Here is a 954,707-nt window from a genome sequence, read left to right as displayed (position 1 = left end):
ATCCTGGATGTATGGCAAGCAGGAAGAACATGGTTCCTGCTCTCATAAAACTTACAGTCTAGCAGGAGAGAAAAACATTTTTAAAAATCACATAAATAAATAAATAAATATCTAATTGAATTTCAATGACAATGCTGTTGATGAGTGTTCTGATTGTCATACCAGTTTTTTGGGGTTTTTTTATTTTGTTTTTTGTTATTGTCGTTGTTCTCCATAAGGGGACTAAAACACCCAGGAAATAATTTTTCAAGTGCAAAAGAGGGAAATAATGTCTTCTCTGAAAGTCCCCTTCTGTGATGTGGGCCCATTATCTCATTCTCTAGGTGGAAGTGGAAAGTAGTTGTATCTTATTGACTCTACCTTCCACCTTTCACATCCAATTAGGTGCCACAGCTTATTGATATTATCATCCAAATATATCTTATGTCTCTATATTCATGCCCTCTTCTCCATTTCTATATCTAAAAACATAGTACTAGTTCTTCAGTACTCTACCCAAAGTGTTTTACTAGACTCCAAAATCACAAACAGAATAGGAGATATTAAAGTAGGAAAGGACCCTAGAGATCGTTCTTCAGATGGGAAAACAGAGGCTCAGAGAGACAAGTGTCTCACCCAAGATCCCACAATTCAGCCTAGCCACAGCCATGTCATTAATTTTTCTTTAGAGCAGCAAATATGGAAGCCATGGAACACTATTCACTGCATGCTTACAGTCATTCCCAGACTCTTCTTCCTTGTTAGAAACTCCCCTTTCCCATAATAGGAACCAAAAATGACAAATACTTGCTTGCTAAGGATGGCCAGGTGACCCAGCTATGGCCATCAAGATGTAAAGGGAACTCTCTGTCTGGTTTTTGAGAGTTGCTTCTGACATAAAGAGAAATCAAGAAGAGCTACCAACCCCTGACCCCCTTTCTTCCTGTTCTTGGAGCTGAACAACAGCAGCCTAAGGACAAAAAGCCAACAGCTGAGAATTAGAAGGACACAAAGCACTTGGGACCCTCATCTATAAGCACTGAGCTTGCCTTGAACCTGCCTACTTGCAGGCCTCTTATTATGAGAGATTTTTTGAAGTCTTTCCTACTTATAACTCCATGTCATGTGTTCTGTTACTTGCAGCTGAGTGCACCCTGGATGGTCACTGCTTTATTTCTTTATATTTCAACTAACCCTCTAAGCTCTACAGGAGCAAGGAAATGACCTATTTTTTTCATTGTATATTCCCAGTTCCTAGAACAGATCCTGGCATAATATCAACACTTGAAAAATATTTGTTGAACGAATGAATGTCTAAAAAAAAATCTTCACAGGCTATTTCTACAGAATAAAGTCCAAAGGATTAATCAAGGCCCTTCCTGATCTGGCCTCGATCTGTCTTTCCAGCCTTGTCTTTTACTTTCATACATGCTACCTCTCAGGAAAACTGGACTACTTCTGGTCCTCCCAAACACACCCTGAGCATTCTGATGCAGGGCTGTGGCTCACAGTGGCCAGTCTGTGGAATAGGCTCCTCCCCCTCCTACACTTCAATACTTTTCTCTCATCCTTCAAGCTCCAGATCTTCTCCCATAGCGCTTCCTCTGATACTTTCCAGGTACAGATATCTTTTCTATGTTCCTTTTTCTTCTGTGCCATTTATCACTTTTAAACATTCATGATAATTATTTGGTGTACTCATCTCAATTAGATTATGAGCTCCTTGGGGACAGAAAATCCACCTTCCCAAGAAACAAACATAAAGCTTTGTCCCGGCAGACACCTAGTACATTTTTCTTTGTGAGTAGGAGAATGAACAACATTAAAGTGAGCCCATTGAAAAAATAATTTGGACCCAGGAGTTGGTGCTGACTTTCGCGGAAGCAAAGGTCTGGATGAATTGCAGGAGGGGAGAGGAAGGCAAGGGACTTGTTGGAAGTGTCAGGAGCAAGCACTGATGCTTTGTCTCCTGCCGATGACAGCAAAGTTCTTAATGGAAGATGATCCCAATCAATAGGGCCAGACAGCTGATTTATATAATGGAATCAAGCTGAAGCAGTGGTCTTCCTCTGCAGAGTGATGTGAAAGGGAAAAGGCTACTAGACGAGAATAACCAAGGGACTCCACAAGTACAGCTGCTGGTGTTCAGAAATGTGTTCCCCATCAGCAAACCACAGGAGAGCTCCAGAGAGCAGCCTACTTCAGCCTGGATGCTGAGGAGGGACGGTGGGGCGAGTGTTGCTGCTGGATTTTGGCTGCAGCTGCCGCTGCTGCTGTCGTTGGGCACGCACCGCAGTGAGGGGTCTGACCGCATAGACTGTTCTGCGGAGCCTGGGTCTGGCCAGGAATGAGAAGTTAAAGGGCGAGGGCTGGGAGGAGCAAACCCAAACAAGAAATCTAGGGAGCAAAAGGAGAGAAAGGGTGATCTCGAGCCAAGACATCAGGCCAAGTGGAACTGGAGGCAATGTCATCATTGGTAAAGGAGGACTTGGAGAAGAAACTGTTTAAGCCACTCTCCCAGAATCTGTACGAGTTTATTGAAATAGAGTTCTCCGTCCAGGACAGGTATTACCTCTGTGTGTCAGGTAATCTATTCTTTCTGTGATCACTTCAAAATGTAAATAACCCCAAGGTGCCTGGGTGGTAGAGGGACATTTCTGTGTTTGTTTTCCTGTAAATTAACAGCACGTGTATCTTCTGATGATAGAGCTTAACTAACTATGCCAAGTTTAGGAATTTGGATGCCACAGAATTTTGTTTTCAGTGCTAAAATGGAAGACAGAAAAATAATATCGTATCAAGAATATTTTGATTAATTGTTCAGAATGAAAGTGGGTTTGTGTTTTCCTGATTTGATTATTTTGTCTCCAATCTTTTATTTAATTCACTTGCATGGTATGCAATCTTAATGTGTAAGAGCTCATCTTAAAAAATTCAACAGAGAGCTTTCTGTATATTTTTAAATACACTGGAGAATTGAGTTATACAGCTCTATTTCCAACCAGTCTGGACAACTAGGATTCTCCTTTTTCATGCTAGGAAAAGAAAAAGACCTTAGTTTTACTTCCTGGTAGTTTATTTTGAAAGGATTTTTAAAAATCCTTTCTCTTCTAGGAAGTATGCTCACAGAAACAATACTCTAATCGTAGAAATTAGTTCATGAAGATGGAACTGTAAGGATAAGGGGCTGCTCTCTAACTATTTAAAATATGGATTTTTCCCCTGTGTTTTTAAAATTCACAAAAATTGTCCAAATGTGGGAATAGGCTTTTGCACTTAATTATGATTTGCTTAACCTGTAATGATTATGCTGAATTTAGACAGAAATGCTTGTGCCATTATCAAACTTAATGTACAGCATTCCCTTTTCCCAATCCCTGTCTTTTAATACTTTTCAGGGGCTTAGGAGGAAAGAGCTCAGAAACTCTAAGTGTTCATTATGGACTTTCTTTTTTTAAGGCACACACCTCAGTATTTTCAGAAAACAACTTATAATTCTTTTCCTGATAATTGCCTCAGAAGGACTCTCTAAAGTTGTCAAGACAGAGTACTCTGAGGGAAGTAGAACAGATGTAAATGAAGTGCTAAGAATTTTTTTTTAATTCTATCATTCCTAATAAGAACAATATTTACTCAATAATAAGAATACTAGTATTTATCTAACACTTTACTTAGCATAGTTTGCTGTATAAATACAAAGTTTGGGGACTTGGCATATCAGCAAGGTAAAAAACTTAATTGGCTAGGAAAAAGAAAGAAATCAAATTATGGAAGAAAAGTCAAGTGAAATAATTTTAGAAACTGTATCGTACCCATGAAATCACTATATCTTAAAGCATTTTGACTTACTATATTAGAGAAGATGCTTATTCCAACATCAATATTTAGTAATTGTATTCCTACTATGATCTTCTTTATAAAGTTAATTACCCATCATGTATCATTAGCATACACGTAATTTTAAGGCAAACTTATAAAAATAAAATAATCATAACAACGTATCTAACTTACCAGATATATCTTAATTCCTCCCTGCAACCATATAATAAACTGAATTTATTCAATCTGGCATGAAAAAAAAAATCCCCTAGAATTAAATTTTGAAAATGGATAATGTCTTTTCTTTCTGTTGTCATTGAGTTCTAGGAAAAATACCGTGGGCTGGGGTTAACTGCTGGTTTTTGTGTTTTTTGTTTTTTTCTCCATAAGTGACATGAATCCTTTTAACAAGGATCAGAAGGTCAAGGGATTAGCATTGTTAACATGGGTGAAGGCACCCTCTTTAGGGTTCAGTTTTCTCATCTGGCAAATGACCAAGTAGAGGAGGTGATCACTTTTATTAGCAAAATTCAATGACTCTCCTGTGTAAGAAGAAAAAAAAAAAAAAAAACCCACCACAAGGTCCTCTCAGATGTGAAGAGAAACAATATTGTGATATTTCACATAAAAGTTAAGATTATTAGTCATATTTGTTCACTAGTTTTTCATAACTCTCCTCTATATCACATCCATCAATCTGAGAGCATTTTCCCTAAGTATAATATCTATTTATGACCATTTCAAATACATACAGGCAGAATGGTAATCTAAAGTGAAGACCAATGATGATTGATAGACTTTAATCTTTGACCCTGCTTTACTCAGAAAATTTCTATCGATATGAATCAAACAGGTCATATCACAATTATTGAGGCAGGTAAGTCCAGATCTTGGCCACCTTCACAGAGTAGAAACACTCATAGTTATAATTTTCTCTTTACATCCTATAATCTAGCAGTTCTTTGATTCTTTGCAAGAATCAAAGGCTAGAGTAGCTGAATTCCATCATGCATTTTTCAAACTAAAGAAGATATGTTTCAAAAAGTTACATTTTCTTTTTCTTTTCTTTTTTTTAATTTTTTTTTAATGTTTATTTTTGAGACAGAGAGAGACAGAGCATGAACGGGGGAGGGTCAGAGAGAGAGGGAGACACAGAATCTGAAGCAGGCTCCAGGCTCTGAGCTGGCAGCACAGAGCCTGACGTGGGGCTCGAACTAACGGACCGCGAGATCATGACCTGAGCCGAAGTCGGACGCTTAACTGACTGAGCCACCCAGGCTTCCCAAAAAGTTACATTTTCTATATATCTGATCAGAATCTGTCTTTTGGAGGGGTCTTACAACCAGATGATTGTAATTTACTGTTATCTTGATCTTTTACCCAATTGGTGTAAAAAATCAGATGTCATGAACCAAATCTCCCTCTGTGTATTTTGTCAGGATTCACATTGAGGATTTACTGGCACCTCAGAGTTTGTAAGGTCATTTCTCCTTGGGATTAGCTTCCCCTAGCCTAGAACATCATTATCCACATCAGTTAAAAGCAGCACTTCTTATGGAGGAGGGAGGAACCTATAATATGCAGGCACTAGAAAGGGATAAGTCACTTGTGCAATGGTGAGTGCAAATGAATTAAAGAACTTTTGAAGGACTTGAAAGAGTATATAGAGCTTTTGCCATAATTGAATGGGAAGGGCGTGGTAGAATGGATCCTGGAATGCTTGGAGTCAGTCAGATCTGGTATAAAACCTGATTCTACTTTGCCCACCTGCCAGCTGTGAAATTCGGGGCAAGATAACTAACCTCCCTGGTCTCAGTGTTGACATCTCTGAAATGGAAATAATAACACCTACATATGCACATAGTGCTCTCTTATTAAATCCTAACTAGGAAAAAACAAACGTGATAAATTATGCTCCAAAGAAACAAAATAAAAGGTAGGGTTAAATTTTTTTTTTTTTTTTAATTTTTTTTTTTTTTTCAACGTTTTATTTATTTTTGGGACAGAGAGAGACAGAGCATGAACGGGGGAGGAGCAGAGAGAGAGGGAGACACAGAATCGGAAACAGGCTCCAGGCTCTGAGCCATCAGCCCAGAGCCCGACGCGGGGCTCGAACTCACGGATCGCGAGATCGTGACCTGGCTGAAGTCGGACGCTTAACCGACTGCGCCACCCAGGCGCCCCTAAATTTTTTAAATATACAGAAAAATATATTTACCGTGAAAATGTATGCTGAGATATAGTTATATAAATAGTCTATACTATAAATAAATACTTTAATAAAAATAAAATACATACTAAACATGTATAAGTATTGTATTTAATATATAATGAAGAATATATATTATATATTTTATAAATAAAAATTATATACATATTCAGATACAAATTATTTCAAGTATTCCTATATACTTAGAAAAACATTTTCATTCATAAATACTAATTTGAAAATAAATGTCATTTTCTAGATATGAAAACAGTGTGTATAAGTTCTCTATACATACTACATTTTAATGTTAGAACAGAACTTCTCTGTGAACCAGAGAATCTAACAATTTTGTCAAGCCATTGACAACAAGAATGGTGACAATTAGACTGTTAAATAAGAATAAATTAACAAGAAACAACCAAAATATTAGAGACTGCGTGGCTTATAAACAACATTTATTTCTCACAGTTCTAGGAACCAGGAAGTCTAAGATCATGGCACCAGTAGATTCAGTGTCTGGTGAGGAACTACTTCCTCAGAGACCACCATCTTCCCCGTAGCCTTACATGGTGGACAGGGCAAGGGATCTTTCTGAAGTCTTTTTGTAAGGGTTCTAGTGCCAAATCACCTCCCAACGTTTCTGTCTCCTAATACCGTCATCCTGGGGGTTAGGCTTTCAAAAATGAATTTGGGGGAACACAAACTTTCAATCTATAGTACTCAGTAGAGCCCCAAAAATGATTTTATTAAAATATTTCTAGGAAAAACATTATTTGAAAGTTGCTTTTTTAACGAAATCAATAATAGCATTCTCAACAACCCCAAGACATCATCAATATATTGAGACATTTTCACTGAGACTTCTATCTTTTATCTTTTGGTAGTTTTTTCATATTACTTAATTTCAATGATGGAAACAATTATGTGATACTAGGATTGTAAAATAACAGTCATTTGTTTATTTACAGTGTTTCTGTGCAGCTTAATCGTGAGCTACTGTTTTTCTTCTATCCTGTAAAATTATATTGGTTCAATTAGCCAACGTTCTTTCCATTTAGCCTTATAAATGATAGTGACTATTTTACCATAGTAATAGAGGCAGTTATTCATGGAAGTGTTTATTTTGAAATTAACAGTGAAAATAAATGATTGGCATGAAGTTAAGATCGTAATTCTGAAAATGCTAAACTAAAATATTAATATTGAAACAAGTTATTCTGAAGTTCTCTGGGTCTCTAGATATTACTCACTAAATCATAATTACATAATGGCACCTCTGATGTTACTAAAACCAACTCTGTAACATTTTGACTATATAAACACATTTCTGTTTTAAGACAATGTGATAAGTTTCCACTTTGCCACTGCATTAATGTGGATATGGCCATTTAATTTTAGCCAGCAGCAGAGCACAAGTATGGAAATTAAGGATTGGGTCCACTCCAGCCTAAGTAGACTTCTTTGACTCTTGGCTGAACACAGTTCCTGGAGCCTCCTTGACTCCAGAGGAGGCTACTTTTGCCAAATTAAGTAGTCTGTACTGTCTCTCTGCTGCATCATTGTATCAAAAGGTTAACTTTTAAAGATGCTTATTTTCTTAGTTTGTTAGTGGGATAGTAACCGTTAATGTAAGAAAACTTAATAACCAACAGATTCTACCTTCTCAACATCTCTTTTCATTCTTTACAGAACTGCCAAGAAAACTTTCTAGAATTTAAAGCTCAGCCTATTTACCTAAAATCCTTCAGTGACGTCCCTCCCCCCAAGTTTCCCCTCCACACACAGAGCTCTCAGATTAACATTTGAACGCCTTAGCTTAGCATTCTAGACCCTTCTGGAACTCCCTCCTGCCTAACCTGCTTCCTACCACCTATCCACCCTCACACTTCATGCCAACATACCGGATATCTACCATGACTGAAAAGGGTCAAGTATTTCATGCTTTTGTACACATACTGTTCTAAAACTTCCTCTACCCCTTTCTTCATTCTCTTAACTCCCACTGCCCTGTACAACTCAGATTACCCCCTTCAAAAAGCTCTCCCTGACCCCACCAGTCGGATGAAGATGTCCCTTCTTGATTTTCCTGTATTACCTGGTCCATGTCTCATTCACGGCACTGTGATACTGTGTTTTCTTTCTAAGCCCCTACTCTCTGTAATCTCAGGGACAGCAGGAATGGTGCCTTATGGGAATTCATTTTTTCCATGCCTAGCACAGGGCTTTGCACAAAAGGGGCACTCAAATATTTATCAAAATAATGAGATGAATCAGTGACTCTATAGGCAATTGGCTAGTTATCAAAACATGTAGATGAGGCCCCGGAATTTGCTTCAAGTTACATTTTCATATAGTATCCAGTTATTTCTCCGCATAAGCATCCTCTCCCACACTCTAAATAGCAAGTGAGACAGCTAGCCAGAACAAGAACATTGTCCTTTGGTTCTGAGGTGCAGCCTTTGTCTGAACAGACACAATGTCTTCCTGGTGGAAGGAACTGCCTCCATCATCTTGTCCTTAATAAGTATGACAGAATCAACTCTGCCTCCACTGCAACGCACCATGCTAATGGCTTCTTTTCTAAGCCTTTCCTCTTCCCAAAGCTAACATCTAGATCAGTGGAAAGGGACCTTTCTAGAGCTGGAGAAATGTACATGGGCAGGAACCCACAAATTTTTGCACACCATTTGTTTTTTTGATGCCAGGTTCAGGTCTTCTGTTCTGGATCCTTTCCGGGACATGCCCCTCAATCACTCCCTTTGTCCCCCAAAATACACGATCCCTACTCTTCCAAACTCTTGGAATATATTATCTAAATCATAGCCTTTAGTCTCTTTCTGTTTCTTGTTTTAATCCTACCTAACCCTGGAACTGGCACACAGTAAGTTCTCAGTATTAGTGCATGATGGAGATTCCTGCAAGTTGTCTCTGCCTTCACCATTCCAGAGAAACTGCCTTCAGGAAAGAAGTCAATGGCATTCCCCACACCAGATTCTGTGTCAGGTCTGAACTCTGCTTTACCCAACAAAATGACTTCACGGGATGATCTCCAATTTTTTAAATTCTCTGTCCTTATGATTTTCATAGCATTGCATTGTTGGGCTTGTCTCTTCCCACATCATCTTCTCAGACCTCTCTGCTGGCACGTTTTTCTTCTCTGCTCTGTCTCCCTTCTTTGCTCTTTTCCCTATGAACTTGGTCTTGGAAACCTGTCCACACAGAAAAATTCCAAGTCTGTATCTCCATTCCTAAACTACAAACTTCCAGAGCACCTGGGTGGCTCAGTCAGTTAACAGCTCAGGTCATGATCTTAGGGTTCATGAGTTTGAGCCCCACGTCAGGCTCTGCACTGACAGTGCTGAGCCTGCTTGAGATTCCCTCTCTCTGCCCCTCTCTCTGCCCTTCCCCTGCTCATGTGCATGCTTTCTCTCACTCTCAAAAATAAATAAAGTTTAATAAAAAAAAATAATAAAGATGTTGCCTAAACTATAAACTTCCATCTCCTTCTTTTCTGAGATAGTTAATGGACACCTCATCTGTATGTCAAAAACTAAACTTAGTATTCTGCCCAACCAGCTCACCCTCCATACTTCCCTGTTTTGGTTTCCATCAGGTGTTGTCAGTGCCTCGTTTGAAATCTTACTCGGGTGTGCCATGTCTATTTCCATTACCCACATCCTGTGCCTGGATTACAACAACACTCTCTTACACGAAATGAAACACTTTTAACAATTACAATTACTGCAAACCATCTATGTCCATCCATCTATGTCCTTTATATACTTTATCTTAAATTATTACACCCTGTGAGTTTGTAGAACTCTGATGTCTACTTTCCAACATGAGCAATGGAGGTTTAATCTCTCCAGTCTCCAGACATGAAGTCATTCACTCAGACCACACTGTAAAGAGTGGCATCATGATTTGCATCAAAAATATCTAAAGCCAGAGCCCACTAAGTCTTGATGCCTTTTCCAGGGACCTCTAGTCCCTCCTTCTTTTCTTCTTCAATGTATCTTGTGCATTGCTGCTTCCAGAAAATACTCCTTTAATGGGGGCACCACTGTACTAGCCTCCTGTTCAAGGAGAAAAGAGACTTATGAATGTGTATAACTGTATGAGCTTTCACTGAAAACCTGACAGAGTGCCCTCTTCTTAGATTTGTCAACCTGCTCAGACTCCCCTCTCTAGAGGACTGAACTCACTCAGCAGCTCTAAGCTCAACTGGTTCCCTTAATTTCAGTATCATTTGCACCTTCAGAGGATGACTACCCCCTTCCCCAGCCCCAGTTCTGGAGCCCTCGCTGCCCAGGCCAGCATCACAACACTTCCACCAGGCAGAGGATTCAGATACCGCAAGTCCTCAGTGGTTTCTGTCCCTTTTCAAATCCATAGATTTTCAAAACATTTTCACAATCTTCTCAGACTAGTTAATCCTATTGCTCACCATATCCTAATACCAACCAATCTATACACTCCACTTTCTCTAATCCTACCTGGTGATGTTTAGTTTCTATTGTCCATTCATTTCCTCATGCTGTCCTTCACCTATAAACACCTTCAAGTATCATCTCTGCCTTCCCAGATAGGACCAATTTTAAATCCTGTATCAAATTCTATTTCTCCCATAACTATAGTTATTGTTTGTGTATAAACCATAACTATAATTATATAGTACATATAGTATATAGTTATATAACTATATAGTTATATAGTTATAGTTTCTCCCTTAACTATTCCAATCCTCCCCCTTCTCAGAACTCCTGTTGAACATATATAGTCTGCTGTACATTGCTTATCTATCATTATGATTATATCACAATGTATTGCTTTCTATCTTCTTAACTAGGAGGGCATGCCAAAGTGGCACTTTCCAGAACCAAAAGAGAGTTCCTTAAATACAAACTCCAATCTCACTCTTAGAGGACAGAACCAGCTTGCAACTTTCTAAGATGTCTAAGTGACATCCGTCTTGAAAGAAGTTTATAGATATTCATTTCCCACAGCTACTTCTTTGTAATATACCTGTATACTTGGGGTGCCCTTGTGGCTCAGTTGGCTAGGCGTCTGACTCTTGATTTTGGCTCAGGTCATAATCTCACGGTTCATGAGTTCCAGCCTGGCATTGGGCTCTGCATTGACAGCGTGGAGCCTGCTTGGGATTCTCCCCCCACCCCCTCTGCCCCTTCCCTGCTCGCTTTCTCTATGTCTCAAAATAAATAAATAAGCCTTTAAAAAGTTTAAAAAATATGGGGCGCCTGGGTGGCGCAGTCGGTTAGGCGACCGACTTCAGCCAGGTCACGATCTCGCGGTCCGTGAGTTCAAGCCCCGTGTCGGGCTCTGGGCTGATGGCTCAGAGCCTGGAGCCTGTTTCCGATTCTGTGTCTCCCTCTCTCTCTGCCCCTCCCCCGTTCATGCTCTGTCTCTCTCTGTCCCAAAAATAAATAAAAAACGTTGAAAAAAAATTTTTTAAAAAAATATACCTGTATACCATTATAATATATATTTTATGTGCCTCATGTGTGTTAGCAGTCTAGAGGGCAGGAACCATATCTCATACTTGTATCCCTCTGGCATCTGTAATAACTCTATCAGGTAAATAGCAGGTACTCAGTAAATACTCCTTTCTTAACTCATTGATAATTTTCAATTCAGGAGTTCTAACATCAAATGTTGATTCTTCTAATGTATTGTTATGAGACCAAAGACAATGTTTTTAAGGCCAAGAAAGGATTTCCCTCATTTTTTTCCACAATTAAATAAGCAATGACTTTCCCATACCTTTCAAGGTATAATACTCAAACTTTCTGTCTTAATGGCACATTTTGAATGCTAACATTTGGAGACATGCTAGAGAAGACTAAAAATCTCAAACAATACGGGCACCTGGGTGGCTCAGTCAGTTAAGCATCTGACTTCGGCTCAGGTCATGATCTTGCGGTTTGTGAGTTTGATCCCTGCAAGTTTGAGCCCTGCGTTGGGCTCTGTGCTGACAGCTCAGAGCCTGGAGCCTGCTTCAGATTCTGTGTCTCCTTCTTTCTTTGCCCCTCCCATGCTCATGCTGTGTCTCTATCTGTCAATAATACACAAACGTTAAAAAAAAATTTTTTTAATCTCAAACAATTCCAAACAGATCAACGGTAGCTGTGATGCCCACACTTCTCCATTACAAGTCTCACATCAATTTTTTTTTTCATTTTTTTTCACTGTAACTTTAAAAGAGAAGATACAAAGTAGTACTCGTATGGTCACTCTTCAACACTGCGTTGCTGTGTGAGCAGAACTGTTTGCTTTCCCGACCTCCCCACTCTCTCATATTGTTATAAATTAAAATTCCAATTTGTTCTGGTAAATACCTTGGCATTGACTGTATGCTAAAGCAAAGGCTCTTATTTCCTGCCAGGAGTCGAACCCCATTGTCCACCACAAAGCTCAGAGCTGAAAGCACATAGCTCAGTGCTCCATCTGACAGATATTACCACTGGCAGTCACAGCAGTCGATAGCCACAATTGTAGCAAAAATTAAATTAACATATGGAGCAAATTGGGCATACTCATGAAGGCTCAGATACATCAGGGTTCGTAATTGGGGTGCCGATATAACATAGGCTCAAACTCATTATATGAAAAGGAGATACATAAATACCAAAAAAGTATTAAAAGTATAACTTGATGAATAATTTATTGTCTTTGAAGAGTTTATGTAAACTGAGTGTTTTTTTCTGTCCTACAGTGACCAAAAATGAAGAAGTAAAAATAATTATGGTGAAACACTACAGAATAGGCTTAGATGAAAAATATGAAGTAACAAAAAAGTGGTCTTTGAACGATCTGCAGATGATTGATGGAAAAGAAGCAGATACTGTAAGTGTTATGTTTTGTAAGGGAGATGTGGGATCAATATGCCAGAAATCTTTATGTTCAATATCCTCTTTCATATTCTTGGCATGTACTAAGTGTTAAGATGACATATTGTTTTAAGTGGCTGGGTTATTTGGCTGGGATAATCTACTGGGTTTTTTTGTTCTGTTTTTCTGAGTTTAAGCTTGAATTTTTGTCTATTAAATTTAAAAACATCTTTCCCAAGGGCTTGTTAACAGGTTAAACACAATCTGCCAGTCAATCCTGAAACTTTAAATATTTGATGGTTTCACCCCACTCTCTCCCCACCCCAAGTTCCTCCATTAAATTTTGGGAATTCCTTTCTCATCTTCTTGAAACTGCTGTCGGTTAGCCACTTCATCCTCCAGAAAAACCAATAACTCTTAGAAATCCTACAACCTTGGAGACAAAAGTGGGAAAATGGTGTATGTGCCCGTCTCTCCACGTGACCACTTAATAAGTGGTTTCCTATCAGTCTCTCCTTAAACTCTTCCACTGATGGGGAATGTGTTACCATTGAGGAAGTCCATTCAATTTCTGATTGCCATACTTGTTTTTAAATCTCCTACTATGTTTAACCAACATCCACTTCACTCTAACATCCATCCATCAGTCCTAGTTTAACCATTTGGAGCCACGTAGAGAAAATCGGATCCTCTTTTTACATAGCAGCCTTTCCAATATTTGAAGATAATTATAATGTTCCCTCAGGTTTTCTCTTTTCTAGGTTAAGTGTACCCATTTTATTCTTTAAATAACTTTCATATGAAAATCAAATAAGATAATATGACAGGACAATACAAATGCTAAGAGGTCATAGCATTGTTATTTTTACTCCCCCATGCCATTGCTTCAACACCCTTCACTACACTATTTTCTCTCCTCTGGAATGCTTCTGCTTTTCCAGAATTAAATACAATACTTTAGAACTAGTGTGACTAGTTTGTATTTCCTTTGATCTGAATTCTTTACTTCTATTAAACACTAATCTAAAACCTCAGTTCTTTTGTGCATGAATTACTATTTAACCTGATCTGCCATACCCTCTACTTGCATAGAATAAAATTTAAATAAGGGTCCTTGATGATCTGGCCCCTTTATTTCTGGTCATTCCCCTTAAACTGTATACATCCACAGTGTTTAACCACTGACTCTTGAGGTTTATAATGCCCAGTCACCTCCATCTTTCACCCCATTCCCAGATTCCCCATTGGGTAAAGTCCTACTCATGCTTCCCTTCCCCCATTGCATTGTGGATGTAAATGTATTATAGACATAATTCTACAAACTGCAATTGTTGACTTACTGTATGTCCCCTCTGGATGGAAACCTCCTGAAAAACTGACACCATTACTTTTGTTTTTGGTTTTTTATCTTTTATCGTAGCCTTCTGCCTGATAGATAGTAAGCACTCAATAAGAATTTGTGTTTTTGGTGGATCAATTAGAATTTAAGCTTTTTTATTCTTAATCCTAGTAAATATTATATCCTTAGTTTGGCCTATTTTTCCCATCTATCAAATCTTTTAATACTTTTATTTTTTAATATTCACTGTAGTATGATGCAGTTTTTTTTTAAATGGGATTTTTGTTATAAAGCAATTACAATTAAATTTCAGTAGGTAAACAAATGTTCTAACGGAAGTTGAATTTATGGTGGTTAGAATGGTTTGTTTACTCTTGTGTCCCTCTGTTCTTTTTTTTTTTTTTTAATTTTATTTTTTATTTTAATGCAGATTTAATGAGCACAACATTTAGGACTTCATTCAAGTCAATAATAAATACAATGAAGCAAGCAGAGCTAAGTGCCATCTGGGTAACCTCTGGGTAATTGAAAGGTTACTATTACCACACTTGTAGTACTGCTTAGTAAACTCACCAGATGCCAGGAACCACATGAAGGTCTTTTCATATATAATTTCACATAATCATCACAAAACCCCAATGAATTGGATTCTATTATTACATCCAATTTTTAGACGAGGAAAATGAAACTTAAAGAGATTAATTGACTTGCCCAAGGTCACAAAGCTATTCAGTCTTTTGTGGGTGGAGCCAGACTTTACCCAGAAATCAATTAACATGTCTTCTTTGTACTGCTTGTTTAATGTCTCTATGTATTCATATATTCACTCATTCATTCACTCATTCATTCATTCATTCATTCATGGAGAATTTGTAGTATCCCAGGCTTTGCTAGGCTTTGAAGATAGTGGTGAAATAGACAGACATAAGCACTTAATTCTGCCTTCCTTACTTATTTACTTGATTATCTAGTCTGAATTCCTGAATTTTGCCCTCATGATCTTTACTGAAATCAATATATGCTATCTGTTATTACCCTGACGTCACCTAGGAATCAATCGTATTTTAAAAATTTGGTGTGTTTGGCATAACTTCTTGGCGAAAGCATGCTGGATTTCATTGCTTTTTTCCCTAAGTACTTACCTAGCATTTTTCTGATAATACATTCTACCTAAAAGTTCAATACTTAGGAAATAGTTAAGCATATTATTGCATATCAATAGCTGGAATGTCACACAGCCATTAAAAATCATGTTTCCACAAGAATGCCTCCGAACACAATTATTCACCACTGAATAAGTTTTTTAAAAGTCGGCCAAATACAAAACTTCTTTGTATTATTATCTCATTTCACATATTTAGAATATTGCTTTTTTTCTTACATTTGTTTATTTTTGAGAGACAGAGAGAGACAGAGCACAAGTGGGGCAGGGCAGAGAGAAAAGGAAACACACGATCCAAAGCAGGCTCCAGGCTCTGAGCTGTGAACACAGAGCCCAACGCAGGGCTCGAATTCAAAAACCGTGAAATCATGACCTTAATCAAAGTCAGACGTTTAACCGACTGAGCCACCCAGCACTCCTAAAATATTGCATATTATTGAAAACTGAAATCTGAACTTTAAATTTGAATACAAAAAATACATACAGGTATATGTATGTGTGTGTGTATAGGTATATATGAAAGACACCAGTGCTTTAATAATAATTATCTCTGTGTGATAGGATTGCATATTTTTAAAATTATTGTTTCTTCTTTATACTTTATGTACTTGCCAAAATTTCTATACTGCATTGAATTTTATCAGAAATCAATGTCAAGTTCACTAATCTAGTTTCAGGAATTAACCATCCCCACCTCATTTTTTTTGCCCATTTTTCTTTCCTTTCTCTCAAATTCTCAAATATTGCTGATGTCATAATGACTTTCTACAAGCTTGGTTAGTGCCTGGGGTTTCATTCAGCAAGGCTGTCAACTTAGATTCCATAGAAGCAGCTCACTGTGCTCTATTTTCTCCTCATGGCCTTAATTCCATCCCAATCTTGTTGATTCTTCCCTTTCCCATTGAAGATCATCATCTTTGATAGTGAACTAGATACAAAAGAGAAGCTGAGTGTTTCTAATTTTCTCACCCTTTATGACCTCAAACTACTGAACTGCCAGAAAAAAAAAAAAACTATAATATCCACAGTGCAATTCTTTTAAAGATGAAATGAAAATATCCCAGGTGTTCTGGGAATTTTTACTTTCTCTCTCTTGGAATTGAATCCTCAGGAGTCAGCAGTTATTATATTTTTCTCAATAGCAATGGTACAGCTTTAAATAGAACAATTTTGAGCCAGAGAGTTGTCAACTTTAAAATGGAATGGAATTGAAATTGAAGTCAATTTATAAAGCAGAAATCAAAAGGACTGGGGATTTGGAGAGTGATGTGGTATAACAGGAGAGAGGATGGTGTAATAAAACATGGGGCTGGGTTGATTGAGATCTTGGTTCTTATCCTGGCTCTGCCAACAACTACACATGTGACCTGGGCTTCACTTCTCTGGAAACTATCATCCCAGCTATAAACAAGAGATCACTGAGTGGTCTATGAGACCCCCCTTTTGACTCTAGGATTCTATTGAAAGAAAGAACAAGAGAAGGGAGGGAGAGAGAAAGAGAGGGAAGGAGGGACTTATATTCTATGTACATGCCTGCTTAGGCTTCATTTATTAAGCTAAAGGAGAAAAGTAATCTCCTCTGAGTATCTTAAAAGCATAACCGGATATTTTCTACAAGATAAGGAGCAAACAATTCAGTAAGAAAACTATAAAGAGTGTGATTAGTATCTGATAATGGAATGGGTGTGATTTTCTTTTATTGAGATTTCCTGCAGAAGTGTCTTTCAAGCTGCAATTATGACAGCCAGGAAAAGTTTTGTACGGTGTGGTTAAGGAGAACAATGCATTTAAAATTACAGCACTTCTGTACATTCTTTTTTTTTTTTTTTTAATTTTTTTTTCAACGTTTTTATTTATTTATGGGACAGACAGAGACAGAGCATGAACGGGGGAGGGGCAGAGAGAGAGGGAGACACAGAATCGGAAACAGGCTCCAGGCTCCGAGCCATCAGCCCAGAGCCGACGCGGGGCTCGAACTCGCGGACCGCGAGATCGTGACCTGGCTGAAGTCAGACGCTTAACCGACTGCGCCACCCAGGCGCCCCTGTACATTCTTTTTTAAAAGCATTGGTTTTTGTTTTTTGTTTTTTGTTTTAATTAATGGTATAGGGATGCCTGGGTGGCTCAGTTGGGTAAGCATCCAACTTTGGCTCAGGTCATGATCTCATAGTTCACGGGTTCAAGCCCCGTGTTGGGCTCTGTGCTGACAGCTAGAGCCTGGAGCTTCTTTGGATTTTGTGTCTCCCTCTCTCTCTGCCCATCCTACACTCACACTCTGTCTCTCTTTCTCTCTCTCTCTCAAAAATAAACGTTAAAAAAAATTGTTTTAAAAAATTAATGGTATAAAGCAAGGTGGTATTAACACCAGTATCACAATTTGGGGTGGGGGGAGCAGGTTTGGGAAAGGGAAAGTCCTTATTATGTAATTTATATAATTAATCTTATGTAAAATTCATAGCAACCCTTTCTTAAATGAGCAAAAAAGTGAAGGTCAGGTCAGATCAGATAAGTACTTTGTCTATGGTTACATCACAGATTCAAAATGGTTATCTAACTTCAAAACTCATATTCTTTCTCCTGTCTCCTGCAAGAATTTTCCTACTTAAAAAAGAAATTGCCAAAATATAAGCTGTTTGTATGTAATATTTAGATACTAGATGGTAACTAATTATTAATAGTCTGCTTTGGTCTCTTTCTGCCTTCTTGTCATTCAAGGCATTGTTTACCTCCACTTCTCTTTTTGTTGGACTACTTCAAATCAGTTCAACACACATTTGTTGAGAACTTAGTAGTTGCCATGGCTAAGTACCAGGAACACAAAGATAAATAATTCAAAATGTCTGCCCTCAAAAAGAAGGGTTAGGCAGATAATGAATATGAAAGCACTTAGTAAACTGAAAAGCACATTATAAATGCAAGGTATTGTTGTTACTAATATTAGTAACAGTGGCAATTATTATTATTTTAACCTATAGGACTTAGATGAGGTTTGATGTCCACTTTTTCTCAAAACACCTCCACTAGAAGTAGAGCAACAGTCTAGAGGCAGTTCATCAACAGAGGCAGTCTTGAGTAATTTCAGTTTCAGTCAAATGATTTAATGATCCTTGCTATTAACTTCTAAGGTAATTCCTTGCTATTAACTTCAAAGTCAGCAAGTTGGTGATTTGTAGCATGCCAAAGGCTACTCTTGCCATCTTGTATTTCCCCCCTTCTACCATTGTAATGGCACAAGGGACCAACCTCCTAGTAAAGAAAAGGAGAATTTTTTTCTCCCCCCCCCCCACCTTAAATAAGTGGATTTATTCCCTTTTTCCATCCCTATCCATCCTCTCATCTTCCCTGGGAAGACTTGATAACTGTGCATTCTTGGACATGTTTTGTTTGGAAAATTGAAAAATCACAGATGCTTCCAGAGTAATCTTTCATATTGTTGTTTTTAGAAGAAATATGTTTAAAGCAGGTAGCTTTGGAAATCTCATTTGTAGATTTTAGAAATATGTTTGATACTGATACTTTATGATCAATAAGCATGTACAAGAGAACATGAGAGAATCCCCCAGGAAATCTAACTACTTTCCTGGCTACAAACAAAATCACATCTCTCTTTTTCCTCTAGGACAATCCATTTTTTGATCTGCACTTCAAGAAAGTGTACAGTTTGGAAGCATATAGTTGTGCTTCTAAATATGCCTTTGCTCGAACTGTGAATAAGCTGAATCATGCATATCTTAAGAAGGACTTGCAGATTGTGAACTTTGATTCTACTTACATTAATGATGATTCCATTTGGTCCTCAAACAATAAGGATTGCTTGGTTCTTATGAGAATATGCTTTTATGCTTTCAATCTAGTATGCTTATCCCTGTGTCCCCTGCCACTCTGAAGATATATACTATGTTCCTTAATCTGTATTCTATGAAAATGGTTCCCTAGATAAATACTGATAGTCATGATTTTGCTTTTCCCTTCATCAGTGACTATTATTTATATGAAAATAAAGTGATGCTTTGTGAATTGCAGTGGGATGTGCTTTAATGCAATCATTCAACATTTGGGACTTTTGCCTGTGTGTTGCTTGGTAACTTTGGAAGGAGTTGAATGATTTTGTCTATACCTCTATTTTACTAAAAGCATCAAAGTATCTTGAAAGGCCTAAATAAATGGAAAGACATTCATGTTCATGGATAGGAAAAATTAATATTGTAAAGATGTCTATACTACACAAAGCAACTACAGATTCAGTGCAATCTCTATTATAATTCCAACAGCTTTTTTTTTTTAGCAGAAATGGGCAAGTCAGTCCTCAAAATCATAGAATTGCAAGAGGGTCTGAATAGTCAAACAATCTTGAAACAGAGGTACAAAGCTGAAGGACTCACACCTCCTAATTTCAAAACTTATTACAAAGCTACAGTAATAAAAAATTATGGAACTGGCATAAGGATAACCATATAGACCAATGGGATAGAATTGAGAATTCAAAAATAATCCAAACGTCTATGGTCAACTGATTTTTGATAAGGGTGTCAAATTCATTCAAAGAGGAAAGAATAATCTCTTCAACAAATGGTGCTAGATAACTGGATATCCCCAAGCAAGGAATGAAGCCCCTATCTTACAGCATACACAAAAGTCACCCTAAAATGGGTTAAAGACTTCAATGTAACACCTGCCACCATAAAATTCCTAGAAGAAAATATAGGAGTAAATTTTCAGGACCTTGGATTTGGCAAGGTCTTACACTATCAAAAGTATGAGTAACAGAAGAAAAAAATTGATTGGATTCATCAAAATTGTTTTTTACCAAAGGACATTATCAAGAAAATGAAAAACCAAAAAATGGGAGAAAATATTTGCAAATCATATACCTGATAACAGTTTAATAACCAGAATATATAAATAACTCCTGCAACTCAGTATCAAAAAGACAAACAACCCAACTTAAAAATGGCTCAAATAGACATTTCTCCAAAGAAGATATACAGTAAGCATAAGAAAAGATACTCAACATCATTAGCTACAGGGAAATACAAATTAAAACCACAATGAGATACCACTTCGCACCTACTAGGATGACTTTCAAAACAAAAAACAGAAAACAAGTATTGTTAAAGATGTGGAGGATCGGTGCCCTCAATGTAAAATGGTACATGTTTACATTGTTTGTGGGGATGTAAAATGGTACAGCCCCTGTAGAAAACAGTTTTATACTTCCTCAAAAAGGTAAACACAAAATTACCAAATGACCCAGCAATTTCACTCCTAGGTATATACCCAAAGGAATTGAAAGCAGGGGCTTGAATAGATGTTTATACACCAGTGTTTACTGCAGCATTATTTGCAACAGCCAAAAGATGGAAACAACCATAGCATCTATCAGCAGATGAATAGAGACACTAAATGTGGTCTACCCATACAGTGGAATGTTATTCTGCCGTAAAAAGCATTGATGTTCTGGTACATCGGAACATGTTGAGAATGTGCTAAGTAAAATATCAGACACACACAAAAAAATAAATATTGTATGATTCTACTTATATGAAATGCCTAGAATAGAGAATTTAGAAATAGAAAGTAGGTAGGAGGTTACCAGGGGTTGGGCAGAGCCCAAAATGGGGAGTTGTTGCTGAATGGTTACAGAATTTCTGTTTGGGATAAAGAAAAAGGTTTGGAAATAGATGGTGGTGATGGTTGTACAACATTGTGCATGTAATTATGCTGAATTGTACAATTACAAAATGGTCAAGAAGGTAAATTTAATGTTATATATATTTTACCATAATTTAAAAAATAATAATGTAATATGCTACAAGTCATTGAATTGTACACTTAAATGGATGAATTGTATATAAATTATATCTCAATAAAGCTGTTAAAAAAAAGGACTACCTTTAGTCTATTAGAAGAAAACATGATTGAATTTTTTATGAACTGAGAGTGGGGAAAAACTGCTAGCTGTCACTCACATCCAGAAATAACAAAGAAAAAGTGATTAATTTAACTACATACATATAAGAAGACTTTGCATGAAAAAAACTATAAATAATCAAATAACAAATGACAAATTTGGAAAAATGCAAATTATAACAATATACTAATATTTTTCATAAATAGAGTTCTCCTAACTTGAGGGATTAAAAAGACCAACAATGCAACTTGCTAAAATATTAGGAAATGAGGGGCACCTGCGTGGCTCAGTTAAGTGTCGGACTCTTGATTTTGGCTCAGGTCATGATCTCACAGTTTGTGAGTTCAAGCCCCACGTTGGGCTCCATGCTGACAGGGCAGAGCCTGGTTGGATTCTCTCTCTCCCTCTCTTTCTCTCTCTCTCAAAATAAATAAATAAACTTTAAAAAATTAGGAAATGATACAAACAGACATTTCATAAAAAAGAATTGCAAATGATATTTAACCATATGAAAAGATGCTTAACCTTGCCCATGAAAAGAGAAATTTAAATTAAATCTACAATGTGATTTTGTTTTTCACCTATTAGATTGGCAAAAACCCAAAACTTTAACAGTATTTCGCTGGAAATGGGAAAACAGTTCCTCTCATTCATTGCTGTTGGAAATGCAAAAGGGTACAAATCCTATAGGAAAGGAATTTGACAATATTTTACGAAGTTACATATACATTTACTCTTTGACCCAACAAATTAATTTTTTCTCCAGGACTCTATCCCAAAGATATTTTAGCAAAGATATAGAATGACACATGCATAAGGCATGTGACCTTGTTTATAAGAACAAAACTTTCAAATAACTCAAATATCCATTACTAGAAGATGAATTGCATAAACAATGGCACTAACACACAATACAGTATCATGCAACAGTACAAAGTAGAAAATAGTGAACGTTTCAGGTGCACGCTGAGTGGGCTGTTGGCATGGGAAGCTGTAGGTGGGCTAATTAGAAGTAGGGTATCCTAGGTGATTGACTAAAGACACATATTTGGCTTTCTCCAGTTGGTCCTAAGTTAGAAGTGGAGGCCAAAATAAGGGAAGTTGTCAATTATTAATCAAGTCCAGGCCATTTGGGGCCCATTGCTACAGGGTTATTATTTGACTTTCTAGACTGACTGCTACAAACAGTAGTTTGACTTCCTAGATGGGTTATTGCACTTACTAGGTTGGCTTCCTAAGATGGTTGCTGCAAGTCAGAGTTCTATTTCCACATGTAGCCTGGCCATTGCCCATTGCCCATTTACATATTCAGAAATATCTTTTGTTTTTAACGTTTATTTGTTTTTGAGAGAGAGAGACAGAGACAGAGACAGAGCGTGAGTGGGAGAGGGGCAGAGAGAAATGAAAATAAAATCCGAAGCAGGCTCCAGGCTCTGAGCTGTCAGCACAGGGCCCTACGCAGGACTTAAATCCATGAGCCATGGGATCATGACCTGAGCCAAAGTCGGAAGCCTAACCAACTGAGCCACATGGGCACCCCATATTCAGAAATATCTTAATTATGGTGGTAGTCACATGACTATATATGCTTGTCAAAATCCACTGAACCTAAACCATATTCTGAAGTTTAAATTGTTAGTCGTAATGTCGGTAATGTTATTTTGACACAGTTATGAGAGTATTGAGTATTATAAGATAAAGCATATGTTATGTTAATGTCATTAAAAACTGAGATTTCAAGCTTAAGAGAGAGAATACACAAGAATAAAAATCAAAGAAATTAAAACCCTGAAGGAGTAAATTTAGCTGCAAATATTAATATAAACTTATTAATAGAAACTCATCTTTTAAAAAATAAGCACGCATTTTCTAGATTTGTCCACTCAGACCTTGAAACAAAGACATCACGAGCAATGAGCATCTTAGCATTCAGGAGTCATCTATAAATACTATTCCTTTTTTTTTTTATGTTTATTTACTTTTTGAGTGAGAGAGAGAGAGAGAGAGAGAGAGAGAGCATGTGCACAAGCAGGGGGAGGGGCAGAGAGTGAGGGAGGCAACCAAGCAGGCTCCACACTATCAGCACAGAGATGGGGCTCGAACTCAAGAACCATGAGAACATGATCCGAGCCAAAAGCAAGAGTCAGACCCTTAACCCACTAAGCCACCCAGGTGCCCTATAAATACTATTTCTTACTGAAAAGAATGAAGACTGCTTAGAGAAATTACTGATTCTAGGCCTGGGGCAAAAAATGTACAAGGTGAACATGGGACATCCTGATACACCAGGAAGAAAGGAAGCTATCAGAGTTGATTGGGGTCAGTCAAAGGACACAGGAGCCAATTTGAAGTAGCTCCCACTGGCCTAGGGTGAAGAAATCTGAGCATAACAAAGAAAATGATTATAACAGAATGAAACAGCAAATATATATGAATTTCATAATACTAAACAAACCTCATTTATTGTCATTGGAACATCTGAAATTGATAAAGGAAAGATTCAAGCATATATCTAGACTTTTCTGTAGGAACTGTATTTCAGGTAATACATGATAGAAGATTTAAAGAAGAATTCCAAATAATAAATGCAGTAGGACTGCTGGAACTAGAAAATTGCCATTTTACAATCTCTAATGAAATAATGGATTTAGGCAACAATTCTCAATGACTGTTAAAACCATCAGGGGAAGCTTATGGGGAACTTTGTAATGAAGGAACCAAGGTGACACCACCTAAACCCAATAAGCAATCTTAGTATCACTACAAATGAGTCAGCCAGCCTCAAGTACTCATGATGTGATGAAGTACGAAGTGCCCAGCGCCACCAGTGGAGGAGTCCTACTTAAAAAATGAACCCGAATCCAATCAATCTTCTAGGTCTAGCCACTGGATTAAGGAAATATGGAGAAGGAAGGCACAAGCTAAATGACACCCAAATACAGAATGTGAAATTCTGTAGCACCGGTGACGTGGTTTCTCTAACAAATCAATTTTTTTTTAAGTGTGGAGAGTGGGGAGGAGCACTGTTTATGATTATCTTATTTCTTAAAAGAAACTTAAGAAATATAATATCCAAATACACGTGGACCTGGTTTGGACCTGATTTGAATATACCAAGTATAAAAAGACAGTTTTTAAACAGGGAAATATGAATTTTTAGAGTATGACATTAATAATTAATGTTAATTTTGTTAAGTCTGATAAGGATGTGGTGGGTATGTTTTAAAAAGTCCTTATATGATGAGCATAGGGGAAGAGAAGGAAAAATAAGATAAAAACAGAGAGGGAGGCAAACATTAAGAAACTCTTAAATACAGAGAACAAACTGAGGGCTGCTGGAGGGAAGGTGGGTGGAGGGATGGATTAAATGGGGCATTAAGGAGGGCATTTGTTGGGATAAACACTGGATGTTAGTGTAAGTGATGAATCACTGAGTTCTACTCCTGAAACCATTATTATACTATATGTTAACTAACTTGGATTTAAATTTTAAACAGTGACAGGGGAAAAAAAGTCCTTATAAATTAGATAAGATAATTATATGCTAGGAGATTTACTGGTGAAATGTCATGGAGTGGGGATTTATTTTCAAATACCCCAGGTTTAGCTCAGGTCAGGATCCCAGGTTGTGGGATAGAGCCCCATGTCAGACTCCACATTGAATGTGGAGCCTACTTAAGAGTCTCATTCTCTCTCTCTCCTTCTTCCCCTCTTCCCCACTTGCACTCTCTCTCTCTCTCTCTCTATCTCTAAAATAGAAAAAATATAGGATTGGCATAGTCTTACTGAAATTGGATTATGAATCCATGGGAGTTTATTATACCAGTCTCTCTACTTTTGTGTACATTTAAAATTTTTCATAATAAAACATTTAAAAATACTTGCATCTATCATTCTGAAACAAAGGTTGAAGATCACTTTGAAATACCATTGTCCTATAAAAGGAGGCAGAGTTCCTTGAGTAGGGCTGGGCAGGGAAAATACCAGATGAATCCAGAACATCTTGCGTGGTGCCAGAGGATCAAGAAGCACTAAAAAAAAATAATAAATAAAACAACAACAACAAAAAAACAACAACAGAACATGGATGAGGGAAAAAGACTCAGGAGACTTGAAATAGATCCCAATGGCCAGGGCTGGAACAATTTGAACAAAACTAATAATGGAAGTATTGGAACACAACCCAAAGAATAAAGTAAATATTAAAAAAAAAAGGGTAAAGTAAGTATCTATGAGCACATACTGATAGAAATGAATGAATGAGGGGAGAACGGAAAACTTTTCCTTATAGTATAATTCCAAATAATAAAAGCAGAAGGAATGAGGGAAACTAATAAATATATAACTAATAAATATAGAAAAATAAGAGAAGTAGAAAATCACCATTAACATGCAATAATAATTGCTGTGGGCAAGACCAACAGATGAATGCTAAAATTAGTGAGTGAAAGTTTAAAGAGAAATAGGATGTTTTCACAGCCTCAGAGTGTTTCCCTTAAAATATTCATTGACTAAAAAGGGGAAAAAATAAGAATTTTACAGTGGCAGATACCATAGACACCCCCTTAGCCAGGGAATCAAGGTTAACATCACCCATAGTAATAATGGGACATATCAGTGTTGTGTGCCCGACATGTTGCAGAGAAAGGCACATCACCTCTGTACTATTCTTCCCCCAAATCCATAACATTATTATAACCACAAGAAAACATCAGACAAATCCAAATTCTCTGAGAGACATTCTACAAGGTAACGCTCTTCAAAAGTATCAAGGTCATGAAAGATAAGGAAAGATTGAGTGTACTAGTTTGCTAGGGCTGCCATAACCAAGTACCACAAACTGGCAGAGCTTATGCAACAGAAATTTATTGTCTCACAGGTCTGGAGGCCAGAAGTCTCAGGTCAAAATGTCATCAGGATAGGCTCCTTCTGAGAGCTGAGAAGGAGGGATTTGTTCCAGGTCTCTTTCCTTGGCTTGTAGATGGCCACCTTCTCCTGGGGCCTCCACATCATCTTCCTTCTGTACACATCTGGGGCTACATGGCCTCTTTTCATGAGGACAACAGTCATATTGGATTAAGGCCCGGGGTGCCTGGGTGGCTCAGTCGGTTAAGTGGCCGACTTCGGCTCAGGTCATGATCTCGCGGTCCGTGAGTTCGAGCCCCGCGTCGGGGTCTGTGCTGACAGCTCAGAGCCTGGAGCCTGTTTCAGATTCTGTGTCTCCCTCTCTCTGACCCTCCCCTGTTCATGCTCTGTCTCTCCCTGTCTCAAAAATAAATAAATGTTAAAAAAAAAATTTTAAAAATAAATAAAAATAAAAAATAAACATATTGGATTAAGGCCCATTCTAAGGACCTCATTTTAACTTGATTACCTCTAAAAAGGACCTATTTCTAAATAAGGTCATATTCTGAGGTGCCTGGAGCTTAGAGCTTCAACAAATGAATTTGTTGTGTAAGGGGAGACACAAATTCAACCCCTAACACTGATGAACAGATGGCTTAAGGGGATGTGACAACTCAGTGCATTGTGGGATCCTAGAATGGATCCTGGAACAGAAAAGAGATATTGGTGGAAAAACTGGCAAAATCTGAATAAGATCTCTAATTTAGTTAGTGATATTATACTAAGGTTAATTTTTTTTGAAAGAGAACTTTTTATTACTTTTATGTACAGACAATTCAACAGCACCCACTTAGCCCAGTTTGGTGGCCAGTACTTTAGCCTTTGCCTTTTCCAACTTAGCAATTCGAGCCACTGACTTTGGACACAGGATATTGCCTCCCCGGCAATGGTGGATCTCATCATATCTGTCATTGTAATTGGTCCTAATGGCTTCCACCAGCTTAGCCAGAGCTCTTTTGTCTTTGGAGTTTACCTGTATGAAGGCAACAGTGGTGCAGGTCTTCCTGTGGAGCAGGTGCCCCAGCCTGGCCTTCCCCTTGATGATGCAGTAGGGAACACCCATCTGATGACACAGGCAGGCAGAAAGACAACCAGCTCAATGGGATCCAATCATGTACAATCACTACTAGCTAAGCCTACTTGTTTCCCACCAAGCTGGTGATGGTTTTAACCCCAGCTCGAAGGACAGGCAGCCTCTGAGTGGGGACATCCCCTTTGCTGGCAGCTTTCTTCTCAGCCTGGGCCAACAATTTCTGCTTCTTCTCTTGCTTTGTCTCTGGTATGTACCTGTGGGCCAGCTTAAGCAGTTGAGTAGCTGTTTGGCGTTCCAAGGCCTGGGTAAACTGGTTAATCGCAGGAGGCACTTTTAGACATTTATAAAGAATAGCCCACTGCCACTGCAGCTGGATGTAATGGGGCCATTTGACAAAACGGGTGAGGTCCCTTTTGGGCTGGATGCCCTGTCTGATGCCAAAATTATTGGGCTTTTTCTCCTTTTCTCAAACAGGGGATTGACCATCTTCTTGGCCTACTGTTTCTTCACAACAGCAGGGGCCAGGGCTACCTTCTTTCCCTTGACATTCTTTCCTTTTGGCATCTTGGATGGCTGGAAGAGAGAGCTAAGGTCAATTTCTTTTTTTTTTTTTAACTTTTTTAACGTTCATTTATTTTTGAGAGAGACAGAGTGTGAGCAGGGATGGGGCAGAGAGAGAGGGAGACACAGAATCTGAAGCAAGCTCCAGGCTCTGAACTGTCAGCACAGAGCCCGATGCGTGGCTCAAACCCACCAAACATGAGATCATGATCTGAGCAGAAGATGGACACTCAACTGACTGAGCCACCACCCAGGTGCCCCTAAAGTTCATTTCTTAGTTCTGAGAACTGTAATATGGTTATATGAGATGTTAGCATTGGGGGAAGCTGGATAAAAAATGTGGAGCTCCCTGTACTATCTTTGCAATTTCTCAGGAAGGCTAAATGTTTTCTAAAATAAATTTTTTAAAGCCCTATATAAGTTGGTTTCTATGAAGTAGCTAAAAGATGAACAAGGCCATCATATACAGACAGCATCAAAATGTGGAAAAATGGGTTAGTGGTGTCTCACTCTCTGAAACCAAGTTACTTATTTGCCTAGTTGCATTGAAAATGGAAATACTGTCTAGCTGAGTACAACCTTGAGTACACCTTTTAGTCAAAACAGGCAGTTCAAATGATGATATGCTGGAAAAATCTCATATATCCCATGCCAAGTCTTATGTTGTCATTTCCAACTAATAAAAACCAATCCATATAGCTCACATGTTTGCTTCTCAGGTAAAGAGTTCAGATTGTGGTTAACAAAAGTGACCACTTCCTATATTGGAGTGATGTCTTTATGGAAGAGAATAAAGATAGTATCTTATTCACCTTTGGATTATACACAGGAGGCACTCAAGATCTATGTATTTGTTTTCTTGATATGTAATTCTTATAAAGGAATCTGACTTTTTAGGTACTTACTAAAAAGCTGATCACATTAGCATTATTTTGTTTCCTCTCTCTCCCCTTTGCTTTTTCTGTGTTCTTTTTTCCACTCTTTTTTTTTAGTTTAATTCCTCATCAAGCTAAATGTCTTATTTCTCTACCCTCTGTTTTGTTTTAGACAGTGAGAGAGAGAGAGGGAGAGAGAGAATGGGGGAGGGGGAAAAAGAAGAGAGAATCTCCAGCAGTCTCCACACTCAGGGTGGAGCTAGACATGGGGTTTGATCTCATCATCCTAGGACATGACCTGAGCCAAATTCAAGAGTCAAACACTTAACTGATTGAGCTACCCAGGCACCCCTCTCTATACTATGTTCTTAAATATGTTTTCTTGTACTCCTCTTTACCTTAGCCACCGTAAACAGTTTGAAACTCCCACAGCATAGTTGCCAAGACCAGCAGAGTCACCCATATGAGCATTCAGGTTGCACACCACACAAGAGCACCACATCTAAAGGGGAATTTTGGATCACTCAGCTGAGTTCTGGAGCAGTGGGGGAGGCTCCTCCTCCATAAACCCTCATGTGCACTCATGGAAATCAGTTACCTAGCACACACTCTACCCTTGACTACATTCTAAGCATCAGGAGGTAACAGCTATTTTCACACTAATGCCATATAACAAACAACTATAAATTGGAATGGCCTAAAAACAATAAGTATCCAGCTCTTTCTCATGCATTTTTAGGTTTACTGAAATATGGCTGATCTAGGCTGGGCTTGGCTAAACGGGACTGGGGTGGCATCCAACTTTAGGTTGAGTTCAGGTTTGCTCAACATCTCTCTTCCTCCTTTGACCACTGACTACCCAAAACTTTTTCTTCTTGTGGTCAAAGACAGAAAAGCTTTGAAAGAAAATTTTTTTAAAGACATGTCCAATTGCACAAGCACATTTCAAAGTTCTGCTCATATAATGTCCACTAGCAAACCAAGTCAAAGCAAGTAATTAGGCCAAGTCCAAAGTCAAATTGCAGGCCAGTCTACTCCACTCACCATGAGATCATATCAAGAATATAAATGTATATAATAGGAATATAGGTGAGTAATAGATACCAATACCACAATCTAACAAACTTCTGTTGGAAGCCTGAGTGCTTCTGGCTTTGTTTCCTCACCTAGATGGATATAGGGAGGCTGGATGGAAGCACAGAATGCATTATGTCTGCCTGGGCTCTGGAAATCTCTCTCAGGAGGAGTTATTCAGGTTGTGCAATAATATACTACCTAAAATTAAAAAATTTTATTTAAAAAAATTAAAAGGTGTGCTTTATTAAGTTCATACCAAGGCATTGCATGGGCAAGAGAGTGATAGCCTCACAAGGTGGATACGCCCAGTGGTCATCAGTTTTCATTCCAAGGTCCTTTAAGACATGATGAAAAGCTGTTCCTCTTTGGGTTCCTCATGGCACATAATACAGGGCCTGCCCCCACAGCTGTTTTACAAATAAAAAAGTTAGATTTCATTTTGAAACCAGATTTATTTTTTATAACAAGGAGACCTAAATTTTAAAGGTATTTCTTTTTTTGACTTTTTTTTTATTTTTGTCATACTTCCCATTTGCAAGTGATACACATTTTTTTATCCTTAAGCAAGTAGCAAATAAGTCTATGATCTTGCAAGTCCACTAACTTGTTACTCTTGAAGGCTAGCTGTGGGAAGAACTTGGAAACTTTCAGTTCTTGAATAAGTGGAGCCAAGTCCTGATAAAAGAGAACTGATGGACACTTTGGCTACTTGTTTCCACAAACTCTGAGAATATTTCATTCATGATATGAAAGCAGCCATTTTTCCCTTCTTGGGAAAGTTTGAGCCAGGAGATTATTAATTACTATAATTATTTCTCAGATATTATATGTATGAATGCTTAAAGGGACACATTTTTTCAGTCTTATGTAGAATTTTTAATCATCCAATTCTCTATTTTTAAAAATCCTATTAGAAGAAAACATCAGTAAGAATAATGAAGATTTCTAGGGGCTGGGGGAAGAGGGTGAGGGGGAGTTATTGTTTAATGGGTACAGAGTTTCAGTTTTGCAAGATGAAAAGTTAGGGAGATGAACCTTGGTGCTGGTTGCACAACAATATGAATGTTCATACCACTGAACTGTACGCTTAAAATAGTTAAGATGGTAAATTTTATGTTAGGTACATTTTATCATAATTTTTAAAAATTGGGGAAAAAAGAAAAACATTATTGGAAATGTTAATACCACTTCATACCACTGAACTGTACGCTTAAAATAGTTAAGATGGTAAATTTTATGTTAGGTACATTTTATCATAATTTTTAAAAATTGGGGAAAAAAGAAAAACATTATTGGAAATGTTAAGAAAATGAATAATCCACTATGCTTCCAAAATTTTTCCTACCTTAAACAACTCTTAAACGAATAACCAGACAATATAAAAATCATAAACTGTACTGGGGCTCCTCAGTGGCTCAGTTGGTTAAGACTCTGACTTCAGCTCAGGTCATGATCTCATGGTTCATGAGTTAGAGCCTCAAAACCGGCTCTCTGCTGTCAATGCAGAGCCCACTCTGGATCCTTTGTCTCCCGCTTTCTCTCTGCCCCTCCCCCACTAGTGCTCACACACTAGCGCTCTCTCTCAAAAACAAACACTAAAAATATATACTGTATATTTAAAAATCACAAACTGCCCTGATAATTAACACTGATAAGAATATTAAGTCAAACAAAACACTTGTAATTCTCCACCAGTACTGATATTGACAAGCTCCATTTGTTTTACTGTCAAGAAAATATAAAATACATTTTGTAGGCATCCATAGATTTCAGAAAGAAGTCCCTTATTTCAACCATGCTGATGGAAACTTATTTCAGGTGGGCTAACTTTTTATTGATGGCTGGTCCTAATATCAAGTTTTTGTACATTGTTCTTGTATAACCATTCCAGGCTGGACAATTCCCTGCAGGCCACATTTACTGAATCTCTCATGACAGTTGTACTTTCCTATTTCATGGTTTGACTATCCCTTTTTTGCTCACTACCAATTTTAAATATTCTGCCTGGAAGACTGAAGTTAATGTGAAAAAATAGGTAATAAGCTTACTATAGAAATACTGGATTTTATATACATTTCTAAGAGGAAAAAAAGTCTTGGGGACTCATTTCATACCTCTTCTAGGAAGTCCTTGATCTCAAGGGACTTGATTAATGGTAAAAATTAATTATCTATACTCCCTGCCCCTGAATAATGATAGTAACAACAGTCTTACCTTTGTATAGTTTAAGTGCTACTTACTAGAAAGTTACTTATTGACTATTTTTAATAAAGCCTTATTACTTAGTATATATGAAAATATATCTTTCCTTTGAATTTAATCCATAAAAACGATAAACAATTTAATAATGTCTTGGGATAAAGGAGGGATATTAAGTTTGAAGCAGATGGAGTATTCAACATTAAAACTGATTTTTAGCAAAAATGAGTATGGTCAAGCCCATGTACTCATTTATATTTCCCTTAATTTGCTTATGCTTCTAGGGTGCAGGTCTAGGCTTGCCAGTGGCATTGTTTCTGAGTTCCCCAAGTGCAGAGAGGAGAAAAATCCTATGTCCATTACCTGATCCGAGTATATTAACAAAGTCATGCTGAGAATTATTTACCTCTACTTCAAGTCAAAATATGTATATTTTGGTCCATGGTGGCCAATTCCCAGAAGAGATTCAGAATTAGATGAGAGATGATCTCTGCATTTCTGAGAGAATTTCTCTGAATGTGTACAGGAAACTTAGCACCACGCCCTTTATTGTAATATCACCCCACAATATGTGCATTGAATAAAGCAACTGTATTTTAAAAAGCTTGAGAAGGGATACAGGAGTGCTGATGCGTAGGTGCAATTGTACCCCAATGTTTATAGCAGCACTTTCAACAATAGCCAAATTATGGAAAGAGCCTAAATGTCCATCAACTGACGAATGGATAAAGAAGATGTGGTTTATATATACAATGGAATACTACCTGGCAATGAGAAAGAATGAAATCTGGCCACTTGTAGCAATGTGGATGGAACTGGAGAGTGTTATGCTAAGTGAAATAAGTCAGGCAGAGAAAGATACCATATGTTTTCACTCATATGTGGATTCTGAGAAACTCAACAGAAGACCAGCAGGGAGGGGAAGGGGGAAAAAAAAGTTACAGAGAGGGAAGGAGTCAAACCATAAGAGACTCTTAAATACTGAGAACAAACTGAGGGTTGATGGGGGGTGGAGGAGAGGGGAAAGTGGGTGATGGGCATTGAGGAGGGCACCTGTTGGGATGAGCACTGGGTGTTGTATGGAAACCAATTTGACAATAAATTATATTTAATATTAAAAAATTAATGTTAAAACCTTTATAAAAAGAAAAAAAAAGCTTGAGACACAATGTGATTCTGCAAGCCAATCTTTGCCTTCCTTGTATCTGTATGCCTTACTGTATTATTTTCCTATGTTGTTCAAATGTGTATCTGTTATCTAGCTAATATTTATTTTTGATGTTTATTTAATTAATGGTGATACAGGTAGTTCTCATTCTCATTTAGTGTCTCCCTGACTTCCTCCTAAAGAGCTGCAAAAAAATGAAAAGTATTATCAGAGGATACTTACATCTGCTTCTAATAAAAACTAAAACAAACACCAATTACTATGTGCATAATACTAGACACTATTCTGTCATCCTGATACTTCTAAAGCCATTTATAAAGAAAGAATCTGGAAAGTGGAGCACAGTGATTCTCATTGTTCAAAAAAAAAGAAAAAAATTACTTGGATTTCTTTGTGTTCATACTAATGGCCTGACAGCTCTGAGAAATTGTTCTTGCTTCCTTAGACAGAAATGTGCATAATTGAATCATAATAAAACAATGCTAAGAAAAAGAAAAGAGAAAAATCCAAGTAACTAACATACTAAAAGTCCCCAAATTTAGAAATAAGGAAAAAATGAAATTATATAAACTCATGGGATTTCTTCAAACATGTAAAGACCTCTTGGCCTCATACTTAATCAAAATCAATCAGACTTAAATTAAGGGACAGGTGGACTGCCATACAAGTGGGTCATGCGAAAGTTCACTTGTGTGAGATCTATGGTTTCTCACTAAACAAAGTCCACAAAGCCAGTTGTGCTATCCACTCATTGGTGTTTCATCAGGCAGAGCCCTGGAGACAGCAGCACACTTCTGTTCTTCCTCCCTCAGGGATTTTAAGCATGGAGAAAGGGATTCCCCTCCTGCCTCCAAAATGTGGAAAATAAGTGCAGCTTACCCTGAGTGCTCTGAGATCATTAAGAATCCACAAGTTTCACACCTCTGCTTTATCGGAGCATAGTATCAAGGGAGGAAACAATTAACTTCAGTAATCCTGCCAATATTGTTATCATCAATATTCACTACTCCTGGCCATTTGGAAGAAACTTTTCCCTTGGAGCTTTTTAATGATAGAAAAATTATTTCATGCTATCCAAACATGAGATTGCTGATTGCCTCATATGTGATATATGTCAGTATACGTGGCCTTCTGTCTATGAAAAGGAAGCAAGATCTCGGAGCCTGAGTGACTACTATACATTTTTTAAGAACATCAATCTACCCAATTTAATCTTCTAAATCAATGAATAACAGCTATCAGTTATTGAGTGCTTACTATGTGCCAAGTACTATGCCAAGTGATTTATAAGAAATATCTCAGCAAATTTCATGACAGTCCCAAAAGATGGGGATTATTATTTTGAATTTACAAATGAGGAAACTGAGGCTCAGAAGATTGAGTAATGTACCCTGTGGTCATTAAACCAGTAAAGACCAGACTTGAACCTACTTGTGCATGACCCAGTGATGATGTATTTCCATCAGTTTATGTTGTGTCTCAGGTCCGCTTGATGCAGAGGATTATAGTAACATAAAGGGATATTCATTAAAATACTACTACTACATGCTTACTATGTGTCTTAGGCTAAATAATGAATCTGTGCCTCCAGTTTCTAGTCTTAAAATGAGGATAATAAAGATTCTTACCTCACGGGACTGTTGTAAAGACTAAATTAATCAATACACGTAAAGCACTTAGAATAGTACATAGAACATAAAAAGTGCATTGGTATGAGTTCTAGGAACTAGAAATACATCAGTGAACAAAAAAAATTAAAGTCCTCAACCCTCATAAAGCTTCATTCTAGAGAAAGAGAAAGAGCAAGTAAACAAATAACATATATGTCAGGATGTAATGTTATAGTATTCCAGGATGTAGTAAGAACCATGAAGAAAAACAAAGCAAAAATGGAAGATAAAGAATGCTAAGTTGGGATGCTATTTTAAATAGGGCTATTGTGGAAGCCCTCATTGAGGTAACATCTAAGCAAAGACTTGAAAAGGATGCAGTAATGAGCCATGCAGATATTTAATGGAAGATCATTCCAAGCAGAGGGAAAGGCAAGTGCAAAGGTCCATTTGTTCCCAAGGAGGTCTACGGAACTGAACTCAAGTGACCAACTGGAGTAGTCCCAGTGGACAGAGAAAGGAGCAGATAGTGTAGGGTCTTGTAGGTCATTGTAAGAACTTTGGTTTTTACTCTGGAGTGACTGGATGATCCTGAGCAAAGGGTAACACAATTTGACTCTTGACTCATGTTTTAAAAAGGATCACTCTGGAGGCTGTGTTAAGAATAGACTGTAGGGAGATAAGGGTAGAAAAACAGAGAGCATAGGAGGCTGTAAGGGACAGTTTGGACAGCAGTAATTCAGGAGAGACATGATACTGTCAATAATCAAGGAAAAAGTAGCCATGGAGATGGTGAGAAGTGGTCAGATTCTGGATGTACTTTGAAGGTAGAACCAATACAATTTCTTGAAAGATTGGATGTGGAATGTGAGAGAAAGAGAGGAGTCAAGGACTGGCCTGAACAGCTGCAAAGACAGAGATACCTTTAACCCGAATAGAGAAAACTGAGAGAGAAGCTGTGTTTATTTTTTTTTTTAATGTTTTATTTATTTTTGAGAGAGAGAGAGAGAATGAGCAGGGCAGGGGCAGAGAGAGAGGGAGACACAGAATCCGAAGCAGACTCCAGGGTCTGAACTGTCAGCACAGAACCCGACGCAGGGCTCCAACCCATGAACCTTGAGATCACGACGTGAGCTGAAGTCAGACACTTAACTGACTGAGCTACCCTACCCAGGCACCCAAGGGAAGTTGTGTTTAGAAAGCTTTTGTGCATCATTTTAAATCCTTCCAGCCTCACCCTCTATTCTAAGTATTGGGCAGTAACCAGTTCTATTCAGATATCAACCACCTTCTCTCGAGAGCAATATAACAACATCTTGTCTCTCTCACTCTTTGCTTATAGCATGGGAAACCTGAAGAAACCAGCCCTCCACACCCACATGCAGCTAGAAGCACGTAGTGCAATCATGACCAATGGTAGACAGGAAGTGATGGATAAATGTTTTCCTCTTTCTTCTTCATTCCTATGAGGAATTCTGAAAGACATCCCATAAGTGCCTTCTGGCTGCTCAGAAGGTACCATGGGATCAATCAAAGTTGTCCATGGTATAGGTCACCTCAATAATACTATTTTTTCCTCTTTCTCTATTTTATTTCCCTTGTGCCCTCATTCTATTCCTTGAACTCATATTCTCAATAAACCACAAGCATGGATGCCTCTGTCTTAGTCTCTGCTTTCAGAGGAACCCTGGGCACTACAACGGGCTCTAGAAAGGAAACTGTCAGTATGGGATTTTGGAGGCTGATCCTACATCACTGATCACAAGACAATAAGGGCCCCTGCTGGTAGTTAAGTGGTTGGTGGTAAATTTAAAGTGGTGATAACCCCTGGCATATAGTAACATCACAATTACCAAGACTCTCAACTGTAGTAGATTGGAATAAGGTGCAGACAGAAGATGAAGCATTGGATTATGTGGTAGATATGGTATTTCAGCATCATGAAAGCAATAATAATTATAAGATGGGCTGATGTCTGCTAACAGCTTTGGAGATCTTAACAAAAGAAAATGACAGGGAGTATTCAGTCAATCATGGCACACTGTGAAAGCCACAAGGCCCCTAGGGCAGTGTAGCCACAAAGCAGATGTGCTAAACATCAGCCCCCACATATAATCATAAGGGTGGCAGAGCTACAAAGAAGTCTTAATGCACAGCCTTAAAACATCACTCATGTCAAAGCCAAAGCCCTAATAAGAAAATAATGGAATCCTGAGATCTAGAATGAGGACATTTGTGTGGACATGCTTTATACTCTTACACCTTCAGATTTTTTGTTATCCTCTGTGCCAAAAGTCTCCTTTCTCTTGATAAAGGAGAGAAGCCTTTCGTTGTCCAGAAATGCTGCAAAGAATATATCTGAGGTAAGTGCCTCCTAATATAACCTTATTTCCCTCAGTATCTACACCACTACCCTCATTACCTCAAGCCTGTAACCACAGTCAGATCTCAGCACATCCTTTGTACGGGGTTGCAGTCTCTACTCTAGGAAGAACTAGACCAGGTTTTCTCAATCTCAGCATTTATGACATTTGGGTTGGACAATTCTTTGTTGTGGAGGGCTGTTCTGTGTGTTGTACACTGTTTACAGCATCCCTGGCATCTACCCACTAGATGCTAGTAGAATCCTCCCAGTAATGACAACCAAAAATGTCTCCAGACATTACCGAATGTCCCCTAGGGGTCAAAATCACCCCAGTGTAGAACTACTGAACTAGACTACATTATAGGGAGTTGCAGAACTGCTAACACATATCAATATGAACTGGAGGGATATCTGTGAGAGTGAATATTTAGAGTGCTAAGCCAGAGGGATCAGGTTATAAGGCTGTATATGGGAGAATGTATGACATTGGGCTATTCACCTATGATTCTGGATTTAATGTTTTGGCAAGGACATCCGGAGTCAGTTCTAATACACAACCTTGATGTCTCCCTTAAAGCTTGGATATGATGATGGCCTGTGCTAAATGAGATGTTATAACAATTTTGAATGCGTATGGAGAAAGGAATCAGAGGACGAAGAAACAGAAAGATCAGATATGACTTTACCACATGAGACTAAAGAACCATCACTAAAATACCTTTCTTAGAAGGATATCAGAATAAACTTGTTGGAAAACTAAAGTACCCATCACTGGGATATGCTCCCACAAGGACTGTGATACAAGTTACCTAACTCTCAGGTCATTTGTTCTAGAAGATCTAATGGTGCTATAGAGATCTATGATAGATGAAGACACTGGGTGAAATTTCTGTAAAGCCCCTAATAAGAGAGTTGCAGTACAGGTCCCTCATGTTCTGCAAGGCCATGCCTTCTGAGGCAGAGAACTAGTCACTGGGAAAACTAGAGCTATTTATCATGAGCTGAACAGTATCGGATACACCAAATCACAAGCACATGGGCACAGCAACTATCTATGAAGTATGGAAATGGTATAGGATTGAGCCTGGGCAGATCCAAGAGAAGAGGAACCTACATGACTAGGTAACTCAGACTACTGGCACTTACTTCTATAGCACTGACATCTGTTCATCAACTCATGCCCATGGCCTTTTGGGAGTTCCCTATGACTACCTAACATGGAATTAAAAAATTAAACTTGGTTCGCAGATGGGTTGGCATATTATGTTGGTAAGTAGGCAAAATTGGACTGCTGTTGCACTACAGCTCCACTCAGGGATGGATCTAAAGAACAAAAGAACAAAAGAATCTTCCCAGCTGCCAGAACTTAGGAGAGTGTTCTTCCTTGTTTGCTTTATATAGATAGAGAAATGACCTGAAATACAAATCTTTACAGATGTCTAGGTTTTTCTGTCTTGCTTGCAGTGACTCTGCCAACATTCCACAATCACCAGAATTATTAAAACATTCCTGATCAACATTATCTCAACTAAAGAATCCATTTCATGGCCAAAAACCTCAAACAACAAAAAATAAACAAACAAAAGAAAACAAAACAAAAACAAAAACCCAAAAAACAAAAAACCGCCAAGTGACAATATACACATGACCATGGAATCCACTGATATTGCAATATCCCTCATCACTCAGAAGAAGCCAGGCTCATAAAAATGGTGGAATAGCTTGCTACAAATCCAGTAATGTTCTTTTTGGGATTGAGGTGTTGTCCTACAAGATGTGGTAAATGCTCAAAACCAACCGATAAGGAGTATCCCTAATAGCTAAAGACATGGCTCCAGAAACCCAGGAACTGGAGCAGGATTGGTCCATTTTATCAGTGACTCACCTACGGATTTATGTTTCTTGAATCTCAAATTTAGGTTTTGCTAGATAATAATAATTAGTTCTCTAGGGGTTGGGAGAGGGATATTTCCACCAGAATACATAACATGGAATAGAGTGAACTTGAAACTCTCACTATTACTGGGTCACTTCGGGCTCCATTCTTGCCTTCAGTAGACAGTTTGAGACTCATTTCATGAAAATTCTCAGAAGGTCCTAAGAGATCAAGAAAACATTCAAGTATGGTGATGACCAATTAAATAACACACCATTATATTGCCTCTCCCTCTTCCTTGTTTTACTTACCCCTCCTCTTCTCTTAGTCTTGCTCCCTGGGGTCAAAGCCCCCAATAAACTACTATACACAAGCCTTTGTTTCAGCCTCTACTTTGGGGAACTCCAAGAGGGGAGAGAGGAGAATTTAATTTTTGGACCCAGAAATTTGAAATGCTTGACAGATATGCAAGTAGAAATGTTGGGAAAGCAGTATACATAAATCTGGAGTTTAGGGAAGAAGTCCAGACTTCTGAAATGCAGTTCACTCCCCAACTTTCAAGAGAGCCATAAACATACAGGTAAAAAAAAAAAGCACATTTTGCAGGACAAAATAGTACATGTGATTCTCACATAAATAGTGGCCACAGTAAGAGTTCCAGTACTGAACACAAAGGGCCAAATGGATCTTTTTAAAGATAGGACCAGGGGTGTCCAGGTGGCTCAGTTGGTTAAACATCTGACTCTTGACCATCTGATTTTGGCTCAGGTCATGATCTCATGGTTTGAGATCAAGCCCCGCATCCAGCTCTGTGCTGATGGCATGGAGCCTGCTTAGGATTCTGTCTCTCCCTCTCTCTCTGCCCCTCTCCTGCTCATGTTCTAACTCTCTCTCTCTCTCTCTCTCTAAATTAATTAATTAAACATTAAAATTTTTTAAATAAAAAATAAAGATAGGACTAGACAGATCCTGCTCTTAGAAGGAACATCATTCAATGAAATTGAAAAGCATTCTAAGTAGCATTAACTTGAGCATATTAATCTCAGTAGCAAATAGGTCATTACTAATCCTGATTTTTTCCACCAAATTATATATTCAGATACACACTGAAAGATACTTTGCACCTTATTTGTTCCTTTCTCAATGAATCCATAGTCAACAGAGTGAATCACTCCCTTTTTTGCAGTTCCACGGTAGTCTCATTTTTCTATCTCTGTTGTGGGATTTACCTCACCAAACTGTACTTTATCCATGTATTTAATTCTGCTTTCCCAATGAAAGTGTGCCCTCTTCTGAATGGGATCCCTGTTTTTGGATCTCCAGCACCTGACACAGTGCCTGGCATAGAGGTGGCACTGTTTGTCAAATAGATGAATGTAGGCATGAATGGATTCCTGTGGAACACTTGCAAAGGACTGTGTCGAGCAGGAGCAAAGAAATCACACCTTTAAATTCTCAGCACACTTATCTGACCTGTACATTTCTTTGGTCACTTATATTGTGTCTTATTTTATATGTATTTGTTGTACCTACCAAACTGTGAACTTCTTCAGGGTAGGATTCATGTCTGAATCATTTCTGCACCTGTATCAAGGTGCCTGGCATAAAATAAGTGCCAGGAACATAGAACATGAATTACTTGCTTTGCAACCAGCAACCTTGGCATCATTTGTGCTTCTCAAATTTATATGTGCACAAGTGTCATCTTGTTAAGATGCAGATCCGAATTTAAAAGATTTGAAGTGAGCCAGAGAGGCTGCAGTATCTAAAAAGCCCTCAGCTGATGCCCAAGCAGCTGGTCTGAGGACCACACTTTGTTGTTGTTGTTGTTGTTTTAATATATGAAATTTATTGTCAAATTGGTTTCCATACAACACCCAGTGCTCATCCCAAAAGGTGCCCTCCTCAATACCCATCACCCACCCTCCCTTCCCTCCCACCCCCCATCAACCCTCAGTTTGTTCTCAGTTTTTAACAGTCTCTTATGTTTTGGCTCTCTCCCACTTTAACCTCTTTGACTATTAATCTCACTACATCAATGGTTCTGGACCGTAGTTGCATATTAGGACCTTTTTGGAAGATATTTAAAGTAGAAAGAGAGAAAGAAAGAAAGAAGGAAAGAACGAGAAAGAAAGAAAAGGAAAAGAAAAAAGAAAAACTGAAGTACTGAAGTCTGGGTCTCACCCCTCAAAAATTATTTTTTTAAAATTTTTTTAATGTTTATTTATTTTTGAGGGAGAGAGAGACAGGCAGAGCGTGAAGAGAGGGCGGGGGGACAGAGAGAGGGAGAAACAGAACTTGAAGCAGGCTCCAGGCTCCGAACTGTCAGCACAGAGCCCAACGCGGGGCTCGAACTCAGGAACCAGCCGTGAGATCATGACCTGAGCCAAAGTCAGACGCTTAACCGACTAAGCCACCCAGGTGGCCCCCCTCAAAAATTCTGATTTAGTTTATTTATAGTCTCCATGCTATAAGTAGCTAGGATCTAGAGTTAACAGAGCTTTACATAAACAAAAAGGAAAACAATCAGAACTCTTCTTAAATTAAGTTGCGGAGAATACCTGAATAACTCTTGTAAGGAAAGTAATGTCACACAATACCAAATTCCGAAGTGTCGTCAATCTCTGAGCGACAGAGACCCCGCCCCTGCCAGTCCTTGATACGCCCCTCCAGCGAGACTTTGCCCCGCCTCACCACGCCCATCACCGCCTGGCCTTCCTCCTCTACGGTGTCGACTTCCGGCGTGGTTTGTCACGTGCCCGGAAGTGGGAAGTGGTGGCGGAACGGCAGCTCCCTGGTCACGGCTAAATTGACGGGCTCATCCTAGTAGCGGTGCCCGTCGGGGCCCTGTCCTGTCTCCGTCTTGGAGGACCCGCCTCGGCACAGCCGGGCTCGGTCCAGCCTTGTGGTAAGCCCTGGGCCGCGGCTGCCCAGTAGTTCCATCGGCGCGGAGAGACTAGCAGACAGGCGGGCGCCAAGGTCTGAGGCAGCGTTTCAGCCCATCTGTTGGCTCCGCGTCCGGGGTCGGGTACCTCTCACTCCTCTGTCTGGCCTCCCTTTCGCCCCGTGTCTGGGTAAGGCGCAAAGCCCGCTAGGAGCATCCACCAACTCCCTGCTGCCCTGCGGGCTAACCGCAATCCTCACACATCCCTTCCTGGTTTCATCCATAAGAACCAGATTTCATTTGTGCAAAACGGCCGTGATCGTTTGTGTTTTGACGTGGACCAGGAGAGGAGGGCGTAACAGTGCCTTCTTTGTCCAAATACACATTTCTTCTAAATCTTTAAGGCGCATTCTCCTGTCTCTATGCACAGTTTTCTGGATGACAGTGCCTCCGTTTGCTATGTTGTCTCGATAGCGTACGGGGCGTAACCCACGCGGGCACTCACAATGACAAACTCTTTGTCACGCTGTGTAATGGTCCAACTGAGTTTAAGGAAACAAAAACCAACACAGTAAGCAGTGGCTGACTGCTTCTGGAACGTGGTCAGACGTGGATTCTTTTTTTTTTTTTTTAATTTTTTTTTTTTTTTTACATTTATTTATTTTTGAGAGACAGAGACAGCGTGAGCAGGGGAGGGGCAGAGAGAGAGAGTGAGACACAGAATCAGAAGCAGCAGGCTCCAGGCTCGGAGCTGTCAGCACAGAGCCCGATGCGGAGCTTGAACCCTCTAACCGTGAGATCATGACCTGAGCTGGAGTCAGAAGCTCAACTGACTGAGCCACCCAGGTGCCCTGAGACGTGGATTCTTAAACCCGGAAAATAGCTTTAGAGGATTTCTAGTGATTTATTCCCTGACTTACACGAAAATACTCTAAAGACTCGACCCTTAGGATGTAAATGCCACGAAGGCACGGCTGTTCTTGTCTTGGTGAACTTGTCTGTCATACTCGTTTCTAACCTGGAACAGTGCATTGCCCTTAGTAGGCATCAGTATTTGCTGAATAAATAAGGGTGCCATAGTGCTTTTCATTATGCCTAGCTCCTTTATGAGGTATAACCAGTCCTCTCTTGCTTTACACTTACCTTACACTCAGTTGTTGATTTTGTCCAAACAGGGATGGTGTGGTAAACGTTGGCCACTATCAGCCACTCATTTGACCAGTTTTTATTATTCAGTTCAGGTTATCTCAAGAGGTACTTGCTGACTACGTAAGAAAGAACACAGAACCTTGCTGGAGCACCTCTTCCTCTCTCTTTCAAGAGAGTTCTTGAGATCTCTAAGCTTATGATCTCATGGACCAATTGGACTGCAAGTGCCTGATTGTTTAGTAAATAGGGAAGTTCCTTAGCAATTGAAAGAAGAGATCAATTTGGATTAAGATGTTTATTGAATCAATTTCATATAAACCATGAAGTGTAATTAGGGTTTGGTTAGATGATATTCCCTGCATGGAAAAGCACCTAAGAAAAGATTTAAAGACTGCACTGAGCAGAGGGCTTGGAGTGGAAGATTTGTATATGGGAACCTTAGGAAAATGTTGAGCGGTGGCATGTTGTGATGAAAGCTATGTTTTAATATTATTTGTTTATCAAGGGTTTGGAGATTGCAGAAGCTTGCAAAGAGATAACCAGATACTGAATTGTTAAATGGACTTGGTTGATGTGAACCTAGATTAGTGTGTTAACAGTGGGAACAGAAAGGAAGGGTAAATTATATATAGATGAGAAATCAGCAGAACGTGGCAGCAGATTTCATGCTGACAATGGAGGAGGATAATCAAATATGACAGATTTTGAACCTGGACATTTGCTTACAAATGTGAGTTGGAAAGGGAAATCTTAGGAAAACTATAGTTGTCATGTTATTTGGTGCTATCATTTTGCTTAATTTTGAAATGCCTGCTAGGTCTTTGCCAAGTTCTAGGAATACACAGATGAATAAGGTATGATCTTTTCCTACAAAGAGCTACCTTTAATGTGGGAGAGAATTCAACTAACTAGAAATTATGGTTTGTAAGTGCTATGTTAGCTGAGTAGAGGGGAAGTGTTTGAGAAATATAAAAGGAATTATTCTTCTTGTATGTGTGATTATTTCACAGAAGAGGTGACATTTTAGCAGGATCTTGGAAGAATGGGTTGGAATATTTAGGGGGAAAAGAATACCAGGAAAAGGAAATTGCATGAACAAAGCCCAGAGATAGAAATGTAAAGTGGCCGTTATGCAGTGTATCTTGGACATCAGGTGGAGTAGAGCTTTTAATGCAGTGTCTAGGCCCTAGAACATATTAAGTGATTAGTAACATGGACACAAATTTTTTGCAATAGGTGGAATAGAGGTTAGGATGGGTGAAGATGTAATGAGATGGAGAAGAAAACAATTGGGGAAAATTGGCTTCTATAGCCTCTGCAGGGTAGATGGTGACATCATTTGCAGAGAGGGTGGAGGCTGACAGTAGAGTTGGGAATTGAAGAAGGTGAATAAAGATTTGCAGCACACTGATGGGGAGTAGGAAGGGGTCCTCAAAGGAAGTGTTAAAGGATTGCGGAGCAACACTGAAAGTCTAGCTTTGACTGGATTTAGATACTTGTAATGAATGCAGTGAACATGGACATATGGCCTTCTTGTGTGGTATATGGTATCCCATGAGAAGTGGAGAAAAATACAGTTCATGGAAATTGATAAAACATGGTGAACAAGTCCACAGAGTAAGATAATTGAAGGAGACACTGTGGGTGAATGCTACCTGCAGGCTAAGTGGAAAAGAAATTAAGCTCGGAGAGGCCAGGTAGATGATAACAGGAAGGAGAGGTAGGTCAGAAGACTAGAGGCTAAGATGAGGTGAAAAAGGAATGAAAGTTGGAAAATGTGATTTTTTGTGAGAAAAGCAATTTTCTGAGTTGGAGCAGAGATCGAAGTTTCACAGATTGAGTAAAGTATAGGTGATAACCTAGTTTCCAAAAATGGCATCATATTGTAAAAATTCATTCTGTGTCATTTATTTCAAACTCATAATTTCTTCGTTTTCCCATATAAAGGGTGTTAGAAGTTAATTTCCTAAGCACGCTTACCTGTATGAAGTATTACACATTTACATTGGAAATAGTAATATATACACAAATATATATATTTCAAAATAAAGTTGAAAAGACATTTTTAAAAATATCTAACTTAAGTTGATATTTGAAAAAAGACATTGAGTTAAGTGAGAAAAAGGTAAGTGGAAACCTATTTCTTTATGATAGCTTTATTGAGATATAATTCATATGCCATAAAATTTACCCACCTAAGCATATAATTCAGTAGTTTTTAGTATATTCACAAGGTTATATAACCATCAGTACTAATTCAAGAACATTTTCATCACCCAAAAGAAACTCCTTTCTCGTTAACAGTCACTCCCCATTTCTCCTTGCTCCTACCCCTAGCAACCATAAATCATTCTGTCTTTATGGGTTTGTCTACTCTGAACATTTCATGCAAACAGAATCATAAAATATATGGTCTTTTAACTGGCTTCTTGCACTTAGCATAATATTTTCAAGTTTCATCAGTGTTGTAGCATGTATCAGTATTTCATTTCTTTTTAATGACCAAATAACATTCCAATGTGTAGATATTCATTTTGTTGTATCAGTTCATTAGTTGGTGGATATTTGAGTTGTTTCTATGTTTTGTCTATTGTGAATAATACTGCTATAAACAACATTTTGTGTGGATGTATATTTTCAGTTCTCTTGAGTATATACCTAGGAGTGGAATTACTGGATCATATCGTAATTTTATATTTAACTTTTTGAGGCACTGCCAAACTGTTTTCCAAAGTGGCTGCACCATTTTACAATCACCAACAATGTATGAAAGAGTTCCTTTTTCTCCACATCTTTACCAACACTTGTATTTTTAATTTTAGCCATTCTGGTGGGTATAAAGTGGTAGGTAGATACATATTTGATTTTGGTTTGCATTTACCTAGTGGTTAATGATGCTGAGCATCTTTTCTTGTGCTTATTGGCCATTTGTGTATTTTCTTGGGAGAAATGTCTATTCAGATCCTTTGCTCAGTTTTTAATTGGGTTATTTGTTTTTTTTATTGTTGAGTTATAAGAGCTCTTTATATAGAAAATTAATATTCAAAAATTGAGCATGGGTTTTTTTCTTAAAAAAATTTTTTTTGTATCATAGTATTTGCTAAGCACGTCTAAAGATTTTAAAGTTTGATAACACTGGTTCTCTAATTTCCTTTCCAAACATAAAGCTTTTTATTTTTATGGTATAGATATGTTGATGTATTAAATAATTCTTCCTATGCTTATTAGCTATAAATAAGATCATTTTTTAAATTACAAATGGGACAATGAAGGACAGAATGATTTTGAGAATAAGCTCAATATCTATACTCTCAATTTTTTTAGCTGATTAAAAATGACAGCAATCAAGCATGCGTTACAAAGAGATATTTTTACACCAAATGATGAACGCCTGCTGAGTATTGTCAATGTCTGCAAAGCAGGAAAAAAGAAAAAGAACTGTTTTCTGTGTGCCACAGGTGGGTATTTAGTAAGAAAAAGCTCTTGTTTGGCATTCTTTTATTGTTTTAGTCCCTAGGGGACTTTTCCTCCTTGTTTTTAAAATTCTCATTGTCTCTATAATTGGAAAAACTGTTGGGCCAACAAATTCATTTTTTTAAATTGTGTTTAATTAAGGGGTGCCTGGGTGGTTCAGTGAGTTAAACATCTGACTCTTGATTTCGGCCCATGTCATGACCTCACACTTTGTGAGATTGAGTTGAGTTGGGCTCTGCAATGACAGCACCAAGCCTGTTGGGATTCTCTCTCTCCCTCTCTCTCTGTTCCTCCCTCCCTCGCTGCCCCTCACTGCCTCCCCTCTCAAAATAAATAAATAACTTAAAAAAAATTGTCTTTAATTAAATATTGAGTAGATACCAAAAAATCTATGCCATATATATAAGGTGTGAAGACTAGCCATACAGTGAACACGTGTGCTCACTACCCAGTATAAGAAGAATATTACCATTACCTTTGAAGTGTCCTGTGTGCCCTTTCCATTAAAAAAAAAAAAAGTTGTTTTTTTTTTTGTTTTTTTTTTTTTTGAGAGAGAGAGAGAGAGAGAGAGAGCACATGAGCTGGAGAGGGGCAGAGAGAGAGAGGGAGAGAATCCTAAGCAGGCTCCAAGCTGTCAGTGCAGAACCCAATGTGGGGCTCAAACCCATGAAACCATGAGATTATGACCTGAGCTGAAACTAAGAATCCAATGCTTAATCGACTGAGCCACCCAGGCATCCCCTGTGTGCCTTTTCCTAATCCCATTCCCTTTGCTCACTTATTAAGAGGTAACTGGTATCCTGAATTTTGGTTTAGTCTTTCCTTGCTTTTCTTTATCATTTTACTATCTGTCTGTATTTGTTTGTAATCTCAGATAACATATTGTTTAGTTTTGCGTTTCTTTGAAATTTGCATGAATTGAATCCTAGTGCACATATTCTTTTGTGACTTTTTCCACTCAACATTATGTTCATGTTCATGACTTTTATTTCCGTTCTTTCATATAACCATAATTCTTTGATTTTCACTCCTATGAGTGTTCTACTCTATGAGAGTACCATTTATTTACACATCCTACTAGTGATGAACATTAGGTTTGTTTTCAGGTTTTACTGTTTAGACAGCCCTTCTGTGAGCATCTTTGTCCTTGTCTCTTAGTGTATACAGGCAAGAAGTTTCTAGGGTAGATACCTAAATGTGTGATTGTTGGATTATAGGTATGTGAATGCTCAACACTACTGTACTACCAGATTTTTTTCAAAAGTAGTTACACTGGCTTTCAATCCCACAAGCAGTGTGTATTTTGTGTTCTTTCCCCACATCCTAGCCAAAACTTGGCTTTGACTTAAGCGTGTGAAATATCTCATTGTGGTTTGAAATTTCATTTCCCTGTTAATAATGAATTGGTGAATTAAATCTTTTCATGAGTTTATTGGCCACTTACTTTCCTTGTTTTAGAAATCTGTCTTAAAGCCTTTTGCTCATTTCTCTCTTGTGTTGGTTGTCCTTTTACTAATTTGTACAAGTTCTGTATATTTACTGATTTTATGTTGGTTATATGCATTCCAGTTTGTGCTTTGTGTATTAGCTTTTTATGATGCCTTTTAATGAAATTTCTAAGTTTAGTAAAATCAAATCAATCTGATCCTTTATGGCTTCCGCTTTTGTTTAAAAATTTTTTCAATGTTTTTGAGAGAGAGAGACAGACAGAGCACAGGCAGGGGGAAGGGGGAGAGAGAGGGAGACACAAAATCCGAAGCAGGCTCCAGGCTCTGAGGTGTCAGCAGAGAGTCCAACATGGGGCTTGAACCCAGAAACTGTGAGATCATGACCTGAGCTGAAGTTGGATGCTTAACCAACTGAGCCACCCAAGTGCCCCTCAAATATAAGTGTTTAAAATATAGACGTATGTATGTGTATGTATATATATATATATATATATATATATATATATATATATATACATACACATACATACACATACATACACATACATACATACACACTTCCCTGGAGTAATAAAAGTATTCTCCTACACTGTATTTTAAGATTTTTATAATTTTGGGGCACCTGGGTGGCTCAGTCGGTTAAGCGTCCGACTTCGGCTTAGGTCATGATTTCACAGTTGATGAGTTCGAGCCCCGCGTTGGGCTCTGTACTGACAGCTCAGAGCCTGGATCCTGCTTTGGATCTGTGTCTCCCTCTCTCTGCCCCTCCCTGCTCACACTCTGTCTCTCTCTCAAACATAAACATTAAAAAAAATTAAAATTTTTATAATTTTGCCCCTCATGTTTTAGTTTTTAATTTAACTGTGTCCGTGTTTGTAGTGATGAATGTGAGTGTGCCTATTTCTGGGTTCTCTTTTATATCTGGTTTTTATTTTGTCTTGTTTTGATTGTTTATTTTTCCACTTATTTTAGAATCAATTTGATAAGTTCCAGATTTTGTTGGGATTTTAATTAGAATTGTTTTGAATATGTTGTTCAGTTCGAAGACAACTTGCACTTTCATAATATTGAGTCATTTTGTCAATGGACAGGGTGCAGTTCTCCATTTATCTAGGTCTTCTTAATGCCTTTCAATAAGTTTTAGCGTTTTAAAAATTCTTTTTTTAATGTTTATTTATTTTTGAGAGGGAGAGAGAGTGAAAACAGGGGAGAGGCAGAGAGAGGGAGACACAGAATCTAAGGCAGGCTCCTGGTTCTGAGCTTGACAGCCTGACGCAGGGCTCGAACTCACGAACTGCAAGATCATGACCTGAGCTGAAGTGAGATGCTTAACTGATTGAGCCACCCAGGCGCCCTAGTTTTAGAGTTTTAAAAGGCTTTCAAGAAGTTGTATAGTTTTAAATGTTTTTCACCTATGTTGTATTTATTCCTAGATTTTTTGATACGATCATAAATAATTTATTAGCATTAATATATTTTTGAAGTTTATTTTGAGAGAGAGAGAGTGAGCATGCACATATGAGCAGGGAAGAGGCAGATAGAGGGTGAGAGAATCCCAAGCAGACTCCATGCTGTCAGCCCCAACTCCGGGCTGGATCTCCCAAACTACGAGGCCATGACCTCAGCCAAAATCCAAGAGTCAGATTCTTAACTGACTGAGACACCCAGGCACCCCAGCATTAATACATTTTTAAGACTTTAATTTTTTAGAGCAGTTTTAGGTTTACAACAAAATTGAGGAAGGAGGTACACACATTTCCCTATACCCCCTGCCCCCACATATGTTTGGCTTCCCCCTTTATCAATACCACTGGCAACATTGGCAATAATTTGTTACCAAGAATGAAGCTACATTGACACATTATAATCACTCAAAGACCATAGTTTCCCTTAGGGTTCACTCTTGATGTACATTGTATGGGTTTGGACAAATGTATAATGGCATGTATCCACCATTGTAATGTCACAGAGTATTTTCACTGCCCTAAAAATCCTGTGTGTTCTGCCTGTTCATCTCTTCCCCAGCCCCTACCCTTTCCAACCACTGTTCTTTTTACTGTTTGCATGGCTTTGCCTTTTCTAGAATGTCATATAGTTGGAATCAGATACTATTTAGCCTGCTCAGATTGGCTTCTTTTACTTAGTAGTATGCATTTACATTTCCTCCATGTCTTTTCATGGCTTGATAGCTCATTTCTTTTTAGCACTGAATAATATTCCATTCCTGAGTGTACCAGTTTATTTATCTACTCACCTACTGAAGGATATCTTGACTGTCAATTTGACAATTATGAATAAAGCTACTATAAACACCCATGTGTGGATTTTTGCATGGACATAAGTTTTCAACTCCTTGGGTAAATACCAGGGAGTATGATTGCTAGATCATATGGTAAGAATGTGTTTAGTTCTGTAAGAAACCACCAAACTCTCTACCAAAGGGGCTGTACTGTTTTGCAGTCCCACCAGCAATGTTTGAAAGTTGTTCCACATTTTTGTCAGCATTTGGTGTTGTCAGGTTCTAGAATTTGGCCATACTAATAGGTGTGTAGTGGTACCTCGTTGTTTTAATTTGCATTGCCTTGATGAAATATGGTGTTGAGTATCTTTTCATATGCTTATTAGTTATCTGTATATCTTCTTTGGGGAAGTGTCTGTTAAGGTCTTTGGCCATTTTTTAATCTGTTTTTTGTTTTGTTTTGTTTTCTTGTCAAGTTTTAAGAGTCCTTTGTATATTTTGGATAACATTCCTTTATTAGATGTGTCTTTGGCAAATTTTTTTTTTTTTTTTTTTTTGCAGTCTGTGGCTTGTCTTCTAATTATCTTGATGTTGTCTTTTGCAGAGCAGAAGCTTTTAATTTTATTGAACATTAATACATTTTAAAAATCATTTATTGTTAGCATCTAGAAAGAATTGGTTCTTTATGTGGATTTCTATATCTATCAATCTTGCTAAACTTTCTTATTAATTCTAATAATTTGTCCATACACTCTTTGTAAATAGTGATATTTTCTTCCTTCCTTTATAGTCTTTATATTTTTTATTTATTTTTGTTACTTTTGTCTGCTGGTTAGGACCATCAATACAGTGATCTCAAAGGGATTATCATATATGATAATTGCGGTTTTTTTGTAGCTGTCCTTGACGGTACTAGGGAAGTTCCCTTCTATTCCTGACTTCTTACTTTTTTTTCTTTTTGATTTTTTATCATGAATGGATGTTCAGTTTTATCAAATGCTTTTTCAAATCATTGAGATTATCATATACTTTTCTTCCTTAATTTGTTAGTGTGGTGAGTAATGGTACTTGGTTTTTCAAATAATAAATTGAGTTATTGGAGTAACCTAACTCAGTGACGTTGTACTATATGCCATCTATTATAGCATATATTATTTTTTTATGCACCACTAAAAAATGCTGCAATATTACTTCGATTGTTAAGATATATTCTGATTTCAGAGATGTTAAAATGTGGGAAAAAATGTACATCTCACACTTGGTAAAATATTATCTTTTGTATATGCCCCTGAATTAAGTTTGCCAATGCAGTATTTATTCATAATTATTTGTACATTTGTAGTTATAAGATTTTTCACCCATGTTCATTAGTGACATGGTCTTATAATTTTCTTTTGTATACTGTCTTTGGCCTTGCAACCAAAGTCATAAGGTAAGTCGGGAGTGTTCCCTTGTTTTTTGTACAGTGGAATAGTTATGTGCATTTGGAATGTTTCCTTGGAAAGCTTGGCAAAAGGTACCAGTAAAACTGTGTTAGACTAAGTTTTGGGGGAGAGATTTTTCACTTCACTTTCTTTAGTGGTTGTAGATTTTCTATTCTTAAGTCATTTTTGGTAATTTACATTTTTTAGAGATTTAACCACTTCATCTAAATTTTTTAATGTATTGGTATTCACTCCAATCCATCCAGTATTCTGCTGCTAGAGTAATTTTTAGAAACAAGTTAGAGCATATCATTTCCCCAATTAAAATCCTCTAAGAGCACCCCTACAACCTCAGATAAAGGTCCTTTGTGATCTGAACTTTCATCTGTGATCTGAACTTTCATCTTTTTTGGTAACTTTGTTTCCATCCACTTTATTACATGTATAATCCATACTGAACTACTTATTGTTCTCTGAATCGGTGTTATGCTCTTTCAAGCCCCTTTGGCTTTATGTATGGCAGTCATTCTTTTTTTTTTTTTTTTTAATTTTTTTTTCAACGTTTATTTATTTTTGGGACAGAGAGAGACAGAGCATGAATGGGCGAGGGGCAGAGAGAGAGGGAGACATAGAATCGGAAACAGGCTCCAGGCTCCGAGCCATCAGCCCAGAGCCCGACGCGGGGCTCAAACTCACGGACCGCGAGATCGTGACCTGGCTGAAGTCGGACGCTCAACCGACTGCGCCACCCAGGCGCCCCTGGCAGTCATTCTTTAGAGCTTTTTTTCTTTAAAAAGTTTATTCATTTATTTTGAAAGACAGAGAGTGAGCACATGTGTGCAGGAGGGGCAGAAAGAGAGAGAGAAAGAGAGAGAATCCCAAGCAGGCTCTGCACTATCAGCATGGAGCCCGATGTGGGACTCGAACTCATAAACTGTGAGATCATGACCTGAGCCGAAATCAAGTGTCAGATGCTTAACTGACTGAGCCACCCAGGCACCACTAGGACTCTTTTTATCTACCTCATACTCTTCCTTCAAAACTGGTCTGAAGCTTTACTTCTCAAGGAATCTGCCTCTCTGACCCTGTCATCTGAGATTTAGATGTTCCTTTGATACTTTGTGCATCCCTCAGTCATAGCATGTGTTAGGAAATACTACTCCTAACTGGTTTAACATAATATATAATACTGGTTTAGTATCATGTACAGGCACCTGACAACTGTATTTGCAATGAGTAAATGAATGGATGAAGAATAAGTGAGTGACTATTTCTAGTGAAAGTATGTTTTATTCAACAGTGACAACTGAACGCCCCGTGCAGGTGAAGATGGTCAAAGTTAAAAAATCCGACAAAGGAGATTTCTACAAAAGGCAGATTGCTTGGGCCCTTCGAGACCTTGCTGTGGTAGATGCCAAGGATGCTATTAAAGTACGTTTTGCTTAGTTCTTTGACCTGTGTTCAGAAAGTGTCTTTCATCTTATAACATAGTATTATGTCTTCTAAGATGACCTACACTTCTTTTGTGACCCTCTGCTCTACCAACTAAGCTGGAATTAGTTTAAAATGTATCATTAAATCTTTCATTTCCCACACCTCAGTCTCAAGCAACTAAAATAAAAACATATGTATGTTTCATTGTTTTTACTTTTTTTGAGCTACAATTATGTTTGTGCACAAGTTATGTAAACTGGAGCAAAATAACTAGGTGTTTCTATATTTAGATTAGATTATAGATTTGTATAGATTTATATAGATTATATATTTAGTATAAAGTCTATATATAAGTACACCTTTTAAAGTGTCGTGTGAATGGGTTTTTAAAATCCTTCATTGTTTTGGTAAAACTTAGTTCAAAATGGTGTGTAATACTATAACCAAAGTGAATCTTTCTTAGTCTTCACAAATTAATGTAAAATCATCATCTGAGGCAACCAGGCTGGCCTTTTGAGACCATGTTTTCATATTTGTGGCTCAAGTAAAGGAAGCGATAGTGAGTTAAACACCTTATTTTAAGGAACTTAAAGACTAAGATATAAGAATGTAAATATTACACTTCTCACTTAAGCCACACTCAAACTTTAAGAAAGTTGAATAATGTGACAGTCATGTGAAAGGACCACATTTATTTCCGACAAGTCAAGGCTTTTCACAGCAACACCCTTTTTTCAAAGAAACCAAGTGGAGCTCTTCTGGTTAAGTTAGGTTTTCCTTCCTCCTCAGCCTCTCTAACCTTGCCCCTCATCTTCCTCTGCAACCAACGGCACCTCCAGGGATCTGGGAAATGTTTTGTGATGGGTTGATAGCAAGGCTTACATTAATGTAATTTCAGATGCCCTTTGATTTAACCCTTCCAGTCTCACACATTTATTTTTAAAAGGTCCAGAGATGTAAAAGCTACCTCTGTAGAATAATCCAATAAAATAAAAGTCTGACTTTGTCCTTATCCTGGGACAGACTTCTGGGGAACTAAAAGCTGGACAAAATGACAGGCAGTTGAGTCAGGTGAAAAATACTTTTTAAATGAAGCAAAAACAACTTCCGGGGAGCTTCATGTATCTAAAATATGCAATTCAGAATTCAGATTTCTAACATATGTAGAGAATGCCTTTCTATAAGTATTTTAGGCACAGTGGGCCATTGCTTTATCCCTAAGGGGCACCCAAAACACTTCAATAAACTATTTAATAAATTCTGTTACCATGGGAAAAGATCAAGAGTAGAGACTTTTTTGGTAGGTTTCTGGTTAAGAGAAAATACTGTAAGGGCTTTTTAGAAATGCGTCTTTATTAAAGAGGCTTTTTCCTTCAATAGTTTTGCACTTTATAACCCCATTGACTTGCATAATTCACTAACATTGCTGATGCTTATTTGTATGCTTTCTCACAGCTGATGCCTCATTGCTCGCTTTCTTAATGGATTTTTTTTTTCATTTTATGTAGGCACCTTGGCGTGTGTACACTATATATGGATATAAAACATAAAATTTTTATACATAGCCTAACATTAGCCATTTAGTGTCACACATTGATTTGTGTGAGTGTTGCCACTGGAGCACTCAGCTTCTTTTATGGCATTATGGGAAATATTCCCAGGGAAGAGATCATTTCCCATCAAGTTTTGGATTAGTTGCCAATACTCTTAGGTTTTTTTATAAGTAATAATGCAATTACCTCTTCATTATAAATGCCAATTTTTTATCTTTTGATGCTCCAATTCTGCTTATTGATCTAATTAGTAGTTCCATGCTACCATAATGCTATTGTTGTACCAGCTCAAGTCCTGATACCTAAATTATCCCAAGTTTTCACAGTGAAACTCTGATATAACTTCACTTACCTTTTAGGCATTTATTTACATTTTGTCCTTCCGTAAATAACACTTTGAATTAATTGAATATTTTATTATCTTCTCATAGAACATTAAGAACATTTGAATCTATTTTTTAATTCCTTGGATGTGAAGAACAGCATACATCCATATGTTTTCATCTTTTATATGACAGGTGATTCTACATTCAAGGGAGAAATAGTAGGCTGGTATGAAGTTACTGCTGCAATGAGGCTTAAGAAATAGAGAGAGCATGGTGCACTTCTCTCACAAGAGTTGAGCTTCTTTGTCATTCGAAAGAACTTCCAGGCTAACCAGAACTTTTTATTTTTGAGGCACCTTTAATTATTCTCTATTTTCAAAATTGAGAATTGAATCAGTCCATGCTTTTCATCTCATTTGTTCTCAGAAACCACACTGGGATGTAGATTGTATTTTTTCTCACATGTTGTGTATATAGAAGATATATTCTTTACGAAGGATTTAGTGTCAAATTACAGTTATGAATAATAGTGCATTATCAAAGGATAGGTATGACTCTAAAACCCCATAGGCAATTTAAAAAGAAAAATTATGACCACATCAAAATTGGAGACCATTGTCACCTCATAGACTAGGAAGCTGGGACACAGAGCTTTACCATCTTAAACTTCCACTCATATACTTCAGGGGCATAGGAAGGAAATTACTAAAACACTCTGTTGTTTTTTTATCCAGCTTCTTTTGGGAGGTAAACAAAGTTTTTCCTATAATTGAATTCTCTGAATCATTTTCTGTAAGTCACTTGGCTGATTTTTAATGGTGATTTTTTTCTTTAAGAACAGCTTCAGCTTTTCATTTTATTGAATGTCAATTTTATAATAATGAAAAAGGGATATGATCAAAAAACAATATCTTTTGTATATTTTTATTTCAGGAAAATCCTGAATTTGATTTACATTTTGAAAAAATATATAAATGGGTTGCCAGCAGCACTGCTGAAAAGAATGCATTTATTTCATGCATTTGGAAATTGAATCAGCGATATCTCCGGAAGAAAATTGATTTTGTCAATGTTAGCTCACAGCTCTTGGAAGGTAAAGTGAAATAAAAATGTATATGTAAAATCAAGTATATCTACAAGTGTATATATAATTTGACATTACTCAAAATTATTAGAACACTGATTTACCTTATATTGCGAAGGAAATGAAAAGTAACTTTTCTTATTGCATAAGTGATACTTATTATAGAAATTGATACATTAAACTAACTAAATAAAAATCACTTATAAACTTAATTCTCAGAGATAACTGCTGTTAGCGTTTTGTTAGTCTTCTAATGTTTTTTCTATGCATGTTTAAACACTTTTAAAACAAGGAAATTCACATTCTGTTTTCTAACATACTTTTTTTTATAATGAACATTTTTCATGTTATTAAATACATTATTTTTAGTGGTACCATAGTATTCCATTTCATGGATATACCATAATTTATTTAATCATTTATTTTAAAATTTCCAAATTTTGCTTATTTTAAACAGCTTTGACATGAATATCCTTGTAGCTGTATTTTTGTGCAGAGTGTAGGTATAGTAATCAAGAACACAACTTGAGTCAGACTGATTGGGCTTAAATCCTGGTTTTGTTACTTACCAATTATGTGACTTTGGGTTATTCTATGTTTCAATTTTCTTTATCTCAGAAATAGAGATAGTAATAGTATCCTCCCTGTAGTGTTGTTGTGAGGACTGAGTGACTTAACATATGAACATGATGAGAACAATGTGAGGTATATAGTAAGTGCTCAATAAATAGTAGCTATTATTATTATATTATCAGGGTAAAATTCTTAGACATGAGTTAAATAGGATATTTTTGATCAGTGTTTCTTCAGGGATGTTACTATGGATTATTTTGTGTTATAAGACAAAAACTCTGCTGTTACATATTAAAAGTGTACAGTAAGATTTTATTATTTTAAAATTTCTTTCATAAAGACATAAACATTGTAAGAACATGGTTCTCCATGCTTTGGGGATACAATTTGTGTTGTATTCTTTATCTCAAAGAAAGCAGTTGAAATAACAGCCGGTATGCAGGTGAAAGTTGTTTCTCCTCTTTATTGATGAAAAAACAGATTTGTCCTGCATAATATATATTAGAAAGAATATTTAAATTTGTCCTAAGCTATATATTAGCATTTTAAAATAGGACCTTCATTCTGTTTGGTTGAAACATCTGAAGTAGCCAATATTCAACCATTTTGACCTATAAAAACGGCAGCTTCAGATGCTTCAAACTGTTCATTTACTTAGCCACTTGCCTCTGTCTTTTCCCTATTCTGTTTTACTTCTTCCTTTTCTGTTTGACTGTGGATATTTCCTCTGAAATATAGTACTGTATTCTTTCCCAACACTTAGTAATTAGTAAGCCCGTTACTGGTTTCAGGTTTGATGCTTGAAACTGGCAGAGGCAAGTCACATCTGTTAGGTCTTGTGCTACGCCCACCAGTAGGGCCCCTGTGTAGGAGCCCGCAGGGCTGGCATCTCACCAACATTAGACCCCAGTGTCTTGGCAGATGAGTATGTTGAGGGAATGACCATCAAGAAATAGATGGTAATTTTTCATTCCTTGAATAGTGGTTTAATTTGTTTTGAGTGGCATTTATTTATTTATTTATTTAGCCATTTCAGGTTGAACAATTTGATGAGGGAATGATTGCTATTCTGTTTTTAATTGTTGTGTATCTCCAGAAGTTATTCATTGCCTATGATGTGTTTTAAACCAATACATTTTATTGAAGCAATGGTATGGGAAAATATGTACACTACCTGGTTTCCCTTATTAAGAAATATTACCATAATCAGTGAGAAGAATATTGCTGTTTTTTAGAACGAAGTGTCTAGCTTTTTTAAAAAAAGAAAGGCATTTAATTTTTTAGGGCCTAAAACAGTGTAGACATTTTCATGTTTATAAAAGTTATCCCTAATTCAAATCAGTTTTAGGAATACTGTGAAGATCCTTAAGGATCTCATTTTGAAAATCATTTCCTGTAAACCAATTAACTGTTGCTTTGGTTTAGTGGAGTTCAGAAAATATCTTTTATTAATGTTTGCACACTTGTTTTAATGTTTTAAAGAATTTTTAAATCATAGCCGTTGATTCCCATTAAAATAATAAACGTGTCTAAGCTTTGCATGATATTAGAAAACAAATAAGAAATTATCACCATCTACTTTTAAGAGATAAATAATCATCCAAGTAAGATTTCATTGTGAATTCTAGCAGTGTCGACTTTAGTGGTTTTTTTTATTGGTGACAATTGAATGTTTATGCTAGTAAGTGGGGCTTCTCAGAAGAAGGTTTTTAAAGGAGGATTTTGTTAGCAATTGAAGTAGAGTCAAGTTTTTGTTGGCTTTTTCTTTTTCATTATTATAACCAGATTAAAAAAAAAATCTTTGACTTGAATCCTGAAAAGCCAGTTTGAACTGATATCTCATGTGGTTTTTTAAAAAATTGTTCTAATCTCGTCTTTTCTAACAGTGTTTTATGACTAATCTATTGTGAGGGAATGTCTGGGTAAAGTTTTTGGGCCTTCAGTGAAAATAACTAGACTAAATGCATGAGTCACAGCTGACCTAAAAATAATTCCCAGGAAATGATCTATTTCCCAGTTTTCTCCAAGGACTAGTCAGTGCTATGTCTTAAAAAAAAGAAAATAGAAAGATAAATTTATTTTTAGTCATTATCAGAAAAAGAATGAGGGAATTAACTCTGGAAATTTAGCTTCTATGGATCTTTTCACTTTGTAGTTGATTTGGACATTGTCTTTTAAACTTCAAGGTATCAGAAGTTCAAATGAAATATGGGTAGTATTTAAAAATTTTAAACCTGTATACTTTTCTACCCAGCTAATATTCTTTGCTTACTTTCCTCTGCTTTTTTCATACCTTTTTACTCTCCAGAACTGCCTAAAGTTACAGAAGGTGCGTAACACCTTTTCTTCTTATTCTATTCCATATATTTTTACTACTTGCCATTGTTATGTACTGTTTGCATATTTTATGAAATTGTGCATAGGGACAAGTTTATTACCACAAAATCCATATAGTAATAAAATTAATGATAGGATTCATTATTGACCTCCAAAGGACTATTTCATGGAAGAGAAAATACTTCTGAAGCCGTTATGATCACTTAAAGTATTTGTTTATTTTAAATATCCACTTGTGTAAGGAGCTATACAGAATGATTTGGGCAGTTCCTGCCCCCTAGTGGCTAATAAACTGTCAGATATGACAATTTAGCATTTCCACAGTGAACTAAAATGGACTTGTTCAGAGGACAAGGAGCTAAGTGATGCCTGTCTGAAGAACTTATATACTGTAATCTGTAATTGCCTGTACCAAAAGTTTTATTCCCGTCCTTTTTTTTTTCTGGGACATTATCTAAGACTGCCAAATTATTTTTCTTAGGAGCAAATCATTTATTACTTTGAATTGGTTGTTTTTTTCTAGAACAAATTAACATATGCCAAGTCATGCTGAATATAAATATTCATTTTCATACAAAATAATGAATATTTAAAGTGTCCAGAGGTTGTGATTTAAATTGTGTCCCGTTAAGTTTATGAAAATCAGTAGCTTTATTTAGAGTTTTATTTAAGGAGTAAAAAAAATTTTTTTTTCACTTTACCTCTCCTGACCTCAAGCTTTACATAAAATTCCATTAGCTGACTGTATTTTGTCAAAAAATTGAACTGGAACATTTATCCAGAAGACATCTCACATTTCATCTCTTGGTCTTTTGTTAAGACATGAAGACCATTTAAATTTTTGTAATTTCAAATAGCCATATTATTGTTGCTCTTGTTCCTACAGACTTGTTGAGAATGTTTTTATACCTGATCTTTAGAAATTTTATCAATGCATATGAAAATTTTTTAAACAAAGAAAAGGAAAATTCAGTTAATATTTTCAATACCCAAAATGTGAATGCATTTTTCATTTCAATTAAAATTTATTTGAAAAAAAAAAAAAACCATAATAAGGACAAAAAGAACAGAAGAAAAATGTTACCCAGGGGAAAAAAAGGAAAGGAAATTCTTTTTTATGTGTCCTTTATTCATAATCATTGTTTTATTAGTGAAACAACCACCTCACATAGGAAAAATAGATTGGGCACATGTTTTGTTTCTGGTTTTGTATTTATTTTTTTTAGTTTAATTATATTTGGGGAAATTGTACTAAAGCCTGTTCTAACACTTATAAGTGAGTGAATTAGACTGCATGCTTTGTATTTGTTATAATAATTGTTATAGTAAACATTATATTAACATATGCAGTCTTTCATAAAAATAAGAGGTTTTTTTTTAATATTCTAAATCATTTTTTCCTATTTTTCAGCCATTAAATGTGACCTGTGCTTATAACTGACTATAAGTACCATGTTACTGTCCTTCCTACTTTTTTACTACTTAATTTTTTATTTTTACCCTTTTAAAGAATCTGTTCCAAGTGGAGAAAATCAGAGTGTGACAGGAGGTGATGAAGAAGTAGTAGATGTTTACCAAGAGTTAAATGCAAGAGAAGAGCAGGATATTGAAATAATGATGGAAGGCTGTGAATGTGCAATCTCTAATGCTGAGGCCTTTGCAGAAAGGTTGTCCAGAGAGCTACAGGTGCTAGATGGGGTAAGACTTTTTTACAGTCTGTGAGTGAATGATGTGTAGTGGATTGAGAAGACTGGGGATCTTCAAATTTTACTGCCTTAGTACTTAAGCCTTTATAATGTGATTATTGCCATCTTTCTCTGTAAGCACATTACCAGATGCCATGTGTCTCACTGTTCTTGTTCAAAAGACAGAAGCATTCCTATTAGTCAGGCTAGTGAAGGCAGTTGGCTGAAGTTCAGGATTTGGGGGTGGCTCTTGACATGAAGTGATGGAAGTAAAAAGTAGCCAACCAGAAACAACTTGGGGGTTGCTTCCCCCCAGTCTCTGAAACACCACAGAACAGTCCAGTGCAAAAGAGTAGCATTTTTGTGGTTTGGAAAAAAAAAAAATAGGTACAAATTAGAAATAGAAAAATTAGGGGCACATGGGTGGCTCAGTCGGTTGAGCATCGGACTTCAGCTCAGGTCATGATCTCACAGTTCACGAGTTCAAGCCTCGCATCAGGCTCTGTGCTGACAGCTCAGAGCCTGGATGGAGCCTACTTCGGATTCTGTGTCTCTGCTGCCACTCATGTTCTCTCTCAAAAATAAATAAACATTAAAAAAAAAAAAAAGAAGAAATAGAAAAATTAGGTTAAGATAAATCATTTCATTTACCCAAAAGGAGCAGAATAAGTGTAGTGAAAACAAGAGAGCCAGGGAAAAAGGGGGTTTGGCTCCTCTGCTAAAATGTTTTAGGATAGCTCTTTTTATTTATTTATTTATTTTTTTTCAACGTTTATTTATTTTTGGGACAGAGAGAGACAGAGCATGAACGGGGGAGGGGCAGAGAGAGGGAGACACAGAATCGGAAACAGGCTCCAGGCTCTGAGCCATCAGCCCAGAGCCTGACGCGGGGCTCGAACTCACGGACCGCGAGATCATGACCTGGCTGAAGTCGGACGCTTAACCGACTGCGCCACCCAGGCGCCCCAGGATAGCTCTTTTTAATTTGCATGCATGGTTTCTGAGTCAATAAACTAAATGCGCATCTTTAGAAAGTAAGGAGCTAAAAGATATAGCTAAAAATAACACCACTAATGTGAGAAAAATCTAACAGAAGACCATGTGGTATTTTTTGTTTTGTGTACACAAAGTAAGCATTTAAGAAAAACCCTCAGAGAATGAGGAATATTTTAAAAGCTTAAAGAATTTGGGCATTTTATATATGAAAGGTACAAAATTTATGAGATTACATGAATAGTCCCAAGTTTACAAGTTTATAAAATTCACTCGAAGCAAAGCCTAGAAGAAACTTCAAGATGTTAAAGTGGAAATTGTCCTGGACAGGTTCAAGCCCCAGGTCTGCTACTTAAGAGATATATTCAATGGTTCTGTACTCTGCTGACTCTTACAGTTGGGCTGTACTTATAGTTGAATTATTATGAATAGCTTATAAAATAATATGTGTGAAATTACAACATATCAACTGTGGAATGAAATTCTTTTCATCCTTGTCCAAATTTTTTGCTCATACCATGTTACCTGCTTTCTTAATGTGGCTTGGTGGTTTATGTTTTTTCTTTTTTTTTCTTTTTGTAATGTTTGTTTATTTTTGAGAGACAGAACATGATGGGGAAGGGGCAGAGAGAGAGAGGCAGACACAGAATCTGAAGCAGGCTCCAGTCTCTGAGCTGTCAGCACAGAGCCCAACGCGGGGCTCAAACTCACAAGCCGTGAGATTATGACCTGAGCCGAAGTTGGACGCTTAAACTGACAGAGCCACCCAGGCGCCCCTGGGTTTTATTTTCTAATTAATATTGCATATATGTTCCAAGTTATCATATTGCTTTCCAATTTTATTTTGGATTTGACAGCTTCCATATTTCAAGAAATTTAGAATCAATTAGTCAGAATCACTTAGAAAACAATGATAAGGGGATGGTGGTTTGTTATTGTTTTGCCCAGGGAAAAAAATATACAGTAGTTGCAAATGAAAGAGAAAAGAGGGGCGCCTGGGTGGCTCAGTCAGTCAAGCAGCCCACTTCAGCTCAGGTCATGATCTCACAGCTCGAAGGCTCATGAGTTCAAGCCCCACGTTGGGCTCTGTGCTGATACCTCAGAGCCTGGAGCCTGCTTCCGATTCTGTGTCTCCCTCTCTCTCTCTGCCCCTCCCCTGCTTGCGCTCTGGCTCTCTGTCTCTCTCAAAAATAAATAAACATTTAAAAAAATTTAAAAAAAAAAAGAAAGAGAAAAGAAAGAAGACAATAGAAGGAGCTATCTTATGGCTATATAGTCTCTGGTCATGTGGTCTTATGGTTGTGGCTCTTCCACATTCTCTAAGTACTAATTGTACTATAGTTATAGATTAGTTCTGTGTATCCTCCAAAGTCTGGTATACCACTGCTACCCTCTTGACCAAGGTATTACACAGGTGATTATGCTTTTTTTTTTTTTTTAGCATTTTACAAAAATGTTAAGTATAGAAAATTTAGCTAGTGGAATTGGAAGAAGTGTCAGAACTGGAAATATATCAGCACTGATGATACATTGTGGGACAGAACCCTACTTGTGAAATCTGGGGAAATATAAAATACTGAGGCATGGTTCCTAACCTTGATAGAGAGGCAAGTGTATCTTCTTGAAATACTGTGTAAAACGTAGAACATAATCTTAAAGTGATAAACTAAAATAAATGCATAGATATATACCAATCTGTGTTACTCAGTTGTCAAAGGGATTTAGAAATATTTCATCTTAACGCTTCTTTTATACGTTCAAATAATAAGAGTTACTTTTGTTTTTCACTTTGTAGGCTAACATCCAATCAATCATGGCCTCTGAAAAGCAAGTGAACATCCTGATGAAGTTGCTGGATGAGGCTTTAAAGGAGGTAGATCAGATTGAATTGAAACTGAGCAGTTATGAGGAAATGCTCCAAAGCGTAAAAGAACAAATGGATCAGATCTCTGAAAGCAACCACCTAATTCATCTTAGTAACACTAATAATGTAAAACTCCTGTCTGAAATAGAGTTTCTTGTGGTAAGTATGTTTGTAGATTGCCACCACCAACAAAACAAAAAATCTAATGATAATATATAAAACCCATTTGTAAAAATTTTCTAATTTCCTTATGAAAATAGGATTTAAAATAATTCCAAAGACTTTATGATAGGATTGAATAGCATCTTACCTATAAATTTCCCAAAATTACATGTGCAGATGGTACATTTATATATATTCCAGAACCACATGGACTTGGCCAAAGGTCATATAAAGGCCCTTCAGGAAGGAGATCTTGCTTCCTCCAGAGGCATTGAGGCCTGCACCAATGCCGCAGATGCCCTTCTACAGTGCATGAATGTAGCTCTTCGACCAGGTAATGTTCATTAGAAATGACAAAATCTGACCAAGAATCTGAGACTAAGCCTGTAACTTGGTATAAAGTTTTGACAAGAAATACACGAGGCAAGTGGTTTAGGGTGACTTTAGTATTAGCTCCTCAAACAAGCTTCCCTTATTTCAAAATATGTTTCTGTTGGTACCAAAAACTTTTCATTTCAGTTCCTCTGACCATCAAGGACTCTAGTTAACACCATGATTTTTCTTTAGTACAGTCTGTAGAAGCTAGCACAAAGTAGATACTTTGATTAGACCAGAGAGCATGAGGTTTTGCTAAACCAGTGGCTCCAAAACTTCAGTTTGCCTCAGAATCCTGGAGAGGGCTTGTGAAAACACATATTACCAGGCCTCACCCCCAGATTCAGTAAGTCTCGGCGAAAGCCCTACATTCTACATTTCCAACAGTTCCCCGATGATGCTTGGAGAACCACGGTGTTATATTTTTTTCTCTTGCTTACTTTTCTTTATAAAGCATACAAATAAACCAATAAAACTTTGGGTTCTTCAAAACTGCAATTCAGATACTATTATAAATGTGTTCATTGATGGGGCACCTGGGGCTCAGTTGGTTGAGCGTCCCACTCTTTGGGCTCATGTCATGATTCCAGAGTCATGAGATCAGGCCCCACGTCGGGCTCTGCACCAAGCATGGAGCCTACCTAGGATTCACTCTCTTTCCCTCTGCCCCTCTCCCCAGCTCACACTTGAGCTGTCTCTCTTTCTCTCTCTCTAAAATAAAAAAAAATTTTTTAAGAAAATTTTTAAAAAATGTATTCATTGGAGATCCGAGAAATCTTTTTACGCATTAAATCAGTCAAGAAATATTCTGATTTCAGGCCATGACATGCTCCTGGCAGTCAAACAGCAACAGCAGCGTTTCAGTGATTTGCGAGAGCATTTTGCCCGGAGACTGGCCAGTCACCTCAACAATGTTTTTGTTCAACAGGTAATTTTATTTTATTATTAAAACTGGCATGTTTCTGTAGCTACTTAATATATTACCTTAAACTTAAATTTCCACAAAAATATAATGTGTTTAATTGGGATCACAGTATAATCCTTCACAGTTTTATTTGATTTAAGATTTTTAAATAAGACTTTTAAGTATTTGCTCATAGAAGTACATTGGGACTCAACTGCCTCCTTAGGTAGACAGTCTAGTTCCTTCAGCTAAAACTTTCTGATTCTAGAAATCAAATGACAATGCTTACTTGTTACATATACATTTAAATGTTCTTATTTATAAAAATAAGTCCAAACTTATATGTTTACTGCTTGGCCTATTTTATTTTTCAATATTTTGAGGTGAGAACCAGGACTTGATTTGGTAGTTTAAATGTTATTGGCTCTATGTATTTATATATATGAGGAAAATGACTATAGCTCAGTTGTAAATTCCATTTGATTTAATTTTTATATGAAAAAGGAGGTTATAATTAAGGTTGTGGCAATAATACTACTTTTAATAATATTAAGAATACCTTAAAGGGATTTGAACAGAGGGTATTTTAATCTGCCATAATAAAATAGGTTTCTTATGTTTTTCATCTCTTATTAGGGTTATTAGACAAAAAAAAAATTAGAGAAATTTTGTTTGTCAAGAAATGCTGTCTGAAACATTGTATTCTTACTTTGTTTTCACTTTGCAGTATTCTAAAACAATTGTATTTACTATATTTTATTTCCAATTAGTTTACTCAGGCCCTCCTTCAACTCTATAACAGGTCCTACTTTCTTTCGGTGCCTGTGAGTACATCAAATTTGGCTCAAGCTTCTCTGATTCTTTTTTTTTTTTTCCTCTAAAGTTTGCTAAACTTAACAGCAGCAGAATCTTTATAGATTATAACTTTACTGACTTAAGCTGCCTGTTAACCATATTTATAGCAGGTTTTTATGTCCCATAGTCAAAAGTTTATTTTGACCAAAAAGGCATTTAATCTCATTCTGCTTGTCTTTCTTCCTGTCATTCTTTCACTCATTCACTCCTTCATTTATTTAGAAATCATTTACCAGGTGATTGGGATGCATACCAGGCATCTACTTGGGATAGACGAGAGGCTAATCCTGTCCCAGAGTAGCTCACAGTCTAGGGAAGGGAGATACAGATATACTCAGGTAGGGTAAATGTCCTCATAGCAGTGACATATGCAAACATAAAGGAAGACCTCCTAGCTAAGCATGTGAGGGAAATATTGGGGAAAACTCTCTTAACGTTTCATTTGACCTGAAAAGTATCAAGAAAAAAGTAAATCCAGAAGTCACATAGTAAATACTAATCACATTTTTCTTACATTAGTATTTCAATAATACCTATTTCTGTACAATTCCATAGTTTTTAAAAATAACATTGTTGATAGTGATGTTATCCACATTTGTAGGTGGTATTGGAAATACCAGTAGGTAAACAGTAGTCCTTTCTACACCCTTAATTGTTGTAACATGCAGTTATTTATGATTTTGCCTCCTTGCCTTATAAACTAATGGCTTTGTTTAATATGAATGCTTCCAGTTCTGAAAATCTAATGTGTATTGTTATATGTGAGTGATGCATGTTGAAAAAAACAGAATGTTGCAACAACCTGGGATATGCTGAAGAAAGTGGAGGAGGAGGATGTCCCAAGTATAGAAAAGAGACTTTCTGTGTGTTGAATTCAGTGCATCAGGTCACCTAGCAAAAGAGTTGGGAAGTGGGTATCTCTATTCCTAGTTGTAGAACAAACTAACTGGGAAAATTTGATGACCATATTATAGTACGTTTCTTTGTCAATCACCAGGTTTTCACTATGTGCCTATTAAATACTTGCTGAAGTCCACATGTAAGAATAAGAAATGGCTCCTAAACTCGAGATGTTTATAAGGAGTCATTAAGACTAATGTACTTAAAGCTCTATAGCAATGCGTATATTAAATTGCTAATTGTATGACTACATATACATAGTTTGTGTATGTGTGTGTGTCTGTGTGTGTATATATATATGTATATATACATATGTATATATATGTATATATATGTGTGCATATATATATATATATACATATATATATATACGTGTGCTAAAGGTTTAATCAAAAGTAAGGTTACTGAGAATTTAGTCAGATATGACATCATGGATAAGACAACACTTGAACAGTCTGTGCAGTGAAGTTTTTGGCAAATGTGTATATATTCAACATGTGTAACTTCTGTACAGAAGAATACAATAATCTGTTGATCACATGACAGTAATATAAGATCATTGATTTCCAGTCTTTTTAAAATTCATGCATCAGTAAAATTAAAAAAAAATAAAATTTGGAGATTTATCAAGTCACCGATTTTTTATTTTACCAAGTAAATACTTTTAAAAAGAAATCCTGACACCCACTTTCACTATCTTTTTATCTTGGCACCAAAAAAAAGACTATGATTTCAGACTTCTAAAATGAATACATTTCCCTTTATGAGAAACTCTCTTCTATCCTTTTGTTTCTTAGTGTTGTAGGCCAGTGAAAAGCATCTGCGCATCTGGGAATCATTGATCCAGAGGATTCTATATGTGATGCAGCTTTCGTATTAGTACTATCCACATGGCTGTATTTTAATGAAACTTGAAATGTTATTCTCTTCTTACTATATATACATATATAGTCATATTTTTAACAACTAACTAGATTCTTTTGGCTCTTCTAGATCTTACACACTCAGCTTCCATTGAAATTATAGACTCTTACCCATAATTTTTACATTTACTAGGGATTTGTGTATTAAGATATTCAACTAGCGAATTAGGTGAGTTACACTAATTAGGATTCTGATATTGAAAAACATGCAATCAAATTAAGGCTAGTGAAATTGAGGAAATAGTTGCATCAAATGTATGTCCTTTAAAAAATTCTTTTGGTTGTTTTTTGAAATATTTGGCTTGAAAGGATAAGTGCTCTCTGCCCTTCTTTGTCCCCTTTGGGTCCACAGAGACCTCATAATTGTGTACATTGTCTTTTGCAATAGGGTGAGAAATGATTATGCACTGAACTAAAAGTACAATCAGGAAAGAGGCTCCTGGTGGCACAGTCGGTTAGGCTCAGATCTCTGCTCAGATCATGATCTCACGGTTCGTGAGTTTGAGCCCTGCATTGGGCTCTGCACTGATGGTGTGGAGCCTGCTTGGGGTTCTGTCTTTCTTTCTCTCTGCCCCTCTCCCGCTTGTGCTCTCTCTCCCTCTGTCTCTCTCTCTCTTTCTCACCTCTCTAAAAGTAAATAAATAAACTCAAAAAAATTTTTATAAGTACAACCAGAAAAACTGAAGTTGTGAGGGGTTTGCTATATGCTTAAGTTTGGGAATTTTTCTTCCAACATGTATTTCTAGAAACATCATAATGCTAAAATAAAGCCTGTAAAATATATCACCAATATTCAATTCATTTCACAAAAATTGTTCCCTTAAACATGTTTCTTCTCAATTTCCTAAACATGGGTTAATGATCTATAGTTAAAAGCTTAGAAAGAATTATGATTATTTAAGATCAGTTTTTGTGGTATTTGTTGGAACTTTGTTCAGATTTTTTTTTCGTTGAAAAAACAAAAATAAACATGCCATAACACAGAAAGAAAGAGTTCCCAAATCTTGAAAATTTATTCAACACTTAACTTGAGTGTATCATTTCTGTTTGAAAGTCAGTATAGTAAAGTGGTTAAGAGGAGGACGGTGGAGCCAAACTTTCTATATTCAAAACCCTGACTTTGCTACCTCCTAGCGGGCTGACCTTGGGAAAGTTAATTAACCTCTTTGTGCCACAAATTCCAGTAACATATACACTAATGAAAATTTATGATGCGCTAGGTTTTTAGAAAATGTTTGTCTTAGATTAATTTGGATAAAGCCTACCATATTATTTTAAAATTTTGTTTATAATAGAGTTTTGGTATTTTTAAATGAGGAGAAAAGTACTTTGCAAGGTTATTATGAACATCAGAATTTGTGTATATATATGTAGAGAGAGAGACAGGGAGAGAGAGAGAGATAGAAACTAGCGTGGTGACAGGCATTCAATAAATTGTTATTGTTACTAACTTATTATTACTTAAAATAAGCAATTTTTAACACTGTCTTCATTTTTTACTGTATAAAGAATATTTTTTGTTTGTTTGAAATTGTATTTTTATTTATATATTTTAAGAACTAAATCACTGGTTTATTTGTATGGGAATATCCAAAATGCTGCACCACTAAAAGCATAGGGCAAAGCAGAGCCTCTCTACCTCCCATTCTTTTTTTTTTTTTTTTTTTTTTAAGAATAAAGTGGTGCACACATGAGAGTTCTAGAAGTGACAGTTACCTGTATTACTGATTGAATTGAACAGTTTAAAATTTTAATTTACCTATTTTCTGTAGTTATTTTAGAACCATTTTCTCTAAAGTTAAATCTTCCATTAGCACTAATCACATTTAATCTATCTTAATAGTAATAGTTTGAAGGTAATGATGTTGTCTTCATAGTAGAAGGGAAATTTTCAGGTGATGGTGATCTTAAAATGCTGTTTGCAAAAGAAAGCTTTGAATAGTAATATGTGAAAGAGCTTTGTAAACTGTAAAATCCTCTACAAACATTAATAATTCTCCATTTTTAGGGGAGGGGAAGGTTTTTAAAAATATTTTTTAATGTTTAGTTTTGAGAGAGAGACTGAGGGTGAATGGGGATGGGCAGAGACAGAGGGAGACACAGAATCTGAAGCAGGCTCCAGGCTTTGAGCTGTCATCACTGAGCCTGACATGGGGCTCAAACCCATGAACCACAAGATCATGACCTGGGCCAAAGACGGATGCTTAACTGACTGAGCCACCCAGGCGCCCCAGGGAGGAGGAGGTTTTTAATTGAAGAACTTTTCCTGACTGTAGATTAGATAATATAATGTAACATGTAATAGCCTAAGTGAACAGTTTTAGGAGAACGTAAACAATGGTTTTGGGGCATCTTGGTGGCTCAGTCAGTTAAGTCTCTGACTCTTGGTTTCAGCTCAGGTCATGATCTTACGGTTTCGTGAATTCAAGCCCTATCTTGGGTGCTGCGCTGACAGCAGAGAGCCTGCTTGGGATGCTTGGGATTCTCTTTCTCTCCCTTTGTCTTTGTCCCTCCCAGACTCATACTGTCTCAAAATAAAATAAACTAAAAAAAAATTTTTTTAAACAAAAACAATAATTTTGAGTCTTGAATCACTGAGAAAAATTAATGAAAAAGATTGTTTTGGATGATAAGAGATGTCTAATATTGTTATTAATAAAGAATTTTAAAAATCTATGGCAACTGTGATGAGAGATGAAGTATAGTCCAGTGATAATAACTGTATATTTTATTTAATATTATTAATTTTGTTCATATTTATTGTTAAGTCTTTACTTCACAGAAAACATGTAGATGACCAGGCATTCCAAATATATAGAATAGTTCCATTTTTCAACACTGTAGCTCTTAGTCCACAATGATTCTTTTGGAAAATGTGATTGTTTTATATTCAGTCAGCCATTCAAAAAAGAATGTTCACACAGGTCCATGATCCCTTATCCAAAACTATTGGGGTCAGCTGTCTTTTTAGAATTTTTCAGATTTTAGGAAAGTAATATAGTATATATACTGTATATTACATAACCACTCCAGGAGGGTCTGGAGCTGGGCTCTGTGATTAGGGACACAATAGTCCAACACCAAAAAATATGAATAGTTATTCTAAACAGTATAAACAGCCTCATGTCAGTTCAGGTCAGCTTTTGCCATCAAAATAGATTTGACACCAAATTTACACTGAGTTTTCCAAGCTTTTTGTATTTTAGAATTACAGAAAGGGATCATGGACCTATATACACAGTATACCTTGTATATAATGTCTGTGATAGCTGTGAACTTGTATTGTCTCACCCTTTCTGGTTCTTATTTTGAATTGGTCATCTAGTTTTCTGATTAACTTTTCTGCTATCTCTGGTCCAATTTCCTAAGGTAGATATCAATAAGATTAATCTTAGAAATACATAGGGGCACCTGGGTGGCTCAGTTGGTTAAGCAGCCGACTTCCGCTCAGGTCATGATCTCACAGTTGGTGAGTTCCAGCCCCGCATCAGGCACTGTGCTCACAGCTCGGAGCCTGGAGCCTGCTTTGGATTCTGTGTCTCCCTCAGTCTCTGTCCTGCCCCCACTCACATTCTGCCTCTCTCTGTCTCAAAAATAAACATTAAAAAAATTTTTAAAGAAATATATTGATTGTTCTATATAGTTTTATATGTAATTTCTATATAATGGGTCCTTATATTTATTTCCATTTTAAGTTGGGGATATAATCTCACAAGAAGAAAATTCTCCAACAGACTGATTTGAAAGCTTTAATGAAGAAGGAACTCAGATAATGATATTTTATTGATGTGTCTTATACTCCTATCTTTCTTATTCTAAAGGTACTTCTCAATTACTAGAGAATTCTTTGTTTCCCTCATCCGGGAATTTTTTCTGGATACTGTGTATTTAAAAGAAGTTGTTTTAAAAAGTCCATAACCACTAAGTTCTTATTTTATGTATATAGTAAAGGAAATAAATTAGACAGAAGAAATCTCTTTTTTTTTTTTTTTTTAATTTTTTTTTTTTTTTCAACGTTTATTTATTTTTGGGACAGAGAGAGACAGAGCATGAACGGGGGAGGGGCAGAGAGAGAGGGAGACACAGAATCGGAAACAGGCTCCAGGCTCTGAGCCATCAGCCCAGAGCCCGACGCGGGGCTCGAACTCACGGAGCGCGAGATCGTGACCTGGCTGAAGTCGGACGCTTAACCGACTGCGCCACCCAGGCGCCCCAGAAGAAATCTCTTTTAAAAGAATTTAAATTCAGCCAGTTTATGTCAGCTAGTATAAAACACACATAATTGGGTTTAGGTAACTTTACTAGGAAATGAGTTAACCAATCCCAGAACTCAGTCACTGTGTCATTTTAACAGAATGATAACAAATAACTTCTGACAAGGCAAATTAGATCAAGTCAGAATGATGTCAAATAAATCTGTCTTTTTTTCCCCTTTCCTTATTCTTGGGAACTAATATTTTCAAGGGGAATCAACTCCTTTAATCTTTCAGCTTCCCATCTCTTAGACCCTGGCTTTGAATTCCATGACAAATATTGATCCAATAATAGAGAAAGAGAGCTAGATTGTTTCAAAGTAGGGCTGGAGAGATTTTTATTGTTTTGTTTTATATTTTAGATACCAGTAAATAATTGGCATTTGCAATTTTTGAGTCTGCTTAAAATGATTTTTTAGGTATGTTTTTAAAAGAAAATGGAAGTGAGACTCACATGACTAAGTTTCCAATTCTTGCTTTCCTTCCTTGCGACCTGAGCAAATCACGTAACTCTTTAAGTTTCAATTTCCTCTTCTAGAAAATAAGGCTGTTGGATCTGATGATCTTCCAGGTCTGTATTTTTCAAAACAAAGTCAGGATGCATCATCTAAGACTGTTTGATAGCTTACTAATTTATTTACATAAAAGGGTTGTCAAGGTCTTAAAATAAAATCATGGTGTATTTATTTAATTACTAGAAAGATTAAAATTATACTATTATTAAGGATTATCCAGGAAAGCCTAGGATATCATCATCTGTGGTGCTTCCTAGTTCTAAAATTCTGTATCCTCTATGTTTTAACTACTGTTTTTAATATTGTATATTTCTAATAGAAATACCATAGATACTGACAATTTGTTTTGAATGACTTCCCTATTTATTGTGTTTCTCAATACAGTTGTATTGTGAAGTTTATTTGCTTGGTAAATTGTAAAATGAGATGGTATGGGAGAGAAGAGCTTGATTAAAACATTTATTGTCAATTCTTTAGAAGATGACATGAGTAGTTTATCAGAGTGCCATTCTTGCATGTTTATGACTATTTATGGTGATAGTGTTCAGTAAGCTTACACAGGATGATAATAAAAGACAAGTAAGTACTTGGTTTTTATCTTGCTTTCTATCTTCCTTTGCTTTTCTTTGGCTACATTTGGTCATTTTTTAGAATTTTCAATTACAACATGTTTCTTTGTACTGCCAATATATTTATTTACTTATTTACTCACTCTAGGGTCACGATCAGAGTTCAACTCTTGCTCAGCACTCTGTTGAACTGGCTTTACCCAATCATCATCCATTTCATAGAGACTTGCTTCGATATGCCAAGTTGATGGAGTGGCTGAAGAGTACAGATTATGGAAAATATGAGGGACTAACAAAGGTATGAATTTGATAACAATTACTCACCGAGTATGGAGCATAATCTTCTAGAATCAAGAGGTCATGTATTCAGCTCCCCACATGACATTTGAAGTATTAGTCGTGAAACAGAAAGTAATTGAATTTCTGAGTGCTCATTTGACGAGGCAGAACATTTATTTCATTTCTTGGGTAAAGAAGAGCTAAATTTCTAACTCCAGTTTAATATAGTAGTATGTGGTACTGTGGCCTTAAATTTCAGTTTAGTTAAATACAGAAATTATTTCCTGAGTTTCTTTATATGCAATATAGAGAATATGAAGATGTCTAAGTGTGGCATTGCCCTCTAGGAGTTGATAATGTGTTTGATTAAGCAAGTGCAGGTTGCCTCTTTATGAAGCAAGCGTATCACTATTCCAGGCACACAGGGCCTAACAAGCAAGCCCTACTTCTGAAGAACCTTGTATCTGACTGGGGAGAGCAATTATACTTAAAACAATCAGCAAAAAATTAACTGCCAAACTGAAAATGAGTTTAGAGAAGAGAAATCCGTGTCCTAAAGCCATGGAGGAAAACTTCACGGCAGATATTGGATTTGAATTGAGTTTTTAAATAGTGAGTGGAATTAGATAAACCAAAAAAAAAGAGGAAAGGCATTCCAGGGATGAGGAGCATGCAGACAAAGGTGGGAAAATAGGACTTTTTTAGGGCAATGAGGATGCAAGCCCATCTGAAGTAGAATTTCATATTCTGGGGCAGAGAGAAATTATGTTGAAAAAGATAAGCCATGAGACATAAGACCTAACAGCATTCCTCATACATGGGGAGAGACTAGGTGAGGCAAATTAATTAAGAACCTAATGTAATAATTAGATGAAATCCAAATCAGGAAGATAGTGGTAGGAATAGAGAATATAAACCAAAAGAAAGACTCTAAGGTTGGAAGAAACAGGATGATGCCAAACTTTTCTAGGTTTGGAAACTAAAAGAACAATACTATTAACATCAGCAATTGGAGAAGATGAGTCACTTCATTCATATATGAATTGAGCACCTGCTTTTTTGTTAAGTAAGTGCTAGAGATACAGCACTGAAGGAACCAGGCAAATGTTTGCCTTCTCATAGCGCATGTTCTGGTGGAGAAAGACTGGCAAAAAAGCTAGTTGTATATTAGAAGGTACCGTTGAGTGTTCTGGAGAAAATAAAGCAGGGAATGCCGGGACTGGGGCAGGTGTAGTTTTAAATAAGGCATCGAGAAGGTGATATTTGAGCATAGATTTTAAAAATAAGCAAGGGTGAGTGGCACCTGGGTGGCTCAGTCAATTAGGCGTCTGACTCTTGATGTCAGCTCAGGTCTTGATGTCAGGTTCATGAGTTCAACCCCACATTGGGCTTGACGCTAGGCATGGAGCCTACTTAAAAAAAAAAAAATTGTTTTTTAATTAAAAAAAAAAAAAGCAAGGGTGAGGGGCGCCTGGCACCTGGCTGTCTCAGTCAGTACAGCATAAGACTATTGATCTCAGGGTTGTTCAAGCCCCATGTTGGGTGTAGAGATTATTTTAAAACTCTTAAAAAAAAAATAAGCAGGGGTGAACAGTGGGAGTTTCTTGAGGAAGGCTTTCCAGGCACAGTACAGGTATCCTATGGTAAGAGCATGCCTGATATACTGGAGGAGCAATGAGGAGACCAGTATAGTTGGAGTACAAAGGGCCAGAGACAGGACCTTAGAAGAAGAATGGAGAGAGGTAAAGCAGGGTGGGACAGACGGGACAGATCAGGAAGGGACTGTGTACATTGGTAAGGATTTGGCTTTTACCATGCAGGAGATGGGGGAGGGAGTTTGGGTGGGCTTTGAGCAGTAGAAATACATGATCTAATTTAACTTTAATAAATGGCCATTGTGGCAGGAAGCCATGGATACAGTACTTTTCTGGCATTTCTGCTGTGACCTTTAGTATTGAAATTAACCATGTGACTTAGGGAGCTAAAAAATTGCTACCTAATTCAAATATATAAATAGCCATATTTATATGTCAGATATAATAGCAGTTTACTTAAAATTCTAAAAATACCTTGAAAAACAAGTAAAATATTTTATCTGTATGTTTTTATGAATTTGGAGTTCAAAACAATAAATTTAAGTAAGGTAGAAGCTATTTTAATAGTTAGTAATAATTTAATTATGTGGACAACATGACCTTAAAAGATGTTCTTGAGTTGGAAAGAGTAATGTGTTGTTTCTTGAAGTAAAAACAAAAATACTGAGATTGTTCATATAAAGTCTCTTCCCCTCAACCCATGTGCTTACGACCAAACATTTCCTAACAGAAGTTAGCTAGCAAAATCATCTTATTTTTGCTAGTTTTGCTTGCAGAAATTTTTCCTAGTTTTATTCAAAAAGTGGTGCTCTCTTTTAGAGTGTTTTATAATGAAGATTATTCTTTCTTAGGAAATTAATATTTATACACGAACCCATTTTATCTTCCTACTGACTGAAATAATTATTACAACTTCCTCTAGTCTCAGGTTCATGCTTTGTGAGAAGGCAGTGGAGTAGGTAGAAATTTATGAGAACTATGATGATAAGAAAAAAGTAGTTGGTACAGTCCTACCAGTATATCAATATGAACACATTTGGCAATAGGACATTCTTGTAAATCAGTCTTTATGTATTTTCTCTTCAAAGTGCCTTTGCTCATTTAAAGTAAGATCTGACTCCCCTTCTAAACTGAGATCATAAGAAAGGGGACATAAACCTTGGAAAAAAAAATAATACTTTTAAACTATAGTTTTAAAAATGCTTTTCAAAGAGACTATGAATATTCTAAGGTATGTATGTACATCTTATCTGGCTAGCTATTTTAGGTAAGATTATTTTTGTTCCTCAGAATTAGTCTTTTAAGTGTTCTGCAACTCTACTGTTGTGTTATATTTTGTTTTGTTTTGTTTTCATTCAACAGAATTCTGATTTGGAGATATCTTAAAGAAAAGTATTTACAGTACTGGAATTCTTTGCCTTTTGAAGTTTTAGGAGGATTAATATTTTGAATAATTAAACATTATTATATCTCCTTAAGAGTTTTGTGCCAACAAGTGCTTTGTCCCCTAGTCAATATTCAAATAAGTAAAGTAATCAATAAGCTTTTTGCCTAATTGTGTTCTCAGTGAGTATTATTGCCCTATCTTTATATATAATGTAGTATTCATGAATGTAATTTAAATGAAGAAACAAGACAATAGCCAACCTGGCAATGATTTATGGAATCATTCTCTCCTCACAGTATATTTTTGATTGACAATATTAATGAGCTTTTTTGAATGAAATTGACTTATTTCCCGGGAATGTTATTTGATCCTGTGGTTTGAACTTTTGACAGACTGTATTTTACCTTATAATCTAATTTGGTTGCTGAAGGGTCATCACAACCAGTATTTTATTAAAAAGGAAGAAGGAAGAGAAGAATGAAAGAAGGAGGGAGAGAAAGAAGGAAACAGACAAACCAGTGCTTCTTTAATAAGAAATAGTAATTAAATCCAGATACTGTTTGCACTTGGTTGGGTGTCCGCAGCTCACACTTTTTGGCAGGAACAAAAAAAGCCTGTTTCACATTCTTTAAGGGATAAGAATCACAAGGCACTGCCCCAGCTCTACTTATGACTGAGTCTAAGGAAAGCCCTGATTTTTGGTATACATAATTAGAGCTTATGGAAACTATCTCAGCTGCTCGGATTCCTTCCTCCCCAGGACCCTGGCCCCTATCTGTGGCTCTGAGTTATTCATGTGGGGCGATTAATATTAGAGATGGTCTATCCATGCTTGGGTAGGAAATGAGCTCTGCTCTCCTAATAATCTCCTGAGGTTCACAGTCAGTCTTGAAGATTCTCAGACATCTTCTCTCAACCTCCGTTCTACATTTGTGGAATTTACCTTTTGGTGTAAAGAGAAGGTAAAATATAGAGACCTCTGTAAGACTACAGTCAGCACAACATAAAGTTGAAGAGACTGCCTGAGACAACAGTATTTAAACTCATGACAGTTAAATTTAAGGTGCTATATACAAGGTGCTAAGAGGCACCTCACGAGAGACTTCCTTCAGAATTTGGTAAATGAATGAACTGATGGTCACACTGTCTGTGGCCTTTCCCACCAATGAGTTCTGTTACATACTTGGAAAAAAGGTATCGAGTCATTAGAGTTGCATTGGGAAAGGGGATGATTTTCAATAGTCTGTTCTTGTCACTATTTTCTAGATACCAGAGGAGCTGTTTTGAAATTGTTTAAATTGCTTGGGTAGTAATGTGTACTTTAAGCAATTTGGATATTGGAATGCAGTCTGTTATGTTGAGTTATTTAAGTAGAAGCCACTGATGAAGATTTTACAAATTGTGTGAAGCTAATTTCCCATTTGTCAACTATTCACTGATTTGCAGTGATCAAGATTTTTATGAGAATTTTAAAATTGAAAAACTGAGACATTGAAAAAGTATGACAGCCTAATGAAATAGGAATTAATTTTAGGTATATTTTAATTTACATTTTTAATTTTTTTTTTATTTTTTAAAGCTTTATTTATTTATTTGAGAGAGAGAGCGAGCATGGGCAGAGGAGAGGGAGAGAGAGAATCTCAGGCAGGCTCCATGCTCAGCAACACAGAGCTGATGTGGGATCCTGTGATGCTGGGATCATGACCTGAAATCAAGAGTTGGACACTTAACCGACAGAGCCACCCTGGTGCCCCAGTTTACATTTGTTTTTAAATTTATGCAAAGATCATGGGAAAGACTTGCCCATTTGACTAAGTTTTAGTGCAGAGACTATGTGAGAAATATATATGGCCTACAAATTGAAAAAAGCAGGATCTATATACTATGTTTCATCCAAATACTATTTTATAAGGATAAGCTTATAATATTTTATAAGCAATGTAAACCTACTCTAAAACTGAATGTATTAATTTGAAACAATAAAGGAAGCTGAAGCTTAGATTCCCTGATAAATTTAAAAGAATAGCCAAGTATAGATTTTCTGCCATGGATTTATTTAAATTTAGTCCACTGTATATGCATTTAATTTAGGACTTGGAAAATATATGGTCTCCCACTGTTGAAGAACCCTTCCTGAAAGCCTAAAATATTCTTATATCCTAAAAAGCAGATATGATGAAGAAATGAGTTTGAATGCTAAATTATAGATGTTTCCATTTGAGCTAGAATAAATCAAATTTGTTTTTAAAAAATAAATTTTTTGTGAAAACTATAACGTGCTAATTAGAATTAAATTAGTTATATTTAATTTATACTTATAATTTTTATAATTTATAATTTATTATAATTATTATAATTAAAAATTATAAATATTTTAATTTATAATTAAATTAATTATGTATGTATATATACATATATATTTTTTAATAAGAAGTACCTGTTACTTTTATTTTAAGAATTACATGGATTATTTATCACGACTGTATGAGAGAGAAATTAAAGATTTCTTTGAAGTTGCAAAGATCAAGATGACTGGCACAACTAAAGAAAGCAAGAAGTTTGGTAAGCTAAAGTGTTTTATTTATGACAAATAATTATAAGACTTTTTGAGCATAGTGAAAGAAGATATAGTAGAATTGACGAAAAAGTAAGTCTAATGTGTTGGTTTGATTTATAGATATTTCACAGAACAAATATTTATATCTGTAAATATGATTTTTACTAAAATTCTGTAGTATATGACTCTGACAGCAATTGTGTATTCATGCCATAAATGAAAGCTTCTATTCATAGATAGCAGTTGACCAGAAAATGAAGTGTGATCTGGTAGGGAAAGTAGGAGGCTAAGAGACACACATTGAGAGTTCAGTTTCTTACTTCCTAAAAGACCTTTTGTAACAGTTGGGGCAAATCATTGATCTCTAAGTCATTGCTCTTTACAGGGAAATGAAAGTGATTCCTGGCTTCTTACTTCTCACTGGCTATTTTGAATCAAAAAGAAAGTTTGTTTTCTCCCCCATCAAGGGGCTATAAAACCACTCAAATTTCTCCTGTGGCTATACCTTATTTTCCCAAAGAGATATTTCTCAAGCATGTTGTTTTTTGTTGCTTCTAAATATGTTAAGTGGACAGAAACATGTTTGAAAGGATAACCAGTGAAAGTATCAAGTTGCGAGGAAGGTGATTTGCTGAGGCCACATTCTGCTCTTGCATGTACCCATCTCTGGAGTTCCTTTTGGATGGAGTTCTGTGCCTATTCAAGTCAAAACCTGGCCTTAAATGGCTACAATGTGTACTCAGTGTGTCTGCATAGTTCCCCTTTAGAATAATGAGTTTAGCATTTGCTTGTTGAAAGGAGCCTATGCCCTAAGCAACTTCTGGTAAACAGGAGACAGGATTGAAATTGATAGCACATCTTTCCATTCTTTTCTTTAGGACAGAGAAGACTGTCTTTAGTGGGTAATTATCTGGTAATTCATTGTTGTTGTTGTTTTTAACACTAATATATTGATTATACTAGTCCAGACTTTTGAAATGTTTTGAATCTGTGTACAAATATGTTATACTTAGGTAAAGATACTGATGAGAATCTTGGGACAATAGGCTTTTGGAAACAGAAATGCTAACTCATCCTAAAGGTTAATTGTTCTTAAACAGCAGTGTGTTTATATCCTTGTTAATGTTTCACTGTGGATATGTTATGCTTTTTTTTTTAGTAAGCAGCATATTAATTCAGTTACATGTTTAATGTTTTCATTTAGTATATTTGTCACCACTTGTTAGTGAACCATTTTATTTTGAGAGAATTCTTCTACAGTTATATGAAAACAGGAGGCAAAAGGGAAATCTTTCTAAAATTATCTCTTTAGGAGGTCATTAATCCCAGTATCATAATAGTTTATAAAGCCTAAGATTCACACTGAAATAAATGACATAATAAAAATATAATTTAAATCAAGTATAATAGTATCTTAATGGTTTCATTGCATTAACTTGAAAATTAATTTTTACTCCTAAGAAGTTCTTAAATTATCTTGTTTAAAATATTTTTAAATTAGAAGTTTGGAAGGCACTTTTATAATTTTAAAACATCATTACAATTATATCTCTTCTTATGTATCAAATTATAACAGGAGAGTAATTTGTGATGGTTGATGGTACCAGAAAATTAGTTTCAGTGATTTTGATATCATTAGCTACAAGAGAAAATAAACTAAATAATAAACAATTCAGAGGACAAGTTAAATACAGATGACTTAAGAAATTCTAAATAAGGTAGAATGAAATTTTTTAAAGTTCCTTTTCAATGATTCAAATTATGTTTAAATCAATTTTTTTTTTTTTTAACGTTTGTTTATTTTTGCGACAGCGAGAGACAGAGCATGAACAGGAGAGGGGCAGAGAGAGAGAGAGACACAGAATCTGAAACGGGCTCCAGGCTCTGAGCTGTCAGCACAGAGCCTGACGCAGGGCTCGAACTCACGGATCGTGAGACCGTGACCCGAGCCGAAGTTGGACACTTAACCGACTGAGCCACCCAGGCGCCCCAGTTTAAATCAATTTTTCATAGTAATTATAATTAAAATAGAAACCTGTAGTTTGGGAATGATAACTTTTACATGAATCAAAAGTAATTATGAATAAAATTTAAATATTTTTGTTTTTTACTTGTTCTGAAACTGCTGGGTCAGAATAGAAAGACTGAACGTACTTTACAAAAGGAAAGGTATAGTCAATATAGTCATAAAGATTCAGGGGAATACTCTTTGAACCACTCTTAACTTTAACATCACTTTAGTTCAAATAATTCAGAATAATGTTAAAATACCAGTAAATATCTTTTCTTTGTTATAGGTTTTTATGTAGGTCATTGCCTTTTTTGATTAATAGGTTTACTTTGATAAAACTCAGACGCATGGAATTTTCCCCCAAGAATGATATTTTGGTGGCGTTTTCTCCCCTTTGTATTCTACAAATGTACTTAATGCAATGGCAGGCAAAGGAAATTTAGTAATTATTTTTTAAATTACTAGTTTTTTTTTCTATAGCTAAGATAACACACATACATATTATTTTAGTCCATTGGACATATACATTTGTATAATTAGTGCCTCCCTTGTATTTAATCTTCCAAAATCTTAGAAGTGGTATGTCAAAATTATTTTTCATTCTGTTTCTCCACTAAGCTAAGAATCTTGTTGATTCCTAAAGGAGTCTCGAATACAAGGCTGAATTCAGTGCTGGCTAGAAAACAATAAATATTAATTACCCATTATGTAATAAGCACTGCTAGGTACTGAGAATGCAGCAATAAGCAAAGACCCTACCTTCGTGAAGTTTACAGTCTAGTGGGGATTCTTTAAAGATATTTAAAAGGTTACTTGAATATTGTTGCTTTTTTGCTGATAAATAATGTAGGCTTTTGTGAACCCCAAATTATAATTAAGTGGCCTTACTAGTAACTACATAATTTATTGGCTACCAAAAAAAAGTGTATGAAGTGTCAGGCTTTGCTCTGAAACTGGTGAACTTAGTATAGTCACACCCTAAGGCCACCAGAAGGTACTGTTCTGATTGACCAGCTAGCAGCTCCAGCAAAACCCCTGCTTGCCACTTTAGTGTCCAGCCTTGTTATTTCATACTCCCTTGAGCTTATGCAGCTAGGGCTGGAACGATATATATATCCCTGGTATGACAAGGTAGTTGTTTTTACTCAGGCTTTTGCCTTGAAGTTTGGCAGGGATAGTGACAGTTGACACATTATTCTCTGTTTTTGAAATATTTCTAGATTATAGTTATATTCTTTTAATTTTCTCTTTCATTCTATAATTTCTTTCTTTGCCTTTCACATTAACTTCAAATTTGAGTTTAGAATTTTTCACAAGATGATCTCTACAACTGATCTAATAAATATTATATAGAGAGAAGTTTTAGAATAAAAGAAATGCCAAATGACCCTAAAGGAACTCAAATTCCTATATTAAACCTGTCCCTTTGGCTTTACCTTTCCATCCTCCCATCTCCTGATAATTAGTATTTTGATAAATACTTTTCATCCTAGGTGTTCACAAAGCCAGCTACTAAGTAGTTCAGCTTTATATTTTCAAATAATTTTAAAGCCCCACTCAGGTAATTTTTTATCAGATGTAGTATGACATTATGTAGTACCATGGAGACTCAGGAGTTTTCAGGGAGCAAGATAGCTCTTAATGTCTAAGTCTGCAACTTCATTCTAATAAATTTCCATTGTATTAAACTTTTACCCAACCATATGATCTCACTCACACGTAGAATTTAAGAAACAAAACAAACAAGCAAGGGAAAAAGACAAACCAAGAAAGAGACTCGGGATTAAAGAGAACAAACTGATGGGTTACCAGAGGGGAGGTGATAGGGGGATGGGTGAAACAGGGGATGGGGATTAAAGAGTATACTTACTATGATGAAATAAAATGATTTTTACAAAATTAAAAAAAAAACCCACTTTTACTTGAACTGTGTTTTTTTTTCCTAAAACCAAAACTTACAAATGTAGTCTTTTAAATTTAAATATACTAGCTGCATAAACTTAAAAAAAAAAATCATTTAAAAGTGTTGGGAGTGGGGGCTGACAAATACAGATTTTTTTTTACCTGAATATTTGAATAAAAACAATACATTAGACTAGTAAAGTTTTTTTTCTCTCAGAATTTGTCAACCAGTAGCTGACCCAACTAAACATATGTTGCACCTCTTGTTACTTGATGCTCATGGTTCTTTGCATGTGTCTTTTAAACTAGAGCTTTAACTTCCTCTTGTGCATGGTTTGTGCAAATTGCAGTTTATTAACTTGTCTTTGTCTTTGATGCTTGCAACCTAATCCATCACAGCTACACTGCCTCGAAAAGAAAGTGCTGTCAAACAGGAAACAGAGAGTGAGTATGCTTAGTGTATTAGTAGGTATTCTCAATGCATGTTTGTTTAATGTCTAGAAATTAGTTTTTTGTCTTGACAAAAGTTACACCAAAAATATTAATTGCTCTGAGTTGCCAGGTATTGATTGGTGAAAGAAAAGCAACATGATGGTAGTGGTATGGCTACATTCAAGAAATATAGTTAAAAATATATGGTGGGCAGTCAGGAATTTGTGAAAGGCTTAACCATTCAACTTCTGTTTTCAGGCTGTGTTTAAAAACTATAAAAATTCTTACAGATATGGTCAGATTTTGCATAATGAAACTGAAGTTTATGTCTTTAATTGTCCTTATTGTATGTTTATCTGTCCCTTCTGACCATCAGTAAACAATACAGGTTAACTGAGAAATATTTTAGAAGATTAAAAAGAATTATTTGTTTATATTCAATTCTGAATAAAAATAGTACATTTTCTTATAAAAATGTAAGCCTTTAATGCCTCGATGTATGTAGAATGTTGTCCAGCCACATTGTTCTCATTTTTCCTCATGGTTGTGATGGATACCTATGTTTATAGCTAACCAACGATGTCCCATATTATATAGTTCATGGTGTATGTATTATATTTTAGTTGTATTTTAAATGTAACAAGTTTCCAGGGTTGTTGTTGTTTTCTCTCTTCATTTTGTTTATTTTTTATTATTTAAAAAAAAATTTTTTAATGTTTATTTTGGAGAGAGAGAGCGAGAGCGAGCATGAGTGGGAGAGGGTCAGAGAGAGAGTGAGACACAGAATCTGAAGCAGGCTCCAGGCTCCAAGCTGTCAGCACAGAGCCCGATGTGGGGCTCGAACTCACAAACTGTGAGATCATGACCTGAGCTGAAGTCAGATGCCCAACCGACTGAGCCACCTAGGCGCCCCCATTTTGTTTAGTTTTTAAAGAACTGTAGTTAATCAGTTCACTTACTATAAAAGCAGAGTTTCTGGGTTCAGGAATGTGTTATGTCGAATCATATGTAATTGACTTTTTATAGGGCAAGAGTGATCAAGTATCGGCAGTTTGTATGGTTCAATCCAATATTTTCATTTTTAATGTGGAGGCAAGTAATATTGGGATATGGCTGTTTTCTTCAGAAATAAAAAAGTCATGTTAGCCAGTACACTAAGGAGTCATGGACCTTCATCCATTTTCATGTCTTTTGAGTAAGAAGGAAATCTTCATCTAGTTTAGTCTGGAAATATCAGACAACTTTGGTGAGACTGGGCAGGGTATAGATCATGTGATCTCTAAGATCCCGTCTAGTCCTATTCTGTGGATCTGTGTAGTTTTGCTGTTCTTACAATATACTCAGGGATAGGACACAAACATTAATGAAGGAGCAGGACACTGTACAGCCTGTCCCATGTGGTAGACTTGTGTGATAACTAATATGAGCACTGGAAGATGAAGACAGTAGAGGAAAGAGCCCTGGTTTACGCTATGGGTCTTTTATTCATGAAGGTCACAACTTTCAAAGTTTTATTATTTCTTAGGTCTTCATGGAAGTTCTGGGAAATTAACTGGATCCACTTCTAGTCTAAATAAACTCAGCGTTCAGAGTTCAGGGAATCGCAGATCTCAGTCATCTTCTTTGTTGGATATGGGAAACATGTCTGCCTCTGATCTCGACGTTGCTGACAGGACCAAATTTGATAAGGTAAAATAAAATAACAAGTACTTCTTAAACATTAACATTGGTTTTCTAACAGCAGTTTCAAAAATTTGGGCTCTGTTGTCTCTTAATTAACTATATATTACTTTCCAATTGGAATCTGAAAAAAGTGCTAGTCAAATGGCAACTGAAATGTGTATTATCAATTCATTGACTTTTAACAGCTTTATTAAAATTTACTATAAATCATTAAGTGCTTGTATCTTAAGTTCTTTGAGCCAACTACAAAGTAGAGAGGAAATAATAGCTTTTATGAAGCTAAATTATTCTCAGCAGTGCATTAAGTTTAAAAAGTTTATCTCTGTGTTCCTCTTTCTAGATGTCAAGTGAATAATTGTTGTGAGTTTTATTCTAGGTATGTCTGACCCTGTTATGCCTTGATCCTTCTGCTTCGTCCTATCAATCTTGGAATAGTTTCTTTTGGAATTCTATTGAGATTATTATAGATAAAGCATCTGTGGTCCCTAAGTGCATTGAATGTGGATGATTTTTTAAGCATTTGGTGCAGTTAATTTTTGTTTTCTTCAGATCTTTGAACAGGTACTAAGTGAACTAGAGCCCTTGTGTCTGGCAGAACAGGACTTCATAAGTAAATTTTTCAAACTACAGCAACATCAAAGTATGCCTGGAACAATGGTATGGCTCACATTTATTTATTGGCTAATATTTATGATCTGTAGCATAATTGGCCTTATTAATTTATTGTCACAATTTCAATATCAGAACAGAAAAAAAAAATTTACGATGTAAGGATGTTTTCAATAATTTTTATCATATCACGAGATAACAAAAACAGTGATAGACTTTGAGCATCTAATTTAATACTCCAGACTGTCTTAGGCTTAAATATCCTCTAAATTAGTGAGGGTGGAAAATGTCTGAATATAAGACATTTTGTAAAAGACATTATTCAAAAGAAATTTTAGCATTTTAGTAGTCACCAAGAAAAAATATAATTAAAAAAAAAATATTTGAGTATATAAACCATGGTCTAGGAAAAAAAAAGAAGAAAGAAAGAAGCCTCAAATCTGAATCTTTCTTATGTCTTTGCTACTAACTAGCATTAAGACCTTAAACCAATTGTTTAATCCCCAGTTTTCCTCATCTGTACAAGAATATAATAATGCCTGTTTAGCATGCCTCTCAGGTGGCATAAATGTAAGAAAATAAAATGAAAGACTGCTGCAATATTTTGAAAAACTTAAAAGCACAATGCAAATAATTTTTTTTTTTAAAGTAGGCTCCATGCCTAGCATGAAGCCCAGCACAGGCTTGAACTCATGACCCTGAGATCTAGAGTTGGATCCTTAACCGACTAAGCCACCCAAGCGCCCCAAATAAAGTGATTTTTTTTTTTAAGTTTATTTTAAGAGAGACAGAAATGGCGCAAGTTGGGGAGGGGCAGAGAGAGGGAGAGAGAATCCCAAGCAAGCTCCACACCACCAGCATGGAGCTCAACACGGGGCTCAACCCCATGAACTGTGAGGTCGTGACCTGAGTTGAAATCAAGAGTCGGATGTTGGGGCGCCTGGTTGACTCAGTTGGTGAAGCGTCCAACTTCAGTTCAGGTCATAATCATACTGTTTGTGAGTTCGAGCCCCGTGTCGGGCTCTGTGCTGACAGCTCGGAGCCTGGAGCCTGCTTCACATTCTGTGTCTGCCTCTCTCTCTCTGCCTCCCCCCTGCTCGTGTTCTGTCTCTCTCAAAAATAAATCAACATTAAAAAAATTTTTAAAAAGATGTATGTGTCTCCTTCTCTGTGCTCCTCCCCCACTCATGCTTTGTCTCTTTCTGTCTCTCAAAAATAAATAAACATTTAAAAAAAATAAGTGTAAATAAAAAATAATAAAAGAGTCGGATGCTTAACAAACTGAGCCACCCAGACACCCCAATGAAATGATTTTTAAATTAAGGTCACCTTAAAAAACAGAACCAACATAAAAAGCAATCTAAAATGAATGTTGTTGTAGATGATGATGGTAGAAATTTGCTTATTTGTTAGCCTCTGTAAGAATTTTTAATAGCGTTTTTTAAATGCCAGAGTTTTATTTGAATGATTGATAAGATTTCTTTAATTTTTAAAATTGTCTTAAAAGTTTTTTCTGGTTTTTTTGAGGTGCTCCCCCACTCCATTCCCACACTCGCTCTGAGCCTCCTGTACCTCCTCTGTCCCTGCTTTCCCCTCCTGTGCACACACACAAGCACAACTTCTCAGCCTACAATAATTCTCAGATCAAATCTAAGAGCAAAACATCTCATAAACATTCTTAAGCAACATACTAAATTATACAGTTTTAAAAATCATTGGTTTTCGGGGCGCCTGGGTGGCGCAGTCGGTTAAGCGTCCGACTTCAGCCAGGTCACGATCTTGCGGTCCGTGAGTTCGAGCCCCGCATCAGGCTCTGGGCTGATGGCTCAGAGCCTGGAGCCTGTTTCCGATTCTGTGTCTCCCTCTCTCTCTGCCCCTCCCCCGTTCATGCTCTGTCTCTCTCTGTCCCAAAAATAAATAAACATTGAAAAAAAAAAATTAAAAATCATTGGTTTTCATAATGTATTCTCTCCTAGGAATTTTAAGACTGAGCAGGCTTTTGCTGTATAGTCAAATTGTTGGTCTTTTGTTATGTAAAGTACCTGAATAATTTTTGCAGACTGAAGCAGAGGACGTAGATGGAGGAACATTATCCCGGCAACATAATGCTAGCGCGCCACTGCCAGTTTCATCAGAGTATGTGTTTGTTACTATCTGTCATTTCTTTGGGAGGAAAAAAACCTTAAAATTGAGCCTCGGGGAATGCCGCTCCAATGGCCGGGAGGTGGGGGGGTGGGGGGGGACCAGATGACTCTGGTAATGTGACTGTACTCAGAGCACTGACACGTGTACCTAGTGTCTTCTTGACGTCTTACTGAGTTAAAATCAGTCCTGTTTGACTCTTCTTTGCTCTGGTAATCACAAAAAAGTGCAATCAATTTTGATGTTTGCTGGTAAGAAGTAGCATTTGAATTGCATATTTCTCAGAAATTACAAAGCACATTTCAGGATCCAGCTTTACAAATGACATCAAGTTATGTTTTGAGTAATAAAACTTAACTTCAAAAAAATATTTTTATGTTGGAAACGGATGTAGAATAATTAGTTCGTCATTTTTGGACATTTTTAATTGAAGTAATAAATTTTAGTCATTCTGTATGTATGCAGTGGATTAAAGTTAAAGATGAAAACACTTGAAACTTGTAATCTGTTTTGTATGTTTTCTGAACAGAAAAGATATGATCCGCCAAATGATGATTAAAATATTTCGCTGCATTGAGCCAGAACTGAACAACCTAATTGCATTAGGAGACAAAATTGATAGCTTTAACTCCCTTTACATGCTTGTCAAAATGAGTCATCATGTGTGGACTGCACAAAATGTGGATCCTGCTTCTTTCCTCAGTACTACATTGGGAAATGTTTTGGTGACTGTCAAAAGGAACTTTGACAAATGCATTGTAAGTTTTTTGTTTTTTTTTTTTTTTAAGTAACTTAGAGTTCTAATGATTGCAAAAATAGGTAAATGTATTTAAATCAAGAGATTTTCAGCTTGCCATTGGGGGATCTGCTCTTCACATCTCTCAAAGCCCTGAAGCAAGGTGTCGGCTGCAATTTATATGAACAGAGTTTGATGATACTATACTGGCTACTTTCCCTTCTACACTTTGAATCTTGGCAAGTTCTGGAGCCCGTGGCGTAGAGGTAGCAGCTGCTTCAGAGATCCACTAGGTCAACTGAAATCTCAGTTAACTGGGGCACCTGAGTGGCTCAGTTGGTTAAACGTGTGTCTTTGGCTCAGGGCATGATCTTGTGGTTCATGAGTTCGAGCCCCGTGTCGGGCTCTGTGCTGACAGCTCAGAGCCTGGAGCCTATGTCTCCCTCTCTCTCTGCCCCTCCCCAACTCATACTCTGTCTCTCTCCCTCTCTCAAAAATAAACATTAAACAAAAATAAAACACTAAAAGAAATCTCAGTTAACCAATTAGGGACCACAGATCACAAGAAACGGCTGAAACTATCACTTAGATTTATTGTTGTTGTTGTTTTTAAAACATATTCTAATAAGAAAATTAATAATTGGATTATTTTAGTTGTTTAAATTTTTATTTAATTAGTTTTATTAGTTTACTAGTTTAATAGCTGTAATTAATAATCATATTGCTCTATTTTAAGAATACATTGTTCTTATAATAACTTCCAGTAATCATTATTTTCTTCCTTCTAGAAAAAAAGAAAAATTATTACCTATATTTGTCTGCTAGGTTTTGGTAAGTTTGTAGGTATGAACTGGGCTGTGCCAGGTTCCAAAATAAAAGGTTCATTTTATTAATGTAGCTAATATGTAAAATTTGATGGCTATCATTTGAATATTTCTACTGTGTAACCTCTAAGATATATCCAGTTCTTGAATACCCATAAAATAATGGGAGATAAAAACATTAAGGGCAATTAAAATCCATATTATTCTTACACTTTTTAAAAATAATATTTATTGAGTTTTTAAAGTATGAAGGCAGTATGTATGTGTTCACTATAGAAACTTAAATGTCACCTCAATAGACTTTGTTAATCCTCTTTCCTTACCACATGATTTCACTTGGGATTTTAAATACTTTGAAATTTGACCACTTAAGGCTTATCCTCTTCCCTCTTCCACCTTCCCCAGAGGTGATGATAAACTTGGAGGTTCTGACCACAAGCTGAGAGGGAAAAGGAAGAGCTGCTGAAGACGAAGATAATGAGTCCTGTGTGACATAGCAGGAACACTAAGTCATGAGGACACTATGCATTTCCAGATTATGAAGGCTTTGTTGCTTTTATTAGTAAAATATAACTTTATCTACCATCTGTCAGTCCAACAGAACATAATTGCTAAAAGCCTAGGATGTAGTGTCAGGTAAATGTAGATGTGGGTTCAAATGAAGTGCTTAGCACACTGCCTTGCACAGCAATAAGGCCTTACTAACTGATGGCTCATAATGGCGGTGGTGGTGCTCACACTGCTGCCAGTGGTAGTAATTAATAATAGTTTATTAAAGAATGTTCATGTTATTCTCAAAACAGAGCAGTGGAGAAACAAAGCAAAATTAACTTAGACAAAGGTGCAAACTCAAATATTTTCTCATAAAATTGCATATATTTCTAAAGGATCTATCTTTTGTCACTATAGGGAAGGATAGTTCCTTCTGCCGCCTCTCATCTCTGTGTCTTATTTTAACTCCTGTCTTCTCAGTGTCTGGTGGATTGTGTGTACTCCATAAGTGTTCTATGTTTTGGTATTTGGGACAAGATTAGGACCTAAGGCAGACCTTGAATGGGTCTGTTTGTATTGAGCCAAAAGCACGAATGTCAGATGGCTGTAGAAAATGGGATAGCACCTGTGTTTGGCTCTTCATTTGGTGGCCAAGATCAAAGTATCTGGTGTTCTTCAAAGAACAGGACTAAGAAAGCTAGCCTAGCCTGAACCAGAGCTAAAATAGGAAGTAAGTGACATATCAAGTACTACCAAGCTCAGCTCTGCAGTCCTATACATTCTTACCTGTGCTTAATTTGCTTTCCGGGATTCCTCACTTTAGTAATGCGGATTTGCGCCCTTAAACCTTTGAGAGTGATGTGATTTGGTTAAGTTGCCAAGAACAAAGCACAGATAAGCCTCACATGCTATGTGCCTCACATCAAAGTTATAGTCTTAATCACCGAGTAACCTCTGTGTCGAGTAATAAGCTGCAAGTAATGTGTACAATGAGCTTGAGAGAAATTTTATTTTTATAAGATTTAGTTCATTGATGGCTCTTTTTTTTATTTTACTTTTTTATTTTTTTTAATTTACATTCAAATTAGTTACCATATAGTGAAACAATGATTTCAGGAGTAGTTTCCTTAATGTCCCTTACCCATTTAGCCCATCCCCCCTCCCACAACCCCTCCAATAACCCTCAGTTTGTTCTTCATATTTATGAGTTTCTTCTGTTTTGTCCCCCCTCCCTGTTTTTATATTATTTTTGTTTCCCTTCCTTATGTTCATCTGTTTTGTCTCTTAATGTCCTCATATGAGTGAAATCATATGATTTTTGTCTTTCTCTGACTAATTTCACTTAGCATAATACCTTCCAGTTCCATCCACATAGTTGCAAATGGCAAGATTTCATTCTTTTTGATTGCCGAGTAATACTCCATTGCATCTATATATGTGTGTGTATGTGTGTGTGTGTGTGTACCACATCTTCTGTATCCATTCATCCATCGATGGACATTTGGGCTCTTTCCATACTTTGGCTATTGTTGATAGTGCTGCTATAAACATGGCGGTGCATGTGTCCCTTCAAAACAGCACACCTGTATCCCGTGGATAAATGCCTAGTAGTGCAATTGCTGGGTCGTTAGGAGAGCTCTATTTTTAGTTTTTTGAGGAACCTCCATACTGTTTTCCAGAGTGGCTGCACCAGCTTGCATTGCCACCAACAATGCAAAAGAGATCCTCTTTCTCTGCGTCCTCGCCAACATGTGTTGTCGCCTGAGTTGTTAATGTTTGCCACTCTGACAGGTGTGAGGTGGTATCTCATTGTGGTTTTGATTTGTATTTCCCTGATGATGAGTGATGTGGAGCATTTTTTCATGTGTCAGTTGGCCATCTGGATGTCTTCCTTGGAGAAGTGTCTATTCCTGTCTTTTGCCCATTTCTTCACTGGATTATTTGTTTTTGGGTGTTGAGTTTGATAAGTTCTTTATAGATTTTGGATACTAACCCTTTATCTGATATGTCATTTGCAAATATCTTCTCCCATTCTGTCGGTTGCCTTTTAGTTTTGCTGATTGTTTCCTTCACTGTGCAGAAGCTTTTTATTTTGATGAGGTCCCAGTAGTTCATTTTTGCATTGATGGCTCTTTTCTTAAATGAATGCATTGTTTCTATTCTATGAGTTACAAAGTCAGAAAAGACAAATGTCATTTAGAATATTTCCTTTTTTTTTTTTTTAATGTTTATTTATTTTTGAGAGAGAGTGTGAGTAGGGAAGGGGCAGAGAGAGAGGGAGACACAGAATCCAAAGCAAGCTGCAGGTTCTGAGCTGTCATCACAGACCCACTGTGGGGCTCAAACTCATGGACCGTGAGACCATGGCCTGAGCCGAAGACAGACACTCAACCGACTGAACCACCCAAGGTGCCCCTAGAATATTTCCTTTTAATATTTAAGTATATTCATGCTATAATTACATCCTGTGCATTTTAATACCCCACTGGGCGCACCAGGGTTGCTCAGTTGGTTAAGCTCCAACTTCGGCTCAGGTCGTGATCTCACGGTTTATGATTTCGAGCCCCGCATCAGGCTCTGTGCTGACAGCTCAGAGCCTGGAACCTGCTTCTGATTCTGTGTCTCCCTCTCTCTCTGACCCTCCCTCACTCACGCGTGCTCTCTCTCTCTCTCTCTCTCTCTCTCCAGAAAATGAAAAAACATCTAAAAAAATTTAAGTGCCACACTAAACAAAAATCTTCATGCAGTTTAATAACAACCATAGGCCAGCATTCTAAATTAGTGCTCACTGTGTACCAGATGCTGATCTAAGCACCTGGCACACATTATCTCATCTAATCCTCACAACCTCCTCCCCCCTACATAAGGTAGATGCTCTGAGACGTTATGTTACTTTCTCCAGGTCAAAGTAATAGAGTTGGTATTCGTACCCAGACAGTCTGGTTCCAGTGCCTGCAGTCTTACACTACCCTCTCTACTGCATTCATTTTTACTCTTCACAGTTATCAATACTGATAAATAAATATTGGAATACAAGAATACCTCAGAAATATTTCAGCTTCAGCTGGGCCAGGCTACCACAATAGAGCTAGTATTACAGTAAAGCCAGTATTGCAACAAAGTGAATGCACATGAATTTTTTGGTTTCCCAGTACATATAAAACTTATTTTTACACTATAATTTAGTCTATTTAATGTTCAATGTCTAAAAAACAATATATATAAAAATATTTTATTGCTAAAAAATGCTGACCATCATCTGAACTTTTAGTGAGTTGTCATCTTTTCTCTGATGGAAGGTCTTGACTCCAGGTTTATGGCTGCTAAGTGATCAGGGTGATGATTACTGAAGGCCGGGGTGGCTGTGGCAGTTTCTTAAAATAAGACAACAATGAAGTTTGCCCCATAAATCAACTCTTCTTTTCACAAACAATTTCTCTATAGCATGGGATGCTGTTTGATAACATTCTATCCACAGAACTTCTTTCAAAATTGGAGTCAGTCCTCTCAACCCTGCCGCTGCTTTATCAACTAAGTTTATGTAAATTCTAAACTTAGTTCTAAATCTGTTGTTGTCATTTCAACAGTCTTCACAGCATCTTTAACAGAAGTATGTTCTATCCCAAGAAACCACTTTCTTAACTCATCCATAAGAAGCAACTCCTCATTTATTAAAGTTTTATCATGAGATTGTAGCAATTCGGTTACATCATTAGGCTCCACTTCTAGTTCTCTTGTTATTTCCACCATATCTGCAGTTACTTCCTCCACTGAAGTCTTGAACCCTTCACAGTCATCCATGAGGGTAGAAGCATCTTCTTTCAAACTCCTGTTCATGTTGATGCTTTTGACCTCTTCCCATGAAACACAAATGTTCTTATTGGCATCTAGAATGGTGAATCCTCTTCAGAAGGTTTTTAATTTATTTTGCCCAGATTCATCAGATACAAAATTTTTTTCTTTTTTTTTTATGAATTTTTTTAACGTTTATTTATTTTTGAGACAGAGAGAGACCGAGCATGAATGGGGGAGGGTCAGAGAGAGGGAGACACAGAATCCAAAACAGGCTCCAGGCTCCAAGCTGTCAGCACAGAGCCCAACGCGGGGCTTGAACTCACGGACCGCGAGATCATGACCTGAGCCGAAGTCGGCTGCTTAACCGACTGAGCCACCCAGGCGCCCCAAAATATTTTTCTTAAATAATAAAACTTGAAAGTTGAAATGATTCCTTGATCCATGGGCTGCAGAATGGATGTTGTGTCAGCAAACACGTAAACACCATTCATCTCATTGTGCATCTCCATCAGAGCTCTTGGGTAACCAGGTGCGTTGTCATTGAGCAGTCATATTTTGAAAGGAATCTGTTTTCTGAATAGTAGGTCTCAACAGTGAGCTTGAAATAGTCCATAAATCATGTTGTAAAAGATGAGCTATCATCCAGGCTTTCTTATTCTATTTATAGAGCAGAAGCAGAATAAATTTGCATAATTCTCGAGGGCCCTACGATTTGGGGAATGGTAAATGGGCATTGGCTTCAACTTAAAGTCACCAACATTAGCCCCTAACAAGTGAGCCTGCCCCAAGGCTTTGAAGCCAGGCATTGATGTCTCTGTACCTATGAAAGTCCTAAATGACATCTTCTCCCAAAATAAGACTGTTGTGTCTACACTGAAAATCTGTCGCTCAGTGTAGCCACTTTGATTAATGATATTAGCGAGACCTTCTGGGTAACTTGCAGCTTCTACATCAGCACTTGCTGCCTCACCTTGCACTTTATGTTATGGAGACGGCTTCTTTCCTTAAACCTCATGAACCATCCTCTGCTAGCTTCAGACTTTTCTTCTGCATCTTCCTCACCTCTCTCAACCTTCATAGAATTGAGAAGAGTTAGGTCCTTGCTCTGGATTAGGCTTTGGTTTAAGAGGATGTTGTGGCTGGCTTGATCTTCTATCCTGACCACTCAGATTTTTTCCGTATCAGCAATAAGGCTAATTTGCTTTCTTACCATTTGTGTGTTCACTGGAGTAACACTTTTCATTTCCTTCAAAAACTTTTTCTTTGCATTCACAACTTGACCATTTGACGCAAAAGGCCTACCTTTCAGCGTGTCCTCTTTTGATATGCCTTCCTCACTAGGCTTAATCATTTTTAGTTGTTGATTTAAAGTGAGAAACGTGTGGATTATTCCTTTCCCTTGAACACTTAGAGGCCATTATAGGGCTATTAAATGGCCTCATGTCAATATTGTGTCTCAGAAAATAAAATTGTGTCTAGGCCTGAGGAGAGGGAGGGAGATGGAGGAATGGCTGGTTGGTAGTCAGAATACACACATTTATTGATTAACTCTGCCAGCTTATACGGACATGGTTTGTGGCAAGCCAAACAAAAGATCATGCATCACAGAAGATCCTTACAAATATAATAATAATGATCAAAAAAGCTTGAAATATTGCCAGTTACCAAAATGTGACACAGAGACGTGAAGTTAGCAAATGCTGTTAGAAAAAAGTGAAGCGCAATAAAATGGGTATGCCATAGTAATAAAGATAATATCAAATGGGTGACAGTGCTCCACAGGACTTTCTAATACTAACATCTGTAGCCTGGAAGTAATTACTTTTCTAAGCCACATGTCATTTGATTTTCAAGTTATACCCCCAAAATGATTTATGAAATTTTAGGTAGAAGTAAAAATGATCTTATAGTATTTAGCAGTGTAATTCTTACTGTGAATATATCTAGATCCTCTGAGAAGTACACAGAACCGTAATTGAATTTGTGGATCTTTTTGACCCAAATGTCTAGGTTTTGTCTATATGAGATATCCCTTTTTTACTTTGTCAACATCGCACACAAGCACTTTGCTGAAATAATTTTAGAATAAGTAACTGATGGATACATGGAAAACTATATAGTATGTAAATCCGTAGTAGAAATGCCTGTTCTCCCTCTCTGTTCTCACACCCAGAAATTAAAGAACTGCTCTGTCCAAAATTTAGGCTAATGAGAATTGGAAATGACTATGGTTCTCAAACTTGGCCACATGGCCACCAACCAGAAATAACCTAGAGGAATCCTGTGTGTGCTCTGTTATCTAGTCTGCCCCAAGATAAACAATTGCCTTATACTTACCTTTCATGAATAACAGAATTGTTATTGCTTGTTTTTCTTTGAACAAATAAATACTTGAGGTTCACAAGGTTTGACTGTATCTTGTTTTAAATAATTTGGATTTTTTTTCCTTGATGTTATTTTCTTAAAATATATGTACTTTTTTAAAATTTGAAGTTTTTATTTAAGTTCTAGTTAGGATACATTTACAGTAAAATTGGTTTCAGGAGTAGAATTCAGTGATTCATCACTTACATATAACACCCAGTGCTCATCACAACAAGTGTCCTCCTTAATACCCATCACCCATTTAGCCCATCCCCCGACCCACATACCTCCATCAACCCTCCGTTTGTTCTCTATGGTTAAGAGTCTCTTATGGTTTTAATTTATGAAAATAGTTTTTCTTGGTTATCCCTATCATATTAATCTGTAATTAGTAAACATCCAAAATGTTCTAGGTACGAAATTATGTCCTGCCACTATGATGTATACATTTGCTTATGACTATATGTTGTTTCTAAGCTGCCTGGCTCTTTTTCTCCCTTGCTTTCTGCCTAACATTAGAGTAATCAAATAAGGCAAATGGAAGAAGTAAAGATCTCAAAAAAGAGTAAAGTAGGAATTCTTCCATTTGTTGCTGAATTTGAAGAATTTGCTGGACTCGCAGAATCAATCTTTAAAAATGCTGAGCGTCGTGGAGATCTAGATAAAGCATATACCAAACTTATCAGAGGAGTATTTGTTAATGGTAAGCTTTTGTTATGTTCTAAAGAATTTTTTGGTTGGTTGTTTTCACTATTATGGTAATTCAAGTTGGAGGATAGATACGTTCATTTTTCATATTCTATAGTCTTTTTTAACTTTCTGAAAGTAATTATTTCTTGAACCTGAAAAATAAAACCCATTCATATTCATCAGGAACCACTTCTATTTTAGGGTTCATAAGGGCTTATCACTATGCAAAATTGAAATTCCTTTTTTAATCCCCAAAAATGACCTTTTAAAAAAATTTAAAAATTAAAAATGAGATTTTACATTTGCATCTTAGCAAATGTCTGTGTAACCTTAAGCAAATCAATATACTTCTTTAGGCCTCAGTTTTCATTTCTGTCCCATAAGGTAGATTAATGCTAAAATACTATATAATTCACTGTCTTCCTGTAGTATCAGATCCCACAATTAAGTTACAGAAACAGTAGGATGTGCCATTTAGTTTCAGATAAATGATCTGATTGCATGTAGTCAGGAATTTTAAAAGCTGAAACAATTGACAGGAGGAGGAATCATCTTACCAATTACATATAATATTTTCGGTGGGATCAGGTCAAGGGAAAGATGGATAAATTACATGATTGGATGTTTGTATGGTTGAGATTTCTTTTGAAATTCACAGTAGCTTTTCTTTGTCTGATTGTAAAGTAATACATGTTCATTACACACCCCCAAAAATAAAAAAACAAATTTTAAAAATCAAGAAGAAAATAATTTGTAATCTCATCAGGCAGAGATAACATTTAATTTTTATCCTTCCAAACTGTTTAATATTTCTCCTTCATATATATGTGTATGTTGAGTGTGTGTGTGTGTGTGTGTGTGTGTGTGTGTGTTCTTTAATATAACCTGCTACTCCATAATTCTAGTGCCTTTCCTTGTCAATTTATGTTATTACTATAATCATTTTCATGACCGCATAGTATTCCATGTGTTATTATTTATCAAATCTCCTATTAATAAGCATTTAGTTTGTTTCTAATTTTTTGCATATATTTTTGTATTCTTGTCCAGTCATTTCCTTGAGGTAAATTACTGGAAATGGAATTACCAGGTCAAAAGGTTTGCATATATCTCAAGGCCTTTGCCAAATTGCCATACAGAAAGGTTAAACCAGTTTAGTGTTCTGAACGGTTGGTGAGAATTTTCATCACATCTCATTAATGCTGGATATTAGTAGATATTATCAGTCTTTTTATTCTTTGTTGACCTAATAGGCTATAAATTGATTTTGTTTATGGTTGGGGTTTTTTTTGTTTTTTTTTTGTTTTTTTTTTTTACCATGCAAGAGCTTTGAAATTTCATGTCAGATTTATTTATCTTTCCCTTTATGACTTCTAAGTTTTTGGACCATTCTTAAAAAGGTCATGCTATCACAAAAGTTTTTTTTTTTCTTAATTAGCTTTATTTTCCCTGGTACTTGTGATTGTATTTGTTTATTTATTTGCTTTCTACATTTTTAAGTACTTGAGCAATTTAGAATTTCTTTGGCTGAAAATTGCAAATAGGAATCCAGATTTAGTGTATTTGAAATATTTGTATATATGCAAATGTGTATATATACACATTTATATACACACACACACACACACACACACATATATGACTGTTTTAGAGTGATTTTTTAATTAGATTTAAGTGGATATGAAAACCCTTTAGTATATTTTATTAAGTCCAGAAATGTGCTTACTTCTTAAACTTACAAATGAAAAAAATCATGTAAATATTTTTATAGCTAAATATGGTCCTATTCATATCAAAATGTTATTATATTTTTTCTCTTTTTGATTTTAGTGGAGAAAGTAGCAAATGAAAGCCAGAAGACCCCCAGGGATGTAGTTATGATGGAAAACTTTCACCATATTTTTGCAACACTGTCTCGTTTGAAAATCTCATGTCTAGAAGCTGAAAAAAAAGAAGCCAAACAAAAATACACAGATCACCTTCAGTCTTATGTCATTTACTCTTTAGGACAACCTCTTGAAAAGCTAAATGTAAGTATATTTTCATTCAGTGAATTTTCCTGATTTTGAACCTGTAAATCATATATTTAGATATGAATAACACAAACATTCATACTAATTTGCTCATGTATTGATGCAAAAGGATAAGGAAGGAGGGACTCAGTTATCAAAGGTTCCAGTGTGCTAAGACACTATTAGGTGCTCTATACCTTATTTTAATTCTTGCGAAAAATGATCTGGGCTAAGGTAGCATCAACCCATTTTACAAATGAAGAAACTGAAAGTAAATAAACTTGCTTGAAGTCATAATAACTGGCAAATAGCAAAGCTGGGGGAGTGAACCCTAGATTAGGCTTTTCCATTGTACCAGGTTCTCTTTTTTCCTCATAAATGGCTCATGTCTAACCCTAGTTCAAATGAAGATTTTGAAAACTTTATCAAGATAAAAAGAAAACCAAAAATTGCTTTTTTCATTGCCTTTTTCTTTCACTTCGTTTTCTGAAGTGAGTCATTCTCCAGAGCATATTTGATTATTACAATTAAGAATGGATGGTTTTAGAGAACTTTACAATAGTGGAAGCTTCAGTGGACCCTTCTAGATAACTTTGTCCACAATGTGATTAGTGCTCTTTCATAAGTTTTTAACTTGAAATTAGAGCCAAAATATATATATGTTGTCAACAACAAATGCTTAAAAGACATTTAATCAAATCCACAACCAATTCCTTCTAAAACTTAAGAACAGACAGATATTATTTCTCTAGGGTAAAAGGTCTTTCTCAGACCTAAAGTCTACTTGGTACTTAACTGCAACATTAGAACCATTCCCTTTGAAATAAAATTTAAAGCAGAATCATTGCTAGATCCTTTAATATTTAACATTGTTACGGAAGCTCTAGCCAATGCAGTAAGACCAGAAACATAAATAAAAGATATGGAAAGGAAAGTTAAGGTTATAATTACCTATATATAATAGGTTGAAATTACTGATCTATGATAAAGTAGCAGGATTTGAAATAAGTGTATAAAAAAATAATTTATTTCTGGTATGTTATAACAAGCAATTAAAAGGTTATGGAGAAACAGGGGCACCTGGGTGGCTCAGTCAGTTCAGTGTGTGACTCTTGATTTTGGCTCAGGTCATGATATCACAGTTTATGAGATCAAGCCCTACATAGGGCTCTGCACTGCCAACACAGGGGCTACCTGAGATTTTCTCTCCCCCCCACCCCCAGTGCTTCCCTGCTTGCATGTGCACATGCACACACACAATCTCTCTCTCTCTCTCCTTGTCTCAAAATAAACAGATGAACTTAAAAAAAAAAAGTTTATGTAGAAACAAAATTTTTAAAAGCACCAGGAATAAATTTATCAAAAAAATTATTAGCAAAAGCATAATAATTTAATGAAAAACAAATAGTACTTGCCAAGAAAATTTTAGAGAAAAGTAACGAGGGGAGATTTGGCTTGTCAGCATTAAATCATATTGTACAGTACTCACATAAAGGCGTGTCAATCAATAAAACTGCATATTTAAAAAACAAATATATTTCAAAGACGACCTGAAATGAATATTTGTAACAATACAATAGTCAGTATATTTAATATAAAATGCCTTTTTAAAATCAATAAGGAAAGCACTGAGATCCCAATGTATAAATGGGCAAGGGTTCTGAATATACTATAAAATATGAAAACAGGTTAATTTCATTTATAGCCAAAGAGTCGTGAAATAAAACAACAAATAAACCTTTTCACTCATCAAAATGTAGTTTCTTTAAATTGTGGTAATTCTGATGATTATGTGGTAAATAGCAGTTTCATGTCCTATTGATAGAAATATAAATTGATTGAACTTGGAAGCAAATTATGTATTTGAAGAATCTTCAGAATACTTAAAATGATGCTCCTCAACTAAGGAATCATAGACCTTGAAATTTGTACTGGAAAGTAATCAGTATTGTGGGTAAATACTTTTGTATGAAAAATATTTATGACCACTGTGTGTACAATAAATTTCTTTTAATTGGAGTAGATTTTGCCAACTCTGAAAAAGTGAAAAATGTTAAATATCCAATACAGGAGCAATGAATAAATTGTAGTTCAGCCATTAGATAGAACATTATGCAGCTGTTAAAATTTATAGTTTGGAGAAAACAAAATATTAAATGGGAAATACAACATATAATATAACCTAATTTATATATTTACAAGAAAAGACTAGAAGGAAATCTAAAATGTTAACAGTGGTTATCTCTGAGTAGTGTGATACATTTTTAATATATTTTCTGAGTTTAATACAGTGAATAAATACTATTTTATAATGAGGGTTTTTTTTTTTAATTTAAGTGGTAATAAAAGCAGTGCTTAGCCATTATTTCTTTTCATTTCCTTGAAGCATTTCTTTGAAGGTGTTGAAGCTCGCGTGGCACAGGGTATAAGAGAGGAGGAAGTAAGCTATCAACTTGCATTTAACAAACAAGAACTTCGTAAAGTCATTAAAGAGTATCCTGGAAAGGAAGTGAAAAAAGGTCTAGATAACCTCTACAAAAAGGTTGATAAACATTTATGCGAAGAGGAGAACTTACTTCAGGTATGCTTAGTTCCTTTAACCATCCTAGATTGCACATCTTTACATATATTGCTTTTCTCCAGGAGTCATCTAGAAAGGCTACAGATTTTCTATTTTAGTGCAGGAGGAAAGTTCCATAAATTATAGGCCAGATTAATGAGTTGTGAGGAAGAAAGGAACAACATTGATAATATAAGTTTATATGGCTATTCCTGTTTATCTTATATTTCTGCTTTATTGTTTTGAGACATTAGTTGTTTTGCTTAGGGCTGTGGGTTTTTTTGAGGTTTTTGTTTGTTTGTTTTTTAGATTTGAGGAAGGTAACTAAATGGAATAGAGCATAGTACAGCGGAGTGATGCTGAGCATGGGGGCCAGAGTTAGAAATGCAGCTCCAGATTAAGTTGTATGACTTTAGGCAAGTCGCTTAACCTCTCTGAGCCTCAATTTTCTTATTTGAAAAGTGGAAATAATACCTCCCTCATATAGTGGACACTACTATTCTTGTCATTGCCATTTTACAGATGAGAAAATCAAAAGCTTAGGGAGGTGGAGTAGCATGACCAAGATCTCATAGCTAACGGATGGTAGAGCCAGATTTAAACCCCAAATTGAGCCATTTTTCTTAAACCATACTGAAAGACCCAGACGTGAGTGAGAATAATTCAGATTTCAACATCATCAAAGGCTTCATGAGGGTTATTGCATTTGTGTCAGCCTCTGAAATTCAGGGAGGTACAGATAAAGCAAAAGGAGTGACATTCCAGGTGGAAGAAATACCATGAGCTAAAAGATGTAAAGCCAAAAGTGTAATACTCTTTAGCAAATAGACTTACGGTGACAGGAATTTAGTATTTATGATGTTTAGGGTTTATGAGGAAAAATCCTGGAAGAATACTATCTGTTGGATAGTGATGATGGTCATAGCACCCACCCTCACCAGCTAGTCATGAGATGTAAATAGGATGATACATATATAAAGCCTTTGTACTGTGCTGATACACAGTAAGCATCAATAAATGTAACCTGTTATGGATGCCTGGGTGGCTCAGTCATTGAAAAATCCAACTCTTGATATCGGCTCAGGTTGTAATTTTGTGGTTATGAGATTGAGCCCTACCTTGGGCTCTGTGCTGAGCATGGATTCTGCTTGAGATTCTCTCACTCCATCTCTCTCTGTCCCTCCCCTGCTCACACTCACTCTCTCTTTCAGAAAAAAAATAAACATTGAGATAATAAATAAATAAATAAATGTAACCTGTTAGTATTAGCTAATATGTCAATGTAAAATCAGATTCTGCCTTGATAGGTGTCTACATAGTTATTCCCACTGCTAAATCATAAACCCTTGGATCGCAGATAATCCATCTTGGTGTCCTTCATAGCATCAAGCAATGTTTTGTATCCTCAATTTTAGCTAAAGAACTTTTTAAACTTTCATCTGAAATGAAATTTAAGCATTAACTGTTGCATTCCATTTAATTACTAGTCTTAGTTCCATATATAATTGTGTAAATACACATCTGTATTGGATATTGTAGTAGATATAATAATGGCTAAAATGTAATGAGTGCTTGCTATGTCAAACATGTTCTAAGCACTTTACATACATGCACTCATTTAATCCTCACAAGAAACTTATGAGGAAGGTATCATTGTTACTACCCCGGCTTACAGATGAGGAGCTTGAGGCACAGGGTAGTGATTCAACATAATCAGGGTCACATATGTTGTAAGTCTAAGGAGCCAGGGTGCATGTTCTTAACCATTACACTGCTAAATTCTTAGAATATGTCTTGACATTATTTCTCCTTAACTTGATTATATATTTCCATTCATAATTTAGTAACTTATTTTCATTTTTATAATAGGTGGTGTGGCACTCTATGCAAGATGAATTTATACGCCAGTATAAGCACTTTGAAGGTTTGATAGCTCGCTGTTATCCTGGATCTGGCGTTACGATGGAATTCACCATTCAGGACATTCTAGATTATTGTTCCAGCATTGCACAGTCCCACTAAAACAGAAGAGATAGATGAAAGAAGTGTCTACTATTTTGTGTGTGTGTGTGTGGAAAGAAAAGATTTAGGTGCTAGGTTGCCCCTGCTGCTTTAAGTCAACAGACTGGATAGGAGGAGTGGGTATATGCAACTTCCCTTACCTGTGTAACTAATAACATGAGACTTCCCTGTTACAGGTGGTCGCTTGGCCATATGTGCTAACAGGGGCATGTGAAAGGAAAAACAGCAAATTGAGTGTCCCAGAAAGTGAAAGATAAATGAAAAAAACGCTGGGTACACCAGACACTATTCAAAATGATCAAGTAACTGTCTTGAGAACCCAGACTTGAACTTTATGTATTATTAAATGTCAGGTAAATGGGTAATACCATACTACAAATATTCAAGAACAAAAGTACCAATTTATGTAGCAGTTTTATTTACCCAGTAGGTTGTGTACTAACTTAAAGCATTTCTCTCATCATAAAATGCCTTTAGCATTCTTCTGTAACTGAACAGAAAGTTTTCTTTTATTGCCTAGTTTCTTGTATTTGAGAATAGTTATCCTGTGTGTAATGCATTGAAAGTTCTTCAGTTTTCACCAATTCACTATTGCTTTCAAATCATGTAACTACTAAAATATTGTACAGAATTTTTCCCTCTGTCTAACTAATGTGTATATGGACAGGGATCTTGTGATGATCAGTTGTAGACTTAGATTTTGAGGATTATGTGACTCTGTGTAGCAATGAATCTGAAATAAAGACATTTTCAAAAAAAAATTTTTCAGAAAAGTTAAAATTTGGTAATATCATTCTTAGATCTGTTATTTGCTATTTTTTGTATAAAAGCAAATTCTTATAAAATCAGTAAACAAAAATTACATGTTCATTTACCATAAAACACTTAAGAGTATAATAAGAAAAATGAAACCATTTATAATAGCATCAAAAATATTTAGTATTTAGGACTAAATCTAACAAACCATTGTACTATTAACTGAAATGTATCTTCTCAGAATTCCTATGTGGAACCCCTAACCAGCATCCCCTCGCCCCCTCCCCCCCCCCCCCCCCCCCGCCACAATGTGACTGCATTAGAAATAAGGCTTTAAGGAGAGAGATTAAGGTTAAATGGGGTCATAAGTATAGCGCTCTGATCCAGTAGAAATCGTACCCTTGTAAGAAGCCACCAGGGCTCTTTGCCATGTGAGGACACAGCAGGAAGGCAGCCATCTGCAGGCCGGAAAGAGAGCTCACGAGAACCCAACCATGCCAGCACCCTGATCTTGGACTTCCAGCCTCCAAAACTGAGAAAATAAAGTTCTGTTAGTTAACCCACTCAGTCTTTGGTATTTTATTATAGCAGCACAAGATGTATAAGACCTTTATGAAGAAAATTATAAAACTATTGAAAGATATTAAAGAAGGCCTACGTAAGTGGAGGAATATTTCATGTGTCCGTGTAAGAACACATAACATAGTAGAAATGGCAGTTATCCTCAAATGTAAGGATTCAGTACAGATTTCCAGTATTCTAGCCCTGTGCCTAACAAGCTTGAAAGTCGCCTCTCCAGTCTAACAAATGAAAAGCTGAACAAACTGAAAAATCAACTCTTCTTAGATCTGTAAGAGAAGTGAGGTCAGAAGGAAAACCACTACTACAATTAGAGAGATCCAACAGTAGAACTTATTGGAGCAGAAACCCACAAGCTGAAACCCACAGGAACCAGTGCCCAGGTAGGGAAAACTGAACTGTACTTAACAATTTGCTTGAGACTGAGTGTGGGTTAAGTCTGAGAAATAAAAATTCCAGGCATCCAGTCCTTGGGAGTCCCTCAGATATTTGTGAGTTTTACATCCCATAGTTCTGCTAGGTTCTCACAGTGAATATCAGAGAAAAATCCCCCTGTGCTTCTGGCAGGGAGGACCTGGGAGAAGGAAATATCCAACTCCAGCTGGCTTAGCCTTGTACATGGAGGAAGGGAAATACCCATCTTCGGTCCACTCTAGTCATCCTTTCCCACATAAAGGGGGAAGGAGGACTGAAAAGCACAGGTAAAGTTCATAGTCTGATTGTACAGGCTCACTGAAAGACTGAGACCTATTCATAGGACTATAGAACAGTCCCCCCTCCCCACTGCCAACACCTCACCACCACATTACTAATGGCCTGTTTACAGCAGTTCCTTTTACCCAGTACATCACATCTGGCTATCAAGGAAAAAATTACAAGACACATTCAAGGCAAAAAAAACAACAACAACAACAACAACAGTTTGAAGACATAGAGCAAACATCAGAGCAAGACTCAGATATAACAGGGTTGTTGGAATTATCAGACCAGCAATTTGAAACAACTATAATTAAGATAATGAGTGCTCTAATGGGTAAGATAGAGAGCATCCCAGAATAGATGGGCAACATATGCAGCGATGGAAATTCCAAAAAAACCCAGGAAATCCTAATGATCAAAACACTGTAACAAATGAAGAATGCCCTTGATGAGCGTATTAGTTGACTGGACACAGCTAAGGAATCTCTGAGCTTGAGGATGTCTCCGTAGAAACTTCCAAAGCCAAACATAAAGAGAATAGAGACTAGAAGGGGGAAAAAAACAACAAAAACCTAGAATACCAAAGACTGGGACAATTACAAAAGGTATAATGCACATGTAATGGGAATACCAGAAGAAGAGAGAAAGGTGTCTCAGACTTCAAGTCTGGAGTTCTCTCTTGTCCAGGAAGAGAATGGACGCAGAATTAAATGCGAGAGAGGCTAATATCCAGGAGGAGACAAGAGTAAAGGTCATTGCTCCGTTTTTATTAGGATCAGAAGGCTTACAAATGTGATGGACATGCAGAAAGAGACTGTGAAACAGTGAACATTAAATCGTATGTGAGAGAAAGGGAGTTTTGAAGATATCCAGTGTTAGGAGTTTGGGTCAAAAGAAAACAAAATCCCTGCACTGAGCAGATGACTGTTTACAGCAGGCACGAGGGGCCTCACATATTTATCTTAACTTGCCTAGGGGATAAGACATATGGAACATGCTACCTGAGGGTCAACAAGGCACCTTTCTTTTGCTAATTAGCTCCACTCTGGGCAATTTCACCCTGCTCCCAGGCGTCTATAGCCCTGTTTACCTATTTACCTATTCTAGACATCCAACCTATGGAAGTAGCTTTCTACTTTTGTACTATGCTGGGGGCACTTTGGCCCTGTTTACCTAATCTTGGATGCTTTCATCCTAAGCCTTGTTAACCCATTGGTGCAAGCTCAGGGATTTCCTAAACTTATTCCCCACAGAAAGGAAGAGAAGAAATATTTGAAACAATAATGGTTGAGAAGTTCCCTGAGTTAGTGTCCAACACCAAACTTGTCCACTGATCCAGGAAGCTGTTCCAGAAAACAAGAGCAGGATGAATGCCCAAAAAGCTACACCTACACATATCATTATCAAGCCATAGAAAATCAAAGATTAAAAAAAAAAATCCTGAAAGAAGAAGAGGAAAACAAAGACCTCACTTCTTGGAGAACAAGGATAAGAATTACGTTTGACTTCTCAGAAACCAAGTAAGCAAGAAGAGAGTGGAGTGAAATATTTGAAGTATTGAGAGAAAAAACCCAGCAACCTAGAATTCTATATCCTGGGAAATTATCCTTCAAGGATAGTGAAAGAGAGAGAAAGACTTTCTCAAATGAGCAAAAATTGAGGGAATTTGTTGCTAGTACACTTGCCTTGCAACAAATATTAAAAGAACTTCTTTAGAAGGAAAATGATACAGGTCAAAAACTCAGATCTACATAAACAGAGAGCACCAGAGGAGGAATAAGTGAATGTAAAATAAAAACTTTTATTTTTCTTGTTCTTAATTGATCTAAGAGTTTGTTCCAAATAATAATAGCAACAACGTATTCAATTATTTGTGTGTGTGTGTGTGTGCGTGTGTGTAGATATATGTGTGTGCTTATGTATGTTTATGTATAAGTGAAATGAATGATAGCAATGATACAAAGAATGAGAGGAATTAGGATTATTTTGTTTTTATAAAGTACTCTTCCTATCCCTGAAGTGGTATAGGGTGATTTGAAAGATTTGGATTAGTTGTAAATATATATTGCGAACTCAAGGGCAACCACCTGGAAAAGTTTAAAAAGAAGTGTAATTAATATCCTAAGAAAGGAGAGAAAATGGAATCATCTAAAATGCTCAGTTAAAACCATAAAAGACAAAAAAAAAAAAAAGACAAAACTAGGAACAATGAACAAGTGCAACAATTAGAAAACAGTAACAAATATTGTAGCTACTTATTCAACTATATTAAAAATTATTTTAAATGTCAATGGTTTAAATGCACTAATTGAAAGAGAGATTGCCAGAGTGGATCAAAAAATAAGACCCAACAGGGGCGCCTGGGTGGCTCAGTCAGTTGAGCGTCCAACTTCTGCTCAGGTCATGATTTCATGGTCCGTGAGTTCGAGCCCCGCGTCAGGCTCTGTGCTGACAGCTTGAAGCCTGGAGCCTGCTTTGGATTCTGTGTTTCCCTCTCTCTCTGCCCCTCCCCGACTCATGCTCTGTCTCTTTCTCTCTCTCTCAAAAATAAATAAACATTAAAAAATTTAGGGGCACCTGGGTGGCTCAGTCGGTTGGGCGGCCGACTTCGGCTCAGGTCATGATCTCGCGGTCCGTGAGTTCGAGCCCCACGTCGGGCTCTGTGCTGCCAGCTCGGAGCCTGGAGCCTGTTTCAGATTCTGTGTCTCCCTCTCTCTCTGACCCTCCCCCATTCATGCTCTGTCTCTCCCTGTTTCAAAAATAAATAAACATTAAAAAAAAAAACAATTAAAAAAAAAGTAAGATCCAACTACAGGCCTACCTTGTTTTATTGCTTCTTGCTTTGTTGTGCATTGTTCCAACAGCGTTTGCTGACTCCATGTTTCTGTGCACATCTTGGTAATCCTTGCAGTATTTCAAACATTTTCTTTTTCTTTTTTTAAATTTATTTATTTATTTGTTTATTTTAATTTGAGAGACTGAGAGCACTAGCAGGTGAGGGACAGAGAAAGAGAGAGAGAGAGAGAGAGAGAATCCCAAACAGGCTCAGCACTGTTAGCACAGAGCCCAACGCAGGGCTCAATCCCACAAACCGTGAGATTATGACCTGAGCTGAAACCAAGAGCCAGTTGCTCAACCAACTGAGCAACCCAGGCACCCCTCAAACCTTTTCATTATTGTAATATTTCTTACAGTGATGTGTAATCAGTGATTACAACTTGCTGTTGGCTTAGATAATGGTTAGCATTTTTTAGTAATAAAGTATTCTTTAAGGTATATGCATTATTTTTTTAGACATAATGTTATTGCATACTTAATAAACTATGGAGGGGTGTAAACATAACTTTTATATGCACTGGTAAACCAAAAATTTCATTTGACACATTTTATTGTGATATTTGTTTTATTGCAGTGACCTCAAAAAAACCTGCAATTATCTCCAAGGTATGCCTATCTGTGTTGGCTGTAATAAACCCACTTTAAATATAAAGACACATATAGATTAAAAGTAAGTGGATGAAAAGGATGCCTGTCTGCCTCAGTTGGTGGATCATGTGACTCTTGGTCTTGGGGTTGTGAGTTCAAGCCCCACGTTGGGTGTATAGATTACTTTAAAACAAAATCTTAAAAAATAAAAGTAAGTGGATGAAGATATATCATGCTAACATTAATCAAAGCAGGAGTAAATATATTAATTTCGGACAGCGGACTGCAGAGTAAGGAAAGTTATCAGGCATAATGAAGGGAATTATATAATGACAAGTCAATTCTCCAACAAGACATAAAAATCCTTAACATGTATACAGCTAACAACGGACCATTAAAATTCATGAGGCAAAAACTGATGGAACTGCAAGGAGAAATAGATGAATCAACCATTATAGTTGGAGGCCTAAATCCACCTCTAAAAAAATAAAATATAAAAATAAACCCACCTCCTTAAAAAATGGACAGATTGGGGGGCGCCTGGGTGGCGCAGTCGGTTAAGCGTCCGACTTCAGCCAGGTCACGATCTCGCGGTCCGTGAGTTCGAGCCCCGCGTCAGGCTCTGGGCTGATGGCTCGGAGCCTGGAGCCTGTTTCCAATTCTGTGTCTCCCTCTCTCTCTGCCCCTCCCCCGTTCATGCTCTGTCTCTCTCTGTCCCAAAAATAAATAAAAAAACGTTGAAAAAAAAATTAAAAAAAAAAATGGACAGATTGGGACACATGGGTGGTTCAGTCAGTTGAGTGTCTGACTCTTGATTTCAGCTTAGGTCATAATCTCGTGGTTATAGGATCAGGTCCCACACCAGGCTCCACACAGCATAGAGCCTGCTTAAGATTCTCTTTCCTTCCCCCCCACTTACACTCTTTCTCTCTCTCAAATTAAAACAAAAAACAAACAAACAAGAAATGGACAGATCCAACACGCAGAAGAAAATCAGCAAGGACATAACTGAACTCAACAACATCATCAATCAGTTGGACATAATGAACATCTTTAGACTGCTTCAGCAGTAGCAGAATACACATTCTTCTCAAGGTCTTATGAAACATTCACCAAGATAGACCACCTTCTGGACCATAAAGTGTACCTTGATAAATTTTTAAAACTAGAAATTATATAGTGCCCACTCTCAGAACACAGTGAAATTAAACTAAAAATCAGTAACAGAAAGATAGGAAAATCTTAAAATACTTGGAGATGAAAAATTCAATGCAATTCCAGTCAACCTCACAATTCTTTCAGTTTCATTTTATTTCTATGGGAACTGACAAGCTGTTTATAAAATGAAAGAAAAATTTATATAAAATTTATGGCAAAAGAAAAGCTAATGGCCAAGATGCTCCTGAAGAGTGAAGTAGAGTTTCCATACCAATAATTATAATTAAAGCAGGATTGTTATTGCTGCAAAAATAAATCGACCAGTGGAACAAAACTTGAGAGTCCAGGAACAGACCCACATAAATATGGATCTTTACCACACATGTGCCATGGAAAATCAGCGGGGAAAGGATAAATTTGGAGTAAATGGTGCTGGGACAGGTTATCCATAAGAGAAAATGTAGGAATTAGCCCTTACCTCACACCATGTACAAAATGAATTTCACATGGATTTAATTCCTAAATGTGGTAGGCAAAAACATAGAATTTTTAGAAGACAGCATAAGAGAATATCTGTTTTACCTCAGGATGAAGGTTTTGTTAAATAAGCAAATGGCAAATCATAAAGGAAAAAAAGTAATAATTTTGACTTCATTAAATTTAGGAATTTACATTCAACTTTTGATGAAAGTGAAACAACAAACCACAAATAGAGACAATAACTACAACATGTTTAACAACAGCCAAAACTAAAAAAACAAAAAACAAAAAACCACAAATCCATTAAAAAAAAAAAAAGACAAAGCAATAGACAAAACGGACAAAAGATAAACTTGTACAAGGCATTGCACAGAAGGAAACGGAATGGCCAGTAAGCATATGAAGCATTTGCCTTTATTTGTCATGGAAATGTAAATTAAATTTAAAAGGATTGAGACCACCAGAACAACAAATGTTTCTGAAAGAATCATAAGTTGGGTACAATCACTTAAACAACTTGACACTATCTAGTAAAGTTAAAGATGAGTGTAACTTATGACTCTCAATTAAGCCACTCCTAAGCCCATGTTCCACAGCAGTAGATCTTACCCCTAACTACTATGGTGTGCTTATAAAATACAGATGCCTGGGCTCTCCCCTTCAGAAATTACATTTCAACTGGGCCAAAGTGGAGCCCAGGCACCTACATCTTTTAAAAACACCCAGTGATTCTGGTACTCAGTGAGTACTGAGAATCACTGCCATAAAGAGACTCATGTACTTAGGCATTAGCAGTCTTAGCAAAGACCCTATCAATACTGTTTGTAATAACAGAAAAAAACCTGCAAAAACCCAAATGTCCATCAACAGAATTAAGGTATACTCATTCAGTAGAATACCTGAATAGTAGTGAAAATGAGTGAATTTTAGATGCTCACAACAGTGTAGACAAGTGTCAGGAAAATAATGTCAGATGAGAAAAGTCAATCACATAAGAATGCATGCAATATGATTCTATTAATATAAAATTTCAAAGCCCTCCAAATAAAACAATATGTTGTTTAGAGTTACAAATATGGTAAAGCTGGGGAAAAGCAAGGCAACAATGGCAAAATTCTGGAGAGGTGATTAAGGAGAAAGAAGGGAAGTGTTGGTATCTGGCAGGTACACATAGGATTTTAAGGGCATAAATTATAATGTTCTCCAACTGGGCAGTGGATACATGGATTTTATTTTATCATGATTCCTTATCCCTTACATATACCTTATAAATCTTATTTTATATGAGTTCAACATTTAACTGAAAAACCTTAAGTCAGATTTGTATGTATGTATGTCTTTATTGGTACACATTAAAACCTGAACATTTATAGGTAACAATCTGTGGCCAAAGGAAATCCCATGACTTGATCAAGGTCCAAGCTAAGTATTAACAGAGTTGCTACTCCACACACTAAATTCCCTCTCAAAGTGCTGACTTTGCTTTTCTCTATGGATAACAGGAATGATCCAGATAGAATATACATCACATCTAAGGACCAACACTGTCTAATATCTCCACTAGCAGGAAAAAGCAATGGATGACTCCCATCAACCATAATTTTCTGGGCCTTAAAGATATATACCATTGTTTGCTAGAGGGGATAGGCAGAAATGAACAGTGAACTTCTAAACAAAATGCTGAAAATGATAACTTAAAGGATAACTGTAGGTTAAAAAGTACTGAGAAAGTAAAAATGGCTATACCAGCTTGAATATGTAACAGAAAGGTGTCAAAGAACTAGGATTACGAATCCTCATAGTTACCTGCTTTGGAATCTTCTGCATCTGAGATTTTCAAGCTTGAATGAACATATGAAACAAATGGGGATCTTACTGAAATACAGATTGTGATTCAACAGGTTTTGTCTGGTCCAAGATTCTGCACGTCTAGCAAGATCCCAAGTAACATCAATGCTGCTGGTCTCTAGGCCACAGTTTGAAATACCAGGCTTTATAATGTAGAGTTAGATCGTGTATACTTCTGAACAAATCAGGACTAATTGTGTTTTTCTTCCTTGGGAGACAGCTGATATTAATGCTGTGGTTTTAAAAGAGTTCTCAGGTTGCTAAATTTGGTGGCACTGTGCTATAATGCTCATGCATCTAAATTCCTAAGTGAGTATAATACTGAGTGCATTTAGGACTAATTCTTATTTTCAAGAGGATGGGGGAGCAGTCAAAAGGCAGTGGGGTAGATGGAAAGAGGGAGTATGAAAGTATGAAAAAGATGGGGAAAGCAGGTACTAAGAGGCAATGGAGAATATAGCAAGCAAGACAAAGCAACCATGAATCTATGAGCAAATTGCTCAAACGATCTTAAGAAAGCAGCTTCTCTGAGATCAGCATCTCAATTTAACTTGGTTATGCAAGATGGTGGGTTATTCTAGAAGTTAAATATTTGTCTAGTTAGCTAAAGGAAAGGATAGTGGAGAAGAAAGTAAGAAATTGAAGGGATATGCCCTAATCTGCATTTTATTCTTGTCTCCATTTAATTTTAAACAGCCTTTCCTGATCTTCTTTGACTTAAATTACATTGCCCTGTAATTCTTTTAGAACAGCTTATTCTTTTCTTCCTGGCACTTACTATAATTTGAAATATATTTGTCTTTTTACTTCTTGGTATTGTCTCCCCTACTTAGACCACAAGCTTTATGATTAGGATCAAGACCATTTTGTTCACAGGTATCCGTCTACCACATTTAAGTACTTAATAAATACTTTAAAAAGTAAACAGGTAAAGCTTGAATTGTTAATTGATGGAAGAAGGAAACAGTCACTCATAGTTCTTTACTATTTCCTTCGTTATGTAGAGGACAACCATATTCTCAAATGTAGGTGCCATTAGAGCAGAGGCTCTCCCTGCTTTGTTCACTGATTGAGCCCAACACCTAATATGCTGCCTTGTCTTAAGTGCTCGCTAACTAGATGTTGAATACTGATACTCATTCTAGGTACTGAGTGAAGGAACTATTATAAGGAAATTGACCCACTGGATAATGAAAAATTGTGCTCTGCTCAGTTTTTACTTTATACACACAGGGTCTTGCAAACATAGTAGTAGAAATTCAGCAAATGCTTGCTGAAATGAATTGAATTCACGGAGAACCTGCTGGAAAAACCAAACTAAACCAAGTAAACTTGAAGATCTAATTGGCTTTATTAAGTGATTCATGAATCAGGCAGCATCCTATCTAGAGAGTAGGGGGAAGCTCCAAAGGGCTACAGAAAGGGAAAGGTTTCTAAAGGCAGAACAAGGTCACAAACAGAAGAAAAAGGATCATTTCAGGTGACGTCACCTTCATTCAGGGAACAACAGAGTTTTAGTAGGTGGATTACCTCATCTCCCTTTGGGAACTGAAGAGGACCCCATGGGTCAGAGTAGTGCTGAGCAAAAAATTCCTGACTGACTGGTTAAAGGTTACATTGCTGGAGGGTTGAAACTGCAGTTAGGTTAGGTATTATTAGGTCTTGGTTTGCTGACTTGGCCTAAGTGACACCATTTGGGGTCTATGGTTGAATGGTATCTTCTGTAGACTCTAGACTTCGTAAATTCCTCAGATAGCCACTGTGGGTTGTGGGGTCTACCTACTCTTTCTTGCTAACAGAGCTCTACTTTTTATAGGTTAGGAACATGGCAAAACAAAGGCAAAAAGATCAAGATTGGGATAAACCATTTGATCTCAACCTGCTGCATATTAAAATCCCTGGGGAAATGTTTAAAACTGATATCTGCGTCTCACCTCAGACAAATAAATAAGAATTTCTGAAGGTGGGGCCCAGGTTTCTTACAAATTTCCTGGGTGATTATAATGGGCAGCCAGGGTTGACCTGGTCCAAGGCAGCCATGACAATCCTATTGTCCTTTGCCTATGTTTGGTTTAGAGGTTATGCATCCGTGTGACCCAGTTTCCGTCACTGAGATATAAGAGAAAATCTGCTAAGAAGCCCTAGAAAAGATTTTCCACCTTGATGAGAAGTTTATCAGATTTATATAAGGATCTTAATAAGGTTATATACAGGATCTTTTGCCCTTACCTCTTCTTCTCTCTTCGTGTATCATGATATGAGGAGATCGTTAGAGCTGCAGTTATGAAAAGACATGGCGGATGCACTGAGATGACAGAGCACAAAAAGCAAGAGTCTACTTAACTCCGAACCTGCCCAGCCTTCTTGTTATGTGAAATGACCCAATGTCTTTATTATTTAAGCCACAGCTATTTTATGACTTGCAGGTAATTCCCTTTTTCTTCCTACCGATAACATAACCCTTACTCATTCCTTCATTCATAAATGCATCTATTTATCAAAATAAAACGCATAACAGTTAAGAGCATGAGCTTTGCAATCAGACAGCCCTAGGTTTAAGTCCCAGCCCTAAGAAGCTGTTACTAGTTGGGTGTCTCTCTAAGCTTTGTTCCCTCTTCTATAAAAACAATGATGCCCACTTTATAATTTTATGGTGAGAATTAAATGAAATAATATGCAGAAAGTACTTAGCACAGTACCCAGCACTGTACTCAATCAATGATAGCCATTGCTATTACATGCCTGCTCTGTACCAGAAGTTTCCTCTTGTTCCATTACATTAAAAAAAAAAAAAGCATACCTATTCTGAATGATATTCAGTAATGCATTTGATTATTAAATACTACCTCAGAACTTCCCCAGGCACAGTAACCTTGTTATTCACAATTTATATTTTAGAATTTCCATTGCCTTTCCAAGTATGAAATCTATAACTGAATAGTGATTTGTTTTCTAGACACACTGTATGCAGAGAAAAATGTATTCAATCATCAGTAGTCTGGCTCCATTCATTTGCAATTAAAATTAGAAGGGGAGGGGCATCTGGGTGGCTCAGTTCAACTTCAGACTTCGGCTCAGGTCAGGATCTCACAGTTGGTGATTTCAGGCTACACATGGGGCTCTCTGCTGTCAGCAGGGCCCACTTCAGATCCTCTGTCTCCCTCTTTCTCAGCTCCTCCCCACCATTCGTGCTTTCTCTCTCTCTCTCTCTCTTTAAAAAATAAATAAATATTTAAAAAAATATTTTTTTAAATAAGAAGGGTAGATGTGGTAGCAGACACTTTATTGTAAATTAGAGGACCAGTGTTTCATTTCATGAAAGGTTTTGTAAACTTGATTTTACTACTCAAGTGAAGTATCAAGTTACTGTTTTTGCACAAATGACCTAGTACATTAGTTTTAAAGTCATGTGCCCCTTTTCCAAAGAAGACATCCAGATGGCTAACAGACACATGAAAAGATGCTCAACATCACTCATCGTCAGGGAAATACAAATCAAGACCACACTGAGATACCACCTCACACCTGTCAGAATGGCTAATACTAACAACTCAGGGAATAACAAATGTTGGCAAGGATGTGGAGAAAGGGGAACCCTTTTGCACTGTTGGTGGGAATGTAAACTCGCACAGCTACTCTGGAGAACAGTATGGAGTTTCCTCAAAAAATTAAAAATAGAGCTACCCTATGACCCAGCAAATGCTCTACTAGGTATTTATCCAGAGGATATAAAAATGCTTATTCAAAGGGGCACATGCTCCCAAATGTTTATAGTAGCACTATCACCAATGATCAAATTATGGAAGCAGCCCAAATGTCTAGCAACTGATGAATAGATAAAGAAGATGTGGTACATATATGTGTATGTGTATGTGTACATACACATACACAATGGAATATTACTCGGCAATCAGAAAGAAATCTTGCCATTTGCAACAATGTGGATGAAACTAGAGTGTATTACGCTAAGCAAAATAAGTCAGTCTGAGAAAGACAAATATCATATGACTACATTCATATGTGGAATTTAAGAAACAAAACATGAACATAGGGTAAGGGAAGGAAAAATAAGATAAAAACAGAGAGGGAGGGAAACCACAGAGATTCTTAAATACAGAGAAGAAACTGAGGGTTGCTGGAGGGGTGTTGGGTGGGGGGATGGACTAAATGGGTGATGGACATTAAGGAGGGCACTTGTTGGGAAGAGTACTGGATGCTATATGTAAGTGATGAATCACTAAATTCTACTCCTGAAACCATTATTACACTATGTGTTAACTAACTTGGATTTTAATATTTAAAAATTACTGTTATAAATAAATAAATAAATAAATAAATAAATAAATAAATAAAAAGTCATGTACCCATTTAGTACTTTAGGGCTAAGTAGAGAATGGAAGATATGCCTTTGTTTGAGAAGGAAGGATGAACTAAAAATCTTATTAGATTAATATGCAAATGCCCATGTGAACATTCTGAAGTGAGAGGTTTTAGGATGGTTTCTTGTGTCCAACATGAGGAGAAATGTAGGAAGTTTGTACTCAGAAATCAAAAAAAAATGTGATCATAGAATTATATGTGTGCATTAATGGAAAATATGTAAAAATAACATGTATAAAACAGTAAAAAGAATAGGTACGATTGTCTGAAATTTTACAGGATTGGGTTTAATCTCTTCAATGGTTATATATGTTACTATTAATCATTAAAATATTCTATTTAACTTTCATTGCACAATAAGTTAAATATAGGATGAAAAAATTCTTGCCCAAACTTTTACACTAATTTACTGGGTAACTTTGAGCAAGTGATTTAACATTTTGGGGTCTTGAGAAGCATAATCATGAATTTTTTTTGCATTTGATGGATGATTTTAATAATGATATGTGCAAAAAGGTTTGAGGGTTCTTTTGGAAGAAAGTTTACATTGTTTCATTAGAATTTAACATATCTTGCATCTGCTATAATTTTTTTAAAAGCCTTTTATCTTTGGATTGTGTTTCTGGTCCAACAGCTCTTATTAGGTTACTTCCAAGGCTTTGCCAAACAATAACGAAGCCAATATTGATTCTCTCCAACTCCTTTGAGCTCAGCAGTGACCAGTCAATATTATAGCACTTAGAGAAAGAGAACTTTCTAAAAGGATTTCTAAGTAATGGAATAATATAACATTTAATCCAAAACATTATATGCTCTCATAAGAAAGTTTGTAGACCCTAAAATTTAATTTGAAAAAACATCTTTAAGTAGTGTGTATTAAAATTTACTTATTAAAACTTTACTTGGAATTTTATAAACCAAGTTTACTTTGAATTAACTATAGCTATAAATGTACTACTTCTAACTTGTGCTCATATTAATTCATTTCCATGTTTGTTTATTCAGGAGGCATAGTCTGATGTAAGATTAATCAAACCATAAAATTTATCACAGTCAACAGTTCTGTAAATAGAAAAAAAGGGGGGACAATTAATGGGAGTATAATAGACTAAACACTTTGTTACTGATGAAGCCTAACATGATGTGCCCTTCCCCTAGGGCATCATCCTAAGAATTGTGATTTTACTGCTTACTCAAGATCCCTCTGCCTCATATTGCTCTTCATCAGGGGGTATATAATTTATCAAAACACTCTAGAAATTAATTGAATTATTGCTCATTCTGTATCACAGTAGAATCATTCTGGATCCTGGTCACCATCCATCACAGCCCCTGTGCTCTATAAGGATTAGGCAGATGACTATACTAGTCAAACCCACCAGATTCTCTGTCTCTACCAGGAATCTGAATCCTGAGCACAGTGATACTTAGGTGGAATGAAGGCCCTTGGAGTTAAGTCATTCCAATGGTCATACCAAAGAGACCATCCATAAGTGTCTCTCTAAAGACCCCCAGAGTTGTTCTGGTTTCTATTCCTCCCAAGGTCAGGTGGTTCTGTTTTCCTTTCTTTGATTCTGTGAATCACCCAATATTCTTTCCCATATTGGGGGCAGGGAGTGAAAGGGATCACTTAAGTTGGCTGAAGTTAATTACTGTAGCTTGCAATCAAAGATCCCCCACGGGGCGCCTGGGTGGCGCAGTCGGTTAAGCGTCCGACTTCAGCCAGGTCACGATCTCGCGGTCCGTGAGTTCGAGCCCCGCGTCAGGCTCTGGGCTGATGGCTCGGAGCCTGGAGCCTGTTTCCGATTCTGTGTCTCCCTCTCTCTCTGCCCCTCCCCCGTTCATACTCTGTCTCTCTCTGTCCCAAAAATAAATAAACGTTGAAAAAAAAACAAAACAAAAGAAAGATCCCCAACTGAAGCAGGCCACAACATGTGTACACACAAAATCGAACACCGCTATATAAGACAATAAATGATAGATGTCAAGTGACTGATACAGACAGTAAGTGTTATAATAGCTCAGAGGAGCTAGATATATCTGTAGTCTGATAAAGCCAAGGCAAAGAAGATTTTATAAAGGAAATGGGGCATACATCATTGAATTACTGCCACCTGCCCATTGGGCAGCATCCATGAAGATCAGTGACAATATAGCACTGAGCTAAGAGTTCAGACTCTGAAGCTAGAGAGAATTGGGCTCATATCCTGACTCTGTCTGGCTATATGATCTCGTTCAAGGCAGTTAGCCTCTTTGTGCCTCAGCATCCTTTATTTGTAAACTGGAAATTGCAGTACTCTTATGATAGGTTCATTGTAAGGGTTAAATCACATAACATTTGTAAAATTGTAGAATGTTATTTAGCACAATGCTAATAAGCACTTCCATTTTAAAAAGAAATGAATCAATTATGGATTTCTTGGCAATAGTTGAGAAATCAAACTCAGCTGTCTCCAGAGTGAATGGCTGAAATGCGGCAACATAATTGGTCTAAGAAGATGACAACACATAAAAGGGATCCATTCCTCATCCCCCTCACCCTACCTCCCTCCACACACGCACACATTTTCTCAGGCTAGAGGGAGTGTCATCAAGGGCTTTGGCTATGAAGCCAGTATCCACTATTAAAAGTCTTAAATAACTAAAATTAATAAATTAACTTAAAAAGTCTTTAATAACTTGCTAATGTTATTTCATTAGCCTTTAGTTGCCTGTGAGATAAGCATTCTTGTCACTATTACCCATAGGCACAATGAGTAAAACATCTTCGCTCAAACAATCCACACTATCACCAGAAGATTAAGAAATTGATTTTCATTAATTTGATATTTTCCCTAATTCATAAAGCCCATGTTCCTTTTATGTATGGCCAGATAGGACTAAGAAGGCAACTATTTTAATATTTCTTTTCATTAGGAAATCTTTCAGGATTTCCAGACAAAAATTACTTTAAGCTTTCCTAAAGAGAAAAACTACTAAATTCTAAGCTCCTTGAGGGAGATGTCTGCCAATGAATACAATACATTTATAGGCGACATGCTAGAAGTATGTCCAAGATGAAGTAACTGGTTCTGGCTGGGACACATTAGGGAGCCTTCATAAGTCTTTTTGCTTCTACTCTGTATCATTCTCACAGAAACGTAAATGACATTTTAAAATATGAACAAATCACACGGACTTCCTTTTTTGTACCCATTTCCCATTTACTATAGCTATGTAACAAATGACCTCAGACTGCTGTGGGCGGGAGCGGGGGGTGGTGGGGAACCAGTTTTTATGCTCATAAATTCTGTGTCAGGAATTCAGACAGGACACAGCAGAGATAACTTGTCTCTGCTCCATGATGTCTGGAAGCTTAGCTGCTGCATTCAGAGGTTGGGGCTGGTATCATCTGAGGACTCATCCTCTCTCCTGACTGGTGGTTGAAGCTGGCTGTTGGTTGAGAGCTTCAGTACGTCTCCACATGGACCCTCCAGGTGATCTTTCTGTCAAGACCAGTTTGCATTTCATCACAGCACAGTAGTTAGGTCCCAATGGAAAGTGTCTAGGGAGGAAGGGGGGGTGGGGGGGGGGACAGAGAGAGAGTAAAACTGCATTTTTTATGACCTACCTGCAAAAGTCACATGGTTTCGTTTCTGCCATACTCTTGGTCAGAGAATGATAAGCCCATGTCTGGACTCAGACTGAGTAACATAAATGGAAGAGTTTCAATCATTTTGTGTTTTTTGTTTGTTTGTTTTTGTTTTGTTTTTACAATTTTATTTTTTATTTTTTTTTTTAATTTTTTTTTTTCAACGTTTATTTATTTTTGGGACAGAGAGAGAGCATGAACGGGGGAGGGGCAGAGAGAGAGGGAGACACAGAATCGGAAACAGGCTCCAGGCTCTGAGCCATCAGCCCAGAGCCTGACGCGGGGCTCGAACTCACGGACCGCGAGATCGTGACCTGGCTGAAGTCGGACGCTTAACTGACTGCGCCACCCAGGCGCCCCTACAATTTTATTTTTGACGACAAAATAAGTATCCTCCTGTGATTCTTTTTTTTTTTTTGATGAATATAATTTATTGTCAAATTGGCTTACATACAACACCCAGTGCTCATCCCAAAAAGTGCCCCCCTCAGTGCCCATCACCCATTTTCCCCTCTCCCCCACAGGCCCAAATCCACCCTGTTTGTTCTCTGTATTTAAGAATCTCTTGTTGTTTGCCTCCCTCCCTCTATGTTCGTAACTATTTTTTTTCCCTTCCTTTCCCCCATGGCCTTCTGTTAAGTTCCTCAAGATCCACATACGAGTGAAAACATATGATATCTGTCCTTCTCTGACTGATTTATCTCACTCAGCATAATATCTTCCAGTTCCATCCACGTTGCTGCAAATGGCATGATTTCGTTCTTTCTCGTTGCCAAGTAGTATTCCATTATATACATAAACCACATCTTCTTTATCCATCAGTTGATGGACATTTAGGCTCTTTCCATAATTTGGCTATTGTTGAGAGCACTGCTATAAACATTGGGGTCCACATGCCCCTATGCATCAGCACTTCTGTATCAGTCATTTTGTAATAGTGTGTGGATGTGATTCATATTGGTGCAGCTATCTTTTGAAAATTCCATCTGTCATGTTTTTCAATGGCCCCTTGTTGCCCTTAGAAAAATTCAAACTCTCTGAGTAATCTGTGAAGTCCATGTAGTCTGGATCCCCACCTATCTCTCTGAACTTGTCTCCTACCTCTCTCTCTTTCATTTCCTGTACTCCAGTCATACTTTTTTTCTGTTCCATGAGCTGATTAAACTTTTCTTTTACCTCAAATACTCTGATCCCAGATCTTTATAAGCCTGCTTCCTTGACATTCAGCTCCATATGAGCATGGGATGAGCATGGGATTCAGATCCCAGCTCATATGCCACTCCTCAGAGATGCCTTTCCTGGCCAGCCCTCCTCCTTCCATTATTCTCTGTTGCCTTACCCCATCTCATTTTTTCAGTCACCCATTAGAACCTGAAGTTAAACTATTCACTTATTTGTTTACTGATTTATTTTCTATCTCCCACCTATATTGCCCACTTAGAGCAGGGTTCTTGCCTATCTTACTCACCTTTCTGTCTCCAAGCCTAGAACAAGGAGGCTTGGCATATCACAGATATTCAGCGCATATTTGTTGAGGGAACTGAGTGAATAAGAAGGAATGATATTCATGCCGAGCCTTAAAAGACAAGCAAGTGGGTTGGCTTTTAAAAATAATTTTACTGAACTACAACTCACATATCATACAGTTGGTCCATTTATTTATTTTCTATTTTTTAATGTTTATTTATTTTTGAGAGACAGAGAGAGCACAAGTGTGGTAGGGGAAGAGAGAGGCGGAGTCACAGAATCTGAAGCAGGCTCCAGGCTCTAAGCTGTCAGCACAGAGCCAGATGTGGGGCTCAAACTCACAAGTTGCAAGATCATGACCTGAGCCAAAGTCGGATGCTTAACCAACTGAGCCACCCAGGTGCTCAGAGTTGGTCTATTTAATGTTCACAATGTGAGGCACCTGGGTGGCTCAGTCTGACTTCGGCTCAGGTCATGATCTAACAGTTCATGAGTCTGAGCCCCACACTGGGCTCTCTGCTGTCAGTGCAGAGCCTGCTTTAGATCTTCTGTCCCTCTTGTTCCCTGCCCCTTCCCTGCTTGTGCTCTCTCTCTCTCTCTCTCTCTCTCTCTCAAAAAATTAACATTAAAAAAAAAAAGTTTGCAATGCAATGGCTTTAGTATATTCAGAGTTATACAATCATCACCACCATCTGATTTCAGAACATTTTTATCACCCCAAAATAAATGTCATGCCTATTAGCAGCCATTCTCCATTCTCTCCAATCCCTGGCAACCTCCGATCTACTTTTTCTATATATAGATTTACTTATTCTTGACATTTCAAATCAATAGCATCATACAATATGTGGTCTTTTATGATTGGCTTCTTTCACTTAACAATCTTTTCAAGCTTCATCCATGTTGTAGCATATATCAGAACTTCACTCCTCTTTATTGCCAAATAATATTCTATTTTATAGGCATGCAACATTTTCTTCATCCATTCATCAGTTGGTAAACATTTGAACTGTTTTCATTTTTTAGCTATTGTGGATAATGCTGCTCTGAACACTTGTGCACATGTTTTTGTGTGGTCATATGTTTTCATTTCTCTTGGGTATATTATCTAGGAATGGAATTGTCAGGTCATAATGGTAACTATTTAAAATTAAAATTTAATTTTAGGGGCGCCTGGCTGGCTCAGTTGAGTCCAACTTCGGCTCAGGTCATGATCTCACGGTTTGTGGGTTCAAGCCCTGCGTTGGGCTCTGTGCTGACAGCTCAGAGCCTGGAGCCTGCTTCAGATTCTTTGTTTCCCTCTCTCCACCCCTCCCCCACTCATGCTCTGTCTCTGTCTCTCTCAAAAATAAACATTAAATTTTTTTTTTTTATTAAATTTTTTTTTTCAACGTTTATTTATTTTTGGGACAGAGAGAGACAGAGCATGAACAGGGGAGGGGCAGAGAGAGAGAGGGAGACACAGAATCGGAAACAGGCTCCAGGCTCTGAGCCATCAGCCCAGAGCCCGACGCGGGGCTCGAACTCACGGACCGCGAGATCGTGACCTGGCTGAAGTCGGACGCTTAACCGACTGCGCCACCCAGGCGCCCCAAAAATTTTTTTTAATTTAAATTTAATTTTAAATTCCAGTATAGTCAGCATATGGTGTAATATTAGTTTCAGGTGTACAATATAGTGATTCAATACTTCCATACATCACCCAGTGCTCATCACAACAAGTGCCCTCCTAAACCCCCATAACCTATTTAACCCATCCCCCCACCCTCTCCCCTCTGGTAACCATCAGTTTGTTCTCTATAGTAAAGAATCTCTTTCTTAGTTTCTCTCTCTCTCTCTCTCTCTCTCTCTCCGTCTCTTTTTACCTTTGCTCATTTTGTTTATTGTTGTTATTTCTTAAATTCCACAAATGAGTGAAATCATATGGTATTTGTCTTTCTCTGACTGACTTATTTTGCTCAGCATTATACTCTCCAGCTCCACTTGTGTCATTGCAAATGGCAAGATTTTGTTATTTTTTTATGTTCAATAATGTTCCATTGTATTTATATACCACGTCTTCTTTATCCATTTATTTATCAGTGGACACTTGGACTACTTCAGTAATTTGACTATTGTAAGTAATATTGCTATAAATATAGTAGTGCATGTATCTCTTTGAATTAATGTTTTTGTATTTTTGGCTGATTGGATCATACTCTACGTTTAACTTTTTGAGGAACTGTCAAACTGTTTTCCAAAGTGACTGCACTGTTTTACATTCCCACCAACAATGTATGAAGGGTCCAATTTTTCCACATCCCTGTCAACACTTGTTACTGTCTATCTTTTGGATTATAGCCTGGTAAAATGTGAGGTTGTATCTCATTATGGTTTGTCCATGTGGATGTTTATCGATTCCTGATGGATGCTGAGCATCTTTTGAGGTACTTACTGGCTTTTGTATACCTTCTTTAGAGAAATACTTATCCAAATTTTTGCCTATTTTTATTTTTATTAAGTTTATTTATTTATTTTGAGAGAGAGAGAAAGAGCAAGTTGGGGAAAGGCAGAGAGAGAGAGAGAGAGAGAGAGAGAGAGAGAAGGAGAGAGAGAGAGAATCCCAAGCAGGCTCCATACCACAGTTCAGAGCCCCATGCAGGACTCGAAACCATGAACCATGAGTCAGATGCTTAACTAAATGAGCCACTCAGGTTCCCCTCTTTTGCCTATTTTTAATTTATCTCTTTATTATTGAGTCATAAGAGTTCTTTATACATCCTGGATATAAGTCCCTTAACAGATATATGATGTGCAAAAATTTTCTCCCATTCTGCAGATTGTCTTTTCACTTTGTTGGTGATATTGTTTATAGCACAAAGTATTTTCTTAAAAAATTTTTTTTATTATTTATTTTTGAGAGACAGTGTGAGCAGGGAAGGGGCAGAAAGAGAGGAAGGCACAGAATCTGAAACAGGCTCCAGGCTCCGAGCTGTCAGCACAGAGCCCGATGAGGGGCTCAAACTCACAACCCTCAAGGTCATGACCTGAGCTTAACTGACTGAACCACCCAAGTGCCCCTAGCACAAAATATTTTCTTTTGATAAAGTTCGATTGATCCATGTTTTCTTTTGTCACTTCTGTTTTCGGTGTTGTCTCTAAGAAACCATTGTCTAACAAGCAAATGTTTTTATATTTCAGGAAAATTTGGTGGGAGAGAGATATAACAATGATGAGAGGAAGCCATCTGATAAAGTCATGAGAGAACGAAAGACCCAGGCAGGGAGTTTTCAGAATTCAATGTGTCTCGAGGCAGAAGGAGAGGGTGTTGTCTACAGTGCCCAGAATATGCAGGGATTTTACACAGAGGAGGGGTGGAGATTCAGGAGTCATTACCATGGGGATAGTAGCTAAATTCACAGAAGCCCAGTATACTGAGTAAGAAGGGATGAGCTCTGAGGCTTGAACCCTAGGGGGCACAAACATTTAATGGGATCAGAGAAGAAAAAGCTCACAACAGAGGTTGACCAAAGAAGTGGGAGAAGACTAAAAGATGTTGTGTCACAAGGATCAAGAAAGGAGCATTTTCCAGAAAGAAAGGTGTGATCAACAGTCAAACTAATGAAATAGTTTCCAATGATGGTTAGTAAGTCAGGGACTGAAAAAGTCTACTAAATTTAGTATTTGGTTGGTCATTGCTGACCTTGGTCAAAGCATTTCAGTGCTTTAGTAGCAGAGAGGAAGCCAGACTGTGGTAGAATTGAGTACAAAATGAGATAAAGGATACGTTTACAATATAGAAGGACTACTCTTTCCAGAAGTTTGATTATGAAGAAAGGAAGAATAATGGCCCAGACAGGGATCCAGAATCAAAGCTAGGACTTTACTAAAATGATCTTGAGTGGTGCCTGGGTGGCTCAGTGAGATAAGCATCTAACTCTTGATCTCAGCTCAAGTCATCATTTCATCATTTGTGGGTTTGAGCCCCGTTGGGCTCTGTGCTGATGGTGCGGAGCCTGCTTGAGATTCTCTCTCCCTCTCTCTCTGCCCCTCCCCTTCTTGTGCACTCTCTCTCTGAAAATAAATAAATAAACTTAAAACTTCTTTTAAATAAAGGAATAAATAAATAAAATAATCTTGAGCTTGTGTACCCATCAGAGTTCTAGGTATTTCAAAAAGAAACGAATTTAATTCATTAAATTATGTGCTTAAAAAATGAATGGAAGGTCCAGGGAGTCATAAGTCAGAGGGCCACCACTGACTTTCATCTTCAAGATCATATCACTTCAGTGGCAATCCATGGCTTCCACCACTGCTACCACATAGCTGCCAGCATCATAGCTTTCCTACTCTGAGCTAGTATTAGGGAGGAGACAGGTACAGGTTCAGAAAACCAAGTCACCTGTGGATGCAGGAAGTAGACGCTTACTCCCTCTAGTAGAAACCTACACATATCTTGGTTAGAAAGAAAACTCTACTTTCTAGATGGCTAGTAGTTTGTAATTAACCTTGAGCACTATGTGTGAAACACTATGGTAAGAATGTGTTATTCAGTTTAATTCTCACAACAAGCCCACTTAGTGAGGTCAAACAGTTTTCCCAAGGCCACGCTGCTAAGAAATGATGGAGCCACAATTCAAACCCAGGTCCTATTATCAGATGTGCTTCTGTGACCGTGCAAAGAAAGAGATGTCTGCTATCTATCCACTTGGGACACAGCAGGGACGAGAGGCTCCTATCCTCAACCGGTCTTCCAAGATACTGGTTTGGAATCCTCCAAAATGACCTGGGTTGAACCCCATTACCAGTCCTGGAAAGGAGACATAGTGGGTCTTGTTTCTTATTCTTGCACCAATAATCTATTCACTAGATTGGTATGTCTCTTCCCCATCATAATCAGACTGCCAAAATTATTTCTTTTTTTAATTTAAAAAAGAATCATATTACTGCCTTTTAAAACATTGATGAATCCAATTGATCAATCACCAGCACATTCCATTTTACCTTAGCACATTAAGATAGCAGAGGCTGTATTGGCTATATGCTGTAACACATCAAAAATAAAATAAGCATGAAAGCTTTGGGAATTACTGGGATGGTATCAGATATTCACATAAAAGCCCAAAAGCCTTGATGAAATGCCTTGTCATCATCCAATCTTCATAATTCAGTATAATATAGCAAGCATTTAAAAGAACACTGTAAATAAATTAATCTTATAATTTAATCTGTGTTCTATTTTAATCAGATGTAATCCTATCAAGAAAAGCTCAAAAAGTGACTAAGCATCTTAACAAGTTTATATAATAGTAAAGTTTTTCTTAAAGATATTTTATGTAATCTATGTTATTTGATAACTTCCTATTCAATTATTTATTCATTCATCAAGCATTTATTGGTGACCTGCGATGCTACAGAGATGAGCTCAAAAACCTCATCGTGTAATGGGAGAGATAGACAAGTAAAAAGATTCAACCAAACTGCTTGTAGTCATTACCTTTAGGGAAATGAATAAAACAGGGGCCAGATCAGAGAAAATACTAGAATTTTCTTGGGGACTTGCACTTTGTAATCTCCTATATTGTTTGAATTTCTCCACTAGCATATACTAGTTGATAATTTTGAAATATGGTAAAATGTAGATGTTAATAAGGTTAATATTATAGAAATTATCAGCATGATTTTTCTCTTTTGCTTTTCCAGTTTACACAAGACACCAGCCAGTCTCAGGAGGAGATTAAGAGACTTGTTACAGAATGAGAACATTGATTGCATACTGGGTGCCAGGCACTGTTCCAAACAATTTACATGTAATGCAGAGGGAAAGATCAGGTTCTGACCTTCAAATAAGATTGTGCAGCCAAACAATAGCCTCAAAAAACAGGTTTTTGGGGCACCTGGGTTAAGCATCTGACTCTTGATTTCAGCTCAGGTCATGATCTCACAGTTCCTGAGATTGAAGATTGAACCCTGGCCGGGGCGGGGGGGGGGGCGCGTTGGGGGGTGGTTCTGAGCCAACAGCATGGAGCCTGCTTGGGATTCTCTCTCTCTGCCCCTCCCCTGTTTGTGCTCTTTCTCTCCCTCCCTCAAAATAAATAAACATTTAAAACAAAAAACAAAACAAACAAAAAAAAACCAGGTTGTTGAATTGGGAGGGGATTTCCTAAATTCTTTTATTAACCTTCATCCCCCAACCACTAGAAACCAGGCCTGGTGGACTAGACCATTCTTTCCTTGAGTGGAGAAGACATCCTGTTGGGGACCTCTAACTACTCTGTGGTACAAGGAAGGTGTGTTACTAAAGAAGCGGGGAGGGAAGCCATTCCTCTTCAGCCCTGGAACTGTGGGACGAAGAGAGCAAGGCAGGCCCAGCACAGTCAGACACTTGTGCTTAGTACGTAGTATAGCACTGGGGAAGACAGCAAGGGCGAAAGGAGTTCCTTTCCTCCCTTTGTCCATCTGAGACTCTGAGAAGAGACCTCATTGCAGGCGGCTTCGTGTCTACCCAAGAAGGGCAGCATGGCCAGGCAGAGAAAAGTCATGAAATTTAATCTCAGAGTAACCTATACTTTCCAGATGTGAATGGGAATATCTGAGAACCTGGCTGGGAATCTCACAGTGCCAGTGAGTTAGGTGAGGGATTGCAGGATGAGATGAGATAAAATGGGAGTCATAGCCAGTCAGAGGATGTAATAGTGGGAGGAGACCAGGGAAGGCAGAGTCAGAAAGAGCCATCAGAAAGAAAGGCAGAAATAGAGAGACAAAGAGATATCCATGCATCGCACCAGCCACAGGCTTCAGCGCAATGCCAGCAATGTCAAGAGCATCTAAGTAGACAAGAGTAGAAGAGGTTCCCAAAGACAGTGTTCCCCTTAGCCACAAGGTCAGGCAACTCCATGCCTCCCCACATGCATACACCCAGTTAACATCTTGGAACTGAAAGGGTGGAAAATCTGACAGACTAAGCTTTTATTTTCCAAGACAGACTAACATCACTTTTTAAAGGGAGTGTTTAAATTATTGGATCAAATTAAGTTTAAACCAGGAAAGGCTAAACGCTCGTTGTTTTTACCAGCAGGGAGGAATGGAGGAAAAAGGCTGGATTAGTTAACAAAGGGACTACGACTTCTCCATATTTCGGAAATGTGGTATGAGTTAAGTTCACAATCCTGCTAAACAAATTTGAAAATCAATTATAATACAGAAAATTAAATGCTATGGTAAGAAGCACAGGGTGCTATGGGAGCTCTACACAGGAGAAGTAATTGCTGTATTGGATCAGACCCATAGAGGATCCAGCCCAGGAATTGGTCTTTCCAGTGAAACCTCGAATGCTGAGCGCTAGAGTACGGAGCATGCTGATTTTGACTTTGCATTCCATCAACTGGAAAATTGAGGGTATTCCTTGAAATATCACCAGCTTCTCATAATATCCCATTACATATTTTGCATCCATTTATTTCTCCAACGCTTCTTGAACATTTTTATACATTTGCACCATCTCTCAGGGGCTTTTCATCTCTGTAGAGGATATTTCTGAAACTTCTGTTTGTCATCATCCAATTTTGATGAGTTAGGAAGAGTGAGATAAGACAAGTTCTGTGTATCAGAATCTTCCTCTTCAAATAGTTTTCCCCAACTTTGAGGGGAAAAAAAAAGAAGCCAAAGTATACTTATGTTCAAAGTACGTGTGGTTTGCTCAGAATGGCTCAAAATATACATTTTATTTCCTCACATGCAGTTCTTCCTCTTGCCCCTAGAAATAACTCCAGCATGACCCATGACTTTTTTGGTGTCTCTTAAGTAGAATAAGTCCATGGTCAGTAGTTAAAATATCTAGTTCCCTGTCATAAACAAAACTTTAAGCATGGCTCAATGGTCAATGTTTTCGCCCTTTCCTAGCTTGGGTTTGCTGCAGAGAGAGAAGATAAAGGGAAGTGGTCACTTACTTTCCCCTTTCCTGCCCCCATGTCAATTCCTCCTCTACCCAAACTGCTTAAGAAAGTAGGGGAGGGGAGGGGACAGGAAAGTTCTTACTTGACCAGTGTTGCTGTGAACCAATGTCTGCTCTCTAACCAGTATTTAAACCCCTTTCTTTTTTGTTGTGGGTGCTTTGGAAACCCTCCTCCCTTCTTCCCTAGGGCTCTCTAACCTGCAGCTCACTTGTGAAGAGTCAAGGCATTCCTATTCCCAGAGGTCTCTTACTCCTCCACCCTGGAACTGGCACTATCTCCAGCTTCCCTTCCTGCAGACCTTCCTGGACAGGACCCTTTCCTGTGAGGTTATAGTTGTAGACCACAGAAATCCCTCCAGATCATTTAAACAGAAGGGGCCTTCAACCAGGTGGTAGGAGGCTTACAAAAATTGTTTGGAAGGGCTAGAAGAACACGCTCTAGGCAAAACTTCTAGAAATGGCTCCCACTGCCAGGATCACACCTCCTTTGTGGTCAGGAAAGCTTTCACCAATGCTGCAGGATGCTCCTGAAACTACCTCTGCCACCACCCATCCAAGCCAAACAGGTGCCTCACATTCTGCTGCTCATTCTCCTTCATCCAGTTCCTCATGTGAGTCTCATATGAGTGCAGATGACAGTGGGAATTCCATTCAAGGGAATCCATGAAACACAGCGCTCAGCTCTCTCGCCTCCCATACAGGAAGGCACACCAGGAGCCTGGAGCAGATACCAAGGGACGCAATTCACAGGATCTGGTACAGGAGCCAATATCTTTGCTCACGTGAAGCTCATACCTGGTTGTGGGAAAGATACAACAAACTCCGAGAGGGTGTCCTCACCTCAGGATTCTCTCCTTTGCTCAAGGAACACTATTAAGTGGTTCCTTTAAATCCTCTCTCTCTTGATTTGAGATGAAGAGACAAGATCTCCCAAAATTCTTGGATCATTTTTTACATTCTATTCCATGCTAATAAACCCCTAATTTGGTCTAGGAATAAATCACAGCTGATTCAGGCCTTCTTTGCCAGGTGGGCATGGGACCCAGTTCTGGCCAACAAAGGGAACTCTATCTACTAGGGGATTCTGGGAGACATTTTTCTCTCATATGGGAAAGAGACCTTTGAGGCAAAATCCTTTTTCTTTTTCTTGTCATGCAATCCCTCACTTCTTGTATTGGGTGTTTTTGCATGGAGACTGGTTTCTTAGAGTTGTGACAGCCATCCCAGGAGACAGTGAGGCAAAAGGTCTTAAGATAAAAGCCATCCACTGAGAAGAGAAAGTGGAAGAAGAGAAGTGATCAAGTCTTGATGGCACCACTGAACTGCAAACCAAACTAGGACCTGCTACTCTCGGGGTTTTTTGTCAAGTGAGAACATGAAACATTTTGATGACTTAACCAATTATTAATCGGGCATTCTGATAATCGCAGCCCAATACATGTTGACTGACACTGAAGCTGAGTCCTGGGGACCTGTGATAAGTAAGAGAGAGAGAATGAGAGTCAGTTTGGGCCTAGGAAAAGGATGCAAATACAGCCCAAGTCAGCAAGTAAGTATCTTCATGTTTCTGCATAGTTAGGACTTTCTGAGCAGGTTTTACCAGAACCTGGGGTAAAGAACAAGCCTTAGAAGTTAAAATATGGCTATGACAGAATACAATGAGAGAACTGAGAGATTTACCTCCCAAGACATATGTATTTACCTTTCAGAGGTAGCGGGAGGGGGGGCGAAACCCAAACCAAGGGGACATCACAGGAGTTATAGACCAGGAGAGGCTGCTCTTGTCTTTCCCCTGGAGGCATTTACAGTTGACTCTTGAACAATATGGGTTTGAACTGCTCGTGTCCAGTTACATGCAGATTTTTTTTTAATGTTTATTTATTTTTGAGAGAGACAGAGACAGAGCACGAGTGGGGTAGGGGCAGAGAGAGAAGAAGACACAGAATCTGAAGCAGGCTCTAGGCTCTGAGCTGACAGCACAGAGCTCAGTGCAGGGCTCAATCTCACAAACTGCAAGATTATGACCTGAGCTGTAGTGGGACGCTTAACCTACTGAGCCACCCAGGCGCCCCTACATGCAGATATTTTTTTGATAAATACAATACAGTACAATACACTGTAAGTGTATTTTCTCATATGATTTTCTTTTTTCTTTCTTTTTTTAATGTTTATTTTTGAGAGAGAGAGAGAGACACACAGAGAGAGAGAGAGAGAGAGAGAGAGGGAGAGAGAGAGAGAGAGAGAGAGAGAGAGAGAGAGAGAGGATGAGTGGGGGAGGGGCAGAAAGAGAGGGAGACACAGAATCTGAAGCAGGCTCCAGGCTCTGAGCTGTCAGCACAGAGCCTGATGCGGGGCTCGAACCCACGGACCGTAAGATCATGACCTGAGCCAAAGTCGGACACTTAACAGACACTGAGCCACCCAGGCGCCCCCTTATGATTTTCTCAATAACATTTTCTTTTCTCGAACTTACTTTCTTGTAAGAATACAGTATATAATACATGTAACACACAAAATATGTGTTAATCCATTTAATATTATCAGTAAGTGTTCTAGTCAATAGTAGGCTATTAGTAAGTATTAAGGAAGTCAAAAGTTATATATGGATTTTCAACTGTGCAGGAGGTCCGTGCCCCAACGCCCATGTTGCTAAAGGGTCAAACATACTTATATTCCAGCAGGTAAGAACCCAGGACCTTTCCTTTCTCTTCCCAAGGAAAATGAGTGTACCATAAACAGCAAAGGTTTTTCTCCCTTTTTCAGGAGGGGAAGGGTGAGCGCTGTCCCTCTCAAATATAAACTCTCAGATTCTCAATTTAAAGGGGCTTACTCTCCTGCACTACAGAAGCCAGCACATATTGAGCAACATGTGGCTTTCATCACATCACTTTGGGGGTTGGGCAAGGGAACCCATAGTTATTGATGTAAGTAATAATAACTTTGGTCTCTGCTCCGGAAACTCACGTTTGCCTTCAGGGTAATATAAATAAATATAGATATTAAAAATATATCAGCCATAGTAAGAAGACTTTATTTAGTAGACTTAGTAGAAGTTCTTTACTGGTGAATATGTGACTCAGTTACTAAAAAGGCTAACGTGATACTGGATTGTGTTGTATACAGTGAATGTGCTGTGCAGGTATATGAAGAGAAAAAATATATCCCAGTCCTCAGTCCTAATCTGATGCAATCTTTTCTGGGTATACATTTTATTTTATTTTATTTTATTTTATTTTATTTTATTTTATTTTTTTCAACGTTTATTTATTTTTGGGACAGAGAGAGACAGAGCATGAACGGGGGAGGGGCAGAGAGAGAGGGAGACACAGAATCGGAAACAGGCTCCAGGCTCTGAGCCATCAGCCCAGAGCCCGACGCGGGGCTCGAACTCACGGAGCGCGAGATCGTGACCTGGCTGAAGTCGGACGCTTAACCAACTGCGCCACCCAGGCGCCCCTGGGTATACATTTTAGAGGAAAACAGAGAAACTAGAGTTTCTACCTCCAGAGGAGGTAGCCAGATAAGTTATGGACTTGGAGACCATGTCATTTGAGCAAAGGTTGAAGGATCTGGGGTATTCTGAAGGGTCATCATACATATGAGGGAGAAGATTCACTTTCTTCTGATTGCTCAGAAAAAAATGCTGACACTCAAGGAGAAGCAGATTTTAGCTTCATACAAAGAAGACTTTTTCTAAAAGAGCTTTCAGTGATGCACTGAGCTGCTTTGAAAGGTAGTGAGTTCTCTTATCATTAGAAGTAGGAGTAAGTAGGGTGGCCATGTGTTGGAGAGGTTGCACAGAAATCTGTGTTTCTGTAGAAGTTGGTCTAATTGAACTTTGGGGACCCTGGCAACTCTGTGTCTCCACAAAGTTTAATTGGTCATCATCTGAATATTCTCCTTTTTGGCCATTGTCCTATAGAGTTCCCTTCCTTGACAGAGTTGTTTTCATTTCCAGACTTGAAGCCAACACTCTATCACTTACTTCGTCACTTCTGGTAAGTTAATCTCCTCAGTATAATAGAGATACCTATACTTCCTATTTCATAGGGTTATTAGAGTAATTAAATGAACTAGTACCTGGAAAGCATGCCCAGCATTTAGAACAGAACCTAACAAGCACTTGATACATAATGATTAATATTAGTTTATTTGTATCTTTTCTTATTGTCTTTTCCTGCCTTTTACTTGGCTACCTACTCATCCTTCACACCTCCATTAGTTCTAATTTGTATGCCTCTTATTTTCAATGAGTTTGAGTCCTTGTTCACACAGTAAAGAGCCATGTGATGAATTAAATGTTCATATCTTTGCTCATTTTAAAATCATTTTCCTACTATATTCTATTACTTATTAGTTATTTTGCTGTCAAGTTATAGGAGCTTTGTATATACTAGGTCTATGATAATCATTGTAAATATTTTTCCAGCTTATACTTTGTGTTTTGACCATAGATATTTGACCTGCAAAAAGAAAGTTTTTAAAAATACACGTTAGTGTTTATCAATCTTTTCATTCATGTCATTCATACATAGCCCCTACGCCTCTATTCTTATTGACTCCAAATGGTGATTAAAAGGTGTAATCCCTTGTGCTAGTATTATGAAATGAAAAGTTCTGATATCTTTGTAGACACACAAAAGAAACTGCTATGTCATTAAGATGCTTTAGCATTCTGCTTTTAAAAGTGACCCTTTCTTGGAAATAATTTTCCAGTGTCTCTGCTGCTAAAGAACAGCTTCTCATAACATCTGATCACTTACACAGCTTGAGTGTCTTTTGTAGCCAAGTCACTGGAGGCTCCACTGCAAGGCTCCAGACAGACGGGAACTTATTGTAACCATTATCCTTATCTGCCAGTAAACATCAGGTTGCCAGCCAAACCACACACCTGTAGCAATAGGGAAACTGAGTCCCTGCTGCTTAAATAAAGGGACCTGAATTAGCTAGGAGTCATATTGACATTTTAGCTCCATTTCTTGGCAGTCACCAAAGAAAGGAAACTATGCTGCATTGGACTTGGTGTCAGAAGATCTGGTTCATTCAGCTCTGTTCAATTCAGTTTACCCTTCCTGACCTTTTATTAAGTGCCAGTCACTCTGCTTGGTTATAGGCAGAAAGAAGATCACATTAGTCTTCTGTGTAGTATAAAGAGCTCATAATCTAACAGGGGAAACAGGATCATCATTGACTACATCAGTTAATGATATTCAGATACACAGAATATATTTTGAAAATACACAGAAGAGGGGCAGGTATCTGGGAGGATCAGTCTGATAATGCATCTGACTTTGGCTCAGGTCATGATCTCATGGCTCCTGGGTTCAAGCCCTGCATCAGGCTCTGTGCTGACAGTGAGGAGCCTGCTTTAGGTTCTCTCTCTCTCTCTCTCTCTCTCTCTCTCTCTCTGACCCTGCCCCATTTGTGCACTCTCTCCCTCTCTCAAAAATAAAAATATTTTAAAAAGAAAAAGAAAATACAGAGAAGAAACCTGAAAAAAAAAAAACCTCAACTTATCTCTGTTAAGTTTCTCCTAAACATTATCTGCACATACCTACTTGTTTCCTGGTGAGTTATTTTTATTCACAACACTTTTGACACCAGATGAGAGGTTTTTTTCCCTCCTGACACCAAATACAGTGTCTTTTCCAAAACCACTTCTCTGAGGGGTCCATAATTCAATTAAGTTCTGACTCTAACTACCCAGAGTTACTGCAGACTCCACAGGTGAAGGGCTCAGTCCTACATGACTACTCCTACTTCAGATCGCAGTCACAAGTCCTGGGCCTCCCATACTTTCGATGGACCAACTATACATGACCTCTCTCAGATTAGATAATTTATTAGAATGGCTCACAGAAGTCAGGAAGGCACTAAGAGAGTGTAATAGGTTGAATGTTAGCCCTCCAAAAGATATGTATGTGTGTGCGAGGGACCCTGACCTTAGGCCCTGGGGTCCAGCAGTGAGCCTGACTCTGGTCTTCCATGTCCCATGGAGTGAAACTGGCCCATAACTGCAGTGTTTCACCCACCTTTTTGAATATCTTTTATTTCGATTTTTATATTTCTTTTTTTTTTTCAATATATGAAATTTATTGTCAAATTGGTTTCCATACAACACCCAGTGCTTATCCCAAAAGGTGCCCTCTAATTACTATGGTTTAGGGCAAAGGGAAGACCAGGAGTCATCTGGACTGATGGCTGTTGCACAGCCATTCTGCTATGATATTTATTTATGCCTCCCTGTTTTCAAAAGGGAGTTCAGCAAAAAAAAGTGTTTACTGTACATATTCAAGACTACAATAGCCATCTAGAGTACCTAAGTCACTGTCTCCTAGAAATACCATGAAACAACTCATTAAGGCACGTGGGAAAACAAACAAGACACACACAATGGAAACGATAATATATGAATGGCTGCAAAGTTATTCACAACCCACAGAGCAGTTACATGACATACTGAGATTAAGTACCTTTTCTGAGTGGAAGGCCTACTTGGGAGAGTAATGAACAGAAAGAAATTGAACTCGTCTCTGATCATCCAGAAAGTTTTAGGGGAAAAATGGAATTCTAGGATTTGACGACCTATACGTTTCCTCAAGTAAGCGAGCTCTCTACAATCGGTTTATTTCAATTTAATTCCATTCACAAACATTTATTGTGGTAGGTGCTAGAGAGTATGTCAGCTGAGTAAAATAATCTGACTCAAAAAATTCACAGTTGGGGGTAGCAGGGAGAGACATGCAAATAATTACGTTTTCATGGAGTGAGCTATAATTCATGGAATCAAAACTTAATGATGTTATACTCATCATGATGGTACAAGTATAATAAATGTGTCTACTCAGAGCTTTACAGGGACATGGATGTGGCGGCAATAGTCAATTTTATTGGGTGGTTATCAGGGAAAGTAGCAAAGAAAACGTGATTTTTAGGTTGGACTTTTCGTGGTCAGCAGGCGAAGTTCAGCTAGCGTGTGGAGGCTTATTCGCTGCAGGGACCAAGGGCAGTGTTTTAACTCTCAGCCCAGTAGACTGTCAGCGAACCCGGCCAACGTGAAGATCACCGCTGGCATCCGCTGAGGTTCCGGGTTTGCCCGCCGTCAGGGGGCGCCGTGGCCGCGCGCCGTCCGGCCGTTGCGTTTCCGGGCTCCGGTGCCCAGCGCCGCCATCGGCCGCCGCGCGCTGCGAATCGCCTGCGGGTCCCGTTACCGGGGTAACCGCGGCGCCGACTCCGCGCAGGCTGGGACCTTCTCTCCGCGCCATTTTCAAACTGTCCCAGAGCGGGAGCCGGAGTCTAGGGCTGAAGGAGTCAGCGAGAGAGGCGAGGCCTGAGAGGTGATGCGGCCGCAGGCGGAGGGAGCGGCGGCCGGAGGTGCGGGTGAGTGCCGCCACGGGGAAGGGAGGCCCGGGCGCGCCGGCGGCGTCCTCGCCGTGGCCTCCCCGCCGTGGCCTCCCCGGCGGTCCCCGCGGACCGGGGCCGGGCGCTGCCGGGAGGGAGGCCGCGCGGCCGCGGGAGGAAGTGAGGCCCGGCAGGGCGGGGCGCGTAGACTCCCTGCGGGCCCGCGTCCGACACCCCTTCACTTCGACACCCGGCAGTGAAGCCGCGGCCCGGAGGTGGTCCTGGAGCAACTCAAGCCGCCGGGTTTCCTCCCGCGCCCCTGGCCGCGGGCGTTTGTGCGGTGCGTGCACACCTGCCTGCTGCCAACTGATGGGTTGATTTAAAAGTTAAAGTGCCCTGTTGAGTAAGAACAGTACGTGCTCTTTGTTAAAAAACAAAGCATCCCAAGGTGTAGGACTAGAGCCGTTTGTTAACTTTTGTTTTGCATTTTCGAAAACATCCCCTGTCCTTTCCAGTCTCTACTATTTTAAGTTTGGCACTGAAGGACTTCGAGACAACCTAACTTAGCTTGGCCTTTTGTTTTGTTTTGAGCCCCTGTGCAGATGTGCACACAAGTCACTTTTGTAAAAACAAGATGTACTGGCTTTCAGACACCTGCTTTTCCCCAGAGTCAAGCTAGCGAGTGGTTCTAAACACATATGCCTGGAGGACCTCCAAACTTAACCTTTTTATATGGTTGTTCTAGAAAATTTGAGGAGAGCCACAGTGCTTGGGTGATGTAGGTGGGGGAAGATAGCAGCCCATAGGCGAGGAAAGCATAATACATGTTTTTTGTTCTTCTTGGGGGATATTAATCTTTTCTGTCTGCCCTGTGTTTCGATGATTTTTTGATTTATTTACATTCTGCCTCAGCCCGGATGTGAGGAAGTATTATTTCTGGGTAACCAAAGTTGGTAATAGACAAAGAGGAGAAATATTTGAGTGGTGAGGCCCTGCTAGTTCTTGGTTTGACAGGTGTTTTTCTTAATTTTTTTTAATGTTTATTTATTTTTGAGAGAGACAGACCTGAGTGGGGAAGGGGCAGAGAGAGAAGCAGACACAGAATCTGAAGCAGGCTCCAGGCTCTGAGCTGTCAGCACAGAACCCAACAAGGGGCCTGAACCCACCAACCGTGAGATCATGACCTGAGCCAAAGTCCGACCCTTAACAGACTGAGCCATCCAGGCGCCCCTTGACAGGTGTTTTTCTGATGTCTCCAGGAGTTTCTTCTGACCTGCATCAATCAGGTCCCTCTTGTGGAAGGAACCTAGAAAGTCCATGGAGACACAACTGAAAGAAAAGGTTAGCAAGAGCGTGGAGAGAAAAGATTTGTAGAAAGGAGTAATCAAGGAGAGGTACTACCTTAGAAGTGATTTGGTAAGTTGCTGCAGCTTGGTATAGATACTACACTTGCTCTTAGCCAAAAGGCCAAGAAGGATTGCACCTTGGTAGAGAAACAAGAGTGCTGGACCAGGACTCAAGAGACCTGAATGCCCACCTGATTTGTGGCTTTGTAGTTTGGGAAAACTCTCTAGAGGCATCCTTTCCTTGCCTTTGAATTGGGAGGATGTCTAGTAGGCCCTGTCTCCCTTATAGGGTAAGTTGTGAGGATGAAATTTTGCATGTGTTCATATACGTTAACATTTTATAAATTGTGAAAAACAATAGAGCTGTAAAACAAAAGTTTAATGTGTCTTAGAAATATGAGTACTAGCACTATGTTTACCTGGTGAAGGTTAGAAAAGAGCAAAGGTTCTACACAAGCAATCTTTGGATAACTCCATTTTAGGGCAGATTGATAGAGAATATATTCATAAGCATTGAAAAAGGCAAGGATAAAAATATGTGTAGAACTACTTTATGTGTGTCTTTTTTCATGGAAGTAAAATTTACATGGTGAAATGCACAGATCTCAAGTGTACTATTTGAAAACCTTTGATAAATGCAGTACACCTGTGTAACTGGTACCCCAGTTAACATAATATTTTCATCACCCCAGAAAGTTCCTTTTTAAACCTTCCAGCCAGTCTCCACCCACTCTGTTGACCCAGGCTGACCCAGCCCACAGCTGTTCTGATTTCTATCTACATAGTTTCATTTTGCCTGTTCTTGAATTTCATGTAAATAGAACCATACAGTATATGTGTCTGGCTTCCATTGCTCAAATGTCCAAATTAATTCATGTGGTTGACATGTATCAGTAAATTCCTTCTGTTCCATTCCTGAGTAGGATTGTGTCAATACCTCATAGTTTATTTATACTTCTGCTGTTGATGGACATATATAGGTTGTTTCCAGTCTGGGACTATTATGAGTAAAGTTGTTATGAATATTCTTGTAGAGTCTCTTTGTGGATGTTTATTTTCATTTCCTTGAGTAAATACCTGGCAATAGAATTACAGAGTTACAGGGTAGAAGTTTGTTTATAAGAAACTGCCAGACTTTTTTTCACAGTGATTTTACATTCCTGTCAGCAGTGTGAAGATTCCAATTGCTCCAAATCCTTGACAACATTTGGTCTTGTGCTTTTTATTTTAGCCATTCTAGTATGGGTGAAATTGTATACCTCATTGTGGTTTTAATTTGTATTTCCCTGATAACTAAAGGTGGTGGGCACCTTTTCCTATGATCGTTCCCATTCAGTTACCTTTTGCAAGGTGCCTATTCAAGTCTTTAGCCCATTTTCTTTTGGATGGGCTTTATTATTGAACTGTAAGTGTTCTTTATGTACCTCATATATAAATCCTTTATCAGATACTATGAATATTTTCTCCCATTCATTTGTTGTTTTGTTTTCTTAATGGAATATTTTGATGAGCAGACATTTTTAACTTGATGAAGTCTAAAAATTTATCAGGTTTTTCTTTTATATTTAGTGCTTTCAAAAAAGGCTTCTCGAAAGATTCTCTGCCTACCTCAGGTTTGGGAAAATATTCTTCTTTGTTTTCTTCTTTATTTTTTTAACTTTTACATATAGGCTTATAAAGAGAGATTTATTTTAGTGCAGCAATGTGACTATCATAAGCATTGCATTTAAATCAATCTAAATATTCCAGAAGGCTGCCTACCTGAAGAGAAACAAAAAGTAGTTGATTCATATTAAAATAATCTTTCCTTCTTACCATGACACAGTAATAATAACTATAATAACAGTAATGTTTTACTCCTTTCTTTTAGGGCTTTAATTTTGGGGAGTGAATAAAACTACTTTTGGAAGACAAGATGACTACAGCTGCAGAAAGAAAGTATATTAATATTAGAAAAAGATTGGATCAGTTGGGATACCGCCAGACTCTGACAGTGGAGTGTTTACCTTTGGTAGAAAAACTTTTCAGGTAAAGATGAAAATACAGTTCTAAACCTGTGTGATCCTTAATCCCATTTATCTAGTTTCTATTGAACTTCGTGTTACGGTGAAGAAATGGGTGGATTTTTTTGGTTTTTGTTTTTATAAAGTCCTTCAATCATCTGAAGCTCATTATTCTTAGATCCTGCTTCTATATCATCAGGTCCTCCACATTGCAAAACTCTCAGGGTCACCATTCACACTACACTGTTCAGAGTAGACATTTCTGAGAGTTTTCTCTGTGAATAGAATTACAATTTTTTTATGTGATTTTTCTGATACAGTTGGGAGTTCTATGTCTGCCTCTCTGGTCTTTTAATTACTGTGATTTGATAATCGTTCTCCATTATGTGGTTGGTCATTATTTTAGTGGTTACATGTTACTTTAAGTGAAAGATTCTGTGTGATTTTTGTTCTTTTCTACATGAGTTGTTACTGTGATTTGAGACAGGAACAGGGAAATTGCTTGGGAAGCTTTTGCAGTAGGGCTCAAGCTGTGATGATGGTAAGGAGAGACTGGAGGGGGATACTTTGTGGTCTTTATTATGGCTTCCAGAACTCTTCATGATGTAGTTCTAGGTCTGCGATTCAGGGTTGTAGGGTAAAGTGTGTTTAACTTTCAAAAACTGGCAGACTTTTTATATAGTGATTTTGTTCTACAGCTTCATCTCCCATGTATGTAACCATTTGAAGCTCCCCAGACATAAGTGTACTCTCACCCTTGATCTCCATGTGTTATTCTGTCTGCCTGGGAAATCCCTCTCTCCTCTCCCTCCTGCCCATGCTCATTTAGCTGTAATGGCCTGCAGGAGTCTGTCACATCTGCTGAATGTTACCTTCACTACTTAAATCATTGTTGGAAACTTTCCTTTAGAATGCAAACTCTTTAAGACTAGAGACTGACTTTATCTCTGCTCTACCTAGGACAGGCTGAACATATAGTTGGCACTGAAATAGTTGTTGAGTTTATCATATAGTATTAAAACCTGACAAACTGTCAATAGGATAGAAGCTCCATGATAATGTGTTCTATATTGTGTTCCCTGCTCAGTAAATACTGATGTATGAATATTCTGGTCTGTGTGCTTAGAGGTAAGGAGCACGTGCGCACTCACACACGATCGGGTGAGGGGCAGAGAGAGGGAAGAGAGAATCCCAAGCATTCTTGGAGCAGGTATCACAAACTGTGAGATCAGGACCTGAGTTGAAATCAAGAGTTGGATGCTTAACTGACTGAACCACCACCCTGTTTTTAGATTTCATCTTACTTAGCATTAACATTTAACATTTTTAGAAATATATTTTTAGTTATTAAAAGTTAAGAGAATGTTTCCTTGTATTTATATTTTATATAATTTCAGTGACCTAGTTCATACAACAGAAAGTCTTCGGAAATCAAAATTATCTGCTGTGAAAGCTGAAAAAGAAAGTGCCAATTTTGATTTTGTTTTGGAACCTTATAAACTTGAAAATGCAAGATTGATAAAGGAAAATAATGAATTATACCTGGAATTAATGAAACTGAGAGAACAATCAAGCCAACATATTAAAGGTAAAATTTTGTGATTTTTAAAATGTAATATTTTTTTCCTTTTTTGTTTTATATGTAGGGAAGGCATCTATGCAGAAATGTGATAGTCTTCCCCCCTGACAGTCTTGAAATAATGTAGAGTGTGTCAAAGAGTTCCCAACAAGGAAAATAAATTTGCATTTCATAGCTATATTCTTCTTTACTATATGTGGATTAAATCTTTAGAATTAAAATTTCTATAGAAAAAAGCACAGGATAGGGAATATAGTCACTGATACTGCAGTGGCATTGTATGGTGACAGATGGTAGCTACACTTGTGGTGAGCATAGCATAACTTATAGAGAAGCTGAATTCCTGTGTTGCATACCTGAAAATAACGCAACGTTTGTCACCTATACTCAAAAAAAATTTTTTTGTTATTTTTTTAAATGTTTATTTTTGAGGGAGCAGGGCAAGGGCAGAGAGAGAGGGAGACACAGAATCTGAAGCAGGATCCAGGCTCTGAGCTCTCAGCACAGAGCCCAACACGGGGCTTGAATCCATGAACTAGGAGATCATGACCTGAGTCAAAGTCAGACACTTAACTGACTGAGCCATTCAAGTACCTCCCCCCAGTTTTTTTAATTAATAAAAAAATAAAATTACTGTAGAAAATATTAAATGCTGAAACTAAAGAAATGTCCTTGAAACAACCTCTTACTGAAAGTAAGAGAACTAAAGTGAGGTGAGAATCTTCTATCATTCGGAATCTTTATTTTTTTTTTATTTTTATTTTTTTTTTAATTATTTTTTTCAACGTTTATTTATTTTTGGGACAGAGAGAGACAGAGCATGAACGGGGGAGGGGCAGAGAGAGAGGGAGACACAGAATCGGAAACAGGCTCCAGGCTCTGAGCCATCAGCCCAGAGCCCGACGCGGGGCTCGAACTCACGGACCGTGAGATCGTGACCTGGCTGAAGTCGGACGCTTAACCGACTGCGCCACCCAGGCGCCCCTCATTCGGAATCTTTAAATTTTTTTTTTTTCCACGTTTTTATTTATTTTTTTTGGGACAGAGAGAGACAGAGCATGAACGGGGGAGGGGCAGAGAGAGAGGGAGACACAGAATCGGAAACAGGCTCCAGGCTCTGAGCCATCAGCCCAGAGCCTGACGCGGGGCTCGAACTCACGGACCGCGAGATCGTGACCTGGCTGAAGTCGGACGCCTAACCGACTGCGCCACCCAGGCGCCCCACATTCGGAATCTTTAATGCCTTGTCTTTGAACTCAAAGATTATATAGAATGATTTTGGGGCGCCTGGGTGGCTCAGTGGGTTGCACGTCCGACTTTGGCTCAGGTCATGATCTCACGTTTGTGGGTTCGAACACTGCATCAGGCTCTGTGCTGACAGTTCAGAGCCTGGAGCATGCATCAGATTCTGTGTCTCCCTCTCTCTCTGCCCCTCCCCTGCTCATGCTCTGTGTATGTGTGTCTCTCTCAAAAAAGGAATAAACATTAATAAGTTTTTTTAAAAAAGGATGATTTCAAAGTCCTGGACAGAGGGTAATTGTATGGCTATCTTATTATAAATTCTTGTTATATTCAGTAGAAAGCCCTAATACCTGGCATGAATTCATAATCCCTCAGCTGCATACCCAGTTTACTAAGTTGGAGCAAAAGCCATAACTTAAGCCACATAGCAGAAAAAAAAATATAATTCCCTGTTGTTTAGTGACTTATTTGCAGTTTTGTTAACAGTGGTAGAAAAGGTAATAGCCTTTCAAACAAAGCTTGGCTAAGAATTGGATGGAGCCTTTCAAATTAATGCGACTTTTTGTATTTTGTGAAATGGAAGGACTTAACTGATTTCTTGATCTGTAAAATAGTTTTTGAATCTTTTTCATTTTAAGAGTTGAAAACTACATTGAAGAAGTGTGCACGTGAAACAGCTGATCTGAAGTTTCTAAATAACCAATATGTTCATAAACTCAAACTTTTGGAAAAAGAGAGTAAAGCTAAGAATGAAAGAATTCAACAACTTCAAGAAAAGAATTTGCATGCTGTAGTACAAACTCCAGGTAGGTCTGTTCCTTCTCAAAACAAATTGTACACACCTAATCTTTTAAAGATATTAAAGCTGTTGACCAAAATAGGACTTTGGATTTTCATGCTTAGACTTTAATACTTGAAAAGATGATCTTGGATCATCACATAAACTTTTAAATTTATTTCTGAAGATCCAGCTAGTATTTTATGCATGTGTTTAAGAACTTATATAATAGTATCTTCTTAGGTATAAGTGGTCTAACTTCAGTGCCCAGAGTTTTATTTCCTTCATCATTATTTTAAGTTCCTTTTTTAAATTATTGGTATCATTATTATTTTTTTTCCAAGCCAAATTGTCCGCAGCGTTATTAAAGATACTTTTCATAAACAATCATGGTATTTCAGGGAGGACAGGGGCAGTCAGTCGTTAACAGTGTACAACAACTTTCAAACTCCTTTGAAATAGACTTCCAAATTCAATGGACTACCAAAATCAGAAAGCCACTATAAAACCTAGTGAAGTCTTCATTTGATGCTCTGAACAGGAAAGGTTCAGGGTAAAGATTGACATTTCACATTTAGCATGTTGTTTAACGACTTTTCACAAGCCGGCCCTGACTTTCAGGAAATGAAATGAAAGTGGCAGAATTATCAATCTGAAGATCCACAAGCTATAAAAGGAACTCTTTGATCGCTGCCATGTCAATATTATCATTATTATTTTAGTTGTAAAGATAATCTGTACTCATCAAAAATTTGGAAATGATCTATTTACCTATTTCTTAGTTTATTTTTACTGTTTTTTAGCTTTATACTCAGTAGTTCTCGAGCAGGACAAAAGAAATGATGGGGCATATCCATAGTTGAGGGTGGTCAGGCATAAAGTTGGTGGAAGAATCTCTAGTACCAGTGACAAGATCATCAAGATGTCTGAATGACGGGATGAAGATTATTGAGAGTGAGTGAGGTGTAGGAAAATGCTGGATCATGAGATGAGGTGGAGAGTGAGGGATTAGGAGCACAGTGAGAACCAGGAGTGATTTGGTCAGAGTGAAGACTGTGATGAAGGGAGATCTATATGCTGGCACAGTTCCAAGTGTTGACAAAGACCACGCATAGTCATCTTATGGTGTGCCTGTAGCCAAGTGGAATCCATGAGGATTGAAATGGCAAGAGATGAGATGGAGAGGGGGACTTTGGGCTAAAGGCAGAAAAGATCGAGAAACATGGAAAAGGTCTCAGAAGTAACTAGATTAAAGTGGAGAAAGAGGATGGTCAGATTTCCTGAGAAAAGAGTGGGGCAGATTCCAGAGAGATTCAGGAGGTGGAATCTATAGAATTTAGTGACTGAATATGAGGGACTTGGGAAGTAGAAGAATTCCCAGATTTCTGTTTCTAGTGAATGAGTGGGTAGATGATGGTAACATTTTTAAGATTGAGAAGGTGGAAAGCAGAGCAGGAGTTCACTTTTGCATGTGTTGTATGTTATACTAGTGGAACATCTGCATTGAGATTTCTAGTATGCAGTGGGATTTGTGGTGTAGATCTGTTCTTAGAAGTGTGGTCCCAGGGGCGCCTGGGTAGCTCAGTTGGGTAAGCATCCAACTCTTGATTTTAGCTCAGGTCATGAACTCACAGTTTGTGAGGGGTCATGAGATCAAGCCCCACATGGGGCTCTGCCCTGAATGTAGAGCCTACTTGGGATTCTCTCTCTCCCTCTCTCTCTGCCCCTCCTCCATTCACATGCTTGCTCTCTTGCTCTTTCTCTCAAAATAAATAAATAAACTTAAAAAAAAAAAAAAAAAGAAGTGTGGTCCTAGATGAAGATTTGAATTTGGGAGTCATTGGAGTATCATGGGAATTGAAGCTATGGATGTAATTGGAATTAGCTAGTGAGATTGTATAGACTGGGAAGAGAGGAGAACCAAAGACAGACCCTAGGGAAGTTGGCATTTAACTTCCTTGGACAGTGGAAGGAGAGGGTCTTTGTAAGAAGCTGAGAAGGAGCAACCAAGGAGAAAAACCAGGAGGTAAGGGAAGGAGATAATGGTTTGCCTTGTATAGGTGTGTAACTAGAAACAAGTCATTTAAATACTTTTGACCCAGTTTCTTCATCCTCAAAATGAGGTAAGTGCATACAAAATTTGTTAGGATTCTAATGAAGACAAGGTTGTGGATTGTGTTTGTTCTTCCTGACGATAGATTTGTCTTTCAAGCGCATCTAATCTTGGCCAGATGCTGACAAAGGTAAACTATCCATTTAATTTGGACCAAGACAGTATGTATCTACCCATAAAAAGAAATTACTCCTGCTAGTTTCAAGGATAATTAAGTAGACATTTCCCACTAATTCAGGTTGTAGCATCATTTTATATTATAGATGACTTTTATTATATACTAATTTTGCTACATAAAGTTTCTCTTCTCTGCTCTTTTGGCATTGCTTAATAAACATTTCTGTTTTAGTTATTACTTCCCTAAGCTTCTCGTTTGATAGTTTTCTGCTGGTGATGATTTCTTGAGCTCATAATAGGAAATACCACAGGGCACACTCAACTTTTAATCTTACCAAAGTCTTGTCCCCATCTAGTGGAGGAATAGATTAAATCTGGGTATATGTACCAAGCATGCAGAAAATAAAACTTGTCTTATAGCCATGTCTTGTTGAGGTTTTCAGGAATGCACTGTATAGTTAAAGATCAGGGTGTGAGGGGGGGAGATAGTTTATCGCTAGGTTTTATGAGCTAGAGGCATACTTTATAACAAAAAGCCTAACGTTCTGGAATATTTAATTTTAAGACAGTGTTTTGTTTCTTTTAAATGTTTTTGAAGTACACATTTGTTTCTAGGTGGCAAGAAAAGAAGTATTGCTTTCAGGCGCCAGCGTATGCAGATAGACGAACCAGTCCCTCCCTCCGAAGTCAGTTCATATCCAGTTCCTCAGCCAGATGACCCTTACATTGCAGACCTCCTGCAAGTGGCTGATAACAGGTGCATTAAATAATTTTTTGCTAGTTTCAGTTAATCAACTTGATTATAAGTTTCTCGATGTAGGGCTTCAGTCTTCTTGACTGTTGTATCTCCAGGGCCTACCACAGAATTTTGTATAAGCACTCAAGAAGTACTTTCTGAATGTATCTTCAATATAGAATGTTTTTACTTGTTTTGAAACTTTGATCTCAAATAGATCATAAATCTGATGTTTCTGTTCATATCTGCTTTAAAATAATTTATTGCCATCTAGAACCTATTTTAGTAGCATTGCTTTAATGTTTAGTTTCATTGCCCAATTCATCTTTTACAGGACTCTATTCAGATTATGTCAAATGCCAACGAACCTGAATAGATTTGTAACTGGCTTTGACATTTTTGCTTCATGATTCTCTAACTCTATGTACTTGTTTTTCCTTATATTGGAATCAGATATAAATTCCATTTTAATTGAAACTTCATTAAACTCCGGGAAAAGCACAATGTAAGTGTTTTGGGGATGTAAAGATGAGTAAGATAGTATTGCTTTTGAGAAGCTTATATTCTAACAGTAAAAATGAGACAAGAGAAATACATAGAATGCCATTAAGAAAGTTATAAGGGGTTCATAGGAGCAAGAGAACACTAGTGACAGCCTCTATGGTCATAGCTGGAGACACATTCTAAAATACGTACTATACTAGTAGAAATGGTTAGTGCAGATAACTTTATTTTTTAGATTATGTAAAAAGTATGCAGGAGTTTTTTCACTTTATTAATCTCAATATAACAATACAAAGGAACATTACTGAGGTACTAATTAGGATCTCTTAGTTATTCTTATGCAGTGCTACATAACTATAATTATCTGACGTTAATTGTGTAGTGTTTTGTGTTTTGTTTTTCTGTTACAGTTGTAACCTAGGACTTCCCAGACAGCCTGTTAGTATATTTAAGGAGGCTTTTGGTCTGCATATATGTCATTTTCTGTCATTATCTTTTCTCCTTAAAACGTTTCTTTTCTATCAAACCATCGTGGGTGGCATTAGTCTCTTAAACATCTTGTTTGTTTTCATTTGCACGTATACATAGCTTGTATACAGAGTCATTCATGTGCATATATATGAGTGCAGTTGCATACATACTCTTCTAAACCTACATAAGCAGGAAATGTTGGTTCCAGTAACAGCAGGGACAGGGTATGTCCAGCCTCACTGACTCTACTCCATGGAAAATCTCTCTTAAAAGCAGAACTGGCTTCAGGCTTTATTTTTGCAGTATGAAAGTGGTTATGTCATATTTATGTTAATGTTTGGCAAAGTTTGATATAGTACAAATACATTTGAGCAGTTGTACAATTCAGATAATTTAGACAAATCTTGATTTTGTTAGAATTAACAAGTTCCAGAAAGCAGTAGGTTTTTGCTGTAGATACTTGGTAAATTGTAGTATTTCTCAATATTTTTCTTCTCCAGGATTGCAGGGTAGTTCATTAGAAAATACAGGGTCATTCAGAAAACACACTTTGATCCCTTATTTCACTTAATAATATTGTGAATTCTGGACTACACCCTCTAGTTTCTTGAACCTAAGAATTGACAGCAGTACCTCGAAGAGTTTTGTTGTTGTTCTTTGGTTTTTTTTTTTTTAATGTTTATTTTTGAGAGAGAGACAGTGTGACCCAGGGAGGGCAGAGAGAGGAGGAGACACAGAATCCAGAGCAGGCTACAGGCTCTGAGCTGTTAGCATAGAGCCCCGACGCAGGGCTCCAACCCATAGACCCAGACCACGAGATCATGACCTGAGCTGAAGTCAGACGCCCAACTTACTGAGCCACCAAGGCGCGCCCCTCAAAGAGTTTTAAGGATCAAAATGCAATAGTAGGCATAATGTATCTGGTTACAAATTATTTACCGCTCAGGATTTTTTTATGCATTCTTAGAATATAAAATTAAATCGGCAAGATAATGTTACTCTGATTATATTGTGCTTGGGAACCCTTTGGCACAGCACTTCATACTTTACTGAGAAATAGAAAGTAGAGAATTTATAGGACAACACATCTAGTTTCATTTCTTGTTATTTTGTATTTCTCAACAAAACTATATTGGCACTAGTTATAAATGTGTTTCAGAATTCAAGAACTTCAAGAGGAAGTCCACCAGTTACAAGAAAAGTTAGCAATGATGGAAAGTGAACTGCGAGATTATAACCAGCAGGTAGGATTTTTATATACTTGCATAGTAGGGATGCATGGTCGCCTTGTTGGGATGGGTATGCTGTGATTGTAAATAAAATTGGGTTATATTTGGGATTATTGATACTGAGTTTGTATACAGCTTTTATCTTTTCTACCAGTTTCTTAATAAGGATAGTAGCTGGAGTAGCTTAGATGGCTTTAGAGCAAACAGTCCAGTCCCTTCATTATGCATTGAGGTAAATAGCAGTTTTTTGTTTTTTTTTTTTTTTCTTCTGGTGAGTCATCTATCTCCCCAAATATCTTAATTATATTACTTGTTTCCATCTTGGGAGGTATTTTATTGAAGTGTATTATGCTTTAAAGTGGTATCTTAAATAACTTTTTTGCTCTTACTGTAGATTTTGTCATCTTGAACAGAAGTCTTTTTGAGAGTGGTACCATATTTTTTGTTGTGTATTCTCTATAAGAACTAGTAAAATAATTCTCTGAAGAAGTAGGGGAATTGATATAATATGCAGGGTTAGATCATAACCATAATAAGCTTTGTTCTTTTATACCTTCTGTTGGTATTTTGGCAAATTCTGATTTGTATAACTACAGCTTTCTTTCTTAATATGCTTACTGAAGCTTAAATTGGGTAACATGTTTTTCATTTTCTGCACATGACTATTTTTTTGGAGTGAAGTGATCTGCACAACACTTACGTGTTGGTGTAACTGTGAAGTTTATAAAGTACTTTGAAGATTATTCAGATAAAAATGGAGTAAAAGGATTGTGATAATGTCAACCAAAAAACTTACTGTATGGAGATTGAAAATATCAAATATGCACAAGTTGAATGTTGTTATTTTTTAATTTATAATCACACTTCATCACATTTTTTTCCAAGTACTTTATGAACATAAGCTGACCAGTCTTTACCATCTTTGTGAGGTGGCTGAGGTGTTTGGAGAAAATAGCCCAACCATTCTGATTGAAACCATCAATTTATTGTGGTTATCAATCTTAGTTGAATCCACTCAGCTGCCTGTCTTTTTTTTTTTTTCTTTTTCTTTTTGCTTGAGTTTGTTCTATTTTTCTCAGTCTATGTTCCAAATGTTGCTGTTCTCCTCAAGCTCTTTAACCAACCTATAATAAATACCCTTGTTGTCAAGATACCACCTTGTCTCAACTTCCTATCTCTACATTTAAATTTAACAATGTTAGGGCACCTGGGTGGCTCAGTTGATTTAGTGTCCAACTCTTGATTTCAGCTCAGGTCATGACGTCACAGTTTCTGGGTTTGAACCCCGCATTGGGCTCTGTGCTGATAGCGTGGAACCTGCTTAGAATTCTCTATTTCTGCCCCTCCCTGCTCACATTTTCTCTGCCCCCCCCCACCAAAAAATAAATAAATAAACACTTTTAAAAAATAAAATCATCAGCGTTCACACTCAGGCTCTCCAGACTTAATGAGTAGTGTGGTGTTCTTCCTATTCTACCTGTGTGTGTGGCTCTATTCCCTCCCTTCTTATTTGCTTTAATCGATTTTTCTTTTTCTTTTCTTTTTTTTTTTTTTTTTTAACAAACTCATATATGGCCACTTTATAACTAGTAATGCTTTAAATCTTCCTAACAGTCCTAGAGGGAGGTGCTATCATGGTCATTGCTAACATCCCTTAAAAAGATCTCTTTTAGAGGTGCCTGAGTGGCTCAGTTGGTTAAGTGTCCAACTCTTGATTTTGACTAAGGTCATGATCTCCTGGTTTGTGAGTTTGAGCTCCACATTGGGCTCTGCACTAGCAGTGCAGAGCCTGCTTGGGATTCTGTTTCTCCCTCTCTCTGTCTGCCCCTGCCCACTCATGCTCTTTCTGTCCCTCAAAATAAATAACTTAAACATTAATAATAATAAAAATTTTTGAAAAAAGATCTCCTTTATTTAATTCTTGCTAAAGCCCCTCTTGTTAATGCCCCTCTTGCTAATGCTCTCTCCTCCCTCATGTAAACTTCTCTAAAGAGTATCTTACTCTTCTGTCTCCACTTCTTCACCTCTGGCTCTCCTGTTGCCTTCTGGCTTCTGCTTCCCATTACATAAATGGGTTCAGTAATGACATCAGTGACGTTAATTGCTAGATCCAAAAGGATACTTTTAGTCTCCATTTCCTTGACCCCTTTATAGTATTTGGCATTATTGATAATTTCTTTTTGAAACCATCCCATGACTCATTTTCTTTCAGTTTCCCCTTTTTTAAAAATCTCTTATAATTTCTTCTTTGCTTTTTCTTTCTGCCCTTTCCCTGAAATATTACTGTTTTTCAGGATTCTGTCTTTGACTCCTTTCCCTGTATATTTTCTCAGAAGGTCTCATTTACTCTCTTAAAATATTCTCTGTATGTTGATGACTTCCCAGTCTTTCTGGCTCAAATCTCTGCAGAGGTCCAGACCCGTATGTTCAATTTTATACTGGGCATTTCCACTTGGATGAAAGCTGTTTGTACCATATGTCTGGTACTGAACTTGTTATCTTCTGCCTCAACTCTTGTTTTTTTTCCCCTATATTCTCTATGTTCGTTGGTGGCATCACCATCTGCCCAAGCCAACATTCTGTAGTCTTTCTAGATCTCCTTCTCTTCCCTTCACACACCACTCACCAAATTCTGTCACTTCTATGTACTTTGTAAACTTACTTCTTCTGCTCATCTCACTGTTCTATTTTACACCTTATTCATCTCTCATTCATTCCTCCAGTAGGTCTCCCTACCTCTGATTTTATTCTTACTCATCTTTTAGTGCAGAGCAATCTTTCTCCTTAGCAAAGTATTCAGTACTTAATCATAATTATTTCCTGACTGATTCTTCAGACCCAACCATAAGTTCCCTTGTATATTCAGTCTTACCGAGCCATTTCTGCTCCTTCAATCATACCATGTGGCTTTATGTTTCTGTGTCACTGCCTGGAACATTCCTCCTTTCTTCTTTCTCTTCATAGCATAATTTATAACCTTTTTGGGCATATGTATTTGATAAAGCCTTCACTAATTTCCATAGGCATATGGGTATATCATGGAGAGTAAATCGGTTTATTCCCTTAATCACTTTGGTGTCATACATCTATTTATTCTACCACTGAACAACATACTACAGCAATTATTGATTTACTTGCTAGTTTTCTTGGTAAATCTGTGTTCCTGAAAGTTAGAAATCATGTTTTATTCATCTTCATATACCTAGAATTGTGCTCAATATTGTTGAATTGAGTGCTTGGTTTTAGCTTTCAGTGTTTTTGAAAAAACACTGCAAATGTGTACATCCATTTTTCCAAATTCGTGCATGTAAGTGTGATTTCATGGTTGATAGTGATCTCTGTGATTTTGTGTGTGTTGTTTTCTAAATAATAATTAAATTCACCCCAACTTCCTATCCTTTTTAATATTGAGTTTCAGTAGTAATTCTTTCTGTTCTACATTTATTCATTTATTCTACATTTATTCCACTAGGCACTGAAGTCACTCAGACTCCATTCTAGTACTCAATCATTTCTTTTTATATCAATATTGCCTAATCTTGGAGGAGGGGGGGAAGAAACCAAAAAATTAAAATTAATTAGGAAAAATCTATTCAATAGAAATACTTACGAAAACTTTGTTGACATTCTTATTTTGACATTTTTCTCTGTTTATTTTTGCTTTGTGTATATGCATTTTATAATCCCATATTGGTGTGGATACGTGTATGAGTGTTAATCTCTTATATACATTGTGAAGCATAAGAGAAATGGAAGTATATCCGAGTAAGTGTCCAGTGTTAATTATTTCAGTTTAAAGCAAATTTTTTAAAATTATAGCATGATTTTATGTCTTCAGATTGAGCTAAGAGAACGAGAGATAGAACGACTATCAGTTGCATTGGACAGTGGCCGTTCCCCTGATGTCCTCTCTCTGGAGACTAGAAACAAAACCAATGAAAAGCTTATTGCTCATTTAAATGTTCAGGTAATGACATAATTATTTCACCGAGTATATACAATCGTTAAGTGTTTGTAACAGTTCATTGATTTGTAAAAGTAACAGAGTTGTTTACCAGTTATATAGTGGGAAAAATTTGATAGAGCCAAACTATCCAGAAATAGGATGCAACTATTGAAAAATCATGTTTTAAAAAGATAGTTAATGAGGCAGAAAGATATATACACCATAATGTTAAATATTTAAAAGGAGAATAGGGGTACCTGAGTGGCTCAGTTGGTTAAGCATCTGACTCTTGATTTCAGCTCAGGTCATGATCTCATGGTTCGTAAGTTTGAACCTGCTTGGGATTCTTTCTCTCTCCCTCTCTCTCTGCCCTTCCCCAACTAGCACACTCTCTCATTCTCTCAAAATAAATAAACATTAAAAAAAAATTAGAGGAGGAGAATAAACCGTAGACACAATGGGATCTTCAGTTTGCTTTTTAAAAATGTGCGTATGAACTTAGAGAAAACACTGGAAGAGAATACACTAAAATATACGAACAGCTTATCTTTGTGTGATGAGATATTCTTTTTTATTTTCTTTGTTTTCGAAGTTTTTGTATTTCTTTTATAATATCAAAAAGATTTGTAGAAAGAAATCCAAAAAATTAAACATGTAATTGATTCCCTTGCCATGTGTCTGACCTAGGAGTAAAAGAACAGGAGAGTTCCATAAAGCATGTTACATCACCTTTAGAAATTTAGACATGTCATTGCTGACTGGACCAGAACCAGAATAGTAAGTCATGAATATCAATAGTAGCCCTAGAGCAGTGCTGTCCAATACAAATATGATATGAGCCACATATATAATTTAAAATTTTCTGGGAGCGCCTGGGTGGCTCACTTGGTTTAAGCATCCAGCTTCAGCTCAGGTCATGATCTCATGGTCCGTGGGTTCGAATCCTATGTCAGGCTCTGTGCTGACAGCTCAGAGCCTGGAGCCTGCTTCGGATTCTGGGTCTCCCTCTCTCTCTGCCCCTCCTCTGCTTGCATTCTGTCTGTGTGTCTCTCAAAAATAAACATTAAAAAAATTTTTTTTAATTTTCTAGTAACCAGATTAAAATAAAATAAAAAAGAAACAGATGAAATTAATTTTAATAATGTATTTACCTCAGTATATCCAAAATATAATTGCAGTGTGTAATTGTTGTAAAATGTTGATGTTGACATATTTTCCTTTTTTTCTTTTTTGTACCAAGTCTTTGAAATCTTGCGTATGTTTTACATTTATAGCACACCTCAGTTTGGACTAGCTCTACAGTATGCACATATGGGTGCTGGTGGCTACTATATTGGACAGCACAGTCCAGAGTGATATTATCATTGTAGTGATATTCTTGTCATAATGGTAGAACTCTCTGTTGGGAAAAAGTTCACACAAATTTTTTACTTTTCCTTCCATGCTTAAAAGTTGAATGCCAATGGCTATATATTTTTGTTAAACCACACATTGTCAGTTTTGTGAATCAACAGTGTAAGATTGCAAATGTAAAATACCTCTGGTTTAATTTTCAGTATTTTAAAAAATAGAGTATTTTGAAGTATTTTGAAAGTTGAGTATTTAGGATAATTTTCCAATTCATATACCTGTTAATTACAAATTCAACTTAGGTTGACTTTCTTCAGCAAGCTAATAAAGACCTGGAGAAGCATATACAGGAGCTTATGGAAACCAAGGAAACCGTAACTACTGAAGTTGTTAATTTAAGTAACAAAAATGAAAAACTCTGCCAAGAATTAACCGAAATAGACCAGTTAGCACAGCAGTTGGAAAGACATAAAGAAGAAGTGCTTGAGACTGCTGATAAAGAACTTGGGGAAGCAAAGGTATGTCTAGGTTGTGGGAGCGTTTCTTAATTCTTCCAGAACATAGTGAGCTTAAGCCCTTTGATACCTGATTGGGTCTTTTGGTTTGGTTGTTTTGTAATTCAGGTTTTTCTGCTGTCTAAATTTGGGTGTGTTTCTGAAACATGCTTTTTCTCAGGCTAGCTCTCCAGACTTTGTCCTTTTTTCCTTCAAGATTTTCATCTCTGTTCTTTTATCTCTGTTGTGAGTGAGCTTTGGAAGTTTGTCCTCTATGTCATTTTGTGCTCATGAACCCTTTAAAAGTATTTTTTGAACAGTGTATATCCTTGCACATTTTAAGTTGGTAGCTAACATTTTTCATCTTTAAGTTTAAATAAATACGAAAGGGGGCAGCTGGCTGGTGCAGTGGAAGAGCATGCAACTCTTGATCTCAGGGTTGTGAGTTCAAGCCCCACATTGGGTGTAGAGATTACTTAAAAATAAAATCTTTAAAAATAGTAATTAATAAACAGATTAAATAGATACAAAGGATGTAATTTCCAACCTACCGATCTCTTAAAACTGTTACATTGTTCTTTTAAATATAGCTAGTAGAATCTAAATGACCCTTTCTTCTTGAAATCTCCAGTTTTATCCTCTTTTAACATATTTATGTTTGAATATCTTTTCGTGATCACCCTATCAAACATCTCTGTAATAAAAAAATACATGAATTGAAATATTTTATTTTATTTATTGACATTTTTTATTTTTAAAAGTGTCCTTTGACTACAAGGTTCAAAGTGTTAACATTTTCCTCCGAATGGTGCTATCATTATAATTATCAGTAATCAATGGATCAGAGTGACAAATACAAACAAATGTTGATAAATACATACTAAATCAAAAAGTAAAATTTTATTGGAAATACATGTCTTAATAAGATATGTCTTATTAATACATATCTTAATAAATATGTATCTTTTATAAATTTCAGATTATCTTTTTTTTTAATTTTTTTTCTTAACATTTATTTATTTTTGAGACAGAGAGAGACAGAGCATGAATGGGGGAGGGGCAGAGAGAGAGGGAGACACAGAGTCTGAAGCAGGCTCCAGGCTCTGAGCCATCAGCCCAGAGCCCGACGCGGGGCTTGAACTCACGGACCGTGAGATCGTGACCCGGGCTGAAGTCGGACGCTTAACCGACTGAGCCACCCAGGCGCCCCTCAGATTATCTTTTTGCCTGATGCTTCAAAAGTTTTTCATATTTTGAGACAGTGTGATATTAGATGCATCCTTTTGCTTTAAAAAGTGGGAGAGAGGGTGCCTGGGTGGTTCAGTCACTTAAGTGTCCAACTGTTTGGTTTTGGCTCGGGTCATGATCTCACAGTTTGTGAGTTCGAGCCCTGCATTGGGCTCTGTGCTGGCAATGTGGAGCCTGCTTAGGGTTCTCTCTCTCGCTCTCTCGCTCTCTCTGCCCTTCCCACTTGTGCATATGCATGTAAGTTCTCTATCTCTCAAAATAAATAAATAAAATTTTAAAAAATAGTGGGAGAAAAACAGTTGAGAGGAAAAGTGGGAGAGGAGAACTCATGAGATACCTAGATCACATGCAGGTTGTCAGGTAGATAATTCTTGAAAAGGATTGTATATCCAGATATGGATACACTAAAACTACATGTATACAGTAGTTTTACATAATACTTGGGAAGTCTTCATGTTACCTCAGGAATGGGTATATAATCTAGTTTGAGGACCAGTATGCTACATCACTGAGTCGATTTTATGCAGTGTCATATCCACTAATTAGTACATTAAAAGGAACATACTTCAACATAATGAAGGCCATATATGAAAAGCCCACAGTTCATGTCATACCCTGTGGTGAAGATTGGAAGCTTTTCCTCTAGGATCAGGAACAATGCAAGGATGCCTATTCTCACCAGTTCTGTTCAACGTAGTACTAGCCAAAGCAGTTAGGTAAGAGAAAGAAAAGGCATCCAAATTGGAAAGAAAGAAATAAAATTATGTTTCTGTGTGACATGATCTTATATGTAGAAAATCCTAAAGATTTCACAAAAACTTGAACTAATAAATTCAACAAAGTTGCAGGATACAAAACGCACAAAAATCAGGTGTGTTTTGATATGCCAATAATTAAAATCCAAAAGGAAATTAATAAAATAATCTCATTTGCCATATCATCAGAAAGAATAAAATACTTAGGAATAAACTTACCTGAGAAAGTAAAAAACATTGCTGAAAAGAATCAAAGAAGACAGAAATAAATGAAAAGACATCCTATGTTCATGGATTGGAGGACTTAGTACCCAAAGCAATCTACAGATTCAGTACAATCCCTATCCAAATCCCAATGGCATTTTTTTTTTATGGAAACGGAAAAAGATTATAAAATTATAAAATCTCAAGGGACCCAGAATTTCCAAAAGAGTCTTGAAAATGAAGAATATAGGGGCTCCTGTCTGGCCCAGTTGGAAGAGCCCGTGACTCTTGATCTCCAGATCATGAGTTTGAGCCCCACATTGAGTATAGAAATTACTAAAAGAAAATAAACTTAGAAAATGAAGAATATAGTGCAGTTTTAATTTTGTTTTTGTGATTCATGTTTCATTGCAATAGTCCTGTATCTCATTCCTTTCTTTGTACCTCCTTTTGCATCTTCTATGCTCATGCACACAACATACTGAATATAGCTTCTCAGGTCCCATTGGCATTGGTCAAGAATGATAGCTTGGCTCACAAAAGATTCCTTTTGGGTCAAAATATTTTAACATTGGCATTCAGTGCTCTCGCTCTCCTTGGTAGTTGCAGGTGGAAAGATAGGAAAATTAAGAAATGATGGTGCCATAAAAGAACCCAAAAATTATGGTTCAAGGAAGACCCTACAAGCATGTAGGCAAAATATTTTTTAAGTGGTCGTCTTGTTTTAGATGTTATAAATAGCTCCCTGTAAGCATTCAGGATACCAAGAAATTAAAGAGAAGCCTGAATGTTGTCTCCTCTTCACAGAAATTGAGGCTTAAAACGGCTAGAGCCTCGGGGCGCCTGGGTGGCTCAGTCAGTTAAACGTCCGACTTCGTCTCAGGTCATGATCTCAGTTTGGTTCACGGGTTCGAGTCCTGCATCAGGCTCTGTGCTGACAGCTCAGAGTCTGGAGCCTGCTTCGGATTCTCTGTCTCCCTCTCTCTCTGCCCCTCCCCTGCTCACCCTCTCTCTGTCTCTCAAAAATAAATAAACGTTAAAAAAATTGAAAAAAAAAGTAAAACAGCTAAAGCCTCTGGGCACATGGAGTGGTTCAGTCGGTTAAGCCTCTGACTCTTGATTTTGGCTCAAGTGATGATCTCATGATTAGTGAGATAAAAGCCCTGTGTCAGACGATGTGCTGTGCTGACAGCATGGAGTCAGCTTGGAATTCTCTCTCTCTCTCTCTCTCTCTCTCTCTCAAAATAAATAAACTTTAAAACAAAACAACAACAAACAGCTAAATCTCCCTGGTGAGAAGGATGACTACTTGAAAAATGACGGTCTTATTTGCAGTGTGACTTAGTGATAAGTATTCTTGACTTTCAGGTCTGTACTTAGTAAGTTTTTTATTCCTAGAAAGAGATTAAAAGAAAGCTTTCTGAAATGCGGGATCTTGAAGAAACAATGGCAAAACTTCAACTGGTAAGTAGTTATGTTGAATTGCCAGAACTTTTGGTAATAAAATTTGTGTGCTTTATATTGCATATATTTTTTAATTGAGATGTAATTTACACATTATATTCACTCTAGTAACAACATTTTCATCACTCCAAAAAGAAATGTCATACCCATTAGCAGTCACTCCCATTTTCCTCTGTTCAGCCTCTGGTAACTACGAATCTACCTCTATTTCTATAGATTTGCCTATTCTGGACAGTTTATATAAGTGGAATCATACAATATATGGCCATTTGTGTTTGGCTTCCTTCAGTTAGCACAGTGTTTTCAAGGTTCATGCTTGTAGCAAGTACTTCCTTTTTATGGCTGAGTCATATTCTTTTGAATGGATATATTTAATTTTGTTTATATTTTTGTAATTCTTTAATTTCATATATAGTAGATTAGAAGTTAAATTCAAATTTGGAAAACCTGTTAGGAATACTCTTTTAACTACTTCAGGACTTGTCAGTTTAGTAATATTAAGACTAGAAATTGATAATTACTTTAAACATTGTTGACTTTTATTAAAGTACTCAGTCTTGGGGTACCTGGCTGGCTCAGTCAGTGGAGCATGCGACTCTTGATTGTGGGGCTATGAGTTTGAGCCCTGGTTTGGGTGCAGAGATTACTTAAAAATAAAATTTTAAACAAAAACAGTCCTCTTTTAAAAAGCTTTGTTTAATATTATAAACCATTTTCCTAGATATTATTTGTTCTGATAGTCTTCAAATGAAAAAAGTAGTAATCATCCCAGCATAAACCCAGAAATAGCATAAAGTTCTGTAGTCCAGAACTGACAGAATGTCTTGCTTACAGGTGGAAGGTCCTGGGTGGTCACCCAAAAGATGATTGGGGATTTTTTTAAATAGCCATTAAATGGGATGAGTTTCTGCTAAGATTAGAAACTGAGACTAATCCAAGTTTTTTCATTCTGTATACTCTTTTATATGTATGTGTGTGTGTGTATATATATATATATATATATATATATATACACACATACATGTGTATATGTGTGTATATATGTGTGTATATATGTGTATATATGTGTGTATATGTGTGTATATATATATGTATATGTGTGTATATATACATATACACACATATAGATATGTATATACATATATACACACACACACACACACGTATATATACATACAGACACATATTTCTCATATATACAGTGTAGCAGCAATGTTCTGGTGGCTTAAATTAGAAAATGAAACTCCCCTCCCACCCCACCCCCCATGGAGCCATTGTGATATGCTGGCACATTGTAGGTGCTTGAATACTTGTTGATTTTTATGTGCTCACTGTGAATCGCAGTGGCTTCCTTTTTATTCAACTACAGGTATTTAAGTCAATACTGAATAATTGAATTAACTAAACCTGCTAGATGTTGTCTACTCTTGAATCTCAAAGATACTGTGAAATTCTCCCATGAAGTCAATAAACAGAAAGTGGATGTTTTGGTGATTTTTTACTAACAGTGTCATGCAGAGATTTTTGGTTTTGTTCACTACTGTTGTATATACACTATAAACAGTCAAATGTGATTCATAATGCTTGTCTGAGAATTCTGACCAAGTTTCAGTAGTATTGGCTGACAGTAAGATGCTGTAGTTATTTTCTGACCTTTTTTATTTTTTCCATTAGTGCTATATTATATATTTTTAAGGTAAATACTAATGAAATTAATAGCTAACATTTATTAAGCATTTTCCATGTGCTAGACACTGTGCAGAGTGCTTCATAGCCTTAGTTCCATCCTCACAAGTGAATCTTTGGTGTCCAAGTACTGATCTTATCCCCACTGTGCAGATGAGGCAAAGAGAATGACCAGCATAATTACTGAGACATATGATAGTCTTAGAGCACTGTGTCTTTGTTCTGCCTTCCTTTAAAAATAAAGTTTTAAAACTTTTTATTCATTTTAAAAAGTAGAACAGTATGCTGAGCAAATGAAAACAAAATTTAATAATTCTCAGAAAGGAGCACTATTGACATTTGGGTTTTATGATCCTTTTAGCTACAATTGACAATTAACTCTAGTTGAAACCGTATACTTGACTAACTGAAAATGTGTGTCTGTGTGTATGTCAGTTACTCTTAATTTAAGGTACTACTAAATATTTATTTTAAGTGCTATGATATTTTATAAGGTTGTTAGAAATCTTAATTATAGTATTAAATTTTGCAGGAATTAAACTTATGCCATAAAGAAAAGGAGAGACTGAGTGATGAACTCCTTATAAAATCAGACCTGGAAACTGTTGTTCATCAGCTTGAACAAGAAAAGCAAAGACTTAACAAAAAAATGGAAAGTTTTGCAGTTACAGGTAAAATATAAAATGTTAATAACCTAAAAAGTGATTGTGATTTCCTCCTGAGGCATTATTTTTTCTTAGTAGATTATCTTTCTTTCATTCATTCAATGAATATTTGTGGAGTGCTTGTTATATACCAGAAACTATACTAAGTGCTGTAAATACAGTGAAAAATCTCTGTCCCTCAACAACCTTACAGGATTCTTTTATATTTTTGACTAGTTGGCACAAGGAACCCTGCTTGAATATTTTCCAGTAGAAGTATGTCCTTCTTTGAGGCAGATTATAGAATTAATTAAGACTAAGAGGAAAACTTCTGAAATAGTGAAAAATTGAAGGGCAGAATCTTTATAAGGAAATATACTTGTATCACTTGAAAGAACACATTCATTCTCTTTCTCTCTCTCTCTCTCTCAGTAGGGTAACAGCACTAAATGAGTTGGTTTGGGAAACACCTAAGAATTCATCCACTCACCCATTCATTCAAAATGTTTATGAGCTTGTTGTGTGCCAGGCTGTTTCAGGTACTGGGTATATGATCATAGTGAACAAAATATACAAGGTTCCTGTTCTTGTGGAGCCTTTGTTAGTAGCACATAAATGAAAAAGCCAGTTTGAGATGATAAGGGGTAATAAAATAGGGGGAGATATGCTAGAAATTGACTGGCCCAAGGTCTCAGAGACAAGACACCAGCCAGATGAAAATTGGGGGCAGAGTTTCTCAGGCAGAAGGAATGGCAAGAGCAGAAGCCTGATGCCCTCAAACTCCATGTGTCTTGGAAAGTAAAAGAAAGCCAGTGTGCTATATTAAGAAGAGGCTATATCCTAGGCTCTTTAGCATCCAAGTGGATAATCTATTTGACCCCTTCTCTCCTTACTGGCTGTAAGCCTTGAGCACATTACTTAACCTCTCTATGCCTTAGTTTCCCTGTCTATGGTGTTAATGATGGTACCTACCCAAAAGATTGTTGTGAGGATTAAATGGGTTAATACATTAAAGTGCTCAGATCTATATACAGAAGTTTGCAGTTTACTTCCTTTCATAGCTAGCCATGACCTGTCATTTCAGTGTGATCTTTCGAATACATGAAACCCCCTATTTCTCTGTTGTGAATGCACCCTCCCTGCCAGAAATCCAGGCACAAATCAACCAAAATATTTACCCTTTACACATTTACACATGAACAGTTAACCATTGCATGTGTATGCACCAGACACATCAATAGCACTGTAAATTAGATGGTCCTGAATCTCAACTGCGCACTCAATGATGTATGGAAATCTTACTCTGTATTTCTTACCACTTGATTTCCTACTCTCTGCAGAGAACATTTCAAATGTTTTCCATTCTCAATAAGGCTGTGACTCTCATTCCACTTCCCATTTTGAGTAGGCAATCTTCAGGTTCCCTAAGAGAATGGAAGCCATCAGGGAAGCCTTCTGTCAGTTTTCTGTCCCCAGATCTTAAACTGTCTGTCATTATCTTCCCTCATGTTACTGTGGAAGTATGTCCCTCTTAGGAAAGGCCACTGCCTCCGTCTGTTCTCTGGATCTCTAATTTTAAAACTTTGCATATTATTAGTCTCCTTTCCATAATTTTAGTCTGTTCTGTTTTTGTCCATTGGCATTTAAACATGCTCACCCTGATATGTTTCCTGAGGCAATCGAAGCAAAAGAAAAAATAAACTATTGGGATTACATCAAAATAAAAAGCTTCTGCATAGCAGAGGAAACAGTCAACAAAACTAAAAGGCAACCTGTGGAATAGAAGATATTTGCAAATGACATATCTGATAGAGTTAGTATTCAGAATATATTAAGAATTGACAAAACTCAACACCCAAAAACCAAATAATCCAGTTAAAAAGTGGGTAGAAGACAGGAATAGACATTTTTCCAAAGAAGACATACAGATGGCAGACAGACACATGAAAAGATGCTCATCAGGAGTGCCTGGGTGGCTCAGTCGGTTAAGTGTCTGTCTGACTTTGGCTCAGGACATGATCTCATGGTTCATGGGTTTGAGCTCCACATCAGGCTCTGCACTGACATTGTGGAGCCTGCTTGGGATTCTCTCTCTCTCTTATCTCTGTCCCTCCCCCATGTGCATGCACTCTTCTCTCTGTCTCTTTCTCTCAAATAAACTTTTAAAAAAAGAAAAAAGATGCTCATCATCACTTACCATCAAGAAAATGCAAATCAAAACTACAATGAGATATCATCTCACACCTGTCAGAATAGCTGAAATCAACAACACAAGAAACAACGGGGCCTGGTGAGGATGTGGAGAAAGGGGAATCTTCTTGCACTGTTGGTGGGAATGCAAACTGGTACAGCCACTGGAAAATAGTATGGAGTTTCCTCAATGGTTAAAAATAGAACTACCTTATAATCCAGCAATCACACTACTAAGTATTTACCCAGAGAATACAAAAATACTCAAAGGGATACATGTACCCCGATGTTTATAGCAGCATTACTATAATAACCAAATTATGGACAGAACCCAAATGTCCATCGACTGGTGAATGGATGAAGACGAGGTGGTATATCTATACAATGGAATATTAGCCATAAAAAAGAATGAAATCTTGCTGTTTACAACAACATGGGTGGAGCTAGAGAGTATTAAGTGAAATAAGTCAGAAAAACAAATACCATATGATTTCATTCATATGTGGAATTTAAGAAATAAAACAAATGAGCAAAGGGAAAAAGAGAGGCAAACCAAGAAACACACTCTTGGGGCGCCTGAGTGGCTCAGTCAGAAGAGCATGCATCTCTTGATCTTGAGGTTGTGAGTTCAATTGCCATGTTGGGTGTAGAGATTACTTAAAAGTAAAATCTTTAAAGAAAGAAAAAAGAAACAAACTGATGGTTACCAGAGAGGAGGTGGGTTGGAGAATGGGTGAAATAGGTGATGACGATTAAGGAGTGCACGTGTCATGATGAGCACCAGGTGATATACAAAGATTAATGATTTTTAGTAGCTTGTATTCTAAAACTTATTCAAATAATTTATTTGGCTAATTGTACAATTTATATCCAACACTTTTAATATTTAACTACTTGAACTTACAGAAAGAGAACTTACTCTGGAAGTTGAAAGGATGAGGCTAGAACACGGAATAAAACGTCGAGACAAGTCACCCTCTCGTTTAGATACGTTTCTGAAAGGTATAGAAGAAGAACGAGATTTTTATAAGAAAGAGCTGGAAAGACTCCAACATATAATACAGCGAAGATCTTGTTCTACAAATTATTCTACACGTGAAAAAATTCCAATATTTAAAACACTAGAAAAGGTAATACCTCTTTTTAAAGATGATTAATAGGCAAGAGTGAATTTTTATGAGCCATTTTTTCTGGTGTTATTATTGTATTAAATATAACTTTATTCACACTTGCTTTTTAAAAGTTTTTCTTAATTTTGATTCTTATTTTCTTACATGACCTATATCCTGTAGGGACACTGCATTTATTAGGAAAACTACTTAAGAACAAAGTATAATGTACTGATTTTTGGAAATTAAGAAAGATTGAATAGTTCATTAGGGGTGTAGGGTAAGTGCATGGACATCTGGGCTTCCAGAAACTGGAACCAGTAATTCATGCTACTGGACATTTCCTTTCTTTCTATCCTTTACTCTTGTTATCAGCTGCATTTTCTTTCTCAAAGCAAAGTGGCTTTGTCCACATGGCAGACAACATGGCTTCATACTATTCCCAGCCTTGGACCAGTCAGGAAGGTGGGTCACATTGTACACACCAGACATCTTCCATGTTAACCATGTAGCAGGACAAGGTAGAGGGTGGGAATAAGTGTGGGGCAGATCATCCCATTTGTCTACTACAACCACATTTACAAGTTGCTAGTCTAAAACTAGGTAAAGTTAACCATGTTTCATGAGAGGTTAAAATTGCGTATCTCTCTTTTAGGTCTCAGTTATTTTCAGTGTTTCATGAGTATAATTTGAATCCTTCATTTTTTTTTTTTTTTTTTTTTTTTTTTTTTTTTAAGCTTTAGAGCTGTAGGAGTCCTGGAGGCTTATGATTCTAACATTATTTACACACTAGATAAAATTAGGGGAAGTTGGGATTAAAGTTAAAACTCAAAACATTTCATTTCAAATGTTTAAAAATATCAAGTCACTGTGACATATACATGAAGATAATAGGTTAAAAAAATTCAGACTTGGCTGAATTTACTTGTTTCATCATCTTTTTCTTGAAGATCCTGTGTCTGTTGTTGAATGGTTTTGGGTTGTTTTATGATTAGACTCTGTTTTTTTAACCTTATTGGCTAATGGCTGAATTTGATTTACTGGTGTCAGTAGAAACACTATTCTATGTTATCTGGTACAAGTAGAGGGAACTGGTGGGAAAACACTGTAAGTTAATTTATGTGTTTACTGAGTTGCTTTTTAAGCCCCATATATACTTAGGACTCAGAAAAAATAAATCACTGAATTGATCACCTTCATTATGTAGGAGAATCTTCCTGCAAAATGGTTGATTAGTTTAATCAAGCATTTATTAAATAAAACTGAGTAGGAAAATATCTGAAGGCTTTTAACATAATTATTTGATTTAATTAACTCCTTGATAGGGATTCACAATTGAAAAACAAGAGATAACTGGTTTAGGAGAGACTTTTATCCCCTTCAACTTATTTTCTTAAAATATTCTAGTGTTAACTGACTCAGATAAAGAATTCATTTTCTAGGGGCGCCTGGGTGGCGCAGTCGGTTAAGCGTCCGACTTCAGCCAGGTCACGATCTCGCACTCCGTGAGTTCGAGCCCCGCGTCAGGCTCTGGGCTGATGGCTCAGAGCCTGGAGCCTGTTTCCGATTCTGTGTCTCCCTCTCTCTCTGCCCCTCCCCCGTTCATGCTCTGTCTCTGTCTGTCCCAAAAATAATAAACGTTAAAAAAAAAAAAAATTAAAAAAAAAAGAATTCATTTTCTAAAGTAGAGTATTCAGAGCATTTTGGAATTCTAATAATAAGTTGCAAGAATGGTAGGGAATTGTGGGTGTGTATGTGAGTAAAATGGGAGGAGGATAAAACAGTTGTGATGCACAGTTCTGTGCATCTGCACCTCAACTTGTGTATTTTCAACATGTTTAGAAACTACATGGCAAACAACAAAGACCTCACTAAAGCTGGATTTGGTACAAGCTTTGAGTTTTCAACTCCTGCTTTATGGCTCACTGTTAGGCACAGTTTCTTGGGATTGCAGTAACTTGGGAAAAAATTGCTATTTTTAATATCAGTGATCTTTGTCAAAAATACGCCTGTTGATTCTCAGCTGTCTGCAGGGTGGGCACTGCCTCCTCTCACCTTGTACTCACTATGGTTCCAATTGTGAGTTTTGAGTATATTGGTAGTGGAAAGGGCTTTAGAGTTGGAGGCCTGATAGAAGTTACAACTCTACAGACTGTCTTTATGACCTTGGATAAGTTCCCTCACTTCATGGAACCCCTGTTTCCTCATTTACAAAGTGGGGAAGTACATCAAGTCTAGATACAAAGTTCGGTTCAGTTGAGCAGACACACACTGAGTGCCAGCTATGAATTAAACACTGGACATGAGATAAAGAAGACATAGTTCCTATGCTCGTAGCATTTAGTATTTTGCATGTGTGTGTATGAGCTTGTGTACGTGTGTGTTAGGAATGATGGAGTGGTATAAGGGCGTTATTAACATTTATGAACACAAATATAAATACCTGCATGTTTATGTCCATACAGGATATATTTAGAAAAGAGCTAGAGTTCCTGCTTAAGAAGGCCAGTCAAATGAGTGGATAAAGATGTATATACACGCACACACACACACACACACACACACACACACACACACAGGAATATTACTCGGCCATCAGAATGAAATCTTGCCATTTGCAACAACATGGATGGAGCTAGAGTGTATTATGCTAAGTGAAATAAGTCAGAGAAAGACAAATACCTTATGATTTCACTCATATGTGGAATTTAGGGAATAAAACAGATGAATATATGGGAAGGGGAAAAAAGGAGAGGGAAGCAAACCATAAAAGACTCTTAACAATAAAGAACAAAGTGAGGGTTGATGGAAGGAAGTGGATGGGAGATGGGCTAAATGGGTGACGGGTATTAAGGAGGGCACTTGTGATGTGCACGGGGTGTCACATGTAAGTGATGAATCACTGAATTCTACTCCTGAAACCTGTATTACACTATATGTTAACTAATTAGAATTTAAATAAAAAATTTGTGGGAGGGGGAGAAGGCCAGTCACTAATGTTAGAGAATTTATACATTTTACCTGGTACTATGGTAGGCACTGAAGTTATGGTGAGTAAAACCAGATACCTACTATGTCCTTCACAGAGCTTACATTTTAATGGTAAAGATGTACTTTAAACACATAATCATATTAATAACTTTATAAGCTCATTTATAGTGTTAGTGAAGAAAAGATACAAGAAGGTTTCATAATGGTCTGAGAATACATACAGGGAGATCTAAATTAGATTGGCGGGGCACGTGGATGGCCTAGTCAGTTGAGACTCTGACTGACTCTTCATTTCAGCTGAGGTCATGATCCCAGGGTTGTGGGATTAAGCCCCATGTTGGCCTCCATGCTGAGCGTAGAGCCTGCTTAAGATTCTCTCTCTTTCTCCCTCTGCACCTCTCCCCTGCTCATACTGTCTCTCTCTCTAAAATAAAAATAATAATATAAATAAATAAAAAATTTTAGATTAGAGAATCAGAAGATTCCTTAGAGAAAGTCACTGTTAAGCTGAGACCAAGACAGTAATAAAAAATCTTTTTTTTTTAATGTTCCAACTTTCTCTATAACCAGACCCCCAGCTCCTACCCCACCCCAGATCTTCACCTGAGCTTTGGGGGAGAAGCTGGATGAGCAGCAACACTTTTGCCAAGCCCAGAGCTCAGAGAGATATGCAGAGTGAGCCCCTCACTTCTGGGCTTTTGCCCTAGCCTGCTGAATTTTGTTGGCCGTGGCCCCATCTATGGCTCTAGTGCAGTGGGACAATACAAGGCTCAGCTCTGCTTCGTTCTAGTGCTCAATGACCACATCTGCAGGACTGTCAATCTTTATTCACAGAGTTCTCCTTTTTTAAAATCTATGTAAACTACCTCCTTTCTGTAAGATATTTTTATGTAGATATGGTTAGGTTACAGAGTTTCTCTTATACTTATCTAAGCCTTAATTAAGCCCTCAAACCCTAATCTGCTTTTGTCCTGTAAAATGTCTTGTCTTTTAAGTGTCCAGATGGTTAATCTCATTATGCCTTGATTTTGCTTGTTTAACCAAAAGGATAACTTATTTCCAAGTGGCAGGTTAGGGGTACTTACAGATACCAAGTCTACATTGGACATGGTTATGTGCACGGTAGATAGTGAGTGACATAGATCAGAATGCTTTCCAGTGTACCTGATTATCAGATTATCCCTACGTGGGGCTTCTGCAATTAGTACCTAAATGCTAAGATATCTTAGATTCCAGGTCGACATTTATCACCTTTATTTTCCACAGTAGTGAAGATAGTGGGTCTTTTGCATTGGACTAGAATAATAGGCATAATCCTGTTTTAGAAATGTTAGAAGTAGTTGCTTATTTGGTGAACATCCTTAATGTATACTCCTCGGTAGAAATATTTATATTTATCTCATTGCAAAAATAGACCTCACATAGGTTGGGGCTGGGACAGGTGGGGCGGTTGGTGTGGCTGGGAAATTGATCTTAGATTCAGTAAAAAAAACAAAACAAACAAACAAACAAAAAAGACACTGGGGAATGTGCTAGGCTGTAATAGTTACCATGCAGTGGGTAATAGGCACACACATACCCTCCTAGTCCCTCCCCTGGAATGGGTTGTAAACTAGTGGTTGCCAACAGTTAGTTAGCATGCATAATCACCTGGAGGGCTTGATGAGCCATAGTTACTGGGCCCTGTGCCCACAGTTTCTGATTCAGTCTGTCTGGGGTGGGCCCACAGAACTTGCATATCTAACAAGTTCCTAGTTACTACTATTATAAACAACTCCAGGAGAAGGACAGTTGAAGCATCTGATGGGATCTGATCAAGTGGTATCATTGGCAGTGGAGTCCCTTCCTAGGCATTTGAAGGCCAGGAGATTTGCCCCAATACTGCCTGCACTCTCATCTTCTGTTCTCATTTTAGATAAAAAATTGTGTTCTTTTATCTGTTAGCATTATCCAGTCACTGTCATTACCAGCATCCTGTGACAACCATATGGTGATAATTATAACAAGTGATAACTTCTGTTTTTAAATTATGTTTCAGGGTGATTACAACTCAGAAGTTCATCTGATCACAAGAGAAAGAGATGAACTTCAGCGGATGCTGGAAAGATTTGAAAGACATATGGAGGATATACAGTCCAATGTTAAATTGTTGACAGCAGAAAGAGATAAACTAAGTGTCTTATATAATGAAGTAAGAAATTGATTAAGCCAACAGATTCTATAGAATAGCTTAAGGGAACCAGTGTAAATCTTTTAAATTACTGTAATATATGGACCTTGTGATATTTCTTCATAATTAGAATTATCTATTATTATCATCCTGTTCCTAAAGCAGAGATTTCTATTATTCTTTCATATTTATTCTCCTTCTCTAGTCTATGTGTCAGGTCTGTTAGATAGTCTCTTCTAAAATTACCTAGACCAGGTCTTAGCCTGATTCTGAGCCAAGTTTATCCTTGGGATTCAGACATGTTAATAGTCTGTCAAACAGTGGATAACACCCATGATTTGGATATATTTGTTCCATATCAATTTCCCATGAAATTCCACTGCCACTTTGAGAGAGGGAGAAGGGCATGTAAGTTAAAAGGTCAAGTTGAAAAAGCTGTTTTTACTTCTGAAGCTTTTTTAGAATCTGCAGTTGCAAATTGATTGATTTCTGGGCTTTCCATGTGGCTTGGATTTCAGCTTGGGTCTGCTTACTTAATTACTAATTGTCCACCTGCTGTCTGGTTTCCAAAATTCTGTAGCTTGCATTTCCCGTTAATCTCTTTGTCTTTTTGTTTTTTTTTTATTGTTGTTACTATTTTAATACCTTTTACTCGTTTTGTTTAGATTTGGCAAGAGAGCAAAGTAGCATGTGTTTAGTTTGCCTTTGTTTGTTTTTTTTTTACATGGGAGCATATCCAAAGCATTTTTTATTTATATCTTTTAATTCTTTAAGGCTCAGGAACAGTTACGTGCCCTAAGACAAGAATCCACCCAAACCACAGCCTCCCATAATATTATTAGTCTTATGGAAAAAGAAAAAGAACTTGCATTATCTGACTTAAGAAGGATTATGGCAGAAAAAGAAGCTTTAAAAGAAAAGTTAAAAGTAAGTAAGAAGATCGACTTATTTTTGAAATTTATGGAGAAAAAGGAGGTCTTTATAGATATTTTCCTGTAAAGTGATTATTTATTTAGGGGGTTGGCAAACAATGACACATGAGCCAAATCCAGACCATTGTATTTTTGTATGACCATGTGCTAAGAATGGTTTTTACATTTTTAAGTCCTATAAAAAGAGTATTTCATGACACACAAAAACTATGAAATTCAAATTTCATCATTGGTCAACGTTAGTGGAATACCACGCTCATTCATTTACCATAGTATTCTGTGTGGTTTCTATTGTGCTGCAGTGGCAGAGATGAGTATTTGCAACAGAAACTGGCCCACAAAGCCTAAAATATTTATTATCTGGTTCTTTATAGAAAATTACTGACCTCTGATCTCAATAGGAAGTTCCTCAGGTAGAGGGACATTATCTTTTTGTTGTTGTTAAAACAGCTTTATTGAGATAGTCACATGCCATTCAGTTTACCCATTTAAAATGTAAAATTCAGTGGTTTTGTATATTCACAGGCTTGTTAAGCCTATCACCACAGTCCATTTTAGAGCATTTTCGAAAAGAAACTGTAAACCCCTTAGCAGCCATTCTCCATTTCCCCCCAGCCTCTTTGGGCCTAGGTAACCACTAAGCTACTTTCTGTCCCTGTGGATTTGCCTACTCTGAACATTTCATATAAATTGAATCATTCAGTATGTGGTTTTTATCTTCTGGTTCCTCTCACTTTGCATAATGTTTTCAAGATCATTCATGTAGCATATATATGTTTTAATACTTTATTCCTTTTTATTGTGGAATAATATTCCATTGTATGGATAGACAGACAACATTTTAATTTCCATTTGTGTGGTTTCTACTTTTTGGCTATTATGAATAATGATGCTGTGAACATCCATGTACAGCTTTTTGTTTATATGGGTTTTCATTTAATCTTGAGTATATACCTAGGTTCATATGATAACCATAACCATTTGAGCAACTGCCAGGCTGTTTTCCAAAGCAACTGTAACATTTATATTCCCACCAGCACTGTATAAGAGTTCTAATTTCTCCACATCCTCACCAACACATGTTATTATCTGTCTTCTTTATTATCATCATGCTGGTGGGTATGAAGTAGTATCCATTGTGGTCTTGATTTGCATTTCCTTGATAGCTAATAATTTCAGGCATCTTTTCATGTGCTTATTTAGCCATTTGTATATCATCTTTGAAGAAATGTCTATTCAGATGCTTTGTCCATTTTTACATTGGATTATTATCTCATTGTTATTGAACTATAAGAGTATTTTATATACTTTTAGTACAAGCCCCTTATCAGATACATGATTTGCGAATACTCTGCCCCATTCTGTGGGTTGCCTTTTCATTTTCTAATTTTTTTTTTAATTTTTTTAAATGTTTTATTTATTTTTGAGACAGGGAGAGACAGAGCATGAACAGGGGAGGGTCAGAGAGAGGGAGACACAGAATCTGAAACAGGCTCCAGGCTCTGAGCTGTCAGCACAGAGCCCAACGCGGGGCTCAAACGCACAGACCGTGAGATCACGACCTGAGCCGAAGTTGGCTGCTTAACCAACTGAGCCACCCAGGCGCCCCTCATTTTCTAAATGGTGTGCTCTAAATGGCTTTAAAGCCATTTAAAGCACAGAGTTTTTAATTTTGATGAAGTCCATTTTATGTATTTTCTCTTTTGTTGTTTGTGCTTTTGGTGTCCTGTTTAGGCACAGTATTTTATGTTTTCTTTTATAATCTCCAAAAAATATGTTAATGTACACAAAGCACTTAATAGAGTTTAGAACATTGTAAGAACTCAACATAGCTATTACTTTTACTATTATGGATTGTGTAGTTTACTTTCAATAGGTATTATTGAATTAATGCTTAGAAATTGTAGCTAAAGTTAGGAATAAGGACATTAAAGCATTATAAAGGTAGCCCTTATTGCATACATTTTCAGTTAAAATTTTACCCCAACACAATACTTTTAATTGGGATCTTTTGGAATACTGCCTTCCAGAATGTGCTTTCTTATAAAAATAAGTGTTAAAACTACCAAATGGAAAACTTCTGTGCAATATGGCAACTTTTAGCACAAGCTACTGATTTATTCTTTTCCATATTTGTTGAAAGGACCAAGGAATGTAAAAACAGGATTTAAAAATGCAGTAGTACTAAAAGCTCAGAAAAAAATGATATTCATATTACCAGAATCTTTCTAGATTGTAGGAGGCAAGATTTATGAGCTTACAGTAGGTCTTTTACTTAAAACTAATCATCTCAATCCATAAGTTTCCTCTTGTAATTTCCTCTTATTCTGCTACCCACCCAGATGTCAAACCAGGCATCATCACTGACTCCTCTCTCCCTTAAAGCTCTTCTTGTCCTTCAATCAATCACCAAGTTCTATTTGTGCTACCTCTTAAATAATATTTAACATTTATTAAGCCCTTTTCATGTGGGGAGCTCTGTTCTAAGTGCTTTTTCCATGCGCTTAGTAAATCTTCACAATTGCCTTTCAGATAGGTAATGTTTACAGATGTGGTCTCTGAGTTACAGTGAGTTTAAATAATTTGCCCAAGATCACCTAACTATGAAGTCACATGGAGTCTGGCTCCTGAGCTCACGTTAGTTTCTCTTCAATATGTCTACTTCTTTCCATTACTCCTCTGCCATCCTGTTCTGGCCATTATTCTTTCTCAACTATAGTTGTGTATTAGCAGCCTCTCAAATCTATATTTTACACTGAAGTTAGAGTCATCTTTCAGAGGTATAAATCCGATCACATCACTTCCTATTTAAATCTGTTAACTGTTTTCAAAGACTTCAGTGATTGGCTCTTGCCTACTTCAAGGTCTAGCCTTCTTTTCCCCAAACTTATCTCCCCATTTCCCACCCCTCACTTTCTTGACTCCAAGCTTAATGGACTTTTTCTTGCCCCCAGTTTTCTATATAGGCTATTGAAAAATTGTTCATCTCTTTGAGTACCCTCACCTGGCAAATTCCCATTCATCCTTTAGCCAGGTTAAACATCATTTCCTCACATAGGAAGCGAACTCTAGGCTCTAGATTCCCTTTCAATATGTTGCCATAAAGTTCCTTTTTCTAGCAGAATATTCATGGTTTTATATAGTGTCTTGTTTAAGGTTTGTCTTTTCTACTAGTCTTTAGTAACTATGATGTCAGAGGCTTTATCCATTTTACTCACTATGCATTCCTAATACCTTGCTTGGTGCTTGGTATATAGTGTGTACTCAATACTGGTTGAATGATTCAATAAACAAAAAATGAATACAGTGCAGTGACCCTTCCAACCAGATATGTAATCCAAACATCGGGTGTCTATTTGTTTTTAATGAATAACGTGGATAGAAGTATGAATCTACACTAGAAAAATTCTCAGAGAACACCAACTTGTATCACTTGTTCTACACTTAGTATCAGCAATAATTGGATAAGGTAACATAACTATAGAAATAGCACTTGTTTACACTGTTGACCATCCCATTGTTGAAATTCTGATCTCTTGCTTGGCCCTGTAGTATTCTGTTCCTTTGTCTTTGTGATTTCTTCTTTGCACTCTCTTCCTCTGATATCTCTCATTAGGGCACACTCCTGATCTTACTTAACCTTCTCGGTTTTTCCCTTTATAGTTGTGCTAATGGATTGGATTGATCTAGATAAATTGTTAAAAACAAATCCAGGGGCGCCTGGGTGGCGCAGTCGGTTAAGCGTCCGACTTCAGCCAGGTCACGATCTCGCGGTCCGTGAGTTCGAGCCCCGCGTCGGGCTCTGGGCTGATGGCTCAGAGCCTGGAGCCTGTTTCCGATTCTGTGTCTCCCTCTCTCTCTGCCCCTCCCCCGTTCATGCTCTGTCTCTCTCTGTCCCAAAAAATAAATAAACGTTGAAAAAAAAAAAAAATTTAAAAACAAATCCATACCATTCTGTGTCTTTTGTTACAATTACACATGGAGGTAGAATATAAAAAACGAGAAACTCCTGTCACTTTTTTTTTTCAACCAAAAGCATTATTGTAAAATGTCTAATGATTTTCTTTCTAAAACATTTCCATGTTATAAAAAGACAAACAGAATAATACTGTAGACTTGTTTACTCTGGTAATTTTGTTATCTGATATGAATGAACATCTTCTATAAAATTTTTTTTCAGAATCTCCAGGAAATGAGTATTTTTGAAAAATCAAAATTAGAGAAAACTATCGAACATTTGACACGTGTTAATCATCAGGTAATTTATCAAACTGGATTTGGGGTATATTGTGTTGTATGAATAACTATTTCAATTATAGTTTTAATATACTATACTATAGGTACCCCTTACTGTATGTTTTTAAAATTACAAAGTAGTGGGGTGCCTGGGTGGCTCAATCAGTTAAGCGTCCGACTTTGGCTTGGGTCATGATCTCACAGTTGGTGAGTTCGAGCCCCATTCGGGCTCTGTGCTATCAGTGCAGAGCCCACTTCGGATCCTGTGTCTCCCTCTCTCTCTCTCTCTCTCTCTCTCTCCCCCCAGTGTGCACTTGCATGCACTCTCTCTCAAATAAACATTAAAATAAAAGATAATATTACAAAATAGTGTTCTAGAGATGCTGTGTAACAGTTATTTGGAATGTGTACTCTGAAGGCTATTTGGGTTCATATCCATCTCTGTTACCTATTACCTATAGGTAAGCTACTCAAATTTTCCATCCCTCAGTATCTTTATTTGTAAAATGGGAGTGATGCTAGTACTTAATTCTTAAGTTCTTGTGAAGATTAAATGAGTTAATATATGTCAAGAACTTGTCGCTGGCATTTGTAAGCATTCAGTAAGTATTAGTTATTGTTGTTTTATTCTTTTTAAAAAATCATTGTACAGACATGGAGGAAAAAATGAAATTTGTTTTCATTCCTTATTGCTTTCTCTATATGTAGAATTTTTTTTTTTTAATTTTTTTTTTCAATGTTTATTTTTGGGACAGAGAGAGACAGAGCATGAACGGGGGAGGGGCAGAGAGAGAGGGAGACACAGAATCGGAAACAGGCTCCAGGCTCTGAGCCATCAGCCTAGAGCCTGACGCGGGGCTCGAACTCACGGACCGCAAGATCGTGACCTGGCTGAAGTCGGACGCTTAACCAACTGCGCCACCCAGGCGCCCCAATATATGTAGAATATTTTTAACAAATTGATACATGTGTTCTGACAGTCTTTTTTCTCTTGGTATTTCATTTTGGCTGATTTCCTTTACTGTGTCTTTACTGTTTTTATTTACCATGTCTACTAATTTGATTATCTGTTTTTATCAACTTTGTGTCAGTTGGGTTTTGTTTTTTTCATCTCATCATGGGTTATATTTTCCTGATTCTTTGCATTCCTGGTTACTTTAGATGTCAGATATTGTGAATTTCACCTTCTTGGTTGGTGGATTCCTATAAATATTTTTTAGGTTTGTTCTGGGATATAGTTTAGTCGATGAAAGTAGCTTGAGACTTTTCAGTTTTGCTTTTAGCAAAACTGGGACCAGAGTAGCATTTAGTCCTGGACTAATTTTGTTCCACCACTGGGACAAAACCATTTTGAGTACACTATGTATTGCCCCATGAATTATGAGGTTTTCAAATGACTCAGGGGAATAGGAATTACTCCATCCCTGTATGAGCCCTGAGTATTATTCCCTTTAACTTTTTGACGGTTTTATTCTCTGGCTTTCTCTTGAGTAGCTTCCTCTGTGTTGAGCTCTGCACTCTAGTGGTACCTTTAAAAGATCTCTGGAACTTTTAGTCTGTGTAGCTCTCCAGTATCTGCTCTGCAACCCTGACTGCTTTGGCTTTCCTTGACTCTCAGTCTTGTCTTCTGAACTTAGGGGAGACCACCAGCCTTCACCTGAGTTCCTATCCCTGTGCCACAGCCTGGATTTTCTTGAAGCAGTAAGCTCATAGGGCTCATCTCATTTGTTTCTTGTCCCTCATGTCACTGTCCATCATTGCCTGATGTTCAGTGTCTGGAAAACCATTGTTTCATGTATCTTGTCCCAATTTTTAATTATTTCAGGTGAAAGGGTACCTGGCATTTCAGCTTGCCCAGGAGCTGATAGTGAGAATTAATGAACTGAAAAATAGATCTAAAGTACTAGAAGTCATTGGAAAGAGATTGGGATATAGAAAATGTAAAATAAGTTAAAGTCTTAGAGAATAAAGTGAGAAAGTCTCATGTATTTTGTCAAAATTGTAGGATAATGTAATAGAATGAGAGATAGGTAGTATTTGAAAAGATAATAATTGATAATTTTCTAGGTATTTTAAAAACACAGGAATCCTCGGATTCCAAATGGACAGTGAATGCTAGGAGTATGACAAATCCCAAAGAAGATAAATAAAAAGAAAATCCATACCATTTTAATAGAGATGAGCAATATAAGATACTTATGTATGAATTTGGAGGACCTTTATAAAAAATATTATACAACCTTATTGAAAGACATTAAAGAAGACCTAAATAAGTGGAGAAATATATCAGGTTTATAAAAAAGGTGACAGACATCATGTTTATAAAAAAGAATGTAAATTCTCCTCAAATTGATCTATAGAATTGATGTAATTCCATCTGAAATCCCAAGAAGGTGGGGTGTGTGTGTGTGTGTGTGTGTGTGTGTGTGTGTGTGTGTGTGTGAAAATCAACGATAGATTTTATTATCTTTTTTGATGTTTTATTTATTTTTGAGAGAGAGGGAGACAGAGTACAAGAGGGGAGGGGCAGAGAAAGAGGGAGACAGACTCCATGAAGCAGGCTTCAGGCTCTGAGCTGTCAGCATAGAGCCTGACACGGGGCTTGAACCATGAACCACTAGATCATGACCTGAGCCGAAGTCAGATGCTTAACCAACTGAGCCACCCAGGTGCCCCTCGACAATAGATTTTAAATTTTACGTGGAAACAAAGAGCTAAGAATCACAAAGAAATTTTAAAGAAGACCATGGTGGAACGTAACCTACTAGGTATGAAGGCTTTAGAGTCAGTAATTAATCTAATCTAGTGGTAGATCACAAGGATTAAAAGAGAATGATAAAATCCAGTAGATAGTAAACCCAGAGATATATGAAAAACTTGATATATCAAGGACTCAGATCAATGGGAAAAGAAAGGATTATTTGGTAATTGTTTCTGGGATACTTGGCTATTCACATTATATGTGTATTAAAAAGGAATTAGAGGGCGTCTGGGTGGCTCAATCAGTTAAGTGTCGACTCTGGGTTTCAGCTCAGGTCGTAATCTCACGGTTTGTGGGATCAAGCCCCGCTTGGGGCGTGCTGACAATGCAGAGCCTGCTTGGGATTCTCTCTTCCTCTCTCTCTCCCCTCCCCCGTTCACATGCATGTGCTCTCTCTCAAAAATAAACTTTAAAAAAAGAAAAAAAGGAATTCATCCTACCTCAAATATACTATATGCAAAAATCAGTTCAAGTTGACTTGAAATTTAGAATGTTCAAGAAATAGCTACGAGTTTTCAAAGAAAATACAGGAGAAAATCTTTTTGACCTTGGGGAAATAATAATAACAGCAGTGACTTATATAGCATTTACTCTATGTTAGGTACTTTGTTAACATTATATGTAATTTTAATTTCGATAATAACCATAGGAAGTAAATGCTAATATTATCCTTATTTCATAAAGAAACTGAGGCCGGGGAGATTTGCCTAACATCACACAACCAGCAAGTGTCTGCTGCCAAAATGTATGCTCCTAAATACAAATGAAAGAAAACAGATAAACAGGGCCACATTGAAGAACTTCTTTGTTCACCAAATAGCCATAAATTGAAAAGACAAGCCACTGAGAGAATGTGCTGTACATTTCACCTAAAAAAAACAGAAGACGTAAATTGACACTTTATGGCAGAAGAAATTACAAATGGTTAATAAACATAAAAGGGGTTCTATCTCTGTAATAGCAGAAATACAAATTAAAACCATAGTAAAAACATTTCACATCTATCAGAAAATTATATCACATCAGAAATTAACAAGATATAACATTATTTAACAAGTATGTGTAGTGTCAGGAAGTGCAAACTGGTACCCCTTTGGAGGATATTTTGGCATTATCTAGCAAAGGCATATTCTGTGATCCAGCAAGTCCATTTCTAGACATGAACCTTGCTTGGAGGTTAGCAAACTATGGCCCCCAGAACAATTGTGGCCTCTAGTCTGTCTGTAATAAAGTTTTTGTTAGGACACAGCCATGTTCATTGTTACATATTGCCTGTGGCTGTTTTTGTATTACAACAGAGTAATGGCAGCAGACCATAGACCATAGACCTAGACCAGACCATAGACCATAATAGAGCCTAAAATAATTAACTCCCTGGTAGAAAATGAAAAACAATCTTGATGTCAGTTTTGAGGAAAATAGATAAATGGGAGTAGTATTTCACACAGTGAAGTATTACAAAGCAGTGAAAATGAATGAATAATAACTACAAACATCGGTGTGCACGAATCTTACACATACAATTTCAAAGAACATGCAGTATGATTTTATCTACTTACGTAGAGTTCAAAAATATATAAACCTTAGGGCTCCTGGGTGGCTCAGTTGGTTACTCATCCAACTTCTGCTCAGGTCATGATCTCACAGTTCATGGGTTCTAGCCCCACATCGGGCTCACTGCTATCAGTGTGAAGCCTACTTGGGATTCTCTGTCTCCCTCTCTCTCTGTCCCTCCCCCCCCCCCAAAAATAAATAAACATTAAAAAAAAATATATATATACATATATATATATATATAAGTGTGTGTGTGTATATATATATATATATATATATACACACACACACATTACACACACCTAAATTATGTATTGTTTAGGGATCCATACTGCTCACAAGTAGTTTCAAGGTTCAGGTAATATATTTTTATGCCAGATAATATAGGTACACAAATGTTCATTTTTTTTATTCTTTATACTATACATGTACTCTTGTTTTTACAAGGAGTTTTGAAATATTTTTAATGCAAAAAAACCCCCACAAAAAACAGTTTCCTTTCCTACCTCTTTATCCCCAAAACTACCACCCACAACATCTAACTCCTCCTGATGTTTATTTACCTCCCTGTTTCTAAATAATGTGTTTGTGATTGCTCAGTCGTAATTTATTGATTTAAGATTATTTAATGAATTTCTGTGATGTTAGATGATGACCTAGCACTCTTCCCTTTTTCTTCCCCCATTACTTCAAGCATAATTTTACTACATATAATATTTACTTTGGTAGTTAACTGTCTATGTTATTATGACTTATAATGGCTCATGGGTCAGCAAAATGGGATAGTACCACTCTTGCCTTTTCTCTTACAGATCTTTTTCCTGGAGTTAATAATTGCTTTTGTTTTGTTTCGTTTTGTTTTTTGTCACTTTTCTGTTTTCATTAAACCCATTGCTAATTTTTGTTAAGAACTCCAACCTCTGCCACATGCCTTTCAATATTTTTTGAATATTCAAACCCATCAGTTCTGTTTTTTCCCGCTGAAGACTTTCCTTCTTGAGCTTTCTCCCTTCTTGCTCAGTTGTAGACTATGTCTTCCTCTTAAGAATTTCCTTGTCTCCCTCTCCTCTATTGAATCTCATATTTTCTTCTTTCTTGGTTTTTCCCTTTGTTCTGGTATGGCACATTCTCCAGTTTCCTGGAAAAGAATACATGGGAGGAATTGTTTTTGGTACACTACTTGTCTGGAAATGTCTTTATTCAGATTTCATAAGTTGATTTATGATTCAGTTTGTGTATATGGAAATCTAGATTAAAAATTATTTTCACTAAAAATTTTGAATACTGTTTTCCATTGTTAAATTTCTTTTTTTTATTTTTTTTATTTTTTTATTTTTATTTTTTTTTAATTTTTTTTTTTCAACGTTTATTTATTTTTGGGACAGAGAGAGACAGAGCATGAACGGGGGAGGGGCAGAAAGAGGGAGAGACACAGAATCGGAAACAGGCTCCAGGCTCCGAGCCATCAGCCCAGAGCCTGACGCGGGGCTCGAACTCACGGACCGCGAGATCGTGACCTGGCTGAAGTCGGACGCTTAACCGACTGCGCCACCCAGGCGCCCCTGTTAAATTTCTTTGAGATATCTGATACTCTTATGTTTCCTAGTCTTTTGTACATGATGTTTTTATTTCTGAAAACTTTTAGAATTTCCTCCTTACCTCCTGTTTTTAATTTCTTGGGTAATTTACTATTCTTTTTTTTTTTTAATTTTTAATGTTTATTTATTATTGGGAGACAGAGACAGAGTGTGAGCATGGGAGAGAGGAAGGGATACACAAAATCTGAAGCAGGTTCCAGGCTCTGAGCTGTCAGCACAGAACCCAACGTGGGGCTCAAACTCTCAAACCGTGAGATCATGACCTGAGCTGAAGTCGGACACTTAACCAACTGAGCCACCCAGGCACCCCGATATACTATTCTTATTTTCTCTCTCTGGAACTTTTTCTATTTTTAAGTAAGTTCTGTTCACATTATGGGGCTTGAACCCTTGACCCCAAGATCAAGAGTCATATGCTCTAACTATTGAGCCAGGCTGGTGCCCATCTGGAAATTTTATTAGTTGGTTTTGGACCTCCTAAAGAGATCTGAGGTTCTTATCATTTCTCCCTTATTTTCTTGTTGATTTTTTATTCTTTCTGGGAGATTTCCTCAACTTTATCTTCTAAGTCTTCTATTGATATATTTTAAAATTTATATTTTTACTTCCCAAGAAAAATTTCTAGAAAGAGATGGGAGGAGCTCTCTGGTGTGTGATGGTCCCCGTATAGATTTTAGCCAATCTCCTTGTTCAGTTCTTTTCCTGACCTCATCCCACCACTTGGTGCCTTCGTGTGTTGAGTTTCTTCAGGGCAAATCAGCTAGTTGCTCATAGATATTACTTACTCCGGTCACTTTAGATCAGTGTTTCTTTAGATCACTTCCACTTCCTAGGAGATATTTGGCAATATCTGGAGAATTTGCGCTTAACACAGCTAGGGGAGAAGGTTCTTCTCATACCTGGAAATAATGCTAGAGGGCCTCGCCTACTCAGAAGCCTGGGATACTGCTAAACATCCTACAGTGCACAATGCACAGGTCAGCCCCCCTCAGCAAAGGATTACCTGGCTCTAAGTGTCAGTAGTTCCTAGTTTCAGAAACTTTGCTTTAGGGTGTATCCTTCTTCTGCTCTGAGTCACTATTCTGTCTACTCTTTGTCTTCCACAAGTTGTTGAAGTCACTCATCCACTCTTGTTTTCCTTCTTGTTCTCTATGCCCTTGTGAGTGTGTAACTTTCTATTCCTTTACTGTCATTTTAGCAGTTTCCAGACGGAGGGGATATCAAATATGTGTGGTCAGTCTACAGTTTTCACTGGAAAATTTCTATTTATCACAAATATTTCTTCATTTTGAGTTTTACATATAGATCATTATTCCATTTAGAATTTATTTTTATATGTAAAATAAAATAGAAATCTAGCAAATTTTTTTCTCCAATGAGTGGCTCTCCCAACTGTTTTTAAAGAGCCTTTTCTTTTCCCACTTCTCTAAAATGCTACCTTTTCTAAATTTACATCTGTGTACATGCATTTGCTCATTCTTGTGAAATCCACACTCTTTTAATAGTAGCTTTCTAATTCATTCTGATACCTTATAAGACAAGTCTACCTACGTTCTCCCCCCCAGTGCCCACAATTTTTCCTGCTTTCTTAACTTATTTTCCCTAAGTGAACTTTAGAATGAAATCTAAGCCACCTTCCCTGTTTTAAAAAGGTCCTGGTAGGATTATTATTGAAATTTCATTGAATTTAACAGTTATTTCAGGAACTTTTGATACATTTCCAATATTGTGTTTCCATTCAGAAACATGGTGACTCTTTACATTAAATCAGGCTGTGTTTTATGTCCTTCAGGAAAATTTTATAGTGTCTTCATCTAAGTCTTGCCCATTTTGTGTTTGGGTTACAGTATTTTCTGCTCTGATTTTTCTTCAGTCCAATGTACTTACTGATTTTTAGAAATTTCTCAGAATATTTGCTCTGCTTGCTAATGGTTTACCTTCCCTTTTTCATTGCTGTTATGGATATGTTCTTTTCTTCCTTTATTGCTTTTTTTTTTTTGGTATCTTTTTTTTTTTTTTTCATTTCACTGATAATGAAAAGGAATGAAAAGGAGAGATAAATGTGTATGCCCATTCTGACATCTAGAACCTAAAGTGTACACATGACTTTTAAAGTATTGTTAAATCTATTTCCTTAGTTTTCTTCCAGAAATATTAAAGAGTGCTTGAGGAAAACAAAATAGACATACACCTATTAATTTTTTAATTTAAATTATAGCATGAAGATGAAAAGTGTGAATTAAAGTCTAAAATGTTAATAATGAAAGAAACAGTAGAGTCATTAGAGAACAAAGCAAAACTCCAAGCTCAAAAACTTAGCCATGTGGCTGGTGACTCATCTCATCACAAAACAGAGATGAACTCACTTAGGTAAGTTTTTTGAAAGTTTTGTTTTTTCACTTCTAGGAATGAGTTAGTGGCTATGTAAGGTTCTTAGTGGTGGCATTTTGGATGGGACCTTTGAGCAGTGAAAGTTGGCCTTGCAGCAGAATCACCTGGGGAGATTTTGAGAAGTATGGATTTAAGGGCTGATCTCTGGAGGTTCTTACTCACTGAGCGAACCTGGGTAGGTTTTGAGTATCCCTATTTTTAAAGACTTTCACAGACTGATATCATTGCAGGCAATCAATTGCAGGCATAGCATAAGTTTTTAGACCTATGTCCTTCAAAAATTCCCCTTCCATATTTTGGATTGTTTGCACTCCCTAGTGTAAGATTGCTGAAAATTACAGAATTTTTTGCTCATCATTGTCCTTATCTTTCTTCTTTCAAAGAAATGTAAAATCAGAATACTCATATACAGAGTCTAAAAAGGTGATGTGTCTGAAAGGTAAGAAGGTCAATATGGAAACATAGGCAGTATCTACAGGTTAGAGGCAGGTTGTGAAGAACGTCATATGATAAGCAGGAGTGTCTGGATTTTACTTTGTAAACATGGAGAAGAAACACATGTTAACCAGAGAGGTAATGTGATTAGCATCCTTTTAGGAGGTGAACTCTAGTGGAAATTGGGAAGATGGATTTGGAGTCACAAGAGACTAATGGCAAACAGGGGAGACTGTATGTCTGGACTGGAAATAGTGGCAATGAACTTGAAAAGAGGCTAGATTTAGGAAACATTTCTTACATAAAATCAAAAGGATTGGATGAGAAATGGATTCTATGAGATGAGAGAAAGATGCAGTACTTCAGAAATGTGTTTGCCTTATGAGACTGGGTCATTGGCTAGACATTAGTGAATTTAAAATACAGAACATTGAAGGAAATAAAAAGTCAACAAAGTTAATTTTTTTTCTGGACTGGGTAGCTGCAGTAAGTCTTTTTAAAGACTTAAGATTAGAAGAAGGGGATCACTGAAGAAGCAGAGGAGATATTCCTCTCTAAATTACATTTGCAATAAGGATCAGTAAAAGATTTTCACATGCCAACATGACATTGCATATGTAAACTAAATCATGAAGTAATAACAACTTGAGATCAGAAAGAATTATAGTAATGATTAGAAAAAAGATCAATAAATTAAAACTGAAAATGGTAGTGAACAGTAGAATGGATATTTCCAAAAACTGAGTCAGTAAAATAGAAAACAAACTCAAGAAATTCATCTAGAATTCAGAGCCCAGAAGAATAAAAAAAAGTTGATGAGATAAAAGGCACAGACCTAATATACAAATACTGAGAATTGCAAAATATATAGTAAAATAAACAGCAGGATTGAAATCCAAGGAATAATTAGGAAAAGGAAAGCCAGAGTCTGTTCGTAAGGGGTCCGTGATTATCAAACAAACTAAATGAAATAAGATCAAGAGCTGGTTGTGTTAATTAATTAATCTGTGATTAATTAAGGAATACTGTCTTAAGGACTCAGAGAGGATCTCCATTTTTGCCCTTCTGCTGTTCTGACTACAGGTCTTAATCAGACTTTAGGACTATCTAAGGTGAAAGCTGCATTTTTTTTTCTCAAGTGCTATGTATATCCTATGGAGAGCTAGCTGAATGAACCAGCTTCTCTTCTTCTGGTTCATGTCTATATTCAGCTCCAAAATACAGATACTATGGTAGATTTCTGTCACCCAGAATTACTAGTCCACCTGTTTCCCTTTTGTGTTCAGCTGACTGGATCTGGCATTTAATCCATTTTGCTCTTTCCTTCAGACTGTAGTCACAGCTCCTCTTTCCTTTCCTCACAGGAGGCCCTTAGCAGTCTTACAAGGCAGAGCTTTCATTGGCCTTTCTTGGATCCCAAGCCTACAGCTACTTTCACATTTTTTTTGTTATAATATCCTTTTGTCTTGTGAGCTCATTGTGCTACTTCCCTCACAGTCACTGTGTTATAGGAAGGGATTGTGAAGACTTTTTTGTCTGCCTTGTATAACCTGGGGAAATTGCACGGTTACATAACTTTATTTTGCTCTGACAGAAAAAACCTGACTTATCTCTGAGGAAAGGGTGCCAGTCACATTCTCCATATCACTATACTCTGGTAGAGTCATGAGCTCAAGCCTTCAGATCCAATCTAAAGCTAAGCCCATACAAACCATGATGAGAAGCACTATACAGAAACAAAGCCACATTATCCAAACCTCATGCCACTTTTTTTTTTTTTTTTTTTTTTTTTTTTTTGGTGCAGAAGTGATTTTATTAAAGCACAGGGACAGGACCCATGGGCAGAAAGAGCTGCCACCTCATGCCACTTTCGATATCATTAATAGAGATCTTGCTGCCCTTTTAATCACATAAACTTATCTTACCCTTGACATGAAGACATTTTTGAAGCTGATACTCAGATAGATGAAGCATATGTTCCTTTCCATCCACCTGGTAGACCCATCTTCTCTTCCATTCACACACACACACACACACACACACACACGTGTGTGTGTGTGTGTGTGTGTGTGTGTGTGTGTGTGTGTGTATAATGTCCACTTTCCCTGTTTAATATGACCTCCAGTTGATACCCACCAACAAAGTCAAAATAGAAAGCAAAATTAAAAGTTCACTGGTCAGGAGCTCCTGGCTGACTCAGTTGGTAGAGCATGCGACTCTTGATCTCAGGGTTGTGAGTTCAAGCTCCATGTTGGGTGTGGAACCTACTTCAAAAGAATTAAAAAACATAAATAAAAGCCCACTAGTCAGGATTTATGGATAATCCTTTGAAGAAGTACCAGGTAATACTATAAAAGCATACTATAGGGGCGCCTGGGTGGCTCAGTCGGTTGAGCGTCCGACTTCGGCTCAGGTCACGATCTCACAGTCTGTGGGTTCGAGCCCCGCGTCAGGCTCTGTGCTGACAGCTCAGAGCCTGGAGCCTGTTTCCAATTCTGTGTCTCCCTCTCTCTCTGCCCCTCCCCCAGTCTCACTTTGTCTCACTCTGTCTCTCAAAAATAAATATAAAAAAAAATTTTTTTTTAATAAATCAGCGTTTAAAAAAATAAATAAATAAAAGCATACTATAAAACTATGCCTTTGCCTTCACTATTGAAAATAGATTTTATAAGGGAAAGAGTGTTGATACAAGGAACCGAGAAGAGCTTTGAAACTACCGGGAAGCCTCTAGAAAAGCGTAGACAATTATTTTGATTTTTATACTATATTATTTTTAGGAAGTAGAACGAACCATTTTGAAGAAGAATGGCAGACAGCAAGAAATAATATATAATATAATGCTGTTAATTATACTGGAAAAGCTTTAAAATAAAAAATGAAAAAATATTTCTACCAGAGATAAAGTAGACTTTTTTTTTGGTCCACTGATTCTTTAGGTTAGTAAATGAGCAGCTACAGCAGTCACTTGATGATTGTCAGCATCGGCTTTCCAAAAAAAGAGGTGAACTTGAATCAGCCCAATCACAAATTAACTTACTGGAGGAAAAAATAGGTAAGGTTTTTTAAATTTTGTTTTCACGAAACCTAATTTACTTTGTCTAACAAACATTTCTCTTTATTTCCAGGTAAACTACACCTTCAGATGACTTCACAGAGTGAAGAGGCTCATGTAATGAAAAAGACCATTGGTGCTATTGATAAAGAAAAAGACTTTCTTCAGGAGACTGTAGATGAGAAGACCGAAAAGATTGCAAACTTGCAAGAAAACCTGGCTAATAAAGTATTGTGACTGTTCCATACCTTTATCTAGCATCTGAACAGAAACGATTTCATTCTCTATTTCACAAATATGCAGTTCTTACCCCCCATATACAGGTTGCTAAGGTCCAGAGCCTTATCTTTTAATATGCTTAAATTTCATTTTATGCCAATAATTTGGATCTTTAAAAATTCTATTGATAGAATGTAATGTAATTTTATCAGATGTGATTACAGCAAATTCAAACAAGTTTTTTTTTTTTTTAATGTTTATTTTTGAGAGAGACAGAGACAGAGCTTGAGCGGGGGAGGGGCAGAGAGAGAGGGAGACACAGAATCCAAAGCAGGCTCCAGGCTATGAGCTGTCAGCACAGAGCCCGACGTGGAGCTCGAACTCACGAGCTGTGAGATCATGACCTGAGCCAAAGCTGGATGCCAACCGACTGTGCCACCCAGGAGCCCTGAAACAATTCAAGTTCTTAGAGTAGGTTAGAAATATGCCAATATGTGAAGTACAGTTGGGAAATAGAAATATGTTTACTTTGTAGCTTTCTTTTATAGCATAATTTATATAAATGTCATAAGTTATATAAATTCAAGGAAAGATTTCTAAATGAATGTTTTAGAATCATATATTTTCATAATTTCTACAGGAAAAAGTTATTGCTCAGATGAAGATAACAGTCTCAGAGTATGACTCTTCAATGAAGTAAGTGATAAATGCTTTTTAGAAATTTTCAGTGAGTGCAGCTTTATCTATTTAAGTAGTAATTAGACCATAGGAAAATTTCCTTCAGTTTTCCTGTTTTTGCCAGTGGCAGCATCTGAGTCTGCTAAAGAGGGTGAACATGCCATCCTCTTTAACTTTCTCCCCTCCTCCATCATCAACATCTCAACAGTTGTGTCTGATTCATTATTCTTTTCATGCCTATATGCTTTTTATTTCTACAGTAATTACCCTGTTTGGACCCTAATTATTAAAACTTAGATTAGTAGTCAGTATTGAATTTGTTCTACATCATAATCTATCTTGAACAGTTACAAAATTTTACATTTTATGTCTGGTCTCTACTTCAAGACAAAAATCACTAATTGTATTTATTATATATATCTTTACATATTACATAGTAGTGGGGACTTAAACATTAAATAGTATTTGCCAATTGAATCTATTATGTTTTGCTCATAACATTTGAAAGTCTTCTATTTTTACTTACGGAATTATAAATTTATTTTATGACTACTACTTCCATTTAATGATTGATAGAGATCTAAAATATCTGCTTTACCTAATTCATCAGTGTCTTAATGTAGTGTGGTTTCTTGTATTCTTATTGTACTTAATTTCAGAGTATACAGTTTTCTTTTAAGTGATTTACAATTTTCTAAAAAGCTTTCTTTATTATTTCCATATCCTTCATGTAATAGCCAGCTAAAGGAAACGTTGACTAGTTGGGACCGAGAAATAAGCAGCCTCCGGCGCCAGCTTGATACAGCTCACAAAGAACTTGATGAAGTAGGAAGATCTAAAGAAGTGTCTTTTAAGGAAAACAGAAGATTACAAGATGATTTGGCTACAATGGCAAGAGAAAACCAGGTATGAGTCCAGTGTATAAATGGATTGTTTATAATACAGTCATTCCTTGCTAAATTTTAAAGCTGTAAATATGTTTACTAAAATTTAATGCTGTAAATATCAATAACATAAAGAACTCTGTAAGGAGAATAGTATTTATGAGTATTAAAAATGCAGTTTAGAAAGCTGCTGTATATCACAGAGTGTCTAGTTGATGCAACTATGGTCTCCTTACCATTTTGGTCTTTGTTACTGGGAATCCTAAAGCTGGGAGCATAGAATTCTCTGTGGCAGAAATTATTGTCACCCCCAGGATTACTCCTAGGGCAAAGTGTTGAGTTTTAAAGACCCACAATAGATTTTAATTATTCATACTTCCTTCCAGCAACTTAGAGAATCTCTAAGTAAATTATTGAATATTTTAGAATAGCAGTTACTCAAAATTATTGACTTTGTTTTTGCTGGTTTATTAAAGGATTATACCAAGAAGATGAATGATATTCCTGTTTTAAAAAATTACTTTCAGTATTCAATATAAAGCATATTGTTGATATATGAATTTTAAAAAATGTCAACCCATGAGCGTAGCTAGCCCCATAGTATAAATGCCAGATACACGGTCCTAACTCTTGCAGGAGATCAGTGGTAATATTTGGTTAAAAAGTCGAAATCAGGGGCGCCTGGGTGGCGCAGTCGGTTAAGCGTCTGACTTCAGCCAGCTCACGATCTCGCGGTCCGTGAGTTCGAGCCCCGCGTCAGGCTCTGGGCTGATGGCTCAGAGCCTGGAGCCTGTTTCCGATTCTGTGTCTCCCTCTCTTTCTGCCCCTCCCCCACTCATGCTCTGTCTCTCTCTGTCCCCCAAAAAATAAACGTTGAAAAAAAAAATTAAAAAAAAAAAAAAAAGTCGAAATCAGTCAGGAAAAAAGTAAGAAAATAACTCTTAGGAACAGTTTTACTTTTTCCTACTCTTATTCCCCCAATTCAAAAGGAGCTATTTGAATAGAAATAGAACTCATTAGGTATCACATTCATTGTAGATTTGTCTTCAATTTTCTGATTTGTAGGAAATCTCATTGGAATTGGAAGCAGCAGTGCAAGAAAAAGAAGAAATGAAGAGTAGAGTTCATAATTACATAACTGAGGTGTCACGATGGGAGAGCTTAATGGCTGCTAAGGTGAAAAAACATTATTTAAGTTGGATTTAAGACATTTAAAAATTTTTTTCATGTGTGTTTATTCTGTCTTATGTATGTATGTATGTATGTATGTCTCCTCTCTTAGATAATAAGGTTTGAGTGGAGAGCTTATCTTCTATATTTTTATACTTGAGATCTTATCTACTATATTTTTATACTTCCCCGCAGATCTTACTTAGTATATGTTGTCTGCATAGATAGCATATGTTTCTGAATTAAAACAAATTTTCTAATGTCCGTATATGTTTATGATATGAGTGTTCCAGTGGGTGACAGTTACTAATTTAGGAACAATGTTTTTATGCTTAAAACTAGGAAAAAGAAAATCAAGATTTGTTAGATAGATTTCAGATGCTTCATAACCGTGCTGAAGACTGGGAGGTCAAAGCCCATCAAGCTGAGGGAGAAAGCAGCTCAGTTCGACTGGAACTTCTTTCTATTGACACAGAGAGGAGACACCTTCGAGAAAGGGTAGAGCTACTAGAAAAAGAAATTCAGGAGGTAATGTATTCATTTGTCTTGTGATGATATTATTAGTAAAGCTATAACATTCAAAGATACTTTATCGAAGTAAGGTTTAAGCATTGATAAAATCAAGTTCAGTGGTAATCTTTTGTCATTAATTCTAATAATTTGCTTAGAAGCCCCATTATTTCTTTTTAAACTGTAGTAAAATATATATGACATCACATTTGCCATTATTAAGAGTACAGTTCTTTGGCAATTAGTACAGTCACATTGTTTTTGTTGTTGTTGTTTAAAGTATATTTATTTATTTTGAGAGAGAGAGCACAAGTGGGGAAAGGAGCAGAGAGAGAGAGAGGGAGAGAGAGGATCCCAAGCAGACTCTGCACCACCAGTGCAGATCCCCATGTGGGGCTCAAACCTATGAACCAGAGATCATGACTGAGCCTAAGGCAGATGGGATGCTTAACTGACTGAGCCACCCAGGTGCCCAGTACATTCACATTGTTATGCAAAATCACCACCATTTCCAGAACTTTTTCATCTTCCCTGACTGAAGCTCTGTCCCCATTAAATACTAACTTCCCATCCCTCACCCCCTACTCCCTTACTCTCTCCCCATCCCAGCCCCTAGCAACTACCATCCTACTTTCTTTCTCTATGAATTTGACCACTCTTTGTACCTCATATAAATGGAATCATACAATATTTTGTCTTTTTGTGACTGGCTTATTTCACTTAGCCTTAAGGTTCAGTTAACCTCAAGGTTCATGTATGTTGTAGCATGTGTCCAAATTTCATTTCTTTTTAAGGCTGAATAAACATTCCATTATGTATATATATCACATTTTGTTTATCCATTCATCTGTCGATGGACATTTAATTTGTTTTCATCTTTGGCTACCAGGAATACTGCTATGAACATGGATGTACAATATCTCTTCAAATTCTTTCTGTTATTGAGGATATACTTAGAAGTGGAATTGCGAAAGCAAGATCATTTTTATGTTTGATTGCTTTCAGGACCTGCCATACCTTTTTCCATGAGGAAAATTGTAACAAACTACGACAAACATAAAAAATGTGAAAGTGGTTTTGGAATTTGGTAATGGACAAAGGCTGGGAGAGTTTTGAGGTGCTTGAGAGAAAAAACCTAGATTGCTTTGAAAAGCTTGTTGGTAGATGCTTATTACAGGGGATTCTAGTAAGGGCTCAGAAAAAAGGAGAGTGTAGAGAAAACTTATGTTATTTACAAAATGCATACGTTTTCAAGAACAGAATTTTTCCAGAAATCTTAGTGTTTCTTCTAATGAGGTCTCAGATGCAATTGAGGAACATGTTATTAGACACTGAAAGAATGGTGATCCTTGTTATAAAATGGCAGAGAACTTGACTGAATTATGGTCTACTCTTGGAAGGAAAGTATAACTTATACATAAGTGATGAACTTGGATATTCAGCTGAGGAAATTTCTAAGCAAAGTGTGGAAGGTGTAGCCTGGTTTCTTCTTGCTGCTTATAGTAAAATGGACAGAGATAAATTGATAAAGGAACTGCCAAGGACAAAAGGAACTAGGTCTTATCAAAATGCCAACAGCATTTTTTACAGCACTAGAACAAATAATCCTAAAATTTGTATGGAACCACAAAAGACTGCAGATACCCAAAGCAGTCTTGAAAAAGAAGAACAAAACTGGAGGTATCACAATCCCAGATTTCAAGATATATTACAAAGCTATAGTAATCAAAACAGTATAATACTGGCACAAAAAAATAGACACATAGATCAAAAGAACAGAATAGAGAGCCCAGAAATGAGTCCACAATTGTAGAGTCAATGACTCTCCAACAAAGGAAGCTAGAATATGCAGTGGGAAAAACGTGTCTTCAGCAAATGGAGCTAGGAAAACTGGACAGCTATATGCAAAAGAATGAAACTGAGCCACTTTCTTATACCATATACACAAACATAAACTCAAAATGGATTAAAGACCTAAATGTGGGACCTGATACCATAAAAATCCTGGAGTGAGCACAGGCAATAATTTCTCTGACATTGGCCATAGCAACATTTTTCAAGATATATCTCCTGAGGCAAGGGAAACAAAAGCAAAAATAAGCTATTAGGACTACTCCAAAATAAAAATCTTTTGCACAGCAAAGGAAATAACCAACAAAACTAAAAGGCAACCTACCAGGGGCATCTGGCTGGCTCAGTTGGTAGAGCATGTGACTCTTGATCTTGGTGTCGTGAGTTCAAGCCCCACCCACATTTACTTTAAAAAAATAAAATACAACCTGCTGAATGGAGAAGATACTTGCAAATGATGTATCTGATAAAGGGTTAGTATACAAAATGTATAAAGAACTTAATACCAAAAAAACAATCTAATTTAAAAATGGGCAGAAGACATGAACAGACGTTTCTCCAGAGAAGACATCCACATGGCCAACAGACACATGAAAAGATGCTCAATGTCACTAATCATCAGGGAAATGCAAATCAAAACCATAGTGAGATACCACCTCACAACTGTCAGAATGGCTAAAATCAAAAACACAAGAAACAACAGGCATTAGTGTGGATGTGGAGAAAAAGGAATCTATATATACTGTTGGTGGGAATGTAAAATTTTAGTGTAGTCACTGTGGAAAACTGTATGGAGGTTCCTCAAAAAGTTAAAAATAGAATTACCATCTGATCCAGTAGTCTCACTATTAGATGTTTACCCCAAGAATACAAAAACACTAATTCAAAAAGGTATATTTGCCCCTTTGATTCTTGCAGCATTATTTACAATAGTCAAACTAGGGAAGCAGCCCAATTTTCCATTGATAAATGAATGGATAAAGATGTGTTGTATGTATATATATATATATATATATATATATATATATATATATATATATATATATATATATATATACAGTGTGTATACACACACACACACACACACACACACTGAAATATTACTCAGCCATAAAAAAGAATGAAATCTTGGCATTTGCAACAATATGGATGGATCTAGAGGGTATAATGCTAAGTGAAATAAGTCAGAGAAAGACAAATACCATATGATTTTACTCAAAAGTGGAATTTAGGAAACAAAACAAATGAACAACAACAAAAAAAGAAACAAAAAAACAGATCTTTTTTTCTTTTTTTTTCCCCCAAAAAACAGACTCCTAACTATGGAGAACAAACTGATGGTCACCAGAAGGGAAGTGGGTAGGGAGAGGGGTGAAATAGGTGAAGAGGATTAAGAGTACCACTTACCATTATGAGCACTGAGTAATATAGAGAATTGTTGGGTCAATATTGTACATCTGAAACTAATATAACAGTGTATGTTAAGTATACTAGACTTAAAATTTAGGGGGTAAAATAGAATCAGGTCTTGATGATTTGGAAAATTCTTAGCCTATGCAGATAATGTGCTTTGGAGACAGAGCCAAGTGTGTGGCTTCACACACAACCTCTTGGTGAACAGATTTGGTATGTGGCTCATGAATGCAGTCAGTCATCTCTGTAGAAACACTGCCAACTTGTATTGATGGGGACAGAAATAGGATGAAATGAAAGAAGGCTGAATGTCTGGGATCCTACTAGCAGGAAACAGGCTAGCAGAGTTACTTGGCTATAAATATGTGTTCTCCTTTGAGAAAAGGGAGGAATGGCTCTGAAGGTAACTCAGAGATGAGCAGGGCTGCCATGGGCAGCTCAGGTTCTGATGAGGCTACTGTTGCCACCACAGGCACAGAGGGTACAGCCCCAGGGGGTGAGGCTACTGCCTCCTTGGTCCCAGAGTGCAGGGCCCCTGCCACTGAGGGCCAAGAGGGTGGGGCTGTTGCTGAGGGCTGAGAAGGTGGGGCCACACTAGCAGGCCCAAAACGTAGACTATCGTGGCATAGATAATTATTCTTAGGCCTTAAAATCAAATGGAATTTTCCTTGCTTAGTTGCAAACTTGCTTTGGATTAGTAACCCCTTCATTCCTTCTATTTTCTCCCTTTCAGAGTAGGCATGTCTATTCTATGCCTGTTTCCCCATTGTTTTTGTAAGCAGATAACCTGTTAGCTAGCTCACAGATCTGGGGAGGGAGAGTGGTTTGTCCCCAAATGGGCCATAGCCAGAGTCTTACCCGTATCTGATTTAGATGATGCTTAGATGAGATTTTGGACTTAGAATTGATGCTAGAATGTGTTGGGATGGAATGAATGTATTTTGCACATAAGAAGGACATGAATTTTGGGGAGCTAAAGGATAGATAGAATTATGGACCTCAAAAAGTTATGTTGAAATCCTAACCTCCAACACCTGTGAAGGTGATCTTATTTGGAAATAGGGTTCTTACAGTTATAATCAGGTTAAGATGAGGTCATACTGGACTAGGGCAGGCCATCGCTCAATGACTGGTGTCTTTTGTAAGAGAAATCTGGACACAGAAGATACAGGGGAGAATACCAGATGAAGACAGAGGCAGAGACTGGAGTGAAGTGTCTACAGGGCAAGAACATTAAGGATTGCTAGCAACCACCAGGAGTTGGGAGGGAGACCTGCAACAGATTCTCTCTCAGAACCTCTAGGTTCTGCAAACATCTAAATTTCAGACTTGTAACCTCCAGAATTGTGACAGGATAAATTTTGTTTGTTTTAAACCACCCAGTAATTTGTAGTAATTGGTTACAGCAGTCCTACGAAACTGGCACCCTGTCTCTAGAAGTTTTCCTATCAAGAGTATAACTAGAAGAATGCTTTTCAGCTTTCAAAATTCTCAAAAGAAACTATTCTTTAATTTTTTTGTCTGTCATTGTTCGTGTTCTTTTGTGGTATGTAAAACTGACTTTTACCTATTTATATTTAGTTTTAGGGAACTCTGATTTTTAATTCATTAATTTAGAAAATCCAAATATTTACTTTTCTGCACAGTTAGATTTTTAATGTCAATTTATTTTGTTAATACCTATTAAAATCATTTTATTTTTCAAGTGTGGAATTCTTATTAAACTCTAGACTAGAATTGATGTGAATTTGTATTTATCACTCACAATTTAAATTGTGTGGAACTTAAAATGTGGATTATTCTAGAAAGAGAGTTTTATCAGTGTTTCAAACTTTGTTCATTATTTCAGTTATTAAAATCTTATAAAGTTGTGGATTACTATTAGGTTAAATTAAATTTAAATAGAACTTCAGGTATTCAGTTTTAAAACAAACTCCATTTTGAAATTTATTAATAAAAATTTTGTTTTTACTTTTTATTTTTTTATTTAAATTCAAGTTGGTTAACATACAGTGTAGTCTTGGCTTCAGGAATAGAACCCAGTGATTCATCTCTTACATATGACACCCCGTGCTCATTGCAAAAAAAGTGCCCTCCTTAATGCCAATCACCCATTTATTCCATCCCCCCCCCCCACTTACCTCCCTCCCAGCTATTTATTTTTGAGGGAGGGAGGGAGAGAGAGAGAGAGAGAGAGAGAGCGAAAGCGAGCATGTACTTGAGTAGGGGAGGGGGCAGAGAGAGAGAGGGAGGCAGAGAATCCAAAGCAGTCTCCCTCTGCATGCTGTCAGTGCAGAGCCTGACTTGGGGTTCAAATTCACAAACTGCAAGATCATGACCTGAGCTAAAATCAAGAGTCGGACACCAAACTGACTGAACCACCCAGGCGCTCCTCCATTTTGCAATTTAGAATTTAAAGACAACTGAGGAGTGAGAAGTAAATATGTTGCTTTTTCTTGAAAAGGCATTATAACAATTTATAAAGGTAAATTTAATCTAACTTCCAAGATTCCTTTTTTACCCTAAAACAATGATTTTTATCTTTGCATCTTCCAAATATATACGTGAGGTACCTAGTTACCGTGGTTAGTAGTTATATACAATTCATTGGGTTAAGCATTAAATAGGCCATCTTTAAATAGCCGGCAGCTCCCTCAGAGTATCTTAAAATGTGCAAAACTTGGCTCTACTATTTTTTTTTAAAGTGATGTCATGGCTGCACAGATTCAAGCCTTTAAAATTACTGGGTTACTTTAACTTTTTACCGGTTTCTTTTTCTATTCTCAGCACATAAATGCACATCATGCTTATGAGTCTCAGATCTCATCAATGGCAAAAGCCATGTCTAGATTAGAAGAAGAGCTGAGACACCAAGAAGATGCAAAAGCAGCAGCGTTGAATGATTTGTCGTCTCTTAGAGAACTTTGCATTAAGCTGGATTCAGGCAAAGATCTTATGACCCAACAACTGAATTCCAAAAACCTGGAGTTTGAGAGGGTAAGGACTTAAAAGACTTCATTGTAGCACATTATTTTATTGAGCCTTACTCTCATTGTTTTATTTTATCAAGCACTTTTGATAAAGTTTGTTTCCCTTTAAGGAGTTACTTTTGACTACAGGATTTTGAAAACTAGATTCTTTGCCAAGATTTTTCTAGCAAGCATAGTGATGAAATTAGGTGCTTTCTGTTTTGGAATAGATGGATATTTAGGAAAATAGGAGTGTTGTTATTATACAATAGGAACATATCCCAGTATATTCTTTCTCTGTCTGAAGGTAAGATTTAAATGAAGGACTGAGCAGTTCATTATTTCCTAAATAGAGTAGTCTTTCTGATAAAATCTCAAGGCATTTAAATCTTACTTAATTTTCAAAGTCTAGTTACCTGGAACTTCCCATTCTCAAACTGAGCATTACTTTAAACATCCCAGTGCATGTTTTCAAATACAGATGTTTTCAGTTTTCATTCATTTAATAGTATCTTTATTTTCAGCTACTGAGAAGCTCCAGTGCTGGCTTGACTGTTCGGTCAGAGTACACATAATAGATCAGAAGGGCTTCCTTTCTGGTAGGATGGCCACATTTTAGGATTTTATGTTAATGACCCTCTCTTGGCAAGGAAGTATGAGTGAAACTCATAGGAATAGGTCTTATACCAAATAAGCAAAAATTATTTTGAAAATAAGATGACTTTCTTACACTTAAAGAAATGGTTCAAAATCTTTAACTGGTACCCAAAATAAAGCAACTGATAAGTGTATATAGCTCTACAAATAATTTTTTAGAGTGAGTCTCAAATTGTACTGAAGTAATCTTACTTTGTTTTCCCTATAGGTTGTGGTGGAATTAGAAAATGTAAAATCAGAAGCAGACCTGTTCAAAAAACAACTGGCAAGTGAGAGACATACAATTAAAAGCCTTGAATCATTGTTGGCTACAAATAGAGATAAAGAATTTCATTCTCATTTAACCTCCCACGAGAAGGATACAGAAATTCAGCTACTTAAAGAGAAGTTAACCCTTTCAGAAAGCAAATTGTAAGTGGCATAAATCAACCTGTTTAAAGAAAATCGCTTGTCAAAAATAATTTTTGGCGAGAGAAGGGGATGGGAGTGTGTACGGTGGTACAAAACCAAAATATTTTACTTACGTTGTGGCTGCTTTTAGGAATTTGGGGGTTTAGTTTAAGGAGATACATTGTGTTTGGAGATACAGATTTGTGTATCTTCACCACAGAGATGGTACCCATGGAAGTGAATGAGTGAACTTTAGAAAAATGCCTGTAGTTGAGTTGTGAACAAACAGGAGTCAGCAAAGGGGAGAGCATTTCAGGATGGGGAAAGCCATCTGTGTCTTTTACTGTGTGGACTAGAAAAAGACATCAAAATGGCATGTAGTTTGACTCACATAAGTTTAGTGATTAATTACCTTTTAGGAGATTGATGATAGTGTCTATTAGACGGGCAGATTTGGACATATTTGATGGAAGAGGGGAGAAAATCTGGAGTAGATAGTACAAGTAGAATAGTTAACTTTTAAAAGAAGTTAATAATATTTGTCTTTCTGAGGCAAGAGTCCAGAAAGAGCCAATGAAGATACTTTACATCTTGATGTTATAAATCATGTCTTATTCAAATTTGTACTTCCAGCATTGCTACAGTGCCTAGCACATACTGGAAGTTTAGTTTAACTGTTTGTTAAATAAATAAGATGAATGAATGAATGAACGAAAGAAAACTTAGTGATAGAAGCTCCTGAAGTTGAGAAAAGTAGTGTTAAAAAGACTTGTTCTTTTCTTGTCCTAATTATCACCTCCATTTGTATTTATTACTAGCAAAAACAAAACTCCATAGCACTAGACTCTACAAAACAACATATTTGTTATTTTTTTATTTATTTTTAAATTTTATTTTTAAGAACTAGTCTAGGCCGGGAAAACACCATGCTTCGGGCTAAAGTGACACAGTTACAAACCGATCATGATTCTATGAAAAGGCAGATTTCAACTGAAAGATATGAACGGTAAGAAAAAGATTTGAGCATTGGACAGTGTTTTTATTTATTCCCCGTCCCAAAAAAGATTTAATAGGACTTAAAAATAGCCAACTTTCTTTCAGTGTTCATACAAAAATAAACTTCTTCTGGGGCGCCTGGGTGGCTCAGTCGGTTAGGCAGCCGACTTCGGCTCAGGTCATGATCTTGTGGTCCGTGAGTTCTAGCCCTGCGTCGGGCTCTGTGCTGACAGCTCAGAGCCTGGAGCCTGCTTCATATTCTGTGAATAGCCTGCTTCATATCTCCCTCTCTCTGACCCTCCCCTGTTCATGCTCTGTCTCTCCCTGTCTCAAAAATAAATAAACGTTAAAAAAAAAAAAATTAAAAAAATAAATAAACTTCTTCTGATATTTCTTCCTAAAAAGTCAAAAGTGTTGTGGGAGATAATATCCTTACAGTAAATAAAGTAGCAAATATTGTCTACATGTTTTCTATAGCATTTCTCAGGGCAAAATCAGGGCATTATTTGAAAGAATATAATAGGGAATCAACAGGCGAGTAAGGATGCTACAAGACCCCAAACTGGAGTTGCTGGGTGGCTCAGTCGGTTAAGTATCGGACTCCGGCTGAGGTTGTGATCTCGCAGTTTGTGGGTTCGAGCCCCGCATCAGGCTCTGCACTGACAGCTCAGAGCCTGGAGCCTGCTTCAGATTGTGTGTCTCCCTCTCTCTCTGTCCCTCCCCTGCTCGTGCGCGCGCTCTCTCTCTCTCTCTCTCTCAAGTAAATAAACTTTGAAAAAAAATTTAAAAATGGGGCGCCTGGGTGGCTCAGTCTGTTAAGCGCCCGACTTCAGCCCGGGTGCATGATCTCACGGTCTGTGAGTTCAAGCCCCACGTCGGGCTCTGTGCTGACAGCTCAGAGCCTGGAGCCTGCTTCTGATTCTGTGTCTCCCTCTCTTTCTGCCCCTCCCCTACTCATGCTCTGTCTCTCTCTGTCTCAGAAATAAATAAACATTAAAAAAATAAAAATTAAAAAAAAAGCACAATGTGGTCCAATAGGAAACTCCAAATACAGATCATCACAAAAGTGATGATCATAAGAGAAATTGATAAGTATGTGCCAGATACCATATACATATCTGATTAATGCTACTAATAATCTATTATTATGCATATATTACAGGAAACTGAAGTCACACAAATAATAAATGGCAGAGCCAAAACTAAAATCAAAATATATCTTATACACCTGAAACTAACAAAGCATTTTATGTTAACTAAATGTGAATTAAAAAGATAAATAAAATTTTGAAATAAAGACAGATCTGTTTAATTTTAAACCCCATGCTCTTATATACAGTATATTCCCTCCCACTTAGTAGTTTTCTAATTTTCATACTCACTTTTATTTCAGTTCATTTGCTTTGTATATTGAAAACCTTAATCTCCAAGTGCCACAAACAGGGATGAAACTTGCTTTCACAGCTAAAATTGAAGTCTAATTTGCAAATCAATTGTCAAGCTACTTTTCTTTCATTACTCTTTCTTGCTGTATTAATACCATAGACATAAACATTCCTGAGATTTCGTACTCATATAGTGGTCAAATTGCTGCTTATCGGGTCAGTTTTTTTATTTCTCTTATTTTCTATTTGCATCAAAACTTTTGAAAGATATGCCATTTGTAGTATAGACAAAATTTGCTAGGAAATCAATATTTATGATTTCAAAGAGAAAGGAAGCCTGAGAAATGAAGAAAAGCATCAATACATAAAATCAGTGTTACTAATTTCTCGTAATTGAGAAGATTTCGTTTCTCAGTGTGCTAAACTGTACATACATGATTTCTATTTCTTTTAATTTTTTTTTTCAACGTTTATTTATTTTTGGGACAGAGAGAGACAGAGCATGAACGGGGGAGGGTCAGAGAGAGAGGGAGACACAGAATCGGAAACAGGCTCCAGGCTCTGAGCCATCAGCCCAGAGCCTGACGCGGGGCTCGAACTCACGGACCGCGAGATCGTGACCTGGCTGAAGTCGGACGCTTAACCGACTGCGCCACCCAGGCGCCCCATGATTTCTATTTCTTAATGATAACTTAAATTCTCTTCAGTCCAAAGGGGGTCCTACTGCCTAGGGCTATAAGACTCCCTTAATTCCTCTTTTTCCCTTGTTCCTGGTCCCCAAAGAAACGTAGGCCAACAGGACATCTCCTTTTCCTTATCATCCAACTAGGTTATGCATTCTTAAAGTGCCATTATCGCCACCCCAGGGAACAATATTGGTTCTTGGGGGTTGAGGGAGTGGCAAAAAAACTTTAGGTATTACAATGACTCATAACCTGCCAGAGGACCTCAGTACATAAATAACATATCTATATGTTAAAATTTCATTGGGAAGAGTGGATAATTTGGGGGGAGGGAATATCTTAAAAAGTTTCTTTAAGGGGGATCATAATGAAAAAATAGTTTGTGAAATACCCAACTAAGTAGAAATCTTGGATACTGTGGAATATAATGCAGAAAGTCTAGGCCAGAGACCCTGAATAGCCCACAAAAGAATTAGAAACACAGTCACCATGCTTTGTGGAGCTGACCCAGACACAGGGGAGGAGGGTGTAGTAGAGAAAAGGGTTATTTCACTTCTGACATTGGGAGTTTTTAGGAAGAAGGAACAAGCTAGATTTATGTTCAAGAAGAGGTGGGAAAGGAAGGGGCAGAGGTGGGAACCAACTTTGCAAATCTGTATTCAGAGGGGCTTTGAACAACCTCTTATAGTACATATTCCTTTAATTGAAATCTTTTACTCACTACTTAAAAATTATAAGGACATTGGATTTAAATTTAGTAGAAATACTCATTAGTTAATTGAGGAGAAATTACTTAATCAGTAAAAATCACAACATCGTATGTTTTGTATACCACTTAATTGTATAATCTCTTCCTTGATCTTTACTGACAGAGAAAGAGCAATCCAAGAGATGCGTCGACATGGTCTTCCCACACCACCCCTTAGTTCAACTCTGAGGTCTCCTTTACATTCTCCTGAACATATAAGCTGTTAATTATCATAAAGGTAAGTATGCAACACTAGGACAAGCAAAACTAATCTGTAATTATAAAAATTCAGAAAGTAGTTTTCAATGTGGAGGAAGGGGAGATTGCCTACAAAGGTGATCAGGGGAATTTTGTGAAGTAATGAAGGGTTCTGTGTCTTGGTGATGGCTGCACGGGTATATACAATTGTAAAAACTTATTGACCTGAACATTAACAGTCCACGCATTTTAATGTATGTAGATTATACCTCAATTAAAGAAGAAAAGGCATCCACAACAAAATATTAAATGACAGGATGAGGTATCACACAGTAACACTTGATGAAGTGCCAAATTCAACATACAAATAACAGGTGGTAAAAGTATAGACAGCAGTGTACAAATGGGAATGCACATGACACAGTAGACTCAATCTGACAGGAATGGCAGGTTGTCGGGGAATAATGAGGGAGAAAGGCATGGCAGGCAGGGTGGGACACAGAGGGTATATTGAATGTGAGGCTTAACTAGAGGTTGTAGTCTTATCTCTGTAAGTCAAGGGGAGCCGTTGAAGGTGCTTCTGTGTATAATATGGGTACAAGGGAGGGATTAAGATGGTGGATTAACTTCATAACTATATTTGGGCCATATTGGGGAAGATAGAAATGAGAGGCAGAGACCAGAAAGAGCTATGAGAGGAACAGTATATTCAGTTCAGGATCTGTGGAATAATGTTGAAAGCTAGGACAAATTTTAAAAACAAATGACATATATATAGAAAAGTGCCATATCCTAGCATACAGCTCAGTGAGTTTTCACAAACTGAATACACCTGTGAATAACCTACACCCAGATCAAGAAACAAAACACATCCCTCTTGGGCTCTCTCCTGCTTATAAGCCCTGCTCCAGAAGTAACTATTCTGCCTATTAAAAACATAGATTTCTTCTGCCTGTTTTTGGACACTTTTTAAACGAAATCTTACATTTGTGGCTTGTTTTCCTCCACAGTACATCTGTGAGATTCATTCATACTGGTGTGTGTTCTTGTAGGTTGTTCAGTCTTGTTGCTGCATAGTATTACATTGCATGAACTCCCCACAGTCCATTTACCCATTTTATTGTTGATGGGCATTTGGTAATTTCCAGTTTGGGCTATTGTAGAGTTACGATGAACATTCTATTCTAGTACCTGTGTGTTGGTGACCAGATGTGTGCATTTCTTTTGAGTATACACGTAGGAGTGAAGTTGTTGGGTCACTGAACATGCATATGTTCAAGCTTTAGTAGACAGAGCAAAGTGGTTGTAAAGAGGTAGGATACATTTAACAGAAGAAGGGTCAAAGGGATGTGCTGATTCATTGGAGATGGGAATGAATGGGAAATAAGTCCTGCAGGACCAGGGCTTGAAAGGTAGGTTGACCGCAAAATGCAGGCTTGCTGACAGAAATAGTAAAGTCATTCTTTTTTAAAAATATGCATTTCTTTGCCTTATTTTAAGTAGAAGCATATAGAAGATAATTAAGCATTTCCTCAATGACTCAGAATTCTCATTATGAACATTAATTATGTAGTGTGTTTTGACATACTGATCCGCCAGGTTTTATTGGTATTTGTAGGGCGTAGGTTTAAATGAGTCCTGATTGCTGTACTTTTCTTTTGTGTGTGTTTGTTTGACTAAAACGTGCATTTTCCTCTTTCACTTTGAGGACTACTTCTCAGTGCTGGCTACAATCACTGTGTCCTCACAACTTTTAAGCTGCTGCATTAATTTGAATGTGATTAGATGGAGGTTCAGCTTCTCGTTATAAAGCCTTGTAACAGTTGTGACACATACATTTTCTCATACTGGATTCACAGCTGCATTTTAGACCAGAGATTGGTAAACTAAGGTCTGTGGGCCAAATCCACTCCACTGCCTATTTTTGTAAATCTAGCATAGCCACACCTGTTTGTTTACACATTGTCTAAGACTGCTTTCCTACAGAGGTGGAATTGAGTAGTTGTGACAGAGACCCCGTGGCCCACAAATCTAAAATATTTACTACCTGGCTTTTCACACTATGTAGCCTCTGGAAAACTCTGCTGTGTACCTGTGAGAGAATAAGAGTGAAAAAAACAAATAATTCTGTGGTTTTATGAAAATAGGCTTTACCTTATAGATGCTCAAAAAAGGTCTTGGAGACTCCAGAGATACCCATATTATACTTTCAGAACCACTGATTTAGAACATGCTGGATTTAGCAATCTCTAAAGCTGTGATTATTTAGAAAACTTTGTTTTGTTTGTTTTAAACATTTTTTTAAAAATAATCTCTATTTAGAAAACTTTGTTTTGTTTGTTTTAAACATTTTTTTTAAAATAATATCTGTGTCCAACATGCAGCTCAAACTCACAACCCTGAGATCAACAGTCACATGCTCCACCAAGTGAGCCAGCCAGACCCCCCAAATTAGAACACTTTTTAATTGTGATAAAATATATGTAACATGAACTTTGCTATCTTAACTGTTTTTAAAGTGTGCAACTCAGTGGCATTAAATTCATAATGTTGTACAACCAAAACCACTATTTCCAAACTTTTTTCATCACTCCAGACAGAAACTCTATATCCTTTAGGCCATAATTCTTCAGTCCCCTGTCTACCTCCCCAGGCCCTGAAAGTCTCTAATCTACTTTTCTGTCTCTTGCCCATTCTAGCTTTTCATATAAGTGAAGTCATACTATATTTGTCCTTTTGTGTCAGGCTCGTTTTACTTAGCATAATGTTTTCAGGACTCATGTTGAAACAATTTGTTTCTTTTTTTATGCTTGAATAATACTCCTTTGTGTGTTTATGCCACATTTTGTTTGTCCACTCATCAGTTGATGGACACCTGGGTCGTTTTCACCTTCTAGCTATTGTGAATAATGCTGCTATGAACATTGGTGTTCAAGTACCTATTTTCAAATCTTCTGGGAGGAACTAAGAGTAGAGTTTCTGGGTCATATAGTAATTCTGTGTTTAACTAGCACATCTTCAGTGAGAAAACATAAAATATAAAAATATAAAGAAGGACACCAAAATTACTTTAAAAAAAAATTTTTTTAACCTTTATTCATCTTTGAGAGAGAGAGAGAGAGAGAGAGCGTGAGTGGGGGAGGAATAGAGAGAGAGGGAGACACAGAATCTGAAACAGGCTCCATCCAGGCTCTGAGCTGTCAGCACAGAGCCCAACGCAGGACCCGAACTCACTGACTGAGAGATCATGACCTGAGCCGAAGTCAGACGCTTAACCGACTGAGCCACCCAGGTGCCCCCCCCCATATCAGTTTTTTAAACGTTTTTTTTTTATTGTGGTAAAATATACATAACATCAAATTTATCATTCTAACTATTTTTAAGTCCACATTTCTCTGACAATTAGTACATTCACATTATTGTGAAAAAATAATGTCCTTCATCCATCTCCAGAACTTTTTTATCTTCCTCAACTGAAACTCTACCCATGAAATAAACATTAACTCCCAGTCTCCCCTCCCCACAGCTCCTGGCAACTGCCATTACAATTTCTGTCTCTGTGAATTTGACTACTCTGTTTAACTCATATAATTGGAACTATACAGTGTTTGTCCTTGTGACTTACAGTGCTTTCAGGGTTCATCCATATTGAAGCATGTGTCAGAATTTCTTTCTTTTTTGGTGCTAAACAATATTCCACTGTATGAGTATACCATTTATGAGTTGGTAGATACTTGGGTTCCTCCTATCTCTTGGCTGTTGTGAAAATGTATGTTCAAGTCAAAATCACTTTTAATCCTATAACCCAGAGAAAATATCAATTAGCATTTTGGTATATACTTCCTTCTTGTTTGATTTGTAATAAATATACACACACATTCATAGACATACATATATAATTGTAATAGAGATCATACTCAAAATAATTTTTTATCCTAACTTATATTTTGTTTTGTTCTGTTCTTTGGGGTTTTTCCCCTTAATAAATTGTTGAGAGCATCTAATCATTAAAAGTATTTTCAGGGGCGCCTGGGTGGCGCAGTCGGTTAAGTGTCCGACTTCAGCCAGGTCACGATCTCGCGGTCCGTGAGTTCGAGCCCCGCGTCGGGTTCTGGGCTGATGGCTCAGAGCCTGGAGCCTGTTTCCGATTCTGTGTCTCCCTCTCTCTCTGCCCCTCCCCCGTTCATGCTCTGTCTCTCTCTGTCCCAAAAATAAATAAAAAACGTTGAAAAAAAATTTTTTTTTAAAGTATTTTCAAAATGCCATTTTATTCTTTTTATTTTTCTTTTCTTTTTTTTTTTTTTTTTTCCTTTCTCCTTTCCTTTCTCCTTTTCTTTCCTTCTGCCAGGAGATAGTATTTACATTTGGAATTTTACAAGAGATGATTTATTTTTTGTTTTATTTTTTAAGTAATCACTATGCCCAATGTGGGGCTTGAAACCAGGACCCCGAGATCAAGAATCACATGCTCCCCTAAATGGATCCAGCCACGTGCTCCTCAAAAATGCCATTTTAAAATAGTTATCAGGTGCCTGGGTGGCTCAGTCAGTTGAGCGTCCAACTTTGGCTCAGGTCATGATCTCACAGTTCATGGGTTTGACCCCGCATGGGACTCTGGGCTGACAGCTCAGAGCCTGGAGCCTGCTTGAGATTCTGTGTCTCCTCTCTCTCTGCCTTTCCCCAGCTTGTGCTGTCTCTCTCGGTCTCAAAAATAAACATTAAAATTTTTTTTTATTTAAATAAATAAAATAGTTATCAGTTCATCACATGTTTCCATTGTGGAATTTTTCATATTTTAGTGTGTGTGTGTGTGTGTGTGTGTGTGTGTGTGTGTGTGTGTGTGTGTTTTAATTGGGGTGGTGATTAGATAGCACATAAGGTAAAAAATATTTGTCCATAATATGCTGTTTTAAGACTCAGACACAATTTACAGTACTTGTACATTAACTTAGACATCATATTATTCCTCATTTTGAGCAATTTTTCTCAGTTAACATCCTGTGTTACCCCTTTCTTTTCACTCTGTATCATTCATTTAGTCCTCATATACTTTGATGTGCTTGGGAGGTCTGAGGGGAATATATTTTGAAGTATAGAGCTGTTAACTATAACTTGATTATGGGCAAAGGCTTTATTAGAGATTATAATTTTGGTTAAAACTGAAAACAGTCTCTTAGTTTTTTGTGAATTTACCAAGTAATTTTTGTTTATCGTTTTTCTCTTAACTCCCCTTTCCTGTCCCCCCTTTTTCAGAATGGTGGCTTTCAATGAGTTACCTCTGTGGATTTTTTAAAGGACAGAACAGTAATGAAATATTTGAAGTACTTGTTCTTGAAAATCATGAACATTGACACAAATTCTACCTCTGTCAACTTTTATTTAAATCAGTGAATATTTATATAAAAATTTTGGTTTAAAAGAGCCATATCTATGTGTATATTTTTATATATTTGACAGAACAAAATATGTATTAATAGTGCTAACTAATGTTATATCTATACTTATATTATTCCTCACTTAAATTGCTCCACAAAGTGTGTGTTTATACTGTGAATTAATATAATGTATTGTTCACATTATGCTTTAATAATCTTTTTCATAATGAGCCATGATATGTGTATATAAATATTCTTACAATACTTATTTTCAAAGTGTTTTCAGTTTTCATGCCTGTGTTTATAACCCATATCTTTAATACATTCATATAGGATTATCAATTTTGATGCTGTGCTGTCACACTTTTTCTTCTAAATGTAAAATTAATTGTTCACCAATTTGCTATCTATCGTCAAGGGTAATATATTCAGGTCTATTTTCACAATAGCAGAGGTCTTGGTAAAATAATAATTACCGTATATCATTTGTTATTGTCAACTTGAAGAACTGTGATGGGAAAGATACATTTATATATTATATGCAATATTTTATTATTTTGGTTATCACATGGACTCTTCACTTAATACAAATTCTATCAAAATCAAACTAAAAGCCACATTCAGAATTTTGTAAAACCATAGAACAGAAATTTGGGACACTTTTTCAGTAAATAAAATTCCTCCCTGTATTAAGAAAAAAATTCAGACCATAAAAGTATATGGGGTAAATATAGTAAAAGATTTTGTTAAAATGCCAGTATACATTCAATAATACCGGTTTTTGCTTCTAAACTTGTATGTTGTAATTTATTAGTCTTACAGAATAGTATGTAAACACTGAACTGTGGCATGTAAATAGAAAACAACTTTTTACAATTAATTTTCAAGGTTGTAGTTTTAAGGAATTTAGATATATCTAAATATGTATATATATATACACACATTAATAAAAGAACAGAAGTACAAAATAGAATGTCAGATTCAAAAACTAATCGTGTTTGAACCATACACATTTGGAGAAAATCCTTTTCTTGGTAGGTTTCATTATGATTGAAAAAGAAGAACTTAAGAACGAACATAAGAAAGTGGAAGACCAGTTGGTTATGATACAGTTTGTTTCCTATTGTGGTTTTAATACAATGGAATTTGTGTATGTGTGTTTGTGTGTACCTGGTGGTGGCATTGCTCTTTTCTAAAACTAATATGTCTTATATGTCTGGGATATGATATACGCCATTTGCAATAATTCACTGTGTATTTGGGTGTGATGTGGTTTATTTTTCTACCATATTTGTAATTTTATGTATTCCATCTCCTTTGTGTGAATTCATATAGCAAAATACAAGAGAAATGGGACTAATTTGCAATGTCATATGGAAAATCTTTTAATAAATATATGTAAATAAAATAAAAAATATTCCCACCTTTTCCCCCAAAGCAATAGCAAGGCCTATTTTATTAGATATTTTATTTTTAATGTTTTTCATAATTTAAAAATGTGTAGCTTGCCATAATTATTTTCTTAACCATGTTACAATTTTCCTAAATTAGTTTTATCTTAAAATACTGAATGTTCTCACCATTTGTAGATGTTTTTAATTTGTTTAAAAAATTTTTAAATTATGCTTGACATAGATTTTCCATTAAACTTTCCAGTCAATTTGTTTTCTCTTACAAATAGTTTTTTCTTAAATTTTAGCAATAATCTTAACTCTAAAATTAACAATTCAAACTTTATCATGGTAGGATTTGGGTAAATCCTTGTACTTAATGTGTGAGATACTTTTTTTTTAATGGTTTTGATTTATTTCTAATTCAAGAAATGAAGTCAAAGTTTCTGTTTGAAATCCATGTACAAAATGATTGAACAGGCTTGTGTATGTGTTTACATTTTTCTTTCATATGCTCTGTGTTGAGAACCTTAACTACATTGACTATGCCACCTGCCACATCACCTTATTACAACTTACCACACATCTGATCTCCCCCTCTCCCCAATTCTTAGAAGATTTACTGTCTTTTATTCTATCATCAGTCTTTTTAATTTCACTATCTTGGAACAGTGTTTATTGACCAGGCCTGCATTGGTGTTACCTGGACAGTTTTAATGAAAAACTGATTTCTGAACCCTACACTTGTCCAAATAAATCAGAATCTCTGGGAATTAGGTGTGGGCATTTTAATTTTTAATTTTAGGTTCTCTAGATGATTCTAATGTGTAGCGGATTTAAAGTGCTAATTTAGAAACTGATCCACCAAACTGACCTACTAATGGGACTCAACCTATAGCTTGAAAACACTGCTGTAGATCTTATCATTACCTCCAAAAACCTCAGCTTCTAGCATGCTACTCACACCTCTTTCTAGGTCACTCAGTCATGCCTAACCAATCCTTTGACTCAACTAGGATCTCCAGACAATTGATTCTCTCCCCAATTCTTTGTCTATAAGTCCCTCACTTTCCTCTATCTTGCATAGGCTTCATTTTCTTTGCATATACATTAATTCTCTTGTCCCTGTAAACTGAAAACTCAAATCTTGTTTGTATCCAACTACTTCAACTATGCTGCATCTGTACCTAAGCAGCTGAACAGGGATAGAGAAAAATACCAGCCATGCTGGTTCCAATTTCACTTGAAATTTATGACCCTGAAAATCAAGGGCCCACAGCATTGTGTGAGGATCCTATACATTTTCCTGGTCAATTCACACTTAACCTCTCCCCAACAAGCATTTCACACCTCTTTATTCAGACCTTCAATCCCTCTCTTTCTTGCTCTCAGGTTGTTTCTTCTTTCACTGAGAAAATGGAAACACTAGGGAAACTTTCTCACCCTTCAAATCTATTAACAATACATCTGTATCCGTAGTACTTCCTTCCCTCTTATAACATGAACCATCTCTACCGTCTAGCTATTTTATCTAGTTATAATCAGTATTCATTCTTTCTACTAGTCAAAAGATTCTATAATTAACACCACATTCCTGAGTCATTTTTGCTCACTTGGCTTGTTCCCACTTGCATGCATAGCTCCCATGCATGAGAGAAAGAACGTGAGCAGGGGAGGGGCAGAAGGAGGAGAGAGAATCAAGCACACTCCACATCCAACACGGAGCCTGAAGTGGGGCTCAACACAGGGCTCAATCTCATGACCGTGAGATCATGACCTGCACCGAAATCCAGAGTCAGATGCTTAACTGACTGAGTCACCCAGGCATCCCTTTAATTTCCCATTTTTAAACCCTGCCAGACCTGACCATTCCATTTTTTTTACACCCTGTAGAACAAAAAATCCTTAACAAGTATTAATCTATACTCGCTTCATCACCACCTTTCCTTCTTGAACAATCCCAATGATGCTTTATTCGCATTACTCCAAACCATTTTTTGTCAAGGTACCAACTTCCATGTGTTCTTTATTTCCTTTTTCACACTTAATATTTCTTGTTAGTGCTTTTTGTTATATTTTGTTCTTATTTGATACTGCTGCTATCTTCCTTTGAGGAAGGATTCGATACAGACATAGCTTTAAACTAAGTGCATTTGAAGATGAGATTAAGGACTTCTTCCGGAAGGCATCAGAAAAAGAGATTGAATGTGTAAAAGAAAAGCATTATGGAGGGTATGTGTAGGAATGCCAAGATCCAGGTAATACTGAGCCTCACAAGAGAGAAATATTAGGAGTGCAAAAAATATTTTAAGGAATAATGGAGATGAATGTCAACAAATCAAAGGATACAGTCTGAGGTCTTTATTAAAAGGGCTCAGAAAGGGGAGCCTAGGTGGCTCTGTCAGTTAAGCGTCCAACTTAAGCGCCCAGGTCATAATCTCCTGGTTCGTGAGTTCAAGCCCCACGTCTGGCTCTGTACTGACAGCTCAGAGCCTGGAGCCTGCTTCAGATTCTGAGTCTCCCCTTCTCTCTCTGCTCTTCTCCTACTCATGCTTACTCTCTCGCTCACTTGCTCTCCCAAAAATAAATAAACATTAAAAAAATAAGTGGGCTCAGAAAAAGCCAAGTAGAAAGGAAGTGGAAAACCCACATCTAGACACAATATTAAAGACAAGGGAAGAGGGGCACCTGGCTGGCTCAGTTGGTAGAGCATGTGACTCTTGATCTCAGGTTTGTGAGTTTAAGCCTCACATTAGGTGTAGAGACTACTTAAAATCTTTTGCAGTGCCTGGGTGGCTCAGTCATTTAAGTGTCCAACTCTTGATTTCAGCTCAGGTCATGATCTCATGATTCATGGGCGCAAGCCCCAAGCTGGGCTCCATGCTGACAGCACAGAGCCTGTTTGGGATTCTCTCTCTCTCTCTCTCTCTCTCTCTCTCTCTCTCTCTCTCTCTCCCCCCTGCCCCTCCCATGCTTACACACACATTCTCTCTCAAAAATAAACTTAAAAAAATAATAAAATCTTTTGAGGCACCTGAGTAGCTCAATCAATTGTGTCTGTCTTGAATTGGTCTCAGGTCATGATCCCAGAGTCATGGGATCAAGCCCTGCATCGAGCTCCATGCTGAGCATGGAGCTTGCTTAAGATTCTCTCTCTCTGTCCCAGTCCCCCACTCTCTCTCTCTCTCTCTCTCTCTGTCTCTCAAGTTAAAAAAATTTTTTTAATAAAGACAAGGAAACAAATTTTAAAAGGCTCAGAGAGAAACAGGTCACCTGAAAAGGAACAAGGATCAAAAATTTACATCTCTTATGGACTGAATGTGCCCCCCCGCCCCGCCGACACCAAATTCCTATGTGAAAACCCTACTCCCCAATGTAATGATGTTAGGAGGTAGGGTCTTTGGGAGGTAATTAAGTCATGAGGGTGAAGCCCTAGTGAATGGGATTAGTGCCCTTGTTAAAACTAACCTCACAGAGCTCTCTAACCCTCTCTGACATGTGAGGACACAACAAGAAGTTGGTAGTGTACAACCCCAAAGAACCCAACTGTGTTGGCACCTTCATCTTGAACATCCAGCCTCCAGAACTGTGAGGAGTAAATTTCAATTTTTGTATAAGCTACCCAGCCTATGGCATATTGCAATAGCAATCCAAACAGACTAAGACAGCATCAAATTTCTCAATAGCTACACTAGAGCCAAGCATCACATATTATTTTTAGAATTCTGAAAGAAAATAATTTTGAAACTTTTAACTAGCTGTTGAAACACTTTTGGAGGAAGGAATCAATTAGAGAAGTAAGTATAGGAGATACTGCAAGAGATTTGTGAATTAATCAAATATTTTAGTACAGTCTATTATGTTAATAAAAAGAGAAGGAAGGGGGTGGGAGGAGGGAAGGAAGGATGAAAGGAAGTAAGGAAAGAAGGAAGGAAGAAAGGAGAAAAGGGAGGGAGGGAATCTATAAAAATTCAGACCAAAATTTCTAGGATCTGGGTAATACCAACATGCTAGATAGGAAGAAGAAAGACAATAAAAACATGAGAAAAGGTAAAAATAAATGTGTTTTTTAAAAAGATTTTCAATATTTATTTTTGAGAGAGAGGATGTGGCACAAGTGGGGGAGGGGCAAAAAGAGAGGGAGACACAGAATCAGAAGCAGGCTCCAGGCTCTGAGCTGTCAGCACAGAGCCCAATGCGGGGCTTGAACTCACGAGCTGTGAGATCATGACCTGAGCCAAAGTCAGAAGCTCAGCTGACTGAGCCACCCAGGCACCCCAAACATTTGTGTTATTGGGAGAAGATACAAATACTGAAATCAACAGGGAGAAACAACACAGCTATGAGTCAAAAGCAACTGTCATAATGATATAATACTAAAACACTTTTCTAGAACTTTATTCTTCCTGGGCACTATTCTGAGAATTTTACATGTGCTACCTCCTTTAATTCCCACAGTAATCATATTCTTTATTCTCATAGATGAGGACACAGGCAAGACTTGCTTGTGGACATATTACTAGTAATGGTGAATTCACTTTTAGACAATTTTTAAAGTGATTTAATATTTAAACCAGCAGAAGAAAACATGATCTCTATAGAAAGTATATTAGAAAATTTGAAAGATAGCAGGGGTAAATCTTTATGTAAGAGTAGCCAAAATAAATGTAAGTGGCTAAAATTCTTCAATTAAATGGCAGAGTCAGATTGGATCTTAAAAAACATTATGTCAGGGGCACCTGAATGGCTCAGGTGGTTAAGCATCCGACTTTGGCTCAGGTCATAATCTCACTGTGAGTTCAAGCCCTGCATTGGGCTCTGTGTTGACAGCTCAGAGCCTGGATCAGGCTTCGGATTTTGTGTCTCAGCCTCTCCCTGCCTTTCCCTCACTCACGATCTGTCTCTCTCTCTCTCAAAAATAAATAAACATTAAAAAATTTTAAAAAAGAACCAGAATGTCAGCCACAAGAGAGATAAATTTAAAATAAAAAATACGTAGAAAATTTGAAAATAAAAGGAAAAGATTCATCAGGCAAATGGGAACCAAGAGAAAACTAGAGTACTAATCTTATCTGACTAGATAGAATTCTAGGGAAAAGAAAAAAAGACAAAAGCAAGGTGCTATAGACTGGTGAACAAGAACAACAATAGAACATAAGTGTACAGCCATTTCAAACGTACAGCTGTGTATATATATATATATATATATATATATGTACATATATAAAAGTTCGCATCCAACAAGCAAAATACACATTTTCTTCAAGCACATCTCTCATATTTAAAAATAGAGCATATGTTAGCCCTTAAAGGATGCCTCAAATTCAAAAGGATTAAATCATATAAATCATTTCTCTGACCATGTTGCATAAAATTAGAAAATAATAGGGAGGAGTTAAGATGGCAGAGCAGCATGGAGACCCTGAGCTTGTCTTGTCCCTGAAATGCAGCTAGATCAGTACCAAACCATTTTGAACACTTAGGAAATTGATCTGGGGATTAACTCAATGATCTGAATAATTTGAGCCACAGATCTCGGCAGGTACTCAGTGAGAGAGGTGAACTAGGGGAGAGAGAAAAGCCATGGAGGGTAGACAGCCGTTTTTACAGAAAGAGGACAGAGAAAGAGGTGCATCAGGATCATGCAAGAAAAGCCTTCCTCTGGAAAGTAGCTGGAGAGAAAGAGAAAGAGTGAAAACACTCGCAGGGGACTGAACAAGAACTCTGTTTCCCAAAACCATTGACGGGGAAAAAGGAAAGGGTTTCAATACCATCAGGATTCTATAAACAGTGGAGTGCAGAGTCTGAAATTTCAGAGTTTAGTGCCTGGCAGTGCTCTGGTGGGGAGTAGGGCAAATCCTCAGGAACAAGCAGCAGGGTCTGAGGGATTTCTGTGCCACATGGAGAGAAGCAGTTTCCCTACTTGGAGTGCATCTGGTAGAGGCCATACAACCTCCCCACAGGCAAAGGTCCCAGCAGACCCAGGAGAGCAGCCATGTTTGCTGGTATTGGGACAAAGATGTCAGAATGTGGTGAAACCTAGCAACGGCTGTGTGTTGTGATTTGCCATAATCTCTGAACCTCTACTACTGCATGATTCCACAAACATTTTCTGGGGCAAGCTGGGACCCAGCGATTGCTCAGCGAGACCCTCCCCCAGAAAGTCGGTGTGGGTCCAGGCCACAGGGGTTTCTGAAGTGTAGGGTTTTGGAACAAAACGTCATCTGAGATAAAACTCTGGAGGGAGGTACCGTCTGGTAGGCTGATGGCTTGGACACAGACAGGGTGGAGGCAGGGAGTGGATGGAGGCCTGAGACAAAGGAGGGGTGCTTGATCAATGGTCAGGGAGAGACAAAGTTCCTATGCTAGAGACTAGGGAACTGGATGAAGCCATTTCGACCTCTCCTGTACATGCACACATGCACACTGATCCACCCCAGTAAGTTAAGCAGTTCCACCTAGTGGAGAAGGGAGCCTTACACCAAATCCTTCCCAACTGCGCCCTACAAGCACATTCCAAAGAAGACCAGAACAAGTCACTCCACCTGTTTAGTGTATGGACTATAGAGTGTTTCATAGTTTCAGTTAGGGGAAACCGGATATAACTTCATTCAGGTTACATTCCATTTGTTGGTTCAACTTATTTGTTGGTTTTCTTTGCTTATGTTTTTGCTTAAATGATTTTCTTTTTCTTTCTTTCTTTCTCTTTCTTAGATACAGAAAGAGAAATTGTTTTGACTTTATTTTTTAGTTTTAGAAAATTTTTATTTTATTTCAATTTCTTTATTTTATTTTATTCTATTTTATTATATAATTTTTTTTAAGTTTTAAATTTTTTCTTACCTTTTTTTCCCCTTTCCTTTCCCTTTTTTCTCTGTTCTATCAAGCTTCTTTCAACAAGCAGAATGAAGCACACCTAGGTCCTAGCTTCCTTTATTTGATATTTTGTTTTGTTTCTAATTTTTTTTTTTTAATTTTTTAACGTTTATTTATTTTTGAGACAGAGAGAGACAGAGCACGAATGGGGGAGGGTCAGAGAGAGGGAGACACAGAATCCGAAACAGGCTCCAGGCTCTAAGCTGTCAGCACAGAGCCCGACGCAGGGCTCGAATCCACGGACGGCGAAATCATGACCCAAGCCGAAGTCAGCCGCTTAACCGACTGAGCCACCCAGGCGCACCTGTTTTTAATTTTTTAATTTTAATTTTTAATTTTATTAACTTTTTTCTTCCTCCAGAGTGACAAAATGAAGGAATTCACCCCAAAAGAAAGAACAGGAAGAAATGTCAGCCAGGGACTTAATCAACACAGACATAAGTAAGATGTCTGAACTAGAATTTAGAATCATGATAATAAGAATGCTAGCTGGGGTTGAAAAAAGCATAGAATACACCAGAGAATCTCTTTCTGCAGAGATAAAAGAAATAAAATCTAGTCAGGCTGAAATTAAGAAATGCTATAACTGAGATGCAATCTCGAATGGATGCCATGATGGCAAGGATGGATGAAGCAGAGAAGCAAATCAGCAATATAGAAGGTAAAATTATGGAAAATAATGAAGCAGGAAAAAAGAGGGAAACAAAGGCAAAAGATCACAGTACAAGACTTAAAGAACTCAGTGATTTATTAAAAAGGAGTAACATTCGAATCATAGCAGTCCCAGAAGATAAAGAGAGAAAGGGGCAGAAGGTTTATGTGAGCAAATTATAGCAGAAAACTTTTCTAATCTGGTCAAGGATAGAGACATCAAAATCCAAGAAGCACACAGAACTCCCATTAGATTTAACAAAATCGACCATCACCAATGCGTATCATAGTCAAATTCTCAAAATACACAGAAAGGAAAGAATTATGAAAGCAGCAAGGGAATAAAAGTCCTTGGCCTATAAGGGAAGACAGATCAGGTTCCCAGCAGACCTATCCACAGAAACATGGCAAAGAGAAAGGAGTGAAAGGATATATTCAACGTGCTGAATCAGAAAAATATGTGGCCATGAATTCTTTATCCAGCAAGGCTGTCATTCAAAATAGAAGGAGAGATCAAGAGTTTCTCAGACAAACACAATCTAAAGGAAGTCATGACCACTAAACCCTGCAAGAAATTTTAAGGGGGACGTTTTGAGTAGTGAAAAGATAAAACAAAACAAAAAGACCAAATGCAACAAAGACTAGAAAGGACCAGAGAAAATCACCAGAAACACCAACTCTACAAGCAACACAATGGCACTAAATTTGTACCTTTCAGTACTTACTCTAAATGTAAATGGACTAAATGCTCCAATCAAAAGACATAGGGTATCACAATGGATAAGAAAACAAGACCCATCTATATGCTACTTACAAAAGACTAATATTAGACCTAAAGACACCTGCAGATTGAAAGTAAGGGGATGGAAAACCATATATCATGCTAATAGTCGTCAAAAGAAAGCTGCAGTAGACATACTTATATCAGACAAACTAGATTTTAAAATACTGTAACAGACGAAGAAGGGCGTTATATCATAATTAAGGGGTGTATCCACCAAGAAGATCTAACAATTGTAAATATTTATGCCTCCAACGTGAAAGCACCCAAATATATAAGCCAATTAATCACAAACATAGAGAAACTCATTGATAATAATATCATAATAGTAGGGGATTTCAATATCCCACTTACAACAATGGACAGATCATGCAAAAAGAAAATCAAGAAGGAAACAATGGCTTTGAATGATACACTGAACTGGATGGACTTAACAGATAAATTCAGAATATTTCATCCTAAAGAGAAGAATACACATTCTTCTTGAGTGCACATGAAATATTCTCCAGAATAGATCACATACTGGGTCACAAATCATACCTCCACAAGTACAAAAAGATCAAAATCATACCCTGTATATTTTCATACACAGTGCTATGAAACTCAAAATCAACCACAAGAAAAAATTTGGAAAGACCATGAGTACTTGGAGATTAAAGAACATCCTACTAAAAAACGAATGGGCTAGGGGCGCCTGGGTGGCGCAGTCGGTTAAGCGTCCGACTTCAGCCAGGTCACGATCTCGCAGTCCGTGAGTTCGAGCCCCGCGTCAGGCTCTGGGCTGATGGCTCAGAGCCTGGAGCCTGTTTCCGATTCTGTGTCTCCCTCTCTCTCTGCCCCTCCCCCATTCATGCTCTGTCTCTCTCTGTCCCAAAAATAAATAAACGTTGAAAAAAAAAAAAATTAAAAAAAAAATAAATAAATAAAAAACGAATGGGCTAACCAAGAAGTTAAAGAGAACAGTAAATAGTACATGGAAGCCAAAGAAAATGAAAACACGGCAATCCAAAATCTCTGGGATGCAGCAAAGGCAGTCATAAGAGGGAAGTATACAGCCTCCCAGGCCTTCCTAAAGAAGGAAGAAAGGTCTCAAATACACAACCTAACCTTACACCTAAAAGAGCTGGAAAAAAGCATAGAAAATAAAGCCCAAAACCAGCAGAAGAAGGGAAATTATAAAGATTAGAGCAGAAATCAATGATATTGAAAACAACAACAACAGTAGAACAGATCAATGAAGCCAGGAGCTTTGAAATAATTAACAAAATTGATAAACCCCTAGCCAGTTTGATCAAAAAGAAAAAGGAAAGGACCCAATAAATAAAACCACAAATGAAAGAGGAGAGATCACAATCACCACCACAGAAATACAAACAAATAAGAGAATATTATGAGCAATTATATGCCAACAAATTGGGCAATCTGGAAGAAATGGACAAATTCCTAGAAACATATAAACTACCAGAACTGAAATGGGAAGAAATAGATAATTTGAATAGACCCATAACCAGCAAAGAAATTGAATCAGTAATCAAGAATCTCCCAACAAACAAGAGTCTAGGGTGGATGGCTTTCCAGGGGAATTCTACCAAACATTTAAAGAAGAGCTAACACCTATTCTTTTGAAGCTGTTCCCAAAAAAATAGGAATGGAAGGAAAACTTCCAAACTCATTCTATGAGGCCAACATTACCTTAATTCCAAAACACAACAAAGACCCCACTAAATAAGAGAACTATAGACCAATCCAAAATCTATAAAGAACTTATCAAACTCAACACCCAAAAGACAAATAATCCAGTGAAGAAATGGGCAAAAGACATGAATAGACACTTTTTTCCAAAGAAGACATCCAGATGGGTAACAGGCACATGAAAAGATGCTCAACATCACTCATCATCAGGGAAATACAAATTAAAACCACAATGAGATACCACCTCACACCTGTCAGAATGGCTAACATTAACAACTCAGGCAACAACAGATGTTGGCAAGGATGCAGAGTAAGAGGAACTTTTTTGCACTGCTAGTGGGAATGCAAACTGGTGCAGCCACTCTGAAAAACAGTATGGAGTTTCCTCAAAAAAATTAAAAATAGAACTACCCTACTACCCAGAAATTGCACTACTAGGTATTCAAAGGATACAGGAATGCTGTTTTGAAGGGGCATGTGCACTCCAATGCTTATAGCAGCGCTATCAACAATAGCCAAAGTGTGGAAAGAGCCCAAATGTCCATTAACTGATGAATGGATAAAGAAGATGTGGTATATATATATCAGTGGAATATTATTTCGTGATCAAAAAGAATGAAATCTTGCCATTTGCAACAACATGGATGGAACTTGAAGGTATTACGCTAAGTGAAATAAGTCAGTCTGAGAAAGACAAGTATATGATTTCACTCATATGTGGAATTTAAGAAACAAAATAGATGAACATAGGGGAAGGGAAGAAAAAATAAGATAAAAACAGGGTGACAAACCATAAGAAACTCTTAAATACAGAGAACAACCTGGGGGTTGCTGCTGGGGTGTTGGGTATGGGGATAAGCTGGTTGAGCAATGGGCACTTGTTGGGATGAGCACTGGGTGTATAAGTCACTAAATTTTATTCCTGGAATCATTATTACACTATATGTTAACTAATTTGGATTTAAGTTTTTAAAAATTACATTAAAAAAGAAATAATAGAAAACAATAAAAGGATAGGAAAAACTTCATTGTATTTGGAAACTAAAAATTATCCTTCTAAATTATCCTTTAATAAAGATGAAAATCATAAGATGAAATAATTTAGACTGATAAACCACTAGAATCAAAACTGTGGGACACAACTGAAGTAGGAGTAGAGGGAAACTATAACTTTAAATATGTTAATCAAGAAATAAGAGATTGGTAAAAAGTAATAGCAACCCTTGCTCTCTGCGCCTTCTCAAAATAACAGCTAAATAAGGATGGATAGAAAACAATGAGTTAGAGAACAGTAATGTCAACTGCAAAAGTTGAGATTAACAAGCCAAGAGTTGGATCTATAAAAGGACTGATTAATAAACTTTATTTGAAATAAAACTTACCAAGAAAAATATACAAAAATCAAAACAAAAGGGAAAAATAATTACAAATACATCAGGTCCAAGAAAATAAAAGAATGAAGAATGGTTATATGCTAATATAATGTATGAAATTAGTGCATGAAAATAAAAAAAGCTGAAATTTGGTACAAGAAATAACATAGAGCTCAACTAGAACAATATGTGTTAAAGAAATTCAAAGATAGTCAAATATAAGTGTGTGGGATCATATTTTTCCTTAATTATTAGCTAATAAGCTAACATATCCCAGTTTACTAGATGCTGGTAGAAAATAGACTCCTGGGTCAGAGACTGAGGCCTTTATTACTCACAGCACAGCAAGCAGCATAAGCATCATGTCTGATCTGGTTCTCCTTAGCCCCCCAAACACCAAGGGGAAAGTGTGGCGGGGCCCAGATGAATACCAACATGCAGAGGTTCATGTCACAGCCTAGGAACACTAAGTTTAGGGAATCCATTTCCTTGATAACAAGCAGTAAGTAATCCTGCTCTTTGTCCCAGAAGGAGACATTGCCACACCCCTCCATGTTGCTCACTGCAAACACAATGCTCACTGCAAACACAATACTGAAAAATGTCTTGGGTAAAGATCAGTTAGGGCCTTGCATTCTTGGCATACCCACCACAAGAATATACAGGGATATTCAGAGTCCATGGCAGTCTCTCCCAAAAATAATCTACACCTTGACCCAATATCTTCTTGGCCAACCTTAAGTTCTTACATAAGCGTGCCACTCCATGGCCACACTGCTTAATCTGACCAAAAGAGGCTGGGACCAGAACTGTTCAATTTGTCTCATAAAGTATTAGTTAAGGCTAATATCAATAAGATTCTAGGCAGCAGGAAGATGCTGACCAGCAGTACTGACCTCAATCATGCTTCCCAGGATTATACACACAGCTGATTCTGAGTAAATATGGGCATCAGTGGGTGTTATTTTAGACATCTAGGATGTAGTCTAAAGTCAATCTGTTATTCATTATGAGTCCTGCAATGTAGACTGATCTGCTAATCTCTGGTAATATTGTTAATGGGGCAATAGATGAGCCAAAAAGCAACCCTCATCCACAATAGAGAGATAGGCTGTGGCCATCTCTCCCCCCTACAGACAACCCAAAGAGTCACTTAGTCACTCTAGTTTAGGGGTTCTTTTGAAACTTGATTTAGATCATCATTACACTGGTTTGTTTAAGAAACATGAGCTATGTCACTGAGTAGTTGCAGCCTTGATAGGCATACATAAGTGGCTCAGCAGTCAGGAGAAGCCTATGAATTTGTAGCAATCAGATTTTTAAAAGATTGTACTAAAAAAAAAAGATTGTGCCTATCTGTGCGTTTGTACATATACAAGGCAGAGTCCATGTTTGGGAGTGGCCACTGATGGCAATTAGGCATGACAAAATGGCTCAAGAGCAGCCATGCCCACATGAATGTTTATGTTCTCATAGCACATGGACAGGGATGACAGATATAGAAGCAGGTTAGATTGCCAGCCACTGCAGTTTCTTGATTCAGGCAGACCATATGATTTTTTTGCCAGGCTGCAATGTAGGTTCTTTGTAGGGGACAAAGAAAGCATTCATTGCTATTGGTTTGGGCCCCGCTCAAAGAATGCTGATTTGTGAATTAGCTGATGTAAAGGACCAAATAGAATGCCCAGTAGAGGCACACACTATCTCCTGTTCCCCAAAAGTCCCACAAGATGCTCAACCTCCTTTTTGTTGGGGCGTGGCTGGAGATACAGCCAGAAGAATTGAACATTGTGAATCTGCCCATACAGTCCCAAGAAACTTTAGTTGGCAAGCAGGCCTCTGAATTTTGTTGAGAGTTATCAGCCAGCCCTGCCAGTGCTAAGTGTGAGTGTCTGGGGCCTTGAAATGGAAACTTCTGACTTGCCAACAAACAGGATATCATCTTCAGGGTAAAAACTTTGAAATCAGAAGTAGAGGCACGCATGCTAACTCCTGGCTCACCATCTAGTGACAAATGGCAGTGAGTTTGTCCCACAAGCATGTCTACTTTCTGCTCTTCCTGGATGGAGCTAATCCCCTCTGACACAAGATGGGAATATAAACATATAACACCTCAATTCCTACTATTCATGCAAGTGACAACAGTGCATTGAATTAGTCCAAAAAGTCCTATTAGTAAAGTCATATTAGCTTCTGGTCCCCATTCAGAACCCTGTCCAAATACCATCAGTTAAATCTGAGCATTCTTGGACCAGGTAGGATGGTGACTTGGATGTCTATACCCAAAGGAGCTGTAGGAATTTGAGTCCCTTCCTTCCCTGAAGTTCCTCAGTATATTTGTACAGAGTGTGTATGGCCTTTAGTCTTCCATGGGAACAGGGAGATCTTGACCCAATCATTTGCTCCCTTAAAGTAGCAGGACATTCCTGAGGTCAGGAAAGAGAAGGAAGGAGAGAAGAATAGCTCTCCTCAGAAAGCAAAGCTTTGTGCTGATTTTTACTTTCAAGTGGCTGATGGTGGCCCAGGCTCAACAAAACCAAAATTCTGTACCCTTCCTGCTGACATCGTTTATTTCAGCTTTAGAGATCTCTTGATCTAGCAGCCATAGTCATACTGCCTTTTATCTGGGGCCCCCACAGGCTTGCATCTCCTATCCTACCTGAAGAGAACACCATTCAGACAATTTGTCTCAAACCCACCTCTCATTGCTCAGATTCTAAATATTCATGAGCAGGACTGAATAAAATACTGTAGGAGTGTTGCAGACTATTGGGTGAGAACATTCACCACCAGTTTCTGTGTAATCTTCCTATATCCCCTAACCTCATCCTTTCTCTTCCACATCTGTCAGCAGCCTATCCTTGTTGCCCAAACTATGAAGAACTGTGAGTGGTCTGAGATTTTTCACCTATTCCAACCTGGCAGGTTAGCCTGTCACAGGTTCTTAAGTGCCAGCAGAAGATACGAGACTTCTGGATCAGGGACAAAGCTCTTTATTACTGCACACACAGTGGGCAACATGTGTTTTACACCAATTCCTCATGTCTCCAAATCCCACGGGGATCACACAAGTAGGCGTAGATGGATGCTGCACATAGAGTGGGTTTATATCACAGCTGAGAAACCAGAAATTAAGAAACTTCCATCTTTTATAAGCAGCTTCAAGCAAATCTGCCCAACCTCTCCCCAGGGAAAGGGAGGAGGGGGAGACATTATCTTTTTATATTGGACAGCAAACAAATCTGTCCCCCTGGGCTAGAGTGACACTATCTATGTCCTCCAAAGCTAGACAAACATTCTTGAAAGATAGTCCAGAACAAAAACTGTCAGGGCCTCTGTTCTAAAATGGCAGAATAAGAGCTCAGTTGGGAGTGGAAAATAACTCCCAATACTTGTAATGTTAATTTCCTTTATTGTGGTAAAATATATATACAACTTACCACAGTAACAATTTTTTTAAGTTTATTTATTGATTTTGAGAGAGAGAATGTGAGTGAGGGAGGGGCAGAGAGAGAGGGAGAGAGACAGAGTCTCAAGCAGGTTCCACGCTGTAAGCACAGAGCCAGATGCAGGGTTCAATCTCATGAACTGCAAGATCATGACCTGAGCCGAAATTAAGAGTTGGACGGTTAACTGACTGAGCCACCTAGGCGCCCCCTACCATATTAACAATTTTTAAGTGTATAATTCGAACTGTGTTATTATTTTTAATGCACTGCTGCTGGTTTTGATTTTCTAGTATTTTATTCAGATCTTTTATCTGTGCCTGTCAGTGGGACTGACCCATAGTCATATTTTGTGTGAAAGCAGCACTGTCTAGTTTGATGTCATAGTTATGACATCCTAGAATAAGTTATGAAATGTCTCTTTTCCCATGCTCTGGAATCCTGTACATTACATGGGAATTGATGCCTCCTTAAAAGTTTGTTAGAGCTGACTCATGAAATCACCTGGGTAGTCATCTATTTTTGAGGAAAACATTTGACCACCTTTTCAATTTCTTCAACAAATATTGATCTATTCAGATATTCTCCCCTTTCTCAAGTCAGTTTTGATAATTCAGTTTTTCAGAAACATCTATTTTATATAGAGTTTTCAAAAATCTGTACCTTAGTAATGTCTCTTTTCTTGTACAGTGTTTCTTTTTTTGTGTGTCTCTTCACTGATTGACCAGGCACTGGCCAATTTTTCCCTAAGAATCAACTTTCTATTTTATTGATCAAATCTACTATTTGGTTTGTTTTCTATTTCATTGACTTCTCTTTTCATTCCTTCCTTCTTTCTGCTTTTTTATTTTTATTTGTTTTCATTTTTGAGTTATATGCTTAGTTTATTTTTAATCTTTCTTATTTTCTAACATATTAATTAAAAGCTACAAAATTTCCTCTGAGAACCTCTGGCTGTATCCCAACAGGTGTTTTGTCATTATTTGTCATTGCTTTCTAAATAAATTCCAATTTCAGTTCTGGATTATTTCTTAACTGAGGTCATTATATAACTTATCATCCAAATTGGGACACTTTTGACAATGAAATATAAAGATTATATCAGAACAATAAGTATAAGTCAGGACTGTTCTGGGTGAACTGGAAAATATGGTCACCCTATTTTTAACATAGGACTTGTTTATTTAAAAAAATTTTTTTAATGTTTATTTATTTTTGAGAGGGGGAGAGAGAGACAGAGTGTGACGGGGGAAGGAGCAGAGAGAGAGGGAGGAACAGAATCTGAAGCAGGCTCCAGGCTCTGAGCTGTCAGCACAGAGCCTGAGGCAGGGTTTGAACCATGAACCATGAGATCATGGCCAGAACCGAAGTCAGAAGCTCAACAGACTGAGCCACTCAGGTGCCCCAACACAGGTCTTATTTAAAAGGAAATATTAACTTTTTCACATAGGTATTACAAATTTCCATTATATTGAGTTTTTTTAAAAAATGGTTATTTATTTTTGAGAGAGAGAGAGTGAGGGAGGGCAGAGAGAGAGGGAGACAGAGAATCCCAAGCAGGCTCCACACCATCAGTGCAGAGCTCCATGTAGGACTCTATCTCATGAGCCGTGAGATCATGACCTGAGCCCAAAACAAGAGTTGGATGCTTAACCGACTGAGCCACCCAGATGCCCCCATTTTATTGAATTTTGATCAAAGAATCCTGTCTGCATGGATTTTGTTTTTTGAAATTTATTGAGGTTTCGTTTTTTTGGCCTAAAACTTGGTTAGTTTTTGTGATTGTTCCCAATAGTTTTGTACAGAATGTATTTTTTTTTTTTTAATTTAATGCTTATTTTATTTTTGAGAGAGAGAGCATGAGCAGGGAAGGGCAGAGAGAGAGGGAGTCACAGAATCCCAAGCAGGCTCCAGGCTCTGAGCTGTTAGCACGGAGCCTGACATGGGGCTCAAACTCAGGAACCCGTGATATCATGACCTGAGCTGAAGTTGGATGCTTAACGGACTGAACCACCCAGGTGCCCCAGAATACATTATTTTCTGTTTGTCTAGGACAAAATACCTGTTATCTTTTGGATCAAGCTTGTTAATTCTGTATGGTTACCTGTTATCTTTTGGATCAAGCTTGTTAATTCTGTATGGTTATCGTTGTGTGATTTGTGAATTTCTAAGAAAGGTTAAAAGTCTCCCGCTATAAGAGCAAATTTTTAACTTTTCATTTTTTTTCAGTTTTTGGATTAAATAATTCAAAAGCTCTATTGTTTGATATGTAAAGTTTCAGGACTGTTGTATTTTTTTTGTTGGCTTGTACCTTTTTGTAATTTTTTACTTTCTTGGCTTGTACCTTTTAGCATTTGATAACTTTTATCTTGACATCTCTTTTATCAGGTATTAATATTGCTACAGCTTTATTGAAATATAATTTATATTTATTCATACAATTCATCCATTTAAATTGTATGATTTAATGATTTTTATTATATTCACAGAATTCTGCAACCATTACCACAATAAATTTTAGAACATTTTCATCATCCCCAAAAGAAACCTCATACTAAGAGCTACTCACCATTTTCCCCCAACTTTCTTCCTCCAACCATGAAGCTACTACTGTCTGTATAGATACATTTGCCTGTCTGGACATTTGGTATAAATAGAATCATACAATATGTGGTCTTTATGTCTGGCTTCTTTTTCTTAGCATAAGATTTCCAAGGTTCACCCATACAGTGTGAACCTTGTATTTCATTTCTTTTTATTGCCAAGTAGTATTCCACTGTATGGATAATAACACATTTTTGTTCAATTCATTCATCAGTTGATGGATATTTGGATTGTTTCCACTTTTGGCCATTATAAGTAATGCTACTGTAAACATTCATGTACATGTTTTGCACTGACATGTTTTCATTTCTCTTGAGTATATACCTTGGAGTAGAATTCTGGGTCACATGATAACTTTCTATTCAACATTTTAAGGAACTGCCAATTGTTTCCTAAAGTGGCTGCACCATTTCACAACATTACTAGCAATGTATGAGTGTTCTAATTATTCTACATTCTCACCAACACATGTTCTTATCTAGCAGGTATTTCATTGTGATTTTGATTTGTGCATCCCTGATAGTTAATGGTGTTACTCATCTTTTTCTTTGCTTAGTGGCTATTTGTGTATCTATTTAGATCCTTTGCTCATTAAAAATTTTTTTTTAATGTTTATTCATTTTTGAGAGACAGAGAGAGACAAAGTGCAAGCGGGGCAGGGGCAGAGAGAGAGGGAGACACAGCATCTGAAGCAGACTTCAGGCTTTGAGCTGTCAGCACAGAGACTGACATGGGGCTTGAACCCACAAACCACGAGATCATGACATGAGCTGAGGTCGGATGCTTAATCGACTGCACCACCCAGGCACCCCAATCCTTTGCTCATTTTAAAACTGGGATGTCTAGGGGCGCCTGGGTGGCACAGTCGGTTAAGCATCCGACTTCAGCCAGGTCACGATCTCGCGGTCCGTGGGTTCGAGCCCCGCGTCAGGCTCTGGGCTGATGGCTCAGAGCCTGGAGCCTGTTTCCGATTCTGTGTCTCCCTCTCTCTCTGCCCCTCCCCCGTTCATGCTCTGTCTCTCTCTGTCCCAAAAATAAATAAAAAACGTTGAGAAAAAATTAAAAAAATAAAACTGGGAGGTCTGCGTTTTTAATTATTGAGTTGTGTAAATTCTTTATATGTTCTGTATACAAGTCCCTTTATCAGACATATGATTTTCAAATATTTTTTTTTCATTCTGTGGGTCATATTTTCACTCTCTCGCTGGTATCATTTCAAAAGTTTTTAATTTTGATGTAGTTTACTTTTATTTATTTTTTGTTATTGTTGCTTGTGTGTTTGGGTGTCATCTAAGAAACCATTGTCTAACTCAAGGATGTAAAGATTTACTCTTATGTTTTCATCTAAGAGTTTTATAGTTTTAGCCCTTTCCTTTAGATCTATGATCCATTTTGAATTAATTTTTGTTAAGTGGTGTGAGATAGTTGTTCAGCTTCATCCTTTTGCATCTGGATATCCAGTTGTCCCACATGCTTTTTTTTTTAAATTAGTATTTACCTACTATACCTTTCTGTTCCTTTACTTTTACATATCATCATAACTTTGTAATTTAGATGTTTGCTATGTGAGATTCAACAGTAATCCCCATTTCACAGATTTGATGAAGTGTTTGAAGTTTGAATGACAGACCCATGCATAGAGGCAGGAAATAGGCACAATAGATAGGATAGGTGTTCTGATTTCTCACCTCAACCCGGAAGCTATTTTCTGACTTCTGAACCATTTAAAATTTTTTTAAATGTTTATTTATAATTGAGAGACAGAGAGACACAGAGCGTGAGCAGGGGAGGGGTAGAGAGAGGGGAGACACAGAATCTGAAGTAGGCTCCAGGCTCTGAGCTGTCAACACAGAGCTCGACAAGGGGCTTGAATTCATCAACTGTGAGATCATGACCTGAGCAGAGTCGGTTGCCCAACCAACTGAGCCACCCAGGCACCCCTCTGAGCCATCTAAATAAGTCCATCTCACTCACATTGAATTCTAAATATTCACAACAGCTCATCCCCTGGTGTGGTCAGGAAGGAATTACTAACCTTATTCCTGTTTAATGGAAACTTTCAAAATGATGGTATACTTCAGTTTTTTCATTTTGGAGGTCAAGGCTATTGGGAAGATCCAACAGGGCTCTAAAAAAGTCACAAGGACAGTTAAGATCCTCCCACACCACAATATTTCTACTACTTTAGTTTTTTCCTATCTTTTTTCTTTATTTATTATCCAAATGACTTTTATTTGCATAACTGCTTTTTGTCCCACTCAGCTCATTAGTCTCTTCACTCAGTGAAAGACTTTGTTATGGTACTTCTTTACTGAGCACTAAGAAAATTTGATGTTAATGTACATGGAAAGGGTTGATAAGCAAACATGATGGAGTATAGAATCAAGAGGCTTTGGAAGTCAATCGTCTTAACTTAGGGGTTCTTAACCTTGGTGCTATTGACATTTTGGACTAGATAAATCTTGATTGTGGGGGCTGTCCTGTGCATTGTAGGAGGCTTAGCTGCATCCCTGGCCTCTCCCCACTAGGTTCTGGCAACCAAAAATGTCTCCAGACACTGCCAATGTCTCCTAGAGGGCAAAATTACTCACAGCCAAGAATTACTGATTTAACCATATAATCTCTTTTGCACATCCTTTCCATAACCTCTAATATAGCAGTTAAGTGGTTAAATGTTTAAAAATTTCCAAATGTTCTGCATCTTTTGTATTGTATTAGGGTCTCTGAAAATCTATGTCTTAACTGACAGGCAGCTATTTCAAAAGTGGAAGAGTGGGCTAATACTTGGTTTGACGTGTCACAATATTATTAGCCCCATATGTACGAACTATGATTTTCAAACAATGTGTTTGAAAAGTGAGGGAACCACCCTGGAATACAGTATGGAGGTTCCTCAAAAAGTTAAATATAGAACTACCTTATGACTCAGCTATTGCACTACTAGGTATTTACCCAAAGGATACAAAAATATTGATTCTGGGGCACCTGGGTGGCTCAGTTAGTTGGGCGTCCAACTTGAGCTCAGGTCATGATCTCACGGTCTGTGAGTTTGAGCCCCGCATCGGGCTCTGTGCCAATAGCTCAGAGCCTGGAGCCTGCTTAGATTCTGTGCCTCCCTCTCTCTCTGCCCCTTGCCCACTCCCACACTGTCTCTCTCTCAAAAATAAATAGACATTAAAAAATTAAAAAAAAAATACTGATTCTAAGGGGCACATGCACCCGATATTTATAGCAGTGCCATCAACAATTGCCAAATTATGGAAAGAGCCTAAATGTCCATCAACTGATGAATAAAGAAGATGTGGTAAATACATATAATATTACTCAGCCATCAAAAAGAGTGAAATCTTGCCATTTGCAATGACATAGATGGAGCTAGAGTGTATTATGCTAAGTGAAATAAATCAGAGGAAGACAAATACCAAATGATTTCACTCATGTAGATTTTAAGAAACAAAACAGTTGGACATAGGGGGAGGAAGAAAAAAAGAGGGGGAGGCAAAGTATAAAAGACTATTAACTACAGAGAACAAACTGAAGATTGCTGAATGGGAGGTGCATGGGGGATGGGCTAAATGGGTGATAGGAGGGCACTTGTCATGAGCATTGGGTGTTATAGGTAGGTGATGAATCACTTAAATTCTACTCCGGAAACCAACATTACACTATATGTTAACTAACTAGAATTTAAACAGAAACTTGAAACAAAGAATACTGAGGGAAAAAACAGCATGTGTCAAAAGTGGTGCCATGATAGCTTCTGATTTCTGAGGCCATGAGACACAAAGTCCAAGTGGAAAGTTCTATCATGAGCATAAATTCTCTAGAACTCTTTCAATATTTGAAGGCTGTATAATTTGGGTAACTTGCCCTGTAAAATTAAAAGACAGTAGATCTACACTTGGCTTATGTAAATATGAATTTTTATAGATTATGTTTTCAGGTAGTTGGCGAGACTAAATATGTCTAGAAAAAGACCTCAGTTATATGTCCAGCACAAATTTTTGGCTGAGAACTCCTAGTGCTCTTGGATCAAATTGGATTTTTTTTTATTCCAGTTTAGTTAACAGTGTTAGTTTCAGGTGTACACTATGGTGATCTTCAAATCAGAAGAAACTTGCTAAGTCCTTTGTAAAATTCTTCATTATGTTTATTTGGAATTAAGCAGGCATCATTTGGAATATGCAAACATTGAACAACTGAGTGAAACCTATATTCACAAAAATACACAACTATATTTCATGCTGGTAATTAAAAAGTTTAGAAAAAACCAGTCGATAAAGCAACATGCAGATTTATTCTTCAAAGCTATGCACATACATTACAATCAATAGTCCTGTTTTTGGCATTGGGACATCTCACTCAATATCAAGTACCTGATTAGGGTTACCTGTCATCTTTTGTCACAGAGGATTTTTTTTTGCTTTGTTTCCAATTTCCTGATTTATAATGATACTAAATTATTTTTAGCATCTTTGCATGTATAGTGAAGGAAAAGATCACTAGAAAATGCTTTCCTCGGGGCGCCTGGGTGGCGCAGTCGGTTAAGCGTCCGACTTCAGCCAGGTCACGATCACGCAGTCCGTGAGTTCGAGCCCCGCGTCAGGCGCTGGGCTGATGGCTCAGAGCCTGGAGCCTGTTTCCGATTCTGTGTCTCCCTCTCTCTCTGCCCCCTCCCCCATTCATGCTCTGTCTCTCTCTGTCCCAAAAATAAATAAACGTTGAAAAAAAAAAAAAAAAAAAGAAAATGCTTTCCGGGTTCCACTTAAAGTTAAAGCAAAAAGTATGGAGAAGGACGCCTGGGTGGCTCAGTTAGTTAAGCATCCAAATTTGGCTCAGGTCATGATCTCATTGTTCATGAGTTGGAGCCCCACATCTGGCTCTCGCTGTCAGCACAGAGCCTGCTTCAGATTCCACTTTGGCTCCTCTGTCCCCCTTCTCTCTACTCCTCCTCTGCTCGTTCTCTCTCTCTCTCTCTTTCAAAATAAATAAACTAAAAAAAAAAAAAAAGTATGGAGAAAAAGTCTGTGTTCCCAGTAACGACACAAGACGAAAAGTTAACATAGCTTCCTTAAAATATCAAATTCAAGATTTAATTTCATTATGGCTGGAGACAATAACTAAAATCAATGTCACTCTGTTCTGATGTACAGAGGCTCAGCAAAGCAATTTTGAACCTTTCTATTTCGTGTGGCATCTTTCAACTTGCTTGACTTTCAGGAGTCCCAGTGCTCTCTCTCACTGTTGGGCCTCTGCGGCGGGGGCGGGGACGGCGGTGGGGGTAGTGGTAAACTCCCTCTGGAATCCAGGTGGCTCGCTTTAGTCTCCGGCTCACCCAGTTAACCAGGGGCCAGCTTTGCCCGCGGCGGGGTGGTGACTGATGGTCCCGGGCTCTCACCCCACGCGAGCTTCCCTGTGAGCCCCCCACAGCAACCTCAGACCCCCACGCGTTCAGCGGTCCCTCGAGCCATCCCCTGCAGTGCTGGGAAGGCGTTCACCAATCCCAAACCCTTCCCTTGGTCGGCTCCCGCTGTCTGGGCACCTCCCGGGAGGGGAGCTGTCCCGCGCGCGCCTTTCCCTGCGGGCGCGAGAACTCGGGCGCCGGGTGCCCGGCGGCGGCCGGCAGTCCAGGGCGAAACCGGGCGGGGCGGCGGCGCGGGTCCGAGCGCCCGAGGCGCCGGCGGAGCACGTGACCACGCCGCGCGGGGCCGGGCGCGCAGTGCCGCGCGGTGGCGGCGGCGGGGAGAGCAATGGAGGCCGCGGCCGCCTGAGGGGCGGGTGCGCTGCTGGTGCTGCTGCGGAGGCTGCCCGTGCTGCGGGGCAGCCGCTGGCTGGGTCGCGTCCGCCGCCCGCGCGGAACCGCCGGTCGCCGTCCAATCGCTCTGCCAGCCACGGAGCCAGGCGGGGACTCAGGTGAGCGCCCTGTCGGCCCGCGGCCAGAGCCAGACAATGGGGGCAGCGGGCGGGCTTCTCCTCCTGCACTCGCGACCCCCCGGGCTGCACCCCCGCGACGCCCCGAGATTCCCGACCTTGCCCTTGCCCTGGGGGCGTGGGCTCGGTGTGGCCGGCCGGTGGAATTTGGGGCGGTGTCCCCGCGTGTACGATGCGGACCCTCCCCGAGGAACCGGCGCAGGGTGTGCGCCGCTTTGGATCTCACGCGAGGGAACCTGCGGACGGGCTGCGCCCCGGGAACTTGCCGAGAGCGTGGGACCTTCTAATTCCCTCTCTCCTTCCCGCGCCGCGGCATCCTATCCCGGGGTCCCGGGGTCCCGGGGTCCCGGGGTCCCAGGGTCGGGTCCCAGCTGCGAAGGGGGTACAGCGAGACCTCGCCGTCTGCGATCTCGGACGCTGACCGTGCTCAGCCCTCTCCCCACGCCGGAGCTGCATTGCTTTGTTTAACCTCTGCCAAGCCATTTCGCACAAACTCTTGTTGCCCCAATTCTGATGAGCCACCAGTTTGATGGCTGAGGCAAGACAAAGGTTCTCCCTGTTTACCAAGGGCTGGAGCCGGGAGACTGCACAGTGCCAGTGGTGTAAAATGTGTTTTCCTTATCTTCTCCCAGGCGTTCTTGAGATGGTTTTCCTGGTCCTGTAACCGTCATTTCTTGCAGAGCTCTGTAGTGGTGAGATTGGACCTCCTAACCCTACGGATACGGTAGGTGGGGTATGGGTTTTATTCATGGTTATCAGTAAACAGAAAGGCAAACGTTTACATTTTATGTTTGTTGTTCTCAGAAAAGAGGCATCGTAATATTGTCTGAATTCTGGATTTTCAGAGAGAATGTGTATATAAAGACACATTGGCTCAGGTGGAGGGGGGTGGGGGGGGGAACCTAGTAACTAGGACCATGTGTTGTGAAATTTTAATATGGTTTTACGAATAATGGCCCAGAAACTGATCTGGTGTAGGTGAGGGAGTGTGAGTATGTTGGGGGTGGTGGTGATGAAGAGGGAGTGGTTAGAATACAAAGAATAAGGCAATTTTAGTAAACGGGTCTTAGTAAATACTGTGTAGCAAATTTCAGTTCATTAAGTTGTCAGTAAATTGGTGTTCACCTGTAAAAATTACCTATCCTAGTTGTTAAATTGTGTATAAAATGGCTAACAATTATTTGGTATTGTATGTGACTTTGAAATCTGAATACAACAATTTTGAGTAATTTTAAAATGTCAACAAAGGAAACACACCTACACTATTGCTTCCTTTATTCTATGAGGAAACTGAATCCTGGTTCAATATATTCAACAGAAAATTGTAGAAGAAATTTCAAAGCCACAGTTTTTAAAGAAACATTTTGAAAAATGCATCTTCTGTAGGTGATATGTTTGCACTATAGATTACTTCAACTCTGAAATGTGAAGGAAAGAAAAATCATGCTACTAGATTGCCCCTTTCCCGTATTAAAATGTATTTTCTTCAAAAGCTTATTTTTATGGTCACTTCTGACATCGAGAAACTTTCACTCTAAAGACCGTACTTAGCACTGAATTTGGAGTCAGTAAATACTTAGGCAGTTGGTGCAGGAAACAAAAGCTACCACATAATTCTTTCTAAACTATCAAGCACTATAATAACTATAAGCCATTATTATTGCTAGATGAAGAAATTGTATTTTACAAAAATTAATTGAAATTAATGTGAAATTCTCCAGTGCAAGGGACGGTTTATAGTCTTTGTTTGTAGTCCACATTTCGAATTTGGCATAGAGTAGGTGTTCAATAAATAGTTATGGAAAGAGGGGTGCCTGTGTGGCTCAGTTGGTTAAACAGCCAGCTCTTGGTTTCAGCTCAGGTCATGATCTCACAGTTCATGGGTTCGAGCCGCAGGTTGGGCTCCACGCTGAAGATGCGGAACCTGCTTGGGATTCTCTCTCTCCCTCTCTCTGTGCCCATTCCCTGCTCGTGCTGTCTCTGTCTCTCAATAAATAAACTTAAATAGTTATGGAAAGAATGAATCGATGAAAACTAAAATACAAATGGATAAAATATGTATACAGATTGAATTAGTTCTTTTAGTTTAATGAACAGTTACTGAAGGCTTGCTATGTGTCAAAACTGTGCAGAATGTTTCCACATACAGTTTATAAAAGCCTGGTGACCTTCCTTTTTTGATCATATTTGATGCATGTTTCCATGAAGAATGAGGCCCCTTGGGTGGTATCAGTGATCATCTCAGATAACTGAGTAGCACAATAGAGTATTTCACTTGTTGTATGTACATATACTTTCTCACAGTGGCCTATGGGGAGGCAGGCCAGATATTATCATTCCGTTTTGTAGGTGAGGAAATCCAGACACAGCGAGATTAAATGACTTGCCAACTCCTTGCCACTGAAGCAGCAATGCCAGGGACAGAAGCTGGATCTCATGCCTAGTGTTTTCACCTCTGAGTCACACTGCCTTTTTCAGGATATACTGTACTCCAGAAAATCACTATCAAATTAGGCTTCATGAAAAAATCTACTTTTTGAATAACTTTTATATTAGGAAAACCTATGTTTTACAACCTAGTACTTACTGAAGGTTCTAGAGTCAGGTGACTAAATTTGAACCCTCGATTTACCAGTTAATAGCACTGCATCTTTGGCAAGTGACTTAATGTCTCTAAGTCTCAGTTTCCTCATCTGTAGAATGGTGGAAGTAATAGTACCTACCTTATTGGGTTTTTGGAAGGATCGCATGAAATCATGTATGTGTTTAGCACAAGGTCTAGAACACACGAAGCATTCAGCGTCAACTAATTATTTTTATTTTCATTATTATAAAGCAGTGGATTTTAATGTTTTTTGTACAGTAAGAGGTGAATTTTATATTGCCATCTAGTATACAAACACATTACAAGTATGTTTAAAGGACGTCATGAATCAATGCTTAGACTTCTGATGTGCAATGCATTCTTATATTTTTATTCTATCTTATTTAAAGCTGCTAGTTAAGAACCACTAAATGATTTCAGATTCCATTAATGGGCTAGGACCTGCAGTTTGAAAAGCACTAACGTAATGGATGATCAGGTTAAATGAAAGAAAAATCTGCTAATGAATCTTTGTATTTTTCCTTTTAATAATTTACACCAGTTGGAATTTGAATATTAAATTACACTGAAAATAGATTCTTAAACAATTCTTAGTAATTGCATTTATTTATTGAGTATTTATTATGATTTAGGTACTGTGGTAAGCAGTCTATTTATATATGTTATCTAATTTAGTGCTCAGAGCAGCCTGTAATTTGGCCTTGTGTTTCCATTAGATAATTGAGATTAAGACTCAGAGAGGTTTTATTAACTTGCCCAAGGTCATAAGGTTAGTAGAGATGAAGCAAGAATTCACACTGAGTTCTGTTTGACCCCAAAGTTCTCTGCTGCCTTGCCCCTCACACTCTGTTCTGATATGTCACAATGGTTTCTGTAGATACATCATTCCTTTTATGTAAATTTGAATGTCAGTATCGAGAATTTACCCCTTGTGGTACATCTTTTGTGGTTTCCTTTGAAAGGACCCACTTGAAGAAAATTTTCAACTTAGTCAAGTAAGAAAACATTGGATAGACTAGTAATTCATTTTGACTTTGTCTGCTCTTTGATGTAAATATTTGGGAATAGCTTCTCAGGTTTTTACGATAAAGTCAATTAATTGGTCAGTTTTATTGAGCACCCAAAGGTTTAATATGTCTTCAAAAGAGACATGAAATAGCTGTGTAACTATAAAAAGACTTCATTATGAATGAATGCCAGCTTTTGTTAAGGCACAGAATGAAGACTTAAGAGCTGCAAGAGTATTTTATAGTATATTGATTTGTCTCAAAATCACTGGGCAGTTAAAGTATTTATTTTGTAAAGTACTTGAAAGGAAGCACAACTAAATGCCCTATTAATTTTTTTTTATTTTAGTTCTTTGCAAGTGCTTCTTAATTTTTAGCAGTATTTTATTTTATTTCTGGAAATTTCCTCTTTTAAAAATATTGTCAGAAAGAAAGAATGCCATAAGGGAATATGTTTTATAAGTAGTACTGAGAATTTACGAATAGATGATTTTAAATGACAATAGAAAAGCAGATTTCACTATTTCTTTCACATTTACATCTTACAGATTCAGACTCTTGTAGGGTCTGGTTTGCCTACTGCTGTTGACATGTGGGAGTGTCTTTTATAAATAAGATGACTACCAGGTACTTAAAGGTATATAAAATTATGTTCCTTTTGCGTTTTAGTGTCTGTGTACACTTTAAACTTTTAGTGTCTGTGTACAGCTTTAAACTTTTAACTGTATGTTTAAATAGTTTATTTGTTGAATTGATGTTAGTCTATTCAGATCTGATAATTTTAAAATCAGAGTTTGTGTAGATCATGTTGATATATTAGACAAAGAACAGCAGTTTCATGGTTTATTTATGTGGTTTGAAAATCCATACATTTCTGTTCCTCAGTCTTCATTTTCTGTTAAGATGAGATAAAAGTGAATATATTATTTTATTTATTGTTCAGTATCAGATTTCATCCTTAGGTTAGCCCTCAAGAAATGGTTTTTCCCCTAATGAAATGTGTCCATATTTAGTAAGCTTATGTCTTATGTTTAATTTATTAAGTTATTCCTATTGTCTAACACTTGACCCTTCAGTGAATTGGTATAGTTTCTGTGAGCATCAAGAAACATTCCAGCTATTGAATGGTTGTTGTAATTCGATACTAAACTTGGTTACCATTATATTTTCCACTGTTCTATGTTTTTGTTTTTGTTTTTTTTTTTTTAAGTATAATTGACATACAATGTTATTAGTTTTAGGTGTACAACATTTTGATAGTACTATTATTCTTGATGTGAAAATCCTTGGAGATAAGAAGAGCAAAATCAACTTAGATGTTTATTTATACTAGTAGCTTTGAGGCAGATACATATGCATATATTAGATTTACATATATGTGTGATTTCCACAGATGTATGAGAAGTGCAGGATTATAGACTCTTAATCCATAAATTAAAAAAATTCTGAAGTAACTTTGTGGAAATAAAACAAATGGAGAAAAAACCTTTAAGAGATGTTGAATGTCTTCTGGAGACATGTTATCAGAAACATTTAAGAAGCCAAATAGCCCAACCATATGTCATAGCTTTTATATTCTAGTAAGTTTGCATGTGGAAAGGTGATTCCATTTGAAATGTGACAATGAATATTTTCAGTCAGATTTAAAAATCTTCACCGGCTCTTCCACATGTTTGTAGAATTTTTCAAAAGCCTACTATGAAGCTTAAGTGGAAATTTCGATAAACTTGCTTCTGAAACTGGTACTGTGTTAAATATTAAATGTTTAAGGAAAAGATACAGAAACAGCATCCCTGAAACACTTCAGGGAAATATTTAAATCAGAAGTAAGTACTGAGCTCGTTAGAGACAGGTTGTTAGAATTTAAGAGCAAGAAGCAGCTGCTAAGAGTTATTATTCTCAATAATAAGAAAGGAAGGACAATTTACTAAAAAGGTGTTGGGCTTTTACCAGGGAAGGTAAGAACAATCCACCCAGAAGTCCACTGGCCTCACCCCACTCACCTGGTGAGGGATTGGCTGGCACTAAGAGGGAAAGGGGAGCAGGCAAGGAGGGGATGCAATAGAGAAATTTGGTTATTATTTAAATCTGAGATAAGTTGGATTCAATAAAAAATCTGTGAAAATTCTTGTGTATAGTTGTTAACCCATGGTTTCCTCACATAGGAGACATAGAAAGGAAAGGACATGCTCACTGATTTTGGGAGAGGAAACATTGGTACAACTGAACCTCCTTGATAAAGCCATGTGTGGTCTTAGGTGGGGGCCGCAGCTGATGTTCTCAGGGAAGCTCGTGACTGATCCAGCAGAGCTAGTAAGACACTGCTGCTGAACTCCAGACTACTTTAAAGGAAGCATGCAGGATTTTCTTCATTTTGCAAAGTTCTTCATAAATTTAGAGTGACTTTTTCTCTACCAGAGTATTGTGACAGACGCCGCAGTGGACTTTGTTGGCACTATTTATGATGCAGCTGCCCAGGCACGTTTGTGAGGGGTTAACTATTTTCTAGAGATAATGAGGTCAGGGTCACAGGTTCAGTTCCTGGGAAGGCCAGTTAGCTTTGCTTTGTTCTCTGATCTCATATTGTAGTCTTAACCCAGACTGGCCATCTGGCGAAGGCAGATCATTGATCACAAAGGGACTAATAAGCAAGGCAGTGTGAGAGGAGCAGCGTGACTCTTTCTAGAACAGTGGATGTTGAGTAATTAGAGAAATAATTCCAAAAGCATGTGCAAATTGTGTTTCATAGCATTATCTTAATATGTGGAAGATAACATGGTTGTCAGTTATATTTCTTTTGTTGTTTCTGTTGAAGTCTCATTTTAACAGTTGTTTTTTCGTAGTTAGGATTTTCTAGAAGTCTCATTCATTAAGCAGTTGTACGCTGTCCTGAATGTGCTTAATCTCTCTGTAGGTTTGTAGGATGGTGGCTATGGTAACGTGAACAGGTTAAGTCTGCAAGTAGTAGATCACACCACCTACTCAGTTGTTTACAGATCCAACTTCACTGAATTTAAAAACTTACAGTTTTTCTAAGTCTACTTTGATGTATACATCTCTTCTCCCCTTTGTTAAAATTACGTCCAGTATTGAGAGGAATTCAAAGATCATCTAGATTTGTGCTGTCTCATATGGTGCCACTGGTCCCATGTGGCTGTTGAGCCTTTGAAATGTGGCTTGTCCAAATTGAGATGCGGGGTAGGTTTCAAATACTTGGTATGAAAAATGAATGTAAAATACATCATTAATACTTTCAAAATGTTGATTATATGTTGAAGGAAAGTTTTAGCTATGTTAGATTGAATAAAACATTATTAAAATTAATTCTACCTGTTTCTTTTTGCTTTTTTAAATGTGCCTACTAGAAAATTAAAAAGTATATATCCAATTCACATTTGTGGCTTGCATTCTACTGCTCAACACTGTTCTAGACCAGCCCCTCATTTTACAGATGAGAAGGCTAAGGTTCAGAGGTTAAGTAACTGAGCTGAGTTCTTTCCGTTGTCTGTAATCTCTTCTTGCTAATAGGTTAGGTGCTCTGGAAGATGGAGCTCTTTGAACTGTTAGAAGACCATTTAGTGCTTGCAATTATCATTAAGTTGCAAGATCTGTTCTTGAGTCATTATATATTAGGTGTTAATGCCAATTTGTGTGCGATTGTATGCACGCGCATACATACATAGGAGGGAGAGTTTGTTTTGCTTATAATGTTGATTTTTAGATTCAGTTTTAGCTTCCTCTATAGGCCAGAGGCCTTATAGCTTTATTTACTTCTGAGAAAAACACATTAAGATATTAGACATTAACCATTGTAACTCAGATAAATAAGACGGTGCTCATTAAAAAGGCCTTTTAAAATGTACTTATTACAAAAATTTCAGATAGTGTGGAATAAACCTTGATGGGCAAAGCAGCAAGATTTTCAGGCTGTATACTTTTGGGGAGGAAAAGAGCTAAAATGAAGAGAGAGTGCTTACTTAGCCTGTGTTTTGAAGAAATAGCTATGAGGTGTTAGTTTTTCTCTTCTAACCCTGAAAGCTCCTGATGTTCCAGTTGAGGAAGAAGTAGCCAGAGTTGGCTGGTACAAAGCCATGGCCCCAGAATGTGGGTTTCTTGTCAGTTTTATGAACATATTTGTCTTTTTTTTTTTTTTTCAAACTTAAAACAGCACTCATTTATTATCAGAGTTCTGTAAGTTAGATGTCTGAGCAGGCTCAATTGGGTTCGCTGCTAGCGCCTCACAAAGCCAAAAATGATGATATTAGCCACTTTGGGCTCTTAGATGGAGAGTCTAGGGAATAGTATACTTCCAAGCTCATTCACATTTCTGGTAGAATCTAGTTCTACTGGTTGTGGTACTGAGGTTCCTGTTTCTTTGTTGGCTGTCATTCAGGGCCTTTCTCAGCTTCTAGAGAGTCTTCATCATGTGCCTTCCCCACACCCACACATCTTCAAGTCACCAATGGTATGTTGAATCCTTATCATGCTTTGAATCTTCCTGACTTCCTCTTTTTTTTTAATTTAATTTAATTTCTTTTAAAATTTACATCCAAATTAGCATATAGTGCAATAATGATTTCAGGAGTAGATTCCTTAGTCCCCTTACCCATTTAGACCACCCCCGCTCCCACAACCCCTCCAATAACCCTCAGTTTGTTCTCCATATTTATGAGTCTCTTCTGTTTTGTCCCCCTCCCTGTTTTTATATTATTTTTGTTTCCCTTCCCTTACGTTCATCTGTTTTGTCTCTTAAAGTCCTCGTAGGAGTGAAGTCATGATTTTTGTTCTTTCTCTGACTAATTTCACTTAACATAATACCCTTCATTTCCATCCATGTAGTTGCAAATGGCAAGATTTCACTCTTTTTGATTGCCGAGTAATACTCCATTGTATATATATACCACTTCTTCTTTATCCATTCATCCATCGATGGACATTTGGGCTCTTTCCATACTTTGGCTATTGTCGATAGTGCTGCTATAAACATGGGGGTGCATGTGTCCCTTTGAAACAGCACACCTGTATCCTGTGGATAAATGCCTAGTGGTGCAATTGCTGGGTCATAGGGTAGTACTATTTTTAGTTTTTTGAGGAACCTCCGTACTGTTTTCCAGAGTGGCTGCACCAACTTGCATTGCTACCAACAATGCAAAAGAGATCCTCTTTCTCCGCATCCTCGCCAACATCTATTGTTGCCTGAGTTGTTAATGTTAGCCATTCTGACAGGTGTGAGGTGAGCCATCATTGTGGTTTTGATTTGTATTTCTCTGATGATGAGGATGTTGAGCATTTTTTCATGTGTCGGTTGGCTATTTGGATGTCTTCTTTGGAGAAGTGTCTATTCATGTCTTGCCCATTTCTTCACTGGATTATTTGTTTTTTGGGTGTTGAGTTTGATCAGTTCTTTGTAGATTTTTGATACTAACCCTTTATCTGATATATCATTTGCAAATATCTTCTCCCATTCTGTCAGCTGCCTTTTAGTTTTGCTGATTGTTTCCTTCGCTGTGCAGAAGCTTTTTATTTTGATGAGGTGCCAGTAGTTCATTTTTGCTTTTGTTTCCCTTGCCTCCGGACTCGTGTTGAGTAAGAAATTGCTGCGGGCAAGATCAAAGAGGTTTTTGCCTGCTTTCTCCTCGAGGATTTTGATGCTTTCCTGTCTTACATTGAGGTCTTTCATCCATTTTGAGTTTATTTTTGTGTATGGTGTAAGAAACTGGTCCAGGTTCATTCTTCGGCATGTCGCTGTCCAGTTTTCCCAGCACCACTTGCTGAAGAGACTGTCTTTATTCCATTGGATATTCTTTCCTGCTTTGTCAAAGATTAGTTGGCTATACATTTGTGGGTCCATTTCTGGGTTCTCTATTCTGTTCCATTGATCTGAGTGTCTGTTCGTGTGCCACTACCATACTGTCTTGACGATTACAGCTCTGTAGTATAGCTTAAGTCTGGGATTGTGATGCCTCTTGCTTTGGTTTTCTTTTTCAAGATTGCTTTGGCTATTTGGGGTCTTTTCTGGTTCCATACAAATTTTAGGATTATTTGTTCTAGCTCTGTGAAGAATGCTGGTGTTATGTTGATAAGGATTGTGTTGAATATGTAGATTGCTTTGGGTAGTATTGGCATTTTAACAATATTTGTTCTTCCTACCCAGGAGCATGGAATCTTTTTCCATTTTTTTTGTGTCTTCTTCAATTTCTTTCATAAGCTTTCTATAGTTTTCAGTGTATAGATTTTTCACCTCTTGGGTTAGATTTATTCCTAGGTATTTTATGTTTTTTTGTGCAACTGTAAATGGGTTTGATTCCTTGATTTCTCTTTCTGTTGATTCATTATTGGTGTATAGAAATGCAACCAATTTCTGTGTGTTGATTTTATATCCTGCAACTTTGCTGAATTCATGAATCAATTCTAGCAGTTTTTTGGTGGAATCTTTTGGGTTTTCCATATGGAGTATCATGTCATCTGCGAAGAGTGAAAGTTTGGCCTCCTCCTGGCCGATTTGGATGCCTTTTATTTCTTTGTGTTGTCTGATTGCAGAGGTTAAGACTTCCAATACTATGTTGAGTAACAGTGGCGAGAGTGGACATCCCTGTCTTGTTCCTGACTTTCGTGGGAAATCTCTCAGTTTTTCCCCATTGAGGATGATATTAGCGTTGGGTCATTCATATATGACTTTTATGATCTCGAGGTATGCTCCTTCTATCCCTACTTTCTTGAGGGTTTTTATCAAGAAAGTATTTTGTCAAATGCTTTCTCTGCATCTATTGAGAGAATCATTTGGTTCTTGTCCTTTCTTTTATTGATGTGATGAATCAAACATACTGGTCTTTAATTGGCAACGATAAAAAAGAAGAAAACCTCAGGACCAAATTTGTTGTCTTTATTATTTCTACTTAAGATTTTTGTTTCTTGATCAGCATGGGCAGCTCAAATTAATATCCTAAAGATGTTCACTTTATGCACCTTCAGGTCTAGTCTTTCTTTTTGGCCCACACAGTTCTAAGTCACTATCGGTTTGTTATTAGTGACCTAATGACAACTAGTGAACAATGACTGTCAGGGAACCCCTGACATTTCAATTAATCTAATCATCCATACTAGCTAGTAGGGGTGGTGTGGAGGTTGAAAGAAGATACAGGTTTACTTCCAGAGGGTTGGCTTATAAAAATATTTCCCAATTACCATCTTTCTATGCATTTTGTCTTTAAAAAAAAAACCGGTTGATCCTAGATATAAAGAAACAAAACAAGATCGCAATCTGTTAATGGTTACCTTTGAGTAGGCCAAAATAAGTAACAGTGCCTTCTGGTATGAAGTTTAGTGAAAAATTAGTTGACCTTAAAAAATAAAACTGCCATTTATTTTACCAACAAAGGATGTGTTTATTTGGCAATAGCAGAGAATTGTAGTCTGGGACATGGAAGCTATGGCCGTACCATGGGCAAGACTGGAGAACAAAGCAGAGGACTGCTCTTTCATAGAGGAAAGGGAGGTGTTGAGAGGGACAATTATGAAGTAAAAGTCCACTGGAGTAAACTGGGAGTTGGAAGTATAGTGGCTTCTCATTGGCTGAATTGTGACTACCCATCTGTGGCTGGGCTGTTGGGGAGGGGGAGGAGGAAACATTCCTTCCTCCAGCTTTGATAGTAAGGTAGTATCCACCTGCATGCAATGTGCCACTTCCCTTTGGGTCTGAAATTGACCTGAGTGCTGGGTGTGAAAAGTACCCACCCCCCTCCTGTCCCTCTACTTCATTCTAAATGAAGTATCCTATCATTAATTTTTACAAGCACCATGACCACCCACATCCCATCCAGCCTGAGTCATTGGAAACCCAGTTTATCTTTAGTCAGCAGACATGCCTTGAATACACACCCTGGGCTGGGCACCATGGGTAAAGCATGAAAAGAACAAAGGTTGGGGGAGTGCAGATTACTTGAATGCAAAAGTATTAATAACTTTGTTGCAGAGTTAACTTAAGAAAAGAAGGTAGCATTTTTTACATTATTGCTGAACAATGTAATATAATTTGTGTTCTACATTTCACTAGCTGATTTCATGTGCTGTCATTTTTTTAAAGTTTGTTTGTTTATTTATTTATTTATTTGATAGAGTACAGCGCACATGTGTGCATGAGCATGGGAGGGGCAGAAAGAAGAGGAGAGAATTCCAAGCAGGCTTTTGCACTGCCAGTGTGAGCCCAATACGGGGCTCGAACTCACAAACCATGAGATCATGACCTGAGCTAAAACCAAGAGTCAGACACCCAACTGACTGAGACACCCAGGCACTCCCATGTGCTGTCTTGTTTAATGTCACCTCCCTTTTTTAACCGTAGCTAACTTTTGTCCTTTGTTGTTGGGGCAGCCAGTTGGGATGCTGGGAGGGTGTTGTTACATTGGGAGTCATACTGAGCATAGAAGGGTAGCACACCTCCCCTGTATTCCTTCCTTTTCCCCTTGATCAGCTGTTTATATCAGGCACTATGGAGTTGCTAGTAAATATAAAAATGAAAAACTCGCTGGGTGCCTGGATGGCTTAGTCGGTTACACGTACTTAACCTTAGCCTGCTTGGGATCTCTCTCTCTCCTTCTCTCTCTGCCCCTCCCCTGCTCATACTCTCTCTCAAAATAAATAAGATTAAAAAAATATTTTAAAAAATGAAGAACTCACAGTCTAATAAAGAAGAAAGACAAGGCAGAATGTAAAGTATGCTCCAATAGGTCAAAATGCCATGGGAACTGAGAAGAAGAAGTGAATATTCTGGTGACAAAGGGTAAAGAAAGATAAGGAGGAAGCTTACAGAGGAAGTGATAATTGAGCTGGGTCTTGAAGGGTGGGGAGAATTTGGATAGATGGGGAGGAGATGGAAAGGTAAGCATGGAAGCCATGGTATACTGAGGTAGCAGGAACATATGGCGTGAAAAGGAGTGGCAGAAATAGCACTAGAAAAGTGGGTCAGGCAAAATTTGGAGAGATTTGAAAAAGGTAAGGAGTGCTGACTTTTTTTTTTTTTTTTTTTTTTTTTTTTGTAAGGCAATGGAGAGCCATCAAAAGCAGAGTGGCATGATTGCATTGACATTGGAAGGATGACTGGGATTTGAGAGGCCTGGTTCTAAGTGTGGCTTTCCCTCTAGTTAGCCTAATGACCTTGCACAAGTCATTTTACTCCCCTGGGCCTCAAATTATCTCATGTATAAAATAAAAGGGTGTTGGGCAAGAATTATTCAGTCAGTCAGTAAACAGATACAGTAGTTACTAAAGGCTTGGTCTGTGCCAAGTGCTGTTGTTGATGCAGTGGGATATAAGAGCAAACACACAGGGCCTCTTGCTATGGAGGTGATATTCTGGTGGGAGAGGGGTAGTAACTAGTAAACATGTAACTATATCATGTAATGTCAGGTTGTAGTAAGTGCTTTAACAAAAGTAAAGCTGAGTGAGCGGAGTGAAACAGTGGTCCTGTTTCTGCATAGAGTAGTCCAGAGAACTCTGAATGAAGTGGAAGAGCTGTCAGAATATTTGGAATCTCTTCCAGCTTTCAGATCATCGGTATAATTAAGTGAAAAGCTGTGGGAGTTCAATCTCTTCAACATTGATTAAAATCAGTTTTTAGATGCTGTTCTTACAGTTTTGATTAGTTCCACTGATATGGTTATTGATGGACAGAATCTTTTTAGCACTCCATCTTTTAAATAGCTTGACTAAGTATAGCATAATCTCATTTTTAGAAAACAATTTCTTTGGCCTGAAAAAAGGCCACTTGTGTTGGTAATTTGGATGCTGCCTCTCTCCCTCAGCACATTATCCATCTTAAACTTATGGCTAATGGAAAGGGAAGATGCTAACATTTAACCAACTGGATTTAAGGTGGTTGTTCAATATATCGAATAGCTCTTCTGAGTTATTTTAATATAAATTAAAATTAAGTGGGAGCTCTGGGACAGCCCTGTTTTAATTAGAGCTGGAATGCATCTTAGGAGACCATTTCTGCCAGTTATAATCATAACGGTGACATTATGATTTTTTTTAAAGAATCATTAGTAAGTTAGGTCTATCCTGATTTCTTAAAGTTTGGTTTATAGATGATCCTTGTCAAATCAAGTGAAAGGCTAAAGAATGCAAACATTTTTCTTTGTCCATAACCTTTTTCTTGGAGATGTGAAATAGTTGAGCAGTAATCAGCAGAAGAACATGGATGAAACTGGCTTGTTCTTTCTATGAGATATTAGGTTGGGAAATCTGAACTTAACTACCTATTGAGGACCATGAGAGTTTTAAACTGATTTCCCACAAAGTGTGTCTGCAGCGTTGGGAAGCTAGAGTGGTAGGCTGTACATTTAGAGATGGTGTAAGTTGTGATCCTTGACCTTTGCTGGCATGTAATCCAGGCTATGTTTCTTTGTTTCCTTGCCTAGTAGTTCACAGCCAGTGAAACTGGCTCTGCCTGAATTATTTAACTCATCTTATCCTTTAAGATAGTTACAAGGGGTTGTCCTAGAACTGAGGGACTTAAAATTTGGGGCTTGCACATGTATTTTTGTTCTTTCTTCATTTTCCCTTTTACTGAAGATAGAAGTACCTTCTGGGGTTTTGGTTTTGCCTGCTGGTTGTTTATAATCCCTGCTATTGATTACCTCATTCTGCCAGTCTCTGTTGTAATATGATTTATCCTTTTAAAACGAAAATTCTCATTAAAATTCCCTCATGCACCTGTCTTCCTCAAAATGTTTAGTTATTTGCTGTAAAACCTGAGAAAGAAGGAAAGACCTAAAAAAGAAAGGAAAGAAGGAAGGAAGGAAGGGGAGGAGGGAGAGAGAAAGGGGAATTCTGTTTGGACACTGTACTAACCAGGTCATGCTAGTATTTGATTATTATATTTGAATTTTCAGTATTCTTGGTTTTTCCCTCAAATGGTTAAAAATATATTTATTTTATTATTTTTTTATTTATGAATGTTTATTTTTGAGAGAGAGAGCACAAGAGGGGAAGGGGCATAGAGAGAGGGAAACAGGATCTGCAGTGGGCTCTGTGCTAACAGCAGAGAGCCTGATGTGGGGCTCTTACAAACTGTGAGATCATGACCTGAGCCGAAGTCAGATGCTTAACTGACTGAGCCACCGAGGTGCCCCTGTTTTATTTTATTTTTTAATGTTTATTTATTTTGAGAGAGAGAGAGTGAGCATGTGTGCACATGGGAGTAGGGAGGGACAGAGAGAGAAAGAGAGAGAGAGAGAATCTCAAGTAGCTTGGAGCCCAACTTGAGGCTTGATCTCACAACCATGAGATCATGACCCTGAGTTGAAATCAAATGCTTAATTCACTGAGCCACTGGTGCCCCGAAAAGTATTTTTATTATGGCAAAATATATATAACATAAGTTTACCGTTTTAACCATTTGGAGTGTATAGTTCATTAGTATTAAGTACACTGAGAATGTCACACAACCATCTCCACTGTTCATTTCCAGAACTTTTTCATCATCCCAAACAGAAACTCTTGACCTGTTAAACAGTAACTCCTCATTCCCCCCACCCCCTGGTAACCTCTACTTTACTTTCTCTCTCTATGAAATTTGCCTGTCATAGGTTCTGCATATAAATGGAATCACACAATATTTGTCCTTTTGTAGCTGATTTACTTCACTTAGTGTAGTATTTGAAAGATTCATCCATGTTGTAGCATATATTAGACCTTATTCCTTTTTTTTGGCAGAATAAAATTGTATGTATATAACATCTTAAAAAAATTTATTCATCTATTGATGGACATTTGGGTTGTCTGCCTTTTGGCAATTGTGAATAATACTGCCATGAACTTTGTTGAATAAGTATCTTTTTGAGTGGCTGCTTTCTATTCTTTTGCATATATACCTGCCAGTAAAATTGCTGGAATCATATGGTAATTTTATGTTTAACTTTTTGAGGTCCTGCCATATATAATTTTCTGCAGTGACCATACCATTTTTGGGGGGGGGGTTTCTTTTTTTTTAGTTTTTAATTTTGTTTTTTATTTTTTAAAATTTACATCCAAGTTAGTTAGCATATAGTGCAATAATGATTTCAGGAGTAGATTCCTTAGTGCCCCTTACCCATTTAGACCATCCCCCCTCCCACAACCCCTCCAATAATCCTCAGTTTGTTCTCCATATTTATGAGTCTCTTCTGTTTTGTCCCCCTCTCTGTTTTTATATTATTTTTGTTTCCCTTCCCTTACGTTCATCTGTTTTGTTTCTTAAAGTCCTCGTAGGAGTGAAGTCATGATTTTTGTTCTTTCTCTGACTGACTAATTTTGCTTAGCATAATATCCTCCATTTCCATCCACGTAGTTGCAAATGGCAAGATTTCATTCTTTTTGATTGCTGAGTAGTACTGCATTATATATATACACCACATCTTCTTTATCCATTCATCCATCGATGGACATTTGGGCTCTTTCCATACTTTGGCTATTGTTGATAGTGCTGCTATAAACATGGGGGTGCATGTGTCCCTTTGAAATAGCACACCTGTATCCCATGGATAAATACCTAGTAGTGCCATTGCTGGATCATAGGGTACTTCTACTTTTAGTTTTTTGAGAAACCTCCATACTGTTTTCCAGAGTGGCTGCACCAGCTTGCATTCCCACATACCATTTTTAAAAAATGTTTATTTATTTATTTATTTTGAGAGAGAGAGAAAGGAGAGGGCAGAGAGAGAGGATGGAGAGAATCCCAGGAAGTCTCTGTGTTGTCAGTGCAAGCCTGAAGGGGAGCTCAATCCCACAAACTGCTAGATCATGACCTGAGCTGAAGTCAAGACTCAGTTGCTAAACTGACTGAGCCACCCAGATGTCCCTGACCATACCATTTTAAAATTTCACCAGCAGTGCACAAGCGTTCTGATTTCTCCACATCCTCACTGGTTATTACTTGTTACAATAGGTAATACAAGTTTCTCCTCCTGCCTGAAAGTAGAGCATTCCTAGGAAACCCTTTGTAAGCTGAAATGGCAGAAAGTGAAGAAACAATTACAACTAATTTACATGAAAAATATTTTGAGCATTCCCAGACCCCAAAAATAACCTCTTAGGCTTTACTGATCATGGATTTATGACATCTCTTGCTAATGGATGCACAAAATAAGTCACAATAAAGCACGGGTGTTCACAGACACAGTTCAGAGCTATGGAGGCTTGATGCTGAGATGCTGAGTGTATTTCCTGGGGAAGGAGCTTGGCAGGGCCACTCTCACTGTTCAGAATGGGTGCTGCCTCTGTAATCACTCGCTGTAAAACAAATGCTGAATGCTGTTTTTACTTTTTGCCTTTTTTTTTTTTTTTGTAAAATTAAAAATCCTCTTCAGATTTCTTTAAGTTAGTGAAACTAACTATTAATGTGGGTCTTTTGTAAAAGTGAAGTGGCACATAAACTTTTGAAAAGCAGGGGAGTATCACTCAATGTATGTACCACATTGTGCTTATCCATTCATCTGTCGATCGATGCTTGGGTTGCTTCCATATCCTAGCTATTGTATATAATGCTATTGTGAACATGGGTGTACAAATATCTCTTCGAGATCCTGCTTTCAGTTCTTGTGGGTGTAGACCTAGAAGTGGAATTGCTGGATCATGTGGTAATTCCATTTTTAATTTTTTGAGGAGCCGCCATACTGTTTTCTGCAGTGGCTCTAACCATTTTACATCACTGCCAACAGTGCACAGTGGTTCCAATTTCTCCACATCCTTGCCAACACTTTTTTTTTTCCTGAGAGAGTGAGAGAGAGCGAGAGCGAGAAAGCATGAGTCTGGGAGGGGCAGAGAGAGGGAGAGAGAGAGAATTCCAAGCAGGCTCTGTGTAGACAGTGCAGAGCCCGACATGGGTCTCAAACCCACAAACCGTGAGATTACGACCTGAGCCGAAATCAAAAGTCAGATGCTTAACCGACTGAGCCACCCAGGTGCCCCTGTTTTTTTTTTTTTTGTTTTGTTTTTCGTTTGTTTGTTTTTTGATAATAACCATCCTGAGTGTGAGGTGATGTCTAATTGTCATTTTGATTGATTTTCATTTCTCTAATGATTAGTGATGTTGAGCATCTTTTTGTGTGCTCATTGGCCATTGCTATATCTTTTTTGGAGAAGAGTCCTTTGTCTGCTTTTTATATGGGTTGTTTGCCTTTTTGTTGTTAAATTTTAGAAGTTGTCTATGTATTCTATGTATTAATCCCTTATCCATTATATGATTTGCAAATTTTTTTTTCTATTCTGTGGGTTGCCTTTTTATTCTATGGATAGTATCTTTCAATGTATAGAATTTAAAAATTTTTGCAAAGTCCAATTTATCTATTTTGTCTTTTGTTATCTGTGCCTTTGGTGTTGAAGTTGTTGCCAAATCCAACGTGTTGAAGCTTTTGTCCCATGTTTTCTTTAAGAGTTTTATTGTTTTAGTTCTTACTTTTTGGTCCTTGATCCATTTTGAGTTAATTTTTGTATATGGTGTTAGGTAATGACTTAGTTTCCTTCTTTTGCATGTGAACGTTAAGTTTTCCTAGCACCATTTGTTGAGACTTTTTTTTCCACATTGACTGGTCTTAGCACCCTTGTCAGAATCATTTGACCATATATGTAGGAGTCTATTTCTGGGCTTTCTACTTTATTGTATTGGTTTGTAGGTCTCTCTTTACGCCAGTACTACACTGTTTTGATTACTATAGCTTTGTAGTAAGTTTAGAAATTAGGAAGTGTGTGTCCTCCAGTTTTGTTCTTCTTTTTCAAGATTGTTTTGATTATTATCAGCCCCAGAGATTCCATGTGAATTTTTGGATGAGTTTTTCTATTTCTGTCTAAAAACACCTTCAGGATTTTAAGGGGGATTACATTGAATCTGTAGATTACTTTGGGTAGTACTGACGTTTTAATAATACCAAGTCTTCCAACCCATGAACATGTGACGTGTTTCCATTTGTTTATGTCTTCCTTAATTTCTTTAAGTAATGTTTTGTAGTTACTTATTTATTTATTTAAAGTAAAATCTATGCCTATCGTGGGGCTTGAACCCGTAACTGTGAGATCAAGTCACATGCTGTAATGACTGAGCCAGCCAAGTGCGCTTGTTCTGTAGTTTTAACTGTATAAGTCTTTTACCTCTTTGGTTAAGTTAATTCCTAAGTATTTTATTCTTTCTGGTGCTATTGTAAATGGATTTGTTTTTGTAATTTCCTTTCCACATGGCTAATTGTTTATGTGTAGAAACACAACTTATAATTTTGTGTTGACTTTGTATCCTGTTACTCTGCTGAATTCATCTATCTTAACACCTTTGTGTGTGTGTGTTTGTGTGTGTGTGTGTGTGTGAGTGTGAGTGTGAGTGTTTGGAGTCTTCGGGATTTTCTACATATAAGATCATATCAAATGCAAACAGAAATAATTTCACTCCTTCCTTTTCAATTTGGATACTTTTTATTTCTTTTTCTTGCCTAATTGCTCTGGCTAGAATTTCCAGTACTATTTTGAATAGACTTAATAAAAACAAATATCTTACTTTGTTCCTGATTTTAGAGGAAAGACTTTCAGTCTTTCACCATTGAGTATGATGTTTGCTATGAGGTTTTTTTTAGTGGAAATAAAAACACTGCTTTATTTTTCTAATCACTCTAAATTTGGAATTCTAAAATCAGAACATAAGAATTCTCCCTTCCTTTCCCAAACTTTCATGGAGGGGCCAGCTGAGGAGTAGTCCAGTACTATTGGTGATCTCTGTTTCTGTGGAACAAAAAACTCGGCTGTGAGGTTTTTTTTTAATATATGACTTTTATTAATTTGAGGTAGTTTCCTTCTGTTTCTATTTTGTTGAGTGTTTTTATCATAAAAAGATGTTGAGTTTTGTTAGATTTTTTTTTCCTGCATCAATTGAGATGATCATGTGGTATTTTTTTCTTCATTTTATTGATGTGACATATTACATTGCTCAGTTTTTATATGGTGAACCATCCTTGCATTCTAGGAATAAATCCTACTTGATCAAGGTGTATAATCTTTTTAATATGCTGCTGAGTTGTTTGCTAGTATTTTGTTGAAGATTTTTAAAAAAATGTTTATTTTGAGAGAAAGAGAAAAAGGGAGAAAGAGCATGCATGCAAGTGGGGGAGGGGCAGAGAGGGGGGAGAGAGAATCCCAAGTAGGCTCTGCGCTGTCAGCCTGATGCTGGGCTCAATCTCATGAACTGTGAGATCATGACCTGAGCTGAAATCAAGAGGTAGATGCTTTACTGACTGAGCCACCCCGGCACCCCTTTTGCTGAAGATTTTTGCATCAATAATTCTAAGAGATATTAGTCTGTAGTTTTCTTTTAATGTCTTTGGCTTTGGTATCAGGGTTATGCTGGCCTCATAGAATGGGTTAGGAAGTGTTTCCACCTCTTTAATTCTTTTGAAATGTTTGAGAAGGATTGGTATTAGTTCTTTAAATGTTAGGTAGAATTCATAGTGAAACTCTCAGGCCCAGGACTCTTCTTTTTTGGGAGATTTTGGGTTAATGATTCTATTTCTTTATTTGTTATAGGTATATTTAGATTTTCTCTTTCTTCATGACTTAATCTTAGTAGGTTTTGTGTTTTAAGGAATTTGCCCATTTTGTCTAGGTTATTGAACTTTTTGGCATACAGTTGTCCATAGTACTTATAATCCTTTTTGTTTCGTGGAATCAGTAGTGATGTCCCCACTTTCACTTCTGATTTCAGTAATTTGAGTCCTTTCTTTTTTTTTTCTTTTGGTTCATCTGACTAAAAGTTTGTCAATTTTATTCATCTTTTAAAAGAACCAAATTTTGGTTTCATTGATTTTTTTCAATTTATATGTTCTTTTTTTTTTTAAATGTTTATTTATTTTTGAGAGAGAGATTGTGGGGGAGGGGGTGAGGCAGAGAGAGAGAGAGACAGAGACAGAGACAGAGACAGAGGATCAAAAGCAGGCTCTGCACTGTCAGCAGAGATCCTGATGCTGGGTTCAAAACTACAAAACATAAGACCATAACCTGAGCTGAAATCAGACACTCAACTGACTGAGCCACCCAAGTGCCCCTATTCTCCATTTCATTAATTATCATTCAGTAATTATCAAAAAATTATCTCTGCTTTAATTTTTATTTTCTACCTTCTGCTAGCTTTGGGTTTAGTTTGTTCTTTTAACAATTCCTTAAGTTGTAGAGTTAAGTTGTTGATTTGAGCTCTATTTTTTTTTTTTTAATGTTAGTGTTCATAGCTATAAATTTCTCTCAGCACTTTTTGCTGTATCCCATTAGTTTTGGTTTCCTGTGTTTTCATTTTATCTTGTAAGTATTTTCTAATTTTTCTTGTGCTTTTTTCTTTGGTCTATTGGTTGTTTAAGTCCATTGGTTGTTTGAATCTATTGAGACTTAGTTTGTGGCCCAGCATATGGTCTGTCCTGGAAGATGTCCCATGTGAAGTTTTTGCTTCATATATTTTGGTTATCTATCACCAAATGTGTGTGTGTGTGTGTCTATCACACATCATTAGATGTGTGTTTATGATTGTTATATCTTCTTGCTGTTATTGAATCTATTATTAATATTGAGTATTCTTTTTTGTGTCTTGTAATATTTTTTGATTTAAAGTCTGTTTTGTCTGATACCAGAGTAGCCACCTTGGCTCTCTTTTGGTTACTTTCTGTATGGAATATCTCTTCCATCCTTTCACTTTTAACCTGTTTGTGTCTTTGGATCTCAAGTGAGTCTCTTGTAGACAGTTTATAGTTAGGTCATGTATTTTTATCCACTCTGCCAATCTCTGCCTTTTAATTGGTGAGTTTAATCCAATTATATTTGAAGTAATTACTGATAAGGAAGGTCGTCTGTTATTGTACTGTTTGTTTTCTATATGTCCTATAGCTTTTTTGTTCTTCATTTCATATATTACAGTCTTCTTTTGTGTTTAGTTGATTTTTTTTGTAGTAATACGTTTATAAATCCCTTTCTCATTTTCTTTATAGATATTTTCTTTGTGATTACTATGAGAATTTCACTTAACATCCTAAAGTCAAAACACTCTTACACGATTTTTATAGCAGCTTAACTTTAATGACATACAAAAACTCTTTTTTATAGCTTCATTCCCACCCCTTTTGGTAGTTGTCACAAAATTACATTCATACATTGTGTGCCCCAAATCCTAAATGAATAATCCTTTTTAAATGCATGAGTTTCTTAAATTATGTAGAAAACAAGATTGGGAGTTACACCAAAGTTATAGTAATACTAGCTCTCACACTAGTACTGTCTTTTTTCTTTAAATGTATTGGTCTTTAAATCATGTAGAAAACAAAATACAGTTACAAACCATTGTTACAATACAATAGCTTTTATAATTGCCCATGTATTTATCTTTATTGAGATCTTTATTTTTCCATACAGTTTTGAGTTACTGCCTAGTATCTTTTCATTTCACCTTGCAGGACTCCCTTGAGCATTTCTTAAAAAAAATTTTTTTTTTAATTTATTTAAAATTTTTTTTTAACATTTATTTATTTTTGAGAGAAAGAGAGAGAGACAGAGTGCGAGTGGGGGAGGGGCAGAGAGAGAGGGAGACACCGAATCTGAAGCAGGTTGCAGGCTCTGAGCTGTCAGCACAGAGTCCAACGTGGGGCTTGAACCCACAAACCACGAGATCATGACCCCAGCCGAAGTCAGATGCTTAACTGACTGAGCCACCCAGGCTCCCCTTCCCATGAGCATTTCTTGAAGGGCAGGTCTAGTGGTGACAAATTCCCTCAACTTTTTTTAAATTTGGAAACATCTTAATTTCTCTCTCACCTTTGAAGGACAGATTTGCCAGAAATAGGATTCTTAGTTGACAATTTTTTTCTTTCAGCACTCTGAATGTATCAATCCACTGTCTTCTTGCTTCCAAAGTTTCTGGTGAGATATCTAGCTACCTTATTGAGGATCCTTTATATGTAATGACTGACTTCTCTCTTGCTGTTTTCAAGATTCTTTCTTTGTCTTTTGAAAGTTTCATTATAATGTGTCTTGGTGGGTCTCTGTGAGTGTTCAAATTACTTGGGAGTTCATTGAAATTCTTGGATGTTTAGGTTTATGTCTTTCATCAAATTTGGGAAATTTCAGCCATTATTTTTTCAAATATTCTTTCTGCTCATTTCTGTCTGTCTCCTTCTTCTGGGACTCCCATGATGTATATGTTATTCTGTTTGATGGTGTTCCACACACAGGTCCCTTAATCTGTTTGCTTTTCTTTGATCTCTCTCTCTCTCTTTCTCTTTTTTTTTTTTCTGTTTTTCAGCGTCAGTAATTTCCATTGTTCTATCTTCAAGTCCACTGATTCTTTCTTCTGCTTCCTCACATTTGTCTTTGAATACATCTAGTGAAGTTTTCATTTCTGTTACTATACTTTTTCAGCTCCAGAGGTTTTTTGTTTGTTTGTTTCTTTTTAGGTTTTCTCTCTCTTTATTGATATTTCCATTTTGTTTGCACATCATTTTCTTGACCTGCATCTCTCTTTAGTTCTTTTAGCATCTTTAAGACACTTGCTTTAAAGTCTTTGTCTAGTATATCTGCCATTAGGTCTTTTCTTAGGGACAGTTTCTGTTGATTTGTTTTGTCTGTTGAATGTATCATACTTTTCTGTTCCTTTGTATGACTTGTGACTTTTTTGTTTTTTTTTTTTTGTTTGAACACTGGGCATATTAATCTAATAATGTGGTAAATTTGGAGATCAGATTATACCCCTTACCCAGGGTTTGCTTTTTTTTCGTATTGTTTTTGTTTTTTTGATTGTTGGAGGCTGTGTCTGTGCTGAGGATTAGCCTAAAGTAATAAATTTAATGTCTTCTCAGGTCTTTTCTGAGCATGCATGATCATTTTCTAATATTTCTTATATGCAGTTGTTTTTGAATCTCTTAGTCTTTAATGTCTAGCTCCAGAAAGGGGAAAAGGTGAAAAATGAAGTGGAGGAGTGGTGGAGACACTAGCCCTTTTAATCCTCTGGAAGTCATTTCAGCCAGAGCAGGGAGAGACTTATAGAACTAGGGGGAGGTATGACAACATTGCTTCCTTGCCTGTTTGTCAGCACGTATGTGGATGTGTCAGAAGCAGCAGTTAGCAGAGTATAGATCCCCAATATTTGTAGGAAAGAGTCATTGTTACTCATCCTAGCTCTCACAGTTGTGCAAATTATTCTAGGAACACATGCATGCACAGTTGCCTGCTACTTACTGGCTGGGGGTGGAGGATGGGTAGCTGCTACAGTGCTAAGAACTGAAATTGACCAAAATTAAGTACATTTTGCAGTGCAGGTGTACCCCTGGAAATTGCAAGCCTTCAACAAACTCCAGAGATCCAAAATAGTTGCATCAGACAGCTTTTCCCAGTGAGTTGTTTTCTAGGTGGGGTTGTTTCCTACTCCACCATTCTCCCAGAATCCTCCTCCCTTTGCCCAATTTTGAATTGGGTTGTTTGCTTTTTTCGTGTTGACTTGTAGGAGTTCTTTATATATTCTAAATATTAATTACTTATCAGATACATGATTTGCAAGTATTGTCTCTCATTGTGTGAGTTGTCTTTTCACTCTCTTGATAGTGTTTACATGTTTTCTTAATTATAACAGTTATACTTGAAGGTGAAAAGGGATTAATATAAAAAACAAGCAGCAAGCACAAACTTAGCTATCCAAGTAGATAATAGTATTGCTGCTGTTTGATGAAGGCTCCCAGGAGAAGACAAGATGACTAAAGTTTTTGAGTCACAGTCTGGATTCATATTCCCTTAAAGTTTACAAGTGCTCCTTCTGGGAAGCCAGTGTGGAAGGCCGGGAGTGAAGCTGGAGAGATGGAGGGCTGCCTACAGTCCAGCCATCTGATGTGGACTGGGGTTGAGTAAGGTCATTCAGGTATTTTTTTTCTTCTGTGTTGCTTCCCAGAACTTTGCTGATAACCCTCATATTTCTGGTTTTCTTCCATATCACTATCCACATTGATTCAGCACTAATATTATGCCTGTGGTATTCATCCTTTTCCCTGTCATATCTTCATCTGTGTTAATTGTACATTTTGCTAATTTGTACATTTGCCCTGGTATGCCCATAGTTCATATTGGTGAAAGAAAAGCTACCCACTGGTTCAGTGGGTAACCAGATAAGCTTTTCCTCTGGTTATTTCTTTTGGGGACATGGTTATGCACTACAATTCAATCTACAAGATGTTTTTCATTAAGTGTTCTTTTTGCAACTGCTATATTCAGCTTTCTCAAGAAACTTGCCCTTTTGACCTGAATTGTTGTTGTTTACAAATTGAAACTGCAGTAGTGTGCTTATAGTTTTCATTGTTAAAATAAAGAAAATTGCCTTTACTGTTTTCTCCAAACCCATAGTTAGGACAATGGGAAGAAAACACCAAGGTACACTTATTGGCTCTTTCAGTCTGGCTAAGACTGGTAATTATGGGAAATGGAGTAAAAATATGCAGCACAGATTTTTCAGGAAATGGTCTTTACAATGTGATAGATGGAGAAATAGCATGAGGAGATGGTTTCAGTGTATGATCCTGTGTCTAATTCTAGAAGGAAAGCCAGAAGAAAACAGAACAAATTCTCAAGGAGAGTGAAGGTCATTAAGAAGTTTAGAAATATCCATGTTTCCTGACATGTCTCTGTAGAGGTGCAAAGATGGAAGGGGGAAACCTAATCTCTATAATTCTGTCTTTAATTGATAGGATGGGTGCATACAAGAGCCCACTTTTTGTGCATCTGATCAACTCCAAATGTGGTTTGCTATAGAATTAGTGTTGACAAATAGGTTGATATCAAAGCAGGTACTATTAATCACATGTTTCCACTCCCAGGATTCCATCTCAGTTCTTAAGAATGGATAAATTTCATGACCCCAGTAATACACAAATAGATTCAACAAGTATAGATATTTTTTGGCAGGTTTGTCTTTTTATTAGAGAACACCAGTTCTCAGATGCAGTCAAGTGTTCATTTTTAGTTAATGAAATAATAATATCATAAAACTGCTTTGCTGGAATAATTTTATAGTTACTGAATTTCTGTATGTATAAATGTATATGTATACATATACATATGACTTTGTTTTTGTGCAGTCTTATTCATGAATAGTTTCTCAAGATTTAATGTTTGTATTTGATTGATTAGAGAGCCAGTATCTTCAAAAAGATAATAAGGAAACAAGTATTTTTTCAGAGGATATTTCAGAGTTTTATTGCACTGAGTAATGTTTCAGTATAGGACAGTGAGCCATTTTTGTACTCGCCTCAGGTTATCAAGTCTTGCAGTATTGTTTGGCCTCCTTCCTTCAGCTACGACAAATGTGTTAGCATCTGTCTTAAAGCTAAGAATAGTTTAATATAAATTCCATACCACCCACTATATTTGTAACAAGAGAAGAAATAAACAAGGACTCCCCATTCTCAGATTGAAACTTCCAGACCCTGGCTTTAACAGATCTTATTTCATCCAATATCTCTAAATATCTCTGTACTATTTACAGGGTAGAAACAACATATATTTAGATAATCAGGATTCAGGACTGAGATATGAACTTTCAGGACACCTGTCTACCTACCAGTGTGCTGTGGACTTCTTGCTGTAAACTCTACAGACTGGAGCTCCCCTCTCTGCCCATAGCCTTCTTGCCTTTCAACCCCTTCTCAGGTATTTCAATTCCCTTAAGATCCCAGTTCTTTTAACAGACATTTTTTGAGTGCCTGGTCTTTTGACATTTGGTAGGTGCTGCATAATAATAACTTACATTAGTATGGATGAGTACACTTTATAAGGTACTTGCATGTACATTATCTCATTTAACCATTATCTAAGCTCCTTTTCTTAGTGTTTTAGTAGAAAAACTTCCCTTTTCTACAGCTAAACTTCCTCTTTGTTCTTTTATCCTTATTATCTCCCATCTTTTCAGAAACTTTGGTCTTAGGTTAACTCCTTTCTCCTATTAGTTCTTTCCCTTCTTGATAAAAATGTCCTTAAACCTGGCCTATTATTAAAAAACAAACAACTACTGGTGCTTAATCCCTCTTAATGATGCCATTCAATCTTTTCTCTCCCACTTACTTGCTCACTCACTCACTCACTCACAGGTTTTTCACAAGTATAGCCTCTAGTATCTACCTTAACCTTACTAATGCCTCACATTATGCATCTGGCTTCCTATCCTCATCTTGAACTGAAACTACTTTTTACAGAGTCACCAAAAATTTCACCCACAACCAAAAAATGAAATGCCCTTTCTGCATTCTTTGTCTGGACACAGACTGGTCACAGATGTCTGAAGTGATTCTTCACCCTTTGAGACAACTGAAGTCATCTGAGGTTTGGCAGTGTGGCTCAGAACCACGAGCTGTGGTTGTTGGGCAACAGGTAAAGGACAAGCCAAAAGAAGTCTATTCAGAGCTCTCAGTCCTTGTGGAAGATGATGAAGTACCTCTGGAACTCCTTGTTGTGAGACTTTATGTTCACACAGGTGACAGGAAACCGTTATTTTCTATGGTTCATCACTTTGCTTCTTTAGTTATGCATTTGTGGAATGAGGCCATGACAAACATACCTCTGCTTGGTATGTCCCTACAGGTGAGACCTCATGTCCCTACAGGTGAGACCCAACTCCTCTGTAATACCTATAACTTCTAGTGAGATAAAGTGCAGACTGGTTCATCTGGAAACTGAGTGTGTGCTGTCTTGGTTGACTTGTTGGGCTCATAGTTCTGAAGGTACCCTCAGGGTGCCATACAATGCAGAGCAGGGGCTTTGGTTTCCAGACACCAGAAGGCAGCGATGGCACTTGGTTAGTTTTGAATACCCTCTCAAGAGATAAGAAATCAGACAAGATATTGTATTGTTACCTCCATCTTTAAGCTTTTTTGGGAGCATTGTTAAACATGTCAAATCTCCAAGATTCTGCATGGAAATCTTCTACTTCATTTGGAGATCAGTAGTGTATCTAACATTTGAATTGCAGTCATGATTCCCAACAATGTGGCTAAGAAGCAGGTGTAGAACAGTGGTAGTGACTCTCCTTGGTAGACAGAATTATTTTGCTTTGGCCCTATCTGGTATACACATGCACACACAAACGCACACACTCACAGACACAGTATAAGGAAGGTCTGTTACAGTGCCGTGTACACTGCAGAACCTACATAAATAGCTTATTGAATTATTGCATGAAAAAATAAATGAACACATGAGGACCAGGGGTTCCTGGGTGTTATAGGTGACTGGAAAATAGCATAGAGGAGGAAAGAAGATGGTGATAGGAGAAAATAGAGAAAAGTGTAAATGGGTAAGACAGAAGAGTAAAAAGTTAGATAGATTCAGAAGAAATTTAATGAGTAAGTTAGAATTAGTCAAGATCGTTCAGATGGAAATTTGCACAATAGAATAGGGAATTTGCCTGTTCTGTTATTTAAGATTATATAAGATGCTTGTCTTTAGAGGAAAGAATGGAAGTGTTTATCCAGGAGCCTCTGTTTTTCATAGGCTATTAGGAGTAGAAAATGGGAATTCAGAAAAGGGAAAGGTATTTTTTTTTAAACTCAGATAAATAGTTCTTCTTTAGAGAATGGCCAGAAACAGCGTTTATTAGGTGAAAGAGGATGAGTGTTATGGAATAGGAGCCAATTCCCTGCCCTTGCTTAGGCCTACAGTGGGCTATTGGTGTGACTTGATTTTCTGAAGAATCTGGCCTGTCCCAGAATGTACCACATAATATCTCAACTTTTCATCATTTGCTTTACTTCTTTAGATCTGGATACCTGTCTCTAAAGGGTTCCTCTTAAAAGTGCAGTTCTTTGCTTGGAGATATAACTTGTTATTAGCATGGATTCATGTCTTTAATTAGCATAAATCATGTAACACAAAGACAGTTCCTTGTTCTACAGCTCATTGTATGACAGGGTTAAATCTCTCTACCTCATTTTTCAGATCAGATGGTTGTACTAGATTCTGTCATTTATTCAGAAGTGCTTATTGAATGACAACTATGTGCTAGAGATTGTTCTAGATCCTGGATAAACAACAGTGAATAAAACTGAGTAAACATCCTGCCTTTGTAGAGCTCACAGTCTGTGTGTATGGAGCGGGGGGGGGGGGGGGCAGGCAAACAACCAGGGGAAGGAGGATGGGACATGTGAGCGTGGGAAGATGGTGGTGTTGGCAATTTTAGGTAGGGTGGTCAGGGACAGCCTCTCTGAAAAGTTGATGTTTGAAGGAGGTGAGGGAGCTAAAAGTCATGTGCTTATCTGAGGAGAAGCATTTCAGGCAGAGGGAATAGCAAGTACCATGGGCTTGAGGCAGAGACTGGGTCCTGTGTCTAAGGGACAGTGAGGAGCTGCTGCAGCCCTCGCTGATGAAAGGGAGAGAGCAGAAGAAGAAAAGGTCAGAGGAATGCAGGAGCAGACACCGTGGGTCTTGTGGGCCATTGGAAGGGCTTTGGCTTTTACTCCAAATAAGACAGGAAGACATTGGAGGGGTGTAAGCATCAGAGTGGCATGACTTTAGGGAAGCAAGGGTGTCATTGTGGAGTCCATTTAGAAGGTTATTCATAGCTTGGACTGGAAGAATAGTGATGAAGGAGTGTTAAGTTCTGGATATGTTTTGGGAGGGAGAGGACAGAGAGAAGGCCACATGAAGATGGAGGTAGCAATTAGAGTTGTACCACCCCATGCCAAGGAATGTTTGGAGCCACCAGAAGCTGGAAGAAGTAAAGAAGTGTCCTCCCCTAGAGCCTTTGGAGGAAGTATGGTCCCACGACATCTTGGTTTCATACTTCTGGCCTCCAGAACTGTGAGAGAATAAGTTTCTGTTGTTTTAAACCATCAAGTTTGTGGAAATTTGTTACTGCAGCCCTAGGAAACTAATACAGGTGTCTATTAGTCATCAACGTGGTGATGTTGAAATGACAAATGTGTTTGAATTTCAGGGAAAAAAATCTGGGTTGGAGATGTAAAATTGCTATTCCTCAGTATAGAGCTGATGTTTAAAACAATGAGAGTAGGGGTACCTGGTTGGCTCAGTCAGTGGAGTGTTCGACTCTTGATCTCAGGGTTGTGAGTTCAAGACCCGTGTTGGGTGTGGAGATTACGTAAAAATAAAATCTTAAAAAAAATAAAGCAATGAGAACAGATGAGACTTCCAGGGAGAAAGTGTCTCCAGAAGAGAGTAGGCTCAAGGATTGAGCCCCTGGATGCTCCTATGTTAAGAGGTTGGGCAGGTGAAGAGGGTTTAGGAACATCAGCCGGTGAGCTCATTCGGGCAGAAGTCTGGGGGTGGAAGTCCTGACTTTTTCTCTCTTTCTCAATACCAAGGGGGAAAATGATGGATTGCATTAGAGCCCTCCTACTTTTAAGACATTTTATGAGCTTTTGTTCTGTACCAACCTCAGATATCTTCCACCAGGGAACATTTTATATTATGGGAGGCGGAAAGGATCTGGAGGACCCTATATCCTATTCAAGAAGGAACTTGAGTAGAAAGCTGCCAGAATACTGGTGGGAAGTTGTGTCTTCAGTTCTTCTCTCCTCTTCTAAAAGAATGTACCCGATCAAAGGAGGAATTAGAATCAATTAGAGAGATAGACTCTTTCAAGTAATCAGAGCAGGTTGAGACTAGAAGGGGCTTAATTAATGTGGTAATATGTGTACAAACTTAGCGTACAGCTTGACATGTAATGGTTAAGCAACGTATGAAACTATTATTAGTTAATAACTATTTTTTTTTTATTTTTTAAAAAAAAATTTTTTTTTTTCAACGTTTATTTATTTTTGGGACAGAGAGAGACAGAGCATGAACGGGGGAGGGGCAGAGAGAGAGGGAGACACAGAATCGGAAACAGGCTCCAGGCTCTGAGCCATCAGCCCAGAGCCGGACGCGGGGCTCGAACTCACGGACCGTGAGATCGTGACCTGGCTGAAGTCGGACGCTTAACCGACTGCGCCACCCAGGCGCCCCAATAACTATTTTTTAATCCCAAACTTTCATTTTGCAGATAAGGAAATTGGGACTCAGATGTTCAGGAACCAACAGTGATGTCCTTAATCTACATAGAAAGGAGAAATTAGCAAAAAGTCCTTAGCTTGGGATCCAAAGCCCTCTGCTTTCTGGTTCCAACTCCATTTGTATTCAAGTCCTCACCTACCACTGTCTCCTCACCCTCAACTCAGTGCCTCCAGTCACCTCCCTCTCCTCTGTGCACCTGTCCTTGCCTCTTGATTCCACGCCTTCAATCCCTTCCACTTCCTCTCTTCCTTTCCAGTTCCTTACCCATTTTTATGGCTCTAACAATACCTGTGAATTCTTTCCTGACCTATCTAGCCACTCTAACTACTCTTCCTCTTTGGAATTCTTTGGCAGGGTTCCCAGGGCACTACCTGGATGCTGCTTAGCCTCTAGTCCCTCTTGCCTCTCCTGCAGACATTTCCAGCCTGTGTTGCATAGCAGATCTTGCTGCATAAATACTGAGGGAAGCAGCCCAGGGACTGTGCAGTGTGTGTGTGTGTGTGTGTGTACACATGTGTATATGTTTGTGTACCTTTGGGTTCTTGAGGAAAAGAAAGGCCTTTTTTTGCTTGGTAGCTGCTCTGCAGAAGCCCTGCTAACAGAAGTTGTGTATTGTGTCTGGCATGGCCTGTGTGACATTTTGCCATCAGTTATTACCTTGTAAAAAGACCTTGTGAGGCTTTAAAGTTGGATCCCTCTCATAATATTATCTGAATTGAAATAGTGTAATAGCCCTATTTGAACAGACAACTTCTAAGAATCAGATAGGTTACTTCTTTTGGTAAGACTTTTATTCTTCTAAGGTTTTTGTACTAGGATAAACTTAGGGTGACCCAGAAAAAGGAAAACTTGATTCCTTACAAAGAAGATAGACACTTTCTTGCTTCAAAGGCAGACGGATACCAGAGCTTCCTTGGTGACAGTAATGACGAATCAGTCATCTTGTATTTACCTTTGCTCCTCTGTCTAAAATTGTATTTAGCGTGTCAATAGATAACCTAAGTTGTTTTCTTCTACCTTAATATTTTGTGATTGTAACAATTACTCTTAGTCCACATTTCTTTCTTTCTTTAATTCTTACAGAAGTTTCAGAATTGGAATGTCTGGGTCCAGATAAAGTATGAACTCTGGCTAAGGTACATAGTATAAGAAACATAAATTATTGCTTCTGTCTATACTTTCACTCCCATAAATTATTTTTATTTAAGGCTTTCTATCTTGTGTACCATAAAGATGTTCATTTAAACTCTGAGTGAGTGGATCCTTTATATTTGATAGTATAGCAGAATTGTATTTCCTCATAGTTTTTAACTTGAAGGTTAATTCATTTGAAGCTCTTGACATTAATGAAAGATAGTTTATAGAAATGGAGACTTACTTGCTTTAATGTCAGCATTGCTTCATATCTGGTAGCAAGTAAGAGTAGAAAAGAAAATTTGCTTACGTTGCATCATATAATTTCTACTTTTATCCCTTTTTTTAAAAAATCCAGCTTTTAAAGATTTAATTCACATAACATAACATTCACCCTTCTGAAGAGCACAGTTCTGTGGTTTTCAGTGTGTATGCATAGTTGTGCAGCTATTACCACTACCTAATTGCAGAATATCTTCGTCCCTCTAAAAAGAAACCTTTGGCAGTCACTCTTTGTTGCTTTCTTCCTGCACCCCTGGCAGCCAATGTCTCTATGGTTTTACCTATTCTGGGCATTTCATACAAATGGAATCATACAATATGTGGTCTTTTGTGACTACTGGCTTTCACTTAACATAATATTTTCTTTTTTTTTTTTTTTTAAATTTTTTTTTTCAACGTTTATTTATTTTTGGGACAGAGAGAGACAGAGCATGAACGGGGGAGGGGCAGAGAGAGAGGGAGGCACAGAATCGGAAACAGGCTCCAGGCTCTGAGCCATCAGCCCAGAGCCCGACGCGGGGCTCGAACTCACGGACCGCGAGATCGTGACCTGGCTGAAGTCGGACGCTTAACCGACTGCGCCACCCAGGCGCCCCAACATAATATTTTCAAGTTTTATCCATATCATAGCATACATCAGTGCTCCATTCTGTTTTATTACTGAATAATATTCTATCATGTGTATATACCACGTTGTATTTATCCATCCACCAGTTGATGGATATTTGAGTTGTTTCTACTTTGTAGCTATTACAAATAATGATGCAGTGAACACGTGTGTACAAGTTTTTGTGTGGGCATATGTTTTCTGTCCTTTGGGGATATTCTTGAGAGTGTACTTGCACCATATGATAACCATTTTTATGTTTTGAGGAACTCTCTTTTTTCCACAGTAGCTGTATCATTTTACATTCCCACTAGTGGTGTACGAAGGTTCTAATTTCTCTACATCCTTGTTAACACTTATTATGTTTATATGTATGTTTTTTATATATTTTTTATTATAACCATCCTACTGGCTATGAAGTGGTAGCTCAACATGCCTGATGGCCAGTGATGCTGAGCAATATTCGATATGCTTATGGACCATTTTTCTATCTTCTTTGGAGAAATATCTATTGAGATTCTTTGGCAATTTTATGTTTGATTTTTCAAAAGTTGTTTTGTAAGAGTTCTTTATTCTGTTTTTTTAAATGTTCATTCATTTCTGAGAGAGAGAGAGAAAGAGAGAGAGAGAGAGGAACACAGAGGATCTGAAGCAAGCTCTGGCTGACAGCACAGAGCCTGACATGCGGCTCTAACTCATGAACTATGAGATCATGACATGAGCTGAAGTCAGATGCTTAACTGACTGAGCCACCCAGGCGCCCCAGGAGTTCTTTATTCTAGATACAAGTCCCTTGGCAGATGACAATTTGCAAACATTTTCTTCTATGCTGTAGATTGTCTTCTCACTTTCTTGTCCTTTGAAACACAAAAATTTTAAATTGTGATATAGTTTATCTATTTTTTTTTTGTCATTTTCTTTTGGTGTCAGAGTTAAGAAAGCTTTACCTAATCATGGTCACAAAGATTTATTCCTGTATTTTCTTCTAAGAACTTTATAGTTTTAGCTCTTAAACTTAGGTCTTTGATCAACTTTAGTTAATTTTTGTGTATGGTGTCAGGTAGGGCTTCAACTTCATTCTTTGCATGTGGATATGCAGTTGTCCTGACACCATTTGTTGAAAAGCCTATTCTGTTTCTCAGTGAATTGTCTTGACACCTTTTTGAAAATCAATTGACCATAAATGTGAGGGTTTATTTCTGGACTATCAGTTCCATTCCATTGTTCCATTCTTCTGTACGTTTATTCTTATGCCAGTGCCACACTGTCTTGATTAATGTGGCTTTACTCTTCTAATACTCACGTTACAAAAAGGAGATTTAAATTGTATATAGTGGAGTTGTCTCTTATTGGATTAGGTAATAAAGCTTGTGGGAAAGGCACAAAACAAACACAGGTGCTATTACCCTTGCAAATACTTAGGAAGATGCAGTGTTGGAGATCAGGTGCCATTTTTCATTGGGTCAACACAGCCAGTTTTTCAAGTAGTTGTTTCCTTAGTTGAGCACCAGCTGAAGGAATTGGCTTCCATTTAGGGGCTCTGCTATTTGAAAAATACTTACCTTTAAACACTAGAATTTCGGTACACATAGAAATTGGGTCCAAAGCGGGTTCACCTCTCCTTTCCCAAGCCCTCACTGAACATGTATTCTCATGGACTGGATGGCCAGCTGAATTGCTGACATTACTCATTTCAGTTGTTCCTTTTTCCCTCTCTCTTCTACTCTCCCTTTACCTTCTGTCTCTCTACTTCTCTCTCTCCCTCTTTCCCTTTCTTCTTTCTCTTTCCTTCTTCTTTTCTTCTCCCTTCTCGTTTCTTTCTTTCTTTAGCTCCCCTCTCAATCCTCCAGCCCACTTTGCTGAATTTCTGTATCTTCATGTGGCTGTAATGTGACTTATTATCACCCCAACTTAAAATGTGTACAAAATGAGCCAACTCTGTCTCTTATAGTTCTGATTTTAGCAGTTAAAGTAACTCTTTGGCAAGCAAATTTTAGGCTTTGGTAAATATTTCCAAGGGTTTTGGCTCCTGGTGGCCAGGCAGTGGAGGTGATGTTTTAACTATCTAGTACTCATTAAAAAAAAAAAAAAAAAGATTTCATTTTTAAGTAATCTCTGTGCCCAATGTGGGACTTGAACTTGCAACCCTGAGATTAAGAGCCACAGCTCTATGGACTGAGCCAGCCAGGAGCCCCAGCTATCTAGTACTCTTAAAGAAATAACCCCTAAGACTTGTATGCACACAATTAACCAGTAAGGGCTTGCCTACCCTTCTCCAATCCCACACACATCTCCCAGTCTGCCTTTTGGTGACTTCTTTTCTAGTGAATGACCTTGTTCATTTATCATGATTTCACCAAAATGTTGCTCTTTTGAGTGGGGAAGGGTAGGGGCAAGATAGTGCACAGTGTGACCTCTCAACACAGCCCTTAGGAAAAACTATTAAGCAATTTTCCATACTTTAACATTTTTTCTAGAGTTTAATTCCATTCTGTCAGCATTTACTGTGCTGCCATCAGATTACCAAGATCTTCAAGAAGATCACTGGCCAGTGGGAGATGGAAGAACAAATAGACGATAAGAAACATAGTTTGCTTATTTTCCTGATTAAAAGAATATGACCTAATCATTATAAAAAATGTAGGAGACCCAGAAAAGTATTAACAAAAAGGTAAAATGTGCATTGTCAGCAAGGGTGATGTTGCCTCCAAGGGGAAAAAATTGTTTTCTTTGCGGGGGGTACTAAAATTGTACATATATATAACACAGTATATAAAGAGATGTTTACATTTTATAGGGGAAGGATGGTTAGGAAAACACATCTAAAAACCCTCATTGAGTGGGGGTAGTTCTTCCTCCTCAAGTTCACGTTGTTGAAGTCCTAACCTTCACACCTCAGCATGTTACTGTATTTGGAGATAGAGCCTTCTAGAGATAATTAGGCAAAAATGAGGTCCTTAGGATAGGTCCTAATCCAATATGACTGGTGTCTTTATCAAAAGGAAAGACCATGTGAAGGCAGTAGTCTTCAATAAATTGTATGTTCCACATGAGCAGATGCCTTTCTTATTCACCCTTCAATTTTATAATCTTATTAGTAAGCACCATTTACAAGAAATTTACCCTTCCTTATCAGCATCCAATTTGAACCTCAAAATTGCTCTCTATGGTGATTAGGTATTAAGATTCCTATTTTATAGATGCCTCTGAGCCTTTGTCATGTTGTTCCCTCTGCCTAGAAAGACACTTCCTTCCCACCTACCTCTTTTCTCTGTTAAAATCTTTCCAGATGTAGGGGCGCCTGGGTGGCGCAGTCGGTTAAGCGTCCGACTTCAGCCAGGTCATGATCTCGCGGTCCGTGAGTTCGAGTCCCGCATCAGGCTCTGGGCTGATGGCTCAGAGCCTGGAGCCTGTTTCCGATTCTGTGTCTCCCTCTCTCTCTGCCCCTCCCCTGTTCATGCTCTGTCTCTCTCTGTCCCAAAAATAAATAAACGTTGAAAAAAAATTAAAAAAAAAAAAAATCTTTCCAGATGTAGCTTCCTCTAGGAGCCTTTCCTTGACCCCCCACCATGCTTCCTTGGCACTCTGTATTTCCCACCATGGTGCCAACCATACTGTGCTGTGATTGCCTGTTTATTATCTGTTTCTTCTACCAGACTGGCAGTCCTGTGAGTGGGAACTCTGTCTTTCATCACTCAATTTCCAGCATCCAGCAGAATGGCAGGATATTTTATTGATTGAGGAATCAGGTCATAGAACTAATAACTTGAACTTAGTTTCTTTAGCATCTAAATTCAGTTCTTTCTCAACTATACCATGCTGCTTCTCTAATAATTCATCTGACTTATTTGTTATAATGGGTGTGGTTTCTCTCTGAATACAGAAGAATGCTGGTGGGTTCTGCTCTCTGTGCTATGCTAGAGGCCTCTTTCACATTCTGACAGTTTGGAGTGTGTGTGTGTGTGTGTGTGTGTGTGTGTGTGTGTGTGTGTGTAAGTAATGGGTGTAAAGTATACCTTCACTTGTTCCCCAAAGGATTTCATATTACCTACTACAGTGAGAAAGCCTCCTGGAAGTCCTTTTGTAGTTTTCCAGTCCTGTTAGAGATTGTGATGCATACAGATTCCTTCTTCCTTCCAGCAGTTGCTGGAGATGGGTATTGGACAATAACTATGGTATAACATAAAGTTAACAAAGTTGAATCCAAATTGTATGTATACCAGGATCATAATTGTTTCATTTCTTTTTTTCACATAGACCCTGATAGTGTTGGGTCCTGGGATACAAGAGTAAATAAGAAAGGCCTCTACTCACATGGAGCATACAATTTATTGAAGGCGAGTTACGAAAGCAGATGAATTCTATTGCAGCAGGGTAGTGCTGGAGCAGAGATAGGGACAGAATGCTGTGAGGCCTGACAACCTCAGCAGCTGCTCTTCGTGGAGACATTTTGGGAAGTCATCATATATGAGCTGGGTTTTGAAAGGAGAATAGGAATTTGTCAGATGAAACGTGGGAAAGAAATATACAAAGGCACTAATCTATGGAAAGATTTGGTCTAAAAATGAATATCTATATGGCAAATAACTGAAAAAAGAATATCCCCAAATCAGTAGTTGGTGTTTTATGGTTGTGGAATTATGGGTAGGTTTCTGTCTTTCTTTTTCCTGTAATATTGTTGCTATGTTGTGTTTATAACAAAATGAAATAGCAGCCTATGACTGTTGTAGCAGGATATTAGAGTGAATTAGTTTATTTCTTATTGCTTGTATTTGTACTTAATATTTAACATCAAATTAAAAAACTAGTGATGCCCAATTGATTACATTGTTATTAGGTTTTTAGGAAAGGGTACAGAATAGGATACCATTTGGTTCCTTTTTTGATAAATAGACCACAAGTTTCCTTTTCCCTTGAGTTTCCATTGACTGGGCCTCATCTGGGAGGCCAGGATAGGCCTGGTGGTGGTGGGCAGGAGTTACCCTTTACAGAAGTATATGAGGAAAAGATGTCTTTAGCTTTGTTGAGCATAGAGAGTTTGCCCTGGCTGCAATTAGTAGAATGTGTTCAACCTAGAAGGTGAGACAGAAAGGTCTGGCTGTGAGGGATCTGGGAGAGAGCAGATGATTTTAGTTACAAGGGAAGAATCCACAGATGGAACTTTCAGAGACACTGCAGGTCCAGAGAGTAGAGCGAGAAACACTGAGCAGGTGAAGTCAGGCTGTACAGGAAACGACGTCTACAGACACTTGGCTGGTGGTGGAAGGTTCTTTTATGTGCAGTCCAGCGAGTCTTGCCAGGACAGAGGAAGCCGTTTACAGGCACTGTGCCGAATCCAGCACCCGGCCCTGGAGGTGTTCCCAAAGCAACTGTAGACTGAGGCTGGCTAGACGTCTCAGTTTAATGACGATTACAGCAGACTCGAAGATGTCTGTTTCCTGATTTTATTTGTGGAAGGAGGATTTTTAAAAAAAGACTTTAATTACTTCATATTTGAATCATCACACTTTTTTGTTTTCCCCTTCAGAGGATATTTTTTCCTGTCCCTTTTGCCTAATAGTTATTTATTTCATTGGAGTCAAAACCAAACTTATCCAACGTCCTTTTTTTTTTTTTTTTTTTTTTTTGCATTTTTTTAGAGTAAGCTCTGGGTTCAGCATGGGGCTCAAACTCACAACCCTAAGATCAAGAGTCGCACGCTCTACTGACTGAGCCAGCTAGGTGCCCCACTAATGTCCTTTTAATAATCTTTAATCTTCTTTCTCTTCTTTAAAAATGTAAAGCTTCAACTTTAGCAGGCAATTGCAGAGTTGTCTTTTTCCCAGCAACAGAAGACAAGTGTAGCTTTACCATTTGAATAGTTTAATAATTTGAACGATCAAGTCATGAGTGCTAGAAGAGTGTCATGAATGGAGGCAGGAGAGGCAAGGTAAGGAAAATTGCAACCTTGAAGCACTGTTTTCTAATGGCTTATAATTTGTGTTATTAATAAGTATTTAATGTATTAAAATATCTTTCAGAACTACATTAGGGGTGGCTGGATGGCTTAGGTGGTTAAACGTCTGACTTCGGCTCAGATCATGATCTCACGGTTTGTGACTTCAAGCCACTCATTGGGCTCTGTGCTGACAGCTCAGAGCCTGGAGCCTGCTTCAGATTCTGTGTCTTCCTCTCTCTCTGCCCCTTCCCTACTTGCTCGCGTCTTCTCTCTGTCTCTCTGTCTCTCTCTGTCTCTCTCTCTCTCTCTCTCTCAAAAATAAACATTAAAAAAATTTAAAAAAGAACTATATTAAAATAAATAGTAGTAAGTAAGGAATTACCTCAGAATGGTAGTATTTGCTGGATATATGATCATTTCTTTTGCCCATAAAATGCTACTTTTTTCAGAGATGGTTTAAACAATTCTAAATCATCTTACATTATTTGTAGGCAACCAAGTACATTGGATCAGATATTAAATTGCAGCAGATTTTCACTTGTCTTAAGGGCCTGCCTTGCTATGGCATAGGTCCAAAGATCAGATGTCACCTCTGCCTGAGAAGTTCTACATCATTTTTAATTTTTTTACAGTACTATTATAGCACTCACACTTTACTGCATGGGTGAGTAAAAATTCTTTTTTGTCGGATCCTCTTTGATTATAAACTGAAGAGTGGCTTCTACTTTCATAGAACCTCCTTTGAATTCGAGTATGGTGCATGCTGTGGTAAACGGTGGTAGCTTGCCAACTCATTAGTAAGGTTAGTTTTCTAGATGATATAGTTACAAAATACAGGCCCTTCTCTCATCAACACATAGTTTCAGTAGCAAAGTCAAAGTGATAAGACTTAAAATATTTATTACTTTTGAAAGCACCCATCCTTTAGTGACTAGCAACCAGGATACCACACCCTTTTTTAACAAAGACAACTGATACGTGTAGAGTAGAGATGCCCTTTTCTGGAAAAAAAAAAAATCCTAAAATGTGTCATTTCTTAAGCTATATTAGGTCTGTACATCATATTCTTTCTTACCCCATTTACCTTATTTCCTTAGGTCAAATTAAATGCTGCATGGTGCCTTTTGTTTAAATTCTACAATAACAACATTCTGTAGTTAGCACTGTTTTGCCTAAGACCCAGTTAGGTGTTCCATGGAGAATGTATCGCATAGAGTTTTATTTTTAATGATCAAGGCACCTGTGCAGGTTGACAACTAGAAATACGAAGATCTCATTGAAGTAGAATGCTCATGTGAAAGGGCTAATTGATTTTCCAATAACAGCATTTTTCTTTCCTACCTTTATTCATTCAGCTGTAGGAGGTACATATTTAATATTTGTGGTATAATGATGACATCATGAGAAGTTAAATAATATGGTAATTTAAAGCATCAATATAACAGATGTAACAAGACATTGAGAGTCAAATTAATGCTATGAAGTCGTTAAGGAAAAATATTGTTGTTGATTAGAGTGGTAAGGGAAGGCTTTGGGACGACTGTGGGATTTTTGTTCATCTATTCATTTATCACATATTTATTGAGAGCTTACTGAGTTCCTTCTTGGAACCTCTCTAAATGTTGGGCATATAGCAATGGATAGGATTCAGTAGTTCTCTGCTCTTGAAGTGTTTACATTCTGGTGGGAGAACAAGACATAAAAACTAAAAAAATCAATCTAACAAGAAATATCTGGTGCTTTAATAACTTTAATACTATGGGTGCTATGATAGAGTGCCTTGAGAAGATACTTTAGATTGTTGGCCAGTATAGGCTGCTTTGAAGGGGTGACATTTAAGCTAAGACCTGAATGACAAGAAGGAACCAGCCATCCTGTGATCTGGACCTTACAGGCAGAGGGGCAGCCAGTGCCCAGACCCTTAGGCAGAAAGGAGCTTGATACGTGGGAGGGACAAAAAGATGAGATCAGAAATGTTGGTAGGAACTACATCAGGTAGGACTTGTAGGTTTTTTTTGATGAGTTTGGATTAAATGCTGATTGCTGTGTGGTAAGCTGTGGGAGGGCTTTAAGCAAAGGAAGGTCATGAGCTGGTTAATTTTTTAAAAATTTCATTCTGGATGCTATGTAAATAATGGATTTAAGGAAGGCAGGAACAGAAGCAGGGCTACTAATGAGGGGGTGACTGTAGAAGTCTGACTATGGTGTCTTTTACAAGGAGAGTAGTGGGGGGGATGTGGTGAAGTGGATAAATTTGGGGTGTGTTCTGGGTTTAGAGCCTACAGGACCTGCTAATGGATTTGAAATGGAACATGGGGGAAATAGAAATCAAAGATGACTACCAGGTTTCTGGCTAAGCAACTGGGTAAATGATGGTAAACTTTGAAGAAAGGGTTGAATTTGGAGGGAACAATCCAGGAATTTCAGTTATGGAGGTAGCAATAGACATGGCTTATGGAGTAGGTTTTTAAGATTGGGTAAAAAACAGTTTTTACTCAATGCTTCCAAGAACAGAGGATATCAAATTCTACTTGATAAATTAAAAACAATTATAAATGTATAGTTTTTCTTCTACATCATGGGTTGTCAGGAGAAGTAGCAGGTCAGGAAGGTTGGGGAAATAAAGAGTGGAAAATAGAAACAAGGGGAATAAGCAAATCAGAGAAAGACACAGAGACAGAGAGGTACAGAAAGAAAAATTATAGACAAAAGGAAGACACTGAAAATTGAGACAAAGGACATGATTTCCACATAGATTCTGAATTTTCCTGTATTCCACACTTAGAGCTAAAGAGAGATGAAGGACGCAGTTGTAAAGGAGTTCAGAACATTTTTCCTTTATTCTAATTGACTACAGAAGTGATACCAAGATACTGACCAAAAGCATATGAAACCCAAACTTTTTCAAAAGTAGAAAAATTGCCTTTATTCCATTTTTTGTTATTAGAGAGGATCTTGCACCCTGAAATATTTCCAGGATGAAAATGGTTTTTACAACTTGTTATTAGCTAAGTGGCAGGTTGAATAATGATCTGAAAAATGTATCAGTAGCAGAGCACAATTATTCACTTTTGTGAAGAAAAGGGACACCCAAAAGGGGTTTCTTTCTCCTTAATGGAAAAAATGACAAATTAACTTTCAATTAATAGGTTAAGTTGAACTACAAGAATAAACACATAAATAAATATGCAGTGAATATATATATACATTCCACAGCATACCATACCCTAACCCCACCTATTTCATGATGTAATAGTCTCCATTTAGAATAAAAAAACACTTTGATATTTTTGTTTGATTATTGTAAATAGGATCTGTGTTCATCCTGGACCCATTGTTTATTTTCTTAAAAATTGGTTATTGGTTAAAAATGTGTTGATTAGAAATCCACAAGAACTTACAAATGAATCATTTCAACAGGGAGATATGAGTACAAGATTTTAGATAAGGGCATTATCAGAAGACCAGGAAACATGCTATGCATACTGTAAGAGGAGGTATATTATCAGGCCCTCCTCTTTGCTTCACTCTTAAAAGGCTAGTGAAACTCTATCACAATTAATAAAAATATTTGAGAGAGTTTAAGCCATGGAGCTACATTGGACTGAAAAGTCAGGAACTATATATGACTGAGGATCTTTTTTCCCTTTCCTTTCCTTTCCTTTCCTTTCTTTTTCCTTTTCCCTCCCCTCCCTTCCCCTCCCCTTCCCCTCCCCTTCCCCTCCCTCTCCTTTCTCTTTTCTCCCTTCCTTCCTTCCTTCCTTCCTTCCTTCCTTCCTTCCTTCCTTCCTTCCTTCCTTCCTTCCTTCCTTCCTTTATACACATTGGGTATAGAGATTACTTACACTTGAATTTACAATCCCGAGATCAAGAGTTGCCTGTTCCACCGATAGAGCCAGCCAGGTGCCCTAGGAGTTTTCTCTTTATCTCCCCCTTTTCCTCCTCCTCTCTTTCCTTCTCAATCTCTCTCTTTTTTTTTTTTTTTTTTTTTGAATTCATATATTTCTTCAAGAGGACATGGAGAGAACATTTAATTAAGACATTAAACATGAGTTCTGTTATTTGTGAATATGTCTCTGTGAAAAAACTGGACTAGATTCCTTAAAATCTATTTTAACATTCTAAAATAATACTATGAAACTTAAAATAGAGCATTTAAATAGAGGATAAATAGAGCATTTATTCTCTTTTCCTGGCTTCTTGCCTTTTAGGATATTTATGATGCTGTTCATAATATTGTTACCATCAGGGTGAGCTCTGCTGGCTCCAGGACAGAACGAGGCTATGGGCACTGAGAAATGTCCGAGGAGATGACTGGGGGTGTGTTATGATTTATAAAGATGGACAAATTATAATTACCTCTTGTTAGTGAATGATATTAAATATCTGCCACAGAGGAGTTCTGAATGAATGGTCATTCAAGATAGGGAGCCACAACACAAAATAGTCTGCTTCGTATGGAGTTTTATGCAGGAAGTATTACCATTGGAATTTTTCTTGGAAGTTTCAAGGTGAGTTTTGATTATTACATATAACTTGAAAGGTTATGTGAATGGATTACGTATGATGAAAGTGTTTTAAGTAATGAGAGACATCTTGACATGAATTATCATTTAAGCCACAGAGCCACTGGTGCCCCCTATAGTTTGCCACATGGCTGCGCAGTTGGTTTTATGTGAGAATGTGGGTGGGTAGAGTGCAGTGCTTTCTTGGCCAAGAACAAGGCATGCTTCCTGACATACCTTCTCTACAAACATTCTTACCCAGGTGACAGAGATTAGAAGATATTTCAGGAGACACTTAAGAGGAAGAGATGAGAGTAGAGAGGGGGAGTCTGAGATGTGTTGCCCATCACTAAGTTATTTCCCTCCCATTTGATATTACTTAGCCAGGAGTTCTTTAAAAAATATTAGTAGTATTGTTATTTTAAAGCTTATTTATGTGGTTCTCACGGATACCCTAACAACTCCCTTTGTACCTTCAAGTGGGAATTATTGCTAGTCTGTGTTTGGCTGATGGTCATGTCAGCACGAACTGTGGTGATTGGGAGAGCGCCCGGGACCCGGAGCCAAGGAAGTAATTCTTGTGTAAGCTTTCCTGCTAATTAGCTGTGTGCCTTCAAGAAAGTCTCTGCCTTGCTGGGCACCAACATCTTCATCTATAACAGGAGTTGATAGCCTTTTTCTGTAATGGAACAGCAAGTAAATATTTTAGGCTTCCCAGGCCACATATGATCTCTTGTTGAATATTCTACTTTGGTTTTACTTGTTTGTTGTAACCCTTAAAAAATATAAAAACCATTCTTGGGGCACCTGGGTGGCTCAGTTAGTTGAGCATCCAACTCTTGATTTTGGCTCAGGTCATGATCCCAGGGTTGTGGGACCAAGCCCTGCATCAGCCTCTGCACTGAGCATGGAGCCTACTTGGTATTCTCTCTTTCTCTCTCTCTGCCCCTCTCCCCTGCTTGCGTGCTTTCTCTCGCCCCTGCCCAAACAAAGACAAAACCAAAGCCATTCTTAGCTCCTTGGCCATACAAAGCAGGTTATGGGCTGGATTTGGTTTCCTTGCCTTAGTTTGGCAACTACATAATTATATACAGATCTATATATATGTAAGAGCTATATAATAGAAATATTATATAGATATATGTCTGATCTAAACAATAGAAAAGGAGAGGGGAAAAAGTAAAAAGAAAGAGTTTGAGGTGGCAGTTTCTAGATGTATGTGATCCTACAGGACTGTGAGGAAAACCAGGCTGAAGAGGAGATTCTGGAGTCAGGGTTTTTGTTTGCTTGTTTTTTGTTTTAAATATTATATATTTTCATGACATAATTTCTCCTGTAATTTCCTGGGTTAAATTTGGTTCCTATTTCCTTATCTCATATTCTTCTTCAGCTCTCCAAACATACTGTTGTCGCAGACTTCGAGTCTGGAGTTCTCTCTTGTCCAGCAAGGACACAGAATTAAAATGCAAGAGAGGCTAATGTCCCGGAGGAGACAAGAGCCCCGAGTATTGCTCCGTATTTATTAGGATCAGAAGGCTTACAAATATGATGGACGTGCAGAAAGAGACAGTGAAACTGTGAACATTAACTCACGTGTGTGAGAGAAACATTTTGAAGATATCCAGTGTTAGGGGTTTGGGTAAAAACGAAATCCTGGCGCTGAGCAGATGGCTGTTTACTGTAGGCATGAGGTGCCATGTCTGTTTATCTTAACTTGCCTAGGGGATAAGACAGATAGAGCATGCTACTCAGGGTCAACAGGTACCTTTCTTTTACTAATTAGCTCTGCTCCAGCCCTGTGGGCAATTTCACCCTGCTGGGGTGGGGGTGGGGTGGGGGGTGGGGTCTATAGCCCTGTTTACCTGTTTACCTATTTTGGACCTTCTATCCTGTGAAAGCAGCTTTCTGCTTTTCTACTATGTTGGGAGCAGTTCTACCCTGTTTATCTATCCTGGACGCTTTCATCCTATGGCTTCCTATTCCTATACCTTTGTTCTATATTGGGGGCACTTTCGCCCTGTTTACCTAATCTTGGATACTTTCATCCTAAGCCTTGTTAACCCATTGGTGCAAGCTCAGGGAATTCCTACTTATTCTCCACATATTATTATTTACCATTCAGTAGTATTCCCCAGATTTCTTACTGCATGCAGATTGCTGGGAGAAGGAAACAGGTTAGAGGAATGACTTTCTTTGCAGATGGAGATGTGACATTTCACTTACAAAAAGGGCAGCAGCCATTTTGTTGCCTGAGCAAAGAAAGACATGAGTATTAAACAGGCAGACCCCAGCAACTCTGAATGCTGGGAGGGACCTGGGAATGCAGGGGGAGGCAGCGAGTGAGTTAAGAAAAACACTCCAGTTCTTCCTTCCTGATAATGTTGAATGTTGTTACTCACACTTAACCAACTGTCCAAAGCTCTGTTTAGAGTCCTCTTAGCCCATTTTGGAATGTAATCACATTTTGGTTTCCTGGAAGTTAAGACTCCGAAGAGGGTGCTATGGACCACACACCCAAACTCCCCAATTTCTCTCTACCTCTTACCCCATCAACACACCCGAGTCCTGTGCCTCCTCCTTCCTCTTCTCTAGTCAGGAGCTGTCCAGCCACATCACTTTCCCTACATGGCCCAGTGAGTTTCTCCACTGTTGCTGTTGGCAGGTGCAGTTGGTAAATTGGCCTGGCCCCCAGTAATGTCGTGTGGTCCAGTTACTGACTATTGGTGCTTTGATTCCACAACCACTTTGAACATTTTCCTCCTATCAGGTGGGCGCATTTGACAAGAAAGCCTATACCAAGCTCTATTTTTTCACCTTATGTTTACTTCTCCACCACAGTAATTTGCTAATGGCTCCCTCCACTCCACAGAAATGCTCTCTCGGCCTCTTTTTTCTTTTGGAAGGCTCACTAGTGATTTTGGCATTGACACATGGAATGGACACTATTTCAGCCCTTTCCTAACTGAACATCTTTGTTGCAGAGACACTGTTGGCCATTGGCACACACTGAAATGCTTTATTACCAGGTTTCTTGGATCGTTTTCATGCTTCTTGCTGCTCCTTCTCATGCAGCACAGCCCCTGTTCCATCACCCCCCCCATCCACCCCTGTAATGTTGCAGTTTCCCTGGGTTCTTTCCAAAACCCTCTTCTCCTAAATGCTCCCTTGAGCTGGATTCATTTATTTCTCAGGTGTTAACTGTCCCCTCCATGCTTGTGGCTGTTGCATGTGCATTTCATCCTTTTTTCCCGAACTTCACTCTCCTTTATCCAGATGCTTGCCAGACATCACAGAATTCAGCTCACATCAAACTTACCCCCCAGTACCTTCTCTTAAAACATGAAGCTCCTCTTGTATTCCCCATCTGAGTTCCCCAAGTCACTCAAACCAGGAATATGAACATCTTCCTAGACCTACATGTTTCTCTTTTGTCTACTTCCTTCCCCACCTACTCATTTAGCAAATTCTGCTGATTTATCTCATAGCTATTTCTCCTCTGTATCCTTCCTTTTCTGCTACCATGTCACTAATTTAGGCTCTCATTACCCCTCTCTGCTTTTTCTCCAGTTTTGTTTTTCTTAAATCCATCCTTCCCCATGTAGCCATATCTAAAATTTAAACTTGTTGCCATGTCATACTCCTTAAAATTCTTCAGTGCCTAACAGAATAAAACCCAAACTCCTTAGTGTGCCTACATGAGTCTTTATGATCTGATTCCTCCACCTCTTCAGACCTGTGTCTTGTTATTCTTTGTCCACTTTGCCTTCTAGTAACACCACATTCTTGGAGTTTCTGGAGCAGTACGTGCACTTGCATATTTCCATGTCTTGTGCTGCACCTTCTGTCCTGGCTAATTCTGTGTGCACTTCAAAACTGAGCTTTGATTTGTCCCCATACGTTTCGCATCCCTCTTTATACCGCTTTTATTGAAGTTATTTGTTGATCTGTATGTCTCTATGGACTGGGTACTCCTCCAAGACCAAGGGATCCTGTTTTTCCCGCATTGAATCCCAAAGCCTTCCTCTCATTTAACCCCTATGACAACCCTGTGCAGTTGACATTATTATACCTATTCTATGGATGAGGAGACTAAAGATCAAAAGAAGCGAAATAAATATCTTGCTCAATATCACGTAGCTAATGTAGCAGGAGAACTGGGGTTTTGTCAGTATTTACACAGATTAGTTACACATTCAGAGTGAAACAGTAGCTTGCAGTAATTGTAAATTTGAGAAATACTCACTTTTATCAACATTATTTTGTGCTTTTGGGGACAGTAGAAAGAACAGTAGATTTAGTATAAAGGCCTAGGTTAAAATATTGTTTTAGCCATTTCTAGCCAAACCGATTCATGCCAAGTTATGTCCTCTGAGCTTTACCTCATCTTTAAAGTGGGCATAATAATAATTGAACAAGTACTGGAGGTCAAGTGCTTTGTCAAGACTGTACAATAGGTACAAATATGACTCATTACTTAGTTTTTCACTTGAGTTTACCTATATGGATACACCTCAGAGAACAGATTCTGGCAAGTTACTATTTTTTTTTCACAGTATTGTGCCTCAACCTCTTCACTTACAAATTAGAGATATTTTCCTTCAGTTTTGAGGAATAAATGAATGAATGTTTAGTATCACCAGGTGAGTGCAACATTGAGAATGCCCTGTACAAGTTTGGGAGTACAAATGTCCATGCCTTGAAAAGCTCATACCTTAACTTGAAGTAGGATTTCATGTGCCAGATAAATTGGGTCAGGCTGTAAGTGAAAGGAGCTTGTGTTGCTCCAGCCACAGGGCTTCGTATCCTTCCTTTTGTTAGCAGTAAACATGATGCTTCACTCTCCCTCTCTGCTCTGTTGCTGCTTTTGTTACCAGAGGGTTCACTTTGCAGATTTTTTTTTTTTTTCTGAGCCCTATCACTTTTCTTGCTAGAATGTCCACTGTTAAGTTGCCACCTATGGGCATTGTTTCCTGTAGGGAACCTAGCTAGTGTGTGTACAAGAGTCATTCAGACAAAGTCGTCTTGGTGAGGGGATTATAGGATTTTATGGTCTGCAACACTGGAGTCCCAACTGAATTGCTGCAAGTGCCTACCTGTATAGGAGGAGGTTTTATTCATGGGCTGATAGAGTTTCAGGATATTAATTTGTGTAACATTTTTTTAATGAATTGTTTTACATTTACTATATGTCTTTACCTTAAAATTTCATTTAAAAATAGTTTCATTCATTTAACAAAAATATGTTAAACAACCATCTGTGTGCCAGAAACTACTCTAATAAGGGGATAGAGTGGAGACCAAGAGAGACATGTATTCCACCTTCCTTGAGTTTATGGCTTAATCTGGAAGTTATACTTTAAATAGGTAGTTATCTTCGCATGTAATGACTATAATGACAAGGAAAATGCAGGGTTTAGAGAAACTGTAATGGACTGTACCCCCCCTCCCCCCGCCATTTCTAGGAATCACTGCTTATACCCAGTCATCTACCTACTTATTGTTAGAGCTGACCCAATGATGGGGTCATGGTTGATTGGTTCTAAGGTGAGACCTGTTAAGCCAGGCCAATAACTTCTTTCCCTGGAATTTTTGAAATGTAACAGAGGCAGGAAGGTCAAGGAACTTTTGGATGTCTAAATAGTAATGTGAAACCATGGGAGCTCTTAGGGTCACCATAAGTCCTAGAGGAGGGAAGGAAGCCCCTGTAAGAAAATGGGAGGAAATGAACCTGAAACTCAGAGGTGTGGAAACCAGAGATGGAGAGAAATTTGGGTTTCTGATTAGAGTTCTTTGTGTGAGATCCAACCTGGGCACCCAGAATTTTTATAATAAATTTCCATTTAGTTAGTTATTGTGCTTAAGGTAATTTGGGCTGAATTCCTGTTGTATGACACCAGAGCAGTTTTTTTCTGATATAGACATGTGTAGCATGGGAACCTAACCCAAATTAGGGAATCAGGGAAAGCCACTTGCAACATAGGTTTACACAGTATAAGAAGAAAAATAAAAGAGGATGCTGTGGAAGAGGGTGAATGGGGGAAAGGGGTGGTGGAGAGTGACATTAGGGTCAGGGAAGGCATCACTATAGAGGGAATTTTTCAGGTAATAGCACCTGACTCAGTGTATTTCCAGGACTGTGCCCCTCCATACCACCAGCTGTGAGATGGGAAGTACTTGTTAGTCTTGGGCCCGGAGGAATAGCTTCTTTGCTTGCTGGAGTCAGTGTGGGATAGGCCTGGACTGTCCCAGAAATAGGCCTGGACTGGCCAGTAGCTACAGGTGGCAATTGAGCAGTAAACGTGACTGGTCTAAATAAAAACGTTCGGTAAGGGTAAAATGTACACTGGATTCTGAAGGGTTAGTATGAAAAAAAAGAATGTAAAAATTTTCAATTTTTTAATATTGATTACACAATGAGTTGATAATATTTTGACACTATTCTTGTATAAAATGTATGATTAAGGGCACCTGGCTGGCTCGATCGGTAGAGCATGCAACTCTTGATCTCAGGGTTGTGTTTGAGCCACGTTGGGTGTGGAGCTTACTTAAAAATAAAATCTTAAAAATATATGTGATTAAAATAAATTTCATTGGTTTCTTTTTACTTTTTGAATGTGACTACTAGACAATTCAAATTTCTAACAACGACTTGTGTTGTTTTTCTGTTGAACAGCACTGGTATAGATGAATTAGCCAGTGCTTTGGACTGATTCGGGTTTGAGTGCTTACTAGGGTTATTAGTAGTTTCTGTATTTGTTTATTTTATTGTGGACAGTTTACTTAATTCTCCTCAGTCTGTTTTTCTCTATTCAGTGGAGCTGATCATACTCTCTTGTAGAATTGTTTTGAGGATTAAATCAGATTTGGTAGAGTGCCTCCTGTGTGCTAGGCACTGGGGAATCATGTTAGCCTCTAATTTACAAATGTTCATTCCTTCCTTGATTCTGTGATGTGACATAAGTTAGTCATGCTTGCCTGTGGGTACTTGAATGTGTTTGGAACTCAGGAGTACTGGGTTAAGAAATTGCTGTGCAGACTCATGACACTATATTAATGTCACATATTAATGACACTTTGCATTTTTGTCTTATAATTATTCTCATCCTACAAATACAGAGATTACATTATAGCCAGGTTGGCCCTGAGAGTTCCCTAGGCGCCTAGAACCTGGCCTCATGTTTCCTGCCTCCAGTCTAACCTTCCTTTAAATGGCTGTTTTTCTCTACAAGGTAGTTGAGTTCTTCCACTGGAAGCCCTGAATAGGAATTCTGGTGCCAGATTCCATGCCAAAGTGATGCCTTATCTTCTGAATGTTTTTGATACTCTTGTTCTACAAAAGTGATAATACCAGAATCCTGAAGACCTTGTTTATGCCTCAAGAGATTAGGTAACCAGAAGCCCTTCTGGCCCAAGGCCATTTAAGATAGTGATTGGTTGGAAGAAAATGCTGATGACTTTTATTTTGGCAGAAACACAAAGGCCTTTCCTGCCCAGGTGGTCTCTATTTCTCTGTCATTAATGTATGCACCACAGCTGGCAGTTCCTGGGCTTCAGGTTGGGGACACTGGCAATCAAGATGATTTGGTCTGAAGAAGGAAGCTTTAAAATTGTATCATTTGGAGCACTGTATTTGGCTCCTTGTTCAGATGAGAAGTCAATTGCATAGCCTGGAAAGGTTGCTTGAATTTTAGTTGAAGTATTATTTGTTGACTCCAATGTTAGAAAAATGGTTTGCTATCTTATTAAATATGTGAGGGATTTGAAAATTGCATTTGAAAGAAAACTATTTGAAATGCAGTGAAAACTGGGTTGATTTATACATGTCTTGTCTTCCCATAATTACTTGCTTCTTTTGAATCCTTATGTCTCAAGTTGCTTTTGCTGTCTTCCTTAATGGGTCATAATAGTGTTTGTGACTCCACTCCATTGGCTACTGCAGTCTTTTGGTCAGAAATGTAGGCATAGGAAAATATAGAAGAAATTTATATACTCATATATATGTATTTATCTATACATATTCCGTAATTCATATACATTTAACAGAATTATCTGAAACCTTAAAAATTATATTTCTTATAATAAAAGCAAAGAAATGTAATTTATTTTGTATGCCAATTTATATATCCACTAGAAAAGGAAGAAATACAATTTATCTAATCCTTACCACCCCTCATTATTGACAGCTTGATTGTTGCCATTTCATGAGTATAAAATGGTATTTCTTAGGATTATCAACCTGTGTAATCTCCCCCCTGTGAATTGCCCAGTCATCAGTGTTGTTCATTTTCCAGTTGTTGTGTTTTGTTTTTGTTTTTTTCCTTTCAGGTTTCAAGGAAGTCTTTATATATTCTGGATTTTCTATCAATTGTTTGTCATTTAGTTTTGTTTATGTTGTCTTCAGCCAGGAAGAAGTAAGGAAACTTAACAATTTCTTCCTTTGTGATTAGTACTTTTAGTTTCTTTTTAAAGAAATGGCATAAAGCTATATGCGAGTTGAGAACGATGTTTTAAACAATATGTTAAAATGCATAACTAATAAAAATATTGATAAATTAGACTACATCAAAATTTAAAACGTGTAGTTTAAATCATATAATATGTTCATTCTTTCATTCATTCAACAAGTACTTATTGCTTGCAGCGTGTCAGGAACTGTTCTGGCCTCTGAGGATATAGCTGTGTACAAAAATCCCTGTTCTCTTGCACTTCCATTTTGGTCAGGGAAACAAAAATAAATAAAAAATCAAGAACATGCAGTTTATCAACACTATCATTGTCACCGTGGAGAAATATCAATGACTGCCATAGAGAAACAGTAGGGAAAGGGAATAGGGAGTGTTACAGTTATAAATAGAATTGTTAGGGAGGTCTCACTCAGAAGTAACATTTGGGCGAAGATCTGAAGAAATTGAGGTGGTAGCATGCGATTGTAATGGGAAAGAGTGAACCAAGCTGAGGACAAAGCATGTGGAAAGGCTCTGAGGTGGGGGTGTGCCTGGCTTGTATGTGGCTGGAGTGGAGTCAGGTGGCGGAAATGTAGTGGGAGATGAAGTAACCCCGTACCCTCATGTGAGGCCTTGGAGGCCACTGCAAAGACTTTGGCTATTACCTCAATGGGATGGAAAGTCATTGGACAATTCTGACAGAGGAAGATATAATCTAAATTATAAGGGTCACTTTGATGCCTGTGTGGAGAATAGTGAGGGCACAGAGACCAGGTAGGAGGCTCTTGCTTATACAGTTGAAATATAATGGTGTTATGGAGTAGTGAGAGGCAGTCAGATTTTAGATATGTTTGTTATATGTTTCATATTTTTCAAAAGTAGAACCAACAAAATTTGGTGATGGATTAGATGTAGAAGGTGAGAGGAAGAGAAGGGTCAAGGATGATGCTAAAGTTTTCTGTCTGAGCCATTGTAAGGCTGGAGTTGATATTTATTGAGATGGGGAAGATTGTGGAAAGCAAGTTTGGAGCAGGAGGTCAGAGGTTCAGCTTTGGACATATTATGTTTGAGGTGTCTATTAGACATTCAAGTAGAGTTGATAGAGGAGAGGATGCAGAAGAATATATGAAGCTCATGTTCAGGGGAGAGATCCAGGTTGGAAATATACATTTGGGAAGTTTCAGCATATAGTTGTTATTTAAAGCTATGAGACTGGATGAAGTTACCCAGAGAATGAATATAAGTTATGGGAAGAGACTCAAGGACTGAGCCCTAGAGTACTTCAGTGTTTAGAGGCCTTGAAGGTAGGAGGAGGACTTGTCAGAGACCAAGAAAGTCTTCAGTGAGGTAGTGATGATGAAGTTCTGGGGCCAAGAGAAATAGTGCGGAGGAAACCATCCACTGTGTGTGATGCTGCCAGCAGATCATGATGATGATGTCTGAGAATTGACCATTGGAGTTATTAGCCATGTGAAGGTCATCAGTGACACAGACAAGAGCAGTTCAGTGGAATGATGGTAGAGACAGACCGATTGGAATAGACTTAAGGGACAGTAGAAGGAGTTGAATTGGAGACAGCAAATAGAGACAAGTTTTTGTGTTTTGCTGTAATATAGAACAGAGAAATGGAATGGAAGCTATAAATGGAAGCAAAAATTTTTTAATATGGGAAAAATAGCATGTTTATATGTTCTAACATGTCAATGGATGCTTAATCAGAGGGGGAAAATTAATGATGTAGGAAAATGGGGGAGAATTGTTGGAGCCTTCCTCTTGAGTGGGTAAGAGTGGATGAAGTCTGATGGACAACTCTACGGGAGGAGTTGGCCTTAGTAAAATGGAAAAAAATCCATAGTAGTAGGAGGGAAGAGAGAATACCGTACATGGGCCCAGCTATAGATAGATAAGTGGTGGCAGTGGTGAGAGCTTGTGGAAGTTCTCCTCTGATGGCCTCTATTCCATCAGCTGAGAAGGAGTGTTCAGGGGAGGTCCTGTTGGAGATTTGGGGAAAGAGAGTAAGATATGGAATAGTTGTCTCGGAGAGTGGAAGAATGGGTAATATAGTAGTATGCTAGGATTGTCTGATTCCACTAGGGGCTCTGTTGGTTGAGCTTTGTGGTCATGAATTGGAATTGTGACTCATCTGGTTGAGTGTGTTCCTGTGGCCATGTTTAGAAACACTGGTACAGTTGTGGGAGAGGTAAGGATTGGCATTAGCTACTTTAGTATTTTGACAGGTGAATAGGACGAAATGAGAAGTGGGGTTAGGGAGGTGAAGGTGTGTGCAAGGAAGTGATTATTACAATGGGCCATGGATCGAAAGCTGGCTCACAAGGAATTAGAGGGCAAGACAATAGTGAGTGATGGTGGGGCACCTGTGTGGCTCAGTCAATAAAATACCCAACTCTTGGTTTCAGTTTAGGTCATGATCTCACGGTTCATGAGATCAAGCCCTGCATTGGGTTCAAAATAAATAAACTAAAAAAATTTTTTTTAACGTTTTATTTTTATTTATTTTTGAGAGAGATAGTGTGAGTTGGGGAGGGGCAGAGAGAGAGGGAGACATAGAATCCGAAACAGGCTCCAGGCTCCGAGCTGTCAGCACAGAGCCCAACGTGGGGCTCAAACTCAGGAGCCACGAGATCATGACCAGAGTCGAAGTCGGATGCTCAACTGACTGAGCCACCCAGGTGCCCTAAATAAATAAACTTTTAAAAAAAGCAATGAATGATTGTAAAAAGGGTATGGGATCCATGGCTTGTTGGTACAGGGGTAGTCAAGGAATTGTTAGAGACACTGGAGGGAGAAAAGGAAGTGATAGAGAATTAGATGGAAGGGTTGCTATTATTGATAATTTTAGAGAAGTGGCATTTTCATTTTTGATATGATTTTTAGTTGGCAGTTGTTTTAAGGAATGATCTTTGACCTGTTATTCCCTCGGTTGTTAATATTATATATATCAACACTTAAATTTCTCTAAAGGAACCTTAAAATTTTAAAAATGTATGTTTAGTTTTCAAATCATGAATGTCTTGCTGGGTTTTGCTGGTCCTTTCAAATATTTTTTTAAATGCCCTTTGGCGTTATATGTAAGTGATGCATCACTAAATTCTACTCCTGAAACCATTATTATACTATATGTTAACTAACTTGGATTTATTTTTTTAAATTTAAATTCAAGTTAGTTAATATAAGAGCTGTTCTACCAGGAAACTTTAAGTCTTTCATGTTTCTCACACTTTAAATTTAAAAAAAAAAGTGCTCTTTGGCAAATCTAGTGAATTTAGACTTTCCAGTTTGAAGTTCTAGTACTTTAAGCTGTCTGCACATTGACTTGATGAATGTTTTACTGTTGCACACGTAGTAGAGCGTGTAGTAAAGTTACTTTGAAACTGAAGTAAAATTAGCTGTCACCTATGTGGAAAAATGTGAGAGACATGAGGGACTTAAGGTTTTCTGGGAGAAACATGAAGGGCTTAAGGTTTTCTGGTGGAGCAGCCTGATAGATTCTGTTATGGACAGGTTGTAAAATCTGCCCTGATTTTTCCTATTTTCATACATGAAATTTTGAAAAATTTTGGAAGTTTTTAATTTTTATATATGATTACATAATTTTAATGTTAACTCTTTATATTTGCATATACTTATACTACTTTGGTAAAAATGTAGGTAAGTATTATTATGGTCTTGGGAAATTCTACAAAGTGTGATCAACCTCAGAAAAGAATATTAATTACTATTCTGACCTACTCTTTAAGAATAATTTTAATTGTAACATATTTAGAGCACTACTGCTTCATTTTTAATAACTGATATAATTAACACTTTTTCCACTTAATAATAACAAAAACTAAGGTGTCAGCAGGATAATTCCCAGGGGTCAACAGCTAGTTCCTAGGAGACCTCCATATTTAAACTTGATGACAGTACCAATGCCTATTCCTTACAAAGGTAAAAACACCTTGAACTCTCTGCTGAATCCCTGCTCTGTTAATTACATTAAAAACATCATTTGTGTGGATTTGGTGAGCATTGATTAAGGAGCAGGTGGCTGTTTACTTTCACTTGATGGTGTGTGTAATTGTGGCCCTCTGACTGAATCATCAAAGTTTGTTTTGAGAACTTGGATTTTGTGTGTGTGTGTGTGAGAACTTGGATCTTGTAGATACTTTAAGTCGAATGGAAGAGTAGGTAGGCTATATTTGTATCCATCTGCTAATGACTACCTTATTCAAGTGCCGTTTTTTAGGGCCAGGATCTGGCATTAGTATTTGATGTTCTCTATTTCCTCTTGCTCCTTTATTTTCTTAAATGAATTTGGATCTTATAATAACTGTTCTTTTGGGACTGCTTTGATGACATGCTTTGATGGACCTGCTTTTATTCACCTGCCTTTGGTAAGACTTGGTCAAAACTACAATTTACCCAAGTTAAAAATAAGACATGTCTATGGCTTAAGGAACAGTGTCCTTCAGCTGCCCACATTGGACATTTTAGGTTTTGGCATATTAACTGTTCTGAAATGGCCAGTTTCCATGATCCTCAGTGTCCTGTGATGGTTTTGCCCTAATGAGACCTGGCTCTCTTTCCTATGACTTACAGGCTCAAGAAAAGAGGCTCTGTGTGGGTTAGCAGACATTGAGACTTTTGCAGGCCAAGCCAAGAGAGTTCAATTTGTCACTCACTGGGCTAAATTAAGTGAGCAGCATGCTGGAAGTGGGACAAACTGGCCAACTGTGCATCATACAATGCTGTATGTGTTGATATAGACTATGGAATGGTGATGTCTGTTGATTAGCAGAGCCTATTGAAATAATATGCTGGAGAAATCATATGTATGTCATTTATGGCACCAGATGTTAGTCCTTGGAAACCAGTTGTGTGGTATTTTTCCAATCAGGTTATTTCTAGACAATGAATGAGTTTTTGTTAAAAGACATAATTATTTTTCATGTCAGAAAGAATTAACCTTGCTTGAATACCATGCATAGATAAATCTAGTAATTGATTTACCCAGTTTTTTTTCAACGTTTATTTATTTTTGGGACAGAGAGAGACAGAGCATGAATGGGGGAGGGGCAGAGAGAGAGGGAGCCACAGAATCGGAAACAGGCTCCAGGCTCTGAGCCATCAGCCCAGAGCCCGACGCGGGGCTCGAACTCACGGACCGCGAGATCGTGACCTGGCTGAAGTCGGACGCTTAACCGACTGCGCCACCCAGGCGCCCCGATTTACCCAGTTTTAAGCAGCCCTACATAAAAATTATCCCAAGTTAGTTATGAAAAAGTATGACATTTTAGTGACCAGAAGCAGACAGTTATAGAACTAGAGTGGTTAGTATATTTAAATTAAGTTAGTAATTTTGCCGTCTCTTCCCACAAACCTGTCAGTGTGAAGATTTAAAGCTTTCCTATTGTTATGAGTTCATTTGTGTTCCCCAACAAAGTTCATATGTTGAAATCCTAAGTCCTAGTATCTTAGAATATGACTATTCAGAGATGAGATCTTTATAGAGATAATTAAGTTAAATGAGGATATTTTGGTGGGCCCTAATCCAATGTGACTGGTATCCTTGTAAGAAAAGGAAAGCTGGACACAGACATACACAGATGAGAGACCACATGAAGACACAAGGAAAAGATAAGCTAAGGAGAGAGGCTTTTAGAAGAAACCAATCCTGCTAACACCTTGATCTTGGACTTCTAGTGTCTACAAACGTGAGAAAATAAAGTTCTATCGTTTAAGCCACCCAGTCTGGTGGTACTCGGTTATAGCAACTTTAGCAAACTAATACATGAATCAAGTGTGAGCAAAATAATAAAAACAAAATATTTTATAGGTAAATAAATAAATGCAAATTTTATTCATTCATTCATTCTTTCATGTATGTGTATATATATATTATATATATATATACATATATATATATTGTTTACTTACTCTTGAGAGAGAGAAAGAGAGAGAGAGAGTATGAATGAGGGAGGGGCAGAGAGAGAGGGAAACACAGAATCCGAAGCAGGCTCCAGGCTCTGAGCTGTCAGCACAAAGCCCCACACGTGGCTTGAACTCACCACCCGTGAGATCATGACCTGAGCTGAAGTCGGCCGCTTAACCGACTAAGCCACCCAGGCGCCCCTTATTTATATATATTTTTAAGTTATTTACCTATTTTGTTTTTGTTTTTTTTTTCCAGTATATGAAATTTATTGTCAAATTGCTTTCCATACAATACCCAGTGCTCATCCCAAAAGGTGCCCTCCTCAATTCCCATCACCCACCCTCCCCTCCCTCCCACCCCCCATCAACCCTCAGTTTGTTCTCAGTTTTTTTTTGTTGTTGTTTTTTTTTTTTCCAACGTTTATTTATTTTTGGGACAGAGAGAGACAGAGCATGAGCAGGTGAGGGGCAGAGAGAGAGGGAGACACAGAATCGGAAACAGGCTCCAGGCTCCGAGCCATCAGCCCAGAGCCTGACGCGGGGCTCAAACTCATGGACCGCGAGATCGTGACCTGGCTGAAGTCGGACGCTTAACCGACTGCACCACCCAGGCGCCCCTGTTCTCAGTTTTTAAGAGTCTCTTATGCTTTGGCTCTCTCCCACTCTAACCTCTTTTTTTTTTTTTTTTCCTTCCCCTCCCCCAGGGTTTCTGTTAAGTTTCTCAGGATCCACATAAGAGTGAAAACATATGGTATTTGTCTTTCTCTGTATGACTTATTTCACTTAGCATAACACCTTCCAGTTCCATCCACATTGCTACAAAAGGCCATAGTTTATTCTTTCTCATTGCCACGTAGTACTCCATTGTGTATATAAACCACAGTTTCTTTATCCATTCATCAGTTGATGGACATTTAGGCTCTTTCCATAATTTGGCTATTGTTGAGAGTGCTGCTATAAACATTGGGGTACAAGTGCCCCTATGCATCAGTACTCCTGTATCCCTTGGGTAAATTCCTAGCAGTGCTACTGCTGGGTCATAGGGTAGATCTATTTTTAATTTTTTGAGGAACCTCCACACTGTTTTCCAGAGCGGCTGCACCAATTTGCATTCCCACCAACAGTGCAAGAGGGTTCCCATTTCTCCACATCCTCTCCAGCATCTATAGTCTCCTGATTTGTTCATTTTGGCCACTCTGACTGGCGTGAGGTGATACCTGAGTGTGGTTTTAATTTGTATTTCCCTGATGAGGAGCAACGTTGAACATCTTTTCATGTGCCTTTTGGCCATCTGGATGTCTTCTGTAGAGAAGTGTCTATTCATTTTTTCTGCCCATTTCTTCACTGGGTTATTTGTTTTTCAGGTGTGGAGTTTGGTGAGCTCTTTATAGATTTTGGATACTAGCCCTCTGTCTGATATGTCATTTGCAAATATCTTTTCCCATTCCATTGGTTGCCTTTTAGTTTTGTTGGTTGTTTCCTTTGCTGTGCAGAAGCTTTTTATCTTCATAAGGTCCCAGTAGTTCATTTTTGCTTTTAATTCCCTTGCGTTTGGGGATGTGTCAAGTAAGAAATTGCTACGACTGAGGTCAGAGAGGTCTTTTCCTGCTTTCTCCTCTAGGGTTTTGATGGTTTCCTGTCTCACATTCAGGTCCTTTATCCATTTTGAGTTTATTTTTATGAATGGTGTGAGAAAGTGGTCTAGTTTCAATCTTCTGCATGTTGCTGTCCAGTTCTCCTAGCACCATTTGTTAAAGAGACTGTCTTTTTTCCATTGGATGTTCTTTCCTGCTTTGTCAAAGATTAGTTGGCCATATGTTTGTGGGTCTAGTTCTGGGGTTTCTATTCTATTCCATTGGTCTATGTGTCTGTTTTTGTGCCAGTACCATGCTGTCTTGATGATGACAGCTTTGTAGTAGAGGCTAAAGTCTGGGATTGTGATGCCTCCCGCTTTGGTCTTCTTCTTCAAAATTACTTTGGCTATTCAGGGCCTTTTGTGGTTCCATATGAATTTTAGGATTGCTTGTTCTAGCTTCGAGAAGAATGCTGGTGCAATTTTGATTGGGATTGCATTGAATGTGTAGATAGCTTTGGGTAGTATTGACATTTTAACAATATTTATTCTTCCAATCCATGAGCACGAAATGTTTTTCCATTTCTTTATATCTTCTTCAATTTCTTTCATAAGCTTTCTATAGTTTTCAGCATACAGATCTTGTACATCTTTGGTAAGATTTATTCCTAGGTATTTTATGCTTCTTGGTGCAATTGTGAATGGGATCAGTTTCTTTATTTGTCTTTCTGTTGCTTCATTGTTAGTGTATAAGAATGCGACTGATTTCTGTGCATTGATTTTGTATCCTGCAACTTTGCTGAATTCATGTATCAGTTCTTTTTTTTTTTTTTTTAATTTTTTTTTTTCAACGTTTATTTATTTTTGGGACAGAGAGAGACAGAGCATGAACGGGGGAGGGGCAGAGAGAGAGGGAGACACAGAATTGGAAACAGGCTCCAGGCTCTGAGCCATCAGCCCAGAGCCCGACGCGGGGCTCGAACTCAAGGACCGTGAGATCGTGACCTGGCTGAAGTCGGACGCTTAACCGACTGCGCCACCCAGGCGCCCCTCATGTATCAGTTCTAGCAGACTTTTGGTGGAGTCTGTTGGATTTTCCATGTATAATATCATGTCATCTGCAAAAAGTGAAAGCTTGACTTCATCTTTGCCAATTTTAATGCCTTTGATTTCCTTTTGTTGTCTGATTGCTGATGCTAGCACTTCCAACATTATGTTAAACAACAGCAGTGAGAGTGGACATCCCTGTCGTGTTCCTGCTCTCAGGGAAAAAGCTCTCAGTTTTTTCTCATTGAGGATGATGTTAGCTGTGGGCTTTTCATAAATGTCTTTTATGATCTTCAAGTATGTTCCTTCTATCCCGACTTTCTCGAGGGTTTTTATTAAGAAACGTTGCTGAATTTTGTCAAATGCCTTTTCTGCATCGATTGACAGGATCATATGGTTCTTTTCTTTTATTAATGTGATGTATCACTCTGATTGATTTGCGAATGTTGAACCAGCCCTGCATCCCAGGAATGACTCCCACTTGATCATGGTGAATAATTCTTTTTATATGCTGTTGAATTTGATTTGCTAGTATCTTATTGAGAATTTTTGCATCCATATTCATCGGGGATATTGGCCTGTAGTTCTGTTTTTTTACTGGGTCTCTGTCTGGTTTAGGAATCAAAGTAATACTGGCTTCATAGAATGAGTCTGGAAATTTTCCTTCCCTTTCTATTTTTTGGAATAGCCTGAGAAGGATAGGTATTATTTCTGCTTTAAACGTCTGGTAGAACTCCCCTGGGAAGCCATCTGGTCCTGGACTCTTATTTGTTGGGAGATTTTTGATGACTGATTCAATTTCTTCGCTGGTTATGGGTCTGTTCAAGCTTTCTATTTCCTCCTGATTGAGTTTTGGAAGTGTGTGGGTGTTGAGGAATTTGTCCATTTCTTCCAGGTTGTCCAGTTTGTTGGCATATAATTTTTCATAGTATTTCCTGATAATTGCTTGTATTTCTGAGGGATTGGTTGTAATAATTCCATTTTCATTCATGATTTTATCTATTTGGGTCATCTCCCTTTTCTTTTTGAGAAGCCTGGCTAGAGGTTTATCAATTTGTTTATTTTTTCAAAAAACCAACTCTTGGTTTCGTTGATCTGCTCTACAGTTTTTTTAGATTCTATATTGTTTATTTCTGCTCTGATCTTTATTATTTCTCTTCTTCTGCTGGGTTTAGGCTGTCTTTGCTGTTCTGGTTCTGTTTCCTTTAGGTGTGCTGTTAGATTTTGTATTTGGGATTTTTCTTGTTTCTTGAGATAGGCCTGGATTGCAATGTATTTTCCTCTCAGGACTGCCTTCACTGCATCTGAAAGCATTTGGATTGTTGTATTTTCATTTTCGTTTGTTTCCATATATTTTTAAATTTCTTCTCTAATTGCCTGGTTGACCCACTCATTCTTTAGTAGGGTGTTCTTTAACCTCCATGCTTTTGGAGGTTTTCCAGACTTTTTCCTGTGGTTGATTTCAAGCTTCATAGCGTTGTGGTCTGAAAGTATGCATGGTATAATTTCAATTCTTGTATACTTATGAAGGGCTGTTTTGTGACCCAGTATGTGATCTATCTTGGAGAATGTTCCATGTGCACTCGAGAAGAAAGTATATTCTGTTGCTTTGGGATGCAGAGCATCTGCGTCTGATGCAATGTATCCAGTGAAGTCCATCTGATCCAATGTATCATTCAGGGCCCTTGTTTCTTTATTGATCATGTGTCTAGATCTATCCATTTCTGTAAGTGGAGTGTTAAAGTCCCCATACAATTACCACATTCTTATCAATAAGGTTGCTTATGTTTGTGAGTAATTGTTTTATATATTTGGGGCTCCCGTATTCGGCACATAGACATTTAGAATTGTTAGTTCTTCTTGATGGATAGACCCTGTAATTATTAATATAATGCCCTTCTTCATCTCTTGTGACAGCCTTTAATTTAAAGTCTAGTTTGCCTGATATAAGTATGGCTACTCCAGCTTTCTTTTGACTTCCAATAGCATGATAAATAGGTCTCCATCCCCTCACTCTCAATCTGAAGGTGTCCTCAGGTCTAAAATGAGTCTCTTGTAGACAGCGAGTAGATAGATGGGTCTTGTTTTTTTATCCATTCTGATACCCTATGTCTTTTGGTTGGCGCATTTAGTCCATTTACATTCAGTGTTATTATAGAAAGATATGGATTTAGAGTCATTGTGATGTCTGTATGTTTTATGCTTGTAGTGACGTCTCTGGTCCTTTGTCTCACAGGATCCCCCTTAGGATCTTTTGTAGGGCTGGTTTAGTGGTGACGAATTCCTTCAGTTTTTGTTTGTTTGGGAAGACCTTTATCTCTCCTTCTATTCTAAATGACAGACTTGCTGGATAAAGGATTCTCGGCTGCATATTTTTCCTGTTCATCACATTGAAGATCTGCCATTCCTTTCTGGCCTGCCAACTTTCAGAAGAGAGAGCAGTCACAAGTCTTATAGCTCTCCCTTTATATGTTAGAGCACGTTGATCCCTCGCTGCTTTCAGAATTTTCTCTTTATCCTTGTATTTTGCCAAGATCGATTCAAGTTACGTCTGGTGGGAGTTCTCTGTGCCTCTTGGATTTCAATGCCCTTTTCCTTCCCCAGATCAGGGAAGTTCTCAGCTATGATTTCTTCAAGTACACCTTCAGCACCTTTCCCTCTCTCTTCCTCCTCTGGAATACCAATTATGCGTAGATTATTTCTCTTTAGTGCATCACTTAGTTCTCTAATTTTACCCTCATACTCCTGGATTTTTTTATCTCTCTTTTTCTCAGCTTCTTTTTCCATAATTTTATCTTCTAGTTCACCTGTTCTCTCCTCTGCCTCTTCAATCCAAGCCATGGTCATTTCCATTTTATTTTGCAGCTCATTAATAGCATTTTTTAGCTCCTCCTGGCTGTTCCTTAGTCCCTTGATCTCTGTAGCAATAGATTCTCTGCTGTCCTTTATACTGTTTTCAAGCCCAGCGATTAATTTTATGACTATTATTCTAAATTCACTTTCTGTTATATTGTTTAAATCGTTTTTGATCAGTTCGTTAGCTGTTGTTATTTCCTGGACGTTTTTCTGAGGGGAATTCTTCCGTTTCTTCATTTTGGATCGTTCCTGGAGTGGTGTGGGACTTCAGGGCACTTCCCCTGTGCTGTCTTGAATAACTTGCGTTGGTAGGCGGGGCCGCAGTCAGACCTGATGTCTGCCCCCAGCCCACTGCTGGGCCCACAGTCAGACTGGTGTGTGCCTTCTCTTCCCCTCTCCTAGGGGCGGGATTCACTGTGGGGTGGCGTGGCCCGTCTGGGCTACTTGCACACTGCCAGGCTTGTGGTACTGGGGATCTGGCGTATTAGCTGGGGTGGATAGGTAGGGTGCACGGCGGCAGGAAGGGTAGGCTCAGCTCTCTTCTCCTTCGTGATCTGCTTCAGGAGGGGCCCTGCAGCAGCGGGAGGAAGTCAGACCCGCCACCGGAGGTGTGGATCCGCAGAAGCACAGCGTTGGGTGTTTGCGAGGTGCCAGCAAGTTCCCTGGCAGGAACTGGTTCCCTTTGGGATTTTGGCTGGGGGATGGGTGAGAGAGATGGTGCTGGCGAGCGCCTCCCCGCCCCCCCCAAACTGAGCTCTGTGGTCCACGGCTCAGCAACTCTCCCTCCCGTTGTCCTCCAGCCTTCCCACTCTCCGAGCAGAGCTGTTAGCTTATAACCTTCCAGATGTTAAGTCCCGCTCGCTGTCCGAACACACTCTGTCTGGCCCCTCCGATTTTGCAAGCCAGACTCGGGGTCTCTGCTTGGCCGGCGGGCCGCCCCTCCACCCTGGCTCCCTCCCGCAAGTGTGTAGTGTGCACCACCTTGCCGCCCTTCCTACCCTCTTCCTTGGGCCTCTCGTCTGCTCTTGGCTCCGGAGACCCTGTTCTACTAGTTTTGTGGTGGTTTGCTGGATTATTTAGGCAGGTGTAGGTGGAATCTAAGTGATCGGCAGGACACGGTGAGCCCAGCGTCCTCCTACACCACCATCTTCCCCAGAACTCCCCTATTTACCTATTTTGAGAGAGAAAGAGAGAGAGAGCCTGAGAGCTCACAGAAGGGGCAGAGAGAGGGAAAGAAAGAATCCCAAGCAAGTTCTGCACTGTCAGTGCGGAACTTGATGTGGGGTTCGGACCCGCGAACCATGAAATCATTACCTGAGCCGAGGTCAAACACTTAACAGACTGAGCCACCCAGTTATCCCAAGTAAATGCAAATTTTAAAACCTTAATTTGGATTGCAAATGATCCATCATGTAGCCCCTCTGCTGCCCAGTGCCAGAGCTCCTGTTGAGATGGGAAGTGGGGAGCACAGTGGAAAACCATGAGATTTTAGATATGGACAGGAAGGACCTTAGACATCATCTGTTGCAACTTCCTTACTTACAGAGGAGGGAGCTAACACCTGGAGCATTAGAAGATTCATCCAGGAGCACATGGTTAGTTATTAACATATCCATACCCAGAACCCATGCCTGTTACTTTCTGGTTCAAGGCCAGACCCCTTTTCTTCTCAAGGCTATATCTATATGTCATCAGGTTCTGCTGTTTTGGCAAATTTGATTTCAGAAGCAATCTGTTTTTCTTCTGCTTCCTGTTCTTTGTTGTTATTAGTAATATTTTCCATGTAAAAAAAGGTATAAAGGATAACATAATAATTACTTGTGCATTCGCCACCAACTTTAAGCTATTAAAATATTACAAATCTAGTTAAAGCCCGTTTCCTGGTTATATTTCCCTCCCTATCTCCTAGAGGTGACTACTGTCTTGAATTTGTCACTTAGCTCTCCTATGTATATCTCTGTACTTTTATTAAAAATGAGTGTTACTAAACAGTCATTGTGCAAAAATTAAACATTATATAAAAGATATGTCAAATGTATTCTCAATTTGTTTTTATTCCACTCAGTCTTGTTTATGATGTTTCTCCTTGTTGCTATATATATTGCTCCATTTCACTCATTTCCACTGCTATGTTGTTTTCCATTTTATGAATATACCCTATTTCTGTATTCTCTTGCTGATATGTAGGCTGTTTTTAGTTTGTTCAAAAATGATGCTGCTATGAGTACTCTTAACTTTCCTGTGCATATGTGTAAAAGTTTATTTAGGGTATGTCTCTCTGGGTGGAATTGCTAAGTCATAGGTTGTGTACATTTTCAGTCTTTCCAGCTACTGCCAAATTATTCTGTAAAGTGGTTGCACCAGTTTACATTCCTACTTAATAGTATGAGTTCCTGTTGTTCCACATCCTTGCCAGCCATGATTTTGTGCCAGTCTGATGCATTTTAATTTCTCTCATTATGAATGAATATCAGCATCTCTTTTATATTTATTGGCCACTTGGGTTTTTTAAAGTCTATTTTTTTTTCTTTTTCTAATGAGACTCCTAGAGAGGGAATGGACTGAGTGGTCCTACTGTGCACTTCCTCATTTTAGAAATGAGGAAACAGGGGCTGGACAAATGTAGTGACTAGTTCAAGGTCCTCAAACAGACAAAAACCAAGGGGCCCTGCCTCCCAGCCCTCTGTTGTTTCTATTTTCCCAAATAGTCAAATCATGCATTTGGATGTATTACCTTTTTGGTATTTTTTATTTTTTATTTTTTTTATTTTTCAAAAATGTTTATTTATTCTTAGAGACAGACCGACAGAGCATGAGCAAGGGAGGGGCAGAGAGAGAGGGAGACACAGAATCCAAAGCAGGTTCCAGGCTCTAAGCTGTCAGCACACAGCCTGATGTGGGGCTCGAACTCACAAACTGTGAGATCATGACCTGAGCTGAAGTCAGATGCTTAACTGACTGAGCCACCCAGGCACCCCCTTTTTTGGTATTGTGCAGAACAGGGTCCAGGGCTAAAACTACCGATTAGAAGAGTTTAATTAGTGACTGTGTGGATTACATGTGTGACTTTGTTGAACTTTCTGAAAACCCAGACCATCATCTCCTTGTTTAAAAGCCTTCTAGGTTTCCCATTGCTCCTTGGAGAGTCAGAACTGCTTAACTCTCTCTGCTGGATTGGGCCTCTCCTGCCTCTTCAGGCTCTGCTGGGTCCCTCCTTGTCTGTCCTCCAGCCACACTGGCTTTCTTTCGGCTTCACACTTGGCTTCACATTTGCCCAGCTCCCTTTCTCAACAGGGCCCTCACATTCTCTCTCTGCCTGCAGCTCTCCCCTTTTCCTCTCCTCCCTCTGGCTCATCCTTGTTAGGGACTCTCATTGTCACTTCCTGGGGGAAGCCCTCCTGAACTCTCCTACTAACCCACATCCCTACTCTGTACTCACAAGGCTGATATGTTTCATAGCACCCATCATAGCTGCAGGTTTACATTTAAGTGTATAGTTACTTATTAAGGTTTCTCTTCTCCATGAGTCCTTAAGTCCCATGAAGTCAGGAACTATGTTTTTGCTTACCATTCTATCCCTAGCTTTTAGCAATATGCCTGTCATATGGTTGGAACTCGCTCAGTGTTTGTGGAATGAGTAAATGAATAAATGGTTAGTCTTTAAAAAGCTCATCTTGCCTTGCCTCTCTGGAGGCACACTGTCTATATTTAATTGGAGTCACCCATTTCCTTCACACCATAGCCCTGCACTATGTTCTCAGAGAAAGAGCGATACTATATGGACTGTATTGAAGATTTATATTCATGACTCAAAGGACATGGCAAGGGGAGAGGTAGAAGGAAAGAAAAAGGAAAAAGGAGGATTAGACATTGGAAGGAGGAATGCTAGATCATTAGCTGCCTGATTTGGGGAGCCTGCAGAATGGGTCATTTGAACTCTCTGAGGGTTTCCAGTGCAGCTAGCTGGCTGGATGAACGCCAAATCTAAGAGAGTCTGGACAGTGGTTTGATGGGCCATTAACTTAGAAGGAAAAACTGAATAGATCTTAGCTGGGCCTTTCCTTCTAAGATTCTGGTTTGAAGAACTGAAAATGAGGGTATACTATAAGAATAAACAGTTTTGCTCCTTCCCTCAAGTTTATTGCTTCCACTTGCACAAGACAAATATGTGTTCTTTATATTACTAATCATTTTGTTACATTAATCCTTAAAGAATAGTAGAACTTCTGTCATAGTCCTGTGGAGAGTCTGTGTCCCAGTAGAAATCTTGCTTTTATTATTAGGTTTTCTGTTCTGTGTCTTTTGTACATCTATGCATTGTCTTGGAGAGAAGAGGAGACCTCTTTACCTTTTCATGAGTATGTGCATAATTCTTACAACATTACATAGGCATAATTCTTCAATGTTATTCTTAATTCACTGTCAAAAGACAGAAGTTATTTCTGGATTGTTCACCTAGCAGTAGGTAGCAAACATGTTTTCAGGATGGATGATAACCAACTGTCACATTTTCTGTTTAGTTTTGGTATCTCTTTCTTAGGAAGGAAGTTAAGAATTTCCTTTGTAAGTCTTTTTTCATGGTGATGGGGACTCAGGGTTCTCAGTGGAACATGCTCCATGTTTTCTTGGAGCTCTGTGCTTTCACTAAAAGCAGAGAACAACTATGATGTTGCAAGAATGCCAGGTAGAAACCTGGAAGCTTGTAAACAAAACTGTGTCCAAAGAAGTGTAATGTCTTTTGCTAGGAAACAGAAGACATTTGCCTCTAGTTTATTATTGATCTTTCAAATGACTCTTCAAGGTAGTTAAGAGTTATGAAACTCTGAGCTTGGGTTGTTTAATATGGTAGGAACAAAGTACAAACTTAAATCTGTTCCCATTTTAAATAAAATAATAGGACTTGGCTGCAATTAAAGGACCTGTTTTATATGGTTGTGTGAGAGTAACATGAGGAAATATAAGTGAGTTCATGAGTTTAGAGATTGCTTCCTACATTATAAGCTCTGTGTTAAGTGTTGGCTATTATTTATTTATTTATTTATTTTATTTTATTAAAAAAAATTTTTTTTTCCAACGTTTATTTATTTTTGGGACAGAGAGAGAGCATTAACGGGGGAGGGGCAGAGAGAGAGGGAGACACAGAATCGGAAACAGGCTCCAGGCTCTGAGCCATCAGCCCAGAGCCTGACGTGGGGCTCGAACTCACGGACCGCGAGATCGTGACCTGGCTGAAGTCGGACGCTCAACCGACTGCGCCACCCAGGCGCCCCTGCTATTAATTATTTATTGTTGTCACTATTATCTGATGCCCTTTAATATTGCAAACTTAGGTTATCTTTTTCAGTGAAGAGGCAGCATCCTTTCCAACCTGTAATACCTTTGTTTTCTGTCAAAATTTATCGAGTCTAGAGACGAGGTACAATATGATTCTAAATGTGGAATATCTGTGATGTTTGTTGGATATTTATTATAGCTAATCTTACTCCCATCTTTCTGTTCTTGATACTTTGCAGTTCCATCCCTGGAAAATCTAATAGTTTCTTCCATAGCTTTGGGCTAGTACCCTGACTAATGCTTTTTGTGGCCTATACCTTTCATCAGAAATCTTCCAACCCCAAGCTCTTGTCCTCACTGAAACCTATTTTCTGAAAAGTTGCTGGGTAGGTATTGAAGTTACTGTGTTATGGCTTGGGCTCCTATTGAAGGACTTTCAGGCCCAGGTGGAATGGTTGTGTAGGGTGTTTTTCTGGGGCAGTGTGCTTTCTGAAATACCTTGATGCAGAGGCAGAACTGTCCCTGCAAGCTTGGGCTTCTTGTCTTTTTAAGGCTCTTCATAAAAACCCATTTGTTCCCAGGCCACACTTCCTCAAGCCAGATTCTCCCTGTCCTTTAGACTTGTGCAGGAGTTGGGAAGGGCCCTAGGGGCCCTTAGAATTACAAGCCATAAATAACTGACAGAGCACAAGAGAGATGATAGAGGAGATAGGAAGTTCATGTCCCACGAGTGGATCTTCTCTATGAAGAATTATAGGACTAAACTCTGGACTGCTAGTGTTTAAAAGCACTCATCCTTATTGAAGGAGATTTGTACGTTTCTTGACCTTCTGACACTGTCAGTATGAGTAGTGTATTTGGAAAGTTCCAAGGCTGGCAAGATTGATTTATTCCAATCTGCACACCTTTTCAGTGTTAGCTGTGTGGAAATTTTCTCATTAGCCATAAGAAAGCTGTTTTATACTCAGAACAGGTCATACAGTTCCCTAAAGCAAATACCAGGCTGGCTTATCTGAACATGGTGAGGGAAATCATTATTCTTTTTTCCTCTTTTTTCTTGATTTCTCTGTAACAGCTTGGTCTTTAATAATTGGATCTCATTTGGGTTGTACAAGAACATGAAAATATTTAATAAGCACCATTGAGTTATGTTGGTTGTCCTGGTAGAAAAGCACTAGTATGTATTTACTAGAAAAGCATTAGGCATATTAAAGGCCAAGTTCTCTGTGTTCATACTAAGGCTATGCAAGTTAGAGTAGCACCTTCGGTGGCCGCAGAGATAATTGGTGCGCCTCTGTATTTTTTCCCTGTGTATAATGGGGGCAGTGATAATGTCTACCTTAAAGGGCTGTTGTATTTATAATTCAAGTCTGGCACATATGTACCCAGTAAATTTTAGCTACTGTCATTTCTTTTCTTCTCTTGTTTCTAACCTGACACCCTCTTCATCCTTTCTTTCCTTCTTTTTAGTTTTCCATGTTGTCATTTCCTTAGCTTTTGGACCTGTTGGGGCCCACAAGCCCTGGCAGTTCCATTGGTCTATTCAGGGCTACTCTGATAGAAATGAGATGTCTTTCTGTCTGTTTAGGAAGTTTCCAAGTTAGAGCTTCCTTTTTAGATCATTGAATGCAGACATTCATTCTGCCTTAGAGAAGGTGAACAGGATTGGTTGTGCTATCTGAGATAGGCACTTACTGCTGGGAGGCAAGAAGAGAATGTGTTGATTCTCATGAAGAAGTTGTTTTAGGCCGCGGGGCTCACACATTTGTATATGAATACTTTTCTCTTTAGGAAATTACCTACATTTTAGTCTCAGTTAGGATTCAAACATTAGGCCATTGCTACTTGCTAAATTTTCAGTCTTATTTAACAAGAGGGACCATAAACACTGTGTATGTAGATCCCTAGACCATGTTAGATCTAAAGATGCTGAGGGCCCTGTTGCTCTGGAAAGGTACTAAGTTTTGAAGTTTTCAGAGGGAAAAGAGATCTTTTCTGTTTGTTTTGTTGGGGTGCATGACAAACTAGTAACTGTAATCCAGATCAGTTACTTTTGGTCAAAATGGGCGAGTTAGCTTAATTGCCTGCTTGCTGCCATTTTTCAATTACAAAGGGAAAAGTGTATTTATAGTTGAGAAACACTGCAGATACCACCTTAACTAAGTGATCAAGATTAATACCATCAACAATACAATATATCAGTACTCCTGATACAATGCAAATGAAGGACACAAAATCACTTCTTTGGTATTTTTGCCTAAAATCCATAACCTTAATCCAATGTTGAGAAAACATCAGACAAACTCAAATTGAGAGAATATACAAATACAAATACAAATAACTCACCAGTACTCATCCAGAATATCAAGGTCATGAAGGATGAGGAAAGACTGAGGAAGACCTGTCACAGATTAGAGAAGATCAAGTAGCCATAACAACTAAATGCCATGTGAGATCCTGGATTGGATCCTCAAACAGAAACAGGTCATTAGGGGAACAGCTGGTAAAATTTGAGTAAGGCATGTAATTTAGTTAATATTGTTATACCAATGCTAATTTCCTGGTTTTAAAAATGGAGGCGCCTGTGTGGCTCAGTCGGTTAAGCGTCCGACTTCGGCTCAGGTCATGATCTCGTGGTCCGTGAGTTCCAGCCCCACGTTGGGCTCTGTGCTGACAGCTCAGAGCCTGGAGGCTTCTTCGGATTCTGTGTCTCCCTCTCTTTGCACCCCCCCATGCTCATGCTCTGTCTCTCTCTGTCTCTCAATAATAAATAAACATTGAAAAAAAATTTTTTTAAATGGTACTGTAGTTACATAGATTGTTAACATTAGGGAATGGTGAGTGAAAGTAAATATGAACTCTAAAATTTGCACAACTTTTATAGGAATTTTAAATTATTTCAAAATTAAATATAAAAAAGAAATTAAAATAACATGGGTAAATTTTAAATATATATTTTAAAATGTTTATTTATTTTGAGAAAGAGGCAGGGAGAGAATGAATAGGGGAGGAGCAGAGAGAGAGGGAGAGAGAGAGAATACCAGGTGGGCTCCACAATCAGTGTGGAGCCTGATGTGGGACTTAATCTCATGACTATGAGATCATGACCTGAGCTGAAATCAAGGGTCAGACACTTAGCCAGCTGAGCCACCCAGGTGCCCCAACATTGGTACATTTTATTTATTTATTTTTTTAAATTTTTTTTTCAACGTTTATTTATTTTTGGGACAGAGAGAGACAGAGCATGAACGGGGGAGGGGCAGAGAGAGAGGGAGACACAGAATCGGAAACAGGCTCCAGGCTCTGAGCCATCAGCCCAGAGCCTGACGCGGGGCTCGAACTCACGGACCGCGAGATCGTGACCTGGCTGAAGTCGGACGCTTAACCGACTGCGCCACCCAGGCGCCCCCATTGGTACATTTTAAAAATGTAATAAGATTTTTGGGGCTCCTGGGTGGCTTAGTCAGTTAAGCTTCCGACTTCAGCTTAGGTCACGATCTTGCGATCCGTGAGTTCGAGCCCTGCATCGGGCTCTGGGCTGATGGCTCAGAGCCTGGAGCCTGCTTCTGATTCTGTGTCTCCCTCTCTCTCTGCCCCTCCCCCGTTCATACTCTGTCTGTCTGTCTCAAAAGTAAATAAACTTAAAAAAAAAAAAGCTGCTGAGGATTCAACTCAGTTTAAAAAATATATATATAATAAGATTTGGAAGATAAAGTTGAGGAAAACTCCCAGAAAGTGGAGAAAAAAGATAAAGAGAAAGAAAATATAAGAAAATTAGAGTGTTAGTACTAGAGACCCAACATCCCAATCACAGGAAATCCACAAAGAAGGAGAAATGGAAGGGAGAAAGTCATCAAACAATTCAAGAAAATTTCACAGAACTGGAGAACATCAGTTTACATGTTGAAAAGGCCCATTGAGAACTCAGCACAAGAGATGCAAGTTGACCCACACTAAGTCTTCGATGAAACATTGCAAAGTATGTGGGATAAAGAGAGGATCTTAAACACTTTCAGAAAAAGTGGAGAGAGCAGGGTACATACCCAACGTTAAGAATGAAACTGGCATCAAACTTCTCAGCAGCACTGTTGAAACACATGGGCACAGTAAAGCAGTAGAAAGAATACAGTAAGAAAATGAAGCAATGCCTTCAAAATTCTGAAGTATGTTAGCCATCCTCTTCTGCCTGCAGTATGCTCGTCCCTCTCCCTGAAACCCCCAATTAGGGTAGTGGTAGCAGACTGAGCACAGGTATTCCATCAGTTCAGATGCTGCCCCCTGCCTGCCCCTGTCCTGTCTCTTTAGTCCTGCTCACCTGCTGTTTCCTTTTTCCTTTCAGTGATATTTTTTTCTATGCCAAAACAGGAGAGAGAACAAAATAAAGTGAAATCCAATACAAAAAAAATTAAACCCTCTGTGTATGAGAGGGTATTTTCTTTTTAAAAAATTTTTAAAAATGTTTATTTCTTTTTGAGGGAGAGAGAGAAGAGACAGTGAGTGGGAGAGGGACAGAGAGAGAGGGAGACACAGAACTCGAAGCAGGCTCCAGGCTCTGAGCTGTTAGCACAGAGCCCAACGCAGGGCTTAAACTCACAAACTGTGAGATCATGACCTGAGCCAAAGTTGGATGCTTAACCGAGTGAGTCACCCAGGTGCACCAGTAAGTACATTTTCATACATTCAAGGTCTCAAAATTTTTACTTCCAAGGAAATTACTAGAAGAAAACCTTCATCAAAGTAAAGATGTCAAAAAAAAAAAAAAAAAGGAGACAGACCTGAAAGCACGAAATAGTGGCTTTAACACAAAAGTGAAACAAAGGGACTGTGCAGGGTGTTGGTGAAGGAAAATCTCAAAGATGACAACTTTGCGATTAGTCTAGAGAGCAAAATAGTCCAAATTTGAACAGGTGTGAAATTTTCAGGGGCCATGTTGTCAAGAAGGTGAAATTGACAGAATTTTTATTTACTTCATTAAGAGAAGATGTAAACAACTTGTGAATTTTCAAAATAATTGCAGTTAGATACATTTTGAAGATCAAGAACAAGACTCACTGAGGTTGGGTTAGGGTACGAACAGGAGTTGTTCAGGAAAAAGTAATCATTAGTATAGCATATGGTTAGCTGGAAATATCATTTATGTAGTAATAATGTAGACATTGAATAAAGAGCCATACAAAATGATGACTGTAGAAGGAGGATGGGAAGAGTGGGTTTGTAGGTATGGATTGAGAAGGGTGGGTGACTTCCATAGTGGGAAGTCTAAAAGATAGTAGATTTTTATAACTAAAAAATCAAGAGCAGCAATTTAACATTGCATATGGAGGTCAATGCCAAAAGAAACAATTAAAAGATTTTTATGTGGTTGCCTCTGGGAGGTGGGAAAAATGGGATGGGGATGGCACTGCTGGTTTGTGAAATGAGACATGTAGAATATTTGGTTCTTTAAACTACTAGTATATATATTTGTGCTATTAAAGGAAATAAAGATACAAAAAAGCTAACTAAGTTAAAGTAAAAACTAACCCCCAAAATGTAAGTTATTTGAAAAGTTTAACCCCCTCCCCCAATATTTAATTTACCCTAAGAAAGTGTATTTTTTTTTTAATTTTTTTTTTCAACGTTTATTTATTTTTGGTACAGAGAGAGACAGAGCATGAACGGGGGAGGGCAGAGAGAGAGGGAGACACAGAATCGGAAACAGGCTCCAGGCTCTGAGCCATCAGCCCAGATCCCGACGCGGGGCTCGAACTCACGGACCGCAAGATCGTGACCTGGCTGAAGTCGGACACTTAACCGACTGTGCCACCCAGGCGCCCCGAAAGTGTATTTTTTTTATCCTTACATGGTAACTTTAAGAAGAGAGAAAGAGCTAAAAGTAACTGAAGGAGTTACTGTGAGAGGAAGCACTGACTTGGTACATGTGACAATTTGCCAATTGTCCTGGTTATCTGAACTATCTCAAAAACCTTTTGTTTTCTTTGAGAAAAAAGATACTCATGGGCTAAAATAGAAATTACACCTAGACCATATTGCTTTGTGAAATCTGTGTTTAACACAATCCTTTATTCTCCCTCACCCCCATTTCTTCTTTCTCGGTGGGGGTCAGGTATGGTGGTTACTTTTATCAGGTTATTGGTTTTTTAGGTTAGTATCAGTTTTAGTTAGTATCAATTTTAGTATCAATTTTAGTAGTTAGGCTGCATTAATTTCTGGTTTGGAATATGGTCACTATAAGTAAAAGTGCTGCATCTAAGGCCAAAAAAAAAAAAAAAAAAAAAAAAAAAAAAAAAAAAGGAAGAAAAAGAGAAAGAAAAAAAAATCCCAGATGGTAGGCTTATCTGTATATCTGTTCAGTCCAGTTGTCATGTGAAACCACTGTATTGAGGTCAACGGGATCCTAATGTGGACTTTGCTCTAACAGCTTGATTTGATTGACTCTCTCTGGATTAGTAAAAATTCTTGTTTCTGTAGTTGATATTAGCCAAAAGGTAGAGAAGTGGTAAATAAAATCTTGTTTCTAGGATGTGTTATTTAAAATTTTGGTCTTTATATTTTTATTTGACAAAATATACTGTCTTGTTGTTCTATTGTCCATGCTAGTGTGTGTTGATGAATAAAAATGTCAGTTATTTTTGGTTGTTGGTCTTTTCTATGTGCTAAGTAAATCAACATTCACAATTGCGCCAGTTTAACTGATAAATGCAAAATAAATGTGTTGTGAGATGACAGGCATTAAGTCTTTTTCATAGTTTGTGAAAAGCTATTTGGAGATTTATTTGAAAAAAAAAGTTTTTTTTTCCATGTGACATTTCCATGGGACATTTTTAGTGATCATAGAAGAGTTTTATTGGAGGCTATGGGAACATGTTTCTTTATATTAATCCATTAAAAAATTATACTTTTAGTGCATTTTTAGAGGAGAAATGAAGTTGCTAAGATGGTTTTACAGAACTTGCTGTATTTTATTGCCTTGATGCTTTGAAAGGCATGTGAATCTACCTCATCTCCGTTCCATCCCAGTACCCTGACAGCATCCTGTCATAGCATGTATCTCACGGTATGTTTGATTCTCACACTAGACTATAAGCCTCTTGGAGATTGGATTGTGTTCTTTGTGGTATCCTTAGTGACTAGCATTGTTGCCTGGGGATGAAGTTAGATGAATACATGATTAAAATTTCTACAAAAAGCATTTTTTTCTATGAACTGATGATCACTGGAAGTGTTCTCTCCATAGTGGAGCTCTCCAAAGCCATTCTTGTATAAATTAAAGTGTTAGAGAGCCTCCATAATAAATTTCAGAAAAAACGCTCTTCCCTTTTTAAAAATTTACCTCCCATGGAGGGTCATTGAATCCAAAAATGGTTACTGAGTGTAGGATCAGTTTGGAATATGTTCAACTATAAATAAACAGAAACCTAACAGTGGTTTAAGCAAATAAGGACTTTATTTGTCTCACATAGTAAAATGTCTGGGGTAGGCAGCCCATGACTGATCTGGTGGCTCAGTGATGTCACCATAGACTCTGGCTCCTTCTGTTCTCCCATCCCTCCTTGTAGGTCTTGTGCTCGTGCTTGTCAGTAGGTGCCTGTTGCACCTCTAGGTATCATCTCCACGGTTCAGGCAGGAATGGCAAGAATGGCAAAGGGCTGAGGGGACATGCCAGTAGAATCTGGCCCCTTTAGAAACTTTCCTAGATGATACCTCTGTGACTCGTACTTACATTTCATTTGACAGAAATGGGTCATGGCTATGCCTAGCTGGAAGGGAGCCTGGGAAAATAAGTATTTAGCTTTTCACCATCTGTAGGAAGAAGAGTAAGTAGATTGTAGATCATTTTCAGAAATGAATTTCAGAAACTAGATCTCCCTTTACATTTTGCTTCTTTTTTTTTTTTTTTTTTTAATTTTTTTTCAACGTTTATTTATTTTTGGGACAGAGAGAGACAGAGCATGAATGGGGGAGGGGCAGAGAGAGAGGGAGACACAGAATCGGAAACAGGCTCCAGGCTCTGAGCCATCAGCCCAGAGCCTGACGCGGCGCTCGAACTCATCGACCGCGAGATCGTGACCTGGCTGAAGTCGGACGCTTAACCGACTGCGCCACCCAGGCGCCCCACATTTTGCTTCTTTTTAAAGAACTCTTCTGGATCACTATTAAACTTTAGGGTGAGACTTAGAGGTTCATAAACATCATCTAGTGATTTGCTCCCTTTATTAAAAAGAATGAAATAGAGTAAAATAGAAAAGAATAGAGAATATCAGAGTGTATCTTACTTGGTTAGGGCAAGTATTTTGTGAAACACTGGGTCACAATGTAAGATATTTCTTACCTGTGCATGAAAAAATAATAACAACAAATAAAACATCGAGAGGGTTGCCTGGGTGGCTCAGCTGGTTAAGTGTCTGACTCTTGATTTAAACTCAGGTCATGATCTCAAGATTGTGAGATCAAGCGCCGTATTGGGCTCTATGCTGGGAGTGGAGCCTGCTTAAGATTCTCTCTCTCTCCCTCTTGCCCATTCCCAGCTTGAGCGCATGCATGCATGTACTCTTTCTCTGTCTGTCTGTCTCTCTCTCTCTTTCAAAAAAACAAAACAAAGCAAAGCAACCTAGAAAGGCATTGTTCTGGAAAATCATTGATTTTACAAGTATTGCTTTATTTATTACTATCATAAGCAATTTGGAGCATATGGGGAACTTACAATAAAGGAGATAAACCTGTGCATAAATACTTCTAAAAGAGGAAGAAAGCTGTCTGTGCTATGAAAGATACCAATAAAGTGCTATGAAAGGTCACTGGAATTCAATTTATAGTAATTCTAACAGGGGTAGAGGATGTGGTGAGTAGAGGTTTGGAAAGGTCTTTGAAGGGAGTCGCCTTTGAACTGAGACTTGAGTATTTTTCGTTTGCTCCTATAATGCACTGGGCATTATACCTGTGTCAGAGCTGATCGTGTTCATTTCAGAACCCTACACACAAGCAAATTTTGTAGAGTTATAAAAATTTTAAGAATACCTTTATTTTGTGGCACCTGGGTGGCTCCGTTTGTTAGGCATCCGACTTCGGCTCAGGTCATGATCTCACGATTCATGAGTTCAAGCCCCACATCGGGCTCTGTGCTCACAGCTCAGAGCCTGGAACCTGCTTCAGATTCTGTGTCTCCCTCTCTGCCGCTCCCCTACTTGCACTCTGTCTTTCTCTCCCTCTCTCCCTCAAAAATAAACATTAAAAAAAAAGTAAAAAGACTTAAAAAAGAATATCTTTATTTCATGATGGACCTATTAATTTTGCCTCTTTCAAAAATGACTGCATTTCCTAAATCCCAGACTATCAGGATGACTTTTGGCTAAGTCACCCTTACCTCCAGGTCTCAGGTAATAATTGGCTGTTCCTATATTATTGGAAAATTTTGATCATACATGGATGTACTCCTCTATTTTTCCAGTTATTATGGAACTATAAAGTTGGTGTTGGTAACAAAACAGAACTTGTTTAAAAATCAAAGTGCCCCTGGACTCATAAAATCTCAGTGTTGCAAGATGCTTCAGATACATATGGTCCAACCTCACCTAACTCATACTGAGGAAATGGAGATTTATAAACAAAGTAATGAAGAATAAGCCAGGAACCCAACCTGGGTCACTGACTTCTTAGTCCATTGCTGTTTTTCACTACCTCCAGTTAGCAATTTTAAGAGGGAAGAGGAAGTAAGGAAGTCAGGAGAATGCTATTCCAGAACTCTCTATTGCTAGATACAAAATTATTTCACACTTTGAAAATTATTTGCTATTAGCATAGTCAGAACTATCAAAGTAAATTGTTTCCTTCCCACTGCTCTGTTCCTCTGGTCAGCATTCTCTGGGTTCTACAGTCATTAGAATTCTGAGGTTACTGCTGAGGATACAGTGACCCATTTTCAGAATCAAAACGATCAGCCAATCTGTCTCCTTGCCAGTCAGTGTTAGGTGTTTGCTGCTCCTTCTTTTCTTCTGCCTGCACTCTTGAATAATTGCTTTAACCAGCAAGCATGGTCCTCTTCCCTGTGTGGTACAGAAGAAGGTGATAATAAGGTGTACCAGTCCTATCCACTAAGAGATTATAATAAATTTTCTTTCTCATGTGCATATATAGATCATATCTAGTTCCTTGGGTGATTTGACTCCTGCTCTTTGACTCAGGAACATAGCAGTCATATTTTGGTTTCATAATAGCATAAGGGAAAAAGAACTTCTGTAAGAAAAAAATTAAAAAATATTTTATCTAGAGCCTGGACATGGTAAGATAGACTCCTTACACAATCAATATAGGTATTATTGTCTTCATTTCTATAGGGGTAGACATTCTTGTCTTCATTTAACAGAGTAAGTAATGGGAGATGTAATTGAATCCCAGATCCTTCTAATTCTACTTTGTACTGCACCATGGTGGTCATATAGGATTAGAAAGGGATCTTTGCCTAGTAGATTTCTTGAAAGGACTGGGTATTCACAGGCTTTGGTGTAGCAATTTCAATTCTCATCATCAAGATTGTTTGTCAAACCTCTGCTCTATATTTTTTAGTCTCCTTATTGTAAGTAAATGTTATGCAATTAAAAAATATGTGTCAAAAACACTAACTTGAGAAGATGTATGCATCCTCATGTTCGTTGCAGCAGCATCATTTATATATATAGTCAAGATAAGGAAATAGCATAATGTCCATTGATGCATAAACAGATAAAGAAGATGTGGTATATATAAACAATAGAGTATTAATGAACCATAAAAGAAAATGAAATCTTGCCATTTACAACAACATAGATTGGCCTCAAGAGCATTATGCTAATTGCACGAAGTTAGATAGGGAAAGACAAATACTGTAATACTGTATGATCTCTCATATATGGAATCTTAAAAAAATAAAAAGCAAGTTTATAGACACAGAGAACAGAATGGTGGTGCTGGAGGCAAGGTGTGGGAGGTGGGGTGGAAGAAATGGCTAAACTGGGTTTTTTATTGTTGTTTTTAACATATATTGAATTAAAAGGTTAAAAAAAACCATAAAATTGCTGCACTAGGGGAAAAAATGATGTAAGGTCAAGTCAGCGTGGGAGCTTCTGGGAAAGATTTTACACTGTGATAAAGCAGGGAGCCACATGACTAGAAAATCCTTTTTTTTTTTTTTTTTTTAACCACCACTCCTTCCTTCCTGTTTGGGAAATGGGCTTTTAAGCAAGGATGAGATGCTTGAACTGTGGCAGCCATTTTGTGACCATGAAGGAAGATTTCCCCAAGATGCTGAGGATGGAGGGAAGGAAGCACAGAAAGAGCCTGAGTCCTCAGTGATATTGCTGAGCTCTAAACCAGTTCTGAAAACTTAAGACTTTTTGTTATGTACAAAGTGAAATGCACATATTGTTTAAGCCCCTGTTAGTTGGGTAATCTTTTACCTGTGGCCCAAAACATCTTTTTTTTTTTTTTTTTTTTTTTTCAACGTTTATTTATTTTTGGGACAGAGAGAGACAGAGCATGAACGGGGGAGGGGCAGAGAGAGAGGGAGACACAGAATCAGAAACAGGCTCCAGGCTCTGAGCCATCAGCCCAGAGCCCGACGCGGGGCTCGAACTCACAGACGGTGAGATCGTGACCTGGCTGAAGTCGGACGCTTAACCGACTGCGCCACCCAGGCGCCCCTGTGGCCCAAAACATCTTAAATAATACTTTCTTTCTTTTTTTTTTTTTTTTTTTTTTTGTAATGATACCCTCTGAGAGAGATGTCCATCCCCAGAGGGTAACATTTTAAAATATGTCATCTTTAGAATGGACAAAAGATGAGTTATTTAGAAACCTCTTTAATCTGACATGGTGTATTTACCCCTAAGTGTTCCAAAAGTACAGAATCACTATATTTTATTGCACCCAGAGTCATATGATCTGTGACATATACCAAAGTACAAAATTACTGTATTGGATTGCATTCAGAGTCATATGGGCTGTGACATATGCCAACTTTGCTTTTGCCAGAAATTTAATGCTTGTAATTTCTGTTCACAGACAGTATTGCAGAATGGCACTTTGAGCCTCTTTCTTCCTCATTGGTTGTCCATCATCTTCACCCCTACACCAGGTGGGACTGGTTTATTTGCCTGGTGAGTACAGGATAAAAAAATGATTTTTTTTGAAGTGCCATAGTACATCTTTGGCTTTTTCCAACTGAGTGGATTTTTAATTTTTAAAATTGCTTTTCCATAAAAATGGCTATACTTTGTGAATATTGAAACTATAACTTATTTCTATCTGACTGACAGATTTTCATCATTAATGACAGTGAGACATATGTAATGCCATTATGATAAGATACATCAACCATAGGCTAATGTTCAACTGAATCACAAGGACTACAGAGTTCATCTGGCCCACACTCTTTATCTTGTACAATCCAGGTTATCCCTTTCCCTGTCCTACATGCTCCTGAGTTCTTTCATTTGTTCATTTGTTTGTTCGTCCATTCATTCATTCATTGATTCATCGAGAATACTTACTGTCACATGCTAAACACTGGATTGGATCCTGAGGATACAGGGATGAATACATTTTTTGACTTCAGCATGCCTATAAATCTTTGGGAAGAAACAGACTCACTTACTGTTAATTATGATACAATTTATTAAGTAGAGTAATGGACCCATAATTATGAAAGCTTTGAGGACAAATTAGTTCACTCTGACTAAACATTTTCATGTTTCAATGGATGATTAGAAAACCTAGGGTTTTTTTTTTTCATAGATATTTAGAAATGTGTAGAATAGAAAAATATCAGAAGCAGCAGGTTACTTAATATCAACAGGGAAGGAATGTAAGAGTGCAATCATTTCTCAATCAAGTTCTTTGTATAGTGACAATTGTATGTACATAATCAGAGAATGAGTCAGTCTATAATGTATAGTGAATTATTTTTTACTCACCAAAATACTCTTTAAGTGGGCCATTCATTGAGAGATGGAAATAGATTTTAGAAACATATGGAGCAATATAGACAGTTATTTATTAAGTTCCTGCCATATGGCCAGAATTGTAGTAAGATTCATCACTGTCACCATTATGGTAGCTAACATTTATTGAGTGCCTTCTCTGTGCCATTCACTGTATGAAGCACTTTACATCCCTCATCTCATTGAATTCTCACAAAAATTGTACATGGTGTGATGGTTGCTATGATACCCTCATTGTACAGATAAGGAAATTGAAGCCTGCAGATTGTGTGACTTACCTGTGACTATCCAGCTTCTGAGTGGCAGAGTTAGCACTCTCTCAGAGCCTGTGGGTAGGAGAGCTGACAACACTGACTCCATCTTTGGCCCTCCATCTTGTTTGTGCCTATGCAACCATCTCCCTCAGGGTAACGTGTTCCAGGCCTTGGAGGTTAATGTATGCCCTGACCAGAATGCAGAAAGGCTTGTTTTAATGTTTCCTAAAGTGGCACACAGAGGTCCTACTTTAAGGTAACTAGTAGAGATGCCTGGCACACCTAAGGTGCCACTTTAGATAATTGCCCTGTGACCTCACCACTGTGCCCCTTGCTCCATAAAACTGTGGGTTAAGGTCTGGACTGGGGGGAGCCTGGGGCAGAGAATGGCTGTGTAGGGCCTGGATCATCCATCTTCTTGATTCCCCCATCAGTTTGTTACCCTGAATAAAACTGAAAATGGTATGGAGTGGCTTCCTTCAGTTTTGTGTCTCAAAGTACCTTCTCATTCTGGAGAATACTTTACTGACCCTCCTCCACCTTCTAACATCATGTTCTTAACTTTTCTGGGTAAAAGAAGTAAAAGGTAGGCATCTGTAGTTTAGGAAAGTTTATGCTTTTTTATCACATGGTTACATTTTAAGGAATGATGCGAAACTGTATACAATCAAGTTCCATCCTCAATTGTTTTTCTTCCCTGTGACATCTTCCTAGCCAATCTCATCTAGCCCCCTGATTCTAATCCCCATCTCTCAAATGGAGACTTCTAAAGCTATATCAGCAAGCCCCACCTTGCTCCAGACTGCTTTTCCAACTTCTACTGGACGTCTGCCTACAGGTATCCCATAGACATTTCATACACAGTGGATCTAAAGAGAAACTTAGGAGCTGCTCATCTGTGTGTGCTCATTCTGTTCCAGAATTCATTAATGGCTTGCCATCCACGCCCTTCCTCAAATGACAGGCATCCAGCTGTTGCCCTTCCTTTCTTCCACCTTCCTGTAGCTATCTCCACTTTAATCTCTGATTTTCACTGCCACCAGTCATTTATCTGAGGTATTCTGATTTCAAGATTTTGTGGTAAAATTAATTAAGTAGATCTCTTGGAGATGAAACAACTCAATATGAAGAGACTGCTTGGATATGAAGAAAAAGTCCATGCCAAATGAACTTCCACTGGTTATATATTTAATTTGTTTTAATATTTATTTATATTTGAGAGTGAGAGAGACAGAGCGCGAGGGGCAGAGAGAGGGAGACACAGAATTCGAAGCAGGCTCAGGCTCTGAGCTCTCAGCACAGAGCCTGACATGGGGCTTGAACGGCGAACCGTGAGATCATCACCTGAGCCGAAATTGGATGCTTAACCAGCTTAGCCACCCAGGCCCCCCCTATATACTTAATTCTGACATACATGTCAGAATTCTGTCTTAATTTCAAAGCAGTTGAAGTTTGGAACTTACTTCGAGCTATTTCTTCCTGCTTCTGTAGCACTTGGTGTGTTTCTCTGTGATCTCACTGGTCACATTTTCATAAATATTTGTTTTTATTTGTTATTCCATTGAATAGCAGAGACTTTGCTCCTTTGGTTTGACCAGTGAGGCCCGACCACCACCAACAGGCACACTGCTAGACACACAGAAGATATTTACCAATGCTTGCCAGTTCAAGGAATGAGTCTCATAACTTTAAAATTGAAAATTAACCACAAATGGGCTAGGAAAGCATCATTTAATTTTCTAAGAAGTTACCAACTTGTTCTCTACTAATAAGCAGCCAAATAAATAGTTTTAGAAAATCTTAACCTTTTTCACATCAATTCACACAATACAAGTTGTTAAATCTTAGAATACAGTTTCTCTGCTTAAAAATCTTGAGTGGCTGCATTATCTACTAATCAAGTATCATTTTACTTGTGATTAGAAAGCTCCAGTTTATGATTTCATACTGAAGGATTCTAAAATCTGATGTGAAAATAAGATAGATAATATGCCATAGTAACTAGGAGGATGGTTATAAATGAGCCATGATTCAGTAGCATTAATGCCAGCAATTAGCAATTTGGACTTTTTTCCTGTTTCTTTTGTGGAAGGTCATTATCTGTTTGATTAAAGTTGTCCTGCCTGTTCTGAAACACGTTTGACTTCTAAAATACGTGAATATCACAGAATGACAGAGATTTGTTTATTTTTGCATTTGACAACTGGAACCCAGCACTACTCGGCTTTGCTAGTTCTGATACTTATTCTCAAGGTCTTGGGTTTTTTAATACTGCTAAGTGGAGTTAATTGCAGAACAGAAGAGTATCAAAGACAATGATGTACCTAGTGCATTTAACCTGGGACACATCATTTTTTAACACCCCCTCCTCTATACAGCATAATTATTTTTGCTAGTAACCATTTAATATCAGTAGCAATCATTATTTTCTATGTAATAATTATTATATCAGTAAATCATTCTTTCATTGAACAATTATTGTATTCTTTAGTCTTGAAAAAAGTTATAAACAATAATAAATTCTGATTTAAAAGATATTATTCATATTCATTAAAGTTTCTCCTATGTGAAATAAACTCTGCACTTACCAAACCAAAATATTACACATAGTAGATCTAATTGTTTCACTGATTTAAATGCAAATTAAAAACTTCAAATGGCCACATAAAGATAGAAATGAAGTAACTAAAATTCTGTTTCTTCATATTACAATCATCAGAATATCATTGTTTTTTTGAATCTGCTCTTTAAGTTCAGGAATATGTGGAATGCTGGGTTTCACGAACTGTGATGCCAGACTGAGCAATTTTGAACCATTATAAACTGACTCTGAAAATTAATCTATGTAGCTGAAATCTGCTTCCACAGACTATAAAATGGGCATTCTCTAAATTCCATGTGGCATAAATGTATAATAGAGATACACATTTTAAAAATGTTCTAATTTGAAGCTTATATGTATATTATTAAAATTCAGCAGTGACTCCAGTAGCTGGAATTTAGACAAAAGATTTTTTGGGGGGAGGAATATTTGATCAAGATGTTTTGAATTGCCAATGCATGGTGATAATAAAATGCAGAATGAGTTTTAGCCAGTTCATCCATATTTTTGTGTTCTCTACAGACGTCACATCCCCTTATTTTCTATACCTGGAGCAGAGTACTTCCCACTGCCTTGTTCTTGAGATGCTGCTGGTCAATCTCAAGTTATCGTTGTTTTGGTTTTCTACTTATAGTAACCTACACAGTACACATGCATTATACCTTCTGCCTAGATGGAGCCTGAACTCTGTCTTGGATTCAATAGTCTACCACTGCTTTCCCTTCCAACCTTCATTCCCCATCCTCAGCAGCATCAGCAATTCCACCAAACCCTCACTGTCAGAGAGAGAGGCCGGAGGTCGTTGCTCTTTATGATATTCTAGCTTTATTATATTTCAAAATATCAATACTAGAAACAGTTATTGGTGAATCAACTTGATTTGCATCTTCCAACCCTGCTTATGATGATGTGACCTTATATTCACAGACGAAAATCAGTGATGTATTGCCAGAAGACAAAATGCGTTTCCAAATAAACTGGTTCACTAAAGGGCAGCTGGGGTGACATCTTGCTGTTCTGCATCTTGGTATCTTTTTTTGTCAATTAATATGAAGGAACATAATGTCTCCTCAAACTGTTATAAGCATCGATTTGTCACAGACAAATGCCACAACCATTAAATTTTAGGAAATCTGGAATGCTATTAAAGTGTTTCATAGCTATCAAAGTAAGGCAGTGTTTATATGAGATTTTCTATGGCAGTAGATGGGAGTCAGATTTCCTTTTAATATGATCGACTGATGAACACCAACAATAATAGCTGACATTTATTGAATGTTTACTGTATATGAGGCACTGTTCTAAGTACTTCACAGGTATTCTGAGATAGATGCTTTTATTATTCCTCTTTTATAAATGAGGAAACTGAGGCATAGAGAGATCAAGCAACTTTCTGTGTGTCACACACCTAGTAGGTGGCAGAGTTGGGATTCCAGTGTGGGCAATCTGACTCCAGAGACCACACTATTAATCACTACATTCTTGATGATACTGAAAAGTACCCTTGGTTATCACCAAGTTCTAGAGACACCAGAAACTGGCAGGTATTTCGTAAATGGTTACTGAAATAAAATCAGTTACTCATAGATCCAGAAGCTGGGCAACCATACATCTTAACTGACCACAGTGTCTCCATACCTATAACTAATAGGGCCACCTCACTTTAAAAAAATGCTTTAGTGATGGAAATTTCCAAACATGCACAAAAATAGAGACAGTAGTTCGATGAATGCTTGCAAATTCATCACCCAGATTTGACAGTTATCAACACATAACTAATCCCGTTTGCTCCTATCCCCTTACCACCACCCAGTTGTAATGTTTGAAAGCAAATTCCAGACATCATACTGTTTTATTCATAAATTCTTCAGTATGTACCTTATCAAAAAGGACTCTTTAAAAATGTAATCTTAATCACATTACACATGAAAATTAAAAATAATTAATATCTAATATCTATTCAGTAAATTTTCCTATTTAATGTATTTTTATGGTTGGTTTATTTGAAACCAAATTTTTTTAAATTTGTTTTTAATGTTTATTTTTGAGAGAGAGAGACAGAGTGTGAGTGAGAGAGGGGCAGAGAGAAAGGGAGACAGAATCTGAAGCAGGCTCTAGGCTCTGAGCTGTCAGCACAGAGCCCAATGTGAGGCTCCAACTCACGAACTGTGAGATCATAACTTGAGCTGAAGTTGGATGTTTAACCTGCTGAGCCACCCAGGTGCTCCTATGGTTGGTTGGTTTGAATCAGGATCCAGCTAAGTTTCTTATGTTGCATTTGGTTGATGTGTTTCTTAAGTCTCTTTTAATCCATAACCATTCCTTTTCTTCCCCTTTTTCTCTTACCATTTGTTGAAGAAACATGGTTCTTTGTCTTGTAGAATTTTCTGCATCATCTCACCTACCTTTGGGGGAGGAAGAGATGTTTTTCATTTACCTAAAGTTTAGGAGGGGACAGTAGAACAATTGTGGACTGTGATATCCCTAAGTGGAACCATTGGCCACTGGGAACCAGAAAAGGCAACAGCCAGCTTGACAATCCTAGTGTGCTGTGTCGGGATGTATTTTTGTGCAGTGATCCTTTTATCTTTTATTTTCATCTGATAATAAAGAGGCATAGTAAGGTACAGGAAGGCCTTCTGAATCCTCAGATAATTATTAGATGATGCTGAATGTATACATTAAGTGTTATGTTCTAATTCTTTGAAAATTGGTAAGTTCACAGATGTTTGAAAAAGTTAATTCCCATTAACCATGATATCATTTAATTAGAATATCCAATGCTATGTTCATTCTTAAAGTCCAGGTTCAGGGAATGGACACATTGGCAGTAAGGAATATGTTGGGTGATACTTTGAGACCGTGTGAATATCTTACTCCCTAGTGATTTTTTACATCCATTGATGATCCTTGCCTAAATCACCTGTCACATGGGGGTTGAAAAATGGTTTTTTTTTTTTTTAATTTATTTTCGAGAGAGTACAAGTTGGGGAAGGACAGAGAGCGGGTGTGGGGGAACAGAGGATCTGGAGCGGGCTCTGCCCTGATGTGGGGCTCAAACTCACAAACCACAAGTTCATGACCCAAGCTGAAGTTGGACACTCAACTGACTGAACCACCCAGCTGCCCTGATGATTTTTCTAATTTCATTGTTTCTTTTGTATTATTGGTTGGTAGTCTTCCGTAAAGAAAGGCTTCTCTTGGTTTTCTCTCTTGTCTTTTATTCGCTCTCCCATTATACTAGCTCTTTTTTCTCTTACCATTTTGTACTCATGGACTTTAAAATTTTCAAGTTTATGATATGTTACTTTCGTTACTACTTTTGAGGTTTGTATTGCACAAATTTTGCCAGTGGGAGCCTCTTCAAACCTGTTCCTGTCAACCTTTAACATGATCCTTTAGTCTTTGAGTGCTTCCTTGTTTTCTAGCCCAACAAGATGTCCCAGGGTCACCTTACTATCCCTGCCCCAGACTAAAACTCAGCCATTTCTTTAAGGATTCCCACCTCTGTAGAGGGGAATGGTATTTTAACAATCAAGATCTGGGCACTAGGTGTATACATTGCTTCCTTTCATGCCCTTTTTGGTGTGGCCCTAAGTCTTCAGCTAAGGGTGGAGGGAGGATATCTGGCCTTTAAACACTGCTGAGAGAATCCCTTCATCCCTCCCAGATCCCTTAGGATTGTTGACAGCTTGAATGAACAGTATTTCCAGTTTTTCCATTCTCTGAGGATGAAAATTTGTAGGCTGTTTTCTATTCCAGTTGACTTAAAATTTTACTTAATTCTGTTGTTATTAAAGCATCATGGAATTATAGACTCTTTACAACATTTTACTTAAAAATTGTCGGGGCGCCTGGGTGGCGCAGTCGGTTAAGCGTCCGACTTCAGCCAGGTCACGATCTCGCGGTCCGTGAGTTCGAGCCCCGCGTCGGGCTCTGGGCTGATGGCTCAGAGCCTGGAGCCTGTTTCCGATTCTGTGTCTCCCTCTCTCTCTGCCCCTCCCCCGTTCATGCTCTGTCTCTCTCTGTCCCAAAAATAAATAAACGTTGAAAAAAAAAATTAAAAAAAAAAATTGTCTTTACCAGTGCTTCTTTACCAGTTTTGAAAATCTGTTATAAGTGAATGCTAACCCTAGAAAAATGCTCATCCACAAAATATTTTTACATAGAATTTTATTGAGTTCTTGTACTCGTAAAATTCAGTTGTCACTATGAAACCCCACTTATGATCCCAGTCGCGTTTCACCCCTGTTGTTGTATGTATAAAGATGCGTGGCATCAGTGAAGGTTTACGTGACTTCCTTAAGGTTACACACTACCAGAAACAAGACCAGAGCCTAGGATTTTTTGTTTGTTTGGTTTTTATTCTCATATAAAATAACTAGTTTACCTCCATTTCTTATCTTATAAAAAGTTCTGGAATGTAGTAAGAAAAGGACCTTCAGAGAAAAAGAATGGCCTTAGTGGAGTGAAAAAAGGAGTGGATTTTATTTTTTAAGAACAAGAGCAGGCGCATCTGGGTGGCTCAGTCAGTTAAATGTCTGACTTCAGCTGAGGTCATGATCTCACGGTTCGTGGGTTCGAGCCTGTGTCGGGCTCTGTGCTGACAGCTCAGAGCCTGGAGCCTGCTTCGGATTCTGTCTCTCTCTCTCTCTCTCTCTCTCTCTGCCCCTCCCCCACTTGCACTTGCCCACTCTTTCTCTCAAAAATAAATAAACATTAAAAAAATAATTAAACAAGAGTCAGAAGCAGGGCATTTGAATTTTTCAGTTTAAAAAGAATAGAATCTATGTTACTGAAATCTTCTTTTCTTGAATTCCTTTTTCTTTCTTCCTCTACCCTGATAGTTAATATGAAAAGTGGCTGATAGTTTTGGAGGCAGAGGCTGCACATGATGTTTTGGGAAATGAACTATGGAACTTTTCTACCTATGTACCAAAGCTTTCCCTGTTGTATAGTCTGTGTTACCTTAAACTCTCATAAGTTAAGTATAGGTGTGTGTGGCTGGCTTTATGAAATATTGTTATTGGTCATCAGTTGTCTTTTATCATTATGTCTCAGTTGTCCATTAGCCATATGTAGTTGTTTAGTTTTATTAATGTATGGTTCTCTGCAAAAACCCTATTATTCAGCACACCATTGTGACCTTCAATCTGGAAAGCCTCATTAAATCTCGGCTTTGCTCCAAAGAGCCAAAGCCAGCTCCAAGGCAGCACATATTGAAGCTGTCTGTAGGCTTTGTCTGCACAAAGGGACGCTTCTATTACACTGTCCTTGGTATCACAATGGGTGGGAGAAGGAAATGTTACTATCTTTTCTCCAGTGTTTTCTTGTAGTGGAAAAGATTGATTGAGATACAGGCAGCCACTAGAATTTGAACAAAATAAGATGGGAGTTGTCACTGTGTCCCATCTTATTAATATTTCCTGGTGAGTGTATGGGGGGGGGGGTAGTGTGATATGGTATAGAAGGTGCTGAAAGTTAAACAATGCTGGAAAAATACTGGCTGCTTAACCTGTAGGCAAACCAGGGAATGATTTTAACCCAAACTGGCTAGACTGAGAGTCTGTAAAATAATAGATAACTTTGATTTATTGTTTTTGTAGGGTGTAAAGTAGTCTGCAAAGCATGACCTACAGACCACTGAGAACTCTGATTACAGAGCTTTAATCAGGATGAAACAGAGTTCCTGTTTCTCTTTGTGTGTAAAGGAATCCTTAGTCACTGCTGATTCTGGAATTCTTTAGTCTGGTGCTTAATTAATTTGTTTGCTGGGCAGATCCTTCATGCCATCATTGTACATGCTTCTTGACAAGGGTGAGCAGGTCATTTTCTGCTGTTTTGAGATGCACCCAAACTAGAAAGGCAGTTGGGAATGTGTTTCAATTTTGATTATTGTGAAATAGATGGATAAATAATAGTTCAAATAAGATATAAAAATATTCCTTAAGTTTCTGCACCTCCCACATAAAATGTTTTTTTCTGTGTTTTTTAAAAAAGGAAAGGCCATATTCTGTGATTACTGGACAAGGGCTAAAGACACTTTAAAATAAATAATAAACGTGGCTATTGTGACTAACATTGTTTGAGTCAATAAGAAAAAATATTTCTGAGGTAGAAGTTTTTGAACTAGTATTTATTCTTCAATATCCAAGAAAATATGTCAAACACAGTTAATTTGGGAATCTGTTAAAAAATCTAACAGTACTACTAAATTGTTTTATCTGTTTATGGAACTTTTTCTTGTAATGTCCATCACAAGTATTATTGGCTTGATTCTGAGGAAACAAAGATAAAGTATTAGAACTGTGTTATGAACTGGTTTTTGTTTTGTGGATTTAGATATTTAGCTGGGGGGAAGTGGTGGAGGGAGAGTGAGGGGGGGTGGGTGTTGGATTCTATGTAGATCTGTTACTTTCCAGATTTCTTTTAGGCTTGTACGTTAACTGTTCACTTCCTCCCTGGTATGCTGCACTGTGGGGCTGCTGCCACCAGGGGATGTTGATGCCTAGGAATGGCTTCGTGGTCCAAACTGGAAGGCATCTGTTATTCATTAGTTTGATAAGCGTTTATTGAACTTACCATGTGTCAGGCACTGTGCTGTGCACGGGGATACAAAGATGAATAAGGCACAAAACCAGTAGTGATAAAGTTATGCATACAGTGCTACAGAGGGACAGAAACAGAGCTAACCTTCATTTTATGGAAGATGTCCTGAAGGGAACTTCTATGTGGGTTGCCCCTTGAGAGATGACTATGAGTTAAGTTAAAGTGAAGGTAGTCTTGCTGATAACTGATTCCGAGAGAACATAAGTTACTTATGTAAGTTATGCAACTAATATAACTTATGTTTTCCTGTGAAACTGCAATCACAAATTCAAATAAAAAAAGCCCTAAATCCTTATTACTAAAAATAATAAATATACAACATGTAAGAGTATTATTTGGAGAAAGATTTAAAAGAATATAAATGTTTTAATATATTTAATTACCTTCTGGTTCATCTCTTATTGTTATCAACCAGTTCTTAGTCTAATTTGATTTTAAGCCATCTTAAAATAACCCTAAATCTTTTAAGATCAAAATCCATTGGATCCTCCCTTCCCCTCCTCTATATATCTTTCTGTTTTATTTATCTGTTTGTCTATCCATATCTTATCTGTCAGAATTAAGTACTTCCAAGGAAGCTTAGAATAAAAAAGACTTTTCATTTGATTTGATTTTCTTACCTGCTTGTTGGTTAGTGCACAATAGTTGCACCGTTGTTTTCTGTTTCTTTGCCTGAGACAAAATTGGCTTTCTGCCAATTTGACTTGTACTGTACCCCCATGAAGCTGCGTTTGTCAGGTCACTATGTCCTTGTTACTAAATCCAGAGGACACCTGGAACACCTCACAGTGTACATCTTGAAAAGATTATGTCACTTCTCTGCTTAAAACCACTCCATTTCCTCATTGCTTTTAGGATGAAGTTCAGATTCTATAATATGGCCACATCTGACCCCTCTTGCCTCCAGCAGTGTCTCTTACTGCATTTCTCCACTCACTGTTAAGATCCCAAATAACTGATCTTCTTTTGGTTCTTTGAATGAACCATGCTCTTTCTCACCGTTGGGACTTGCTGTCCCTGTGTCTTTCTTTCTCTGCCCCTTTGCTGGGGTACACTGTTACTCAGCCTTTCCGCCTGAGTTCAGACATGTGCTTTCTTTTTAAAGAAACAAAACTCCAATCATGTCCTAAAAAATCCATCCACTTCCTTCAATATCAGTTCTAGTACCTCTAATCTAAACAATCATTCTTATATGTCAGAACTACTCTAAAACCCCAACTGGTGTTTCTGTTTCTACTCTTGCCCCTAATCTTGTCTAATCCATTCTCCACACAGTCACAAATATGAGATCTTAAAAATGTAAATCAGTTTGTGTCGTTCTTATTTAAGCCCTTCTTCACTGGCTTAGCATATCGTTCAGCTCAGGAGATCAGGCATTTGACCACTTCACAGTTGCAAATCCCCCTCTCATTCTTGCCTACTATACTGAGTTATAAAGTGGGCATCCACGTGATCCAGAATGTGCTTATATAATTTTTTAAGAATGTTACTAAAATATGGATGCCTGGGTGGCTCAGTCAGTTAAGCATCCAACTTCGGCTCAGGTCATGATTTCACGGCTCATGAGTTAGAGCCCCACATAGGGCTCTGCTCTGACAGCATGGAGCCTGCTTGGATTGTCTGTCTCCCTCTCTCTCTGTTCCTCCCCTGCTCACACTGTCTTTCTTAAAAATAAATAAGCATTTAAAAAAAAAAAGTGTTACTAAAATGAAAATACAAAGCTAAAAATTCTTGAAATTTCTGACTTTTGAGGAACTTTCGTTTTTAAGAAACACTAATTCAAGCCTTTCCCTGGAAAGTCTTTTCTGGGCACCTTTGTACCCACTCCCGACTACTCTGTGTGATGAACCTCTTTTCTGTGCTTCTTTCCTTAGGACTTATCATTTGTTGGGTAACTATCCTTAAGCTCCTTGAGGGGTCCTAGATAATAGTAGTGAAGAACCTGGCTATAAATTTAATTACATTTTAAAATATATTTTAAAAATTAGGGGCACCTGGGTGGCTTAGTCAGTTAAACATCTGACTCTTAATTTAAGCTCAGGTGATGATCTTAGGGTCATAAGATCTGGCCCTGTGTTGGGTTCAGTGCTGGGTGTGGAGCCTGCTAAGGATTCTCTCTCTGCCTCTCCCTCTACCCTGCCCCCTGTTTGCATGCTTGCGTCCTCTTTCTTTCTCTCTCTGTCTCTGTCTCTAAAAAATGTATTTAAAAATGAAAGACAGTAGTAATCATATACATTTAGAACATGGCAGTATCTGTGTGTGAAACACAGTTTGGTGTTCAGACAATACTAGGTGCTTATGTGAATTTACTGGGATCCTTGGAATAGCTCCATGTTTCCCACAGATTTGGAACTACTGCACTAGAGAATTAGCTTAGATATGGACGTTCTATGTAGACCAGTTACCGCTGGGGTATGCAGTTTGCAATAGTTAACATCTTCCAGAAAAGCAGCAGTAAGTTAGTAATCATCTGATGGTTGTAATAAATGTTCTGTTAGATATGCATCAACTATGGGATGCCCTTTTCCTGACCTTCAGTGATGACAGCAATTTCAGGGGCTCTTTTAAAAAACTGGGACCTACTCAAAAGCTACTCAGGAGAGTCTTAGGTTTGATTTTGCAACCCAGATCTGTCAGTAGGTTGTTACCTACTCTGAGAGAGATCAGATTCAACATGGACTTTTGAAAGTATTCGCTTTTCAAGTAGATTGTAACTCTAGGGATTTGCCCTCATTCCTGAGCATTCCCATTCATCTATCACTTTAATACTACATTTTTTCCCCTTCAAGATGCAGCTCATCCATGAACCATCCCTTTTATCCTTCTCTGTTCTGATTGTCTATACTGCAAACTCTCATACTTCCTTACATTCCACATTGTTCTGTAGTGGCTTCTGTATTAATCAGTTTATACTGTATTAATCAGGCTATACTGTTTCAGTATTAATCAGTCATACTACAGAGGTTAGAAATTTTTTCCCCAGAGGTGCCTGGGTGGCTCAGTCAGTTAAGCATCCAACTTTAGCTCAGGTCATGATCCCATGGTCTGTGGGTTTGAGCCCCATGTCAGGCTCTGTGCTGTCAGCCTGCTTCAGGTTCTGTGTCTCCCTCTCTCTCTTCTCCTTCCCCACTTGTGTTTTCTCTATCAAAAATAAGTAAACATTAAAAAAATTTAAAAAAAAGAAAAATTTTCCCCAAAGAACCTGGTGATAAGATTGGACTGTCAGTAGTCACTTACTAAATACATACTAATTTAAATTATTAGGCTCTTAGGCTTTTTCTTTCTTTCCTTTCTAATCAATTAGCTAACAAATTTAAATTTGAGTGTCTAAAATAAATGCATGCTGCAGTGCTACTGAGCTACTGAAAGAAAGTCAAGGGACCTCTGTGAGGCCAAGATGTACCAATTGTCATTGGCTCTGCATAGCAGAAAGCTTGAATATCTGACCCATTTTGCAGTAGCAAACACAGCAGAAAGCTATTGGAGGTCTGATTGCCCTTGTAGCTTGTGCTGTTGCTGAGTCACTATTTCAGAACTCTATTAGATTGAGTGGATTCTATTTCCAAGATTTCCTTGTATCTGCAATGTGAAAAACCTATTTTTCATTAGAAGGTGATCATTTGGAGATAAGAGCAGTCAGTGATGGTGCAAGTTACCTTCTACCCTTTGTATTGAGTATACTAAATAGTAATTTATAGGTATGAAAACTCCAAAGGACAAAGTATGGGTAAAGGAGTAATTTTCATCATTTTACCGTTATCTTTAAAGGAAGTACATATTTGTTGTTGTTGCTGCTTTGATTTTAGTTATTCTGGAACTAATAAGATGGCACTTTAGTTTTAGGTTCATCTTCCACATCTCACCCTCCCCTTATCACTCAGTCAGCAGACAAATATTTATTAGGCTTGTATAGAAATGTGTAAGAGAAAATGTAATTCAATTCAACAGATATTTACAGAGAATTTGTTTTGTGTCAAGCTCCATGCCAGTGGAAGAAATTTAGCATTAGTAAGAAGTGACTCTGTGTCTCCTGGAATTTACAATCTGCCTAAAAACAAACAGTAAACAATTACAAAGGTGATCCAGATTAAATGTATATAAAAATTAAGCTGAATTGATGGGCACAAAAGATAAATTTGACATAGCCCCTTCTCTTAAAGAGCTTATAATTTAAGTACCGAAAGAGATATATACACCTTACAAAAATGACAAGCAGAGTAAATATAGTGGAAGTAACAGTAATATACTTTGGGGCAAAGGCTAGAAATGATTAACCTTGAGAATTAGGAAAGACTCCATGAATAAAAAGGCATCCTGGAAAGGTAGACATTTGACAGCCAGATAAAGGAAGGTAAGGCATTCTGGATGTTGGTGGTGTTAATTGTACCCATCATCAACTTCTATTGATAGTGGAGATTAAAATGTATTATCAGCTATATTTCTGATCAAGCTGGATTGAGGAATGTGGCTTGGACCCAAGGCCAAAATGGGGCCTACAACATTTCTCCCTTCTCCTCAATTTCAAGTGTCTACTCTGTTGGAGGCACAACAGCTGGAAAACTGCATGCTGCCTTCCAGAGGAGGTTGTGCTCTGCCAATGGGCAAGTGGCTCTTTCTGAGAAGGGGCTAGGCAGAAGCTGACTCCTGCCTGAGCACTGATCTTCTCCCAAATCAGATTGTTTATCTCTTGAGGGGAGGAAATAAAAGTAATGTTAAGAGTGAAAGCTTATTGGGGCACAGTCAGTTAAGCGTCTGACTTCAGCTCAGGTCATGATCTTGCGGTTTATGGGTTCGAGCCCCATGTTGGGCTCTGTGCTGACAGCTCAGAGCCCAGTGCCTACTTAGGATTCTGTGTCTCCCTCTCTCTCTGCCCTTCCCCCCTTCATACTCCATCTCTCTCTCTCTCTCTCTCTCTCAAAAATAAATATTAAAATTAAAAAAAAAAACAGGGTGAAAGGTTTTTCCTCATTACTTCCCTAAGACAGCAGAACTGTGGGCAGAAATTCCCATATTATAGCAAAGCCAGAAACTTGGGGAGAATAGAAGAAATCTCCCTGTACCAGGTAAGAAAACAAACATTGTAATGATAAATCACATGATACAAACTGAAAATTCTATAGAGATCAAAGATCAGAGAAGGAGGGATGTCAGCAGGTCCTAGAGTGGCTGGGGAAGACTGATTGCCTGGAGAGGGTGGAACTTGAGCTGTATCCATGATTCAGATGGAAAGAACAGATTCACATTGGGTTTTCTGAATAGCATGTAAGTATATCAATAGATAACAAGCCAAATTACACATTTTTTGCTAAAAGCCATGAGGCAACTCCAGCAGTTTCTTGGAACAGTACATTATTTGGCAAAGAAAGACAGATTGACTTTGGGAGCTCTAAAGTAATTCCAGATAGGAAGGTATCCGAGTAGCGTAAAAAGCAAGGAAGTGCCAAATGTCCCTTTTCAGTGTTCTCTCCACCCTTCAGTTAGTACTGATGAAGTATCTGCTCTATTTCCTGACCACTTCACCTCCACCTACATTTCCTTGTGGAGGAAAATACGTGTCTTATTTTAAATAGCATTTCATGGATGGATGCCAACACCATGAAAATAGACTTCCCATCCTCCTTTAAAAAGGTATTGTTGAATGGGTTTGGAATGAGGAAGTATAAAATTACAGCTTGAAGGACCAGTGAACAGTTGAATGTTCAAGGTGCTTTTAAACAGTTGTATTGAAGTAAAGTTGATATACAGTAATTGAAGTATGCAATTTGATGAGATTTGATGTATACACCTGAAATTTCCCTCTACACACTGCCTTAGCGGTATCCCTCAAATGTTGATATATCATATTTTTATTTTTATTCAGGTCAGAACATTTTATGACATCTTTGTTGATTTCTTCTTTGTCTCAGGAGGTTATTTAAAAGTTTATTTTTTAGTTTTCAGATATTTGGCTAGTCCAGATATCTTTCTCCTGTTGATATATAATTAATTTTACTGTGATCAGAGAACATGCTTGTATGATTTTAATGCTTTAAATTTATTTGGCCTTGTTTTCGTGGTCACTTGAGAAGAATATATGTTGTATTTTTCTATTGTTGGGTCAGTAGACCCAACTAGGCCCAGTGAACTAGGCTAGTTTGTTGATAGTGTTGTACAAGTTTTCTGTAGTCTTACTGATTTTCTGTCTACTTGTTCTATTCATTATTGAAAGAGTTATTAAAATCTCTGATTCTAATTGTAAATTTGTGTCTCCTTTCACTTTTATTAGTTTTTGCTTCTTATATTTTGAAGGTCTATTATTAGGTACATAATTATCATTATGAAATGACCCTCTTTATCTTTGGTAATAGTTATTGCTCTGAATTCTACTTGTCTAATATTAATATAGCCATTCCAGTTTTTTAAAAGTGTTATTATGGCATATCTCTTCTCATTATTTTACTTTTAGCTTGTCTTTGTATTTGAAATGAATTTTTATTATTTTTTATCTAACCTGACAATCTCTCCTTTTTTATTTGGAATTAACTTATTAGTATGGTCAGGTTTAAGCTACAGTCTGCTTTTTATTTGTCACATTTGTTCTTTGTTCTCCTTTTCTTTTTTTCCTCCCTTTTTTGGGGGCAGGATTGAGTTTTTTGGGGGGTAGAGTGGGCAGGATTAAGTATTTTTTATGGTTCCAATTACAGTAAAACCTTGGTTTGCAATCAAAATTCATTCTGAAAACATGCTTGTAATCCAAAGCAAATGCTTTGTATCAAAGCAAATTTCCCCATAAGAATTACTGGAAACTCAGCTGATTCATTACACAACCCAAATATATTCATATAAAAATGATTATAATACTGTAATATACTATGAAATAATAAAGAAAATACAAAATATGAAGAAAAATAAACAAATTAACCTGCACTTACCTTTGAAAACCTTTGTGGCTGGTGTGAGGGAGACAAAAGAGAAGAGGGTTATTGTGTAGGATGACTTTCACTATCACTAAAGGAATCATACTGTCTATTGGTTCAGTGGAATCTTTTTCTGCATGGGGGCCATTGTATACACTCACACAGATGTTGACTACAATACAGTATTAATAAACTCTGGTCATATACTGTATTTAATGTAACTGGCAATAAGGCAGCAGAGGAAGGGGTCTATATCCACAGGCAGCCTGACCTAGAATGAAGTAGAGCATTCCTAAGCTTACTCTCGTATGGAAAAAGCAAAGGATCGTCCACAGGTGCTTTGAAGTGACAAAAATACACTAGTGCCAGTTGTGGGCATCTCACAACGTTTTGAAAAATCACTGATTTCTGCCAAACGCTGTGGCCTGAGACTGAGCATTCGAGTGTGGGAGATGATCATCCACAATCCTGCAGCGAGAGAGAGAGAGAAGAGCCATTGGCCCAGTTATGATCATGTGACATTTGGCATCATGTACTACTCATATTGCAAGATACTGCTTGTTTATCAAGTTTAAATTTATTAGAAATGTTTGCTCATCCTGTAGAACACTTGGAGAACAAGTTACTTGCAGTACAATATTGTATTTCCAAAATTGGTTTGTTATATTATTTGTGGTAGTTTAAAAAATTTACAGTGTACATCTTTAATTATACTTCATATCCAAGTAATATTATATTACTTTACAGGTACTATATGAATCTTACAATAGTATATTTCCATTTTCCCCTAACCTCTGTATATTATTGTCACATATCTTAACTTCTTCATGATTTTAGGTTATAAACCCTACAATTTATTATTGTTACTTTAAATAACTATCTTTTTTCTTTTATTTTGAGAGAGAGAGAGAGAGAAAGTGGGGGAGGGGCAGAGAGAGAAGGAGAGGGAGAAGGAGAGAGAGAATAAGCAGGTTCCACACTGTCAGCATAGAGCCCAATGCAGGATTCAAACTCAAGAACCATGAGATCAACGACCTGAGCCGAAGTCAGATGCTTCACTGACCAATCCACCCAGGCACCCCTTAAATAACTATCATTTAAAGACATTTTGAATTTAAATACGTATTTGTATTTAGTCCCATGTTTGCCATTTTTGGTACTCTTCATGCTTTTGTGTAGATCCAGATTTCCATCTGGCATTACTGTTCTTCCACCTAAAGAACTTCCTTTAAAATTTCTTGTAGTGTTCAGGGGTACCTGGGTAGCTCAGTCATTTGAGTGTCAGACTTTGGCTTAGGTCATGATCTCATAGCTTCTGAGTTTGAGCCCCATGTCACTATGCTGACAGCTCAGAGTCTGAAGCCTGCTTCAGATTCTGTCTCCTTTGTCTCTACCCTGCCCCCACTCGTGCTCTGTCTCTCTCTCTCTCTCAAAAATAAATAAACATTAAAAATTTTTTTTAAATTTCTTATAGTGTTCTATTGCTCATGATGAATTTCACTTTACCTTTGTTTTTGAAAGCAATTTTCAGAGAATTCTAGCTTGGCAGTTTCTTTTTTCTTTCAGATTTTGCAGATGTTCTGGTCTCTGTTGAAATCTGTCATTCTTACCTTTATTCTTCTGTATATACTGTATCTCTTTTCTCTGGATCTTTAAAGATTTTTTTCTTTTCCACTGGTTTTCAGTAATTTCATTTTGTTATGTCTTGGTATGGTTTTCTTTATAGTTCTCATGCCTGAGGATTTGTTTGGCAAAATTGGAGAAATAGCCATTATTTTTTCATATAAATTTTCTCTCTTCTCACCTCTATTTTCTCCCTCTGAGACTCTAATTATACTTATGTTAGACCACTTGATATTGTTCCACAGCTCACAGTCCGTTCGTTTCCTTCATTTCAGTAATTTTGCTGTCTTTCATTTTGGAGACTTTTCATTGATGTGCCTTCACATTTACTCATCTTTTCTTCTATACTATCTTGTCTCCTGTTAATTCCACTTAGAGTATTTTTTATTTTCAGAAGTTTGATTTGGTTTTCTTTATATCTTCTCTTTCTCTAGCATGCTCATAGTTTCTTTTACCTTCTGGGACATATGGAGCATATTTTGTATGTGTTCAGGTTCAAATAAACAAATTCTCAGGTAGTCTTTCATCTATGTCATTTCTGGGTCTATTTCTTTTCTTTTTTTTTTAATTAAAAAATGTTTGTTTATTTTTGAGAGAGACAGAAACAGAGCATGAGTTGGGGAGAGGCAGAGACACACACAGAATCCAAAACAGGCTCCAGGCTCTGAGCTGTCAGCACTGAGCCTGATGTGGGGCTCGAACTCATGGACTGCAAGGTCATGAGCTGAGCCTTAGTTGTATGCTCAACTGACTGAGCCACCCAGGCGTCTTTTTGTTTTTGTTTTTTTTAATGTTTATTTATTTTTGACAGAGAGAGAGAGAGACAGAGCATGAGTGGGTGGGCATTGTAAGTTTTATGTTGTTGGGTGCTGGATTTTTCTTTTTTTAATTCCTTGAAACAGTTTTGGATTTTGTACTAGAATGCAGTACCTGGTGAACAGTTTAATCTTATGGGAAAGTTGATGTACTCCAGTTTGTCTGTTGATCTTTTTTTTTTTTTAAATTAAAAAAAAGTTTCAATGTTTAGTTTTGAGAGAGAGAGAGGTAGAGTGTAAGTGGGGCAGGAGCAGAGAGGGAGACACAGAATCGGAAGCATGCTCCAGATTCTGAGCTGACAGCACAGAGCCCAGTGGGGGGTTTTGAACTCACAAACCATGAGATCACGACCTGAGCTAAAGTTGGACACTTGGTTAAGTGACTGAGCCACCCAGGCGCCCCTCTGTTGACCTTTGTTAAGCAAATTTATTTATAGCCTTTAGTCTAATGTTCAGTTGTTCCCGTTGCTCAGACAACCATTGCTCAGACAATACTCTTGTGAGGATTGTACTCCTTGTTGTTTTGTTATAAAGTCTTTCCATTCTGGTTGTTGGGAACATGAACTAATCACGGTCTTGTGTGAACCCTAATTCTTGTGTTCTCTAATCCATGCTTTAGGTAGTTTTTCCACATGCATGTGTCAGTTAGTACTTAGCCTAAGACCAAAGGGTAATCCTCTGCAGATATCCAGACCTCCCTCTCTGTGTACCCCTCTCCTTGTTACTACCCTATCCCTGAATTCCAGTGACCTTGGTTTTCCTAACTTTAAACTTTGTCTTCAACTCAGAGAGATCACTGGGCTACACCTGGCCTTCTTCTACCTGCACTGTAGGCTATAAATTCTCTCCAGTCAGTAAGCTGGGTTCGTCTCTTGTTTCTTTTCTCTCAGGGACCCCTGTCCTGCATTGACTGATATCTAGTGTGTGAAAAACATTTCTTCATATATTTTGTTCAAAACTTTCTTAGTTGTCTTAAGCTGAGAAGGAAAATCTGGTCCCACATGGATACAATTCAGGTAATGTTTTACAGAATGAAAAAATGGAAACAGCTATATTTAAAGAGTTTGTTATTTCAGATATTCTTCTTATCTTTTTGATTTAAGAGTGAGGGTGACCAATTGGATTGGCTGTTTTCTCCACTGAACTTCAATGGAAATCTTTTGCATTAAGTCTGCTTTAGCTGGTTAAGCCTTTCCTTTGAATATGTCTCTCAGAGGATAAGACATTCTAGTCTAGGTTTAGGTGACAGTGACCCCCAGTTGTCCTATATTGGCGTTGGTAACTTTGTCTGGGATTACGATCTTGAGGTTTAAATCATTGATTTAGGAGATAGATGGCATGATGAAGGAATGATGTTAAATCACTGACACTTCAGATCTCCAATTCTAAATTCAGACTGTATCTAATAACCTGCACCATGTGACTGCACTTGAAGTCTCTGTGGGTAAAAGGACAGTTTATCAACCTCTATCAGTAGAGTCTGAAACATGAGATTTGAAAAGGTTTGATCGTGCTTAATACTAGAAGAAATGCCTCTTCTAATTTCAAACCCTTCAACCTAGAAAACTGAAAATAACGTGTCCCTCTTTTAATCAATAAAGAAAACACATTTGATGATTCCTGTTTCCCATCCTTTCCTGGAGATGTCTTCTTTTTTCTCAGTAGATTTCCAAAAGCTCTGATTATTTGAGCCTCCAGTAGTAAGTATAACTTCAGTAGGTTTCAGAATTGGGCCAATGTGTACAATAGTTCTTCTGATGAAGGGACTGCTGATGGCATAAAGACAGGTACTAGTGAAGTTACGGTGTCTGTGTATCACTAGGGCCAAATGAAGCTAGAAAAGTCATTCTGGAGTTTGTTGTCACCAAAAGGTGCTTCCATGTATGCAGTTACAAGTATCTTTAAGTGATAAAATCTCTTTTCCTCATGGTACTTGTGAACTTGCTCCAATATTGTCATACTATTGCCATCAGGTCTGTAAAGCTTTCTTAGGAGCAAGAAAAAAACCCTTTGCTTTACCTTTTTCTCTTATTTTTTGAGTCTGAAAATGAGTCCTCTCTCTGTCTTTCTGTCTCTGTCTCTCAGCCTCTGTCTTTTCACATGACCACTTGGGAAAGAGCCTTGTTCATTTCACTACATCCCTAAAGGCAAGGATGTAGAGGAGAAAAGCAACCCTCTTTAAACTGTGTAACCAGAAAGTTTAGAGCAGGCCCTTCCTTAGTTTTTGAGTAGATAATGAAAGAAAGAGGAGGTTCTGAAGGAGTGTTGAGGCATTGTCTGCTCAGTTTTCATTTTATATCATGGCCCCTGCATCTCCAACCTACCTCAGAAATGCTCGCAACTGACAGTGACTATGCGAGGGAGAAAAATGCTTCAGTGTGCTAGAATGGTTGATATGTAGGTACAACCTGGTTTATGTCCCTGGGAATACAGTGAATATGAATATGAAAATTCTATATAAGAGGAAAAAACTCAGGTTTTTTTGCACAAATATAACTACATTTATGTGTGTGTGTATTTTTAATTTTTTTAAAAAATTTTTAAATTTATTTTTAATTTTATTTTTCTATTTCCTTTCATTATTTGCCCAACTGCATCATGATTTTGAAATAAAAATCAACATAAATAAAACTTGGTATTCAAGTTTTTTAAAGCTTACTTTACATATTTATAGATTTTGTATGCTTTCAACATTTTTTTTTTTGATTACTATAAACTTGTTTCATTTTGCTTCACTCACTATGTGTATTTATAAAAGTATCATTACCAGAAGACAGAATCAGTTCTTTTCTGTTTTTAGGAAATGTATATTTTAACTCCTTTTAGCATTATGCCTCAGCTCTCTTGCCCTTTATCCCTCTGTTCATAGATACTCTCCAAAGTTCATTTTAACTGAGATCTAGAAGAGCTAGAAGTCTCTCAGGCACTGTCACTATGCATCAAATTTACCTTGTTCTTTAGCCTTTGCTCTGGATTCTCGCTGAGACTGCAAATGATTCTGTGTGAGTTTGGGAAGGTACATTGGCCAATACATACTGCTTAGTTATTAGCATGTGCTTTTTGGTATCCTGTGCACCATCTTTGCTGTCTGTGTTTGTGTTTGTTTTGCTTTCTTAATAACCTCTGTCTCTGAAGCATGCATAAACACATCAGTAAAGAGGAGAAAAATTTTTCCTTAATAAGTATGATTGATGGAACTTCCTATTGAATTTCTGTATTTCTTATGACAACTAATATTTTATTAGTTTTAAATGTTCCTATATTATATAACCGCTGTGGCTACAAACATTTCTATTCTCCGAAAATATGTATTTATAGTCTCAGATAATGAAATATAAATGAGAAACAATTCTGCACAGCCTAGTTAGCATTTCAGAAGGCTAGTTCTCTAAAACATCCCATTTCCTCTCTGTCTGCCAGTTCTCTCTCATCCTCATTTTTATCCCATCCACATTAAGAGTTAATAGTCCATTTTTTTTTTTTTAAGTTTGTTTATTTTGAGAGAGAGCTCAGAAGGGCTGAGAGAGAGAGAGAATCTGAAGCAGGCTCTGCACTGCCAGTGCAAAGCCCGATATAGGGCTGGAAATGAACCATGAGATTTTGACCTGAGCCAAAATCAAGAGTTGGACGCCCAACTGACTGAGACACCCAGGTGCCCCTCCAGTCTTTGATTCTTACAAACAGTGCCACATGAACATCTTGGTACTCACATTTAAGAGATTTTGTAGGAGTGCAATCTCTGAGTCACAGGGGATGTGTATCATTATCAATTTTATTAGATAATGCCAAATTGTTTTCTAAATGATCCTTCCAATTTTCACTCTCTCCAGCTGTGTATGAGGGTTTCTGATATTTCATATCCTCACAAGTACTTGGTATTGGTCAGTCTTCTAATGTTTACAATCTGATATGCAGGTATATTATTGCAACTCATTGCTTTTTTAAAAAAAAAATCTTGGGGCACCTCGGTGTCTCGGTTGAGCGTCCGACTTCGGCTCAGGTCATGATCTCGCGGTTTGTGAGTTTGAGCCCCACATCGGGCTCTGTGCTGACACCTCAGAGCCTGGAGCTTGCTTCAGATTCTCTGTCTCCCCCTCTCTCTACCCCTCCCATGCTCATGCTCTGTCTCTCTCTGTCTCTCAATAATAAATAAAATGTTAAAAAAAAATTTTTTTTTAATCTCAAACTTACAGGAGAATTGCAAGCTCAGTACAAATAACCTTTTTTTTTCTTGAACCATTTGAGAGTAAATTACTAATATGATACCCTAACATTCCAGAATAGTTTGTATTTTCTATAGATGAAGACTTTGTCCTTGGTACCTGTAAGATAACAAAATCAGGAAGTTTGCGTGATGACTTTGCTCCCATTTAATCTACAGATCCTATACAACTCTTGCTAATTGTCTAAATCATGTCTTTTATGGTAATAGAATCCAGTTCAGATTGCAGGTTGTTTTTGGTTGCTGTGTCCCTCTGGTGTCTGATCTGGAACCACTCCTCAGTCCTTCCTTGATTCTCATGACCCTAACACTTTCATACATTACAGGCCAGTTATTTTGTTGAGTATCTCTCAGTAATGGTTGTCTGTTGTTTCCTCACAATTAGATTCAAGTTGGGTGTTTTTCTAGGAATATCACAGGCGTTTTCTGTGTTCTCATCACATCCTGTCCAATAGCAGATGATTTTGCTTCATCCCATTACTGATGATGTTACTTTAGAACATTTGATTAAGTTGGTGACCTCTGAGCTTCTCCACTGTACAGTTACCTTTTTTTCTTTTTGTAACAAATGACTATTTTTGGCCAGTGAGAGCCATTTCAAGGGGACTTCTGTCTGTCTTACACCTCACCCTCTTTCTTCTGCAAGTACTTCCTTACTTTCTGGCATTGACTCTCCATGCCCGGTCATCCTTCAGTGGGAATGCCCTTCTCACCGAGGGGTGATCTCTCCCAAGTTTAGTGCTTGCTCACGTCTCTCCTCTGAATTCCATCCTTATTTATCCATTTATCTACCTGACATTTCAGTTGGCGATGTCACAGGCATCTTAAATTGTGCTTGTTCAAAATAGAATCCCTGACTTCAGCTGTTAGATGGATCTCCCTCACCCAGTCATCCTCATCCCATTCAGTCTTAGCCAAGTTCCTCCTTCCTTAGTCCAGAAACCTACCGTCAGCCTCTGCTCTCTTCCCCACCATACCCAGCTTCAGTCTGTCAGCACATTCTGTATATTTTACCTCCAAAATATGCCTCAGGTCTTTCCACTTTTCTCCAGGTCCTCTTGGCTTGCTTTCTTCTTCCTCTTCACTAGTTTCTCCACTTCTGCTCTGGTTTCTCTCTGGCCTATTTCCACACATCTTTTATTGGTGCAAATCAGATCACATCATTGGCTTTCTTAAAAGCCTGCAGTGCCTTCGCATTCCTCTCAGGATAAATCCCAAGCCAGTGAAGATCCACATGATCTGACTCTGGCTTTGCTCATCCACTCCATTTCATGTACCTCTTTCTCTTGCTGAAATGTGAGAGCAAGGGAAACGTTCCCTTCCTGCAGCTCCTCAAACACTCTTTTCTTCCTCAGGGCCTCACCGGAACAGTGTCCTTTTGCCCTTTATCCAGCTGTGCCTTTTCATGTCCTACTCATGGGGAGAAAGAGTAGGATGGGCAGGAAACTTCCCCTTACTCAGACAGGTCTTTCCTGATTACCAGTTAAGTTCATCTCACCCCATACCTCATCATTCTCTATTAAAACACTCTCTTTTCTTCATAGTACTTAACATGATTTGAAGCCATTTGATTACTTACTTACTGTCTTATTTTCCCCATTAGATTCTAAGCCCATGAGATTAGCAGCTTGCACCCAAAGTGCTAACAGTGTTAGAAGAAAGGAATAGTAGTTCAGTACTTCTGCCAAAAATGAGCATAGTGCAGTTGCCTAGAAGGGGAAATGTGCCCTTTTTGAGGTATGGAGAAGGTTAAATGCTATTGTTGATATAAGAGAATAAAATTATTTTTTAGAAGCTAAGTTTTCTAAAAACTACAAAAGACTGAGATAGGAAAACAGACCCAATGAGAATCTATTAATAAAGCGTGATGAAATCTGCATTAATGAATTCTCTTTAAAATGAAAATTAGCTTGTTATACAAGGCCATGAAACTTAAAAGGGAGGCATTTGAAAGCCAGTCTCCTGACTTCCATATTGTAAATCATGGCTCCCATGGAGGATGTATATGTTGAGTGGAAAAATGAGCTCAGCAGAAATGTTCATCATTATCTTTAAGGTTTGTCAGGAGATGTACTTTACTAGATAAAGGAATAAAGAAACGGCAATAAAGAATAGGAACCAAGTTACTTAGTTTCTAAGAGATACTTGTAACAATTAGACACATTCAGATCTGCTGTGATAGATGTGTTGTGATGATTTTTAGATAAATACCTATAGATTTTTTAAAGTTTTTCAAAACTATTCTTTTAATTGAAATAATAATAGCTGTTTTAGTCAGCTGTTCTGTGGCAACAAATAGCCCCAAATTTCAGTGGCTTGTAAGAACAGAGGTTTATTTTGTGCCTTCGTTACACATCTTTGGGCAGATTGACATTGGATCTGTTACTGCTCCCTGTGTCTTTTTTATTTTTTAAGTTTATTTATTTTTGAGAGAGAGGGAGAGAGTGTGCTCATGCATATGTGTGCACATGAGTGGGAGAGGGACAGAGAGAAAGGGAGAATCCCAAGCAGACTCCCTGCTGTCAGTGCAGAGCCCACTATGGGACTCAAACCCACGAACCATGAGATCATGACCTGAGCTGAAACCAAGAGTCGGATGCTTAACCAACTGAGCCATCCAGGTGCCCCTGCTCTGTATGTCTTTTAATTCCATAATCTAGGCTGAAGGAGCAGCCTGTATTTGGGATGTAGTGTACTCATAACAGAGGGAAAGAAGAGAACCAGTGGAAGCATGCATTGGCTATTGAAACTTCTGCTCAGATAGTGTGTATATCATGTTTACTCATTTACTGGTGTCCACAGCCAAGTCCGTTGTCAGTTGGTAGGGGATAAATAATCCATAGGATCCTGCAAATGACATGTAACCAGTGGAGATACCAGAGGATATCTTGGGCATACCTGAGGAACCGGGAAGGGGACTGAAGTATTTGGAAATGTTAGTACTATGTCCTACATTGGCAAACATTGGCTGAATGTTTACTATTTGCCAAATACTATTTGAGGTGCTTTACATTAATTAACTAATTGCATCCCCACAATTATCCTATCAGATAAGTATTATTAATTACTTTACAGATGAGGAAACTTGAGGCCCAAGTTCACACAGCTAGTAAATAGTAGAGCCAGGCTTTAAACCTAGGCCGTTTAAACCTAGGCTCTAGGAAATGCAAAAAGCACAGGTTGTTGCTAGAAACATTTTTGTGTGTGCTTTTTGAAAAGAGCAGTGCTGCATGATGATTAATATTATATTGTATGAGTAGTTTTTCTTCTAGGAATAGTGTATTTACAAGGAACGAAAAGTTTAAGGGAATGCTGTCATAACTAGATGGACCACTGCATTGATCTCTAAGGACCTGAGAATGTCTCTCCATTTCTCTCCAAATTTACCTTTCATATTTGCATTCTGATTTGTGAACCTATGGAAATAAGTATATTTTGGTTCAAATATTTGCTGAATTTATACTGTATATGTAGCACTTTGGTTTTCTTGATTTCTTTAGTCCTCTGGAATATGACTTTAAAATCCTGCATGTTTATTTAAAGGCACAGCCCAATGCCTCTTCCTCTGGGAAGCTTTACTTGGTATCTCAAGCTGAGTTTGCCACTCATGCCTCTGAAGTAACTTAAAAAGAGCACAGGAGACCGAACTTTCCCAGTTGGCAGCTCTGTGAACTGGGAAGAGGATCTGAACTCCATTTTCTCCTCTCAATAATGAGGATCAAAATACATAGGTGTAAACAAGCCTTAATAACGTTTCGTTGGAAGTACATTGTGACCATTAGGGTTTTCTGTAAAAATGTAAGGATTTGATTAATCTCTACGACATTCTTCCTGACTTCTTTTCTGGACTTTTTGTCTTTCTCTTTTCTGTTCATTCACTTAACAGATATTTCCTGAGCACCTGCTATTAGGGACAGTCACTGTGGTGCTCATGGATACGGCCTGTGGCCAGACTGCCTGAGTTTAAATCCCTGTTCTACCACTTCCTAGCCCTGTAACTTTGGCCTTTAACCTTATCCCACCTCAGTTTTCTAATCTGAAAAATGACTACTTGTGAGGATTAAATAAATTAATATATGTAATTAGCTTAGAATGCTGCCTCATACATATTATTACCCATTAGGATATATACTGTCCATAAGGACAGGCATTTTTTGCTTCTGTTTTTTGTGTGTTTTTTTTTTTTTTTTTTTTTTTTTTTTTTGTGGCTATAACTCATTGCCAAGGACAGTGCCTGGAAATAGTCACTCAATAAATATTTGTTAAAAATGAGTGAATAGTTGGTAAGCTTTGTGTAGGGAAAGAAGAAAAAAGACCAGCTGTGAAATCATCTAATAAGTGCTTTTAGTGAAGCATGGTAAGTTCTGTTCTTTGTATCATCCCTTCTAAGTTGTCATGAAGAGTTACTATAAAAATTAATGGAGATAAGGTCCTTAATAAAAAATACCTATGAAAATAAGACTTTACTAAATCATGAGTTCTTCAAGAATTGGGAATATGTCTTACTATACCTTTAAATCCTTAGCACCAAACTTGATTCTTAGCATCTAGGAGAAGCTCAAGAAATGCATGACTGAATAAATGAGTATCTATTCTATGGAAGATTGCCTGAGAGAAATGCTCCCCATCTACCCATTTTTGAACTCCTGCGTTCTGTCATTCAGTCTTTTGGCAAATAATATTGCAGAATACAATCACCTTAGTTGCTTAAAGAATCTCCTTCAGGAAACTGGGTTGTAATGGTTGTCCTATTTGCTTTTTGTTTTGTTTTGTTTTTAAGTTTATTTATTTTTTGAGTATGTGTGAGAGAGAGAGGGCAGGGGAGGGACAGAGATAGAGAGGGAGAGAAAGAATCCCAAGTAGGCTCTGCACTGTCAGCACACTGCCCAATATGGGGGTTGACCTCATGAACCATGAGCTCATGACCTAAGCCAAAATCAGGAGTCAACCACTTAACCGACTAAGCCACCCCGGCACCCCTGTTTGTTTGTTTGTTTGTTTGTTTGTTTTTTAATCAAAGGATGATAGAGGTGGCAAAAAAAGAAATTAGTTATTGCATTTAACACAGAGGTATGGAGGCCAATGTCCATTGTCTGGATTTAGTGCCCCCCAAAGAATGTTGCATCTGAGAATTTCCTTTTAAAATTCAAGATTGGGAAAACTTTGCTTTCCTGAGTTATTGTAAGCCTTTTCCTTTCTATTAATGAGAATGATGTGACTAAATGTGTCTCTTTTTTCATTTTGACTGCTTGGGGCCCCAAAGTCTAACCTGAAGTTTAATTATGGCATGCATATTTGTGTCTTTCATGTCAGTGGTCTTGAATTTCTACTCTCACTCATGTTTTCCCTGTCTGGGCTTCAAAGTTCCTATTAATATTTTACTGTTATTTGGTTATAAACATGTTTGCTGAAAGCCACCCCAAATCTCAGTGGAATGAGGCAAATAGTAATAAATATACATGCATGCCTGCATTTCTACAGTCCTGAAACAGCTTCTAGACTTTGCCTCTAGATGTGATTGCTGACACTTAGTATGAACAATCTCTTTTCCACAGGTCAAATAGAAATACCAAATGCTGTTTCTCTGTTGTTCCTATGGGATAAATGCGTTCTTTCAAATGTTTGGATTATGCAGGTGTTGCTTTCTGAAAATGAGCAGCCTGTTTTTTTGTGTTCTTTCAATTTGCTAAAATAGTGCTTTTTCCTGAAAGTCTCTTGGCCCTTATAGAAAATCCCATAAATAAATTTATGTCTTTTATAATTCCTTCGCAGGAAAGAACAAAGATCATCCAGCTCTTGCCTTCTTGGGTAAAGGTAGACCATGTTTGTATTCTGCCTGTTACTCTCAAAAAAGGACATTTTGGGGAGTTGTAATCGTTTCAGCTCAATTGGCAGCTATTTTATTAGTATTTTGTAGAAGATGATAAATCTCTGCATAAGACTCACAACTTGTCTACTTGATATTTGTTTTAGGGGAAAATAACACCTTATCTTTATGGCTGGCTATCACCTGTGTGATATGTCAACATGGAGAGAGAAGAATGTGTATCACAAGGTGACAGCAAGCTGCCACATCCATCAGGGTAATGTCACTGAGCTGGCACCACCATCCATCAACTCTTTAAGGCTTCTGGCTGAATTCTAATTTTGCATGTTAATGGAGGGTGGAGAGCTTCCAGGATAGACCATAGTGCACAACTTCTTTTCAGTGTTGTTATCTGAACTCCAGAGAAACACAAGCTTGCACTCTCTGAACCTTTAAATGCTCTTGTCTCTTCTCTCTTCTTGCTTTTCCCCAGCTGGCAAAAATCTCTTTCTTCACATACAGCCCAAAGTCGTTTTCCATGTGGAACATTTCCCACCTCCCTTATGCAGAAGTAGTTGCATGTTCTGTGGGAGGTAGAGCAGTTATTCCTCTACAGGGTTGCCGTAGCTCTCCTCCCTGTGGAAGAGTTGCTCTTATAGTGTAGTTGCTCTCATAGTCCCGGGATAAAGTTATCACAAAAAGGAAGAAAAAGTTATCATGAATATTCATGGAGGAGAAAAAAATTCTAGCACTTACTTCCATAGTACTAGTTTGTTTCCTCCTGTTTTTTGAAAGAGGGTCTCTTTAGGGAAGGTGTGCAAAATCTTTCTAGATGTGGTCTCACTGTACAAATGGAGTCATCACCAGTGCTACCTAGCCCCAGTAGCCTCTTCTCCAGCCTGCTGGGTACAATACTACATAGTACCTGGCCTTTGTCCTTGATTTTAAAAATATTAAACTATTAAAAATAACTTTTATTGGAATTATCCTTCCTATAAAAATTAATGCCTATTTTTTTTATTAATTTTTTTAACGCTTATTCATTTTTGAGAGTCAGAGAGAGACAGGGTGTGAGCAGGGGAGGGGCAGAGAGAAAGGGAAGCACAGAATCCAGAGCAGGCTCCAGGCTCCAAGTTGTCAGCACAGAGCCCGACCTGGGGCTCGAACTCACAGACTGCGCGGTCATGACCTGAGCCAAAGTCAGACACTTAACCAAATGAGCCACCTAGGCGCCCCAATGCCTATTTATTGTAGAAAATCTAGCAAAAGCAGCCATTCCAGAGAATTCATAGCTAAGTCACTCTCATATTTTGATATCTTAATCATCGCATATTTTGAGTAAGGAAAGGTTTCATACTATTTTGCTGCCCGTTTTTTTAAAGCATGCTACTTATAAAGTTCATATTAATATGAACAGATTCTACAGAAGACATATCCTCTTTCTGTAGAAGACAGGTACTGCATGACAGATAATTAAGGACACCAGGTATAACTGACTGCACTGACTCCAGGTTTAAGTTCGGCTCTTGGAGGCGCCTGAGTGGCTCAGTCAGTTAAGCGTCTGTCTCTTGGTTTTGGCTCAGATCATGATCTCATGGTTTCATGGATTCAAGCCCCACATCAGGCTCTGTGCTCACAGTGTGGAGTCTGCTTGGGATTCTCTCTCTCCCTTTCTCTGCCCCGCCCCTGCTCATGCTGTCTCTGTCTCTCTTAAAAATAAAAAATAAATTTAAAAAAAAACTTAAAAAAAAAAATTCTGCTTTTGCCTTTTGTCAGCTTTGTGACTTTGGGCAAGCTGCTTAAACCTTGAAAGCCTTAATTTCTTCCTCAGTAAAATGCCTGCCTTTCCCAAGCACTATAAAAAATAAAATGACTTGATGTGCAGACATGTACCTGTTATAGTAACAGGATAAATTTTAGTATGTTCACCTCTGCCTTCCCGTTCTGCCTCACTCTCAGTACTCTCTCCCCCATGTGCTCCTGCCATTTGACTTTCTTATAGTTTGTAAAATAGACCAGACTACCTGTGTGTGTTTCCTCATTACCTTTTGTCCTGAAGATGTGCACTAGAGCAGGAGCAAGACATAGAGCAAGATAAAGGATTCTTGACAAAGGCTTTATCTGAGGGTTCTGAATAGAGTAAGAAAACTCTAGAGATATTCTTTACCCTAAATAAGATCTGTAGTTTAAAAAAGAAAACATTAATGTCTGTAAGGAAAATAATTAGCTGAGGAATGTTCACTAGATGTTTGGATTCATAGGGGTAACTCAGCACGAGATGTTTGTTTTTATAGGAAGATAACAATAAAAAGTGATTCTGTCAGGAAGGACTAAAATAGCATTTTGCTTTTCCATAGATTTACATGTTTAAGCAATGTGTAAAATTAAGAGGGAGGGACTGTGGAAAGAAAAACTCTATTTTCTTCTAGCATTTGGAAGTGAGAAAGAAAGAGTCACTCAGATTGATATAATTTGGAGCCTGATTTTATTACATATGCCCACCAGACTCTTTATACTTCTGACAAGTGAAATCCCTTCTTTTTAAAATCTTGATACCTATTTTGTGTTTTGGCACACTTACACATTTAGCTGATGTTAACCATAGCCTAACCAGAACAGGTGAGACTATAAATACCTACTTTGTTGAAAAGCACAAATTTTGGATCAGAGGTATGTAGGTTTTATTTTAGTTTTAATCTTTAAGCTTGGATTTTTAAATTGTATATATACTAAATTGTATAAATAATAAATATTATAAATTTTTAAGTACCATTTGCTGTAACAAAGATCTTTGCTGCACATAACTTTTTTCATGTTTTATCTTTATTTTGACCTAAATATAAAGTCATAGAAATGGAAAACACTAGGTTAAAAGAAATATGTATCTTATGGCTCAGAATGCAAACTGCCTTTCAAGCTATATTAATTTATGTTTCCATTAGCAGTGCATTAGTCTTTGCTGTCTCCATCCAAATTCTTTTCTTGCTAATTTAAAAAGCAAAATATTAAATTACATTTTGTTTTATTTCTTTGATATTAAGGTAAGCATTTTTCTGTGTGTATGTTAATTAATATTTCCTTTTAAAAATTATTAATGTTGTTTAGCCTTATATCATGAGGTAACACTGTTCTATATAAATGGACTAGCCTTCTTTAATAGTCCTCTCCTAGGCATCTAGTTAGTACTGCTATTCTGGGACTGTGTAAGTATAACCTTTGTGCTGACCTGTATCCTAGTCAGACAGTGTAGCTAAGAGCATGGACTAGGGAGCGACTTGGCCTGGGTTTAAACCCAGGTTCTGCTACTTACTAGCTGTGTGTCCTTACTTAACTCTGGGCTCTAGTTTCCTCGCCTTTAAGTAGGAATGAGAGTAATAGCTTTTGCACTCGGTAGTTGTATGAGGTAAATGAGTCGATCCACGTAGCACCTGACACATAGTAAGCACTCAGTAAGTGTGAGCTGTTAACCATCCTTTGGGATATAAGCCCTGGGAGAGGAGGGATTTTGGTCGTGTCTGTTGCTGTGTTACTGCCCAACAAATGGTAGACTCTTCGTGGATATTCTTGAAATGACTGGACTAGAAACATTACCGAATGCAGTAATATGTAACCTAAGTCAAAGTGTCGGCAATCTGCGCTCTGCATATTCCCAGGCAGTTTGAGGCAAAGATGTGGGTCAGACTGAATGTAGCAGAAAGTGGTATAGTTTACTTCAACTTCCTTCACACAGTGAAACAAGAGCTTCTCAGGAGTCTGTGAAGAATGGCCAGAAACTGCCATCTGGGTCAGGACATTCCAACTACCTAACTTGTGTTCTCCCTCCTCCCACTTACTTTCAGAGACCAACCCTGCCCCGAGGTTCCCACGGGGTCTGTCTTTGAAAGTAAACAAATGGAGTGCATTTGACCCAAATCACAATATTAGCTCCCGTCAGAACTTAACCTGACCAGCAATTTATTGGAACCTTTTGGGTCTATTTATCTTTGCCCAAGGAATTCTCTGTAAGTTTTGGACGGGTTTATTGAGGTCTAATTTACATATAGTAAACTTCACCCTTTTTGAGGTGCGGTTGGAGGCGTGTACAGTCATGTGATCATACCACAATCAAAGTATAGGACATTTTTACCACTCCAAAGAGTTCCCTCACATCCTTTCCTCCTGTTCCTAGCCCCTAGCAGCCATGGACCTGAGATATGTCTCTATAGTTTTACCCTTTCCCAAATGTCATTTAAATGGAATCATGTAGGACCTGGCCTTTTGTACTTCTTTCACTTAGCATAATGCTTTTGAGATTCACCCCTGTTGTTGCATGTAGCAGTAGTTCATTCCTTTTTATTTTTGAGTGTATAATTGTGTGAGCAATTTAAAAATTATCTTCTTTACTCCCTAAAAGTAAATGTCTGACTCTTCTTGCCTGTGTTTTACAGAAGCTCCACATGCATCAAAATGCCCATGAGATACGCACAAAGAACATAATTTTATAACTCAGAAAATCTAAATAACAGGAAGGTACTGTGGATGTGTAACTTGATGAGGACAAGTACAGTGTTTGTGAATTACACAGATTTTTTTTTCTTTCTCATTTTGTTAAAAAAAATGAAAATTTAAAAGTTCTTTGGTCCCAAGAGAAAATGTAATGTGACATAAACTTTAAAAGTGCTTCACAAAAATAAGAGTATGTGGCAGTCAATTCAGATAAAAATTTCTAGTTTATTAACACAGAGGGACTCCTATACGAGCAAAGAAAAGATTGATTTATTTACTCAACTCCTTTGGGACTGATAAAGACCAAGCATCAATTTAACATTTAAAAAAATGACATTCAGCTGAATAAATGATGATATATAAACTGTTTCATTAATTTTCACAACATCCGTATTGTATAAGGAAGGATTATTTATCAATATTTATAGCTTTAAAATTGAGTCATTGACAGAGGTTAAATGTCTTAAAGTCATATCTTTTTCTCATCTTCGACCTTCTTTAGGGCAGAGACTCATTTTACTCATTTTGCAATCTTGTATCTACCTGGCACAAAGGAGATGTTCAATATATCAGACTGGCTGAATGAAACGGCATAATAGCATGAAAGTAAAGAGTATATGCCTTAGAGCAGGAGCCTGTTATTGCAAGTAAATTTTTGGAAGACAGCCATGCACATCCATTACAGTATTGTTAGATGATTTACTTGGCAGGAGCAGACTTGAGTACTTGCATCAGTTACCCATCTGGTCCCACAGCCTAAAATGTGTACCGTCTGGCCCTTTACAGAAAAAGTTTGCTGATCCCTGCCTTTGAGTCACATTGTCCAGGTACTGATCTCAGTTCTTCCACTTACTTTGTGATGCTGGGCAAGCTTCATCTGTAAAAGAGAGATCATAAGGGTAGCTGTCTTAGAGGTATTAAAACTCAACCCGCTACCAAGACCAACAAATTAAGTAGAATGTTGGCTGATTATTTCTAGATTGTAAACTGTCTACTAGATTTTAAACTCAACAGGTGGCATCTTGAATTCCTCATCTTAGCTGTCCCCAGGGTGCCTTGGACATGGCAGGCTTCAATAAACGTGGCTCCAATGAAAGTAAAGTTGTATTAGTGTATTGCACTAAGTGAAATTTATCTTCCAAGTAGTAGCCTTGGCTTTTAACTACTTACTTGTTTCAGAGGACAGTATGGAAGAGCAAGAATTGTGAAGGTGAAATTTGGATGATCCTAAATGTCCAACCAAAGATGAAAATATGAAGTAAATTAGGAAACTCATTCAGTGGAGCATTTATGCAGGCAGTTAAAATGATGATAGTGAAGACAGTTTAGTAACATGGAAAGATGTTAATTATAAAACATTAGCTTTAAAAGTTGAAAAAAGTGGGAATATGATATTACCAATAAACTATAATTAAAGCTATAATTACTTTTTTAAAAATTTTAATTCCAATATAGTTAACATATGGTATTATATTAGTTTTCGATATACAATGTAGTGATTTGGCAATTCTGTACATTACTCAGTGTTTATTCATGGTAAGTATACTCTTAATCCCATTGACCAATTTTACCCATCCCCCCACCTGTCTCCCTTCTGGGAACCACCAGTTAGTTCTCTGTATTTAAGAATTTGTTTTTTTGTTTGCTCTTTTTTTCTTTGTAAAACTGTTTTTAAGGTAGAGAAAAGGACCTTCAGGTAACAGTTTTCAAACTTTAGCTATAAATCTTGTAACTTTAAGGCCCCATACTCAGAATTTCTGATTTAATAAGTCTGGGACAGTGCCCTAGAATCTGCCTATTTGAAAGACACCTATGGTGATTGTGGTGTAAACACTCCATGCACCAGCCTTTAAGAATATTGTCTTGAAAGAAGTATACCAACACAGTTTTAGTGACATTGTGGATAATTTTTTTCACTTCTTGATTTTCCTTTTGTGGTGGTTATTGTTGCTAACTGCTTTTACAATGAAAAAAGAAATTTTAAATTTACCTTAGGCAATTTATTAAATTATGAATAAATTTATAAACTAGTTTAATTTTTAAATAAAAGTAAGCCCTGTTAGGGGTGCCTGGGTGGCTCCATTGGTTAAGCATCTGACTCTTGATTTCAGCTCAAGTCATGATCTCAGGGTTATGAAATCAGGCCCTGCATTGGGCTCCATGCTGGGTGTGGAGCCTGCTTAAGATTTTCTCTTTCTCTCTCTCTCTCTCTCTCTCTCTCTCTCTCTCTCTGCCCCCCCTCCTCCCCCACTTGCTCTCACTGTCAAAAAAAAAAAAGATTAAGCCATCTAATATCCATAGAGCTATTAAAAAGAACATAGCTGATGTATTGCACTGATATGCAGCAATCAACAAGATATCTTGTTAAGGAAAAACAAATGTAGAGGACAGTGTGTAGTATATTCAATTGTTATGTCAAGAAAGAGGAGAGGAGAAAGGGTGAGGACATATACATATGTTTGTATATAATCAAAGGATCCCTGGAAAGACACAGAAGAAACTGAAACCATCCCTTCCCAGCCTTCCTTTAGATCAAGGGGATTCAGAAACACAGAAAGACTTTGGTGGATAGTTAGATGTGAGAGCTAGCCTGAAAACCTAATAATCATTTATCAAATAGTTTCTATAGGAAAAGGCCATAAGCATTTCAACAATTGACCATATAAGCCAGTGCATAAAACAAAACATATTCTAATCTGATGGGATATACAATAAAGGCATTACTGGTAAGACTCATCTAGGATTGGGATGTGGATGGATCAGTAGAAGTCTATTCCTACTTCTAGTAAGCAGATAGTGGGTAAGTTGTTTCTTCGTAGCTAAATCAGGGAAGATTCTCTTCTACATTCTCAAATCCCAGCAAAAGAGACCAAACCTGAGGTGAGCTAAAAAGTACTTCGCAAGATAAAACCAGGTGGAAAAGAGATGGGAAAATGAAAATAGGAGAACACAAATCCAGGAGAGCATGGATTTTTGTCCTAGAATCATGTCTAAAGTAAAAATAATTTTTATCTGATCAAGAACCATAGATTCTTAGCATTAACTAATAATACAAGCATACCTCAGAGGTATTACAGGTTCATTTCCAGACTACTTCAATAAAGTCAAATGAATTTTTGATTTCCCAGTATATGTAAGAGTTATATTTGTACTATCCTATAGTCTCTTAGGTGTGCAATAGCATTACGTCTAAAAACTAAGGTGACGTACCTAAATTAAACAATACTTTATTGCTAAAAAATATTAACCGTCATCTGAGCTCCCATTAAATTGTAATCTTTTTGCTGGTGAAGAATCTTCCCTCGATATTGATGACTGCTGACTGGTCAGGGTGGTGGTTCCTCGAGGTTGGGGTGGCTGTGGCAGTTTCTCAAAATAAAACAATGAAGTTTGCTGCATCAGTTTCCTTTTTTTTTTCTTTTTCACATTTACTATGTGGCATGCAATGCTTTTGATAGCATTTTACCCACAATAGAATTTCTTTCCAAATTGTGGAGTCAGCCCTCTCAAAACCCTCCCATTGTTTTACCAACTAAGTGTATATAATGTTCTAAATCCTTTGTTGTCATTTCAACAGCCGTCACAGCTTCTTCATCAGGAGTAGCTCTCATCTCAAGAAACCACTTTCGTTGCTCACTCATTAGAATAATTCCTCATCTGCTAAAATTTTATCATGGGATTTGCAGCAATTCAGGCACATCTTCAGGCTCCACTTCTAATTCTAGTTCTCTCATTATTTCTGCCATATCTGCAGTTACTTTCTCCACTGAAGTCTTGAACCCCTCACAGTCATCCATGAGGTTTGTAATCAACTTCTTCCAAACTCCTGTTCATGTTGATACTTTGACCTCTTCCCATGAATCATGAATATTCTTAATGACACCAGAATGGTGAATCCTTTTCAAAAGGTTCTCTGTTTAGTTTGCCCAGATCCATCAGAGGAATCACTGTCTATGACAACTATAGCTTTATGAAATCTATCTCTTTTTTATGAAGTGTATTTCTTTTTTTTTTTTTTAATTTTTTTTTCAACGTTTTTATTTATTTATGGGACAGACAGAGACAGAGCATGAACGGGGGAGGGGCAGAGAGAGAGGGAGACACAGAATCGGAAACAGGCTCCAGGCTCCGAGCCATCAGCCCAGAGCCCGACGCGGGGCTCGAACTCCCGGACCGTGAGATCGTGACCTGGCTGAAGTCGGACGCTTAACCGACTGCGCCACCCAGGCGCCCCTGAAGTGTATTTCTTAAATAATGAGACTTGAAAGTCTGAATGACTCTTTGATCCATGGCCTGCAAAATGTATGTTGGCTTATCAGGCATGAAAACAACAGTAATCTCATTGTACGTCTCCATCAGAGATCTTGGGTGACCAGGTGCATTGTCAGTGAGCAGTCATATTTTGAAAGACATTTTTTTCCTGAGCAGTAGGTCTCAACAGTGGGCTTAAAATAGTTAGTGAACCACTGTAAACAGATATGCTGTTATCTAGGTTTTGTTGTACCATTTCTAGAGTACAGATAGAGTAGATTTAGCACAATTCTTAAGGACCCTAGGATGTTTCCAAATGGTAAATGAGCATTGGCTTCAACCTGAAGTCACCAGCTACATTAGCTTCTAATAAGAGAGTCAGCCTGTCCTTTGAAGCTTTGAAGCCAGACATTGACTTCTCCTCTCCAGCCAGGAGAATCTTAGATGGCGTGTTCTTCCCATAGAAGGCTGTTTGTCTACACTGAAAATCTGTTTAGTGTAGCCACCTTGATTAATTATACGAGTGAGATCTGGGTAACTTGCTGCAGCTTCTACGTCAGCACTTGCTGCCTCACCTTGCACTTTATGTTATGGAGATGGCTTCTTTCCTTAAACCTCATGAAGCAACCTCTGCTAGCTTCAGACTTTTCTTCTGCAGCTTCCTCACCTCTCTCAGCCTTCGTAGAATTAAAGAGAGTCAGGGCCTTCCTCTGGATTAGGCTTTGGTTTAAGGGAATGTTGTGGTTGGTTTGATCTTCTATCCAGACCGCTCAAAACTTTCTCCATACTAGCTATAAGGCTGTTTTTTCTTTCTTATCATTATGTGTTCACTGGAGTAACACTTTTACTTTCCTTCAAGAACTTTTCCTTTGTATTCACTTCTTGGCGGTTTGGTGCAAGAACCCTACATCTCAACCTATTGGCTTTTGACATACTTCCTCACTAATCTTAATCACTTACAGCTTTTGATTTAAAGTGAGAGACCTATAGCTCTTCCTTTTACTTGGATGTTTAGAAGCCACTGTAGGGTTATTAGTTGGCCTTATTTCAATATTGTGTCTCAGGGAATAGGGAGGCCCGAGGAGAGGGAGAGACACAGGGGAACAATGGGTTGGTGGAGCAGTCAGAACACACACAACATTTAAGTTCACCATCTTATTTGGGCATAGTTCATGGCTCTTTAAAACAATTATAATGGTAAGATCAAGGATCACTGATCACAGATCACCATAACAAATATAATAATAATGAAGAAATGTGAATTGTGAGAGTTACCAAAATGTGACAGACATGAAGCGTTTGGATAAATGGCACTGATAGCCTTGTTCAACACAGGGTAGCCACAAACCTTCAATTTGTTAAACAGACAAACAAAAAAAGCAGTATCTGTGAAGCAGTAAAAGAAAGTTCAGTAAAACAGGATATGCTGTACTCTCAAAAGGAAAGACTCATTGGCCATCTGTCTCAAATATTTACCTTCCATACTTGGTGAACAGGTGCACAGGTTTATGACCCCATACCAGGCTTATCCTTTCATGACTAAACCCTAGATTTTTCTTTAAAAATATAGGAAATTAATAGCCATTTATTCTCCCAAGTATCAGGGAGGTACAGTTTCTTTCCTAAGATGTGCTTATAAACAGTTACCTTTGAGAAGTTGAAAATAAAGCAACAGATTAGTTTATTCATCTGTAATTCAAACAACCAGCAGAACTATATATCTGGTGAGCTGCTTTACTGCAAAAAATTGAATGAGATCAGTCTGTGATACTCAGGTTCTGTTAGTATTTTCACAGCAGCAGAAAAACAACAACAAAAAAAAACCCCTCCTTTTCCCCTGTTCTTCCTCCTCCACCCTCCAAAATGTAATAACCTCCTGATGCCAACATTACAAACATAGGGGACCCTTCATTTCTTGGCTTACCACTCCCTGTTATCACATGCTTTCTGGTTTGAGTGGAATAATAGGTCCTGGTGGGATCCAATTAGCCATGAAGAGTGAGGGCTTTTTGTGGGGATTATGTATGTGCTGTTGCTCTGTTGGAAGTGGTGATCTTGAATTGCAGTGGTAGTGGGAATGTTAAGTGGAAGGTCCACAGAAAATCACATTTTTTTTCTATGCTCCTCACTGAAAATAAGGAAGGCTTAGAGTTGAGACCCATCTTGGATATTTGTGGGATACAAGGATACTGATTTGTCCAGAGTAGGTAATTTGGGATGGGGGGTGGTAGGTGTAGGTAATAGGAAAGGGCTGGGTGGGTTAATTGGGGCCAGGTTTAGTAGGGAGGTCTTGAATGACAGACTCAGAAATTTGTTCTGTGAATAACAGGGAGTCATTGCATGCTTTGTAGAAATGGAGCAAGTATAATTTCCCAAACTAATCTGGCAGTAATATTTAGGACACAGCAGAGGCTGACTAACAGAGTAGTAGGACAGTGCAGTAAGTCAGGCATGAATAGGTGAGAGCCTGGATTAGGATGGGAACAGAACAGGTTAAAGAGACCTTCAAAGAAAGAAAGAAAGATTAAAAAAAAAAAAAAAACAACTAATAACACATGGAGAATAACAGAGAATAAGTGAAATGACAGGTGTTCGTCTTAGGAAAACTTTTGTCATTACAGCTGCTAAGAAAAAGATATTTGCTTTGCTTTGAAGATTTATCAGTGGAGAGGGAAAAACATATAGAGGTTTAGAAGCAATGAGGAATTAAATATGGAGAACAAACTGAGGGTTGCTGGAGGCGTTGTGGGGGGGATGGGTTAAATGGGTAAGGGACATTAAGGAATCTACTGAAGTCATTGCTTCACTGTATACTAACTAATTTGGATGTAAATTTTAAAAAATAAAAAATAAAGTTAAAAAAAAAGAAGCAATGAGGAAGATACAGTTATCAAGGAAACTAAAGAAAGAAAAATTTTAATAGTGTCCAATTAGCGTTGTATATTAGGGGGCTATAGATGGGAGAGTAGTGAGTGTCAAGAAATATATGAATTGAGCAAAGGCATTTATTTGGAATTCAGAGGTCATTGTTGACTTTCAAAAGTGCAATTTGAGTAGATTGGCAAGATCAGGAATTATTTGGTGGATTAAGGAGAGAACCGTGCTGAAGTGATGGAGATAAAATGTATAGATCACCTGCCTCTGAAATTTAACAGTGAAAGAAAGACAAAAAATGAAAATTAATAGTAGCAGCCACCTTTCAGATTACCAAAATGTGTTGTTTGGCTAAGAAATATTTTCTGTGCAGAGGAATAGTAGAGAATTATAAGATCTGGGGAGGGGGTAGGGATAGATTTCAGCCTGACTCTGTGGGTAAAACATCTGTGAAGATGTTTCCATGTGCTCACGGCTTTAGATTTTTCTCTTTTGTGGCTTCCGCCACAGTGCTGGGTAAATCTTTTGTACCTACACATTCCCAGAAGTTCTCTGGAATTTAAGAGGCAGAAGAAGGTGGGAGATGAAGGAACAGAATTTCTGTCCTCCTCTTGCTAGTACATGCAGGTAGAGAGGAAAGGGAAGGAGGTAGTTGATAACTGCTTTTTCCCCAAATTTACAGTGTAATTTCATATCCAGCCAAAACTGGAATTTGGGTTTCTTGGCCCAAAGTCCAGATATTCCTACTGCACTGAGCTTTCAGGTTAGAGGCCTTGGAGGAGAAAGAGGAGAAGAGTATCACAGTCCTCCTGTCCACTCTGAGCCACCCAAACTGGAGTCACAGCCTCTCTTGCCAGTTGCTATTGAGAATTGGCTGAGAACACACTGCTTAAGAGTGGCTGGGTTGTGTCTGCATGCAGTGTGGAAGCTGCTCGGGTAGAAACCTGATTCCACCTGGCCAAAACCAGCAGCACAGTTACTAGTCCTAGGCAGAAACTTTCTGAGTAATTTAGCTGTAGTTTCTGTTACAGTCTGTTCTCAAGTGGCAGGTCATAGGCATCATGATTTACCGAAGGAAATGAATCCTGAATATGTGGTCCTGACACCCTGTCTTCCTCACTGCTGGACTGAGAACTTGAACTACAGGCAACTGATTCTCAGCACTTGTTTTTTAGGGTGGACTCCACAGAGAGCAGGGGCTGTGGAACATCCTGTTTGTGGCCATGGCAAATGGAAAAAAGTCTATTTGTCAGCTTGTTCGAAGGAATTTACTTGGATATACCTACTCTGCATCCACTGAAAGATCCCATTGTTCTTCCCTCTCCTTCCTCTTCCCTGTCAGTCCCCAGGGTGTGATACCAAACATATATTGCCTCATTATTGCTGATTTTGTTTTTGTATTTGAAAAAGAGACCCAGGTATAGTTATTCTTGAATCACAAACTGTTAGCATTTCAAGTGTTCTGCAAAGTTCCCTCTGAGGATATGAGAAAGGAAATGAATAGAGTTGGGGCTAGGGTTCCAAACCTGAGTATTCAACATAGGACAAGTTGTAAATTACTATGTTAACAGTTAAGTGGCCATCCATGAAGCTAGTTTAGTTGAGCTGGGAGTCATGGAATTTATTGAGGCTTCACCAGGCCTCTTTTGTCTAAAAGGGAAGAAATTTAAGAGAAGAAAACCAGATTTTGGACTTGGAACCATACATCCAATAAATACTCATTATTCATGGATTTTGTATTTGCCAGTTTGCCTACTAGCTAAAATTTATTTGTAACCCTAAAATCAATACTTGGGACACATCAGTGGTCATTTGCAGACATGCGCAGATCAGTGAAAAATTTCAGTTGCCCAGTGTGCATATTCCCAGCTGAGGTCAAACAATGCAACTTGTTTCAGGTCTTATACTTAAACAAGTATTCTTTTCGTGGTTAGTTCAATATCATGTCTTTTGCATTTTTGTGGGGTTTTTTTTGGTAGTGATTTTGCTGTTTAAAATTGCTCCCTGGAGTGCCTGGGTGGCTCAGTTGGTTAAGCATCCAAGTTTGGCTCTCATCATGATCTCTTGGCTGGTGAGTTCGAGCCCCACATCAGGCTCTGTACTGGGCTCTGTGCTGGGCTCTGTGATGACAGCTCAGAGCCTGGAGTCTGCTTTGGATTCAGTCTCCCTCTCTCTGCCCCTCTTCCACTCATGCTCTGTCTCTCAAAAATGAATAAACATTAAAAAAATAATAATAAAATAAATTAAATGGCTCCCAAACATAGTCCCGAAGTGCTGTAGAGTGTTCCCTGAGTCTAAGAAGGCTGTGATACGTTTTATAGAGAAATGTGTGTGTTATGTAAGCTTCATTCAGGCACGAGTTATAGTGCTGTTGGCCATGGATTCAGTCTTAACAGATTTAACAATGTATATTAAATAAGGTGCCTCAGAGGTGCCTGGGTGGCTCAGTAGGTTAAGCCTCCATCTTTGGCTCAGGTCATGATCTCATGGTTTGTGAGTTCAAGCCCTGTGTTGGGCTCTATGCTAACAGCTTGGAGCCTGGAGCTGTTTCAGATTCTGTGTCTCCCTTTCTCTCTGCCCCTCTCCTGCTCATGATCTGTGTCTGTCTGTCTCAAGAATAAATAAACATTTAAAAAAATTTTTTTAAATAAGGTGTCTTTAAAAAGAAGCCCACGTGAAATAAGATTATGTGTATATATTGATTGCTTGATCAGAGTGTGACCAGAGGCTCTCAGGAACTGAACGCTGTGATTTCCTCTAGGAGCAGTGGTTCCATGGTTCAGTGGTTGCTAATTCAGTATCCATGGCAACTTAATAGAATATACCTACTATAAATAATGAGAATCGACTGTACATAAAATGAGTGCTTCCTTTAAAATGAGATATGTTTCACTAATAATGTTGGGTTAATGGTGAATATTAAATGCCATCCCAATTGACTGATGAGAATTATAAACATCATGAGATTAGAGCTAAGCCTCCAAGGCCTAAGCAACACAAGTATTGGCATCACTGATTGATGCCCAGGTCCTGGAGCCCTGTGAAAGTAGGGGACTTCTTTAGGAGAAAAGATGACCTTCAGCAGTTGGTAGGTTGTGTGAGGCCCTCTAGAAAGTTTTGCTCTGTGACTTCATTTAAACTTAGTTCTCAGTTCCCACTGAAAAAAGGATGAAGTGTTGAGAGAAAGAAAATTTTTTTTTGAGGAATGTCTTTTTTTCTTCCTTGCTCTTCTGCTACTTATGCTTTAACTGGTTTCTTAGGGAAATCCATGTTGATAATTATTTTCATTCCTAGCCACCCAGAAAATGGTATCTTGTATTTTACCTGGCAACCCTAGATCGAAGCAGAGGGGTCCAGAACCAAGAATTGTGCATGAGAAATTACCAGACATTAGCTGTTGCTGGAGCATGAACTTTGTAAAGTTTGAGTCATTTAGGGAGTAGTGAGGGATGAAACCTCAAAGGAGGGCAGAGACCAAGTCATAAATACTTACCACACTGTGTTAAATTATTTGATGATTTTATATCTATCAACTGGGACAAGATGTGCCTCTTCCTCCTTCCCAAGTCTTTAGCACAATGGTTTTCAAGCTGTAAATGAAGACTTTTTCCCCCATGGTTGTTTGCTTGTTTATAAATGTTAAATATATGAATATTTTGAGTATCATAAAATATTTACAAAATTGTCATTAAAATTAAAAAAAAATTTTAAGTTTATTTGTTTTGAGAGAGAGAGAGAGTGAGCAAGGGAGGGGCAGAAAGAGAGGGAGAGAGAGAATCCCAAGCAGACTCCTCGCTGTCAACGCAGAGTTCGACAGGGGGCTTGAACTCATGAAATGTGAGATCATGACCTGAGCCAAAATTGAGTCAGACACTTAACCCAAGTGAGCAACCCAAGTGCCCCAAAATTGACATTTTTAAAGGATGAATAAAGATAAAATACTTAAAATTTTATTTTATTAAGAGTACAGTAAATTCCCTTTGCTCCATGAGAGCACATTCATGAAATATATGTCATTATTTTTTTGCTTTGTTTTGTTTTAACATTATGTGATATAGATGTTTGATGATGTGGTTTTAAGTTCACTTTATTTTCATAATTTATTTAAGTAACTAAAAAAAAGATAATTCATAAAGAGATGTTGATCCAAATAGAAGAATGACATTGTTTACTGCACTTGGTAAATCATAATACATGTTTTTCAGTCATATCCATTGGCTATATCAAAACTTTGTTTCAATTTACCTAATAATTTTTATTTTCCCATGTCGTTTAGTTAATTTTGCTAATTATTAAGGTAATGCATTTTTATATGTCTAGCAAAGAGTTCAAAACTTATTAAAATTCATTTGGGAGATTTAGAAAAGTCTGTTTCTAAGCTTTTAAAATGTGTACATAATGAAGGTTTTTACTGACTACTCATTCTTTCAGCCTGCACATATTCAATTATTAATGCTAAGCATCTTTCTAGGCTAGAACAGTAAACACACACCAACCAAAATTCCTGCCCTCAGATGGAGCTAGGCCATAAGCTGATAAACAAGTATAGTTAAAGTATGTTAGATGGTAGTAAGCGTTAAAGAGAAAAATAAAGCAAGGAAGAGGAATGGGTAGTGTTGGGAGTAGTTGGTATTGTAGATAGGGAGGCCAGGGAAGGCCTCATGGAAAAATGATCTTTAAGTAAAGACCTGAATGAAGTGAGGGAAGATATCTGGGGAAATATACCAGGCAAAGGGAACAGCCAATTGCAAAGCTCTGAGGGAAAGTGTGCCTGGCCTCTGAGGCACAGTACCACTGGGACTTGAGTGGAGTAAGTAAAAAAACAAGGGTATTGGGAATTGATGTCAGTGAGGTAATGGTAAAACCATGTAGTGCCTTGTAGGTCATTGTAGGGAATTTGGCTTTTATGCTGAGATATAGTAAATTATTAGATAGCTTTGGGCAAATGAGTGACATGATTTGACTTAGGTGTTAGTAAGGTGACTCAGGTTCCTGGGGACAGTGGTGTGGTGCAGGATTTGGGAGAGGAGCATATGCCCAGAGGTTATCTGGAAAGCTGTAGCTGTAATCTGGGATTAGATGAGAGTGGTTGGGACTAGCATAGTTGCATTGTAGACCATGAGAAGTGGTTGTGTTCTTGATGTATTTGGAAGGTAGATCAAATAAACATTTGCTGGTATTAGTTGTGGCAAGGATGAGACAGGGAGAATTCAAGGATGATTGCTCAAGGTAATGCTTTTATCATTTTCAACAACAACAAAATCACTGGATGGAAACCTCTCCAAGCACCCATTTTCAAAATACTATTTCCAGAGAATGAATTTCCTTGCAAAGTAATTATCATTTATTAATAAAGCATCAACTTTATCAGAAAAGTAAGTAACAACTGGCTCTGAGCAGAATTGCTATTTAAGAATTATTTTTGGAAAAAAATTAAACATGCTAATTTTTTTCACCAAAAATATCTCTTCTGAAGTATATGGCTGATAGTAGGCATCACTGAAGCAGTCATGATATTTTATTATTTTATTTTATTTTATTTTATTTTATTTTATTTTATTTTATGTTTTAAGTTTAGTTTTGAGAGAGAGAGAGAGAGAGAGAGAACAAGAGAGCACACGCACACAAGTGGGGGAGAGGCAGAGAGAGGGAGAGAGAGAATCCCAAGTAGGCTCTGCACTGTCATTACAGACCCAGTGTGGGGCTCGAACCCATGAACTGTAATATCATGACCTGAGCAGAAATCAAGAGTCTGACACTTAACTGACTGAGCCACCCAGGAGCCCCAGTCATGATGTTTTAGTATACTTGTTTAGTTGTAAAAGAAAAAATGTGAGGCAAACTTAAATTTGACAGCTCTTCTTGGTGCAGTGGTATGACAATAAACCAAGGAACCACTGTGCTTGCAGCATAAAAGATTTTCATGATCACTGTCCATGTTATTATAAGGTTTTATAATGATTCTACTAAATTAATTAGCCAGTGACATTCTTGGTGCTCTTATAGATTCAACTTCTTTTCAATGATAGCTTGGCTACGAATGAGGCAATGAATGCATTTCATGTATGGTACTAACTTTTCCAGGATTCCTTTCTTCACTCCACTCAATCAGTGTGTATAGGTGCCCCATAAAATGTTGTTTTCATTAAAGAAGTAATTTATTACTAGAACATATATTTCTTCTACTCTACTCCTTTCTTTTAGTGGCTCACTAAAAAAGTAGTCCTTTATGTATTTCATTATTGAGACAAACACCTATACTTTCATTGAATAGTATGATAAATTTTACATATTGAGTAATTTTTAAATATTTATTTCCTCAAATTTCCATCAACATTTTCTTGAACTATTCACTATGGAATGAATTTGATTGCCACATTTTATCTGTGTATTACTTATCAATTACTAATACAAGTGGTTGATTTTTGTCTATTATTTAAATCATTTTTATGGTAGCAGAACAAATATTTCACAGATGGTATGTGGCTTTTTTTAATTTCTTTTTTTAATGTTTATTTTTGAGAGAGAGAGAGACAGAGTGCAAGCGAGGGAGGGGCAGAGAGAGAGGGAGACACAGAATCCGAAGCAGGCTCCAGGCTTTCAGCTGTCAGCACAGAGCCCAACATGGGGCTCAAACTCACAAACACTGAGATCATGACCTGAACCAAAGTTGGTCGCTTAACCAACTGAGCCACCCAGGTGCCCAATGGTGTGTGGCTTTTTATATTTTGTTTGAAAATACTCATAACTGGGGTGCCTTGGTGACTCAGTTGGTTGAGTGTCTGACTCTTAATTTCAGCTCAGGTCATGATCCCAGAGTTGTGGGATCAAGCCCCACATTGGGCTCCATGCTGAGCATGGAACCTGCTTAGGATTCTCTCTCTCTCCCTCTGCCCCTCTTCCCTGCTCATGTTCTATCTCTCTCTAAAAAGAAAAAAAAAAAAGAAAAATATTTATTACTGTGTATTATATTGACTGTAACTGCAACTAAATATCAGTGAAAAATATATAGATTTATATTCATATTCTGGAGACTTAATTTTAAAATGTCTTGGCTTTATCATGTTGTTAGTTGCCCACTTAAGGCAGAATATGCACTAAAAATGAAGTTCACTCCTAATAATAGTGGCTGTAAGTCAGTATTTTAAATAGTTTTATTGATAGTTTCACATCTTGGGGACTGATGTCTTGTCAAACACTAGGTGAACACTGTTTTGACCTCATGGTACTGGCAATGAGTTCATATTTGAGATTCTGGGAACCTTGCAGTGTCCTCCTGTTTATTTCTGTTATTCTGTAGATGTTTCTCTGTAAAAAATAAAAGCACAACTCTCACATAAAATAGACCCTGTGCTTGTCTTTGGGAACAACAATAGAGGAACTGAGGAGACTTAATCTGTCTGAAATCAGTGTTGTGGGGAGAAGACTCTTAGGTAAAAGAGTTGACAATGAGCAGCTTTGGCTCTGGACCCTGCTGAAGGGTTTATCAATATTACTAGTCTTTTTCAAAGAACCAGTTTTTTGGTTTTGATGACTTTTCCGTTTTCTAGTTCATTGATTTCTGCTCTTACTTTTTAATTACTTACTTTTTCTTTCTTTGGATTTGTGTCTTTCTCTAAATCCTTGAGATAGATATATAAATGATGGATTTCTAAACTTCTTTTTTGATGTAACTTTAGCTACATTTCACCAATTTTTATTTCTTATTATTTCATCATTACTTAAGCCAAAAATTTTTTCTAATTACCATTGTGATTTCTTCTCTGACCCATTGGTTATTTAGATGTGTACTATTTAATTGTCAAACACTTGAGGATTCTCTGGTTATCACTAGCTTAATTGATTTCTAGCTTAATTGAAAACATACTGTGTTGAATGTCAATTAATTGTTGAGGGTGCTATGACAATTCAATTAGGGAGGGAAAGTCTTTTAAACAAATGTTACTAGACCAAGAGGGAGGAAAATTAACCTCTTACCTTTGCATTACACCACAAACAAAAATTAATTTGAGATCATAAAGCTAAAACTACAAAACTTCTGGAAAAAATATAGGAGAATATCTTTTAGGCTTTTAAGTAGACTTTAACCAAAGATTCTTAAAGGATACTGAAAGCACTAAACGTAAAGAAAAAGTGACAAATTGGAGTTCATCGACATTAAAAACTTCTGATCATCAAAATACAGTTAGAAATTATAAAGGAAAACCACAGACTAGAGAAAATATATGCAATACATATACCTGACAAAGGACAGGTGTCAGAATGTGTAAAGCATTCCTGTAATTATCAATAATTAAAAAACCACAATTTAAAAATGGACAAAAGACTTAGAACAGACACTGTATAAAAGAAGATATTTAAAAAGCTATCATTGGGGCTCCTGGGTGGCTCAGTCGGTTAAGCGTCCGACTTCGGCTCAGGTCATGATCTTGCAGTTCGTGAGTTAGAGCCCCGCATCGGGCTCTGTGCTGACAGCTCGGAGCCTGGAGCCTGCTTCAGATTCTGTGTCTCCCTCTTTCTCTGGCCCTTTCACTCTCAAGCTCTGCCTCTCTCTCTCTCTCTCTCTCTCAAAAATAAACATTAAAAAATAAATAAATTAAAAAAAAGCTATCGTTCTTAGTCACCAGGGAGTTGCAAATCAAAACCTCACACTAGAATGGCTCAAACTGAAATTCTGCCAACACCAAATGTCGATGAAGCTGTGTAAATTGGAACTCCTTATTAATAATGAGAGTATAAAATGATATAGCCATTTTAATGAAATGGCAGTTTCATTTTTTTTAATTTTTTAAAAATTTTTAATTAATTTATTTTTTAATATATGAAATTTATTGTCAAATTGGTTTCCATATAACACCCAGTGCTCATCCCAAAAGATGTCCTCTTCAATGCCCATCACCTACCCTCCCCTCCCTGCCACCCCCCATCAACCCTCAGTTTGTTCTCAGTTTTTAAGAGTCTCTTATGCTTTGGCTCTCTCTCCCACTCTATCCTCTTTTTTTTTTTTCCTTCCCCTCCCCCATGGGATTCTGTGAAGTTTCTCAGGATCCACATAAGAGTGAAAACATATGGTATCTGTCTTTCTCCGTATGGCTTATTTCACTTAGCATCACACTCTCCAGTTCCATCCACGTTGCTACAAAGGGCCATATTTCATTCTTCCTCATTGCCACGTAGTACTGCATTGTGTATATAAACCACAATTTCTTTATCCATTCATCAGTTGATGGACATTTAGGCTCTTTCCATAATTTGGCTATTGTTAAAAGTGCTGCTATAAATATTGGGGTACAAGTGCCCCTCTGCATCAGCACTCCTGTATCCCTTGAGTAAATTCCTAGCAGTGCTATTGCTGGGTCATAGGGTAGGTCTATTTTTAATTTTCTGAGGAACCTCCACACTGTTTTCCAGAGCGGCTGCACCAATTTGCATTCCCACCAACAGTGCAAGAGGGTTCCCGTTTCTCCACATCCTCTCCAGCATCTATAGTCTCCTGATTTGTTCATTTTGGCCACTCTGACTGGTGTGAGGTGATATCTGAGTGTGGTATTGATTTGTATTTCCCTGATGAGGAGTGACATTGAGCATCTTTTCATGTGCCTGTTGGCCATCCGGATGTCTTCTTTAGAGAAGTGTCTATTCATGTTTTCTTCCCATTTCTTCACTGGGTTATTTGTTTTCGGGTGTGGAGTTTGGTGAGCTCTTTATAGATTTTGGATACTAGCCCTTTGTCCGATATGTCATTTGCAAATATCTTTTCCCATTCTGTTGGTTGCCTTTTAGTTTCGTTGATTGTTTCCTTTGCCGTGCAGAAGCTTTTTATCTTCATGAGGTCCCAGTAGTTCATTTTTGCTTTTAATTCCCTTGTGTTTGGGGATGTGTCAAGTAAGAAATTGCTGCGGCTGAGGTCAGAGAGGTCTTTTCCTGCTTTCTCCTCTAGGGTTTTGATGGTTTCCTGTCTCACATTCAAGTCTTTTATCCGTTTTGAGTTTATATTTGTGAATGGTGTGAGAAAGTGGTCTAGTTTCAATCTTCTGCATGTTGCTGTCCAGTTCTCCCAGCACCATTTGTTAAAGAGACTGTCTTTTTTCCATTGGATATTCTTTCCTGCTTTGTCAAACATGAGTTGGCCATACTTTTGAGGGTCTAGTTCTGGGGTTTCTATTCTATTCCATTGGTCTGTGTGCCTGTTTTTGTGCCAATACCATGCTGTCTTGATGAAGGCAGCTTTGTAGTAGAGGCTAAAGTCTGGGATTGTGATGCCTCCCGCTTTGGTCTTCTTCTTCAAAATTACTTTGGCTATTCAGGGCCTTTTGTGGTTCCACATGAATTTTAGGATTGCTTGTTCTAGCTTCGAGAAGAATGCTGGTGCAATTTTGATTGGGATTGCATTGAATGTGTAGATAGCTTTGGGTAGTATTGACATTTTAACAATATTTATTTTTCCAACCTGTGAGCACGGAATGTTTTTCCATTTCTTTATATCTTCTTCAGTTTCCTTCGTGAGCTTTCTATAGTTTTCAGCATACAGATCTTTTACATCTTTGGTTAGATTTATTCCTAGGTATTTTATGCTTCTTGGTGCAATTGTGAATGGGATCAGTTTCTTTATTTGTCTTTCTGTTGCTTCATTGTTAGTGTATAAGAATGCAACTGGTTTCTGTGCATTGATTTTGTATCCTGCAACTTTGCTGAATTCATGTATCAGTTCTAGCAGACTTTTGGTGGAGTCTGTTGGATTTTCCATGTATAATATCATGTCATCTGCAAAAAGTGAAAGCTTGACTTCATTTTTGCCAATTTTAATGCCTTTGATTTCCTTTTGTTGTCTGATTGCTGATGCTAGCACTTCCAACACTATGTTAAACAACAGCGGTGAGAGTGGACATCCCTGTCGTGTTCCTGATCTCAGGGGGAAAGCTCTCAGTTTTTCCCCATTGAGGATGATATTAGCTGTGGGCTTTTCATAAATGGCTTTTATGATGTTTAAGTATGTTCCTTGTATCCTGACTTTCTCGAGGGTTTTTATTAAGAAGGGATGCTGAATTTTGTCAAATGCTTTTTCTGCGTCGATTGAGAGGATGATATGGTTCTTTTCTTTTCTTTTATTAATGTGATGTATCACTCTGATTGATTTGCAAATGTTGAACCAGGCCTGCATCCCAGGAATGAATCCCACTTGATCATGGTGAATAATTCTTTTTATATGCTGTTGAATTCGATTTGCTAGTATCTTATTGAGAATTTTTGCATCCATATTCATCAGGGATATTGGCCTGTAGTTCTCTTTTTCTACTGGGTCTCTGTCTGGTTTAGGAATCAAAGTAATACTGGCTTCATAGAATGAGTCTGGAAGTTTTCTTTCCCTTTCTATTCCTTGGAATAGCTTGAGAAGGATAGGTATTATCTCTGCTTTAAATGTCTGGTAGAATTCCCCAGGGAAGCCATCTGGTCCTGGACTCTTATTTGTTGGGAGATTTTTGATAACTGATTCAATTTCTTCACTGGTTATGGGTATGTTCAAGCTTTCTATTTCCTCCTGTTTGAGTTTTGGAAGTGTGTGGGTGGTGAGGAATTTGTCCATTTTTTCCAAGTTATCTAGTTTGTTGGCATATAATTTTTCATAGTATTCCCTGATAATTGCTTGTATTTCTGAGGGATTGGTTGTAATAATTCCATTTTCATTCATGATTTTATCTATTTGGGTCATCTCCCTTTTCTTTTTGAGAAGCATGGCTAGAGGTTTATCAATTTTGTTTATTTTTTCAAAAAACCAACTCTTGGTTTCATTGATCTGCTCTACAGGTTGTTTTTAGATTCTATATTGTTTATTTCTGCTCTGATCTTTATTCTTTCTCTTCTTCTGCTGGGTTTGGGGTGTCTTTGCTGCTCTGCTTCTATTTCCTTTAGGTGTGCTGTTAGATTTTGTATTTGGGATTTTTCTTGTTTCTTGAGATAGGCCTGGATTGCAATGTATTTTCCTCTCAGGACTGCCTTCCCTGCATCCGAAAGCATTTGGATTGTTGTATTTTCATTTTCGTTTGTTTCCATATATTTTTTAATTTCTTCTCTAATTGCCTGGTTGACCCATTCATTCTTTAGTAGGGTGTTCTTTAACCTCCATGCTTCTGGAAGTTTTCCAGACTTTTTCCTGTGGTTGATTTCAACCTTCATAGCATTGTGGTCCAAAAGTATGCATGGTATGATCTCAATTCTTTTATACTTATGAAAGGCTGTTTTGTGACCCAGTATGTGATCTATCTTGGAGAATGTTCCATGTGCACTCAAGAAGAAAGTATATTCTGTTGCTTTGGGATGCAGAGTACTAAATATATCTGTCAAGTCCATCTGATCCAATGTATCATTCAGGGCCCTTGTTTCTTTATTGATCATGTGTCTAGATGATCTATCCATTTCTGTAAGTGGGGTATTAAAGTCCCCTGCAATTAACACATTCTTGTGAATAAGGTTGCTTATGTTTGAGAGTAATTGTTTCATATATTTGGGGGCTCCTGTATTCAGTGCATAGACATTTATAATTGTTAGTTCTTCTTGATGGATAAACCCTGTAATTATTATATAATGCCCTTCTTCATGTCTTGTTACAGCCTTTAATTTAAAGTCTAGTTCGTCTGATATAAGTATGGCTACTCCAACTTTCTTTTGACTTCCAGTAGCATGATAAATAGGTCTCCATCCCCTCACTCTCAATCTGAAGGTGTCCTCAGGTCTAAAATGAGTCTCTTGTAGACAGCAAATAGATGGGTCTTGTTTTTTTTATCCATTCTGATACCGTATGTCTTTGGTTGGCGCATTTAGTCCATTTACATTCAGTGTTATTATAGAAAAATATGGGTTTTGAGTCTTTGTGATGCCTGTAGGTTTCATGCTTGTAGTCTTTGTCTCACAGGATCCCCCTTAGGATCTCTTGTAGGGCTGGCTTAGTGGTGATGAATTCCTTCAGTTGTTTGTTTGGGAAGACCTTTATGTCTCCTTCTATTCTAAATGACAGATTTGCTGGATAGAGGATTCTCAGCTGCATATTTTCTGTTCATCACATTGAAGATCTCCTGCCATTCCTTTCTGGCCCACCAAGTTTCGGTAGAGAGATCGGTCACAAGTCTTATAGGTCTCCCTTTATATGTTAGAGCACTTTTATCCCTAGCTGCTTTCAGAATTTTCTCTTTATCCTTGTATTTTGCCAGTTTCACTATATGTCATGCAGAAGATCGATTCAAATTACATCTGAAGGGAGTTCTCTGTGCCTCTTGGATTTCAATGCCTTTTTCCTTCCCCAGATCAGGGAAGTTCTCAGCTAGTATTTCTTCAAGTACACCCTCAGCACCTTCCCTCTCTCTTCCTCCTCTGGAATACCAATTATGCGTAGATTATTTCTCTTTAGTGCATCACTTAGTCCTCTAATTTTCCCCTCATACTCCTGGATTTTTTTATCTTTTTCTCAGCTTCTTCTTTTTCCATAATTTTATCTTCTAGTTCACCTATTATCTCCTCTGCCTCTTCAATCCGAGCCGTGGTCATCTCCATTTTATTTTGCAGCTCATTAATAGCATTTTTTAGCTCCTCCTGGCTGTTCCTTAGACCCTTGATCTCTGTAGCAGTAGGTTCTCTGCTGTCCTTTATACTGTTTTCAAGCCCAGCGATTAATTTTATGACTATTATTCTAAATTCACTTTCTGTTATATTGTTTAAATCGTTTTTGATTGGGTCGTTAGCTGTCATTATTTTCTGGACATTTTTTTGAGGGGAATTCTTCCGTGGTCATTTTGGATAGTCCCTGGAGTGGTGTGGAACTGCAGGGCGCTTCCCCTGTGCTGTCTTGAATAACTCTCGTTGGTGGGCGGGGCCGCAGTCAGACCTGATGTCTGCCCCCAGCCCACCACTGGGGCCACAGTCAGATTGGTGTGTGCCTTCTCTTTCCCTCTCCTAGGGGCGGGATTCACTGTGGGGTGGCGTGGCCCGTCTGGGCTACTTGCACACTGCCAGGCTTGTGGTGTTGGGGATCTGGCGTATTAGCTGGGGTGGATCGGCAGGGTGCACAGAGGCGGGAGGGGCAGGCTCAGCTCACTTTTCCTTTGGACATCCACTTAGGGAGGGTCCCTGTGGCACCAGGAGGGAGTCAGACCCGCAGGAGGGATGGATCCGCAGAAGCACAGCGTTGGGTGTTTGCGCGGTGCCAGCAAGTTCCCTGGAAGGAACTGGTTCCCTTTGGGATTTTGGCTGGGGGATGGGTGAGGGAGATGGCGCTGGCGAGCGCCTTAGTTCCCTGCCAAGCTGCGCTCTGTTGTCAGGGGCTCAACAACTCCCCCTCTCGTTGTCCTCTAGCCTCCCCGTTCTCCAAGCAGAGCTGTTAACTTATAACCTTCCAGAGGTTAAGTCCTGCTTGCTGTCCGAATACACTCCGTCTGGCCGCTCTGCTTTTGCCAGCCAGACTCGGGGGCTCTGCTTTGCCGATGGGCTTCCCCCTGCCCCTGCTCCCTCTCGCCAGTCCATAGCCTCTCGCCAGTCACACACCGCCTTTCCGCCCTTCCTACCCTCTTCCGTGGACCTCTCATCTACGCTTGGCTCCGGAGAATCCGTTCTGCTAGTCTTCTGGCGATATTCTGGGTTATTTAGGCAGGTGTGGGTGGAATCTAAGTGACCCGGAGGACGCGGTGAGCCCAGCGTCCTCCTACGCCACCATCTTCCCAGAAGCTCCTGGCAGTTTCTTATAAAGTTAAACATTTGTCAACCCTGTAACCTAGGAGTTCCACTCCCAGGTGTTTATCCAAGAGAAAATTTATATTCACAAAGAGACTTGTACTAGAACATTTATATTAGTGTTATTCATAATAGCCCTAAAATGGAAACAACCAAATATCCATTCATAGGAGAATTTATTATAAGTTGTGATATTTTCATATGATGGACTATGGCTCAGCAATAAAAAGACGTAAACTATTGATGCACTCAACAGTGTAGGTGAATCTCAGAGACATTATGCTGCGTGAATAAAGCCAGACGCAAAAGAGTACATTCTATGAGTCCATTTGTATGTGGTTCAGAACTAATCTACAGTAATAGAAATGGGAACAGTGGTTTGCCTTTGGGTTGTGGCATTTGACTAAAAGGGACATGAGGAAACTTCCTGGAGTGATGGAAATGCTTTATATTATTATTTTGTTGGTGGTTACACAACAACAGTTTCCTTTATCAAACTGTATCAAAACAACAGTTTCCTTTATCAAACTGTATCAAATTGTACACTTAAAATGTATTCTGGAGCTCCTCGGTGGCTCAGTTGGTTAAGCATCCCACTCTTGATCTCGGCTTAGGTCTTGATCACAGGGTTGTGAGTTCATGCCCCACGTTGGGCTCCACGCTGGGGATGGAGCCTACTTAAAAAAAAAAAGTAGCATATTTTACTGTATGTACGTTTTATTTTGCTTTAAAAAATTTACTATTATTGCAATTTCTTGTGAGTCTCTATTATTTCAAACGAGTAAGCTCAGAAAAGTACTCCATGGTTTCTATTTGTTGAAATTTCTTGAAACTTATTTTATGACCCCACATATGGTTAACTTCTGTAATGTTTCATGTGTACCTTGGAAGAATGTGTGGTCATGGTTGTTGGGTGCAGTATTCTACATAGGTTACTAAGGCTGAGTTTGTTAATTGTGTTATTCAAATCTTTTGTATCCTTACTCTTTGTGTTTTTTTGGTTATTTTTGTGACTTAGATATGTGTTGAAATATTTTATAATCTTTGTAATTTCAAATATATTAGTCACAGTTTTTTAAAAAGTTTTAAATGTTTTTATTTATTTTTGAGAGAGAAAGAGAGAGAGAGAGAACACAAGTGGGGGAGCGTCAAAGAGAGAGAGGGAGGCACAGAATCTGAAGCAGGTTCTAGGTTCTGAGCTGTCAGTGCAGAACCCAGTGCGGGATTTGAACTCATGAACCATGAGATCATGACCTGAGCTGAAGTCAGGTGCTTAAATGACTGAGCCACCCAGGCATGCCACTAATCACAGTTATTTTAAAAGACAATATCCCTGGTTGTCTCTGGGTCCTGTTTTCATTGTCTGTTTCTTTCTTGAACCTATTCCCTGGTATACCTAGTAATTATTGATTGAATACAGGACATTTTGTATAAAGAATCACAAATACTGTGGATGATGATGTCTCTCTCTATGGAGCTTACTTTTGCTTCTGATAGGCAGTCAGAGTAGGGCAGACCTCCTTAATCTAATGAGGGACCGAAGTGACTTGATTCTTAGCTCTGGTACTTTTTTGGTCCACTCACTTTATGTGCCTCTAAGCAGCTGCTTTCTGCTTGGCTTCTCAGCAGTTTTGCCCTGTGTCTCTTTTTTTTTTTTTTTTCAACGTTTATTTATTTTTGGGACAGAGAGAGACAGAGCATGAACGGGGGAGGGGCAGAGAGAGAGGGAGACACAGAATCGGAAACAGGCTCCAGGCTCTGAGCCATCAGCCCAGAGCCTGACGCGGGGCTCGAACTCAGGGACCGCAAGATCGTGACCTGGGTGAAGTCGGACGCTTAACCGACTGCGCCACCCAGGCGCCCCCCCCCCTTTTTTTTTTCAACGTGCCCTGTGTCTCTTAAAGATCAGTAGATGTTTTGAAAGGAAAAGCAGTGTAATGACTTGCCTCAGTTTTGTTTCTTTTCTCCCTAAGATCTTGGCCTCTCATGTTCTGGCTACCTTGGTAGCACTCCAGTGCCTTTAAACAGGTTTTAGATATATTTATCTAGCTTTTCTAGTGGTGTTCAGTGGAAAGTTGGTCTGAAACAAACTAGCCCCTCATAACCAGAACTGGGAATCCTTCTCTAAGCCTGTACTATCAGCTCCTGGTCAGGGCCAGACATCCATTGTCATCCTAAGATTTGAAGAGATTTCTTTCTGTATCATTGTCCCAGAAAGTTGTTTTCTTTTCTTTGGCTATGCAAAGGGAATATTTGAATCTGGGGTTATCCCCTGGATATTTCCCATATCCATTCCAGTTAAAATATACTGTCACTATGTCACAGTTTTTATTCTGGAGTGTTTATAAGAGGTTGTGCATGCCCTACCCCCAGAGAGCCCATTAACCTCATTAATTCTGTTATTGGTGTTTGAATAAAAAAGTGCCTTTGCTACCTCTGGGGGGTGGGGCGTGGAAACAATCTAATGATTACTGCCTTCAGTTCTCTGCTAGGTTGAGTTTGTGTCTTCTAGCTCCTTGAATTTTAGCTAAATTACCATGAGAAATAAATGTGAGAATTCTGTATATAATAAGGATCGGGAGCCTCTGTATTCATGGCCATGATTTTTCCAGTCCCTTCAAAAGTAGAAACAATTTACAATAAATGCTTTTAAGAGTCTAGAATAAATTTAGGCTAAGGAATGCAAGTTTAATATTATTAAACCTAATTGAAAACCAGAAAACAAAATAAAACAAAACAAAAACTCCTTTGTACTGACTTCTGCCAGAATGGAAAAGAGATTCATTTTGAAGGCTTCCCAAGAGGACTGAAGATATAAAGCTCTTGATGTTTTGTTTTTTCTCAACAGTTCACAAGAGCAGTGATCCCCAGATTTTCTCAACAATGTATCCCATTTCCTGAAACACTTAACCACTGATCTCCTTTTTACAAGAAGAAAATTTTGGTGGACAGTTACCCAGCAAGGAAAGGACTTTTGGCTATTAAGATAGGTAAGTCATTTGTTTAGAGGACGGGGAGGGAAGTAGCTTATGGAGAAAGTACTAAAGAGCATTTTATTTAATGTGAGTGGGATTTTAGAAATGGATAGTATGCATTTCACTATCAAGTTAAAAGATCCTTGGGGCGCCTGGGTGGCTCAGTTGGTTGAGCATCCAACTTAGGCTCAGGTCATAATCTCGTGGTCTGTGGGTTCGAGCCCCGCATCGGGCTCTGGGCTGATGGCTCGGAGCCTGGAGCCTGCTTCCAATTCTGTGTCTCCCTCTCTCTCTGCCCCTCCCCCGTTCATGCTCTGTCTCACTCTGTCTCAAAAATAAATAAAAACTTTAAAAAAAAAAAAGATCCTTGTCGCTGATGACCTTCTAATTCTAGATTTAATACTCAGCTCTTCTACTTACCAGATGTGTAAACTTGGACATGTCACTTAAATTCTCTTAGCCTCCTTTCTTTCATCTCACATGAAAAGCTTTGCCAATGGGAGGATGTAATATAAAAATGTAATCATCACTGTATTGTTTTGTTGCTGTTATAAAATTCTATGGAATAGTTAGTGGCCTTGTGTCTCGTGGTACATCTGGACCGTAGAGCTTGATACTGTGAATTTGGAGACTCCATCTTGAGTGAGAGGAGTGGGAGACCTTCCCCACGTGCCTCCCCTGTAAGAACAACATTATACCGTTCTCTTATCTACAGGTATATGCTACTTCTTAGAAGTTGGTGCAAAGGATGAAACTTAAAGATAAGATCAAAAGAAAGAAAATAACTATCTGAGTTGTTATGACAATCATTAGTATTATGTGGATACATTATTTCCTTTAACCCACATACCAAATCTCGTAATATGGAGGCTATCTATACCATGACATTTTTCCTTAAGGGACAGAATTCCTTGGGGCACCTGGGTGGCTTGGTCAGTTAAGCATCCAACTCTTGATTTTGGCTTAGGTCATGATCTCACGATCTGTGAGTTTGAGCCCTCTGTCAGGCTCTGTGCTGACAGTGTAGAACCTGCTTGGGATTTTCTCACTCCCTCTCTCTCTGCCTGTCTGTCTCTCTCTCAAAATAAATAAACATCTAAAAAATGTATATGGGGCCCCTGGGTGGCTCAGTTGGTTAAGCATCCAACTCTTGGTTTTGGCTCAGGTCATGATCTCACAGGTTTGTGAGTTTGAGCCCCACGTTGGGCTCTGTACTGACAGTGCAGAGCCTGTTTGGGATTCTTTCTCTCCCACTCTCTTTGCCCCTCCCCACTCATGGTGTCTATGTCTCTCTCTCAAAAAAAAAAAAAAAACTTAAAATATATATAAAGAGATAGAATTCCTTAGTGAGTCATTTAAAAGAAGCTATAAATCATTCTGATTTATCATAATTTGAAACATATTATTGAATGGTAGGAATTTTAAGTTTTTAATTTTTTCTGATGTTTCATAGTACACATGTACAGTTTCTGTAATTACAAAGTGATTAATTAAAAATAAACAATGGATTTGAAAAAAACTTTGTCAAGCACCTGTTATGAACTAGATACTGTTTTAGATGCTTGTTTCTATAAGTGAAGAAAACATGAAGATCCCTGCCCTCGTGGAGCTTATGTTCTAGCATAGAGGGAAACAGATAATAAATACTGCATGTAATAGAAAAATAAATTACCAGGCTATTAGAAGCCAATAAGAATATGGAAAAAAGAAAAAGAACTGCTGAATAAGGGGAATTGGGAGTGCTGTGTGGCACAGGAGTACAAATTGCAGTGTTTAAGTGGCAGAGCCAGGGTCACCTTCATTGAGGAAAGACAGGAAGTAGGAGTTCACCCTGGGTGTGTTCTAGGCAGAGGAAGCAGCCGATGCAAAGACCCTAAGGAGTGAACATGGTGAGATATTTCAAGCACAGCCTCCTCACAGGAGGAATGCTCCGGTGAGCTGGAGCAGGGGGGAGGGACAACAGTGGGAGGTAGGTTCAGAGAGGCAGTGTTGGCTCCAGAGACAATAAGGTCATTTCCTTGATTTAAATGCATAAGAAAAATTACCTTCTGGCCTTGTTTTCTTCTGGCCTACTTGGTTTATTCTGTGTTTGTTTCCCCTGCATTTAACACACACACACACACACACACACACACACACACACACACACTCACTCTAACTAACTAACTAACTAAATAAATAAATAAATAAATAACCCCCCCCCCCCCCACTGTATTCGTTTCTTAGAGCTGCTGTAACAAGTACCACAAACCAAGTGGCTTGCAATAGCAGAAATTTATTTTCTCACAGTTCTGCAGCCTAGAAGTCTAAAATCAAGAGAGGGCCATGCTCCTTCTGAGACATAAAGGGGAGAATCCTTCTTTGCCTCTTCACGGCTTCTGGTGGTAGCCATCAATCCTTGTCTTTCCTAGGTTTGCTTGTGTCATGTCAGTCCCTGTCTCTGTCTTCACATGTCATTCTCGTGTGCTTGTGTCTTTATGTGGCCATCTTTCTTTTTCTTAGAAGGACAGCAGACATACTAGATTAAGGACCCTACTCCAGTATGATCTCCCCTAGTACACTTACATTGTAAGTGTAACTAGTACACTTACAATGACCCTATTTCCAAATAAGGTCACATTCTGAGGTACTGAGGGTTAGGACTTCAGTATACATTTTGGAGGCACAGTTTAACCCATAACAGTAATAAAGAATAGGTGTTATTATTCCTGTCTCACTGGTGGAGAAATAGGCTCAGAAAGCTTAAGTGACTTGCCTAAAGTCAGCATCAGTAAGCAGAAGAGCCAGATTATTGCAATTCAACATGCACCGCTGTGGCAGTGATGTGAGGATGGAGGTGACAAGGATTTGTTCCGGCCGAGGACAGGAATCGCACACATACAACATTGCATTCCCCATCCATACTGCTTAACCTCAAGACAGCTCAAAATTGGTGCTCTATCTCAGCATTCCTATCAGAGAGAAAATAGATGCCCCCTCTATAACCTACTTCCCATTTGCGTTTCATTCCATAGCATGACCAACATAGAAAACAGATGCTATTTCTCTCCTTTTGGAATTTTTCCAGGAAAGTAATACTGTAATTTCTGTGGTATATAGAACATTTTGTGACAGCATCACATGGGTTTTTCTCACACAACATAGGAAAATATAACATGGCTCTCTGAGTCAGTTGGCATATTGCAATAGAATCAGGGGATTTTGAAAGCATTGAATGTAATTTGCTTTCTCGTTATATTTAAAAATTCTTACTTAATATGAAGCTTGTCTAGCCATTTGTGAATCTGAAATCAGCACTAGAGCCTTATTTTCAGGCTTAGTCTTAAGAGTTACACCTGAGAAAAGGGAAGGTTACACGAAAACAGAACTGCACACTTTTCTGTGAGTCACAGTGAAGAGTGACATCCCTGGGTCAGGCTAAATGTGGATGAAGCCACCAAAGGCAGTATTCCCAGAGGAATGTCTAGATCTTGGTCTAGAAAAAAAAAATATCCCAAAGCTAAGTGTTAAAGTCTGCGTGGTGAGACAAACTGTGGTTGGAGAAAAAGTCATAAGGTCAAAACCAGAAAAATTGGAGGTATGTCAAGAAGTAAGTAGAATGTGAGACAAATGGAATGGTTCAGAAAGTTGGTTGGGTGAGGACTCGGGAAGCCTACTTGTCTGTGGCCCTGACTGCATGGTGTGGGGTGAGAGGGGGGAGATGTTGGGTAAGACTAGGCAGTCCCCTACCTGCTTTTAAATATAGTTGTTAGCAAACATAAGACATTATTAAATATGGAGAACAAACAGAGAGTTACTGGAAGGGTTGTGGGAGGGGGGATGGGCTAAATGGGTAAAGGACATTAAGGAATCTACTCCTGAAATCATTGTTGCACTATATGGTAATTAACTTGAATGTAAATAAAAAAAAATTAAAAAAATGAATATAGTTGTTAGCCATTTTTTGATGTTACATAGTCTTGTAGTTTCTTTTCAAAGCCCCTTCTTTTAACTTCTCAATATGTTTTTATTCCTCCTAAGTTCGTGGGCTTCTCTTTTCACTTAACAGCTGACTGCTTTGGATCTGTGTGTTGAAGCATATATTCTTCTTAGTGTCAAACAAGAAGGGAAAAACTGCCTCCCTTCCAAAGATGCTTCTATTCTGTTAAAATTAATTTTCTTTGACTCTGAAAGAGTGTGGCAAGAGCAAGGTCTTCATATTTTTCTACTGAATTAAAATGGCCCATAGTCTTTGTCTCATGTCCCCGAATGCAGCTAGGCCACCTGGGTCTAGTGTGGGCGGCTGGCTGAGAGGCTGGTAAACAGGTGCACCCCATGGACGTTTGATTATCTAGCCCTGTGATGATCAGTTGCTGCTCTTGCTGTCGCTGCTGCTGCTCATTGTCAAGGGCCAAGCAAGTCAGGGGTCATTGATTTGAATTACTTCCCTGTGACAGACATTCTGGGAATATACTAGGCTTTTCGTAGGAAAGGCCAAAAGGTGACAAGTATTAGAACTTAGAGACCTACTTAATCCCTCTTATCACTGTGGAATGGGAATAAAGTCCTCCCTATTCCCCAGCAGCGGTAGATTGTTGAGCAATGCGAAATACTGAAGCCCTCAATTATAAAACATTTATTTTTTTTAATTCAGGTGAAATTCATATAACATAAAGTGAACAATTTAGTGGCAGTTAGTACATTCAGAACATTTTTATCACCCACCAAATGAAAACACTGTACCCCTGAGGTGCTTACTCCCCATTTCTCCTTCCCCTCAACCGCTAACAACCGCCCATCTGCTGTTGCTAGGGATTTACCTATTGTAGCGATTTAATATAAATGGAATCATATAATATGTGACTTTTTGTGTCTGGTAAAACATTTGTTTGTAAATGCAGGTCATCGTTTTGTTTTGTTTTGTTTTGTTTTTTCCAATTTCCTCCTGTTATAACACTGGGAGAGCTGGGATGCTGCAGGAGTGTTAACATCTCTCTAATTATGCCCTCAAAGAAAAACCTTCAGGAATACCTGCTTCACTTCTGCTGCGGGTGGGTTTCTCTTCATGAGACAACTAGCAGTTTAGAATTAAGTTACTTAATTTGCAAGGATAGGAAGAATTCGACTGTACTTCAGGATAGAGGTCAGCCCCCTTTGGCATCCTTTCCCACCACCTCCAATTTCTGTCATTGTCTAGTGGTCTCAACACCAATTTATCCCATCATCCAAATGAACCTGTAATTGATACTTTGGCATCAGGATAGCTAGAGATTATATTGCTAGCTAAGCAACAAAGCATATTCTCCCCCACCCCAGGGAGTTGAATGGTACCAGCTGTTGAAGATGAAAATTTGAGAAATACTTTACACTCTCATCTTTTGAGGAGGCTGATCATCCTGCCTCCTCCCTTCTCTCCCCTGTGAAATAGAGGCTGCTCAGGGAGGGCTGTGCGATGCAGACAGCAGAGGCTTGAAATGAGATTCCTCTCTCTCTCTGCCATATGTAACCCAAGATGCATTGTGCAGATGAAACTGGCAGAGAAATAGGGAGCTGGGTGGCAGACAGAGTTCTGAGGGCACCAAAATTCTAGTTAAATCCTTTTGCAGAAGCAAGGAAGCCTGCTGATCTAATGATGCAGAACCCAAGAATTAAATTGGCATAGAGCTAGTGCTTTCAGAGAACGCAACCTCTGTAAGTCTCTGTTCTGTAGACCCTCTGGGAGTGGGATGAGAGTTAAATACAGGACAAATTATGACTTGCTGCCCTCAGATGGTGATTATCATGTATGGTATTGTGTGCCAAGTATGACTGAAACATCAACTCTCTGCTCCAAAACATCTCTTCCAGGGACCTGAGAATAGCACCTTTATAGTAACTAATCGATTGACAGTGTTCAGCACAGTGACAGGGATGGGGTGGGGCATTTTTGTCATTTCCTTCCCTTCTCTCCCTTTCTCCCCCCTTCTTTCATCTCTTCCTATCTCCCTCCCTCCATTAACATGTTTGGAACTTGTTATGTGCCAGACACTGTGCCAAGACCTAAGGATATGAACTAAGACCCTGCCCTCCCTCCCGTTACCTCCTCTCTGCATTATGTTCTCTTGCAGTTGCTGAGAATTACAAGTAGTTGTATGCTGGTCTGCCTCCTGGAGAAGGAAGTAGCTTCTAAAGGCCGGAGTCTTTGCCTTTGAATCTAACGTTGCCCTAGCAGAAGTTTATGGAATTGAATCCAGATATGTAAGCAGATAACCGTATAAAATGCGATTAGTGATATTTGAGAGAGTTCTGCACAGAGTGCTGGAAACCACAAAGGGCAGAGTAAACAACTGCCACAGGGAGCCGCAGGGCCTCCCAGACTTGTCATTTGAGCTGCCTTGAAAGATGAGCAGGTGTTTGCCAGACAAACAGGGGCGGGGGCACACAATCTCCAGAGGTCACATCTACATGAATGTGTTTCTTGGGAGGAGCCCTGTGATCCTCTAAATCCCACCCTTTCTTTCTTTAAGGAACAGTCAGAAAATAAGTGTTTGATTCACTACTCTCTTTGGATCAAGCCTACGGATAGTGCAGGCATCTCTTCCAGAAAGTGAGAAGCCTTATTTCTTCTAGGGGCTAAAGGCCCCTCCCCCACCAAAAAATTCTGTTGAATTCCTTACCTCTAAAATGCCACATGTTTTACTCTTCCTTTTCCATTTTGAAATAAATGTTTAAGAAAATTCTTTTTCTAAATCGGTTTGAGTGGAGCCAAGATTTCACTTCAATAATCCTTTCACCATTTCAACAAATGTATGCCAAGTGCCTCCACTGCTCTAGAGTTGAGGCTTACAAAGAACAAACAGTGAGACAGTATCTGCTCCCAAGGAGACTAAAGCTGACACGAAACAGGAAGCTAAAGTAGCACAGACATGGTCCCCCTTTCCCATTTACTGTTAAAGCCTAGTCTTCACACACATAGAGTTGGCACTGAAACTTTTTCAACAGATGACTCCAGTTCTGAACAGAAGTTTAGAGGTCCAAGGAACAATAAAAAGGCTATATCCTTACCACTAGGAATATTTACCAGGAAAAGCAAAAAACATCTGTAGTCTAAACTTTACCAGGTACATATTTTAGGGAGTCTCAGAAAGTCTATTCCATGCAGAAAAATACCCCAAAGTTTTATATTAAGTGTTTGGTTGTATTTTGTGTATGTATGTATGTATGTATTTATTTTTAATTTTTTATTTAAGAGAGAGAACATGAACAGGGGAGAGGGGCAGAGGGAGAGAGAGAATCTTAAGCAGGCTCCATGCTCAGCTCCATCCCACAACCCTGGGATCATGACCTGAATCAAAGTCAAGAGTTGGACACTTAACCACCTGAGCCACTCAGGCACCCCCCTACCACCCCACAAATTTGTAATTCTGATTCTTGCACAGACAAGGATGTGGCTTACCAAGGCTTGTCTTTCCCCAGTAGGGAACAACTTAGTTCTTGGGTCAGGTAGTGCCTGTCATAGGTAGGGTTGCTTACTCTGATGCCACCACTGCACAATGCCCTTCTTCTCTTCCCTCTCTTCTCATCATCACCAGCCTACCTGCCCTTAAAAGACAAATTCAAGGGGCGCCTGGGTGGCCCAGTTGGTTAGGCATCTGACTTTGGCTCAGGTCATGATCTCGCAGTTCACAAGTTTGAGCCGTATGTCAGGCTCTGTGCCTTCAGAGTCTATGTCTCTCCCTCTCTCTGCCCCTCCCCTGCTCATACTCTCTCTCTCGTTCTCTCTCAAAAATAAACAAACATTAAAAACAGTTTTAAAAAAGACAAATTCAAATGCCAGCTCTTCATAATTCATTCTCTGACACCCCCAACTTCCTGGAAATGATTCATTTTTTTTCTCCAAACTTCACAGCCCATCCTGCCCATATATATATATATATATATATATATATATATATATATATATATACACACACACACACACACATATATGTATATGTATATATACATACATATATACATATATGTGTATATATACATATATATATATATGCACACACACACACAGAGAACCTAATGTTTTCTACCTGGTTTACAGTTTTTGGTAAATATGTCATATCTCATATTAAATGATGATTTCCTTGGAGTCAGTAATATTTTCTTCTATATCTTTATGTCTCACCTCCTCTTCCCTCATCCCGATACCTATCACAATGTAAAGCTAAAATGGACACTCAATAATAATTCACTGAAACAGCATCAGTGGATGGAATTTCAGTCTAGATAAATGAATATCTGCATCTCTTCTGGGTGCCGTTATCCATAGCATAAATCCTTAAAGCATTTTTTCCCAAAGTAGGCTCCATGAATAGTACTGTTAAACAGTCCTTAAAATGTCTACGGTTAAGTACTTTTGGAAAATTCTAGTTTAAACAAAGTTAAACAGAATTCTTCACTGTAGGACTTCTCAAATTGTAGGCACTGAGAGGGAGATAAAGTGAATAATGTTTCCCCCATTTATTTGATCACAGAAACCTTGATAATTTTTCTCAAGATGTGTATTAGTTTCCTGTTGCTATTGAAACAAATTACCATGAAGTTAGTGGCTGAAAACAATGCACGTTTATTATTTTACAGTTCTGGAGGTCAGAGGTCTAAAATGAGGCCATTGGGCAGTGTTCCTTTTGGATGCTCAAGGGGAGAATCCCTTTCCTTGCCTTTTCTAGCTTCTGAGACTGCTGCCTTCCTTAGCCTGTAGTTCCTTCCTGCACCTTCAAGGCCAACAATGTAGTGTAGGGGTGGAAAAATGTTCCCTTTCAGGTTCTCTGCCTGGTTTAATAGTGAAATGGACATAAGATAACAGGAGAACAACAAATTTAATTTCATATGTACAGGAGCCCCCTAAAAATATGAGACTCGAAGTGTCCAAAGCAGGAATCTTCTATACCTCTTAGGCAAACAATAAATTTGTGAAGAATTGACAAAACAAAGAGGTTTGGGGTTGGGGTACTATTTTAGTGAAAAAGTAACAAAGTTTGTTTATTTATCCTCTTGGCCCTGACTTGCCTCTCTGCTAATAAGGATGCCTTCTACCCTCTTGGCACAAGGTGGGTATCTTTCACATAAGAGACTTATTTCCTGCCTTCAGGGAGAGCACAGGAGAGTCAAGAGTGTCCTTCTTGCACTGCCTATTTCCCAAGAAACTTTAATTCAAAATAATCAGTATGCCAAAATGGCATATTTTGAGGTGGCATATTCTGCTCCCTTCATTAGAATCTTCCAGTCTTACTCTGGCCTCTGCTTCTGTCATCACATCTCTTCCTGTGACTCCTGACACTCTTGCCTCTCTTGCAAAGGTGGTTGTGATTGCATTGGGCCGGTCTGGAAAATCCAGGATAATCTTCCCATCTCAACATCCTTGGCTAACTCACATCTGCAAAGTCCCTTTGCTAAGAAAGGTAATGTATTGACAGGTTCTAGGGACTAGAAAGGGTCCGTCTCTGGGGGGCTATTACTCTCCTACCTAAGGACATGCATTCTGTAGCAGCACTAAATATTTAGGGGAATAAGCCCTTAATTCCTCAATGGAGATCTGGGTGAAATACCACAACCACCACTTAACAATATTATCTCTAAGGGAAAAATGCATTTTGAGTTGTGATACAAAAAAATTCACATCTGTTCCACAACCATAGATAAAGTATGAACTCTTTGTATAGTAACCACAGCAGTTCTATAATAAAGACCTCTAATAGTCTTCCTGCACAGGAGTCTGCTTAAACAAATGTCAAAAATGAAATATGAGGTTAATAATGTTGTGAAGACTTATGAAGAGATTGACCATGAGGAAGAGTAATGAAATGAGAGATGAAGAGAAACCTGACCAAGAGATAAAAAAATGACTTGAGGTCTGACATGTCATGTTTAAAAGACTTTGGGAAGAAAGAAACATAAAACTAAACATTGTGCTGTACAGAGGAAAACAAATAACCTATGGAAAATACTTGATTTCAAATAAGAGGAATGAGAAGACTTTTTCCTGGTCTCAAAAATGTAAACCTTTTCATATAAAATACAGGCATGAGAGATCTTTGAAATTCCATGTAGAATTATGATCTCAGACATTGGGGAGAAGTGGTATAAGATTGACTAATACCTGCCTCCCTGCACCCCACACAGACAACACTGTCTCATAGGACTGTGAGTTCCTTTAGGGCAGGGACAATGTCTGATTAATGTTTGAGGCCCCAGCCCCAACATGTACTTTGGCGTATTGCCATAATGTTTGTTAAGCACCAAGTAGAATAATCGCAGAGATAGTTCCTTCCTGCATATCACAGCACTGATTCATTTGGAGGAAATCATGTTTAAAAAAAAAACTGACAAGAGAAAGGGTGTATTAGAAAAGTGAAATAAGAAGTATATGTTGAGATTTCCAAACGCCAACATATCTAGAGTTATCTAGATTTTCTTCATTCCCAAATTGTTCATTTTACTACAGTAGGTAATTTTCCACCAAAAAAACCCCATACATTATAAGTAGAGAACAACAAAAGCATATTGGGATTGAGATGTTGGTATTGATTTATGAAATTATTCTTCTATTAAATTGCAAGTTGTTACATGTTCTGTGGCTACTGTTGTATACATAATCTCAAGGAATGCCTTGCAAATAATCAAATTGGCAAATATGAGTCAAAGCAATCGAAGAATGCTTATAGCCTACTATGTTTTATTTAGAAGGTCAGGAAGAAAAGTGTATTTTTTATATTCTAGTACTGGTGCATTCTGTATCCTGCCTCTGTTAAGATTATAGATTTACACATTATGATTTGTGTTTCATTTTCGGTTCCCGATTTGTATAGTTCAGTATTGTACTCTTCATGGGCACTCAGTAAATAGTTGATGAGTTGAATTAAATGGGAAAATATACCAATATGAGCACTTTAAAATTTTTTTTTTCAACGTTTATTTATTTTTGGGACAGAGAGAGACAGAGCATGAACGGGGGAGGAGCAGAGAGAGAGGGAGACACAGAATCGGAAACAGGCTCCAGGCTCCGAGCCATCAGCCCAGAGCCTGATGCGGGGCTCGAACTCACGGACCGCGAGATCGTGACCTGGCTGAAGTCGGACGCTTAACCGACTGCGCCACCCAGGCGCCCCTGAGCACTTTAAAAGTCAGTGTAGTAAGGTATAAAATGACTAGAGACACATTCTCATAAAGAGTGAATGATATGGATACATTCTTCCAACTCTTGGCTAACATATCCCACTATCAGATGGGTAGATTGTAAAAGACAAATCCATAGGCACAATTTTGCAGTATACAGTAGCAATAGATCCTACAAAAGAAAACATGTAACTGATTTCAGCCAGTCCAACAGAGGACATTTGTAAGTCAGGCCCAGAAAATTGCATTCAAAAGCAATATTGTGGCATTCACAGCATTATGACAGCAATAACAAAAAGTAGTGAAGCTTTAAAATATCCAGTTCTTCAGTGATGATGGGATTTAAGATTACCACTAACAAAGTAGTTAAGCTAAGGAAGCAGCTAAGAGATACATAAAAGGAATCTAAATTGAATAAGGAACCACTAATATAGTTTATGTTTTAGAAATAAATGAAAAATGAAAAGTAAAACCATGGGAAATAGGACTAGTTCTCTGAAAGTGGATGGACCTTCCAGTGATTCAAACCTCTTGGATAGATCTGGCCAAATGTAAGTAGAGAGATGACATTTATGTTGCGATTTTGTTAATTGTCATAGCAATAAATTCAGTAACATTAGGAGAGGGATGGAAGTCATAAATTTAGGAATTTTTAAAGGAAGAGACTTTTGGTTGTAATGTTGAAAAAAAACATAAGAAAAGTATTCAGTGTCATGTTTCTACTTGAGACTGATGTGGTTCCTTTAAAAGAATAAGACCTGGGAAAGGAAGAGGTTGTGAAAAGTGTATTTTAAGGAGATGCTTCATACTGTGACGTAGAAGTAGGGAGAATAAATAGCTTGCTTAGTATAACCACTGTGCCAGGATAAAGGAGTTTCAGGGTAAAGAGGGGACCATGGTCAAAACACGGCTATAAACATGTAGGGGAAAGATGCACAAATGCTTTATGGAAAAATGTTGTTAAAAAACAGCTGATAAGAGCTGTATAAATTACAAAGTTCAAGAACATGGTTGGTATTTGAAAAACCGTAAGAAAGTTTGGGGAAAAAAAGACATTATGGTATACAGACAGTTCAGGTGATTACTTATACCAGGTAGGAAGATGGGGGCTACAAGAATCTATGGGTGTAGCTAGAAAAGCACATGGAATTTAATCTTGCTAAAGGAATAGAACTTAAAATGGAAACTTGTTACATTTGGCCAAGCAGGAGGGTATAAATCTACTTTATATAATAAATTTAAATGTTTAAAAATTTTTGCCTTAGTTTTGTCAGTCCAGCATAATTTTTTTTCCTAATAAACAACGACTGTGAGAGTGAATATTTGCAAAAAATGTTGAACTACTTAGAAAATAATATAAGAACAGAAGAAAACATCATCATGATTATTGTTATATTTTATAAACCTATTACTCTCTTGACTTAAAAGAATTATGAGAAATTAGACTATAATGACAACACAAATCTGTGGATATTAGAGAACATTTTGAAACAGAAGAGATAAGATGTGAGAGGTTGTAAATTTGGCAAGGTAGAGGTTTCCTCATTGTTTGGGAATCATGTAGTTTCATCTAGTATAAACACTGACTCTATTAATACTGAAAGGGAAAGCGTCCATGAACTAATCCTACCTTTCCTTTTCAGGTGTGAGGAGTGCAGTAAATCTTTCCCTCTTGGCAGGGGTCAGCAGTTTGATGGAGACTGTAATTCTGTGAATGTGCAGTTCTTATAGACTGTGAAATGCAATAATAATTTCAGTGTTTTATTACAGGTATCACTTTGTTTTCCTCTATCTCTTCCATTTTATTACAAATTAATATGCATCAATATGATAAAGGTAGTGTGCTTTCTTTCACTGAAGTGGAACATGCACCACAGAATTGATAATATAGGTGTGGGGCACTTTTTTTTTTCCAATTTCACAAGCTTGGTGCTCACAGATTGCATGTTGTACTTTTTATTTCAGTAACATTTAACAAAATCATGGCCATGGAGGGAATTAAACTTACACAGAATGTCCATAATGAGACTCTGAGTGCTGTTGTTTCAGGTACGATACAGAGTGCCTACTCTGAGTGGCACATTAAAGAGACAAAAGCCATCTTTTCCTTATTGCTTTTAATGTACAGAAATGCTTGGATTTAACTATAAATTACTTGTACAATGACCTCAACTGTCTGGGATACAGTAAAGCAAAAGCAGCTAAAACAGATATCATTCATTTTCCAAACTCCTAGGGGAGCTTCTTAGGCTTTTGCTTGGCACCTAGTGATTCTTTCTGTACATACAATTCTATCCTTCTTGATTATCTGATCTCCTATTGCACAGGCACAAGAAGCATAAATTTAAAAGAAGGAATTATGAGAAAAAGACTCACCGACCTAATAAGAAGTGACAGTTAAACACGTGAAAGAAGGAGGCAGAATACTTATTTTATTTATTTATTTTTTTAATGTTTTTATTTATTTTTGAAGGAGAGAGAGAGAGAGAGAGAGAGAGAGAGCATGAGTGGGGGAGGGGCAGAGAGAGAGGGAGACACAGAATCCGAAGCAGGCTCCAGGCTCTGAGCTGTCAGCACAGAGCCCGACGTGGGGCTCAAACTCACAGACCACGAGATCATGACCCCAGCTGAAGTCGGACGCTCAACTGGCTGAGCCACCCAGGCGCCCCCAGAATACTTATTTTAAAATAGGCACAAAAATGTTTTAAGGCAGAAGGGCATTGACAGGAACAGACCATCTTGAATAATTCCCTTAAGATATCATGTTATTACATCTAAGCCTAATAATAATGGCCCCGAGACTCCAAGAACAGTTTACATTCTATTCAGTGTATAATTTATTATCGAAAAATTTCTGTTCAAAATACTTTTATTTTAAAAAAACTTGATACTGAGAGGGGTAACATTTGGTTAACCTCATCCTTCAATTATACCATATAAATAAGAATTATCACAATATATTGCATTCAGTAAGTCCTAAAATACATCTATTTTTACTACTAGTGATTAGAACATTTTGATTTTAAACTCCCATTTCAGTTTTTTCCCCCCAAGTTCTTTCAAATGACTTACATGGAAGCCAACAGTGATTGGATTAATCCCCACCTTCCTTGGCAGAGATGCAAAGGATCTGTGTATATTAATGCAATCTTGCTGGTTGATTTCCTGGGTGTTATGTGTTGTTTTTTTTTTTCTTTTATTTTATCTGGAGCAGAGTTTCTCTCCCTTAAAAAGTGGGTTTACAATAGCTTGTTTGGATGTTGTAAACTTTTCTCTTTGGGAAAGTAGAAGTCAAAATTAGGATAAACGAGAGCTTTGGTAGACATTCTGCATTATGCCTTCACTGAACTACTTTCTCCTTTTTACCCCTGCTCAACAACACAGACCCTCCGGCCAGTATGACTTTCCAGTATGTGAGAGTCTGGCCCCACAGTAATTTTCTGTGACTCATGTTATGAAGGCTTTACTACATCCCTAAGGAAGGTTACAAAGAAGTCTGTTAGACCTTCTTAGTTTCTTATTTTATTTTTTTAGGAAATATTTTTCTTTTTTCCTGGATTATGTGACTCCCTTGACAACATTATGTCTCCTCATTAGAAATCACAGCTTTACTTTGCTGTGTGGCGCATCTGCACAGTTCTGTGATTATAAAGTTGATTCCTCAAGTATCTCTTGTCCAGGGGCGCCAGGGTGGCTCAGTCAGTTGAGTGTCTGACTTCAGCTCAGGTCATGATCTCACGGTCCGTGAGTTCGAGCCCCGCGGCAGGCTCTGTGCTGACAGCTCAGAGCCTGGAGCCTGCTTCGGATTCTGTGTCTCCCTCTCTCTCTGCCCCTCCCCTGCTCATGCTCTGTCTCTCTCTGTCTCAAAGATAAAGAAAAACATTTTAAAAAAATTAAAAAAAAGTATCTCTTGTCCAAACCCCAAATAAACCAGATTTCATTTTAAGCTATCATTTCTGTGAATCATGAGAAATTTTGTGGCCCAATGGCCACGAACCTCAAACAGAAGATAGGATAAGGCACCTTCTCCAGAGCGAATTTGTGTTATCATAGGTCTCTGACATTAGAAGTTAGCTCTAGCATTTAATCAGGGAAGAAACAGATGCATAATGATCTATCTCATTCCTACCCTCCTGCAATACAGCAAGATATTATCTGTCTGTCCCTTAGATGTGGTGGAAGGTAGTATTTAATACGGAAATAGGAAAAAATAGTACTCATTGAACTACTTTGCACATGTGAAGAAATAGACACATAAAACTTTCAAGAGCAGAGCTCTCTGTCTGTACTTACTGGGAGCTTATCATCTACTTTGTGCCAGGCACTGTTACTTCACAAGTAACTTTTTTCTTAGAGCTATGGCCATGTCCTTTATAGTGCCTATAGGATAGAACAAAAAAATGTGTCCCTTCTCCATGCTGACTTTTTTTTTTTTAAAGGCAGAATAGAATATTTATACCCTTAAAGTTGAAGGGAAAAATAAAAGGCATAGAAAAAATAATATACTTTAAAATGAGAACAAATATTAATCTTACGTCAGTAGTTTTTGTTTTGATGGTCGGTGATTTAAATTTATTAAAACCTGAGCAGCCATAGATCACTTATGTTCAGTCAAAAGTTTCCTGTGTTTTTCATTCATCAAGTGGATTCTTTTGTATTTTTTCAGCTTCTGGGTTTTTGTTTGTGCTTTCTTGGGCTCCTTTTCACCTCTTTCAGAGCAGAGTGGCAGTTTGGGGAGGTCAGTCCCTACAGCTTGATGTATAACAGGCTAAACAAATCCTAAAGAAAGTTGTCCCCAGTCACAGATGCTCCTGCTAAATTACACTGTCACAGGAAGATGATCTGAACACACAGCCACTTGAATGAGTTGTCGCCCCCAAAGACTTGTATCAAGGTAGCAAACTGAAAGAAGTGCTACCATCTTGTGACAAATGTTGTTTAAATTTTGTTCCATGTTTTTAGCAGTACCTTAATTTAGGTCTTGAGGAACAGGCTTGGCTAGAGAGAATGTAACATTTTCTTATGCCCTTTGTTTGAAATCCAATCAGTATTCAAGTCCTTCTCCCTAAGGACTTTGCAAGTTTCCTTTCAGGGAGAAGCATTCTCCTACCTGAGCTTCCAAGAACAGATTTCACAACACTTGGAGTAAATTTAAAGATCCCAAGTTGGGAGTAGTGACTCTTTTCCATACACTAGACCACCGTAACATAGAAATATTCTTTTGTTCCCATTCATCATTTGGGAATAAAAAGGGATCTTGTTTTTATATACGTTTTTGAAGAAAAGAAACATTTGGAAGTCTATTTACCAAATTCATTATAGTAGAACAGTTTCACTTGTATCTTGATGATTGTTATGGCTTCTTGTTTAGCCCTTTAGATACAATATTTGTAAGTTATCCCATTTTAGGATAGAAGGTTCTAAAAGAATAGCCAGCCCCCAGAGAGCTCCTGTCCGTTACAGTACACCGGTGATAAATGGAATCAATTTATTCTTGGTGGCTTTTTAATTAACCTAGAACTTAATTTTATATGAAATAGTTCAACACATTGAAATTTTCATTAATCATCAGCTGGGACCCCAGAAGCTGAGCAGAATAGAAAGAGAAATAATGGATATCTCTAAGATACTGTCAAACTCAACATTGTTAATTCTACTAAGCATAGTGGGAGCATAGATTACTCTACACAGGCCCAGTAAGTTACCTTAGAATCAAAGTCACCCAGAAGTTTTTGAATATGCTGACACGAATTTCATTGATGCTTTAAGAAGCCACATTCAGCTGCTTATCAGATATCATTGCCAAGAACAGGGGGTTGAAAAGAGGCTTATCTGTGCTGTAGCTTTTATGTATTCTACTGCCTCCCAGAATTTTAAACATAAAATTAGTGAGAAATTAACAAAGGCTGCATTGTAGTATTTTCTTAAAATATGCCTTATTTTTAAGGGAAGTTTTAGTTTTTATAGCAAAATTGAGCAGAAAGTGCAGAGTTCCCATATCTTTCCTGCCCCTACAGTGCAGTATTTAACTTTAAAATTTTACTTTTATGAAGATCACAACTGTATTGAGAAATAACACACATATCAAATTTACCTTTTTAAGGCATATGGTTCTGTTTTTAGTATATTCATGGAGTTGTGTGACCACCACCACTCTAATTTCAGAATTAAAACTTACTTTCAAATGATGAAATTAAAATACCATTTAGAGAATTTAAAGAAGACAAAAAATATATATATGCCAAACTCACCATTCTAATCAAACATTTGTCATCCTTTGGTAAATTATATTTTAGTTTTTTAAAACATTCAGATATTTTTACAAAGGATGATAATGTTCTATGCAATTATTTTTAAATTTTCTGGTGAGGGATGCCTGGGTGGCTCAGTCGGTTAAGCATCCAACTCTAGATTTCAGCTTAGGTCCTGATCCACAGTTTGTGAGTTTGAACCCTTCAGGTTCTGCACTAGTGGTGTAGAGTCTGCTTGGTATTCTCTCTCTCTCTCTCTCTCTCTCTCTCTCTCTCTCTCTCCCTCCCTCTCTCTCCCTCTCTCTCCCTCTCTCTCCCTCTCTCTCCCTCTCTCTCTCTCTCTCTAAGTAAAAACCAAAACAACTTAGAGCAATTTTCTCCTGAGAGTAGATGGCTCTGTCTCTTTAAGGCTGCTCACAGTGTGATGAGGTGTGCTGTGATTTTTACTGCTGTGTGTACACATGAAATTATTCACGTGAAGAAAATAACTTCATGACTATGTATGCTGTGATGTGATGCTTTCTATTAAGCTATCTTGGTATTTGAACATTCCAGAGCACTGTTAAAGCTTTATGCTTATGGTCATTAGTAGCAGGTAGACAGACATTTTTTTTTTTTTTTTTCAACGTTTATTTATTTTTGGGACAGAGAGAGAGACAGAGCATGAACGGGGGAGGGGCAGAGAGAGAGGGAGACACAGAATCGGAAACAGGCTCCAGGCTCTGAGCCATCAGCCCAGAGCCCGACGCGGGGCTCGAACTCACGGACCGCGAGATCGTGACCTGGCTGAAGTCGGACGCTTAACCGACTGCGCCACCCAGGCGCCCCTAGACAGACATTTTTTATTCTTTCATGCTAGGATGTTGAAACAATAAAATATTAAATAATGAGGCTGGTATGTTCTTAAATGCTGCTCTCGCCTCGGTCTAATGGCAGCCTCAGCACTGGGTGTTGTGAAGGAGTGACTCAGCTAGTATCATTGGGGGTGCTGAGCAGCGAGTGTATGAAAGTGAACAGCAAGAGAAAGATGGTCAGTGAAAACATAGGCATGACCATGAGCACATTTACAGATGAAATTTCACAAGTGGCCAAAAGTTGTGTGGAAAGATGTTCTGGGATATGAATGGAAACATTTCTTTTAGAATCAGATTAAGAACTTTTGAAAAACATTGATAATGTTATGTGCAATAAAAGATGTGAGAAATGGGGTACTCATAAGCTATGAGAGTATAATTGATCAATCCTTTAAGAGGATAATTTGATAGCATTTACTTACTTTATTTGAGGGGGAGGGCAGAGGGAGAGAGAGAGAGAGAGAGAGAGATTGATTGAGATTAAGAGAGAGAGAGAATCCATGCTCAGTGTGGAACCTGGCCCAGTCCCACGATCCCAGGATCATGATCTGAGCCGAAATTGAGAGTCGGACACTCAACCGAGCCACCCAGGCACCCCATTTGATAGCATTTATTAATATTTAAAATATCTGTCCTCTTTAATTAAAGAATAGCATTCTTAAGAATTTTGCAAAAGTAATAGCATTATATATAAAAATACATATGCCAAATTATTCATTGAAGCCATATTTGCAATAACAAGAAACAATCTGTTGCCAGCAATGGGAAAATTGACTAAATAAATCATGGTTCAGACAGCCATTAAAAAGGACAAGGTGTGTGTGTGTGTGTGTGTGTGTGTGTGTGTGTGTGTGTGTGTGTATGCTGTCCAGTGTAGATGTGCATGATACACTTTTATGTGAAAAAATGAAAATATTGTAATCTCTTTCTTATTAAAAAAAATACATCTGTTCATGTGTTAGAAAACTGGGGTTGGGAGATATTTTGCCTTTTATTTTAGATTATTTTTTTTCAACTGTGACTGGATTATGAATGATTTTTACTTATCTTTTTCCTGTGTCTTTCAAACCCCACATTTGAAAAATTGTGACATTCTTAAGGTTTACAAAGATGAAAAGATACAGCAGTTAGAGCTAGGCTCCAAGTAGAAGTTCTTGAGGAACTAGCTTTAATGAATAGGTAAAAATGATTTCTAATTAGTATATCAGCAGTTTATATGGAAAAAAGATGTTCCTAAAATATGTGGAAATAGTTTTTACTCAGGCTAAATCTTTTACAATTTTTATTTTTTTCTAACCGCAAAAGTAAAATATTATGAAACACTTTGAAAATAAATAATATAAAGAACATAAGAAATAATTTATAATTCTATCAACTGGAGGTAATAGTAGACTAAGCCTTAAAATCTCATTTATACTGTCATTTTGAAATTTCAAAAAGAATTTATTTTCACTACAAGAATCCACTTCACCCTAATTGCCTAACTGATGAGTTAGTGGGGAGATACATATGATCTTAATGAAGTTTCCTGAATGTTTCCCATAGAAAATTAGCCTCTGTAATATTGCACATTGTAATAAGAGCTAAAAGAGAAGGATAAAAATGCTGAAGGGTAGGAGCACTCAGGTGGCTCAGCCAGTTAAGCATCCAACTCTTTTTTCTTGGCTCAGGTATTGATCTCATGGTTCCTGAGATTGAGACTCTGTACTGACAGCATGGAGCCTGCTTGGGACTCTCTCTCTCTTTGACCCTCCCCTGTTCATGCTTTTTCTCTCTCTCAAAATAAATAAACTTTTGTTTTTTAATGCTGAAGGGTAAAAAGAAGGATAGGAGGGCAGATGATTATCACAATCAAATCCTCAATTTCCCATTATTAAAAGAAGGGAATAGAAATGTCTGTGATCAAACCAGTCAGTAAGGACATTTCTCTTTGTTTCTCCCTCCTGCTGACTGGGGCTAGTAGCCAACCAGTAATCATTGAGGGCTGGAAAGGACCACCACTGAGCCAGAGTACTTGTGTTATTTGGTACCTGGGAGTAATTCTCTGAGGGACTCAAATCCTCACAGACTTCTCATACTTGAAGGAGGAGCGATTGGGTTACAAAATTAACCACCCTGAGCTTCTCATCCCTGGCAGCAGTCCCTGGGTGCTCTGTCATTACCAATCCAAGGCTTATAGGAGGGTCTGGTCAGTAGCTTCTTAAGGTCCCTTTGTCTTTTCACCCCCAAGTCCAATATTGTGTGTTGAACTGTGCTCCTAGAGGCTGTAGCATTGAGTGGTTTCTAACTTCTCAGCACTTTACTATGCCACCTTCACCTTAAAGGAATGGCTACATAATTTCTGGGGTCCAGTGCAAAATGAGAATATGAGGGCCCTTGTTAGAAAAAAAAACTAAGAATTTTAAAGCAGTAAAAGCAAAACATTAGAACAAGCATAGGGCTCTTTGGGACTGCACAGGTTGCATTCCCATGACACTGCTCTGCTCACCTTAGCTTCACCTCCTGACCCAGAGGTACCCTATTACCAAGAGAGGGTACATAGGTAGTGTCCCCAGTTCTCCTTTCTCCCTTTTTTGAGATCATCTAGTACTTAACTCCATATAGGGCTACAGACCTTCTAATTCTTGAAACAAAACTGCCCTTTCAGGGGCACCTGGGTGGCTCAGTCAGTTAGGCATCCGACTTCGGCTCAGGTCATGATCTTGCAGTTCATGAGTTTTAGCCCCATGTGAGGCTCTGTGCTGACAACTCAGAGCCTGGAGCCTGCTTCAGATTCTGTGTCTCCCTCTCTCTGCCCCTCCCCACTTGCACACCGTCTCTCTCTCAAGAATAAATAAATGTTTAAAAATTAAAAAAAAAAAACCTGCCCTTTGAGAATGAAGGACAGGTGTGATAGGGAAGGAAAAATTACTCTTCCCACTATTCTCCTTAGTTCTCTACTTGGGGTTCTGTAAATTGGACTGACAAAAGACAGATTAATGAGAGAAAAACTAGTTTTGTAATGTGTGCATTAAACTTAGAATGAGAGTACTCAGAGATAATAACTTCAAGGGATAGTTAAAATTTGGTCTTATATACCATCTTAGCAAAGGGACAATAAATACTTAGAGAAGTGACAGGACAAAGGAAAAGGACTTTGAATTTCTAGTGGTGGCAAATGTGAGAGGGAAAATATATGGAGAAACTACTGACAGATAAAAGCTAGTTAGTAAGGTTTGTTACTTAGATTCTTCTGGTGCCGTCTCCCGGCTGATAAGGGTCTAAGTTGTCTCCAGTCATTAACTTTTGTCCTTCCTGGTAGAGAGGGGAGGGAGAATACCTTTGTAAATGTTCGTCCTGCTTCTAGGCAGATAAGGGGATGGCAGAGAGCTCTTCTTGTATCTGCTTCTCAGTTGCCTTCAGCTCAAAATAACCTTATGCTAAAGTAGCTTGTTCTCAACTGGCACATCCTGCTATCCATAGTGTCCTCTCTGGACAGATGCAGCCCCATGAGCCCGTGATTCAAAACCTTGTGTATATTAAAAAAAACAAACTGCCTCTCCTTCAGGTGGTCACAGCCCTATGCTGGAGCAGCTAGCCTGGCACTTGAAGAATGGCAGGCAAGCTGGGTTTCATTCACCTCTGACATGCTTGGCTGGGCATCCTCATGCAGGCAAGAGCCTGTATAATCCTACAAGGTCACCTTGCCTAGGCAACAACCTGGCTGGTCCCTTTACACAGAGTGGCAAAAGTGATAAGCTGGAATGTCCTTTCTTCTTAATATGATAATCCAAATCCCTTGATTTGTGGTCCTTAAGTACCTGGGCTTCTCTGGTTTACATCTAGGCTGTAGCTCTTTGCCCTTTTTTTGTTGTTGTTGTTGTTTTTGCTCATATATATTTAAAATTGCTTTTCTTTTGATTAAAAATGGTCTATCATTGGGATTTGGCAGTCCATCTCCCTAGCTTCACTGAATGAGCTGTTTTAGTGGTAGGCAAACAGATCCATTAGACTCTTCTTCCATCATTCTGTTCTAAGTTGGTGAGATTTTAGGTCTTACTTCTAAGTGAGAGGATACATGTTTAAAACAAGGATGATACATATTTAAACAAGGAAAAATTTCAGTGAAATATAAAAAGAGAAAAAGGAATCATTATAATCCTCATAGTCTTTTATAATTACTGGCTAGCCTTACCTGCGAGTAAGCCAGGGAAAGGTGAGGATTGAGGTAAATGAAGTCAGGTTCTTAAGGTTTTTTTTTTTTTTTTTTTTAAACTGGGCGCTGACATTAAATATTAAAAGGTCATTAGATTTCCTTCCTTTCCCACACCCACCAAAGATAAATAATGCACACACCAAGAGTTATGGGAGATGAAATCTGTTCATATTGGTCTTTGGAAACCCTACATTTGTTCCTACCATGAAATTATAGTAGCGTAGCTGAAGAGCCATGTTGAGTTGCTATACAACTGTCTCACCTGGTATTCAGACCACAGTAGTGCCAAAGAATGGTTTGAAATGGGACAGAGACTATGGGGATATACTTTGCAAGAGCCAAAATCATACAGAACAGGTGACTAAGCCCCCATGTACTTTTCTAAACTCTTTTGTAACCTATGTAAATGTTTTGTTTGTATGCGTGTTTGTGTGTGAGTATAAGCATGGATATGTTTTGAGTGAGTAAGTTGTGTGTGTGTGTGTGTGTGTGTGTGTGTGTGTGTGTGTGTGTGTTGGGAAAAGGGATGGAAATTAAGAGTCCAGGACTCATTATAGAAATAAAATACTTTATTTACTAGCTTAGATCCTCAGATTTGTTTCAGATTTATTTGCCACTTCTGATGGCAAAAATTCAGGATCTACAGTTTTGAAACAGATTCCAATACTCCCATGGCTCAGTATTGTACCTATGAACTTCCATGTGAGATATTCTGTATGATCAGATTTACATAAAAAGATATATGAGATGTGTGCTTGCTGTCTATGTAAATACAGAATTCATAGGAATATGAGATTGTCACCACTGAAAATATTTAAAGCAGATTGGAAGATGTTTTCTTTGATTTATATTTGAAAGAAAAATTTCCTTTTACTCTCTCATATTGCTTTATTCCTGATAAAAGAACTGGTTCTCTAGGTTAGTGCAAATTAATATGTGCTTATCTTGCTAGTCAGGATATAAGCTTGTCCACAAGGAGCAGTACCCAAAATAACAGTAACTTGAAGACATTAGAAACTTATTTCTCGCTCATAACAGCTTAGAGGTAGATAGACGCTTTGGGGGCAGTATGGTGGCTCTACTCCATAATGAAATCTGGGACCTAAGTTCTTCTCCTTGTTGCTTGGCCAGCCCTAGTATGTATTCTCTACCCATTTAAGCACACAACCTGGAGGCTGACTATATCCCATTATCTAGAACTTAAGTACTTTTTTGCAGATAGCCAGATACCCAGTTAAAAGTGGAGTTTAACATTTTGTTGAAAAGATAGCCAGATACCCAGTTAAAAGTGGAGTTTAACATTTTGTTGAAAAGATAGCCAGATACCCAGTTAAAGTGGAGTTTAACATTTGGTGAAAAGAGAATGGATACTGGGGCATAGCTGTCCATCTCTGTCAACTTATCTTTGAATCATGTTCTGCTCATCACCTTTTGAACCTAGAGCGTAAATGTTGTATGACATAATTAGCTTATTAAGAAGTTAGATGCAGGAGTGCCTGGGTGGCTCAGTCGGTTGAGCATTGACTCTTGATTTTGGCTCAGGTCATGATCTCACAGTTCGTGGGATCAAGCCCTTAGTCGGGCTTCACACTGACAGCCTAGCATCTGCTTGGGATTTTCTCTCTCCCTCTCTTTGCCCCACTTCCACTCATGCTCTCTCAAAATAAATAAATAAACTTAAAAAAATCTCACTGTAATTGCAAGTGGCTTCTGTTATCACCAGTCAGTTTTGACCAGTGGCTGCCAGTGGTACTGTATTAAGAAAGATTGTAGGGCTGTATTTACACTGAGCAGAAAAATAATTACATGATCAATAAGTGATACCTGCCCTTGGCACAGAGTGGGAGAATAATGTCATGTGTCATCTATCCTTTGTCTTAATTCAGGGAACAGCTCCTATAAAGTCATCGATTTTATCAGATGTAGCGCTATTAGAGATGTTTTTTTTTTTTCCCTAGTGATTCATTCTGCTGCCACCAAGCAAGGGTCTAAAATGGGGGATGGGTTGGGACTTTATGTATAATGGAAATACCACCTAACTAGTAGAAAGGATGGTTTAATTGAATGACCAATTGAAATAAATTTTCAGAACTCTCAGGTAAACCTGAGGGTGCCAAGTAAGCCACCATTATGTGATCATATTCAGGGAAGAAAGGGTGAGAAATAGATTGGTAAGAATCAGTTAATTTTCTCCTTGCTCTGAACTTGTTTAAGTGACTTAATTAGTAACTTAAAATACAGTATATGTGCTTCCTTATTTTGCTTTATCTTTCTGTGTATCTTCTCTCTTTAACTAGAGCACTTGAGAAACAAGTCTAAACGTGACACCTCTCTTGGTTTCTGACAGTCTCTATCATGTCTTACACAAAGAGGGAATGCAGTAGATATTTGTTGATTGCTGGATTGCATGGTGATCTAGTTAGCAAATTTTTTTTTATTCAAGGAGTTTTGTCACTGCATAAGCATTACTATCCTCGATCTATCTTTCGGACGCTGAGGTTGAAGGTGACTAAGTGACTTGTACCATTCTTCCGGTGGTTCTGAATACATTATTGATTAGTAGCAGAACTGACTAAATGGCAGTGGAGGATTTTCTTCCCCTCTTTTACCTGTGTCATTTTGGCAGGAGAAGCGAAGGACAATATTCAGTCTTCTCCAAGGGCTGCATGATAAATAATTGCAGAATAAATTAATATACTCTTCTAGATGAGAGCAAAACAAGAGGCCAGATCTGGCTGCCCTGATTTTGCTTTCCTTGTTTAGCTCATGGCGGGAGTCATCCTTGCTCTTGGTTCAGGTCCCAGCTCCTCCCTTGCTTGTCTGTAACTGTGGGTGAGTCATGGCACCCTTGCTGGCCCTCCTTTTTCCAATTGTAAAAGAGAGATGAGTCTCTACCAGATGATGACTTAAAGTGCCTCTGACTTCTGGAATGGAAGACCCTCTGGAAACACAGAGCATTGCTGTTGCTATGCTCTTTGCATGATAACTAATTCATCTTCTCTTCTCCCCTCAATCACATTTCCTGCTGAGGTAAGTAATGTGGAGTGGGTTTTTGTTTTTTTTCCCCTCAGCTTTTATTTCCTTTTTTGTATGTCTGGCCTCGTAAATGTGGTGAATAAATGCTATTATTATAACCCTTTTTGACAGCTCTGTAATTTAATTGTAATTCACTCTGAGCATCTTTTTAAGACAATGATGTGTATTGAAGATGCAGCTGTTCCAATCTCCTCTGCTAAACTGACAGGAATTGTTGCAGTCATAGTCCCAGCAACTGTGGGAACTTCCGATCTATTCAAAGCCAAATATAGGGATATACTCTGTGTGTGTGTGTGTGTGTGTGTGTGTGTGTGTGGCCACTCTGTGTACCCAGTTTGGCAAAAGTGGTAGGTGGCATTTAGAGAGAAGCATCATTTGAAATTGGTGTTTGCATAAATATGTAAAATATTCCCAATTGGAAAAACTCTTGGATTTGTTTTCTGTGGTGAGCGAAGCTATATACCTTCTGTTAATGTTAAGAGGTCATCTCTGTGTTAACCTGAAGTTGATTCCTTGGAGCACTGACTGGGCGTTATTAGAATCCCATCGGCCATCAGCTGTTGTATTAGTTTGGGCTCCATAAGAGAGCACCCATATACTGGGTGACTTATACAACAGAAACTCGGGGAATAAAGAAACAAACTAAATAAAGAAACGATTATCTCACAGTTCTGGAAAGTAGAAGTCCAAATCAAGGAGTTGGCGGGGTTGAGTCCTTCTGAGGTCTGTGAGAGAGAATCTGCTTCACTCCTCTCTCCTAGGTTCTGGTAGCCTCAGGTGTTCTTAGGCTAGTACGTGGTGTTCTGTGTCTTCAGACTGTCTTTTTTTTTTTTTTTTTTTTATGTGTTTCTGTCCAGATTTTCCCTTTTTATAAGGACATTAGTCACATAGATTAGGGCCCGCCCTAATGATTTCATTTTAACTTGATTACTTCTGTAAGGACCCTATCTCTGAATAAGAGTCACATTTTGAGGTGCTAGGCGTTAGGACTCCAAGGTATTCTGGAAGGGACAAAATTCAATTCATAACAGTTGTCTACTTGAACATGCAAGAATTTTCTTATGATGGCTACAAATAATTTGTTCCCTACAAGGATTTTGGATGATTGCAGGAAGATTCTCCCTGGAATTATTTGTTTTATAATGATACTGTTCTTTCATTTACTTTGGACAATAACACAGAGCAATTAAATCTACCATCTTTCTTGATATTTGGCCAAATAGTTGCATTGGAGCCTGGTCTGCCTTTTGACCTTCACTGTCCTAAATACAACTTACTGATATTATGAAAAAGATACAATATCAGGTCACTTCAGAACTATCTAACTGGTAGATGGTGTGAAGATGAATTCATCTAGTTGAACATGAATAACATGAGTCTCCCCCCCAAATCCAGCTCTCTGCCCCCCTTCACCCACACTTGGACTCCCTGTTTCAGGCGGGAGTTTGATTCAAGAAGATGCTCCTGGTATCAGAAAATTCCTTCATTTGAGGATTCTGGTGGGCTAGACCATAGTTTGCTATGAAACAAATTTGAAAGCAGTATCTAAGATTAAGGGAAAAAAATGGAGATAACTAGATGTGATAGAAATAACAGTGAACTGGATATTAGGAAAACAGACTTTGATCAAGTTTCTGCAGTTAACTAGCATAATCTTGGACAAAGATATTCACCTCTCTATCTCTTAGATACCTTCCTGCTTAAAGTCCTGTGATTCCAGGGCTACTACAGCGTAAGAAGAGGTAAGAAGAACATAAGAAGATTTAGATCACTGCTTAAATTTTGTGTTTGGTGAAATCTTAAGAGGTGCTGGGTCTGAGATTCAGCATAATCTGTAAAAACGTAAATGACCGTTAAGTGCACTGAAGCTTGCAGTATGATAACACTACAGGAAAGTAAAATGAGGAGGGAAGTAAAATTAGGGCTGTTTGGTTGTACGAATGATGAGAAAGGAGACCAAAAGATTACATTTGAGTAAAGAAAAAAAAAAGGAGTAAAAGCTCTCAGAAACCTACCTATAGGTGGGGCAGGCAGCCACTTGTCTGGAGGACCTCGTCCACTCTAGCACTTTGATCTGCAGCCACGCCCATATCTTTGTCAAAGCTCAGGAGTATTTCTGTAGCCACAGACTTGCTCATCAGCTCAAATATCCTAAACATGCAAGAAACAAGGAGTAGTAAGATTGAAGGCTTCCTTTGCTTTCTAGGAGATTAGCATAGGGATCTGATTAGGAGTATGTGTGATTTCTAGTCTCTGCTCTTATGACCAATTCCTGACTCTCCACTAACCAGCTCTTCAACTTCACTCTCCTCCCTAAGAAATTAGATAGTGGGGTTTTAGTTAGTATATGCCTAAGGGAAAGTTGTTCCTATTTGAAGGAGTCAGCCTGCTGGAACCTGTGGGAAGAAGGGCACGAGGCTCTCTGCAGTTCTTGATGTGCTGTGTGAGTAATACAGGATGTTGATTTCAAGGACCATCTGGAATGAAGACAAACCAATAAATTCATTTCAGTGAACTAGTCATTTTTTTTTATAAGCCTGCCTTTTGATTCTCTTTTTGGAATCCCATTCTTTGAATTTAGGATCTTTGCAGAAGGAGTTGGGTTGGCTGTAAGGCCTGATAATTCATTTATTAAATACTGACTACAGGGGCACCTGGGAGGCTCAGTTGGTTAAGCGTCTGACTCTTGGATTTTGGTCAGGTCATAATCTCATGGGTTTGTGGGATCAAGCCTTGAGTTGGGCTCAGTGCTAACAGCTTGGAGACTGCCTGGGATTCTCTCTCTCCCTCTCTCTCTCTCTGCCTCTGCCCTGCTCATGCATGTGTGCAAGCTCTCTCTCTAAATAAATAAAATAAACTTAAAAAAAACTACTGACTAGGAGCACTTTGGTGGATCAGGCGGTTAAGTGACTGGCTTTGCCTCAGGTCATGATCTCACATTTCACGAATTTAAGCCCCTCATCGAGCTCTGTGCTGACAGCTCAGAGCCTGGAGCCTGCTTCAGATTCTATGTCTCCCTCTTTCTCTGCTCCTTCCCTGCTCAGGTTCTGTCTCTGTCTCTCTCTAAATAAACAAACAAACAAACAAACATTTAAAAAATATTTTTAGGGGCGCCTGGGTGGCGCAGTCGGTTAAGCGTCCGACTTCAGCCAGGTCACGATCTCGCGGTCCGTGAGTTCGAGCCCCGCGTCAGGCTCTGGGCTGATGGCTCGGAGCCTGGAGCCTGTTTCCGATTCTGTGTCTCCCTCTCTCTCTGCCCCTCCCCCGTTCATGCTCTGTCTCTCTCTGTCCCAAAAATAAAATAAAAACATTGGAAAAAAAAAAAATTTTTAAAATATTTTTAAAAAATACTGACTAGAACAAATAGTAGTTATGGCATGCTGTGACATGCCTGTATTATACATTTGAACAAAGGATTCTGTGAGCCTTAGTTCTACTAGGGAAGCATGGTCCTTGCAAGTTCTGCTTGGGGGAGATGAGGTGAGAACTCATGGTTCGTGGGTTCAAGCCCCACATCAGGCTCTGTGCTGACAGTGTGGAGCCTGCTTGTGATTCTCTCTCTTTCTGCCCCTCTCCCACTCGTGCTCTTTCTCTGTCTCTCAAAATAAACTTAAAAAAAAAAGACACTGAAAGTTTTTTATTTGAGGTGTAATTGACATCAAACATTATATTAGCTTCAGGTATACAACATAATGATTCCATATTTGTATATATTGGGAAATGATCACTACAGTAAGTCTGGTTAACATTTGTCATCATATATAGTTACAGATATTTTTCTTGTGATAAAAACTTTTAAGATCTCTCTTAGCAATTTTCAAATATGCACCATAGTATCAACTATAGTTACCATACTGTACATTATGTCCCCATAGCTTATTCATTTTATAACTGGAAGTTACCTTTTAACCCTCTTCACCCATATCCCCCTCCCCACTCCCACCTTTACCTCTGGCAACCACCAGCCTATTCTCTGTAAACCCTTGATGTTTTGGATTTTTATTCCACATATAAGTGAGGTCATACAGTATTTGTCTTTCTCTGACTTATTTCACCTAGCAAAATAGCCTCAGGTTCCATTCATGTTGTCCCAGAAGGCATAATTTCATCCTTTTTAATGGCTGAATAATATTCCATCATATACGTATATACTAGTCTTTTTTTTTCCATTCATCAGTCAGTGGACACCTAGGTTGTTTCCATGTCTTGACTATTATAAATAATGCTACAGTGATTATGGAAGTGCAGATATCTTTTTGAGTTAGGTTTTCATTTTCTTCAGATAAATACCCAGAAGTGAAGTTGCTGGATCATATAGTAATTATTTTTCTTTTGGTACTTCTATTTTTAATGTTTTAGGAAATCTCCAAATTTTTAAAAACATGATTAGATTTGCATTTTACAAAGATAATTGCAACAGCTACATGAAGTATGGATTGAAAGATGCAAAACTGCAGTCAGGAAAATGAATTTGGAAACTGTTGCAATTCTCCAGTGAAAAAAGCAAGACAAATTACCTTAATTCAGGTGCTCATTATCTCTTGCTTGCTGCTAACCTCTTCAGGAACTTGTACTTAGGAGCTTTTAACATGGTCATTTCAAGGTTAAGAGCTACTGTCCTTCCCTTCCCTTCCCTCCCCTCCCCTCCCCTCCCCTCCCCTTCTTGCTTTGCTTTGCTTTGCTTTTTTTAAGTTCATTGTTCTTTAGTTTTTAAGAAATGTTTTGTTTGTTTGTTTGTTTGTTTATTTATTTATTTATTTATTTATTTATTTATTTATTTATTTATTTTGAGAGGGAGAGTGTGTGAGCAGGGGAGGGGCAGAGAGAGAGGGAGAGAGAGAGTCCCAAGCAGACTCTGCACTGTCAGTGCAGAGCCGGGCATGGGGCTTTGATCTCAGGAACTGTGAGATCAGCTGAGCCAATCAAGAGTCAGACACTTAACCAACTGAACCCCCCAGGTGCCCCTATTTCTTTAATTTTTAAATGGATACTGAATTTCCATGGGTCAAAAATTTAAGGGGCGCCTGGAGGCTCAGTCAGTTAAGAGTCCAACTCTCAATTTTGGGCTCAGGTCATGATCTCACAGTTTGTGAGATAAAGCCCCATGTCTGACTCTGCGCTAACAGTGCAGAGACTGCTTAGGATTCTCTCTCTCTCTCTTGCTCTCGCTCTCTCTGTCTCTCCCCACCCCCACTGCTCGCTTGCATGTGTGGTCTTTCTCTCTCTCTCTCTCTCTCTCTCTCTCTCTCTCTCTCTCTCTCTCTCAAAATAAATAACCTTAAAAACAACAACAACAACAAAAAACCCTCAAGTTCAGAAAGTATAAAATGAACTCTTCTTCCCATTGGGGAAAATGCCAGTTTCCCTCCAAAATATATCACTATTTTTAGTTTTATGTGAATCTCTTTTGAGTTTTTTAATGTATATACAAGAAAAATGTTAATCTGTATTCTTTTTTTCCTTGTAACAAATATGTATGCAGATATAACTGTTCTTGCATGTTTCACTGGAGTTTTGCACCCTGAGTGTCCTGCCCTAGGTGTCCTGAGTGTAGAGTCTTCCACAGTGTGGATTTTACTGATTGCATCCCTGCAGTGTAGTTTCTGTGTTCCTCTGTTTCTGTAAATTGGTAGTTGGATCAAGGCACTATTAGATCTAGGTTGGTTAGGTTTTTTTTTTAACTTTTTTTTTAACGTTTATTTATTTTTGAGACAGAGAGAGACAGAGCATGAACGGGGGAGGGTCAGAGAGAGAGGGAGACACGGAATCTGAAACAGGCTCCAGGCTCTGAGCAGTCACCACAGAGCCCAACGTGGGGCTCGAACTCACAGACCGCGAGATCGTGACCTGAGCCGAAGTCGGCCGCTTAACCAACTGAGCCACCCAGACGCCCCTAGATTTTTTTTTTTAAGACTACTTCCTAGGTGTTCTTCCACCAGGGGGCAGATAACATCAGGTTCTCATTTTTGTGTGTGTGGCTGCTAATAATTCTATGGTTATATTTTTAACATTTTAATCTTTGCTCAACTTGGAGTTTATCTTGGTGTATGGTGTGAATATTAGTTCCAAATTCACATTTTTCCAGTTGGCTATCCAACTATCTAAACTGTATATTGAATGGTCTTTCCCCACTCACTTATGATGCCATTTTTATCCTATATTAAATTCAAAAATGTATCTTGATCTATTTTCTGGACTTTCTATTCTCATATGGATCTATCTGTGTATTCATGGAATAGTTTCATACTGTTTTAATTATTGAGAGTCTATAAAACATCTTAATATCTGGTGGGACTAGTTTTGCCTTATTGCTCTCCTTTTTCAGAGCTTTCCCCACTATTTTTTACTGGAATTGTATTTGGCTTCTAGGAAGTTCTAGAGACTGATGTCTTCATGATGTCACAGTTTTCTATCCAAGACTATGGTGTGCCTTTCTACTTGGTCACTTGCCTGTCCTTTAGAAGTGTTTTGAAGTTTTCTACATATATTCCTTCATATTCCTATTAAGCTTATTTTATTAGGTATTTTGTTGTCTTGGCTGTTATTGTAATTGAGGTCTTTTTATCCATTATATCTTCTGTTTATTGTTTATGAAAGCCATTGATTCATACTCCATCAGACTTACTAAATTCTTTTCTGTTTTGGTAGTCTTATAGGTGACTTTTTTGAGTTTTTCATCCTATCATTTGGCAGTAGTGATGGCTTAATCTACTCTAGTCCAGTCTTTTATTCATCCTTCCTTTCTATAGTGTTGACTAAATCTTCCACTTATTTAACCCTGGTTCAAGCCTGTTTTTTCCTCAGTTGCTAATACTATTTTACCACATAAGTATTTGCTTTGGGCTTAAATCCAGCTTTTTCATCACTACCTGATAGAAGGTGACATATATGCTTCCTTTGCCCTGGAGCTGGGAGGCAGGTGCCATCAATTGATATCAGATCTAGAAAGGGTCAGGTGCCAGAGAATACAAACCTTAGGCCATGTCCCTCTGTCTTCACCTTAGGCTCTTCACACTCATATAAGGAAATTCGGTAAATAGCTCTTCATTTGTGATCTTCTCTCAACGCTGTAATTTTTTTGAATAAAGACCTCTTGATTGGGTATTAATCTTTCATGTCTTTCTCTTCTTGATTTTCCCTTCTTTTCTCTTCCCTCCATTTCTCTCTGCCTTCCTGAACCCTTTCCTTCTTTCTTCCATTTCTCTCTTCTCCCTCTTCCATCTTTCTCTTTCCCAAGGTACCCTTTATTCTTTGTATAATACTTGATTTTGAGTCTTGTGAAAGAAAAATCTTACTGCTAGACTTACCCATGATCAAGTAGAAGTATTTAGGACTTTCCTTTAGTTCATCATTGTTAAATGGAGACAGAAAGTTTAGGTCAGCTCAGTGGGAGAATCATGTTGAAATATACCTAACCTCCTTTTGGACCTTTAAGGAGTAATTTGAGGGCAAAACATTAGTTACTGCAAAACAATTCTTTGAAGTATTATGGTATATTACAAGGACATCGCCATTTTTAGGTAGAATTTATTCTTGGAAGCCTTATCTCAAGGGGTGCTGTTGTAAGACAAAATCCTGAGTATGGAAAGAAAGCAAGTGTTCTGACTGCTTTAACTGCTAAGAATTTTTTCTTCTCCATTTAGACAATTTTCATTGTCATCAGAAAAATAAATGTGTGAGTGGAGCCCTGAAAGTAAAATAGATAGTACTAAATGAGCAAAATAGACAAATATGAAGCTTTAAGAAGTGGGGCTTTCTTATTCATGTATAGTCTTCTATGAGAACACTGCGCTTTCTACCAAAGTTGGAATTTCATGTTTCATAAGGGCAGAAACCATGTCTCAATCATCTTTGAATTTAAGACTGTGACTGACCCAGAGGAGGCATATTATAAACATTTGATGATGTGGTGAACTAACCTAGACCAGACTGCTGTGGTTTCAATGTTTGTGTTTCCCCCAAATTTGTATATTGAAATCCTAATGCTCGAGGTGATGGTGTTAGGAGGTGGGGCCTTTGGGAGGTGACAAGGTTGGGAGAACAGAGCTTTCCTGAATGGGATTAGTGCTTTTATAGAAGAGACTCCAGAGAGCTCCTTGGCCTCCTCCACCATCTGAGGACAGAACAGGAAGTCTGCAGTCCAGAAGAGGACCCTCACCCAGCCATGCTGGCACCTCATCTCCAACTTCCAGCCTCTAGAACTAAGAGAAATAAATTTCTGTTGTTTATAATCCAGTCTGTGATGTTTTGTTATAGCGGCCTGAGTGGATTAAGACAGACCATCCTATTAGATGGGTACTTTTTTTTTGTTTTTTGTGTTTTTGTTTTGTTTTGTTTTGTTTTTGGATTGCGGAATTTCAGCAGGAGATTGTTAGTTGATTTAGATCACCTTCCAATCCTAGCATTCCACTCACTACAGGATGGGTGCTGAGAATGAGGGAAGGAGAACAGCAGATACAAGAACTATGAATTCAGTTTTCTTGGCTCTTTTGTGTTCGCTCAGTTAACTTCCATTCTGTAGTGGCCCCAGAGGGCTATCATGTAACAAATTTCATTATGATGATTCTGAGTCAGCAAAAAAATGGGTAAAGTGTGTTTAAATATAGACAGAATTTATGATATACATTCAGGAAAGTATTCCACTAAAAGCAACAAACATAATGTGAGGGATATACTTTCATTAACTCAAAAAATATGCTCGGATAAACAAGTTGTTGCTGTAACTACTTTTACTGACTTTTGTACGCTGACAACCCATTCTTTTTCTGTCTTAACATTTCTTATGAACATGAGAATTAGGCAGTAATCATAGCTAGACACAGTGCACAGGTGCTAGAAAATTTCAGTCCTAGGAGCCAAGAGTAGATTGAATACCTCAGCTTCACAAATAGATACACTAAGAAGGAAAGGTCAAGTGATGGGGTCATAGACGAAAGCAGTGGATTGTCAGTAACAGAAAGAAATTTTCTGGCCTCTCTGAATCTATAGACAGTTTCTTAGTCTCCCTTGCCAAAAATTGCTTTGTGATCTCTTTATAAAAAACAGAACCAGATTTTACAGCAGAGGTGGGCAAATTTCTGTAAAGGGCCAGATGGAAAATAAATTGTAATAGAAGAATGATGGACTGAAAACTTGAAGTTCCAGGTTCTTGTTTCCACCTGACCACTATGAGACCTTGGAGTACTCACAGTCTTGGAGCATAAGTTTCTTTATCTGTCCAATGGCAAGTGCACATTACAGAGATGTCATGAGGGTAAAATGAGAAAATAGATGTGAAAAGGGTTTTGAAAGTCATGTTTTCTACCAGTGTCAGAAATTGCGATGTCATTGTGGCAGTGGTGGCATAGGAAAAGTGCTTGCAGGTGTGAGCAAAGTGAATTTCAACGGGAGAAACTGCACCTAGGAGACAAGCTTGTTCAGTACTATGTGAATCGACAGAGGAGGGTCTGTGCGGTGCTGTGTGTGGATTACCGATGGAGAAATAACGCTAGCACATCCCACAGCCAAACTCCATTGAACATAGACTCTGATCCTTTCTTACTGATACACATGCCACCTCATGATCATCATTGTAAGCATCAATTCTAAAAGTACTGCACACTACCTTATGAATAAAGGGAAGTTTGCCTTTTTATAAACTCAGCTCGGGATAAGACATGTACCAGAATCTGGGAGCTCATTTTCATCCCTCTCGCCTCCACTGATGCCCCTGCTCTGTGATTTCATTCTGGACTTTTTATTGTGTCTCTCCAGTACTCAGTTCCTTTATATGATGGAAAAACAACTGCAGGGTAACACTTTGAGCAGTTATTGCCAGCACTAAAAATATCTTTTGGAAAAAAAGGAAAACATGCCCTTGTGTTTGCCCCTGCACTGGGGGTTTACTGCTTATTATTATTTCTTCATATCTCTTATCTTACCTTTAAAACCTAAAAATAGTCTGCCTCCTTTTCCATCTATTCACCACATTAATTGCTCTGGGCAGGAAGAAATTTCTTCAATATGTGTCTTTTTCCTGTTTTTGATTTTTAAGTCCATTACATACCTCAGCTGCTTTATTGTTTAACTTGTTAATCTACTCCTTACTGGTACTGGGAAATGTCCTTGGTGCCACTGAGGAGGAGACTGAGATGATCCTTAGCTCCTTTTATAAAAAGTATGCATAGCGGGCGCCTGGGTGGCGCAGTCGGTTAAGCGTCCGACTTCAGCCAGGTCACGATCTCGCGGTCCGTGAGTTTGAGCCCCGCGTCGGGCTCTGGGCTGATGGCTCAGAGCCTGGAGCCTGTTTCCGATTCTGTGTCTCCCTCTCTCTCTGCCCCTCCCCCGTTCATGCTCTGTCTCTCTCTGTCCCAAAAAATAAATAAATGTTGAAAAAAAAATAAAAAAAAAATAAAAAGTATGCATAGCTTTTTCTGTATATAATTAACCTTAGGTGGTAATCTGGCCTTTTCCAATTGAATAGAATAGCAGGTGTATGTCAACTGTTTGATTAAAAAAAAAAAAAAATGTTCTGGGCACTGCTGTCTGTCTGTGCTGGCCTGGCTAGGAAACATAGGGGCATAGGCATTGTTCCTGTAATTGGAGAGCAATAAGTCCACGTGAAAAGCAGTGGATATGTTAGAAAACATTAGACTCCCAAGTCAGAAAATCTGGTTCTGTAGCTAACTTGCTTTGTGGCTTTGCTTCAGCTTCTTTTTCCAGAAAATGAGTGGATTGAATTGGATCGGTGGTTTTCAAAGTTCTCTCTTAAAGATTCTTGACATTTCAGACCTGTTTACTTTAGAGAACTAAGCAGGCAGGGCACTCACTCCCAAAGCCTCTTCAAAATGCTCTGTGTCTCTCACTTTTATATATTAGGTTTCCATATGAAATTTCAAATAAAGTCTTCCAGAGCTAAAAATATTTGAAAGCAAGTGAACCAAATGACTCCCGTCATTTTTTTTCAATTCTGATTTTCTGTGAATCTGAGACTTTGCCACAAAATATAAGAACATATAAACATATGCCAGGTATGTGACATAGAATTCTGTATTAGTCATTCAACAAGCATTCACAAAATTCCTTGCAGATTGGAGAATGTCATAGCGTCTGATCATCATAACTGTCTTCACTTTGGTACTCCATGGATATATCCATTTGGATAAAAACGTGTATGAGATTTAAGGTGGTCAGTAGTCCTGGAAAATATAGAAAAGTTTAAAAGAAATTGCTAACAGATCCTCCACTTAAAGATAATAACTCTTACATTTCTGATTTATTTTCCTTCCAGGTTATTTTCCTGTATACTGTGATAGTTTAACATAGTTTTAGGGGCGCTTGGATGGGTCAGTCAGTAGGGCATGTGACTCTTTTTTTTTTTAATGGATAGATAGATTTAAATTTTAGTTAACATACAGTACAGTATTGGTTTTCAGGAGTAGAATTCAGTGATTCATCACTTACATACAACACCCAATACTCATCACAAGTGCCCTCCTTAATGCCCATCACCCATCTATCCCCTCTCCCTCCCACCCACATCCTTCCATCAACCCTGTTTGTTTTCTATTGTTAAGAGCCTCTTGTGGTTTGTTTCCCTCTCTCCTCTTCCCCCTCCCCTCTTCCCATATGGTCATCTGTTTTGTTTCTTAAATTCCACATATGAATGAAATCATATGGTATTTGTCTTTGACTTATTTCACTTAGCATACTACATTCTTGCTCTATCCATGTTGTTGCAAATGGCAAGGTTGTATTCTTTTTGATAGCTGAGTAATATGCCATTGTGTGTGTGTATACCACATCTTCTTTATCTATGGGCATTTTGGGCTCTCCCTATAGTCTGACGATTGTTGATAATGCTGCTATAAACATTGGGCGCATGTATCCCTTAGAATCTGTAATTTTGTATCCTTTGGGTAAACATCTAACCCAGCAATTGCTGGGTCATAGGGTAGTTCTATTTTTAGTTTTTTGAGGAGGAACCTCCATATTGTTCTCTAGAGTAGCTGCACCAGTTTGCATTAGGGCGTGTGACTCTTGCTCTTGGGGTCTTGAGTTCAAGCCCCATGTGGGGCATAGAGTTTACCTTAAAAATGTTTTTAAAAATTCAAAAAAATCTACATAGTTTTGAATATATATATTTTTATATCCTGGCTTTTATTCAATCTTAGAGCATGGATATTTTCTCAAGTGCTATTTCTGCTTTTTTCCTGTGATATTAAAACTCCTATTGTCTGGGGCGCCTGGGTGGCTCAGTCGGTTAAGCGGCCGACTTTGGCTCAGGTCATGGTCTTGCGGTCCGTGAGTTCGAGCCCCGCATCGGGGTCTGTGCTGACAGCTCAGAGCCTGAAGCCTGTTTCGGATTCTGTGTCTCCCTCTCTCTGACCCTCCCCCGTTCATGCTCTGTCTCTCTCTGTCTCAAAAATAAATAAACGTTAAAAAAGAAATTTAAAAAAAAACTGCTATTGTCTATCTTCTAAAGCTGAATGTATGCACACCCTAGGATCCAGCGTCTCCACTCCTAACTGAATATATAACAGAAGTGCATACATATATTCACTGAAACACATGTTCCGAAATGTTATAGGAGTAATACTAATAGTGGCCTCAAACCAGAAACTACCAAGATGCCTATGTATTGAGATAAATATGTGGATTCACACAAAGAATGCAAAACAGCAGAAATAATGAACAATCCACAACTGGACACAAAGCCAGACATGCAAAAGTGCATGCTCCATGATTCCATTAAAAAGTATAGGAAAAAATAATCTTTACTGTTATAAATCAGGATAAAGGAGCGTAAGAAGGACTTCTAGATGCTGATACTGTTTGATTTCTTGATCCACGTGCTGGTTACACAATCGTGTTAGTTTGGAAAAACTTACCAAGCTGTACACTTAAGATATGTTCACTTTCTGTATATATGTCATACTTTAAAATTTTTGGAAGAACTCCTATAGTTTTCTAAATTATATATGATTCAACATAGTAGTAAAGTGCTGCTGAGTACTTTAAGGATTTGATTGTATTTCACTCATAAATGTAGAATTGAATCTCTTATGAATCCATTTATTAAGCTACCCTTGGATATACTTTAGTGTCACTCTACTTCCCATTATAGCACTTATCACACTATATTATAATTTTCTGTTTTTTTTTTTCCCACACTGGATCATAAATTTCCTGGGGGCAGGAACGTTTTTTTAAATTTTATTTTTAATTGGAGTATAGTTGACATACAATATTATTGTTAGTTTCAAATGTACAACATAGTGATTTGGCAATTAGATACATTATGCACTTCTCACCACCATATGTGTATCACCATCTGTCGTATACAAAGTTATTGTTACCTGGAGCACTGGGTGGCTTAGTTGCTTGAGTGTCTGACTTCGGTTCAGGTCATGATTGTGCAGTTTGTGAGTTCAAGCCCCACATCAGGCTCACTGCTCTCAACAAAGAGCCCACTTTGGATCCTCTGATCCCTCTCTCTGCCCTGCTCATGTTCTCTCTGTCTCAAAAATAAATAAACATTAATTTTTTTAAAAGTTATTATTACCTGAGGCATCTAGGTGGCTCAGTTGGTTGAGCATCCAACGTGAGATCAGGTTATGATCTCGCAGTTCATGAGTTTGAGCCCCGCATGGGGCTTGCTGCTGTCAGCACGGAGCCCATGTAGGATGCCCATGCCCCCCACCCCTGTCCCTTCCCTGTTCTCTCTCTCTCTCTCTCTCTCTCTCTCTCTTCCTCTTTCAAAAATAAATAAACATTAAAAAGATTTAAAAAAAACAAAGTTATTGTCACCATGCAATATTATTGTTTATATTCCTTATGCTGTACTTTTCATCCCTGTGAATTATTTATTTTATACCTCTTAATCCCTTTAGATTTGTACCTCTAATCCCCCTCACCTATTTCTCTATCCCATCACCTCTGCCCCTCTGGTAACTACCAGTTCGTTCTCTGTATTTATGAATCTGTTTCTGTTTTGTTTTTTAGATTCCACATGTAAGATTTAGTATGGATTTGTCTTTCTCTGTTCTGACTTATTGCACTTAGCATAATGTCCTCTGGGTCCATCCATGTTGTTGTAAAGGGCAAGATTTCAGTATTTTTCCTGGCTGAGTAATATTCCATTATATGTATCACATCTTCTTTATTAATTCATCTGTTAGTGGACACTTAGGTTGCTTCTATATCTTGGCTACAATAAATAATGCTGCAGTAAACATAGGGGTACATATATTTTTCTGAGTTACTGTTTTTATTTTCTTTAGATAAATATCCAGCAATGGGATTATTAGATTGTATGTTATTTTTAATTTTCTGAGGAATTTCCATACTGTTTTCCATAGTGACTGCAACAATTTACATTTACACCTATGGAGCACAAGGGTTCTTTTTTCTCTACATCCTTGCCAATATCTGTTATTTCTTGTCTTTTTGATACTACCCATTCTGACTAGTGTGAGGTTTTGATTTGCACTTCCCTGATGATTAGTGATGTTCAGCATCTTTTCATGTGTTTCTTGGCCACCTATATGTTCTCTTTGGAAAATGTCTATTCAGGTCATCTGCTCATGTTTTCAGTTGGATTTTTTGGGGGTTTTGGTGTCAAGTTGTAGAAGTTCTTTATATGTTTTAGATATTAACTCTTTATCAGATATGTCATTTTTAAGTATCTTCTCCTTTTCAGTAGGTTGCCTTTTTGTTTTGCTGATGGTTTCCTTTGCTATGCAAAAGCTTTTGAGTTTGATATAGTCCCAATTGTTTAGTTTTGTTTTTGTTTCCTTACCTGAGGAGACATACACAGAGAAATATTGCTAAGGCTGCTATCCAAGAGATTATAACCTATGTTTTCTTTTAGGAGTTTTATGGTTTCAGGTCTCACATTTAGGTCTTTCAGCAACTTTGGGTTTATTATTCTGTAATGTGTAAAAGAGGGGTCCAGTTTCATTCTTCTGCATGTAGCTTTCCAGTTTTCCTGGCACGATTTATTTGAAGAGACTGCCTCTTCCCTATTGTATATTTTTGCCTCCTTTGTAATAGATTAATTGACCATATAAGTGTGGGTTTATTTCTGGGCTCTCTGTTTTGTTGCACTGGTGTGTCTATTGTTGTGCCAGTAACTGTTTTTATTACTGTAATTTTGTAGTATATTTTGAAATCTGGGATTGTGATTACCTTCTGCTTTGTTCTTCTTTCTCAAGATTGCTTTGGCTATTCAGGGTCTTTTCTGGTTCCATACAAACTTATGATTATTTGTTTTAGTTCTATGAAAAATACTGTTGGAATTTTGACAATAATTGCATTGAATCTCTAGATTGCTTTGGATAGTGTGGACATTTTGACAGTATTAATTCTTAGAATTCAGAGCATGGTATATCTTTCCATTTAGTTTTGTCATTTGTTTTATCAATGTCTTATAGTTTTCAGAGTACAGATCTTTTACCTCCTTGGTTAAATTTATTCCTAGGCATTTTATTACAAATGATGCAATTACAAATGAGAGTTTTTTTTTTTAATTTCCCTTTCTGCTATTTAGTTATTCTGTTATTTTTTGTTGTATAGAAATGTGACAGATTTCTGTATATTGATTTTTTTATCATGTTTACTGAATTTATTTATTCTAGTAGTTTTTTGATGGAGTCTCTAGGGTTTTCTATATATAGTATCATGTCATTTGCAAATAGTGACAGTTTTATTTATTCCTTTCTAATTTGGATGCCCTTTTTTTTATCTTGTCTAATCACTATTGCTAAGACTTCTAGTACCTCACTGAATGATAGTGGCAATAGTAGACATCTTTGTCTTGTTCCTGATCTTAGAGGAAAAGCATTTAGCTTTTTACTATGAATAGCTGTAGGTTTTTCATATAAAGTCTTTCTTATGTTGCAGTATGTTCTAAGACCATTTTGCTGAGAGTTTTTATCATGAATGAGTGTTTAAATTTGTCAAATGCTTTATCTGCATCTATTGAGACGATTATGTGATTTTTATCCATCATTTTGTTAACGTGGTATATATCACTTTCATTGGCTTATAGATATTGAACCATCCTTGCATCTCTGGAATAAATCCCAGTTTGTTGTCGTGAATGATCCTTGTAATATATTGCTTAATTTGGTTTGCTAATATTTTGTTGAGGATTTTTGCATCTATGTTTATCCAGGGAAATTGGGCTATAATTTTCTTTTTCTGTAGTACCTTTGGTTTTGGTGTCAGGGTAATATGGGCCCCAGAGATGAATTTGAAAGCATTCCTTTCTCTACTATTTTTTAAAATAGTTTGAGAATAATAGGCATTCATTTTTCTTTAAATGTTTAATTTCATTCACTTGTGAAGCCATCTAGTTCTGGACTTTTGTTTGTTGGGAGTTTTTTGATTATTGATTCAATTTCATTACTAATAATTGGTCTTTCCATATTTTATATTTCTTCCTGATTCAGTTTTGGATGTTTCTAGGAGTTTGTCCATTTCTTCTAAGTTGTTCATTTTGTTGGCATATAATTTTTCATAATAGCCTCTTTGTAATCTTTTCTATTTCTGTGGTGTCAGTTGTAGTCTCTTTCTTTCTGATTTTATTTATTTGCATCCTCTCTCTCCCTGCCCCTTCTTTTTTTTTTTTTGATGAGTGGTTAAAAGTTTATCAATTTTGTTGATCTTTTCAAAGAACCAGCTCCTGCTTATATTGATCTATTCTATTGTTTTATTAGTCTCTATTTCATTTATTTCCTCTCTTATCTTTGTGATTTATTTCCTTTTACTCACTTTGGGTTTTGTTTGTCTTTTTCTTGTTCCTTTAGGTGTGGGGTTAGATTGTTTGAGATTTGTTTGTTGTTTCTTGAGGTAGGCCTGTAACACTGTAAACTTCACTCTTAGAATGGCTTTTGCTACATCCCAAAGATTGAACTGTTGTGTTTTCATTTTCACTTATCTCCATGTATTTTTTTATATCCTCTTTGATTTCTTCATTGACCCTTAATTGTTTAATAGCATGTTTTTTAGCCATGTTTTTGTGTTTTTTCCAGTTTTTTTTCCTTTGTAATTCATTCTAGTTTCATAACCTTGTGTTTAGAAAAGATGCTTGATATGATTTCAGTCTTCTCAAATTTATTGATTCTTGCTTTATGGCATAACTTGTGATCTCTCTTAGAGAACATTTCATGTGTACTTGAAAAGAATCTGTATTCTGTTTTTGGATAGAATATCCTATATATATGTCCGTTAAATCTATGTCTAATGTGTTTTCAAAGCCAGTTTTCTCATTTATTTTCTACCTGGGTGGATCTAGCCATTGATATAAGTGGATGTTAAAGTCCCCTACTAGTATTGTATTGTATTGTTGTCAGTTTCTCCCTTTGTGTCTGTTAATATTCATTTATTTTTTTAAAAAACTTTTTAATGTTTAGAGTGAGAGAGAGAGAGAGACAGAGTGTGAGTGGGGAAAGGGCAGAGAGAGAGGGAGACACAGAATCCAAAGCAGGCTCCAGGCTCTGAGCTGTCAACACAGAGCCCGATGTGGGGCTTGAACTCACAGACCATGAGATCATGACCTGAGCCAAAGTCGGAAGTTTAACCGACTGAGCCACCCAAGCACCCCTAATATTGCTTCATTTAGGTGCTTTCATGTTGGGTTCATACATACATAAAACTGTTGGATTGATCCCTTTTTCATTATATAAAGCCATTCTTTGTCTCTTGTGGCAGCCTTTGTTTTCAAGTCTATTTTTTCTGATACAAGTATTGCTACCCTGGTTTTTTTTTTTTTTAGCTCCCATTTGCATGTAAAATGTTTTTATATCCCTTCATTTTCAATGTCTATGTGTCTTTATGTCTGAATTGAATCTCTTGTAGGCAGTATATAGATGGGTCTTGTTTTTTATCCATTCAGTCACTCTGTGTCTTTTGATTGGGTCATTTAGTCCATTTACATTTAAATTACTGACTTATTGCTGTTTTGTTAATGGTTTTCTGGGTTTTTTGGTAGTTATTCTCTCCTTTATTCTTCTCTTCCCTTGTGTTTTGATGAGTTTTAGTGCTATGTTTTAATCCCTTTCTCTTTACACTTTGTGTATTTATTACAAGATTTTGGTTTGTGATTACCATGGGGTTTATATGTAGCATCCAATGTATGTAATGGTCTATATTAAGCTGATGGCCACTTAAGTTCGAACACATTCTAAAAGCAGTACATTTTTACTCCTCCCTCAGTATTTCATGTGTATAACATAATTTACATTCCAAAATTTTTTGTATCTCTTAACTATTGTTTGTAAATATAATTGATTTTACTACTTGTTTCTAACCTTCATACTAGCTTTGTAAGTGATTGATCTGCTTTTACACTGTATGTTTGGTTTTATCAGTGAAATGTTTTTCCTTTCATCATTTTCTCTTAAATTTATTCATTTATTTTGAGAAGATAGAATGTGGGGGATGGGAAGAGAACGAGGGAGAGAGAATCCCAAGCAAGTCTTGCACTGTCAATGTGCAGCCTGACGTGGGACTCCATCTCAAGAACTGTGAGATCATGACCTGAGCCAAAATCAAGAGTAGGATGCTTAACCAACTGAACCACCCAGGCACCTCCTTTTCATAATTTTGATAAGTTCATAATTCTTTTACTTCTAGCTATAGCCTTTACTTTTTTGCTTAAAGAAGCTCCTTTAACATTTTTTGTAAGGCTGGTTTACTGGTGATGAACTCCTTTAACTTTATTTTTTGTCCTGGAAACTCTATTTCTCTTTCAATTCTTAATGATAACCTTGCTGAGTAGAGTATTTTTGGTTGTAGGCTTTTTTATTCTTTTTAGCACTTAGACTATATTGTGCCACTCCATCTGTCCTAGAAAGCTTCTTTTGAAAAAATCAGCTGTTAGTCTTAACGGGATTTCCTCTCGTATGTAACAATGCTTCTCTCTTGCTTTTCTCTTGTTGCTTTTAAGATTCTCTCTTCATTTTCAACTTTTGACATTTAATTATTGTGTCTTGGTGTGGGTCTCCTTGTATTCATCTTGTTTGGTGCTGTCTGTGCTTGGACCCAGATGTATGTTTCCTTCCATAGGTTAAGGAAGTTTTCAGCTATTATTTTTTCAAGTAAGTTTTCTGCCTCTTTTTCTCTCTTTTCTCCTTCTGGGACCCCTGTAATGTGTATGTTCCTACTCTTGATGTCGTCCCAGAGATTTCTTATCCTCATTAAATTTTAGTTTTCCTTTTTGCTATTAAGCTTGGGTACTTTCCACCAGTCTGCTTTCCATTTCTCTAATTCTTTCTTCTGCATCTGATGATCTGCTGTTGATTTACTCTAATATGTTTTTCATTTCATCTATTGTATTGTTCATCTCTGATTAGTTCTTTTTAATATATTCTAACTCTGTTGAAACTCTCACTGAGTTCATCCACTCCTCTCTCAAGGCTGGTGAACATCTTTATGACCATTACTTTGAGCTCTGTCAGCTAGATTGCCTATCTCTCTTTTGTTTAGTTGTGTTTTTTTTTTTTCCTGAAGTTTGTTCTTTCATTGGAACATATTCCTCTGTTTCTTCATTTTTTTTCTTTCTGTTCCCCCCCCCCCCACCACGAATTAGGTGGAATAGCTGCCTCTCCCAGTCTTGAATGAGTGAGGTTGTGTAGGAATGTGTCCTGTGTAGATTGCATGTGCCTGACAGCTTTGGCTGGCTGAGTAGAGCTGGAGTAGACAGGGCTGAGAAGTCCTGGTGTGCCCCGTATTCAGGCCACCCTGGTAGGACAGCTGGAGCTGGAGTCAGTGTGGGCTGAGATAATCTGTGCAGAGGACTCCCTGGAGGGACAACTAAGGTGGGTACAGGCCAGAGCTGCCTTGTGGGGACAGCTGGAACTGGGCTAGGATCCCAGGGCTCACTGTAGTGGCCCTATTAGATTGACTAGGGCATCTAATTCCGCTGCCTCTGTGTTATAAAGGAGGAGAGGGTACATAAACAGGAGTGCTCACCAGTTCCTTTGGCTGTAGAGAGAGTGAGAATTCCAGTAGTTTCTCTACTGTTTGGTAGATGCTCTAGGGTTTGTAACTGGATTTTGGTTCATTTATAGTTTAGTTTCTGGGGCATCTGGGTGGCTCAGTTGGTTAAGCGACCAACTTTGGCCTAGGTCATGATCTTTCCATTCCCAAGTTTGAACCCCACACTGTACTGTGTGCTGGCAGCTTAGAGCCTGGAGCCTGTTTCAGATTCTGTGTCTCCCTCTCTCTCTCTGCCCCTTCCTCACTCATGCTCTGTCTCTGTCTCAAAAATAAACATTAAAAAAGATTATACTTTAGTTTCCCTTTAAACCACTGGGTTTTTTTGTTCGTTTTTTTTTTTTTTTTCCTGTGTCCTAGGTCAGGTGAATCTGTGCTTGGCTTCTCAGTGATATCCTACCTATTGTGGGTTGTGGGGTGGGGGTGGAGTTCCTGCTATTACCATGTCTCCATCTCTCCTGTCCTTTTCTTTGTGGTCCCTCTGCCTTTTGTTGTGCAGAAACTGTTTAATCAACCTTCGGTTCTTCTTCAGGAGGAATTGCTATATATGTAGCATAGAATCCGTGTGTCCATGGGTAGAGATGAGTTCAGAATGTTCCTACACCACCATCTTGGACCAAATTTCTAGAACATTGTTATGTCCTTAGCACCTACTGGGTACTCCAGTACTTGTTGAGTGCATAGGATGAATACTCCATATAAGGAAGATCTGTGAATGGGGGCACTGTACTGGGCTCCTGGTGGACATTCTGGTATTTTATTTATGATCTGCCAAGGTGATGCCCTCCTTCTGAGTTTGCATACTTTTTATATAGAAGATAACTGCAGTTAAAGAAATATGCTCTAAATTGCATTAAAAATAATGGTGTAAGAACTGCAATTGGAATCCTATCAGAGAGCAGCACTCTACTTTCTCCTTTTATAATCTTTTATTTCTTTAAAAACTTTTTTTAAATTTATTTTTGAGAGAGAGAGAGAGAGAGAGAGAGAGAGAGTATGAGTGGGGGAGGGGCAGAGAGAGAGAGAGAGAGGGAGACACAGAATCCGAAGCAGGCTCCAGGCCCTGAACTGTCAGCACAGAGCCTGACGCAGGGCTTGAACCCATGAACTGCAAGATCATGACCTGAGCCGAAGTTGGACGCCTAGCTGACTAAGCCACTGGGTGCCCCTATAATCTTTTATTTCTTGAATCAGATCATCCACTAATTATATGTAACCAGATTATATCATCTGCCTTTACTTTGCTAATGTATCATTAGTATGGTCCCTGTATCAGTTAACTTAAAATAGACTTTAAAATATATAGGAAAATAAGGGAGGAAAAAAGAAAAAAGAAAAATATCCTTCATACATACCTTGAAAAAATGTTAGTGAATAATAATATAGCATGCTGGGATTATAAAATCAACAGTGGGATCTCATAGGAGGCCCTGGCAAACCTCCACATAAGCTACACAAATGACAACAGCAATATATATAACCATATCACACATTAAGATGATAAAGTGCAAATTGTTCAATACAAATCATTGTATTGCTATACAAATTGTGTGCTATACAAATTTGGTACAAAAAGAGCTAGAAGAAGCAGCTACAAATCAGCAGCTGGTTTGTATGCAAAAGTAATGATACAGTAGAGATAAATATGATCTCTCTTAACAGTGGCATCTTTCTGGAGTAAAATTTGCTGGTGTGTAAAAATGTGTTAAAATCTAGCTGTTCTTTGACCCAGAAATTTAGTTTTTCATACTTTACATCCAGGCAGCTGTAAAATTGATCCTCCAATGATTGATTTGCTAAAGAACTTTTATTGAATAAACACTATATCTCATAAGGAAATACTTAAGAATATGCAAAAAATTTAGTAATGCTATTTATTAGACCTAGAGTAGTCAGATTCATAGAAAGTAGAATGGTGGTTGCCAGGGCCATCAGGGGAGGTAGGAATGGGGAGTTATTGTTTAATGGGTACAGAGTTTCAATTTGAGATGATGAAAGGCATTGAAACTGGATGGTGGTGATGGTTGTACAACATTGTGAATGTACTTAATGCCACTGAACTGTATACTTAGGCATGCTTAAAATAGTAAATTTTATGTGTATTTTACCACAATGAAAAATATATAGTATATGTGTAATAAATGTTTTGAATGAATAAATGATTTAAAAATCAATAGGGTTTGATACGGTGAAGAAAAGATAGGGGCAAAGGTGACTATAAGGTTTAAAGTTGTAATTGTGCCATTGACAGAAACTGGGAAATCCCTGTGTAAGGATGTTGATTGATTTGCTTTCGTGACATAATCATATATGACATATATATATATATATATATATATATATATATATATATATATGACTAAGTCATAGATATGAGTCATAAATACATATGAAGTAGAAAAGTTTTGGTAGACAGAACTTAGGTGGAAGATAAAGGATATAAAAATACAGACTTAGAAATTAGAGTGATAATATTAAAGCCAATGGAGTCCTCTGATTTCCTCCCAAGCACTACATAAGGAATTAGTTGCATAATGCCCTCTGCTCTACCCTCTGATCTTGTTCATAGGGTAGAGTCCTATCTAGTTAAGGGCATGTTTTCAGCAATTTATTCACATTTGTATACTTATAATAAAGTTGACTTTTTAAACTGTAGATTTTGAAATAATTAAAATGCCTCATCCTATTTTCATTGGTAGATAAAAATGCAAGCTTATGTGCTTGAAAAAATACAATGGGAATGGGAGAAGAAACTGTAAAAGCTCTTATTAATTCATATCTAACCAGATGCCATAAAGCAATAAATCTTGGGTATTTGTCAAGTCAAGGCTTTCATCAAAGACAGATGAGATATCTAAAGCCTGAGCCGCCTGGATTTGCATAACCCAAAAGTTTCTCTTTAGTAACAATGAAATATTATAGAACTTAGAAACTTGCATTTTGCGAGATGCATATAGAAAGATTATTTTGAAGGTTACTTTTATTTCCTTAAAGGAACAAGAAATAGATTAGCATGTTTTGTAGTGCTACAGACTCATTGTATACCAACTCACATCTCCATCAGAAAAGCTCAGTTCTTTGAGGAATGGAATTGCTTATTTTGAACAAAGGTATCAGACCACTTGTCTAGAACTCACAATTGAACAAATATACAGTCTCTCTGGACAATGGCAGCAAAGGAGTAATATATGTTTGTACTTCAAGTGCTCAGTATAGAAAGAATAGTCCTGTCCAGATTAGTGTCTTCAACCACGCCCACACCCACAAATGCTAATCATTGACAGGGTGTTGGGGTTTTAAAGACAAAGGTCTAGGCAGCCATAAAGGAAAAGATTAATAGATTTGACGTACAAAATTTAAAACTGTAATGCTGCAAAATATGCCATGAGAAAAGTTTAATGGCAAATAGAAAAAATAATTGTAACATATGACAAGTGATTTATATCCTAAATATATGAAAAAGTATATAACATTGAGACAGTTTTCCACCCGTGAGAGAGAGAATGTGTTGCTTGTAAGGGTGCAGGGAAATTGCTGGTGGAAATATGAATTGCTGTGTTCCTTTTGGAAAGTAATCTAACAATGTATATTAAAAACCCAGCAAACCCATTCTTGAGAGTTTATGTTATAGAAATAGAAGCATCAGTGCCTGAAGATATTTAAACCAAAATATTTATTTTATCATTGCTTGTAATGATATAAAAGAAAAATCTAGTACAACCTGAATGTCCATCAGTGGGAGAAAAGTTTGAATAAGTTATGGTAAGCTATTAGAAACAATGAGTTAAATACAGATCTATGACATGGAGAGATATGATATGATATATAGATATCTGCAATAATTATGAGATCAAAAAGCAAATTGCAGAGTTTATAATTTAAATAATTTGTAGAGTATAATTTTTGTTAAAAATAAAAACAACTAATATGCTTTAATATCTTTGCATAAATAAAACATTTAAGGAGAGCTAGACATGAACCAGTGATGTATATGCTTAACCTCATTTTTACACCTAAGGTCGATTTATTTGCACATAGGTCCTATAAAAATTACAAGAAAATGGACCTTGGGTGCAAGGAATTGGATTAATTACATTTTTTGATGCATGATTTACTATCACGAATGCATCACTTTTTGTGTTGCTGCCTAGTGATTGTGTGAATATAAAATATTTAATCAGTTGCTAAACATTTTAGATGGTTTCAAAACATTTGTCTTTATTAATAATGTTCTAGCTATTTTTGTATATTTTCTAAATATTTTCTTGGCACAAATATCTAGAACTCAAATTGCTAAGTTAAAAGATACCTATATCTATACATATTTATACATCTCTATATACATATCTGTCTATCTATCTATCTGTCTTTCATCTGTCTACATCTTTATCTATCTATCTATATGTAGGGATATAGATATCTTTTAACCCAAGAGTGTATATAACTTTCTAGTTATCAATTGCTATGTAACCAACTACCCCAAAGCTTAGTACTTCTAACAACATTTATTTTACTCTTGAATCAGCAAACTGAGCAGGGCCCACTAAGGATAGCTTATTTCTGTTCTGCTTGACATGGGCTGGGTTGGCTCGAGGGTGGGAGGCTGGAATCTTCAAAGGCTCTTTTACTCACATGTGTGGTGCTTGGGCTGGGAAGAGTCAAATAGTGGAGCTAGCACAGCTAGGACTCCTTAAGCACCATTCTCCATTTGTATGTGGTATCTCTCTAGCATGTTGATTTCAGGGTAACTAGACTTCTTCCATGCAGCTTAGGGAAGCCCCGTGGAAGCAGTGTCACCTTTTCTAACTTAGCCTTGGAAACCATGCACCATCACTTCTATTGTACAGGCCTCTCCAGGGCACATAGACACCTACTCTCAATGGAGTAGCATCAACATCATGTCGTAGGAAGATCAGATGGGATTATGGACTCTATTGGTGTGGCTGTCTTTGAAAAATATAATCTGCATCATACTTTTTCAGACTTCTGATACATATTGCTAAATAGGCATTCCATATATTGTACAGTAATGAAAATTATTTTTTCTTGAAACTGCTAAACAAGGATATTTTTTTTCCATCTTTGCCAATCTGACCTGCAAAGAAATGTCTCATTTTTTAAATTTATTTTTTTGGTTACTACTGAAGTTTGTATGTATGTGTGTGTTTGTGTTTGAGCTGCTGGTTTACATATTTTGCAGAAATAGTAATTTAGCCTAGGATTTGAAATTTTGAATTAGAGTCTTAGGGAGCAATTAGTTCATACTCCTCTTTTTACTGATAAGGAAACTGAGTCACAAAGAACCCCAAGTTCAAAGTTCTGTAAACTCAAGCAAAGCTTATGTCAGGTAATTCAGCACTTTGAATAGATACTAAATACTTTGGATAGATTTGGCAGTGATTAAACATAATTTGCCATTGGGAACTGTAGTGTATTGAAAATAACATTCTGGTAGTAGTCTTATAATAAGGAACCCTTTCTCCATAAAGAGGATCCCTACCCATATACTCTCCCTTAGAAAAGTTTTCAGTTGTACTTCAAAGTGTATCCCCAACAAAATTGTATATGATTAACAAATGCCGTTTTGTTTCTACTTGCTCAGCAGTGAATCAAGCATCGCATTGGGTCCTGTATATACAGTGGTGCTCAAAACAGATTCTCTGCCATCATGGAGCCTTTTCTCTCCTGGTAGCGATGGACATTAAACAAACAGTCAAATAAATATAAAACTCCAAGTTGCAGTGAGTGTCGTGAAGAAAAAGTGTAGAGTGCATGAGAGCAAGCACAAAGTAGGGGATCTATTTAAATACCCATCAGGAAGTGACATTTCAGCTGAAACCTGAAAGATGAGTAGGAGGTATCTAGGCAAAAGTTAGGGGAAGGGTTTTCATTGAGGAAGCACAGACCCAAAGAAAGGAGGAAATGTGGTGTGTTTGAGGAGCTGAAAGGAAACCAATGTGACCCCAGGAGAGTGAGCAAGGAAAGATGAGGTTTGGAGAGGCAGGCAAGCCCAGAGCAGGTGGGCTAATAGTAAAGATTGTGGACCATAGCTGACCTATCTTGTTAAAACGTGTAAATAGGTTAGAATCATCTAGCCACAAGTGAGAGTGTCTCGGTCAGGTGTGCTGATGTGGATAGGCAAGGATTTGACAAATATTTTCAGGTAGGAGTTATTGGACTTCTTCACATTTCAGTACTGTCCTTGATTCATTATATTTCATAGGATGGTGGAGTGGTTAGCTGTTTTCTTAGTGTCCTCTTCTCATTTCAGCCCTAACATGTCAAAGTGACTTCAGTATGGTCACATAGCTATCTAGAGTGAAATGTGGTTTTCTAGTCCGATGCTCTATTAGGCAAGAAAGGAAAAGACACCTTCTAACATTTTTCTGACTCCTCTTTGACTTCTCATCACTTGCTGAAGCAGAGGAGAAATAGCATGATGAAGGCCTAGGGTTTTTCAACAGAACAGAATTGAGTGGGGTTGGAGCAGTTTAGATGGAAATGGGAATATCTAAGTCCTTTGTTTTTCAGACTTTATATTCTTATGCTTGTATCAAAACTTCCTATTTTATCTGCTACAGTCCCCTGAGAAAGAAATTCTTTGTCAGAAAAATTGCTTTCCATGAGAGAGAAATAAAAGTATCTTTGGACTAGCACCCTTATTTAATTAATTGGTTCGGATCCACAAATATATATGGAGAACCCACTATGTATCAGGCACTGTGGTGAACTGACATCATCCCATTTATCTCTCACCACAGCCTTGTGAATTGGTGTCATCGTGCTTAGTTTACAGATGTGGAAATTGACCTTTAATGTAAAATGTCAATGTCTATTCTCTGTTTTCATCAAAGAATGATAAAGAGAGCCATCAACACATCCCTTTCCCCCAAGTTTAGCTAAAATGAGCAATGGCCTAAATGCCATCTAAATGTATTTAAGCAGAACTGAACCTGAAGCATATTCAGGTCATCTTAACAGCTTAAAAAAAAGAAAAGAAAAAAAGAAAGAAAGAAATTTACAAATAGCATGGATATTGTCAGGTTAAAGTAGAGCATTGCAGAAAAAGTCAGCCACCATCAGAGTCAGTTAGCATTCAGCTTCAGGATCTCTTGGACCCCACCCTCACTCCCTGCCCTACTCTCCTAATGTGTTAAGAACACCAGACCACAGTAGAAGTCTTTATCTTATAATTACCTCAAAACTTACAGACTTCTGGAATAAAAACACTTTTTAAAGGACAGATGGACATCAACTCTGTTGATGTTTATATGTGAAATAAATCAGATGAAAGTTGTGAGAAATTTTTAAACCTATGACTCTGTAGGAGAAGAAAACTTTCTCCCTTCTACATTCTTTGGCTGGTCTCATGATTAAATTGACATAAGCAGTTTAACAAGAGAAAAACAAATTTAATTTTGTACATATGGGAACCTATACAAATAACAGATTCAAAGAAGTAACCAAAGCAGGCAGCTTTTATACCTTTCAAACAAAGAAACAATAGATTTTTAAAGAATTAAAACACGAAGAATTTTGGGCTTGGGGTAATAAATTAGGGAGGAAGTAACAAGGTTTGTTTATATAGGTTCCTTGGCCTTGAATTCCCTATCTCTGGTGATAAGGATGTCTTCTACCCACCTGTCACAGGGAGGGTACCTTTCAGATGGGAGATAGATTTCCTACTTTCCGGGAGACAAAGGATGGTCAGAGTGTCACTGTTGCACTGGCTATTTCTTAAGGAACTTTAATTCAAAGTGGCATATTTTGGGGTGGCATATTTTGCTCCCCTTCAACTCTTACTACAGAACTTTTTTTTTTTAATTTTTTTTTTTTTAATGTTTATTTTTGAGACAGAGAGAGACAGAGCATGAACGGGGGAGGGGCAGAGAGAGAGGGAGACACAGAATCGGAAACAGGCTCCAGGCTCTGAGCCATCAGCCCAGAGCCTGACGCGGGGCTCGAACTCACGGACCGCGAGATCGTGACCTGGCTGAAGTCGGACGCTTAACCGACTGCGCCACCCAGGCGCCCCACTACAGAACTTTTTAAAAGCAATTAAATTTTAATTCTAGATATATTAATTTCATTTATTTTTTATTGTTTATCCATATACTCATCCATCTATGACCTGGGCACATACTAGGTTCTAAGAATATAAAACTATACAGCATAATATTCATTTGTTAATTATGTATACCCTTCTTTAAACTAAACGATCTATGAATGACATGATTCCCAATCTCAGAAAGTGGTGAAGATTGACAAGGGTGTGGACAGTAAATACCCTGATAGAGATATGCCAAAGATCTGCCATACCACATGGTAGTTGAGGAAGGGAGTACCTAACACAGACAAAGTTGGGGAAATAGGGCACCCCCCAAGAGAGATTCCCTGGAGGAATAAATTAACTACACAAAAACCATCACTGCAGTTTTGCTCAGTGTGTGTGTTTTATATTTTGCTTTGTTTGCCTCTTTCCTCTGCTAGTTTGGTGTCATGATTAAATTGACATGGTTGGAGACCAGCCATAATTTTCAGCAGGGTGTAGGTGGATGGGCTCAATCATAGAGTTGCTCTTCCATTTAGCCAGCTGCATGCCTGATCTTTAAAAAGAAGATTCTTATATTGTGTCTTCTGCTCCTTCAGCCTATGCGTCTGCATCTCAGAAACTTATTCATATGTTGCCCCCCAAGAGTTCCATTAGTGCAGCTGTGATTAAGTCCATCTGCATATCCACCATGGCTTGGGAGACATCCTGCCTGCCACACTGTCAGCATGATGGATGGCCCTGCATCATGGCAGCTGCGGTGGATGAAAGCAGTAAAGGAGCTCAAATCTTCCAGTCAGCTGTTCAGCCTGCAAGTCAAAGTCCACGTTGGAGTAGTTGCTGTTTTCTTCCATGTATCTGGTTGACATATGGAAAAGGGCAGACTATAGCCCAAAGTGCTCACAAAATTTTCCTACCCTCTATGGCTTTTCTCTCCAATGTGACTGCTCATTATAGGGTTTTTGTGTTTTCTGGGTCCATTAACCCTCATTTTTAACCTGGATGACTTTCTCTCCATTAGAACCAAAGAGCTTTGACTAAGACAAATACTCAAAGCACAAATTTATGCATCTTTTTGTCCAACCAGCAATCCAATTGCTTAATTTTCCAAGGTAAATTTTTATTTCTGAAGTTTCATTTAATTGAGGCTTATAGAAGACATTTTCTGTGCTTGGCTCGGTTAATATTGAGTCACTATGGGAAAGAGTGAATAAAACTAACCAAGGTAAATGATCTCTCTGGATTCCTTTGCCCTTGATTTCATTGAGGCACTTTTATTTCCAGTTGGAAATCAGCATCTCTCTTATTCACTCAGTAAGTGAATGTATAACTAGCAACTGCTATGTTCAGGCATGGTTTATAGATGCTAGGAATGTGAAGATAAATAAGACATGAACCTTGCCCTCCAGGAACTCATAGTTTAGTGGGAGAGATTGACAAATAAACCAGTGATTACAATATTATAAATGCTATTTAGAAGGAACACTGGGTGTTGTGGAAACACACAGGTGCAGCACCTGATCAGCCTTTGGGGGAGCTCTGGGAAGCGGTTAAGGAAGACTTCTTGTAGGAGCTGACAATTGAAAGGAGTCTTGAAGGATCAGTGTGAGTTAGCCAGAGAAAGAAGCTGAAGGAGGACACAGTGTGTACATGGCATAACATGAGCAAAAATAGGAAAAGAGTCTAATTCTTTAATGCCAAATTATAAAGTTTTCATGTAAACTTTTATTCCTACAGTTCTTTCAGAATAAAGAGAGTTGCCTTACATTCAGGTATTAAAAACCCTTTTATATTATAGGGTACTATTTTAAATTATACTTTTTTGAGAGAGAGAGAGAGAGAGAACAAATGAGGGAGGGATAGGAAGAGAAGGAGAGAATCTTAGGCAGGTCCCACACCCAGCATGGAGCCTGAGGAGGGCCTCAACTTAGGACTGTGAGGTCATGACCTGACAGAAACCAAGCGCTGGACGCTTAACTGACTGAGCCACCCAGGAGCCTATAATTACACTGTTTTGAACCACAAACATTTGTTTAGGAAACACACAATAGCTTGGAATCACCTCTGTCACTGCTGGTTACAGAAGTCATCTGACAAAAGAAACAAATTCAATATAGATTTTGTGTAAGTATGGAGAGGGTGGGAAATGACTTCACAACTGCAAGTCTTGGATATCATTGTAAATAAGCCTTTTAAAGATCACTTGAAAATGAAATACAATTAGTGGTTACTTTGTGGAGATCATAAATATACACCCACAGGATGAATGGAAAAATAAAACTTATTTTAAGCAAATGGACATTTGTGGTTTGAGATAAAATTTCCAGTGATAACATCATATGCAGATGAAAAAAAATTTTCCATTTTCAAGGTAGTAAAGCCATTTTCACTTCCTTCTCCTTTTTCAAATCCCTTAAATAATGAAGAGAACAAGAAACAGAAATTCAGACTTCATCTTTGATGAAGGTAGATGTATATAACCCTGAACTAGAATTTATGAAGACTAAAAAGTAGCAGAGGAATGGTAAGAGAACATCAAAGTGAAATCTAAGTTCTTGCCATGCAGGTGTTCAGAGAACCCCTGAAAAGCTCAGAAATAAAGACATCAGAGACCATAGGAGGCAAGGACTGGGTTGGGAGACCAAGAGGAAGGCTTTTAGGAGAAAGTCTGTCCAAGGAGCAGTTGTTCCCCACTTCTGTCCCACACAGACAGGTAACCAGGCCTCCTATACACCAAATAAAATCAGTTTATTCTCTAGGAAGTCAACCAGAGGACCACCAGACTCTGAGATATCAGGCACAGAGGAGGTAGGAATGAGAAGCCCTAATTTATGCATTTGACAGTGAATACCAGTAGCCTGGATATGCCAGGTAAGGGTTTGGTGGATTCACTCCTAGAGAAAAGGAGCTATCCTGGAGAAAAACCTAGAGATACGGACATTTGAAAGTCCCCTTTTACTAACAGAGCCCTCCCAAGTTTTGACAAGGAACGTGACTACCTAGAGTCTGCATTTCCCAGGCTCTCTTGCAGTGAGTGTGACTACTAACTAAATTCTTTTTTAAATACTTTTTTTATTAAAATTTTTTTCAAGGCTTATTTTTATTTTTTATTTTTTGAGAGGGAGACAGAGTGTGAGCAGAGGAGAGGCAGAGAGAGAGGAAGACACAGAATCTGAAGCAGGCCACAGGCTCTGAGCTGTCAGCACAGAGCCTGATGCAGAGCTCAAACCCATGAGCTGTGAGATCATGACCTGAGCTGAAGTCAGACGCTTAACCGACTGAGCCACCCAGGCGCCCCACTACTAACCAACCAAATTCTTATTTACAGTGTGAGCAGCTTCTTCAGCTCTCTTAAAAGAAATTTGTTTGTCCTCCCCTTTCTCTAACTTCTTCCAAGGATAGGATGTGGATGTGCTGCTGAGGCAGCCCCAGCCATGTGGACAAGGAAGACACTCTGAGGGTCAGTGGAGCAGCAAGATAGAAAGAACAGAAAGAGCAGCAGATTGTTAGCACTACGCATCAACTATGGAATGTTAAAAAGAGAAAGAAATGAATTCCTGACTTGTTTGAGCCACTGTATTTCGGGACCTCTTTGTTGTAGCAACTTAGCCTGTAACCTAACGAATACACTTTGTGTATTAAAAACAACGAAAAAGACCAACCTGTCTTTTTGCCCAAATACTCTATGGTGAAGTCTACCAGTTCATATCATATGCCAGATTCAAAACAGCTTTTTAGTGCTTCATTATTAAATATGAATGGACAGCTAAGAATCACTAGACATTTGATTAAAGCAACCAGCATGAAAGGCAGAAACCAGAGTGAAGAAACAGGAAGTGGGAACTCAAAGGAATCAGAAGCAATGCAAGGAGCCAAAGAAAACTTCAAAGAAAACATAGTTAAAACCTCAGGGAGATAAGAGAAAGATACGGCCTACATGAAAATAGAGTAGGATGCTGTTCGTTCAGAGAATAAGAATGAACTCTTGGAAATTAATCATTTAAGAAGCAGACAGTTCAATAAAAGTGTTGGAAGATGAAACTGTAGATATTTCCTGGAAAGTAAAATTAAAAAAACAAGAAGATGGGCAATAGTGAGAAAAAACTAAGGAAAATGGAGATTATTCCATTAAGTCCAACATATTACTAACACGTTTTGAATGACTGAGAGGATGAAATAATGAATGAGTCTGCCAAAGAAATTATCAAAAAGTTTGTATATTATTGATTTATAAAATGTCCAAGTTGAATAAAAGTGTTTTCAAATTAACATATTTAATTAAACACATGCACAATTAAATTAATAGATATTTTAAGAACACACTTGACTATATTTCATCTATATCCCTAAAATATTATGCATGTAAATTGACCAGGAAGTCTTACAAGACTCTTTGGCTGGAGACAGGAAGGTAGTCTCACTGGGAAAATGGGAATGTGGCTGAGATTCAGGACCACCTTGAATTTGATGTGTTCTGGAAACTGTAGAAGGTTCTGAGGGCAAAAAACATTGAATGTGAAAGGGAGAGATCACCCTGGCTCCTATCAAAATTCACACAGTGATGGTTCCCCCAAACTAGGATGGGGGTTCATATGCTGGCAGTGATGTTCTAGACCTGATAATGATTGCCAGATTTCTGACATCAGTACCTGAATAGCTAATGGTGCCATTTCCTGAAGTAATCATAAGACGTTACACATTTAAGAAAGAATATGATGATTTTTGCTTTAGACTTACTGAGTTTGAGGTATCTTTGGGGCATCCAAGTAGAGGTCTACTCTACAGATCTGAAAAACAAAAACTTTTATTAGCTTTTTGCTTTTTGAAAATTATTATTACTCCCTTAGACAGAACTGGTATTCAACTAGTATATATTGGTATAGCTGTATTGGTTGCTAAAATTTTGAAATACATTGTACTCATTTGTGAATCATCACTTCTTCTAAAACCCCAAATGCTGCCCTTCCCCATACCCTAGCTATTCTATCCCATTCAATCCTGTTTGCATGTTACTGTCCTGCAGTCCAGTAACTAAAGGGTTAACACCTGGCCTAGAAGTGGGTCTCCAAGACCCTGTTCCAGCCCTGCAGCTGCCCTGTCTGCTCTAATTGTTAAAGTTTTTAATTGAACTCCTGCTCACGGCTCATGAAGGCTGAGCACATTTCCCACATATCTATGTGTTTAATATGTGTCATGACCTTCCACCAATCTGGTCCCCACATCTGGTGGCACTGCTCTCAAGTCTCCCCCACTCCTGGCAGTCTCAGCTGCTCACTGCTCCCTGATTTGCTGCATTTTCTCACCTTCATTTCTTTGTGCTTATCACTCAGAAAACCTTTGATTTCTGAACATTCGCTGTTTTGTTCATCCTTCAAGGCCAGTCCATTTTACCCTTCTACCAGAAAGACTTCCTCACTTGGAAATGATAATTCTCTCCTCAAAATAAGCATCCCTTTCCCATGGAACATACCACTTCCTCTCTTACATTAGGGATATCTTAGTACTTTCTATAGTCTTTTTTATCGTGGAAAGGCAATAATAACTGTTGAGTAAAGGAGAATGTAAATTTAAAGAACTCTCTGCCAGTTATCATTGGTGTGTAGTTGCTGGTGGTTTCACCGTCTCTTTAGAATGTCTGTGTAGCATAATCTCACACTCCCCCAAATCTCCCTGAGTCTGTTTCCTATAACATAGTATTTGATTACATACCAAAAAACCAAAATCAAATCAGCAACGACCAAAAGCAAACAAATACAGAAACGTGCTTGTTTTTTGAAGTAAAGTTGTTAGTACCTTCAAGTGGTGTTTTGGTCATCTCTCTCTAATGTAAAATGGTGAAAGTAATTTTCCATTTTCTGCACTTAATTTAATTAATCTTTCACAAATGCTAGAGCAGAGCTTTTCTAAGGAGTGTTGCACTGTTTGCTGCAGCAAATCAAATTCCTATTGTGACGCTGGCAGCAGAGGATGAGTCATTGCTTTGGCTGGGACGAAGTGTTTCCTGAAATCAGACACAAGAGCAGAATACCTAATGGTACCTATAATCTCTCTCCAACACTCTCTCTTCTGTTGCCCTTCACAGAAGTCAGGTAAAAATCAAACTTCCAGTGTTTGGTTGAGGTAGCAAATAACTTGCTCCTAAGATCACTGGTATATGGGCAAATTTAATTTTTCTGGCATACATCTAATTCATTTTTTCTTTCCTATTTTAAATAAGATTCAAGCAAAATATAAGCGATGAAGTGTACCTCATGTGATGCCTCAGTCTGTTTTACCCAAGAGTGATGTCTGGCATTGCCCCATGTAGATACTGATGGGGAGGAGGGTGGGCAGTGGGCATTAGCCAGGACCTACAGAATATATAAGGCTGTGCTTGCCAGTCTCAATCTGCTGGCCCAAGCACCCAGCCAGATCTCACATCTGCAATGCAGTTCTCAGCAGATCTTTATTTTTTCAGATATAGGAGAAGTGGAAATTCTTTGAGATGCCATTTTTGTATCCTTTGAAACTGGAGAATCCTGAATGGAACTACAGCAGCTAATCTTTTTCATCTCCCTTACTTTTTCATTGATATCTTTTAATGAGAAGATTATATATCTTCACCTGGGGCCATATGTGAGAAGTGAATGTAAATGAAATTAGCTGATGTACAGATAACATCAGGGTCAAGAAGGAAAACATACACAGTAGCATGGAGGGCAGTCTGCTGTTTCATACATGTTTCTCAGAGCAACTGTCAGGGGCAGAATCCTGAGTTGAATACTCCATTGGCCGTTTTCTCCTTATTGGAATTAGAATGATACCAAAAGCAACTCAACAGTACCTGTACCTAACCTGAGTCCTACTGTTTAAGTTCTTATCATAACATAACAAATGCCCTAATGGGTCATGCATTCCCCCATATTGGAGTGTCTCTGACTGGGATAATTTAACTAGATAGAAGAATCTCATATGTTTGATCGGGAAACTTTAGGCTTAGTCAGCCCAGAAGGTAAGTGTATGGAATATGAAGAAAAGGCCTTGGACTTGTTCTGAAATTGGGAAATGCTCAGAATATAACCTCCAGCTTTTTACCTCTGTGGCAGCAACTTTATACAATGGTGTATTTCCCAAGCACTCTTATTATTAGTGAGGTATCTAAGTTCTCAAAAACATTAGAGTGTACTCAGAATTAGCACTGTGTAGATGATTCCCACTTACCTACATTTTTTAATGTTTATTCTTGAGAGAGAGAGAGAGAGAGAGAGACTGAGTGCGAGTGGAGGAGGGGCAGAGAGAGAGAGGGAGACACAGAATCCGAAACAGCCTCCAGGCTCTGAGCTGTCAGCACAGAGGCCAATGCGGGGCTTGAACTCACTAACCACAAGATCATAACCTGAGCCAAAGTTGGATGTTCAATGACTGAGCTACCCAGGCACCCCTTAATGTTTGTTTGTTAGTTTGTTTGTTTGAGAGAGAGCACAGCAGAGGAGGGGCAGAGAGAGGGAATCCCAAGCAGGCTCTGTGTTTGTCAGTGCAGAGCCCCACACAGGGCTCAGTTCCACGACCATGAGATCATGACCTGAGCCAAAATCAAGAGTCAGCCGCTTAACCAGCTGAGCCACCCAGGTGCCCCACACTTACCTACATTTTAATAAGCTTTGTTGAATGTGAGAGGAAGAGATGCATGATTCTTAGGGCAAATGAGTTATACAGAGGAGTTTGTGCTCTGCAGCCATCATCTGTCATGGTAGTTGTAGGAAAAGTGAGGCTAAAAATTACTGACATGAGCCCCTTTGGGAACTATGTCTTCTCTTTCTTCCTTGTAAGAGTTGGGGCCCAGATGTAGTCAGTATCTTTTGAAGCTCTTAATTCTCTTGCTACATCCATCTTATTTGATGAAGCTCTATTCCCCTGATAGCCTTTTCTTACCTGGCTTATTTCTGTGTTGCGAGTGATTGATAATATAGCAGCCACTTTTCCAGCTGTGTGATCTGACCGCTATTGAGTGGCCACTGATAGTAATTCAAGAATCTGAAGAAAAGCCCATTTTCAGAGTTGTGTGAGGGATCTCATCTCCTTTCCTTTCTCCCCATGGCTGAAATCTTCTGGTTAATAACTGGGAGAGGAATCCTCACTGGAGAGTTGTATTGTGGTGCTTGTGAGAGGTTTTGCATGGGATGCTTCATACTTCCAGGATTTGACAGTGTTTTATCTAGATAAAAAATAGGAAAGAGTAAATTATGCAAGGCTGAGGATAATTCTAAATGGTACTCCCACAGTAAATAAGTAAATCAGTAAAACATCACAGCAGCACCAGAATGTAGAATTAATCTTTCAAGTGGCAGGGCTGTTGGGGTCCCATTAGAGAATACTCAGCTTATCGTCCTCGTACAGGCTCTGTTGCGGACAGACCAGGAGCATGATTTGTTTCCCACTGAGAAGTTGGGAGCATCATTGAGGATGGCATGTTGCAATTAGTTTTCAGAGAACTTCCTTCATTCAAGTTATTGGAAAATATTTCTTGAAATAACTTGTCCTGAGTCAGAGCTGGCGTCTTACTAGGAAAAATGCACATTTGAGGGACCCAGTTTTGCTCCTACATGAAAGATTCTGTGTTTTAAGCTTTTGGCAATTAATGTGCTCACTTTGGGTGAACTAGAACTACAGCTCAGCCAGAAGTATTTATTAGGTGCCTCTTTGCTCCCACCACAATTAGGTAGGTCACATAAGGATGCACGGAAGCAGAGGACATTGTCCTCCTGTAGCTTACAGTCTTCTGGCTGAGATAGCATAAGCATGGGTTTAAAAAAATTGAGATGTAATCAGGGCTCAATGCATTATTTAGAAGCACTACATCTCACTAAAACACCACACATCCACCTTGACAGCTGTCTTTCAGGGTCTGCTGAAGCCTCCATCTCCACAAAGTCCTCCTGGATCATGTTAGAGGAAGGAAGATTCCTTTTGGAATGTGTTTGGGTTTTTGTTGTTTTTGTTTTTTTTTTTTTTTTACCCTGGAGGCCTGCAGCAGACCTATGGAGTCTAGTGACATTATTAGGATATAGGTTGGTTTCTAGCAACTCCCAGAAAAAAGGAGAATGCCTCATCTCATGGTTCTTTGGACTCTGATTTTATTTTTTTTTAACTTTTTATAAAGTTTATTTGTTTATTTTGAGAGAGTGAGAGAGCGTACATGAGCTGGGGAGGGGCAGAGAGAGAGGGAGTGAGAGAGAATTCCAAGCAGGCTCTGTACTGTCAGTACGGAGCTCAATGTGGGGCTCAAACTCATGAACCGTGAGATTGTGACCTTAGTCGAAACCAAGAGCCGGACACTTAACTGACCGAGCCACCCAGGTGCCCTGGCATAGTACTTCTTTAAAGTTATGCCTCAAATTACAGTTTTCAAGTTATGCCCCCAAACCAAGCTCAGCAGGCACAGAACCTGCTTTCATTAAGAAAGCAAACTTTCTTCTTTCATTAAGAAGTGGGAGATTTTGTTCAACTCCAAGATAGTTTTGGTAGTTGAGCAACAAAATGATCAAAGCCAAAGTGGAGATTTCAACGGTATGCACATGAGCTCTGGCTTTGGCAACGTCAGGGAACTTATTTAATGACTTTTAGCAACTTTCAGCTTGTTCTTTCATGCAGTGCTTTCTAATCTTCCTTTAGCCAAAGTGAGTGCCACATACGCAGTGGCTTACATTGACAAATGGTTGTTGACTCTTAACATCTAAATATCTAACTTACTGGGAAATGTGGCAATTTTTCTTGATTAGCATTTCTCAAATATTTTTTACTTGATCTAGAGCAAGAAATATGTTTTATATCAGAACATATGTGTGTATAAAGTTGTGTATACAGACATAAACACACATACATAAACTAGAAACAAGCTTCATGAAATAGAGCTCACTCTATTTTGTATTCCACATTATTCTCTTCTTCTTAGTTTTAGAGGATTCTTGGTCACAGCCCACTAAATTGATTGGAGGGTCCACTAAATGGGCTATTGCCCATTACTTGAAAGTCACTGGCCTAAGGATTCCCCTTAGTCCAGACCTCCCTGGGCTTTACATGCCCTCAACGGAATATTTTACATCTTCTTCCGCTCATCCCCAGTATACACACATACTACCTTCATGACCACCAACACTACCACTAAACCTTTTGGATCATCAGGTAGAGACAGGCCCATTAGCTGCTACCAGGGATTTTTCTCCTATTAAGACTCCACAAATTTTTCTCATAGGAGGTCAGAATCTTGAAAACTTTATGAAATTTGAAAAACAACTTACTCTCCTCCTAAATTTTGAGTATTAGCAGGTGTCATGAATGCAGGAATTCCTGTAATATGTCAGAGCTAGTTCAGTGCTTTGTACACAGTAGGACTGAAGTAAATTTGTTCATCAGTCATTGTCTTGGATCTGCACTAAACACAATTGAAGACAGAGCTCTTGCATAGATAACACTGACTTGTGTTGAACAGAATAGTGTTGCTTCTCCATAGATGGGCTGAGTTTTGTAGACAGGATATAAATGTGTAGGGTTATTAGGTGGAGTAAGAGTCCAGGCGGGGCATATATTCCTGAATATACAAGACACCAAGAAATTCAGACAGCATTCTGCTCAGATTTGAGGCTCATACATTAGTTATCTTTTTTAGAAAACTTAACCTGAGTCAGACAATGAGGATGGCAAGAGGTGATAGGGATTGGGGATGTAAATTCTAGGTTCCTTCTCCATGAGCATTGTCATTCCTAGGAGTAGGGACATGGATCCTGACACAAAGAGACAGAATGATTTGATTCTCTTACCAACTTTCAGATTATGTTATTGCCTCTCCTAAGCCCCAGAGGTCCTTGATTTTGCTAAGTAGACATTGTGGTGACAAAACCAGCATCATTTGCAGCAAACTAGGAGTAGAGAAAACATAATGAATATAATTAGTAGATAATTTATGAAAAGAGTTACAAGTTTTATGAACTAGAATATTTTCTAAACTTGCCTTGCTTTTTACGGGAACAGTTCATAGAATTTTAGAATTAGGAACCTTAGATGGTATATAGTTTAATCACCTCATGTTATAGATGTGGAAATTGAGGTCCCAAGAAACTAGCAGATGGCAAAGGTGACTAAATAAACCCAGATCTTTAAGACTCTAAGGCTCATTTCCCCATATTCACACAACCTCTTGAAATGAAGAGCATTTCTCCTTGTTGCTAAGAAGCAGTAAACAAAAATGTGATAGTTGTAGCTACTGTTGGACTTGGTGATGCCAGAACAGACAAACAAACAAGAAGTAGCAATATTTGCCCAGAAGGCCACATTTAGCCACAATATTTGTGGTTTAATAGTAACTTTTGCAAGATTTCCTGATGTTAGTTACGGAGCTCCTGTGACTCCTTGAAGTGACTTTGGAGAGTGAGTTGTGTGGTAGATACCTGCATTTCTAAGACACCTGTCACTACAGAACTTAGATTACCCTTGGAAAAGTGATTCCCAACCATGAAAGGACAAAGGACAGCTACTCCCGTATCACACAGACCCAGTGGTTACTAGTCAGAGAGGTATCACATCCAAAATACAGGTGGAAATTTAAATCACTGACCCTTAGAATCTCAGAATTGGATTGCCATTTATTCCACCAGTGTCTAGTGCACGAGTTAATGGAAAGGTTCTACAAAACTGATGTAGTGGTTGTATTTTTGTTGTTACTGTATTTCTACCTAGAATAGTACAGTTCCAGAGTAAATCTGTTACCTGTCTGAGTTGTTGTCCAAGATTTATTCTGGTAATGAGAAACTGGGGGGAGGACAGTGATCCTGAAGGAACTGTGTCAACCCTGTCTAGTGCTCGCCAGTGAGAACAGAATAAGGTGCAAAAGAAACAAGCTTAGTATCAGGCACAAGAGAATGGTGTTCAGACCAAGAAAGAATAGCCTGACAGGACTGTCTGACATAATTTGGAATCCTGAGATAGGCTAGAATTTTTTTTTTAATCTTTGCAAACAGTGGTTTTGTTGTTGCTGTTGTTGTTTTTTCCTGTTCTCAGAAATGGTAACAGGGTAGCTCTACCCATAGATAGGCACAGAGGACTGCGGAGTTCTTATTTCTGTTCCATCTGAACACTCACGGTTTCATTCCTGCTCCCACTAGGGTCTGTTTTCCATAGGTCATCTACACAAGCAATAAGCACTTTGCCTGATGGATCTAAGACATGTTAGTGTCAACCTTCATCCGCTTGCCACTGGTGCCGTCAAGAATTTCAGCTAAATATATATTAAGAACTGATGTTCGCATAATAGAACTAGTGACTTCTTTATCTCTAAGAACTTTTATGTGTTTAGGCATAGTTTGAGAATTTGACCCCAAATTTAGTTCTATCCAACAGGAACTAAGATTGTACCGCTCCTAGGTCTAAAAAAATTATTAGTGAATCAAATCATACTGAAATCTGTAACTAAATAATTATTTCACTAACCTTTATTGAGTCTCTGTATTATCAATAATTATGACAATTTTTGTCATGATTTCTAGCTATCTAACCACTTAGCTTATTTCTAATTAAACCAGTCAGAGACACCCAAGTTACTAAATGTCCTTTACTCAACAAATATGCCATTCTTCAGGGCTTATTTCTGGTTCATCAGTGCCACCCAGCTCTCAGTTTAATGAAGGTATTGATGTAAAGACACCCAGACTTTTTTTTTTTTTTAATTTTTTTTCAACGTTTATTTATTTTTGGGACAGAGAGAGACAGAGCATGAACGGGGGAGGGGCAGAGAGAGAGGGAGACACAGAATCAGAAACAGGCTCCAGGCTCTGAGCCATCAGCCCAGAGCCCGATGCGGGGCTCGAACTCACGGACCGCGAGATCGTGACCTGGCTGAAGTCGGACGCTCAACCGACTGCGCCACCCAGGCGCCCCAAGACACCCAGACTTTAAAATTGTTATTAGTTCAAGAGTACCAAACTGAGGTACTGAATCTTTTAAAAATCAGCTTGTTTTTCAAAGAAATAACTGACATGTAATATCACAAAGACTAAAAGTTTGCAAACATAGTGATGGGACCTGGTGAGCAGGAGGTATAAGTTACACTAGACATAGTGGTTAGACATTTTCATGCCAGAGAATGGGAAATAAATCCCATTGAAATTCCGGGACTTTTACATTAGTAAAATGTCTAGGGGTCTAGTAGCCTGGGGCATGTTGTGATATCTCTTCTAAGGTGAAGAAGGAGAAGTTGTTGCATCTGGCCCATCCTACCACCAGAAAGAAGCCAACACATGGTAGGCCTCTGTGGATTTTGGAGGCAGCATATTCCTCTTTTGTGTGTGCTACTCTGGCCCATTTACCGAATGACTGGAAATCTGCCAATTTTGAGTAATGCCCAGAACACGAGAAGGTTCTATAACAGGTACAAGCTGCCCTGCAAACTGCTCTGCCATTTGGGCCATTTGATACACCAGATCCAGTGGTGTTTGAGTGTCACTGACAGAGAGGGATACTGTTTGGAGCCGTTGGCAGGCCCTGTAGGTAAATCATAGCAAATACTCAGGATTTTGGAGCAAAACCCTGCTATCCTCTGCAGATAACTATGTCTCTTTGAGAAACAGCTTTTGGCTTGCTAATGTTAGGCACTTTTGGCTTAGTAGACACTGAACACTTCACCGTGCACCACCAAGTTACCATGTGACCTGAGCTGCCCATCATGAACTGGGTGTTGTCTAACCACCAAGCCATAAAGTTGGGTGTGCACAGTATTCCATTATCAAAAGGAAGTTTAGTATATGCAGATCAGGTTCGAACAGACCCAGAAGGCACAAGTAAGTTACATGAAAAAGTGGCCTAATTACCCATGGTCCCCATTCCTGCTACAATATCTCTCTTTCCCATTCTGTGCCTGTGTCCTCATGGGGAGATCCTTATGACCAGTTAACTTAGGAAGAGAAAATTTAGGCCTGGTTTATGGATGGTTTTGCATGATATTGAAGTACCACTCAAAAGCTGTAATGCTATAGCCCCTTTCTGGGACAGCCCCAAAGGACAGCAGTGAAGGGAAATCCTCTAAGTGGACAGAACTTCTATCAGTGCTTCTGAGTGTTCTTTTTGCTTTTAAGGAAGAATGACCAGAAGTATTAGTCTGTAACAGTTCGTAGGTAGTAACTAATGGGTTAGATGGTTGGGGACTTGGGAAGAATATGATTGGAAAATTAGTGACAAAGAGGTCTGTAAAGAGCTATGTGGATAGACCTCTCTGAACGGGCACAGGATTTCAGGATATTCATGTCCATGTGAGTGTTAACTAAAGGATGGCCTCAGAAGGATTTTCATAATCAAGGGCATAGAATAACACATTCTGTGGATACCTATCAGCCTCTTTCCCCATCTACTTGTCAACTGGACTGTGAATACAATAGTGGCAGGGATGCAAGTTATACATGAGCTCAACAACACTGACTCCACCAGCCAAGGCCAACAGAGACCAACACTGAGTTCCCAGTATGACACCATGCCCTGGGGTAAACAGCTACCTACCTGGTACACATTAATTATACTGAACCACTTTCATCATGGAAGGAGCAGCACTTTGTTCTTACTAGAACAGACACTCTGGATACAGATTTTCCTTTTTTGCATGCAGTACTTCTGCCAAAACTGTCATCTGTGGACTTATGGAATACCTTATCTGCTGTAATGGTATTTGACACAGACATCATTTCTTTTTTTTCCTTTTTAATATTTATTTATTTATTTATTTTTAGAGAGAGAGTATGAGCAGGGGAGGGGCAGAGAGAGAGAGAGAGAGAGAGAGAGAGAGAGAATCCCAGGCAGCCTCTGGGCTGTCAGGCACAGCCCCACACAGGACTCGATCTCACAAATCATGAAATCATGACCTGAACTGAAATCAAGAGCCAGACACTTAACTGACTGAGCACCCAGGACACCTCAACACAGACATCATTTCTGATCAAGAACCTTGATAGGCCTATGCTCATGGAATTCACTGGTCTCACCACATCCCCATCATTCTGAAGCAGCTGCCTTGGTAGAATGGTGGGATGGCCTTTAGAAGACTCAGTTACAGTGCCAGCTAGGTGGTAATACTAGGGCTGGGACTGTGTCCTCTAAGATGCGGTATAAGTCAGTATCCAGTATATGGGACTGTTTCTCTCATAGCCAGGCTTCACAGGCCCAGGAATAAAGGGCTAGAATTAGAAATGGTCACTTTTACCCCTAGTAACCTGCTAGGAAAAATTTTGCTTTCCATCCCTTTGACGTTAGATTCTGCTTGTCTGGAGTTCTTAGTTCCAGTGGGAGGAATGTTTTCATAAGGAGACACAACAGTGATTCCATTGAACTGGTAGTTGAGACTGTCACCCAGCCTTTGGAGCTCTTCATGTCTGTCATTAAACAAGTAGAGAAAGGGATAACTGTACTGGCCAGAGTGATTGAGCCTGACTACCAAGGGGAAATTGGGCTGCTACTATCAATAGAGGTAAGGAAGAGCATGTGTGGAATATAGGAGATCTTTAATGGCATCTCCTAGTACTCCCAGGTCCTGTGGAGTAATAAGAAACTGCAGCAACCCAGTTCAGGACAACTAATGGCCTGGGTTCTTCAGGTATGTAGGTTTATGTCACCTCACCAGGCAAAGAACCACAGCCAGCCGAGGTCTGTGTCAAGGATGAAAGGAATGTGGAATGCCTAGTGGAATAAGATAGCTACAGAGATTACGTATACATATAAAGGCTATGTACACATATTCATGTAAATATACATATAAAGAAAGCTATGACCACATGACCAGTTGCTAAAACAAGGACTCATAGTTATGGGTATTTCTTCCTTACTTTTTAATGAATATGGTTGTATATATGTATTAACCAAATATTTTTGTTTTCTTCCCTCTCCTCTCCATAATGTAAGATATGTTAATAATAAGGTTATACTTCAGTATGTAAGTTATAGGAGAAGTGTGCATGTTACTCAAGGACTTTGCATCCTCTTCTAGGGAATGGGTCAGTATGTTTTCTAATGTATGTGGGCTATTTGTATCATGTTAGTGGAAGTATGACTTTGTTATTGACTTTATTTGGAGATTAGGTATGGTTTAAGGAGATGTATATGAGTGCCAGGTTGACAAAGGATGGAGTCTGATGATCATTTTGATGTGTCAGCTTGACTAGGCTGTAGTCCCCAGTTATTTAATCAAACATAAATAATGTTTAATTGAACTGTTGCTCTGAGGGTATTTTGTAGATGTAATGAAAGTCCATAATTCATTGACTTTAAGTAAGGGAATTATTCAAGATAATCTATGTGGGCCTGAATCAATAAATTGTAAGGCCTTAAAAATAGGGCTGGGGTTTCCCTGAGAGAAGAAATTCCATCTGTGAAAAGCAGCTTCAGTCTGTGCTCATGAGCTCCAGTCTGCCATTCCTGAGGACCTGCCCTGTGGATTTCAGACTGACTTAGCCAGCCACCACCTGGTGGAAGCCAATTCCTTGCAGTTAATCCTTTAGTATCTCTTACACACACACGTGCACACGTGTGTGCATGTGTACTTCTGCCTCTATCTCCTACTGGTTCTGTTTCACTGCTTAAACCCTGATCAAGATAGCCTCAGATGTCCCTAAAAAGCTTTTGTCCTACTGCACTAAATATGCAGGGTAATCTAGCAGGAAGCTCCCCCTGCCAATATTTTCCACTCAAAGTCAGTCTGATTTTTTTACTCACAATACCTTCTGAAACTCAAGTGGAAACATTTGGCAGTGAAAAGAACCAGCACCCACACATCTTCTAGCATGTGGGAGAAATGTGGCCAGACACCGAAACTTCACATTAGAAATCATATCTGCCTCTGTTACTATTTCTAAATATTATTTGGTTTTGCTTGTGAATTGTTGTAAGATGTGTAAAAGGGAGTTCTGAGATAGACCAATGGGAAAAACAGAAAAATTAAAAATGATGTAGTTTTGAGAAATAGCAGGTCCCAGTAACCTGCACAGTCATTGTCATTTTAATTGATAGATCCTTGCCTAGACCTGGATTAAGTACAGAAATAGTTCAGTAGGTTTTGTTTTAGTATTTACAGTCAGTGCTGCTGTAATGTGCCACATACATTGCAGAAAATCAACATGCTATGCAAAATCATAAAACCAAAACCAAGTCTAATGGGAAAAATGGGATATTAACACAATACAAAAAAGATTTATCAGTGACATATTTTAAAAGAATAGGAACCTAATAAAAATAATAAAATGTTGTATGTGTTAATGGTAATGAAATATACAAACACCACAATAAATATGGCACTTTACATTGGGAAAGACCTGAAGTTTGCCTGTGGACTGGTGCATTGGAAGGACTGCAGCTTGTGAGCTATTGTGAGGTAGAGGAAGGGAGGTTATACAAAACTGGACAGAAAGCTGCAATACCACATGTGTATGAGTGTATCTCCCAACACTGGTGGCGATCTGGGGTAACTGGTAGATATTTGAGGTGTATGTGAATATGCATTTTGCTACACACCTCACTTCAACTGGGCACGATATTCTCCATTCACCTAGTGTTTCTGGGTGAGGAGATAGCATAGATCAGTCACTGGAACACATACGCATTGCCAAAAAAGTGTGATTACAGGACTGACTGTACTACATAAAGAGATCACCATCCTTTATCTGTATTCTCAAAATCTCAAAAGTTCTTTGGAAGTTTGGCATAGATTTGTTTATTAGCAAAACAAGGTGACTATAGATGTTTTCCAGAAATACCGCATTTGGTTATAAAGTGCTGTCACAGACCCCACTGGGGTCTAAATGTACCTTTATACAATCTGAAAAATTCTGATTTCTAAAACACATCTGCCCCTAAGGGGATAGGGAACAGTAGAGTGTATTATTGAGTGCTTTGTGTCAGGCATGACGATGGGTGCTATAGATGTAGAATAAACAAGGTGTAGTTCCCCATACCCAGGGAACTTGCAGTCTAGGAGCTAAAGCATGCTGTGTTGTTAGAGTAGATGTCTGTACATGCACAAATGGAGAACAGAGGACTTCTTTCTGGCTGGAGTGTTCAAGGACGTCTTTCCGGGGAACATAACGCCTGGAATGTGTTTGAAGGAACAGTTAGGAGTTCTCTAGGCAAAGACAGAAAGGTGTTCCAGATAGAAGTCCATGTGTGAAGGCGTGAAAGCAGAGTCACAGAAGATCCCCAGTGACTACTTTAATATCATACAACGTGGTGTTTGCTAGGGCTGCATAGCCAAGTGCTACAGAATGGGTGACTTAAACTACAGTTTATTTTCTTGATTCTGGTGGCTAGCAGTCTAAGATCAAGGTGTCATTGCTGTTTGTTTAGGCTTCTTTCCTTGGCTTGTAAATGGCCGTCTTCACCTTGTGTCCTCACATGGCCTTCCCTCTATGTGTTTCTGTGTCCTGATCTCTCTTTATAAGGACCCCAGTCATATTGGATTAGAGCCCACCTAATGACCTCTTTTTACCTTAATTACCTCTTTAAAGGTACTCTGTCTCTGGGGCATCTGGGTGGCTCAGTTGGTTAAGTATCTGACTTTGGCTCAGGTCATGATCTCACAGTTTGTGAGTTTGAGCCCTGCGTCAGGCTCTGTGCTGACAAGTTGGAGCCTGGAGCCTGCTTTAGATTCTGTGTATTCTTCTTTCACTACTCCTCCCCTGCTTGTGTTCTCTCTCTCTCTCTCTCTCTCAAAAATAAACATTTTTAAAAAGACTCTGTCTCCAAATACATATTCTGAGGCACTTGGGGTTTGGGACTTTAACATATGAATTTTGAGGGGACACAGTTCAGCTTGTAATATATGGTGTGGCTCAAAAGATGTATGAGGAAAGCACACAGAAGCCAGAGGAAGCTGTGGTCAATTATCACTGGGCTTGGTGACTTGGGAAATGCTTCAAGGATGTAGGTCTTGAAGGATGAATAGAATTTCATCATGTTGAGAAGGAAGAAGATGACATTTCTTGCTGAGGAAACAAAAATTCCAAACTTTAGTCCTGGCTCAGAGTTCCACAACATATGCCATAGCCCATCCACCTAAGTGTCCAGGACCTGATACTTCCTGATACAGGCTGGTCACTGCCTTCTCTGCCTGTGACCCCTGACTTGAAAAAGCCACAGTCACTACCATCCCTGGGCCTCTCACCTTTGTTCCAGGCACCCCTGTCCTCTTCTAAAAGTATTATTGATCCTGTCTCTTCATATTCTGAATCGGCATAACAGCAAATGTCTGCCTCTCTCTGTGTTTCCCCAGAAAAGGAGACAACTCTTCCTTCTTCCCTCCTGACTTGACAGCCACCATGATAACCTTCCCTCCTCTCTGGAAGTAGAATCTCAGTCCTCAGTCTTCTCATGATGTGGCACTGGAGAGCACTCCTGCCTGACATGCCACCAACTCCTTAGTCTTAGTTGAAATGTGTTGGGATTACTGGATCTGGTAAAAATGTGGTAGCCACCGAGTGCTTGTGTATCACTGTACTTCTGGTCATCTTTTTTAACAGAATAGTTTCTTCTCAAAAGCATCCTCATGTTCCAGAGCTAAGAAAAATTTTGTGAAATTCCCCTTAAATTGGTAAAATTATAGGATTCAGACAGTTGCTGTGTACTGTGTCCTAATGTACACTATTTACTACATGCTTGAAATCAGAACTTTACCTAAAGCATTAGGTTTGTTTAACCAGAATGTTTCAGTCAACTCACTTGAGTTTACTGAGCAGTGTACTCTGGAGTGTAGGGGAGGTTTGTGTATCAAATATATGGTACCTAAAGAAAATAAAAGATTTTTGAAAGAGGGGCGCCTGGCTGGCTCAGTCAGTAGAGCATGTGACTCTTGATCTCTGGTTGTAAGTTCAAGCTCCCACATGTAGAGATTATGTAAAAGTAAAATTAAAATATTTTTGAAAGAAATAATGAAGACAGGTGATTCCCAGGGTATGTTCAGGAGAGCACTTGTCATGACAGAGACCAGAAAGTCAGCTTTGGGAAGCACTGCATGTTCTCTGCTCTTTTGGAAAGCAATAATGATATCAGCATATTAAAGACTCTGAAAAGCTTCACAGTAAAGAAACATATTTAACTTTATTTTACTTGCATTCTCAAATGTAGTGGTCTTTGAACAAGAAGCTGGCACCAACCATAGAGCACATTCTGAGAAACCCCAGACCAAGACATTTATGATGCTTAAAATGGAGTATGATAAAAAAAAATTCTGGGGGTGCCTGAATGGCTCAGTCTGTTGAGTGTCCAACTCTTGATTTCGGCTCAGGTCATGATTCCAGGGTTGTAGAATCGAGCCCCCATGCTCAGCGTGGTGCCTACTTGAGAATCTGTCTCTCTCTCCCTGTGCCCCTCTCCCCTGTTTGTGCACTCTCTCCCTCTAAAAAAAATTTTTTTTTAATTCTTTTTCTCCTCGGGAAGTGTATCATATAAATCCAATGCAGATAAATTGTATGCTTTCATTATTTTAGGTTTAGAAATGAAAATATAAGGTTTACATCCTTATGACAAATGGAAAATGAATCAGATTTGCTTGACTTGCCCAGGGATTTTTAATTTTTAGAAGCTTCTATATAAACTAGCAATTATGATGCTGCAGCCATCAAATGGCATGTAATTATATCTATGAAATAATGGATAATGTACACTCTTTTAAATGAAAAAAATCCCTAAGGTAATTATTAGATGATGAAAATAAATTAATTCAGTTCAGTACTTAAAGAATGAAAATTATTGTCATTCCTGAAGCAGTCTATATGCATTTATAGGTTCTTTCATGTGAAAAATTGCAACAGAAAATTGCAGAAATATTAAGAAAATATGGCACCCACTGCCTTTTCTACTATAAATTCAGTCTTAGGACTTAAAATGGTAAATTTCCAGAGAGGCTGGTAAGCAGATGTTTCATAGCTAGTAAGAAATGGGGTCAGGATTCGAGCCAAATACTCTTGTCTCTGGGGCCCACACATTTAACCCCTAACTAGAGCTGTAACCAGTAATAAAACAAGTTTAGTGGGAAGAACATTTCTTCCTTCTCTTTCCCTTCTTCTCCCCACTGTCCTAACCACCCAACAAAAGTAAATTCATGTTATAAAATTCTAAAATGCTGTCTTAAATATGCTAATGTTGGAGAATACTTTGCTGAACTATATATACTTCTAAAGTATGGCAGTTGTATTTTGGAATACTTCACATTAGCATTGCAGAAGTGTTCTGTTTTGCTACATCGTTAAAATTGCTTTGATCTTTTAGACCCCCATTCGTACAAAAATAGTCACAGGAAGAGTTGGTGTTATCTGTGAAGAAAATAGTTGCTGGTAATGACCACGCATTTAATCCAGTTGAGTCTGTGGAGACAGTGCAACCCCCAAATCATAAACTGATTATAAAATAGTTTATTTAGTGGGTATTTATAGACATATGCTCAGGTTTTCATAATGGTTGTTGTGCAATAGAATTGCAAATGTTTCACAAAATTTAGCTACTTGCTTTATTCATGTGAGAGATCTTATACCAGACTTTGAGAGTCAGGTGGGGAACCAAGTAAGTCTAACTGCCTCTCTGATTTATAAAACTTCATTTCCTATTAATGTTGCTTAGTTATGGTTTGCTATCTGAATAGAGGGTGGATCTAAATGTCATTCCTGAATCTTTTCATAAAATTAATCCTGGAAAATTAGTTAATTGCCCCAATCAATAGTAAAATAACCATAAAAACAAATATTTAAATTTTATTTCAGATGTAAAGATATTTATGACAGGAGATGTAGTTTGGAAATGAGGAGGCAATTTATTTTTTATAACTGAGATGTGAGCAAACACTAAGACTTTGGAGCATACTTGTGAGCTTCTGTGTTCTGATTCCTCTTCCAAAGAGAGATTGGTGTTCTTAGGACTTACAGTCTCTTTTTCCTGTTGTAAGAAGGACTGGTTGTTGGATGGATAGTTCAAGTAGGTTTTACTGTTCTCTTACCTTCGTGATAATAACTAAGGCATTGCCAAAACAGCTTTTCCTGAGTAACTCTTGAGAAGTGCATTGACAGTTGGACTTTGACACATCTTTCAGGATAATATGTGTGTACTCATGCCAAGTGAATGCCCATATAATGTGCAGTACAGAGTGCCAGAGTGCCTGGTTCACAAGCAGTCCTCAAATGGGGCCAGCTCTACAGACAGATCGCCTAAAGGAGGGCATTCTGTGCTTGCACGAAGTCCACCAGGTTCTCCCAGCTAAGGTTTCCGTATCCTGGTGTCCTCCCCAAGGCTTTCTTTATCCTGTCCTTGACTTTGTGTTCAGCTCCTTCCAGATTCATTTCACTTCCTATCTTCCCCAACAATATGACCAGTGCAGACCAATTTTATATGGTGGCTGCCACCATTCGGGCATGAAGCAATACAAAGGACCATATAATCATTTTTGGCTGGTATAGAGCAATTAATTAAATACACAACTAGTTAGTTAAATACACCCATTAGTTAAATACACAACTAACCTGTTGTTATTCTAAGAAACTGTAATTTAATTTGTCTTTCATTGTGGTTAATTTGGTTCCAGCTCAGCTAAACACCACCAAATCTACCTTGACTTTAGAGCAAGTGATGATTTTTTCCCCCTGTCCATAAATTCTGACATAACCTGATGTTCTCTATTTAGTTTAAAAGCTAGACTAGAGGGGCGCCTGGGTGGCGCAGTCGGTTAAGCATCCGACTTCAGCCAGGTCACGATCTCGCAGTCCGTGAGTTCGAGCCCCGCGTCAGGCTCTGGGCTGATGGCTCAGAGCCTGGAGCCTGTTTCCGATTCTGTGTCTCCCTCTCTCTCTGCCCCTCCCCCATTCATGCTCTGTCTCTCTCTGTCCCCCCAAAAAATAAATAAACGTTGAAAAAAAAATTAAAAAAAAAAAAAAACCTAGATTTGTGAGTCCAGACTGGGGGTAATGATGTAACAACTGATACTTTTAGAATTTGCTATGGTCTTTTAGAATATTTCTTCTTTCTTTCTTTCTTTCTTTCTTTCTTTCTTTCTTTCTTTCTTTCTCTTTCTTTCTTTCTTTCTTTCTTTCTTTCTTTCTTTTTTGAGAGAGAGAGAGAGAACGTGAGCAGGGGAGGAGCAGAGGGAAAGGGAGAGAGAGAATCTTAAGCAGGCTACACACTCAGTGCAGAGCCCAGTGCTGGGAGAGATCATGACCTAAGCTGAAATCAAGAGTTGGAAGCTTAACTGACTAAGCCACCCCTGGGGGTGCTAGCCAGGCACCCCTAGCATATTTCTGATTAGAGAACTAGGGGTTAGATATTTCTGTAGTGGGAGAAAGGCAGTCAGTATAAAAGGAAAAAGGAAGAGTTTCATCTCAGAAATAAGTGGAATGTAGCACAAATTACTACTTGACCATTTATAATAATGCTGCCAAATCTAGAAATTAGGTGTCATTTACATATTTTGAGCTTTGGACAGTCGTAGAGAAAACATTCATTTATTTTATCAGTCCAGTTATATAATGATACCTGAAGCATCTTTCAGAATTTTTTAAATTTACATTTCTTAATTGACTCATATAAGGTCATCTCTTTTAACATTTGCTTGATGTTCTTTGATGGTCTTCAAAAATTGCTACTGATTATAATGTTTAAAATTTTTTTTTAACGTTTATTCATTTTTGAGAGATAGAGACAGAGTGCAAGCGGGGGAGGGGGAGAAAGAGAGGGAGACAGAATCTGAAGCAGGCTCCAGGCTCTGAGCTGTCAGCACTGAGCTGGACATGGGGCTCAAACCCACAAACCACAAGACCATGACCTGAGCCGAAGTCGAACGCTCAACTGACTGAGCCACCCAGGCACCCCTATAATGTTTTAAAATTATCCATTGATGGGAGCCAGAAGCAGGTGTCATGAAAATCTCTGGCTCATACTCCTGAATTGATAACCACTGAAAACATACAAACATTCTGAAATCAAACCCTCCAGTTTGTTCTGTTTGTTTTTACCATTTTTAAGCGTTATGATCTCAATTATATTATACACACTTTCTTGTCTTTTAAATAATACACAGTGAAAAAAACTAAATTCCTTTTTGAGGACTATATGCTTACCACAAAGCCTTATGTAGGGAGTCATCTGATATAACAAGTCTCCTTTCCTTTTAAACGTGATATTGTTATTTCAGGGACCACTGAAGTTTGAAGGCATTTGCACCTATATATTAAGGATCCCAGACTGTTGTCCTTTTGTGATTGGTAACTATTCTCTCTATCTCAGTGTCTTACAGCTTAAGGCAAAGTGGTTTAAGCCACTTTTTCCTCACTTCAGACTTTCTTTCAGAAAGATCAGAACTGAAGATCACCAGAGGAAATGAGATGGTTACCTTACCTTGCACATCTTTAACCTCGTTTTTTGCCCAGATTTCTCTGTAGACTATGGCCCGAAGAGGTCTGGGGGCTCTAATACTCAGATGGGGACTCATACCTGTGTGTTTTGTGCAGGTATTTCTTTTTTTTTTTTTAAATTTTTTTTTCAACGTTTATTTATTTTTGGGACAGAGAGAGACACAGCATGAACAGGGGAGGGGCAGAGAGAGAGGGAGACACAGAATCGGAAACAGGCTCCAGGCTCTGAGCCATCAGCCCAGAGCCTGACGCAGGGCTCGAACTCATGGACCGTGAGATCGTGACCTGAGCTGAAGTCGGACGCTTAACCGACTGCGCCACCCAGGCGCCCCAGTGTGCAGGTATTTCTTAATAAACATTGTGAGCTTTTGTATTTTCTTTTCCCTCAGAGCTCCTGACTCCAACTTAAGATATATTTCCCATGATGTTGACAAGTTATTTCATCTCTCTGTGCCTCAGACTCCTCACCTGTAAAATGGGGATGTTAATAATATCTACCTCATAGTGTCATTGTGAGGATTAGCTGAATTAATATTTAGAAAGTTTTTAAAGCAGTGATGCATAAAAAGGGTTAAGTAACTTAAAAAAAGATTGTCTGACCCTGAGTAAGTGGCTCTTTAAGCTTCTTAAAGAAAAGGAAGGATCTGAGAAGATGCTTCCTCTGGTATGGGGTGATACACACTTTTTTTCCTGAGGTGGGAGTGGAGTGATAATGGATGAATTTGTAATTGAAGGAGCAGAACTTGAAAGGTATTACCTAAAATATCTGTCAGTAATGCTGGCACTGAGCCTGGGTCCTGACTGAATGAAGTAATATATGGAAAGATGTTCATAGCAACTCCTTTGGGGCTCTTCATAGAAGATTCTGAGAGGAGACGGGAGAAATAAATTGGAAATATATAGGGATGGAGGGAATTGGGGCAAAGCTGATGCCAAGAGTTGGCAGTTATTTTCTGTCTCTAACAAAGGCTAAAACAGGGTGATTCTCAGTGGAGAATATGTGTGTGTGTGTGTGTGTGTGTGTGTGTGTAGATACACACACATAAATAGAAAGTTATATATATAAAGGTGTATGAAATTTTTTGAGCACCCGTCTGACTTAACATGTGTTCTCAGCTTCTTCTGTGGAGAAAGGCACTGGCCACCTGCTTGTTTTTTGTTTTTAATTATTTTTTATTTTTTTTTTTTTAATTTTTAGAACGAGTGGGGAGGGGCAGAGAGAGGGAGAGAGAGAGAGAATCCCAAGCAGGCTCCTTGCTCAGTGTGGAGACTGACTTGGAGCTTGATCTCATGGCCATGAGATCACCACCTGATCAAGAGTTGGATGCTTAACCCACTGAGCCTCCCAGGAGCCCCTGGCCATCTGCCTATTAAAGAGAGCAGGCACCACTGTTGTGTGGCATGTGCAAAGGGGTGCTCTGAGGCCACTGTGAGCCTCGGAACCCCTCTGTGTCATCCCAGGTGCTTCTTGGGAGCCTGGTGACAGGAGACTTACTGTGCCCTTGGCTTGCCTCTGCCTGACTGTGCCTGGACTGGGGCTGGCCGTGTCATTCCTGACACAGGGCTTGGTCGCTCATTCACTCTGATGGCTGCCCTTTGCCCCTTCTCCCTTGGCCAGAGGCAGCTCAGTTGTAATTTGCTCTCAGGCTCAGAAGTGCAGCCCTGTCAAACTGCAGTGTGTGTTCATCTTGTAATCCACAGACAAGAAGAAAGGAGGTAAATTCCAGCCTTTTAAGAAGTTGTTTGGTAAAAGGAAAAAGAAAGACACTTTGTTGTCCCAGGAGGCGTCAGCAGGGAGTAAGAGTCACTCTCCCCGGAGTGTCAGCAATGGGACCTTCTCTTCAGATGAGGAGACCCTGGAAGACAATCTAAGGTAATAATTCATACTTTTTCTCCCCCAGATTTTAGCAGAGTTCCAGTGTGGGGAATGGGATCCCAAAGGAGGCAAGGGTGGAGTCACAGATGTGTTGCATCTCTGGGAAGATGGAAGGCTTGGGGTACTTTGTGCATTCTGTGTGGAGATGTCACCATGGGGAATTGGCAACGAGTCTGGCCTCATTTTCTGGGAAAGCACAGGGATCTGTGCCTTCATTTTGCTGCCTTCACTAGTGATAGAGGCAGCACCCTGCTGGTTTGGCTCAGTAAATTAATCTGGATAGAAGGAGACTGCATTCCCATGCCCTGTTGCTAGATGAAGAGACAGGGTGGTTACAGATTAGATTGTACATCCATGTTGAGAACATAGACTGCTCAGGCACAAAGCGGTCACCCTTTCTACCTCTGGCAATCTCTAGCGACTTCTGGAGTCTGTAAGTCATAGAGCTTTGGCTTCTGCTCTTTGTTTTCTGTGTTTCTCTCTACATCTTTCCCCCACCTCTCCTTGCCCCTCCCCTTTCTCTTTCTCTCCCTCCTTATTCTTCTTCCTCGCCCTCACCCCCCTTTGCTTCTTAGAGCACAGGTACTAAATCTGGCCATGACTGTGTCAAGAACTCAGAAAAGCAGGGTCGGGAAGTAGTTTCTCACCTGAGTGCTGGGAATTGAAGTTAGAGTCAGAGATGATTAAACTCTGCTACTGACAGCTTAGAAGTCAGCTCCTCTGAGAAGCCTTTTCCCACTCCCTGATCTGATTTGTTTGCCCTTGCCGGCATTCCCCTAGCATCATGCACCTGGCTCCAGCAAAGAACTTGTCACTTTCTATGGAAATTATTGATTTGCTTGTCTGTCTCATTTGACTGCCAGTTCCATGAAGTCAGGGACCGGGTTTTATTCAGCCTCGTATTAGGTGCTCAAAAACTGTTTCCTATGAATGCCTGGCACGGCACAACTTGCCGTAATACATGTGGAAGGAATAGATGAGGTAATCTGTGATATTTTTACTGTGATTCAAGGACAAGAACAAAAACATCCTGTGGGTTGTATGTCAGTAAGTAAATTCTAATAGACACTCCAGTTGAGCACAACTTACATGCAGAATCCTTAGGCAAGCAGTGGCACATTAAGCTTTGCAGTGCTCGGTGACAGCATTACTGGGTCCTAACTGATATTGACTCTCTTCCTCAACAGGCCTGTTATTTGTCTTCCATTATCTTTAGTAAGAATACTATCGAATTTAACTATAGGAAATTATTTCTTTTTTTTTTTTTTTTAATTTTTTTTTTTCAACGTTTATTTATTTTTGGGATAGAGAGAGACAGAGCATGAACGAGGGAGGGGCAGAGAGAGAGGGAGACACAGAATCGGAAACAGGCTCCAGGCTCTGAGCCATCAGCCCAGAGCCTGACGCGGGGCTCGAACTCACGGACCGTGAGATCGTGACCTGGCTGAAGTCGGACGCTTAACTGACTGCGCCACCCAGGCGCCCCTATAGGAAATTATTTCACTGGAAGGAGAACACAGGTAGCACTAAGCCCATCCAGAGGTTGGGATGTCATTATGTACTAAGGTATGCTTGAGTATTGTTCAGTATAAATGTTTTGATTTTACTTCAGTTTCTTCAGTGGAAAATTGGAATGTGAACTGTTTCTGCCTCACAGTATCAGAATGAGGTAACAGATACTAAAATGTGACCAACTAGTAGTTTAATGCAAAATGAGGTGGAGTCTAGAAGGTTCTCCTTTAGAAGGACTGTTCTGTGAAAACACAGGCTGTCCTTTTTTATGGTTTTGCCAAGTCCCTGATTTCTTACTGAATGATTTTAGACTCTTAGAAGAGCCTGGATCCTGGTGGTTCTCTTCCCATTTAAGTTCTATTCCGTCTACCCCCTTGGAGTTTTCCTTAGATTTTAAGTTATACAAAGCCTTGGAAATTCATATTGATTCAAACACCTGCACTTCTATAAAATAAAGGTAATGCCACCTGTTCTTATTATTGGTTTTTGTTAATAAACCTATATTTATGAGACATACACTATATTTTAATTATTTAGCACTTGTTTTTATAATAAAGGAATTGGGAGGGATAAGCTTTGGATGAAGAATTTTTAAAAATGTCTCTTTAACTATTTTTAAATTAAAAAGACAAGAAAACAGGAATTATTTAAAATACACATTCCCCTTTTCTTCTCAGAAATTGACAGTTGCAAAATAATTCCACCTGCAAAGTAAATACTACATTCATTGCTTACAGTATAGCTGAATTTCTGAATATTTGCCCTATTTACAGATGGAGAAAATTAAAGATGTTGTTTCCAACACTTCTTTTTTTTAATGGAAGTATAATATATTTCCTATAATTTTTTATTTTCAGTTTACTGCTCAATAATCATGTTACTTTAGATTGTGTAATGATTCACAGAATTTCTGTGCATTTTATTTGCTATCTCCAGCTCTCACTAAAACACAAAACTCAAAATTCTGTTAGCATGGTCTTGGGTGGAGGTTCCAAGGAGGCAGATTTCAGCCCAGTGTGAGGGAGAATTTCCTAAATACTAGGGCTGCCTAAAACTGGGGAGGCTGGGTATGTGCCAGAAGGAGTTTGGACTGATGAAGGGGAAATTCTGCAGTGGGTGGGAATTTAAAGGAGTTGAACTTTAACATGCTGTCAAACTCCAAGAATCTGTAATTCTAGAAATGTCTCCATGGCCAAAAATAGCTCATTATTGATCTGCTCCTTCTGCCTGAAATTTCTCATTTCCTTTGGGCTTTTAACGCATACTGTTCTTTCTCTAGGTTAGAAGCCTTTATTTCTCCTAGGCTACTGCTTTTAAATTATACATGCCTGTGGGGAAAGCAAAATAGTAAAACATGTTCAGTTTTTAACAATTTAATGTGACTTCCTTTATTAATTAAATGCAACTAAAATTGTGTTTCCCAAAATGTGTTAAATTTAAAAAGGGGGAGAGGGTCAGCTTGGCAAAAAAAGAAAAAAAAATAGGTTGGGGAAATTCTGGGCCAAAACAAATAGGATCCTTTACATAGGACTTTTCAGAGCTTTTACTATGCTAATGTGCCCTGGGAATTTCTGAGAAGGGGTATGTATTATGGAACATTTCCAAGACTCCTTTAACCACAAATCTTTTTTTCACAGAGAATATCCATTGGCATATATTAAAACTACCACTTATTGAACTTAATGCAATGTGGTTTTGCATAGTTGAACTCATATAATGTTCACACACTCCGAGGTTGACATTATTATCCCCATTTCTTATTTTCAAAAATTGAGATATAATTGACATATATCATATTAGTTTCAGATGTACAACATAATGATTCAGTATTTATATATACTGCAAAATAAGTCTGGTTACCATCTGTCACCATACAAAGGTATAAAAATTTTTTTTTCTTGTGATGAGAACTTTAAAGATTTTTAAGATTTTAAGATCAAATATATGATATAACTAATACATACAATACAATATATAGAACAATATATACAGTAAAAATGATAGTATTGTTAACTGTAGTCACCATGCTGTGTATTACATTGCCATGATTTATTTTATAACTGGAAATTTGTATCTCTTGACCCCCTTCACCCATTTCACCAACTGTTCAACCTCCTCCCCTCTGGCAACCATCAGTCTATTTCTGTATTTATTAGTCTTGTTTTACATGTTCATTTGTTTTAGTTTTTAGATTCCACTTGTAAGTGGAATCATACAGTATTTGTCTTTCTCTGTCTGACTTAGCATAATGTCCTCAAGGTTTATCCATGTATCACAAATGGCAAGATTTCATTCTTTTTTATGACTGAGTGGTATTCCAGCGTGTGTGTGTGTGTGTGTGTGTGTGTGTGTGTGTGTGTGTGTAACATCTTCTTTATTCATCCATTGATGGACACTTAGGTTGTTTCCATATCTTGCCTTGTGTAAATAATGTAGCAGTGAACAAGGGGTGCATATATGTTTTCAAATTAGTGTTTTTGTTTTCTTCAGATAAATGCCAGTAGTGGAATTGCTAGATTACATGGTAGTTCTATTTTTAAATTTTTCAGGAACCTCCATACTGTTTTCCATAGTGGCTACACCAATTTATATTTTGGCCAACAGTGCACAAGGGTCCCTTGCCTCTAAATCCCTGCCAACACTTGTTTTTTCTTGTCTTTTTAGTGATAGCCATTGTAATATGTGTGAGGTGATACCTCATTGTGGTTTTCATTTGCATTTCCCTGATTAGTGTTGGTGAGCATTTTTTAATGTGCCTCATGGCCATCTTTATGTCTTTTTTGGAAAAATGTTCTGATCCTCTTCCCATTTTTTCATCAGAGTGTTTTTTGTTATTGGGTTGTATGAATTCTTTATATATTTTGGATATTAACCCTTTTTCAGATATATGATTTGCAAATATCTTCTCCCAATTAGGAGGATGGCTTTTCATATTTTTGATGGTTTCCTTTGCTGTGCAGAAGCTTTTTAGTTTGATATAGTCCCGCTTGTTTATTTTTGCTTTTGTTGCCCTTGCCTTTGGAGTCAGATCTAAAAAATAATCACCAAGACTGATGTCAGCGAGCTTATTGCCAATGTTTTCTTCTAGTTTTATGGTTTCAGGTCTTCCACTCAAGTCTTGAATCCATTTTAAATTATTTTTGTACATGGTGTAAGATAGTGGTCTTATTTCAGCCATTGCACATGGCTGTCCAATTTTCCCTGCACCATTTATTGAAGAAACTGTCCTTCCCCTACTGTATATTCTTGCCTCCTTTGTTATAAATTAAGTGACCATTTATGTAGGTGTTTATTTCTGAGCTTTATATTCTGTACTATTGGTCACTATGTCTCTTTTTTATGCTGGTTCCATATATTCCAAAACATTCCATGTTTTGATTACTGTAGCTTTATAGTGTAGTTTGAAATCAGGGTTTGTGTTACCTCCAATTTTGTTCTTGTTTCTCAGGATTGCTTTGGCTCTTCAGGCTCTTTTGTGGCTCCATACAACTTTTAGGAATGTTTGTTCTATTTCTGTGAAAAATGCCATTGGAATTTTGATAAGCATTGCATTGAATCTGTAGGTTTGGGTAGTATAGACATTTTAACAACAACATTTTAACAGTCCTTTCAATTAGTGAGCACAGAATATCTTTCCATTTGTGTCTTCTTCAGTTTCTTTTATCAATATCTTACAATTTTCAGTGTACAGGTCTTTCACCCCCTTGGTTAAACTTATTCCTGGCTATGTTTTTAATGCAATTGTAAATGGGATTGTTTTCTTAATTCTCTTTTTGATAGTTCATTGTTAGTATATAAAAATGCAACAGATTTTGGTGTATTGATTTTGTATCCTGCAACTTTACTGAATTCATTTATTTGTTCTAACAGTTTTTTGGTGATATCTTTAGGGTTTTCCATATATAAAGTCCTGTCCACAAATAGTGACAGTTTTACTTCTTCCTTTCCAATTTGAATGCCTTTTCTTTCTTTTTCTTGCCTAATTGCTCTGGCTGGGACTTTCAGTACTATGTGGAATAAAAGTGGTGAGCATGGACATTCTTGTCTTGTTCCTGACACTATCCCCACTTCAAAGGGAAGAAAACTAAGGCTGGAGAGTGACTTGCTGGTAAGTTGCTGAGCCAGTAATTAAGCAGGAAAGAGGGCATTCTTAACCATCCATTCTAACTCTGAAGAAGCTGTAGCCTTACCAGGGAGCGAGTCACATGGCCCTGAATTCTACTAGTCCTGGGTCACCAGGCTCAGGTGTCTTCCTGCCTTTGCTGCCTTACTGAGGCTCTGCTGCTCCTAGGATTCCTCCCCACTTGTCCTGCTTCCAGTTTCTACCTCACACCCAGCATTTACTATATTATCTCAGCCACAGCTCCTTATAGTAAGTGCCAGCTGTAGGCACATTGAGAACCAAAGGAGCTTCCATGAGGGCAGGCTCACTCTGGGACTATAGCAGTCAAGAAAGGGTTCAGGCATGAGGAAGCCTTGGACTGGCTCCAGATGATGGGCAGGACACAGAATGGCTGATGGGCAAGGCATAAACCTTTCAGATCTGGAATGCCATGAGCAGACTTACATGCAAGAATGAATGTGGCAAATAGAATAGGAGGGAACTTTCCAAGTCACTGTATGTGGCCAGTGTTACCCTAATAACACAGCCGGCATAACCATCACAAAAAAGAAAACTACAGACCAATTTCCCTTATGAATATAGAAATAAAAATCCTCAACAAAATACAACAAAATACTGAATCCAACAACATACAAAAAGGATAATACACCATAATCAAGCAGGATTTATCCCAAAAGTGCAAGGTTAGTTAATCATACAAAATCAATAAATATAATATACCATATTAATAAAATTAAGGACAAAGACCACATGATCATCTCAATAGATGCAGAAAAAACATTTGACAAAATCCAACACACTATGATAAAAACTCTTAAAACTAGAACTAAAAGGGAACTTCTTTAACTTGAGGAAGGACATCTCCAAAAATATCACAGCTCATACCATTCTCAATGGTGAAAGAATGGTTGTGTTTCCCATTAAGATCAGGAACAAGACAAGGATATGCTTTTAATACTATACTATAAATTATAGCTAGGGCAATTAGGCAAGAAAAATAAATAAAAGGTATTGATCTTGGAAAGGAAGAAGCAAAACTATTTGCAGATGCCATGATCTTATATATAAAAAAGCCCAAGGAGGGGCGCCTGGGTGGCGCAGTCGGTTAAGCGTCCGACTTCAACCAGGTCACGATCTTGCGGTCTGTGAGTTCGAGCCCCGCGTCAGGCTCTGGGCTGATGGCTCAGAGCCTGGAGCCTGTTTCCGATTCTGTGTCTCCCTCTCTCTCTGCCCCTCCCCCGTTCATGCTCTGTCTCTCTCTGTCCCAAAAATAAATAAACTTTGAAAAAAAAAAAATTTAAAAAAAAAAAAAAAAAAAAAAAAAAGCCCAAGGAGTCCACAAAATTAAACAAGGCTGCGGGATATAAGATTGGAGTTTTTGTATCTCAGTATGCTAGCAATGAACAATCTGAAACTAGGAAAACAATTCCATTTACAATAGCATCAAAAGAAATAAAATACTTAGGAATAAATTTAATAAAAGAAATACAAGGGTGCCTGGCTAGCTCAGTCAGAAGAGCATGCAACTCTTGATCTCAGGGTTATGAGTTTGAACCCCACACTGGGTGTAGAGATTACTATAAAGGAAATAAACTTAAAAAATAAAATAAAATAAATAAATAAATAAATAGGGACACCTGGGTGGCTCAGTTGGTCAAATGTCTGACTTCAGCTCAGGTCATGATCTCACGGTTCATGAGTTCGATCCCTGCACCAGGCTCTGTGCTGACAGTGCAGAGCCCGCTTTGGATCCTCTGTCTCCCCCCACCCCGCCCTACCCTCCCTCATTCTCTCTCTCTTTCTCTCAAGAATAAATAAACATTAAAAATAAAATAAAAAATAAACAAAAGACTTGTACACTGAAAAAAGGATAACATACCATTGAAAGAATTTAAAAAGATCTAAATAGATGGAAAGGTATCACCATTCATTGGTTGGAAAATTTAGTATTGTTAAGATGGCAATAGCCCCCGAATTGATCTACAGGTTCAGTACAATTCCTGTCAAATTCCCAGCTGACTTTTTTTTGCAGAAATTGACAAGCAGGTCCTAAAATTCATATGGGAATGCAAGGGATCCAGAATAAGCAAAATAGTCTTGGAGGGCTCACATTTCTCGAGTTTAAAACTTACTATAAAGCGCACCAAATATCCATTGACTGATGAGCGGATAAAGAAGATATGGTGTGTGTGTGTGTGTGTGTGTGTGTATATACACACACACACACAATGGAATATTACTTGGCGATCGAAAAGAATGAAACTTTGCCACTTGCAACAACATGGATGGAACTAGAGTGTGTTATGCTAATAAGCAGGATAAGTCAGAGAAAGACAAATATCACATTATTTCACTCATGTGGAATTTAAGAAACGCAACGGATGAACATAGGGGAAGGGAAGAAAAAATAAGATAAAAACATAGAGGGAGACAAACCATAAGAGACTCTTTAATACAGAGAACAAACTGAGGTTGCTGGAGGGGAGGTGGGTGGAGGATGGGCTAAATGGATGATGGGCATGAAGGAGGGCACTTGTTGGGATGAGCACTGGATGTTATATGTAAATGATGAATCACTAAATTCTACTCCTGAAATCATTATTGCACTATATGTTAACTAACTTAGATTTAAATAAAATTTAAAAATTCAAAAAAAATTTACTACAAAGCTACAGTAACCTAAATAGTGTGGTACTGGCATAAGGATAGATGTAGATTAATGGAATTTAAATGAGAGTACAAATATAAACCCTCACATTTGTAGTCAACTGATTGTCACTATGTGTGCCAAGCAATTCAATGGGTAAAGAATAGTCTTTTTCTACAAATGGTGCTGGGACAGTTGAATAACACTATGCCAAAGAATGAATTTGGACTCCTTTCTTTTTTTTTTTATTTTTTTTAAATGTTTATTCATTTTTGAGAGACAGAGAGTGAGTGGGGGAGGGGCAGAGAGAGAGTGAGACACAGAATCTGAAGCAGGTTCCAGGCTCCAAGCTGTGGGCACAGAGCCCGATGCAGGGCTCGAACCCACTAATTGCAAGATCATGACCTGAGCTGAAGTCAGATGCCACCCAGTCACCCTGGACTCCTTTCTTATACCATTCACAAGCCAATCCAAAATGGATTACAGACCTAAATGTAAAAGTTAAAACTGTAAAATTCTTGGGGCACCTGGGTGGCTCAGTCGGTTGAGCTTCCGACTTCGACTCAGGTCATGATCTCACGGTTTGTGGGTTCAAGCCCCACGTCGGGCTCTGTACTGACAGCTCAGAGCCTGGAGCCTGCTTCGGATTCTGTGTCTCCCGCTTTCTCTCTGCTCCTGCCCCACTCATGCTCTGTCTGTCTCTCTCGAAGATGAATAAACATTAAAAAAATAAATAAAAATTTTTAAAAAAACTGTCAAATTCTTAGATAAAAACAAAAGAATATACCTTCATGGTTGGATAATGATTTCTTAGGTGCCAAAAGCACAGGTGACAAAAGAAAAAATTGGTAAATTGGACTTCATCAAAATTAACTTTTGCATTACAAACAACACCATGAAGAAAATGAAAAGACAATTCACAGAATGGAAGAAAACATTTGCAAACCATACATCTGATAAGGGAGTTATATTCAGAATAGGTAAAGAACTCTTATAACTCAGTAATAAGATGACCAAAAAAATTTTTAATGGATAAATTATTTGAATAGACATGTCTCCAAAGAAAATATTACAAGGTTCATTATGAAAACATACTTGCTTAACATCATTAGTTATCAGGGAAATGCAAATCAAAACCACAATAACATAGAACTTCACAACCATTAGGAAGGCTATAAAAAATAAATAAATAAATAAATACATACATACATACATACAATAACATGTGTTGGTGAGAATGTAGAGAAATTTAGACCCTAATACAGAGTTGATGGTAATGTAAAATGGTATAGCCATAGTTTGATGGTTCATCAAAATGTTAATCATAGAGTTACCATATGACCCAGCAGTTCTAATCCCAGGTATATAACCCAAGAGAAATGAAAACACATGTCTGCACAAAAACCTGTACACAAATGTTCATAACAGCATTATTCATAGTAGTCAAAATGTTGAAACAGTCCAAAAGTCCATCAAAAAATGAATGGATAGGGGTGCCTGTCTGGCTTAGTCAGTAGAGTACGTGACTTTTGATCTTGGGGTTGTGAGTTCAAGTACCATGTTGGGTGTGGAGCCTACTTTGAAAAAAAAAGGATGGATAAATACAATGTGTTATATATCCATGCAATGGAATATTTGAAATACTGATACATGGTATGACATGGATAAACTTTGAAAACACTATGCTAAGTGAAAGAAGGAAGTTAGAAAATACCACCTAGTGTATGATTATATTTATATGAATGTCTCAAATAGGCAAATTCATTGAGACAGAAAGATTTGTGGTTGCCAGGCATGGGGTAGGGTGGCGGGTGACTGTTAATGAGCGTGGGGTTTCTTTTTGGGATGATAAAAACTAAACTTAGGTGGTGATGATAGTAGCCCAATTCTTAGAATCTACTAAAAATCATTGAAATGTACCCTTTGAATGAATGAAATTTTAGGGTATATGAATTATATCTCAGTAAATGTATTTTTTTAAAGTAGTGAATGTGGCATTGTTGAAATCCTACCTGGCTGAGGTGATAAGTTTGTATAGGCAGGAGAGATTCAGGGCTTATTCTCCTCTCCTAAATCCCTAAAATAGGAGGTAGAAATTTGGAGCGGAACAGAAAGGGACAATTATGAAGTAGGACATCACTGCAGGCTACAGCAGGCTGGCTTGGAAGGAGAAGCAGCTGCACACATTTGCTTGAGGGTGTTGAGCCCCTTCATTGAGGGAGGTGTTCAGCTTGAAGGGAGAGAGGACATGAGGGAAAAAATACAGGTTATGTCTGAGACTGCCTGTTTAAAAATAGTTGCCTGTGCCTTGTAGGAAACATAGAGTTGTTATTTGGCCACATACATGTGAATCTATAAGAAAAGTGTTATTATAGACATCAAGGAAATTGGGCACTATCAAAAGAAAATGCCCCACAGATGTTACTGTGACAAGACTGGAAGGGTCTATAATATTACCCAGAATGCTGTTGGTCCTGTTGCACAAGATTCTTGCCAGGAGAATTCATGTATGTATGTTGAGCATATTAAGCACTCTAAGAACCAAGATAGCTCCTAGAAACATGTGAGGGGAAAATGATCAGAAAAAGGAAGTGAAAGAGAAAGATACTTGGATTCAGGTGCCAGCCTGCTCCACCCAGAGAAGCACACTTTGTTAGAGCCAGTGGAGAGGAGCCTGAGCTGCTGGAATCTGTTTGTATGAATTCATGGCATGATAGATGTTTTTTAAAAAAAGACCTCTGGACTATAAAGAGAAGAAAAAATTGCCTATGGTTGACCCCATGCAGCCCTGCTCACACATACACACAAAAGGAGATATCAATCCTACTCTCTACTTACATGATGCCCTTATTCAGTAGACACACACACACACACACACACACACACACACACACACACACACACGCACCCACACCGGTGTTAAAATCTAAGGTAATTTTTTAGTCCTGATCCAATACCTTCACTTTAGAAATGGGGACACTGAGGCTTAAAGAGATCACAGTACAGTGCTGTTCATGTTAGAGATGTGATTAGAATTCCAGTCAGCTGATTTTGCATGTGGTAATCCTTTCCTCTTGAACAACCCCACCCTGTCTCCACTTGCTTGAGGGTGTAAGCAGGCACTCTTACAAGCAGGCTAATTCCTCTTTATCTTTCACTTTTCTGCACAAATGTGCCTTCCTCAGGGAATAAGCCTACTCTGACCCCCTTAGCCTAGATCAGGCCTCCCTGCCATTGTTCTCAGTTTCCTTTACCTTCCCACAAAGGTAGGCCTGTAGGGTACCCATTGTATTTCCAGGCTTTAGAATTGTGCCTGGGCCATAGCAGGCATTCAGATTATTCATTTACTAAATGTACAAATACTGCTCTTTTTTGCCATACCGACTCTTCCCACTGTACAAGTCAACGTTTAGCTGATTCATCCTTCAGTTTCCCACCATGGTACAGAGTATCACTGTACATGGTGACAGCATAGTGAGACATGTCACCAGTGAATTGACAGTGGAGTTCAGGCTCCCTGATTACCCATGTTGTACCTTGGGTCACTTGGCCTTGCTGCTTTTCAGAAGGTCAAGTAAGAAAAGACTTAGACTACTTGATCATTTATCCTCTACCCATACGAACCTGCGATGTGCTGATTGAATTGGGACTAGAAAAGATATACAAAACCACTCAATGAAATTTAGGAACAAAGCAGGAAAACTAATGGAGCTGGACTGAGTAAGTTTAGAGGGGATGAAGGTTGATGATACACTGTGTGGGAGAGCAACAGATCAGGAGCCAGAGTCTCATGTGCATGCAGCTGCTTTCACTCGTGAGCTGTGTGATCTGACCCAAGCCAGGCCCTTCATCTGTTAAATGGATATGCTCTCTCCACGCTCTTTCCCCACTTATTATGAGGACCAAAAAAATGCATGTGACATTATACTACCTGCTATAAAATAGCACTTTACAAATGCAGGGTAATGTTATTACTGATATAAAGAGGATGTGGATACTAGTTTTCTATTTCCAGAGCATAGACCAAAACTCAGTTGATTCAGATGATGAGTAGAGAGGTTTATGAAAAGATCTTTGTCCAGGTGGAGCAACTGAGGAGTGGAACAGACAGCATGCAAACTCGTGGAGTCCTTGCAGAATTCTCCCGGCAGGTTAGACAATTGCTCATCCTATGTGATGGAGACACAGGACTAAGCTTAGGGACTGGAGTAAGTGATCTTTGATTTCTAGTTCTAAGAGTGCATGCATTTAAGATCCCCAAATTCCCTCCTCTTCCTTGAATTTTTTTGAACTGTCCTGTTTCTGTTGTAATAATTAGGCTCCATAGCCTATTGGGTACCATATATTTTCATAGAATACCGAAGTCTGGGATGAGCTTCCATGATGCCACACAAAATATATTGACTCCAGTCTCTTCCAGCAACTCTAGTTTGTTCGATGAGGATACTTAATTGCTCTTTAGCATTTCATTTGAATGAGACTCACGGATCTGTTTAGAAGAAAACTGCTGATCAATTGCAAATGCCCCTGTTGTCATGGAAACAAGCTGCAATGAGACTATAATTATATTTCCTTATTCCTGAAGTGAATCCCTAATCATTGCTATGGTAATTACCCAATATCTGTGGTCCCAAATTACATGATGCTTGTCCAAAAAAGACAAAGGATAGGAATAGGAGGGCTGGCCCAAGACATGTGTTAACTGTGCAGCTGCAGAAAGCCCTCTCCTTTTGTGTGTGGGGAGAATTTCCCTCTGTGGGCTCATACTCCAAGGTTAGATGATGTCAGTGGCATCTTAGAATGTGCCTGGTGTGTAGAGTAGTGGCTAGAAGGCTGTATCAGGTTAGGATTATTTCTAACACAACTAGTATCTTCAACAGTAATGAAATATAGTACCTGATGTACCTGAAAGTCTGGAGGACTTGTCAAGTTTCAAAGTCCATTAATGAAGTAACTCAGCAAAGGCATCAAGAACTGGTCTGATTCTTTTTTTGCTCTTCCTCAGGGAGTAGTCTCTTGTCCCCAGGTTTGTCCCTTCATAGCCCCCAAATGGCTGTCAGGTGTCACCTGTTATATGCAGGCAACAAAGGCGGGAGACAGAAAGGGGACCTTCCCTGTCTTCTGTCATGTTTTGTGAATGAGAAGAGCTTTCCCAGAAACGCCTCCTCCATGATACTCTCTCTCACTTTTTTTTGTTCCTTCCACACCAGACCCTGCTACAGACAGTAGTTCCAGTCAACAGAACTTAAAATGGAGGTGACCCTTCCTGACTCCTCTTCAGAATCCTCAGCACTAAGTGCATATGGGTGAGGGATGGAATGGCATGACTACAGGGCTAACTTTGTTTTGCTTTCCTTCTCACCTTCTCTTTCTACTGTGACTCTGCTTCTGGTGCCCTGAGTTCCAGGCCACAGTCCCGTCATGTACCCTCTGTCTGATCTCTACTGCTTCTGCCAATAAGCATGGGCACAGGGCCCTGGACCTGGGCTTGGGCATCCCAGTAGCATGGGGAATGGCATCCTTGGCTCTCAGGCACAGCACACGTCACCAAGAAAGAAAAGTCAGCCTCTTGCAAGAGAAGCAGAATCAAAACACCATAGTGCTTTTCAGAAAAGTTACCCATCCAGGTGGGCTAGGTTGGAAAGGAGAATCAAGATACAGAATGAGAAATACGGTGTGGTGGTTGTTTTTGGTACTTAACTGTCAGCATTTAGTTTCCCTTCCCAACAGTTTTTGCCTATTTTTTTTCCCCAAGTTATCAAGTTTGCCTCTCTTTGTATACCTCTAATAGGACACAGTATCTGCCTCTATGACAGAAGCCAAAAAGGCCAGATCCTCCACTTTCCCCCAACTGCAGCCTGGCATGAGCATGTGACCCCCCCCCCCCCTCCCCAGCCAGTTGGATTTTCTCTCCTGGGCTTGGACTTGGCAGGTGCTCAAGGGTGGACGAGACACAACTATGGTGGCAGCCTGTAACCAAGCTCTTCCTGTGGCATGGCAGCCGCTGTGGTTCCTGATGCCCAGACCGCTACAGTTCTAACTCCTCTGTCTTTTTCCAAGCTTTGGTCCCAGTTTCCTTTGTTCTTTGATCCCCCACTGTTCTTCTAACAGTGGTTAGCTGTTGAAGCATGGTTTTTTTTTGAGCCTGACAAAGGTTGAGCATGACAAGGTTTTTGGTTGAGCATGACAAGGTTAATTTCTGTGTGAAGACACAGAATGAAACCAGGAAAACTAGGTGGGGTGGGGGGGAGGGTGTGACACAGAAGGTAGGAAGCAAAGCCTGGAACACTTCCCTGGTTTGAATTAAAAAGAAGTCCCCAGGGGCGCCTGGGTGGCGCAGTCGGTTAAGCGTCCGACTTCAGCCAGGTCACGATCTCTCTATCCGTTGAGTTCGAGCCCCGCATTGGGCTCTGGGCTGATAGCTCGGAGCCTGGAGCCTGTTTCTGATTCTGTGTCTCCCTCTCTCTCTGCCCCTCCCCCGTTCATGCTCTGTCTCTCTCTGTCCCAAAAATAAATAAAAAACGTTGAAAAAAAAATTTTTAAAAAAGAAGTCCCCAGAAGAAGCCTTTAAAGATGCTGAACATCCTCCTGACTTGCCCACCAGCTGGCTTCTCAGAGTCTCCCACAATGGCCTCCGGCACAGGCCTGCCATACCTGAAAAATGTGCATGGTCTGAAAATATTTCCACCCCCCCACCCCCCCACCCCCCCATCCCCCCCCCCATCAACACATTTGCCTCAGGCTCTCCATTCCCTCAGTGACCTTTCCATGGAAAACCCATCTGAGTAACTATTCTACAGTATTAGTCATTCAGTCTTCCACTGAAAAACTTTACTCACATATTATATTGTATGAAGCACTGTGGGAGAAACAAAGGTAACAGATGTGATCCCTGCCCTCATGCAGCTCCAAGTACTGTAGTGGAGATAAAATGATCCCATTAGTGCTGGAATCATATTTGTGTAGCACTTTATAATATGCACAGCACTTTTATTTTCTCTCTTATTTAAGGCATGATTATAGGAACCATAATATAAAACAGTAAGAGATGTGTGCACAGGCCTTTTTTCCAGGAAGCAAGAGAGGCTGTGTGTATTGGGGGGGGGGGGGGCGTTGATAAGATTTGAGCTGGACTTTGAAGGATGAGTAGGGCCTGAACCAAGAAATTGGCATTGGGCAGTCCATGGAGAGGAAGAGCCTATGCAATGATAGAGCCCAGAGAGGGTATTTGGGGAACCCGAGTGGTTTGTCTTACAGGATGCTGGAAGTAGGGTAACATTTGATAGTAATGGGTAACACTTATGTAAATGCTTACACTGTTCTCAGTGCTTTACATACTATAACTCATTTAATCCTAACAGTAGCTTCGTGAGGGTGGTCCTGTTATCATCCCCATTTACAGATAGGGGAACTGAGACACATAGAGATTTAGTGACTTGCCGAAGGCCACACAGCTGGTAAGGGGTAGAACCGGGTTTCAGTGGTAGGCAGACTCACACATGGAGTCTGAGCACAAACTCCCTCCATTACATGCCCTCCATCATAGAGCCAGAGAAGTTTGGAGCCCTGTCATGCAGAGCTTTGTGGGCCAGTAACGTAGCAGCTTCATCTCATAAGATTTTAGCAAAAGAGAACCACTGGAAGTTTCTGAGCTGGCAAATTAACTACTTTAAAGTTAGTGCAGGGTTTGAGAGGAAGTGGAATTGCAGAGGACTTCAGTTGGAGACCATTTATAGATGTCAATCATATTACAACAGGCTGGAGGTCAAACCAGGGTAACAGTGACAATTAGACACTCATTGGCCCTTAAACTGCCCTTAGCGGTTCTTCCACTTGCTTCTGAGGTCTCCCGCACACGTCTTTTTACATGTCCAAGAACAAAGCCTTTGAGCCTCCATTGTCCACCTGGGTTGGGGATGAGAGCACCGTGCCAGACACTTGCCTCCAGAGGTCCAGGAAAACAAAGGTTCTTCATACCACATTTGCAGTGATTTTAGAATCTCAAGTAGTTTTAAAATTAAAAATAATAAAAATAAAGCTTCTCCTGGGCAGAGGTTAAGTGTGTGAACTTTATATTGTTTTTGGCATGGTTACTAGCATAATAACCCAATTCTGTGTATTACAGCAGGGTGGGGTTATAACGCATTCACACCTCAGCTGAGTTTTCTGAAATCTTTTACAACTTCAAGCACAGAAATGGGCCCTTCAAAACAGCCCTACATTTTGGTCAGTGTGCTGCCAAGTGCACCCAAGAGTACTATATTATTTCATCTTCAATGCCCTTTAGAGCTTCTAGGTAGAATTATGACAGTCAGTACAGCTGACTCTGGGTAAATGAAAGAGAAAGAGGTGGAGTTGGGGAGGAACAGCAGTGTCTTTCTTCCTCTCCTTCCAAATCCATAATGACTTAGATCAAAGGTCTTTAAATATAATAAGATGAGGGGCGCCTGGGTGGCGCAGTCGGTTAAGTGTCCGACTTCAGCCAGGTCACGATCTCGCGGTCCGGGAGTTCGAGCCCCGCGTCGGGCTCTGGGCTGATGGCTCGGAGCCTGGAGCCTGTTTCCGATTCTGTGTCTCCCTCTCTCTCTGCCCCTCCCCCATTCATGCTCTGTCTCTCTCTGTCCCAAAAATAAAAAAATAAACGCTGAAAAAAAAAAAAATTAAAAAAAAAAATATAATAAGATGTAGATAGAACAAGACCCCCTAAGCCACTCCAAGTTTGTCTCAGTGCTAATAATCACACCTTCTTGTAGAATTGACTCAACCTATTAGAATCCTCTGGTCTTCAGTCAATAGTCCTGTTCATGGTGTTTCAACCTCCTGGGCTGAACCCTAGGGACTGCTAATAGATACCACTATTAGCTTTTCAAGCATTTCACCTCCAAATTTCCCATGATTTTAGGCAAATATCAAGAAGTTCTCTCTTCTTCCTCCCTCTTCTCTTCCTCCTTTTTTTTTTTTTTTTCCTTTTTTTGTCCTGTAAAGTCTATACTAATCTTTACAGAGAGTGACTTTCATTTGGGTAGGGGATATGAAAGTGATGTAAATGTCAAATCTTCAGTGTGAAATGAGGACATAGGGCATACCTACTTATCTTTCAGCCATGTCTACACATAGTTATGAGTCATGATACAGTATTCATACATTTTTTAAAATCTTAAGGGGTGCCTTGGTAGCTCAGTTGATTGAGTGTCCATCTCTCGATTTTGGCTCAGATCATGATCTCACAGTTTGGTGAGTCTGAGCTCCATGCTGAGCTCTGCGCTGACAGTGAGGAGCCTGCTTGGGATCCTCTCTCTCCCTCTCTCTCTCTGCCCCTCCCCCACTCACACTATCGCTCTCTCAAAATAAATAAACTTTTTTAAAAAATCTTGATTAATACCACTGATCATAGCAGCGTTAAGTCACATTGGCCAAAAAGTTGAAACAAAATGTTTATCCATAGATGAATGAGTAAACAAAATGAGATATATTCTAGATGTAGTAGAATATTATTCAACCTTCAACAATGATGAAATTCTAAAAAAAAAAAATGAAATTCTGACACATGCTACATGGATAAACCTTGAAGATACTATGCTAAGTGAAATAAGCCAGACACAAAAGGACAAATGGTGTATGATTCCACTTATAGGAGGTACCTGGAATAGTCAAATTCGTAGACATAGAAAGGAGGATAATGGTTATCAGGGGCTAGGGGAAGGGGGGAGATGGATAGTTATTGTTGAATGGGTATAGAGTTTCAGTTTGGGATGACAAAAAGTTCTAGATGGGTTCTTGTGAATGTACTTAATGCCACTGAACCGTACATTTAAAACTGGCTAAAATAATAGATTTTAAGTATATTTTACTATAACAAAAAAAATCTCAATATTATGTAAATACAAAAAAAAATCACGGATGCTGGGATCTCATTTGGTGTTGACAGAGTTGCTATTTAAGCAGTAAAACTGGCTCACCTTCTTTTATATAAGATTTGCTGTCGTGGGTGAACTGAGAGTCTCTTAACACTATATTCTTACCGTGGGCTGGCAGCTATTCACATAGTGTCTTTGTTCCCAAAGAAATCCAAATATCTACAAACATGGAGAGTTAAAATGGAAAGCTCTGTCAGCTGTGACTCAGGAGCCTGAGTTCTGGTTTCGGTTCTGTCTTGATCAAGTCTCTCTCTCTCTCGCCTTCTGGGACCTCGGCCCCTGTTGTCATGGACTCTGTCATCACAGAAGGCCCTTTGAGCCTGGACTGTTGGCTGTACGAGGACTGCCATCTGTCACAGTGGACGGTGTGCAGCTCCCCCTCCAGCTGCTAGCTTCCTTGTAGAGATGCACTGGAGATGTGGCGAGCAGCGGCCTGTGCCTCCGAGCACAGCAGGAGAGGAGCGTGGGCAGGCAGAATGGAGTGCAGGCTTGGAGTGGGTCTTGCAGCTTGGGGTCTTTAGTCCTACCCCTTGATTTCCACATTGTTTTTGAAGGAATTCTGAACTGAAAGGACAGATGATGTTATTTATTAATGTCCAGTGCCCTATAGCTCTCCCCTAACCTGGACCTGACCTCTTGTAAAATCATACATCACGGAGCCTGAGGGATGACAGTAACAAAGAAATAGGAAAGATGTAGGTTTTGTGGGAAACACTGATGATTTTGGTTTCACTGATGATGTTGAGTTTGTAGACAGTGGGACAGCCAGGTAGCCAGCTCCACCATGTGGCTAGAGACATAGAGAGAGAAGAGCATGTAGTATTGGAGACACGTAGACAGTTTTTTTTTTTTTTCAACGTTTTTTATTTGTTTTTGGGACAGAGAGAGACAGAGCATGAACGGGGGAGGGGCAGAGAGAGAGGGAGACACAGAATCGGAAACAGGCTCCAGGCTCCGAGCCATCAGCCCAGAGCCTGACGCGGGGCTCGAACCCATGGACTGCGAGATCGTGACCTGGCTGAAGTCGGACGCTTAACCGACTGCGCCACCCAGGCGCCCCGAGTTTTTTAAAGTGGTTGTTAAAACCTGAAGAGTAGAGCAGGTCATTCTATCATCTGTGCCTTTGAAAAGGTAACATAGGAGTTGAAGTTGAAGGGAAAGACCAAAAGCTGATGTCTATGGGCTGACTGGATGCCTCTGATTAGATGTTTGAAATCTGAACCTCTTCACCAATAACAATTACATCAGTGACAACAGCAACAAAGCCAGGACAGATACAGAAATGAGAGTTATGACATCTCAGCCATGCTTTTTGTCCATAGGGCCCAGGAACTTCTGCTGCCTGGACCTCCAAGTCCAAAGGGACTATTTTTCCAACCCTTCTAAGGTGTGGCTATGATTCTTCCCTGAACTAATGAAAACTGTTCCTCAGGGACCAGTGTTGTTATGAATTTCCCAAGTGGGTGTCTCTTCCTCTCCTACTAGAGTTTGCTTTTAGTACATGTGCTTTGCATTTGACTTCAGATCTTGTTTAAATTTAAATGACTGTTTAATGTATTGACAATCCTTCAGTTAGAAGTTAAAAATCTGGGGGATTTTAGAGGTCTTTATACATCTCTTCTCATGATCAAGAGGCTGCTCTGTGTTCTCAACATCTGAAGAGAAGGTTCCCACACAGGAAGCCCCTTTTTTTCCATTTGAGAACATAAAGTCTGAAGGAAAGTTGCAGCTTTGAGGTCCCTGCCTCTAGGCTCACTCATAATAAAAGAAAGGGGGAGGACTGGCCTGCTTTGCAATCAATTGTGAAAGATCTTTAAATGTCAAGAATAAAGAAGTCCAGATGAACTCTGCTAAGGTACAATTTGTATTAAATTGCCCCACTACCTCCCAATCATGTAATTCCTATTTCCCAGCTGTTAAGGACAATGATTCTACCAAGCTCTTTGTTCATAAGAACATAGTTTCAAGCTGAGATCTCCACACGTGGTGTATTCAGTTTGAATTCCAGCCCTGCCTCAAATTCTGGAACTTTGGGCAGGGTTTTTACCTACTCTTTCTCTCAGCTACCCCTTCAGACAAAAGGAAATAATCTATATTGTAGAGTTGTTTGGAGCTAGAACTGGTAACCATGTTTGCCAAAGATTTTAAATTATACAGATTACTAAGGATTTAATGTTGATTTGAATTATGTAAACAGAAATATTTAGAAGAGAGTGTTCATCCATGTAACTAAATAAGCCAGGTACCATTCTCCTCCACTGTTTCTTCTCAGAGCTTTACAATAGGACAAAAACCAGATATAAGAAGAAAAAGGTAGAAATATTTTTGGTCACTTTGAAAAGTAATCCCCTCAAGAGTAAAGGCCATATAAATAAGTAGGTTCTGACAAATGTAGAAATTTAATATCAAAAAGTTATTTAATCATTTCTACTTCTGGCTGTGATGAAGTAGCTTGTAGCAAATCAGAACTCCCACCAAGAACAACAAGAAATACAGGTAGAATATTAAAACAAAGACATCTGTTTGTAGACATCATATTGCTTCTAGTGCACCAGACTTGAACAATGAGTTCCTGGAGAGAATGGAAGCCCACTGAGATGAGCCCAACTTTCTGCATATTGCTTCTCTCCTGTGAGCTGTGATGAAGTAGCTTGTAGCAAATCAGAACTCCTACCAAGAACAACAAGAAATACAGATAGAATATTAAAACAAAGACATCTGTTTGAAGACATCATATTGCTTCTAGTGCACCAGACTTGAACAATGAGTTCCTGGAGAGAATGGAAGCCCACTGAGATGAGCCCAACTTTCTGCATATTGCTTCTCTCCTGTGAGCATTGACTGTTGGGAGAGAGCAAGAGACCAAGAAGCTGGAGGGTGACTGGCAAGAGGAAGAGAAGGCAACAGAGCTGTAGGCAATCTCCTGGAGCCTGGAATACAAAAATTGGAGTTAGAGGCTGCCAAGATAGCCAGGACTTAAGGGACTGAAATGCTCAAGGGAAGAGAAACTCAGAAGAATGAATCTAAATCTGGGCAACAGTTTTCCTTTTGACAAATTTGTTGATAAAGCTGAACAGAAATAGAGGCTGAAAGGTAAGGCAGACATTCTGTAGTGTTGGAAAGATGAAAATAGGGATTTAGGGACTAGCAAGGAGGGGGACCTTAGGAAGCAATCCAGGCTGTCAGTTGGGACAACAGGAGGCCTATACCCTAGAAGTGGGGAAAAGCAGAAGTAGTCTGAGCCTTACAAAGGTTGCTTACTAGCCATGATCCGCTCAGTCCCTGATTGGATTCAGGTGGTCTGCTCCTCTGCCGATGGCTGAAGGAGTGGGTGAAACCTCCCTGGAAAGAGAGAACCCAGCCTCTACAATGTTTCATTCATGATATATAGAATTCAATAAAAAAATTACCAGCCAGCTGAGAATCAGACCATGAGAAAAACAATAGAAATAGACCCACAGGTGATAAAGATATTGAAGATTCAGATAGAGATACTTAAATAATTGTGATTAATATATTCAGTTGAATAATTGACAACATAGAGAATTTTACCAGACAACTAGAATCCATTAAAAAGAATCAAATGGAAATCTAGATATGAAAAATGCTACTGAAATTAAGCACTCAATAGGTAATTTTAACAGATTTGACACAGAGAGAGAATTAATGACCTGAAGGCAAGTACTGTAGAAAAATCCAGACTGAATCATATTGAGTAAAAAGAATGACAGGTACAGAAAATAGCATAAGGGCATATGGCTTATAGGGAAGCATTCTAACGTTAGAGAAATCAGGGGGTGGGGAAATAAAGGAAAAAGGGAGTAGAAGCAATATTTGAAGGAATAGTGGCTTAGAATTTTCCAAAAGTGATGAAAGACACCAAGCAACAGGTTTCAGAAATTACTATATATCCCCAGCTGGATAAAGTAGAGGAAATCCATACCTGCCCACAGCAGAGTATAACTGCTACAACCAAGGCAAAGGGAAAAACCTTAGTATCAGCTATAAATAAAAGATGATATTTTTTGAGGAACCTCCATACTGTTTTCCAGAGTGGCTGTACCAGTTTGCATTCCCATCAACAGGGCAAAAGTGTTCCCTCTCTCCACATCCTCGCCAACATCTGTTGTTGCCTGAGTTGTCAGTTTTAGCCATTCTGATAAGTGGCATCTCTTTGTGGCTTTGATTTGTCTTTCTCTGATGATGAGTGATGTTGAACATCTTTTCGTGTGTCTGTAAGCCATCTGGATGTCTTCTTTGGACAAGTGTCTATTCATGTCTTCTGCCCATTTCTTCACTGGACTATTTGGTTTTTGGGGTATTGAGTTTGATAAGTTCTTTATAGATTTTGGATACTAACCCTTTATCTGATATGTCATTTGTAAATATCTTCTCCCATTCCATCCATTGCCTTGCAGTGCAGAAGCTTTTTATCTTGATGAGGTCCCAATAGTTCATTTTTGCTTTTGTTTCCCTTGCATCCAGAGACCTGTCTAGTAAGAAGCTGCTGCAGCTGAGGCCAAAGAGGTTGTTGCCTGTTTTCTCCTCTGGGATTTTGATGGTTTCCTGTTTCACATTTAGGTCTTTCATCCATTTTGAATTTATTTTTTGTATGGTGTGAGAAAGTGGTCCAGCTTCATTCTTCTGCATGTCGCTGTCCAGTTTTCTCAGCACCATTTGCTAAAGAGACTTTCTTCCATTGGATACTCTTTCCTGCTTTGTTGAAGATTAGTTGGCCATACATTTGTGGGCCCATTTCTGGGTTCTCTGTTCTGTTCCATTGATCCATGTGTCTGTTTTTGTGCCAGTACCTTACTGTCTTCAACTACCTTACAACCCAGCAGTTGCACCACTAGGTTTTTATACAAATGATACAAAAATGCTGATTTCAAAGGGCACATGCACCCCAATGTCTATAGCAACATTATCAACAATTGCCAAATTATGAAAGAGCCCAAATGTCCATTGACTGATGAATGGATAAAGATGATGTGGTATATATATACAGTGGAATGATACTCAGCGATCAAAAAGAATGAAATCTTGCCATTTGCAACAATGTGAATGAAACTAGAGTGTATTATACTAAGTGAAATAAGTCAGGCAGAGTAAGACAAATAGCATATGATTTCACTCAAATGTTAAATTAACAAAACACAATAGATAAACATAGGGGAAGGGAAGTAAAAATAAGATAAAAACAGAGAGGGAAGCAAACCATAAGAGACTCTTAAATACAGAGAACAAACTGGGGTTTCTAGAGGAGACGTAGGTGGGGGGGATGGGTTAAATGGGTGATGGGAATTAAGGAGGGCACTTGTTGAGATGAGCACTGGGTATTATATGTAAGTGATGAATCACTGGGTTCTACTCCTGAAACCAATACTATACTGTATATTAACTAACTTGAATGTAAATAAATTTAAAATAAAAAAGATGATAGACTGCCTGTCTTTTCAAAGAAGCAGTAATATAACCTACAAAAATTTTATAGGTAACAGCATAACTTAATGGTAAAATATTGAATACATTTTTGCTTAGTTTGAGAACATGTCAAAGTCCACCATCACGATTTCTGTTCAACTTTGTGTGAAGTTCTAGCTAATTCACTGTGACAAAAAAAAAAAGAAAGAAAGGCAGGGAGGAAGGAAGGGGGGGTAGGGAGAGAGGGAAGGAAAGAAAGAAGGAAGGAAAAAAAGAAGGATGGATTTAAAATCCTTCCACCTGGGTGGCTCAGTCAGTTGGGCATCTGAGTCTTGGTTTCTGCATGGGTCATAGTCTCATAGTCATGGGATGGAGCCCCATGTTGGGCTCTGTGCTGAGTGTGGGGCCTGTTTGGGTTTCTCTCTCTCCCTGGTTTTCTGACTCTACCCTGGTCACACTCACATGCTCACTCCTTCAAAATAAATAAACTTTAAAAAGTAATAATGAAATAAAACTGCCTTTTGTCACAGGCAACCTGCTTGTATTCATAGAAAACCCAAAAGAATCAAGTCATATTATTATAATTAATAAATTTAGCTAAGGACATATTATTATAATTAATAAATTTAGCTTTAAGAACAATATACAAAGACTAATTATATTTTAATATTATACCAGTAAACCATTAGAAAATAAAAATGTTAACCTATATACACCATTTCTAGTCAATTCAGAAACATCAAATATGTAGGAATAAATCTATCAATATGTATAAGATTTCTACACACAAAACTACAAAACATTATTGAGAGAAAGTAAGAGGTATCTAAACAAAGGGGTATCTGATGTTCAGGGATTAAAAGATCAAATATTGTAAAGACGTTAGTTATCCCAAAATTTATCCGTAGATCTAATGATGTCATGAAAGTAATTCCAGGAGTGTGTTGGACTCTGTGTGTGTGTGTAAATTTTTGTAGAAATGCAGAGATAAGAATAGCCATCTTGAGAAAAAAAAAAGCTAGAGAACTTAAACTACTAGATTCCAAGACTCATTAAAAAGCTATAGTAATTAAGACAGTGTGGGATTATTGCTATAAAAATAGATAAGTAGACCAAGGGAAACGAGGCCAGAAACAGATCCAGATATACATAGTCACTTAATTTATAGCAAATCACTCCCTATCTTCAAGCCTTAGTTTCCTCATCTGTAAATAGGCTTAATAATAGTGCCCACCACATAAGGCTTAAATATTACATAATAAAAGGACTTAGGGGTGCCTGAGTGGCTCAGTAGGTTAAGTGTCTGACTCTTGATTTTGGCTCAGGTCATGATCTCATGGTTTGTGAGTTTGAGCCCTGCGTCAGGCTCTGTGCTAACAGTGCAGAGCCTGCTTGGAATTCTCTCTCTCTCTCTCTCTCTCTCTCTCTCTCTCTCCCCTCCCCCACTCATGCTCATTCTCTCTCTCTCTCTCTCTCTCTCTCAAAGTAAATAAATAAATTAAAAAAAGGACTTAGATGTTCTACTAAAGAGGTTAGCACACATGCAAGGGACATCGCAAGAAGGGCTTGATAAAATGTAGCCAGTATTAATATTACCATTGTGACTACCTCTCTTTCTGTAATTACTACTACTGCTGTTGTTACTGTTCATTTTCCATTTTTCAGTATGATTATCTGGAAGTGGGGAATGGGTGGATATTAAAGCATGGTTGGCAACAAGGAACATTTGGGGCAACACAGAAAAGTAGGAGAGCGTCACTGCTCGGCCTACTTGGAAAAACAATGGGATCGAGGAGATAAAGTTCATGATTCAGTCAGGGTTGACTTAGAAACTGGAATGGGACTTGGCCTAATACCAAGGTAATGTTGGCCACACAACTGTTGGTCATTAGTAAACATTTATGAAGCTTCTAAAATGGACTTGTGTATAGATGTTTTGTAAGAGTGTCTGAAAGCATGCATATATAAATATAAGCCATCTGCAAATACACTAAATAGAAATGAAGTCAGTTACCTCTTCTCCCACCTGGGTCATAGCCAGGGATCTGAGAGAGACATTTAGATAGAATATTAAAAGATTTGATTCTTTAAATGAAAAGTTTATTTCGTAGCTTCTTTAGGTAAACCTGGATGTTCATTTTGTAACACAGGTCACAGAGTCTCTGAAGACAGGGAAATAATGATCTATTTAATTCTTTCCATATTCATATACTAAACAGTGCCTCATATTTTATAGAGTGGATTCCTGCTTTACAGTATGTGTTGTTATTTGGCTGAAAGCTTACCGATTCTTCTGGCTGTTTAGCATCTCTAATCCTCCCCTATTCCAGCCCACGTGTCGTTTGCATCCTGTCTTCCTCTCCCACTGGCCCACCCACACCCCATTTCACTCATGGGAGGGAAGATGCTGAGACCTTCCACTGCTTTAAGACACTTAGCTGGCTGGTGAAGGACTGTACTCAGTAGCTCTGAATTCATTTCCTCTACTACTTCTGTTTGGATGACTTTAGATAAGATGATTTACCCCCTGAGTTTCATCTGTAACAAGGGATTGGTGTTGAAATAATGAAAGCAAAGCTCTTGGCACAGTTTTTCACAAAGGTGAGGGTTGATCTTGGCTATTATTTTTATTCTTATTCTTTATTCTTGTTCTTGTTCTTGTTCTTATTCATGACAAAGATCACACAGCCAGGAGGCTTACACCCAAGTCTTCTGTTTCTAAACCTCATATGCTTTTTTACCATGCTGCCTGTAATCTGGCAAATTAGAAGATACGATTTGGTACCCAGTCTTCCCAGTTCAGTCTAGATTTGGTCAGGACCCTGCCTGCTCCATTTCTGTAATTCAGTTTAAGAGCACCAGCTGGAGGCGCCTTTCCCCCAGTGCTGGCACTTGGTCACTGATAACACCTCCAGGTGGGACCCCTTCCTGAGGAGGGAAAGGGGGAGTCTGCCCATGGGCCTGGAATCATGGAAATGTACCTGCCTTGCCTTACAGAGAGTGTGTGATTCTGCCTGGGAAGTCTGGACTTGTCAAAGTGTAACCCTTTAACTGAAAAGCATTTATCGTTGGATACCTACCACTTATAAGCTGCTCACAGTCCATGAAGCTCATCAAAATTGCCCTAAGACACCTTTCTCATAAAGATTCTAGCCCTAGAGACTATACGTGCAGTCCCTACGAGCAGTTCTAATCTTTGTCAAGTCTTAGTTTTAGATGTATGTATCTTTCTAACAGTGTGATTGTAATCCAAAAAAAGGAATCTCTTGCCTCTAACTTCTAGATCTGCACATTACTTAAAAAGTGCTGGTTGATAGGACTTACTGGGGGAAAACTGACAGTGACAGCTCACCAGGACATAGGCTCCTCCAGTTAAAATTCCTGCAGTGCCTTATGTCCTGGGTCCTCTGCAAGTAGATAGCTGTCTTTGAGTTCTCTCACTGAGTGGCTCTAAAATATTGTGTTGGACACATGCTCCCTTATTTCTGTGAGACCCTTTCGCCTACCCAAGCTACTTGGCTGACCCTTAGCAGAACAGGACACAATGCTGGAAGTGCTTTCTGAATAAGACAGGTTGTGGGTGGAGTCCTCTAAATGAGGAGGAACAGGAAATTGAATTGCCAAAAGAAATATTATCATCCTAATAAAACGAAGCACATGGTTTGCATTCCAGGTCCTTCAACTATTCTATGGGAACCCGGGCCTTTTCCCATGACAGTATTTTTATCCCTGATGGGGGAGCAGAAAGTGAGCAGACAGTTCAAGCAATGTCACAGGACAACATCCTGGGCAAAGTCAAAACTCTTCAGGTAAGACAGCTTGAGATTGGAAAGTCAGAGCCATAGGAGGGGCCCCAGCTATGGTGGGAAGTGGGAGAATCCCCAGAGTGGCCTTGAATAATGGATCGGGAGATCCAGAGGAGCTTCTGGTGAGAATTTTTGCTTTCTCAGACCTGATTCTGTTCTCAGGAAACCTTCCATCCACCTGTGAGATTGTCACCATTGTACCCACCTGCATAACATCCCCTCTCCTTTTCTCTCAAGCTGTTCCTTCACTTTTAAGTTCATATCATGAGGACAGGTACCCAAGATCAGCTGTAGGACATGGAGTGAGGGGAGAGTTGGAAAAGCAACCATTAAATATTGGCCATAATCCTGAACACAGGGTTGACTGTGAGCTGAGGGCATGCACAGCAGGTATCCATCCTTGGACAGTGAATGGTGAGACTCTGTTATTTGCTCTGTCTGTAAATCTGGCTCCCCCTGAGCTACTGTATCTTGGAAGAATGCCAGGAAGCTCTTAAACCTCCCTCCTGTTCACACTGCAGAGCCCAGCAACTTTTTCTACACAAAATGGACTCAGGTGGCAACTCCTTAATAATGAAAAAATAATAAAATAATTTTTCACTAAATGTGATTGAGATCATGAGAAATCCAGAAAAAGCAAGGGGAGCAAAGACACCCGGGATCTGACCATGCAGGTTTGCCTGATAGCTTGGTAGCATTCACTCCCCCGACAGATGCACCTAAGCAAGCACTTCTTTGAGATGGGAAGGCCTGGAGGCGATCCAGATTATGAACGGGGGACTCTGGGTTTGCTGGTTTCCATCTGTCTGTAAGTCTGCAATAACAAATGTATAAATGAATGAAAGAGAAAAAAAAAAAGGAACAGCTGACTTGAATAGCTGCCGATACAATGAAGCATTATACTCAAAGGAAATTTTCTATTTTCTTGAAATGTTTTTGTTTCTACTGAACATTAGCTATGCATTTTGTGACCTGTGTTTGGTTACATATCCACACACACTCAGCTGAGTATAGCATATGGCAGACAGGGAAATAGTCCACACCCTAGAACCACACCCAGACTTGCCTAGATCTTTATACCTACTGCCAACCACTGCCCAAGGCCATCATCTTGCCCTCAGAGCTAACCTAGGCGCTTCCTTCAGATTCTAGCATTTCCTAACCAGTTTCCGTCTTTAGTTCTTGCTGGCTATGCTGCTGCATATTTTATAGCCTGAGAAGAAAAAAGAAGCTGTCACTTCACACAGGTTGGAGAAGAGAAAGGGAAAGTAATTGCCAAAGAAAACCTTGACGCTACCCCCCCTCACCTTTCCTTCTTGAAGTCTTTTGATTCCTGGAATATTATTCTTAAGAAGTTCTGAACCCCTGGCTCATAATATCCCCTTTCCAAGAGGAGTGACTTACAGCGTTCAGTCCATGAAACAGGTGTACTTTATAAGGGCTTGCGAGTTCTTTAAAAATTTGATAATAGTGTGTTGTCTTAAATGATGTCTGTTCTAACATCACACCACATGCCATTGCCACTCCAGGAATGGATCTGGAGTTATAAAATGTATGCAATTCTGCACTACTGAAACTCAATAAAAAAAAAAAAATATGTGAGTGCCTCTTATTACTATTAACACTGTAAGGCACAAGTTTAAATAATTGGATCTCACAATTAAAATGTAAAACAACCAACTTCCCTGAAGCAACAGTTCTTTTAACAACAGGAAGAAAACTGTGAGTAAAGCAGAATAACTAATCGGAGTGATCTCCTTTGGACAATATCTGCTCATATGATGTCTGCCTAATTTTGCTTCTGCTGTATAGATTCACAGTTTGCCCTACAGCTCAATTGTTACATATATTTTTAAAAGACGCTTTGCTCTTTGAGGAGGGAAATGGGGGGCCATTATCATAGAAAATGTGATTTTTGGAGTAACATAAGATTTAATTGTATCACCCCCAAAAGACTGTGCTTTATTTTTCAGTCGACTAAGCAGTATGTTCCTGGTAAGTCATAGAAATAGTAGTTGACTTTATTAACTTGCATGAATGCTTTGCATTTTTCCATGACAACGTTATGCTGGTATTGATGCTTAGTCAGCAGCATAAAAGACCTCCCCCTCTGAGACTCCAGCATGGAATGAGGGTGTTTAGTTATGTCAGAGGCATGTATGTTTTTTATGTCTGAAATTGTCTTTGTGTATGTATGTATGTTTATGAAAAACAGAAAAAAGTTACGGATAACACCTATTTGACAGTAGATGTCCTGGCAAGCTGATTAGCCACCATTATTAAGACATTCTTTTAAAATGATATTTCTCTTGGAATGCCATTTAGAAAAACAAAAAACAAAAAACATTTTTCTCTGGCCTAGGAAACTTCCTAGCCCTTGGAAACCCACAGAACCGTGCCTACACTGACTGTGTTTGGAAAGGTTGCCCTCTAGTGTCCACATGTGGTCATCCCAGCTAGGGTGCTGTTGCTCCGGTGTTGCTCTTGGCAGTTTGTATCTCTCTGTTGAGTACAGCAGGACTGAATGCAGCATAAATCAGCCTGCACTTTTCTGAATAAATCTATTCTGAATGAATCTATCACCTGCCAAAATTTCTGTGACAAATGATTGAACCTTTAATAGAAAAAATTACTTTTTTTTTTTTAGTATAAAAATAGTACATGTTTCTAGGGAGAACAAATTCTAATATACAGGACAGTTATAGGGACAAAAACAACAATGGTGCCCTTTTTGAAGATCCTACACATAATTGTCAGTTGTCCCATGGCTAGTGGGTGAAAAAAAAAAAAAGCCTGTTCCAAGCCTCCACCACCACCTGGCTGTGTGGCCTGCAGTGAAGTCATTTAACCTCTCTGACCCTCATTTTCCCCATCTGAAAAATAAGGAGATGACTATGCTGGATGATCTGGCTCCTCCAGTTCTTAAAATCTGCCATCTATGCGAAATCACTGCTTACCTGCTATAGCATGGAGTGGTTTGGTAAGCTTCACACTTCGTTGCATTTGGACTGCAATGACCTTGATGTTCTTTACAGCTGCCCAGAGCATGGATCAGGGAGGTGCCTGTTTATTTCAGATCAGACCAGGCTATGAAGTGTAACAACCAATGATAAAACTTAGGCAGGAACGTCATAGTCTAAGCCTGCAGGTGATTTTTAGAATTATACCACACCTTTGTCAGAAAATGCCAATAATTCTGTTAATCCACAGACCATTTATTTAGCTCAGGAGGGAAAGCCTCCATTTTAAGTAGCTGCTGTCTCCTGCTAAGCTGGATTTCACTTAAAAAATGCCCAAGTGTCATATGTTTGAGGATTTTGACACCTTACGCAGCTGTCAAGGACACAAAGAATAAATACCCGGTCTTAGCCACTTCTGCGTAGAGCAGATGTCTTTTGCCTCTTTTTAAAAATTCATTTTAACTATGGGTGTATCTGTAGTTCACTCAAGGAGACAGCAACTTAATTCTTCCTCTGCTTTATTCTCACAGACACGGTCTGAGGATAGCTGTGAAAAATCTGGGGGAATCTAAATACTGGCAGTGTGAGAGCTGCAGAATATGATGTGCTTGGAATTTCCACACCATAGGAAAAAGCCTCATAAATATGGATGTGCATTCCTATAACATCATTCTTTGGCATTCCATATTACAACAAAATGGCTCAATTTGAATGAATAAAATATAGTCTCTTTCAGCTCACATTCCAGTCCTAACAGTAACCCCATTCACAGCCACAAGCAGCATGGATGTTAGGATAGGCACAGTGTTCTCTTCTCTCTGGTTGTAATTGTAGTGTATATAAAGAGCCCGTGGGTGTTATAAAAAGGTAGAGGGAGTGGTAGTAGTTTATAAGGGCAACCTCCATCTGCACAGTCTGGTTTTCAGTGACTGCTTCTATCAAAGTTCCTCTCATGACAATGTCTGAATAGTGGTCAGAGTTAAAGTCACAAAAAAGTCACAGTGATCCTTATAGTCCAGTCACATGACACTTGAGATTGCCAAATAGGTTTTAGCAGTCACCTTTTAATTGTCAATAAATCACACAGTGTCTCGACACCTGTCTCCTTTGAGTCCCCTGAAGGAAGCATTTGGAGCAGGAACTGCAGGGAAGGGAAACACGCAGGTGCAGGAGTCTTGGCCTTGAGAACCTGAGGATCGATCTCCATGGCCTCGGACCCGAAGTCCTACCCTGGTCTTGTCCTATGGTCTCATCCCTGACAGCTACAGGGGTGTCTGTGAAACAGTCTTTTGTCTGGACAGAGAGGCTACAGCCCCGTCCCTAAATGTAGCCAGCATTTCTTTGATGACTTGGGTCCTCCCCTTCTCCATCCCCCTAAGCTCCCAGCTACCAGTCTGAATTTATTTTTTCTAGAAGGATTTTAAATCAGCGGCTTCACAGAAATGCACATTGTTATTCTCAAAGGCAACAGCATTGTGTTTCTTTTGCCAGGATGAACATATCTGTGACATAAATCATCCCTTTCATACACACACACATTCTCATTGCCTCCCTCCCTCTTTTCTTCCCTCCCTTCCTCCCCACTCTCAGCTCTTGTGTCTGCAGCCAGACCCACAGCCCTCTCCTGATGCGATTCCTCTGTGCCTGCACCTTCCTCTTGCCTCTTGTATTTCATTCTCTACTTCATTTCTCAACATCATTCCCTCCATTTCCCAGCTTTGTCCTCTGTACCCTATTTCTCCTGTTCTCTTTCCATCTATTTCATTTTTCCATTTCCTCTTAGCTTTTCCACTGGTTACCACAATAGCCATCCCATCTTTGGAATTTATTTCCATCAAGACTGCAGTTACATTTTGTCATATGTTTGTTTGTCTCATAAGCGTCAGGGTGGACCAACATCAGTATTTTTTAAAGTGCCCTTTTGAAGAAAAATATCAGCATATTCTTTTTTGGTGATGGTGGCAAAAAAATCCTAACTAACTGGCATTAGACTGTTATGCCAGGTTTTCCTTGGGAGCTCATTAAACAATTGTTCTTTCTATTATAACCGGAAGAAATACCCTCATCTTAGTCGTTCAGGAGCATTGAGAGATGGCAGACCCTGACAACAGGAAGTCTCAGTCTAAGGGGATTTAGAACACTTTCTAGCTCCTGGCCAGCACTCCTAGAGAAGGGATAACTGGTAAACCAAAGGCTGGGCTGGGAATCCCAGAGGGAACTCCTGCTGAAGCTTTCACTAGGACGCAGGAACCATATCACCAGGTCCCTATCCCTCACCCACAGATGAGCAGAGTAAGCTGGGCCTGTGAATTTGTTACTCCGTGTCCTCTTGTCTAACTCCATCGGCTGCTCTAACCGTGCCTGCTTATTGATCTGCTTAGAGAGTAGATACTAACTGCTGCTTCCTGCTAAACTTGTTTTGAGAAGACACCCTTTTTTAGCCTTCTCCTCCCCAAAACCCTATTAGGCTGCTCAGCTGTTCTTCAGTGGCTGAACTCGGGCTTTTGGTGTGTGCTCCTCTGTGGTGCCCGGGGATCCAGGCTCAGGCTGAAATACCGGCAGATCAAATACAAGTCCTCTGTCTTTCTGTGCTCCTGACTTGGCATGCCGGGGTGCCCTGGGGGTGTGGGGAGGGGAGTCTGGGGCTCACTTCTTCCATGTCTCTGCAACCTCACCGTCCACCATGCAAGGCTGAGGGGGAGCTGGGCACGAGTGGGTGGATTTGGTACCCTTGAGTTCAGAGGGGAAACAGGCATTTCCCTCATGGGATTCCCCTTCCAGGGAACTTCAGCAAGGTATTAAGAATGCTGCATCATCTCTTTATTTCTGCCCCTATAAGAAAGAAGTGTTGATGTCAAATTTGTGAGAACCTGTGGAGTGCAATGCAAATAACACTGAATATGGTTTTAGGAGACCTGGATTCAAATCCCTTTGGGGCCACTCATTCTTTCCATAAGCTTGGGCCAGTCACCTCTCCCCACTGGATCTCTGACATTTTTTGTAAAATGAGGGGTCTGGACTATGTGATTGCTATTGCTCTTGGCAGCTCTATGGGATTAAATATTAGCCAAATTAAAGATAAATATCAAATAATGCATTTTTCCTTCCTTCCTTCCTTCCTTCCTTCCTTCCTTCTTTCTTTCTTTCTTTCTTTCTTTCTTTCTTTCTTTCTTTCTTTCTTTCTTTCTTTCTTTCTTTCGTCCTTTTTTTCCTTTTTGAGGCATGACAGGACTATGAAGCCCAAGTACCTAAGATGTAGAGCAGTAGCTCTCATCCAGAGGCAATTTTACCCACCCCCAGGGGACTTTGGCAACTTCAGGATACATTTTTGGATGTCTTGACAGGGAAGGGATTGCTACTGGCATCTAGTGTCCCAGAGGCCAACGTGCTGCTAAACATTTTACAGTGCACAGGATGAGCTCCCCACACAAAAAAATCATCTGGCCTACAATGTCAGTAACGCTGAGGTTCAGAAACCTGCTATAGATCAAGGCAAGAGTTTCTATAGTATATTAAATCTAGTAGTCTCTCAGGTGGCCACGGCATGCCCTTTCTTCTTCTGGAATGTCATTCATTGTTTTCTGCTGCAGCCCATTAAATATTTTGCCCTTTCTTAAACTATTATACATTTTTTTCTTCAGGGAATATATTTCTTTTCTAATCTGGCTTTTCTTTAATTCTAAATACTATTTGTTGTCCTCATTTCTGTCACCTGTTCCCCCCCCCACCCCCTGCCCCAAACACACACACACACACACACACACACACACACACACACACACACACACACACTTCTAGCTACCTGCCACCAGTAACAAATCCTTCCTTGGCCCTTTTCCTTCTGGCTACTTCTCTGTTCTTTCCCCACTGGGCACTTTCTGCCCTGTAGTTCACAGGGCATAGCTGCAGCAAGGCAAAAAGAAGTCCTAGTGGCAGGACAGACTGTTCCTGTGACTCCCATGACTTTGGCATTGATCATGGAAAGACTTGCCAGCATTGGGGCCTTCTTCACCCTGGTGCCCACTGTGACCAGAACATGATGTTCAAGTGAAGGCCTGATGAGGAAGGTGGCTGAAGCATAAATATTCAACAGGAATGTGTCCAAGAGAGGCTGGAGGGTTCCCTCATTACACTGACCACAAGAGTCTTGATTTTCCCCACTGGTTCCTGCATTTCATGTAACTATATTCTATACAATTTTTATACTCTTAAGAGACTTTTTTAAAGAAATTTATAGGTTAATCAAAAAATTTTTGTCATAACGTATATCCCAACTTTTGGTTCAGAAATATGGCCTCTCTACCCCTGGATAATGTTGATATCTCCAAGAAAGAGGTGGCTGGATGAAAAAGCTCATGGCTTGAAGGTGGGAAAGGAAAAGAAAAGAAACTGGAAAACAAATTCACTTATTACAGGACTGCATCATGGCTTACTGGCATGGTATTTAGTCTAGAAACGTTGTGCACAGAATATGCCTCAATGCCTACTAGATATGCTGGGGCCTCTGGTTGCGGTTATTGTGAACTGCTTCACTGCTTCAGAACGTCTTTCTTCTGTTTTTCTCCAGCGACAGTTGAGCAAAAACATCAAGTTTGGGCAGCCACCACCCAATGCCATTCCCATGAAGAAGGCAGACAGTGGCGAGGCTACCTTAGAAGAGGATCTATTCCTGACCAGTCCCATGGAAATTGTGACTCAGGAGGACATCATCCTGTCAGACACGGAGAACAAAGTAAGGCTCCTCCTGGGAATGACTTCTTGCTAATACGTGTGGGGAGGACGTCAATCAGTGAACAGGGGCGTCCGATAACTCTTGGGTCTGCAGTGGAAGGAAGGAGTATGCAAGAGAAGCTTTCCTGATGAGTCGCCCAGGGCTGGAGGGCACTTCCAGGTCAGGTGCCATGATCTGCAGTGAGGGCCACTTGGAGGAGGGAGAGGAAGAGAAGACATGCCCTTTGCATGCGCTCTTCACAGTGTCTTCCACTTGTTCTTCAAGACTCAGGTTGGCCCACCTCTTCTGGGAAGCCTTACCCGGCCTTACCCCCAGGCTGTGCTGTCTCCTGTGTGTCTTTGCTGTGTGTCCTTAGTGCCTCTCACACATTCATACTCATCTGTGTCTGTCCACATAATTATTTTCTCTCCATCTCTAAATGTTGAGTTCCTTGAGGACAAACTGGATCTTACACATCTCTGTCTCCCTAGGACATAGCTAGTGTTTACTTAGTAGCACTGAATAATTACTTGTCAAATTGGACTAATTTAAAGGAAAACAAGAAAGAAATAGGTTCTTAACAAGACAGGACATATCAAACTGGCCATTGAAGTTTACTTAATGAGGAAAGAAAGTCATATTGGTCCAGCATTGTCTTATCTAAATTTGGTCTTTTGACACTTGGAAAGAGACACCATGAACATATCCTGGAATGAGAGTCCTTCCAGCAGCAGAAGGGACCCCCCTCAGGCCTCTGGTGGGGAAGGAGGAAATGCCCCACCAGTAGCTGGAGCAGGGAGCTCTCTGCTGAGTCTTCCAGTCTTGGCAGAAAGCATTCTTTGTGCTTTGCCTACCAAGGTGCCTGGACTTACCCTGGGTGTTTTTAAAATGGACGTGGCCCCAGAGGTCATGCTTGTTATCAGCTAATATGTCATAGAGCAGTAAGAAGGAGAAGTGATTAACAGAGCAAAGTGAAGAAGGATAGAACAGGCTGGTCCCCCGCTGTTGCCCACCTCTGCCTGGTTCTCATGACTCCTGGTTCCCACACAAGCAGGTGTCAGGTGGTGTGCTGGGTAAAGTGGAGACCGCGAGGTCCAAAACCACTCTCTCCAATCTCTCAGTGCGAGCGGCAGCAATGGCTGTCAGCCTTAATGCAGGGATTGCCCAAGGACTGAGGCAAATGTCCTATTATTGATGGTATAATACATGCAACAGACCATGGCCTGAGGGAGGAGGAGGACCATTCGTTCGGCAAGTGCTACCCCAGCTATAGATTAGGGGTGCCTCTGCATGGTTTGCATTTTTTTAAATTTTTTATTTTAGAGAGAGAGAGAGAGAGACAAAGTATGAGCAGAGACAGAGGGAGACACAGAATCCAAAGCAGGCTCCAGGCTCTGAGCTGTCCTCACAGAGGCCAACATGGGGCTCAAACTCACAAACCGTGAGATCATGACCTGAGCCAAAGTCAGTCACTTAACCGACTGAGCCACCCAGGTGCCCATGCATAGTCACATTTTAATGAGAGTCAGATGGCAAGTCAACAGATATGTATAAAGATAATAACTTATTTAGTAAATGTTATAAGTATAATAACTTTGGATCAAGAAAAATGCTTCACAGGAAGTAAAACAGAGTGGTGGAAAAGTGAGTAACGTGGAGGGGGAGAGGTCACTCTTTAGGTAAGGAGGTCAGAGCAGCCATGACAGACCTGGCTATGGGAGCTGTGTTCTAGATGGAGGGAAGAGCAAGTCCAGAGGCCCAGGATAGGACTGAGGGTGTCCCACGAGAAAGCAGGTCAGTGTTGTTGGCTGGACCGTGATGGGGGGCAAAGGGAAGATAGAGCGAGGTAGGGAGGCCAGAATGTACAGAGCACGGGAAAGGGATAATTCTACTCTGAGAGTACTAGAAACCTCTGAGTCTTTTAAGCAGGACAGTGACATAATCTGATTTTTGTTTTCCAAAGATGCTTCTAAGTGTGGTGCAGAAAATGGGCTGAGGCAGGACAAGCTATTATTGCTCTGGAAGGGACGATGAAGCTGTGTAAATATTGGCCACACAAAGTGGAAGGCATATTGGGCCATCAGAAAGGTGCAGGTGATGTAGTGTGGGCATTCCCAGGGCAGGCGAGGTGACTGGGCTGGGGATCTTCAGCCTTTTTCTTCTTCTGTCCTGAGGGGTTTTTTTTTTGTTTTGTTTTTTTCGTTTTTGCCTCTGGTCATCCACCTTCTCAGCCCAGTCTTTTGTGCACAGAATTGGTAGGGCCTTTGTTTTTTCTCACAGGGAAGAGGTCTGGCATAGAGGTGAGAGGTCCGGCAGACAAAGGGGGTGGAAGGCAGTGAGCATAGCCCACCGCTCTGAGGTCGGAGGCCAGGTGTGTGACACAGCCCCGCTTCCCAGGTGGGGTGGCTAGAGGGCGGCACCTGGACTCTCTCAGCCGTGGGGAAGCACATCAGGGACTGAGGTTAGACACTGCTCACATGGAAATGTGTTGAACTCAGGAAAGGAGGAAAGCACACATTCTGTGCCTCAGGAGTCCTTGTCTGGACATTAGCAAAGTCCCCACTGTGACTTCTGCTGGCTCTGTAAAGCCAGCTGCGGCCTTTTCCAGGCACAGCCCGCATCTGGTTATCTGCCCAGAACTTCCTGTTCTGGCGTTTGACTTGAGTGCTCTCTTTTTGGTTCCAGCCCAGTGATACGCCAAGTTCTCTGAGTCCTCCGAATCTGCCTGGAGCCAGAAGTGAGATGGAAGAGAAGGTAATATGAATTGAAGTTACATATTTAGCTTCTTTACTTGAACTTCCATTTCCATTCTCTCCCCTGCTTTTTTTTTTCAATCCGCTGTCTCATTTTTTCCATTCATAAATGCCGCCTTCATCTATTACTTTAAATTCCTTCAAAACATAACCAGTGGTAGATGTAGAGTGTCTGTTTCCATGGCAGCGCACCTGCTGGAACTGAACCCTGTTCTGAAAAAATAGCCACCTCCCAGCACGTACATATTTGAACACTTACACGTTGGTCATTTTCCTAAATGTACCAGGTACTTCAAGACACTGTTAAGCCATTGAAAAAGACATTCCAGAACACCTGAAGGTACCCAAGTCTGTAAGGAAAAAAGTCTCCTTCTATTTGGAAATGCAAAATAAGGGGCACCTGGGTAGCTCAGTCGGTTGAGTATCTTAATGCAGGTTTCAGCTCAGGTCAGGATCCAGGTCAGGGTCCTGGGCTCAGCCCTGCGCCCGGTTTCATGCTGAGCATGGAGACTGCTTGAGATTCTCTCTCCCTCCCTCTCCCCCCTCTCTCCCCCCCCTCCTCTCTCTCTCCCTCTATCCCTGTCTCCTACTTGCATTTTCTCTCTCTCTCTCTCTCTCTCTCTCTGAAATTAAAAAAGGAAAAAATGCTTAGACATGCAAAAGCAAAAAAGACCTTAGCATTTTTCTACTTGTATGTATTTTTGTTTTTTAACTTTTCTGTGTTCTGTTGAAACCTGGGACTCTGCCTGCAGGAGTCCAGGGAACCCTGTGGAGACCGTGTGCACCCCTCCAGTAGAGGCCAGTCCACTCCTGTGAGCACTCTTCACTTGCATAGGGACTCAAGGGTCCTTCCAGAGACTGGTACAGTGAGCAGAGTATGTCCCTGAGTCTTCTGAAGGGGATGGCTCAAGACAGTGCCACCACCCAGACAATGAAGAAGCCCAGCTGAAATGAGTAGAAATGAAACCTTGCATTTAAGTCTCAGCTTCAAGTGCTTATCTGTGTCTTCAATCTATCACATTTGGCTCTAACTCCTTTTATTCACGCATCTAGTAGGGGATGGAAATAAATGTTTGATTTGTCTCTTCTCAACCACAGTTCAGAATTTGATACCTATTATAAAGATAACCATAAATAAGTGAAAGCCAGGAGCCCAAAGGCTGGAATTATTTTTCCTTACTACTGTGCTCCTTATCCTAAGTTATTATTTACTGAGCATCCATTTTGCTCTTGAGCTGGCTTGGTCCTTTATCTTTTGTGCATAAATATGGAAGGTAATTGCAAAAAGCAAAGCTGCCAGCTAAACCCCACTGGCTCTGCACTTACAACATGAATGCCAACACATAAACCCTGGCCTCTGTTCATGCCTCTGTGCCTCAGCTGCTGGCACCAGACCCACAGATGGGGCCGTGAGCGCCCTCTGCTGCACGTTGGCGTGGTGTGGCTGTGAGCCCTCACCTTGCTGCTTGCCTTTAAAAGCTCAATAGTTACAGGTGTGTGGCCCCTGGGTTGAGGCTGATCTGCGGGTGTACAGTTTGTCTGAGGTGGTGGCTCCTAAGTGCGTGCCATCTGCATTACAGCGCTTCAGTCGTGCCGTGAGGACCTTCCCTTTCCCCCGGGGGGCACAGTTCTGCCCATCCTTTTTTCGCCAGTCAATTCTGTGTTCTGTGGCTTTGGAATGATTGTGCTAAAACGTTTTTGCAGGTAGCAGTTTCATGCCCTAGGCATAGATGTTATACTTTCTTGTTTCTTCATTCCTCCAAAAAATATTTACTGAGCACTTGCTAAATGAGATTTGCTGCTTGGGCAGAAAGGGAACTGAAAAGATGAAAAAGACATTTTCGGGGCGCCTGGGTGGCGCAGTCGGTTAAGCGTCCGACTTCAGCCAGGTCACGATCTCGCGGTCCGGGAGTTCGAGCCCCGCGTCAGGCTCTGGGCTGATGGCTCAGAGCCTGGAGCCTGTTTCCGATTCTGTGTCTCCCTCTCTCTCTGCCCCTCCCCCGTTCATGCTCTGTCTCTCTCTGTCCCAAAAATAAAAAAAATAAAAAAAAAAAAAACGTTGAAAAAGACATTTTCCCTACTTCAGAGGGTCTCAGGTAGAGGCTGAGGGACGTTTGCAAGTGTCTTATAGAGTCCTTAATATAGAGATGAGCTAGTCCAGGGCTCAGCAAACCATGCTTTATTTTAGGCTTTGTGGCCATAAGGTCCAACCTAGATACCCTCCTTTGTTCTGCTCTTCCTTTGTAGCACAAAAGCACTAAAGACCATGGACAAGGGGTGTGGCTGTGTGCTGACAAAACTTTATTTACCAAAACAGGCTGTGGGCAGGATTGGGCCTCCTGGCTATGTTTTGTCAACCCCCCTCATCTAATCTGACCCCCCCCCCATATTATTCAGAGTAGGAAAATCAGTCCCTGAAAGGTTAAATGACTGTTTTGAGTTAATGCAAAAATCATTGGCAGAACAAATAGTCAACGTCCTGTTTTTTGATGACAAAAGCAGTGCTCATCTCTCTGTCCCAGTGCCTCTGTTCACAGCAGCCCCTGGGCCAGTCCAGGCCTGGCAAGGTGCAGGCCCCAGCAAGTGCTGCTATTCCAGGACCCCCCCGACGGTGTTCTGATCTGGACTGACTCTGTAGTTTAATCTCCTCTACAGGTGGCTCCAGTTAAACCATCGCGGCCAAAAAGGCACTTCTCTTCTGCTGGAACCATCGAAAGTGTCAACCTAGATGCCATCCCCCTGGCCATCGCGCGTCTGGACAACAGTGCTGCCAAGCACAAACTGTCCGTTAAGCCAAAAAACCAGAGGGTGTCAAAGAAACACAGGCGACTTGCCAGGGTATGTAGCGCCCATCCCAGCTGACCAGGCAGATGCCCTTGCTTGTGGGCACTGATTCTACCTGGCGGGGGGTTGGTGGTGGTGTGAGGGACCCGTAGAAGCAACTAAGTGTCTCCCATCAGGGACCTGGTGTGTTGCAATGAACAGGGGGAAGCAGGCCCATCTACTGGCTCTTTCTAACTTGGTGCCTGCCTGGGGCAGGTGAGCCTCAGAGTTGAGGGGCTGCCTTTTGAGGGGCTCTAGACACCTTGCATTTGCTTTGCCAGCTCTCCTACCGTGGCTCTGCCAAAGGTTCTTCAGTTTGACTGGTGTGGACTTTGAAGTCACAAATTTCAGGGGACGTCGATGAAGTGCAGCTCTCATTTTTTCTCATCTTTCTAATGCTGGGCTATTGGTTTTTCTCTTTTTATTCATTTGTATTAAGCAAAAGGCATTTGAGAATGACCAATAAAAGGGCCGTGGAGTAAACATGAAGGTGATATGTTTTCCTCCACTCTCACAATTTACTCTTGCTGTGCTGGCCTGGGTGTACCTATCTCTATACTTAGGAACAACTGCACTTTCTCTTGAGATTAAGAGGGTCACCGACATTGTGAATAGGGTGGGTAATGGTTGCCTGTGCAAAAGGAAAAGGCTAATTATTTTGTCCTTACCAATGTTAGGATCGACTGCATGAACAAGGTAGCCTTCTGGGTCAGCTGTCCCTGGACCAGAACGGACACCCTGGAGAGGGCAAACCAATTTGGCATGAGGAGGAGCCAGAGCTGCTGGACTCTGAAGAAGAGAAGAGATGCCAAGAAGAATACTGGCTAGAACTTGAGGCCAAGTGCAAACGGCAAAAGGCTGAAGCAGCCGAGAGGAGACGTCTGGAAGAGCAGAGACTCCAGGCCCTGGAGAGGAGGCTTTGGGAAGAGAACAGAAGGCAAGAGCTCTTGGAGGAGGTAGGCGAGGACGAGGAGGGAGACGAGGCAGAACTACAGCTGGAGGCAGAAAAGAGGCAGCACCAAGAGGAGAGGCAGAGACTGGAAGGGCAAGGTGTCCAAGGCCAAGAGCGGAGAGAACAAGAGGAAGGAAGGCACCTGGAGGCCCAAGAGCAGCCGCCACGCACACAGCAGGAAGAGCAGGCGGTGTGGAGCGGGCAGGAGGCCGACAAGCAGCAGGAAGAACAAGAGGAAAGAGAGTTGAAGGAGCTGGAGGAACAGAAGCAGTTGGAGGCCGAAGAGCAGCAACAAAGGGAGGAGGAGGAGCAGCAGCGGCAAAGGGAGGAGGAGCTGCGGCTGCAGGAGGAACAGCAGAGTCTGGAGGAGGAGCAGAGGCGGTTGGAGGAGCAGCAGCAGCGGGGGCGGGAAGAGGAGGAGCACCGAGAACGAGAGGAGAAGAGGCAGCAGGAGGAGGAGCAGCGGCAACGAGAGGACAAGCTTCACCTGCAGGAGGAGCAGCGATGGGAGGAAGAGGCAGCAGCAGAGAGAAGGGCAGAACAGGGAAAGCGGGAGGAAGTGGAGGCGCAGAGGCAGCAGGAAGTGGAAGGTCGAGAAGCAGCGAGTGTGCAAGAGGAGAGGTGGCAGCCACTGGACGTGGAAAGGAGCTCAAGGAGCCCAGTTCAGGTGGACTTTGCAGGGAAATCAGGCAAACGAGAGCACCTGCAACCCGAGAAGCAAAGAGAACACTCTGAGGAGTCAAGGATTTGCGAGAAGCAGAGCCAGGAGGCTGAGCCATGCGGAGAGCAGCAGGCACAAGGCGGGGATTTTCCCGGGCATAGTCGTCGTGCACGTCAGGAAAAGAGACAAGAAGCTAACATGCAGCCTCCCCGGAAACAAGAGGCGAAGGTAGAAGAGATGCTGGCTGCCGGGGAAAAGAAGGAAGCTGCCGCTCCAGAAAAAGACAGGAAGGTGGAGGAACTTCGGTGGCAGGAAGTGGATGAGAGGCAGACCACGCCCAGGCCCTATACTTTCCAGGTGTCATCCGGAGGGAAGCAGATTCTCTTCCCCAAAGTCAATCTGAGCCCAGTGATGCCCCTGAAGGACGCGGGACTTGCCTCTGCCCCCCAGGAGCCGAAGACCCCCAGAGCCAGCCCAGCCTCCCATGCCTTGCCCTCCTCCCTGAGTGTCCCCCACACAGCCATTCTGGTCACGGGAGCACAGCTCTGCGGCCCGGCCGTCAACCTGAGCCAGATCAAGGACACAGCATGCAAGTCTCTCCTGGGCTTGTCAGAAGAAAAGAAGCACGTGGATGTCCCTGTCCTGGAGAACCCACCCCGAGCATCTGTCGACCCCCGGTCAGGGAGCGGGAAGGCCAGGCCCCCCCAGGAGTCTCCGAGCAGTGTGGCTGCACTAGCCGAATGGGCTTCCATTCGGTCCAGAATTCTGAAGAACACAGAGAGTGAGCAGCGCGTTGATAGAGACCAGTCTCGACCAGGTGAAGAGCACACTCCCAGGGGCCGATGTGATTCCCGCGGGAACCTCCGGAGGATCCCCCCAGTAAATGCAAAATTCTCTATTATGCCTGCTTGGCAGAAATTCTCAGATGGTGGCACCGAGACCTCCAAACCTAACACAGAAGCAGAGAGCATTAGAAAAAGACCTGTGCTGGGACCCAATGATGGGTCAGCTCCCCAGCCCCTGGCTACTTATGAGCACCCAAAGGGTACAGAGAAACTGGAGCCAGCAGACAGCACAGAGGGATGCAAATTTGCCAAAGACCTCCCATCTTTCCTTGTTCCAAGCCCTCCTTACCCTCTACAGAAAGCAGTGGCCCATGCAGAGCCCATGATCATTTTGGACAGTGAGACCATCAGTGGTATAGGAAAGGCAGACCCCGCAACGCCTGGTCAAGAGGAAAAAGCCTCACCGTTTGGGATAAAATTGAGAAGGACCAACTACTCCTTGCGCTTCCACTGTGACCAACAGACAGAACAAAAGAAGAAGAAAAGGCACAGCAGCACCGGGGACAGTGCTGATGGTGGGCCACCTGTACCAGGAAGTACAAAAGGAGAGAAAGAGACAGAGGGTGTGGCCCTCAAGCATGGCCTGTCCCTAACCCCTGAGAGGAAGCAAGCCCTGTCCACCTGGAAGGACTCTGCTGAAAGAGTACACTCTTCTCCTGCAGCCCAGCTGGGGCCTCAGCCAGTTGCAGAGCACGACAAGGTGGCAAACAAAATGCCATTGGTGCAGAAGCCAGCCCTGGCTCCCAAGCCTGCCGGTCAGACTCCCCCCTCCTCCCCACTCTCCAAACTGAGCAGGCCCTACCTGGTAGAGCTGCTGGCCCGCCGGGCAGGGAAGCCAGACCCGGAGCCTGGCGAGCCATGCAAGGAGGGTCAGGAGAGCAGGGACCTCTGGCCGCGGTCACCGCCACCCCCAGAGAAAAGGAAGGCACACAAGAGGGATGAGGAGGAAGTTGTAGAAACAGAGAGGAAACTTGGTTCCTCGGCCCTGTCTGCTGCTCGGCCAGAAAAGCCTTCCCAAACCCCTGAGGCCGGGAGGAAAGGTAGGTATGGGTAGGTGCCCCCTGCCTCTGTCCAGCTGGTCTGTGTCCTGGCAGAAGCCACAACTGCCCGGAGCTGGAAGCAGGGCTAGTGTGGGAGCACGTCCCTTCGCTGTCATAAGTCGTATTGAGGCCCTTTTCTTTTTCTGCTCCTTTAGAATTTTGGAAATGCTGACTGTGCTACCTGCCTGCAGCTCATACTGTTAATGATACTTACAGAAGTAATAAGTTCCAGGTGCTGACACTTAGACTAACACACTTTCAGTTGACAACGGACATTGAAATACAGTCCTAATTAACAAAGAAGCCCTTAATCCTTATGAAGGAGCCTCACAGTGATGATAAGACTGGGGTTTTCTAGACTAGCCTGTGTTCTAGCTCTGGGCAGTAAAGGCACTAAGGTGGGAGGTTAGGGGACTTTCAGCAGCAGCATCGGCCTTGGGAGCTTCTGTGTGAATGATTGACTTTGGCTCAGTTTTATGCAAAATGCTGTGCAAATGCGTCCCTGCCCCCACCAGCTTACCACTGTGAAGCCTTTTAAAAAGAAATCTTAGAGCTGCCCTCACTCAAGGCTGCCCCTCGTGTTTCTTCAGACTATCGGTTTGGGACAGTTCAGTGATCACTTGGATTGGCTTTGGGGTCCCTGAGAACCTTCATCTAATTCTTTTTCTTTTCTGTTTTGTTGAAGTAAAGTTTGGGTCATATTCCAGGAAGTTACTTGCATGTATCAGAGAAACTCTCCCCTGAGGTTTATTAGGAAATGCTGCAAGCCTTCTCTTGTGTTTAATTGTTTAGATTTAGGGTGATTTTTGCGGAGAAACGATCTGTTTCCTGAGCAATAGTGGTTTGGTTACTTGCCTTATGGAAGACCTTATTGTCCTTTTTAACCACGCCTTAGACCAGCATGTAGATCACGCTTCCGGACCATTTCTCCCTAGTGATTTCTGTTTGTCCTGCTGAGGAGCCCATTTTCATCATTCTTTGTGTTTTTGTTTTGTTTTGCTTTAACCTTTTTGCTGGGCTGTGGGGGAATGCCATTGTGCACCCTGCAAGCCTGTGTATAACTGTCCTGGGGGGCTCAGTCCATTCAGTGTGTCCAAATCTTCATTTTGGCTCAGGTCACGATCTCTATGAGATGGATCCCGGCATCTTGCTCTGCACTGATGGCATGGAGCCCACTTGGGATTCATTCTCTCCCTCTCTCTGCCCCTCTCCCACTTGTGTGCTCGCTGTCTCTCTCAAAATAAATAAACATTAAAAAAAAACAGAACAAACAAAAACTGTGCTGGGACCCCTGGGTGGCTCAGTTGGTTAAGCATCTGACTCTTTTTTACGGTTCAGGTTGTGATCTCACGGTTTGTGAGTTTAAGCCCCTCTTTGGGCTCTGCACTGACAGCACAGAGCCTACTTGGGATTTTCTCTCTCTCCTTCTCCTCTGCCCCTCCCTCTCTTTCTCTCTCTCAAAATAAATTAAAAAAAAATTTTTAATTGCAGTTTAGTGCAGTGAATGAAAATGGATAGTTCAGTATAATGAATTGTCATCTTTCAAATAAGTTGGTTTAGGAATAACTATGCAGCAACTTGGAAAACATGCAATTGCATCGGGCTCTGCACTGACAGCATGGAACCTGCTTGGGATTCTCTGTCTCCCTTTCTCTCTCTCTCCCCCTTCCCCACTTGCTATCTCTCTCAGAAAAATTAATTAATTAATTTAAGCTGACCCTTAGTTCCCTAAAGCTTTGTGGGACTCATGTTTGCAATCCCCATTGACTTTCAGAGCTAGGTGTCTGGGGGCCCGTCCCTCTGGTGAAAGTCTTAAAAGTTGGGGCCCCAGGTGTGGAATCCAAACCTTTTGTTCCTCAAGGAGAAGCTGACAGTTGTGAGTTCCCTCGGAGTTATGGATTGCTGTACGGGGGGTGGGTTTATGGTGAAATTGTGTCTCACCCTCTCCAACCTCCTTCTGTGTGAGTTTTTCTCATTCACCCATTGCATAGTTGTTCAGCTGGTTTTTGGATTTTTTTTAAAAGGGAATTGTTCCATATATAGCTGCATATTGAGTGTGCATGGGAGGGGAGGGGTGCAGGACCCTCCTATGTCACCATCCTGAATTGGAACCCCCATTTTCAGTTTTGACATTAGCCTTTGTGTCAGTAGCTTTTATGATCATCCAAGTCCCTCTCACTGTCTGGAGGACTCTCTCACTCTCCTTATCTTCTCCCGGAAGAAATAGCTCTCTGCTGTGCTTCTTTCTCTTAGGGAAGCCCTTTTGATCATTATAATTTTCTATCCAAAACTGGCAGTGCCCCTGTTTTCTTCCCCGGTATCCAGATTCTGGGCTGTCAGGCTCTGCTAATTGAATTTTTCTTTACTTGGTAGAAAAGCAGCATGAAAGCAAAGACCACATGCCCATGGGTGCTGTCTAAAGACCACTGGGGTCTTCCTGCTCACTCTAGGCCGCGCAGGCCAAACATGTTTGACTGAACACCCCATCAGAATAAAAATATTAAGCCTGGATCTCCAATTTTATTTGTTAATTGTGACCCTGTAGTGCTGTTATTAGCTAAAACACCTGGAGCATCATATACATTTAAGGTAAAGGTCACTGAAACAACAGTGGACATAACTCCGCTGTGATAATCCTCCTGTGTCCTCCTGTGTTTGCCCTCTAGCACTTCTATTACAGATGTCATCTCATTCCAAAATTCCCACCTCCTTGTGGCGGGTGGAACAGATATTAAGTGGCCCTTTCTCCCAGAACTGACCTTTGGGAGCGGTGGTTAAAACCCTATAAGGGCAGGATGCACTGGTTCATGTCCCCAGAAGCTGAAGGAGGGAATTGGAGTGGGCTGTGGTTCCCCTTGTCCGTTGGGTTTAGAATGTGAGAGAATAGGTTTAAACAGATATTTTACCTTGGCTTCTTCCACCTCAACTCTGATTCTTCTATGACCCTGTGGTAGCTGTTTGGCCACTTTGTGGGCCTGCCCCAAGTAAGTGATCTAGAACTTTTACTTCAGGATGTGGGAATCGGTGCCATTATTTGTTGAAGACCTTTGGGCATCCTGGGCTGAAATTCAGACAGGAGCCACATTTTAACATCCTAAAACATTTTCTGTTTATTGATCCCCAGCTACAGTCCAGACCTGTTAGTCCCTTTACATATATTGTGTTACAGCCTTTCTAAAGTCTGGTCATAACTCCAGGATGTGCTATTCAAACCACAGTTCTAAGGAAATAAAAATCTGGCTAACGATTTATCTTTTCAAATAAAAAAAAAGTAGGCAATTCTACTTTAAAGGTATTTTGACCCTTGTGATAAAACGCTGGTCAGAATTGTTGGCAGGAAACTGGCCAGTTGTTTTAATGACCTTTCCAGGCAAGTTCAGGTGGAATGTTTAGTGTAGGATTCCCTTTTACATAATAGCTTTAAATTTTTTTTAATGTTTATTTATTTTTGAGAGAGAGAGAGCACGAGCAAGCAGGGGAGTGGCAGAGAGAGAGGGAGACACAGAATCTGAAGCAGGCTCCAGGCTCTGAGCTGTCAGCACAGAGCCTGACATGGGGCTTGAACTCACGAACTGTGAGATCATGACCTGAGCCAAAGTTATATGCTTAACCAACTGATACATAATAGCCCCTACATAATAACTTTAAATGGAAATCATTTGGATCTTGGCAGTTTGGTTTCAGACATTTTCCAAACAGGTGTTACACTGCCCTGGAGTAGAACAAAACTTAAATTATTTCCTGTGTGTAAAGCCTCTCAGTTAAGCAGAATGCTTGAAGTGGTGAATAGAGTCAACCCTTGAACATCATGAGGGTCAGGGGTGCTACCTTCCTGTGTAGTCAAAATCCCTTTTGACCCCCCCAGAACTTAACTAGTAATAGCCTAGTGGAAGCTTTCCTGATAATATAGTCGAGTAACTCATATTTTGTATGTTATATATGCTAAATACTGTATTCTTACAATAAAGTAAGCTAGAGAAAGGAAAATCTTATTAAGAAGACCATAAGGAAGAGAAAATACATTTACAGTACTGTACTGTATTTGTAAAAACAAAACAAAACAAAAACCGCGTAGGGGAGCCTGGGTGGCTCAGTGGGTTGAGTGACCAATTCTTGATTTCAGCTCAAGTTGTAATTCTGGGATCACATGGGATTGAGTCCCACGTTGGGCTCCTCATTGGACATGGAGCATGCTTAAGTTTCTCTTTCTCCCTCTGCCCGTCTCACCCACTTGCATGCGCGCGTGCTCTCTCTCTCTCTCTCTCTCTCTCTCTCTCAAAAAAAAAAAACAAAACAAAAAAAACCCGTGTGTAAGTAGACTTGGCCAATTCAAACCCATGTTGTTCAAGGGTCTAGTGTATTTGTATTTTTGGTTTTTGTTTTGTTAACTAACAATTAACTAAAAATACCTTTCAGGTTTTTTTTTTAATACTTCTGAAATGTGTCACTTTTCTTTACTGTGTTAAATCATAGCTGAAACTTTATTTGATGACTAGGGAGAGCATAATGACCAAGACTCGTTGTAAATAGGAATTCTCTTTGTAGAGTATTATAGGTCTAAAGGTATAGAAAAGCAGAATCTGCCTCCTTTTTGTGCTTGAATTCTTAATTTGATTTTACTTTGGTTCTTTCTCCTCAATAAAAAGTCAAATCAATGAGAGCCCTGGTTGGTAAGGTTCTGGATCATCAATGTGTAAACTTGTAGTGAATTTCCAAAGAACAGGTCTATAGTGAGCCCTTTTCATTTGAGGTAGTAAAGGACTCATTGCTGGAATGGTTATCTATAAAAGGGCTTAATTTTTACGTGAGGAAAAGAAGGGGATGATTCTCATAGACATAAATAGTAAGTACAGGTCACTTTTGTAGAGTGGTTTCTATCTGCCAACTGTCTGGTTAGTATGATACCCAGGATCTCTTAATCTTCACGGCAGTCTGATGAGGCATGTGCCATTGTCATCTCCACTTTATGGATTAGAAGACCTTAGAGAAGTTAAGTAGCTTTTGTAAGGTCACACAAGGTCAAGCCCAGGGCTGCTCAATTTAAGAGTCCAGTTGCTCAACCTCTGATTCCAGCCACCTGTGAAGTGTGTTTACCCCATTGCACAGGCAAGACAGTCAACCACAGGAAAAGCTCAGACTGGAAGTCAGGAGTCCTAGGCTCAAACTTCAGCCTGTGCACTAACCGCTGGGTGACCTGGGGCACCGCACTGGATTGCTGTGGCCCCTCATACTCACTCTGTCAAAAGAGAGCATTGGACCAAAATCACAGTTTCCTACTGCATTCCTCAGAGCCCCACTGCCCTCAGCAGTCTCATGGGATAGATCGAGCAGCACCCTTTTTACCTCTTTCATACACTGGGTAGGATGTTTGGGAAGGGGTTAAATAAAGCAGTAAATAAGAATAATAAATCAAATAGCAGCCTGGGTCCCCTGTAGGCTTGAGATTTTCTGACACTGAAGATTGTATTTCTAGTCCCATTTTGAGGGAAGGAAAAGACTTCTATTTTTCTGTTGATAAGAAATATTACCTCTCCACCCAGAGAAGTCCCTCGGGCATCAGTGCAGAGTTTGTGTTAGGAAAGGACAGTTGAATATTTCATGTCACTAGTTCTAAGGGGTGAAGGATCAAGGTAAGTGAGCAGTTTCACTGTAAACCTCCCTTTGCCTTTACCAGTTTTTTTTTTTAATATTTATTTTTTGGGAGACTACAAGCAGGGTAGGGGTAGGGAGAGGGGGACAGAGGATCTGAAGCAGGCTATGTGCTGACAGACTGACAGCAGTGAGCCCAATGTGGGGCTTGAACTCATGAACCACGAGATCATGACCTGAGCCGAAGTTGGATGCTCAACCGACTGAGCCACCCAGGTACCCTTGCCTTTACCAGTTCTGATCACTATTCCAGTGAGGTGGGGGTGGGGGGTGGGGGGTGGGGGTGGGGGCAGGTCTCCACACCATCAGCCCGTCCTCAGATACTAGCTGGCTTTCTTACATTTCATATCATTCATATCAGTTCTGATGCTGTCTACCTGTCCCCACAAGACTGTCCCCACTTCAGATGCCATTCCCACATCCAGGTCATCACCTATGCTTCTGACCAACTTAAATCGGAGATTCCCACGACCGCCTCCTTGAGTTCAGTTAATTTGGAAGAGCGCCTCACAGAACTCAGGGAAACATTTTACTTATTAGATAACCAGTTTATTATAAAAGGATGTAACTCAGGAACAGCCAGATGGAAATGATCCATAAGGACAGGGTATGGGGAAGGGGCATGGAGCTTGCATGCCCTCAAAGGACACCTCTCGCCACAAATCTCCATGTGTTCACCAGCTGGAAACTCCCTGAACCCTGTCCTTTTGGGTTTTGATGGAGGTTTCACTATATATGCATGACCAATTAACTCATCAGCCATTGGCAATTGAAATCAGCCTCTAGTCCTGCTCCCCTCCCCAGAGGTTGGGGGGTGGGAACGAAAGATTCAAACCTGATCACATGGTTGGCTCCTCTGGCAACCAGCCCCCAGCCTTAAGGATGGTCCCAAAGTCATCTCATTAACGGAATGAGGGACACCTTATGCTCTCATCACTTAGGAAATTCCAAGGGTTTTACTGTGTTCTAGAAATGGGCATGAAGACCAAATGTATACTGCTTTTTAATTTTTTTTTAAAGTTTAATCTCTACGCCCAATGTGGGACTCGAAGTCATGACTCCGAGATCATGAGCCACAGCTCTACCAACTGAGCCAGCCAGACGCCCCCAGATACATCATATAAATCGTAACAGCAGTCTTTTTTTTGTCCCCAGAAAAGCCTGTTCTTCAGAGCAGGCACTCGTTAGATGGCTCCAAACTTGCGGAGAAGGTTGAAACTGCGCAGCCACTGTGGATAACGTTAGCACTGCAGAAACAGAAGGGGTTTCGGGAGCAGCAAGCTACTCGAGAGGAGAGGAAGCAAGCCAGGGAGGCCAAACAGGCAGAAAAGCTCTCCAGAGAGAACGTGAGTAGCCTGGTCTTCAGCTTTATCTTTTCCTTCTCGAGTTTGGCTATCTTTTAGGTCGGTCACAAGGGTTTAAAAAAAAAAAAGCTAGCTGGGAGTGGTGAATGCTTAGGGTAGAGCAGTAAATAAATTGACAACCATTAAACCAGGGAAGTGTTTTCAAGTAGTAATTTTGTTTGGTTTCCTTGTGCTCTCAGTTAGGTTAACCTGATTTGGTAGAGTCTGTGATTATTAGCAGTGATCCACACACACTGCAGTTATGTGTGAAATAGGAAAGTGAATGCATCTGAGCAGTGAGCTGGGAGAAGAATCAGGAGTCTTGCTCTGTGGCCCTGATTTTATAGTCTGTTCACTGGGACTCCTACGAAAGTGGCTTTCCCTCTTTTGGGACCTTTGTCTTGAGCTGCTCCATGGCTGGCGTCATGGTTGGCCACACATTGCTCCCAAGTGCAGTCCCGTTTCTCCTTCAGAGGCAGAGGTTGGGGGCTGGCAGGCAGAAGCCCCCCCAAGGCCTTGCACGGTCAGTCTTTCCGTGTCCTGAGGTTGAACACACACTTGCCCTGACTCTCTGCCCACCCAGGTCGGTGTCATCCTGCAGCCTGGAAGCAGCAGTATCAGCAGAGCAGGCTCCTTGCACAAGCACAGCCCACAGCTGGAGGAGAAGAAGCCGGAGACCACAGCGTCCAGGCTTGAGCGCAGGGAACAGCTGAAAAAGGCCAACACTCTTCCCACATCTGTGACAGGTAGGGAGAGCAGGTTGGATTCTGTGTAACGGTGGTGACAGGCTTGTCTTCTCACAGCCACTTTACATCCTTGAGTTTGGGAATGGGCACAGCGTGCGAGTCTCTTCACAGCCCCAGAGGTCAGCTTTGAGAAAGCACTTCTGGTAAAGACCACCAGCAGCTCCCCACCACCAGTGGTATGGTGGTAAATGGTTAACGGTCACCCTCCAGGGACTGGGGAGACCTCTGATTTTAGCATTTGAGTTTTCGTGGGGTAAATCCTCCCACTGCAGCCAGTTCCAGGCTACCAGTGTGGTGTCACCTGGCTCCCTAAATTCCTGGACATCAAACAAGCCCTCCCTCTCCGACACCCCGCTGCCTGTAGCCCCAACAAAATGAGGTTTGCTAACTTGCTCTCCTGTAAGGGAGACCATGTACCAGAAGAACCACCTAAAGAAAGGAAGAGGCAAGATTATCAGAGGATTTGGGGGGAAAAGGGTGAAGTTTAGGTAAAATTTAAGCGATGTGGGGTTTTGACGGGCTCAGAGCAGCACAGGGTTGTATGTAAAGGGGTTCACATCAAACCTGAGCTGAAAAGTGCACTCAGGGTCTAGTTTCCTTTGACACAATAAACTTAAATTTGTGGAGGCTAAATCTGAAAACCCCTGCTTGGGGCTCTGCACCTAGCTGGAACTGGAAGCTGCTTCTCTGAATCAGTGACCCACGGGGCTCAGATACTCCAGGCAAAGTGGGAAGGTCTCTGCTCACTGATGGGGATTCAGATAGCAAGTTTCTGACCACATTAATTAACAGCAGGGTTTCCTATTCATGACATATAAAAGACACACATTTAAAAAAATTCTTTATTCTATTAAAATGATTAGTCATGTTTCCAACTGTTACCTTGTTACAAATCACTTGAAGGAGGGATATGAATGGGAACAAGCTTCCTCCCAGAGGTTAACAGGGCCTGTTTTCCCTTCTGAGCAACCCTGTTCCCTAGAGGGCACCCACCCCCCAGATCTAGACTTTGTAATGCCTTTGTTACCTGCCAGCTTGGGTATGGAAATGGAAAGAGGTCTCAACCACTAACGCTATACTTAATATTTTGGTGAGGAGAGAAAAAGCCTTTATATTTGAAAGCCACTTTGGAGCACCGTATAATTTCTCAATAACCTCCATGGGCATAATTTCATTTGATCTGACACCCAAGAATTGAAGGTTCTAAACAAACGGGTGTGCCACCAAGATCATTCTTTGAAAATAAAGTTCCAGAGTCAGAGATCACATACCTTTCTCTGACAGACTTCTTGGACGCTCTAAAGAGTTAATGCAGTTCAGAGTGGCTACAGCTTAATAAAGCAAACCTTTATTTTTGTATTTGTCTTTTCAGTCAGTATTTGTAGAGTTCTCATTCTGTGTAGGCCATCGCCACGGGCAGTAAATAGGACTCAGAGAGAAGCCAAGATCCCTCACCTTAGGAGGTCTCTAAGATCTGATAAAACAAGTGTTGGAATTGTGAGGCCAGCCTAAAAGTCTAGAGAGCCGGCAGGGAGTGGAGGCCCCCAGCGAGAGCTTGGTACAGAGGGGAGCTTCTGACCTCACCAGTTTGAAAAAAAAAAAAAAAAGATAAGTTCAAACTGCTGGTTTGATCTTTTTCTTCCTGGAATTGACTGGTTGTATAGCTAGAATGACAACATTTACCTTTTATTTCTTATTATCATGTAGGCAGAGCTGTGCACAAAAACTTAGGCTTCTAGAAACTGTGAAATTAAAACCAACCATATTCTAATTCTGTATGTAACAGTTATGATCACCCACTTTCTTCCCCTAATTGTTCTCACTAAAGATGCCCAGTGTTTCACTGGGTTTTCCTTTCTGAATCTTTTACCTTTTTTTTTTTAATATAATTTATTGTCAAATTGGTTTCCATACAACACCCAGTGCTCATCCCAACAATGAGCTCATCCCTTGTCAATGCCCATCACCCACTTGCCTCTCTCCTCCACCAACCCTCAGTTTATTCTCAGTTTTTAAGAGTCTCTTATGGTTTACCTCCCTCCCTCTCTGTTTGTAACTTTTCCCCCCTTCCCCTCCCCCATGGTCTTCTGTTAAGTTTCTCAAGATCCACGTATGAGTGAAAACATATGGTATCTTTCTCTGACTTATTTCACTTAGCATAATACCCTCCAGTTCCATCCATATTGCTTCAGATGGCTAGATTTCGTTCTTTCTCATTGCCACGTAGTATTCCATTGTGTACATAAACACAGTTTCTTTATCCATTCATCAGCTGATGGACATTTAGGCTCTTTCCATAATTTGGCTATTGTTGAAAGTGCTGCTATAAACATTGGGGTACAAGTGCCCCTATACATCAGCACTTCTGTATCCCTTGGTTAAATTCCTAGCAGTGCTATTGCTGGGTCATAGGGTAGTTCTATTTTTAATTTTTTGAGGAACCTCCACACTGTTTTCCAGAGCGGCTGCACCAGTTTGCATGAATCCATTAGCAGTGCAAGAGGGTTCCCGTTTCTCCACATCCTCGCCAGCATCTATATTTTCCTGATTTGTTCATTTTAGCTGCTCTGACTGGCGTGAGGTGGTATCTCAGCATGGCTTTGATTTTTACTTCCCTGATGATGAGTGACGTTGAGCATCATTTCAGGTGTCTGTTGGCCATCTAGATGTCTTGTTTGGAGAACTGTCTATTCATGTCTTTCATTTCTTCACTGGATCATTTGTTTTTCAGGTGTGGAGTTTGGTGAGTTCTGTATAGATTTTAGATACTAGCCCTTTATCCAATATGTCATTTGCAAATATCTTTTCCCATTCCGTTGGTTGCCTTTTAGTTTTGTTGATTGTTTCCTTTGCAGTGCAGAAACTTTTTATCTTGATGAGGTCCCAATAGTTCATCTTTGTTTTAATTCCCTTGCCTTTGGAGACAGGTCGAGCATGAAATTGTTGTAGCTGAGGTCAAAGAGGTTGTTGCCTGCTTTCTCCTCTAGGGTTTTGATGGTTTCCTATCTCCCATTCAGGTCTTTCATCCATTTGGAGTTTATTTTTATGTATGCTGTAAGAAAGTGGTCTAGTTTCAATCTTCTGCATGTTGCTGTCCAGATCTCCCAGCACCATTTGTTAAAGAGACTTTCTTTTTTCCACTGGATGTTCTTTCCTGCTTTGTCAAAGACTAGTTGGCCATACATTTGTGGGTCCAATTCTGGGTTCCCTATTCTATTCCATTGGTCTGTCTGTTTTTGTGCCAATGACCATACAGTCTTGATGATTACAGTTTTGTAGTAGAGGCTAAAGTCTGGGATTGTGATGCCTCCCGCTTTGGTTTTCTTCTTCAATATTACTTTGGCTATTCAGGGTCTTTGTGGTTCCATACAAATTTTAGGATTGTTTGTTCTAGCTTTGAGAAGAATGCTGGTGCAATTTTGATTGGGATTACATTGAATGTGTAGATTGCTTTTGGTAGTATTAACATTTTAATAATATTTATTCTTCCAATCCATGAGCATGGAATGTTTTTCCAATTCTTTGTGACTTCTTCAATTTCCTTCATAAACTTTCTACAGTTTTCAGCATACAGCTCTTTTACATCTTTGGTTAGGTTTATTCCGAGGTATTTTATGGTTCTTGATGCAATTGTAAATGGGATCAGTTTCTTTATTTCTCTTTCTGTTGCTTCATTATTGGTATATAAAAATGCAAGATTTCGATACATTGATTTTGTACCCTGCAATTTTGCTGAATTCATGTATCCCTTCTAGCAGACTTTTGGGTGGAGTCTATTGGGTTTTCCATGTAGAGTATCATGTCATCTGCGAAAAGTGACAGTTTGACTTCTTCTTTGCCAATTTTTCTTTTTAATTTTTTTTTAATGTTTATCTTTGAGAGAGGGAGAGAGACAGAGTGTGAGTGGGGAAGGGACAGAAAGAGAAGGAGACACAGAATCTGAAGCAGGCTCCAGGCTCTGAGCTGTCAGCACAGAGCCCGACACAGGGCTTGAACTCACAGACCCTGAGATCATGACCTGAGCCAAAGTTGGACATTTAACTGACTGAGCCACCCAGGCGCCCTCTTCTTTGCCAATTCTGATGCCTTTTATTTCATTTTGTTGTCTGATTGCTGATGCTAGCACTTCCAACACTATGTTAAACAACAGCAGTGAGAGTGGACATCCCTGTCATGTTCCTGATCTCAGGGGGAAAGCTCTCAGTTTTTCCCTATTGAGGATGATATTAGCTGTGGGCTTTTCATAAATTGCTTTTATGATGTTTAAGTATGTTCCTTCTATCTTGACTTTGACGGTTTTTATTAAGAAAGGATGCTGCTGGGGCGCCTGGGTGGCACAGTCGGTTAAGCGTCCGACTTCAGCCAGGTCACGATCTCGCGGTCCGTGAGTTCGAGCCCCGCGTCAGGCTCTGGGCTGATGGCTCGGAGCCTGGAGCCTGTTTCCGATTCTGTGTCTCCCTCTCTCTCTGCCCCTCCCCCGTTCATGCTCTGTCTCTCTCTGTCCCAAAAATAAATAAACGTTCAAAAAAAAAGAAAATTTTTAAAAAAGGATGCTGTATTTTGCCAAATGCTTTTTCTGCATCCATTGACAGGATCATATGGTTCTTTTCCTTTCTTCTATTAATGTGATGTATCACATTGATTGATTTGCGAATATTGAACCAGCCCTGCAGCCCAGGAATGAATTCCACTTGATCATAGTGAATAATTCTTTTTATATGCTGTTGAATTTGACTTGCTAGTATCTTGTTGAGAATTTTTGCATCCATATTCAGCAGGGATATTGGCCTGTAGTTCTCTTTTTTTGCTGGGTTTCTGTCTGGTTTGGGAATCAAAGTAATGCTGGCTTCATAGAATGAGTTGAGTCCCGAAGTTTTCCTTCCATTTCTATTTTTTGGAACAGCTTGAGGATAGGTATCAACTCTGTGTTGAATGTATGGTAGAATTCCCCAGGGAAGCCAACTGGTCCAGGACTCTTTATTTGTTGGGAGATTTTTGATAACTGATTCAGTTTCTTCACTAGTTATGGGTCTGTTCAAATTTTCTATTTCTTCCCATTTGTCCAGTTTGCTGGCATACAATTTTTCATAGTATTCCTTGATAAATTGCTTGTATTTCTGAGGCATTGGTTGTAATACATCCATTTTCATTCATGATTTTATCTATTTGGGTCATCTCCCTTTTCTTTTTGAGAAGCCTAGCTAGAGGTTTATCAATTTTATTTTTTCAAAAAACCAACTCTTGGTTTCATTGATCTGCTCTGCAGTTTTTTTAGATTCTATATTGTTTATTTCTGCTCTGATCTTTATTATCTCTCTTCTTCTGCTGGATTTGAGGTGTCTTTGCTGTTCTGCTTCTAGTTCCTTTAGGTGTGCAGTTAGATTTTGTATTTGGGATTTTTCTTATTTCTTGAGATAGGCCATTTTCCTCTTAGGACTGCCTTTGCTGCATCCCAAAGGGTTTGGATTGTTGTGCTTTCGTTTTCATTTGTCTCCATGTATTTTTTCTCTAAATGCCTGGTTGACCCATTCGTTCTTTAGTAGGATGTTATTTAACCTCCATGCTTTCGGAGATTTTCCAGACTTTTTCCTGTGGTTGATTTCAATTTTCATAGCATTGTGATCTGGAAGTGTGAATGGTATGATCTCAATTTTTTTATATTTATTGAGGGCTGTTTTGTAACCCAGAATGTGATCTAGCTTGGAGAATGTTCCATGTGCACTCAAGAAGAAAGTATATTCTGCTGCTTCAGGATGTAGAGTTCTAAGTGTATCTGTCAAGTCCATCTGGTCCAGTGTTTCATTCAGGGCCATTGTTTCTTTACTGATTTTCTGTCTAGATGATCTGTCCATTGTTATAAGTGCAGTATTAAAGTCCCCTACAATTAACACATTCTTACCAGTAAGATTACTTATGTTTGTGATTGTTTTATGTATTTGGGTGTTCCCGAATTCAGTGCATAGATATTTGTAATTGTTAGCTCTTCCTGCTGGATAGACCCCATAATTATTATATAATGCCATTCTTCATCTCTTGTTGCGGACTTTAAAGTCTAGTGTTTCTGAAATAAGTATGGCTTTTCCAGCTTTCTTTTGACTTCCAGTACATGATAGATAGTTCTCCAACACCTCAATTTCAATCTGAAGGTGTCCTCAGGTCTAAAATGGGTCTCTTGTAGACAGGAAATAGATGGGTCTTATTTTTTAATCCATTCTGATACCCTCTGTCTTTTGATTGGAGCATTTAGTCCATTTACATTCAGTGTTATTATTGAAAGATAGGGGTTTAGAGTCACTGTGTTATCTGTAGGTTTCATGGTTGTAGTGATGTCTCTGGTACTTTGTGGTCCTTGTAACATTTCACTCACAGAATCCCCCTTAGGATCTCTTGTAGAGCTGATTTAGTTGTGATGGATGAATTCCTTCAGTTTTTGTTTGGGAAGACCTTTATCTCTCCTTCTATTCTGAGTGACAGGCTTGCTGGATAAAGGATTACTGGTTGCATATTTTTCCTGTTCATCACATTGAAGATCTCCTGCCATTCCTTTCTGGTCTGCCAAGTTCCAGTAGATAGGTCTGCTACTACCCTTATGAGTCTACCTTTGTATGTTAAGACCTGTTTATCCCTAGCTGCTTTCAGAATTTTCTCTTTATCCTTGTATTTTGCCAGTTTCATTATGATATGTCGTGCAGTAAATTGATTCAAGTTACATCTGAAGGGAGTTCTCTGTGCCTCTTGGATTTCAAGGTCTGTTTCCTTCCCTGGATTGGGAAAGTTCTCAGCTCTGATTTGTTCAAGTACACCTTCAGCCCCTTTCTTTCTCTCTCTTCTTCTTCTGGAACTCCTATGATATGGATATTGTTCCATTTGATTGAATCATTTAGTTCTCTAATTCTCCACTGGTGATCCTGGACTTTTTTTTTTTTAATCTCTTAGCTTCCTCTTTTTCCATGTTATCTTCTAATTCACCTCTTCTCCCCTCTGCCTCTTCAATCCATGCTGTGACCGCTTCCATTTTGCACCTCATTTATAGCATTTTTCAATTCATCATGACTATTTTTTAGTTCCTTGATCTCTGCATCAGTAGATTCTCTGCTGTCTTCTATGCCTTTTTCAAGCCCAGTGATTAATCTTATGACTATTTTTCTAAATTCTTGTTCATTTCTATTGCTTATATCTGTTTTGATCAATTCTTTAGTGGCCACTCCTTCCTGGAATTTGAGAATTCTTCCGTTTCGTCATTTCTGCTAGTTTTCTATCCCTTGTGAGTTTTAAAAGCTTGTTATGTGCTCTGCACCTGTGAGCACTGCTTTATTAAAGAGGAGGTCATACACTGTCCAGGGCCTGGCCCTTCAGGAGGTGTGTTTTGGAGAGTTACTTGCTCTCTGTTGTTGTAACTTTGGTTATTTTATTTCCCTACTTGTAGTGATGTTTTGGACCCTCCACCAGGTGTGCTTTGATTTGTTCCTTGAAGTAGCTGTGGAAAGGAAAACAGATAAACAGGAAAGAAAAACATGCAATCACACAAATGAAACAAACAAAAACAATCAAAAAGCAAAAAACCAGAAACACCAGCTACAAGTAAAGAACAGGGTGGAGGTGGTGCTGATGGAAGAGCACATACAAAGAGAGAAATGACAGGGGCAGGGTAAAGGAAAAAATAAACATTGACCAGGCAGAGAGACTAAATAGCTTAATTCAGAGAGAGAGCAAGGAAAATAAGGGAGGAGGCAGAGAAAAAGAAATGAAGATAAAGTTATCTAGAGAAACTATAGGCTTGATTATTCCAGAGAGGGAAAGGAAAGGAGGTGGTGTAGAACATGTATCAAGAGAATGGATTAAATATGTCTGCTAAAACAAACCAACAACCAGAGTACCCAGTCTAGAGGAGGGAAGAGATAAGGAGAAAAGGAAGGAAGAATATATCTAAATAACAAGAATTGTCCTAGAATTAATCCAGGCAATGCAGCAGCACTAGTCTGGAGGAGGGGGCCATCTGGTTCCTCAGCATCTATCCCACTCCAGTAGACATGCAGTTACCTGGCATGAAGGGGCGTGGTTTGGTGTAGGCGGGTCCCACCTCCACTGTGGGCCCCAGGGACCCATTCCTGAGGCCCCACCTTGGTCGTGGTGGGGAGAAAAATGGCGACCTCCCAGCCTCTTCTCCACTGACTGGTGTCCCAAATCACTGCGCCGTCCTCACTGTGCTGTGGGCACAGATGAGGAGGTCTGTCTCGCTCTGCCAACTTCCATGCCCTGGTACTTGGCTGGGATTTAAACTCCCGCTCCATGCGCCCCAGCCCTGGGGAAGCGCCTATGTTGTCCCAGCTGGTTTTGTCCTGTGCCACAGTACTTCAGGGAGAGGACTGCTTTCTCCTACTGTGGACTGCGTCCCTGACCTGCCCCCGAACCCGGTGGTGGCTCCCCTCCTCCCCAGGTGCACAAACAGGGCAGCTGGCCCCAGTACGAAGGCCCCAGAGTTAGAGATGGGATCCCTCTCCATCCTGGTCGGAGGTTGTTCTCTTGTCTAGATACAGTCCTACACTTCCCCAGCCACTCTTTCTCTTCCCTTTGTCTCTCTGCAGAAGAGGATCCTTCCTCTCCATGCCTACACGGCCCGTTTTATCTCCCCCAGTTCACAATCACCCACCTACAGCCTGTCAGGTTGTCCCAGTGTCTCCTTGTTAGACTCCTGTCTCTTTTCCTTCTAGACTGTCTGTTTGAGAGACATGGGAAGTATGGATCCCCCTACTTTTCCGCCATGTTGGCTGGCCCTGAAAGCTTACCCTTCTGATACATCAAAATGTGGTTCTGACTTTTATTCTTATTCTTTTCCTTCTAAACACGATTCAGTGGAGATTTCGGATTCAGCTCCCCCTGCACCGCTGGTCAAAGAAGTCACCAAGAGGTTCTCAACCCCAGACGCTGCCCCCGTGTCAACAGAACCAGCTTGGCTGGCGTTGGCCAAAAGGAAAGCCAAGGCCTGGAGCGACTGTCCACAGATCATTAAGTAGAGTGACTCTTAACCCACTCCTGTTGCCAGTTATTGGCTCTTCTCTTGCCCTTGTTATTTATTTTTTATATGAGGTAAAGAAACCAAGCTAGGGAAAAGCAGCATGTTTTATAGGCTCTAAAATAATTGTTTAGAAACGGAACTGGTGGCGTTCCTTGTAAAGAGTGTATTTGCACAATCCTAGGTCCTGGTGCCTTGAGCTTCTCCTCGTTCTCAAGAGAAAATTCCATCCGAGGGACCACACGAAGTAAAATCTCCAAACTAAGAACTTCTTACAAGAGCCTACCATGCCCATTCTACAGCGCTCCACACATAACACACCCGCACACCATTTAGAACAACATGTCCTTTTGCCAATATTTGTAATGGTTTGTGATTCTCTACTCCAGTTTACCCTACCATTTGTTTGGTGGTTTCTTTCCTTTTCTACGGTAATGGTGAAAGAAAGGATCATATAGATAGAAACAATAATTCCCATTCTCCTGAATGCAGTGAGTAACTAGGTATCATAACAGTCTGGCTGCCACCTCTTTCCGTGTCTGCTTTTCTGAATTCTCCCTGGTCTGAAACTGTAACATGCACATGTCCACCACACTGCTATTCTACAGGTCCTGCCACACCAGGACTCCCTTAAGAACATATTAAACATTTGGCCCAGTTGGCTCCTAGGCAACATTTTTATCTACCATCATGAAGAAAGGAAGCAACATATTCTCTTTCCATCTCTGAGAATCCCCATCTAGTGCAGTGGTACTTAAGATGTCCTGGCTCCATCCCAGTCCTACCTACCAAATTAGATCCTTTGAGGATGGGCCAGGACTGTCTATTCTGGCAAAACTCTTCAGACGAATTCTGATACATCCCAAAGGTTGAGAACCTTGGGATAAACTGCTTCCAGTGTAATCTAGCTTTTAAAACTCTGAAAGGGAGGCTCATTTCACCCCAAAAAGCAAAAGTGAGAGAGGAAAAATAACCCATCCCCCAAACCAGCCATTTATTACAAGATAGGAGAGGCTACTGACATTACATATCTCTGAATATTCCCTTAGGTCTTTAGGGAAAATTGACAGGAAGCCAAGATTTGGAGCCTTTGTACTAAGGACTTCCTATGGAAAGTTTCTTTCTTTATCGTAATTGAATGATTCATATTTAGAGTCAAATGTTCAAGAGCATTTATAATTTTGAGCATTCACCTTGCTACCTTTAAAAAACATCTCAGAGTCTAAAGTGGCCTTGTTGCTCCACACATGTGGTCCAAAGAAGGGACATGGCAAGCATGAAGCATAGACATACCAGCAAACCCACACTTTCTATTTCATGGTGCCGGCATATTCAACTTTTCTTAAGATTCTGACTCCACAGTACAAGTACACATCCTTCACTCAGTGCAAGGGGAATCACATTCCTTTTTCCTCTCCTACAAAAACACATTTTATCAGTATCCATCATGCTGAGCTCCCTCAACATGCAATGTGCTGTTATTATTCTGTCATTTACCATATAGAAGGCATCTTCTGGAAATGATGGCTCAACCTCATGGTAGCAACTGGCAAGTGTGGTCAAGCGGATAGCTGTACTCTTGCAAGTCGGATTTAATATTATATATACTGGATCAGACTGTTAAGAATCAGTGTAACTTGATTTTTTTTATTCCTGTGGAAAGCAATTAATATTCCAATGCATGTTTTCCACACTGATGTTCATTTCTAAATCAAACATGTAGGCATTTGTTAGTTTTCAGTGATTTCATTACTAACATAACACCCTTTTGAATGGCAGTCTTTCCACCTAGAGCCCTGGTATTCTAGTGCTACAGTAATTCTTCCAAACTTTGTCTTTCATCCTGCCAGCTTTGGATAATACCACAGTAAGGGTGGAGAACAGGGGGAAGAAATCAGATCACTGAAGAAGAATACTTAGAAGAGTCAACTCTCTACTGGCTCACATACCACATAGGAGAAACACCTTAGTCACAAAGCTCTTATGAAAGTCTTTAGAAGTTAAGAGTACACTGGGGAAAGGGACAGAGCACTTACTTTCAACCACTTCCTGAAGGGTACATGTTTAATATTTCATGTAAAATGACTCCAAATTGCACTAAATACCAATGAAGTGTTATTTTGCTTTAGTTGTGCTGCAGTCTTTTCTGATTAACAAACTATGGGGGAAATTCAAAACAAAAACACTTTTTTTTTTAAATCAATGATTGCTATGTTAAATTTTTTTTTAAACTTGAAACACATACTTCTCTTGGCAAGGTTAACAGATTAACTCTGTTCATAAACATATATAGAGAGTTTTTGTTTACTTTTTTAATTTTTCAAGTGCAATTGTTTCTTACACATTAATTACTATTATCATTTTAGCCAGTTATCAGCAAATTATAGTATGTATTCATTGTCTCTTCTTGTGACATTTAGTTTAATTGCTTATTTTAAAGCAGAAACATTAGTTACAGTGTCTTGCAATATTTTTAACCAATAATAAAATTAAGTAGAGACAACAATGAAAAATATCTTAGTGTGATTTTAATATTATTTTGAGATTTTTGGTTGTATAAAGTTTTAATGTAAAATGTCCATTATTGAAGGAAAGAGATCTTTCAATAAAAAATACATACAAGATCTTCAGCACTGATGGAATTTCCTTTTCAAGTTGAAGTTTTTACTATTTTCAATGACTATAAGCAAACTCATATAGCTTTTGTTGAGAAAGAGAAATTTCAAGGCATTTTATGTGCTACCTTATATTTTTTACTAGGTGTTTTAGAGATAAGTAATGAGTAGGGGCAAATAAAATGTTTATCTCCGTCCTAAATTGGAATTGAATGATCTGCATCCCAGACAAAACAATCCTACAGCCTCCTTACACAACACATGGGCCCCAGAACAGCAACAGTGGCTGGAGCTGAGAGAGCTGAGACCTTGTGAAAGGCAGCTTAGGGTCCCAGGCCAGACCTACTGACTCACAGGCCTGCACTAGGGCCAAGTGAGTGATGTGAGGCATTCATCTTGGGTGCCACAAACTATGTAATCAAGAAAAATACTATTTTCATACAGTATTATATATATAGTATATATAGTATGTATGTATATATATAATATACATTATATATACAATTATATACAAATATATGCATTATATATATACAATATATATACATTATATGTTATATATAATGTATATTATATATAGGTACTATATATAATGTATATTATATATATGTACTATATATATTAGTACTTGGGGCGCCTGGCTGGCTCAGTCGGTAGAACATGTGACTCTTGATCTCAGGATTGTAGGCTCAAGCCCTACACTGGGCCTAGAGATTACTTAATAAAATAAAAATTCATACAAATTCCAACATGAACAATTATCAAAATTTTAAATAAGGACAGGATCAGTATTGCTGATTTTTCTTTTTGCCTCAGGTTCCATTATGGCCCAACAAAACACACTTTCAGCCCTCTCAACTGTTAACGTGCATTTCACTCTAACAAGAGCTTCAGGTGGTTAATACATTAAGATTTAAGAAGCACTGGGGGCATCTGGGTGGTACAGTTGGTTAAGCATCGACTTTGGCTCAGGTCATGATCTCATGGTTCGTGAGTTTGAACCCCACTTTGGGCTCCGCACTCTCTCTGTCCCTTGTGAGATTCTGTCTCCCTCTATGTCTCTCACTCTCAAAAAAAAAAAAAAAAAGATTTAAGAAGCACTGATCTAAAACTTGGCAGAAGAGATGTTGTTCTTTTTGACCAGTCTGTACCTCAATCCCCACTCTAGGTTTGGGGAAATCTCCCAACTCATGGGTCTTGCACTCACCTCCCACCACCAAAGATGAAATGCCCGATATGTGCTTTCCTGTACTCTATCAGGGGCATGGAACCTGTTTCACTTAAAATTGGAAGAGACTCTGAATTTGTCTCCCAGTTGAAATTAATGAGGAAGTCTGACGGTGGTGGGTAACTGTCTATCTAGCATTAGTGGTCTGAGCATTTAGAGGTTCAAGAACAGCAGCTGTGTCTTCTCCAGGCCACAGTCATGCTGATTTCAGGCATTCATTATTCCTGGCTGTATAGCTCTAGCCCTTGTTGCAATTCTCCAAGCTATTCAATATTCTTTTTAAAAATTCTTTTCTGCTTAAAATAGCCTAAGTTGACTTCTATAGCTTGCAACCAAGGACTCTGGCATGTCTGATAGTTGAGACTTTACTGACGAATAAATGGACCAGTTAAATGATACCACAGTTGACTGTAGAAAAGGGAAGGTGAACAACAGGATACATGTTTGTTACTTTAAGTGCCTGAGCACAAGTGTCTGGGATGTAATATGCCCTAAATAGTTATTATTATTACTACCACTAGTGGCTAAATTCATAGTACCATAGCAAAAAAAAAAAAAAAAAAAAAAAGCTGCTTTATTACCTGAGCTAATATATCGTGAAATTTCAAGGAAAATTGAGACATTTTTTCATCTGAGTAATTTAAGTGACATGGAAAAGAAGATGACATAACTTCTGCTCCAGTGATCCCTGCTGCTACCACCTAAAACTCCCTACTCTAACATACTACCCTAAAACTTAGTGGCTTAAAACAACTGCCATTTTATTATTTCTCAGGATTCTATGGGTGAGAAATTAAATGTCTGGCACCAGAATGGCCTGAATAGCTGGGGGCTGGCTGGAATGCATGTGTGGGGCTTCACCTGTCCTTGGTTCTCTGGCTTCCTTGGTTTTCTTAGTAAACGTCAGGGCCATTCCCTCACGACATGGCCTCTCCGTCTAGCTGCCAAACTTCTCATGTGGCAGCTCTGGGATCCCATGAGAGCACAAGTGCCCAGCCCTTCTTAAATCTTGGGCTCAGAAGTGACATTAGTGTCACCTCCACTGCATTCTGTTGGTTAAAGCAAATCATGGACCAAGCCCAGGTGCAAGAGGAGACTGCATACAGGGCCTGGCTCTCAGGAGGAGCTATAATTCACCGGGGGCAACTTCATACCAAGCAAATGCAGGTATAAGCAAAGGACTATGGCACTGGAGAAGCAGGTCCAGCCCCAAACCATACACATTAAGAGAATCAGGACACTTAAAAGTACATAGAGTTTTTTCTTTCCTGGTTTTTGTTGTGTTTCCTACCTCCAAGCCAGTGAAAAAAGGACATACAATCACAAAATCTAATAAATTGAGAAATACAGACACAAAAATATTCATCAAGATTTGTATATCAAAAATGGAAAAAAGAGGATAAATCAAAGGAACTATTATAGGAAGAGAGAGAAATATATACATAGATATAGTTCAATACTGGTATTTTGTTCACTTAAACATACTAAATAAGGAACCTAATTTGATAAAAAACATCCTACCTCTGAAAACCTTTCATTAATAGATCTCACTGTAAATAAGTAAATGGTGTATTACATCATGGACTGAGTTTTTAACCCACCAAGTAAACTCTGATCTTCTTTTTCACAGAAGTCTATAAAAAAAAAGAAAAAAGCCCAAAGTAAAATATCCATAGCCTAATTCAAAGAGTGCTACTAAATAAATTGATGTTTTTGTTCTGTAATTCCTTTTAAAAGCATTTGTTCCGCTATAGGAAGTAAAATATGATCATTCTCCAATCAAGTATCATAGACAAGTTTCTTAAGCAAAAATAATCTTTAGTATAAAATAAGACTAATCCAAATGTTCTGTAACGATAAAATATTTTCAGATATCTCAGATAATCGAATAAGGACTGTACTTGATTATATTTGATGTCCACCCAACAAATCCAGACAATAAACATAATTATTTCTACATCCAATAAGAATCATTGATTCCCAGACCACAGGAGAAGAAAAGACTTGTCCAGGAAGTTCATACACACTTTGCAATCGTCCACTCTTAGATTCCAAGATCCACAGTTTCCCATCAGTAGATGCTGCTGCCAGCAACATTTCATTGCTACAATCTTGGTAACAGAAAGCAAACGGTGTTGCATACACCTGGGAAGTAGTTTCAAATTTCCACTGGAGGTGACCTTTCATATTACAACAGTAGATAAAGCAATCATGGGAACCAAAAAATATTTCTTGCTCTGATGCTGAGGTACATGGGGATGAAAAGATTGGTTCACTGGTAGAGAACTGCCAAACCTGAAGGACGAGAAAGGCAAAAATAATTCATCTAAGTTCAACAATTGTCCTGTAAAGCTTTAGGAAATTCTTAATAAAAATGTAAGCAATGTAAGCTATTAAATGGTAACTACACACAGAGAGAGGAAATAATGGCTTTTTCTGAAAAGTAGCATTCTCAAATTATACCTCTCTTCCCAGTGGTAAAATCTAGAACAAAATACACTGGAGTGTTCTTACTACATGAGTCACTGCTATGCAGAATATGATGAAATAAAACTAATTTGAACCCCATTCAAGAGCAAGCTATTACTATTATGTTCAGAGACACTAAGTTCAAAGATAAAACTACACTCGGTTTTCAATGTATCTTATTAAAAACTAGATCTTGTTCTATTCTCCTAATGTAAGAAGATGGAAGTGACTGAAAAGGAAAATTTATGTGCAATAATTCAAATTAAAGGTTTAAACAAAAAGCCATGAGTTGTGTGTCTGCCTGTGGATATATACTCTCTACTTATTTTAAAGGTACCATAGACAAACCTGTCGGCCAATATTTTGAAGAAAACAAGGAAAAGGCACAAGTCTAAGGTAGTGTTTACAGTAAAAGCAGAATAAAAAGCAAACAAAATGAGAACAGTGGGCATCTTCATGAAACAGGATTTGTAATCTTAATTCTGTCCACTTGGAAAAATCATTTTCATCTATGGTTCACCCAAAAAAATAGGAGTAACAGTATCTGCCTCTTCTTACTTCTTAGGAATCTAAAGGTGAGAATATGTTCAAATTATTTTGTAAGTAAAAATATTAAGTGAACATCATAAAAGATCTCATCACAAAGTAATTGTCCCACATCAAGGAACTGCCAGGCCAGGCAGAGTGAAAGTAGAATAAAAAGCACCAGAGCAACACTGGCCACCACTGGGCTAACTCAGGGTGGATTTAGCACTCTCTCAAGTATACAAATAGTCCCCAACATCAAACCTACAGCAGCAGTTGGGCCACCAGTGATAGTCACTTGTGGATAAAGAAGTGGAGATTATCCTCCCCCCCACCCCCAAAAAAAGACCTAATGTAATGCAGAAGAAGCCTACCCTGCCAGTCATGAAGTTGAAGATGGCACTTCATACAATGCAATTTGGGTTATGCCACCTATTTTGGTTTTCATAGAAAAAGCAGGGGCATCTTTAAATGTTCAAACCTTGAGGTGCCGGGGTGGCTCAGTCAGTTAAATGTGTGAGATTCTTGATTTCGGCTCAGGTCATGATTTCAGTTTTGTGAGTTCGAGCCCCACATCAGGCTCTGTGCTGGCAGCACGGAGCCTGCCTGGGATTCCATCTCTCTCTGTCTGCCCTTAACCCACTCATGCTCTCTCTTTCTCTCTCAAAATAAATGTTCAACACCTCAATAGAAATTATAATAAAATTGCCTAAAAACTGGTAAAGTTTTTGTTTAATGTTTATTTTTGATAGACAAAGCATGAGTGGGGGAGGGACAGAGAGAGAGAGAGAGAATCCAAGGCAGGTACCAGGCTCTGAGCTGTCAGCACAGAGCCCAACAGGGCGCTCGAACTCATGAACCATAAGATCATGACCTGAGCCAAAGTCGGACGCTCAACTGACTGAGCCACCCAGACGCCCCAAAACTGGTCAAGTTTTTAAAATTGGGGGAGGGCAGGGTGCCTGGATGGCTCAGTTGGTTAAGTGTCTAACTGTATCTCAGCTCATGATCAGGTCACGTTCATAAGTTCAAGCCCTGCATCCAGCTCTGTGCTACCAGCACAGAACCTGCTTAGCATTCTTTCTCTCCCTCCCTACCCCACTTACTCTTTCTGTCAAAATAAATAAACTTTAAAAAAAATTGGGGGAGGGCACAAATAAAACAGTGTTTGAATCTTTTCAATCTACTATACTCTCATTCCAAAGTTAAGAAACCTGTGGCTTGACAATTAAAATCAAACTAGTTTTCAATACAATGACTTAAATGATGATGTTTACAATTTTACTTCAGTTGTCACCAACTATTATGACTTTGAGAAAGATAATGTAAAACGGAACCAGAAATTTTTTACCTGTTCTCCAAAGTGAGTAAAGCAGAGTAAATTTCCATCTACACAGCCAATACAAATATACTGTAGGCAACACCGTGGAGAAGAAAAGAGTGGTTTTCCACAGGAATGTTTCCAAACTGTGTTCCCAGTGGCCTGCCATGAGCAAAAGCAATTCACAGCATTTAAATTATATTACTAATCAATTACCCTTTATGAAACAAACTCATAAAATCTCCCAGGGGCAAAGTTATAAACATGAGAAAGTGCTATAATGGCATGCTGATATCATAAATGAAGCTAGCATACATATACACAGCTATAAAATTAATCAGTGCTCTTTATAAGAGGTGAGATAAAAACGTACAAAACCAGGATATAATTACAACATAAGATCTATCCTTAAACTATTCTAAGTTTTAATATGACTGAGAAAATTCTACCAATTTAAAAAAAAACAGATCAAAGACATACATAGAACTTCTATCTTCATATCAATCATTTTTAAGGAGTTCTGGTCCAGTGAAAGCTGGACTATAGTTAATTAAAAACTACTTTAGGGGGCACCTGGGTGGCTCAGTCAGTTAAGCATCTGACTCTTGGTTTTGGCTCAAGTCAACATCTCACGGTTTCATGGGTTCGGGCCCCGCACTGGGCTCTGCACTGGCAGTGTGGAGCCTGATAGGGATTCTCGGTCTCCCTCTCTCTGCCCCTCCCCCACTCACACGGTCTCTGTCTCTCTCAAAATAAATTAATAAAATTAAAATTTTTTAAAAATACTTCAATTTTTCAGAATTCAAAGCAAAAATAAAACATTCAAGACAAATAATAAAATCAATATATGTTATTTTATGCCTACAGGATTTATAGCCAGTAACAGGCCTCCCAGTGTAGCCACATATAAATGATGTGGTATCAGGCTCAAACAAGGGGACGAAAAGACAGTTCCTCCACATTTTAACTTCCAAACACACTTCTTTTTCTGCAAATAAGAAAACAAATTAATTGGTTTCTGCTGGTGGTTAACAAATCTACATATCTGATTTCTCATATCACCTCTATTTAATTAATGTAAATTTTTATTCTTAGTATAAAAGTAATACAGTCTCACTGTAGAGATTCAAGTTAGTATAAAGATTACAAAGACCACCCAGAGAGAACCACTGTAAATATTTCAGCATTTTCCCTTTTGATCTTTTTGGGACATACAATAGTTTAATATACTTGAGATCATTCTGAATATATACTGGCATCTAATTTAGCTCATTTACATGGTAAAACTCTAAAACTTTAATGCATAATATCTCATCTGAACATAAAATTATTTCTCTACCTTATCACTGAAACTTGTTTCAAACTAATTTCATGGTATCATAAACAAAACCTAGTAATAGACATCTCGGTGCACATAACTGTCCATGTTTCTGATTACTTTGGCAGGATAGAATCCTAGAAGAAGAATTTTACTGAATCAAAGGATATGAAGTTAGCTGTGGCCCAACTGTTTTCTTCAGAGACTTCACTAGTTACAATGCACCACCCCCTCAACCAGCATTTAACATATTCTGGTCTAATACTATCTGGTTATCTATCATGTAGTTTAAATTTTCAATCCTTTGATTACTAAAGATAGGAAACATTTAAATACATTTACTAGACACTTCTTCTTTGGGGTCTTTTATGTTTATATCCCTTGTTTATTTTTCCATGTGTTTATAATTTGTGTTTGTTCTTCCATTTATTCTTATAAATGAATCTTAACTCTGTCACATTTGCTTCAAATGGTTTTCCCCAACTTATCAGGTCTTATTGATATTTTTCCCTTTGTGATTCTTTATATTGTCAAGATGGTAATTCTAAGCTCTTTAGATTTAAAAACTCTGAGTAACAAATTTATTTGTGAAAATCTGGTAAGGATGTTAAAAATGTCTTAAGATATTAAGACTGTTAATTAACTCATTCTTCCCAGACCGCAATGCTAAACTTAGGGAAGAGTGAATACCGGCCCCCCCTTAGTCAAGAGCACTTGACAGTGTCCTACTCTTCTAAGCTTATAAGAAACTGATGAGGTTTCTCACATAAATATCTAAAGCATATGCATGCTGGTCATGAGATCCAATGTAAAGGAGTCCTGTGGTTGGATCCATGGTTGCTGAGCTTTTGACAGCATCCTTGGTAGTAAACATCCAGTATTCTTCTCCACTATTACTTTTCAGAACATAAACTAACCCATTATAACAGCCTGTTGGGAAACAAAATACAAAAGAGGAGATTTAGATACATCACCAGAGAATAATTCTTTAGCCTAAACCATGACCATTTATTTATATTTGACGCTCTTTATGTGTACTACTATGTTCAGCTCAGGTTTAAACTTCAGCAATGTAAAGCAGAAAACCAAATAGTAATCACTTGTAAAAATACCTACTAGTAGGTATACCTCATTTTGTTTTTAAAGTACCATAAAGTGCTTCACTACTGAGAAAACAATGAAGCACAGTGCAGAAGAGAGGCTTTGACAGACCTGGAATCAAATCTCTTCATGGCCATCATTGGGCAAATTACCCAGCATCGCTGAGCCTCAGATTTTCTCTTGCATGTGGACACATCTACTCCAGTGTTATTGTAATAATTAAGATAACATGGATTAAAGGGCGCCTGCATGGCTTAGTTGGTTGAGCATCCAACTCTTGATTTTGGCTCAGGTCATGATCTCATGGTTCGTGAGTGTCGGGCTCTGCATTGGGCCCCATATTGGGCTCTGTGCTGATGATGCACAGCCTGCTTGGGATCCTTTCTCTCTCCATCTCTGCCTCTCCTCCACTTGCTCTTTCTTTCTCAAGATAAATAAATAAAATATTTTTTAAAAAGATAATATGAATACCCAGTGCACAGGTGTTCAAGAAATGCTAACATTAACAATAGCTAACATTTATTGAGCTTTTACCTTGTGAAGTGTTATATCTGCAGTTTACAGATGACAAAAGGAAGCACAGACAGTTTTACTAGGGTAAAACTACTCAGCTGACATGTGGGTGAGCCAGGATTTGAATCTAAGAAGTCCAGCTTCAGAGCCTATGCACTTAACTACTATAGCAGACTGCTTTTCCCAAACTGCTACAACAGGTGAGAAGCTAGGGCAGGAGTTCCTGACTTGGTGTAGCCAGAATAACTCAGGCGACAGTAGGCGTGGTCAAAACCTACAGAGTGAAGATCACTCAAGTTCCCTGCAGTGGATGTAAATCAGGGCAAGCTGATTTTGGGCACTGGTCCACCACTCTTTACATGACTCTGCCTATCCATATAACCACTGCTGCTCATTTGAGGCCCAATTCCAGAGTAACTGCAGTGCTGTTTTCTTTCTAGCAGTTACTACTTAGTAGCAAGAAAGTGGCCTTCTTAGTTATGGTGAAGAAAAATGTCCTACACAGTGAAGTACCCCAGGACTCAGTTGGGTAATGAAAAATTTCCTTCAGTTCATTTCCAGAAGAAAATCTTTGTGACCTTGGGTCAGGCAAAACTTTCTTGGCTAGGACACCAAAAGCATGATCCAGAAAAGAAAATAAATGATAAACTAGACTTCATTAAAATTAAGAACTTCTCTTCAAAAGGCATTATGTTAATGAAAGAAAGAAAAAAAAAAAAGCCACAGCCTAGGAGAAAACATGCAAAACACTTATAGATAAGGGGCTTGTATCCAGAATACATAATATTCTCAGATCCCAACAAGAAAACAAATATAACAATTTAAAAAATGGGCAAAAAATCTGAAAAGTCATAAAAGATACACAGATGGCAAATAAATTCATAAAAAATACATCATTAGTCACTAGGGAAATGCAAATTAAAACCACAGTTTTAACTCAGTTAAGTGTCTGACTTTGGCTCAGGTCATGATCTCACAGTTTGTGGGTTCGAGCTGTGCACTGTCAATGTGAAGCCTGCTTGGGATTCCCTCTCTCCCTCTCCCTCTCTCTCAAAATAAATAAACTTAACAATCTAAACAAAGAAACAGGGGCGCCTGGGTGGCGCAGTCGGTTGAGCGTCCGACTTCAGCCAGGTCACGATCTCGCGGTCCGTGAGTTCGAGCCCCGCGTCGGGCTCTGGGCTGACGGCTCAGAGCCTGGAGCTTGTTTCCGATTCTGTGTCTCCCTCTCTCTCTGCCCCTCCCCCGTTCATGCTCTGTCTCTCTCTGTCCCAAAAAGAAATAAACGTTGAAAAAAAAAATTAAAAAAAAAAATAAATAAACAAAGAAACAAAAAACCATAATGAATGTCTGACTTTTGATTGCAGCTCAAGTCATGATCCCAGAGTCATGGGATTGAGCCCCACATCTGACTCTGCACTGAGCATGGAGCCTCCTTAAGATGCTCTCTCTCTCTCCCTCTGCCCCTCTCCCCTGCTCACTCTCTCTAAAATAAAAAATGAAGCCATAATGAAATACTACACCATAACAATCTGACTGGCTAAAATAAAAAGATTTTCAAACTGACAATACCAAGTACTAGCATGGATGTGGAACAGCTGGACCTCTCATACACTGGTGGTCGGAAGGCAAAATGGCTCAGTCACCAGGAAAATATTTTGGCAATTTCTTACAAAGTTAAAGCTATACTTACTGCATAATCTCCCCCTCCTAGGTACTGACCCAAGTGAAATTAAAAACTTATATTCATATAATATCCTGCTTACAAATGCTTATATCAGTCTTATTTGTAATTGTGAAAAACTGGAAACAACCCAAATGTGAATAGAGTATGATTTGTCCAGACAACAGAATATTCAGCAATAAAAAGAAACTGGATACATTCAGTAATAAGGATGAATCTCAAACACATGCTAAGTAGGAGAAGCCAGACTCAAAAGCAAAAATTAGAAAATGTAAAACTAGTGGGACAGAAAACAGATCAGTGGTTGCCTGGGGTTAGGGGTAGGGGAAGGGAAGCCTACAAGTGACACAGACCTTTTGAGTAATGAACTCTTAATTTGGTAGTGGTTACATGACAGTACACATTTGTCAAAACACAGAACTGTAAACTAAAGAGGGCAAGTTTTCCTGTATATAAATTAGATCTTAATTTAAAAATGTCTAGACCCCCATGTGTCCCAGGCTTTGAGTCTAGAAACTTGGGATGCAAACAGTAACTTCAACAAGCTGACTTTCATGGATGGAAATTATTCATGCTCATTGACATATATAACTGAAAGTTCCCTGTAGCATATTTTCAAAATGTATGTGGTCAAAAGGGAAGGATCAAACTCAGATTCAAGTAGATCCTAGCTAGGATAGCACAAGTAGGGAGGCATATTCCTAAGCACTCAGCACAAGATTCCACAAGCATATAAAGTAAAACTTAATGTAGTAGGGGGAGTAAAGACAATGGTAGTCAAGGAGAGGCATTACACCTGGACCCCATATTTAGTAAAGTAAAAGTCACCTATACTTTAATGAAAATGATTAGCAGCTAGTAGCTAACAACACTTAATGAGCCCTCAGTCTGTACCTAGCAATGTACTAAAGGATTTATAAGCAATTATCTCAATCCTCTCAAAAGCTCTATGATGTATGTGGAATTTAAGAAGCAAAACAAATGAGCAAACTGGAAAAAAGAGACAAACCAAGAAACAGATACTTAACTAGAGAGAACAAACTGATGGTCACCAGAGGGGAGCTGGGTGGGGGGATGGGTAAAATAGGGGATGGGGATTAAGAATACACTTATGACGAATACTATGTAACATATAAAATTGTTGAATTACTCTATTGTACACCTGAAACTAATATAACACTGTGTTAGCCACACTGGAATTAAAATAAAAACAAACAAACAAACAAAAGCTCTATGATGATTGTACTGGTTTTAAAATCTGTCCACAAATTCTCTGACACTTTTACTTTCAAGAGATGGAGCCTAAATTCCCCTCCCCTTGAGTATAGGCCAGGCTTAATGATGTGCTTCTAATGAACACAAGCAAAAATGATGGTATGCAACTTTGGAAACGAGGTCCTAAAAGTACTGCCTTGCTCCTCCCCTCCCCACCGGCCCCCCTCCCCCACTCAGTCTGAGGGAAGTCAGCTGCCAGGTTGTGAGAGCACTCAAGCAGCCTACAGAGAGGTCCATGTGACAAGAACAGAAGCTTCCTGCCACGAACCGGCTAAGAACTGAAGCCTTCTGCCAGCAGCAGTATGAGATAGCTGTCTTGGAAGATTTTTCAGCCCAGTCAAGCCTTCAGATGGCTGCAGCCACATGGGAAACCCTCAGCCAGGACTCCCAGCTACGCTGCTCCTAAATTCCTGACCTCAGAAACTGTGAGATATTTGCTACCCTAAACCATTAAGTTTGGGGACAATTTGTGATGCAACGGGTTTTATTTATTATAAAACTAAGAACACTAAGTCCTAAAGGTCATAAGAACACTAAGGTCCTAAAAGGTCCAGCAACTTGTCAAAGTTCACAAAGCTGATAACAGTTTTAGAGCTAGGTTCAAATCCAGAGACTATGACCCAAGACCCACACTGTGAATTAGCACGTGGGTAACCATAATTGACAACAACCAAAGCTACCATACATAGATTTTTAAATTTAACTTGTTCCTACTAGCATTATCATATGGAAACTTACCCACTACAATAAAGTTTCCACACTTAGATACACATGCTGAGGATTCAATTCGACCTCCCAAAATCTGTTCCCATTTCACCTTCCCAGAGTAAAGGTCAACTGCCATCATTCTGTAGGAATGGGAGCCAATGTACACAGTTACAGAGGACTTAGCAGCAGCGGAGATGACAACCAGAGGGGAAGCATCCACACATTTGCCTGTGTCCGTCCTCCACCTCACATGAAGCTCCATTTTCTTGGCTTCTATCACAGATGTTCCCTCGTGAGAAACTTCTGCAACACAGGATGGATCTTTTGACTTCCCAGTAAGAGCTGGAGGATTTAGGCTTGTCACATTCTGAATGTTAGTCTGTGAAATTAAATCGGAAGAACGGGCTGAAGAGCCAAGTCCTAACTTAGTTAAAAACTCCGAATTCAGAGACAAAATCTGACTCCCTCTGCTCACTGCAATAAAAGCAGCTAGCTCATTGTCACAACTTAAAGTCAGGACAGATTTCTGAGGTAAAGATTTTCCACTGATTTCCTCTTGATTAATATCGCTGAATTTTCTTTTCATGGCATAATTCTTGCTAAATAGCAGATCTTCATCTGGAAACACCGTTTGAAGGACGTGATTGTAAATCTCTAAAATGGAACTGCTAAGAATAATTTCCAGAAGCCCAGGTATTGATGTGCCAACTAGTTTTTCAATCTCATTGAGGAGCCGTATGGACTTTAAGGAATCTCCACCACTATTTAGGAAGAGTGACTCATCAGGAACCTTCAAAGGATGTTCTGAGAGACTCAGAATAGACTATAGAGGAGAAAAGGGAGAAATTTGGTAAAGACCTAAAACCAAAACATTCAAGCAATTTATAGGTAATATATAAAGGATAGTACTTACATTAATGATATGAACAAAAGACACACAAAACAAATATTTTTAATAATTAAATTTTAAAATTATTTTCTTTATAGTAAAGGGAACCATCACCATGCCACCAATGTTATCACAAACTCACTATAAAACTGCAAATTATATTTCCCTTTAGAGTGATTTCCCCACCCATAAAATAGGGCCTAGAATTATAAAAACATGACTTATTAATTATAAAGTCCACAAGATACTAATATCTAATATTTATATAATATGGGAACAATCTTTGCCTTCATTTGCTTCATATAAATTGAAATTATTTTCTAAGAATCTAAAAATGAAGCAGATAAGAGTTTTATCAGAATATCCTTTATTTTCAAATAAAACTATATAATTATATCCTCTTTTCAGAACCCTTCAGAAAACTCCACATTTGTAAGAAAAACTATACTGACCTATGGTTGTAATATATAAAAATATATGTATATACATATATATACATATATTTCAAAATAAATTTAAATTATAATGTAATATATATATGTATATACATATATATACACATATATACATATATATATACATATATACACATATTTCAAAATAAATTTAAATTGACACACACACACACACACACACACACACACAGAACCCCCAACTTACAATGATTTAAGATATCTTAACTTTACAATGATGCAAAAACAATATACATTCAAGGGAAACTGTACTTCAAATTCTGATCTTTTCCCAGTCAAGCGACATGCATTATCTCATGATGCTGGGCAGCAGCTAAGAGCCACAGCTTCCAGTCAGCCATGTGATCACAAAACAACTGATATGCTTAGAACTATTCTGTACCCACAACTATTCTGTTTTTCACTTTCAGTACAGTATTCAATAACTTACATGTAAGATATTCAACAATTTATTATACACAGGGCTTTGTGTCAGATGTTGTCCACCTGTAGGCTAACGTAAATGTTCTGAGCACACTTAAGGTAGGCTAGACTAAGCTATAATGTTCGGTAGGTGTATTAAATGCATTTTGACTTAGGAAAATTTCAACCTACACTAGGTTTATCACCATGTAACTCCACCATAAGTTGAGGAAGATCTGTATATACAAATTCCATTAAGCAGAAACATACGTGTTGTTACTGCTAGTTCTTCCGGAATAAGGACATAAGTCCTTATGCCACAGATTGTACTATACCAAGATTTGGCCATTTTCTCAACTCTGACAAGCACTGCACTCCCACTGCCCCATTAGGGAAAAGTTATGTCAAGATAGGTCTTGTCTTCCTGTGCCTTTGTGTCTACCTCACTTCCAATAAATTTCTTTATGGCGAGGGAGGCTTGATATTAACCTAGACAACTCTTAATTTAATATAAATTGAATAAACAAAAGTATATTACTTAACATTTGGGCATTAATAATTCTTAGAAAAGTTTATCAGACTTATGAGGATGCTAACATTCCCAAAAAATATAACATGACCTCTTCAGAAAAACAAATTTGTATCTTAAAAATTGAACCATGGGGAGCATGAGTAGCTCAGTTGGTTAAGCATCTGACTTTAGCTCAGGTTATGATCTCATAGTTCGTGAGTTCAAGCCCCACATCAGGCTCTCTGCATGGAGCCCCCTTTGGATCCTCTGTCTCCCTCTCTCTCTGCCCCTCTCCCATTCAAGCACATTCAAGCATAAGCACGTGCACTCTCTCAAAAATAAACATTTAAGGGGTGCCTGCGTGGCTCAGTCAGTTAAGTGGCCAATTTCGGCTCAGGTCATGATCACACAGCTCATGAGTTTGAGCCTCATGTCAGGCTCTGTGCTGACAGCTCAGAGCCTGGAGACTGCTTCCAATTCTGTGTCTCCCTCTCTCTCCGCCCCTCCCCTGCTTATGCTGTCTCTGTCTCTCAAAAATAAACATTAAAGAAAATTAAAAAATAAACATTAAAAAAAATTAAAAAGTTGTACCTTCCACAAATGCTGTAATTTTTCCCAAAGTTCCTCTTTTCCACTGAGTTTACACTCAGACTTCAAGTTTATATGGTTTAAATATATCTTGTTTAACTCAGAAACATCAATTTTGCCTTAAAAGAGAAATAATCTTAAAATTTCAGCACAAACCCTTTCTACTATCTTCATTAGTTATAAGAATACATACATTTTTCACTGTAAAAGTTAGAATTCCTAAAGAATAGTTTGTGATAGGAAAATCAGTTCTAAAGAAAGCAGTCCCATGCTACCAAAAATGTTGTAGGTAACAGATAAGAAAAGAAGAAAGGAGGAGTTAGTGTTTATCTTAAAGAGTTAAAGAAATGGTCCTACCAACTGAGCAATTACTGCGTTTTGATGTAAATATTAGATAAAGATGAAATTGGAAAGGCAATGTGGTCATTAGGAGCATATGTTCTGAAATCAGTCTTACAACTTCAATTCTACCACTAACCAGCAATATAATTTTGTCAAAATTACTTAACCTCTTTAAGCCTTATTTTCCTTATCTGTAAATGGGAATAATACAACCTACTCCCAGGATTTTCTAGAGATAAATAAAGTGGGTTAATTATACAAAGTACTTAACAGAGGGTCTACCTCAACATATGCCAGTATTACTTAGAATAAGAATTAAGAAGCCTTTAAACTAGTTATGAATACAATTAGTATTCACTTGGCGCTGAAACACATCTGCTTCAAATGATTTTACCATGAGATGTAAATGGTAGAGAATCAATCAACACAAGTTCATCCGGGATGGCATGGCTTGGAAGATGTTCCTGCAGTTCTTTAAAGATGTATTCCTTTGCTACATCATTTTTGGACACCATGAACAGAATTAATTTTTCCTGATTATACCATGTAACTGCACAGGACTCTACTTGCTGAAGTCCTTCAGCAACCTGTGAGAGAGATTATCCCAATTTGTCAGAGGACATTTAAAAGCAAACTTCCTAAATGCTCAAACTTCTTATGTCTGAAATCAACACAAATTAAACTGTAAAATAGCTAGAGATTTTTAAAAAATTGATTGCTACTGTTACTGTAGCCAGAACACTGGGTTCTTAATGTTTTTCAAAATAATAGCTCCCAGAGCAAAGTAAACCATTATCTTCAGTTGTTAAAATCCACTCTGTCACTTATTTAAAAAACAACCATCTCTTTATGCTGAAGGGCCACACTGAGTTAGTCATATCTTTTATTGCAATTCATTATTAATACAAAAATCTTAGGTTTAAATAATACTAATAGAGAACCCCAGTACAGAAAATTGGTGGTGGCTACCTTTAATACCTACATATGTTAGTAGATATTTAATATTTAAATAGTCTTACTTGTTGCACAAATTCAATGTTAAGACGTTTGCCATATCGTTTGATCTGACTGTCCTTGCGTCCCAGGAAAAGCATCTCTCCATCTTTCACCGTCACCAAGTCTCCCGTGGCTCGCATTGTGCCAAGCGGTACTATCATTTCATCATCAAGAAAACACACTCTGTTTTTGCCACCTTCACAAGATATAAACACCAGTGTAATAAAAAAAAAAAAAAATCCATGGGAGATATATTAAAAACCATCAAATCAAGAACATCTTCAAAAGCTGTTACTGAGTTTCACATTTTGAATATTTACATGGGCAGCACACTTTTAAACATCACCTGATAAAATTAACAATAACCTCAGCAAAATAAGAGACAAAACAAAATTTCTAAAAATATACATGTGATTAAAAAAATTCTTAGAATACTGCTTAAAAAGAATTTTGGCTATAAACGTCCAAATTACAGTTTCTAAATTACTTTTATATCTTCCCTAAGAGTATCAGACATTGTTATCTGAAATTATGATAATATTAAATGTTTCATGACTGTGAGAATGAGATTAAAAATTATCATCACTGAAAAGAATACGGGACATAAGACATATTGGTGAAAGAATAAAGTTATCAGATTTTTTTCCTAAAAAAAAATTATTCCCAGTCAATAAATGTAAAACAACCTAAAAATACTTGGCCATTGCCTTCTTGAATTGTGAAACCATTAGTATCTCTGACTTCAACTACTGTTCCAAGCAGTGGAAATCCCAGTGGTACAGGCAATTCACATCTATAAAAACACAACAACCCAAACCATATTTAAAATTTTTCATTTGAACAGAATATTTTTCAGTGTATTTAAATCACATTGTACCAAATAAAGAAAAATAAGGTTTTGGTTATGTTAGAATTCAAAGACTGCCAAAAGGAAAAGATTAGGTGGAAAGGTTATCATAGGTTATTTATTGCTGTTTAGTTACAAAAAGTTCTAGCAGGATCTGCAGCACTAGTTATAAGGCTCTGGATCCCCAGCGTAAAATTCTAGATAAAATAGTATTTCCAAAATTACTACCCCAGTGCCTACCAAAAACATTATTAGTGTTAAGATACTGGAAAAATACAGTTTCTCTCTAACCTATTTAGTAATTGAAGCCCTTACTTCAAAGTAGAGTTAAGAAACTTCTCTGGAATCTTGTAAAAAGTTGCCCAACTTGATACCTCTGTGATACCATAAATATTAAATATTTGTGTTTTATTGCCTACTCCTCTCCAGCTTTTGAGAACAGCCAATGATGGAAATGCTTCACCACCGAGGGCTAATACTCGAAGAGAAGTACTGGCTGATAAAACAGTTGACTTGATAAGCTGAGATCCAAATCTTCGAAGCAACGTTGGTGTTGCCTGTGAACACATTAAAGATAATTTATTTCTTTTCACTTCTTTTTAAAAAAGTAAATACTGTAATAATTAGTTCAAAGCTTAATACTGGACACCTACATGAAAATTAAGGCTGTTTATTAAACTGTAAATCATTTTGGAAAACTACTCAGGCAACATTATCTTCTTAATGTGCCATCAATTTCTCTTGAGAAAAAAAACTTGAGAAAAATATTAGTTATGTTTAATTAGGTAATCTAGACAAAACGGTTTAAAGATTAAAAAGGACAAAATATATAAAATCAATTCACATTTCCTTTCCCACTGTCTCTGTAGAAAAATATATAAAAGGTGAAAAAAATGTTCCTAAAACAAAACAATATGAATAAAGATTTTTAAAAACACTTTTATTGAGATATAACAGACATACAATAAACTATACATATTTAAAGCACACAATATAGAGATATATGAATATGTCAGTGAAACTATTACTATAATCTAAAAAATGAATATATTCTTCAGCCCTAAAATTACCTACTTACCATTATAATTCTTCCCTTCAACTGGACCCCTAACTCCAGACAACCACTGATCTATTTCCTAATGATCAGCTGGTATTTTCTAGAATTTTACAAAAATGGAATCACACAGGGGTGCCTGGGTGGCTCAGTCAGTTAAGCGTCAGACTTCGACTCAGGTCATGATCTCACAGTTCATGAGTTAGAGCCCCGCATGGGGCTCTGTGCTGACAGCTCAGAGCCTGGAGCCTGCTTCAGATTCTGTGTCTCCTCTCTCTGCCCCCTCCCCAGCTTGCATTCTGTCTCTGTCTCTCAAAAATAAAAACATTAAAAGAAAATTTTAAAAAAATCTTCAAAAAAAAATGGAATCACACAACATAAATTCTATTTTGACCTGACTTATTTCATTCCATATAAATACTTTGTGATGCACTTATATTGTATGTATCAATTCACTTTTTGTCTCAGTTCAGACTGATATAACAAAGTGCCACAGACTAGGTAGATTACAAACAATAGAAATTCGCTTCTGATAGTTCTGAAGCCTAGAAGTCCAAGATCAGGATGCCACCATGACTGGGCTCTGGTAAAAGCCCTCTCCCAACTTGTTGGATATTCACATGGTGGAAGAGTCTCGGGAGGTCCATGGGGTCTCTTTTCCAAGAGCACTAATCCCACTCATGAGGACTCCATCCTCAGGACCTAAGCACTCCTAAGGGCCTCACCTCCTAATACTATCACAGCATACATTAGAATTTTAACAAATGAATGGGGAGGGAGGAATAATCACTCAGACCATGGGACTTTTCATTGCTGAGTGGTACTCATTGCATAGATCAGGACTAGCATTTGTATTTCCATATAAAATTTAGGATCAATTTGTCAATTTCTACCAAAAAAAGTCTACTAGGATTTTGATAGGAACCATGTTTAATTTAATCTTGACACTATTGAGACTTTAATCCATAAATATGAAATGTCTCTTTATTTAACTCTTTAACTTCTACCAATAATGTTTTTTTTTTTTTTTTTTCTTTACTGCACTGGCTAGAATCAGAATAATGTTGATGAGAAGTGACAAAAGCAAACATCCTCGTTTTATTTCCAATCTTAGGGCAAAATCATGCAGTCTTTCACCAAATAGGATATTAGCTGTAGATTTTGTTGTTTTTTTTTTTTTTTTATAGATGCCCTTCATCATGTTGGGGAAGTTCTTTAATTACTAGAGGGTTTTTTTTTTTTTTAATCCCAAGTGTTAGATTTTGCCAAATACTTTTCCTTCATCTGTTGAGGTAATTACATGCTCTTATTTATGTAGTGTATATTATCAATGGATTTTTATTTATTTTTGAGGGAGGGAGGGCATGAGGGGAAGAGAGAGAGAGAAAGAGAGACAGCAAATGTGGAGGGGGGGGCAGAGAGAGGGAGAGAGAGAATCCAAGCAGGTTCTGCACTGTCAACACAGAGCCTGATGTGAAGCTCAAACTCATGAACCATGAAATCATGACCCTAGCCAAAATCAAGAGTTGGACACTTAACCAACTGAGCAACCTGAGTGCCCCTATCAGTGGATTTTTAGATGTTAAGCCAAATGTGCATTCCTGGGATACATCCCACTTGCTCACATTTTAAATTTACTGAAACTGGTTTTGTGGTTCAGAATATGATCAATGTGCTTGAAAAGAATGTATTCTGCATTTACTGGATGGAGTGTTCTATAAATGGGATTTGGTTGATAATTTTGTTCGAATCTTATATGTTCTGATTTCTAGTTTTTCATTCAGTTGTTAAAAATGAGGTATTAAAATTTTGAACCATTGGGTTATCTAGTTCTCATTTCTGTCTAGTTTTGCTTTATGTATTCGGAACTTCTAGTTTTAGGGGGATATACATTTATAATGGTTACATCTTCTTGATTTACCAATGTAGCTCCTAATGTACTGACCATTTTATCATTATGAAATGTTTTGTTGCTTGTTTTTGTTTGCTTGTTTGTTAGTAACTAGCCTGGGCTAAATCTGTAGTCTGTCTTTCCAGTGATGTGTGTCCACTAATGTCATTGCTCAGTTTTACATATATAGTCTTATTTTCAATTTTATATCTTACTTCTTATGGGTCATCCTTGTGTGTGCATAGCTCAGTAGTCAAGCAATGACTGGACAAACTGTCCACAGAGATGGATCTGTGTGGATAGATGAGTTCAAAGTTTAGGCCATTTTCAAGCCTAACCAAGCTTTTATTTTCCATGGGCCCTTTTGGGTCTCTAACGTATATGCACACAACCTCAAGGTCAGCCAAGAATCTGTTTGGGCTCTCTGGTCTCTGACTCACAAGTGCAGCCTTAGCCAGAATGTGCTTGCCCTCCCCTCCACCACAACCTCAGACTATTGAAGTTTTTGCCCTCTTTGCTGGCCTACTTCATCATTTTCACAGACAGTGCTGTTGGGCATGGATATAACCTACCATTCCAAATTGAATAAACTCCCTTATAAACAGTGGGCCCTGACAGAAAAGTCTGTTTTGACTGAGCTGGGGCTGGCAGGAAGAGCAGCTCAGTCTAGAATGCCACAAATTCCCATTATTTTTATCCAAAATGAAAAAGTTTAAAAACAAACAATTTTCAGATCATTGTACGCCTCTGGTTGATTTCTAAAGTGTTGGAGTAGTTGCTTTTGTTAATTTTGTCCAGCTTTCTAGTTGCTTTTTGGGGAAAAGATCTGCCAATCTCTTTACTTGACCATAGAACATTTCCATGTGTATCAAGATTTTTAAATCGTTTCTTTCAGTAAAAGATGCAGCACTAATGGACAACTTGAATTTTAATTCAAAAAGATGACTTAAAGTCTTGGTTTGTCAAAATATTTAAGTAACAGAATGACCCTACATCCCAATATGAACTTATTGTTCCAGATTCTTGTCTAGGAATTTAGCACCTCCATTCACTCTCAACATTCAGGGTTTGGGGGTAATAAATTATAATGGCCACCCTATTTATAAGGCATCCTCAACCAAATTAACTGTTCTACCAAGTTTTACGATAAGGAAAATCTCTTGTCAAACTGAAATGTTCTGGCCTTCATTTCCGGTGCTAAAAATAACTTAAACTTTGAACTCTATAAATAAATGCACAGCTATGAATACTCAGCAAGATAAAGCATAGTAACACTTTTCAGATAGTCAAACTGAAATGATAAATTTAGCGGCAAAATACTAGTCAATATATGTACTTTGTTACCAAATCATTCTAGGCACACAGAAATAGGACTTAGGAAATAACAGAAAAAACAGGGGATGTTAAGGTTCCTTGCAAAATTTCTAAGGTAAAATTCTCATAAAAATGAAAAACACGAGTGCCTAAGTGGCTCAGTCTGTCAAGCATCCGACTCTTGATTTCAGCTCAGGTGATGATCTCACAGTCGGGAGATTGAGCCCCAAATTGGGCTCCGAGCTGGGTGTGGAGCCTGCTTGAGAGTCTCCCTCTCTCTCTGCTCCTCCCTCCCCCATGCACGTGCCCTCTCTCTCAAAAACAAAACACTTAAGCTGACATTTTGGTGGCTAGCAACCTAAGATTTTGCTCTAATTAAATGGTTTCACTTTCAAAGTGCATCAAGTTTAATATAACTTGTTATCCAGAGTATGTGCAAAAAAAAAAAAACAAAAAAAAAGTTCAAACATATTTTAGGTTTGTAAAACACCAAAAAGTGGACCTTTCTTTCCAAAAGGTCCTTATACCTGAAACAAAATAAGTGTTTACCTCAAAAGCTAAGTCTATTTCACTTTGAGGTCTTTCTCCCCCACAATAAATCAAGATATTCCACTTTAAATTTTTAAAACTTTATGGGGTGGGGCGCCTGGGTGGCGCAGTCGGTTAAGCGTCCGACTTCAGCCAGGTCACGATCTTGCGGTCCGTGAGTTCGAGCCCCGCGTCAGGCTCTGGGCTGATGGCTCAGAGCCTGGAGCCTGTTTCCGACTCTCTGTCTCCCTCTCTCTCTGACCCTCCCCCATTCATGTTCTGTCTCTCCCTGTCCCAAAAATAAATAAACGTTGAAAAAAAAAATTTTTTTAAACTTTATGGGGTGTTTGGGTGGCTCAGTTGATTTAAGAGTCCAACTTTGGCTCAGGTCTTCCAGTTCATGGGTTTGAGCCCCGTGTCAGGCTCTGTGCTACAGACAGCTCAGAGCCTGGAGCCTGCTTCGGATTCTATGTCTCCCTCTCTCTGTCCCCCTGCTCATGCGCTCTCTCTCTCTCTCTCTCTCGCCCTTTCTTTTTCTCTCTCAAGAATAAATAAACAGTAAAAACAAATTAAATTAATTTTTTAGGTAAGATTATTCATAAATAAAATCTATACAGGATGCTCTTTTTAAAGTATATAATATACATTATACACATAAGCAAAAATCCTTGATGACTTATATATCATTTGATGAGAAATCTGATTTGGAAGGAAAAGATGAACCCTAACAACAAAGCTAAAATTCACTATGAGACATGCAAGAGAGCTGACCACACCGAATCCATCTGTAGCACTCCATCTCGTTCATGTCGGCTAGATGACCTCCCTTGGGGCTTTGTATTGTGTACCCTCTGGAGATTAATATCTGTACCTTAGAAATGTCTGCCAAAGTCAGGATTGAGGGGGGAGGGAGAAGTTTGCTTTGGCCGTCCATAAATGTGTTCAAAATAATCTAGTCTCTCTCCCCTTCTTCAGGCACAGATGGTGCCACAAGATCTAAGTAAAGATTAGCTGCCAATTAGGTACATGTAGACCCTTTGATCTGACTACAGTACTGTCCCCTATACATCTTTGGTCTATAAAATCTATAGACTAAGGTCCTGCCTTGACGGAGAACAGCTGCACATCTCTGCATCATCATTCAGCCAGTCCTCCCTGTCACTATGTTACCATGCATAAACTGCACGTATGTAAACTGTGTGGAGTTGCCGGCTTCATTTTTTGTTCTCAAAGTCCCTTCACAGTTTGGAGGATACTTTACAGTTCCTCCTCCTCCGCCTTCTAACAAGACAGGACATGCCTTATACAAAGGAAAGGACATCCTGTCAGCTTGTATACTTCTCTTCCTTACTCAAACTCAAATTTGATCTGCTGATAATACCCCAAATTAAGTCTTGTGAGTTAAATAAAATCACCATGAATATATGCACAACTTGCTGTGTTCTGGAATCATAGTTAATAAATGTGTATCAGTTTCTCACAAGGACTCATGACCCCAAAAAGGTTAAAACCACTGCCAAAGTAAATTTAACTGAAACTGTGCTAAAGGGGATTGGATTTAAAGAGATAAAACTCATAGACTTGACATAGAAGGAAAATCTCCTTCCATTTAATGACTCTCTCTCAAATCTATTAAGGTATTTTGAAAAGGTTTCCTAAAAATTATGCTCCTTGAATTTTATAGAAAAATAAGTTAAAATCCTGCCCAGACTGACAGAATGATTCACCATAGATGAGAATTTATATGCAATTGATATACCCAGCAAGCCACATTATTATATTCATTTTATATATATTTATAAACACATAATATTTTTTTAAGGACGAAAAACATTGCCTAAAAACAAAGTCAACATCAAATTTTGCCTTTAGGGCAGAAATTTAACATCCTCGAGTCTCTTACACTAAATATAAATCTGATATTTTTAGTTTATCATGATACACATACAATTTTGCTAATTCTCTCTAGTATCTTTAACCATTTGCAATGTAATTATCTTAAGGCTTGTATACCAGTCACCTACTTTGATACACATTTTAAAATCTTTAAAGATGACAAAGTATTTGTTTCCATAAGTTAATGTAAAATATACGGATATAAAAAGTCAGAAAATGTAAATTCCTACCTAATTATAACTTAAAGTTTGTATTTTCTACTGAAAGCTGAAGTTTAAGGCAGGAGAGGCAAGTGTATCCCAACAGATTTGAGTGAAGGTCAACTTCCTCTAGTTATTACTATTCCAAATGCACAGTGAAATAATTTTCTAGGTAGAATTAACTGATTTTTTTCTCCCATTCTCAAGTAAATTAGATGATATCATCAGAAGACAACCCTTAATAATCTAACTAGATTATCATTAGTCCACTGTAAAAAAACAACCTACAGGAATACAAAATATTCTCTAAAACATGTAAAATGTTAAATAATAGGGGTGCCTGGGTGGCTCGGTCGTTTAAGTGTCCGACTTCAGCTCAGGTCACTATCTCACAGTTTGTGAGTTGGGAGTCTTGCATAGGGCTCTGTGCTGACAGCTCGGTTGGAGAGCCTGAAGCCTGCTTCGGATTCTGTGTCCCCGTCTCTCTCTACCCCTCCCCAACTCGTGCTCTCTCTTTCTCTCAAAAATAAATAAATCACTAAAAAAATTTTTTAAATAAAATAAAATGCTAAATAGAAGACAAAACATTTCATTTGCTCCTAAAATGTACCTGCAAAATAGTTACTCTGTGATGTGAAAAGAGAACAGCAGCTAACTTTGATGGAAGCACTTTGACAGAAGCTGGTACAATAAGCAGACAGGCACCACTGGATAGAGCAACAAATATTTCCACAACGGAGGGATCAAAGGTCAGAGGTGAGGCCAGAAACAAAACATCTTCTTGTGTGATCTCGAAAAGTAGCCTAAAGCAAAACAGAATGCAGTTATATGAAATGTCTAACATTTGGTAAACACATATCCTAAAAATTGATTTATGACCATTAAGTTTCTGGATGTTGGCCAGATTTTTATTCTTTTCTCAGATTAACCAAAATGGTACTATTAATCCTATAACTCTTTATAAATATAAGGATTAAAAGCCATTTAAAACAATATCCACTTCTTACTATGACATATTTTATCATCTGTGATGACTTTCTGATGTGTCAGTATGGCTGGATTGAACCACAGTCCCTAGAATTTCCTTTCTAGGTTTTCCATTAGGGTACAAAACAAGGGATATTCTCTCAAGAGCTGGAGTACAGAAGGGAGGTGGGTGCCATTTAGTGGCACACATACCTCCCTGTTATTTCATTAAACACTAAACTAGGTGCTGCTGTGAGGGGATTTTGTAGATAGAGTCTCTGGTGAGCTGACTTTAATCAAAAGGGAGATTTATCCCAGGTTGGCTCGATTTACTGAACTGGAAGACTTTTAAAAGAGTGTTGAGGACTTCTGTAAAAAAGACTCAACATCTGGGTCTACAATTACTCTCCCTTCCCCTAGGATCTTCTTTCCTAACTTGCCTGTGGAAAAAAGCACATGCCTATGGGTTTCCAACCTGCTCACGATCATCCCTTTCTGTTTACACTATAGACTCAGTCTTGCTTAGCCAGACCCCACAAACATAAGCCAATTCCTTACAGTAAGTCCCTGATATATCCACCTAGTTCTGCTCTTCTGGTAGAATCTTGACTCCTTCTATCCTACTTATATATTTAATAGAGACCTCTGATTCCCTTTTCCCACTATTTGATATTTTTCTCTCAGTAGCTGAACAAAGAGCAGAATATATATAGTTAGGATATTACAGAGCATAGATAATCAGTGGTGAGCCTATGGCATTGCTTCATTCTGAACACACAAAACTCACTGTCTAAAAAGCAGGGATTACCTTAATTTCACAATATCTTCAAATATGATATTGTGGGGACTCACTCAGAACCCCATAGTTGATATGAAGATTACTTTAGGCTGAAGACATTTTGGAGTTAACAGATGCAGAAAGAAGCCTTGTTAGACCTTTCCTTATCTCACTAATTGCAAAAACTTTTGGGAAATGAAGTTGCCATAAATTCCTTCTTTGGAGTAGCTTTTATTCCCAGGAAGGAAACCAAGAATGAACCTACTATAAATCTCTTCTACAAGTGACTTTTATGGCCCTGAAAGTAAACGAAAAAGGGATTTTTAACAGGTAAATAGATTTCATTAAGTTCAAGCATAAATAGCAATTGAGAAATTCACATACTTTATTATTTTTTTTAATGTTTATCTATTTTTGAGAGAGAGAGAACAAACAAGGGAAGGGCAGAGAGAGAGGGGGACAGAGGACCCAAAGCAGGCTCTGTGCTGACAGCGGAGAGTCTGATGTGAGGCTCAAACTCACAGATGGCAAGATGATGACCTGAGCCGAAGCCAGGCGCCCAAACGACTGAGCCTCCCGAGGGCCCCTAGAAATTCATATATTTGAAATCAGCCCCTTACTCCTTACTAGCAAATACTTGCTCCCACTTTACATACAATTCCTGCCTCTACTGGCCCAGTGCCTCTTCCACCTCCACCAGATTCCAAATCTGCTTCACTCTTTTCAATTCTCCTGCATCTCCACCCCACCTCACCTCTCATACTCTTAATGTATTGCTTTGCCTTTCATCTGAAAGTTCCAATCCATCAGCTTCTGAACATTCCTTACCCTTCCATCTCAAGGTATCTTAACTCCTTTACAATACTATCTCTTGATTTTTCAAACCAACTCTTCCTATCAATTCTCTACCATGAGCCCATAAATGTCTTCCATCTCAAAAATAAATCTGCACCTGCCCAGAATTCTTTCTTTCCCATTAAAACTAGCTTCTAGAAATGAACACTTTACTTTCTTATCTCCATTTCCTTATCTCTCATCCTTTAGCACAGCCTAATGTAATCTGTCCTCAGTCTTGGGCCCTCAGAAATAGTCACTAAAGACTAGACTGTCAATTACAAGACACCTGTCTGCATCATTTCACCACTCTCTTTTTCTAGACCTGCACCATCCAATGATAGTCGCTAGAAACATGTGCCTTTTGAGCACCAAAAATGTGGCTAATCCATATTGAGATGTGGAAGTGTAAAATACAAGCTAGATTTAAGATAAGCATAAAAGCATATAATACTTCACTAATTTTCATTTTGATTACATACTGAAATAATATTTTAGATATACTGAATTAAATATTTGTTAAATTTTTTATTTCTTTGTACTTTTAAAATGTGGCTAGAAATTTTTTAATTATATATAACTTACAATGACATAAAAATATATACTTGTCTCACAAAGTTTCTATTTCTATATTTGTTTCTGTTTCCTCTTTTGATTTCCTAAGATTACTCCCCTTTGGTTCCCTTCCTCTTGTATTTCCTTCTTTCTTGTCAAGTTGAGAATCAACTTCATAGAGATTTCTCATCTCCTGACCACAAGAGCAAACCAAAGTCTACAATGCTACAGGAATGAACTTAATGAAATGGAATATTTTTATATCTATTGGATTAAGTTCAAAATTCTTCAACAGGGCATACCAGGCTCCTGCCTCGAGTCACATGGCTCCTGCCCCCCCACTCTTTCCTCCTCTCTGCCCTGATAACACTCTTGCAAGCCAAACTCTTCCTTTCCCCCATTCTTCTGCTGTACCTCTGCCAGGAACACACTTCCTTCTTCTTAATAATTAAGAAGCAAAGCTTCCAAGCATATCATTTATTTGCTCTCTGTCCGGCTCCAGGTCTGGATCAGAGAGGTGAAGCCCCAGCCTGCAGAGAACTAAAGTTCAGATATAGCCAAAACAAGAGAGCCAACTACTTATGACTATCAATTTAGGAACAAGAGTTATAAAGAATGTATATTAAAAAAATTATTCCCTTGGGGTACCTGGCTGGCTCAGTCAGTAGAGCATGCAAATCTTGATCTTGGGGTCATGAGTTGGAGCCCCACGTCAGGGGTAGAGTTCACTTAAAAAAGTATTTCCCCTTAAAATACAAGTTTTGAAGAAGGATTCAAAGGATATGGGGCGCCTGGGTGGCGCAGTCGGTTAAGCGTCCGACTTCAGCCAGGTCACGATCTCGCAGTCCGTGAGTTTGAGCCCCGCGTCGGGCTCTGGGCTGATGGCTCAGAGCCTGGAGCCTGTTTCCGATTCTGTGTCTCCCTCTCTCTCTGCCCCTCGCCCGTTCATGCTCTGTCTCTCTCTGTCCCAAAAATAAATAAACGTTGGAAAAAAAAAATTTTAAAAAAAAAAAAACAAAGGACAGAACTCACCGAAAATGTTGGATGTTTGGCAATATACATGCATGAGGGACTCTGACAATCTTAGGTATCCCCGTAGTGCCTGATGTATGGAGAACATAGGCTAAGCAATGGTTTAGCCTCACATCCATGTGCTCTTCTGACTTTTCTTCATTGTTCTCAGAATTTGTGCTGTTTGTCATTTTTCCTTCTTCATATTTCTGTTTTCTGTCATTTAGCATCAAACTGACTGCAACATTTTCCCAGTGAAGCCTGAAGAGTACTAAGTCAGTATGTTCTGTAAGTGTATCGTAATTCAATAATGTTTCATAGGAAGATTTGAATTTCTGTTACATGGGGGAACAAAGTTCACAATATTAGTGTTAAATGACTTTTCTACATACAAGTAATATGAAATATTCACTCATTCAACATTGTTTTGAGTACTTGCTATATAACTAGGGATTAAAAAATAAATTAAAAACTTGCAAGAATAAAGTGCTGTCCTTACTTTCAAAGTCACCTTCAAAATAAACAGACATAAAAACATCCAACTGCAGGGCAATGTGGTACCTGACCATGAATATGCTTGAAATGTTAATAGGAACAGAGGAGATTGATCTTAACTCTGCCTGGAAGGTCTGAGATTGCTTCATCATATGTAATATTTATGTTATAAGTAGCTTTTGTCCAAGTAAAGAGGGGTACTTTATTGGGCAAACAGCTAATGCAGAGTATATGACCCAAGAAAGCTAGTGTCGTGGAGAACTTTAATAATTCCAGTAAGGTGAAGAACTAGGTATATAGTATTGTTAATAGGAGAGGAGAGGCTATCCTTAATAAATTTGTATACTCAATACTAAGGGGTTTAGACCTTAACTTATAAACAATGAGACTCAATTGAAGGTGGCAAGGATAGACTGAGAAGTTAGACTTTTGGTAAGTGAGGGTTTTCTAATGAACCTTTTGCAACAATTGAGGTACGTGATTTGGGCCTGAACTAGTCTGTTGCAACAAGAGCAGACAGAAAGGGCCCGTGAACAAGAATCAATAGGACTGGGTAACTTTCTGAATACAGAGTGAGCCTAAGAAGAGTGCTAAGTTTCTGACTCAGATATTTGGTAGATGGAGACAGATTAATACAGATTTACTTAATTTGGATAAAAATATATTAAATTCAACTTTTACATGCTAAAAGGGAGGTTCCTTTGAATATATCTTTTAGGATTTATAAAAAGAAGTTTAATGAAACGTTAAGTTTTCACATTAAAGAAATCACTATAAATGAGAGAAAAATAAGAAAGAAATGAGAACAAGGGTACAATGCAGGAGACTATAGGGTTTTATTTGTTTGTGGTGTGTGTATTAGGGGTCAGGTGTGGTATGGCCTGTAATTTTAAAAAAATTAAGGACCTATAATACATATTTTTAAGACTTAGTTCAAAACCATCTTTTGCCATTAAACTTTTCTTATCTCTACTAGGTTACATTTATTTCTCTTAGGGTATGAACACATTATGTTGAACTTACAGGTTTAAGATTATGATAACTTTTCTCTCCAACCACAGTTGACCCTTGAACAACACATAGGTTATGGAGCCACCAACCCTAAAATCCATGAATGACTCTGACCCCCCTTCCCAAACTTTACTAATAGCCTACAGTTGACCAGAAACCTTGATGACATAATCAATTAATATATACTCTGAATGCTACACGTACTATATATGGTTTTCTTAGAATGATATAAGTTAGATAAAAGATGTTAAGAAAACTGTATGGAAGATTCCCTAACCTGGAAAAGGAAAAAGATATCCAGGTTTAGGAAGCATAGAGAGTTCCAAACAAGGTGAACCCAAGAAGGTCCACACCATAACAAATTAAAATGTCAAAGGTTAGGGGCGCCTGGGTGGCTCAGTCGGTTAAACGGCCGACTTCGGCTCGGGTCATGATCTCGCGGTCCGTGAGTTCGAGCCCCGCGTCAGGCTCTGTGCTGACAGCTCAGAGCCTGGAGCCTGTTTCAGATTCTGTGTCTCCCTCTCTCTGACCCTCCCCCGTTCATGCTCTGTCTCTCTCTGTCTCAAAAATAAATAAACATTTAAAAAAAATTTTTTTTAATTAAAAAAAATGTCAAAGTTTAAAAGATACAGAAAGAATTTTATTGTATAAAAACAATTTTTTTTAAGATTTTAAAATTTATTTATTTTGAGAGAGATAGAGACAGTATGGGTGGGGAAGTGGCAGAGAGAGAGGGAGACAGAATCCAAAGCAGGCTCCGTGCTGTCAATGCAAAGCCCAATGCGGGGCTCAAACTCACAAACTGTGAGATCATGACCTGAGCCAAAACCAAGAGTCAGACATTTAACTGACTGAGCCACCCAAGTGCCCCTAAAATTCTTTTTAATATTTGAGAGGGCAGGGGGAAGGGGGAGGAGGGGCAGAGAGAGAGGGAGACAGAGGATCCAAAGCACGCTCTGTGCTGACAGCAGAGAGTCTGATGTGAAGCTCAAACTCACGAGCTCATAACCTGAGCCAAAGACAGATACTTAACTGACTAAGCCACTCAGGCACAAAACACAGAGAATTTTAAAGTGGCAAGAAGCAAAAAGTTACATACAAGGGAAATCAATAAGGCCATCAGCTGATTTTTTCAGCAGAAACTTTACAGGTCAGAAAGGATTGGCATGATGTATTCAAAGAGCTGAAAAGAAAAAGCCTACAATCAAAAATAGTCTACCCAGCAAGGTTACCATTCAGAATTGAAGGAAAGATAATGGCACCTAGGTGGATCAGTCAGTTAAGCATCAGACTCTTAACTTCAGCTCAGGTCATGACCTCACGGTTTGTGAGTTCAAGCCCTATATCAGGCTCTAGCACTGATACTGTAGAGCCTGTTTGGAATTCTTGCTCTGCCCCTCCCCTATTCATGCTCACACTAACTTAAAAAAAAAAAAAAACTGAAGGATAAAGAATTTCCCAAACAAAAGTTAAAAAAGTTCACCACTGAACCAGCTTTATAAAAAACATTAATGATACTTATTTAAGAGGAAAAGAAGAGGCCATAATTAGAAGAAAATTATCAATAAAGAGATGTAAAATATGACAACATATAAATAAAATGTAAAGGGAGAATAAAGAAGTAGTTCTCTTAGAATATGTTTAACCTTAAGTAACCAACTTAATACAGACTGCTACATACTTAGGATGTTATCTATAAACCTCATGGTAACCACAAATCTACAATATATACAAAAAAAAAAAAAAAAAAAACAAACATAAAAAGCCAAGAATAACACAAATAAAATCAACAATCACAAGGAAAGAGATCAGGAGAGGGAATAGCAAAGAACTATAAAAACAATCAGAAAACAACAAAATGGCATTAAGTACATACCTATTACTTGAAATGTAAATGGTCTAAATATGCTCCAATCAAAAGACATAGAACAATGGAATGGATTAAAAAAAAAAAGACCCATATATATGTTGCCTACAAGAGACTCCCTTCAGACCTAAATATATGTACAGATTGAAAGAATGGAAAAAGATATTCCATAAGAAAAGAAAGAAAGAAAAAAAAAGCCAGGGTAGCAATACTTATTATTATCAGACAAAAAGACTATTTATTCATTTATTTTTAATGTTTATTTATTTTTGAGAGACAGAGCATGAGCCAGCAGGGGAGGGACAGACAGACAGGGAGACACAGAATCCAAAGCAGGCTCCGGGCTCTGAGCTGTCAGGATAGAGCCTGATGCCAGGCTCAAACCCACGAACATTTGAGATTGTGACCTGAGCTGAAGTCAGACACTTAACCGTCTAAGCCACCCAGGTGCCCCCAGACAAAACGACTTTAAAACAAAGCCTGTAATAAGAGAAAAAGAAGGGCATTACAGAATTAGAAGATCAATACAACAAAAGCATATAACTATTATAAAGATCTATGTACCCAATACTGTAGCACCTACAGTATTTAATACATAAAGCAAAATTAACAAAGGGAGAAACTTACAATAGTGGGGGACTTTTTAGAAAAAAATTTTTGAGACAGAGCAAACATGAGTAAGGGGAAGGGCATAGACAGAGAGAGAGTCCCAAGCAGACTCTGCACTGATAGCCCTGATGCAGGGCTCAATCCCACAAACTGTGGGATCATAACCTGAGCTGAAATGAAGAGGCAGATGCTTAACCAAATGAGCCACCCAGGAAACCCCAATAGTGGGGACTTTAACACCTTACATCACTAGATAGATTGTTCGGACAGAAAATTAGGAAACCGTGACTTTGAACACATTATACCAGATGGGCTTAAATATATACAGAACATTCCATCAAATAGAATACACATTCCTCACTCCTTTCAAGTACAGATGGAACATTCTCTAGGATAGATCACATTAAGCCACAAAAATCAAGTCTCAATAATTTAAGAAGATTTAAATCCTAACAGGCATCTTTTTTTCTTTAATCACAATGATATGAAACTAGAAATTAAGAAAAAAACCTGGAAAAACACAAACACGCACAAGCTAAACATGCTACTGAACAACCAATGGGTCAACAAAGATATTAAAAAGGAAATCAAAAATTACATGAAGACAAATGAAAACAATAGTCCAAAGCTGGGATACACCAAAAGCGGTTCTAAGAGAATTTACAGTGATACTGGATTACCTCAAAGAAAAAGAACAAAACCCAAGGTGAGTAGAAGGATATGGTAAGATCAAAGCAGAAATAAATGAAATAGACTAAGAAGCAATAGAAAAGATCAATGAAACCAAGAGCCAGTTCTTTGAAAAGATAAAGAAAGTTGATAAACCTTTAGCCAGACTCATCAAAAAAGGAGGACCCAAATAAATTAACAACCAATATCACAGTAATAAAAAGGATTATGAGACTACTATGAAAAATTATATGCCAACAAATAGAATAACCTAGTAGAAATAAATTCCTAGAAACATACAATCTTCCAAAACTAAATCAGGAAGAAATAGAAAGTCAGAATAGACCAATCACTATTAACAAAATTGAATTGGTAATCCAAAAACTCTCAAACAAAAAGTCTAGGACCAGGTGGACTCACAGGTGAATTATATGAAGCATTTTTTTTAATTTTTTTTTTAACATTTATTTATTTTTGAGACAGAGAGAGACAGAGCATGAACGGGGGAGGGGCAGAGAGAGAGGGAGACACAGAATCGGAAGCAGGCTCCAGGCTCTGAGCCATCAGCCCAGAGCCCGACGTGGGGCTTGAACTCACGGACCGCGAGATCGTGACCTGAGCCGAAGTCGCTCAACCGACTGAGCCACCCAGGCGCCCCATGAAGCATTTAAAGAGGAGTTAACACCTGGGGTGCCTGGTTGGCACAGTTGGTAGAACATAGAGGACTCTTGATCTCAAGATCATGAGTTCAAGCTCCACCATGGGCATCGAGTCTACTTAAAAAGAAATAAATACAGGTGCTTGTATGGCTCAGTGGATTAAGCATCCAACTCTTGATTTTGGTTCAGGTCATGATCTCAGGATTTGTGAGATCGATACCTGAATCAGGCTGCACTGACAACACACAGCCTGCTTGGGATTCTCTCTATCTTGCCCCTCCCCTGCTCATGTACATGTTCTCTCTCAAAATAAAGAAACCTTAAAAATAAATAAACAGGGGCACCTGGGTGGCTCAGTCTGTGAATCATCTGACTCTTGATTTTGGCTCAGGTTATGATCTCACGGTTTGTGGCTTTAAGCCCTACATCAGGCTCCATGCTGAGAGTGTGGAGCCGGCTTGGGATTCTCTCTCTGTCTCTTTGCCCCCACCCCTCTCAAAATAAATAAACTTTAAAATAAACAAACAAACAAACACTAAATGCAAGAGAATATTTTTTTAAAAGACACTACAAAAAAAAGAAAACTGCAGGCCAATTTCCCTGATGAACACGGATACAAAAACGCTCAATAAGATACTAGCAAACCTCATTCAACAATACATTAAAAGGATCATTCACTACAGTCAAATGTGATTTATTCCAAAGTTGCAAAAATGGTCCAATATTCACAAGTCAATGTAATTCACAATAACAAAATGAATAAAAAATCACATCCTCTTAATTGATGCAGAAAAAGCATCTGACAAAACTCAGTATCACTCATGATAAAAACTTGCAACAAAGACAAGGAACAAGCCTCACCATAATAAAAGGCCATATATGAAAAATCCACAGCTAACATCCTACTCAATGGTGAAAACAGAGCTTCTCCTCTAAGATCAGAAATAAGACAAGGATGTCCACCCACTTTTATTCAAATGGTACTTACTGGAAGTTCTAGCCACAGCAATAAAGGGTTTGGGGGTGGGAGGAAAGACATCCAAATTGGTAAGAAAAAAATTAAACTGTTACTATTTGCAGATGACATCATACTAATAGAAAACCCTAAAGATTTCATCAAAAACTATTAAAAGTAATAAATGAGGGTGCCTGGGTGGCCCAGTCTGTTAAGCATCTGACTTGGGCTCAGGTCATGATCTCACGGTTTGTGGGTTCTGTCAGCAGAGAGCCTGCTTTGGATTCTGTGTCTCCCTCTCTCTGCCTCTCCCTTACTTGCACATGCACACACCTGTGGCGTGCGCATGCGCGTGTCTGTATGTGTGTGTGCGCACACACACACTCTCTCAAAAGTAAATAAACTTTAGGGGCGCCTGGGTGGCTCAGTAGGTTAAGCGTACAACTTTGGCTCAGGTCATGATCTCATGGTTCACGAGTTTGAGCCCCACGTCAGGCTCTGTGCTCACAGCTCAGAACCTGGAGTCTACTTCAGATTTCTGTGTCTCCCTCTCTCTCTGGCCCTCCCCTACTCACTATCTGTCTCTGTCTCTCAAAAAGAAACATTACAAAAAAAGTAAATAAAAAAAAGTAAATAAAACTTAAAAAAATAAATGAATTCCATAAAGTTGCAGGATACAAAATTAATATACAGAAACCTGTTGCATTCCTATATACTAGCAAGGAAGTAGCAATTAAGCAATTCCTATATTCTAGCAAGGAAAGAGAAATTAAGAAAATAATTCCATTTACAATTACACCAAAAGTAATAAAATATCTAGAATGAATTTAACCAAGAGGCTAAAAGAAGAGTACTGTGAAAATATAAAAAAAAAAAAAAAACACTGATGAAAAAAAGTGAAGACAACACAAATGAACAGATATCTCATGGCCATAGACTGGAAGAATATCGTTAAGATGTCCATATTGTGCAAAGCAATCTAGATTCAATATAATCCCATCAAAATACCAGAAGCATTTTTCACTGAACTAGAACAAATAATCCTAAAATTTGTATGGAACCACAAAAGACCCCAAATAGCCAAAGCAATCTTAAGAAAGAACAGAGGGTGAGGTATCACAATCCCAGTTTCAAAACATAATACAAAGCTGTAGTAATCAAAGCAGTATGGTACTGGCACAGAAACAGACACATAGAACAACAGGACAGAGAGCCCAGAAATAAACCCATGCCTATATGGTCAATTAATCTATGACACAAGAGGCGAGAATATGCAATTAGGAAAAGAGTCTCTTCAATAAATGGTGCTGGGAAAACTGGACAGCTACGTGCAAAAGACTGTAACTGGGCCCCTCTCATATACTACACACAAAAATAAACCCACGGTGTATTAAAGACCTAAATGTGAAACCAAAACCATAAAACTCTTAGAAAAAAACAGACCATAATCTCTTTAACATCAGCCTTAGCAACATTTTTCTAAATATGTCTCCTCAAGCAAGGGAAACAAAAGCAAATTATTGGGACTTCAGCAAAATAAAAAGATTTTGCACAGAGAAGTAAGCCATCAATAAAAGGCGAAAGCCATCGATAAAAGGGCAACCTACTAAATGGGAGAAAATACTTCCAAATGATGTATCTGATAAATGATTAATATCCAAAATATATGAAGAGCTTTTATAATTCAACATCAAAAAAAATAATAATAATAATAAACCAAAACCAAAACAAATAATCCCATTAAAAAAATAGGCAGATGTGGGAATGCAAGCTGGTGCAGCCACTCTGGAAAACAGTATGGAGGTTCCTCAAAAACTAAAAATAGAACTACCCTACGACCCAGCAATTGCACTACCAGGCATTTATCCACGGGATACAGGTGTGCCGTTTCGAAGGGACACATGCACCCCCATGTTTATAGCAGCCCTATCAACAATGGCCAAAATATGGAAAGAGCCCAAATGTCCACCGATGGATGAATAAAGAAGATGTGTATACATACACAATGGAGTATTACTCAGCAATCAAAAAGAATGAAATCTTGCCATTTGCAACTACGTGGATGGAACTGGAGGGTATTATGCTAAGTGAAATTAGAGAAAGACAAAAATCGTATGACTTCACTCATGTAAGGACTTTAAAAGACAAAACATATGAACATAAGGGAATGGAAACAAAAATAATATAAAAACAGGAGGGGGACAAAACAGAAGAGACTCATAAATATGGAGAACAAACTGAGGGTTACTGGAGGGGTTGTGGGAGGGGGGATGGGCTAAATGGGTAAGGGGCATTAAGGAGTCTACTCCTGAAATCATTGTTGCACTATATGCTAACTAATTTGGATGTAAATTAAAAAAAATTAAAAATAAAATTAAAAAAAAAAATAGGCAGAGGACCTGAATAGATATTTTCCAAAGACAACATCTAGATGGCCAACAGGCACATGAAAGACATTCAACATCACTAATCAGGGAAATGCAAATCAAAAATACGAGATACTACCTCACATTTGTCAAAATGAGTAGAATCAAAAAGACAAGAAATAACAAATATTGGTGAGGATGTAAATTGGTGCAGCCACTGTGGTAAACTGGATGGAGGTTCCTCAAAAACTTAAAATTAGAACTACCATATGAGCGGAGCACCTGGGTGGCTCTCAGTCGGTTAAGCATCTGAATCTTGATCTCAGCTCAGATCATGATCTCACAGTTCATGAGATCAAACCCTGCATCGGGTTCTGTGCTGATAGTGCAGAGACTGCTTGGGATTCTCTTTCTCCTTCTCGAGATAAATAAACATTAAAAAAAAAAAAAAAAGGATACCATATGATCCAGTAATTCCACTACTGGGCATTTACCCAAAGAAAATGAAAACATAATACAAGAAGATATATGCATTCCTATGTGCATTGCAGGGCTATTTACAGCAGCCAAGATATGGAAGCAACCAAGTGTCCAATAAATAAATGGATAAAGATGCTGTAATGTACACATACACACACATGAATATTATTCAGCCATAAAAAGGAGATCTTGCCATTTGCAACACAGACTTCAAGGGAATTATGCTAAATGAAACGAGAGAGAAATATACCATGATTTCATTTATATGTGTAATCTAAAGAACAAAAACAAAAAACATGAACAGACCCATAAATACAGAGAACAAATGTGGTTGCCATAGGGGGAGAAGGGTGGGTGAAAATGGGTGAAAAGGAGATACAGGCTTCCAGTTATGGAATAAGTTATGGGGATAAAAGGTACAGCATAGGGAATATAGTCAATAACATTGTAATACCATTATATGGCAACAGATGGTAGCTACACTTACAATGAAGATAACATATAAACTTGAACCACTACGTTGTACGCTTGAAACTAACATTGGATGCCAACTATACTTCAATTAAAAAAAAGAATTAAACTCATAAAATCTCTCAAGTGACTACAAAGTAATGACCAAATAACATCTGCCTTACTTATTCTGCAGTTCAACAAGTGCTTTTCAAATTCAAAATGTTACGTAAGTATTACATTATACAGCTCTTAGTGAATGTGCATAACCTTATACCATAAGAATAAAGGGCTCTAAAAATCTTAAATTCTGTAATCGCAATTATTTTCAATATTCACACATCTGTCTGTAATACTGAAATAATAGGGAATAAAAGGTACAGCATAGGGAATATAGTCAGTGATACCATAATCACACTGTACAGTGAGTTAGTAGCTACACTTGTAGTGACCTTAGCATAATGTATAGAGACGCTCGATCACAATGTTGCACACCTGAAACCAATGTAACATTTTGTATCAACTCTATGCACATTAAAAACAATTTTTAATACTGAAATATAATTAATCAGAACATATTTTACCCAATGTATTTAAATCCTGGCTTTGTTATATAGTGGTTTTGTAAATGGTACCAATTATACTTTGTTGAGTTTTATTGTCATTTAGAAAATGAAGGTAGTATTTAGCTGGAAGCTGAGCATTACATAAATGAGCATAGTTCAAAGTGCCTCATTTTGTAGTGTTTCCTACACCAGGTATTGTTCTAGGTGTTGAGGATATGATCCTAAGTGACAAACTGTTACAAACAAGTTTCCTGTCCTCACAGAGGAAGAGAAGCTGGCTAAAGTGACTGAGGAGATCTGGGAGGAAAACTAGACCAGCCATGGCATCACAAAAGCCTTTAAAATAGTTTCAAAAAAGAGGAAATGTAAAAAATGTACTTGGGACTGACTGAAAAGGGGCACAAGGATTTTGAAATAAGGAAAACATTTATATCATGATTTAAGAGGTGTTTTCATAACTGTTTATATTTGCCAAAACTCATTAAAATGTACACATAAACTAGGTGATTTTTACTCTATGTACATTATACCTCAATAACTCTGATTTCTGAAAGATGTGAAATATTTTTGAAAAAGGTAGGAGAGCTGTTCTAGATGAAAGGATACTAAGGAGGTGTGAGAAAGGGATGTATTATATGATATTTGACTGGATTTTGTACCCCTCCCCCAAAAAAGCTAAAAGGATTTTTTGGAGGCAAATATGGAAATCTGAATATGGACTATATTAAAACGTATTGTATCAATGCTAAAAAAGAAAATCATGAGAAAATACATTTACAATGGTGTACTGTACTGTATTAAAACAAACAAACAAAACAACAAAAAAAAACCATCGCATGTAAGTGGACCTGCGCAGTTCAAACCATGTTGTCCAAAGGTCAACTATACGTTATAAGCAGCTGGAATCAGGTCTTGGGCTTCTTTCACATACTGATGCCCTCCCAAAAAACTTGTCTTTAGTGTATAGTTTCTCAGTCTCAACACTACTGACATTTTGCACCAGATAAATCTTTGTAGGTGATCTTGTGCTTTATAGGATTTTTAGCAGCATCTATGGCCTCTACCCACTAGATGCCAGGAGCACCGCACTGTCAGCATAATAAAAAATAACTGTGGACATTGCCAAATGTCTCCTGGGAGGCAAAATGATCTCCAACTGAGAACTACTATTCTAGTGGATGCTGGGTTCAGTAAGTACATCCTGATTGCTCATGTGTCAAGGAGGAACACTTATACCATCATCAAAGTAATGGAACGGGAAGCAAGGGACTTCCTATGGTGTTTTCTATATGCCCAACTCTTTATATAAGCAGTTATAAAGAACACGCAATACTGACAACTCTCAAATTCAACCACCTCTTTTATAAAACCTTCACCAAGGCTGTCAAGAAAAACGAATGTCACATTCCCATTTTAGCTTTGTTTATTACATCAACAAAGAAATAACCAGGGTCACCTGGGTGGCTCAGTTGGTTAAGTGTCCAACTTTAGCTCAGGTCATAACCTCGCGGTTCATGAGTTCAAGCCCCACAGTGGGCTCTCTGCTATCAGCATGGAGCCTGCTTTGGATCTTCTGTCCCCCTCTTTGCCCCTCTCCAGCTTTCTGGTGTTCTCACAAAAATAAACAAACATTAAAAAAGCAAACAAACAAATAACCAATCTGAGAAAACTTTTGACTACACATTAATGTTTATTTAGAAAATATTCACCAATTATACTTTAGTTGTCTCCTTCTAGAGTCTTTATTCTAATACTCGTGATTCTCTAGGAATTCCTCCATGCATCTCAAGCTTTTGATATTTTTCATTATATATTCAGAGATGCACAGACATATAGATACATAAGTGGAACACATTTAAGTTATCCTCAAATACAAATTGGTTCAGCTAGGAAATGGGTAAAAACAGGCTAAAGTGAATATATGTTCTATAATGTTCTTTTCTCCTCTTTGGTAAAACAATATTTTATGAAGAAATAATGAAACATGGGCTGGATCTTCCTGAACATGTAATAACCAACTCTTGCCCATAAAGCAATGTCTCTTGGCTAGATATTTGGTTGGCAGTCACTTAAAAATTAAAAAATAAATTTAGGAAGAGCCTGACTGGCTCTGTTGGTTAAGCGTCCAACTCTTGATTTCGGCTCAGGTCATGATCTCACTCGATTGTGAGATCAAGCTCCATGTCAACCTCTGTGCTGGCTGCATAGAGCCTGCTTGGGATTCTCTCTCTCCCTCTCTCTGCTCCTCCCCGGCTTGTGTTCTCAAAATAAATGGGCATTTTAAAAAAAATAAATAGACTAGACCTCTCTGGAAAACTCTAAGTGCCAATCTCTTTTTCAAAATCTAAGCCTGGTTATAGTTCTTTAATGTTGTTGATCACTACAAATTGCTACAAATATACAAAGATATGGTTTTGGGGCACCTGGGTGGCTCGGTCAGTTGAGCATCCAACTCTTGATTTTGGCTCAGGTCATAATCTCAGTTTGTGAGTTCAAGCCCCATGTTGGGGTCTGCACTGACAGCTCAAGGCCTGCTTGGGATTCTCTCTCTCCCTCCCTCTGTACCTGCTTCCCTCTCCCTCTCAAAAATAAATAAAATTTTAAAAAAGGTTTCCATTATTATAAAATTTTCCTAGAAACAACTTTGGAAAGAGAAAGGAAATTCAAAATAATGCACAGTAATTATATGTCTAGGGCATATAGCCTTCATGCTATAGGGCAGTGTTTCTCAAAAGAGTGTAGGAGGTGAATTGTACCTCCAGGAGACATCTGGCCATTTCTGGAGACAATTTTCATTGTCAACACTGGCATGGGGTGGGGTCGAGGCAGTGCTACTAGCATTTAGTGGGTGGAAACCAGGGAGGCTGTTCAAATAACCTATAATGTACAGGATACTCCTCACAACAATTATCCAACCCAACTGTCTACATTTAGGAAACGTAGAAATGTACACACACACCCTTCAATTGAAAGATAAACACACACACAAAAATTTAAATACACACACTTACATTAATTTGCTGTTTTTCAACAAGAATATAACTTAGATTACATTTTTTCATAAAATGAGTTGACAACGCTGGTGGTGCATCTGGATCAATAGGAGCATAAGCAGCAGGGACTTGGAGAATTCTAAATAAAGAGTACAGAACAGCATTTCTTCAGCATAGAAGATCTGTTGAAAATCATCTTTAAGTATTTCTATTTCCCTGTGTACTTTACCAACGACTACATCAGAAATGCCAATGTTTTTGTTGACACATTGTTGCTTATAGTTATTTCTATTTTGTTTTTAAGGCAGAATATCCACCATTAAATTTTTATCACTTTAAGATCCAAAATCAGTTAGTTGTTTTAACTAAAAGTACTCTGAGGTAAGGGTGCTGGTCTGGCTCAGTCAGTAGAGCACAAGACTCTTGATACTGGGGTTGTGGGAAATCAAACCCCAAACTGGGTGTAGAGATTACTTAAAAATAAAATCTAAAAAAAGTACTTTCAGGTATACTTTGGGGACAATGGATTTTTGCACATAGTAAATTTTCAATAAAATTTTTTCAATGATTGAATGGAAGCCAAATTTTAACTTTTTTTGCTTTACATTTATACATTAATCTACTAACACACATATTATGGGATGAACATCAACTTTTCTACTTCTTTAATAGCTTTTATTTACTGTAGAACCCTAGTACAGAAATCACTATATAAGGATAATATTCTATAACAACTTAATGATGAACATTTTGCAAATAATAATTAGTGTCCTCAGTCCATAGCTCATTTTTTTATGAACCAACATCCAAAACTTCACTTATTCATTCATTTACTGAATACTTTGAATACCTAAACTTCAGTCTCAGGAGAAAAAATAGTCATGTTATTTCTGAAATACTTGTTTGCTTTGATATAACAAATTTATGACCATTTTCTTTTGGTAGACAAATGAAGCCCTTATATTTTGGAGATACTTAAATATTCTATTAATGAAAATTTCCTGTCTCCTAAATAAACTCAAATCAATTAAATGATTAAAAATAATTGTTGGGAAATACGAACTTCTTTAGCCTCTCTAAAATTGATCAAGCAACACTATTCTGTATACTATTGTATTTTTATGTAAGATACAACATTCTATGTATTAAAGAATTATAAATTAGGTTAGAAAACTAAAAATTCAGTATTAAAATAATTACCCTAAAATCCAAGAGGGTAAGTTAATACCAGGATGGCAGTAGAGACCAACTTCCCGAATTCCTTGAAAGTCACAGTGTAATAGTAGAAAATTTGATAATTCTGAAGCAGCATGAACCACAGACTTATAGGTGTAATAAACTGGAGGCTGGTTGTTACACTCATCAAAACATACAGCTATTTTATCTGAATAAATGGAGGCAGCCCGATGTACCAATTCCTGAAGAGTCATTTCACTGGTTTATTGAAGCCTCATTGGTAGCAGAGAACTCCACCTATATACAGAAATATTATGGGGATAGGGAGTTTTAGGGAACATGGCAGGGTGAAAAAGGGAGAAACTTCAATACAAATCATTCCTCACAAAAACAACTATATCAAAAACATAATTAATCTCTGAATTTAGGAAGTATCTATGTTGAGAACAAGGAGTTGAAAATTAATCTGATACTATCAACCTAACACTAGGTCTGAGCTGGAAGAAAATTTGGGAGAGGAGTGGTATACACAGATGAGAATGAAACAGGTAGAAATGTAGAATTCTCTCTCAACTTACCACAATGTAAAAAATGCATATAAAAAATTAACCAATAAAACCCACTTTAGGGGTGTCTGGGTGGCTCAGTTAAGTGTCCAACTTCGGCTCAGGTCATAATCTCGCGGTTCATGGGTTCAAGCCCCGTGCTGCACTCTGTGCTGACAGAACAGAGCTGGAGCCTGTTTTGGATTCTGTCTCTCCTTCTCTCTCTGCCCTTCCCCCACTAATGCTCAGTCTCTCTATCTCAAGAATAAATAAACATTAAGGAAAAAAAAAACCAATTTAAAGCACTACATGCTTAATTTTCTTTTCATTTTTCTCTGGTTTCCATCCCAGATTAAGATAAAGTAGTTAAAATCCTGCAAAATGTCTTTGAAGAGATTAATACAAGTAAACTATACTTTTGGAAACTGAACTTAGGTGAAAGCAAAGTCAACCTTTGGTAGAAAAAAGGAAAATCTATCTAAATCGATCCAATTTTAGTCCACTGTATATAAACTATGATATTATTTAAGACTTCAGAGGTCACATCAAGTCCCTTTTGTAATTGTTGAATAAGCTCTTTATCCTCTAGTTTTGTTTTTTTTTTTAATGTTTATTTTTGAGAGGGAGCAAGGGAACCCACACGCACACACAGATGCACGAGCAGGGGAGGGGCAAAGAAAGAGGGGGACAGAGGATCTAAAGCAGGCTCTGTGCTAACAGCAGAGAGTCTGATGTGGGGTTGAAACTCATGAACTGGAAATCATGACCTGAGCCAAAGTTGGATGCTTAACTGACTGAGCTACGTAGGCACCCCAGAGTAGAAATAGTAATTCATCAAACCAAACCAAACCAAACCAACAAACAAAAAAACCCTTTAGGGATCACTGATTTAAAAGAAACAATTACTACTTTTTCCTTGAAAGGCAAGGTGATTTTTTTCTCTTCTGTGAACTCTTTTCCATATTTCAAAAGCAAATGAGATTTACCCAGTAGCCTATTTTAATTATTCAAGTTTATTTGTTCATATTTATTTGAACTGATTTCATTACTAATTCAAAATAAAATTAACCAGGTTGTCTGAGTGGCTCAATTAGTAAAGCATCTGACTCTTGATTCCAGCTCAGGTCATGATCTCACAGTTCATGGGACTGAGCCCCTTGTAGGGCTTTGTACTGACAATGTGGTTGCTTGGGATTCTCTCCCTCTTAAAATAAACTTTAAAGAAATAAAAATAGAGAAGCCTGGGTGGCTCCGTCAATTAAGCATCTGACTACATCTCAGGTTATGATTTCCTGGTTCGTGAGTTTGAGCCCCATGTTGGGCTCTGTGCTGGCATCTCAGAGCCTGGAACCTGCTTCAGATCCTGTGTCTCCCTCTTTCTCTGTCCCTCCCCGACTTGCACTCTGTTATTCTCTCTCCAAAATTAATAAATAAATAAATAAACAAACATATAATTTTTTAATTAAAAAAGAAATAAAGGGGCTCTTGGGGGGGCTCAGTCGGTTAGGCGGCCGAATTTAGTTCAGGTCATGATCTTAACACTTGTGGGTTCAAGCACCACGTTGGGCTCTGTGCTGACAGCTCAAAGCCTGGAGCCTGGAGCCTGTTTCCGATTCTGTGTCTCCCTCTCTTTGCCCCCCTCTTGCTCACGCTCTCTTTCTCTACAAAATAAATGTTTAAAAAAATGTTTTTAATAAAAAAAGAAATAAAAAATAAGGGGTGCCTGGGTGGCTCAGTCGGTTAAGCGTCCGACTTCAGCTCAGGTCATGATCTCTCAGTCTGTGAGTTCAAGCCCTGCATCGGGCTCTGTGCTGACAGCTCAGAGCCTGGAGACTGCTTCGGATTCTGTGTCTCCCTCTCTCTCTGTCCCTCCCCTGCTCACGACTCTGTCTCTCTTTCTCTCAAAAAGTAAATAAACATAAAAAAAATTTTTTTAAAGAAATAAAAAATAAAATTAACTTTCACCCATGTCATTTAATTGATATGAATTAGAGAACAAAAAACAGCAAAATGAACCAATAACTATTGAGACCCATAAGGTTTGAAAATGCTATGATTTCTAAATATAAAGTTTAAAAATAGAAGATCTTTGGTATTTACAGTATTTTTAGTAAGCATTTCTATAAATATTTTCTTTTGTAATATACAAGATTAAAATTTTAAGCTCTTCCTCATACACACAAATTATCATTATATAAAGATGACTGTCCATACTATCCATTAATCATGCCAAATGAGTTTATCCCTGACAAGGTATAGTCAGTACAGAAGGATACCTTCTGCTACTCTCTCCCACTGTGAATAACAAATTGCCTATACTATACTAAGGCATTTTCATAAAAATCTTATGTGTATGTGCCAAAAAATTGCATTTTTCTAATGTTTATTTTTTTGAGAGAGAGAGAGAGGGAGAGAGGGAGAGAGGGAGAGAGGGAGGGAGGGAGGGAGGGAGGGAGGGAGGGAGGGAGGGAGGGAGGGAGGGAGAGGGCCAGAGAGAGAAGGAAACACAGAATCTGAAACAGGCTCCAGGTTCTGACCTGTCAGCATAGAGCCCGATGCGGGGCTTGAATTCATGAACTGTGAGATCATGACCTGAGCCAAAGTCAGATGCTTAACCACCTGAGCCACCCAGGTGTCCCCAAAATTGCATTTTTTAATGCAAAAGCAATTATAGCACTTAATTTTCCATGAGGACATTCTGATTAATTTTTATACTCCAAAATACTTGACTTCAAAGTTAAGGGGCAAGATTATAAAGGTAACTGAAGATACACTATTTTTATGACAAATTACAAGGCTACCACACCTCTCTATACAATTAATAGGTTTTTCTACTTTTAACTGTCAGTTTCCCAGGGGTTGCTACACACTTAAGGCAAAATCTACTCTCCAAGGTTTTCATTTTCATTAACTGAATCATAAAATAAATATCCTCTCCAATAAAGAATACTATACTTAAAAAAGAAAAAAAAAAAGAGGGGTATCTGGGTGGCTCACTGAGCATCCTAGTTCTGGTTTCGGCTCAGGTCATGATCTCCCGGTTGGGTTGATGAGTCTGAGCCCCATACTGAGCTCTGAGCTGACAGCCAGGGTCTTGGGATTCTGTCTCCCTTTCTCTCTGCCCCTCCCCTGCTTGCTCTTTCTCTCAAAGAATAAACATTTTTTTTTATTTTTTTTTCAACGTTTTTTATTTATTTTTGGGACAGAGAGAGACAGAGCATGAACGGGGGAGGGGCAGAGAGAGAGGGAGACACAGAATCGGAAACAGGCTCCAGGCTCCGAGCCATCAGCCCAGAGCCTGACGCGGGGCTCGAACTCACGGACCGCGAGATCGTGACCTGGCTGAAGTCGGACGCTTAACCGACTGCGCCACCCAGGAGCCCCTGGAATAAACATTTTTTTAAAAAATAAAAAACAAATACATGAATGAATAAACAAATAAATATAAGAACACTATATACTTTTATACACCCAAACATTTCTGAGCCCTTATAAGAGTGGGGCGGAGGGGGAGAAGCAAGTAAGTTTAGCAGATTCACATGTAATGGAACCATGAAGTTAAAGATATTCCCTACTTCATTTACAGCAGTAGATGCTGCTATTTAGTCTTCAAAGATCTGAAGACTGTCAACAAACTGTCGTGCTCCAGAGGTCTCTCTCTAGGTTATTAGTTATCTTAAAGACAGTAAATAATCTAGAAACTTCCTCCCTCCCCATCCATGGGCTTCTTAATTTCCATTACACAACTACATTGAATAACAATGTACTTTATAGCTTCCAAACCTAGTAAGGAGGTGGGGCACACTTATTTTCTTCTAAAGAAGGGGCAGAGGGTCCGAGGCTGGGCAACTCAGGAAGAGATCACACAGGTCACTTTAGTCTGCACATCAACCTGCCAAATGCCACTGACTCACATCCGAAGCAAAGCAGTGGCCCTGAAGTTCAACAATCTGTGCACAGGCAGCGCCAGGCCTCACCTTACTTCACTTCTCCCACACAAGTCCCCGCTGGACACCACCTCCTGTGAGACTCACTTAGAAGGCCTGGCCTGAGGGTTGGGGCAGAGGTCTGAGCGCAACCTGACCCTCCAACAAGCCGAATCGGAGACCTCACCACACACATGTGAAAGAGCAGCCACACCCAAGCCGTAAAGCCTGCTGGCCGCAATGACCGCTGGGATCTAAGAGGCGCAGGCTGTCGCGTAAATCTTCTGCGTCGCTGTTGCAATGACGTCAGCTGGAGCTACCCGGAGCAGGTAGTGTCTCACTGCCCCGCCCCCTCCCGAGAGGGCTGGGCTAACCTGGGAGTAGAGCTGGCAGCCTTTTTGCCTAATGCTGTCAGTTCAGGCACCTGTTTTGGTCGCGCTGGGTTTTGGGCAAGATTTTCAAAGACGTTGGAGCTGACCAGTGTGGAGCTATACCAAGAAACTCGGGCAAAGTACTTTAATTCAGAGACGGTGTCTTCTTTTCCACAAAGTGGAGAGAATGATATTGCCTAGGGTTGATGTAAAGGAAGATGAAATAGTTGTGAAGTGCAATAGAAAGTGGACTTAATCCGCCTGGGTGGCTCAGGAGGTTAGGCGTCCGACTTCAGTTTAGGTCATGATCTCACGGCTTGTGAGTTTGAGCCCCTCGTGGGGCTCTGTGCTGACAACACAGAGCCTGGAGCCTGCTTTGGATTCTGTGTCTCCCTCTCTGGCTGCCCCTCCCCTGCTCACACTCTGTCTCTCTCAAAAATAACAAACGTTAAATTAAGAAAAGAAAAAAAGAAAAGACTTAATCCATTCTATATTGTCTGGAAATCTGCGGTAGCGTTTGGGAAGATTGTGACTCCTGCAACGAAGCCTGCAAAGGAGGTCCCTGTCATAATTAGGCTGAGACAGACATAGCTGGAAGAGACAGGTTTTAAACGATGACTAAAAAAATTTTTCACTAATAGGAGCAATAAATAAAACAGGTCTGAGTGGGAGAGAGTGACCAAAGCTACAGTGTGCCTAAATAATAATTGGTTTCCAAGTTATCGTTGGAGACATAAATTATTACAAATGTCAAAGGCAAGAATGCTATTTTTAAGCTACTCTCTGCAATAGCTGAGTTTGTTGTTGTTGTTTTGGGGTGTGTGTGTGCTGAAGGACTGAGAAAACAGCCCAGCATGGACAACCATACATGAAAAATCATGGGACACCCTGTGTCCTTAAGGGTCAGTGGTAAGAAACTAGCAGTAATCCAAGCAAGGGATAGCTCCGCCTGCTCATTGATACTTTCACCCAGACGTACCACAGGCTACTCAAACTATCATCTTTTTTTTTTTTTTTTTTTTTTTTAGGAGGAAGGGGGTATTCCCAAACTTGTTTCTGTATTTGAGAATGACACCATCATCCACCCAGCCAGTAAAGAAATCTAGACACCCCCCCCACCACCACCACCCAATTAGACCCTAGGTCTCCAGTCCCTAATCTCAAAGTCTAGCTGCTGTGGTGATGTTAAACAGATTACAGATTCCTGGACCTCTATTCCCAGAGGTTCTGAATTAGTTTTCTACAGAGGGACCTACAATCTCCATTTAAAAATTGTTCTTATCTTCATTTCCACTACTGCTACCTTAGTTCAGGCCTTCTTGGTCAGCTTTTCCCTAAAGCTTTTCCAGTCTTGCTTGGCTCCAACTCTGAATTGCTGCTAGAGTGATGTCGGTTTTATTCATTATCATCTTTCAACTCCGATATTAATGATAGCTTTTTTTTGTTTTTCCCCCTGTAGGATATGCTTTTTTCTTCTTTAGTTGACTTCAGACACTATCTTTCATGTTAGAGGCTTCCTGGGGTGTCTGGTAATTGTGACTTATCTGCACATATTTAAAAGTGGGACATTTAAAAGCAAATGGAAACAGAGTCTGTGGGACAAGTTTGTTGAAAATCAAGTTGAGAGAAGGGCTGTGGTGTATGTGGGGGTGGAGGGATGTGTCTCAGAATTGAGTATAAATTTTTTTACTTAATTGTTTCAGGTGCCTGGTATCCTCTAACACAAAAATATTGTTTTACTCTTTCATGAATAGAAGACTTCAGAATTAGGCTGCAGGGGTGATGAGTAGTGGCATAAGGATATAACTCATTCCTAAATGACCTTCCAATCCTTTTAGTTACCCTTGTCAGCCCTTTTTCCAGAAGCCAACTTCTCAGGTTTTTAAGGGGTTCTGTGATATAAATAGGATTGTTTATTACCTTTGTTCTCTGATTTAGAATTTAGCTTTTTCCAGGGGCTCCTGGGTGGTTCCGTTGGTTACATGTCCGATCTTGATTTTGGCTCAGGTCATGATCTCACAGTTTATGGGATAGAGCCCCATGTAGGGCTCCATGTTGACAGCTCGGAGCCTGTTTGGGATGCTTTCTCCACCCCAACCCACATGCACTCTCTCTCTCAAAATATATATAAATTCAACTTTTCCAAATCAGCTGAACCATTTGCTTTTGATTCCAGAATTTTATCTTTTCCTCTAATCCTTAAGAGTTTAGGATTGTTAAATCCCTTTAATATCATTTTCAAAGGGGCTTAAGAGGAAGCAAATGCAGAAGGCGGTGTTCAAGAAACCATTTTTAGCTGGTAATCTAGAGTGACCATTCTAAAATATAAACCAGATTAACCATAACATTCTCCTGCTTAAGACCCCCTTCAGTGGTCCCTCATTGCCTGCAGGACAGTCAGACTCTTCACCAAGGTAAACAAGATGGTTCTCTTCCTAGCCCTGTCAGTGGGCCACTGCTCCCCCCACCCCCTTCCTCATACCTGGTCCTGTAAGCTCCAGCTATGATGAGACCCTAGTAAATCTTCTGAATATACTAAGCCCTTATCAAATTTCCACACCTGTGTTTTGGCTAGGTCTCAGGCTGAAATACCCTTTCCTCTCCCTGTGCCTGTTTGATGCACATTTACCCCTCTTAAGAAAACACAGCTTAAACATCACCTTCTTGATGCTTTTCTTCAAGCCTTGTATTGGAATTTACCTATCCTCCCCCACCATCCCATGAAACCAGCATACTGTTGGGAGGAACACTCTGCCATGGGCCTGAATGTCCTTGCAAATTCTTGCTGGGCATGCCAAAAATACAAGGTATTGATTGCTTTTTATCCAGGTCATTTTTCAGGGTTGTTTGGGGTGACGGATCTTCAGAGCTGAGGTAATGCTTTCCCAAAGAGCAGGCTTGCTTCCATTTCCTATAAAAGCGAATCTCCCAAACTTAGTACTCTTTCCTGTAACACAACCTACTGCGTGCGCAGACATCCATCTCTGTCTGACTCCATCACCCCAGTGGGACTTGGGAGGCAGGGGGAACTGATAAATGAAGCTCTGGCCACTGCTTTTGCCTTGAATAATAAATTTCTCTTTGACCCAGGAATCTCATGTCTGCTGCCACAAAACAAAACTGTAACAGGCTAGCATATTAGCTTTTCCCTAGGGTAAAAGCCTTTGGCCCCTTCCCAAATGGGGTCTTATATTTCTCACAGAAGCTAGCAACAGCTGCATTAAGTAGGCTCCATGCCCATGGAACCCAATGCAGTGTTTAAACTCACAACCCTGAGATCGACTCGAGCTGAGATCAAAACTTTGATGCTTAACTGAGCTAAGCCATTCACGCACCCCAACTACAGTATTTCTAAGTTTGACTTCTTATACTAGTTAAGTACCTTGAAAACAGAGTTTCAGGGTTTTTTTTTTTGTTGGTTTTTTGTTTTTAAGTAGGTCTCACGCCCAACACAGAGCCCAGCATGGGGCTTTAAGTCACAACACTGATATCAAGAGTCAGTAGCTTAACTGACTGAGCCACCCAGCTGCCCCAAGTTTCATGTCTTAGACACCTGTTTCCCCAACTACCTTTTTACTCTTCTCCTGTCCACTATATCAAATGCCTACCCTAGAACCTTGCTGATCCTTTGCACATTTGTTGCTACATTCTAATTTCACTTCTCTTCACCTAATCCCCCACTTATCTCAGTTGTCAATGTCATTTCTTTAAAAAATAATAATTTCAAAAGCGATTTTGACTATCCTTGACCCTACCTTCAGTGTGTGGGGTTTCCATCCGCCACACAATTAACTCAGAACATCCAGCTGGAAGAAATGCAGAGGACAAGGTACGTGGAAGGGAGCAAGGAGCTATCATGTTCTCCAGGCATACCACTCACCTCATCTCCATGTCGCCAAGAATGAAGCTCTCCAAACCTCGTCCTTCTGGGTTTTTGTAAAGGCTTAATTATGAAGGCATAATTGATTAAATCATTGGCCATTACCTATTGATTTAACCTGTAGCCTCCTCCTCTCCCTGAGAGTCAGGGCAATGGGAATGAATGGTCAACCCTCTAATCATGTATTTAGTTCCCCTGGCAACTATCCCCTATGAGATACGTTCAGAAAGTCACCTCATTAACATCAAATCAGGTGTGTTTGAAAGGAGTTTGTTATGAATACCAAGACACCTTTATTAGAGACAAACCAAAAACACTTTTAACTTTAGAAAATAGCTGGTTGCCTGAGGAGAGGTGGGTAGGTGGGGGTGAAATAGATGAAAAGGATTAAGAGTACACTTATCTTGATGAGCACTGAGTACTACACAGAACTGCTGAATCACTATATTGTATACCTGAAACTAATACAGCACTATTAACTACACTGGAATTAAAAAAAAATTTTTTTAGATGTTTATTTATTGTTGAGACAGAACATGAGCGGGGGAAGGGTGGGGAGAGAGAGAGAGGAGAGAGAAAGAGAATCTTAAGCAGGCTCCTAGCTCTGAGCTGTCAGCACTGGGCCTGAAGCAGGGCTCAAACTCATGGACCTTAAGATCATGACCTGCGTCCAAGTCGGAGGCCTAATCGACTAAGCCACCCAGGCACCGCTACACTGGAATTTTCAAAAAAGACACTTAATTGCTCTTATCACTTAGGAAATCCTAAGGGCTTTAGGATATCTGTGCTAGAAATAGGACAAAGACCAAATATACATTATAAATCACGTTGTCCTACTACCCTAAAGATAAGCTCCCTGTTGTCTGCTTTGTAGCATCACAACTGGGAGAACAGTGATTTACTCTTAACGGTGCTCAGCTGCCAAGTTGAAGGCGGAGAAAATTAGTGGTTGGGTTCATTCAGGCTTGTTTTGTCAGGTGGCTAGGAAAGAATGGATGGATGAGGGAGGTCATGCTGTTTGCAAAAGGAGTCTATTATAAAGTTCTGTAAAGGAACAGAAACAACATTTTATACACACACACACCATATAAAATATATATAAAAAATACACATTTGAAAAAGAGACACAGAGATAGATACATGTATTTTAGTTTTTTTTTAAAGTTTGTTTATTTTTGAGAGAGAGCACACAAGTGGGGTAGGGGCAGAAAGAGAGAATCCCAAGCAGGCTCTGCACTATCAGTGTGGAACTGACATGGGGCTTGAACTCACAAACTGTGAGATCATGACCTGAGCTGGAGTCACAGGCTCAACCAACTGAACCACCCAGGTGCCCCAATAGATATATTTTAATAAACTGCCCCACACAATTGGAGAAATGACAAATTAGAAATCTGTAGAGCAGGCCAACAGGCTGGCAACTCTAGCAGGGTGTCTATGGCAATTTTAAAAACTCTACAAGAAATTTCCATCTTTGTTCTTAAGGCCTTCAACCAACTGGATAAGGGCCATTCACATTATGGAGAGTAATCTGGTTTACTCAAAGTCTACAGATTTAAATGTTAATCACATCTAAAAAATACCTTCACCACATCCAGACTGGTGTTTGAACAAACACCTAGGCACCAAAGCCTAGCCAAATTAACACAAAATCATCACATCGAAGATATCCATCAGTATGTCAATAGTGAAGTCAAACAAGTAATTTTCAGTGAAGCAAATTCAGAGATTGAGGAAGAGTACAGGGCCCTCCTGTGTGGGCCTCCTTTGTGCAGTGGTTTTCCATTTTGTCACAGTGCAAGGAGTTCAGTGTTATGGTAGATCCTGAGAACTTCCAAAAAGGTTAAAAGCATCAGCTCCTGCCATCGAACCCCTAGCTACTTAAGAAGAAAATTTATGCACGCGTGTGCACACAGACACACATTCACATTGCATACTATAGCTTAGTCTAAAATGTCTAAGCAGCATGCAGTTTTTTCTCAGAGGCTTGGATATTTATTTTGACTTGGTTAAGAAACAAGAAGGCAATTTCCCTTAGGAGTTGACCAGGCTCTATCTGAAACTCGAAGAAGGCATGAGATTCAGGTGATGCCCTAGGGCAAGATTTTCAGAGGCAATAACATATATGCATATATTATTTTATTTTTTGTCTTTTAGAGGTGGGACTTAGTATGTTTATTTTAAAATAGGCAATATTTTAGAGCAGTTAATTTAGGTTCACAGCAAAATTGAGCAGAAGGACAGAGTTCCCACAAACCCCCTGCCCTCCAATATGCTCTGCATATTGCAGAGCCTTCCCCATTATGAACATCCCCAAGCAGAGCAGTACATTTGTTTCAACTGATAAGCGTACAATGACACATCATTATCACCCAAAGTCTATAATTTACATCAGGGTTTATTCTGGTGTTGTACATTCTATGGGTTTGAACAAATATATAATGAGATATATTCACCATTATAATATCACACAGTGTGGTTTCATGGTACTAAAAATTCTCTGTGCTCCTTCTATTTATCCCTTCCTCCCCACTAACTCCTGGCAATCACTGATGGCTTCATTGTTTTTTTTCCATCTTAGACAATGTGCTTGCTAGCGTAAGCAGGGGATAGAGGGAGAGGGAGAGAAGGATGGAGGGGTGCGGGGGGAAAAAGGGGGGGGGAGGAGAGAGAGAACCCTAAGCAGGCCCCACACTTAGCATGGAGTCCAATGTGGGTCTGGATCCCACAATCATGAACTGAGCCATAGTTTTGCCTTTTCCAGAATGGCATAAAGTTTGACTCACACGGTATACAGCTTTGACAGACTGCCTTCTTTCACTTGGTAATATGCATTTAAGTTCCATATCTTTTCATGGCCTGACAGTTCATTCCTTTTTAGGACTGAATAAAGTTCTATTGTCTGAATATACAATTTATTGATTTACCTAAATTTGACTGAAAAAAAAAAAACAACACAACTCCCCCAACACACACATACATTTTGGAAATCTAAGCCACCTCTTCTGTGACACTCCCCATTCTCACTGGTATTTCCACAAAACTTACCACTATTCTAGTGCTTACTCAGCATTACGTTTCTAATAACTTCATTTCTCCTTCCTACTCAGCCAGGACTTTTGCCTGGTTCATAAGCACTGGTCTATTTATTGAAATGCCTGGATCAGAGAAATAAGATATGGCTAGCTGGTGCCAAGAATGGAGCCTAGATGTGACTATTACTGCGCTACTCATCATAATGCACTAACCAAAGGTCATTATTAAAAAAAAAAAGCACACACATACTTAAACACACTTATTACATATATTTATCACCAATACATCACAATGAAGTCACAAAAAAGTAGACTTAGTTTAATTCACAACAATATAGATCCTGTGAAAACACATTTTTTCATCTTTGTAATTTTCAGCACTCTGCTATTTAAAACAGTTAAACAACATTTGAGATTAAATGTAAAAAACTGTAATTGAATTCAGACTTCAGAAACTTGTGAAATAAAAGGCCATGATGGAGAAACATTAAGAAATTTGTAGAATAACCAAACTCTCACAGTCCCATATTCCTTTATAAAAGCATCTCAATAAAACAAAATAAAAACAATGGGAGACAAAAACTATGGAAAACACGAAAGTCAAATCAGAGATTTTGGTTTAGTACTTTCCCTGAGTCTCTTGTTTTTAAAAATCAAATGTAAGTAAGGCCAATTCAAAATTGACCCACAGGTCTTGCCTCCTCCATGCTGATATGAGGAATACATTTAAGACAAGAGGCTATACACTCAAGTGGTCCCAGGGCTTTATTCAAATGTCAATTTGCTTGTGTCATTGCCACAGCATTATCTAACACGCTGATGCCTGCTGCACATGGGCTTAAATAGCTGTCAAGATTTTATCTTGGCCTGCCATAATATAATATGTGAGACTATATACCAAATGAAGACAGAAGATTTCAGTTATTAATAAATATTAAATTCCTAAATGGATTTGGACACTATATACATCAAATTAAGGTAACTTAATAACACAGAAACAAACACTTTTATGTTTGAAAAAAATCTTACATAAACAGGAGCTGAGGGCAAGGCATCTTAAAATTTTAAATCTCAGATGTTACAGGAAAACACTTCAAAAAAACTGTATTTGTTAGATCCCAATAAAACAAAGTGGAAAAAAAGTGATAAGGTGATGCTTAGAATCAGACAGGCATGCTAATTCCAAAATAGTTGTCACCTTGATCTTAAACAAAATTGGCCCCTACAGGGTTTGTATTTGATCATTTAATTGCAATGATATATCTATATTTGTACATATATATGTATATATGTTTGCAAATGATCAAGCACTTTATTAAAAGAACATATAATTAATAAGAATAAAAGGGTTGTTAGAACCTAAAAATTTATTTTTTATTTCAAATGTACTAGGTTACTTGCTGGGTTTATACTATAAGGGCACTAAGTAGTATGTAGATCATACTTCATAATCAAATGTAGAAAAACACCTTCCACAGACATGTTTTTACAATCATCCTTAGGACATCTCAAAGACAGGTGGCAAAGCACTGCTAAACTGTATGTCTCCCTTCATCATAATGAAATCTCAATTTCAGAATAACAGCCAACGTTTCAAAAGCTAATAATCATGCACTATCTTAAAACTGAGGGGTGAAAGGATGGCTCTAACCACCACAAAAAGTATGACACTTTTTCACATCCCTATTAATTAATTTACTAAGTACCCCGCTGCACAGGCGGGAAAAGTGAGGCACAAAGAGGCATGTATTTATTGTTGTTGATGTTTCGAGATTTGTCTAAAGTTAGACAGGGAAGAAAGGTCAAAACCACACTGAGAACTCTAAAGGCTTGACACTTTTGGGATATGATGGATTCAAGGTTTGAGTGAAATGTTATATTTAACTCATGTCTTCTTTGCATCACAACATCTTAGTCTAACCTCTTGCAAACCATTTAAAGCATGGACCTGGGAAATGCCACTTACTACCTACTTTCTCTGACCAGGTGAAAAAGGCTAGCCAATGCTTGTGTGTAAACAAACAAACACCACAAAAAACAGTGTTGTTGCATTATATGCAATTAGCAAGGTTCAATTATGAAAATATTCCACAACCGAATTGCAGTAACTCAAGAAACATTCCACAAAATTTTCTAAGAATCTGTGGGAAGGTATAGTGCCTGGCCAACCCTACTAAAACAGAAATTTATCTATTCATTGCATTATTGTTGCTGATCTGAACTTAAATGTGTATGATCTCATAACTGGTAGCCTCAAAGTACTAAACTACTAAACAAAACAAAGGATCATCCAAACTCCTAGATGACACCAAAATATTTATCTAGGATCATTAAGGAAAGCATAGCACTTTGGTACTCTTTTCAGAAAAGAAATCTCAAAATATATAAAGGTAATCATAAGCATATGGCATTTTACATTGACCAAGGGAGTAACAGTTAAATGGATAAGGTATAACCACCACTATAACTTCTTGACCAACTTTATATTTTGAAACATCAGGTCTGCCCCTATCAACTACCATTCCAACTCCACAGGGTATTTTCCAGTGAGACATGCTGTACAATGACCATTCTTTTCAAAGCATTCCAGACCATTCCCATTTTCTTGAATCATAATATCCTGCTTTTCCACTTTCTGTTTTTTAAACTTTATCCCTTCTTGTACAGATGAAACTAGTCCTCCCACTGACAGATATACAACACTGTTTGCTCCTACAGAGGGAAAGAGGGGAAAAGGAAAAGGTCATGATGCTTCCTTTGGAAAGAAAGATCTGCCTCACAAGACAACAGTCACAAACAGGAAAACTTAAGCCAGCATAAAAATTTCTCTTTCATATTCTTAAAAAAAAAAAAGAAAAAGAAAAAAAAAAAGCAGGGGTGGAGGAGGGGAGAGGGAATAAGCAATAAAATTCTGGGCCTTTATAATTTTTTAAAATTTGAAATTGGAATTTAAATTGCTATTTAAAATAGCACTGGAGGCTTCAAATCTAGAATGGATTCAGAAAGTCTCTTTAGTAATTTTCTTGATTATGAAAAACAGACTTTGAAGTCAGGAAAATCTGGGTTCAAATTTAAGCTCAAGGTCACTTTACTTTTCCTAAGTCTTTTCATTTATAAGGGAAACATGGCCTAACTATATGGTATCTGTGATATTATTACAATAATACAGATATGTTCCGGGCAAAAAGTGAGTGTTCACAATAAGGTACCAATTGGATGATATTCAAAGTATTTAACTGGTAAGGCACAGGCATGTCAAAACCAGCCATCTAGACAACCAGTACGGAGGTACCAAGGCACATTGGCTAAACATCTGCTGTGATATTAAAACAGTTTATCTCACCTAATTTGAAAAGCAAATGTCTTGGGGTACCTGGGCAGCTCAGCTGGTTAAGATCTGACTCTTGATTTCAGCCCAGGTCACTGACAATGGGGAGTCTGCCTGGGATTCTCTCTCTCTCCCCCTCCCCTGCTTGCTCGCTCTCTCAAAAATAAATAAATAAACTTTAATTAAAAAAAAAAGAAAAAAAAACAGAAAAGCAACTGTCTTATCCAGGATAAGCTAATCTCCAAGTCTGCTGTCCTCATTATTAAAGATAACCCTACATTAGCTTTTCACTTTTTGATTTGTACCCACATCTAAATTATTCTATTATAATCTGTGGTAAAATTGTTTTTGTTTTTCTTCAGATCTGATCTTTGGGAGGCTTTAACTGATATGCCTGCAGTTCCCTCTACCTAGAAAGCCTTTCTTCCTTTTCACCTGATCTCACCTTGGCCTAGGTCTCCAATATAGCACTTACCATGGTGTGTATACACACCAGGCACTCTATTCAGAATACTATTCAGTATCTGCTTAACATGTTATAAAATCATCTATTTTTAACAAATGCTGGATATTGTTTTTATTACAAGTATAAAGACTGACAGGCTTTGGATTTTCTCTGTTAAAAAAAAAAATGTTTAGAGAAATTTTAATACCTACCCAGATATTTTGCAAGATGTTCAAATTCAGGTTTATTGGCAATAAGCTCTTCTTTTGTTGGTATGTTTATTCCCATAAAGCATGGGTATCTAATTGGCGGTGAAGCTACTCGAATGTGTACCTTGGAAAGAAATCATTTCACATATTATTCTAACATTTATAACCCTTCTGGAGCAGCCCTGCTCTAAACTCCAAAGCATCTGGACAAAGATTTCAAAATGTCAGCCACTTGTAAAAGATTCTTTTTACTGAGTTGCCTATTGTTTCCTTTTACCATCTATCAATGAGAACATTTCTTTCTTCTATTTCCCATTTAATGACTTTATATTCCTAGGACCACCTTCATTTTCTCTTGAATGCCACTTGTGCCTACCTCTTATTTTACCATTTCAGAAAGCAAAAAATGGTCTACAGGATATAACAAAAACCTTAACTACTATTAGGAGCTTTTTTTCTCTATTATTACTTTTCTGCCTTTTGTAAGGTACATTTACATGGCCATAATTGGCACCCACAATTATTTTACCTTTCTTATAAAGCAAAGATTTTCCCATATTACGTAGTCTTCATAATTACAGTTTTTAGTGGCTACAACATATTTCATCATACTTAGGTAGATACACTTCCTACTGGTAGATACATAAGCTGTTGTGTATTCTTTTTCACTACCGTAACAAATGGTGAATTTACTTTACACCTCTTTGTTTTTAATTACAAACTTTTCAAGGAATTCTGAAGAGATTATCATAATTCTAACAGCCATAAAAAGCTGGAAAATCATAATCACAATTATTTTCAAAGCTTTCTAGAGAGACTGCCACTGCTTTCCATGCCACTTTCTCCTACAAGAGATTTTATTATTGAATCCACTTAACTATTAGTTGTAAATGACACCTCACTTCTGTATTTCGAATTACTAAGATATTTAGAGTTAGAATAAGCTTTGAGATTTAAAATATAACCCAATGTGGCAAATCTATTACAGTAGGATTTGTTCTACATCTTCAAAAAGAGAAGTACTCTAAAAATTAAACAAACATTTTATTGTGTGGCTTTGTGAGTTTTTAAAATTAACCTTATATTGAGGTTTTTAGTCTATTAAGGATTATAGTTAGTATGCAGTTTAAGAGTGGCTATTATATGTTTTCCAAGTTGCTGCATAGTTATTCCTAAACCAACTCATTTGAAAGATGACAATTTATTTTATTGAACTATCCATTTTCATTCGCTGTACTAAATTGCAATTTTTATGCCAGTATCGTACTATTAATTATCGGTACTTTAGGGTATGTTTTAATAATACTTACCTCTTTCGCACCAGATTCTTTGAGCAATTTGATTATAGGTGAGATGGTATTGCCTCTCACAATTGAATCATCTACAAGAACGATTCTTTTGCCTTTAAAGTTGTCCGACAATACTCCAAATTTTTTTGCAACACCAAGTTGTCTCAACCGCATGTTTGGCTGAATAAATGTTCTTCCTACATACCGGTTTTTACATAGCACCTCCACATATGGAAGCCCACACTGACAAGAAATAAAAGGACAATGAACAGCAACATACAGAGAACTCTAGATTCTTATTTTCTCTAGGTCATTCTTCCATTATAATATGTATGAAAACATTTGAAATTGCTATTCTGAACTCTCCATCAATAGATTACAATTTTTCTTCACTATTTAAATTGTAGGGGAAAAAAAGACAAAAAGTAAACTCGTTCAAAGTAATATACTCATTGGGAAAACCAATTGAATTTGTCAGAAGTTGTAATGTTTCTCTCTTAAATATTACTTCCCTGTCTTGGAAAGGAACAGTAAGTGTGTGCAGACAGGACAATAAATCACTGACAAAAAAATTCACAGCAATTAAAAACTATCAGCAAGAAATGAATTAAAACTGGTATGCAGGAGTACGTGGGTGGCTTAGTCGGTCAGGCATCTGAGTCCTGATTTTGGCTCAAAATAATGATCTCAAAGTTTGCTGTAAGCACAGAGCCCACGTGGGATTTCTCTTTCTCTCTCTTTCCCCCCGCCCCTCCCCAGCTTGTGCTCTTTCTCTCTCCCAAAAAGAAAATAAACATTAAAAAAATAAAAAACAAAACCCAGTATGCAAAGAATGCTTTTTGAGGGACAGGAGGTGATTTATCCATCTTTCAAGGTAATACTAATCTAAAATATGTGCATATTGGGGCGCCTGGGTGGCTCACTCGGTTAAGTGTCCGACTTCGGCTCAGGTCGTATCTCACGGTTCGTGGGTTCGAGCCCCGTGTCAGGCTCTGTGCTGACAGCTCAAGAGCCTGGAGCCTGCTTTGGATTCTGTGTCTCCTTCACTCTCTGCCCCTCCCCCATTTGCGCGCGCACGCTCTCTCTCTCTCTCTCTCTCAAAAAAATAAACATTAAAAAAAAATTTTAAAAAACAAAATGTGCGCATATCATTTCTTTTGAAAACATAAAACTTTCAACATAGTGAATGCAGATGAGGACACCCCAGGATCACCATAGTCATATAAATCTATCTGGTTATGGAAAATGAAACGAAGCACAGTACTAAAAACATTACACAAAATGAACATAAACGGCTTTGTGATCACCCATACTAAATAGAGAACAAATAAACCAGTGGTTTGTGACGGAGGGTGCTTCAAGAAATAAGTTTTAGTAATAAGTAAATATTACCACTAAATTCTATAGGTATTCATGATGTTATCTTTTTTTTTTTAAGTTTATTTATTTATTTTGAAAGAGAGCACAAGCAGGGGAGGGGAAGAGAGAGAGGGAGAGACAAAATCCCAAGCAGACTCCACGCCATCAGCACAGAGCCTGATGTGGGGCTCAAACTCACGAACCATGATGAGATCATGACCTGAGCCAAAATCAAGAGTCAGACACTTAACCAACTATGCCACCCGAGTGCCCCAATGATGTTGTCTTTTTAAGTGAAGTGGATCATTCTGCTCATCTTTAGGTGAATCTTGGGGTGGATTCCACTAAAACAGTGCCATTGAATGAAAAGGTTGAAAAATAACTCTTGTTGTAAAGGATCCAACATTTTCTTTTTCCTTGTAATATACTGGTAAGTTTCTCTTTATATACAAGGGTTTCTGATTTCAGTGCTATAAGAGCATTTCACTGCATGTCAAGAGAAATACCTTTCCTGCATAACCAAGAGCAGCGGGTGTAGCAGATTCCGGAACAGTGCTAACCAAATCTGCATCCACTGGTGCCTCAATTGCCAGCTGCTGACCACAACGGTATCTTACTGTGTAAACCATTTGGTCTGGAATGTTTGAGAAAAAAAATAGATTATTTTTACTTAGCATTTCATTATTATTCTAAGAAAACTAGCTTGTTAGAACTCTATACATGGAGTACAAAAAGTAAAGCATATAAAACAACTAAAGCAGAAAATATAAACTGGGGAATTCACTATTTAAAAAAAATTTGGCCTTATTACATATCTGAAAATCATAATCCTTACTCCTAAAAGGAAAACAAGGTCCAGCATGAAAGGGAAAAATAGTGATATTATGACTTGTAGGTTCAGTCTCATATCCACAGCATCTAACAATGTGCCTCCAAAGAGCCAGGTAAGCCTTTGAACCAAGAACTGCCATGTTTCAGTGAGATAAATAAGAAACTTAAGTAAAAAGTTAAAGATATTTTATTTACCTTCAAATATACTATCTGGTCTTGCAAAATAAACATATTCAAAGATACAAAATGCCATCGGGTTTCCTTCAGACCTTGGTATAATATCAAGAGTTTGGACACTACGTTTGGTTATTTCCACAATTTCTCCAGGCAAGACTTCACGGTAATATCTTGGGAAACAATGTTAAAGAAAGAAGACTTTAAATAAACAGTCCTTAAGACTGATAATAACATCTATTGTAAAGTACACAAAGAGTCCCTTCCCTTATAAAGGAAAAGTGGTTCAGTTTAATATAGAGATGGCTTAAAAAATAAAAAATTAATATTCTTCCAGCAGTAAATCTAATACTTGTATCTTGCGGTGCCTGGATGGCACAGTCACTTAAGTGTCTGACTCTTGATCTCAGCTCAGGTCATGATCTCACATTTCATGAGTTTGAGCCCTGCATCAAGCTCTGAGCTAATGGTGCAGCGCCTGCTTAGAGTTCTGTCTCTCCTTCTCGCTATACTCCCCCTGCTCTCTCAAAATAAAAAAAATAATAAAAAAATAAAATAAATTAAAAAAATTTAATACTTCTATCTTATCCCTAAATTCTAATTTTTATTTTAAAAAATAAAAGCCATAGGGGCGCCTGGGTGGCGCAGTCGGTTGAGCGTCCGACTTCAGCCAGGTCACGATCTCGCAGTCCGTGAGTTCAAGCCCCGCGTCAGGCTCTGGGCTGATGGCTCGGAGCCTGGAGCCTGTTTCCGATTCTGTGTCTCCCTCTCTCTCTGCCCCTCCCCCGTTCATGCTCTGTCTCTCTCCCAAAAATAAATAAATGTTGAAAAAAAAAAAAAATTAAAAAAAAAATAAAATAAAATAAAAGCCATAAATTTTACTCAGTTTTGGAAGAACAGAGGTTAAAGAGAACATTTTTATCCTGGCTTAAATTTTTCGATCATAACTATTCCTTGTTGAGGAGATTCTTCCTTTCTAAAATAAGTCTCATAGTATTTTGAAAGCAAGATGCCAGTTTCAAAATTAGAAGGTATTACTGGAATATTAAAGTCAGTGCCAGTGCTGAGTAAAATGTACAAAAGAAACTGCATTCATTTATAGATAGGTCTAGCAGCCATCAGAAAGAAAACTTTCACGTAACAAAAAACTTTTTACTGATGTGGAAAAAGTGAATATGCTGAGTGAAACAAAACTTACCTTGCGCCAATTGATAAAAAACTACATGATTCTGAAGACACCACCCATCCTTCTGTTTCTGAAGCTTTTTTCTCTGTAAATCACAAGACAATTCAGTTAATGGATTCAAGAAATTTTACAAGAGGCTACCTATTTCAAGAGAACAGTTAAACACCAAATAGATAAATAAGCATCTGACTATGGCTCAGGTCATGCTCTCAGGCTCATGAGTTCAAGCCCCACGCTGAACTCTGTGATGACAGCTCAGAGCCTGGAGCCTGCTTCAGATTCTGTGTGTGTCTCTCTCTTTCTGCTCTCCCCTCTCTCCCGCTCATGCTCTGTCTCCCTCTCTCTCAAGAATAAACATTAAAAAAAAAAAAAACAAAAAAAACCAACGAAGTACTACATCATTTTTTTTCTTTTTATCTAGTTCCTTCTCATTCATAAGCTTCCTATACCTAAAGATTTGAGGGTGTACCAATAGTAGGACAAGAACTTGGAAAAGCATTATGAAATTGTATTTCTTCTGAAGTGCATTACCTTTATCATTTATATCAGATACAGGAATAAGACGTCCAATGCATAGAGGGCGATTTCCATAAGGATCTCGCACGGCATAAATAACATCTCTGTGCATTATAAGCAGGGAATATGCTGTAGGTGCTTCCTTCATTAAGTTTTTAATCCTGGAATTAATTAAATAATTGAATAATTTCAGTTATAAACACAAGACATAAGCTGTGCAACACAGAGCTCTCGTAGCAGAGCTGTGAGCTTAGCCTAGTTTTACAATTACCTTGCTACCCAGTCTGGGGTGCCATCTTGTTCCTGAGGAGGTGTATATGCCAGTAACTGGGTAATCATTTCACTATCAGAACTTGTTGACAAACCAATACCATGCCGCAGAAGCTATTTAGAATGGAGAAAAGTGTAATCATTAGAGGGGAAGCTCCACCTCACCCCTCACCCAGTAGCCCACCATAATGGAAAGAGATCAGGCATTGTGTGAATTTTCAGTTATGAAAATCCTGCATTCTACTAATGACACATGTATATAATAATGGAGAACCACTGCTGAAAGCAATAGGAAGTCTCTGAAGGTTTTTAAGCAAGAAAAAAAAAGTGCTCTAGGAAGCATATAGAATAGCTTTTGAAAACTAAGTTTGAAGGAATATAAACCTGCAGTCAAGGTGGGGGAGAGTGGAGAAGGCACAAGAACTTAGAACTGTGATTCTAACTTTTTCAGCCCTTGACAATCCTAACTAATAGGATACATTCCCATAAGAGTGGCATACTACAGTTGGGGCCGCTCAATCCAGGTTTGTTAGTGATAGTGCTGGTGGGCTACCCATCCCCACCGATTATTGCTGACAGAATAGAAGAAAGGAATTAACTATATGGAAAAATTAAATGTAGAAGATGTAATAAAAATTGGTTGAGCACACTCATGAAGATTATAAGGTTCTGAGCCAGTGTGACCAGGACAAGAACACCACCAATGACCTGTACAGGTTGAGTTTAAACTGATACTATAGAACATTTTCAGTAGGCAGCTAAATGTGTAGAGGTGAAATCCAGACTCTGGAAAGTGGTTGTGTCTAGAAATGAGCTAGGTATTGCATGGAATTGAATTTTGGTGGTTATCACTAAGTGGTGAGTTTTTCTTAGTAATTTTTACTTCGTATTTATACTTTTTTTGATTGTGTGAATTAAAAAATTCTTTTTTCACTTAGGGGCAGAAAAACATATTATCATTATAATACCAGTGCCTAAAAAGAGAACAAAACAAAGCTAGAATTGAAAATAAAAGGACAGTGAGTGGTATGGAAGCATGGTTCTAGATATTTTCAACCCACCAAAATTCATCATCATTTGACTCCTGTCACTATTCATCCCATGTAAAATGCCTTGTTCTAGAATGCTAAGGAAATAACTGTGTGCATGTGTGTGTGTATAATCATCCTGTTACTGAATGCCACCTGAGGGTTTTCTTTCCAAGGTTACCAGATCAAGATTATTATAATCCAATATACTGAAGAAACGTGGCATCAATAAATGAATGGCAAGAATGGATAAATAAGCTATCAGGAATATAAAGATACTAAGGAATTAAAAAAAAAAAAGGAAGATAAACTAATGATGGATAAAAGCATAGGCATAAATTAACACAGAATGCTCTAAATACCATGCTATAAACGAAAATGAACATAAGTAAATTCTTTGCCTTTTCCCCAAGTGGTTTCCTGTAATTGTTTCCAAATCACTTTCCCTTGTATTTGTTATCCAGTTTATATTCTATTTTCTTTTTATGCTTTGAACATAAGGACAAGGCTGAAGGGATAGGAACAGCCCATAAAACCCTAATTTCTCTGTTTCTCACAACAACCATAAATCAACTTTTTCACATCTCTATTCTAAAGCAGTACCATCAGAATCACCTTAGAAGTACATTAAAATGCAGACTGACCACCCTCCTGCTGCAGATTCTGGGGCTCAATCTTAGAATCTGCAATTATAACAAATACTCCAGGTAATTCTAATACAGTTGTCCTTTGCAGTTAGATAACAGGTGGCAACAATTAGAAAATATCCTGCACCAAGATCCCCAATAACTTCATTTCATTAATTTATCCTAATAATGAAAAAAAGCATTAAAAACACTTACCTTTTTCCTTAATTGAGTAGCATTTACCAATTCGCCGTTATGTGCCACAGCTATCTTCCCATGAAGTGTTTCAACAACAAAGGGCTGACAGTTTTCTAATTCACAGTTTCCTGTAGTGGCGTACCTCGTGTGTCCAATTCCAAGGTTTGAAATATATAATTTCTTCAAATTGTCTTGAGTAAAGACATGATTTACAAGACCCATTCCCTTGTAAAGTCAAAGTAGAAGCTCATCTTAGAAAAAAAAAACCAGACTTGTGGCCCTAGTGAGTAAAGGCTTTTATCCTATGTGCTCCAGAATTCTAATCTTAAAGACTAACCTAATTGTAAGAACCATGAAATATCTTTTTAGAAAAAAATTTGAGGGGTACGTGGGTGGCTCAGTTGGTTAAGCATCCGACTTCAGCTCATGATTTCACGGTTCATGAGTTCCAGCCCTGGTTCGTGAATTCCAGTCCCGCATCAGGCTCTGTGCTGACAGCTCAGAGGCTGGAGCCTGCTTTGGATTCTGTGTCTCCCTCTCTCTCTCTCTGCTCCTCCCCTCCTTGCACTCTCTCTCCCTCTCTCTCTTAAAAATAAATAAACAAAAAAAAATTTTTAAAAATTGAGGTGAAGTTCACATAACAAAATTAACCATTTTAAGGTAAACAATTCAATGGCATTTAATACATTCACAATGTTGAGTGCTTGTTTTATGAGCTACTTTCCATTAAAACACTGAAGATGTACTAAATAGTAAATTTTGTCAAATAAACTAAATCAAATGCATTTTAAAAACCCAAAGCATGTTAAAATACTTAAATATATGACCTGTTTCTGTGAGTCAGTCAAGCAAACTATCACACAGAAATGGACCCTAATTGGACAAATGGAAAGGCTGATCCGGTGGATGACTTTTATATGCAAATTATTTGTTCAAATTTCCTTCCCCCACCAACATACTAGTTATCATCTGGTTATTGTTATCTTTATTATCAACATTTTTTAATGTTCAAATATACCTTGTGTGTTTTGAATGTTGGTACTGAATTCCCATCACTGGTCACAATACCAGCACTCTCCTGACCCCTGTGAATACAAAAAGGCATCAACTGTTAAATTTAAATTTACCTCATTGATAAGCTTCTTTATGAAGCATACTTTTCTCAAGAGCATTCAGGGACTGACAATACATTACATGCTACCAGTACCAGTGCCCCTTCTACTCACGATGATGGTGACCAGATAGATGATATTGTCTGAGTTCTAACTAATATGTCAGGCACTGTCCTAAAATTTATAGGAACGACCTAATTTATTAGGCTCTCACAACAATCCTATGAACTAAATACTATGATTATCATGATTATCATTCCCATTTTACAAATAAGGACACTAAAGAAATGGAAGTTAAGTAACTTGCCCGATGTTGCATGGAAAGTGGCAGCACAGCCAGGATGAGAACACAATCTGACTCCAGAACTTGAGCTTCTAACCCCTGTACTACATGACCTCTAAATTGAGTATGTAGATATAAATGGATATCTCCAAATAAATTGTTAGGTAAAATGCTTAGTTGTGGGTACTAGAATCAAGAACAAAATTCTTTTTTTTTTTTTTTGAGGTTTTTGCTTTGTTTTTCTGCACTTACCACTTTTCTTCCCCAACAAATATCTGTCACTTTAGTTATTACAAAAAAAAAAAAATGCTGCTTCTAAAAATGCTAAGCTAATCAGGAACTTTGTGTTTCATCTCTGCGTTAATATTTCTAGATGATGAAATAAAGAAAAAAGCCAAAAGCTGGGCCGGAGGTAGTTATAACACACCTTAAGACTAAGAGGATCTGTACCACTACGGAGTAATAAAATAAAGATTCCAAATGCTCCACAATTTTAGTAGCTCTATAAATACTAGATGTGTTTTAACAAATTTTTGTTCCAAAGAATGTATAACAGGGTAGAAATAAAAGGTAAATTTCTATCATATATGTATATGTACATTAATAACTAAGTCAATTAATACATTGACTTATTTGGCTAAAATAATGGCTAAAATAATATTTTTCAAAATTATATATTATAGTTGTTTAAGCATTTTTTTAAAGTTTATTTATTTTGAGAGAGAGAGAGAGAGAAAGTGAGCAGGTGAGCTAGTAGAGGAGGGACAGAGAGAGAGGGAGAGAATCCCAAGCAGGCCTCCATGTTGTCAGCACAGAGCCCGACTTGGGGTTAGATCAGATCATGAGCCAAAATCAAGAGTTGGACGCTCAGTGGACTGAGCAGCCCAGGCATCCCTGTTTAGCATTTTAATAAGAAAAAAAGTACAACATTAAGTGTACCTGCAAAGTAAAAATCTAAATATTTAAAATTAAAATTTTACTAAATTATCAATGCATTAAATACTACCAATACGTTAAATATATATGCATAACTCTATACACCCTATAAGACTGGATCACTTATGACTTAGGATTTCTTTACTGAAATGATGTGGTCTTCAAGGTTAACCTATGCTAGAAGACTAAATGATTCATGGCAGAGGGGAAAAAAAATAACGTTTGCCATAAATCTTGGGGCAGAAAGAACCTCTGCCAACCACTTCTAAAATTATTTTTTAAAAATCAACAACCATTTAGTAAACCAGAGTATTATGTAAGAAAAGAAATAAACAAAAAAATGGTTTTCCTTCCCTTTTGTCTCCAGGGTAATTTCCCCTTAAGTCTGAAATGAAAAACGTTAGGCATCATTTAGGTCCAGGCTTCTTTAATCACAAAGCCTGCGTATTTGGCAGTTTCTCAAGTTACTCCCCTCAGGCAGCTTGAACCAGTTAAACTAGATCTTTTCAGCTCTTTGGAGCTTATTGACAACCAGCCGTCTGGTTTCCTAGGAAACAAAACCTTGGCTAGAAATAGTGAATCATTTCCAGGTCACTTTCAACATGGAGAGTGGAGCAGGAAAGCACTGGACTGAAGAAGAGGTTAAAGCTTTGCTAAGTGTCTGGGCAGAAAAAAATATACGAAAACAACTTTATGGAACACTGAGAAATAAAGGAATATTTATTTACATTGCTAAAAGGCTGCAAGCACTAGGAGTATACAGAGATTGGAAACAGTGCCGGGCAAAGTACAAAAATCTCAAATATGAATACAGAACAGTTAAATATGCCCATAACTCTGGAGACAGCTCTAAAACTATGAAGTTCTTCCATGATTTGGATGCGATCCTGCAGTATGAACCTGCCACCCAATTAACAGAGGAAGATGCAAATGGCAGGTGCCTGGCAACGCTGAGCCAAAGTACAGCTCCAGAGACCACCGAAGGTAAAAAAGAAAAAGTAGCATTCTTTTGTTGTTTTTACCTAACAAACTATAACAGTATAGGATTTCTGAGTCCATATGATAAACATAGCCTGGAATATTATGGTTGAGAAAAACAACTGACTTGTTACAGTATTTTGCACAAGGTAAAAAATTTAGAAAGATTAAATACCTCCACTTTTTAAATCCGTAAAATACTGAAAAAAAAAAAACACATTAAAATGACATTAACTGCTAATGCCAACTGCTCCTTAAGCATGCCTGATGTTTTGTGAAAAATGGATTGGGCTTTGAAAACATTTTAGGTTTTAATTTTTTAAGGGTGGCAAGAGAAAAAAAAATCAAATATATTACTCCACTGTTGTTTCCCCACAGCTCCAAACAAGACAGAACTTTCTGCTCTATATTAACGTTCCCATTTTTCTAAATTTATCAATAACAGCACTAAAATACTAGGAAATAATAACTTCTTTCATTACTTGTTTAGAAGAACAGCTCCCTTTAACAAAAAAATGAAACAAAAATAGACTTGATAGTTTATATGATTTATGATTAAATGATTTAGATATTAAAACAAGATTCTTGACTTGCTGTGTTGTTAAGCCAACACTATTTACATAGAATTTGCTCACTGTCTGTGGAAGCTGAATATATCACCAGGGAAAGAGGGGAAATCAATGGCAGTAATGAGATTTCTCCCATAGTGAAAGTCTTACAGATGCTATTTTTAAGGGCAGAGTTGTTCAATTCAAAATTTCTAATACCTACTGTCTGTGTATATCATGTACAACACACTGAGCTACATGCTTTGTAACTGCAGAAAGGAGGGCATCATGAATAAATTTAACACCCAAAAGAAAATGGTAAGTGGTAGAATAAAGATAGCAAATGAGAAAGGATGGTACAATGACAGAAATTGAAGTTAGGTTAATTTGGGTTATCTGAACTTTGTGTGTAAAGCTCAATAATAAATCATTTGGTAAAAAATGCACTTCACTTAACATACTCCCTTTTACATTGCTGATACTATACCAAATTCAGCAATTTGGTATTGTAAAGTTAAAGCCACTGTCAAGTTAAAGAGCAATAACACTGGGGGCAGCTGGGTGGCCAGTAGGTTAAGGCATCTGACTCTTAATTTTGGCTAAGGTCATGATCTCACTTTCCTGAGTTCGAGCCCTGTGCTGTAAAAGCCCAGCCTGCTTGTGATTCTCCCCCTCTTTCTGTCCCTCCCCTGCTCACACTCTGTCTCTCTCAAAATAAATAAATTAAAAAAAAAGAGCAATAACATTATTTTATCCATTTAATCACCCTGCACTCTTTGGCATTTAAATGCTTTAAATATTGGTTAATGGTAAGTAAATGACTCAACTTCTGAAAGGCCTTGATTTTAACCAGAGGTTGGTGTAATGAAGATGTGGGTGCTAAATCTCCACTATTTTTGCCCCTCTCTTCTCTGAGCCACCCCCCCCACCCTGTCGCGCGCGCCGCGCGCGCGCGCGTGCGTGCGTGCGTGCGTGCGTGTGTGTGTGTGTGTGTGTGTGTTTAATCTCCACTTAACAGGATCTCTTTCTAACCCATTCAGGTACCCCCATGGCTCCAAATTCCCCATTGTCACTCGTAAGCAGATGGCCCATAATTATTTCTGAACGTTGTATGTTTCAGGTATCTCAAACCCTCCAATTCTAAAACCATACTCTCTCTCTTCCCTCATTCAGAACTGATCATCCTACAAACTGCCTACACCTTACTATCACTGTATTTCCAATCATTTAAATAAACTTAAACATTAAACATGTGAGATATCCTTGACCTTTCATCAGTCACTAAGTCCTTAAAAAAACTACTGACATGTTTCATAAATTTTCCCGTTCTATTCTCATTATCACCATGTAGAACTTCACCTATCACATGGAATATTAAGCTCTTAACTGGTCTCCTTACTTTTCAGCCCCTTCCTAACACATCATCTACAATGTCTCTGGTTGTTGTTCTTTAAACTTTTTGAATTATAAAATTACAAGCACATTAGCATTTTGTTTACTTTAAAAATTATCTTTAAATTATACCCAGAATTAATTATAATTCAGGATTAAATGTTACTTAATGGTTCCATAATATCTGAGTGCATATACAGTTTGTCTTTGCCCCCTAAGAGAAATGATGCTATAATCAATACCTAACATTATCACTTTAGAATAGACTATCAGAAGTTCAATTACCGGTCAGGAGGGCTATGATTACTTTGAAACAGTGCTTAAAAAAAAAAAAAAAAAATGCTTTCCAAAAGAAGTGTACTTTACTTAACTAACTATAATGGTGTATGTGATTGATAACTTTTAATTTGCATTTTTTTAATTACTAATGCTATGGAACAATTTTCTATATGTTTATTCACTTTTACAAATTATGTCAACTGAGGTCTTAGAAACTGCGTGATCTCTTTTGCCTTAAAATTTTGGCTAGTTTTATTTGATCTACAGAATTCAAAAGTTTTCAATGTAATCAAACAGTGATGAAAAAGGTTTTGATTAAAGTTCTTAATGCAATCAAATAGTCTTTTTTAAGGCTTAGAAAGCCCTCCTTTACTTTTGGTCTGATTCATTTATAATGTCTTCTGGTTTCTCTTTGGGGAGCCAGCACAATTTTTATTGGCATATGGTAAATTGAAGAAGGGAAGAAAAAGAATGTGCCTTTTCCACTGTTGGGATCAACCTCATGCAAGTGGTAAGAACAGAGGATCTAGTTCCTGTTAGGCAGCAGGTAGCCTGACTGAGCCTTGGCAAAGGACTCAAATACAAACTCTAATAAGAGGCTTCATGTTCTGGAAGTTATAATCATCCTCAACTTCAGAATACCTTTGGCCTACTATTACTGCTGAATCACATTCTTTCAGTGACCAAATTTCCACTCTATTTCTCTCCTCTTAACTTGATACAAATGCATCAGGAGTGATGACTTAAGAGTCTCAGTTTACAATCTCCAGGGTATGGGGTCCCTACATACAATTTTGGAATTATGCTAGGAATGATCAACCTAAGAAAAAAAATAGCCCGAAGAAGTTGGGAAGAGAAGCTTTTCTTTATCACGCCTACCAATATTTTCAGCTCCACGCTGTTTTCAACAAACATAAAACTAGGTCCTAAATCAGATAACAGACTAGCAAACTAGGGGCGCCTGGGTCGTTCAGTTGGTGACTCGATTTAGGCTTGGGCCATGATCTTGGAGTCATGGGATAGAACCCAACACTCCATACTGAGTGGGGAGCCTGCTTGAGATTCTCTCTCTCCATCTCCCCCTCTGCCACCCACTCTCCCCAGCTTGCTCTCTCTGAAAAAACAAAAAACATTAAAAAGTAGCCTGTGCCTCATTTTATGAAAACACCCAACTCATGAAACCAGGAAGATTAAGGCACCATTTTCATTTTTCAAGGTTGGCATGGTTCTTTGATATGACACATTCTTTGGTCTACTTAAGCATAGCTTAGATTAATTTCTGGAAAGTTTAGTGTGTACCAACCAGCTAATTATAAAAGATACATATACATTTTAGCTATCTGACCAAATATGCCAAATAAACAAGATTTTCAGATTATCTCATTACAGGACCTCTGTTTTACATTGCTAGTATCATTTATCAAGTCCCTATTATGTTAAAGTACCTAAAATACAAAATTAAAGAACATCTTTATTTTAAAAATGTAATTTAATTTGAAAATGAAGCACAATCATCTCTAGAAACTTACAAAATTAGCAAACAAAACTAGTGGAAGTTCAAAATAAACCACGTCAATGGAGCGGAAGAAATTAAATTTGGGGGCATCTGGGTGGCTCAGTCGGTTAAGCGTCTGACTCTGGCTCAGGTCATGATCTCACTATTCCTGAGTTTGAGCTTCACGTTAGGCTCTGTGCTAACAGCTCAGAGCCTGGAGCCTGCTTCGGATTCTGTGTCTCCCTCATCTCTCTGTCCTTCCCCGCTCGTACTCTGTCTCTCAAAAAGTGAATAAATGTTAAAAAAAAATTGATAAAAAAATTAAAATTTCCTTTATATAGATAAGCACAGTATTTAAACCATATCATACAGTATTTAAATCATATAAAATCTATCACAAATGTATAATCTTTCATCAATATGATCAAATTCAGCTCAAGCTACTAGCATTATCAGTCATTTAATTCAATATTTATCTTCCCTAGAACTTACTCTAAAAGGAATTCCATTCTTTTTCCAGGTAAAATGTCAGTTACATTAGAAGATAAGGAAGACCTCTCAGGAAATCCTTTACTTTTGGTTTCTCACATCAAACCAATGGAACTAGGTGGGTCAAAAAACAATGAAACTGATCAGATTCCAAACTGGAAAGTAAGATTGGTTTCTGAGAAAATGGATGATTTGTCCCGATAGAAACACTTAGGATTACTTCAAGTTTCCCTCTTTTTTTTATAATCTATACTAAAAAAATCATTTTTAAAAATAAATGATTTCTTTAACAAAACGTAAATTGCCTAGAAATACTAGCTTTCAAATTCACAACCTTCATCCTTTAAATATAGTAAGAAATACAGGTCAAAATTAAACATAGTAGATGCTTAATATTTAATGAACATGTCACTTTAGCACTCCTGAGGTCTAAGACAAACAATTTTACATGTGAAAGTAAATAATATCAAATCAATAATGAGGTCAAGGATGATTTTATTCACCCAAATTAAAGTCAATATAAATCCCCACTTTGCTTCTAAATTTGTATTGAAGGTTGTTAATCTAAGTAAGGAAAAATAGTGAAAAGCATTTCAAAACAATGACATTAAATGTACCACAAAATAAAAACATCTCCATATACCTCAGGTAAATGCTAAAAAGTGGTTTTTAATGACTTACATTATAGATGCTGAGGTCTGAACTACCTTCTTATTAAACACAACAAACATGAAATCTGACAAAAACACAAGATAATGTGGTTGTTAAAATAGCCAACATAACCTCAGTAAGTTGCAAAACTGTACTAGAGATCTAACATGAAGGTACCATGCTAGGATTTCTAACTAAGCGGGGACATTCTGTCTAGGGCATTATGAAATTTCTGGCACATTTCCTTGCATTAAAAGAATACTTCACTTAAAATGACAGTTGTTCTTTAACCAATGGGACATTTTATTTTCATGAGGAGTAAGAAGCACCAATTGTTGTAATATGCCTCTTCCAACCCTTCATTCATGAATAGTCTTGGTTCCCAATCCTGACTGCACACTATAATCACAATCTGGGGATGAGGGGTGGGGTTAGCAGTGAAGTAGTGATTTATAAAAGCTCCCCAGGAGATACTGATATGTAGCCAATGGAAATCATTAGATTAAAAGGAAGAGGAGATAATTGCTCCCACCTATCTTATCACCAAAAAATAATAAAAAAAATAAACTGTTCTCAACAAGCCATTTTCTAATTGCATTGCTTTCTACAAGTCAATATTATAAAATTATGTATTCAATGTTCACTATATAGTTAAATACACACCACAGACCAAAGGAGTGGGATGGACGGGTAAGAAATGATAGAGAAAAAAACATGATCAAAATGTGACTAATTAAAAACAACTGTATTAAAGCCAGTCACTAACATGACAACAAACAGATTCAGGTTCTGTACTTCATTTATCCATTAGTTTCAGACGAAAGCTAAGCTGTGATTTGTATTCCATCTCCCATGGAGAAACTGTCTTTCTTTATTAAAGATGCATCTAATTATTTATCTTATGTAACCATATATATATATAGATATAGATATATATATGTATATATATATGTATATATATGTGTATATATATGTATATATATATGTATATATATATGTATCTTTCCCTCCCCACCTGATACAGGTAACTCTACATCAATTATGGAACCCCCTATTAATCCAACTTTTATTCCAACTGTAGCAAATGAAGGAGGAAAACACTGGACTGTGCCAGAAATTAGGGCTCTAATAGGCATCTGGTCTGATATAAGAATACAACAACAACTAGAGGGAACAGTGAGAAATAAAAGGATATTTGAACAAATTGCTGCGAAGCTTCAGAAATTTGGAATAGAGAGAGATTGGAAACAGTGCAGAACAAAGTACAAAAACTTAAAACATGAATATAAGATTGTAAGAATGGCTCAAGACCAAGGAATAACTAAGAGTATGAAATTTTTTACTGAGCTGGATGCCATTTTGGGACACGATAAAACAGAAAAATCACAAGAACAGGAATTCCAAGATGGAGAACAAGCCACAGGATGTGCCAATGTAAAAAGAGAAGAGGATCGGACAGGTAGGAAGACAAAAGTAATCTTAACATCAGGTTACATCATATAAAATGTCAGTAGCATGATAACATGTATATAATCTAAGTTAAATAGGTTTCACTAAATGTTATTCAATAAGCTAATTGTTGAATTTATCATGAAACAGATTGAATGTATAATCAATCTCCTCCAGGACATAGAGAACAGTACAGTTATAAAAAAAGGATGAAATAAAATTGGATTTCCACAAGTTTAAAAATAGACCAATTTTAATAAAGTAAAAATGCAACTCTAGATGGCAGAAATTAAAGCAACTTTTCATATCAACTATGGTAAAATTGTGAGTGAACAGAAAAAGGACATTAAAGAACTTAGAAAAATACAAAACCCATGAGAATGTCTTTGAAGTGTGGTTCTTCTGGGACATATCATAAAATTCTTTAAAATGAGTTTAATCCAAAGGATTAAGATACAATACACAAAAAGATATGATAGCATGAAATAAATTGGATGAGTTCTAGACCAGGAGTCAGGAAATCCAAGTTCTAGCTCAGTCTTTGTGGAATCCTAAACCAAGTATCTCCTCTACACTTGACAAAATGTTCTTAAAGACCTCTACTAACCATAAAGTTTCTAATCTTAATATCTGCCTTAAACAATGGAGTCTTAATTCCTAGAGTGTGAGTGTGTGTCTAGGGGAAAGAGAGGCAATGACAGAGTTAGGACTGAGAAATGGTGGTGAGAAGTACTAAAATCTTTTGTTGGGAAGAAAAAAGAAACCGGTCTGCTAGAGAACTATATACATCTATCCCATGAAAAATAAAATGACTAGTGATAAAGTAGCCCAACAGCAGCAGCATGATTCTGTTCATACAGTAATTGCAGACAATGATCATTCCATCAGTTATGAGTCTGTAAGTCTAGCTACAGACTTACAACACCAGGTATTTACAGGGACCTACGACTGAAAGATTTTTAAAAGTGGGGAATCTAAATTAGAGAAAAGGAAACAACTACAGTATTTAGCACCAGGCTCACTGTAAAAGGGTAAATAACATATTAGAGTTTAAAACACAATCCTGAAAGTGAATAAAACCAAATCACCATATATCCCACTATGTTCACACAGTCATTGCTGGAGAAGCAGCTGAAGATGATTTAGTCAGTAATATGTCAGAAGACCTAAGAGAGAGAGAAGTAAAACAAAGTCCTGGCACAGGTAAAACAACATTTTTTTTGGTTTTGCGTGTGAAAAAATACATAAGATGTTATTATATGATGTTGCTATGGACTGAAATATGTCACTCCTAAAGTCGTATCAACAAATGCAAGAGCATTTGGAGACGGGACCTTTGGGAGTTAATTAGGTTTAGATGAGGTCACAAGGATGGGGCCTTTATGATGGGTTTTATAATTATATTTTATATATAATAGTATAATAAGATGCTACAATAACTAAAATACTGTAAGACGCTTTAAGAACATATACGAAGTTATAACATTATATGAAGAATAATACTCATATTTACAAAATGCAAAAATGGAAGGTGAAAACGATTAATGACCCATAACGTTCCCTATGGCTGTTATTCTCAAACTGTAGCAGCATCAGCACTGTCTGAGAACTTATGCATGCTTAAGTTTAAGAAATACTGCCCTATGGTAAAGAATACTAAGGGGGTAGAGCAAAGTAAGTGCTTCCTATTTGACTGTTTGCCTTTTACACAAACCAAAATGAGGGATGAGGGGATCACCAGGCCCTCAAACAAAAGCCTAGCCATCACAGACCTTGCACATAGTTCAAAGATTCATACAACCTTGGAAAATGTAAAGATCATATTGATTAACAAACCAGGTAATCAAATTCCCCACACCCTTGGCAAACTTCTTTGTCTGATTTATCAGAGATGGTAGATTAAAAGCTCAGTGGGAGAAACGAAAGCTGCTAGAACAGTGGAAGGTGGAAATAGGGAGAAATTAAGGAGACTAACACGATAGGAGTTGACTAGGGGTACGATAACAAAGGTAAACAAAACTGTGCTCCTAAGGTTTCTCAGGGCATCACAGCAATGACTCTTGTCATTAAAAGGAAAAAGAAAAACAAAAAAAAGTTAAAATCCGATTGTGTTTAGTGAGATAGAAAGATTTCCATGGAAAAAGTTAAGAACCTTGGCATTCAGAAGATTTTAGCTTGTTAGTCCTCTGGACTCACTTAAGTCCAATACCTCAAGATAATTTTTTATATGTGAAAGGAAAACATTCAGCCAGATAAAAACTGAGAGGGTTTTTAAAAACTGTCTGGTATGCTTATATGTTAATTTGGAATATGTTTAGAAAATGTGAAACAGGAAATATTTACGGTCATTCTAGAAGTTAATTTATTTTAAACTTTCCCATGAAAATAAAAGCAAAGGTATAAACCCATAAGAATCCCAGGAGCTAAATGCATAAGGAAAAAATTTAAACAGGTAAGAACTTTAGGCACAACTGCAATGCACAACTATTGAGGCACAAATTGCCACTGTACTATTTAGAAGATTTTGTACTGAGGTATAAAGATACGAATATTTATCTTCAGGATAAAAATTCACATCAAATACCTTTCTTTAAAAACAAGAACACAATAGGGGCACCTGGGTGGCTCAGTCGGTTGTCCAACTTCAGCTCAGGTCATAGTCTCACATGGGTTCGAGCCCTGCATCAGGCTCTGGCTGACAGCTCAGAGTCTGAAGCCTGCTTCAGATTCTGTTTCCCTCTTTCTGCCCCTCTCCCACTTGCGCTCCATCTCTCTCCATCTCTCTCTCTCTCAAAAACAAATGGATATTAAAAAAAAAATTTTAAACAAAAACACAATAAAGTCATAAACATTCTTGTAAAAATAGGTAGAGGTCATTTTATTTTGATTTTATATATTCTACTAATGAAATATTGTAATCTGAGTTGCTATTGCCCCATATTGTTAACATTGACCCTTGGTCATAAAACTGATCTCCTAAAGGTTAATTTTTTTTTCCCCATCTTAAATGTATGCCAGGAGATTCCTTCTTATTTCAAATAAAAATCTACCTAGAGCTGTGGACCTCCCGGATTCTAGATAACTACTTAGTTCCCTATTTAGAACTCCTGGAGATTTTGGTCTAGTGTAGGTTATAGGATGGGTTCAGGTACCTATATTTTTGTAAGATCATCAAGCACAGCCAGGGTTGAAAACCACAGCTAGGTTGTCTTATTTAGAGAATAAGACCAGCAGAGGGCTGAAGAAAGTAATACATCAAATCCAGTCTGATTCCATTTAGGCGAGAAAAAATAGCCATTCCAATTATCACTTTAAAAAATGCATGACTAATGCCATATGAAAGAAGTTAATCACTGGGAAGAATCACAGAACTCGTGGGCTATGCCTATCTATTACAATAAATAAGAAGAAATGGCCCATGAAATTGAATAACTACTTCTTTGCACCTAAAATAAATTTATTTTTCCCCCCACGTGAGGCACAGGCAAGGGAGTATAAAAGCAATCAGAATGTTACCAGGAAAACGGTGCTGGAAGAGAAATCTGTGTTTGACAATCTTGTGCGTTACCTATCTCTTCTGAATAGACCTAAAATTAACTAAATTCATCTCCAGTATCAGTGCCTATTTATATGAGTTGGAATACTTCAATATCTGGGTATTCTTGCAAGTCACTGCTTTCTTGTAGGGGTAGCCAAAGGTAGATTGCTTCCGGCTCTGAGGGGTGGAGACAGGCGTGCATGCATGCATACATACATACATATATATCCTATTAGAGACCACTCTTATCATCAGCTTAAAAATCAGAAGTGAAAGACTACACTGTTCTCTTAAGAAGAATCTTGAAATGATCTATTTTCTTTTTGGATGTGGTAAAACATATCTCCAAAATTAAAATATGATTCACTATCCCCACAATTTCACAAAAATTAACAATGTGATGGCCAGCAGAGGGCACTAAATTATCTATTGTTAGTAACTCAGAGGCTATTCCAAGTTTATTTTCTCAAATTCACTTATTTTGGTTTATTTATATTAAAACAAAAATTGGGAATGATTTTCTTCTAAATTAAATATTTAAAAAGTTTGGTAAATTTTGCACGCAATTTGGGTAATCTTAGCAGTAAAATTATCATAAGCTAATGTACTTTGATCACATGAACCACAATACTGAGAACCTTTAAATTTTTAATCCAACAGAAGAACCCAATAAAGATGTGATGGTTAAAATTTCAGAAAACCCAAAAATTATAAGTATGAAAAAAAGAAAGTTCAGACCTAGGTAAGCTGATAAATATAGGCAACTTGATAATTACAAAGGTGTGACCTGAGAGATGGCTTAAAATCTTTAAAAAATTAAAATCTGGTCTTTGTCCCCAGTTCCTGACACAGAGCTTCAAAAACCTTTGGAATTTCCAGTGGTGAAAGTCTTTTTTATTTATTTATTTTAAAAATTTGTTTTGATGTTTATTTTTGAGAGAGAGCGTGCACATGTGAGCAGGGAGGGGAAAAGACAGAGGGAGACAAAGGATCCTAAGCCGGCTCTGGGCAGACCAGAGACAGCCAGATGCGGTACTGCAACTCACCAACCCAGAGATCACAACCTGAGCTGAAATCAGAAAAAGAATGTTTATTTTAATGAGGTGTTCCAAGCTGGGTTTCTAAAGAGCTTCAAGATAGGACTGGTCACCAAAACGACAAACCTTGGGATTAAGAGGGTTGGAATTTTAGGCCACCCTGACCTCTAGCAGGGAAGTAACTTTGGAGACTAAGTTCAATCATGTGGCCAATGATTTAATTAATCACGTCATAATCATGTCAATAAAAACTGGCTTAGAAGAGCTTCCTGGTTGGTGAACACACTGATGTGCTGGGAGAGTGACAGGCCCTGACTCCACAGGGAGAGGGCATGGAGACTCTGCATCTAGGACCCTCCCAGACCTTACCCTATGTGGATCTTCATTTGGTTGTTCCTGAGTTCTATTTTTTATAATAAAACTGTAATCCTAATAGGACTTTCCTAAATTCTAGTTGTTCTAGCAAATTATCAAACCTGAGGGGATTACGGCATCACCTAAGTTTGTAGCCAGTCAGCTGAAGTTGTGGCTGGCATGTGATGTAAGGGCAGTTTTAACCAAGAGTGAGCCCTTAAAGCTGTAGAGTCTGATGCTAGCTAACTCCAGGTAGTGAGTGTGAGAAGTGAATGGCAGTGTATCAGTTGGGATAGAAACATAATAAAAACTAAATGCTTCTCTTTCCTTAAAATATGCTAAGTGTAGGGATTTCCACACTACCACTCTCCAATATGACATCTTATTTTCTGGGACTAACTACTCAAAATTTCTATGGGACACCTAATATCTGTTAATATTTCCATAACCCAGAAGTAGGACATGTGCCTGAGCCTAGAATTGATGGTTTTAGTCACTTAGGTAAAATGTTATAAATTCAGATTCTGTTGAAATAAGGTTTGCCAAAACTTACCTTGGACTTGTGCTCTCCAAAAAGTAGCCAGTGGGGTGAGGGTGGGAGAATGGCTTAGGCATGGATGTAAGAAGGTAAGTCTAGTTATAAAAGGGCAACCAGGAGTACCTGGGTAGCTCAATTGGTTAAGCATCTGACTCTTGATTTGGGCTCAGTCATGATCTCCCAGTTCATGAGATGGAGCCCCTTGTGGGGCTCTGCGCAGACAGTGCTGTCTGCGCAGAGCCTGCTTGAGATTCTCTCTCCCTCTCTGCCCCCTCCTCCCCCCAACTCAAGCATACCCTCTCTCTCTCTCTCAAAATAAATAAACTTTAAAAAATAAAAGGGCAACCAGAGGGATCCTTATGGTGTTGGAACCCTTGATTATCTTGACCTTGATGGTGGTGACATGAACCTACAAGGTGATAATTATAAAATATAATACATATACATAACTCACAGTGAGTGCAAGTAAAAGGGGAAATCTGAATCAGAATAGTGAACTGTATCAATGTCAATACCCTTCATTTATTAGTATATTATGGTTTAACAAAATGTTACCATTGGAGAAAACTGGGCCAAGTGTAGAAGGGATCTCTATTATTTCTAACAACTGCATGTGAATCTACAATTATCTCAATAAAAATTTCAATTAAAAAAAAAGTAGCCTATTAGGTAGCCTTTGTGGCTCCAAAATACAACCTGTTATTGAAGGTCTTAATGTTGGTAAAAGCTAAAATTCATTCTAGTCTTACTGTAAAAACATGTCCTTAAAATAAGAAGATCTGGTCCTATCCTCATATAAATCTCCACATAGCTATTGCTGCATAAGCTTATAGGCCCCCTAACCACCTCTGGCCTCACTTGTCTATTGGTAATAACTACTGGGGGCACCTGGGCAGCTCAGTCAGTTGAGCGTCTGACTTCGGCTCAGGTCATGATCTCATGGTTCGTGGATTCGAACCACGAGCTCTGTGCTGACAGCTCAGAGCCTGCAGCCTGCTTCAGATTCTTTGTCTCCCTCTCTCTTTGCCCCTCCTCTGCTTGTAGTCTTTCTCAAAAATAAATAATGAAAAAAATTTAAAAAAAACAAAACACTGTGTAGTTTTATCCAGTTTTACAACAATCATTACAAGCAACAGCACAGACAATAGTAGTAACACAGAATGTTTTTAATGTTTTATTTTTGACAGAGAGAGAGAGAGAGAGAGAGTGAGCATGAGCAGGGGAAGGGCAGAGAGATGGATACAGGGCTTGAACTCACCAACCGTGAGATCATGACTTGAGCCAAGTCAGACACTTAACAGACTGAGCCACCCAGGCACCCCAAATTAAAAAAGATAATAATAATGTCCCAATGTATAGGAAAGTACAGGAGGGAAAGAAAACTATCATAGCATCAATACAGCAATCCAACATATGCATATAAGGAAGAGCTTTCCCCAAACTACAGCAGACTTATAAACATTCTATATGTACAGAGCTACACTACAATAAATGTATATTTACCAAGCTAAGCACCATCAGTTCCTTAAAATATTTACCTGTCTGCTGTTAACCTCTCAACATGAAAATTGCTAAGACCACTTAATCCTTTTTTTTAAGTTTATTTATTTTGAGAGAGACAGAGACAGCATGAGTGGGGGAGGGGCAGAGAGAGAGGGACAGAGAATCCCAAGCAGGCTCTGTGTGTAGTCAGTACAGAACCCCACGTGGGACTCGAACCCAAGAACCGTGAGACCGTGACCTGAGCCAAAATCAAAAATCAGATGTTTAATCGACTGAGCCATGCAGGTGCCCCCAGACCACTTAATTTTAAGGTCTTTTCTCTATTTATATGTATTGCAGAAAGGATCATTCTCAGTTACAATGAGGATCAAATGAAAAAGAGATGTAAGTTCTTTGTCAAGCATTAAAATACAACAATGAAACATATTACAAAATTGGGTCTAAAAGTGCTATCATATTCCCAAATACTGCATACTGTGCCTTGAGACTTTTAAGGCAGAATACTTCCAAGATTTTCAAGGTGGTGAATCCTACAAAGGCATTTTAAAATTTGGTTAGAGATAACAAATGTTCTTGGCTATGAGGTTACAGTTTTGATGGTGGAATCCAGCATTACTATTTTCTCAGTATAATCTTCAATTGCAAAAGTAAATTTGAGTTTTGTGAACAACAAATATACACTGCTCTTTTCTTTGCTTTCTGACAGAGGAAGACACTGTAAGTACAGCCTCAGAAGAGGTGGACAGCCCCACAGCACTACAGAGTATCACTGGGTCAGGTACAGGGTCTAAACTGTTGAATTAAAAAAAATTTTTTTTGTATTTAAAGCTAATATATATATACAGTTTAAGAAGTTACACCAAGACTCTCCTATTTGTAAAAATCCAGCGAAGATTACCTATTGATGAAAAGCAGCTAAATTATTCTCACCGACATTGGAGATTAATCTGCCTTATAATTTTTAAAATCTTATTTGAATATGAACATATGAAAAAGATTTGACCCTCACATTGAAATCATTATATTTCTCAGTGCTTTATGTCAATCCAGGTTGTTTTAAATGAATGATATTCAAATACAAGATTTATCTATAAGTTTGTATAATTGTAAATCACATTGATTTATAGGTAATCATATTCCTTTAGAAGATGCTAAAAATCATTTACAGATTATAACAGTGAGCGACACAGAGGCTGGAAAACACTGGTGTGACAATGAGGTCAGAGCGCTTATACACATATGGTCTGATGAAAAAATTAAGCAAACGCTTGAAAGGGCCACAAGAAACAAAGAAATATTTGAGGAAATTGCCAGAAGACTAATGCAGTTTGGAATAGACAGAGACTGGAAACAATGTCGTACCAAATACAAAAATTTAAAATATGAATACAGAGTTTTACAAAAGAAAAATGGCAACCCTCAAAGAAAAATGAGATTTTATGAAGAAGTTGACTGCATCTTAAGAGGACCAGCTCTCAGAACTGCCAAATGGAAACATGGTAACCTTGAAATTGACTTTTTAAAATAAAATTTCTCTTAACTTTTTCTTTGTATTGTAATGTAGTAAAAAATTCCTCAAAAATAAAACCCTCACACTACTGTATGTTCAAATGACCCAATAAATTTAAGTAAAGAATTTCAATTTCTTTCCAAACTTTATACCAAAATATTCCTAATTCTTAAACTCATTCTTCATTTGTCCAACTGCTTTGATATTCTTACTTTACTGAACTCAAATCTGGAAAGCCAATGTATTTTAAATGTCATATAATGATTCTTTTCCTATGTTCTTTTAAGAATTTTTTGAAGGTCACGCCAAAAACCCAAGAACTCTGAGCATCAAAAGAAAAGCACATGAAGATGGTAAGAGCTTGAGAAATGCCAAGTTCTTCCACACTGAAAAAAACTTCCGTTGCTTTTTCCTGATAAAAGATACTTATTCCTGTCCTTGACAGTTTAGACTAAATATAATGTTTATAAGCTGTGTGAGAGCAAAAAAGACTGAGCAATGATTTCTTTCATAGCTCATTAAGAGTGAAAGTAACAGAGTAAATGGAAAATTTCCCAGAGTCAGAAATTTCTGCACAACTGTCCATTCATCATGAGCCTTTAAATTACTATTTGCAATGATTGCTATCAGAATACTGGGATAGAAAAGGAAAAAAACCCACAAAGTAGTAAATCTGGAATTTTAGTTTTCTCTAAAGGTAGTTAGTAGAGGGTGTAACATTTTAGTAACTCTACAAATAAGTCAAATTAATTATGTGGGCTATAATTCCAAACTGACTCATTACAGCTGTCAGAAAAGGTAATACGAGGTAGTACAGCATATGAAAGAAAAAAAAGTGCAGAATAGAGGAAAAAGCACTGGACTGAGACTCAGAAAACCTGAGTTCTAATTTCTCTTTGACACTAATAACTCAACACAGAGCAAATCACTGCATCTCTCTGGATCTTTAGGATAATCCAACTTCAGCATTTTATAGATTTATAATCTATCAAATTATTTTGAGTATATACAAATAGTTTAACAGCTTAATATTTACAAAGTGAACACACCCATACAACTACCACTCAAATCAAGATATAAAACATTACACCCAGTCATTAATCATCTTGCTAGCCCCTATAAAGGTTATCATTCTTCTGACTTCTATTAGCATAGATTAAATTTGGAATCATACAAGATGTTCTTACTTTTCTGGTATGTGTTAATGTCAAGCTACTTTGACTAAACACTGTGAGATTCATCATGATTTTACTTGTAGTAGGAGTTTGCTTTTTCACTACTGCTGAATATTCCATATATGAATATATATACCACCACCTTCTTTATCCATTCCACTCTTGGACATTTCCATTGTTTCCAGATGGGGACTATTACAAATAATGCTATAAATATTCTTGTACCTGTCTTCCAGTAAACATATGTATGCATTCCTAGAGAGTACATACCCAGGAGTTGGACGGAAGGTCACAGGTATACATATATCTAGGTACAGTTCTTCTAAGTACTTTACGTATATTAATGCATTTACTTCCTACCACAACTCTAAGATGTAGGTGCTATCATTATACACAATTTATAGAGAAGGAAATAGAGGCATAGAAAAGTCTGTGCTCTTGAACTATCTGGCTAACATTCCCTCTCTGTGAGGTCCAGGGACCACATTGGCCCTGTGAAGTACAGTATTCCTAGCACTGACCACAGGGCCTTATATATACACAACAGAAGCTTAAGTATTTTTCGAATAAAGTATTAGATAATAACTGGAACCTCCCTACTCTCCACGACCCTTATTATCTCAAGTGAGGTGAAAATATTATTCTCCATTTTTGGACCTAAAGTCCAAGTCAGATGAGTTGCCTGAACTTTTCCTATGCCCTATAGTGTATATGCTACTGAAAAGGAAAACTGCTAAGGGCTAACCACACAAAAATATTATTCCCAACCCACTGGATTTTGCCCATTGAACCTGTAAGTACGTAAGTCTAGCCCAACGAATGACAAAACAGACTCAGAAGTTAGGAGACTTGCCCAAGATCAAACTGATGTAACTAGGAAAAGGAAAATTGCTAAGGGCTAACCACACAAAAGTATCATTTCCAACCCACTGGATTTTGCCCATTGAACCTTTAAGTACATAAGTCTAGCCCAACAGATGAGAACACAGACTCAGAAGTTAGGAGACTTGCCCAAGATCAAGTTGATGTTGCTAGGAAACCTAGGACTAGATTTCCCAAGTCTCAATGTTATTTCCAATATTGACCAGAATGAAAAAGCAGTGGTACTTTGAAACTCTTTTAGGGATAGATAAATTCTGCTTCAAACTAATGCAAAAAGCAAAGTTATAAATAAAAATTATAACTGGAAAAGTTTAAAACACTTATGACTGAAAACTGAGAATCATTAAATTATAAAAGTAATTGAATTAAAGTCTTTCAAAACCAAAGACTGGAAAAATTAGCAGGGACAGTTTTAACATAAGTCACTTCCCCAACCAAGGATATAGAAATGTGACATATTTGGTCATTATTACTAAGAGATGAATATCAAAATAAAGTTATTACCAGCCTTACATTTGGCAACTCAAAGTAAGTTCTCTGACAATCTATTCCTGTGTACTCCAACAAACTAAATGAAGATAAATGGAAACTAATTCCATAAAGGTTGTCTGAGTGCATCTTTCTCACAAGTAGCCTTTCCAGTGATAATGTTATATGCTCTGTTTACAGAACCAGTGTCTGTATCTCTTAAGAAAACTGCTCCTGAGATCACTGCAAATCGGTTTCCTCAGAGCATAACACAACGAAAAGATTCTACAGAATGTTTCTACAGACAGGAGACCCCCTACGTGATCCAACTTCATCAGGTAAATCTCAAAGTTTTTAGAAGTATGAAAATGTTTATCAGTTGTAGGGTTCAATTCCTAACCCAGGGAAATTATAAGTCACTGAAAGAGCAGGCATTTTCATCTCCTAATTAACCAAGAAAAGGCGAACTAGTTGATTCATCGGATAAATCTATGAAACTTTAGTAATTCCTTTCATGGAATCTTCAAAATACGTCCATGTCATTCTAGCCTCCAGAAAATATGCCTGTGGTTTAAACATGAAAATTTCTTTTTTTAAAATTTATTTATTTATTTTGAGAGACAGCAAGTGCAGCATGAGTGGGGGGAGGGGCTGACAGCACAAGGAGCCTGACACAGGGCTTGATCTCATAAACCATGAGATAGTGACCTAAGCTGAAATCAAGAGTCAGATGCTTAACCAACTGAACCACCCAGGTGCCCCTTAAACACGAAAATGTCTGATCTACAAAGGTGTGTGTGGTTTGTTCAGAACTCTGCAAACCACTGAAACATAGTTTTTAGAACTGAAAAAGCATGTGGTGATTAAATGTATGTGGCATGAAGACACAGGCACACAGTTTACAGCTGAAGAGGACACTGAAAATGTTAAATTAAAATTCCCCTTGACAGAAAGTAGAACTATGGAATAAATCTGCAAATAGCCAGAACTACTAGAAAGAAAGCACTTCTGGATGAACCCATCTGGATTAAGTATCCAGTGCATGACTATCTAGTGATTGATGTTCTATTTGTTTTTACATGAAATACATATTATAACTTTCAGGTACGCTATTATCCCCCAAACTAAATATTTTAGATCAGATTATGCCTAAGACAAAAACAGAACCAAATACAATGCAAAAGTGATAACAATCTCACCTTCTAGATTCCATGATTTAAAAAGATAATGCATGAGAAATAAATTCCTTCATCAAAAAGGAAAAAAAAAATCCAACAATAGAATTGTTATTACTGTGGTTTTAAAACAACTAACGATTGAGTGGAAGTAGGTGAGGAGGTACAGACCTCTGCAACGGACCACCGCTTGCCAGTGTACAGTGTATATAACTAACTCTACTATATACTAAACTATGATAGCCTATCTAAGGCATCCAGTTCTAATGTTCCTTGATTCAATGTCATTGAAAAACATCAGTTCTTAATCTCTGAGCCCTACCTACTAGTTCAGAGTAGATTTTATCTTTAAGACATTAGGGAGATATTCTTCCAATCCGAGTCAGTTCCTCTAAAGAGTAGGGACTTCTGCTAATTCAAAATTTTGAATTGGATAAAATTATGGGAGAGGAACAGCCTCCTCAGTGCCCCTTAATGATTCTATGCCTACACAAGGAAAATCTTAAACAGTTTTCCATTAATATATTTGTGCCTCAGAAGCTACTGGGTTCCTTGCCACTGTTACTGAAAACATCACAAGGTCAATCTTCAAAACCAAGTTAACAAAGATTTACTTGGCCAAATGAGCAGTCTCATAGAATCCATTTATTATTGCTCTATTATAATTACATTTTTATTGCTCTTATCTTGTATTGTCTAATTGCATAATGCTTTCACATAAAAGCAACTACAGAAAAGTGCATGTAGCTAGGAATCAAGTTGTATTCACTTGAAAAAAAAAGTCCTTTTTTCTTCCAGCACATATTTAAAGGAGAGACTGAAGATGAACATTCTGAGTTATTCTAGTTAAAAAGTAAATAATTAAAAAAAAAAATCAAGGTCAGTTCATTGGTCTCCCACAGACTGCCAGGCAACTCTATAAACATCCCTCGTTTCTGCACACCTCTTACCTTCAGAGAATATCCACAATAACTTATCCTAAGATGTTATAAACTAATGTTGCTCTGCACTACCATATAAGTAGATTTTAGTTTTTCCTTGGATTCTGTATCTAATCTTCTCAAAAAAATGTACAGTATTTTAAGACAAGATTTCTATTACGGTCAACCCACAAGTATCCAAGTTAGAGTCATTCAAGTTAAAAATATTCTTTTTGATTCCTCCCAGACTCTAAGTCACTCTCAGCATTTAAGGAGGCGTACACAAGATGTGAAACAAACTCAAGTATTTGCGACCCTGAAAAGATCAAAAAGACTACTTACATTTCAAGTTTGGTGAGGGAAAGCAAATCATTTGTAATTCATTTATACTTGTTCCTCCCATATTGCTGATAAGTTTTATCGCCAAGTTGCTTAAATGTTCTAAAAGTTGTTGCTGCAGTTACTGCCTTATGAAAACTTTGTAATACTTTCAGCGATAATGTTAAATCTAGATTTATAGCAAATTCCAGGTAGTAAAAAACGGAACGATCACAGAAGCCAAGTTATTTTTTAACTCAAAGGGAGCTACCAAAAATCTGTATGTATCCTGTCATACAGGAACTGCTCCCTTTTAAATAAAGAAGGGAGTTACTTCTTGGCATCTTCTTACAACCTTTTTCCTTCATTATCTGAAACCCGTGCATCTTTTTCAGATGCACTATTTCCTGTGACTGGTTTATTTTCAGTTAATTTGTATGAGATCTACAACCGGGAGTTCCTTTTGAATATCAACTAGCTGTTTCCGGGGGTATGAACTCTAGAATTCCTAAATTCTCATAGCTGTGCCTACATTCAAATCTCCAGTCTGCTCAACAGCAGCCTTGCCCTTGCAAACAAAAGCTTGTGGTGGGTTGAAGGCTCCGCGCGAACACCTCAAGGTGTTGTAAGTCCTGGACCAGCAGCCACACCACACAAACCTTTCTCAAAAGCAGCTCCAGGCTCTGCAAGATTAAGTCGGGGAGAAGTTCCGACCCGCCTAACCCTAGAGAACCGGAGCCTTAACAAATTGGCCAGACTTGTGAGGGATGCATACTGGGAGGAGGGGAGCCCCTGAACAGCACTAGGGCTTGAGAGGGAGAAGTCCAGGGATGCAAGGTGGTGCCCGCGCACGCCTTGGCCACCTAGTCGATGCCACAGGCAGATACCAATCCAGGTAGTAGAGGTCTGGCCTCCTGGCCCTCAGGCGCGCACGAGCTCGCTAACACGGGCCGCGGGAAACAGCTTGTGCTGAAGAAGCAGCACACGCGCCGCCACCCCCACCCCTCAGCCGGTTGCTCACCGGTGCTGCAGACCCACAAGTCCCAGAGTGATCACATGCGGTACATCTAGCTGCGTGGGCCACTCTCCTGAGGCGATGCACCCGAAGACGCCACATTCCTCTCGGATTCCCAACTCCTCCAGCTCCATGTCGCTGCCGAAAGCACGTGGAGGGACCTGCAGCCGCGGCAGCGGCCTGAGCACCAACCAGCTGCCCGCTCGGCCCTTACGCCTCAAGCTCGCTTCCTTCCCAGCCGCACGACCCTAGCTACTGCGGCGGCGCGCGCTTTCCCAAAGTAAGCGTGATTAGCTCGCCCCCTGCCACCCTGCCCCGCCCCTTCAGTATTCACCAATGAGCGTGGAGGGGGCTAGAGGCTCCTTGGCTGAGAGGAGGAGTCACAGACGCCTAGGGTGGAGCTAGTCCTCCGCCGGAACCCTACGGGGAGCTGTTTTTGCTGCACGTGGAAATCTCCGTTATTTTCCAACATCCAAGGTTAGGGTGATGAAAGTAGTAGGGTTAACGTCATTTCTCTGCCAGAAGATGTAAATTTTGTATGCTCCTCCGCACATGCTTTCCCCCGGTCGTCATTACTTGGTACGCTCCAACCTATGAACCGCTCTGGCTGAGGAGAAGGGGGCTGGTCAGCGAGCCTCTGTAGAGTCGGGAGGGGCCGCCAGTGCGCGCCACTTTTCGCCTCTTCTGGAACAGCGCCCGCGCGGGGTGGTAGGGGTGGGGGGAAGCCTGCGTTTCTGCGTCTGCGCGGCGGGAAGCCTCGGGGGTAAAGCTAGCTCCCGGAGCCGAAGTTCCGCCGGGGCAGCAGAGAAGACAGGCATTCCTCCGGACTGTGGTACTAGCTGAGAGCCTGAGTCTGCGCTCCGTAATACCAGGCGTGGCCGGGGGTGGGTCTGTGCGCCGCCCTCCCTTCCCCGCCGGGTGAGCCTCTCTGACCACTCCTCTTTTCCAGAGCCCTGCCTCTGTTCCCAGCGCGGCGTTTGCCCTCAGCCCACGCAGGATAATGGCTACAGCTGAGGGTGAGTAACAGGCATCCCCAGGAATATTCCGGGGACTCCCTGCCCTCCCGCCTGGAGCTTGTGAGCTCGGTGCGGACACGTGCGCGCCCTGCGGCCCTCCTGGCTGCCTCTCCCACCCCCGGGCGGTGTCTGTTCTCCCTGCCGCCTTCTCTTTAGGCCGCTGGGCGGGTGGACACGTGGCCCAGGCACCGCCAAGAGAGGCGTAGGAAACCCAGCCCTCCCGGGCCTCTCCGAACTTTCTGAAATACTCGGAACTGACTCTGGATTGGGGAAAGGAAACGAAGTAGAGAAAGAGTGATTACAAAGAGAAATGGTCAGGGGTTGGAGAGGTGCCTGAAAATCGTGTTGGTAATCAATAGATATTGCAAAACAATCACAGAAACGTGTGGATTTTTCAAAGTCCTGCTTTTCCTATTAGGTTAGTAATAACCTGCTATCTCCTTAAAGTTAATAATTGAATTTACTGAAAATTTACTTTTTTTCTGTCCAGATTTTGTATGTGTGTGTGTTTTATAGTCTTTTGATGCCATGATGGCTTTGAAGAGCTCCAAAAGCACCAGGCAAAAAGTTGCCTTGCTTTAGTTTGCATTTATAGTTACATAATCATTTTATGTGTGAGTGATTAGATCCTCAGGAAAAATAGCTTGTGACATTTATGCTGGTTAAGTGTGTTTTTCCCCACACGCCCAATTTTTAAATTTATGATGAACCAACTTGTTTGTGTTGGCTAGTCAGTACATTGTCTTCCACAAAGAAAATTGAACTTAGGTAAAAAAATATATATAGAGACCAAACAAAAAGATCCAGATGATAACGAGTAACAACTCCATAAAATCAGGGTATTAGAACAGGTCTTTTCCTTCCATACATCCAAACTGGTAGAATCTAACTGGCAGGTTAATCTTTCTCAAATGGCACTTTTATGATTTCTAAATGGCACTTCCTTGCTCAAAAATGTTCAGTGGCAACCCAAGAGCTATTAAAATTCAGTCTGAAGACCCTTTCACCTCCTGCATACTGCTTTCTTCCTATCCCTTCAACCCTAACTTTGATTTTTCTCTCTTGTGAATCCTATACCTATATTCCAGTTAGGTTAATTCACCAAGTTCACTCATCTGTGTTCATTTATGCGGTGTCTAGGAGAACAGTGCCAATAGAAATATGTAAAACTCTATGTAACTATGTTTTCTAGTAGTCACATTTTAGGAAGTAAAATGAAACAGGTGAAATGAATTGTAAATATATCATATGTAGCCCAGTATATCCAAAACTATATCGTTTCCGCATGTAATCAATATTTGTAAATGTGTGCTATTTTGCATCCTTTTTTTCCCCCATCTTGAAATCCATTGTGTATTTTAAACTTAACTCACATCTCAATTTGGAGTAGCCGTGTTTCATATTTCATGACCAAATGTGGCTAGAGGCTCCCTTACTGGAGGGAACAGCCCTAGACTTTTTATCTCCTCTCTGTGGAAGTTCTATACATTTCAAGACTCTTAAATTTCAGTGCCACAAATTGTTTTCAGTCATCAGTCTTTCCTGAATTCATCTGCTAGTTCTTAGCAGGCGTTTTGGCACTTGTAATATATGTCTCCTATGAGTATGTTTTTTCTATCCATTAATTGAAATTCCTACCCTGTTTAACAACTAGGTAATAAATATGGATTCAACTGAATTGTGGAGGTGCAGTAGTTAAAAACTTTCTTTTGCCTCGTAGCTAACCTAGGAAACATCCTTGACTTTCCCCCTCTTTTATCCCTATGTTGAATGAGTGGTTCTTAAAACTTTTACCTTTTAAATATCTTGAGCCTTTCAATCACTGCTTTTTCCTTAGACCAGGACATTTCTTGGGCTGTATTGCTGCAAGAGCATCCTAACTGGTCTTTCAGTCTTTAGTTTTCTTCCATCCACCCCTTCCTCATTTCATTTTCCACACAGCAGCCATAATCTTTCTAATATAGGAATCTGTCATCTTGCTGAAGTGTTTAAAAGCCACATGGTTGTTCTTAGGATAAAATCTACACTTGGGGCGCCTGGGTGGCGCAGTCGGTTAAGCGGCCGACTTCAGCCAGGTCACGATCTCGCGGTCCGTGAGTTCGAGCCCCGCATCAGGCTCTGGGCGGACGGCTCAGAGCCTGGAGCTTGTTTCCGATTCTGTGTCTCCCTCTCTCTCTGCCCCTCCCCCGTTCATGCTCTGTCTCTGTCCCAAAAAAAATAAACGTTAAAAAAAAAAATTAAAAAAAAAAATCTACACATTATCAACATGATGTATGAGGCCTAAAGAATGAATAGTGAAATGCAAGGGAAGGAAACTATGTTTGGGCCAAGAGAGAACATGTCAAAAGCCTGTGAGTGGGATATAGAAATTCATTCATGGAAGTTAGAGTTCTGGGAAGGGAATCAAGAAATGTGAAGTTGGAGCACTAAGCTGAGGCTCTATCTTGAGGAGCCTTTTAAACCTTGTCAGTGAGTCAGGACATTATGATAGGGTGGGGATTCATCCTCCAGATTAGGTACCCTGCAGTGGCAACTATTAAACTGAATTGTAACTGGTTTAATGGTTACCTCCGCTAGCTGGTGATCTTACCCCTGCCCAATTCTTCCTTGTCTTATCTCCTGCCATTCTTTTTTACTCTCAGCTGCTGACCTCCTTCCCCTACCCTATAGCAGTGCATGCACACACAGTGTTCCAACCATATTGAAGTTCTGCCATGTACTGTTTTACCCCATGGTCACCGTCACTACCTACCCCTTTTCCTCTTCTGGCTAAGTGTTTATCCTTCCTCTGATCGCAACCTAATCCTCACTTTGTTCCAGCCTTTCTTCTCTGATGTCTAGACTAGGTTAGGTGGGCCTGCTGTGAACCTGTGATCCTATAGTCTGTTTCTTTTTTTTTTTAATTTTTTTTTCAACGTTTTTTTATTTATTTTTGGGACAGAGAGAGACAGAGCATGAACGGGGGAGGGGCAGAGAGAGAGGGAGACACAGAATCGGAAACAGGCTCCAGGCTCCGAGCCATCCGCCCAGAGCCTGACGCGGGGCTCGAACTCACGGACCGCGAGATCGTGACCTGGCTGAAGTCGGACGCTTAACCAACTGCGCCACCCAGGCGCCCCCCTATAGTCTGTTTCTTACATCATACTTGTTATGATGTCCTGTTTAATTTCAGCTTCCCTCAGGCTCAGGTCTCATGAGAACAAGAACTCTCTCTTGTTTACTGGTATATCCCTAGTGTACCTGGCGCACAGACACTAAAAAATGCCAATACTAAGAATGAGTCCTTGTTCTGGGAATGTGAGGGTTATTTCTTCCCTTGGAAATTTTAAGTCCTTAAACTTCTGTTACCTCTGATCTTCATCTAAATCATTCTTTCTAATGACCAGAGTCTACTTCTTTTAGGTCTGTGACCTGCATCAAAATTAGAGTCTCTTGTACTCACTTCCTCACAATTTCCTACATCTTAGTGTGGAGAAAGGATTAACAGTGGGGGATAGGGAAGAAAGATTAAGAAATAACCACCTGGGTGGTTCAATCAGTTAAGCGTACAACTCTTAATTTCGGCTCAGGTCATGATCTCACAGTTTGTGAGATCAAGCCCAGCATCAGGCTGTATGCTGTCAGTATGGAACCTGCTTGGGATTCTCTCTACCCCTGTCTCTCTGCCTCTCCCATATTCGTGCACATGCTTGTGAACTAAAAAAAAAAAATAGAGGCTCTTGGAAATGGGCTAACTTCAGTGGGTGGGGGGTGCCTCTCCTTACACATCAACTAAACATCAAGAAACCCTTCTGGCTGAACTTTGCCATTTTGCCTGCTATAGAAAGCTCTGAGGCTGTAGCCTGCTTGAGATTCTCTCTCCCCCTCTCTGTCTGCCCCTCCCCTGCTTGTGCTCTGTCTCTCTCAAAATAAATAAAAAACTTAAAAAAAAATTTTTTTATTTTCTCTAGTTTGATTGTAAGAATATGGTATAAGATACACATAACGGACAAAACACATTACCCAAGCATTTAACATTACCTCTGAACAGATAACGTTGATCTTCTGATCAGCAGTAAACTATTAGTTAAGATTTGGGGGAGTAAAAGTTATATGCAGATTTTCAACCCTAAACCCCACATTGCTCAAGGGTCAATTGTAATTATTTACATAGTTCTAATTTTTCACAAAATTGTGTGAATCAAATATGATGCCTGTGAAAATACTTTGTAGGGTATAAGGTTCAATGCAGGTGAATGAATTTTTATTAAAATTATTAACCACTTTGTATGTTCCCTGATTCATCATTCTAGATAATTCAGTCTTCAATTAGGAAATTTTTCCCTAAAATCTGATGTTTCCATTTTATTTTCACAGTGCTGAATATTGGTAAAAAACTCTATGAGGGTAAAACAAAAGAAGTCTATGAATTGCTAGATAGTCCAGGAAAAGTCCTCCTTCAGTCCAAGGACCAGATTACAGCAGGAAATGCAGCCAGAAAGAATCACCTGGAAGGAAAAGCTGCAATCTCAAATAAAACTACCAGTTGTATTTTTCAGTTGTTACAAGAAGCAGGTAAGTGGCTCTCCCAATAGCCTCCACTTTCATATTCTCTCTCACACACACATACTGGTCCTTTTCATGGGGGAAATGACATTATTTGGATTAACAGCTTGTTGACTACCAGGTATATTTTTCAGTTGTTACAGGAAAACAGGTAGGTGTCTCCCTGCACAATCTCCTTCCTTTTGAGTGTGCACGTACACACAGGGCACACTCTGATCTCTTTCATCGGTAGTTGACATTATTTGGGTTAACAGCATGTTTTTGGGGATGTCTCACAAGCTAAGCTTTAAGTTAAATCAAACCAGGAACTCTTAAATTTCACTATAACACTTTACTGAACTTGGAATTAGTAATGCCATTTAGTTAAGGAATCTTAACAGTTTGCTGTGGTCTTTCTCTGACACACATATATTTTATGTAACTTTTCTCTCCTAGGACATCTTCCTAGGAGAGACTTCTCTATGAGGGAGGCCTATTCTGATGTTAGGTAGTTATAATTGGAGAGTTGAAATTTGGTACCTGCAATTCTGGGCATTTACTCTTTGCTCTGCGCCTTGGAGATAAGACAGAATTTCAAATCCCTTTTCCACTTGAAAGCCCTGAAAAGTATTTGAAGATTGCCACACCTTCTCACCCTGTCCCAAGTGAGGAATTTAAACTAGATCAAAGATCTCCAAGGTTACCTCCTACTCTAAAACTGAAAGAAGCCTATTTTGTATAGAGACATCTATTCAAAAGGATGAAATTAAGATCAGAACTTTCTATGGAGGGCACTTGAAGTAAAGAAAGGGGAATTAAGATAATGGGCTTTTCTGCAGGGATTCAGTTAACAGCTGATTTGTCTGTAGTGTAGGAAACCTCTGTTAATAAAAGATTTGAGCTCTTCTGGGGCTCCTGGCTGGCTCAGACAGAAAAATGTATGACTCTTGATCTCAGGGTCATGAGTTCAAGTCCCACGTTGGGTGTGGAGATTACTTAAATAAATGAACTTTAAAAAAATTTTGAGCTCTTTCCCTCAAGTGTAAAAGGCCTCATTGCCTGGGATCACTCAATCTTTGAACCCTCCAGTTCCTTACCTATAAAATAAAAGCTTAGTTTTTTACTACCCTAGTTCTAACTTTATAATTTAATAGTTTTGTCTCCTTTTACTTCCCAGTTGCCCTTTCATTTCTTAGAGCTTCCAGTAAGCATTTTATTTATTTTCAGAGAGAGAATCCCAAGCAGGCTCTGTGCTAACAGTGTAGATGCGGGGCCCAAACTCAAACTGTGAGATCATGACCTAAGCTGAAATCTAGGGTTGGATACTCAACTGACTAAGCCACCCAGGCGCCCCAACAATAAAGTATTTTTTAACTAAGGTATGTACAGTTTTTTAGACATCGTGATATTGCATACTTAATAGACCACAGTATAGTATAAAATATAACTTGTATATGCGTGGGAAACCAAAAAATCCATTTTGATTTGTTTTATTGTAATAATTGCTTTATTGTGGTCTGGAACCGAACCCTCAATATCTTTAAGGTATTGCAGGATTTCTTACCACAATACCCAGGATTCGTTGTCTCCCTGCTTCAAAGAATGAAGAGGTGGACACAAAATGAGCAGTGGGCAGAAGTTTATTAGAGGATAAGAAAGTAAGAATAGTAGGAAAGCTCTCATTACTGAGAAGGAACATTTGAAAGTGAATGCTTGAGGACTCTAGGCTAGGGTCTTTTTTTTTTTTTTTTTTTTTTTTTTTTTTTTTAAAATACGGATCTGGTCAGCCCTCCCCCTTGCCTTCCCCCTTGTTCTTTCTCAGACTGTAGTCTTATTGGCTTGCTAGTTCTAGGTTCTGGGTTGTCCATGTCTGGTTGGCTCTTTCCATTGTATGAGGAGTGGTCTGTGGCCTTACTTAGGTCTTTTGTCAAAATCTGGAGGGGAAACCTGAGGGGGAGTAGGTGGAGTATGTTGCATTCTTAAGAGGAACCTTATGCCTGAGGGGACTTGCTGTGGTCAGACACTCCCAGCATTGTTCGAAAAGAGGTGTTTTTCCCTGCCAAGGGATTTAAGGCCCTAATCTGTCCCTCTCTGCCTACTGAATCCTCTTCTCTTATCATAGCATGTTTATAATTTCTCTTAATCTTTCTAAATCCAAAGGAATTTAATAACTTTGTTTTTAGTCAAGATAGATATACCTACCTTCCACAAAATAACAAGGTAATTCAAGTTAAATCAGTTTTGTCTGTACAGAATGGGTTCTTGAATAGTTTTGTCTCTTTCATCATTTTCTGTTGAATGTTTTTTTTTTTTTTTTTAATTTTTTTTTTTTTCAACGTTTATTTATTTTTGGGACAGAGAGAGACAGAGCATGAACGGGGGAGGGACAGAGAGAGTGGGAGACACAGAATCGGAAACAGGCTCCAGGCTCTGAGACATCAGCCCAGAGCCCGACGCGGGGCTCGAACTCACGGACCGCGAGATCGTGACCTGGCTGAAGTCGGACGCTTAACCGACTGCGCCACCCAGGCGCCCCTGTTGAATGTTTTTAAGTTAGCGTGGAACTAACTTAATTGACAACGTAATTTGTCTCCATACCATAAATCCTTCTATACATTGAAAGTGAGTGTGTTATTATAAACTTAAAGGACCACTCAGATTTCCTAAGTAATACGATTTTAGGATTTTTTTTTTAATGTTTGTTTTTGAGAGAGCATGCAAGCAGAGGAGGGACAGAGAGGGGGACAGAGGATCCAAAGCAGATTTGAAATCAAGAGTCGGACGCTTAACTAACTAAGCGATGCAGGCACCCCAGCAGCTAATTTTTTTATTGTTAACAATTTATAGTATTAAGCAACTTTTTAAAACGTTAATATGTATAGGAGAATGAGATAACTTGGGAGGTTAAAAATGGATCACTTAATCTGTACTGCAAAAGGAACCTAAAATTAGTTTGATGCTCTGTATAAAAACCTGCTCAGTCACTGAGAAACCACCAGTCAAGGAAGGCTTAAAATAAAAATTCTAAAATCAGGGGTCCTGGGTGGCTCAGTGTGAGTTAGGGCCCCACTTCGGGCTTGCTGCTGTCAGTGCAGAGCCTATTTGGGATTCTCTCTCTCCCTCCACCTCTCTCAAAATAAATAAATAAACATTAAAAAAAATATAGCACCTACGTATCCATAGTAATTATACATAGCTACAGAATTGCATGTATATATATATTTACATATATATAAATGCTCTCAAATAACAAGGTAAGTACAGGCCCAAGTTTTTTTTTTATTTTTTATTTTTATTTATTTTTCGGACAGAGAGAGACAGAGCATGAACGGGGGAGGGGCAGAGAGAGAGGGAGACACAGAATCGGAAACAGGCTCCAGGCCCTGAGCCATCAGCCCAGAGCCTGATGTGGGGCTCGAACTCACGGACCGTGAGATCGTGACCTGGCTGAAGTCAGACGCTTAACCGACTGCGCCACCCAGGCGCCCCAGGCCCAAGTTTTTATTTGCTTATTCAGGAAGGGAGTATTCAGTGTGCTTTTTGGGGCTTAACAAAAAGTAAGTTAAGGTGACCACGTTGTCTCTCTTTGTCCAGGATTTTCCCAGTTTTGACTTTGAAAGCCTTGCATTTTTAAAGGGAAAGTTTGTTACCCTAAATGAAGTACTCCAACAATTACATTTAAATCACTGTGTTTGGCATACTTAACTAAAACTTACTTGGTTCACAGGAAATGTAGAAAGATATTTTTCAGGTTTTATATACTGTGAAATTAAGGAAAACTTTAGTTTTAAAAAATTCTTAGATTTGTTGTAGAGGATAGATTAGGAATTCTGTTGTTTTATCTAATTTTTACTCACTGACAGTTAAATAAATGGTATGTTTAGTTGACCCCTAGTGGTCTATTTGAAATTGCTTTCAGGGGCACTTGGGTGGCTCAGTTGGTTAAGCATCCGACTTCAGCTCAGGTTATGATCTCATGGTCTGTGAGTTTGAGTCCCACATCAGGCTCTGTGCTGATTGTAACAATACATACATTAGGGGTGCCTGGGTGGCTCAGTCAGTTAAGCATCTGACTTGGGCTCAGGTCATGAGCTCACGGTTCGTGAGTTCAAGCCTCACAATGGGCTCTGTGCTGACAGCTCAGAGCCAGGAACCTGCTTTGGATTCCGTGTCTCCCTTGCTCTCTGTCCCTCCCCTGCTCGCGCATGTGCGTGCTCTCAAAAATAAACAGACATTAAAAAAATTTTAAAATAATAAACACATTAAAAATTGTTTTAATTACTTTCTTTATAAGCAAGGTTATGTTCTAATTAAGGTTTTTCTAGAAATTAGAGTGGGAAGGGTACCAAATGACAATTAGTAAATTAGGATTCTAGTTTTCTCATTGTCAATCATAAGCGAACTATAAAATACTGTACAAATAATAGATACAAGTAATATTTCTCCATGGAAATAATATTCTACATACTACACCTGAGTTATAAAATGTGTGGGTTTGGTCTCAATACTTAAAAATCAAAACTTAATCTTTTAAGTCTCGGTTCTCCCACAGAAACCTACTGTAATTACATTTAGGTGTGTTAGTAGTCATGGGTATGAGTCCTGCAGTTGCTAAACCACAGACAAGAAGCTGGACAGCCTTAATACATGGGTGGCCCCAGAGATAATGTGGACTGATTAGTTGTCAGACACAGTAATTCAGAGTATGAAGTGACATTTGCTACATGGTAGGAGTTCTTTTTCTCATTGCATGCAGTCATGAAATTTGCTAAGATGATGTGTATTAGAGCAATCATCATCTAAACTGAATTTTTTTTTTTTGAAAAAAATTTTTTTTCTGTGTAAGAGTCTTGCCGTAAATTGATTCTGTTCTTTCAGTTCTCTTAAATGTGAGGAAGGGTTTTCCTCTGAAGAAAGTAACGATTGTTTATGTTTAAAGGATAGATGTGGACACTGGTCTTTCAAGCTTGGTAGACACAAATATGACTAATGATGAACAGATCTAAAAAGGAAAAATTCTTGAAGCTAGACATGTAGTTACTGCCTCAAGTTAAGGATTGACTTAAATCATCTGCCTATCCATGAGCATGAGCCCAATCATTCTTTAAAGGTTAAAATGACCATTACACTGTTATTCTTTCCCAGAGTTCCTGTTCATGTAGCATACTACAATTCTGTTACAATCAAATTGTACTGGTCAAGCACAGAGGGAATACAGAGAAAACAGTACAGGTTTTGAAACTGTTCCAGGCACCATTACTGATTAGCACCATGACCTAGCTTGTCAAATTACTTAACTTCTTTGAGCTTCTGTTTCTTTCACTGTAAAATGCAATGATACCTACCTGAAAATTTTTATAAACATAATAGCACCTACCTGAAAAATTTTATGTATGGTTAAATGAGATAACACATAGAACACTTGGCACAGTGCAAGACTTCCATAAATGTTGATTCCTTTCATGTATGGATATACATATGTATGTATATAGATATATATGTGATCAAAATTTTTTTCATTTTTTTCTGATGAGAAAAAATTGATTTTAGAGGATTAGATTGGGATTGGAGGTATTAACATTACAGTCTGAAGATGAACATTATTATGTTAAACCCATGCAGGTTTCCAGCAGCTGCTTCAACTCATGTTAATGCTATAGTATTCCCTTGTGCTGTGATGTAATAACACTTCTAGGAGAGGCAGTATAGCATAGTGGTTAATTGGGTAGCCACGCAGAGTTGAAAGTGTTGATTGGAAACCCTACTTTATCTAGTACTAGCTAACATGATTACTATGCTTCTATCCTTATCTATTTTGAATGTTTGCCCCTATTATCTACCTTCTCAGGTATTATGAGGATTAAACAAATGAAAACGGATTAATGATGCCTGACCTAAAGCAGGTCTTGCTACTTTTTAAAATTAAATTGTGGTGGAGTGGCTGGCTCAGTTAGTAGAACATGTACTCTTGATCTGAGGGTCATGAGTGTAGGCCTCATGTTGGGCATAGAGCTTAATTAAAAAATTAAGGGGCGCCTGGGTGGCTCAGTTGGTTAAGCCTCAGACTTTGGCTCAGGTCATGATCTCGTGGTTTGTGAGTTCAAGCCCCGGATCGGCTTCCTGCTGACAGCTTGGAGCCTGCTTCGGATACTGTGTCTGCCTCTCTCTCTGCCCCTCCCCTGCTTGCACTCTGTTTGTCTCTCTCTGTCTCTCAAAAATAAATATTTAAAAAATATTTTTAAAAAATTGTGGTAAAAGATACACAATAAAATTTATCATTTTAACCATTTTTAAAATTTTATTTTTAAGTAATCTCTACAGCCAACATGGGGCTTGAACTCACAACCCTGAGATGAAGAGTTACATGCTCTACTAAGCCAACCAGACACCCCTCATTTTAACTATTTAAAAATGTAAATTCTATAACATTAAGTGCGTTTGCAGTTTCCCGTTTTCAGAACTTTTTTACCATCTTAGATGGAAACTATGACCCATTAAACAAAACTCTCCATTCTCCCTTCCCAGCTCCTGGTAATCTCTATTCTACTTTCTGATTATGAATTTGCGTTTTTTAGGTACCTCATGTAGGCGGAATTATACAATACTTTTATTTCACTTAGCATAATGTTTTCAAGGTTTATTCATGTTGTAGCATGTATCAGAGTTTTATTTCTTTTTAAAATGACTGAACGATAATTCATTATATGTATATTGTACATTTTGGTTATTTATTAATTTGTTGATGATTGGCTATTGTGAACTTTGGTGTACAAGTATCAATTTGAGTCCCTGCTTTCAATTCTTTTCAATACTGCCTTTTCTAGAAGTGTTATTACGTGGTAGCACAAAGTAATACTGTAGCATTAACATGAGTAAAACATTTCCTGGAAACCTGTATAGGTTAACATAATAATGCTCATCTTCAGGCTGCCAGTGTTAGTACCTGGAATACCTAAAAGTGGAGTTGATCGATCATATGATTCATAAAAATTGTAACTAGTATTAGGTTATTTTGCAAGACCCCCAAATAAAATAGCTCCCATCACAAGTTAGCTCTTTATCTTAGTTTTCCACTAACATTTGAGTAAAAGAGAAGGGAAAGGAAGAACAAATGTTTTCTTTCCTCCTGGCCACATTGGCTGCAGTTCCTGCTGCTACCTATTGGAGACTTTTTTCAGGGATTATTTCCTTCAAATTTTAAGAGAAAAGGGCTATCCAGAATGTAGGGCTATATCTGCTTGTGATAAGTGGATTGATTTTTAAAAAAAATTCTTTTTTAATTTTTATTATTTTTGAGAGAGAGAGAGAGAGAGAGACAGAGAGTGAAGCAGGGGAGGGGCAGAGAGAGAGGGAGACACAGAATCTGAAGCAGGCTCCAGGCTCTGAGCTGTCGGCACAGGGCCCGATGTGGGGCTCAAACTTGCGAACCAGGAAATCAGACTTGAGACGAAGTCAGATGCTTAACCGACTGAGCCACCCAGGAGCCCTGTAGTTTGATATTTTATAAGGCCCATATAATACTGGTCTATCAAATATGAGAATCTTATCACCAAATCTGATTTAAAGATAATTAGTACTACTTAGATGAGTCATATGCCTAGTGCAAAGGTAGGTAAGCAGTAGCAGAGGAGTTACTCAGTATTTCTTGAATGTCTGAATGAATGAATGGTAAAGACTCTGAGACCCAGATCTTCTGATCCACTATATGCTTTGCCATGCAACATTAAAATGAAATATGCTAAATATTTTGATAAGCATTAAGAAAGCCATGTTAATAATTTTGTTTTCCTACTTCCACTTAAAAAAAAAAAAGACATATAAAGGGGGGTGCCTAGGTGGCTCAGTTGGACGTCCAACTTCTGCTTGGGTCATGATCTCATGGTTCATGGGTTCAGGCCCTGTGCCAGGCTGTGTGGTGATGGCTCAGAGCTTGGAGCCTGCCTCGGATTCTGTGTCTCCCTCTCTGTGCCCTTCCCTGCTTGCACTCTGTCTCTCTCTCAAAAATAAATAAACATTAAAAAAATTTTTTTTAATTACATTTAAGGATAACGCATTGGGCTAGATAGTTTTTGTTTCATTTTGTTGTGTGTTAACAGTTTTATTATGCCTCAGATGTACCTTTTTAAACACAGTTTTAATGCTTTTTAAAAAAACTTTTTATCAATATATAGGTATCAAAACTGCTTTCACCAGAAAATGTGGGGAGACAGCTTTCATTGCACCTAAGTGTGAAATGATTCCAATTGAATGGGTTTGCAGAAGAATAGCAACGGGTTCTTTTCTCAAAAGAAATCCTGGTGTCAAGGAAGGATATAAGTTTTACCCACCTAAAGTGGAGATGTTTTTCAAGGTAATTATTTTATATTTCTGTGCTTTACTATAACATAGCAACAAACTTAAAATTTCAAAATCAAAAGGTTTAAACATTATTAAAACTTTTGATATTGCACCTTTATTACAGAAATATGTCAATAATGTACATTTTTGTTATCAGTGATAATTCAGATTTTTAAAAGAAAACATTTCTGAAACTCTACTTAATCTTAACTTTGGTTCAAGATCACTACCAAAATGAATAAATTAAAACTAGCAGTTACTAGGAAGAAAACTTAACAATTCAGAAACTTAAAATTTTTTGAAGAGTTTGAAGTAAAGGCTAATACAAGGGATCTTTTTATATTAAAATACAGAAAAAACTATTACCAATGTCTGTTACAAGCAAAAACATAATAAAAATGTAGGAATCAGTGGTTATAAATTTGTATTTGTTTTCTTTATTGCCTGCTTTTCTCTTTCCATCTTTGTTTATGCTGTTAAGCATAGTTCCAACGTCAGAAGTAATGTCAGTGTAACATTTTTAAACAGTCAACTAAAATCGCCTCTCAGCCTTTTGGCCCAGATCAAGTATAATCAGTGAACTGCGTACCTTAAAATGTTTATATTATGGTTATAATACAAATCAAAAATTCATAAAAGAAAAATTTCTTTTTTTTTTTTTTTTTAAATTTTTTTTTTTTCAACGTTTATTTATTTTTGGGACAGAGAGAGACAGAGCATGAACGGGCGAGGGGCAGAGAGAGAGGGAGACACAGAATCGGAAACAGGCTCCAGGCTCTGAGCCATCAGCCCAGAGCCCGACGCGGGGCTCGAACTCACGGACCGCGAGATCGTGACCTGGCTGAAGTCGGACGCTTAACCGACTGCGCCACCCAGGCGCCCCCATAAAAGAAAAATTTCATGTGAGGGGCACCTGGGTGGCTCAGTCGGTTAAGCATCTGACTTCGGCTCAGGTCATGATCTCACGGTTTGTGGGTTCGAGCCCAGCATGAGGCTCTGTGCTGACAGCTCAGAGCCTGGAGCCTGCTTCAGATTCTGTGTCTCCTTCTCTGCCCCTCCATTGCTTGGGCTCTGTCTCTCTCTCCCCAAAATAAATAAATAAAATTTAAAAAAAAATTTTTTTTTAAGAAAAATTTCATGTGAAATTGGGACACTACTTAGAATAAAATGAAAATCTTTTTTTTTTACTAATGTCTTTATATTAAGTCTCTTGAATTATCAAATAATAACCCTAAAGACTTGTAGTCTTCTATAAATTCTTATCAAAAATGAGGTTAGGAGCAGTACCTGCCTGATTCATCTGATAGAGCATGCAGCTCTTGGTCTCAGGATCATGAGTTCAAGCTCTATGTTGGGTGTAGAGATTATGACTTGAGCCGAAGTCAGACGCTTAACAGACTGAACTACCCAGGCACCCCAATAAACATTTAAAAAAAAAATAACTTTGAGACTTTTTTTTTTTTTTACAAAAAAATAAAAATAGAGAAATCAAAAATAATTGTTGGGGTGCCTGGGTGGCTCAGTTGGTTAAGCATCGGACTCTTGATTTCAGCTCAGGTCGTGATCAGGCCACGAGAGATCAGGCCTGTGTGGGGCTGTGTACCGATGGCACGGAGTCTGCATAGGATTCTTTCTCTCTACCTCTCCCCAACTTGTGCTCGGTCTCAAAATAAACTTAAAAAAAAAAGATAATTATTGTGAATTAAAGGGTTATTTTAACCAAAATTTAAGTATTTAGAGAAAAATAATTCTGAGGAATTCTTGGTCAAGGAAAAAAAGACTTCAGTTTATCTCAAAAGGTTAAAATTTTTATATTTAATTGTATACCTTTACTCTGTTTTCAGGATGATGCCAATAATGATCCACAGTGGTCTGAAGAACAGCTAATTGCTGCAAAATTTTGCTTTGCTGGACTTGTTATAGGCCAAACTGAAGTGGATATCATGAGTCATGCTACACAGGCTATTTTTGAAATACTGGAGAAATCTTGGTTGCCCCAGAATTGTACACTGGTTGACATGAAGGTACAAATAAAATGGAGGTTTGAGAGTAAAGATTGTAACTGAGAAATGCCATTAGCTGTAGAGTTTTGAAAACTTTTCTTTGGTGATATGCTTTTTCTAGATTGAATTTGGTGTTGATGTAACCACCAAAGAAATTGTTCTTGCTGATGTTATTGATAATGATTCCTGGAGACTCTGGCCATCAGGAGATCGAAGCCAACAGAAAGACAAACAGGTAATGCTTCAGGGGTTTTTTATCCTTTGCAAGATCAGGCTGGGATAGAGGTGAACAGGAAAATGGAAGGAAAGAAAAGGCAATTATTACTCCCTGTGTTAAGAGCCTGAGTTAACTGCTGTTTACGTTTAAGGATAAATAAGTCTTAAATTTCTTGTACCCTGAAAAAAAAAATTACAATAGAAACAGTTTACATTTACAAAGCAGATTTCTCATTTATTATGACTGTCACACAGGGCAAGTATATTCTTGTTTGGCTAATTGAAAACTAAGGTACTGAGATGATGATAGATGTTGTCATAATTATAAGTGGCAGATCTGGAACTCTGTCCCAAGTGTTCTGGATCTTACCAGGTTACATTTCTGCTCTGTCTTACGAAAAACAAAATAAGGGCAGATGCTGTCTATACTTCATACATAAGAATTATCAGGGCAGTTAACTAAAGTTGCTAGTGTAGAAAGCACTTAATGAAATAAAATGAAAATACAAGTATACTTCACTATCTAAACTTTCTCTAGTTTAATTCAAGAAATGAATTTATAGACCCATACATTTTCAGATACATTCCTTGTTGTTCAGGCTCTTCGTAATCTACCCAAAACGCAAAAATCAAATAATTTTAGTTAGTAAAAATATTAATAATAGAATATTTATATTCTAAACTTTCTACCCTATTTTCTAGTCATATCGTGACCTCAAAGAAGTAACTCCTGAAGGGCTCCAGATGGTAAAGAAAAATTTTGAGTGGGTTGCAGAAAGAGTAGAGGTAAAACTTTTATAGTAAAGTCATACTGTACTGTGTTTTTCTTTAAGAAAATCTTGCTTCAAAAAGGAAAATAAAAGTGAGAATCTGTAGTTACTTTCTTTTCTCCAGTGGTTTTAAAACAAGGAGCACCTTTAAGAAATGTACACCAGACTCTTCTTAGTGACATACTAAAACCCCTTGCTGTAAAACTGGCCAGTACACTCCCAAATTCTGTTGGGGAATACTAGAATCCTTGTCTCCTCCCTGCCTCTTATATTTCCCACCCACCCCTCTCCACTGCTCCTCAGTGTTCCGTTAGCATGAGTTCCATAAGCAGATTTCAGAATTAGAACTCAATCTGACATTAAAATGTCACTTTAAGATTTATGGTGTTATTATTATAATTACATGGAAATTGTGATTTGTGGTTATCCAACAGTCATAGTTACTTTTAAGTACATCATGTCCATAGAAACATTTGCATTTTGAGTTCTAAGCAACCAACTGAAAAAAGATTTATATCTTTTTTATAGATTATAAATTATTAGCTTAACAAACAGGTTTAGAAACTAGATTGGCTGATTATGCCTTAAAATCTCCATTAAACTGAATATATGAAAAATCTTAGGATGAAGTATTTTATTATATTTTTAATGTTTATTTATCTTAGAGCAAGTGAGCAAGGGGCAGAGAGAGGGAGAGACAGACGGAGAATCCACAGCAGGCACTGAGCTGTCAGCACAGAGCCTGACACAGGGCTCAAACCCATGAACCAAGAGATCATGACATGAGCTGAAGTTGGATGCTTAACTGACTGAGCTACCCAGGCACCCCAGGATGAAATATTTTATATTACAGCTTCCTGAGTATTAATTAGAAGGGTTCAGTATTTATCCTTGCTTTGTATTATAATAGTAGATGTAATTTATCTCATTAAAAATGTTACTCTTTAGGGGCGCCTGGGTGGCTCAGTTGGTTGAGCAGTGGACTTCGGCTCAGGAATGATCTCGCAGTTTGTGAGTTTGAGCCCCGCGTTGGGCTCTGTGCTGACAGCTCAGAGCCTGGAACCTGCTTCATATTTTGTGTCTCCCTCTCTCTCTGACCCTCCCCTGCTCCCACTCTATCCATCTCTCTGTCAAAAATAAACATTAAAAAAAATTTTCTTAAATGTTATTCTTTAGGTCTTAAGTATGAAGACGACTTTTCTTTATATGTAGAGGTTATTTTGGAAAAGATATCCTCTATCATTTTGTCCTGTTTGTCTCTGTCTTGAATTCGGTCTATTAGGAAAGAAAATATTCCGTCCAGTTGTAATTTTACTATAGCTCTGTAAACTGACTATTCTCATGGTATTCATCTCTATATTTATCCATTTTTGCCATCTTTATTTTGCATGTCCGTGTTTTTCTTTTCTAGTTGCTTCTGAAATCAGAAAGTCAGTGCAGAGTTGTAGTATTAATGGGCTCAACTTCGGATCTGAGTCACTGTGAAAAAATCAAGGCGGCTTGTGGAAAATTTGGCATTCCATGTGAACTTCGGGTAACATCTGCCCATAAAGGACCAGATGAAACTCTGAGAATTAAAGCAGAGTATGAAGGTAAATGTCATACAACTCGAGCATTTCAGGAAGTTCTCCTGATTTTGCTAAAAATTTTATGCTTAGACTAATAATACTGAAGAAGAGCTATGCCATGTATCCAAGGAGAAAAATATGGTAGTCTAGGGTTTCATGATATGCACTTCCAAAGAAGGCACTTAGAAAAGAATGGCTCAAGGAGAAAGATTTGAAAATGCAACATGAGCACACCTAAAACTAATGCAACACTGTGTGCCAACAACGTTCAGTTATTTTTTAAATGTTAAAAATAAGTAAATAAAGGAGTAGAGCCCCCTCCTCGAAAAAAGAAAATGCAATATGGAAGGAAAATAAAAGTTAGGTCTTTAACTAATAAGAAGCCCCTCAAGTATTTCTGATATGCTCCAACAGAAAATAGGCCCCATATCAATTTTGGGAGGACTGAAGTTGAAGTAGCAGAGCCTCTCAAGTATTTTTAATGGACAGCCTTTCCTAGGAGGCGGTTAAACATAAAATTAAGGAAGAATTTTAATTTTTTAATTTTTGTTATTTTTTTTTATTTTTTTAAGTTTATTTATTTATTTTTGAGAGAGACAGAGTGGGCAGGGGAGGGGCAAAGAGAGGGGGAGAGAGAGAATCCCAAGCAGATTCTGCACAGTCAGCGTGGAGCCCGACACAAGGCTCAATCTCACAAATCGTGAGCTAAAACCAGGAGTCGGATACTTAACCGACTGAGCCACCCAGGTGCCCCAAGGAATAATTTTAGAATTTAGTATGTAAAAGAAATGGCTTGATGTGATAGTATTGATCTAGAATAATGGAGTCTCATACACCTGACCAAATGTTTCTAAACTGGGAAAAATGTTGATTTGAGTATACTTTCTCAAGGTAGTTGTTATAGGAGCATAGTTATTCAGTTTTGGGGGCCGGGGGACTGGGATAGTTTCTAGAGCTGTTTGTTAAGCTAATGAAAGCCTGAACTCTTTATCCAGAAAAATGTAAATACATAAAATTTTTAGATTTCAGGTTAGGAATCTGTGTTAAGAAACAAAGGAATAACTTATAAATTTATCAGAGAATGAAATGTTGAAGGGATATGTTAGAAAGTATATTGAAAAGACTTAAATATTTGGGTACTATATTACTGAATCTGTCTGCCTTTACTCATGTGCCCCTGAACCTCTAGTCTCTGTTAATGAGGTCTTCCTATACCCTGTTGGTTGAAGGATACCAGGATAGACCCTAGTTGGCGTAATGTCATTCTTTGTTCCAGTGAGCCTAAGCAGCCATAGGAGAAGGGGCCTTTGAGCTATTCCCTCACACACTCTAGTACTCCCTTTATACTATATATCTCAAAGATGGCCAAACCGCTCTCCCTGTTTTGTTACTTGAGATATAATAGGTAGCAGAGTGAAATATATATTTTGAATGTATATGTAATAATAGTGTCTTATTTTGCTTTTTGTGGAGACTGCTAATAAAGGAACTGAAGGAGTTAAGGCACATAGACATTTTGTTTTCACCTATCTTAAAACCTCCTTTCATTTACATGTGTGTAATTTCCCTAGGGGATGGCATTCCTACTGTATTTGTGGCAGTGGCAGGCAGAAGCAATGGTTTAGGACCAGTGATGTCTGGTAACACTGCATACCCAGTGATCAACTGTCCTCCACTCACTCCAGACTGGGGAGCTCAGGATGTGTGGTCTTCTCTTCGACTACCCAGTGGTAAGATGCATTGAATCTTTAAAACTGTTAAAAAATTTGGAACACACAAAATAGTAGAGAGAATAACATAATGAAATCTCATATACCTATTACTCAGCTTCATCATTTAACATCTTGTTACACATGTAGCCCTTCCCTGCTGGATTATTTTCAAGCAGATCTTAGATAAGAGCATTTTATACTTAAATATTAAGTATGCTTCTCTAAGCAATAAGAACTTTAGTTTTTAAATCATAATCATGATACCATATTCATAATAAGAAAAATTAGTGATAATTTCTTAAAATCCTCTAATTTTCAGTTAGTGTTCAAGTTTTTCTGATAATCTCATTTGTTTTTACAGTTGATTTGTTCAAATCTGGATCCAACACAGTCCTTACGGTGCATTTAGTTGATCTCTCAAAGTCTTTTAATCCTCCTCCTTTTTTTCCTTTCATTTATTCTATAGAATATTTAACATTTTGGATTTGGCTAATTACATTTCTGGATGTTTAACATGCTTTTCCGTCCCCTGTATTTTCTATAAACTGGTGGTGAGATCTATAGTTAGATTATGTTCAGGTTTGGTTTTTTTCCCCACAAGAATACATCATTCATGGTATGGAGTTTTTAAGGTAAATGTGATTGTTACTTCTGTAGAGGAAATGAAATTTTATTTCTATAAATTAGGGGCCAGAATAAATAACATATAAGGAAGTTTATCAATTGTCTGATTGAGCAGAATCTCATGAGTAATATATTGTGGTAGTTTTATCATAGTCCAAGATAATGATCTGATCTACAAGTCCTAGGAGTCAGTATTGTTTCAGTAAGAGTTGATTTGCTTGTTACTTAAGCCCCAAACTTTTTCAGAGTTGTGTAAATCTGCTCTTGGTATGTTAAATATGTTAAGTGCTTGAGCCCTCCAACCTGTTCCAGTATGGACTGGCTTCTCTCTAGGCCTACCTGTCCTGCTATTGTCTTTTTTTTTTTTTTTCCAATATATGAAGTTTATTGTCGAATTGGTTTCCATACAACATGCAGTGCTCATCCCAAAATGTGCCCTCCTCAATACCCATCACCCACCCTCCCCTCCCTCCCACCCCCCATCAACCCTCAGTTTGTTCTCAGTTTTTAAGAGTCTCTTATGCTTTGGCTCTCTTCCACTCTAACCTCTTTTTTTTTTTCCTTCCCCTCCCCCATGGGTTTCTGTGAAGTTTCTCAGGATCCACATAAGAGAGAAACCATATGGTATCTGTCTTTCTCTGTATGGCTTATTTCACTTAGCATAACACTCTCCAGTTCCATCCACGTTGCTACAAAGGGCCATATTTCATTCTTTCTCATTGCCACGTAGTACTCCATTGTGTATATAAACCACAATTTCTTTATCCATTCATCAGTTGATGGACATTTAGGCTTTTCCCATAATTTGGCTATTGTTGAGAGTGCTGCTATAAACATTGGGGTACAAGTGCCCCTATGCATCAGTACTCCTGTATTGGGTAAATTCCTAGCAGTGCTATTGCTGGGTCATAGGGTAGGTCTGTTTTTAATTTTCTGAGGAACCTCATCCTCTCCAGCATCTATAGTCTCCTGATTTGTTCATTTTGGCCACTCTGACTGGCGTGAGGTGATATCTGAGTGTGGTTTTGATTTGTATTTCCCTGATGAGCGATGTTGAGCATCTTTTCATGTGCCTGTTGGCCATCTGGATATCTTCTTTAGAGAAGTGTCTATTCATGTTTTCTGCCCATTTCTTCAGTGGGTTATTTGTTTTTCGGGTGTGGAGTTTGGTTAGCTCTTTATAGATTTTGGATATTAGCCCTTTGTCCGATATGTAATTTGCAAATATTTTTTCCCATTCCGTTGGTTGCCTTTTAGTTTTGTTGGTTGTTTCCTTTGCTCTGCAGAAGCTTTTTCTCTTCCTAAGGTCCCAGTAGTTCATTTTTGCTTTTAATTCCCTTGCCTTTGGGGATGTGTCAAGTAAGAAATTGCTACGGCTGAGGTCAGAGAGGTCTTTTCCTGCTTTCTCCTCTAGGGTTTTGATGGTTTCTTGCCTCACATTCAGGTTTCCTGTCTCACATCCTTTATCCATTTTGAATTTATTTTTGTGAATGGTGTGAGAAAGTGGTCTAGTTTCAATCTTCTGCATGTTGCTGTCCAGTTCTCCCAGCACCATTTGTTAAAGAGACTGTCTTTTTTCCATTGGATATTCTTTCCTGCTTTATCAAAAATTAGTTGGCCATACGATTGTGGGTCTAGTTCTGGGGTTTCTATTCTATTCCATTGGTCTATGTGTCTGTTTTTGTGCCACCTGCTGTGGTCTTAGGATCTCTCTTTACCTGGACATGCATTTTGCCTTTCTCTAGTCTTAGATCTTCTGTTTCCTAGGTCATGTGTCTTCCCCTTTCTCTGTTTACTCCTAATTTGTCAGAGAGCATTCTTAGTTAACTCCCTGAGGAAGTAGTACAGTTGGTAAACTTTTTTGACACCTCATATCTATAACATATGTTTTAGCATAGCCTCATACTCCACAATTTAGTAATGGAATCCGGGGTTGAAAATTATTTTCCTTCAGAATTTTGAAAACATTACTCCATTGTCTTATATAGAGTTACTGAGAACTCTGGCACCTTTCCACCACTCCGATTCTAAGTTGTTTATGAATTTGGTTTTTTAAGTTTTGCAAAGGTGTGTCTTGAGTATTTTCATCTTGGGCTTTCAGTGGGCTCTTTTAATCTGAAATGCTGAGGGGCACCTGGGTGGCTCAGGCAGTTAAGCGTCCGACTTTGGCTCAGCTCACGATCTCACAGCTTGTGAGTTCAAGCCTGGCGTCAGGCTCTATGCTGATGGCTCAGAGCCTGGAGCCTGCTCCAGATTCTGTGTCTCCCTCTCTCTGCCCCTTCCCCAGCTCACACTATGTCTCTGTCTCTCTCTCTCTCTCAAAAATAAACATTAAGAAAGAAAATCTGGAATGCTGATTCTTTAGTCTGGGAAATTTTCTTCAATTAACTAATAATTTCCTTCCCCCTCCATTTTCCCTCTTTTCTCATTTTTGCATTTATTATTCACATTTGAACTATTCTGATTTCTAGTTTTTCTGTCTCTTACTGCTGTACTTCCTGGAATATTCCCTTAACTTTATATTCCAGCCCTTCTATTGAGTTTTTCATTCTAGATACGGAATTTTTAATTTCTTAGAGCTGTTTTTTGTTCTCTGGTCTTCCCCCTCCCCCATCCTTTTTTTTAATCTTTGCAATAACATTTTTTATCTCTCTTAAATTATTATAGTTTCTTTCACATTAGTTCCTTTTCTCACCTATCTGGTGTCTGGTAATCCTTGGCTGTAGAGTGCAGCGTTATAAAAGACCAGTGGGAAGGTCTGTGCAAGTGGATGGCACTTGTCAAAAGTGGGTTCCACTGTGGGGTGATCTGGAAGGGTTGTCTTTGAATAACCCCTCACATCAGTGTCACTTCATCTTTTCTCATGTGTGACCAGAATTACCCAAAGAATCTTTCTATTCTCAGTCTCCTCTACCTGGAGGAATAAACCTTGCTGCCAGCATTCTGGAATTTGATGATTTTAACATGTATATAAACTAAATTCCCTGTTTTCACTGTAGCATTTCTTGCCTCAATTGTACCTGGTGCCCTCCAGTCCACAGAAGTCTGGACCAAAGTCTGTTTTACCTTCAGAAAAATTAAAGATTCCACTATGGTGCTGAAGGGGCAATTGCTCATGTACATTGAATGGGGCAAGGGATCTAATGGCCTGCTTCTCGACTCTCAGCCAGTCGGCGGCGGGGGGGGGGGGGGGCTCATTTTTCACCTCCACTTCTCCCTTCAGAGGTATCTGGTGCCACTAATTCTACAGCCTTAGCATGGGTTTTTTAATGTTGGTCACATTGCTTTTCCTTTTTCCCTGCTTCCAGTTTGGGATAAAATTTTCCTATTTTACTTAGTTACCACTCCCATTTCCTTTTCAGCTGGCCAAATGTTATTGCTGTATCTCCCTGTTCTTATATGTTTATGTCTATTTTCTTTATTTCCTTTACTGCTGTTTTTATTTTTAATTTTTTTAAAGCTTTGGCAGATCATTTTTAGTTAATTCAATATAAAAAATAGGATGCCATTAATAATATTTTTACAGCTGGACATGTTTGGTCTATAGTCAGTACACATGTATTGAAAAAACCTTTTAGTGTAACATTCAGCTATTTACTGCTGTTTTTATACAGTTTCGCGGATATACTTTGTGATTAGCCCATCTTTAGATCTTTAGCTAGATATCTGATTGTATCAGCTACTCTAGTGAAAAATTTAGTATGGCTATAAATGAAAGTCTAACTAAATTTATGCTAGGGAATAGTATAGGTATTATCAAGGGAGTTTAGTAAAGGGGAAATGTGACAAGCAAAACTTTGGCAGTTTTTATCTAGTACTGTCCAAGGAGAGAGAGGGAATCTGAAGATTTGTGCATTTTGATCAGTAGAATTGGGGATAATCTTTTGGGGAAAAGTTTTACAGTGGCCTTTGTAAAATCCTGAAAACTCTATTTCTCTTTCTCTTATGGCATGCTCACTAGACAACCTAATTTTTGGTAGTTAAGCTTTCCTGATATCAGAAAGGGAGTCCTGAGCAATAGGCACAGGTATTTCAGACTCGAGTAGAACCCTGTGCCTAGAATACTGCTACTAACAGTTGACATTCATTGAGTACCAGACGCCAGGCACTGCTTCAAGCACTTTATCTGTATTCACTTGTTGAATCCTCACATAAGGTAACCACTAGTTATCATTCCCATCTTAATAGATAAGGACACTAAAATTAATGTGACAGCTGTCACATTCTAAGTGATGGAGCTACACAAATTGGTTTATTAATACAAACTAATAAATTGTGTGATTTATACTTTATTCTTACTGGGGGTAGTGGAAGTCAAAGAGCCTGATGAATTCCAAGAATATTAGGGAATGGAGCTTTGGGATCTATAAGCTAGTTAGTACTTAACTTGAGTGACACAGAGGTAATAGTACCACCCCAAGAAACTCTGCCTGAGCAAACATTTGCCCCCCACAAGGAAGTTACTTTCTTACTATACTGTCTTTTAGATCTTGTTAATATTGAATTTACTTATAACCTGATATTTGGTAAAATTATTCTTTGTTTGGACTTGTTATTGCTTAAAGATTTAGGATGGTTCAATTGCAAAGACAAAAGTAGCAGCTAGAAAATTATCAAAAAGATTAACACACTTCAAGTTTGTCTAAGAACAGGTGCTTCTGTCTACTTGATCTTTGTTTTATTTCTATTGTCTTTCACCAGGGATTTAAAAGTTTATTGTATGTGAAAAGAACTTTCGAAAAGGTGAATTTCTTTATAGTTGGATTCAGTGAAAGAGTGATAGACACTGTATATAAAATAGCTTTTCATGGTACAGAATTATTATCCTCTTATAATCTACTTTACCACTCTAGTAGTAGAGATAGAAACTCCTCCTGCAGATCCTACTTTAGACAAGGATGATACAGTAGCTTTTTATGGTCTTTGGTTAACAGGATTTCTCTGAGTGTAAAATAGTTTACTAGGGGGGGCCTGGTTGGTTCAGTTGGTAGAACATGTGACTCATGATCTCACGGTCGTGAGTTTGAGTCCCGTGTTGGGTGTAGAGATTACTCTAAAAAAAATAGTTTACTAATGGTGTTTTCATTATTGACAGCTCAATTTTCTGTCTTTTCCGTTTTGAACCATTAGGTCTTGGCTGTTCAACCATACTGTCCCCAGAAGGAACAGCTCAGTTTGCTGCTCAGATATTTGGATTAAACAACCATTTGGTATGGGCCAAACTGCGAGCAAATATATTGAACACATGGATTTCCTTGAAACAGGCTGACAAGAAAATCCGAGAGGGCAATTTATAAGAACATCATTGTTTTGGGGCTTTTTTTGTTTGTTTGTTTGCTTTTAGGAGAAAAACTACATTTCTTCTTTAGCTTCAGAAAAAAAAATCAAAACAAAATTTTTTAAATCAGAGAAAACAATTTACTAGTGAATAAATGCTTTTCTAGATTCATGGGTTAGTAGACTATATGGACATAATTATTAGCATTTCTTTAGAGGAAGTGAAATTACTGTAAGAATACTTTTAAAATCTCTTTAGCTATTGTATGGTCATTGTTAGGTAGATAACAATCGGATATATTTCTTAAATGCTGATAATGTCCTATTGTCGAGCTCTAAAGTTACTACTTGACCTTCTGAATCTCAACCCATAAGTTTTAGAAAGTTAAAATGCCTGTATCTTAGAGTGATAAGAGAAAAATATAGTCAGTCCTCTTTTACATTATGATCTTTATAAAATCCTAAGGGCATGTTGTTTTATTTGCAGTCAGTATCTCAGAATAGATGTGTATTTAGCTGTAGACAGATGCTGTCTTTGTTTTGTTTTTGCTTGTTTTCTTAAGAAAAGTTGAGATGGGTGTTAGGGGTAGGAAAGACTAAGTAGGATAAAGGGATACTGTGGAAGCCATGGAAAGGGGACTTTTCTGAGAACTTTTCTGCTGGGTGTTAGGGCAATTCCCCATGGAAAAAAAAGTATAGTGTGAATCACCTTTGCCATTCCAAATGAAAGATTTACTTAGCTATTATGGGTGCCTCTGTGATCCTAAAATTCTTTTAATTCTGATAATACATGTTTTAGCCAAACTAACAATCCTCAGCCTAATGTCATTTTTGAAAACTGGAATCTCCTAGTTGATAACCATTAAGTAGTTTCTTTCTTACCACAGAAGTCTGAGCAGGGTACCCAGTGAGATTCACCTCTAAGAGAGCAGTTGTTACTGAGAGGTGTTATAGTTCATCATCAATCTGTAAGCCATATTTGGAAGTCACTGTTAGGTTGTGCAGTCCTGAGTACTTTTTATAGATCACTAAACTTTAATCTGAATATCCATGAACCCCTAAAACTTCCAGGTAAAATTTTACATATATGTTCACATTTATAAAAATGGGGCAACCATAGTTTTTATCCAAAAGACCTGCATCCTCAAAAATGTTAAGAATCTCTCGGATGCCTGGCTGGCTTAGTTCGTTAGCCTCCGGCTCTTGATTTCAGCTTGGGACATGAACTCAGTCATGAGATTGAGCCCTGCATCAGGCTCAACCCTGGGAGGGGGCCTGCTTAAGATTCTCTTACTCTGCCCCTCCCCAACTCATTCTCCATCTTCCTTCCCTCCCTCCTTCCTTCCTTCTTTCTTGCTCTCAAAATAAACTTTCTTTAAAAATATTGATCTCTGGGGCTCCTGGGTGGCGCAGTCGGTTAAGCATCCAACTTCAGCCAGGTCACGATCTTGCGGTCCGTGAGTTTGAGCCCCGCGTCAGGCTCTGGGCTGATGGCTCGGAGCCTGGAGCCTGTTTCCGATTCTGTGTCTCCCTCTCTCTCTGCCCCTCCCCCGTTCATGCTCTGTCTCTCTCTGTCCCAAAAATAAATAAACGTTGAAAAAAAAATTTAAAAAAAAAAAATATTGATCTCTGCTACAGATCAAATCTGGATAAGACCCTTGCAACTGGCTTATACTGTCTATACCTTTTCACCTCCCTCTCAGCTGTTAACAAGCTATCATCTCATATCATTTCTTTTACCTGGTCTCTGTGGGGCAGGGTATGATTAACCTAAACCACTTCTTTCTTGACTAGACACCAAGATACTCCAACCTCAATCCTGAAGTTTTTCTTACATTATTCTTTCCCCTTAAGTATTGATGTTTCCTACACAGTCTCCCCATTATTTATAAGTAATCATTGGAGTAACTCCTTAAGCTAAAACCAGTATTACTGATTGCTGGCACTGTGTTTGTAGTCTTGTATTTCTGTCTGAATGCTTTAAACTTAATTCATCTTCTACCCAGCCTGTTAACTCTGGCTACACTCACTGCTCCAAATCAGAAGTGTTATTTCATACTTGATGCTTTTCTCTTACATTCACATCTCACTTATTACCAAGTTTTTAATTAACCCTATTTACCCATCATCTGTACAAAAGCTTCAAGTGGAGGTCAAATTCTGCATTATTAGGCTGATCTAGAAGGTCTCCATTCTCAGTGTTTTGAAGTTGTCTAGGACTTACAACATAAATTTACAATCTCTTTTGCAGTTTAGATTCCTTTGAAAATGAATGCCATTGACTCTGCCCGTAGAGATCGCACACACAATTTACCAACAGATTTCATTGGTTTTTGGTGTTCCCTTGAAGCCTATCCATGGTCTGTAGTTTAAGAATTACTAATGAAACTCATCAAGGGAACTCGCTTTCCATAATTTTTCAACTGTCAATCTATGAGATTAAAAACCTTAATCTTTAATCTCTAAGAACCTTAAATCCTTAGAATGAGCTATTAAAATCTATTGTTATTAAAATTTGTTAGTTACTAGAGCTTCGTCTTCACGCTCTGTGAAACCTTTCCAAATCCCTTCTAGCTACAATGGCTACAAGTAGTTCTTTGTTGGGTTGGAAGCTCCAATAGAGGAGAGGATAGAATCTTAGACTTTATTTCCTTCCTCACATTGCCATGTGCTATGCCTGTCTGCTAGAGATGGGAGAATTATAAAAACCATGTTCTGCTTCATTCTTTTATGTTCACAAGGACAAAAAGATACAATTTCAACATCTTTAAACTTTGGCTTTGTTGCTTCTGAATAGTCATTGGCTGTAGTTTCAACTCTTCTATCCCTACCTAGCAAAAACTTCACCTGTTTTTGTGTAGTACATGAAAAAAAATTCAAATGTTTAGACTATGGATAGAACTGACCTTTTTTTTTTTCTTTTAACTTTTATTTGGTAAAGAGATAGCAAGCAGTGGAGGGACACAGATAGAGGGAGACAGAATCCCAAGCAGGCTCCACAAGGCTCCAGCACAGAGCCCAGTGTGCAGCTTGAACTCAGGAACTGCAAGATCATGACCTGAGCTGAAGTCAAGCGTCAGGTGCTTAACCAACTGAGCCACGCAGGTGCCCAGGACTGACCATTTTTAATGGTCATTATCCACTTCACTACTAGCTTCATAGAATATATATATATATCTTCAGTAGTGTTGTTACATTAGTACTAAAGTTCTTGAAAGTATTTTTAACTGTTACATAAATTAACTTACACAAATTTACCTGGTTTGCCATCTTTAGGTGTTTGTACTTTCTGTGGGCTTGTAGGTAAACATAAAAAGAAGAAAAATTTCTCCAAGTCATGTAGTACTTAAACTTTGTATCATAAAATCATGTTATAGTTGCTGTTGCTTTAATGCCTTCTGAAATGAAAACACTGTAGCCAAATAAAAGACAAAGATAAGTTCTTGTGTGAAGCTTTATTAATTCATCTATTCATGAAATACATGTTTTGCCTGGTTTAATTGTAAGCCCTAGGAAAGCAGCAGTAAATAGAAACAAGACCCCCACTGTCACAAAAATCTTATGGGACTACAAACCATGAAAGATCTATCAGGTAGCCTTAGGAAAGTATAAGTACATATGAAGACTAACCAAGGTGATAGGACAGTGCTGGGAATAAGAGGAAGGCTCTTCTGAGTAGAACAGAGCAATGATATACAAGAGCAAGTCATGCAAAAAGGTGGGGAAAATCACTTACTAAACAGGAAGTAAAACAGCTTGGCCTTTTTGACCACCTGCAAACACATGCCACTGTTGCTGGAGCTCTGGTGAGCAAAGGTAAGAATGGAAGATGATTGTAAGCAAAGGCTAGATCACTTGGGGCCTGCAGGGCACATTGAAGTGTGAAAGGAAAAAACACTGGAAGGTTTGAGCAGGGGCATAACATGACATTTAACATGTTTTTAAAGTTCTCTGGCTAGTGTGTGGATAAGCAAGTTAAGGGACTATTTATTATACAGGTGAGGGATGATGTGACCTTCAGTAAATTGTTAACGCCTCAACTGCTTCAAATGTAAAATGAGACTAATACTACCTCCCTCATACTGTTAACAGAATTAAATGAGTCAACATATGTAAAGTATATCCTGACACATGAATATGTAACATTCCTTTGGCATATCGTAGATGAGTGAAACAAATTCACCATGAAAATTACCTTGAATTTATTTTTTAATTACCTTGAATTTAATATTCTGTTCAGCTGATTTCATTTCTAAAAATAGGGGAAAGGGCAGGGAATTAGCATAATAATGTGGCTTATCCACAGTCCATCTTCAGCCCAGCAGTTCTTGGGAAGCCGGTGAAAATGTTTTAATGGCACTTTTTTTGCATTTAACTCACCACAACCTCAAATTACTTGGCATGGAGTTGTTCATCTAGCATTGTGGTACAGTGAAAACAGAAAGGAAATAAAAGGATTTTCTTGGGCACATCACTTTGAGCTTCACTTCTCATTTGTAAAGTCGGGCTAAAATCTTTTCTGCCTACTTCACAGAGTAGATCAAATGACAAGATACTGTATATGGAAGTTGCTCAGGAATCACAAATGGCTAAATCCATTAGTGCAAAAATAAGGTTTTGAGTACTGATTATGTGCAAGATCCTGGAGATGCAACAATGAACAAGATCCATTTTCTGCCCTCAATCTTGGGGTCTTCCAAGGACAATTTCAAAGCACTACATCATCTTAACCTGGAGGAAAGGAGCAGAGATTCTGAGCACACAAAGGAGGAGGGGATTTAAAGAACAAGTATATGTTGTGAGTGAAAAGGAAGGACTCTTAGGAAGGATTCTTAACTCCCCACACTATTCTTAATCCCTCTTAACTTTCTTCATTAAATTGATTACCACTGGACATTGTATATATCTCTCCCAATTAGAAAATACATTCCATGAGTACACTGGATTGTCTTTTTGTTGTTAATTGTATACCTACCCAACTAGTAGCAGAATGCCAAATACCAGCACATATGAAGCATTCAGTAGTATTTGAAATGGATAAATGTGCAAATTCCCATAGGTATGGCAACCTGGAACTACACCTAACCAAATGTTAGAGGAGTGTAACATGCAAGGGGACTAGGGAGTAACAGAAGACCTATGTGGGTTGGGTAGGTAGCAAGCTGTATTATAAAGGACCTTCCTTACATGATAGGCTTTTGGATTTCATCCTGAGGGTAGGAGAATGGCATCACATAAATGCTTTAAAATATCACTCTGGTTTGGAAGACTTGTCTCAAAAATGGCAGACAAAATCCATATATTTATATCCTGTTTGCCATGAAACCCCATTAAAATTACAAAAGAAACAGAAACCTAGGAATTCATAGAATTCTGAGGAATTTTTGGAAGCTACCTAGTATATGAGATCAGACTGATGCAGAAACCAAAATTGTGAATCCTTTTGCAAAGTCAATGTTCTAAGAAGTTAGAGAATCACCCCTAAGGCACCAAAGGTTCTTAACCTTTGGTGGGTGGGGCTGTTGTATAAAAAACACCTTTGGAGACTCTGATGAGAGCTACAAAACCTTTTCTCAGAAAAGTTGACACAAAATCTTGGGCATATCAAATGTCATCTGAAACTCGCCTAACCCCATGAAATCTAGGCATAATTAGCTTAAAATCTGTTACGGTTCCACAGTCACTGAAAGTCCACAACTCTTTCCATGATTTTTACTAATTTACAAAGACTATATCCTCCTGAACTAGTTCACTAAACCAACAGTGCTGCTTTTACATTGTGCTATATTGACCAGACATGAAATGTGCCAAATACCAATGGACACAACCATGAGCTGGACATACTTTCTGCCCTGAAGGAACTCAGATTAGGGGTTAACATAAGCAAAAACTCATTCAGTTAAAAAAGTTGAGTACCAACTATGTGCCAGGCAGTGTGCTAGAGCCTAAGGATACTTCAGTGAATAAGGGTAAATAGGGCCCCTGGCCTCATGGAAATGACAGTCTATATAAAGAGATAGGCCTTAGATGATGAGTGTTCAGAAGCAAAGAGCTACATTAGAGAGTAATGAGGAATGTTGCCTAGTCTGCAAGGTCAAAGAAGTAAATTTAAAATTTTTTTTAAATTTTTTTTAACATTTATTTTCTGAAAGAGCATGAGCGGGGGAGGGGGCAGGGAGAGCGAGCGAGACACAGCATCCAAAGCAGACTCCAGGCTCTGAGTTGTCAGCACAGAGTCCAATGTGTGGAATCCACGAATGCGAGATCATGACCTGAGCAAAGTCAGACGCTTAACCGACTGAGCCACCCAGGAGGCCCTTAATTTTTTTTTTAGTATTTATTTTTGGGAGATAGAGCACGAGCAGGGGAGGGGCAGAGAGAGAGAGAGAGAGAGAGAATATCTGGTGCAGGCTCCAGGCTCCGAGCTGTCAGCACAGAGCCAAAGTGGGGCTTGAACTCATGAACCACAAGATCATGCCCTGAGCCAAAGTCGGATGCCTAGCCAACTGAGCCACCCAAGCGCCCCTATTTTTTTTTAATGTTAATTAATTTTTGAAAGAGACAGAGTGTAAGCAGGGGAGGGACAGAGCGAAGAGGAGATGCAGAATTCCAAGCAGATCCCAGGCTCACAGCTGTCAGCACAGAGCCCACAGAGCCCAATGCAGGGCTTGAACTCAGGGACTGTGAGATCATAACCTGAGCCAAAGTGCCACGTTTTACCAATTGGGTCCCCCAGGCGCCCCAAAGAAGTAACTTTTTTTTAACCTGGAACCAGGATACAGAAATATTGAAAGATGAAAACAGAATGACGAGAAAGAGAAGAGACGTGAAGTGGCAGAAGTTAGTAGGATTTTGACAACACTTGAGTCTGCAGCGGTGTTCAATACACTGTCCTGTCATTCTCAAGAGTACTCAATAGGTACTCTGTTCTGACATTCAAACACATCCTAGTATTTAAGTTCTTACAAAAACTCTAAACCTGTCTATATCTATGTATTACTTGAGGTGCATGAAGTATCTTTTATCCCTAGAAAAATGTTTTCCTTATCTTACAGTCAGGAAAACTGGGACTCATACATAACTTGTTCACAAGCATCTATAGTGAGTCGCAGAGCCAGGAACTCAATCTAGGCATTCTCACCCCAAAACACATTATCCTTTGGCCTTATTGCCGACTGTTCCTGAACTGGAGCCCAAAGGGCAGCCAAGAGGTTTTCATCAAACGTGCTTCGTACTTGGAAGTTTTTTTTTTCTTTTGTGCCTTTCCTTATATTCGCTTCTCTGCCAGACCTCTACCCAGACCCAACCCCAGGTTTTCCTAATCTTTCAAGATCCTTTTCAAGTACAATTCCTTTATGAAATATTATCCAGCAGCAAAGAGAACCGTCTCTCTCCCCCTCTCCTTCCAAAGACTTCCTATGGTTTCTAGCTAGTATATTACCACCCTACAGACCTTTTATTTATCTTCCGTAGGCCGTCACTCAGCTCCGCCTCGTGGGACCAGGGTGCTGCTTCGCCGGCAGCGGTAGCCCCGGAACCGCGGACTGCTTTGAACCAAAACTGTTTGGTGAACCCGTTCGGAACCCACTTCCGTGGTCCGACCCTAGTTCCTTCAGACCGGTTTCAGGAAAGGTGCATCGACTCTATCCAGGCAAATTCCTATAAGATCTCGGCCTCCGATGCTGACTCACGGACGAGTGCGCTTCCGACCCCGAAACGCTAAGCAACTACCAGCTTCCTCCTCCGCTTGTCCACCTCAGAGATCCTCTTCCGGGGTAGAGGTCGGCCCGCCCAGCTCCGTGTCTCGTTCAAGATGGCGAGCGGCGGCGGCGGGGGGGTTTCGGTGCCTGCCCTCTGGAGTGAAGTGAACCGTTATGGCCAGAACGGTGACTTCACGCGCGCTCTTAAGACCGTCAACAAGAGTAAGTGTCGGGGCGGGCGCCGGGGCGAGCTCAGGCCGGAGGGAGGACGCGGCCTCCTTCCGGCGCGCGCGACCCCCTCCAATTAGACCCGGGAAGGGGAGACCCCGCCGCCCGCTGCAAGAGCCGGAACACTGGGCGGGCTTGGGTCGCAGCCCCTCAATGACCAGCCCTTGGTTCTGGGTTGCTGAGAGCCACGTGTACTTCCCTCTTTACCCATCGCGGGAAGTGAGGGTGGAATTTAAAGGGACCGCAGCTCCATGCGCTTCTTCCCAACCGTTTTCTTATTTGACTCTTAGCGTTTTTACTCCTTAATTCGCAAATAGCCCACATCGCCACCTTTTCTCTTTCCTTTTAGCGGAGTGATCAAGACAGTATTGCTGAGGGAGCTTGTTTTCTTGGACCGCAGCGGAGGGAGGAACCTGTAAGGGACACGTAGTTTAGAAGCTAGTGCTGACAAGGTGGGCGCTGTACAGACCCAGGGGAGATGGAAAAGGACTGATACGGATGTTAGGCCTCTCACCCCCATCGATAGACTCTCTCTCCAGTGTCATCAGATCAGAAAATGTGTGTGTAAAAGCACCAACATTTGAAATAACGTCGGAAGAAAAGTTTGGCCTCGTTTTTTTTTTTTTTTTTTTTGCCCTGTAACGGATAATTTCGAGTCAGTTGCCTTGCATGAGAGGTTTAGGTATTATATTCATTTATTCTTTACTGTGTAACTATAATATGGCCAGGCTTTGTAATGCTGTCATGCTAAATTCTTTACTGAAGATGCAACCTATATTTGGGAGATTTGGAAAGTGATTGCCAGCACATGGTTTGGCTGTTTAAAGCAGTAATGACATACAAATTATGTCAGTAGCATACAAGATTGTGTAAATAATTTGTAATATCCTATTGTTAATGTGGAAAGAAGTGATTGTGCCCACAGTGCACTTCTGGTGATCAGACATTAAGGAAACTGGCTATTGATTAGAGTTATTTTTATTACTAAACTTGTTTTGAATTAACGTTAGCCTTTGGCTAGGCCTGCAACCCATACTATTCAGTGGCAGTATAGTAAGTATTTTGCAGGAATTATTTAATCATCAAGTTTATCAGTGTATTTATCAATATATATTTTCTTAATTGGTAAAAATTTTCTTTAATTTTTACACAGAATTAGGTTCCTGTTGTTGCCCATGGGCAAGGAGAGTGATCCTGATCATTTTGACACTGAGCAGCTGTTTAGCTTTGAAACTTTGCCCCTAAGTCCTTCCTTGTCCCCTTTTCGTTGGTCGTCTTAGATGAATAGGGAAATTTTGAATGGTTTTTGGAAATATTGCTAGCAAAATAGCTTGCATTTGTGTTCTTCACAGCTTATAGATTTTTCTAAAATATTCTCATTTTATCTTCTTAAGAATTTCGTAAATGGGTAAACTTTCATACTCATTTTGCAGATCAGAAAACTGACATTTATCAGTGAAATGATTTGCCCAAGAGCTCGAGACATTAATGACAAGCTTGTACTCAAGCCTAAGTCATTTGCTGCCAAATTCTGCATGAACTTTTTTACTTTCTCTGTGAACTAATGAAATATGTAAGATGTAGCATGTGTCCTAAGATGGAAAAGCCAGAGAAAATCGCTTCTTAGTTCTTTTTTTTTTTTTTTTTTTTGCTACATGCATCTTGGGAATCTGTCTCCTTGAAAATCTTACTAAATTATAACGGTCCTTATTGCCACTTCTTTTTAAAATATTTTTTATTTTTATTTATTTTTGAGAGATAAAGGGCAGAGAGAGAGGGAGACACAGCTCCAAGCAGGCTCTGCGCTGTCAGCAGAGAACCCAGTGCAGGGCTGGAACTCCCAAACCGTGAGATGTAGACTTGAGCCAAAGTCAAGAGTTACATGCTTAACTGAGCCACCCAGGTGCTCCCCTTATTGCCACTTCTTAAGTTAAAAATGATCAGTCATTTTTTTTAATGTTTCAACTAATTGTTGCTGCAGTAAAATTGGAAATGTAGCTTTTTGAGGCAGTGGGTGGGAAAATCTAGTAAAAATGTAAAAAGGGAATGGATTTTAAAACTATTTTCCTAAAATTTTTCTTAGTACTGCAGATCAACAAGGATGATGTAACTGCTCTACACTGTAAAGTGGTATGCCTTATTCAAAATGGAAGTTTCAAGGAAGCCTTGAATGTCATCAACACTCACACTAAAGTGTTAGCCAAGTAAGTGATTCAGTTAGTTGTTTGTGCAGTTGTTAGAAATATGTTTACTGTAACTCTAACCATTTCCATGGTTTTTCTTCTTTATTCAGTGATTTTTGACCTTTTCTTTCTTTCCTTTTTTTTTTTTTTTTTTTTTTCCCTGTTTGCTAGTAGTATTTATGAAACTGGAAGGAGCAATAGTATCTTTGTTCTTTTCTGCCTTAGGAAGTATTTTTTCTTAAGTCTATTTATTTATTTTGAGAGAGAGAATACAAGTGGGATGGGCAGAGAGAGCAAGAATCCCAAGCAGGCTCTTCACTGACAGCGCAGAGCCCCATGCAGGGCTTGAACTTACGAACCCTGAGGTCATAACCTGAGTCAAAGTCTGATGCTTAACTGACTGAGCTGCCCATGTGCCCTAGGGAGCCTTTTTCTTTGAACCACTAAGAAGCAAGTAAACTGCTGAGGGATATGGGGCATAAATGTAATGATTTCTTGGAGGACATAAGGAGAACAACTTAGAAGTTTAATTAAAAAAAAAATAAAAGGCAGGGGCGCCTGGGTGGCTCAGTCGGTTAAGCGGCTGACTTCGGCTCAGGTCATAATCTCATGGTTTGTGAGTTCAGCCCCGCATCAGGCTCTGTGCTGACAGCTCAGAGCCTGGAGCCTGCTTCGGACTCTGTGTCTCCTCTCTCTGCCCCTCCCCTGCTCATACTCTCTGTCTCTCAAAAAAATGAATAAACATCAAAAAAAAATTTTTTTTTTTAAATTAAAAAAAAAAAAAAAAGGCAGAATGGGTAGAACTAGAACCGCTAGGGTAAGGATGTATAAATAGAGGTCTTTAGGATAGTATGGCAGTCTTAGCCTGACCTCTGTGCCTACCTCCTTTGAGAATGGTTTAGGTGAGTATGATTTTAGGCCAAGATCATTCAGTTTTAGAGCTCTTTAGCAGTCTTTAAAATGTATAACATTTGTTGTTATTTTTGTTAATCTTTTTCATTTCTCATTTCATGAACTGTGAACTTATATTCTAAATTGTTACTGCAAGTTGATTTTCTTTATAGTTATGCCTAAGCCCCAGAAGAAATGTGTATTGAAATAAAGTTTGCAGCATATTTACCTTTTTTTTTTTTGATGTTTATTCATTTTCAAGAGAGAGATTATGAGCAGGGGAGGGATAAAAGATCCGAAGCAAGCTCTGAGCTGACTGCAGCAAGCCCAATGCGGGGCTTGAACTCACAAACTGTGAGGTCATGCCCTGAGCCAAAGTTAGATGCTCAACTGACTGAGCTACCCAGGTATCCCCAGCATATTTACTCTTTGATGAAATACTGGTTTATAAATTTAAAAACGGTGTACAGTGTACCCTTGAACAATGCAGGCACGAACCCTCCATGTAGTCAAAAATTTGAGTATTACTTTAGACTCCTCAAAAATGTTACTGATAGCTTATTATTGACTGGAAGCCTAACAGATGACATAAACAGTCGATTAACACATACTTTTAGGTTATATGTATTATATACTGTATTTGTACAGTAAAGGAAGTTAGAGGAAAGAAAATGGTATTAAGAAAGTCATAAGAAAACACACTTAAAGTACTATACTATTTATTTTTAAAAATCCACATATAAGTAGGCTCATACAGTTCAACCTGTGTTGTTCAGAGGTCAACTGTATAGTTAGTGTACTTCTTTTCATATAAGAAAAGGAGGATATAAGAATTTATAGGTGTATTTTCCTGAGTTTACAAAAACAAACACTAGATGGAGAACAGTGAATTGAAGTAATCACTTCTAGGGGCGCCTGGGTGGCGCAGTTGGTTAAGCGTCCGACTTCAGCCAGGTCACGATCTCGCGGTCCCCGCGTTCGAGCCCCGCGTCAGGCTCTGGGCTGATGGCTCAGAGCCTGGAGCCTGTTTCCGATTCTGTGTCTCCCTCTCTCTCTGCCCCTCCCCCGTTCATGCTCTGTCTCTCTCTGTCCCAAAAATAAATAAACGTTGAAAAAAAAAAATTAAAAAAAATAAATAAATAAAGTAATCACTTCTAGGAGGTAAAGGGGAACAGGATAGATATGAATAGCCCTGGAATAAAACCTCTTAGTGTATATATACCTTTCTGGATTTTGGGTTTGTTTCTTTTTTCTTTAACTATATACATGTAGATAGATGGAAAACTAATTTTAAAACTTAATTAAAAATATAAGAGGAAATAAAGGGGACTCTGCTTTCTAGTAAACATGTTTATACTAAAATTCAATATCTTTTTGAGTTTTGGCCATTTTGTGAGGTAGGGAAATTTTCAAATACTGTTTTTTAGGCAAGTAAATAAAGGATATTGTCATTTGCTTCATAAATATTCTTCCTCATGGGTTATGGTTAAAACTCCAGAATGAGTTTCAGGTTGTCATATTAGTGTAGCTGAGTTAAGTCAATGTAGATAAGTAGTATTTTTGTTGTTGTGTGTTTTACCATTTGTTTGGTTATAAGCACTATGTTCTTTTAAGATTTTAGTTACCTTTGCTATTCATTTGCTTCTTGAACAAATTTAAAGCAGCTTTATAGGATGTACTATTTGATTAATAGATTTAAGAGACTACTATAGGGGCGCCTGGGTGGCGCAGTTGGTTAAGCGTCCGACTTCAGCCAGGTCACGATCTTGCGGTCCGTGGGTTCGAGCCCCGCGTTGGGCTCTGGGCTGATGGCTCGGAGCCTGGAGCCTGTTTCCGATTCTGTGTCTCCCTCTCTCTCTGCCCCTCGCCCGTTCATGCTCTGTCTCTCTCTGTCCCAAAAATAAATAAACGTTGAAAAAAAAATTTAAAAAAAAAAAAAAAGGAGACTAATAACCCATTTAAAATAGTGTTCAGATTGTCTTTTTGTCTAAAGTAATTAGTTACTTAGCTGATTCATTATTTCATTCTCTCTTTTTTTAAATGTTTATTTATTTTTTTGGAGAGCGCGACCAGGGGAGGAACAGAGAGGGGGACGGAAGATCTGAAGCAGGCTCTGTCTGCGCTGACAGGCTGACAGTAGTGAGCCTGATGTGGGGCTCAAACTCACGAACTGCAAGCATTATTTCATTCTTAACTGTTTGTTTCAAAAGGCCAGTAATTCTAATAAGAATATCCATGAAAGCAAGAGAGGCAAGGGACATGGATGTAGTATTTTCTGCCATTTGTGAACTGTTTTTCAGACGTGTCACTAAATGTTGTCAATTTTTTCATCCATTGTTAATGGTATTAAATGACTTAATATAGATCAGGTGCTTACAGCAGTGTCTGGCATATGGTGGGTGCTCTGCAGTGTTAACTAATGACCAGATACTGGGTTTTTTTTTTTCTTTTTCAGTAATTCTCTTTCCTTTGAGAAGGCATATTGTGAGTACAGGCTGAACAGAATTGAGAATGCCTTGAAGACCATAGAAAGTGCCAATCAGCAGACAGACAAACTAAAGGAGCTTTATGGACAAGTGGTAATTACTGCTTTAAAACACCTGTTGACATTCATCCTGAGTGAATATGATTATACCTGTAGCAAGGAGCAGGGATGAGGAACCCCAGCCCATCCTGAAAACTCGCCACCAAACCAATTCTTGAGGTTTCAGTATAGTCCCTCTTGATCTTCACACAAACCTTTGCATATATACTGTTCTATGAATAAATGGCTTCTTCATGGTAATTAGAAAATTAAAGAAAATTTAAAACTATCCTATCAAATTACAATTTTTTAGTTGGAAAGGTGAAGGCCAGGGGGATATGTTTAAAATAAATTATGATGGATAAGAATCTGGATGAATTCAGCTAGTTTATGAAATCCCTAAAATCTCTTATTCTGAAAGGGTTTTGAGACCTGTTTAAGCCTAATGTAAAAATAGGGCTATTAAGGATGAGAGGACAGAAATGTTTTATTAGATTTAACAAAATCCTCTTAAAGATTTTTAAAGTGTTATTAAGGGCAAATAACGTTATATTAAATGTATTGTCCCAAGAGATAGTAGGAGTTTAACAATACATATAGGTTGGAGAAAGATTTGGGCAAGTTCGTGGATTGTAGGTTTAGAAAGAACTTTTAAGGTAAGCTGGGCAAATTTAGGGTAAATTCCAGCATTTTGAGATTGATGAAGGGCACCAATTTCTGTCAGACATGGTTGATTTAATTTACCCAGAGTGGCAGTTCTTGTTGCCCTTCGAGAACAACTTGAATGAAATAAGCAGGAATTATGTTCTGTGTACTTGATATATTGCCCCTTTACTAGCTCATTTTTGGGAAAGAGAAAATGAAGATCAAATAAACTGAACTCCTAGGAAGTATTAAGTCCTTTTGTTAACATCTAATTTTGTTCTTATTTATTGGAGCTTAATACTCATGGGTGGGAAAATGTTTTCATTGTAAGTCAGATCTAGGTAGCAGGATGATTTCCTTGGAAAGGTTTTCTTTTACAGCCCACTTAGGCACTTACCCAGCCTCAGGAAGGAGGTAAATACGATGACTTTTCTTTTTGGATCATGCCTACAAATCTGCAGTATAGTAGAGATTCATTGCCGAGTAACTTTGCAAGTATTAGTAGCACACAGAATTAATTGAAAAGTTATAAAGGAAACTGTTGATTGCCCATAACATGCTAAATTAGGTTTGCTACTTAGTGATTCCAAAAAGGATTTGTACGATGTTTGAGATTTAATACTGTATTTGTCTTCCTCTCTGATTTTTTTACTTGCTATTTGTCTCCCTAGCTATACCGGTTAGAACGCTATGATGAATGCTTAGCAGTGTATAGAGATCTTGTCCGAAACTCCCAAGATGATTATGATGAGGAGAGAAAAACAAACCTTTCAGCAGTTGTTGCAGCACAAAGCAATTGGGAAAAAGTGGTTCCAGTGAGTATCCCCGTGTACCCACACAACTATGAAACAATAATCCTATCTAGTGTTTGACTTTTATTTTGCTCCACGGCAGGAGAACTTGGGTCTCCAAGAAGGCACACATGAACTATGCTACAATGCTGCATGTGCACTGATAGGACAAGGCCATCTGAGCCAGGCAATGAAAATCCTACAAAAAGCTGAAGGTTGGAAATTTATTAAATTTATGTGTAATTGTAATAAATAACTATTATTAAAATAGTTATTTCCAAAAATTGTACTCGACTTTTGTGAAGTTTGTAAATGGAAATACTGATATAGTGGGAGTTTTTCAAAGTTCATCTAGCTTTATGGGGCACCTAGGTGGCTCAGTTGGTTAAGTGTCCAACTTTGGCTCATGATTTCACAGTCTGTGAGTTTGAGCCCCAGGTTGGGCTCTTTGCTGACAGTTCAGATCCTGGAGCCTGCTTCGAATTCTGTGTCTCCGTCTCTCTCTGCCCCTCCTCCCCTGCTCGTACTCTGTCTGTCTCAACAATAAATAAACATAAAAAAAAAAAAAACAGTTCATCTAGCTTTTCTCTTGGCATTTTAACATATCTCTCCCTTATTTCTGTCTAATCCCTAAGCCAGAGTACTTGTCCATTTTCATCCACACCAAACCTTAATTTTGAGGAGGTTTTTGAATGAATTACTATGAATATTAAATGTAAATTGAGTTCATGTCAAGTATTTACAGCAATACGTGGCATATAACATAAGCATCCAATAAATACTGGTTATCATTATTAAACTGGTACTCAAGTATAATGATAATTTAGTGTGACTGTGTGGGTACGTGCATGCATGTGCATACACAGCATGTATATTGGTAACACTATTCAAGCACATCTTAACTTCGTTTAACATGTTTCCATATATAGCATTTACATGCTCTGAACAAGCTTTTAATTAAGAAAAAAAGAAAAATAGCCTATTAGAGAACTTATGTCTGGTTTCAACTCCTGGAACATGTAAACTTTTCTTCTGAATACATATTTCCCTGGAAGCTATAAACGTGATATAGGGACTGCAGTAAATGGTGTAGAGGAAAAAATGGTGAAACGAGGTATATGTTTGAGAATTATAATTTCTTGATTATACCTAGTATTGACAGTAGTATGGGAAAAGGATATTCTTATACATGGAAGATTTGAGTATAAAGTAGTGCCAACTTTGCAGTGGGCAATTTGGTGATATGTAGCAGATTTTAAAATTTGCTTACCCTTTGATCCAAGGATTTCATTTTAAGAAAATAATTAAATTAATTAAAAGCAAATAATTAGATAAATGAAATTTATTTTAAGAAAATAATTAGATAAGTTCATATATGTATTTTTATGAATGCTAATTGAAGGGGTAGTCATAAGAAAGAAATTTAAGGCATGATGAGTTTCTGTCCTATAAGAGGATTGGCTAAGTTTTACCATAACCACAAAATAGATTATTATTATTTTAAATGATTGCATGGTAATGTAGATCTATATTTATTATAATCTGAAGATATCTACATATTATTAGATGAGGAAGGGGGTCTCAAAATAGTATGTAGAATGTATCTGTTTCATTTTAACAGTAGCTGTGCATTTGCATTTAGAAAATAGTAATTGAAATGCGAATAGTGGTTCTTTTGGTGGTGAAATTATTGTCATTGTTTTAATACTTTTTTGTCATTGGTTTTTTGCAGTCAACATTTGTTACATTTATATTTTTTAATTCCCTTAAAATTTTTTTATTGTTTTTTTTTTAATGTTTATTTTGAGAGAAAGAAAGCACACATGTGCACAAGGGAGGGACAGAGAGAGGGAGAGAGAGAATTCCAGGCAGGCCCCATGCTGTCAGTGCAGAGCCCAACCTGGGGCCTTGTTCCACAACCGTGAGATCATGACTTGAGCTGAAATCAAGAGTTGGACACTTAACCGATTGAGGCACCCAGGCTAAAATTTTTTTTTTAACCTAGAGATTACAAATGAAAGAAAAATGCCAGAGAGCTAGAATAACGAAAACTGATAATATTTATGTAACATAGTTGATGCTAATAATAAAGTTCAAGTTTGCTTATTATTAAAATTATCTTGAAATCTTCTTCCTAAGAATTTAATTTTTGTCCTTTGGAATGGTGAAAGGAATGGGAGTTACCCTGCAATGTTAATTTTAAAACATTTTTTTCCTATAGATCTTTGCCGCCGTTCATTATCAGAAGATTCTGTAAGTATTCCATTGCTAAACCCAGATTTTACACTTCTGACTAATATGAATTTATAGGAGGCTTCGTTGTAGTGTTTATTAACTTGTTGAAATAGGTAATTTATTTCATATAAATAGAATAGAAACCCTCTTGATCAGTTATTTGATGGAGTCTCAGGCTGAGAAATTACAATAACAATTTTTATATACCTTATACATTTTATTTTAAATTCATATTAATATAAATTCATTGTCTTATTTTAGATATAAGGCTCAGGTCTTTGAATATGGGTCCTTTTATAGGAATTCCATGCATATTTCTTTAATGAACCGCAAATAATCCAGTAGTCAACGATTTTCAGTTTTGTTTAAGTGCAGTACCTTAAAGACAGCTGTGAAGTAGTTTCATTACAGAGTCCTTATAGCTGTTAGCTTTTTCACCAATCTTTTATTGTTTTCTAGCTCATACCTGTTGACACAGCAGTTTACTCTAGGAATCTCCTTTATCAGATTCCTAAATTTTAACAAAACTGACAGTAAGGGAAATTCTCTGAAAATTACATGTTGTCTTTGAGATCATGTATCTTTTGAATGTTTGGAACACTTGGTAATTATGAAGATCAATTTGGAGAATTTACAGGGGAAAAAAGTTTCTTTTTCTACTTAGGATGGGACTGAGGAAGACCCACAGGCAGAACTGGCCATCATTCATGGGCAGATGGCCTATATTCTGCAGCTTCAGGGTCGTACAGAGGAAGCGTTGCAACTTTACAATCAGATAATAAAACTAAAGTAAGTAAATTATTGAAATGAAATGCCTTTTATAGAGGATGAAGTTTCTTTGTAAATGTTTGTTCCTTTTTGACTGTTGTTTATTGTTCACAGGCCGACAGATGTGGGATTGCTGGCTGTGATTGCAAATAATATCATTACTATTAACAAGGTATGGGCTATCCATGGCTTTCTTATACTTATATTTTACATTGAAAACATATTACCTCAGCTTTGTCCTAGGATAACTGTTCTTTTTCCATGACACAGTACAGTTGTAGCAAAATTACAATGGAGAGTGTTATTTAACTTTCATAATGATGATGATTCTGCAAGCCATATTCAGATAATAAAACTTTTTTGTAGTTACAGACTCTGGACTTTAAAATCTTGGCCTTTTACCAGTTTATAATAATGTAGAGAATCTATGTATTGAAAAATAAATTGGACTTTTTTTATGTTTTTATTTCTTTTCGAGAGAGAACGTGCAAGAGAGAGTGGGGGAGGGACAGAGAGGGGAACACAAGAGGATCGAAAGTGGGCTTCCTGCTGATAGCAGAGAGCCCAATGTGGGACTCAAACCCATGAGCTGCAAAATCATGACCTGAGCTGAAGTCAGACGCTCAACTAACTGAGCCACCCAGGTGCCCATTGTTTAGACTTAAACTGAAAGCTTAACATGCATGTTTTATGTGACATTTTCATCTAGTGAGTCTGAATATAAGTTTTCTATATAAATAATTTTTTTCTTTCTCGTGGTTTTTATTTGGGGGGAGGGGCAACATGGACAGGTTTTCTCTCTACCCACTCCCAATACTACATGTAAAATATTACAAGTGTGTATATAAACAGGTTTAAAGAGTACTGTGTTAGTAAAATTAACTACCATTTAGAACACTGTTTTAATGGAAGAACATTTCAAGTTCAGATTTGAAATTCAAGTCAGCAGAAAATAAGTAACATTTGATTCCTTTTGATCAGCTGTGTGAATTTTCAAGTGTCATTTATTTCATCTTCACAGTTACGTTTCTAGGTGGCAGTACTTATCTCTGATTTATAGGAATATAATCTAAGGCTGAAAGGAGTTAAAACAGTTTGTGTAAGGTCACACAGCCTGTGTTAAAGGTGGAGCTTGGATTCAGATTCCAGAGATTCAATTCTCTGATTGCAGAGTCCTTCATGGTAGTTCTCCCCTTCTATAGTAGAAATCTAGAGAATCCCCAGAAAATGAGATAATAGCATTAGGGCCAGTAGTAGTTATAGGATGTTGCAGGCTATCAGCATAGTTTAGGTCTCCAAAAATAGATTGTGGCATTTGAATCTTAGCATTATATACCTGCCTGTGTTTATGAATTATTTGAAATGCCAGTGAGGATAAATTCATTTTACCTGGATATATGATTATGGAAAGGAGAGTGTGTGAAACACTAAATATCTTAATCTCATTGTAATTATATGCCAAACTTTCTTTACTCAACAAACTTTTTATTCAGAATAGTGCTGGATGCTATAGGTAATGCAAAGAAATATGAAACTCAGTCTTAATCATTATATTGTTCAAACTTTTTGACTTTTAACTGAAGTATTGGTGAAAGAAAAGATCTCCATGTTGGCAAATTTGTAGATGACACTTGAAAAGGAGGGTTACAGTTTAAGTAAGTGAACATATGGAGAAATATTTGACCTGTGGGAGGAAACTAAGAAAACAAATTAAAAGGATATGTACTGGTTTGGAGCTTCACACTCAGAAAAAGTAGAATTTATTCTAGATTTCTTCTTTGCTTCCTTTTAGTCTTCATACTAATAGAAGACCTGGTTTAAAAAGCATAGGGATATCATTTATTTGCAAATAGATATATTATTTAACAAAGAATATTGTGCACACAGTAGACATTCACATGCTCAGTTTGGCCTTCTCAGGATGCAATGTAATTTGTCTTCCTTATCCTAGAAAGGTATGTGACATTCTAGAATTCTTAACAATAACACTGTGCTTGTCCCACATAGAAGTTTGAGAAATTGAACTTATTTGAGCTTCTACCTAGGTGAGAAGTGTGTGTGTTGGGGGGGGGGGGGGGGACAGTACATTACATTAGCATTTTTTGCTAAAAATGGGTTCAAAAGAGGTGTGAATTTATTTCTAAATTTTAATGATTTGCTTACGTAATGACTATTGCAAAGAGAAATGAATTGCGCTCCTCGTTTGTTATCTAAATTCTAAAGGGCATAGTTTGTAGCTTGCATATTTCTTTGTATCTTTGTCATTAGTCCTTATTTCCAATGTAAGATTTGTTCTGTCCATATGTACTTTTCTTCACAAAGCTCAAAACAAGCAGTTAAGAGTGGAAGGATAAATCAAAAGAAAACCAAGAACCTAAGACAAATTTATATGCATCTTAGAGATTTAGGCAACCTAACCAGGTATATGTATTATCTTCCAAGCTCTCTTGTGTATTAAATGGAAGAGTAATAAAGTCTTGAAGTGTTAAAAGAGTTAAAGTCTGAGATTGCTGTTAATGGCAGATGAACTTTTTTTTGTCAGGACCAAAATGTCTTTGACTCCAAGAAGAAGGTGAAATTAACCAATGCAGAAGGAGTAGAGTTTAAGCTTTCCAAGAAACAGCTGCAAGCTATAGAATTTAACAAAGCTTTGCTTGCTATGTACACAAACCAGGTAGGTAACAAACCTCCAATTCCCCTGACTAACCCTTTTGGAGTATGGCATAAGGGGTGCATCAGTACAATTTATTTATTTACTTTTTTGTCTTATATAAGTACAATTTATTTATATACAAATAAACATATATATTATATAAATATATATAAATAAATCAGTACAACTTATTTACATTTTTTGTCTTATATGTCATGTGTTCTTCAGAATGTCATGTATCATAGATTTTATTTGTTAAACAAGTAATTTGCTCAATTCTTTGTAAGGGTCTGCAGCTGCCTTTTAAGAGGAAGAAAACATTATTCACACTTGTAAATGAGATAATGTTCTCATTACCTTATTTCTGATCTGAGTTAAAGTAGAAGTCATTAAAGATGTCGACTGTGATTATAGGTTTAAGATCTTTCATTTTAGTTTGTACTATTAAGTTATAAATGCTAAGGATGTAATTCTAACTCTAACATGCATTAATTGTAAATAATGATTTTATATTCTTCTGTAACAGAGGTTTTCAGTGGGAGTGAGAGGCAATAACATTTTTATTATTTAGAACTGAGTCTAGATACTTTAGCAAGAAATACCTATACATTTTGTTGTTTTGAAGCAAAGACTGATACTTGTATTTTTTTTTAACAAAATTCTGGAATTTAAGCATACAAATTAATGTTTAGAACTAGTCCTTTCCTAAATACTTTCATAACTCATGGCTTAAATTTAGTAAATGGAAATTTTTTTCCTATAAGAAAAAATTGAGAATAGATATTATAAACCACTTCTTTCACCCTAGATAGTTGTTCACTTACTATTGTCTTTCAGCTGAGTTCCCTCCTCTTCCACCCCCATCCTTTTCTTTTTGGTCATTCACTTACTGTTTAATTTCATTAACCAACTTATTTGGGGGTGGGGGGGATACTATCTTTTAGGCAGAACAGTGCCGCAAAATATCTGCCAGTTTACAGTCCCAAAGTCCTGAGCATCTCCTGCCTGTATTAATCCAAGCTGCCCAGCTCTGCCGGGAAAAGCAGCACGTAAAAGCAATAGAGCTGCTTCAGGTAAAGGAATTACTTGAATTTTTAATGAGGTGTCAGAGAGTTGCATCCTTGTTTTATTTTCATTATAATAGCCTGCAAACTTGTAAATAAAATGGGAAAACTAATAGGTAATATACCACTAGACAAATTCCACAGTGTCACTTTAGTTAATTCTTGAGCTACCACTTTGTTTTGTGTAAGTTTGCATTAATGTTTGCCTAAACCCTGAGGAATGCTTTTCATTTGGAGATCAATTTAGCATGAGTTAAAGGTTTGTTTTAGGTTTATAATACCAGAACATGCTTAATCTTTTTCAATAATGTATTTTCCAATGAGTCCCAGTCTAAAAACTCAAACAATTACAGAGATACTGACTTGGTTTTTGTCATTCTAAACCAACTGCTAGATTACATGTTTGAAATTCCTGAGGGTACACTACATTGGAAAGTTGAACTGGGTAAAATTAGGACCATCCTGAAGGGCAGAGTTGTCTAGGCAGGGGTTCTCAGTAAGGATATATCATCTGTTTTGAGTATCTTATTTAAACAAACAGAACTATGTGGTAACCTGAATTATTATTTGTCTAGTAATGACTTCCTGGAACTTGATATTATTACACTTTCCGAGCATAATTTGATGTTTTTTTTCAGACATAATTTTAAAACAAAATAGGTATCAAATAAAATTTTTCTGGAATTAAAATTTTGATCTAAAACCAGAACTTTACTATCTTAAAACTGGATTTAAAATTCTGTGTAGATGTGGTAATTGAAACGTGTGCAGCTAGTTGAATAAATTAGGTGTGATTTTTTTTTTTTCCCTCCAACTAAAACATTTTAGGAATTCTCAGATCAACATCCAGAAAATGCAGCTGAAATTAAGCTGACCATGGCACAGCTGAAAATTTCCCAAGGTATTGATAGTGATTTCATTATGGTTAAAATATCATTTTAATGGAAACATGATTAAAATGATTCTGAAGTACTTGTGGGCTATGTGATTTAAAAAATTTTGCGCGATGATGAATCATAATTATCGATGTTTCAAACAGCCTTTTCTTGGGTTATTAAATTTTTAGAATGATTCTCAGTATATGCCTTGAAAGTCAGTAGAAGCAAAGGATTCCTATGTTTCAAAAGATCATGCTTAACGCAAATTTCCTGGGTATGTCATGTGTAGAAATGCTTCTGTCACTTGGTAGTATCTATGTGAAATAAGGGTTACTTTGCATTCTAGTTCTCAGAATTTCTTAATCCTTTATCCTTTGTTTATATTTTGACTCATATCTTTGGGGGAGAAGAGGCAAGACAATTTAATGAAAACTGATGTTTTTGAATCTTACAAAAAACTGCTTTTGTTTTTGCCCATGATTCTAAACAAACCCTGAGTGATTGTCTGTAGCTATGTATTATCTGCATTTGGTAACCACTATCCAAGTATAACTATTTTAAGTTTAAAATTAAACGAAATTTTAAAAGCCAGTTCCTCCTTTGTGCTAGACACATTTCAGAAGCTTTATAACCACATGTGGCTACTTGAACAGGGTAGATTAGGAAATTTCCATCATAGAAAGTTGTATCTCTGGTGTAGACCATGCATTCTCAGCATTGGGTGGTGGGGATCAGTTGTTTGGTGGATGATCAGAAAAATTACAGATATTATGATGGCTGAAATGAAAATTTCATGGGTAAAGATGAGAATTGACAATGGCGGGGGTGGGGGGGAGGAAATGTCTTAAAAGGCTCCATAGTGTGTGGTAATGAAAACAAGATTGAAAAACATTGTTGGTCTTGGGGTGCCTGGCTGGCTCAGTTGGTAGACCATGAGACTCTTGATCTCAGGGTTGTGAGTTCAAGCCCCAGAGCCCCATGTTGGGCATAAAGATTACTCTAAAAGAGAAAATACAAATGGGCGCCTGGGTGGCTTAGCTGGTTAAGTGTCCAACTCTTGAGACTCTTGATTTCAGCTCAGGTCATGAACTCATGGTTTGTGAGTTCAAGCCCTGTGTCAGGCTCTGCACTGTCCTGACAGCACAGAGATTCTCTGTCTTTGTCTCTCTCTCTCTGCCCTTCTCCCATTCATGTGCACACGTTGGCATGCACAGATGCTCTCTCTTTCAAATATAAATAAACATTAAAAAAAAAAATTATTGATCTTCCTGTTACCCATACTCACATTTCCTTAACTTCCTCTCTTAATTTTTCTTTTCCCACCTCTCCTTTTTCTTGCTCTTCCCCTTATTTTCTTTCCTTCTCCAGTTTTCAGTTTATTTTTGAAAGGATTATTTATCGTACTAAAATTACTAAGAGCCTATTATGGTTCCTGTGACAAGTCTTTGAAAGGTTATGTTAGTGAGGTATGCAATGAGTAAAAAAACAGTATTTTGACACCATAGGAAGTTTTCCATTGCGCTCCCATCTACAGTATTTCATATTTCAAAGTCTTTAGGGTAGAGCTTCCTTTAAGTGACAGTCTACGAAAGGAGAAATAGAACTTAACAGACTAGGTGGGAGTTGGGATACTTCTTTTCTGGTAACATCTCTGCCATTAACTCTGTGGGTGTAAGCAAACTATATTGTTTCTTTAGGACTCCGTTTCTTTATGTATATGTAAAAAGAATAAGTAGAGTACATTATCTCCAAGATCCCAAAGCTTGAGTATTTAGAGATACTACAAAGTGACTTAAACTTCTTGTATTTTTTTCATAATATGTTTTCTTCAGTGTGATGATGATGTTTTTAATCTCTCAAGGTAATATATCCAAAGCATGTCTAATATTGAGAAGCATAGAAGAGTTAAAACATAAACCAGGCATGGTGAGTTTAAAATATTAAAAGACTGAAAGTAATGGAATTATAGTTTGTTGGTATGTTTGATTTTTTTGTATTTAATTTCTATTTATTCATAATGCAGTAGTAGTTAAAATACAGTTATTTATCTGGTATACATTTAATCTCACTTTATGTTCTGCTTTGCATTGGTTTATTAGGCAAATATTTGAGGCACTATTTAGGCTTTATATTATCACTGAAAGCCAACTTTAAATAATCTAAGACCTACATAGGGACTTTCTTAGCCTAAATTATTCTGTCATGTCTTCAGTGTGGTATTTTGAGCTAAAGCAATTTAGTAATAGTGGCCAACAAATTTAGTTTTTAGTTCTCTGATGATTCAAGCATCACAGGTTTAAATCAGTGATGTTGCTGTGAAAGCATGTGTTTCAAAGCAGAGACTAATGCTGTAGTTGGTGGTATGTGCATTTATTGTATAGGGACTTTTATTCATGTCTGTATCCTCTAACACAGCTTGTTTACAGTCAGCACTCAGTAAATGTATAACAGTAGTGCTTTCTCTTTTGAAGACTCATATTTTAAAGACTGGGTGATAATTACTTTATATTAGAAGCAAACGTAAAGGTTCCTACTATTTCATATCTGGCCTTTCAAGAAATATTTCCACTTCATCTAGGTTGTTGAATTTATTGGCATAAAAGTTGTTCCGATATTTCTTATTTATCTCTTTAAGATCTGTAGAACCTCTCTCATTCCTGACACTGGCTGTTCAGGTCTTCTTTTTCTGTTTTCTGGTCAGTTTAGCCAGAGGTTTATCAGTTTTACTGATTTTCTCTAAGATCCAGCTTTTTGTTTCTCTTTCCTTTCTGACCTCATCTCATTGTGCCCCTCCCATTCCCACTATACTCCAGCCACATGGGCCTCCATGCCTCCACACCAGGCAAGCTTTTCACTGGCTTTTTGTAGTTCAGGCCAGATACAACTTATGGGACATTAGCTGTGCTGCAGTGTACCTCACCAATCACACATTGGAAGTCCCAGCAATGTCTTACCTTATAAACTAATACTCTAAACACTTACTCTCAATTTGTTGTACTTACCTTACCATACACTGGTAACAAACTGTGAACTGGCACTACTTTAAGAGGAAAGCTGGGGTGCCTGGGTGGCTCAGTCAGTTAAGCGTCCAACTTCGGCTCAGGTCATGATCTCGCGGTTTGTGAGTTTGAGCCCCGCGTCAGGCTGTGTGCTGACAGCTCAGAGCCTGGAGCCTGCTTCCGATTCTGTGTCTCCCTCTCTCTCTGCCCCAGGGTCTCTCACTTGTGCTCTCTCTCTGTCTCTCAAAAATGAATAAATGTAAAAAAAAATATTTTTTAATAATAATAAAAATAATAATAAAAAAAGGAAAGTTACATTTTATAGATAACTACCTTTGCATTTGGAAACCACTGCTGTATACAGTATTTCTAGTTACTGTGCTCTAAAAAGATAATAATTTTTATGATGAATTTGGTATTGACAGAGCCTAGCAACTTTTATTTTCTATTTCTTCAATTTTTTTCATTTTCAAAAAGCTTATTCTGGGAGAGGGGATTTTATTCATTAATTTATACTTTTGGCTGGGTAGGTGTCTGCATTAGTGACTATGTACAGCCATGAGGAAGATATTGATAGTGCCATTGAGGTCTTCACGCAAGCTATCCAGTGGTATCAAAACCATCAGGTAAATATGTGGAAGAAATTGTCATGAGGGCATGTTTTTACATAAAAATAAAAAGCTTCAGGGGCACCTGGGTGGCTCAGTTGGCTAAACATCCTACTTTGGCTCAGGTAATGATTTCATGATTCATGGGTTTGAGCCCTGCATCAGGCTCTGTGCTGATAGTTCAGAGCCTGGAGCTTGCTTTGGATTCTATGTCTCCCTCTCTCTACTCCCCCCTGCTCGCATTCTCTCTCTCTGTCTCTCAAAAAAATAAAACATTAAAAAAAAATAAAAAGCTGCAAGTAGTGAACTTAGTGAATAAAATATTCCAAGTCACTGTTTAAAGAATGGAATATTATAAGACTGTCAAATTAATTTTTTAAGTATACCAAGTAACGTTATTAGAAATAGGAATGGCTGCAAAATTAAAAACAGAAGTTCAGTTATGGTTTTAACTGTGTGTGTGTGTGTGTGTGTGTGTGTGTGTGTGTGTGTGTGTGTGTTCGTGTATAATCTCAAAAAACAGTAATACATGAGTGCATTAGGAGTGCTCATCTTGTCGAGAGAGAGCTCGTGGATGGTAGTAATTGGTGAAACAATAAATACATGCAGTAATTGTATCTCACATGTCCATGGAATAGGAACACTTTTCATTTTTTCCATTATGGGTTTGTTTATAGGCAGTATCCAGTTTATAAATATACATTCACACAGTATTTATACTGTTAGCACTATTAGCAGTGGAGGGATATCAGGGTTCTGGGAAATACTGTGTTAATATTTGAGAAGTGTGGTGACATATCTTTAATATTTGCTCATGGGGAAATATTTCTGGTTATAGACAGTGTAGAGATAGGTTATGCTCCAAATTCATAAATTGGTCATCACTTGTATAATTTGTCTACCTCCCTCCCTGTATGTGTGTTATTTTTTGTTTCATGCATTCAGTATAACTTAAGATGAGGAATGTAATGGATAGGTCCATCTTAAAGGTCTAATGAATATAATAACTTTATGAACTTGCTAGATATTTAGCTTAAAACTTTTTTTTCCTCTTCTTATTGAACCTGTAGCCCAAATCTTCTGCTCATTTGTCCTTGATAAGAGAAGCTGCAAACTTCAAACTCAAATATGGGCGGAAAAAGGAGGCAATTAGTGACCTAGAACAGCTATGGAAGTAAGTTCTGAAAGGTGGAGATGTAAAAATGCAAATTGTATTGCTGTTACTTGGTACAAATAAGTTATTTTCTTGTTTATGTTACTTTTTCCAGTTTCATAAACTGTTTACTATCCTTTTTTTTTTAGACAAAATCCAAAAGATATTCACACCCTGGCGCAGCTTATTTCTGCTTACTCACTTGTAGATCCTGAGAAGGCAAAAGCGTATCCTTTTGATTGTTGTTCCAGATAGCTCCCAAATGCATGCTAGATCCTTTCCACTACCTCATTTGACCAGGGCTTTTTCTGTCGTTTTTGCTTTTTGTTTTCTGTATTTTTTTTTTAAGACTTTATTTTTAAGTAATCTCTACAACCATCGTGGGGCTGGAAATCACACCCCAAGATGAAGAGTCCGCAGGCTCCACAGCTGAGCCAGCCAGGTGCCCACTCCCCAGCAGGACTTTTTCTGTTGTAAGTTTCAACAAACAACACCCTCTACTAACTAGTAAGAGCAAAAATGAGAATTTATTGATCTACATGACTAAAAACTACCATAACAGATCCATCTTGGGGTACAGTTTGATCCAGAAGCAAAAATGAAGTCAACAAGATGCAGCTGTGTCTCTTCAGGTTCAAGTCCAGCAGCATAAAAAAAGAAAAGAAAAAGCATATTTTATTTGAGTAGTTGTGAAAGATTCTGAGATGTCATTTTGATTGAGCTGTCTTAAGTTACATGCCCATCTCAAACAATTACTGGAGAGATTCAGTGCCTTAATTGTCTGTGCTACTCTACTCCATCAGGGTGTGCTCATGAACCCAAGGTGGAGTGGTGGATGCTAAGCAGCCATGAGTCAAAACTTTTATAGTGAACAAGTCTATGAGGTATAACCGTGGTAGTTGTTTTAGAATGGAGATTTTATTAAGCCACCATCTTGAAGTGTGTCACTGAGTTAAGGAATGGATGATTAAATTATTGCTCTTTTTTCAGGGTATATGATATGTAATTGACCTTATGACCTGATTTGTTATTCTCTAGAAGATTTAAGAACATTTTTTTACTTTTGGCAAAGGACATCAAAAACTGTCTTTCTTTTAACAGACATATATATGTATATATATTGTGTTCCTGAACTCCTGTTCAATCCCAGTCTTAGTAAACACCTGCCCTCGTCAGATAGTATGTCTCTGAAAGTAGATGTCGAGGCTCTTGAAAATTCTCCTGGTGCTACTTACATTCGGAAAAAGGGTGGAAAAGTTGCTGGAGATAGTCAACCAAAGGAGCAAGGGTAATGTTTTTCATTGTAACATTCACTAATGCTGACTTTAAATTATATAAGGAATAAAAAATACATTCTGTGAAAATTCCCTGTGAATAAAGTTTAAGTCCCCTTTGTTCCCCTTCTCTTTTGCTATACCCAGTTCTTAGTCCTCATCCTGTTTACCCCCTAGTAGTGTACTCTGTTCCCCCTAGTACTGAGTGTATATCCTTCAGGATCTTCTTTGTGTTTACACACAAAGATAATTTTAAAATATTTTCTTTGGATTGGTTTATTTTTTGTTTTTTTTACAGAAGGGAGTAATATATTGTTCTTACTGTTTTCTGCCTTTTCTTCTACTGAGTCATGGAGATTTTCCCATATTCCTAGTATAGACATACTTCATTCTTTTTATGCATAGTATTCCATTGGCTGGATATTCTCTACTTTTTTTATTTGTAAGTTTTTGATGTACACTTAGTACATCATTTAGTAATTCTATACCAGAATTCAGATGAAGTTTATTTTGTTGATTTGGAGGAAGGATTAGCCAGCTACATTAACTTAGAAGTCATTCTTTTTTTTTTTTCTTTTTTAAAGTTTACCTGTTTATTTTGAGAGAAAGAGAAAGAGAGAGCTCACACATGTGTGCAAGAGTAGGGGAGGGGCAGAGGGGGAGAAAGAATCCCAAGCGGGCTCAGTGCCATGGGCTTGAACCCACAAACTGTGAGGTGGTGACCTGAGCCTAAATCAAGAGATGGACTCTTAACCGACTGAGCACCCAGGTGCCCTAGAAGTCAGCAATTCTTACTCTCCCATATTGCCATCTCAGAAACACTGTGGAGGCCTACAGTGTAATGTTTAAGATTCTATGAATAGAGAGTCAGGATGAATAGAGAATGGAAGGCATATAACCCTTCCCCCAGATTTGTGGCTTTCATAATTTTTCACTGTTTTCTCCTTTTTTGAAAGAATGCCTTTTGAAATGCAAATTTTTTGTAACTTAAAAAAATATATCAACAACAGTATATGATTAACTTCGTTATGAACTCTACTTGGTAAAAAAATAAAAAAAGCACTGTCATCCTGATAATAGGTTTTTAAAACTAAAATAAGGAATTGTAGGTCCCAGAGATACTACATTGTTCCATATTCCATTTCATCATATAAGTCCTACCTCAAGCTTCATCAAAATGAAAAATTCAAGCCAGATCTTAAGGGGATTTTTAAATAACACCTATTTTATATATCTTTAGTAATTTTTTTCCTCTTCCAAAACAGAGTTGAGTAATCAGTAGGAATATAGTTCTTTTCTAATTCTTTATTTATTTATTTAATTTTTAACTAATCTCTATATCCAGCATTGGGGCTTGAATTTACAGCCCAAGAATAAGAGTCACTACTTTTCCAAATGAGCCAGCAAGGTGCCCCCTTTTCTAATCCTAAGTCTAGCAGAAGGAAATAATAAATCCATTTAATTTCAGTAAAGGTTGCATGCCCTGTGATTGTGCAGAGCATAGAGGAGTACACCAGAGGGAACAGTTTCTTCCTGGGGACAGTCAGGGGTTAAAAAATTACTTCAAGGAGGAAGTGATTGTGTTGACTCTTAAAGAGGATGAATTAAGCAGAGTGCAAGCAAAAGCAAAGAAGAAATTGCAGAGAACCTTTGAGAAATTGCAGGTCTGACTGTAGAGTGTGATTAGTAGAGAGTCAATTTAGAAGACTATTGCATGGTCTTGGGTGAGAGATGAAACTCGAAAGTAAGACCCTGTTGGGGCATTTGGGTAGTTCAGTTGGTTAAGCATCCACCATTTGATTTTGGCTCAGGTTGTGATCTCACATTTCATGGGTTTGAGCCCCACACTGAGTGTGCGCTGAGCGTAGAGCCTGCTTGGGATTCTCTCTCTCCCTCTCTCTCTTCTACTCCCCTGCTTGCGTTCTCCTTCTTAAAATAAATAAAAAGTAAACATTAAGGGACACTTGGCTCAGTCAAACATCCAACTTCAGCTCAGGTCATGATCTCACAGTTCATAAGTTGAAGCCCCACATGGGGGCTGACAGCTCAGAGCCTGGAGCCTGCTTCATATTCAGTGTCTCATTCTCTTTCTGTTCTTCCCCCGCTCGTGCTGTCTCTGCCCCTCCCTCTGTGTGTGTGTGTGTGTGTCTCTCTCTCTCTCTGTCTCCCCCCCTCTCCCTCTCTCTCTCTCTCTCTCGCAAAAATAAACATTTAAAAAAGTTTTTAAAGAAAGTAAATAAATAAACATCAAATAAATAAAGACACTGTATGTTGCATATCCTATTTTTGAGGGTACCCGGAAAGAACTTCCACAATTGAATGACTTGTTAGAATGACTTCTTGGCAGGAATTGTTGCAGTCTCATCTTTATGCTTCACTGTTTCATAGTTCCCATAGAGATATAGCACATATGATTATGTACAGAGGTATTTTCTGTCTGCCTCTTAACTGCTGTCAATACTTGCTGAAGTGTCTTCTTGATTTTTCATGCTCCTTTCAGCACCACCACCCCCTTTTTTGGTCAGTGTATCTATAAACTTACCAGTTTCAAGATTTGAAAGATAAAGAAGTACAGAGTAAAAGCTTCCTCCCACCCATGTGTGCTCTCCTCTCTCCAAGGTCACAGCCAATGTTACTTGTCTTACATACCCTCCCAGAGAGATTCTTTGTGTGTATGATATGTATACATGTTCTTTTGCCTAAGAGTTTAGTTACCTGTTCTCTAGTTTTACCAAGCATATAACTTAACATAGTATTGTAGATTTTTATGCTTATTCAAGTTTCTTCCCTTTTTACACAGACTTAATATATGGCAATGTAAATGGTATCTACATTGCTAGCCCTCTTTTTAAAACCACTTTCCAAAAGCTGCAGTGTACGAAGCTTGATTAAACTTAACCAGTATACTGAAAACAATAATACATTGTGTGTTAACTAACTAGCATTTAAATAAAAATTTGAGGAGGAAAAAAAAATACCTAGAGAGGAATTGAGATTATGACTTACTCAATTTAACATTTGTTCCTGCAGCTACTTGAAGAGCAGCAGAATTAGTGCCCCAGCATTGGCTCTTCCATCACAGACACTTGAAGCCAGTCAACCTGAAAACAATGACCTCACTTAAACCATTTTTAAAGGCTTTTAGGAAGGACAGATGCTCCATTGGGTGATATACCTTGTTCCATCAGTATGTATGGAATCCTCTCCACCCAAGGCCAATTTCTACTGGCAGAGTTTGTTCAGTGTGTTTTTGTTTTTGAATAAAATATGCTTGAATGCAAAAGTGGAAAAAGTAAAAATAAAAAAAAAATAAACTTAACCAGTATTAATATCCCAGCTAGTTTATAAAGTTTGGCAAGACAATATAAAATCTTAAATGCCTTTATGATAAAATGCCCAGCTCACTCTTTTGCACGTTTATTCTGCTATAAATATTTTATCATGATGATGGTAATGATATTTCTTCTCTTTATAGACAAGGAGATTTGAAAAAGAAGAAGAAAAAAAAGAAAGGTAAGAATTTTTTCTTTTTTTATCTTTAGATTCTGTCTTATAGAATCTTCAATTAAAAGCTTGAGTTTAGGGGCGCCTGGGTGGCGCAGTTGGTTAAGCGTCCGTCTTCAGCCAGGTCACGATCTCACGGTCCGTGAGTTTGAGCCCCACGTCAGGCTCTGGGCTGATGGCTCAGAGCCTAGAGCCTGTTTCCGATTCTGTGTCTCCCTCTCTCTCTGCCCCTCCCCCGTTCATGCTCTGTCTCTCTCTGTCCCAAAAATAAAATAAACGTTGAAAAAAAAAAAATTAAAAAAAAAAAAAAAAGCTTGAGTTTAGCCCTATATAAAAGTCATCACGCATAAATACACTGTCCTCTCTTCTGTCTTTGAACACTGACTTTAGTCTCGACTATAGCTAACATTTTATTTTTTTAAAGAGTACAGCTCTAGAGAGTTTGATTCCCTGAATTTACATTGTTCCTCTAGTTATGTTGCTCTTTTGCTGTGACTGTGAATAGGTTACTTAAGATACCTGCCTGAGTTTTTCATCTATGAAATGGAATGTGGGGGCGCCTGGGTGGCTCAGTCGTTAAGCATCCAACTCTTGATTTCGGCTCAGGTGGTGATGCCTAGGGTCGTGGGATTGAGCCCTGCATCAGGCTCTGTGCTGGGCATGGAGCCTGCTTAAGATTCATTCTCTCTCTCTCTCTGTCTCTTTCTTTCTTTCTCCCTCCCTCCCTCCCTTCCTGTCCCTGCCCCCTTCTCCCCCACTTAGGCTCTGTCTCTCTCTTAAAAAAAAAGGTGGGGGCGGGGAACAGAGCTTGTTGTTTATATCCAGCCTTTCAGAGAAGGACTTTCTGCAGCTGGCATGTCTTTCCCATTAATCTGATGGGGCCAACATAGGTCAGTGTCCAGCCCTGAACCATTAACCAGGGGAATGCCGTACATTGTTTGGCTTAGGCTATAGTTGATTTTAGTCCATAGCAGGAGAGGGTAGAATTACCATGTTTGGCGTCAACTAGTCAGAGGTTATCCTTGGAGCCACCTACCTGTTTCTGAATCTGGGAAATCTATGGTGTAAATCACATTGTTTTTTATTTTGTTCGCTATTGTGTTAGAATTCAGGTCTCTCAAGTCTGCTAAGTTTATTACCATTCCTCCATCTGTTTTCCTGCTTCCAAAATTTTATTGATAATATATTTTTTCCTATTTTTCCTTCTAATGTGTTTGTTTCCATCTTAGTAGAGTTTTGGGATGGTGCAGAAGCTAATGTTTGCATCCAGCCCACTATAAGTATTTGTTTTATGTATTAATAATACTGCAAGGGAGCAGCTGATAACTGTAGGTAGAAATAACTTGCCGTTTCACTTACTTTTTTATTTTTTGTAGTTTCTAGATAACTATTTTTTAAAACTTACAAGTGATATATGTTCATTCTTTTTTTTCTAAGTGTTTATTACTTATTGTGAGAGAGAGAGAGAGAGAGAGAGAGCAAGTGGGGGAGGGGCAGAGAAAGAGGGAGAGAATCCCAAGCAGGCTCTGTGCCGTTAGCACAGAGCCCAACTCAGGGCTTGAACTCACAAACTATGAGATCATGACCTGAGCCGAAACCAAGAGTTGGACACTTAACCGACTTAGCCACCCAGACACCCCTTGAGAATATTCCTATATATAACCTTGTGTCTTTTGGATATCTGCAGGATAAATTTCTAGAAGTATGAATTTTGAGTGGCACTGCTAAATTTAATCACTCTCTACAAAGGCTAAACTGTGTACACTTCTGCCGTAATGTTTGAGTGTTTCTCACTATTTCACCAAAACTGGGTATTACTGCTTTTAATATTTGTTAGTTTGATAGAATTTTGTTACCTTTTTCATTTCTAATTAGTGAGGTAGAAGAGCATTTTTTCACATTATTAAGGACTTCTATTTCTCCTGGCTTACCCTAATAATAGCAGTGCCCATTTTTTTTACATTTACCTATTGATTATCAAGACCTTTTTGTACATTAAGAATATCAGTCCACTCTGTTATATAGCATGCAAATATATATATATGTGTGTGTGTGTGTATATGATACATATATATATATATATATATATATTTGCTATTTTCTCTTAAAAATATATCTCTTACCAAATGAAGTTGAGAATCCTTTATATAGGGGTGCCTGGGTGGCTCAGTCGGTTAAGCATCTGACTTCAGCTTAGGTCATGATCTTGTGGCTTGTGAGTTGGAGCCCCACATTGGGCTCTCTGCTATCAGTGCAGAGCCTGCTTAAGATCCTCTGTCCCTCTCACCGTGCTCCTCCCCTGCTGGTTCTCTCTTTCTCTGTCTCTCTCTCTCAAAAAAAAAAAAAAAGTAAACTTAAAAGAAAAAAAAAGAATTTTCTATATAGATACATCTGTGAAGTCTTTTCCTTTATGGCTTCTGAATTTTCTGTCATGCTTAGAAATAAGGCCTTTTCCTCTGCTAGATTATACAAATAAAACTTTCTCAGATGAACTTACTTCAATTTTAATGTTATTTATTCCCAGGCTAGGACACATTCCTTAAGCAAACTATCTTGAAAACATTATGGACAGATTTCTCATTCCTTTATCAATTATTATACAGGAAAACTGCCTAAGAATTATGACCCAAAGGTGACCCCAGATCCAGAAAGATGGCTACCAATGCGAGAACGTTCTTACTACCGGGGAAGAAAGAAGGGTAAGAAGAAGGATCAGATTGGAAAAGGGACCCAGGGAGCAACGGCAGGAGCTTCATCTGAACTGTAAGTCATTGCTCCTCAATTGAAGTCACTCAGAGCATAGGTTGATTCTTTTTCAGATTGACTCAGGGTCATTAGTAAGAATTTTTAAATATATTTTAAGTTAAGAAGTACAGTCAGATATGTTTAATAAATGTTTTATAATATACTTATGGAAAGAAAAGAAAATGTGTTTCTGATTTGATTATATTGTAAATACTAGGATTGTAGAATTGTATTATAAATGTTAGGATTCGGTATCTTCAAACGGAAGCTCTAAATACACTTGTCATTCAACTGAATATGTAGATAAACAGATACTATAAGTAAGATGACTAGAAAGAAGTTATTAAAAATGTTACTAAATAAGTTATTTCTACATTGTAAGATTATAGGTCATTTAAATTTTTTTCTTTTCTAAGCTTTCTAAAAATTGGCATGAACCATATATTACTTTTTCTGTAATTATGAAGCAGTAAAAATTGTATTCAAAAGAAAAATGGATAGGGAGTTGGGAATCCCCCTTTAAAAGAAATAGAATAATAAAAAAAAAAAAAAAAAAGAAAGAAATAGAATATATGTGGAAGATTGTTAAGAATAATGTGTTTTTATAGCCTTTTCTTTTGTTGAATATATGAATGACCAACACTTCCTGATCTGATGATTTTAGGGATGCCAGTAAGACTGTGAGCAGCCCACCCACCTCCCCACGACCTGGCAGTGCAGCAACATCGGCTGCATCTACAAGTAATATCATACCCCCAAGACACCAGAAACCTGCAGGGGCTCCAGCAACAAAAAAGAAACAGCAACAGAAAAAGAAGAAAGGTGGAAAAGGTGGCTGGTGATTGGAACATTCTTGTTTCCAGGCTATTTTTAGTCTCACTGACACTAGGAACATAATAAAGGTAACACAGCAAGAAACACAGAGTTCCTCCCTCACCCATCCCCCACATTTTCATAAAATTATTTTCTCATGCATCAAACAGGAAAACATCTTCCTCAGACTCTGCCTAGTCAGACTTAGCCTACTTGTACTACCTAGCTTTGCACAGATGATAAGCCCTCAAAATAATGGGGCATTTTCCCACCTTGATCTCTGTTGCATCCTTTCTCTTTGTGTGCTGATCTGGTGTTTTTTCAGTTTCACAAACAAGGCATGTTATCCAAAGTTTCCTAGGATTTAAACAGAAACTACTTCTGTTTCAACTAGAGTCTGAAGATACTTGTTCCTACCAAAGCCCATTTTAAATTATGTCTTAGGAGGCCTTAGGAGACTGAAAGTGGAATCTTCTTAGCATTCCAAATAAATAACTGCTTAGAAATATCATGTGATAAAAAGGGACCTTATTAATACACTGGTGTTCTTCACTTCATTACATAAGTGGCCACAGGAAAACTAAAGTAAATGTCATGATTAATTCTAACTATAAATTCTCTGTTATGTGATACTGGAATATGGGATACTACATATACTATATATGTTTTATATATATATATATATATATATATATATATAGTAATGAAAAGTGTGTGGGTGTGTATATGTACATATGTATACACAAGTACACACACATATATATAAATTAAGACTTCTTTGCACCCCAGTATTGTTTTCAGATTATGATAACATTATGCTGATTTATCACCATTAAAGAACTCAAGCAAATGTATCAATGTTGTAAGAAGTTGACTCCTAGACTCAGTGGTTCTGAGGTTAGATGGGTTTGGACTGTTTCAGTCAGAAAGATTTAATGGCCCTGTCAAGAGCTCAAACATTGACCTCTGAGGTAGAGAGAAAATCCACCAGAGTTCAGTAGCAGGCAGTATTAGACCTTAACAGAACTGTTTGGCCCAGTTAATAGATACTGAAATGACTCCCCTTCATCATTCAGAGTACATGCATTCATTACCCTTCTCAAAGTAATGAAGTATTATACAGTCAGTCTGGTGTCAGTGTTGCTCTGGTCTTTCCTCACCTATAAGCCACTTTCCCATTGAACCTGTGAGACAGACACACTGGGATGCCCACCCTTGTGAGTATTCATTTTGTGCTGCCCAAGATAGCATTGAATCTAGACTTTGAGTATTTCTTTATGATCATATTACTTTGTCCTTATTAATAAAGTGCTGCTGTGTTTGACTCTGAAAATATCAAAACTTCCTCAAAGAGATTTTTAAAAGGTTTTCTTCCTCCTTTACAAAAGTAAGAAATGTGGTGCTGCCTTTCTGTTTAGCATAATCAGAATCTGCAGTAACATCTAAACAAGAGACCCTCATATATGAATGATTTATTATGGCATAATACTTTTTGAGCTCAGAGAATACTCTTGGTAAGAGTGATGTACTTATTCCTTCTGAATATATACCCCATTACAGGAATAATTGTTAGTAAATTTGTTATTTAGGAATCCATTAAATTTCTGTGGTGAAGGATAATCATTTTTAGGTTAACTGAGCTACAGAATTTTGTTGAAAATTATCCATTGTTGAAAATTTTGACCCAATGCACCAAAAAGTGAAATTTACATTTCTCTACTTAGTCACTGTAATTGCTAGTCATTGTCATTACCAGCCATTACTAAGCAACTGAAACCTCAGTTTAAATAAATTATAATTGTCAAATGAAGTGTAAACATCTACATTAAATTTCTAGTAATTGTTTCTTCTTTTGGACAGGTCTTTAACCAATGACATATATACTTTGTGTATATATATATATGTGTGTGTGTGTGTGTGTGTATGTGTGTGTACATTTATAAAAGACAATATGGATACATCCATTCACTGTGGTACATTTTAAAATAAAAGATTCTAGCAGTGAGTATGGATTAAGGTGTTATGGGTCTTGGCATTTTATGGGGACTTCTGGTTGGTATATGAAGAATTTTTTAGGCTGAATATCTAAAATTGTTTCTTGCCCCTCCCAGAAAGCTACAAAACTAATCTGATGGGACTGGAAGAACCCAGTTTTACCTTCCAGTATATAAACAAATTGAGTAGTAAACATTTTTTAAGTTATTAAGCACAGCATTTTCAAGGCTGAGTGGAAACTGCTAACCTGAAAAACTGTTGCATTACTCAAACCTGGAACCTGCCTTTCATTCACTGTTCCTTATAAGCCTATTTGAACAGTAGATCTGATGAAGGAAAGTCAGTTTATTGCATTGATTATTTTGTTGGATTGTGAAATATGTTTTTGAATGCAGTTTAACGAAATAAGTGTTGCCTGGGTGGCTCAGTTAAGCATCTGAATTGATTTCTGCTTAGGTCAGGCTTAGATCATGATCTCCATATTGAGAGCTAGCGTAGCATCAGGCTTTGCAAGCTGAGCCTGGGCTGAGCATAGGATTCTTTCTCCCTTTCTACCCCTTACCCCCTTGTGCTCTCACTTTCTCTCAAACATTAAAGCAAAATAATAAAAACCATCCATATGCTTTTAAACCAGTTTAAAAAACATTACACCACCTTTGAAAAGCCCAGGTGGTACCTAATTTGCTATATATAACTGTGGGCGACTATTTTTGTTTAGTTGTAGTTTTAATACCCAGCATTACTGGTATCCGTGATCCTGGCTGACTACTAATTTAATCTTCAGAATTCTTTTTTAGGCGACATGTGTCAGGAATTTAAAACAAGGGAACCGTTCACTTTCTCTTTCCTTAAGCATCCTGGATAGCAGCCTCTGGACACTCCTAGTGTAGTTAACAGGGGGCCGGGAAGATAAAAACTTGACTTTTCAGGCTTATGGTTACTGGCTTGGAGAGGCACGGAATCTGCTGGGACGCTGGTTCCCTTAAGCGATCTCCCGACGGGAGACACTTAGGCCTTAGGCCGGGCTACTCTGGAGTGGTGAGGTAGAGGTGAGACGCTGGAATCTGGGCCAGCTTGGAAGGCTTTTCTGAGACACTGTGTCCCAGCATAAGGGAATCCTGCCATAGTGCGACTTGCCGAGGAAGTGTCGCGGATGGGATGGTAGGGTGGAGGCTTTTCCTATGCAGATGATCGGCCCCACGGGTCTCCCAACTCCCGTGGCTGGTCCTCCCCACTCCTCTGGGTTTAAAGCTTCCCCTAGCTTCCCGGCCATCTCCTCCCCTCCCCCAGCCACTGGTTCGGCGAATCTGCTGCGCGGCGGACCCCGCTAGTGGGCGCGAGATGCCCGGCGGCAGCCTACGCGCCGGGAGACTGGCCCTGGCCGCACAGTGACCGCGGGTGTTGTCTACGCTGCGTGGACCTACGTCCTCCCTACCCTGCGTCCGCCTCGGGGGCCACACCTGCCGGGATCCAGAACCCAGGCTCCAGCGCGCGGGCGCGCGGAAGGAGGGAAAGAAATTAGGACGGTGGAGATGGAGAGGGGGAAGGGGAAGAAGAAGGGGAAGGAGCCAGAGAAAGAAAAAATTCGGGAAAAAGGAAAGGAGGAGAAAGAGAAAAAGGAGGTGGAGAAGGAGAAAATTAAGGGAAAAGAAAAGAAGGGGAAAGAGACAGGGAAGGAGGAGAAAAATAAGTGTAGAGAGGAGGAAAAGAAAGAGCGGGAGACCGAGAAAGAGAAGGAACAACTTGAGGGAAAAGACAAAGAGAAGAAGGATAACAACGCCTTGACGAAGCCCCCGCTGGAGCCTCTGGTAAGGGGCCGGTGCCTCGGACCCGCTCCCCAAGGCCATTATTGGCGGTCAGGCCGGAGCGCCGCTGGCTCTGTTAGTCCGAGGCCCCGACCGGGGGGAGGGAATCCGGTCTCCTTGGGCATTTTAATCTGTGGATGGGAGGGGGTGTGCCAAGCTTCGCCGCACCCATCGCTACCCCTTTTCCCCCGTCACCTGCCTCACCCTGACGGCTAACTAACCCTGCCGCGCGCCCCACCCCTCTTCGGGTCTAGCGTTGAGGAAGAAGAGGTCCTGGTTGGTCTTCACGGGGCCGGAACAGCCCTTCTTGGGCCCCATCTCCGTCCAGCGCTCAGCACTGGCGCACCCGCCGCCTACAGCACAGAAACCAGACCCGAACCCTCGCCGCGCGCGGGCTCTCCAACCTAGTCCTTCCCGTTGAACACGTTCTTTGTCAGAAAGTGTAGGGTCCCTGAATTCGTGCAGGGTGTGTTTTAGGGCTAGACCTTCTCCGTGGTTACAATAAAAATTGTTTTCAAACTACTAGCGCCCAGAAGGGATGGTCACAAAGTTTTAACTGAGAGGTCTCAGAAACCAGGCGCTGCAATCACAAAAGAACAAATACCTATGATTCTACTTATATGAGGTACCTAGAGTGGTCAAAATCATATAGAGTAGAACTGATGATTGCCTGGGGCTGAGGGCTGGGAGAGTGGGGAGCTAGTCATGACTACCGAGTTTGAGTTTTGCAAGATGAACAGCATTATGAATGTAGTTAATACCACTGAATTGTATGCTTAATAATGGTTAAGATGGTAAATTTTATGTGAATTTTGCCACAGTTAAAAAATTGAGGGGGGGGGGGGCGGGTAGGATAAAAAGGAAAAGCAAGCATTAAGCCCAGCTCAATGGACTTCTGTTCCTGGAGTTCCTGAGCTCACAGGCGCTTTTCTGGTTCTAAACAATTTGAATTATTAACTGAGATTTGATCTCTGGTAAAACACAGACTATTATAGATCCAAATATAAACGGAATGACTTTTGATAGGGAACAGAGGTGTTCAAAATCACAAATTGTGTCCGAACTCTTGGTTTACATTAATCCCAGCTTTCCTTAAGAGATTAGATAAACATGAGGAAGCATGTATTTTAGCATGCATTTTGCTAAAATAAGGTAAAATGTAAAGCGTCAGTGACTGCTGAATTTCTAGAAAGGATGGGCGTAGGGACAGTGATGTGGTTGGAAAGAGTTGGGAACTGTTTTAATTTACACTTCCATAGGATCTCAGATACCATTAATTTAGTACCACTGAGAAAGAAAAAAAAAATGCTGCCAATCAAAACATGACATACCATGAATTGTAAAATCCTCATTTCAGAGATGTTAAAATGTGGGAGGGAAAAATGCATCTTGGAATTGATGAAATATGTTGGGGTAGCCTTGAGCATGGGGCCATTTGTGGAGGCAATAAGGGAGACACAATCCACACCCTACAGCCATTTATTCCTTACCATGACACTCCCAGAATGACACTATAACATTTAGATGCAGATGTGAGGCAACATGAATGAAGGTAGGAAATAACTATGGAAATACTATTTGCTATAAAAGCCATCAAGAATTAACTCCAAAAACATGTACTTCGTCTTCTTTTTAAAATTTTTAAAAATGTTTATTCATTTTTGAGAGAGACAGAGACAGAGCGTGAGTGGGGGAGGGGAAGAGAAAGAGGGAGTCACAGAATCCTAAACAGACTCCCGGCTCTGAGTGCAGAACCCTTGCCAGCTTGAACCCACAAACCGTGAGATCATGACCTGAGCAGAAGTTGGTCGCTCAACTGACTGAGCCACCCAGGCGCCCCAACATGTATTTGTCTAATTCTGGTATTCAGGAGACAGTTTTGATAAATCATGCTCTGTACAAGACCCTATTAGATCAGATCTTAAAACATCTTACTTTCACATAGATCTTATTTTTTAAAAAAAGAAAAATAGGAACAGTGAAAAAAATTCACTTTTTTTCCAGAAACCCAGTCTAAATCTAATGTCAACATTTAGTATTTGAGTACAAATGTAAATGATTATTATTTCCACACCAGTGCCATTGAAGACAATTACTGGTGTTTTTGTGCATGAGAAACTTCTTCAGCAGGCTGTTTGGGAAATAGAATTGAATTCTTATAAGCAATCTTGCAGTATTGTTGGTCATTTACTACTGATCACATTAAATTTTGCACCCTAATAGCCACTTTTATGAGCACTCTTAACTTTGTCTTCATACCAGTCTGCAATGCTTGTCTCTCAGTCACTTGTCATAAAAATTTTTAAGGCTGGTATGTTGGTGGAATGCTTCTTTCTAAAGTTTGTGTCAAGTTCAACAGGTTTTAATGTCAGGTTTTAAAATAAATGTTTGTGATTGGAACCGTTTTTTTTTTAATATTTAAAAAAAATTTTTTTTAACGTTTATTTATTTTTGAGACAGAGAGAGACAAAGCATGAACGGGGGAGGGTCAGGGAGAGGGAGACACAGAATCTGAAACAGGCTCCAGGCTCTGAGCTGTCAGCACAGAGCCCGACGCAGGGCTCGAACTCATGGACTGCGAGATCATGACCTGAGCCGAAGTCGGACGCTTAACCGACTGAGCCACCCAGGCACCCCTGGAACTGGTTTAACAATTTCTATAACCTTAGCCTTTTCATTTAATCATAATACTTATCTTAAAGAGTATAAGAAGGGAACTTTGCTCTAAAGTCGTCTAATCTAGTGATCCAATTGGGAAAACAAAACAGATCCGTAGTAAGAAAACTTAGATGCTTACTTGCTGAATGGCACAGTCAGTACATGAACCATTGAGATCCCTAGATCTCAAACAGACTGAATTCTGGTGCAATCCCCAGTGGACATGAACTCAAGAAGCAAAATGAAGTGTGAAAATTGATCCTGTGATCTACGGCACTTCCTATAAATCCTGATCTACATAAAGTCTATATTTGATAGATTGACCAGGAGTTGGGGGATGGAAGGGTGTGGTGTGATTAATACCACATAACTAATAGCAGATTATAAAAAACAAACTGATTGGCACAGTTTGTTCTAGACATATTAATTTTTTTAAGTAAACTCTACACCCAGCGTGGGGCTTGAACTCACGACCCCAAGACTGAGAGTCCTGTCCTCTACCAACTGAGCTCAGCAGGGTTCCCCTAGATATATTAAATTTTTTGTGAAGCTTTGCTCTGGTTTACAGTTCCACAATTATCATCGGGTCCTACCACAGGCAGGCACACTGCCAGGAGCCAGGAAAACGAGGCCCTGGTCACATGGGTTTATTGTTTTGTCTTTTTTTTTTTCACAGGAAAAAAATAAGCAGATCCTTGTGTTGGGCCTGGACGGAGCAGGAAAGACCAGTGTTCTCCACTCTCTAGCTTTAAACAAAGTCCAGCACAGTGTGGCACCCACCCAAGGTTTCAATGCAGTATGCATCAACACTGAAGATAGCCAAATGGAATTCCTAGAGAGTAAGCCCTCTTTCTTATTAGTAAACAGGAGAGGTTCATTTTGTTATACCATAAGCCAGACATACTATTAGCAACATTGCATCTGTATGAAAAGTAACACTGGGTCAGATTTTCCTATACTTTTAGAATGCATATATAGTTTAATATGCAGTGGAGGGACAGGGGGAATCACTTTCTTTTCTTTTTATTTTCTCCATTTTACAGTGCTGGTATAAGAGGAAGCTGAAAGGAAAGTTATAGCACCCCCTCCTGTAACAGCCTCTCTCCTCCCTTACTACCTCTAATAAACATGCAGTCTAGGCAAATAAAGTGTACTTCCTTCTCTGCAAATGCAACTATAAACAAGCCTTAAACCTCTTTTTGTAACCAGATGGCAGCCCAGAAGTCTCTACTCTAAAGTAATTCTGGAGTCACCGCTTCTCTAAATATTGCTGTTCCCCAAAGTTGCATAGATTCTCTTCTCTTTACACTCTCTCCTTGGATGATTTCATCCATCCTATTGGCCTTAAATATCATCCCTCTGCTAATGAATCCCAGATTTATCCATCCAGCCCAAACATATCCAGATGTCACCTGACCTTTCCACCTAGATATCTAATTGGCCTCTCAAACCTAAAATGGTCAAAACTAAGTGCTTGATTTATCTCCATATCTGTTCCTTTCCCTATAATCTACTGGTCAGTAAATGGCCCCTCACCTATCATGTTGCTCAAGCCGGAAAACTAGGGGTCACCCTTGATTTCTCCTTATGCAGCCTCACCTCTAGTCCACAAATAAAACACTATGAATTTTTCTACCTCTAAAACAAATCCTGAATTCATCAGTTATATCCTTTCGTACTGCACCTATTTGAGTTGGAACCTATACTGTCTCTTACTTAGATTACTGCCATCACCTTTTCTTTTTGCTTTCAGCCAGTTACAAAAAGAAAATGTGGGCCAAGAAATTGGTAAATGTGTAGGCAGATCTTTCAGCTAACAACATTATTAGGAATAGAGTTTTCAATTTATTAAGAAGCTATAGGAGAAATAATAACTTTAACCAAATATATAGCTAAGAAAATAGTCTCAAAGTATGAAACGTGAAAAGAAAGGAAGGAAGGGAGGAAAAGAGAGGAAGATTCCAACCAGGGGGAGAAAAGGACATACGCTACCATTGGAGTGAGGGACTTCAACATATTGTCGATTATTAATAGGATCAAAACTAGAAAAAATCAGAAAAGATACACAAAATTTGAACATAATCAACAAGTTTCATCCAATGGACAATATAAGATTGTCCAATTAGACAATTTTAGCTACATCCCAAATCTAAAATACATGTTCTTCTGAAATACTCATGGAACATTTACCGAAATTGACCACTTCATGGACCATACAGCAAGTCTTAACAAATTTTTCAGAGAAGGGGCATCATACAAACCATGTTCTTTGACTACATTGCAATTAAATTAGAAGTTAATAACAAAAAAGATAAAAATCCCCTATATAGATGAGATGTCATGACGTCACATACACAAAAAAAGAACAACCCAAATGTTCATTCATGCTTAAATTAAGTATGTTAAAACCACGTGAATAACTTAGAAGATTACAGAACATTCTTTTAAAAAATTAATAACACGAAATACTTTACAGAATTAGCCTAGCTCTATAAAAGGAAAACAAAAGAAAGGCAAATCAAGACCCTTTCCCAGTAGTATTTTAAATGTTTTTGTTAAATTCCTAAAACAGGGGTCTTCAAACTACTAACTTCTGTTGTAGTGTGGAAGCAGCCACAGACAATATGTGAACAAATCCACATGTCTGTGTTCTGATAAAGCTTTATTTGTAGGCACTGAAATCCAAATGTGATATAATGTTCATATTATGAAATGTTATTCTTTCTTTTTTTTTCCTGAAATTTAAAAGTGTAAAATCCATTCTTTCTTCATGGGCTATACAAAAATAGGCGTTGGGCCAGATTTAAACTGTGGGCCATAGTTTGCCAACCTCTCTTCTAGGAGAAAAACAAAAACTAAGTTCGCTCTATATATATTATTATCATTACTAGTAAGTTTCTTCTGGAAAGAATCAGCAGAATGAAATAATCCAAAGGCATTTTTTTTCTGAGGCAAGTATTCCTTAATGTTCACAGGATCATATTAACTCTTAGTGCAATGTTAAGAGAGAAATTAGTTCTGGGATTTTAACAAAGGAAAAAGATTGTGCAAATGAGGCTGGCCAGTGAATTCAGTCCATCTAAAACTTATTTTAGAGGAAGGTGTGTTTTAACCCACCACCCTGAGTTATTTTAGTAGCCTACTCCCATTTTCTGAGTTTAACAGATAGGATGGCTGTGGCCCCTGGGGTCGCTATGTTTACGGATCGGAAGGCATCCTCTGTAGTATCTACTGTCTTTATGCTGATCCTTTATGTTCCAGAATGATTGAACCACTTGTGGAGGGTAAATATTCCCACCAAGATATCTAAAGTATCTAAAAGTATCTAAAAGTATCTAAAGTATCTAAAAGATATCTAAAAGTATCTTTTCTGGCACCTCAGTGGACACTTCTGCAATGTTTTTGGTGTCTTCTTTCTCCACTATTCTGTATAGTTGGCGGCAGTGAACCTTTCCGTTCCTATTGGGAAATGTACCTGTCCAGAGGATTGCTGCTGATCTTTGTGGTAGATTCAGCAGATCACAACAGATTACCTGAAGCCAAGAAACACCTTCATCAATTAATTGGAACAAACCCAATCCTTCCTCTGGTTGTGTTTGCAAACAAACAGGTAAAAATCTGTGCAAATATAAGTGGTATTCAATAGCTTTATTGTCAATGAAAGAAATAGAAATGTCTACTTTTAATAGCTAGATATTTAACAATATGCTGTATATTCAGTTTAGTTTATACTTATTAGATCTTCTGGATTATAAACTCCTTGAGAATAAAGACCATTATTCATCTTTGTGTCCCTCAGAATACTTAGTATACTGTACATAGTAGAAATTCAAAAAATATGTGTTGAATTTAATTTCAATAAACATTTACTGATGGTTGAATTGGTTTCAACAAAATATTTGAGGGACTACCATATATAAAGAAATAGTTTGTTTTAGATGAATTAACCTGACCTGAATTTATTTCTCACATATACATTATAGATATTAAACTACCATGGAGAAATTGGAACCCTTGTATAGTGTCATTGGGAATGTAAAATGGTGCAGCCACTATAGAAAACAGTATGGCAGTTCCTTAAAAAATTAAAAATATAACACCCATATGACCCACCAATTCCACTTCTGAGTACATACTCAAAAGAATTGAAAGCGGGAACTCAAACAAATACTTGTACATCCATATTCACAGAATTATTCACAATGCCAAAAGGTAGAAGCAAACCATCCATTCCATGGATGAATGGATAAACAAAATGTGATATATACACACAATGGGATATCATTCAGCATTAAAACAGGAAGTTCTGGTACATTTTATTACATGGATGACCCTTGAGGACAATGTGGTAAATGAAAGAAGCCAGTCACAAAACAACAAACACTGTGTGATCCCACTTTTACGAGGTACCTAGAGTAGTTAAATTCATAGACACAGATAGTAGATTAGAGGTTACTAGGGAATGGGAGGAGAGGAGATGGTGGAGTTATTGTTTAATGGACACAGGTTTATATTGATGATGGTTGCCTTGAGTTGGGGGAGGGAGAAATGGGGAGTTATTGTGCTGTGAGTAGAGAGTTTCAGTTTTGCAAAGTGAAAAGACTTCTGGAGGTGGATTGTTGAACAAAATGTGACTGTACTGAAGTGTACACTTAAAAATGGTTAAAATGGTAAATTTTGTTATGTGTATTTTACCATAATAAAATCAGTTTTAAAAAATTGAACATCTATAGCATTATAATACTAAAGCCCCTCTCTCAATTGCTAAGGTTGCCAATCATTAGAGAACTTGATCCTCCCACTGCTTCTAAGGGCGAATGTTTATGAAAGTAAACTAAGTAATTACAAATGATGACCTAAAGTAGGATCCTATGTTACAGTCCAGTGTAGAAGCTACTTCAGAATTTTTTTTTTTGAGAGAGAGAGAGAGGGGGAGAGAGAGAGAGAGAGAGAGAGAGAGAGAGAGAGAGAGAGAGAGAGAGAGAATGCATGTAGCAGGGGCAGAGAGAGAGGAAGAGAGAGAAAATGGGCATTTGGGTTATTTCCAATTTTTTATTGGTATTTAAAGTGCTACAGTGAATCTCAATGTATGTGTTTCCTTATAGATACGTATCAACATTTCTCTAGTGCATATACTTTTTTTTTTTTTAATTTTTTTTTTCAACGTTTATTTATTTTTGGGATAGAGAGAGACAGAGCATGAACGGGGGAGGGGCAGAGAGAGAGGGAGACACAGAATCGGAAACAGGCTCCAGGCTCTGAGCCATCAGCCCAGAGCCTGACGCGGGGCTCGAACTCACGAACCGCGAGATCGTGACCTGGCTGAAGTCGGACGCTTAACCGACTGCGCCACCCAGGCGCCCCATAGTGCATATACTTTAAAGAGGAATTGCTGATTTTTCAGATTTGTACATACTCGGTTTTCCTAGATCTTACTTAGCAAGTTGTTTTTCCCAAAGATACTGCACCAATTTATTCTTCCACCAACGGAATATGACAGTTTTTGCAGCTACATATCCCTCTCAGTACTTGGTATTGTCAAACTTTTTCATTTTTACCAATCTGATGGGGCTGAAATTTTATCCCGTTATTCTAATTTGCATTTCCTTAGTTACTAGTGAGCTTGAACATCTTTTCAGATGTGCATTGGTTATTAGTTTCAAATTCGTTTCATTCTTTGAAGCTAATTTCTACGTCTGTGAATTGTCTTTTAATATCTTTTCACAAATTCCTATTAGGGTGTTCATCTTTTCCTATTTGAGTTGTAGAAATCTTTCATATCTTTTGAGAAAATAATCCTTTGTTACTTCTGTGCATTACAAATATCTTCTCCAGCAACCTGCTGGCTATTATTTTACTTTGCTTATGGTTCTCTTTTTTATACATAGCTTTCCATTTATTTTTTAAACCACCACATTAAAAATTGTTATTTTAATTCTAGTATAGTTAATAGTGTTATATTACTTTCAGGTGTATAATGTAGTGATTCAGTAGTTCTATATGTTACTCAGTGCTCATCAAGATAAGTATACTCTTTAATCCCCTTCACCTATTTCACCCATCCCCCCACCCATCCACCTCCCCTCTAGTAACTGTTCTCTATAGTTAAGAGTCTGGTTTTTGGTATGTCTCTTTTTCTTTCCTTTGTTTCTTCCATATCTTAAATTCCACATATGAGTGAAACATATGGTATTTTTCTTTCTCTGACTGGCTTATTTTACTTAGCATTATGCTCTCTAGATCCATCCATGTTTCTGCAAATGGCAAGATTTCATTCTTTTTATGGCTAAATAGTAATAACAATGATAATAATAATAATAATAAATACACACACACACACACACACACACACACATACACACACCCAATGGAACATTCTTTATGCCACATCTTCTTTAGCCTGTCATCTATTGATGGACACTTGAGTTGCTTTCATAGTTTTACAATTGTAAATAATACTGCAGTAAACACAGGGGTAATTGGTATTTTTATATTTTGGTGGGAAATTACCCAGTAGTGTGATTACTGGATTATAGGGTAGTTCTTTTTTTTTTTTTTTTTTTTGTAAGTAAACTCTATACCCAGTGTGGGGACCAAACTCTCGACCTTGAGATCAAGAGTCGCATGCTCTACTGACTGAGCCAGCTAGACGTGCCGGGGTAGTTCTATTTTTATTCTTTTGAGGAACCTCCATACTATTTTCTACAGTGGCTGCACCAGTTTGCATCCCCACCAACAGTGCATGAGGGTTCCTTTTTCTCCACATCTTCGCTAACACTTGTTATTTCTTGTGGTTTTGATTTTAGCCATTCTGACAGGTGTGAGGTAATATTGTGGTTTTGATTTGCATTTGCCTGATGGTGAGTAGTGTTGAGCATCTTTTCATGTGTCTTTTGGCCATATGTATGTCTTCTTTGGAGAAATGTCTGTTCACGTGTTCTGCCCATTTTTTAATTGTATTATTTGTTTTTCTTGGTGTTGAGTTGCATAAGTTTTTTTTATATATTTTGGATACTAACCCTTTATCAGATATGTTACTTCTCCCATTCAGTAGGTTGTCTTTTATTTTTGTTGCTTGTTTAGTTTTTTTTAGTTTTCGTTTGTTTTTAGCTTTCAGGGAATTTTTGTTTTTTGTTCGGTTTTTGGTTTTTGGTTTGTTTGTTTGTTTGTTTGTTTGTTTGTTTGTTTTGCTGTGCAGAAGCTTTTTATTTTCATGTAGTCCCAACAGTTTATTTTTGCTTTTGTTTCCCTTGCCTCAGCAGAAATATCTAGAAAGATGTTGCTACAGCCAATGTCAGAGATATTATTGCCTGTGCTCTCTTCTAGGATTTTTATGGTTTCAGGTCTCACATTTAGGTCCTTAATCCATTTTGAGTTTGTTTTTGTGTGTTGTTTAAGAAAATGGTCCAGTTTCATTCTTTTGCATGTTGCTGTCCAGTTTTCCCAACACCATTTGTTGAAGACACTTTTTCCCATTGCATATCCTTGCCTTTTTTGTCTTAGATGGATTAACCATATAATTGTGAGTTTATTTCTGGGTTTTCTAACTCTGTTCTATTGATCTCTGTTTTTGTGCCAGTACCATACTGTTTTGATTACTACAGTTTTGTAGTATAACTTGATGTCTGGAATTGTGCTGCCTCTACTTTGGTTTTTCTTTTTCAAGATGGCTTTGGCTATATGGGGTCTTTTGTGGTTACATACACATTTTAGGATTGTCTTGTCTAGCTCTGTGAAAAATGCTGGTGGTATATGATAGGGATTGCATTAAATGTGTAGATTGCTTTGAGTAGTATAGATATTTTAACAATATGTGTTCTTCTAATACATGAGCATGGGATGTCCTTCCATTTCATTGTGTTGTCTTCAGTTTCTTTCATCAATGTTTTATAGTCTTCTTTTTTTTAAAAAAATTTTTAAATGTTTTTATTTATTTTTGAGACAGAGAGAGACAGAGCATGAACAGGGGAAGGGCAGAGAGAGAGGGATACACAGAATCCGAAGCAGGCTCCAGGTTCTGAGCTGTCAGCACAGAGCCTGACGCGGGGCTCAAACTCACGGACTGTGAGATCATGACCTGAGCTGAAGTTGGACGCTTAACTGACTGAGCTACCCAGGTGCCCCAATGTTTTATAGTTTTCAGAGTACTGGTCTTTTACCTCCTTGGTTAGGTTTATTCCCAGGTATTTTATTATTTTTGGTGCAATTGTAAATGGAATTGTTTCCTTAATTTCTCTTTCTGCTGCTTCATTATTAGTGTCTAAGAAATGCAACAGATTTCTGTACATTGACTTTGTATCCTGTGACTTTACTGAACTCATTTATCAGTTCTAGCAGTTTTTTGGTGGAGTCTTTTGGGTTTTCTATGTATAGTATCATGTCATCTGCAAACAGTGAAAGCTTTACTTCTTCCTTACCAATTTGGATGCCTTTTATTTCTTTTTCCTGGATGATTGCTGTGGCTAGGACTTCCAGTACTATAGAATGAACATCCCTGTCTTATTCCTTTTTTCCCCCAAGATTTATTTATTTATTTGTTTGTTTTGGGGGGGGGGCACAAGTGAGCACGGAGCAGAGAGAGAGAGAGGGAGAAAGAGAGAGAGAGAAGCAGGGTTCACCTGAAGCGGGGCTTGTGCTCACCCAAACTGGGGCTCAAGTTCACCCGAATCGGGGCTCAAGCTTACCTGATGGGGGGCTCGTGCTCACCCGAAGTGGCACTCAAAATTCGCAAATTCTGAGATCATGACCTGAGCCCAAGTCAGATGTTTAACTGACTGAGCCATCTAGGTGCCCCATCCTTGTCTTATTCCTGACCTTAAGGGAGAAGCTCTCAGTTTTTTCCCATTGAGTATGATGTTAGCTGTGGGCTTTTCATATGATTATATGGCCTTTATTATGTTGAGGTATGTTCTCTCTAAAACTACTTTGTGGAGGGAGCAGGGGTTATCATGAATGGATGTTGCACTTTGTCCACTGCTTTTTCTGCATCTACTGAAATGATTACATGGTTTTTATCCTTTCTCTTATTGCTGTGATGTATCACATTGATTGATTTGCAAATATTGAACCACTCTTGCATCCCAGGAATAAATCCTACTTGATTATGGTGAATAATTTTTTTAATATATTATTGGATTCAGTTTGCTAATATTTTGTTGCAGATTTTTGCATCTATGTTCATCAGAGATATTGGCTTGTAGTTCTCCTTTTTTGTGGTGTCTTGCTCTGGTTTTGGTGTTGGGTAATGCTGGCCTTATAGAATGAATTTGGAAGTTTTTCTTCCTCTTCTATTTTCTGAAATAGTTCAAGAAAAACAGATATTAACTCTTCTTTAAATGTTTGGTAGAATTCACCTGCAAAGACTTCTAGTCCTGGACTTTTTTTTGTTGGGAGTTTTTTGATTATTGATTTGATTTTAATTGCTGGAGATTGGTCTGTTCAAACTTTATTTTTCTTTCGGATTCAGTTTTGGGAGGTTATATGTTTCTAGGAATTTATCCATTTCTTGTAGGTTGTCCAATTTGTTGGCATACAATTTTTAATTATATTCTTTTATAATCATTTGTATTTCTGTGGTATTGGTTGATATTTTTCCTTTTTTGTTTCTGATTTTCCTCCTTTGAGTGCTCTCTCTCTCTATTTATTTTTTATTTTTTGATGAACCCAGCTAGAGGTTTATCAATTTTGTCGATCTTTTCAAAAAATCAGCTCCTAGTTTCATTGATCTGTTCTGTTGGGTTTTTTTTTTTTTTTTTTTTTAGTTTCTATATCATTTATTTCTGCTCTAATCTTTATTACTTCCTTCCTTCTGCTGGTTTGAGGTTTTGTTTCATCTTCTTTTTGTAGCTCTTTTAGGTATATTGTTAAGTTGTTTATCTGGGAATTTTCTTGCTTCTTGAGGTAGACTTGTATTACTATAAACTTCCCTCTTAAAACCACTTTTGTTGTATCCCAAAGATTTTGGACCATTGCGGTTTTGTTTTCATTTTTCTCCATGTAATTTTTATTCCTTGGTTGACCTGTTCATTGTTTATTAGCATGTTATTTATCCTCCATGTATTTGTGCTCTTTCCAGTTTTTTTCTTATGGTTCATTTCTAGTTTCATAGTGTTGTGGTCAGAAAAGATGCATGGTTTAAGTTCAGTCTTTTTGTATTTGTTGAGATTTGTTTTGTGGGTTGATATGTAATCTGTTCTGGAGAATGTTCCATGTGCACTTGAAAAGGATGTGTATTCTGCTGTTTTAGGATGGAATTTTCTGAATATATCTGTTAAATCCATCTAGTCTAGTGTGTCATTCAAAGCCAGTGTTTCCTTGTTGCTTTTCTATTTGGATCATCTGTCCATTGATGTAAGTGGGGTGTTAAAGTCCCCTTATTATTATATTACTACTGATTATTTCCTTTATGTTTGTTATTAACTGTTTTATGTATTTGGGTATTTCATGTTGGGTGCATAAATATTTACAATTGTTATATCTTCTTGTTGGATTGTCCCCTTTATTATTATGTCATGTCCTTCTTTGTCTCTTGTTACAGTCTTTGGACACCTGTGTGGTTCAATCAGTTAAGCATCCAACTTTTGATTTTGGCTCAGGTTATGATCTCACGGTTTTTGAGTTCAAGCCACGGTTTGGGCTCCACACTGACAACGCGGAGCATGCTTGGGATTCTCTCTCTCCCCTCTCTCTCTGCCCCTCCCCACCCTCTCTCTTTCAAACTAAATAAATAAACTTAAAAAAATTCTTTATGAAGTCTACAGTAAGTAGATGTAAGTATTGCTACCTCAGCTTTCTTTTGACATCCATATGCATGATAAATATTTCTCCATCCCTTCACTTTTCAGTATGCATGTGTCTTTAGGTCTAAAATGAGTCTCTTTTTAAAATTTTTAAAGTAAGCTCTACATCCAATGTGGGGCTTGAACTCATGACCCCAAAATCAAGAGTCATGTGCTCTACTGACAGAGCCAGCCAGGCACCCCTGAAATGAATCTCTTGTAGCCAGTATATATATGGGTCTTGTTTTTTAATCTATTCCATCACTCTGTGTCTTTTGATCAGAGCATTTAGTTCATGCTAATTATTGATAGGTTTGTATTTATTGCCATTTTGTTACTTGTTTTGGGGTTGTTTTTGTAGCTCTTCTCTGATCCTTTCCTCTGTTGTTCTCTTCTCTCACGGTTTGCTGGCTTTCTTTAGTGATATATTTACATTTCTTTTTCTTTAATTTTTGCATATCTATTATTGATTTTTGATTTGTGGTTACCATTATGTTATATATAATACCTACATATAGCATTCTGTATAATAAGTTGATGGTCACTTCAGTTTGAAACCATTCTTTACTCTTCTCCCCACATTTTAGGTATATGGTACCATACTTTACATCCTTTTATTTTTTTTATTCCTTGACTGATTTTTACATATATACTTATTTGTATTGCTTTTGTGCTTCCTACTTTTCTTACTGTTACTTACGGTCTTTTCACTTAAATAGAGTCCCCTTTAACATTTCTTGTAAGACTGGTTCAGTGGTCATGAACTGTTTTAGCTTTTTTTATCGGAGAAACTCTTTATCTCTCCTATTCTAAATGGTAGCCTTGCTGGGTAGAATATTCTTGGCTGCAGATTTTTTTCCTTTTAGCCCTTTGAATATATCATGCCGCTCCCTTCTGGCCTGCAAAGTTTCTGCAGAAAAATCTGATAGCGTTATGGGATTTCCTTGTATGTAACTGTCTTCTTTTCTTCTGCTGCTTTTATTTTTTCTTAATGTTTATTTGTTTATGAGAGAGAGAGGAGAGAGAGAGAGCATGTAAGCAGGGGAGGGGCAGAGAGAGAGGGAAACAGAGAATCCCAAGCAGGCTCCACACTGTCAGCGCAAAGTCCATTGCAGGGTTCAAACACATGAACCATGAGATCATGACCCGAGCTGAAATCAACAGTCAGACATTCAACCAACTGAGCCACCTAGGCACCTCTTTCTTGCTGCTTTTAAAATTCTCTCTTTACCACTACTTTTTGCCATATTTATTACTATGTTTCTTGATGTGGACCTCCTTGGGTTGATTTCATTGAGGGATCTCTGTGCCTCTTGGATCTGAATATCTGTTTTCTTGCCTAGATTAAGGAGGTTTTCAGCTATTATTTCTTTGAATAAGTTTTCTGTCCCCTCTTCTCTCTGTTCTTTTGGGATCCCCATAATGTGAATATTATTACCCTTGATGGAGCCACTGAGCTCCCTACATCTGTTTTCATTTTGCATATATTTTTCTCACCTGTATAGTTTTCCATTTCAAATAGTCTATTTTATCAATGCTTTCCTTTGTGGTTTGTATCTCTTATCTTCGTCAAATTGAATAAACAGAGCCATTTTTAAACAGTCAAATTTATAACTTTTACTGGGGCTTAGTAATGAAAGATTTGGATATTTGAGTTAAGTTTTGGATATTAAGGCATCTTTGGTTTAGCTTAAGGCATCTTTGTTGATATTCGTTTGCCAAAGTAGTCTATGCTTTTAGATGACTCATTGGTTCAAGTTATTATATAAGGATTTTTAAAAAGTCATCTTACTATTTTTACTTTTTGAGTGATGGCCTCTATTCTATTAATGCACAGTTATGCAAGTATGGAATAAACCTGGGGTTTATCCCTGATGTGCTTTTTGTTTTTAACATATGGTGACTTTTATTTTATTTATTATTTTTTAAGTTTATTTATTATTTTTTTAAGTAAACTCTATGTCCAACGTGGGGGCTCAAACTTATGACCCCAAGATCAAGAGTTGCATGCTCTACTGACTGAGCCCTATCCCTGATGTGCTTTTATCATTACAAAGAGCTCCCCTTTTTATCCAACACTCTCCTCATATATATTCTTCCTCTCCAATTCTGTCAGTGAATTTATTAACTTAAGACATTGTCCACATGTTACTGGATCCATTAACACTGTTTAAAAAGTCACTGCGGGGTCTAAAACTAAATGAATTCTGGTTTCAGGCAGGCACTATATTGGGGTGACCAACATTTAGAAATGTAATAAATTCCAGCCAGATACCACCAGAAACATTTTTCTAGATATGTCTCCTGAGGCAAGGCAAACAAAAGCCAAAATAAACTATTGGGACTACACCAGAATAAAAAAGAACCCATCAACACAGCAAAGGAATCCATCAACAAAATGAAAAGGTAAATACTGATTGGGAAAAGGTATTTGCAAATGATATATTTGATGAGGACTTTATATGCAAAATATATAAAGAACTTACACAATTCAACACACACAAAAAACAAATAATGCAATGAAAACATAGGCAAAAGACATGAACAGACATTTCTCTGAAGAAGACATACAAATAGCCAACAGACCCATGAAAATATGCTCAACATCACTCATAATCAAGGGAATACAAATCAAAATCACATTGAGATATCATCTCACATCTGGCAGAATGACTAGAACCAAAACTGTAAGAAATAATAAGTGTTGGTCAGGGTGTGGAGAAAAAAGGACCCTTGTGCACTGTTGGCAGGAAAATAAATTGGTGCGAGCACTGTGGAAACAGTATGGCAGGTCCAGGTTATCAAAAAATTAAAAACAGAAATACCATATGATCCAGTGATTCCACTATGAGTGTTTACCCAAAGAGAACTTAAACACTTAAATGGGTGATGGGTATTAAGGAGGACACTTGTTATGATGAGCACTGGGTGTTATATATATAAGTGATAAATCACTAAATTGTACTCCTGAAACCAATATTACACTATATGTTAACTAACTAGAATGTAAATAAAAGTTTGAAAAATAAATAATAAGAAATAAAACTAAAACACCAATTTGAAAAGGTATATGCACTCCTATGTTTATTGCAGCATTATTTACAATAATCAAGATATGGAAGCAACCTAAGTGTCCATCTGTAGGTAAACAAGTAAAGAAGATGTAGTATATACATACATATTTTGGAATATTACCATAAAAAAAGAATGAGATCTTGCCATTTGTGACAATAGGGATGACCTAGAGGGCATTATGCTAAGTGAAATGAGTCAGACAGAGAAAGAAGAATACCATATGATTTCACTTATATGCAGAATATAGCAACAAAAGAACAAATACAAAAAGCAGAAATAGACCCATAAATACAAGGAGATGGGCAAAAAGGAATGAAGGGGAATAGGAGGTACAGGTTTTCAGTTACAGAATAAATAAGTCACAGTGATGAAAGATACAGCACAGGGAATGTAATTAATGGTATTGTAATAGCATTGTATGGTGACAGATGGTAGCTACACTTGTGGTGAGCATTGAATAACACGTTGAGTTGTCAAATTACTATGTTGTACACCTAAAACTAGTGTAACATTGTGTGTCAACTATACCTCAATAAAAAAAATAAAATAATTCATCCTATTGAATTTAATTTTGGGCAAATAAAAAAGAAATGGAAAAAAAACAAAAAAAAAGCAGATTGACTGCAGTGCTTAGAAAACTGATTAAGATGTTATAAAGGCTTAACTTCATTCCAAAAATTTTTTTTGATGATAGCTCATAAATACTGGTATAATCCTGCTACCTGTTTTTTCTTTTCTTTTCTTTTCTTTTCTTTTCTTTTCTTTTCTTTTCTTTTCTTTTCTTTTCTTTTCTTTTCTTTTCCTTTCTTTCTTTTTTAAGTAATCGCTATATCCAGTGTGGGGCTTGAACTCATGACCCCAAGATCAAGAGTTGCATGCTCTACCAACTAAGCCAGGCAGGCACCCCATTGCTGGTATAATGCTGATTAAAATCTTTATATTCGGACAACCACTGAAGTCATAATAATGGGGTCACAATATCCTCCACATTAAAATGGAGGTGGGATCATTGAGAGCAATGAGAGTAATACATTTTTCTATCCAAAAGGATTGCAAAATAACTAGTTTTTTCCTTTCCTTTTTCTATTCGGGATGAAGGATCTTGAAACAGCCTATCGTATTACAGATATCCACGAAGCTTTGGCATTGTCTGAGGTGGGAAATGACAGGAAGATGTTCTTGTTTGGAACACAAGTGACTGAAAATGGCTCAGAAATACCCTCCGTCATGCAAGATGCCAAAGACTTGATTGCACACCTGGCTGCAGATATGCAGTGACCGAGCCTGGGCCCACTGTGCAGCTCTCAATCTAAATGTCACCAAGGAGTGTTAAGTGACAGGTTTGAAGCCACAGGTTTCCACTGTCGAATAAAAAATAAGCCACTTTCTATTTTCTCAGTGTGTGACATATATACAAAGATAATGTTAATTGATTAAGAGTGTCTCTGTGTTTAGATTTTGAACTTTAAAAATATTGGTAAAATAATATATTTGGGGGATTTGGATTTTTCCTCAACAAAATTAAAGTGAACATTAGTGAGCATTCAAACCATTTGTGGTTTTTCAATGACATGAGATTTATATGAAAATATTTTAATAAACTTCCTCTTTTCAAGGAAAAATCTAGGTGTCTTTTTTTAAGTAGATTAATTTAACACTGTAAGGAAAGAAATGTCAGGATAGGGCAGTAAGAAAAGTAAGCACTATCAAATTACATGGAAATATAAATTAACAACATTCAGAAAGATTTAGGAAATGCTTCTCTTTTAGGAGCCTGATATACTAGATGATGAACACTGTGAAGATTTTATTTCTATTTTATTATTTTTTAAGTTTATTTATTCATTTTGAGAGAGAGAATCCCAAGCAGGTTCTGCATGCTGTCAGTGCAGAACCTGACATCGGACTCCATCTCACAAACTGTGAGATCATGACCTGAGCTGAAACCAAGAGTTGGACACCCAGGTGCCCCAGAATTTGATTTTTAAATACTTGACGTTTTGCTTTTATATATAGGTAAGCTTTCTTCACCAGAAATATTTTGCAATAACTCTGTTTACCTACAAACATGATAAAAACCCAACTTTTGACTATAGTGTCTTGTCTTGATTTAACAAACAAAAAGATTTCAGTTTCCAGTCAGCATGTAAGAAGCTCAGAAGCCACCATTCCATTCTAACAATGAGTGAAAAGCTAAACACACTGACAAATCAAAAACTCTTCTAGGATCCATTAGAGAGATGAGGATACAGGGCAAATTGCTGCCCTTGAGATTGGAGAAACTGGTATGAAAATACAGAGAATAATAATTTATTGGAGCAGAGACTCATGAGTGGAAACTACCTGTGAGAACCAGTGCCAGGGTAGGAAAACCAGAACTATAACTGACAAATTGCTGGAGGCTCAGATGGACTGAGAGTTAAAAATTCAGGGTATCCAGTCATAGTGGGGTCCCTACAATTTTGTGACATTTATCTCCAGGAGCTTGATGAGATTCCCACAGCAAATATCAGAGAAAAATCTCCCAGTGCTTCCAGCGGAGGGAAAAAGGAACCACTTTAAAACGTACCAAAACACTCTATTTTTATGAATAAGGCCTGCCCTCAAGGGAAACTAGTTAACCAGACCCTAACCTCTGGAGTATTATCAAACCCTAACCTCAGGAAGAGAAATACTCAACTCCAGCCCATTCTAGCCATCTTGTCCCACATAAACAAAGAAAAAAACAAAGACACACATGTGAAATTCACAGTCCAGAGGTACAGGCTCACTAAAAGACTGAGACCAATCATAGGACTATAGAACACTTCTCCTTCCCCCGCCCCCAACTCACCACCACATCATTAAAGGTCTGTTTATAGCAGTTTCTTTTACTTAATTCATTATGCCTGCATATCAAGGAAAAATTACAAGACATACTATAAGGCAAAAAATATAGAAGAGACATCAACCATATTCAGCATCAGAACCACACTCAGATATGGCAGAGATGTTGAGATTATCAGAACAGGAATTTAAAACAATTATGATTAATGTGATTAATGTGCTAAGAGTACTAATAGCATACAAAATCAGATTGGCTACATAAGCAGAGATGAAAATTTTAAGAACCAACGAGAAATCCTAGAGATTAAAACAAAAACAACTACTGTAACTGAAATGAAGAATGTCTTTGAAGAGCTTATAAGTAGACTAGACACAGCTGAGCAAAGAATCTCTTGAATTTGAGGATATTTCAGTAGAAACCTCCAAAAATGAAAAGAAAAAAAAAGACAAAGAAAAAAAACAGAATATCCAGGTACTGTAGGAAAACTATAGAAGATGTAAAATGCATGTAATGGGAGTACCAGAAGGAGAAAAAAAAAAAAGGAGAAACATTTGAAACAATAATGACCGTGAGGATTTCCTGAATTAATGTTAGACAACAAACCACAGATCCCAGAAGCTCAAAGAACATAAATGCAAAAACACACACACAAAAAAAAAACAGCAAGAAAACAAAACCTACACATAGGCATATCATTTTTAAACTGCAGAGAATTAAAGATTAGAAAAAAATTCTGAAAAAAGCCAGAGGGGTAAAAAAAAACCACCTTACCTATAGCTGAACAAAGATAAAAATTACATCCAACTTCTCCTCAGAAATCATGCAAGTAAGAAGAGAGTGAAGTGACTATTTAAAGTGTTGAGAGGAAAAACACACCAACCTAGAATTCTGTACTCTGTGAAATTATCCTTCTAAAGTAAAGGAGAAAGACTTTCTCAGATGAATAAAAATCAAGGGAATTTGTTGCCAGTAGACCTGCCTTGCAAGAAATGTTAAAAGAAATTCTTTAGGGACGCCTGGGTGGCTCAGTAAGTTGAGTGTCCAACTCTTGATTTCAGCTGAGGTCATGATCTCACAGTCAACTCTCTACAAAGATATCACAAGTAATATGTATGCACTTAACAACAGTGTATCAAAATCCATGAGGCAAAACTTACAGAATTTCGGGGGCGCCTGGGTGGCACAGTAGGTTGAGCGTCTGACTTCAGCCAGGTCACGATCTCGCGGTCCGTGAGTTCGAGCCCCGCGTCGGGCTCTGGGCTGATGGCTCAGAGCCTGGAGCCTGTTTCCGATTCTGTGTCTCCCTCTCTCTCTGCCCCTCGCCCGTTCATGCTCTGTCTCTCTCTGTCCCAAAAATAAATAAATGTTGAAAAAAAAATTAAAAAAAAAAAACTTACAGAATTTCAAGGAAAACAATAGATGAATCTACTATTATAGTTGGAAACTTCAAAACCCTCTATCAGAAATAGACAGATCCAGCAGACAGAAAACCAATGAGGACACAGTTGATATAATGGATATCTTTTTGAAAAAAAATTTTTTTTAATCTTTATTTATTTTTGAGAGAGAGACAGAGTGTGAGCAGGGAAGGAACAGAGAGAGAAGGACACACGGAATCCAAAGCAGGCTCCAGCCCTGAGCTGTCAGCACAGAGCCAGACGCCGGGCTCGAACTCACAAACTGTGAGATCATGAACTGAGCCGAAGTCAGTCCCTCAACGAACTGAGCCACCCAGGTGCCCCAATATAATGGATATCTTTAGACTACTTCATCCAACAAAAGCAGCATACACATTCTTCTCAAGCTCACATGGAATATTCACCAAGGTAAACCACATTGTGGGCCATAAGTCACGCTTTAACAAACTTAAAAAAAATAAAAACCTTACAATATCTAGTGTCAGATCACAACAGAATTAAGCTAGAAATCAGTAATAGGAAGATAGCTGGAAAATCCCCACATACTTGGAGATTAAACAACACACTTCTAAATAACACATGGGTCAAAGAAGAATTCTCAAGAGAAATTTTAAAGTACTTTAAACTAAATGAAAATGAAAAAACAAATTATCAAAACTAGTGGGATGCAGCAAAAGTAGTACTTAGAGGGAGTTTTATTGAATTGGATGTATATATTAGAAAAGAAGAAAGATCTAACATTAATCATCTAAGTGTAAAATGCAAAACTATAAAACTCCGAGGCAAGGGAAACAAAAGCAAAAATGAACTATTGGGACCTCATCAACATAAAAAGCTTCTGCACAGTGAAGGAAACAATCAGCAAAACTACAAGGCAACTGACAGAATGGGAGAAGATATTTGCAAAAGACATATCAAATAAAAGGCTAGTATCCAAAATCTATAAACAACTTACCAAACTCAACACCCAAAAAAACAAATAATCCAGTGAAGAAATGGGCAAAAGACAAGAATAGACACTTCTCCAAAGAAGACATCCAGATGGCCAACCGACACATGAAAAAACGCTCAACATCACTCATCATCAGGGAAATACAAATCAAAACCACAATGAGATACCACCTCACACCTGTCAGAATGGCTAACATTAACACCTCAGGCAACAACAGATGTTGCCGAGGATGCGGAGAAAGAGGATCTCCTTTGCACTGCTGGTGGGAATGCAAGCTGTTGTAGCCACTCTGGAAAACAGTATGGAGGTTCCTCAAAAAATTAAAAATAGAACTACCCTACAACCCAGCAATGCACTACTAGGTATTTATCCAAGGGATACAGGTATGCTATTTCAAAGGGACACATGCACCCCCATGTTTATAGCAGCACTATCAACAATAGCCAAAGTATGGAAAGAGCCCAAATGTCCGTTAATGGATGAATGGATAAAGAAGAGGTGGTATATATATACAATGGAGTATTACTTGGCAATCAAAAAGAATGAAATCTTGTCATTTGCAACTATGTGGATGGAACTAGAGGGTATTATGCTAAGCGAAATTAGTCAGAAAAAGACAAATATCATATGACTTCACTCATATGAGGACTTTAAGACACAGAACAAATGAACATAAGGGAAGGGAAGCAAAAATAATATAAAAAATTTTACAGGGAGAAGGACAAAACATAAGAGACTCTTAATTATGGAGAACAAACAGAGGGTTACTGGAGGGGTTGTGGGAGGGGGGATGGGCTAAATGGGTAAGGGGCATTAAGGAATCTACTCCTGAAATCATTGTTGCACTATATGCTAACTTGGATGTAAATTAAAAACTAAATAAATTATTAAACACACACACACACACACACACACACACACACACACACACTATAAAACTCCTAGAAAATAACATAGAAGAAAACCTAGATGACCTTGGGTATGGTGATGAATTTTCAGATACAATACCAAAGGCACAATCCATGAAAAAAAAGAATTGATAAGCTGGACTTCCTTAAAATTAAAGCTTTCTGCTTTGCCAGCAACACTATCAAGACAAGCCACAGACTGGGAGAAAATATTTGCAAAATAAATATCTGATAAAGGACTCTTATCCAAAATATATAAAGAACTCTTAAGACTGAACAATAACAACACAAACAACCCAACTGAAAAATGGGCCAAAGACCCAACTGAAAAATGGAACAAAGACCTAAACAGGCACTTTGCCAAAAAAGATTTACAGATGGCAAATTAGCATATGAAAAGATGCTCCACGTCATACGTCATAAGGGAAATGCAAGTTAAAACACCTGTCAGAATGGCCAAAATCCAGACCAGTGCCACCACTAAATGCTGGTGGGGATGTGGAGTAACAGGAAATCTCACTTATTGTCGGTGGGAATACAAAATGGTACAGCCATTTTGGAAGACAGTTTGAGAGTGTTAAATATATTCTTACCACATGATTGCACTCCTTGGCATCTACCCAAAGGAGATGAGAATTTATGTTCCCACAAATACTTTCGTATGGATGTTTATACCAGCTTTTTTCACAATTACCAAAACTTGGAAGCAACCAAAATGTCCTTCAGTAGATGAATGGATAAATAAACTATGATACATCCAGACAATGGAATATTAATCAGTGCTAAAAGGAAATGAGCTATCTAGTTATGAAAAGACACTGAGGAAACTTAAATGCATATTACTAAGTGAAAGATGATAATCTGAAAGGACTACATACTGTATGATTCCAACCAAATGACATTCTGGAAAAAGCAAAACTGTGGAGACAGTAAGATCAGTGGTTGCCAGGGGCTAGATGGGTGGGGGAAGAATGAATGGGTGGAGAGCACAGAGGACTTTTAGGACAGTGAAACTGTGTGTGATACTATAATGATGAATACATGTATTATACACCTGTCCAAACTCATGGAATACACAACAGCAAGAATGAAGTCTAATATAAACTATGGACTTTGGGTGATAACGATGTGTCAATGTAGGTTTGTCGATGGAAACAAAATGTCCCACTCTGGTGGGGGATATTGATAATGAGGGAGGCTATGAGTGAATGGGGGATATACAGGGATTCTCTCTATGTTCTGCTCAACTTTTCTGTGAACCTAAAACTGCTTTAAAAATAGTCTATATCACTCTTACAGAAAGATGAAGAGTTCCAACGTGATACTGGTGGAGGAATTTACTTCCTCGCTTCAGGAACTGATGGGAGAGAGCTCCCACTAGTCAAAACAACAAGGGAGAAGGGAGAGATGCTAAAATTGCTCAAGCGCCTAAAACCAAAACTGAGAATCAGCATATCACAAGGAGCTTTCACATTTCCAGGTGACCCAAAGCCAAGACTTGATGGACCCTTTCCCAGGAGTGTGCCTGGGTCCTAAAGCAAGGCTGCTCCTTCCCCTAAACAGAGACCTCCCACACGCCAGGCTGTGTTCACCCACCTGATCCATCAGAGGGTCAGTGTGGTCAGTGGATTGGAACCAGGGGATCCCCCTCCTTCGCTGGATTTTCTACACCTTCACATGCTGGACACAGCAGTCAGCTTCTGCCTATTGATTTCTCCAATCTAAAGAATATTGGAATTACTAGAACATACCAGGAAGTATGGGACTTTCTTTCTCATCACATTAGCAATGATTTGGATTTGGGTTTCCTCCCATTAGCAGTGATTAAGAGACTAACCTTTCATTTAAACTGAATTTTCATCAACCTACCTTTCCCTGCGTAGTATTTTGTAAATATTTGTATGTTAAACTTAAGTTAACTATTTATGTGTTAAAATATTGCATTAAAGTTGTAAATACATACAAGTAGCAATAAAAACTTTTAGTAGTCAAAAATAATAGGCTATATTAAAAACACTAAGAATATGTACTCTGAATCTATTTATTTATTTAAAAATTTTTAATGTTTATTTATTTTTGAGAGATACAGAGAGACAGAGCATGAGCAGGGGAGGGGCAGAGAGAGAGGGAGACACAGAATCTGAAGCAGGCTCCAGGCTCTGAGCTGTCAGCACAGAGCCAGATGTGGGGCTCGAACTCAAACCACAAGATCATAACCTGAGCCGGAGTCAGACACTTAACCGACTGAGCTACCCAGGCACCCCCATACTCTGAATTTAAAAAAGAAGATTTGAAAAAAGGATTTGTTATGCAAATCCTTCCTTTTAAAATTTGGAATCTGTGGCAAAATAAAAAAAACAAATTTGGTGAAGATGATTAGCCTCTTTGAATGTTAGCACATATCTAAGTTTGGGTTTGAAATGGAATGCACTTGAACTTAGGCATACATGTGCAAAATGTTAATTGCCCTCTGAGAGATGAGACATTAGAGTGTGATACTTTAAGGTCTCTGGTTTTCTCAGCTTCAGAGCTACAGAATACTGTTGAACAGTATCATATCACAACAGCCACTTGGGTATCTAATGTCAGTCAGATCTTTTGTCTGGCCTATGAAGGTTCATCACTCAATGATTCAAGATTGTCAGAAACCCTGGATTTCAGCCTCTGCCCTAAAGACTGCCATGTACTGGTCTTTGGACAGATTCCTTAATGATATTGTGTCTTACTTGGTCTTCACTCTGGAAAAGGATCAAATCAGATGCAGACTTCTTCCAGCCCTAAACTCTGATTCCATCTCTTCCTTATGTTTTCTAAGGTAGCTGAGGGCAGATAGTTCCTGGATACCTATTTCAAAGGTGATGCCAACCACTATATGGAATGATAACTCTGTTCTTCTCTGTTCAGCCTTGTTTTCCTCACATTCTAATTTTAGTTTCTGTATTTTTTTAAAGTAATCTCTACACCCAACGTGGGGCTTGAACTCATGAACACAAGATCAAGAGTTGCATACTCCTCTGATTGAGCCAGCCAGGCACCACTAGTTTCTGCATTTTGGCAGTAAGTGATGTGGCTGGAGTTTTTCCCTCAGGGAAAAGCTATTGAGTGCCAGCATGGTGGTGGCTGCTTGAGTATGATTAAAGCAGGGACTTGGGATGCTCTCAGGCTAATGAGGGAGGTACATGTCACATGGGTTTCTAATGAATTGGCATTCAGCCAAGATGGGTTTGTGTGTTGTCAAAGATGCTGCCTGGCTGTCAGTCTTCCCAACAGGCCTCACAGGTGGCATGGATTACCTTGGAGTAATGTCTGTTGCCAGCCTTCCAGGCCCAGAAACTGTTAAGTGTAGTTAGCACAATAAGAGTAGAATCTGTCTTTTCATTTATTCATTTAGTCAACATTTATTGAGCACCAGCTATGTGCCAGAACTCTTGCAGTTAAAAATGATGGAAATTCAACTTAAATTTGTATGTCAAAAAAGGGCACTATTATCTGGGCATGGGCAGATTCAAGGGCTCAAAGATAACAAGGCTGTCTTTCCATCTCTTGGTCCTGCTAGCCTCTGCAGTAAAACCTTGGATTGCGAGTAACTTGTTCTGCGAGTGTTCCACAAGACAAGCAAAAGCATTTCTAAAAAATGTTAACTTGAGGGGCGCCTGGGTGGCGCAGTCGGTTAAGCGTCTGACTTCAGCCAGGTCACGATCTCGCGGTCCGGGAGTTCGAGCCCCGCGTCAGGCTCTGGGCTGATGGCTCAGAGCCTGGAGCCTGTTTCCGATTCTGTGTCTCCCTCTCTCTCTGCCCCTCCCCCGTTCATGCTCTGTCTCTCTCTGTCCCAAAAATAAATAAACGTTGAAAAAATAATTAAAAAAAAAAAAAATGTTAACTTGATAAATGAGCAATGCCTTGCAATACAAGTAATACGTGATGCTGAATGTCACATGATCACAACTGAACTAATGGTTCTTCAAATTTGCTGTGATATACAAGTGCTTTGGATTTCAAGCATGCTTTCAGAACAAATTATGCTCTCAAACCAAGGTTTTATTGTATTTGGCTTCACTCAGATTCCCTCTGCAAGGAACCGCTCTCAACACCAAGCCTTCAACATTCATGTAGCTTATGATCCCAGAGTAAAATTAATCCTCTATTTTATTCCTTCTTTCTTTTGAGAGAAAGCCAGCTTGAGTGGGGGAGGGGTAGAAAGGGGGAGAGAGAGAATCCCAAGCAGGCTCCAAGTTGTCAGCATGGAGCCCAATCTGGGGCTCAAACTCAAACCTTGAGTTCATGATCTGAGCCAAAGTCAGACACTTAGCCAACTGACCCACCCAGGGGCCCCATGAATTCTCTCTTTCCAAGCAACCATTCAGCAAATCTCATGGAGGGACAGGATTGGCTCTGCTGGGCTCACATATTGATCTCTGAACCAATCTCTGTGGCCAAATTGCCCAGACCTGGTGGGGGAGCAGGACTAGCCCCCTCAAACCATATGGAATGAGTTCCCCACAGAAAGGACAAGTTCTACTTTTAGAAGAGGGAAGGGTTGCTAGGCAGGAAAACAAAAGTAATGATAGGTATTCATAGCCATTCACTGTGCTTAGCACAGGGCATACACCAGCCACCAGGATAGAGAATGTCCCTGTCATTAAGGAGCTTATATTCTAGCTGAGGAGCCACACACACAAATTTAAAAAGCAGTTGAAATAATTATAAATTGTGTTGAAGCAAGGATCTGAGATAGAAAATAATGGCAGAAAATAAAATTACTGTGGGCTGGAAAGACCTGAGTGGGTGATATTTAAGCCAAGACCTAAAGAATGGAAAAGAGCCAGCATGTGAAGTGAGGGAGAAGTGGGCTCCAGGCAGTAGGAACAGGTGTAGAAACATGCTGAAATGGGAGAGTTTGACATGTTAGAGAAGAATAGGGAGGCTGGAATGTAGACAGCAACGGTGGAGGAGCCCACAGACTGGAGAGAGAGGCAAGAACAAAAATTCTGGGGCATCTTATGATGCAAAGCTTCAGATTTATTCTAAACAGTGAGGTGCATGTATCCTTTTGAATTAGTATTTTTGTATCCCTTGGGTAAATAGTAGTGCAATTGCTGGATTGGAGGGTAGTTCTATTTTTAACTTTTTGAGGAAACTCCATATGGTTTTCCAGAGTGGCTGCACCATTTTGCAGTCCCACCAAGAGTGTAAGAAGGTTCCCCTTTCTCCAGATCCTCACTTGAGGTTTATTCTAAATAGTTTGGAGTGTCGTAATTGTCATTACACCAGTTTGAGGGCTGATGGTGGCCTGGACTGGCATTCGTGAGATGTACTGGCAAAGGAGATGAAAAGAAAAGGATGAATTAAAAACACATTTGAAGAATGAACTGGAGTTGCTGATGCCCTGTGGATAGAGAGGGAGATGAGGGAAAGAGAGAATCCAGATCAATTCCTAAATTTCTCCCTAGAAAGACAGAAGTCATTTTCATGAGATTGGTTTATAAAATTAGAATGCCAATATATAATTGCGATATGGACCAGAATCCATCCTTTGTGATGCTAATCCCTACCAGTGAGCAAAATCCCTGGAAAGCCGGTCCTGTCAGAAAGTTGCCTGGTGAGGCATGATCTATTGATACAGAGTGGTGTCATGTCAGAGATCCATCTTGAGAGGGCCTGAAGAACTAGCTGTATGTAATATTTGCAGTCTTTGGAGTTGGACCCTCTCCCCTCTACAATTTTTGAATAGGCATAACCACTAAGATAGGATATTTGAAGGCATTCTATTTAGTGGTAGACTAGTACTGTTTTGGGGTGCCTCTTTAAGGCGAATTTACATAACTCTTGCCTGATTGTTCATGTGTTGAGTTAAAACTCTCTGATAGCTTTATTTCTCCTTTCCCCAATTTTTTGAGATATACTTCTTGAATTTCCATACAGTACTGCACATGTCTATATCATGTCTAAGGGAGAGAGATTTCCTGATTGAGATATGCCACTCTCTTCTTGTTCCATTCTAGATGACATCCACAATCCAAAATGTTTCTCTTTTAACTTTTTGTGCTGTGAGGCAAAGTATATCCAAGGAATACCAAGTAGTGTACAAAAAGTATACTTGGGATTGAGAGATGTCCAAAGATCACTTACCTCTAAAAATCTCTTAGTTTAAAAATGATAAAAAAGAGACAGGGGGTTGCCAAAAACAGGGTTATAAAAATTTTGGTATATTGTGTTTAAAAGATACCACATTTGGGGCGCCTGGGTGGCGCAGTCGGTTAAGCGTCCGACTTCAACCAGGTCACGATCTCGCGGTCCGTGAGTTCGAGCCCCGCGTCGGGCTCTGGGCTGATGGCTCAGAGCCTGGAGCCTGTTTCCGATTCTGTGTCTCCCTCTCTCTCTGCCCCTCCCCCGTTCATGCTCTGTCTCTCTCTGTCCCAAAAATAAATAAACGTTGAAAAAAAAAAATTTAAAAGATACCACATTTAACAAGTTAATGTTAACACACACACGCATACCACACTTAAACTTGTGCTGTTCACAAGCTAATACAGGATTTATAAAAAACGATTTATAGTACACTTCAGTAGACAGTGTGCCCTATAACGGGACACAAGATGTAGATGAATATAATCTCTTTTAATCCTGTGTTTCTTTGTGACTTGTGTGTAGAACTTCACGTGAAGGCAAATTTAAAAATCTAAATTTGAGATTTCTTCTGAATATTAAGTTTGGACCAAATGACATATTGGTCTCACCCATCTCCCACACCCACATTATGATTGTTGTGCATTTACTAGACACTGATGGAAATCAATCTTAGAGATCGAGGGCCTTAGACTATTACTCCTCCCAGTGTGATTAGGGAACAAAGGGCTAAGGAGAACCGGCGCCAGAGAACCTCTGAACCGAAAAGGGACCCGGCTCTGCTGCCTGAGCGTTGCTGTAACTACACTGAAAGCTGGTATGTTCGGCCTCAAGGCCTCGGCAAGTAACACAGAGCTACCGAGAGCGCTCGGGAGTCCTCGCCGGTAACACCGGGAACTGCGGCTCAGGACCTCGCAGGTTTCTCTCAGCCGGCTAGCGCGCGCAGGTGGGCGCCTGGAGCAGGCGCGTCCCCTTGGCAACCGGAGAACTTGCCGGGAGGGCCCCAGGGCGGGGCTGGCCGGGCGCTGGCCGGGCTGGGGCGGGGCTTGGGCGCCGCCCACCCCAGGCCCCTCGGGTCGCGCAGAAGACAGCGCGCCTGTGTCCGGTCGAGAGGGTGGGCGCCAATGGAGAACCAAGAACATTTAGGCTCATCAGCGTTTTCGGATGGGCATGACACGACAGAAACAGCCGTTCCCCGCGAAGCCCATCCGAAGCCCTTTGTAGTCAGGCTCCTCGACGTACACAAGCTTGAGGAGCCGGAGGAACCCGAAGAACCCGAGGAACCCGAGGAGCCGGAGAAACCCGAGGAGCAGGAGGAACCGGGGGAGGCCAACGGGCAGATCACGCGATACCGGGGCATTGAGTTTTATGGGTCCGAGGAGACATCTGAACCCCACAAACCCTATGAGCCCCACAAGCGCTATGAACCCCACGAACTCTATGAGCCCCAAGAAGCCTACGAGCCCCATGCACTGCGCAATCACAGTAAACGCCTGGGATCCCGTAAGCCCCGGGGGCCCTCTGCTTCCCGCGAGACCCACAAGCCCCACAAAGCCGAGTTGCTTCCCAGCGCCGCCGTAGTGACCGCGCCTTCTCTGGTGACCAGATTCCCGCCACGGATTCCGCTATCTTGCCTGAGGGGTAGGTGCTGGGGCCCTTTCCAGAGACACTGAGCAACCCCGCCCTATGTAGAACTCGGGGTTCTAATGTGGATGTTTGCATGCAAGAGCTCACCTATTTTAAAGGAAGGTAATTTTTGTATCGTTTACCTGCTGCTTTGCAGTCATCTGATGAGTAATTGAGACTCTGGTAAAGAGAAACTGAATCTCTTCACTCTCTCCCTCTCTTCACCTGATAACTTCCTAGCCTTGGTTATTCATTGTAACTTCTCTTTGAAGCCCTTAATTCTTCACTACAGTTAGTCACTGCATTTTCTCTGGGTTGCCACTTCAAACATTAGTTCTTTATAGCACTTAAGACTTTGTACTACATCGTTATCTTTCTCCCCAATTAAAAGATGGCATCCTTGAAGGGAGGATATTTTTGTCAGTGTTTGGCACATGGTGGTACTCAATAAATGCTAGCTATTACATGGTTAAAGTTGTAGTAACAAAATACTCCAGAGGAATTTAAAATGTACATTTACTAAATGCTTATAGTCCTCACCAAGTTCACAAAGTGACAGAGCTGACGGATCTTGGGTAGAAACATCCCTTGCTCTAACCCCATTGGTTCACTTATGACCTCTCCTTGATGACCCCACCCAGAACAATTCTTTGTCCAAACTGGGCTTCCAGTCCCTCAGCTGACCACTTTTACTCTCATGTTCTCCTAGACTCCTCTTTATCAGCTTCCATTCTATGGTCTCTCAGGGGCTCACATATTTCCCCACTCCATTTACTCTTTGGCTATCTACCATACTTCTCCTGGCAAAACCCCAACCCAGGTTAAACTTAACCATCCACCCTCTGCATGCACCTGAGCAGCTGACTCTTGCTATACAAAATCACACAATCATATAATTGCTTTTATTTCAACATGACCACAAATCTTAGTCAATCATTTGATACTTCTAGCAATCCCACTTTATTCACTAGTAAGTTAGTTCTCCTAGTCTCTGAGAAGGTGACTGTCCTCTTTACCTTCCTCCAAATGTTATACTTTTGGCCTCCAAACAGGTGAAGACTGCCTTACACTTTATTGAGCAAATAGAAGCAATCAGTCATGAGCTCTCTTATTTCTTTTTTTTTTTTTTACCACTAATCTATTGCCTTGCCCAAATTTATACTTATAGATTCTTTTTCCATATTTCAGAGAAGAAATGTGCCTTTTTCTATGAAAAGCAAAGTCTTCCATTTGTGGTTTGGATTCCACTCTTGTCTCCTGAAGAACTTTGTTCTTGCCACAATCACCCCTGTCTCCTACAGAATTAATTTCTCCATTTCTAATGAATCAGTCCCACGAATGCTCACATATACTCTATAAACATAACTCTAGAACCTTTCATCTTAAAAAAAAAAACCCTTGACCCCATGTCCTCTTCGGACCCCTCTTTTCCCCCCCATTGCCATCATTTTTCTGTTCTTCACTGCAAAACTTGTCCAAAAATTGTCTGTACTCACTGACTCCATTTCTCCACCCATTATTCTCTTCTCAACCCACCTAGTAAGGCTTCTTTTCCCTCCACTCCACTGAAACTGCTCTAATTTACTGGCTTACTCTCCACTGCCAACCTTATCATGCATGAAATTTCAGTATTCACATGGATTATTCACTTGGCTTCTCAGTTCTTTGACCTCGCTTTGTTTGTTTTTTGTTTTTATTTTTTTTTAACACTTACTTATTTTTGAGACAGAGAGACAGAGCATGAACGGGGGAGGGTCAGAGAGAGGGAGACACAGAATCCGAAGCAGGCTGCAGGCCCTGAGCTGTCAGCACAGAGCCCGACGCAGGGCTCGAACTCACGAACTGCGAGATCATGACCTGAGCCGAAGTCGGATGCCCAACCGACTGAGCCACCCAGGCGCCCCTGACCTCCTCGCTTTGAATGATGGTGTCCTTCATCCCATCTTAGGCACCCACTCCTCTAGTCTTTGTAATGTCAATTGCTGTGCCATTTCCAAAATTTCCTTATCAAGCACTCTAATCTCTAACCATATCGTATCTTTCCAGCTCACTCTTCCTCCTTGTACCCCCCGTCAATTCTTCAACTTCAAAAGGTCCTCTAACCTATTGATGCTATTAACCATTCACTACCTTTTGTATATATATCACTACTTTTGTCCTCTGTCTCCCTTTACTTAACTTGATAATCCATGGTCCACAAGTGGAATCACTCCTTTGCAAATATCCTTACCTCCCTTGCTTCTCCTGTCGTTCTTGCCCAGTTCAGTCCAGTTCTTGCCTGCACTTGAAAACCAATGACAAGAGAAAAACAACTATCCTCACTGATTTTAAATTAATGACCTTGAAATTCAAATGGGCTCTCAGCGCAAACGTACTACATTTCCCCTGTCAATCTATTTTCCAACATGGAATCTACCAAACTCCCAGCATCTGTACATATATATACTCTACCTTTCCTCCTGTTAAAAATGGATAAACTGTCCTTATTCCTAATAAAGGCCATTCTCTCAACCTGTATGTTGGATCGCATCTTATCTAACTTTAAGCTCTTTGCTCCTAAAATTAGCCCCTCTTCTCTCCTGCATCATTTTATTCTCTCTACTGGGTCATGCAGCACATGAACATGCATCAATAACTCCTGTCTAAAAAAAAAAAAAAAAAAACAAAAAAAACTCCCTTAACCCCATGTTGAGGAAAAATTCCTCAAAAACAGTAGTTGTCTATAAGTCATTATCTCCATATACTCTCTTCTCATTCTCTTGAGAACCCATTTAAATGTTCATCTCCTCTATTTGTCTGAAGTTACTTTTGTTGAGGTCATAATGACCTCTGCCTTGCCAGAATCAATGGTTAATTCTTTATCCTCATCTTATTAATTTGACACATTCACTCCCTCTTTCTTGGAAGTCTTTATTTGTCTTCATTGTCATCCTACCTCATCAATTGTTCCTGACTCAGTTTTCTTTCCTAGATCCTCCTTCTCTTCCCAGCCTCTAGGTTCCCTGGGTTATGTCATCAGTTCCATGGCTTTAATTGTATGCTGGTAACTTCTCAAATTTCTCCCTTGAGCTCCCAAATTTTATAACCATTGTCTATTTAATATCTGTACCTGAATATCTAGTAGGCATGTAAAATTGAACGTGTCCATGACTGAGCTCTTACTTGCACACTCAAGCTTGTTCTTTCTTTATTGTTCCCCTTTTCAGCAAATGGTACCATCACTCATTCATCCAGGTGCTAGGATAAAAAACCTTGGAGTCATTCTTGACACCTGTTTTTCTCTTACACTCAGCCTCTAAACCATTTGCAAACCCCAATTTTGAGATATATCGTAACTGACCATTTATTAACATCTAAAGCTTCATCACCTTTGTAAGCCACTGTCATCTCTTGCTTGGTCTACCACAGTAGCTTTCAGCTTACTCTTGCTTCCACTCTGGTCCTATCCTGCCTGCCCCCCCGCCCCCTGCCCCAGTTTATTGTTCATATAGTAATCACAGATCTTTAGAACATAAATTATATGCAGCTCTTCTGCTTTCACCTCTCCAGAGGGGGGTTCTCATCTCACTTAGTTTGTAATCTAAAGTCCTTAGCAGGCCTGCAAGGTCCCACATGATCTGGACCCTGGCTACCTCCACAACCAAATGTCCCACCACTCTCCACACCATCTCTAGTCTCAAGCCACGTGGACCTCCTTGCTCCCATCTCATGGTCATTTCATTTGGCTTTTTCCTCTGAACTTGCATTGGAGGCACTGGATTTGAAGGTGAAGGAAGAAGGGTTGGAGAAATAGTAATTTTTTTTTTTGGCTCAGTCAAACTGGATGCTATTTTATAAAAAAAGGAAGCCACCCTTGCTATATAATCCTGCCTGTGGCTTCCTGTTGCTCTTAGGATAAACCAAACCTTTGCAAGGGTCTCTAGAGTTCCATGGGTCCCCTAACCTCACCTTCTTCTGTTCTTCCTCCTGCTTACTCTGCCCCAGTCATACCGGCTTCTTTTCTGTTCTCTAAAAGGCCAATCCCATACCTGCTCTGGCCTCAGAATCTATATTTGTGGTTTTGTCTCCCAAGATACTGTGTTTTAGGATTTTGTCTCATGATTAATTCCTATTCAGATCCCAGTCCACATTTTTATTTTATTTTGTTTTGGTTGGGTTTTTTTCTTTTTCTTAAAATTTTTTTTCAGCCGAGTTTATATTTAAATTCCAATTTGTTATGGGGCACCTAGCTGGCTCAGTCAGTGGAGCGTGCAACTCTTGATCTCCAGGTTGTGAGTTCAAACCCCACACTGGATGTAGAGATTACTTAAAAGGTTTTCCTTAAAAATCTTAAAAAAAAATTTCAGTTAACAAAGTGAAATATTAGTTTCAGGTGTAGAATTTAGTGATTCAACACTTACATCACCTGGTGCTCATCACAAGGGCACCCCTTAATCCCCATTACCTATTTAACCCATCCCCCCACCCACCTCCCCTCTGGTCACCATCAGTTTGTTCTCTATAGTTAAGAGTCTGGTTCTTGGTTTTTCCTCATGTTTGTTTGTTATGTTTCTTAAATTCCACATATGAGTGAAATCATATGGTATTTGTCTTTCTCTGCCAGTCCACATTTAAAAGGTGAGAAAGCCTAGCTCTTAGAGGGCTTTCCCTGTCCATGATGCCTAAAGTAGCCCCCTCTGAACTAGTGTGATGATGAGACTCTCAAAAGTTCTCAGACTCTGCTTTAGAAAATAAATACTGTTTTAAAACTCCCAATCTTCTCAATTGTTTTCTAGATTTTCCTTGTTAAAAATTCTAAGTCTTTACATCAATTCCCTTAGTAAAGCTAAATAAGCATCCAGCATATTTGCATAATATTTACATAAAATAGTGTAAGTATTAGGCAATATTTAGCCAACATGTCACCATGCTTCTGTTCACACAATAAGATTTCTTCCTCCAACAAACATTTGGGGTACATGAGTGACTCAATTCGGTTAAGCATCTGATTCTTGGTTTTGGCTCAGGTAATGATCTCACCGTTTGTGAGTTTGAGCCCTGCATTGGGCCCTGTGCTGACAGTGCAGACCCTTCTTGGGATTCTCTCTCTCTCTCTCTCTCTCTCTCTCTCTCTCTCTCTCTCTGTCTCTCTGCCCCTCCCTGCTCTCTTTTTCTCAAATAAATAAACTTTAAAAACAAACATTTGCTGAGCATCTACTAAAGCACTCTTTGTGTCCTGTGGGGGTGTAAAGATGACTGAGACATGGCAGTTTGGTTGTGTGCATATTTTAAAAATTTATAGTATAGGGCCGATCATCTTACTAATATATCATCACCTAATCATGGGTGTCACTGTTAAAATTTATTGAGCACTTAATATATTCAGGGTGTAGACACTGAGTTGTAGATGAGTAAGACAAGGATCCTGTCCCTGAAGGACTGTCAGTGTGATTGGGAAGGCTGAACATGTTGATAACAATAACACATCCGTATAGCATACAAAGCAAAGTGATTGGAGTATCCTACGGGATACTTCATTTTTCTGAGTTTAATGGCAATACTACTTCTATTTTTAATGGAGAAGAAAGGCTCAGAAAAAAATAGGAACAAAGTATTCATTTAAGCTACTTACCTAAAATAGGCTGAAATAGAGATTAAATACTTAATCTCAAGCATACAGAACTCAGAGTACTTAACTTGGATTTATAAGGGATTAGAGAAGTAATAAAAGCAAGAATCTCAGGCAAGTGAGGGGGTATGGAGGGAAATCATATTGAGTAAATTTTTTTTTAAATTTAAAGCTATTTTGAAATTTGTAAGATATTTACATGATTAAAAAACCAAAACAAATAGAAGACTACGAGGAAATGTCTACCTCCCACTCTGTTCCCTCTCTCCATTTTTAAAATGTTTATTTAGTTTTTTAATCATTTTTTTAAATGTTTATTTATTATTGAAAGACAGAGAGAGAGCATGAGCATGGGAAGGAGAGACAGAGAGAGGAGGAGACACAGAATCCCAAGCAGGCTCCAGGCTCTGAGCTGTCAGCACAGAATCCAGTGCGGGGCTCGAACTCACAAACCGTGAGATCATGACCTGAGTTGAAGTTGGACATTTAACTGACTGAGCCACCCAGGCGCCCCTCTCCCCTTTTATAAGTAACCACTTTTATTCATTTCTATGCATCTTTATATAAATTCAAGAAAATACTGTACAAGCTTATGTATGTGTTCCCCCTTTCTTATCAAAGGGTAGCATAAGCCATACTGTTCTTCACTCTTTACTTGACAGTGTATCTTCCCATATAACTAAATACAGAGTTTTTTCATTAAAAAAAAGAAAAAGAAAAACAGATGCCCCATGTTTTGTTACATAGTTGTGCCACTACTAGTTTAACACCTTGTTTGTTTCCAGGATGTTGTTATTATAAGCAATGCTGTAATAGATAAACCTGTATGTGATATCATTTAGTACATGTCATGCAGTTATATCTGTAGAATAAATTTCCAGAAGTGAGATCACTGAAGGGTAAACACATCTGGAACTTTGATTTAACAAAATCACCCTCCATGGGAGTTGATGCCCACAAGCAATGGAATTGTCTCTTTCTCTATAGCTTCACCATTGTAGTGTGTGGTTGAACTACTGGCTTTTTGAAAATCTAATTGATGAAAAACTAGTATGTCAATTAAGTTTTAATTTGCATTTACCTTACCATCTGAATGACATTAAGCATCTTTTTATATATATATATATATATATATATATTTTCATGTCATTTGCCTATTCTATTTTCCTTTTGAGTTGCTAGATATTTTTCTTACTTGCAGGATTAGCCCTTTGTCTGGGATATGTATGACCTATTTTTTCTGTTTAGTAATGGTCTCTTTGTCTTTGCTTATTTTTATTTTGTTTTATTTTGCCATAAAAATATTTTTATAATAACATTTATCAGTCATTTCTTCTTTAGCTTCTGTATGGAATCATAATTAGAAAGTCCTTCTTTCCCTTGCAGGTTATGAAGGAATTACCCATGTGTCTTCTTTTATAATCTTAAAAAAAAAACATTTAAATCTTTGATCCTTTTGGAATTTATTGTGGTGTTTGGTATGAGTTATAAAGTGTTTTTAAAGTTTTTTTTAAATTAATTAATTTATCTATATTTATTTATTTATTTTTATTTAGAGAGAGCATGGACCAGGGAGGGGGCAGAGGGAGAGAGAAAAATCTAAGCAGGCTCCATGCTCAGCACAAAGTCCAATGTGGGGCTTGATCTCACGACCATAAGCTCATGACCCCAAGATCATGACCTGAGTTGAAATCAAGAGTCTGATGCTTAACTGACAAAGCCACCCAGGTGCCCCTTGTGGGGGTTATAAATACAGCTTTCTTAGCAGCTACCAGTTGCCAGTGCCGTCTTCACATAGATGAAATTGGGTAAAAATGAACATGAAAAATAGATTTGAAATTTGAGAAAATGTGTCACAAAAGTGCTAGTTTTGATCTCTGGTTTGCACAGAAGTCCCTGGTTTCTGTTGTCGTCATTGTCATAGTTTAACCAAATGGAAGGACTTGCCCTTTTTCCTGCCTCTATCTTCTCACCTTCAAGCAAAACCCTTTCCCACACTCTCCTATCTCTTGCCCAATGACCCAGAGCTAAGGCAGTGGGGAGCACAGTGCTAGGGAGCCGTGCTTAGGAGAGGATCAAGAAGAATGAACAGTAGTAATGGATCACATAGCTTATTATGTCATATCAAAGAACATCCCACTGTTTACATAGTCACACCCAAAATAGAAATGGACTGCTTCAAGACCAATCTTCAAAACAATAGTGTACACAAAACAAGCACAAATTTTACTTCAAAAAGACTTGAAAAATAAAGTAGGTCTCTTACTGAAGTATCTTGAAGGGATACATAAGAGCAAAACCTGCTAAAATGCTCTTGAAGCATTTCTTTTCCCAGGTCCCAATCATCATGACAGCTAATTTCCAAAAATACCTTTCCTATTTCTCTCAAACTCCACCTTGACTCTCTCTTACCTTCTCTTCCTGTGCCCCCTAGATCTATTCTGAGATGTGCTTCCTGCCTTTACTTTGTAGGTCAGTTGTACACCATTTGGTACAACCCAGGACTAGAGGCTGAGCATCTCAAACATGGGCTCCTTAGGAGTCAGGGTAGAGGACAAAGTGGAGAACAGCTATACTTTAATATTTCATCCTTGTCATGTTACAGAATACTTTACTTGTGCTTGCAGTGGGACTCACAGTGAACAATGCCTCGTCACTGCCGTCAGGGAACAGGTTTAGTCATGCTCTCTCCCAGCAGATGGCAGCCTTCTCTTTTAAATGGCTTGGACCATCCCATTTGTAGCTGGAGGTGGCAATGTGTGTGATGTGGTTTGTGTGTTACAGAATAAAATACAGACATTTAAGGCGTATAACAGCCATAATGTTCTGATTATCTCTTAGAGGGAGATGATATTCATCATTTTGCTCCAAACTCTGGCAGGGCTCATTGGATCTGGCCCAACCACAAATTGTGCTGTCCTCTCCCTTGCTCGCTTCTCTCCAGCCACCCTGACCAACTATCCTTCTGTGCCTTTTGCTTGATTCCACCTCAACCTTTACGCTTGCCATTTCTTCTGTCTGAAATGCTTTCCCTCTCTCTCCTGATGAGAGTCAGGATTTGGTTCTGGGCTGTCTGATTCCAGAGCCAGTAGCCTTACTCATTAAACAATATGTGGTAGAGCCCAAACTTGTCTGCTTTGAAAAATACCAGTGCTTGTGTTCCACCTCCAAAGATTGTGGATTTAATTGGTCTAGGGTGTAGTCTGGGCCCTACAATTTTTTTTTTAACATTTATTTATTTTTGAGAGACTGAGCAGGAGAGGGGCAGAGAGAGAGGGAGACACAAAATCCAGTGCAGCCTCTAGGCTCCAAGCTATCAGCACAGAGCCCAATGCAGGGCTCAAACCTATGAACCATGAGATCATGACCTGATCCAAAGTCTGATGCTTAACCAACTGAGCCAGTCAGGTGCCCCTGGGCCCTACAATTTTTAAACATCCCAGGGTGATTCTAGTTTGGAAACCATGGTAACACTGCCTTGCTTGGGACATTAGCTAACAATAGCCACCTGAGAGCTATTCTATTCTGCCAATTGGTAAGATAACATCAAAAGTATTTCCAAAATAAGAGTGCAGTCTCTACCTGTGGGAGAAACTACCATGATAGGGCAATAGGAAAAGTGTTTTCATTCATATTATTAATATTTGTAGAATTTTTTAAAAGATTTATTCAGGGTTATACTGACTTTCTGACCTGTGTATATAAAGCTGAAAACCAAGCTTGGTGATACGTGAAAAGTCCATGGGACAAGCATGACTGGGCACAAAGGGTGTATTTGTAAGGCTACTCTTCCTTTTTCCTTAGGTCTAAATCAGTTTAGCCTTAAAAAGCAGAGTAATAGGGGGCTTCTGGGTGGCTTAGTAGGTTAAGCATCAGACTCTTGATTTCAACTCAGGTCATGATCTCATGGTTTGTGGGATCAAGCCCCACGTGCATCTCTGCACTGAGTGTGGAGCCTGCTTGGATTCTCTCCCCCTATCTCTCTCCCCTCCCTCCCCCCTCAAGATAAGTAAACATTAAAAAAAGTAGAGTAATAGAAAAAATCCCAATTCAAAAATTCCATTTACTTTTTTTTTCTTTTTTTAAGTTTGTAGCCTATCTCCTACTCTGCTGTAAACTCCTTGAGAGGTGAACATGTCCTGCTCATTTTTGTTCTCTGAGCACTGCTACACATAGTGGGAGCCCAATCAATACTTGGTTGCTGTGTTTCCTGTAGTGCTCCTACCTTGATAACGCTAAAGTAGTAACTAATAATTCTGACTACCATTCATCTACTATTTGCAGAGTACTTTACATATATGTCAGTACTCTTTATACAGACATACCTATTACCCTCCTATCTGAGAAGGGATACTGAGTCTCAGAGAAGGTAAGTAACTTATCCAAGGTTGTATAGCTGAGTCACAGAACTGGGGTTTGAGTCATGTTTGATGCCAGAGAACACTCACTTTTCATTACCCAAAACACTTCAGAGGGTAGGAAATGATATTTCAGAATTCTCAGGTATGATTAAAAACTCCAAGAAGAAACTGGAACAATCTGTCCTTCTGTGGCCTATTATAATAGGCCTTTACATAGCTTGGCCTGTATGATCGCCTACATTTTCCCACATTTAGAAAAAAACTAAACATGATTTTTAATTTGCTTTACCATTTCTTCTGTTTTGAACATTTCAGGTGGACCCAATTTTCCACTGATAATGCAATGAACATGTTTGTGCATCCATTTTTGCCTGCACTTGGAATGATTTCTTTAGGGTACATTTCTACAAGTAGAATTAGATTAAGGACATAAACATTGCTGACTTATACTGCCAAATTATTTTTCATAAAGTGTACTAGTTTAGATTTCTACCAGCAGTACACAAAAATACTCATCTCATTTTGCTCTTCTTTTTTTTATGAATATATTTATTTTGAGAGAGAGAGAAAAAAAAAACATAAGCAGGGGAGGGGCGGAGAGAGAAGGGGAGAGAGAGGATTCCAAGCAGGCTCCACACTGTCAGCACGGAGCACAGCACCTGACCTGGGGCTCAAACTCAAAAACTGCAATATCATGACCTGACCTGAAATTGAGAGTCAGACGCTTAATTGACCTAGCCATCCAGGCACCCTTTGTCTTACTCTTCTAATTTCATTATCCTTTGCAAAATTCTTTTGCTAATTTTATAGTTAAAAAAAAATCTCATCCTTTACTTACATTGTTTTGATTACAAGTAAACATGAACTTTTTCTTTTATTTATGTCTTACCAAATACATCTTTATATGTCTTTATGCCTTCATATATGTTTTTATGTCTTCCTATATTAATTCAGTTTCTATCCTTTGTCCATTCAACTTTTGACACATACCTTGGTGTTTTCGTATTCATCTACACTTTTATAATCTTCAGGTATTAAGACTTTAATAACCCTTTGTCATCTTGTTGCCAAATATTTTCATTTCCTCTTTAAGTTTTAATTTTTGGCACCCAGAAGTTTTAAGTTTTAAATATTTTAATCTATTTATCTTTTCCCTCTATATCTTTTGTTGCCTTTAACTGAGATTAAAATCCAGTGATTAAGTAGATATTCTCTTACTTTTGCTCTAATTCAACTTTAAAAAAAAAGTGTTTATTTTTGAGAGCAGGGGAAAGGGCAGAGAGAGGGAGAGAGAGAATCCCAAGCAGGCTTTGCACTGACAGTGCACAAGGCTCAATCCCACAAACCTGAGATCATGACCTGAGCCAAAATCAAGAGTCAGACGCTTAAACGACTGAGCCATCTAGGCATCCTCTAATTCAACTTTTTTTTTTTTTTAATTTTTTTTTTTTTCAACGTTTATTTATTTTTGGGACAGAGAGAGACAGAGCATGAACAGGGGAGGGGCAGAGAGAGAGGGAGACACAGAATCGGAAACAGGCTCCAGGCTCTGAGCCATCAGCCCAGAGCCTGACGCGGGGCTCGAACTCACAGACCGTGAGATCGTGACCTGGCTGAAGTCGGACGCTTAACCAACTGCGCCACCCAGGCGCCCCTAATTCAACTTTTTAAAAAAGTATTTAACTCTTCGATTTACCTGTGGTTTATTTTGGTACATGCTGTGACATATTTAATTTGGCCATTCCCCTAGATAGTTATTTTTCACAGTCTCTTTTTGTATTGATTTGTGATGCTATCTTTATCATGTCTTTGATTCTTATTGAATATAATGTTTGCTTTTACTTTTCTTCTTATAGATACTGGTCCCTTTGGCATTGCAAGGAAATGGTAAGATTGTAGGTGTACTACTATTCTCCCAGACTCTAACTAGCTGATGGTGCAGACTCAATCTGGGGCATCTGAAGGGAAAGCCTATCTTGGGGGTTCCTGTGCTTTTTCTTGGTCATAAGGCCCTTTTCTAATTCCCACAGAAAAAGGAAACAAGAGGGTTAAAGTGATTAAGAAGTGAGATGGGGGAAGAAGATGGAGATGTAGAACTCTCCTTAGATTCACTCAGCGTTTTACTTGTTTGCTAAATACTAGGTGTATGTTACATGTTAGGCCTGAACCTTTAAGGGACTTGGGATGCTGCATTGATAGTCTTGTGACAGATTTTGTGAAGCTCCAGGTCACTGTATCCCAATATCCCCTCACCTCTATTTCAAGTACAGTAGCTAATGAAATTTATCAATAGAAAAAAGAAAGTGTACATAGAGTGCACAAAGTAGATACCTCCTGAACAATCGATGCTTACTCTGTTTGGCTAAGATGGAGCTAGAAGAAGTAACAGAGTAGAATCATTAAAGAGAAATATCAAGGATTCATGTCAGTGGCTCATATAGATGAGAAGTCAGTAATAATAATAATTTTATTTGTATCCATTCTTTTAATAAGTGGGTTAAATCATTCAAATTTATTGTTATTGTTTAACATTTACATTTATTGTTTTTATTTAGACTTTTGGATTTTTGAAGTTTTTTTTTTAATTTATTTTGAGAGAGACAGAGACAGCACAAGTGGGGGAGGGGCAGAGAGAGAAGGAGAGAGAGAGAATCCCAACCAGGCTTTGTGCTGACAGCACAGAGCCCAATATGGGGCTCAAACCCATGAAACAGTGAGATCATGACCTGAGCTGAAACCAAGAGTTGGACGTTTAACTGACTGAGCCATCCAGGTGTCCCAACTCTTGGATTTCTTATTTGCTATGTTTCCTAGGGGTTTATTTCTTTCAACTCGTCCAGGCAGTAAATACCACCACCTTATCTTTATGTAATGCTTTGCATTTAAAAAAACTTCTCTTTTCTCACAAGACTCATGAGAAGTTGATAGGACAAATACAATCAAGTAGATTTAACTGAGAGAAAATGAAATTCAGAAGAGCTGGTAGAAAAACTAACATTTACTGAGTATTACCAGGTGCCCACTTAACATACCACATTACTTCAAATAAATGTATGCTGGGTAAGCAAACTCTCCTGGGGCTAAACACACACAGTGAAATAGTTTATACCCGATAAGTTTTTATACTTAAAACACATATTTTTGTTCGTGGTGTTATACCACTTCTTGCTTTTGTTTGGCTGGTTAATTTGGCTTGATCCTATAAGGAAATTGTGCTATCTTTATTACTTAATCATATCCCCATCGTCTAAAAAGATTATTGTTAAACAAATATGATGTGCCTGATTATTATGAAAGAAAATATTCTCTGAATATAATCAACATAGTTAAATGTAGAAGAGCATTTTGACTGAGAAAATTGTTTGTATTAATCACTTCAGGCCTGTAATCATTTCCATAATTATTGTTATATTAAGGTATATTTATTGTTCTGCACCCAAGGTAAGGATTTCAAAAACTTTCTGAGCTGTTGGCAAGCCATAGGAGATTAATAATCAATGAAGACATGGGACAGCAATGTAATCCTCATTTAAAAAAAATCTGCCTTCAAACGTGAAAATCCTTCAACCACTTTCTTTCGTTTCTGCACAGGACAATGACTAGACATTGTGAGGTAATGCAAGACATGAAAGATGGGGGAAGCCTGTGTTAAGATGAAGAGATAGGTTAGAGATGTAGCTGTGGTGACATAATACACAAGAAGTGAATGAAGAGGACGGATGTTAGTCAGACCTCCACACAGAAGAAGCAAATGTTAATGAGATTATTTCCAATTGAAGTAACAACCCAATTAAAGTGTCTATAGGAATAAACTAGGAAACTGTCAGTCTATAAAGTGACACATTAAAAAAACATTATTTAGCTAGTGAAGAAAAAGGTAGCGAGGGAAAACTTGGCTTGGAAGTGATGATGGAAGCCAGAAGCTAACTTGTTTTAAAAGATTAATGTATATAAAATGTTTTGTCTGCAACTCTGGCTTTCTTTTTCCTCCACCTAGCCACCCTTTCTGGAAAGCTGGCTCAGGCTCTCTCGGCAGGGCTTATGCAGTGCTTACATGATGAAGCCCTTCTTCTGTTGAATTTGGATGTAGATTTTTTTTTTTCCTGGCAATGGACAGTATCTTCATTGTTTCTAGATATTAAAAGGCATGACTTGGGGGTTGCATCTTATCAATTATATAGCTGATCCCAAAAATTTTACCACCAAAGTACCTTTTAGTTATCTTTATCCATGACCATAATCTCATGTTTTGAAAGATTTTTTTTGTTATTGCTCACAAAACAAACTACATTTGGTAATTTTTTTTAATTAAGGACAGATGTAAGTATTAATCAGAGTCTCCTATCAGTATGAGGTAACATGGAGATGATATAATTCAGAAACAAATTGGGTATTTGAGGTAGCCTGTACTGACTGTGGATAGTGTAGGATGCCATTTGACCTTTTGAAATATTCTAAAGGTTGTGGACTCCCATTATTGTATTTGTAGATCCCTTAAGTATTTGAGAACTTCAGGCTGGGAACTCTTGAATTAAGCAGCAGAAATTTGAGGGACAAAATGCAGATAGGTTGCTTGCAATAGCAAAGGGGTAAATTAGAAGGGTCCAGAGTATTAGACATTGGAGAGGAAAGAGTGTGGATGTGGGGTACTATTCTTAAAACTTCAAGTCTGTATTTTATCTAGAAACCTCTTCAAGTGATAAAAGCTTACTGATAGTTTACTGATTTTCCTGTATAAGACACTTAAACTAAGTTTATATTTTAAACAATTAAATACCAATTCAGTTCAACTCAGCGTTGGCCGAGCATTGACTACATACAGAGTTTCATACTAGGTGTTGTGGGTGGGAAAGGAAAAAGGAACTAACGTTTATTGAATACCCACTCCATGGTTAGAAGTTGCTAGGTATGCAACCCTTTGAGATGGATATAGTTATTTTCCTTTATAGATGAGGCTAACCACGCTGGTCACCTATTATTTTTCTGGGGCATGCTTCTTCCCTGGGGCCTTTGCTCTTGCTAATTAACTATTGGAATGGGAAAATCTTTCCTTGAAAAATCTGTGTAGCTAGTTATTTTTCAAATATAATCTGATCAGTAATGCCTTCTTTGACCACCCTATTTTAAGTTGCAACCCTCTCCCCACCGCACACTCCTGAAAGCTCAAGGAATTAAATAACTTGCCCATGTGTAAGAACATGGCATTTCATTTTAAAATAATAAAAACCCAGAATCTCCAATATGGATGCTGGAATAATAATTTGTTAGATGAGCAGAATTATTGGATTGAGTGTTCTATGTCCCCAAGATTGGTTGCTGCCAGGACCACACTGGCCTCAAGGAAACTGTCCACTGTTAACACTGTGGCCTGGTTTGTGTGCATTGAATCCCTGCTTACATTATTCCCCTAGCGTAGCCTAGGCAAGGTGTTAAGGGGCAAATAAGTTGTAATTAAAGGCTGAAGCAATGCTAATGAATTAGGGGAACATGGAAACAGATAATCTGATTGAAGGGTTTTTTCCCCTTGCTTCCCCCCACTTTCCTGAAAGGAGCTTCATGATGTATCAGTCACCATTTAATGAGGGAGGCCATGTGTTTCACATAAGGATTTGCCCTCACTGTGTCAGGCCTGAATCCTGCCTGACACCAGGGCCAGGGCTTATTTTAACACAAAGACCCCACAAAAAAAAAAAAAAGAACTACAGGCCAATATCTCTAAAGAACATGGGTGCAGAAATTCTCAACACAATACTAGCAAATAGAATCTAACAGTACATTAAAAGAATCACTCACCACGATCAAGTGGGATTCATTCCTGGGTTGTAAAATGTTCAATATTTGCAAGTCAGTCAACACCACATTAATAAAAGAAGAAATAAGAAGCATACAGTCCTCTCAGTAGATGCAGAAAAAGCATTTGACAAAATACAGCATCCATTCTTGATAAACATCCTCAACAGAGTAGGGATAGAGGGAACATACCTCAACATCATAAAGGCCATATATGAAAGACCCACAGCTAATATCATCCTCAATTGGAAAAAACTGAAGAGGTTTTCCTCTGAGGTCAGGAACAAGACAGGGATGTCCATTCTCACCATTGTTATTTAACATAGTACTGGAAGTCCTAGCCACAGCAGTCAGACAACAAAAAAATAAAAGGCATCCAGATTGGCAAGGAAGAAGTCAAACTTTCACAATTTTCTAGAAAACCCAAAAGACCCCACCAAAAATTGTTAGAACTGATACATGAATTCAGTGAAGTCACAGAATACAAAATATATGTACAGAACTCTGTTACATTTCTATACACCCATAATGAAGCAGCAGAAAGAGGAATCAAGGAATTGATCCCATTTACAATTGCACCAAAACCCATAAGATACCTAGGAATAAACCTAACCAAAATGGTAAAAGATCTGTACTCTGAAAACTATAGAACACTTATGAAAGAAATTGAAGATGACACACAAAAAATGGGAAAACATTCCATGCTAATGGATTGGGAAAACAAATATTGTTAAAATGCCTATACTACCCAAAGCAATCTACACATTTAATGCAACCCCTATCGAAATACTACCAGCATTTTTTACACAGCTAGAACAAACAATCCTAAAATTTGTATGGAACCACAAATGACTCTAAATAGCCAAAACAATCTTGAAAAAGAAAAGCAAAGCTGGAGGCATCACAATTCCAGACTTCAAGTTCGTTACAAACCTTAGTGAATTAAGACAGTATATGGTACTAGCACAAAAACAGACACAGAGATCAATGGAACAAAATAGAAAACCCAGAAATGGACCCACAACTATATGGTCAACTAATATTTGACAAAACAGGAAAGAATATCCAATGGAAAAAAGACAGTGACTTCAACAAATGGTGTTGGGAAAACTTGGCAGCAACATGCAAAAGAATGAAACTGGACCAGTTTCTTACACTATACACAAAAATAAATTTAAAAATGCATGAAATACCTACATATGAGATAGGAAACCATAAAAGTCCAGAGCAGAACACAGGCAGTAACCTCTTTGATATTGGCCCACAGCAGCTTCTTACTAGATGTCTCTGGAGGCAAGGGAAACAAAAGCAAAAATGAATTCCTGGGACTTTATCAAGATCAAAAGATTCTGCACATCAAAGGAAACAACGAACAAAACTAAACGGCTACCTTCAGAGCGGGAAAAGATATTTGCAAATGACATATCTGATAAAGGGTTAGTATCCAAAATCTGTAAAAAGCTTATAAAACTCAACACCCAAAAAACAAATAACCCAGTTAAAAAATGAGCAGAAGACATGAATAGGCATTTTTTCAAAGAAGATACCCAAATGGCTGACACATTAAAAGATGCTCAACATCACTGATCATCAGGGAACTATAAATCAAAAAGTACAATGAGGTAACATTTCACACCTGTCAGAACGGCTAAAATCAACAACACAAGAAACAACAGATGTTGGGGAGGCAGGGAAAGGAGAACCCTCTAACACTGTTGGTGGGAATGCAAACTGGAGCAGCTCCTCTGGAAGAAAGTTTGGAGGATTATCAAAAAGTTAAAAATACACTACCATCCAGCAATTGCACTACTAGGTATTTACAGAAATACTGGTTTGAAGGGATACATGCACCCTGATGTTTATAGCAGCATTATCAACAATAGCCAAATTATGGAAAGAGCCCATATGTCCACAGACTGATGAATGGATAAAAGATGTGGTATATTTATACAATGGAATATTTCTCAGCCATCAAAAATAATGAAATCTTGCCATTTGCAATGATGTGGATGGAGCTGGAGACTATTATGCCAAGTGAAATAAGTGAGTCAGAGAAAGACAAATACCATATGATTTCACTCATATGGAATTTAAGAAACAAGACAAATGAATATAGGGGAAAAAGAGAGAGAGGCAAACCATAAAGCAGACTCTTAACTATAGAGAACAAACTGAGCATTGCTGGAGGGGAGGTGGGCCGGGGGATGGGTTACATGGGTGATGGGTATTAAGGAGGACAGTTGTGATGAGCACTGGGTGTTATATGTAAGTGATGAATCACTAAATTATACACCTGAAACTAATATTACACTGTATGTTAATTGGAATTTAAACAAAAACTTGAAACTTAAAAAAAAGAAGGGTCTGTTAAAGAGTTCAGGCGAATTTTAGGAAGAATGATTTTACTTTTTGTGCAAGAAGTACTTCCTTTGAGTAATTTTCCTGACCTCTTACCTTATTATCCCTTAATTAGACTCCTGAGAGGGATGGAAGTAACTTCTGTTTGATGGAATTGAGCAAGAGAGAACTGGTTCCTTCTGGGTCCAATTTCTTTGGGACCTGTCTATCAATAGGAAGTGATCTTTGTGATCTGTTCTCTGTCACATAGCAAACTTAGCCCCTGCGGGCGGAGGCTTGCAGCTTTGGGGGACAAGTTCAATTCAGGATTGTCAGGGATACATACTACTGTCTTCAGTATCATCTAATCAATAATAGAGAAAGTATTTTTATTCTATTTATCTGACTCCTGTGTCTGTTTTTAGTTAGTTCTTAATTGTGGGCAAAAAAGTGTTGTTATTTGTTAGGACCTTCAAACTCCAAGAAAGTGAATAAATAATTACAATATGAGCTACACACATAGGTGGTGTATTAGTCTGCACAGGATAGGCAATGCTGTAGTAACAAATAAGATACAAAACTCTCAATGACTTAAAGCAATAAACATTTATTTCTCCCTCCTGTCACAGTCCAGTGTGAGATGGCTTGGCCTCTTCTGTCTTTTAGCTATGCCATCTAGAATATGTGGCTTACAGAATCACTGCAATAAGGGAAGAAGGGAATGGAGCAGGCACATTGGCCCTGGAATTGATACTGAACACTTCTGTTGAAATTAGACATAACTATTCACATGGCTGTAAACAACTGAAGGGAAGCTTGGAAATATGGAGGAACACATGGGTATTTGGTGAGCACAAACTCTGCTATAGGTAGATTCAGAACAATCAGGGAAGGTTCAAAGGAGCAGAGTAGGGAAGAAAAAGGGTTGAGTGGTACTCAAAGTATACTTTGCCTATTTCATAGTTTTCCCAAAGCCAAATATTCTCTCTGAAATTTATCTGTATGATCTCTTCAGAATCCAGTGCCATCAAGCCATTTAAAAATTAACTTAATATGAGAATTGAGGGCTTTTCCCATTAAGTGTGCGTTTTATCTGGGGTCTTCTGGAGACAATATGCTCTTGGTTTTATTGCAGATTTATTGTCTTTGTTCCAGTATGTATTATATTAGCCATGATTCTAGGAGAGAGAATTTTGGGTCCACAATATTTTTGAATACTTTGAGCTTTCAGTACTCTTCAGATCACATCATATAGTGCTTTGGGTTTTTCCCCCCTAAGATGGGATTTGTTTGAGTAGGAGTCATCTAATATAACCATGTTTGTTAAGCATTTTCTCTGAATTAATCAGCTGGTATTTGTTAGTTTTTTTTCTAGGAAGAGAATCCAAGACCTTTCTAGGCCTAAAAAACAATGGGGAACCCCAGATAGGTAAGACAACATTACATAGTCTTGTTTGTGATGAGTGTGTTCCTTACATTAGATAGGTAAGTATTATTCTTACTTGCCCACTAACTTTGTATCCTAGGTTTAGTCACCTCTCTGCTCAGCTGAATCCACTGAACCAGTATCCTCCCCTCAGTTAAGTCAACATATGGAAGGCTAACCCTAAGTCAGTAGTTCTCAAATTTGTCTGCACATAGAATCACCTGGGGACATATAAAGCACTGATGCCTGGGCCCCATCCCCAGAAATCCTAATTTACTTTGTCTAGGGTGCAGCCCATGCATCGGGAGCATTAAAAGCTCCCCAGATAATTCTAATAAGCATACAGATTTGAAAAACACTTTGAAAATCTTGTGTTCATCCTTTGGGTTCAACTTTGCTGCTCCCAACACGCTGTCTCTAAGCCTTTGCCTAGAGAACACCTGTTCTCTGAATTTCCAGCCGATTGGACCCACTGTCCTCCTATCCTTGGCCACAGGACTCCCCCTTTTCTTCTTTGGCTCCTGAGTAAAGCCTTAATTTTTTTCCTTTTTTCCTCATCTTTTATTGCTTAAAAGAAAAATAATACATATTATTTTTAAAGCAATTTTAGGTTTACAGAAAAATTGGCCAAAAGTACACAGAGTTTCTGTATTACTACCCACTCCTCTTGTTTCCCATATTAGCATCTGGTGTTAGTGTGGTACATTTGTTACAACTGATGAAGAAATATTGACATACACTAAAGCCTATAGTTTACATTAGGGTTCAGTGTTGTGTGTTATACAGTTCTGTGGACTTTGACAAATGCATGTCATGTGTTCACCATTACAGTATTATGTAAAATAGTTTCACTGCCCTAAAAATTATCTGTATTCTACCTATTCATCTCTTTCCTTCTGTGCCCCCTTTCCAAAATCCTGGAAACCACTGATTTTTTTTTTTTTTTTACTGTATGTATAGTTTTGCCTTTTCCAGAATGGCATAGTTAAAATGATATGGTACATAACCTTTCCAGATTGACTTCTTTCACTTCACGTGCATTTAAGATTCCTCCATGTCTTTTCATTGCTTAATAACTCATTTCTTTTTAGCACTAATTTGATTATCCATTCAGCTATTGAAGGATGTGTTATTTCCGTCCAATTTTTGGCAATTATGAATAAAGATGCTCTAAACATTGATATGCAGGTTTTCATGTAGATAAAAGTTTTTAACTCGTTTGGGTAAACACCTAGGAATGCAATTTCTGGATCATATGGTAAGAATATGTTTAGATTTGTAAGAAATTGCCAAACAGGAGCGCCTGGGTGGCTCAGTCGGTTGAGTGTCCGACTTCAGCCCGGGTCACGATCTCGCGGTCCATGAGTTCGAGCCCCGCGTCGGGCTCTGGGCTGATGGCTCAGAGCCTGGAGCCTGCTTCCGATTCTGTGTCTCCCTCTCTCTCTGCCCCTCCCCCGTTCATGCTCTGTCTCTCTCTGTCTCAAGAATAAATAAACGTTAAAAAAAAAAAAAAAAGAAATTGCCAAACATATTCTAAAGTTTCTGCCAATCCCACCATCAATGAATAATACTTCCTGTTGTTCCTTCCACATCCTTACCGGGCATTTGGTGTTTGTATTTTAGCCATTCTAAATGTGTGTAGTGGTGTCTTTCTCATTGTTTTAATTTGTAACTCTCTAATGACATGATGCTGAGCATATTTCACATGCTTATTTACCATCTGTGTATCTTCTTTGATGAAGTGTGTGTTGAGCTCTTTTGCCCACTTTTTAATTGGGTTATTTGTTTTCTTATTGTTGAAATGTAACAGTTCTTTGTATATTTTCAATACCAATCCTTTATCAGATGCTATATATTCATATATTGAATTCATATATTCATATGAATAATTCATATATTGAATTCATAAAATTCATATATTGAAACCTAATCCCCAGTGTGATGGTATTAGGAGGTAAGGCCTTCTGAAGGTGATTAAATCATGAGGATGGCATATGCATGAATGGGATTAATGTCCTTATAAAAGAGACTTCAAAGAACTCCTTACCCCTTCAGCAATGTGGGAACACAGCAACAACATGCCTGGCTATAAACCAGAGAGCATGTCTTCACCAGGCACCAAATCTGCTGATGCTTTGATCTTGGATTTTCAAACCCCCAGAATTGTGAGGAATAGACTTCTGTTGTTTATAAGCCACCCTATCTATGGTATTGGTGTAGTAGCCTGAATAGATTAGGACATCAGATATGTGCCTTGCAAATATTTTCTCCTAGTCTGTGGCTCATTTTTTCATTCTCTTATCAGTGTCTTTTGGAAAGCAAAAGTTTTTAATTTTAATGAAGTCCAGATTATCAATTTTTTCTCTCATGGATCATGTTTTGCTTGTATTTTAAAATGCATTGCATTGCTAAATCTAAGATGACCTAGATTTTCTCTTATGTTACCTTCTAGAATTTTATAGTTTTGCATTTACATTTATATCTAAGATACATTTCAAGTTAATTTTTGTGATAGGTGTAAGGTATGTTTCTAGATTTTTTTTTTTTGTATGTGGATGTCCATTTTTTTTAGCACCATTTGCTGAAAAGACTGTCTTTTGTCTATTGTATAGCCTTCAATCCTTTGTCAAAGGTTAGCTGACTGTATTTGTGTGGATCTATTTCTGGGATCTCTCTTTTTGCATTGATCTATTTGTCTATTCTTTCACCAATATGATTGTCTGATTACTGTGGCTGATTACTACTGATTACTACTACTGAAGTCAGGTAGTAGCAATCCTCTGATTTAGTTCTTCTTTTTCAATATTGTGTTGGCTATTCTGGATCTTTTATCTCTCCACATAAACTTTGGAATCAGTTTGTGAATATCTACAAAGTAACTCATTGGGATTTTGATTGGGATTGCACTGGATCTGATGACCAGTTTGGAAAGAACTGACATCTTGATAATATTGAGTCTTTCCACCCACGAACATGGACTCTCCATTTATTTAGTTCTTCTTTGATTTCTTTCACCAGAGTTTTATAGTTTTCTTTATATGAATCTTATACATGTATTGTTGGATTTATACCTATGTATTTCATTTTTTTTCTGCTGCTAATGTAAATAGTGTTATGTTTTAAATTTTAAATTCCAATTTTTCATTGTTGGTGTATAAGAAATCAGTAGAATTTGTGTATTAATGTTGTATCCTGAAACTTTGCTATAATCAAAATTTTCATTTTTAAAAGGCTTGTTTTTAAACATTAAGAATATAACATGCTTAAATACTCTCTTTTTCATGGATGGGTACATACTCATATACATTGATGAGAGGCATGCACTGATAAGAGATGTGTTAATGAATATTGCTAGAACTGTTAGTAATCTTAGAACACTTCTCTCCAACCTGCTCCTTTTCCATTAAAAAAATTTGAAGGAGTGATTTATTTTTAAATTTTTTTTTCAACGTTTTTTATTTATTTTTGGGACAGAGAGAGACAGAGCATGAACGGGGGAGGGGCAGAGAGAGAGGGAGACACAGAATTGGAAACAGGCTCCAGGCTCTGAGCCATCAGCCCAGAGGCTCCAGGCTCTGAGCCATCAGCCCAGAGGCTCCAGGCTCTGAGCCATCAGCCCAGAGGCTCCAGGCTCTGAGCCATCAGCCCAGAGCCCGACGCGGGGCTCGAACTCACGGAGTGCGAGATCGTGACCTGGCTGAAGTCGGAGGCTTAACCGACTGCGCCACCCAGGCGCCCCTTGAAGGAGTGATTTAATTAGACAATTGAGCTTAGAAAAGCTAAGTAACCCAGCTTGGGGGTACCCAAATTGGGATTTGAATCTATGTTCATAGCCCACAAAATCCATTTACTTACATTATATCACAATGGCTGTTTTAGAAAGATGTGGTCCCTTTGATGGCATGGAGAATTAGAGCCAGGAAGATTTATTTGAGGCTATTACAAAATGTAGGAGACAAATAATGAAGGCTTGTCCTAAGAGAGTGGCTTTTAAGGTTACAAGAAAGGTTAAAGTCAAGATAAAGATGGGCAGGACTTAGTGACAAATGAGGAACCTGAGGGAGAGGAGGAGTCACATATGATTTCTAGGTTTCTGTTTTTATTTTTATTTTTTTTAACTTTTATTTATTTTGAGAGAGAGAGTATGTGTGTGCATGCAAGCTGGGGAGAAGCAGAGAGAGAGAGAGAGAGAGAGAGAGAGAGAGAATGAGAGAAAGAGAATCTCAAGCAGGCTCCACACTGTCAGCACATAGCCTGATATGGGGCTCAAGCTCAGGAATCCTGAGATCATGATCTGAGCTGCAACCAAGAGTCAGTCACTTAATCGACTGAGTCACCCAGGTGCCCCTTTAGGTTTCTGCTTTTAGAAACAAGGTGGAAAATGCTATTACAACTGCAAAAGGAAGCACAAGACAGGGGCAGGTTTGGGAGGAAGGTAGACTTAGTCATGTGGGATGCTTTTGAGACATTCAGTAAGTATTTGGAAGTGTAGATTTAACACTCAGGAGAATACTTGAGAATTCTTGGAGATACTATTTTGGAAACATCAGTATTTAGTGATGTATTTTTTTTTTTTTTTTAATATTGAGGAAGAGGGAACCCTGGGGCACATGCCATTGTTTAAATTGCCAAAGAGATACTGCCTAAGGAAACTGAGAAGGAGTAGGCTAGAGAATTAGAAGACAGATGTTAGCTGAACCTATTGTGGTAATCATTTCACAGTACATGCTGTATACCTTAATCTTATACATTGATGTATGCCAATTATTTCCCAATAAAACTGGAAGAGGGAGAGGGAAAGGGAGAGGGGGAGAGAGAGAGAGAGAAAGGGGGGGGGGGGAAATGAATCAGGACAGAGAGGGCCTCAAAAGCCAAGGAAGAAAATTATTAAAAGAAAAGTGGAACCTTTGAGGATACATTTAAAGAATTTGTGGTTGACCAGACTGACGAAGAAAGATTAGAGACCAACTCATAAATCTTCAAGTACATAAAGCAGTTTATACGGATGAAAGCTAAATAAATATTTGTTATAATAGGAGAAATTATAAGAATTTCAGAACAATTACACTCTGGAAATAGACCACTGAAAGCTGTTTTGTGTTTTCTGACTCTGGAAATAGGTAAGACTAGAGATTCAGCTGTTCAGAAAAGGATGACTGAACACAGAATTCTCCAGAACCCATTCTAGGTCCCTTATTCTAGAATTCTAGGGGTGTAATTGTGCCAGATTTTTGTTATATTTCATAGATCCATCAAATCTTATGATATGGATAAGAATTCTATGCTCTGGGGTCAAGTCCTCATCATGGACCATAGAAGATTAAACACTTATTTCCTTGGTTTTATTAGCTATGTAACAGCTAAACATAAGTGATTTTTAAATGCTATCAGAGTAGAGTGAAGAGTCATCTGCATAATATGTTACTTTGACATTTGGTTATTCTCCCTACTTTCTGATAAACATTGTGTCCACGTTTTTCTCCACTGTACAGTCTCTGCTGTTTCTTTTCCCACTGATCCTTCTCTTCCAGCTTACTTTGAACCAGATCTCCTGCCTTTTACATAATTCTCAATGCTTTTAGTTCATACTATGTGTTTTCTAGTTTTTAATGGCCAAGGTTTCAAGCAGATAATGATCTCATAAGGTTTCAGTTCCTGGGAGGCATCATGAGGACCATATATTATGAGCCTGGTTTAATTGCTGTGTCTAAAATACCTTTTGCTTTGAATTTGAAACAGTGAATACAAAACCAATATATACACATTAACATTGAACGACACAGGTTTGAACTGGTACCCAGATTTTTTTTGATACATACTATAAAATTACTGTAAAATATTTTCTCTTCCTTATCATTTTCCTTTTTAAAAATTTTTTAATGTTTATTTATTTTTGAGAGAGGGAGGGGAGGGGCAGAGAGAGAGGGAGACACAGAATCCGAAGTAGGCTCCAGGCTCTGAGCTGTCAGCACAGAGCCCTATGTGGGGCTCGAACTCACCAACCGCGAGATCATGACCCAAGCTGAAGTCAGATGCTTAACTGACTGAGCCACCCAGCGCCCCTCCATATGATTTTCTTAATAACATTTTCTTCTCTCTAGCTTACTTTATTGTAAGAATACAACATATAATACATATACAAAGTATGTGTTCATTGACTATGTATGTTATCAGTAAGGTTTCTGGTCAACAGTGGGCTATTAGTAGTTAAGTTGTTTGGAAAGTCAAAAGTTGTATGCAGATTTTTCAGCTGCATGGGGGTTGTGCCCCTAACCCCTCATTGTTAAAGGGTCAACTTATATATGTCACCTTTGCTTCCTAATCCCCGACTCCCTTAGCCTTTCTCACCAGAGCTTTGGTATTTACCCCTAAGATGCTCCTCACTTTTTCTATTACCACTGATACCCTCCTGGCCAAGTCCTATTGTCTTTTGTTTTTGTTTTTGTTTTTCTTCAGTTTCCATTCTTGATGTCTAAGTTATATTTAACACTTTCTTATAATATTTGATGCAACTTGTCTTGCAATCTTCCTCTCCCATTCCATGGGGCTCTTACCTCTATCCACCAAATCTTCTCTTTTGGAAGCATAGTTACTGTCTTCCCCAATGTCACTCCCACTGTGGCCCTCATCACCTGAGGCCCCAACTTCTGCTGTAGCCTCTTCTCCCTGCAGTCATTCTCTCCTCTCCACCCTGTTTCACATTACCATCAAGTGAGTCCCCAGTTTTCACCATTCTTTGATTCATCAAACTATGATGGAACACCTGTCATATACAGCACTAAACTATCCTAGTGGGATAGCTCCAAAAGATTAAGTCATGTTCCCTCCTTTGGATGAACATACAGGCTGGAGAGGCAGGCACTCTTTGTCAAAACTGTGGAAGACCTTGTAAGCCATGGTAAGGAGCTGGGACTCCACTGTAAAGTCAGTGAAGACCTTTAGAGTCTTAAACAAGGAGGTGACTTGATCAAATTGGAGTTTAGAAGACCACTCTTGCAGGGGTGTGGACAAAGGAGTGGGGATGATGGGATCTGGACAAGGAAAGCAGCCACGAGGATAAGGAGAAATGGATACATTTAAGCCATATTTAGGAAATGGAATCCACAGAATGTAGGGGATGGGGATATTAATTCATTGATTAATATTTCTAATGGTGACTCTGGCTAATGCTTACAAAGTAGAGAAATAAATATTGTGTACAAAAGTATTGACAAAGTTAAAAAATAGAGCCTTATGTTTTATTTTTTAAGTTTTTACTTATTTTGAGAAAGAGAGCACAAGCATGTGCATGTGTGCACGTGTGCATGAGTGGGGGAGGGGTAGAGAGCGAGGGAAAGAGAATTCCAAGCAGGCATCATGCTGACACAGTGCAGAGCCCAACACGGGTCTCGAACCCACGAACCATGAGATCATGACCTGGGCTGAAATCAAGAGTAGGATGCTTAACTGACTGAGCCACCCAAAAACAGGGCCTTCTAAATAGATAAACTCAATTAATTGGCAATTTTAGTTATGTGCAAAGTTAGGTTACCGAGGCACCTTCTTCTGACTCCTTGGTGGGGCTTTTAGGGTCTCCTGCCTGCCCCACCCACTGCAGCAATGCTCCTTAATTATTTCCCAGCATGACTTTCTGCTTCTGTCCAAACATTGTCTTGACCAATACTGTCTAAACATGCTTTGATCAACATTTGATTATTCCCATTTCTCATGGTTACCCCAACATGGAACATGCCTCATTTCTGGCAATCTGTGCCTTTCACTTTCTTCTTTAAGCCTTTCAGGTGAATTCCACACCGATTCTCCTTTTCTTTTCCCCCTCTGCACAGTAATCATGCCTATTTAACAGACTAAAAAATCTAATGTCAGTAAACATTTAGCTCACTGCCTGGCCCACAGTATTTCAGAAATGGAAGCTATTAATTTTACCCTGATACTATTTTGTTTTCTGACTTCCTGGTACAGGGCTTCACCCACAATGGAAGCTCAATGGAGATAGATGGCATGCCCATTTTATGTTGACCTGATTATAAATTACAGTGTTAATTATACGATGGCAGAAACAGAACTCTTTCTAATTTTTGGTCACCACGTTTTAGGACAGGAGGTAAAACAATCTTATTTTAACTACCATAAATAGTTTATCTGTTTCTGATGCCTGGAAACTGTTACATTCTGTAATCAAGATAGTTCTGGAAGTGAAGCAACATCAGTATAGAAGCCACCAAGAGCCATTTCTAAGATATCCATTAGTAGTGAATTCCTTACTATTTGATTTTCTGCTTTTTAATAGAAAACTGTTTTGGGGGAATCAAGATCCTATTCGCCCTGTTTCCCAGTTTGCTTTGAAGGCTCAGCTGACCAAAAGACTTGAGGACCTTGCCCATCCCAAGGAAGTCTCCCACCGATATGTACCTAACAGGTTAGTTAGTGTTTGTGTGCTATCAGGTTACATTAGTAGGAGTCCATAGGGAAAATGACACAGAATCTAGCCGTTTTATCTGAAAATGATAAATTGTCCAAACTATAGTAGAAAATTATTGAAGATTAAGGATTCTATGTATTTCCTAATCTGATTCTACAGTAAAACTTTTCCAGAGCAAGATTAATATTAGCCATTATAAACTTGTATTATACTGTATAATGCTTTAGATTACCAGGATTTTGAGTTTTTAATAAAGTGGTAGTATTACAGCAGGGTATGTACCATATATAACATTGTTGTACATGAACTATTTATACATGCAACTTTTCGTGGATTTTGTATACCACCCGTGGGCTTGATTACCATTAATTAATTACTACATGTGAAGGTTAGAATATTGTTAAGGCTTTTGATACCCATTGCCAGTTTGTTTTTAATGCATATTTGTTGAATGACCAGGTTTTCTGTTGGTTGGCTCTTTGAGGGAAGACTCTGGAGCAAGGGAGGGAATGGACTCAAGTAGTGAGGGAGGTTAAAGTAACAAGAAAAAGTTGAAGATACCATTATTTACCTGAAGTTTGGTTTCCAAGATAATTGATGTGTCCACTTTTCTCTTTTTGAGATACAACTTTAGTCAAAAGTCAGCAAACTTTTTCTGGAAGGGGGCAGATAGTAAATTTGACCATAAAGTCTCTGTTTCAACTACCCAACTCCACTACTGTAGTAGGAAGCAGCCACAGATTTTATATAAACTGAACATGTCTGTCTTCCAATAAAACTTTGGAATTTTTGCATCTATGTTTATGAGGGGGATTATTCTGTATTTTTCTTGTAGTGTCTTTGTGGTAACGTTTTTTCTTGTAATGAATGTCTTTACTCATTTTTGGTAATGCTGTCTTCATAGAATCAATTGGAAAATATATAAAATTGGCATTTCTTGTTTATGTATTTCATAGAATCCACAGTGAAATCATCTGTGTCTGGAGCTTTTGAGTAGGATGGTTTTTAATTATAAATTCAATTCACGTAATAGTTATAGGGCTGTTATAAATTTGTCAAATTAACACTTGTTAAGTGGAGCATGGGGTCACAGTTCAACAACAGATCATAACAGAATTTGAAATAAAGAAGCTTATTACTCACAGATCCTAGAAGAAGTACCCAGCATGCCTCAAGGAGTCACATGGGCAGGTTAGGACAGAGGGCAGAGAGGCAGGACCTGGGGCACATGTCTTATTAGAACTTGTAGGTGGAGTGCTTTGGGTTTCCCAGGCAAAGGCCAGATTCATCAATTCAAACCAAAAGAGCAGGGTGTTGGTAGGCTCCTTGGGAGTCATATCTGAAGGATGCATAAAAGGAAGGCATTGAGGGTCAGGTGACGAGGACTGTTGCTGAAGTCCTATCAGGAATGTATATTTACTTATGCCTCTGTGGACTGTTATCTAGGGCATGTGCTTGTGAGAGGGGCCTGTATCATTTTAAGGTCCCTAGAGGCTGCTTGGCCAAACAAAATGGGTGCTGAGGCAGGAGTACCATGGAGGGGCTTAGTTAAACTCTTGACAAGGGCTATTAAGATTATATTTTTCTGAATGAGCATTGGTAATGTGTATCTTTCAGTTTTAAAATGTGTTGGCATAAAGTTGTTCATATATTCTTTTATTTTCCTTTCACTTACTATCTGTCCAATCTCTAGTGATTGTCTATAAGAGACTAAGAAAGTATTTGGTTTTAAAAGTAGTAAATTTCCTCCTCTCACTAGTGTATTTTTTGGTCTATTTAGAAGATGCAATTTGGGACGCCTGGGTGCCTCAGTTAGTTAGGTGTCCAACTTTCACTCAGGTCATGATCTCACAGTTCGTGGGTTTAAGCCCCTTATCAGGCTCTGTGATGACAGCTCGGAGCCTGGAGCCTGCTTTGGATTCTGTGTCTCCCTCTCTCTCTGCCCCTCTCCCCCTCATGCTCTATCTCTTTCTCTAAAATAAATAACAAACATTAAAAAAAAGAATTTAGAAGATGCAATTTATTTATTACAGAAAATTAATCTGTTTTGGAATAGGATATTAGAAGCCAGCTGAAACTTGATGGCTGCAACTATTTCTGATTTCTTCCTATGTGGAAAATGGCTCAGCAGTAAAGGGGTAAACTATCATACTTGCTCCTAGGCCTAGAGCTGGAGGTTAGTGTTAAAAATTACTATGATAAGTCTAATTCATATTCACTTCACTCAGTTCTTTTCTCTTCTACAACTTTCAGGGCTCAATATTACTACAGCTGTGGTAGAGAGTCTATAATCTGGGAGATCCCTTCTGCTGCACTGTTTAGCCAGCCATCCAAAAGGATCCAGAAGCTGGCACTGCCCAACAGATTCAAGAAAGAATATCTATTAAATAGGTAAAGTACCTTGACAATCTCTATAAATTCTAACTTAATTTGGTTAAATCTCACAATATTTTATCTATTTTAGTGTATGTGGTTTTATGAACTAGAAGTCCACTTATGTTCAAAGAATCAGGGTAAAAAGATCAAATATTTGCAGCAATTGTAGGTAATCAGAAGGTTATCATCAGTAATTACATTGGACTCAATTGTGAAGTTGAACTATGCACTGAACTTAGCATCATTAGTCAGTTAAAAGGAAATATGCAAATGAAAAATCACAAGTTTTTGCATTTTGTAGAATTTGATGTTTCTCTTATGCCTCTGTGACTTTTCAAATGTTGCTCCTTTTGCTTTGAATGATGAATTTCTGCTTGTCTTTAAAAATTATTTTAATGTTTTTGTTTTTGTTTTTGTTTTTGTTTTTTTTTAAATTTTTTTTTCAACGTTTATTTATTTTTGGGACAGAGAGACACAGAGCATGAACGGCGGAGGGGCAGAGAGAGAGGGAGACACAGAATCGGAAACAGGCTCCAGGCTCTGAGCCATCAGCCCAGAGCCCGACGCGGGGCTCGAACTCACGGACCGCGAGATCGTGACCTGGCTGAAGTCGGACGCTTAACCGACTGCGCCACCCAGGCGCCCCTGTTTTTGTTTTTTTTTGAGAGACAGAGAGAGAGAGAGAGAGAGAGAGACAGACAGAGTGCAAGTAAGGAAGGGGCAGAGAGAGAGGGAGACACAGAATCTGAAGCAGGCTCCAGGCTCTGAGCTGTCAGCATAGAGCTCAACATGGGGCTCAAACCCACAAACTGCGAGATCATGACCTGGGCCGAAGTCAGATGCTCAACCAAATGAGCCACCCAGTTGCCCCTCTCCTTGTCTTTAAAAGACAATTTTTGGGCACCTGGGTGGTTCAGTCAGTTAAGCATCTTGATTTCTGCTCAAGTCATGATCTCACGGTTCATGAGATCGAGCCCTGCATATCGGGCTTTGCGTGGATCCTGCTTAGGATTCTCTCTCTCCCTCTCTCTGCCCCTCCCCCTCAAAATAAATAAAACAAACTTAAAAAAATTAAGTAAAAGACAGCTTAGGTGATACTTCCATATGGCAGCTAAGATTGTGATATGGTTCTTGGAAAAATGCTAAGTTGCATTAATGGAATATATACAGTGTACAGTTAGAGGGAGGTGATGGTCCTAGCCTATACTACTTTAGTCAAGACATAGTAGGTGGATGTTTCCACTTATGGATGTTATTCTTTAAGAAAATGATACTTATGCTAAGTGAAATGTCATACAGAGAAGGACAGATTCCGTATGTTTTCACTCCTGTGTGGATCCTGAGAAACTTAACAGAAGACCATGGGGGAGGGGAAGAAAAAAAAATGGTTAGAGAGGGAGGTAGCCAAAACATAAGAGACTCCTAAAAACTGAGAACAAACTGAGGGTTTGTGGGGGGTGGGAGGGAGGGGTGGGTGGGTGATTGGGTATTGAGGAGGGCACCTGTTGGGATGAGCACTGGGTGTTGTATGGAAACCAATTTGACAATAAATTTCATATTAAAAAAAAAAAACAAAAAAAAAAAAACAAAAATAAATAAAAACATTTTTTTAAAAATTAAAAAAAATGATATTAAACTTGAAACTATGCAGAAGGAGCTGCATGATATTTTGAGGCTTCTGGAAATATGTTACCTAAAAAATAGTTAAGAGAGGGGCGCCTGGGTGGCGCAGTCGGTTAAGTGTCCGACTTCAGCCAGGTCGCGATCTCGCGGTCCGTGAGTTCGAGCCCCGCGTCGGGCTCTGGGCTGATGGCTCAGAGCCTGGAGCCTGTTTCCGATTCTGTGTCTCCCTCTCTCTCTGCCCCTCCCCCGTTCATGCTCTGTCTCTCTCTGTCCCCAAAATAAATAAAAAAAAAACGTTTGAAAAAAAAAAAATTAAAAAAAAAAAATAGTTAAGAGAAATGACATGGGTAGCTTAGAGAAGAGACCAAGGAAGCAGTGATAGCTGTGTTCAAATATTTAAAGGGTCAGCATCTGAATGAGGAAAAGGAGGTAGAAGTAAAATTACTTTGTGTTGATCCTAAAACTAGATGTAGAACAAGGAATTTACAGAGCAGGAGGTGTCAGCTAAGTGTAGGAGAATCTTTCTGACTAGCTAGCCAATAATGGAAATGTTTACCTGGAAAAATCAACTGCCATCATTCCCACAATCCCTGAAAGTGTTCAAGCATAAGCTGGAATTATGACTTTACATGAATTTTAGAAGATTCCTGCATTTCAGGGAGAGATTGAACTGGGTAACTTGAGTCTTTTTCCATCATAGAATCCAGCAAAAGAAGCCCAATTCCTCCTACAAAATTTCATTTCCTTATTTATCAGTTTGTGCAACAAAATCTGCAGATTTAGTTAAAATAGATATATAATTTGTAGTTACATATCTATATTTACTTATTTATTTTTACTTTTATTTTTTCTTTATCTATGTTTATAATCCAGAGGAATACTTTAATATTTCACCACTTTTTGAGAGACCTGAATTTGATGTTTCATATAAGTGAAACCCCGTTGAATGCTAAAACTTGCTTTATTTTTAAAAGTTTGTTTCCCTACTTTCCTAAGCAGACGTCTCTGCTACTAAACATACATATAACCTTTGTTCATTGGCTTGAGATCTTTATTATGAACATCAACTATGTACTTCAATACTGAAAACCTCCCAGAAGCTGTTTAAATATGAAGTACAGTTTTTTATTAGGCTAAGTGGTCTGACTTCTTGCTGTTAGATTATTAGATATTTGTTTCTTATAGTTTTCCTGTCATTTCTTTTTTTAACAGGGGAATAGTCTCTAACTAGCCTCTTTTTAAAAATTTAATTTAATTTTAATTCCAGTGTAGTTAACATACAGTGTTATATTATTTTCAGGTGTATAATTTAGGGATTCAATAGTTTTATGCATTACTCAGTGCTCATCATAATAAATGTACTCTTAATCCCCATCACCTATTTCACCCACCCACCTACCTCCCTACTGGTAACCATCTGTTTATTCTGTATAGCTAAAAGCCTGTTTTTTTGTTTTGTTTTGTATTTTTTGTTTTTGGTTTATCTCTCTTTCTCTTTTCCTTTACTGTTTGTTTGTTTTGTCTCTTAAATTCTATATATGAGTGAAATCATATGGTATTTGTCTTTCTCTGGCTTATTTCACTTAGCATTATACTCTCTGGATCCATGTTGTTGCAAATAACAAGGTTTCATTCTTTTTAATGGCCTAATAATATTCCATTGTGTGTGTGTATATATATGTGTGTGTGTGTGTATATATATATCTCACATCTTCATTCATGGATATCTCACATCCATTGATGGACACTTGGCTGCTTCCATAATTTTTTTTTTTTAATTTGAGAGAGAGAGTGTGCATGAGCAGGGGAGAGGGGCAGAGGGGCAGAGGGGCAGAGGGGGGAGGGAGAGAGAGAGAGAGAGAGGGAGAGAATCTTTTTTTTTTTAGTTTTATTTTTTATTTTCTTAAATTTACATCCCAATTAGTTAGCATATAGTGCAACAATGATTTCAGGAGTAGATTCATTAGTGCCCCTTACCCATTTAGCCCATCCCCCCCACAACCCCTCAGTAACCCCCTGTTTGTTCTCCATATTTGTAAGTCTCTTCTGTTTTGTCCCCCTCCCTGTTTTTATATTATTTTTGTTTCCCTTCCCTTATGTTCATCTGTTTTATCTCTTAAAGTCCTCATATGAGTGAAGTCATATGATTTTTGTCTTTCCCTGACTGACTGATTTCACTTAGCATAATACCTTCCAGTTCCATCCATGTAGTTGCAAATGGCAAGATTTCATTCTTTTTGACTGCGAGTAATACTGAGGGAGAAAATCTTAAGTAGACTCCACACTCAGCATAGAGCCTGATGCAGCACTTGATCCCATGACCCTGGGATCTTGACCTGAGCCAAAGTCAAGAGTTGGATGCCTAACCTACTGAGACACCCAGGAACCCCTGCTTGCATAATTTTGACTAGCCTCTTTTTTTGATTCTATGTATTAGAAACAGATAACTAAGCTTGTTAGAATTGTGTGAGGAGGAAAAAAAGCAAGTGTTTAATGAAGACACACCAGGCTTGCCAATAAATGTATTACATGAGCTTGAACTTTGGGACATGTATTTTAGTGATTAACTAGAGGGGCTCAACAGCAGACTTGAACAGTCAGAAGAAAGAGTCAGCAAACTTAGATAGGTTAATTGAGATTATCTGAGGGACAGAAAGAAAAAAAAATGAAATAAAATTAACAAATCCTCATGACCAAGTTGAATTTGTCCAGGAATGCAAGAATATGTTGGATTCAACTTACTATAATCAATATAATACATCAAATTAACAGAATAAGAAAACCAAAACCACATGATCATTTCAATAGACTCAGAAAAATCATTTGACAAAATTCAACACACTATAAAAATACTTAAGAAACTAGGTATAGAAGGGGACTTCCTCAAGCTGATAAAGAACATCTGTAAAAAAAAAACCCACTGCTAACATAATAATTAATGGTAAAAGACTGAATGCTTTCCCCCTAAGATCAGGAATAAAACAAGGATGTCAACTCTCACCACTTCTGTTGAACATCATATTGGAGGTTCTAGTCAGGGTGCCATTAGGCAAGAAAAAGAAGTAAAAAGCATTCAGTTTGGAAAGGAAAAAGTAAAACTACTTTCTCTACTCATAGTTCACATGATTAGAAAATCTTAAGGAATCCATATTAAAACTATGGGAACTAATAAATGAGTTCAGGAAGGCACAGAGTCCAAGAGCAATATACAAAAACAATTGTATTTCCATTAGCAATTAACCAATCTGAAAATGAAGGTAGGAAAATAATTCTATTTGTAGTAGCACCAAACAGAACAAAATAATACATGTAATGCAATAGTACTCAGCCTTAAAAAGGAAGGAAATTCTGATACATGCTCCAATATGAATGGACCTTGAAGACATTATGCTAAATGAAATAAGTCATCCACAAAAGGACACTGTATGATTCCACTTATAAGTTGGTACCAACTGTAGTCAAATTTGTAAAGAAAGAAAGTAGGATGGTGGTTGGCAGGGACTAAGCTGGGGGGGAGGGGGGAATTAGTTGTTTAATTGGTATAGAGTTCTACAAGATGAAAAGAGTTCTGAAGATTGGTTGCACAACAATGTTAATGCATTTAACATTACTGTAGCAAATACTTAAGAATGGTTAAGATGGTAAATTTTATATGTATTTTACTACAGCGAAAAATAATAAAGTAACAAAATACTTAACAAGAGAAGTTCAAATTGTTGAAAGAAATTAGACTTAAATACATGGAAAGACATTTCCTGTTCATGAATTGGAAGTCTTAATTTTGTCATGATGGTACATTTTTCCAAATTGATCAACATAGTGTAATCCCTATTGAGATTCCAGCTGCCTTTTTTGATAGAAATTGACAATGCAATCTAAAATTCATAGAGAAAAGCAAAGGACCCAGAATAGCAAAACAAAACAAAACAACAACAACAAAAAAACCTTGAAAAATAACAGTTATTTGAAAACTTATTTAAAAGCTACAGTAATCAAGACAGTATGTTACTGGCATAACAATAGACATATAGATCTACAGAACAGAGTTGAAAGTCCAGAAATAAACCCTTATATTTATGGTCAATGGATTTTTTAAAGTTTATTTATTTATTTATTTTGTGTGTGAGAGAGAATGAATGGGAGAGGGGCAGAGAGAGGGGGAGGGGCAGAGAGAGAGGGAGGGACAGAGGATCTGAAGCAGACTCTGTGCTGACAGAAGAGAGCCCTATGCAGGGCTTGAACTCATGAACTGTGAGATCATGACCTGAGCTGAAGTTGGACACTATAAAACTCTTAGAAAAAATAGACATAAATCTCTGTGACCTAGGCAATTGTTTCTCAGTTATGACAACAAAAACGTGACAAAAAATAATAAATTGGATTTCATCAAAAGTGAAAGCTTTTGTATATCAAAGGATATCATCAAGAAAGTAAAAAGTAAACCCACCAATTGGGAGAAAATATTTGCAAGTCATATATCTGATAAAAGAGTAGTATTCAGAATATATATATAAAATATTTAGAACAGTGCAAAAAAGATAACACAATTTAGAAAATGAGCAAAGGATTTGAATAGACATTTCTCCAAAGAAGACATACAGGTGAACAGGAAACACACGAAAAGATACTAAATATCATTAATCATCTTGGAAATACACATTAAACCACAAAGACACCACTTCACACCTTCTAGAATGGCAATAATAATAACTAATAGGAAATAATATGTATTGGTGAGGATATGGAGAAATTGAAACCCTTATACATTGCTGGTGGTAATGTAAAATGGTGCAGTTTATGTGGAAAGCCACTTTATAGTTCCTCAAAAGTTAAAAAATAGAGTTATCAGGGGCATCTGGGTGGCTTAGTTGTTTAAGTGCCCAACTCTTGGTTTCAGCTCATGTCATGATCTCGGAGTTTGTGAGATTGAACCCCACACATTGAGCTCTGCATTCACGGCATGGAGCCTGCTTGGGATTCTCTCTCTCTTTCTCTGCCCCTCCCTTGCTCATGCATGCTCTCTCTCTCTCAGAATAAGTAAATAAACATTTAAAAAATCAGTAAAAAAAATAAAGTTATCATATGATCAGCATTCTACTCCTAGGCATGTCCCCAAGGGAATTGAAAGCAAATGTTCACACAGAAACTTGTACATGAATATGCATAGCAGCATTTCATAAAAGCAAAAAAAGTGGAAACAACTCAAATGTTCACTATGGATGAATGGATAAACAAACTGTGACAAATCCATACAACGGAATATTATTCAGCCATAAAAAGGAATGTTATACTGATACATGAATCTGTTATACTGATACATGAATCTTGAAAATAGGCCAAGTGAAGGAAGCCAGATACAAAAGGCTGCATATTTGTATGATTCCACTTATTTGAAATGTCCAGAATAGGCAAATCCATAGACAGAAAGTAGATTAGTGGTTGGGGGTGGGGGAGGGAAATGAAGTAATGGAGAGGAACTGTTAATCAGTATGGGGTTTCTCTTGGAGTGATGAAAACATTCTGAATTAAAAAAATTTTTTTAACGTTTATTTATTTTTGAGACAGAGAGAGACAGAGCTTGAATGGGGGGAGGGTCAGAGAGAGAGGGAGACACAGAATCAGAAGCAGGCTCCAGGTTCTGAGCTGTCAGCACAGAGCCCGACGCGGAGCTCGAACCCACAGACCACGAGATCATGACCTGAGCCGAAGTCAGACGCTTAACCGACTGAGCCACCTAGGCGCCCCAAGACATTCTGAATTTAGATAGTGACAGTAGTTACACAACTTTGTGAAAATGCTAGACACCACTGAATTGTACATTTTAAAAAGGTAAATTCTATGGTATGCTAATTTTATATCAATTTTGAAATCTAACAGACTACCTCTAGAGGGTAATCATATATTTATTTGTGGAAAACTGTTTTCATATTAGGTTTGTAGTTTTGTTGGTTGGTAAGTTTTTGTACTAGGAAAGGAATATTTGGGGAACAGCCTATGAAAATTGGTCAAGTTGCTGGGCATTATACCTAGCAGTTTCAAACTGCACTGCAGAAGAGACTGGCCATCACAGAGGGGCCCCTGATAGTGACTGGAATTTTTATCTCAGGGATTTAATATGAGGTTTTGGTAGGAAGTGAAGTGTTTTTTATTTTTTAAAATTAATTAATTAATTTATTGATTGATTTATCTTTATTATTTTTTTAAATGTTTTATTTATTTTTGAGGCAGAGAGAGACAGAGCATGAGCAGAGGAGGGGCAGAGAGAGAGGGAGACACAGAATCCAAAGCAGGCTCCAGGCTCTGAGCTGTCAGCACAGAGCCCGACACGGGGCTTGAACTCACAAACCGCGAGATCATGACCTGAGCTGAAGTTGGACGCTTAACTGACTGAGCCACCCAGGCACCCCTATTTTTTGTTTTAATATGATATTTATTGTCACATTGGTTTCTATACAACACCCAGTGCTCATCCCAAACAGGTGCCCTCCTCAATACCCATCACCCACCCCCCACCCCTTCCAACCCCCCATCAACCCTCAGTTTGTTCTGTTTGTTCTCATATGGTTTGGCTCCCTCCCTCTCTAACTTTTTTTTCCTACCCCTCCCCCATGGTCTTCTGTTAAGTTTCTCAGGATCCACATAGGAGTGAAAACATATGGCATCTGTCTTTCTCTGTATGACTTATTTCACTTAGCATCAACACTCTCCAGTTCCATCCACGCTGCTACAAAAGGCCATATTTCATTCTTTCTCATTGCCACATAGTATTCCATTGTGTATATAAACACAATGTCTTTATCCATTCATCAGTTGATGGACATTTAGGCTCTTTCCATAATTTGGCTATTGTTGCAAGTGCTGCTATAAACATTGGGGTACAAGTGCCCCTATGCATCAGCACTCCTGTATCCCTTGGGTAAATTCCTAGCAGTGCTATTTCTGGGTCATAGGGTAGATCTATTTTTTAATTTTTTGAGGAACTTCCACACTGTTTTCCAGAGCGGCTGCACCAGTTTGCATTCCCACCAACAGTGCAAGAGGGTTCCCGTTTCTCCACATCCTCGCCAGCATCTATAGTCTCCTGATTTGTTCATTTTGGCCACTCTGACTGGCGTGAGGTGATATCTGAGTGTGGTTTTGATTTGTATTTCCCTGATGAGGAGCGACGTTGAGCATCTTTTCATGTGCCTGTTGACCATCTGGATGTCTTCTCTAGAGAAGTGTCTATTCATGTTTTCTGCCCATTTCTTCACTGGATTATTTGTTTTTCGGATGTGGAGTTTGGTGAGTTCTTTATAGATTTTGGATACTAGCCCTTTGTCCGATATGTCATTTGCAACTATCTTTTCCCATTCCATTGGTTGCCTTTTAGTTTTGTTGATTGTTTCCTTTGCAGTACAGAAGCTTTTTATCTTCATGAGGTCCCAATAGTTCATTTTTGCTTTTAATTCCCTTGCCTCTGGGGATGTCAAGTTTAAGAAATTGCTGCGGCTGAGGTCAGGTCTTTTCCTGCTTTCTCCTCTAGTGTTTTGATGGTTTCCTGTCTCACATTCAGGTCTTTTATCCATTTTGAGTTTATTTTTGTGAATGGTGTATGAAAGTGGTCTAGTTTCATTCTTCTGCATGTTGCTGTCCAGTTCTCCCAGCACCATTTGTTAAAGAGACTGTCTTTTTTCCATTGGATGTTCTTTCCTGCTTTGTCAAAGATTAGTTGGCCATACTTTTTGGGTCTAATTCTGGGGTTTCTATTCTATTCCATTGGTCTATGTGTCTGTTTTTGTGCCAATACTATGCTGTCTTGATGATGACAGCGTTGTAGTAGAGGCCAAAGTCTGGGATTGTGATGCCTCCTGCTTTGGTCTTCTTCAAAATTACTTTGGCTATTCAGGGTCTTTTGTGGTTCCATACAAATTTTAGGATTGCTTGTTCTAGCTTAGAGAAGAATGCTGGTGCAATTTTGATTGGGATTGCATTGAATGTGTAGATAGCTTTGGGTAGTATTGACATTTTAACAATATTTATTCTTCCAACCCATGACAACGGAATGTTTTTCCATTTCTTTATATCTTCTTCAATTTCCTTCATAAGCTTTCTGTAGTTTCAGCATACAGATCTTTTACATCTTTGGTTAGATTTATTCCTAGGTATTTTATGCTTCTTGGTGCAATTGTGAATGGGATCAGTTTCTTTATTTGTCTTTCTGTTGCTTCATTATTAGTGTATAAGAATGCAACTGATTTCTGTTCGTTGATTTTGTATCCTGCAACTTTGCTAAATTCATGTATCAGTTCTAGCAGACTTTTGGTGGAGTCTGTCGGGTTTTCCATGTATAATATCACGTCATCTGCAAAAAGTGAAAGCTTGACTTCATCTTTGCCAATTTTGATGCCTTTGATTTCCTTTTGTTGTCTGATTGCTGATGCTAGAACTTCCAACACTATGTTAAACAACAGCAGTGAGAGTGGACATCCCTGTCATGTCCCTAATCTCAGGGGGAAAGCTCTCAGTTTTTCTCCATTGAGGATGATATTAGCTGTGGGCTCTTCATAAATGACTTTTATGATGTTTAAGTATGTTCCTTCTATCCTGACTTTCTCGAGGGTTTTTATTAAGAAAGGATGCTGTATTTTGCCAAATGCTTTTTCTGTGTCGATTGACAGGATCATATGGTTCTTTTCTGTTATTAATGTGATATATCATATTGATTGATTTGTGAATGTTGAACCAGCCCTGCAGCCCACGAATGAATCCCACTTGATCGTGGTGAATAATTCTTTTTATATGCTGTTGAATTCGATTTGCTAGTATCTTATTGAGAATTTTTGCATCCATATTCATCAGGGATATTGGCCTGTAGTTCTGTTTTTTTGCAGGGTCTCTGTCTGGTTTAGGAATCAAAGTATGCTGGCTTCATAGAATGAGTCTGGAAGTTTTCCTTCCCTTTCTATTTTTTAAAACAGCTTGAGAAGAATAGGTATTATCTCTGCTTTACATGTCTGGTAGAATTCCCCAGGGAAGCCATCTGGTCCAGGACTCTTATTCGCTGGGAGATTTTTGATAACTGATTCAATTTCTTTGCTGGTTATGGGTCTGTTCAAGGTTTCTATTTCTTCCTGTTTGAGTTTTGGAAGTGTGCGGTTGCTTAGGAATTTGTCCATTTCTTCCAGGTTGTCCAGTTTGTTGGCATATAATCTTTCATAGTATTCCCTGATAATTGCTTGTATTTTTGAGGGAATGGTTGTAATAAATCCAATTTCATTCATGATTTTATCTATTTGGGTCATCTCCCTTTTCTTTTTGAGAAGCCTGGCTAGAGGCTTATCAATTTTGTTTATTTCTTCAAAAAACAACTCTTGGTTTCATTGATCTGCTCTACAGTTTTTTTAAGATTCTATATTATTTATTTCTGCTCTGATCTTTATTATTTCTCTTCTTCTGCTGGGTTTGGGGTGTCTTTGCTGTTCTGATTCTATTTCCTTTAGGTGTGCTGTTAGATTTTGTATTTGGGATTTTTCTTGTTTCTTGAGATAGACCTGGATTGCAATTTATTTTCCTCTCAGGGCTGCATTCGCTGCATCCCAAAGCATTTGGATTGTTGTATTTTCATCTTCACTTGTTTCCATATATTTTTAAATTCTTCTCTAATTGCCTGGTTGACCCATTCTTTCTTTAGTAGGATGCTCTTTAACCTCCATGCTTTTGGAGGTTTTCCAGACTTTTTCCTGTGGTTGATTTCAAGTTTCATAGCATTGTGATCTGAAAGTGTTCATGGTATGATCTCAATTCTTTTATACTTATGAAGGGTTGTTTTGTGATCCAGTATGTGATCTATTTTGGAGAATGTTCCATGTGCATTCAAGAAGAAAGTATATTCTGTTGCTTTGGGATACAGAGTTCTAAATATATCTGTCAAGTCCATCTGATCCAATGTATCATTCAGGGCCCTTGTTTCTTTATTGATTTTGTGTTTAGATGAGCTATCCGTTGCTCATAGGGTATTTATTGCTTTAATCCTTGGTATTAAAGTCTCCTGCAATTACCACATTCTTATCAATAAGGTGCTTATGTTTGTGATTAATTGTTTTATATATTTCGGTGCATAGACATTTATAATTGTTAGCTCTTCCTGATGGATAGACCCTGTAATTATTATATAATGCCCTTCTTCATCTCTTGTTACAGCCTTTAATTTAAAGTCTAGTTTGTCTGATACAAGTATGGCTACTCCAGCTTTCTTTTGACTTCCAGTAGCATGATTAATAGTTCTCCATCCCCTCACTTTCAATCTGAAGGTGTCCTCAGGTCTAAAATGAATCTCTTGTAGACAGCAAATAGATGGGTCTTGTGTTTTTATTCATTCTGATACCCTGCGTCTTTTGTTTGGAGCATTTAGTCCATTTACATTCAGTGTTATTATAGACAGATATGGGTTTAGAGTCATTGTGATGTCTGTAGGTTTCATGCTTGTAATGATGTCTCTGGTACTTTGTGGTCCTTGCAACATTTCACTCACAGAATCCCCCTTAGGATCTCTTATAGGGCTGGTTTAGTGGTAATGAATTCCTTCAGTTTTTGTTTGTTTGGGAAGACCTTTATCTCTCCTTCTATTCTGAATGACAGACTTGCTGGATAAAGAATTCTCAGCTGCATATTTTTCTGTTCATCACATTGAAGATATCCTGCCATTCCTTTCTGGCCTGCCAAGTTTCAGTAGATAGATCTGCCACTAGTCTTATGGGTCTCCCTTTATAAGTTAGAGTGTGTTTATCCCTAGCTGCTTTCAGGATTTTCCCTTTATCCTTGTATTTTGCCAGTTTCACTATGATGTGTCATACAGAAGATAAATTCAAGCTATGCCTGAAGGGAGTTCTCTGTGCCTCTTGGATTTCAATGCCTTTTTCCTTCCCCATATCAGGGAAGTTCTCAACTATGATTTGTTCAAGTACACCTTCAGCCCCTTTCTCTCTCTCTTCCTCTTCTGGAATTCCTATTATATAGATATTGTTCCGTTTGATTGCATCACTTAGTTCTCTAATTCTCCCCTCATACTCCTGGATTTTTTTATCTCTCTTTTTCTCAGCTTCCTCTTTTTCCATAATTTTATCTTCTAATTCACTTATTCTCTCCTCTGCCTCTTTAATCCGAGCTGTGGTCGCCTCCATTTTATTTTGCACCTCATTTATAGCATTTTTTAGTTCCTCATGACTGTTTCTTAGTCCCTTGATCTCTGTAGCAATAGATTCTCTGCTGTCCTCTATACTTTTTTCAAGTCCAGCAATTAATTTTATGACTATTATTCTAAATTCTTGTTCTGTTATATGGCTTAAATCGTTTTTGACCAATTCATTAGCTGTCACTACTTCCTGGAGTTTCTTTTGAGGATAGTTCTTCCATTTCATCATTTTGGGCAGTCCCTGGAGTGGCGTGGAACTGCAGGGCACTTCCCCTGTGCTGTCTGGAGTAACTTGTGTTGGTGGGCAGGGCTGCAGTCAGACCTGATGTTTGTCCCCAGCCCACTGCTGGGGCCACAGTCAGACTGGTGTGTACCTTATCTCACCCTCTCCCAGGGGCAGGACTCACTGTGGAGTGGTGTGGCCCCTGTCTGGGCTACTTGCACACTACCAGGCTTGTGGTGCTGCTTTGATGGGATCTGGCATATTAGCTGAGGTGGATTCACAGGGTGCACAGGGTGGGAGGGGCAGGCTTAGCTTGCTTTGCTGTAGGTGGTCCCCTGTGGGAGGGGCCCTGCAGCACCAGGAGGGAGGCAGACCCGTCAGAGGGTTGGATCCACAGAAGCACATCGTTGTGTGTTTGTGCAGTGCAAGCAAGTTTGGTGACAGAAACTGGTTCCCTTTGGGATTTCTGCTGGGGGATGGGAGAGGGAGATGACTCTGGCCGAGCTGAGCTCTGTCTTCCAGGGCTCAACAATTGTCCCTCCCAGTGTCCTCTCACCCTCCCACTCTCCGAGCAGAGCTGTTGACTTTTAACATTCCAGATGTTAAGTCCTGCTGGCTGTCAGAACTCATGGAGTCTGGCCCCTCCGCTTTTGCAAGCCAGACTCAGGGGCTCTGCTTTGCTGGTGGGCTGTCCCTCTGCCCCGGCTCCCTCCTGCCAGTCCATGTAGCGCGCACCGCCTCTCCGCCCTTCCTACCCTCTTCCATGGGCCTCTTGTCTACGCTTGGCTCTGGAGAGTCCGTTCTCCTCAAGTGAAGTGTTTTTTAAACTGCAAGTCTCAACCCATCAGTGGATCATAAAATGGATTCCAGTTTTTTTTTAATGAAATCAAATGGAATTTAAAAAATCAGAATACCTTACTCAGGTAAAGCATTGTTTCATGATAATTTTGTTTTGGATATACAGCACACACACACACACACACACACACACACACACACACACACAGATTTACATATACTGTATCAGTATAAAATGCACTTCTTACTGTGGCTCATAGTACAAATATTTTTAGAAAACACCGATCTGATATTAAAAAAAAAACCCAACTATGATTATGGGAAAAGAAGTTTTTAAGATAGAAACAATATATATAATTGATCAGAGGTTGATTATAGCAATGAAAAAATGCAGTTATTTTTCCTCCAATGATTATAATATTTCATGTTCCATTTGTATATAGGCCCTACAGTGATTACTTAACAAGAAGTTCTCATCAAATCTCTGATCCTTCACCCCGTTTATTACAACTGTCAATAGCCAAAGCCATAAATCCAAACTATGTTCCTCCAAAAAAGGTAAGTGGGTCCATGTGAAAGAAACAGTTCCTGATTGATTTTGCAACATGTAACATGTTTATAACTGTAGCATGCTGTCCTCTTATTTCTGGGTGTATCTTCCTTTTTCCCCTGTTTATGTTTCCCTCTCATCAAATGAACTTTTCTTACTATCTCCTCTATGCCTAATTTATCAGCCAAGATTTAATCAGAGAAGCAGAACAGCTATGCAGAATTTAAGCAATTGTGGAAGCTGATAGAGAAGTCTATGGAAGGCTGTTTAGGCAGTTGGAACTTGGGTCTTGTTATACACCCAGAAGCAATGAGAGATAGTAAGGGTAGGCCAGCACTTACTTGGAAAGTATCTACTTCAGGGCAACCCAATACAAGTTCTTCAGGCAGGGGGAATCTGACCTCCTCAGGCAGGAGAGAAAGGGCTGATTGTATTCATAAGAAAGGCTCAGCCGTATTTAGGGGTCCCCATCTTCACTGGAATCTGCTCATATATTCCCATTCCAATTTTCAAGGTCCTGTTCCTTCTCAATCATTGCTTTAACTTTAACGTAGGAGACCAGACAAATTTGGTAATTCAATTTGCACTATAATTCACTCACTCAAAGAATTAGATTTCGAGTTTGGTTTTCAGAATTTTCAGCCGTGTGATCATAGACTATAAGGATTTCTTTTATGGAAGTCACAGAAACTTTCTGGTCCTTTACCCAGACCTTAAGGTGGGAGCTTAAATGCCTGAGCCAGTCATTTCTTAACTCACTTTCTCCAGTGTACTTAGAAACAACCAAATAATCCCACTATACTTCTTTATTTCACTAAAATATTTTCTGGTAGCAGCTGCTTGGTCACCCGAAGTCTTGCTTTCTGTTTTGCCACTGCATGCTATGGACTACCAGGATTTTTTTTTTAACTTCTGGCAACAGAATCATGAATAACTTTAAATCCAAATACTCAAAAAACAAATTCCAGATAATCTAGAACCAATACAGAGAACCAATTCTTAAAGTTGGGATTTGGTTATTTGTTGCTTCATACCAAAGCACCCCCAAACTTAGTAGTGTAAAACAATAAGCATTTTATTACACTCAAGCATTTTATGAATTAGAAATCCCTCAGCTAGTATATCTCTAGTGGCTTGGGTGTCTGAAATGGTAGGGGGCTGAAAGTTCCTTTATACTTGTCTTAATCAGCTTGGGCTGCTATAACAAAATACCATAGACTGAATGCCTTAAAAGACATTTATTTCTCACAGTTCTGGAGACAGAGAAGTCCACGATCAAGGTGTAGCAGATTCTCTTCTTGATGAAGGTCCTCTTCTTGGTTTGTAGACAGCCACCATCTTGCTGTGTACTCACATGACTTCTTTTTGTGTGCAAAGAGGAGTTCTTATCTCTCTTCTTATAAGGACACCAATCCCATTATGAGGGTTCTAACCTCATGACTTCATCTAAACGTAATTACCTCCCAAAGGCCCCACCTCCCAATATTAACCCACTGGGGACTAGGACTTCAACATATGAATTTAAGAGGGACATTAACAGTCAGTCCATAACAACATCTGTGTGTGGTACCTTGGCTGATATGACTTAAATGCTAGACTCAGTTGGGAATATCCACAGGAGCACCTTCTTGTGGCCTCTCCATATAGCTTAGACTTCTCTCAGCATAGCAGCTGTATTCTGATAAGGAATATTCTAAAATGGAATGTTTCAAGGGTGAGCATACCAAAAGAACCAGGTAGAACTGCATAATTTTTTTTGAGTTGGCCTTGGTAGTCACATAATGTCACTACAGTCATATTCTGTTGATTTATGGAGTTACAAGTCTGGCCAGATTCAAGGGGGCAGGGATACAAACCCCAGCTCTCACTGAGAGAAGAATAATTTCAAAGAATTTATAGCCACTTAAGAAAAGAACCTGCAAATCCAGTGATGTGAGTCTTTTGGTATCCTTGAGCATGGTTTTTGTATATAGAAAAGACTGTTCAGAGGTATGTTCTTGATTTAAATAATTAGTAGTCAATTTTTAAAACTTGAAGTTAAAAATCTATTTCTTTCGGGATGACCGAGTGGCTCAGTAGGTTGAGCATCTGACTCTAGCTCAGGTCATAATCTCATGGTTCCTGAGTTCAAGCCCTGCGTCAGGGTCTGTGCTGACAGCTTAGAGGCAGGAGCCTGCTTTGGATTCTGTGTCTCCCTCTCCCTCTGCCCCTTCCCCACTCACACTCTGTCTCTCTCTCTCTGTCTCTCGCTCTCTCAAAAATAAATAAACAGTAAAAATATCTTTTTCTTTCTCAGGCTTTTAAATATTTAAAAAAAAAAATTTTTTTTTCAACATTTATTTATTTTTTGGACAGAGAGAGACAGAGCATGAATGGGGGAGGGGCAGAGAGAGAGGGAGACACAGAATCAGAAACAGGCTCCAGGCTCTGAGCCATCAGCCCAGAGCCTGACGCGGGGCTCGAACTCACGGACCGCGAGATCGTGACCTGGCTGAAGTCGGACGCTCAACCGACTGCGCCACCCAGGCGCCCCTCAGGCTTTTAAATTTAATGCATAAGTTTTATTACTCTGTTTATAATTCCAGAAGTTTAACAATAACTTTTAAGAGTCCTGAATAATGTTTGATTTGGTTTCTAAACTTAATCAAATGCCTCCAAATAACTTAAATCATATTTACTAATATATTAAATTTGATTTATTTTGTAAGCCTTTTACTTCAGCCATCTACATTAATGAACAAAATCTCAAATATTAAATAACTATTTAAAAATCTGCATTAAACTTATAAATATGGTGAACTTAAAGTTTTCAATGTTGTAAGAATGACATAAACTTAAGATTTCAATCTAATGTTATAACTCACATATATGCTTCAAGTTGCAGTTGTAAGGTGATCACTCTAAAAGGCCAAATTCTCTTAAACATGCACATGGTTTTGTTTTTTTTGTTTTTGTTTTTTTTGTTTGTTTTTGGTTTTTTGTTTTGTAAGCTCTATGCCCAGTGTGAGACTTGAACTCATGACCCAAGATCAAGACTCACATGCTCTACCAACTGAACTAGCCAGGAACCCCCATGTACGTGCTTTTTAATTTTAATAATATACATAGTTTTTGTTTCTATAATAATTTTTAATTTACTGAAAAGTTGCAAGAATTAACATTTTATTCCATTTGCTTAATCATTCTGTCTCCTCCATGTGGGGTGTGTGTGTGTGTGTGTGTGTGTGTGTGTGTGTGTGTATTTAGTTATTTCCCTGAATCATTTTTGAGAGTTACAGATATCATATAGTCATTTTCCTAAATACTTCAGTGTGTATTTCCCAAGAACAAGGACATCATCTTATGTAACCACTGGATTGTTATCAAAATGAGGAAGTTTTATTGATAGATACTGTATCCACTCCATAGTCCATGTCCAAATGTCATCAATTCTAGCGCATACTTATTCTTAGTACCAGGTATTATTTATTAATTCTATGATTTTGTTTCTCTTAGCTTTTTTGCAGTTAATGATGAACCTTCCGAGAGTTTAAAAATATACATGCCCAATAGGGCACCTGGGTGGCTCAGTTGGTTAAGCATTAGACTGCGGCTCAGCTCATGATCTCATGGTTCCTGAGTTGGAGCCCCATATCAGGCTTCATGCCAACAGTGTGGGCTCTGCTTGGGATTCTCTCCCTCTCTCTCCCTCCCTACCCCTCCCCTGCTCACATGTGTGTTCTCATACACACACACACTCTCTCAAGATAAATAAATAAACTTAAAAAAAAAATACACATGCCCACAAAGGAAGCCAAGTTACTTTCACAGGTACCTGAGATTACTTGCCACCAGAGACTTTGGATGGATGAACTGTAAAAAATCTTTTTTCCCTTCTATGAATGTGTTACTGAGTCTCTTTTTTATGGTAACTTTGTCACTACAAACTTAAAAAGAGTTGGTTTCATAGCTCACTTAGTGCATATCCATCATTCTCTCTCTACTTGCAGATGTCTGCAGCTCCTACTTAAGACTAATCAAACTGTTTAGATTTTTAAAATCTTTGACTCTTGAGAGATTTTGGCTTTGAAGACTCCTATTTTATATTTAGCAGATATCTTTGAGTATTAAACACATGTACTCTGGATACCTCACATGACTTTGTCTGACTTGTTGTCCTAATTTATGAAGTCATTCTATCAACATGTCTCCCCACCATTATTCTCAATCTGATTATTTTCTGAGAACAAAAATTTGAGAAGTAAAGTTACCAGATCAAGGGTATGAACATTTTTGAGGTGATTTATATATTATCCCAAAATGTGTTCCAACAAAAGTGATTTTGATTTACATAGCCAGTTGCATTATTTGGGCTGACTTTTGCAGTGCATTCTTGCCAACATTAGATATTATTTTACAAAATATTAATTTTATAATAAAAATACTATCTCATTAATAAACACTTTCATTTCTTTGATTATTAACAAATTCAGTAATTCTCAACATTTTATTTAACTATGTATTTTTCTTTTATAAATTTGTCTATTCATGGCTTTTTATTTTTCTAATGGTCTGCACATTTTATATTGATTCATAACAGTTCTTTACATATTATAGATATTCTTCATTATATATATGTATATATAATATAATATAATATTGCTATATATATATACACACACATATATATATACACACACACATATATATATGTGTGTATATATATATATATATATATATATACACACATATATATATACACACACACATATATATATGTGTGTATATATATATATATATATATATATGTATATATATATATATACATATATATATAAATTATTTTTTCCAGCATATATTTTGCAATTTTGGAGTTATAATTTACATAAAATGCATAGATCTTAAGTGTATAGTTTAATAAGATTTTAACAAATGTATATATCCATTCAATAATCACCTCAATCAAGATATAAAACATTATCCCAAAAAGTTTCCTCCTGACTATTTCTAGTCAATTCCACTCTACCCCCTGCCCTAGAGTCAACCACTTCCAAATTTCTATCACCATAGGTTAGTAGTATTTCTTATTCTTTGTAGGTTTATATAAGATTTATATTATTTCTTCTTAAATATTTGAAAGAAATTTACCGTCTAAGCAATCTGGGCTTAGCATCTATATTCTCTGTAGGTTTGTACATCACTTACATTATTTTTTTTGTCTTAAGCATTTGATAGAATTTACCATTGAAGCAATCCAGGCTCAGTGTCTGTACAATTCCATGAAGGGCTAATTAATCATTTACAATGAATAAAACTTTGCCTACTATCAGGTTCTGGGAAAATCAGAGAAATATATGACAACCACTGCTTTCAGTTAAGGCTTACAATTAAAAAGGAAATAAAATGATCACTTGTTAATCCAATTCATTAAACAAATATTTCTTAATTATATTATGTAAGACACAATAAGAATAATAAAACAGTTCCTTTCCTTAAAGTAAATTTCAATTTAGAAGAAACCATAGACCTATAGGTAAATAATTAAGATTATTTGATACTCATAAAAGAGAATAAATAAGGTACTGAGAGATACCAGAAGAAGAGTGGGAAAACCCAAGAAAAATACTCTTATCATGGAATTGTACAGACAGATAGGACCTTAGGTTTCACTCCCAACTTTGCAACTTATTCACTATATAAGCTCAAATAAATTGCTGAACTTCATATAGAACCTTAGTTTCCCCATAAGTGAAATACAAATAAAAATTATATACCAGGTGAGATAAAAAATGAGTGAGTACATGTAAAACACTGTCAGCGTTAGTATCATCAACGTCTTAACACAAAAAGGGATTTGGAACATATCTTGTTTATTATTTTTCTGCTCACAGTTAAAACCCTATTTTTATTGACTATATTCCTCTTAAAGTCTTGTGGTAAGTTTTGAGTTTGAATACTAGTAATTAAAATAGAAGACCATATAATTTGAACACATTTCCATAATTAAGATAGTGAGGAATGACTTGGGGGACTAGCTCAGCATTGTGTATGGAGAATGTGGTTCTGCCTTTCTTCTTCTTGGCTTTGGTTTCTTTTTCTTATCTGTTCCAATTAGAAGAGAGCCCCTTGAATTCACTTTAAGTATGGGAATTTGTGATAATGTGAGTCCCAATTTCCAAAGGCCAAAAATAGTTAAGAACAGGGGCTCCTGGGTGGCTTAGTCGGTTGAGCGTCCAACTCTTGGTTTCGGCTCAGGTCATGATCTCATGGTTTGTGAGTTTGAGCCCTGCCTTGGGCTCCATGCTGACAGTGCAAAGCCTGCTTGGGATTCTCTCTCTCCCTCTTTCTCTCTGCCCCTCCCCTGCTCACTCTCTCTGTCTCTCTCAAAAAATAAATAAATAAGCTTAAGAAAATAGTTAAGAACAAAGCACAGCTCTCCCTCTTACAGTATTGTTACATGGTAGGCCTGAGCCTTCCCTCTTGGCTGAGTTTATCATTCCACAAATCAGTGTTACCATTTATCTCTTAGTTACTATGTAAGGTTGCCATTCCCTCCCCATCTTTAGTTTAACAGCAAGTTCCTGAAAATCTGGGTTGGAATTCATACAACCTACTTTGAAAAAAATGGAAATTGATAATTTCATCTATGATCATGGGTTACTACAAGACTCTTATCCTTTCTGCTGGATTTGCTGAGAAGTCTGGTTCAGAGGCCAGATGTACTTTGTACCATGTTTATTATTTGATACTTACAGACACTATTTTATTTTTTTCCCCTAGATTGAAACCAAGATTGCAGCTTCTGCCCTGAGTGCTGTTGCAACTCCAAGAATTATAGACCTTGCCCATCCAAGGATCAAGATAGAGGGTCTGTGCTTTGAAAGAGAAAGATGTGAAATGCCCATCCGTCCTGTAAGCCACCACTTCCTTGGCATCCTTCACCTCACTTTTTGGTTGTTCCTAGGGTACTACTTTGCCACTACAGAGCATAGGCCAAAGTCATTGGGAAAGAGAATCTTTCAAGATTCTGGCATGAAGGAACACCTAGCTGCAAGATATGTGGAGAGGCTGGGGAAAGAGGACAAAGAGCATGGGCTTTGGAATCAGTAAGAACTGGGTTCAAATTCTAGCCTCAACACTACTACTAGCTCTTTGATATTGTGGCAGTGTTCCTGAGCCTTATTTATTCATTCAAGTATTTGAATGCCTACTGTGTGCCAGCCATCATTCCCAGTGAACAAGATGGAGGGAGACAAAAAATAAACAGATAAGATAATGTCAGGTAGTGATAAGTGCTATGAAGACAATAAAATAGGAAATGATTGACTTTGGGTGAGAGTGGAGAATACTCTACTTTGCATATGGTAGTCAGGGAAAGCCCCTCTAAGGAAGGGATATTTGATCTGAAACTTGAATGAGTCAGCTAAGTGAAGGTCTGAGAGGAGAATATTCTAGTAAAGGGAAGAGCACATACCAAAGTCTTAAATTTGAGATGACCTTGAAGTTGGGTGGAACCAGGTGGGCAAGGAGATTATAAAGTTAACAGTTCTGGGCCGCCTGGGTGGCTCAGTCGGTTAAGCCTGCAACTTCGGCTCAGGTTATGATCTCGCAGTTCGTGGGTTCGAGCCCCACATGGGGGCTCTGTGCCGACAGCTCAAAGTCTGGAGCCTGCTTTGGATTCTGTGTCTCCCTCTCTCTCTGTACCTCCCCTGTTTGCTCACTCTTGCTCTCTCAAAAAATGAATAAACATTTAGAAAAAAATTTAGTAAAAAAAATTTTTTAAATAAAGTTAACAGTTCCTACTTGGAGGGTGATGTGACTTGAAATAATAGATAAGGCATGGTGCTCGGAACAGAGGCTGGCACATTCAGTGGCTTCCCTCCCTCCTCTTTGACACTCCCCTCCATTCATTGTAGTGGCAACTTGGTGTCCAATTTCAGTTGAGTTTTCAATAAATATGTAAATCATGTTGCCAAGGAGGTTGGATACATTTTATTCTCTAAGAACCTGAGGATTTGATATGGAATTCTATTAGGAAAGAAATCTAGTCTAGAAATCAAAACCCCTCAGACAAGCATCTTGAGTTTGCTGACATGACTTCCTTGTGACCCTTGGGCAAATCACTTTACTTTCAGTTCTTTTGGTATATAAAATGGGAGTTACAGGTATCTTTCTTCAGTTGCTAGGATTGTTTGGGAGTTTATAAAAAATATTTTTAAAAAGTGATGCCCCTACAGATATCATACTTTTAGAACCCAAAATAAGTCTATACCAGTGCAGCACAGTCCTTTCAGGGCAATTGAGTGGTGTTTGTTGTCCATCCTAATTCTTTTTAATGAGCACATAAGAGAGAGAATAGGAGCTATATGTCATCCTCCCAGTTTTACCAATTAAGCAACATAACAGAAAGGCAACCTGGCAGATGCAGTTTCAAAGTAAGACCAGAAGGAGTAGATCCATCTGTCAATCAACACATATTCAGCACTAGTTATGTACTTATTCTAGCTTTTGGCAAACATTCAAGAAGCTTATATTCTAATGGGGAGACACAGACAATGAATATACCAACAAAGAGATAAGAGAGCTAAGTCAGGTGTTAGTAAGTGCTATAAAGAAGATTAAATAACTGTACTGTAGAGGAGAGTTATTAGAAAGGTTCATGTATCTTGGATGGTGAGGGAAGATGTCCTTGAGAACATGATGTTTGAATCTAGAAACTTGAATGATGAAGAAGCAGCCATGACAAGATGGAGGAAGGAGGATTTCAAGTAGAAGAACTGGCAGGTGCAAAAATCCCAACGTGGAAAGAGCTGGGCCAGACGGGCCTCATGTAACAAAGGTCACTGTGATCAAGGTGGGGAGAGGAAGGATGAGGTCAGAGGAATAGGGATAGCAGCCAGATCACATAGGGCCTTCGAGGTCACAGTAAGGAGTCTAAATGTTATTCATAGCAAAATGGGAAACCACTGGAAGGTTTTAAACCCTCAGAGTGACATAATCTGAGCTGGGCTTTAGAAAGTATGTATCTCATGGGGTTGTTATGATGATTGAGTGGGAATAATATAGGTGCCCTACTTAGAACACTGTGTGGCCCTTGAAATGCACTCATTAAAATGCTCATTCTCTCCCTCAGTAATTGGTAGAAAAGGCTAGATCATACAGAACAAGAATGGAAGCAGGGAGACCAGGGAGGAGTCTGCTGCTATAATCCAGGAGAGAACCTGTATCTGATGGTGACTCAGTTCGGGGCATAGCTGTAAAGAGAGGGAGATGTGAAAATTGAAATCTATTTTTGCATCTTTTTGCTTCTACTACAGATATCCCGTGCTGCCTTGCTAACCAAACCTAGCCCTCGAATAATAGCTCTAGCTGAGGCCAAGCCTCTTCATCAAGATTATCTACCTGTCCGTGATGCCCATTGGCCAGTATCTTATGCTGCTATCCATTACAAAATATCTCCCAGAATTCAGGAACTAGCTAATCCAAATACAAGGTATGTCATGTTAAAACTAATATGGGGCAGGAAGGCTGGGGGTGCTAGGGAGAGGGAAAAATTGACCTAATAAGACCAATAAAAAGAATTGTAAGAATATAGGAAATTTTCAAAAACATCTCACTTGTTACATTAGTTGTGACAAATCTGTGGTTTTACCGCAAATCTAAGGCAACAGTTAAAGGGTTAGTGGACTAGTATTGAAATTTAGATCTAGGAAACAACTCTGTAAGTATGGATGTGGGATTATTTATCTAACATATTGTTAAGTGAAGCAAGTTACAGAACAGAGCACGAAATATGTTACAGTTTGTGTAAGAAAATACACATATGCCATGTATTGGCTTGCAGGTGCCTATGACATCTCAGAAAAGTATGCAAGAAGCTAGTAACAATGGTTACTTGTGGGGGCCCAAGGTAAATGGGATAGGACAAAGATTTACTTTTTACTAAATAGGCTTTTATATTTTTCCATGTTTTGCATCATGCGACCTATTTGAAATAGATAAGAAAATACATTTAATAAAGAAGAAATTGTGTCTAATTCTTACTTACTTCCTAGAAGATTTCTTAATTTGCCTGAACCTCAGTTCATTTTGTTTCCTTCATGAGATAATACCTGACACCCCTTTTTAAGCATCATCAGGAAAACCTAGGAGAAACTGAAAAAGTCATAGAAGTCTTCAGCTTAGGGAACAGGAAATATGTTAATTCTTACATAATAAAATATTTATCAAGTGTTTTGCCTTAAAAGAAATAAATTCCAACAACAATGAAATGAAGCTCATTTTCTGTTCATTGACAAAGGAAAGGGAAGAGTAAGATCAATTCCTCAGGATTTACCCAAGTGGCAAAGTTATTATTTGGTGGTAAGGTGCTGAGGGTGGAAATTTCAAAAGTTTGATTTCTTCAAGTTCACCAGAAAACTGTTGGGCTGGTTTTAACATTGGCAAGTTACTGAAAAATTTCCAGAATTAACTTTCTGTGGAAAGAGCAAAGGCTTTGGAATCTGATAGATAACATGAATCTGGATTTGACCACAGGTCATTTTTATAAGTTCCTTGAGCCTTCTTGTCCTTACCTGTACAGTGAGGGTTATGACACCTGTTTCGTGGGGTGCTTATGAAAATCAAAAATGCATAATATCATAGAGCCTAACATGTAGTGGATGGTTGAGGAATGTGAGTTCCATTTTCTGTTCATCTTTTTTCAGGTTGCATTCTTTTTCCCCCATTTCAGGTCTCCTGTGCATATTATATATTACGATCCAAATGTCTTTAAAGTCAAGCCAGCTGCTCTGAAAACACAGTGTTCTCCGAGGATCCACGAGTTGGCAGAACCTCTTATGCGTTAAGCACAGAAAGCCACATCAGTCGCACTGTAGTTATGTATCTAGAAAACATATTAGGTGACTTAGTTCCCATTTCTGATCCTGTCAGTTTGTATTCCCCATCCCCTCAAAAACCATGTGAGACCTCCAGAGAACACCACTGTTAGTAACACCATCGATAGTAATTCCTGCTGTTACCTGTAATCATGTCTTTAGCCGGTTTGGGGACTTGAGCATGCAATAAAAGAGAAAATGAGAGCTTGCCTTATCCTTACTGTATCTCCTCACAAGCATCTTGGCTGTCTCATTGCTCTGACTGACCTGTAGAAACACTCCTTGTATTTGCTGGGTTTGTTTTCCCTTTCCCGGAGAGATCTGTGTTCCCCAGCAGCTGATCTCTGCTCAGTCCCTTCTCTAGTAAGTCCTGAGAATTGAGATAATTCTTTGTGTTGCTTTTCCAGTCTCCCCTCCTTACCCAAGAAATAACACTGAAATGGTGAAGCCTTTTGAGACAACTTGAAATGCTTTTTATAATCTGTTGATGAAATTTAGAGAATGGGTTACCTTAAATAATCACACCTGCACCCATCTCTGTTACTTCATGTCATTTATCATGAATGACAGAAAAAGCAAGGTATTTGGTAAGCATTGTAATTCTCTGTCAAATTTCATCTTCCCAGAGTTTTTAAAATTTAATTGTTTTATTCTCTCCATGGATAAGTATTTTACAAATGAAATTAAATTTTAATATATATCTAGATTTACATGAAAATGAATTTATCTGAAAACCAGTTTTATAGATGCCTGAGTTCTATCTCCAATGCTTTGTGTTAAGGAGATAACTAGTGTTATGGAGAGGCAATACCGTATAGTAGTTTTGAACTTGGGTTTTTGAATCAGGCATATCTGGGTTAGTATCCCCCATGGATCATTTACCAGGTATGTGATTTTGTTTTTTTGTTTTTTATTTTAACATGTGTTTATTTTTGAGACAGAGAGAGACAGAGCATGAATGGGGGGAGGGTCAGAGAGAGAGGGAGACACAGAATCAGAAGCAGGTTCCAGGTTCTGAGCTGTCAGCACAGAGCCTGACACAGGGCTCGAACCCATGGACTGCAAGATCACGACCTGAACCGAAGTCGGACGCTTAACCGACTGAGCCACCCAGGCACCCAGGTATGTGATTTTGAACAAATTCCCTAACTCTCTGTATCTGTTTCTTTGTGTAAAATGGGTTCCTGCTGCATTTTTATAAAGATTAAATAAGAAAATTATGTAATAAAGCATGAACTGGAAAAATATTATTTAAAATTTAGCTCCTTTTGCCCTGTAAGGGGGAATGGCATAGTTTATATCACTGGGAAAATAAATATCTTTATGGCTTGATTAATACAGTGAATGAATGTTTGTTGAGTTTCTTTGCTTTGCCGGGCACTGTACCAGGCATTGGAGGTAATCATACTAACCCAAACAGTTGTGGGCTCTGCTCTCATGGACTGTTTAGCCAACTGAGAGGGATAGAATTCAAAAATTCACAAATAAATGTAAAATTACAGCAGTAGTAAGTATTATGATGAAGAGGTGATAATGCAATGAAATAACAGAATAGAGAACTTTGTTTCCCCTTAGGAAGACAAAAGAAGGCTTCTTTAATGAAGGGACAATTGGGCTGGAATCTACAAATTGAGTAGGGTTAACTAACCAAATAGGAGGAGATAGAAAGCCAGTCCAGGTAGTGGGAGCATGTGTTTAGTGGACATTTGTTGATTTGAAGGCCATCCTGCATCGATTTCTCCTCCTTCTGGTAAGAACTCCCAATTTTCTTTTGGAGAATTACTTTGTCTTCATTGTTAAGCTTTACCGGGACTTGTATTCAAGGTGTCCTGGCCAAGGGATGAGCATGTGACCTAAACTGGCCAAGCCCACTGAACTGTCCTCTGGGGCTTTGGATCTTGTGCAGAGTGCTGCTTGGGGTCAGGGGTATAGTTGGAGCTGATAGTTCCCAATAGCAGTACCCTGATGAGACTTCATTTTGCTCCTACCACCTGTGTCCCTGGAGCCACCCTGGCCCTTCACCTATTCCTTTGACTCAGGAGCTACCCACAGCCTTCTAGTAAATCCCCTGTGGCAGGTGGATAGGTGTGTTGGGGACTGAAAGAAAATTTGGCTCAAACAGAGAGGAAAAATTGGGGTTGTATGATGCAAGAAGAGGCAGAAGGATGAGAGCTAGACCAAGAAGGGCCCTGGAGGCCATGTTGACTTTTAGTCTTTATCCTAAAGCCAATGGGAGCTGTTGAAGTAATTTATGCGTAGGGATAATATAATCAGGGTTGCCTTTTAGGAAACTGCCTTTGACAAATAAATTGGGGAGGAGACAGTAGAGGTATGTAGACCAGGTTAGGAAGCTATTTTGTAGATCAGATGGAAGATGAAAATAGTTTGGTGGTACCATAGTGGAGATGGAAAAAAGTGGCAAACTTCAGAGATATTTGAGGATTTGGTGATGGGTTGTATATGGTGAGGGGAAATGGGAATCATTTACGATAATTCCTGGATTTCTAGCTTATGAAACAAGATAGAAGTAAGAGTCTGAATATACAGATGGACAATAGTCTGTCCAAATATGACAATAGAACTCTGACTCACAACCTTTGTAGCAACCAGGTCAGGAATCTAAACCACAACCTTTGTAGTGAACAGAATGATCAGGATCTGGTCAATGGTCCTTACTGGTGCCTATTTTTGCCCCCACTTCCAACATAGGGCCAACTGGAGAAAGACAAATATATTCCCTAAGCCAGTCACATAGGGTGCCCTGTTTCTAGTTAGGTCATCTCCAACTTCCGCATGCCAGCAGCCTTGAGTCAGAGCATACTTAAATCCTCCTCCACACCTCTCCCTGCTCCCCCCCGCCCCTGCAAAGCTTTAGGACTCCTCTGCCTTTGAGTCTCTGCCAAATGCAAGTGATGATGGCTGACTCCCAATAACAAGCTCTAAATAAATGGCCTGGGTGTGTCCTCATTTGGGTAATCTTTATTTCCATAATTTATACCTTCCCTGCGAGAGGGCCAGAAGAAGAGAGTAGAGAAGCATGTGTTCAGTTCTGGACACTTAGATTAGAGGATGGCGTTGAGATGCCTCAAAGGAGGTACCAGGTGTAGGGGCCGTATTATGACCTCCATGGATCCTAGACATTTTTGCCTTTCTGGGTTCTTCCTTAAAATAATAAGAAAAATTACATTTTATGACTGAGTTCATATAAAGATGGACATACTATCATTACATATTGAAAAACATTTTTGCTAGCTTTATTTTTTCCTTCTCTCTTAAAACTACAACATTTTGTGATCTTCTGAAAATACCGTGAGCTGTAAGCCTTGAGCCTACTGTGCCCAGTAGGACAGTCAGCCTTGTTCAGGTAGGCAGTCTTTAAATGGGTCTGTGTTGAGGTGAGTAGATCTGTCTGCTGAAGATTAACACATGCATGTTGTCACTGTTAGGTGCGATTGAAGCCCCAGGTGGGAGGTTGTATGTGAGAGAAGAGGGACCGGGAAGGTGTGAACTTTGACTTGATATTTGCTGCCATTGAGGAATTGCTATTAATTATATTTAGGATGATACTGATATGGGGGTTATGCTTTCAAAAGCAGTTCTTTAGAGAAGCATGCTGAAACATTTGTGCATGAAGGGATATCTGGACTTTGCTTTGAAATAATCCCAACAAAAGAGTGGGTAAGAGTGTGAGTTGATTGTTCAAACTAAGCAATTGGAACAGAGGGTTCATTATAGTGTTCTCATTTCTATTAGATGTGCTTGAAGCTTTACATAATAAAGTGCAAAGTGGAATGGGAGCAAGAATGGACAGTTACAGGTCTTAGCAGAGGCTTTTGGAGCCTGGACAATGCAAAACTTCCCCAACACTGTACTTTCAGTCAGGTTTGGTTTGCTCCCAGGTGTTTGGTATTAGGGTTGTTTAAGGGGGAAATCCAGGCAACATGTCTGTACTCCATGTCCAGGGAGAGTGTGAAGCAATAGCATGTACAAAATGGTGAATTAAGGTCTACAAGATAAACTGGTGCTCTCACCCCAAACCCAGGGGTATTGGAAGGACTCAGGACTTTCATCACACTATGGCACAGGAGGGTTTCAAGATAAATCTATTTGAATCTTCAAAGGTCAGCATGCCTCCGTTTGACCTCTAGGTTGCAAATGCTTGACATAGGAGATGTGAAGAATAAGTGGGAAGAAGATAGTGAAGACTTGTTAACCTGGATTTGGTTGAAGGAAGGAAAATGGTGACATAAATGTTAAATGGCTTTCTGCAGTCAGGGAGAGAGGGGATCAAGGAGGCTTGTCCTGGAATGAGGTTTTACCAAATATTAGCTATGCAACCTTGTACAAATTACCTTTTCAGTGACAAGGAGCTAATAGTGTTTAAGGTTGGGATTGGAAAGTTTCCAATAAATTACACCCCTCCTTTTCTTCCCTGAATTCAGAAACAATTGAGAAACCCAGGCAGTTGGAGTTCAAAATAACTCATTTACAAAGGACAGAGCTGTTTGGAAATGTGATTTTGGTAAACCAAATGGATTTGCTAATGTACCCATCCTCCTTAGTTGAATTGAGCCCCTGGCAGGACTACTCCACAGGGCACACCTATCCCCAGAGCAGATAGAATGCACTCTGCCTATGGATCTGAGATCTCAAGAAAGAAGAAATGCACTCCTTCTCCCAGATGCATAGGAGAGGAGTCACTGCTCCCATAGGTAGAAAGAAATAGGGGTGGCTGAAGGCTAAAAGCAGGAATTTCTTTCCTGGGGAATTCTTCCTCTCCACATGGAGCAGGAGCACTGCGAAATATTCATCTGTAACATGTATCTCCTTGGGTTCTTGTGAAGTACATATCCAGTACATAGTAAGGAGGTTTTGTTTTCTTAATCATTATTAGTGGGTATTAAGAAACTTCTCATGTCTTTCTGGATAATGGATTTTACTCCCTCTGGTGATTCCAGTTATAGTCCCAGTGAAACACAACCCTATCCAGAGGTGGAGTTCTACTTGCCCACTCCTTGAGTCTGAGCTGGCCCATGACTTGCTTAGACTGAGAGAATGTGGCAAAAGTGACATTGTATGACTTCTGAGCCCAGGCCTCAAGAAGCCTTGTGACTTCTGCTCTGCCTTCTTGGAATGCTGCATGGGAAGAAACACAGACTCTTTAAGAGACCTCATGGAGAAGTTCAGCCTTCTCAGACCTCATCTTTGGGCCCCTCCTCCAGCTCACCCTCTGCTGAGTGCACCCACTAAAGTTGCAGCAAGACCAGCTGAAGAAGTGCCCAGCTAATTTACAGAATTGTCAGGGGGAAAATGGTTATTTTGGGGTAAGTTTTGGGTTGGTTTGTTATTCAGCAATAGTTAACTGAAACAGGAAATAAATAAGCTGGTGGAGCAGCAGATTGATGCCAATAAGGGTTGGGGAGGGGCAAGGGGTTCTGACTGCAGCAGACTGATTTCCATAGGTTCGTGAGATGTCCTTGGTTTTGGTCTGCTAAATGATCTGGCAGACATTTCTCCCTCAATTAGGTGTTTTAAGCCCCTTTTTTCAACTTGTGTGATAACCCACAGCCATCCCACAGCAGACCTGACCTTTAAACCAGTTGGCCAGTAAGAACCTACATGAATTGAGGCAAAGGAGTATACTGGTTGTTGACAAAGCTGAACCTTCCACCTTACCTAACTCCCCAGTCCCCCTTCCAGAGGGTTTTGCTTCCTAAGGACCTATCTGAGGAAGTCCTGGCCCATGACCTCCCTTGGCAGCAGAGACATACCACAAGCATAAGGAGAGAGAGCCTGAAGACACATAATCTTTCATAATTTGTGTTAATTCTTCTTTTCTATCTGGAAGGGGCTGCCAGATGGGAAACTTCCCCACCCGAAGCAGCATGCATCTGCCTGCCTGCTCTCTGTTGCCAAGGCGTGGTCTGCTAGAACTTCCAGGATGTTGAGCATCGTGGGCTGGATTGCAAGACAGGGCAGGCACAAGACTGGGGACAGAGAACAGTGGCTGTGTGAAGGGGGGGGGGGGGGCGCAGAAAGAAGCAGTTCGTTTTCAGTGCAAGGCAGGGAACAAAGTCACCCCAGGATACCAGGGACACAATGGTGGTGGTCAGGCAGCCACTGTGTAAAAAGGGCCGGAATGGCTGTGGCTCAGGCAGGTGGACATCAAAGGAAAGCAATAACAGACCCCAGGTAACACACCTCTTTTTTGTAACAATTTAAGCAGGTGGAGGTGGATCAGGGTTTAGATAGTTTGAAGGCACATTCCTGGCTTCAGCAAGCTTAAAACATAGCCTAGCTCAGGAAGCCATTTTGAATTCTGGCTTCTCTTGGATCATTACCACATGGCTGACCATGGGTAGAGAAAGAATAAGTGACTGTATTGTATGATTTCAAATATATGGGGAGGAAGTACAGACTTGTAGCTGGGAGTGTACTTTCTAGAAGAAGAATGGCAGGATTTAAAATCTGGAACTACCACTTACTAGCTCTCTGTCTTTGGATAAATTAAACTCTTTGGGCCTCAATTTCCTCTCTTATAAAATGGTAGTAAGAATAGTACTGTCAAATGCTTCTCCTCAAAGTACTACCAAAGAGCTTGTGAACAAAGCAAAGGTGAGTTTATAGCTTACTAAGGTAAGGGAGATCTCTGCCTTCATAGAATGTTAACTGAATCTAATAAGGAAAGAGCAGTAGCGAGGTATTTATGAGTTTGGAGCTCAATTAGGACTGGGAAAGAGATTGATAGACACAGCAAGGCAAGAATTTCGGAAGGAGCCTTTGAGAATTGATGAGACCAGTGGAATACTTTCAGGTCAATAACAAAAGTTATTTGCAACTTCATCTTTTTGGGCAAGAGTTTCTTAAAGCTTTATTATTGAAAGCAGTAGAATAGTAACTGTCGTGTTAATATAAAAAGTAAGCTGTGTTGATGTCCAAGCACATCTCAGAGATTTTGCAGGTTTCATTCCACACCACCACAATAAAGTGAATATTGCAATAAAATGAGACAAATACATTTTTTAGTTTCCCGGTGCTTATAAAAGTTATGTTTACACTACAGTATATTAACTGTACAATAGCATTTATGTACAAAAAATACTGTACATATCTTAATTAAAATACTTTATTACTAAAAAATAGTAAACATCATCTTAACTTTCAGTGAGCTGTAATCTTTTTGTTGGTGGAAGGTCTTAACTCCATGTTGATGGCTGCTGACTGATCAGGATGGTAGTTGCTGAAGGTTGGGGTGGCTGTGGCAGTTTCTTAAAATAAGACAACAATGAAGTTTGCCACATTGATCAACTCTTCCTCTCATGAATAATCTCTCTCTAGCACATGATGCTATTTGATAACATTTTACCCACAGTAGAACTTCTCTCAACATTGGAGTCAATCCTCTCAAACCCTACCATTGCTTTATAAGTTTATGTAATATTCTAAATCTGTTGTCATTTCAACAATCTTCACATCATCTTCACCAGGAGTAGCTTTCATCTCAATAAACCACTGCCTTTGCTCATCCATACGAAGTAACTCCTCATCTATTCAGTTATCACGAGATTGCAGTAATTCTGTCACATCTTCAGGCTCCACTTCTCATTCTAGTTCTCTTGCTATTTCCACCACATCTGCAATAACTTCCTCCAATGAAGTCTTGAACCCCTCACAGTCATCCATGAAGGTCAGAATCAACTTCTTTTGAACTTTTGTTAATGTTGATATTTGGACCTCTTTTCATGAATCACAAATGTTCTTAATGGCATCTAGAATGGTGAAACCTTTCCAGAAGGTTTTCCATTGACTTTGCCCAGATCCATCAGGGGAATCATTACCTGTGGCAGCTATAGCCATAGGAAATGTATTTTTTAAATAATAAGACTTGAAATAATACTCAAAATGACTCCTTGATCCACGGGCTGAAGAATGGATGTTGTGTTAGCAGGCATGCACACAATGTTAATCTCATTGTGAATCCATTAGAGCTCTTAGGTGCATTGTCAGTGAATAGTAATAGTTTCAAAGAAATCTCTTTTTCTGATCATTAGGTCTCAAAAGGGGGCTTAAAGTATTCATTAAGCCATGTTGGAAACAGGTGTGCGGTCATCCAGGCTTTGCTGTTCCATTAATAGATCATAAGTGGAGTAGATTTAACATAATTCTTAAAGGCCAAACTTTTGACAGGCCAATGAAGGCTTGTCCTTTGAAGCTTTGAAGCCAGGCATTGACTTCTCCTCTTTGGCTATCAAAGTCCTAGATGGCATCTTCTTCCAATATAAGGCTGTTCATCTACATTAACAACTTGTTGTTTATTCTAGCTACCTTCATTAACTCTCTTAGCTAGATTTTTTGACTAACTAGCTGCAGCTTCTACATCAGCACTTGTGGTTTCACCTTGCACTTTATTTTACAGAGACAGTTTTCTTTCTTAAACCTTGTGAACCAACCTCTGCTAGCTTCAAACTTTTCTTCTGTGGCTTTTTGACTCTTTTAGCCTTGACAGAATTGAAGAGAGTTAGGGCCTTGCTCTGGATTAGGCTTTGATTTAAGGGAATGCTGTGGCTGTTTTGATCTTCTATCCACCTTCTCCATATTTGCAATAAGGCTATTTTGCTTATCCGTTGTGTATTCACTGGAGTAGCACTTTTAATTTCCTTGAAGAACTTTTCTTTTGCATTCACATCTTGACTGGTGCAAGAGACCTAGCTTTCAGCCTATTGGCTTTCTTCTTTTTTTTTTTTTTTTTCATTTTTTTTCAACGTTTATTTATTTTTGGGACAGAGAGAGACAGAGCATGAACGGGGGAGGGGCAGAGAGAGAGGGAGACACAGAATCGGAAACAGGCTCCAGGCTCTGAGCCATCAGCCCAGAGCCTGACGTGGGGCTTGAACTCACGGACCGCGAGATCGTGACCTGGCTGAAGTCGGACGCTTAACCGACTGCGCCACCCAGGCGCCCCCAGCCTATTGGCTTTCAACATGCCTTGCTCACTAAGCTTAATCATTCCCAGCTTTTGATTTAAAGTGAGGGATGTGTGACTCTTCCTCTCTCGAACACTCAGAGGCCATTGTAGGCTATTAGTCTACCTAATTTCATTGTTGTTGTATCTCAGGGAATAAGGACATCTGAGGAGAGGGAGAGAAACTGGGGAATGGATGGTGGGTGGAACAGTCAGAATGCACCAACATTTATTGGTTAAGTTCACTATCTTATGAGGGTTTCTGGTGGCCCAAACAATTATAATAGTGACATCAGAGATCACTGATCATAGATCACCCATAACAAATATAATAATAATGAAAAAGTTTGAAATATTGTAAAAATTACCAAAATGTGACACAGAGACACAAAGTGAGAAAATATTGTTGGAAAAATGGTGCCAGTAGACTTGCTCTACCTACGGTTGCCACAAACCTTCAACTAGTGAAAAATACAGTATCTGCAAAGCTCAAGAAAGTGAAGCTCAATAAAAGGTGGTATCCCTGTATATGGGAACTCTCTACTTGCCACTCAAATTTTCTGAAAACCTAAAACTCCAAAATATTAAAGTCTATTAATTAATGAGAAAAAGTAAATTGGTGGAAGAGGAGATTGCTACATGGTAGATACATTCCTGGGGGAAATGAATCATCCAACACAAATCAGGCTAAAACATGCTTTTGATTCTTCATTTACTTTGCATAAAGGGGCATTGTTTATTTTGCAAGGGAATAAGAGAACAAAACGAGAGCAATAGAATGTCTCACACCCATTGCCAAAATAAGCTTTCTCATTAGGTTAACAATCATGAACATTCAATCTACTCAGAGAAGTAAATCTCAGCCTTATAGGAGAAATTCCAAATCTCCCTCAGTTGATTCCGTAAATAAAGGCTGTATCTTAGTGATTCTCATTAAAGGATTCACCACATCAATAAACATACATGAAGGTGTTTAACAAAGTGCTTTATTGTTAGTATCTCGTTGATCAGCAATCACTCGTTTAACTTCGTCAGAACACACAGTTTTTGCTCAGGCAAAGAACAAGCTTCTTAACTCCCTCTCTGTGGTGGAAATTTGGTAATCTAGGAGAATTCAAACTTGCTCTCCACAACCTGACCCCAATCTCCTCTGGCCCTGGGGCCACTCACAGACTTCTCCCTCATGACACTCACCACCTTTTCTGCCTTGAATCGTGGATATAAACTCAGTCTATGTAAAACATGCTTTTCTTCTCTGTAACTCAGCTTACTTTCTAACCTTGAGCTTTGTTCCACAGAGCTGGTGGAAAAACAGCCTCACACCTTTCTGGGGTTCCAGGAGCCTCCCAGTGCCAAGATGTTGCATGGTGGGGCTTGAGGGTGGGGTGGGGCAGGGAAGGTCCTCTGGGCTTGGTCCACACAGTTACTGCCAAGACATGTTATCCCTTTTCCATATGTTCCCTACAGGTCCTCCAGCTTTCTGCTGCTTTTGTGCTGTGAATGGGATATGGGAGTCTCTGCCAGGACTGCCTGTGATCCTGCCTGCCTAGACACAGCCATTTTCTCTGGGATTTTCTTTCCTTAGTAAGTGACTGTTTTGCGAAGACAGGCACAGATCCTTTCTGCTCCTGGAATCCGTGACCTCTCATTTTTGCCCCCTTACTCCCATCTATAAACAAACCTTTCTAGTCTGGGGATGACACAGGCTCTCTTTCTTTAATCTCCCCCACAATGCCACACCCTGAGGATTTCCTAAGGGCTTAAGATTTCGGAACAAGGAGCAAAATTACTTTCAAACTGTATCTCTTTTCTTCCTTGCTACATCCGTTCCCCAAGGCAATGAGATCAGAGCCTCCTGGGATGGAAGGAAGAGAAAGGGGCCCTACAGAGGAAAAGGAAGAAATGCACATTTTCAAAATGTTATGTGGTCATATATTTTATTTGCCTTACTTCCCCTAGTATATTTTAAGCTATCTGATAGTATGTTCTCTTGTGTCTTCCACAATACCTGTGGAGTGAGAAGGTGTGTCCTCTGACAATCTCTTACTGTTCTTCCTTAAACCTTCGCCAGTTTTGAGGAAAGTTCTCATCCTGTAGGGTCATTATGGTCACATCCCTGCTGCTAAATCGTAAGACTTCCCTTCTCAGTCGATGCCAACTATTACATTTTTGGTTCACCTTTGGAGATATTGGGTATATCTGAACATAGTTCATCAGAATGGATGGAATTTTAAAACTGTTTTTCATCAAGTGGAACAGTTTTGGTCCAAATCATTAAATAGGGCAGGAATAGAAATCATCATATTACTACTACTGTGCTGGGGGTGGGGGTGGAGAAGAGGCAGAAACCTTAATGCATTGAGGCTGCTACACCAAAATGCCACATCCAAAATTTTCACATCCAAAAACCTTTAGGCTGAGGCAACAAAGTCTATCTTAAAATGTAAATGTGCTATTTGGTGATGTCTTAGATTACCTTGGTAGTTACTCAGCAGAGTGCAAACCCTGAAGGAATGAGATACAAGACAGTTAAGTTTTGATGGAAAAAATTGAAAATTGGAAAAGGAAAAGATCATAATCTCCCAAGGGAAATTAGAATTAGAAATGAAGTATAAGAGGTGTCTGTGTGGCTTAGCTGGTTAAGCATCCGACTCTTGGTTTGGCTCACGTCATGATCCTGTTATTTGTGAGATCAAGCCCCACATCGGGCTTTATGCTGATGGTGTGGAGACTGATTGGGATTCTCTCTCTCCTTCTTTCTCTGCCCCTCCCCCACTTGCATGCTCTTCTTCTCTCTCTCTAAAAATAAAGTTAAAAAAAAATAAAGTATGAAAGGGCCTCAGAAACCAGTACAAAAGTTCATAATTTTGTCCAGGATACATAGGCCCTATTTCTGTGGAAATGGTATTGTATGAGCCTATCAACTTTCTTTTGTTGTGTTTTTTTTTAAGTTTATTTATTTATTGAGAGAGAGAGAGAGAGAACAAGCAGGGGAGGGACAGAGAGGGGGACAGAGGATCTGAAGCAGGCTCTGTGCTGACAGCACAGAGACAGATGTGGGGCTTGAATCCATGAGCCGTGAGATCATGACCTAAGCTGAAGTCAGATACTCAACTGACTGAGCCACCCAGGTGCCCCATATCAACTTTCTTTTATGGGAGTTGTTCAATGAGAGCTTTTTTCATTCTCCACTCAATCCAGTAGGGGTATCTTCCCCAGTGTTACAGCTGGCTGGGCTGGAGTCCCAGGGCCCCTGGTGGCTGGCTCACCACTGGAAGGTGCCATGCTGATGAAGAAGGGAGAATAAGCTCTTTGCTTCGGCTGTCCACTCTTCTACCAGTTCTCTCCTGCTTCCACCAGCAGGGACTGAAGGTGTTCTCTATCACCCCCTGCAGCCCTATATCTTGTCAAGGCCATTAACCCATTCATTCTAAACTTTTCTATTCCTCTAGCATTTTCTCTCTAAAGAGGGGTCCATACTGCCACAGTTGGATCACAACAAGATATTTTGGTAGCCAGCCTTCTGTTGTGTGCTGAAAATGGAGAACTGGGTACTTGGAATGATCACCTTCCCCTCTCCAATTCCCATTTAAGTAGCTCTGGGGTGATCCCTGATCCCAAATGAGCTGCAGAGCAGCCAAGAAGATCTTGCCGGGACATCTCACAATGGGGTGAGCTTGTACACTTTGCACCTCTTAAAATCAAGGAAGGCAAAGACCTTATTGAAACCCTATCTGAGCTTCTGTCTGATCCTGAAGCTGAGTTCGGTTCTGAAGGTGCATGCAGACTTGGGGGGGGGGGGTGCAATTGTACTGTATGAGGTTTGAGTACATGGCCCTTGGGAGTTCAGCTAAAATGCTGGGGCTGGATGCTGGGCAATCTACCAAGGGAGAGCAGGTCCAGGATCATTCATTCCTGAACCCCAGTTTCCAGCCTTGTGTCTGCCACCTCACAGCCACTCAGTCAATGCTTACTGTGCTGAAACAAAATTGCATTTAGTCCACATTTATGGAACCGGGTTCTACCTTACCAAGCTTTTTAACATCCCCAAATAACGTTCCGGCTCTGAAAAGACAGATTAATTTTAATTGACTCAAGGTTCAAATTCCTGTCTCTCCGTTTCTAATTGCTCTCCACTCCCCCCCCCCCCACACCTCCACCAAGCATTAAAGAGCGCATGGTACAAAGAAGCAGAAAGTGAAAGGAAAGGCCCCTTCTTATTGCCAGACCAGACACTCATGTGCTTTTTTGGAATAAGTATTTTGCATCAGGACTGGACAACATATCAGATTCCTTATGAGAGAAGATGAAAGAAACAACAGTTGTCAAGGACAGGAATGCCAAAGGTTTTCTCTTCTCTTCAGCCAGCAGCTCAGCTCCTCAAAGGAAAACAACCCATCTGTCTGGGATTTGTGTTAGAAGTGACCCTGCTTTGGCTTTTCCCTCAGACAGTGTAAGGCAAGTTCCTTATTATCCTTATTTAGACTCAGCTAAATCCATACACAGAACCTCTTAAGTTGCTGCTCCTGTTTTGGAACTTTCTGGGCTTTGAAGATGGTCTATGATTTATTTATTAATTACAGCATCTCAAATTCTTGGTAAAGTTTTCACTCAGTAACCCTCACAGCTCCCAATTGTTGGTGCAAATGAAATGACTTAGTTGAAATAGAAGTGAAGTATATAAACCTGTAAGAGATTCCAAATAGTTACTGTTTGACCTCACGGTATATATGTGGTAGCCCTGTTTTCTGAACCCCAAACAGGACACATTCAGACCATGAGAAAGATTTGAAATCAAGACTGCCATGGGAGCGAGTGATATAGTCACGTTATTTATTGTGTATATTATTTAGATAACTAAGTTATTTCTCTAACCTGGTCTTGCTTATCTAGATATAATTACTTGTATTCAGTAACTTCACAGTTTGAAGTAGTGAAAACAGCTGTGAATAAGGGGAAGAAGTGAAGAGGGGCGCCTGGGTGGCGCAGTCGGTTAAGCGTCCGACTTCAGCCAGGTCACAATCTCGCGGTCAGTGAGTTCGAGCCCCGCGTCAGGCTCTGGGCTGATGGCTCGGAGCCTGGAGCCTGTTTCCGATTCTGTGTCTCCCTCTCTCTCTGCCCCTCCCGCATTCATGCTCTGTCTCTGTCTGTCCCAAAAATAAATAAACGTTGAAAAAAAAAAATTAAAAAAAAAAAAAAAAAGAAGTGAAGAGAGAAAATGGTTCAGATGTTCTAAATGAGTGTTTCAGAGATACAGGTGTTTACTGAACTAAAATTAGTTACGTGTAGTTTATTATATCATTCTATCATGCATATCATACATTATATTAAATATATGTTATATATCTTTTTGGTTGGAAATCCCATTAGTAAATAACACCACTTGTGTAGTGATGGCTCAGTGAATACTGTTTGGCTGATCAGCTGAATTCCATTCACTTTAACTTTACAGGCAAGAGTGCTTTGCTGCTAGGTCTTTAGCTTAGTAATTTCCCTCATTTTGCCTTTGCAAAAAGTCATTGTTTGAGGTTTCTATTGCTACGTAACAAATTACCCCAAAACTCAGTGGCTTAAAATAAGTATTTATCATCTCAGCTTCTGGGAGTCTGGAATCGTGGTACAGCTTAGGTGGGTGATTTAGCTCCTGGTGATTTAGCTGTTGGCCAGAGACTTCCCTCAGTCCTTTGGTAGGTGGGCCTCTCCAGAGGGCAGCTCACAACATAGCAGCAGCCTCCCTCAGAGTGAGTAAGAGAGTGAGCAAAAGAGAGCAAGACAGTCATAGTCTTTTTGTAACCTAATCTTCAAAGTGACATCCCATCACTTTTGTGATAGGGTCCTGTCCACAGTCAAGGGAAGGGGTTTCCACAACAGCATGAACATCCGGTGACAGGGATCATTGGAGCCATCTTAGATGCTGCCTAAAACAGCTAAAGAAAAAGAAGTGACCATTTTACGTGTTATCAAAATTCATGTGGCCTAGATATGACACAAAATACACAAGCAATGAAAGAAAAGGTGGGTGAATTTGACTTATCAAAACTGAAGACTTTTATGCATTAAGAAAGTGAAAACACGGGGCACCTGGGTGGCTCAGTTGGTTGCATGTCTGACTTTGGCTTAGGTCATGATCTCATGGTTTGTGGGTTAGAGCCCCGCGTTGGGCTCTGTGCTGACAGCTCAGAGCCTGAAGCCTGCTTCAGATTCTGTGTCTCCCTCTCTCTCTGCCCCTCCCCCACTCATGCTCTGTCTTTCTCTCTCTCTCAAAGATAAATAAACATTTAAAAAAATTTTTTTAAAAGAAAGTGAAAAGACAACTCACAGAATGGGAGAAAAAAATTACAAACCATATATATGATAGGGTGTAGAATCCAGAATATGTAGAGTTCTTACAACTCAACAATAGAAAGACAAATAACCTCATATAAAAATATGCAAAGGATTTAAATAGTCATTTCTTTTTTTAAATAGACATTTGTAAAGAAGGTGTACACCTGGCCAATAAGTCCATTAAAAGGTGCTTGACAGCATTAATCATTAGAAAAAGGCAAATCAAAACCGCAATGAATACCACTCCATTCATATTATATTTACAAAAAATGGAAAATAGCAAGTTTTGTCAAGGCTCTGGAAAAATTGGAATCCTTATACACTGCTAGTGTAAAATGGTGTAGCCACTGCGGTGGTTCCTCAAAAAAGTTGAATATAGAACTACCACATGGCACAGCAAAGCTACTCCTGGGTATATACCCAAGAAAAATGAAGCTATACACTTGCAAAAATACTTGTATGTGAATGTCCATAGCCATATTATTCATAATAGCCAAAAAGTAGAAGTAATGCAACTGTCCCTCACCTGATGAATGCAAAAACAAAATGTATTTTACCCGTACAATGGAAAATTATTCAGCCATAAAAAGGGGTGAAGTCCCAGTATGTGCTACAACATGGATGAACTTTGAAAACATTATGATGAGTGAAAAAAGCCTAACAAAAAAGCTACATATTATATGATTCCATTTAGATGAAACATCTAGTATAAGTAAATCCATAAAAACAGAAAATTCATATTTTCCAGGAGAAACACTGAAGGAAGGGGGAATAGGCACTGAATAGATACTGAGGCTCTTTTTGAGGTAATGGGAATGTTCTGAAATTATATAGTGGTGCTGGTTGCTCAACTCTTTATATACGAAGATCCACTGAATTGTATGCCTTTAAAGTGGTGAATTTTATAGGTAAATTATATCTCATTGGTTTGTATATGTCTACATATCATTGGTTTTCAACTTCGGCAGCATATTAAAGCCAGGTGGGAGATTTGAAACATCCAGATGCTCAGGTCACACCCCAGAATCTCTGGGGTAGGATCCAGGCCTCGGAGCTTTTCAAAAATCCACACATAATTCCAGTGTGCAGCCAGGGTGGAGAACCAGCAGCCTAGAGGATCATGACTCCTTAGCAAGTTGCCTTCACTCAAAAAGTGACCATTTGCCCTCTCTATCTTCCTTCCAGTAACGGGAATCGGCAAAGAAAGCTGCCTGCCCTTAAGGACAGGTCTTCTTCCAAATCAAGATGGTTCCTTAATCTCTCCTCTAATTCACTGCTATTTTCCTTTCTGTGGGTGACTCGGAATGTTCAGTACTTTAAAGAGGGCATACTTTAGGCTTAACATATTTTTTTCTCTCTCTGGGTTAGGTTACTGTGATTCAACTGTGGGCGGACAATCATTTTTCCACTTTGGAACAGAAGTTGGATTCTGTCCAAATGGGTTGGCACTTTTGCCCTGAAAAACCTGGATTTTATAGTTTGTGAAGTTCTGAGCAAAAAATTCAGATGCAAGGAGCTAGAAATGTGAGGCCTTTTACACTGGGCCTATGCTCTATTTTTTGTGTTTATTCTCTGACTGTAACACTCAGGTTTATTTAACCGGCTTTAATCTTGGCCTTCCGGAGTCCCAGCCTTTGGTATTGTAAATCCTCCACTGCTAGTGGATCACTAAGTTCCTCTGGCACCACAATCACTCTGTTTGGCAAACCTATCTGGGCTTGTGTCCCAAATCACAGTGGTCCTGATTAAATTCACCAACCAAAGCATTGGTATTTTTTTTTTCATTCACCCCGAAAAGCTATAGGCAATTTGTGAAAAAGATACAAATTGGTGAAGAAATAAAAATTAGAAGATTTAAAAGAACTATTGAAAAAAAAGATCAGCAACAGCTACTTTAGGCTATAAAGGCGAAGTCTGTGCTGTTCTAGCTGGTAACCTACTCTTGGGGGGGGTGGCGGGTGATGCCAGTAAACACACAGGACCATCAGCCTTGGCACCATTCACGACAATAGCAATGACAGGCAACTCTAGAAAGGAGACTAAGCAGGGACTGACTACTTCAAGAAGCTTCCAGTAAGTAAGAACACAAAAAATTGCAGAGGCCTGTGGAGTGCAGGAAGGGTAGACAAGAATGGGTAGGGAAGTGGAAAGTGCAGATGTGTGGATCTGCTCCTGGAGAGCCATGGGAACCATCTATCTTTCTGGAATTAAATAAAGTAGAATGCACAAGTCTTAAAAAAAATAGCTGAGTGATTTACATATATAAAAATCTGTGAAACCACAGGCAAAATCAATATTTAGAATGTTTCCCTCTTCCCAGAGAAATTCTCTCATAACCCTTCCAGGTCAATAGCCCCCTTCCCTCACTCAGAAGTAGCCCTGTTCTTATTTATATTACCGTAGATTAGTTTTGTCTGTTCTTGAACTTTATATGAATGGGATTATACAGCATTTATTGGTTTGTGTATGGCTTCTTTTGCATAGGGTAATGTTTTGGGGAGCTATGTGTATTGTTATATGTATCTGTAGTTTGTTCTTATGATATTGCTATGTAGTAGTTCATGATATAAATATGCCATAATGTTTATCCATTGTCCTGTTAATGGACATTTGAGTTGTTTTCGTTTGGGGGCTATTATATATAAAGCTGCTACGAACATTGGTATACATGCCTTTTTGTGGACAAAACATTCCCTTTTCTTGGGATGTGTCTAGGAGTAGAATTGCTGGGAGATAGGTCACTTATATGTTTAACTTTAGCAGACACTGCCAGATGGTTTTTCTGAAGTGGTTGTATCATTTTTCACTCTTACCAACAGTGAGAATTCCAGTGGTCATTTTTGAGATGAAAAAGCAGTCAGCAACTACCTAACCTGAGCCAAACTCCTTGCGGCATGAAATTTGTGAAGATCTGTAAGATAGGGGACCAGCAATGCTTTGCAGCTGAGGGATGAAAGAAAACGAATAAAAACAGAGGCCAGAGGGTGCCTGTAACTGTCCCACCCCAACCACTGCGAGCAGGAAGGAAATCCAGTAGCTGGTTTTGGGTCTTTTCCTAGCATGGACATTAGCTAGTTAAAGGGATTTGATGGAATGGGAGATGCTAAATTTTTTTTCCAATTAACATAGTGAAAAACAATAATACAAGAAAGAAAAAGCAGGGTAGGTAGCAATGTTTCTCCTGCTTCTCTGAGCAGGAGAGCTGGTTTAAAAATACAGAATTTACACTTTTATTTTTTATTTATTTATTTTTTTTCAGAATTTACACTTTTAAAGAGATACTCTAGTTGATATCATTGGTATTTCAAAAGCCACTAACAAATACTGTTTAGAGGTTCAGCAATGCCAGCACATATGTGTGCCTGGAATAACAGCAGGAATATTCCCTTCTCACTTGACTTTACATTAGGGCACCTTGTCGACATTGTCCGTTTGATCTTTAATGTTTTGAGTGTCCTTTTCAACACATAAGGGGCACCTGGGTAGCTCAGTCAGTTAAGGTTATGCATCTGACTCTTCATTTCTGCTCAGGTCATGATCCCAGAGTCATGGGATGGAGCCCAAGTTGGGCTCTATGCTGAGCATGGAGCCTGCTTAAGATTCTCACTCTTTTCCTCTGCCTCTCCCCTGCTCACACTCTTTAAATAAATAAATAAATACATACATACATAAATTTTTTAAAAATTGAAGAAAAGCTTCCACCATTCACTTTATCCCAGGGTGGGGATAGGGGGTGTCTTCTTCCCAGTAATGCAGTTTCAAAAGTTGACAGGCAGCTTTTTCTCTCCCTCTGTTGCTGCCAAGGAGGACGATCACCTCAGGTAACTCCATCCCCTTTTAAAGAGATTTACCATTAAGTTTCAATGTTGAGCTAGGAGGAGATACAAAAAATTACCAAGATAACATTACAAAGTTAAAGCAATTTTGGCACATAGTGGCCCCTTGATAACAAGTCGAAAGAATTATATTAATTTCATTTAAAAATGTACTAAGTGCCAATTACGTGACAGACGCTATTCTAGGCCAAGGAATACCCATATAAAGTGCATACAAAGTCCATGCAAAAAGTAGGAGACAAACACCCCTCTACCCCAGCTAGCTGAAACCTGCACAAAGCTATCTTCCTCTTCCCACCTCACGTTGACCTTCTGCCCCCAAGGCCCCTGGAGGCCCTTCTCTGGCCCTCTTCAGCCACCTGACTCGCTGCCACTAACTCCTCCCTGTGGATCACAGCCCACTTCATCCCACCTCTTTCCCCTCATCTCTCCCCATCCCCCTCCGCTTCATCCCACCTCTTGAGCCAAACAAAAAAATCAAGATGGCAAAGGCTTCTATTTTCAAGAAGCTTTCATTCTAATTGGTAATTGTATTTGTCGGGGGTGGGGGGTAAGTGCTGTAACAAAAGCACACACACACTCATGAGCACCTAATTCTTAGTGGCTTTAGCACAGTAATAAACCATACTCTTCAGCATTTCATCTCAGTCTGATTCAGGTTGGAAAGAGGACAGGTATTCCACTCCAGGCAGCTATTCCTTGTCCCACATTCCTCTGTGCCCACAGAGCCCTCTCCCTTCAGCCAGCAGGTGGGAAGGAAAGAACTAGGAGATCACATGGCTAATTTTTATGGCCAAGCCTGCAAGTGGCTCACACCACTTTACCCACATTGCCTCCACCAGACTGAGTCAGTGACCACACCCAACTGCAAAGGAGGTTGGGAAATGTAGCTGGGTGCAAAAGAAAGGAAACAGAGTTTGGTGTACCTATCATAGCTGCTACTGCAGGGGTGAAAAATAAACAGGAAGTATAATCGGTGTGGTAAGTGCTGTACTATGAGGAGGTAAGCAGTACTTGATAATACACAGGAAATACACCTAACCTAGCCTGGGTTTGGGTGGGCCAAGAGAGAATATGCTGAAGGAATTGAGGCCTAAGGTGGGGCAAAAAATAGAAAACCAATTTCCCTTTAGAATATGGTAACTTTTCTGCTAATGAGGTACCTTCTTGCATGAATGATTTGTTTAAATCCAAAAACAGTTGTTTTTTTTTCAAAGTAACCATTAGAAAATAATAAGCCCTTTCCTGGGTTGCTCTTATTCCCTGCTTTAAGAAGAAATGGCCCAATGTGGCATTCGCTATTGGCTTACTGCCCAAGAGTCATTCGTTCCCTCTTCCTTGATAAGAAAATGACACTTTTCTTGAGCCATCAAGTGACAATGTATGCTGCAAAAATGGATTCCAGGAGATGGACTGTAATTAGTCTAAGGCAACCATGGTAATCCAGTTCACCTTTCATTCATTCAACAAATATTTAATAAGCTCCTGCTATGTGTCATTCTGTTCTAAGTGCTGTTTTCACCAATTATAGGCATGGGGTTCATGGAGCATGTGGCCCAATTCTAGATAATGAGGGGAAAGGGGGCTTCTGGGAAAAGGCTTTCCTCTCTGATAAAGTAAAATGAGAGTTGTCTAAGGAGAAAACCAGGGCTTTTCCTTCTTGCGTTTGGATGATATTATGTGGGACGTGATGCCTGGAACTAGATCAGTGTCTTGGGACCATGAGGTGATGGAGAAAAGATCCAAGAGAGGATAACCTAGAGCTCTAGCCAACTTCAGCTATTGAATTAAGCAAACCTGGAATCACCTGCCTTTTTACTACAAGACAATAGAAAGCCTGATAAACCACTTTCAACTGGATATTCAGTCACCTATAGCCAGAAGCATTTAAAGAAATACACATGATTTTGTTGGCGTTGTTTTGGATTAGAATAGGAAAATGTTTTTTTTTAAGTTTATTTATTTATTTTTAGAGAGAGAGAGAACATGTGCACATGCAAATGGAGGAGGGGCAGAGAGAGAGAGGGAAAGAGAATCCCAAGTAGGCTCCTTGCTGTCAGCACAGAGCCCAACATGGGGCTCCATCCCATGAACTATGAGATCATGACTTAAGCCGAAATCAAGAAGAGTTGGTCGCTTAACCGACCGAGCCACCCAGGCACCCCGGAAAATATTTAATGAATGGATGAAGAATCTGATCTTTTTCATTTTCTTCTCAACTGTGTTGTTCAATCATAGAGGAGTTTCTATCCCAGATCTCTTTCTGAATAAAAACCATCTTCCATAATCTTATTGGCTCCTCCTTTGGCCACTGCAGATGCCCCATTGGAAGTAGATGTGTTTGAAAGCAAAGCCACTTTTTCTTCTAGGTCCCCTACCTTTGTGCCCTTGAGATGGGGCACATGAGAGGATTTTTTTGGGGGGAGGGGTTGGTTTTTTAATTTGGAAGAGGAAGCTCCTTATTTGCTGATGATGAAATTGATAGGCAGATTTCTTGCTTCCTTCTTCTCTTCCTCTTTCTTTGTGCCTTTTCCTTTCTCTCTCTCTCCCCCTTCCTTCCTTCCTTCCTTCCTTCCTTCCTTCCTTCCTTCCTTCCTTCCTTTTCTTCCTTCCTTCCTTTTCCCCTTCCCTCTTTCTCTTCCTCTCTCCCTCCCTCCCTCCCTTTCTCTCTCTCTCTCTCTCTCTCTCTCTCTCTCTCTCTCTTTATTTTCTTCTCTCACCATGGAATAAGTTGGGCTGCAAGCAGTGTTCTTTGTGGCCTGTGGGATTTTGGAGGCTCCCTGGATCTTGTTGAAACAGAAACCTGGCAAATTCCATGTTCTAATTCAGAGCTTCCTGGCTGAACTCAATGGAACTCCAACTAAGGAATTAAGTTGGTAAGTCAGTGATATTTGAAATGAATAATGGAGATATTTGGGGATAAGCTTTAATTTTAGAATAAGTATGTCACATAGCTTTTTGCTAGAATGATTTGGGATAGTCACAAATATTTAAGATGCCACTTGGCTTTCACTATGCCGATGATGTCAATAAAGGGGCTATCTCTCCCATGCACTGTAAGATTTGAGTGCTAATGCCTGTTTGCTTTGACTATTATGTCGTTGATCCAAAAGATAATCATCCTTTTGAGACTTTCATGTCTGTCCATTTCTTATGTCATTGGCTGTTTTGACTAATAGCTATAATTTGAGGGAAAAATGTATTGGTTGGGGTACTGGCAGGAAAAAGATGGCAGAAGTTATTGCAGATGATTAATGAAAGGGTTCTACAAAGATGTGAGAGTATCAAGAGAAACCAACAAGGGGCAGTGAAACATTAAGGCTAATAACACTATTTCTAGGGGTCAAATGAGTCAAAGGGAGAGAGACATTATTGGAAACTGGAGAGATTGATAGCTTTGGAGAGAGCCTCCTGCCAGCAGCTGTGGCCTTTGCTAGAAGAACATAGTCACTGTCAAACTGTGACTCTGGATATATAGGGAAAAAATACCCTGACATTACTCTACTCTTATACTCTGATCTTCCTACTAGTGACTATCATTGGCTAAACTCTACCAATAGTCAGAGGGAAAGGAGCTTGGCTGAGACAGACAGTGAATGTCACCCTCCTTGGCCACAGAATAAGGTAGAAAAGGATGGACAGTAGATCTGGAAGAGCAAATAGGGCTACCCATTTGTGTGCCTTCATTTTCCTTGTCAATAACTTTAGAACCAGTTAATATGTAGGATGGTCCTAGATCCATTCTTTAATAGCGATATGCTTTTATGTTTAGGATATTGCCTAGGCTCTGCAATAAGAGATCCCCAAACACTGCAACTTAACCAAACAAATGTTTATTTCTCTATTAGGCTCCTTCCTGGATAGGAGTCCAGGGCTGATGTGATTGATGGTGTTGAGGGCTTTGGTAGATATTAGTTCTGTTGAAAAAATATTCCCAGCCTCCTTTCTCTGGAAATAAGGGAGGATTATACTTCTCTGCCCCCTTGGGGTTAGATGGTGTCATGCAACTTGCTTTGGTCAGTGAAATGTAAGTGTGGGATGTGCCAGAATCATTTACTTGCCCATGTTTTCCCTGTCACTGAAATTTGCATGGAAGCATTATTAATATGAAGGACAGCCATCCTGAAAAACTTCTCAGAGCTGTAGCATATTTGTGGGAGTGAGAAATGAAACACTGCTTTTAAGCCACTGAGATTGGAGGTTGATTGTTAATGCAGCTGTACCAGGTATTTTTGAGTAATATGGAGACTCAGGCTCCTTTTGTTTTGTTGCCTTCCAAACTCTAAGGTGCTGCTGCCACCTACACAATCTGAGACAGCTCATTACCATAGTGACATTCTAGTTCAGGGAAGTGGGAAGAGAACAAGAGGGCACACATATTATTTTTAGAGGCATTAACCAGAAATAGCACACATCACTTCCTTTGGCATACCTAGTGCTTTAGTTATCTGTTGCTGCAAAACCAATGATCCAAAATATTAGCATTTTAGAACAACAAATAGTTTTCAGGGGCAGCTTAGCTGGGTAGTTATATTTTAAGGGCTGCTGTTATCTGAAGGCTCGAAAGGGGCTGGTGGATGCACTTCCAAGCTCACTCACATAGTTGTTGGCAGACCTCTGTCCTCACTTGCTGTTGTCAGGAGGCCTTAATTGCTTGCCATATGGGCCTCTCCACATGGCAGCTGGCTTCCCCCAGAGCAAATAATCCCAAAGACAGACAGACACAGAGAGAAGCTGCAGTGTCTTTTAACCTAATCTCGGAAGTGACACATCATCACACAGACCAACACTGGTACAATGTGGGAAGGGACTATGCAAAGGAGTGAATACCAGGAGGCAGAAATTGTTAGAGGCATCTTGGAGGATGGCTAAAAAAACCTAACAGTAAGAGAGGTGAGAAAAGTTCATCTATAGCTGGGCGGCCATCTCCTCAGATGAAACTGGAAGGGGAGAAGGGTAAAGGGGACACACAGAATTCTCCACACTCTCTTCTAGCCACACAAGTATACATGTGCACTTGCCTTCTCATACATGAATATACAGTCTGTATCCTAAAAAAATTTCTAGGCTTCTGGATCGTAGTGCCTATGCTCCAGAGGATTCTTATCCTTAGGGTCACTAGCCCCAGAAATTTGTCTTCTTCACTCCCAGACAAGGCCAAATTCCCATGTAAAAAGCTTTTTAAGAAACAAGTGGGGAGAGGGAGCTTCCATCTGGAAGAAAGAATAGGAAAATCCTTCTGCATTGCTAATCTGGAACTCTAAGAATGAGTCATATGAACTATGAGTCATTTTGCCATTATATGTAAGTAGTTGGAGGAGTTACATAAGTTGAGATTCAAATCTAATGTTTCTTATGTTTTTCCAAGTTAAGGTGGTAAACTCATAAAAAGACACAATGAAATTTAAAAAATTTTATTTAACATTTGTATATTGTTGAGAGACAGAGACAGACAGAGAATGAGCAAGAGACGGGCAGAGAGTGAGGGAGACACAGAATCTGAAGCAGGCTGCTCCAAGCTCTGAGCTGTCAGCACAGAGCCTGGCACGGGGCTCAAACCCATGAACTGCGAGATTATGACCTAAGCCCTGAGCCAAAGTCAGATGCTCAACCGACTGAGCCACCCAGGTACCCCGCTACACTGAAATCTTTTTAAAAAATTTTTTTAGTTTATTTATTTATTTTGAGAGAGAGTGGGGGGCAGAGAGAGGGAGAGAGACAGAATCCCATGCAGGCAGGCTCTGTGCTGTCAGCACAGAGCCCGACATGGGGCTTGAACCCACGAACTGTGAGACCATGACCTGAGCTGAAATCAAGAGTTGGATGCTTAACCAACTAAGCCACCCAGGTGCCCCCACACTGAAAATTATATTCATAGGAGCACATCCCCAGTGTGGCAGCACTTAAATATCTGTAAGCATACAAATGATGGTGAAGGAGAAAGGAGAAGGTCTCTAGAAACCAATACTTCTTCATGCCTATAATTGTTTATGAAGAGCACAACAACATAGCACCAGGCTTCATAAAACCCCAAATCTTATTCTGCTGCCTTGCCAACATAAGCAGTGGCTGATGTCCCAGACCCTTGCCTGACTTATGTCCACTTCACTACCTCTCAGTACTTCCATCATGGGAAAAGAATGTGAAGTTTCAAATTATTTTTCTTATTGCCATTGTTATGACTAGCTACTTTGGCATTGAATTTGGACAGGGACACATTTGGAACAGTTGGTATCAGGTTTTAAAATGACCGTTTAGTGGACAGTGGAATATGTGGAGCAAAATTTCTATGTGGAGATGGCAAGGGTTAAGAGAGAGTAGCAAATTGTCCCCACGAAGGTGACTAACTCCTGTCTAATATACATTTGCACTTAGTTCAAAAAGCTATGTTCTGATGTCCATAAATTATCTACTTGTCATCTTGTCCTTTAATGTGCAAACCTATTTTTTTTCTCAAGTTCCCATCAATTGAGAATAATCTGGTACTCTGCCCAATTATTTTCAAGGTTTATTGGACTATATATTCCTGGTTAGTTTTTTACTTTGATTTCCTGTTTCTCCTGGACTCTTGATTATTCTAGTAGCAGATATTCCTTCTCCTATACACTCCTCTCTCCCTTTCTTCACTCTGGCATTAGTCAGGATTCTTTTTGCTGCAAATGACAGATATACTGCAAGAAGAGAATTCGTTAGTTCATCACAGAGCCAGGAAAGCTGGGTAGCCCAGGGGAAGAGTGGGAAACCAGGGCCTCAGGACCTGATCTCCCTCTTGCCTTCTCTTTGAAACTCCCATCTCTGCCTGGTTTCATTCTCTTCCACTACAGAGTGCCCTTCTCATATGGTTGGGTAGATGACTGCTTGCAACCCTAGGCCTCTATCCTCATAACTCTCCATGCAAGAGCATAATAGAGAACTACCCCTCCAGATCCAATTGGGAAAACTCTGGTGAAGGACTTTGGCCCACATGAGGTCAAGAGCCCATACCTTGTTTGGGTCCCGGTGTGCACTGGGGTATGGCATTGTGATTGGCCAACCTGGGTCACATGTCTGATTCTGAGTAGAGTGGGGATTCTGTGGTGCTGTGAGTAATTGGTCTACCAGGACCATATGAAGTAGGAGGAGTTCCCCAAATGTAAAGGGGTTCAAGAAGAAGAGAGCAGATAGAAGCAAATGTTTCTTCAGTCCACCGTGTGCCAAAAACACAGCTCAAGCAGCTCCTTCCTCATCCCCTAAAGGATCACCATTGCAAGGTCGTTTGTGTAATGGAGCTTTCTTGAAGGTTGATGATTTACTCAATCATGCCTACATAGTGAAGCCTCCATAAAATCCCAAAAGTACAGGATTCACAGAGCTTCAGGATTGGTGACCACGTGGAGGTGCTGGGAAGTATAGTGTGCCCAGAATGGTCATGGAAGCTCAGCACCCCTATCTTCTATATCCTCCATATGGCTGCTCCTGAGATATATTCTTTACAACAGACTGGACATCTAGTGAGTAAACTGTTTTCCTGAGTTCTGTGGACTATTCTAGGAAATTAATCACATCCAAGGAGGTGACCCTGGGAACTTCTGATATAAAACATCAAAAACTTGGGGCGCTGAGGTGGCTCAGTCAGTTAACAGACAACTCTTGGTTTCGGCTCAGGTCATGATTTCATGGTTTGTGAGTCTGAACCCCATGTCAGGCTCTGTGCTGTGAGTGAGGAGCCAGCTTGGGATTCTCTCCATCTCTGTCTGTCTGTCTGTCTGTCTCTCTGCCCCTCCTCTACTGGTGCCCTTTTTCTCTGTCTCTCTCAAAACAAACAAACAATTTTTAAAAAAAATTTTTTTTCAACGTTTATTTATTTTTTTTGGGGACAGAGAGAGACAGAGCATGAACAGGGGAGGGGCAGAGAGAGAGGGAGACACAGAATCGGAAACAGGCTCCAGGCTCTGAGCCATCAGCCCAGAGCCTGACGCGGGGCTCGAACTCACGGACCGCGAGATCGTGACCTGGCTGAAGTCGGACGCTCAACCGACTGCGCCACCCAGGCGCCCCACAAACAAACAATTTTTAAAAAACCACGTTAAAAACATGTCTCCCCTCAATATACCATAATATTGAAGTTAATAAGAGGTTACCTCTGGGTAGAGGAATCATGGGTAAATTTTATGGATTTTGTTGGTTTTATTATATGTTTCTGTTTTTTACTTATCTCTACTTCCACAATTAACAATTAAAATTGGTTCAAGGCAAACAAGGAAAAACAGAGCCTGCTGCCCCTGTGCTCTTTACCAAGAAATGCAAAACTCTTCCCACAAGCTTCCCACCTTCCCAACCCCACCCAAATCTTCATCCTAAGCCTCACTGGCCAGAGGGTATCACATGACCACCACAGCTCCAAGTGAGGTTAGAAAAATGAGTATTTCAATTTTCCAGCCTCTACAGCCTTGCCAGAGAAAGGTGGTAAAAGAGAAAGGTGTTTGGAGTATTACTGGTCTAAGCAGCCAACACTATATGCAATAGCAGAACTGGGACACCAGGTGAAGAAAGAGGGGTTGTGCAGTTTTTCTCAGTCTGGGGTGGGTGTTATCACTTTGGTGTGTGGCCCTGGGTGTCCCCATACAGGGGACACATACAGGTCTGGGTTCTCATACAGGTCTGGGTTCTCATTAAGACTTCTCTCAGGCATCAAAATGATCCTTGCCCCATTCTTGTTAGCACTTTATAGCAATAGTAATTATTATTACTATTTACAAAATGCTTTTTTTGAAGCAGAGTATTTCCATCCTTGTATTACAGTTGAAAGAGTAAACTCAGGAAGGTTAGTATTATTAACAAATCTGTATTTAAAAGGGCACTGACTTTCCCTGTCACTGCTGAGCCTCCAAAGCAGAGGCTCTAGTACATTCAAGATTCACCTCTACCTCTTCCCCACCACCAGGGTCAAGGAAGGCATTGCAGCTGGTGGTATAATAGAGGTTGATACTGCTTTACCAGAAGTGCTGAAGACTGGCCTCATCTATGATGGCCTAGCACAGGGAATTCCCAAGCTGCCGAAGCCTTAGACAAGCACCAAGCCCATCTGGTGTGCTTGCATCCGACTGTGATGAGCCAGTGTATGTCAAGTTGGTGGAGGCCCTTTGTGCTGAACACCAAATCCACCTAATTAAGGTTGATGACAACACAAAACTAAGGGAATGGGTAGGACTCTATAAAACTGTTGGAGAGGGAAAACCAGAAAACAGTTGGTTGCAGTTGTGTGGTAGCTCAGGACTACGGCAAAGACTCTCAAGCCAAGGATACCATTAAGGAGTACTTCAAATGCAAGAAATGAGTAAATAAAAAACTTGGCACTTGTTTAAACAAACTAGTTAATTAATTAAAAGGACACAGAATTTCATTTTCTCCCAGCATGTGCCATTCTTGACTCTTGGGCCTGGTGAACACAGGAAGTGATCCTTCTGTCACAAATGGTGCTTCTTGGTGCCAAGGTATACTCTCTGCCCAACTGGTTAACACCTCTTGTCTTGGGTGCATTGTTCTTGAATCATGTCTCTGGTGTGCTAGAAAGACTTCTGACGTGGGTCTTAGACATGGTTTAGTGTCTCTTTCGGGACCTGACATGGGTAAATCACTATGCTCTGCATCTGCTTTGCCCAGAGTCTTTTTTTTCCTGTTAGCCACTGTCTGTGAAAGTAAAGAAAGTTCTCTCTATGCAGGTATTTATTATGTGCACGCATCCTTGCCTCATCTCCACCTTCTCCTTTTATTCTTTCCAGAAAGTGATGTCAGCATCCAGCCCTGGTGCTGAGAGATGCTGAGGGCACCACTAATTAGGTTGCAGGGGAACATGCCAGATGAGGCTATTCTTTCAGACCCTGGGTTGCTGTGTGTTGTTTACAGAAGAAATGTCTTAAGGTAAAGGGAGAGGAAGCTTGCCAAGGACGTTTAATGGGATCTTGTAAACATTTGTATATTGAATGACTGTTAGTGTTTCTTATTCTGGGCTCTTTATTTTAAAGATCGAAAAAAATTGTGCCTGCATTGTGGGTAAGAGTTCAGAAGTGTAGACTACTGTCACTCCAGGTTGGGTTGGCCGACCCTGCTAGTGGTCTTTCCAATATCTACCCTCTTCTTTCTAACCAACAGAACCCTGTTTTGTTCAAGGCAGCAATATGCCCAGTTAAAAATGTTCACTTTCCTAGCCTCCCTTGCATTTAGGCATGGCCATGTGACTCAATTCTGGCCAATGAGATGTAGGTGAAAGTCGCTAAGTGAGGGCCTCCAAGAAACCTTTTGTAAAGGGCAGAGACTTAGCTGGCATTTGCCCCTCCCCCTCTTTTTTTTTGTTTGAAATGCAGACTCAATGGCCAACCATCCACCTGGTATCCATGAACACAAAAGCTACATGTTAAAGATGACAAAGTAGGAAGAAAGAATGACCATAGGTCCTTGACAACATCAGGGAGTCACTTACCTGCTGCTATCCCATATAAAAACAATCATGTAATCAATTAAATAAAAAAGCCTATTTGGTTAATACATCGTAATTGAGTTACTGGTCCATGTAATCAAATACACTCTTAACTGGTAGACTATTTAGGTATTTAATGTGCTGTAATAGAAAATGGACACAAATTGCCTGTAGGGTCTGTGAGAGAATGTGCTGCTCACCCTCACGTGTGCATATACACCACTTGGGGACCTTGTTAAAAATGCGGGTCCAGATTCAGTAGGTCTGGATTGAAGTCTGAGATTCTGCATTTCTCAGAAGCTTGCAGCTAATGCTGATGATGCCAGGCCTGGACCACACTTTGAGTAGCAAGGACTTAGAAAATGACAGCTCTTTTGTCAGTCTGCTCCTGTGTTGGAGCTATTCTGTTTCTCTTTGATATGCTTATTTGGTTAAAAATCTGGAGAGGACTCAATGCATTTTCAACAAAAAGGCTTTTATTTAGAATATCATTTCAGAGACAAAAAGCAGTTCATTTTGTTTAGTAAAATACATTTAACAAATGCATTTAAATAAGGTAAATTCAAGACTTTTGTGGATTTTTTTCTTACTTGATCTTCTGCCAGGTGGAGTTTCTGTCTTCCAGCCTAACTGGGTTCTTTCCAAGTTAATGCAGCTATAATCCAAGGAAGTGCTTTATGAAATCCAAATGACTCAAATCTCCCTCTGTATTCTCACTTAATTTCAATGTATTAAATGCAACATAAGGAAAACCACTTAGGAAAGTAGAATTGGAAGGAAATGCTCCCCCTCCTTGGTCATGTTATCTTTTCAACAGAGGCCTTGCCTACTCTGAAATGGATGGCAAAAATAAATTGGTACTGGGAGGTGATGGTCGGAAGCAAACCAGATGATTTTCACACCATCTATCATCAAGACCCAAAGGGAAATGCAAGCCCCACCACTTTCCAGCCAAGACACTTCTTTACACAGAAGCTACATATAGCTTCCTATTGTCATTTTCTTTTCTAGTTATGTACATTTAAAAAATACAACATTGTGTTAAATAGCAGGACAGCTAACAATGGAACACACAGCACTACACTGAAAAACCAAAAAAGGTTGGTTAAGCTGAGGAGAGAAACAGCGGATGGTCTTCATGGAGGGAAGCTGCTGGTGCCCACCATCTCCTTAGTCTGTCACGGATCTGCACTCTGAGGGTAGGCCTTCCGACCGCCGCCACTGAGCCAGGCGCTGCTTAAACCATTTCTGGAGGAGGGAAATGTATAAAATTACTTGTCACATACTAAACAAGTGAAACATCCCTTCCCTTTCTACAAGGTAGCCTCTGTGGTCTAGCTGGAAAGGAGGAGCAAGGAATGTGTCCATGGGAATGGTTTTTCTCATTGTGATACTTGTCTTCCCTGCTTTGGGACCTTTGCACATGCTATTTCCTATGCTTAGCATGTTCTATCTTCATGCTTTACCTGATGATCTCCCTCTCATCCTCAGGTCTCTATTTAAATAGAACCTGCTCGACAAAGGCTTCCCTAACCACCTGATCTAAAATGGGTTCTCCACTCATCTCCTTATTCTCTATTTTAATACTTTGTTACCTTCACAGAATTTTTAATATCTGGAATTACTATGTTTATTCACTTGTTTGCAGTCTACATTTCCTTCTAGAAGATCCATGAAAGCAGAGACTGTATTCATCTTATCATCATTGATTGCATACTTAGGCCCTTAGCACAAGGGCTTAACAGAGATTAATTAGTGTTTCTTGAATGAAAGAAAGAAATTGAAGCATCTCCTTGATGCCCCAGATAAATCTCTATAGCCACTATATCTCAGCCATGTGTGGTGATCTCATCAAGGACCCTGGTCATTAGAGGTGCTTAGTAAGTACTTGTTAAATAAAATGAATGGAAAGCAGAGTACTGGGCAACCTCAGGGCACTTCTTGGGGATCCATGGAATAGATTAGCCCAAACTTTCCTGCTGCAGGGCTGCTGAGCAGTGAGAGTAGAGTGGGCCCTCCCAGCTTACTCAGAATCTTCTAGCTCTGTGTGACCCAGATACTCTCATCTCACACAAGAGACCATGGATTTAGGGAAGGCCCCAGATGGGATGCTTCTAGACATGATACCCTGTGAGGGCTAAAACACTTAAATAAGTTTTTTTAATGTTTATTTTTTGAGAGACAGAGACAGAGTGTGAGTAGGGGAGAGACAGACAGAGAGGGAGACACAGAATCTGAAGCAAGCTCCAGGCTCTGAGCTATCAGCACAGAGCCCGATGCGGGGCTCAAACTCACAAACCGTGAGATCATGACCTAAGCCAAAGTCGGACGTTTAACCGACTGAACCACCCAGGTGCCCCTAAAACACTTTTTTATGTTGTGGGGCTGCCTTTTATTACGCTACTGAGGGGTGGAGGGTTCTGCAAAGAGAAGAAAAGGAGATAAGAGGAGATAAGAGTTGGGAATAGGCTAGGGTATGGATCAGGTTGTCCAGGAGGAAACTGGGATTTCTGAAAAACAACGTTGAAGAGGAACTAGTGAGGAAACAAGCAGCATGTACTGATCCTCATGGGAGAGGATGAATCAGAGGGCCCTGTGGGAAGTCAGACCACCAGGCTTTATTCTTCTGTTTCCCAGCCTTTCACACATCATGGCATACATTGAGAATGATGATATTTTCATGTCACGCTGGTATAAACAGGCAAGTTGCTTGGGTAGGTGACCACTGGGGGCTCTGTAGTCCCGAGTCCTACCAATAGGAAGCTCTATAGTGATCAACTGGCTATGAGAACTTGAGGAAGCTCCTTAAAAACAGTGCCAGTCAGTTCAACTCGAGAGGTAAGCTTAGAGGGTCTTTACTGTCCCTTCTGGGGTTTTTTAAATTCACCTATTCTAGAGGTAAGCACATGAAGGCACAGAAAAGAATCAGAAAGAACACAGCTATAGGATGGACACCAGACCTGTGCTGTGCTGATGGAGATGGTATGGTAAGAAATATCCAGAGGGCTCAGACTTAGTAGGGCCAGATGCAGATTCAACCTCAGGACAAATAGGGTGGGCTCTAGGGTCATGCTGGGGAAGGTCTCATCTCCGCAGAGATCTAGGGAACTGAAAGGCAGTTCAGCATAAGCCCAAGATCAGAAGAAAGGGTGAGAAACACTGGGGAAGGAGTGCTTCTAGGTGTCAAGGCCTGTAGAGCTAGAGGGAGTGGGGCCACAGAACCATTTAGGGCTCTGCACTAAAGCTAAGCTGGCTGAAGAGCATGGGACCATACTTATAACTTGCCCTAACTGTACAACAGAGTTTACACACTAAAATGCCTTACAAGGCTATCAAGACCAGTTGTCTTATACTTTGTACTGTGGGGTGGCAGCAGGGAAAAGTAATCTAAAACCAGGGGCAGCAGACTACCTGTAGGGGAGACTTCTCTTTGAAGGTTGCTCTCCAGGTGCCATTTTCTGTTCCTGGAGATCACTAACTTTAGGGAGAAGAGAACTCATGTAACTTTGGTGGCTTTAACCAAAGTTCTATTGCTAATGGTAGGTGCATTTTCTTCTGTAATCTGCGTGTGTTTAGTTAACTCTGGAATCTGATGTGGGAGCAGCATGGCTCTAGTTTCACTAATGAGGTAGCTCTGTGGGGGTTTGGAGGCGACAAGGTCTGATTCAATAGGATTTCCAGTTACTAGGGCTGAATAAATGGCCACGTTTTCAAGACTGACTAATTAAAACTTGGAGGAGGAAAGTTTCATTTTCTATCAGGATTCATTTAAGACAAAATGATTGAGCTGGCCTTATTCAGAAGAGCCACCCATACCTTTCTACTAGTAATGAATATTAATGTACAGTTACCAAAAATAACTTCAGCAAGGACCACATTTGTCAATTGTAGAGTTGGCATCCAAATGCCTAACAAAGTGAACCCTAGTGTTGGGGGATGGGACGAGGTTCAAGAAAAGCTCAACGCTTTTCTAAAGATTTTATATTTTAAATCAAGTATGTTTATTATAATTTAGCAAGCCAGCTGCTCTCCAACAAAAACCACTAAACACCTTGCTTGCTTCTTTTCCCCTTAAGAGCTGAACCTTATCACATCTCACTCGCATCAATACTAATTTTCCACCTGGCTTTATCCTTCTCTTCCTTGTTTCAGTCATCCCCTGGGAAAGACATTCATCCCTCACTGGCTTATAAATGAATGCCCTCATTACCTCACCCCATTGATGGAGATTTATTTACTCTGAGTGAAGAGATGATAATTAGACACTGTGATTGGGAGGGGTTGAGGCAAAATAATATTGTTCCTGTCCTTTTCTCTAGTAACTAACATTTTCTTCTTTTCACGGGGAGACCTTTAGAGGTTTTTATTCCACTGATAAAATGGCCAACAACTAAAACCACTGAGTTCTGGGAATAGTCCCAGGGCATTAAGAGGAGATAAAAAATACTGGAAACCTCTCTAAGAACCAACGCCAACTACACTAGCTTGAATCAGTGATAATAGAAAATGGCAGATCTTCCCGACCTCCCACGGGACTGATAGAAGAGCTTTCCCAGCCCCTTCTCACACTGACTTAAAAATAATAGAGGCACAGGGGTTAGGATTCTGTAAGGTTTATCTAATTTAAATGTAGGAGATATCTTTTTACTGTCATGAGAAAAACCGATCCCAGGATCCCAGCAAATGCAACTTAAAAAGTTAAACATCAGAGCACCATTCACCTCACTCTCCATTCCTACAGGTATCTCCCCATAGCAGAGAACATTGTCCTAGGATGGGACAGTCATACAGAGGTCATCAGAGCCCCCAGAGAATGGTTCAAACTTCTAGTCCCTTTTGTCCCTGCCAAAGTATTAGCAATGTGAATCAGCTTTACTTAACTATCTCACAGAAGCATCTCATGCTTCTTTGTCTTCTACTAAAGTAGTACTTGTTCTATGAAATTGAAGAATATGATTCCAATTCTGGAGGTGGGTGGTGTTAGGGGTGAGGGATCAGGCATGAGAAATAAATACTATTTTGGCTTTGGTGATCTTTCCCTGTGGAAAGGGGCAATACAGATAAAGAATAGAAATAGGGGATGTGCTGATACCAGACACAGCTTATATGTAAGCCCAGTAGACCCTGGCCTTCATGGAGTTATTTAAAGAGTCCCTGCAAAACCTTCCAGAAATAAAAATAATTTTATATACACCTGGAAGTTCACCATTCGGCATTATATCTCCAGAAGACACTTTTCAAAGTATAAGTGTTGTTTGAGAAGATTAAAGAAGAAACCATTCTTACCAACCAGTGCACACGGAGGTGGGGTGAGCTGGGAAAGAGTTTGGGTGGAAAGGATGGGAAGTTGGAAAATGAGACCCAACCAAGGAAGGAGTGACAGAGGGCAGACACCCCGAGGAAGACTCTTCCCCTGAACTTGCTAAATTTTATCTCCCTCTGAGCTCTGGGGTCTCAGATGCTTTGTGCATCTACACAGGAAGGCTGTTGGGGGGGTGGGGGTGGGGCAAGCAGAACTGTGGCAGCCTCAGGGAGGAAGAAGGTGGTGGCCCCATGGCAGGAAAAGGAAGCCAGAGGCCCTGCTCTGAGGTGACTCACCTCACACCCATTCATTTCAGGGTTGCATCTACCATTTGCTCATCTGAGGAGGGCAGAAGAGAGGCAATGGAGAAAAGCTGCCCAAGGGGGCAGGTGAACCTTCCATCACAAGTCTGAATTGACCTCAATCACAGAAAGAATCAGGTGCCCTTTCTTCCTGCCCCTCACCTGATTTCATTTCAGTTCTTTCATATAAGGTGAATCTCAAGAAAAGATTGAACATAGCCAGGATGACTGTGGTGTAATGTATGGTTTCCCACACCCCACCCCATCCCCCTGGCAAGAAATACAATGTAAATTGAATTTTCAGTCCTCCCCTCCCTCTCCAATTTGGTTCTCCTCTCTCTCTCTCTCTCTCTCAAGACAACAAGGTAGTCAGGAGTCTGGATTGTGACTCAGACTGCCATGGTTCAAATTGTAGTTACTTCCTAGTTGTGGCCTTGGGCCAGTTTCTTAACCTTTCTGTGCCCTGGTTCTCTTATCTGTCCAACTGAGCTAATACTACCTACCATACAGAACTGTTGTGACAAGTGATTTAATACTTGGAGGGTGACTGGAACAATACCTGGCAAGTATCAGTCATCACAAAGGGCAACATAATTATTCTGCCTTACCGGTAAGGGTGATCTGTGGTGGAATTAGAGGCTGAGAAGAGCTCAGACCCCTAGTTGGTACAGTGCCCACAATAAATCCGCAGACTTCTTTTTAATAGATGAGTTCTTATCTCTGTGATCACTCTTCTTTTCTACATATAGTGTGGGATTTTAAATGATAAAGCTTCAGCAGGCTGCCTCCTCAGGGGGTTCCAAGAAACATGAACTGTTAGACTTGGGTTACAGTAAGTCACCTTCCATTAAGTTCTGGTTAGTCAGACAGCTATTCCCTTTGCTAAAAACAGATACACTTGACTTTCTATCTGACCTAGGAACAGCCGGATTTTCTATGGGCAATTTCTCCAAAGTGCATCTGGCTTAATTAGTAAAAGTCATTTTAGACTTGGGGTCCAGGGTCTTGGTTTGACGATACACTGAAGCACCCTTTACAAGCTTTAAAGCCTCACCTAAGTATGGTTCGATATGAGGAGAGGTCAAAGTGCTTGATGCTCTAATCTATAAAATGGGAAGAATGAGAATGTCTCTAGAATTGAGACTAGGAGTGTGGAAGTGCTTTGGGCTCCCGTGGGAGAGATGCTAGAGTGGTTCCAAGTAGTAGTATCTTCATGCATAACTAATTGTCTTTCCATGACCAAAGGGAAAATAGAAATCAGATAAACTCTGGACAGGGTTTTAAAAAACAGGCAGCTGAAGGGGTCAACATTGCACCTGAAGGTTAATAATCATGGGCATTATTGCATTCACCATCTACCCTAAACAAATTTCCCAATAACACAGGTGCTTTTAAAAATAGATACATCAATCTAATGCACTTAAGGGGACATCTGCTTCCACTCCCTTCAGTCGTGATGTCAGATGCTTACCTTCTTGGAAAACTCCAGAAAAAAGACTGGAATTTTTTAAAATGTGAAATCTCCCTCGATATATGCAATGTTAGCTCTGCAGCTAAGGGGAAGCTGCAATGTGGCCGGGTAGAAAGAGCAAGCTTAAAGACCCTTGCCATCCTGGCGGTTCTCTCCCTCTTGGCCTTAGTTTCCTGGGTTGCCAAAGCCAGGACGGAGTTTATAGCTGATCGTCTAAGGTCCCTTCCAGCTTTGAGACTCTGGCCGAGAATACATTTGAGGGCGCTGGACTCAGCGCAAGCAGGCACCTCTTCCGAAAGTTGCGCCCACAGCCCAGGGGAGAAGTTGAGTGGCGGTGCCGGGTTGGGGCGGTGGGGGGGGGGGGGGGGGGGCGGTGAGAGTGGACCAGGGACGCAGCTCCTAACCTGGAGAGAGAAGAGCGCGCTTCTCCCGGGCTGTGGGGAGAGTGGAAACGCACGGATGAAGGAAGGGTGATCGTGAGGTTTCTGAATGGTTCCTGGGGGAGCTGGGACTGGGGGGCAGACGGGGCGCCCCCCGGAGCCGGGAAGCTGGGATGCGGCGGTGGAGCGCAGCGGGGTTTGAACTCCCGGGGTGCCGGCAGAAGCGACGGAAGATAGGGGAAGGGCGGCGAGGTGGGAGTGGAGCGCGAGGGGGACCCCGCATTCGCGAGACGGCCGCGGCGGGCAGGGGGTCGGGGCGCGTGCGGGGCTCACCTGGGTCTCCTCCTCGGAAAGGCCGGCCTCGGCCGCGATGAGGCACAGCGTGGTTGGGTCCGGGTGCTTGTTGACCTTGTTGAAGTTGTACTCCAGGATCTCCACCTGGTCCTCTGTGGGGCCGCTCGCGGTCTCCGCCGACATGGTCTCGGCGCGCCTGCGGGGAGGGAAGGAGCGGCGGCGGTGAGCGAGGCCGCGGGCGGACGGGTAGTGCGGAGGGACGGAGATCCCGGGCGCGGCCGGCTCGGCACCTCTGCGCGCGGGGCTGTCCCCTTCCGCGGGCGCACGGTCGCGCGGGTCCCCGGGCTCCTGGCCGGGCGCGCCGAAGGGTCCCACCGCAGAGCCGCGCGTCCTCCGGCCTCCGGGCCTGCCCGGCGGTTCTCACGGCAACTTTCCGCGGGGCCCGGGGCCGGAGCGGCGGAGGACGATGACGCGCCCTCCTGGCCCGGAGGCTCCCAGGAACGAGCGGAGGAGGCTCGGCGGCGGTTTTGAAAATCGCCTTCAAAGGGACAGCCCTGACAGATCGCGGGGGTGGGGACACACCTCACCGGAACGCGTCGTTCTGTCTCTAACGTGGTTTAGCCTAGGAGGGCTGTACACCCCACCCCTACTACAAAGAAATGACCCGGACAGCAGTTACTTCTTAAAGGGGGGGGGGGGCGCCTGGAGCCGCACTTTTCATCTCCCCCTTTCACGTCGTTCCCTCCTGGAGTTCTCAAGGCCGGTAGCTGAGAACATCAGGAGAAACGCTCACCTGAGGGCTTGTGTGAGTCACTCTGCAGTCTGCAGCCTGCTTCGCCATCCCTCCCACCCCTCCACCCCCGTTTTTCTAACTAAAGCCGAGAATCCACAGCCTCCCCTCAACGCGCGGTTCACTGCCTAGCGCTGTCTGGACATTGTAGCAGGGCGTACGTGGTCGAGAGCCCGCTTCATTACCAACTTCAAAGTCTCTCGTATTTTCCTTACTTCCGAGCCAAACATCGCTTTAGCAAATTCTGGGTACCACGACTTCCTGCTGCACCCTTTCCATACTTAAATGGCCTCTGAGCTGGGGCAAAACGAAACAAAAACAAACAAACAAGGCAGATGTGCACCCCTCCTCCCCCTTCTCACAATTTAAGATGTAGGGAGGTGTAGGAAGTTACAGTCTTGAAGACCTTGACTGAGGGTTTGGTGCAAACAGGTCAGGACTTGACTTTGCTGACAGTAAAAGACATGCACAAGTGTGGGAATCACGTTGGTTTGTTGTTTAAACAAACAATTGCAAAATCATCCAGCATAATCCTGAGTAGGTTTTGATGTGGTTGGTGCCTGGAGAGGAGCCACACTTCACTGATCTACCTGCATAGTGTACCTGATGCTGTTACAACCTTCTCTACTGTGACCTGCAGCTTGTGCTCCCTAATAAATGTCTTTACCTCTCCTCTGGGCCACTTGAAGAGGCTTTCAGGTAGGACAAGAAGCCATTCTACTGTAAGAGAGTCTTGGGCTCAAGGCACTTGTCCTATTACAGTGAAATCTTCCTGTTTTTAGGGTGTTATGTGCCCTCCCATTGAAAAATCTGTACCAATGGCTCCCGTCACAGTGCTCACAGGCTTAAGCCAGGTCAGACATGCCTCCTCTCCTGTTGGCACCTATCTCCCCTTTTCTTTGACCCAGAAGTTCAGTACTGGAGAGAACCTTGGAGATTAACTTCTCTGGTCCTCTCCTGGAACAGCCCAGGATGTTGGCACAGGGAGACTGAGGCACAGGAAGACTCACTATCCCAGCGTTGCCCAGTGAGTGACCAGCACCCTGGAGTTTGAAAAGCCTTAGCTTCAGTGTCAGTTCTGTGCTCTGCAAGACCCTTCTCAGCAGCCCATTATATCTTTAGTTTGATAGAAAAAATCAGGAGGGCAACAGTTTAAAGGCAGGGGCTTTTGAATGAGCATTGACTGTCTTCTAGAATACCAATTCCAGCCAAAGCTGCCCACTGGAACCACTCACCACTGTTCATTTTGCCTAAAAGAACACAGGAGAGGGGAAATGACAGCCTCTGATTTCTTACCCCAGAAAGTTTCCAGCTAATTCCATTGACACAATGATACTGCCTCTTCTCTGTGAAATTTTTGCTTCTTTGTAGGATCCTCAGTCCTTCAGAAGTATTAACCAAAGGTATGGATTTCTAAACTGGACTCAGGTTCAAGGACTGTTCTGCATGTACTTCTTTCTCTCTGTTACATATTTGCTGTTAGATAACTCAAGGGCTGCTACTGTCCTTACATTTAAGCAGGTGCATTTTCTCTTATGTTTTTGTGACTTCCTATTACAGGACTTTGTATGAGGTTTCACGGGTAGCTTCCGGTTGACTTTGAAGTACTCCTTGGGTTACTTGGCTGAGGGCCACTGGACTTGCTCGGCTGCTAAGGAGACTCGTGGGCAGTCCGTTTGAAAGTACGTATTTCTCCAAGGTACACCAAACAAACAAGCTTGATTTCTAGAAATGAGGACGAAAGATCTGACCTCTATAGTCAGATCTATCTACTGTTTCTCCACAAAACTCAGTTTCTGTTATCTCAGTCCTCTTTGGTGGACAAGTGTTTGCAGCCGGTACTGGTTTCTTCTCTCCCTCTCTTTTAAAGGAAATTTAAAAACCAAATCACCCCAGTAACCTTGGCTTTATAAAACTTCTCAACTCTTTCCAGTGAGGAAACTGTTGAAAAGCTTCTCTGAAGGTAGTCTAAACACTTGCAGATGAAAAGAACTAAAAATATTTTAAAGCTTCTTAAACTTTAATCTCTGCATAAGTTCCATTGTTGCTGTGGTTATAGTTCTATCTTCTGAAACATTCAAGAGTAATTTGTCCTGTGGTTGTGTTTTCTTTTGTGGTTGGAAAGGCCATGCATAAATCTTTTCAAGAGGTTAAATGAAAACTGCTGGCTCTTTCCTAAATGAATTCCAACACCTGGTTAGACAGTTTTACCCTTGTCCCCTAAGCCTGTAGTTATTTATTTTAAAGGTATTTATTATATGAACTAGCTCACAGAGAGTGCTACAAACTGGTAACCTTCTGACATTGCTGTGGGCTCATATTTACCATTTTCTCCCTCTCCCAGCCATCTGGTCTCTTTGTAAAGCCATTAATATCAAACCAAATGGTTATCAGTGGTAGATACTCCTCAGAAACAGTCCCATGGTGAGCTGGCCAAAAGAGAAAAAAAGCCTTTGAATCATTTTTTAGGGCCATCTCCCAATTTTCTTTAGCCCAAATCCCCTTTATATTCACTGTGGACTTTCAGGAAGCAATGGGCTCTTGAAGCATTTAGTATTTTCGTAAGTGAGAAAAATAATGTGCTCTTCTATCCACAAGAGAATTGGAGGGTCTTTGGATGGGGTTAGAGTCTCCCATATTCATCAGTTACAGAACTACTCTGGACAGGGTGCAAGGGACATCATCCAAGCTGTCAGTGTCTCCCAGAAGTTGACAGATAGGAGTGGAATATTGATCTGCCTCCCAGGCTAACATGAGGGCTGCTTTCAAAAGAGAATTTTAGTTTGAGTATTTGTTTTTGTTTTTTGTTTGATTAATGTCCTTAAGCATGGAGCAATAGTGCTCATGTCTGGTGGGGACTCAGAGTCACCTGTAAAAATGTCCAGGGTCATGGGGCGCCTGGGTGGCACAGTCGGTTGAGCAACTGACTTCTGCTCAGGTTATGTGCTCGTGCTTTGTGAGTTCGAGCCCCACATTGGGCTCTGTGCTGACAGCTCAGAACCTGGAGCCTGTTTCAGATTCTGTGTCTCCCTCTCTCCCTGCCCCTCCCCTACTCATGCTCTGTCTCTCTCTGTCTCAGAAATAATAAATATTAAAAAAAAATTTTTTTAAATGTCCAGTGTCACCACAGTCCTTCTGAATCAGAACAATTTTAGGAATCCAGGGTGGGAGAGATATAAAGAGTATTTCAGCTCCTATAAGATTTCACAATTTCATCATTAAAATCAATGATAAGTGTTTAGAACTTCTTATACTTTATAGCTGTAAAAATGCATTAAAATATCTTCTACCTCTGATGCTGTCAATCATCTCAACACTTGAGTGTAGGTTGAGGTAGTTTTAAAGGAATAAAGTTTTAAAAATAAAAAATATATACCTTGGGAAAAAAACATTTAGACACCATGCTATTAATCTTTTGTACGTATGGTCAGGAAAGGGGAAAATGCCTTTCAAATTATGAATTATCATGAGAAATTTTTCCCTGCTTTCAAAACTTTAGAAATAATATAAAACCATTTTAAAAATATTTCAGAAAAACGTATTTTTACATTGAAATCAGAGTCTAAGACAACAGATCATCGAAAGAAAGATTCCTTCCGTCTTTTCATATAAATATCTGTAATTGATTTAGAAGTTAAAAATTATAGTGGAAAGGACTGGGAAAACTTGACAAATGATTATCCTTCTCTAATTTCTTAAAGTTTCCAATCAGAAAAATGCTAAAATTAAGTTATCATTTATATGGATGAATTGTGTACTAGAACTTAAAACCGAACATTAGACTACAAATACACCAAATGTATATTTGTATACACAAAGCATCACTACTGTGTTCAGGGAAACAGGATTCCAAATAGAAATAGGAAAATATATATTTTTAAGTGCTATATCAATTCTAGTTTTATATATTTAAAAAAACTAGAGGAAAATATAACAAAACGTTAAAAGTGATTATACCTAGATTGTGGGTCTACAGATGCTATACCTTTTTTTCTTTATGTTTCTCTGGTTTTCCCCATTTTCTATAATAAGCATTTAGTATGTTGAAATTAGAAACTTTTTTTTTTCTTAAAAAGACATCCCTATAAATAAATAGGAGGAGAGGGAAGACGGCGGCGTAGGAGGACGCTGGGCTCACCGCGCGTCCTGCTGATCACTTAGATTCCACCTACACCTGCCTAAATAACCCAGAAAACCGCCAGAGGATTAGCAGAACGGAGTCGCCGGAGCCAAGCCCAGACGAGAGGCCCACGGAAGAGGGTAGGAAGGGCGGCGAGGCGGTGCGCGCTCCACGGACTGGCGGGAGGGAGCCGGGGCGGAGGGGCGGCTCGCCGGCCAAGCAGAGCCCCCAAGTCTGGCTTGCAAAAAGCGGAGGGGCCTGACAGACTGTGTTCCGACAGCAAGCGCGACTTAGCGTCTGGGAGGTCATAAGTTAACAGCTCTGCTCAGAAAGCGGGAAGGCTGGAGGACAAAGGGAAGGAGAGCTGCTGAGCCCCCGGACGACAGAGCTCAGTTTGGTGGGGAACAAAGGCGCTCGCCAGCGCCATCTCCCCCGCCCATCCCCCAGCCAAAATCCCAAAGAGAACCAGTTCCTGCCAGGGAACTTGCTTGCTGTGTGCAAACACCCAACTCTGCGCTTCTGCGGAGCCAAACCTCCGGCAGCGGATCTGACTCCCTCCTGCTGCCACAGGGCCCCTCCTGAAGTGGATCACCTAAGGAGAAGCAAGCTAAGCCTGCCCCTCCTGCCCCTGTGCACCTTGCCTACCCACCCCAGCTAAGACGCCAGATCCCCAGCATCACAAGCCTGGCAGTGTGCAAGTAGCCCAGACGGGCCATGCCACCCCACAGTGAATCCCGCCCCTAGGAGAGGGGAAGAGAAGGCACACACCAGTCTGACTGTGGCCCCAGCGGTGGGCTGGGGGCAGACATCAGGTCTGACTGCGGCTCCGCCCACCAACTCCAGTTATACACCACAGCACAGGGGAAGTGCCCTGCAGGTCCTCACCACGCCAGGGACTATCCAAAATGACCAAGCGGAAGAATTCCCCTCAGAAGAATCTCCAGGAAATAACAACAGCTAATGAGCTGATCAAAAAGGATTTAAATAATATAACAGAAAGTGAATTTAGAATAATAGTCATAAAATTAATCGCTGGGCTTGAAAACAGTATAGCTGACAGCAGAGAATCTCTTGCTAGAGAGATCAAGGGACTAAGGAACAGTCACGAGGAGCTGAAAAACGCTTTAAACGAAATGCATAACAAAATGGAAACCACCACGGCTCGGATTGAAGAGGCAGAGGAGAGAATAGGTGAACTAGAAGATAAACTTATGGAAAAAGAGGAAGCTGAGAAAAAGAGAGATAAAAAAAATCCAGGAGTATGAGGGGAAAATTAGAGAACTAAGTGATACACTAAAAAGAAGTAATATACGCATAATTGGTATCCCAGAGGAGGAAGAGAGAGGGAAAGGTGCTGAAGGGGTACTTGAAGAAATAATAGCTGAGAACTTCCCTGAACTGGGGAAGGAAAAAGGCATTGAAATCCAAGAGGCACAGAGAACTCCCTTCAGACGTAACTTGAATCGATCTTCTGCACGACATATCATAGTGAAAATGGCAAAATACAAGGATAAAGAGAAAATTCTGAAAGCAGCAAGGGGTTAACGTGCCCTCACATATAAAGGGAGACCTATAAGACTCGTGACTGATCTCTCTTTTGAAACTTGGCAGGCCAGAAAGAATTGGCACGAGATTTTCAGTGTGCTAGACAGAAAAAAATATGCAGCCGAGAATCCTTTATCCAGCAAGTCTGTCATTTAGAATAGAAGGAGAGATAAAGGTCTTCCCAAACAAACAAAAACTGAAGGAATTTGTCACCACTAAACCAGCCCTACAAGAGATCCTAAGGGGGACCCTGTGAGACAAAGTACCAGAGACATCACTACAAGCATAAAACATACAGACATCACAATGACTCTAAACCCATACCTTTCTATAATAACACTGAATGTAAATGGATTAAATGCGCCAACCAAAAGACATAGGGTATCAGAATGGATAAAAAAACAAGACCCATCTATTTGCTGTCTACAAGAGACTCATTTTAGACCTGAGGACACCTTTAGATTGAGAGTGAGGGGATGGAGAACTATTTATCATGCTACTGGAAGGCAAAAGAAAGCTGGAGTAGCCATACTTATATCAGACAAACTAGACTTTAAATTAAAGGCTGTAACAAGAGATGAAGAAGGACATTATATAATAGTGACAGGGTCTATCCATCAGGAAGAGCTAACAATTATAAATGTCTATGCGCCGAATACCGGAGCGCCCAAATATATAAAACAATTACTCATAAACATAAGCAACCTTATTGATAAGAATGTGGTAATTGCAGGGGACTTTAACGCCTCACTTACAGAAATGGATAGATCATCTAGACACACGGTCAATAAAGAAACAAGGGCCCTGAATGAGACATTGGATCAGATGGACTTGACAGATATATTTAGAACTCTGCATCCCAAAGCAACAGAATATACTTTCTTCTCGAGTGCACATGGAACATTCTCCAAGATAGATCATATACTGGGTCACAAAACAGCCCTTCATAAGTTTACAAGAATTGAAATCATACCATGCATACTTTCAGACCACAATGCTATGAAGCTTGAAATCAACCACAGAAAAAAGTCTGGAAAACCTCCAAAAGCATGGAGGTTAAAGAACACCCTACTAACGAATGAGTGGGTCAACCAGGCAATTAGAGAAGAAATTAAAAAATATATGGAAACAAACAAAAATGAAAATACAACAATCCAAACGCTTTGGGACACAGCGAAGGCAGTCCTGAGAGGAAAATACATTGCAATCCAGGCCTATCTCAAGAAACAAGAAAAATCCCAAATACAAAATCTAACAGCACACCTAAAGGAAATAGAAGCAGAACAGCAAAGGCAGCCTAAACCCAGCAGAAGAAGAGAAATAATAAAGATCAGAGCAGAAATAAACAATATAGAATCTAAAAAAACTGTAGAGCAGATCAACGAAACCAAGAGTTGGTTTTTTGAAAAAATAAACAAAATTGACAAACCTCTAGCCAGGCTTCTCAAAAAGAAAAGGGAGATGACCCAAATAGATAAAATCATGAATGAAAATGGAATTATTACAACCAATCCCTCAGAGATACAAACAATTATCAGGGAATACTATGAAAAATTATATGCCAACAAATTGGACAACCTGGAAGAAATGGACAAATTCCTGAACACCCACACTCTTCCAAAACTCAATCAGGAGGAAATAGAAAGCTTGAACAGACCCATAACCAGCGAAGAAATTGAATCGGTTATCAAAAATCTCCCAACAAATAAGAGTCCAGGACCAGATGGCTTCCCAGGGGAGTTCTACCAGACGTTTAAAGCAGAGATAATACCTATCCTTCTCAAGCTATTCCAAGAAATAGAAAGGGAAGGAAAACTTCCAGACTCATTCTATGAAGCCAGTATTACTTTGATTCCTAAACCAGACAGAGACCCAGTAAAAAAAGAGAACTACAGGCCAATATCCCTGATGAATATGGATGCAAAAATTCTCAATAAGATACTAGCAAATCGAATTCAACGGCATATAAAAAGAATTATTCACCATGATCAAGTGGGATTCATTCCTGGGATGCAGGGCTGGTTCAACATTCGCAAATCAATCAACGTGATACATCACATTAACAAAAAAAAAGAGATAAACCATATGATCCTGTCAATCGATGCAGAAAAGGCCTTTGACAAAATCCAGCACCCTTTCTTAATAAAAACCCTTGAGAAAGTCGGGATAGAAGGAACATACTTAAAGATCATAAAAGCCATTTATGAAAAGCCCACAGCTAACATCATCCTCAACGGGGAAAAACTGAGAGCTTTTTCCCTGAGATCAGGAACACGACAGGGATGCCCACTCTCACCTCTGTTGTTTAACATAGTGCTGGAAGTTCTAGCATCAGCAATCAGACAACAAAAGGAAATCAAAGGCATCAAAATTGGCAAAGATGAAGTCAAGCTTTCGCTTTTTGCAGATGACATGATATTATACATGGAAAATCCGATAGACTCCACCAAAAGTCTGCTAGAACTGATACATAAATTCAGCAAAGTTGCAGGATACAAAATCAATGTACAGAAATCAGTTGCATTCTTATACACTAACAATGAAGCAACAGAAAGACAAATAAAGAAACGGATCCCATTCACAATTGCACCAAGAAGCATAAAATACCTAGGAATAAATCTAACCAAAGATGTAAAGGATCTGTATGCTGAAAACTATAGAAAGCTTATGAAGGTAATTGAAGAAGATTTAAAGAAATGGAAAGACATTCCCTGCTCATGGATTGGAAGAATAAATATTGTCAAAATGTCAATACTACCCAAAGCTATCTACACATTCAATGCAATCCCAATCAAAATTGCACCAGCATTCTTCTCGAAACTAGAACAAGCAATCCTAAAATTCATATGGAACCACAAAAGGCCCCGAATAGCCAAAGTAATTTTGAAGAAGAAGACCAAAGCAGGAGGCATCACAATCCCAGACTTTCGCCTCTACTACAAAGCTGTCATCATCAAGACAGCATGGTATTGGCACAAAAACAGACACATAGACCAATGGAATAGAATAGAAACCCCAGAACTAGACCCACAAACGTATGGCCAACTCATCTTTGACAAAGCAGGAAAGAACATCCAATGGAAAAAAGACAGTCTCTTTAACAAATGGTGCTGGGAGAACTGGACAGCAACATGCAGAAGGTTGAAACTAGACCACTTTCTCACACCATTCACAAAAATAAACTCAAAATGGATAAAGGACCTGAATGTGAGGCAGGAAACCATCAAAACCTTAGAGGAGAAAGCAGGAAAAGACCTCTCTGACCTCAGCCGTAGCAATCTCTTACTCGACACATCCCCAAGGGCAAGGGAATTAAAAGCAAAAGTGAATTACTGGGACCTTATGAAGATAAAAAGCTTCTGCACAGCAAAGGAAACAAGCAACAAAACTAAAAGGCAACCAACAGAATGGGAAAAGATATTTGCAAATGACATATCGGACAAAGGGCTAGTATCCAAAATCTCTAAAGAGCTCACCAAACTCCACACCCGAAAAGCAAATAACCCAGTGAAGAAATGGGCAGAAAACATGAATAGACACTTCTCTAAAGAAGACATCCGGATGGCCAACAGGCACATGAAAAGATGAAAAGATACTCAGGTATCACCTCACGCCAGTCAGAGTGGCCAAAATGAACAAATCAGGAGACTATAGATGCTGGAGAGGATGTGGAGAAACGGGAACCCTCTTGCACTGTTGGTGGGAATGCAAATTGGTGCAGCCACTCTGGAAAGCAGTGTGGAGGTTCCTCAGAAAATTAAAAATAGACCTACCCTATGACCCAGCAATAGCACTGCTAGGAATTTATCCAAGGGACACAGGAGTACTGATGCATAGGGGCACTTGTACCCCAATGTTCATAGCAGCACTCTCAACAATAGCCAAATTATGGAAAGAGACTAAATGTCCATCAACTGATGAATGGATAAAGAAATTGTGGTTTATATACACAATGGAATACTACGTGGCAATGAGAAAAAATGAAATATGGCCTTTTGTAGCAACGTGGATGGAACTGGAGAGTGTGATGCTAAGTGAAATAAGCCATACAGAGAAAGACAGATACCATATGGTTTCACTCTTATGTGGATCCTGAGAAACTTAACAGGAACCCATGGGGGAGGGGAAGGAAAAAAAAAAAAAAAAAGAGGTTAGAGTGGGAGAGAGCCAAAGAATAAGAGACTGTTGAGAACTGAGAACAAACTAAGGGTTGATGGGGGGTGGGAGGGAGGAGAGGGTGGGTGATGGGTATTGAGGAGGGCACCTTTTGGGATGAGCACTGGGTGTTGTATGGAAACCAATTTGACAATAAATTTCATATATAAATAAAAAAAAAAAGGAATTGTGGTTTATATACACAATGGAATACTACGTGGCAATGAGAAAAAATGAAATATGGCCTTTTGTAGCAACGTGGATGGAACTGGAGAGTGTGATGCTAAGTGAAATAAGCCATACAGAGAAAGACAGATACCATATGGTTTCACTCTTGTGTGGATCCTGAGAAACTTAACAGGAACCCATGGGGGAGGGGAAGGAAAAAAAAAAAAAAGAGGTTAGAGTGGGAGAGAGCCAAAGCATAAGAGACTGTTGAGAACTGAGAACAAACTAAGGGTTGATGGGGGGTGGGAGGGAGGAGAGGGTGGGTGATGGGTATTGAGGAGGGCACCTTTTGGGATGAGCACTGGGTGTTGTATGGAAACCAATTTGACAATAAATTTCATATATAAATAAAAAAAAAAAAAAAAAAAAAGACATCCCTGATCAGACTAATGATCCATCTTGCCCAGAGTTTTATCTGTATTGGTACCAAATTACATTTTCAGGGAAAAGATGGAAGTTTTCCATCAAGTCTACCCAGAAGATTAGGGAAGTGTACACTTTTATTTTCCACTCAAAGATCATTTAGTTATCAAAAGGGTATTTGTAATATACATTTGAGTTATGAAGCATAAATTAACCCTAATGAACCCTGCTCAATTTAAGAATTAAATCATTACCAAGACTATGGAAGCTACTTGCATTGCCTTCCCAATCCCACCCTCTGGTTTATTTGCCCCTGGAGGAAATCAAAATTCTGATTTTTGTATTAATCATTCCTCTGACTTTTAAACTAGATTCTATCACTTATGTATGGATCCCTAAAAGAACATATTTGTTTTAGCTTTGTATATTTTTGAGTTGTATAAAAGTAGTATAAACTATACTATATATATTTTTTATATATACTATATTTTATATATACCATATATTTTTTATATAGTGTATATATACTATATGTAATATAGTATATAGTGTATATATATACTATATACTGTATGTAATATAGTATATAGTATATATAATATAAAATATAGTATATTTTATAGTATGTATATAATATAAAATATAGTATATTTTATAGTATGTATATACTATAAAATATAGTATATTTTATATTATATAACTATATATATTATTTTTTAAAATTTTTTTAGAGAGAGCAAGTGGGGGAGAGAGGCAAGGAGAGAGAGAGAAGGAGGGAAGGAGGAAGAGAGAGAGAGAGGGAGAGAGAGAGAGAGAGAGAGAGAGAGAGAGAGAGTCTTAAGCAGGCTCCATGCTCAGTATGGAGCCTGATGTGGGGCTTGATACCATGATCCTGGATAGTGACCTGAGCCGAAATCAAGAGTCAGACACTCAACCCACTGAGCCACCTAGGCACCCCTATACTATACATAATTATTCTGTGAATTGCTTTTTTCATCAACATGTTTTCAAGATGCATCCATATTTCTGCATGTAGAGAAGTTCATTCATATTCAGTAGTGTTTCCATCTTGTGAATATACTATATTTAGGCCCTTTCCTGCTGGTGGATATTTGGATTGTTTTCAGTTTTTTAATATTATGAACATTGCCTCTCGGAACATTTTTTCATATGCCTTCTGAAGCACATCCAAGAGGTTTCTCTAGGGTATACATGAGTGAAACAGGTCATAAGATACGTGGCTTTTAACTTTTCAACAGGATATCAACTTCTTTTCCAAAGTTGTTGAACAAGATTGTGCTCCTACAAACAGTGTCTAGCATTTCCTTTGGTCTACATCCTCATTGATACGTGTGCTGTCAAACTTATTTTTTGCCAAAATTGTTATGTATTCTTTTTATCCATGAGTAATATCTAAACCTCTCACAGCTATTTATGTTTTCATCTTGCATAAGTTCTTGGGGCTAAAAGGTTCCATATGTTTACTGTTTACTGTTTAAAAGCATTTCCTGTTCCAGCCCAGCAGGAGATTTGAAGTATTTTTTGAGAGTTTACACTCTGTCTCCAGACTAGTTTATTTCCATGGGTCACAAAAAACAATACAAAAGATGTATGGAAAACCAATTATTGTAGATTTTTTGTCTGTCTTATGCTAGAAATGTTCCTATTTTCCCTTCTACAGAGCTCCTGGAAGTCAGGACTTGATTCTGAACTTAATACAAAACAAACCAAAACAAAACAAAATAAAACATGTTAACCATATCAATTATCCACTCCCCCACCACCACCCAAAGTGAATATCAAAGTGTCTGAATGGAAACAACAGATATGGATTTTAAATGACTGAGTAGAAGAAGAAGAAAGGATGAAGGGATAGACAGGAAGTGTTAAAAAAGACTACTAGGGGGTGGATTTAAAATAGGTATAAACCTGTAAAACCAAATAATGTGCTCAAGTGTTTGGACTGCCATACCATGAGCATGGAATGCTGAGCTCCAGTTCAAAAGCAATTTGTTCTTTTGGTTTCTCTCACAATCCTCTCCTAGTAATCAGAATGGAATTAGTCCTCTTTTGCTGCTGAGAAAGGTTAACTAACTTGTCTGCAGCATTGGAGGAAGACTCAGAATTCTACTTTTAATTCTGGCTCTAGCAGTAAAGGCAGTTTGTGGGGTTGTGAGTAACAAGATCGATTTATGCCTTTAAAATATATTCTCCTTATGCTCTACTGATGTCACAGATTCTAAGATATCACTGAATCAACTATTTGCATCATTGAGCTCTAATGTGAGTCATTGTCTGTTATTTACTGAAGAACTGGAGCTGGCAGCAGCCAGTCTTTCCCAGCGTGGGACAGGCACTGCTGACCTGTTGTGGTCTCTCCAGCGTCATCCCCTTTGCTGCTACTGCAGCCTTCATGCAGACCTCCACGTGCCTCCTGGGAAAGCCTTAGTGTCTACTTAACACCAAGGTAACTCACCCCCCTCAACCTTTGTTCTGACTCCATTGTTTGAGGTGCAGATAAATTGGGGAGATTTGTTCAAGTTTGTCCATAAGATTGGAGCTCTTAAATTTTGACTCAGGGTAACAGCTTCGGGCACATGCAGAACCACCTGCCAGCTCACAATGACAAGCACGCTGTTCTCCCAGAACATGCTACACTTGACTCAATGAGGCAGGAAGACTGAGATGCCAACTTGTACTTGAGTTTCTGCCATTCCAGCTAGTGGCCAGGGGCCACACCATCCCAAGTACCTCTTATCCCCACCAAGGTTTGTCAGGCAAAGGGGTCATCAGTTTGGTTTTCGATGTTTCAGCCCTGCTCTGGGATTACATCTCTCTTGGGAGCTGGAAACCCAAGGCTTAAAAATATGAAGGGCTGCCTTCTTTTAAGTTCTGTATATCTGATGTGTGCTTTTTAAAAATTTTTTTTAACATTTTTATTTGTTTTTGAGAGACAGAGAGAGACAGAGCACGAGCAGGGGAGGGACAGAGAGAGAGGGAGACACAGAACCCAAAGCAGGCTCCAGGCTCCGAGCTGTCAGCACAGAGCTTGATGCAGGGCTCGAACCACAAACTGTGAGACCATGACCTGAGCTGAAGTCGGATGCTCAACCGACTGAGCCACCCAGGCGCCCCTGATGTGTCCTTTTATGTGTGCTTTGTGTAGTTGCTAATTCAGCTTACAACTTTCCAGGCATTCCTCTTAATTCTCTTTCTTCTTGCCTTAGAAGCCCCTCTCTTCCAGGAAACCCAGCAGAATTAAGAGCAGAATGAAATTTGAGTTAATATAGTCCTGAGGACAAGCAGTTAGAAATCCCAAATACTGACTGATGTGGGAAACAAAGGCAAAAGAAAAAATTAAATTTCCTTGCTACTTACAGCCCACTGACAAGTCTTTGAAACTGGCATAGTGACCTTCCTCTAGGAACTCAGCTGCCTGGATGTTAATACTTTGCTCAGGGCCAAAGGCAATATTAGCTTAACATTATCCCGACCTCCAAGATCCTATAAGTCTCCTTTAATATATAAAAATTCCTTTGGAAACTTCCTTTATCTCTACCCCCCAAATATATGTTAGCAATCATCCTCCAAGCATATGGCCCCCTGATATATATCTGAAGGGTCTCATGACTAAGGTTTTTATTTTTATTTACTTTTGAGAGAGAGAGACAGAGCATGAGTGGGGGAGGAGCAGAGAGAGAGGGAGACACAGACTCCAAAGCAGGGTCTAGGCTCTGAGCTATCAGCACAGAGCCCGACACAGGGCTCAAACCCACACTGTGAGATCATGACCTGAGCCGAAGTCGGACACCCAACCAACGGAGCCACCCAGGTGCCCCTCATGACTAAGGTTTTATTAAACAGTAATACATGACCTTTTCTTAACAACAGCTAACTCCCTCAAGGTCCTGGAAAACTTGCTTCCAAAATTTCTTAGAGACCTAATGCTATCCCTAACCCCCTCCCAACTTGAAAGTATATAATTAATCATTTGTCACAACCCCAGTACAGCTCTTTCTGCCCACAGGTCCTGTCCCTGTGCTTTAATAAAACTGTGTTTTTGCACACAAGACATCTCAAGAATTCTTTCTTGGCCATCGGTTCTGAACCCCAACATTTCCACATCACTGATCATTCAAAACATCACTTTGCCGAGCCTCCATTTCTTTCATGTAAAGAAGGGATATAGTAACACACACCTTCACCTAGCTCACAGCTTTGTTGTAAAGTTCATATGATATTATTGTAGGGAAGTATTCCTAAACTATAAAGTGCTTGCTTATGGAAGATATTGTTCTTTAAATAACTGTGAGCTAGGCGTTCAGTGGAGTGTCTCTTGGGTGGCAAGTTGGTAAGAACAGTTTATAAGTTTCACTCTTTCTGAGTTGCAATTTCTTTTTATTTTTTTAAAGTTTATTTTGAGAGAGAGAGCACATTCATGAGTGAGTGGGGGAGAGGCAGAGAGAGTGAGAGAGAGGAAATCACAAACAGGCTCTGCACTGACAGCCCAATGCTGGGCTTGAACTCACAAACTGTGAGAACTCACAACTGAGCCAAAGTTGAACACTTAACCTATTGAGCCAATTTCTTTTAAAAATTTTTCTGGAATGGTAAAGCACAAGGGTTGAAATCAGAACCTTAAACACACACACACACACACACACACACACACACACACACACACACACAGCAAAACCTGTCTATATTGCTCCATCATAAGATGTATCTCTGGATGGAAGTTTTCAAAACTAACGAGGTGGGGATAGAAGGGTGGAGGATGTCATATCTTAAGCATGTTTTCTCATTAGCATTTCTACATTGTGCGTTGATTTGCATTTAGTTGTTGGTTTTTTTTTTTTTTTTTTTTTTTTGCTCATCTCACCACCACTTCTCAATTTATCCTTTCATCTATTAATGAGGAAGCATTAATAGATCAGAAGATGAGTAGCGAGGAGTTAAATATAAGTAGGAACAAATACTCTATGAGTTGGTGGGTAGATTTTTCTAGGCTGTGTTGGCGTAAGAGAATAATGACTAAATTGAAATCATTTTAAAATAATTTGAGGGCACCTGGGTGGCTCAGTCAGTTAAGTGTCTGACTCTTGATTTCCGCTCACCTCATGATCTCACAGTTCATGAGTTTGAGTCCTGCGTCGTGCTGTGTGCTGACATCATGGAGCCTGCTTGGGATTTTCTCTCTCTCTTCTGCCCTTTCCCCATGTGCACATGCTCTGTCTCTCTCGAAATAAATAAATAAACTTAAAAAAAATAATTTGTTCCTGGGCCTGTCTTCCCCACTAAATTATATGCTCTTCTGTGGGGGGGGGGGGGGTATGTCATCTCTTAAACATTTATATCTCTCCAGCATTCATTAGGAGTATCTGGCACTTAATAGGGCTCATTATTTGCTGACCTGAACTTAACCAATTGGCATCTGGCATGACTTGATTTAGGACATAAGTTGGAAAAACACTGTTTTGTATTTTCAACAACCAGGACTGACCATGTTCAAAACCAAAACATTACATTGGAAAAAAATAACTTTCCAGCCTTCTAATCTTTTGGTCCTTACTGCCTGAAACAGCATGGAGTAGATTCCTATCTTTTGAATTGTATACAGAAATCTCATCCCTGCTGCAACAATAACAACATATTTATTGATCAATTACTATGTGCCTGGCATAGTCCTACATCTTAGATGCATTAACTCATATAATCATCAGAGGAAGCAGCATTATGGGATAGGCACTCTTACTGTCTCCATTTTATACATGTAGAAACTGATGTAAATGGAAACTTCTATACCTTTCCCAAGGAGATGTATATAACTTTCCCCAAATACAAATGTAGTGAGTAGTAGAGCAGGGATTCAAACCCAGAATGTCTAGCTTCTGCATCTGTGTTCTTAGCCACTACACTGTATTTCCTCTCTGCATTAAGTAGCCATGTAGACCAAAGAACCTTGATGGTGGTTGTGGAAAGAGGAGCAGTAAAGCCAGGTGGTACCTCCTGGGACAAAAGTAAGGCAGTGCCCTGTGTCTACCCTGGCTTCCCTGTGGGGTGGAGCCAGCCTGGCAGCAATGTCTCCCTCCCTGTGACATGTTTCGAAACCTTGGTGACCAACATGGCTCTGACCCAGTTAAATGGATTAGTGATCTCAGTTAATACCAGCAGCACGACCAACCAGGCTGGCTTTCTTTTCCACACATGCTCTTCTTTAATTGGTACAGACATAAATTGAAAGATGACATTATGTGAATAATATAGTGTACAAATGAATAGTTTTTGGCATCTGACAGGATGGAATATAAAGGTTGGCTTCAACCAGGCCAGCTGGATCTTAGTGACTATTGCTGCTACCTAATTGCTAGATTTACAGTGTCACATTGAATTGATTAAGGTATCTCCTGAAGCTGTTGTTGAAACAAGTTCCTCAGTTGTCTAGACTTTCTACAGCTACTTATAGAAAATAGCAAGATATTATAAAGAGATATTGGAGGCAGTAGTGGGGGCGGGTGTGGGGAGTGTCTGTGAATGACTTCCAGCAGTGAATTAATCATTAACCCTGCACATACAATTCTTTGTGTACACATTGACTTCTTTTCATTGGTAGCCCAACTCATATTCTAAGTCAAAGCTTTGTATGTAGAAACATGGGGAAATAGTTCAAGATAATAATAAAACCTCAGACTTTTTTGTGATATGAAATAAGCAGAATATTGGTCTACCTCCTTCTAAATAAATGGGCAGAGGGCCTGGGTGGCTCAGTCAGTTGAGCATCTGATTCTTGATTTTGGCTCAGGTCATGATCTCATGGTTCATGGGATCAAACCCTGTGACGGGCTCTATGCTGACAGCATGGAGCTTGCTTGGAGTCCTCTCTCTCTCTCCCCCCACCCCAATAAATAAATAAGCTTTAAAAAGAAAGAAAGAAAGAAATGGGCAAATGAAAGAAGGCAACCCCATTTCTGTAATCTCCTTATAGAAGATCTCCATATTGTAAACAGATTGCTTTTCCAAAAGTCAATCTCTACCATGATTGTTACAAACTCAGAAGAAATTTTCTCTAGACAGAACATGATAAATTGTAGGTAGAACTCCAGGCTAACCCACAAGAGGGAGTGTAACTAAAATGCTACATATTTGTTACAGAAGAAAAGTAGAAAATAATCCTGTTGAAATATCTTCAAGAAGTTTCATAAGATATCATTTCACTTTGAAAGCAAATACTTAAGAAAAAGCAGTTTTAATTAAGATTTGGCTTACAGAAATGAGGTTCTGTGCAGATACCGAAGGGGTTTTCAGGAAACTTTGAGGAAGTTAGAGGTTTATAGCACAACCCTGATGTATCTCAAGTATCCAGAATAGTCCCAGACACATTGTTGGGTGTGCAGTGAATACATATTGAGTGCCTGCTGGTTGAACTTTATTTTCACTTCAGGAACTATGACTTTCCCATCTCTTATAAAGGCACAGTCATTAGAGCTATATTCATGTCATAGGTGAAATAAAGAAGGGGAAAGAGGACAAAGGGGAATGTTGAGAAGCACTGATGTGACATGTAGGTTACCTGAGACATAATTAATGATCAATAAAGAAAAACCCAGAGATTACTTTGCATGGTCCTCTCCTCATCCTTTTACCCAAGGCAAAATAAAGAAGGGGATAGGAAAAGTTTTGTGCCTTGCATTTCCTGGGCCAGCCACCAAAAGGTGCTGTCAGACAAGAACAGTTGAGTTGCTGGCCAGAGCTCTTTGCAGGTGGGAGGAGAAAGAGAGAAGCCGAAATAAGATTCTTTTGAGTGTATAGCCTTAGTTAGAGAGGGAGTGTTGTATATCTTTAATGGATTATATGTAGAGGATATATTTTAAATCTTCATTAATGAATGAAAATATTAAACTGGTATAGGATATTGGAAAGAGCACTGGGCAAAGAGTCAGACCTGCATTTCAACTTTTAGCTCCTCTACTTAATAGTCACATCACCTTGGCTGAGTTTCATTTTTTTAAAACTTACTTCTCTTTTCTGCAAAATGTGGGGAAAAACTTTCTTCCTTTTCTATTTACTGTAATTGTGATTCAGTGAGATTCTGCTCAAGAAACAACTTAGAAGACTGTAAAATGACATTTATATTTCCAAAAGTGTAATGATTTATTCACCCAGGAAAGTGAAGATGTTGGGCCAGGTGACCTCTGAGATCATTTCTCCTCTGAAATTCTGATGATCAGCACGGCCTGGTTTAAATTATCATGTTATTCTTTTTTTTTTTTTTTTTTTTTTTAATTTTTTTTTTTCAATGTTTATTTATTTTTGGGACAGAGAGAGACAGAGCATGAACGGGGGAGGGGCAGAGAGAGAGGGAGACACAGAATCAGAAACAGGCTCCAGGCTCTGAGCCATCAGCCCAGAGCCCGACGCGGGGCTCGAACTCACGAACCGCGAGATCGTGACCTGGCTGAAGTCGGCCGCTTAACCGACTGCGCCACCCAGGCGCCCCATCATGTTATTCTTCATCAACAGTTTACTAATGTCACTGACCCAAGAAAGAGGAATGCTGTGGCCCATTACAGGCTATGCCCCTGGTTTGCTGAACAGTTTGTGCCTGGATTCTACTTCAAAGGACAACTGAGGAGCCCATGAAACATTTTGAACCAAGGTGCTTTTTTAATATTCAGCCTATCTGTTAAATTAACGTGACCACACAATTTGCCATCTAACCTAGAACACATATGTGTAAAAGGAGTGCTGTGAGTAATTACATCAAGGCAACAGCATACCTCAAGTGTCCCAGGCAAACCTGGATACTGGTCCCCTTATATGTAAAATGTTAAACGTCTCACTTAAGTGAGGGATAGTAAAAACATTCCTGTTGAATTTAGGTATCTGTACTGTTGTTACAGATAAGCAAGATGCAGTTCTGTTAGAATCTTAGAAGACAGAAACATACATACCTAACCATGGTAATGAACAGAAGGCTGCGTTTTGCTCTTAAGAAAACCTATTGTTGCAGCTTTGTGGTTAAAAATAAGAGGATACACTACAGTTTCAAATTTCCTGACATTTCCTTTTTATTCCAGTTTGAATGGGTAGGATACAAATTTGTCTGATGGGGTGAATATGCTGGGGCCTCTGCCTGCTTTGGGTATTGTTACTATGGTTGTGCTAATGCTTAGTAAGTGTGAATGTTCATTACATCTCAAACAAAGTTTGGCCCTATGATCAAATATAAACAAAGGAACAAATACGGCTTGCACTAGAGATTTCCACCAGGCACAGCCATGTGCTCAGAGCTTTTCAAACCAGATAATCCAGGAGGGGAGAGACTTGTGAAGTAAATTGAATTATCAAATCTCTTTGAAAATGTCTGATGCCCTAATGCACCAGAAATCAGACAAATAGATTTCTGCTAAGGCAGTGGGCAGAGGGAATCTCAATGTTTTCTAAAGAAAACTATTAAACATAAAGAGAAAGTTACACTACTAAGGTTAGAAGCAAATAACAAAAAGATTAACTTTCTAAACAGTTTGTGGACAGGAAAAATGGCACAAGTAAGTCAAAATGGAAGATAATAAATATGCTTTTTATGTGTTAAGTTATTTTATTCATTTGTGGTAACTTATTTGGCTTCCTAATTCTGTTTGATTTAGAACATTAATTAAATTAATTAGATGAATAGGCTTCAGGGTAGGGAGATGTATGTTTGTTACATAGAAGAGGAGGGGTGCTCAAAAATTTAAACACTGATGATAAAAATCATTCTGGTATTTTGTTTATTTATTTTGAGAGAGAGAGAGAGAGTGAGAGAGCATGCGTGTGTACAAGTGGGGGAGGGACAGTGAGAGAGAATCCCAAGCAAATTTCACAAACCAGGAGATCATGACCTGAGCTAAAATCAAGAGTCTGACACTTAACCAACTGAGCCACGTAGGTACCCTGAAATCAGTCCGGTATTTAAAATATCTAATACAGTGAAGGGCACCTGGGTGGCTCAGTTGGTTAAGCATTGGACTCTTGATTTCAGCTCAGGTCTTGATCTCAGGGTCATGAGTTCAAGCTCTGTGTTGGACTCTGTGCTGAGTGTTAAGCCTATTTAAAACACACACACACACACACACACACACACACACACACACAAAGGTTCATACCACGAAGCCACACACAGATAACTGAGAATCAAGTAGAATTGTCCTATTGCTCTGTAGCCATTTAGTCACTTTAGATTTTTTTTTTTTTCTGAAGAGGTTCTTATTTCTAGTGCCTGACTCTGAAAAGGGGCTGTCCATTTGTAATTCTGGGGACATTTCACCATGATTAATTTTTTGAAAATGTGTACCAGGTTCTACGATATTTTTGCCTGAGCCCTAATTACATAACAAGGAACAATAATTAGGGAGTTTCATGGTATTGCACATGTAGGCCTCTGTAACCTGTCTAATGCAAGCAGCTATAACTTCCTCAGGTTATTTGTACATTTTGAAATGTCTAGAAAAGACTCTGAAGAATGGAATTATCTCCTTGTGCAAACCTACTGGAATCAATTATTTTTTTAATGGTCCAACCGCCATTCTTATTTTATGACTGTAATTAGGTAATGAATAAAATGACATGCTCTTGGTACTTTCTGGAGCTCCAAAGTATGCCAAAGTCCAACCATTCATGCTGCTTGTTGCCATGCAACTCAATTATATAGCCCTTATTTTTTTACCCAGTTGAGTTGTTTTTATGAACAGGTGTTCAACTAATGGGACAAACAGAGGGTGTGCGGCTACAGCCTTCTCATTAACATCACAAAATAATTGAAAAAAACAGATACTCCAGAAAGTCCATCTCAGGGGATAACTCTGAATCTAAAGTAGATCGTTTCTCTGAGCATTAGACATGATGATGCAGAAAGGCTGGATGGAACTTCAGAAGACCCACATTCTGCTTCCAGCAATGTCACTTAAATCACCAAGTGACTTTGGATAACTCGGTTGCTTTGAACCTCCATTTCTTCGCCTACAATTGAAGCTCTCCCTACCTACCTATAATAATCCTACCCCTACCTATCTCACAGGTTTTTTTGTAGGATTCAATCAGATGGATTATGTTTATGAATAGCACTATAAATTATAAACACTATATAAATACAATGTATCATTATTAAGGTTCTAATCCCTATCCTGGTGATTCAGGATCTAATGTCTGGCAACTGTGTTTTGCCGGATCTAATGTCTGGCAACTGAGTGCCATCAGGTTTTGCAATCATTAAAATATCAAGATTGAGCCCTGCAAGGGGCTCCTTACTGACAGCATGGAGTCTACTCGGGATTCTCTCTCTCCCTCTTTCTCTGCTCCTCCCCTGCTCATGCTCTCTTTCTCTCTCTCTCTCAAAAAAAATAAACATTTAAAATATCAAACCATTTTAGGGGTGCCTGGGTGGCTTAGTCGGTTGAGCATTCAATTCTTGATCTTGGCTCAGGTCATGATCTCGAAGTTTGTGGGTTTGAGCCCGACATCTGTGCTGTCAGCATGGAGCCTGCGTGGGATTCTGTCTTTTCCCCACCCTGCCCCTCTCCTACTTACACATGTGTGCCGGCTCTCTCTCTCTCTCAAAATAAATAAATAAACTTTAAAAAATAGCAAAACAGTTTAGAAATTTTACTCAACCTTATGACTAACATGATTTCTTAGAACATTGCATTTGCTTTGTCCAGGTAATCAATGACCAATATAGAGAAATAAAATGCTTCCAGAATTGACTAGCCCAAGTTGAAGAAAATGACATTGAGAAGGGGAGATCACTGAAGATCACACTCTTTAAGTTCCAGAATATTATTTCAGTCTCTTATTAAAGTCTTAATAAATTACTAAGGAACTCAGAAAAGCTTCTAAATATTTGAAATACTAGATTAGACCTCGTGAGATCATGTGTCTTCATATCTTATGGACAATTCAGTATTCCACATTGCTTAAAGAAAACATAGGTCATCTAGCCTACCCCTTTCCCTTCCCCTGCTCCCCATCAACCAGATCTAAAGGGTATTCAACTATACATATGAGTATATTCATTATGGCATGCTTTGTGAGAACTGGAGACAACAGAAATGTCCAGAGGATTCGATAAGCAAAGAGTGCATATAAATAAGAAACCAATAAAAAGCAGTTAGAAACAATGCATTAGAAATATTAGAAATATAATCGGCAACATAGGTAGATCTTAAGAATATGGTGTCAAGAGCAAGAAAGAGGGTGAATGAGAGAAAAAATAGAATGAGATGTAAAACCTAAGAACCTAAGAAGGGTCTTGCGTGTACTACGAATTAAGGAATACGTTAACATGAGCCTCAAAACAAAACAAAGACTTTAAAAATTAAAGGGTTATTTGACTGCCCCATCTTTCAGACCTTACCTGTATAATTCTTTCTAAGGTATTTTTTTGCATAATGAGGGACTACTTCCTGACTCACTCAATACCCTTCATGCTGCAGCCCCCACCAATATGTGGGCTTGGTTTGTCTACTCTCAGCTGTCCAGGTGAATGGCTGATGGTTGACCTCCATGACCACCCTCCATGCTTTTCAACACCATCATCAAATCGGTTTCTAGTCTTGTCCAAGTTAAATAACATCAGGCCCTTTTGCCCCTCCTTATGGATTTGGTTTTATTATTATTTAGTCATCTAGGAGTTTTTCTGAGCTAGTTCCAAGGACTCTCCTCCTTTTTAAATTGTGGAACCTGAACCGGATATAATGTTAATGAAAGAGGAGAGGACCTCCCACTTTCTCCAGTCCTGCTTCATACACACCAGTGCCAGCCATCTCCAAAGGATGCTGTTCTACCCCCCAGAAGGAGCACGAAGAATACATAATAAAGGGTTAGACACTTACAGGCATAAGTAAAATTAAATTAAAGTTCTTTTCTAAAATATATTTCACTCCTGGGAACCAGTAGACTAGAAATTTGGAAAGGAGTGAGGGGATATAAGAGCTAGGGACATTGTTTATATACGTTTTCTTAGGGAGAAACCACACAGGAAGGAAATGAAAGTACATCAGTGAAGACTAGACTATCTAAGCAGATCTGTCATTTCCTTAAGAATTCCAGGAAACTTCCATCGTGATCCTCTAGATCTACTGGCTAGAATGACAGCTATTAGTTTTGTACCCAGTATATACTAAGAGATTAGAACAGATCAGTGTCTGCTTTAGATTGTTTCTGGTTTTGTTTTAACATCAAAGTACAGAGTAGTTCTGAAAGATCTGGCTGGGTTTTCATGTTTGGTCACATTGTATCAAAACTTCCAGAAGCAAATTATAATAAGTTATATGAGGGTGGGTAAAAATTAACTTCTCTATTTTTAAAAGAGTTTCTATCATTATCCAAACATGGCCATAAGCTAACATTAGACCCTGAAGCAAATAGAGTAACTTGACCTTGTGATGAACAATCCCCTGAACCCCTAGCATTCATGTTGAACTTCTCTTTGGCAAGCCAGTATAAATCTACCAGCTCTCCGTCTGGGCTGTACAGATACAGTGCTTCCCACAGGGAACCTGAGTCACAGAGGGAGTGAGTGACTTGGCAGAGAGGCCAGAATGAGGTGTGGGGAGGCCTGGGTTCCAGACCCAGCTCAGCCACCAACTAATCCTGAGATGCAGGACAACTCACTTTACTCTTGATCTTTCATGTATTGTATTCACATATAGTTTATTGCTCAGGCCAAGTCTTTTTTAAAGTGAAAGGGGTGTTATTAATAATCCACTGGGACAACTGATATTTCCGGCTCCCTCTGGCTTTAAAATTCCATTACAGGGGCGCCTGGGTGGCGCAGTCGGTTAAGCGTCCGACTTCAGCCAGGTCACGATCTCGCGGTCCGTGAGTTCGAGCCCCGCGTCGGGCTCTGGGCTGATGGCTCGGAGCCTGGAGCCTGTTTCCGATTCTGTGTCTCCCTCTCTCTCTCTCTGCCCCTCCCCCGTTCATGCTCTGTCTCTCTCTGTCCCAAAAATAAATAAAAAAACGTGGAAAAAAAAATTAAAATTCCATTACAGCTGAATTAGAGCTGAAAATAGGACCCAGGTTCCTGAACATGAGACCCGTCTTCTGCTCCCCAGGCCAGGCTGTCCTCCGCAGGACTTGTTTACACAGGGATTCTGTGAAAGAGTGTTCAACATATCGCTTGAAGATTGATGAAGGGAGTTTCCCAGCAAATAGAAAGGATGGGCTGACTTGTACCTGTTTGGTCATGTATCCACACACCCGAACCCCATGTATGTTCAGAAACAACAGTACTGGGATGCCAAATCCACATCAGGGGCATTGAAAGGTAGAGCGGTCAAGGGAGCCAGGGCCAGGAAGAGAGCAGGTGCACCACCCCCCTGCATCAGGAGAAGCCCTCTTTTTGCAGCCTCAAGCCAGGTCTCCACCAGCCTGCCCAAGGCGAGCAGACAGGATGGGGGACGGGTGTGGTCCAGGGGCTGCCTCGGGATCCTCAGGTGCTGGTTTTTAAGTAGACAGGATAGTACTTTATAAATCACTGTGGGCCATATGCCACCCTTCTGCCAACAACTTCATGTTTGCATACTTCTGTTGACCATCCCCATTCACTTGGCTTTTTAAAAGTTTGAGGAAGCCATCGACAGCATCTAAAAATTAATCTGGGTTAGGTCATGACACAGGCTTAAAAAAAATGTCCAAGTGAACTAAGCCATTCCACACTAAGAGGATTTGTGAAAACAAAGGTGAAATGTTCAAAGAAAACCCATCCAAAGAAGCCAAAAATTCTGTCACTGTTATACAAAGCTATTTTACCAGTTGTGCAATCATGCCACTCATTTAAAAAAAAAAATTATTTTTGGTGAAACTCTGAATGGCAAGAGGAGGAAACATCAGGCTTCCAAACAACAGCATTGGACCAGTGTTGGCAGCCACCCTGATGCCAATAGCCTAATCCTTTCCCCTGAGCTTGAGTGCCCCGTGTCTCCCCGTCTCCCAGGAGTCAGGATGGTGCTTACCTTCTCCCTCCTCACCTTGCTGCATCACTCACAGATGAAGCCAGAGAGCTCTGGACTCCTGGCTGCCTGCAGACTCTGTTTCCCCAGAGGAAGGTTAATTACATACCTGGCCACACCCCTCTTTAGGGACAAGATGTACCACATGCAGCTGCCACTTGCCAGCAAGAGCTTTCCAATTTCAGCTTTCCTAATGGAAGAAAGGGCTATGGAGGACCCAGAGTTACAGGAACTGAGGGCGCCTCTTGCCTCAGGCTGCAGTACTGAGTCCCCAAGGAAGGAGGCCCTTGTCCCTAAGGCTAGGCAAGCTGCCCTGCCAGTGCCAGCCTTCCATGCAGAAGAGGAACTAGGTAATAATTATAAAGCCCTGTGAGCAGAATTTCTTGACATTTTATCTCCACTGTAGTGTCTTTAAGGTGGCTCTCTGTTTCCCAGAAAGATAAATGCTGCCATCTCCAATGAGCACAAAATGCAGTGAACAAAGAATAGACAAATTCAGGAAAAGCATTCTGTGAGGCCCCACAGTCTGTAGGGAATTCCCTAAGGGATGTGATTTGAGGAATTCTACGGCAAACCCCCAATCTTGGTATATTTTCCCCCATCAGGTTGCTTGGAAATTTTTAGGGATTATATATTTCGCCTAAAACTTTGATTCTCCTGATTGCCCCAAATGGTAATTATGTTTATATAACATTTCAAAGAATTCCCAGATATGTTATCTTGCTAGAATCTAGTTAATATACTGGGGGGTGAGGAGGACATAACTCATTAAAACAATTATTGTGTATTAACATCATAACTTTAATTAGTTTTCCAGAGATGGATAAGCAAAGCCCCAAGGGGATGAGACCCTGGAAATCAGACATGTTTGGATGAGAAGGGAGCTGAGAAACCACCTAAAACCTGGCTAGCTGGCCCAGGCAGAGCAGGTGAGATGTGTGGTCCCATGGGCACCCCTGCACCCACACAGGAGCCAAGGTGAGAGACAGACAGAACAGTAGTAGCCACGAAGACAAACTTCACCCACTCACGCTTCTGCCTGGGGCCAACCTGGAAACCACAATGAAGAGCCCCTGTAGTGCCAGATAGACTCGTCCCAACGCTGAGATCTGTGCCAGTTTCTAAAGTAACAACTTGCCCCTGTCCCCCACAGAGCGCCTGGTGCCATCTGCTGAGATTCTTTCAGTAAGTATTATCTGGCTTATACCAGATATTTTTGAGGGAACAAAAGGAAGCTTTCGTTTTGAAACATCCCTTCTCACGTGTTAGCACAGTCCTTAAATAATGCACCTTTGAGGTTCTGAGTAATTCTTCCTGCTGTCAGCCCTGAGCGTGTCTGGATGCCAAGAATTTGCTTGAAATGCACGGGATGCCCTATCCTACCTTGAGCTGAAAATGTGGTTTTGAGGACCCAGTAGCGTTGAGATCCTGTTGCTGTCCTCCCTGGGTTCTGGGACCCAGTGGCTGTGTGGTCAGGGGCAAACCCACCCTCTCTCTGGGCTTCTCTGTCCTCCTGTGTCAGGGAGGAGTTTGGATTTGACTGCTTCTCATTCCTGGCTGCACATTAGAATCACTTTAAAAAACAATGCCAGGACTGCGCACCCAGGAATCCTTACTTAATTGGTTGGGGTGTGGCCAGTCCTGAGTATTTTTAAAAACAGTTTTCCAGGTCTGCAATTGCTGAGTTAAATGATCTCTGGAAACTTCCAGGTTCTATAAAAGTCCAAAATCCTGATAGTCTTGTCCTCCATTGTATTTATTGAATTAATTTTTTCCCAGACATATTTTTTTTTTAATTTTCAGTATGTTACATAGGCTAATTTTTAGAAATACCTTTAATCATATACAAATGATATATTATTAAAGTATTGTTTGTTGGGGTATAATGGCATATAATACTGCATGTGTCTAAAATATACGATCTGATATATTTTCACATATAAGTAATAGTTACCACAATCACAATAGTGAACATACCCATCACCCCCAAAGTTTTCCATGCCCCTTGGTGATCCTCTTACCCCTTTTCTCTCCCATCCTCTTCCCCAGGTAACCACTGATCTGCTTTCTGTTACTATAGTTTGCATTTTCTATCATTTCATACCAGTGGAATCATACAATATGTACTATTTTTCACTTGGCTTCTTTTTTAAAAATATTTTTTTTATATTTTAGATAGAGAGAGACTGAGCACAAGTGGGTGAGGGGCAGAGAGAGAAGGAGACACAGAATCCGAAGCAGGCTCCAGGCTCTGAACTGTCAGCACAGAGCCTGACACAGGGCTCAAACTCACAAATTGTGAGATCATGACCTGAGCCGAAGTCGGACGCTCAACCAACAGAGCCACCCAGGCGCCCCTCGCCTGGCTTCTTATTATGTCCTTATACTTCAGATATCAAGCTTTTTGAGAACAGGATCCACCTTTTATTTCTTTTCTCTTCCTCCAGGATCCCAACTTATCTTTGCCCCAAGAAACCCTTTAGCCATTATTTGCTTGATGGGAATCAGACCTTTATGACCTTAGAAGTGAGCTTCAGTTTGGTGTCCAACCCCCTGCTGCTTCTCTGTACGTTCCTAGTCAGCAGCTTCAGCTCAGTGTAAAAATAATGCATTAGCTTAAATGCATTCATTTGGGGTGCGTGGCGTTCTAGGGCTCCAGAAAATGAGTGTTGTGTGTCAAGGTATGTGTTGAGGCAGGGGCAACTACCTGGGCAAGGTCCTTGGCTTTCACCGATTCTTAATCACTAGATTTTTTTTTTTTTTTTTTTTCAGAGAGAGAAGAGAAAGAGAGAGAGAGACCGGGGTGGGGAGGGGCAGAAAGAGAGTGGAGCTTGACTTGGGGCTCAATCTCACTACCCCGAGATCATGATCCCAAGATCACCTGAAATTGGACACCCAACTGACTGTGCCACCCAGGCACCCCACCAGATTCTTGACCCAAAAGGAGGAACTATAGAATTTATGTCATGCTTTAGTTCTATTATAATCCTATATATATTTTACAAATATGATGTCTAATCGTAACTCCTCTACGTCTGTCCCCTCTCCTCCCTAGCCCCTCTCCTTTGTTTTGTTCTCTGCCTGCTCTGATTATACTCTCCCTCCTTTGCTAAAGATCCAATAGGCCTGTTGAGTGGCAGTGCAGCTCCACAGGAACTTTTTGCCTGGCCCTTCTCTTTAAGACCTTCTCACCTAAGTCATGTGGAGTGTTGTGCCTCTTTAGTCAATGATTCTTATTCCCCTTTGTTTAGCGCATTCCCCGAATACCTGGATACCCATTGTGCTCAAATATCACAAACCTATATTTCCTCAAAACCCAGAGCATGGGATTCCTTTTTACCTTAAGCAAGATCAGTGTTTGCATTGTTGTAAATTAGTATTATAAGAACCGGACCTAACAAGAAATAGCACTGCAAATTCACAATTGAACCACCTCTACTTAATCCAGAGATAGCCCCTCTTATCCCCCTATATAAAACACACAAAAAAATTTTAATAATACTGTGTCTGATTTTAGACTGAGATGAATAATAGCAACATCAGCTTCTAAATGATAAATCCCTATGTATCTGGCACAGTCACACAAACAGTGGTTTCCAAGTGGCTTCCAGAGATAGGAGAGAGCAAGAAAAACATCTTACCTTCTGGCCAAAAGGCCAAAATGGACTCTACCTTGCTCCAAGTCCACCTCAACCCCTTGCATGTTTGCAAGGGTCTGATATACTACACCCAGCAATGTTCTCTGGCTCCCTGCTTGGGACTAACTCTTAACTTTTATTCTCCCTTTCACCTCTATGCTTCCCCAGCAGAATAGTGACTATGGGAACTATAACATTTCAGTCCAGTTTCTACACAATCTCATTCCTCTGCAATAAAGGCAAACCTCTGAAAGTTACTTACGTGGCAGTGGCAAAGACAAGCCCTGGATTTGGAAGCTGAGTTTGCTGATGCCAGCCCGCTTAAATAGCTGGGTTGGCTGACGCAGGCTGTTGATAGCACGTTTATTTACGCCTGTGAGTGCACGCTCAAGCAAGGACCTGAAAAACCTGCGGTGTGGGCAGGAGGAAGGCAGCTGAAAGTATGCCGAAGTTACATCTCTCCTGGTTATTCAAGTTTGATATGCAGGCGGTGACTTCTGAGTTTTCATGGAACTTTCTCAGCACCACCTTCTTGTGCCTGATCTCTTTCTTAGCCAAGTAAGACTCTTCAACCAAGATTAGATGGGAGATGCTGCTGAGAGAGGAAGGAAGCAACAAAGGACCCTGAACCCCTGCACCAAGTTCCTTATTTTGAATGGGCTTCCAGTTAGATGTTGCCTCATTTTAAACCATAGGCTTGGTGAGGTTGATTTCACAGCTCTGTGGGCTGGATGCCAAGCTAAGAGCTTGGACAATTGCCCAATCGATGAAAAGTTGTTTTGTTGTGTTTTGTCTCCAGGCACAGAATGCACAAATAAAGAACAGTTATAGGGGAGGTTCAGCCTGGGATGATACAATTTTAGGTCCCCTTCAGAAACTATTTTGATTTCTTTCTTCTGCATCTGTACTTTCCTCCTGACTTCCCCTCCCCTTCCTTTGTTAATGAAATTCCTATCTAAGAGTTGAAAGATTCCCCATGAGAGCTCAAATAAAAAGCCAGTGTGTGAACAAGCCTGTGGGAAGATGCACTCCAAATGGGAGAGAGTGTGCAGTGGTTCGTGTGACCATCAGTGGAAATGTTTCTGAAGGTGAGGGTATGTGTGTGGGTGTGGGGACCTGGTTAGTCGATGTTTACCTGTATTTTTATAGCTAGATATGGCAGTTAATAGTCAATTTCAGCATGCTAAACACATTAGGTGGGTATGATTTTGAGAGGATGAAGGAAAGGAGACAGGGTTTGGTGAGATCATTTATGGGAGTATCTGTGTGTATTTGCTGGTACGTAGCACAGACTATAAGTGCCATCCAGATTTACACAGCCTATCTTCTTCACTTCACTGGAGAAAGAAAAAGCCTACTTGATTCTCTTGGGAACAGCAGCCGAATGTGAAAGAAGAACAGCAATCATTAAGAAAATTTCTTTCTCTCTTGAAAAAGGGGGTAATGGTGATAAAACATGTGTGGAAGAATAGTGGAGACAGGGGGCCTAGCCTATCCTAACCCTGGTTACCGGAAGAATTCTTTTGTTTCCTGCCTAATTCATTGCCTAACTTTTGACTGTTCTATGGCCAAATCTGGATTCTTGCCTCCCAGATTTCTTGAATGTAGTGTTTATCTCTTGTTCATCTTTTGACACCCATAGAGCCTGGCACAAATTATTATGACAGTGACAATGACGATAATGATGATGGTGTCCGGGTTTACACTTGGGGCTGATTTGCATCAATATTTAAAAAGTTGCTTCAGAATGTGTGCAACTATCCTTATTTATTTGTTTATCATTAATCTTCCAGAATGTGATTTCCATGACCTCAATGACCTTGCCTGTCTTGCCCACTCTTGTAACCCCAACACCCAGCACTGTGTCTGGTGCATAGTAGGTGCTCAACAGATCTGTGCTGTTTGCTTAGTTTCTAAATTCTTTTGAAGGCTGTGCCACCCAAAAGACAGAAGTTCTGGAATTGGCAGTCTCATCTTGAGCCACACATTTTTCTTTTGCTCTTGCATAATGTGTTGGCTTTAAGCTATTCCTCTTTATCCAGTGTATCATGGAGATGAAACTAAAAGTGGCAGAAACCATAGGGCAGTTTTTACATCACTAAGAACTCTGCAGGTATGTGGTTTCAGGTTGCTCAGTGGTGCAGTGAGGTCACCAAGAACCCAGGCTTTTTCTGTATTTCATTTTGTAGTCTTCAGTGTGAGAGCATTGCCTCCCACCATGGTGGCAAGGTTGATACAGCAGCTTGGTGTATCACATCATTAAATGAAAAAAAAAAAAAAATCAAAGACAGGTAGGAAGGGAAATGAGCTTTCTCCTTAGTATCCCTCTATGTTTGTTAAAGAGAAAAATCTTTCCAGAAGCCATTAGCAGACTTCCAGTTATGTCTCTTTGTGGAGAACTGGGTCAAATGTCCACTACATGGGCTAAATCCATCATCTGCAAAGAGGAAATGAATCAGGCTGACCGTTGTTCATTTTATGGGCCCCAGGGAAGGACCTACCTTTTCCAGAAAAATTCCTGGTATCTGAACAAAATCAGGATTCAGTTAACAGGGTAGAAGTAGAACAGTGCTACCAACAATACTGCCAGTCTAAGAAATCCTTGAAAGTCTGATAAGCTGAACTGCATTGGTGCGTGGGTGCCAGTCCTGGCTGTGGCAATTGTGCTTCATTCTATTGGTTCTCTATCTCCGTGTGCTTTTTTTTTTTCTTTAATGAGAAAAGCTAACTTTGACTCTTAGCAAAATTGAAGCTATTTCAACAACCCCAAATAAGGGAAGTAGCTGGTCACAGTGATTTTTTGTCTGCAGGGTTAGATTATCAGTCTGTGTCACCACTGATTTTCTCCATAACCAAGGAATTGCATATAATCTAGCAGCCTCTTCTCCCATGTCAGATGGGATTGATGATGTTGTTGATTTCTTAGAAACATTGAGTCTAATACTGCAACTCATCATAAAAAGGTTGCCACACAGTCTATGAGGGTTTAAGATTCATTTCCTGTTCCTCTTCTTGTCTATTATATTTCTGTGGGATTTCCACACGTTTGCATCTATCTCTGCCTGGGAGCTCCAGCTACTGCTTCAGGTTTGTAAACTAGGAACATATGGCTGATATTGCAATTCTCACATAGTTTTTTTTCTCTCTCTCTCCTGGTGATTAGCAAACTTCAAATTGACACCTGCATGTGGATAATTTTGTTTTCCTGTTCTTCACTGTTCTAGACGTTTTCCTCGGTGGGCTTCAGGAACTCTTGTGCCCATTGTCACAGATCAAGAGAATTAGGACAGAGGATGCCATGAGCTAGATGTTAAGCTCCAAGAAAAGAACAATGTATGGGAAATGGTAGGTGCTCCATAAGTGTTTGTTGAGTGACTGGAAGAATGGTGGAAAGGAAAGAGGATGGTCTTCTGAATCATGCAGGCTTAGATTCCAGTCCCACCTCTGCTACTTACCATCTCTATGAGCCAGAGCAAGTTATAAAACTTCTCTCAGACTCAGTTTCCTCATCTATAAAATAGGAATGATGATGCTTAACTCATAGGTTTGCCGTAAGGACTAGCGATATTACATGTAGAGCACTTAGCATAATGCCTAGAACATAGCATATGCTTAATAAATGGTAATGGTTACACTATGAAGCCCAAGTCATTTGTAAGACCTACACATGGTAGGCACAAAATAGTGAACCTAAACCCCCAAGTGCTACAGCAAACAGGAGTGTTTGGAAGAGCTACAAAGAAGGCAGTGATACCTGGACAGTGAGGCAACTACTCTTTTCCTACTCAAAACCACAGATCACCAAAGTGCACAGGCCCATTTGATGACTGAGGAGCATACAATGGTAGAGGGAGAGAAAAGCGATTCCCTGGGGAATAGAAAACTACCAAAGACATTTAAGAAAATTTGTCATAAGGGATATAAACCTCCCAAGGGCCAAATCTGACTTGTACAGAAACAAGTTAGGAAGAGGGGTAACCAGAGCATAGAAGCATACCTGCTGAAAGTTCTGCCCCCAAGGTGTGAACTTGCAGACAGAGAGACTGAGAATCTCATCCCATGTGCAGATGGTGTGGAAGTGCCGACTCCCAGCCCCTTCCTGGGTCTAGCCTAGCTGGGAGGCAAATAGGGGAAGTAGCAGAGGATCAGCAATGACAGATAACTTGGATGCAGAAAAGGATGTCGGCTAACCTAGGTAGGAGATGTTTCCCTTGGCTGCTCCTGACAGGAGGTTCCACAAGTTCTCTGGTGAGGAGGGACTGGGAGTTCTAGCACAACCACACTCTGTACTCTTTATAGTTTGCTGTAGACTGGTCATGATTACATCACTCTTTCAGTGAGCTGTAGGTATTTCATTCCAAGTGTGGGTTCCATCATCTTACCTAATCCACCTGTTGTCCTTGTGGAGTCCCGAGTCAGTGGATGGCTAGGACTTAGATGCTGTGGCCCATTCACAGCACCCACTGCAGAAGGTGCCTGGGGAAGGCTGTTTCGATTGGTGTGGTCCATGTCACCTTTGCTCTTTGATTTGAAAATCACAATTTTTTTTCACTCGAATTTGTTTCGCCCAGAGTCTAATGAACAGGGAGGTCACAAGCACTGTTTTCCCTAGAAACCCCATTTATGCTATTGGTCAGAGGAGGGGAAGGCCCTTGTAATGGGGAGCATTGACCGTCTATGGAAGGAGGGGGAGGGGGCATCAGTCCTCACCCACCAAAGCTCTGAATGCCTCTACCTCAGCTCCTTTCCCTCAGCATTCGGACTCACTGCTGCCAGCAGGAGCTGTGGGGTGACATTCTCAAGAGGGGTGGGGGTGGAGCCTCACCTAAGAGACAGCTCTTCCATGAGTGACAGGAAGGTATTACAGGTTGGGGCCACCTCAACCTGATTGTCATCCCCTAACATACAGAGTGAGGAAAGAGAGTCCCCACGCCCATGAAGTTTCAGGGATGGGCCTTGTGCTTTTAGAAAGCAGCGGGTGGGGAGCTAGGGTGAAAAAAAAAACCAAAATCAGTCGGTAAAAACTTGCCTGACTGGGCATCAAACACAGGCACAGTCCATGCTACCAAGCACCACACAGCAAGACCTTTGTGGCCACTTCTCAGGGTGAAGACCTAAGCAGGAGGGGAAGAGTAGGTCCCACCTCCCCATGGGTACCCCCATGCCAAGTTCCATCTATGTGAGATACTTGAGTTCTGTGAATGATTTTACCTGGAAACAAAGAGGAAGAAGAAAGGAGAAAGGGGAGCTAACAAAAATATAGAGCTTGAGGACAAACCAAAAAACAACCAAAAATTCATGTTTGACACAGTGGAATAAGGGTTTGAAAAATACTTTGGGCTAACATTGTGGATTAGCTGAAGAAGGGAGAGAAGAGGTTTGATTAGCAGCTACAGACCTTTTCCTTCCTGCACCCTCCTCTCCACCTCAGAGGTGCCAGAGTGGACTCGGCATGTGACTCCAGAAGTTCTCATCTCCTCTCCATGCCTCAGCCGTTGTCTGTGTGAGGAGGGAGTCGAACTAGATGATCCCTCTGAGGTCCTTTCTGTTTTAATCTTCTGCCCTCCAAGGGGAGACAGTCATGGGCCACTGGGTGGAGAGGAGGGACCCCTAGCAGCCACAGGGAAGGATGGATCCCGCCACTTAGGGCTGAGAGAAATAAAGGAAAGCATCAGTGGATAGGTAAAACCTGAGAAACTGTTAGGACACTGAAATACTCCACTCACTAACATTCAGAGACTCCCTAGTACTCCTCCTCAACAACCTGGGCCTCCCCAAACCTGCTGGGATCCAGCAATTAGAGGGTATCATCTGGCACTATGTGTGTGTGTGTGTGTGTGTGTGTGTATCACGGGAACAACCAGAACTCAGTTCAAGCATGTGTTTGGTTTTCCAATGCAGTCCAGGGAGTCATTCTGAAAGAGAACGCCCCGAGGTAGGGGAGATTTGGGAGATGGGGTTAGGCAGGTGGGTGAAGAAGGGAAGGAGGGAGGGAGGAAGGAACTGTATGTATATCATCCCTGAAAAAAAATGTCAAAAGGTGTTGATTTCTGCTTTTGGCAAAATTATGCTATAGTCTGAGTTTGTTCACGAATTCAGCCCAGTTCTACTCTGCACATTTCAGCAATGCTCCTCCCTCCTCCATGGCCTTCTCTGAGGTTTCCATAATGAGGCCCTGGCAGGGCAGTGGGCAATGATTTAAGGCCACTTGTAAAATGGCTTCTGATGTGGTGAATTACATAAATGATGATGTGCACTCTTGAATCTGACTTTTACCTCTCTGGAGAGTCAGCTCCTGGACTAGTCTGTCCAGTGGGTTCTGAGTGACTTGCAAGAGAGCCTGGTTTCCTGAGTTGATTTCCCAAAGATGACACTGATGAGGGAGCAAAAGGCAAGCTGAGGGTAAAACACAAGCTAACATCCTGCAACACCCCCTCAGCCTCCCATGGGGGTACGTGTGACATTCCTCAGGCACTCCTGGCTGCCCAAGAAAAAAGGAAAGGGAAAAACAAATGGTCAACCAATAGACATCACAGTCATGTGGGACATGAATCTCTATCAGTTTGCAACTGTCTTAATGACTTAGAAGAAAAAAAAAGCAATCTTATCAAGAGCCAGACCTCCAGAAACCTATAGATTCAATTCCCTGGGGCCCTAACGCCATCCTCCCCTTCATAGGATAGAAAACCTTACGTAATCAGTCACTGCTCACAACCCCAGTGCAGCTCTTTCTGCCCACAGGTCCTGTCTCTGTGCTTTAATAAAACCACTTTTTTGTACTGAAGAATTCTTTGACCGTTAGCTCCCAAACCCCAACATTTCACATCAATACCAATGACTTTGTTCTCTGACTCAAAGGGAAATAAACTCTGCATTTTTCATGGTGCTGCCAGTAGATTGCCCATTTGTCCCAAGGCCAAATCTCAGTCTGAGAAGAATTTAGGGTGGTACTAGGGTTCAGAGGGAAGGCTCTGGAGACAGTGTGGATCTAGCTCAGCCTATGGTGACCAACTTTCCTGGTTTTCCTAGAACTGTCCTGGTTTAGCACTGGAAGTCCCATGTCCTGGAAAACCCCCAGTCCTGGGCAAACAAAGATGGTTTGTCAACCTATCCTAGTTTTCTCACATCGTCGCCAGTAATTTAACCTCTTTGAACCTTAGTTTCCTCATATGTGAAATGAAAATAATGATCACAACCTCATGCAATATTTGAGGAGTAGGATTGATACCCACTCAAAGATTGTTCAGGAAGAAAAGAGAGGATTAGGTGACAAAAGTAATGTGTTTCTGTCTCTGTTCCAAGGAGTAGATGTCTCCTCTCCCCAATGTGTTTTGACTTTTCCAAGTGAAGGTGTGAGCACAACACTTGAGGATTCTGTAACAATCCAGAAAGCCTTGCAGGTCTTAGCTAATGCAGAAATCCCAGCTAATGCAGAAGGCTGGATTAAGGCCTCTTCTAGCTAGCTCTGTGATTATCTGATTAAGTGTAAATGGCAGAGGCAGCTGCCTACTTGCAGAAGTCACCTTTAGCAGCTACCATTTAGGAGTCACAAATAAGGGATTATGAAGCCTTTTCTTTTCAGCTTCCTTGTTACCCCTCAGCTATTGTGTGCAGAGATTCTTAACTAATAGCCATTTTCTGAGTGACTATTTCCCAGTAACTACTCTTTCAGGGCTGAAAAAGGAAAAGAAGTTAATATTTTCAAAAGACTCCCTTGCAAGGCATTTTGCAGCCGAAGAGTGAATTTCACAGGCATCTTATTCCCTGGCAGTAAAGCCTGAAGGCTGTCTTGGAGACCAGAAGCAGCAAGTAAGAACTCTGATAACAAAGAGAGGCAAGGGAATTATTTATTCAAATGCCCTGATAGAAGAAGGCTTTAGTCAAAGACACCATAGAAAACAAGCTGCAGGCTGATAGGGAGTGTTTGGAACATGAAGGTGTCAAAAGGATCCAGTATTTTTCTGAACAGAAGGAAATGACTGGGGAAAATGGTCCTTCATAGTTGAGCAGAGCTATGTCAGCACTAAGGACAGGAGGGGGCTCTTATTAGGAAGATGCCAAAAGCTGGAGATTATTCAAAGTGCAAATATCTTTACCATCCCAGCCCTCCCACCCCACCACAAATGAAGTCAGATTCATTTAGAATTAGTGCCAGATTCTGGTTGAAACTAGAAGTTTGCAGAAGTTGGAAAATTCAACATGCCAGACTCTGGCGCCAGTGATAACTAACTAGTTCATGTCCAAGGCAGTTGATGGCACAATTTTACATCATTAGGACATGTTTGGGAGGAGAGGAAAAAAAGACTCTCCGATCAGGAATTTACTGACTTACATAAACATTAGTGTGATCGCTGGCTTCAAATTCTATGGTACCACCTTCATATTTACATTCTAAATTAATGAGGGGCAGAATGCCAAGGACAGCAATACTGCCGGCTTTCACAAAACTGCCCACCAGACTCTGGGGAAACCTGCCAACTAGATGGTTCTAGGTTACCAAGCTGTCTTTTCTCCTGCATTTTCTAACCCTTAAAGAAAATTAAATTCTGAAACAGTTAATTCAAAAGTCAAGAAATTTGATTATCTGAATAATGCATTAAGGTATGACTGTTAAACCATTGCTGCATAATAAATCACTCCAAAGCTTAGTGACTAAATTAACCATTATCATTTTATTACCTCTTCCAGTTTCCATGGTCAGGAATTCAGGGAGGGCTCAGTGGGGAGATTCTGGCCTGAGGTCCTTTATATGGTTGCAGTCAGACAGTGGCTGGAGCTTGAATAGCAGAGGAGTTGGGAGAAGCTACAATCTTGCTGAGTATCTCTCTCAGTAGTCTCAGGGTCTCTCCATGCAGGCTCTCCACAAGCATTGGTTGAGCTTCCTCACAACATGGCAGCCTCCGGGCAGCTAAGTTCTGCAGTGCAAGTAGTTCAGCCCCTAAGGCAGCAGAATCAACTTTTATGACATGGCCTTAGAAGTCATGTAGCATCACTCCTACCACATTCTGTTGGTTCCAAGTGAGTCACAAACCCACCTAGACTCAAGGGGAATTAGTGGAGAATTGTTAATTCTTAATGGAGAAATGGCAAGGTTCCAGAAGAGCAATGTGGGATGGGGGATATTGTGGCCATCTTTGAAAAATACAACATGCCATAAGATATGAATAACTGATGATCATAATCTTTAAATTTTTATATTTTAAGAAAATAATGTTAACTCAATAAATCTCTTAATTAGTGAAATATATACTGAAGAACATAGTGTTAACTACCTTCAACCCCTTCTTCTCCACATTACTTCTCATTCTATAGGGTCAAACAACTGGGTGTAATGATGTACTAGTTTTCTGGGGGGGGGCACCATAATAAAATACCATAAACTAGGGAGCTTACACAACAGAAATTTATTGTCTCCCAGTTCTGGAGGCTAGAAGTTTCAGATAATGGTGTCAGTAGGGTTGATTCTTCCTGAGGACTCTAACAGAATAACTGTTTCATGCCTCTCCCTTAGCTTCTGGTGGTTTGCTAGAACTCATTGGTGTTCCTTGCCTCATAGAAGTGCCTCTCCCATCTCTGCCTTCATCTTCACATGGTATTCTCTCTGATGCATATGTCTCTGTCCAAATTTCCCTTTAAAAAATGTTTATTTATTTATTTGTTTGTTTATTCATTTATTTATTTTGAGAGAGAGCAAGAGAAACAGTGTGAGTTGGGGAGAGGCAGAGAGAGAGGGAGACCCAGAATCCCAAGAAGGCTCTACATTCAACATGAAGCCTGACATGGGGCTCAATCCCACAACTGTGAGATCATGACCTGAGCTGAAATCAAGAGTCAGATGCTTAACTGACTGAGCCACCCAGGTGCCCCCAAATTTCCTCTTTTTATAAGGACACCAGTCCTATTGGATTAGGGGCTCACCCTACTGTAGTGTGGCTTCATCTTAACTAATTATATCTACAATGACCTTATTTCCAAATAAGGTTACCTGCTGAGGCACTGGGGTTAGGACTTCAACATGAATTTGGGGGAGCAATTCAACCCACAGCATGTCTCTTATGTTTTGAAGGGAGGAGCTTCTTTTGATATGGTTTCTAATAGTATCAATTGGAGAGTAGAACCCAATCACAGGTACAATTTTCAAACTTTATATCTAGCTTCTCCTTTCCATGGCCCTTGCTATTCTCTCCTATCTCCTAAACACCTTCTTCAAATTTTAAGTAAAGGTTTCCATTAAAGCTATTAATGCCATTAGAGTATTTTAGGATTAAATGTGTTTTTTATTAAAATGTCATTAAATAAATATATAAATAAATTTAAATGTCATGATCAGATGTTGGTTATGAAGTCTCATTCCCTCCCAAATTTTCTATAATCCTAATGCCACTTGTTATATAACTTCAAATTGCATAGGATTTTTCAAAACTTTATTCTCCTTGGAGCCTGGGCCTCACCTATGCAGCAACTTAGTTCATTTAAGGAGGTTCAAAGAGCAATTTATTGACTTGGGGAATTTGAGATTGTTCTCTGTCAGTATTGTGCAGACATTTAAAAATGTATTTCCTTTGGATGTTTAAAGCAAAAAGAAAGACAGGCACATCCCACTACCTCATTAGAGAAGCCACATGTCTTTGGCTTTCTTGACCTAGCACTTATCTTGTACTTGATGTTTTCAAAATACCATCCAATCATTAAACAGCCAGTTCCCACAACATCTTTGTGAGATGTGAGGATTGTTTCCATTTTTAGTAAAGGAATTTGAAACAAAAAGAAAAGGTGACCTGTGCAAGGCAGTATAACAAATCAGGACTGGACCCAAATGTCTGCCATTTCATGAACTAAAACTTTGTTTTTGAAAACCGAGGGACAGATTTTCATGACCACATCTCTTTCACCTCTTCCCAGAAGCCAAATGCCCTCTTTCCCCTTTGCTGTGAAGTCACTGGAGGAGCATCAGGTGAGGCAGGAGTTAGCAGACACAAGGACACCCCGTGGAGAGTCTCAGAAATCATAAGGGGAACCTTTGGGATATGAAGCCCCAGTCAGCAGGTGGGCATATCAATGCAATCTCTTTTGTGCCTGCTGGGTGGTGAGATCAGGGAGATTCAGGATATATATCAATAATAAAAATGGTATTGAAGGTGTTCCTTCTAGTCTTAGAAAACTGTAATCTTCTTGATCAGAGTCTCTATTGGAAACAAGCCCTCTGAAATTCTTTGGTCTAGTCTTAAGCCAACAAACCGTAACAGCAAACTTGGAGGACTTTCCCAAATTCTAGGAAGGTGCTGCAGGACAGAATCCCAGACCTCTTATATGGCTGCCTCCCCAGGAAGACTGGTAACCACCATAATGTCCTCTAGTATTTCCAGAGTTCTCTGATGAAAGAAGATTGCAGATCATCGGCTGGTCCTATATCTGAGTGAAGGGAAATCAATGGCATGCAAATTAGCTTATTTAAGATAATTCAAGACCCCACCTAGACTAGCATTTTGCTCTTAGGCAGGCCATTGAAGCAAAAAGCAAATCCAAATCACATTCTCCTCTCCCAAGGTACCAAGCATACCCTTCCCCCCCCCCCTTTTTTTAAGTCTTTCATTTCAAAGCTGTGATTGCCTGTTTACTTGGTAGAAGTATAGCTACTAAGATATGTTTTGCCTTGATTATGGGATACTCAGGTGGAATAGTATATGACGTGGGCCTCTTCCTAAGCAAGAATAGAAGTTGAGGCTTCCCATCTTCATACCAAATGCCATGCTGGTCCTGCACACCTGAATTCTAAGCACAAGGATCTAAGCATTTAGGTCTATTTTCATAATCCATACTAGGAAATGCATTCTATTTCTCATTTCATCTTAGTTTAGATTTTCAGGTATAAAACTTCTACATTCACAATGTTTATTATTTATACATATCTTAATGATTTTTTAAAGAGTTTTTTACTGTGAGGTACTTCAAATCTTTTTTTGAAAATAATGTAAACATGGTAGTAATAACAAATAAAATACATTTAAAAATCAGTATAATATTCAACACTGAGAATTTCCTTAAAAATCAGTGTGTTTTGGGGTACCTGGGTGGCTTGGCTCAGGTCATAATCTCACAGTTTGTGGGTTTGAGCCTGCTTGGAATTCTCTCTGCCTCTCTCTCTCTTCCCCTCCCCTACATTCTCTCTCTCTCTCTCTTTCAAAATAAATAAATAAACATTTTTTAAAAATCAGTGTGTTTGGGGACACCTGGGTGGCTCAGTCATTTGCCCACTCCCACTCTGTCTCTCTCTCTCTCAAAAATAAACATTTAAAAGAAATCAGTGTGGGGGCACCTGGGTGGTTCAGTCAGTTAAGCGTCCGACTTTGGCTCAGGTCATGATCTCATGGGTTGGAGCCCCACGTCAGGCTCTGTGCTGACAGCTCAGAGCCTGGAGCCTGCTTCGAACTCTGTGTCTTCCTCTCTCTCTGCTCCTCCCCCACTCACTCTGTCTCTTTGTCTCTCTCAAAAATAAATAAACATTAAAAAAATTTTTTGGGGGGCGCCTGGGTGGCGCAGTCGGTTAAGCGTCCGACTTCAGCCAGGTCACGATCCCGCGGTCCGGGAGTTCGAGCCCTGCGTCAGGCTCTGGCCTGATGGCTCAGAGCCTGGAGCCTGTTTCCGATTCTGTGTCTCCCTCTCTCTCTGCCCCTCCCCCGTTCATGCTCTGTCTCTCTCTGTCCCAAAAATAAATAAATGTTGAAAAAAAAATTTTTTTTAAAGAAAAGAAAAGAAATCAGCATGTTTGTCCACAGGTTGACTAGAAAACACTGGTAAAATATAACCAGTTCTGATATTTTTCTGGGACACACTATACTGCCATACTGGAAATTAAGATACTGAAATCTCTGTATGAATTGTTTAAAGTCACTGCCCTAAACCTCCTGAGGACCTACCACAGGCACTGAACTCTGCACTTCCCTCTGGGACCTCTCCCTCATTCACCTTCTCCAGCATCTAGCTACCAAAGGGGCCCTAAAGGACCAACTTCAAGCTATGACCAGTAGCCATTCTCTCATATTGGTAGTCTAGCCGTTCTGGCTATGTAGTTTTATATTCCCCTTACAGGGACTGTTTTTGCTACTCTTGCATCCTTTCAGTGTATATAATAGCTTTACATTAATTGTTTGCAAACAATATTCTTTTAAGGGCCAGGTAGTGGTGAAGAATACAGATTCTGAAGCTGGACTGCTTGGGTTCAAGCTCTGGTTTAGCCTTATATTGGTCCCTGGGACGTTAGCAAGTTCTGCATCTACTTCATACCTCATTTCCTCATCCATGAGTTGGAGGTAATCGTGGTATCTCTCTCATAGGATTGTTGTGAGGAATGAATAGTGAATGTAACTCAAGCAGTTAGAAGGGTGTCCATAGTAAGCTCAACACATTAGCCATATTACTAAGCACCTACTATGAGCCAGGCGCAGTACTAAATGCTTTGTGTTTGTTATCTTATCCCCCCAGTACCCCCATCAAATAGGTATTTTCATACCTATTTTAAAGAGAACTGAATCTGGGCACCTGGGCAGCTCAATCAGTTAAACGTTTGACTCTTGAATTCGGCTCAGGTCATGATCTCACAGTTTGTAAGTTCGAGCCCTGCATCGGGCTCTGTGCTGCAGGTGTGTATCTTGCTTGGGAATCTCTCTCCCTGGCTCTCTGCCCCTCCCCCACTCATGTGTGTGTACTGTCTCTCTTTCTCTCAAAATAATTAAATAAACTTAAAAAAAATTTTAATTTAAAAAGAGAACTGAATCTCAAAGTACTGAGAAATGTACTTAATGTTACCATGCTGGTGATGGATACAGCAGATTTAAATTCCTAGCTCTTTGACCCAAAGTCTATGCTTTCTCTTCTGACCTAGAGTCTTCCCTGATGGAAGTAACACTTGGCAGCAAAGAAGAAAAAGAAGATGGCTGTCTGGTCCAGGTAGCTTTGGTGAATACCAACTATGTGGAGATGCTCAGTGGATACAGAGATCTTGCAAAGGATGGATAGCAAATGGAGTCCTCTCTGACTGGAAGTCCCAGAGCTTTGATTTACAGCAATGTTCTCCCATCACCCCAGCTTTGGCAGGCATCCCTGATCCCTCCCATTCCCTGGCTCTCAGACCTAGTCACCAAGCCCCTCAATTCTGCTCCAGTGGTATCTCTCACATCCCTGCTGTTCCATCCATGCCTTGTGCTAACACTCCATTTCAAGTTCTCATTACCTCATGTCTAGATCATTTCAAAAGCTTAACTAGAGTCCCAGCCTCCGAGTCTGTAAGTCACCCCTCCCACAATCACCACATTATTCCTAAAGAAACTGCTTCCATCACATGATTTCACCGTTCAACCCCCTCCTTCCCCACACATCCCCTGTGACTACCCAGTGTCTGCCGATTATAGTTCAGCTATTCAGAAGGAAGTTCAAACTCCTTCTTAATCTAATTCTAATCTTCATTTCCAAAGTGCTTTCTCAGGATTCCTCTGTAAGAATCCTATGATTTAGCCAAGATTGCTTTCTTATTATTCCTTTATCATGCTATTTCCTTTCCCACCTCCAAGCCTTACCCACTCCATTCCTCATACCTGGCACATCCTCCTCTACTCTTCTAAATCCTGTGTGTCCATCATAACCCAACTTGGACACCCTCTCCAGTGTGACACCTTCTGTGCCCACTCCAGGGAAGTTGATGTTCTCTTTTATCTTACACCTCTCATTTGACACCTAGACCCCATTGCTTTACATTACAAATTTGCTCTTTGGTGATACATGCTATGTTTTCCCAGCTACCTTGTGACCATCTCACAGTGAAGGGAGTGAAGGAGATGAATGGTGGGAGGGTTTTGACAGGGAGGTGATGATGGTAGAGTCTGGTGGTTAGGCCTTTGGGCTGGGTTTGAATCACAGCTCTGCACTAACTACCTAACTAGGCAATCATTGCCAAGACCCCTAATCTCTCAATGTCCCCATCTATGAAATAAGGACAACGACTGTCCCTTCCTCATAGAACTATTGTGAAAATTAAATGAGTTGATATTTCGAGAGCCCTTATCCAGGGCCTGACACATAGATAAAGCTCAACTAATATTATTTATTATTACTTTCATTATTGAACCAAAAGAGTTTATAATGTGCTAGACTCCAAATAAATGACCTTATTTAATATGTATGGGCCCCCTATGAGGTAATAGATCATGCCCTAGCTATGGAGCCTGCTGAGCAGCCCTGAACTGTATTTCCATGAGAGAGAAATACGCCCCAGTAATGTTTAAGCCATGTTTATTTATTAAGTTTATTTATTTTTATTTATTTTAAGAGAGAGAGAGAGAGAGAGCATGAGAGTGGGGAAGGGGCAGAGAGAGGGGGAGAGAGAGAATCCCAAGCAGGCTCTGCACTGTCAGCACAAAGCAGGGCACAGGACTTGAAATCACAAACCAGGAGGTCATTATCTAAGCCAAAATTAAGAGTCGGATGCTTAACCATTTGAGCCAGGTGCTGCTAAGCCATGTTTAATGTCCCTGTTGCAACAGAACCTAATTCTAACAGGTACAATTCCTGTTATTCTGGTGCTGGAATTAGAAGTGCTTCTCTCTGGTGGCCCTTAGGAACTTTATTTCTAGTATTCAAAAAATTCTATTAGGAGGGAATGACCCAATTTAAGTCTTTCTCACATTGGTCGGCTTTCTCTTTAGAAGAAGCAGGATATGACACTGAAGAATAAAGAAAGAGAAACAGATACGGATTCTTTCTAAACAGGTGGGGAGGAGGAAGGCTAGGACTAAACTCAGGGATCCTAGGCTGACACCACCCATAACACCTGGGGGATGCTGGGGCAGGTGCAATTTCACTGTTAGCAAAGTCTCTTCAGAAAATCACATGGATGTTTCGAGCTGTGTAGATCCTGAGTCCAGCCTCAAGCCAGAAACATGTCTGGAGCTAGCTCTGTGTTTTGTTTTGTTTTGTTTTTTGGTTACGATTTAGTAATTTGCTTTAAGTCATGACCTCGATTTGTCCTTTATGCATTTACAGCTAAGAAATGAAGAAAAATAAAACATAAAAAGACTAGGTAGGTGCCCAAGTCAGTGGCTCAACACCACCTCATCCCACCTCCCTCTTGCTTGTTGGAAGAGTTTGTCCTTTCAACAGAGCTGTGAGTTCCAGCTACTCACATTCTCAAATTCCCTGTAGCTACAGCATAGATATGAGATCTAATTTAGTCTAATTGACCTGTATAGCCTGCTAAGGGTCTGATAGGAAATTCCTTCTCCACTGAATATAATCTTGTTAACACGGGATGTCAACTACTACAGCCATCTTATTAGTGTGAGGTAGACAGGGTTAAAATACTAAGGAAGGCAAACTCAAGAGATGGAAAATATCTTGATCCTGATGACATCATTGATCCAACCTTTTAAAATTAGACTGAGTCTGGAGTGCTTGGGTGGCTCAGTCAGTTGAGCATACAAGTCTTGATTTCTGCTAAGTCATGATCTCAGTGTTGTGGGATCAAGCCCAGCATCGGGCTCTGCACTGAGCATGGAGCCTGCTTGGGTCTCGGTCTCTCTCTCTCTCTCTCTCTCTCTCTCTCTCTCTCTCTCTCTCCCCCCACCTCCCCTACTCATATGCTCTCTCCCTCTCTAGAAAAAAATAAATCTTAAAAAAATGGACTTAAAAAAACAAATCTTAAAAAAAATAAATATAAAAAATCTAAAAAAAATCTTAAAAAAATGGACTGAATCCAACTTATTGACATATGAAGTAATAAATGTCTTTATTGTTTAATTAATTATGGTTAGATATTCTGTTACTTGTAGCAAAAAGCATCCTTACTGATGCAGTGGCCAAAAACATTTTAACATTCAAAGCTGTAATGCTCTATCTCTATAGGTTATCCTAGTCAAAACAAATATATCTCACCCTTGCTAGCATGTTATTTCCCCATTTTTTAACTGGAGACAGGCTAGGGAAATATACTATCTCCACTTTATGGAAGATTATGAAGTTAGGTAATCTGCATTTGAAACCTGGCTTTACCTCTGTGACCTTTGTCAAATTAACATTTCCATGCCTCAGTTATGTCATCCATTAAATGGGAAAAATAATCATCCTGCCTCATAGAACTGGATCAAATGAGCTAATACATAGAAAATACTTAGAACAGTGCCTGGCCCACAGCAAGTCATTGATCACTTTATATTAGCTTTGCTTTCATCCACCCAGCAATGTGCCCTTCCATAGGTTTCCAAAGCATTTTGCTGTCACACTTTCACCTACATTTTCCTTTGCCAAGCATTTCTGGGAATAGCTGAAATGTGGGACAGACAGCTCAATCCTCTTTTAGCATGCATACCACAAGATCATCAGAAAAGAAGTTTGACTAGCAGAAAGTAACAAATATCTTGTCTGGAAACACTATGGAGAATCCCAAATTCCCTTCACTCCCCAAATCCCATGCTCTGGATGTACTTGACCGCATGCACTGAGACAGAGGTGGCAAGGACTCCTTGGGTTTGATTTTCCCACAGTCCTCTGGGGTGTGCCCTTAGCACTGAACATGTCTCTCATAGATCTATAGCTCTAGTGAATAGAAATAGGAACCCCCCCCATGCTCTTATATCACTATCATTTTTACTTTTTTACCTGCCATTTCTTCCCTTCTTGAGCTTTTTTTTTTTTTTTTTTTGCTGGACCAAGAATCTCATTTTGTCTTTTTCTCTTGGGAGACTTTTTCCCCATCAACCCATGATTGTACATCCCTTGTCTGGCTACCACCCACCAGGGACTCAGAGTCTGTTTCAGCTTCTTACATCTGCATTATGCTTGTCAATGGAGGTCGGCTTTCAGCCAGTACTTCTGTATATCTAATCTGTAGAGCCCTTGGCAGCTTCCAAAATACTTGGGCCCAAGTTATTTAATCCTCACAAATATCTTGTGTGGTGCATGTTTTTACTCCAAACCTGACTCCTTGAGCCTTTATCCTCTTCCTGTAGAGATCAAGGGCAGGGGGGAGGTGAGACAAAAATATTTCACTCTTTTTGCAGTATAGGTTTGGAGTGATAAGGACTTCACCCAGGTTTACCGCAGCCAGGAGTGATTCAGGAGGAGAGAAATCCTGTGAAGTCCACCAGAAACTCGAAAACTTGGCTTTTGAAGGAACAACAAACACCTGATACTTCTTTGGGGAGAAGGATCAGTTTCTGACATCTAACTGGTGGTCCAATGTGGAATTGAGGGAGAAGGAGGAAGAGGCTCTGGAAACTTGTTGGCATACCAAAGTACTTCCTGACATGAAATCTTTTACCTTTTGTAGGAGACCAAAGAAGCACAATGTTTGGCCCCCTTCAGATTCAAGATGTTCTATTGATTTATTTATCAGAGAGCCCCTCAAACATTTATATTGGCAATGACTAGGCTAGAAACTGACCCACCCTATCTCCTTGGGGGGGTGGTTCAGATTCTCTGTGAACAGTTGATGCCCAGGTGAGGTTTCCCTGAACAGGACTGCAGGTTTGTTGAGCTCTGGTTGCTGCGTTCCAGAAGGTAGGAGGAAATGGAGGCCTCTGTGTGTGGCCTGGTACCACACAGCTCTGCCATCTCAGTATCTGTCTGAGCTGCCAGACTCTTGGAAAAGTTCCTTTGATTTCTTCAATTGTATTCAGTGCCAGGTTGGGAAGCCTAGAGAGTGGCCTGGGGCCCAACCATTGTGCTAACCAGAGCAGTACCAAGTGACAAATCTATGCTGTTCTTTCTTTCTTTTTTTTCTTTTTCTTTTCTGCCTTCCAGGAAGATTACTACAAAAAAAACAAACAAAAAACAAAAAAACTCATTTTTTTTATTTTCAAGCACACCCTGTTCCTTCACAAGGAAAAAAGAAGACCACAGAGCAACATTTATTCATAAAGTCTCTATTCAGCTCTCCTTGCTTGTTATTGGCTCAGGGTTCAGCTAACTGGTTCCCACAGAGCACAGACCAGCAGGGGAGGTGGGGTTCAGAGTAGAGAACAGTAAAGAGACCTGCTCTTCCAGAATGCAATGGAAAGCCGCAATATTCTGGATGAGTGGCATGAACACAGTGGTGACTTTATTCTCTATTTCCCCCTTTGGACTGGAGCCTGCCTACCTCAGGGCTGGCCAGACTCACCCACCCATTCTTGCCTGTGTACACTCTGTCTCTGAAAGGGGCTTCCTTGCAGGGGAAACTGAATGTGCTCTTCGAGTGGCTTTCATGGTAGAGCAATTCCCAATCTTAGAAGGAGACAAGTGAGCCATCCTTCTAGCAGCTCAGGAAGAAAACTTTGGAAACATCCCTGATCCCTCTCTTTCTCCCATCCTACTTCCAGTCTGCTGCTACATCCTGTTGGCTTCACGTTCAAAATTTCTTTAATATCTATATCAATCAGTATCTATATCAATAACAATCAAAACTATAAAATTAAGTCAGTATCTATACATATATGTGGTTCAACAAGAGAAACAACCAGTGGCAGATGCTTATTAAGAGATTCATTGCAAAGAATTGGCTTACACAATTGTGGGCTGGTTAGGTGAGTCTGAAGTCCCTAGGGCGGGAGGGGGTCCTTAGGAAAGGCAAGCAGAAATGCCGAGGCAGGAGATGAAGCTGCTATCCACAGGCAGATCTGCTTCCTCATCCAGGAACCCTCAGTTCTGCTCAGAAGGCTTTTAACTGATTGAATCAGGCCCACCTGAATCTACCATAATTTCACTTACTTAAAGTCAACCCTCTAGGGATCTTAATCACATCTACAAAATATCTTTACAGCAACACCCAGATCAGTGTTTGATTGAATAGCTGCTGACAGTAGCCTAGCCAACTTGACCTATAAGACCTACCATCACATTATCGAAGCTACCATCACATCTCCTCTGAATTACTACTGCTTTAGCCTCTTTACCAGTTTCCCTGTCTCTTTTCTGATCCTCCCTGTCCCTCCCCCTTCCCCAGCTGTTTTCAACAGAGCAACTAGAGGGATCATTGCTCCATTAACCAAAGCCTCCGTGATGGCAGAAGGATGGCCCCCCAAAGATGGCCATGTCCTAATCCCCAGAACCTGTGAGTGTGTTATCTTGCTTGGCAAAAGGGACTTGGAAGCTATGCTTAGGGTGTGGGTGTGGAGGTGGTCCTGGATTACCAGGTGGGCCCAATCTAATCACATAAAGCAGAAGAGGCAAGCAGAAGAGTGAGAGATCTGCTGTTGAGGACTTGACCCTCTACTACTGGCTTTGAAAATGCAGGAAGGGGCCACAAGCCCACAGCAAAGAGCAGAGGACCTCAGTCGTACAACTGCATGGAACTGAATTCTGCTGGCAAACCCAGTGAGCAGGGAAACAGATTCTTCCCCCCAGGAGTTTCCGGTAAGGAATATAGCTCTGACGATAGCAGAGCTATATTGCATTGGGCTTCTGATCTATAGAACTGTGAGACACAAATTTATGTTTTTTAAGGTACTACATTTGTGGTAATTTGTTTTGGCAGCAACTTCCCACCCCACAGTGTAAAAGCCAAGCTGCTCAGAATCCCCATCTCCCTTTGTCTCTGACGTCATTTCCTACTACTCTCCCCTGGGCTCCCCTCACCCCCTCCATCAACTCCAGGGCCTGGACCAGAGTGAAACTTGTGAGGCATGGACCTTGAGATGCCAAAACATTCAGTAATCAAGATAAATAATATTTTAATGACATATCATCATTAATACAAAAGAAAAAGACAAAACTTTGGAAGAAAGGCAGGATCCAACCCTGCGTTTGTACGCCTCCCCTTTGGCTAATCCTAGACCTGATCTTTGTTGCTCTGAACCCTCCAGGTACACTCAACCCCCAGTGCTTTGCCGTTTGCTTTTGCCCTAAATATCTGCAAGCCTTTCTCCCTCACCTGCTTCAGTCTTTGCTCAAATTTCCCCCTTCTTAATGAGCCTTCCCTGACCCTCTATATAAAGTTGCAGTGCCTCACGCCAGCACACCTGGGCCCCCCTTGCTTTGTATTTCCCCTAACATGTTACATGTCTAATATTCTATTTTATTAATTTACTACTGTAGGGGAGATAACATTTCTTCAATACCCATTGAGGGTTTCTGGCAGGGATGTCTTAACAGGTGAAGAGGAGGAGAGAATACAAATTTCATTTAATAAAAGTTTGCCCATACATAGGAGTCTTCACAGGAAAAGAAAGATCCAAAGAAGCATCTAGGCCCCAGGGCTTATGTACAACGTTGAAAGGAGAGTGACGATTGTGGAGAAGTAACTAAAATATATGGGGAGACTAGAAAAAGATAAAAGTTATTTTAATAAGGTCTGTTTGTACAAATTTCCCTCGACCTTGACTCCCCATCTCTGGTGATAAAAATGTTCTTTTCCTCCTGGTGTTAGGAGGGCATCTTTCACATTCGGAGTTTCATCTCCTGTTTTCAGGAAGAAGAGGAAAGGTCAAAGTGCTTTCTTTGCACCTGTTGGTTTTCAAGTGACTTTAGCTCAAAATAATATGTCAAAGCAGCATGTTTTGAGGTGGCATGTTCTGAGCCCCTTTATTTCTTATTGTTTGTTGCTGTTTCACCAAGGCCTAACAGTATGTGGCGGGTGTAGGCCTTTAATTGGGAAGGAATGAAGGAGGCAGGGAGAGAGGGGGAGGGCAAGAGAGGAAGGAAGGAGAAGGAAGAACAAAAGTGTGGCTAGTGTCAGTGGGGGAACAGGGCGGGTATATGTATTCAAGGAAGAACTTTCCCCTCGGTTTATTGAAACCTAAAATCCCTGAAGAACTGTAGTAAATTTCAATCTGTCTAAGGAAATATTGATTTATAAGCAGGGTTATTTTTTCCTCTCCCAAAGGGGAAAGCCATCCAGAGCCAGTATAGTCTATTAGGTTAATTAGCAGATTTGGATTAGCTGTGTGCTTTCTTTTCTAGGACATTAGCTAAATTCTGTTTCCACTGAAATTCTGGGAAATGTTTGAATCCCATGCAGTTTGCCCCAAGTCCTTTGAGACAGAGTCTCTGCAAGCTATATTTAATGATCCCTAGAGGTTTTATTCTTGTCTAGTTTACTCTCAACAAATAAAAATTCAATTTTGATGATCCCTTTCTCCTATTTTTCAGTGGCTTCTAATGAATCTATTGTCAAAGATTAGTGATAACTTGCATTATAAATTGGTCTTTATGCCATAGTAACAAAGAACATTGTGACAAATGTATCACATGGTTGATTAGGTTGGAAAAGAAACCGGAGCTTTACCACCATTTTCACTGACTGACTGACTACACCCATGAAAGTCAGGGGTTGACTAGAATATCTGAGCTGGGAGTAAAACGGAGTGAGGTTACAGTTGGTGGCACATGCTGAATTATGAGGATTGTGGACCAAGGTGGCCAATGTGGGCATTTGTAGGACAATTAAGCTAAGGAAATAGGTTAGGAGAGAGAAGAGAGGTGCAGAAGGAGGCAAAGAAGGGCAGGTGGGGAGTAGAAGGGAGAGACTCAGAGACAAACTGGAAATAACAGACTCCATTCCTGACAGCTCTTCCATTTCCCATCCTAGAGTCTTTACTTCCTGCCCATGAATTCCCATGGGCTCTCCCCACATCTTACTTGAACCAAGTTGAGGGGTTCTTTGTTCCTCATACTTGGACTGTATATTCTTGAGGATGGCCGTTGAAAAAGCAAAAATTTCCTTGAGTGCACTTGGAAACCACAGCCAGATTTGTGCAGTCTTTTCCACTGGAATTAAAGAGTGGGTTTTCATGTTTTTAGTGTATGAAAGAAAAATGAATTTCAACTAAATGTAGTCTCTTGGATTGGATCCTGGAACAGAAAAAATGATCTTGGTGAGGGAAACTGGTGAAATCTGAATAAAGTCTGGAGTTTGGTTAATAATCATAGTCATTGTGATTTCTTAAATTTGACATGTACCATGGTTATGAAAGATGTTAACATTAAAGCAAACTGGGAAGAGCATACAGAACCTGTACTATCTTTGCAGCTTTCTTATAGGTCCAAATTTATTCTAAAATAAAAAGTATGTTTCAGGGCACCTGGGTGGCTCAGTCGGTTAAGTGTCCAACTTTGGCTCAGGTCAGGATCTCACAGTTCTTGGGTTTAAGCCCTGCCTCAGGCTCTGTGCTGACTGCATAGAGCCTGGAGCTCACTTCCAGTTCTGTGTGTCTCTCTCTCTGCCCCTCCCCTACTCATGCTCTGTCTCTCTCTGTCTCTGTCTCTCTCTGTCTCTCTCTCAAAAATAAATAAACATTAAAAAAATTTAATAAAAAAAAATAAGTATATTCTTAAAAATAGGTTTCAATTCCTAGATAGAGAAGAAAATAGAATGATGGAATGGAAATAGCAACAATAATAGGGGTCAGGAAAACTAGGGTCAAACCTGGAGAAGCTTAGTTTAAGTCCATGTTTGGCTTCTTCCTAGCTTCGCAGCCTTGGCCAAAACACATCAACTCTCTGATCTTCAGTTCCCTCACAAATTCATAGTGCCATTTGCAGAAGCAAACGACGACACTGACAATGACGGCACAGCAGGATCAGCCAGGGCAGTGGTGTAGGAGGTAGAGGGAGCTGGTCTAGCCTGGACACCTGGACTGCATATGAATGAGTTCAACCCTTGGCTTGTTGTACTTACTTTATGCACTTTGACAAATAAAAAGATCACTGTCATCCATGCCATGACTATAACCCCTTCAGGGATACACATTATATATATAGAAAATTACATATCACTGTGTACACACATTTCCTGGCTCACCTTTCAGGTAATATTCTGTCACTGGCACTTTTAGTGTTTGTAATCATCATAAATATTTTAACTGCAAATTAAAACACATATATATGCTTACATTTATGTCTCCAGTGCTTACAGTAGGTTATATATAAATATAAATATATAAATATATGTTTTTTTATATATTATATATATATAACATATACATATAAAACATACTATGGTAAATGTGGTGGTTTGGCATATGTAATATATGCCAATATAACATACTGGTCAAGATGGAGGCTACAGAGTCAGGCTCTGGGTATGAATTCTAACTCCACCACTTACTGTGTGATGCCCTGTGCCTCATTTTTCTCACACAGGGAAAAGATGGAATGTACTTCAAAAGACAATTGAGAGGGGCACCTGCATGTCTCAGTTGGTTAAGCTCCAGCTTTGGCTCAGGTCAAGATCTTAAGGTTCTTGACTTCAAGCCCTGTATCCGGCTCTGTGCTGACAGCTCAGAGCCTGGAGCCTGCTTCGATTCTGTGTCTCCCTCTCTCTTTGGCCCTCCCCTGCTTGCACTCTCTCTCTCTCTCTCAAAAATAAATAAACATTAAAAAAAAATTTTTAAGACAATTGAGATAAACTGATATAATTTATGCAAATAGCAGAGTATAATGTCTGACTGCAAATACTCAATAAAATATTGGCTTTTAGGGGCGCCTGGGTAGCTCAGTTGGTTAAGCATTCTGACTTTGGCTCAGGTCATGATCTCATGCTTTGTGGGTTCGAGCCCTGCATCAGGCTCTGTGCTGTGGTGATGGCTTAGAGCCTGGATCCTGCTTCTGATTCTGTGTCTCCCTCTCTCTCTCTGTCCCTTCCCTGCTTGAGCTGTCTCTTTCTCTCTCTCTCAAAAATAAATAAACATTAAAAAAATGTTAAAAGAAACTCTTAAAAACTGAGAACAAACTGAGGGTTGATGAGGGATGGGAGGGAGGGGAGGGCGGGTGATGGGTATTGAGGGCACCTGTTGGGATGAGCATGGGGGTTATATGGAAACCAATTTGACAATAAATTTCATATTAAAATAATAATAATAATAATAAAAACTATATCAAATAAGTGCAAAAAAAGGTTAAAAGAATAAAGATAAAATATTGGCTTTTATTAACCTAATTTTTAGTTTGTAATAATTTAAACATTACAGGAATGTGAAAATCCTCCAGAATTCCACCCAAATTATTCACTATAACAGTTTGGTGCCTATTTCTCCTCTCCCCCTTCCCGTTTGGGGTCTTTGTATTTTTCTAGTCCATTTATGTGGACTCCTTGTGTTAAAAATAGTAGTCTTTTGTCTTTATATTTGTTGAATATTTCCCCCAATCTATTGCTTATTTTTTGTTTTGACTATTGGCTTGGAAGTTGCATGGAGGTTTGATAAACATGATTTCATAGCCTATGTGAGTGAGATTTCTGTCCATTCCCAGCCTGATTTCCTTTTCTTGAGGAAGCTGAGGGGTAGTGTAGATAGTATCAAGACCTCAAGGAAAAGGGCTGGATTTGGGTGCTCAGTGTCCTGTCCATCATGGTGGCACCTTCTGGGATGTCCTTATTCCCATCTGATCTGTAGTTGTGAGTCCATGCAGGTCCCATCCTGAGGCCTCTTCAGATCCGCTCTCTGCCAGTGCCACGACTGGCCACTTCCTGGTCACATCAATGATCCTGTACTGTTCTGGCAGGTGTTTGGACCTGTGGGAAATGCTTAGGCCAGCTTGGGCCTTCTCAACCCGTATAAGCCCCACACTATTTCTCCTCTACTCTCCTGCACTAGGCTAAATTTCAGGAACTCTGGGGTCTTCTTGAGGTTCCTTCCAATTCTTTAGTTTACAGATGCATCTTCCCAGGAAGTACCAGGCCCTGTCTGAACAACCTTTTTAGGTAGATGAATATTTGTATGCAAGAAGCTGGTGGGGGTAGGGAGCCATTCAGAATGACCAACAACTATGATGGAGCAGAGGGAAAGATTGAACCAGGGCTCAAGTGCAGCAGAGGCTTCTACCAGTTCCTAAGGGGGCTCTGAAGCTGGATGGCCCCTCAGAGTCCTTCTAAGGTAAAGCAAGTGGGCCATACCTGTGTTCTTTCACATAGAAGAATCATTATTATTGGTTGTCTCTAGGGAGGGAGTGTACTCTTGTTCTGGGCAGCCTTTTGCACATCCTGGGGAGGGACTCAGGTGAGAGCCATCAGATGTCAATACTCCAGGAAGCTGGAGGGAATGAGCATTCAGTCCTGGAGGGGGGATGTGGGCAGTGACCACAGTGTTCCCCATGGTGCCTCACTGGCCTTTGAGCTTTCTTTGTGCCCCTGGCTCCTCTCTCTTCTCATTCCTCAGGCTACAGAATCTTTATCCAGTCTAGAGGGATAGCCTGGCTTTTTTATAGTCTTCCTAATTTATTGTTTGCCCTGAGGCCTTGGATTTTGAAACTCTAAAGCCAAAAATGAGCGTCCTTTGTTATTCACATTCTGCTGTGTCATCCTTTCCTGAGCCAACAGAACAAAATGCCTAGCCACCTAAATGTGGGGCTGGGAAAGAGTGACAGGAAATACCAGAACAAAGTTTCAATATATTACCCCGCATCATGTGGAACACAATACACAACGTGTATTTAATATTTACATGATGCAAACGACCCAAAATGATGCTCCACAGATTCTTCTTACCTGGCGAGGACATAAGAGAGGGATTCTTAAAAGGGTACCAAAGCACACCTTGCTAGGGAAAACCTTTCAGAATCTTCAGGGGATGGGATGAGAAGGGATGGGTAAGGTCTTTATATTTAGCCAAAGGGTGCACAGATTTATTTATAAATTTTAGAACATTGCAAAAGAGTGAGATCTTTTCAGAGGCCAGAAGACATGGGATCCAGAGAACAGGATAATTCTTGACAGAAGGAGGGAAGCCTTTTCCATTTGAATTAGAGGGGAGGAGGAGAGTGAGAGGTAGATGGGGGTAATGGCAGGGCATGGTGGAGTCTCCTTCAAATGGTGTCTTTTCACTAAGAAGCTGGAGGCAAGGTTATTCCATGCAAGCAAAGGAGGAAATGCTCTCCTGCAATGAATTTTGACAAGAGAACTTTGAAATAGCTCCAGGAGAGCATAAGAAAGTCCTTCCCTGGGACAGGGAAGGAAGTGTCACTGAGCAACACAAGAGCTAAACATAAAGGCATTACTCACTGAGGTTGGGAGTTTTTCTCAAGCAGCACTGACCAGAACAGATGTGGACCCAGATAAGGAAGAGTGATGATTGATAAATTAGTGGATTTTTTTTTTACTTCAAAATTGAAATATTGGGGCGCCTGGGTGGCTCAGTCGGTTAAGCTTCTGACTCTTGGTTTCAACTCAGGTCATGATCGCACAGTTGGTGAGTTCGAGCCCCAAATTGGGATCTGTGCTGACAGCACGGAGCCTGCTTGGGATTCTCTCTCTCCCTTTATCTCTGCCCCTCCCCTGCCCCCTCTGTCTCTCTCAAAATAAATAAACAAACTTAAAATTTTTTTTTCATTTGAGTTATAATTGACATATGTTAGTTTCAGGTAGACAACATAATGATTCTATATTTGTATATGTTGCAAAATATTTTTTACTTTAATTGAAGTATAACACTTATGGAAGATTGCATACATCATGTATAGCTTGATGAATTCACACAGTGAAGGCACCTGTGTACCCAGCATCCCAGAACGCTCTATATTTATTTTCTAGGCTGCTTCAACAAATAACCATAAATGGGGTGGCTTCAAACAACAGAAACTTCTCTCAGTTTGGAGGCTAGAAGTCTGAAATCAGGGTATCTGCTCTGGAGGAGAATCCTTCCTTGTCTCTTCCTGGCTTCTGGTGATTCCCAGCAGTCCTTGGGGCTCCTTGGCTTATAGTTGCTTTGGTCTTTGCCTCCAACTTCACATGGCCTTCTTGCCTCTGTGTGTTTCTGTGCCTCTATGTCTCCCTGACTTCACATGGCCTTCTTATAGGGCACCAGTCATTGAAGTTAGGACCCATCCTCACCTGGTATGCACTTAACTAATTACATATGCAAAGACTGTATTTCTGAGGTTCTGGTGAGGTTTTGAATTTGAGGAGGACACTGTGCAACCTAGTATACCCTCTTTGTGTACCTTTCCAGTCACTAGATCCAAATTTATTTTGATTGTTGTGGGTTTTTACCACATGGCATAATGGAAGGCAAATGGAGTGAGAAAATTGGAAGTATAAGCAAAGAATTGTGAAGCATGGACTCTAAGTGAGGTTCAGAATAAAACAAAGACAAGAGATAAACAGGTAGATGCAGTAAGAAGCAGAGGGGTCAGGATTCAAGGTTTTGAGAAGGTCAAGGAAACAGGCCTACTGGGCTAACAAAAGAAGACACACAGAAGAATAGGGGATTGTGCCAAGTGAATGGCCATTTGAGTTTGACTGTTTTCGCTCTAGATGGCTCCAGTAAACTACCTGTTCCAGAGTTATTTGTACATTGTTTTAATCACTAGAACTTTAAAATATTTTTACTCTTAAAAATGCCTAGGCCCTTAGGGTTATCTTTTTTCAGAGCTTTCCTTGATATTCTGAAATATCAAAGTTAAACTTCCAGATTACTTTAAAATTGTGTTATGTTGGGATGCCTGGGTGGCTCAGTCGGTTAGGTGTCTGACTCTTGGTTTCAGCTCAGGTCATGATCTCACAGTTCATGGGTTCAAGCCCGGCCTTGGGCTCTGTGCTGGCAGCACAGAGACTGCTTGGGATACTCTCTCTCCTTCCCTCTCTGCCCCTCCCCTGCTCGCTTGCATGCATGCACACATACGTGCTCTCTCTCTCTCTCTCTCTCTCTCTCTCAAAATAAATAAACTTTAAAAAAACATATAAAGACAAGGCTGTGAACATAAAAAGAAATCAAGGCTGATACGTGCTACAACATGGATGAACCTTGAGAATATTATGCCAAGTGAGAAAGACCAGATGAGAAAGGCCACATATGTTATGATTCTATTAATGTGAAATGTTTAGAATAGGCAGATCCATAGAGAAAAAGCAGTGGTTGCCAGGAGCTGGAGGAAGAGAGGTATGAAGAGGGACTTCTTAATGGGTATAAAGCTTCCTTTCGGCAAGATGAAAATGTTCTGGAGCTAGATAGTAATGATGGTTGCACAACATTGTAAATATACTAAATGCCACTGAATTGTACACTTAACAATGGTTAAAATTGTGAATTCTGTTATGTGTATTTGTGTGCAAGTGTACACATACACACATAACACGCTCAAGGCTGTGAAAACAGGGAAAGCAGGTGCAGGGTGTTCATTATAATTGCCCCCTGCCCAGGACATAGGCCAGGCCCCACACCCTGGCCAGGCTCATTCCTCTGATTCTTTTTTTTTTTTTTTTTAACATTTATCTATTATTGAGAGACAAAGCATGAGCATGGGAAAAGCAGAGAGAGGAAGAGACACAGAATCTGAAGCAGGCTCCAGGCTCTGAGCTGTCAGCACATAACCCGACACAGGGCCCGAACTCACAAACCGTGAGATCATGACCTGAGCCAAAGTCAGATGCCTAACTGACTGAGCCACCCAGGCGCCCCTCATTCCCCTGATTCTTGACCAGCTGTACCTCTGCAGGAGGGACTCATGTGTCCTATCCACAGGTATGGAGTGATGGCCTCTAAGTTTCCTTCGGAATCTGAGATCCTCTGATCTTATGATTCATTTGTGGGACACTCCTTCCCCTTCTCCTTCCCAAAGACTCTCCTACTTAGAGACATAACAGTATGATATACAAAAGAAGGAGCAAGAAATATGGAATCAACTGGATCCACAGTCAAGTCTCTGCTTTGTCAATGCACTTGCTGTGTGACTTTGGGCCCGTGATGTCACAGAGGTTCTCTGAGCTTCCTGCTTCCTTGGCTATAGAGAGAAGATTATGACTACTGCCTTGCCAGGGTGCTGCAGGGATTAGCAATGTGAGTGGGGCTGGCACAGAATAAAAGCTAAATACATATTTCTAATCACTGACTTTTTTTTAATCAGAGAAATTTAGAAGTCCCCATCAAAAAGTAGCTATTTAACTATTACTGACGTGGTGGGATCTAAATTTACAAATCAACTTGGTGAAGTCCAGAATCTTCTCAGCCCTATCAGATACTTATGGGACCAGAATTACCTTTGAGGCATACCTTGGCAAAGTTAGATAACAGCGAGGTAATAATAATTAAACTTTGTATATGTCAACCAGATTTGCCATAGATTAGGGCTGAAATGAGGGCATAATCTTATGTAAAAATCAAAGCCACACAATCACATCATCTCATCATAAAAGAAAAGCAATGGAATTACAAAATGCCACTGCCATTTACTTGAAGGCACTAAGCACTGGGCTGCCCTCTCAGCAAAACTCTGCTTTAACATAAGCCATAAAACAATAAATGGGAATGAAAAATAACTTTGGAGTAAAATCCAAGATGTATCCAGGAAGGAAGGAAACAAAGATGTTCTGGGACTCCAACCTATCCCAAGGGCTATTTGTAAAACCCCTGAGGCCTTAACTTGTAATTCTGTAATAGGTTCTCACACCTTCAAATCTTTCCTTACCTCATGTTGACAAAGCCCTACAGCCTGCTGTTTGAGAACAATTAGTGTTCCCCAGATTTTCTATGAACTCTTGTCTCAGTTTGAACTCCCCACAAAGCAGAGTCTGCTAAGGAGACATCACCTGAAGGAGGAGTGAGGAAGCAGGGAGGGTGATGTCAAGAAGGAAAGTGTGTTACCAAGATGAGAAAGGTACAGAAGGCTTCCTACCACTATCAACCTAAAGATTAGAGCCTTTATCAGCCAGCTTCCATCTCACAGTGATTGGAAGTTACAGAGAGGGACATTGACTCCCCTGTACCTTTGGGTATTCTTACCTGTGGACTGAGCAAGTTCTCATGGTATTGGAGAAGGCCCTGGGGGGAGACTGCTAAGGAAAAGACCTCACACTTATAGGAGGGATGCTGTCAGTGAGAATTGCATCTGGGTTCACATAGGATGACTGTCCGCTGTAGCTGTGACTAAGATCAGAGGTGGCCAAGGCAATGTAATGTGAGCCACCAAATGTGTTTGTTTCAGCACTCCTACATTGCCCAGCCTCTGTTGAGTCATGTGGTCATGTGATCCTTGAGTCTTCATGGAGGCATCTGACAAACCCAAAACCATACTCTTTCTACTCCTATCCACTTCACCAGGGAGGCAGCAAACTCCAGGTAAGAGAAGGATGGGCAGAGGAACAGGTTTCTCAAAGTCAGGCAAGAGCTTCTCCATGGGAACTGTGAGGATAGGAGATCTTTTTTCTGTTCTTTTTCCCCTGAGGAGTTTGATCTAACAGCAGGCAGTTGACATGGGCCCATAGAACCTCTCATCTTCTTGTAAAGGTACATGTGAGTTTAGGATTTGTTTAAAAAGTTCTGAATTTGAATTTCATTCATTTGGTTAAAATCACATGTCTATCCCTGAACTAATTACTGTGGCCAGAGTGTGGACAATTCTGGATCCTATGACATCTATATCAGTCTTGTCTACAGTCCCTGAAGGTGAAGGCCAGTGATAAATCAGGGTGAAATTACTTTAAGGAAAGGAGAAATAAACACTGGCTAGCAAAAGCAACAGATATCTACAGCATACTCTTCCTGTTTTTTAACTATTGAGGAATCACTTAAAGATCGGGAAGTATACCAATCTTAACCATAGAGCTTGATAACTTTTATGTACACACTTGGGTAATGACCACCCAAATCAGTATTGCTTTCAGAACCCTCAAAATCTCCCTCATGCCCCTTCCCAGTCATAACTTCCCAAAGATAACCACTGTTCTGACCTCTAAGACCATAGATTATTTTGCCTGTGCTTAAACTTCATATAAATAGAATCTTTTCTATTTGGCTTCTTCACTCAACATTATGCCTGTGAATATACAATGGAATATTAGACCAAAAAAAAAAAAAAAGAAAAAAAGTGAGATCTTGCCATTTGCAACAACATGGATGGACTAAAGGGTATTATGCTAAGTGAATAAATCAGAGAAAGACAAATACCATATGATTTCACTTATACATGGAACCTAAAAAAGAAAAACAAATGAACAAATACAAAACAGAAACAGATTCATAAATACAGAGAAAAAACTGATGGTTGCCAGAGAGGAGGAGCATGAGAAGGATGGGCAAAAAGGGGTTACGAAGAGTGGCAGATACAGGCTTCCAGTTATGGAATGAATAAGCCATGGAGATGAAAGTTACAGCATAGGGAATATAGTCAGTGGTATTGTAATAGCATTGCATGATAACAGATGGTAGCTACACTTCTGAACATTTAGCATAACAAATAGACTTGTCAAATCACTGTTGTATACCTGAAACTAATGTAATGTGTCAACTGTACTTAATTTTAAAAAATGGTTAAGGGCACCTGGCTGACACAGTTGGTTGAGTGTCCAACTCTTGATTTCAGTTCAGGTCATGATCCCAGGGTCATAGGATCACTCCCCACATTGGGCTCCACACTAAGAGTGGAGCCTGCTTGGGATTCTCTCCCCCACCCCCTGCTCTGCACCTCCCCTGCTCTCACACTCTCTCTCTAAAATAAAATAAAAATCTAAGATGAAAATAAATAGAAGACGTGCATAATTGGGCCACCTAAAAATAATTACATTTAAGGACAAAAATTATGTCTGTGAGAGTCCTCCATGTTCTTGTGTATAGCAGTAGCTTGTTCTTTTTCATTGCTGTGTAACATTCTATTCTATAGAATATTATCCAATCCACTATTGACAGACATTTTAATTGTTTGCAATTTTTGGCTATTAAGAAAGTTGGCATGGACATGCTTGTACATGGCTTTTAGTGGACAGGAGCACTCCTTTCTCTTGGATGTGTATACCCAAGAATGGCATTTCTGGGTCAAAGGATATATAAATATTTAGCTTTAATAGGTATTGCAGAATAGTTTTCACTCCTAGCAGTGTACACGAGTTTCAGTTGCTGCATAGTCTTGCCAACACTGAGTGTTGTCAGTCCTTGTAATTCTCTTTTCTTCTTGATTTGTCAAATCCCCTTCTTAGATACAGATATTTGCTAATGGACTGTAAGACTCCAGCCTTGGAAAAGCTTCCATAGGCCAACAGTTAAAGTCTGAACTTCAGGGGTGCCTGGGTGGCTCAGTCAGTTAAGCGTCCAACGTCGGCTCAGGTCATGATCTCACAGTTTGTGAGTTTGAGCCCATGTTGGGCTCTGTGCTGGCAGCTCAGAGCCTGGAGCCTGCTTCAGATTCTGTGTCTCCCTCTCTCTATGCCCCTCTCTCACTCATATCCTGCCTCTCTCTTCCTCTCTCTTTTTCTCTCTCTCAAAAATAAATAAAACATTAATTTTTTTTTAAAAAATCTGAACTTCAATGCTCAGCCCTGACCCTAAGGACACTAGGAACTCAGAAATGGGAGAGATTAGTATGAACACTGGAGAGATAAAACTTGGGAGAGGCTGAAATGTGGGGTTTTGACCTGTTGGTGGGACTTGAATAAAGGAACAAGGTAACAAGAAGGGTTCTGTCAGAGTGCACAGCTTGAGCAAAGACAGAAAGATAGGAAAGAGCTTTGAGAGAGATCAGGGAGAAAGGTGACCTCACTTGAACAGAGAGTACTTCTTGAGAGAAGCAGTTCATGTGGCTGGATCAGTCAGAAGGAGCCAGGATTAGGCAGGGGCTTTGAGGTCAAGAACCACTTCTTGGGACCTGAAGTAGGGATGGTGAGTGGGGTGCTACAAATACATGAAGTCCTGAGTCCAGGCAAGATACATTGAATGAGGGTCAGCTTGTGTCTCATTCAGTCTCCATTTTCTCCTATTTCTCACAGTGAGGAGCATCTCACCATCATGAGTAGGATAATCATTTATCTTTCAACAAGGCCCCTGAATGTGAGCCAACTACTTCATTTGATTCTCAACTAAAGAGAGAGATCTATTCCTGTGCTGGAGAGAAAACCAGATGTACTGGATTGAGAAACAGTATATCTGCACAATGTACTTTAGAAACATTTTTTAAGAGATTCTCAAGGGGCTAATTTTGACTTCATGTGCTTCATACCATATGGGCTGAATTCACTAAATTAGAGAAGAATTTGGCAGGTGTATTCGTATAGGGTGATGAACATATGCCTGGACTAAAGGCCCTGCGTATAGAGAGGAATAGCTGCACTTCCTCGGCTCTCCTTCTAGAACTCCCCATGGCTCAGCCCATTTATCTCCCACCTGCAGACTCAGCTCTGCACTGATCTGTTGATTCATTTGTTCATTCATTCACTTATTCATCAGCAAACTTTCGCTAGATGCCTAGTAGAAACCAGGTACTGGAGTTAAAAGTGAAAACGCAGGGTTTCTGCCTTCAAGGAGCTCACAAGCAAGCAGGGAACACTGACATGAAATAATTGAATGCAAATGAGATGTGAAAAGAGCTATAGTAAAGGTAATGCAGAGGATAGTAGGAGACATTAATTCTACCTGAAGAAGTCAAAGAAATGTTTGAATTTGAGTCTCAAAGGATGACTTGGAGTTCATCTGATAAACAAGATCAGAGCATAGCCTCCCAAGCCAAAGAGAGTGAGCCACAGCATGGCAGAAGACTGCAAATTGTGTGGCCAGGATGTAGAGTTTGTGTGCAGAAGTAGCTGGACATGAGGCTGGAAAGTAGCTGCAATCAGACCATGAAGGTATGCAAACACCAAGCTAATGAATATGAACTTCACCCTGTGGATAATAGGGAATTGTTGTAGGGTTTGAGTCAGAATTCTATAGCCCAGCAATTAGAAGCATCATACAGGCACTAGTGTGAAAGATGAAGCAGAAGGAGTGAGCACAAAGACAAAAATCAGTGTAAAGGTTAGTGTATCAGATCTACTAAAAAAAGTTACAAGCTTAAAATGAGCCCATCACACACATGATAGAGAACAGGAAATGACTATTTAGGAGGTAAAATCTATAAGACTTAGTGAGATTGGAGGAGGAGGAAGGAGGCCAGGTGGAAAGAATTTGGATTATTCCCATATTCATTCTGGGTGGATGATGGTGCTGTTATTTAGGAAAGGGAATATTGGAGAAAAGGAAGGTTTGGCCAGGACAGGAAACAAGGGGTAAAGAAAATCAATTTAATTTTGGTCATTTGTGAGCTTGAAGTGTCTGTGAGTCTGTGGGATAGAAGTAGCACATACAGCTGGATGTACGGTCTGGCACTCAGAGTTCTGAGCTAGATATGAAGATTTAAGGTCATCAACACACAAGTGATAGAAATCATTCAGGGGACATGTAAGATGGGAAGAAAAGAGACATGAGGACAATGCCATGGATAACACTATACTTTAAGAGGTATGTGATCAGAAGTCGCCCAAGTGAAGGAGACAAAGGTGCAGTTTAAAAGATAGGAATAAAGCTAAAAGAAACTGTAAAGTGTGTGAGGACCATTTCTTCTTGTCCATGGTGTATCTATATCACATAGACATGTCCAGCTCATAATTGTTGCATGAATGAACACACAAATGGAGTGGTGTTATAAGGAGGTCTTTCCAGAAGAGTCCCCACTCAAGTGCTGTGAAGAGGTCACTGATGCAAGATGAGAACTAAGTGTTCCCAGACTGATGTACACTTGAAGCAGGAAAGATAGGACACCGCTAGCCACCCCATCCAGAAGAGCTCAGCCTGAGTCACTCTCCTCCACATGTAACTAGGGTGTGGGTTCTCCAGTGCTGACCATAGGATGCTCCTTCTTTTATGGCAGTCATCCTCAAGATCTCCTGAACTTCCACCCAATGTCCTACAGCTGGATTGCTGCCCTTGACTCAGTTCCCAAGTTTCTACTTTGGCACATTGCTATATTAGTTATCTATTGCTATGTAACAAATTACTCTAAAACTTAATGGTTTAAAACAAATATTTATTATCTCACAATTTCTGGGTGTATGATTCTGGACATAGCTCAGCTGAGATCTTTGCTTCAGGATCTCTCGAAGACCGCAACCAAGTTTCAACAGATCCATTTCCAACTCACTCAATGGATATTGGCAGTTCCTTACAGACTATTGGATTGACAGCCTTACAGGCTGTTGGCCATAGGCTTCCCTCATTTACTTGCCATATGTGCCATTTGTGCTTGTCCCACAAGGCATCTGACATCATCAAAAGCAGCAAGAGAGAGAGTCTGCTAGCAAGACCCAAATCATAACCCTTTGTAACCTAATCACAGAAATGGCATCCCATCATTGTTGCCATATTCTGTGAGTTAGACAAGTCACCAGGTCCAGCCCACCATCAAAGGGAGTGGTTTACACAAGAGTGTGAATTCCCAGAGATGGGAATCATTGGGGGTCATTTTAGAAATCTGCTTATCACAACCACCTAAACCTTCATTCTTTCCCAAAACTTAGAATCTATTTGCTGAGATAATTCTCTGGTAGTCTTCACCATCTTGGTTGAACTGAAGCAGAAAAATCTCATAACCTTAAATTTCCTGTACTATTAATAGTGAATGCTTATATAGTGCTAACTACATGCCAGGATTTACATGAGCTTTCTACGAGCTTTACAAATATTAACTTGTTTAATCCTCACAACAACCCTCTGAAGTGGACCCTCTTGTTAACACGTTTTTCAAAAAAAGCACCTAAGTTACAGAGAAGTAAGTGTCTAGCCAAAGGTCACATAGCTATTAAGTGGTAGAAATGGCATCTGAGATTCAAGAGTTTGGTTCCAGAATTCCTGCTCTTAACCATTCTGCTATTCTACAACCTGAATATAACTGGGATACAATGTTGTCCAGTCGCAGCATGTTATGACATTAAAACAAACATTAAAAACATTGAGCAACCAAAACAGAAATTCCAACATTTATTTAGCATTAAAAGATTCTGTCGAAACCCTACAGCAACATGTTTTGTGTCTCCAAGTCTTTTATGTGCCAAGTCTTCCCTTCAAATGTTCTCTGAAACCCAGCCCAGACTATTTTTCATTTTCTTTTTCCCTATTTCTCTCTTAGCTCCTTATTATATAGGTTGGCTTGGTCTTCTGGCTTCACTCTTTAGTGTATTTAGCCCATGACCTGAATGTTCCAGAGCAAAGAGTAATCCTGGAATTGGCCAAGCCACCAGGAATTTACCCCTTTTCCTCCTAACTGTCCAGTCTGGTTTCTCTCTCCCTGTTTCTATGTCATAAGGAGAGCATAGAACTCATAGACATAACTCTCCTCCAAGTGATGAGGGGAGAGGAAGAAACTGAGCAATCGAGAAAATTCTTGTTAGGTGGTGGGGGGTGTGGAGGGTAGGAACACATAAGCTGATAATTATTATCTTTGTCACATTCCAAAAGATGCATGACTGTTATATAATGTTCTGTCACAGATGAGGCTGCCAAGTGGAGAAGATTCCTTCTCAGATCTTGCTCATCTAGCTCTTTCCTCTGAGGTTGTGAATTGGGGTAAAGCACATGAATAACCAGGGAGAATGAGAGATGCTTCTAGTTCTCCAAGTCCCTCTGCCAACCAACAGACCCAGGGTCCACACTTTGCTTCCAAGCCTGGGGTCTGTTCACTGGAAGGTTGTGAGAGCTGGTCCAGGAAAGATGAAAGAGCCATGCTTCATTTTCTCTCAAAGTTAAACGACAGAACTGACGGTTAAATCCTGTAGTAGCTACCTCTCTGCAAAGCCCCTCCAATGGTCCCTCTTCTCCGTTCCTGCTGCCAACACCCCCATTCATAATTTCTGCTCTGATCTCTTCAACTGTCCTCCAAGTTATCCCCCACTTCTTTTTTTTCCACCTCAATCAAGTTCACATACCACTGCTGGTTTAACCTTCCCCAGGGCCTTGCTCAAAATCTCAGTTGCTCCCCTTTCTCTATAAATTCTCATCAAAACCTTCAAAACCCCAAAAGCCCTCTTTCCAGACATATTCTTCCACATGTAATGTATGACCCATCTAAAATAGATGACTCACTGATTGCCAAGGACTCTGCATTTCTCGGCCGCACGCCTCCTACCCCCATTATTCCTCCTGCCTCTGAACCCCCCTCACCATGGTAACAAATTCAAAGACCATCAGAAAAGACCACCTCCACTGAGAAATATATCCAGATAATTACAACCGAGTATGGTTTCTCCCTTCTTTCATTTCCTGTATCATTCATTTGATCTATATGGCATTTTCCTTATACTACTATATCCACATGCTACTCAATTATTAGAAAGTACATGCTTTGAGAGAAGAGGTGTTTCTTGCTGAACTTCAAATATCCTACAGTGTCCAGCAAAAAGTCTTAAACATGTACAGGTTAAACATTCAGTAAGTCATATCTGAATTGATTATCTAATTTATCATTTTACATCTTTTGCTAGAATAAGCAAGACATATTCCTTTGAAGAAGGAGGGCATGAAGAAAAGCACAGCAGTGGCCCTTGACCTGGGAGGTCATAGTCTTGTATATTACACAGCTTGAATTTCATCAAAGTTCATGAGCATTTAGTCTCTGGGTGTTACCTAGTGAGCAATGCTTTTAACTAACCTGACCTCATGCTTTTCAACCCTGTCACCTACCACTGTCAGAGAGAGAGTGGCACAGGGCATGTCAAACAGGAAAGACAGTTACATCAATTCAAGTCTGCAAATACCCATTCAACACCTACTATGAGCCAGCATTCTGCTAAGTGCTAGGGACATAGAAATGAACAAGAAAAATGTGGCATGGACATCCCTTAAATATAATTCCAGTAAGAGTAGCTACCATGTACTGATAGCTTATATACCAGGCCCTAGACTCAGTGTCTGACATGCTTTGTCTCACTTAATCCTCATGGCAATCCCTAGCATCACCCTCATTTATAGTTAGGAAAATGGAGGCTTAATGAGGTCAAGTATTTTGCCCTGGATTATCAGGCAGTGGACCTAGGATTTAAACCTGGGGTTTATGACATGAGTTCATTCTTAGAAGTACTTGCTTCGCTTCCTCAACACGTTTCTGTTCTGCTAAAAATAGATTCTTGCTCTTTTTATTCTTTGAGTCTTGCAGTGTAGCTTTGGGTGAGGGTATGTATAACATAAACAATTTTGCCTTGCTTTTCCCTTGGAGATTCCACATGTCCATAGAGCAGTCTACCCCTGGATTTCTCCAACATTCCTTCATCTGCAATACTCAGACTGAGAGAGCCTGTGGGCAGAGGCAATGTTGGTTCATACATCTTAAAGATATCCCTCCCACCTTTCTCTGCCCTGATACCCTTGACTATGTGCTTTATCCTTTTCTATTGTATGAGTTTTTGCAAATCTCTTCAAATTCTTTGTGGAACAGGTAGTGATTAAGTAAATCAAATATGCCTTACACCTGTTCAGTATGTCACATGAATATAGGCTAATAGATGCTTGATGCGTGAAGAAGCCTGAAAGAATGTCTTACCTAGTTTTTATTTTGTTCCATAGAAATGCTTCCTTGGGGTTATTGGGACCCTCACTCCCCACTGCTTCTGGAGCACTCCCCCATAACTCTTTTGCATATAGAGCTTCCTGGAACATTTCCTCTGAAAAATGGATTCTCTAACCAATGAATGTGTAGTTTCTCATTGGAACCCTGTACATTGCTGATAGAATGTAAAATTGTACAACCCCTATGGAAAATGATATGGTGACTTCTCAAGACGTTAAACATAGAATTACCATATGATCCAACAATTTCACTTCTGGCTATATACCCAAAATAAGTGAAAGCAGGGACTCCAATACTTGCATACTCATGTTCGTAATAACATTATTCACAATAGCCAAAAGATAGAAGCAACCCAAGTGTCCATCAATGGATAAATGGATAACCAAAATGTATGTGTGTATACACACACACACATAAAATTCAGGCTTAAAAAGGAAATTCTGACACATGCTACAATAAGGATGAACCTTGAAGATATTATGCTGAGTGAAATGAACCTGACACAAAAGGACAAATATAATGTGACTCCATGTATATGAGATACCTATAATAGTCAAATTCATAGAGTAAGAAAGTAGAATGGTGAGTGTCAGGGGCTGAGGAATGAGGAGTTACTGTTTAATAGGTATGTAATTTTAATTTGGGAAAATGAAGAAGTCCTGGAGATGGATGGTGCTGATGGTTGGACAGCAGTGTGAATACATTTAATGCCACTGAATGATATATACTTAAAAGTAGTTAAAGTGGTAAATTTTATATAATATATATTGTACCACATATTTTTTTAAAGTTCCATTTCTCGGGGCACCTGGGTGGCTCAGTTGGTTGAGCTTCCAACTTCGACTCAGGTCATGATCTCGCGGTTCATGAATTTGAGTCCCACGTCGGGCTCTGTGCTGACAGCTCAGAGCCTGGAGCCTGTTTCAGATGGTGTGTGTGTGTGTGTGTGTGTGTGTGTGTGCATGGGTGTGCCCCTCCCCCACTCATGCTCTGTCTCTCAAAAATGAATAAATGTTAAAAAAAATTTTTTTAAGTTCAATTTCTCATTTAATGGAAGAGGAATCTGAGTTTCAAGGTGAACTGGCTTGTCCAAGTGAATGGCACAGTTGAGAATAGTAGAACTCAGGGCTACAGGCCATCAGACCGTGGCTTTCCCTGTTGTGACAGATGTCTCCTCCTGGGAATGAGGTGTCCAGAGGATACTCCTGGGGAACTCCAGAAATCAACATTCTCTAGAGTCAGGAAGTATTTCCACAGCAACCCACTTTCCTCCTCTGTGGCCTTGCTATCTTCATTCCATCTTTTGCTTTGTCCCATTTTTGTCTCCTTTTTCTCTCTGAACAAAATGCCCTTGATGGTCAAAGCAAGCAAGGTCCTCCTGGCAAGGCCCTGGAGAAACAAATGCAGATGGAATGGCCTCCGGTGGAAAATGTATGTATAGAAAGCAGTTTTTCTGTTTTCCCCAACTCTCTTGGCTCTGAACTGTTGGTATTTTACTCAAAGTGGAATTTTCAGCCCTAGCTAGGCTCCTAATGCAAGAGTTTTGTTTTTCCATGTGCGTCCCTCCTGAGCATGGATGCTCCTGCTGCTCTGCCTGTTGAGCTTGAACAGTGCCTCCATTATTGGAAAAGCATGCCCTGACAAGCTCTGAGGGCACATCCTATCCAACCTGAGAGAGGGCACACCCTTGGGAAACAGGTTGTTTCACCCACTGAGGACACATCTGCTCCCTTAAGAGTGCTCAGGATACCAGGAGAGAGGCCTCAGTGTGACTCAAGTCAAGATTTTATTTGGTCTTTGGATAGACCAAAGGCTTAACCTAGGGTAGGAAGGCAAAGAAAGGTGTTGAGAGTTTGAAAACCACTCAGATAGCTAAGGTGAACCTTCCACAAGTAGATCAGCTAGTGCCATGAAGGGAAACAGTTTTTTAACTGTTAGTCAATAAATATTTACTGAGCATCTATCATGGGCTAGACATTATATTAGAAGCTGAGGACATCTGATGAATGACAGAACTAATCCTTTGCCCTCATTGGATCTTATAGTGTAGTGGAGGAAGGAGATAAGTAAGGAAACAACTAAATAAGAACATTATAGTGAAGTGCTGAGGAGGAAACAGTGAGATGATGGGGGGTAAGGAGTTATACTGCTGCTTTAGATGAGGTGATTGGAGAAGGCCACCATGAGAAAGCAAATCAAAGCTGAGGCCTGAAAGATAATAGGTATATATGAAAAGCCAGAACAACGTATGCAAAGGCTACAAGAAAGAGGGTGGCATGTGTGAATACTGGAGGGGCCACTGTTGTGGCAGGACGATGGATAGTGAAGGAAGTAAGAGACCAGGACTTATGGGTCTTGGTGGGGACCCTAGAGTAAGGAGTTTAGCTTTTTTCAAAGGGCAGCAGGAAGCCTTTGATGGTTTAAACATAGATGGAAATGATTCTTAACAGACCTCACATCCTTGTCTGAGACCTTCCTACTGTGATCATTCAATTCCCCAAATTACTGGGTCCCAGTTTTAAATAAGCCCTTCTCCACTCTCATGCTGAAGAGTAGAAATTGGGCTGTCAAATTCCAGAGACCCACAAGATTCCTGAATGGACTGGCCATGTTAAATCAACTTGCATATGTTTCCATCTCTTCATCTGCTTTCAAGGTGTTGGAATTCAGCATTAAAAGCCTCCTCCTGTCTGAGGCGTGACAAAGCAGAAAGAAGCTCAAGGGCGTATCATTGATCTCACTACATCTGGAGTAAAGATCAGTCCAGCTGATCTTTAAATTAAAAGTACAGATTTCCTTTCATGCCTCCTCGAACTTAACAACTAAAATTAAGCAACAGGCATTGAACTGGTGAACAACACATTCATCAAAAATCTATCTGGGCATATTTATTTATCAAAGCTACAATTAACCTTAATGGAGTCTCACCCATCTCATCCCTGTGGCCCCACCCTCACCCCCACCTGTAACCCAGAAAAATAGAAACTGTTTTATGGGAGCATATGGACCCAGAGCCCTTTTACAGAGTAATCATCTATGTCCTGCTCCCTAAAACACTGGACTGGACTATGGGGCATGGAAAACAGGTTGACATCTGGAAGAAATGTAGGGAAAGTATATGTTCCAGCTGGAAAGGTGGGATTCTGGCCCATTTTTCTTTCCACTGAAGGACTGTCTTAACTTGGTCACTTACAGTATTCCTGGCTCCTGCTTGACTTCTTTCTTTTCTTTCATTTGTCCCACAGATATTTTTTGAGCAGTTAATATACATCATGCAGAAATGTCTTTATGAATCTTTTCTGGAATGATATAGTAGAAGAGCTTGAATTCTGAAGTCAGGAGACCTCAGTTTTGAGTCCAGGAAGATGTTGCTTGTCTGGAGCAAATAATTTTAGGGTTCCCAAAATTTTAGTATCTGTTTTGGCGATCTAAAAGCTATTCTGAGGATCAAGTATAATAATGAGTATGAGAGTTCTGTAAATCATAAAGTGTTCAAAATGATAGTTGGTTTTTGAGGATATTGCATTTTCATCCTTGTGGTCACTCATAACCTCTCCAGAGGAAGCTAACAGAGGTTCAAAGTTTCATTTGTACATGCTCCATCCAAGGTCCACTGAGCATTCCTAACAATGTATTCTGATGGTCATATATATGTCTTTGTAAAATTTGGGAAATAATGATATTTTAATAGCAACTGGTTAAGATCACTATGTCTTTCCTTTGTGACTTTTCACCATCAATCTTTACCTATTAAACAGTGATGAATGACAATAGGCATTTTTGGTATCTGGTCAAAGAGAAGTTGAATTGGGGATGCATGACGTTTGGGCTGTGTGGCACATGTTTCTGTAGTTTGCAGCCACTTCCATGTTTAGGGTTAGGTTAGGTTATCACCAGGCCTCCTATTGTAGGAATGGTTTCCATGAATATTTCTGACTCTACAAGGTCAACTCATTTGGCATCATAACATAAAGTGCAGGGCCAAGGGCAAAATTGTGATATGAACATGTCCCATGGTATCCAGCACCCAGTAATGGAAGAGCAATAAGGTTTGGAACATATGGGAACAAAAGATAGTCTTCAGAATGTTCTTTGAATCATTAGATACGTACAATTCTAAGTGGAAGTTTCAGTTCTCATTGACACCTGGTTAAAAGTTTGCTGCTATCAGAAATATACTTGAAAAAAAAGAAATATAGTTGATAGTATAGTGTACACAATTATTAAACCATCATATTTTTTTCTTTTTTGATGGGAATCTTGCAAAATATAATTGATCACAATCCCTAGGTTTATAGGTCATGAACTTGTGGCAGTATTACCAATGGAAGGCATATGTGTGTGTGAAGTCTGATTTTATGCATCATCACATCAAATAAGATCACCTCTTAGAATATCTGATACTCCTTGTGCTAACAAAAATCTGTTGGTTGATGAAAATGCATACAACGTTGCCTCAGATACAGCAAAATGGCCTGAAGAAGTAAATGTTCTATGTCAAAACTCCCATACATATTCATTAATATATCAATGCCAAAACCCATCTCCTTCCTTCCATAGATGTTGATTTTAAGCCAGACACATAGACACTCACATAGAGATTCCACTTCCCCGGGTCCTTTGTGACTGGCTGCAGCCATGTGACTAAGTTCACCAATGGCATGTGAGCAGGAGAGATGTGTGGCCCATGTACCTGGCTTGCTTTTATTTTTTATTTTATTTTTTAAAATTTATTTTGAGAGAAAGATGTGAACAAGGGAGGAGCTGAGAGAGAGGGGTTGGGTGGGGGTGGGAATCCCAAGTAAGCTCCATGCTGTCAGTGCAGAACCTGACTCAGGGCTCGAACTCACAAAATGTGAGATCATGACCTGAGCCAAAACCAAGAGCCCAACGCTTAACTAACTAAGCCACCCAGGCACCCCCCTGGCTTGCTTTTAATGAGAAATTGTTTCCTTGGACTTTTTCGTCTTCCCTCCCTGCCAGTTGGGAAGTGACAGTCTTACTTTCAAACATGAAGATGAGAACAATGAACTGAGCCAGAAGTTTCCAACTTTTCAGTTCATAGTTACCCTTAGTATCTCAGTAATTTTATCACAATGCTCCTGAGCCAAAAGAAAGAACTAATAGCTCCGTTTATTAAGTAGCTTTGTCCGAACAACCTAATCAGTACTTACGTCCTAACAACTTAGTGTTAAGAACTGTGAAGGGTCTGAGATTTTATCCTATTTGCAAGCTAATGAGTTAGCCAGTCACATTTCATGGAGGTTGGCAGAAGACATGAGACTCCTGGGTCAGAGAGGCAGGAATGCATTACTCATGGCTGTAGCAATACCAAGAGTGTCAGCATTAGGTCTGGTTTCCCGAGCCTCAATTCCAAGGGACTATGTGAAGAGGGCTGTGTGAGACGTGTACCCATAGTGGCTTGTGTTACAGGAGAGGTAACCTGAATCTCAGGTTACCAAGCTTTGGCAATCTGAATCTTTTATATGAGCAATAAGCCAGCCTGATCTTTGCCCTAGAGGGAGATATTATTTCTATTAGACTAGACAGTAAGTAGACCTGCTCTTTGTTCCAGAGAGAGTCATCAGTATTTCTATCTTCCAAGGCTATTAGCTATACAAATATACTTGAAAAATTAGTCTAGACCAAAGGCAATAAGTGCCTCTGCTTACAATATATGTAAAACCATAAGATACATGGAGAATCATCTTCCAAAATTTAGAAGCCATTTGCAAATATATATATATATATATGCATAAATCAAAAGAAAAATATTTTTACTTTAAAACAACTGTGAACACTTGGTAATGGGATGTGTGTACCTGCTGGGCACTGCACAACTCCTCAAAACTTGGACTCAGATTGGACAACACCACCCCATTCCCTGTCCCACATTGATTTTCTCATAGTACTTTTTCTCATCGCAACCATAGCCTCACAAAGGTATGATGTCATCAAAAGGAAGTAGTGTATTCCTTTCTCAATGTTGAAACTATAAACCACCTAAAGCTGGTAGCAGATGTGGTGTCTGTCAGATGTTGAGGATCCTATTTTCCTCAAAAGTGGAACACATCCTGTGGTTCTCCTGTGAGTTCACTGAGGCTTTCTGGGACAATCTGGTGCATGGTTTGGGAACTACAGCACTAAACAATGGTGGAAGAAGCTCTTGATTCTGAGTGGCCTTGTAGAGTAGCTCTGTCTTGATAGCCTAGACTAAATGGAATGCTCTATCAAAGAGAAAAAACTTCTATCCTCTTTCAGTCAAAATTTTCAGGCTTTTTGTTGTGGTAGGACAGCTTTTATCCTAACTAATACAATTTCCTACATAATTTTGGCTATGCCTCACAATGTAGTATTTGAGGACATACGTTCTCACATTGTAGAAAAAAATTCCTGTGTGCTTCTCTTGTCTTTCCAGCCTCAATTATCACCTCAGTCAACATTTATTGAACCTTCTTACTATGCCCTAGCACCAGGCCAAGCATCCTTTCAAAGTCCGAATCCACTTCTGTTCCTAAGTCTCCTCAGTCTCAGGCTCAGCTGGTCTTTAGCCAAGTCTGAAGCAAGGCCACATCCATCCAGCAAGCAGAGTCTGGAAGTCACACTGATGCCTTACTCCAGGAGTAGCTGGTATACTTTTGTTGCTGGTCAGGCTTGGGCCTGGAACCCAGTGGGTACTCAAGTGAGCTGAACCGAACCACATGGATCAATCTTTTTTTTTTTTTTTTTTTTTTTTTTTTTTTTTGCCAATCTGATTAGGACTAAGACACTTCAGACCAAAACCCAATCTGACACACCCATCAAGAGACCAGGAAAGAAGCACACCAGCAGCAAGACAGAGAGTGCTGGTTTATTCTAGCACTGAGCTGGCCTGGACTATTACTGGAGCCGTGAGCCCTGTGTACCTGTGGAAGAAGGCACAAGAAAGAGAGCAGGCTCAGCCATCAGCAGTGGAAGGGAAACAGAGAAGAGGAATGGCTGGGCGGGCCTTGGGTAGCACTGGTAGAAGCAGACCCTGTGTCAACTTCTGTAACATGGGTGAGGTGTACATGCACACGCACACACACACACACACACACACACACACACAGCCAGGAGTGAGCCCTGATGCCCTCCAACTCTGCAGCATGGAGAAAGAAGACAACGCTGAAGAGTTCCAATCCTCTCACACCTAAAATGAATGACATTTTATTTTTTTTTTTTATTTTTTTTTTTTCTTCAACGTTTTTATTTATTTTTGGGACAGAGAGAGACAGAGCATGAACGGGGGAGGGGCAGAGAAAGAGGGAGACACAGAATCGGAAACAGGCTCCAGGCTCCGAGCCACCAGCCCAGAGCCCGACGCGGGGCTCGAACTCACGGACCGCGAGATCGTGACCTGGCTGAAGTCGGACGCTTAACCGACTGCGCCACCCAGGCGCCCCATGACATTTTAATGCACATTGATCACTAGTAAATTTGACCTAATAAGAATCCTAGAATTTGAACAATCCACGCCAATTTTTCGTCTTTAAAAAAAAATTTTTTTTTTTTAGTTTATTTTTTGAGAGAGGGAGAGAGAGAGAGAGAGAGCGAGCAAGGAAGGGGCAGAGGGAGAGGGAGAGAAAGAATCCTAAGCAGGCTCTGCACTGTCAGCGCAGAACCCTATGCGAGGCTGGAACTCATACACCATGAGATCAGGACCAAAGCCAAAATCAAGAATCAGACACAACTGACTGAGCCACTCAGGCACCCCACCAATTTTTCTTCTTGAGGATAGCACAGAGAGGAAGAAAAAAATGAAGGATAAAGGAGCTTTGGTTCTCCTAAAGCTCATGGTTTTACTACTACAGGAAGAATTTATGTACCTAAATATCTCAGAGGGGTTTAAAATAAAACAAGATTTTTTGTAAATTTTAAATAATCTAGAGAATTTATTATGATCTGAGACCAGATACCTGGTTTCAAAATCAACTTTTATATGTAATTGTTATTTTTAACTTGTAGGTTTGCTTAAACCATTATTTTATTGAAAATAATACCATCGCTTTACTGAAAAAGAAATATATACATGATAAGAGAATTAGACGGTACAACTCCTAGCCAATATGATGGGTGAAAAAGTGATACTTTGATTTTATTGGCACTTCTTTAACCATGAATGAAGTTGAGCATCTCTCCCAATGTTTAAAAGCTTTATCTGTGGGTTGCCTATTCACCTGTTTTCTTCCTTATTATGTTGTTGGTATTTTTCTTATTGTCTTGTAAGAATTATTCGTATATGAAGGAAATTAACATTTTGCCTATCATAACTGTTTTAAGTATTTTTCTAAGGTTTTTCTACTTTGTTAAAGGCATTTTTCCATGCAGAAATTTTTAATCATTTAATATTCTTTTTTTTTAATGAATTCAGGTTTTCATATCTTTTTCCATTCTGAGATTTTATTTTTTTTTATTTTTTTAATTTTTTTTTTAACGTTTTTATTTATTTTTGAGACAGAGAGAGACAGAGCATGAACGGGGGAGGGGCAGAGAGAGAGGGAGACACAGAATCAGAAGCAGGCTCCAGGCTCCGAGCCATCAGCCCAGAGCCCGACGCGGGGCTTGAACTCATGGACCGTGAGTTCGTGACCCGAGCCGAAGTCGGACGCTCAGCCGACTGAGCCACCCAGGCGCCCCTCCATTCTGAGATTTTTTTTTTTTTTTTAATTTTTTTTCAACGTTTATTTATTTTTGGGACAGAGAGAGACAGAGCATGAACGGGGGAGGGGCAGAGAGAGAGGGAGACACAGAATCGGAGACAGGCTCCAGGCTCTGAGCCATCAGCCCAGAGCCCTACGCAGGGCTCGAACTCACGGACCGCGAGATCGTGACCTGGCTGAAGTCGGACGCTTAACCGACTGCGCCACCCAGGCGCCCCCATTCTGAGATTTTAAATAATTTGTCCAATGTTTTCTTCTAAAAATTTATGGATCACATTTTTTTAGGTTTGCATCTTTTCTCCACTTCAGATTTGTTTTGCTATACAGAATTAACTAGAGATCCAGCTTTGTTTTTTTCTGGATGGCCAGCCAGTTTTCCCATCATTATTTATTAGCAAACCCCTGTCGTCCTCTGATTTGAAATGCAGTCTTTATCGGGGCGCCTGGGTGGCGCAGTCGGTTAAGCGTCCGGCTTCAGCCAGGTCACGATCTCGCGGTCCGTGAGTTCGAGCCCCGCGTCAGGCTCTGGGCTGATGGCTCAGAGCCTGGAGCCTGTTTCCGATTCTGTGTCTCCTTCTCTCTCTGCCCCTCCCCCGTTCGTGCTCTGTCTCTCTCTGTCCCCAAAATAAATAAAAACGTTGAAAAAAAAAAAAATTTAAAAAAATAAAAAAAAAAAGAAATGCAGTCTTTATCATACCCTATATTTTTGGTTTATCAGATGATTTCTGGTTGTTTTTTTTTTTTTTTACTAAGTCATTGGTTTGATACTCTATTCATGACCCAGTACTGACCTACTTTAATTAGCACCTATATTAAATTAAAAGTATTATCTATCTCCTATCAGATTTGCAAAAATTATAATAATTTACATTTGTTGGTGCTTGCACTGAACCGTATGTAATTGCTGGGGTTTTTTTTCTGTTTTTGAATCTTAAAAATTGTTGATTTCATGGCTTAACCTGAGGCATTTAGATACTTTGCTAAGCGCTTTAAAAATATCAATTCACTGAATCTACACAACAACCTATCAGGTAAATATTATTGATCCCATTTTATTATTTATTAAATATTTATTTATTTTTGAGAGGGACAGAGCATGAGTGAGGGAGGGGCAGAGAGAGAGGGAGACACAGAATCCGAAGCAGATTCCAGTCTCTGAGCTGTCAGCACAGAGCCCGATGTGGGGCTTGAACCCACGAACTGTGAGATCATGACCTGAGCCAAAGCAGACACTTAACCTAACTGAGCCACCCAGACGCCCCTGTGATCCTATTTTAAAGATGATAGAACTGAAGCACAGAAAGATTAAGTAATTTGCTCAAGGTCACACACAGGTAGAAAGTACCAGCCTGTGATTTTAATTTAGGTACCCTGATGCCATAGTCTGTGCTCCTAACCACCGTACTTTATAAGCTCTGCCAGAAAAAAAAAGGTGGGGGGAGGGAAGAAGCTGTCAATGAGCAGTATTTGGCAAGGATGTAAGGAAAACACATACACTCTTCTGAAAGGTATAGATTGCTACACATTTTCTAGAAAATAATTTGTTAATGTGCATCAACACTTTAAACATACATTCTTTTTGACAGCAACTCAACTTCTAAGAATTTATCCTAATAATCTTAGTGTTAAGAAAGAGAAGAGTGTCTATTAAAATGTTCACCACTGCATTGTCTGTAACAGTCCCCTCTTGATGGACATTTAGACTGGGAGTAATCTAAATGTCCATCAAGAGGGGATTGCTTAAATAAATTGTATTACTTCTATATGGTGCAGCCAACAAACAGGATGATGGGTGTCTAAATTCTCTGACATGAAAGCCACTTGGGTGCATTATGGAACCACTAGGATAAAGCTTTCCTAGTCACAGGGTTGGCCTTTTATGGAGGTAAAGTTGGTGGTTGTCTTGTAATGGCATTTGAGATCAGAGAAGCTCCCTGCCCACTTTCACTTCAAAATACCTTTCCACGAATGCCTGATATTCTCCCACACAGTCCTTCAGGTTGATCTTTGCTCCCTGTGCCCTCCACTGCAGTGATAACCAATCATGAGGGAAGCTATAACCAATTATCTCTAACTGCTTGTGATAAAGGTATTAGATGCTTTTCTTTGACAGGAGTTGAGAGGTAGCCTGAGAACATTAAGTACTTTAGTAAGAGTCTAAAACATAAAAACAAACACAAGGAAATCGGGAAAGGGAGCTAAAGTTTGTTGAGCACCTCCTGAGGACAGTAGAACCCCATGTCACATGTGAGTCAGATTCCAAAACAAGCATGTCAGGCAAAAATTGTATGTGATCAAAATGAATATTGAAAATTCCTTAAGTCACTCAGAAAATACTGTATATATAGCCATGTATATATTCTTTTATGGTAATATGTATATGCCAATGTGAGATATACATCTTGCATATATGATAATCATTACATATAAAATATTTCAGGTTGTTTTATCACATAAAAGAGGGCAATGTATAAAAAGGGCAAGTGTTGAATTTACCCAAGTTACTTGTGTACGTGATCTAGTTCCTACTATACTTTATGTAATTCAATTTAATACTTTCAACAACACTGAAAGGCAATGGCTATTAGCCTCATTTTGTAGAAATGTAACCGGGGCTCAAAAGGTTAACTGATTTTCTCAAAGTCACACAGCTAGTAAGTGCCAGAGATGGGACTTGAACCCAGATCTTCCTAGCTCCAAGGTCAGTTTTATCCACTTCATCACAATGCCATTCTTCTCGATTTCTGCTCCAATAAGGTTCAGGAGCCCCCTCAACTTATGAACTTCATGATTTTGCCCTAAATTGGCTCTAGACAGCCTCTCCAAAAAACCCAAGTTCACATATCACCTCAAAATTGGCATTTAAAAACAAAATAAAGCCCTTTTTAATATTCCTTTTGAGTTCACTATTTCTCATCACTTGCTTTCCATCCATAATCATTCTGGATGGATTTTAGGCTCAAACACGAACTCTAAAGACTAGGCTGGGGGCAGACAATATGATGTTCACCTATGTGGAATGGGAAAACATTAAAGAGTTGCCTTGTTTTAAACCATGACCTAGAAAACTCTTCCCACTGGCCTGGGGAAGCTGGCCTTCTGTCTGAGACTTCGAGTGTTACAAAAATATATCATTTGTGAAAAATCAAAGCCCAAGACCTGAGCTTTACATGACTTATATGTTATAGGAACCTTAAGCATATAAGGTAATGAATTTATATAAAAACTAATCAAAATAATTTAAACCTTCAGGGATCTGGCAGAACCACAGGAAACTGCTCAGTAGAGACAATTCCACCACCCAGGGCCCTTGAGAAATTCACAGCAAAAACCATTTCCACTGAAGATGAGTTCACAACCAAACATCCACTTCACATGATTTGATTTGTAACACTCAGGAAGAGTTGGTGGCCACAACAAACAGGAGACTCACTATTTCAGAATTGGAAATAATTTCACAAAATGAAGGATGGTAAGAATTTAATTGTTGCTCTTACATAGCCTCATTATGGGACTAATGTATTATCTAACTGGGTTTCTGTTACTTATGGAGACTCACTGAATTCATGTAAGTGGGGAAATAGATCACAGCTCATATTTCAAAACAAGAGCACAGCAACTATGACTCTGACTAGCCAAGGTAATTGGACTCTCACAATTTGGAAAGTGGAATTCAGGCTTCCTCCATACCCAGGGATTCTCTTAGAGTCAGAAGCATGGGTCTCAGCCATTTGCTATATCATACCTTGCTCCAAACGGATGGGAGTATTGTGATTAGGAAGGAATCATCATGATGCAGGAATGGAAGATTTTTCTCTCCATGTTTCTCTCCATGTGTTCTGTCAAAGGGAGGGTAGAAATGTATTTTCCAAGTTCATTTGTACCATTATTCTATGAACTGGAAAGAGAATCAAGCTATACTTGAACTAATGGCTTATTTTTTAAAAAATTTTATTTATTTCTGAGAGAGAGAGAGAGAGAGAGAGAGAGAGAGAGAGGAGCATGTACGCACACATGGGAGGGGGAGGGGCAGTGAGAGAGGGAGAGAGAGAATCCCAAGCAGGCTCTGCACGAGCCCAATGGGGCTTGAACTCACGACCGTGAGATCATGACCTGAGCCTAAATTAAGAGTCAGACACTTAACTGAGCCATTTAACTGAGGCTTATTTTTACGTATAAAAGACAAATACATGAGAATCACTTGGTTAATAATTTTAGTCAAGCTGTTTATGTATGATCTCGTGAAAAAATTTAAAATACATTGTTAATGAATTTGAAGAGTAAGTACTTTGAGAGCAACCAATATTTAAATTTACACGTGAACATTTCATTCCACAATCATTCTTTGTGCTTAAAGCATAACTTGCCTGGGTGGTTCAGTTGGTTGAGTGTCTGACTTTTGGTTTCAGCTCAGGTCATTATCCCAGGGTTGTGGGATCAAGCCCTGCATTGGATTTGGTGCTGAGCATGGAGCCTTCTTAGCATTGTCTCTCCCTCTGCCCCACTAACCCTGCTCTCCGCCATTGGCACTTTCTCTCTCAAGGCAAAACTTGCTATTAAATTACTCAGTTGTTTCCCACTCTGACAGCAAAGAATTAGAATATGTTACCAATGCTACCTGAGACAATTATACTTCTTGTTATTGCTGAAATGCTTATGACCCAAATATAGAAGAATTTCAACTTTTCTTCATTAGCTGAAGAACACTTAAATAAATTTCTCCATTCCTTCTTTTTCAATGACAGAAACTTAAAAACAATTTGCAGGCAAAGCAAATGGCCTTGGAATTGGTTCAGGATAATTGTTCAGTCATGGGATTAGATGGACTAACTTGTTTTTTAGGGTCTGCACCACCCTCTCCATCCACTGTTCCCCTAGATCATGGGGTCATTCACGCTGCTTCCCTGTCCTCACAACCCCAACATATGAGGCATTTAGAGGTTTACTGAATCTGGTTTCCCTGCAAAAACAAATACATTTATTACTATAAGTAAATATTTTTTAAAATAAAATATCTTTAAATTTTTTTTCTTGGAAAATATTTTACTAATTTACTGAGAGTACTGTAAAATTAGTCCTTGTTTTGTTAGAGGTAAATATTAGTTTTAAATATAGGTTGTGGCTACATGTCCATCTAAGGGGATAAGTAAAAAAAAAAAGTTGTTATTTACATAATGAAATACTATTACTGGGCCTCCTGGGTGGCTCAGTCGGTTGGGCGTCCGACTTCGGCTCAGGTCACGATCTCAGGGTCCGTGAGTTCGAGCCCCGCGTCGGGCTCTGGGCTGATGGCTCAGAGCCTGGAGCCTGCTTCCGATTCTGTGTCTCCCTCTCTCTCTGCCCCTCCCCCGTTCATGCTCTGTCTCTCTCTGTCTCAAAAATAAATTAAAAAAAGTTAAAAAAAATTTAAAAAAATGAAAAAAAAGAAATACTATTACTAACACAATGAAAGGACAAGAGCACTCTTAATATATGGATACAAAAATCTCTGAGATATATTGTAAAATGAAAAAGCAAAACAAGTTGCAAAAACAGTGTGTATGACAATAAAATATTAAGCACCGATGAGAATGAATAAATTACAACCACATTTGTCAATAGGGAAGAATCTCACAAACACAATGTTGAGCTAAAAAAACCAGAAACAACCTTATGGAATAATATCACTTATTTAAGGTATACAGACTACCGCATTTATAGAAAGTATACAGAAGCAGAAGTATAGTATGCTGTTAAAAGCCAGAAGAGAAGAGTGAATACCTTTGAGGGATGAAGTGACTGGAAAGGATATTGAGGGGGATGCAGGGGTTCAGATGATATTTCTTTTTAATTCCAGTATCATTAACATACAGTATTGTATTAGTTTCAGGTGTACAATATAGTGATTCAATAATTCTATGTGTTACTCAGTGCTCATCATAAGTGTTCTCTTAATCCCCTTCATCTATTTCACCCATCCCCCCATCCCCCTCCCCTCTGGTAACCATCAGCTTGTTCTCTATAGTTAAGAGTGTTTTTTTATATGTCTCCTTTTATCTTTCTTTTGTTTCATAAATTTTATATATATATATATATATATAAAATTTATGTGTGTGTGTGTATATACACACACATATAATACATATATATAAATATCTTCTTTATCCATTCATCTATCAATGGAGACTTGGTCTGCTTCCATACTTTGGCTATTGTAAATCTACAATAAACATATGGATTCATATATCCCTTCAAATTAGTGCTTTTGTATTCTTTGGATAAATATCCAGTGGTGAGATTACTGGATCATACAGTAATTCAATTTTTAATTTTTTGAGGAAACTCCATATTATTTTTCACAGTGGCTGCACCAGATTTCATTTCCACCAACAGTGCATGAGGGTTCCTTTTTCTCTACATCCTCATCAGCACGTGTTGGTTTCTTGAATTTTTTATTTTAGCCATTCTGACAGGTGTGAGGTGACATTTCATTGTGGCTTTGATTTGCATTTCCCTGATGATGAGTGATGTTGAGCATCTTTTCATTTGTCTGCTGACCATCTGTATGTTTTCTCTGGAGAAATACCTATTCATGTTTTCTGCCCATTTTTGATTGGATTATTTGGGGGGTTTTGTGTTGAGTTTTATAAATTCTTTATATATTTTGGATACTAACTCTTTACTGAATGTATCAGTTGCAAATATCTTCTCCCATTCAAATGTCTTTTAATTTTGTTGGTTGTTTCCTTGGCTGTGCAGAAGCTTTTTATTTTGATGTAGTCCCAATAGTTTATTTTTGCTTTTGTTTCTCTTGCCTCAGGAGACATATCTAGAAAAATGTTGCTACTGCCAATGTCAGAGAAATTACAGCCTGTGCTCTCTTCTAGGATTTTTATGGTTTCAGGTCTTACATTTAGGTCTTCAATCTATTTTTAGTTTATTTTTGTGTTTGGTGTGAGAAAGTGGCCCAGTTTCATTCTTTTGAATGTAGCTGCGCAGTTTTCCCAAAAACATTTGTTGAAGAGACTTTTTCCCTTGGTATATTCTTGATTTCTTTATTGAAAACTAATTTTCCATATAATATGGGTTTATTTCCAGACTCTGTTTTGTTCTACTGATCTATGTGTCTATTTTTGTGCCTGTACCATACTGTTTTGATTGCTACAGCTTTATAGTATGTCTTGATAACTGGGGTTGTGATACCTCCAGTTTTGTTCTTTTCCAAGATTGCTTTGGCTATCTGGGGCCTTTTGTGATTCCATACAAATTTCAAGATTATTTGTGCTAGTTCTGTGAAAAATGCTGTTGGTATTTTGATATGGATTGCATTGAATATATAGATTGCTTTGGATAGTATCGACATTTTAACAACATTTGTTCTTCCAATCCATGAACATGGAATGCCTTTCCTTTTCTTTGTGTCATCTTCAGTTGCTTTCATCAGTGTTTTAGTTTTCAGAGTACAAGTCTTTCACCTCCTTGGTTAAGTTTATTCCTAAGTATTTTATTATTTTTGATGCAATTGTAAATAGAATGGTTTTCTTAATTTCTCTTCCTGCTGCTTCATTATTAGTGTATACAAATGCAACAGATTTCTGTACATTAATTTTGCAGCCTGTGAGCTTACTGAATTCATGTATCAGTTCTAATATGTTTTTTGTCTTTGATGGTTTCTATATATCTGGTTTTGGTATCAGGGTAATGCTGGCCTCATAGAATGAATTTGGACCTTTTTCTTCCTCTTCCATTTTGGAATAGTCTGAGAAGAATAGGTATTAACTATTTTTTAAATGTTTGGTAGAGTTCACCTGTGAAGCCATCTGGTCCTGGACTTTTGTTTCTTGGGAGTTTTTTGATTAGTTATTCAGGTTCATGCACTTTATGTATATTATACTTCAATTAAAAAGTTTTTAAAGTATCTGTAGGATGCTACCATTTGTACAGAACACATCTCTGGAAGTACAATAAGAAACAAATTGTCTCTCTGTTTCCTGTGAACAAGCAAACTAAATATTAAGGAGAGAGACTGAGCAGCAGGAGGGTAGAAATGAGAGGACATTTTCATGTTATACCCTTTCATACTTTTGGATCACTTTAATGTGTTCAAAAAGTTAACTTCTTTTCCAGTAGTTTTTTAAAAATTATTTTGTTAAGAGTAAATTTACACTGGGCATGCTGCCCAGAACAATTATGTTTTTGTAAATACAATGTTTTATTTGGGAATTTCCTAGAGCACTCAAAAGTGCATCATCCTAAACTGTGGCTTGGGGCATACCTTTATTTAAAAATTGCTGCACTCTGAGCTAACTTGTTCTCTAGGTGGAGAATATACTACAATACAAATTGTCAATGTAAAAAAAGATTTTCACAACAGAGTCTTAAGCTTCTTGAAATTGAGGAAGGAATGGTTCAGGCAATGCAGACTGTTTCAAGAAACTGAAAGGCAATTGGGATTCAATTTGTAATGGAATTTTACACTATGCCCTCTAAAAAGAAAAGCTTGGGGCACCTGGGTGGCTCAGTTGGTTAAGCAGCCGACTTTGGCTCAGGTCATGATCTTGCGGTCCGTGAGTTCGAGCCCCACGTCGGACTCTGTGCTGACAGCTCAGAGCCTGGAGCCTGTTTCAGATTCTGTGTCTCCCTCTCTCTGACCCTCCCCCGTTCATGCTCTGTCTCTCTCTGTCTCAAAAATAAATAAATGTTAAAAAAAAATTTTTTTTAAATAAAAAGAAAAGTTTGGGGGCGCCTGGGTGGCGCAGTCGGTTAAGCGTCCGACTTCAGCCAGGTCACGATCCCGCGGTCCGGGAGTTCGAGCCCCGCGTTGGGCTCTGGGCTGATGGCTCAGAGCCTGGAGCCTGTTTCCGATTCTGTGTCTCCCTCTCTCTGTGCCCCTCCCCCGTTCATGCTCTGTCTCTCTCTGTCCCAAAAATAAATAAACGTTGAAAAAAAAATTTTTTTTAAAAAAAGAAAAGTTTGCCCTGCTCTCCATATGCATTTGAATCCATTAGAAACCCTGGCAGACAAGTTTTGTACGCTGTGTGTACACATGTCTGTGTATCCATGTTATTTCCAATTTGAGTCCAAGCTCCTTCCATCAACAAGATCTTCATGTACCATGTGAGTTGGTGGGGGGAGGGGGAGCCATCTGAAGTCTCCATGACTTCCATGCAAGGCTGAGGAATACTTTGGAGAGAACTCTTCCTATAGGAAGAAGAAACAAATGGATCAAGCTTATGCAGAGGAGAGATGTGCTTTCAAGACGGGTTTGGTGGCTACTACTTGGTTTAGTGTCTCAGCCCAGGATCCCCACATATTTGTGTCTGAGTCTTCTGGGGGAGATAACCTAAAGAGCTTTCAATTAAAGAACACTCATCCAATTTAAAAAATAAAACAAAAGTACTTATGTGGGATGGTGGGACAATATAAGCAACACTATTTGTATTTGTTTCCTAAGACTGCTGTAAAAAATCGATCTCAAACTGGTTGGCTTCATATAACAGAAAGTTATTGTCTCACGGTTCTCAAGGTCAGAAGTCTGAAATTAAGATGTCAGCAGGACTGCACTTCCTCCAGAGGCCCTTGGGGACTGCCCTAGTGTTTCTGTGCTTGTGGCCGCATCATTCCAAATCTCTTTGTCTTCATGTTGCTTTCTGCTCTATATGTCTGCATCTTCTCTATAGATCTATCTTATAAGGATACAAATGACTGTATTTAGGGCTCACTGTATTTAGTGCAGGATGAGTACTTCCTCTCAAAATGTTTAACTTAGTCACATCTACAAGTTGTGTGTAAAGACAGATCCTGCCTTTCTGTGAAAAATGATAATTTGTTCATCCTGGATTTTTTGCATTAATTTTGATTTGGTAAAATACTGCATTATTGTTCATCTTGATCACTGAATTTTTGGACCTCTGCTTACTTGCCTCACCTTAGTCCTTGCCCTGCAGGGATCTCGTTTTATAAAACCATCTGGGAAGGTTCCTTCAGTGACCTTGTCTATCGCATTGTGAACAGGAATCCGTTTAGGAATTTTTCACATAACTTTTCAGGGACATAGCTAGCATACAACAAAAAGCACAGCTCCTCTATTTTATTTCTTGGTGTTTGAAAGCCTGTAGATGCAATCTAGTGCCTCCCGTGCCTCAGGGTCCGGTCTCCAATTCCAAGACTACTGCTTCTTCTCTCCCAGTTCTGAAACTCCTTCTCAGCCGATGGGCAGTATTTATTCTTAAGAGAACTTTGTTTAACCCTGAGAGGGAATTAAACTCAAGTTCTATAAAAACAAAACATTTTTTTTTAAGTCTCCCTATTTTAGTTTCATCCTGGCCTCTGGTATTTACTCAAAGTGCTTTTTTAACAAACTGGTCTGACAGAAACTGATACTGCAGGAAGCTGAAGCCCAAAACAAACAACCATATTAAAAAAAAAAAAAAAAAAGTCGCTTATGTTCAGCCTGTGAAGAGCTGAACTGGCTTCCAGCAAGTAAAATCCAGTTCTTTGCAGGAAACCCACCCACCTCCCTATCTTATCACAGAACATCAAACCCTGGCAGTTAGCCCCTGCCCCTCCACCCCAGCTTTCCATTGTTAATGCTCTCTCCTACTTCCATGCCAAACCAAGGCTCATGCCAGCCTTCACTCCGTGCCCTGCCCTTGATGGCCTGAGCTGGGGTTTCACGACATGCTGAAGGAGACTGGTCAGGGTGACAGGACATTCCCCAGCTACTTGAGTGTTTGGAGTGCTACGTTGAATTCTATCAAGCAGCAGATTAGTAAGGCAGGTCAGTGGGGGAAAACATGATAATATAATTTGTACTTGTACTTTCTTTTTTTTTTGAGGGCGGGGAGGGTAGCCAACAGAGAGAGAAGGGAACAGAAGATCCAAAGCAGACTCTGCACTGACAGCAGCGAGCCTGAAGTGGGGCTTGAACTCACAAACTGTGAGATCATGACCTGAGCTGAAGTTGGATGTTCAATCGATTGAGCCACCCAGACAGACGCCCCTTGTACTTGTACTTTCCTAAAAACAAAACAAAATGAAATGGAAAAAAAAAAAAAAAAAAAAAAAACATCAAAAAACCCAAAGCTCAGGTTCTGCTTAGAGATCTCAGGACTTGCCCAAAGATACTCATCCAGGTGTTTAACAATGTCCAAGCCCTGTCCAGCCCTACCTGCATCCCTTTCTCCACCCATGGCTCTCAGATAGTTTGATATGCTGGTGCTGCCTATAAGGCCTTGGTACAAGGGACCATGCTAGACTATGTCTTAGTATGTACCTATGGAATAAGCCCCCAAAATGCCAGGATTCTGTCTCTGGCCTGTTACACATTCTGGGTCTTTGGTCATTTACATTCTATTGAGCCCAAGTTAGTGTGAGATACCATAGGCATGACGTTTGAAGCTGGCCCCAGGCTGGGCCTGGAACATACTGTGTAGATCCAGAACCAGCCTGAAAGATCAAGTTGGCTGGGATTGGGTGGTGAAGTCTTGACAGGCACTAAGCTGGCTGTTCTCCATAAGGCAGAGCACAGTGCACCACAAAGGGCAGGAGTTGGGTATCCTGGAATGGGTTGACGTGTCAGATTATCAGCGAAACTAGAGGGTGTGGGAGCCTCTTCCCTGCCTCCTCCAAGCTAGCCACCAGGTCTGTGTACTGGTCTTGTATACAAAGCTGTTCAAATAGCAAGGTCACAGGGTATTTTTGCCCCCTCTTGCTAATGCAGGGTCCCAGCTCCCTGCAAGATCCTCCATGCATGTCTTTTTTTTTAAGGGAGGGAGAACATGTGCATGTGGAGGAGAGGGAGAGGAGGAGGGAAGGAGGGAGGGAGAGAGAGAGAGAGAGAGAGAAAGAAAATCCCAAGCAGGCTCCACACTCAGCCTGGAGCCCAACACAGGGCTCCATCCCATGACCTTGGGACTGTGACCTGAGCCAAAATCAAGAGTCAGACACTCAACCAACTGAACCACTCAGATACCCCCCTTTTTTTTAACTTTTAATTTTTTGTATATGTTTGTCATCTGAAATCTGGTCAACCACAGGGAGTTTCTTTTGGGTCCCTATGATCAAATCAATTCAGTTATAGTGTTACGTCCCTGAACTCTGTTGTCAGTGTATTGCACTGTTACCCTGTGCTGCTTAAGTGCAAGTAGGGGAGAGCACCTTGTCCTCCAATTTAGATTTTACTTTGCTATTCACATGTGGCAGTAGTGTGGTAGGCCAAAAAAATGGCCCTGTGGATGGAATGGAATCTGTGAATTTACCTTATTGAGAAAAAAGGTTTTAAGCACCTACACCTGCAGTTGTATCAGGTGGAGGTAAGGCCACTTCTCTGAGATGATGAGAGATGGAAAGAAATTTGTAGGTAACAGCCCCCATGGTGCCCTCATCAGTCACCACTTTGCTAAAAACTACCCCATCCCTTTGTCGACACATAAACACCTTAATGACTGCCCATGAATTCAATGACTATCTAGAGGTTTTTGTTACATGTTCTTGATATCTCTATCAGTGTGGTCTGGATTAATTTGAAAGCCTCTCTGAGATGGACTTTCAAATGACATGTATGGTGACCCTCACAAAATGACATGTAGGGTGACCCTCACAAATGATGGGGATGATGATCAGTGGCATCCTAGAAACCACCAGAAATAGAGTAAAATTGTTTTCATCAAACCTACGTGCAGGACGCTGTGTGGTGAGCAGGGCAGGGACCTGGGGAGTACAGCGACAGAAAAGAAAATCGAAGGCTAAATCCACCTTGACCCTATGTGTGAGCTTAGATTGACATTCTCAAGAAGTACCTCTGACAAATTTACTTTCTTCTTTGTTTCCTTTTCCCCAGGGGGTAGGAAGTGCCCCTCCCTGGGTAGACAGTGCTCCCCTGGAGTACCAACTATGCAATGATGAATGAAAGAGTGGCATGCTGGGTATTTTCCATTCTATCCCACTGGATCTGCTTTCCATCCCACTTTGGGCTTTAGGGGGGCTGATCTTTGAACTTGATATAGTTGAACTATATCAACAAGGATCCCTGGTGCCTTGACTTTGAGTTGGGTTAGGAAAGTGGGAGCCAACAGCAGAAGATCAGAAGTGGGAGAAGACAGAGGTTGAAGTATTTAGTCCACTGGTTCCCTTCCTGCTGGGCTTCATTGACTGTGTTCCTCTGCTAAAGGCCCAAGCTGGTTGATCCCTCTTCTTCTTCTTCTTTTTTTTTTTTTTAAATAATTTATTGTCAAGTTAGCTAACATACAGTATAGTCTTAGCTTCAGGAGTAGATTCCCATTATTCATCACTTACATACAACACCCAGTGTTCATCTCAACAAGTGCCACCTTCAATGCCCATCACCCACTTTCCCTGCCCCCCTCCCAACCTCCCACCCACATCAACCCTCAGTTTGTTCTCTGTATTTAAGAGTCTCTTATGGTTTGCCTCCCTCTCTGTTTGTAACTTATTTTTCCTTCCCTTCCCCTATGGTCTTCTATTAAGTTTCTCAAATTCCACATATGAGTGAAAACATATGAAATATGTCTTTTTCTGACTGACTTATTTCACCTAGCATAATATCCTCCAGTTCCATCCACGTTGTTGCAAATAGTCCCTCTTCTTAGCTGCTCTGTCTGAGCTTTGTAAATTTTTTAAATGTTTATTTTTGAAAGAAAGAGAGAGCATGAGCAGGGGAGGGAGAGAGAGAGACATGGAATCCAAAGCAGGCTCCAAGCTCTGAGCTGTCAGCACAGAGCCCATTGTGGGGCTCGAACTCACAAGCCATGAGATCATGACCTGAGCTGAAGTCCGGCATTTAACTGACTAAGTCACCCAGGTGTCCTTCTCTCTGAGCTTTGTAACCCCTTTTCTTTAGCCTCTTTAGACCTAGGGGTGAAGTTCTAGGCCTGGGGGCTGGGCGCGGGGGTGGGGGGTGTTGTCTCAGCATCCCTTGTTGGTTTCCCTTAACGCTACCCACGCCTTTGTAAATAGGCTTGTATTAAATCTGCCTCCATTGCTCTTTGTTGGTGTTGCATCTGTCTGTTGCAGGATCCTGACTGATCTAAGTCATAGGGTGCCTATCACCCAGCAAAGGGAGGACATAGTCCAGGCCTCAGAACCCTTGGCTCTGGCAGTTCCCTTTCCAATTGGAGGATAAAGCAACCCTGCCTGGCTTTTCTTAGCTTTAGATCCTGTGCACAGTCAGGTACACCTGTGAATGAATGAGCTGCAGAAAGTTTTAAAAATGGACTATTGCCATTAGCATCATTAGCAACTCTGTCTCTTTGGATTTCAAATATTTGTTCAAGAATGAGAAGTTTGGCCTCTTTCCCTAAGATACCCAATCACATAACACTGAGAGAGGAAAGCCCATAGTGAGCAGAAATAAATACAGCTTGACCAGTTTTGTTACCATTAAACTTTCTGCCATGTTTTAAAACACTGAAAAGAGCAGAGTTTTCAGGCCCCAGGCAAGGTGCTCTGTACCTCTGCAGTTGAGAGGATGACAGGAGATGATAAAACATCAGAGGTCCCATCTGCATCCACCTATATCTTTAACTTGGTGTCCCATATCTAATGGCTCCTGCAACATGCTCAACACTTATGCACTAGTTCTCTTGCTGGCTGAGGAATGTATACAATCAACTTTTTACACTGGTGCATTAAAAAAAAAAAAAAAAGGCAGAGTGGTAAGTTTGACATGGCAGGGGGATGGTGGGCACCAGCCAGCACTGAAAAGCAGTGGAATCAGGTGTGTAGGGTCTGGGCCATCAGAGCTCCCTCATCAGTGTTAGCTCAACCTGAATGAAGGCAAGTCTTCCGGAGCAGAAGCCAAGGAGATTCTGATCTCTCTCCAGAAACAGTGCCCTTCTTAGTTGTTTTCACTCTTTCTCTATCTTTTTTTTTTTCTTTTTTTAACTTTATTTTTTATTTTTTAAAATTTATGTCCAAATTTGTTAGTATATAGTGAAGCAATGATTTCAGCAGATTCCTTAATGCCCCTTACCCATTTAGCCCATTCCCCCTCCAACAACCCCTCCAGCAACCCTCATTTGTTCTCCATATTTATGAGTCTCTGTTGTTTTGTCCCCCTCCCTGTTTTTATATTATTTTTGTTTCCCTTCCCTTATGGTCATCTGTTCTGTCTCTTAAAGTCCTCATATGAGTGAAGTCATATGATTTTTGTCTTTCTCTGACTGACTAATTTCACTTAGCATAATACCCTCCAGTTCCATCCAAGTAGTTGCAAATGGCAAGATTTCATTCTTTTTGATTGCCGAGTAATACTCCATTGTATATATATAACACATCTTCTTTATCCATTCATCCATCGATGGAAATTTGGGCTCTTTCCATACTTTGGCTATTGTTGATAGTGCTGCTATAAACATGGCGGTGCATGTGTCCCTTCGAAACAGCACACCTGTATCCCTTGGATAAATGCCTAGTAGTGCAATTGCTGGGTTGTAGGGTAGTTATATTTTTAGTTTTTTGAGAAACCTCCATACTGTTTTCCAGAGTGGCTGCACCAGCTTGCATTCCCACCAACAATGCAAAAGAGATCCTCTTTCTCCGCATCCTCACCAGCATCTGTTGTTGCCTGTCATTCTTTCTATCTTTTTAGCCAGAGTTCTACAAGCAATAATATCAATAGACTTGTTTTCTTTTTCTTTCCTAGAATAGCACTGAAAGTACTATTGAATATAAATAAAAGTGGACCATTTGGCAAAATTAATCTAAGTGATAGCAGTCAAAATAGTGAGTACTTTCAGCTGGTAAAGAGTATGTGTGTGTGTAAATTCAAGCAACACTAGATTTTTGCACTTTACTGGATGTAGATTATAACTCAATTTCTTTTTTAAAAAAGGGTCATACAAGACAAGCTACCTGATAATGATACTGTATATAAATAAGTCTTTCCTTCTACTTCTAGATCTACCACAGATCTCCCCTCTATACTGCTGATCATTGACAAAAACCCCAATATGTAATTCGCTTGATATAATTTTTAAAAAATAGTTATGGAGTCACAGGAAATCACAAAAAATTATATAGGGAAGTCCTGTGTGCCTTCCACCTTCCTCCCCCAATGTTAGCATCTTGCATAACTATAAGATAACATCAAAACCATGAAATTTACATTAGTACAACCCACAAAGCTCACTTAGATTTTATCAGTTATACATGCATTCTTGTGTGTATGTGTGTGTGTGGTTGTATGCAATTTTATCACATGTGTAGATTCATGCAACCACCACCACAATCAAGATACAGAACTGTAACACCACAGCACTTGATAGGATTTTATTTTTATTTATTTTTAAAAAATTGTTTTTAATATTTATTTTTGAAAGAGAGATAGAGAGACAGAGCTTGAGTGGGAGAGGGGCAGAGAGCAAGGGAGACACAGAATCCAAAGCAGGCTCCAGGCCCTGAGCTGTCAGCACAGAGCCCAACGTCGGGCTGGAACCCACGAACCATGAGATCATGATATGAGCTGAAGTTGGACGTTCAACCGACTGAGCCACCAGGTGCCCCAGTTGATAGGATTTTAACAGGAGAAAAAGTAGTATTTATAGTCCTCCTCCATCTCCTTCAAAGAAGAACGATCCCTTGGTTTATTTCCTGTTCTGTAATGATGACTGGAGAAAACAGAGACCTCTTGTTTCCCTTGATGACTGTTACTGCTCCAGGGGTAAGTGTGCAACCTGACTGGGTTTTTGACCCAATCAAGCAGAGCAGAGGAGGAAGAGTATGTGGTTGGGAGACACATTTCCACACCCCTCTTTAAGGTATACCAGGTAAGCCTCAATAACTGTGTAACTGTGTACAATGCTGTGTAACTCTGATGATCCTGGCAGATAACTTAAAACCCTAAGGAAAGTCTACATTAGGATGAAGCTGAGGACAGCATAGTTGAGGAGTGGAAAGAGCCTGAGTTTTTGAGGACATCATTGAGAAACTGGACCACACCATTACTGGAGCCCATCCTAACTCTAGACTTACCCTCCAGGGACACTGTGAGATCTCTTATTGTTTAAGTCAGGGTGTTCTGTTATCTTACAGTCAAAAGCAAGACAGGGGCACCTGTCTGACTCAGTTGGAAGAGCATGCAACTCTTGATCTTGGGGTTGTGAGTTCAAGTCCCATGTTGGGTGTAGAGATTATAAATATATAATCTTTATATATATATATATTATATATAATATGTATAATATATAGTTTACTATATATATTTATATATCTATAATATATAGTTTACTATATATATTTATATATATAATATATAGTTTAATATATATATTTCCACTTTGCTTACTTCACTCCAAAAACACTGTTCCTTGGGGCGCCTGGGTGGCGCAGTCGGTTAAGCGTCCGACTTCAGCCAGGTCACGATCTCGCGGTCCGTGGGTTCGAGACCCGCGTCAGGCTCTGGGCTGATGGCTCAGAGCCTGGAGCCTGTTTCCGATGCTGTGTCTCCCTCTCTCTCTGCCCCTCCCCCGTTCATGCTCTGTTTCTCTCTGTCCCAAAAATAAATAAAAAACGTTGAAAAAAAAAATTAAAAAAAAAAAAGAATCCTGGCTCCCTCTTGCAGAAATTGGTAAGCTGATCATGTGGAAATTCAAAGGACTCAAAATAGCCAAAACAACCTTGAAAAAGAAGAGCAAAGAAGACTCACTGATTTAAAACTTACTACACTTTCTATATATGTCTCCTGAGGAAAGGGGGGGAAAAACAGAAATAAACTTTTGGAACTTCCTCAAAATAAAAAGCTCTGCACAGCAAAGGAAACAATAAACAAAACTAAAGGACAACCTATGGAATGGGAGAAGATATTTGCAAAGGACATGTCTGATAGGGTTAGAATCCAAAACATATAAAGAAGTTATAAATCTCCACACTCAAAAGTGAATAATCCAGTTTAAAAATGGGCAGAAAACATGAATATACATTTTTCCGAAGACATATAGATAGCCAACAGACACATGAAAAGGTGCTCAACATCACTCATCATCAGTGAAATACAAATCAAAACTACAATGAGATATCACCTCACACCTGTCAAAATAGCTAAAATCAACAACACAAGAAACAACAGGTGCTGGTGAGAATATGGAGAAAGGGGAACCCTCTTGTACTTTGGTGGGAATGCAAACTGGTGCAGTCACTCTGGAAAACAGTATGGAGTTTTCTCAAAAAGTTAAAAATAGAACTAGCCTACAATCCATCAATTTCATAACTAGGTGTTTACCCAAAGAATACAAAGTTACTAATTCAAAGGAATGCCTGCACCTCGATATATATAGCAGCATTACCTATGTTAGCCAAACTATGGAAACAGACCCAGTGTCCACAGACTGAAGAATGGATAAGGAAGATGTGGTGTATATATATACAATGGAATTTTACTCAGCCATAAAAAATAATGAAATCTTGCCATTTGCAAGGACGTGGATGGAGCTAGGAAGTATCCTGCTAAGCTAAATAAGTTAGAGAAAGATAAATACCACATGATTTTACTTATATTTAATTTAAGAAACAAATGTTTCTTTACTAATACTAATAATACTAATAATACTAATAATGTTTTACTTATATTTAATTTAAGAAACAAATGAACAAAGGGGGAAAAAAACATAGGCAAACCAAGAAACAGACTCTTAACTATAGAAAACAAACTGGTGGTTATCAGAGGGGACGTGGGGGCAGGGGGAATGGGTGAAATAGGTGATGGGGATTAAGGAGTACACTTGTTGTGTTGAGCACCAAGTATTGCATGAAAGTGTTGAATCACTGTATTGTACACCTGAAACTAATATTATACTGTATGTTAACTAACTGAAATTTGAATTAAAAACAAAAAAACCTGCTGCAAACTTCAGTAATCTAGACAGTGCAATACCAGCATAAGGATAGATACACAGATCAATGAAATTGAATTGGGAGTCCAGGAAAAAAATGCTTATATTTATGGTCAGTTGATTTTCAACAAGGGTGCCAAGACAATTCAATGGTAATAGAACAGTCTTTTCACCAGATCATTCTGAGACAAATGGATATTGACATGCAAAAGAATGAAGTTGAATGCCAACATCATACCATATACAAATATTAACTCAGAATTGATTAAAGACCTGAATGTAAGACCTAAAACTATAAAACTCTTTTGGGGCACCTGGATGGCTCAGTTGGTTGAGCATCTGACTTCAACTTAGGTCATGATCTCACGGTTCGTGGGTTCAAGCCCTGCATCGGGCTCTGTGCTGACAGCTCTGAGCCTGCAGCCTTCTTCAGATTCTGTGTCTCCCTCTCTCTCTGCCTCCCCCCACTCATACTCTGTCTCTGTCTCTCTCAAAAATGAATAAACATTTAAAAAAATAAGAAAAATAAAACTTCTAGAAGAAAACAGGTACATATCTTCATGACCTTGGATTTGGCAATGATTTCTTATATATACAAAAACACAACTACAAAAGAAAAAAATAAATACACTGGCATGCATCAAAATTAAAAACTTTTACCTCCGCTTGAACCAGTTCGAGCCCTGCCAGTTCTGTCATGGCCAACATGGAGCACATCTTCATTTCCATCAAGTCAGTCTGTATGCAGCATAGGCTGGTGGGTAAGATCATCAAGCTCTTCAAGCAGAAGGGATTCCACTTTGTGGCCATGGTGTTCCTTCAAGCCTCTAGGAAGCAGCATTGCCATGACCTGGAAGATTACCCATTCTTCCCCGGGCTGGTGAAATACATGAACTCAGGACTGGTGGTGACCATGGTCTAGGAGTGCTAAATGTGGTGAAGATGGAGTGAGTGATGCTTAGGGAGACCAATCCAGCAGATTCTAAGTCAGGTACCATTCACAGAGACTTCTGCATTCAAGTGGACAGGGACATCACTCATGGCAAGGATTCAGTAAAAAGTGCTGAGAAAGAAATCAGCCTATGGTTTAAGCCTAAAGAATCAGTTGACTACAAGTCTTGTGCTCTTGACTAGATCTATGAATAAGAGGTGGACAAAGCATCAGTTCCCTTTGGTACCACTTGGGAGGGAGCTCACACCTGAAGTGTGGAGATTACCTCTTCACATTCAGTGCATTAAAACTTCCTATCCAGAAATGTACCACCCGAGTTCCCTCCTGGATTGAAGGACTTAGTCTCCCAGCTGCTGGAAATGTAGCAAGAAGACAGTGCTCAACTGTCAGCCCTATCTAGGGATTGCCTTTGATGATTAAAACTGCCTTGCCCAAAGTCAGCTTCTTTAAAGGACAGCCCACATTCAATGACTAATCAACACAGGGGTGTAAAGGCCTGACCCCTCATTCCAACTTGGGACAACTCTGCAGAATCATTTCAGATCCAGATCTCCCTGTGGGGTTGGTTTGAAGCCTTTTTCTGTGTCTGCATCGCAACTCTATTTCTCCCTTTGTTCAATCCTGCTTCCTTTCCTTCCCTTTCCCAGGTGTTGATCCCAAGACTACTGTGATGTCCTACACACACACACACACACACACACACACACACACACACACACACAGGCATTAGCATGTGGCCAGTGATGCTTCTTGCCCCTATTGCAAAACATCAAGGGCATTAAGGAATAGGTAGCTGAAGCCTCTAGATTGCAAAGTCAGTGGGACCAAGGTTGTCCTTATAGGATTTTTTCTTTCAATATTCTACCAGTGTATGCTGCATACACACTGGTTCCTTTACCAGTGAGCACATAAATTAAACCAATAACATCACACCCACACTAGAAAGGCAACATTCCTCTTTCAACAACTCTCTTCATGCAGATCCTTATTATCAGGGAAGGGAACACTTTCTTTATTCTTTGGAAAAGAATTCTTTCCTTGTTTGTAAAAGGGAATAAATAAACTCTGCAAGCAGTTGTAGATTCAATGAGTTAGTGTATGTGAAGTCACAGAGCAGTGACCAGCATGTGGTAAGTACTATGCTTACCAAAATAAGAAATGAGAGTATTTCTGCACAGCAACTTCCTTTCTTATCCCAGAAGGACTCCCAGACTTAATGGTTAAAGTTCTGCAGTTTCCCTCTGTGGGAGGAGAGTTGCCTTTGAGACATCATCCTTTGAGACATTTACCTGCATGTGTGGGGGAGGCTCTCTCCCATAAATGTGTTAGAACACTCTCTGTGCTCTATGATAATGCATATTGCATTCCTCCATGATGGGACCTATTGCAACACCATCATAAAGGTATGTGCTTTGTGATTTTTGAAAGGGGCGGATTTACAGTACATGAAGTTTCTTAGGCTTATTTGTCCATGAAATCCACCCTCTCCCTTTGTTGTTGAGTCATATCTGGGAACTATTTATTGTACAGTGTCCTATTGAACACATTTTTGGAAACCCTGATCTCTTCAAGGTGATTGTTTTAATCTAGGAGAATATTTTTCCCAAATAACTGCAGGCTAGGAGTTAAACAGAGCCAGTTTGTGGCCATGACGCTAATAGTCATAACTACTCTTTATTGAGCACCTGCTAGGTGCCAGGTATTGTCCTGAGAGCCTTACAAGCATCACCTCATTTTACTCTCTTAACAGTCCTTATAGAGATGGCCATTTTAAAGATGAGGAAATGGAAGAACAAAAAAGTTAAATAGCCTTCCAAGGTCACACAACAAATAGTGGAGCCAAGATTCAAATCCATGACTTGAAAGTCCATGAGTTTCTATTTCTGGCTTGAACATGGTGGTATAAAGGTAGTTTTTCTCTTCTTCTCTTCATTGCAATCAGCCAAAAGCAACAAAGAGTTGGAGAAACAAAGATACAAAATTCTTTTTCTTAGAAAATAGGAGATAGCTAAAACCCCAGGTATCCACTTCATTCAAAGGATTGCCTAAAGCAATAAAGGTTAAGTAAGGGGGCATGTGGGAGCAAGCAGAGAAAAAAACCTACAGCAAGAGAACACAGTGACTGTGTATCTCAGAAAGAGCTGGATGCAACTCTTGAAATAGAAAGAAACCTAACTTGCTTGTTTGCAATATTGGGGCAAGCATGCCTCACTGGTACCAAGAATTTCCCTGGGACCCTGTTTGGTATTAAAAGACAAAGATGAGCCTTCCAAGGAACCAGATGCTAGCCATATTTGTAAGAATTCTGTCTCTGTAGGAGCACAAAAGAGTCTTTGGGTTGCTAGAATTTCACTGCTGCTTACCTTCATTGCTTCGGGAGAAGCAAAACTCAACATATTCACTTAAAACCCCAAATCAAGAATAACTCCCCTACACAAACTTTCAGTAAAGAGTTCATCAAGACAAAACTCATCTCCTGCAATGATGCAAATTAGAAAATAAACCAGTACAAGGAATTCTTCTACAAAGATCCTCTAAGGAAAAAAAAAAAAAGTGAAAGAAGGCAGGAAACCAAATCGTAGACAAAGAAAATGCACTGGACTAAGTCTCTGTGAAGCAAATAATAATGGTGATCAAATATTCCATCATGAATCTGTCACACATAATGAAGCAATTGCCTCTATGGAACCAGAACATAAAGCAAACAATGCTAAAACTCAGGAAGGATACCGTGAGATGATAGGATGAAATGAAGTGGCCGAGCTCAGATGTCAGTGCCAGCCCAGAGACAAAGCTCATGCATTCATCTGCATACAGTACTGGTAGAAGCCAAAAAAGATGATGATAGCAAATGCAAACGGTAGGCTTTTCTTGTGAGCAGAGCAGGATTAGAAGGTATATTTGGGACTAGGTGAGCTTACCTCTAGAAATCCAAGGTGGTCTGCTCTCTATAGTTTTTGGTCAGCTTAAGGGCTAACTCTAACTACAACTTTCAACAGATATCATGTATTCATAGATTGTGCCAAAGTCCCTCTTGGCTGTCAAATTGTTGCATGGTGAATTTAATCTAAAAGAATCATTACTGAAGGGTGCCTGGGGGGCTCAGTTGGCTAAGCATCTGCCTTAGGCTCAGGTCATGATCTTGTGGTTCGTGAGTTTGAGCCCTGAATCCGGCTCTGCACTGACAGTGTGGAGCCTGCTTGGGATTCTCTTTCTCCTCTCTCTCTCTGCCCCTATCCTGCCTGTGCTCTCTCTCTCTCAGAATAAATAAATGAAAAAAATTTTTAATTAAAAAAAAAAAAAGAACCCTGCCTGGAGTGCCTGGCTGGCTTAGTCAGTAGAGCATGCAACTCTTGATCTAGATCTTGGGGTCTTGAGTTCAAGCCCCACAATGGGCATAGATTACTTGGAAAAAAAATCATGCCAAGGAATGATTACTATGGGTAAACATAGGAATTCTTAAATCCCTTTACACACACACGTACGATAGACAGATGGATAGATAGACAGACAGTGAGACATAGGTCTTATGTATCCTGTAAACTAAATGCGTGGGCCTAGGCCTTTCCCACCAGAGACAACAAATAATGCTACTTTTCCTTCTCATTGCCCTATTATCTTAAGCCCTCATTTAGTTTGTCTTTAGGAAATACAGTTTTGATACTCACCAAATACCATGGAAATTTCTAGAAAATTTTGACTTGCTTCCAAAGTCCATCCCTTGGTCCCACACCTCCTCAGCAATGATCGATCAGTCCATCTCTGAACCATCTTGGGCTACTATTTGCTCTGCCAGATCCTTCCCCCCGAGGGTCCTAAAATGCCCTCCTTCTGGTTGTTACTACTTTCCCTTGAATTGTTTCATCCCAACCAGGCAGAGCCCCATCATTTCTACAGAGTACTAACTGAAACCAGGCTGTGGTGTTTAACAAAGATTTTCTGGAAGCTGGTGGTTAACTTGAGGGAATTGCAACATAGGCCTAGAATCTTCACAGGCCTTGAGGCTTCCACACAACTCCTTTGTGGAGCACAGCTTTGCTTAAACCCCAGCCTGCAATCACATAGTGAGGCCACTAAACTTTACTTCTCTCCTGACCCCATGAGTGAGTCTTTGGGTACATGTTCTTTGCCAAAAATCCAGGCCAAAGTAGAGGAAGGAACTGCCCCAATTGCACCTGTATAAAGCCCCCTTCCAGCAGCCTTGTCTTATGTTCCAGGACCTACCTTTTCCCCAGACTGATTGACAATAGAAATGTCCCATTACCAACTACAGAGCTAAACTTGCCTCATCTGGGTGAATAGCTTCTTAGGAGGTCCAGGTAATTCAGTATTCTGTAGGATCACAATCTAGCTCCAAGTCAGGCATAACAAACCCAATCTATTTGTCTTTTTATAATCTCCTTTCATTCAAGAGAACAATCCTCCATCTATTTTCAGAGTCTTGTGTCCTGATCGCCTGTTTGCACAGCAATGCACATGCATACCTTTGCCAAACATTAAAAATGATATATTGTCTATCCCTTACACGTGATCATTCATGGCAGTTTAGCTCCTTGGAGCCACACATATCAAAACCATCCATTCTAGAAGATGTGGTGGCCAGTCTCTAAAGATAGGCCTCAAAGAACCATACCTCCTGATATTAAATACTTGTGTAGTCCTCTCTCACATGAAATCTGAGCTAACCCCATGACCCACATATCCAATAGAATGTGCCAGAAGTGACATTGTGCCAAATCTAGGCCTAAGCATACAGAAGACCTAACAGCTTCTACTTGAACTTTTGGAAGCTCTGAGCCACCACATAAGAAGTTAGGCTACCCTCCTGAAGAGACCACATAGAGAGGTCATGCGGATAGAGGTCCCAGCCTTCCAGTCAAATCTGCCAGGGGCTCCAGATATATGAATAATGCCATCTTGAAGGTTCCAGCCAGGTCACTATCTGACTGCAGCTGCTTGAGTGGCACGAAACCATAATTTTTTAGAATGCATTGTTGGGGCGTCTGGGTGGCTCAGTCGGTTAAGTGTCCTACTTCAGCTCAGGTCATGATCTGGCAGTTTGTGAGTTCAAGCCCCATGTCAGGCTCTGTGCAGACCTCTTGGAGCCTGGAGCCTGCTTTGGATTCTGTGTCTCCCTCTCTCTCTACTCCTCCCTGCTGGCACTCTTTCTCTCTCTCAAAAATAAATAAACATTAAAAAAAAGAGAGTGCATTGTTACACAACTATAAATAATTTAAATACAGCCTGTTGCCCTACATGAAATTCACAGAAAAAAAAAAAAAAAGAAAAAGAATAGTTTGCCCCTAAGGAGAACTTTCTACCCCTCATCCTTTATCTGCTTAAGGTTGTAAAAGTGTGTTTTCCTTTTGCTATTTCAGATGTGTTAGGGACAGTTTATAATTACAGTTCAAGCCCAAAGTACCCATTATTTTCTTATCCTCCTAGCCATCTCGGTGTGGCTCATAACCTTCACAGGACAGTTTAGCCCTGACATTAGGGTACAGGAAGATCTCTCTCTTCCTTCCATCCTTAACTCCAAAGGTCGAGGCCTTTCTCTATTACAATAAATGAGTTGGTTAAGTTAAACAAACCCACTTATGAAAGAGCATGTATTACATTAAAAGTTTTACAGGTATATCGGAGTACCTGGGTGGCTCAGTTGGTTAAGTGTCCGACCCTTGATTTCAGCTCTGGTCATGATCCCAGGGTTGTGAGATCAAGCCCCACATTGGGCTTTGCACTGTCAGTGCAGAGTCTGCTTAAGATTCTCTCTCTCTCCCTTTCTGTCTTCCCCTCCTTGCTTGCTCACACACACACTCTCTCTCTCTCTCTCTCTCAAAATAAATAAATAAACATAAAAAAAGTTTTATAAGTATAAAAAAAGAAAGAAAAGAAGTACACATATATGAAATTTGAAAATATTAAGCTAGAGATGTAAGCATGAAATGAGATGTAAATGTAGTAGAATAGAATACATAGTATACCTAAGTGCAAGTTAAAACTTTATTCTAATCTGACCTTACAACATGGCATTTGGTAAAAGCCAAGTGCACCTTGACCACTGCCTAAGGGAATCATTACTGAATCAATGGTTATATCAGGTGGCTGTCTTGCCTAAAATATGTTCTTGCAACACAGAGCAAGAGGATAGTATTTTATCACCAATTCCCAATTACCCAAAAGCGATAGCAAGGGTATGCCATAGGTTGCTGACAAATTGTCTTCCACTAGTTAGCTCCCTCTCATCAGTCCTCACTTCACTATTTGGTCTTCATAATGGCCTTCTCCTGTTGGCCCACAATTCACAAGGTCTATAGGAAGACAATCTATATCTCTTCGTTCAGTCATCCATTCATTCAACAAATATTCAGTGAGTACTTACTATAGGATAGGTAATCTTCAAAACATTGAAAACAGGGTAAAAACTGAATTCTAGCTGCCTTATCACTGCCACAATAATTACAGAACCACTTTGTAGTTCACAAAGTATATTCAAACACATTATCTCCTCTGATCTGTAAATTGGTGACCAAACACTTAAACCTCTCAGAGAAGATGAAGCTAATTCCGCCCATTCATCTCTAGGTTGGTAGGATTTGTTTTAAGCACTTCAGCACCATTTAATTAGGGCTATTGTGGCAGTGCATTTCCAAATGTAAATGATGACAGTGACATCCCTGCAGAGAGAGGCCTAATCGTGACATCTCTGCAGAGAGAGGCCTAATAGCAATTTCTTATCGACAAGTCATAAATGTAGGTGATGATGCCATTGCAAAATCACCATTTATAAATAATACAATGCACTGAAAAGCTAAATGCACCTCTGAATAACAGAAATGATGCAAGCTGACATACAGAACTAAATGGACAATATACTATGATAAGCATTTTATAAATACCTACTTACATCATACTAAAACCCAGGTGGGAAATGGGCGGGGGGGGGAGAGCTATACTCACATGTGTTTCTCTCTGGTTCCTGTGTACTTCTCAGAATTTTCCTCAAAAAGTAGTCAGACAGTTTTATACTACAGGCCTTAGGACAATGTCCAGATTTCTTTAGGTGGACCTGCTAAATTATTGAATAAGTTCAGGCAGGTGATATTACTAAATATTTTATTAGCACCAAGAAAAGCATTTTGCACATGTGGCAATATTTTCTAAAAATAGGTAAGTTCTAGAAGCTTCAGGGCTAAAAAACAATACTATGCAAAGAGTAGTGTGGATTTCTCATATTTAAAATGTGGGCATGAGCATCGTATTTGTTAAAATTTGATTCTTTCAATACGTGAAAAAGAATTTGAACACATTTGATATGGGTGGCTGAATGATAGTGGTCATTTGAAACTTATTCCTCAGAGGTTATATCTAGAGGTCAAGAAATTTAATATCTAGTTTTATTTTTCAGACCATAGTGAAGTTAACAAATGTTGAAAGCTATTAATTTTACAGATGATGGAAAAATGATGAGAAAGAAAATGAGAATGCCCTGTTTCCCTATGACTTCAAAGAATCCGATAGACATAACTTCATTCATCTAAGAAAACAACCCTGCTAATTATATTGTACGTAATTATCTTATTATACATAATAAGATAATCTCATGGTTGCCTGTTTTATAGAAAGAGAATTCAAGCCTTTGGAGAAGAATTGTGCAAAAGTGGAAAAACCAGTAAACCTCTAGATCTTTTCTTTGGCTCAGACTACACCTTCCTTGTAACTTGAGATGCATTTTCCCCTGATCTAGCTGGTTCAGTGGATTTTGAGTTCCTCAATAGCGGGAATGTATCTCCTTCATGTCCCCACTCTCCTCCTTCATGTCTCTGCTCACTTCAATTATCTTTCTATCTCTCTGCTCACTTCTCAGTCTTCTGTAGGCTTCTCTGTGAGCGTGGAGTGAGGAGAAATAATAGAACCTCCACATTGGTTGGGGTCTCCCAGAGGAGAGGGAACTTTTTCCTAAACACCAGTGTCCTAGGACCTGACTGCACCCAGCATGGAATGGGCACAGAGTATAAATGGCTTGAGGGTGCTTTGAAACCAAGAGCACCTGAGGCAGCCCCACTGACTTTCCCAGAGCCATAGAGTCAGTTGAATAAGAGCCAAATATTTCCCATGCCCTGGAAGAGATGTGAAGGTAACTGAGAGAGCAGATGAGAGGAAGTCTTATGATTACAAAGAAAAAACAGATAATTGCCTGGACCTTCTGATCAACGAACTGATGAGAAAATAAAATCACCTCAGGAAATTCCAGTGGGAAAGGTGAAGAACAACCAAAACCAGGTAGAATATGGCCATTGAGTCCCAGACACCAACTACTCCCCCTCCTTGTCAGAATGTCCTGACTTAGCCCTCAGATTTGAGACGCAGCCCTAGAGAGAAGTAGAAAGAGACAAGGGTCTGACTGACTGGAAAGGCTTGATTAAGATTACATTTCTGGGAGCACCTGGGTGGCTCAGTCAGTTAAGCATCTGACTTCAGCTTATAATGTCATGGTTCATGAGTTCAAGTCCTGCATTGGACTCTCTGCTGTCAGCACAGAGCCCACTTTGGATCCTCTGTCCCCCTTCCTCTGTGCCCCTCCCCACCGCATGCTTTCTCTCTCTCAAAAATAAATAAACATCTAAAAGAGAGAGAGAGAGAGATTATATTTCTGCAACCCACCAGAATGGAGGCTTAAAGCCAAAAGTTAAGTTTAGTTAAAGCAAAAATTAGAAAAGTTTTGTTGCTTGCACACCCTAGAATGTATACAAAAATCTGGGGGGGGGGGGGCGGTGCTATATATTAGTCTGAGTTCTCCAGAGAAACAGAACCAACAGGATATATATATAAAGAAACTGTATATACCTTGTGTGATTATGGAGCCTGAGAAATCTAAGATCTGCAGTCCACAAACTGGAGACCCAGGAGAGTCAATGGTAATGGTACAGTTCCCGTCTGAGTCTAAAGGCCTAAGAACCAGAAAAGCTGATGGTGTAAGTTCTAATCCAAGTCCACAGGCAGGAGAAGACCAATGTCCCAGCTCAAGGACAGGCAGAGAGCAAATTCTCCCTTCCTCTCAGCCTTTGTTCTATCTAAACCTTCAGTGATTTGATGAGGTCCACTATCATTGGGGAGAGCAGTGTACTTTACTCAGTCTACTAATTCAAATGTTATTTTCTTACAGAAACACCTTCACAGACCCAAAAATAATGTTTAACCAAATATCTGGACACCCTATGGCCCAGTCAAGTTGACACATAATATGAACCATCACAGGCTATCATAGTTTTTACCTGTTCACGTATCTGTCTACCTAGTAGACTATACACTCCTTGTGGTAGGGACCATGTCTTTTCATCTCTGACTCTCCAGCACTTATCCCAGGGCTTGAAATACAGAGCACCTCGGTATATGTTCAGCAGATTCATCATTTTGATGCCTAGCTGAGCTTCATATTCGATGATGACAAACTCCCTTGGGGAAACTAATCCATGAGTCGCATTCATTTATCCAGGAGTTCATTTGTATTGGAGATGAAGAGATGATGAAGGTAAGGGGGAGGCAGCCTGTGGAAAACCCCAATAGACACCTTTGTTTATTAATCACTGGAAATTATAAGGTTACAATTCTAAAGTTCCAATTACTGCAAGAAGTAGCTCTTTAGTGGCTGGGGAATCAGTGCAGGATCTAACCTAAAGCAAAGTCAGGCATTTTTGCCCCAAAGCCTGAAGATAGGGCTGGTTTTACTGCAGGTGCATTATACCTTTGCCTCCAAGGTGTGATTTTATGACTCAAGCAGCCCTTTGGAAATCCTTCCCATCTGTTTCTGCTGGGTGATGCCTGTTATTCAATTGTCAATACTCCATTCCTTTAACTTGAGATTTTGATCCTTGCTAACATGGAGACACATTTCAGAGAAATAATATTTTGAGTTGCTACCAATGCTTGGAGTGACCAAAAGAGTTAAGCAATTTTTTTTACTTTTTTATTTATTTTGAGAGAGAGAAAGAGAGAGATTCCCAAGCAGGCTCTGGGCTGCCAGTGTGAAGCCCAACATGGGGCTCCAACCCACAAACTGTGAGATTATGACCTGAGCCAAAATCAAGAGCTGGACACTCAACTGACTGAACCACCCAGGTGCCCTGAGTTAAGGAATTTTTTAAATAAAAGTTGGTAAAGGTGGAGAAGAAGAGAGTAACAGGTACCTTGAGAAAGAAGCCCCAAGAGTACAGCAAAGAGACAGAATAAACAAATCTGGGATACAGATTGTTTGCAGACTTTGTAGTTCTACCTCTGGCCTACTGTACCTCTGCGAGAATAGAATTTGGTTCCAGATCCCGGAAGACTGGAGAAGGAGAATAGAGATGACTGCCCCTTCCCCTCTCCCTTCCTCACCATAGTCATTGGCACTATAGGAATTGCCCTGGCCTGCTTGGCAGTGGTTTTCTGTCTTAGATTAATATGTACTTTTCTTTTCTTTCTTTCTTTCTTTCTTTCTTTCTTTCTTTCTTTCTTTCTTTCTTTCTTTCTTTTTTTTTAGTTTATTTATCTAAATAATCTCTATATCCAATGTGGGGCTTGGACTCATGACCCCAAGATCAAGAGTCACACACTCCTCCAACAGAGTCAGCCAGGCACCTCTAGTTGATGCTTTTCTTTAAGCATTTTTTAAGACAGAGAGAGACAAAGCATGAACAGGGGAGGGTCAGAGAGAGAGGGAGACACAGAATCTGAAGCAGGCTCCAGGCTCTGAGCTGTCAGCGCAGAGCCTGACACAGAGCTTGAACCCACAGACCGTGAGATCATGACCTGAGCCAAACCCGGACGCTCAACCGACTGAGCCACCCAGGTGCCCCTAGTTGATGCTTTTCTAAGGAAAAGAAGAGAACTGAGTTGGACTACAGTGGAAGTAAACCCTGGGGCATGTGCCAACTCTCTAAATTGTTTCCTGGGCTTGGGATGCAGAGAACTATGTAATTATGAGACTGTGATACATATAAATTGGCTTAAAGAAATTAGACACGTACACCCAATTGCCAAGAGCAATGAGAAAAGACAGATTTGTTGGAGCCCAATGGATTTTGTAGAGGCAAGCAACTTAGAGACTTGGGTTTTCTGATGAGAAGATATTGTTGAATCAAATCCAATTACTGCAAGAAGTATCTCTCACTCTCCAAGCAAAGAAATACTGATGGCTCTGGCAAAGGCTGTGACAGGCAGGATCTGAAGGTGTATCTCAGAACTTCCTGAAAGGATGGACTGCCAGAGCAGTCCACTGTTGTCCTCATTTAACTGTCTTCTCAAATGAGGTGAAGAGGATCTGTCTCTATGTTCATCTCAGCTGTGCTTCTGTCCAATCACTGAACAAGTTATGTACCTGCTTGGTGTAGCTTAGAAACAAGTATGCAGTCATTGGGTAACTTAAGAGTCTTTGGAAATTTAGCATCTCAAAATGAATTGGAGTCAGGAAGAAGATTTGAGAGATATAACTTCCTACTTCTACTTCCTCTATGATCTTCACCCTTTCTGCCAATGGCTCTATCAACTGCTCAGCCATTTGGTTAGCATGGTAAAGTAGCTCTTGGCAGGAGCCAAGTAAATGCTTTTTGAGTGTCTATCACCACTTTATCTCAATATAGGGTTAACAGGACTTTGGTGCTAGAGTTTGAAATGCAGGGGGTTAGTGTGCCCCCAAGGATTCCCCTTGGCAATTTTCACAGGGGGGAGAAACCACACCGGGGTGAAATGTCCCTCCACTGTGCCTGAGAGACAACTACAGGTGCAAGAATACATAAGTGTGTAAGAATAAGTCCACACTGAGGCATCTGGGTGGCTGCTGAGTGTCCAACTTCGGCTCAGGTCATGAACTCATGTTTCGTGGGTTCGAGCCTCACATGCTTTCAGCACAGAGCCTGCTTTGGATCCTCTGTTCCCCTCTTTATTTCCGCCCCTGCTCATTCTCTATCTGTCTCTCAAATAAATAAATAATAAATCCACACTAATGTCACGACTGAAAAAATATTGAAAAGAAACCAAAAGTCATTTGTAATGCTGGAAATGGTATCTCAGAATCAGGATAATGAAAATATCAGCAGTTTCCCCCAAATATCACTGTATTAAAGTTCTCCAGAGAAACAAAACCAATAAGATAGATATTTATATAGATATAGATTTGTGGAATTTTCTTATGAGGAATTAGCTCACTTCATTACAGAGTTGTCTACAAGCTGGAGACTGAAAGCCAGTGGCATCATTTAGTGTGAGTCCAAAGGCCTAGACCCAGGGGAACCAATGACGTAAAATCCAGTCCATGGACAGGAGAAGGTGAAATGAGATGTCCCAGCTTAATCGGTGAGGCAGAAAAAATAAAAAGCAAATTCCTCCTTCCTCTGCCTTTTGTCCTATTCAGGCCCTCAATGGATTGGTTGACATTCACACACACTGGGGAAAGCAATCAATTTACTGAGTTCACGAACTCAAATGCTGATCTCATCCAGAAACACCCAGACACACCCAGAAATATGTTTAATCCCAGCAACCAAGGTCAGTCAAGTGGACACATAAAATGAGCCATCACAATCACAATCTTTAAACGTGTCATACATATGTGTATATTTAATGCATGAGAGATTTTCATATATATGTATTTTTTTTTAGTTTAGCACCTTGCAATGTTTAGTTATTTTCTCCTTCACGTTGGCTTACATGGTGATTTTTTTACAAAGTATTCATCAAAAATTTCTTTATTACCTTTTATTTTTGATTTAATTTATAAGCAGTTTCACTTAAACAACATTCAAGGGATATTTTTCAGTGTAGGCAAGAGAAATGTGAAGGGAAATCCCCCCTCTCCTCACTTGTAGTTCATGTTCACAGGGTTGTCCATCCTACCACTTCCCCACTCTTCCCTTGCATCTAAAATTATCCCAAGATCATCTGGACATGTTCCCTCTAGTGAATGTCTTCTGTGGTCACTTTTTATGATCTCTGCTCCTAAGGAAGTGAATGCAGATGAAATGAGGCCAAGCCAGCATCCTTTCTCCAGCCTTCCTGTTTCCTTGCTTCTGTCCCTGCACAGGGACCCCAGAGACCAGGAAACCTCTGCCAGTCCCTTCTTAATTCCTACAGAAGTAGCTACATGTCTACCCAAAGCCTTTTCCCCCTTCTTCCTCACTGATAAACTTTTATTTTACTGCAAATGTTGGTATGTTCAGTTCAGTAACTATGGTCAGTTACTTTTCTGAGACTCTCAGGTGGATGGATGGGAGTGGGTGAATGGCAAAGTCTAGACTGGTGAGATGGAAGAGGAAATTGAGTAGGACATCTGCAAAGCTCAAAAGGGGAAAGGGCTCACCTGGCAGACGCCTTAATATTTTCCCCTCCCGCGTTCTTGCTTGTGTATATTAAGCACAAACACACAGCCCTACATATGTTTCAAGGATATATGTGTATTCAGGAGCATATCTACATCACATCAGAGTGGGAGGCCTACAATTAAGCAAAGGAAACGGCTGGTGTGGGTGGGGAAAAGTAAATTTAAAAAAAAAGAGAAGGGCCCTGTACAGACTACTGATGAGAATGTATTCTGAGACTGGTGTTTGTTTAACTCAACTCTGCACCTGGTATCTTGAATAAAAGGGGAGGGGGTGGAGGAGGAAGGCAAAAAGAAAAGAGCCAGTGCAAAATGTTATTGTCAATAATCTTATAAAATTCTGCAGTATGACACATGGAAATCATTCACCTGGCATCAACTGACTCAGGAAACCATGAGGAACCAAGAGAAAACTTTTCTAGCCTCAAATCTTGTGCAGTCTGACTTCACACCTGGGAGCTCTCAAATGTCCAGTGGTACAGCAGCCAGGGCTCTGTGGATGACTAAGGCGAATTCTCTGCTTGCGGTACCTTTCCCTGCAGATGTGAACAGGAATCCCATGGTTCAAATCTAAACACTGGATTCCCTTTCCGGATACTCTGTCCTGGTCTTGGGCTCCTACCCAGCTTCAGGGCTTTGATCAGTCTTTACACAGCTGTCCCTTTTAGGACTCAATAGACCTAATTTCCTGTTTAGGTTTTGTCCTCCCTGGGGGAAATTGCTGGCTGCCTTCTTCCTCTAAGCAGAGGTGCATAAACTTAAATGTTAAATAAAACCTCTGTTCTGTGAAAGAGGTTTTTGACTGAAGAGCCTTACAGTAGAAGCCTAAGGGGGAGTATGGCAGGCTGTGTGTTGGTAACCGCCCATGAGCCATGTTCCCGGCATTCATACCCTCTCCTTGATTCTTGATGGCTCTGTGACCTGCTTTAACCACTAGAATGAGGCAGAAGTGATGTTGAGCCAATCTGAGGCCTAGAACTTAAGAAGGCCTGGAAGCTTTTGCTTTCACACTTCACCCTCTGGGAGAAGCCAGCTGCCATGTGGTAAGAAGGCTGACCACTCTGAGACCACCACACTGTGAGGAAACTCACAGAAACTTTTCCAGTGGTTTGTTATCCAACACTAGATTACCCAAACAAAGAGCTACTATACTCCTACTGTATTTAGGGTTTAAAAATTGATTTAGGGGGAAAGGTAGTATTTCTTCACACAAGGAGAATGGTCTTTTGACAAATGATCTTCTAACTGAAGCTTAAAAGCAGTGCGTGTTACTGCAGAATTTTGTGTGACAACTAACTTCATCCTGCTACATGTCTCATCCTCTGTCTCCTCCTGTCCCTCCACTGCCTCCCACCCCCTGGATTTGCCTTATGCTTCTCCACTCCTGTGGGTTTGCCTCTGCCATCTGTGGGTAATGGCTCCCCCTACATCTCTGTGTATCAAAGCCCCACCAGTTCTCCTGAAACACTGTGAAGTAGAACCAGACTGTGGAATTTCCCATGAATGCTGCAGCCCCCAAGAGGGCTCCTCTTGTCCTCTCGCCTCCATTCCCAAAGCATTTCTAGAATAGAAAACTCATTTGGCCATTAGCCATTGGGTAACATCATTTCTCTTACTGTCTTGAAGTGATATGTAAATATATTTTGATTTAACTTTATACCAGTTTATTTCCTGTTCCCCGAATCAGACTGTAGCTTATCAGGCACAGGAACACACGTGTGTCTCCTCAATAGAAAGTCAGTAAATGTCTGTTGATTTCTACTGTACTTTCCCATCACCCATCCAAGGGACCCAATAATTATATCTTTTCTTTTCTTTTCTTTTCTTTTCTTTTCTTTTCTTTTCTTTTCTTTTCTTTTCTTTTCTTTTCTTTTCTTTTCTTTTCTTTCTTTCTTTCTTTCTTTCTTTCTTTCTTTCTTTCTTTCCCTTCCTTCCTTCCTTCCTTCCTTCCTTCCTTCCTTCCTTCCTTCCTTCCTTCCTTCCTTTCTTTCTTTCTTTCTTTCTTTCTTTTTCTTCCTGAAGTCTGAAATTGTACTTTGGCAACATGGACTTTTTAATTTATTTTTTTATTGAGATACAATTGACATATAACATTCCATCAGTTTTGTATTTCATTTTTATTTTTTAATTTAATTTTATTAAAAAATTTTTTTAATGTTTATTCATTTTTGAGAGACAGAGAGAGACAGAGCATGAGCGGGGAAGGGGCAGAGAAAGGGAGACACAGAATCTGAAGCAGGCTCCAGGCTCTGAGCTGTCAGCACAGAGCCCAACGTGGGGCTCGAACTCACAAACCATGAGATCATGACCTGAGCCGAAGTCGGACACTCAACTGACTGAGCCACCCAGGTGCCCTTAGTTTTATTTTTGAGAGAGAGAGAAAGAGAGAGAGAGAGAGAAAGCAAGTGGGGAAGGGGCAGAGAGAGAGGAAGACAGAGGATCTGAAGCAGGCTCTGTGCTGACAACACAGAGCCCAATGTGGGGCTCGAACCCATGAACCATGAGATCATGACCTGAGTTGAAGTTGGGACACTTAACCAACTGAGCCACACAGGCACCCCTTGTATTTCTTTTTTAAAGCTTTCATTTCCTATCAAAACATTGTAATGATTTGAAATGTTTGTCCAAGATGGAGAGGGTTCTGGGAAGTGGAACCTACTATTTTAAAACTGATGTGAGGGAACAAGAATTTCTGTCCCATTCAAGAGTCCTTCTTCTAGCTGGACTAAGAATCAAATTGACATGAGACAGATAAACGGGAGAAAATAAAATTTAATAGTGTGCATTTGGGGAATCTACAGAGACATGGAAATTCCAAAGACAGACATAAAGGTATATATATTATCCTGAACTAAGGAGAAGGAGGTCTGGGACTCCAGAGGAAAGAAATGCACTTCACAGGGCAATTAGAAGAAGAGCCGATGTTTGGTAATTAGATGTTTGCCTGCCTTACAGATGGGTCATGCAGATAAAAATTATCTCTGCTGATAACCCTTATTCTAGGAAAGACCCCCAATTTAGATTCTTCTATGTACTTAAGGTAGGGGCACAGTTTTCTCTTGAGCTCATAGAGTCTCGATTGCTTTCAGCTCAAGATAATCTTCATGCCAAAGTGGCTCATCTTGGGGTGCCTGTCTTCAACCCCTACACTGGGAACGTCACATGAAAACTGGCATAAGTTGGCCACCTCACTTCTATAGGTTATTGCCACATCTAATTCACATGGTGCCCCACCCAGGGCTCCAACTGCAGAAACTGCAGAACGGTTGCCCAATCCTGTTTTCACATAAATTGCACCTGCACCCAGTAAAGTTCAAGCAGGTGGTCTCCTAAACAAGTTTCGCTATCATTTAAATTTGATAGAAAGGTTTTGGAAAACCATTTGTGGTAATTATACATTAGCATAGTGGAGGTTGTATTCATGGTAGCATCTATAAAAAGGAAGGATAAAAATTTGCTGGATTCTCTCCAGCGTGGTTCTACAGAGGGAAGCTCTACATGTCACATGCCCTCCAGAGCACATGCCCTCCAGACTCCAGAGAGAGACCCCATAGTTTGTCATGTAGCAAAGAAAAGTCAGGCACTTCACTATATGTCTTCCTAGCATGTATTACATATATTGTAATTTGCTTCTTTACATGTCACTCTTTCCTTCCCACTACTGTGAGCTCGTCAAAGACAAAGACTGGTGTGTTTATTTGACAACATTTATAAAACACATATGAAGTGCCAGATTGTATTCACTGCTTTTTACAAATGTTAATTCATTTAATTCTTACTTCTTTCTTAGTGGATAGATGCAATTTTTACTCCCATTTTACAGATGAGGCAACTGAGGCACAAAGTGATTAAGTAACTTGACAAGCTAATAAGTGACAGAGCTGAAATTTGAATCCAGGCAATCTGGCTCCAGAATATGCTTCAACCTTGACACAGTCCTGCTTAGTCCTTATTTATTGTTACATCCACAGTACCTAGCCCCATCCCTGGCATGATACTCAATGAATATTTATTTAAAAATGAATAAGTGAATAACTCCCATATGTAAGATAATCATATGTCCAGGATATTCTTGGAGAGTTCTAATTTTAAAAATTCTGTTTTCAAAATACGCATTAAACCATGCATCACATGATACATCTAGATTTGGAGGTCAGAAACTGTGGCAAGGTTTCCGTAAGATTATCGATTTCATTTCCTCTGATTTTTTGTTCAAATTGATCATTCTTATCCAATAAATCTTGATGCCAGGAAAGGGGTGCCCTGGATAATGGGCTTCAAATACCAGGAATTGCAAAAATATCAAGTGTTCTTGGTTTTTATATAAGGTGATTGAGTTTGAAGCTGGAACGCTCCTAAAAATATCCATTTTATATGGTTCTGTAAGGTTTGAGTCAAACAAAGGATTTGAGGGAAGGTACAAGGAGTCTTCTTAGACCTGTTATTACTAGATGTAAAAACCTTTGGGAAATCTTACAAGGGTTGCCAGGAATGCACCTTGTTGAGACAAGCAAGATACTATATTTTGGAAGAGGTCACTATCTCATGTTACAATCTATTTTCCCAAATATTTTCAGCGAAGGACTGCCTGGTTCAGAAGGTTATCTACAGCAGTGAGTCTTAAAGTATGGTCCCTAACCAGCAACATCAGTATCTCCAAAGAACTTATTAGAAATACAAATTCTTGGGCCACTTGGGTGGCCTATTCAGTTAAGTGTCTGACTCTTGATCTCAGCACAGGTTTTGATCTCAGAGTCATGAGTTCAAGCTTCAAGTTGGGCTCTGGGCTAGGTGGGAAGCCTACTTTAAAAAAAAAGAAAAGAAAGAAATACAAATTCTTGAGCCCACCTTAGATCTACTGAATCAGAAACTCTGAACATGGGGTCCATGCATTTAATAAGCCTTCCAAGTGATTCTGATGCAGGCTTGACAAATCTATAACTAAGTTTGGTTTGTTTTTAGCTTATTATTTTTTAAAAAAGAGAGATAATTTAAGAATAAGTGAAATGATACTGTGAAATGAACTAAATACAGAATTGTTGAATTAGTAGCTAAGCACATATACACACTTACATGTGACAAGTGTGACCCAAGTTTCAGAAGTCCCCATAGGGTTGAGAGGCTGTTAAGCTCACATTTAATCAGAGGCAGCAAAAGTGTTCCATCTGTTTCAGTGACCCTATTACTTTCTGCTGCCCTCCCAAGGGGGAAAGGGTCATCAAGACAAATCCCATGGCCCCTGGTGAAAAGTTCTTTCTTTTCTTTTCTTTACACGATGACCCTCCTCTCCCCAGGCACATGTGATGTCTCTGAAGGGGCTGGAGGCCAAGGTAGCCAACACCAGCCTCTAGAATACTGCTCTGTTGGGACAGTCTCAAGTCCCAGGCTCAGTCCAGCTAGTTCTACGAGAAGGTTCTACCGCCCCTCCTTTCAGTCCTTTCTTTGAGGGTCACAATCTGAAAGTCCAACTTCTACATGTCTGAACTGGAGTTCTGAACTGGATTCCACTTCCTTTCCATAGGGTTTCTGAACCCTGTGTGAAGCAAGGGGTATGTTTGGACATCTGTGTTGGTCAGTATCCCTGAGCATGACAAAATGGTTTAAAATCTCTCAGAATATTTTCCAACCGTCAGGAAACTCACCTGTCTAAACTTCATGGGGGTCTTGTAGATGGTGTAGGGTATAGGGTATAGAGTAGTATTGCCTAATCTCACATGCTAGCCTTAACTAGCCTTAAATGATCTGTCAGACATATTCATTCATTCATCTGTCCATTCATCCATAAACACATGTAGGCACATGCACAGAAAATACCTGTATTTTAAGATATCAGTAAGTATATATCAGAGTATGAAAAAAACCCAAATTCTATGAAATATGACTCAAAAATATTTTTATATGGCTACCCATCACCAAGGACTAAATGAAACTTTAGTTAGCTGAAGGTAATGTAAATATTCCCACTTCGATCAAGTATGGACCCTCCCCTTCCATTTTCTGTCACCTCGGTCTATATTTTTGTTAATACTCTTCAGTGGCTACATGAACTTTTTTTGGAAGGAACAATTCAAGATTTTTATGCTCACCACTGAAAATGTTGTCTCTCTGCAACAGGTCAAATGTCAGACCAAGAGTAGAAATGACTATACCTTTCCAGTTTTACCTATTGCTGTTATTATTTATTAGGACCTTCATTCACTTTCAAGGTGCCTTATGTTACGGGCCAGCTGCAGCTGCCACTCTCTTAAAAGGACTCCTCTCTTTCTGCATGATTTTTCCTTTGCTTTTCTAGTCTGGGGGTTGTGTAGACTGACTTTTGTGTAGGAAGAGAACAAATCCAAGGTAGTTCTGCAAGCAACACTGAAGGCCCTGGAAAGTCTCCCTCAATATGCAGGAGACATTTACTCGTTATTTTCTGGGTGACCCTATCAAACTCTCTTTGGCAGTAACTGTTTAACATTTTTCCATTTAACAATTTCAGGCCCACTGTGTGTGGTCTTCACTTGGCTAGAGATAGATGAATTTTTAAAAGTATGCAAGACTTGATGAATGAACTATTTGGAGATGGATAGTTACTATACAGATAAGCCCGAAAATATTCCACTATTATAAAGTATGTGTTTCTAAAAGTATTATGTTGTAGATCAGCCAACCTGATTTCTTATTTCTGCTATTAAATGGTCTCAGGCAAAGAGCCTGGGGTGAAGTTGTCACATAGAACAAGCTTGACCTTAATAGCTGCTCTCATGCCCTTATTATCCACAGTTTCCTGGTTTCTAGATCCCTGACCAAGGGGATACTATATTATCAACTCATTCAGATCACACTGCTAAGACTGGGATGCCAAATAGGCTTCAACTTCTGTGCCAACTTTGATTAGCCTGGAGAGGTTGCCAGCAGCACTGTGTTGAGGATTCTAACTCCAGGTTCCAAGAGAAAGCATGCTATGATAGATTAGTAACATCCAGCATAGATTGGGAGCATACCAAGAAACTTGCCTAGAATTTGCCATCCCTGCATTAAGAATTTAGCAGATTATAGGGTGCCTGGGTGGCTCAGTTGGTTAAGTGTCCAACTCTTGATTTCGGCTCAGGTCATGATCTCATGTTTCTTGGGTTTGAGCCCTGCATCTGGCTGTGTGCTGACCACCCAGAGCTTGCTTGGGATTCTCTCTCTCCCTCTCTCTCTGCCCCTCCCCACCCCCACATGCATGTACTCCCACTCTCTCTCTCTCTCAAAATAAATAAATAAACGTTTAAAAAAATAATTTAACATATTATGGGATATTTGCACATTAGAAGAGGAATGTGAAAGAGACAACAGTTTATTAAAACGCTGATAATTGGGGCACCTGGGTGGCTCAGTCAGTTGGGCATCCAACTTCGGCTCAGGTCATGATCTCATGACTTGTGGGTTCAGGCCCCATGTCAGGCTGTGTGCTGACAGCTCGGAGCCTGGAGCCTGCTTCAGATTCTGTCTCTCTCTCTGCCTCTCCCATGCTCACGCTCTGTCTCTCGGTCTCTCTCTCTGTCTCTCTCTCTCAAAAATAAATAAACATTAAAAAACATAAAAATAAAAATAAAATGCTGATGATCAATGGAGATTCAGACATTTGTAGAAAGCCAGAGGGACAAATATTTGGGGGAAGCCCTAGAAGGAGAGCAGGAGAAAATGAAAAGGAGATCTGTTCCAAAAGAGAAACTCAGTTTGAAAGAGTACAGGAATAGTACTAATCCTAGTCTTATAAACTACCATTTTATGGACCTAATATTAAGTCTAAATTTTAGTTAAATGTATAAAATGTGCCCAAGGTGCTGTGCTTTATTTTGCTGTAACAAACTTTGCACCAACTTTTCATGCTTCACATTACACTCCTTGGTCTGTTGTTTATTTTATTCTCTGTGATATGAGCCAAGGAGCTTGAGAAAGTGAGCTGACAGAAGGCACAGATGGGCCATATGTTATTTTCCTACTAGATCAAGTACACCCTTGGCATTCGACAAACAACAACCCACCCAAATGCTGCCACTGCCTTGGACACTAACTTTTCCCCCTACAGGGTCTAAGTAATAAGTTCCTCACTCAGCAGCACTGCAAAAACCGAATTCTTTCAGTGCCTTAATTTTGTATGTTCAGATGGAAAACAGCAGCCACCAAATCTACCACAGAGAGATGGAGCAGAGGTGGTCTGGTAAAAGGACTTTCTTAACAGAGTTAGATATCTTGAGAGCACAATGATTTAAAAAAAAAAAAAAACAACTCAAAATTTGGAGTCAGGAGACCTGCTATGCCCTTTAGTTGACCAGAAACACAGTCATTTAACCTATTTTACACTGTTTTCTAAACCATAAAACAGAGACACAACAACCCCCAACTTACCGGTTGACAATCAAGAGAAGCCATCACAAATTGAACCCTGATTTCCTACAAGCACAATGTGTTTCCTATCACAAAAATTATGAAATGATCACATACAGTAGAACAAGAAAATTCAAATATACTTACAGGCTTTTATTAAATATGTAAAACCATACAGCCCTAAAAACTTCATAGCAAATGCTCCTTTTGAGAGGTTTTTCTGCATGGCTTAGACTTGTTGCAGCTTATCAAAATATATGGTTTATGAGGACAATTTCCCTAAGAAATCACCCTATGGAAAACAAAGGATTTCTTCACTCCTTCAAAGACTAACATACCACATTGAAAATTAGGGTCATCTGTCTTGCAAATATTCATTGCAGATTTCATGGGCATGGATGCCTCTGAAGGTCTTTGAGTGGAAAATGCTTCTGATAGTGTTGCCTTGTTCCTTTCTTTCAAAGGAGAATCTGTTGCTGAGCTCCATAACCAAGATTCTAACACTTCCATGTTAGATAGTCTGTATCTGGACTTTAACTTGCAGCTTGGTTCATGTTGCCAGGTCAATGCAATGTCCTTGCCACTTGGTCCCCAATCTTTCACTGGTATTTTATTTTATTTTATTTTATTTTATTTTACTTTAATTTTATTTTATTTTATTTTATTTTATTTTATTTTATTTTATTTTATTTTATTTTATGTTTACTTATTTATTTATTTGAGAGAGAGAGTGTGCACATGTGGGAGGAGCAGGCGGGGGTGGGGAGAAAGAATCCCAACCAGGCTCCATGCCGTCAGGGTGGAGCCCAACACGGGGCTTGATCCCACAAACTGTGAGATCATGACCTGAGCCAAAATCAAGAATCAGACGCTCAACTGACTGAGCCATCCAGGTGCCCTCACTGGTTTTTTATATTGGCTTTGGTCACTGTGGTGAAGTTATTTCCAGTAATAAAATTCATTAAAGTGAGGATCAAAAGTCAAAACGTTTCAAATTGTGGGTGAAAAGCATACATGAAGGTGCTTAATAAAACATAAAAGACTTTATTTTATTATTATTTTTTTAGGTTTATGAGGTTTACTTGCCTTTTTTTTTTTTTTTAACTCTCAAGTTAGTTAACAATACAATCTTGGCTTCAGGAGTAGATTCCAGCAATTCATCACTTACATATAACACCCAGTGCTCTTATTGTTATTTTTAAAAAATCTTTTTAAATGTTTATTACTTTTGAGAGAGAGAGACAGAGAGCAAGTAGGGGAGAGGCAGAGAGAGAGGGAGATGCAGAATCAGAAGCAGGCTCCAGGCTCTGAGCTGCCAGTACAGAGCCTGGCGCGGGGCTCAAACTCACAGACCACGAGATCATGACCTGAACTGAAGTCGACCACTTAACCGACTGAGCCACCCAGGCACCCCTATTTTATTTTTTTATATTTATTTTTTTTAGTCATCTCTACACCTAACATGGGGCTTGAACGCATGACCCTGAGATCAAGAGTCACACACTCTCCTTACTGAGCCAGGCAGGCCCCCCTAAAATATAGAAGACTCTGTAAACTGAAAATAACCAAGCAAATATTGTATAGTGTGCCTTATCTGAAGTAATGCATAAGCTCACAAGAGCAGAAGTTTTAGTCAAGTTGAAAGACAATGAACCAGAGGGAGACAGTGGACCAGAAAAGCTTGGGAAGAAAGGTTGGAAGCTTAATTGTAAACTTGCCCATTACAGAAGGGGGTCTCCTAATACTCTCTTAGGCCAGTTGCTAGTTCCTGTGTCAGAGCTATTTGCTTGGGTCAGCTAAGCTTGAGCCCTTCTCCTCTGGCAGCTTTTCAAATTCCAACTTTTCCAGACAATCTGAGAATGTTTCCCTAACTCCTGCTCTGGAGAGAAAATTGTTTCTATTTGCCTTTATTTCCCATCTTTTCACTTAGGTCCTTGACCCCATGTTGACCCCAACTGGACCATTCATTCGGTTTTTTTCATAGAAATGGTATCTTCAAAGAATCAAAGAAAAAAGAGGCTTTAATAACCAGTTTGCAGTGAAATGTGACTCTCCCAGGTCAGTGGCAATGAATGAGAGACGTCATCATTCAGCCAGTCTCAGGCTGAGCTCCAGGTCTGCTGGCAGTTCCCAGGAAGCCACTGCCCCCTTGTGTCTCTGCGCTGGCCAGGAATTACCCCATGATGGGGAAGAACATTTGGCAAAAATCTGTAAAAGATTATCGGTGGGCTATTTCCGGCTCTTAGATTTGTTGGTTCAAATAAGATTTCCTTTCATCTCATGGCTTTTTAAATTATAATCTTCCTGCCTCCCCATGAATTTTTTAGAAGGCATATTTTGTTATAATCATCAAAGGAGTATATACTTCTTAAAGAAAAATTCATGTAAAATTAATTTTGTTAACATTTTGATGTATTTCTTCCATGTTTTTTTTCTTTCTCCATATAAGGAAATCTAATTTTCCTTGGGGGTAGGGGAAAAAAAGCCACAGAACTATGAAATCTAATTTTATCATAAATGTTATATAAACATGATCTCTTCTCCACAAGAAAATCAACTTTTGAATTTGCTAGAGTACTAAGAAACAGCTGGTCTTTTTCTCTCAAAAAATATAAGACATATAGGATATCACTTTAGATCATAGAACCTTTTAAAATTTGCCTGTAGCTCCAGTTCTGTGAATTATACATACTATAGTGATTGCAACTATTAAACACATTAAATTGAATATTATCTTCAAGACAGAACAATAAAATTCTCTAAAGACAGCCTGTGGAATTAGGAAATTTCACAGCCTAAATGATCCAGTCATTGGCAACTGCTTTCAAGAGCAACGTATCACATTTCTAAATGTTGTTTAGATATGTTACTTCCTCCGCATTTTGGAGAATACAGAAACAAAGGCTTACATCTGGTCATGCTGGGAGGAGCTGAGAAGGTCATTTGTTTCTCCAAGTTCCTTTTCTTCTATATCTTAATGGTTGTCTGTATCATCTAGATATGCATACAATACAATATAAATATGGATATATGATGTCAGAGAGAGAGTCTGTAGCCAAGAATTGGAATGGGCTCACAAGTTTAATGTAGCTTTAGCTGCTTTATCTGATCCTTTATTTTCTTTGGAGACCTTGTGACTAAGAGGATATTTCAAAAGAGTCCTAGAATAGGAGTTCCCCATTAAAAAAAATTAATGTTAATTTATTTTTGAGAAAGAGTGTGAGTGGGGAGGGGCAGAGAGAAAGAGAGACACTGAAGCTGAAGCAGGCTCCAGGCTCTGAGCTGTCAGCACAGAGCCCGACGTGGGGCTCAAACCTACGAACTGTGAGATCATGACCTGAGCCAAAGTCGGACGCTTAACCGACTAAGCCACCCAGATGCCCCAGTTCCCCAGTTTTTTGACCCACAAATCACCTTAACTCTACAGGAATAGATCACCTACTTCCTGCATATTGTTTTTTAAAAATGTATATAGACATTTTATCATTTTCAATACAGAAAAACAAAACTTCCTTCTGTAAAGATGACCTGTGGGAATTATGTAATTTGGTCATTTAAATGAGCCTGTCATTGGCGATTGCAAATGGCCATTATTAAGCATACACACAAAATAATAAAGCATAAACTTGAATAATTTTACCGAAAAGATGATTGAATATTAAACTGTTAATTATAATATCCCAAAGTCTCTGATCGTTGTTATTACACATTTCTACTTGTTAACATGCTTGTAATCTGTGCCCCATTTTCTTGTGTTCTATTTTTTAAATCCATTTTTTATTCTTCAAAATATATAAGATTCACATCCAGGTCATGGTAAAACATAGATATCCAGTATATTTTAGTGGGATTTGCATTCTAGACTAGTCTATAAAGATGACCTGAAGGATCCAGAGATCTATTTGACTGCTTTTTACAAAAGTAGCAACATAGGGTGCTCTATTCTAGGACACATGAGGACAGTGTAAAAGGCAGACCCACATTTCTCTAGAGACAGCTCAGGAGAGCAGAGGATGCAGGGAGCCAACCAGGCCACAAGTACCTGGATGAGGTTCACTGCTTTAACAATTCTGGCTTGTGGTTTCTCTTACCATTTCAGTTGAGCACCTACACTCTGATAGAGACTGTTAGAAAGAATTTTTTCTGCCCCAAGGAAATGTGGCAAATGTACTTCCCATCTATCTACTCTAGCTATCTGCCATCTTAGCCTGCTTCCAAAGGGGAGAGGGGAAATTATAAAGCTGAAACCTAATGCCAAGCTAGGATTTGGTGATAATTATCATCTTGATCTCCACCTATCAGACCCAGAGAAGCAATGTCATTTTGAGTACTGCTTCTCAGTTTTTTCATCTATGAAATGAGAATGCTGGACCACTTACATACCTAAGTCTACCCCAGTTCAAACACTAGGAGTCTGTAAACTATACTTGGGCTTCATAGACAGAAAAAGTGTTTGGTTTAGCCAATGGGGGAAAAAAAAACCCTCAGTGTGTCAAAATAACTTTCTTTCTTAAAAAAAACAAATAAGAAAAACAAAGAGCTGGGTCGCCTAGGTGGCTCAGTTGGTTGAGCATCTGACTCTTGATTTCAGCTCCAGTCATGATCTCATGGTCATGGGATCGAGCCCAGAGTCAGGCTCCACACTGAGGGTGGGCCCTGCTTGGGATTCTCTCTCACTCTCTCTCTACCCCTCCCCTGCTTGCAGCCCCCACACCTCTCTGTCTCAAAATAAATAAATAAAATATTAAAAAAAAAGAAAAAGTGCTTTTTAAAAAATAAGTATTATTCAGCAAATGTTCCAATGAACCAGGATGCAGATCCTCTTATTTCAAGGCTTATTGTCTGGGAGACTGTGCCTCCAGAACCTACTGAGAAAGTGGCCTGTTCCTGAAGGTTGAATGAGAATGATTTATGCTTAACTGTTCAACCCGCTTTGCTGTACAAAGTTCATATTCTCCTATTCAAGATACTCTTGCCATCCTAAATCTGGCCGTAGAATGCAAAAGCCAACAGAATGGAACTGACTTTAGCTAGTGAGCCCACAATACTTTTTAAGTACCTGCTGTGTGCCAGGTGGGGACTGTAGTGAAGAACATAACAAATATGGCTCCAAACCTCATGGAACTTACAGTCTATAGCAAACATCAGATTCTGGGTTTCCAGAAGTGAGACTTGTTCTGCTTTTCAGAGAAATTTAAGAGTGATCCTGTAGATTTTGCAGGGCCAGGGGTATGTTTTATTCATTATTATATACCCAGTGCTCAGCCTGTAATAGATATCCACAAATGTTCATGGCAGACATGAGTGAATGATCAGATATAAAGTGGATACTTAATAAAAAAAAAAAAAACTTAAATCAAGTGTAAGGTATGCTCCTAGAATTGCTCAAGATCACCTGGGCATTCAGTGCTGTTCTCTTTTTCAGACTAACATAGGGACACAAATAAAATTCACCATTGGGGCGCACCTGGGTAGCTCAGTTGGTTAAGCATCTCACTCTTGATTTCAGCTCACAGTAAAAAAATCAAACCCCGCATCGGGCTTTGTGCTGAGCGTGGAACCTGCTCAAGATTCTCTCTCCCTCTGCCCCTCCTCCACTTGCATGCTGTCTCTCTCTTTCTCTCTCTCTTTCTCTCTCTCTTTCAAAATACATACATGCTTGGGGTGCCTGGGTGGCTCGGTCGGTTAAGCATCTGGCTTTGGCTCAGGTCATGATCTCACAGTCCGTGGGTTCGAGCCCCGCACCGGGCTCTGTGCTGACAGTGCGGAGCCTGGAGCCCGCTTCGGATTCTGTGTCTCCCTCTCTCTCTGCCCCTCCCCTGCTCATGCTCTGCCTCTCTCTGCCTCAAAAATAAATAAAAACATTTAAAAATTTTATACAAAATACATACATGCATACATAGTACAGAGACAGAGAGAAAGAAAGAAAGAAAGCAAAAAAGAAGGAGGAAGGAAGGAACGAAGGAATTCACTGTTAGGCAAAAGTCAAAACCTGTTTCTCTTGTGGTGTGCGGTTGTGTGTTTATCTTGCCTGTTTGGGGGGAAGGAAGGAAATTCAGGAGGTTAGTGATTTTGTTGTCATTATTTTGTGAGGCCTCCTAAGCATCCATTCCTTCCATCAACAACTATGCCCTGTGCTAGGCACTGTCCCAAGCACTGAAGACACCATGATGAGTAAGACTGGCAAGATCTCTATTCTCTGGGAGCTTCCATTCTAGAACTCTTCATAGACTTGTACTATTCTTTTCACCACTTACTTTAGGTGATTATAATTACTACATATCACTTTTATAATCAGAATATTTTTAAGAAGGGGAAAGGGAATTATTTAATACATGGTGGAAAGAACTCTGAATCTGTAATACAACTCTGAGTCTATCTGGTGCAGCACTGCTTCTATTACACAACAGTGGCAGTGAAAAGAAGACCAGGCACTCATTTACCACAAAAAGTGCATAAATAGGACCAACCTTTTCAGAGAGGAAATTTTGCGGCCTCTTTCAACATTTTTAAAGTAAGCTCTGCACCCAATGTGGGTCTTGAACTCACAACGCCAAGAACAAGAGTCACACACTCTCCCAACTGAGCCAGCCAGACACGCCTCTTTAAACATTTTAAATGTCTGTCTTCTAATCAAGTAATTCCAGCCTCATGAGTTTATCCTACAAAATGCTTTCACAAATAAAGAAGGATACATGTGTGAAGATGGTAGTGCAACATTATTTGCGAAGGTATAAAATGACAACCTAAATGTCCATCACTAGTAAATTGCACAAATAAATTATGGTATGCCCATATAATAGAATGCAATGAAATAGATCTGTATGTAGTGATTTGGGAAAATATACACGATATATTCTTACAGGGCCAGGGAGAAGTCAAAAAAACAGGTTGTTTCTTTTTTTAAGGTATAGTTTTCTATAAAATAGCCAACAGTTCACGTGTGCTAAGCAACTTACCATGTATTATTTAATTTACTCCTTACAACAAAACTGTGAAATAGGTACTATTATCGTCCTCACTTTATGGATGGGGAAACAGAGTTTCCATGAATGCATATATGTGACTTTGAGCTCATATGCTTGGTCACTGCTATATCCAGGAACCAATTCTCCCTTTAATTAGACTAATATAAGTTGGGAATTTTCCACTTTCAACCAAGAAAATTCTAATAATCCAAATATAACTCAACAGAGACTAAATAACAGCACAATAATATAACAGAATACTATGTAGTTTTTAAAATGAAGAAACTACATATATTAATATAAAAATAACCTAATACAAGAGAAAAGCACGTTTATAGAATATATATATATATTTGTTCTATAATAATAGATAAAAGTTTATACATAAAAGCATGGAAGTATTACAGTTCAATGTCACAAAAACAATACTGTAATGAAATTCTTATAATACATGTTGACACTTTTGAATTTATTTTGAAATATTATTAACAGTTCTTACTGACTATAAAAGTCTTTCATTTCATTGTACTAGGAGTGGACAGGAAAGGAGAATGAGACTAAAACAGGGAGACCCTTTTACTTCCCACACTTCCAAATTGCTTACATTTATTAGTTGAGGGGCGCCTGGGTGGCTCAGTCTGTTAAACATCTGACTTCGGCTCAAGTCATGATCCACAGTTCGTGGGTTCGAAACCTGCATCAGGCTCTGTGCTGACAGCTCAGAGCCTGGAGCCTGCTTCCGATTCTGTGTCTCCCTCTCCCTCTGCCCCTCCCTGGCTCACACTCTGTCTCTTTCTCTCAAAAATAAATAAACATTAAAATTTTTTTTAAAAAATTTATTAGTTGAGGAGTTTATGTGATAACAACCCAATTCAAACTGCTATAAGCAAAAAGAAAAAAAAAAGTGTGTTGGGTGGAATATTGAATGGATAGTGAGCCAGCTCACAGAGTCAAAGGAAAAGCTGACCAACTGAGCCTGACCCATGGCAAGACGGGACATGTTTCCCTGGGCATGTTGGCATCATGCTCTCCTACTACAGTCTTTCTCCATAGTGAGGGGTCACGGTTTCCAGCAGCTTCCAGAAGCACAGCCTCTCAATCTCACCACCTAAAAGGAAAAGGGCTCTTCCCTGAGGATGGATTCTGAACAGTCACAAACCCACTGCAGACCAACCCTGTGATTAGGGTAGTGGGAATTATGACAGATCATGACTGGTCTAATTTGGACCAGGTGCTTACCCTTCTGTCTACCTCCAGATTCAGGGATACTGGATCATGTAAGAAGGCAGCAGCTCCATTCAGCCAGAAGTTGGGAGTAAAGTGGAAAAGGATAATGGAAGGCAGAAGCAATAGTACTTTAGGGCAGAAGAAGAGAGAGTTGCTGGCTATACTAAATGACCAGTGTGTACTACATGAGCATAAACTTCTCTTAAAAATTTTTTTAGGGGTACCTGGGTGGCTCAGTCAGTTAAGCGGCTGACTTCAGCTCAGGTCATGATCTCACAGTTCATGAGTTTGAGCCCCACATTGGGCTCTGTGCTGACAGCTCAGAGCCTGGAGCCTGCTTTGGATTCTCTCTCTTTCTCTCTTTCTCTCTCTCTCTCTCTCTCTCTCTCTCTCTCTCTCTCTCTCTCTCCCCCGCCTCTCTCTCTGTCCCTTCCCCACTTGTGCTCTGTCTCTGTCTCTCAAACTGAATAAACATTAAGAAAATTTTTTTTTAATTTTTAGGGGACCCTGGGTGGCTCAGTCGGTAAAGCATCTGACTCTTGATCTCAGGATCATGAGTTCAAGCCCCACATTGGGTGTGGAGCCTACTTAAAAAAAAAATTTAAAGCTATTCTCATTTTGTGTATGTGTGTGTGTGTGTGTGTGTGTGTGTGTGTGTGTGTGTGTGTGTATACATGTATATATATTTTTTTTCAAGTGATAAGGATGTATGTATAAGAATGTTCTCTGAAACATTTTATAATCATTAAAAGTTGTAAACAACCTACAGTTAACATCTATTGATTTTTTTTCCTCTCGGATTTTCCCTTTTTTCCCTCTGGGAAACAGTGGACCCAAGGTCTCATCTCAGCTTAACTAATCCTATATCACCTTAATTCTTCAGAAGGGTGGATGCATAATCTAACATGAACCAGTCAGGGTCTTTGTCCAGGAAAGAGTCATTTTCTTTTCAGGTAGTAAGATTGTTGGGGCTGTGACTCCAGGATTATTTTCACCTGGAACTGATAGAAAAGAATTACTTCCTGTTAGGTCAGAAAGTTGCTAGGATAGAATCTGGAACTTCCAATTTTGTCTCTCACACAGGAGGTGAAGCTAGTCTATGAATGAAGCTGTTTATGCTAAAATAAAGAGATGAGACACGGAGAGATGGCAATTTCTAGTGCACTAAGGTCTCTGGTTGCAGGCACCCTCTGAGGTTAACAGCAGCCTGCTCTTCCGCAAATATGACTAAATGGGACAATGAATTCCCTCTTTAGCTAAGACTAGTTTGAGTTGGGATTCTTCCAATTTCAACAAAGAGAATCCTAATGAACAAGCTGAATATAGATCAGTAGAGCTTGGATAACTTATGGCACAATAATAAAATACTATGTAGCTTTTGAAAAGAACAAACTATATTGACATTAAAAAAAAACAATATAAAGAGAAGAGCCATTTTATGGGACAGGGTGTATACGTCTGTGTCTCTGTGTGTCTGTATGATTCGATATACACATACATACTTAGGGAGAACAAAAAGGAGACTATGTTCCAAAAAGTTAATGGTGGTTACCTCTGGAGGCTACATGGGCATAACTTTCACTTTCTAAATACACTTATGTATTTCTTAATTTTCCAAAGAGTATATACTACTTTTATAAAAATTTTAAGCCAAAAACAACTACAGAACATTAACTGTAGCCCATTTATGTTATAGAATTTCCCACTTTATTGCCTTTACTCCACATAAACAACAGGACTGGGGATTTAGAGACCCAGGCTGCTATTCCAGACTTTCAGTGTGTTCTATAATGTTGGGCAAGTTGATTTGCCTCTGTGGGCCTCAGTATCTTCCTCTCTAAGAGAGGTCCTTGAAATAATGGCAGGTACTATTTCAGCAGTTTCTGTGTCCCAGCACTGTGCTAAGCAGTTTCCTCTCCACGGTTTCATGAGTTGAGCATTAATCCCGTTTTCCATATAAAAAACTGAAGTGTTGGAATCAGAATCCAAGCTCAGGTTTAGCTGACCCGAAAAGCCATATTCTTTCCAATATGGAAATACATGCTCTTTCCAATACATGCTCTCTCAGCTGCCTCTTGCCTCATGGCTCATGGTTTCCTGGTGCTAGAAAGTACTTGCACCCAGGACTTGACTCAAAATCCTGTACCTAGAAACATCATTCTAAAGCAAGCCCCCGTCACTTTTATTATTGTTAATGTCTATTCTTTATATTGTATCAACCTCTAAAACAGGATGTTTCAATCTCACCACTACTGATATTTTGGACTGAAAAATTCTTCATTGTTGGGAGCTGCCCCGCCCCCTCCACCCCCCACCCTGGGTCACTGCAGGATGTTTGACAACATCCCTGGCATCTACCCACTAGATGTCAGTAGTGCCCACCCTTCAAATAGTGGCACCAAAAATGCCTCCAGACATATTGCCAGATGTCCCCTGGAGGCAAAATCACCCCAGAGTTGAGAACCACTGGTCTAAAAGGAGTAAAAAGCCAAATTCCTACATTAACCCTGATGGGCAACTATTGAAAGGAGACACTGACTCTAGTAAATATTTCTACCTGCATGATTCTTTGACTTTATCAGCTCTGCCTAAAATCGGCTCCAAGTGTCTCACAGTTATTTGCTTTGTGCAGAACAACGTCCCAGGCACATATACATTAACTATGTAAGATTTGAGGTAAGGGGGGAGTAGAATAAAGCTCTCCTTCTCAACAATAACTCCACTTCTCCCTTACAAAATTCATCTTTGCCTGTGAGGAAGAGTCACCAGGAGGCTGCAGAGTAAGAATGGGTATTCAACAGAGAACAGCAGTACTTGAATACAATGCTGATTTTATTCCAGGGAAATAAAGCAATGCACAAGACCTGGGCAATAAGCTTAACTCAAGAGGCAAAAGCCGAGAAACAAGGATTTTTTTTGTGTTTGTTTTAATTATCAATTGCTCCACATAGCTCTCTTTCACACCTCCTCTCAGAAAATGTGGGCTAACAAATCCCATGCAAAAGAACATAGGAAAGAGAAAAAGGGGAAATGGAATTCATCTAGCATACTGTTGAAGGTGGTTTCTCCAAGTTCTCTTCTATAAACTGCTCCATCAACACGGTCCACTCCGGATTATTTTAATGTCATGACCATCTTCCCTGCAAATTGAACAACCATAAAGACACATTTACTACCTACCTACCACACTGAAACTGTCCCACTCTTTGAACCAAAAAGACCCATGTCATTATACATTAGATTCTAAGGTGATGCTTACTTAATCATTTTTAAAGCTAAATCTAGGGGCGCCTGGGTGGCGCAGTCGGTTAAGCGTCCGACTTCAGCCAGGTCACGATCTCGCGGTCCGTGGGTTCGAGCCCCGCGTCAGGCTCTGGGCTGATGGCTCAGAGCCTGGAGCCTGTTTCCAATTCTGTGTCTCCCTCTCTCTCTGCCCCTCCCCCGTTCATGCTCTGTCTCTCTCTGTCCCAAAAATGAATAAACGTTGAAAAAAAAATTAAAAAAAAAAATGTTAAAGCTAAATCTAGTAAACAATAGGGCCCCAATTCTGCCATTTTTCCCTGACCCTAAGGCACAGGGCACTAACCTAAAAAAAAATCACTATGCGAAGACCTAGGTAACTCACTGAAGACTGACATCAGAGAAAGGACCCCGAAATACAATGCAGCCTACCTTGTCATGGTGTGATACTTTGTATGTGATTCCTACTCACAGTAGACAATAAGCTAAGTTACAGCAAGACAAGATGTGAGTCTCAGCGGCCAATGTGAGCGCCCATATTAGTTGTTTGTCAGAATCTAGGACTTAGAGTCCGGTATAACCATTACACCCAAATAAATGGACCCTCAAGTGAAGGAGCTTCAAATGTCTAGGAGACATTTGAAGGCCGACTGACCACCCAAGCTATAGGTGCAAAGATACTGTGTCAAAACAGATGCTGCTGGAGGCTCTGTCAGCGCAGAAGGTGACCTGACCGAAATCCAGGCCGAAGTTTGTCTCAGGTCCAACGACTGGACAGGTGCCTCACTGCTCACCTTGTGACACCTCCTTCCTGGATCCTCTTCAGAGTGGTTCATTAATTCCCTCCACTAATTTTCTTCTGTGACTAACTTGTGTGATAAAGTGCGCAATAAACTGAGTAATTCATGAATTTAATATTGGCACTACATGGTTATTTGAAATGTGTCTTAATCCTGTGATTCGCCCTGCTTCATACGTACAGGAGATGTCACAGTCACCTGTGAGTTACATGAAAGGCATCATGTATAACACACTACTTAGCATTCTACTAGGTAGAATTATTACCTAGTAATAATTCAATCCAACTAGTTTTGCAGGTTGTACAGGTACCTGCACATGCCCTCTGAATTTAAAAGAATATTTAATATTTCATAGTTTAACTATTAATACACTCTTAATTTGGGGAAATTGCCCATCCATGAAGAGTAACATAACCTGATTATCAAGTGTATAACTGGTTAATCACAAATGTCACTCTCTGACTTTGACCTGGAAAATGAACTGAAGGATTGTCTTTTTAAATGTCAGTCTGAAAACACAACTACTATGTCACATTTGATTCTTACATCCAAGAAAAGAGTCACTACTTCCTAAGTAATCAAAAATCAAGAAAAGGACTAGTCTATACTGTAAAATTATGTTACCGGATTTTCATGCACAGAGTACACTCGTTAGGATAAGTGGACATGTCACTTCCACACACGGGGTTAAAGTCTCTGGGACATCCTGGTAATTTATATTGATTGCAGTTTGGCTAGGAAAGAAAAAGGAAGACAGAAATTACATAACTGAGACATTCTCATCACAAAATAGTTGGTGGGGGGGACAAAGTCCCAAGGCTCCTAAATTTCCTAGAAACACCCTACAAAAATATTTCTATTTTCCACACAAAAAAAGATTTTTCTAATGCAAAAATCAGATGCAGTATTGAAGCAATGGTTCAATACCCACTATGTAAGAAAAGGACCTTAGCCAGGCTGATTTTTAAATGAAAGTCCAGGGGCTCCTGGGTGACTCAGTCAGTTAAGCGCCCGATGTCGGTTCAGGTCATGATCTCACAGTCCATGGGTTCAAGCCCCACATGGGGCTCTGTGCTGACAGCTCAGAGCCTGGAGCCTGCTTCGGATTCTGTGTCTCCCTCTCTCTCTGCTCCTCCCCTACTCACACTCTCTCTCTCTGTGTCTCTCTCAAAAATAAATAAACATTAAAAAAATGTAAATGAAAGTCCAAGACAGGCCACCATACCCACTTTCCAACCCTCTAGCTTTATAATTATACTTCACTACTGTCTCCACAAGAGTGTTGTTACATTCAACCTTAATCCTTTGGCGTGATGTCAAGACAAATTCAGGAATCTAATCTTTCAGTCTGGATCTTTAAGGTACTGGCATTCAACCAAGTGCAACAAAGAAAACAGCACTGGCACTTAGGGGTGGTGATGGGTTGAATTGTGCCCACCCAAAAAGTTACGTTATTGGAAATAGAGTCTTTGTACAGGGAATCAATTTAAAATGAGGTCAGTAGATTGGGCCCTAATCCAATAGAACTGGTGTCCTTATAAAAAGGGGAAATTTGGACACAGAGTCATAAACAGAGGGAAGGTCACATAAAGACATAGAATTTACAAGACAAGGAGCACCTGGGGCTACCAGCACCTAAGAGAAAGGCATGGAACAGATTCTTCCTCACAGTCCTCAGGAGGAACCAATTCTACCAACATCCTAATTTAGGACTTCTAGCCTCCAGAACAGGGAGACATTCAATTTCTGTTGTTTAACCCCCTCAGTTTGTGGTACTTTATTATAGCAGCCCTAAGAAGCTGATACCAGGTCATGGAACTCAATCCTGTGATTTGATGGAATTGAGGCCAGTCAGGTAATACGTCTTGCTCACAGCTGCCAATCTCCAGCAGGACCAGTACTAGACCTGGTCAGTGATCAGACTATGATGTGCAGAGTCTCACTTTAACAAAAGTCTAAATATATGGCCCACTGTATTTCTGTTTTATATGCATACATTTAAGGGCACCTGGGTAGCTCAGTCGGTTTACTGAGGGAGGCTTGTTTTGGCTCAGGCTATGATCTCGTGGTTTGTGAGTTCAAGCCCCACAATGGGCTCCACACCAATATTATATATATAAATACTGGTTTTAGTAAATGGTGATCACTTTTCCTCACTTCAGAGTAAAAGAAGCCGCCCTGTTTTAGCACTCTGAATAAATGTGGCACACATTTCTACTGATACTATCTGGATTTATAAAGACCTAAACAAGGCTGGCCATGAGCCAAACTCTGAAGTAAAAGAGGTTTTGTTGACCCTTTCCATCCTCTGTTCAGCTTTCATTGAGGAGCATGATATGCTGCCCAAGGCTCACTAAGGTGATTCTTATAGGGCTGCTCTCACAAGCAGAGTAGATGCCCTCTTATTCAATGAGACTGGGAGAAATGGTAGTTGGTCATTTAATTGATAAAGTCAATTAAAGCAAGGAAGCAAGGAAACAAAATATATATCCCAAGCATTTTATCATAAAACATATAGGTGAAAAACAAAATTGCCAATCTTTTGATGTAGGACAATGACAGGGCATGTAGCCACCTGTAATGCTACTATAAGATAACTTTCCTTGTCACTAGGTATGACTGTATGATTAAGGTAAGGCCAATGGGATATACATGGAATTATTGTACAGCAACTTCTGGGAACCTCCTTTAAAAGAAAGCAGGTACTTGTCCTTTGTTTGCCCTCAATTTTTTTCTTAGTCCATTCCTCCATCCTCCTGCAGAGTTCATGGAGCTCTAATCTTTGTTTAGAGCTTTGTTAGACTGGGAAGATAGAGGCCACATTCTCGGACAGCAGCACTGTGTGCTCCTATTTTGAGTTTTTGTTACTTGCAGCTGAATCTAATCCTAACTGATACAAGAGATGAGAACTTTCCTTTGAATATTTCAACTACAGTTGATCTTTGAACAACATGAGTTTAAATATATTTTCTCTTCCTTATGATTTTCTTAATAACATTTTCTTTTCTCTAACTTACATGAATACAGGTAAGATAAGGATGTAACACATAACATACAAAATGTATATTAATCAACTCTTTATGTTATCAGACTTCTGGCCAACAGTAGGCTATTAATTAAATTTGAGGATCAAAAGTTATGCTCAGATTTTTTACTGTTGGGGGGGGGGTCAGCATCCCTAACCCCCTGCATTATTCAAGGGTCAAGTGTAATTAAGAGTTTTGTGTGCTATCACTGCAAAAATGATACCCATAATAAGTCACATATTATTTCCTATTTTGGTTTATTTAAAACAGAATTTCTTGGGGCACCTGGGTGGCTCAGTTGGTTAAATGTCTAACTCTTGATTCAGCTCAGGTCACAATCTCACGATTTGTGAGGGTCTGCACTGGCAGCACAGAGCCTGCTTGGGATTCTCTCTCTTCCTTTCTCTCTGCCCCTCTTCTGATTACGCTCTCTCTCTCTGTCTCTCAAAATAAATAAATGAATTTTAAAAAATGTTGCTGCTGTTGTACTGTTGTTTCACACAATTCATATTTTGGACCAGATAATTCTTTGTGATGGGAGACGGTCCTGTGCACTGTAGGATGCTCTCTATCCATTAGATGCCAGTATAAACTCCCTAGTCATGATGATCTAAAGTAACACTCTAAATGTCTGCTGGAGAGCAAAATTGACCCTAATTAAAAACTAATATTTTAAAATACAGAATTTAAGGAGCACCTGGCTCAGTTGGTAGAACATGTGACTCTTGATCTTGGGATTGTAGGTTCAAGCCCCACACTGGGTGTAGAAATTACTTAAAAATAGGGGATGACTGGGTGGCTCGGTCAGTTAAGCATCTGACTTTGGCTCAGGTCATGATCTCAGTTTGTGAGTTCAAGCCCCAGGTGGGGCTCTGTGCTGCAAGCGTGGAGCCTGGAGCCTGCTTAGAGTTCTGTGACTCCCTGTCTCTGTCCCTCTTGAACTCATGCTTTCTGTCTGTCTCTCTCTCTCTCTCTCTGAAAAGTAAATAAACATTTAACAAAATTACTTAAAAATAAAATCTTTAAAAAAATACAGTCTTCTGGCATACAAAAGACAGTAGGCTATCTACAGCCAGTAAGTGATCAATACACTATGGAAATTGTTCAGAGAGAAGGGAGAGGATCACTTGTGAGTTGCTTAAGTGGAAGGTGTTGAGTGAGTGTTTAGTGTTAACAACTAGCCCTGGTGGACCTACACAGGGTTGCCTGTGCATACAACCTCACAAACTTGTTAAAAACTGATTTAGTGCCATTGGCAATGACATGTATGGAGCTAGAGAGTATTAAGCTAAGGGAAATAAGCTAGTCAGAGAAAGACAAATACCATATAATTTTATTCATATGTGGAACTTAAGAAACAAAACAAACAAGCAAAAGGGAAGAGAAAACAGAGAGTGAGGCAAACCAAGACACAGACTGTTAACTACAGAGAACAAACTGATGGTTTGGAACTGATGTTCCAGAGAGGAGGTCGGTGGGGAGATAGATAAAATAGGTGATAGGTATTAAGGAGTGCTATGATGAGCACCAGATGTTGTATGGAAGTGTTGAATCACTACATTGTACACCTGAACTTACCCTGTCTGTTAACAAACTGGAATTTAAATAAACACTTAAAAAACAAACAAACAAACAAACAAACAAACACTGATTTGGGGCCTCATTCCAGACCTACTCGATTAGAATTTCCAGGGTTAGAATCCATGTGTCTAGAGGCCCCTCAATTCTGATTCAGCTAGAACTGGCTTTAGAAATGGCTATTCCCAATCATCTTGACATCCAATCCACTTAGACTATGTATGGAAGCTAAGGAGAATGCACCAAGACACACAGTTTGGCACACAATTTCAGGGATCCCCTGCTCTAGACCTTTTTTTCCTCCCTTTGTTTAACCAAAGTACATCTTGCCTATGCCCACTCTCTGATTAAATAGGTAAATAACTAATCAAAATCAATCTATTTAGCCTAAAGATCTTAGGGTTTTTTTTTAATATTCAACAGCAGTTTTCAAATGCTTTCATCTCAAAGAATGACTAGTAAATGAATTTTGAGGAGCAGTAACAGGCTGGTAAGGAAGTTTTGGTGTTTTATTTTGTTTTGTTTTGTTTAAGCGGAAGACCTTTGATGTCTCTCAGATCCCCAAGAGATCTACCCAGCTGGAAGGCAATGTTGATATTTCAGTCTGATTCCAGTCTAATTCTCATGATTTCAAAGCCAGCTTTGGCTAGCCACCATTTAACTTTATTAAATTCAGGTAACTCATTCCCTGGATTTTCTCTGAGCAGAGACATGAGGCTTTATGAACAAACACTTTTCACTCTTATCAATGAGGTCAATCAATTTCATTAATAAATTATGTTCTCATTAACTCTTAGCTTTATACAGTTACCCAAATTTATGAAAAAGGAAAAGAAATTCAGAACAGGTTCACCATCTAGGGAGGCTCTAAATTACACCCCACAACATGCCAACTAGAGAAAAGAGTTTACCCCTGGCAGACGGCTCCTCAGAGCTTTAGAAGACACTCTCATTCTGGAATAGTGTCACATGGCATTTTTATTTATTCTTTAGAATCAATTTAATTTTTATAGAAAGATGTCCTATGCTTTTAAGTAATTCTCTGAGCTCTATACTCTGAATCTTTTCTTTTGAAAGATTCGTAAATACTTTACCAAATATAGTCCCTCATTTGTTTATTCAATAAATGAAGAAGATTTTAAGATAGATGTTAGAGAACTACAAAGACAAATTGAGTCCTACCTGTAAGAAGTTTGGTGTATCATTAGAAAATCAAGAAATAGACATGGTGCTCTTAAAGGATGGACAGAATTTAGATTAGAGAGATTTGGGAGAATGTCCACCTCAAGGAAATAAAACAGACTAACCAAAGGCACAGTAGTGAGGGAAGTGTCTGATCTGAGAGCAAGGCAGTTTAATTTAAAGGAGCATCCAACACTCTTTCATAATAAAAACACTCAACAAACTAGGCAGAAAAGAGAGCTTCCTCCAACCCGATAAAGAATATCTATAAAAAACATATTTAATGGTGGAAGACTGAATGCTTTTCCTCCAAAATTAGGAATGACAAGGATGTCCATTTTCATTTGTTCTATTCAACATTGTACAGAATATCCTAGAAAAGACAATTAGGCAATAAAATAAATATAAAAGGCATCCAGATTGGAAAAGAAGAAATAAAACTATCTCTAATCAAAGATGCTATACTCTTTTTATAGAAAGGTCTAAGAAATCCACAAAGAAACTGTTAGAACTAAAAAACAAGTTCAATATGATTGGAGGATACAAGATCAATATACAGAAACCAACTGTACTTCTATACACTTGCAGTGAACAATCTGAAAATGAAATTGAGAAAAAAATTCCATTTATAACAGCATCAAAAAGAATAAAATATTTAGGAAAATATTTAGCAAAAGAAGCATAAGAATTGTACAGCAAAACTACAAAACATTGTTGAAATAAATTAAAGGACTAATAAGTGAAAAGGCATCCCATATTCATGGATCAAAAGATTTAACTTTCCTAAGATGGCAACATTCCCCAAACTGGTCTACAGATTCAGTGAAATCCCTATCAAAAATCTCAACTGTCTTTTTGCAGCAGAATTTGGCAAACTGATCTTAAAATGCATATGGAAATGCAAGTGACCTGAATAGCCAAAACAATCTCAAAGAAGTTGGAGGATTCACACTTCCCCATTTTGAAACTTACCACAAAGCTACAGTAATTAAAACAGTGTGGCACTAACACCTGAAACTAATACAACACTGGATGTTAATTACACTACACTAGCATTAAAATAAAAACAAAACAAAACAAAGAAAAAACTGTGGCCCTAGCATAAGGATAGAAGAACATAAGCTATGGGAAAGCAGTGGAAGGTACAGGTAGAGAGATAGGCTGCAGTAAGGACACTCTGTGAACACTGGGAAGCTCCAGTGTTTAGTGGAGACACTAAAGAGTTAAGGAAAATTACTTATGGGGTCACTATGCTTGGGGACTCTAAACTGGAACAGTAGCAACAGAACTGGGAAGAAAGCAAAGATCTCTTGAGTGATTCATTCTTTTAATAATCCTGCACAAACAGACCGAGGTCCTGTAGCATTTGCTTCCTGAGAGAGAGTGCCTTTTAAAATTTTGCACCCTAGACACCCAACTAGCCTTACCCTAATGCCAAACTTGAGATGAAGGTGGGACTATTCCCATTTTCTGAAAGAAAATCAAACTCCCCAAAATTGAGTCTTCTGATTAAAATGTATTATTGAGCACCTGCTAAGTGCTGAAGATTGGACACCAAATAGCAAGACATCATCCTTGACCACAGTAGTATACAGTTTACTGAAGGGAGACAGGCAAACAGGCAATTTACAGTTCAATGCTATGATGGGTTAGTGAAGAGCACTGGATCTGGAGTAAGACTGCTTGGGTTGGAATCATAGTTCCACCCTGTGGCCCATGCCTGGCTAAGGGGATAATAATGATACTTCATAATGCTATAAAAGATTAAATGAGTTATTATGTTTAAAGCATTTAGAACAGTATTTGGCAGGGGTGCCTGGCTGGCTCAGTTGGTAGAGCATGCACTCTTGATCTCTGAGTTGTGAGGTCAAGCCCCACACTGGGTGTAGAGGTTACTTAAAAAAAATCCCAGAATATGTCACCCCAAAACTATGACTCTTTGACATAATTATTTTGAGTTAAAGACAGCTAAGAAGTAACAAACCCAAGAAAAGTGCTCTGTACCCTCCCCCCTTTTCTGCCTAAAGGCAGGATATAAATTCTCCTTTACTGAAGACAACTCTAGACTCAGCCCAGAGATGGCACCAGAGGAACCTGCAAACAAACCTAACTCCATTAGTTTCCTCCCATATATTTACCTTCCCATAGTATGCCACCCTTGGAAGCCTAGAACCATTTTACTTTGTCCTGTCATGTCTCTGCATGTCTGCTTATAAGTCTGACTTGTAGTAGGCTGGCTTCCTGGGCTGGTTATTCTAAATAATGAGTTGGTTTCCTGAGTAGGTTGCTTCAGGTTGTGGGTCAGAGTTCTATTTTAATAAATGGTCTGACATTGTCCATTTGTATATTTTCTTTATACAATTTATTGCTCTTGTTAAAGATGCTATATAAGTCAGAGTTCTAAACCACCTCTTTGAATTACTCATCTCTGAATGCTCCCACATGTATGTGTGATGCACATGTTAATAAAATTTCTGTTTTTTTTTTTTTTCTTGTTAAACTGTCTTTTGTTCAAGAGGCCCCAGCTGAGAACTTAGAAGGGTAGAGGAAAGCTTCTAATCTTCCCCTACACTGTCATGGTGATGATGATGATGCAGTATAGGTTGCATGAAACCAAAGAGAAAGTGCATTTACATATTCTTTGGAGTTAGAAAATGGGATGAGAAGGTTTCCTGGAAGAGGTCTACTCTGAGTTGAATACTCAAAGTTACTTAACCCCCTAAGGTAAATATCCCCATATGTAAAATAATATCTATCATACAAGGTCACTATGAGGATTGAGAGACTGAATACACGAATGGACAATGTCAGACCATTTATTAGAATAGAACTCTGACCCACAACCTGCAGCAACTTACCCAGAAAACCAACTCATTATGTAGAATAACCAGCCCAGGAAGTCAGCCTGCTATAAGTCAGACTTGTAAGACGTCAGACAGCCATCTCTGATGACAGTCCAAGAAGCCAAACAATAACCTCCATAACAACTGGCCCCAAATGGCCAGGACTTGGTTAATACCTTCCAGTTTCTCTGAGGTTTGTCCCCACATCCAACTGAGGATCAACCAAAGAAAGCCAAATATGCACTCCTTACCAATCACACAGGAAGCCTGCTTCTAGTTAGCCCACATACAGCTTCCCCAGGCCAACAGCTCCAATCAGGGCATACCTAAAGCCTTCCCTTGTTCCTGCTGCAAAGCTTCCCCCCTCCTCTGCCTGCCTTTGAGTCTCCACCAAAACACAAGTGATAAGTGTGGCTGACTCCCTTGCTACATCAAGCTGTGAATTTTGCTTTTTTGCTTGTTCTCATTTAGTTGGGCTTCATTTGCTTCCACAGACTTCAATTTGATAATGTTCATACAATTTCTAGTACAAGACATAACCATTAGATCAAGGGTCTTTTGAATCATTAAAGAAACTATTAAAGGAAATAATGTGCTGATGCCATCAAGGACTGAGCTATTTTCAACCAAAATTTACAATTTTGATCTGTATCAAAAAGCCTGCCTTAGAATCAGATTTCTAAAGAAGTAAACAGTTTCAAAAGTGGCAGGTGAGACCTGAAAACCAGCCCCAGCCCAAACTGTGTGGGCTTCACTATACTAGTGGAAATAATACAAGTGGCTTCCTACTTACTGTTCTGTATTCTGAAGTCTGGCTGAACTCAGAGCTCGAGGAGTCCAAAGAGGCTGTCAGAAAAGAGGCATTTTAAACTATATGATTAAGGTCAATTCTTATTGATAAAGGGCTTTTAAAATCCAGCTTGTGATTTATCCAGGCCATACCCTCTCTCAGATGCCCAACTTCTTTGAACAGCCCCCATTGCCCACCCCTACCCCCAAAGAAGGGTATTTGGTTGTTTTCTGGCACTCTTGTGACAGGCACACAGAAGGAATATTTGGTATGGGTTCTGTAACTGACCACCCTAACAGGCTTGCTTGAGAAAGAACTTTGGAACTATGGAATAAAAGGCATAGTCGTATGGGACACCTGGATGGCTCAGTGGGTTAAGCATCATCCAACTTTGCCTCAGGTCATGATCTGGTGGTTCATGGGTTCCAGCACTGTGTCAGGCTCTGTACTGACAGCTCAGAGCCTGGAGCCTGTTTCAGATTCTGTCTCCCTCTGTCTCTGCCCCTCCCCTGCTCATGTTCTATCTCTCTGTGTCTCTCAAAAATAAATTAAAACATTAAAAAAAAAAAATTTTTTTTTAAGTCAGAGAAGTAACTCTTACTAATTCATGATATTCTTGTCCTCAGTGGCTAGGGTAACAAACACACAACTTAACATTTGGTATTACCACTTTAACTCCACTTTCAAATGGGCGTCAAGACCAGGTGGAATAAAACCCCTTTCTCACAAGCCTCAGAGTGCCTGATGCATTTGGCATTCACAATCCCTAATTCCTGTTCATCTCTTGCAGACGTAGGGTCACTGTGTCCATAAAAACCCAATTTCTGATCTTGGGTTCCAGAAAATCAGCCTTAAGGGAGAAAGAGCAGACAGCAGTGTGTCACTAAGAAGGAGCTGGGAGCCAAAGCCAAACAAGATCTTAAAGCACGTCTGCTGGCTCCACCGCCACCCCCGCCCTGCACGACCCCACGTTCGCACTCCTACACGACCGCAGGTCGCGGGGAACCGCCATTAACGTGTGCCTGAAGGGCAGCCAGGGCCTCCAGGATCCAGGGACCGGCTGCCGCGGGCCAGAGCCACTCTCCGCTACTTCTACGCGGCTCATCGGGGCCCACCAGGCCTGCCCGACCAGCGTTACCTGCCAAGTTCCCGGCCAGGAGCAACAGCACCAAGCGCACCACCAAGAACGCCATGCTCCCTCTTTGGCCCGCCCGCCGGTCTCGGCCCGCTCCCGTGCCCGTGCGACACGCAGAGCGCGCCCAGGTCGGACAAGCGACAGGCTTGGGGAGAGGGGGCAAGGGGGACAGGAGGCATGAGAGGGGGAGGGGCTGGAGGAGGAGCGGTTGCTGGCCCCCCACTTCCGCGTCCCGCCGAGGATCGGGGTGAGCGAAGGGAGTGAGCGAAATCTCTCCCTGCAGCAAGCCAGAACCTCGTAAGAGCCCCCGGGGAACAACCCTGGGAGCTCTGTCAGCCAACCCCTGTATCTTCAGCATCTACTCTGTCCAAGACAGTGTTTGGGCGCTAAACTAAACAAAGAACTCGCTCTCGGGAGGTTTTCTGGTGTAGGTGTTGGGCGTGGGGTGACACGGGAAACTCCCTAGCGAATCCATTCAATAATTTCTCAAATTAAGTGCTAGAGAGTGGTGGGAGAAGGTGAAGACTTTCCACGGAGAGATCAGGAAAGGCCTTTCAGAGGTGACATTTGAGCTGAAAGTCGAAGGAGGAGAAGGAATCAGGGTGAAGCCGGTGGGAACAAGTAATCCAGGATCCAGGAAAAGCCAGTGCAGAGATCCAGAGGCAGGAGCCAGCTCAGTGTTTCAGCTGGAGCTGCTGGTGAAAGAGGGGGCAGAGCGAGGGAGATGGAACCCAAGGCCAAGGTCAGGTGTGGTGGTGTAGGCTATGATAAGGAATTTGGACTTTTTCTGGTTGCAGTGGGAAGCTGGTGGGGGATTTTGAGCTTGGGAATGCCCCTGATCTGACTTATGTTTTAATAGATTGGCTGAAGAATGGACAGGAGATGGGTAAGAGTGGAGGCAGGAAGACAAATTAGGTGGCTTTTGCAGCAATCCAGGCATCATCAACCAGAGATGATGGTGGTTTAAATTCATGTGTAGCAGTGCACTGGTGAGAAGTCAGATTCAGGATTTATTTTGGAGGTGGGACCAGGTGGAGTGAAGAGAATAACCAAGGATGCTCCCTAAGCTTTTGTTCTGAACAGCTGAATGGGTGATGGTGCCATTTCTGTGATGAAGAAGATTTGGAGACAACGCCTATCAGACCTCCAAGTGGACATGTGTAACAAGGCAATTGGAATTACAAATTTAGAGCTGGAAATACAAATGAAGGAAACATCAGGGTATGAAAGGTATTGAAAACCATCTCTCTGCAGAGATCCAGATCAGAGCCCTGGTGCACTCCTAGATGCAGAGATTTGACACATGTGAAGAAGAAACCTGTGAAGGAGGAAGAAAACCAGGCTAGAGTCTGGGGTTACTGAACCCAGGGGAAGTGCTGCAACCATGTCAGTTGCTCCTGTGAGGCTGAGAATATGGCAGACTGAGCATGAAGATGGGCTTTGGCAAGATGTAGTCACGGATGACCTTAAAAGGGACTGGTTTAGAGACGTGATGGGGTCCAGGGCCCAAATGGCAAGGATTGAAAGAAATGAGGTGAGAAAGTGGAGACAGAGGGGGCTCCTGGGTGGCTTAGTTGGTTTAGCGTCGGACTTCAGCTCAGGTCATGATCTCGCAGTCTGTGAGTTCAAGCCCTGCATCGGGCTCTGTGCTGACAGCTCAGAGCCTGGAGCCTGCTTCAGATTCTGTGTCTCTCTCTCTCTCTGCCCCTCCCCCACTCACACTCTGTCTCTCCCTCTCAAAAATGAATAAATGTTAAAAAAAATTTTTTTTAAAAAGAAAAAAGAAAGTGGAGACAGAGGGTTTAGATAACATTTGTGACTTTGGGGGAGTCTGGGTGGCTCAGTCTGTTAAGCGCCCCACTCTTGATTTTGGCTTAAGTCATGATCTCATGGTTGGTGAGTTCAAGCCCCACATCGGGCTCTGTGATGACCATGCAGAGGCTGCTTGAGATTCTCTCTCCCTCTCTCTCCCTCTCTTTCTGCCCCTCATGCGTGCTCCCTCCCTCTCTCTCTCAAAAATAAAGTGATGACATTTATTTAAAACAAAAGATAACAGCTGTGAGTTTTGCTATAAAAAGGAAGCCAGATATGGGCAGTTGATGGCCTAATGAGACTTCCAAAATTCCTTTTGAGGTTCATGTCAAAACTCTCCAGTGTCCCCACCTTGCTAGGAGTAAAATCCAAAGTCCTTACTATGGCCTCTAAGACCTCTGCTGGTCTCTTACTGCTCTTCCCTGACTCACTCTTCCCCAGCCACACTGGCCTGCTTGCTCCCATCCAAGGGCCTTGACACTTGCTATTTCCCTCTGCATAGATATCTACACAGCTTCCTCCTTCCATTCCTTTTGTCTCTGCTCAAATGACCCCATATCAGAAATGATTTCCCTGACCATAAATAAAAAATTAGTACTCCCCTCTTCCGGTTCTCCTTACCCTGCTTTTTCCCCCTCTCGTAGGATTTATCTTTTTTTTTTTTTTTTTTTTTTTTTAACTTTGTGACACCAGCCACTTGTGTAAGCTCCAAATGGGGAGTGATTCTTTTTTGGCTTACTGATTCATCTCCAGAACCTACAAGAATACCTCACATATATTAGCAGGTTAACAAATATTGAACAAATAAATGAGGGATTCCTAGGGAGTCAGGACCTTACCTAAAATGATGGTCAGAATAAAATAAATAACTAACATGCATAAGCAAAATGGCTATTTTGGTTAAGAAGGAGTTAAACCTTAATTCCTGGTTTTGTATGCATTCATTTTTTGCAGCATCACAAAGCATGGCTATAAAGAGTTTTGTAGTTGAATACTTGGCTCTATAAGTTACTGAACTAGCTCTGAACCTCAGAGCTTCCACTTTTGCCTTCCCCTCGTAAAATGGGTACTATAATAATAGAATCTTGAGTATTAAATGAGGTAATTGTACATAAATGTGTTGAGACATGGTAGAACTCAATAAATTTTAGTCCCTTTCTATTTTCTCCATGATGACATTTGTAAAAGGGCAGCTGTTCTGTTCCTAGGCAATTGGGTGTCTGCTCTTTTTTCAGGTCACATTGGTCATCGTGTCGTCACAGAGCCCTTACTGCCAGTAGGCAGTAACATTGTCTATTTCTCTTACTTCCATATCCCTAGTACCGAGCACTGTGCCTGACACAAGCTCAGTAAATGCTGAATAGGTGAATCCTTGAAATGTCAAACTGACATCACAACAAGGAAGTAAACCAAAAAGGAAGACATAGGATCCAGGAAACAAGAATTCGAACCCGAGAGAGGTTTGTTCGGGTGGACCTTAATCCGACATGACTGGTGTCCTTATAAGAAGATGACATTAGGACCCAAACAAAATGTAGGGATAACCTGGTGAGGAACCAGAAGATGGCCATCTGCAGTCCAAGGAGAGGGCCTTAGAAGAAACCGAACCTGCCAACATCTTGGCCTTGGGCCTCCAGCTTCCCAAACTGAGAAAATACATTTCTATTATTTAAGCCACTCAGTCTGTGGTGCTTTGTTATGGCAGCACCAGGAAACCAGTACATGTACGTGATAAAATATATTTAATGAGTGTTTATTTATTTTTATTTATATTCAAATTATGTGCATGTATCATTTTGTATTAAAAAATTTAACTTTAAGAAATTTAACAAAAGGTTATTTTGAATGTCCTCCAACAAAAGCTCAACATAGTATTGGAGAATAGTATTGATTTACTGATTTTTTTTTCTTCCTAGATAAGCACTGTTTGAGACATTTACTAATTCTGAACAGAAATTTTGGTAACTATTCAGCAAATCTTAATGAGAAGTGTAAAAAAGAGACATAATTTTGCCGAAGAGACACAACGAATTAGTAAACTGGCAGATCCATTTCTTTCTCTTTTTTTAATTTTTTTAAATTTTTTATTTATTTTTGAGACAGAGCATGAGCAGGGGAGGGGCAGAGAAAGAGGGAGACACAGAATCTGAAGCAGGCCCCAGGCTCTGAGCTGTCAGCACAGAGCTGGATGCGGGGCTCGCACCCACAAACTGCGAGATCATGACCTGAGCCAAAGTCTGACACTTAACCAACTGAGCCACCCAGGCGCCCCTTGCAGATCCATTTCTTTTCTGCCTCATATGCCTTTGTGTCAAATGTTGATCCTGTGAAATATTCCCTGTATCAGTCAGGGTCCAGTCTAGAAAAAACGAGCCTCACTAGGAATTCTCCCAGAAAGAATTTAACATAAGGGATTGATCAGACCACTATTGGAAAACAAAAAAGCAGCAATGGAATAGTGAGGTAACACTCAGAGATGGTAACTTCACAATGTATCACCCCTAAGTCTGCAGGAAAAGAGAGAAGAGTTTGAAATTATATTGAGATTTGGAGGAGAGGCCCGGGAAAGCTGAGACCCAGACCTCTGAGCAGGGATGTTGTGTGGCTAGTGCTGGTGGGTCTGAGACCTGTGATGAAGCCAGAGACTAGAAGCAGCTGCTACAGCCCACAGAGGGATGTTGCGTTGGGGTGGGGTGGGGGGGTTGGGGGGGCAGGGATCATATTGGAAATTTCAGGAAGCTAGCTGGCAAAGCAGAAAGGAATTCTAGCACCCCAGAGCCTGGAAGGGTGGTTTTAGAGCTGACATACAATAATCTAATGACTGGCATAGTCACATACCCCACTGCTTGATTTAGCAAACTCAAGTCCTGGGATGAGAAGACAATTTGCAGTTTTAAACTTTATCTGGCACCATGCATGGCTGAGTTCTGACTCAAGAGGGTAAATTTGGAATGAGTTGTTAATACATTTCTGAGTCACATAATTTAAGCTCTCTGAATAAAGTCCCTGAAATGAAGATGGGTTGTTTTGCCAAAGACTTTCATCAAGGAGTGTATATGTTATGTATATTATACACACACATACACACACACATACACACACACACACACACACACACACAATTTTCTCCACTTTGTTAGATTTGTTACCAAATAACAAACACTTGATTATAAACATCTTTGTCTCTGATGCTTCAGGAATACAAACTGAAATCTGAGCAGACTCAGGAACAATGTGTAGAGTTGTTAGTTGGAATTTCAGCTTCAAAAAGAAAGCCATGTACCCCTCAAGATAGATTTGTTATACATTTATGTGGGTGGGCTGCTGCTTCCTGTTATCTTGTTCCAAACAGTTGATATTATACTTTAAAAATATTTTATACCATGGTGGTTTTCATATAGTTGTCTCAGCGTTTATCAGCCAGGAATAAGAGTTAACATTTTTTTGTAAAGGGCCAGAGAGTAAATACTTTAGACTTTGTGCATCATACACTCTGTCACAACTAGTCAGCAGTGCCATCATAGTGCAAAAGCAGACATAGAACATAATTCAAAGAAAGAGCATGGCTGTGTTCCAGTAAAATATGGATTTAGATGTAAAATGTGAAACTCTAAGATTTTGAATAACATAAAAAAGACTGTAAAAAGCATTAAAGACGTCAGAATAAATTTAACCAAGGAGGTAAAAGACCTGTACTCTGAAAACTATAAAGCATTGATGAAAGAAATTGAAGCTGTCACAAAGAAATGGAAAGATATTCTGTACTCATTGATTGGAAGTTCATATTGTTAAAATGTCCATACCACACAAGGCAATGTACATATTTAATGAAATCCCTATCAAAATAGTAATGACATTTTTGACAGAACTAGGGCGAGTAATCCTAAAATTTATATGGAACCACAAAAGCCTGCAAAGCCAAAGCAATCTTGAGAAAGAATAAAGCTGGGAGTATCATAATCCCAAATTTCAAAATATAATACAAAGCATTAGTAATCAAAACAGTATGGTACTGGTACAAAAACAAACAGATCAATAGATCAGAACAGAGAGCCCAGATATAAACTCACACTCACATGGTCAATTAATCTACAATAAAGGAGGCAAAAATATACAATGGAAAAAAAAAAAAAAACAGTCTCTTCAATAAATGGTGTTGGGGAAACTGGACAGCAACATGCAAAAGAACGAAACTGGACTCCTTTCTTACATAAACTCAAAATGGAGTAAAGACTTAAATGTAAGACCTGCAATCATAAAGCTTATGGAAGAAAACATTACATCAGTCTTAGCAATATTTTTTTTGAATCTGACAGGTTAGGACAATGAAAGCAAAAATAAGCAAATTGGACTATATAAAACTAAAAAGCTTTTGCACAGCAAAAGAAACCATCAATAAAATGAAAAAGTAACTTACTAAATGGAAGAAGATATCCATAAATGATATACCCAATAAAGGTTTAAAATCTACAATATAAAAAATTCATACAACTCAATATAAAAAAAAAAAACAGTCTGATTTAAAAATTAGCAGAGGGGCGCCTGGGTGGCGCAGTCGGTTGAGCGTCCGACTTCAGCCAGGTCACGATCTCGCGGTCCGTGAGTTCGAGCCCCGCGTCAGGCTCTGGGCTGATGGCTCAGAGCCTGGAGCCTGTTTCCGATTCTGTGTCTCCCTCTCTCTCTGCCCCTCCCCCGTTCATGCTCTGTCTCTCTCTGTCCCAAAAATAAATAAACGTTGAAAAAAAAAAATTAAAAATTAGCAGAGGACCTGAATACACATTTTTCCAAAGAAGACATAAATGGCCAACAGGCACATAAAAAGATGTTCAACATCACTAGTCATCAGGGAAATGCAAATCAAAACCACAATGAGCTATCATCTCACAGTAATCAGAATGGCTATTATCAAAAAGACAAGAAATAACAACTGTTGGCAAAAATGGGGAAAAAAGAGAACTTGTGCTTTGTTGCTGGGATGTGAATTGGTGCACCTTCTGTGGAAAGCATTGTGGAGATTCCCCCTAAAATAGAACTACCGGGGAACCTAGGTGGCTCAGTTGGTTGAACGTCCAAATCTTGATTTCAGATCAGGTCAGGGTCCCAGGCTTGTGGGATCAAGCCCTGCATCAGGCTCCATGCTAAGTGTGGAACCTGCTTAAGATTCTCTCTCTCCCTTTGCCCCTCTCCCCTGCTCATGCTCTCTCTCAAGAAAAAAAAAAAAAAGAACTACCATATGATTCAGCAATTCCACTTCTAGGTATTTATTTAAAGAAAAAAAAAAAAACACTAACTCAAAAGACATATGCACCCCTATATTCATATCAGCATTGTTTATAATAGCCAAAGTTTGTAAGCCACCTAAATATCCATAGGTAGATGAATGGATAAAGAAAATGTAATGTGTATGTATATAGTTATATACACAACAGAATATGACTCAGTTATAAAAAAGAATGAAATCTTGCCATTTTCAACAACATGGGTGGACCTAGAAGTTATTATGCTAAATGAAGCTAGACAGAGAAAAACAAATATGTATGATTTCACTAATATGTGGAATCTAAAAAACAAAACGAATAAAACAGAAACAGACTCATAAATACAGAGAACAAACTGATGGTTGCCAGAGGGGAGGGGTGTGGGGAGAAGGGTAAAATATGTGAAGGGGATTAAGAGGTTCGATCTTCCAGTTATAAAATAAATAAGACACAGGGATGTAATATACAGAATAGGGAATTTAGTCAATAATATAACAACTTTGTATGATGACAGATGGTAACAAGTCTTATTGTGGTGACCATTTTTAAATGTATATAAATATCAAATCAGTATGTTGTACACCTGAAACTAATACAATATTGTATGCCAATTATTCTTCAAAAAAGAAAAGAATCTTGGGGCACCTAGGTGGCTCAGTCAGTTAAGTGTTCAATGACTCTTGATTTCAGCTCAGGTCATGATGATCTAGTTCATGAATTCAAGCCCCATGTCAGGCTCTGCACGGACAGTGTGGAGCTTGCTTGGGATTCTCTCTCTTTCTCTCTCTCCTTCTCTCTCTGACCCTCCCCTACTCAGTCTTCTTCTCAAAATGCATAATTTTTTAAAAAACTCAAAAGAAAGACAAATCTTAAAAAAAGAGAGAGGGAGAGAGAGCACATGTGAGTTAGGAAGGGGCCGAGGGGTGAGAGGTGGTAAGAAGATCTGGAACCAGTTCTGCACTGATAGCAGAGAGCCCAATGCAGGGCTCGATATCACACATCGTGAGATCATGATCTGAGCCGAAGTTGGACACTTAACCAACCGAACCACCCAGGCTCCCCTTAAAAAACTTTTGAGAAAAACAGGAGAAAATCTTTAGGACCTAGGCAAAGTGTGCTTAGACCTGACACTAAGAGCATGATTTATAAAAAGAAAAATTGGTAAATTGGTCCTCCTCAAAATTAAAAATGTTTGCACTGTAAAATTCCTTATAATGAGGATGAAAAGACAAATATAGACTGGGAGAAAATATTTGCAAACCACATACCCAACAAAAGACTTGTATCTAGAATAAATAGAGATCTCAAAACTCCAGAGTAAAAAACAAAACAAAACAAAACAATTTGATTAGAAAATAGACAAATTTATGAGCAGACGTTACACTAGAGAGGATAGATAGATGGCAAATTAACGCATGAAAAGACATTCAACATCATTTGCCATTAGGGAAATGCAAATCACAATGAGATATTTTAGTCATGATGACTAAAATAAAAAATGTTAATAACATCAAATTCTGTCAAGGTTGTGGAGAAACTGGATCATTCATTGTTGGTGGGAATGTCGAATGGTACAACTATTCTGGGAATACAGTTAGGTAGTTTCTTAAAAAACTAAGCATGCTAATTACCATATGACCCAACAATTGTACCTTTGGGCATTTCTGTCACAGAAATGAAAGCTTATGTTATGCAAAAACCTGAACACGAATGTTCATAGCAGCTTTATTTGTAATAGTCAAAAACTGGAAACAACCTAAATATCTTTCATCAAGCAAACAGTTAAACTGTGGTACATTCATACCATAGAGTATTACTCAACAGTAAAAGTGAATCGACAGTTGATTCCTGCAACACAACTTGGGTGGATCTCAAGGGCATTACGCTGAGTTAAAGGAAAGAAACCAGATCTCAAAACTAGAAAACAGAAATAGTGGTCAAAACTGAAAATTTACTGAAAACGTTTTTGCTAGCTCATTACATATGATTCTCAGAATCTTAAGTAATCAATAAGTTTAAATTATACTAATTTGGGGAGAATTCTCAGGTATTTATGACTCTTACCACAAAAAAAGTTTTAGGGCCCTCTGAAACATAGGTGAGTAAACTCTAGGCTCACAATTTGGAAGTAAACAGAAAAAAAATTTTTTTTTTCAGGGCACCTGGGTAGTTCAGTCAGTTAAGCATCCGCTCAGGTCATTATCTCATGGTTTGTGGGTTTGAGCCCCACATCAGTCTCTGTGCTGACACCTCAGAGCCTGGAGCCTGCTTTGAAGTCTGTGTCTCCCTCTCTCTCTGCTCCTCCCCTGCTCACACTCTGTCTCTCTCTCTCTGTCTCTCTGTTTCTCTCTCTCTTAAAAATAAACATTAAAAAAAATTGTTTTTAAATTTTTTTAGAATTTTATTAATGAGAGAGAGAGAGTGCATGCATGCACCCACATGCGGGGGAAGGGCAGAGGGAGAGAGAGAGAGAGAGAGAGAGAACAAGAGAGAATCTCAAGCAGGCTCCATGCCCAGCACTGAGCCCCATCTCACAACCTTGAGATCATGACCTGAGCTGAAATCAAGAGTCAAATGCTTAACCAACTGAGCCACTCAGACACACCTATTTTTTAAAGATGGGGCGCCTGGGTGGCTCAGTCGGTTAAGGGTCCGACTTCAGCTCAGGTCACGATCTCGCGGTCTGTGAGTTCGAGCCCCGCGTCGGGCTCTGGACTGATGGCTCAGAGCCTGGAGCCTGCTTCCGATTCTGTGTCTCCCTCTCTCTCTGCCCCTCCCCCGTTCATGCTCTGTCTCTCTCTGTCTCAAAAATAAATAAACATTAAAAAAAAAATTTTTAAAGATAATTATTTTTTAATGAAACCATACTATCCAGAAGGATATATATGATTCTAGAAATGTCATTTTATTCATCAATTCCACAAATATTTACAAAATGCTATATATGCACTGTCCCAGGAACCAGATTTAGCAGTGAACAAAGCATACTAAAAATCCCTGCCCTTTGGGGAGTGGAGAATCCCTGCCCTCAAGAAGCAGGGATTAATTCTAATATCTAGTAATGTTACTATAATAAAAGGCCCAATTAAAAAAACAACTACAAACTGTTCAAATAATGGTCACAATCAATGATTACACAAGACCTATGGGTCAGAGAATGTTTTATAAAAATTTAATCAGTATAGTAAATCAAACTATATAAATACCAAAAATATACATTGTCACTCATAGGCTGATCTTGGACCAGCATGTTATCAAATCTCACCTAAATGGAAATTACAGACGGGTGCCTGGCTGGCTCAGTTGGTAGAGCATGCGACTCTTGATCTCAAGGTTGTGAGTTCAAGCCCCACATTGAGTATAAAGATTACTTAAAAATAAAAGGATTTGGGGAACGTGGGTGGCTCAGTCAGTTAAGCAGCTGACTCTTGATTTTGCCTCAGGTCATGATCTCTGGGTTTGTGGGCTCGAGTCATGCATGGGCTCTGTGCTGACAGTGTGGAGCCTGCTTGGGGTTCTCTCTCTCTCCCTCCCTCTCCCTGTCCCTCCCCCACTTGCACTGTCTCTCTCTCTCTCTCTTTCAAATAAATAAATAAACTTAAAAAAAATGAAAATAAAAACTTTAAAAAATATAAAGACAATTACTAAAGCACCAAAGGCACTGTGGAAACTTTAACTGGGTCCTCTGAATCAAAGCCAAATCTCTGTGGAATTTTGAAAACATAGTTTCTTTTCATAAAAATTGTTATAAACGTTAACAAATAGTGAATTTATTATTATTTAAATAAGAATATTTTCTAAATTTCTCCATTTTAAATTCTTTTTCTGAGCACACTTTATTTTTTTTCCCTTGCAAATCTTTATTTTTTAAATTTTATTTTAAAGTTTTTTTAAATTTACATCCAAATTACTTAGCATATAGTGCAACAATGATTTCAGGAGTAGATTCCTTAGTGCCCCTTACCCATTTAGCCCATTCCCCCTCCCACAACCCCTCCAGTAACCCTATGTTTGTTCTCCATATTTATGAGTCTCCTCTGTTTTGTCCCCCTCCCTGTTTTTATATTATTTTTGTTTCCCTTCCCTTATGTTCACCTGTTTTGTGTCTTAAAGTCCTCATATGAGTGAAGTCATATGATTTTTGTCTTACTCTGACTAATTTCACTTAGCATAATACCCTCCAGTTCCATTCACATAGTTGCAAATGGCAAGATTTCATTCTTTTTGATTGCTAATACTCCATTGTGTGTGTATATATATATATATATATATATATATATATATATACCACATTTTCTTTATCCATTCATCCATCGATAGACATTTGGGCTCTTTCTATACTTTGGTTATTGTTGATAGGGCTGCTATAAACATGGGGGTGCATATGTCCCTTCGAAACAGCACACCTGTATCCTGTAGATAATACCTAATAGTGCAATTGCTGGGTCGTAGGGTAGTTCTATTTTTAGTTTTTTGAGGAACCTCCATACTGTTTTCCAGAGTGGCTGCACCAGCTTGCATTCCCATCTCCATTTTAAATTCTAATATGATTAAATATTTATAGATATAACAAAAAACACTCTTTGAGATATTCAAATTTTTAAGAGTATTAATATTTGGGGGGTACCTGGGTAGCTCAGTCAGTTGAACACCTGATTTGATTTTAGCTCAGGTCATGATCTCACAATTCAGGAGACTGAGCCCCAAGTCAGGCTCTGTGCTAACAGTGTGGAGCCTGCTTGAAATTTTGTCTCCCTCTCTCTCTGACCCTCCCCTGCATTCTCTCTCTATCTCTCTCTCTCAAAAATAAATACACATTTTTAAAAAGAGAGCATTAAAATTTGATCTGGGATTCCAAGACTATAATATTTGAGATCAAGTGCTGTATGAAATAGATGTTATGTCCATTTTATGGTTAATGTAGTGGGACTCAAGAAAGGTCAGGAAGAGTTCTTTTATTTATTATTTATTATTTTTTATTTATTTATTTATTTATTTATTTTTTTGAGAGAGGGAGAGACAGAGCACAAGCAGGGGAAGGGCAGAGAGAGAGGGAGACACAGAATTGCAAGCAGGTTCCAGGCTCTGAGCTGTCAGCACAGAGCCTGATGCTGGCCTCAAACTCTCAAGTTGTCAGATCATGACCTGCGCTGAAGTCAGATGCCCAATCAACTGAGCTACCTAGGCACCACAGGAAGAGATTTTTTAAAAGACAAGCCTAATTCTTTTTTTTTTTCTTCCAAATTTTTATTTAAATTCTAGTTAGTTAAGATATAGTGTAATATTGGCTTCAGGAGTAGAATAAAAAAAAAAAGTAGAATTTAGTGATTGATCACTTAACATACAACACCCAGTGCTCATCATAATAAGTACCCTCCTTAATACCCATCACCCATGTAAACCATCCTTCGCCCACCTCCTTCCATCAACCCTCAGTTTGTTCTCTATCATCAAGAGTCTTATGGTTTGCTTCCTTCTCTTTTTTTTTTCCTTCCCAAATGTTCATCTGTTTTGTTTCCTTAATTCCACATATAAGTGAAATCATATGGTATTTGTCTTTCTCTGTGACTTATTTCACTTAGCATAACACACTGTAGCTCCATCCACATTGTTGCAAATGGCGAGATTTCATTCTTTTCTTTTACACTTTTTTAAATAAAAATTTATTTTGAGAGAGAGAGAGAGAGAGGGCACAAGCAGGGGAGGGGCAGAGAGAGGGAGGCACAGAATCCAAAGCAGGCTTCAGTCTCTGAGCTCTCAGCACAGAGCCTGATGCAGGGCTTGAACTCACAAGCCGTGAGATCATGACCCAAACTGACGTCAGACTCTTACCTGACTGAGCCACCCAGACCCCCCAAGATTTCATTCTTTTAGATGACTGAATAATATCCTATATTATATATATATATAATATAATATATATAATATAATAATATATTATTATAGTGTATTAATGTTATATACTAATAATATTAATATAATATATTATTAATATATAATTAATTAATATAATTGATAATCTATTATTGTATATAATATGTGTGTGTATATATATATATATATACTGCAAAACAAGCCTATTTTGTTTTCCTTTCCATTCAGCTCTGTGATGTAGATATTCACTTCATCCTCTGAAATGAACATATTCTACTATATTAAGTTGGGCAACCCAACATGTATATACCTTATTACCTCTGTCATCAAGTTTAAACTTTTAAGAAAAATTATTAAAAACTTGAAAATAAGGCAAAATATTACTGTGTGCCTTTTCAATGTCATACTAGAGTATTGTCTAAGAAACCCTGCATGGGGATCATCTGGCTCTACGGGCTGTCATCTTATTTGGCTTGTTACTTACTGTTGACAGGGCCTAGAGTCTGTAAAGTTAGATACTAACTCATGGCAGATAAATGGCAAATGCTTTTGTCAAGTAGAAAAGGTGACTCCAAAGGTTATTGTTTTATTTCTCTGACAATAGAAAGCAGTATTGCATCTGATTTTGCAGTCTTATTACAAAGTTCTTTTTTCCCAGAGACTGTATATTCTATCCTCCTTTGAACTGGGTTTACTGTCCTTCTGGTTCCCTCACTAATGGGTTAAGTAAAAAGAATAAATAAGAGGCCAGTTTGCCCAGCAGATGGGGAAGGAGGTGTTTCTGATTTGGGAAGACCAGCATATACAATGGCCAGCATGACTTCTTTAGAAAAATCCAAGAGTTCAGTTTGCTTCTTCAGTAAATCTGGGGTAAGTTGAGGCCCAGGGTTCTGCACTTCTACAAGTGCAGTTGAAACGGATGCTGCTGGTTCATGGACCACACCTGGAGGAACAAGGGGGGTAAGCCAGAACATAGGTGCATGTGGGAATGTCCAGAGGTGAAAAATGGAGACTGAGGGAGATGAATGTGGAACTAAAACAGGCTCTCTGTAGGGGTAAAAATAACCTTTTTCCCCCCACAATCTACATCAAACAAAACGATTCCTAAGCCCAAGCAGGTTGTTCACTCATTTCAAATACTATATGCACTCGCTACATCCCAGTATAATCACACAAGATGAGGCCTGGTAAGTAATTTCATGAAAACTGTCCTGGATTCGGTCTCCCTTAGGGCGGTAGTTGAGCTAAGCTATATTGCGGTGTCTACTGCCATCTAGTGGAGATAAGTTGACATAACTGGTGCCTCAGAGAGTAGTTTTCAACATGCCCTCACTTTATCTTCACAATAACCTATGAGGTTATTCCAATTTGTTTATATTTTTAAAATTAATATTGAGCTTACTGTAGGGGTGCCTGGGTGGCTCAGTCGGTTAAGCATCCAACTCTTGGTTTTTGGCTCAGGTCATGATCTCATGGTTTTGTGGGTTTGAGCCCTGCTCAGGGTCTGCACTGGCAGTGTGGAGCCTGCTTGAGATTCTCTGTCTCCCTCTCGCTCTACCCGCCCCCCACACACACACTCTCTCTCAAAATAAATTAATAAACTTAAAATTTTAAAAAAAAATATTGAGCAACTGTGAGCCAAGAACAATACATGAATAATCTTATTTATTCCCCATGTTAATTTTTTTTTACATTTATTTGTTTTTGATCGACAGAGAGAGACAGAGCACAAGTGGGGGAGAGGCAGAGAGAGGAGACACAGAACCCGAAGCGGGCTCCAGGCTCCGAGCTGTCAGCACAGAGCCTGACATGGGTCTGGAACTCACAAACCAGGAGATCATGACCTGAGGTGAAGTCGGACACTTAACTGACTGAGCCACCCAGGCACCCCGTTATTCCCCATGTTAAAAACAAAATTCAGGGACACCTGGGTGGCTCAGTTGCTTGAGCAACCGAGTCTTGATTTTGGCTCAGAACGTGATCTCATGATTCATGGGATTGAGCCCCATGTCAGGCTCTGTGCTGGCAGTGTGGAGTCTGCTTGGGATTCTCTTTCTCCCTCTCTCTCTGCCCCTCCCTTGCTCTCTTTCACACACATAAAATAAACTTTTTTAAAAATTTGATGGAGTAAACTTGAAGATCTAATTGACTAATTGAGTCATAATCCGACAACATCCCATCTAGCAAGAGGAGGGAAGAAGAGTTGTACAAAATGGAAGGTTTGTATAGGAAGGGGATGGTGCAGTGAGCTAGTAGCAAAAGAAAAGAAAGGATTGTTCCAGGCAAGGGCACCTTCCCGAAGGGTCTTATAATGCTGAATGACTTATCTTCTTTTGCAGAAAGGGGTGGGGGATGGAGAGGGTCCATATGACAGGTTACCTCACTGGTGCTGATCAAAAAACTCCTGGGGTGCCTGGGTGCCTCAGTCACTCAGTCTGACTCTTGTTTTCAGCTCACGTCATGATCTCACAGGTTGTGATGAGCCAGGCTCTGTGCTGATAGTGTTGATCCTGCCTGATATTCTCTCTGCCTTCTCTCTCTACCCCTCCCCTGCTCTAAATAAATAAATAAACAAATAAACGAATGAACGAACAAACTTTAAAAAAAGAAAGAAAATTCCCAACTGACCAGTTGAGACCACATTTCTGGGGGAGGTTGAAACTGCAATTAAATTAGGGATTAACTTTGCTGACTTGGCCTGGCAAAAGTGACTCAGTTTTGGGCCTGTGGTTTTCTTTTTAATACCCATAACAATCTTATGTGATACTATTACCTGTGTTGTTATTCCCATTTACAGATGAGGAAGCTGAGGCTTAGATCTAGAATGTAAGAAACATTCTCATACCTCAGTAGCTAATAAGTGGGAACATCAGGATTCAAACCCAGAGTAGTCACACATCATTAACACAAACCATCATCATCATTTTCTCCCCCTCCCCCTCCTCCCTCTCCGCTGCTTCTTCTTCTTCTTCTTCTTCTTCTTCTTCTTCTTCTTTTCTTCCTTTTCTTCTCCTTTGCCTCCTTCTCCTCTTTCCCCCTTCCTCCTCCTCCTCCTCCTTCTCCTTCTCCTTCTTCTTCTTCTTCACAATGCATTGTGATTATATGCCATTTTCCTAAACAGTTTATAGGTATTGTATAACTTAATTCTTACAATTCTTATGAGTTAAGTATAATTATTATTCCTATTTTATAGATGAGGAAATCAGTCAAGGCACAGAGGTGTTAAGCAAGTTATCCAAGGTTGTCAGTAGTGAAAACCATACCCAGAATTGGAGCCTAGGGAATTTTTTTATTTTAATATTTTATGTAATTAAAATTTGCTTCTCTGACATCTAGGAAATAGACCTTTATCCCCATTTCTTATTTTATTTTTTCAGCTTTATTGAGATATAACTGACACATAACATTGTATAAGTTTAAGGCATACAATGTGATGATCTGATACATGTATATTATGTGTCATATATACATATATATATGATACACACATATATATTCTCAATATATATATTGAGAAATGATTAGCACAATAAAGTTAGCTAACATATCCATCACCTGACATAATTACAATTTTTTGTGTTTGGTGAGAACATTTAAGATTTACTCTCAACAACTTTTTTTTACTTCCAAATTTTTATTCAAATTCCAGCCAGTCAAGATATAGTGTAACATTGGTGTCAGGAACAGAACCTAATGACCCATATCACCTACATATAACACCCAGTGCCCAACACAAGTGCCCTCCTCTCCATACTCATCACCCACCCAGCCTATCCCCCACCCACCTCCCTCCATCAATTTTGTTTGTTCTCTACCATAGAGTCTCTTATGGTTTGTTTCCCTCTCTTTTTTCCTCTTTCCCATATGTTCATCTGTTTTGTTTCCCAAACTGTACATATGAGTGAAAACAGGGTATTTGTCTCTCTCTCTGACTGACTGACTTCACTTAGCATGATGCATTCTAACTCCATCCACATCATTGCAAATGGCAAGATTTCATTCTTTTTGATAACTGAGTAATATTCCATTACACGCATATATGTGCATATTAACTTTATTAATATTATTAATAATTAATGTTAACATTAATATATATCACATTTTTAATCCATTCATTAAGTGATGGACATTTGGGCTCTTTCCATAATTTAGCTATTTTGATAATGCTGTTATAAACATGTGCATGTACCCGTTTGAATCTGTATTTTTGAATCCTTTAGGTAACTACCTAGTAGTGCAATTGCTGAGTCATAAGGTAGTTCTATTTTTAGTTTTTTGAGGAACCTCCACACTGTTCTCCAGAGTGGCTGCATCAGTTTCTTAGCAACTCTCCAGGATATAACACAGTACTGTTCTGTTAACTGTAGTCACCATGATGAATATTAGATCCCACAACTTGTTCATCTTATAACTAGAAATTTGTACTCTTTGACCAACATGTTCCCATTTCCTCCACATCAGAACCACAGAAATCAGCATTCTATTCTGTTTCTATGAGTTAGGCTTTTTTTAGATTCCACATGTCGGTGAGATCATACAGTATTTGTCCATTCTCTGTCTGACTTATTTCACTTAACATAAAGCCCTCAAGGAAATCCAGGGAGTTTTATTCCAGAGCCCATTCTCTCAGCCAATAAACAATTTAGGAAATAAAGTTAATTTGGTTTTCCTTGTTATAAAATTAATGCATATTGTAAAAAGCAGAAAGAAAAAAAATCACTGAAAATTCTATCTACCAAACACAACCACAATTAACATTTAGTGTCTCACCCCTAGCCACAATTCTAAGCTACTTTGTTGTTTTTGTTTTTCTAAAATTTTTTTTAATGTTTATTTATTCTTGAGAGATAGAGACAGAGCATGAGCAGGGGAGGGGTGGAGACAGATGGAGACACAGAATCTGAAGCAGGCTCCAGTCTCTGAGCTGTCAGCACAGAGCCCAGTGTGAGGCTCGAACCCACGGACCATGAGATCATGACCTAAGGTGAAGTTGGACACCTAACTGACTGAGCTATCCAGGCACCCCTGTTTTTGTTTTTTCTAAAGTTTACTTATCTATTTTGAGAGAGAGAGAGAGAGAGCACAAGTGGGAAAGGAACAGAAAGGAGGAAAGACAGAATCCAAAGCAGACTTCTCCCCATCAGCACAGAGCCCAATGCGGGGTTCAAACCCACGAACTGTGTGAGACCATGACCTGAGCTAAGATTAAGAGTTGGACAATTAACCAACTGAGCCACCTGGCATCCCTAAGCTTCTTTGTTTTAAATATAGTTGTGATCATACTATAAGAACTATTTTGTGTTGTTTCTTTTATTTAACATCATAACATAGGCATTTCCAATACCCCCAAACTCTTCATAATTGTTTTTGTTAATGGGCCCTTTATTATTGTTATAATTTGTAGTGCCTCCTGATGAGAGAGCAAAAGGCAAGCTGAGGACAAAACATGAACTGACACCTGCAACCTCGCCCCCCTTAAGGTGGGATATATATATATAACATTCCCCAGGCACTAGTAACTGCTTAAGAACAAATGAAGGGGAAAAACAAATGGTCAATTAATAAAGATCACAGTCATGTAGGGCATGAAACTCCACTATAGTTTGAAACTGTCTTAATGATTTACAAGAAAAACACTAATAGACCTTCAGGAACTCTAGACTCAATTTCCTGTAGCACCTTCACCTCCATAGGATAGAAACCCCTATATTTTTTATTTTATTTTATTTTTTTATTTTTTATTTATTTTTTTTTCAACGTTTATTTATTTTTGGGACAGAGAGAGACAGAGCATGAACGGGGGAGGGGCAGAGAGAGAGGGAGACAAAGAATCGGAAACAGGCTCCAGGCTCTGAGCCATCAGCCCAGAGCCCAACGCGGGGCTCGAACTCACGGACCGCGAGATGTGACCTGGCTGAAGTCGGACGCTTAACCGACTGCGCCACACAGGCGCCCCTAGAAACCCCTATATTATCAGTCACTGCCCACAATCAGGATGCAGCTCTTTCTGTCCATAGGTCCTGTCCGTGTGCTGTAATAAAACCATCATTCCTTTTTTTTTTTTAATGTTTATTTATTTTTGAGAGATAGAGAGACGGAGAGAGAGTGTGTGCACGTGCGTGCACAAATGGGAGAGGGGCAGAGAGAGAGAGACACAGAATTCGAAGCAGGCTCCAGGCTCTGAGCTGTCAGCACAGAGCCTGACACGGGGCTTGAACTCACAGACCGTGAGATCATGACCTGAGCTGAAGTTGGACGTTTGACTGAGCCACCTAGGTGCCCCAAACTACCATTCTGCACCTAAAACATCTCAAGAATTCTTTGGTAGGCTCGACAATCCCACATCACCTCTATGGGTCAGGTACTGGTGTGAGGAATTTCTATGTATTTACTCTTTGCAACAACTCCATAGTATAGAGACTATTAGGAGTCCTATTTTAGATGAGGAAACTGAGGCACAGCTGGTAAGTGACAAAGCTAGGATTTGAACCTAGGAAGTCTGGCTCCAGAGTCTGCCATTATATAACGTTAGAAAGCAAGGATTTAAATAGATTTAAATTGTTTACATTTTGATACGTTAACTACCTGGAAATTAAATAAAAACTTAAAAAAATAAATCGTTTACATTTTGAATCAGCTATGAAGAATCATATGAAGAAGCACTAAAACAATCTTTTAATAACCATTACACTTATAAAAAGCCTTTTGCAAATAATAATAATTAACATGTTGTCTATCAAGGGGGCAAACCTTGCATATACAGCAAAACCTTGGGTTGTAACTTGTTCTGCGAGTGTTCCATTAGACAAGCAGACATTTCTAATAAAGTTTAACTTGATAAATGAGCAATGTCTTGCAATATGACAAGCAGTACATGATGCCGAATATCACATGAGGCAATGGTTCTTGAAATTCATTTTGATATATAAATGCTTCGGTTTACAAGCATGTTTCCAGAACAAATTATGTTCGTAAACCATGGTTTTACTGTAATGAGATAAATCTCCAAAAAGAAAAGTATAGATAGTCACCATTTATCATGTGCTGCATACATTTATATTCATTATCTCTAATCTTTACTGAGACTCTGTTAGTGAATATTATTCTCTGCTAACATGAGGAAAGGAAATGCAGAGAGGGAAATTTGCACACGATCACAAAGCTAAGAAGTGCTGAAGTTAGATCGCACTCAGATTATTTCACTTGAAACCCTAAATTCTTATATTCATGCTAAACTCTACAGCTGCATTGACTAATACTGTAGGCATCAGCCATGTGGCTATAGAAGATTTAAAATGTGGTAGAGTGGAGGCATCTGGGTGGCTCAGTTGGTTAAACATCCTACTTTGGCTCAGGTCATCATCTCACAGTTGGTTCGTGAGTTTGAGCCCTTCTTCCAACTCTGCTGACAGCTCAGAGCCTGGAGACTGCTTCGGATTCCTTGTCTCCCTCTCTCTGCCCCTCCCTTGCTTGCACTCTGTTCCTCACTCTCTCAAAAAAAATAAACATTTTTAAAAAATTGTGGTGGGGTGAATTGAGGTGTGCTGTAAGTATAAAATATACTCTGAATTTCAAAAACTTACTACAAAAGAAGGAACATAAAATATTTCCATAATTTTTATACGTGTTACATGTTGAAGTTACAACATTGTGGATATATTGAGTTAAATGAACTACATGATCACAATTAATTTCACTTGTATCTCTTCAGCTTTTT

The 954,707-nt window shown here is 39.0% G+C and overlaps 13 protein-coding genes, 1 long non-coding RNA gene and 3 pseudogenes across 57 annotated transcripts; 11 read left to right on the top strand and 6 right to left on the bottom strand.

Annotated features, from left to right (window-relative positions):
- The first annotated feature begins 1,906 nt into the window (after nucleotides 1-1,906).
- On the top strand, nucleotides 1,907-19,378 carry EXOC1L (exocyst complex component 1 like). The gene is made up of 3 exons (XM_025922422.2): nucleotides 1,907-2,564; nucleotides 12,741-12,871; nucleotides 18,976-19,378. The coding sequence occupies exons 1-3, from the start codon at nucleotides 2,444-2,446 to the stop codon at nucleotides 19,240-19,242; spliced, it is 519 nt and encodes a 172-aa protein (XP_025778207.1). The 5' UTR covers nucleotides 1,907-2,443; the 3' UTR covers nucleotides 19,243-19,378.
- Nucleotides 19,379-26,113: 6,735 nt separating this feature from the next.
- Nucleotides 26,114-41,614, bottom strand: LOC112858108 (large ribosomal subunit protein eL8-like; annotated as a pseudogene). Its single transcript, XR_015250437.1, has 3 exons — nucleotides 41,498-41,614; nucleotides 39,078-39,157; nucleotides 26,114-27,778 (listed from the first exon to the last, which is right to left on the bottom strand). The product of XR_015250437.1 is annotated as a large ribosomal subunit protein eL8-like (transcript).
- A 66-nt stretch (nucleotides 41,615-41,680) lies between these two features.
- On the top strand, nucleotides 41,681-104,270 carry EXOC1 (exocyst complex component 1). 9 transcript variants are annotated; one of them, XM_086705021.1, is made up of 21 exons: nucleotides 41,681-41,844; nucleotides 46,294-46,427; nucleotides 52,855-52,985; nucleotides 55,801-55,960; nucleotides 58,833-58,853; nucleotides 60,372-60,559; nucleotides 63,335-63,562; nucleotides 63,767-63,899; nucleotides 64,759-64,868; nucleotides 65,615-65,668; nucleotides 73,008-73,157; nucleotides 78,577-78,682; nucleotides 79,556-79,579; nucleotides 84,548-84,711; nucleotides 85,255-85,362; nucleotides 87,374-87,450; nucleotides 87,986-88,214; nucleotides 96,187-96,370; nucleotides 98,188-98,387; nucleotides 100,756-100,950; nucleotides 102,799-104,270. In XM_086705021.1, the coding sequence occupies exons 2-21, from the start codon at nucleotides 46,304-46,306 to the stop codon at nucleotides 102,949-102,951; spliced, it is 2,739 nt and encodes a 912-aa protein (XP_086561147.1). In that variant the 5' UTR covers nucleotides 41,681-41,844; nucleotides 46,294-46,303; the 3' UTR covers nucleotides 102,952-104,270. The 9 variants fall into 9 exon arrangements, with proteins under 9 accessions (XP_086561147.1, XP_086561143.1, XP_086561146.1 ...); XM_086705017.1 differs by lacking the exon at nucleotides 79,556-79,579 and adding an exon at nucleotides 82,990-83,034 and having other exon boundaries at nucleotides 41,682-41,844; XM_086705019.1 differs by lacking the exons at nucleotides 41,681-41,844; nucleotides 79,556-79,579 and adding exons at nucleotides 41,851-42,010; nucleotides 82,990-83,034.
- A 32,274-nt stretch (nucleotides 104,271-136,544) lies between these two features.
- On the top strand, nucleotides 136,545-207,540 carry CEP135 (centrosomal protein 135). Of its 6 annotated transcripts, none has more exons than XM_086705013.1 (26): nucleotides 136,545-136,682; nucleotides 139,866-140,023; nucleotides 141,396-141,586; nucleotides 143,458-143,625; nucleotides 146,443-146,584; nucleotides 148,698-148,782; nucleotides 152,606-152,734; nucleotides 154,366-154,581; nucleotides 158,163-158,228; nucleotides 160,447-160,585; nucleotides 163,655-163,878; nucleotides 168,887-169,039; nucleotides 169,793-169,945; nucleotides 174,131-174,208; nucleotides 182,318-182,469; nucleotides 185,862-185,977; nucleotides 186,051-186,205; nucleotides 186,837-186,892; nucleotides 187,612-187,780; nucleotides 188,824-188,934; nucleotides 189,271-189,456; nucleotides 195,490-195,699; nucleotides 196,537-196,739; nucleotides 197,620-197,724; nucleotides 200,655-200,768; nucleotides 205,982-207,540. In XM_086705013.1, exons 2-25 carry the CDS (start codon nucleotides 139,911-139,913, stop codon nucleotides 200,755-200,757), a joined length of 3,423 nt encoding a protein of 1,140 aa, XP_086561139.1. In that variant the 5' UTR covers nucleotides 136,545-136,682; nucleotides 139,866-139,910; the 3' UTR covers nucleotides 200,758-200,768; nucleotides 205,982-207,540. The 6 variants fall into 6 exon arrangements, with proteins under 6 accessions (XP_086561139.1, XP_086561137.1, XP_086561138.1 ...); XM_086705011.1 differs by having other exon boundaries at nucleotides 136,551-136,688; XM_086705012.1 differs by having other exon boundaries at nucleotides 136,551-136,688; nucleotides 205,139-207,540.
- Nucleotides 207,541-230,673: 23,133 nt separating this feature from the next.
- On the top strand, nucleotides 230,674-513,498 carry CRACD (capping protein inhibiting regulator of actin dynamics). Of its 10 annotated transcripts, none has more exons than XM_086704998.1 (13): nucleotides 230,674-230,830; nucleotides 231,481-231,572; nucleotides 311,124-311,196; nucleotides 370,065-370,206; nucleotides 449,775-449,946; nucleotides 477,246-477,381; nucleotides 484,906-485,070; nucleotides 487,735-487,803; nucleotides 490,458-490,640; nucleotides 491,303-494,123; nucleotides 500,928-501,118; nucleotides 501,699-501,861; nucleotides 510,715-513,498. In XM_086704998.1, exons 6-13 carry the CDS (start codon nucleotides 477,262-477,264, stop codon nucleotides 510,873-510,875), a joined length of 3,873 nt encoding a protein of 1,290 aa, XP_086561124.1. In that variant the 5' UTR covers nucleotides 230,674-230,830; nucleotides 231,481-231,572; nucleotides 311,124-311,196; nucleotides 370,065-370,206; nucleotides 449,775-449,946; nucleotides 477,246-477,261; the 3' UTR covers nucleotides 510,876-513,498. The 10 variants fall into 10 exon arrangements, with proteins under 10 accessions (XP_086561124.1, XP_086561120.1, XP_086561125.1 ...); XM_086704994.1 differs by having other exon boundaries at nucleotides 311,124-311,218; XM_086704999.1 differs by lacking the exon at nucleotides 311,124-311,196.
- On the bottom strand, nucleotides 506,405-510,719 carry LOC147581986 (uncharacterized). Its single transcript, XM_086705010.1, has 2 exons — nucleotides 509,902-510,719; nucleotides 506,405-509,338 (listed from the first exon to the last, which is right to left on the bottom strand). Exons 1-2 carry the CDS (start codon nucleotides 510,150-510,152, stop codon nucleotides 509,278-509,280), a joined length of 312 nt encoding a protein of 103 aa, XP_086561136.1. The 5' UTR covers nucleotides 510,153-510,719; the 3' UTR covers nucleotides 506,405-509,277.
- Nucleotides 513,499-515,965: 2,467 nt separating the features above from the next.
- AASDH (aminoadipate-semialdehyde dehydrogenase) lies at nucleotides 515,966-560,802 on the bottom strand. Of its 6 annotated transcripts, XM_086705007.1 has the most exons (16): nucleotides 560,525-560,733; nucleotides 556,027-556,299; nucleotides 554,845-554,965; nucleotides 541,728-542,041; nucleotides 538,173-538,365; nucleotides 530,995-531,236; nucleotides 530,519-530,625; nucleotides 529,856-530,028; nucleotides 529,231-529,423; nucleotides 528,498-528,613; nucleotides 525,662-526,454; nucleotides 521,117-521,280; nucleotides 519,898-520,020; nucleotides 519,063-519,194; nucleotides 516,745-517,012; nucleotides 515,966-516,351 (listed from the first exon to the last, which is right to left on the bottom strand). In XM_086705007.1, the coding sequence occupies exons 2-16, from the start codon at nucleotides 556,254-556,256 to the stop codon at nucleotides 516,290-516,292; spliced, it is 3,231 nt and encodes a 1,076-aa protein (XP_086561133.1). In that variant the 5' UTR covers nucleotides 556,257-556,299; nucleotides 560,525-560,733; the 3' UTR covers nucleotides 515,966-516,289. The 6 variants fall into 6 exon arrangements, with proteins under 6 accessions (XP_086561133.1, XP_025777301.1, XP_086561131.1 ...); XM_025921516.2 differs by lacking the exon at nucleotides 515,966-516,351 and having other exon boundaries at nucleotides 516,515-517,012; nucleotides 556,027-556,293; nucleotides 560,664-560,802; XM_086705005.1 differs by lacking the exon at nucleotides 515,966-516,351 and having other exon boundaries at nucleotides 516,515-517,012.
- Nucleotides 560,803-568,009: 7,207 nt separating this feature from the next.
- PPAT (phosphoribosyl pyrophosphate amidotransferase) lies at nucleotides 568,010-603,536 on the bottom strand. Its single transcript, XM_025921895.2, has 11 exons — nucleotides 603,270-603,536; nucleotides 580,237-580,303; nucleotides 579,237-579,443; nucleotides 577,368-577,480; nucleotides 577,112-577,257; nucleotides 576,593-576,665; nucleotides 575,416-575,567; nucleotides 574,896-575,023; nucleotides 573,052-573,273; nucleotides 571,745-571,865; nucleotides 568,010-570,471 (listed from the first exon to the last, which is right to left on the bottom strand). The coding sequence occupies exons 1-11, from the start codon at nucleotides 603,395-603,397 to the stop codon at nucleotides 570,275-570,277; spliced, it is 1,554 nt and encodes a 517-aa protein (XP_025777680.1). The 5' UTR covers nucleotides 603,398-603,536; the 3' UTR covers nucleotides 568,010-570,274.
- Nucleotides 582,137-630,121, top strand: PAICS (phosphoribosylaminoimidazole carboxylase and phosphoribosylaminoimidazolesuccinocarboxamide synthase). 9 transcript variants are annotated; one of them, XM_086704986.1, is made up of 17 exons: nucleotides 582,137-582,533; nucleotides 586,762-586,848; nucleotides 588,463-588,840; nucleotides 589,944-590,033; nucleotides 596,507-596,578; nucleotides 596,928-597,299; nucleotides 597,598-597,663; nucleotides 600,037-600,173; nucleotides 604,213-604,279; nucleotides 608,636-608,833; nucleotides 616,975-617,153; nucleotides 618,985-619,164; nucleotides 619,265-619,378; nucleotides 620,062-620,145; nucleotides 621,541-621,721; nucleotides 623,269-623,427; nucleotides 629,164-630,121. In XM_086704986.1, the coding sequence occupies exons 1-17, from the start codon at nucleotides 582,152-582,154 to the stop codon at nucleotides 629,328-629,330; spliced, it is 2,913 nt and encodes a 970-aa protein (XP_086561112.1). In that variant the 5' UTR covers nucleotides 582,137-582,151; the 3' UTR covers nucleotides 629,331-630,121. The 9 variants fall into 9 exon arrangements, with proteins under 9 accessions (XP_086561112.1, XP_086561111.1, XP_086561114.1 ...); XM_086704985.1 differs by having other exon boundaries at nucleotides 588,406-588,840; XM_086704988.1 differs by lacking the exon at nucleotides 588,463-588,840.
- A 6,951-nt stretch (nucleotides 630,122-637,072) lies between these two features.
- Nucleotides 637,073-666,978, top strand: SRP72 (signal recognition particle 72). Its single transcript, XM_025921421.2, has 19 exons — nucleotides 637,073-637,232; nucleotides 639,322-639,442; nucleotides 642,768-642,891; nucleotides 644,153-644,296; nucleotides 644,376-644,487; nucleotides 646,494-646,525; nucleotides 647,172-647,296; nucleotides 647,390-647,447; nucleotides 649,818-649,949; nucleotides 650,873-651,001; nucleotides 651,821-651,893; nucleotides 653,732-653,796; nucleotides 655,400-655,495; nucleotides 656,548-656,651; nucleotides 656,780-656,857; nucleotides 657,781-657,918; nucleotides 661,380-661,417; nucleotides 664,012-664,171; nucleotides 664,818-666,978. Exons 1-19 carry the CDS (start codon nucleotides 637,124-637,126, stop codon nucleotides 664,993-664,995), a joined length of 2,016 nt encoding a protein of 671 aa, XP_025777206.1. The 5' UTR covers nucleotides 637,073-637,123; the 3' UTR covers nucleotides 664,996-666,978.
- A 1,063-nt stretch (nucleotides 666,979-668,041) lies between these two features.
- Nucleotides 668,042-686,667, top strand: ARL9 (ARF like GTPase 9). The gene is made up of 4 exons (XM_025922280.2): nucleotides 668,042-668,769; nucleotides 672,101-672,263; nucleotides 674,859-675,034; nucleotides 686,376-686,667. Exons 1-4 carry the CDS (start codon nucleotides 668,494-668,496, stop codon nucleotides 686,553-686,555), a joined length of 795 nt encoding a protein of 264 aa, XP_025778065.1. The 5' UTR covers nucleotides 668,042-668,493; the 3' UTR covers nucleotides 686,556-686,667.
- An 11,911-nt stretch (nucleotides 686,668-698,578) lies between these two features.
- SPMAP2L (sperm microtubule associated protein 2 like) lies at nucleotides 698,579-754,881 on the top strand. 4 transcript variants are annotated; one of them, XM_086704982.1, is made up of 9 exons: nucleotides 698,579-699,149; nucleotides 710,960-710,990; nucleotides 718,594-718,659; nucleotides 726,947-727,075; nucleotides 729,332-729,469; nucleotides 743,715-743,829; nucleotides 750,581-750,712; nucleotides 753,118-753,293; nucleotides 754,507-754,881. In XM_086704982.1, exons 1-9 carry the CDS (start codon nucleotides 698,633-698,635, stop codon nucleotides 754,592-754,594), a joined length of 1,392 nt encoding a protein of 463 aa, XP_086561108.1. In that variant the 5' UTR covers nucleotides 698,579-698,632; the 3' UTR covers nucleotides 754,595-754,881. The 4 variants fall into 4 exon arrangements, with proteins under 4 accessions (XP_086561108.1, XP_086561107.1, XP_086561109.1 ...); XM_086704981.1 differs by having other exon boundaries at nucleotides 698,580-699,149; nucleotides 754,533-754,881; XM_086704983.1 differs by lacking the exon at nucleotides 726,947-727,075 and having other exon boundaries at nucleotides 698,580-699,149; nucleotides 754,533-754,881.
- A 5,935-nt stretch (nucleotides 754,882-760,816) lies between these two features.
- Nucleotides 760,817-784,209, top strand: LOC112858696 (small ribosomal subunit protein eS12 pseudogene; annotated as a pseudogene).
- Nucleotides 784,210-784,712: 503 nt separating this feature from the next.
- Nucleotides 784,713-822,248, bottom strand: HOPX (HOP homeobox). Of its 4 annotated transcripts, none has more exons than XM_086704977.1 (3): nucleotides 822,099-822,248; nucleotides 792,047-792,203; nucleotides 784,713-785,506 (listed from the first exon to the last, which is right to left on the bottom strand). In XM_086704977.1, the coding sequence occupies exons 2-3, from the start codon at nucleotides 792,188-792,190 to the stop codon at nucleotides 785,429-785,431; spliced, it is 222 nt and encodes a 73-aa protein (XP_086561103.1). In that variant the 5' UTR covers nucleotides 792,191-792,203; nucleotides 822,099-822,248; the 3' UTR covers nucleotides 784,713-785,428. The 4 variants fall into 4 exon arrangements, with proteins under 4 accessions (XP_086561103.1, XP_086561105.1, XP_086561104.1 ...); XM_086704979.1 differs by lacking the exon at nucleotides 822,099-822,248 and adding an exon at nucleotides 792,801-792,934; XM_086704978.1 differs by lacking the exon at nucleotides 822,099-822,248 and adding an exon at nucleotides 792,590-792,698.
- A 238-nt stretch (nucleotides 822,249-822,486) lies between these two features.
- On the top strand, nucleotides 822,487-843,928 carry LOC147581984 (uncharacterized). 2 transcript variants are annotated; one of them, XR_015250436.1, is made up of 4 exons: nucleotides 822,487-825,181; nucleotides 835,719-835,783; nucleotides 841,819-841,913; nucleotides 842,096-843,928. It is a non-coding gene; the product is annotated as an uncharacterized LOC147581984 (long non-coding RNA). The 2 variants fall into 2 exon arrangements; XR_015250435.1 differs by lacking the exons at nucleotides 822,487-825,181; nucleotides 835,719-835,783 and having other exon boundaries at nucleotides 839,544-841,913.
- Nucleotides 843,929-888,914: 44,986 nt separating this feature from the next.
- On the top strand, nucleotides 888,915-889,739 carry LOC112858326 (nucleoside diphosphate kinase B pseudogene; annotated as a pseudogene).
- Nucleotides 889,740-922,266: 32,527 nt separating this feature from the next.
- On the bottom strand, nucleotides 922,267-934,228 carry SPINK2 (serine peptidase inhibitor Kazal type 2). The gene is made up of 4 exons (XM_025922301.2): nucleotides 934,050-934,228; nucleotides 932,915-932,967; nucleotides 924,117-924,226; nucleotides 922,267-922,592 (listed from the first exon to the last, which is right to left on the bottom strand). Exons 1-4 carry the CDS (start codon nucleotides 934,102-934,104, stop codon nucleotides 922,547-922,549), a joined length of 264 nt encoding a protein of 87 aa, XP_025778086.1. The 5' UTR covers nucleotides 934,105-934,228; the 3' UTR covers nucleotides 922,267-922,546.
- Between the last annotated feature and the right edge of the window lie 20,479 nt (nucleotides 934,229-954,707).

Source organism: Puma concolor, chromosome B1 (genome assembly GCF_028749965.1).
Source record: "Puma concolor isolate L17-30 chromosome B1, mPumCon1.1.hap2, whole genome shotgun sequence".
NCBI classification, from domain to species: Eukaryota; Metazoa; Chordata; class Mammalia; order Carnivora; family Felidae; genus Puma; species Puma concolor.
This window is presented reverse-complemented; position numbering and strand designations above follow the sequence as displayed.

What these genes read in the sequence shown, in the direction of transcription:
- EXOC1L (XM_025922422.2), top strand. Translation starts at nt 2,444, where the DNA reads ATGTCATCATTGGTAAAGGAGGACTTGGAGAAGAAACTGTTTAAGCCA. An exon ending in GTATTACCTCTGTGTGTCAG is followed by an intron (nt 2,565 to 12,740) that starts GTAATCTATTCT and finishes TCTGTCCTACAG; the next exon opens with TGACCAAAAATGAAGAAGTA. An exon ending in ATGGAAAAGAAGCAGATACT is followed by an intron (nt 12,872 to 18,975) that starts GTAAGTGTTATG and finishes TTTTTCCTCTAG; the next exon opens with GACAATCCATTTTTTGATCT.
- EXOC1 (XM_086705017.1), top strand. Translation starts at nt 46,304, where the DNA reads ATGACAGCAATCAAGCATGCGTTACAAAGAGATATTTTTACACCAAAT. An exon ending in AATATGAGGGACTAACAAAG is followed by an intron (nt 73,158 to 78,576) that starts GTATGAATTTGA and finishes TTTTATTTTAAG; the next exon opens with AATTACATGGATTATTTATC. An exon ending in AAAGTATGCCTGGAACAATG is followed by an intron (nt 85,363 to 87,373) that starts GTATGGCTCACA and finishes TAATTTTTGCAG; the next exon opens with ACTGAAGCAGAGGACGTAGA.
- CEP135 (XM_086705013.1), top strand. Translation starts at nt 139,911, where the DNA reads ATGACTACAGCTGCAGAAAGAAAGTATATTAATATTAGAAAAAGATTG. An exon ending in TTGGTAGAAAAACTTTTCAG is followed by an intron (nt 140,024 to 141,395) that starts GTAAAGATGAAA and finishes ATATAATTTCAG; the next exon opens with TGACCTAGTTCATACAACAG. An exon ending in AAGAACTTGGGGAAGCAAAG is followed by an intron (nt 154,582 to 158,162) that starts GTATGTCTAGGT and finishes TTTTATTCCTAG; the next exon opens with AAAGAGATTAAAAGAAAGCT.
- CRACD (XM_086704999.1), top strand. Translation starts at nt 477,262, where the DNA reads ATGGGAACCCGGGCCTTTTCCCATGACAGTATTTTTATCCCTGATGGG. An exon ending in AACACAGGCGACTTGCCAGG is followed by an intron (nt 490,641 to 491,302) that starts GTATGTAGCGCC and finishes TACCAATGTTAG; the next exon opens with GATCGACTGCATGAACAAGG. An exon ending in AAAAGCTCTCCAGAGAGAAC is followed by an intron (nt 501,119 to 501,698) that starts GTGAGTAGCCTG and finishes CTGCCCACCCAG; the next exon opens with GTCGGTGTCATCCTGCAGCC.
- LOC147581986 (XM_086705010.1), bottom strand. Translation starts at nt 510,152, where the DNA reads ATGGAGCGGGAGTTTAAATCCCAGCCAAGTACCAGGGCATGGAAGTTG. An exon ending in ACCACGCCCCTTCATGCCAG is followed by an intron (nt 509,339 to 509,901) that starts GTAACTGCATGT and finishes TCCTTTCCACAG; the next exon opens with CTACTTCAAGGAACAAATCA.
- AASDH (XM_025921516.2), bottom strand. Translation starts at nt 556,256, where the DNA reads ATGACTCTTCAGGAATTGGTACATCGGGCTGCCTCCATTTATTCAGAT. An exon ending in TTACCCTCTTGGATTTTAGG is followed by an intron (nt 554,966 to 556,026) that starts GTAATTATTTTA and finishes CTCTTTATTTAG; the next exon opens with AATTCTCCAAGTCCCTGCTG. An exon ending in AATTACAGCATTTGTGGAAG is followed by an intron (nt 526,455 to 528,497) that starts GTACAACTTTTT and finishes TCTCCTCTATAG; the next exon opens with TCTATTCTGAGTCTCTCAGA.
- PAICS (XM_086704985.1), top strand. Translation starts at nt 582,152, where the DNA reads ATGGAGAGTGGAGCAGGAAAGCACTGGACTGAAGAAGAGGTTAAAGCT. An exon ending in ACGTGATCCAACTTCATCAG is followed by an intron (nt 600,174 to 604,212) that starts GTAAATCTCAAA and finishes CCTCTTTTCCAG; the next exon opens with AGCCCTGCCTCTGTTCCCAG. An exon ending in AATTAAAGCAGAGTATGAAG is followed by an intron (nt 621,722 to 623,268) that starts GTAAATGTCATA and finishes TAATTTCCCTAG; the next exon opens with GGGATGGCATTCCTACTGTA.
- PPAT (XM_025921895.2), bottom strand. Translation starts at nt 603,397, where the DNA reads ATGGAGCTGGAGGAGTTGGGAATCCGAGAGGAATGTGGCGTCTTCGGG. An exon ending in CTACTCAATTAAGGAAAAAG is followed by an intron (nt 577,481 to 579,236) that starts GTAAGTGTTTTT and finishes CATTCTAAATAG; the next exon opens with CTTCTGCGGCATGGTATTGG. An exon ending in AAGAATCTGGTGCGAAAGAG is followed by an intron (nt 571,866 to 573,051) that starts GTAAGTATTATT and finishes TTTCTTTCCAAG; the next exon opens with GTACACATTCGAGTAGCTTC.
- SRP72 (XM_025921421.2), top strand. Translation starts at nt 637,124, where the DNA reads ATGGCGAGCGGCGGCGGCGGGGGGGTTTCGGTGCCTGCCCTCTGGAGT. An exon ending in CACACTAAAGTGTTAGCCAA is followed by an intron (nt 639,443 to 642,767) that starts GTAAGTGATTCA and finishes TTTCTTTTTCAG; the next exon opens with TAATTCTCTTTCCTTTGAGA. An exon ending in AAGCAATAGAGCTGCTTCAG is followed by an intron (nt 651,002 to 651,820) that starts GTAAAGGAATTA and finishes AAAACATTTTAG; the next exon opens with GAATTCTCAGATCAACATCC.
- ARL9 (XM_025922280.2), top strand. Translation starts at nt 668,494, where the DNA reads ATGGAGAGGGGGAAGGGGAAGAAGAAGGGGAAGGAGCCAGAGAAAGAA. An exon ending in AGCCCCCGCTGGAGCCTCTG is followed by an intron (nt 668,770 to 672,100) that starts GTAAGGGGCCGG and finishes TTTTTTTCACAG; the next exon opens with GAAAAAAATAAGCAGATCCT. An exon ending in CCAAATGGAATTCCTAGAGA is followed by an intron (nt 672,264 to 674,858) that starts GTAAGCCCTCTT and finishes TATTCTGTATAG; the next exon opens with TTGGCGGCAGTGAACCTTTC.
- SPMAP2L (XM_086704981.1), top strand. Translation starts at nt 698,633, where the DNA reads ATGGAGAACCAAGAACATTTAGGCTCATCAGCGTTTTCGGATGGGCAT. An exon ending in GTGAAATGCCCATCCGTCCT is followed by an intron (nt 750,713 to 753,117) that starts GTAAGCCACCAC and finishes CTTCTACTACAG; the next exon opens with ATATCCCGTGCTGCCTTGCT. An exon ending in CTAGCTAATCCAAATACAAG is followed by an intron (nt 753,294 to 754,532) that starts GTATGTCATGTT and finishes CCCCCATTTCAG; the next exon opens with GTCTCCTGTGCATATTATAT.
- HOPX (XM_086704977.1), bottom strand. Translation starts at nt 792,190, where the DNA reads ATGTCGGCGGAGACCGCGAGCGGCCCCACAGAGGACCAGGTGGAGATC. An exon ending in TTTCCGAGGAGGAGACCCAG is followed by an intron (nt 785,507 to 792,046) that starts GTGAGCCCCGCA and finishes TCCCTCCTCCAG; the next exon opens with AAATGGTTTAAGCAGCGCCT.
- SPINK2 (XM_025922301.2), bottom strand. Translation starts at nt 934,104, where the DNA reads ATGGCGTTCTTGGTGGTGCGCTTGGTGCTGTTGCTCCTGGCCGGGAAC. An exon ending in AGACTTCAGAATACAGAACA is followed by an intron (nt 924,227 to 932,914) that starts GTAAGTAGGAAG and finishes TTTCTTTCCTAG; the next exon opens with CCAAACTGCAATCAATATAA. An exon ending in ACTCTGTGCATGAAAATCCG is followed by an intron (nt 922,593 to 924,116) that starts GTAACATAATTT and finishes TTCAATTTGCAG; the next exon opens with GGAAGATGGTCATGACATTA.